Raw genomic sequence first — 1,153,433 nt, 5'->3', positions numbered from 1 at the left:
ATATTCAGGGCTCATATCCTATGAGTATGTTGCAGGCCATCTGAAGCAAACATGGAGGGAAGGACACACCATAAAATGAAATGAAAGTCTGCCAATGTAGCACTATTATCCAATAGCGAATCATCCCAACAATTCACGGAGAAACCAAAAAAATTACATTAGTAACTAAAAATATTTTGTCTGATATAAGCCAATCACTGTAGCAGGACAGCACAAAGACTTCATCAGACAGTAAAAATGAGAACATATATAACAGGCTACTCATTAAAGTAAAACAAAAATTTCATAATAAAATCTAAAAAAATTATAATAATGTTTGTGAAAGAAGTGGGCCAAAACTTGATCACCCAATGTCCCACGGTGACTAGATTTAGTTAACTAGTTATTTAAATTAAGTTAAAAGGTCAAAGAGGGCCAGTGTGAAAGAAAACCTGAAAAAAAATTTTCAAAGGCTGAAATAAGTACCAACCCACATGAGATATTAGAACTGAGACTTGATGAAGATGATGTTGAACTCTAAAGCAGAAAGTAGAGTAACAGTGGAAGAGGAAGCAGAGACTAGAGATGGGAACTAAGATCTGGAGATGTTCCACACCACAGAAAACAATTTTAATGCTGCAGTTACTGAATTTTGAGAAACTAACCATGGGGGTGCACATATTCTTTAATCATTTGTTGTGGGTCTCGCACTGCCCTGCTGACCAAAGCAGACACACACAAAAGCAGAAAACCTAATCTTGCCCTAAACATGCTGAAAATGTAGTCACATGAAAAATGGAGACAGAGATCCTTTATCTTTTTCCAAGACATGCAAGAGACAAAATATCCTGGTGATAGGAGACTGGGCTAGGCAACAACTGGTGGAAAACTCATTGTGTCATACTTGTTGAATCAAGGCTGCAATTCACAGCAGATCATAACTGGCCTTGTAGTAAGCGTGAACCTGTCATCTAAACCAAGACACTCTGGATCATGGGAGGAGGTGCTTAATAATCCTGCTGGAAAAGCAGGCATAAACTGGGCTGTACCCAACAAACTGGAGCCAAAGTTGAGCCTTCCTGTGTTCATTGCCACCACACGAATCCCTGGGAGGCAAGCCCAGCCAGCTTCTGGGGCTGAGCTGAGCAGCCAAGGCGGGGTCTCCAAGCATTTCAGCAATCTTGAGTTGCTGTTCCAGCAAACCTTTGGTACAGGGACCCAGACAATCCATGAATTTAAAAGATGAAAAGGAGGGATGAACACATTAGAACTAGAGTAGTGAGATTACCCTGGAGATCAGGGATCCTGGCACTGGCCTAAAATTCAAGAAGTGGAAATATTACCAAAAGACAGGTTTTCAGTCCCATCAGGGGGACCGAAGGAGGAACTTTGAATTGGAGTCAAAGTCTCAGTGCAGGTGCTTGGGGGAAAGGCACCCAACCCCAGGGTAGCCAGTGGGAAGGCAGAGAGCCTTAGGTGTTGGGGGTCTAGGATTGGATGTGGAGGATCTTGGCTCAGGATGGGAGGCTGGAAACATCAGAGAAGGAGAAGAGAGGTAGTACCTGACATAGTTAACTTAAAGGAGACATCTGACATATTGACAGTTTCCTTTCCTAGAACAATGATCAGAAACAGTGGCTGCATGTCAGAATCATTTGGCAAGTTTAAAAATAATAGTGATGACTGACCCCCACCAAGTCCACTTATATCAGAAACTCTGAGGGTAAAATCTGGGCACTGGCATGTATTAAAACACCCTAGAATTTCCTATATTGAAGTTAGAGGTGAAAGATAACAAAATTGAGGAGAGAAACCACTCTTTTGAGTGATTCATCTCAAGTAAGAAAAGCCAGTTAATTATGTGGAAGGAACTTAAGGCCTGGTGACAAAGTGACCAGTAGCTGTGTAGTTCCTGAAAAAAGGAAAAGAAAACTGAACCTTGTCAAACTCCTATTCTGGCGTTCTGAACGTGTGCTTCCAAAGAGAGGCTGTGATACAAAGCTAAGAGATAAACATGGAAGATGACATAAGAGAGCTGAAAATCTCTGTCAAACCCACCAACCAAAGACCATCCAGAACACATCTACAGTCCAACAAAATTTGGTTTATATACCAACACCATGGGGAGCCAGGGGGCATTTAGAGATGTTCTCTTTAGGATTTGGGCTTGTTTTAGGAGGTTTCAGGGCTCAAGGAAATAGGAGTTTGCTCTGGAATGGGTAGTGTCAAGAAGTGGGGTTAATTCTACGATTGGGTATTTTCACAATTTCTATCCAGGAGGTGGGAAGAATGGAGCAAGACTAAAGCCACAATTGATAAAGAAGCAACAGAGGCCCATGTTAGCCAAAAGAGGGGATTCTTGGTCATTTTGGTGATTTGCACAGTGTTCTAATTCTTGATCTGCGCTTAGGCATGATTGTAGAGGGTCTCGTTTTTGCCTTAGCCTGTTGGGGTCTGATTGTGGTGTTTGCGAAATTAGTGAAGTGGAGAATGCCATGTTGTAGCAGCAGCAGGTCAGGGACCAGCAGACAACTGTCCATCAGAGCTGCTTTTTCTCTCTCTCCTCTTAAAGTGTGGGATTCTGACTAGACAGCCCGAGGAGAGCACTGACACCAGGGTGGATTCACAGTGATTTCTCAGAAGAGCTAGAAGGTAGGAGTGCCACAGTCTCAGAAATATGGAAGTTTATTGCTGAGGGACCTTTGAGATATTCTAGTCCACCTGCGTGTTTGATAATGCGGATGCTGAGTCTTACAAGGCCAGGCTGACTGGGGTCAGGTTGCACTGCCCTGTTCTCAGACCTCATCATTACTGGTGTAGATGGTGCTCATTCCACAGGCCTATGTTAAAGCCCATAATAAATGCAAGAAGACTCAGTCCAAAAGAAGCTGGGCTTTTTATGGGGTAAAAAGCATTTTCCAAAGATGTCTTTTAGAGCTTTTCCTAGCAGCCCAGTCAATGACTGTCTCCACTGCTGAGGTAAACATGATAATGTTAATAAAAGGAAGGCAGATTGATTCAACACATAATTTGCTTCTTTCATGCCAATATTTCTTTATTTGTTCAATATTTGTTGGCTTTCTTTTTCATCAAGAATGCTTTGCATCCAGAAAAGGTAAAATAAGTACATACACCAGGGAGGTAAGCCCTAGATTAAGAGACCAGAAAGCATGAGGTAGGGAGGACCTGACTGTGGCCTCTGCTACCTGTTGGCAACCTATGGTTGATTTTTTGGACTGGATGGCTAAGGGGTGCTCCCTTGGACCTCGCCACTCTAGTTTACCACTTCTACCATGGAATGTTCAGTCAAGGAAGAGGCCTTTTACAGGGAGGGGAAGATCATTCTCCAATCAAGAATATGGGAAGCTCAGGGCTACAGGCCTGATAAACGATACTGCATGCTACGTAAAGAAGTGCCAGCTACAATCATACAACCTCTGAGGGGAAACTTTCAAGGGAGTCCTTCTGTGAGAAACCTTCTGAGAGGAAACTTCCTATAGGAACTTTTCAAGTTGAACCTTCTGAAGGGAACCATGTGGGGGAAACTTCTGAGGGAATCTTCTGAGGGTTACCTTCTGGGGGAAAGTTCTTGGGAATCTTCTGAGGGGAAACTTCCAAGAGGAGCCTCCTTTGGGAAAATTTTTAAGGGAACCTTACTGTGGGAAACATATTAGAATCAGAGAGTGAGATATGCACTGAAGAGTGTTGGTGAAAGAGAATGGTGGACATTTGTAAGGGTTTCCTGGTCAGCATCCAGTCCCCTTTTCTGATAACAGTACCCTGATCTTCCTTGGGAAACCATCCCCTCTCATCTCTAATCCATATGGTTCAGATGAAGTTGCCTTGACATCGAGCCTCTAGGGGTGGACCCTTGGCCCAGGCCTGGCCAAGAAAGGTCTTCCATCCCACTAACCAGAGCAATTGTGTCAGAGGTGGGCAAGTGATCCCAGACATGTCAACAAAACTCACTTCTGGGACATTTATTTAGTTATTGGCATAAAAACATCATTTTGCACTGGCCTTCAAGCTGATAGAATATGATTGACCTAGAACTTCTAGAGGTTCCCATGTAGAGACAGCCAGTCTGGGCTTGAGGCCTTATAGAGGTAAAGTAAAGCTAAAAGACAGAATGAATAAATACCGAGCATTTATACACTATAGATCCAATTATATCTGAAATAGATCCCTAGAATCCAAAAATTACATTTTTGTTTCTGTTGTTTCAGCCAGTTTGAGTTGTGTTTCTAGCTTAAGTAAAGCAACAAAATAAAAGAGAAGTAAATTGAAAATAAGAGGTAAAAATGGAAATTATTAAGGGTGAGCTTTTCATCTATACTTAACAAAAATCTAGCATTTTGCATTTAGGCCACGTCTGTTCAACATTTTTTAAAAATTTGCTCATGAAGAAAGATGGAAATGTGGGAAATTAACATTTACTAAATGTCTGCTGAATAGGGATTAAAAAAAAAAACTACACCATGGTTGTACAAAGATAAAAAGTTTATCTTATTTGTAGCTGTTCTCTATGAGATTCCATCTACTGGTAAGTAGGGGAAAATTTAACTAGGAGTCCAATTCTGTCTGAACCTAGTCTATTATGTTCATATAATCAGACCCTTCTTAAGGAAATGCTCTTCCATTTTGAAACAGTCCCTCATTCTTCTCTCCCTAAGCTCTGAGTGTAGAGGGTGTGGAGGGCTTTTGCCACCCTCATGGCGACAGAGTAGAGTCGATCTCTCAGAGGAGGTGACTTCTGTCTTCTCTGGACTGATACTGGGAGTTTAAATATGAAGCTGAAATGACTTTTTAGTTGGCCACCCTTGGACTGGTCAGCTCAGGGCCACCTGGCCACCCATTCACTCCCAGCCTGAGTGGTCTATTCTGGAGCCCGAGTGACAGCCACTATGTATGCCTCAGCTCTGGCGACCCCCATGGAGAAGCTCCCCAGCCAGACTTTCAGGGTGATTGCTGGGTCATGTCCATGTCCATCCAGAAGCAAGGACAACGTGGGGATGCTAAATACAAGGGCCTTCTTTTGCCTGAGCACACAAATCTGCATTGCTGTAACTCTGTTCGCCATTGGTGTAGGGCAATCTGCATGTTAGCCTCCTCCCAGCATCCCAAATGAGAAGGGCAAGATCCCCTGCCTTCTGGGCTCCCTTATTTTATTTAAACCACCTGCTCCCTTCTGGGACAAAGCCCCAACAGGAAAACAAGGAATTATGTAACTGACAGTTGCACTGTTTTCGCTTCTTCCCATAAACCCTAGGGCTGGAAAGCAGGCGGGCTTTTGTTTGTTTAAACTTTACCTAGGTCATATTTTCCCTTTAATTCCAGGTAAGCCTGATGGTGGACAAGGTCTCTTTCCTAAAGTACAGGAGAATGCTGTGGACTGAGTCTTCTAGCTAGCTAAAGAAGGAGAAAAAGGAATGTGGGAGAACAAATCATTTTCTCTAGGCCAAATGACTGGGAAAATGACTGTCTGGCTGCAGAATCTTATCTTGACTGGCTTTCTTCTCTGCCTTTCAGCTGTAACAAATCCCAGTATCACTTTAGGCAGATGGGTGCTGAGGTGAGGTAGGGCAAAGGTCTCACACTCAGTAAGACACAAAAGGAAAGCACATTCGATGTTTTAAATTATGTCTCCGTTACACTACAGAGTTTCTCTTGTTAAGGTGTTGTCACATATGTTATCTTAATTAATTCTCTCTATGCTTAAAGTTTTTTGAAAATAATGAATAGCCCTACAAGACCGAATGACTGCTTTTCTATTAATGAGAAGACGAATCTTGGAAAAGATAAGAAATTTGTACAAAGTCACGTCGTAAGCCAAATTTGAATGTGACTTTTTTTGAATCAAAATCCACAGTAATAAAGATTGTACGTGACACAAGGCCAGGAAAGGAGACTGCTACATTTAAGCAAAGAATCAAATTCACACAGTTTCCGACAGGAAGGCATGTCTAAGATTTGAGTCAAACAAGATAAAATATAGCAAGTAGAATGGTAGAGTGAGAATTTAGGTTTAAAAGTCATTTGTGTATGAATAGAATGGGGGCGACCTGGCTTGATAGCAATTCATGTGAAATGGGGGTGGTCAGTAGTGGTTAGTGGGCTACAAACTCCATGGGGACCATTGATCTGATATGGGCGGCAAAAAAGGGAGGGAGTGGACCACTGAGGAAAGAAAGAGGTCATGAGAGGTTTCAGGAAGGTGAATTTTGACTCAATGCAAAGAGAAACTTCACACTAAATATGAAATGGGTATTTGTAAATCAGTGAGATTCTCACACAGAAATAGGTCAGGCAGAGGATAAAGAATCATCTGTGTATGTAAAACACCTACAAATCACTAAGGTAAGCTCAACCAATTCGGTAGAGAAATTGACTGGAGACTTTCCATGTTGCCCCTCCAGGCCGGTTCTCCAAGGTCTCCTTCCTGCCCTGGGCCCGTATGACCACAGCAATAGGCTCCCAGCTTCCCGTGCTCACTGCGGGGCTCAAACATGGAAGTCCTGGCAGGAGATGGGAGGAGCGAAGAGACTTACATCAGCCAATTTATCTCCCCTCCCACCACCTCTTTCCACCTGAGACCACCAGAGGCCTTCACCCTCCATAGAAGGTCACATTCCTGTCTCTGACTGATTCTTCCCATCCGTCTTCAGGCCTAAGAGTGTAAATAGTAACAACTCTGTCACCTGCTTTGGGGTCCTGCCCACATATTTGTAAATCATCCTTTTATTAAAATTTTCTTGAATTGCCCAGGATGGGCGTGCCATCTGCTTCCTTCTGGAACCCTGACTGATTCAGTCACTGTCTTCTGGAGACCCCTCACATTAGAGGAAATTCAAACGGCCCATAATCACACGAAAAGACACTCAACAGCATTATTCATCATGAAAATGCCAAATAAAACCAAAGGGTTATCATTTCACACCCGCTAGACTGGCAAAAATTAAACACTTAATGGTAACAAATTTTGGCAAGAGTGCAGAATAATGGGCAACCTCATAAATGAATGGTGTGAGTGTAATTTGATACAATCACTTCAGTAAATGATTTGACATTTTCTAGGAAAGTTGAAAATGTGCATAACATGATCCAGCTCCTCTACTTGCAGGCATGGACAAGAAGGTACATTCTAGCAATGTTTATAATAATAGAAAAGCAAAACCTTGAAACAAATAACCCAAATGTCCATTGACACAAGAGAAAATACTCTCCAGCAACGGAAAAAAAATAATGAACTAAGGTGACACACATCACCATGATATTGTTGTTCAAAACACGATATTGAACAAGGAAAGCAATTTTCAGAGCACTTTCAGCATGATTTATCCATGCAAAGTACAAAGAGATGCAAAACACAATGACACCTTGTTTAAGAGATACACACGTGTGTGGCAAATCTATGAAGGCAAGCAAAGGAGTGATAGACAAAAAATCCCAGATATTATTTACTCTTGGCAGATGGGGGGTTGTCGAGATGCGTGTAGGAGTTCTGTGGGGATTAGTGAAGAGTCTCTCTTAAGCTGGGAAGTGTTTGAATTATTATTCTACTTTCTATACTTTACATACATTTTAAATATTTTTTGTGTGTACCCAAATTTTAACACAAATACTACAGAGGAAGTCAAACAAAAGAGTCCATAATAAAAAAAAAAAACTAATGTAAAATGGTTGTTAATAGATTATAAGAAAGCCGTGACACTGTATTAGTTTTATACTGCTGTGTAACAAATCACCACTAACTTAGTGGCTTACAACAAGGCAGATGTGTTATCTCCCAGTTTCTATGGGTCAGGAGTCCGGGCACATCTCAGCTGGTCCCTTCTCACAAGGCTGCAGTCCCAGAGAAGACCTTATTGACCTGCCAGTTTTTGGAGGGCTCTATCTGTTATTACCTGTTAAGGCTTATTTTCTTCTTTGTACTTATCACTGTTTGCAATTATTTATTTGTTTACTTGTTAATTATCTGTGTCTCCCCCACCCACAGACTAAAACCTACAGGAGGACAGAACTATGGCACAGAATGTGCCCACCAGCCTCCCTTTCAGTTAGGTGGGAGACATAGGACTACTCTGGTCAGTGGACTGTAAGTGGAAGTGACTGGTAACTTTTCTGGATTCAACAGTTAACAGCCAAGATGCTTCCTCTGTTCCCATCTTCCCCTGCCATCATGACTGCTTGAATGCTACCTTTCCCTGATTTCATGGCCACGAGGAGAAGGAGGCCCTGCAGCCTCTTCTGACTTCCATAAACGAGAAATAAACTTTTGTTGTGTGATTGAGAGCTCAGCTTGATTCCACAGTATACCACAGTCTAGCCTGATTTTTTTTTTCTTCACCATTGTACCTTCAATATTTGGAGGAGTGTCTGGGACATTGTAAATCCTCATTAATATTTGTTTAAAGAAAGGAAGGATGGAAAGAATGAAGGAAAGGAGGGAAGGAAAGAGGGAGGGAAGGAGGAAGGAAGTAGGAAATACACAGAACATAACTGAGTGAATTTAATGCTCAAGGAGATGCACATGTTTATACAGTGACTTTCATTTCCCTGTGCACTAAGGTGGACCCCATGCACACTCTTCCCACAGTTTGGAGCCCTTGGACATGACTACTTGCTCTGCCGCTTACCAGCCTTGTGACCTTGGGCAAATTACTCACCTCTCTGATTTTCCTAATCTGTAAAATAGGCCTAATAACATTCATCTTCCCCACTTTGCAAACTTATGGTGACAATAAATGTGTAAACATTCTCCAAATGCTTTATAAACTATAAAATAATACATAAGTAGGAAGCATTATTGCAGTTCAATTTGCTTTGCTTTGGGCTGACTCAAACAGAAATTTACATAATGACATTGTGAGTAAAGAGATCAAGGGATGAGAAAAAAAGCCGGGCACCGACAGTGAGTCACAATGGGTAAACAGATATTTGATCGAATCACAACTAAATTCTTATGTGTTTATTAATAACACAATTAGAGGTTATCATTATCCAAAATTGGCTGTATTGTGAAAGAAAGAATATCCTATCTAATAAGAGTTTATACTTTTCTTCACACCTCTGTGTTCTCATTCTCAAGAAGAGGTGGTGGAGATTGGAATAATGAGGTGTAAGAGCATTCATCTTAAAACTGTCGTTGGCAGAACCTGGGTTGAAAGCCCAGAGGGCTGGCACAGTTCCTAGTTATAGCATCTGATTTCTCCTTGTATTATTAGGGAAATTGGAGGCTGAAGAAATCTAGGGGTACTCCTATAAAGATTAGGGAACACTTCTGTGGCTAAAAAAAAATAGCAAATAGGATCATGCCAATAAATATGTGGGAAAAATATATCAGAGAGACTTTAAGAATGAATATGTTTAGTTATTAAGAGTGGTCTGAGCTACAGCCATAAAAAAGAATGAAACAATACCATTTGCAGCAACATGGAGGGACCTAGAGATTATCATACTAAGTGAAGTAAGCCAGGCAGAGAAAGACAAACATTATACGATATCACTTATATGTGGAATCTAAAAAATAATACAAATGAATCTATATACGAAACAGAAACAGACTCACAGACATAAAAAACAAACTTATAGTTACCAAAGGGGAAAGGGAGGGTGGTAGGGATAAATGAGGAGTATGGGATTAATGGATACAAACTACTATACAGAAAATAGATACGTAACAAGGATTTACTCTATAACACAGGGAACTATATTCAATATCCTGTAATAACCTATAATGGAAAGTAATCTGAAAAAATACATATAACTGAATCACTTTTCTGTACACCTGAAACCAATCCAATATTGTAAATCAACTGTACCTTAAAAAAAAAAAAAAAGAGTAGTCTGAGCTACTCCTGAAATAAGTCAATCAATTCACAAGTACTCTTTTGTATTCCCTCTCCTGTCCAGGATGGTGACATAATAACAGAAGGGTTGAAATCTTTGAATTCTGAATGACACATTCTAAGTTTTGAGGTTATGAATGTTAGGATGAGTAATCAAAATCTTTATAAATTGTGCCCACATATTTTAAATATCTTGTTTCATATGTATTTATTCAGTACTCACTTATGAATAAATTAAACACAAATCACATAAATCAACAGAAACCATGAGTTTACACACACTCTAAGCTTCCTTGTTCAGGCAGTGGAATAACTGATCCCAAATAGTTTCTCTCGGCCATAAGGCACAAACATATTCTTCACAAGACAAACACAGCCTTCTTTTCACATCATTTGCATACACATATTTTGCACTTTTGAGTCAGCTGAATTCTGACCTTCATTTTGTAACTATCTGTATTGGGTTCTTGACCAAGCACGGAAGTACTGAATTTTTTTTTAACAAAATGCCATCTTTTTATTTAGCTTATTATTAAATGGATTCATCATTTGAATGTGAAGTGCTACAGAATATTGTATAACATGTAAATAAGTGTGTTTGGGGGGGTGTCAAGTACTCATAATTCATTTTTAGGATCTGAAATTTTAAGTCACCTGACTCTGGAAATAAGGATGGTAGAATCAGGTGGTTTTGACATCTAAGTATGGGCAATCAAGTCTTTTGATTCTGAGATGGAATCAAAGAGGGCAGTATATCTGAAAAAAAAAAATGGAATGGATTCCATCCCCAAATTACCATATTTAATTTATTCGATGATAAAGCAGAGTCTAAATTCATGATGCAAACTCAATCTGAGAATTAAGTCACATGAGGAGTAAGAATGCTGTTGTTGATGCTCTGATAAAACTTCCTTTGTCACTTACTAGTCTAAACTCATACCTAAGCCCGCTGTCACAGATGCTTAGGTTAACTTGAGTTCAGGGCTGTTGTTTGCCTGGGGGATGTCTGCATTACTTTAGCACCTCCAATAACCAGAAATAGTTTTTCATCTTTTCCTGAATCAAAGGTTACATACTCTTTTATGGCTGCCCACCAAAGTCCAGGTTTCAGCCTGAAATGACTCTTGCTTTCAGCTGATTTGCAGACTATAGGTAGATGAAAGGTCAGGGATGAGCTCATTAAGTCTTTCCAAGTTCATACGAATTCCCCCCACTTTTCTGGGGTTCCCTTTGATAATTCAGCTCCTATGTGCCCCACAGGAAGTGCCTTCCAGAATCCTATTATAGTGTTTTTACAACATCAAAAAATTTATATACACAAGTATAATTTCAATCCAGGGAGAAAAAGCCATCAAGCTTCTTGGAAATTTTATTGAGAGTTCTAGTGATTATAGCAATAATTTTCAGATACGATCATCTTTATTAACAGGTTTTTTGGTTATATTTACAGAGCTATCTTAGTAGCAGTAAAAATATATTTTAAACTTTGGATTTTAGTAAATGAGCCCACTTTTCTGAGCTGAGATAATTTGTCTAACCAAGTAGGGGTTTAGTTGTGCCCTCTAATCCATCATTTACTCATCAGTCTTATTATCCCACAGAGTGAATCCTTACCTCAGGGAGGCTCTTACTGGGCCTGTTGGGCTGGGATGGGGGAGGGGAAATAAGCCCTGGACAGCTCAACAAAAAGTAAGGCCATCCTCCGACACTTTCAGGACCCTCCTTCAGACCCGAACTGGTGAGTACTGAATAAATACTACGAAATAAGATTTTAAATATACGGACCTAATATATCACAACATTTGGAGGAATCATTCTATTTGCTGTGAAAAGAATTGCTGCATGCAGCTTTTGAAACTTCAGACAGAGCTGACTCTATATAGCCCTAAAGGAAGGGTCTCTTTGGTGACTGTCTGGACAACTTAGGCAGGAGAGATGATCAAACCTGATTATCAGGCCTCCAGCCTGGAATGAGATTTGGTTGTCCACACATCTTAAATTAACCAAATCATTTTCTAGGCTCTACTCGATTGAGTGCTTTGTAAACTCAGCATTAAAGAAGAATGATAAAGGGCAGCACAGCGCAGCAGCAAATCTTTAATCTCTGACCCTAATTTCTATCTTTAATCTCTGACCCTAATTTGACCCTAATTTCTATTTTTAAAAGTGGGCTAATGCTTAACTTTCAGGGCTATTAAGAGAATATTTTCATAACATTTTGGCTTGCAGTTAGCACTCATTGAATGTTTGCCAAATAGACGACCTCACAGTGCTAGCTCAAAGGATATTTTTGAAGCTCCTAATGGAAACATAATAGATCAGTTTAGGAAGACACATATGTTAACTCTTTGACACAAACTAGTTTACTCAAATTACATAACCCACTAAATTGGCTGGGTGTGCCCTGGATATTATATCCCTGCTAAGAAAATTTGAGGTTGCTGAGATGAGAAATTCACTAAGAGGAGCCCTTCAACAGGGGTAGATAAAGAGAAGCAATAGGGAGAGAGAGCAAATTTGTACAAAACTGAAAGACTGAGCCCAAACATCTTCCAGATAATCTGGTCTATAGTCTGAGCCACAGAACCAATCATCCTCTTGCTGAGTGCCTTGGTGACAAACATTACAACCCATGGGAAAGAGCAGATCCTGTGCACAGCTGTAAACTCTGTGTTTTTGATTCTATCGCATGGGAAAACTCTGCTATCCAATGTGTCCTTCCCTCCAGAGAGTTAATACCTAGGCTGCCTTGTTTAGACTATATTAAAAATTATTTTAAAACATATTTTACTTTTGTGTATCCTGGAAACTCCTGTTGACTTTAAACACCAAGTTTACCACTCACGATTTAGAATAAGAATAAAAGGTCTTTGCTCATAATTCCAGTCTATACTTTTTCCTTGGACTAACAGGTAGATTGATGATGCCTGGATAGTAAGCCGGTGCTCATCAGTTATTTACTATGAAGCATTTACATCACATGTCAGCTAAAGGTTTATGCTGTCCACAGAAATCTCTCTAATATTTTGTGTCATATACCATAAAATATTAGGCCAATTATTTTACATGTATGAAATCGTTCATTTTCCATATTTTCTCAGTGCTATGGAATGGAATGGGCCAGGGTCTTTAAGTCAAGGTTAAACCTGTTGGTGTAACTTAGATAAAAATTGGCGGTGGCACGGCAAATTATCCCCCATAAGGGGTACAGTCCTGTCATAGTTCTGTCCATCTGCACCGCTCAACTTGGCGTACTTCGTAAGTTTTATATTTGTACTTGTTTTGTGAATGGGGGAAAAAAGAAGCTTTAGGAACCTATGTCACCTGAGAGGTCTCCCTGTCTTATCTTTACTTGTGCGGACCACGCACCCAGTTGAGTGATGAAAACCACAGAGTATTGGAGACAGGGTTACCTGCAGTGGCCATCAAGAAGCATCACATAACCATAAACCACCCTTACCAAACCTTCACTTTTGCACAGCATCTGGAGACAAGAACATGCGGGGGATAACACAGCTAATGAGTCAACGGCCCCTAACTAGTTAACGTCAACAGCAAGAAAACAAACGAAAAACCTTACTCTCGCAACGGTGTGGTCTTAGCACAACTGGGCTATATCTTATTCTCCAGAATTTAAAGTTTTGTTTTAAATTCTGCTCATCACAGCCATACTAAATATCCCCTTAGACAAGATGCAGAGCTGCTGAGTAAGACCCCTGCAAATCAGCGACGCTTTTTCATAAGACCAACATCCATAATTTATATCTGCATACAATTAGCCTGTTTACATTTATACATTTCTGCTTCCTTTTATGTGAAATATTCCACAGGATACTTGGTAATGCATTCAGAATAACCTTTTTAAAATAAAGACTCCGGGACCAAACAGTTTATAAAATCCAATACCTAATAAATACTTTATATGAATAAAAAAATGGTTTTTTAATCAGAATGGTATATTTGGATTAGAGCTAGCCTTTCTTGCCTCCCAGGCCAGTGGCCTGGCCTCCTATGGATCTTTATTTCTTAAATGTATTCAGGGGGAAAAAAAAATACTGCACTTCTTGATGGTTTCATCTGCACACAAATATCAAATCCTTTCTCTTATCCATCATTAGATCACTATAAGGATAGTTTCTTATGACTTTGGCCGAGTCAACCCCTTGTACTAACATGAAGAGAGAAAACATTCAGTCAGTTATTCAGAAATGTAGTATTCATGGTATGAAAATTCTGAATTCCCTCAATGTATTTAGCCCAATAAATGGATTTCACTAATGGAAATGTATGCAATAGAGAGGGAATTTTATAAATTCATGTAAGTTCAGCAGTTTACCTGCAGTAGTCTGGATGACTAGAGATTTGGCCACGTTGGTGCCCAGGGAATAGGCTAATAAAAAAGTCTTTCAGCAGTAACTTCAAGGAAATCATCCTTTCTCCCCTTTTCATTGGGCAAACAGAACGGTGTGGACCTGAGACGTAAGGACCCCTGAAGCAGAGACCAGGATAGGTAGCAGCTCCCATGGCCCTTTGGGGTAGAGTGAGACCCAGCTAAAGAGAAACCCACCCCGAAGTTAAGCTTGACAGTGTGGAATCTCACCTGAACCTTGGGATCAGCAAAGATTAAAGAAATCCCTCCACCATTTCGTGTTCTAGCAAGCTTCCTGCTAGAAAGAAACACCCTTCTCCATGTAATATAGGTAAGGCTGAAACGTGCCTGTTTATCTATGAAGAGGCTAGAAACAGACACTCAAAATTCTTTGTTTACCTAATGATTAGCTGAACTGCTAATTATTCTAAACAAAATACTTATTGACCAAATTTTGGGTAAATGTCTCTCCTTCCCCCAGGTACCTGAACTTTAGCCCAACTTCGACTGGATCCAGCAAACAGTCTCTCCTGAGAACAGGCTGGCCTCGGGGTAAAACATTCTCTGATCTTCTATTCGGCCATGCCACCCTTTCATCCATCCCACCTCCTCACACTCAGTTCTCTCTAGCTTTGTCTACTCACCTCTATAAAACAACAACAACAGCAAAAACTCCTTTTGCTTAACTTATGAGACACCTGCAGACCATTAGGTCACATTAAGTCCCAGCCTTCACGGTATTGCAATAATCCCTTTCCTCCTCTTGCAATAATCCTTTTGAACAAAGTCTCTCCTCACTAAGTCCAGATTTATTTGTTTTTTTTTCTTTGACAAGCTCCTACCTGAACACTAACCTGGGAAGAGAAACATGGTTTTTGTGGGAGGGATAACGTTGGGTTGTAAACTGACATATTGCCACATATTTAGACCTACTTTACGAATGGATGAGAATTCTCCGAACAAAGACCCAGTGCTAACTTCTTGATGGATTGACTTTGTCGGTCCTTACCTTTCTTGAACCACAGCTGTAGTGCCCAGTGCTCTTCCCCTGCAGGTGAGTCCTTCCTGGTCCCTGAGCCCTTCTAGAATTGAGAAGGAGGCAGGCTGAGACTCACAGCTCCCCCATGTGAAGTATTAAATTAGCCGTGCCATCTGGAATTAGGCTCAGCATCACAGAGCTGGTGTAGGGCAGATCTTCAATTTCCACTTGGTGCCTGTATGCCCCCTCCTCGACACAGTGGCCTGCCCCTAGACTGTGTCATATTGAGTCAGGTCGAAATACAGGCTCCGGGATTGATGTCTTCCTATGAAGTCAGCCTTCATCTTGTAGGATCCTCCCTAGGCCCTGGGCCTGAAATCACAGAACCATCACCTGCTTAACTTTGAGCATCTTTGGTTGCCAGCATTCCGCTACAACCACTAGTTTATATCACTGGTTTCCATTCGTGTCCAAATCAAACCTAAGGTCCTTAACCGTCTTTGCACAAATCCACTGACTTCTGATGGTCAGCTCCAGAAGCAGGTAAGTTTCCCCAGACCCTTGTCCCTTGCTGATTCTGGCATCCTCAGCCACCCTTAAATCATGCTGGAGTATAATTAAAGAGCTTCTAGAATAATTGTACAGACTGTACACTGCTTGCCAACACCATCCTACGATGTCAGCCATGGTCAGCAGCTAGAAACTTTAACTTTTCCCAGTCATTCCACATCTAAATAGAAAATGAATTCTTATAGAGATATTGCACAAAAGCCTCAGTTGACTGTGGTTACAGACAAAACCGAGAAAAAGGAGCTCTCTAATCGTTAGAGTATATAAGTGAGTTTTGAGAACTTGATATCATGAAAGTATACATTTACACAATATAGAAATTAAAAGAAGTCATTGAAAGTCTTAACTGGAAATATCTCCTAGTATCTTCATTATTTAACTCATTTATTAATCTATTCATTTATTTATTCATTCAAATAAGTACTCTTAAGGTCTCTGTAGATGCCAGGCACTGTGCTAATACCTGGAACTCAACAGTGAACAGGGTAGACCAGTTGCCTGCCCTCAGTGAGCCTGGGCAAGTGAGCATTTAAAGTAGGTTTTAAATGTGAACTGATATACAAAATTTTGATATGCACATAGAATATAGGGTGAGTTGTGCCTGTCCATGCACAGAATAATAGTTACATAATGGGATAGAGCATATAATTAGTCAGCAGGCTTCCAGCTTGAGATCATAAGGCTTTTCTTCCTCGTCACTATTCCTACACCAATGAATTTTCTTCTCTTAATCTAAAATCTGAAACTCTCTTCTTTTTAATTTGAGGAACAGGGAACTGATGCCAACACTCACTATTAGAAAAACAAATGAGTGGGCATGCATGACATGGCAGTGAGGAAACACAAACTTTTTTTTGCACACAGTGTTGGTTTCAGTGTGTAATATATGTCAGTAGGAAGGTACTTTAAATTCTTTGACATGAATTGGAGAGTTTTCCTTCTGGAGATCTCATTTTGAGAATGTCAATGAGGTATAAAATTCTGCATACATAAGTAGAGTTACCATTGATTACATTTTCCATTGGGAAGAATTAGTTACAAGGAGATGATTTCATTTATTTTTCATAATGAAAAAATATGTACCTAAAGGAATCAAAAAGGGTCTACTGCACTACACTGAAAACAGGACCACTTTCATCATTGTTTGTTTGTTGTTTGTTTGTTTATTTACACAAACTCTGTTCTCATAAGGATCTAAGGCAGCTGCTTCTCATTTTCATAGCTTTCAACACACACATACTTTATTTGGTTTATGATCAGTAATTAAAATTATTATATTCCAGACCACAGCATATGATTGTGTAGCCATTTTTAGTTCTGCTTTTTGAATTAATCAGAACTTAGATTGTGTGTGTATGTGATTTTTGATTCATATGCACAGCAACTGTACAAAAAAAAAGCCACTCTGCAAGAGCAGAAATAAAAATCTGCCAAGATTAGAAGACCACAACACAGAGAAGAGACGCAGATTTCCAAGAGAACTAGGGACAAAATTTACTTGAAACTCTAAAATACTGCTCCAAACCTGAACTGATCCAAATGTACCAGATGTGATGTTAGTATAAATATTGATGCACCCTGATATTGTCAGAATATTCCTGTAGCAATGATGCATAGAATGTTGGATTAAAAAGATGTCTAGACCACCCCCTTAGACTCTGCAAATATAAAAGTTTGCACACTATTTTAGAAGGTACAAGGAACCCTCAAATCCTTCCATGGGTCAGAGATTAAGAGAAAATAACCTTGTGTCACTTCTGAACAGACAAGGAATGAAGCTGAAAACTTGACATCACCCACCTATTGTAAGATATTTCTAAAATTGGATCTACTTCTCCCCATAGAAGGGAATATAGTTCCTTTAATGGAAGAACAAGAATTTCAAAGTAGTTATGAATCAGAAAATACTCCCAGATATAGATAGATAGATGACATAGATAGATAGATAGACTGATAGATAGATATCCTGCTTTTATATACTCCCTGCTTATTATCTTCATAGCAATCTAATTACAAGGTAAAATTATTTTGCTCATAATTTGTTTTCTGTTTCAAGTCTGTTTCTCTCCATCAGAATGTAAGTGCCTTGTGAGAGAGAATTTTTCTCTTATTTACTGCCACGCCTAGCAGGTAGTCCGGCATAAAGTACACATTTTAAAAAATATTTATGGTTTGAACACATAAATATACTGGAGTGACACTGTTTCTGAGGAGATGGGTGATAGATGATATCATGTGTAGTGTTTGCTTTACTGTGCATACATAGGTAGATAATAGATAGATAGATATAGATATGTTTCTTTGTGTTTTTTATTTTTCCGTAATGTGCACGTATTTTTAAAATAAAAAAAAATATTTTAAGAAATTCAGATCACTTAGAATGCCAGATTTTATTCAGCTCTAATTTCATCTCCTTGGCATATTTAAAGGCATAGACAACTGGGGACACCCTCCATCCTGGCCAGAAAATAACAAACTGACAAGCAAACATAACAAAAACCTCTAGCCATGCATAAACTTTAAATGTTATTTGCTATTTTTTTCAGCGTCCCTTTTCTCTCATGGGTCTTTGGTGGATGGATATGGAATAAATGCAGAAGAGGGCAGAGTAATCACAGAGCTGGAGGACCAGTTAAGAAGCAGCAAATTTGACCCTTTTTGTTCTATTTTTGTAACATAAATCTATACATAGCACTATTAGAGAAAAAAATATTTTGAATATTATCAGTTTAGGAGGAAGGCTCATAAGAATATACCCAAATAAGTTAATAGCAGTTAAGAAATACAAATGTTTCTTCCCTCTTTCCCTCCCTCAATGCTTTTCAGTATTTTCAGATTTTCTATAGTTTAAAAAATACTACTTTTCCATAGGAAAAAATATAAGCATTGAAAAATCAATCAAATTTTAGTTCCGAAATGGGATGTTAATTTGAAAATTCTAGAAAAAAATTTAAAATGCACACAGAGAATTAATGAAAAGAAGTAACCAAAATGCCACAATTCAGATTTGATAGGAAATGCTAAGTAGAGAGCTCGATTGATAAACAAAGGAGAAAAACAAAGTAGGAGGCACAGTCTAAAATTTTTAATTGGATTTCTGCACTAGGAACTCTGGTCAGAAGAGCTGGGTGCAAGGCCTCTGCAAGTGGCTCCCTGTGAGCAAGGGAAACCCGACTAAGCACAAAGGAAAAAAAAAAATCCATCTCAGAGCTGTGACTATTTTCAAGGATACTGTTTTTCCCTGTGAAACATTGCCTTTGGGGCAAAACAAGGAAGAAGCAGGTGATTCTAATGTGGAGCACAGAAGGAGAGCCACTGCAGGCCAGCTTCCTCAACTCTGAAGACACTCCAGCCATGTGGCTGACAGGGTCTTGGTGCTCTGGCCCAGTGTCAGGTCTGAGTCTCTGAGGTGGGAGAGCCGAGTTCAGAACATTGGATCACCAGAGACCTCCTGGCCCCACATAATAACAATTGGTAAGAGCTCTCCCAGAGATCTCCGTCTCAACACTAAGATACAGCTCCACTTAACAACCAGCAAGCTCCAGTGCTGGATGCCCCATGCCAAACAACTAGCAAGACAGGAACGCACCCCACCCATTAGCAGAGAGGCTGCCTAAAACCATAATAAGTTCATAGACACCCGAAAATACACCACCAAACACAGTCCTGCTCACCAGAAAGAAGAGATCCAGCCTCATTCATCAGAACACAGGCACCAGTCCCCTCCACCAGGAAGTCTACACAACCCACTGAACCACCCTTAGCCACTGGGGGCAGACACTGAAAAGAAAGGAAACTACGAACCTGTAGCCTGAGAAAAGGAGACCCCAAACACAGTAAGTTAAGCAAAATGGAAGACAGAGAAATACACAGCAGATGAAGGAGCAAGGTAAAAATGCAAAGGAACAAGCAAATGAAGAGGAAATAGGCAGTCTACCTGAAAAAGAATTCAGAGAAATGATAGTAAAAATGATCCAAAATCTTGGAAATAGAATGGAGAAAATAAAAGAAACATTTAACAAGGACCTAGAAGAATTAAAGAACAAACAAACAATGATGAACAACACAATAAATGAAATTAAAAATTATCTAGAAGGAATCAATAGCAGAAAAACTGAGGCAGAAGAATGGATACGTGACCTGGAAGATAAAATAGTGGAAAGAACTACCACAGAGCAGAATAAAGAAAGAAAGAATGAAAAGAATTGAGGACAGTCTCAGAAACCTCTGGGACAACATTAAATGTACCAACATTCAAATTATAGGGGTCCCAGAAGAAGAAGAGAAAAAGAAAGGGACTGAGAAAATATTTGAAGAGATTATAGTTGAAAACTTCCCTAATATGGGAAAGGAAATAATCAAGACCAGGAAGTGTGGAGAGTCCCATACAGGATAAATCCAAAGAGAAACAAGAAAAGACACATATTGATCAAACTATCAAAAATTAAATACAGAGAAAAAATATTAAAAACAGCAAGGGAAAAGCAACAAATAATATACAAGGGAATTCCCATAAGGTTAACAGCTGATCTTTCAGCAGAAACTCTGCAAGCCAGAAGTGAGTGCCAGGATATATTTAAAGTGATGAAAGGGAAAAACCTACAACCAAAATTACTCTAGCCAGCAAGGATCTCATTCAGATTTGACAGAGAAATTGAAAGCTTTACAGACAAGCAAAAGCTAAGAGAATTGAGCACCACCAAACAAGTTTTACAACAAATGCTAAAGGAACTTCTCTAGACAGGAAATACAAGAGGAGGAAAAGATCTACAATAACAAACCGAAAACAATTAAGAAAATGGTAAAAGGAATATACATATCGAGAATTACCTTAAATGTAAATGGATTAAATGCTCCAACCAAAAGACACAGACTGGCTGAATGGATACTAAAACAAGACCCATATATATGCTGTCTACAAGAGACCCACTTCAGACTGGGGAAATATACAGACTGAAAGTGAGGGGATGGAAAAAGGTATTCTATGCAAATGGAAATCAAAAGAAAGCTGGAGTAGCAATTCTCATATCACACAAAATAGACTTTAAAATAAAGATCATTACAAGAGACAAAGAAGGGCACTACATAATGATCAAGGGATCAATCCAAGAAGAAGATATAACAGTTATAAATATTTATGCACCCAACATAGGAGCATCTCAATACATAAGGCAAATGCTAACAGCCATAAAAGGGGAAACTGACAGTAACACAATCATAGTAGGGGACTTTAACACCTCAGTTTCACCAATGGACAGATCATCCAAAATGAAAATAAATAAGGAAACACAAGCTTTAAATGATACATTAAACAAGATGGACTTAATCGATATTTATAGGACTTTCCATCCAAAAACAACAGAATACACTTTCTTCTTAGGTGCTCATGGAACATTCTCCATGATAGATCATATATTGGGTCACAAATCAAGCCTTGGTAAACTTAATAAAATTGAAATCATATCAAGTATCTTTTCCTACCACACGCTATGAGACTTGATATCAATTACATGAAAAAATCTGTAAAAAAGACAAACACATGGAGGCTAATCAATACGCTACTCAATAACCAAGAGATCACTGAAGAAATCAAAGAGGAAATCAAAAATACGTAGAAACAAGTGACGATGAAAACACGACAGCCCAAAACCTATGGGATGCAGCAAAAGCAGTTCTAAGAGGGAATTTTATAGCAATTCAATCCTACCTCAATAAATAAGAGACATCTCAAATAAGCAACCTAACTTTACACCTAAAGCAATTAGAGAAAGAAGAACAAAAAAACCCCAAAGTTAACAGAAGGAGAGAAATCGTAAAGTTCAGATCAGAAATAAATGAAAAAGAAATGAAGGAAACAATAGCAAAAATCAATAAAACTAAAAGCTGGTTCTTTGAGAAGATAAATAAAATTGATAAACCATTAGCCAGTCTTATCAAGAAAAAAAGGGAGAAGACTCAAATCAATAGCATTAGAAATGAAAAAGGAGAAGTAACAACTGACACTGCAGAAATACGAAGGATCATGAGACATTACTACAAGCAAATATGTGAACAACCTGGAAGAAATGGACAAATTCTTAGAAAAGCACAACCTTCCAAGACTGAACCTGGGAGAAATAGAAAATACAAACAGACCAATCACAAGCACTGAAACTGAGACTGTGATTCAAAATCTTCCAAAACACAAAAGCCCTGGACCAGAAGGCTTCACAGGTGAATTCTATCAAACATTTAGAGAAGAGGTAACACATATCCTTCTCAAATTCTTCCAAAACATAGCAGAGGGAGGAACACTTCCCAACTCATTCTACGAGGCCACCATCACCCTGATAGCAAAACCAGACAGAGATGTCACAAAAAAAGAAAACTACAGGCCAATATCACTGATGAACATTGATGCAAAAATCCTCAACAAAATTGTAGCAAACAGAATCCAGAAGCACATTAAAAGGATCATACACCATGATCAAGTGGGGTTTATCCCAGGAATGCAAGGATTTTTCAATATATGCAAATCAGTCAATGTGATTCACCATATTAACAAACTGAAGGATAAAAACCATATGATTGCTCTGCGCTTTGTGTCCACCTAAAGGAGTGGGATAGGGAGGGTGGGAGGGAGACACAAGAGGGAGGAGATATGGGGTTATATGTATAGCTGATTCACTCTGATGTACAGCAGAAACTAACACACCATTTTAAAGCAATTATACTCCAGTAAAGTTCTTAAAAAAATGATAATCTCAATAGATGCAGAAAAAGCTTTCAACAAAATTCAACACCCATTTATGATAAAAACTCTCCAGAAAGTAGGCATAGAGGGAATACCTCAACATAACAAGGGCCATATATGACAAACCCACAGCCAACATCGTTCTCAATGATGAAAAACTGAAACATTTCCACTAAGATCAGGAACAAGACAAGGTTGCCCACTCTCACTGCTATTATCCAACATAGTTTTGGAAGTTTTAGCCACATCAATCAGAAACAAAAAAGAAATAAAAGGCATCCAAATCAGAAAAGAAATAAAACTGTCACAGTTTGCAGATGACATGATACTATACATAGAGAATCCTAAAGATGCTACCAGAAAACTACTAGAGCTAATCAATGAATTTGGTAAAGTTGCAGGATACAAAATTAATGCACAGAAATCTCTGGTATTCCTATACACTAATGATGAAAAATCTGAAAGTAAAATCAAGAAAACACTCCCATTTACCCTTGCAACAAAAAGAATAAAATATCTAGGAATAAACCTACCTAAGGAGGCAAAAGACCTGTATGCAGAAAACTATAAGACACTGATGAAAGAAATTAAAGATGATACAAACACATGGAGAGATATACCATGTTCTTGATTGGAAGAATCAACATTGTGAAAATGATTATACTACCCAAAGAGATTTGCAGATTCAAGGCAATCCCTATCAAACTACTAGTGGCATTTTTCATAGAACTAGAACAAAAAATTTCACAATTTGTATGGAAATACAAAAGACCCCAAATAGCCAAAGCAATCTTGAGAAAGAAAAACAGAGCTGTAGGAATCAGGCTACCTGACTTCAGATTATACTAAAAATTTACAGTAATCAAGACAGTATGGCACTAGCACAAAAACAGAAATATAGATCAATGGAACAGGGTAAAAAGCCCAGAGATAAACCCATGCACATATGGTCACCTTATCTTTGATAAAGGAGGCAAGAATATACAATGGAGAAAAGACAGCCTCTTCAATAAGTGGTGCTGGGAAAACTGGACAGCCACATGTAAAAGAATGAAATTAGAACACTCCCTAACACCATACACAAAAATAAACTCAAAATGGATTAAAGACCTAAATGTAAGGCCAGACACTATAAAACTCTTAGAGGAAAACATAGGCAGAACACTCTATGACATAAATCACAGCAAGGTCCTTTTTGACCCACCTCCTAGAGAAATGGAAGTAAAAATAAACAAATGGGACCTAATGAAACTTAAAAGCTTTTGCACAGCAAGGAAACCATAAATAAGAAGAAAAAACAAGCCTCAGAATGAGAGAAAATATTTGCAAATGAAGCAACTGACAAAGGATTGATCTCCAAAATATACAAGCAGCTCAATATCAAAAAGACAATCCAATCCAAAAATCAGCAGAAAACATAAATAGACATTTCTCCAAAGAAGATATACAGATTGCCAACAAACACATGAAAGGATACTGAACATCACTAATCATTAGAGAAATGCAAATCAAAACTGCAGTGAGGTGTCACCTCACACTGGTCAGAATGGCCATCATCAAAAAATCTACAAACAATAAATGCTGGAGAGGGTGTTGAGAAAAGGGAACCCTCTTGCACTGTTGGTGGGAATGTAAAGTGATACAGCCACTATGGAGAACAGTATGGAGGTTCCTTAAAAAACTGAAAATAGAACTATCATATGACCCAGCAATCCCACTACTGGGCATATACCCGGAGAAAACCATAATTCAGAAAGAGTCATGTACCACATGCAGAAATACGAGTTGCACAGCATCATACTATGTACTGTTCTATGGACTCCTTCTTTCAGTTCAAGATACTATATAAATTCGGTGAATATCTTCTTAGGTCCAATACTCTTGTACAACATGATTTTAACATAATACAGGTGTACTACAGTTTGCTTAACTAATCCAAGATTATTGGATATTTTTGTAAGTTTCCTTACTATAAATAACTGCACAAGAAAAACCTCTGAACGAATATCTTTATACACATCTTGATACTTTCCTTAGGAATTCCTAGAAATGGTGTTTCTGGGTCAGAAGCTAGGTACATTTTAATATATCTTGACAGATGTTGCTAAAGACATGCTGTACCAATTCTAAGTTCCTGCCAGCTGTGTGTAATTATGCCCATTTTCCCACAACCTAGCCAACACAGAGCATTATCATTCTTCATAAACTTTGCCAATCTGATGGGCTAAAACTTGTGTTTCTTTGTTGTTTTAAATCTGCATTTTAAAAATTATTAAAGTTGAATTTTCATATTGGCTAAAATAAACATTTTTAAAAACTTCATCAGAATGTGAATGGAATGGATAAAAGATAAAATTATTTCTTCTCTCTTTTTGCCTCTAGTTTGGAAGATCTGAGGACCTTTGACAACCAAATGAACAGATATTCTCATTTTGAAAAGAACCAGACTACAAGTATGACACTTGCATCCCATATAAATTTGACTTCAAGAAACTTTTAAGAAAAAAAAATCAAGCATACACATATGTATCCATGAAAGTAATTTCTAAATTGTGGAAGTGAAAAGTAGCATCAGCATTTAATAGGGAGTTGAGGAGATTTGGTTAATAATGAAGCTTTAGCGCTTTTTACTGAATTCTGATTTAGTGAGATAAAAATCATCTGTGTACTGAATTATACATGAAGGGAACAGTTTGTAGATTATTCTTGCCTGTATCTACTTGTGGGTGCTGTATAATTTAGGCTTTAATATATTTGGAGCCCCTTTTCTTTTATTGTTCAGAAGCTGGTAAATACCTTCCTCCCAGTAGCATCTGGTCAATTTTATTTGTATGCAAAAACTGATACATAGAGGGTTAGTTTCCAGTTTTATGTATAGAAAGACACATAAGTATTTTTCAGATCTGTCCCTGATGCAGTTTCCAGCAAGATGAAGGAGAGTGATATGAAAATATATCATTTTATTGTAAAACAGTGGAGAAAATCTCTAGACTAGATTCAAAGGGAACATTGCTATGGATTGCAGAAAACAGACTTTATTTCCATTACTTCTCTTGCCTCATATTTTGTTTTCCTTCCCTTTGACCAAGCCAAGGGTCAGGATGAGGGACAAAAACCATGGGAAGTTCCAGCAGTTCCCTGGATAATTGGCAGAAGATAAAGTTATGGAGGTGATGGACACAGGAGAGACCATGTCAGCTCAAGACTCATTCTGCCACCCAGATTTCATTCAACTGATATGTACTTGTGACCTTCTGCAACTCATTTAACTAGTCAGAGCCCCCATTGCCTTCTCTGTAAAATGGACTTCATAACTACCATGTAAAGACCACTACTGACATAATGGACATACAAGTCTTTAGCAATTTAACATACTAATAAAACTATAAATTATTATGAGACATCTAGCACCTCTATATCAGTCAAGAGTGGAGCAATTCCTCATTTAATTTTTGGAAACACAGTAATTTCTCTGTTCAAATAAAGAAAATACAAACAGAAATGTGTTCTCAATTTGAGAAGTGCTCCTTATGTCTTAAGATAAAAATAAAGTCTTCTGATAAAAATAAATTCCTGAGAAAAAGAAAAGAAGTTATGTCAAAAGGCTCTTAGTTGGAGGGGGCTGAAATCTCCCACACTACTATGCTCATTAATTTTATGGTAATAGGGTATGTTAACTAAAGTTTCTACTATCACATGTGCTTTGTGGATTTTTGAGTTGAGGCCTTAGCTCTGGCCTCTGGACCCTAATTGGATATTGTCTAATTATTTATATTCATTTTTCCAGAGAAATTTGCTTCACAGAATTAAAAAAGTTGATGAGTCGACAGTAGCTCCTATTCCCCTCTGATTTATAAGCATAAAAAATATGTAAATCAAACACGACCCTCATAAACAACCCTGGTATCATTATTATAAAGCAAAGCTCAACGCTCTGCTTCTAGTCCTTACTTTTCAGAATATTGGGTAAAATAAGAATCACTGACTCAGTAAATCCCATGAATTCTTTTGGCAAATGTGTGGCTTAAAGAGATTCAACTGTCTGTCAATAGATCTATGGGAAGAGAAGGAGCTATGTTTTTCTTCTCTTAATAGAAGAGGCAATTCTATTGAAGAAAAAAATATCCTTTCCTAATCAAGATATAAATGGGCAGTCCTCAGTGTTTTGAAGAAGAAATACTCCCTCAAAAAAGGCCAGCTCTATAGAAATCCATAGCCTTTTGTCAGAACTGATTTTTTTAAAAGGAGGAAAAAATCTGTAGTCTGGGCAGAAGCCTTCAGAGTGAAAGAAATGAGATGGAGAAAATCAACCTGGAGAAAACCGAAATTGTCACAATGAATGATGGACAATATATTATTGAGAACTCTGTGGAAAGGCAAATGTACATGTCTCTATACATCTATATATCTCACTGTCCATGATCAAATATAGTGAAAGAAAGATGACCCTCATGATAGAAATGCTGTGCCTGGTTTTTATTTTCACATGGTTTGAGTAAAGGTCTGTGAATTTCTGAGATCAGTCACTTAGAGGAAGAAGAGGATGTCTTCATAAATTCTAGCCGATACGATGAAAAGAAGACAGGTCTTTATAACTTTTTTGCAGTTTGTTTTAAAATGATGTTTAAATGACTTTTTTAAAAGCTAGAAATAATCTAATAATGATGGGAAATCAATTTACATGCTCTTCATAGAGAAAATATCGATGAGGCTTCCTACTAATACACACGTTAAAAAATTGCCTTTTTCCGCGAATTGTTTTCATCTCTGTGCATCTTTATTTCTCTATGGGAGGAGTAAGAGATGTCAGGTTCACATATATTTGCATTCACTCCTCAAGTGTGTATCAAGAGCTCCCTGTGATCTGTGAGGGACCAGGATCAAGGGACAACAAACCTGGGATTTAGAGTCTGGGATTATGACCTTCTTACAACAAAGGGGCTGAAATTCCCTCAAAAATCTCACAGAATTTTTATGTCTTTTAAGACCATGCCTATCAACTGTGTAGGAACACATCTCCAGATTTAAGTATTTTAAGAGAACGTAATGTGTGTCTCATGGGACCCCAGACATGCACTTGTATGTGCGTCTGTAATCAGATTTTCCTAACTTCTTAATTTGGAATCATATTTTCCTAATTTCTTGATTTTCCTATTCTTCTGAATAATAAAAGTCTAATAATAAAATAATCACCCTAGTAAGAAATTTCACCACTGAAAATCTAGATTTGATTTTCTGTAGATAGAGCTGCATCTTCCTTTGTGCAGTTAGAAGAAACTCACCCCTCTTCACCCTCAGGGGTGCTTGGGGGTCTAGGGTCACCCACAACCATATATGTGGGTCTGTATCTCGGTTTCTGTGTGCTCCCCAGCCCCAGCCCTGGTCACAGGTTAATAGAGAGAGATGTGAATTTTCTTCCCACTTGATGAGGACAACTATAAATAGATTTACACCAACAGAAGGTTTGAATTCAGAGAAAAGAGTTTTCTATTTCATGGCTCTGTTTGGCCTGACAGGAGGTAAGAACCTGCTCTTACTAAAAGGTTTAGCATAATGGACTATGAATAATGAATTTTAAATCACTAGAAGTGTAACTTCTCATTCTTAGGTGTGTAAAGACCAATCTAGACTAACTGTGGCAAATGAGGTTCTATTTAATCTCTGAATAATATCCCATTTTTCTCAGTTATGCTGAACTTGTGGATGTCATAGAGTAAATTTTTGCTACCATTGTGTTCTCTCTGAATATCAGTTCAAAAACAAAGAACCAAGCTTTAACATGACTGTAGTGTTTTCTTTTTAACGTGAAACTTTTTTTAAAAGCATATGAATCCAATATTAGAAGAAAATATGGTATTATGTATGTTGTCTCTGGGAACTTGCTTTGAAATTGTGTACAGCAATGTGAAATTATAAGCACAAATATTAACTAATAAAGTATTTCTGTTTCACATTCTCAAATTGCAGATTTAATTTTAAAAAACCAAATGGCCATCATGCCTGTAACTAATGCTCTTGATTAATACAATATTACATGTCAGCTAAATTTGTCTGTAAATGTCTTGAGATATACAAAAAGTCCAATATTTTAAAAATCGTTTGATTTTTCAGAGAATTATTTTAAAAGCCTTTCTAGATTCAGAGATATTAGATTATTACAGTCATTGGACCCCTTTGGTTTAATCTGTATATGTTTACTCCTAACACATCTACTCAACAGGCTGGTTTATAGAGTTACATTTTTGATCCATGGCTGTCTTCCATAGCCTCTTCTTTATCATGAATTCCTATTATTCAGATGAGAGTATATACATATTTATAATACTGAAGCAAAAATTTTCAGTATAACCTAATCTATCCTCTAAGAGGTCTCTCAAGTTGCTTATAAACAGTGCTTCTGGACATCCTTTGTCCACGAGGATACAGCTGGCACCCTCTATGTCCTGGTTGGAAAGGTCCTGTACTTCTGTCTACTACTTACTTAGTGAAAAGCTGCACAGCAAAGTGACTCAGAGCAAGAACTCTGGAGGTGCTTTGCAATTTCCTCACTGGTACAATAGAGGTTGTACAGAACCCGTCTGGGGGTCCTGTTTCAAGGATTAAATGAGTTAACAGAATCAGAAGCTTCAGAGTGGTGTCCTGCAAATTTATATGTATTCACTACCATAATTATTTTCTAGTGGTAAAGGGCCTACAATTCCAGATTGTATTTGCTTAGAAGCATCACATGTAATTATGAAGAACAAGAACTCTGGAGCTAGACTGTATTGATTCAAATGTCACTTCTTCCTTTATGAGCTATGTGGCCTTGGGGAAGTTACTTAACCTCTCTGTACCTCAGTTTCCCCTTGTGTTAAATGACACTAACTACAATATCTACCTTACAGAGTTGCTACGAGGATTTAATGAATTATCACATTTAAACCGTGCCCCAAAACATAGAATAAACAGATTACTTATTATCACTAGAAATGTTAGCATTAGTACTATCATTATTGTTAACTTTGAATAATGCTTCAGCTCTCATCCAAACTCTTTATTTCCTGGGGCAGCCTCTACTGAACATGTCCACGTTTCTTACCTACTGTGTCTTCTCCTCCGGGTTGTGATTCTACATTTCTGTCTATACTCCATGAAGGCAGGGTGTAGGGCCAGTCTTTGCTCCCCATTTTTTCCCAAACTGTTAGGTCATGGTACATGGTCAGCCCTCAATAAATCTTTCTTGTATGAATGAATAAATTGTATTAAAGCTCTAATTTCTGTGATTGGTCTTGCTAACTCAGACACAGATCTTGTAAGATAAGTGGGGTGGTACCAACCAGGGCATGGCGGTTATGAAGTCTGAATTTGCCCCAGGCTTGAAAGTTTCACCGGTCAGTATTTTCTAACATCATTGATCTTGGTACACCACAGGTCCAGAACTAGCCACAACTAATGGTTCTGTGCCTGGTTCAAAGAATGTGAATCTTCCTACTAAAGCAGGACTCCCAGCACCCCCATGGCCACATCGTTTCCCCTCATGCTATAGATTCAGGTCACTCCAGGATCCAGGATCCAGGATTCATCCATCCTTTTTCATTACGCGGCTGTTTGAGCTCTCACAGTTCCCGAGGGCTGCTCTGTTCTTAAGATCTCACAGCAGAGGATAACCAAGAGATTAGAAAATCCAGCTTAATTGAAATTGTGAACCTTGTCAGATTCAAATAAGAGGGCTTAAGCAGAAATGCTAGCCTCTTTCCACCCAGCCAAAGAAACCAAGGTTAAATAATTAAGCTAAAAGTTTTTTAAAATAAAACCACAATAGAGAAGAAGGGGAAGAAAATATTTACTGAAATATTGTTCAGCAGAGAAGCAAGGAGAACAGGCATCTCATTTGCACGAGCATCAAAAGTGCAGTTGGCATAAAATCATACAGTTAAATTACAGAATACCAACGCTTTAAATCCTGCATACATACATACAAACAAGATGTTTGAAAAATAAATGTAACCTTGTTCAAATCATCAGCGCTTCCCTCCAGAATAAATTTTACAATTTAGTCCTTAAAACCTTGGCAGAGTTTCTATAAAAGTATAAGCAATTTTAGTCTCAATTGTCAGATGCTAAATATATAAACTATGTTTAAAATGTCTATATTTTAAACAGTATAGTGTTTCTTATTCTCACAAATCAAATAAATGTGAAATTATAGCTCAAAACAGGCTATTTGGAGCCCGTTGGTCATGCTTGTGTTGTTTGGCCACATTTAACATCTCTGATATAACCATTTTCTAAAGCTAAGTTTTAAAAAAAGTATCCAGAAAACTTGAAATTATCTGCAACAATCTGGCCAAATGAGCACACAAACGTGTTTTGTTCAATTTTTCTAGGTTGTTTTATTTTTTATTCCCACAAATGTTTCCTCTTGCTTCACCCCAGCACATGATTTTTGCCACCTTCCATTGCTCTAAACTATGGGTAATGATCTACCTAAGATATCAGGAGAAGTAACCTGAGAACTGTATGATAAATTACAGGTAAAGATAAAGTTCAAACTGATTACATCTCCTCTTCTTAACAATAATTAATTGAAATCATTTAAACAGACACTGACATAAGAAAAGAAATGAATTTTGGAATATGTGTTAAAAACATAGATTATTGACTTGGGAGACCATAATGGGCCTTTCATTATCTTCAGGGACTATTGTATGAAAACACTTTTGAAGAGTTTTTTAAAATGAATATTATTGACCTGATAGACCACAATACTTCCAAAGAGGGCATTAGTATCCACCTTCAAGCTAGTATTTATATTATTTAAAACCATTATTGGCATTAGTGCAAAAATCTCTTTCAACTTGAGTGCAGAGGCTGCATGAGAAAGTAGCCCAGTTATATCCATTTAGAAAAAAAGTTAAACTTACTCTCCTTTACCTCCTCAAGCCAATACAACTATAGACTCTAATAGATTTATTTCTCATTAAATTGGATTGAATGCTTTGGTTCCTTTGACTTAAATTATCTTTTAAGGGAATCAAATGCCAAAAATAATGTAAAGTAGGCTTTTTTTGATAAGAAAATTAAATTTATCCTCACATTAACTTGTTGAGTGGTTAGATTCGGTCTTTGTGGTAGCAGATTACATCTGCCATCAATTACTTAGAACTCAAGGAGATCTAAGTCACTTTAGTGCTAGCCGTGACCATTGCTATGTGGATAAAACCATCCTTGCTTCATGTTTTGTCTGTGATAAGTCAACTCCCCTTAAGCAGCAGAGCAACTCAGAGAAACACTGCTGGGCGCTTACTGTGTAGTGAGTAAATGGGGTCTGTGTGTGCTCATGGTACCTGACAAGTCTGGAATCCTGGTGGCTTGAAAAATAGAGTGCTGAAGGGGACACAGTATCCACTGTCATTCAAAAGTATTCTGATCTAAAGATCTAGCATGTGCTTACTGGCCTATAAACTCCCTAGATTTAGGGTTTGTGTCTTCATTAACATGGATTCTTTGACTGCAAGCATCAGAAATTAATTCTGCCTAAATTAAGGGGAGAAAGGACGTCATTGGAAAAATAAGGTACTTGCAGAAAGGACAAAAGAGAAGGCAGAAAGAGCAGGTTTGATAATAGGAAGGAAACAAGAAGCACTGAAAGGTTTCAGAGACAGGAAATATGCAAAGACTGCCCCTCTTTCCTCCCTGCCACCAACACTAGAATGAAGGGACCTATTCTAATCAAATTTCTGTTAATATGTTATGCTCCTCAAAGTTTATCATTCCAGGAGAGAGTGTGTAAGCCGCTAAGTTTAGGTCACATGTCAGCATATTGGACCCTCCAGGATAGTGAAAGGAAAGACATGGAGAGAGGCTCCTCCATGGAGTCCTTGGGCTTCTGTGGTGGAACAGGTATGCTTTGATTTACCACCCAACCAAGGTTTCAAACAGTGGAGGGAAGTTAATGTCCCCCACAAAATTCGGGGGGCTCTTAAAAGGGGGAATGGTTGTTGGGTGGCCCGAAACGTCCACACATAGTAGACACCCAATAACTATTTCCTGAAGAAAGGAAAGAATAAATGAGCAGGTGAGAGAATGAATGAATGGTTATGAAGAAGACATAGAATTATTTCCTTCTATTTCTTTCCAACGTAAGTCAGATAATGGCAATCATATTATTTCAGTTATGTCTTGCCGTTGGTGCAGAGGCATTCCAATATTTTTCAGTAAAGCAAATTTATGCCAAGCAAACTCTATCTTCTAATTTACTTTCATTATAAAATCAGGGAAAATGGACAGCTGATGATACTGATTCCTGGATATGTTAAAAATGAAACTGATTTATAATTATAATATATTTAGAAGAAAGACTACAGCTTTGTTTAAAATGTTAATAATATCACTCACAATGTTAGGAATTATGTTTTTCCATCACATTCAAATAAAGTGAGCTAATATTCTTCATCTCTTTTTAAAATAATGATGGTAAAATGAGAACTGGCATTTATTGGTAATGCTATTATTAAAATTATACTTATGGAGAATCACATGTTTTAAAATCTTTACATTTCCTTGTTGCTGAAATGTCTTAAGTCGTTTTCTTATCCTGGTTGTCAGCCCTGAGTGTAAGAGTTATAGAAGGAAAAATGGTGCCTCTGTCGTATAAGGAGCTAGCAGTTCTTCTCAAATCACTGTCCAACAAGTGAGGTGTAATTTCAATATTTAGAATGTACAGTATGAGAAAGAAAATTGCATCTTAATATGTGAGGTACTTATGTACCAATTCATTTAATAGAATTTCTACTGTGTGCTAAAAACTTGTTCAGGAAAACAGATGTAAGTTAAGATGCAAAAGAAAGAGAGAGAGAGAGAGAGAGAAAATGATAGGAAAACTGACAATACCCAATGGGAAAGGAATGAACTGAACATAGAGAGAATATCAGAATTTTACTGACTACCCACCACATCTCCATAGGGGACACCGCATAGACGGGTACGGTTCCCTATACTTTAAGAACTTACCCTTCTGAGATTTTTTTTTTTTGCTCTTTCAGTGTGATGAAATTCTACTTTTGCTGTAAAATTTCATTGTGCCCCAAATAAAGAGATTGGATACCACTGTCCACACAGTTGCTCAAATCCTAGATTTCACTCTGTCCCCACTACTAAGCACTCTGTTACCAATTTGGCTTAGTTTTGTATTTCTTAAAACTTTCATTTTCCCACCATTCTTTCCTAGTTCATGCTCCTGGCATCTCTCCCTGCCCTGCTGCATTATTTCCTTGTTTTCAATTTTGTTCTCTCAAGTTTATTCTCAAATACAATTTTTCTTATGTCATTTTTCTGTTTTAAATACCTCAGCGGGGTTCCAGTGCCCCTAGTGTCAGGTCCAAGGTGCCTAGATGCCCTCTTCTCTACTGTCCTCACCTCCAAAGCCTACTTTCTACTCAGGACCCACTGAAGTCCTTTCCAGAGCTCCCAACACTCATTCTTGACACTGGTTCCTGTGAGTGCTTTCCTTGTTGATTTTTATGGGATGGGAATGGGTTCCAATAGATTCTGTGACAAGACAAGAGAAAGCAATTAGTCAAACTCTTTGGATTCAAGGAATTTGAGCACAAGATGAGTTCAGTTGACTACTTTCAGTTCCATCACTCATTTGGCACTATACTGTTGGAATTGATTTGAGGATCGCAAAGTCCCCACTTCTGGGTGCTCGATGAGGTGCTACTGACGCCCTTAAAACCCAGAACCTAAATTAACATGATTTATTATTGGGGTCAACATGCCACCTACCTGTGACTTTTCTTTATATAGCAAGTCGAATTAGCAGTTGAGCAAGAGTCTTAGATGTTGTAGGGGATAAAGGAGTGGACAAGGTAAGATTCGTTATATTAAAGAGTTGAAACCTCATTTATGGTACTACCTTAGAAGCATAGACGTCTAGATCACCTCATTCTGTAAATCTTTTACTTCTATCTGCAAACAAACAGGTATGTAGGAAATAAAAGAAGTAAAATACCTAGATTCCACCAAGCAAAAGCTGTTAATATGTTGGCAGTATAAGAAGTATATTTCTATATTTGTGCTCAGTGGTCATCTGTTTACTCCACACCTATATGTAGAGGTTATTATGATGGTGAACTTTAAGAAAACAATAATTTACAATATGAGCATTTGCTTCTTTGGTGGAGGACCTTGTTTCTGTTTACTTCTAAACCCACAAGCTTTTCAGAAACAGGGAGAACGTAAGTTCTGAGAAATTTTGATGAACTTTCTGAGCTGTATGCAAAAACAAAACAAAACGAAAACCTGACAGATTTATTTGGGTTTAAAAAGGTAATAATAACTCTTTCTAAACTGTTAAAAGTCCTGATTGCTAGAACTCTCGTGCTGAGTAAGTGCATGCATTTTCACAGATTTTCAGGTTTCTCTCCATAAAACTCCTTGAGAATTGAAAAATAGAACTTCTTAGTTGTAGTTCAGAATTAATTGTTCACACTAGCTTTGGAATAATTTGTGTGAATTTCTTCTAATTTGGGGCCAGTGTAGTTATTGTTCATTTCCTAAAAATATCTCACCATCACAGAAAACACAAAACAGGTTCAATCAGAAAATTGAAGTTTTAGAATAATCAGACTCTTCATTGATTCATCTCACCAGAATTGAGAAAAACAGTTCAGTGTTTCCTGTCAGTGCAGCAAAGTGTGGATTTTGATTGGACGTAGGGGAAACAGTTCTGTTTCAAGATCTCATTACGAGCCACCTGCTGACTTAATAATTATGGCATTATTAAAATGCTATTCCCCAAATTTGGTATTGCTTAGACATTGTGGACAGAAAGAAAGCTGATTGAAATTATTTAATTTGAAACTAAGGTGGCAATTTGTAGAAAAGGTGTCCGGAATGTATTTGACAAACGCAATAGGAAAATACCGAAGGTGCATTTTATTTGGAAAAGAAATGAGTCTAGGTTATCCAGTCCATGAGCCCAGGTGTTGGCATCACCCGCCAAATGGTCCTTTACTTTCCCTGCTCTATCCTTCCTTTGGACCGGAGATTTACCTTAATTTTTATTTTTGAGCTAAACCTACTAATGAATTTCTAGAAATGATTTTTCTTAGAAGAACTAAATTGGCAGTGTCCCAAGATAATCATTTCAATAACAAAGATGTGAAGTCGTGGAATGGAAATTAATTAGGAATGAAGTATGAGAATTGTGGGAGAACTTGTCCCAAATGAACAATTGCACTAAAACTTCAATGAAACCAACATTTCTTCTGTATTAAAGTGGCAGACCAGATAAATAACCCAGAAGCAATAATCCATGGATTACCATATCAAATAATACAATATTTATTAAGTGCATGGCACTGTTTTAAATGTCATGACTATACAGAGATTACTTTTTCCATCTATCTTGAAGTCTTACTGCCTTTCCAGGTGATGTCTGCAGGCACGCGGATGACTCAACACCATAGCCTGGAATTTCTCTGACCTCCCTGACTCAACTAAGTTGATCTCCTCTGCCAGCCAGACACACAGCCCTCTCATTTATACTGTTTTCTCACTTTGGTTCCTTTGCCTCTGCCCATCAACATGATGAAGTACTCCCAGAAAGATGAAAACAAACCAAGAAACCCATCGCATCTGGCCCCCTGTCAACCTCCATGAGCTTTTCTCCTCTTCTACTTCCCCATCACTTTATTCTTCAACTACAGTTTGGCTTCCATCCTCAACCCCACCCTGGACCACTGTGACAGATTCCATTGTTGTCCTCTAATTGACAACTCTAATGCACCTTTCTTAATCCTTAAGTTATAGGACCTCAATGAGGCATCTTAGCTCAGCCTTTTGCTTCTGAGACATCCCTCTGACTCACTCTTGGGTCATCCCATCTGACTCATCCCATCCACTCATTCTTGGACTACTTTAAGAATTCCTCTTCCGATTTTCTCATTTCAGAATTTTGTCTTTCATTCCTCGCTCTTCACCTGTCTCACATGCCTTAAATTATGGCTTCAATTTTTACCTTTATAAACAGATGAGTGCTTAATCTCTCCCCAGCCACAATGCCACATCCTCAAATTATTTGGATAATAGCTTTCTCCACTACTGTATTGTAAACTTCACAAGAATAAGCATGGTGTTAGTCTTAACCTCTCCTCTATATCCAGAGAGTGTGGCACAAAGTAGATGCTCAATAAATATTTTTATGTGAATGACAAGTGAATTAAAACTGATGCATGCTCTATATTTCTACTGCAAATGTCTTAATGTATCTTCTCTCATTTGGATCATTGCAAGAGTTTCTCTTTTTCCTTGATCTTCCACCCTTCACAGAGCCAACCAAGTGATCAGTCTGAAGTTTTAATTCACCAGGTAACCCCTTCAAGGTTCCTGGTTATTTGCAGGATTAAATCCTCTGTAACCATATGGTCCTCCAGAGCCTGGCCTCTGTCCCTGTTTTTGGTCTTGTTTCCTGTCCCTGCCATCCTCAGACTTGAGGTTCTGGTGGTTGCAGGTCTGCACTCCTTTGGATGTTAGGAAGTAAAGTGCATCCTATAGGTCCCTTCCTCCCCACATCCTTCCACTTGCCCAGGCCGTTTCCTCTGAGCGCCCCTCCCCTTCCTCGTCCTCTGGATAAAACCGCTGAAGTCTTCAAGACTCAACTGAGATGCTGTCATCTGCTCCAGGGACTCCATCCAGTTTGGGAAAAGTGACTCTACTTTGTACTCCCACAGAAATCTACACACAATCCTCTCATCGTAGCTAATATTTATTGAAGGTTTACTATGTGTTAGACACTGTTCTAAGTGCTTTACATATGTTAACTCATTCAAGGAAATAGTATTCTCATTTTAGAGAAGAGGAAACTGAGGTGTAAAAAATTTAAGTAACTTACCTAAGGCCACATAGGCAGCTTGACCCCAGAGCCCACCCTGTTAATGGCCAGGCTACACAAAACACATGCATACGTGCACCCTGAGTCTCTATGATTATGTGATTCTCTTGCTCACTATCTCCCTCCATATTACGAGAAACTCCTTTAGGGCAGAGACTACGTCTAATATCTTTGTATCTGTAGCACCTATGGAACAGTGCTGGGTCATAGTAGGTGCTTGATAAACATTTCTTGAATTAAATGGAAAACAAAGTCCCTAGACTCAAACCAAGAGTGAGATATACATATGAAAGATGAAATAGTTATTATGTGTTTAATTCTCAGTATGTATTTTCCTTTTCTCCTTTATGACAGTCTCATGCATATGCTAACAAAATATGGTCCAAACTTCATCCCAGGGAGACAGATGCCAAAGTGACTAGCTTTCGGCATTCCTGGAAGCTGCTCTTTGCTTTGATCATCTACAGTCATTTTGCAGGTAACTGATGTTGAGTGGGGATGTGTGGAGGCAGAGGTGGTCTTAGCCATTTCAATCAATGTCAGAAGTGAAATTCAGGGCAACTAACAGATATATATCCCTTGTCTTCTGCTGGTGATCTCTAAATTGATCTCTAAATGCTTTGACTTGGGGTGAAAAGAGCTGTATATCATACAAGCAGCCTTGCAAATATCTTTTCACCCAAAGTAAGTAACAATTTTCAATGGGCAAGTAGGAAAGAAAACATCTTTATTTTATGATCTTTGGCCAGTGGAGTAGAAAGCAAGCTGGGGAAAGAGTTTTATTTATGTTATGATCATTCACTTATCTGGATTCCTTCTTTATCTTGTATATATTTCTATGATTTCATGCATCATCAGTTCACTTATCTACTCCCCTTCCACATTTTATTAAGCATCATGGGAACAGGAATGATGCCCAAGGAAACCCCTGGCATAGAGTAGGTACTTAATGCACACCTGAAAGGAAACTGATGGATCTGGATACAACCTTAAATAAGTGTCAGTTACTCAGGATCAGCCTGAAGAGCAGGCCTAGGGGTTCGGTGTTACTTTAGATTAATAAAGGGTTTTCTCAGCCCCTGAGATTATGTTAGTGGAAACATTGAATTGGGACAGGCTTTTTTTTACCATTTTTTTAAATTGAAGTATAGTTAATTTACAATGTTGTGTTACTTTCAGGTGTACAGCAAAGTAATTCTGTTTATATATATATATATATATACTTCTATTCTTTTTCAGATTCTTTTCCATTATAGGTTATTACATGATAGTGAATATAATTCCCTGTGGTATATGGTAGGTCCTTGTGGTTTATCAATTTTATATATATTAATGTATATCCGTTAAACCTAAACTCCTAATTTATCTCTTCCCCCACACCCACCCCATTCCCTCTGGTAGCCATAAGTTTGTTTTCTATGTCTGTGAGTCTATTTCTGTTTTGTTAAGAAGTTCACGTACATCATTTTTTTTAGATTCCACATATAAGTGATATCTTATGCTATTTGTCTTTCTCTGTCTGACTTACTTCACTTAGTTATGATAATCTCTAGGTTCATCCATGTTGCTGCAAATGGCATTATTTGATTCTTTTTTATGGCTGAGTAATATTCCATTGTGTATATATAGAACTGGGAGTGTTGATAACAAGTCTGAAGCTTAGAGTAAAATTCACATGCCTGGATTCTGGAGTTCATGCTAAACTGAATCTGGAAGGAGATGAAGCAGCATGTAATAAGCAGCTATGCCACATGATGTTTAAGTCCAAGAGAGACTTTCTGACGATTGCATATAGGATGGATAAACAACAAGGTCCTGCTGTATGGCACAGGGAACTATATTCAATATCCTGGGATAAAACATAATGGAAAAGAATATGAAAAGAAATGTATATATGTATAACTGAGTCACTTTGCTGTACAGCAGAAATTAATACAACATTGTAAATCAACTATGTTTCGATAAAAAAATAAATAAAAATGGAAAAAAAAAAAAAGTAGCTACTCCAGGGAAGGCCTTGTGCCAAGCTTTAAGTATCAAAGAAGAGTAAGACCTTGTCTCCACCCCACATCAGCTCTGGATGTGGCAAGCGACGAACTGTATCCTTGGCACACAATTTAAGGGGCTACCAAAAGCTCTCTCCAATCAAGGTAAGTCAGAGTCGAATGCAGTCTTTTTAAAAAATCAAAATTAATGCAAAAATCCATGAGTAACAAAACATCAACCTTTTCTAATAAAGACAGAATCAGTAACAGGGTTGTACCAAGCTATATTGGAGCCTGAGGCAAAAAGACAAATTCAGTGATGCAAATCCTGCGTTTCTTTTAAATTGTCGATATTTTGCTCATCATAATTTTTTGCATTAGTTTTGATTTTTTAAAATACTGCACTAAAGTATTCTTTCTTTTGATTATGGAGGGGTATTTTGTTGTTTGTTTTTTTGCGGTACGCGGGCCTCTCACTGTCGTGGCGTCTCCCATTGCGGAGCACAGGTTCCGGACGCACAGACTCACGGACCCAGCCGCTCCGGGCATGCGGGATTTTCCCGGACCGGGGCACGAACCCGCGTCCCCTGCATCGGCAGGCGAACTCTCAACCACTGCGCCACCAGGGAAGACCTGGAGGGGTTTTTGATGCCCCTTAAATGTTGTACTGAAGGATATTGCCTCACCCCAGGCCTGGCTCATCTCATGAGACTCTCACAGTGAAGCTGGGAGCAGGATGGACACCTGAAAATAAATGGAATTTATTAAAATGAAATCTTCTGATGGGAGACATCCTGGGTATGCTACAGGTGCTCAGGGCTCCTGATCCATCAGGATTCGAGGAGAAAATGATAACTCGGGATTGGTAGCGAGTGAGGAAGGGTTAGCCCAGTGCATACATGGTACGATGGCACGGCGGATGGAAGGGAATGAGCAAACCGTGGCAATATAAGGCGGGATATCCTGGTATGTTTGGGGAAGCGCCAGCAGCGTGGTACTGTCCGAGGGGAGCCTGTGCAACAGGATGGCAGGGGTGGATGGGGCTGGAGGTAAGGTGAGGCCAGCTCCTGGATGCCTAGTTTGCTTCACTGAGGTACTCAGACCATCCTTCTTCCTGTTATCTCATGACGACCCTGCTCCCTCCCTGCCCTTTAGTGCCTTAGCATTCCACCTGCAGGACCACTGGGTGTTAACCCAACATGTTCTGTGGTCTGTATTCAGAGATAACCAATCCACCTGACAAATAGTCCCATGCTAAAAATCCTATGTTTAGGACAGCTCCATGCTCTTCCTTTCCACTAGGGAGGGTATTTTCCCTGTGGCTTTCTAAAAACCATGCTTTAATCCAGAAATCTGATTCTAGAAGCAGGAAATATGCTTAATGTGGCAAACCTGAGGACAGGTGGGGACTCAGTATATCCACCACAGGACATGGTGCAGAGAGCCATGCAAAGGCCCTGTAGCTGCATCCATTGTTCTAGGGACAGTGGGACACTTCAGAGTCAATTCTTGGGCTACCTGCTGAAGGAAGAGGGTACACTCAGCAGAGTCCAGGGTTGAGTGGAGAATAGGAAAGAAATATAAAGCTTAGGCCATTCTCTTCCTTTTGGGAGATGTCAGGCACACTAATTGGATATTACGATTTAAGTGATAGCATTACCGATACGGTTAATGAGGACTACCACATTTGAGGGATAGTGAGAAAAAAATTAGAATGATAATTTATTTTTTTTTAATTCATGGTGAATCACTAAAAGCCTTTCTCCAGGTGTTCCTAACCCCCCTTACTAACCTCATTTCTTAAAATACCCTACGGTTCACACTGCATCAGCTCCCAGGCTCCTGCCCTCTCCCCAGTTCCCACCTGGATCATCCATGACTTTGTTCATTCCCCTCCTTCTGCTCGCAAAGCACTCTCTGTTCTCCACCAGGGAGATTTTTCTCATCCTCCACGCCCACAGTCACTGGCCCTCTTCTGGGAAGGTCTCTGGTCACCTCCCCTCCAATGTGGCTAAACTAACCACTCTGGGCTCCAGAGTAGCATTTTAGTATGATTTTTCATCTCAGGAATGTAACTGTTACAGGCATTACACGCTATTACCCTTTGTTGTCTACGTGACTCCTCCTTTCCTTATGCTTTTCATGTACTAAATGCCTAGGATAGCACCAGGCTTAATTAAAATTGTTTGATGAAATTAATCTACAGACCTTAGCAAAGAAAATAAAAAAATTAATGAATGTGTTACACAATGAAAAAGATGAGAAGGGGTTACATTAGTTGGAACATTTTCATCCAGAGAAGAGAAAGTTAACTAATTTACTAATAACTGTTTTCAGAATGTCAAGTGGAAAAATCATGATTGGTTTGGAATCTCTCACAAAACCAGCAGACTCTTCATAGAGAATGCCACTCTTAGAAACCCAAGATAATTTTATAGAAAATATGCTAATATATATCCTAAAATTCATTTTCAACCATCCACCAAAAGCACGAGAAAGTTCACAGTAGACAAACAGCTTTTTAGGAATCTTATGGTATGAACACCAAAGGCAGGAAACAAAAAAAATAAAACAAACAAGAAAGAGTTAACAGAATGTAAAAACCACATTTTAGGTCCTATCTTTCCTCCGTTCTCCCAAACATTACAAGGCAAGGGCAAAATGTGAGTCTTTACTTGAAATTTTCAGTCATTTGTCACTGTTTTAAATATTAGCATTATTCGAAACACTGATGTATTTTGGGGGGCCATGAAAATGACTGTGTTAAGTGCAGAAAGACCATGCATATGATTAGCATAATAATGGGAAACAGACACAAAGCTTCGGCTTGTCTTAACCTCTCTGACCTTCAGCTCTTTAGCTGGAGTCAGAGATGGCGCTGGGTTTTTAGACTTAGTATGCAAAGGTGGGTAGAGATGGTGTCATTTCTTAAAATCATTGCCCTCAAGAGAGTAACAAGTTGTAAATTTCCAAAACGTTTGCGATTTCTGTCCACCGGTTCTGATGTGTTGCCATGCAGAAAGCCCAGCTCTAGTTAAGGATTTATCTCAGGCACCGAAGCCCCAGGCCGATGAAAGCCACGTGCACTATGAAGGTGAAACACACAGTCTCCAAAGCTAAAGAGCCATCCACATCAATTTGCAGCCCGCTAAGTGGCATCAGCGGCGGGAGAGCTATTTATACTCCCTTCTTGGCCGAGAATTATGGTGCCGTAACCAGGAGGAAAGCAAGGGGAATTGAATGGGCTGCTCAGAAACATAATGGTCATTTATGGCTAAAGTACCCCCATAACAGTAGGCCCCTAGCTCTCCTCTGCAGCAGACTTGAGGAATTTGCAATGAAACGCATGCACACACCAAACACAGCCCCCCTGGAGACCTTCTGTATGACATACCTGTTCATATTGAAGCATAGGATGGCATTTGCTTTGCTTATCCAATGGGACAAAACCAAGGGACCTTCCTGAATTTTGTCCTCACCCCACAGATGCTGATGGAGAGGTCTCGGCCCACCACTGACAACTAGACTCTAATGAGCAAAACAAGTGAATGAGGAGAGAATCAGAAGGAAAATAATCAGGCAACGTTTATCATGCAATGGGTGAAACTACTGTATTTTTTCACAATGTAAATTATAGTTTTGCATTATCAAGATAATAATTTGCTTTTGTGGCAAGAAATCACACCATGATGTGCTGCATCTGTATTATTTTTTAAATTAGGCTCTTTAATTACAGGGATAAATTATGTATGTAAGAATCCCACTTTGAAAATATTACACAACACGTCATCTTCCAGCCCGTTAAATGTTGAAGTCTGTTCCTCTCTTATTTAAATATTCCCTGGTAGTAAGTGTTTACTCTTTCCTAGTTGACCAGGGTGCCCTTCTGTGTACTCCCACAGACCCACAGCCCTTTCATCCAGGGACAACTCTATTCATTTATGGGAACAATAGCACCTCTGAGCACACCCCGGTTCTGATCCCAAATGCCACCATTCTAACAGTCAAGGAGCTTGGTAGCACCCATTTAGCTTTATTTTGTATACCCTGGGAGAAAGCTGCTTTTCTCTCCCAGTTACACCTGCGTGAAGGTTTACAGATGTCCCAGAGGTAAAAAAAAAATGAATTCAATATGAAGTCAAGGTTATCAATATAAATGACCCTTGTCATCTACTGCAACATTTGGGAGCCCCGTCATATCTGCTTCAAATCCTAGCCGGGTAAATAACCTCCCCTGCGCCTCAGTTTCTTCATCTACATAAAAGGACAATCGTAATTCATGTAAAGAATGGGGATTAAATAAAACCAAGTCTGTGAAGGACCAGTGAAGGTCCTGGTACATAACTAGTGCTCATTACATGAGAGTATATATTTGTATCATATTCATATTCTCTTTTCAAAGCAATGATTTGAGACTGTTCAATCAGAACCTTCTCTTTGGATTTCTTTGATTTCTAAATGACCCATATCATCACTTGATGCTGTTTATCAACAAAGAATGAGATTAATATGGCCCCCTCTTTTGAGCCAAGCAAAAGAAGGAGGCAACTTGAAAAAAAACTGTAAGCTTAGTGCCCAGTGAGGCAAGCTGAGCCATTCTGTCCTTCATTTATTATTTTCTGGCAAAGGATATGCCAATTCCATCTACATCCACCTACTCACTGCTTATTTGTCTCTACAGCTGGGGTATCAATGTCCTGCAGTCAGCAAGGAATGGAACAAAGAAAGGATATCCCCTGGAAGATGACTCAAGTGGAGAGTGTAAGCCTGAAAAGAAAGACTGCGGATCTTCCAACACACTCTTGCCTGATTTCTCACAAGAAATTGTGGATTATGGTTGACCCTACCCTTGAAATGTCTTTGTGAACTTTTCAAAATGCATGGTCCAGTTTGAAGAATATTGAAGAACTGGATAAATTGAGATAGTAAAATGTAACTTCTACCCTTGCCAAATATTCTTCCAGTTAACCAAGGAATCTCATTTCTTTCTCAGTCATGTCTTTTCTAGTAAACATAATCTCCCCCAAATTAGTAAAGCTAAGAAGAATTGCATTGCTGGAAGTAGGGAGGAAAAAGAGAAGTTAGTCTTGAAAAAACATAAGCCAAGGAAAGCACACATGTGCAGAAATAGTTTCTTCAGGTCTGAGTATGTGTGTATGAGAGAGGAACTAGGTCCCAAGAACTGGAATTCAAACAACTAAAAATATAACTACACAAAGAAGTGAATAGGAGGTAAAAGGTAGAATGCCCCCAAATTCTCATACTTGGCTTTGAAACAAGAAGAACAAAATCTGAAATAGTGATTTTGACTGAAGAATGAGAAGAGAGTGAGTATCTTTGTTTTGCTGCTCATGGTGGAAGTTCATTACTATGGAGGTAGATAGGACTGTATCATCCTTAACAAGCAGATTGATTCTGATACAAGAACCAGAGATAAAATGCAGCTCAGGTCCCTAGAGAAAAGGCTCAAAGTGTGGGGTCAGGCTTCATCACAGAATGACAAAAAGGTGAGGAAAATATGCTGAGTGAAGTGAGAAAACAGAGCTGATCAACTTATGCCTGAGGAGACTCCCCAATTCCAGAAGAGCCATCATGCTAAGAAGTTTGTAATTAAGCTCATTTACTGTTAAAGACTCAAGGAGAAGGCATCAAACAAAATCCGTGTCGGTGCAAATGACCAGATAAAGACTCGAGTCAATAATCAGGGTGCAGTCCTGCAAACTTCTGTGGTTTGATATATTTCTATCTTTCTCCATCACACCTTTTCCAAAGGTCTACAGCTCATGGGTCAAATCCAACCTGCCACGGTTTTGCACTCCTTGAGAGTGAAGAAGAGTTTTTATATTTTTAAATGGTTGGAAAAAAATCAAAACAAGAATAATATTTTGTGACTCGTGAAAATTATATGAAATTCAAATTTCGGTGTCCATAAATCTAGTTTTATTGGAACACAGCCAGATCCATTTACTATTGTCTATGACTGAGTTTGCATGACAGCAGCAGAATGAAGTAGTTGTGACAGACACCATATGGCCCACAATGTCTAAAATATTTACTATCTGGTCCTTTCCAGAACATTTGGCAAATCCTTACCTAGAAAAAAAACACAGGCTGTAGAATCAGGAGCATCAGATTACATCTCCAACTCCCTCACCTACTATGCTCTTGTCTGATCTTAAACAAATTAGCCTCTCTGAGTCTCGGTTTCCTATTCTGTAAACTGAACGTGATATGTACTGCTTCATAAGTTTGCTGTTTATTGAACCTGAGGCATGCAGCTGTGGCTCTGGTCCACAGTAGGTTCTCGAGAAAGGCATTAAGCATTTCCTCCTATTGCCCTCTCCTCCTCCAGGTGAATTCCTTCTTCCTATTCTCAAAATTAGGCATTCCTTAAACTTCTGTCATAACACTCTGCCTAAGATTGTTCCCTCAGGTTTTTTCTCATTTTTCTCACTTGTAACTCTTCATTGAGGCAGACAACTCCCATATCGATATTCTAGTTCCACTTCTGTAAGTTCTGAGCAGAATTTTCCCACTGCCTTCAGGATATCTCCACTTAGGTGTCTGCTATAGACTGAAGGTTTACACCCCTGCCCCAAAATTCATATGTTAAATCCTAACCCACAATGTGGTGATACTTCAAGGTGGGACCTTTGGGAGGTGATTAGGTCATGAGGATGAAGCTCTAACAAACAGGATTAATGCCCTTATAAAAGAGACCCCAGAGAGCTCCCTTGCCCTTTCCATCATGTGAGGACAGGGCAAGAAGAACAGGAAGTGGGCTCTCACCGGACACCAAGTCAGCTGGCACCCAGATTTTGGACTTCTAGCCTCCAGAACTGTGAGAAATAAATTTGTGTTGTTTTTAAGCCCCTTAGTCTATGGTATCCAATTATGGCAGCTCCAATGGACTAAGACAATGCCCTATGAACACCTCAACTTCATCTTCCACCAAAGCAAATAAATATCTCCTCCCCCTCTGAAACTAAGCAACATAGAAAGCTAAGATCTTGTCCTACTGATGTCATTATCTATCTGTCATCAAATTCTTACAGTCATTCAGGTTCAAGAATCTTGAAGACACATTTCACTCCTCTCTCTGCCTTGTCCTATTGCACATCTACCCTCACCTTTACAGCTTTACTCCTTTGGAATAACCAATATGCTCCTGACCAAGCTGGCTCCTCCAGACCATCACAGCATTCCTAGATTAACCTGGCTAAAGCACAGCTGTGATCACGTCATTCTCTGCTTGCAGGACATTTGGTCCTGTCCAAAACATCCAGAATAGGTTTGGTCCACACCAAAAAGTCCCTGATATTTGGTCATATTTGTTCCTATTCAAAATGTCCATGGAGACATTTGGTCCATTCCAAAAATTCTTTGATATTCAGTCCTTGATACCAAGTGTACCAAGTATGTTCGTGGACATTTTAGACAAGACCAAATATCAAGAACTTTTGGCATGGACCAAATGTCTTATGGACATTTTGGACAGCATCAAATGTCCGCTAACCCAATTTCCTACTTGAAAATTTCCTAGAACTCTCTATTGTGTCTCAAATTAAGTACAAATTACTTAGCCAGAAATGAAATGCTCCAAACAACTATACACAACCTACTTTTTCAAACTCATCTCCTACTACTCTCCTTAATATGGACCATACTCCAGCCACATTTGATTATTCACTTTTCTAGAATGTGTCTTTCCCTTCCCCTCAATGTCTTTTCCTCCCTTAAGCTATCCCATCCACCTCTTATGATCTTTACTCCAACATGGTTTAAATCTACCTGTACTTTAAATTTTTGATTAAGTGCCATCACTTCAGTGAAATTTCCCTGATTATTTGGAGCCACAAGTAAATCTTGCCCTCCTCTGAAGTTCCATCGTAATTGATTGAATCCTCTCATGGCATTTATTATCTTCTTTCTTGGGATATAACCCTGTGTCTGCATGTTTTATGTATAGACGAGGGCAATATATTACAGTAAGTCAGGGTGACTTCAGTCTCATTCCTGCCACTCCACAGTAGTAAGACCCTAGGCAAATTATTTAACATCTCTCGCCTCAGTTTCCCTACCTGTGAAATGGGGATAGTTACACCTAGCACATAAGACATTGAGGGGATTAAATAAGGTAATACATATTAGGCACTTGGCACACAATCTGCTCGGTGGCTATTTTTATAGTCTACCTTTTTAATTCTATTTTTATTCCATCTTTCTTAAAAGATAATGTGTCTTTACTTCACTGACTGGAGATTCAAGCAACTGAGGGCAGGCCTATGTTTTATTCATGGTGAAATCTTCCCTGAAAATGGCCTTAAAGTAGATACTCAAAAAACTCAAAAAATTTGTTCTAAGGAAATGATGTAACAATGAGATTATAATCAAATACAAAATGGTGATTACATGAACTCTGAAGTATAAGTTGAAAATAAAATTGAATAGCTGTGGATATGGGACATGGAAAATCACTCAGGAGTACTGTGTGACTAAAGGTAAGGTATTAATTCTTTCTGATTTCATGAGCTCCCTAATTAATAAAGGAAGATACTAGACAGTAAATTAATGAGATACAATATGACCTTGGCAAAAAATTGATGATTAAATTGATCAAAACAGTTCTTCCTTGGTAGGACGCAAGTAGATGGTTGAGTTTCAAATGATCGTGTGGCACTTTAAAGATCAATGTGTTTCTCGGGTCCAATGGGGATCTTGAGGGATACTGCCAGGTGCAAAGAATTGTATACCTCAGCCTAAAGGGCCTCCTCATACAATGCTGGGGTCACAGCTGGCATGTTTTCTTGGGCTTACTCTCCTCCTTGTCAGAAGACAGTGAGACTGATTGGAGAACTTGACACAGACTTATTAAGAAACATTGTTTTTTAATTAAAAAGACAGAGAATTATTTATTTACTCAGGATTACATAAGAGCCTCACACCCAACATTAGCCTGAGGGGTTGTCTAAATACTGATGCATTGGGTACTCAAAGAGCAAAACATATAATCCAGAGTCCTAAATATACATTCAGTTGTGTGACTGTACCTTTCTCGTGGTTGACCTTGTAAATTAAAATTTCACAGATCCAAGTTAGAATTTTCTGATATTTATATTTACATTGAACATTCCTTTGTCCAAGTTTTTAACTAGTCACCTGCTAATATCCTGCCATTAGCTTACTGTTGATCAGGAAACACAAGGAACCAGACGAGAATACATCAGTACCCTTAGAAAATCTGAAATGGACAGGAACTCCCAAGGGAATCTGGAATTGCTTAAACTTTTAAGGTCTTAGCCTTAAGTGCTCTTTTAATGTCTAACTGGGAAAAGTTAATGTCTCTCAGTTTAGAAAAGAAGCAATGCTGTGTTTTGGACCTAATAAGAGCAGGAGTCAGGACAGCTGGGTGAACAGTCAACTCTGAGACTGCAAGGAAGGTCCTATTATGTCCCTTGGAGACTGCTTAGATTGTGTGGGAGAAAATGTCATTGTTTTCAGGAGGATTTTTTTTTAATTTTTATTGAAATACAGTTGTTTTACAATGTTGTGTTAGTTTCAGGTGTACAGCAAAGTGATTCAATTAAATATATATAACTATCCTTTTTAAGATTCTTTTCCATTATAGGTTATTACAAGATATTGAGTAGCGTTCCCTGTGCTATACAGTATGTCCTTGTTGTTTAACTATTTTATAGATAGTAGTGTGTATATGTTAATCCCTAACTCCTAATTTATGCCTGCCCCTCACTTTCCCCTTTGGTAACCGTAAGTTTGGTTTCTATGTCTGTGAGTCTATTTCTGTTTTGTAAGGAAGTTCATTTCTATCATTTTTTAAGATTCCACATACAAGCAATATCATATGATATATGTTTTTCTCTTTCTGGCTTACCTCACTTAGTATGATAATTTCTAGGTCCAGCCACGTTGCTGCAAATGGCATTTTTTCATTTTCTTTTATGGCTGAGTAATATTCCTTTGTGTATATATGTACCACATTTTCTTTATCCATTCATCTTTCGATGGACACTTAGATTGCTTCCATGTCTTGGCTATTGTAAATAGTGCTGCAGTGAACATTTTCATCTTTTACATTACATCTTTTCGAATTACAGTTTTCTCCGGATATATACCAGGAGTGGGATCACTGGATCGTACGGTAACTCTATTTTTAGTTTTTTGGGTTTTTTTTTTTTTTTTTTTTTCGGTACGAGGGCCTCTCACCGCTGTGGCCTCTCCCGTTGTGGAGCACAGGCTCCGGACGCGCAGGCTCAGCGGCCAAGGCTCACGGGCCCAGCCGCTCCACGGCATGTGGGATCTTCCCGGACCGGGGCACGAACCCGTGTCCCCTGCATCGGCAGGCAGACTCTCAACCACTGTGCCACCTGGGAAGCCCCTTTTTTTAGTTTTTTAGTTTTTAAAGGAACTTCCTTTAAAAAAAGGAAAAAAAAACTAAAAAAATGTTTTAGTTTTAGTTTTTAAAGGAACTTCCATATGGTTCTCCATAGTGGCTGCACCAATTTAAGTTCCCACCAACAGTGTAGGAGGGGGTCAGGAGGATTTAAAAGCCAAAGTGCACCTGATTAAAAAAAAAACAACACAAGAATCACTGATTTTTTATATTTTCTAGGAAGTTTCAGTGGTTCATTGTCCCAAGAAGTATGCCAAAAGGCTAAGAAATGTACTATAACAATGAAAAGTGAGGTTATTAAGCACTCACTAAGCCTGGCTCCAGGCTAAGTATTTTATATATAATGATCATTTAATCCTCATAGCCTAGAATGTAGCTCCATTTTACAGGTGATGCAACAGAGGCTCAGAGGAATTATTTGCCTAAGGTTGCAGAGCTTCTAAATGGCAAAGCATAGATTCACATCTAGGTGTAATGGTCATACAATATCACCTTTCTTGTAAGTGAATACATAACGTTTAGTAAACACAAGTTTATATTTGATTATGAAATAGAAAGGAAGCACTCTTTTCTAATTACCAAAGCTGTCCATGACCTAAGATTTTACAGGATGAAAGGTGACTGTGATAAAGGAGAAAATTGTTCATACCTGAAGCTATATTTTCCTGAGAAATAAAATGCCAAAAGTGGGGAATTGTTACCAATTTTAAGCACAAAACAAATTTTGGAGATTCAGCTTGTTTTTTGTATAACAGGATATACGATAACTTATTCAGTTTATAGAAACATAAAATAACTATACTCTTAAAATCACTCTCAACCCAAAGGAGAAAAGAGAAGGCAAGTGAAAGAGTAGTTTAAGTTGGATTTAACCCCAGTATCGTGGTGCTTAACAAACTCTGAAAGTCATCATGTACCGACTTTCATCTTAATCATGCATCCTTGTGTCTAAAAATACTTGAGGATGATTCTTAGGACTGTTAAAGATTCCTCTTGAAAGAATACTAAGGATGCTTATTAAGAATTCACATGTCTTAATCAATGCTTACTCCATTAATAAATGAGACTCCTGTTTATCAGAAATGGCCTTATGAGAACATAGATTCTATCCTTTTTCTTGTTAGAGTCTCTGAAAATGTGAACACTTTCTTCTCCAGTATGTAAAAAGCAGACAAGCAAACGTTTTAAAAGCAGCTAAAGTGATCTCCCTTTCCACATTCTATGCAGATAACAATACCTTCATAATTAAAGTACTATTATTACTATTTAATTGTCTGTTTCATTGTTTAATGAATAGGAGCTAGTTAATTATGGTGATGGGGAAAGACAAAGGACAGTTTTCTAGTGGGGGGATGCAAAGCTCTAGTTTTTACAATGTGGGCTGCAAATTGCTTTATTTATACTTCTGAACATCAGAACCTACATTCACACATCTTTGTCAAAATTATGAATATCTTTCAACATGATTCGAAAATGTGTTTAACAATTTTTTCTAATTTTGCATATTTAAATGATAATCACATTTATCTCTTGATAGATTAAAGTGGTTATTCTGGATTCATTCATCAAACAATGCTGAGAGTCAAAGGGCCACATCTTTTTAATCACTCCTGGTAAGGACAGTTTTTAGGTACATGAGGTCAAGGACTCAAAAAATATACTGAAAGAACAAAACAGATCTAGCACTGATAAAACTCACCTTGGCCGGCTGTCTACACCTTAAACCTCACTGTTGCTTTGTAACCCCTGAATAAGATCTGGATCTTGATGCAAAATTTGCCTTGTTGACTCCACCCCAAACACTACAGTTGTACTCATGGAATTTCACATTCCAGGTTGAATGACACCTCACATTTGTATAGTGCTTAGCAGTTTTCAAAAGCACTTTTATACCTATCATTTTATTTGATTGTTACAGCCTGTGAAGCATGCAGTTCAGATATTATATACATCTCACAAATTAGGAAACAGAGTCAATGAGATTGAGTGACCTGCCTTGATCTTGTGGCTAATACGTGGTAGAGGTGCCTCTCCAACACCTCTAGAAAGATGGATAATTACATAAAGGAGTTGTCAGCATGACTTTGTTGACATTAACATTTTGCCAAAGCAACAAAGCCAAGAAAGAGAGTTCTCTGATCTGATGGAGTGCCTACTTCGGGAGCCTAATCTTCATGCAAAGAGGTGTTGAAAATTCTCTGTGTAGTGACAGACAAAACCTTCCTGAAATTTGCAAACATATCTCAATGCAAAATTGTTCTCTGATGGAGGCACAACCCCAAATAAATGGACCTAAACTGAACTTGTTATCTAACTGAATTTGTTATCTAACTTAATGTTCAGTTACACAAGGCTACTTCTGGATAGGAGATGGGGAGACTAGGTGACATTTCTGAAAGATACTGAGGAAAAAAGTATTAATTCTATTATTCAGGGGAGAAGTAAATCCTGTAGGATAAATAAAATTATGTTTCTCAACTTTTGTTTCCCTCAGTGACACATTAGAAATGTCACCCATAAATATATGCACCCAAGCCTGTCACCCTGTACTCTGTCTCTTAAGGCTGCCACCACTGCCAGCTCACGCCTTGTACTGTTCCTACACCCAGGCTGGAAGTAACACAAGTCATTCTCACCAGGTGTGTCTGAACATCCTCCATGAGCAAATGCCAAAAATGGGTGGAGAGAGTTTGGAACAAGCCCAGAATTATAACAGGCACATAAAGCTGGATGTTATTTAATGAAAGAACCTTGCACATTGTCAATGTCACAAATATGAATTTCTTCATTTAGCAACAACCTCACAAAGAAAATATGTGAAATTTTTTGTCCCTATATTGATCTCCACAGGGTTTTCATCTGGCATTTTCTTTGGACCCGTATGTACTTGTGCTTAATATTGATTTTAATATGTTTCTTTACTGCTAAAAAAAGTTTGATATTGTGTTTTTCTCTGTAATAGTAGGAAACTGGAGGTTTCATATTGATTGTGCTCCACTCCTGTCAAATACTATCTGTAGAAAGTATATTTCTATCAATTTTTGCTCCCTCTCCACTGACCCTATCCTATTAAACAGTAAGAATTCAGTGATGCTGTTTCCAGAAATCCCTCAAGTCCAAGAAGAGGTAAAAACTAGGTCGTATGGATTTTATTTTAGAGATTTGAGTATTAAAATATGATTTTGATGACTTACTGTACAATCGTGACGACATGAAAATCAACTTTAATGGCATTATGATAACTTTTCTTACATTGTACAGTTTGTTGTATCCTACAAACAACGTAGGCAAATAAAATGAGTTAACATAGTGCAGATATATTAGGCTTAGGGAGATGGTAGGCATTATTTGATTTTTTTGTTTAATGACACTATTATGTGTCTAAAATATATGTTCCCTAAAAATTGATGTTTCTAATTATAACCATACCTTTAACACAGTCATATTACCCATTACCAGATGCATTCATATCTAATGCCCAAAGCACTGGAATAGTGACTCTGTCAACTCAAGATTTAGAAGCAGAGATAAGAGCTATCTGTTTCCAATTATTGTAACTGCTGCATCTTTATTTCCTTTCCTTGACTATTCTAAAAGTTTTAGTAAACAGCTTGGTGATAAGTGGTCTTCGATAAGCAACAGCTCATATGAATACCCTGCAAACCAAAGAAACAAGTAAACTCAGACAACAGATGAATATTGAGATGTGAAATAAGCTTTTGGGAGGTGCAAAGTCTTAGCAAAAGGAAAGGAATGCAGGCAGCATCAGGGGGCAGCAACAACAGGACTCCATATGGACAAGACCCAACCTAAGGTAAATGAGGGGTAGCAGGCCATCTAGGTATTGAGACAGAGCCAGAGGTATGAGAAGAAATGAAAGAAAGAAAATACTTCAGTTGTTCAAATTAGGATGCAAAGCCACACAGTTAAAGAGACTGAGATAGAGGGTGTTATTGATGGTATGCCGGCGGAACACTGTTTCGAACTCCATGTATGCTGACATTGAAGTTCAGGATTGATCCTTGGGTTTGGCAAAGTGGAACACATGCAGTTGGGAGTGAGGTGATCCTAAAGGCTGCAGGAACAGAAAGGCAGACAAGTCGTTAGTATAGCAGATGGGTACCTGGTATTATGAAGGCTCTTCTTCCTCTTTTCCTTTAACAATTTAGTGTTAGAAGAAAAGCACTGGTTCACCTGTCTGATCCAAGGAACAAAGTCAAGACTAATGAAAGCCAGACATTTGGAATAAAAGACATTTAGTCTGCTTTTAGGTTAAATTTCATGGATATTTATGACTGAGATAATTGCTGCCCCAAATCCCTTGTTGTTCTAAAAGGGGTGAAATTGAAAGCAGAGTAGACGAGGGTTAGAAAAACAGGAATTAGGAAAGGGAAGAAGCAGAGGCAGACTCCAGGAAGAAAGATCAAGTTAGCAAGCCAAACATGAGAACCATGCAGTGTAAGGCACACTCACAGCGTGATCCAAAGTTTGGCAGAGACAAACCAGCAATCAGTTAGCAATTTTTCTCTAAATACTTACTTTATCCAGTATATTGTATAGACGATGAAGGATACACAACTAAAAAGACATTGTCCCTGACTATAGAACCTTACAGTTTAGTTGTAAAGAAAGAATATGTGTATTCAATCCAATAGAGCTGGAGGAAGGGCGTCATAGTGGTAAGAGCAATAAGTAATATTGGCATTGGAAGAGGAGAGAGTGTCCCACAGTCTGGGATGATGAAGGAGATTTCCCATGTATGTATAAGGAAGGTGGCCCTAAATATCTTGCAAGATGCTTTTCTACAATATCCTGATGTGACATTATCTTAGGGTACAGGTTAATGTTGGGAGTGGAAAGAAAGAAAAATAGAAGAAGATAATGATGGAAGATTTTGGAATAAAATTATAACTGTTGCGGTGAAAAAAGAATATTTTAAATCCCAATGCTTTCTGTAAACTATTTAGATAAAACATAACTAGGGTTTTGATAAACACCCAGCAGTCCTCTCTCCCAAATCTCTTCATCTCCAAGTTGGTCCGTTGCTCCAGAAGGTATTAACCAACTTGAACTGGTTAATGAGATAAAAACCTGGAGCTTAAAAGTAGCTTAAGATGCCCAGGGCTGATGGCCCAGACACCTTACAAAAACAAACACAAAGCCTGTTGGAAGGAATGCTCCCTCCATCCAAGCCTCAAATAATTCCCACGAATACAGTTCTAATGAAAACAGCATATTATTTTTAAAATTACAACACACATGAAAGACAAAGGCACATAACCAAGAGCCAGGATAAACAACTCAACAGCAGATTAAAACCTGAAGAGACATCAGATATTGGAATTATCAGACACGGAACATAAAACACATATATAATATGTTTTAAGAAATATAAGACAGAATTTAAAATGTGACAAAAAAAGAAACTATAAACTTAACTAATAAGATCTGAAAAATAACGAAATAACATTTTTAGAAATAAAATATAAATTAAAATAATATAATAAAGTAGAAATATAAATGAAAATACAACATTAAAATAACATAATAAAAAGTACAATTTATGTACACTTTTCAATTTTATAGATATAAAAATTGAAATTAAAACATCCACTAATTTTTAAACTGTTCTAGATCCTGCTGAAAAGATAAATAGTGAGCTGGAAGATAGATCTGAAGGCATTATTCAACATATTGCAGCATAGACAATCCAGATGGAAAATAGGAAAGAAAGAATAAGAGTCATACAGAATGAGGGAGTCTAAAATGTATGCTCATATTTATGGATAAAGAAGATGTGGCACATATATACAATGGAATATTACTCAGCCATAAAAAGAAACAAAATTGAGCTATTTGTAATGAGGTGGATGGACCTAGAGTCTGTCATACAGAGTGAAGTAAGTCAGAAAGAGAAAGATGAATATCGTATGCTAACACATATATATGGAATTGAAGAAAAAAAAATGTCATGAAGAACCTAGGGGTAAGACAGGAATAAAGACACAGACTTACTAGAGAATGGACTTGAGGATATGGGGAAGGGGAAGGGGAAGCTGTGACAAAGTGAGAGAGTGGCATGGACATATATACACTACCAAATGTAAAATAGATAGCTAGTGGGAAGCAGCCGCAAAGCACAGGGAGATCAGCTCGGTGCTTTGTGACCACCTAGAGGGGTGGGATAGAGAGGGTGGGAGGGAGGGAGACACAAGAGGGAAGAGATATGGGAACATATGTGTATGTATAACTGATTCACTTTGTTATAAAGCAGAAACTAACACACCATTGTAAAGCAGTTATACTCCAATAAAGATGTAAAATAAATAAATAAATAAAATAAGTTAAAAAATAATAAAATGTATACTCATATTTAGAGACAAAGGACGGAGAGATAAAGAAAGGCAATATTCAAAGAAAAATAGCTGAGAATTTTCTATAATTGATAAAAGACTAAAGTGTATTATTCATTAAGCTCAATAAATATCAAGCAGGATAAATAAAAATAAATCTAGCTATACTAAAATAAAGTGGAAGAAGACAAAAGGCAGAAGTTCTGAAGAGTAGTCAGAAAGAAGATTAGATTGCGTATAAAATAATGACAAATGTCCTGTTTCTAAGTAGAAACAATGGAAACCATAAGGCAAAAGAATAATATCATCAAAGTATAACAGAAAAATGACTGTCAACTTAGATGGCAAAACTTCCCTTAAAGATCAAGGTTAAAATAAAAACAAGTTTAGACAACAAAATAAAAGCATTCTCTATAGAAACTTCTAAAGGAAGTAGGAAAAAGATTCCAGAAGGAAGGTGTGATATACAAAAGAATCTACAAGTTCTCATTAGAACTTGGTGAAGTACATTATTACCCCCATTTTGCAGATGAGGAAACTGGGACACAAAAAATGTTCAAAAAAAGTTCAATTTATTGAAGAAATATAATAATTTTGGACTCGCAGAAACCTAATAGAAGAGTTTAAAATTACAGAAAGCAAAAATTAACAAAATTAGGAGAAATTGAAAAGGTCACCATTATTGTGAGATTTTAATATACCTCTCTCATTGTTATTAAACTGAAACAAATATAAAAGATTTGAATGATATAAAAGCCAAACTTGATATAAAGAATACACGTCAAATATCATATTTAAACAAGTTAAGAATAGACATTCTTTTCAAGGATACTTTAGCCATTTATCTAAATTAATCATAGAGCAAATTTACACAAATTTCAAAGAAGTGATATTTTTCAAATTATATTTTCTGTCCACAATACAATTAGTTTTCAAATGAATGACAAAACAGGTAATTAAAAACAAGTGTTTGAAAACGATGTATATATATTCTAATAGACATTTTAAGACACTGATAGCTAAATTTTAATGAAAATGCTACACAGCATGTATAGCAAAACTTGTGGGATGCATAGGTCCGTCAGATGACATGTCTCAGAAGTTCTTACTAGTTTTATTCATGATTGACAAATTCTAGAAAAAAAACAAATGCCCACTAACATTAGAATGTTAAATTAGAATGTTAAATGAAGTATGATACATTCATACCAGTCAAAAATGATGAATCTCTGATACTACAGCAAGGATAAAAGTCACGAGCATTGTTTGGGGCCAAAGAAGCCAGACACAAAAGAGAACACATTGTATCATTCCATAAGACAGTGAAGAAAAAGCAAAACTAATCCATGGGGTTAGATGTCAACATAAGTGGTTATCTCAGTGTGGGATGTTATTGACTGGGTTGAGATATGAGGGGACTTCTGAGTACTTGAAATGTTTCATACCTTGATCTTGGTGTAGTCACAGCTATATAAACATATAAATTCTTCTAAATGTATGCATAAGAGCAGTGCATTTTATTCATTTCACTATATGTGTTTTTGTTCTCAATAAAAAGAAAAAATAAAACTTGTTAGCTGTAACTAATGGAGGTCTTAGAAGAATGTATAAATCCTCAGAAACATTACATTTAGAAAAGACAAAAGCTAAAATTTAATGAGCTAAGCATACTACATAAGAGGATGGAAAAAAGCGGGGAACAAAAGGCAAAGTAGAAAGAGGAGCTTTTAAAAAAATCAAAGCAAAAATTAATGAACCAGAAAAAGAATACATAGCGAGAAAATCAAGTTAAAAAAAAAAGATGGTTCTTTTAAAAGACCGATGAAATTAACAAAGCTCTGGAAAGTTTGAACAAGTAAAAGAAACATGGGACAAGTAAGTATTAGAAACAAAGAATGGGATATAACTACAAATAGAGCAGATATATAAAAGATAATAATAACAGTAACGACAAGTAGCTAACATTTATTGAATATCTGTTATGTATTAGGCTTGCTCTAAGTGCTGTGCATATTTATTACTTCATTTAATCCTTGTGGCAATTCCTTGAAGTGGGTATTTTATTACAGCCATCTTTTGAAAGTAGATTTATGCCAATGAATTTTAAAACCAAGAAAAAATTAGTAAATCCCCAGAAAAAGATAATTTAGCAACACTGTCTCAAGAGGAAATGAAAAAAAATCTTAAAATATTATATAACAAGTTGAATAATTAGTTAAAATTCATCTATCATATAATCAAAGAAGCAAGTCATTCCAGTTTTCAATAAACTCTTCTATATAATAAACAAAAATAGAAACTCCCCAATATTTTGTATTAAATAGCAAAATAAAACAATATGAGAAAGAGAAACTAAAAGCTAACTTAATTTATAAATAGAACTGTAAAGATTCTAAACAAAATATAAGCAAAACAAATCTACCAATGTATAAAAAGGTAATTCAGCATACCCAAACTGAATTTATACTAGGAATGAAGGTTTCAGTTACTATGAGCAAATCGATCGATTAGTGTAATCCACCACATTAATAGATTAAAGGTGAAAAAACATAGCATTTAAATAAGTGCAGGAAAAAACATATCACTTATACCACTAATCCTACTAAAACCCATGAAAGATAGATATTGTCCTCATATTTTGTCAATAGGTAAATCAATAATAAGTAATAATAAAAACAGGCAACTTTATCAAGTGCTTGTTTTACACTAAGTAATTTGCAACTATTATTTTATCTCTCATAATGATCCTAAAAGTTATGCACTATTATCTGTATTTTATAACCCTGTTATTTTTGCACTCAATTTTCACCAGCTTGAGTTTGAAACAATATTGTTCGTGTACTTTCCCTGCCCAGTTAGAATCACTTAATTAAAATAGTTTGCTTCAGTTATATCTAATACAGAGCAATGAACACCAAGATTTTTTTCATTAGCCATGGGTCTAATTTAAAACTGTTTCTAATTATGAAGAAAGGCTGAACATGTATATTTGTCGTATGTGTGTATACTGTCTTACATTTAAAAGATGGAGGTTTTTTGTTATTCTTTTTATCTTTTAAGTATTTCTGCATAGCAGGTTATTGATTTCCTTTTATAAAAAAAAAGGAGACACTTTGAATTATGCAAAAACATAAGTATGAATTTCATCTCCCTACACTTGTATCCTATTATAATCTTTCAGTCCATAAAGTGAATGCTTTCAAATGCAGAATATAAAAGTATTTTACATAGATTATTCCTTCAACAATGATATCTTAATATGAATTACAAAAGATAAGAAATAAAACTAATATCCATAACATTTAGAGAATACAAGACCTTGAAGAATTTATCAGTGTTTGAAATCAAAGATTTTATTTTAAAGCTACACTATAAGGATGTTCCATATTCATAAAAAGTAATGTGAACCAAGAAACAATGACCACACTGTATTTTTAGAAATAAAACTTAAATAGGTATTTCCATATTTGATCATGTGTCCAGGTTACAGAGAAACCTTGGAATTTAAAAAATTTCTTTCAAGTGTTCTAGAGCTCACATTTTTTTTTAATAAAAGCAAACCTGAAACCTTTCTAAAATTGTTTCCTTTGTGTGTGCGTGTGTGTGTGCACGCACATATATTTTCCAAAGTGGTAACTAATCTTAATGCATCTACTCTGCCTTCTGTGTCTGGTGAATGCTTTTATGCTTTTCTTGCTCCTGGGATGTTACCAAGCTTTCAAAATCTTAGGTGATGTGAAGAATTAAAAAAAAAAAAAGTTATATATATATCTTTTCATGGCTGCCCTCGTAATGTGCAACACAGAACATCACTTAGGATTTAAGGGCCCATAAAATAGAAAGCTTGCTTAACCCCTTGACTGCTCGGTGCACATAAGTTGCTGTACCCTGTGAGACTAGAATTTTATGAGTGTTCAAGGCTGAGGTGTTTCAAGCTTCAGTAGCATATATTCATTCTGTTATGGTAACCCAGGTCAAAAGCAGCAGCAGATTTTCTTCCCTCTATTTTCTTTGTCTTTGAAACTGTTCATGGAAATTCCAATTTTGAAAATCAGAATGCCTGCAAACAGATAATAATCCACTAAATCGGTCACAAGAAATAGAAAGTATACATTTTGTTTCATGGATCAAAATAAGAGTGAATTCATTTCCAAAGAAGTCAGAAGTATCAGAAATAGTGGCATATTTTTTTCTTAAAAATGGCATGAACAGAGTGTAACGTTTGGAACTTAAAAAGGAACAGAAATCAATCCTATTGTGTGCTTAGTACTGTACAGTTCTAGCAAGGCAGCATTGGCTAGAATAGGACCCAGATATGGATATGGCAGGAATGTGAGCACATTCAGACAGTGTGAGCTATTCTAAGAGAGAAGGAGAAGCTGAAATTGGCTGACTGTGGAGATGGGAATTGTGAGGGAGGGTGAAGCTGGGAATGAGAGCCGCTTCCGTAGCTGGGGCTCCTGAACTGCCCCTTGGAATGCACTGGCTTCCTCTCTGAAGATACAATTTGATTATACAAAGGCCTACATGACCTGAATTTGTTTTGTTATTTTTAAATATAGTTATTTCCATTTAAAAAATCATTGCTCTGCACAAACCCATAGTGCTAAGTGGTGTGTGTGTGTGTGTGTGTGTGTGTGTGTGTGTGTGTGTGTGATGAATAAGGAACAGTGATTACCCCCAAGAAATCTGAGCATTCTGACAGTAGGGGTATGAAAAGTATGGAAGCAGTTATAATACAAGACAAAACTCAGACACAAAATGTAACAATAGTTGCATTTGGACAATGCTCATTTATGGTGTATGAAACACTCCAACCTGTATCATTTTATTTGTTCTTCACAACAATCTTGGATAGTAGATTTAACATCAGGGAGAACTGAAGTTCAGAGAGGTTGAGTGACTTTTACGAGATCACACAGTTTGTAAGCTGCAGAGCTGGAACTAAATACCATTCCTCTTATTTCAACTCCAATTTTCATTTAATTACACCTAGTGGCCGACATGTACTTATTACATATTTGACACTTCACTTTCCTCACAACAAAGGCATGCCAGGCTGTGGAATGGGGGGAGAGGGGGAAAGAGAGAGAGAGAAAAGGCAGGGAGGGGATAAAAGAGAAGGGCATGGGGGTGAGAGAGATGAATAAAGAAATCTGCACATAGGACAGGAAATGAGTTTCTCCCCACCCACAAAATTTCCTAGGGCACCTCCAATTCTAAAAGATTTCTTACTCCTTTTAATTTCATGCATATTTCATCCCTGAAAAATTCTCCCCTGCCTAAGATTTCAAAATTTCTAGATGAAGCACTCTTTGTCTAAAGTTGTTGTTTGTCTTGGACTACCTGAGGGCTGGATGAGTCTTCCATCTTGTGTAACTCTGTTCCACACGGAATGCATTTTATCCCCTAGAGTCATGCCTTGCCCTGGAATTCAGTTGCTGATGGAGGCATATAAACTCTTGCAGACTTTCAAGAGTCCATATCCCTGTTTTGAAATTAGAAAGCCTCATATTCTAAGTTCCAGTGTTTTCAAAACAGAAAAAGTTATGGTAGTCATGGCTTGTTTATAAGTTCAGAAGCTTTGATCACATAAAGAAATTGATGGTTATGAGAACTGAGTAATTTACTTTTATAAGCCTTTTATTTAATAAACCCATGACAAAATTAGAAACTGTACAATATTAATGCTTGCAACTTTTAAAGATAATAATAAGTAAAACACTGAAACCTCATTTTAATTCTTAAATCATTTAATGAAGGCAATACACATGCTCCAGTTTTATTAAATAGATAACGTGCTGTGAAAATTGGAATCCATATTATAGAAAGTGAATTAAATTCTGAGTGATGAATTCTCTTTATGGAAAGTCTTTGACTTTAGCAGATCACATGGCTCATGGAAGAGGTTGTTTCAGAAGAAGGACTTTGGATTAGGAATGTTCTGCCCTGACCTCAAGTTTAAGAGTCATCTTTATGAATGATGTGTCACTGCTTGGAAGATTTTTACAGCTTCTTTATCTTGGGAAAATTCTTTGGTTCCTGGATTACCTTTTAATAAGAAGTAGCTAACTTCTGATTGGAATCAATATCTCAACCAGAGAGCTCAACAAGAGTTTAATTAGCCTTCATGGTTCCACTTCATGATTTCACAGAACAGGTCTCTGGAAGTCAAGTCAGTGGCTATCAGTTTACTGCTGGGTCAGCATTTTGTGACTTCCAGATCACATTTATCAACAACATTTCGTGTGTCACTCAGCAGTCACTACTCTTGAGAAGGCAACACTGTTGGAATAGCTGTGCAGGACCGTGGTGGAAAGGCACATTCACACAGGAAAAAAAGATATGAAACCAGAAGCCTCTTACAATGGTGGACACTTGAAGATTGTGTTGCTTTGGCTAAGCCTTTCTGTTGCAAATAGTTAGTCAAGGCACATGCTCTGAACTTGGCAGCTGAGCTAGAACACAGGAAAACAAAGCCTTCATTTGTCCTCATGAGCAGAAGAGCAGGAGAATTCTCCCCCTGATATTTTCATGTTGCTTTTTGTTCATCTAGTATGCACAGCAAGCCACCACTGAAACACAATGGAACATTGTTCCACTGGATTGAAAATTGAACTTAAATTTATTTGAAATGATAATTTGTTGTCCCTCATGTCCAAGATACGGGAAGCTTTACAACTAAATTTGCATTTTTCAATTTTTTCAGGAAATATGTCTGGACCCAATACAAAATCTAGAGCAAGTCTGAACAATGATGTTACTAGACCAAGAATAGATGTGTCCCTAAACAAGCAAATAAATTACTTAGAGCAAATCAATCAATATTAAGAAAAACACAAAAAACGATGATTTAGAAATAAGTTCCCTAACATGATTGTATAAACTGACCTGAAAGTAAAACCCTATAAATTAGAGTTACATTATAAGAGAAAATTGTTATAATTATTATTATTTTTAACTTGCGTGTCAAATAAAAAGGGATCAATCACTATTTCTTAAGATTCTGCCAACATAACTAACACCCTAAACCTTTTGGCAACACACCGAAAACAAACACAAAAGAAAACAGTCAAAGCATCTGAGGGTTTATCAGGCAGATTTATTTTAAAAATCTGAACAAATGACAGCACTTTTGAATCTTATGAAATGTTTGACACCCTGTATTTGAAATCTTTGTTTCAGGCTTATTGCACGTGCTTGCAGTACGTTCCTCTTCAACTTGTACCTGTTATTTTCTGAATGGATGACTTGCAGAAGAGAATATACATGTACTTTTACCTTTTAATGTTTGGCTTGATTACTAATGTTCTTGTGCTGAGACAATGTTATAAGCCAGAGAAGTTTAAGTGCATCGGGTACTAATGTAGGCTTGCCGAGGTTGTGGCAGAGTAATACAGAACAAAGATCACTGCATCAGTCACACCCTGCATTCTAAGTGATTGTATTATGATGTATCAGAATATTAGGCTGTTAATAGTCAGCTACCATTTCAGCGACAAAGAAAAGCATGAAAGAAAAAGAGAGCAGCTAATTAAAATGTCAATACCATTAGGTTATGAATTTGTTACATATAACATAGTAGAATAAAGTAGACATACCAGACTCGACATCCAGATATTTTGTCAATACTTTTTGGAAAGTACATTAAAGAGTAGGGTACTGTTTGGGTGATTCATTTTTCTCTTGATTTATCCAATATGTTCATTGGCTTGACAGTACTCCCAAATCAAAACTGTCCAGAGAGAATAGCAATATATCCATTGCCTCTACAGTCTTAAAATTTGGATTGTCAGATATCAAAAGGGTATAGGCAGTCCCTGCTGTTCTATATGGCTCGTTTTCCCACTTGGCTCATTCAAAGTGTCTAATTAGCAGCCACTCTTATTTCTCATTGCCTTTAGCGCCTCAATCAAGGATTTCTGCTGAAGGAACCCTGCTGCTGGTGCTAGAATTAAAAAAAAAATCATGAAACTCTTATTCATGTAATCAGCCTATAAACACCACCCCTTCATCACCAAGGGAAAGAGTATGATTATCCTTTTTCTCTTCCACATGCACTACTAAGACTAACCTTATATTACTTTCCCCTTTTATGTCTGATCTTGGTAATTCTTGTGTCAGGATGGACATAGGGAAGAAGATAGAAGGAAGAAAAAATGGAAATCTTTAGGGTTAAGTGAAGTTTCTATTAAGTCTGGAAATATATGCAAATATCCATCTGTTCTCAAGGACATTTTCAGTCTGTAATAGTGCAAAATATGTCCAAAACAAATTACCCTAAAGACTTAAAACTTTGAATGAAACAAGCAAAATTATACCTGTTGGATATTTAATTGGTTATTTAAGCTTACACATTAAAAAAAATAGGTCGGATATATTCATTTATTCAACAGTAGTTAGTGGGGGCCATGTACCAGGTACTTTTCTAGGCGGTGGTGATAAAGAAGTGAGCAGGACATGATCTTTGAATTTAGAAGCTTATGAAAGAGACAGATGGGAAACAGGCAATTGAGAAATGTTTGTGAAAAGCACAGGTATTCTGGGAGATCTGGGAGAGACACCAATCTTAAGAGCACATAGATATCCTAATAGAATTGACAACTAACTTGTGTCCTAAATGATGAGTAAAATTTAGTAAGGCAGAAAGAGAAGCACTTCTGGAATTGTAGAGTAACAACATCTGAAAACCCACTCCTCTATTAAAGCAACAGGAACATTTGCAAAAATAGTCAAAACTTACATTTTTAGAACTCTGGAAATTAACTACAGGCTTGCAACCATCTAAGGAGCATTATTCAAGAAAAGTAGCTGAATCTTGGCAAGAACTACAGGTGTCATGGTGTTTCAACTTGGCCTATCCCCATCCCCATCCCTGCAACTCTGGAGCAGCCTTGAAAACCAACAGACTCAAAATCACTATAGCCGTGAATGCCAGCAGCCTAGCAGCCATTAGGTGGGGCTGAGTGGGTCTGCAGCTTACAGCACACTCCGTGCAAGTACTTGTAGAAAACAATCAGCAACAATTGTTTAACACCAGAGCTGCCCAAGGCAGTGATTCCAGTTGGAGCTAATAAGAAGCTGACCAAAACATTTAAAAGAAACAAACAGGGGAGTAAGATGTTCATAGAGGACATTTAAAACTTCCAACATATTCCTGGAAATCTAGAAGGCCAGGCGTACATATAGGACTGTGCATATGCTCAGGAAAGACGTGGGAGCATCCTGATCTCTCACCCCTGACTGACCATGACGCACTGTGCAAGCTGAGGTGGAGTTGTCAACTGCCTGCATGAGCACTGAAGGTGTGCCTCAACACACACAAAGGACCAATCTGCAAAGCCTGAGAGACATACTAGGTCTCTTCATTAGCTGACCACTAGGCTAACCAAGCAGAGACATCAGTGGCCACAAAAGACAAAGAATACAGATTATATGGAATTAGTCCAGTAAGGTCACAGAACAAAGAAACAGTCACCAAACAATAAACAAACAAAAACACCTTATGGAATTGGGAATAGATACTGGATTTCCAGACTTAACATATTATATTATTAAAAATATTCAGTTTTCAACAAAAAATTACAGGATGTGCAAAGAAACAGGAAAATATGACACATAAACAGAAAAAAAAAGCAGTTAATAAAAAAATGTCCCTGAGGAAGTCCAGATGTTGAACATAGTAAAAAAAGATTTTTAAATCAGCTATATAAAATATGGTTAAAGAATTAAAGGAATCCATGTGCAAAAATTAAAAGAAAATGGGAGAATTCTGTCTTGCCAAATAGAGGATATCATTAAACAGATAGAAATTAAAGAAGTAACCAAGTAAAATTCTGTAGTTGAAAATTACAATAGCCGAAAAAAAATCATTAAAGGTGTTAACAGCAGATTTGAAATGTCACAAGAAAGAATTAGCCAATTTGACTATATTTCAGTTAAGATTACATAATCTGAGAAACATAAAGAAAAATATTAAGAAAAATGAACACAGTCTCAGAGACCTATGAGACAATATCAAACATACCAATACATGAGTAACGAGAGCCCCATAAGGAGAGAGAAAAAAAGACAGAAAAAATATTTGAAGTAATAAAGACCAATAACTTTCTAAATTTTTTTTTCTATTTAAAGTATTTTGTTTTTTTATTTTTTAGCATATTTATTGGAGTATAAATGCTTTACAATGGTGTGTTAGTTTTTGCTTTATAACAAAGTGAATCAGCTATACATATACATATATCCCCGCATCTCCTCCCTCTTGCATCTCCCTCCCACCCTCCCTATCCCACCCCTCTAGGTGGTCACATAAGACCTAGCTGATCTCCCTGTGCCAGGCAGCTGCTTCCCACTAGCTATCGATTTTACATTTGGTAGTATATATAAGTCCATGCCACTCTCTCACTTTCTCCCAGCTTACCCTTCCCCCTCCCTGTGTCCTCAAGTCCATTCTCTACGTCTGCGTCTTTATTCCTGTCCTGCCCCTAGTTTCTTCATAACCTTTTTTTTTTTTTTAGATTCCATATATATGTGTTAGCATACGGTGTTTGTTTTTCTCTTTCTGACTTACTTCACTCTGTATGGCAAACTCTAGGTCCATCTACCTAACTACAAATAACTCAACGTCATTTCTTTTTATGGCTGAATAATATGCCATTGTATATATGTGCCACATCTTCTTTATCCATTCATCTGTCGATGGACACTTAGGTTGTTTTCATGTCCTTGTTATTGTAAATAGAGCTGCAATGAACATTGTGGTACATGACTCTTTTTGAATTATGGTTTTCTCAGGGTATATGCCCAGTAGTGGGATTGCTGGATCGTGTGGTAGTTCTATTTTTAGTTTTTTAAGGAACCTCTCCATACTGATCTCCATAATGGCTGTATCAATTTACATTCCCACCAACAGTGCAGGAGGGTTGCCTTTTCTCCACACCCTCTCCAGAATTTATCATTTGTAGATTTTTTGATGATGGCCATTCTAACTGCTGTGAGGTGATACCTCATTGTAGTTTTGACTTACATTTCTCTAATGATTAGTGATGTTGAGCATCCTTTCAAGTGTTTGTTGACCATCTGTATATGGAGAAATGTCTATTTCTTTGGAGAAATGTCAATTTAAATCTATTTAGGTCTTCTGCCCATTTTTTAATTGGGTCAATCAGAAAATTTGCTTGGGTTGTTTATTTTTTTGATATTGAGTTGCATGAGGTGCTTGTATATTTTGGAGATTAATCCTTTGTCAGTTGCTTCATTTGCAAATATTTTCTCCCATTCTGAGGGGTGTCTTTTCATCTTGTTTATGGTTTCCTTTGCTGTGCAAAACCTTTTAAGTTTCATTAGGTACCATTTGTTTATTTTTATTTTTATTTCCATTTCTCTAGGAGGTGGGTCAAAAGGGATCTTGCTGTGATTTATGTCATAGAGTGTTCTTCCTAAGTTTCCCTCTAAGAGTTTTATAGTGTCTGGCCTTACATTTAGGTCTTTAATCCATTTTGAGTTTATTTTTGTGTATGGTGTTAGGGAGTGTTCTAATTACATTATTTTACATGTAGCTGTCCAATTTTCCCAGCACCACTTATTGAAGAGGCTGTCTTTTCTCCATTGTATATTCTAGCCTCCTTTGTCAAAGATAGGTGAACATATGTGCGTGGGTTTATCTCTGGGCTTTCTATCCTGTTCCATTGATCTATCTTTCTGTTTTTGTGCCAGTACCATACTATCTTGATTACTGTAGCTTTGTAGCATAGTCTGAAGTCAAGGATACTGATACCTCCAGCTCCGTTTTTCTTTCTCAAGATTGCTTTGGTTATTCAGAGTCTTTTGTGTTCCCATACAAATTGTGAAATTTTTGTTCTAGTTGTGTGAAAAATGCCATTGGTAGTTTGATAAGGATTACACTGAATCTGTAGATTGCTTTGGTCATTTTCACAATGTTGATTCTTCCAATCCAAGAACATGGTATATCTCTCCATCTGTTTGTATCATCTTTAATTTCTTTCATCAGTGTCTTATAGTTTTCTGCATACAGGTCTTTTGTCTCCTTAGGTAGGTTTATTCCTAGGTATTTTATTCTTTTTGTTGCAATGGTAAATGGGAGTGTTTCCTTAATTTCTCCTTCAAATTTTTCATCATTTGTCTATAGTAATGCAAGAGATTTCTGTGCATTAATTTTGTGTCCTGATACTTTACCAAATTCATTCATTATCTCTAGTAGTTTTCTGGTAGCATCTTTAGTATTCTCTATGTATGGTATCATGTCATCTGCAAACAGTGCCAGCTTTACCTCTCCTTATCTGATTTGGATTCCTTTTATTTCATTTTCTTCTCTGATTGCTGTGGCTAAAACTTCCAAAACTATGTTGAACAATAGTGGTGAGAGTGGACAACCTTGTCCTGTTCCTGATCTTAGAAGAAATGGTTTCAGTTTTTCACGATTGAGAACGATGTTGGCTGTGTGTTTGTCATATATATCCTTTATTATGTTGAGGTAAGTTTCCTCTATGTCTACTTTTCTGGACGGTTTTTATCATACATGGGTGTTGAATTTTGCTGAAAGCTTTTTCTGCATCTATTGAGATTATCATATGGTTTTTCTCCTTCAATTTGTTAATATAGTTTATCACATTGATTGATTTGCATATATTGAAGAATCCTTGCATTCCTGTGATAAACCCCACTTGATCATGGTGTATGATCCTTTTAGCGTGCTTTTGGATTCTGTTTGCTAGTATTTTGTTGAGGATTTTTGCATCTATATTCATCAGTGATATTGGTCTGTAGTTTTCTTTCTTTGTGACATCTTTGTCTGGTTTTGGTATCAGTGTGATGGTGGCCTCATAGAATGAGTTTTGAAGTGTAATTTGAGAAGGATAGGTTTTAGCTCTTCTCTAAATGTTTGATAGAATTCGCCTGTGAAGCCATCTGGTCCAGGGCTTTTGTTTGTTGGAAGATTTTGAACCACAGTCTCAGTTTCAGTGCTTGTGATTGGTCTGTTTGTATTTTCTATTTCTTCCTGACTCAGTCTCAGAATGTTGTGCTTCTCTAAGAATTTGTCCATTTCTTCCAGGTTGTCAATTTTATTGGCACATAGTTGCCCATAGTAATTTCTCATGATCCTTTGTATTTCTGCAGTGTCAGTTGTTACTTCTCCTTTTTCATTTCTAATTCTGTTGGTTTGAGTCTTCTCCCTTTTTTTCTTGATGAGGCTGGCTAATGGTTTATCAATTTTGTTTATGTTCTCAAAGAACGAGCTTTTAGTTTTATTGATCTTTGTAATTGTTTCCTTCATTTCTTTTTCATTTATTTCTGATCTGATCTTTATGATTTCTTTCCTTCTGCTAACTTTGGTGGTTTTTTGTTCTTCTTTCTCTAATTGCTTTAGGTGTAAGGTTAGGTTGTTTATTTGAGATTTTTCTTGTTTCTTGAAGTAAGATTATATTGCTATAAACTTCCCTCTTAGAACTGCTTTTGCTGCATCCCATAGGTTTCGTGTCATCATGTTCAAAAAGTTATTGTTGTATTTGAGTATATCTTTCCACTTTTAATGAAGATATCTTCCCTAGAAACATGGGTAATTAGAAAATGATTACTATTTCCCCAATGTATCAGTTTCCTGTGGCTGCTATAACAAATTACCACAAATCTTTTGGCTTAAATCAACAGAAATTTATTCTTATTGTTCTCATTTTTTGGAGATAAAAGTTCCAAATCAGTTTCATTGGGTTGAAATCAAGTTATTGGCAAGACTGCACTCTCTCTGGAGTCTCTAATGAAGAATTCATTCTTACTCCTTCCAACTTTTTTGTGGCTGCTAGCATTCCTTGGATTGTGGCCACATCACCAGACCAGGTCTGTCATCAGTGGGGCTTCACAGAATCCTCCCTGATATTTCAGTTTAAAAGAACCTTCAATTTCTTATTCTATACATGCTTAGTAGTTACCAAGTTTGAATCAGGAAATTACATAACCACACATACCTGGACAATGGAGCTGTCAATGAAATACACAGGATGATTTTTAACAGTGGATTCCAATAATTAATTAATAATCAAATAAAAGATAAGTAATCATTTTTGCATGTAGTATCTTTTGATGTAATACAAAAATTTTAATGATATGATTCCACCTGAAAAGTTCTTTATCTTGTGAATAAAGAACATCACAAAGCTCTCAACATCACAAAAATATCTAATCAGAAAGATATTTTTACACAAGACTACATATAAACATCAGTAGGAACAGTCCATGCAGTGGTTCTCAAATTTTCATGACCATAAAAATCACCTAGGCAACAGAGCTTGTTAAAATACAGATTCCTAGGTTTCCCAACAGATATTCTGGTCCAGTAGGTTATGGACAAGAACCATGAATCTGTATCTTAAAAGGTACCCTGATGCAGGTGGTCAGACCGTGATTTGAAAATCACCAGTTAAGTGAGTACTGATCCTAAGTGAGATTTCTTATTCACTAGAGATCATCATCAGGGTGTAGGTACTGGGCCACAGTAGTACTGGGATTGCTCACATTAGCATGACTTACAGAGCAAGGCTCTTTCTTACAGTGCTATAAGATCCTGGCTACAACTCTTCTACATTCCACGTATAGTAGAAGCACAGGAAAATCATTGAGAACCCATTCTTGTATTCATCAACCCTTCATTATCATTTTATATCATCAGTAGTTTGGGCTCTTGAAGCTGTGAAGCAAGGTTAGCTACCCAGAGAACTGTGGCAAAGCTACACTCTGATGGTGAAGCTGGTTAGGTCAGAGTTTTATGCAACTCTGCTTAAGGACACAGCAAGAGACACTACAGCTGGTGAGAGAGCTCTCTTGGACTCCTTTGAGAAAATTCCAACTTCACAGGCTATGAACATCACTAAAAGCCACTCAAGCTACTGACAAGGGCCAGCCACAAGTGAAACAGTGAAGTGTCAGAAGAGAGGTCAGTGTTTCCCTCTCTACGACTATACCAGCCTTATCCTGTGTTCTCACAGGACCAGGAATGGGCACAGCTTTAGGGTTGCTTTGAAGTCTCCTTCAAATGACACTAGGGATACAATGCCTTACCACTCCACCTCTGTGCCACATCAGTAACAGGGCTCTCCCCTGCTGAATATCTGTCACTTATTTTTCTACAGCAATGAAGTCTAAATGCCTTTGGCCTGCTGACAAGACCCCATAGAGTCTGGTTCCTACACTTTACTAATCTTTTTTTTTCCTACTACCACTCCAACACTCCATGTACAGCTCACAGACACAATCTTCCTGTCTCCATATTGGCCCCTCTGGGGGCATGGCAAATACCAACTTCTCCCGCAAACCCAGTTTCCCTTATCCCTCAGCAGACTGAGTAGACTGTGCACTGAACATCCTTGGGAAGTGTCATTCACTCACCCTGCCACTTGACTGGTGCCCCCTGGTGGTGGGCAATGTGGCTCTACACTGTTTTTGCACTGACATAAGAGTTTCTCCTCAGGGGTCTCCTGCTCCCTGTTAGCTATTTTCTGTCTCCACCTGTTACACTGAATGGTAGTCCTCATCTTACTGGTCTGTCTTCCTCCTTCAACTATGAGCCTCTTGAGTACAAGTACGATGCATGGTTCTATCGTACAGTAAGCATTCAATAATCATTTTGGTAGATGGATGGATGAAAAAACGGGTCCATGGATGGATGAAGCAATCACCAGGTTTCTAAATAGGCACTTCCATATGCTAAGAATTGAGCCCCCAAGGCATTTGAAATCAATCAAAATATAGTACAAGAAACTAGTAACAATCTCAAAGAAGACATATCATTGCATAACATCATGCCCCAGGGACACTTTATCCTGAGCCAACTATCTTCATTGGCAATGAGAATTGGAAAGCTGTCACTGGACTCTGTTCCTGCTGATAATGAACAGAATTGACTTTCCAGCAACTGGCAAGGTTGAGAATTGGATGAACAAGCCCATCATGTCCTTCAGGAGCCTGGCAGAGAGAGCACGGCTAAAGAGGCCTAGCTCAAGAAAGAGCTGCTATCTGGTGGTGATGTCTTGTCTTCATTGTGGCCTTGACCCACAGGTTGGCGTAGCACGTCACACTTGACTCCGTCATGAGTGTCTTTAAGCTGCTTGACATGAAGCTCTCGGCAGGGTCAGAGCCCTTTGTGCTTGGACTCGCACCATCTAGAAATGTGGGACCAGGTTTCTTTTTTGGGGGGGTGGGGGGCAAGTACTTGATTAGATGGCTGTCGAGATGGCAGACGGCAATCCTAAGAACTGCTCTGAGGTTTGTGCTTTTCACAAGAACTGCGCTTTGCTAAAGGCAGGCTGAAAACTTCACCTACAAGAATTCCCTGGTGGCAGCACCACTAGAAAGTGCCCCCTTTTCCAAACAAAGGCTTGTGGGTTGTTCCACACAACTCCACCCTCTGTGCAGTCTTTGAAAATGTAGTAACTTAGACACACGCTCTTCTTCACCTCCAGGAAACTGTTACTGAAAATTTTGTAAGAGAATTTAATTTTTAAAAAATCGTTTCATCTTTCCAACTCTCTCTTTCCTCCATTTGAGTTTAAAGCATGCCAGAATATGCTCTGAAGTATTATATGTGAAAATAGATGGCTTGAAAACAGCATAGAAATGTGCTGTTCAAGGCAAAAGGAGCTAATTAATAAGTTGCCTTCTTTTCTCCTTTTCTGCCTTGTCTTCCCACTGAGCAGCTCTAAATACTTGATGTGGAGTTGGGATTTTATTTTTATTTTTTAAATTATAGCCTATGCATCCTACAGACCTCTCCCTGAGACATACTGGCCTGGTACATAAACATCTGTGTGCTCCAGGGACCGTATACATTTTATTCTGGTTGGAACCCATGATAAGAAACTGAATTTAGAAAGTATTTTGTAGGCAACTAAAGTCAGCTACTGAATAACATACAAAGAAAGGCCTTTAAAATGTGTTTTTATTCATTAGAATTTAATGCAACAAAAGTTATTTTATGTCTAAAGTGAGAAGGACAAGAGTAAAAGAATAGCCTTCACAAAACTAAAGCCCCTAAAGACATTTATATTTTTCTTCCAGAATAAAGTAAATACTAAGAGAAATAATTTCACATGAAGTCAATGTACTGCGTGTTCAAAGAATAAACACAACATGTTTCATTCTTGCTCTGTCCAACCCACAGCAGTGTACGTTTAGCCTCCTCTTGGAAATAGAGTCTTACAAAGTTTTAGGTTGTGGGGGAAACTTTAACTGATTGGAATTGCTGCTTTATTACACACTTTACCTTGTGTTCCCCTAACAAAGAATACATAGCCACGTAAATGTCTAAGTAAATGTTACCTTTCCCAGACTTTAACTCCAGAGATCACAGCTTTCCATGCTGCCCAGCATCCTGGGTCTAAGTTGAATTAATACGTGAAGGTTAAGAGGAGGTTAATCAATAGAGTATAATCCATTATGAAAATATCTGCATGCTGCTTGTTTGTAAGGGAAAGGTGAGTGAGAAAAGGGGACATTTTCCACCAAGTCTAACACCTTGCTGCTGAAACGAAACCCATGGGACAGCAGTGCCAGCATCACCTAGGAGTTTGTTCAAAATGCAGAATCCCAGATCCCACCAGCTACTAACTCAGAATCTGGATTTAACAAGAGCCCCAGGAGGAGCTTATACATGTTAAATTTAAGAAGCACTGATTGAGGACCCAGTGTCTTCGCTAGAGGAGCTCGGAGACTCATTGGGATTGAGAGGTATACAAGGTTAAACTTAGAGGATGACACAAGATCTCAAAGGAGTGGTGAAGACCTTAAATATTTTTGAGATTCAGAGGAAAGGGAGATCACAGTCAAGGACAAGACATTGCAAATGTCTACAGAGGTGAGGCTTAATGTGGAAGGGAAGGAGATATGACAAACCAGAGGTAAAGGGGAGAGGACATTAAAAGAGAAAATTAAGCTGGCTTTATACATGAAGCAAAGGCACAGGGGGGAACAGGTAAGACCTGACCAGGGAGCTGCACATCTTACAGAAGGGAGCGTTCACTCTCTCATTCACATTTTGGAGTCCCTGTAATGTCTTCAATGTGTTGGGATTGTACAGAGCTTATCTCAATACACTTAGAATCATGTAAATAAAGAGTGGATGTTATGGGCTGAATTGTGTCTCCCCAAAACTCATATGTTGGCACCCTAACTCCCAATATGACTGTATTTAGACACCAGGCCTTTAAAGAGGTAATTAAGGTCAAATGAAGACATAAGGGTGGGGCCCTAATCCAATATGACTGGTGTCCTTATAGGACCAGGGAGAGACACCAGGGATGTGTGAGTACAGAAAAAAGGCCATGTTAGGACAGGGTGAGAAGGTGGCCATCTGGAAACCATCCCTACTGACACCTTGATCTTGACCTTGGACTTGTAGCCTCTACAGCTGTGACAACATACGTATCTGTGGTTTAAGCCACCCAGTCTGTGTATTTTTTTACGGCAGCCCTAGGAAATTAATACAGTTAAAGTATTAATTAATATGCTTAACAAATATGCTTTGTTGGAAAGCAAAGTTGATGCCTAAGTCAAGTTTGAACTTGAGGCTTTAATTTATGAATAAGTTTTGGAGCTAATAATCTAGGTACGATGGACTGAAGTAGGTAAGAAAAAAGTTACCATCAAGTATTTGGGGATTGCTGTACCATCAAGGTGAGAAAAGAAGAAAGGCAGGGATCCAGGAGCTATTGCAGAGAAAGGCAGCTTAGAATTACTGAATTTTAAAGCAAAATGGGATGTCACCTTCAAGATCATGTAAGTCAACCTCTTCAATTTAGCTGATAGGGATTCTTCCACCCAGGCAGATAAATAACAAGGCTGGCATCACGGGCTTGTGATTTGTGAAGCCACACAGGGCCCCATGCTTAGATGGACCCCACATTTGGTTTAATGTTCTGCTGTTGCCACCTTAAAATTCTTAATAATTTTTGAAAAAGGAGCCCTGCGTCTTCATTTCACACTGGATCCCAGCAATCAAATAGCTGTTCCTGATCAATAGTGTGGTGGCCGTCATACCCAAAGCGTTCATTATGAGATCTCTACCCAGCTAGCCTGAACTCTAGTCCATGATTATCTTGCGTTCCCATGTGACCTCAGAGGCTGCTTGACCAGAGCCAGGAAAGGGGAAGTGGAGCCAAAAATCACTACCCCCATTAAGCTAAAGGTCCTGAAGGAATTATTGACAACAATATCAAAAATATGCTGGCCCAAAGTGGAGAGGTTCATTTTGAAGGAAGGGTAATAAGTTCTGTAGAGTTTGGGGGGGTTGTTTTGTTTGTTTTTATTTTGCTCTGCCTTGGGTTTTTGTTTGCTTGTTTGTTCTGTTTCCTGTTTTTGTTTTTGATTAATTTTGGGAATAAAGATTGGTCCCTCAGGTAAAACAGTTCAACAAGAAGAAGCAAATTTGGATTGGGAATCACAAGATATTGTAAATACATAATTGTATTGATACCCAGAATGGTGAGTGAGTCGTAAAACAACGAAGCCCTGGAAAGGGGTGAAACCTCTCAGGAAAGAACTTAAAGAAGAGAAAAAGGCAGAGATATTAGTGTCAAGAAATTAGTGGTATAAGGGGCCACATATAGGGGGCCAGAAAAGGAAAAGGGAAAAGAAAATAAGAGACTAAGAATTGAGAAGGAAATCAATGTAAAGTATTATGAAATTCAAGGGTAGAGAGTTTTAGAAGGAATGGTCGATAGGTGCCAATAGTGAAGAAAAAGAGGAATGAGAAAAATATCATAGTTGGCAATTAGGAGGTTATTGGCAAATTCGACTGTGTATTCAATATTATCAGAAAAGTTAGACTAAATTGTGTGGGATTAAGGTCAGAATGTGATGGTTCAAAAAAAGCTAAAATAGCTTGTTTGGATCAACTAAAGTAAAACAGAAGAGTCAAGTAAAAAAAATTCCTAAATGGAGGCCAGTGTATATTTGAAAGAAGAGAAGAAACAAGCAGTGAAGAAAGAGAGATTAAAATATTAAAAGGAAAATGAAAAAGAAAGAGAGTGAGGGCTCAGAAGAGATAGTGGATGCTGGGACCTGAGTCACAGATAAGAGTGGTTGGCGTCGGAAAGGAGAAATATTTGTTCTTTCTGACTGAAAAAAGTAGAAAAGCAAAAAAAGGTAGATATATAAAAAGAGTCAGTTTAAAGGATAGTGGGGCAGCTCTGAGTAAAAGTCATCATCTGAGTAAAATGGAAATGAAAGTCACTTGCTGAGGTGTTTTGTTATAATCTACAATTTAATAGTTTTCTACAAATATTGGGGGCTGGATGAGCAGTCTATCAGAGACAGGTTATGAAAATGGAATTTTTAATCATCTCACATAAACTCCTTTCCTAGAAACAATGTTATGCAGCATACTTGCCAAGGGAGAATTTAAAAACTGCTTATTCAGCAGTATGAAGTATAGCATCTTTTGAATATTTCATAGCAAGGCTTCAGGTATAAAATTTCAGGAGTTGAAATCTGTAGAGTAATAAGAAACTGAAAAAAAAATTATCAGCAAAAATATTGTAGAGGGAGGCCAAAGCGACTAAACCGACCAAATTATGGAAGGAGAATAGAATCATTTATTATGAGCCTTGGAGTTAGAGACTCCAAGAACAATCACAACCACAACCACACACACACACACACACACACGCTCACAACTTGACATTTCTACTTCTACATAAAGTACCTTAAAAAGTGTGTTTATTTTGAGAAACACAGATAATCTAATGTGACTTAAAATCAGTCAATTGCTATTCTTATTGGATACTAATGAATTCAATATATCCTATTAGAGATGGGCTTTAGGTAAAGAAGTTAGAAGTGTTTTCCTAAAAATTTCTCATTCATTTATTTATTCATCCATAATGCTTACTCTTTGAAGTGAAAAAAAGTCATCTGCCTAGGAACTTTCTCTAACCTGTATGCTGAAATTTCGTGGACTCATAGAGCATCAAGCCCAAAGAAAAACCTATTGCCAGAATCTGGAGGAATTTCCAATGACAGTAAGACCAATGGGGCTGGATCAAGAAAATTGATCAGTGACTTACGTTTCACCACATGAAGAAAGAAAAAATATATTTGCTCCTCTGTGCTGTTGACTCTGATACCCAGGTCCCTGTTTTTGCATTAACCACATGTCCTCTAAGGAGAGCTCTATGCCGCCTCAATTCTCCACCATGCCCCACCCCATCCTTTACAAGTCAGCTCTTCACCTCCAAGAAACGGTAGGTCTGATGTGTGTCACTAGTACTTCAGGAAAACAAAGTGTGAGGACTTAGGACTTTTAATCGAACAAGTGTAGAGTTTGAAACTGGTTTCCTAAGCAGATCTTCTTTGGGCTCTTTCTCCTCCTGTTAAATTGCTTCACTGTGTTTCCTTCCTTTCTCTCATGCCTCTACCATGTCAAGAAACTTCCTAAAAGATCAATGACACCCTGGGTGGAGCTCAAGAGTGAGAAGACATTTAGTAAGCACAGAAATCTACTTTTATCTGTAGCCCTTTACACCTCAGCCATGCACTTTTTATTTCTGAGAAAGCTTGTGGAAGCCTCTCCTCACTTGCCACACAGCCGCTCCAGAATTCCTCTTAACTCCTATTAGGTTTAATTACTTAAATTTAATATATTAGAGATTTGATGATTACTTTCAAAAGCAAATAAACTAGTAGCTTTTAAATGAATAATAATATATGTTCGTAAGATTACAGAAAAACATTTAAGCTAATTTTTAGGAGATATGTATGTTTTGTCATTTAAAAAGAATGTCACACAAAACTCTACACCTTAACTGCCTTGTTCTCTCCTTTCTGATATCAAAGTCCAACAAATATATTTGGCGTTAGTCAGAAAGGATGGGTAGATACTTTCAGAGTGTAGATGCCTCTATAACACCAAACCAGGGAAAATGTGAGCGGTGGTCGTATGGTTGAGCTGCCAGTTAGCAAGATAGTATAACATATCAATAACACTCTATCAAATTCTTTATGTTCCTCTCTCTTATAATCTGTCCAATTAAAGAAAAATTAGTTCAGTAGAGTCTAGAGAAGTGAGAATTTGTAAGATAGCTGTCTATAGAAAATATGATGATTTATTATACAAGCAGATATGACATGTTCATAAATATTTTATTTTATTTGACCATGGAAGTTTATCAGTATATATTTGACTATGTCCTCAACCAATATAACTACAAATGAGGTCCAGCAATGCCATTCCAACTGCATGATTTTAATAAATTTATTCTGACATGGTGCCTAGACATTCTCTCCCACAAATTAGCCCCACTCCTAAGGATCAAGCAAGGCTGGAGATGGTCTTTGGAGAATATGGTCTTGACCATGGGCTCAAATCTCAGGTAGAGTTGGTTTTGAAGCTTACTAGTGCCATTTACTAGTTGTGTCATCTTGGAGAAGTGAACTGTCTGACCTAATCCTTGAATGTGTCAAATGAGGCTAAGATTCATGCCTTTCTCATCATGTGGGTATAAGAATAAGATAGAATAATGAGTGCTTAGCCAGGACCTGTCACAGAGCCAGTTCTTGGTAAGTGTTGACCATGACCTGTTGGCTCCTCTTTAGAAGTATTTATGATGCAGACTCATTCACAAACCTCAGGTCAAAGAGTTGCCACACTTGTCATGACATCCACAAATACTAGAGCCCTGGTGAATAAAAGAGAAACTAGACTTCTCAGAGATGACAGGCAAATTCTGGAGGTTACGGAGAAATGGCATGGATTTGAGCTGGCTGAGAATCCATGCCAAGAGAGAAATTTCGATGTCCTTCAAATTGCAAAAGCAACTTTGAGGCCAGATTTCTATAAGAAAAATACCAGTGTCCTGCACTGCTGACTACTGAGGTGCTGTGGACAAAGCTACAACCAGGATTTAAAATATTAATTATTGGTGCAACTTATCTTCAAGAAACTATTATTATTCCTATCCAAATACTTTAATTGTAATCAACAAGTATCAGTAAAAGAGTAGCTGTATATCAACTGTATAGTGTGATCTTATAGGCTTTTGTACTTTTGAGGCTTCCTTCCCACTCAGCTACAACCGTCTTTCTACACCTTTCAGCTACTCCCAAAAACAACAGAGTAAGAGGGGATGGTGGAGGGGAGTAAATTATGAGTTATTGCAGGTTAGGTTATTTAGGCCCTAAAAGTACATGAATTGGGTAAATGGCAAAAGAATAAAGAGCTATGAGGAACTCTGTGAGAAGAACATGCAGTATGCTGTGGGTTTGCCTAGGTTTCTTCAGTCCGGCTCATAGAGAAATACAGACATGTGAAAGGACATGGCTTTGAGGCACAGGAAGCAGAACACCTAAAGAGAGGGGAGATCATGATGAAAACAAAGAAGGGTGAGCTGAGGAGGGATTCCTTGAAACTAAACGATGAGTAGGAATACAGTAAGACCCCTAAAATTCAATTGCATAAAATGTAGAGTTACATTATGACAAGGAGATCAAACGGCACAATCCAAATCGATGCTGCTCCTGGCCACTGATTGGCGCCACCTGGTAAAGGCTATCTACTCCACTTGGACAACAATAGGGCCAGTCTGGGTCCTGTAGTTGGCTGTTTTCCAATACAGTGGCAGCAATTCCAGGAGTTTCCTAGGTGGATGATACTTTTTTATCTGCCCAATTCAGCAAAATTGAACTGAAATAATCCTGAGAACAGGATACCATCTCTTCTTCCAAGCTTCCCAAGAAGCCCACTGTTTCTTTGTTCGCCTTGCCTTCCTGTTGTCCCAAGAGGATAAGAACTTTAACTGTTTCTGATTGAGAATTTGGCTATACCGAGGAGGTCAATTGTTATATGAAAATTAGCATTATTATGGAGTAAATTATTGTAGGATTTACAGTGTTTATATTCAAATTAGAGGCATTAAATAAAAAGATCAATCTACAAAAAACTGGATTAGTGATGTTGAATAGGTTCCAAACTCTCTCAGATTTGAAACAGAGGAAAGAGACAAAGAAACAAGACCAAGGAGAGAAAAGATGATTGAAAAATTAATGGACAAAATTAGATAGGATCAAAATTAAATTTTAGAATTAGAGCTGTTTCTGAGGAATACAGAATAATCAGAATAGAAGAGAAATTCAAGAAATTCAAAGATACAATTAAAATATTTTTTTCATTAGCCCAGTAAACACATTTGCACATAGATTTTTAAAAATTCACTGTATTAAAGACAGAATCAATGAATCCCAATCCTGAAGGCAAACTGGAAAAAAATTTAAAATTTTTTAAATTAAGTTTTTAAAAATTTTTAATTAAGCAAAATATCCTACTGAATATCCTATTCAGCCATTAGATAAAATTCAGAAAGGTTATACATTATGCACAGATTATCTAAAGTTAAGCATGTTTCAATCACATCTGCAATACTACATTTTAGAAAAAATAGAAGAATAATTACAGAACTTTGAAAGAAAAATATGAAGACTCAAGAATGCTATGGCCAGTCAAGGTTTTGATTTTGTGTGTGTGTGTTTGTATGTGAAAGCAATAGAAATACATTTCAGGTATGTATGGCTCATAAATATATCATTCACTTATCCCTCTAGGAAAAAAAGGTACTTAAAAATGTTTTCCATCTGACCAAGATTCAACATAGAAAAAGGGGAAATTTATTGTATACAAAGATTGTCAGAAAGAGGTTGATAACCAGTTAAATACAGATTTATGTTTAGGAAATTGTAGCAAATTAGTTGTAAAACTGAATTACATGACAAGAATTATATTTGAGGAGAAATAATTTAGTAAAAAAATGTAAAACTAGGTTTATAAATAAAGTAAAAAAGCGCAAAAATTTGGGAAGGACCTTATAGGAGCTTTTACACATATATGCAAAATTCCTATACAGCAAAGCAAGTCCAAAGATTCCAATTTATTCTTGAGTTACATACAAAAAAATAGTATGAGGAAAAGTAAGAAGGAAACTCCTAGTAGAATTAAAAGCTGAAAAAGATAACAGCTTAAAAATAAAAGTTTGTACATCAAAACATAGAAAACAAAACTAACATTAAGGGAGTATAAAAAACAGAAAGTAGGAAGCAAAATGACAGATGACTTAAGTTTTGAGAAAGTAAATTTTTTAAGCTAAGCTCCCTGTTAAACAGCAGAGACTCAAATTAGACTAAAACAGAATACAACAATATTATCCAAATTTTCCAAAATATTCTAAATTCTAAAATTTTTAAAAATTCTAAAGGCAGGAGAGTAAATCATTAATAATATGATTGTATGACTATTTATAAGCAAAATGTAAACATGAGGTAAGAAGAGTTGATGATATTATTTTCAGACTAGATGAAACTCAAGTTTAAAATATAAGTGTGTAAAAGATAATAAATTCATATTGATAAAGTATAAAATATACAATGAGGATATAATAGTGAACATTATGTACCAAATAGCATTTTATTACTCTATTTGAAGCAAAAATTCTTTGAAGTATAAGGAGAAACTAACAGAAGCAAAACAGAAAACAAATTTAATAAGACTCTAAAGAAATTAAATAGTTTTATTAATAAACTTGAATTAAGAGATGGATATTAAAATATACACCTTACAGAGCATATATCTTTTAAAATGTCTAAATATAGATACAGATATATCAATAGATATAGATATAGGTATAGGTATAGTATAGGTTGTATAATGCACATCAGAGAAAAAAAGGAGAAACCACATTAGCCTCTGACACAATACAATGAATCAAAAGATTATAAATAAACATTTGTGGTTTTTTTTTTTTTTACATCTCCAAAAATGACTTTGTAAATGAAGGGGGGAAAAAAACTGTAATTACAGACTATTTAGAAAGTATCTAAAGGATGTATACACATCTCCTTTCCACATATACATATAGACATACATTTCTTTTATAGATAGATAAATAGAGAGATATGTATATAATCTCTATTTATAGATATATACATAGATACTCATGGCTTATTCATTCATGGCTTACTTCATAGTTGGAACATAGTGTAATTAATTATACCCAATGAATGAAATGACTTTAAAAAAGATCATCTTAAAAAAAGATCATCTTAAAATGTGTTTAGATTAAATTAGCATCCATTCCTAATTTAAGTCAAAAAAAAGAAGGAAAACAAACTTCTCAGAAAGTCCTTCTTAACATGGTCAAAAACAATTTTAACCAACAGCCAGCATTGCACCTAATGGTAGGAACACTAGATACATTCTCTTAAAACAAGAGGAAAAACAAAGACATCTACTAGCATTTTGATTATTTTTTATCTGTCTCACCAATGCAATTGGACATAAGATAAAAATAGGAGATACCCCATCAGAAAAAGGTTAAAGGGAGGAATCATTATTTATACATTTTATATATATATATATATATATATGTACATATAGATTTACTTAGAAAACACAAAAGAAGCAAATGAAGACTATTAGAACTAACATAGGGACTTCCCTGGTAGTCCAATGGTTAAGACTCCATGCTTCCACTTTCAGCTGTGCAGTGAGAAGTGTTTGAAAGAAAAACAGAAAATACGGTAGACTGTGCCTTAAGATATATTATTGGGCTGGCCAAAGGTTTGTTTTTTTCCATAAGATGACTCTAGTAGCACTTAGTTGTCTTTAACTTCATTTGAAACAATTTTGTTAGACTGTGACAGCTGTCATATCAGCGTGCATTTAAAAAAAGGACATCAAAATTGGTGAATTTTTGTGTAGTCATTTTAATATTGAAGATGGAAGAAAAAGAAAAATTTTTGGCATATTATGCTTTATTATCTCAAGAAAGGTAAAAATGCAACTTAAATGCAAAAGAATGATTTGTGCAGTGTATGGAGAAGGTGTTGTGACAATCGAACATGTCAAAAGTGGTTTGCAATGTTTCGTGCTGGAGATTTTTCACTGGATTTTTCGCTCCACGGTCGGGTAAACCAGTTGAAGTTGATAGCGACCAAATCGAGACATTAATTGAGAACAATCAGCATTATACTACCCAGGAGATAGTCAACATGCTCAAAATATCCAAATTAAGCATTGAAAGTCATTTGCTCAAGCTTGGTTATGTTCAGTGCTTTGATGTCTGGGTTCCACAGAAGGTAAGTGAAAGAAACCTTCTTGACTATATTTACGCATGCAATTCTCTACTTAAACATAATGAAAATGTTCCATTTTTAAAACAAATTCTGACTGCCAATGAAAAGTGGATACTACACAATAATGTGGAACAAAAGAGTTCTGTTGAAATAAACCACCACCAACCACACCAAAGGCTGGTCTTCATCCAAATAAGGTGATGTTGTGTATATGGTGGGATTGGAAGGGAGTCCTCTATTATGAGCTCCTTCCTGAAATCCAAACGATTAATTCCAATAAGTACTGCTCCCAATTAGACCATCTGAAAGCAGCACTCGACGAAAAGCATCCAGAATGAATCTACAGAAAGTGCATAATCTACCATCAGGATAATGCAAGACTGCATGTTTCTTTGATGACCATGCAAAAACTGTTACACCTTGGCTGTGAAGTTCTGATTCATCTACTGTATTCACCAGAGACTGCACCTTCAGATTTCCATTTTTTTATGTTTTTACAAAATTCTCTTAGGGGAAAAAAATTCAGTTCCCTGGAAGACTGTAAAAGGCACTTGGAACAGTTCTTTGCTCAAAAAGATAAAAAGTTTAGGGAAGATGGAATTATGAATTTACCTAAAAAATGGCAGAAGGTAGTGGAACAAAAAGATGAATATGTTGTTCAGTAAATATCTTGGTGAAAATGAAAAATTTTATTTTTTTTTTATTTTTACTTAAAAACCAAAGGCAATTTTTGGTCAACCCAATAAAAACTACATAATATAAAGCTGTGATAATCAAAATAGGACAGGAATAGACAGAGTAATATATTGATGCTTGAACAAATAATAAAATGGAAATGATAATACAACCTAGAAATATCATATGAATACACTATTCTGGAACAATCAATTAACTGAAAATCACAAGACATGAACTAAAGCAAAATAAACCTAAGAAAGTTTATTTACAATAAAAAACCTGGACTCGTAGACTCTTATCTAAGCCTCTTAGATAGCCTTATCCACCAGTGGGCAGACAGCGGAAGCAAGAAGAACTACAATCCTGCAGCCTGTGGAACAAAAACCACAGGCACAGAAAGATAGATGAAAAGGCAGTGGGCTATGTACCAGATGAAGAAACAAGATAAAACCCAGAAAAACAACTAAATGAAGTGGAGATAGTCAACCTTCCATAAAAAGAATTCAAAATAATGATAATGAAGATGATCCAGGACCTCGGAAAAAGAATGGAGGCAAAGATCAAGAAGATAAAAGAAATGTTTAACAAAGAACTAGAAGAATTAATCAACAAACAAACAGAGATGAACAATAAAATAACTGAAATGAAAACTACACTAGAAGGAATCAATAGTAGAATAACTGAGGTAGAAGAACGGATAAGTGACCTGGAAGACAGAATGGTGGAATTCACTGCTGTGGAACAGAATAAAGAAAAAGAAAAGAAAAGAAATAAAGGCAGCCTACAAGACCTCTGGGACAACATTAAATGCAACAACATTCGCATTATAGGGGTCCCATAAGGAGAAGAGAGAGAGAAAGGACCCGAGAAAATATTTGAAGAGATTATAGTCGAAAACTTCCCTAACATGGGAAAGGAAATAGCCACCCAAGTCCAGGAAGCACAGAGAGTCCTATACAGGATAAACCCAAGGAGAAACACTCCAAGACACATAGTAATCAAACTGGCAAAAGTTAAAGACAAAGAAAAATTATTGAAAGCAGCAAGGGAAAAACAACAAATAACATAAAAGGGAACTCCCATAAGGTTAACAGCTGATTTCTCAGCAGAAACCCTACAACCGGAAGGGAGTGGCATGATATACTTAAAGTGATGTAAGGGAAGAACCTACAACCAAGATTACCCTACCCGGAAAGGATCTCATTCAGATTCGATGGAGAAATTAAAATCTTTACAGGCAAGCAAAAGCTAAGAGAATTCAGCACCACCAAACTAGCTCTACAACAAATGCTAAAGGAACTTCTCTAAGTGGAAAACACAAGACAAGAAAAGGAACTACAAAGACAAACCCAAAACAATTAAGAAAATGGTCATAGGAACATACATATCGATAATTACCTTAAACGTGAATGGATTAAATGCTCCAACCAAAAGACACAGACTGACTGAATGCATACAAAAACAAGACCCATATATATGCTGTCTACAAACGACCCACTTCAGACCTAGGGACACATACAAACTGAAAGTGGATGGAAAAAGATATTCCATGCAAATGTAAATCAAAAGAAAGCTGGAGTAGCAATACTCATAGCAGATAAAACAGACTTTAAAATAAAGAATGTTACAAGAGACAAGGAAGGACACTACATAATGATCAAGGGATCAATCCAAGAAGAAGATATAACAATTATAAATATATATGCACTTAACATAGGAGCATCTCAATATACCCAGAGAAAACCATATACCCAGAGAAAACCATAATTCAAAAAGACACATGCACCCCAATGTTCATTGCAGCACTATTTACAATAGCCAGGTCATGGAAGCAACCTAAATGTCCATCGACAGATGAATGGATAAAGAAGATGTGGTATATATATACAATGGAATATTACTCAGCCATATAAAGGAATGAAAGTGGGTCATTTGTAGAGACGTGGATGGATCTAGAGACTGTCATACAGAGTAAGTCAGAAAGAGAAAAACAAATATCGTATATTAATGCATATATGTGGAACCTAGAAAAATGGTACAGATGAATTGGTTCATCCCAGTGTTTGGCAGAAATTGAGACACAGATGTAGAGAACAAACATATGGACATCAAGGGGGGAAAGCGGCGGGGGGTGGGGGTAGCGGTGTGATCAATTGGGAGATTGGGACTGACATGGATACACTGATGTGTATAAAATGGATAACTAATAAGAACATGCTGTGTAAAAAAATAAATGAAATAAAATGCAGTAATTCAAAAAAAAAAAAAAAACCCCAAAACCTAGAAGACCTTATAGAGAAACTGCTATCTGATCTTGCTCAAAAGAAAATGGGATAAATAACATAGGGAGAGAAATTACTAGACTTTGCTGTTAAAAATTTAAAGCTTTTTGGGCTTCCCTGGTGGCGCAGTGGTTGAGAGTCCGCCTGCCGATGCAGGGGACACGGGTTCGTGCCCCAGTCCGGGAAGATCCCACATGCTGCAGAGCGGCTGGGCCCGTGAGCCATGGCCGCTGAGCCTGCGCGTCCAGAGCCTGTGCTCCGCAAAGAGAGAGGCCACGACAGTGAGAGGGCCGCGTACCACAAAAAAAAAAAAAAAAAAAAAAAAATTTAAAGCTTTTGTGTCTCAAATTGTAACACCAGGAGTCGACTTATAGAAGTAACTCTTTTGGCTCATTCTGGTTTTGAGCTTTGCATAAATGGAATGATGCAGTGCACATCTCCTACCTGGGGCCGCTTTTGCACAGCATTATATCTGTGAGATCATCTGTGTGGTTGTGGACCATTGTAGTCACTTCTGCTGTGTCACATCGCAGGGTGACTTGAAGGAGGTAGAAGGGGAGCCTCTGGAGACCAGGGAATGGTCTGTACTGACAATAATATGTTCGCATTGTAAAACTGCATCATGATGTACACTTATAACGTGTACTTTTTTGTATAAATGTTACAATAGCAAGATAAAAAAGTAAACTTCAAAAAGAACTCTTTGAAAGCAAGGTTAAGCTGTAATAAAGTAAAATAGATAACGAGAAGCTAGAAATGATGAGTAAGAAAAATGATGCCCTAAGAAATCTGCCAATCCCTGGTGGCCTAGAGGCTGGATTTGAAAAGGTCACATTAGCACAGGGGGCAAGAGACAAAGCCCGGGGCCCGAGTTGAGTGTGAGGTCTGGGTCAGAAACTATAAATCTAGCACCTCTGCAAAGTGACACCTTCAATGGATGAACCAGGGAAAAAAATCAACCCTGGAAGTAGGCTTGCCAATTTCACCCTTAGCTCAGGATAAAGGGAAATAAAAGGATGCATGTCCCCAAGAATTCCTGACTATAAGCTGTGTTTGGGGCTAGAATTCATACTACCTTTGTGGCCTGAAAAGTCCAAATCAAAAATTTATTTTCAAGCAGTCTCCAGGCACCAGACAGAGCAAATGTCAATCATTTCTAATGCACCACAAATGACCATGATTTAAAATCAAGAGAAAAAACATCCTACAGAATCAGATCCACACAGAGATGAAACTGGAATTATACGAAACAGAGTATGAGTATATTAACACATTCAAAGAAATAAAAGAGGGGCTTGACAGTACAGTTAAGGAAGAAGAGATCAACAAACTTGACTAGGAAATATAAAGAAAGAAAGAGAATGTCCAGGAGTAAAAAATATGTTTATTGAAATTAGAAACTCAATGAATGAATTAAATGGCACATTAGATTCAGATGATGAGAGAATTGATGAACTACAAGAAGAATAAATATCTAGAATGCAGCACAGAGTCACAGTGTTAGAAAATAGCTTATGCAGTATGGGTAGAATAAAAGAGTCAAAAACACTATATTCTTTCCAATAGGAAAAAAAAAATAAAATAATGGCAACACAAAATTCAAGGAGATAAAGGTGGTCAAGTATATTCCAGAATTGGTAAAAGACTACAACTCTCAAATTCAGAAATCTCAATGAAACACAAACAAAATAAATTTTTAAAAATAGTCACACCTAAAAATATTTTCATGAAACAACAGAACTCCAGAGACAAAGAGAAAAATATTAAACTATTACTCAATGCAAATGAACTACAATTACTGTAAGATACCATTTCTCATGTATCAGATTAGCAAAACCCAAATGTTTGACATTCTCTGTTGAAGAGTCTGGCCTCATATTGCTGGTAAGATGCAAAATAAAATAAACCTTGTAGAAGGGATTTGGCCATATCAAACAAAATTATATATGCACATGTTCCTTGATCTAGCAACCCTACTCTAAGGGACAGCTCTCAAAGATACACTTGTAGAAATGTTAGAAGGTTTTACACAGGCTATTCATTTAAAAATCAATTAATAGAAAAAAAGAGACAATTCAAATACCTACTAATAGAAAACTAATTATATAAACTATGGTACATACACACAGTGGAATGTGGTAGAGCTGTTTAACAGAATGAGGAATATCTCTATGTGTGACCATAAAGTGGTTCCAGGATATTTTATTAAAAAAAAAAAAAGCAAAGTGTCAAAAATGAGTATAATTTGTTATCATTTATCTAAGAATGTAAGAAGCATTCTTAAAACTAAAGATAAATTGAAAGCCTTATATATGAACAGAAGAAGGATATTGATTTCTCTAAATATTTCTTGTTTTGGAGATTTGACCTTGGGCTCAGGTATATGTTTTAAACAATTATAAAACAAAAATTAAATTTAAAAGCAATTCTGAAAAATTGAAAGCATTATTTGTAGATAGTATGATTACCTATGAAAAAGCTCCAAAATAACCCACATAATATAATTAATAAGAAAGTTTGATAAGTTTGCTAGAAGATCAATAGACAGAAGCAACAAACTGTAAAGGACATCTAAAGGTGGTAAAATTTATAGTAGCAACAAAGTAACATAAGCCACCTAGGTATAAATCTAACAAGACCCTTATGCAGAAAATAGGAAATTTCAAGAAAACATAAATAAATGGAGAGAAATACATTGTTCATGTATAGGAAGAGTTATTGTTAAGAGTCAATTTTTCCTAAATTGAGCTAAAGACTCAAGCAATTCTAATTAAAGTTCCTATGGGTTTGGGGCTTTTTTGTTTTTGTTTTTTTTTTGCTTAGTTTTCAAAATTTGACAAGGTGATTTATAAATTTATATGGAATAGTAAAAAAGGCCAAGCCAAGAAAATGCAATTTGTCCTACGACATAGTAGTAAACCATATTGTTTTGGAAGGAAGGACAAATAGACAACAGGAACAGAAGACAGCACCTGGAAGTAGAGACATATATATAGAGAAACACAAAATGGGGCAGAGGTGGAAACATAGATCAGTGGAGAGGCTATTTAATAATTTGTGTTGGAGAAAATGTTCATCACATAGAAAATTTTTAAATAGATCCCTTCTTCAAACCATACACAAAACTAGTTCTAGGTGGATTAAAGACTTAAATGTGAAGATCAAAACTATAATATTTTTATAAGATGATATGGAAGATATATTTATAAATTTGGAGTAAAGAAAGAATCCTTAAGACAATCACAACCAGTACAAACCATAGCAACTATAAGAGCAAAGATGGAAAGTCCCAACTATATTAAAATTAAGATTTTTTCTGGTCAGAGAAGGCACATAAAGACAAAAAAAGACAAATAAAATAAAAAGACTAGCCATAAAGTGGAAGATTTTTGCCAAACTTTATCAAAGAAATAATGATCATTCAGAATATGTAAAGATCTTCTATGAATTAATTAATTCCTACATAGTAGGAAACTATTCAAAGGACATGAACACAGAAGAGGAAACATGAATGACCAAAATACACAAATTGAAATCACAAGAAAATACCAAACACACTACACTGGCAAAAGTTAAACAGTTGGATAATAACTATATAGCAAAGATGTGGAACAGCTGAAATTCTTATACATTGTTGAAGGGAATATAAATCAGTACAATTAGTTTGAAAAGCAATTTGATATAACCAAATAAAACTGTACCTGAGCACATAAGGAAGCCCCAGCAATTCCATTTTTAGTTATATCCCTAGAAAAATCACTGATTTTTTCATCAGATGAAAAACACTGGGATGGCATGTGTGGACAGCATTGTTTATAAGAACATATCAATGTTAAGTATTCCAAATATGTGTCAATGAAATAATATAAAATAATGGAAGTGAATGAATTATGGCTTCATGCATTAGCATGGATGAATCTCAGAAAAAGAAAAAGGGTTGTGCAAAAATAAATAAATAACAAGCCACAATACAATACATACAGTATTATCTCATGTGTATAAAGCACAAATGCAAAATTAAACAATCAATGGTTAGTATGCAGATATTTCTAAGCTATGAAACAGCAAGGGAACAATTTATACAAATTTCAAGTTAATGGTTACCTTTGCGGTAGGGAGGGGGTGAGTCATGACAAAGGGACATAAACAGGGCTCTAACGTACTGGTAACTTTCTATTTCTTTAGGCTGAGTTTGGGAATCATGGGTATTCACTGTATTGCTTTAAACTGCATATATATATGTATATATTATATATATATAATATATACATATATATATGCATTTTTAAGTATAATATACATAATGAAAAACATTTGTAATGTATATAACAAATTTTTAATATCTTCACTATATTGAACCATACAAATTACTAAGAAAATCTCTAAATTGCCCCAGGAAATGGTGAAAATATTTCATCTTTACTACTCTTCTAAAATGAAAATTAAAACAAATAATGAGGTAGCATTTTTCATCTATGAAATTAAAGTTTTATTTTTTTAATGAAACTGACTACGGTTGTTGACGGAGATTGTGCAATAGTTTTTTGCACTATTCATGGGAAAATAAATTGGTACAAACTTTCCCAAAATAATATATTTCTATGGTTCTATTCATTTACTTCAAAGACTATAGTTATATGTACAAGAATGTTTATTACAGCATTATGTATAACACTTATAAGAGTAAAATATTGGAAGCCATGTAAAAGTCCAAAAATATGGGGAGGATTAAAAAAATTATGATATAGCAATGCGATGGAATAATGGGTAACATATAAAAGTCATAAATTTGTAGAATAAAGCAATGGCAAATTCTACTGATTGTATTACATCAGAAAAGTCAGGTACCAAACTATTTTGCAACAACATATAATTAAAAAATAATTCTTCAATACTTAAATGTGCTTGTATATATTAGATATATAGAAAAATGGTGAAAGGAACTATCTATCATAAAATACTAGCAATAACTACCTCTAGGGGATTAGATCTTAGATAATTTTATTATTGTTCTCCCCAAATTTCTATAATTTTCCTTTTTTTACAAAAGCAGGTATTATTTTTGTAATCAGGAAAAAATTAACTTACCGAGTTTTAAAGTTTTATGAGTGATTCCAATGTTCAAAGGTTTTTTAAAATGTGGTGATGGCTATGAATATGTAGCAGACTATCTCAAGAAGCCCACAAGCTAGATTTAAGGATAAAACTAGTTGAGAACATTCACAGTTTCAGGATAAACATACCACATGCCACAAGAGAGGCACATGTGGAAATCTTGGGAAAAGAGAAAACTCTCATCTGGTTGAGGAGGCTGAAGATGGGGTGGGAAGACTGCGTTGTAGACATTTAAGCATATAGCATATATCGTTGGAAAAACATGCTTTAACACAGTCTGTGCTGTGTATGTGCACGTCTGTGTTTGTGCATGAGTGTGTCTTTTTACTCAAATAGGGAATGAGGTTTCTTGGAAAAACTAAATAATGATACCAAAGAGTGTCCTTTCCATTATTTGTGGGCCTCATTCCATACATCTAGATTACTTCATTTTAAATGAATCCTTCCATCAGAACGCTGCATTTTTAAAAACTTATAGCCAAAACAAAACTTTTTACCTTGAAAAAAACTGCCTTCTACTTCGACAGCAATAGAGATTGCTAAATTTAAAAATATAATATGCAATATTTTTGCACGTTAACTATAAAAATCATATAATAATTAAATGTCCTAATCAGTCTTGGTGGCTCTGAGAAATCTAACATATTTTTACTATTTATACTATAAGGGGAAAAAAACCAACACTGAGGTAACAAATACTGTTAGGTTAAGAGTAGACTCACCCTCTTGTAACTGATAAAAGAGGAGTCATGCTTATTTTTATGAATGTGATAGAATGATAGATAAATGGAAGGCAGCCCCATAGTAATGTTTGTTACACAAACGGTAATGTACATCAGTATATTGCTTATCCTCTGTAAGACTGGTCCATGGCCAACAAGGTCTACTGTGTTGAACACGTTATGCTAGACCCTGAGGGTGGGGAAGGAGTTTGGGTCAGATGTTTCAGGTCTGGGGGTGGGGAAGATCAGTTTCTCAGAAGAGGATTCATGTGCAAATGATTTATTAATAAAATACTCCCAGAAAAATAAAACTACAATAGTGAGAGGCTGGGGGAACATGGATCTGAAGGCGCAAGCACACGCACATCTCCAGCAGTCTCAGAGCAGTGGGTGCAGCCTGACTCTTCAAAAGACTCTGGAAGGTAAAAAATCCTTCCAATCTGAGGCAAGAGTGTTGGCAAGTACCCCCAGGAAACTTAAACTCCCCAGCACCTCTTCTCACCTTCTCTCTTTGGAGCAAAGCTGCTGCAGTAGCTTATGGCTATTGGAAAGAAGAAAGATGAGCATTCATAGGGGGTTGTTAGAGGCAAACAGGAACTAGTCCAGGGATCTGGGTGGAGGTCCAGGAGGGTCCGGTCCAGGAGGGTCCGGTCCAGAAGGCTCAGAGGAGAGGGTGGAGACAGAGATTCAGACACACCTTCATCCTCAGATTAATTATAGTCAGAGATGGCAGTGAGCGCAAGAAGGCAGCAGCTTAGACTGGAGATGATCCCAACTTGGGCAGAAGACCAAGGTGCTGCTTCTGGGGCCTCAGTTCCAATTGTGAGCCTCCCTGAAATGTTTTTCCTCTTCTGCCCAACAAGGATCACAAGGATATCTCCCTTACTGGTTAGTTTTGACCATCAATGAAGATAATGTACCTGTAAGTACTTTATAAGCTGTAAAATTCTATAGAAACAAGTAATTTTAATTATGATACAAGATGGAATAGGAGAATTCCCTGGTGGTCCAGTGTTAGGACTCAGCACTTTCACTGCCAGGGACCCTGGGTTCGATCCTTGGTCTGGGAATTAGGATCCCGCAGAAAAAAAAAGAAAAAAAAAAGATGGACTAGGAATGTCGCACAATATATGTCATGAAATCCCAGAGGAGGGACAGTGAAGGCAGAATTTGAATTGATTCTTAAAGGATGAATAAAGTTTTGAGAACAAATTCAGGGCAGAAGAGAGAATTCCAGAAAGACCTGGGATACAGAAGCCCATTGCTCTGACTTTCCTTCAGATGTCCTCATCTGCTTCATCAGCCCTCTGTCTGTGATGTGACTATTTCTCTGGTCCAACAATTTGTGGTTTTGATGGATACAGTAACGACATCTTCCGTTATGTTCCACCCACATTTCCCTTCTGGCTAAAAGCTGAGAATAGAGACCAGTTTCCAGGTCAATTAAGAGATTACATCTATCATGCTAACTTTTCTTTGTCCCTTTGTTTACAGTGAACTCTTATTCCTTGTGATTTTGTATCTAATATCATCTAAACACATTAAATGCAAAACTGTGAAACTTGTGTAAAAATATTTGTACCTTTAAATATGAAATGTGATGATGCCTTTCAAATTAAGGTAACTTGCATTTAGTGTAACCAGGTATATTTTAAAATCACTTTTTAAAATATATTGTATATATAACACATATATTATTCAGGCTCAACAGGAATTTATGATCCCAAATGACAGGTATTACAGAAATGTAACAAATATGGTACATAAAAATTTTCAATTACAAAGTTATTTAATTATGGTAATAACTGATACTTGAACATCTGAATGATGAACATTTGAATAGCATCTTACAAAAGGCCTTTCTTATTACTTCTCAATACAGCCCTAAAGGGAGTTATTAACATGAAGAAATTGAACTTTAGGGCATTCAAGTAAGTACATTAAGTACTTGCCTAAATCAGAACGTAAACCAAATCATCAGACCCCCAACCTGGGCTTCTTAGATCATGTCATATTGTGCCATTTATAGAAATTACTTTAAAATATATATTCATCTTCCAGCAACTTTATTAATAGTTCATAAACTAAAATGTGGAAGGCAAAGATCAGAGAAAAGTATGGGAAGCAGTAATTCTCCTTGTCCCCTACTAAGTTAGAAGAGCGAATACTTTATGACATCCTTCATCTTCGACCATCTGCTTCAACATCCTTCACTGGATCAGTCATCTATTTTAGACCTAGGCCTGCTCAGCTTTTATCATCAACTGCTCAGATATACCTTATCTCAGAGTATGACTTGAGATTGTCATTTATTTGTTCATAGCCTATTTGTCTAGAACTTACAAGAACTGAGGGGGAGGTCTCATAAGTCTTCTTATCAAGCACGATGGCTCCAGCACTGCCAAATATTAGGAACCTGACTCTAGATAAAAGATAAATATCTCCCCTCATTCTGCACCTGCAAATATGTACAAATTCCAGGGCAGGGAAGGGGATAAATGTGCAAATTCAGACAATTTCTGACAATTATTTGTTATTAATCACCTCCTCTATGCCAGTAAGTATTTGTTGTTTTACCTACATTATCTCATTTTAATCTTCAAAATAATTCCATGAAGTTTATTACTTTCATTTTACAGAGGAGGGCACTTGTAACAGGGTTCTGAGACAAGACCTGTCCAACACCCATGTTAATTATCTACCTTCTAGATTCTAGACTTGACTTTAAGTTTAGAGTTGAAATGTTGTTCATCTATCCCTTCCTCTATTCTTTGGTAAATATTAATTATCATTGGTAAATGATGCCAGCACTGAAATCATAAGAGAGAACAATATTCACTCCTGAAGATTAAAAAATACATCAGAAAAAAATAGGTAGAGTCATCTTAAAGAAATAGAATGAATACCAGACCTGTAAAACTTAACATGATTGAATATATTAACATAGATAAAGAAGGTGTCAATCAAAAAAGGAGGTATCTGTAACGTAAGTCTAGAAAAGTGCTCTCAGCATATCTGAGTCCCATCCAAGAAAGGGAGTGCTTGGCCAATATATGCATAATTCCAACCTCTCTGGTGATAATATTCCTATTGTGCAGATAAATATGTCAACCTGTCCTAACCTTGTGCTATTAAACATTCGAATTGTCTAATTCTTTGTCCTGATTCCTTGTTCACTAAGCTAACTTTTGATTACAATTTGGCCTCTTAAGTATATGTGCCTACACAAAGGGAATGTGCTGGTCATTCCAATGCAAGTATTCAATTCCCATGACAGGTGTACGTCAAGTTCACAACTGGCTTTCCCATTTAACTATCAGTCTTATGAGCTTTTTTACTATGGGTCTTATCTTGAAAGGCAGATACCTCTCAAGGTGTTGACAAAATCAGTTTTCTAAGTCTCCTATGTTGAAGATGAGACCATAGCCTGGAGTTGAATTCACCAAGATTGTCTATTGTCTACTGAAATAGTCTTCTGGCAAAACTCTAGAAGCCTACTATGATGGCTAATTTTATCTGTCAATATAGCTAAGCTGTGGTGCCCAGATATTCGGTCAAACTAGTCTAGATGTTGCTAAGAAGGTAATTTTTTTTTTAGATGTGATTAACATTTAAAGCAGTAGACTGAGTAAAGCAGATTACCCTTGATAATGTGAGTGGGCCTCATCCAATCAGCTGAAGGCCTTAAGAGCGAAGATCAGAGTTTTCTGAAGAAGGAGGAATTTGGCTTCTAGACTGCAACATCAATTCTTACCTGAATTTCCAGTCTGCCAGCTGCCCTACATATTTCAGACTTGTCAGCCCTCATAACCACGTGAGCCAATTCCTTAAAATCTCTCTTTCTCCTATTGATCAATTGATATAAAGATATAGATGTAGATATAAAAATTGATTTTGTTTCTCTGGGGAACCCTGACTAATATACTACCACTCTCAGTCTCCCAAGGTGGCCATCTACCTTTGCCATTGAAGATGTCTAAACAAGCTTATTTTTGTTAGCCACTTCATTGAATCATAGAATTTAGGGCAAGAGCACACTTTCCACCCAAGCAGAGTGGCGTTCTTTCAGTCAAACATGAATATAATTCATGTTTCTGGATTCTCAGTCTGGTGCTCTTGTGTTGATTTTCTTATTAATCAGTTATCTTCAGCCATATAATTTTTGTTGTTCTTCAAACTGCTAATTCTTAGCCCTACATTTACAGTGGTTTTAATGTTAACTTGCAGCTTGGGGTCTTGCTGTTGGTGGTCTTTGACTTTTGGTTTGAACATGAAATCTTCTAATCTCAGCCTTAGGCAGAAATGTCCTGCTGGGGTATTTTTATTGAATAGTGCATCTTACCTTTAAAAGAAGTGTAGGTGGCATTTCAAATTTTTTCTTAGATGCCTTCAGGGATGCTTCAGGAACAAAGGTACTGCTAAGCCACTCTAATGTTCTTCAATAATTCTACATTACATGTGGAATCTATATAACAGTCCATTAATTTTTGCATTTTCAGGCAGTGGAGATTGTAGCTAATCTGCTAATTGGATTGAATGAAAAAAAGAAAAATGTTTGAAAGCCTTCTTTGAGTATTAAAGTAGTATTCTGTTAGCTTTTCTTTCTACATTAAACCAAATCAAATAGCTTCATCTTCCTGCACATTTACTGTCTTGGTTATGAAGTTGCCACATCCATGTGGAGTCCAGACTTATAGACCTTTGATTGTAGCTCATGAGTCAAAACTGGACTTTGAAAAATTTAATTGATCAGTGACACCTTTCTTTGAAAAGGAATAGAAAAGAGAAATAATGACTCTTACCTGGAACCATGATCTCACACTTATTTGCCAAGTCCATATCTGAATCTCAAATGTTCATTTCAGAAACTAAAGCATCCTGCAAGACAAATAAGCCCACTGTGTCCTGAGAAGCACACCGTTTATTTTCAATGGCATTTTGGGGAACTTTTTGGCCTTTCCTTCAACTATCATCAAATGTTCATCTACCAGCAAAAGTAGATTTAGTCTGAAACTTGATAATATTTATAAGAAATTTGAGCATTGGTAATTTATTCATTCAGTTACTCATCAGGCCTTTGGCAGTCTATGTGCTTCAGATAAAACTAACTTCATGGAGCTAACAATCTATCTGATGATGTTGCTGACATCCTGTCTGAGAGACATAAAGGATGTCTTGTCAGTCACTAATAGACATTTTCATGTGAATGAAGATAAAATTTCTAAAGCAGCAGAGGAAATTCAGAATAAGTTTGTTGTCAAACATTCATTAATAGTTCGAGATTATAGTCTCCTGGCTATGTTCAGTGATGTCTGGCCTAAACTCAATTCTTAATGAAGAATAGACACTCTCTTGAAAACTACCACTCTGTGCTCAGTGGATTTTTATGAGCTATTAATCATGTATTTGATTATTTTGGTATAAAACTTAAGCATGTATTGATGCATACAAAGTATAACATGACTGTATTGTCCCCTCAAGAAAGCTAGCCACCAGAATCTTAGCATAGAACGCATTCATATAAGAAAGGACACAAGATTGATTAAATGCATTCTCAGAAGCTATCTCTGAGTTATCATCTGATACAAGACAGTACAACCACAGAATTACCTAGTCACGTTCCCAGATTTAGCAGCTGGGGCTGCTCTTATAGTTTACAGGAATATTAACCTGAATTCACAATTTCCTGTATGTCTCCTCCACCATGGCAAACTTGAGAGTTTTAGAGCTCAAGGCTTACCAATACAATCGGGGCTCATTAGAGCTGTATGAAAAATGTTGACTTGCACAAGAATCTTCACTCAGGTCTAATTCTAATCTATATGTTTAACAGCTGGTGAATCCAGACCGCTTGAGCCTCTTTTTCCCAATACAGGGAAAATCATCTTCTTGCCATGCAAATATAAGTTGTTGGTAGTGTTACAAGGAAGGCATAGACAGGGGCCTTCACCAGGAAGATTGGCAGTTTCACTCAAAAGAAGAAAAAGAAAAAGAAAAAATCTTCCTGGAGATGTTGCCGTAAGTGAATCTTCTTATCCCTGTAAGGTGTAGAGATCTGGAAGACAGACCTCATCCCCTTAGGTGATCCCAGCTGAATTTTAAGACATGGTAGCCAGCACGGAAGGGTAGGAAATCCCATTCTATATACTAATAAGCCAAATTAAAACGTTATTTGGAAAATAAAAATAATGCATCTCTTCAAAAAATGTCTAGGGAGCACTTACTAGAATAATACTACATCTCAATGTCAAATAGCAATGCTGTTGAAATTATTTAATATGTATTGACCCAGCCAGAGTGTTTTCAGTACTACACGGGTAAAAGAGCAGCATCTTACCAAACTTCTGGTAAAAAGTCAATTGCTGCATTAATTGTTATAAGAAGTTCCACTCACACTCCACTTTATTGTGTCTTGGTGTTAGAAGGGGATGAAATACTAATATATATACCCTTTCAAGTCATGTAAAGTTCTCATTTTATCTGGAAAAGAGTGGATAAGTACCAATGAGGCATCTTTCTTTTTCATTTGTACCTGATACAGTGTGTAAGAGCCTTATTCTGAGTATAAATGGACAGAATTTTCCCCTATACCTTGCAAAGTCTTTTAATTCTATTTCTAGGAAGATCATATTCTCCTGGATGAAAAGGGAGTTTGTCCATCTTTTATATTATTTATCTGGAAATAATTTAACTGTGGAATTTCTGATGAGACCATCACAATATTTTTGCTTATGACTGTGCAGTGTTATATAAAAAGATAATGACACGATGCAAGTTTTCAATCCAGTATCATTGCAAAAACCCTCTCCAAAGGTTCTTGGAAATAACCCTTTTCCAGGATATTCTTTCGTGATATGAGAGTTAATCAAAAAGATAGAGAATTTTAACTCACTAATATTTATCTCAGTGGTACAAATCTTTGTGACAAGTTGAAAACAATGATTCCAACGAAGCAGGGTGCAGAGTTTCTGCACTGCAGGCATATAAATTGCTGTCACTGGGACAATAGGAGAGGTCTCTGGGGCAGGACAATCTTACTATGCCCTTGGAGATCACTAGAATGTTAACAAGATCACTATTGTCCTCTTTTCAATGAATGTTCTGGTCTTTTGTGTGTAAGGGCCAGAAAATCCCATGACATTCTGTGAAGGTTGCAGGGTGTGTGCGTGTGTTTGTGTTCATTCACTGCTGATTTTATTTAGACAGGTGACTAGAGTGATCTGTAGATGCTATTGACATATATTGAAATTGAGCAGAGTCATACTACAAAGAATGAATTTTACTGTATGTAAATTTAAAAATAAATTAAATTTTAAAATCGGGAGAACCAGTTTGACATTTGAATAACATTTGTCATTCCCTTTCAAAGCATTTTCTGAATCTGATTGCCGTTGCTTGTATACACCCAGCTTCTCTCCATTAGTGTCTGTTTATTGAGTTTTTATTAGGTGATAACACTTTTCCCTCCATTCTTTCTTTGGTTCCTTGCTCTCCATAACTGCTTATGCATTTTTTTCTTTTTTTTTTTTTTTTTTGCTTAAAATATCTTCTTCATTCCATTGCCTGCTCTAGACTTTGATGTCACCTTCTGACTCATTGGGTCTTACTTGCATTATAGAGTTTCCCAGACACTTCTTTGGAGGAAAAAAAAATCTATATCACAAACATGACAGTGACATTTGTTAAAGGTACGGAAATTAAAATTATGTAAACATTTCAATGATGGAGGAAACTGCAGTTCTTTGGAATTTTGCTTTTGATTTAACATCTGTGTTTGAATTTTCACAAGCTCAGCAATGAGTTCATTCCAATCCTGTATTTCAGTCTGTCTGTTGCCTAATGCAGAATAAGTAGGAGGCAAGAATGCAATATAAAACTATTGCTATGGGAAGCTTTTATAAAGAGTAGAATTTTTCTACTGATTATGGACTTTGAGCAGCAAGTGGCATTAAGAATCTATTTCATACATTACACTACATTAGGTATGATGTGGATTTCCATACCATAGGAAAGGTAGATTTTTGGCCCTCTGGGAATTGGTAATCTAAAGAAAATACTAGATAAACTGGAAAATATTCCCCATATATATTCATAAAAATGGCTCTCTAAAGGACTCTGTAATGGAATATTAAAATTTCTATATGAGTATTTTTAAAAAAGAAAGACTGATATGAATGGTTTGGGAGGAGGGGTGTGAGTGTGTGTGTGTGTGTATGTGTGTGTGTGTGTGTGTGTGTGTGTTTGAGTTTGTGTGTGTGTGAATGAGCTTGGATTATTCGGTATCAGAATTTCCTTCATTTCATAGTAATTGTGCTGCAGTTACTTGAACACACTTTTAGTTTTCTAATTTTGTAGGTATGCTACAGTGGAATAATGTTGCGTCAAGAAAAACATTAATAAAGCCTGAGTCAACAGTGTAAACTATAGGGATTTTACTTTAAATTGGAAGAAAGGAGTGTGAAAGCAAATTTGTGAAACTCCTTTGAACTACAGAAGTTCAGGTACTTCCTATGCATCTGAGAAGCAATGAAATATGTAATATCAAGACTGTCAAAATTCTGTCTCCTCTTCCCCAAATCTTCCCACTAAGCCTCCTTACTTTCTGTAGGAGCTTAGTACTTTAGTATGGAGATTGGCTTTGAGATTTGATGCCCAAGGCCATATGTATGGTCCACACAAAAGTCAATCTCTAGCCATCTTAGAAAATGAGAGCCATTGCTACTGTATTATACGTGTCAGTGTTACTCCCCTGTCATAGGTTGGCCACTGTATTCCTCATTTTAGTTATTGCTATTGCTCTAAACACTCAGGCCAGCAAGATTCAGATGAGATGACAAATACTGACTGCTCTTCTGGATACTTGCAAGGCATTCCACCTCTCTAATTAGGTACTGGTTGTCTGGAGTCAAATATATGCTGGCAAGTATGTCTCGCCATCCCTCCCCTGATTTAGACACAGCAATAGCTCTGTAGTCATCTTACTTGAAAAGGTTTCATCTCGTTTCACTCTGCATTTCCTCCTGTACTGGCTTGCTTTGCTCTCCTCTTTCCCACAGTGGATAGTTAAACCCTGTAATTTTCTAACAGATAACATATACAGCAACAATAACATATTTAGGGATAAATGTAACAAAAGACAAACAAGACCTTCATGGTGAAAGTTATGAAACTTTCTAGAAAGTCACAGTAGAAAATATAAATAAAAAGAAAAATGTGGGAAGCATCAAGATTGTAAAATTCTCCCAAGATTAACCTATAAATTAAATTAATTCCAATCAAACCACTAATATTTGTCATAAAAATTGATAAACTGATCTTAAAATTTGTATGAAAAAATAAAAGATGAAGAATATCCAGGACAATTTTCAAGAACAAAAATGGAGGATTTTCTATACTATATGTCAAGACCTACTATAAAGCTACAGTAATTAAAACTGGGAGAAGTTAGTACAAAGATAAACAAATATTCCATTGGTTAAAAAAAAACACAGCGTAGAAACCAATCTACATATAACTGATATTTTTTATATGTGGCAGAGATGGCATTATAAATCAGTGGAGAAAGCCACATTCAATAAATGTCAATGAGGTAATTAATTGTTCATACAGAAAAGGACAAAATTTGATCTCTACCTCATACCATATACTGAATTCTATCTCAGAAGGATTAAGACCGAAGGATGCATTGTGGTTTTAATAAGTACACACTTTAATAATAAATACTTTTATTAAAAAGTAAAACTATGAACCATTCATCATAGTTTGATGGCATTACAATAGGAAATGATTTCTTAAGAAAGACACAAAGGCATATCCAATGAAGAAAAAATCATTAAATAGGACTTCATTGAAATTAAAACCTTGATTTTGGTAAAAGACACCAGTGGAAGGGAAAGTCATTTATGAGAAAAGATATTTGTAACCAATATAACTAGTAAAGCATTTGAATATAGAGGATAAAAGAATACCTACAAATCAATAAGAAAAATGCAAAGAACCTACAGGAAAATTAACAAAGGATATTAACAAGCAACCCCCAGAGCTAAAAACCTGGATGGAAATTAAAAATACATTAGCAAAGTTTAAAGTGACAACACTAAATGCTGGTGAGAGTATAAGACAGTGGGAGTTGCTGGTGGAAGTGTAAACGGATAAAACTTTTTCAAAGAAAATTTAGCAATATTGAGTATAGCTTAATTTAGAACTATCCTATTATCAAGCAATTCTATTTCTAAATAACTATCTTAGAGAATGTTTATCTGCAAAAGAAAACATACAAAAGGATGGTTATTGTCACACTATTTGTAAAAACAAATTTAGAAACAAATTGTCTTGTAGTAAAACATTCAATGGTTTACTCATACAATTAGGTACCATTTGGAAGTTTAAATGAAAAAACTAGATACATGAATATCAACACATATAATAAACCTAAAATAGTAATATTAGGTGAAAAAACTATGCATAATAAGGTTCACTATATGAGAAAATTTTGGAAATTTAAGACACAAAACAACAGTGCATATTGATTTTTGATACAAAAAATTATTAAAAATACATAGAATGATGCACATCTATCCTATTGGCAAGAGAAAGGTGAGAATAACTGGTAAGCTTTGGCTTTACCTACTGTTTCACTTCTTTAAAAAATTAAAAATGAAATAAAAATATGACAGAATTCTGAGCTCTACTAGTACTTAATCTTTATTGTGAGCATCAGAAAATAATACCATTTTCACTATTTTTCCATACACGTAAACATTTCAAAACTTTAAAAATTTACATTATAAAGAGAAGAAAACAAGATTTTTTTATTTAGAAATAAATGACAATGAAAGTTTTACCTATCAGAATCCGTGGGATATGAACTAAGCACTATTCAGAGAAAAATGAAGTCTTAATGCATACTAAATTGACAAAATTAAATTTATTGATAATAAATGAAATAAACATTCAACTCAAGATGATAGAAAATGAACAATACTTTAAATTCAAAGGAATTAAATAACCATAAAAGCAGAAAATTACGTGGAAAGGCAAGAATAAACAGCAGACTTACTAACAAAATGAATTATTTTTAAACTTCAAGATAACAATACAAAAGCCAAACTGTGGCAAATTTAATCAGGAAAAAAAGAATAAATATCCAAACTTAAAAAAAAGAAAAAGAAACAATGGAAGTGAGAAAGGAGATATAACGAAGGATTTGGGGGAGATTTTTTTTAATTTAAGTTTCATTAAACAACTTTATACAAATCAGTTATAAAATAATAAAATTGCATCAAGAGAAAGTTAATTCCCATATTTCCAGAGCGTAAAAATGTACAATATCATCTTATGTTCTATAAGGCCTATAGATCATAGATTATAACCCTATTATCACAACTCACACATACACACACAAGCATAAAGCCAATCTCATTTGGCTTTATAAAATACAGAAATCAAAATCCTAAGTAAAACGTACACAAAATATATTCAGCAATGTATTAAAAGCAGGACAGTTTATCTCCAGATATGAAGGTACAGATCATCTGCCATTTTACTCTCAGATACATTCCTACCCTTTCCTGTTCTGCTGTTTGAAACGGTTCTAAACCATGCAAACTCCATTTCCTTGATTTCATGTTGTACTGGTTTCTGATTAGGTTTGGCCCATGGAAGTTATTGGAAGAAAATTGGGGGGGCAGAAGTTGCAGAAAACCTATGGTTAGTTCTCCAAACCCACCACTTCTGATGGCATCTCGAGCAGTTGCTGTCCTTCTTCTGAGGTCCCAGCTCCTGCTGGCCTGAGCTCCTGAGGCCTTGGAACAGGACCCCCTCTGCTTGGCTCTCCAGTCCCAGGGATGGGATGGTAGTGCAGCCTCTGCACACTTTACCAGCCCTAGTTATCCCTTTCAGCTCTCCCAATACCTCTGTAAATAACTAGTTCCCCAAGTTCAATTTGTACTTTTGAACTACCCAGAGTAATATCCATTTTCCTGACTCTATCCTGACTGATAGAAAAAAGAATGGTTTTATCAGGTCATCTCTATTAATTTATTTGCTAACTGAGTATAGAAGTAAATCATCATGATCTTAACAGAGGCTGAAGAAGGATTTGACAAAATTTAATATTTGATAGTGATGAAATAAGAATAAAACCCATACTCAGAAATAAAGTCTAAAGAAGAAAAAAGGATAAAATTGTAAATATTTTAAGGTGGTATGAATGCCCTCTGCAGTATTATGAATCAGTACTTTCATCAGCAATGAATGTCAGATTCCTTAGTCTCAGTAGTAGGTTATCAAACTTAGATATTTTTTCCAATAGGGGAAAAAAAGAACATTTTAATGTAGTTTGATTTGCATTTCCTTACTAGGGTTGAGACTGACTTTTTGTCATATGTTGATAAGGTTTTTTTGTAAACTGTCTTCTATATATTTTCCTTTTCTCTGTTGACTAATGAGACGTTTTTATATATGCTCTTTGTCTATTATATAAGTTGAAAAAATATTTTTCCTGTTGGTCATTGGTCTTTTGGCTCTCTTTATATTCCTTTTTAACCATGCACAACATCTTTTATTTTTATGCAACTTTATCAATCTTTTCTGTTATAGCTTCTGAATTATGAGTTATGGTTAGAAAGACTTCTTCACTTGATTTTCAAGGACTTATTCCATGTTTTCTTCTATAACTTTTATGGTTTTATTTCTCACATTTTTTAGTTTATTTAAAATTTATCCTAGTGAAAAATATAAAGTATAGATTCAATTTTATTTTTTTCAGGTGACCACTCAGAGGTCACAACACCTTATGTTGAAGAAACTATTTGTGCCCATTGGTTTGTGATGCCATTTTGTCTTATTTCCTACATTCACTATGTATTTGGTGTCATTTCTAGACATTCTATTTTATTCCTCTTTTTACTTTCTACTAATTACTGAGACAATATATTTTTATGATTTTGTACTTTTTCTCATGTCTAGCACCAAATGTTACTGTAGACAAATTTGAAACCAGGGTAATACCTTCCCCTATAATCTGGTTGTACAGAGGTTTCTTTCCTCTCTTTTAAAGATCAAAACTTTGTTAGGCTACAACTCAGTATTGATTAGTCTGGTGTTCTTTCCTTTGGCATGCAGTGTGTCTTTAAATATCTATAGAGGGAGACTTGTATTTTTTTAAATCTGTTTTAATTATATCTTTAAATATTTGTTCCACTCCATTGTTCTTGTTTTTCTTTTTCAGACTCCAGTTGTGTATATGTTGCACCTCCTTTGACTTAAACTACATTTTGAGTATTATCTCTAATCTTTTTTCATAATTTTCCATTTTATTTTGACCACTATTCTTGGGCAAGCCTTTAGGTCTCTGTCTGTACCTACTACCCTGTATGTGCTCTTTTGGGTTTCTCACTATTTCTTGTCTGTATTTCTACCAGTAATTTTTATTCTATTGCATTTTTCCTAAGTTCTGCCAGGTCATGTTTCAACTCTCCCTATTTTCTCACCATCTTTTCTTTGAGTTATTGTGTTTCTGCTTTACAGTGTTTCTTCATTTTTTAGCCCCCTTTTAAAGGTTTTTTGTTAAATGGCAAAATCTTAGTCCTTTAATCTGACCACAGCAACCTTTTGTAGTGGGTGTTCCTTAGAGGAAAGTTGTGCTGTCCTTTCCCACCTACTTCCCTCAGGTATCTGTGAATCAATGCTATGACATCTTTTTATAAATCTAGACCCAGTTTAATGCTAATTTTCTTAGACCTGCCACCTCATTATTCTCTGAGCTTTCTCCCCCATGTACCTTCTGCTCCATTTCCTTGTGATTCTCTGCAGGTTGTGCAGATTTTGTTGTATGCAAGTGATATTGGCTTATCACTTGAGAGTGATGCTTCCTCTCACTTATAGGAAATATATTTTTCCTGATTTTTCTTGAAGTCTGCCATCATTGGATCATCTCAATTTTACTTCTTCCAACATGATTTCAGAAGCACTTCACTCCTGTAATTTCTGTACTAATTTTGATTACTTTTGGTAAACTTGTGCATTTTAATATTGTCTATTACAGCATAATATAGTAAAATATAACATAATATGATATTCCGTCTCCTAGTTATGGTGAAGATGGAGAAGTTTTATTATCTTTATTACTATCTTTTGTTTTTGTGTAATACTCATGACAGAAACTGTTGCGTCAAGGTGCCATATCCATGCAGGCGGTTATTCAGGACTCTGTATCCGGACTACACGGTGTGAATTCTAGCTCTGCCATTTATTAGCCATGTGACCTTAGGCGAGTTACTGATTCTCTCTCTACCACAGCATATTCCTGTATAAAATAATGGTAATAATACTGTGTACCTCACTGAGGTTGCGATATTACTACTTGTAGATAACAAAATCCACTATAGCTGGTTTAAGCAGAAATAGATCAAGTGCCCACAACTGTCACTCCCTTGTACTAGTATGATATATCCACACATTTGCAATGTTCTCATGAAAGGCAGTATATACTTTTCTACCCCATGACTTTGGGCTTAGCCATTTGACTTGTTTTGGTAAATGAAAAGTTAATGACATGACAGAAACAGAGGCCTGGAATGCGATTATACATATGGGTTTCTCTACTGGGCTTCTGCCATTTCTGTGAGAACATACATCAGGTAGCCAACATTCTTTCTGCCTGAGCTTCAAGGTAAAGAATATCCAGATCAGACTTATAGCATGACACTTCCCTAGCCAACTTGTAGACTTGCAAGCCTAAAGCAGAGTCCCCCAGCCAACTGAGGGAAAAAGATAAAATGTGAATTTCTACTATTTTAGATCCTCACCCACAAAAGTCCATACTTGAGATATAGAATATAGCATACCTTCCCCATCGCTAAAATTTATGTATTTTATGATAAAATTTTAAGATCCATAATCCATGAAAAGAACGTTCATGTTTCAAGAGTCAGGTTCATGATGGATTTGGAGTAATTTAGAAACTATTGTCAATTAGTTCTCATTTATATTTAGAGATAAAATTCATCCACTTTCACTAAAGGCTAAAAAATGAATTATAATGATAAATCAAAGGAAACCCTATAAGATAAATTATGACAGTTGATAAATTCACCCCAAAAGTATCTGATTTTTTCATTCACCTATCAGAAAGGGGTGGGGGGAGTAATATTTGTGAAGGAATTGATAATATGAAGCAATGAAAACTTACTTAAACTGCTTGCTGATCCCTGCTTGATTTGCCAACTATTTCCTCATCTCATCCTTTGGGAGATTAGAAAAGTACAGACAGAAAATATTTATATCCTACAGTGACTTAGTAGAACCAGTCAGCTGAATAAAAATGTGATATAAAACTATAGATTAAAAAAAAAACTATAGATTTTATTTAATAAATTTTGTGGGCTGCATTGTTTAGAAAATGGCAGCTTTTTCTTAAAGAAACCATAAAGTAGGTTATGTATCTGAAATTTTAGAATGTAACTACACTGATCTTCAATGTACTGTACTATTGTGTCTAAAAAAGGCAAATTTTTATACATATACAGTACAGGAAAGCTCCTTGACACCCACATGGGCATTGTTAATTATTAGTATCATTCGCTTGGAATAAAAAAGCGCAACAATTTGTTTGACAAAGAATCAAAATAGAAATGCATGCTTAAGTATTAGAAAGATTGCTATAGTATGAATGTAAAATACCTATACTGTATCTTGTTTTAAAAGAACAGTGAGTGACCAGCCATAATTCTTAGTCCCTAAAAAGTAGACCTGTCTTACAGTACTTTTATTTTATGTAGCCAAATGCTTGCAAGTTCGGAGTTAGGATCACATCCCGCCATCACACAGCAGCACAAAACTCATTGGCATCTGATGGAAGTTTCACATGTGGAACAATGGTGGGTTTAAGACAATGCAGAGAGTGTAATGCGCTTCCTATAAAAACAACACAACCTCTTCCTCCCTGTCAGCATTTAGGGCTACACTAAAGGTTATGTTTGCTGCTGCTCTCTGTTGTCCTTAACCACTGACATTTTAAAAAGTCTAAATGCACTGTGTCTTGGGACTCCTTTGTAAAGGGGGCTTTATAAGTGTAAATGGTTGTTGGTACAACCTCTATTTGACTTTTGACTATCACCTCCAGTTCCAAGTAGAACAAGTTTTGCTGCCTTTGCAGAGTCCTCAGCAGTCCTCACATTTCCTTGGGGAGTCCATATTCCATCTGGCAAAACCATCATTGTAATTTATCAAAGTAAGAATTGTGCCCACAAAAGCACGTGTTCTAAAGAAATAGAGAGTATTGTCTGCCTGCCTTCTCTTGCATAAGCACATTCAAAAGCCTTCAGTAAATGAATGATCAGCTGGACACAGACAATGGCTTGGGGTAAATATGAGCTTATGCTGTTATATTGTAGGAGGATCCATTAGAATGGAAAATGGATGGGGCTTTTGCTATGCAAGAGGCATGTTCCACGAATTAACATTAGTGCAGGTGCTAGAGGATTGTCTTAACTCGGGATGGAAATCTATGCTGATAAAGAAAGGGTCAAGGAACATGATCTGCATCATTAATTTGAACCTTTTCTTTGTAATAATAACTTAAAAGGAACAGCCAAATAACTGTAACTCAGTGTGTGGGAGTAAAACACTGCTCTGTGCATTTCCATGCAGCTGATAGAATCCAGCAAGTTGACCTCTTTCCAAAGAGATAGGTTGTTTATCTCTTTTTGAAGTTGAGTATTTTCAATGGATACTTCAGGAGATAATATCTGAGGAAGTTCCAGGTAGCAATCCTCTGCCACTAACAGCACTGCCAACTTCGGTGACAGATGAACCCGGATGTTAGTCCTGGCTCAGCCACTTACAGAAACTCTGACCCTTGGGCAAGCCATGTATCCATTCTAAGTCTACATCCCCCCAACTGTGAACTATTATCTTCCTCATAGAACTGTAACACACGTCCACATTTAACACGTAAACACTTAGTATAATTTTAATAAATGTTAGTGAGTGTTAGATTTATTGACACCCCTTGAAAGAATTGGAGATCATTGGTAATGAAAAACAAATATATAATAAAAGCAAAAGAATACAAAAAAAACTTATAAGACAGAAGAGGAAATAATTATACTAGAAATGTAGTAAAAAGATAGTTCCTGACAGCCAAGGGCAAAGCCAAGTGGGATAAATAATTTGGGACTCCTTACCTTATGACAGGACAGGAGTGTTGTTCAGCCACAGGGCTGCCCAGACATCCCCACCACTCCTCCGTTTTTAGCTGTTGCCCATCCCATTCCAGCAGTATTGCAGCTTCACAGTGTTTTGCCATTAATATTTCTCTAGACATCAAAAGATAAATGAATCAGCAAGACCAAGAAGTTAGCACCAAAATATCATTTTGTTTTTCTTAGAAAGTTTGCAATAAAAACAATTCACCTTGTGTAAATAAAAAGATGTCAATGGTTTCCCTTGTACATACAGCCTTAAAAAAAAAGGAAATCAGGAATTCTACCAGGAAAATTTCAATATAATTTTTATAGTTGGGCTGACATTCTGACTATAGAGAATTCTCAGTCTTTTTTTAATATGACTTCTCGAAACTCAAGCTTTAGAGTCTACAGCCTTCATGTAATAATAGCTGATTCTGGCTTGTTCTTGCCTTTTAGCCATTGAATGAAGACCTACAACTCCTGAGCTTAAGATTATGTAACTCTCTACCGGATGACAAATAAGCCTATTATATCTGTGTGGAAAAGTCTTCCCTCCGTATGTGCTGAATAGGTGGGAGGGTTTATAGATATCTGATAGATTCTAGAAGTAATCTTACTGCCAAAATTCTACTCAATGATTACTTTTATATTGCACATACCTCTACCCACAGTGAACAGACTTTTCTGTCATTGAATATTCATTTATATAATTTCATACAAAGATGATAGATTAATTAAATTGTCACAGAAGATAATACATCGAAAGTTTATTTCATAAGATCAGTCATGTTAGACCATGCTCAGGAAGCATAAGATAAATCACAACAAATGATTAAGTTCCAAGTCTAGAAATAATATATTTCTTATCTCTTCTCCCTGTACTGTTAGTCTGCTTTTATAACAAAATGTCATAGGCTGAATGGCTTAAACAACAGATACTTATTTTCTTACAGTTCTGGAGGCTGGGAAGTCTAAGATCAAGGTACCAGCTGATTTGCTTCCTAGTGAGAGCCCTCTTCCTGGCTTGCAGACAGCCACCTTCTGGCTATGCCCTCATTTGGTGGGGTTGGGGAAGAAGGAGGTGGGGTGGGGGGGAGGAAGAGGGAGGGGGAGGGAGGGAAAGACAGAGAAAGAAAGGAAAGAGAACTAAGAGTGCAAGTGCTCTGGTGTCTCTTCTTGTAAGTATACTAATCCTTTTGGACCAGGGCCCCATCCTTATGACCTCATTTAAACTTAATTACCTCCTTATAGGCCCTATCTCCAAATATACTCACATAGAAGCTTAAAGGTTCAACACAGGAATTTGTGGGGGGACACAATTCCATCCATCCATAGCACTCCCTAACTCAAAACAGACAATGACCACATTGGGTTTGATCCCCTTTCATGGTAGGTAAGTAGGCCAGCTAAACTATGAGTTGACCCAGCCAGTCAATCAGTTATAGCAAGCAAAGTCTGGAGAATCCAGAGCTAGGAGTCTCTCACTTGATGTTAAAGTGCTAGCCAGTCAATATTAGATGGTACCCAAAATGAAATGCCTGGCTTAGGTGTCCATTATGCTTGGAGAAATCCAGGGACACTGGATTTCTGAAAATACACATTTTCAGTCAAGTCAGAATGTAGAACAGAAGTCCAAGGATCCTGAAAGAGGTATTGGGGTGGGGGTGACAGCAGGGAATTGTACAAGCCTAATAGATAAAATAGAAAGTGATCTGAATGGATTCCAAAGACCAGGCAATGCCCTCAGGTAGACCTGCACATGTTTTTCTATGTTAGAGCAGCTTAACGGCACCAGGTGCAAGCAGGCAGATAGACAGCCACGTTTCCGTCATTAAACTCTGGTACCAATCATCCTTGAAACATCTTAGGTAAATAAGAAGTTCCTAGGCATTTAAAGCCGAAGAGACCTCCTGATGTCTCTGTTTGAGTGGACAGTATATTTATGGGGTAACACACGTTACCGTCCACATAGTTGGTGCAAAATATTTCTGCACTGCATTAAATGTAAATAAAATGATAACTGTTGAAAGCAACAACAAAGCATATTTATTTTGGCAAGATAAAATTTCCACAGCATTAATTACATTCTGATAAGATGGCCCATAACTTTCACCAAATTAAAAGAATCCCAAGAGAGGGACTCATTTCTAAGAAAAATAAAAATTAAAAAGAATATCCCATCCTTTCAACTCCCCCTTTGTCATCTTAATGGTTTAATGGATGCATATTTATGGATGCAATAAAATCCATTTCAAAAATTTTGGATAGTACATTTCTTCCCCATTCATTTCTTCCCCCCAGTTTTCTGGATTCATTTTTAATGTTGCTCTCTTTTATACAAATATCAGGGTAAGACTTTTACACTAAGACTGTCTAAAACTTGTCAGTGCCCTCTCTGAAAGGTAAAACTGCCACCTTTGATGATTAATCAAATTTTCTCTAAATGGGATTAATTCGGGTGGATGTAAGAAAAAGATTGTCAGGGTGCATGTCCCACTTCCTGTCTGTCCTCGGGTCTTCTTTTTTTCCTTGTTGAATTGAAAATGAAGCTGAGCTATAATCTTGTGTGGCAGATACTGGATCCTTCCTTTGATAAACATCTAAAATGCTAATGAACGTGGGCTGCAGCTCTGAAGGAGCAAGCAAACGATTTGACAAGAATCTGGAGGGTAAAAAAACGAAGAAGAACTTTCTGACTTAAAAGAACTCTTTTTGTTCACACTCGGTATTGTTTCCTGGAGAAAAAATTTTGCTCCGCGGAAAAACAGAACAAGATTCTGCTACATCAAAATGCGGAAGCATGAAAAACTGACGAGCTTTCAGATTGTCCTCTTTTGCATGCAAATCATATCAAAAGTTCTCATTAGCATAAATGCATGAGCAACTCTAAATGCTTTTAATTTCCAATCTCAGCCAGCAGAGGAGTAATTTGTCACTGTCAGGGTGAAAATCTAAAAAGAAAAAAGGAGAGAGAGAAGGACTCCATGCTAATTTGGAATCATATAAATTTTTGATTTGCTAATTGACTGATGCTACAGTTCAATCAGCTGCCTTGAAGGTGTAAATAATTCAAAGTACAGTCAGAAATAAAAGCATAATGTGCCTCTACCGAAGGTATATTAGTATTCAGTGCAGCGGGACATACCTGACCACACCTTTTTCACAGATACCCCCTTTAGTCAAATTATAAGTCTTCTGAAAGCAGCTGCACTCATACAAAACAATAAAAACACCTCTCCTATACCCCAAGCTTTACAAGAAGAGACATTAGGACCAAGGAAACAGAACTCAGCAATCTTTTACCTGTAAGCACCCCAGCAGGTTACAACCAAGGCTCCATGAGCCACCGTCCATCAGTAGCTCACTAATGCAATCATAAAGAGAAAAGAGAGAAGATACCAAATACAAATCTTATCTCTGCTCCTGAGCACTTTCAATCTTTCTTTTCCTTTAATCAACTGCTTTAAATGTCATATGCAAAATGTATTTATTGCAAAAATCTCTCATTAGTGCTGGCGAGATAGGGATATTTGAAAATCTACTCCCTGTGGTTTATTTTTATCATGTAGTTCTATAATATTGACATCCTTACCTTCAAATGTCATCATTTGCACCATCCAAAAGTTAGCTTATAGGGACTTCCCTGGCGGTCCAATGGTTAAGACTCTGCACTTCCACTGCAGGGGGTGCAGGTTCCATGCCTGGTCAGGGAACTAAGATCCTGCATGCCGCACAGTGTGGCCAAAAAATAATAATTAAAAACAATTTTTTAAATTGTTTTTATATATAATTTTTATATATAATTGTTTTTATATATAATTTTTTAAATAACTTTAAGCAAAAGTTAGCTTACAAATATTTTAAGAAATATTGCTTAATTTAAAATCAAATGGGATAAACATGAGTAAAGTTCCAACTTATTGGGACTATCATTTACCTGGTAATCTGTATTTTATTCAGTAATAATCTTAGAACAATCGAGGAAATATGCTATAACCATGCTCTGGCACTTGCATTACAGAAAGTGAACCTGATGATAAAACGAAAATGCCAGTGACCTGTGAGAATTGCAAGTAGAAATTAACTTTAGACTAATCACCCCGATGAGAAATTACAGAGGGCGCATGTGCCAACATTCAAGGGACTCGCTTGAACTGCCTTTCAAGTTTAGGGTACAGGCAGTAGCCCTCATCAATGTATGCACTCAAAGATCTATAACAAATACCACAGGCTATAAGAAAACTGACGTCTACATACCAACAAGCATGCCTAGAAAGAAGATAGAAAACTAAGTTCAATAAACTAAGTCAGCAATTAATGTATAGCATTTTTTAAAAAGTCAGTCTTCTCTAACCCCTCTTACCACCATATTTCATTCTAGACTCTTATCCAATATCCTGGCTCTAAAAGTTTGTTCTTCAACAATCCTTTCAATCATTCTAGGTTTGTTTGGAAGTTCTATGGAGAACAACTTGCTATTACATAATGCAGATATAGTAAGTCTTATGTCATATGTGTTTATTATGGGCTTTTAGTTTTTTAATATCCTTTCACAGGTTGCCCTTTCCCGATTCCTTGTCATTGTCTCTGGGAAGACAGAATAAGAATTCAAAACGTGCAATTCTTAGCTTTTGAATGTTAAGAGTCAAGTCTCAAGAATCTGAGCATCACACTCTTTAGCCCTTTATATCATAAAATTTATGTTAGAAACAATAAACCTGAATGAATACATGATCAATTAAAGACAATTTTGTTTTGTTTTTGTTTTTCCTGTCCCCAGACCAGCAAAAACAACTCGAACTTAGAAAGGAAAAGATAATGAGAGGAAAGCAAAGTAAGAGGCTGAATCTGAAGATACAAATGGATGAAGTCTGGACCCTATATAAAAACAGAACTCTGACCCACAACCTGCAGCTACCTGCCCAGGAAACCAACCCCTTATCTACAATACATCACCCAAGAAGCCAGCCGGCTATAAGGCAGACTTGCAGGAAACCATGTAACCATCTTTAGTAACAATCCAGGAAGCCAAACAAAAACACCTGTAACTATTGGCTCCAAATAGCCAGGACTTGACTGATAACTGAGAGCTTCCCTAATTTCTGTCTCCATTTCCAACTTAGGACCAACTACTGAAAGCCACGTGCCCACCACTAACCCATCCCATGGACCTCCTGCCCCTAGCCAGCCGCCTCCAGCATCCTGGTGCCCACAGCCTCCATCAGGGCACATGCCAACCTTCCCACCCCTCTGCCTGTCATTGGGTCTCCGCCAAAATTCAAGTAACGGTGGCTGACTCCATTGCATAGCAAGCTCTGAATTGATAGCCTTTGCTTTTCTCGTTTAGGTGGTCTTTGTTTATTTCCAGGGATCCAGGGTGCCCAAGGGGAGCCACTTCCTCCTTGGAGGGTTGCAGTCCAACCTCTAGGTCCGTTGTGAATCCCAAGAGCAGGGAGAACTTCTGCCTCATTTCCCAATGGCTCCCAGAGGTGAGACGCTTTACAGAGAGTCTGCCCAGAATGAGGGGAGATCAGAATAACATCTACAACAGTTTTGAGCACGTTCTACCTGCCAATATAAGAGACCCTAAAGGACTAACTAACTTCCATCCTGCCCTCTGGTGACCTTAGCTCCACAGCTCTCCCTCCCTCTTCCTCTTGATAAAACCCGAATTGCCCAGCCAACAGTGGCTAGTCCAAAAAAGCAACTCCTCTCCACCTGAGGACCCATTTTCAGCACCTAGTCCCCAAACTAGCTGAACTTCTTCTACTGACCTCTCTTTGCTCAGCTCTATAAAAATTCCACCCTTCTCTCCCAAGGTAGAACATTCCTTCAGCGCCTTCTCTGGCCATGGCATTTTGAAAAAAGCCTTTTCCCAGTGCTCTGCTAGATTTTCTTCCACACTAGTCTAAATGCTTTACATGTTTTATTTAACCTAATTTTCATAGCAACTCTCGAGGTGGGTGCTATTACTATCCCCATTTTATAGAAGGAGAAACTCTGGCAGGAAAAATTTACTTGGTGGTAATTTCCAGGACTCATGGTATGCAGAGAAATACGCTGAATATGTTAGTATGATGCAGGGATTTCTTAACCTCATCACTGTTGACATTTTGGGTGGATAATCTTTTGTTGCAAGGGGCCAAGAACTAGAAAGAAGGAGAGAATTAGCATTTCCTTTTTACAGCCTTTTAGAATTTTATTTTGATTTCACTTTTTAAAACAAGCATTTCTTAGTTTTGTAATTTGCAAAGCATCAAGGAAGGAAACTTTCAAGAGAAAAGAAAGATCACCTTTGTTTTCTCAGCAGCCACATTGCATTACTGGTTTATATTGAGCTCATGATTAATTAAATTTTACAAGCCTTCTTTTACATAAATCGTTTCGTCTCCTCAAACCTCTACTCATAAAATTGATTTTTCAAACAAAATTCAGAGCCTTATATTTAATCTGTGATAGTTTCACATTCCATGCTCTGGTCTTTCATTGCAAAACCGGCAGTCGTTTAATTTTGACTCTTTGATTCAACTTACAATCTATCTCTCCTGGTTATTTATCATCCGTAATTTTGGTCACCGCATTTCAATGCTAAAATAGTGCTGCTGAGACAGAACCAAACAGTCCTGCATTCCTTCACTAGAGATTTCCTGCTCGGAAGTGGAAATACATTCATAAACATCAATTTAAATTGCTCTACCAGCAGACTGTCTCTGCACCTAATCATTCCACCTGTGGGGCCCCCTGACCGGTACCCTGTGGGGTTGTGCACACCCTGCATGACCATAGATGGTGGCTCTGATCGCCCAGATCACAATCCTCCAAGCATTTCCCACCAGAATCAGTAAACGCCATAAGGTGATTCTAGCCAGAGAGACAAACTATCTGAACCTAGAAATATCCCACCTAGAGCCAGACGTGGGAGGAGGAAGAGAGGCATCACCGGGACCTCTTCCGTCTTCATGAACAAAACCACGTGTGAAACAGGCCTCTCTTTTACTTTGTAAGTGTCTGGTACAAAGAGTATTAAATGTATGAGTCAAACCGTTAAGATTTGAACAAGAGGACCAGTTCTTCTATGTGACCCTATTTTTGAAAATCAAGTTTTTAATCATCTCCAGTCTTCCAGAACCACTTACTGTCACCATGGTTTCTTTTCTTAATTTTTTAATTTTTATTTTTTTAACATCTTTTTGAAGTATAATTGCTTTACAATGGTGTGTTAGTTTCTGCTTTATAACAAAGTGAATCAGCTATATATATACATATGTTCCCCTATCTCCTCCCTTTTGCATCTCCCTCCCTCCCACCCTCCCTATCCCACCCCTCTAGGTGGTCACAAAGCACCGAGCTGACCTCCCTATGCTGCTGCTTCCCACTAGCTATCTATTTTACGTATGGTAGTGTATATATGTCCATGCCACTCTCTCGCTTTGTCACAGCTTACCCTTCCCCCTCCCCATATCCTCAAGTCCATTCTCTAGTAGGTCTGTGTCTTTATTCCCGTCTTGCCCCTAGGTTCTTCATGACCATTTTTTTTTTATTCCATATATATGTGTTAGCATACAGTATTTGTTTTTCTCTTTCTGACTTACTTCACTCTGTATGGCAAACTCTAGGTCCATCCACCTAACTACAAATAACTCAACTTCATTTCTTTTTATGGCTGAGTAATATTCCATTCACCATGGTTTCTTAAAACTTGCTGGGAGTGGTTGTGTGGTCACATGGGCAGGTTCCCTCAGGAGCCCATAATATAATTTTTGGCCCATGAGCATACATTATCCATATCAGCAGCATCCTTTTCCATCCCTACCTGTCACTTTTCCACCTTGTTAAATCCTTCTCATTTGCTGGGGCAGGGGGTGGGGGGAAGGACTCTGAGAAAACCATGACCTAACATCCTCCCTTCTTCACACCAGGTTTGGCCCCCATTGAATTCTATACGTGCCCTAACATGGTACATGGAACACCAGATGTACAAGGTATCCCAGTGAATTTCATTTGCTTACTTCCACTAAAATTCAGGAACTGAGAATGACCATTTCTCCCTTGCTCAGCCCAGTGTATGAATGTTAGTTAACATTTGATGAATGAATGAACAAAGATGAAACTGAATTTTAATACATTTAAAACAGGTGTTTTATGACTTCTTCAATTTCTCAGGCTTTGATTTCTTTCAAAATATTTGTTCTCAAATATCTTCCCCATCGGAACACGATTTTCCTTGAACAGGCTGAGCAGAAATAAAGCTGAAGGGCTGTGCTTTCCCTCTGTCATCTGTTAGCATCATACCATTTGCTCCAGGCAGAGGGCCTCCCTGTTTCTCTTACTCCAAACATAGCTTTAAAGAGTCTTTTTGTTGTCTTTGGCATTTTTTTTTTTTTTGCAAGCCTCAGTTTATTCCCTGGCGGTCCAGTGTGTCAACTAAAAATTGGCACTTGTCACTGGCGCATGCCATCTACCTCTACAAGGATTAAATCATGTGCTGCTGCAGCTGCTGATTTTCAACACCCTCTGAAAGGAGTTCAGGGTGGAGAGAAGAAATGAGACACTCTGTGCTCTGGGAAAAACTGGCAGAACAGGTCTTCAGATAGTTAGATATTTTCAGGAGCCGATTTTATGAGCCAGATGCTTGTATCTCCTCATATCTAGAAAAGCACTAAAATCCTTCATGGTGACGACTGCTCCTCGTGACTAGCAGAAATCTTCTGCAAGAAAATATGTGCTCGATTGCATGTACTCCCCCTTCGCCAAAATCACCTATATACTGACCTTCCCCCCACCTCTTTCGAACAGTTCCTCAGAGCTATCTGAAACGCTGTCTCCTGGGCTGCAGTCCTCATTTTGCCCCCAAATAAAACTTAACTCGCAACCCTCACATTGTGCATTTTTTTTAAGTCGACAAGTGGTTAGGACTCCATACTTCCACTGCAGGGGGCACAGGTTCTATCCCTGGTCGGGGAATTAAGATCCGCAAGCCATGTGGCGCGGCCGAAAAAAAAATTTTTTTTAATTAAAACAATGTTTAATTTAAATTTAATTTTAACTCTAATACTTAGAAAGTTCTATGACAAAAGGTAACATGTTCTTTTAAAAATGTGTACAAAACACTAATACAAAATTTATTTTAGCATGAGATAAAAGCAAAACAGTATTCTGTGAAATACGCCAATTACTGAGCATCACCTCCAGAAATCCTTTTTCTAACTGCGCGTCATTCATCACGATTCAGGATCAACTCCCGTCGTGCCTTGGACATGTCCTCATCCAACGTGAGCTCATCTGGAAGGCCCTAAGGAGTCACACAGTCACATGGGGTTTCAACAATTCCCCCCTCACTTTTCAATTTCACCTATGCCATTACATTTTTAGAATTTTAGTTCTAGAAAAACTGCGCTTTATTTACTCACATATGGTCTCTGACCATAATATGAATAGTCATATTTTTAATAAATATTTAAAATTCCTTTCCTAAAAGCTATGACCAATGTTGCTATTCTTGGCCATGAACGATTTTTTCTAAGTTTGCATCATTTCTAGCTACCTAGCCAGTTTTTTCCTGGTTGTCCAATTTCAGAATTATTTGTAAAATCAAGAAGACAAGAGTTATAATCCTACTTTGACTACTTAAAAAGGTGTTTTACCCAAGTGACTTCTTACTCTGAGCGCCTCAGTTTGTCCACCTGTAAAACAGAGATGACAACTGTAAATATCTATTCAAGTGCTGGCTTCTCTCAGAACTAGCTTCTCTTGCATTACAGTTGTTTATCATAGGGGTTCTCAACCAGGGAAATTTTGTGCCAAAGGGGACATTTGGCAACATGGAGACATTTTTGATTTTCACAGCTGGGGGGAGTTGCTACTGACATCTAGTGGATAGAGGCCAGGATGCTGCTTAATCCCACAACAGAGAATCATCCAGTCTAAAATGTCAAGAGTGGCAAGGCTGAGAACCTCTGGAGACGTAAACCCTATGAAGACAAGAGCCATGTCGGTCATCACTATGGTATCCCTGGCACCAAGCACTGCACCTGGCACATGGTGGGTGTGCAGTAAATATGGAATGAATAGTAGTGCAAAACAAAGGTCTGCAGACTGCCTGAATTCAAATCTCAGGATGAGTTACAAACCATTAAATAAAATCATAGACCAAAGCACACATTCATCAACTACCATTCAGTACCCTATGCATAGAAAGGTCTGTCCAAAACATGAAAGAAGAACAGCAACTAGGTGACTTCATACTTACCCAGTCATGTGCTAGTAAAAGTTTAACAATCAGCTCTCAGGCTGGTAGGGGCGAAAGGTGGAGGAAGCCCTGGTTTGCAGGGTCTTCCAAATTCTATAGTACAGATACTTTCACCGTGGATGTTTCCAAGTTACCAATGTGGTATCACTAAACTGAGGTTTGGGAAAAGTTGCCCACGATCAGCTCGTATAAGCAAGTTCAAGCCGGTTCCAATATACCACTAGTTTTATCCTGAGCTTTCCCTCTGTCCTCTGTCAGCACTGTATCATCACCTCTACACTGTGATTTACATCTTACCTTCAGCTGCTTTCATTACTCCCCCAGGTCCTCTGTAAATCTAATATTAAAGAATCCAAAATAACTATGCCTCATCTATAGATTTCCTGTGGGCACAAGAATCCCACAGTGTTTTTCCAGCCTGAGTTAGAAGAAAACCATGTATTTGCTCTGGGTCCATTGACATCCTGATGGTAAATTCCAAAAAAAAGGTTTTTAAATCAAGAACATCTTTAGACCATCACTTAAAGTCATGTTAAACCTATAAAAATAATTAAAAGTACAGTTATAGTAAAGAATTAGAAAATAAACAAGTACATACCCTTAAAGGTCCAACATGGTTCATGAAACGCTTCCAGTTACTTTCTGTGGTGACTAGTTCAAGCTCACACGATGAGAGCACCTGATTTTTTGAGGGTGTGTTGAGGGGGGGAATTCAAAGGAAATGTGAAGTTCATGCCTTGATGAACCACACAAATAGACATCCCCTTTCCCTTCACACTACACCTAATCAAATAAAACCTCGATTATCCAACACCATGAGAAATTAAATAACTTTCTTTGTTAAAATAAAGATTAATTCAGAGGATTACTTTAGTCAAGTATCTCTAAACTTCTAAAAGCTTTTAAATTTTAGAGCTAAGAAAAAATCAGGAACTGTCAAATTTCTTCGTCCCCTAGATTTTATGAATGTATGTGTACACTTCCCTTGGCCTTCCCAGAAAATAGAATTTAACTAACAGAACATGGATGTGATGGCTTTGCAGCCTGTGAACTTGGTGGAATGCTAAGAAATCTCTTCTCTTTATTGTTTGGGGTAAGAAGAGAGATTTTTGTGAGATTTGGAAGTCAGAAGACAAGCAGTAGTCACTTTCTTCTGAAGGTTGATACAGGGCACTGGGCATGGTTGCACTGTGTGCATGTGGTTGCTGATCTTCTGGCCACATCGTTGGTGGGATCCAGCAGTTGTGCCCACAGCAACCTGTACTGCTGCTTCCTCTCCTCCTTTAGCTTCTCTAGTCTGGAGCCAGACTTGGGTGCTGCTCTTAGGCAAAGAGCACCAGCTTCTTCTGTGAGTCACCTTTGCTGTAGAGATTGCAAGTGGTGACAGGTTCCCGTTTGTCCTCACTCCAACAGTAACATGTTCCGTATAATGCATAGTGGTTCTGTCTTCCTGATTGAGCCCTAATCTATACAATGGATGTATAGGATTATGACTTCATAGGTATTCTCTCTCCTTGATAGATAGCAATACACACCTGTTGGTGCCCTACCCACATCCCTTCACTCCAAGCCAGCGCTAACCTGCACACAGCTCTTTTATACACCATGGCCCCATGCATCTACTTCCCAGAATGATTTTGCTGGTGACAGGGCACTTGGCTCACACCTGGGGGAGGCCAGAAATAAGATGCTAGCACCACAGAAGTAACCCTCAAACGAAGAGAGGCAGGAATTGGTGGACAAGCCTTCCAGGTTCCTCACCCCACCACAGGGGAGTTCTGAGGTGTGTTCCACAGTTTTTATGAGGGTCCCCATTGCACTTAAGCCCCCATTGCCCATGGCCATGATGTGCTCTTTAAAATATATTTGATTGGCCCCATTCCATCCCTGCCTTACTTCTCTACCACAAAACAGCAGCTTTGCGATCACCTTCCAAAGTATTTACCCCCAAAGCTTTCTTTCAGGATCTGCGTTTGATGAAATTCAAACTAATACAACCTCTGAAAGTCTTTATATTCTACTTTGAAAAAGGACATTCCCTTGTGAAATGCAAAAATGTAATAGCCATCTTACAGTATCTCAAGGTTGTCATTTTATTATAGCTCCATGTAGAAAATTTAAGACAAGTTTCCCAACATTTTCCAAAGAAAAGCAAATTTTATTTCTCCCAAGGCTCACAGTGCATGTATTCCCCTCTTAGGCTGACTCTGGAGTTACAGGCAGTGAAAGTACAGACACCTTACCTTCTTCCAGTTGTGACATCACATTCCAACTATCAGCCGTATGCCGGGACCTGCTGACGAGGTAGGCATGAAAGTCACCTGGAAAATGAAACAATAGATGTCCAGATCTGCTACATCATAACCAAATTTGTGAAAAAGTTAAGTAGATAAGATCAGCCTGAATATTTACTTTCCCCATAATACACCCTATACAATGATTTTACAAATACTTTTATTTGCTTTTCTTACCTTTTTTTTCTATTAAAAAAAAAGTTACCATGCATGGGTCACAGAAATTTATGGTGGGTTTCCAAGTAACTAAGTCCTCATTGTTCCAAATATAGAACAAAAACTGGAATTATTTTAACTAGTTCTTTTGAATATAAACTAGAACCAGGCAAATTATCCACCATGCAGAAGTCTATGGTGAAGGCTAGGTTTGAGAGGAATATTTAGCAAAAAATAAAGATCCATGCTGAAACTAGTCTTTATTCTTTATTTTCTTCCTGGTTTCTCTTTTTGAGTCAATGACAATCCTAACAATTTTATTAAGCCAATAAAGGGTGACTGAAAGGGAAGCAGCCACAATGGAAGCTGGTGATCCAGAAATATGTGTGTGACAGTGCTACTGGCCCAGTACCACATAATCATCTGTTTTAAAGATTGTATAACAATGCTGGCCCAGATGAGTCAACACTCCAACTTATAGATGAAAAACTGAAGTCATCATTTAATTGCCCATCACACACGCCAAATAATTTCTTTGTAAATAGAAGTGAAATATTTTTTTGCATTCACATTCCAACAGAGTCAATAGAAAATTTAGATTGGAAAGCAGAAATTGATAATATGAAATGTCAATATGCTTATTTACTCTTTTTTTTAACTGATTGTAAAAGTTTGGTTCTGTTCCCCAAGAGAGAGTTTCTAACACTCCTTAAGCAAATTCCCCTGTGGATGAATAATTCAGCAGAGAACTTCAGAAAAGGTCAGTTTTCATCATTGGAAGAAGGTGTGCCATATTAGTCATCCATGAAAATTAGAATAAATCACCATGGGTTAAAAGTATCGGCCAAGAGGCATCCAAATGTATTTAGATTAAATGAACTTATACTTTCTTCTTTGGAGAGCTAAAACAGCTGTTTCACACCCCTCTGACTTCTTTTTAACAATGGCTATTACATCCTTCCCTTTCATGAAGTACAACCATGCTTTCTAACCACAATAATAGGAATAATATAAATGTTATAATGAGTCTGGGTTTAAGTGCATCTCTGGGAAATCATTTGAATGTAGAGAAAGAGAGCTTTATATGATAAGAGAAATTCAGCTTTATTGTATTAGATTGTGTCGTATTAGGAATATTCAGATTCTCTATTTTGCAGAAGACTTAGAATCTTAATTCAACAGCCCATTATAATCATGTACATAAAAAATATTTTCTTTAATCTGGAGAGTAAAATTTGTTTTGCAAAACAAAAAAGATCTTTTAATACAATTGGAACACACTGTACAAAGAAGAATTATTTGTGGGATGCCTCCTTGTAATTGCACCAGTTTTAATTTATAGTATCCATTTATTATTTCCACTGTTTTGTTTTCTGATGAAAGTGTTATGTCCTGCAGAAATTCAGTGCAATGAGGCAGGTCTAGTATTTTTTGTGGTGCTGTGTTACATCCAATCTTTTTTATTTATGCTAAGCTATTGTTTTAGATGATTCTTAGTTTTTCTTTAATACTATGACTGACTCTTGCAAAAATGTATGCAAATGTTTTTATTTTGTGAAAAATGAAAGGCAAAGTCATACATTATGCTGGTCTTGCAAAAAGGAATCATTAGCTCTTGCCAAAAGCAAAGCAGTTGATCTCCTGCCATGCTATTGTATATGATTACTAATTTTCTATCAAGCATTGTCCTATGATAAACAAAATGGCCCATCAATGATGCCAAAAGGCAGATGATTCTTTGATAACTCAGCAACACTACCTCTAACTACTTCCCAAAAGGGTCTTTTCAAGAAAACCACATCTATGGCTTTTTCAGGAATGCCAGGGATATAAGTGTTCCTAGCGCAGATTTAACTGTAACACTAATTAAATGATCTTCTCATTCAGTAATTAATTATAGAATTATAGAATGGTGGGTTGAAAGGGACCTTGAGAGATTGAGTCAGCACCTACATCCTCTGTAAGGACCACATATAAACTATTCTAAACCCGAGGAAAACTACCTTATTTTTCAAATCTTAGTAAAAAAAATTTTTGTTATTGTTTACAAGGTCTTTTCATGATCTAATCCAGAGATAAATGTACACAGCATGAAAAAAATCCTTCCAATACACCATTTAGTTGCCATCTTCAGAGTAGCCTGAGAACACACCTGGAGCCCATCCTCTAGGTCAGCCAGTATTGTTTCATTTCCCTCAGGAACTATTCCCTGTCCAGGCCAAATAGCCCACTGCTTCTAACTTATAAGTAGCACCTTCTTTTTCTTCCTTTTTCAGTCGTCACTTGTTATCCTAAATTCTCTTAAAATTTTCCTTTATTTCCAGAACTTGTACATGGAAAATGTAAAGATCTGACCAATGCAGAATGAAATAATACCCTCTGACAAAACCCACCCTAGGCCAAATTATGCAACAAAAGACATTTGCCTCATTTGTCTCTTCCACCCACCACGAACAGCAGGGGAGGGTAGCTCTACGTACCAGTTCCATTTCAGGAGAAAAGAAGAAAGAGAAAACAGGGCAGGAAAAAGTGTTTAAATTTAATATGGCCAAACACTTCCCAGGTTATGTGAATGTTTTAAATTTATATATTCAAGAAGGTCAGAAAATTCCCCAAAAAGGAAAATTCAAAGAAAAACTGCCTATTCATATTAAAGTTCAAACTGCAAAACACCAAAGGTAAGGAGAAAAACTTGAAAGTAGTCAGAAGAAGAAAAGATGCAGTACATACAGTGGAATCATAGTGCATATAATCAGAAATTTCTCAGTAGAAACCAGGGAAACTAGAGACAGTGGAATAATATATTTAAAGTACTGAAATTAAAAAAAAAAGTTGTCAATGCAAAATTCTATGCCAAGTGAAAAGTATCTTTAGAAATGAAGGTGAAACAAAGAAAATTTTTTTTTTTTGGTGGTACGTGGGCCTCTCACTGTTGTGGCCTTTCCCGTTGTGGAGCACAGGCTCCAGACGCGCAGGCTCAGCGGCCATGGCCCATGGGCCTAGTCGCTCTGCGGCATGTGGGATCTTCCCAGACCGGGGCACGAACCCGTGTTCCCTGCATCGGCAGGCGGACTCTCAACCACGGCGCCACCAGGGAAGCCCAAGAAATTTTAAGATAAAGAAAAGCCAACAAAATATATCACCAGCAAACCTTCACTATAAGAAATACTTAATACATTTCTTTAGGCTAAAAGAAATGTTTCCCGAGAAAAATTTGGATCTTCAGGAAAAACTGAAAAGCCCTGTAAATGGTAAATATCTATTTTTTCTCAATTTCCATAAAATACCTATGACTGTTTAAAATAAAAACTAAAACATTGTTTAGTGATGTTTTCAATGTTTGCAGTTGTAATATTTTATATTTATATACATTGTCATTGTAAGTATTAAAGAGATCGATATGATTGCAAGTTTTCTAATGTTACATTAAATGATACAAACTAATTTTAAGTAATCTGAGAAAGATTAAGGATACACATTGTTGTCTGCCAAACAACCATTTAAAAAATTGCAATAAGATATAGATAGAATGGCAATGAGATATAGCAATATATAAATTAAAATAGAATGCTAAAATATATTCTAATAACTTAAAAAATTTAGGAAAGGAAAGGGGGAACATAAAAACAATAAAAGCAAAGGAAACAAGAAGAAAAAAGTTAAATGGATGACAAAATCCAAGCATATAAAAAAATTACATTAAGTGGTAATGATATAAACACTTTAATTACAAGTCAGAGGTTGTCACAGTGGATTAAAAAGCAAAACCACCATAAAACACTTCCAATAAGAGATACATTTTAGATATGAAAACACAGTTCAAAAGGAGAGACTCTAATTACTAATATCAGAAATAAAAAAAGAGATTATCAATTCAGATCTTACAAATACTAAAAAGGGAAATTTTTAATGTCAATAAATTTGACAATTTAGGTAAAAAGGACAAATACCTTGAAAAATACCATTCTAAGAATGACAAAAAACAAAACAGAGAAATTGAATATACCTATATCAATTAAGAAATTGAATTTGTTATAAAAAAAATTTCAACAATGACAAAATACCTAAAATAGTTTTATTGGTGAACTCTATTAAACTTCAGGAAAAAAATAATACCCACCTTATACATTTTAAAAAACAAAAGGAAGAAATACTGACAAACTCACTTTCTGGGGCTATAAACCCAAAATTTTATAGAACATAGGTGTAAAAATCCTTTGCAAAATATTAGCAAATAGAATCTAACAATATATTAAAAAATATATAATACATTATTACTAAATACACCTTATCACAGAGATTCAAGGCTGGTTGAACATTTAAAAAAATGTAATTTACTCTATTAAAATAACAAAAGGGAAACTTCATATAATTCCAGTAGATACAGAAAAAGCAGCTGATAGAATTCAACACATATTCACATTAAAATTTTTAGGAAACTGGAAATAGGAAGGTATTCATCAATCTGACATTAAAAAAAGCATACATTGTTAATATCATAATTAAGGGCCAAAAAAATCTCCCTAAAATCATTAAGGCAAGAATGCTCATATCCACCCCTTCTAGTTAACATTATAATTGAAGTCTTAGCCATTGCGGTAAGGCAAGAAACAGAAATACAAGGCATACCAATCAGAAAGGGAAAACTAAAACTGTTCCTATTTACAAAAATCCCAATGAATCTACAAATCACTTGTAGACCTAAGTGAATAAACAGAACATGTTCATGGATTAGAAAACCCAACATCACTAAGATGTTGGTTATAACAAAACTGATTTATGAGTTGAACACAATTTCAATTAATGCTTTATTTTTGTAGAAACTGTCAAGCTAATTTTAAAAATATATATGAAAATAAAAGAACTTAGAATAGCCCAGGAAATTATTTAAAGGAAGAACAATGTTGGAGGACTCACTATGATAAAAAAGCTTTTTACAAAGCTACAATAACCAAGACAGCTTAGAATTAGTAAACATATAAACAGATAATAAAATGCAATAAAGAATGCAAAAGTATATCCACACATAGAGTCAATTAATTTTTGGTAAAGGTGCCAAGGTAATTCAATGGAGAAAGGAGAGTCTTTTCATTAAATGGTACTTGAACAATTGGATAATCCATATCTTGAAAATTAACATTGAACTTTACTTCCCACAATGCATAAAAATCAATTCAACATAGATCACAGACCTAAATGTAAAACCGAATAGTATGAAACTTCTACAATAAACATGGGAGAAGATCTTTGTGACCTTGGGATAGGTAAAAATTTCTTATGTCACAAAATCCACAGTACATAAAAGATTTTTGAAAAATTTGACCTCATCAAGATTGAAAGCTTCTGATCTTTGAATAAATGACACTATTGAACAAACAGTTAAGCCACAGTCTTGGAGAAAATATTTAGAAAACATGTAGAACAAAGGACTTGTATTTAGAACACTATATATAAAGAACACTTACATTCAATAATAAATTAAACAACCCGGGCTTCCCTGGTGGCGCCGTGGTTGAGAGTCCGCCTGCCGATGCAGGGAACACGGGTTCGTGCCCCAGTCTGGGAAGATCCCACATGCCGCGGAGCGGCTGGGCCCGTGAGCCATGGCCGCTGAGCCTACGCGTCCGGAGCCTGTGCTCCGCAACGGGAGAGGCCACAACAGTGAGCGGCCCGCGTACCACAAAAAGAAAAAAAATATATATATATATAATAATAAATTAAACAACCCAGTTTAAAAAAAAGAGCAAAAGATTTGAAAAAGAAGACACGTCCCCAAAGGCAATATAGAAATAGCCAAGAAACACATGAAAAGATATTCAACATTATTAGTCAGCTGGGAAATATAGATTCAAATCAAAATATGATACCACTAAAACTAAAAGGCTGACAACGCAGAGAGAAGGCAGGCAGAGGGAGCAACTGGAACTCACACATTTAAAACATATGTAGTTCATTGCATGTAAATTATCCTTCACTCCAGTTGGAAAACACCTGTACTCTACCTTGTCCTTAACGAAAAAGAATCAAGTATAACCTAGATAACAAAAATATATATTAAAGAGTCTGATTAAAATAACCAAAACAAATCATCATTAAAGGGAAATATTCTAATTTTGCTCAGTTATGCAAACAAAATAAATCCACATGGCTAAAACGTTCCCATCAGTGGTTTACTGTCTTGGCTCAGCTCTTACTCAGAAGGTCCATTCAGTTTATATCTCCAACAGGATCACTGCAACCATGACTCATTTTGCAATTAGAATCTTCAATGTGAGTGTAGCAAAGCTAAAAACTTGGCATCATTTTCCTGCAGGAAAAAAAGAATCCCTGATAGAAACTGCACTTCTATTTAGTGTCCAGATGTTAACTTTATTAAACTGGAAACATTCTCCTCCCTCTTCACATTTTGTGGGCAGTACTTCGGCTCTAATAAATGACCTATTTTATACTCACACCCACACAATTAAATGTATCAAAACCCTATAATAAAGTAAAATTTTCAATGTTGAATTCCGGCTCGCTTTGGGTTCTTTTAAAGAATTAAAATTTTTTTTTTTCTTTTTGCTTCACAAATATACAGAATTGTTTGTATAAACAAAATACATTTATGCAAATGTTATAACTCGTATTAATAAAGATAATGGGTCTCCTGAGAAAACAGTGGCCAAGAATCATGCAACTTGAAATTTATTTTAATTTGTATTCTTCTGGAAAAGGCAGAAAAAGCATTTTCTCATTTCCATATCAGTTAAGATTTAGTATTCACTGGTCAGACAAACAAATTACCTTATATTGATATGCTAATTAAGTCCTTAGCACATATTACTCACACTTAGGGTGATATATAAATCTTGTTAATGAAGAGAACAGAAAAAAGCGTAAAGATATTGTGACGGCAAGCATGACGTAGAATGTATCATTGTGGATCTAAGGCTGTGAGCTGCTTTCCTACCTCTAATAGCCACCGTGGACCTCCCATGTATGGCTTAGATGTTTTAATCTGACTTTTTAATTTGAGTAAACACTGCATTACAGGAATGGAGGAAATGAAGTCCAAGCACCAGACATCCCAGGCAGTGAGGGGAGGTGCGTTTATGCAAGCCTGAGGTGGTGGCACAGGCACGGAGAAGCCTAATAGGAAAGGTCCTTACATCCTCCAAACCTGAGAATCTTTGCACTGATGTAAGAATATGTGAAAGTAAAGAGAAAGAAAGAAAAACAATTGGTCCTATTAACTGAACCTAAACCCCAGCCCTAAACAGCCTGAGAAGATGAATCCTAAGGTCCAGCTTTAAGTGTAGCAATGATTCAGAACCAAGAATAAGGCAACTTACAGAAAATGCATTCTTCCAAAGTGATGCCTGGATTTCTTTAGCAGAACAATACGTTTTTATTCCACAGTTAGAATTTTAAGGCATGTGGCAGAGACAGTTATTTATCCCCCAATATCTACTTGATTTTCATTAGTCTGCCATAATGGAATCCCTGGTTTTTAGCTGGGAGCCTCTCTTTAGGTGTGGCCATTTGACGAAGTTCTGGACAATGGGACACACGTGAAGTGGGTAACTACAAGAAGCTCCTAACACAGAGTTTTGTACTTCTCCTTCCCTTTCCTCTTTCCTGCTGGCTGGAATGCATATGTAACAGCTGGACATGGACCAGCTGTCTTGCACAGAACACAGGACATGCCCTTGGAAATGGCCACACACAGCAGAAGAAGGAGAGAAAAGGAACCGGGGTGCCTGAGGCTTTCATGGAGTAGAGGCTTCGAAGCAGACCTACGTGCCTACATCTAGTCTTTATAGCAAAAGAGAAATCAAAGAAACTTAAATAAGACAGGAGCTTATTGGGGGGATTACTCTTATTTGCAGCCAAATCTAATTCTAAATAGCAAAAATCCTAGAAGCACAATTACTCAAAGGGGTTAATAGACTGGTAGGTATGAGTTTCACAAAACAGCACAGTCGATATTTTTACTCTTTCAGGTGGTAGAGGGCAGGAGAAGAAAAGCTTTGGATACTTTAATAAAAAATTGGAAATGACAAGGAGAGAAAAGGAGTGTAAAAGAAAAGGTAAAAACTCTAAAGACCAATTTCTTTAACGTATTTTGAGACAAAGAGTGGCTATGAACAAAGGTCCTTTCTTGTGCCCCTTCCTTCTCTCCTGAGGGTCTTTAAGTGTCGCCTTCCCCATGAGGCTGTATTCAGGCTGTTACTGCCAAGGTTGAATTCATTCAATTTAGTTTGAATGATGACCACAGGCAGGAATGACTGTGGGCCCTTTAAATACCCATAAGGGTATTTGTGTATGTTGTGGAGCCACCATGGTGTAGGAGTTAAAAACAGATTCTGCAGTCAGACTGACAGGGTCTGAATCACGGCTCCGCCATGTACACCTGGGTGAGCTCTCTGATCCCTGGTTTTCATTGTAAATGAGGTTAATAACAGTACCAACTATTTAGAACTAAATGAGACGAATACGCTGTTACATGTAAAGCACTTTAGAAGTATCTGGTATAAAGTGCTTTAAAATATGTCAACATTATTTGATGATAATAATATTGAATTACCAATACATTTCTGAGCTCCTAGGGAAACTCATAGGATCCTATTCTTCTGCCCTTGATCAAATATAACTTTCCTCCTTTCTAGACCCCTCCATCTCCACCACAGCTGTGTGGATACAGAGGACCCAGCAAAAGACGCAAGGCTCTAGGACTGGTGAGGCCATAACATAGGAAGAACCGGGGCCTCTGAATGTCTGTGTGGAAGGCTGCCCTTCAGTCAAAGTCATTAGCATCTGCATGAGCAAAAAACAACTTTTCACTGTGTCTGTGCACTGAGATTTGGAGGCTTGTCTATTATACCATCTGGCATTACCCACCCTAATTGTATGAGATAGCTAGGACTGCTGCAACCAAGTCCCACAACTGAGTGGCTTAACAACAAGTCTATTTTCTTACAGTTCTGGAGGCTAGAAGTCTGAGATCAAGGTGCCGGCAGGGCCACGCTCCCTCTGAAAAACCTATGGAAGGGTCTACTCCAGGCATGTCTCCAAACTTCTAGAAGTTCCTTGGCTTTGGCTTCTGGTCTTCACATGAACTCCTAGCTTCATAATGCCACATGAAGATTGTGTGTTTGTATCCAAAGTTTCTCCTTTTATAAGGACACTAATCATATTGGATTAGGGCCCATCCTCATGATCTCATTTTAACTTGATTACCTCTGTAAAGACTATGTCCAAATAAGGTTCCATTCTGAGGTCCTGGGGCTTAGGACTCTAACCTTTCTTTTCTGGGAGACACAATTCCCCCCATAGCACTAACATAAATTGCTAACTTCACATTCTCACTTACACCTAATTCTTCAAATCTGCAGAATGTGAGATGCCAGAAATTAAACCTATCATATTCTACCCTGGTTATGGTTAAACTAGAGAAAGTTTCATTATGTTAAATTAGCTGCTTTCCTAGCAAAGTCACTATGCGGCTACATTTTATTCTGCATGTTAATACATAACCATAGATTTCTCTTCACTATCCACATATACATAATCCTATAAGCCTTTAGGTATGACATAGGCCTGGCATTTACCGGTCGCACCAATATCAAAGAATTATGAATAAGGCTTTGAGAAGTAGTTCAGGAAATATTTTTATAACAATAATTAGGATTGCCTTTTATATCTGTTACAGAAGAAGTCAGACAACTAGCAATTTCTATCTACAAATAATAACAAAGGAATACAGTTTTAATAAAATCACTTCAAGTCATAAGTATTAGAATGGATAAAATATGACCAACATAATCGCTCAAAATCAAGGAGACCACAGTTGTAAATGGCACTGAACACTCTTGTATCCATGCCGTGTGTCATATCCTACCCACATTGTAAGATGAAAAAGAAAGTTTCTGGAGCATAAGGCCCATATGTTTGTTCACTTCATCTCTCTTGCTCCCACCAATAACTTTAGAGCCAACTTTTTTCTCCAGGAGACTGATTTCCTTTCAATCTATTTAGTTTTGAGGTAGTTCATTGTTTAAATGTTCATATTTGAAACATTTAATACTCCCCAAAAAGCTTTATTTTGTCTTTATCTTAACATATAACAAAAATCAGAAGAGCTCAGATAACTGCTGTACCTACCGGCACACCAAAGAAGAGGCTAACACACAACTTATTCTGAAAATTCACTTTAGAAAAGACCAAGTGAAGAAAATTCAGGCCTTAGGCGGGCTATTGCATGGATCCACTGCATTTTAAGTCTAATAACTTTTTCAGAAGCACAGTAAAAGAACAGCAAACCATTTTTATTTGAATAAAATCGACTCCCACAAAACTCAGAATTACCAAGCTACTTCAAAGGCCATTCACTGAATACCCCAAGGATGGTTTCAAGTTTAAATTTTGCAAAGGACTGGAATCAATGGTTCGGGAAGAAAGGCAAAAAGAGTTTTATTTACAATAAGAAACATGGTGAAGAAAGAAAAGGAAAAAAAACAACCACCTTACTTATTTCTAGAAAGGAGGTCAGAGAACCCAGTGGGTCAGAGAACCCACACAGGTTAGAACTTGCTAAATTTAGACCTTGAGGTTATAAAGGCACAAGTTCCAAAATTATCTCTTTGTTCCACAAATTTCTTAAGAGTAAATTAACTATTAATACATCTCTTGATCAAAGATCTAGGTTGGTTAACACCATGGTCACTCTGAATTGGGTTAGAAGAGTGGAAAGAACAACGTGATGGAGGGACACCACCAGCCTTAGAGCTGGACCCCAGTGGAATGAGAGGGAACATGGGAAGTGGCGAGAGCTCTGAGAAATTCTCCCTTTCTGAGCACAGTAACTTATTTTGCCATCCTTTCTATGATACTTCTTAGTTCCTAGAATTTGCGGAACAAGAAATTAGTTTGAGAATGAACCCAGGATAATCCTACTACAAAAAAACAACATGAGGCAAAAGGAAATATCAACTGAAATTTTATCTCAAGGTCATCAATTCCGGGCAAGAGAAACCATTTTACAAGCTGAACCGACATGGGTTGACTCGTTACAACGAAGGCAGCTGAGATAAAAGTGAGACTTGTTCAGGTATTCTCATTTTCCATAAGGCACAAATAGGGACTGAAAAAGCAAAATTCTGAATACATCAAACTGATTTTATTTATAAGAACTAACGGGGCCTCCCTGGTGGAGCAGTGGTTGAGAGTCCGCCTGCCGATGCAGGGGACGCGGGTTCGTGCCCCGGTCTGGGAGGATCCCACATGCCGCAGAGCGGCTGGGCCCATGAGCCATCGCCGCGGAGCCTGCGCGTCCGGAGCCTGTGCTCTGCAACGGGAGAGGCCACAGCAGTGAGAGGCCTGCGTACCGCAAAAAAAAAAAAAAAAAGAACTATCTTTAGTTTCTATGTCCTGCCCCCTCCTGTTCTGTGGACTATGTTCATCTTTTCTATTCTAAAAATTTCTTCCAGAGAATTCCCTGGCGGTCCAGTGGTTAGGACTCCATGCTTTCACTGCCAAGGGCATGCGTTCAATCCCTGGTTGGGAAACTAAGATCCTGCAGGCTGTGTAGCATAGCCAAAAACTACATACATACATATTTCTTCCCTCTTCAAGGAGATTCCCTTGGTTTTCAGTCTCTCACTTCCTGTTTATTACCTTCATTTGCAAATGAAATGGTCACACTTGCAATTTTCACTTGCACGTCACCTAACTCCTCCTTAATCCTTTGCAATCCAACCTTTACTACCACTCTGCTCTCAGGGGCCACAAAGACAGTTGCCATCCCAACAGCCTTTTCTCAAGACACCCTCTCCTTGACTTTTTTCCAGCATTTTACGCTGTAGCTCTACTCCACTTCATTTGTACCTTCTTCCTCTTTCCTTTCCTGGTTTTAAAATTCCTGGTTCTCTCAATAGGTCTCTGATTATACTTTCTCACCCTCTTCCACTGCTATCGCTTCATCTCCTCATTCTCTGAATATAGACATTTCTTCCTAGGTCCTATACAGATCATCTTCTAGTCTCTTCTAGATGACCACAAGCTTCCCCAAATCCATTCTGTGCCTTCATTACTCAAATTCTTCATTACCAACTGCTGGCTACACACCCATCTCCACCTAAACATTCTACCAACCCTCAAATTTGATACGAAAGCAACATACCTCACTTAACTTCTGCCTTGCTAATACTTCTATTTAATCTAGTAGTTCCCATGGATGACTTTTTTCTCCAACCAGTAGATGCTGGCTTTGCTCACCACTGTTTTCCCAAATAGACATGACCTTTTCAAGCTCAGCTACTTCAGAAAACTCCTTGCTTTATTCATTTATTTATTTAGTAGATACCTATGCAGTGTTTACCATGCACCAGATATTCCAAGCATTGAGGTTACAATGTTAAACATACCGGGCGCAATCCTTTTCATCATTTCTTTGTGATTATTTGATTAAAAATAGATAAAAGCCTATAACTGTGAGGTATATAATAAAGGATATGTATGTGATGCTGTTAGAATAATTAGGAGGTTGACTTAATCCAGAAACTCAAGGAAGGCATTCCTGGAAGACAAAAACTGAAGGAAAAGTCTGGTAGGCTGGCTTCCCATACCCCCAGAAACCGCAACCATGACTCAAGGAATAACTGCTCCTCAGACAGTAACATTCAAGGTAAGAAGATTAGAATATTCCTTCACTTTTTCTTTCAGTTCTCTGAATTCTTACAACCAATAGGTTATTGGGATGGCTATTATTATGTGTCAGCTTGACTGGGCCATGGAGTACACAGACATCTGGTCAAACATTATTATGTGAGAGTAACATTTAAATCAGTAGGACTTCGCTGGCAGTCCAGTGATTAAGCCTCTGCGCTTCCAATGCAGGGGGCGTGGGTTTGATCCCTGGTTGGGGAACTAATATCCCACATGCCGTGGCCAAAAAAATAAAATAATATTCCACTTTAAATCAGTAGACAGAGTAAAGCACATTGCCCACCCTAATGTGGGTCAGCCTTATTTAATTAGTTGAAGAGCTGAATTCAACAAAAACGTTGACAACCCCGCCCCCCCCCCCCCCCCCAGAAAAGAATTCTTCCTGACATTCCTGACAGCCTTCAAACTGGGACATCAGATTTTTCTTGCCTTCAGACTGGAACTGAAACACGAGCTCTTCCTGTGTCTCAAGGCTGCTGGCCTTGGGACCAGAGCTACATCATCAGCTCTCCTGGTTCTCAGGCCTTTAGACTCAGACTGGACCTTACATCATCAGCTCCCCTGGGCTCCCAACGGGCCAACTCACCCTGTAGATCTTGGAACTTGCCAGCCTCCATAATCATGTGAGCCAATTCCTTATACATGCAGTATATGGTTCTATGTCTATGGAGAATGCTGAATAATACAATTATAAAGATTTCTAATAAATTTTTCTAATGCAGTTTCTCATTCTGTTTTTATGTTAACCCACTGTGAAAAGAATGAGAATAAAATTTTTTCTATTTCTTTAATTTTGTATCTATATGAGATGATGGATGCTCACTGAACTTGTGTAATCATTTCATGATGTATGTGAGTCAAATCATTATGCTGTACACCTTAAACTTATACAGTTTTGTATGTCAATTACATCTTAATAAAGCTGGAAGGAGAAATAGAATTAAAAAAAAAGAATGAGAAAAGTGAATTACTATACCAGCTCATACTGAGTACACTTTTAGGAAACATTCTGTTTTTGTTTGGGAGAACATCTTGATGAATTTCTAAAAGGAGAAAGTGAGAACCTATTGGAAAATACCAAGGCAACAAGGCATTATGGGTAAACTGCTTTACATGAAAACAGAGATTATTTATGCTTCTGGGAGGAGATGGTGGAGAAGGAGCGGAGAGAGGAGGAGGAAGAGAGAGAAGTCCAAGATATGAGGGAAGGGAGTCTGGGCACCTTAAGAAATAGAGGGACTAGGAACTGGAACCAATTTAAGAACCAGACACCCAAGTTCACTACTAAGTATTTATATGATTCTATGGCAGAATCCCAAGGTATTCCCTTCTCTTTCCAACAGAGCCCCATTCTGTTCATGCATCTGGTAGCCCTGCATTTCATGGGCCACTCCCAAGACTGACACAGGAAATGATGAGTCTAAGCCCATCACTGTAATTATATTTTTTTGTTCCTGACTAGTTTAGACATAGGCATGAGTATGTGCCAGAACCATGGCTCCTGAACAAATGGTTAATAAAGAAACGCTTGACACAGGACTCACCCCCTTCTTGCCTAAACATTGCTTGGACGTTGACAGATCTAAGGAAAAATTCACTGACCCTGGAACCACCCTACCATCAGGATTTCTTATGTGAGAAAAGAATTTCTTTCTGTTTTTCATTTTTACTCAGGTTTCCTGTTATTTGCAGCCAAAGGCAACATAACTGAAAGAGAGTGACTTGTCAGTAACTTGATGAAAGAAATGTATAAGAACGAGTCAAAATAAACTTACTTAATATATTCTAGACTGAAAATTGTATTACTCATAAAACAATTTTTTTCTAGCAATCCCCCCATGTTATCTATCACACAATTTGTTAATCTATTTAAATATCCATTAGATAATAAAACTGCAAGATACTTGTGTATCATTTTTAATGTTCCTGAAAAGTAAATAATGAATGGTATAAAAATCATTTTACATTGGCAACTTTATAATATCCCGTATATTGGTAGCTAATAAAATCTGTATAACGACATGAAAGTTGTCTTAACCCAAAGTATTCTGATTTAATCATTCTATACCTCTAAGTACTATTTCTCATTTTCTTTATTAGGAGCAGAGTGTTGTTCCCATTCTATAAGCAATGTAGATTTCCAAGTTTTATTAGGTCTTAGAAAGTTATAATAATTAGAAAAATAATAACATCACTGGGTTCTAAATTCTGAGCTAAATAATCTGCTTATAGTATTTCATTTCAACCTCATACCTTCCAATTTTTCAGATGAGAACCCAAGGTTTAGATTTAGAGTAACTAATTCCAGGTTCTAAAAATATAACCCAGGTCTATCTATGTGAAAAGTTATGAGTTATTAAAACAGCTGATCAATCAATTTTTTAAAAGCCTCATAAACCCAGTGTAACTAGAGTTTTCTCCCAAATTGTTTTATAAGAGAATTATAAATTTTTTTATCTTAGGAAAAAAAAGGAATTAAAAAAGACACATATAACCTAGTCTCTTTGAAACATTTTACTAACATTGATTTGGTCGTGAAATAAATGTTGGACAAAGATAATTCTAAAGTTTATTTAACATCAGTTAAAACAGAAAAACACTACAGAACTAAAAGGGAAGTTTGTTATAGTTATAAAACACTATTCAGCTCCTCTGCACATCAGGAAATTCCATGATGTTCAAATTTGATATGGTCTGCAGAAGTTCACTTAGGTATTTGGTCCACTACTCATGCAGAATAGTTTTTCAACATTTTCTTTGAAATCTGGGGACTCAACTGTAATTATTGAACAATAAGAGGATACTTATGTGGAAAGAATACAAAAAGAAAACCTCTCAGCCTTTGTGTGAATTCTTACGAAGACATATTACTATGAGCTGTTTTAATGAATGCCAACCCTACTGTCCTACACTGAGATTTTTCTCTAATTATCAAATTGATTATGACAAAACTCAACTTTGTAGGAATATATTTATTGCAAAATCTCTTACATAAATGGGTCCTGAACTATTTGTGTTGATGAGGTATAAATGTCCCATATTCAAGAATGCTCTCTTCTTTCCACAATAGTAAGAACTATTCTGTTCATCTGATTCAAAATAATTTTTGTGCTAAATACATAGAATTCAAAGTTAAAACTGAGTTCCCAATTTTTATTTTCAACATTTTTAATAAAAGGAGCAGTACAGTTTTATCAGAAAACGAAAATTTTGACATAGGTATAAACCTGTCAAAAGAATAAAATTAACTTGGTTAGATAGAATTTGTATTTGGTAAGTGCATGCTGGTTATTAGAGATCATTATCTCCTTGTCCAGATTCTCACAATGAATCCCTTTACTCTGAATGTAAAATCTTGCTCATATATAACCACCAGCCAAAAAGATTACAAGAAACCACAAAATAATATAACGTATAATTCACAAAAATAAATTTGAAAATAGAAAACCTGATGCTATCAAAGCAATTGATCATAGGCTAGAGAAACACATACATATTTTGAAATGTCTGGGACCACATACTTTCATCTCTTCTCCCTCATAGAAACTCAATAAAATGACAGTTAAAGGCATAAAACCCTGTAAAACTATAAGAACCAAGAGAAGAAATGACACAACAGTAAATAAAACTATCATTTGGAAGATAAAAAGTAGATGACTTAGTAAAATCTAGGAATCTATAACCTAAGAGCTTACAGAATAGAATATCAATGAGAAGTATGCCAATATACCCAACAGGAACCTGAAAAGCTCAGGGTATGGAAGAACCAGGAAATGTGCAGGGTAAAGATGATGTCTCTCTGTTAAAACTGGGGTACTAGTTAAAAGTATGTATATGGTTAGTTAGTTAGACCCCTAAGTATCCCTTCATCCTGCACATTCAGGGACAGCCTTTTTCCCCCAATATGCACAAGGGAACAGAGGAAACTAAAATTCAATTAAACAAAATCAGAGGGAAACAGACTCCTGTATACCAGGCAAGAACAGTATTGAGGAATGGAGAGTAAAATAGAAGGACTAAGTGAAATTCTAAATATGGGACAGTAGAACTTAACCCTTGTCTCCCACACTGCTCTAAGAAATGGAATAAGGCATAAAGAAAGAGCACTTGGAGATTGAAAATATACTGAAAATAAATTTTCAATAGTAGGGAAAAGTCTTGGAAATCTGCCATAAAGGAAAAGAAAAAGACATATGTAGACAATAAGATAGGAAAAGTGAAAATTAGATGATCACACCAAGGAGTCTACAATTTGATTGGTAGAAATTCTAGAAATAAATAGAGAAAAATGCAGGGGAAGAAATTGTTAAAGAAAATACAAGAAATTTTCCTGTACAATTGAAATAACTTCCCAATATAAAGAAAAAGGAAGCCCACACTAAAGGTACATAATAAAATTTTATAACACTTTTAGAATATTTGCTTTTTCTTTCAGTTTCTAGAGAGAAACAAAAGATACACAAAGAACCAAGAACTTTAAAAGTCTGCACAATAATCTTCATAGTGTCTTTATTCATAAAAGTAAAAAACTGGAAATAATCCAGATTTCCATGATGTCCACCAACAATAGCACTAAATTCAGCAAATAAAAAATTGAGCTACTGCTACATGTCGCAACATAGATGGATATCAGAAACATAATGTTGTGCACAATAAACCAAACACAGAAGATCGTGTGCTATATGATTCCATTTATGTGACGCTTAAGAACAGGCAAAGTCAGAACAGCATTTAGGTTCAGGAGTCAAGAATGATTTACTGTGAAGGACACAGGGAGCCTTCTGGGGTGGCTGGAAATGTTCTCTGTAACCTTGATCTCAATAGATGGCTCTTTCCATATTAAAACTCCATCAAGTTCTATATTTAAGATGAGTGTACTTCATATAGTACATACCTCCATAAACTTGTTTTTAAAAAAACGAACAAACTTGTTTTTTTAATTGAACAAAAAATAAGAATGGCATTAAATTTTAACATATCACTGAAAACTAGAAGGTAGACTAGTGTATTCAAAATCCTGAGAGAAAGAAATTTTCAATTTAGAATTCTATACCCATCAAAACTATCGATTAATACAAAACATGGAAATCTTCAAATATTATTGACACTTCCCATGTACTTTCACTTAGGAAAATTCTGGAGGACATGCTTCACAAAAATTTAGTAATTAATCAAAAAAGAGAAAGACTCAAGATCCAAGAAACAATATCAACACAGGACAAAGTTAAGGAGTTTCCCCAAATAATAGAAAAATGAAGTACCAGAATGATAGCTGTGTCACAGGTCTGGGATATGCTGTTGTCCTGATTGGAATGGGAGGCTAGGAGAAGTAGCCAGAGAAAGGATATGGAAGGGAGAATTTTCCTGATTTGTTGATCATGGAGTATTGGAGAATAATTGGCACTAGGTAACTAAGCAAAAAAAAAAAAAAAAAAAAGTTTTAATGAGGCAATAATATTCCTCTTTCCTCCTTACAAAAAGAACTTGGAAAGAAAGGAAAAATATAGTATACAACCTGGATCAAGAGTGAAAAACATTAAATAGTCATAATATAAATATTAAACTTTGATTTAAATGAAAAAAGGTAACTATCAATATACTGATAAAGTAAGCAATGAGAAAATGAGGGTAAGTGTAATTAAATCCGCATCTACTCATTGATTATGGACAATCAGTTGGTAGTTATTAAATAAATGAGAAAAAGTGGCAGTTTAAACACACTATTTTGAAATATTAAGATAAAAACAGAAAAATTGAAAGTAGTTGCCTTGGGGAACATGGTTAAAGAAATGTGGAAAAGTATTGTTGTTTTTGCTTATTGGCCTTTAAGCATTATTTGACTCTTAAAATGTTAATATACTACTTAGTTATGTGGACTTCCCCGGTGGTGCAGTGGTTAAGAATCCGCCTGCCAATGCGGTTCAAGCCCCGGTCCGGGAAGATCCCACATGCCACAGAGCAACTAAGCCCGTGCGCCACAACTACTGAGCCTGTGTTCTAGAGCCCACGAGCCACAACTACTGAGCCCATGTGCCACAACTACTGAAGTCTACATGCCTAGAGTCTGTGCTCCGCAGCAAGAGAAGCCACCACAATGAGAAGCCCGCGCACCGCAACCAAGAGTAGTCCCCACTCGCTGCAACCAGAGAAAGCCTGCACGCAACAAAGACCCAACGCAGCCAAAAATAAATAAATAAATTTATTAAAAATAATAATAATAGTTATCAGAAGATAAAAATACAAAAATAAAAATGAAAACGTGAAAACTAATTTTTGAAAGGGGTAAAGAGGGCTTTACCAAATGGTTTTATGGGTGAGTTATATAAATTCAGCTGGAACAAAGCCTTTTGTTATTTGAACTATTTCAGCTACATTATTTGAACTATTTCAAATATGGTTAGAAAATACAGTAAGCTTTCTAATTCATCCTTATAGCAAACCTCCGAAAGAAAATTATAGAAAATTTCACTTATGAATATAGATACAAATTTAAAATAAAGTATTAAAAAACTAAGTCCAGAATTACATAGTAATAATATACTATAACTAAAAAGGATTTATTCCAGATGATTCAACATCAGCATTTAGATGTTGTTTATTGCATTTAAAACTTAAAAAGAAAAACTCATGTGATTATAACCCCATGAAGAATATGTGTTAGATAAAACTCAACAGCCCCTTCTTAATAAAAAAAAAAAAGTAAAATAAAAGTCAAAGAATAGTTTCTAAACATAATAAGGAATATTTTCCAGAAACTAATAGCAAATGTATTAAAAGAAATACATTGCTGTGATATCAGAAATCAGAACAGGGATACCCATTAAGCGGTATTATTATTTAACACTGTTTAAGGGTCCAGCTAATAAGATGAGAGAAAAAAGTCCTATAAATATAGTAAAGCTAGAGGAAAGAAATAATCACTATTTACAGCTAGGACTATATCTAGAAAATCTAACACTCAAAATCTATTACTATTAATGATATGGTTAATAAGGTGACATTGGGAGATAGGCCTTCATGGGTCTCATGTTCTTGCATGTCTTGCAAATAGAGGCTCTGACAGCTCTTGTTCCAGACTATCTTTTCAAGGATGTGTGTATAGCAACCAGCCTTGGAAGATAGAGATGGTATTTCTCTGGCGCAGAGAGCAGGTTTGCTCACTGTCCAATAAAATAAAAATAATATCTCTCTCCAGAGCAAAGGTCAAGTAGGTTTGCTTGCTGTTCATTATAAAAATTTGAGTTCCCTAAGCTCAGCCTTGCTCAGCTGTGATGCGAACCCACTGTGTACAGCATCCACCTGGGCCATTCCAGGTCTCCCCTGTGGGACGTGAGGAGAATGGAGGACTGCTGTGCACAGAAAGCCCATGCTGCTTACTGTGCTGTGAATAATAAGTCCTTTGCCTGTGATCCAGGAGCTAAAGTTGGAGAGACAGTGTCCGCAATGGTAGCGACATCTGGAAGAAACAGACCACTCATATCCAGGAGACTAGCCATCAAGACACCCAGCAAGGCATATTTTCTCCCTCTTCCTGAAGATGTTTCAGCAAGCCTCAGTCAAACAGACTGCCCTGCCTACCCAGCAGTGTGTGAAACAGATAAAGCAAGCGTCTGACAGGGAATCTCCAACTAAAAGATGAGCAAGTGGCAAGAATCACCGAACAGTTTATAAAAACCAGCTCCGTTACAGAAGATATCGATTTCAAGAAAATGAAAAAGTACATCTAAGAAAATATTTTGTAAGGCAAACAGTTCTTTAGAACAAGTATACCAAAGAGCCTAGTATCTGTGAGAATATTTATTTAAAAATCAAGGAAAGTGAGTTAAATTTAAAATTTATCATGAAAAGAAAATTCAATTAGGCTAAATAGTTAAATGATCAGTTAAAGAGAAAAATAATTGAGTTGGAAGACGGGGCCAACGAGTTATTTCAGAATGCCAAATAAAAGGATTAAAAGATTAAAATTATAAAGTATGAGGCAAGGGACATGGAATATAGGGTCCAGAAGTTCTACAACCTATTTCATAGGATTTCTGAAAGGGAGGAATAGACAGATGGAGGATTAAAATTCTAAGAAATAATGGAAAACATTTTCCCAGAACTGAAGAAAAAAATCCTCAGATTAAAGTAGTTCCTCTAGTCTTGAGTAGAATTTAAGAACACACACACATGCACATACCCTAGACATATCATTACTGAATTTCAGGTTATTACAAATGAACACAAAACCTTAAATACTTTAAGAAAGATAAAAAAATTTTTTTTTTTTTTTTGGTACGCGGGCCTCTCACTGCTGTGGCCTCTCCCGTTGCGGAGCACAGGCTCCGGACGCGCAGGCTCAGCGGCCATGGCTCACGGGCCCAGCCGCTCCACGGCATGTGGGATCTTCCCGGACCGGGGCACGAACCCGTGTCCCCTGCATCGGCAGGCAGACTCTCAACCACTGCGCCACCAGGGAAGCCCAAGAAAGATAAAAATTTTTTAAATCAGATTAGCAACGTCTTCTCACCAGCAATGTAAGAAAACAAGGGAATGATATCTTCAAACTCTTAGGAAAAATAACTTAGAACCCAGGAATCTACACCAGACAAGTCATTAACCATGTGTGAATGAATCATTAAAAATAAAACTTTGTGATATAGACAAAAATTGATCAATAAAGCCCAGATCTGGATGGGAGATATGATAGTGGGAGCTGGTTTGGTTTTTTTGGGGTTTTTTTGATCTCCCAAAACCACCATGAAAACAGAGCAAAACCAAAGATGCATAAAGCTGGGTGATAAGTTATCCTATGAATCCCCCAAATTCAAGTGATAGGGACAAAATACTGCCAGCTGAGAGACTACAAATGCATCTGTGCAGGAGGAAGCAGTGGAAACATGACCAGGCTTCCCAAAGACCCCCAAAGCCAGGAAACACTCACTGTAAAGGTACACAGGTGGCAACCTGAGAACAGCAGCAGAAACCAGAAGGTGATCTGCAGGATCCAATTCACAGGTGTGTGCAAAGGACTGGACCATGTCCCAGGTCGCCAAAGGTCTGATGGTGTTGGGACCATTTCGACCTTAAAACTAGTAAATCAAAGCTCCATTCCAAGATGAAGCCTTACACTGAAGAGAAATATCTGGAAGTAAAATCCAAACTGAGCCGGGCAAGGACATTCAAAACAAAAGAAGGTGAAGGTCTATAAAAAGCTGGGAAGGAAAGCAGTGAAAGCAGATCTTGGAAAACACAAGGCAATTTTTCTCACCATTTTTTAAGAAGACAGAAGACTTCCAGAGCTGTGAATCTTAAAATAATTTATATAATAAATGAGGAACAGAAAAGAATCAGTCAAATGCCATAGAAAGTTACCATAAGCAAAAGGAAGAAAAGGACAGGATAATACCTTAATAAGCAATGCCAACATGTCAGAAGGACAAGCTCTACAGATAAAACTGTAACCTCATATTTTAGCACAAGCTATGTCAGACACTATGAAAGAACAATATAAATCCAGATTAGAAAAAAAAAAACTCAGCAATGAAGATATTAAGGAAAATACTGTTGTGAAGAGGTGACATAATTCACAAAAGAATTTTTTAAATTTCTTTAAATCATATCCAAAATGAAGAATAAACTAGAAAGAACATAAGAGCTAGTGAACATAACAGATAATGTCTTAAGAGAAATAGATGGAAAAGAAGAAATTCTTTAAACCTAAAAGATATGATGAGAGAGATCAATAGGAGTTGAAAGAAATGGATGGATTGGGGCTTTGGTTAAAGAAAAGCTAACATACATATGATAAGAGTCCCCAAAGACTAAAAGTAACACTAAAACTAATTCAAGAAAAGTTTTCTGAAATATAAGATGACTTGAAACCATATCTTAAAGAGCTACCATATGTCTTTGAAGATTGGCCTAGAATGGCCAACATCAAGACATATCAGAAAGTCAGCCAGACAGACAGGCAGAAAAGAGAATGAAAAAGCTATCTGGGCATCCAAGCAAAAAGGTCAAGTCACTTATATAAAAAGACATCAGACTTTTGACAATATCTATTTACCTGTAAAATTAAAGTTAAATAATGATTATAAGGAATACAGTTATATACTGGCTTTATTTCCTTTAATATATATATATTTTTAGTTTTGATTTTGAAACCAGGTACGTATTTAAATTTTAACTTCAAAGTGTCATTATAAACTCATGATGAATTTATTATAAAAAAACATTTTCTAGCTCTTGCCATTAACAAGGCCTGGAAATAACCACCAACTCAGAAGCAAAGAACATCCGTACCACCAAGACTGTGATCTCTATGTGTATTTCCCACTAAAAAGAATCAGGGTTCCCTGGACAAGTGGCTGATTCCAGGTAAAGGGCAGAAAATGTACAAGATGAGGATCCTTGTCATACTAGAAAGTAGAAAGTTATCAAAGGCCACAAAGGTCATGTCAAGAGGATCTAGAATCCAACCTGGATAAGCTCCCTTTGGCTAAAGGTGGGTCAGTTAGAACATCAATAATGATAACAGCTACAATCAACTGAAACACAAATATGTGTAAATCTGTAAACTTATAATGATATTTTTAAAAGCTCATTGTTCACAATCATTAATTCATTATTTTGAAAACTGGTAAATAAAAATAAAGCATCAAATATTTATCCTGCTTTTCCTCTAGGATCTAACCTCAGATCCTATGGGAATTAGATTACATGGGATCACCAATCATGATCACAGCTGATAACATCACATTAAGAGAAGAGCCAGTACTGATGGAAGAGCACATCACTCTGAAGTAGGCTTGCCAAAACTTAATAAATAAATAAAACTGAGTCTGATCAAGCTCTTAGATCTTACTAAAATTTACAGGATTTAAAGGGACAGAGAAATGTGAAATGAGAATGTAGTCAGCAAAATTCAAAGTGTGAGAAACTCTATCGGACAAATCGTGTAGGTTGTTTAATGAACAAACTGCAGAGAAAGAAAAGGTGGAGGGAGAGAATCTGTAGATTAAAGATTTAAGATACAGTCAAACAATTGCAATGATAGATTTATTTGGATCCTAATTCAAACAGTATGTGTGTACATGTGCATTCGAGATAATATGAAAACATGAACATTATTAATATTTGATAGTAATAAATTCTTATTATTAATATTTAGGTGTGATAGTATTGTTGCTATGTATTTTTTAATGTAACTATTGTTTAGAGATATAAACTGAAATATTTACATTAAATATTCATATTTGAAATGATATGATGTTTAGAATTTGCTTAAAATAATCTGGGGAATATGGTGAGGGGACATGGGTAGGTAGAGGTATGAATAAAATAAGACAGCCCATGCTGATAATTCTTGAAGCTGGATGATGGATATGTTGGGTTATTAAACATTTACTCTGCATTTGTATATGTTTGACATTTTTGTCCAATAAAAATGTATGAAAGGGCTTCCCTGGTGGCACAGTGGTTGAGGGTCTGCCTGCCGATGCAGGGGATGCGGGTTCGTGCCCCAGTCCGGGAAGATCCCACATGCCACAGAGCGGCTGGGCCCATGAGCCATGGCCGCTGAGCCTGTGCTCCACAGCGGGAGAGGCCACAACGGTGAGAGGCCTGCGTACCACAAAAAAAAAAAAAAAAAGTATGAAAAATGCCTTTAGGGCCTCCCTGGTGGCACAGTGGTTAAGAATCTGCCTGCCAATGCAGGGGACACAGGTTCAAGCCCTGGTCCAGGAAGATCTCACATGCCACGGAGCAACTAAGCCCGTGCGCCACAATTACTGAGCCTGCACTCTAGAGCCTGTGAGCCACAACTACTGAGCCCACGTGCCACAACTGCTAAAGCCCGCACGTCTAGAACCCGTGCTCTGCAACAAAGAGAAGCCACTGCAATGAGAAGCCTGCACACCGCAATAAAAAGTAGCCCCTGCTCGCCGCAACTAGAGAAAGCCCGCACGCAACGAAGACCCAACTCAGCCAAAAATAAATAAATAAAATAAATAAATTTATTTTTTTTAAATGCCTTTAAAAAAACTAGTGAGCACAATAAAGACTTTTTTTTTCAAAAGCACAAAGAAAGTAAATTGAGAATGAAAAGGGAAACTGTATGAGGGAGATTTTTTTATAAGAACAAATGTCTATTAATAAATTTGTAAACAACTTAAAGTAAGAAATTTCTCAAAAATGGCCCAAGAATAAAATCTTGAGTAGACCACCTCTACTGAAGGAATTAAAACCATAAGTAAAGTTACAACCCCTGGAACTACTAGGCATGGATAGCTTTATGATAGAATTGTAATGAATTTTCAAGCAACAGAAATTTCCCATCTTAAACAATCTTTCCTGAATCAAGGAAAAAATATGGACAACTTCCCAAATTAGTAAATTTCCTATAAATATGCTATATCATAAAACATTAGGACTCCAATTAAATCAAAGAAAAGACTGAAGTGCCCAGTCATTATTACTATTCAGCAGTATATTGAAGTTTCTACAAGTAAAAAAAAAAAACAAAAAGCCCTAAAGTCATAAATAGAAGAAACGAAGAACAAATGTCATGATTTGACAATGATATAAAAATCTTATAGGGCTTCCCTGGTGGCGCAGTGGTTGAGAGTCCGCCTGCCGATGCAGGGGACACGAGTTCGTGCCCCGGTCCGGGAAGATCCCACATGCCGTGGAGCGGCTGGGCCTGTGAGCCATGGCCGCTGAGCCTGCGCGTCCGGAGCCTGTGCTCCGCAACGGGAGAGGCCACAACAGTGAGAGACCCGTGTACCGAAAAAAAAAAAAAAAATCTTGTAAAGTCAACTGTCAAACAATTAGAATAAAGATTTCAGAAATATAGACAACTGGAAATCTACATAGCCAAATAACCGTCTTCTCACAGAGGGCAAAACTGGAAAAGTGGGGGAGAAATAACTACTTTCAACAACTCATACTGATTAAATTGTTTCCTGAGTATGTATTTCTTACTAATACCAAAAACTGAATTTTTTATTCGAAAACAAAGCATTCAGTGATTCAAAAATGAAAACTAAGAAGTCCAAAGCAGCAGAAAAGAACACTTCGATGACACTGATGCTAAGATCACTGGCATATATTTATGGCATGTACTTCTACCCCTTTCTGAAAATCGAAACTGTATTTAACCATTTCTTCTTTTCTTCTACTCTTACCCATTCTCCTTCCTTCTTAAACTGGGCAAATAGCCAACTTTGTCTAAGCTGTGCCCACATACATTTGATAATTAACTTTCTCCTTTGTTCTCCATAAAGAGTAATTTTCGAACTCTCCCACCATGGCATCCAGTAACAGCCAACAGACTGACGGTAGTGTTCTAAGATTTTGCCACAATAATAAGATATCTTTGAATCTTATATTTTATCTTCAAATACATTCAAAGTTTGTATTATGAAACTTGCATCTATTGTAATATAAAATACCCCAACTACATAGAAATTGTCTCCCCCAAAACTGTTATAAAGGACCCCTGAGGGAACTTGCCACGTTAATCTTGTAGCTTCCTGCACCCATTTTGCAAACCCCAGAGTCAGAAGCCCTGCTTTTATTTCCAGAGCTGAACCTCTTATCAAACAGCATATCCTGTTTTCTTCCAAAGTCTTTCTCCGTTCCTATCTCCTCTTTCTATATGTTTTTTTAAATGGTCTTAAAAAAATGTTTGTTGGGTTTAATTTAGCAGAATCTCTTTGCTTTTAGTGCTCCCAACAGCCTAATTATCCCAGCCTGTAAGAAACTGAGAAGGTATTTTAGTCTAATTTTTAACGTTTTGGGTAGTTCTGGGTGTTTTTTTCCCTCTCCAGAAACAGACTCATCTGTAGCTAATTAAACAGTACGTCAGAGCTAGAGTCTGGATCTCCTAACTTCCAGTCTAGCGCTCTTTATAAAACACTGAGTGGCTTTCAAAATCATCTTAAAAGGTAGGGGGAAGCATGACATAGAAGAAAAGGGCGGTTTGACCTGCTCTGGGTAAGTTGAGCAAAAGGGAATTATTGAAAGGATATTAAGAGCTCACAGAATTGACGGGAAGTCTGAGGATCCAAGCTTGAAAACCAGAAGGGTGAAGGAAGGCCCTGGGGGCTGGAGGTGAGAACCCCAGGGCAGCTCCATCTCTGGGCACCAAGTGGCGGGTCTTTTCCTGGATGAACACGTGTGTCAGCTGCTTCCGGTGAGCACACTCCGGAGAGGGAGCACGGTCACATGGGGACGTGGAGGCGTGGCACTTCTACTTGGCTAGCAGAGGACCGCGCACCTGATTCAGGGTCCTAACCGATAGCATCCAACAGAGGAGACGGCAATTCCCCATAAGGAAACAAGATGGAGATTAAAAAGTGCTGTGAGGAAAAAAAAAAAAAAAAACACCCGAATGGCTCACCCCATTCGTCTCACAGAATTACAGTGATGAGGGAATTAGGTAATGTATGTAAAAATGCTTTGTAAACTATGACAAGCTCTACAAAGGCATTTTGATTAAGTGTTACCTCTTCTTCAAGGTAACATTTTAACAACTCCATTTAATACCACATCTCCAAAGGTGAAATTTTCAGGCAGGCTAACGAAAGAAATGTTTTTCTCTGGAGAGGAAAATTCCATTTGACTCTTTTCAGATCATACATATTTTAACCCATGGTCGTCTTACTGCTGAGGTAGAATCTGAATGCCACCACCTGAAGGGCAGTTCCACAAAATAGCGCATTACAAATAATGTTCTACGGGTGCAACTTCCATCAAAACAAGGTCTTATCAATTTTAATTTACACAAATCTTTCTAAATGGCATTGAAAATTGACTTGAATTATAAGCCACATTTTGCTCTATAACAAAGCGTATTAAAGCAAAGCTTGAATTAGCTCCCCATAGAGCACTGTAAATTTCAGGATGGTGCCTGGAAAGGCCCAGCCCAAAATGAGTTAAAATTTCCCCTACAAAAAGGAAAGAGTACAATAACCCTCGTTTGTCTTTGATATGTGTATTAGTATTCTATTGTTGCTTTAACAAGTTACCACAAATTTAGCAGCTTAAAATAACACCTATTTTCTCACAGTTCTGTAGTCAGACGTCTAGGTTGGCGTGACCGGTTTCTCTACCCACAGGTTTCACAAGGTCAAAATCAAAGTGTCGCTGGCCAGGATCTTATTGGGAAAAAAACATGCTTCCACAGTGATTCAGAAGGTGGGCAGAATCCAGTTCCTTGGGGTTGTAGGACTGAAGCTCCTGCTTTCTTGCTGGCTGTCAGCTGGGAGTCACTCTGAGCTCCTAGAGGCCCCCCTCCAGCCTTTGCACTTAGCCCCCTTCATCTCAGAAGCAAAAACAGAAGGTAGAATCCTCTGAATGCTTGGAATCTCTCCGCTTTCCTTGTCTGCCTTATCCCTCTAGCTCACTCTCTCTTCTACCTTCCTTTTCTACTTTTAAAGTTTCACGTGATTACATTGGTCCCCCCTTGAGAATACAGGTTCCATTCTCTTAAGGTCAGCCTAATAATAACCTTAATTCCATCAGAAAGTGCCTTCACAATAGCACCTACTTAGTGTTTGATTGAATAGCCAGAGGTTGGAATCTTGAGTGGACATTTTCAGAATTCCACCCACCACAATATGTCTTTAGGGAGTAACCAAAAATTTTTTAAAAACTGGAGTGATAAAAGCCATTAAATTTCTACAAAGCATCACAAGTGAGTACCTCTGGGTGATTGTTTCGTGAATCATTATCAGAACTGGCCCAAAATTGTTTACAGTTTTCAAAGGCCGTCGTGTGACCAATATCATAATTTAAAGTCCCTAGCTGTATCAAAAATTGGTGTGATCAGTGATAAAATTTCCAAATATTTCTTTTATTTCTACTACATAAGATACTCCTCAAATTTTTCAAATGGACATATTCAGTCATAACTCACACACTTATTATTTTAGATACTAGTTTATCTCTAAATTCCCTTTCCATCGGATTTTATGAGATGTAGTTTCCAAGGATTTGAATATAGTCAAAAGTTTTGTAACACAAATTCAGTTATATTTTTATTCCAGTCCTAAACAGCAATTAGCACATGGAGAAGAACCTAGATGCCTCATGTTTCCCACATGGAATCCTTAATACAGTTACAAACACATAGATTAATCACTAAGTCAGCAAATATTTATTGAAGACCCATGGAGCCAACACTACCATCTCTAAGCACTTAGGATTACACAGTATATAGAAATAGAGAAATTGTTCCTGTTGTAAAGGATTTTCTAAGGCAGGAAAACATATGACCAACATGAATAGTGTGTTCAAATAAATATCATTTTAAAACGAGTTAAGAAGGGTATTGGGGTATTGGGGAATACTACTGTAGATTGCAAAAGAAAAATGCTTAATAGCAAGAAGTTTCCTTGAGTAGCTAAGTCCACAAATGATAGAATAACCTAGTAACAATTTACCAGTGTTCAGGAGATTCTGCTTGGTGATGGTGGCAAATGATTTGATGGTTCTAAGTAGAAACAGTGAAAGTAGATAGACTTAGAGAGGTAGAGATGGAATCAGACTGCAAGGCTAAAAAGATAGCCTGATTACCTTGTGGTTTCAGGAATGTTTATTTTGTAAGATGTTTAATAACTTTTACTAACTCTAAGTTCCATTTGTTTATTCAACAGATGTGACATATAAATAGGGCTTTAACACATTTTTTTATGTAGGATCTATACTTTAATGTCCTAAAAAACTGCTTCATAGTTTTCATATCTAGTCCACAGGAAATCAGACAAGTCTTTTCAAAGTAAGTGACTTCTATACAGAGACTGAAGGATGGATAGGAGTTACCAGATCTGGGTTTTAGAATAATCCTCCGGTCTGAATAGTGGACAGGAACGAGGAAGCCTGGATTAGTAGTTTGACGACCTATTAAGCATAATCAAGGTAAAGAGTGATGGCAACATGAACTATGGTAGCAGTAGTGAGAATGGAGAGAGAAGACTGAATTGAGAGGTACTCATGGGAGAGAATAAAATAAATAAAACTTGATGACTGGCTGGAAATGGGGGACAGGTGAGGAACAGGGAACTATTATGAATAAGCCCCAAGATTCTGGATGTTACTACTGAGGTCAGTTTTGTTGGAGAGGAAGTTTGGGGGATAAAATAATGAGCTTGAGAAATGTTGAATTTGAGATGCCTGTGAGACATGCAAAGGGAACTGCCTTAGTTGGATATATGGTGGGCAGTTGGCTGTAGGGAGTGGGAATTCCAGATGGAGGCCCTGAGTCTTGAGCACAGAGGCTGTGATTGACACCGAAGGAGTTGCTGTAACCACACAGGGGAGACCAAGGGGAGAAAGAAGAGATGAGACCCCAGACAGAATCCCAAGGGAATAGTACTTAAAGATGCCATCTCTGTGTTGGACAAGAAAAGCAGCAGGATGTGTAATGGGTATCTCAACGTGGGAGTCACTGGCTTCCTCAGATGACGTTTCCTGGGGTTCTCAGTAAATGAAGACAGAATTAGTGCATTCATTCAATGCCTACTTTTGTTCCAGACACCATGCAAAGCCCTAAGATCAGTCTCAGAATCCCCGAACTGAAGATAAACTTCTAGAGCGTTGCCCTCAAGACCCGTTTTATGAAGCTGTAGGTTAATCACACAGACAACCCAAATCAAAAGTTCTGTTTGGGACACGTATTCTCAAAGTACATTCTGAATAATAGGGGACCTCTATTGGGGGCATAACTTCGCAATGTGCTTCAAGGTGTATTTTGTAGTTAATTGATCAGGAGGCAGAATTATTTCAAATTAACCATTCTGTGGAGGGCTCTTTGTGGCTGAGGGAAATGATTGGTAATATTTTTTTCCTAAAAATATCTAGACCACTTTGGCTTTTTCATATTTTGTGGCACTCAGCTCTGGAGTCTCCACCTAGAATTTTCCTTTTGAGAACATTTGACCCCTGAGAATAGGCACCCCTATGGTCTACCTGGGAGCAACTAAATTACCATTATTGTTGAAGGAAAATATGAGTTAATCTCTTTCTAATTCATGCCAATTTTATTACCCACATATTTAATATGACAAGCATGTGGGTATTGTTTCCCTCATAGTAACATCTCAGGTGTGTAAGTGTCTTTACAAAGCATGTACACATACAAAAGCTCTTTTAATCATCATAGTAACATGTCAATACTACCTGTTTTACAGATGAGAAAATTGAGACTCTAGAAAAGCAATTGCCAAGGCCACTGAGATAGCATATGGCAAAGCGAGAGACTGATTCCGGAGACTTAGATCTCAAATCAATTATTTTTCTAACTAAACAAATATTTTAGGCACCCAACACATGGCACCCTGCAATTTCATTCTCCACGGTAACCGTATTACTCTAATTTTGGTTATAGATTTTTTTCCCTTCTTTTATGTGTTTCTAATCCTTCTTCCTGGCCTTTTAATTAATCTTTTATGTGGTTTAATTATGTTTGCTTTAAATCACTTTTTGAAAAAGGTGAGGTATCATAAATAAATTAGTAGACCCTTAGATTATACATCTGAGGCTTGCTGATTCCCTTGGCAATAACAAAAGTTAAATCACATTTAGGTGACAAGGAAAAAAAGCAAAAACTATCAATATGAACCAGATTTTTCACACATCTTCAATAAAGCACTTGTTCGTTTCTGCTAATGATGACAATTCCCCAATTAAAATTAATCCTAATCAAGAGACTAATCCCTACTGCTTATAACCCCAAGTGCAGAGGATCCATCCATCTCCTCTCTCTATTTAGAAACACTCAATAAAACTACTTAGAGGGTCTAGTGAAGCTGTAATTTCAAAACAGAAGAAGGGAGGAAGCTATGAAAGCAGAAGCTAGGTAGGGAGTTGATCCAATGCCCACCCTCCAGCTATGAATGAAACAAATTATTTACATACGTGTCCAAAATCACTCTTCTTACCGATGCTCTATGTCCTGCTCTACGTCCTTTCTCATTTCACTCATTTTCACCATCTACATGTCTACAACTTACAGATGATCAGTATTCATTAATACCTATTTTTTTATACATATAAATATTTCTAGGATTCATTCATTCAACAAATATTGATTGAAACCTACCAAATGCCAGGTGCTGTGCTAATAACAGGCAACGAAGCAGCAAAAGTAAAACAAAAAAAGAAGACACATTTGGGGATGATGATACATGATCAGTCATTTACAATCAGTAAAAATTATTTATTTGCTTTCCTTAACTGGCATACATGTGAAATTATTTTCACTGAGGAGAAAACTACTGTGTATATGGGTAAGGAGGAAAATAGATGGTTTGAGAATAAGAATGTCCTCCTGTGATTAGAAATGGGCTCCTTATCCATTTACTGCCTCCTAGGTCCAAATTCACCCTTCACTACCTGAGCTGTGATAATGGGCTAGACTCTAAGGGTTTCTCCTCCACAGTGGGCATGATGTGATGCTTATCAGTAGAGGCACTGAAGGGATATTGAAAGAAGAAGGGGCTCACTGCTGCTGTTTACTATCGTTATTATTGGTGTTGCTTCTACAGTGTTGTGGATCTGTGTGACACATCTGCTGCTGTTCTGCCTCAGAGCTCACAGTCCCTTGGTGACCTCACAGCCCTGTCCTGGGTCCAGTGGCCACCTCCCTCCAGTTGTCCCAATGCAAATGCCACACGCTCTTGGCCGGTGCCCACAACAGCACTCTGACCCCCTACGTGTACCCGCCACCGACCGTGGCTCACTGACATCCTACAGTCACAGAGCCCTTGAGTGGCCTATACCCCTGTGAGGTTGCTTGCTCGTTTCCCAGGGACTGGACCAGCTCTGGCTTGGGCAATCCAGTGAACTTCTGCACCACCCAGTGGTGGCTACAGTCACACCTTCCCCAACAAGGTCGGAAATCCAGCCTGGTGTAGGAGACACCCTCTTCCAAGTTTGTCCTTTCTTAGGTATTCTCCTTCTGTCAGTACCAGGGTACTTTATTTTTAGATTCTGTTTACGCCTTTATAATTACTTTCCTATCATAGCTTATTCATACTTTATATTAAACTTCCAGTCTTTAAATTACTGTGTGGTTTCTGTTTCCTAACTCTACCCAGACTGATACAAAGGGCTTTTGAGACAAGATACCAAAAGAGTAGCCAATGGTGAAAGAAAGAAAAACTGAAAAGATGCCAACAAAAACTTTGCCAATTCCAATAGTCTACACAGAGCTAAGCCCAGTCCCAGGACATGAAAAGGGAACTCAACTCTTCTCTTCCTTTTCCCCATCTACATTGTCCTATCCCAACTGGCCCCTTGATTTCAGGACCCTAACCTAGAGATTAGGAAGGGTTAGGTCTTGGAATCTAATCCCATTTTTGTATCCCATTTACTTTGCAAAACCTGCTTCAAATTCCATACAATCGACTTATAAATAAACTTTTTAAGGGGGGGAGGCATTAAAATGTGAATATTCCCCATAACCACATATTAAAAATTGGTTTTACATATTCAATTCTAAAAAGTCAAAGCACAATAAAATTGACAACACAGTATGGGCCAGTAGAAGGAACATGGGCTTCTGCATCATGTCAAATGTTTTAAACCCTGATTCTACTGCTTACCAATAACATCCACCTCATAGGTTTGCTACGGGAATTACATATTACCATGTATGTGAAGTATATCACACACAGTAGGTGCCACTCAATAAACATTGTTTGTCTTTCCCTTGTATCTTTTTTTAATGAAATTTATTGTTTTCAATCTGAAAGAGAATAGTTCTTTTCCTGGGATCTACTGAAACACAGGGGCTGCTTGAGGCAGTGTTTCCACCTTTGTAAGTCTGCCCTGTGGCCTTCATTCTTGAAGAGCAGCAGGTTAAAGGGTGTGAGCTCCTCTCTCACGGCCTGAGCCAGCCGCCGCTGCCATGCTGGTTCTCTGAGCCTCGAAAAAGCTATACAAGGAGGTCCTCTTCACACACAGCGTTTTAGGTCTGACATTATTTTATTTCAGTGCTCTAATCACAGCATTATACATGTTTTCTTTAAGCATTTTGAGTTTAATAAAATCTCTGTTGCATATAGGATTATGTAATTTATGTGCTAAAGAAGTTCCAGTCTTTCCTGATTGAAACCTGTTTAAGGCAGAACCCATTATTCTTTTAGGGTAGAAAGGAAGTCTGGGAGAAGTTACAATGGAGTGGCAATAAAAAAATATGTCAGAAATATTAGTCAAGAAGTGCTAAGAGACCTGGCTCAGAGCCCAATTAGGATTGAACGAAGATATATATATATATATAACCTAGTTAAGCTAAAGAATCCTTGATTAAGCTACTGGAAAGCCAAGGATTTTAAAGTTCAAAGTATATGCAGACTTCTGTCAAATTCCTTTCAGAGAAGGTGACAAGAGAACTTACTAGGAGCCATAGAGAGTGACAGATATAAATAAAATTCTGAAGGAAACTTTAACATAACTGAAGCAAAAAAGAAAAAAAAAGAACAAGGTTCTATATACTGTTCTTTGTCTTTGTACGTTGATTTATCTTTTGTGCTGAAGGAGGTTGCATTGAGTTTTTCTTTTTAAAAGCATACACAGATATCATTTATTAATAATTACCTTTGGGCTTAAGAAGTTATAAATAACTACATTTCTCAATGACAATAGTCCATCATTGATTTGAATTCTTTTAGGAAATCTGCGTCCCTCGGAACAGTCAAGTGCCCAAGCTGCACTGATATGGCTACAGCTGCTCCTGTAGCTGAGTTCCAATTCATATACTCAAATTTGACTTGGCAGGGCTTTGTAGCATTCTTAGGAGTTTTTACCTTTTTACAATCAATATGCAAATAGTCATAACAGTAATAAAAGAACCACCTTCTGCATCTGTTTGGTCACCAAGTTTATAGCTGCTGCCCTCTCTCTATCCTTGAGTCTAATCCCTTTTCATCCACAACCACTGAATTATTTCAGATGCTCATCTTCCAGCTCCTGGATGGGCTCAAAGTCTTCCTATAGTATTTCCTTGCCCCCAGTCCCCTCGTAACAAGAGCCATCTTACTAAAATTTGAATCTATTTACATCATCCCCAGCTTATATTCCATCAATGGCTATCCATTGCTGAGGTTAAGTCCAGACTCTTTAGCATGTGTCTGAGGCCCTTCATCCCATGGTCCCATCTGTTTTCCCATCATCACCTCCTGCCCCACACTGAAGTATTCTACCACACTTGCTTATGCATCCCTGCCATAGGAGAACCATATAATGCTAATTCAAGGCAAGCTAGCAAGAGGCACAGTGTCAAATTAATAGTAATCTGGAGAAAAGACTGAAAGCATTGTGGGGTAAGAGCTCATCCAAATAACCATCTAGCAATTAAGCAGACCCACCTCCCAGGAAGCCACTTAGTGACCATCTGCTGTTACATAAGCATAGTCCTTGGGAGTCTCTCTCCTCTACCCCAACCAGCTTTTCATCGCATTCCTTACAACTACAATCAGTGCTCTCCCTGGGAGGAGCTCTAATAAATACAATTGTGCCATCTTTTAATTGTCAAGTGATGTTTTAGCACCCCATATAGAGTGGTACCCCCAAAAGCTGCCCATCTGATCACCCCCTTATCTACAATGACAAATCCCCACCCGTCCTTCGAGATTCAATTAATACATCACCTCTGTGAAGATTTCTCTACCTAACTTCCAACTCTCTAGCAGAATTAATTAAACAGACACTTTCAGAGCACATACTATTATCAGTGCTTTATGATTTCTATTCTAAGTGTTTTTCAAATATTATCTGACCTTTTTCCTTACAATACCACTACATGTTATGTGCTATTATTTGTGCCTCATTTATAGGTAGGAGATCTGTCATGTAGCTAGTAAATGGTAGAATTAAGATTCAGATCCCAGCAGACTGGTTCCAGAGTCCTCGCCCCTAGCCAGTCTTCTTAGCTGTATGCTTACTTTTCCACTCCACTGCCAGTACCTCTTATGATTAACTCTATTACGGCTGGCATATAATCATATATGTTTACATGTTGGTTTTTCCTCTAGATTTTGAGGTCCCTAAAAGTAGGGCTTTTTCCCATATGCATATCTCCAAGAACTTGCTTAGACTTAGTACATAATAGGCATTCTCTAAATATTTGTTGGATCATTAATTAATCAAACAGTTTTCATGAAAGTGAAGCCTGTGTTTGGATCTCTATGTTAAGAATCCGAGAACTAAACGTATGGTGATCATTTTGAAATGTATAGAAATATCAAATCATTGTGGGTACCAGGAACTAACATAGCATTGTAGGTCAATTATACTTCGAAAGCAAACAGACAAACTCGTAGAAAAAGAGATCAGATTTGTGGTTACCAAGGGTGGGGACTTTGTGGAGGGGGAATTGGATGAAGGTAGTGAAAGGGTACAAACTTTCAGTTATAAGATAAGTACTAGGGATGTAATGTACAACATAATGAATATAATTAACACCACTGTACACTATATATGAAAGTTGTTAAGACAGTAAATCCTAAGAGTCCTCATCACAAGGAAAAAATGTATTTTTTTCTATTTCTTTAATTTTGTATTTACATAAGTTGATGAATGTTCACTAAATTTTTGCGGTAAGCATTTCATAATGTAAGTCAAATCATTATGCTGTACACCTTAAACATATAGAGTCCTGTATGCCAATTATATCTCAGTAAAACTGGAAGGAAAAAAGGGGAAAAAATGATGTGTCTAACATAGGAAGGAGTGGCACACTCATTGTCTGAAACCCATGCTTCTATGTCCAGGTCATGCTATAGAATACCCGTCATCTTCATATTCTCTGTTGCCCTGAAGTTGACATGTGTGACTAAACTAAATGGTATAATAAAGTGCTAATCTTGACATTCAAAAAAAAAAAGAATCCAATAAGAGATACCCTACGTATTCCAAAGGAGCTGCATTTCACATGGGAAATACAGAGGAACGGAGTATCTGGTCATTTATGTCTTCAAAATTGAAGCAAATGGCCAATTTATCCTTGCTAAAGTTAAATTCAACTACCAAGTTGTATGTGCAATAATAGGATATTTTCAAAAGCAACTTTAATAATGTAACCTATAAAAGCATAGTAGTGGGCTTCCCTGGTGGCGCAGTGGTTGAGAGTCCGCCTGCCGATGCAGGGGACGCGGGTTCGTGCCTGGGTCCGGGAAGATCCCACATGCCGTGGAGCGGCTGGGCCCGTGAGCCATGGCCGCTGAGCCTGCGCGTCTGGAGCCTGTGCTCCGCAACGGGAGAGGCCACAACAGTGAGAGGCCCGCGTACCACAAAAAAAAAAAAAAAAAAAAAAGCATAGTAGTAAAAAATATTTTCAGAGTCATCAATATGATGAAAAAATTAAGATGATTTTCTGATAATCACTTCTAAAAGAATTACTACAACACTAGGATAATTAAGGCCAACCAGGGAGATAAAAACCTTCCGATTCAAGATGTGAAGAAGTGTCAGAGGGTATGAAACAATTGTTTTAATTTTTTCTCATTTGTAAATTCATTTTATGCCTCCAAGTGCAATATAAATTATTTACCAAAATTAGCTGTAATCATTTACAGGGACAAGCACAAGCGGTTCACACATAAACCTGTATCGTTGCTTTATTTGCATGTAAACTGTGCATATGTCTAATTAGAGACGCAACTGTAAAAGTAAACAATGCTTAATGTTGTAAAAAATCCCTGCGCCCTTCCTTCTCCTGATTTAAGGAAGAGGTAAGGAGAAAAGAGCCAGTGGCACAAGGGAAAAAAATTCTTATTTGAAACATCTTCAGAAACCATATTTCAAGATAGAATTCTGTATGCCTTTTATCCAGTTTCTAATTCTCTGCCTCAATTATCATTCAGGTTTATGAAATGTATTGGAAATATTATTTTTGACTTGAAATATACACTCTATGAGAAGTCTGACCACAGGCGTGTGCACTTTATCTTATGAGGTTGAGATCTTGCCTTTGCCTCTGCCTAAGCTATGGTCCCATGTCTCTCTTTGGACATTAGTCATGTTCTCAGTCCTTACGTGATTCTCTTGGACAAGGACAACTTGCTTGCTATCCAGACCATGAAAAGTCTCTTAAATTAACCAGCTGAGCACTACAGTTCATTATTTACTAATTTATCTTTCATATTCTGCTTTCAGTGGAACTTTCCCCCTTTTTTCAACCTAGGACCTGAGCCTGCATATCCCCAGCCATTCCTTATTTAATTGTTAGTGCATCTTTTATATAAATGAATATAAATGCAAGGGACTTGGAATGATGGAGAGTTGTCCATACAGTGTTGGGAGGCAGATCTATGATGAGATGATCCTTTCTGAAATCAAACGCATCTAATCACATTGCTCCATGGCCACATCTATAAATGACACTGAACAACCGTGATCAAACCTTGGAAACCAATAACAGCTACTACTTTGCCTGTTTCTCGGGGAGATGCCCTGCCACAAGGGAGTCAGTAAAGATGGCGTTGGAGGGATTGCTAGTGTATCCTGTGCCCTTTTGCAGATGAGAAACTGAAGGTGTTCAGTGTGTTCCTGGCAAACCCTCATTTCCATTCTCAGATGTAAATACAGAAATTTAACCCTTATTCTGCATTACATGTGCCTCCCACACACTGGAACTTGAAGATTCTGTGTTTAATAAGTCAATAAAAAGAATTATTATTTTTTTGCCTTTGGACATCCATTTTCCATAGCCATTACATCTTTTGTGTATGCATCCGAACACACACACACACAAAAACGCATACTCAGAATGTGTATAAATGCATAGTTTAGATCGGTGATTTGGGGGAAGTCTTTCTGGCTGTTAAGCTCTTCCGGGTGAATATCATTCTCAGTATAACCTCAAGTTCAAAAAGACACATACAAGGATGGTAGAAACTCCATGGAGCCAGTGGTAATAGCTAACTCAATTTATAAGCATCGCCATGCCCACGTCTTTAACTTTGCCTGTAGCTGTAGGCTAGACTGCATTTCAATCGGTTCGAGTTCAGCTGTCTGTTTTATTACACCCAGGCCAGTAACACTTTGGGGATTTTTAGTCCCTTCAGTGCCAAATGTATATTCAACCACTGCTGTGAGCAGAAGCCCACATTGCAGGTCACCAAAGGACAACAAACTGAGTAGGGATGTCAGAGAAATGTTCAGAAAAATATCTATATGTGACTGCAATGGACTCTACCTTCAATATTTTCGATCTTTGAGAAGCATATAAAGTTGTTTTTTCAAGTCATATATATATATTTTTTTAAATCTGTGTCTCTTAAAAAGAAATAGCTAGATTGCCTAAGACACTCCTAACAAAATTTTATACAAAGTTAACTCATTTAGATGACAGACAATGACAAGATTTTTACACTACCTCATGTGGAGGTTGGTTGGGTGTAATGTTTTTTAATAGAGATCATGTAGTCTATTCACAGATGCCACTCTGAGATTCTTATTACACAAAGCTGAAATAACTGTCCTTAAATGGTGTGATGCACCAGCTATGCTTACTGAGACCCTGGGAGAAATTCACCTTCATTGTGTTGTCACTTAGCCAACACAAGTGAGAGAAAAAGAAAAATGCCTTCCTACGGGAAAAGTGTCAGCTGTGCTGATTCAGAACAGACACTGAAGTGGCCCTAATATATTTTCACCTTGATGCCTGTGCTCAGGCTACACTGGTGGACTCGAATTATCACTGTAAAGTTGTTTTATTCTATAAAGGAGGTAAGAAGTTTTCATCCAGTCTCATCAGTCAACTGAAAACTTTCTTTCTGCTGACCCTAGATCTGCCTCCATCTGTTATAAACGTCCAATTCATTTGTGCAACATGCAAATTTTATTTAACTGAAAGAAAGTCTGTGAAATTTTAATTGTTGGCTTTTACTTGTGGCCCTCCTACCACCGAATTCCACAAACAAAAATCTTATGAGAGAGTTGAGAACAATAGTGACTTTATTTGCTTTTCTCAGTTCTTAGGCCTACAACACCAGGAGCTAATCACTTGACAATTAATATCAGAACATCAAGAGAAGAAATGTTTTTAATGACTGAAGTCTTTTTTTATTATTATTTTTTGAAGTCTTCTTTTTTTTTTTTACTAGTTTGTGACATGCATACTTTTTCCTCTCCTATACTATCTCCTGAACCTAAGAAATAAAGCAGGGTATTTTCCACATTGAGGTACACCTATCAGACTACTTGGCAAAAGTATATAACCAGATTTGACTTAACCAAACCCAGGTAAGGATCAGTCTCCTCAGAGAACAATCAAATACACTTTGATTCTCTTATGTAAAAATTGCAAGGAACAATAAGATCATATTCAAATCAATACTCATTTAATATCACATTTGTTCCCAGAAATAAACATTAAAAGGAGGCATTAAGTATTAATATGTCAGAGTCCAAAATGAGTATATATATTTGGAACTGTTATAAATATGTATACAGTGTGTGTTATTCAGTGTTTCCCTTTCATGTTCTTTTTGCCAGAATCTGGCAACACTTCAAATAATCAGGGAAAGAAAAAACTATCTTCAGGGAATATCCTTCAAGAATACTTTGTTTGAAGGTTGCTTGTACTCAGTGACATGGTTTCCCGTCTTAAAACCTTTGCTGGACACAGTTCACCAAGCACCTATTCCTGCGAAGGAGTCTAACTCCGTGTTCATGTAGAGCTGTATCATTTTAAATGTCTTTCTTTGTTGTGAATCTAGTTAATTAAAAATTAAACTATGGATCTACTGTCTTAAAAGCATGATTAAACCTCTGAAAACTCCTTAACATTCCATTTTAGGGTGGGATCCCCCCAAAGCCTGTGAATTCTCATGAACCAGGCATGCAGAGGTTGAGTCACATTAAACTTTCAACATCGTTGCCCTATATCCCCCCTTACTCCTATCCTAAGTCTCCCCCAAACCACCACCTTGTTCCTTAGAAAATTTCACTCTCCCCCAGTTGTCCCTTGTCATGAAAAAAAAATAATCTAATAAATTTATTTGTCCATAAATTAGTGGTTAAGATTCACAACTGTCAAGGACATTTGCTTGGTCCATGTAGTTGCTCAACAAATATTATTGCAGTACCCACTCTGCAGGGATTTTTTTCCTAATGGAAAACACAGCCTGGAGCAAGATATACGTGTCTTATCTTCTGAAGCTATGGTTACATGCCCTTCGTCATTCCTAATAGTTTTTGGGTTTTTTTTGTTTTGTTTCTTTATTTTCTCTTGATCTTCCTTACCAGGGGGGTTCTTTTTCTTAATTGAAGTATAGTTGATTTACAATGTTATGTTAGTTTCAGGTATACAGCAAAGTGATTCAGTTATATATATATGCACATTCTTTTCCATATCCTTTTCCATTATAGGTTATTGCAAGATATTGAATATAGTTCCCTGTGCTATACAATAGGTCCTTGTCATTTATCTATTTTATAATATAGTAGTGTGTATCCATCAATCCCAAACACCTAATTTATACCCCTCCCTTTTCCCATTTGGTAACCATAAGTTTGCCTTCTTTGTCTGTGACTCAATTTCTGTTTTATAAATAAGTTCATTTATATCATTTTTTTAGGTTCTACATATAAGTGGTATACGATATTTGTCTTTCTCTGTCTGACTTAACTTCACTTAGCATGATAATCTCTAGGTCCATCCATGTTGTTACAAATGGCATTATTTCATTCTTTTTAATGACTGAATACTATTCCATTATATACATATACCACATCTTCTTTATCCATTTGTCTGTCTATAGGCATTTAGGTTGCTTCCATGTCTTGGCTATTGTAAATAGTGTTGCTATGAACATAGGGGTGCATGTATCTTCTCAAATTAGAGATTTTGCCTTTTATAGGCATTTAGGTTGCTTCCATGTCTTGGCTATTGTAAATAGTGTTGCTATGAACATAGGGGTGCATGTATCTTCTCAAATTAGAGATTTTGCCTTTTCTGGATATATGCCCAGGAGTGGGATTGCTGGATCATATGGTAACTCTATTTTTAGTTTTTAAAGGAATATTCATACTGTTCTCCATAGTGGCTGCACCAATTTACATTCCTACCAACATAGGAGGGCTCCCTTTTCTCCACACCCTCTCCAGCATTTATTATTTGTAGACTTTATGATGATGGCCATTCTGACTGGTGTGAGGTGATACCTCATGGTAGTTTTGATTTGCATTTCTCTAACAATTAGTGATGTTGGGCATCTTTTTATGTGCCTGTTGGCCATTTGTATGTCTTCTTTGGAGAAATGTCTATTTAGGTCTTCTGCCCATTTTTTGTTTGGTTTTTTGGTATTAAGCTGTGTGAGCTGTTTATATATTTTGGAAATTAATCCCTTGTCAGTTGCATCATTTGCAAATATTTTCTCCCATTCTGTAGGTTGTCTTTTTATGTTTATGGTTTGTTATGTTTATGCTGTGCAAAAGCTTTTAAGTTTAATTAGGTCCCATTTGTTTATTTTTGCTTTTGTTTCCATTACTCAAGGAGATGGATCTAAAAATTATTGCTGTAATTTATGTCAAAGAGTGTTGTACCTCTGTTTTCCTCTAGGAGTTTTATATCATCTGGTCTTACATTTAGGTCTTTAATACCAGGGGGTTTTCTATGTTGTTCGTCTTTTAAAAGGAACATTTTTTACCTCCATCAATGCTATTCATTAAACTTTGTTTTCTATTTACTTAATTAATTTTTTCACTTTATTATTTTTTCCTCTGCTTTCTTTGCACATACCCTGCTGTTTCTTTTCCTAACTTCTTGAGTTGCCTGCTTGGTTCTTTAATTTTCAGTCTTTCTAAGAGACATATTTGGAGGTTGTAACTGTCCTTCTGAGAGCTGATTGGCTTGTATTCCACAGTTCTGATATGTAACATTTTCATTAATTTTTTGGTTTTTTGAACTATTTAGAAAGGCATGTTTTATAATCTTGTCATTTTAATTCTGAGTCCCAACTTTATTGGTCAGAGAATGTGGTCCCTATGATACTGACTCTTTGGTTTTGATGACACTGTCTGGTAGCCCAGTGAGTGATGTTTTCATACATGTTCCATGTATGTTTGGAAGTACATTCTGTAACTGTGGGCTACAAGTTTCCATATATGTCCATTAGATGAAACTTGCCCATTGTTTTTGTTTCAACTTCTATGGCTATATTAAGTTTTTGCCTTAAATGTTAAAACATCCCAGATACTTGCATGCCAGTATGATTGTAGATGTGTAAGTTTGCCCTGGAAATTCTAACAATTTTATATTATGAAATTTGAGGTTATGTAGCTAGATATGTACAATTGCTGAATTGTTATATTTTGCACAAGATTTATTCCTCTTACCATTATGTAACAGTCCTCATTATCCCTAATAAAATTTTTGCCTTAAAGTCTGTGTTGTTATATTAACGCAGCCACTCTGCCTTTTTTTCTGGTTAGTGTTTTCCCTGCATGTATTTTCTGATCTCCTTTACTCTCATCCTTTGCAATGAGATGAGTAGCATCCTTTGTAATGAGATGAGTATATCAATGAGTATATCTCATCCTTAGATATATTGCTTGTAAACAGCGTACCTGTGACTTTTTGAGACAATCTCTGTATTCTAACTGTCAATTTTTGTCTGTTTACATTTACTGTGATCATTGACATAGTAAAGGATATTGGTGGCGAAAGAATATAACTTTTATGTAACAGTGTAGAAATAGCACAACAAAGGAGGGAAAAAAGAGAAAAAGGGGAAAGAAGGTGAGAAGGTAAAGTAAGTTTGCTGACTGCCTCATATTGTCCACTCCAATGGCCTAGAAGGATGGTCACCACAGCAGTAATGAATTTTCTTATTGCTTGGATTCTCATCTTTTATATAATGCATGACTAAAAGAAACAAGGGCCCTTGAGGATAGGGCTGAGTACAGGTCTGAGTAAAGAAGGTACAGTGTAAGCCTGGAATATCTTGTCCTGCCAAAAAGCAAGAACATTTTCAAGATTAATGAAGCATGTCAAAAGGACACAGGAGCCAAACTAATGGAGCTCTTCTACGGCCAGAATTATGTCAATTAGAGTATAAAAAAATAATGATTGTAATTGATTGAACCACATTTATGGAAATCCATCTGTTTATAATGATACTAAAAAAAGAGAAAGCCAAAAAAATCTTTTGTGGTCAATTGAGGCCACTCTTAAAGTAACTCCTTACTTTGAAAAATGTTAAATAAAGGGAAGAAACTCAGTATTTACTCTGCCTTTCAAGCAAGAACTTTATTTTAGGATAACCAAATAGTCTCAATTGATAAAACAAATCAAACTGATGAAAAAAAAGTACTACTTTATAGAAAATGTCAGGTTATATATTTAGGAGAAATGATGGAATTAGAAAATCATCACCTTACAACCTTAATTGATTCAGAAAAAGATTATCCATTGTTGTTAACTTAAGTAAATGGTTAGTGGGGAGCTGAACGTCTCTTTGATACCAAAGGAGCACTACACCCTCATAAGGAAAAACAACATTGGATTCTACTTAAGAAAAAATATCAGTTCTTAAGGATTTTTTATACAAGTAAGGAAAATAAATATCAAGGATATTAAGAAATTATTACCATATGTGACAATGTTATTTTGGATATATAAGGAAATGTTTCTAGTTTTAAGAAGCAATCTAAAGTAGAAAAAATAAAATAAAATAATGGCTGTATAAACAAATGAAGTATATCCCTCATGTCTCTATTTTTCTGTTATATCAATCTTCTCTATTACAGAAGCAGATCTCAATTTAGGTTAAAAAATTGTTATTTTATGCAAATATATAAATATATAATACATACATATACATTTCTTTTCTCTATCATTAGCCCTTTATATTTTAATATAGACAATAATATGCGTTAAATAAACATAATAAAGTCTGAGGTTGATCAGTTTCCCCACATTCTTCATAAACAATACAAGACCCTGGAGAAATGTTTAACACTAATCCTACTCCTTTTATCTTACATGCTGTCGCTCTGCATTTTAAACTTTGTGTTTATATCCAATCACTTGTCATCATTGTGTCATCATTGTAATCATCATCATCATCATCTTTAGATTTCCCACATGTTTGCATTTTGCTGGTTAATCATTGCTTCTTGTATCCTATACAAGTTCACAATTCTTCTTCCTGTACTTCATTCTTTGATAGTTCTTTCAGTATTATTCCGTGATTGGTAAACTCTTCCAATATTTTTTGTCTGAAAAAGTCTTTATCTAACTCCCATGTTTAAATCATAGTTGATCTGGGTATAGGAATCTAGCTGGAGATTATTTCTCAAAGCTCTTTCAAATCTTATTTGTTCACTGCTTGCTTTTGTTGTAGTTGGGAAGTATAGAGACAATCTAATTGTTATTAATTTGTGGTTATTATTTTTTGGTGTTCTGCTTTTTTCACTAGATATTTTTAGCTCTGAAATTTTCTTTATCCTGCCATGAATTCATTGTGCTCATTGAATCTAAAAATGCATGTCTTACAAAAATTCTGGAAAATCTATTACCTGGTACCTTTGAATATCACTTCTCCACCATCCTCACTAGTTTCTCTTTCTACATCTGCTATTTACTCTGTTGAAACTTGTCATTCTGTTCTTCATGTCTCTTAACTTCTCTTCATACTTTCCATCTATTTATGTCTCCATGATGAAAGTTGCACAATTCCTTCAAATATATCTTATAGTTCACTAATTCTATGTTCAGTTGCTTAACCTATCTAATAGATTTTTTATTTTGAAGACTGTATTTTTAATTTCATGAAAATACATTAGTTCCCTTTTCTAACAGGATCAGTCTTTGTACCCATTAAACCTATTTACTTTATATGTCATATTGCAATCCTGTCAAATTTTTTAAGTTTAATATTCTTGTTTATTTTATATGCTGACTTTTACCCATAGTAGACTGTTTGATCTTGGAGTTTTTTGAAATATTGTATTGTGAGCTCGTTACTTGGAAGATGGGGTCTTTATTAGTGAAACCTCTTATGATCTGGATTATAAAAGTATTCCCAGTGATTTTTCTTCTGCTAGGAGCCCCAGGGCTATCACTAGCCTAGGATAACTTGATGTTACTCTCAGTTTAAGGATTTCCAGACAATTCAGAAAACATAAATTTAGTCCTCAAATTATGGTGAGGCTATGCCTGTGTTTCTCAATTCTCAGAGCCCAGGCTGAGACATCCAATTATTTTTGACATCTTCGCCAGCTGATATGCAGAAATTTTCTAAGATTCCTTTTCACTTAGTATGTAGCCCTTTGAGGGTCTTGGCTTTATGAAGCTGGAAGCCACATCAGTTCCTCCTTCCTTGCTAAGCCCCAATTTCTCTTATCTCTATATGAGTGTTTCTATGATAATCAGACACTCCAGAGTTGTAGAGTTTCAGCTCACAAACTCACAACAGTGGCTTTCATTTCCCTCTTCCTTTTTGGCTCCTATATCATGCTCCCTTTGTAGTTCACCTCTATATTTCAGAGAATTTTTGCTATATTTTATCCTGCATTTCTAGATGTTAGTTGCAGGTAAATTTTCAGATTACCTAGTCTGCCATATTGCCAGAAATGGGCATAGTAATTTTGGTTTTTTTCTTTTAAACTTATGTGACATAAATTTTTCTCATTGCCTTTAACATTTCTACTTAAATTCCAGAAGAAGAAAAAATGAACGTATGCATCCTAATATCTGAGTCTTCTTTCATGAACATCTCCCAGGATAAGGTATGTTCCTCTGAAGTTCCTGGTGTATAAACCTTAAAAATCTGCTACTGTTATTTCGTTGACCTACATTTGGCCAATAAATTTACTGCTGCAAATGGAAATTAGGTAAGGGAAGTACTGTCTTCTTTCATTTAAAATGCTCCTGGTTTTCATTTGTTCGTCTTTATTATTGTCAGCTTTAATAGCTCTGATAGTGCCGTCTTTTCTATTCCTTGGGAATTATACTTGATTTGTCTCTGATTTCTCAGACAGCTTCTTCTGTACCTGTATGTTCTCCTATTTTTACCTATCCCACTGAAAGACAAGCCTTCTATTCCCTTTTTAAGTCAATGATCCGGGAAGTTCTTTTCCTGTCCTGATTGGACTAGTTCACCTAAATGACCAGGTCTCTTCCTACAGCTTTAGCTATTCTTCCTAATCCAGCTGTGCTGGACATGCTGCCTCAGACTCAGTATTTGTGTCTTTTACAGCACACATTGTACTTTTTGTTCATCATGATATATTCAAAATCCGGCTAGTTCCTTCTACAGAATAGTATGTTGTCTCCCTATCCCACTTTCTGGCATCAAAACATTATTTGTTTGGAGACAAAAGATCTTCTGATGCTTGAGGTCCTGATGTCCCCATGCTCCCTACTCTCTTCTCTTCAGTCTCTGCCCTGTGTATGTACCAAGGTGCATGATTACTATTTCCTCGATTAAATTTCCAGAATTCTGAATTCAAGATTTTTTCCATCCATTTTGACTTTTTTCTTTCCCTCCTTTTTCCCTTGCCTTCAAATTCAGGCTTATAAAATACCTTAATGTAATGGTCAGTTTGATATTGCCAAATAAAAAAATTTTTAAGCTAGTTTTTGGTACTTTATTTTAAAAACTGTCTCCAATACCAATCATCAGCACCATTTCAGAGGCAAATGGGAAGGAATAAAATATGTGCAGTCACCTCGTCTTTCCCACATCCTATCGTGATTATATATGCAGGATTACTCCTGCTCATCCCCTTCATGTGTGCAAAATCATTTTTATCTCTTTACTCTATCAGATAAGCACTGTCTAGAATAAAAGCAATATCCATATCTTTAGTTGTACCAAGGGAGTATATGTGAGAGTCTTAAGAGAAGAGGATCCAGAAGATAAATCAGTTATTAAATGTAAATTATAATTAATATTTGACCAGCACCATGTTACCAAGGGCAGAATTCCTGCCTTAAAGGGTCCTACAATTCTTTTAATGAGAGGAATATGGAATGCGAAAAAGGAAAATGAATTACTACAGGGGTGTGTGTGCACATGTGTGTGTTTGAATAAGCAAATGGACCATGGATGACAATCAAAAACATTCTTAGAACTGTAAAATAGAAACGTACATAGGAAGATACTTTTATTGCGATTCAAAAATCCTGAAAACTTCCAAATACGTGACTGTATCTCCCTTTCTGTAATATTTAACGAAGTAAAGGAGGACACTGGTTAAATTGTAGATATGAAGCAAAATAAGAGCCAATAATTTTGTTTTTCGAAACCTCACTGTTACCGAATTCATATAGTCGCCCGAACTCTATCAGTCATTCAAGACTAAACGATAGTTTTTCTAAAATCGATTTGCGTCATGGGGGTATTCTTTGAGGCCCTGTGACTATAATTCACACTACGACATTCAAAAGATGCAACTGAAAGGCTCCTGTGAGCACCGTCTCAACCTCATAACTCAGCTCCTCCGTGAGCACACATTCTGACTCTGAACGTGTCCCAGCATCCAGAATCCACAAGATGGCGTTAGTGTTCACTTTTTTTTTTTTCCTTTTTAAGCACGTTAATTTTACAAGTCATTTAATTGTCTTTTTTTCTTTTTTTTAAGAAAAAGATAAAAAATTTTCCTCTTCTGGGATATATTTAATATGATTAACAGTGATTAACTTTATAATTTCTGGAAATACTGAAATAAAAGAAAATCACTTGCCTACATCTTCTACTTTGCATTTGTGTTTTGAAAGTTGATCCCCTCATTCCTCGGGCTTCTATGTCTCTCTTCTGTGATAAAATTCTGAGACTGTGCAGTCCAGTCATCAGCAGCCACGTATGCAATTTAAATGTTAATTAATCAAAGTTAAATAAAACTCAAACTCAGTCCTTCAATAACCACCTGAGGCTAATGGCTGCCATACTGCACCAAGCCATACAGAGCATTCTTACCACCACAGGAAGTGCTATTGGACAGCACTGCCTAAACGATAGTGGCTCAAAGACCCGGATGTATTTCGCAGAACTGATATGTAGAAATCGTATCCCCCATCAGTGTCTTTCACTGTGACACATACATTCTGAAGTGGAAATAGAGGTGATAGAAAGTTGCAATGAAAATGTAAACTTTCTCACACTTTTGTGTACAGCGCGTACACAGGAACATTGCTGCATCCTGTAAAATAATCCACACGTGGACCATGTGTTTAGAGTGTATAATTTTGGACATCTTCAGAGCAGCCACTGTCATAATTATTTTTTTAACTTTACTTATATTATTGAAGCCCAGCATGGTCATGGTTTCAGAAACAGAAAAACAAAATAGTAGAGCTGAGAAGAAACCTGGAGATCATCTGATCCAGCCTCCTGTGTGATGCATTAGGAGACAGGACCAAAAAATGAGGCAAGTCATGTAACAGACAGTCCCCTAGTACAGGAGACCAGAAAAAATTCTATCTTGGGTGATCTTGGTTGAACTTTTCTGTACCTAACTTTTGTTACATAGACAAGAAAGGATTAAGAAAGGTTATATGGAAGTTTACTTTTAGCTCTAAATTTATCTCTTGTATCACATTTAGAGTTCGGAATTCAAGCGGTTTCAAAGTCACAGGATAAAAGATAGTACATCCACCCTGAGTAGTAATTTTATTCAAAGATGTGAGGAGGGAAAGTTAAGTACTTTGACTAGTAAGTGATTTTAAAATTATTCTTTTATCTTTAAAAAATGCAGACGTGTTATGGAGGAGATAAAACATGAAGCTACAAAGGAATATTATGCCTGTTGTGGGCTATTTGAGATACACTCCCAAATCCCTCCAGGAGCTCTCATTCATTCTTTCTGCCTTTAAGGACAGTTTTTACACACTTGAGAAATGCCTCAATGGGCAGCTGCACAGGAGTGAAAGCCTTCCAATGACAAGTTTGGAGACTTGACCATGGTTTGAATAAGGTCCGCAAGTCCAGAAATTTCATTTGGTTAAATACATGGTAAGGTTATGGTTAGTTCACAATAAAATACAAAATAAAAATGTAATGGTTAATAGTGATGATGGTGCTAATTACATCAGAAATCTGGGCTAAATAATTACTAAATTGTATAAAAGCAGATACTCTGAGCTTACTGGAAGCTAAGTAAAAAGAAAATAGAATAAGTGATGGCATTCTCATTTTATACTAAATGAAGAATAATATTGTAAAGGAGAGTAGACAAATATATCCAAATTCAGAAAAATCAGAGAGGCCAAATGCAGGTGCATTTTTATAAGGAACATTAGGATTATATAATGAACATTGTATATAACAGTAATTTTATAAATTATGGAGAAGTATCCTTTATAAAGTCATTTCTTAGCTTGACCTTGGAAAAGGTGAAAAACATGTCGCTGGACTGGAAACTTGTCAAATCACTTCTGCAGAAAGTTGAACAGTAATGTGTTCCAGCCTTGTAGCATTTCAGCGACCTAACTTGATACAAGGGTAGATCTTAGAGAATATGGAGAAATGAATGACCACTGCTTTTTAAATGGTAAGTACTTAATTTTTATAATTTTGCACATTAAAATGTCACCAATTCCACAAGAAATCCATGTTTTACTAAAAAGAGTAAGTTCCGTTGTATCCTTAAATATTAGTTGTTTAAAACAGAGACCATACAAGAGACGTTTTGTATCCCTGAAAAGAAACAACCCACAAATATTTATCCAAGAGCCCATGGTAAATTGGGACTGGGAATACATTGTTAATTCTTGTCTTAGATTTTCAAACTGTAATGGTGATTAAATACTGATCAGTAGATGACTTTTTCCTTGATATTTTTTTATTGTGGTTTAAAAAAACCACACAATGTTAAATTTACCTTAACTATTTAAGTGTACAGTTCAGTGGTGTTAAGTATATTCACATTTTTGTGCAACAGATCTCTAGAATTTTTTAAACTTACAAAACTGAAAAACTTCACCGATTAAATGCTAATCCCCTTTCCTTCCTGCTCTTAACCTTTGAAACCACCTTTCAACTTTCTGTTTTGACTAGTTTAGATTCTTCATATGAGTGGAATCTTATAGTATTTGTCCTTTTGTGACTGGCTTGTTTAATTTAGCATAACATCCTCAAGGTTCATCCATGTTGTAGCATATGACAAGACTTCCTTCTTTTTCAAAACTGAATAATATTCCGTTACATGTATATACCACATTTTCTTAATGCATTTATCCATCAAAGGACATTTGAGTTGCTTCCACCTCTTGGCTATTATGAATAATACTGCAATGAACATGAGCATGCAAATCTCTCTCTAAAATCCTCCTCTGAATTCTTCTGAATATATACCCAGAAGTGGGATTGCTGGGTCATTTGGTAATTCTACATTTAATTTTTTAAGAAGCCTCCATACTGTTTTCCATAATGGCTGCAACATTTTACATTCCCGCCAATGGTGCACAAGGGTTTCAATTTCTCCATATCCTTGTCAACACCTGACATTTTCTTTTGTTAGTGGTGATCCTAACTTCTGTGTTGCCCTATCAAATATCAACTGTGCCAGTCAGTCTCTTGATAGGAATATTGTATAGCAAGCAATTCAAGATGGAGGTTGTTTGGATGCCCTGAATTTTAAGGGTTGCAACAATCTTAAATGTACACATTTAATTAATTTGAAATGGTTTAATAATGGTGGGCAGTCAAATAGTGGTGCCCATGCTATACAGTAGTGGTCTTTGTTGATGCAGTAGTCTTCGGTAACGTGGTATAGCGCTGTCAGAGAAGACGGCTTGAGTTTCCCAACCCTGATCCTGCCACTATCAAGTTATAGGATGTGGGAAAATACTTAACCACTCTGAGCTCATTTCCCACATTTGTGAATTGGGAATAATGATATCTAGTGCACAGCACATTGTTGGCATGAGGATTAAATGAAAGGATGTACGTAAAGTGTCTGGCACATAATATGCTATCAACAAATGTTAGCTTCTTTTTGCTTAATCCCCAAATCCATTTCTCATGCAAGTTAATATATTGAGAGATCAAGCCTGAATTTTTAATAAAAGTATGATAGGAAGTTTCAGGAGACATTCAACAGTCACTGTAATTTTAAGGAAGATTTTTTTATAGTAGTCTACACCAGACATTCAACCTGAAGCTACCCTACATGAAGAGGACTCTGCCACCCCAGATAAGATTTAAGCAATGCCTTCTGCAGAAGAGTTGCCTTACCTTTATCTTTAATATAAGATGTTAAATCAAAAGGGTTTTCATGAGTGAGTTGTCCTAGCATCTTCAGCAACTGGGGTCTGAGAATCTATACTCATAGGCCCGGAGGAACATGGAGAAGGCCTTACACTGATGTCTTTGGTAGTTCACCAGTCCATTCTATTTAATAAATGCATTATTAATCTATTTTCAACAGATCAGCCAGAGGGATGTTCTCTAGCTATTATACCTCTTAATCCTGTCACACCTCCAACAGCTTTCTACTAGAAAGTTATTAAGCCACAGATGGCAGGAATCTCTGTCCGTTTTGATCACTGCTTTAAACTTAGTACATAGAATAGTGCCTAAAAGATAAGAGGCCCTTAATAACTACTTATTGAATAAATACATATATGAGTAAAGGAATAAACGAAACAGTCAAACTGAAAGGATTTCCATACAGTATCCCAGGTTCTGATTAAATGTCCTACTTCTTGTCAAGGCCTTCCTTGACTTCTAACCAAGGTCTCTGAAATAGAGTCAGGAAACCAGTCAACCCCTGGTGATGCACGTGTGTGTCACTTCCTCTCTGATGTTTGAATCTACAGTCAGTACAGACATCTCTCCCTAAAGATTTCCAGGCTTGAACACTGTAAATTGTTTTCAACTCCTCCCCGCCCTCCACCGCCGGAGGAGAGACCTCACTCCAGTTCAGGCTCCAAGTCGGCATAAAAACTCAGGGCATTATTGTGGAGGGAGAAGCAAGTCTAGGGCACCATTATACTTTGAATTCCAACTAAGATGTTCTTCTCACGGACAAACAAGGATATGCTAAATAGTCAATTATCAATAAATTTTTGCTCCTTCGATGCAAACGAGGTTACCGCAAGATTTATCTTTGAGTTTCACTTAAATATATTGAGTTGTAGTTGTGAGTTTGATCCAAAATTTCTCTTGCTGGATAGGATATCATTGTAAGAACAATGGCCTATTGGGAAACAATATCCTAACATTATCCTAAGCTAGGTAATCTAGCAATAGAATTTTTTTTTTTTTGCAGTACGCGGGCCTCTCACTGCTGTGGCCTCTCCCGTTGCGGAGCACAGGCTCCGGACGCGCAGGCTCAGCGGCCATGGCTCAGGGGCCCAGCCGCTCCGCAGCATGTGGGATCTTCCCGGACCGGGGCATGAACCCGTGTCCCCTGCATCGGCAGGCAGACTCTCAACCACTGCGCCACCAGGGAAGCCCTAGCAATAGAATTTTATTAGAACCATTTCTATTCTTGACATTCCGACTCCCAAAATTACTGTGTCAAATAAACGGTGCCTCAGACATATAATGTTTAACCAGCTCTCTACTTGGGACCATAAATCTGGACTTTCATATGCCTACTGGTAGTGTGTGTGTGTGTGTGTGTGTGTGTGTGTGGTGGAGAAACAGAGATAGGGACAGAGAGAGAGTGAGAAAAAGAGAGAACATACTCAGAGCTGGCTTGCCAATTAGTCAATCAGGAATTAGACATAGATTCTCATTGGTTTACATTCAGATAGTTTAAACATGACCTGATTGACACTGACTTCACTCAGTGTGATCAAGAAGTCCTGAACTCCACTAGACATGTGTGGTTGGGTGATATTCTCTCAAAAACACAGAAAGGAAAAAAAACATAAGTAGAGAACAAGGTTACTATATTGAAGTATCAATAAGTTAAATTTAGAAAACTGGACTGAAGGCCTTAGAATATTGTTTTCAGAATTGAAAGTGCACACGTATCACCCAAGGATCTTGTTAAAAATGCAAGTTTTTGCTCAGTGGACCTGGATTGGGACTGGGATTCTGCATTTCCAACAAGTCCCAGGTGATACTGATGCCTGCTGGTCCACAGATCACACTTTGACTAACAATGTTTGCAGACATGCTAACAAAGGCCTGGTCCCCCCAAATGAGAAAGAAGCCACCCAAACAAGGCAGGTCAAAGCCCAAAGTGATTTTAGAAAGCCCCTGAATCATTGTCAACTCATTGGAAGACCATGATTACATTATGGGAAGAAATCAGTATTTTATCGTGTGTTATAGTTCAAGATCCCTTCCTGTCACAAGCACGAATCATTGACGCTTAGTCTGCGGTTGTTGCCATGAGTTTTTATTGCTTGAATTCAAGAGCTACACAATAAGTCTCGCCTTTAGCACGTTCCACGTTTATAGGAAAAAGAAATAGAATCCTATGCAGCAGCACTGTATAAAACCAGTGATCAGGGCTTCCCTGGTGGCGCAATGGTTGAGAGTCCACCTGCCGATGCAGGGGACACGGGTTCGTGCCCCGGTCCGGGAGGATCCCACATGCCGCGGAGCGGCTGGGCCCGTGAGCCATGGCCGCTGGGCCTGCACGTCTGGAGCCTGTGCTCCGCAACGGGAGAGGCCACGGCAGTGAGAGGCCCGCGTACAGCAAAAAAAAAAGAGTCACATCTATCCAGACAAAATTTTGTAAAGAACGGAAGAGTCAGGATTGAGTTTGGTGAATGGCTACAGTTAGGAAGAATAAAGGCTGTTAGAAGTTCATCTGTAGACATGATTTGTCCACTTAGCCTTGAACTTTAGGAAAAGTCTTTAAAGTGTGACCAGGCGCACTGGGCAAGAAGGCCTAGAGAAGCTCTGCACCACCTGGATGCCTGCAGCTTGCCGCTGCCTTGCCTCCTGGGGGCGCTCTGGTCCCCTGCCTCCTCCAAGCACCACGCTGGGCCACGGCGAGCATCCCTGCCCCTCCCCAGGACACATTCAGCATCAGAGGCTACACCTGACCAGCACAGAACAAAAGAAAGGAGACAATTATGTGAAAAAGCCTAGGGGGAAATATCAAATAAAAGCACTCAGAAAAGCTCTTCAACTTGCTGAAAATTCATAACTTGAGTAAAAGTCATTTACTTTTGAGCTTTTCCTACAGAATTCTCTGGCGTGTCCTGTTGTGCTGCATTGAGAAACAAAGCAAAGTCAGACAGTTATTTTCCTCACTGACTGAGCAGAAATATACGTTGGAGTAGATGTGAGTATACCGGAAACAGCAAACTCATCCACCTACGGCAAAGAGAAGATGCAGAGACCTTTGAATTTGGAAGTTTCAAGGTTTGACTTCCTTGTTCAAATAACAAAACATAATTTATAGGCCTTATATTACCATAGTTCTAGACAAAATGGTTTTGGCTACGACACATCCAATTGAATACTGAGGAGAAAAAACAACTTATTCTTTAACAGTTGTCAGGGTCAGTGTGACTTGCCTGAATATTGAAGCACATGTTCTGTGGGCGGGTAGGACATTGTTATAGGTTGAACCCTATGAGTATTGGAGTGAAATGGGTAGGAGACATTGAGGGCCTAAGGAATGTGTTATTGAAGAAAATATAACGAAAGACAGAGCCAAGGACTTAACTTCAGGGAAATTTTATACTTAGGGACGGGAAGAGAGAGAAGAGCCATGAAAAGTCACTAAAAGGACTGGTCAGAGTCAAATGTATTAGCACAGAAGCCAAAGACAAGAAATGACTTGGGAAAGGGATAGAGGTGCCCAATTGCATTAAATATTCAAGAAAACTCAAGAGGTATGAGCACTGACAAAAAGTCACTGGATTTCACAAGCAGCATTTTACCTTGAGTATGTAGCGTAATTAGAGTTAATATGAATGACATTAGGAAGGGTTAAATTTAAAAGATAATGTGTTCGCAGGGAAATGGAGAAGTTTAACCTTGTATGAAAGAAGGTTAAGAGGGAATAACAAAATTAAGAGTTTTGAGAACGGGATGGAGAAAACACATTTATGTCAACGTAACATGGAGAGGATCCATGCCAGACGGGTCAGTTTTCTAGTCATGGTAGGTGATGCCACATCATTTCGGAGAGGGACACATGGAGCAGAGCTAAAGGAATATAATGGGCTTTGCTCTGAAACAGTTGGGAAATTAATATGAGAAGGATACAACGACTGCTCTGTATTTATATACAAATATAAAGACACTTAAAGTGGGTATAATTTAGCACTAGAATGACCTTAAAACTCACTTTATAAAAAAACATCGCTCATTTCTTTGATTTCTTGGAGTTATTAGTTTTATCCCTTGGTAATAATACTATCGTTTGATAATAATTTTATAGAAAAATCTTTCTAAACAAATGTATTATATTTATTTTTTCTGTGCACATCTCTGCTCAGCCCAAGTCAGAGCAGCAAACATGGAAATGAACATGGCAGGAAGCGGCCTTGGGAATCTTCTGGTCCAGTCTGAGCCCATTTTTTGCCTCACTGAATATGCAATACTGTAATTATCACTCATGGGTGTTACCCACTGCCTTCCCTACTCTCCATTCTTCAGAGGAAGGAAAAAACATAAAGATCCTGTCATCCTCTTGACATTACATACCCAACTGGTGATAGATAAAAAATGCCAAACCTCTGTTTAAGACCCAGTCCTCTGTCTGTACCTCAGGCATAGCCCCCTATTTAGCCAGAACTCTTAACCTCTTAACAGAGACCTGAGTTCACTCAACATTTGATCTATTTGGTAATCAGTCATCTTAATAGTAAAATCTAAGAGGGTTCACCAAAGGAATGTGTTGTCATTTAAAAATATTTAGTATATTCAATAACAGTCCTATATAAAATAACTCAAGACATTATTCTATTATTTATTTATTTTATAAATTTATTTTATTTATGTTTATTTTGGGCTGCATTGGGTCTTTGTTGCTGCATGCAGAGTGGGGGCTACTCTTCAGTGCAGTGCGCGGGCTTCTCATTGTGGTGGCTTCTCTTGTTGCAGAGCACGGGCTCTAGGTGCGCGGGCTTCAGTAGTTGTGGCGCACGGGCTTAGTTGCCGTGGATGGCACATGGGATCTTCCCAGACCAGGGTTTGAACCTGTGTCCCCTGCATTGGTAGGAGGATTCTTAACCACTGTGCCACCAGGGAAGCCCTACTGATTATTTTATGATACACAGTTATGCCAAACAGACTCTCCCTGATTGCCAATTCTGCACACACAAATCCTTGGTTTTTCTTCAAAAGTAACTTGCATGTGTTTATATTATCTTCATATAAAGATTTGTCCCTGCCCCCTAGTCACCAAAATGTGTATCTGTATGTGAAACTCAACACTGGTATCATTGGCCCTGGGCTACCCATACTCCTTTGCTTAGAATCCTTTGTGATGGAGTGTATATTCATGCAACTTTTGACCTGCTTAAGTGTATCATCCAAATAAAACAGTCATTATTTCTTTTGTATAAACATGTGGTCTATATGGAAACTAAGCCTAAGAATTCGGACTCATTAGCATGATGTTCAAACTGGCTTTGTTAACTCCCAGGAGGCATTATTACCCTGAAATATTTTTATTTATAAATCAGAATACAATCTCATGCTAATATATCAGCATTGTCGGAAAGAGTGGTGCTCTAGGAAGATTTCAAAAATAAAGCAAGGAAACAGGATCAGGTACCACAATACAGGGAGAGACACTGGTACACACCAAACATGTACAGAGGTAAACAACAAGAACCCTGGTCAAAAAAAGAGCGGAGGGTCAGAAGCCAGCAGTTCATGGTGATCTGTGCTGGTTGACCACTCAGAGCGAGGGAATGAGGAAATACACAGGCACGAAGGAAAGATAGTATGAGTTCAGAGAAGCAGACGTGCTCCACAGGAAGCGAGGGGAACACACTGTGAGGTCAAGTTCTACCAGAGCCAGGAATTTCCTCCCACATGGAGTATCATTTTTGTTGCAAACAAACCACCTTAGAAATGAGTGGTTGAAAACAATATCCACGCTTATGTAACACAGGTATAGGGACCCACTGGACGGTTATTTCTGATGATGTGGGCCAGGCTCAGCTGATCTTGGCTGAGCTCCTCATGTGTCTGTGGACAGCTGGGGTGTTGGCTGGGGCTGGCTGGCCTCGGAGGGCCTCGCCTCAGAAGACTCAGCTCTTCTATTTGTAATGAGGTGGATAGACCTAGAGTCTGTCATACAGAGTGAAGTCAGAAAGAGAAAGACAAATACCGTATGCTCACACATATATGTGGAATTTAAGAAGAAAAATGTCATGAAGAACCTAGGGGTAAGACAGGAATAAAGACACAGACCTACTAGAGAACGGACTTGAGGATACGGGGAGGGGGAAGGGTGAGCTGTGACAAAGCGAGAGAGTGGCATGGACATATATACACTACCAAACGTAAGGTTGATAGCTGGTGGGAAGCAGCCGCATGGCACAGGGAGATCAGCTCGGTGCTTTGTGACCACCTAGAGGGGTGGGATAGGGAGGGTGGGAGGGAGGGAGACGCAAGAGGGAAGAGATATGGGAACATATGTATATGTATAACTGATTCACTTTGTTATAAAGCAGAAACTAACACACCATTGTAAAGCAATTATACCCCAATAAAGATGTTAAAAAAAAAAAAAAAAGAAGACTCAGCTCTTTTCCAGGTTAGCCTGGGTATGTTCTCACAGTGAAGTACAAGAAAAGAGATTATACAAGTGCCTTTTTCAAGCCTTTGCTCACATCTGGTCTGCTATCGCCCCACTGCCCAAAGAAAGTCATGCAGTTAATCCTGGAACTAATATGGAAGGGCACAACCAAAGAAGATGGTGTTAAGTTGGAACCATTCATACAGTCCATATACCATACTAAGGAGCCAGTATCAGGGCATTGGTAGTGTGGAGCTAAATGATAAGGACAGGTAAGTGCACATACCTTCTGATGAAGAAGAGCCTGGGAACTGATGCAGGGAAGGCAAATATTTCACTTGTAAATACTTGCTGAAAAGTAATTAAAGGAAGACAGGCCACTCAAAACCTGGCTGCACATTTCTACCCGCTAAGGTTTCAGGATGCAGCATGGGAGACTTAGGCTAGATGTAAAGAAAATCTCGCTGACAATGAAAGTTTTTAAACACTGCAATGGATTACTAAAGGAACCTGTAATTTTCTTTTAAAGCACTTAAAATCAAACTAGCTACCTTGTTATCTGGTATGTGCCCTTGGACAGAAGCAGAAAGACGAACTAGTTGACCTTTCAGAGTCCCTCCAGACCTATTATTGTCACGCTGAACCTATTCGCACCGTGGAAGAAAGACTCTAACAGCCTGCCTTTTATTCCTACACTAAACGCACATTTATTACAGACCCTCTCTGTGCTTGGCACGCTGCTTGGTGCTAGAGATATAATCTCAGCCTTTAAGGAGATCACAGGCTTTGGTCAAAAGGTGAAGCAAAAATGCTCCATCTACATAAGTGTTAACACATGGGTGATAGAAGATGCTATTTAAAACAGTGAATGTCTTCAAAGGACAAAGGCTACTGTGAAGGGGAAGACCCCTTGCCCTGGGTCTCTGCCTATCTTTTGAGCCGCCCAAGAGACCAGAAGGCTCTTTTGTTCAACTGGGCCCATTGATGGGTTTGAGATAGACAAAGGGACTTAGAGCAGAGTTACAGGTATGGGACTGGAGAGAGCAGAGTTCTCTGCATAATTAGGTGAGAATTTGTGATTTGCTGGAAAACTTAGGTAAGAATGGGAGCAGAATAGGGATGGAATAGGGAAGGCAAGAGTCCAGGCATTACATGGGGTAACATGGCCAGGGAGAAAGCCCTTGGTCTGTGGTGGCTAAAGTATATCTATGAACCTAACAATCTCACTTTTAAAAAGCTAACAAGAGAGACTTCTGTCCAAACAAGATAACTAGTATAGACTCGTCTCTCCCTACTTTTTCCTACTTAGGATAACGATAAACACTGGAAATAATGCAGGATAAAATCAAAGGAGAACTCTGAGAGGTGGTTGGTGAAAGGCAAACTGCTTTAAGGAGCCCAGGACCGAAGACACAGCATTATGTCTGGGCATCTTACAACCTCATGCCCAACAGAAGGGCACATGGTTGGCATTTCCCAACCCCCAAAACTAACGACAGAAGGTGTTAACGTAGTCCACAGGGGTTTGACCGAAGCCCCAGTGAAAACAGGTTACCCAGGGAAATATTCTCCTTCCCTGACAGTCCTGGGACTCCCCTCTCCTACTCAGAGACACCCACGAAGCAGATCCCACCACAAGCACCTTCCCAGGAAGCCCTCTCTGTCCCCACAGGTCAGAGACTTCATTTTCTCACCTCGAGATTCAGGACAGGTGACACACCTGATGCCATTCCTTCCACCCCTTCAAGAAGCACCAGCGAAGATCTGTTGGAGTCCCATGGCTGACCTTAAAGAATGGCCAGAAGAAGTTCTTCAAACAAAAACGAAATGAAAAAGAAGGTTTCCAAGCCACGAAGAAGGAAGAAAAAAACAGCGAGAAAAGCAATACAATAGACTGTCATTCTTCTCTTGAGTTTTCTAAAACATGTGTTATGATTGAAATTAAAATTATAACACCATCTAATACTTAAGACAATGATATTTAAAGTAGAGAGGGTAAAAGATAAATTGAAGTGGGGTTTCCACATTTAACTGGAAGTGGCCAAATGCTGATACCAGTAGTCAGTGGTAAAGCATGTATATATATTGTAATGCCCAGAGCAGATACCAAGAAAACTATACTAAGCAAAATTCTCAAAAATACAAAAATTACATCAAGGTGGAATCTTTAAAACATGTTCAAGTAACCCGCAGGAAGGCAAGGGGGAAAAAAAACAAAGAACAAGAAACAGAGGAAATAAACAGAAAACAAAAAACAAAATGTTAGATTTAAGCTCTAACACATCAGTAATTACTTTAAGGGTAAATGGTTTAAATATGCCAACTGGAAGGCAGAAATTGGCAGACTGGATTTTTTTAAAAATGATCCAATTACGTGCCATTAACAAGAAATTTACTTCAAATTCAATGGCATAGGTAGGTTGAAAGAAAAAGGATGAAAAAAGGCATATCATTTTGTTTATGAAAAGGGATTGAGATACATGCATAAGCTTGTATATGTATAAAAATGTTACAGAAGGGCTTCCCTGGTGGCGCAGTGATTGACAGTCCGCCTGCCGATGCAGGGGACACGGGTTCGTGCCCCGGTCTGGGAAGATCCCACATGCTGCGGAGCGGCTGGGCCCGTGAGCCATGGCCGCTGAGCCTGCGCGTCCGGAGCCTGTGCTCCGCAACGGGAGAGGCCACAACAGTGAGAGGCCCGCGTACCGCAAAAGAAAAAAAAGCACTGAAAAAAATGTTACAGAAGGCTACAAAAAACCATTAACAGTATTTAGTTCCAATGAGGGTAATTGGGGATCTGGTATGAGAATACTTTTCACTGTCTACCCTTCCATGCACTTTAAAAAATTAACACATGCACTGGTAAAGTTTATGCAAGTTTATGTAAAAATAAACTGAAGAAAATAACTTTGGTTAATAAAACGTAAGGACTATCTACTAAACAATGTTATGTTACTATAGTAGTGGAATAATAGACCCCACCAATGCCAACCACAAACCATTAGTAAAAGTCCCACATTATGTGAGTTATCTGCATCAATATTGCTCTAGAGTTAAAGGAGAATCATGGAAAAGGATCCATGTTCCCTCTTTGTGTCAACACTGGGACTGAGATATAGGAATAGCCACAAGCTAAAGAATGAAGAATAATAGCTCAGCAGAGGCAAGAGAGAGCCAAAGTTGCTCATAAAAATATAAGTCCCCCTTGCCCTCCCATCCCCACCCACCAGAGAGTCACAGAAATCTTGATGAAGCCATTGAATTTTACAGTCATGTGTGGTTGTTCAAGCTCATCTCCTTTTCAGCTCAAAGAAGAGAGACTTTTAGCTGACCATTAGGTGACAGCAGCATGACCTATACCTTGGTCTAGGCCACTTGTGTCCACTTGTGGAAAGACAGCCTTAAATGGTTTGACCAGGGCTTCCCTGGTGGTGCAGTGGTTGGGGGTCCGCCTGCCGATGCAGGGGACACGGGTTCATGCCCCGGTCCGGGAGGATCCCACATGCCGCAGAGCGGCTGGGCCCGTGAGCCATGGCTGCTGTGCCTGCGTGTCCGGAGCCTGTGCTCCGCAACGGGAGAGGCCACAACAGTGAGAGGCCCATGTACCGGAAAAAAAAATGGTTTGACCAAAAACAATTCATCCAGAGTTCTCAAAATTTTTCAGTGGTAATGCCCATTGACAAGATTTATTATTTTAATTACTTAAGTATTATTTCTAAATTATAACAAAAGAATCATGTTCCTTAGATACAAGCTACTTAAATCATCTATACCATGTTTGCAATATACCTACATCCATTTTTAAATTCAGGAAGAAAATGCCCCATGATCAGAACCCTGATGACAAATTGTTTCCTCTTTCATGACAGTAGCAGTGGGTGAGACAGATGACTCAGTGCTTTCATACATTATGGTTTCCCCATTAGCTATTTATACGGAAATCTTTTAAAAATGTATATGCTTAAAAGTTTAAAGTGTGTTTCTCAGGACATTACACTGACAAATAGATATTCTGTAGGTTCTTTCACTCCAGACAATTTTATTGCCAAAGGAAACAGAAAATGTAGAACGGTTCAAGTTCCTGATCAAAACCCTTAAGTAGGGACTTCCATGGTGGCACAGTGGTTAAGAATCCACCTGCCAATGCAGGGGACATGGTTTCGAGCCCTGGTCCGGGAAGATCCCACATGCTGCAGAGCAACTAAGCTCGTGCACCACAACTACTGAGCCTGCCCTCTATTGCCCACAAGCCACAACTACTAAGCCTGCATGCCACAACTACTGAAGCCCATGCGCCTAGAGCCCGTGCTCTGCAACAAAGAGAAGCCCCGCTCACCGCAACTAGACAAAGCCCAAGCGTAGAAACGAAAACCCAATGCAGCCAAAAATTAATTAATTAATTAATTTGCTAAAACCTCAAGTAAAAAGAGAATTTCTTCCTAGATAAAAAATATTATCCAAAAATCCTTAAATTAAAAGAAAACAAAACAGGATTTTTTTCCCTAGAAAAAATACAACAGTACAAGACAATACACTTGTAAGCGTGATTCAAACCTAGGAAAGAAGTGGTATTTGGAGGTACAGGAAGAATATTTAGATTAAATGGAAGAAATGACAACAAAAACCACCAAAGAGGAGTTGGTCTTAAGGACCCCATTGCCTATCCTTGTCACCCGTCTCTTCTGTCTAGTGGCCTTAGAAGTGGCACATTTCTAAGTGAAGAGATGAAGAAATTACTGTAGTGGTTGCCATATTAGAATTCTATCTACCTCCCTGTCAAGTGAAGTGCATTTGATTCCTGTGGATAACTAAGGTGCATTAGTCAGCACATTGAGATGGAGCGGTTTTTTATATAATCAAATGACCTATTTAATTGAAAATCATGATTTCATCTTGGACAAACTACTTTTGGCCTATGCTTGCCTAACAGTAAAAAAAAAAAAAAAAAAACAGACCAGATCTTGCACTAGCATTCACCAGTAGGCTTAAGCTTCTTGGATACACTCAGTTTCCTTAAAGCCAAGAATACAATCTTCCACTTGGCTCCCAACCAGAGACGCCAAAACTCATTGCCTAATGCTGCAATTTATTTTGTGACAGCCCTCTTCTTAGCCCATATTTAAATTCCAGTACAAAATAGATACAGAAGGCACTTGGGATTTCAACTCTTATGGATTATATTGTTTAAACCTAGAAGAACAAAATGCCCTAAAATAGTGTATGCAAAACATGTCTAAGTATTTTGAAGATCCAAATTTCTTTAAATCAACATAGTATTCCCTTTCTGCTTTCACTATAGTACTAAGTGGCATATGTGAAGGACATAGGCAAACCTGTGGAACCCGAGTCTGAAAGATTTTAAGACAGCAGCCCATAGAATAATAAAATCACTTTTAATTCAACAGAGTCACTAGGATAACCTAAAGTTATATACCAGCTTTTTAAAAAAATATATACAAAGCTTAATTCAGCTGACTCCCCTAAGTTTTTTCCTTGTATTCAAGGAATTTGTAACTGAATAGTATAACCAGCATACCAAATTGTTCAGTGATGCAAAAGATTATAAAGAGAAGAAGAGAGGTAAAGAAGGAAACAAGAGTCACCATTGGAGAAAGGAAGCAATGATTTACATGGAATATTTGGCATGGAATGCTCTACCTTGTCAAGACTTGCTGTGCACTGTAAAATCCTGTTTAGAAACTATGGCAGCATATTAAGGAGATTTAGTGTTATGAAAACAAATGGGGAACTAAAAGTAATAAAATGAAGTTTCCAATGTCAACTGATACTAAATGTGTGACCTCGAGCAAGTCACTTAACTTCGTAAGTCTTAATTTCTATGAAGGCCTTAAACTAGAATTATTTCTAAGCTCTACACAATAGGAAATATGTTTTTTTAAGTATTAGGAGTCAAAATTTTAAAACATATTTTGGAAGAAGTAATACATTGACTATTGTTTCTTTTAGAAAAAAATTTTTACATTTGATATTTTGCAAAAATAATTTCTATTAAAAAAGACATCTATGATGTTTTTCTCAAGAATTTTGCAATATTAAAGGTTGGAAAGTCAGGTGAGCCTTGAAATGTTTCTGAATAACAACTATGTCTAAAATTTTTTTAAACTATTCAGTCTTCAAACAAGTTGATAATTATTTATTTTAAAAATATCTTGCAATATGATAGCAGAACACGTGATACCTGTAAAAATCCTTTGTCAACTGAAAGGCAATAAAAAATATAAACATCACTGTTATTGTTAGTGCTAGAAAATTTTACATACGCTGCTGAGTTCTTAGGTTTATGGATTATTCCTTTACATTTTTAGTGACGATAAAATCTAGATGTTAAGTTCTAAGCAAGATCCTATAATGAACAGCTCATATGAATGTTCTTTCCCCTTAGCTTTTAGAATATTTGGTAAACCCAGATCCTATCCATGATTCTTCAACAGTTTTATTCAAATACAGTACTAGTACTGATTTTAACTTAAGAAGATATCCATTGTCACTCATGTAGCTCTGGATGAATGAATTTTAATTTGACCCTCAAGAGTCAGTCTAGCCAAATAATAACAATGAAAATGCATGAGAACAGTAATTTCAACCTGGCTATTTCACAGACAAGCTTATTTTATGCATCAATAGCAAATAAATCAAGAAATTGGATGGACTTGCTGAATGTCTTTCACTGCTCTAAGTAAATCCATCTAGCTAGCGTAACAAGCAGTTCTGAAGATTGGAATGTAAGCAGAGAAGAAATATTGATTGATTGCTTTATTTAGAGTAGAACTGTAACACCACCTATGCAAGGCATTTAGCATATCAAGCTAGGCAGTACCATCTTGCTGCTATAAACTTAACTGCAAGATAGATTAGACACTGGTGTGTGGAGTCTGGTCCCATAACTAAGAGCCATCTCTAATGGCAAAGCAGCTCCTACGAAAGGCATTAACTTTAGGGAGATGCACGTGACTGCTGGCTGGCACATTGGATTTCCATACTGCAACACTACAGGGCAGCTGAGCATCTGTGGGAATGTCAACATACGCGTGTGCGAGTGAGTTGTTTCCAATCGACCTTGTAGGCACTTTAAAGAGGAAGAACGCCAAATTCGTGCACCATTTTGGATGTTTGGACATTGTTATAGACACGTAACAGCAAAGCACCCTCTAGAACAGTGGTCCCCAACGTTTTTGGCACCAGGGACTGGTCTCGTGGAAGACAATTTTTCAACGGATGGTGGCGGGGAGGGGGATGGTTCAGGCGATGGGGAGCGGCAGATGAAGCTTCGCTCGCTCACCCACCACTCACATCCTGCTGTGCGGCTAGGTTCCTAACAGGCCACAGACTGGTACCCATCCACGGTCCAGGGGTTGGAGAATCCAGCTCTAGAAAAACCTCTCCTTCCCTCTCAGCAATTCTTATTGTTGTTGTAATTATTATTTCACAAATAGAAATAATACAAATAAGCCCTGGCCCATCATCCGAGACCTAGTAGATGCCCTACTGAGCCTGAAAGAACATAAAAGAATTTAAAGAATGGGAAATACCTGCATTAGCAATATAACTGCCTGGTAGAGATACGTTTAAGTGCTTATTCCATGATGAGCAGCATTTTAATAACAATGCCAGCCCTGAGAAAAACTGGGAAAAATAGTTACCAATCTCATAAATTTCTAGACTAATCCACAAGATTATCCAGATCACTCAAGTTTTCCAGTTGATGTTTCCCTGGGATTGACACATCTATTTTGATGCCTTGCTTGAACAGCCTCCAGCCGGGGCTACATTCATGGGCATTTGAAATGCTTGCCTATGCCTGGTGCCTGAGATTTCAGGGCACCCCTCATGCTCCACGCTCCATCTCCCACTTGTACAGTGTTGATGCAGACACTCCTTGGGGACCTTAAAATATGGGGGAAACTAACTTTGAAAGGAGACAACTAGAAATTCAAACAATTGGTTACCTTATGCCAAGAAACCAAATTGTCCGAAGTAATAGAGTGACTCGACATTCAGGGAGACCTAAATCCCAAGAGCTTTGCGTACTACAAATGAACACCCAACAACATAGCTTATAAATCCTTCTATAAAACAAAGCAAGTTATATCTGAAAAACAGACTCAAATGATGTCTGCAATTGCTCCAAAGAGTTACTTTGAATATCATAACCAGTAGAGGAATCCCAGTGCATGGAATTCCAACTGCTTTTTCAGAAAAATGACAAATTGCTATAGACCCCAAGCCTTGAGGAGGGTCACTTGTAAATGTAACTGCTCAACCTTAATTTATTACCGTGTAAAACCTTACAGGCATTCTTATCAGAAGAAGAATGTTTGTTCTCACAAATAACTTGATATAATCAGTTGTAATGTGATTCAGAAGTAAAATCATTGGTTATATTTGATACAAACGTCAAGGGAAAGTGTTTAAATATATTTTTAGTACAATCAAATGAACATTAGTAGTTTGTTAACTTTAAAAGAAGAACACGATTATAATTCTTTTTAAAGGCTTGGTTTACAAAGATCTTCTCCAATAGCCTTCACAGACTCTCCTGTGAAACTGACGTTTGTCTAGCTTTTACTCTGCAGTTATAGTACTCCAGCGAATCCATCACGACAAGCCTCCTCTAAACACCACAGTTCCTACACTGGAGGATTACAGAAATAGGTGATATGTTCTACTGAATGTTATAGCTTTCACTCTGTTGCAGTGATGTCACACAATGTGAGCATCACTTGTGTGAAGGTTCTGGAGCGACCTGACCTGGGTCGCTCTCCTTTTCCCGTGAGACCTCACCTCTCCTTGGTGCTCCTGCAGTTCTCTTTACCTCGATCCTGGCACATAACCCACCGTGTTGATATTAATCCAAACATCATGTGAATGAACAGACAATAAGCTCTGCGAGAGTAGGAGCTTTCTGTTACTCAGCTTTGTGTCTGCAGCCTCAAGCAATAACTGCACGTCACTCAAAAGTTCACAAAACATGTTCTTACCGGTTGAACTGAACAGTGACCAGGTATTTGACTATGTCAGCTTATTTTTTCTTCTTTTGTTTTTGCGGAATCTAAAAAAAAAAAGATACAAATGAAGTTATTTACAAAACAGACACAGGTTCACAAACATAGAGAACGAATTTATGGTTATGGGGGTGGGGGGAATAGATTGGGAGTTTGGGATTGACATGTACACACTGCTATATTTAAAATAAAATGCCCTTCCATATGTCAGCTTTCTATGTCTAAAGACCAATACTTTCATCTGAGGCCCCAAGAGGCATAACCAACCAACTTCCTGGCAGCAGCTCACAGGACTTTTTGGTCCTCAGGTTTTAGAAAGGAAGCTACTGTACCTTTACACAGCAATGCTGAAGGGAGATCTAAGTGCCTCTCTGTGAGATGCAGAAATGGGAATAGTTTATCACCTACTATAAATAGAAAAAAATGAGCATGTTTACTCTCTTTTCTTGTAGTACAGTATGAAAAAAAATTGAATAAATATCCTTGATGCCAAACTCATTAGGTTTCATTCTAGAAATGATTGTGTGAAAAGGGAGAGTTTCAGAAAAGCTTTTTCAAAATGAGGCTGTTTAAGTAGGTTTTTTTCCTCAATCCAAACTACAAATTTTGATTTATAAACCACAAGCAGTTTCAGAAGCATCTCTGAAAAGGCTACTTATACTCTTCCAGGCAGGAATCTGATAGTGCTGGGTGGTTATTTTTCTAGAGAAAATGCTGTCTTCCAACAGGTTGGGCTTGCATTGTTCCATAGGAAACCACATTTCTCCCATCAGTGAGATCTCCCCGCTGAAAAGAGAATTCCATTTTCTTGAACCTTCCTTCTGCCACATCAGAGAAGAAATACCTAGAAGTTTGCACAAAGCTTGCCGAGGACTGAGCTGCAACAGCATGAGAAGACTGGTAAACTCCCCACCCCTCCCTATGGGCACGGTGGCATCACGCCACATGACTCCTGTGGCGGGTATCACATGCCCTGTCATAGAAGAGGACAGAGCGTCTGTGTCTATTCTAGATTTCTCTAGCAGTGATTTTCCTGTTCCTGTTCCTATTTGAATTGCCCCTTCTCTTTCTTCACAAAACATATCCCAGCTTCATTTTCAAGGCCAAGGAGGAGAGTAAGCTGTTTCCATCCAAGGGTGATTTTCATAATTAGTCAGTTCATCCCATTTCACATTCCCAATTTATTTCATGTATCTTCCAGTCCCAATAAAGGACCATATGAGCATTTTTATTTTTTAAAAGATATTTTGCAAATGGAAAAAAAAGAACAGTTTTAAAGTGTCCTCTAAAGTTGTCAGGAACATAAAATTAAAATCCCTTTAAGATACCAAAATCAACCTAATGAAGAACAGATTAATAAGATTTCAGGAAACCTTTTTTATTTCCTTAAGCAGCTCCAGCTAAGAAAAATATAAATTCAACTCAATAGAAAATTCTTTCATGAGAAATGATTAAGGTTTGGAGAATGAAGTTTAGGAAGGGAAGAGGGAGGCCATTCTTCCACAGTGAGGACTAATTTCTAAGGTTAACATCATTCACTCACATACAAAATGGTTCTGAAAATTTATGTGGACAACTTACTATATCTACAGAGTAAGGAAACCATCATGAACGATTTCACCCATGAAGGATTAACTGCTATGAAAATTTCCACCTGCAATAAACAACTAGAAAACGAGACAATATATATGAAACAAATATTTTCAAACAGTGGACACCAGGCAATGTGTAGGTCAGTGGTTCCTAAGAGAAGGAGAAAATGAAGTAAGTCCTACAATTGCCCTTGTTTACTGCCTGGGGTCAGTTTCTAGGTCCAAAACAGTGAAGCAGGAAATAAAGAGAGGCTGAAGTTCTCACTGAGTTGAAGAGATCAGGTTTGGAGTTTGATTGTCTAAGCCAGATTGTCTAAAATTTACAGAACAGAATAGGGGAGAGGAGGGAGCTACACAGAGGTAGCTCCAGAGATCTGCAGAAGTGTCCACTGAAATCGTTGCCTAAATACTAAACTATGCATGTGTATGGTAGAACTCCAGAATGCTGGGGGAAGAACCAGAAAGCAGCAGGATGAAAAATTAATCTAAGAGAAGGCAGGAAAAACAGGAGAAAACAATGACCAAAAAACCCCAGATGGGACAAATAGGTAACAACTAGCAAGACGGTAGATTTAACCCAAAACTTGTCAATAATTACATTTAATATAAATGGTCTAAAAACTAATTAAGAGACAGAAATTGTTAGATTTAATAAAAAACCAAAACCAGCTATACACTAGCTTCAAGAAACCGATTTTAAATATAAATACTCAGATAAATTAAATATAAAGGAATGGAAAAAGATATACCAAGAAAAATAATCTAAAGAAAGCCAGAGTGGCTATATTAACAACAGACAAACTAGACTTCAGAACAATAAATATTACCAGTAATTAAGAGGGATACTTCATCACAATAAAACAGTCAGTCCAACACAATCTTAAAGGTGTTCATACCTAATAACAGAGCTCCAAAATACATGAAGTGAATATTGATGGAACGAAAGAGAGATACAGATGAATCCAAAATTATTGTTAGATATGTCAATGATGTTTTTTTCAGTACCTGAAATGACAAGTAGAGAGAAAAATCATTAAAATATTGAAGACTTGAGGAATAACACTATCAATCAACTTTGACCTAACTGATATTTATAGAAAACTCCACTCAAAAACAGAAGAATAGGGCTTCCCTGGTGGCACAGTGGTTGAGAGTCCGCCTGCTGATGCAGGGGACATGGGTTCGTGCCCCAGTCCAGGAAGATCCCACATACTGCGGAGCGGCTAGGCCTGTGAGCCATGGCTGCTGAGCCTGCACCTCCGGAGCCTGTGCTCTGCAGTGGGAGAGGCCACAACAGCGAGAGGCCCGCGTACCACAAAAAAAAAAACAGAAGAATAAATATTCTTTTCAACTGTAGATGAAACACATTTACCAAGATAGACCATGTTCTGAGTTATAAAACAATAAATTTATTTATCTCAATAAATTTAGACAGACCAAAATCATATAAAGTATATTCTTTGATCACAGCAAGATTAAACTAAAAATTTAAAAAGATATCTGGAAAAATCACCAACTATTTGGAAATTAAATAACACACTTCTAAATAATCCATGGGTCAAAAAAAATTATAAGGAAAATGAGAAAATATTTTCAACAAATGATAATGAAAATACAACATTTGATATCTGTGGAATGTAGCAAAAGCAGTGCTTAGAGGGAAACTCATAGCTTTAAATACTTATATTAAGAAAGAAAAATGGTCTAAAAATTATTATCTAAGAAATTAAACCCAAAGTAAGCAGAAGAAAGGCAATAATAAGAAAAGGGACTATGAAATAGAAACAGGACACACAATAGAGAAAAAATCAGTGTAACCAAAAGCTGGTTATCTTAAAAAAAGAGAAAGAATATAAATTACCAATATCAAGACTAAATGAAGTGACATCACTTCTGATTCTATAAAAATTAAAAGAATAATAAGAAAATAGTATAAACATATTTATACTAATAAATTTGACAGCTTAGATAAAATAGAAAAATTCCTTGAAAGACAAAAAAAAATCACTCAAGAAGAAATAATGTTAAAGACCTATATCCTATTCAAGAAGTTGAATTTATAGTTTAAACACCATCCCACAAAGAAAATTCCAGGCTTAAGTGACCTTATTGGTAAATTGACCCAAACATGAAAGGAAAGAATAACACCAAAGCTTCCAGAAAACAGAAGAGAAAGGAATATTTCCCTAAGACCAACACTATCCCGATTCCAAAACAAGACAATAAAATATTACAAGAAAAGAAAACTACAGTTGAAGATCTTTCATAAACATAGAGGTAAAAATTTTTAATGAAATATTAGGAAATCAAATCCAGCCATATATAAAGACAATGCACCATGACCAAGTGGGATCTATTTCAGGAATGCAACATTCAAAAATCAATGTAATTCACCATGTTAAGATGTTAAAAAAAAAAAAGCAAAACTACATGATCATTTCAATAGATACAGAAAGAGCATTTGAAAAAATTCAACACATACTCATATCAAAAACTGTCAATAAACTACAAAAAGAAAAAAACTTCCTCAACTTGATAAAGAACATCTACAAAAGAAATCTTCAAAACACACTGTAAAGAAGGTAAGTCACTCTTGGAGGAGATATTTTCAAAACATACAGCTGATAAAGCACTTTTACCCAGAATATCAAAATAAGTCATAATTTGTTAAGAGGAGAATCCAATAAAGACTGGGCAAAACATGTGAACACTTCTCAAAAGAAGATATACAAACGGCAAATAAGCACATCAATAGGTGCTCAATATCATCAGTCATTAAAGAAATTCAATCGCTACTAATGCCCACTAAATTGGCTAAAATTAAAGACTAACGCTACCAAATGTTATTGAAGATATGGAGTAACTGAACTTTCTTACATTGCTTCAATGTATAAATAAAATGAAACTTGCTATAGCTACTATGCGAAATAGTTTGGCAGCTCCTTACAAATGCTGCAAGTACATTTACCATACTACACAGAAATCCCACTCCTATATATTTACTTAAGAAAAATGAAAATATATGCCATGCAAAGATATACCTGAAGGTTCATAGCAGTTTTATTCATAATAGCTCCAAACTGGAAACAAACCAGATATGCCTCAAGTAATGAGTGAATAAACAAATGGTATAATTATACAGGTGACTACTACTCAGTCACAAAAAGAAATACTGAAAGACTTGAAGCATAGATGATTCTCAAATGAACAACGCAAGTGAAAGAAGCCAGACACAGAGAACCTACAGGCCAAATGACAAAGACAAAACTAATGTCATGCAAAGATCAAGAGTTTCCAGCGTCCAGAGCAAAGGAGAGACTGAATGCAAAGGGTCATAAGAGGATTTTAGGGATGATAAAAATGCTCTATATTTTTATTGTGGTGATGCTTACTTAGCAGTATACATTTGTCAAAATTATACATTTAAGTTGATTAATTTTATCGTTTAATTGTTCATCAATAAAGCTTATTCTTTAAAAATATCAGAAGGAAACATAATAAAAAGAAGCCATCATCATTTATTTAAAATTCTATGCAAAAAGATATTGCTCTTTTTTCCCTATTATTGTGTGTCCTGAGGTGTGTTTTATCTTTTATCGAATAGGGGAAAAATCAAGCTATTTTAAACTGAGATTATGTGGAAAGAGCTTCAAGTGGTATAAATACATTTATATTAAAATTAGAGTACTTTACAATAACTAATTGATGGGGTTTTTTTAACATATATTTTAGAAGTGCAGAGAATACACATGGATGCTTATCTTTTTAAAATTAATTTTTATTGGAGTGTAGTTGATTTACAATGTGTTAGTTTCTGCTGCACAACAAAGTGAATCATCCATACATATACATATCAGATGCTTATCTTTATTGTGATTTATTAAGTAGTTGGATGGCTCTACTCAAATCTCAATATTTACTACTTTCAGTACTTCATTTGAATTACAGTTTCATTTAGAGAATTCTAATTTTTATAATCAATAAGTCATTACTTTTCACATACAATTATAATGAACATAACGTTGGGATAACATTATGTTTACTGTTTTGCAGTTTCACTTCTAGACTATTTCGTAAAAAGTTGAAAAACAAATTCACTGATGGGAATAGATTTCCTCTGCGTGGCTTTCAAATTCATTGTAATCAATCCTGTAACATTAAGCACATTTCCTCATCAATACAAAAATTAAACTTCAGGGACTGACCTTATAAATAGATCAGAGAAAGCAGAAGGACACTGAGAATAAGTTAACAACATTTCCAGATAATCAAGCCCAATAAAAATGTAGTGTTTGAATGTGAATTTGCAAAATAAATCAAATTGAAAGGTATGTTCCCAGACTTTAAATAGCCTATGCTGGGGCTTCCCTGGTGGCGCAGCGGTTGAGAGTCCGTCTACAGATGCAGGGGACGCGGGTTCGTGCCCCTGTCCGGGAAGATCCCACATGCCGTGGAGCAGCTGGGCCCGTGAGCCATGGCCGCTGAGCCTGCGCGTCCGGAGCCTGTGCTCCGCAACGGGAGAGGCCACAACAGTGAGAGACCCGCGTACCGAAAAAAAAAAAAAATAGCCTATGCTGAAAGAGAAAAGAGTAACCTAGTAAATCTTGATCACTTTAAATTGGCAACACCGGAGGCTTCCGGGAAGATGCCGGAAGAGTAAGACGCGGTGATCACCTTCCTCCCCACAGATACACCAGAAATACATCTACACGTGGAACAACTCCTACAAAACACCTACTGAACGCTGGCAGACCTCAGACCTCCCAAAAGGCAAGAAACCCGCCACGTACCTACACCAGTGGGAGGGAGCTGTGAAGGAGGAAAGGTTTCTACACACGAGAAAGCCCCTTCGCGGGCGGAGACTGCGGGTGGCGGAGGGGAAAAGCTTTGTAGCCGCGGAGGAGACCACAGCAACAGGGGTGCAGAGGGCAAAACGGAGAGATTCCCGCACAGAGGATCAGGGCCGACCGGCACTCACCAGGCCGAGAGGCTTGTTTGCTCACCTGCCGGGGCGGGCGGGGCTGCGAGCTGAGGCTCGGGCTTCGGTCGGAGCACCTGCAGAGGACTGGGGTTGGCGGCGTGAACACAGCCTGCAGGGGGTTGGTGCACCACGGCTAGCCGGGAGGGAGTCCGGGGAAAAGTCTGAACCTGCCTAAGAGGCAAGAGACTTTTTCTTCCCTCTTTGTTTCCTGGTGCGCGAGGTGAGGGGATTAACAGCTCTGCTTAAAGGAGCTCCAGAGACGGGCGCGAGCCGCGGCTAAAAGCACGAACCCCAGAGACGGGCGGGAGACGCTAAGGCTGCTGCTGCCGCCACCCAGAAGCCTGTGTGCAAGCACAGGTCACTCTCCACACCTCCCCTTCCAGGGAGCCTGTGCAGCCCGCCACTGCCAGGGTCCCAGGATTCACGGACAACTTCCCCGGGAGAACGCATGGCGCCTCAGGCTGGTGCAACGTCACGCAGGCCTCTGCCGCCGCAGGCCCGCCCCGCACGCCGTGCCCCTCCCCCCCCCCCCCCCCCCCCCCCGCCTGAGTGAGCCAGAGCCCCGGAATCAGCGGCTCCTTTAACCCCGTCCTGTCTGAGCGAAGAACAGACGCCCTCCGGCGACCTACACGCAGAGGCGGGGCCCAATCCAAAACTGAGCCCTGGGAGCTGTGAGAACAAAGAAGAGAAAGGGAAATCCCCAGCAGCCTCAGAAGCAGCGGATTAAAGCTCCACAATCAACTTGATGTACCTGCATCTGTGGAATACATGAATAGACAACGAATCATCCCAAATTGAGGAGGTGGACTTTGACAGCAAGATTTATGATTTTTTCCCCTTTTCCTCTTTTTGTGAGTATGTGTATGCTTCTGTGTGAGATTTTGTCTGTATAGCTTTGCTTCCACCATTTGTCCTACGGTTCTATCCGTCCGTTTTTTTTGTTTGTTTTGTTTTCTTAATAATTATTTTTTTATTTTAATAATTTTATTATATTTTATCTTTATTTTATTTCACTTTATCTTCGTTCTTTCTCTTTTTTTCCTTCCTTCCTTCCTTCCTTCCTTCCTTCCTGCCTGCCTCCCTCCCTCCCTTCTTTCTTTCTTTCTTTCTTTCTTTCTACTTCTACTAATTCTTTTTTTCTCCCTTTTATTCTGAGCCGTGTGGATGAAAGGCTCTTGGTGCTGCAGCCAGGAGTCAGTGCTGTGCCTCTGAGGTGGGAGAGCCAACTTCAGGACACTAGTCCACAAGAGACCTCCCAGCTCCACATAATATCAAATGGCAAAAATCTCCCAGAGATTTCCATCTCAACACCAGCCCCCAGCTTCACTCAACGACCAGCAAGCTACAGTGCTGGACATCCTATGCCACACAACTAGCAAGACAGGAACACAACCCCACCCATTAGCAGAGAGGCTGCCTAAAATCATAATAAGTCCACAGACACCCCAAAACACACCACCAGACGTGGACCTGCCCACCAGAAAGACAAGATCCAGCCTCATCCACCAGAACACAGGCACCAGTCCCCTCCACCAGGAAGCCTACACAACCCACTGAACCAACCTTAGCCACTGGGGACAGACACCAAACACAACGGGAACTACGAACCTGCAGCCTGCAGAAAGGAGACCCCAAACACAGTAAGATAAGCAAAATGAGAAGACAGAAAAACACACAGCAGATGAAGGAGCAAGATAAAAACCCACCAGACCTAACAAATGAAGAGGAACTAGGCAGTCTACCTGAAAAAGAATTCAGAACAATGAGAGTAAAGATGATCCAAAATCTTGGAAATAGAATAGACAAAATGCAAGAAACATTTAACAAGGACCTAGAAGAACTAAAGATGAAACAAACAACGATAAACAACACAATAAATGAAATTAAAAATACTCTAGATGGGATCAATAGCAGAATAACTGAGGCAGAAGAACGGATAAGTGACCTGAAAGATAAAATAGTGGAAATAACTACTGCAGAGCAGAATAAAGAGAAAAGAATGAAAAGAACTGAGGACAGTCTCAGAGACCTCTGGGACAACATTGAACGCACCAACATTCGAATTATAGGGGTTCCAGAAGAAGAGAAAAAGAAAGGGACTGAGAAAATATTTGAAGAGATTATAGTTGAAAACTTCCCTAATATGGGGAAGGAAATAGTTAATCAAGTCCAGGAAGCACAGAGAGTCCCATACAGGATAGATCCAAGGAGAAATATACCAAGACACATATTAATCAAACTCTCAAAAGTTAAATACAAAGAAAACATATTAAAAGCAGCAAGGGAAAAACAACAAATAACACACAAGGGAATCCCCATAAGGTTAACAGCTGATCTTTCAGCAGAAACTCTGCAAGCCAGAAGGGAGTGGCAGGACATATTTAAAGTGATGAAGGAGAAAAACCTGCAACCAAGATTACTCTACCCAGCAAGGATCTCATTCAAATTTGATGGAGAAATTAAAACTTTACAGACAAGCAAAAGCTGAGAGAGTTCAGCACCACCAAAACAGCTTTACAACAACTTGTAAAGGAACTTCTCTAGGCAAGAAACACAAGAGAAGGAAAAGACCTACAATAACAAACCCAAAACAATTAAGAAAATGCGAATAGGAACATACATATTGATAATTACCTTAAATGTAAATGGATTAATGCTCACACCAAAAGACACAGATTGGCTGAATGGATACAAAAACAAGACCCATATATTTTCTGTCTACAAGAGACCCACTTCAGACCTAGAGACACATACAGACTGAAAGGGGATTGAAAAAGATATTTCATGCAAATGGAAATCAAAAGAAAGCTGGAGTAGCAATTCTCATATCAGACAAAATAGACTTTAAAATAAAGACTATTAGAAAAGACAAAGAAGGACACTACATAATGATCAAGGGATCGATCCAAGAAGAAGATATAACAATTGTAAATATTTATGCGCCCAATATAGGAGCACCTCAATACATAAGGCAAATACTAACAGCCATAAAAGGGGAAATCAACAGTAACACATTCATAGTAGGGGACTTTAACACCCCACTTTCACCAATGGACAGATCATCCAAAATGAAAATACATAAGGAAACACAAGCTTTAAATGATACATTAAACAAGATGGACTTAATTGATATTTATAGGACATTCCATCCCAAAGCTACAGAATACACATTTTTCTCAAGTGCTCATGGAACATTCTCCAGGATAGATCACATCTTGGGTAACAAGTCAAGCCTCGATAAATTTAAGAAAATTGAAATTGTTTCAAGTATCTTTTCCAACCACAACGCTATGAGACTAGATATCAATTACAGGAAAAGATCTGTAAAAAATACAAACACATGGAGGCTAAACAATACACTACTTAATAACGAATTGATCACTGAAAAAAATCAAAGAAGAAATAAAAGAATACCTAGAAACAAATGACAGTGGAGACACGATGACCCAAAATCTATGGGATGCAGCAAAAGCAGTTCTAAGAGGGAAGTTTATAGCAATACAATCCTACCTTAAGAAACAGGAACATCTCGAATAAACAACCTAATCTTGCACCTAAAGCAATTAGAGAAAGAAGAACAAAAAAACCTCAAAGTTAGCAGAAGGAAAGAAATCATAAAAATCAGATCAGAAATAAATGAAAAAGAAATGAAGGAAACAATAGCAAAGATCCATAAAACTAAAACCTGGTTCTTTGAGAAGATAAACAAAATAGATAAACCATTAGCCAGATTCATCAAGAAAAAAAGGGAGAAGACTCAAATCAATAGAATTAGAAATGAAAAAGTAGAAGTAACAACTGACACTGCAGAAATACAAAAGATCATGAGAGATTACTATAAGCAACTCTATGCCAATAAAATGGACAACCTGGAAGAAATGGACAAATTCTTAGAAATGCACAACCTGCCAAGACTGAATCAGGAAGAAATAGAAAATATGAACAGACCAATCACAAGCACTGAAAGTGAAACTGTGATTAAAAATCTTCCAACAAACAAAAGCCCAGGGCCAGATGGCTTCACAGGTGAATTCTATCAAACATTTAGAAAAGAGCTAACACCTACCCTTCTCAAACTCTTCCAAAATATAGCAGAGGGAGGAACACTCCCAAACTCATTCTACGAGGCCATCACCTTGATACCAAAACCAGACAAGGATGTCACAAAGAAAGAAAACTACAGGCCAATATAACTGATGAACATAGATGCAAAAATCCTCAATAAAATACTAGCAAACAGAAACCAACAGCACTTTAAAAGGATCATACATCATGATCAAGTGGGGTTTATTCCAGGAATGCAAGGTTTCTTCAGTATACGCAAAGCAATCAACGTGATAAACCATATTAACAAGTTGAAGGAGAAAAACCATATGATCATCTCAATGGATGCAGAAAAAGCTTTTGACAAAATTCAACACCAATTTCTGATAAAAACTCTGCAGAAAGTAGGCATAGAGGGAACTTTCCTCAACATAATAAAGGCCATATGTGACAAACCCACAGCCAACATCATCCTCAGTGGTGAAAAACTGAAAGCATTTCCACTAAGATCAGGAACAAGACAAGGTTGCCCACACTCACCACTCTTATTCAACATAGTTTTGGAAGTTTTAGCCACAGCAATCAGAGAAGAAAAGGAAATAAAAGGAATCCAAATCAGAAAAGAAGAAGTAAAGCTGTTACTGTTTGCAGATGACATGATACTATACGTAGAGAATCCTAAAGATGCTACCAGAAAACTACTAGAGCTAATCAATGAATCTGGTAAAGTAGCAGGATACAAAATTAAGGCACAGAAATCTCTTGCATTCCTATACACTAATGATGAAAAATCTGAAAGTGAAATCAAGAAAACACTCCCATTTACCATTGCAACAAAAAGAATAAAATATCTAGGAATAAACCTACCTAAGGAGACAAAAGACCTGTATGCAGAAAATTATAAGACACTGATGAAAGAAATTAAAGATGATACAAATAGATGGAGAGATATACCATGTTCTTGGATTGGAAGAATCAACATTGTGAAAATGACTCTACTACCCAAAGCAATCTACAGATTCAATGCAATCCCTATCAAACTACCACTGGTATTTTTCACAGAACTAGAATAAAAAATTTCACAATTTGTATGGAAACACAGAAGACCCCGAATAGCCAAAGCAGTCTTGAGAACGAAAAACGGAGCTGGAGGAATCAGTCTCCCTGACTTCAGACTATACTACAAAGCTACAGTAATCAAGACAGTATGGCACTGGCACAAAAACAGAAATATAAATCAATGGAACAGTATAAAAAGCCCAGAGATCAACCCACGCACATATGGTCACCTTATCTTTGATAAGGGAGGCAGGAATGTACAGTGGAGAAAGGACAGCCTCTTCAATAAGTGGTGCTGGGAAAACTGGACAGGTACATGTAAAAGTATGAGATTAGATCACTCCCTAACACCATACACAAAAATAAGCTCAAAATGGATTAAAGTTCTAAATGTAAGGCCAGAAACTATCAAACTCTTAGAGGAAAACATAGGCAGAACACTCTATGACATAAATCACAGCAAGATCCTTTTTGACCCACCTCCTAGAGAAATGGAAAGAAAAACAAAAATAAACAAATGGGACCTAATGAAACTTCAAAGCTTTTGCACAGCAAAGGAAACCATAAACAAGACCAAAAGACAACCCTCAGAATGGGAGAAAATATTTTCAAATGAAGCAACTGACAAAGGATTAATCTCCCAAATTTATAAGCAGATCATGCATCTCAGTAACAAAAAAACAACCCAATCCAAAAATGGGCAGAAGACCTAAATAGACATTTCTCCAAAGAAGATATACAGACTGCCAACAAACACATGAAAAAATGCTCAACTTCATTAATCATTAGAGAAATGCAAATCAAAACTACAATGAGATATCATCTCACACCAGTCAGAATGGCCATCATCAAAAAATCTAGAAACAATAAATGCTGGAGAGGATGTGGAGAAAAAGGAACACTCATGCACTGCTGGTGGGAATGTGAATTGGTACAGCCACTATGGAGAACAGTATGGAGGTTCCTTAAAATCTACAAATAGAACTACCATATGACCCAGCAATCCCACTACTGGGCATATACCCTGAGAAAACCATAATTCAAAAAGAGTCATGTACCAAAATGTTCATTGCAGCTCTATTTACAATAGCCCGGAGATGGAAACAACCTAAGTGCCCATCATCGGATGAATGGATAAAGAAGATGTGGCACATATATATAATGGAATATTACTCAGCCATAAAAAGAAACGAAATTGAGCTATTTGTAATTAGGTGGATAGACCTAGAGTCTGTCATACAGAGTGAAGTAAGTCAGAAAGAGAAAGACAAATACCGTATGCTAACACATATATATGGAATTTAAGGGGAAAAAATGTCATGAAGAACCTAGGGGTAAGACAGGAATAAAGACACAGACCTACTGGAGAACGGACTTGAGGATATGGGGGGGAGGAAGGGTAAGCTGTGACAGGGCGAGAGAGAGGCATGGACATATATACACTACCAAACGTAAGGTAGATAGCTAGTGGGAAGCAGCCGCATAGCACAGGGAGCTCAGCTCGGTGCTTTGTGACTGCCTGGAGGGGTGGGATAGGGAGGGTGGGAGGGAGGGAGACGCAAGAGAGAAGAGATGTGGGAACATATGTATATGTATAACTGATTCACTGTGTTACAAAACAGAAACTAACACACCAATGTAAAGCAATTATACTCCAATAAAGATGTTAAATAAATAAACAAATAAATAAAATTGGCAACGCCTGGAGTGTGCTCTGCAGAAGGTTTGTGTCAGATACACACACACACACACACACACACACACCATGGGTTCATTATCAAACCAATCACAATAATGTAGATGTAAACAAAATAAAACCAATTTTCTCATATCAGGACGTCTCAGAACCTTTAATATGCTAATCTACATTGGGATTCTTACTGGAGAAAGTTGCATGTACCACAAATTATTTAACTATGAAATCTTTTATCCAGTATCAGCTACTGGAGTTTGTATTTTAAAAACGAACTTTGGGAAAGCTGGCCTAAATTGGTGTTTATTTTCCCAGAGAAACTCTTACATATATGAGCACAGTTCTCTAAACCACATCTTACTTAATCTTTTAATAGGTATGTTGTTTTATTTGTTCTGTTTGGTAAATGCCCGAAATAATTATTTTGTTGCTTGTTTTTTAATAATCTCTTGGAAAGTGTTTATTTGTACACATTTTCAATAAGTAAATAATTATAAAATGTATGTATATAATTTAGCTAATGATGAATGGCTCTATAACATTTTCTAAACCTAGGCAAAGCTAGTCTGCTTTATAGTAGATAGACATACCCTCTTATCTACAAAGGGACACTTTTTAAACAAGAGCAGTTGTTAGAAGACAATTCTCCATGGGTCTCATGCATTTCTGCATGTCTTATGACCAGAGGCATTGAGAGTTTTTTCAGTACTATCTTTTGAAAGACATTTGTCTAGCAAACAGCCTTGGAAGATATAGAGTCTTCCTCTGGGGCACAGTACTCCAGACAAAGGTTGGGCAGGTTTGCTAGCAGTCCCCTTCAAAAGAATAATTCCTTTAAAGTTTGGTCCCTGAACTCCCTTTAAACACTCAGGGCTTCTCAGCCATGAGACAGATGCACTGCATTGGAGTGTCCACCTGGGCTACTCCGTATCACACCCACGGGCCTCACGGTGCAAGAGGAACATTGTGAACATGAAGTTCAAGCTTCCTGCTGTGCCATGAGTAATAAGATCCTTTGTCTCTGACCCAGGAGTCTCGTATCTGCAAGCATCCATGAAACTGTGACAGGCTATCATTAGCTTGCAAATAGGATAAAAGCTCAGACTTTTCATAGTTCTTGGCAGCGGTAACATTTACACTGAGGTGACACTTTCAGGTGAATAACTTCCTGTATAACAGCAAGAAAAGTTTGAAGATGTCGGTGGAGGATTGAACAGCACAAGACAGGGAAGGAGTAAGGAGGCTTAGTCTTTTATTTTATTTTATTTTTATTTTTATTTTTTGGCTGTGTTGGGTCTTCGTTGCTGCGCACAGGATTTCTCTAGTTGCAGTGCACGGGCTTCTTACTGCGGTGGCTTCTCTTTTTGCGGAGCATGGGCTCTAGGTGCACGGGCTTCAGTAGTTGTGGCATGCAGGCTCAGTAGTTGTGGCACATGGGCATAGCTGCTCCGTGGCATGTGGGATCTTCCCGGACCATGGATCGAACCTATGTCCCCTTCATTGGGGGACAGATTCTTAACAGCTGTGCCACTAGGGAAGTCTCAAAGGAGGCTTAGTCTTATTGAAAGAACCAAATACATACCATTGGTTCCCAGGAATGGCCAATGTAAGACACAATGACAAAGTCAGAAAGAAATAACAGAGGCAGAATTTCAGAACACAGTGATTTTGTTTTCATGGTCCAGCTGTACCTTCTACACAGTTTATGGGACTTACAAGCAGAAAAGAGTGACAGGAAGCTAGAATCTGGGAGAGTCAGGACAAGTCTATTCTATAGGTCTGCAAGAAAAAATCTAAAAAGCTAAAATAGTTCTGTGTAAACTGTAGTACGTCTTATTTTGGTTGCTCAGGCATGATCAGAATACGTACTTCATGCTTGCAATTCTAGGATGGAAGAAAGGACTTGAAAGGTAACTTGGAATAAGGACAAACTGCAAAGGAGAACATTCCAGAAAAATAAATGCTCTAGAATTAGAGAAATAAGATCCTACTGTCTACACTCATGGTTAGCACCTAACAAGTTATTCCTATACCATTTTGTTCATTTTATTCTTTTAGGACCCAAAAACCGAAAATCCCAAAGTTTTGGATGATGAAACTCTGGGTCTTATTATTCAATACTGTGGTAAGCAGAATAACAACCCCATAAATATTCATGCCTTAATCCTCTGAACCTGTAAGTAAGTTGCAGTACATGGCAAAAGAGACCTTTCAGATATAATCAAGGTTACAAAGTTGCAAATGCGGAGATTATTCTGCCTTGTTTGGGTGGACCAATCTAGTCAGGCAAATTCCTGAAAGCAGAGAACTTTTTTCCAGCTAGAGCCAGTAAAGATGCAGCAGTGGGAAAGTCGGGGAGATTTGAAGCATGAGAGGGACTCGACTAGTTGTTGCTGGAGGGGCACCACATGGAATGCATGAGAAGGAATGTGGGCAGCCTCTAGGAGCAAAGACCAGCTAGGGGCAAGACCTTTGCTGACCATCAGCAAGAAAAGGGAGACCTCAGTCCTACAACTTCATGGAACTGAATTCAGCCAATGACCAGAATGACCTTAGAAGTGGATTCATCCCAGAGCTTCAGAAAGGAGTGTAACGCTGCCGTCACATTGAATTCTGCCTTACAATCCTTTAAGCAGAAGACCCAGCTAAGCTAAGCTATACCCGGAAATTCTGACCTATAGAACTGTGTGATAATAAATGGGTGTTGTTTTAAGTGCTAAATTTGTGGTAATTTGTTATGGCAGAAATAGAAACTAATACAACACTAAACTCCCTCTGTAACCGCTGATGGACAATTTGTCTGAAGATTTTATATTTGAGGATTCAAGAAGTGATGTCCCGATAAGCAAACCTATGGAGATGGTACCAGTTTTTAATTCCAGTGTCATTTATTTGCCTACAGACATTTGTCTAGTAAATGAAATAACTTGGTGAATAATTGAAACTTTGCTATTTGATACCTTTTCAATTATTCAGTAACAAAAGAGAATAACAGTATCATTCCCAGAGAGTTTAAATAAATATTTCTCTCCTGAATTTATTTAACTCTTACACTGTGACCACAATGTCAAGGCTACCATGCTGACAGTGAAGATTGGAAAACTTCTTTTGAATTATTCTTTTAGGCATTGCATGTGAGGTCGCTGTAGGTTAGTGAAGCACATATGTTAGTATTTGCATCAAGATGCAGTCCTTCTAAAAGGATCTTTCTCGTTCCTTTGGACTAAGGAAGCTAACTTTGAGAATAAAATTCCTTGACAATCTAAACAGTAGAATTGGAGTGTTGTAACTTTGGGGAGATGGTTATATAGCTGATCATTAGTTAACTCACTGCAAGATTATTTTTATTAACAACACAAGAATAGTAGTAAAGAACGGAAAAGAGAGGAGTGGTCTCTCTAGGATACAGTGAGTGGTTTGGAAAGATCACGATTATTTATGTGGTAACTCTGAGTCAATACTCCAGAGGAGGGAATGCTTTTCAGTATCACTAACGAGGTCTTAACTCTTCACATGTTTTCTCCCCATCCTTTCATTTAATATTAAGGTACGTTAGCTAATAATAACAGATTACCAATTACCTCCTTCCAAACATAAATCTCAGAAGCAGAAGATTCTATTTTCTGTCTTCTGACATCAACAACAAAACTAGAATAGAAAAAGATGCTGGTACCTCCCTAGAAAATGTTCTGCACTGCAGAACGTGGTAGAGAGCATTAAACCCCTGCCAGGAGAACTTCCACTTTGATAATAAGAATACACCATATCTCACTTACAATGTATGGTCTCCAGTAAAGGAGTATCAGAAAAAATTGAGGGGAAATTCTCCTTATTGAGTCAACATTTATTTTTTAAATTGTACCCGGACATCTGTAAAGGGCAAACTCAAAGTGGAGCTTACTATGTAATATGTCCTCTTCTTAAGAAGGACAATACCATCTCAAGTGGATAAAATTTCCTGGTTTGAAAAAGTCCTCGAGAAAGGGGAATTTCCCAGTGTCCTATGGCAACTCATATTGATATAGCATTTTTGGAACATTTATTGTCATATGTAACTCAGCTGTTGAAGTCTGCTTCTTCTTGAAAAATCTTTCAGTCAATATTTATTAAGTACCTACCATGGTCTGATTCTTCCTATCTCCTATTTAACAAAGTTATTGAGCTATAATTCACATACCAAAAATTCACCCATTTAAAGAGTTTTTAAAGTGGTTTTAGTGTATTTAGAGTTGTACAGCCATCATCCCAGTCTGTTTAGAACATTTCCATCACTCCAGAAGGAATCCCATTAAAAGTCTTCCCAGCATTCTTTCTTCCCCCAGCCACTGGCAACCACTAATCTGCTTTTTGTATCTGTAGATGTGCTTGTTTTGGACATTCAATAAATATATGGAATCATATCTTTAAGACTGTTTTTTTTCACTTAGCCCAATGTTTCAAGGTTTATCCACACTGTGGTATGTATCAGTTCATCATTCCTTTTTATGGCTAGATAATATTCCACTCTATGAATATATAGCATTTTATTTACCCATTTATCAGTTGATGGACATTTGGGTTATTTCCACTTTTTGATCATTATGAATAATGCTGCTTTAATCATTCATTTGTCACACAAGTTTTTGTGCAGATGTATGTTTTCATTTCTCTTAGATACGTACTAAGAGTGGAATGATGGATCATATGATGTGGTTAACATTTTGAGGGACCACCAAATTTTTTCCCAAAGTGGCTGCACAGTGTTACATTCCTACCAGCAATGTCCTACACATCCTCTCCACACTTGTGATTTGTCTTGTGTCTTTTTTCTTACTGCCATTCTAGTTGATCCACAATCAAATTTTCATGTGCTAATTAACCACTTATATATCTTATTTGGATAACTGTCTATTCAAATAGTTTGCCCATATGTTAATTGGGTTATTTAACTTTTCTATTATTGAGTTGTAACAGTTCTTAATATATTCTGGATACAAATATTTTATCAGATACATGATTTTCAAATATTTTCTCCCATTCTGTGGGTTGTCTTTTCATTTTCTTGATGGTATTTGCTGAAAAAACTATTTGTTTCTCTATTGAATTGTCTTGACACCCTTGTCAAAACCCATAAATGTATGGGTTTATTTCTCAACCTTGAATTCTATTTCATTGATCTACATATTTTTTTTTTTTCTTTGCAAGTACCACACTACCTTGATTACTGTAGCTTTGCAGTAAGTTTCAAAATTGGGAAGCATGAGTCCTTTAGCTTTTTCTTTTTCAAGATAGTTTTTGCTATTCTGGGCCCCTTCAGATTCCATATGGATTTTAGAATCACTTTATCAATTCCTACCACAACCAAAGAAAAAGCAACTAGGATTTTGACAGAGATTGTGTTGAATCAGAAGATCAGTTGGGGAAGTATTGTGTTTTAACAATACTAAGTCTTCTGTTTTGTGGTTTGCACTCCTTTTGTTAATTTGTTTCTTTTGTTAATGTGTTTTACAATCAGTCCCATGAATTAACTGTCACTGTGCCTACTGACCAGGCAGTTTGACTTGTTATGTATAAAAGTTCTTTAAAGCTGCAAATTCTCTTTTCTGTTGACTTTGAATCTCCCACAGCACCCGGTTAGAGTATAAGATACTCCACAGAAAGTTAATTTGTAAGCACTGAATAAATAACTTTTACTGAAAGTTGATTTATTACCTATTGTGGGAGCTGAATGATCCAATGATCACGAACGAGGAAATGAAGATAATATGCCAAAAGATATTGGAGAAAGTCACCCCAGGATTGGTTGCTGAAGACAAAAGATGCAGTCCTTGACTTACAAATGATCTTTGGCTGTATAGCAAATGCTGTGGCTTTTACATTTTTTTTCCACCTCCAGAAACCCAGACATCCATAAAGGTGGGGGGCATAGGCACAAGAAGCCTCTTCAGTCAATAGCAGTGTCAACATTTTTATTCTAAAAAGGATCGATAGTAAATACGTTTCGGGCTATCTGTCCTCTGTTACAGCTACTCAGTTCCACCATTGTAGCACAAAAGCAGACACAGACAAAACATAAACAAATGAGTGTGCCTGTGTTCCAATAAAACTTTATTTACAAAAATAGGTAGCAGATCAGATTTGGGCAGCAATCAGTACGTAGTCAACTCCTGGTCTATCATGATGTACCTAGAACACAGTGCTGTCATTACAGACCTGTTTAACTAAACAGCATGGGCAGAGGGTGCTAGTTCAAAGAGAAATCTTTTTCATTATTACAACCTGAAGTATCAGAATCACATCTGTATCAGGCATTCAGCTTACCAAGAGGAAGATAGACTGCCGATTCTATACCTTCAGTGATGACTGACTCCTGAGGAGGGAGCTGGGTTCATGCAGCCAGAGAATGGGGAGCTACAACTGCCCAAGCCTTCTGGATTAGTTTGCTAGGGCTGTTGCCACAGACTGGGAGGCTTAAACAACAGAAATTTATTTTCTCACAATCCTGGAGGCTGGATGTCCAAGATCAAGCACGTCAACAGGCACCAGTCATATTAGATTAGAGCCCACCTTAATGACCTCAGTCTAATTTAATCATTTAAAGACCCTGTCTACAAATAGTCACATTCTGAGGTACTGGGGGTTAGGACTTCAATGTATGAATTTGAATACAATTCAGCCTGTAATACCTTCTCTCAGAGAAAACCCAGAAACACTTAAGTGTAAAACCAGCCCCTATATTTTCCTTTTCTTTGTTTCACCTGTCTCCGTACCCGTACTTCCCACTTCCCTTTCCATGGCCACCACCAGCTGTGTAGGATCTGGATTTCTTCCCATCCTAGTCTACCAAAGAACAGATAAAATCTCCCAGCTTCTTCCTTATTTCTCCAGCCTATAGAGCATGCTCATAGCCATCTGAAGATTTCCATATGTTTAAAGTAGTGTGTAATAAATATTCTTTCCCTCTTTCAGAACTTAAACCTTGTTAGGACAGACATAGTTATACTAGAAGAGATCGTTGTATATACAATGGACAGAAGAAAGATTTGTCTAGTTTACTGTTAATAACACTAACTCACATTAACATCGAACTTTGCCAGCCACCATAATATACATATACATATATCATCACTTTTCATCCTTATGGTAGCCTGTGAGGAAAATAGGTCACCCCCAATTTACAAATGAAGATCTGAGCTTTAAAGAGTTTCAGTGATTTTGCCTAAGATTATACAACTAGGTTATACAACCAGAAAAATCCCATGGCTCTGACAAAGACTTGGGGCTATTCGTACCTGATATTATTCAGATATTCAAAGCTAGAACCTTCCTATTTTAAATGTAAATGAAAGTGTGTCATTTCTGTCCATCAGCAGATGAATGGATAAAGATGTGGCACATATATGCAATGGAATATTACTCAGCCATAAAAAAATGAAACTGAGTTATTTGTAGTGAGGTGGGTGGACCTAGAGTCTGTCATACAGAGTGAAGTAAGTCAGAAAGAGAAAAACAAATACCGTATGCTAACACATACATGTGGAATCTTAAAAAAAAAAAAGGTACTGATGAACCTAGTTGCAAGGCAGGAATAAAGAGGTAGACAGAGAATGAACTTGATGATATGGGGTGGGAGGGCAAAGCTGGGGCAAAGTGAGAGTGGTATCGACATATATACACTACTGAATGTAACATAGTTGGCTGGTGGGAAGAAGCAGCATAGCACAGGGAGATCAGCTCGGTGCTTTGCAATGACCTAGAGGGGTAAGATAGGGAGGGTGGGAGGGAGGCTCAAGAGGGAGGGGATATGGGGACATGTGTATGCATATGGCTGATTCACCTTGCTGTACAACAGAACTAACACAGTATTGTGAAGCAAGTATACTCCAATAAAGATCTATTTTATAAAAAAAAGTGCGTTATTTCTGATTGAGAAAAAGGAGGTAAGGATGGAGGGTAGATTTGCCCAAGGAGTAATGAGCAGATTCAGTCCTAGGAGAAACGGAAGAAAATATGTAAGGTAAGTAGGCTGCAATATTCAGAAAGTACAATACAAACCCCAACCAGGAGGGGAAATAGTGTGCTTCCCCTCCCCACACCTCTGCTAGGCTGAGGGTCCCCAGACAAAAGTTTGAAGTGCTAGCTTAGGGGAAACACGAGGGAGAAGATAAGCAGAGCTGCCTGGGCTTCCCAAAACCATTTTCTAAAAGGAAAGATGGCAGAAGGCTATCCCAAGAGGTAGCTGCTCCCACGACCACGGGGGAACAAGTTTGCAGACCAGTTTCAGGTGTTCCAGGCCAACGTTCCTTAATATGCAGCCTATGTATGTCAGACACAAGTAAGCCTGGATCTGCCTGCAGCCTGTTGACAGAAGAAATGGTCTGTCTTAGGTTTATCTTAGGGATAAACCTAAGAAGAAATCCTCACGTTGGAATACTCAGTGTTGAAAAGAAATTGTACAATCCTTCCCTCCCTGCCCTCCAGAAAAGGCTTTTTATTTTCTAAAGGGCATGATGCTTAAATTGTTCCAAGGCTGTGCAGAGCTCTTCAAAGGGGCTTCTGTGGCTGCCCTTGGGAGACAGCGCCAAAATACATTAGATTTTGAAGCTCTAATTTGAAAAAATGATTCTAATTCAGATCCTCCAGTTTCCTTTAGTAAATTTCACAGTATTATTTCTTGTTATACTTCCTCTTGGCACTGTATATAATCCTACCCTTCTTCTTACCCTTTAGCTAGCAGTCAAGAGTTATTGCATCTCTCCAATTCATCACTTAGTTAAGACGTATAAGGCATAGTGAGTTATTTTAGCCACCTTTCTCAGGCTTAAATCCTTGACATGGTCTCTTTATCGTCCCTAGCACTTTTGTGGCAGAAGATCTCAAAGCTGGGAGAAATTTTAAAGATCACCTTAGTCCAGCCACCTAATTGATATCTAAATCCCATTCACCCAGAAGACCAATAAAAAGAACCCCAAATGGCTACTCAGCCCTCAGGTAACTCGGTACCTTGTGAAGCAACTCTTTCTTTGGACAGTGGATATGGTTTTTCTGTGTGTTCTTTTGTTCTAGTGGGGAAAAAAAAAATCTGTGGCTTCCAACTATTGTTCCATGCTCTTAGCACTAAACAAGAGTCTATTCTTTACACATGCAGCTGATCAAGTATTGAAAACAAGTTTCGAGCTCATTGACTATCCCCAAGACTCTAGCTAAGGTCAGATAGTAAGGGCGTACATTAAATTTAACTATGAAGTAAGCAAATTGTCTACCTACTTACTCATTAGCTTGACTGGAAAAAACACGAAGAAAGCATCCAAGTGCTATTTACGGAATTTCCACCCTCCCCATGTCTTTTTTTGGTCAGTGTCCTGCTTGTTCTCCCTGGAGAGCCTTTACTTTTACCTTTTCCCCCATCATTTACCTATATTTTCCTTAAGTCCCTACTACGTAATTGGTTAAAAATCTAACATGTGAATTTGAACGACTAAGTGACCAGGACAGAATGACTTAGCCTTCTCTGACAACATCATTTTATGAGAGACCATCAATATTTAACACTAATAAATACAGGATAGTGCAAACACCAGATGACCTAATAGTTTGAAAGGGGTGAGACCCTGAGCTCTGGAAAGTAATTTTGACCCTTTTAAAAGTACATTGTTTATCTAGCCTAGGGCTCAGTGCTGGAGAATAACAGTAATGTGTTTCAGATTCTTGAATAAACCTCCATGTCAACGTTAAAGAATTGCTTATGTTTTTTTGTTTGGGGAGATGACTCAACACTTCCAGCGTAAGCTGCAAATCAGCTCAGCTGAATTGCATTTGCATCTGGGAAGTAAGAAGCTTACCATAAGCATTCTCCCTTGATTAGTCATATATTGAAAGGAAGAAAGGTCTTGACTATATCTTTACCCTCATTTCTAGAAATCCCTTCATTCTATGGACAGAGAGACCCATTAGCTTAGCTGTTTCTCTACCAAGGCAGCACTCCTGCACCTTCTCTGACTGATGAGAAGTTAAAGGTTTCCCAGGAAGCAAATGCCACTGACTCCTGTGGTTACCTTTGTCAGTGTGGCACGTAAATATGCCTGTATGTCGCCCTGCCCCTCCCACCCTGATTCCAAACCCTCTGAGCCTCCCTGCCTTTTTCTACTATCCCCATGAAGGCATTTTTCACCCTTCTGGTCCTGACAGATTCATCTTTGCTGGGCCAGCTCTGACCTCAAAGAACTCCAGACGTTCCATTTGCTTCCAGAGTAAAAGCCGAAGTCTGACCAGGCATTCCAGATTCTTCCTGAGTGAGCCTCTTACCACTGACCTGAACTTCAGTGGGGCTGTGACTGACCTTCCCACTGGGGCTGACCTCCCATATTCCCTTCACAAATCCTCTTAGGCAGAGCTAACCATTGGGCTCACCTCCCATAAACACAGACCCTTTCACACCAGCCCTTGATGTCCTTTCTGCCTGGAACTTCCTTTGCTACTTGTTCCCAAAGGGATACGTTCTGCTGCCCCTCAGAATCTAACACTAATGCTTCCATCAAGGGTTCTTTGATATTGCTCATAACATTTCCTTCTAAACTCTCAGGAGACTGGCTTTATTACTTTTTTGTGGTACTTACAAATAGCCTAACTTGCACTGTTTTATCATCTTCCTACCTGCCTATACTAATGTCTTACACCAGCACCTAGTACTGTGTTTGAATCCATTGGCGCTCAGTAAGTGCTTACCAGATGGCATCAAGCTAAAGCCATTAACCTGAGTTTATTCATAAACTCAAATTCCAATGAAAAAGACATAAGAAAGAAGAGATATATAAATGACACATACACATGTTCATTTTAGGCCCAAGACCAGCTTTTTAGAATATGGACCTTGGGCACTTGATCCAAGGCATTTTTGTGGTTGTATCACTGAGTCCTATGTTATTTATATATTTTGCTATTAGAAGACAATGAAAAAAGCTCATCACCACCAAGTTTTAGTACTGATAAACCACCCTGGAAACTCTTTTGTGTTTCATTCATTGCTGGCTCCGTCACAATGTTGCATTCCATTGGTGCTCTTGCTTTCCTTTTAGCATTTCTGCGTTGCTCTCTTAAAGTCCTTGGAGTTGTTGCAGAATAACATTGTGTCTTGTAATCACTGAGAAAAATGGAACAATTCAATTTCCCACCAACATAACTCTGGGTAATCCTCCTTTGCTGCTAATTCTGGAAAGGACCAGAAAACACAAAGAAAACTTCAAAGTGCTCTTTCCTGAAGTAATTCCATTCTCCTCAGTGCCTTCTCGAAAGTGACAGCAGAAGCAGAAGATACAAGGTGCAGCTTGCAGAAGCTAATGACAGTGCCGCAATCCAGGACTGCAGTAACTGAGTTTTAATGTCCTGAGCTGTTGCTTGTCATAAATCCTCTATATGTAAAACTCTAGCCTCCGCTAGGCGAGATGAATGGTTAGCAGTGTGTATATTATTTATTAAACCTCTTTTTATGTTGCTTGGCAATCTGTGCTACCTTCAAACAAGTTGAAATAATTGACATTTAGCACATCAACCCGCTTTTGACTGAGAAGCATGACATTCATGTAGATAGTAAACATTTAGCAATTGCTGTAAATGTCTCCAAATTTAACGTCATGACCTTTTCTCAGGTAAATGTTTTTGGATAAAATGTAAATAATGATTCACTGTATGTCAAATACCACAGTATGTCAAATACTGTGCAGTGTCAAGTTTACTGTCTTGTTACCCTCCAGAGGTTCATAGATTGGTTGACCTGTTGCATCTTTCAGTGAGTTTTATATTAAAACTCACCATTATTTATTATAATTTATTGGCTTTCCAAACTTTTTTCCCCACAATACTTCTGATTAAGAAGAAGTGTGGTTTGGTTTCATTGTTTAATTAAATGAAACTTGGCATTTTAAAAATCCATACTGCGGCATGAAAAAATTAATTCTATTTCAGGGGCTTCTAAGCACAGGGATACACACATGTCTCAGAGTCTCTGGAAGTAGTAACTGCAGATCATCAAATAGAAAGTAAGACTAACGGATCCAAGGGGCCCATTTTTTACCCTCCAACATCTTTGGGCTCTTCTCCAATCACATAACAAATGCTAATGTTATGAAAGTATAATGTAACTGCATTATATGTGCTGCTTTATAAAAATTCATCCTCATTCATCACCATGAAAAGGATCACTCTAATTAATAATCCATAGGGCCTTTGTTACTGCATTTAAATCCTTTCCCTAAGAAGAGTTCTACTTTTCAGATGGCGTTCTCTTTGTACATGCTAAGTGCACGTGGCATGTTTTTCATGCGTCTTCCATTCCTTTAGTTTAACAAAGTATTCTAGACAGAGTATTTTGCAACTGTTGAAGTGGTTCCATTAGACTATTTTAATGTAGCAATAGAAATAGATATGCATTGACATGCTAAGAATAAAATGAAATCTATTTAAATTTTTTTTCTGATGTTGAAAAATAAGATAAGCTATTTGGTCAAATTTCTAGAGAGGTTCCTACAGAGGCACTCAGATAATCAGTTAAAGAAGAAATAGGTATGAATTCTGTTTTTAAATTGAAGTTTAGTTGATTTACAGTGTTTCAGGTATACAGCAAAGTGATTCAGTTTTATACATATATATAATACATATATATGTAAGTATATATATATATATATATATATATATACATTCTCAAATATATATACATATTCCAAAACAAGAATTTTAAAAAAAGAAAAGGCTATGAAGACCCATTGTGTGCCTGATATTCATTTTGCATTTTGATCACCCTTTAGTAAACAGTTTTTTCAACAGCATTTTATTAAGCGCCTACTCTGGGCAAAAAGTCACTCTAGACCTTGTGACTTTCACGCTGGATGAGGCATTGGGGTGCCTTCCTCACAGAGCTTACACTCTGGGGGAAACTTTACATTACGCAGAATCACCCTCTCTTTGTTTTCACAACACCAAGGCACAGTTAAAACTGTTGAAACCTAAGAGATCACTTCTTCCAACACCTTCATTTTCTACATGGAAAACTTTAGTCCCAGGATTTCTCTCTGACTTGTCCGAGGTCACACGCTCTCAGCAGCAGAAGGAAACGAGAATGGAGTTCTCCCACCTCCTGCAAGGTTTGTGATCCTCCCACTGTCCACCTAATTCATCTTCTAGTCCATTTAAAATTCAATTCAAAATGCACCTCATACAAAAGTTTGGGGAAAATTATCCTATCCTTATGCAATTGCCATTATGGGGAAACACAACAAACTGCATAGATATTTAAATATCTCTTGGGAATACTGTCAAATTGTGGTTAAAAATAATAGTGATGATGATAATAATATTAAACTCCTTTATCATGCCTCTTAGCTTCCAAATATACTTCTAAGCCCTTTACGTATATTAGCGCATTTAATCCTCAAAACACTATGGGGCAGGTCCTATTATCCCCACTTTACACAAAGACACAAAAAAGGCACAAAGAAGCAAAGAAACTAGCTCTTAAAATATTCTTCAATTTAATGAGACAGTGCAGCCATTAAAAATAATAAGTTGACAATGTGTACATACTGTACACATTATTGATACTGTAAGATTTCCATAGTTTATTGTTAAGTGAAAAAAATATGCATTTATGTATGTGTGTAAATACATATATGTATATATATGTACATATGTACCTATATATGTGTGTGTGTTGCTATTGTTTGTTTTCTTTTAATCACCAGGGAACTTTGTCAAAAATATACTTTCCACACTAGTCAGGCATAAAAAAGAATGAAATAGTGCCATTTGCAGCAATATGGATGAACCTAGAGATTATCATACCAAGTGAAGTAAATCAGAAAAAGAAAGCAAATATCATACGATATCACTTATATGTGGAATCTAAAATATGACACAAATGAACTTATCTACAAAACAGAAACAGACTCACAGATAGAGAGGACAGACTTGTAATTGCCAATGAGAGTGAGGGGATGATTTGAGAGTTTGGGATTAGCAGATGCAAATTGTTATACGTCGGATGTAGAAATAACAAGGTCCTACTGTCTAGCACAGGGAACGATATCCAATATCCTGTGATAAATCATAATGGAAAAGAATATGAAAAGAATGTATATACATGTATAACTGAATTACTTTGCTGTACAGCAGAAATTAACACAACACTGTAAATCAGCTATACTTCAATAAAATAAAGTTAAAATAAAAAAATATATACATACACGTGTACATACATATACTTTCCAGTGTCTTAACTCTAACCTATCAAATTAGAGTATCTCTGGATGGGGTCTACACCAACTGATTCATAAATAGGTGATGCATCTAAGCGCTCTTGGTTAAGATTGCCTGCCCTAGTGGAGTCGAACTCAGCAGGGAAACGGCATTCTAATTAACTGATTACTATAAGTTATATTAAGTTATGAAATCCAATAACCTTAAAATTCTCAAGACTTATTTACATATATATAAATATATCCCACATCGTGTACAAGGAAAGGACACATGAACAGGAGCAAGAGCTTTCAGCCCATTGCTCACGACGGGCATCCAAGAAATCTTTCCTGTCACTAATACACCAGAAAAGCAGGCTTCAGAATTTTAATTGTTAAGCCCTGATTTAGACCATTGAACTGCAATGCCCTTTAAGGCTAAACTAAATTTTCAATTCAATTCACTTGAAGGAGTTCATGGGTGACCTTTGAGAAATCAATTGTGTAGTATTCCAGGCAAAAAGATGATCTAACTTCCCTGTAAATTGATGACCTTAAAAGTCATGTACCATCCTTACCAAATATATTGGGAGCCCACTTTCACGGTTCAAGTTCGATGACAGACTCTTATGTTCTAACGGGAAACTTTGAGTCTCCACAAAACGAGGGATGAACACTGAGAGCCAGGTCTGAGTTTGGTTCTCTGGAGAAACATTTAGCAATTTTTATAAACGCTATTTTGGTCTCACCCACTCGTTGTTTTGATTACTTAAATAAAAATTAAAGTCAGTCCTTGATTAAAATCTTTATTTTAAAAGTAATAAATGTTCTGTTTTGGAAAAATAAAAGGTGAAGTGGTTTGTCTCTAGACAAACTTTAGAGGTAGTCATGGAGACACAATTTTCAGTATATAGATGCAGGAAACAGTAGCCGTCACCATGAATTGTCATAACGCTCGAATGAGTCCGCCTCCCACAAGTGGCCATGGCCTCACCACGTGCTTTCTGTCTGTCAGGGGCCCAGGATCCCTGAACATCCAGATTCAGGAGTTCCTTTCCTATGGCTGAACCTTGTTTCTATTAAATTTCATATCAAGATCAGTGGACCTACCCACATGACGTACGACCTGTTGCAGAGAAGCTCCCTCTCCGGAGACCCCTGACATCCAAGCAGCCCTTGTCCCATGGAAGTGCAAACCAAGCACCAGTATGTTAGCCGGGGTGGTGGCCATCCCTTGAGATAACTCCGTGATTGACTGCAACCACCAGTTCCTAATTTTACTGGCACTTATTAGTTTAATAAATCCACTAATGAGGTAAACAACCGAGTACAACGTTTAGACAAAACAAGGAGATGAGCCCTGTTTTGTGAGATCAGCAGAAGCTTAGAGGAAAACAGAACTGGTCCAGAATAACGAAAGAAGTGTTAAGATGCCCCACGTTTCATTTGTTTTCAAGGAGTGTTTGTCAGCTCCCCTCTGACTCTCAGTTAATAGCGGCCCAGGTCCCCGTTCTATCGGCCCAGCCAGCAGAGTTAAACACTGCTTCTCAGGACAGCCTTATATAAATAAGTTATGGACAATATATTGCCAGCTTCCACCACCTAATAACATCATGTATTTTTCATGTATTGTTGGGATTCGTAAGTTGGAGGCATATCCATTGAGATGGATAATGGCTGTGCTCTTTTATTTTATGCACTTAACCTTCTTATTGAGAACTGCATTAATCTTGTGTTTTATAATGGTGAATGCCAAAGATGTGTCTCTCCTTCTCCGATTACAAAAAGAAAATCCTGTTTTGACTTCTAATATACTTGCTACTTCCGTTCATCCCTGCTTAGACAGTTTTTATTAGTATAATTGTTTTTAGAGTCATAAACCAAAAGCTGAAATCTAAGGAGATCAAATTCCTATGGAGTAGATTTATGATCCAATATGAAAAACTTTTGTACTTTGAGATGCAGTCCCCAAAGTCAAGAAGGATTTGATGTCAGAATGTTTTTAAATCATTTCCTAGAGGAGATCTAATACAAGTGCCTGGAAACGCTAGGGCTCCAACAAATGGAGTTAAATTTCAGATTAATTTGCATTGATATCAAGGAGTATTAGGTGATTTAACCATCATTAGTTTCAAATTGTTATACAGATTAAGCAGCTATTTTATCCTAAATGCAAACACAATGGCAAAACACAGAACTACTATTTAATTGTTTTAAATAGGCTGTAATTTTGAATATTTCTAGTGTGACAGATTTTCTCAACCCCTCTGAAATAAGCAATGCTGCAAATACGTGAACAAAAACCAGTTAGTGCAAACACACCATTACACCGTAGAAAAGCAAGCTTCCGCAGATACAGGCTTTCTGCAACTACGTGGACTTTCTAACAAATTTCTTAGCTTACAAGACATCAGAGACCAAAGGGACTGTGAAAGATAATCTAGTCTTGCACCTTTATTTTACACCGGACATATCTGAGTGGATAAGTGGATTATCACACAGCTGTTTGAAGAGATTATGTAAGAATACAGGACTCTGTCTTCTACGACAATATTGTTTCCACCAGACCATCTCATGTCTACATGACCGTAGAAAAGCAAAGTGGTAGAGTGTATGTGAAATTTTTTGCCATCCTTGAATGACAATTTGAAGGACTCCATGATTACTATAATATTTAAAAAAATAAAACTAGGTAAAAACCAAATTGTTCTTGGGTGTTACATACAATATCAGCCACTTTTTTTTTCTATTTTTGTTGTTTTATTTTTACTGATGGTTCATGGAACTTATTTTTACTGTTTCTCTAACCTTGAAATTATCTTTTAGAAAGCGTTGTTTTCTGATCTTTGTTTTTTTCACTTAGGGTTCAGGAATTGTGAATACTTTGTTAAGATTTGAAAAGGAATATCCCAGGCATTGTGACAAAGCTATTAAGAGCTATTACATCTATACCATCAAATTACTCCATTAGACATACACATTTTCATACTAAGCCTAAAAATGTGATTAAGACCACCAGAATGAGAACCAAGAGGACAAATTTAATTGTTGTACTTATATCAGTATTTAAGATTGCACTGTTACACTGTTGACATGTTGCACGTTAGTAGAAATGTAAATTGGTGCAGCTACTATGAAAAAGAGTATGGAGGTTCCTCCAAAAATTAAAAATAGAACTACCATATGATCCAGTAATTCTACTTCTGGTTATTTATCTGAAGGAAATAAAATCATTATCTCAAAGAGATATCTGCACTCCCATGTTAAATGCTGCATTATGTACAATAGCCAAGACATGGTAACAACCTAAGAGGCCACTGACAGATAAATGGACAAAGAAAATGCATATATATATATATATATATATATATATATATATATATATTCAGCCATAAAAAGAAGGAAATTCTGCCATTTGTGACAATATGGATGGAACTTGAAACATTATGCTATGTGAAATAAGTCAGTCAGAGAAAGACAAATCCTTGTATGACTTCACTGATATGTGGAATCTTAAGAAAACTGAATTCAGAGATACAGAGAACAGATTAGTGATTGCCAGAGGCAGGAGTTCAGGGTTGGACAAAATGGGTGAAGGCGGTCAAAGGTGCAAACTCCCAGTTATATGACAAGTCCTGAGGACGTAGGGTACAGCATGGTAAGTATAGTTAACAATATTGTACTGCATATTTGAAAGTTGCTAAGAGAGATCTTAAAAGTTCTTATCACAAGAAAGAAAAAATTTGTAACTATGTCTCATGATGAATGTTAACTAAAAATTATTGTGGTAATCATGTCCCGATATATACATATATAAAATCGTTAGGTTGTACACCTAAAACTAATCCAATATTATATGTCAATTATATCTAAATTTTTAAAAATTAAAATATATATGTGTAGCAATAGTTAAAATTTATTGAGTACCTATTGTGTGCCAAGCCCTTGTGAAGGGCCCTATATATATATATATATATATATATATATATATGTATATATATATTTTTTTTCATTTAATTCTCAGCACAAAACTACAAGGTGGATAGCACTACTGCTCCAGTATGCAGTTGAAGAAAGAGAAGGTCAAAGAGAACTTGATCAAGATCATATTGCTCGGGAGTTCGGGGTTTTTGAGTATGAGCCACCAATTCCTTTTTTTGTTTGTTTGTTTTTTGTGGTACGCGGGCCTCTCACTGTTGTGGCCTCTCCCGTTGCGGAGCACAGGCTCCGGACGCGCAGGCTCAGCGGCCATGGCTCACGGGCCCAGCCGCTCCGCGGCATGTGGGATCTTCCCGGACCGGGGCACGAACCCATGTCCCCTGCATCGGCAGGCGGATCCTCAACCACTGCGCCACCAGGGAAGCCCCCGAGCCACCAATTCTTGCTTGGCCCTGCAATAAATCTTTCTCTGCTAAAAAAAAAAAAAAAAATTAAAGAAAAGAAAGATCATATTGCTAACCAAAGATACGTCAACGTTCAGATCCCGGCAATCTGGTTCCAGAGCCTTTGCACTGAAGGAATCCAATGGAAACTTATTAAGAACTTCACTTGGAGCAGATTTAGGACCAGTCTATCTTCTACTATGCAGATAACAACTTCATGAGATTTGAAAGCTCTTTTTCCAATAGCCTCATCAATTGCTTTCAATTTCTTATGCAAATGAATTTACAGATATGTAAATGCAAGCTCAAAGCAGAAATGCAAACCTAATAAATCTGTAATGAATGCAACCTTTATTAACAGTCTATGGTTCCAATGAGAACTCTTCCTATAATTTACAGCAGTGGCGTAATTATTCTATTTCCCATAAATGGCTACCATAGTGATACCAAGTTTGTAGCTTGTCACATGGATGACAGCACAAGTCATATATAGCTGTTCATTTTTAACAAGTCAGATACATTGTGGGTATTCCCTAGCAATAACATTATGAAATATGTTTATGAATGTATGGGGACATTTACTTAATGGCACAAATTAAAACATTAAATAAGAAGTAAATATGATAAACAATGAACTGCAGCATACAAATAAAATGTTGTTATACATTTTGTCATTTTTGCCTTGCTACCTCTATACTTATCCATTTGTGCCCTGTTTTTAATGTCTGAGTGACAAATGTCACCACAATTAATCCTCCTGTGAAGAGAACTATTTCTATCAATGTAGTTATGAAGGGAAGAATGATATCTGGAAATACTTTGGAGTCCTATTTCTGAAATATTGGTATTAAATACCAAAGAATGGCTTAATTATCTTATGTCATTATTTTACTTCAAAGTCTAAAATATTGATAATGAAGTGATTCACAGGGAGTGATGACAGTAACCTTTTACCTTTGTTATGTCTTGAAAGGTCACTTGGTTTTATGGACTTCTATGGGCACTTGTTTCGAGTAATTGTGCACTATATATCAGTGAAATCAGATGTATAATGCCAGAAGAGAAAAAATGCTCCAGCCTAATTTTACCCTATGTCTTCTAGACTGAAGGTCACAATGATGTGTTTTCACATTCACTTAGTTTGCTCAAACAATTACATCTTGGATACCTTCAAGATGACAGAAAATGGTGTAATGAATCTTAAGTTTGTGATCCTCGTGTTTGCCCCATAACACTGTTTTCTTATGTCTCATTGTTCTGTAATTGTTTATTTACTAATTTAGGGGGCCTATCTCCCCCTAAATTATAAGTTCCTTGAGATGATGACTGTGTCTTCTTCCTCTTTGAATCTGCATGTTCCTCTTCGGATTTTCAATACAGGCACATTACCTTGAACACAGTAGGCATGTGCCATCCATTTGTGAAGTGAAGAAAGGAAAAAAAGAGGGAGAGAGGGAAAGAGTGATGGAAGGGAGGGAGAGAGAGGGGAGGAAGGAAAGAAGGAAGAGAGGAAGGAAGGAGGAATGAATTCTGCTGCATCCTCTTCTTAAACTAACAGACTCCATCCTTGTAGTCCTAGCAATGACATACATATGAAGGAAATGTGAATTCTAGATGAAGATATCACACAGATACAATTGATACCAACAAAAGACATCAGCACAATGTTCTGCTGCTATGAAACTTAGAGAAAATTCCTCTGGTTACAGTGTGCTTGGAGTTCTATTTAATTAGGTTAATCAAGCATGAGATCATACTGATCACTGTTTTTTTTTCCTTTTATACATCTTTATTGGAGTATAATAGCTTCACAATGCTGTGTTAGTTACTGTTGTACAGCAAAGTGAATCGGCCATATGAATACATATATTCCCATATCCCCTCCCTCTTGAGCCTCCCTCCCACCCTCCCTATCCCACCCCTCTACGTGGTCACAAAGCACCAAGCTGATCTCCCTGTGCTATGCTGCTGCTTCCCACTAGCCGTCTATTTTTCATTTGGTAGTGTATATACGTTGATGCTTCTCTCACTTCCCCCTCCCCCGCCCCGCATCCTCAAGTCCATTCTCTATGTCTGCATAATTTTAAAATACTCAAGTAGTGTTTATTAAGTGTCTAGCACAAGTCTGATATTGTGCTATCCACTGAAAGAAAAGCAAAAGAAGTTGTGCAATCATCCATTCAGTCAGCATTTATTATTTAGTAATTTGCCAGATGTGTTGAACACTTTCCCTGCCCTTGAGATAATTACATTGTTCCTGGGGAACCAAGGCCTGCAAGTGTAAAATAGGACACTGAGAACGCTGGCATAAATATAAGCATTTAATGATAAAGGTAGTATTAGCCAACATTTAGTAAGTGCTTACTATGTGTCAGTCAAGGTGTCAAGCATTATACATGCATTACTTTATTTAATGTTCACAGTACTTTATACTATGTCATTGAAATACCCATTTTACAGCTGAGAAGTCTCAGCCCAAAGCATTTAAATAATTTGCCAATTAATTTGAACCAATGGTCTTTCTGGCTCCGAAATTCATGCACTTAACCATTATGCTCTACCGTCTCTGGTCACCTGCCTAAATTTTTGGAAGTAGACAATATACTCTAAGGAATAGAGATTCTGTTTTGGCTAAAATTAATCTTTTTTAAGTTTCATGGAGTAGACAAAACTTGAGATACAGGTCCTGAAGTGTGGGCATGATTTATATGATTTGAATAAATAGAAGGAAGAATTGGTAATATCAAAGTGTGAAATAGTAAATCCAAATATGAAAATGTGGAATAGTAAATCCAAAAACGTCAATGCAAATTTATGTGAAATGATGAGATCTGTCTAAGAGCAGATAATTTAATGGGATGGATGACTTTGGACCGTGAGTCTACCAAGACCAATGGATATGCTCAAGATGGCAACCTAAAACTAATGAACCACCATCCTCCCCTCCTCCATCAGCCCTTTCTTAATGACACCAAGTTCTGTTCACTTAGCTTTTGAATCAGTTTTCTCCTTTCCACGTCCATCAACAAAACCTTAGTTCCCAACTACACAATTTCTTTCTCAGATTTGTGCTCCAACATAACTTACTTTCATGCAAAGTATTAAATCTCTCTCTAATCCTAAGTTTTCCTATTAGAGAAGTGAATAGGAGAATAAAACCTGTTTCAAGGCTAGTATGTGCATTGAATAAAACAATACATGAAAAGTACATAGCTCAGTACTATTTTCCTGGCACATAGTATGAACTCAATAAATATTAGTTTTGCCATCTTCTTATCTCATCTTTTTATAATGTCTCCTCTGTTACCTATCTCCTAAAATACTGCTAGAGTTAATGTTTCCCAAAATGCACATCTCATCATTTCAGTTTGCTGCTTTAAAATTTTCCAGTGAGACGACCTTCAAAATGGTGGAGAAGTAAGACATGGAGATCACCTTCCTCCCCACAAATACATCAAAAATACCTCTACATGTGGAACAACTCCTACAGAACACCTACTGAACACTGGCAGAAGACCTCAGATTTCCCAAAAGACAAGGCACTACCCACGTACTTGCCATGTGGCTGACAGTGTCTCGGTGCTCTGGCCAGGTGTCAAGCCTATGTCTCTGAGGTGGGAGAGCCAAGCTTAGGACATTGGACCACCAGAGACCTAATGGCCCCATGTAATATCACTCGACGAGAGCTCTCCCAGAGATCTCCTTCTCAACACTAAGACCCAGCTCCAATCAATGACCAGCAAGCTCCAGTGCTGGACCCCATATGCCAAACAACTAGCAAGGAACACAACCCCATCCATTAGCAGAGGGGCTGCCTAAAATCAGACTAAGTTCACAGACACCCCAAAACACACCACCAGACGTGGTCCTGCCTACCAGAAAGACAAGATCCAGCCTCATCCACCAGAACACAGGCACCAGTCCCCTCCACCAGGAAGCCTACACAACCCACTGAACCAAACTTAGCCACTGGGGGCAGACACCAAAAACAACGGGAACTATGAACCTGCAGCTTGCAAAAAGGAGACCCCAAACACAGTAAGTTAAGAAAAATGAGAAGACAGAGAAATACACAGCAGATGAAGAAGCAAGGTAAAAACCTACCAGACCAAACAAATGAAGAGGAAATAGGCAGTCTACCTGAAAAAGAATTCAGAGTAATGATAGTAAAGATATCCAAGATCTTGGAAATAGAATGGAGAAAATACAAGAAACGTTTAACAAGGACCTAGAAGAACTAAAGAGCAAACAAACAATGATGAACAACACAATAAATGAAATTAAAAATACTCTAGATGGGATCAATAGCAGAATAACTGAGGCAGAAGAATGGATAAGTGACCTGGAAGATAAAATAGTGGGAATAACTATCACAGAGCAGAATAAAGAAAACAGAATGGAAAGGAATCGAGGACAGCCTCAGAGACATCTGGGACAACATTCGAATTGTACCAACATTGTACATGTTGGTACAACATGGTAAATGTACCAACATTCGAATTATAGGGTTCCCAGAAGAAGAAGAGAAAAAGAAAGGGACTGAGAAAATATTTGAAGAGATTATAGTTGAGAACTTCCCTAATATGGGGAAGGAAATAGTTAATCAGGTCCAGGAAGCACAGAGAGTCCCATACAGGATAGATCCAAGGAGAAATATACCAAGACACATATTAATCAAACTATCAAAAATTAAATACAAAGACAAAATATTAAAAGCAGCAAGGGAAAAACAACAAATAACATACAACAGAATCCCCATAAGGTTAACAGCTGACCTTTCAGCAGAAACTCTGCAAGCCAGAAGGGAGTGGCAGAAAATATTTAAAGTGATGAAAGGGAAAAACCTGCAACCAAGATTACTCTACCCAGCAAGGATCTCATCCAGATTCGATGGAGAAATTAAAACTTTACAGACAAGCAAAAGCTAAGAGAATTCAGCACCACCAAACCAGCTTTACAACAAATGCTAAAGGAACTTAGCAAGAGAAGGAAAAGACTGACAATAACAATAACAAACCCCCCAAAATTAAGAAAATGGTAATAAGAACATACATATCGATACTTACCTTAAATGTAAATGGATTAAATGCTCCAACCAAAAGACATAGACTGGCTGAAGGGATACAAAAACAAGACCCGTATATATACTGTCTACAAGAGACCCGCTTCAGACCTAAGGACATACACAGACTGAAAGTGAGGGAATGGAAAAAGATATTCCATGCAAATGGAAGTCAAAAGAAAGCTGGAGTAGCAATTCTCATATCAGACAAAATAGACTTTAAAATACAGACAGTTAGAAGAGACAAAGAAGGACACTACATAATGATCAAGGGATCGATCCAAGAAGAAGATATAACAATTGTAAATATTTATGCATCCAACATAGGAGCACCTCAATACGTAAGGCAAATGCTAACAGCCATAAAAGGGGAAATTGACAGTAACACAATCATAGCAGGGGACTTTAACACCCCACTTTCACCAATAGACACATCAACCAAAATGAAAATACATAAGGAAACACAAGCTTTAAATAATACATTAAACAAGATGGACTTAACTGAAATCTATAGGACATTCCATCCAAAAACAAAAGAATACATTTTCTTCTCAAGTGGTCATGGAACATTCTCTAGGATAGATCATATCTTGGGTCACAAATCAAGCCTTGGTAAATTTAAGAAAACTGAAATCATATCAAGTATCTTTTCTGACCACAACACTATGAGACTAGATATCAATTACAGGAAAAAAACTGTAAAGAATACAAACACATGGAGGCTAAACAATACACTACTTAATAATGAAGTGATCACTGAAAAAATCAAAGAGGAAATCAAAAAATACCTAGAAACAAATGACAATGAAAACACGACGTCCCAAAACCTATGGGATGCAACAAAAACAGTCCTAAGAGGAAAGTTTATAGCAATACAATCCTACCTCAAGAAAAAAGAAAAATCTCAAATAAACAACCTAACCTTACACCTAAAGCAATTAGAGAAAGAAGAACAAAAGAACCCCAAAGTTAGCAGAAGGAAAGAAATCATAAAGCTCAGATCAGAAATAAATGAAAAAGAAATGAAGGAAACAATAGCAAAGATCCATAAAACTAAAAGCTGGTTCTCTGAGAAGATAAACAAAATAGATAAACTATTAGCCAAATTCATCAGAAAAAAAGGGAGAAGACTCAAGTCAACAGTATTAGAAATGAAAAAGGAGAAGTAACAACTGACACTGCAGAAATACAAAGGATCATGAGAGATTACTTCAAGCAACTATTTGCCAATAAAATTGACAACCTGGAAGAAATGGACAAATTCTTAGAAAAGCACAAACTTCTGAGACTGAACCAGGAAGAAATAGAAAATATAAACAGAGCAATCACAAGCGCTGAAATTGAAACTGTGACTAAAAATCTTCCAACAAACAAAAGCCCAGGACCAGATGGCTTCACAGGCAAATTCTATCAAACATTTAGAGAAGAGCTAACACTTATCCTTCTCAAACCCTTCCAAAAGATAGCAGAGGGAGGAACACTCCCAAACTCATTCTACGAGGCCACCATCACCCTGATACCAAAACCAGACAAAAATGTCACAAAAAAAGGAAACTACAGGCCAATATCACTGATGAACATAGATGCAAAAATCCTCAACAAAACACTAGCAAACAGAATCCAACGGCACATTAAAAGGATCATACACCATGATCAATTGGGGTTTATAACAGGAATGCAAGGATTCTTCAATATATGCAAATCAATCAATGTGATAACCCATATTAACAAATTGAAGGAGAAAAACCATATGATCATCTCAATAGATGCAGAAAAAGCTTTTGACAAAATTCAGCACCGATTTATCATAAAAACTCTCCAGAAAAGTAGGCATAGAGGAAACTTACCTCAACATAATGAAGGACACATATGACAAACCCACAGCCAACATCTTTCTCAATGGTGAAAAACTGAAACCGTTTCCACTAAGATCAGAAACAAGTCAAGGTTGCCCACTCTCACCACTATTAATCAACATAGTTTTGGAAGTTTTAGCCACAGCAATCAGAGATGTAAAAGAAACAAGAGGAATCCAAATTGGAAAAAAAGAAGTAAAACTGTCACTGTTTGCAGATGACATGATACTATACATAGAGAATCCTAAAGATGTTACCAGAAAAGTACTAGAGCTAATCAATGAACTTGGTAAAGTAGCAGGATACAAAATTTGTACACAGAAATCTCTTGCATTCCTACACGCTAATGATGAAAAATCTGAAAGAGAAATTAAGGAAACACTCCCATTTACCACTGCAACAAAAAGAAAAATATACCTAGGAATAAACCTACCTAAGGAGACAAAAGACCTGTATGCAGAAAACTATAAGACACTGATGAAAGAAATTAAAGATGATACAAACCAATGGAGATATACCATGTTCTTGGATTGGAAGAATCAACATTGTGAAAATGACTCTGGTACCCAAAGCAATCTACAGATTCAATGCAATCCCTATCAAACTACCACTGGCATTTTTCACAGAACTAGAACAAAAAATTTCACAATTTGTATGGAAACACAAAAGACCCCAAATAGACAAAGCAATCCTGAGAAACAAAAATGGAGCTGGAGGAATCAGCCTGCCTCATTTCAGACTATACTACAAGCTGTAGCTTGTAGTGCTCAAGACAGTATGGTACTGGCACAAAAACAAAAATATAGATCAATGGAACAGGATAGAAAGCCCAGAGATCAACCCACGCACATATGGTCACCTTATCTTTGATAAAAGAGGCAAGAATATACAATGGAGAAAAGACAGACTCTTCAATAAGTGGTGCTGGGAAAACTGGACAGCCACATGTAAAAGAATGAAATCAGAACACTCCCTAACACCATACACAAAAATAAACTCAAAATGGATTAAAGACCTGACTTTAAGGCCAGAAACTATCAAACTCTTAGAGGAAAACATAGGCAGAACACTCTATGACATAAATCACAGCAAGATCCTTTTTGACCCACCTCCTAGAGAAATGGAAAGAAAAACAAAAATAAACAAATGGGACCTAATGAAACTGAAAAGCTTTTGCCCAGCAAAGGAAACCACAAACAAGACAAAAAGACAACCCTCAGAATGGGAGAAAATATTTGCAAATGAAGCAACTGACAAAGGATTACTCTCCAAAATATACAAGCAGCTCATGCAGCTCAGTATCAAAAAAACAAACAACCCAATCCAAAAATGGGCAGAAGACTTAAATAGACATTTCTCCAAAAAAGGTATACAGATGGCCAACAAACAGATGAAGGGATGATCAACATCACTAATCATTAGAGAAATGCAAATCAAAACTACAATGAGATATCACCTCACACCAGTCAGAATGGCCATCAACAAAAATCTACAAACAATAAATGCTGGAGAGGGTGTGGAGAAAAGGGAACCCTCTTGCACTGTTGGTGGGAGTGTAAATTGACACAGCCACTATGGAGAACAGTATGGAGGTTCCTTAAAAAACTAAAAATAGAACTACCGTATGACCCAGCAATCCCACTCCTGGGCATATATCCAGAGAAAACCATAATTCTAAAAGAGTTATGTACCACAGTGTTCATTGCAGCACTATTTACAATAGCCAGGACATGGAAGCAACCTAAGTGTCCATCGACAGATGAATGGATAAAGAAGACGTGGCACATATATACAATGAAATAGCACTCAGCCATAAAAAGAAATGAAACTGAGTTATTTGTAGTGAAGTGGATGGACCTAGAGTCTGTCATACAGAGTGAAGTAAGTGAGAAAGAGAAAAACAAATACCGTATGCTAACACATATATATGGAATCTAAAAAAAAAAAAAAAAAAGGTTCTGAAGAACCTATGCGCAGGACAGTAATAAAGACCCAGACATAGAGAATAGACTTGAGGACACAGGGAAGGGGAAGGGGAAGCTGGGACAAAGTGAGAGATTGGCATTGACATATATACACTACCAAATTAAAATAGATAGCTAGTGGGAAGCAGCCCCATAACACAGGGAGATCAGTTCGGAGCTTTGTGACCACCTGGAGGGGTGGGATAGGGAGGGTGGGAGGGAGGGAGACGCAAGAGGGAGGTGATATGGGGGACATATGTATACGTATAGCTGATTCACTTTGTTATACAGCAACAACTAATACAACAAAGTAAAGCAATTATGCTCCAATAAAGATGTTAAAAACATAAATCAATAAGAATAAAAAAATGTTTTAATTAAAAAAGAAATAAAAACTTCCAGTGATTTCTCTTTGCATCCAGGATGAAATTCAAACCACTTAGTCTGGTACTAGCCTTGTAGGCCATTCATTCATTGGTAGATTAGTTTCATTTTAAAAATAAGTAAGCACCTCTTATGTGCCAGGAACTTTTCTAGATGTGCAAACAAAAACAGCTACAAACCTGGTAATTCCAAGTCTAGAGCTCAAGATGAAGTTCTGGACTAGAAATAGTTTGGGGTTCATCATCATTAGGGTGAAACTATGGGGCTGGTTGAAATTGCTGATGGAGAACATGAAGCTTGAGAAGAAAAAAGGGTCAAGAATAAAACCTTTGAGATAACCAACATTTGTTGTGATGTTGATCAGGATAGACAAAGAAGAGTTCATGAAGGAAATTAGAAGGAACAATTGGGAGAAATACAATGGGAACATATGAGGCTGACAATAGCCAAGGAGGAGGAAGAAAGGAAGGAGACAGTAGTCAACGACATAGGTAAGTAGACCCTGCAATGAGAAAGCCATCAGTAACGTGTGCCCTGGCAAGGGTAGAAACCTACCTGCAACAGCTAGAAAAGAGAATGGCAGGTGAAACAATGAAAGCAAGGTTATGGGCTATATTCTTAGGTGCTTCTTGGTGAAATGAAAGAGATACATCCCTCTATGCCCACCCCTGCATCTCCACACAGCCAAGAGCAGAATTTTCTTTAAAGAAAGATTTCATTTGCCAGGAGCTTTCAACCCTGCCTGCTAATTAGAATCACTTCAAGATAGTTTAAGAAATAATGACACTGTGCCTAAATTCTTATCCAGTTGATTTGGAAATAGATCTGACATTAATATTGTTTTAAAGCTTCAAAAGTGATTCGAATTTGCAGCCAGGTTTAAGGACCATTGTCATAGACAACAAGGAAGAAACGAATCACAAGCCTTCTGGCTATCTCATGAAAGAAATGGGTAGAATCCTGTTGCGTGGCAGGGACTTTGAGTAATAATAACTAATATGTTTTATGTGTTTATGCTGCACTGTGCCCAGGAGTTGATGTACACCATCTTAATGTATCCTTACCATCACCCTGTGAGTACGAGTATGATAATCATCCCCCTTATATGGCTGTGGAAACTGAGGCTCAGGAAGGTTAGGACTTTAGCCAACGTTAGCCAGCTGGTAAGAGCAGAGCCAGGTTTCACAGGAACCCAGTCTGTTGATTCCAGTTTCCTGTATGCCTAACCTGCTCAATCCCACCACATAAGCACTGTGGTTGACAACACAGAATAACTGTGACTATACAGACAAAAGCAAAAAACCAGAAGTGAAAATTTAAGACTAACAACACAAACCAACTCTATTGTAGGTTCTACTAGAACATTCAGAAGTACTATGCTGTTAATTTCCAAAGTTATCCCTACATCATTGACTTGGCTAACTCTACACTGCAGAAATTTAATTAGCAGGTCCAACACAATCCAGATAAACCACTAGACAGATAATTAATTTTGCTTAAACTAACACTGAACCTGAACGGCACTTCTATTCTACCTTCCTAAGTGACCCCAAACCGAATGGATGTGATGACATAAACTTAAATAATGATTTAGTAGAGCAATTACCAGAAGTTAAAAATGTTCTCCTAAATGATCTGCATGATAGAGAGTCCTAAATTTGCACGTAAGTGAAAGTTTATAAATTATTCAAGACAGGTGAGTGGAAGGGTATCACCAGCCGCCCTAAATTGTAACTCATTGTAACTAAAATTCATTCCGTGGCACACACACATACAAATCACACCTGTCCTCAAGGAGTAGACGTAAATATGTTAGCACGTGTGTGTATGTGTGCAGTATTCACATGTTCCCTAACATGGAAGAGCTTAGGTCAATCACAGCATCTACGGTCGCCCTGACAGCCACAGCATTTTAGGGGCTAAGTAAACAATGGATACTTTTTTAATTTGCAAGTGACAGGATGAAGAATATTGTGGATTTTCCCCACCAGACTATAACAATATTAAGGTAAATCAAATTTTGCACCTCATTTATTTAACAATGTCATTTTTCAGTTGCTATAGGGTTTTTTAGCCTCTCAGAACACAAGGCTGCACAAATTGCCCAGAACTTATTTTTGCAAAGAAAAAAAAAATTGTCACCTCTTGAACACTTAATTATAATTGGTTATGCTTCTTTTCTTTTATTAAAAGATAATTTATGAAAGACTATTTCAAGATTGTCTAAAATGCTGCCTTTGGAAAGACTGAAGCAAGGGAACGTAATCACTATGTAATGTAATCAGAATATGTAATTAACATATAATCATAAAAGAAGAAAATCGTCTCACAGCATCTGTGCCCCAAAGTCAACAACAGGACTGTATTTAAAAGGCTATATATGTTTTTAAAAAATATTTTTAATGAAGATAATACGGTATTTTATAAAATATTTTCTCAATTTTTTTTTTAAATTTCAAACAGAAAATTTAAAAATTTGACCTAGAACTTAGTACCGGAAGGATGCTGCCTCTGGTTTTCAAATCACTTCACACATCCCTCCATATTCCCCAGCTCCCACTGAGCTCCCAATCATTCTCCATCCCAAATGTTTCTCCAGTCAAATCCTCCTCCATCCACCCCATACATTTCTTCTTTCTCTTGAGTCTTTGTTTGCTACTGAGGGCCATCCTCCAAAACCAATACTTCGTTATTTTTAATTTCTGGTCAATTTTTTTTCCTAGTTAAGGATCCATAAGAACATAGAGAAATGCAATCACGGAAAATCACTGAGGATGGGGAGGTCACATAATTTTGTACCCCAAATCCACGACAAAACACAGGACAAGAGACAAATTTGATTGAGTGATAAAGGTAATACTAAGAATCATAATAGCAAACAAAATTCAGAATCGAGTGCCTTGTATATGTTCTCCTAGTTGTAGACATGAGGTGGTTTCAAATTTATTTCTTTAAAAAAAATGCAACAAGGGCTCCCCTAGTGGCGCAGTGGTTGAGAGTCCGCCTGCCGATGCAGGGGACACGGGTTCGTGCCCCGGTCCGGGAAGATCCCACATGCCGCGGAGCAGCTGGGCCCGTGAGCCATGGCCGCTGAGCCTGCGCGTCTGGAGCCTGTGCTTCGCAACGGGAGAGGCCACAGCAGTGAGAGGCCCGCGTACCGCAAAAAACAAACAAAAACAAACAAACAAACAAAAAAGCAACAAACTTCTTGTACATATCTCCCTGGATACATGTGTGAAGCTTCTTTAAGGCAGGTACCTAGCAGAGTTGCTAGGTGGTAGGGTGTACAAATATTCCAGACAGCCACGTACTACTCAAAGCCTTTCCAGAGTGGTTTTAACAGTTAAATGGTTGGGAGAATTCCTTTTCCTTAATCCTTGCCGACTCAATATACTCTGGCATTTTAATTTTTGGCAATCGAATGTGTCAGAAAGGGTTCTTTGTTTCTTCAGTTTGTATTTCTCAAATTATTAATAAAGTTAAATTTCCTTTTATAGGTGTTTTGACCAATTTGATTTCCTCTTCTCATTGCTGTCCAGATTCATGTGTTTAGTTTTCTAGAGCGTTTTCTGTCTCTCTCTTATGGATTTCTAGGATTTCCTTCTATCTTTATATTAAAGGTATTAATTATATAGCATTAATATATGTTAACATTTTCTCTCAGTTTTCACACTCCTTTAACTACATATTATGTTGTTATTGTATAAATTAAAGCTTTAGTTTTGGTGTGGTCAAATTTATAAATCTCGTTTTTTGTACCTTGTTTAAGACATCCTTTTTTATTCCCAGGTGATAAATCTATCTCCTGTATTTTCTTCTAATAGCTTCAAATTTTTGGTTTTCATCTTTATGCATTTAATCCACACAGAATTCATTTGTATAGATAGAGTGAGAAAGGGAACCAATTCTATTTTTTCCATATTGAAAGCCATTTATCTCCTTATCACGTATTAAATAGTCCATCTTCTGCCCACTGAGTTGTATCGGCACCTCTCATATAAGTTCCCACATAAGATAAATCCTCTACTAGACGTTATATTCTGTTCCATTCAGTAATTTGTTCTTATTCCAAAACCACATCATTTTATATTGTATCATATTTTTAATTAAGCTTTATATTATCTTGGTACTTAGAATAATTGTCCTTTCTTTGTGCCTATTACCTTTGCTTAATTTTGCTTTTAGAATTATCTTATTTTTCAAGTTTTTATTTTTCCATTTTAATTTTTGAATCTCTTTCTCAAATTCCAAAAACTTAGTTATGAGATTTTAATGTAATTGCATTGAATTTAAAAATTGATTTGGTGGGGAAATGGCATCTTCATTATTGTGAGTCTTCTCATTCATGATAATGATACATTGTTTATTACTTTAAGCTGATTTCAATATTTACATTTCAAAGTTTTGTAATTTTTTCCATAACAATATAACATATGCTTTGCTAAATATGTTCCTGGCTACCACATAAATTTTATTGCCATTGTGAATAGGATTTTATCGATTGTATTTTAGAAATAGAAAATCTATTAACTGTGTATGTTAATCTTTTATATACCAACTTTCCTAAGATCTTTTAGTTACTATAATTTCTGATTCTCTTGGACCACATATGTAGATAATCATTTGCAGTCTGGCTTTTTCTTTATAATTGCATAAATTGTAGTTCTATTTCTTGTATTATCTTCTTGGTTAGGTCCTCGAGAACAAGGTTGGATGACTATAACGAGCATCTTTGTTTTATAAAGTACACTAATGGAAAATGCTTTTAAGTTTTATCATTAAGTCTGAGGTTCATTATAACTTTTTGTTAGATGCCCTTCTTTAGTTTAAGAACTCTATCTCATATTCATAGTCTAATAAGAGCTTTCATCATAAATGAATATTGACTTTTATAGAATAATTTTTCTCCAACCGTTGAGACAGTTCTATTGATTTTGATCTGAATTTGTTAATACAGTGAATAATATTTAGAGATGTCTAATTTTTTTAAAAAACATTCTTGAATTCCTTAAATAAACAGTAGTTTGTCCTAACAATTTTTTCTCTATACACTTATAGTCAATTTGCTAATATCTTACTTAGGAATTTTACATCAAAATTTGTCTATAATTTTCTTTTCTTGTCCTTTATCTAGTTTGGCTATCAAGATTATACTAGCATAGAATTGTTTTTACAAGAGAGACATCTCTTGTAAAGGTTCCATAAGACTTTCTTCTAAAACTTCCCGGGCACTTTGTCTTATCACTGCTTTGGGAAAGGACAGGGTAGGATTTTGACTATTAATTAATTTCTTTAATAATTACTTTTCTACTCAGGTCTTCTATTTCTCCTTGAGTACATTGCACTAATGTATATTTTTCTTGAAAGTCATATGTTTTATCTATTTTTTCAAAATTTTAGAGAGTTATTCATAGTATAGTCTGATGCTTTAAAAAAAAATCTGTGTTGTTGGGTTCATTGTTTCAGTTTTGTCTTTACTATTTTGTTTTACTTATCTTTCATTATTTCATGCTATTATTTAATGATCATCTTCCTCTCTTAACTCTCTATTTTAAACATTTATTTTAAAGTCTCTTTCACATTTTTCTATTATTTCTTTTTCTAGAACTCTTTATTTTGTTAAATATTAGAGAGGGTAATATTATGAACCCACATGTACTTGTCCTAGATTCAAAAATAATAAACTCTCGGCCAGTCTTTATTCATTTGTTACCCCCCCATCCACTTTCTCCTACCCCTTGATTATTTTTAAACAAATCTCAGACATTATATCTTTGCATCCACACATATTTTAATATATATCTCTAAATGATAAACTCTTTTTTAAATGTAATCACCATAACATTTTCATACCTAAAGATTAAATATATATATATATATATATATATATATATATATATATATATATATTTGATATCACCAGATCCACTCAGTGTTCAATTTTCTTTACAGTCTCATAATTTTTTATAGTTTTATTTTCAGTTTTTTATTAAGGTCCATGCACTGTAACTGGCTAATGTGTCTTAAATCTATTTTGATATATAGATTTCCTCTAACTTTCATGTTGTTGTCTGAAGAAACTGAATAGGTTGTCCTACAGAGCACCTCTTAGTCTGGAATTTGCTAAATGCCTCCAGGTATTATTTTAAATAATAGAGTATTTTATACTCTTCTATACCCACTATTCCCTGAAAATTGGTGGTTAGATCTAGAAACTTGATCATATTCAATATTTTGCTCGGCAAAAATACTTTATAATGTTATGGACCATGAAGAGATTCATAATGCCTGGTTGAATTTCTTTTTTTTATGTTATCGACTAGTGATGAAAGTTGCCTAAGTCCATTCAAGTTGCATTTCCAAATGGTAATTCCAAAATTTTATTATTCCTTTTGCAGTCATAAGCTTGAAATCTAGAAAGAGAATTTTTAGATTCTAGAAAGAGAATTTTTCTTCATCAATTATTTGGTTACCCTAGGGACAGTTCAAGCAGAAAGGATAAAAATGTAAAAATGGTTGACTCTTTCCTTTTAACAGGTTTCAAATGAGCTGGTGTCCCAACAGCTTTGAAAGGTGATGAAGGAGGTGCTTCCTTTTAATATCTTTATGAACTCATGCCTTTAACTATATTTGATATGTGCTGTCTTTCTTGGTCCTCAAATTGTTCCATCTCTGGCCTGTGGGAACTTTCTCAGTTTGGCTCTGAAGTCTCATTGACATGTTACTTGGAGTCTTTGATAGTTCCCTTGTTTTCTGGCATGACAAGGTAGTACAGGCTCTTATAAATTTCCTGCTCCAGAACTCAGACACTTCTCCATGGATTTGTGGTTGCTTTTATTGGCAAATGGTATTTAGAAACCACAACCTGAGCCAAGAGATGTTCATTGCCCCTTTGCCATTTGGTCCCCACCCTGTTCCCACCACTGGCCTTTTTTATTAGCATAACTAGAAAATAATCTTTTAGATAAATATATCATGATGTTATACTGATATTTCTAGTTCAAATCCATAATTATAGAGTTTCCATTTATCCTCATTAAGCTCACATATGTATCATTTTTCCCCACATTGAAAACCTTGGTTCTCAATGACACAAAAATAAATATTCATTTTCTTTATCCTTCAATACACACAACAGTCTTACAGTAATATTACCAATAAAAGTATACTTTAGTTCTTTTAGTCCTTACAGTTTATACCTCAAATGTAGTTCAATTACTTTTAAAAATCAGTTGGAATAATTCTTTTTTATGTAGTTATTGCTCCTTTATTCCTAATAATTTAGATGATAATTATCTAATTTACTGTCTATGGACTGTCTTGCTGTGTACCGAACCTTAAATGTACTAAAAATTTCCCTATGTAAGGTTATCTCTCAATCTTAAAGGAAACCCAGTAGGTGAGTGCTACCTCCCATGGGACATTTTCCAGTGTCTCTGCCAAGACCTTAAAAGTTTTGCTGGTTATGAACCATTTTTACATTAATTCATGGGTCTATGTTTATTGCCTTTTAACACAAATTCAGGGTTCCAACTCTCAAGGCAATTGTCTCCTCCCACAGTAAGGTATGAACTCCTGTCTTCCAGGATTATAAGCAAAGATCTTTCAGTTCTTATTGACAGACAGGACAATGATGTCACAGCTTCTTCCATTGGGTAGGTAGCCTGTATCACCTCTTGGGTATGCGTGGGGCATCTTTCCTGACCTGTAAGTCCTGAGGTGAGTTTCCACACTGGAACCCACCTCTCACCACTGCTTCTCTGCGTACTGTGCCCTCTTCATTTTGCTACCTGGAGTTTTCTCATAAACTTGGTTTCTTAATATTTAAAAATAATTTAGGTGGCAATTTCTGTGTACTTTAAGTAGTAGTGGAGTTCCCTGCATCTATGAACACCACAGCCTTGATCAGAAGTGTCAGAAATTAAACTTGTACAGATATGTGCACACAGTCCAGAAAATCCAGGTGAAATCTGGAAGCTTTCTTCATCCAGATATTTTGATATTTGTAAACATCTGAATAATTGAATTTTTCACCTGGACACTTGAGTTCATGTAGATATATATCCAGTTTAATTTCTGGTACTCATTTTAGACAGTTTTTAACCTTTTAATCTACGTCCTGCAATAATTGGACCTTGAACTTGATACTTACACTCTCAGTGATTCAATGGGGACTCTGCCTTCTAGATCGTGTGACTATAACTGATACACTGATGCACTACAGGCTAATAGATCCTACAAGTTTGAAAGCTTTTTCTCTGTGTGTGCACCCGGCACAGTTTAGGGGTATTATCTTTTCCAGTTCCTTATTTAGTCAGTTGTTGTTCTGAAGGAGACTTCAGGGCTCCCCAAGTGTCTCATTTGCCTTTATTATTAGGTTCCTCAAACTTAGCCCCCATCTCTTCTTAAAAGTTTAATTTTTCAGAAGAGAAAGAACCACATGTTTTCAGCACTTTCTTCTTTTATGTCTTAAACCTATCTTAACACGATTTTTTTAAGATATTTTAAAATTAAATTTATCCCTCGGCAATTTGATTTGTAGGGTAAGGAGAGCAAAGTTTTACAAATGGAATACTTTTAAATAAATCATAATTAATTAACTATGCAAATATATCAAATAAGTGTGGATACATAGTTAGATGACTAATTACCATTCAGAAAGGTTAGAAATTGTAATACTATTTTTTAGCTTGGTTAATATAATATTATAATTGGGGTTGCTTTGATCATAGGGAATGTCACAGACAATAATTTTTCAAGCTTGGCTGATTTTGAAATCATATGGTTATGAGTATTAGCAGCTTAATATAAAATGTGGTGCTGTCCACAAAGTTAAAAGAAAATTATTTTTGTCATAATAAGCTATATTAATTTAATTAGTTGTGCATATGGTTACATTTTTCATTTGAAAATGAAAGCAGAATGTTCGTTGATCCAGTTTTTTAAAAAGAGAAAAAAGAATTCTTTGATATTTTAATTCTACAGGAAAAAATGTTTGTCTCCTTAGGTTTTATTATTTCAAATGTCCTAGTTTTTTAAATGCCTGTTAATTCCTGTATCATTCAGTAAGTGTTCACAGGGGCTCGGTGATGCGTTAGGGCTGCCACTCCTTGAATTAACTGAATGTGCTCTCTCCCAGCCTAATGCAATGACCTTCTACTTTGCCTTCTGGCTTCTAGGCTCACTCCCTCAGATCCATCCTCCACCCTGACACCAAGATCATCTTCTGATGCTGCAATCTGGGGCTGGTACCCTGTGTTTCACATTTTTACAGGGCTGATCACCCCTTGGTTCTCAACCAAGGGTCCATGAGCCATTCCCAATCAACAGATTCATTTCTGGGGCTCATACTGTAATATAAGCCTTGGTTTAATTTTCATTTAAATTTGTTCCCAAATTTTAAAATAAGGAGATTTTATGTAAAATTCTAGAAATCTGACTTTTCTTCAAGACTTGAAAAGATATAATAATGCTGGCCCACGTTCCTTCAGGAGCGGAGTAGTGGCTGCTCCTCTCAGATGAGGTCGGTCACAGCAGACAACTTGGGCCCCAGCTCACTGACATTAACCACCTGGAATCTGAATCTGTGGTCCCTGAAAGCAGGCTCAGATCCAAATCTGTTATTTTTTTCCTACAAGGCTGTAATGGATTAAATTGTTGCCCCCAAAAGATAGGTCCACCTGGAATGTCAGAATATGACTTCATATAGAATAAGGGTCTTTGCAGATATAATAAAGGTAAGTATCTGAGATGAGATTATCTTGGATCAGGACAGGCCTTAAATATGATGATGGGTTGTCATCATAAGAGACAGAAAAGGAGAAGACAGAGACACACAGAGAGCAGAAGGCCAAGTGAAGACGGAGGCAGAGATTGGAATTACACTGTCCCAAGCCAAGGAGAGCCAAGGGTGTTGGCAGCCACCAGCAGTGTAGGACAACAGCTTTCTGTTGTTTTAAGCTTCCAGCTGGTGGTAATTTGTTATTGCAGCCCTAGGAAACTAACAAAGTCCCTCTGTGATCTGGCCCTGGTCTACCTCTCCAGTCTCTGCCCCTGTACATGCTTGCCGTTCCCTCACAGCCATGTGGTTTTGTGATTCTGTTTTTGCACCTGCTGCTCCCCCTGCCTGGAAAACTCTTACATCTCTTTCTTCCTGGTTGAATTTCACTTCACTTTAAGGCTCTTATCAGAGGGCAAACTCCTTGGAGAACCCCTCTTCCTTAGCTGGGAAAATGAGCAGACTGCTGCCCCCTAGTGGTAACAATGTTCCTTGACCTACAACACCTTTTAGTACTCGCCACACTAGGCTGAAAGCATGCCAGAGGTGTTCATATTTGAACTAATCCTTGATGGCGGTGAAGATTATGAGGCATGTGATGGTTAATTTTATGTGTCAACTTGACTAAGCTATGACTAAGCTGTGACAACGTTGTTTGGTCAAACACCAATCTACATGCTACTGTGAAGGTATGTTTTTAGATGTATTTAACATTTAAATCAGTAGACTTTGGGACTTCCCTGGTGTCACAGTGGTTAAGGATCTGCCTGCCAATGCAGGGGACACAGGTTCGAGCCCTGGTCCAGGAAGATCCCACATGCCACAGAGCAACTAAGCCCATGCGCCACAACTACTGAGCCTGCGCTCTAGAGCCTGCGAGCCACAACTACTGAGCCCATGCGCTGCAACTACTGAGGCCTGCATGCTCTAGGGCCTGTGCTCTGCAATAAGAGAAGTCATCACAATGAGGAGCCCATGCACCACAACGAAAAGTAGCCCCGCTCACTGCAACTTGAGAAAGCCTACACGCAGCAACAAAGACCCAATGCAGAAAAAAAAGAAAAGAAAAAAATCCATCTATTAAAAAAATATATAAATAAACCTCAAAAAAAAATCAGTAGACTGTGAGTAAAGCAGATTATCCTCCACAATACAGGTGGGCCTCATCCAATCAGCTGATTTGTTCTGTGCTTTAGAAAGGTAGCTACTTTGATTGCAATATCAAGATGGAAGCAGAATAACTACAGACAGATATCAATTATGGACTGTTGCAAAAATGCAAGTAAAATGTAATAAAGGCATGTAGTGAGGGACCTGGAATGAATGGGATGGCTGGCGTGCTGCACTGTAACTTCTTGAAGTCAGGCTTATGTCTTATTCCTCTTGGCCCCCCAGAGCCCACCCAGCACTCATGGGACACAGCATGCAATAACTTGTTAAATGAGGGATAAATGGAAGAATATACAGGAGAAGAATGAAGAAAGGTTTAAAGACAGCCTTGATGCTTCTATTGATACATCAGCATATCCATTCTTTTCCCTTTCAGTGCCTTTTAAAAGTTCTACTTCTTGCCCATCCTCAAAATCTGTATCATCTAAAAATAATCAGGAACAGCGTGGATTTAACTTTGCACAAAACTTCTTCCCCCTTGAGCCTTACCTCTAATCTCTTCCCTTTTTCCATCCTCCAGTTTTCCTGTGTATCATTTGGAGCCATGAATGTATGAGATGTGATTGATGAGTATGAGGATATGGTGATCAGCGAGGAGATCTAGTTTAGGGAAGTGGAGTCAAGGTTGGTTAGAAAAAATATTGTGTTAGCAAACTTACGGGAAAATGTATAGGTAGTCAAGGCCTACCTGTACAATGTGGACAGGAAGAAAATTAGGACGATGTCAAGATACCATCGGGTATTTTGCAGTCATCTGACAAAATCACCTGAACAGAGTCAGAGTGTGACCAATCAGTTTTGAGAAAACCCAAATTGTACTTTGTACCATATTGGTCACCTTGACAACAAATCCTCTTTCTTAGGACAATAATATCATACCAAGAAAAGTGCTTGCAAATTAAGAAAGTATTAATTATAGGTGGAATATATATGGCTAAGCTAGCTCCACCTGAAGAAATAAGTGGGAAGGTATCTGAAGAGATTGTACCACTAACAGAAGATGGGGTAAGGAGGAAATATTGAAGTTATATTACAAAAAGGATAAAGTACAAAGAACAGATGGGTTTATTCACAACCAGCGTCAATCAGTCAAATGATGTGCAGCCAGGATTTTGGATCCATTGGTCTCACCTCCTGGAAGTGACTTTAAACTGAAAAAGGAACAGTTATAGTAGGAGACTGTAGCATTGTAGCACCTGCAGCTTCAGTTGACACAAATCAGCTGGGATGATTGAGGCCACACAGAGAGGAGGAGAACCAGATATCAAAAGTGACAATAGACCAAAATACTGATTTTCGACATACTTATAGGAGCTCATTGTTCTTAATGAATATCCATCTTCTAAAAAGCACTCTAACATGGATTCTGAGCAATTTTGTTTCCCCTCCCACCCTCGGCCAAAAGAATTGCTAAAAATATGGCATTGGGAAAAGTAAATTTTATTTTTAAATTATCTACAAGTAACAAAGCACTTCTTCAGGACTATTGTCCTATTAAGCTGTACTTTTCCCAGGAAAATTTAGGTTTTAAGTATCAACTTTTAAACTTTGACATAAAATCCGCAAGAGCTATGCTGTCAGTGAGGCCAGAGGAGCGCTAGATGACTGATCCCATCTTTACATGCGCCAAAAACACAGCTTAATGGCTCTAGTCATTCTGAATAATACTTTTTCTTTATTGGTTCAAGTTAGTTAGCCAGACCATTGTAAAATGCATCTAGCTCTGGACACCAGTCAAACAGAAGCCTCCATGCGCATAGGGGAAGTTGTCATTGGTAGTTTGGGAAGTGCATAAGTGCATCTGTGCATCTGTCTTTAGAGTAACAGGCAGACCACAGGACCAGGGGTCAGGCACGTGCAGCTCAGCTATATTTACTAACTAGGAGATCTTAGGATGACTTCTGAGCTTCTTTGCATCACTATATCCTCTTCATCTGTAAAAAATGCCTTATACCACTCTCATAGATCTGCAGGATTAAGTTTCATAATATATGAAATGCCTGGCACCTGGGAGGCTCTCTGGAAATGTCCACACTCCAGGCTTCTGGAGAGTAAATACATTCTCCCTATTAGCACTTCCAGGCCCCATTGTGTAGGACCCAGGCTCCTGGAATGAGCCCTTTGATGCTTTTCGCTAATTATTTCACCTCTGTATACTGTAGACTGCAAAGATATGAAAACAGAGGTGTAGTGAGTGATACAATGGAATAGCCGGTAGACTTGAACAGCTGGACTCTTGTCCTTTTTTACTATTAACCTGCAATATTACTTTAAACTAGTCCCTTAAGCTCCCTGTCTCTGTTTTCTCCTTTGTAAAGTGAAAATGTTGATCTACATGATCCCTAGGTTTCCCTCAGTTCTCGAGTATTATGATTCTAGGCAATTTTTTTATTGTATAAGTTTTGGGTGTACAGCATTATAATACGACACCTGTATGCACTACAAAGTTATCACCACCACAAGTCTAGTAACCACCCATCACCACACAGCTGACTCCCATCACCCATTACCCTGCCCCCAACACACTTCCACTCTGGTAACCACCAGTCAGTTCTCTGTATATATGAGTTGGTTTATGTTTTATCTTGTTTGCTCATTCTTTTGTTTTTTTTTAGATTCCATGTATGAATGAAATCACAGTATTTGTCTTTATCTCTCACTTACTTGACTTAGTCAAATATCTTTAAGATCCATATGTGTTGTCACAAATGGCAGGATTTCATTCTTTTTTATAGCTGAGTAGTATTCCATTATATATATGTGCCACATCTTCCTTATCTATTCACCTATCAGTGAACACTTAGGTTGTTTCCACATTGTAGCTATTGTAAATAATGCTTCTATGAACATAGGGGTGCATATATTTTTTCTAATTAGTATTTTCCTGTTCTTCAGATGAATACCCAGAAGTGGTATTACTGGGTCATATGGTAGTTCTATTCTTAATTTTTCGAGGAATCTGCATACTGTTTTCCAGTTTACAGTTCTACCAACAGTACAGGATTTCCTTTTCTCTACATCCTCTCCAACATCTGTTATTTTTGTCTTTTCAATAAGACTCACTCCTGTCAGCATGAGGTGGTATCTCATTGTGGTTTTGATCTAGTTTCCCTAATAATTAGAAATGTTGAACATCTTTTCATGTACCTGTAAGCCATCTGTATGTCTTCTTTGGAAAAATGTCTATTCAGATCCTCTGACCATTTTTTAATCTGGTTGTTTGTTTTATTGTTGTTCACTTGTATGCCTTCTTTATATATTTGTATATTAACCCTTTATTGGTTATATGATTTGTAAATATTTCTTCAATTCCATAAGTTGCCTCTTCATTTTGATATGTTGCAGAGATTTTAGTTTGATATAGTTCCATTTGTTTACTTTTGCTTTTGTTTCCTTGCCTTTGGATTCAGATCCATAATAATACCTCTAAGACAGACGTCAGTGAGGTTACTGCCTTTGTTTTCTTCTAGGAATTTTATGGTTTCAGGTCTTACATACAAGTTTTAAATCCATGTTAAGTTAATTTTTGTGTAAAATGTAAGATAGGGGTCTAGTTTCATTCTTTTGCATGTGTGGCTATCCAGTTTTCTCAACACCATTTATTGATGAGACTATCCTCTTTCCTTTGTATGTTCTTTGCTACTTAGTTGTAAATTAACTGTTCATATATATGGGGATTTACTTCTGGGCTCTCAATTCTGTTCCATTGATCTGTGTCTGTTTTTATGCCAGTAAAATATGGTTTTGATTACTATAGTTTGTAACATATTTTGAAATCAGGGAGCATGATATCTCCATCTGTTCTTTAGAATCTCTGCAGATTCTTTTGACTATTTGGGATCTTTCATGTCTCCATACAAATTTTAGAATTATTTGTTCTTGTTCTGTGAAATATGCCATTGACATTTTGATAACAACTGCATTGACTCTAGATTAGTTTGGGCATTATGGACATTTTAATATCAATTCTTCCAATCCATGAACATGGAATATCTTTCCCTTTATTTGTGTCTTCTTCAATTTCTTTCATGAGTGTCATAGTTTTCCATATACAGGTCTTTCACATCCTTGGTTAAATTTATTCCTAGGTATTTTATTCCTTTTTGATACAATTGTAAATGGAAATATTTTCTTAATTTCTCTTTCTGATATTTCCTTATTAGTGCATAGAAATGCCACAGATTTCTGTATATTGATTTTGTATTCTGCAACATTACTGAATTTGTTTATTAGTTCTAAGTTTTTCGATGGAGTCTTTAGGTTTTCTATATATAGTATCCTGCCATCTGCAAATAGTGACAGTTTTACTTCTTCCTATCTGATTTGGATGCTTTTCATTTTTTTCTTGCCTAATTGCTGTGGCTAGGACTTCCAATACTATGTTGAATAAAAGTGGTGAGAGTTGGCCTTCTTTTCTTTTTTCTGATCTTAGAGGAAAAGTTTGAGCTTTTCACCCTTGAGTAGCTGTGGGTTTGTCATATATGACTTTTATTATGAGTCTTCTCTCTTTTTATTTAAGTCCTCTTTCTTTTTCATTGAGAAGCTTTATCAAAATGGATGTTGGATTTTGTCAAATGCTTTTTCTGCATCTATTGAGATGTTCGTATAATTTTTATTCTTCATTTTGTAATGTGAGTATCACACTGATTGATTTGCAGATGTTGAACCATGCTTGTAAACCTGGAATACATCCCACCTGATCATGGTATGTGATCCCTTTACTGTATTGTTGGATCTGGTTTGCTAATATTTTGTTGAAGATTTTTGCATCTATGTTTATCAAGGATATTGGACTGTAATTTCTTCTTTTGTGGTATCCTTGTCTGGTTTTGGTATCAGAGTAATGCTGGTTTTGTAAAATGTGTTTGGAAGGTTTCTTTCCTCTGCTATATTTTGGAAGAGTTTGATAAGGATGGGTATTAAATCTTCTTTGATTATTTTGTAGAATTTGCCAATGAAGCTGTCTGGTCCTGGGCTTTTCTTTCTTGGGAGATCTTTGATTACTGTTTCAATCTCCTTACTAATAATTTGTCTATCCAAATTTTCTGTTTCTTCATCATACAGTCTTGGAAGATTGTATGTCTCTAGGAACTTATCCATTTCTTTTCTTATTGTTGTCCAACTTGTTGGTATATAATAGTTCTTATAGTCTCTTATGATCCTTTGTATTTCTGTGTTATCTGTCATAACTTCTCTTCTTTCATCCCTGGTTTTATTTATTTGAGTCCTCTCTCTCTCTTTTTTTGTTAATTAGTCTAACCTAAGGCTTATCAATTTCATTTATCTTTTCAAAGAACCAGCTCTTAGTTTCACTGATCTTTCTATTGTTTTATCTGTCTCTATTTCACTTATTTCTGCTCTGATCTATATTATTTCCTCCCTTCTCCTAATTTTGGGCTTCATTTGTTCTTCCTTTTCTACTTCCTTCTGGTATAAAGTTAAACTGCTTATTTGAGATTTTTCTTGTTTCTTGAGGTAGGCTGATATTGTTATGAGCTGCCTTCTTAGAACGATTTTTGCTGCATCCCATAGTTTTTGGTATGCTATATTTCTCTTTTCATTTGTCTCTAGGTATTTTTTAAATTCTTTGATTTCTTTGATTACCCATTGATTTTACAGTAGCATGTTGTTTAATCTCCATATTTTTTGTGGCATTTCCCTTTTTTGTGATTGATTTCTAGTTTCATGCCATTGTGATCAGAGAAGACGTTTGATATGATTTCAGTCTTCTCAATTTATTGAGACTTGTTTTGTGACCTAACATGTTATTTGTCCTGGAGAATATTCCATGTCAATTTGAGAAGAATGTATATTCTGCTCCTTTTGGATGAATGTTCTATGTATATCTATTAAGTTCATCTGCTTTAATGTGGTGTTTAAGTACAATGTTTTCTTATTGATTTTCTGTCTGGATGATCCACTGATGTAAGTGAGGTGTTAAAGGCCCCTACTATTGTTGTATTGCTTTCAATTTTCCCCTTTAAGTCTATTAATATTTGCTTACATATCTTGGTGCTCATCTGTTGGATACATATACTTTTATAAATGTTATATCTTCTTGCTGGATTGACCCCTTTGTCATTACATAATGCCCTTCTTTGTCTTTTATTACAGTCTTTGTTTCAAAGTCTATTTTGTCTGATATGAATAGCTACTCCATGTCTCTTTTCATTACCATTTGCTTGAAATAGCTCTTTCCATCCCCTCACATTCAGTCTGTGTATGTCCTTTCTACTGAAGTGAGTCTCTTGTAGAAAGAATATAGATAGCTTTTTTTTTTAAATCCATTCAGTCATTCTGTTTTTTGATTGGCAAATTTAGTTCATTTACTTTCAAAGTAATTATTGATATGTATGTATTTATTGCCATTTTTATAAACTTTAAAAAAAAAATTAAATGCCAAAGCTTCATCTTTTCATTCCGCCTCCCTCACATTTTATATTTTCGATGATGCATAGGCAAGGCTGCCCCTAGACCAGCTGCAGAGCCTGGCCATGGCTGCTATGGCATGCTGGTGGGCAAGGCTGGCCTCTGGAATGGCTACAGAACGTGACCACAGCTGCTGTGAGGTGCTGGTAGTAGGGCTAGCCCCCAGATGAGTCTAGGCAATTTTGATTCTAAGTATGAAGTTCTGAAGACCATCTTTTAAAAACTTTTACTTGGGGGCTTCCCTGGTGGCGCAGTGGTTGAGAGTCCACCTGCTGATGCAGGGGACACGGGTTCGTGCCCCGGTCTAGGAGGATCCCACATGCCGCGGAGCAGCTGGGCCCGTGAGCCATGGCTGCTGAGCCTGCGCGTCCGGAGCCTGTGCTCCACAATGGGAGAGGCCACAACAGTGAGAGGCCTGCATACCGCAAAAAAAAAAAAATTTTACTTGGGACTTCTCTGGCAGTCCAATGGTTAAGACTCTTCACTTCCACTGTAGGGGGCATGGGTTCAATCCCTGGTGGGGATCTTGCATGCCGCACAGCATGGCCAAAAAAAAAAGTTATTACTGAGTCTTTTGTGTGTGCATGTCCTGTGTTGTTGGATGGTGGTTGTGGTGATGACTGTGGACAGGTTTGTCCCTTTTTGCCAGTTTCTAGTTTAGTGTTTATTGAATATCCATAGAAATTTTGTTAAGCTACCAAGCAAACATACCTCTTTTCTGTGCTTACAATTCTTTCTTCTATTTTCCATTTTTTAAATTTTTGTATTATTATGGTTCAGCTTCCTGAGTCCTTTGTCAACAAAATGAATCTTTAATGTTGTAATAATACAAATATTGATAGCTGAGCAGAATAATAACAAATTGCACATGAGATGACGAATGAGCAGCAAATCATTTCATCCTAGAAGAGAGATACCGTTGTGCTTGTTGAGTGACATTGGCATCCTTCAGAACAAATGTACAATGCTTTCTCCAGCTAATACTTTCTTATTTGTTGGCTTTATTTAAAAAAAAAATACAAAACCTTTGTTTCATCTTTCTGTTCTTTTCTGAATTCTGATCAAACAGTCCCACAGTTTGGCTTAAAAGTAAACTCTCCAGCTTGTCTAAATGGGTCATGAAAACAGAATATTTCAATAGGTGTTCATTTGCTTTTTTATTTGCTACCAGAAAATTCATGGCTGTTACAAAAAAATATTTGTTTTTAGGAAGCTTGTTTTATGTTGCTTCACCCCTCCCCTGTCTTTTAAATCAAAAGGATGTAATCCACTGCTTGATGCCTCAGAAACTTTCCCTGCAGCACACAGGGGATTAGGAAGCATGCAATGTGAAAGAGCAGCAGGAGAGATGGTTTGGAAGTGCTCTCCTCATCACAAATATGTGTCTTCAATATTTAGTTGTTGTGGCAGGAAAACAGCAACAAATACATGAACTGTAAACCATCTGGCTTGAAATATGTTCAAATATGAATGTTCATCTTGAAAAATGAAATCTATGGAATTCTGGCATCCACTTTGACTTTTGAGAGATGAACAGCTTGGATATGCAAAGAAGGGATTTCTAGACTAGCCTTCTTAAACTTTAAATTTTCCTGAACTAGAAGTTAAATAATTCACTACCTAGACAGGAGAACTTTCCTCTCACTTTTAAACTTTAAGGAAAAACGTTGCTTGAAAATCCTGCAGTTGTATCTGTGTAGGGATTTGTACAGAATTGTCTTATGTTTTAGGAAGAAGAGAAATGAATGTGGTTCTGTGTTTATTATTTAACATTTATTAAGTTGCAGTGTATGCTAGGTATGATATAAAACACATAAAAAGCATGATAATTCTGACGTTCACCGGATTCCTAAACCAAAAAGTTAAAACTGGCAAAACAGGAGGCTTTGAACTGTTCCACTTAGTTTGGGGGTAAGAAATGATGAGTTAGTCACTCTGCTTGCTTTTGAACTATGATCCTGAGGCTACCCAGCATCCGTTCCCTATAAGAACTAGCTCTCCAAATGACTTTCAGAAATATTTTAGGTGACTCAGTAAATGTAAAGACGAAACGTGCTGCAAACATATGTGAGCGATAGGGAAGATGAAGGCAAACAAAGCACAAAGCCCTCTGGGCTTAGCAACCAGATCAGAGGTAACCACAGAAAGGACTAGAAGCAGGAGTAATTTTTGCTTTTGCTGTTTGATGTTTTGGGAGCTTTTCAAATTGACCCTTTGAGAGACATAGAAATTCAAACTTATTTGCCTCCTTCTCTTCTTCACGTTATATAATTTTTTTTTGCGGTGCGCGGGCCTCTCACTGTTGTGGCCTCTCCCGTTGCGGAGCACAGGCTCCGGACGCGCAGGCCCAGCGGCCATGGCTCACGGGCCCAGCTGCTCCGCGGCATGTGGGATCCTCCCGGACCGGGGCACGAACCCGCGTCCCCTGCATCAGCAGGCGGACTCCCAACCACTGCACCACCAGGGAAGCCCCTATAATTTTTGGCAAAACCCAGATTGATCCCCATCTAGAGAGAATTCTCCCTACAGTAAATCCTTCAGCTAGATCTCTTTGTGCTTCAGTGACCCTCAGGTGGACAATCTCTACCACTCCAGGATGTACTCACTTTTAAATGATTCTTTAGTTGCTGCACATGTTCCCTGCTACACTGTAAGCTTCTAAATAGGGGACTATTCACTATTCACCAGACTCTAAGACCCTGTGTGCCTAGCATCATGAGATGTGTGCAGCGGTCTCAGTAAGTATTCATTTGAAATTATGAAACTTGGATAAATGAAAGAATTATGCCTAGGTGGGAAAAAAAAGGCTTGAACTGGATAATGTTAACAAAGTTTGTGAAACAAGCCATTTTTACATGACATTAAGAGAGCACAATGTTTCCTAAAACAAAAATACAAGAAAAGGTAGGGTATTGGTGATATATTTAATTAAATTTTATTTTAAAATCAGATATATTTCAATGCATGGCCTTTCTTTTTTCTTTTATTCTACTTTCTCTTTAAAAAGTTGGATTTATTCAACATATGATTTATCTAACAGAATTTCATAATTTTCACAACAAATGTTCTTCAAAATAACTATGTAAAGACCTGAGATATATGTGTTTGTATTTTTAAATTTTTTTCACCTCTTTTCACTTTAATACTTAGTTGTTTATAAATGCTTTTAGGAAAAGGGGCAAAAACATGTTCAACGCTTAGAAGAGGAAATTTGGCAATGCTATTTCTATGCTCTGTGAACTCTGCTATATCTACAGGAAACTTAGATTTTAGTATGCAGCAGCAAAAGCTACTAGATGATCAATCTTGCCCTTGAGGATCAAAGTTTTTCTTTGGTCAACTGTTCAACTAAGAAACTAAAAAGAACTAAAAATATAATGCAGCAAATCCAGTCCAGGAATGTATTGTGGGCAGCATGGAGTTTGTGTCATACATACAAGCAATTAACCTGCCTTTGTAAACGTATTTGTTTGGTTTCCCTCCTACTTGTTCCATTATAGAAAGTTTGTTGTTGGTGATCTTTACAAGGGAAAAAACCCACATCTTTTGTGTAGTGAGCTGGAAGAACCAACGAGTATATCCATTTAATTAGAAAGACTGTATCTGCCTTAGAAACACACAATGCAGATTTCACTTCATTTGTTCTGAGAAAAGTCTGAAAATGAAATGGACACAACGTATTAGCAACGAAAAACAATTAGATGAGACTAGATCAAATTCTGAGCATTTATATCATTTTAGTAGATTTCGTACAATTTCCTCTGCTTAGGTGCAACTCCATTCACTTGGCCCCAATTCTTGGGAGATGATTCAGATAGTTCTGATTTAAATTCTGATCTGTACAGATTTCTTCACTGAAGTAAAAACTGCGGCAGACATTTTGGGGCATGATAGGCATCCTTGAACTTCACCAGGTAAATTAAAAATAAAGAGCGCAGCCACAATATCTTAGTTATCAAAACTGAGAGCTTCTGAGGAGCCCAGAGGCTGAACTGAGTTGTATGTGGGTGTGTGATATAAGGTATGATATCTTGTGTTTTATAAAATCTGATTCCAACATTGTAAACCAACCAGTGATGTCAACAGATTATTCTTATGTGTGAATATAGAGAAGATGAGAAGAAAAGATATGTCCATCAATTGAACAAGTGTTGAGTTCTGAGTGAATTGAATATAATTTGAAAGTCACATATTTTTTAACATGAGTAAACTAAATATCATGCAAGTTCTACAAAAATAAAATCTATAAAGAAAAGTGCTGAAGTTAAATCATGATTTATACTTTCATAATACAACTATGAGCCATTTTTTTACGCTGTAAGTGAATAATAGCTTCACTTTAACACAAAGTATCTTTACATATCCAAAATGAGGAACAAACACATCACATTTTAGAAATAAGAATGGAGCATGCAAAGATGTGTTTTTAAACCTAAACCTTTATATTTTTATTGTAGCACTAGAAATAGTCTAAGCAATTAACAACAAAAATGTGACCACAATTATTATTCAGCAATATATGCCTCTCATTTGTAACACTGTGTGAAGAATACAGAAGGCTAGAGAAGCCCAACTCTTCCTGACACTCACCGAATCTAAAATAGACAAGATAGTATAAAATTCTGGAGGTAGTCTCTCTGAATTAATTTTTATAACCCAACTGAATAATGCCTCTAAGACATGTAAATCCTAAACACTTCAGAAATAACAAATCATCTCATCATGGAAGATTATTGGCTTAAAGAAATGAATATGAAGACTTTACACCTTTGTTATTTCTCACTGTTAAAAAAGCTACTGAGGATATTTCACTAGCTGCACGCTTACCTCAGGTTAATGCTGCCAAAATACATGTATTTTTATCTGTTTCTAGAGGGGAAGGTTCCTTACAAAAATGATATCTTTTTCTAAAGAGAAGCAAATTTGCTAATTTTTGTGGCTACTCTAAAACTTCTCCCAAAGAAGCATTACCTCACATAAGTGTGAGTGTTTTATAACTGGGTGGGTGTATGTGCCTTGGTTAGGGGGACTGGAAGTGGAGGAGGAATGAGGTTGAGTTCACGAGGTAGATATTACAATTAGCCTCTCTAAGCAAATGTATAAACTGAGGCTCAAAAGAGGTAACACAGCCAGGTCTGGGTGACAAGGAGAAAGCTCACCCATCCATCAAAATGCTTAACTTCTGATACCAAAGTTCAAAATGGTTAGAAATATGGGTGTTTTAAAAGGTACCTGGGATTTGTTCCAGCCAAGTATGGTAAGATGACAGACATGGAGACGTCTGCCTTGAAAGAAGAGTTTCTTACCTAGAGTTCCCAAGAGGAGGGGACACACACACCACACAGGGCCACATAGGGAAGCACCAGGGTCAGTCAGGAGGCAGGAGAAAGGGGATGAGCATGAGCCAGAGCCTTTATTGAGGTTTTTGTGGGAATGAATGGGTGAGACAGGGAGGGCAAACTGAGCAAGTTTAGGATTGGGTAGATTGAATAATTCCAATAGGCTCTGAGATGGAAAAGTGGTGCCTAGTTGTCCAGTATCTGGCCCTCAGGTGACTTAGGGGAAAAAGAACATTAGATTGGCGTGTGAGAGTTTGATCCAGGAGACGTTTGGGGAATGGGCTCTAGATTGATTGGTTTGCATATCAAAGGCTGTTCTCTGCAGGTTGCTTTCTATCGCTAGGAATTAGCCAACCCTGGAAGGTACGGTTCCTCCCCTGAGTCTGCAAGTCTCCAACATGTCAAAGACATCTTCCTATATAGAAAATTAAAAAGAAAATCATTAATAAAATAGGATAACATATTCATTTCTCTATAACCTATCGGCATTATGTAGAAATAGATGGCATACTTAATCACATATAACAGCATACAGTTAGTGCTCTGTACCTGCAGGCTCCACATCCACGGATTCAACAACCACGGACTGAAAAAAAAAATTTTTTTTTCCATTTCAGAAAGTTCCAAAAGGCAAACTTGAAGTTGATGCACTCTGGCAACTATTTACTAGCATTTTCATTGTATTAGGTATTATAAGTACTCTAGAGATGATTTAAAGTATACAGGGTGATGAGTATAGGTTATACGCAAAGACTACACCACTTTATATAAGGGACTTGAGCATCCGCAGATTTTGGTATGCGAGGGCGTCTTCGAACCAATCCCCTGCATTTACTGAGGGAGGACTGTGTTTATTCACAATTAATTATTAACTAAATTAAATTAATTCCTATGACATAAATGTGTCCGATTACAAGAATGCAATTTATACTGTATTTTAAGTGTGTTTGATGCACAAATCCATTTATTAGTACTTCATAAAAGGAGATGTTTAGGGAGCTGTGCTGGGGTTTGCCGCCATCTTGGAGGAGAATCGCTGCGAGCTCCTGGGGTTGGGGGTTGGCCTCGGGGCGGGGTTAGGGGGTTGGCCTCGGGGCGGGGTTGGGGGCGGGCAGGGGCGGGGCTGGGTGGCCTCGGGGCGGGGCTCTGCGCCTCAGCGCGGCGCCGCCCCGGAGCGTGTCCTGCTCAACGGCCGAGGCACCGCCCCTCAGGCGTTGTGACGGGGATCCGAAATCCTTCCTGCACCGTCTGTGCCAGGCCCACCTGGACCCGGACTCGGACAAGCATGAAACCGGTGTCTCTTTCATGGTCAGAGACCGCACCTAGTTCGGCCCGTGGTGCACTCCCCGAGACACTGGTCGTTCACAAAGACCTTGCAGAGGGAGCGGAATTTTACAATATCACCTCACTAGTAAAACTTGCAAAGGACAGAATTAGAGAAGGAGACAGCAAAACATCACAGCTGCGGGTGACGCATGTGCACCGAGGGCTCCAGGTTCCAGGGGCGGAGCTCCCGCAGAGCGGGCCCACCAGGCCGACGGCGGGAGGTCGGAGCAGCAGCATCGGCTCTTCCTGCAACGACAGGGGTGCAGAACAGGTGGGTTCCTCTGCGGGGTTTCCCAGGAGCTGCACGACTCCCCCGACGGCCCAAGCAGGGAGTCCTGCGAGAAGGCCACCATTTTGTAAGCACGGGGTTCAAGGAAGGATGTGAGGAAGACAGTATCCACAGCTTTAGAAATGTTTTACCTTTTCCCAAGATGCAATGATCCGCCATGTCGAGGAAGACTGGCTGTGAGAAGAAACCTGCTTTGTACAATTTCGCGAGAGAGGTCTGGGTGTGACTCCTGGGCCCCCGAGGTGGGCGGCGAGGGACGGGGCCAGCTGTCCGAGGCCGGGCGTCCCCACCCAGGAGGCCCGGGTGGGCGTCCCCATAGGGACTTCCGCTTGGTTTCGCCAAGGGCCACTCAGGCCTGAGGCAGGACGCTCCTGACTGACCCTTTTAATCACCGAAGATAGCTGAAAGGACAGCGTTCTTGGTGCTACATAAACAGACTGTAACGGAGCCTGGGCCTCACTGGTGGGCAGTGGCCGCAGCGCCGTGGCCCCGGGCTCTGGGTGCCCGCTGCTCACCCTGGCAGCACCAGGCCCTGGTCCTCGGGGCAGGGGGTCCGCGCTGCCTCCTCGATGAGCTGGGTTGGTGGTTTCTCCTGGCCTCCGCGTGTTCCGTGCTTCCCAGGCCTCCTTCCTGACCCGGCCCGGAGCAATCGAGGCTTCTCCATTTGTCATTTCCAGGCGAGAGCCCTGCGCATCCTTTCTTTCCCTGTGTGGACGCTTTAATTCTTTTACTTCTTAGATATGCCTGAAAGTGCTGCTGCCTTTGGGGCTGATCTGTTAAGTCAGTTAAAAGGAGGTACAAGTTTTGCCTCGTCGCACCCACCCGGGGCCTCGGGGGACCTGGCGCCCATTCCTGCCTTGGTCTGGCCTGGGATGGAGGTCAGGGCGGGGTGTCTGTGCAGTTTCTGGAGCCGAAACTCCGGGTCACGTTGCAAAGCGGACGTTTACAGCACATCGCAAACGTCTCTTTCCCACGGGCCCCTAGTCCTCTTGTGTAACTATGCACGTCTCCCTGATATATCTGGGGCGTTGGTGACACAGCCTGCACGGGCCCTGCTCCCCGACATGACGTTGGCGCTGCTAGGATTCCTTTGAAACCTTCCTCGGCTGGTCGTGCGGCCTGTCAGTCCGGGGGGGCCTGGGTCAGAGGGCAGCTCTGCTACCTGACCTTGGGCTTCTAGGCAGGTCTGGCTCCAAACGCTTCCAGAGGCTTCTCGCCTGTACCCTCTTCTCATTTGCCAATATTACCTGATGAACGAAGTTCAGCACCTAGGACTTGCCTCCTCCTTTTTGTAAGGTCTGTTGTATGTTGCTAAATGTTTGGCTTCATTGGTTTATAGCAACCTTTCTATAGGGCACACTTAACCCCGCTGACGCGCCCTCCCCGGAGCCCGCAGGCGTGGGCGGCCCCTTCTTGGCCCGTGGGGCGCTGCTGTGATCTTGACATAATACATAGGCTTGTGGCTTTTTTTTTTTAATTTAAAGATATCAAGACTTAATTCACTAAAATTTATTCTAAGTGGATATTTTTACTTTTGTACTTCTTTAAGTATCCATATTTTATCGGCTTACAGTTCATGCCTAAGTTTCCCCTGAAAATAGCAAATAAAATTGTGTATTTGTGGGGAAAAAAGAAATGTTTAGGGTAATGGTTAAAAATGAAGATGCTAAAATCAGAGAGAACTGGATTGAGGTCCCAGCTGCCCCTACTGCAAGTTACTTCATTGGGTCTGTTTCCACTTTTGTGTAAGGAGGCTTATCATAACCTACCTCATAGAGTGAGTCAGTGTATGATTTAATTGGACAATACTGGAAAAGTCCTTAACCTGGTGCCTGGATATTGATTTAGGATTTAGAATTACTCTTATTATTTAGGTCAATGAATACTCATAATTATTATTCTCGACAGGTTTTTTCAAAGTTTTAATTTTTTTAGGATAACTAAATAGATTCACCGTATGAAGATGCAGAAAACTTAAGCAATTATTCAAATGATTCAGATCTCCTCCTGTTTTCATCTTAATTGTCTGAAAATTTTCAATGAAATATTTGAGTCAAAACTAGCCAAAAATTTGCTTCAGGTGGGCCAAGTTTGCCTACCAGAGCAACCATAGTCACTGTTTAATAACTATAACTTAAACAAAATCAGAGAATGGACCAGGCTTACGCATAGCCACTCCTGGGATCACTAAGGTATGAAAGAGTATTCTCACTGACCTCATGGGTGCACCAAGTGGGATTAGGAAGAAAATAGGGTTTATTCCATCAATCCCACAAAAATGTCTCCTTTCTTCTTCATAGCCACATGTTAAATTTATGAAAATTCTTCCATCTGTGTTTTTTTAAGATCCTTTTCTTTTTTCTTCACCATCTTCTGAAAGATTGTTTAACTTATATTTATTTACCCGCTCTTCTATGTCTTCTATAAAAAGCTTTTTTCAAAGAGGGAGAAAGGAAGTAAAGAAGCTAAATAGAGAAAACTCTATAAAAATGTTTTGCTGTATCCAGCCATCAGCAGCTAGGTTATTCTTCAAATTTACATAAGGATTTATTATCATCTTGACTGCAATCATGTAGAAAACGAATGGGGTACAAAGTACATGAGGCTAATTTAATAAAACGAGCTTTCTTTGCTTGTGAAATCTTTGAAGAAAGGAATCATTAGACAGAGACTTGCCTTGTTTTCACCAAGGTCAGGAGGCATGTCAGCTTGGAGATGTGCCCTTGGCGAGAAGTCCTTAATTAGAAATTCCTCGGGAGCTGCTCCCAGTAGGTGCTTCCTAAGACGAAAAGACAAAATAACTTAGCAGGGAAGCCCTTACTAAGGGTAAGGTTATAACGTCCAGGTTCAGGTGAATGAAAGAAGCAATTTGCTGACAGCAAAAGAGCAAAGCTGTCATGATGGGTTGCTGGATTTTGAATGAAAGTCTCTCCATCATATTAGTAGTAAGTATCATTTTTGTTATTTAACTTTAAATATATACATTGAATGTCTTGATTCTTAGGATAACTTGTAGAGCCATATGAAATAACTTCAAGTATTGCTCTGGTTAAAGGACTAAAACTTGTTAGAAAACATTCAATAGATATATTTAATTTACCCTTGCAGAATCATGTAAGTCATGACTTTTAAAGTCAAGTAGTTTGCTTTTGCATCATGTATGAATGTTTCTCTAAATCGAATGAAGGCTTTGAATTAGACTATGAAATTGGAATTTTTCCAGAGTACTTTCTGAGTTGTTTTTAAAGATTTCCTCCTTCTTGACATTATTGACTTAAAATGTTATAGCAGTGTTGATTAGGATGGTTTTGTACTTTTCATTAATTTCCTTAAAATACACCCATATATGTTTAAAGTCTTTTTTTATAAAGTTAACAATTTCTTACCAGTACGATCACTGTTAAAAAACTGATCTATGAGAAATAAGTACTGTATATTGTGGTTGATATTGAGAAGCTCTTCATTTCACTTTAAAAGAAGAACCCCAAGAACCCCAAGTGATTTTGAATAGAAGAAAAGGTTGAAGACAGTATTGATTGGTTCTTTTTTCATTCTACTCTAGCTCTCATGGCTGGGAGTAAATTTATATCTGTTTATTGACACATTCTGTTGGTACGAAGAGGAAGAGTCTTTCCTTTATACACGAGTTATTCTGGGTGTAAGTAGATTTGGGGACTACACATTAATTATCATTTCAGAAAGAAAATGCATTCTCTTTTCCCCGGCTTCCTTGTTTTCACTGTATCTCTTTCTTGTGTGTTTATGTATGGACAGTCAACACTGGCTTGGGCTCGAGCATCTGCAGTGTGCCTGAATTTTAACTGCATGCTAATTCTGTTACCAATCAGTCGAAACCTCCTTTCACTCATGAGAGGGACAAGTAGTGTAAGTACTAAATTATCTGAAATAATTTCAGTTGTTATGATCTAATGTGTGTCATTGAAAACAAAGATGTACTTCACTATGAAATTCCCAATAATCCTGGTTAGATTGAGGTCTGTTTCTCTGTAGTGAGAACACAAGGACTAAAACTGAATGTCTGAAATTGGAACATCTGATTTGTCTTTTGCTTTTGCCATTGACTCCCTACATGACATTGGACTCATTGCTCAACCTTCCCCTGATGCATTTGCTTCATTGGAAAAGAAGAGCTAATAAGATTGACCTGACTCGTGAAGATGGAAGTATTATAACAGCTTGAATTACTACAGTTTCTGATTAAAAGGAGCTAAATAAGTAGATGAGCCAAATGCACTCAAGAAGCATCTCTCTGAGTTTTCAGCCCAGGAAAACACAGTCACTGTACATAGATTTTAGTATGTAAATTTTAGCCCCTACCAGACATATTGGGGTATTTCCTAATTATGTAGATGTCACCGTGTTGGGTGCTTACCTGTGTTTCCTGCCAAACAGAATAATGCACTGTACAGAAAAATAAGACCTTCAATAACCCTTCTAGACTACATAATTTATTATATAATCATTTTCATAATTTTATGAATATCTAGTTGCAGATGCATATAGAGCCTTTCTTGGTGTAGTAAGGAGTAATTTATAGACTACTTAAACCATGTCACTGAGGATGATGGTTATAATCTTCATTTCCTAAATTAGCTGAGGCGTGATTATTAGCAGGTTTATTCTAGAGTTTTGGCTTATAGCCAGGCAACTACTAACTCAGTCACTTTTATTGAGTTGAAATTTCAGCAAAGCCAGTAATAACCATTTGATTTTGCTTGTTTAATTAATGGCCACTAATTTTTGTGTCATGTCGCCTCACCTTCAGTAATTTAGAGACAGGGCCTGAGTCTTGCTTTCTTAACTCTTACGACACTGTTATTGCTATGATTTTCCCTGAATAAGACTTTTAATTTTTGTTATTCTAGTGCTTCAGAGGACCATGGAGGAGGCAATTAGACAAAAATCTCAAATTCCACAAACTGGTTGCCTATGGGATAGCCATGAATGCAAGTAAGTGCTAGTTATTAATTGCCTGATTAATTTTATAATACCTTCCACTCACTTTATAGTTTTATTTCCTCCCTGCCAAAGACTCACCCTTAGGTAAAAGAAATCTTTGCCTTCCATCTGACCATACAAACCTTATATAAATGGATTTTTTAATTTCTGATTTATACTCATGCAGTCTTCCCTACCAAGCCTTCAGTTTGTCAAGGAAAAGTTTATGAAACTTCATTTTCATTTGTGAATAACTAAGCTTGTTGATAATACCATGGTAAAAACCCACTTGAAAAATGAACACTTTGTTAGTCAATATAATTCACATCAGAAATAAAATTGACCTATACTCAAAGTCCCATTCAGTCGTAGGAAAACGACTATCAAATGGTATCATGGGCAATAAAAAGAAAAAAGAAAAGCAAGATCATGTGAACAAGGTTCTGAACAGTATTGAGCTAGTGGATATAAAAGGATCTTGAAAAGATATGAAGCTTTATAGGTATATAAAGTGTTATCACTATTTCTTGAATAGAAAACAAGAGAATTCAAGATACAGGCACTAGAAATTAGCATCAAAGGTTAAGGTTAAACTCTGGTGAGGAAGAAAGGAACAGGGGCAATAACCAACTGGCTTGTGGTTTTGTTGGGCGACAAAGACATTGAAATAAAAGGCTATCTGAACAATAAAGAGTTATGATTCAGGACTGTTTCCCTCAAACTAATTTAACAATAAACCGTTTTTCTCATTTGTTTTTATCCTCTCATGCATAAAAAATAGCAGAGTAAAAAGAACACTCAAAACAAATGCGGGTTTAATTAAGCAACAAGACATGACAGACGGTGCCCCAGTGCCAATTAGCACAACTTCGGGTGTGCGCTGAGATGTGTGGGGAGAGTTCCCTACCGGCTGTCTTCAATGCCAGACTAAACCAACCCCGGAAACGTTTGCAAAAGGTCTTTGGAGTTTGTTAAGACTTAAGCGTAAAAATACATCATGTCTTAGAGAACACTAGCGAAGGGATGGAGGACAAGGAACAGGGCTAATTCATGTTTGTGTTCCAAGGCCTGCAATAGCGCTGAGTATATGTAGGTGCCAATAATCTTTGTGAATGCGGGAAGGGATGAAGACTCAGGGAAGCAGATTTCAGCTCAGAAATGCAAGTCTTTGCCAGACCTTGAAAATTATCTAAAATTAGAACGAGGGTCCCCTGAGAGTGCTGAGTCCCCTGTTGGGGGAGGTGTCCTAGTGGAATCCAAATTGCTCCTTGAAAAGCACTTCAGAGAAGGAATTCAAGGAATCTCTAGGCTTCCTTTAAAATCTTAAGAATCTTTAATTCTGTATTAAAAGAGGAGATAAAACACAGTACAATGGCAGGAAGAATATGATCACTCTGCAATAGCTTTAAGGCAGAATTGGACTCTAAGAGAAAGTTACAAAGATATTACAGAGAGAAGGAACAAAAAAACCCACAGCATCAAAACAATCAAAAAAGAAATCAAAGGATAAAGGAAAATATGTATTATACAATAGGTTTCTCCTTAAACCTTTGCGTATGTATATTTCTTCATCTGGAATCATATATCAATAGTATACCTGCATCAGTGATGTGTACTGAATATCTCCCGCCCATGTGCAAGATACCCTGATAGGAGCTGTAACCGTCTGAAACTGGTACAGTCAGTAATGTTTTCAGGATGGAGTATAATTCATAGGGACAGCAGTTGACTAGAATCAGATAACCAAGTTATTTTATACCCCTGCTAGTGATGGGTTGTGTGATCTCGGATAAGTTCCTTATGTCCTCCTCTGTGGAATTAAAAGAACAATAATCCAATCTATCCATCCTTATAAGATGCGCAGACCAGTTGTCAGGAGTGGACCTCTAGGAAACCGACAGACTTCAAGGTCATTCACTGTGGCTATTGCAAAGAGAATCAGGTCCAGGTTTAACAGGGCCAGCAGGCTCCGCTCGTCAAGCCCCGCCCACTGGTGCTTCCCCTCACCTCTCACCGCACCCCTTTGCTTTTCCCTAGCTCCCGGCGGTCCCTGAGCAGTCTGTGCCTTTGCTCTTGGTATTCCCTTTGTCCAAAATGCTTATCCTCTCCTTCTTCGTTGGGTAAGTGGTTGCTGTACCCAGGACTCGTTGCCTGGCCAGCTTTCCTCTGAGCCTCCAGGTCTGGGCTGTTGGCCCTCCTCACCTGCGGGTCCAGCCGCACCTCCTGCCCTATAGTACTATTTCTCAGACTCTCATCGCCTTAAAATTTGCGACTGTGCCTTATGCCTCTTGGCTTTCCTGGGCCCGGCACACAATAGGTCCTGAACAAATTGGTCAAACCTGAGGATGAGCAGAGAAGTCAGCTAGCAGGCAAAAGAGATCAAGAGAATTCCTGGAAAAAGAGACAAGATATGAGAGTGCGGGAGTTCCCAGGGAACCGGGAGCAGTTTGGGGTGGACGAAAGATAGAGTGGGCAGTGAAGAGGTTCAGAATGACGTCAGTCATCCAAGGTAATCAGTTCGCATTCTGCTATGACGAGACAAAGCAGGCAGCTCTTTCTCCTCCGTCTTTCCCTCACAGATCCCTGGAGAGAATCAGGTATTCTCTCTGGCCCTCTTCTGCTTGAGTCCCCACTGTTTGCCAAGCTCCCAAACATCTCCCGGGGCTGTGCCAGCAGGGTCTGACTGCTTTTGAGAGCAGAGCGCCCCTCTTCTCCCACCTCCATGGCAACCAGCGGCGCTGCGGTTGTTTCCATTCCAGGCAAAGGCGGGAAGGTGGGGAGATCGCTCTCTGCTTCTCCCAGACCCTGACAAAGCAATTACTACATTTCACATTAACTACAAAACGTGGCTGGCAACGGTGCTTTTAGAAGAAAAAAAAAAATGCTAAGCCCTGGTTTCATAGATATACCTTTGCTTTTCACATTTTGTCCTTCCGGTGTATTCACTTGGGAGCAGCTGAAAATGTCCCCGTGCTTATTTTATTAGCATCGCCCATGATGCTGCTTTTCAAATAGCCGACTGGCTTAATAGAGGTGTGTAACCTTGGAGGAAGTGCGTCCACATCGAGGTTTGCGTGCCAGCCTCTAATTTCTCATCCATTCCCCTGTAAGTTGAACTGCAGGCTTTAATTGGTCAAATCATTAAAGGATGTAATTAGAGCCTTGTGAAAGTAGGCTGGGGTGGAGGAGGGAAGAGGCAGACAATGGTATCCATAATCAAGGGCATCACCGAAAATGCAGTGACAGGAACTCTTCTTCCTTTGGCTTCCTGCCTTCCTGCATGCCTGCCTATGATAAGAGCTGCTGGAGCCTTCTTCAGCCACTAATAAATCATTTTCAGAGCCCTGTAACCTCACTGGTATAAAAATCATAGTTTCGCAGCTTCTCCGTTCTTATTAATGCAGGTCTTTCTGGGCTCTCTGGTCCACAGTAGACCTTGAAGACGCTTCCAATGGAATAGTAGTACTTTGAGCCCGAGCTTCCTTCAAGAGGTCTGTGAATAGAGACCAAGGCAGCTCTCTCTGGCAAATTCTGCAGCTTGCATCCGCTAGGTTCCAGGGCGGACAGTGACCCACGTGTAGCTCCTGATGAGTTGCTGATTAAACCTCAAGAAACACAACACAGACAGGTTGAGAGAAACGACCTCAGAATCGGGGTGCTAAGAAAAAGTGATTTGGAGGACTCACCACAGAGAACAGTCCCAGAGGCCCAAACTCTTCAGGACTTGATCCCAAAGGAATGGCTACTAGTTCTGCTTGAGGCACGGGGAGGTCCAAGGAGGCTCTCTACCCTGTCCTGCCTATAACATGATTTAATGGGATTTACAAACGAGTGGCATGCACAGGATGCCAGAGAATATGTGTGTTCTTGCAGAAATCAGACCACACACTTGAAAGTTTGGGGCCAGATTCTGAAATGCAGAATCAAGAAGCGCAGCCAGGATTTGTCCCAGCATCCTTCTTTCTAAAAGCTGCTTAATTAGGAGGTGACTAACTTCAGAATGACTGTTATCGCTGACAGGCAGGCAGAAAGATAGCAAGAACTGACCACACTTCCAAGATTCTCCCTCAATCACACTCCCTTTGATCTCCTGCGAAAGAAAAAGAAGGAAAGAAAGAAGGGAAAGGAACTTTCTCAGGGCAACTGGCTCTAATTGTAGCCTTTATGGTTTTTTTGTTCACTCTTCAATAAAATCTCCTTATGTGAGCTCAGAAGTTCAGACACCAATTAAATGTGCATTTGTAGTGTGTCTAAGATTGTGGCTCTCTTTTAACGTAAAAGTACTTTGGTAAGAAAATAAAATTGTGGGAAGACCCAGTCACAGCATCTTTTCGTCTGGCATTAAGGTGGGATCTGGAAATGCGTACCTAGGGCTCTTCCAAGGGCTTTGGCAGAAAGTCCCCAGAGGCACCAGGAAGAAGGAACCTGTGTAGTTGGTGACACTGGATTTGCCGTAACACTTAAGAAACCCCTTTGAGACAGTGTTGACTTTGAAAACATATTGAAACATAAGTTTCATGTTTGCATTGCTCTCGTATTGGACTCCAGCTCCCTTTTAGATTGACAGATACTCCCAATTAGCTTCAGACGGAGACACAGGAGCCAGACAGCTGGAAGGGAGCCTAGACATCAAGGTTTAGTCCAGTCCACACATTTTACAGATGAGAAAACAGGGACTGAAAGAAGTTAAGTAACTGAGAAGTATCCTCTTCAGTATTGTTTCTCCTACATGCTCATATCAAATCTAGTAACATGATATGATTTTGATGACTAAGAAAGAGGAAAATAAAACCATATCTCTATTTTATCACATACTTGAAGCAACCGTCACTGTAAATATAGCATGGCTATTCATATTAAAATAACTAAAATGTATAAAGGGAAGAATAGGAAATATAATGTCTGAAAAAGAACAAAATCAGTATCTCTCTTGGTATCTATCAAGTCCCAACAGTCCTGGATTTGGTAGCTGGGATACCTTTGGTTCCAAGCCAAGATCACAGTAAAATTAGGGTCTGATCTAAGAGGAAATAAAACATTTAGACAAACAAAATGGGCACAAGCAGTATCCTCTCTGAGAATTCCTGAGATAAGTAAAATAAGATATTCTAATTTTTATTTTCTACCTGTGAAAAGAAAACAAAATAGAGGTAGCTGGAGCAAAGGAACATTTAAGACGTGAATTTCAAAGTACATAAAAAAACTAGAAAGAATAATTTTCAATATATTCCCTCAGGAGCTACCTTTTGCAAAGCATCTTGGGTTTTCTTATACTACTTCATTAGTTTCTTCAGCTCTGTTATGGGAAACCTGGCAAGAAGAATAAATAAAGAGTTCAATATCTTTGCTCATTCAATAAATGTACTTAAATTTAGTTTATCAGTGTCAAATTCTCATGTGGAAATCAACCTAACAGAAAATAGATTGTGATCAACAACTCATTACATGGGAGAAAGATGTTACAGAACGTAGACTCTAAAAGACCTAGAATTTATCCTGTGTTCCGTTTCTGACCATCACATGTGGATTATGTAATAGTAAATACGTCACTTAATTTTTTGCTTGAAGCTCAGAATCTATTTCTGTAAAATGGGAACAGCTCCTCTCTGTCTGGTGTGCTTTAGTCCACAAAGGGAGAATTGAAGAAAGCTAGGAGCAGAGGAGTGAGGGTAAAGGGATATAACGTAAAAGGAGTATTTACACCCACCTACAAAGAGGACTCCAAAGGTCATAAGTCTTAGGAGCTATTTGACTCTAGATTAAAGACACCAGCTGAGCCATTCAAAGAGTCTAGCTAAGCCCTTAGGAGAAATTCATTTTCAGTAAACTGTAAGGGTATAACAATTATTGATTAGTGAAAAGAAGCAGTATAACTTAAAGGTCAAAAAGATGGGCCCCTGGAATCAAGCAAACAGGGTTTTATCCTACCTTTGCCATTAATGGACTACAGGTCTCTTAACTTGTTATATACTGGTCTGTAAAGTGGCAATAAGATTAATACTTGAGGATTACATGAGATCATATGCCTGAAGAATTTATAACAGTGTTTGCGGTATAATAAGTATTCAATATCTGTTAGCTATGAAAAATATTACCTGTTTTTTTCAAAACTTTAAGATACTTACCAGAAAACAGCAATTAAAAATACTGGACAGGAGCTTCCCTGGTGGCACAGTGGTTGAGAGTCCGCCTGCTGATGCAGAGGACACGGGTTTGTGCCCCGGTCTGGGAGGATCCCACAAGCCGCGGAGCGGCTGGGCCCGTGAGCCACGGCCACTGAGCCTGCGCGTCCGGAGCCTGTGCTCCGCAATGGGAGAGGCACAGCAGCGAGAGGCTCGTGTAATGCACAAAAAAAAAAAAAAAAAAAATACTGGACAATGTTTATGTTCAATTTAGCAAATAGTTCCTATTTTACATACAGCATATTGCAAGAGACTGCTGCCGGGTAAGCTTTTCTAGCTCTGTGGACGCTAAGACCAAACAAGGCAGCCCCTTCGTAGACGTGGCCGCATATAGTAACAAATGGAACTTAACGAGGAAAGACACCGCCCCTTTGGTGCTAACCTCACCAAACCCGTAAGGAGACAGTCAACAGCACAGACTCAGAAACACTATATAATATGCTTTGCCTTCTTAAGTGAGCTTCAACCAAAAGTATATTTGAACTGCTTTCTAACTAAAAGGCTGTAGAAAAATGTGTTAAAACACGTATTAGCAGGGAAAACGCTACTCCAACAATGTTGCACACAGATTGGCTCCCTGGACCTTTCTCCCTTTCTGTAATCTTATGGTCACTCTGCAGATCATTACTAAGGACAGGCTGGTGCTAAGCATGTGCCGGGTGTTGAGGTTTCAAGATGAACGAATCTTGAGGCGTCAAAGTCCATCAAGAAACGCAGGTATAAAAAAAAAAAAAGAAACGCAGGTATAAATAAATACTCAGAACCATAGTATCTGGGAAATGTCATCAAGGTATGACATCCGTGCTTGTGGAATCGAAGAATGCTTGAGAAGACAGCTTTTGAATTGGGTCTTAAAGCGTGAGGACTGCTTTGCAGCGCAGAAGAGGGAATGGCTCTGTTAAAAGAAACTCAGGTGGCAGAGAGAAGAGGCTAAACAGAAGATGTCATTTCTAGATGTATCTGATACTGGGACCACAGGAATCAAATGCCACCGATACTCACAGAACTTTCTGCTGTTCCTTTTTCCCTCACTCCCCATACCTCCAGCCAGAACTTAGAGCCGTGGAGGACCCCCAGAATTCACCCACAACTGTAGAGATTTATAATAGTAGTAGCCTCTGCTGCTTTTCACTGTGGGTGCAGGAAAAAAAGAAAACATATCAACTGGGAAATTATCTGTACTCTGGGTAATAAATTCTCATTTCACACTTGAATCTGATCCCAATGGCAAGTATCAACTGGCCACCCAGCAGGGCTTCCATTGGTAGGAAAAGACTCAGGATGTCTTTGTCTGGACGTTGTGACTGCTGGCTTCCCCACAGATTTCAGAAGACCGGGAAGAGTAGCATCGGGCACAGACTTCGTAGGCTGGATGATGCTGTGTTCTGAGCTTATTCTCTTCATTTGGAATTTAGACATCACCAATTCCCAGAATTAGAAAGCTGAATTTTCTTCTTAAGAATATACAAAGAGGCTTAGTTCCATAAATACTGGCTTATTTCAGTCCACTAGGAATAACACATGCAAGTATATGTGTGTATGTGTACATGTAGGTATATATATACATGTACACTAAAATGTATAAAGTAAGAATAAAAAATATAAAGTCTGAAAGAGAACAAAAACACTGTCTCCTCTGGTATCCATAACGTATGTCGTGTGCATATATATTAGTGTGCATGACGTACAGTATTCTAGACAATGCTTTCTTATTTCTCGGGAAAGAAGGTGTGTGTGTGTGTGTGTGTGTGTGTGTGTGTGTGTGTGTATCTTATATATATGTATAGGATGGAATACATATATATATATATATATATATATAATTAGCTTGTATATCATAATATCTATTCCAGGTCCAGAATGATTATATGTTTATAATTAAATTATGGTGAATTGAAATTTAATTTATGTGAATATAATTAAAATGAATGCTGTGAATCATACAATATCTTCAGAAGTATTTGATTCATTCCATTCAAGACACTTGGGAAAGATGCACAAATTACTCTTCCTTAGATATTACAAAAACCAGCACAGAGAAACTTGACCAGATAGGCACTGAGTTTCTGAGTAACTACCAAGGAAGAAATCCACATGGTGCATGTCCCGTATCATCCCTGGCCCGTAGCCATCCACATCTTGGCGCATTTGTGTAACCTGGAGTACTACCACTGGAGCCAGTCGCCGGAAGCAGAGGGACTTGTAGCCGCACTTTCCAAACTTGGCAACGCCCCAGATGAGACCTACCTCAACCCCATCCGGACCTTCCACACAGTGAGTTCTCCTCGCATGCCACCTGGCTGCTCATCCCCCAGATTCTTCCTTTTCTGATCCCTTTATCAGGAATACTGTATTTCAAAAGCTTTTAATGAAACAAAAAGCTAGAGAGGTTTTTATGCCAAACGCTAACGTCAATTTCACCTTTTAAAAAAGTTATTTTCTTCTGCCATCAATGTTGCTGAGAAGTTATGAACAAGAAGAAAAACCGATGCCACTTAATTAGTTTATAGCAAAAAATAGTAAATACACCTAAACAAGAAATGCAATAACCTGTTAAAACCCTAACATTTAACATTTTTTAAGTAGCTCATGATTAGATATTTTTTTGCCTATGTTAGAATCATAAAGAATGTGAAGTACCATCTAAATTCAGGGAGGAGGAATTGGATGTCTTCATTTTCAGTTTGCAGATTGTTTTCTGGATCCCTTCTCCTGTGTCATTTTTGGCAAACAGGTGACTAGCTAGTTTGGCAAATCTGATGCTGGGCAAAGCAGCTAATTCCAGAATAAGACCCGCATGGCCAGTGACATCATTAATGCTAATTAGCTGTGTGCCCATGTGGGAAACAAAAAAGAATACCCAAAGTGTAGCCACAGAAAGCCATCTGTAAAGACTAAGACATTTCTCTCCTTTAATCCACCCTCTACCTCTCTTTTCCTGATGGATTTAAACTTTTGCCATGTACTACCTACTATATTGGAACATGTATCCAGCAAGTTGACGAAGCTCAGAAATCTGTACTGCCCAAGAAGAGCCCTAAGACAATACTCTCCAGAATGGGAATTTCTCCACTACCATCTGGGCCATCCCTTTAAGTGACCCTTTTGCCCACGCAGCCTGATTTGAAGAAGCAAAATTCAAAGTCTCTTTTTAGGGAAATTCTTCCATGTCATGTCCTCTAATTATCCTAAGATGATTTTGAAAAGCAGGCCACTGATCAAGTAGAACTACATTTTCTTAGCTGACAACAATTAGAGGCTACAGATGCCCTAAGCTTGTGGGAATGGAATGCCTTTGGTGTACTCATCTGAGCTGCGGGATGTGTCTGGGCACCTACTGGGGTTAACTCTTTTCCCCACTAGGGCTCTGGAAAATTCATTGCAATACACACCCGAGAATAAATCTCAACATTTTGAAGAGACTATGTAATAAATAGCACTTATTATAAATATTTTTAAAGCAATTTAACAAGATGATTAAGCTACTCCCTATATGGTTATTTTGTAATTTTAGAAGCAATATACTATTTAAGTACTAATTAAGTTCAGGAAACCCTCTAATTTGGGATATTTAGAGAAAGATGGGTATCAGTAACACAGTGTGTACATTACAGAGTATTTCTAAAGAGACACGGTGGAATTGTTTAAGACAAATCATTGCAACTGAAACCAGTCTATAAATATGTCATGACAAGAGGGAAGTGGGGATTTGCTTTAATAAGCAAAGAAGAATGATTTGTAATTAGCACATCATATGATGTAAATGGATTTCTAAAATGCCTGGGTACACTTGAAAAAAGTCTTTTAAATGTTGTACACATACCCCTTTCAATTTTATTTCCACTGTTTGCTCTGTGAAGAAGAAATAAACAACAGAGAAGTCCCTGTCCAAATTACCTTAAGATCTCAAAGCAGCCCAAATTAATGAGATTTTACTGACAAAAGATATAGTGTGAGTTCACTGAGCTCATTGTTGTCTCAAAGATAGTAACACAATGTGTGAATACTAATGACTTGGCCAGAATATGGGAAACTCACAATAAAAACAAAATGCTTTGTGATTCACATTCTAAAAAGCTATTTAATCAACCTCTACATTCACAGGGCAGAATTCTGGCCTTTTGGCAGGGTCTGTCTGTTAAGGAGAGCTCTATCTTTATTGATCACCTGGGATTTACAAAGCCTTATTCCAAGTCTCCTGAGGTAACTTGAAAGAAATGCAAGTCATGGTCCTTCCAATTAAAAAGCGAGAGCAAGGAATAACCGCCAGGGGAACAGAGTGTGCAGCTGCTTTGTTAGGAATGCCCCTGAGGGACCTCTCCAAAACAGTGTTTATTAATGTTAAGATGCAATTAAGCATCGACATTCTTATTTTAAAAATTAAAAACTTGAAACTCGGCTTTATTTTGCCGTATTGTATCTTAAAATGCATTTTCATATATTGTCCTAATTTCAATTCAACATAATAATTTTGACATGACAATTGATTTATACAGATGGAAAAATAAATGTAGTTAACAAAATGGCATTGGGCAAAATTTGAGCAGAGTGAATTTCTACCCTCAGGTGGAGTAGAGGAGAGGGCAAGGAAGTTCCCTCTTGAAGTGTATGGGGATGCTTTTCGAGGCTAATATGCTTCTGATGAGAACATTGTGAATTGCTACCTGCTTGGACTCTCAAATATTGATCCTAAAATGGAAAAACAGGACTGAGACATTAATGTCATGGTGCTTGTTTCTTTTAGAACACAATCACTGAGTTGCTAAGGACAGTCGCGGGTATTACTGGCCTGTTGATCTCTCTGGCTTTGATCTTGATCATGACCTCTTCCACCGAGTTCATCCGGCAGGCGTCCTATGAGTTGTTCTGGTACACACACCACGTTTTTATCATCTTCTTTATCGGTCTGGCTATCCACGGGGCAGGGTGAGTCCTTACGGCGTCTTAGAAAGTCTTTTAGATGGAAAAACATGACATTCAAGACTAATGGACACATAGAATGTATGAAAAAAGCACATTCTCTGTGCCAAACACCTTTTTAATAATACTGAAAATAAGCAACGTAGATGGTGAAGGATTATACTTTTCCTAGCTAACTCTGTTGGAGAGTCTTGACATGTATATAAGAATTTTAATGAATGCTGAGTAACAATAGATCTCTGTTTCATTCAGAACCTATTTTCATGATCCAATTTATATGGGATTCGTTGGGATATATATTTTTGACACCCAGAGTTTACTTCTGCTTGACCAAAATCATCCCAGTGTCGGGGAGGGGACAGTGTGTGAGATAGCCAATCTGACCTAGGCTCTGCCACTGGTCTTGAGTGACCATGTGCAAGGCTTTCAATTCCCTGAACCTCAGTTTCCCCGTCTGACCTCTAGGAATCCTTTTTCCTCAAATATCCAATAAAATGCTGTGCTGGCATTCAACACCCACCTGATAACTCTTAATTCCTTCATCAGGAAGCTAGAGCAGCAGCATCTGAAGTATAGCACCTTCAAAGGTAATGTTTTCAATTCTTTAAATATTACCAAAATGGCTCTAGACCAATTAACCAATTGATGTCTGTAAACTAGGTTGTCCCATATTAATTATTTCATAAATTGATGCCCTTTTTTCCCATGTTAAATTTTCAAAGTACATTTATGTATATGCATGATCAATTTGACCTTGAAAACCGTCCTGTCCAATAGAGACGGTGCTGTTATTCCCCATTTCATAAGGAGGAAACAGATGTTCAGAGGGTTAAGTGATTCGCTCAAGATCCCAGGACAAATAAATGGCAGTCAGACCCAAGACACCGGTCTTCAGGCAACCAAACCTTTACTCGTAACAAGCGCTGAAGATTGGGTCTCTACTTTCGTGAATAAACCATTCCTCGACACTTGCAAGACCGTACCTGGTGATATTGCAAAGCCCTGTATGGCTTGCCAGAAGTTCTTCATCTGCTACCCACACTCACATGATACCATGTCCTGCACCTTGTTTTCCCACCACGGCAGCTGCAGAGTGCAGGGGGGCCGAGTCTCAGAGGTGGGCTCTGTTTCTGCCCAGACCTGGAAGGGCAAGCACACGGCCCAAGAGGCTGGATGGCCAAGCAAGTCACACACCACGCGGTGACTGTGGATCCCATGCGGGGCCCTCTGGGAGCTCTTCTCGATCAGCACCTCCCAGCAAGTCAACTGCGTCCTCCAGTCTCCCTCCCACACTAGAAGCACCCCTCATCTCAGCCCTCCACTTCTTGAAGGGGCTCCGAGCGGCTGCCACTGCCTCTGCCCAGTTAAGAGCTCCCCCATCATCTGTCTGCTTGTCTGACACAGACATTGTAGGAGGAAGAATTGCCCCAGGGGTGTATTTTACCCTAAAAAATTGGCCATCCCTCTGCTAACCTTTAGAAACCTAGTCAGTCAATGTTCATATTGATGCTGCTGCCTGGCTAAGGGCTTTTAACTTTAAAATACCTGCAATTGACTCTTCTGAATGTGCCATCCCTCATCCTGACTTTTTGTATTTGGAGGGTGGGGTGGATGGTACGTAGTCCCCAAGCCTTCCACCCCAAAGACTGTCAGGCCTTCCTTTCTCTGCGGCCTCTTCTGCCGGTGCCAGGGTGTTAACCCCTGTAGTTCGCTTGAGAGGCTCTTCATAATTCACATGTGTCAAGAAGAACTCTTCACAAAAATGACACGTGCGTCGCCCTGATCCTTCCTCCCCGGCATTCACGCCCTGGTCCATTGTAGAAGCGCAAGAGGATTTCAATGGGCAGTGTTTCACTGGAGATATTTTTTAATATCCAAATAACATTTCATAAGATGAAATTTTTTTTAGTCATTTTAACTTAGTTGGAAGGCTTATTTTGGGATAAGGGCCTCATTTAATCTTCTCAGCGTGAAGTATTCTACAGCTACTGTTTACAGCAAAAAGTAATTTGCAAATTCTGTACAAAAATGCCAAGTAGGATTATTGGAATGTGTTAAAGCCCACTAATCTTCTTATTTTGGGATGGCATAGATGAAGACATAAAAAGTTTAAAAATTTTTAAAAAGATACCTACTGCATTTGAGAAGTGTTCTGAGGTTCCTTTAGGTAAAATAAGAAATGTTGTCCAAGGCCTGAGAACGAAGGTGTTAAAATTGACAGATTCTTTTCCTCTGGCTCCTATTTTTTATTCACCCTTCCTCTGTCTGGGCATCATTTGCTCATGGGAGATTCACAGATAGTTTTGCTCATCTAACTCAGTGGGATGTTATCAAGTTGGATGACTTCCATAAAACAGACTGGGACAAAGGCCAGGATGGCAGTTCTCCAGGCTGTTTCCAAGGGCATTGCCGTGCCCTCCTCCCAGGCCCTACGATGCAAAAGGAGACATGTTACTCCACAGGCTACCCAGGACCTGAGCTGTGTCATGCTAAATTTTCTCTGTGAGGATCACGTTCCTCAAAAGTTAATCCATGTATTTTACTCATAAACTGCTAGGAATTGAGCAACACCTGGATTACATGACCTCAGCATCACATGCTTCACAGCCTGTGCACCAGTGGGTAAAGGGAGGAATTTGTACCTAAGCGAATTGTCCAGGGTCAATGGGTACTGCATCTATAGCAAATATAACATAGCAGGATCAGAACTTTCCTGGCAGTCCAGTGGTTAAGACTCCATGCTTCCACTATAGGGGGCATGGGTTCGATCCCTGGTCACGGAACTAAGATCCCACATGCTGCATGGCACGGCCAAAAAATGAAAAAAAAAAAAAAAAAAAAAAAAAAAAAAAAATATATATATATATATATATATATATATAGCAGTACCACAGGACTCCTGATCCAGTGCTCCATTCACGAAGGTCAGCTTGCTTTTTCACTCTCCAATTCAACAATATCGTCTTGAAGGCACATTTCACACTGACCTATTTTTACCCCGTCAAATACTACGCCTGCTCTCGGTCACTGGCGGGAAAAATACCATTATTCAGGGCACTTCTTTTGACTTCTTCACTTGATAACTTCTAGGTGCTTCAGAAACTTCAGAAACAAACCAGGAAGGGTAGAAGTTCAATAAATTTGCAAAATTTCCAAATAGTACAAAGGTAGCCAATTAGCCCAAATCAGCACTCAGGACAAGACGTAACCTAATTAAAGTCAACAGTCTACAAAAGGATGTGTTCCCACAGTTTCCCTTCATTATTAATTCTCTAACACAGACGCTTTCAGTTTAACACAGGATACCACCGAGGGGTACTTCTTTTCTGGTATCTTCAGAGTTACTCGAAGCTTCTTAAATTCCTATTTTTAAAGATGCTCAGGGAAATACACCCCAGCCCAGATTTCAAGACAGTGGAAATGTTATTGCAGAGTCCGTCGTAGACTATGTATCTGTGGCATCCCAACACTGCACAAAATCAGTTTCAAATTTGGCGGTTTTGTTTTGTTTTGTTTTTAATGGCAAGTCGGATTGTTCGAGGGCAAACCGCTGAGAGTCTTCTGCTACACAACGTCACCTTCTGTAGAGAACACCTCGCGGAGTGGCAGACAGCTGCCCAGTGCCCCGTGCCTCAATTTTCTGGCAAGGAACCTTCGGTAAGAATGAGCCCAGGAGCTTTTAAAAATAGCTGTCGCCACAGTCGAAATAGCTAGAGCTTTTATATGCTTGAAAAAAGAACAGCGCATGTCACCATGAGACAAAGCCAACTCTTTATTAAGTGTGCTAATGGGGAACTCGAGTTATGGATCATTTTACGAGAGGTTGCCTGCCAAAAGCACTTTGTTCATTTTGAAATGTGTTCTTGCACTTACATTTAAATATGGATGGCTGAGAGGGTGGGAATTCAGAGCCCACCCCCCCCCCGCCCCCGAAAGCACAGTCCTGTCTCCAGAGGAGTCAGAAAGCTGTTTGGCTCACCTCCCTCTGCACTCAGCTCCCTACCCCCGGAACAACTGCCCTCTCCACTCTGAGAATTAATAGCATCCCTTCCCAAATGAACATTAGGCGACGACCAAATGAGAATCATGCCCTCTTTATAAGCTTGCCTTCTTTCTTTCCACAACTTTCGAGATGGAAAAAATTGAGTTTACGCGCATTTACTTCCTGTTCTAATTAAGCTTTTACTACTGAAATAATGAGAATATTAGCCCCAAATAGACTTAACTAGAGTAGACGATAATGTCCACAAGATCTCAAAAGTAAGATTTCCAGGGTATGCTGTAAGCATGACACTTGGTGGCATAGATAAATAGAAATAGTAATTCTCTTTGGTATCCTCACAGGTCTTAGAACAATGCAAACCTTGGGGCAGCTGGGTAATGCATGAAGTAAAGTAAATAAAGCCAGCAGATTAAAACAAGGAGGAAACAAGTACCAAAAAATATGTATCATTAAACAATGGGAAGATAGTTTTCAGTATATAAATGGTGAGGATTCGGGAAATTATGTCATCAGCATATGAAGAATATAATGATTGACTTTTTCGAAAATCCCTAACTCTATTAAATTAAGCGCTGGATTTTAAGAGTGGAAACAGCTAGGAAGAATGTTTAAAACCAAGAGAAGTGGAATGGATGTGTCCATTAGACTGTGGTTCTTTTAATGGCCGGTATAGATTGTCTCTGTCTTAAACCCAACCATCGGGAGCCACTACCCAGCCTGCATATTAATGAGGAGCATGAATGCCTCACTAAAATGTTCAGCTACAGTGTCTCCATAAAAAAATCAATACTCTCCCACACCTCATGAATACAGACTAGAGCCTGCTCCCAGAAGCGTCTGCTGACGTTAACTATCATGAGAAGGGGGGAACGTACCCACCTCCCTGTTCCCTCTCCCCTGCTATACTTCCTTGCACACCCAAACTCAGGTTGTCACTCTTTCCCATTATTTTTAATGGATCCTGATTCAAAGCGTGTGTGGGCTCTGCAATTACCGCTTGGTTGAGCTGTACGATATTCTCTCTGATGTCTTAGAGACACTGAATCCAAAAGGCATCCCAAGGACAAGTGCCCTCGCTTCACTGCACCGCACCTACCCCGTCTTTGCAGGAATCCATCTCTTCCTCTTTGCCTCTCTTAACTCGGTGCATTTTCATGGTGCTTTTCTCAATAGAATATTTATCAGTTCACCTTTAGGGGTGTACTACTCCCACGGTAGAGCTAAGGATGCTTTGTACATCACTTCATATAAACTGAACTGATCAAAGGAAACAGTTATACTTTGCAATCCCCTTTTCCCCCACTTGTCTCACTCCCCCTCTCTCTACCCAAACTCACAGACACATGCAAGACTCCAGACTCTATAGAATTCCTCATGCAAAATCCATCCCAAAAGATGCCTTGGTCTTCCTTAGCCAAAGAAGCACCTTATTTCATTTAACTGCAACATTAACAAATAATAATAGTAATAAGACTGACACTTTTTAAATTACTAGGGAATGATGTCAATGGTATAGGAAAAAGCTTTAACTGAGGTAGAGTCAATTCAGCAAACTTTTGCCGAGTGGTTATTATATTCTTGGCATCGCAGTAGACGCAGGATTCAGGGATGTGGTTTCTGCTCCTGGAAATCTTATTGTCTAGAAAAAGAGGCCATTCATAAACACATACATAAAATAAAATCAAAGCCAGCATGTTCTTATTTCTGGTAGGAATGAAAAACCAGGAGTGAAAGTGGAGGAAACAAGTTTCATTACTGCAGCTTTTAAATCAACATGGTTTTATTTCTATCATAAAATACTCACTGTACCATGACTTTTTGAGTATTTTTAGAGAAGAAAAAATAAAGCTAAAAATCCACAGGTCTTTTAACATTAAAGAAACTTAGATACTAAATAGACCTGACCTTTTATTTAATAGATGGAGAAATAGAGGTCCAAGGAGCTTTTATTTCTTACCTATGGTCACAAAGGGCATTCCTAGCAAAATCACATCAAGGAGCCAGAGCTCCTAACTCTGTGGCCATGAACTTTCACCTCTCTACTCTTTGACATTCATTCTGAATCTCTGGCCTCCTTCCACTCCTCATTTTGTCAGCTCTCTGCTGCTATCTACAGCTCTATGACCCCGACATTGTGTTTATCTCTGTGAGTAGAACTAAAACATATAAGAGCTTGGAGGGAACCCAAATAATAATTTCCTTCAATTCTCCCATTTTATAAAGCAGAAAATTTGAACATAAAAATACCCAAGATTTTCCTAAAGGCATAGGGTGAGGGATGGTTACCCCAAGACCAAAAGCCAGGTCTTCTGGGACCCAGTCCAAGTTCTACCTTGCCCTTCCCGCTCTGGGCCGTGTCTCCTTCTTGTTTTTACTTGCTCTTGCCTATCCTGGTCATCACTGCTGGGATATTTATCTTTGAATATTCATCTCTGGCCATCCTCTCCCTCCATTCCTACCTTCCAGGGGCCCCAGGAGTATCACAGTGTAACTAAACTGGGCTTTCACCTCCTGGAGCAATTTATATACTAGATAGAGATAGAGCCAAGGATTAATAGCTTACATTCTCCTCCCTGACTAACCGTACAAAGAAAAATAATCCGTTCCATTTTGTCAACATGGAAAAAGCAGAGAGCATGACTGACTTGACACCAACAAAATGAAGTGTATGATGTCGCAAACTTTCTAAAATGGGTGTGGAAGATTACTTGTAAAATTACATAGAAAGTATGGGAGTGTTTTTGCAAATCTCTCTCTAAGCTCATATAGAAAAAATTGCATCCTTGTTATCATTTCTGTAAATATCCAAGCCAACTCTCAAAATATTTTTTGGTTCATTCGAGCATAAGAGACCTAAGGATTCACTGCTTTCGTCCAACCGCATCCTTCATGTCTACCCCTTCCTGCCTCATCCCTTACTCTGATCATCATCCTTACCTCACCCACAGCATAGGTGGACAGAAGGTTTTATTCTCTCTGCTATTCTGCACACATTGCCGAACCCCACTGAGGCAGAAAAGAATAAGTGGGTCAAATTGCTTTGTGTTGCCTACATAAATCGAGCCTTTGTCAGGCAAACAAGAGGCTCCCAGGGAAAAAGCACAGAAGGTTGATGTAGGTGAGAAAAAGTGCAGTGCAAACAGACCTAGAAATAAGCAAAAGAGATTTAGAAGAAACAGGAAAGATAACAGAAGCAAAAATGATGCTGAAGGGCTTGTGTCGTCATGTCAACAGAAAAGACAGAGAAGGATAATAGATAGGGGAGTAATGAACAAGGAAGGTGATGAGTCAGTCGGTGAGGTTTTTAGTGAATATCTGAGTTCAAGAGAAGGGGACACCCTTTGTGTTCCTGAGATAGGATTCTAAGAGTAAGGTTGGTGGATTTAGAATTCCAAGGAGGGAATTCGGGGAAGTTAGAAGGCTTGGGTTCTAGTCCTGGCTCTCTTGGGACCGCCTTCTGTGTCCCTAGGCAACTCATACTCATTCCCAGAACGTTATGTTATTTCTTCTTTAAAAGAAGGACTAGACTAGATATCCAAGAACCCTTATCCTCCTAAAATTCAATGAATTAATGAGTCTCTAATAGTTTGTAAAATACGTACCCTTTCTAATGTCAGCATTGGACAGAAAGAAGCATGATGACATGGGAAGAGCACAGGCTGGGTGGTCAAGACCAGTTCATGTCTTCACTGTGCACCTTGTTTATCACCTTTGTGACCCTGGACAATTTGTTTCATCTTGCTGAGCCTTAGTTTCCTTTTCTGCAAAATAAAGAGAATATCATATGCCTCAGAAGGTTGTTTGATATCAAACCTAGATATCAAATCTTCAAAAATTTTAAGTTGCCATTCCTTGCCTTTTAGGGGAAGCACACACCTAATTCTGTAACTCAACCCACGGTACAAGAGTGGCCTGCTGGTAAACTGACCCTCAGTAAGGCAGATTATACTCATAAAAGGTTAACACAGAATGGGGAAGTTCCCTGTCAAAATTCTCCAGACAAGTGTTGAGGCTTTTGCTCTGATTCTGTAAACCTAGATTTAAAGTGTTGAAAACTGGGGACTTCCCTGGCATTCCAGTGGTTAAGACTTCGCTTTCCAATGCAGGGGGTGTGGGTTCGATCCTTGGTCGGGGAGCTATGATCCCACATGCCTCGTGGCCAAAAAAACCAAAACATAAAACAGAAGCAATATTGTAACAAATTCAATAAAGAAAGACTTTTAAAAAAATAAAGTGCTGAGAAACTAAGTTTGTTTTATTCCATATAACATTGGCTGCACGCATGTGTGGGAGTGGGAGTGGGAGGGTGGGTGTGTGAGTTGCTCTAGGCAGATCCCCCAAGTTGTGATGCATTGTTGGCCCCCAAAATTACTGTTCGAAACATTTTTTATTGAATTTTCGTGTCCTGTTAACTCAGTAATGTAGTTTGTAAGCCTTTGACTTTGGCTGAGTTTGGGAGCATTTATGACCCTATCATATATGACATAAACATCAATCTGCTTTCTATTTCTTTGCAAATGCAATTATTTCTAATTACATAAAAGCATCACTGATCAAGTAAGCCTAAAAACCAATACAGAAGGGTTTAGTCTCTTAAATAAGCTTGTAGACTTCAAGGAATAATTGAATGTTATAGCATTTAATACAAGGAGATATCTTTGTTGTTGATAACTGGCCCAAACTTAAAGGAAAATGTCTAAACTCCGTCATGTTACATATTGATTGGTTCAAATTGGAAATATTTGGATTCTATTTTCATTTCCTTTTCCTCTCTCTCTGCAGGCTTGGAAATGGGTTTTAGGCCCTGTGGTCTTGTATGCGTGTGAAAGAATACTTAGGTTCTGGCGATTTCAACAAGAAGTTGTCATTACCAAGGTATGCATGCAGGTTTATGTCTGGATAAAAACCTGAGTGTAGATGAAAATTTTTTATTAGCCCAAGTTTTTAATTTGCCATTTTTATTGCAGAACCATCTGTAATTTAGAGGCTCATCTTCTGTTCTAATAATTTCTTGTATCCTGTGCATCTTTTAGTGAGACTAATTTTACTGAAGACAGGGAGCAGGGCTCTGACTGGTACACAGAATTCTGATAAGGGTTATGGTGCAGCCCTGGAGTCATCTGTATTTCTCTTTATTTCGGTGTCTCTCTAGGGGGAAAACGCAGGAGGGCTGAGTACGCTTTACATGGGTCATAGTGACTTAGAGTATAATCACTTCCTCCACAGCATAAAAATACGAACGTTGCGAACACGCAAATAATGTTCACATATTTTCAAATACACACACTCTCACTTGGAACCACTCAACAGAAGATGCGGGAACAGTCACCCTCAGGTTCAAAGGGAGAAAGGGCACTGGGGGGGGTTCAAAATGGAGAGGAAGGGCCCTGCCCTAAGGAATGAAGGCACGGTGGTAATATTTTCCAATCTTGCCCTCCCTCCTCACCGCTCTCCAATTTTTACCTCGTGCTGGAGGAAGACCTCAGCAGATAGATCAAGAATACGTGCCTAGGAGGACTTCCCTGAAGGTCCAGTGGTTAAGACTCCATGCTTCCACTGCAGGGGTTCAATCCCTGGTTGGGGACCAGGATCAGGCATGCTGCGCGGTGCAGCCAAAAAATGTTTTAAAAAAGAATAAATGCCAAGGAGACCGAAAGCCTACCCCAGACTCTCCCCCTAGTTGTTTCAATCTCTTAAAAGAAACTCTCTGCTAACCAAACCCATGCAGCTTTGCGAATACAATATTAACAGAATACTCTGTCTCTTTAACTGTCTTCATGAACGCAGATGCACAGAAATTGCTTCATATTTCTGTTTTAAACTGCTTCCCTGTTGCTGTTTTTAAGTTAAGCACCAAAGGATATCAAGCTGTATCAAGAGCCAGACAGTAAAACTTCTGGAAATCTACTCGAGCTGTTACTAGGGAGACCATTTAACAGCAGAATCAGAACGAGTATCAGTAGGGAGAGGAGAAACTAATGATTAAAATGCTGTGAAATTCTCTTCTGAATGGAAAAATACTGTCACAGATTCTGCCCCCTTATACCTCCTGCCACAAAAGAAGACCTGGGGGCCTGGAAACAAGAGGGAAGTCTAAGAAGGGAAATTAGTTCATTGTCTCTGATAAGTAGCAAGTTATAGAGCTCTTTAAAAAGCAATAGCCTTTGCATCACGCTTTCTTACATCTAAGACTCAGAGCCTAGGTAGGAGATTGGACGAGACTTGACTAAAACCAAACCAAATGAATAAAACATTTCAGAGTACGAAGGCTGTTTTTTACTCAGAATGGAGACATACCAGGGTTAGTTCACAAAGAAGCAGGAAAAGATGCACATCATTGAAAATAGTAACAAACTGGACCTATATTTTAAAACACGGAGTTGATTCTGTGGCTATTTTGATAACTTTAAGCATGATTAAGTGCTGTGGATGATATGCTAGTTTATATTCTCTTGGGCCTGAAATTAACTGTGCTATCGAAATAGTGGCCACTTGGGACAAACAGTCACGTGCTGGACACCACTTTGCGCCTGGATGCAGCTACCCAAATTTCCTACGTAGCACGCTGAAGGAGGTCAATGCCGTTCGTGCTGGAGTTGCCATCACTTTCATGTCCGGGTTGGAACGATTCTTGAAAACTCATAAAGAATGGTCTATGTCAATCCTACCTCAGAAAAGTTGATATAAAAATTTTAAAACCTTTGATGGAATGAAGGCCATTGTCTTCGTATTTAACCTGAGTGAAAGAACCAGCCCCTCTCTTGCTGTGATTTAGGTGGTAAGCCATCCATCTGGAGTGCTGGAACTTCACATGAAAAAGCGTGGCTTTAAAATGGCACCGGGGCAGTACGTCTTGATCCAGTGCCCGTCCATATCCTCGCTAGAGTGGCACCCCTTCACCCTCACCTCCGCTCCCCAGGAGGACTTCTTCAGTGTGCACATCCGGGCAGCAGGAGACTGGACAGAAGCTTTATGCAAGGCCTTTGGGGCAGACGGACAGGCCCTGAAGGAGCCCTGGAGCCTGCCAAGGTGGGAGCCCATTTCTTTTTTATGTGTAAGTTAGAATGTTATAAAAAATAAGGTCCTTTAGTGCATCAACATGCTAACAACTTCTGCAATATCTTATTCTGTATGGTAAATTTGAATCCATTTATAAAATTTGAGACTCTCTATTAAAAAAATATAACACAGCAGATTTCCATTTGGAGCAAGTACATTTCTTTAAAAAACAAATGTTCAAGACAGGTGATGATCCAGGGAGAGGAAACATTTTGCTTTCCCAGGTCCAAAACATCACTTTGGCAAATTATAAGCAGCTTGTGATGAGTAAGGCAGCCCGGTGAACTTTTTGCTGTCACGGTCCGAGGTTTTTCAATTGTATTTGTAAAGTTTGGTCTTCGTAAAAAGGATGCTTTACAGTCCAAATTAACCTGGCAGCCTCCATACACTGGAGAAAGAGCTAAACGATTAGACTAAAGCTCAGAAAATGACAAAATAATCTGAGAATCAAGAAAGTTAGTGGTGGTGTGCATTGTCAGTCCCACATGTGTGATTGTCAAAAGTATTAATTAACCTCCACTGTGTGCCAGGAATACAAAGATGGCAAAACATTGCCTCCATTCTCTAGGACTTCTGAAATCAACACTGGTGTGCAAACAAATGATTTAATTTTGCTACAAGGATGATGGGTAGACCTGAGAAAGTGGAATAACACTGATACCATATGTAGTTTCCTGGAGTTGTCGTAACAAAGTACCATGAACCAAGGGCCTTAAAACAACAGAATTGTTATCTCTCACAGTTCTGGAGACTGCAGGTCTGAAATCTCGGTGTCAGCAGGGCCGTGCTCCCTCTGAACGCTGTAGGAAGGATTCTTCCTTAGCTCCTCCCAGCTCCTGGTGGTTTGCCAGCCATCCTCGGCATTCCGAGGCTGCGGCTGTGACAGTCCAGTCTCTGCATCTGTCATTACATGTTGTCCTCCCCTCTTGTGTCTGTGTCTCTGTGTTTCTGTGGTCCCTTCTTGCAAAGACACCAGTCACACTGGATTAAGGGCCCATCTTCCTGGATGACCTCATCTTAACTTGATTACATCTGCAACAATCCTATTTCCAAATAAGGTCACATCGGAAGATAGGATTTCAGCATATCAACTGGACTAAACAATTGAATCCAAAACAACATCCTATTCAGAAAAGCCTGGGCATGCGACAGAAGTCCCAGTGTCCTTGGCTCCTTTTAGTAAACAATGGCTTAGAATTGATTCCCACTCTTGCGGCAGGATTACACAGTAAGGACCCAGAAAAACAGGGACACACACAAAAAAATGTTGAGAAAAACTTTGTGAAGGAATTGGATATTTCAAAAGAAACATCAAGACATCCCCTCTTCTGCCATCCTTGGAGGGTATCAGGAACTGCCAAGCAGGTGACCACAGCTACAAGACTTCAGGTGGTGAACCCAGTAAGGACACACTTAGAATGGAACTTCCTAAGGGCAAGAGGTTGTCCTCCTCTATACGTCCCATGCCTAGAACAGTGTCTGACACGTAGTGGATACAGAGTAAATATTTGATGAGGAATGAATACCTGGACCCAAGATGGACGCTTCAACTCATTTAATTTAACAAATATTTACCGGTGGTAAACTAGGCACCAGAATAAATTTAAGGCACAGGATCTACTCAGCTTATTGTCCCTCCTCTGTCTTCCCATGGGACACTGAACTGTGACTATGTAGCACTGGGCTTGCTTGTGTTGGGTGGGTGGGAAGAGCCACAGTCTTCATTTCAAACACTGGTACTAAAGAGCAGTGTGATGATAAACCAAGTACAAACATCATCTATTCAGACGAGAGCCCCAAGTCACAAGACAACATCTGACTATTCCATTAAGACCTTATCCTTTTTATCATGGAAAGGAAGCCATGTAACAGAATTCTGAGGTTCAGAGTGTAGTGTGAATGCTTAAAATCAGGAATGAAAGTAAACACACATACGCACACGCACATGCATGCACACACACAGGTCCCAGCCCTCCCTTGGCATTGCCGAGGTGGATACCTTCATCCTGTTTGCTAGCCTGGTTTCTGCTCTGAGTGTATACAGTCGTCCGGCCTATCGACCAACCTTCCTCTTCACAAACCAGCTCTCATTTCAGCCAGTCCCCCAACAAGAGCTCGGGAAGTGTTTCTCCGTAGTCGGTATGCTTTCTTTCTTTTTGTTTTATTGAAGTAGAGTTGATTTACAATGTTGTGTTAGTTTCAGGTGTACAGCAAAGTGATTCCATTTTACATGTATACATACATCTATTTCTTTTAGATTCTTTCCCCTTAGAGATTATTACAAAATGCTGTGTATAGTTCCCTGTGCTATACAGTAGGTCCTTGTTGGTTATCTATTTTATATACAGTAGTGTGTACATGTCAATCCCAACCTCCTAATTTATCCCTCCCCCACTTTCCCCTTTGGTAACCATATGTATGTTTTCTATGCCTGTGGGTCTATTTGTGTTTTGTATATAAGTTCATTTGTATCTTTTTCTTAGGGTTCCACATAATATCGTATGATACTTAGCATGCTTTTATCTCCAGAGTGCATCTTCAGCGCAAGGCCTGACATGATCTGGCCCCCAGACCTCCCTGGGCACCCCTGCTGCACCACCTGCTCCCTCGCTCACTCAGCCACTCTTCCAGCCTCTTGCTTCCCTCCCACACCAAGCACACTCGCCTCAGGGCCTTTGCCGCTGCAGCTCCCTCTCCCTGGCACACTCTTCCCCCCGGTCTCTGCTTGGCCGCCCCCTCACTGCCCCCAGGTCTCTGCTCTAATGTCTCCTAGTGAGGCCTTCCCTTCCCGTTTCCTGTGATCCAGCAACCCCGACAGACACTCCACACTCGTCGTGGTCACTGTGCCCCGTGCCTTACTTTCTTCCTCTCCACCTGACACACTAAATACCTAGTTGTTTATTTGTTTACCATTTATCTCCCCACACGAGAATGGGGACTTTATCTCTTTGATTCACTTTGTTGTCCCCAGTGACCAGAACGGGCCCTAACTCTCAGCTGGCACTCAATAAATATTTACCAAGTGAATAAAAATGAGTCGTTGTACACAGTGCAGGTTCCCTTCATTTGTTAACTTCGTTTGACCTCTGCCTCTATATATGTGTAGTCATAAGAAACCCCCCAAAACCTAGAATTTGTTTAAATCGTCAGCACATGACAAATCAGAATCTTATTGAACTTCTTCGATGATTTTACCTCTCATCATTGTTTTAATTTTGGATTAAACGGAACAGTTTAGGGAGAGTACCATAATTTTTCACTGCTTTGCACCCAGAAAGGATTTAATCCAGTCCCAGGAACCTGTGAGACAAGCAGTGACTGAGGACCCCAAGAGGACATGCAAAGCTTAGTGAAGAGCAGGGAAGTTCTTCCTCTGAACTCAGGAAAAAGGACAATGAAGCTCTTTTAAAAGACTTCGCATTAGCAGATACACACTACTGTATATAAAAGAGACAAACAACAAGGACCCACTGTATAGCACAGGGAACAGTATTCAATACCTTACAATAACCTATAATGGAAAAGAATCTGAAAAAGAATAGATATATATGTATGTATCACTGAATCACTTTGCTGTACACCTGAAACAATGTAAATCAACTATACTTCAATAAAAATAAATAAATAAAATAAAAGACCTCACCTTCTGAAGTAAAATGGAGGAATTTCTCAGAGTCTGTGTTAGAGTTTTTAGCAATTTAATCTACTGCCCAGAGCCAAGGATTCCAGCGTCCGACAGCCTGGGTTCAAAGCCCAATTTTGCATGGGATCTTGGAGGATGTATGTAACACCTGCCTCAGTTTCCTCATCTGTAAAATGAAGATGACAATAATAGTACATAGGTTCTGTTTAGGATTAAATATGACAGTCCATATGAAGCCCTTAGCATAATGCATAGTAAAAAAAAAAAAGTTAGCTACTATTGTCATTGGCAAAATAAGAAAGGTCATCTACCACAGAGTCGACAGTGAAAGTGCTGATGACACAGGAGGGACAACGTGGATGAATAAAGTTCATGGGTTCAGAGAGACAAGATGGGAGGTTGATGAGGTGGTGGGTGGTGCTGCTGACAGGAGCAGCAAGGGCCAGGTGATGTGGCTGCTGGAAAGCGGACTCACTTCTAAGCTGCTTTATTAGAAACTGTATCCACATCAGACAGGAAGTAACTGAGTGAACTTGACAAATGAGAATTTGTGCAAAAGAAGCCAATTCAACATTGTGAGAGATGGAGATATTTTGGTCCAAAAAAGAACAATTGGGGTGTCATGATAGCTAGATCAACTAGTTTAAGGGTTGAGAGGCAGGAAAGGGAAAACACCTGGTTTGTTTCTCAGGCAGGCAAAAGGCATGAGTTGTCGGAAGACAGATCCCAGTGAGACATGAGGAAAACCTGTCTAATACTTAGCCCTCCCTGCCCCTCTATGGAACAAGGGGCCCTACAATTTCACGTGGGAAAGTGATTAGTGATCAGGGATGTGAAAGGAGGGAATCTCTGTATGAACTAGGAGGTAGGACTCAATATTTCCTCCTGCTGCTTCCAGCTTAGGTTCTCAATTTTAATTATGTAGAAATTTGTTTATTATGCACTTCTATGAATTATATGACACAATTCTTCTTTGGGTTTAATTGTTACCGTTTAAAATCAGTGTCAAATAAATCCCAAATACAACTAATTATAAAAACAATTAACAATAAGACACTTTAATCGTGGACCGTTTCATATTTATTCTCTTTCTCTCAATTCCCCTTATCTAATTATTTATAAAAGAATCTACCGTGGGCTGAGATACTAACCCTTTCTGATTAATGACCTTTTATTTTTATTCTTCTATTTCCATATATCAATATGTAATAAAGCCTTATTAATTAAGATAACTTGAGGAGAGTTAATTTGAATTGTTAGGAGGTCTGGCATATGGAATATTTTAAAATAAGCCCAATTGAACTTTCATGAACACATAGTAAGCCCAAAAGGGGCAACCTCGGGTGCCTTCAACAGACACTCCTTAGGGAATGGTTATGAATAACTTAGAAGCTTCTTAATTAGCATATCTTTGTTCATATGTAAATGTGTGCTTTTGGAATAGTTGAGGTTATTTAATACATTCCGTTGACTGAAATATTTTAAACATTCCCTTTACAGTTTATTCAATAAATTGTTATTGAACAGCTCCATGTAAGGTGCTGGGATACAGTGGTGGGCAAAGACAGACATGGTCCCTACCTCTGCAGACCTGAGAGTCTAGTGACCAAACAGACACAAATTAAGTCATGCACACACACACACACACCACCCAAAACAACTACAAAGTTACAACTGTGATAAGGACTACAGAGGAGAGATGCATGGTGTTATAAATTATCTAAGAGGGGATTTAACCTAGTCTAAGAAATCCATGAAGACTTCCCCAGAGAAATGATAATTGGGATGAGACCTAATGGAAGGGTAACTATGAACCAAATAAGAAGATAGGAGAGAACTTGGGGCAGAGCATTCCAAGTGACTAGTTGGATTATCATGTGCAAAGGCCCCTTAGCCAAAGAGGGTCCTGTGTACGTTAAGAAACAAAAGAAAAGCCAGTGTGGAGAACTGGCCATGAGAGATGGAGCAGAATCCGGGGTCAGTCCATTTAGGACCAAGTTAAAGACAGTTGCACTTATTCAATGAATATGCATTATCCTTATAAAGAAAAATTTGCTAAGCAAAGACGAAACATCAGTGCCACCCCTGTCCTAATTATCACAGATTTTTGAGTTCGCATAATCTAAAATAATGAGTTTTAGAAATTCCACACAACTGACAAATTATTCCAAAATTATGTTTATTCCAAATGAATGGCTTCCATTAGACTAAAATTATATAAACATATGAAGAGGTGGGAACGGGGAGAATCATATTAGCAAAAGGACACGTAAGCCTTCTAAGCCACCTTGATGATTCTGTTTTTTCCCTCTGAGGGCAGATGGGAAAAGAAAGGAAAAGAAAAGGCATCTTCTACCAATCCTCATGATGCTTGAAGGCAAAACAAACTCTTAAGAACTGTAAAAAAGAGCTGTGCCATAAGGCCGGCCACCACAGCCCTGCACTACGTGTGTCCCAATAGGGCATTCTCAAGCACAGAGCCAACTTCCCTGCACACATTTGCTAACACATCCTATACAAAGCACTCGTTTAGGATGGCTTTGTTTTCAAGAGCGGAATGTTCTGAATGTCAAACGACACACTTTGTGATTGCAGGCTGGCGGTGGACGGGCCGTTCGGAGCCGCACTGACAGATGTGTTTCACTATCCAGTGAGCATGTGCATTGCCACGGGAATAGGGGTCACTCCCTTTGCCGCTCTTCTGAAATCTATCTGGTACCAATGCTGTGAGTCACAAACCCAGTGGAAGCTGAGCAAGGTATGGAAAATATCATCAGCTTACCCTTCCATGAATCCAAAGGTTCAACATCCTTCTATCTATCATCTGCCGATTCCTGGGGAGGGTTTTAATTAACTATGAGGGATAAACTCAAGGATCCTTAACCATACTTATGTTCTTAAAAATCTCCATTCAGTATTACATTTATGAGAAGGGTTATGTCTAATCTTGTTAAAGATGACAAGACATAAATTTTATTGCTTCGTTGCCATTACAGGACATGTAATTGCTCATGTCAGTAAAATATGGACAGGCTGCAAATGGCTATGTGACTGCGCTGCAGTGAGTACTATTAACAGGCAGCCTTAGACTCGAGCTTGATACTGTGGTTGCAAGTGTACTATTCAATATCTTCATCTCATGGACTCGGGGTCTTAACTGAGAAGCAAAAATGCCACAGTTGGGATTCATTTGTCTGCTTGCCTGGTGTTGCCATCCAGCTCCAAATCTCCTTTTTGTCATTTCTTGTATGTTCTCTGACTAGCTGCCTCCATGGTTCCCTTGCTCCCTTTGTGCATCCCGTGTTTTAACCCTCTTAGGATCAGCAACAGACACTAGAGCAGCAGGAGAAAGGGAGCCATGCTAACACTAAATGGTGTCAACTCAGGAGGGCCAAGGACATCGGGCAAACTTGGTTCTGGTCCTGGTTCTGCCGCTTCTCTGACTGACACTTTGGCTGCAGTTTCCTCGTCTATCCCAGGAAGATGCTTGATTAAGTCAGCATGTCTATGGGACGTTAGTCATATGAGAAGGTCCACTAAAGAGAATTGTGTAGTGAAATGATTTCAGAAATGCTGTCACAGATCCCCCTTTAGAAGATTCACATCTTCTATTGGCCTGTTAAATAAATTCTGCAGAAAAGAAACTCATTCAGTTTCATTTCACCCACCCTTCCCAAGCATATTTAGCCATGGAAACTTTCTTCATCTATCATTCTTTAAGAAATGGCACTTTGCGAAGCACTGGGGCAAGGCCAGAAGGGAAGATCTCTACAGGTGGGGCTTTCTCAACCAAGAAATTAGAGTAAAATTAGCTATCATTTCATGAGTTTCCAAGTGACAGGCGCTTGACATATGTTTTTTCATTTTATTTTTATAATCTTCCCAACAACCTTAGAAAGTAGATAGCACAAGCTCTGTTCTCCAAATAAGGCCTCTGAAGCTTTAGAGACACTAAAGTCACTTTCTTGGAAATACACTGTTAATGAAGGACAAAATCAGGGTTCGAACTCAGGTGCATTTGGCTCTCTGGTTTGACATAACCAACACATGGTAGACATGGCTTCCACCTACTGTATTGTAGGAAGATTGTGGGATTCCTGGTCAAAGAATCTACCTCAGCCTGATTCCACCCTCACTAGACGCATCACCCTGAGTGCATCAGATCACCTCTCGGAGCTAGGTTTCCTGATATACACGATGGAGAAATAAGAGTCCATATCCATCAGGGAGTTTTAATACCAAATAAGACAAATAAATAATGTAGAAACATTACTGTATAAATGTGTATAAGATATATTAAGTGTGTATAAGATTATAATTAAATTAATTATATCTGCCAAAGATATAAATTACTAGTACTAATACTAATAGCCTAGATTAATCAATCATTGACTACCTAGAAGGCAGGGAGTTAGGCATTTTACACATACTATCTCACATCATCTTTACTTACCACTTGCCCATTTTACAGATGAGAAAACTGAAGCTGGATCACAAAGCTAATAGGAATGATAGAATCATATCATTGAATTGTTATAATACCTCTTTCAGATAAGTAGTATCCTCAGACTACCAGTGAGGAAACAGAAGCACAGAGAGCTGATAAATATCAGAATGAGAGTTTGAACCCGGGTTCTTCTTAAGCTAAATCCCATCTTCTTTCCTTTATACCACAATAAGATTAACCAAGTGTTTTAGTCTGTTCGGGCTGCTATAGCAAAATACCATAGATGGGGTGGTATACCATACATACAACAGAAATGTATTTCTCCTACAGTTCTGGAGCCTGGGAAGTCCAAGATCAATGCACCAGCATCAGACTTGGTGTCTGATGAGAGCCCACTTCCTGGTTTATGGACGGTCATCTTCTAGCTCTAACTTTCCACTGCAAAAGAGGGCAAGTTTTTTGGACACTGATGGGCACTAATCCAATTCAAGAGGGCTCCACCCTTATGACCTAATCACCTCCCAAACTCCCCACCTCCAAATACCATCACACTGGGGACTAGATTTCAACATATGAATTTGGGGCGGGGGCACAAACATTCAGTCCAGGGCACAAAGCAAGCAAAACAGACACTGTTTCATACATTTGGACTCCACTGCAAAGCTTTGTTATGGTTTATGTTGATTTCCCCATCTCTGTAAACTCTTTCCTCTTGCCGTCTACCAAGTGAGACCCACTTATAGCAGCGGCTCATTGCTTCCTTGTTCTCACTGTACAAAAGGTCACATTATGCTTCACATGGAGATGGTGATGGAATTGTGTGTCTCACTTTCATTCACTTATTCACTCAATGAGTATTTATGCAGCACCTACTATGTGCCAAGCCCCACTCATACTGGCTGAAAAGCCTATCACTCTCCTCTCACCAGACTCACAATACCTGACCCTTCTCTCAACATCCATTACCCCTGTGCTGTTCTCCTTTTATATCATTTATCCTTCTTTTTTATTTTAACGTTCACAAAGTACTTTATTTCCCTTAACAGATTCTGAGCTCCTTAAGCGTGGCTTTTCTCGATATCTCCATTATTAGAGAGATATATATTTATATATGCACACACACTATAAATTTTGAATAAATCAATGAGTGAATAAATGTCCACTTGGCCAAAAGAATTAACAAATGGCTTCTGCACAATTTTCTGTAAAATTCTAGGTTACTAAGATTAATTTTTTTTATTTAAACAAAAGGCTATTAGTTCAGCAACTTTATAATTAAAATAATACATTCCAATTATTTTATCACAAATAGGAAAATTCTTCTAAGAATCCACAAAATCTTAAAGTCCATATTGGAACCCACAGAATATTAATACCACCTTCTCTCTCACCATTTCAGTGTTATTCCCGGGCTGTTTATGGGCTTTCTCAAAGCTGTTTCAGTGGGAGGGCTAAGGATTTACCACAAAAGTATAAAACAGGGGCTTTGATCTCTAGTCCAAAAAACAGAGATCATAGAATTGGAAATAAAACACACTGTTTTAATGACTTATAAAAATTGGGGGTAATATTGAGACAACCCTCAACTGAAAATAAAGGCAGGAGTTATAGTATATGGGAGAAAAGAAGCTAAAAGCATGAAATCACAAAATTGAAGGGGCTTGACCTTCCAGTTTTGCATAGGACAATACTTACAGTGGGAAGTGATTGGTCCAAAGTCCCTAACTGGCTAGCCACTGATTCAGGACAGGAGCCTGTGTTTCTGGTTTCAAAGCTCTTTTATGAAAGAAGTGAGGTTTCACACTACAGAAAGTTCAGGCTGAAAATCACACTTGACATCCACTTCCTCAGAATCTGCATGCTTGAGAAAAAGCTTAGGAAATTTCTGTTTTAAAGCAATTCTGTGTTTATTTGAGTACAGCTAACATTAGGCTTATGTAACTAATATTTGTCAGGGCCGCCCACATGCTTTTGAGATATAAATACTACTCCTTCCACTAAACTGTCAGCATCTCTATAATTTTTTAAGTGCGGGAGAGCAAAGCAGTACATTCTTATCTAACAGCATCTTCACAATTATAGATCTGGGCTATAGTTTTCAGAGTGTTCTTTTCTGCAACAAGGAAAGGGGAAAAAACAGCATAGAGGTTCAGAGCTGGAATTTTAAGTTTAAACAGTTAACTGCAATTGGTTCGGATTTTCTCCCTCTTGTGTAAAAGTTGGCATAAAGGCAGTCGTTTTTACGAACAAGGCTTATACTGCAAGTCTAGAGTAAAAAATTTGCACCAAAGTTTTCTTAGTTGTGACCATTGCAAACTACATCTCTTCCTCCTTCTCCTCTGCCACATTATTCTAGAACACTTCTAAGTAAAATGCAAAAAGATATCCAATAGGACTCCTGCATCTTCTTTGGGGTCATATGTAGCACTTTCTGTTTGAAGCTAGCGTTTTTCAAATTTTTTCTAGCTATGTGTTATTACTAAAGATCGTGGTGAGGAGCGGCAGAGGAAGAGAGAGAAGTGGTTAGGAGGACACTTCCCAAGAAGGCAAAATAACAATAAATATAATGATGCCCTGCTGTGAAGAAAATGGGAAAAAGTTGTAATATATTAAAGGGATATTTCCAACCCAAGAGTAAGAGCCACACTTCACTTAGTTGGAGGCAAATGAGAACACAGTGCTCTTTGGGGATGAAGGAAGGGGGTGTGAGCGGCTGGGACATCCCTGTGATACAGTATGGAGGAAGCCGAGGGTTAAAATGCCCCTTGGGGATGAATGTCCCCCCAGCTCCTGCCTAACGGAGATGATTAATTCTACATCACACTCAATTTGTGAAAAGAGCTCTTGAAAAAAGTTAGGACAGTTTGCTTGTGCAAACTGTCAAAATGATGAATGGAAATAGGTGTGTACAAACCAGGGGTGGGGAGGGGGCAGATTGCTGACATAAATGTATTGGCCTCCATATTTTAGTTCCCTAATATCACAGCCGTGCAGTCAGAACCGAGAGGACGGCCAACTGGATGATTTGGTTCATTTTCTTAACTGCATATGTAATCTTCAGATGATAATAAAATAGATTCTAGAAAAACTGAGCTAACCTAATTTCTTCATAAATGGTCTTCCTTCATCAGCTCAATAATACGTAACCGTGATAATGAGTATTTATAGTGTGTCCCGCGCAAAATGGCCTTTGGGTTCTTAACCTAATATAATAAACAGATAATTCAAATAAAAAGACAGCATGGGCCAGTGGGAACAAGGCAAAGAGGCCAAGAAAGGCAAAAATCCATACTCTCCTTAAATATATTAATAAAACAAAGGAGGACCTGCTCTCTTTTCTAATGAATGAAAAATGCATTTAATTTAATCTGTTTTGAGGAATTATTTACTTTCACTTTCCCTCACCCTGCTGCTCTGGCTACTCCTGGAACTGATCATCTCTGGTAGCCGCTGAGAGTGTCCTGATAAATTGAACCAGGGAACATGAGGCCAGCTTGCATCTCCAGGAGACTCACGTGCTTCTCACCTTTCACTAGGCAGCCTCAAAAGACTCCAGTCCCCCAGGAGGTCTCCCCATTGCCCTGTGGGGAAGTGACCAGTATTAATATTTTTAATATCTTGGTTTATTAACCACACAAGCCGTACATGACTACAGGGTCCTTGTAAAAGAGTCAAATAAAATACTCAGTCAAAAATCTCAATCAGAACAGACTTGTGGTTGCTGGGGGTGGGGTGGGGGGCGGTGGCGAGGGATGGACTGGGAGTTTGGGGTTGGTAGATGCAAACTATTACATTTGGAATGGATAAACAAGGTCCTACTGTAGAGCACAGGGAACTATATTCAATATCCTGAGATAAACCATAATGGAAAAGAATCTGAAAAAGAATGTATATATATGTATGTACAACTGAGTGACTTTGCTGTACAGCAGAAATGAGCACAACTTTGTAAATCAACTATACTTCAATTAAAAAAAAAAAAAAGAATGTGTAAGCATGGCATTACAGAGAGCAAAGTGCACTGTTCTGGGGACCCTTGCAATGAAAGACATCAAGACTTCATTTAGCTGTGTTTTTTTTTAAACCTCATTTCTGTTTAGAAATAAATTGATTTAGCAGTTTGAAAAAAAAAACTCCCTTTATTCACCTCCCTTCCCAAATTAACCACTGCCACCACTTGGCCCTCCAGGGTTCTCACCTGAAACGGTTGAGCACATCTTATTCCATTCCTTTCCTGCACTTTTGTGTACACATACGCACCTACACACATATGCAAGGTGTTATTTTATTTTTACATAAATAGGGATGTGGGGATGAGGAAGGAGGGAGAGAAAGAAAGGTGTGCAATTTGTGTTTTTGTTTTTCATTCTAACATGGCCTGGCGCTCCTTCAAGTGTCACTGCCTATTTATTGACTTTATTTTATTTAGCGCCTTCAGTGAATTCTGTAGTATGACTATCTCACAATTGATTTTATCATTCTATTATTAATGAACATTCCAGTTGTCCAACAACTATAATTTGAGCAAACTGAGGCACAATAAACTTTAGGCCCCAGTCAAAGGGCAAAGCAGCAGCATAGCCATGAAATAGTTAACATTAAGGATAATGGCTTTAAACAATAGTCTTAAGGACTAAAAGTGATTGACAAAGGCTGGTCTTAGTATTACAATGGATAATGGGAAAAATAGTTTTATAATTTTATTTCTTTAAAACCAGATGTGGAAGCCATGTTAGTGAAGCTTCTCAAAACTAGTTGCTTCAAAAACTGTTTGCTATTGTCTTCACCCACGATGACCTTGGTAAGAGCAACCACAAAATAAAAACCAGGACAATAATAGTTACCATTTATTGAGGAGGTATTATGTTTTCTAAATATCAGTCTCTATCTTTTCAAAGAGAAAAGTTCTCTTTTTAGAAAATATTCATGATTCCCTCCATGGAAAGTCACCATCACCCTCCCTGATTGAAGCTTCTATCAGTTCTGTTACATTGTATAGGGAGCGTGGAATCTTAGCTCAGGCTACTATAACAAAATACCAAGGCTGAGTGGCTTAAAACAACAAACACTTCTCATAGATCTGGAGGCTGGAAGTCTGAAATCAGGGTGCCAGGATGATTGTGTTCTGGAGAGGACTCTTCCTGACTTGCAGATGGCTACCTTCTTGCTGTGTCTTCACATGACGAGAGAGGGAGCTCTGGTCTCTTCCTCTTCCTATAAGGGCACTAATCCCATCATGGGGGCCCACCCTCATGACCTCATCTAAATCTAACCATCTCTTAAAGGCCCCATTTCCAAATCATCACATTGGCGGTTAAGATTTCAACACACAAATTTAGGGGGGATGCATTCATACCATAACAGTGGGGAACATAGGATGCTGCCCAGGAGGAGGCAAGGTCACAGTGCAATCCCACCGGCCTCCTAGAGGGAGCTGTTGTTCAAGGTCAAGGTCAACCCTGGCACCCAACATGGATCTTAGAGTACCTTTCACTAGTGAATGGGTTCCTCTCAGAACTACATCTTTATGACCAATGCTGAGGTTTCGAGACTGGTGCTAGAGGTTTTGGTTTCACCTCCTGTCAATAACCACCATCTCTATAGTTCAGGAGTGACGGTGGACACAGACCCCCAAGTAAGGCAAGTGTCCCTCTTTGCTGTCTAATATAAACATGTGGCATTCATTCTGTAAGCTCCTCCAGATGACAGTGAGGTAGTAGCAATATCTCAGCTAACATCTCAGAGCACTTACTGCATCTTTAGACTTTGAGCTAAATGCTTCCATGAAACCTATCCTTTCATCTTCAAAATAATCTCATGGATTATTGTTCTGTGTTTTTGTTTTTGTTCTGGGTTTTTTTTGCCACTTCAATGTGTGATAATCTAGACTCAAATTATAGAACTTGCTCCCAGTTACACAGCTTGAAGGTGGTGAAGCCAGGAGACTAGGACAGGTTGCAGGACTCCATGCTCACAATGGTTAACTACTATGTTATATTACACCTTCAACCTGCACCCTCATGTGCAATTTCCTTCCTTAGAAAGGAAAAAGCCCCTTGGGTGCTCTCAGCGATAGATAGATAGATAGATAGATAGGTAATTTTTGTCCCCATTCCACCCTCAGGAAATTGATTTTGGGTCTAAAGAAATGCAGGTCCCCTGCTGTGTTTGTGGGTACCTATCCAGGCCATGGCACGGGAATGTCTGATGGAAGAGTCTGGTGCTCTGGTAGTAAAATAGATAAGTAGCTTTTCTTATTTCATTTCCTGGAATTGTTTATCCAAAAATAGCATGGGGACATTTCCTACTGGGCCCAGATGACCTGGTCCACACTCTCTTAAAGAGAAGCCCAGGCTGTGGGAAAGGTGGGGATGAGCTGGAGCTGAGACCCAGGCCCCCCCCCCCCAAGATTGGCTCTGGCTGAGTTTATCTCGTGGTTCGTGCTAGGAACGATGTGGCAGCGAAGGCCTGTGATAGGCCACATGCATACAGAACTCCCTAACCCCATAACAACGTCCTGGAGCGGTGCCCTGCAACATCTGGGGATCCATCAGATCTACAAAAATGTGTGGGCTGAGTCCTGTAAAAGAAAACTTCATTACTACAGAAGTTCAGAACTTTCATCATTTTACTGAGGATGACTTTCTGTGTAACAAAACCTTTTAAAGTTACCTGAGGTATTTTAGGCCTCTGTTATCTACTATAGATTTCTGAAAGCCATGCTTTATACAGGTTACCGATTTTAGGGTGGTTTTATTTTTGGAGACTGAGGCGGGGCAAGAGTTGGGAAGCACAGATCACAGACGTGTAGCCTATTGTTTGGGACGTTTGTTCTACCATTGACCAGACCCTTCCTACTGGAGGAAACACAGAGGTGGGGAGCCTCTGTCCCTTCACAGTGAGCGTCCCTCACTATTAGAAAGATGAAAGGGAGTCAAAGTAAATGTGCTTTTTCCTCTCTTCAAAGTCCATTTTCTTCTCTTTCTGCCCGAGGCACTTCACCGGAGCCCATTCAGTGCCCCTCCATTGCCTCTTGCACCAAAGCTGCCCAGTGTCACCTGTGAGTCAGTTACAGAGGGAAAAACACATAAAGCCATTACAAGGAAGCAGAACGTATAAAAGGCTTGGCGAACCCTCAGAACACTGACACACAGCTAAGCCACAGGAAAGTAAGGACAGGAATGATTTCTGTTTGAAAGAATAAGGGTCAGTAAGTGGAGGAAAGCTAAGATGTGACTGTTTTTCAAGTAAGGGTGATTGGGACTGGATTTGAAATTGACATGTTAAAAAAAAACGATTTTTTGGTTTGTTGTTTCAGATGAATGTATTTTTAGCATGTTTCTTAAAGAGTGAAAATAATAGAAAATAAGTCAATGTTGTTTGTTCTATACCAAATGCACCGTTAATATTCTTAGATCAAACAAGCTACTAGGGGCAGGAACGAGGGGAGGAGCATAGGTGAGAAAGGCATTAAATTCAGTTAGTTGGTTTTGATTTCCATAGGGAGCAAAGCGAGTTAAAGGCAGGGCTGAGGTTTTGCAAGAGTAATTTAAATGAGGCACTATACAAGGTGGAAAGAAAGAGGATAGCAGTACTCATCACCTACACAGCATAGAAAATCAGCCTCTGGCCTCCATTCTTCCTTCCTTCCCCTCCCCCTCCCCGATTCACCGCCCAGTCTATAAAAATGCTGCCAGAATGGTCGGGCCCAGGATCCTTCCTCAGATGACGTCATTCCCCTGCTGGGCACCCTGCAGTGTCTCCCCACCTCACTCAGAGTAAAAGTCAGGATGGCCTCACAGCCCCCGTCTGCACCTCTCCGCCTTCCCCTCAGACCTCACCTCTCGCTGCCCACCCCCCACCCCACACTCCCCTCCACCAGCTCCTGGCTCCCCTCTGACAGCTCCCACCCCGGGCCTCTCCCCTAACCATTCAACTCTCTCCACGTCTTGGCTTCAATGTCCTCTTTCCTTGTCCATTTGACTTAATATTGCAGGACTTTCCAGCCTGCCTTTTTTTTTTTTTTTTCAGCGTACCAATCACCCTCTGACATAGTCTATATTTTAGTTGTTAATTTATCATCTTTCTTCTCCCTCTAAAATGCAGACACCATGAAGACAGGGAATTTTTGTCTCCTTTGTTTGCTCTTCGAGCTCCAGAGCTGAAAACAGTCTTGACATGGAGTGAGGATTCAGAATGTTCAGTACATTCAATTCAATTCTTTGAATCAACAAGGATGAACACGATTGTCAGGAGGGCCCCACTGACTCAGTTTTACAGCTGAGAAGAAGCTCCTTTTGGGGTAGGGGAGCTAAAATACCTGGGGATTATTAGTAGTCCTGAGATTAATATTCCAAGAACCCTTCCAAGCAGCAACTGTCCAACAAATATGTAGGCTCTAAGCTTTTGTTCTTCTTGAGTATTAATTTCATAAATTCCTGCACAAACCTGGAGAGAATAGGCAAGATACTTAGCCTGGAAACACGTTCTGTGATTTCTTTTTCCTCATGAATATGATCTGTTAATTAAATCTCGCCTGTAAATTTCATTATATGATGATGGTGAGCTTGCAGCCTGGCGGGGGAGGGGAGGATGAGAACACTGGCTATTGGAGACGATATTTCCTGGTGGAGATCAAGGCCGGCCCCCTCCTCTATCCTGTTAATCAGCATCTCTTTTGGGAGGGGGTGCAGGAAAGAGCAGTGGGCAGTAGGGGGTAGGAGTGTGAGAAAAAGAGGAGAATTAATAGACCTATCTCCCGTGGTTTCTTCTAGATACAATTATCTGAAACTCAAAGCACAAAATCTAAGCCTTTATTTTAGCAAACCCAAACTACTTCTCATCACATGCCATTTGCTAAACACAGAGAGTTTAAAAAAAAAAAAAAAAGAAAAGAAAAAAAGAAATGTTCCTCAGTGTAATTTCATTATAGCAGTTGACACACAACCTCTGCCACCACCCACCAGCTTCCTTGGACACTGATATGTCTGGCTGATGGGAAACTTCTGGCCTGTGTGGCTTGATTCTGCAATCTCCACCCCCCGGAGGGCATGGCTGGTGAAGTGGATTAGTGAACAAGCCTTTGGGTCTCTGGAGAAGGTTCAAATCCAGAGCTTAGGTCATAAGTGAAGATGAGGGGCGTTGGTCTAACAGTTTATCCCCCTTTGGGAAGAGTGAAAGGCACAGCTAGTTATGATTATTAACCTCATTCAGAAGAAGCACAGCCAGGAATGGGGTAAATTGATCCTCATCCAGTGAAACTGGCAACAGCCCACAGGCTCCTGACTCTGAATTCATTCTGGGCCTTTTCAAACACAATGTGAATTTTTTCAAAAGAAATCACAGTGTGACTATTTGTTCGCTGGCAGAGGGAAGCGTGTTATTTTGCAGAAGTGCCCATTTGGGCTCAAATAATTTAGTGGAGATAAAGTAGTCTGCGATTATCAGCACATTATGAAAAGAGGGACAGATCTGTTTTCTTGCCTTCTCTCTTAACAGGTGTACTTCTACTGGATCTGCCGAGATCCAGGAGCCTTTGAGTGGTTTGCCGATCTCTTACTCTCGCTGGAAACAAGGATGAGTGAGCAAGGGAAAACTCACTTCCTGAGTTATCATATATTTCTTACTGGCTGGGATGAAAATCAGGTATAGATAAGACTTTGAGAATGAGCAATACTATCTAACTTGTGTCATGATAGAGCAAAGAGAAGAGGAATAATTTCAATAATGAGCTACACGGTTATCTAGCAGCATGAAAGTATTGTTTTTATGTTCTTTAAAAGAAAAAGAGAATAAAATAAAACCAGATTAGAAAGAGCTATTCAATTGTAGCAATAAAAGCTACAGTTGGGCTTCCCTGGTGGCGCAGTGGTTGAGAGTCCGCCTGCCGATGCAGGGGACACGGGGTCGTGCCCCGGTATGGGAAGATCCCACATGCCGCGGAGCGGCTGGGCCCGTGAGCCATGGCCGCTGAGCCTGCGCGTCTGGAGCCTGTGCTCCGCAACGGGACAGGCCACAGCAGTGAGAGGCCTGCGTACCGCAAAAAAAAAAAAAAAAAAAAAGCTACAGTTAATTTGCTGAGGAATAGAAAAGAAGATTGGAAAAAGAGGTTGGTTAAAGGGAGAAAACCCCAAGTTTGGAAATCCAAGAGAAATTATGTCATTAAAAGTTGCATTTGGGGCTTCCCTGGTGGCGCAGTGGTTGAGAATCCGCCTGCCAATGCAGCGGACACGTGTTTGAGCCCTGGTCCAGGAAGATCCCACATGCCACGGAGCAATTAAGTCCGTGTGTCACAGCTACTGAGCCTGTGCTCTAGAGCCTGTGAGCCACAACTACTGAGCTTGTGTGCCACAGCTACTGAGTCCGCATGCCTAGAGCCCGTGCTCTGCAACAAGAGAAGCCACCACAATGAGAAGCCCGCACACTGCAATGAAGAGTAGCCCCCGCTCACTGCAACTGAGAAAGCCCACACCCTGCAACGAAAACCCAATGCAGCCAAAAATAAAAAATAAATAAAATAAATAAATTTTTTTTAAAAGCTGCATTTGAAATTTAGTAACATCAAGCAAACATTATGGATTGGCTATATTGTCTCGTTGAGCTCCGAATTGGTTCTAATTCTATGTTTTGAGCTGTTCAGAGTTAAACAGGAAAAGCTGACAGGTGTTGACGTTCAGCATTTTGTATTGTAAACCATGTGAGTTCCTACAGAAAATAATTATTATGAATACATGATTTATCTAGAGATTTATTTTTCTTAAGGCATTCTTAGAAATTGTGTGCACGTATGTTTATTCACCTAAGATCAAAATGATCTGTTGGGACAGGTGTTCTGCTGTGTCCATTAATATGTATTAATGACATATTAAGGTTGAGTTTACCAAAAATAATGCATATCAAAATATTGCACTATGGTACTATTTCAGTGTTGATAGTATTGAATGATAACTATTACATTTCCAATCTTTTTTAACTCCTCAAATATGGAAGCTAACAATGAAGTGATTACTCGGTTATGACATTTATGTCCTAATCAGCACTTCTGTGACAGCTACTATAGATATTTAAGGAAAGTGTGTTTGAACCAGAGATTTGCATTAGTTACTAAATTTACAAATGAATGCACTCCTGAGAGCCTCTCTCTCTCTCTCTCTCTCTCTCTCTCTCACACACACACACATACACACACACACACACACACACACACACACACACACAAATTGGCCCTATAGAACATCACTGTAATTTGACTCTGTGCTTCTGCAAATGAATAAGACTTGCTTGAAATTCAGTAGCTAAACAATTTTTTAGGGTCTTATTTGCAGTTGGCCTTACATATTTATTCCTCTGGGATACTCTGAAATAGAGGTTTCCTGGGAATTAGGCTTGAAACATCTTCATGAATTAAATAGTGTTAATTATATTTTCCAAACAAATACTTTTTTCATATTCAATGGGATTTTTGACTAATGATCCACTTGGTGAAGTACAAACAAGCCTTTGTCTTCTGCTTTCTGGTCCTGTGCTGGCTCTTCTGCTTCTAAAGTGAATCGATCCTGAGTGTCCACTTAAGCAACCCCAGTCACTTGGAAGTTGCAAGACCGAGGCTCTGTTTGATTTTGTGACAACACAGCTCTACCCCATCCCATCCCTGCCACTTCCAAAAGTACGCTGTTAAGAGATAGTTTTCTTCTGAATACGAGCAAATTAAAATAGACATGTTCTTAAATTTTTGCCATGACATGTTGGAAATTCTTGAGATGCTTAAATTTCAGGACAAAATAATTGGTACATGCTGTCAGTCAGGAATCAAGAGGCTGTTTTAGAAACAGCCAATTGCTAAACTGAATTCAACAACCTCAAAGTGGCAGAATGACAAGAACAGAAGGGACAGATGGAAAAGGGCAAATTATTATTATTATGAAGGGCAAATCAACAGGGTTTGGAGAATTAATTGAACACTGGGCTGAGAAATATGGAGCAAACATAATTCCAAATGTTTGAACATCAGTGATTGGTAGCTGGAAGGTACCATGGGCGGAAGTGGGAAAAACTCTTTTTTCTACTGAATAATGCCCAAACTTCTTAGCAGATATTTCCAGGCCCCTCCTGACCTGACGGCAAAACCCACTTGTTCTATAGAATTCCCATCATTTTCCCCTGGCACCAGAGCCACCAAACAATACATGTTCTCCAATCACACCAAGGACTTTCTTAATTCCGTCTCCCCTCATCCTGTTTCCTTTCCCTGACATGTCACTCAGTGCCCTCTGTCCCACCTGCTGCACTACTGCATGGAATCATCCTTTCAAGACCAGTCCCCACTAAGGCCTTGCCCAGTTCTCTTAGTCAAAATTACTTGGGGCTTCACCAGAGTAACATGCTTCCTTCTCCAGAGCACTTCGCTTCTGTCTCTGGTAAAGAAGGGTGGTGGTCTGAATCAGGGCATAGAAATTGTGCACATGGTCTGCCTCTCCCTCCAATGACCAGTGCCTCACAGAGCAGAGACCTTCTGTCTGTCTTCTTTGTACCATTCGATTCATAGCACTCTGCCTACCTATGGAAATCACTTAACAGTTGTACGTGGAAGTAACTTGAAGTCACAAATTATTTGGAAAGTGAGATGATTCATTTTTAGCTATGATGGTCAATTTGAAGGAACAGAAAGAATTCTACATAAAAATATGTTTGGGGAGTTTGAGATGCAGAATTCTACTCAAGCAGGAAGAGGAAGGCTTGGGAGAGAAAGTTTGAATTCATCTTTGTGGATTATGCTAATTGGATTGTGAAAATGGAAGCTCTTTGGGGAGTAGTGGTCTGAAAGAGATGCAGAGAGCTGAGCTAGAGACTGAGAAGGCAGCTACATATCAAGACAGGAGAATATGATAAGAAAATAACAACTACTGTTTCTTTCTTGAATCAGAGAGAAATAGAAGAACTAGGATTTTGTAATGCAAATAGAATCAAGAAGAAGCAATGTTCAACCACATGGTGGAGAAGCCAAGGAAAATAAGGCCTGAGTTGGTCATTAGATTTGGCACTTAGTCAAAAGGGAGTCAACTGTCTCTGCCTTCTTATTCTGCCCACTGCTGGAACCAGCTTCCTCTAGAGCACCAATCCATCCTACTGTTAAGCAAAAGCCTGTGGAGATGCAACACTGCCATTCTAATCCGGAGGCCGATACAACTCTGACCCTGAGTTCCAGTTCTGATAATGCGGCTTCCGCCAGTTTTCAAGGCTCTGTCCTCAACTACCACCTCCGTTCTTATCCCTGAACTCTTGTCTCATATTTCGTGCTTTGAAAAACTTGCCTAAGAAGGGGGTCCTGCCCCACTCTTGCCAGTTTTCCCTCTCTTGCCTGGAGTCCTCTTCCCAAATTCAGTTCCTGTAGTAGCCCTGCTACCTAGGCTCAGACTTGCCTGGTGCCAACTTCCTGCAGCCTGGATATCTGAGACTCCACCAAAGTCTGCCACCGTCTACTGCCTGTTAGGGTGCAGCCTCCCTACCCCTGGCTGCTTTCCTAGACTGATGTGAAGGCCAGCCGGGGAAGCCAGTCTTGCAGCAGGATCGTGGGGTAAGAGTTGGGCCCAGCAGGGTTGTTACCCATACTGCTCAGAGGATGTAAGCAACTAAAGCACCAAAGGGTAAAAACCCATGAGCTCAAGAGCTGTGGCGGGATCTGAGCAGAGCAGACACATATCCCAGGAGGTAAGAAGCAAGAATCCTTCTTACCTACCAGAGTTCAGCGTGGGCTGAACCAAATCATAGCAACTTAAAAAATCATCACTAGGCATGGCTATTCCCCAGACTCTTATTTATCGACCACTTGATGCCTGGGTGCTTTCGTGTAATTTGAAGGCACAGAGCTCCAGCCATGCCCCTTCCTAGTTCTGGCCACCTCTCTGCCTGCCAGACTCAACATCCTCCCAGCACTTGAACCTGGACACAGACCGTTTCACTCCAGTAGGCAGATCTCACCGTAAAATCCAGCTTCACCCTGGGCTTTTTCTATCACTTTAATCTGTCAGGGCCCTTCTCACATCCCCAGGATTTACTGTGAAGTGAATGGGGACAGAGCTAGAGATTACTTTTTGAGAAATTTGGCAGAAAAAAAAAAAAAAAGGAAGTAGCTTAGTGCTTGCTTTTCTTTACCCCTTTTTACCGTATTTCTCTCATCCTTTCAAGAAAAATCTTCTTTCCAGGCGCACGTTTCTGCACATCAACCACATAGAAAGCACTTTGTTTCAATAGTGCCCAAGGTAGACTACAAAGAATTTCCTATAAAAAGTTGTGTATTAAATCTACAAATGAGCATAATTACTTCATCCCTCATTTATTAGAGGTTCCTTTTCTTTTCCCTCTAAATGTCATCTGATACCACAATTTTTACTTTAGGCCTTTCACATAGCTTTACACTGGGATGAAAATACTGACGTGATTACGGGATTAAGGCAGAAAACCTTCTATGGAAGACCGAACTGGAATCACGAGTTCCGGCAGGTAGCCTACAGTCACCCCAGGTAAGGCAGCTCTCTCTCCTCCGCCTGTTGCGAGCCTCCGTGGAGAGACAATGCCTCCATTGCTGCTGGAATGGAAAGCTCTCGGGCACAAACTGGTTAATCTGCAGCAGTGGGCATCTTGTTTAGAGATAAAACATCCACCTTAGAAAAGGTGGTCATGGGATGTTTCAGGAACTACAAACCTCTGCTTAAGCAGATTACAACATCTGACAATTATCAATTCCATTGAAATTTTTCACACTTAAACCCAATCGAAGATGGTATTTCTTTTTTCTTAAATTTTATTGAAGTAGAGTTGATTTACAATGTTGTGTTAATTTCTGCTGTACAGCAAAGTGTCTCAGTTATACATATATATATTCTTTTTTATATTCTTTTCCATTATGGTTTATTACAGGATATTGAACATAGTTCCCTGTGCTGTACAGTAGGACCTTGTTGTTTATCCATCCTACGTATAGGAGTTTGCATCTGCTTATCCCAAACTCCCAGTCCTTCCGTTCCCCACCCTCCCTCCCCCTTGACAACCACACATCTGTTCTCTATGTCTGTGAGTCTGTTTCTGTTTCATAGATATGTTCATCTGTGTTGTATTTTAGATTCCACGTATAAGTGATATCATATGGTATTTGTCTTTCTCTTTCTGACTTACTTCGCTTAGTATGATCATCTCCAGGTCCAGAAGATGGTATTTCTTTTTCTTTTTTTTAATTAATTTATTTATTTTTGGCTGTGTTGGGTCTTCATTGCTGCACACGGGCTTTCTCTAGTTGCGGGTACTCGGGGCTACTGTTCGTTGCAGTGCATGGGCTTCTTATTGCAGTGGCTTCTCTTGTTGTGGAGCACAGGCTCTAGGCACGCGGGCTCAGTAGTTGTGGCTTGTGGGCTCTAGAGCACAGGCTCAGTAGTTGTGGCACACAGGCTTAGTTGCTCCATAGCATGTGAGATCTTCCCAGACCAGCAATCAAACCCATGTCCCCTGCAATGGCAGGTGGATTCTTAACCACTGTGCCACCAGGGAAGCCCAAGATGTTATTTCTTAAACTCCCTATGCCTTCAAGAAATCTTGGGTGAACACAGTTGACCTCTAATTACTCAACTGGAGAACTCACTTATGCCAGACTGTAAATTGTATCTAGGATATCCAGCAAAGCAGACAAAACTACTCTACAACCAAGCAGGGATTTGGGGTGGTAGTAGGGACCCAGGAACTGGAGTCCTAGTGCCTGGGTATAAATCCTACCTCTGCCGTTACCACCAATTTACCATGAACAGGTTATTTAACCTGGCACTGACTTAGTCCCCGTCTCTGTAAACTGCAAATAATAAAACTGTTTACCTCCTAGGCTTCTGTGAGGATTAAATGTGAGAATACTTATAAAGAGCCTAAAACAGTGCTTTGAGTTCAGTAAATGTTAGCTGCTATCATTAATATTATTATTTTAATTATTACTATTATTATCATTATATGTAGAGGAAGAAGAGCATTTGCTCTGGGACTATAAGGCAGGAGTGAAGGCTGATTCTAGAAGATTCTAGAAGATACTGGCTATGTGACCTTAGACAAGGCCTCATTATAAAACATGAATGATTCTATGCATCCACAGTGTTATTTTCATATTTTAAAGGTGCATAGTATGTTGAAGAGCTTTGTAAAGGGCCAAGCACTAATATAAATAGTTGTTGTTACTATATATCGCCTAAATCAGTCTTTGTTTTGAACCCAATCATCTAAAAATCTTGCAAGTAGCCTGTCCTAATATGGTCTTTGTTTAAAGAATAGTTTCCACATTTGAGGAAAGTCCTGGAGGGAGCAAGGGAGTGTGCCACATGAACAACTGGGAAAGAGCAAAAGGGCAGCACGTGCCAAGGCCCTGAGGCAGGATACACTGTTCCTGGCATGATCCAAGAGACCAGTGAGGTTGCGGAACACAGCGGTTGAATGAAAGAGTAGCAGGAGAAGGCATTTAGGAGAGACAACTAGGGAGTAGTACAGGTCATTTTATTTGGATTTTACTCTGAGAGGGGAAGCTACTTGAAGGATTGAGCAGAAGAGTGAAGTAATCCATCCATTTTATGTTTAATTGGATCCCTCTGGCTGCTATAAGAGACGAGATTGTAAGGGGCCTTGGACGGAAATGGAGAGGCCAGTGAGGAGGTGGCCTGGATGGGGGGGCCACAGTGGAGGTGCTGAGAAGCCTTTGGATTCTGGATATTTCTTGAAGGTAGAGCCAGCATGACTTGCTAATGGGTTGGATAGGAAACATGGCCCAAGCTAGAATGGAGTTCCCAACAGCCAAGATGAGGACAGCTGTAAGGAGTGGTTGGCAGGCATGGGATGTCAGGAGTCCAGTTTCTCAACATGTTTAGCTTTAAGTTGCCTGTTATACATCCAGGCAGGGATGTTGAGTAGGCAGATGAATATGAGTCAGGAGTTCACGGGAGAAGTTCAGATTGGAGATACATGCTTGGAAGGTGTGAGCATATAAATTGTGTTTGGGGCCATGAAACTAGATGAGATGGAGAAAGAAGCAAATATAGATTGATGAGCGTTCCAAAAACCACAGTATTTGGAGGATAGGGAATTATATTGTCTATTTGCAGGTTATGGAGTTCAATATATATTATTCATCACTATTTTATTTAATCATGTTGTTTAGGTCTTCTGTAGAACCTATTTTCTATCCATTTTATCAGTATTGAACCAGTAACAGTAAAACAAAAATCTAAGGTATTTCTGACTAATTTCTCATTTCCTGTGATTTCCCTGTTGTCTTCACATCTTTCCCCCCAGTTCTGGCATTGATGCTTTGTGGCCTTCCTTCACAGAGGTTATTGCTTCATTAAACTTTTTGTAGTTCCCTAGCATTTTTCTGCTCTCTGGAATACTTTTCTGGTGAATATTATTCCTCTTTTGGTCAAATTGGATGCTGTTTTATACTTTTTCTTATATTCTCTTTGTGCCAGAACTATTCTACTTTTTTTAAAAAAAATTAATTGTCACTGAATCTGTTAGACTTCCCTGGACCAGCTATTTGAAGGAGGTTTGGTGAGGAGGGAGGTGTGCAGGAGGGACCAGATGGCTGCCCAAGGTTCATAACCTATCCAATTCCAGTGGCTTCCTTTGTGTGAATTCACTCTGACCTAAACTGTCATGCGCTGTGAGGCCCCCAGCCAACCCTTCTGCACCCTGTGCCCAGGCAACCTTTGGGAGAAACCCTGGACCCCAAACAGTGTTCACTGCGGACACTCTGAACCCCTGACCACACCATGCCAATGTCAGCCCGGGGAAGAGACGGAAGGAGTGCTTGTGGGGACTTACTCCTGGTCTTGAATTGTCCTGAGAATAAAAGACTTCCAAAGGGAAAAGCCAAGAAAAGCTTAATCTTTGGCTTCAGGATTAAGGGAAGGAACGAGTGGACCAGCTGCACTACCTCTTCCTCACCTCGGGCTCAGCTTCAGATGCCCTGTAAGGCTGGCCAAGCCCCGTGAAGGTGGCCTTGGGACTCTGCAGGCACCACTCCTGAAACCCAGCTGCTTCATTTCACCTCTTGCCTTGACTCTTGCTGACATTTGGTCTAGAATCCAATTCTCGCCCTCCATCCGTCCAAATGTGGTGCTTTGAACCCATCCCGGCTTCTGGAGCCTCAGAATCCAGTTCCTCTGTGCTCCTTACTCAACACCCAGTCCTGGCTCCTAGACTCCCAGCCTCCTCTGAGCCCTGAAAGTCACCCTTCATCTCACACCCATCCAGTACTTCTCGTCCAGAGGCAGAGACTGGATTATTATATCTGCAGTTTCCTTTAAAAATTATAGGTCGAAAACTAACAAAATGTTACAAGCTTCTATGTTACAATCACATTGGTATTTTCTCCTTTTGGAAAAAAAAAATCTATTCATCTGATAAATGTTTTACACTCAGTTTTCAATTATCATGGGGTGAATGTTCCCACGTTGCAGGCTTTTGACACGGACACATAGATCTTGGTTTTTAAGTTTTATAGATGAGACTGCTCTTTGCTATGATCGTCCCTCATTGACTCCTGACATTTGTATTTGTGTTACACATGAAGTTTGCAGCCCAGTGGGAAGGCCTTTCAGATCAAACCATTTAACTACCTCCCTCCCCTCAGAAAGGTGTGAACCAGAAACACAGCATCAAGAGACCAAGAGTGGAACTGAGTTTGCACACACACTGTCTCCAAAATTATATTGCATCATGCTGAAAAGTGAGTCTGCCTGATTTTGCAGGGAGTGATGAGTACAGAAGAGCTTGAAGGTGGGAAAACTATATAGCTCTCACTTTTCTCGTCGCCCTTGTGAGGAGTGTGTTCATTCCTTTTCAAAAGCCATAATCAAAGTGTAGTACATACATGTACCTAAAGCCCAGCTGAATCTTTCAGCACAGCTGAAAACTTGTGGAATCTCTCTCTTCCTAATGGATGACTTCATCTCTTCCAGAGTAGAAGGAGGCCCCAGGATTTGGATGTCCCTGAATTAAGCCTCTATATCATACTCCCTAGCCCCAAATTCTAAAAATAGTGTATTTGTGATAGATTTAGACTCTAGAACACTGCAACTTGTTATATAGCTTCAACTTTCAATGTAACTAATATCAGACATGTGTAGGCAAAGATCAACTATCATTTTATCCATGGAATGCCAGATCCCTGGGAAGAGACAAGTCACCAGTAAAACACGTAGCACTACTCTTCCAAAAGACCTTTTAAATGTCCTCCTTAAAATTTTGTTTTCTGCTGTGTAAAGAAGATTTATGTTTAATGAAGCTTTTAATGAAGAAACCTCAGAAAGAGAATGCCAATAGAATCTAATTTTTTAAAAAGAAAATCTAATATTGAGAAGTATTTCAATATCCTGGCCTTTGTCCAGATATAAATAAAACACACAATTCAATTATTGTTCTGCACAAAGGACAAGGTCACATTAATTTTCCTCAAGATGGTTATTAAAGAGATAAACGGTATGTTTTCCCCTGATTATGTCAAGGAGATGTTTGTTCCCTCCCAAGCCTTCTTGGCTACTCTTATAAGACAGGTCTGTCCTGTCATTAGCTCAGATCTTTTGGCAAAGATGGGCCATAAAGAATTGGTGTATTTGTTCGTGGCCTCAGAAAAGGTTCTTTGTTCTTGAGGGTCTTTGAAATAGGCTCTCAACCATTTCTACTCATCAGCATGAAGCCAAGGATTCTTAGGGCTTACTCTTTTAAAAACATTTACCTGTTCACTTAAAGCTGGACTCTGTTCTTGTTATAAGAAGAAGGAGTTGAATCAAAAGAATAAAGGGAAGAGGGGCAAAAATGTTTTTTTTACAGAACATGAAAAACAGCACCAAAAATAAAGCTTGAAGGGAAGCAGATCAAAGAGAACAGTGCACGCTATAAAGGAAGCAGAAAATTGCAATAATAACAGTAATAGAGAAACAAATTGATGGGCATCAAAATGAAAACAAATAAGGAAAGGGAAAGAAAAAAATTAAAAAGAGATCAAAGACCAAGAGTAGAAAATAGGAAAGTATATTCTGTTGTTTTTATGTGCAATTAATTTTCGTAATTGTATCAGCTGTATTACAAAAACACAAGTATATTTTTAAAAGAAGATCAATAAATAGCAAGTGGATATGTAAAAAGTAAGTCTTTTACTGATACGGCCAAACTCACCACATGTGACAATCGTTGTATATTGCTTAAGTTAGACAAGCACAGAAAATTACTCTAAACACAAAAACAATGGAAATTATTGTCTTAATTAAAATAAATAGGTTAATTCAATACATACAATACATACCCTGATACCTATGTCTTATTAATCTTTAGAAATGTGCATCTTATACAAAAATAGAAGTTATATTTCATTTTTTGTAGATGTTCTCAATATGTTCCCAAGCTTTTGGCAAATGTTCAGAAAATCAGGAAATCGTTTCCAAGAAGGTAGACAGAATGCAAATAAATACATCTTGATCACATCTAGCTACTTTTTTGATAAACACACATTATGCGTGTACCCAGCCTTCTGGATTTGTAGATCAGTTGTTTTTAATTAATTGAATAAAATGATTCCATAAGACTTCAATCTTCGACCTTACGTTTCACATAATATTTATAGTTTGCCGCTTTTGACTTATCTACTAATAACTTCACCATGCCTTTTAGGCATAAAACTTTATGCAACTAATTACCATAAAAACTTTGAAGGTTTGGCCATTTTTCTTCATAACTTCAGTAGAAGCGTTTCTTTTCTCTTGAAGGAAAAAATAAAGAAGAATACTACCATTTGTTAGAACAGCACAACCCAGCCCAACTGTGAAGGAAGGTGCCAATTTACCATAAGATTGGGAGCTTCTAATCCATGCTGCATGAATGTATTTTAGACCACCCATTGTTTTCAGAAATGTAAAAATACCTTTATACTAAATCGAGTAAATGTGTCCATCTGGAACCACATTTGCTTGTGTGCACACCCTCCAATTCTCATTTGTACGTGCATATGTGCAAAATGTTTTCAAATGATATTTTTAAGAAATTAACATTCTGATTATAGCACACAAGTCTGCCTATCTAAAAGGATATCCTAAACATTCCTTACATGACTAAATTGTTCAGAATATTCAAAGAAATAGACTTAAGTGGAAATCCCACACAAAATAAATTATAGCTTCATAAGAAAAAGAAAGCCACCATAAACTTATGACTGGATATTATTAGCATACGTAAATATACCTTTGCACCAGAGGGCATCCAGCCCTCCAGTTATAATCAAGTGAAGATTCAACGAAAATTACTGGCACTCTTCCATTTGTGGCAGGTGGGATTAGGGAGGTGGGTGAGCACAGGGTGGATCTATCACTATGCTGCAAATTTTCTTTGGTGATATTATCTGTCAAATCATTAGATATGGCAAAAATATTTGGATATTTCTGGGTGACGTATATCAGTGTGAAGGTGTATATTTTTTAGTGTTTTATCAGAAGGGGAGGGGACAAGATTGGCAGAAACATGGCTCTACCATTCCCAGGGATCCAATACTACGAGTCAACTGCTTTCATTTCTCTCCCCTCTTTAACTGTGACATCCTCAAGGGCAGCAACTTTATCTGTGCTGCTCAGAGCCAAGCACAGTAACCAGCTTCAGCAAGTGAAGGGACCCCAAGAGGGATGAGGAAGCTAGGACAAGAGTGCTGACTCGCCAAAGAAGATGGAGTTGGTGGGAAGAGCTAGAGAAGTGCCTCAGCCGTGAGCAAAGCACCATTAGGGACGCCTGTAGCCCCTAATCAACAACTGAATAATTAGGATGCAGAGAAAAGTAGTAGAGCAGGCTGCTGCAAATCAGTTGGGAGATGGGTTTAAAAAAAAAAAAAAAGGCCAACACAATTATCATCTGTGGTTATGAAAAAGAAGGTGTTGTACAAAATATAATTATGTGTTGAATCTTCTGGAGGCATTTCTAATGAAAAACATTCTCTAGGAAAGATTAACCAGAAGTTGTGTCCATTGTCTGATACCGAGCTTGTAGCTCTTGTTGTCTCCTTTCTAAGCCTCCATAAATCCATGGGAAGCTTCTGTTTATCGATTTTATTTGCAGAATGCACTCAGGGCATAAAGTAATTTGATTTTTTTTAAATGGGGTTTAGGGTCTGCCCCTACAGGGTTATAACTTACCAAGCATAAAAGCCAACACAGAAAAACAAACATACAATTTAAAGAGAGCAGGGCTCAAGGCAGCAGAACCTGGGAAGCCAGCAAGATGGTGGGATTATTCCCAAGCACACCCACCCTCCCGTATATCTGCTGGGCGGAAATCTCCTGGGAGGTGACATTTTGGCTGCCTTTCAGGCATGGCATAGCTGAACTGTTTTGAAAAATGCATCAAGCCCACAAAAAAAGAGCACAATAGTTATTTAGCAAATAAGAGGGGGACAGGAGGATTTTCCTTATTGTTTATCAGAGCTAAAAATAATGCTGTTAATGTTAACCAGCTTTGCAGCTTGTGTAAAATTTGTCTTTTTCCCATGAAAGTCAGCAGCCCAGACTGATCGATGCCGCTAATGTTGTCCCTAATCCAGTGCCTCCCGGGTGTGCAAACTCTGCAGCTTGCAGGCTGTAAACTGAAGAATAATGCCTTGTGTTTTTATACTTCTTTTAGAGAGAATCTTTTTTTTTTTCATTCTGAGCAATCGTGGATAATTAAAGTTTATAGAAGAATTTTTTCTTTACCAACCCCATTAGGGTTCTGTTGCAGTTGTCCGTTGCCTCATAAAAGAAAAAAATGCTGCCGCATCTGTGCCTTAACCACTTTGTGGGGCTTCTCAGCTCCATGCTTCACAGTAAGCCTTCGTGATGAGAAAGCTCCGTACTTGAAACCACAAACGCCGAGGAGGGGAAGCAAGACAAGCAAAAGAATGCCATGTGTGGGGACAGTGATGCAGGGGAGCTAGTGAACCACTGGCCTTTCTGCCTTAGTGGAAGGTAGATAATGAATGGCCTTTGTGAGACTTTTTGGTCATTGCGTAACCATGACAGTTACATAAATACAGAAACGTGTGTACTCAGCTGTGTAATGTCGTAGCCACAACTTCACAAGAGGCAGGGTGACTGTGAACTGCTGCAGACGCCAGTGGTACACCTGGCAGCCAGCAATCAGAATCCTTTGAAATGGAGTCTTAAAGGCAGAGCATCAAAGAGCATCTTCACGATCTGCAAACAGTCACCATGGCTGCAAACGAAAGGGCAATCTTAGCCTGTTGGGAATGGGCCAGTGGGCAATCTCTTTGGTAACACCTACACTAATGGAAAAATATCACCACCCATAACAATGTCTTTGAATATAGATGCAAGGATGCCTCGGGGCAGCAGACTGCCCACTGGGAAGCGTTTTGCCTGACCCATGTATCATTCAAAAGTCCAGAGCTCAAAAAACCTAGTGCAAGAGTGCTGATTCCAGGAAATCTGTAACCACTGCTGGGTTAACAGCCCACATCGCACCTTGTGATCAGCCTCGCGGAGCAGGCAGACATCGTGTGGGTCATAACGTAAGACAGCGGTTCCCAAGAGCTCACCGTGTGCTAAGTCTGGTCTAACCCTCACGGAGGCACTAGGAGTTTGGCATAGAACTGTCCCCATGGAGAGATAAAGAAAGGGGGGCTTTTAAGAGATGAATTAATATGCCCTAAGTTTCCCAGCAGCGAAGTGGTGGAACCAGTAGCACTCTTAACCGTTGGGTGATATTTCCATAAACACCTTGAAAGTGCTTCACTAAGTCATAAACATAATTTTTCCAGTAGGCAATACTTTCTGAAAAAGTATTTTCTCGAATTTAGCCATGGGAATGATGTCTTTAAAAATAATACTTATACATTTTAAACATACTGTCATTTACAAATGAATCCACTTGATAAGTTCCTTTGAAGCTAGAGTTTGAAATGTAATTGAACCATCAATTTCTACCATGGATATTATGGTCCTGGAACACATAATTAAATGTGGATTCAGTACATGGCACGGAACCATATTAATATACAAGCTAAGAAGAATGAGACTATAGAGGCATTTCCCAACAAAAACGGTCTGAGGACGTAAAGGTGGTGCAGTGAGCTGGTCCCGGAGTCCGAGGAGTTTCTCTAAGACAGTGTTTCTCAAAGTGTAGCTCATAGTGCCATGTGCTTTAATGTCACCTGGGGGCCTTGCTAAAAATGCATTCCTTGGATTCAAGCCCGGGACTCTATGTTTTAATAGTCTGCCTAGATAACTTTTTGCACAGCAAAGTATGAGAACTTTTGATCCAGACTAGAGCAACTAATTAAGCTTGTGCCAGAGATTGCAAAAATACTACAAGGAATAGTTCAATGCAAGATAAGGGGAAAACATGGTCTCTACAAGTCCCTATAGAGACCGGCCCCTCCCGATTCCCAGAGACAACTTGAATGCTGGTGCTGACTCACTGTTTATATATAACGAGAGCTGTCAGTTGTGTTTACAAGGGAGTTGAGCAGCCCTGGGATAGTCAGTATACGCAAAAACACCTCTTCAACACTGTTTTCTGAAATGCCATAATTAGAGATGACAACTTTGGGGTGACTCCATTTTCAGGAATGTGATTTTCCTTTCCACCTCTTCTTTTTGACCTTCCTTGAAAAGTAAAGTAATTCCAAAGGGAGAGCTAAACTAAGTTGCTAGAACTTTTGTGTAAATGTTATCAACTATGAAAAGGCAGGGTTGAACAATAGTAATAACTAACACTTTTAAAACCTTTTGGAATGCATCATCTCATTTTGCTTTGGATAAAACATACCAAGTAGTCGTTATTATCTTGGCTTTAAACATGCGGAGATTGAGGTTTCGAGTCTTACTCAAGACCACGTAGATAATAATGAGCAGAGCCCTTCATTCATTCCTTCAACAAACAGGTATTGAGTGTCTACTGTATGCTGGATACTATTCTGAGTGGTAGGATTACAGTGATGAGTAAAACAGACCAGATGCCTGCTCTCAGGGAGCTTACATTCTAATCACCAATCCAAGAGGTGGACCAAAACTCCAGGCGTTACCACCTCTATATTGAAACACGCTCACCTGCCCTCATGGCCCCTGCCAGCCTCAATCTTCTTGGTCTCACCTACCTGTGTGATGCAGGGCATAACAGGACTCTGGGAACCTGTGGGAGAACGTGGTACTGAAAGTAGGAGAAAAGAGTCTAAGAAAAAAGGAAGTGGGTGGAGAAAAACAAATACATAAAGTCACAACCGCAGCTACTCACTGACTGTATCATTCTGTCTTGGCTCCTGGCTGGCCATGCCCTGTGTAACACGTTCTACCCTTGTCTTACCTCTATTGCAGCAGTAACATTGGAGTGTTCTTCTGTGGACCTAAAGCTCTCTCAAAGATAATTCAAAGAATGTGCCGCTTATATTCATCAGCTGACCCCAGGGGCATTCATTTTCATTATAACAGAGAAAGCTTCTAGACTTTGGAGGAAAACAATCCACCTGTTGTGTAAGTGGCTGCAATCATATAGGTCAAGAGTCGGGAAACTTTCCCCGTAAAGGGCCAAGTAATAATTATTTCATATTCCGTGGACTACATGGTCTCAGTGGCAACTACTCAACTCTGCCATTACAAGCACCAAAGTAGCCCCAGGACCTCAACAAATGGGCATGGCTGTGTTCCAGCAAAATTTTATTTATGGACACCGAAATCAAATTTCACAGTAGTTTCTTCTGTCATGAAATATTCTTCTTTTGATTCGTTTTCAACAATTTAAAAATGTGAAAGTCATTCTTGGTTCATGGGCTGTCCAAAAAACGGTGGGCCAGATTTGGCCTGTAGGAGGTAGTTTGCTGAGCCCTGATATAGGTCATCTTTCCCAAGCTTGTTTTCATGCTTAACAATATGTCCAAGTGGAGACCAGCATGGCTGCTTGGCTCGAAGCCTCCTTTAGAAGTCATTTCAAATTTCATCTCCCTGATGGCAGAGACATCTGTCTTGTATCCAAACCTGATCTTTTCTGCTTTAAACTTAAGCTCCTTTGTGCTTTTTTTCATCCTCTATAGATCTGAGAAATCACCAATGGAGGTTATCTTTCACAAAAATCCTTTCTATACTTGAAAATGATAATAAAATCATCCTTTACCTATCCCTTTTCTAGTCCAAACAATACTGAACTCTTAACTTTTCAGCCTAAGATATATACCCTAGCACTTCAATCATTCTTGTTGCCCTTCTTCAAATCCATTTTCATTTCTTCACATCCTTTTAAAATGTGTTGACTAAAATGAGACAACGTTCTAATCTAAGCATGACTAGTAGTGGCTAGAAGTGTGATTCTTTTTAGAGCTTGTGTGACGTATGCTTTTCAATACGACTAAATTCTGTTTGCCTCTCCTTTTTTCCTTCCTTCTTTCCTTGATTCCACATTCTTTCTCACTCTCTTTTAACAAATATTTTTCATTACTATCACATTTTGATCTATGATCATCTTGACACTTACACCCCAACTCAACTTCTGCCCCACAAACATACTGGGATTTTTTTTTTTTATATACTCACACTGAGCCAGTCTTTCCATGCCATGCAGCTCTTTTACCCCCAAAGTGCTCACAAAATAATCCTCATATCGTATAGTTTTCTCTACTATTATCAATTGTTTTTTTAGAACTTTTCTTTCTAATATTTCGAGATTGTTTTCAAGTCTAGCACCAGTGACTAATACTGGTATTTAGCTCAGTAATATCTATAGATTTAATTAGTGATATCTCAAACCTTTTGTTTAGATGTTCAAGTTTAGATTCTTTTGTTTAGATTCAAGTGATCAAATCCAAAGAACTCCATCATGAATTCTTGTAACTGCCTGTTAATGTGAGCACCCACTTGGGAATACGTTAGTAATAACTAGCCATTGAGAATGGCACGTCACCCTATACTTTCTTAGCTTAACAATAACATGTCATATACAATGAAACAAAAGCATTTATTGAAATGAAAATAGACTGTTTTACAAATGCTTCTTATCTTTGTAGACTGCCATTTTTTCATAGAACAGAATTAAATTGGTATGACATGATTTGTTTTTACAATGTTAGGCAACCACGTAAGCTCTTTCAGGTATTTCTAAATTATAAATTGATCATTTCCTTTACTTTATCCTCAGATATTAATGTTGATTCTATAATTTCTAGGGTATATACTTAACTATATTCTAGGAAAAAAGTTGGGTATATTCCCTGATGTCTCAAATATTATTTCTACTAATTTTGCACTGGAATTTATTAGTATCTTTAAGTATTCCTTGGTGAATATTATTCAAACTCCACTAATTTTAATATACCTAATCTTTCTATTTATTTCTCCATTTAAACTTGATTCAGGCTCTACAACTAGGAATTTCTGCAGTCAAATGTATATATCTAAAATCTTTAGCAGGAAAATTAAATATATTAAAAGATTTTCTCTTGATCATATTCAGTTATTACTTTTCTTTCCCTGTCTATTTGTAAATAAAATGCACTCTCTGGTCAACTAATTTTGTCTAATAAGTATACTTGTCATTAAAAATAGATTTCAATCTCTGTACATGTCTCTTAATTTTGTTATAAACCTAAAACTGTTCAAAAAATAAACTTAAAAAAAAAAAGATTTTGCTTCATTTTCTAAAATCTTTGCTGTTTGCATCGCTTTTTAGTTTTGAGCTTTAGGTTACTTCTCTACATACGATGTAGAATCTGACCTATCTAGATAGAAAAATTACAAAAAAAGTCAGTAGATTTCTTTAATGCAGCAATAATCAAATAGGAAATGTGGATTTTTTTTTTTTTTGCTTTACAATGGTGTGTTAGTTTCTGCTTTATAACAAAGTGAGTCAGTTATACATATACATATGTTCCCATATCTCTTCCCTCTTGCGTCTCCCTCCCTCCCACCCTCCCTATCCCACCCCTCCAGGCGGTCACAAAGCACCGAGCTGATCTCCCTGTGCTATGCGGCTGCTTCCCACTAGCTATCTACCTTACGTTTGGTAGTATATATATGTCCATGCCACTCTCTCGCTTTGTCACAGCTTACCCTTCCCCCTCCCCATATCCTCAAGTCCATTCTCTAGTAGGTCTGTGTCTTTATTCCTATCTTACCCCTAGGTTCTTCATGACATTTTTTTTCTTAGATTCCATATATATGTGTTAGCATACAGTATTTGTCTTTCTCTTTCTGACTTACTTCACTCTGTATGACATTCAAAGTAGAAACAAAAATGTAGCAAACATAAATTTATTTAACAAGAATTATGCAAGATGACTTGATAATGAGCAAATATTTACAGAGAGAGATTTTTAAATGGGTAGAAATAGCATGTTCCTAAATAGGAATATTAAACATACCAAAAATATTGATTTGTTCCAAATTAATTAATAGGTTAAATAAAATTACAATCGAAATTTAAATTCTCTTTAAAACTTTTTGAAATGGTAGATATGCTAAAGTTTACCTAGGAAAATATATAAGCAACAGAGAAGCAAAACCATGTGAGAAAGAAAAGAGCAAGCAAAGGGAAGAAAAGAAAAGAGGAGAGGAGAGAAAAAAAAGAACAGAACAGAAAGGAAGGGAAGAGAAGGAAGAGAAAGGAAAAGAAAATTCAACATCCAGAGCATCACTGTAAAACAGAAGACTGTAAAGTAACCAGAGAGAAAATGCTGTTACTTACAAATAAACAAGAATAAATTGGACAGCTGCCTTTCAGAAGCATCAGTAGAGACCAGATGATACTGAAGTAATATCTTCAAAGTGCTGAAGAAAACAATTGAGAATTTTGTGTTCAGTGAAATTATTGGTCAAAAGTGAAGGCAAGGGCTTCCCTGGTGGCACAGTGGTTAAGAATCCGCCTGCCAATGCAGGGGACACGGGTTTGAGCCCTGGTCTGGGAAGATCCCACATGTTGTGGAGCAACTGAGCCCATACACCACAACTACTGAGCCTGCCCTCTAGAGCCCGCGAGCCACAACTACCGAAGCCTGTATGCCACAACTACTGAAGCCTGCGTGCCACAACTACTGAAACCCGTGCGCCTAGAGCCTGTGCTCCGCGACAAGGGAAGCCACCGCAATGAGAAGCCCGTGCACCGCAACGAAGAGCAGCCCCCACTCGCCGCAACTAGAGAAAGCCCGCATGCAGCAACAAAGACCCAACGCAGCCAAAAATTAATTAATTAATTTAGAAAAAAGTGAAGTCAAAATACAGACATTTTCAAACAAAAGAAAATCCTGTAATTTATCTCCCTCACTGAAACAACTACAAAAGGATAGATTTAAGGAAGGAGGAAATTCAGTTAATGAGATACAAAAAGCAGTGATGAGCAAAGACAGTGAGAAATATTTTGTCAAAATCTCTAAGCATTGGCTGTAAAAGAAATAAATGATTATTTCAGAAGGAATGCTTTTCAAAAGCAAAACTAAAATACTGGATGACGATAATATGGAAAATGGGAAGATGACACTAGAATTGAGGGATTCTAAGGTCCATATAGAATTGTTCAGGAGTATCCAAGAAATATTGACTAGATGTAGCCTTTTATTAAGTTCTATAAATAACTTTAAAAGGGATAACCTGAAATGGATTCCCTGCTCACCACCATTCCTTGTAATATAATTTCTCTATTCTTGAGTTTTTATTCAGCCTAAATGACTAATTTGTTGAATTAATTGTCAAGCAATATGTTTTAAGAAGGACTCATGAGTGTTATATTCCCTTAGTTCATATTTGAGAATGTCAGTCTGTTGCTTTTTCACTCAGCTGACAGTTGGTTGCATCTAGTGCTCTTAGACCATATTCTTTTCCCCTCAGAAGTTTGCAGTATTACTCTGGTGTTTTCTGTCATCTAATATTGCTGTGGTGAAGTATGAGGCCAATTACATTCTTTTCCCTTTGAAAATAAATTCCCTTTTTTGCCTAGATGTCTAAATAATTCTTCTTTATCTTTGAAGTTCATAACTTTTTGGTATTGAATACTTCATACTGATTTTTCCTGTATTACAGTGTGCTTTTCTGAATATTTTTTCTTCATTTGAGGAGAATTTTCTTGCATTAGGTCTTTGGATACACTTCTATTTCCTTTGTCTTCTTATTTCAGAGGCTTCAGTTATCCCTGTACTGGATCTTTTTTCTTGTACGTGAATTTTTCTAATTAATCTCATTGTCTCTTTAATTTACTTGTGGCTTCTCCTATCTTCTTACTGGTCCACAATCTCTTTCTGAAATGCTTAGAGCCATATATGTTTTGGAATTCAAAATTATTTTGTATTGTAGAAAATAAACGTATATTTCATATATTGCATAAACTCCCAGTAGGATCAGGGGCAGCACCCAGCACTCAAAAGCTTTAATGTTTTTCAATGAAAAGTATAAATATGAATATTCAAATTAAGTGGGATAAATAAAGATCATAAGTAGCTTCATATCTGTTCAGGATAGGTTATGCTGCCAAGTAGGTGACCAAGAAAAACCCTCTAAAATTCTTCATTTTTAAAATTTTGAAAGTTCAGCTTAGGGAGAGATTATGGGCTGGGAATATGCTTTCAGCAATAAATCTTACTGTTGACAATTTTTTAATTAGTTCTGTAAAGAAGCTGTTTGGAGCCCTTTGTTACTTTAGACCTGCAGTATCTCTGTTGATTTCATTTTGTTGTTTTATAATTCTGTCTTTTTTCTCTTTCTTATTAAATTAATGTGCTCATTAAGTTCTCCATTACATGAAGGAATATTGAGGAATTACCTGAGTTATCATTTCTACTAGATTTGGTTAATTCCTTCTTATGGTTGTTTTCTCTTTTTTCCTGTAGTATGTCTGCAAAGTTGCCATGCTCCTTGTGTTTTTTTTTTTTACCTTGTTCATGTTAGTTGACTCTGTCCAGTTATTTTATTGATTCTTCCATATTATGAATACTTTCTTGGGTTTTCTTTTTCCATGCCATCTCTAAAACCACCTTTCTCTCCCTCCCTCTCTCTCTCTCTCTCTCTCTCTCTCTCTCTCTCTACTGTAACACCTTTACTGAGGTGTAATTCACAACCATAAAATTAACCCACTTAAAGTGTACTATTCAGTTGTGGGCAAGCATCACCACAATCTATTTTACAGCAGTTTTACCATTACAAAAGAAAACCCATATCAATTAGCAGTCACTGTTCAGAATGTACACTATATTCACGTACAGATTTTTGTGTGAATCATGTTTTCTCCTCCAGAGTTTGGTTTAGCCTGAGTATTTCATGTTTTATCCACTTTTCTGTCATCTGAGAGAACAGCAGCTGGGTTGGAGCACAGTGTAAGAGAGGAGGGAAGCTCAGCTTGAGTGGTGTACAGACTATCTTAGATTTCCTGGGCTCCATTTTATCTTCTAAGAGTATACTGTCTGTCTTGTATCTTGGTTTACTCCAACTAACTGGGCGAGGGAGGGTGTAGTGTATTTCCATGGGGAGATACTCCCAGGCTTCAGACCATTTTGGGGGAGTTAAGTGTGAAGCTTGGATCTGTCTCTTCCAACAGGGAAAGTCAGCTCTATTGATTTCTTTCCCTCTCCATTCATAGCTTCCTAGTGGAAGAGGAAAAAGATAAGAATACCCTTTCTCTTCACTTCTTTCCAGAAATAAGAGTATTAGTGACTCAGGAGTGAAGCTTCAGAGGAGTAGAGTGAGGTAGAAGCCAAGTCATACTGTTGGTCTCCTTTCTGCTCCGGAATCCTCTGTGTCTTGTCTTGTGCACAAGTTTTTAAAATTTATTAGATTAGATTTGCCCTTTATTTTGTCTATGGGTGAATGTGTGTGTGACTGTGGCAATATCAATCTACTCTCTGTGGTTGAACGTCCACAATGGTCTCTCTTAACGCACCCCAATTGGATTGTTTATCTCCACAGCTATAACTATTTTCAAGAGACATACCTGCAGAATGTGAAATTCATCTCTTTTTTGTTGTTAGCAGCAACTGAAACAGTTGACTACTTCTCCCTTCTTCTGACTCTGGTGATATAGTAGCCCCTTAGTTTTCTTCTCAGGGTCCTCTGTCCAACTTTAAAATGTTGGAGTCTCCTAGGACTTGATCATAGTTCTTGCCGCCTTCTGTCTCCCCTCTACCGTTGACTGATCACATGCATTGCCATGGCTTTGAACACTGCTTGCTGATGAGTTCCCAATTTAAAACTCCATTATAGACTTCTCCTTTGGATTCCAGTCTGATATATCCAACTGCCTGTTCCACCATTGGAAGTATAACAAGCCTCTCAAATTTTACATATCCAAAACCAAACTCTTTATTTTTCTCCTCATAATCCTGCTCTTCCATGTTTTTAAGTTTCAGTTAATGCCACCGTCCTCTACCAGAATGCCTATGCTAAAAATGCTAAATACATCTGAGTCATCTTTAATTCTTCTCTTTTTATCATCATGCCCTCAAATCCCTATCCCAAACCACTGTTTCATCATCTTATTTCTCCATCTTTTCCTAAAAACATTTCAGGAAAGCATATGTAGTGCTTTCGTGACCTCAAATATGTACAATAGAAACTTCCAGGTTAATGCTTATGGATAGTCCAACTTCAGGCAATCTGTCCATACTTATAGGCAAAGCTGATCCACATATAGGCACAAAGAAAGGCCTGATCATCAGGTTAACTAGTCTTTCCCTTCACTAAGAGGTGGATGACATCCTAGCTGTGCATTTCATCTACACAGGTCACCTTATTACCAAATAATCTAAAGTGTTTTCTTGTACATCTATCAGCAATTATCATGCTGGATTTTTTTCTCTCCTCTTTTTCTTTTTTCTTTTCTTGAATTCTTAAATTGTTCTCCCTATCAATTTTCATACGAATTCTGAATCTGTCTAAGTTGCTTTTTCTCAGTTCTCTCCCTCAGACTGAACAGAAGAAAAGCTGCTTTAACAATTCTTTATCAATTCCAAACACCTTCAGTTTATTACAAAACTTCCTGATTGATCTTAAAGAAAACAGCTCAATAACGATCCAGTCTTGATTTACTGTTCAATTAAATAATCCACTAACTAAGGAAAGGACAATCACCATTACATTTTTTATGTGACAACCACATCCTCCAAATCTCTAGCCAACTTAACTCAAAATTCAATTTTATTTTTTTAATGTTTGGAGTGTGTAGAAACAGCATCAACAATATATGGTGCCAATAAATAATTCTGGCAAAATACATGAAAGCTTTACAAAGAAAATGATAAAACTCTATCAACCATATCCTCATCACACTAACATGAACAGAGGTGTTACCCCTTGGCTGCCCCACCTCCACCTTGAGACTGTGTGGTGGGGACCTGTCAAGTGTTCTTGCCCTACACTAAACAAATATCTAGAAAATGTTGAGAAGAAGGGCCTGGGGAGAGGGCGGAGAGGCGGGTATCCCAGAACTAAGATTGCTGAAGAAAAGGATTCTTAAATCTACATCTAAAGTCCTGGGCAAATTCCCAAAAGGCCAGTGTGTAAAACCAACCAGAATCAACAGCAAATGACTTGAGACTTGTACTCTGGTGAGGAATATTATCCAGTTTTCAGATTGGCCTCTGGGCTGCACACAAGTGAAGCATACCAGAATAGCATTGCAAAGGCTCTAAAAACTAAATTGATATTGGAACCACAAACCACAAAAGTGGGCCAGGATGTGTGTTCTGAACCCAAACCTGTTAACTGCCAGCTAAAATAGAAGATCTAAATAAGAACCAGAGTGTCATAACATTATACTCAGAATGTGCAGGACACAATCCAAAATTTTTGTCATACGAAGAACTAGGAAAATCTCAACTCAAATGAGAAAAGAAAATCAACAGATGCCAACACCAAGATGACACAAATGTTGGAATTATCTAACAAGAATTTTAAAGCAGCTATCATCAAGAGGTTCCAACAGGCAACTGCAATCACTGTGAAACAAATGCAAAAATAAATAGTCTCGGCAAAGACATAGAAGATACAAAAAGAACTCAATGCAAGTTTTAGAACTTAAAAATATAATAACCAAAAAAAAAAAACTCACTAGATGGCTTGTGGTAGGTAGGATAAGGCCCTGAAGATGCGTACATCCTAATCCCTAGAACTTGTGAGGTTCTTTGGCAAAGGGGAATTAAAATTCTAGATGAAATGATGGTTGCTTTGAGATGATCCCCTTGAGATGGGAAGGTCATCCTAGATTACCTGGGTGGGCCCAGTGTTATCAAAAGGGACTTTAGAAATGGAAGAGGGAGGCAGAAAAGTCAGAGTCAAGAAACAGAAGTTGGAATGATGCGATGGATGACTTTGAAGGTGAAAGGGGCTGCAAGCCAAAGGATGTAGGCAGCCGCTGGAAGCTGAGAGAGGCAAGGATGCAGATTCTCCCCATGACCCTTCAGAAGGAAGCACAGCCCTACCAACATCCTGATTTTAATCCAGTGAGATTCATGTTGGAGTTTGACCTAAAAAAATTTAAGATAGCAAGAATTAAGAGATACAAACTGCTGTGTATTGATATAAAATAGATAAGCAACAAGGATATATTGTATAGAACAGGGAAATATATCCATTATTTTGTAATAACTTTAAATGGAGTATAATCTATAAAAATATTGAATCACTGGGACTTCCCCACTGGTCCAGTGGTTAAGACTCTGTGCTTCCACCACAGGGGGCGTGGGTTCGATACCAAGTTGGGGAATTAAAATCCCACATGCCTTGCAGCACAGCCAAAAACAAACAAACAAATTGAGTCACTATGTTGTATACCTGAAACTAATATAATATTGTAAATCAACTATACTTCAATTTTTTAAGCTAATTAATTTAAATATATATATGTAAGATAATAAATTTGCATTATGTTGTTGCAAGGTGCTAAATTTGGGGTAATTTGTTATAGCAGCAATGGATAACGGATACAGATAGAAAGGTGCAATGTTATCAATGTGCCAATTCTCCTCAAAACAATCCACAGATTCTAAGTAACTTCAATCAGAATTCTGAAAAGGTTTTTTATGAATCTTGATAAGCTTATTGAAAAAAAAATATTTAGAAGAATACAGGAATAAGAATAACCCACATGAAATTAAAGAACAAGAATCGTCAAACATTTTCCCACAAAGGGCAAGAAAATAAATATTTTAGGCTTTGTCCACCTCTGTCATGTCTACTGTTTTGATTTATTATTCAATCCTTTACAGATGTAAAAACCATTCTGAGCTCAAGGGGTGTATAAAAACAAACCACCAGCTAGATTTGGCCCATGGGCCGTAGTTTGCCGATGCCAGAATTTTTCTCGTATTGAGAAAAGAGAAGGTGTAGAAGAATAGAGATTGTGTGGAACTACTCAAATAAGATTATAAAACATGCGAAACAGTATTATTTACTCATACACACACATAATCACATGCACGTAAGTGTACAGAAATTAAATTATGCACCCCAAATTCAGAACGCTGTTTGTTTCTAATAAGAGGAAAAAGATGAAGGACCTCAATAGTTTCTGTAATATTTACTTCTTAAGCTGGATTTTTTAATAGGTATTACTTAAGCTGTAATTTTGTATGCACCTGATATATTTCATAATATTAAGACATTCTTGGTAGATTCTTTGCTCTGCTAGGCAAGGGATGACTCCTCAAGTTATCAAGGGACATGTGGATTGTCCTCAGTGGATGGAGGTTCCCAAGTTCATCCTTCTTGAGGGTTTACGCACTTATCCCATATATTAAAGATAAGGGTTTGAAAACACTTGGTTTTCTGGAACCCAGGAAGGCATGTTCAATTCATCATTGTGTCTGTGTCAAGGAAGCCTGGCTTGTCTCTCAACAACAGATGTCTAGAAATTTTCCAGAAGTCTGTGGTGAAAGAGACCCAGGCTGTCTTAGCCTCTCCCACCACTGCCATCTCCTGACCCACATGATCACTTGCCCAGTCACTGTGGGATTTGGATTTTTAGGACAACACACCAAGATCCTCCAGTCCACAAAGATGTCCTTTTCTAACACTCCCTGTCTTGGCCACCATCACACAGTATTGAGTTCTAGGACCCTCCACTCTGCTTGTATTCATTTACTTTCTTCAAACCCTGGAGTAAGTGTCAGAATATGGTAAAAACACAATATGGAAAGAAAATATGAGAAGGGATCTGGCACAAACCCCCCCCCCCACTACAGCAGCTTGGGGGCCGGGAGACAGACCCAACCTATGTGCAAGAGCAGCTGGGCAGGAAGACAAAGTGTAGTGCCCAAAGAAGGGCTGTGGGTTGGGCAACGGTGGACATTAAGACTTCCAAGAGACGGGCATGTCCCAGGAAGGAAAGTAGACCAGGGTAGTAGAAATCCCAGATGGGTAGCACATTGGATTGAGGATGGCAAGTGTCATCAACAGGAAGCTTCACACCCAGGAATCAGAGTACTGGCTGCAGGACTGGGTATCAGAGGCAGAGGTGCCTGGACTTGACTGAGGATGGCAGGGTAGCGAGAACCGAAACAGAGCTCAGTTCTCAGCAGTGGAGCACACAGGAACCCAGGAACATCACAGGGCTCTGGGGTCTGGGAAGCTGGAATATTCAGTTCCATGGGATGAAGCGATGGAGCTGTTTAAATTCTGCCCATCTGTTGTTTGAATTGGTCCTGGAACCAGGGCAGAGCTCAGCCTTGCGGTGAATGGCAAGACCCAGCCTAGCTCCTGTGACCTGGGGAAAGTCACTGGAAGAGAAAGGGGAGGGCAGCTGCCTGTTCCTCTTCTTCGTACGCTTGTCAATTTCCTCCCACCTCTCCCTCCTGTCCCCACCCAGGTATTAATTATTTGTACTAACATCTGCAGCACATTGTTCAGATTCACTGCTGGTACAAAGAAAGTGTTACAAAATAAAGTCGTGTTATTGTATTGTTCGAAATGGTGCATCTTGGTTTGAAAATTGCTTACGTTTTGGAAATGTCTCTCCATCCAGCATGATTAATGTGATACATACAGGAGAGCAGCAGAGTGAGTGGAGAATTAGAGTTGGTGCCAGTTCACCTCGAAGCATTTATCTTTGCTTCTTTTCCCCCTGGTGCCTGCACTGAGCCTGAGGGTAAGCTGACACTTTTTTTTTCTTTTTTAACAAATTAAGCTTCATTTTCCTTTTCACGCGTGTGTTAAGAACCTTGAAAGGAATGAGCAATGTCTGCAGCCTCCAATACCGGCTGCTGTGGCAGGGAAGAAAGAGGTGACAATGTCCCACAGATTCGGAAAGATTATTTAATGGGGCTGTGGCAGAGGTAACAAGCACAAAGATACTGTGCTGCCAGGACAAAGCAGGTTCTCTCTTCCCCCAGCCTCGTGCTACATGATGTAACATTTAGCTTCTGGCCTAACGTGGCATCTCTTCCCGGCTTTGATTTATTCCCACTTTTGCAAATCACGGAGGTATGTTATAGGAGATGCATTTAGAGCCGTTGTTATAGTTCATTGAGGAGCCAGGTTTTATCCCTACCGGAGGAGAATCTCCTGCATAGCAGGATGAGTGACCCAGAATAAATGGAAAAAAGGGGGGGGGGGAAGAGAGACAGAGAGAGCAGGAATGTAGATGTTATGCTGGGAGGAAATTGTATTTACCTTGATTGAAAACTCTTTTATTATGAACATAATTTAGATCAGAATGGAAAATAGAACAACTGGGCTCCTTGCCTGGACGGGAGTGTTGCTGAGTACACAGCCGCTACAATAATGTAAGTGCATATGTGATGACTGTGTTATTGTGTTTATATACGAAAGCACTATGCTCCATCAGAGGAAATGAAAAATATCTCCATGGGTTTGCTCAGTCAGCTTCTGTAGCAGAAAATGCTTGGAGGTGTGGAATAGTAACAGTGGCCAAAATGCAGAGTCTCAAAGAACTATGCAGGTTTGCATGAAAGTCACATGTCCACTGGAAACAGTGCAATGCTGACCAGACCCTGGCATCCTCAGAATAGTTGATCCTGTATTGTGACTTGGGCGTAAGTGCTCCTTGAGCACGAATTATACCCACAGCTGATGAGTTGGGCAAAATAATGTGCAAGGCAGCAGTGCTGTCTGCAAGGAGCTTACAGTCCAGTTGAGCAGGCAAAACAAATACAGATAGAGAGATAATTAGAATTGGGGGTGGGGGGTGGATTTCAAATGAATTGCTGAAATGATCCAAATTCTAAGGGGAATATTCTAGGAATTTAGCCACTCTCTCCAGAATGTCTGTGAGTATGTGTATATATCTATACATATACACCTATATATTAACATTTTCTTTACATAGATGATATGTTTTTACCTTTTTATCCTAACACACTCAATTAGGAAGTCTCTGTTTCCTTATTTCTAAGACTTTCTCCATGTCAGAGGTACACTCCGGACCACAGAACTGAGAGTGGAAGACTTTGTCTTCACATCCCACTCTCAGCAGCATAAAGGAGTCTCTAGATGTTTTCCTTGTCAATTCAAGTTGTAATTGATGCCCCCGCCACCGGCTGTGCCCACCCCCACCCCCACCCACACCCCACATGGTGTGGACTACTGCTAGTGCTGGAGGCGAAGTAAGGCTAAGAGGAGGGCAAAGAAAACAATCAGCTCCGAGCTTCACTCTGTGCTAGAACCATGGAATGATGCTAAAGGTTTCACCTGTTATCACATCTGATTCATGGAATTTCAGCAAGAGCAGGGACCTTGTCTTATAATCAACACTGTATCCCCTCTACCTAGAGCTGGTCTTGGCAGATAGAACATGCTCAGTAAATACCTGTTGAATGAATGAATCTTTATAGCAAACTCTGTGACGTGTATCATTACCTCATCTTACTGATGATGAAACTTCAACTCAAAGATTGAACCATCTGCACCTGGTCACACAACACATGGATACAATTACCCATATTTAAGACTAATTAGGTCTGACTCCAAAGGCCATCTTCTTTCCACATAAGCATTGTTGCTGAAAAACAGAAGGTCTAATAAGCCTGACCTCAAAGGGCTTACCATCAAATAGGGAAACAACACTTAGCATGTACAAGCTGAGAACAAATGGCCCAAGGTAGGATGTGATTAAGAGAACGGAATGCTTGTGCAAATGATTTCCCTGAGCACGCCTTACGCTCACACAGCCCCAGCACCCTTTCTCTGGCAGCAGCTACTAACCCACTCACTCCCACATCTGTACCATGAGGGGGAAGGAAACTAATTACTAACACACTTGGTTTTGTCTACCCATGTTTTTTCAGGCCAAAATAACTTACGAGTAAGAAAGTAAACAAAAATTTTAACCTTATGATACCAGTTTACACAAATTTTTTTTCTGATTTTGCTCTCATAAATTTCTATCAGATGGGTCTGGAATACTCAGAAGAGTTCCCTGCCATTTTCCTCTCTTCTTGCATCAGCTCACTGTGGTGACATGTATTACTCACAAAAGGTCGGCCATGCCTCGGACCTGAGTTAAAGACACCGTTGACAGGAGACAGGAGAGGGGTTAAGCACATAGAATCTGGGGTCAGATGCCAGTCACGTGTGTAAAATAACCACAGTTGTGAGACTCAGATGATAAATGCCACCATAGGAAGATCAGACGGTTACCACTTTAACCCGGTGATAAATTTTAGTGTCACTAATGGTGCGACAGCCAGAAATTAGGTACCTCCCAATGTAACGTAAAATGAAATACACAGCAACGCCTGTGAAGCATTCTTGCCGGAATGTTCAACCTAAATCTAATTGGGCTTCTCAATACAGGGGACAGAGGAACGGGTTAGATGACACCACAGAAAACAATCAGACAAATGCAGAAGGAGGGACATTTTAAAGATAAAAGACCTGCTCTCTTCAAGCCTAAGTCATGATTTAAAAAAAAAGAGAGAGAGCAATGTTGTACTGTAAAAAAAAATGAAAGGGAGGATTTTCTAGATCAAGAGATATTTAAAGAGACATAATAGATGTGACAATTTAATTCTGGTTCAAACAAAAGAGCTAGAAAGACATATGTGGAGAAGAATTGGGGAAATTTGAATATACACTGAGTTTTAGATATTGGAGAATTGTCAAGGATGATAATAATGTTATGGTTATGTAGAAAATGTCCTTACATTTGGAGGTGCATACTGAAATACTTAAGAGTGTAACGTCGTGATATCTGTAACTTAAAGTACTTCCACCAAAATAAAAAAAGACACCAGTGCAGAAAAGTATGAATAACTATTAAATATAGATGATGAGGACTTCCCTGGTAGCACAGTGGTTAAGACCCCGTGCTCCCAATGCAGGGGGCCGGGGTTCAATCCCTGGTCAGAGAACTGGATCCCACATGCCACAACTAAGGAGCTTGCATGCCACAACTAAGGAGCCGCAGTTAAGACCTACACCTATACGTAAGCCAAATAAACTAAAGACAATGATTTTTAATACAATTTTAAATGTGGTAAAATATACATAAGATGTATCAGCTTAGCTATTTTTTAAGGGTAGATCAGGGTTATTAAGTACATTCACATTATTGTGCAACCATCACCACCATCCGTCTCCAGAACTCTTTCATCCTGCAAAACTGAAACTGTGTACCAAGTAAATGACTTCTCATTCCCTCCCATCCCCCCAACCCCTGGCAACCACCATTCTACTTTCTGTCTTTATGAATTTGACCATTCTCGGCACCTCCTATAGGTGGAATCATACAGTATTTGTCTTTTTGTGACTAAAGACAATTATTTTTTACGTGGCTTCCTTCCTGTGTTCTGCCCATCACTTATGTACACTTGGCCATGGGTATTTGCCCAATAACCCACCCAGCAATTGTACCAACACATAAGCCAGGCAATTTTACATTCAGAAGACCACCTCTTTCCACTTGACTTTTGCATTTAGCCATCACCATGTCAAATAAGGCCTCTGTGCCATAGCCTGTTTTCTTTGTTCAAAGTTAAATTTGTAAGATCAAAACACTCTCCAATTTGTCTGTACCAATCTCTGGAAGCCTCCTCAACGTGGTATCAGCCTGGGTCATGCGCAGCAGACACCAAAAAGAGGGGGGACCAAAGCCAGACTCAGAGAGTAAAAATAAGCAGTCAGGAGTCTGGAGACAAAGCCATCAACAAAAGATGTCAACAGGCAATATCACAGACAAAGAAGTCTCAACTGAAGGAAGATCCACTGTGCATTTTCAGTAGCTCCACTGGAGCACAGCAAGGCATCACGTGTGTCAGAGGGTGCCCTTTACCAGCAAAATGTGTCCAGTGTATAAGACATATTAAGAAAATATTCTATATTCTCTCCTTTTATTGTTTAATATTAAATTAAACTAAATCATATTTCTTAATCATCTCATTTCTACCAACAGAAGATACCAAATCCAAAAGCTGAATGGAATCTCACTTAATTCAAGTGTTATTTCTTCTATTTAAACACCTTGCTTTATATTAAGAAACAAAAACCCAGGTCTTAGGACCGAGAGGAAAGAGGGATCTTTTGTCTTGGATAGTTGTTTCTCTTAGGAAAAGTGATGCTGGGAATAAGAAGTCAAAACCAATTTGACCTTTGGCCCTGAAATAGCACACACTGAATATCATGAAGCCATAATTAGAAACAGTGTTCAGGAACTAATAATAATGTATTTTTCAAACTGATATTACTGTATATAAAACTTTGTAATTAATTCTGGGTCCCAGAAGGATTAATTGTTTCTCATTTTGGTAAGAGTCTGCCTTTCTGTGCCTCAGATTCTTCATATTCTTAGTCAAGGCAGTAATTTTCAAGTTTCAGAGTTCAGAGTTGAAGTCCTGACAGACATAATCATTTTCATAATCACTGAAAAAAATCTTCCATTAAAGAATTAAGCAGTTAAATCTTGACTTTACTTCATATGAAAGTGTCATGGTCCTGAAAATTGCATCTCTAGATGTCAATTCTTATATACCACTTGGGCACATCATTATTCTTAATACACAGTTTGTTACAGAACCTCAGAATGTTGGAGACAGAATTGGAAGCCAACTACAACAAATTCTTCATTTTTCAGTTGAGGAAACTTTGGTCCAGACTAGTTTAACTCAGTTGAGTTCATGTAACTAGAATAAAAATTCCCATCTCTTGAATCTTATTTCAAGCTATTTTCCTCACACCAAATAAAAATACCTAAATAGTGAGGAAAGAAATAGTGAGAATAGTGGTCTTTAGTTAGAATCCAACTCCTAAGACATTTCCAGAGTCCTCTTGCCTGCCCAAACTTCTCCAAGATGAAGGATGCTAGTTTTGGATAGGAGCTAGTTTCATTAGTTGATTGGACAACTGGCTCAAAAATAGACTGTGTTGGCCATGATCCATGTACTGAAATGCCCATCATAACACCTATGGTGCCCCTCGTAAAACAAGCTGCAATCCCTGGGGACAATAAACAATGAACAATTATAGGGACTTAATTTGAATCATGCCTGGGTCAAATTTAAGTTACAAGGCAAACAGCTTCAGTCCAACCTCCTGAAGTAAGGTAGATTCTATGCTAAATTTTTAAGAGAGCAGATTCCCAGTGTCTGAATATATAGAGAAGATAATGGTAAAAGGAAGAGATTTATAGATTTCACCAAGAACCAGGATATCTTTTGGAAAATTAGAGTCCATACAGAAAAGAAAAAAAAAAAGTAGGCTATCATCTGAGATAAAAGCACCAGACTGTTAGGGTTACTTTTCAAACTTCAGAAAGTTTAAGATTAAGAAATGGGGAGAAAAATGGCTGGAAACATAATATCTGAATTATCCAAGATTCAAATAAAGCAATCAAGGAGGAAGTGCAGAACATATCTGAGCAAAATAAGGATAATAAAATAAGGATGCTGCAACCTAAGAACTAATAGATGGGAGAAGTGGTGAAAGACCAATGTAGTGTGCATAACTGCTTCACATAAACATTAAAGACTTATCAGACCAAATGGCCAGATGGAAATACATGGTAACAAATGAGGGCTGTGATATAATTAGCAAGTAAGGAACCAGATAACCTCTTGCTGCCAAACAAAAACTCCGTATAGGAAGAATATGGTGTAAGCACGCGGGAGGGGATATGGCTTTGTATTTTAGGGCCTCTTAAACAAAAACAAGTTGCAGAACTTTATGAGCAAAGGAAATATGATAGAATCACTGGGGATAGAAAGTGCCATACTTAAATATCTAGATCAGAGCTTGGCAGATAACAGCCTGCAGGCCAAATCCAGACTACAGCTTATTTCCGTATAACCTGCAATCTAAGTGAAGTTTAAAAAGGAAATGTAGGGCTTCCCTGGTGGCGCAGTTGTTGAGAGTCCGCCTGCCGATGCAGGGGACACGGGTTCGTGCCCCGGTCCGGGAAGATCCTACATGCCACGGAGCGGCTGGGCCCGTGAGCCATGGCCGCTGAGCCTGCGCGTCCGGAGCCTGTGCTCCGCAACGGGAGAGGCCACAACAGTGAGAGGCCTGCGTACCGCAAAAATAAATAAATAAAAATAAATAAATAAAAAGGAAATGTATTGTTTTAAAGGCATCATATTAAAAATAAATGTGCCTGAGTAGAAAAATATCAGTGATGTCATACATAGCAGAAAAGATGCAAATAAAAAAAATTTTAAGCTAAAAAAAGAATCAGGACACATATCTGAGGAACCAACCCCAGTATTAAAATACTTGTTAGAAACAGGGGAGCCAGAAAGATAGCAAGAGAATCAATGAGACCAACTGAGTGATGATCACAAAATAAGAAGTCCATGCAGGTCTGAAAAGGAGATAGCAGAATGAATCATCTTATAAAGGAAAGCATTAGTGACAGTCTCACTCCTAAATTAACTTTTTGTTTGTTTGTTTTTGCGGTACGCAGGCCTCTCACTATTGTGGCCTCTCCCGTTGCGGAGCACAGGCGCCGGACGCGCAGGCACAGCGGCCATGGCTCACGGGCCCAGCCGCTCCGCAGCATGTGGGATCTTCCCGGACCGGGGCACGAACCCGCGTCCCCTGCATGGGCAGGCGGACTCCCAACCACTGCGCCACCAGGGAAGCCCCTAAATTAACTTTTGAAGCAGATCAGTGACAGATACAAAGTCAAATAGCAATAAATAAACTAGATGTCTAGTTTGTCTAGTTTTGTCACAATTTTCTTTCCCAAACTTGAGTAATCACTGGAAATAAATGGGCTCTACCCAAGAGTTTAGAAGACATTTCAAGGGTGAAATTTGGGATCCACCGAAACTTGTGCAGACAGATCAATTTAATGGAGCTGCTAATGTGACGAGCATTCACGAGTAAGGACCAAAGGGTATGATTCCCTGTGCATTTAAGAATAAGATAGTCTGCAGAGTAAGGCAAGATAGCTTCTGAAAGGGATATTACACCTCCCTAATATTCTGACGGAAGCGTGCAATAAATGTCCTCCATTTAAATACTCAGTAGGCCTGGGTGGGATACGAGTCCATGAAAAATTATGCATATTTGATAGTTCTAATTACAAAAGCAATATTTATTCTTTGTAGAAAATGTGGAAAACACAGAGAAGCAAAATGAGTTCAATTAAAATCATCCATAATCTAGCTAACCAGAGATATCCACTGTTGATATTTTGCCATATATTATTTGGGACCAAACACAGAATTTAATTAACTGTTTTATCTTAGAAGAGAACTGACACTGGCTCCCAAAAAGGAGAGAAGGGAAAGGAAAAATATTTTTTAACTTGTGCCAACTCACAAATGGATGCTAAGATCTTAACAAGAGACTGTTTACAATAAAATCCTCAGGTCTGCACATGACACTAAGTTCTTTTTAATAATGAAATATTATGCCACTTATGCAGAGGAAGCTGTGAAATTTTCACAAGACTGCATATGGGAGCAGAAAACTGGCAGATGAAATTCCTTATAGGCAAGTATAAGAGAATACATTTAGGGAAGTGTAAGACCAATTATCCTAGAAAAGTGATGGATTCCAAGGTTTTAGTCACCGCCTAGAACATGGAGCATGCCATCATTACAGACTGTACCTTAAAGACAATGTACTGATTCAACTAAAAGATTAAAAATTATGCAGAAACCAATATTATACTCTCAAAAAGAACTGTATATCCACAGCTAGAGTGCTCTGTGCATTCTCAGTCCTGCCTTAAGAAGGGCCAAAATAATTCAAAGAAATGATCAAAGCAAGATAGGGGTAGGGAATTAAGAGGTATATTTTATGAAGAATAAAATAAATAAGCTAAAATGATGTACAGCACAGGAATATAGCCACTATTTTATAATAACTATAAATGAGGTATAATCTATAAAATTTTTGAATCACTATGTTGTACACCTGAAACTAGTATAGTACTATAAATCAACTATACCTCAATTTTTCAAAATGCTCAAAAAGGTCAAAGAAATGAAGACACTTGCCTGTGAGAGTCGGTGATTATAATTGGTATTCTCCAGTCTCCAAAGTCTAATTGTGATAGCTGAAATCTAAATGAAATGAAGTCTTTAAAATAGTGATATTTCTAGAGTAGGAGATGCTTCTTAACCTGGGGTGCATGGCCTTTAGAATGGCATGCACATTTTTCTATACATATGTATTTACATGTATCTGTATATAAATATATATAAATAAAAATTGTATATATTTATGATACGTATATATTTCTTCTGTTGATTAGATGCCTAGTTATCATCAGATTCTTAACAGTGGTCAAAACCCCAAAATCTCAAGAACTAGTGGTCTAGATGGTAAGGGTATGGATTCAGTCACTAATTCCTGGGAGCAGACCTTGAGGCTTGCAAGAGAAAGTTTTAGAATAAATCAAGTTGTGTTTATCCCATGAAAAAAATGTGAGGAGCTCATTTCCCTGAGAAAGGCTGTAGAAGAAGAAGACGTAAACTTATGAGACTGTTTGAGGGAGATGTTTTAGGTAGATCTCTGAGTTTCTGATATTGGGGCTCCATGAGGGCAAAGACTGAGGTCTCTTTTCTTTGCTGCTCTATGCCTAGTGCTTAGAACAGGGGCCTGGCACGTAGTAAGCACTCACTAAATACTTGCTGATCACTCAGGAGCTAGTGGGATCTTGTTGGCGCCATCAGAGGTAGCGCTGCCTGAATGCAGGGTCTTTCGCTGGGTGGCATTTCTGACATTCACAAGGGTGAGGCTCTTTCCTCCTTCTCTCTTCCCCATATCCTCATCTCATTTTCTCACTTGATCGTCTACCACCAGGAGGGCATCTAGATTGTGGAAGAGAACAGGCACCACATCAGCAAAGAACCTCATTATTTGGGCCTTCGAAGAAGACAGGAAAAAAGACCTAGAAATGAAATATCAAAGAATTTATGAACATAAAACAGGTAGTTACCACTGTTAAATTGAACACTGTCAAGCAGATTAATTAGTTAACATTTGGAAAGTGCATTGAAGATGAAAATTGCCAAATAAGGGCTTTGCATGTTGAATCAGTTTCTCATTTGTTATAACTGAGTGGCATAAGAAACAATTCAGCTAATAGTTGAGACAACTATTATGCCCAAAATGGGCTATAGAAGGTCTTTGGCCCTCAGAAGACTGAGCCCAGCGTAGCCCCGCTTTAGGATTTAGGGAGAGCATCTTCCCCCAGTATCTGTGAGGTTACAGCTATGGAGCTACCATCCCTGCTGTTCTCTGCTTTTGTTTGCCAATCCCTCTGCTCCAGGCCTCTTGCAGGAGACCTCTTAAGGCCAGGTGAAGGCTTTATAAATAGCTTTGTTAGAAGCTTCCAACCCAACTTTCGATTCTGTTAAAATGGGATTTCAGCCAACCTCCCCTGGATGGATGGATGGAATTCCATTCTTCTACAATATTGTGGTATTGAGCTATCCAGGTATTCTTGAAACCCAATAGGACAAGAGCCAGAGCTCAGTACCAAGAGCTAGCTCGGCCTGTGCAGTCAGAACAGATACTCTCCCTGGAAGCAGGTGTCACTGAAGAGAGAATCCCGGATCAGAAATTATCTGGACTGGGTGGCTGATAGCATGTGAAACCAAATTCTTTCAGTATAATTTGTCTCTGGAAAAAAAAAAGGGTTCTACATGTTTGATGTAGTTTTATCTATTTATACAGGATTTTTATTTTGACCAACATTTGTTTTGATTTACTTAAGTTTTAAGATCCCTCCTACTTCCAAAAAGAACTGAGACAGCTTATAGATTAAAACAAAGTACAAACACACTAAAGCAGCCGGGGAGAAACTAGGACAGATAATGCATTCCTATGCTGGAATTCTTAGGACACAGTGAATATACGTTAGTAAAAAAAAAAAAAAAGTATTGGAACTGAGGTTAAAAAATCCTGGACTCTAGGCATAACTCTGTCCCTAATGAACTGTGTGGTCTTATGCAATCATTATTCCACTGGCAAAATAAAGTCTCTCGAAGTCTTTTAACGTGATCTTTTTAAGTGTTTAAAGAATAACGTTCTGGCATTAGTAAGTCAGGCAAAATGGAGTGGGTGAGGTTGTAGGGGGAACCGTTAAGAGATTGAAGTGTGATCCAGGTCCAGCAGGGATTAACAGTAGAGATGGACACAAAAGGAAGCAAAAAAGCTGTTTAAGGAAAACTTGACAAAACTTGGAAATTGACTGGATATGAGAAGGAACAAGATGATTCAAAGATACTGTGAGTGTTTGTGGCTGGGAGCGTGATATCGCTGTGCGTAGAAAGAGGAAAATGTTTCTAGAAAAGGAAGTGCAGCCAGGACAGAGCAGAGTGAGCTTGTCACGTGGAGTTTGTGATGACCGGAAACCATCCAAGGGAAAGATCTATCATGGAGTCATGTCTGGTGCCAGCTGCACCCAAGGCAGGAGACACTCTCTCTGAAGTCATTAGTACTTCAGTGAAGGAGCAGATGAGCACAAACAGGAAGTGTGCAGGGGAGTGGAGTGCTGAGGGCTGAGTCCTGAGTTAACCTGGTTACTCAGTACCAACCGAGCCTTTGTTTCTGTCATTAAAGGGTTTTAATCTTTGCTCTTCTCAGGTATGTTCAGTCCCATTCAAAGAGAGTGCCTGCTGGAGAAGACAAGCAGAGAGATGAGAAACTGAGTCTCTGGTGGGTGTTCACCTGGCCTGATTGGCTGAGTTGTACTTTTCTCGCTTTCTTGCGCCTTTTATTGGATGGTGCCACTTAGTCGAAGGTCCTCTTCTGGATGCACGTTGACACCGGGCAACCTGGGATTTCCTGAACTATGTAGGTAGACTCAGTGTGTTTCATCCAACTGTGTTTTATTTTCATTTTTCCAAGTCTGCCCCTGTCCATTCCAAGCTCCCGGGCTTCTAAGAGTCATCTTTTGTGCTGTGCTCACTGCCCAGCTTCTCCAGAAACCTTGGGCAAGTTAAGTCAAGAGTTTGTTAAGGTCTCTTTCCTCCCATTTATCAAGAGCAATTGCACAGATCCTGTATTCAACCCCATGATCTCTTCCCCTAGAAAGGTACTCAACTTTGTTAATCCTCAGGGGCAGGTAGATAGTACTGGGATTTTCCATTGCAGGATATATACTGCCACCCACATAATAAATTATAGAACAATGTACTAAACTACCAAAATACTCATCTTCAAAAAAGAAAAGCATTTTTTATTTTCCTTTTAGTCTTTCCCCTTCTAATCTTGGCATCAAACATACCATAGTAAAAAAGAGGTAAATGTGTTTTATGTTAGAATAATAAGCTTCTCTGAATATAAACTGGATATCTTTTTGGTATGACACACATTTATATAACATATATACTAATATATTATTATCAATATATTATAATGGAGTATTTTCCTGCGGGGTAGGCTGTAATGTATATGTCTTAGTAATTGTAAAACTTGATGGCATGCAAATCTAAAACATTTTTTCAATAACAGAGTATAAATGATATTTTTGAAAATTTATTTATTTTTGGCTACAGTGGGTTTTCGTTGCTGTGCGCGGGCTTTCTCTAGCTGCGGCGACAGGGGGCTACCCTTTGTTGGGGTGAGCGGGCTTCTCATTGCTGTGGCTTCTCTTGTTGCGGAGCTCGGGCTCTAGGTGCGTGGGCTCAGTAGTTGTGGCTTGCGGGCTGAGTTGCTCCACGGCATGTGGGATCTTCCCGGACCAGGGCCCGAACACGTGTCCCCTGCAATGGCAGGCGGATTCTTAACCACCGCGCCACCAGGGAAGCCCCTATAAATGATATTATCAATGTAGTTGATGCTAACATTTGCTAAACCAGCTTTTCTAATGATATTCATTTATGACACAAATACAACAATAAGACCAGACGTGGAAGAAATAATGTGTGTAATAGAAAAGAAAGGAACACCTAAGGATATAAATTCGACATGATTTGGGCTTTCTTGGAGAGCTGTCAGTGGTAGAACATTATTCCTGGTAGCTCTGGTGATCCAGGAAGAAGATTCTCCCGTCCGTGGTTCTCAGCTACTCGTGAACTGAAGTCAGTCAGAAACAAGTGAATGCTCGGGGCGGTTGGAGAGCAGAGCAGCCACAGCAAAATGGTTCTTCTCTCTGCACACTCAGAGGGCAAACTCAGATGAAACAGTCTAAGGGCAGAAGACGGTGGAACTCCACCCACGAGGTAAAAGTAAAAGAGAGCACGTGTGTGTTTGAGACAAAAAAAGAACAGAGCTGTAGGAGCCTCCAACAGAGAAGCATTAGCCTTCGGAAGAACGAGATCCCTGTATTTCTCACTTCTAAGAATTATTTGCACCATCTCTGCCCTGACATATCATCAAATATTTATTTTGAATGTAAGTGGAAAGTTCTGAAAGTATAAGAGGAACATTGCTAGAATTAGAACCAGTCGGTTACGTTGTCTCTATGCTACTTCCTAGCCCTGTGGCATGAAGCAAGTTATTTAACCTCTCTGCCTGGTTTTTTATTTGTTTTTTTTTCTTTTTCATTTTTTTTTATCTTTCTGAGCCTGTTTTTTTTTTAATCAGTAAAATGGGAATAGTAATTATAATGTGTCCCTTACAACGTTGTCATCGAGATTCCTGAGATAGTGTAGCTGGAAAGAATTTTGTAAATTTTGAGTGCTAGGCCAATGGCAGTTCTTAGCAATTCTCTAAGACCAGTGGCATGTATTTATCTATTTATGATTGATATTGAGCTCAGTTCACTTGGGGATGAGCAAGGTCACTCAGGCAGTTGTGGGGGTGATTTGTGAAGAGTTCCACCAGCGTTTGGGGAGACAGGGTCTGTGGAAGGTGGCAATGAGACTACAGGAGGCTGCACGAAGGGGATCGGCTCTGTAGAGGCTGTCTCTGTCTGACCCTGGATTCCAATGGCCTTCCAGAAGTTACAGTGGTAGGGGTTTGGTGCCTATAACAAATGTACCTCTGGGTGGCTTCCTTGCTGGAGAAAAGGGGGTGAGAACCTCACTGATCGAGCGCTAATTCCCACCTCAGCCTGACCCCAGCTGCCACTGGGTGTCATTGTGAAGAATGACTGCTGGAGTCGTCCCACCCAGACCCTCTGGTGTCCCTGAAGGTCTGTGCACAGGGGTCCTTGGTCATCGCTAGTTCAAAGGGATGTAGACAAGAAAAATGGGAACAGTGACCAACAGGGTCTTATGTTTAGTTAGCTTATTTCATTCTGCTGACTCAGCCCGCCTCTTTTTTTTTTTAATCTTTCTTTCTTTGCTCCAGGCCTTTCTTCTCCATGTTTCTCCTTTTTGCAAACTCTCTTCCTTCCTTTGGACTTCCCTCCTTTTCTCATGCTTTTAAATCATTCTTCTCCCTTTCCCTTTAAATGGTCATTGTATTAAATCAAAACATTTCAATATCTCTTATGCAAAATAAATAGGGTTTTAGACTCTCTGCTCTTAAAATATATAAACAAAAATAATTTACAAAAAAATGAAATTAGGTTCATTTATTTAATGTAATGATCTTTTTTTTTTATGTCAGAGGCCCTTGATAGGAATTTGAACTTTAAGCAGTTTTAAGTGTTAAAAAGTCCACAACTGTCACCACAAAAAATTCCTGAAAAACTCCTTCATGAAACATATCACTGTAAAGCAGATTGTATCGTCCCATAGAAACCAGTTTGTAATTAGGGGTTGTGTTCTTGATCAAGGACTTAAATTCAATAAATCATAGATATGACCAACAATAAGTCATAAAGGAAAAGACACAACAATAAAATTTTATAGGCATTCGAAATAGTAAAATTAGGCCCCAGGTCTTATAAAATGAGCAAAAATAGAGCATGCACCATGACTACGACCAGACCCTAACCTGCTATTAACTACACTGATCACATAAAAATACAACTCTACCTTGTCATAAATTTGACTAAAAATTAATATATATAATGGATATTAAACATTTAATTAGCAATAACTTTGTGTGCTGTCCTTGACTTTAGAAAAACTTTCTAGGGAGCCTTTGGGTGAGTTGAGCCTCCTTACAACGCCAGCTGGTGAGCAGGGACTAGGTCAGAGCGTGGTGTTGGCCTTGGATGGGGTTCTGTTTTACACTCAATTTAGTCACTGAGACAAGTGAACATTCTAATTAAATTTGTAGGGGAGGGACTTCCCTGGTGGTGCAGTGGTTAAGAATCCACCTGCCAGGGCTTCCCTGGTGGCACAGTGGTTGAGAGTCCGCCTGCCGATGCAGGGGACACGGGTTAGTGCCCCGGTCCGGGAAGATCCCACATGCCGTGGAGCGGCTGGGCCCATGAGCCATGGCCGCTGAGCCTGCGCGTCCGGAGCCTGTGCTCCACAACGGGAGAGGCCGCAACAGTGAGAGGCCCGCGTACCATAAAAAAAAAAAAAAAGAATCCACCTGCCAATGCAGAGGACATGGATTCGACCTCTGGTCTGGGAAGATCCCACATGTCACGGAGCAACTAATCCTGTGCGTCACAACTACTGAGGCTGTGCTCTAGAGCCCGTGAGCCACACCTACGGAGCCCGTGTGCCACAATTACTGAAGCCTGCGTGCCTTGAGCCCGTGCTCCGCAACAAGAGGAGCCACCGCAATGAGAAGCCCGCGCACCACAACGAAGAGTAGCCCCCTCTTGCTGCAACTAGAGAACGCCCACGTGCAGCAACAAAGACCCAACACAGCCAAAAATTAATTAATTTATTTATTTATTAAAAGAAAAATTTGTAGGGGATGTTCCACAACTTTAAGATCTTGTTTAAAGTTAATAAGGATCAGAAGCTGGAAAAGTGGACGGACCTCAAAAGAATGAGATTCAATAGGGATTTATGATGAGATTGTCATCTCAGTAGAAGAACATTTCCTGAGGTCTCATCAAGCTAGGGGAAATACAACTGTTGTGTAAGAGGTTTAAAAGTAGTAAAAGGGCTGATCATAGATAAGGTTAATACCCTAAGTTAAAAGACATAAGTAAACATAAAATAGGCACATTTTGTAAGTATAACACATAGACATTAAATAGTCAATAAAAGCAGTAACTTAAGATTTGGGGGTTCCCCTAACCCCTCTGCCTACTGTAGCAGAGCACACAGCACCTGTGATGTCACCCAGTGTGACAATAGAGAGTGACATGGCTGTCTTCCTGCTCAGCTGTGTGTTCCCTGTGTCTTCCCGTCTTCTACCAAGCTGACCAATAACAAGCCCTCAGTCAATGTTTGTTGAATGAAAGGACAAATTAACACTCTTTTTCAGTGAGAAGCACTTGAGTAGGAGTCAAAAGCCCTGAGTTCTAAACCCCCCTCAACCACTCACTGCAACTGGATCTGGAATAAGTTCCAGTGAGGGGGTCCCTCACCTTTTGAATGCAAAGGACCACATTTATTACTCCTTCCGATGTTGGGCTCATGCCACAAAAATACTGGACTGCCAAATCCCTTTCATTAGGCGATCCTTTATAGCTTTCCCTTGAGACAACCAGCGTTAGCACACTAAGTCTATATGATTATTGCCAAGGGCTGAAAAATTACATTTTTATAGTCTATACAGTTTATCATTGGTAAATATTCCCCCTTTTAAAGGTGAAAACAGATGATTGCTACCCTTACATAACTATATTCAGAGTCTCCAAGGTGAAAGCAGTCTTGATGGTATCTGTGGGGCCTTCTCATCCTAACTTTGAAATCTGAATAATTTGGGGTTAGGGCCTAGAGAGGAAAAGCTAGGATGTGATAACAGTCTACATCCAAACATATGTAATCATGGATAAGTATTCGTGAAATATAGGAAAAGTGAAAACAGGGAAAGAAAATATGAAAGGAATTATCTATTTAAATGGAAGAAATAGGGATGTACATTTTTAAAAAGCTCTCGACAGCAAGCATTTCCACGCACAACACAGAATTACCCAAAGAGACATCAGTGAATCCCGTGGTCCTCTAGAAGGGACTTGAAAAACACATGGTCCTCCCTCAGCAGCCAAAGGGCCAGGAATCCATTCCATGGCGTTTCTGACTGGACAATGCCAGCCTGGGATTTGATGAGTGAGACCCCAGGGCAATGCCTCCCAATCCAAGTGTAGACGGAAAACTACCTTAATCATTAGCTATATTCTCAGAGGATGAAGAGTGAGGGGAAGAGGAGCATAAGAGAAGGGGGAGAAGCCAAGCCACAGACACTGCCCTGCTGGGAGACGCAGGAGGAAGTATTGAAAATGCCCCCCTGGAATCCAGAGGGAAAGGCCTAGGACCACAGCATGCTCTAGGTCGTCCCCAGGTGCGACACAGCTGCTTCAGGACTGGGAGAGCTCAGGAAACACGCTCTTCCTTGCTCTGCCTGAGCTGCCCCATGCATCCAATGGAGACAGCCATTTTGCCTCATTCAACTGGGGTAAAAGGAGGCATAGGTACTTTGAAAAGTTGAAGAAGTTGCTAAACTATGGCTTTTAAGAAAGGCATAAACAGCTCTGTATATCTGGGGTGAAAGAGCACTTTTGCATAAAGGCTGAGGTGTGGGCTGCTGGCTGCCTCTTCAGCCCTACGATGCTCTGATCCTGGGGCCGGGGACAGCGGGTTCGCAAAACCATCACCTCCGGTGTTGTTGCTGTGCTTAGGAAATCAGGCCCAGAAAGGGTAGCCTTTTCTGACAAGAGCTTTAAAAAAAAGAAAAAGAAGAAGAAAAAAAAAGTTTCCAAATTGTTCTTCCCTTTAAAGTACAAAGAAAGAATAAAAGAACTGAAAAAAAGGAAGACAGAAATCACAGAAGAAAATAAAAAGATGAGGGTAGATTGGAAAATTTGAAAAATGAGGGAAGAGAATAAGAAGGGGAGAGCGGAAAAGATCAGAGAGATAAAAGAGATTTGTGGAGAAGAAAAAAAAAGAGGAACTGAGAGCAGATACAGGCCAACTTGAAAAGAAATGGAAGAATGTGTAAAAAAAAACCGACTTCACTGAGCACAGGAATAAAAAGCAATGCCAAATAAAAGGCAAAAGAAAAAAGCACTAAAATGAAAAAGCTATCAGAAACGGAAAATGTCACATAGAGATAAAAGAGATTTTTTTCAAATGGGGGTAAAAAAATCCTCCAAACATTTTTATTTAGTTAGCCAAGGAAGAATATGAATTCAAGAGGATAGGGAGATAAGAAAAGGAATGACAAACAGTCATACAAGAAATTAAATAATATTAAAGAAAAGAACAAGGAAGAAAGGAAACAAATGATTTTGGCAAAAGAGAAACTCTTATATAAGAAATTTCAGCAGCTAAATTAGGTTAAAACCCTTTGTAAACATCATCCTCAATCAAAAGCATGTATTGAACTCACTTTGAACCTGGCAAACACAGGTAGGGAGAACACAGAGGCCCTTTAAGGAGGAGAGAAGACAAATCAGAAAACAAAAGTAGTTAACCTGGAATAAAAGCTCCAGGGCGCACAAATCAGTCTTTTATCCTGTCACCTGACACAGAGAAGGCATCCTAAAAGTATCTGTGGAATGAATAAATGAATGAGTGCATGGATGGGTGGATGGGTGGATGGATGGATGGATGATGGATGAATGAATTGGTAACTCTGTGGAGTTTCAGGAGCCTCCTGTGTGTCTATAACTCCTGATGACACAGAAACATTCTCTGCTCCCCAATGTGGAAACTCCTCTTCCTCCTTTGTTCTGCCAGCAAAAATGACAAAATCTCTGTGATCCATGGGCTACTCACCAGGGAGTCATCCCAGTCCCATTTCCCATTAGCAGGGGAGAAGGGAAATGTAAAAGTTTTTAACTTTTCAAAGCATTTCTAGACTAGCTCATTTTATCCCTGGCAAGTTGAGTGAGGCAACATAATTATCTTTCATTAAAATCAACTTTGAGGGCTTCCTTGGTGGCGCAGTGGGTGAGAGTCCGCCTGCCGATGCAGGGGACACGGGTTCGTGCCCCGGTCCGGGAAGATCCCACATGCCAAGGAGCGGCTGGGCCTGTGAGCCATGGCCGCTGAGCCTGCACGTCCGGAGCCTGTGGCCCGCAACGGGAGAGGCCACAACAGTGAGAGGCCCGCGTACCGAAAAAAAAAAAAAAATCAACTTTGAGAAGTCTAGTGGTCATTTTAATGACCCCAGAGAAAGAAAACAATACCAGTCATGGGATAAGACGGGCTAAATTGTAAGATTCCCTCAACACCTGAATAAGAGAGATTTCAGCACTACTGTGATTGAAGACAATTTAGCTTCACTCAGGATTCTTTGAAAAAGTGAGAGGTTAGCTGGGTTTTAAAATTTGAAAAAAACAGGGCTTGAGGATATTCGACTAGGAAATGGAAAACACACAAGCGTGAGCACCCACCATTATCGTACACGTAAAGCAGTCAAAATCAACACTGAGAATTCTAGCGCCATTTAAGTGGCCTTGAATGAGGACCCAAAAACTCTCTCCACTCACTTCAACTGTTTTCGTAATAGAATCTACTTCCTACCTACCAAAGCCTAACACTAAATTTAGAGCATTTTTTTTTTCCTTTTAGGGATACCCTTTATAAGGCAAATACTGTGATAAACCTAGGGAGACACTAAGCAATAATTAAAAATGATTAAATGTGTATCAATCTCAAACTTGAAGTTATACAACTGCAAAGGTTAGTTACAAAATAGAGTTTGTATTGCAGGGAGTGGTCCTAAGACCTGCAAGGGAATTTTTCATCATTTCCTTGAGAGCCAGAAAAGCAATACCAACAACTATGGCCAAGCTTCAGAAGAGCAACTCAGAGCTAGACAAATATGTTTTTATGTCATCCCAGAGACTTTCAAGTTGCATATTAAGTATGGCATATTTAAATAAATGCATTTAAATTTATGGCATGGTAAGCCATGTTCATTTCAAATTGTCAAGAAATCCATTAGATAAATAGCATAGACTTGTCCTTCTAAAAAATATAATATTAAATTGGGAAATATTTTAAATAGGATTTTAAAGAGTTGCTCATATTAATGGAACTAATTACTGAAGGGTGTCATGTATACTATCAAGTTTCTTCTCTGTTTGAGAATAAATGGATTTCCTTTCATGTCTGCTTTCTTCAGATCAGAAATAATCCAGGTGTTGAGAGAGCCAGTGGTATGTTGTTACTACCCTAACTTAAAAAAAATCAAAATATTAATATCAGTTTCTAAAGTGAGTACAATTATTTAATTTATGTAATATGACTCATTTTCTAAGCTTGTGCTACTGGAAATGGATATTATTATTCTCTTCAACTGAGCAGAGTTTAAACTCAGACTCACATATAAATGAGGGTCACAGAATCAGAAATTAAGATGGGTTATACAAGAAGAGAATAATAGAATGTTCTTGGAATTGGAAGGAACCTTGGCAATCATCATAGGTGCTTAATAAATATGTCAATTGGAAAATGTTACCAATAATGAAAAAAAACTGGATTTTGGAAAACAGTGCCAGTTATATGTGAATCCATCCTAATCACTGGCTATTTTCAGCAATTCCGGTTTAGGTGGTCAAACTTTTTTTTGCAGTGTAAGGCAAAGAGGAACTGCACAATAACATACCCATGGGTCTGAATGAGTTTTTGCTGTTGAATTTGTTGCTGGAAATCACTTTTTAGTGGCCACAGTCTCCTTCAGGAGCCTCTTAATGAGACCTAGGAGGAAAAAAAAGATCAGAAGATGATGATAAAAAATGATACTGCAGGGCTTCCCTGGTGGCGCAGTGGTTTAGAATCTGCCTGCCAATGCAGGGGACACGGGTTCGAGCCCTGGTCTGGGAAGATTCCACACGCCGTGGAGCAAGTGGGCCCGTGAGCCACAACTACTGAGCCTGCGCGTCTGGAGCCCGTGCTCCACAACAGAGAGGCCGCGATAGTGAGAGGCCCGTGCACCGCGATGAAGAGTGGCCCCCGCTCGCCACAACTAGAGAAAGCCCTCGCACAGAAACGAGGACCCAACACAGCCAAAAATAAATAAGTAAATTTATTTAAAAAAAAAAATGATACTGCAAAAGGTATGCAGTTAGGCTGAAATGGACCAGAAACATTGATCCACTGACCTACCTAAAAGGTAAAACATTCCCTGCTACAAAGTGGACCTTTTCTCATCAACTTTTTAAGAGCTCCTTAGGGCACTCTTTAACGCCACATAAAAAGTGTTTGCCAAAGGAACCCTGGGGTACTAGAAGGTTGTAAGTGACGAGCTAATTCTCAGAAGAGCTTTGGCTATATTGGATCACCATAGTATCAAGTGAAGAGTGCCACAGGACCTCAGAGCCCTTTTCCTGCTGAAATTTACTCAGTCATGATCATCCTATCATTTTTTTTAAAATGAAACAGAAATAAGTAAGTTGGAACATTCATCCCATACTGGGAAGCCAAACTATATTCATGTATATTATTTTATTATTTTTTGCCTAGTTGGCCATGTCTGGTTCCTGTTTGGGTAGTGATTGGAACATACTGACAGATGTGGAAGCATGATTCAAAACTCAACCAGGGGGCATCCCTGGTGGTGTGGTGGTTGAGAGTCTGCCTGCCGATGCAGGGGATGTGGGTTCGTTCCCTGATCTGGGAGGATCACGCATGCCGCGGAGCGGCTGGGCCCGTGAGCCATGGCCGCTGAGCCTGCGCGTCCGGAGCCTGTGCTCCGCAACGGGAGAGGCCACAACAGTGAGAGGCCCGCGTACCGAAAAAAAAAAAAAACTCAACCAGGGCAATTTTTCCAAAAAATAATTGAAGACTGCATTCAAGCCTGGCATATACATAGACACCTGCTGTATTTGCATAGCCCAAGCTTACAGGAAGTTTTCATCAATCATTTTCTGTGTGTAGAATTATCCAACCAGAAAACCATTACTTATTTTGCTAGAAAAAATAGTTTTGTGTTTCTTTGCTGCTGGATTAGTTGCATCCCATCTCCCACTCACCTCCCTCCCTCCACCAGCAAAAAAAAAAAAAAAAAAAATGTTCATATCAAGATATAAGGATCAATGTCCCAGTTTATAAACAATCTTGGCTTATTTTTAAATCTCCAAAAAATGTAGATTCTGTCACTTCTTTTCCCAATGTGCATAAAAATTCTATCTTCTGTCACGTACCTCTTCATTTATATTTATTGAGTGTTCCTCACTATGCCAGGTGCTAGGAAACTAGTAAACAAAAGAGAGAGACAAGTGTTGATTAAATAATCATAAAAAGTATGAATTACAAAAGTATGACTGAAGAAGGTGCTATATAAAAGGATAAACCAGGGGAACCTGATATAACTGTAGGTCTGGAGTGGTGATGGGTCAAGAAAGAAGCAATATTTGAGCAGAGATTTTAATAAATAGACTTTAATCCAACAGAATTTGGGAGGGAGAGACAAGAGAGGGAGGAGAAAGTTGCAGGCAAGACAAAAACAACACGTGCAAAGGCCCTGGGGCAAGAGGGAGAATGCACATTGAAGAACAGAAAGGCTTAAGAGAATGTAATACAGAAAAAGAGTGAGAGGGTTGAATTAGCTGAGGCTGGAGTATGTGAGTTTTTGCAGGCTTCCTAAGGAGTTTGATCTTCAAAAGCAACTGGAAGTTATTCAAAGGTTTCCAGATTTACTTTTTTTGTTTTGTTTTTGTTTCGTTTGTTTTGTTTTTGTTTTGCGGTACGCGGGCCTCTCACTGTTGTGGCCTCTCCCGTTGCGGAGCACAGGCTCCGGACACGCAGGCTCAGTGGCCATGGCTCACGGGCCCAGCCGCTCCGTGGCATGTGGAATCTTCCCGGACCGGGGCACGAACCTGTGTCCCCTGCATCAGCAGGCAGACTCTCAACCACTGGGCCACCAGGGAAGCCCCAGATTCACATTTTTAATAGCTCATTCTGGGTACAGTATATTAGAGTGAGGAGGTCTTTCAATTGACTTAAAACAGGTGACAGTAGTACCTGCTGTAAGGATACCAGTGAGTTAGAGGGGAGTGTATGCATTCCGGAGATATTTAGGCAGTAAAACCCACAGGACTTGGCCTTGTTAAATGAATACATGAATGTATTAGTGAATCAGTCCTCAAAACGGTTCACATTCATTCACTCTTCCCACTTCCCACACTGACTGAATTTTAGAAAAATTCTCTATACAAATGGTAATTTTTAAAAAGAGAAAGTATAAAGTACATCCAGTGTTTTATGAAAAAAAAGGCATGAGTCCTTATATCTTATGGACCTTATTTCAGGTTATAGACAAACCATCTTTAATTCAGTTATTTTTCCCCTTTGAATATTTTTGCAAGAAACTTTCCCAGGTTTCTAATTCATTCCCTACATTTATTAACATGTAAATGTTAACAGCCTTCAATTTAGAGCCAAGCTACAGATCACTCTTAAAGTGTGTTCACCAGAGCCAGCCTTTGTGGAAGTAATAGCTATTACTTTAAAAATATATTTTTTAGAAAGGAAACAATGGTTAAGCGATATTCAGCAAGTTTCCTTACTGAAAGGCTTTTCAGAGCCTTTAATGTGCTAATATGCATTATGAATTTCCAAGAGAGAAACAGGTAGCACATCCCAACTCATGTGTCCATGGAATGCCTTCCACTGAGTATCTCAGGGATTCCATAAGAGCCTTTGGGTAAAGAGCTATATACATATTGACTCAGTTCCTTGGACAGAGTTTTGCATGAAACAGGTCTTTATAATTTGTTAAATGAATGAAGATATAGATTACGACTTGCAAACTCTTAAGTCTCAGACGAGAGGGGGTTGGCAAATGTCCCAGGTCTCCACTGAGGGCAGCATTAGAAGGACAGCCTCTTATTACTCAGTTTCCAGCCAACTTGTTGACATGAAATATTCCTTTTTTTTTTTTTTTGAGAAGCCAGAATTCTATATTTCTGTATGAAATTTCATATTTAAAAAAAGTTTTAATGCTATAGGTCAAACAGAACATATAGGTGACCAGTTTTCAACTTCAGAGGGCGATATTTCTCCACTTTAAAACAAAATTACAATGAAGAGTCAGGACAAGCAACTCTAATGGAGCCACCAAGAATCCGTCTGTGAAATCCACAGATGCTTTCCACCCTTTTAAGGAACCCACAGTGTCCATTTGAGGAACATTAACTCCTTCATTGCCTGGAGGTATCATCAGAAGCCCAAAAATAGATAACTCACCGAATGACACTGTCAGACCCTGAAAGAAAGAATTATTTCATTTAAGTAAGCACATTTTCTCCCTATTGAGGAAAGATCAGGTCATTCAGGAATAAAGAGCAATGGAAGAGCAATCCCATTTGAGAAAGAGCATTATTATACCAGAGACCACACTTAGAGCAGCATAATCAGACCAGAGTTTAATTACAGGTGGGACTGTCAGACGGTTTGTCTGTTTTGCCTAAAAGAAGTAATGTCACTGTTTAAAAGACAGTCAGTCAACTCTCAGGTATTTAGGATCTGATTCATCATTTTATTGGTGACCTAACACCAAATTTTGTCCTTTCTTGCTTAGAATACTTGTCCATTTCAGTGTTAATAGGTGCAGACAAATGCAGACTTATCAAGTTTATATGCCTTAAGTTGAACCAAAGATACACACGCATACACTGTACACCCAGCATTAAGTATTCTGTCGGGGTTTTTTTCCTTACTTGTGTTATTGCAGTAATGGTGCTTCATGGCTTATCCTTTGCTTGAAATTCTATTTGTATACCTTTTTTATCAGTTAGAAGTCCAACATGAATAGTGGGGGGAAAAAATTATAGCACTGGCATGTTTCTATTTTGTAAAAATCAATTGTATTTTTAAATGAAGTGTAAACTTGAAAAAGTGAGGGTTTTTTTTTACTGCTAATGGAACCATATATATAACAAAACCTCTCTAACTAGAGATAACTTGTTTCATGACCTCAACAATCTAAAACATATCCAAGAAAATGAAATTGAACTAATAAGTCTATGAGAGCCAAAACAGATGATAACAAAAAATACCACGACCTCACGTTGCCACAGCGGGTTTTCTTTAAATCATTTTGAAACACCTTCATAAATATAGTCTCATTTGGTTATTCTTAACAACATTGTAAGAAGGAAAGGGTTGGCAATATTATCCCCATTTTTCAGATGAGAAATAGAGGGTTACCATACAAGATTTCATCCAAATCAGGACATTGTTTGAGGCCCTATTAATAATGACGCCAGAACAACAAACATAAACTGGGACGATCCCAGGCAAACTGGAACATACAGTCACCCTAGAAATATGGTGGCTCAAAGCCATGTCCTTTTCTCAGAGCTTATTTGCTCCTGTAGTAGCTGACATGCCTCCCCTGTGAGGCAAGATGCTACCTGTAGCTGACAGGTGAGGGGTACAGAGTCAGCCTAGAAGGGCAGGTTTGGACCGGGAGTCTAACACAGACGAATTAGGCCAATGGTCCAAATCATGGTCACCAGGGCACTTAATGAACTTGTGGCTAATGTCCGATTCAAATGTCAGATCAGTCCCCAGATCAAACACAGTGCCCAGACTCTGAGTCAGGCAATGGAAGAGTCTTCATGTCAGGGCTTTGTTCCCCAGTATTTCCAGTGAGTAACTACTCTGTGTTTGGGCTATGGGGATTGGTCAGGAGGGATAAGAAATGATGGAGAAAAAGACAGCAAAAGTCAAGAAGGTAAGTCTGAGACAATAGAGGTAAAATTCAAAAGCAGTCCCCAATCCCAACATAGAGGAACAGAGCTTAACATTTAGGGACATGGACCGGGCGTGTAAGCCGGAGCTTATCGGGAAGCAGCAGCTCCTAGGGCATTCACCAGGGCTAGGGACCTGAGGACCAAATATCAGATTTAGAGCACTAATACTAAACCCAGGAATGAGGCTTCTAATTTCTGCTAGGCTAGCAGCTAGGGGAAATCTTCAGAAAAAAGAAAGGAAGAACAGAGAGTCTCATAGGAGCCCCAGTTCTGACCAGTTCATCATCTGATCATCTTGGTATCGACAGCAAGTGGCGAATGGGATGCTGCTGGACCCAGGCATTCTCATAGTCAGAGACCTGTTGACCAACTGACATCTGGGAAGAGGCAGATGCCCTTGAATGAGTGAACAAAGACCTGCATGGGTTAAGCAGGATTCTGAGTCCCAGTAGTTCCTGAGGGCCCTTGGTTAGATGGTACCTAATGGGCTTCTTGGCTCTAAAATTGGTTTTAAATGGTGAACCTTAACCTTCTTTTTCACAAAGGTTAAATTATATGCTGTTTAAAAAGGCGTGGCCATATGTAATAGATCTTAGAAAGATGATCTGTCCAAAATGATTAACATGGAAAGACTTTTTGCTTTAAGAGTAAGCCCCCTGGGCTACTCAGAAGCTTCAATTATCCAGACTGAAGCATTCAAACATGTCTGAGAGCCTGAATTCCAGTGCAACCGAGTACTGTTTTGCTTAAAAAGATTAGGAACCCTCCCAAATTAGCATATATCTAAACACTTCTTAGTCTCCATTTGAACTTCCCACTACTGAGTTGTGACGCCTGGGGTAGCTTCCTGAAATGCTCTGGGTCTCCTATTTTCATCTGGAAATGAGGGGATTAGACTCCTGAGATCAGGGCTCAACACACTATAACCCACCAGCTAAATCCAGTCTGATATCTGTTTTTGTAAATAAAGTTTTATTGGAACAGAGACACCCTCAGCCATTGACATATTGCCCTTGGCTGCTTTAAATCTACAATGGCGGAGTTGAATAGTTAAAACACACACTGTATGGCTCACAAAGCCTAAAGTATTTATTACATGACAGAATATTTACTACTTTGCAGGAAAATGTTTGCCCTTACCTGACCTAACTATTCTTGATTTTATAAATATAGACAGACAGATATACAAGTATGGAAGTCCATATATATATAATTTTTAAAATGTTCCTATTATTGGTGATTTCACTTCCTCAGAGGTTAGGCTTCTCATTTATTCCCCATCTCTCTCTGCTTCTCTCTAGCATTTGCTTACTTATCACAGCAATCACCTCTCACCTTGCTAGAAAGATTCTTCCTATCGCTTCATTTTGTGTCTGCTGTTCTCTCCCTCTCTCTCTCTCCCCTTCTCATTAAAGAGAGGGATAACCCCATATAACTAACAATTAACCCCATATAACTAACAATGCTTAAAATTATTTTTAAAAGACAAAGTGGGGGCTTCCCTGGTGGCGCAGTGGTTGAGAATCCGCCTGCCGATGCAGGGGACGCGGGTTCGTGCCGCGGTCCGGGAAAATCCCACATGCCGCGGAGCGGCTGGGCCCGTGAGCCATGGCCGCTGAGCCTGCGCATCCGGAGCCTGTGCTCCGCAGCGGGAGAGGCCACAACAATGAGATGCCCGCGTACCGCAAAAAAAAAAAAAAAAAAGAAAGAAAGAAAGACAAAGCCCTTTGAAAATACTGTGACATGGTCTTTAAAACAAAGTAACTTTCTAAAAATAAAGCAAACAATACCAAAGTGGAGGAACTCTCTCCCTTCAACTAGCTCTCTTTCCTTTCAACGTCTTGCAGAAGGTCCTGAATGCACGCCCACCTGCTGCGGTGTGTGGAAATGTCATGCTTGGTTTCGTCCACTTGTTTCTCTGCTTTCACCTCATTCTTACACCGTCAACTTTAAATTTCAGCTTTCCGTTTTCACGTTTATCTGCTGCACTGCTTCCCAAACCAGTGTGCCTGACCTTTCCCACATCACTTCCTGCTGGTTATTTTTCATGTTTTCATAGTCTCCTGATCATAATGGAAGTATTTTGGCTAAATCTTCTCTATCTGAAAATGTCTCCTATACCTTTGACTCCTTTTTTCTCCTAAATCATTTTAAATCACATCACAAAGTTCTATTTTTACCTTTTCTTTAAATATAGTTACCTCTGAGCATTAAAGGACTCCCACTTCTTTCCCTTGACGATCCCTGTATAGCATACCCACTTGGGCTACTGGTTATTTATCCTTTAGCAGTCAGCACTGGGGCTCCTTTCCCAGTCTGCTGCCATTAGGAGAACTAAAGCAGAACATTGAAACAAACCACAATGTGAATGTTTCTCTGTAGTGAATCTGAGAATGAGCAATCAACCTCCACTGATAACAAAGCACCATACATCCCATAATTATAGTCATGCCTGCTGTAATGCGGTGCTGGTGAGGGGAGGAGATGGAGTCAGCTGAGAAAGTCTTTGTGCAGTTTAGTTGAGCATCACTCTTTAAACTGCATTATCCACACCGACGATGTATATTCAGTACTAATCAAAAAGGGAGCTAAGATTTGGGCAAGAGCATTTTAATCCTGCAGCACCTCAAATCCTATGTAGGTTAAATAACTAAAGATAAAAAACTAACCTTGACCACTCAGTGTATGATAGTTCCCATGAATGCTAAGTACTTTCTAGAATTATCTCTTGTAATCCTGCCCCAAACCACTGCCTACGTGCTTTAGGTTGTACACTGCACAAAAGTAGCAAATCTAAGGAGACTGTCACATCATAGCCATCTTATGATTCTGTAATTTTTTTGTATTTTTATCATAACTTTGTTAACTTCAGAGATGAGTGAGCTATATATTTATTAAGGCAGTTTTGTGGCAGATGACTATAAAATGTCTTTTTTCAATAGGATTGGAATATTATCACTGTCTGATTGGACTTACGAAAGAAGAATATGTTTGATTATTAAAATATCTTGATGATCTAACAAAATTCAAAGTAACCTATGTTTCTAAATAAGAAATTGCTTTTCTCACTGAATTACTGCTTAGTATCTTAACATTTTATAAAAATCTCTATCAGTGTCAATACACTGCAGTTCACATACTCTGCCATGCGTTTTTTGTGCCAAGTGGGATTGTAGAGTTCCTATTTTAAACATATAGGCACTTTCATTATGATACAAATAACTAGGTAGTAACTAATATTAATTTAGCATTAATAATATACAGTGAGTATTAAATTGATATAAATTAGAGATTACTATGTAATGATCTGCTAATTACATTAGAGCACTTGTTTATTTGTTGCTATGGAAATTTCATAATTAACTGCTATTAAACTTTTGGGATTGTTACATATCTTGTATTTTTAAATTTAATTTTTTAATTATTGTGATTAAAAATTCAAATCATGTATTATATTGTTGAATAATTTGATTTCTATTATTTATTCAGAATTATTTTATGTTTGTATCATTGTAATTAATGAGAAATATATACTATACTAACTTCAAAAAGATGTTTTACTTGAGAGTGGGAACCTTTCTCTAATTTAGGCCAAGATGTCCTGTGAGCTAGCAGCAGCCCTGATTCCTCCACCAACCCTATGATGGAGAAGATATTATTATTTTTCTCTCTTTACACATGAGGAAAGAGAGGCTTAGAAATGTTAAATAATTTGCTCAGTGTCAGAGATAGCAAGTTATGAGCACAAGAATAAGCTAAAATCGGGAGTGACCATGACTGTTTTGCTCACCACTTGGATCTCTATGCTTAGCACAAAGCATAGGTCATTAAATTCCTTTCAAATGGCTGAAAGAACCATGTGGCTTTGAGCAAATTACTTAAACTTTCTTAGTCTCTCTTTCCTCAACTGTTAACAAAAAAAACGGTTAATAACAATACCTGCCTCAAAGGTCATGGTGAGGCTTACCTAACGGCAGCATTGTAGAGAACTAAGCACTCAATACACAGTAGCTATTCATGCCATTATTTCCTGCAATGGCTACAGGCTACAAGAATTAGTCTCTATTTTCAAATTGGTTGGAGTCCTATTAAGAAAAAGAAGACATTCACACAAATAATTAAAACGCTGCAGAATTTGAGTTTATCAGATTAGCCAATAGAAGGCCAAGCCTAAGGCAAAAAGTGTGAAATAACCAACATTCAGGACACCTTATCTACATTCTCTCTCCCCTGGGGTCCCTCAGGAGCTCTACTGCTTGACTAGCTGGCAAGTGGAGTAGGTTGCCTACTACTACTGAGGAGAATCACCTGAGTGTTGCCCTTCCTCCCTCCACAAGGGGGACTCTACTCCCTCCTCCAGTGTCCTCCAGGATGGGGATGTGTGTGTGTGTCCCTGCAGGACATTTGGTCCATAAGACATTTAGTCCATACCAAAGGTCCTTGAAATTTTTTCCTATCCAAAACATCCTTGAACATGTTCGGTCGACGCCCAAAGGTTTTAGACAGGATCAAATTTCAAGGACCTTTTGTCTCCATGGCCATTTGGGGCAGAACCAAATGTCTCCTAACTGTGTGTGCAGGAAGGTAGGGACCATTTGAAGAGTCAGTTGTTCATTTCCATTCTTCCTGCCCATCTCAACTACATTAAGTACCCAATTAAGGTTCATGAATGAATGAAAGAAAGGGGAATGAAATTACATACAAAACAGCAGAGATGTAGAAGAGACAAGTACGCAAGAGGAACCATGGGGAGGCAGTCCACAAGTCCAGAACATAAATCTGTTCAGAGGGTTTTCAGAAGATAGATCAAAGGAAGTAAAACCTGCACCAGGGGCAGCTCTGGTCTGTTTAGCCTTCAGCCACTTCATAACTTACTTGCAGCCCCTACCCTCGGATCTGTTTTGACAGGAGATCTTTAAATGTTGGGGGGAAATCACTTAACTGCTATCTGATTCTTCGTCTGTAAAATAGAGCTAATGACACTGACCTTCCTCCTAGAGCTATTGTGTGGGATAATTAATTAATAATTGCAGACTCCTTTGAGAGTATAAAGTGCGACATAAATGCTAAGCATTATTTCCATACAGTCTCTGCTGGCTCTTCGAAAGTGCATTCTGGTCCCGTGTCTTTGATCTGCTGTTATCACCTGAAACAGAGCAAACAAAGCCTTTGTGTCATTAAGCAAATGCATAATGAATGCTATTCATTGTTAAAGGTTACTTAGCGCTCTAACTTTCTTTTTCTTTTGAATAGGGACATCCTCCTGTGAGAGGATTATGTAAGCTAATAGCTAATGTATCAAAGGAAAGGGGAGAAAAGAAGCAGCCATGGCAACCAAAGCCACAAGGCCCACGCTTCGGCCTTCAGAGGAAACCTGTGTCCACCTCAGAGGGAGGATAAGAAAGAAAACCAGAGGGGAAGATGAGCAGAGGAGTCAGTGGTGGCAAATGGCAGGCCAGGGCCTGTGTCTCCTCCCACCGTCTCTCAGCTTATCACGTTGAATACGAGATGCCATGTGCAATATGGGAGGGTGAAGGATTCATGCAAGAGTCAAGTTTCTCCATCGTTGCCCTTTTCCACAAGCTCCTCCATCTTCACTGGTGCTTTACTGGGGAGATTGTTTTTCTTTTGAATATAACCTTTTCTAGAGATAGAGGTGGGCAGCGCTGCAATCAGAAAGCCTTTATCCACCCCTGCGTTCCTACTGATGCTCGTTTATCTCCGCAGAAACGGACCTCGACTCGAAGCCCTGCAGATACCAGTGCAGTTCATTTACTCCAGAAGCAATCGTCCCAAGGTTTTAAAGGTAAGCTAGGTGGCCTGATAGAGACACACTCTCCTATAAAATGGGGAAAAGCTCAAAACTTATAGATTTGTTCCTTTTATTTAATATTAAAATATTGGAACAAAATTACAATTCCCTTATGTGTTTCCTTTAGATTCAGACCAAAGAAATATTGCGTTCATTGATTTGGTTTAGATTTTGTGGTTTAGACTTTTATGCTGCAACGCAGTTTTAAGGTATTCGGTTATTTTACAAGTTAAATCTTGAAATGTTAGGGTTAATTTTTAAACCATGTTTTCCAAAAACTATATAAATGTACAGTGTACTCCTCTCCCTCTATTCCTTTAAATAATACCCAAAGCACAACTCTCACGTCCCCCTCTATGTTTTACTGCCTTGACTATAGAGATTTTATGTCTCTTATTTGGCATTGCTGTTTATTGTCATTCCTCCATAATTCTGGGAGGTTTTGCCGACCTGATTTTATTTCAGTATCCTTTGGAAAATCTATCTTCACTATGCTTAGTTAACTCAAACTTCAGCACTATTGGAAAAAGCTAGAAAATCTTTCTTAATGTAGAACAAGATCACCACCAAGTGGCCAGGCTGGTCTTCCCTCTGTGCATCCTTCCAGATTTCCCCACACACACGCACATTTTTATTTCATTGGATTATATAGAACAGAAATGTCCCTAAAGATAGCTAACCCAGCCCCTTCATTCTTCAGATGAGAAAATGGAAGGTCAGAAAGGTGAATTTCTTTGATCAAGCCCACAATGCCTCATGACATGCTACACTCTTCATTTTTTCAACAACAGTGCCTCACACCTGGGATTGAACTTCAGGGTCAACCAATCCAACTCTCTATCCTACAGATGGGGAAACTGAGGCACAGAGTAGGGAAATGGCTTCTCAAGGATCACAGAGCTGCTCAAATTTGGACAAGAACCCAGCTTTATTAACTTAGCCTGGCATTCATTCTCCTACAAGACCAGCCCCATGTAAAAATGTTTTCGTTTGACGCCTTGATTTATCATAACTCTAGTCTTAATAGGTGACAACAGTATCTGAGAATGAAGTGGTCAATTTTTCCCTTCTTCAAAATAAGTCCACATCAGAGGAGCCCTTTGAAAGGCAAACTTCATTCTCATGAACGAACTGTTCCTTGTGGACAGGTATAAAAATATTTCACCACTTTTGTTTATATGATATTTAGGAGGTGATGAATTTCAGTGAAGGGAATTAGAAATTCCAAGTGTATTCTTTTTTTTTCCCAGTACGTGGGCCTCTCACTGTTGTGGCCTCTCCCACTGCGGAGCACAGGCTCCGGACGCGCAGGCTCAGCGGCCATGGCTCACGGGCCCAGCTGCTCCGCGGCACGTGGGATCCTCCCGGACCAGGGCACGAACCCGTGTCCCCTGCATTGGCAGGCGGACTCTCTACCACTGCGCCACCAGGGAAGCCCTCCAAGTGTATTCTTTTGGCTTAAGGAAAATAAATACTTATCTCTAGCTCAGAACGTCTTGATTCTACGGTTTGATTGCAGGCATTAGAGAACTTTCTTTGGCAAGTTGGGATGCGTCCTCATTGTCTTTGGACTCCCTTCCCTCTAACTTCAAAGTCGTTGTAATAAAATAAGAAAGGTCCACAACACTGAAGATTCCTTATCACTCTGAAAAACTCTGAGTTCCTAAGTTCTCAGGGGGAATAGGGTTTGCACAGGGCAGCAGGTGCTGTGAGTTCCTGCCCCACCCCGTGTCCCTGTATCCTCCTAAGTTTACCTGCAGCTGTGATTCCAGGCGGACTGACAGCTTCCCGCCTCCACTGCTGTCCTCCATTTTGAGGGCTTGGGGCAGCTTCCCCAGCTTCTAGTGGGAAAACTATGAGCTAGGCTTCACAAAGTTTTTCAACGTGTCCTCAGCGAGATTGAGGCTTAGTTGTCCTAGAGCCCTAGCATTAAACTACTCTTTAACCACATTTAATTAACTTTTCTCCCTTTCCCATCACAGGTTTCCCATTTCCTCCTCTGTCCTTCCTGGAATTACCTCCCATATAACCTACCTGCATCCACATCTTTGCCTCAGGATCTGATTTTGAGGTGCTACAAGCTACGATATTCATACTGTAAAGAAGCCCTGGTTCTGCCTTGGTGGCAGGACTGGTCCTCTAATAACAGTGTCTCCCAGAGGTCCTTCAGCCTGGCCCTTGTTCCTGCACATGGCAGATAAGCCGTGAAGCTTGGGAAGTTGAAGCGACAGGCCTCGACTTGAAAAAACCTCTTGCAAGGCCCTGGGAGGGTCCCTGGAAATATACTCACATGGTTGTGCGTTTTTGTAAAATTTGCAAACGTAAGGCATTTTAACCACAGTTAAGACCATTGTCTCTGTCCAGGTGATGTTCTGGTGGCCGAGACCACTTTGGGAGTCTGGCGAAAGTGGAAGGTGAGTTAGGAATACATATTTTAATTGAACTTTGGAAAGATGTTTTAGAACATTTCAGTAAAACAAATGCAAAATTATAGACTCCTGATTTGTGTGAATATGGAGTATGCTTTCTGTTATCTTTAAATTTGTGTATTTAAAGAGCTGAAAGAAAATTTAGATTAAAAAATAGTAAGAAACAAAAGCAATAGAGTGATAAATAGAGCAATAAAGTCAATAGAAATTATTCTTATATCAAGAAGTGAATTGCAACCAGAAAATTCATCATATCAAATGCAGTAATTTATTAAGAGGAATAAATAAATTGAGTAGAAGTAAGGAATAGGTTTATGGACTATTTGATAACCCAATTAATAAGGAGAAGTGAATCATATGAATACATTGGAAAAAATTAAATATCTTGATTATCTGACACCAAATACTGACATCAGTGACTCTAATACGAACTCATAATACGTCATTACAATGAGGATGCCTATGACAAATTTGTTAACGAGTGTCATCAATTCAAAGGATTTAAGATTAGACACAGCACAAAAAAACTTGAAATGCCCTATATACAGATCATATACGCAAAAAGCTTAAAAGAGATTTTCCAAATTTGACAACAATCCTATTTACGTGACATTGCCAATAATGAGTTTGAAGCTGCAATAAATGTCTCTAAACTATCAAAAATGAAAACCAAGTTTTAATCAATCAGAGTGGAGGAAACACTCAATTATCTTTCTATTCTCTCTATGGAAGATATTCTCAAAACCTCCTCACATGAAAAAACCACCAAAGAATTTGCTTCCAAAAGTGTCAGGGAAAAATTAGGAAAGCAATTTGAAAGGAGTTAATTCGTAAAAACATTACATTACTTTTCAGATGTTGTGATGTGTGTGCTATTTGTCATGCTTGTAATTTCTTTCATTATTCCAAATAAATAATGACTCTCATATCTAATTTTATATTCATCATTTTTTATTCTTTTTCTTAAAGAAAGCCTCCCAAGTTGTATAAGCTTCCATGTCTTCCCAAGGCTCCTTCTAACAGTGAACATGATATACGAGACCTTAATCCTGCAACAGAAAAGAAGCAAAATGCTCTGTCTTCCACTTAATATACAAGAATGGAAATGTATCATGAGACGTCCCAAAATCAATTCATTTAAGAGAGTGAGAAAACAGTATATGATCTTTCTGTTATGACACGAATCATTATATTTTACAATAAATTAAGTTGGGACTCTATACATTTATTCAAGAAAAGAATTACCCACCTACTGTATGTGATAGTGACCTACACTGCTGGCATTTCCAAAACTTAGAAGGAAAGAAAAATGTCACATGAGTTAGTCATCACAGGGGAATGAAGGAAAACTGACAGAGACCTTGGAAGAGTAGACCCTGATACACTTCTTAGGCTTAGGGGACAATAAGAAAATAAGACAGTGTGTTACAAACTGCAGGTCAGAATCCATCATTGAGCAGTAGAAACTAATATATTGTAACAATCATTTTTTTAGAAAAAAAAGATAAATGATTAAAAAAGAATAGACTAGGAAATAGATTGGATCACACATAGTTAGGTTAAGTGTTCTATGAAACGTCTGCGTGTGACAGTATGTGTGTACAGGGTTACAATGTAAAAGGCATTTTTTTACTGTGGATCACAGTCTAAAAAGTTTGAAAAGTATATAAAAGGGATATGGAGTGGCTGCATATTTCAGCATAAGAGAATAAGAATGACAGAAACGGTTACCAGAGTTCAGGTTGATTATTTGTGGCAGATTATTTGTAAATTCACTGGAATTTGGGAGGCATTTTTAATAGAAATAATAGTTTAAGTCATGATTGGATTCCTGAGTGAAACCACAAAAGCTTATTAACTCAAAATATAATATATAAATTATAGTATGATATGGTACAATGTGATAAAATATGGTTAATATAATGACACTGTGTAATATAATGAACACAATACAATATAAATTAATGATTACAGTTATTACAGCCCTAAGCCAGCACTCTCATTTCCCTCCCCACTGTCTCTCCCATGTGCAAGTCTCATGAGCAAACTGTTTTTTATATAGTCTACAATTACAGGATTTCAGTCACAATACTATGTGTATACACTTCAAAACATGATTTAGCATTTTGTAATGATAATTTAATACTTTGTTTTGCACTGGCACTTGATTTGGTTTAATATAACTGTTACCTAAACCTTTCTGCCTAATTAGAACCACTCATCCTTCCTTGCCCTCACAAAAGAACAACAGAAGTATTGAATAGGCTAAATTAAAGGCCCTTGGGGTTACATGGGGCTCACCCAAATAATCGACGATTGGACAGTTTAGGAGAGGGGAAGTATAGTATGACAGAGGAATATGGTAAATTCAACGGCAGTCTGAAGGCACTGGGCTCCAGGTGGGCCACAAGGGAAAGGACAGGGTTCCAACAGAGCTGCTCTGGCCCTCCTCCTCTGACCAAGCCCCTCCATCCTTCTTCCTTCTGTTTTCACCAATCCCTTCTCAGCTGGAGGAATAGGCAGCCCGCTGCTGTGAATTACAACTCACTAACTTGTACCGACAAGAATGAGGATCCCAGGCCAGGTATGTGCCTGCCGGCACTGCCATGCTCCTATGGCCTCGGCCTACACTCTTTGGTCTTTGGGGCTTGAGCTAGAGATGGGCAAGGAGAGGGAACCTAGAACAGAGAAAGAAGGAACAGATGTGGCCTGACTGAGGGTCTAGTCCACCCCGTAGTCCCTTTGCTGGGGAGGGACAGGGAGTTGTCACCGAGATGCCCAGGGAGACCCATTTACTGGCTGTTCACAGGGTCTCCTCATTCACAGAGCAGTTTGTTCCCACGTAAATTTTTTAATGCATGGAAAAGCCTTAAATGCAAATGTATTCATATTCACAGTTTTATTTATTCTTAACCTTTTTTTCTCCCAATTAAATGTTGAGGCTTAAACTAATAAACAACTGATATAATACAAGCTAATTATTTTTGCAATGCCTTTAGCATATGTTGACTTCTTCTTCATTCACAAAAAGATCTGCTTTATTCCGTAGGAAAAATCCCTACCCCCAGCTCTGAGTCATCCTGAGTGGTAAGGGTTGCCTGCTCTCACCACCTCATTAGGATACTTGACAACAGTTCACAGATCTTTGGGGATAATCAGCGGGCTTTCAAATACTGCCTGTAACAGTGATAAACACTATATTTTTTAAAAATAGTGTAACTCTCACATGGTTCCCTCAGGCAATTAGCCTGTGTTGCTTGCCATCATTGCCCTGCTTCCATCTGCAAAGAGTAAGCATTTGGTCTGTCTGCTCAGAATTACCATGTATTCCCTTCTTCCCTCTAGGTAGGTCACTAGATTCCTTTGTGAACAGTGGGCATCAAACAGTCAATGTTTAATGACTGTTAAATGACAAACAGTCATTAAAAAAAAAAACTAAATAGTGCAACATGTATCTCAACATTTCTCTAGAGCATGGAGTCATGTCACATGGAATATTATAAAATACTATCAGAAAAGGGCGCTCTACATACCATAATAGTCATTTGAAAAACTTCAGTTTGGCAATTCCTGGCCACATTTAATTTTCTCTGAAAATTCCCACATGGCAGAAACATACTGCTTTTTGTGGCTTTCAAGTCTCTTTCAGGGAACTGTAAAATGACCACCTTTTAGAATTAGCACTTTTTCTGTGAATAGACACTAAGTTACTTATACCAAACAAAGTCACCTATGCATTTTCATTAAAATAATACTAAAATGATAAGTAATTTTCCCATATAACCATTCTGGGATTTATGAGGATTAGAACTCTGTACTATAGTTTAGTAGAAATCACTTGCAGTTCTTCATCTGCACTGATAGGTGGGGCTAGGAATTTCTGTATTAATTATAATATTTTAGCATATTAAAATTTGTATCTAGATGAAGCAGATACTTCAAAGCTTCAAAACTCATGAAACTGCATACGTCTCTTTTAAGGGATAAAACTGTTTGCAATAATATGTGAAATACACTACTAAAACACCCCCTGCTGATTTCATAGGCTTTGCAGGGAGTTATGCAAAATTTTCTGAAAACTAAAAGACTGAGGATGAGATATTTATGATGATAAAAATTAGATCTCAAGAACTATTAGAAACTTGGAAGATTCTCTTAAGGTGGAATTTTTAAATTCAGTTCAGCAACTATTTAATACACACCAGAGGTAAAAGAGCCTAGCCGAGTCAGAAGATTGGAGTTTGAGCTGTGCCCTTGCTGGCAGCATAGCAGGGCACACTGAATATCTTTATAAACCTCCACCACGGAATTGAAATGAGAATTAACTGAAGTAACTGTTTTGGGAATAAAAGGTCATCACCTCTCAAATATTGATTATTAAGACAGCATGGCATAAGACAATAATTCTCATATTTAGATGTGGAAACAAATTCTTCGGAATCCACCAATTCTCCATGTAAATTTGTTTTTGCCGTTTAAATTTTTGTTGTTTTTATGCTAATGTTAATCTTTTAAAAAGTTCACGTGAGCACATTCTGGATCATCTGAATACCCTCCTTCTAACTGCCATGCAACATGTGTACTCATGATAGCATTAGTGCCAAGTAATTGGACTTCATTTGTTTCGAAGCTAATGAAAACAGACACAAGCTGACTTAACACGTAGCTTTCATATTCCTCCAAGATAAAGGCAAGCGACAATGGCAAAACTTCTGAACGAAGATTTGGTGGTAGTTTGGATCCAGAAAACTGATGAGAAAATTCCATCATTACGTGGTACACTATAGCATTTGGCAAAGCTGAACTTAAAAAAACAGAATCCTGCCAGTCTGCATCAAGAGCAGTGATTTAACATCATGCCTCATCTGTACTGCTTTTGTAGCTTTAAATATGTATTCACTGTAGTTGTGTTTTAGTTAGTCATATGAAAACTATAAATTCAAGTTTATATTCATATTCAGATTCTATATATTTAAAATAAGATTATTTTAAAATTAACATACATTAATTAAATAATTAACTTTAAAATAATTTAATCCTTGAGGGGTGTGGACAAGATCAGAACTCAGAAAAGAAAGAACTCAGGTTAAGTCTTCTCTCTAAGTCAAATGACCTCATCTCCCTCTATTTCTTCACAGAAATAAGGATAATAATCTCATCCACATAGGACTGTTGTGAGGAATAAATGAAACTGAATATAACTGTGAATGAATACCTTCCCAGCCCTTACTGTGGAAAGTAAGGGCTCTGAATCAAGGGTCTAGACTTTCAGCCTACATTTCTGTGCCACTTTGGGCAAATCACCTCACCTTTATGGGAGTCACTTCCCAATTTTCTAAAGCTAGGAGGTAGATCAGATCAGATTATCTTACAGTTCCTTTTAATATAGCTATAACAGCAGGTGGCTGGGTTTTCCGTTGGGATTTCAATGGACTCCTCATTTCCAAATCATACCCACAGTTACTTGGCTTTGCATTAGATTTATTTTAAATTTACTATTCTGAGAAATATAAAATTTTATCATTCACTTGTGACCAATGAGCAATTCACAAAAAAACAGGGTTAGAAAAGCTAAATTCTCCCATCTATCAGAGAGATTTTTAATATCTTTCTTTGCTTTGTTGTTTTCCATCCTAGGCAAGTCATATGACCTCTCCACTGCACTGCTTAAAAAGCAGGCTCTGGACACAGAATTGTGAATTTAAATCCTGACTCTACCACTTTTTATCTGGGCAGCCTAGGGCAAATTGCTGAGCCTCTCTAAGACTTAATCTTTTGTAACAATTAAGGAGATGATGGTCCTAAAGCACTCGGCTGTGAAGCCTGATACTTTGGAAAAGCTCAGTGAATGTTAGCTATTATCAGTATTATCATGTTTAATTTTCCTTCCCTTTCATCCTTCGTTTTCCAGTTGCTACAAAGGGAGGCTTGCAGGATGAAGGGGCAATAAGAAAAGTCTGGGGAGCTATGCAAGAGGCGACAAACAATACTCAATTCGTAGGCAGATTAGCAGAAAGAGCAGCCACCACACGCATCAGGAAACTTAGATTGGATCTGGGTTCTACAGTTTTCTAGCTTTGTGAGTTTCATTAGGGTATCTCACCTCTCTAAAGTTTTTGTTTCCTCCGCTCTAAACGGAGGCTAGTAATATTTACCCTATTTATTTCACAACACTGTTAGTGAAAGGTTCAAAAACAAGTATTTTATATATACACGAAAACACTTCCTAAAGCCTAAAGTACTAAACAAAGCGGTTTTTCTAATTGATGACATTTTGAAGGGACGGGAGTTGGGTTCTACTCTGGCTCTCTCACGAACAAGCTGTGCTGACGTTGTTTAACTCCTCTGGGCCGCATTCACCTGCCAGATAATTATAGCAATAACTGCCATCTTTGACTGCGGCTTTACCACACAGCATGCACTGCTCTACGTTCTGGATCTACACGCCAGGTGACCTCTCTCAGCGCCACAATTTTAAAGCAGATATTATGTTCACTTAACAGATTAAAAGAAAAATAGTAACAATAAGGCCAAGAGAAGTTAGAAACCTGCTACCCCGCACCTGCAGTGCTGAAGTTCTAAAAACACCTAACCATAAGAGACTTATTAGCAATCAACAGTCTTGCCTCTAATCACCCGCGACCCCTCACAGAGAGGCTGTAGGTACGCCCATCCACCTGGAGAACTTCATCCACCAATCCCTGGATCCGACCCTCCCCGTTCCTGCCCAGGCCCCGCCTCGCCCCGCCCCCGCCCCGGGCCGCTCCGGCCACCGCCCAACCACTAGAGGCCCGGCGCCGTAGACGCCTCCCCCGCCCTCACGTGCGGAAACCAGCGTGTACCCAGACCTCACCGCGCTTAACCGGACGGGGAGCATGCGCCATGTGTGCGCCTGGACTTCCTGTTCGCGTCCCATCGCTTCCGGCGGGGTACGTCTGACCAATAAGGCAGGCCCGGAGGCGGGCCATAGTGCTACCCGGCTCTTCGCCCACCTTCACTTAAGGAACCGCGGGGAAGGACCTGCGTGAGACCTGTGCGGCGGGGTCGGGGCTCATGGCCGCGTCCAGGACGCTCGGCACTTTCCGTCTCCCGCCGTTACCCACGATTCGAGAAATCATTAAGTTGTTTAGACTGCAAGCCGTGAAGCAGCTATCCCAGAATTTTCTCTTGGACTTGAGGCTGACAGGTGGATGGCTTATTAGTGCTCCCCGGATGTCTTCCCCCCGCGTCCCTGGGGCGTGGGTCGGGGGCGGGTCGCGCGGACCCTGCGGGCGGGTGACGGGGGTCAGGCACAGGCGTGTAATGGACTTAAGTCAGGCCCTTTTGCCGCTTTGAACTGAAAGAACTCCGGAGTCCCGCCGCCCAGGGGAGGTGGAATGCGTTGTTTGCTCAGGGGTGTTTGCCGTGGGCTCTTGAAGGCAGGTTGTGCGGACGCCGAGCAAACACTAGGCGTAGAAGGGTTCGCGTTTCCTGAAAGGCGGTTTTGGAATTCGAGTCTCGGTGTGTTAACAATACGAAATACACTGCACGTGTTGACTAGGTTGGCTTTTTATGCAGTTAAATTAGAGCAGGGATTTTATCAGTAACAGTGTCGGAAGAGTGTCAGTTTCATGGGATTCGTTATTTAAACTTTTACTTGTTGAGTCTAATCCTCGAGGATTTTAGATTAAACCAGCCCCTATGTGCTAGAGCTGAAGATGGGATATGGGAGTGAGCAAGGCGAAGCCTGTCCCCAAGGAGCTTACATTTTAGTCAGTTTACATTCCCACTCCTGAAGTAACATTTAAGTACAATAAAATTCACCTGTTTGAAGCGCACAGTGTGATACGTTTTGACAAACGTGTATATTCGTTTAACCTCTACCACCGTTTCTGAGTGTTGGTCGTTCTAAAAGCTGAGACTTCAATAATACGATGTATATCAAATGTGTCCACTAGTTCACGGTTGGAGTACTTAACGTTTCTGAGGTTTTGATATTTCATTCTGTTTGGCCCCTCTTCAGAAACTGAAAGGATCAGTAGATCACACCCCGAAAGTTCATCTGTTAAATGAAGTACAGTCCACAAAGCATGGATAGGATGTTTTATCTTTTGGACATAGAATAGCAGTGTGGACAGGCCAGTAGCAGTATAACTGGGTAAAAATAGCTTAATGTGGTTTCAGTTTTCTCGTCTTAATTCGAGGAGAGCTCTACTATAAGAGCTTTAAAAGGTTACCCACCTCTCAGATTCTTTGCTTCTGGTAGTAAACCAGGACCAACCTTTTCTACTAGTCATTAGCCACATTCTAGGTATAGAGCACCGTTTTCAGGACTGAAAATACAGGTCTTTAAATTTCCAAAAGAATCCTTCATGTACATTTTTTCATGTGAGTCTTTATTCACCTTTAGGAATGAATCCTGGAATCTAGGTACTATTATTCCCTCTTCTGTAGGAACCAAAGTGAAGGGAAATTAAGGTACTTGTGTGAGGTGAGAAGCTCAGGTGTGAGCAGAGCAAGATGGAAACCCAAGCGTAGTGAATTGACAGTGCCTCTTTGATAGTCATTTGTATTTGAATGTTTCTGAAAAGTTGAAGGTGGAACGACTGTCCTACCTACTGTGATAGCTCTCCATTAAAAAAAATGAGAATATTAAATTCACGATACCTGTGCTTAATGCAGACTCTGTTCCCTCCGAGAGGCGTTGGTCTTTAGTGGAGGAAGGATTGGCTTTAGGATTTACACCTGAGCTGGAGTCCCTTCTCTTGCATTTGCTTTCTAGGTGACCTCACCCAAATAAAATAATAAACAAGGAAACCAGGAAGTGTAGAGAAGTTAAACTGGGATAGTAGTTCTTAGTTAATGTGCTGTAAGGATTTGCTGTGAGAAAGCATGTAAAGCACCTGTAATAAATAGGTGGTCAGTGGGTGCAAGTTTTCTCCTGGCACCCATTAAGGAGAAAACTATTTTTGGATGGTTGAGAGCCTGTTTTTGCCTCTAAGCCTACAAGGGTTGGTTATCAATAATAGAAGCAAAAATGAGACTGTGTGGTATCAGTGAACAGTGCAATGAAGTGCTGGTATGTTTTCAGTGGCTGAATTTCCACTATCCCAGGAAGCCCAATTGCTTGGATTTTAATATCTCAGTCAATAAAACCAGTCTGTTGTTTGTTTTCCCAGAAGTGATGGTTGATGGCAGTGACTCCTCAGTAATCTGCTTTTCCATGATTTCTTAAGGTCTGCTTACTTAGATCGATTAATTAAAAAATGAATTTTCTCACATCAACTTGCACGTTTGCAAAGCTTAAAAAACCTCCACTGCTAAATGTCACTTTTTCCTGAAAATAGCCGAGAATCCAAGTTTCTGCAAGTCCTCTCAGCTAGGAACTTGCTGCCATTGCCATACTGACCACCAGCTAGATGCCTGCTAGTAAAAGTAGAGACTGCCAGCACTTTCTGCTTCTGGAGTTGTAACTTGCAGCACTGGAAATTCTGAGTGTGAAACTCATCTTGCTTATTCAGATATTCAGCGTTCAACAACTGTAGAGAAGTGGTGCGTGCTTTTCCAGGCAGTTCTTCTTAGGAATTGATTGGTTTGGCAGAGGAACGGGTAGAAAAGACCATGTCGGCTAAATTTACGTTAAGGAAATTTGTTATGGTAATCTTATTTTTATTAAGGGTTTGGTACAATTCACCAGTTATATGGTAGAATATTGAATGGCCACTATATGTTGGTTTAGGTTGAGCGTTAAATAATGGGATAAATATTCTATATATTATATATAAAAGATTAGTTGATTGAGTAATTGCTGATAAGAATTTGTGTAGATTATTTTTCTTTTTAAATTCCATATGTTGAAATTTGCCAAGCTAATCGACTGAAACTTTCTTTTCTCTAGATAAAATTGTAAGGAAAGCTGGCAGTCTGACAAATGCTTATGTTTATGAAGTGGGCCCTGGGCCTGGGGGAATCACAAGATCCATTCTCAATGCCGGTGTTGCTGAACTTCTGGTGGTTGAAAAGGATGGTCGATTTATTCCTGGATTACAGGTGAGATACTTGGTGTCTTTTTTAGGAGGCAAAAACTCAACATAAATCTTCAAACAACGCTTCTTAAACCCCAGGGTATCCAAGGATTCTGTAGTTTGCTCCTCAAAGTGCAGCTCTCCAGGCTTCGTTCCAGAGATTGAGTCCATAGTCTGCAGTGCTATAGGAATCTGCATTTCTAGCCAGCATGCCCACATGAACTGTTGGCCACAGCTTGAATAAACCTGCTTTATGCATTGATACTAAACAAACTAATTGCCTTGTGTGACCTTTTTTTAATCTACCAATAGCTGTGCATGTCATGGCCCATTCTTTCAAAAATAAGTAAAACTAAGTAATGCCAATACTGACTTCTGAGAACCTCATTTAAATTCAGAAAATCATGTCTACAAGCAAAAGCTGAAGACATATGCCTCATTGAGAGAGACTAATTGTTAAGCTTAGGCATTTGTGTAAGGATTTTTTTTTTTTTTGCGGTACGCGGGCCTCTCACCGTTGTGGCCTCTCCCATTGTGGAGCACAGGCTCCGGACGCGCAGGCTCAGCGGCCATGGCTCGCAGGCCCAGCCGCTCCACGGTATGTGCGATCTTCCCGGACCGGGGCACGAACCCGTGTCCCCTGCATCGGCAGGCGGACTCTCAACCACTGCACCACCAGGGAAGCCCTGTGTAAGGATTTTTTAAGTGAAGAAATTAAGTTGTATCATTGTACATGTAGAGTTACGATGAGGTTTAAATGAAATGATACATGCATCTAAAACAGTAGGTGATGTCATATGGGAAATATTTGAAGGAATTGGGTGTGTTTCAACAGAAGAGAAGCTTTGAATGAGGGGATTGACAGCTGCCTATGAGAGGTTGTGGTGGGGGAGGATCAGCTTGTTTTTGTTTTCTCTAGAAGGGAACTAAAACAGGTAACTGAGGGAGGCAGATGTGAACTTAAAATGAGGAGGGACTTATATTTTTGAAACAGTGGCAAACAGTGAAACAGATTATATCAGGGATCTTGTAAAGGGAATTCTTCATGGGGGGCACTTAATGCATTTAAAAGAGTCTTTGTTTGATTCCTCTGCAATTCTGAAACTTTAAAAGAGCCCTTAGCCTTTAGTTCATATGAGTAGCAATTTATTAGGCGAGTCCAGCAGAATAATAAAATTATCTACATTGTTACTTTCGTACAAGAGGACATACTGGTTTAAAATTAGGACGTTCTGATACTTTTGTATGTATTGATGGATAAATGTTTAATTTCTGCTGGAACAGTTAGAAAAGATTTGTTTGAAAATCTAGGGCTTTGTGTTCATGCCTCTGAATTTTTTTAAAAACCTAGTGATTTTTTTCTCATTATTTTGCTATTTCTAGTTTTTATGCTTTAAACAATTATGTATTTAGTTTCATCTAATTTTGCCAGCCTTTATTGATAGAGTTGGTTTCAGATTTATAACTTTATTTGAGGAAAGAGCGGTGTATCAGTGGGAGGTGGAAGTGATGATATTGTTATTTTTGGTGAGAGCATAAGGTGATAAAAAGCAACTGAATAACACTATGTAATTCCCTGCAGGTTTATTTATCTAACCCTTTTGTGGGCATAGAGAAGAAGACTCATCTGACCTTTTTCCCCTTAAAGGGACATCTTAACCCTAAATCTCACCCTCTCTTATGTGTAATTCTTTCTCCTTAGGCAGGGAGGTGAATCACATTTCTCATCGCCAGCTTAATTTATATATTCTCCTCTCTGATCTCAACTAAAGATCTTTGAAGACAGACTAAAACACAACTGTACTCTTCTCCCCTGCCCACCCCCACCACTTACGCAAGTCCCTGCATTCCTAACCTCTGCCTTGTCTTATTTGTCTCATGAGATTTATTATTGTCTGACAGACACACTATGTGTTCTTCTTTGTTGTCAGTCTCACCCCGTGGAATGTAAGCGCCGTGAGGGTAGAGATTTTTGTTTGGTTTGTTCCCTGACATGTAAGAGTGCCTGGCACATAGCAGGTGTTCAGTAGTGTCTCACGTGGGAGAGAAATAAATGTCTCTCTGTCTTTGTAGGGCTCTATCTAATTAGCTGATTAAATGTGTTATTTAATGGTGAAAGTGAATAATTGTGTAGCATTGATTATCAAAAGCGTTTTGTGCTTTTTTTTCCTAACCATGAAGGTTGATTTCAAGGTAAATTACTGTGCAAGAAATGTGTATTTGACTTCTTTTGTTTCTGTAGAAGAGGCAAAATTAATTTTTAGTGTCTTATGTGCAGGAAAGGAATTTACGTTAAAAAGAAATGTTGGGTACTAAAATATCAAATAGACTTCTTTTTCCTGTAAAGAATGTTTCAATATGTAAAACCACTTTCTTTTAGAGGTACTAAATTAATCATAAAACTCAGTGAAGGCAGAAGGAGAGTGATCTATTTTAAGGATTCCATTTTAGTGATATCTAAGCTAATAGAATTACTTTTTAAAGAAATTGTAATAATTTATAAGATGTCTGCTAGCTGAAAGTGTGTCATTTGTAGCTTAATTCAATTCTTAAAATATTATCACGAGGCAGCCTAAGGGAAAGAACATAGTGATAACATAGGTTTCACCATCAGCATGTTGTAATGTAAGAAAACATGTCTAATACGTGGAAGCATTATAGTCTGAGTTTGTAGCAAAGAACAGACTGTTAGCATCAAATGGCTTGTGTTCACTTCAGGCTCTACCGTTTACTATTTATATGACTTTGGGCAGGTAACTATCTCTCTGTGCCTTGGTTTGCTCATAGCATTGCTATGGATTAAATGAATGCCTTATCTTAGTGGGCACTCAATACAATTTTTTTTTTTAAAGAAGATGTTGGGGGTATGAGTTTATTAATTTATTTATTTTTGCTGTGTTGGGTCTTCGTTTCTGTGTGAGGGCTTTCTCTAGTTGTGGCAAGCGGGGGCCACTCTTCATCGCGGTGCGCGGGCCTCTCACTATCATGGCCTCTCTTGTTGCGGAGCACAGGCTCCAGACGCGCAGGCTCAGTAGTTGTGGCTCACGGGCCTAGTTGCTCTGCGGCATGTGGCATCCTCCCACACCAAGGCTCGAACCCGTGTCCCCTGCATTAGCAGGCAGATTCTCAACCACTGCGCCACCAGGGAAGCCCTCAATACAATTTTTGATATAAGTAATCAATTAAATTATCATCCCCATGCCTTGGGCACTTTTGGTAATTAAGGATTGTTCATGAGACTGCTAATCTGGAAAGAGGTATAAGAGAAAAGTAATGTTATTCCTTTGGAGCACTAGAAAATCCCCAGTGCTGGGGAAACATTGGGACTACTCATCAAACTAGTATTGGACATGTGGAGTTTCTTCCTCTCTTACTGTGGTTGCATTTTCTTGTGATTGTGCATAAAACTTAGTTTTTATCATGTAAAGTTTATCAATGTTTTTTTTAATTTGATGCGTTTTACACCTTAGTTTTAAAATAATTGGCCAAAACTAAGAATTTCTCCTACATTTTCTTTTGGATGTTTTATCTGGATGTGGAATCTTAAAACAACAACAACAACAAAACAAAAGTGAACTCATAGATACAGAGAACAGATTGGTGACTGCCAGAGGCTGAGGGTTGGGCTTGGGTGAACTGGGTGAAGTTAGTCGAAAGGTACAAACTTCCAGTTATAAGTCCTGGGGATGTAATGTGGAGCATGCTGACTACAGTTAATACTGTACTGTATATGTTAAAGTTGCTAAGAGAATGAATCTTAAAAGTGCTCATCAAAAAAAAAAAAAAGTGCTCATCCCAAGAAGAAAAGTTTGTGTGTGGTGATAGTTTCACAGTGTACACATATATCTAATCATTATGTTGTGCCCCGGAAACTAACATAATGTTATATGTTAATTGTATCTCAGTTTTTTAAAAGTTGAATGCTAATTGAGTTGAAAGCTTATTTCCTGAATAATGTACAAATTCTTAGAATCATAAGCAACATAAGATCCAGAGGTTTTCAAAGTTCAGTTGACCCTAGAACAACACGGATTTGAACTGCAGTGGTCCACTTATACACAATTTTTTTTTCAGTAAATACATGCAGTACTACACGATCCGAGGTTAGTTGAATCTGAGGTTGAACAGGTACGGAGGGCTGATTATGGGACTTGAGTATCCGTGAATTTAGGTATTCTCAGCAGATCCTAGAACCAATCCCCTGCAGATACCAAGGGATGATTGTAAATGGGAAGGAGAAAAATAAAATCCCTCTCCAATTTTCCAAGTGTTGATTAAGTAGAGACCTTAATTTGGTAGTTAGAGTGCCTCCTCGTTGGTTTGCTCCAGGTGAGCCAAATTATAACCTCTGCCAGAACTTGCTCTCCTCTTGTTCTAAACATTCCACGACAAAACAAAAATAACAGTGAAAGGCAGAAGTCTCGCTTTGATCTTCTTTTTGCGCAATGAGAGGAACATGAACCTTGAAAATCTACAAATCTACAGTTTGGAGTAAAATATTACAATAAATCCCTATGAATCACTAGGTAATATTAGTTCCTTACAATGAGCAGAAAAATTATGAAGGTATCTCTAAAATATTTTCAGTAAGGAAACTTTAGACACTAATCTTAGCGAGATCATTCTAACTCTAAATTCTCAAAATGGAGTCAATATAATTTGCTTCCCCCTTCCCCCTATAAGTGCATGAAATTTTAGCACTTAAATTTAATGCGTGTTTCAGAGTCACAGTACTTTGAGAAATTAAAAAAAAAAAAAATAGCCAGAACCCAAACTAAGAATTTCTCCTGTCTTCTAGAAGTTTCATAGTTTTAACTTTTACATGTAGGCCTATGACACATTTTGAGTTAACTTTTGTATATATTGTGATGTAAGGGTAAAGATTTTTTTTTTGCACCATTTGTTGAGAATATTATCTCTTCCTCATCGAGTTGCCTTGTTACTGTTGTCAAAAATCAATTAGCTTTATGTGTGTTGGTCCATATCTGGACTTCCAATTCTGTTTTGTTGATCTATAGGTCTGTCTTTTCACCAATACCAATCTGTGTTGATTACCGTAGCTTTATAGTAAGACTTGAGAGCAGGTCATGTAAGTCTTCCAACCTTGTTCTTCTTTTTCAAAATTGTTTTTGCTATTCTAGATCCTTTGCATTTCCAAATAGTTTTAAAATCATATTAGCAATTTCCACTTTGGAAAAAAAAGCCTCATGTGATTGCGATTGGATTAAAACTGTAGATCACTTTAGGGAGAACTGGCATCTTAATAGTATCGTCTTCTGATGCATGAACGTGACATATTGCCCCATTTATTAGGTTTTCTCGAATTTCTCATGGCCATGTTTTATAGTTCTTAGTAGACAAGTCTTGCACACCTTTTGTCAGATTTACCCTTAACTATTTCATATTCTTTGATACTGTTGTACATGGTATTGGTTTTTAATTTTAACTCAAAGTTGTTTGTTGTTACTATGTAGAAATACCATTTTTTTTTAGATACTGACTTTGTATTCCTACAACCTTGCTATACTCACTTATTAGTAGCTGTTTTCTAGATTTCCTTAGTATTGTCTGCATATATTAATATTTCATCTGCAAATAAAGACAGTTTCACCTCCTCCATTCCAATCTATTTGTCACTGTTTTTCTTCATCTTGCACTAAGACCTACAGTACAGTGTTTAACAGAAGTGGTAGGAGTGAACATCCTTGTCTTTCTTGGGTCTTAGGGGAAAAGCATTCAGACTCTTAACCATTGAGTATGATGTTAGTTGTAGGTTTTTCCTGGATCTCCTTTTTCCGGCTGAAGAAGGTCCCTTCTGTTCCTAGTTTGCTGAGAAGTTTTTTGTTTGTTTTAAATAATGAATAGATATTGGATTTGCAAGAATACTTTTTCTGAGTTTTTGAGATAATCGTATGGTTTTCTTTTTTAATTAACATAGCAAATTATATTGATTTTTCTAATGGTAAATAAACCATCTGTAGAATCTGTAATGATGTCACCTCTCTCATTCCTGAGGTTGGTAATTAGCATATCTCTCTTTACTGATCAGTCTGGCTACAGAGTAGTCAACTTCATTGATCTTAAACAAAAACAGCTCTGGAATCACTGATTTTTCTCTATTTTCTTATTTCATAGATTTCTGCTCTGAAATTTTTGTTCCTCTTGCTTTGGGTTTAATTTGTTCTTTCTGTAGTTTAAGGTGGAAACAAGTCATTGATTTGAAGCCTTTCTTATTTTCTTATAGGTGCTAGTACAATAAATTTCCCTCTCAGTACACCTTTAGGAGAATCCCACAAATTTTGATACGTTGTTTTCATTTTCATTGCATTCAGAATACTTTGTAATTTCCTTTTTCTTTTTAATATTTTTTGAGATATTAAAGAAAGACTTTAGCTCAAATTTCCCTTATAGTTTCTTATTTGATTTGTGGATTATTTAGAAGTGTATCATTTAGTTTGCAAATTTGGGGGCTTTTCAGACCTCTTTCTGTTATTCTAGTTTAATTCCATTGTTATCAGAGAACATACTTTGCATGAGTTGAATCATTTTTTATTAATTCAGACTTGTTCATGGCATGTGGAATATGATCTGTCTTGGTAAACGTTTCTTGAAAAGAATATGCATTCTGCTGTTGTTGGATGCAGCATAAATTTCAATTAGGTCAGTTGGCATTACTCAAGTCTTCTATCTCCTTAGTGATTTTCTGTCTACTTGTTCAATCATTTATTGAGAGAAAGGTATTGAAATCTTGTACTGTAATTGCAGATTTGTCTGTCTCCTTGCAGTCCTATCAGTTTTTGTTTCACCTAGTTGTTTTTTTTTTGTTTGTTTGTTTGTTTGTTTGTTTTGCCATACGCGGGCCTCTCACTCTTGTGGCCTCTCCCGTTGCGGAGCACAGGTTCCGGACACACAGGCTCAGCGGCCATGGCTCACGGGCACAGCCGCTCCGCGGCATGTGGGATCCTCCCGGACCGGGGAACGAACCCGTGTCCCCTGCATTGGCAGGCAGACTCTCAACCACTGCGCCACCAGGGAAGCCCTCACCTAGTTTTAAACACCATTTTTAGGTGCATGAACATTTAGGATTGTTATATCTTTGTTATGGGTTGGCTTCTTTATCATTTTGAAATGAACTTCCTGATCCCTGGTGATATTCTTGCCTCTGAAATCTACATTGTCTGATATTAATATAGCCATTCCGTCTTTCTTTTGATTAGTGTTAGAATGGTATATCTTTTCCACCCTTTTTACCTATTTCTGTTTTTATATTTTAAGTGTGTTTCTCAGAGGCAAGTGTGTAGTGGATCTTGCATTTTTCCCACCCACCCAGGCCATCTCTGCCTTATGTATTAGTTTTCTATTGCTGCTGTAACAAATTACCACAAATTCAGTAGCTTAAAATGACAAATTTTTATCTTACAGTTCTGGATGTCAGAAGTCTAAAAGCAAGGTCAGCAGGGCTGTATTCTGCTGGAGGCTTCAGGGGAGAATGTTTCCTTGCCTTTTTCAGCTTCTAGAGGCCACCTGCCATCATTAGCTCATGTACCTCTCGCTTCTACATCTCTACTATTGCCTCTAATCCTGCCTCTCATCACCTTTGTGATTACATTGGGCCCACTTGGATAATTTAGGCTTATTTCCCCATCTCAAGATTTTTTTTTTTTTTTTTTTTTTGTGGTACGCGGGCCTCTCACTGTTGTGGCCTCTCCCGTTGCAGAGCACAGGCTCCGGACGCGCAGGCTCAGCGGCCATGGCTCACGGGCCCAGCCGCTCCACGGCATGTGGGATCTTCCCAGACCGGGGCACGAACCCGTGTCCCCTGCATCGGCAGGCGGACTCTCAACCACTGCGCCACCAGGGAAGCCCTGCTGTCATTCTTATCTTTGCTTCTGTCTTTTTTCTCTGGCTGTTTTTAAGATTTTTTTCTTTATCACTGGTTTTGAGCATTTTCATCATGATGTGCCTTGGTGTCATTTTCTTCATGTTTCTTGCGCGTGGGGCAGTGAGAGCTTCTTGGATCTGCAGGTTTTCCTGCACTTCCTGTTGTCCAGTGTCTGAATATTATTGCCTCAACTATTTTGTCCGTTTCTCATTTAAGGCAAAAGAATGTATCTGGTCTCCTATATTTCATCTCGACCAGAGTAAGAAGCTCTAGGAGTCTTCCTAACCGTTAAGTTATGTGTTTATTTCATGGAATTTTGGAGATAGTAAGGCATTGATTATTGTTAGTATTACCTCTGGGATTTTATAGTAGGTAAATAGAGTGATTATTTCTTGATAGGCAAAGTAGAGAGTTCATGGCGTTGAGAATCAAATAGGCTGATGTTCAAATATCATATATGTCACTCACTAGCTTTGTGACCCTGAGCTTGCCTTTGAACCTTTTGTAGCTTCAGCTTTCTCATCTGCAGCATGGGAATGATAGTTATCTTTTGTGGTTATTACAAGGATAGATAGAAATTTATGTAAAGAGCCAGGCCTATTGCCAGTAGTCAATAAACGGTTGCTATTATAATTATTCTCCTTCCCTGTCGTCTTGTAAAGGGACATATAAAGTAATCTAGTCATCCTGACAAAAGGAGCTGTTTTTAATCAGAGGTAGTAGAATTTTGAAATTCTTTCGTTGCTAGCAAATTTTAAATAAGGAGGACTTTCTGTTGTGATAATTACATACTTTACACATGTAAGTTACTTGATATAGCTATAACCATAGTTAATCATAACATAGACAGCACTCAAGCAATTAGCAAAAGGTGACTTACAGCCAAAGTGATTTCCTAGTCCACTGTAAGTCGTAAGTACAGAGATCAATGCTAGAAGCAGACCCACTGACAAGAGCAAGAAGTAACAATTATTACTGTGGCAGAAAAGCTATAAAAAGCAAATATAAAACTGAAAAAAAGCACAGCACTAAGGGATCATAACCATTGAGGCCTTTGCTCTCCTGGCAACAGTGACCCAAGTCATCAAGAAAAGGGTGAAATTGGGTGCATTGTTCGTGGGTTAGGAAGAGAATTGTGTAATACAGTTTAGAAAGATTTCCACCTGTATGTTTCTGTTTAAGAAATGTTAACACCTAAAGGAGTTACATTGGTTGAATAGAAAATTTATTAAATCAAACATCTAATTCCTTGATGAGTCTGAGTAAGTGAGTTTCTACTGTACATGTTCTGGTCCTGTTTAAAAAGCAAAGCAGGCTGACTTTTTGAAATCATGCTGTAATCTTCACCCTTAGAAAAGTCATTTGTAACATTATCTTAAATTCCTTTTGAATAATAGCATTAGTCTTTTCTCTGTGTTCTATATAATAAAAAAAAACTTTTTTTCACCTATTGTGTATCATCCTGTAGATTCATTATCATATAGTTTGCCTAACAGTTTTGTCCAGCCCTTATTTCAACAGTGTTTGGGTTCCTACTTTGTGGCAAGTTAGAACGAAGGTAATATCACTGGGCTGGGTAATTAATCTTTAGCCCACTGTACAGTGTTGGCTGCCATGAGCCCCTCACCGTGAGAAGGTGGCATAAAACATACAAAATGGCTATTTGATACAGTTTTTCTCAAGGAATTGGTAGTTGGGCATAAGTACCTTATAATTGGGTATAAGTTCTTTCCTCATCAAATTAGATCACCAGCAAACTATCTAGTTAGACCATAGCTGCTTGCCCCCCACAGAAAGCATTCACTAAGACCTTGACTTGTTAGAGGAGAGAGATTTTTCGGTGACCATGTGAAGAATACTTTTGCATTTGTTTTCTCACTTTTATTAAAGGCATTCTCTGTTTGTTCCTTGTACCCTTTACAAAACTTAATACCAGAAAAACACATGATCTCTTGGAAACTGGGTATAATTACTTCCAATACTGAGTGAAAATGATATAATTCAGTATGTCAGCTGTGAGATCTAACATCTCCAGGATTGTCACGATGTAAAGCTCTCACGATTTACATGCATGTTTCTCCTGTCGTGGTTTGGCTTTCTTTCTTCTTTTACAGCCTTATTTAATGAATATTTTTTACTCAAAGCTTACTCATGCCTCATTTTGGAAGAATATAGGATTGGAAACTAAAATAAAAATGATAGAATAATTTGAGTGTCTGTATAAATACCCATTTGGCTGTAATCAAGTGTGTGCATTCATAGTCAGCTGTGCCTTTGAGCACATCACGAGGCAACACCTCCAATGTTTCAAAGTGTTATTCTTGAAGGGTCGTAATAGTGATCTTTCCCACCCCTTCGTCATTCCCCAAACATCATTATGACGATGAAAACATTTTCCTCTATTAGTGGTTAGTTAGAAGGTCTTTCTGTGTCATTGCTGAATATCATCAGGTGTTGAAATGGCTGCTGTCTGTAATCATACTGTCGTTTCAGTTTGTATAGCATTTTCTTTTTTTTGGCCTCCATAATTGCTTCAGGGCCTTGCCATAAAACTGAACACCAGCATTCATTCCTTCTGCAGTGGGGAGTGGGAAAGGGGAAGATTAAGCTACAGAGTGGTCCTGGAAAAGGTAGACCTTTTAAAGAACAGGACGACTTGCTGTTTCACTGACTGACACTTAAGCCTGAAGGGGAATCCAAAAAAAAAAAGCAACTTTAAACTTAGAAAAGGAAGGTGAATGTGTATTATCAGGTTTCTGGCATGCAGCTGTGTGTGTCAAGGTGGAAAAAATTAACATTTCAAACTTGGTTGAGTTATCAGAGCATGTAAATTAATGCCAAAAAGCAAAATTTACATTGTTTTAATCTTAATTACTGATAACTTCATTACTTTCTGTATATTGACATGTGAAACATAAGCTTTTAGTTCTGCCTCTTCGTTTTTGGTATGCTTATTTGTTTTAATTATGTGAAGCATAATTATAGAAAAAAATTTTAAGTTCTTCATTGATGGTAAATGCTATCATTAAATACACAGTTTTTATACAGTAAGAACCTGTCCCATAGAGAGCTATCTCCTTTTTTATTTTTATGGTATATTGAGGTTATTATATTTTCTAAGATTAATTGTCTGGAACTCATCAGATTAAGTTTTAGCAAATCATGGTAACTTAAAATAATCCATAAATACCTTAATATCAGAGGTGCGCAGTTATTTTTGCTGAACTACCATGGCTAAATGTATCAAAGCAGATGATTCCCAGACTTAAAATGTTTAGCCTCTAATTAGTATATGCATTTCAGCTATGCATTTCTCAACTTCTAATTGATTTATCAGTGAAATAAATCTTTGCAAGTTTCTGGACCCTACAAATTTTGGGAGCCCCAAATCTCACAGGCTAGGAGAGGAGTATTCCAGCTTCACAGAAAACTGAATGCCATTTGAGCATTCACTTATTCATTCACTTATCAAATATAATGAAGCACTACTATGTACTGTTGCAGCTGCAGGGGATATTAAGGTAGATAAGAAACAGGTGCCCTTAAGGGACCTATGTTGTTGCAGGGAAAAGAAACTTAAATATACATAATTGTAATACACAGTGCTCTAAAGAAGCATGTGCAAGGCACATTGTTGCCCGAAAGGTGTAAGTGATCTACAACTGGGTGCCCTGGTCCATGTCTCCTCTCTGGCTTCTGTGGTGGTGCTTTCGTCCTTCCTCAGTTGCCTCAGTTAGTGAAGAGGAGAGTTAGGAAAATTAGTTAGCTTTAATTGAGCTAGAGAAGAAGGTCCAAGGGATGCTCAGGGCAAAAGTTCCTTGAATTGGAGCCAAGGTTCTCTGAGCTCCCTGAGCTGAGATTTAATGTGGGTAGAGGGTTACCTCTTCCTTTGTGACCTACTTTAGATGTGTTTGTTTTCATCGATTTTAGTCACTCCTGCATGTTGAGCTTTATAAGCTCAGGGACTGCATCTGTTTTTTTGTTGCTGTTTGTTTTTTAACTAAGGACTTAAAGAATCAAGTTTTGTGTTGGGTCCAGGGCACTTAACACAACGCAAATTTATAGATGGCTTAGCTGGAAGGCTCTTTTTAGGTAGGTGCCAGCACTTCAGTATTGTAAGGGCATTTCTTAAGATGTGATGTGAAGATGGATGAGATGGAGGGGAAAAAAAAGAGATTAAGGAAAGAGTACGTTTTTCCTTTATTTATTTTTCTTTTTTACTCAGAAAAACTGAAGGAAGAGGAAGGAAAGCAAATAGTGGAAGGTAGAAATAGGCTGGGAGGTAGCTTTTGTTAAAACATGCAGGGTGGGCTTCCCTGGTGGCGCAGTGGTTGAGAGTCCGCCTGCCGATGCAGGGGACACGGGTTCGTGCCCTGGTCCGGGAAGATCCCACATGCCATGGAGCAGCTGGGCCCGTGAGCCATGGCTGCTGAGCCTGCGCGTCCAGAGCCTGTGCTCCACAGCGGGAGAGGCCACAACAGTGAGAGGCCCGCGTACCACAAAAAAAAAAAAAAAAAAAAACCCATACAGGGTAATTCATTAGGTTGCAAGTGCCTGGGGATCAGAAGTACTTTAGGGGTACTCTGGTCAAGGAAGTGATTCAGACTCTGCCACGGACAGCTTGGCGACAACACATGACTTTCTGCTTGTTTGACTCTAGTCGTCGATTAAGTTAAAGATCTTGGTAATATGTAGAATCCTTTGTATATATTTAGGCTACAAAGATTTAGTTGAATTAAGTCCATCTCTCCTATGATTTGCTCCTAATTAATTCTCAGTATTTCATTATAATGTCCTTAGTCTCTAATTTATTTTTTATCAGTAATTTTTAATTGAAGTATAGTTGGCTTACAATGTTGTGTTAATTTCTGTTGTACGGCAAACTGATTCGGTTATACATACATATACATTCTTTTTTATATTATTTTCCATTATGGTTTATCATAGGATATTGAATATAGTTCCCTGCTACACAGTAGGACCTTGGTGTTTATCCATCCTACGTATAATAGTTTGAATCTGCTAACCCCAAACTCCCAATCCTTCCATTCCCCACTCCCCCTTCCTCCCTTGGCAACCACCAGTCTGTTCTCTATGTCCGTGATTCTGTTTGTTTCAAGATAGGTTCATTTGTGTCATATTTTAGATTCTACATGTGTTATCATATGCTGTTTGTCTTTTTCTTTCTGACTTCACTTAGTATGATAATCTCTAGTTGCATCAGTGTTGCTGCAAATGGCATTATTTCGTTCTTTTTTGTGGCTGAGTAATATTCCATTGTATATATGTACCACATCTTCTTTATCCATTCATCTGTCAATGGACATTTAGGTTGTTTCCATGTCTTGGCTATTGTGAATAGTGCCACTATGAACATTAGGGTGCATGTATCTTTTTGAATTATAGTTTTGTCTGACTATATGCTCAGGAGTGGGATTGCTGGGTCATATGGTGATTCTATTTTTAGTTTTCTAAGGAACCTCCATACTGTTTTCCACAGTGACTGCACCAACTTACATTCCCACCAACAGTGTGGGAGGGTTCCCTTTTCTCTACACCCTCTCCAGCGTTTGTTATTTGTAGACTTTTTAATGATGGCCATTCTGACGGGTGTGAGGTGGTACCTCATTGCGGTTTTGATTTGCATTTCTCTGATGAGCAGTGTTGAACATCTCTTCATGTGCCTATTGGCCATCTGTATGTGTTCTTTGGAGAAATGTCTGTTTAGGTCTTCTGCCCATTTTTTGATTGGGTTTTTTTGTTGTTGTTGAGTTGTATGAGCTGTTCGTATATTTTGGAAATTAAGCCCTTATGGGTCACATCGTTTGCAAATATTTTCTCCCATTCTGTAGGTTGTATTGTTTATGGTTTCCTTTGCTGTGCAAAAGCTTGTAAGTTTGATTAGGTCCCATTTGTTTATTTTTGGTTTTATTTCTGTTGCCTTGGGAGACTGCTTAGTCTGTAATTTAAAAAGACAGGTAAGAGTTGAGCTTTTGCTAAATCTGTACAGAAAGACAAGTCATTCTGCGGGTCAGAATTAAGATAATGTATTATTTGTGATGTTATAAGCTATTGTTATACTAGTATCTGCCACTATCCCCAGTCATTCTTATGTGTTGAAAGTCAAACACCACAGTTGCCTGTTGCAGTGGACACAGCATGCTATTAGTTCATTAATGATCATTCTTAGTCTGGCTTTTCAGATTTATTTAACGATGCACAGACTTGAAGAAAAAAAATTAGTTCTACTCTTCTCCAAAGTGTAAGAGCTCATTTTATTGACCTTTTTGTAAACTAGATGCTTTCTGATGCAGCACCTGGAAAACTGAGAATTGTCCATGGAGATGTCTTGACATTTAAGATAGAAAATGCTTTTCCAGAAAGTCTCAAAAGACAGTGGGAGGATGGTAAGTGACTTTGGGTTGGTTTTCTTATTTTCTTTTGTAATTATTTAGATCACAAATATTTATGTTATTTATTATACATTATAAATGTTTATTATATATTTATATTAAAAATTAAATGACTAGAATTAAATAGGTAATGCGCATTGCAATTTTTTTCTGCTTTTCCACTTTGTTCCAAAGTAAGATAAAGTAATTTGATTTTATAATTCTAATTTATTTACCCGATATTTTTCAAATATTTTGGGTTCTGTTCAAATAAACTTTCTATTTTTATGATACCATATAAGGATGGAATGAACTATAAAGTGTTACTTTTTCCAAGTGGTGAAAAAAGAAGTGTTTTAGTGAACCAAGCTGTACCCACACCTTTCTAACTTTATTTCCATTGTCTTTCACATTCAATGACTAATCAAGGTGCTCTTCATTCACAGACAGTGTTTACTGGGTACCTGCTATGTGCCAGCTCTTTGGAATACGTAGATAAATGGGGTGTGTTTATTGCCCGTAAAACCCCTCAACACCTGGAGGAGCGATTCTGGCATGCCCCCACGGCTGCCCCCCTTGTCTCTGGCCGCTGCACGCCAGGCTCCCACTGTCTTCTTCTCGGCACCAGCCTTCAGGTTTCTGCCTGCCCAGCCCGTCACAGACACAGTGACAACCGACCTAACTGCCTGCTTCAATCCATCTCAAGTTCCCTGGCATTAATCTGACTGTTACTCTCTTATAGACTATTTCTCTGCTCCTGTCTTCCTGATACCAGGCGCTCCTATTCCTCCTTTTACATTGTTGGGAGCTTTCTCTAAGTATTCTTTGCTGGTGGTTATTTTTCCAGCCACATCTTACATGTTGTTTCTGAGCTGGGGGGGGAGGGGTGGAACCTGCTGTTCTCATGCAGCAGGTTTGCCTGGATTACTCCTCCCCTGTGGTTTCACTTACCATGTATATACTGCACACACTTAATCTTCACGTCCAGCCTGTATCCCCTGCCTAGGTATCTGACAGCTTCATCTGGGTGCCCCATAGGAACTTTGACCTCATCATGTCCAAAGCAAATGATCTTTTCCCTCAAACCAGTTCTTTTTCATATTTTTCCTAAGCCAAAACCTGAAGACTTTGACTGAATAGTAATTAGGTAGGATTTTTTTTCCTTGATAATTCAAAGCGGATTGTGAGAAAACATTGCTTCTGAAGAATAAATGGACTGGAAAATACTCAGCCATGTCTTTTTGTATATTTTTGTTTGATGCTGTTAATATCCAGTTTGATTTTACTCTTAGCTAAAATTGTATTCAGAATATATTGATGAAATAATCATTCCAAGTTTTTTTTCTTATGCCAACCAGATCCTCCAAATGTACATATTATTGGAAATCTGCCTTTTAGTGTATCAACTCCACTGATTATCAAGTGGCTTGAAAACGTTTCTCAGAGAAATGGACCTTTTGCTTATGGCAGAACCCAGATGACTTTGACTTTTCAAAAGGAAGTGGCAGAGGTAAGTTTTAACTTTTTCTGGCTATTTTATCATGTGATCAAATTACCAAATAAAACAAAAAGAATGTGATAATTTGGAGTTGAGAAAGGGAAGGGGGCTGCATGTCTTATTATTCAATAGATAGACTTTGATTCAGCTAATAAGCCTGCTAGGCATTCCCATGGCTGGAGTGTTCCAAGTTTCTCTCTCTAGAAGATAAACCCTCAGGGCAGATGAGAGCAGTTTTTGAAGTGCAGAGGTTTAAGGAGGGAGTCTGTAGACTATAAGCATTTTTTTTTAAATTTCATTATGACATATAAATACAAAAGAGTATATAAGGTATATGCATGGCTTTGTGTATGTATGGCTTAATAAAAAGAACATATGAATCTCTACCACCCAAGTCAATAATTAAATTATAAACATCTTTGACACCCTCTTGTATACCTCATTCTGATTACATCTCCTGTCCCCCACCTGCTACCAAGATAATCTATACCATGAGTTTGTGAATTATTATTCCCTGCATAGTTTATCGCATAGATTCTTATCTGTAGAATTAATATACTTTAGTTTTGTCCATTTTTTAACTTTATACAGGTGGGTTCATACAACGTGTATTCTTTGTATTCTTTTTATCCTGATCTGCTCATGTTCATAGCTGTAGTTTATTTGTACAGCTATTTACTACCCACTCTTTGACTATTTATCTGTCATTTATCTGTCCATATTCCTGTTTTGGGACCTGCATTAGTTTCAGTGTTTCATTATCACAAACAACTGTCATGAACGTTCCTATTTTGATGTCAACTGGTGCACATAGGCAAGATTTATTTAGGGTATAAACCTGAAAGTGGCAATGCTGGATCATTCTGCAGCTTTAAATTTACCACTCTTTTCTGCAGTGTCTAATCCGTTGTTAATTTTACTCAGTTTATTTTTCATTTCAGATATTGTATTTTTATCTCTAAAAGTTTCATTTGAGTCTTATTATATCTTCCCTTTCTCTCATTATGTTCATGCTTTCCTCGGCATCCTTATGCATATGTATAATATCTGTAATAGCTATTTTAAGATCTTTGCCTACTAATTTCATTACCTCTGTCATTTCTGTACTTTTTTACCAGTTGACTTTGCCCACCCTCTTTGCTATGGGTCCCGTTTTTCCGCTTCTTTGCAAGCCTGATAATTTTTGACAAGATATTGGATATTCTGAGGTTTTTGGTTTTTTAATGTTGGGGATGCTTCTGGCATCTAGTGGATAGAGGTTAGGGATGATGATAAACATCCTTCAGTACACAGGACAGTCCCCCACAGCAAAGAATTACTCAACACTAACCAGCCCAAAATGTCAATAACGCCACAGTTGGAAAAACTTTGTTTTAGATTATTTGGCTATAAAATCCATCACAAAAATTAGGACCCTTTTGTGTTTGTTAGAAACTCTAAGATGACATCCTCTTTTTCCTAAGGTCCTAGTCGTCTCCTCCTCGTGACTCTGTTAATTCTCTTCTGTTGGTTTGAATTGAGGCCATGCTAATAGTTCTTCTTATTTTCTCAGCTTTTGGATTTGTCCTTGGTTTTTCTTTCTCAGCTGACATGATTATTATGGTATTTCTGTTCTTCAGTAACACAATAGAAATACAAAATACTATGTACTCTGATTCTTTGGGGGGAAAGAGCAAAGGAACAGAGGCTGAAGAGGTGGGATAACATTTTCAATGACTCAGTGTCAGTTGTGCTTATTAATAATAGTGTTGCTTCCACTTAACTGTATGCAATTATTTTTCTTTAACAAAAAGTTGATTTTAGTATTAATATTGAGAAGAGTTTATATTGAGTCTGTAATTAAGGGAGTGCTTTAGAAGTGTAGATAACACTGCTCCTCTGATTTTTGCAAGTGAAAGTTTCAATGGGAGACTAAGCAGCGTTCTCTTATGTAACCTCTGTTTGTTCTTGACACTGTCATGTTTGTAATTTTGTATTTAGCCACAGAAAGCACTTTTAAACATTTGCTTGGCTTGGCTTTGTGAGTTACAGAACAGAAACGAGCGTGTTCCTCTTAAGACTACAGGGTGTAAATTTAAGAATTCAGCTCACACATTACGAGGCGTGTAGACAGTTTAAAGTTAACAGCTCATAAAATAGAATCAGACTGTGTAGCAATAAATGAGACCTTAACAAATCTCATAGATGATGAAACTGAGGTTCCGAGTAGTTTAACATCTTCCACAGGTTGTGGAGCTAGTTACAGGGAAAGCTGAACTTGAACACAGGTCATATGTTTTCTGCTGAAGTCACGATGTTCACATTCTTTCTGTGGCCAGACCTGTGGTCTCTTCTTTCTGGGTCCAGCATCAGCCTCTTCATCTCCTGCCACCTCCAGGGGACCCTGGCTGGTGAATGGTCACATCCCTGGCGGGGAGGAAATCACCTCTCCATTAATTATCTAGTTCTCATCGTCCCTGGTGTTTGGCTGTGCAGCTTCTCAAGAATAAGCCTAATTTTTCTATTTGTACTTACAATTATTTTAGATGAATAGGAAAATAAATAACACTGTCCTTGTGAATTCTTGGACCCATTGTTTTTCTTATATTCAATCAGAATTTTTTAAAAGCTTAAGGGTTAAGAGTTTTTCTTTTTACTGAAAAATTACCTGGTTTGATTCCCTGGGCTGTTGCTTTTCAAATCTATCCTGTGATGGAGTTTGAATTTTCATAGCTTTACCTGTAATACATCTATCAAAGAAACATCAATTCATGTTTGAATGGTTGATCGACCGTTTAACTCTTATGCTAGCGTTTAATGCAATCTTTTTGCAGAGCTTTCTGGTTTGTGGCTTGAATTTTTCCTTAATAAATTAGGGACAGGTATGTGTGCTGCTTTCTTCTAAGTTATAAGATATGATTCACATATTTTCATCTCCACAGCCTGTGTGTGTATTTGCTACAAAGATTGGATGGGTTACGTTGGATAGGTGTCTATCAGGACACCCCTTCCCCTGGCATAACTGGATACATAGCACTCTAGGTGAAATACATTGTACTTAAATGTGTCTTTATAGCAAATTAGCTTACCGTCCATGCCTCCCTGGTTTGCTTTTTGGTTAAAGTGATTTTTAAATTCTCTTCAGTGGGAACACACCTTTCAGATGTAAAGTAAAATACTGGAAGAAAATCCAGGATGAGATCATTTAAGTCTGGGCATTTCTTTTGGTTTATTTTCTAATTTTGTGATTATGTTCATGCTGCATTTTAGTTTTACACAACTGCTTTGAATGGTGCCAGTTTGCACAATGCATTTTAAAAATTTTGAATCTTACGCCAGTGGTAAAGTTCCTTTTTTCTTTATAAAGAGCTAGAAATATTTTTGACCGTTTGATCCATAAGCTTATTCTTTAACTTAAATCTGTACTTCCATTATTTGTCTTTGTTTTTGATATTTGCATGAGAATATGTACAGTTCTCGGCTTTACATTTTAGAAGGGAAGAATTTATTTTGTTATATGTACTGTAGCAACTCATCACTTGTCTTAACTTGACTTCCCGGTAATTTTAACTGTCCAAATACAGACAAGAGCCAGGTAATCTAAAGTAAAAAGGGTTGAGATGAGGGATGGCTTCTAAGTAACAAAATATGCTACAAAATCTACGGTTAACTTTGCCCATAGGAAATTTTCTCAGCATCTCAGATTAAAGCCTATTTTTAAATCTTACCTAAGGCAAAGCTTTTACAAGCCAAATTATGTGGTGTTCATGCCCACAGCTGGTTAGAAGCAGCAAAGTAAAAGGGACTATTAGAGTTTGACACATGACAGTGAAGCAGGAAAGAGAAACACCCAGCACAGTAAATATATTGGGTTGGCCAAAAGATTCCTTCGGTTTTTAAGTAAAAATAAAAGACACATTTTTCATTTTTACCAAGAACTTTATTGAACAATGTACTCTACTACCTTCTGCCATTTTTCAGGCAACTTCACAATTCCATCTTCCCAAAACTTTTTATCTTTTTGAGCAAAGACCTGTTCCAGGTGCCTTTTACAGTCTTCCAAGGAATTGAAATTTTTTCCATTAAGAGAATTTTGTAAAGACTGAAGTAATCGGAAATCCAAAGGTGCAATGCCTGGTGAATATGGCGGAGGAATCAGAACTTCCCAGCCAAGCTGTAACGGTTTTTGCCTGGTCATCAGAGAAACATGTGGTCTTGCATTGTCCTGATGGAAGATTATGCATTTTCTGTTGACTAATTCCAGACACTTTTCATTGAGCGCTGCTTTCAGTTGGTCTAATTGGGAGCAGTACATGTTGGAATTAATCGTCTAGTTTTCTGGAAGGAGCTCACAATAGAGGACTCCCTTCCATTCCCACCATGTACACGACATCACCTTCTTTGGATGAAGACCAGCCTTTGGAGTGGTGATGGTTCATTTCGTTTGCCCCACAATCTCTTCCATTCCACATTATTGTGCAGTATCTACGTTTCATCACCCACCACAATTTGTTTTAAAAACGGAGCATTTTCATTACATTTAAATAGAGAATTGCATGCGGAAATACAGTCAAGGTTTTTTTCACTTAACTTATGTGGTACCCAAACAACAAAGCGTTGAATATAACCAAGTTGGTGCAAGTGATTGTCAGCACTTCATTTGTATGTGTTGAGTTTGTTGGCTAGCTCCTGGGTGGTATAATGTTGAGTTCTCAATTAATTTCTCGATTTGATCGCTATCAACTTCAGCTGGACTACCTGACCGTGGAGCATCATCCAGCGAGAAATCTCCAGCACGAAACTTCACAGACCACTTTTGACACATTCGATCAGCCACAGCACCTTCTCCATACACTGGCACAAATCTTTTTTTTGCGTTTCATTTCCGTTTTTACCTTTCTTGAAATAATAAAGCATAATATTCAGAAAATGTTGCTTTTTTTCTTGAATCTTCAATATTAAAATGGCTACACAAAAATTTACCAATTTTGATAAGGCTTTTTCAGTGCACACTGATATGACAGCTGTCACAGTCTAACAAATCTGTTTCGAATGTAGTTAGAGACAGCTGAGTGCTACTAGAGCCATCTTGCGGGGGGGGCGGTGCGGGGGCACAAATGAACTTTTTGGCCAACCCAGTGACTCAAAAAGCGCTCCGTCTTTGACTGTTTAGTAGTACGGCACAGCACAGGCATACCTGGCCCCAGGATTATTCCAGTAATTGTTGGTATTTGTAATGTTGACTCTATCATTCAAAAGAGATTTAGAATGTCCAGGGAGTTCTAAGAACGTAGAGAAGCAGGCTACATTTTAGAGAAATAAGTATGCCTAATTGTTTTATCCACCACTCAGCTTTGTCCAATCTTAATATACTGCCATATTTTTCATATCTTTTTAAGAAATAAAATAGGTATGTTTGGAGCCCTCTTCTATCCCCCTTTTCCCTCCTATGAATTGAACTGTCTTAAAATTGATATTATGCCCATGAACATGTTTTGCTTGCTCTACAGATATAGATAGATAGATATACACATGCACATAGAGAGTAAACAATAAGAAATAATCTTTTGAAGTTATTATGTGAGTGGAGTCATACTGTACATATTTTCTGTCCGTTATTGTTTACTCTGTTTGGGACTTAGTTGGTGTCTCTTGTTATTCACTGTAACTATTGTTTAGCATTCCATTGTCAGAATTACCACAGTTTATTCACCTATGATGGGCCTTTATGTTTTTCCACTTTTTTTTGCATACTACATATAATGTTGCAGTGAATATCCCTGTACATATCTCCCTGTGAAGCAGGTCTCTAGGATATATTCATAGAGGTAGACCTAAAGGATCATAAGGGTTTACCCAACTTTAGCTTTGCCATATATATTGCCAGATCATAGGCCACAGTGCTTGTGCCAGTTTCACGTCTCACTAGCGGCACATGGGAATTCCTGCTGCTCCGTATTGTTGCCAGTATTAGATTCTGTCAGGTTCTTTTTCTGTTGTTTAAATTTTGTTCATTTCATGAATATGAAACTGTATCTCATATGGTTTTAATGTGCAGGTCCCTGATCTGTAATTTACTTACGCATAGTTTATGGTTATGGTTCATTGGGGTTGCTCTTACCGTATTTCTCATCATATTTTCTGTTAGTTGTTTATCTTTTGATTATGGAGCTATAGGAGTTTCTTCTGAGCACTAATCCTTTGTCAGATATCAGTTTCAAATACCTTGTCTCAGTCTGTGCCTTACCTTTATAGTGTTTTTATTACACAGAAGTTTTTAATTTAAATAGAACAAAATACATCAGTCTTTTCTTCTGCTTTTTCATTATTAAGAAATTCTTCCTTACCATGGGGGTCATAGATATTTACTTATAAAAATTAAAAATTTTTCACTTCCTGTTAATTCACTTGGAATTTATTTTTGGTTGTGATGTGAGATATGGACCTCCATTGTCCTCCTTGTAGATTCCTGTTTATACCAGTATTGCTGAAGGATCCTTCCTTTTCCCACTGGCAGCTGCTACCTCACATCTGTCACAGTTCAAATGTCCACATGTGCTTGGGTCTCTTTCTAAGGTTTTTGTTCCATTGGTCTGTCTGTACCTCTAGCAATACCATACTGCCTTAATTTTGATATCTGGCAAGGCGAGTCCCCCCCACCTCATCTCCACACAGCAGCCCCTGCCCCCTGTTCCCCCAGTTCCTGATGTTCTTCAGGAGTATCCTGGCTGTCTTGGCCCTTTGCTTTTTTATATGAAATTTTTATGGAATTTAAAGTTCTTTCTAAAAATCCTTTTGGGTTATTGGTTGAAATTGTATTTATGAGTTAATTTGAATATACCTAATGTTAAAATAAAAATGTTTGGGGCTTCCCTGGTGGCGCAGTGGTTGAGAGTCCGCCTGCCGATGCAGGGGACACGGGTTCGTGCCCTGGTCCGGGAAGATCCCACATGCCGCGGAGCGGCTGGGCCCGTGAGCCATGGCCGCTGAGCCTGCGCATCCGGAGCCTGTGCTCCGCAACGGGAGAGGCCACAACAGCGAGAGGCCCGCGTACCGCAAAAAAAAAAGTTTGGGTGCTTAAGAGAATAAATTCCTAGTTTTTTGTAAAAATTAGTTGCAAAAACAGCCAATTCGTCAATAGTTCTGAATATTCAAGGTTTTATTACATTTAAGTAAAGAAAAGCACACCACTGAAAATGTTCATGCAGATATTGGCGTAGTTCATAAAATTAAAGCATCTTTAGTTCTTCATTATTCTTGCTAACTTTTTCATTTATCAGTACTTATTGATTACTTGTTTCATGCAGTGTCTTCTACATAATATAACAGTGGTTTGAAAATCCCAACAGCCAGTGGTAGGGAAGTTTTCTTATATGATTTTTTTGAGTGCGCTGTATATGATATAATTCACGCTTCTTAGATATACCTCAGTTAGTACTGGAGGAAAATATTCTCCATGTTGGCTTTGTATCATGTCAGATAGCCTATGCTTTTAAAATTTATCTCAGAAAATCTACCTAGTGTTCATAGATAATGAATGAATTACTTGCTAAAATTCCTTTGTGTCCTTGTGCAGAGACTTACAGCCAGTACAGGAAGCAAGCAGCGTAGTCGCCTCTCCATCATGGCCCAGTACCTCTGCGACGTTCAGCACATCTTGACGATCCCAGGTCAGGCTTTCATCCCCAAACCGGAGGTGAGTTTCTTTTTGTTTGTTTTAGCATACCAGAATTAGGATTTTAATTGTAATCTTTGCTCCTGTGAGGATATGTCATAGGAAATTATCTCTAGAATCTGACCTTATCTGCACACCGTACCACACCTTTTTCTTTACCTCTCCTAAATGAGAACCATAAACATCACAGTATGAATCGTTCTTATTCTAATTTTTCTTCTCCTTCTATAGTGTGACCAAATGTCTAGGTTTATCCATGTTGCCCTGGTGGTGCTATTATCATTATTATTATTATCCCCTTTTACCCTTAAAAGTATCCCAGTATTTAAGATGAGTTTTATGGTCACCCAATACTCAGAAAAAGAAATCAGTATTTCTTTGTGATTTCTGATGGAGACTTCTAACTAAAGTTACATCAAACATTATCTGTTTATTTTTATTGAAATATATTTGACATTTAACATTGTATAAATTTAAGGTATACAACATGTTAACTTGGTACATTTATATATTGTAATATAGTTGCCATTGTAGCAATAATTGGCACCTCTATCTTACTACAGAATTATCCTTTCTTTTTGATAGTTGAAATAATTAAGTTCTAGTCTCTTAGCAAGTTTTATGATAATACAATATTGTTTATATTTACTGTGCATTATATCTCTAGGGTTTATTTACGACTCATTGTAAGTTTGTACTTTAAACAGCTTCCTGTCCCCCCCTCCCCTGATAACCACCATTTCACAAGTCTGGCTTTTTAAAATTCCACATGTAAGTGATAACATACAGTACTTGTCTTTCTGTCTGACTTATCTCACTTAGCATAATGTGCTCAAGGTCCAGCTGTGTTGTCACAGATTGTTGTGTTGTCAGGGTGTCCTCCTTTCTTATGACTGAATAATATTCCATAATATATGTATATAAAATATACACCACATTTTCTTTATCCATTCTTCTATCGATGGACATTTAGGTTAGCTTCCCTGTCTGGCTATTGTACATAATGCTGCAATGAATACAGAGGGGCATGTATCTTTTTGAGTTAGTGGTTTCATTTTCTTCAGATAAATACCCAGAAGTTGAATTGCTGGATCATATGGTAGATCTGTTTTTAATTTTGCCAGGATACTCCATACCATTTTCCGTAGTGGCTGCACCAACTTACATTCCCACCAGCAGTGCACAAGGGTTCCCTTTTCTCCACATCCTCACCAGCACTTACCTCTTACCTTCTTGATCGCTATTCTGACAGGTGTGAGGTGATACCTCATTGTGGTTTTCATTAGTATTGCCCTGATGATTAGTGATGTCGAGCATTTTTTCATGTACCTGTTGGCCATTAGGTTATCTTCTTTGGAAAAAAGTCTATTTAGTTTTTCTGCCCATCTTTTAATCAGATTATTTGGGGTTTTGTTGTTACTGAGTAGTAGGAGTTCTTTTTATATTTTGGGTGTTAACTCCTTATCCAGTATATGATTTGTAAAAATTTTTTCTCATTCTGTAGTTTGTCTTTTCATTTTGTGAAGTGTTATTTTTGCTATGCAGAAGCTCTTAAGTTTGTGGTCCCTTCTGTTGATTTTTGCTTTTGTTCTATGTGTTTTTGTTGTTATATCCAAAAAAAACCATTGCCAGGACCAAGTGGAGGAGTTTACTTCCTACTGTTTTTTTCTGGGAGTTGTGTAGTGTCAGGTCTTGTGCTTAAGTGTTTGATCCTAGAAAGGAGTCCAGTTTCACTGCGTGTGTTTATCCGGTTTTCCCAACACCGTTCATTGAAGAAACTATGCTTTCCCTTTTGGGTGCTCTTGGCTCCCTTGTCAAATATTAGTTGATCATATAAGCAAGGGTTTAATTCTGGGCTCTCTATCCTGTTCATTGGTCTATGTGTCTGTTTTTGTGCCAGTAACATTACTGTTTTTTGTTTTGTTCTGTTTTGTTTTTACTGTAGCTTTGTAGTATAGTTTGTAATCGGGAAGTATGATATCTCAGAAAGTGTGATACCTCCAGCTTTGTTTTTTTCCTCAGTATTGCTTTGGCTATTCAGGGACATCTGTGGTTCCGTACAAATTTTAGAATTCTTTTTTCTGTTTCTGTAAAGAATGGCATTGGTATTTTCATGGGGATTGCATTGAATCTATAGATGGCTTTGGGTAGGATGGACATTGTAATAATATTCATTTTTCAAATCCATGAATATAAGATGTCTTTCCATTTGTGTTTTCTTTGATATCTTTCAGCAAAGTCTTGTAGTTTTCACTGTACAGATCTTTCACTTCTTGATTAAATTTATTCCTAAGTATTTTATTGTTTTTGATGCTATTGTGAATGGATAGTTTTATTTCTTTTCAGATGTTTCATCCTTAGTATATAGAAATGCAGTTGATTTCTGTATGTTGATTTTTGTGTCTTGCAACTTTACTGAAATTGTTGATTACTTCCAAGAGTTTTTTGGTTGAGTCTTTGGGATTTTCTATGTACAAAATCATATCATCTGCAAATAGTGACAGTTTTACTCCTTCTTTCCCGATTTGGATGCCTTTTCTTTGTCTTGTCTAATCAGTCTAGCTAGGACTTCCAATATTCTTAAATAAATAAGAGTGGTGATAGTGGGCATCCTTGTCTTGTTCCTAATCTTAGAGGAAAAGCTTTCAGATTTTCTCCACTGAGTATAATGTTAGCTGTGCATTTGTTGTTTGTGGTCTTTATTCTGTGGAACTATGTTCCTTCTATATCCAATCTACTGAAAGTTTTCATCAGGAAAGGTTGTTGTAATTGTCAAATGCTTTTTCTGCATCTAGGAAGGTGATCATGTGACTTTTATCTTTCATTTTATTAGTGTGATGTATTACATTTTTTGATTTGTGTATGTTGAACCATCCTTACCTGTCAGGGATAAATCCCACTTGGTCATGGTGCATGATCCTTTTTATGTGTTCTTGAATTTGGCTTACTAATATTTTGTTGAGAATTTTTGCATATGTATTCATTAGGGATACTGGTCTATAGTTTCCTTGTGGTATCCTTATCTGGCTTTGGTTTCAAAGTAATGCTGGCCTCATAGAATGAATTTGGAAGTATTCCCTCCTCCTCTGTTTTTGGAAGAGTTTGAGAGGATTGGTGTTAATTCTTCTTTGAATGGTAGAATTTTCAAGTGAAGACATCTGGTCCTGGGGTTTTCTGTTTTGGGAGGTTTTTGATTACTGATTTAACCTCTTTGCTCACTATTGGTCTGTTCAGATTTTGTTTCTTCATGATTCAGTCTTGATAGGTTGTGTGTTTCTAAGAACTGATCCATTTCCTCTAGGTTGTCTAATTTGTTGGCATACCGTTTTTCATAATAGTCTTGTATGGTTCTATGTATTTCTGTAGTCTCAGTTGTAATGTCTCCTTTTTCGTTTCTAATTTTATTTATTTGAGTCTTCTCTTTTTATCTTAGTCTGGCTAAAGGTTTGTCAATTTTTTAAATCTTTTCAAAGAACCAGCTTTTGGGTTTGTTGATTCTTTCTATTGTTTTTCTGGGCTTCATTTCATTTATTTCCAGTCTGATCTTTATTATTTCCTTTCTTCTGCTAGCTTTGTTCTTTTTCTAATTCCTCGAGGTATAAAGTTAGGTTATTTGAGATCTTTCTGATTTCTTAATATATGCATTTATTGCTGTAAACTTCTCAGAACTGCTTTTGCTGCATTCCATAGGTTTTAATATGTTGTATTTTCATTTGTTATTTGAGATAATTTTTTATTTCTCTTTTGATTTCTTCTCTGACCCATTGGTTGTTCAGAAGTGTGTTTAGTTTCCACGTATTTTTAGATTTTCCAGCTTTCCTCTTGCTGATTTCTAGTTTTATACCATTGTGGTCAGAAAAGATAGTTGGTGTGATTTTCATCTTCTTTAATTTTCTGAGATTTGTCTCATGCCCTGTCATATGATATATACTTGAAAACGTTCCACGTGCCCTCGAGAAGGATGTGTATTTTGCTCCTGTTGAGTGGAATGTTCCTTATATGTTTACGTCCATTTGCTCTAGAGTATGGTTTCCAACATTTCCTTGTTGATTTTCTGTCTGGATGATCTGTCCATTGCCGACAGTGGCATATTATTGCATTGTTGTCTATTTCTCCCTTTGGATATGTTAGTACAGTAAGCCCCCTACATACGAATGAGTTCCATTCCGAGAGTGTGTCCTTAAGTCCAATTTTTCCTAAGTCCAACAAAGCCTAGGTACCCAACTAACACAATCGGCTCTATAGTACTGTACTGTAATAGGTTGATAATACTTTTCACACAAATAATACATTAAAAAACCCACAAAAATTTTAAAAAACACTTTTAATCTTACAGTACAGTACCTTGAAAAGTACAGTAGTACAGCACAACAGCTGGCATACAGGGGCACGTTCACATCTTTGAAAGTTCACAACTTGAAGGTTTGTATGTAGGGCACTTACTGTATTTGCTTAATATATTTCAGTGCTCCAATGTTGAGTGTATATATATTTACCATTATTATATCAATATCTTCAAGATGTATTGACCCTTTTATCATTACATAACAACCTTGTTTGTCACTTGTTATCATTTTTTGGCTTGAAGTCTATTTTGTCTGATACAAGTGTGGCTCTACCCAGTTTCTTTTGGTTTCCACTTCCATGCCTTCACTTTGAGCCTATGTGTGTCTTAGAGCCGAAATGAGCTTCCTGTAGGCAGCAGGCAGTTGGGTTTTGGTTTTTAATCCATGCAGTCATTGTGCACCTTTTGATTGGTGAATGCAGTCCATTTATATTTAGAGTGATTATTGACATACAAGGGTTTACTGCTGCCATCTTACCATTTGCCTTCTGGTTGTTTTGTATCACCATTGTTTCTTTTGCCTCTCTGTTTCTGTCTGCCTTTCTAATGTGGTGGGTTTCCATGGTCACTTGCTCAGTCTTCCCTTTTTTATCTTTCATGACTCTACTATCGAGTTTGGCTTTGTGGTTGCCATGTGGCTTACGTAAAACATCTCAGAAACAAAACACTTCTTTTTATGCTGATAGCACCTTATCTTTGTCTATAAAGTTTCCACCCTTTCACTCTTCCTCTTTTATATCTTCGATATCTCACTTTTTATGCTGTGGATTCACAGAGAAATTGTAATAGCTATAGTTATCCTTAATATTCTTTTCCTTAAGCCCTTATGCTATAATTGTGGTTAACACACCATTCTAATATAAAGTTTTCTAATTCTGACTGTTTTTCACCTTTGCAAGAGTACTGTGCACTTTCTTTTGTTGCTTTAATGTCATTATTAGTGTCTTTTTATTTTAGCTTGAAGAATTCCTTTTCAGCATTTCTTGCAAGGCAGGTCTAGTGGTGAACTCCCTCACTTTGTGTTTGTCTGGGAAAGCCTTTACTTGTTCATTATACTTGAAGGATAACTTTGCTGGATAAAGTATTCTTGGCTGGCAGTTTTTATCTTTCAACACTTTGAATATGTCATTCCATTCTCTCCTGGCCTGTAGTGTTTCTGCTGAGAAATCTGCTGATAGCCTAGTGGGGGTTCCTTTGTAGGTTACTTTCCTCCCCTCCCCCCGCCCCCTGCTGCCTTTAAGATTCTTTATCATTGATTTTTGACAGTTTCATTATAATGTATCTTGGGTAAGGTCTTTTTGCATTGAGGTGATAGGGTATTCTATTAGCTTCTTGGACATGTATGCTTAATTCTTTCCCCAGGTTTGAGACGTTCTCAGCAATTCTCTAAATACATTCTCTGCTCTCTTCTCCTTTAGGAAGACCGATTATTCTTATATTTGTTTTTCTCATCATATCTGATAGCTTTCCTAGGATTTCTTCACTTTTTAAAAACCTTAGTTCTCACCCCTGAGTCATTTCTAAATTCCTGTCTTCCAAGTTGCTAATTCTTTCTTTGGTCTGATCTGCCCTATTTCTTAAGCTCTCTAATGTATTTTTCATATCATTCATTGAATTCTTCAGCTCCAGAATTTGGTTCTTTTTTAAAATTTCAATCTCTCTGGTAAAGAACTCCTTCTTTTTACTCATTTTATTCCTGAGTTCATCGAATTGCCTTTCTGAGTTTATTTGTAGCTCACTGAATTTCATCGTAACAGCTATTCTGAATTCTTTGTAAGTTACATTACAATATTCTGTGCCTTTGAGTTTAGTTACTGGAGAATTATCATTTTCTTTTTGTGAATACCATATTACCAGTTTTTCATCGTGTTTGATGAATTGTACCTCTGCCATCTCATTTGAAGTAGCACACTTAGTTTTACTTTTGTTAAGACTGGCAAATAGAAACCCTTCTTTTGTTTTCCAGAAGGTGGCGCTATAGCTCAAGTTTTTGGTTTCTCTTGACCTGATCTGGCTTTGGGGCTGCACTCTGAAGGGGGTGTTAAAAAAAAAAAAAAAAGTTCGGCAGAAAAAGTCGGTGGCAGAGCGGCGGAAGGTTTGGGCTTAGCACCTGAGGCTCTGAGTGCTCACAGCCCAGTAGGGACGGTCCTCAAGTGGGAGTCCGCCCAGAGGTCCATGGCAGACCCCTTGCTGAAATCCCAAGGCAGACAGCAGAGAACAGCACCTTCCATGCACTCTGTTATTTCTGTCTGCCTCTTTCCCTTTCCTCTCCCTCGTCCCAGTCATGGAGGTCCCTCCTCAGAAATCCAGATGCTGCTGGAGAGAAGCAGGTCCATCTAGTTGCGATCTGTGCAGCCGGGAGGTCGGTTACTCGCCCCTTTCTCTTTCCACCTCCTCTGTGAAGCGAGGTCACCACTGTCCTGGTGAAAGCCCAGCACGTTGCTGTGTCGCTCTAGGGAAGGAGGGGGGCTCACTCCTGAGTTCCTCCTTCTCAGCTCCACGCTTGTCTTTATCACGCTCCGGTGGCGTGCCTGGTTCTCCCTCTGTTTGTCTGGACGTCTGCAAGTTCTCTGTCTCCCTGAGCGTCTGCTGCGGTTTTCAGTCGCCGGTTTCACTTCCCCCACCCCTCCCCCATCAAGGTGCTGGGTGTGGGGCAGGCTCACTGCCCTCCTGGGGTCCACAGCCGCCTTCCCGGTCCTGTCTGTCTACTTCCTGAAGCACAGGTGGGTGGAAATCTCCTGGTTGGTCCGGTGTAACGTGCAGAGGCACTTTTTTCTGTTCGGTTATGAATGATGAATTGTATATAAAAGGGGAGAGAAAGAGAGACAAGTCGTGCTGCCAGGATGCTGATGTCACTGTAAAGATCCGAACATATTATATTTATCATGATTTTTTTCCCCCATTTTTTTGCGAGACCTTGTTTTGACAGTATTACTTGTGATCAGTCATCTGTGGAAAACTAGTTGGATATTAAACTAGACTCTGACTATTATATGCTAATCACAGAAGAGTAAGTGCTAATTACAGAAACCAAGCTTCTCTGACAAAAGTACAAATCAGTAAGCCAGTGTCTAGTTTAGCAAAAGCACTGCTGGATGAGTTACTACAGGACGTGTGCTCTAAAAACTTATTTATTTCTTCATTGAAGATATCCTGAGCCCCAGACGCATGAAAAGCCCTAGCTGGGCAGAGAGGGGGTGGTGACAGGAGCGGTAGCGCAGTCAGACATCTGCCTTCAGGGAGCGCACAGCTAGCGAGGGACAGCTTTCTTCTTGCTGAAACTCTCAAGTCTTGCGAGGTTTCCCTTACGTTGTTTGACATTCACTAATATAAGTAGATATCGTGAAAAAATCATGTGGTTTTTAGATTTAGGTATAGACATAAGTTATAGATTTAGAATGGAGCCCCTGACCAATAGCGTTTGACCTGTTTGTACAAATTGAACCGTGATCTGAGGCATCTCCATGGCCTTTGCTCCACCTTCCACGTCCTCTGCCATGTTGTCGACCACAGTTAGCCACGCTTTCGGGTGACTTTAGGAATTCAGTCCATCTTCCACTTTTATAACAGACTTAATTGTCAGCTTTTTCTAAATCAAGGTCAGTATTACCTCCCTTCAGCATCTCAAGCTTTCAGATATTGTAAATGACTTCTTCCAAAATAATAGATCCTATTAGATCCTAGACAGAACTTAATGATTGGAGATATAGATCATGATCAGATTTAACCCAGTGGTGCTCTCAGGGATATTTTTATCCTAGAATAGGTGGCCATTGTAATAAAGAAAACCAAGTCACCATATAGCCTTCTCTCTTCTCGTAGTGCGTATATATGTGTATGTAACTTTTTCAGTAGCATAAGAGCCAGTTATATCAGAAACCACTGTCTTCACTTTTAGGCTTTTAAAGTTATGGTGATTGCTGTAATCCAGAATCTTTAGACATCTACATTTTACCAGGGGTTTCTCAGGGTAGATATTAGAATATTTTTAGTGGAAAGTTTCTAACTCTTTGTTTTAGTTACCTAGTTGAGAGTAATTGATGGTGTTTAGAGGTTATTGTCCACTTTATCTTTGATTTAGGGACAAGATCCACATATAGTTAAAGTACTTTTCCTCCAGGATTAAGGTCTTATGAAACTATTATTCGTTAAAAAGCTAGCTATGTCTTTGATTCTCTTTTTATTGAGGATGTTTGCTTTTTGGCAAATTAAACATACTCATAGCAGTTTTCTGTATGTGCTTTTCATCATGTTGTAAATACTACATGCAGAGGATTTATTTTTAATCCAGGAAAGCAGTTTTCAAAGAGGAGAGAGAATGTATTATGATAAAGGAAAACAGTAAATCAAATGATTAAATTTTCGTTGTAAAAGAATATGCTGCTGCTCTGAAGTAGTTTTACCATATTAGGGCAAATCAGGAATGCTCTGAGGAAAGCCAGAAAATATTGGACTGATAGTTACATTGAGCACATCTTTAAAAATTCATTTTCTTAAGTAAGAATGGGGAAGAGTTCGTACAGAGATGATAAAAATAACAGTACAAGGGTGTCCCTCTGGCTAATCCCTTTTAAACGCAAGAAGAGAAAGTCATAAGCATAACACAGGTAAAATATGCCCAGAAAAAATTTACTAAACTTCAGTGCTTGTTCTCAACCAAAACTCTAAGAATAGATATGGAGAACTTCCTGTGTGATATAACAAGAAGGGCTTATTTATAGCCATCTTAGGGGTTCTCCTGGGAGAATCGGTTAACCCTTCTAATGATCAGTCTTTAAATTCACTTAATCGAGCTTTAAGGGCAGAACTCTCACAGCTGTGGAGCTGTTACACCTACACCCTGCTCCTAAGTAGCTGAGCTCAATTCTGGCCAGATTCTTCCCTCTCATTAACTTCTCTAGCCCAGTCCCCAAAGTTTGAACCCCAAATTCTTTTCTATTTACAGAAAACACAGCCTCTTAGGTTCTTAAAATTAGACTAACTGGTCTACTCTGATGTTTCGTAAACTACTAGAGTTTGTAGTATATGGATTTTTAAGTTAGAATTTTTTAAATTTTGTATTTTAATTTCACTGTTGAGTTCATAAAATTATTTTACCAATTAGAAAACAAAATGTCTCTTTTGCAGTGCAAATTCACAGTTGAAAAATGCTTCCATGAGAACGTAAGACTTGTTTCTGAAGTTTCTCAAGCTGGCATCTGAAGACCCCTGAGAATTCATATATTTCTGGGGTTTCACAGTAATTTTTATTTCAACTAGTCTGCACATTACAGTCGGCCCTCCGTATCCACGGGTTCCACATTGGTGGATTCAGCCAACACCCAGATTAAAAATAGTCAAGAAAAACAAATTCCAGGATGTTCCAAAAAGCAAAACTTGAATTTGCCAAATATAGGACAACTATTTATTTACATACCATTTACATTGTATTAGGTATTATAAGTAATCTAGAGATGATTGAAAGTATACGGGAGGATGTGTGTGGGTTCTGTGCAAATGCTATGCCACATTATATAAGGGACTTGAGTGTCCTCTGATTTTGGCATGTGTAGGGTTCCTGGAACCAATCCCCTACAGATACTGAGGGACAACCATACTCAAGTGTGAGAAGTCCTGAGCCATTAGCTAGTCCCTCAAAATTCTATGTCATCTTTTTTCTTTTATAAATTGTGGTCATGGGTCTGGTGATTTAACATCCTTCCCACACCACTGTCCTGTACCCCAACCTAGTAGAAAAGTCACTTAGATACAATCTGAGAATTGCAACCGGCTCTTCTGATTGATACAACAGAGGCAGTACACAGCAGTGGAAGAACTAGAAGTACTTTGAAGTCAGCTGGGCCTCCTGGAATTCCAGCGCTCCTAGTTAGGAGAACTTGGTCATGTTAATAAGCTGATAAGTTAATAATACATCAGATTGGGGCAATAATGCCACCCTTGAAGGATTGTTGGTGAGGAATAGAAATAATCAATATACAGTGCTAACAGGAGTACCTCACACAGGGAGGCAGTCAGTGAAAGGTAGAGCTTACTGTTATGATTATAAACAAATATTTATGGACTAAGTTGTTATATCCTGATATAATAATGTGGATTATAACTTTTAAGACATACATATAACATATATATAGTTTTGCCTGTTTAGAAGTATGGCACATGGAGCAAGTAACTCCCAAACATGGTACAGATTTAAAGCATAAGTTGTGTCAATTCAATCTTAGATGAATTAATGATGCTACACCTGTGACATAAAGAAAAGGTCAGCACTTTGGGGCATCCACGCATGACCTTTGAGAACAGCATCTTAGAAGCTTTCAGCTACGAGCCCCCAGCTATTGAGGCCTCGACCTCTGGTCAAATAAGCTTAGTAAGTGGATGGGTCCACATAAGAAACAGCCATTTTTCATGCTTTTGTGGTTTTTGAATCTGATACTGAGGCTGTTACTTCTGCTGTCTGTTACCCCGTATTTGAAAATCCTTTGGACATAAGGTCAGAAGACTAATGTTTTTCTGCTTAACTAATACTCTTTTGTATTTGGTCTGGCTTCCTAGAAGCAGAGATTGGGGTAAGGATTTTCGGGAAAGTGAAGTATTGAGGAGACTCTGAAGAGGAGGAGTGAGGGAAGCAGTCCAAGGCAGGGCAAAAGCTAAGCAAGGGTGTTGTTGCGCTTGGAGACGCAGCTTCAGCCTGGTCCCACGGGGGTCCCAGGGTAAGGTCTGAAGGGGGGCGCTGGGGCACAAACGGCCCCACAGGTTTTGTCCTCCCTCGAGGCAAGGGGCGGCTGTTGTACCATTGTCAGTCGGTCTGGCTCCTGGCCACCTCCTAGGAACAGTTGGTGCCCTCACCTTGTAGTAGAGGTGGCTCCACATCTATGAGCCATTAGCACCCGGCGCTCAGAACAGCTGGGGAATGGGGGGGGGTGGGGCAGTATGGCAGCAGCAACGGCCTCTGTTGGTTTCCTCCAGGAGACAAAACTATCAGATTCCTTATGTGGCCTTCTCCGACTTGGTTGTGTGGGAAGTTCTAAACTACATTTCATATTTAATTGCTTCAGCAACCTTCAACCAGGATTATTTAATAGCATTCTTTCTCTCTTCCTTTTCTTTGTCATTTTAACCTTTCTTCTTTATCTTTTGGTTTTTCTGTTTATCGGACCAGCAGTTTTATTGTAAGTTGACTCAAATGCTTTTTGAAAGTGGATGAGTGTAAAAGAAATAAATATGTAACTAAAAACCAGTTTTATAATTAGAAAAAAATACCTGAGTTGTCCTCCTTAAAAATCAGATAAAATAAGTGTTGAATAGAAATAAGAGTTTTTACTGTTACAATCTAATTTAACATTAGTTATGCTTTCATATGTACTCAAGAATAAAATAAGCAATAAGTATTATAAATCCAAGGAAGGAAGAAACAAAATTGCATTTTTGCAGATGACACGTTTTTTATATGTATGAAGCACAATGAAATGAACAAAATTATTGGAGGTAAGAGATATGCAACAGGGTTCTGCAAAATTATAGGCTATGATGGAAATCCGCAGACGTCAGTAAAGTCAGTATATTCTCAAGTCATATAGCTGAAAATATAGATGGCATTTGTTTAGAAAGTATCTTGACCGCTCAAAAGGAATATATACTTTCTATTTTTTTTTTTAATTTTTTTAAATTTTTGGCTGCGTTGGGTCTTCGTTGCTGCATGCGGGCTTTCCCTAGTTGAGGCAAGCAGGGTCTGCTCTTCATTGCGGTGCGCAGGCTTCTCATTGCTGTGTCTTCTCGTTGCAGAGCACGGGCTCTAGGGCTTCAGTAGTTGTGGTGCATGGGCTCAGTAGTTGTAGCACACGGGCTCAGTAGTTGTGGCTTGCAGGCTCTAGAGCGCAGGCTCAGTAGTTGTGGCACACAGGCTTAGTTGCTCCGCGGCATGTGGGATCTTCCCGGACCAGAGCTCAAGCCCGTGTCCCCTGCATTGGCAGGCGGATTCTTAACCACTGCGCCACCAGGGAAGTCCAGGAGTATATACTTTCAATGCCTTCCTAATTCCCATGTGAAATCGTACCTTTATTTTAGCTATTCTGTTAATATGTAATGATGATACAGAAGAGGATGATCTACCAAATAAAATAGGTATAAAACATTTTAGTCTGTATGTCTGTATGCACAATCCAAAATCATTTACTCACATAAAAGATAACTTCCCACTTCATGAGTTATTGATGTACAATGAAGTAGCCTTTTTCCCCTTTACCACTGTATTATGAACAATACCTAAGCGTAAATGAACAAATAAATTGTTAGAAACAACAGTGTACAATGTTACCTTTGCACATTAGAAAATTCAATTTTTATTTTCTTATAGTGTTTGAATTACATATCATAATTTAACATCTTTTAAAGCATCTTTTATTCTTTAAGAATTCTTTTCACATCCATTAACCAATTGAAGCAGCTCATTTATGAAAACATTTTTGTTAACATGAGTCAAACCTAAAAGAAAAAAAATGACAACTTGAAAGTAACCTTTATCATCCAGATACTAATCAGTGCGATATTAAATGATAGGGGTAAATCAAAAATGATAGAGGAAAATGAACTTAATCTGGAGAATCCTCTTATTAGCAGCCAGAACAGGGCAGTTCTTAAGCCATTTTAAAACAAACTCTTCATGTTCTCACTTAGCTTGTACTTGATGCTTTACAAGTCCTAGAGATTTCAGTTTGGGTTGGTTTGGTTTTGCTTTGCTGTGGTAGCATTTACCAATTTCTTTTCTTTTTTTCTGCCTAATCTTTGAATGCCATATTATATGGAGATATTTTTCCTAAAATGTCAACAGAGCCGGGGAGATGACAGTAGGTGGGGACTTGGGGTGGCCTGTTTGGGCATCCTGTGAAGGAGGCGGGCAGCTCCTCCCTGCGTCGTAAGGCGCAGGCCTATAGAGGGGCTCGAAAACAGAAGCAGGTGACTGTGGGGTTGCCAAGGAGAGGGAGCAGAAGCAGAGGGTATCCTGGGTTAACACCAGGACAAGGTGCTTTTTATACTTGGCAGTGGAGCTCTTTTATAAAATGCAGTGAAGTACCAGTTAGGAAGATGTATCAACAATTTATCTTAAAAAGGAAAAAAAAAAGCCATCAATTCCATTGCCTTATTAATATAATCAGAACCTCTTTCCATTATAAACCTTTAGATAAAACATGACAACAATAATGGAAAAATCATCTAAAACAGATATAATTGTACACGAAGTTTGTTGGCATTTCGAACAACTTCATTTTTTAAGTATTTTACATTCTTTGTAGAGAAAGGCAAGCACAATTCTTGTATTTAATCTAAAATAAAGACAGAAATCACAGCAGGCACTTAAGTCATGTGCATCCCACAGTTATTCACACATAATCCTTCAGGCTGTTTGCTGAACGGTCCTCTGGCTGTGTGGTGGGGACGTGCTCCTGCTTGGATGGGTAGAGCCAAGCCTCCGAATCCTTTTTTATACAGAAAATCATGCCAGAGATAAACAGCAGCATGGCCGAAATGAATCCAATGTAGACAGCTCCTCCGGGTTCATGTTTGTTGCTTTCTGGAACTGCCACATCCACAAAGTTTGCTATGATCTCCTTTGTGTACCACACCGTTGGTATTAAACTAGAGATCCCTGCAGATATGAGGCAGACTCCCCCAGCAAAACAAGCGTAACTCTTGGTTTCCCTGTCCCCTCCTAAGCGAATGCATTTCATCCCAATTGTGGCAGTGCACATCCCCACAGCAGACAGGACACAGGCCAGGACCATGGCGGCCCGAGCGGCCTGCACGTGGGTGGGGAGGGCCAGGACGGAGTACTTCAAGGTGCAGCTGAACATCCCGGTGCTATACCACGTGCAGTCCATCCACAGCCCTTGCATCTGCACGATGGCTGTGATGATGTTGGAGCCCGGGTCCACATTCACCTTCCAGTTGGGCAGCAGGGTGGCCATGAGCACTCCAGAGACCCCAGTTAAGGCCAGGGCAAAAGCAAGGAGCTGGAGACCCGCCGAGATCATAACGTCACCGTTACCTTTGTCCTCCTAGAAAATCCTGATGGCTCTTGCTCAGAATTGTAGCTATTTCTGTACAGTAGAGAACCAGGTAACAAAAGGCTGGGGAAAGAAGACAAAATCAGGGTTGAAAGAAAGAAAAAACAAAAAGACTTCTGTGTACAGTGGGAGCTGAGAACCCATCTGAATAGGTCCCAGCAGTGGATGAGGACACTGCTTCCCAGGAGAAAAGCTCACACCAGGCCCACAGAGGCTGCCATTGTCCTGAGTGATTTTGGTTGGGTGGTGCTTGATACATGGCATAAAGGAGAGGGCTGTCCACTTTGTTCTTTTATTTAAAATTTAAGCTCTGCTGAAGTTGTCTGTATGCCTTGTTAGGAGATTTTAGACATGGAACGCCAGCTGTAGGATATCTGATATAGAATTTTTTTTTTTTTTTTGCGGTACGCGGGCCTCTCACTGTTGTGGCCTCTCCCGTTGCGGAGCACAGGCTCCGGACACGCAGGCTCAGCGGCCATGGCTCAGGGGCCGAGCCGCTCCGCGGCATGTGGGATCTTCGCGGATCGGGGCACGAACCCGCGTCCCCTGCATCGGCAGGTGGACTTCCAACCACTGCGCCACCAGGGAAGCCCTGATATAGAATTTTAATAGTATTACAGGTTTTAAAAACTTATTTCTAGTTAAAATACTCTATAGGTAATAAGGAAGAATAGTTTAAACCCACCTGTTAAAAAGGATTTATAAATATATATTAGAAAAGTTTGAAGCATTCAAAAAATGATTTTATTTTTTAAAATGTATCAGACACTCTCCATGTGTCATTCACGTGGCCCAGGTGAATTGTTTGAGAAGGAGAAGAAAGTAGTAAAAGAAATCAAAGTCACTGGCATGATTATCTCTAATTTCCAGCTTGCAAAATCCTTACCTAAGTGAGCAGTTGTTTCCCTTCAGGTACAGCTTACTCAAAACTGAAACAATTAAGCCACTGTCTTTTGCTTAGGAGAATGTGAGATCCTTTCTAGTTGGGACCAGAATCGCTCCCTGACCCAAATGAAGTAGTCTGCTGCAAAACCGGTTATTCAAAACGATTTAGAAGTAGTGACATTGAATCTTGCAAATACATACCAGAAGTAACCACATCATTATTTGTATGAGAGAGATTCAAAAATAATTTACACTTTTTTCCTCCCTCCCTTCTTCCTTCCGTTTAGTAAGAGGGAATAGATAGTACTTCCTTTGTGACGTGCTGTGTTTTAATCAGGCAGTACTTACTGCCTTCTTTGAGGAAAATATAATGGTTTCTGAAATACAGCAATATTGACCTTTTTGTGTTTCTGAATTTTTGAGTGATGTATTAGAATGGCTCTATCATGATTCATATATTTGTCACAAAAGGCAGTATGAGCTCTGAATCTAAAGCACTTGGGTCAAATCTTGGCTTTCCAGAACCTCTCTGTGCCTCAGTATTCTCTTCTGGAAAGCAGGGAGGATTATAGTATCTATATCATGGAGTTTCATATACATGAAAGAATTTTAAATGGTATAGAACAATATCTAACCCATAGAAGGTACTCAGTAAATTACAATTGACATTGTTATTAGTATTTCTAAAATGTATATTATGTCACGTGACATTTGATATTTAATGACATCTGGATTTTTTTTTTCTCTTCCTTCCTTAGGCCGATTTCATTTGTTTTCATAGGAACTTAGAGATGAAGGAAACCATAGATGTAATCTTGGCCATCAGTGTTGTTTCAGATTAGGACACTTAGGTAGTAGATCGCCGCACGCCACACAGACCTCAGTGGCAAGATCGGCAGTGCCCACTTCCCCACCTCTTCCCACCTCACTGCACCTTGCACCCTTGTCCCCCTTTACCACAGCAATTCCGGGTGAAATCCTCCTGTGTACTTCCTGTTGGAAGCAGGGAGAATGCTACATCTAGAGACAAAGCACCGTTAACCATCCCCTCACTCACTCCCTTTCTCACACAGAAAAAAAGACTCCGGAGGGAATTAATAGAGCAAATGAGCAAGTGGCGTAGCTTCAGAGACTCACCAGGGAGGTTGATGCCTGGCTTTTGTGAAATATCTGCAGTGATGTGAATCCATGCCTGTGTTACTTTTAATACAGTTGTATAGTTTAATATAGTTCTAACATTGATTCCCTAAGAGGTTAAATCCTGGGCTATCTGAACTCCATTGTTCTATTTTTGTTCATAATCTTAAAACATAAATTCTGTAGTTTCAGGAGATTTCCCTGAGGTTTTGAATTCTTAGAGTCAGTTTCACTCTAAGCATCAAAGTGCCTTGGCTTTGCCTGTCATCCTACAGTTCATTCTTTTTCTGTTTTCCAAATTTCTTTTCATATCTGAGACCAAGATAGAACGAAAGTTAAAGTTTCTAGAAAAAAAAATGAAGCACATGTTTATAGTTTCATAATAGCTGTTTTCAGGTTTGGGTTTTAACATTTCAGACTCCAGCCAGCTCACTCAATTACTGCCTTCCCGGACCATTTTCGGCTTAAGGGCTTCTTCAAGAGCGAGACTGCTGTTAGCATTCCCTGCGAGCATCTCCTTTCTTTCTTTTTACTTTGGTTGAGTAACCTTTATGTGTTGATCAGTCTCTGCTCAGCTTCCCAATTATAACTCTTTTCTTCCCATTAACCAATACATTTTATAAATTCCAGTGTAATTCAGACTTGGAGACAGCTTGTTCATCTTAATTAACAAGTGCTGGCAGTGATAAATTACAGATGGCCAAACGGCGTAAACAATAAGACATTGCGTTCAGTTAGCATGGTGCCCACTTACTATTGAATAGTGGACTTTAAGTGCTTTCTTCTGCATGGAGAACTTATGCAGAAAGAACTTGTTCTCCAAAATGAAGGTCACTCTTTTCCCTTTATAAAAATATACTGGCATCTTAGCTATATTGCTGTGAAATCTTTTTTTTTTTTCCCCCTCCAGCCACAAGCATGGTACAGTTTGTGGCCTGTTCTCTCAGATTTCTGTCTCGTAGAGAATAAAGGCATACTTTGTTTCAGCGATGGTGGTGATGGTGGTGACATGCTGTGAAAGTAAGCATGGAAAACAGTTCTAAATGAGAACTCTCTCGTGGTTCTAAAATCTGTTGCATATAGAACAGAACCTATAATGTTAAATTTATGAGCTATTTCCCAAAGAAATTCTGAACTGGATTTCATTAAAATGTAAAGTCAGTTTTCCAGACAAGATTTATTTATATCAAATCTAGTATTTAAAAACAGATTTACAATGTACAGTTCAAACCGAGTTATACTTGAAGATCTATATTTAGGTCCCGAAGCATTGTGGAAGCTTCTCGTTTTCCATACCTTTTGTCAGTAGCCTTCAGTGACTTAACTCTCTTCTGTCAGTTGTCTTCAGTTGAACCCCAGTAAGACATGATGAAGAGGAGCCACATACCTGAGGCTCAGTTCACAGCTTCTGAATATTAGTGATGAAGCTCCAGTAGGTTAACTTGCAAGTAGCAAATGAAGAGCAACGTAGAAATCCGAGCAGGGAAAACTGCTGGTGGTGCCAGGGGATAAATACCGGGTTCCCCATCTCATTTTTTGAGGTGGGGGAAAACTCAGAAAAGAGAGGCGGGGGAGGGAGGGAGCTGTTGTTACAACAGGATTTGTCGAAACCTGAAAGCTGAAAATGCTTCTGTGTCACTATATACAGAGGGGGAGTTATCTGGGTGCTCCCCAAAAGACTTTCTTTTCTTTTAATATTATGTTTTAGTCCATAGTTATAATTTACTTCTGAATTTTTATCTATGTTGGAGGATACCGTTTATTATTTTATGTCCCCGATTAAAGAATATGGTCTGAAATATTTTTCACTAGACTGTGCTTCGCAAGTGACAGTTAATTGAGACTATCTGTTTATTCTGGTGCTTCTGACTTGTCTGAAATCAAGATTCACAAAATTGGTAACTTTCAAACTAAACATTCAAAAGACAGTTTTTTATATATCTTGATAAAAGTAAAAAGAAAACCCAGCAACAGCTGTTGACTAGAATCTGAGCAGTAAACCTACAAGTATTTTTTTTTTTTGGCGGGGGCAGGGGGGCGGTATCCTGAATTTTCTTCTATTAATCTTTCCACTGAGAAAGATTTCTAAAGTATAATAGATAGCTAGTGGGAAGCAGCCACAGAGCACAGGGAGATCAGCTCGGTGCTTTGTGACCACCTAGAGGGGTGGGATAGGGAGGGTGGGAGGGAGACGCAAGAGGGAGGAGATATGGGGATATACGTAAGCATATAGCTGATTCACTCTGTTATACAGCAGCAACTAACACACCATTGTAAAGCAATTATACTCCAATAAAGATGTTAAAAACAAATAAATTATAATTTAGTAGAGATTTTAGAAAGCATTGTAAAGAAATTACACCAAAATAATGTGATGAAAAATATTAGATGAACCAAAATCAAACACTGAGGTTCTAGACCATGAATAATGGTACAGACATATTTCATTTTCATCTACTTTGGGTTCTCATTTTTTTTCTACCTCAGTAATGTTAATTCTACAAGCTGTACATTCATAGCCACTATAGAGAGAAAAAGATAATTTTATGATTGGATGTTTAAAATTTTACAACTGCTAATAGCCATGTTAGATGTTAGCCATTTCTTTAAAAGCAGTGAATAATAAAAATGCATGTTTCATATAGAATCTAAAAAAAAAAAATGGTTCTGATGAACCTAGGGGCAAGACAGGAATAAAGACACAGACGTAGAGAATGGACTTAAGGACAAGGGGAGGGGGGAGGGTAAGCTGGGATGAAGGGAGAGAGTAGCATTGACATATATACACTACCAAATGTGAAATAGCTAGTGGGAAGCAGCCGCATAGCACAGGGAGATCCGCTTGGTGCTTTGCGACCACCTGGAGGGAGGGGATATGGGGATATCCGTATACATATAGCTGATTCACTTTGTTATACACCAGAAACAAACACAACACTGTAAAGCAATTATACTCCAATAAAGATGTTAAAAGATATGCATGTTTCAGTTATCTGGATTTTTTGTTGTTTTTAGTTGGTTTTCATCTTTTCTAAGTCTGGCATTTAGCAAGATACATATTGTTTTCTCCTCTTAGAAATGTAATGCCTGTGGATTTGTGTTTTTAGCCATAGTGTTGTAATTTTGCTTTATAAACTTACTTAATGTCATTGAGATACATGAACAGTTCTTTGTCTAAGTACTGAGTGAAGTAGAGTTGAATTTCAGGCACTAACAGCACTGTTACTACTGCTGTAGCAAGAAATCCACCAGGTCCCTTCAGTGCCTTGGCTTGTTTTGCTCCTTGCTGTGGCTGTCGTGCAGACTCACCTGTGCTGAGGCTGACTGGTGGCCGGTGGAGGGTCCAGTCTGCTCCCAGCTCTGACCTCCAGCGTAATGCAACTTGCCGAGGGTAAATGGGTTAAGCATGCTTTAATGTGCATTGCTGTTTTCGAAACCTTTTTGATTATTTTTCTGCCTTGATGAGAACACTTATATTCTAATACATTAGCTGCCTGTTTTAAAAAGGCAAACTTCTGAAACGCAAAGAACTTTCATTAACTACAGGCCTTTAACCCAAGGCAGAATTTCTTGTATAAGAAAGGAGCTAGAAAGTAGAGGTGTATAGAGAAATATAATTCATTGACATTATTATCTACTTCCAATGTGGATATTAAAGAGAATTAAATCTTTTAAGTTCAGAGGCTTCCCTAGATAACTCTTTGTTTATCTTTACCTTAGTTTAGGTCTCTTCTCCAGCCCTCCCCCCTAAACACCCAAAGTTTGTATTGGGTTGGCCAAAAAGTTCGTTCGGGCTTTTCCGTAGCATCTTACAGTTGTAAAATTTTAAACATCCAACTGAATATGTCCAAGCTGCCAGTGTGACGTCACTGATAGACATCTCAGACCTATCAGGGACAGAACTGAGCTCTCGACTTTCCCCACACCAGTTCTCCCCAGTTTCCCAGTGTCATCCTGCCATTTGGTAGACCCTGGATCTTAAAAACATCCTTGATTCCATACCCAAGAGCCATTCAATCAACAAATCCTTTTGTTTCTACAGTTCAGAATAAGTCAAGTATCCTACTGTCTGAGCCCCTCTACTGCTTGCTCTGGGTGAAGACCTCTAGAATGTGAACGCACAAGGGCAGGGATTTCTGTCTTGTTAATCTCCAGGTTCTCCTGGGCCAGGAGTGGTGCCTGCCTTATTGTCGAGTATGATAAATATTTGTTGAATGAATTCAGAAGCTGATTTTGAGTATATAAAATAACAATAATACATTACCTTTACATGATTAAAAGTATAATTTTGTCCTGTTTTAAGAGACTGTCATTTTAAGTAATTTTGCAACTCTTTAGTTTTATAATCTTGATGTAATAATAATATCTACCATTTATAAACTGCTTCCTATATGCTAAGTACTGTTGAGGTATTTAATTCTTAAAACAAGCCTATGAGATAACAGAAGTCCTAATTTTACAAGTGAGAAAACTAAGCTCCAGAGAAGTTAAATAACTTGACTAAGGTCCATAATATAAGTAGCAGGAATGTGGGATTCAGGCCCAGAATACTGTGATTTTTGAAACCCTCATACACTCATAGCCCTGCCCCCATTTAGAACAGAATGTGTTTTTAAGTCTCATTATAATGAGTCGCTCCTTTCAGTGGTAGTCTGGATTAAGCTGTGGAAACAAATGAACTCTGACATCTCTGTAGCTTTACATATAAACATTTGCTTCTCACTCATGCCAAGTCCATGAGTGATTGCAGAGTAGCTGGCCGGTGACTCAGCAGTCCCATCTGTTTTCTTTAAAATGTTTTTATTTATCTGTTTTTAAGAAAAAATTACATGTGATTCCCTTAGTGTGTTTTTCTTAGTGATGATACTCTGGATAGTCAAGACAAGCTTTTCTTTTTCTTCTCAAAGAATTGGTAGTTTGACTGAATATTTGAGAAGTAATAACAATACCAAACCTTTGTGGGAAGTAGTTCTCCAGACCTGCGTCTCTCACCCCTGCCGGCACGTGAGCATCATCTAGCTTTAGAAAAGCCTTGAGGCCCAGGCCCCTCCCAGTGGCTCTTAATTCCGTTGTCAGGGATGATGCCCAGTCATTGTGTATTTAAAATGCCGCCAACGTAATTCCAATGAAAAGTTAAGGTTCTGATTTTAAAAAAACAGCAGCGTCTTTTCTCATTTGCTTTCTCTTCAACCTTGAAAATAATTAAAGTTCAGAGTAAGATTAAGTAAGATAGTTACCTGTTCCAGTCCCACAAATTTAAAGTGATTGATTTAATCTTAAAATAATGTTTTTCTTCCTACTCAGTCATGGGAAATTAACAGTATCGGCCCTGAGCACAATCAGTGCGTTACTTCCTCCATCTTTATGGTTACTTTAGTTCTAAAATAATGCTTTAGGCTGCCCGAAGGCTTTATCTTTTAGAATTGGTAGTTTGTAGACTAGTTGATTATAATGAGGACCGTGTTAAAAATGATGGCTATTCTCTGGTTGCTGTGTGTCCCCAAATGTCTAAAGAGGCCATCCTGGCTCCGATGGCTCTGTGCAAGTCGTGTATGTTTCTGCTTGTAGGTTGCACTGCCATTTGCTCTATTGTTTGTTTTGACAACATTTTGTTGCTCCTTTCTATGTCTTCATGTGAAAGGATCTTGAGGATTTGTTTTCTATGTCTTTATCACATTCTTTTAGAATATTAAGACTGTCTTGGAGTTTGTGGTGACACTTGGCAGGTCAGCCTAGTTTTTTCAACCTCATAAATAATGTAAGTATGTATCTAGTGTGGCCTCACCACTGCATTCTCTTTGCACATTATTTTGAAGAGCAGGACTTTTTTTAAAAAACGTCCTCACTTATTGGTAGTATCTCAGATAGTGGGCTGAACACCCCTCGTCTGGGCCTGGCTCTCAGCTCACCCCTCTCTCCTCCTCTTCCCATCTTCCTCTTTGTCTTCCTTCCCTGTGACTCTCTCTCTCTGCCCACTGGGTCTCCTACATTTCAGCCCCTGCCCACACTCTAGGGTCCTGGGTGGGTTCATGTGGACTTTGTGATGTTGCCAAATTAGAGAGCTTGCATCAGTTTTAATCATTTCTCTTATTTATTTTTATACCTCCAGTTACATACATAGGAGGTCCCCCAAACCTCCATGAGTTAAACTAGTAAAATCAGCATGTAAAGGAGGAGATCCAGTAGCTATGGCATTCATCTTTAAAAAGACACAATGTCTTTCAAGTCAGAAACAGGAAGAGCTGGACAACATGAACACATTTAAAGAATAGCTCTGCAAATGGAGAGCTGGCCTGGGTACTGAGAGCACATGGCCTAGGAGCATCTGGTACCCTGTACCTTGTGCCAGTGAGTGGCCAGTGACCATTGCAGCATCGTCTGTATGAGTTTGTTCCCATTCCGTGCCTCTGCAGAACCCTCTCAGCATAACAGAGCTTGTTAGGTGGTTTTTATAGGAAGGGGATGTACTGACTAGTCAACTTGAGTGTCTCTTTGGTAGTTATGACTCATTACGAATGAATGTATTTGCATCCATATTTGTTTATCAATCTTTTCATAATAGTAATATTTATAGCGGCAGCAATTGAGAACCTTGTGAGTTTGCTTAGATTGAAACCGTCCCCGAGGAGTTTCCCTGTACTGTGGATGAGAAACCGGAGGTCGGGCCCTCGCTCTCGCCCCCTGGGCCGCTACAGCGCGGCTCCTCCCCTGGCAGGGACCTCCCCCACCTACACAGAGGGGGGCACAGTCCTGGCACAGTTAACACAGGCGCCTCCAGGTGCCGCCCTTTCACAGACACCGAAGTCATGGTTTGTGGGAAAGGTCCTGGTTTCAGAAAGGTGTTTTCCCTGTGCTCATTGGGGAACTACAGGCTAAGATAACAGAAAATCCTAATCCAGCGTTTGTGAGTTCTCGTCCCTCTTGTACTTTGTTTAGAATTAAGTGTTCACATCCCTGAAATTGTTTCCTTTCTTGGGACCAAGAGATGCTCATTCATCTTGTTGTTGTTGCTAGTAGGCATAATTTACATACATACCTATATTTACATATACAATATACACAGTAAAAAGCTTTCTCCATCCCCTCCCCTCACCCTGGGCACCTCTTAGGCTTATTTCTCATCGTGCTGTCAGCTCACCCTGTCATTCTCTTACATGCTTGTGCTCTGAGAGGAAACACTGACAGTTTAAGATCTGTTCTTTCTGTATGATTCCAAGGAGGAAAAGAGAAAAACCATTCAGACATCTGTGGGAGACAAAAGGTGTGGTGGAACATCTGCAGAAATTAATATTGTTTCAATAACAAACACAAATTGTAAACTTTAAAGAAAGAACTATAGGTCCTAACAGTCAGTCTTCATGGAATACCTTGGTTTGGAATACCTGGAATGTTGTTGGAGTGTTTGAGTTGTAAGGTTTTACGGCGGAAATTCTGTCCTTAAATTGGGCTTGGGACGAGAATTATGGGCAGAATAAAACAGTTCTAGGAAATGTGATCTGCATGTTTGTACATGTTTTTCTACAAGATGCATAATTGTAATAGCATAGGCAGCAGTGACTTGCGACTGCTCCCCTTGTTGGGGGGAAGTTGTAACTGCAGGGCCCATGACATTCTAGTGGAGACTGTCCTTAGCTCGGTGTAGGACCCTGAGGAGTAACCTAGACACTGGTGGGTGGAGGAACCAGGCATCCCCCAGCGTGCTCACCTTACTCTCATCTCACCTGACACTGAATGTGGCTCTCCCGAACTCCTGACCCCATGTTCCATCAGGTGGTGCTGGCCACCTCAGAATCGCTGGACCCTTCCCACTCCCGTCTGCACAAGTCTGTCTGAGACAGCACCACCTTGAACTGTGAATCCCTCTTGTGTTGTCCTTGGAGTCCTTCTGATTATTCCCTGTAGTCATTCTTTGTTCTCATCATTCCTTCTGTGGTCTCCCAGTTATGGTTATATCTTGGCTAAATAAACGGTAACTTCCTAATCGTTTTTCCTCTCCACTGGCTTATCCTTTAATGGTCTCGAACACCATGGGAGCTGTTGAAGACCCTTTCTTCGACAATGGCCAGTATTGTTTCTGTACCTTTTCATACGGTAGTTACTGAGCTCTTTGGCATATTATGATCATCTCAAAGTCAGAAACTGGGCTGCGCAGTCTTTGGTGTTCCCTGTACCATGTTGATTCAAGGTCTGAGTTAGCAGTATCTAATATTTAAGATTGAATAGCTTCTTACCCCAGTTCTCCTGTGAGCCCACAGTGCTGCTCTGAGCTCATAACCAGTCATGTCCTAGACATCCTGGCCTGGGACATGGGACACCCGCCCCCAGCCTGCCTGCAGCCAGGGCTGCTCATGCTGAGAAGCATAACCGTAGCTTTGTGCAGCACTGACCTCATAGTGGATTGGAGAGGCAAATACTTACAGTCGCTATAAGCCCTCTAATTTGACATCGTAGTAGGTCATTTTGGTATACTGATAGGCTGAGTTTGGAGAGGGGCTGGCAACATTTAAACTAGAATTTTTAAGTGCATCTAGTGCCTATGTACTGATCTCTTTTTTGTAATCAAACCGTTTAATGGACTTAAAACTCAAGGAAAAATAATGGTTGTAATTTTAAATAAGCATTCATTTATGAGTAAAAAGCATTTTTGTATGTTACCATAGTTACCGAGCAGCTTTCCTGTGGTTCTAGAGAAAATGGGCTCTGTCATACAGAGTAACTCTGAGAAGTGCGTTTGGAGGCAGGAGTAGAAGACAGGGTGGTACAGGTTTCCCAGAGAAGCAGGACTTGTTACAGGAAGAGCCTTTCTGATGCCGAGTTTTATGTGGTCCTCCACTAAATAGTAACTATTTGATTGTGAGTGGAAATTTTCTTTTATCCAAAAGACACTAGTAGCCAACTTAACTGGGTATCAAAATTATAATCAAACTTTAGAAGTCTACTGCTACAGTGTACACGGGGTGCTGCTGTATTTATACGGGGTTTTAAAACTTTATTTAAATAAAAACATTAGACATTGCCTGTATTTGCAAACATCAACTGTATCTCAAAGGAATAAAATCAGGCAAATAAAGATGAGGCCAAAATGTTAAATTCAAAGAATCCGGAAGTGGCAGTTTCTGTACTGGAAGGAGAATGCATCTATCCCTGCTTTTGTGCCTTTGGTCTTAATAGTATTTGAACATTAGCGTTTTGATAATATTTCATGGGTTTAGGGTTGGGTAGGGTTTAATTTTATCTCATAATTTACTAAAAGATTATTTTCTCTGGAGACTGGCAGGCTGCTCACTGTGGAAGAATCCTGTCAGAACTGACTAACTTGGAAGGATTGGATTGAAAGGGTTGGAGGACCTGAGTCATAGAGGGCTGGCGGAACACGAGAGGTGGGACAGGAATGCCAGTGAGCGCAGATGGTGGAAAGGGGTGGGGCGAAGTCAAGAGAATGGTCTAGAACAGTTGAGTTCACTTCTGTCTGTTTTCCCTTCCACAGAAGTGCTCTCACGTGAAGCATCTTTCATCCCTCCCTAGAGTGGTTCCCCAGCCCCATGTGCTCTCCAGGGGCTCTCCTCTCTGTACTGACCACAAACCTCTCTGGGACCCCTGGACCCTGTTCCATGGTGTTTTTGTGATGGTCCAAGGAAAGTCCCGGCCTTTTAACCAAAACACTTACTTTCCCACAGGAATTATTTGTTAGTGAACTTGGAGGAACACATAGAACACAATTTGAAAAACTATTAAAGTTTAATAAGAACATTGAGATGGTCACTCTCTGCAGTGGAATAACAGCTCTTCCACCAAAGGTGTATAATTGTCGCTAAAATAGTCTGAAGGCTGAGGGACATTTCGGGGAGCATTTTCAGGCGGAAAGTCCTCTCCATTGGCGGTTTTCACTCGACTGCTTAGAACATTCCCAGCATTTGCCAGCCTCAGTGACTGACGATGGGGCAGAGGTCTGGTGGGGCAGCTCGTGGTGAGGCAGCTCAGACCCCGCAGGAGAAACGCCACTCACACCTCTGGAAGCCCGTCCCGGTTGGCCATCTTTGGTCCGTCTCGTCCACACGGTCTCACGTCACATGCCAGTATTTTCCCTCCAACCTAAAAACAAAAACAAAACAAAAACTTCCCCATCCTCATATATTACAGGCCCATTTTAAGGAATTTTGTAGCCACAAGGAGCTTTAGGAGTGAGTCCTCCCAAGAGAACATGATAACCCCTATGGAATTTGAAAATACAGAATTCCTTCTGAAAAGCAGTGGTACAACCCACACTTCATAAATTGCTGTACTTGCTTAGCCTTTGTAGAGTCTGTGTGATGTTCTGAGTAGCAGGTTTAGCAGTAATCCCTTAGCGACCAAAGCTTTTGTAAATTATGAATACACTTCCCATTTCCTAGACCGTGGTCTCTGTCAGGCTTTTGTGTGGGCGATAACTGCTTTGACTCCATTTCTCCGTTAGTCTTTACTTTCAGTATTTTTCTGTTGTTATTTTGAATAGATCCTTGTGAATCACCATGAGTCCATTTTTAGAATAGGGCAGGGTATAAATCTCTTATCAGATATGCCTGAAAAGTTTTATCTTCTGATAAAGAATTTCAGCCACCGGCTAGCAGCTTGACACTTAAACAGTAATATTTGTGGTGGTTTCCATTCTATTTGGATCCTGCCTGTGCCTCCTGGGGCATTTAAAGTCGCTACCAGAAAGTTATGTGGCCGTGCAGACGAGTATGAATTCAGTCCAGCTGATTAATCAGTGCCTCTGACACTCTGGGGAGTTTAGCGCTGAGTGGTCCCTGGGGGCCCATCTGCCGTGTCTCTCTGGTTTGAAGTCCAGCCTTATAGTCAGAACTACAGCTGCAGCTTATCTTCTGCTCATTCAAAAGCTAAATAAAATATTCTAATGCTATCTGTTATCTGCCTACTGACTTTAATGATTATTCGGATTGACCTTAAAAGGCCACTGTAAAGCTGCATTCTAAAATTAAGTGACTATCACGCACAGGCCTAGTGGATGTCATTATAGAACAGATGCAGCCAACCGTGAGCTCTCTGCGGCAGTTCAGATGCGAGCGTAGCATCTTACGTGCCTGGAGAACATGAAACTGAAGTCCACATAAAGGGCTGTTCGTGAAAACCATGCTCTTGATGACCTGTTCTCCTGTGTTCTACAAAGTTAGATCGTTTAATATATTATACCAGGCAGTAAAATGTTTGTTTTCTGACCATGAAGGTGGACTCGGGGGTGGTGCATTTCACCCCCCTGACCCAGCCGAGGATAGAGCAGCCATTCAAGCTGGTGGAGAGAGTCGTTCAGAATGCCTTTCAGTTCCGAAGGAAATACTGCCATCGAGGGCTTGGGTAAGAACGCTTTCTCTTCCTTTTCAGTAGCACTCTTTACCAACGCCTCAGTCACCTTCAAAGAGTAAGAACTTTGTTTTTATGATCGTTCAACGTGCCTGTAAACATTACTCTTAGTTCAGATCCTGTGATGAACAAACCTTGATGGCCACTGAGGAGAAAGCAAAATGTTGATTTAACCTGAGATGCCACCGAGAGGTTCTGTTTGGTTTGATCATTACAAACTAAAACTGACATCACACAGTTTATAGTGAGCCTGTACTGGGGAGGTCATGACCCCTCACACTCAGGACTCAGACCATCTGAACTGTTTTCGGTCTCGACACTTCTGGCACTAAATGTGTGGTGTTTTCCCCAACACCGACGAACTCCCTAGCGCTCCAGACAGCACCTGGGCGTCCTACAACTTAATTCTAGTCTGGCCATTCACTACCTGGCGTTAGCGCAGCGCCTCAGCTTATGGGCCGGTGCCGCAAGGCTGTCCCCACTTCAGTCGCCAGTCGCGGGTTCCAGGTTGCAGGTTCCACTTGCATTTATAGCCATAAATTGGCAATTTCCACGATCCCGTTCATCTTCAGGTTGAGTAATTTGCTAGAATGGTTCACAGACCTCACTGTCATGTATCAATTTTAAAGGCTATAACTCAGGAACTACCAAATGGAAGGGAGGCACAGGGCATCACATGGGGAGCAGGGTGCACAGAGCTCCCGTGCCCTCTCAAGGTTTCTCACCCTCCCTGCACCTCAGTGTGTTCACCAACCCCGAAGCCCTCCAAACCCCATCATTTGGGGGTTTTATGGAAGCTCCATTACCTAAGCAGGACTGATTAAATCATTGGCCTTTGGCGATGGAGCTCAGTTTTCCAGGAGTGGAGCTGAGAGAGGTGCATCCTTCAGTCACGTGGTTGGTTCCTCTTGCCACTGCCCCGTCCTGAAGCTTTCCAGGGGCCACCAGGAGTCGCCGCATTAGCACAGAGCCCAGATGTGGTTGAAGGGGGCTTGTTACGAGTAACAAAAGATGCTCCTGTCACCCCGTCACTCAGGAAATTCCAAAGATTTTAGAAGCTCTGTCTCAAGAACCTGGGACAAAGACCAAATATATAGTTCCTAGCATCACACGAGCTAGTGGGTTTTAATTGCTTTCTTTCCATCCAGTTGTTATATCTCTTGAAGCTTTTAAAGACGTACTTAGAAGAAGGAAGCAAATATGACTTCTGAGTCGCCAAGACAGTGGCTCGAAGTATCCACATGAGCGCCATTTCCATTCAGCGGCGGCTCCTGTGTTCAGCCGTGGGCGCCGCTCTGGCCAGGCCCTGAGGTACGTCCGGAAGCCCAGACAGAGAAGGCGGCCTAAGAGTCTGCGGCCTGATGGCCCTGAAGTCACCGCAGCAACGTGTTACGTCCGGTGACAGCCTAGAAAGTGGGTAATTAGGCCCAACTGCAGTCTGTGTACGAAGGCAGGAAAGTGTATGTATATTTTTAACAGACTTTCATCTAATATAGTCAACTTTAGCTGTTTAAGGGGGTTCAGCTTCAGTGGCCCGTAATTATTTTCTAAGAATAGCTCCATTTCAGTTCTCTCATTTGTGAAGGGTCCCTACAGCACATGAAACTACTTCAGGCACAGCTAGACAGCTGCATCCTGAATCCACTGGAATCCACAAAGCACGCTCTTGAGGATGTGAGAGGGCTGATGGAAGAAACCTCACCCTGCCGTTTGCTGGCTCTAGTTAGTCCAGCGTTCATAGGTCAGCAGCGTTCCTGCTTCTCTAGCTGGGGACAGGGGTGCCACCGGCGATCCTCGTGCTAATTAGGATGAAGGCCCCCCCTGCTACGCTGCAGCACCCCACCCGGCCCCCGCCAGGATGCACGACTTGAAGTAAAACAAGCTGGATTCCACACAGGGTGTGACCCGTACAGTTGTACATGACAGCCCTGATTCGTGGAGGGAAAAAATTACAGAAAGTACATCCTACTTGTAGAAATCCTGGAATTGGCCTGAGCCCGGAGTTGGCCCTAGTGTTTCCAGGACAACCCCCCAGCTAAGTGATGGGCCCCGTTTACTTCACATGCACAGACCCCTATGCAGATACGGACCAAATCTTGTAACCCACTTTGACCTTTTGGTGTCCTTCAGTCACACCACACCACAAATCAGTCCCAGATCATAGTTAGAAACTATGATCAGACCCCTGCTTGCCATGAAAGTGAACTCAGCGATCTCAGTCAGCTCACCCTGAGAATGTAGGGACACGCAGCTCCTGGTTGCGGGGACCATCAGCCTGTAAGAAAAAGTCAGTGTCCTCTCGCCACGATGTCTTCCGGGCCCTCTGAGACTTGAGAGAAGAAAATAAAATCCAGGTGTAGCTTTGCAATATTTCAGTCAATCAGTCACTTGTACTATTCATTTTAAAACAATGATCTGATTTAGACGAAATTTAAAAGGTATACTTTGAATCAATTTTAAGATGCTTCAAACATCTTAAAGAGGAAAATAACTTTCTAGTTTCACATGAACTGTTTTCTAACTTTGCAAAGAAAGGTCATTCTTTTGGGATGAAGAGGTCCAAAGGCTGGTAAGTTCAAGTTACAGAGAATCAAAAGTGCACCGGAAATAATATGCAATTTTTATATTAAAATGTGAGGCACAGCAAACTTATGTTCCTTTAAGAATGCAGCTGAGCATATGATAAAATTTACCTTCAAGATACACGTATTGATTGAGCTTTAGAAACTCCTTTCTCATGTGGACACACCGTGCAGGTCCGATTAGCTGTGCCTTCAGTGGTGGTTCGTACCTGTTGCCTGGTGGCGTAAGCAGAGTCCTCCACTGGCTCGGGGTCCTGCAGGGCTCTAGGGGGTGGAAGAAAAGCCTCTGCAAAGTTGTCAGTTGTCAGAACCATGCCGGTTTCAAATGAGGGTAGAAGGAAGCATGATGATGGGCAGAATTTTAAGTAGAATTCTCACATTTTTCTCTTCCTTTCAGAATGTTATTCCCTGAAGCCCAGCGATTAGAAAGCACTGGGAAACTGTTACAGTTGGCCGATGTGGACCCTACTCTTCGACCCACCCAGCTCTCTGTCTTACATTTTAAGAGCCTCTGTGACGCATACCGAAAAATGTGTGATGAAGACCCACACCTCTTTGCTTACAATTTCAGAGAAGAACTCAAGCAAAAGGGGATGGCAAGGAGAGTTACAGACTGTAGCTGCTACGTCAGGGGCTGGCAGCCGACTGGATGTTGATGTTCACAGAGTTGAACTTCTCCTATGTGTGCTCCCCAGGTGTGACTTACTCCCCTTTTACAGCTTGGTAAAGAGAATAAATATCGTCAAGTAAGGTACAGTACAAGCTTTCTTTTAATATATATACTGCATAGATATGACATGTTTAGTATAAACAGCATCTATTACAACCTTACAAAAATGAAATACCTGCACATTGTACCCCTAACCCACATGAGAATAATTTAAATACGCTTTAAATAAAGCAGAACCTAAGAGCTCAAAGGAAATGCCCAGAGGATTGGAAAAAATGATCTTTCAAAAGCTATTCATCACAACTTCCCCACCCTTTTCCACATAAATTAATTAGAACGCAGTTTCATTTTAAGGTTTCTAAGTCATTTTGATACCTGCTCAAAAGGGATACAAACTAAGTAATTTACAGATTCTGACCAGTTTAATCTAGTTTTCTGATCCACAATAAATTAAAATAACTTAAATCTTTACAACTATTTTGTGGGAAAAATGTATACTGCACAAAACCCAATAATGAATAGTTTTTCTGCAATTTCCATTTTACCCCCAGTTTAAAAGTGAAACCAGCAACTTAACCCATATCTGGATTGACCTGTATTATGCCTTTCCATGGCTCTCTGTTTCATAAAAACACTCCTCGTTGACAACCGACGTTAAGCTCTGGACGCTGAATTCTCGCTCGAGAACGGAGCTGAGATCAAGGTTGGCATTTTCCGATTGACTGTCCAGGGACTGGTGACGCATCTGCGCCTTCAGCAGAGTTCCCCTGTCCCTCTTGGTGCTGTTGGCTTTGCGTTTGATGGCGCAGAAGTGCCCCCGGACCAGCTTGGGCTGCCCGTCCTTGCCGGGCGGCTGCTGAGCTGGCCGGGCGTCCGGGTCCTCCGAGATCCTCAGTCTCTGGAACTGGATCTCGATGTCTGTGGTAGGGCTGCCCTGCTTCCCAGCCTGGTGGTCGTCCTCGTCGTCGTCGCTCAGAATGTCGCTCTCTTTGATGAGACTGTCGGAGAAGTCGGCCAGGCCCTCGTGGGGGTGTTTCTGGGCGTCCTGTCTGCTCCCGGCCGGGGGGCAGCCGCTGCTCTGGGTGCCACTGCTCAGGCTGCCCTCATCCGAGTCCAGCGAGCTGCCCTTGCCCGGCTCCCCGGGCCACTCGCTGCTGGAGGAATTCTTAAGGACTTTTAAGGACCTGGATGAAGCTGCAGTGAGAAAAGCACATTTTCCCTTTGGTAGAGGAACCGATTCCACAGTGTGTTCATTTCTGCCTTGTGGGTTATCAGATTTAACATCTTAATTAAAATTTTATCACCTCACTTCACTCCTGGGACTAAAAAAAATGTCGATACTGCAAATATGGACATTTTTTATTTATGTTTATTTGAAATTTTAAGTTGGAATTTGGCATTTTTTAGAGGACCAATTACCAGAGCTTATTACTGAGAACAATAAGCTATAAACTATCATAAGGGCTAGGCTTCTTATTACCAATGAATAAATTTAAAAGTTAGTTTTACAGCTAATTAATGAATAAATTAGCTCTTGCTAATGAATAAATTTAAAAGTTAGTTGCTAATAAAATCTAGGTTCCTTTCTTTCACTAAAGTACTTTGTAGTTTGAGAACTAAGATTACACCACCATATTTCTCTGCCCACCTTCTCACCGGTTCATTTCCCTTGCTGCTCAATTAAAAGTACAAAAATGCTTTTTCTCTCTCATGAGAACTGTCTCTGCCGGAATTTCTAGCCAACTTTGAGATTTAACATGAATATTGAATCGTGTGTGTGCGTATAATTCCTTTCTCTTGGGTAGAAGGGAAAGGGGGAGCTCAGTTGTGTTTCTGCAGACAACAGTGTATTTTTAATGGCTGTAGCTTATTTTGCCAGTAGAGGAAAATTTGAGGAGGTCAAACTGTGACCAAAAAGAAGAGATACACTTTGTAAGACTAAAAACTAGATCAGTGATATTAACAAAATAGTTAACATAGAAAGAAGGTTCTAAAAATTTAAGCTGACATTTTAAAAACGGGCAGAAAGTTGAAGAACAGCATGATTTGGAATGTTTACCTGTGGGCTTATTAAGAATGAGTATTAGCGAGCATTAGGCTTCTTGACCTTAATTCACTGAGTGTTGACCTTCTAGAGGCCTTGCACTGTTCTGAGCACCGGGAATGCGGCAATGAGCACAACAGTCCCTTGACTCCTGTACATCTCAGTGGAAGAAAGACAGAAGATGGTAAGTGCAGACTGTGTCAGCAGGTGAAAGACGAAGGATTTGGATTGGGGGTGCTTATGTTTTATAAAAGGAGGTCTGGAACCGAGCATGTTTAGGCTTCTTAAAAGGAAATAAAATTGCTGCTACATTCTCATGTCACCCTGTGTATCGGGTGTGTGGTGTAGAGCTTACGAAGCTACTGCTGATGAGTTACAAAGCGATGACCTGCTGCTCTCTCTTGAAAGCATACATCCTTGCAGAGGAGCTCGTCATGTTTTCCTGAATAAACCCAAGGCTAGCAGAGTTCTTACCTAATTTGGCTGAGACAGGAACGCGGTTCTTGAGGGGTACCAGGCGATCTTTACATGTTTTCTCCAGAGGTAATTCACACTTTATGTGACGCCTGAAGTTCTCCCTCAGAATAGATCGAATCACCTTGACAATGTTGGTTTTGCTTTCGTTGTCACTGGCGGGGAAAGAGAAGACATGTTGTAGTGTCTGCTGTCTCGTCCTGCTTCCGTTCCACGCCTCCTGGCCCTCCCGTGGCACGTGACTGCTCTCAGCACAGACTGACAGCGAGTCACCCAGCCTCTGTGTGCCTCGGTCTCTCGTCATTTACAAAAGGAGCGAGAATTGATCGCTTTTGAACTTCCTTCAAGCACTAAGATTTGGATGTATATTTAATCAATGTATATTCTCCTAGAGCCGCAGTTGCCAGTTTGGAGAGGGTGGGTGTGATCCTGAAGTCATCAACATTCAGGAGGGCACTAAAAATAAACCCACTTTTAAGAGAACATAATTCTGTCTTATGCCCGTTGGCTTTAATTTCTGGAAGTCAGTAATACCTGCAGCACAACTGAAAGATGGTTTCTGGCCGTCCTTCTATTTCTGACTTGGTGTGGATCAGCTCCCATAAGGAATTATTTTCTGTCCCTGTGTAAAAAGAAACAAGGGGCCGCAAATTTGCCAAAGATGCTGTGGTAAAGGACACTTGTGAAGCTTAAAAACCACAATTTTAGTAACTTTTTAAAGAGTTAAATATTCCCCATCCTGACTCTCATCATTTTCTGGTGTGGCTCCTCCTATGTATGACTTTCACAAATAGTTACAAGAAGTTAAATACGTTGTAGTTACTTTGTACACTTCCTGCTAAGGTTTCCCATCCGTCTTGGTGCTTTCGCCCTACCCTGGATTCCATCTCTGGGAAAGAGGTTAAATGGATCCCATTTTTCAACCCCGTTCCTTAGAAGGAACGGTAGGATGTGCTCAGGCTCTTGAGGTAAAGGAGGCCAGCCCCAAACTCAGTCATGGTCCAGGAAACATGAGCCCTTCCAACGAAAACTGAACAGGGGCCCAGCCGTCACTGCGGGCCTCAGCCTGTTGGTCCTTTGCTTAACCAGAGGTACTGTCACCAGGACAGGGTTATTCTGAAAGGATCTCTGAACATTTTCCACAGTGGAAATTTTTTTTTTATATCACCTGTAATAAAGCTTAATCTTAAGAAATTTTCTGGTGTATCAAAATTTGTAAAAATTTAAATTTGTGGACCTTTGTTTCTATAACAAATTTTAGAGATAGATATTATCCCTAAAGTTATTAAAATAATTAGAAATATTAGGATATTAGAAAAATGTTGAACACCATCGACAGTGAAAATAAGGAAGCAATAAAGAGAGGTATTTGGCAAAGAAAAGCCATCCACTGGCATTTACTTTCTCCAATCTCTCTTGTCCTCATTTTCCTTGCCTATAAGATAAAATACCAAAAATTATTCCCAGGTTCTTTGCTACTTTTTCATTCCACAGTTTAAAAATTCCCTTAAAATGTTTTTTCTGGCATTTGTACGACACACAACAATTACCTGCTGTATTCCCCAGTCTGACTTGAAGCGCGGATATGGGGATCAACCAGCGAAACTTAAACGGATCCAGGTCAGCAGAGTTGTGTGCCGGCCGGGAGTTCGACGGCTGCAGCGTGAGAGCCCACCAAGAACAGTGTTAAAGCAAGCTCGCTCCCGCGGGCATGTGCGCGCACGACAGAAGCTGTGAGCTCACCCTGGTGCAGACCTGCCACCGTGTGGGGCTCAGGATGCAAAAGGGAATCAGGTCAGGTGTGCTCTCAGGGATTGGGGACAGGGCAGAGTCGTGTTTTGGGAAGCAGAAAGTTCTAGATCTTTAAGCAAAAATGACAAGCAAGCTTTCCATGACCCCATGTTACCTCTAAAAAAAAAAAAAACCCAAAATTACACAGACTCAGGTGTATGGAGAAAACGTGGACCATTTTTAGGGATAGAAAAGCTGGTTTTCTCTGTAGGGCCCAGCATGGGTATTTGTCTACATCTTCTTTTAAAACAGACGTCTTTGGTGGGGAGGATAAGAAACACCTTGAGTATCTGATTTAGTTAGTTAACCTCCGGAATAAGTCGCATCACTCAGTGAGGCCTTAATCCTTAGCAGGCTTCCCAGTTCAACAATAGGAAGATAACAGGCATGAAAAGATAGCTTTAATTAAAATTAATTCATGTCTTACCAATTTCTTTTTCAGTTTGCAGTTTTCTTTATAAACCAATATGACGGCTCTCTTAAAAACTAAAGAAAGGAAAAAAGAAAGAAAAGACTTTCATTATTTAATACACACTCTCCCAAGGTTGAACTGTAGCTGAATATTTTAATAGAACAAAAGCTCTACAAGATCCCATGATGCTGACATGAGTGAATAAGTGGTACTTCCTTCTGTTCATATTTGAATTATGCAGAGGTACCTGCTAATTTAAGAGCCATTATCTGAAGGAGATCCTGGCATTTTGTTTTCTGAATTCCTGTTTTGTTTTATTGAACGCTGAGGACATGTGTGTTCGTCTCAGTGAGCATGCACGGTCTATACCCACTCTCCCAGCTGTCCGGGAGAATTAAGACATTCTGAAGTGCAGCAAACTACTAAGATAGCAGGTTTCAAAATAGCCTCGGGGAGATGTGTTCCCGTAACACGTGGTGAGATCCACTAAGCCAAGCAGAAGGGAGGAGATGAGTATGTAGAGCAAGAGTTCTAAAGAGTTGGAAGCTGTCCATGTTAAGCCAAAGCCATTAGAGCAATGATTCTAAGTCCTTCTGGAAATCACGAGTTAGCTGGGTTTAGCAGGTTCTTCGTTCTTGACAGCCTCTTTTAAGTTTACATTCTTTTGAATGGAGTACTGACCGAATACTGTGAGCTCGAGGTCCTTTCTGGCTTTTCCTAGAGACAGAAATGGATTCAACCAGGACACTGTAGAGTGCATCAGAAGTTCCCCCATTGAAAGTTCTGTGACCTAAATGGCAAAAACAGGAGATCAAGAAGACGTGGAAACCCTGGGGGGAGGCTGTCTCATATGAGAGAGGGATCACACATATATGGTCACAGAAGTACGTTCACTTTGATTTTTATGGTTCCTGTAAACATGGGGCCTTAAATAGTGGCGATTTTGAAAATATGAGCTAAGCATCAAACTGTTTGAAAAATAACATAAACGTGAAGGCATTTTGCTCCAATGCACACATTGTTTGTGGGTGAGACACGCCTCCTGCCCTGTGGGATGGCATTCCTTCCACCCCAGTGTCAAGGTTCATCCCAAGTGCCTTTGTTAACATTTCATCCAAGACCTAGTACACTCACCACCTCTAATCCCAAAAGCACACTAGGCCTGCAGAGGTACCAACGTTGAAACTGATTGTAATAAAAAAAAAAAACTACAGCTGTTTTCTGTTCTTGTCTTTTTCTATTTAAATTATATTACTTCTTATATGTAGGCTTTTTAAAACTCAAAATTCTAAATTTAGTAATCCAGCCAGAGAAGAAAAATAGAGAAATTGTGACGTTCCACTTAAACGACTTTTGTAAGTAAGGAGGTAGCACCGATATTTGAGGTTAGAAAAGAAAAAAACAAAGCTCTTTTTTTTTTTTTGCGGTACGCGGGCCTCTCACTGTTGTGGCCTCTCCCGTTGCGGAGCACAGGCTCCGGACGCGCAGGCTCAGCGGCCACGGCTCACGTGCCCAGCCACTCCACGGCATATGGGATCTTCCCGGACTGGGGCACGAACCCGTGTCCCCTGCATCAGCAGGCGGGATCTTCCCGGACCGGGGCACGAACCTGTGTCCCCTGCATAAGCAGGCCGACTCTCAACCACTGCGCCACCAGGGAAGCCCAAGAGAAAAGCTCTTAATTCTCTCCACATGCTGACTGCCACTGCCTTTATCCATCCTACCCCCACCAGCCCCAGCGCTCCATTTATGTTCTAGCCTCTGGGATCTGTCTTAACCTCACACTCCACGGGAAAGGAGGAAGAGGTACAGATACGAGCTCAGTGATGTTTCTTCTTTTTTTTAATACGATATTAACAGGACATAAGGTTATATTTTTAAACCCATGTAATCAATTTTATGTTACATTTATACCTAAGTGGTGAGGCTTGTTATAAGCATTAAGATCAAAAAGAAAATCTTAGGCATTTTCTCCTGCACGAAGTCCCTAACAGGTGGCCTCCAGACCCGGTGGTCACAGGCATTCAGCCTCTCAGGATCCGGAAGTCCTACTGACCTCCTTCTCTGTTCCGCTCTGCTCTGCCACCAGCTGGTCGAACACCGTCCCGTAATCCTCGTGTATCTTCTGCATCTCGTTGATGTGACTCGCTACTGTCTCCATTGCCTTCAGGGCTTCTGCAAAATACGCAAATCATATTTACAATTTTGGTTTGTTTGAAATCCTGCCCAACAGCAGTAATGAAAAGGTTCAAGATTCAAGCCAGAATCCGAGACCCGTTCTCACTAAGAGCAGCAGCATTCGAGTATGATGCAGGCAGCCCACGGTAGCCTAGTTACAATATGAAGAACAGCAGAGTTCTCTTCCACCTCAAATTCTTTTTGAAATGAGGCAGAGTACAAGTAAAAAGTATCACTAATAATAAGCTATTTATTGAGCCCTTTCTATTTGGCATGTTCTATGAGGCGATTTATGTGAAGCATCTCATTTAATCCCCACAATAACTCGATGACTGTAGGACCTGTTACCAATGCCATTTTACAGGTGAGAAAACTCAGGTGCAGAGGGGTTCAGTTTTTTGCCAGACTTCCAAAGACAGATGTAAGGAGTCTGAGGCTGACTGGCCACAGGATACCTGCTTTTGAACTTTGCCTCTCCTCCTGGACCACTTACTGGAATAGTGATCAATGACAATTTTTCTTAACAACAAGTTGCAAGAGCCTCTGTAAATGCCCAGTTGCCAGAGCAATTGTTTGCATTTATGCGTGGGCATGTGAGGGACAAAATGATTTCATCCAAGGCAAAAAGAAAATTTCAAGTCACCTCCAAATTCACTATTTTTCATACTTTGTTCTTCTGATTTGGTATTTTAATTCAGTCTGGAGGGACGCTGGGAGGAAAACTTTTTAACAGACCCCCTTTAAAGATCATCTTAATGCAAAGTGAACCGTTCACACAGTATTTGAATGCTAATCGTAATCTGTATCGTTTATGTATAAGCTGTAACTTTCATACAAAAAAATTATCCTCATTACTTACGATACAAAAGTATGCTTGTCACAGAAAAACAGCTAGTTTCATTTACACTCTTCTTGGTGTTTGCTATTCAGTAATACTAATGTTTATTAATAAGTTTGTTTCCCTCTCCACGTGCTTTATTACAGGTACCGTAACTGGACCTCCTAGCTTTGACACGTGGAGAACACATCACTCTTTCTCTGCGATCCAAACAGCAGCTCTTTAACAGATACTCTGTTTACTATCAAAGTGAGGGGCTTTGTGTATCTGACAAATCTGTATCTTAGGCCAATAATTTCTGAGGTTACAAAAGAAGACACCTCCGCGTCAGCCGTAAAAAGCTTCACGGGTCCTCGGGTGTTGGTTTCAGAGTCAGGCTCCGCTCAGAGCCGTCCACAGGGTGGAGCCTCACACAACATGTTTGATCAGCCGCACGTGGGCAGCAAACCACACACAATTTCAAAGTTGTAGGAAAACAGGCCGGGGTTTTGGTCCTGGCAGCACTCTTTGTTTGTTAACCACGTAACCTGAAGTAGTTTATTTCAACTCACTGAGCTTCAATTATCTTCTCTGAAAAATGAAAATGGAAACACCCTTCCAGAGGCTATTCCAGTGAGATAATTTTTGCCAAAATATTTTGCCCACCTTACAGGGATGGCCATACTGCCTAGCTATTTTCACATACTAAAATGGTACCTAAGGTTAACAATCACAGTACTGACAAATGTTCCAGAATGTGAAAGCAAGCAGGGAAGAGGGGAGCTCGTGGGCCTGGGGGGCGGCAGCCGTCACATCGCGGCCTGGGCCCCTCGCTTCTTACCTGTCAGGTGGTAATGCTCTTCGCTCTCGTGGTCTGTCAGGGACACGAGCTCCTTGAGCAGCAGTGGGTACTTGAGCACCCTCTGAACGGGCTTGATGAGGTAAGACTCCAGAGTGGAGGAGTGCTGCTTGGTGGGGTTCCGGGCGTCCAGAAAAGCCTTGAAGGCTTTATCAGTTTTAGCTACAAGCAGATGCATTAAAAGACCCTTAGAAGAGCACAGGAGGATGAATTAAATTCTGCTTCATTTAGGTTTTAATGGAATTACAGATGATCCACTTCTACAGTCCTCCTAATGACATCCTTCAAGAAAAACCCAGATGCACCCGTGGGTCACTGCCCGGCTGTCAGGGTGGATTCAGCACCGCCGCTCTGTGATGAATCCCATGAGAGCTTAAGGGGGCTTACGAGGCTGCCAGAAGAGTCCCAGCCACACACCAAAGAGGGACATCGAGTCAAAGTGCAGGAGTGTCTGCCTTTAAAGGCACATTCACATGCATACCCATGAGAGAGACTGGTACAGGTGCCGGAAAAGTGAGTTTCAAACGATTCATAAAGCCACAAAGCAGTGTATCCAAACCCTATGCCATACCCCCCAAAAGGTTCATAGAACAAAACAAACCAGTGTTTTTTTTCACGGACCTAGCGCAAATTGTTTCCTATTCTATACACTTGAGGGCTATCTGCAAAGCAAGTTTTTTCCTTTAAAAATAAGTTGATAAGCACTGCAGCCTCCATCTCTACAGTTCCAAGCAATCTAAACCTTCCACCAGATTCAGGCCCCTCTGGGCAGTGGAAACCACCTCTCTGTTCCGTGTCACGAAGGTACACACACGAACCCAAGTGCTTTCAGTTATGAGGGTGCCAGTGGACACCCCAGCTGTTGCTTTGGATTCCACCTGCTGGCACTGGTTGACCAGCTATTGGAATTCAGCCCATTTGGATGAAAACAAATCTTTATTTGGGGTTTTGTACAAAGGTAAAATGGAACTTGTAGGCGATGCAGTACCATTCTGAATGTGGCTACTACACAAAGTGGATGGGGAGATGATCCTTCATCTTCGTGGCAAAGAAGGAACTGAGCAAACCATTGGTATGCTTTTAATTTACTACACTGTCGATAAGAAGGTGTTCATGGGAGGAAGCTAGCTCTTTCTGGTTTAAAGAACTAGAGGAGACAGATTGGGCTCTGTCTTGTTGGCCTGAAGCACTCAAGACTTCCCTTTTTCAACTTGAGCCTGTTCTAGGATTTAAACCAAATGGCAGAACTGCATCAGTGGACCTGGCTAAACACTGTCGGTGTCTGGATGAAGCCTACGCTCCCTCCACGACAGTACAGAGAGGCCATTCCCCACTTCTGAAAAAGAAACACGGAAGAGCAAACTCCGGATTCTTTATGGCAATGCCATCAAGGAGCGTTTGATGACAGACAGAAAGGGCTTGGAACGTAGCTTGGCTCCTACTTCCCTGCTGACACAACTAAAAAAGTTCCAATGCAGAATCCCCTCCAACACTCGCCGTCGTCACGCAAGACAGCCCTGGTTCACTGGGCAAATCGTAACGGGAGTGAACTACACGAGGCCAACCCTAACTGTGAAGAAGGCATTCAAGTCCTGGGGAAGTCACTTTTTATCCTGGGAATTTGTAACAGTTTAAGCTTCAGTAGGTTCAGATCCTACTTCCAGGTACACTTGAGAAAACGCAGGTAGCCTGGCGAGCTTCCCTGGAGACGGTTCAGGTGACCTTGAATAGGATTACATATATTTTCATAAGACGCCTTCCACTGTAGGGCCCATGCAGAACAGGAGCAACCCCTGGGGACCTGTATTTGTTTGATGTTCTCCGTGCAGGTTGAATTACTGCTGCTCATGACCTTGAGCTTAAAGGCCTCCTCTCATCTCTGCCCCAGAAATGAGAATTCCAAAGAATGGGATAGAAAAATATCTTCTGAAAGAGACAAATCCGAGAATTCTAATCTCATACCTAAAGAGGTGTGTGATGACTGAAAGAAGCCTTTGGTAATGACAAAACCTCAGCTGAGCATTGCTAGTTTAGGGTGTGGTAAAGGAAATGTTCACATATTGAGGTCTGGGGAAGTCATTCTGGCCTATACACGAGTTAACGTTAATGTAAAAAACAGCCTGTTCGTGGCCTTTCAAACATACACTGTACATCTGCTTTAATTATTAAAGAAAAGGGTGCATTGACCAGAAGTAAAGAATGTCCATGTTAAAATTAAAGATGAAATGCCTCCCTTCCCGAGACGCCAATGCTGGTCCTCCTTCCATGATAAGACTTCCTTCCCAGGTGCCAAGGCCATGCTGACTGGCTGTGTACGTGCTGATCTGGTTTTCCGGAAATCTGGAAGGAATGTATCCCTGACTTGTTTGATGTTCTTTGTTCTGACAAGACATGAAACTGTGCTGACAGCCCTGCTTCTCCAGAGCAGATCCTCAGAGGAATCAGAGAAGCTGTCTTCTGGGCAGTACTCCTCAGTCTGGCTCAAATAAAACTCTTTTCTATTCCTATTATAGACTGTTTATTGATTATTTTTGTCAACAGGTTATTACAGGAATAGCTTAAACACTGGGTTGATGACAACAGTGATGGTGACTGTGGCACAAAAACTCCCTCCAACACTCCTACACCTGGAGAAGGTCACTGCTAACAAATCTCTGACTGCGCTTCCCAGGACGGGTGACTGGCCGGCCCGTCACTGAAAGCCCAGGCAGATCAACGTGTTGGCCACCTGCCCCCAAGCTGACCCGCTGCAAGTCGGCGGCCAAAGCTCAGGCATCTCGCCAGCTCCACAGAGTAATGTTTGCTGTTGACATGAAGGGGACGAGCAATGCAGGTGGGTCACCCAGGTCCACTTGGACTTCAGAAAAATAAAAATGTTCAATTAAAGTCAATAAAATAAAATAAGACGATAACAATGTGGAGAGACGGAAGGTACTTCAGTGACAGAACGTGGCCTGTGACAAGCGCCCAGTTCACCAAAGGGGCTTTAATTTTAGTTAACACACTTCTTGTGAGTTTGGTGGTTGCTGTTTGGTGGTGGTTTTCTGCAGTGGATCCTCGGGCTTAAGAAGAAGGTTAACAGGAAGGAAAGAAGGGAATTCCCTGGTGGCGCAGTGGTTAAGAATCCGCCTGCCAATACAGAGCACACTGGCTCGAGCTCTTGTCTGGGAAGATCCCACATGCCGCGGAGCAACTAAGCCTGTGCGCCACAACGACTGAGTTTGCGCTTCTGGAGCCCGCGAGCCACACCTACTGAAGCCCATCCTCCGCAACAGGAGAAGCCCCCGCTCGCCACAACTAGACAGCCCGCGCGCAGCAATGAAGACCCAACACAGCCAAAAATAAAAATAAATTAATTAATTTTAAAAAGAAAGAAAGAAAGAAAATGGCATACATTGCTTTCTACCCCCTGCAGCGGCTTATACGGTTGGTTAAAAGTTTTCAGAGCAAGGCATTTGGTGAAAAAAGAGATCCAGATGCAATTTAACAGCAAAGTGACACGTGGCAGAGCAACATCTCTGCTGTTCGGTACACACGTTCACTGTCACCAGTACACTGAAATAAACTGAAAACTTCATGTTTGTCAACTTCAAGGCCAACACTGGAGCATAATCCATTAAAATTACACTTATCCCTACTTGACGAATACAAATTTACTCTTTTTAAAATATATATATTTACTTATTTGGCTGCACTGGGTCTTTAGTTGCAGCACGTGGGAACTTCGTTGCTGCGTGTGGGATTTTATTAACAATTACAATTTCAAAAGTATAGCTGTAAAAGGTATGAGCAACTTACCCCTCTCTAGAACCTTCTGCACTTTAATATGATTAGCACAGAATCCGCTATAGAGTTTAAAGTGGTCCGCGTAATAAAGGAAAGAGCCTCCGAGGGAAAACAGTAGTTTCTAGAAGGAAAGAGGAAAAGCTACATCAGGCGTGGTTTAATCAGTGTCTGTCTGCTGGCTCTGGCATGGTGTCTGACCGCTTTGCTGTCTCCATGGCATTTGTCTTTCGGACACCAGAGCACTAATGCCTCGGGGAAGGCACTGACTAAAAGCAGCCCCGGGCGGCCCCCTTTGCCCAGTAGCTGGAGAACAGCCCGGGCGTCCCTCTAGCACAGCTTCAGTTTGATTGAAAAGTTTCTGGCAGCAGAGCCTATTGACACAGTGCGCAATCAGGGACAAGAAAGAACGTTCTAGAAAAAATACGTCTGACACAGTGGGATATAAATAATCTGAGAGGCTAATTAATAAAGCTGACTCTGCATTACTTGGGACGAATGATGCTTGCTGTGTACTTTCTTGGTCCCTTTCTACTGCCTTCCGCCTGTCCCCACCTGGAGGGACCTCTTGCCAGTCACCAATGGCCACACTGGAGACAGGGCTCCATAGAAGAGGAGGCTCTCTCAGAGCCAGTGAAAACCTAGGTCACATGACCACAGAGATGCAGAATCAGAGGCAGGAGGTGCTCTTGCCTCAGAAGCAATCGCCCTACAGATCCTTCTGCAGAGCTGAGTAAGGAGCGTGCGTGTCAACAGCAGGCAGACTCCATAAAAGCTGTGCTGCCCAGACGTCTGAGTCGCAGAGCATTTACTCTAGGGAGAGACGGAGCCGCCTGTTACCACCCGCCAGAGGAAAGCCATGCAATGAGAGCGCTCAACTTACCTTTTCAATAGTCAAGGGACAACACTTTCTCTTCAAAGGGAGAATTTTGCACCGTTCCCACCTATGTTTGCTTTAAACCTAAGTCTAAAATACTTACTCTGAACTGCGAGGGGGTTTCAAGTATGTTAAAGTCAGCCGATGCTGAAATCCCATCCTCCAGAGTCTCCAGAAATACCTTTTGAAAGTCAAGCATCTCTGGCAAACTTCCAAAAAGTGACTCCATCTGTGTACGTGAGGATCAGAATTCGAAGAGAGGGTGTTAGCGACGGCGACCCAGATACCACTCTACGTCCCAGACGCACAAATGAACCACAAGTCATTCACCAAGAAGGAGACAGAAGTGAAGCCTTTAAAGAAGACGGCATATTCAGTAGGGGACATAGCTCACACACAGAGACTTTGACTGCCCCGGTCCCTGTAATACTAAAATAATTGGAAGTGGGTGTCAAGTTTTCAGAATTCAAACTGGGGGGAAAATGGAAAGAACTAATTACTGTGATTTAACTTTTTAAAAAGCCATGTATTAAAAAGTAATGTGGGGGACACCTTCTACTACAAAAGGGGCACGGTCATTTATAACTCCGGCCACTGTGTTTCACGGGATGGAGGCCACATAAATGGCTTTGAAGGAGGTGACGCTTGGGTCTCTCTGAAGATCCGAAGTCTCAAATGTTCTTTGCGGATCAGTAGATAAAATCTAGGTCCGCTAAAAGGCAAACTGAGACTAACCTATGGGTCAGCGGACGAAGGGAAGGTATTTACCTCATCTTGGGTCAGAAAGGTCTCACTTTGAAGCGGCTCCAAGTATAAGTCAAAGAGGCAGCTCAGATCCTGAAAGACAGAAGAGAGTCTTTAACCCTTAAGTCTCCAAAATACCCAAGCGTTTCCGGCAGCCCGGGCTGCAGCTCAGACTCGCGTTAGGAACGATGAAGTTTATGTCCGGTTGAAACGCTTGGCCCTGCAAGTGGTGGTTCCTGCTCAGCTAATTCAGAGAGGTTAACAACGCAGTACGACCAGCATCTGGACTCCACATTTTTCTTTACAGCTCGATCACCTACTCTGCGTATCTGAATATCTCAGTGGCAGAACCAGAACCTTTCTTTCGGCTGCTGCAGCAGGAACACTCATTTCCCTTCAGAGAAGTGAGTTCTGGCCAGGTACCTCTGTCAGGTGTGGCCACATCCGCTGGCCGACCTGGCTTCCTTGTCTGCCTCAAAGAGCAAGGCGACAGCTCCAGCGTGGACGGCTGAGCTGACACGGACGGGACAAGATCCGGAGAGCTCTTCGGCTTTGGGGCTGACGCATGAGCAGAATTTCAAACTCCCAGGCTCAAATGCAAGAAAACATTTCTGAAGATGAGCAGTCATCATGTTTACAGTCTAGGCCATCTTTGAATCTCCAGTAAACTGGGCTCCAACAGTACAGAATAGTGGGAGTTGACTGTATTTACAAAACTCTTTAGATAAAGGTTTTTTTAAAATAATTTGAAGCCAAGATCAGGATATAGTTTAGTGATAGAAAAGAGTTCTTTTTCTTGTTTCATTTATTCCAAAGAATTCTGAGTCCCAAACTATGAGAAGTAGGTAACTACGTCTGCCTCCTTTTACAGTGGAGAAATCCAGCTCTGGAGAGCCTGGTCAAGCCAGAAGCGTCCACAGCCTTGTGGTGTAGGTCCTGAGAGCAAGTGGACAGGCCTGTGACACTGAGTGCTTCACAATCAAATCCGCCCTGGCCTTCCCGACCTCCCCAGACCCCACGGCGGCCGCTGCAGAGCAGGGAGAGGTGAGAAGTCACCGAGTCTTATCTCAGGGAACACATGAATGCTGAAAACGCCAAGTCACGTGCAGAGGGTCCAGGTTACAAAACAAGTAAAAGTCCATGTTGAATGTCAGCAACAAAAAGAAATTAAAAAATGAAAAAGGGGTGTGTGTGTGTGAGAGAGAGAGAGAGAGAGAGAGAATCACCATAGGCACCAGGCACTGGTTATTTTGTCAGAGGCAGAGGTGGGCTGTGGTCACTCCCTGAGCCGGTCACTGCCATCCAGGAGCAGTGACACACTGAGGGAGGCCTCGCTGAGCCGCGGAGCCAGAGCTGCAACACGGGGGCCCCAAGGAGACAAAGGGCAGGGCTCTCGCAGAGAGAAGGGAGAGCCATCCTTTGTATGCACTTCGCCCAGAGCATCCATCAGTCCTAGACCAGCGTCACGATGCATGACCCTCCCGTTCAAAGTGGTCTAACAGTAAAATATAACGACAGCAGTGACAAAAATAAAAAGGGACTTGGATTCCGCTCTCAACTGTGCCCTCAACCCTGCAGGTGAGAACACCATGGCCATCACCAAGCTGCCACGGTGCGCAGAGCTGCTGGCCAAGGTCACTGTCGGAAGCCCCTGGATGTTCACTTCATCTCCCCACATCCAATACAGGAAAAGACACAGTGGGAAATGAAATGGAACTGCCGTCTCTGCAGTTTTCCTTTCTCCCCTGCGGGACCAAAAGAAGAGGCTATGGGTAATTCTCCTGGGCTGCCTGTGAATGAGGCTTTCGGCAAAGTTCAGATAAAATGACAGTGATGTTAATGAAAGGGGAAGCTCAGGTAAGTCTTGTGGAGAAAGAAGGTGAGAGCCGTGTGTGTGTGTGTGTGTGTGTGTGTGTGTGTGTGTGTGTGTGTGTGTGTGTGTGTGTGTGTGTGTGTGTGTGTGTGTGTGTGTGTGTGTGTGTGTGTGTGTGTGTGTGTGTGTGTGTGTGTGTGTGTGTGTGTGTGTGTGTGTGTGTGTACGCACACACACCAAGGCTTAATTCACGGACACAGTGTGTTAGAGCTAGAACAAAACACCCCTGTCTCACACCCCAGTTGAGGGGCTTGGAGGGAGCCGCCCAAGGCCACTGCAGCAGGTGAAGGCAAGGCCAGGCCTGGATGCTCAGCTCCCACACTGCTGCCAGCAACTGGCTGATGAGATGAGTTTAAAACCATTCCAAACCGTCAGCAAATACTTAAAGCAAAAGAACTCTGTCTTCCCAGGCACCTGCATTTTTTGTAAAATGCTTCTCAAACTACTAACTGAAGCCTCTGAGATGAATAAATGAACTCCCCGGGTAGTGAAAGGTTCGGCCGCTGCCCTGTGTGATGGCTGGGGACGCCTGCGAGACGCCCGGCACCCCCGCCGCGGGGCTCTGTCCCGCGCGGTGACCGCCTGCACTCCGGAGCCCGTCCCAGCAGCTGCTTGCAGACAAGCTGTTCCCTGGTTCCTCAGCACCTAAAGTGATCTCCATTCCCCCTTCCCCTAAACCGGTACAGGCTCCCTTCCCACAGATTGCAAATGGCAAACCAGAACATCTGTTTCCATAGTGAAAGCTACCTCGGTAACAAAACGACCGGGGAATCTAATTTTTGCAAGCCCTCTCAGCCCTTCCATCCTCTCGCCCTGCCCTTCAGCAACTCGCCACTTCAGGGAGCAGGCCTCTCCCTCGTGAGTGGCAGGGTCCCCGGCAGATACCTGGAGACCCCTGCCAACATACATACAACTGGCTGTCACAGGAGGGGAGCAGGAAATTGTGACAGCATCTTCTGTTACCTTCACATAGGACTTCTCTGTGTCCATGAGCTCCTGGATGACTTTTCGGAGGCGATCTGCATCCGAGAGGTGGCGAGCCAGCGGCCTCGGAGGCGGGTCCTGACTCTCCCTTGGTCCTTCCATGCCGTTGGTCTGGGTGTCGTTATAACTCCTACAGAGCGCGGCGATCTGCTCAGCACTCTGGGAGGGAACAAGAGGCACAGGACGTTCTCCATCATTATCAACAGCCCACCAAAGACACAGGGGCTCTCTCTCTGCCCGGCGCCCTCTCAGGAGTCTCACGGGGCATTCATCTAGGGCAGCCGGCTTCATTCACCTCAGACGACGCTGGCTACCATTCAAGGTTCTGGTCGTGAAGGTATGAACTTACACTTGTTCAGTACTTACCCAGGATGCTTTTTCGCTTTCACAGAGGCTGTCTGACAGATGCTTCTTTAGTGCTGAGACTAGAGAATAAGGCAGAGCTAACCCTCTGCAATACGGCTGAGGTTGCTCTAAAGTCAAGGTCATGGCTCTGTGAAAGCACAACAGACTCATCCGGTCCTCTCTGTCCCCTCAATGGCTGGCCTAACAGAGCTCAGTTCCCACACTAAACGGCCCGGAGAGACTCGGGAACGGGGCAGCAAGGCAGCAGTTTTAGGATGGCCTGACCACAAGGGCCTTAGATCTGCCCCTAAACCCAGCCCTGGAGCTCTGCAGCCTCAGGCCAAGTAGCGGCATTAGGAGTGAGAGTGTGAGCCGCTGCATCAGCTAGGAATGGCAGTAGAGGGCAGGATGTGTAGGAAAGATAAGGTCCCCACGCCGAAGCGGTGCAGAGCCCGGGGAGCAGATGACACGGGAAGCCTGGCGAGGCTCCGTGGGAACCTTCACGGAGGAGGGAGACTTGAGCAGCTTCTGAGCGGGAAGCAGACGTGTCAGACCCAGGACGTGGGGGCACGGAGGGTTCTCATTCCAGGTAGCGGGAACAGAATCACACACGTTAAATGGCAAGAAGGAGCGGGAACGCCTGCGGGGGTGAACAGGCTTCTGTGCAAGTTCCTGCTCAGACTTAAGCACGGCATGAAAAGCCTTCTCCAGGGGAAGCCATGTGTACACTCCTGCCTCAGGCTGACGCTTTGAGGTCTCAGATGTGCCTCCTATATGCCTCTACCTGCCTGAAGCATCATCAGATTACACTCAAAGTATCTTTCTTATTCCTCTTTCTTTCCATTCCTCCCACACACAAGCTCCAGCCCATCTTACCACCCAGCAGCCCGTAAGCCAGCCAAGGGCAGGGTCCTGCCTTTCTCTGCCGTCGCCCCCAAGTGCTCAGTGCTGAGTCCACCTCTGGTGCACCGACGTGATTACTGAATAACAGAGCAGCTTAGTCCCGACACGAATGACCAGTATCCATCCATCTCTGGCAACTTTCTGTCCCTCAGCTGAAACTCTCCTTTCTTCAGCTAGATGTCTCCATGCCTGGTGTCCATCACGCTGTCTCGGGTCAAAAGCTGCCCCAGTCAGAAGCACCTCTTCATTCTCACTGAATTCGTTTTCTTTGCCTGGATATTTCAGGATGGCAACAAGCCACACAGCACATTGGTCAACCTCAGCGGCCAACTTGTTACAGAGCTGCCGCCTGGCGCACCGAAGTGCCTCCCTCCTCCTCTCCTCCTCTGTTCCACGCCCCACCCGCCTTTCCTCAACATGGTGTCTTCATATGATGGGAGCAGACGACACTGACACTTGGCATTGATGTTCTGGCTAGACTTTCAGTTCAATCTGGTGGGAACCAATTGCTCTGCCTCCAAAGAAATAGAAACCAGCCCCTGCACAAGGAGATAAGACCTGCCAAGAAACACCAAAGCGCAGCCTGTGGCAGACTGGAAACCAACACGAGCCTGTGTGGAACAAACGAGAAATGTGCCACACGTTAGACGAAGGAGAGCATCATGTTGGAACAGGCTGTCTGGAAGGCTTCAGTGAAGAGTGGATTGTAACTGGTCCTGGAAGGAGCGTGTACCAAGGGAGAACCACGGAATGAGCCAAAGGCGGCGGGTGGAGGGAGGTGGTGGTGGCGGAGGGATAAGCCCAGTAACATAAAGAGCCCAACTCAAGGCGGGGGGTGAGAGCGGGGCCCCCGCAGATGTCTACGATGAGAACTCCCAGACTGCTGGCCTATTTCATATAATTGCTTCTCCTGTATTTTGGCATTAATCTTGGTGCAAAAGTTAAATCAACCATGTAACAGATACTAAACCTCCAACTAGACACACAGACACATCTGAAGTGATTTACTTCTAAAACAGTTGAAGCATGTGTAAGCACTGATGATCCTCCTTAAGTACACATATCATCCCCTTGTTTTTATCCTTAACTATAACACTAGCATATTGCTGGTAATGCCTATCAGAAGATGTTCACTCAGAGTAAACTTTCAAAGAACAAGAAAACAGACATGGGGCTTCCCTGGTGGTGCAGTGGTTAAGAATCTGCCTGCCAATGCAGGGGACATGGGTTCGAGCCCTGGTCCGGGGAGATCCCACACGCCGCGGAGCAACTAAGCCCGTGCGCCACAACTACTGAGCCTGTGAGCTAGAGCCCGTGAGCCACAACTACTGAGCCTGCGCTCTACAGCCCGTGCTCCGCAACGAGGGAAGCCACTGCAGTGAGAAGCCTGCAATGAAGAGTAGCCCCCGCTTGCCGCAACTAGAGAAAGCCCGCGCGCAGCAACGAAGACCCAATGCAGCCAAAAATAAATATTAAATAAATTAATTTTAAAAAGAAAGCAGACGTGGATGTTAAAGCACAATTAGAATGCAACGTGACCTATCAAAATGTCTCATAACATGTTTGAAACAACCAAATCTCATGATTCATTATTGAAGAAACTCCAAACTGTTCGGTCTCACCCTAGAAGCCTGACGACACAGCAAAAGCCAAACAGAGCAGTGCAGCCAGAAGGTGGCTTTCCTTCTCTTCCAGGACATGAGCCTCACGATGGAGCACAAGGGAACATCACCAAACCAGCCCCAATTCTGTCCTCCTCTTCCTGCTTCCCACGAAGCAGGTGACTTCAAGCCAGGTCACACGTTTGCTCTCTGGGAGGGGCTATTAAAAAACACCCACAGCTGGACCACCTGAATCAGAATCTTTGGGGCCCCAGGTATGCTGCTGTGTGACTCACATGAGAACTACTGGTCTACCCATCAGTAGAGAGAGCATTCTGCCTGCGGTTTCTGGGAGGATCGTGTTGTCCCCAGGGTCTGCACCACAGGATGGCCACGTAAAAGGTGTGTGGACTGAGCTCACGAGATAAAGAGGAAATAGGCAGAATCATACCTGTGCGCCTGGTGTTCTGGGTTTGGCTTCACTCACGGTCCAACAGCCCAAGATAATAATACTGAGACTCTCAAACTTACTTATTTGAAATCTCTATACTGGTATTTGCACCACAAGCTCAGACAATACAACTTTGCAATCCTGAAAAACAACGGTTTCCAGGGCTGTAGGATCCACATTAATAGCTCACATATACTGTATAAAATAAGATCTGACAAAATGCACCATAAGTGAAACGGCAGCTGGTGAGATGCAGCTTTGCCTTGCTGGGATGTCAAAAATCACACCTAACAATGCAGTGTTAAAATAACGAGATTTTAAAAATAAAGTATCTTGCCATTTTAGAAAATCAGAATTCATGTTGAGAACGCTTCCGGTAAGATTAAGTTGGAAAAGTAAATGTTAGCTGAGAGTTTCACGGCAAATGCACTTTTGAAGGTAGGGCTCATAATGAAGTGCTCAAGTGCTACGAAGTCACCGTAGCTGCTGTCTAGGGAAGGTTGTGAGGATTACCTGGGCTCCAACAGGGCAGAGCCACTAGAAGGAGAAGAGTAATTGTACCTACGTCTTTAGATCGTATCTGAAAGAGTCACTTGGTTGGTTATATTTCATTTCCTCCGTTCTTAGCAATGGTTTTAAAATTGAACTGCTAAAGGTAGAATTCTGGGTGTATCTGATAAGCAGTTTCTAGGAACAGCGACTATTTCGGTTGGGCTATTTTCACACGTACGCGTGGTGATGGAGGTGAAAAGCACAGACAAGATTGAGAGGAACCGAGTTCCAGCCCTGGCCCTGCCCACAGTCCTCCATGCGTGCTGGGCAAGACTCATTGCTGCACCTTCAATTTCCTTATTGATGAGACAGAGGAAGCATTACCTAGCCCATCAGGTAACCCCTCAAATTGCCATTTGGACCACGGAGAAAGGGGAACTTGGATTTGTTGAGCACTTGCTGTATACGAGACAAACTCAGGGGGCGGTGTTCTCCTAGAACTATCAGGCATTCGGTCCTGACGATGCGACCGGCTGAGACTACAAGTGCCGAGTGCGAAGGCAGCACCTGACGGAACAGGTTCCTCCTACGCTCGAGCTGTCTGACGGTGCCGACCACTTCCTTGGTATCTGGCAAAGCATGGGCAAAACAGGCTTGCTTCTCTGGCTGCCTCTGCTCACAGTGCCGTCAGGGCTCTCCCGGCCCCAGGAGAATCCAGACACACCCCAGGCGTGCCCGGGATGCAGCCACCGGCCCCTGGAGGCCACCTCTGCTCAGGGAAGCAAAGGCAGCTCCCCACATCTGCACACAACTGTGACTTCTGTTAGGCTAATCCCCGCTCCCCTCCATCCCCAGGGATGCTGCTTGTAAAGCAAGAGACGTGTTCACAAATCAGGGCTGGGCACGCATGTGGACTCAGTAGCCAGACAGTGTGTGCTTGTGCAGAACAGAAACCACACTGGAACTTGAAACTCAGACTGGTACTTCCCAGTTCGTAGTGATCAATGCTGAGAACCTTAGGTTCATCGGGGGCCTTGCCTTTTATAAGAAAGCATCAAACAGATCTTTTCCTCATGAATTCATTTTTAAAATTTAATGAAAACAGGGCTTCCCTGGTGACGCAGTGGTTGAGAGTCCGCCTGCCGGTGTAGGAGACGCGGGTTCGTGCCCCGGTCCAGGAGGATCCCACATGCCGCGGAGCGGCTGGGCCCGTGAGCCGTGGCCGCTGAGCCTGCGCGTCCGGAGCCTGTGCTCCGCAGCGGGAGAGGCCACAACAGTGAGAGGCCCGCGTACCGCAAAAAAAAAAAAAAAAAAAAAAAAAAAGGAAAAAAAACATTTAACGAAAACAGATTTCCCTAAAACTATGCTATATGAAATAGTAGTGATACTGACCCACAAAATTTTTTTTCAGGCTTTTCAGTTTTCACTAAGGCTGATCCCTGCTTGAAAGTGATTTGATCTCATTTATAGATGAGGACATCTCACTCAAGACCTCTGAATTCAAAGTCACACTTCCGTGTTCTCACCAAAAACAAACAAAACGTAACTATGTGAGGTGATGGGTGTGTTAATTAACCTGACCGTGATAACCATCACAACGTATACGTATATCAAATCAAGTTGTACACCTTAAATATATATAATTTTTAATTGTCAACTATACCTTGATAAAGTTGGCAGGGAAGGACATCTAAAACAGAGTTATCTTTGTTTCTGTGTCTTAAACGTGTGAATACGGACACCTGCTTCCCTGTATTAGGGCTGCAATGTGTCTCTTTTTCAGGAGCCCCATTTCTTGGGGGTGGCAATGAAACTGCTCAGGATGACCAAGCGCCCTGCCCCGGATTCTCTTTGGAGGAAGGCGGGGGCTGAGCCTTTTTCTGAAACAAGCTTGGAATCCCGTAGGTGACCCTTTTAACCTCCATTCGGATCAATACTTTTCATCCGAAGCATCAGGCAGCTCCTCCTGGCCTGGGTTAGTTAAGATCTGCTCCCCTGAGCAGAACTACTCTGATGTTTGCTTTGCTCTTCTTTGAAGACACTGCTACCTGAGGCTTTTCAATTTCCCTGTGGGTTTTGAAACCTAAGCTGGGGTAAGTACATCACATTATCCCGAACTATTCCCGGACGACGACTGAGGTTTCGGAGCTACTCCGTGAAATATCAGTGCCCACCAGGAGCCCTGCACCTCGTCAGCGGCTCAGCTCTGCCCCGCCTTTCCGGGCTCAGTTTGCAATCCTGTCCTCACTTAGGGGCCTCGGGTACTGCAGACTCTTTTGTCAAAGGCATCTGTTGTCTGACTTGGACTCCAAAAACACTTTCAGCTGAAGAAAAACGCTTTAAAAGTGCTGCATAATTTGCGGGTAATAGTTTGCAGGGAAATGCTGAAAGGTAAATGACAGCATTTGCAGTGCGCTCGACTTTTGAATCCCCGGCTTGGAGGAAAAGGAGGTTAACTTAGAGGGGAGGTCAGTCATGGACTCGGCCAAGACACGGACCTAGAAGGGAGGGTACCCCACACTGCTTGGTCAACTGGTCCTACACAGTATGTGACCCCCAGCTGCCACCCATGTCCTCCTCTCCCTCCGTCACACAGACCAGCCCTTCCCGCTGGGCCACTGACAGGGATGGAAGCCCGGGCTGGGTCACGTCTGCAGGGGCTCATCCTACCAGGATTCCAACCAGAAGAACCAGATTCTACTATTTCTACCATCCCTAGAAAGAATGCTGGAAAAAAAAATAAAAGCTGTAGGCCCTGGGCAAACAGTCAGTTGTCCTCGGGGACAGTCTAGGCCTGGAAAGGCGTGGTTGCATGGTGTGTGCTCAGCTGCGCTCACACAGATCCCCCAGTTCACTGTCCGGGGCCTGAGAAGTCACGTCAGTAAATCACCGCAGAGTGCAGCTACGGAGTCAGGGGTCACACCCTAGCAAATTGAGTCAGAAACGCTCCCTTTGGTGGGGGAAAAAAACAAACTAAAAATGGTACAAAGGACTTTTTCTCCATTGACTCTGTAATCCATTAAAGTCTCTAACTTACAGAAAGATCTGACATTATCCCCAAATGTTCCCAGCAGAGGGAATCCAGAAGGATCACCAAGGGTGAATGGCTTCCCCGGAAAAGCTAACGGGCAGAGAGCCAGACGATGGGCTGGATTCCAGGTAAGCTGGATCGCCCACGTACAGGTCCAGCCAGACACCCCGTGCTGCCCCACCTCTGCCAGGTCAGGATTCCTAGCCTACACTCTGCTCCGCGCTCAGAGGCGGCTGGCCGGGCCCATGGGCTAGGTGAGAGGGTCTGGTCTATCCTAGGGGGTCTCAGCAGAGGGGGAGGGAAGAGGCGGGGAAGAGGGTCGCATTCACCACCTTGGCAGGGTGAAGGGGAGGCTACAAACAGCCAAGATGATGATTTTTCTATCTGGGGATAGTCATTCACTTTATAGTGATACAATCCTTGGATTAAAAACTCTAGAGAAATGGCCTGAGATTTTCTTATACTTAACAAAATGGTACAAGAAGAATGAGAAAATGCTCATAATCTTTGTTTTCTAGACCAGACAGTTCTACTTCCAAAGGCAGAATGGAAATTAAAAGATGTAAAATTAAATGTAAACGTATCAGATGAGAGTTCTTATTTTATGTTGAAAGGCAAAGATTAACCTAAATTATGGTACAAAAATGCAATGAAATCTATGCAGCAATTACCAATGATGGGAGAAATCGGCATCTGTTGACCAAAAAAGGACATGATTATTGGAAAGGGAAGAAGGTAGGTCTGAATTTTGGAAAGTAACTTTTATGTATATCTACTGCATGTAAACATATGTGCATAGATTTTTCTAACGGGATAATATATATATCATAAATGCGGTGGTTAACACTGCATTTCAAGTTATTTTCATTTTAATCTTTGGCTTATCTATATCTTCTCATTTTTTATAGTGGTTTAATTTTTAAAAGAAATTTCTTAACGGAATCCTTTCCTGATGCTTTACAAAAACGATTTGAGGCAGAGGCAGCCTGTTTCTAGGAGGACACAGTGATGGACGAGACTGACAGTCCTTGGGCTCACAGCTCCCAGAGTTCAGCTGGGAAGACAAACTGGCAGCGAGTCAGTCAAGGTCGATCGGTGCCCAAAGCAGCGCAGGGGCCTGGGAACAGAACAGGGTGACTTTCTGTGGTCGGAGCACAGTCAGGGAAAGCAAGGTGGAAGCTAGGATGGACTCAAGGGAAACAAAGTCACCCACCCTAAGCAAAGTTTGGGGCTGGGGAGGGGGCCAAGAACTGAAGGCCAGCCCAGCCGTGGCCCATGGCCAAGTCAGGTCACATGGGGAGACGGGGCAGGAGACAGAGGTGGAGGCCTTGCTCTCGGGGGAGGGGAGCGGCAGACGAAACCCACTTGGAGTGTGTGCCGGGGTTGCGGGCCACCCTTAGGTACACACCTTATAGCAGGTGGCAGGGTGAGTAGCTGGGATAGCATTAGAGAGGGTGGGGTGTGCACCTGTCACGTGAGCTCTGTCCTGTCATTACCCCCCATGAGTGTGAAGCTCACCTTCACTAAGGGCCTCAGCGCGTGCTCTGGGCGAAGCTTTCTGAGACAGTTACTTTTTCCAAGACAGGAGACTTGAACACACAGGTTCTAGAGTGACCACCCTGGCCACGGCGATCACCAGTCCTGACGCACTCCTCCCTGACCCAGTTTGCTCACCTATAAAGCAGGGACCATGTTTCATAGGGTCGTTGAGAGGATTTAATGAGGTGAAACATGTAAAACTACTTAGCACAGTGCAAGGGATCAAGAGAGGCTATAGGGGCTCCATAAAAGTTATAATATGCACAGGGAGTTTAATTTTCCAAGTTCTGTTGTTTTTACAAGTGTAGAAGGAGACATTTCCTCTGAGTTCCCTGAAGGAAGGGCCAGAGAAATCAAATTCCATTTATTTACTAACTTTTCTTTGAGCACCTCCTCCATGCCAGGCTCTGTTCTAGGTGCTGGAGATGAAGCTTGCATACAAAAGAGGAAAACTCTGACCTTCATGTAAGACTATCAGGTGGAGTGAGAGGAAGGGCAGAGAGAGGCAACAAGGACACGGACGGATGACAGAAAGTGGAGCCCACAGTATCTGGACAGAGGCATAGGGCTCTGGGGAAAGCCGCAACCAGAGGAGGCTATGGGGGGCCGGTGGGACGGGCTGCAGCCTCACCAGGTGGGCAGAGAAGGAGACGAACTTCACCTTTGGAGAGCGGCCGTCCAGAGAGGACGCAGCGTTTGAGAAGGCAGAGGGCACCTGTGTGTACCAAGCAGGAAGCGCCCGTCCTCAGGAGACACACCCCCGGGAAGGCAGGTCCGAGCTGTGTGCCCGGAGGTGGGGAAGCACCACGTGTGTGGCCGCGTGGCTCCCAGGCCAGAGTCACGCCCTCGGGGAGGGAGCCATCGATCCAGAGCCCGCGTGAAACAGGCCTGCTGCCTGCCTTCTGCTCAGTTTCCTTATTTAACTGGAGTTTGGTCTCAATTCAGGGATGAATAAGATACGGTCTTTCAGCCAAGGATGTTTCAAGGGCTAGGGCAGCGTTTCTACACGAGCAGCCTCTTCTTTCACATAGTATCGGGTGTTTCAATATCACTCGTATGTAATTCACAAGAATCGGCTCAGCCTATCTACCAGGTCCTATGCCAGGTACCGTGTTCTCTCTTTCCCATTTTTCACCCAGAAAGAAAGATACGGCTTCCTTCTGATGTGCAGTCAAACCTGCGCATCAGGGAAGATGCGTGTGGGCCAGAATTTTTCCTTGACTTCTGAGCGCAAAAATGGTATAAAAGGGACTCTTATGACCCCACCCTGAAACAAGCAGGTGAGCTAAGGGCGGACCATCAGAGCAGGAGTTAGCAAACTACAGCTTTCAGGCCAAACCCAGCCTGCCTGTTGTCCTTGTGGATAAAGTTTTATTAGAACTCAGCCACGCTCACGCATCTGCCTATGGTCTATGGCTGCTTCCGCACTGATACGCAGAGGTAAGTGGTTGCCAGAGCCTATAATATTTACTACCTGGCCCTTCACAGGAGACGTCTGCCAGTCCCTGATAAAGAGCTGAGCCCAACCAAAAAAGATGTCTCTTTTGAAATTCAGTCTGAATTAAAACTTGAAATAATCTATAAAACTTTAAAGTTTTCAGTGAGTAAAATGTATATTTAAAAAATGACTTCTGGGCTTCCCTGGTGGCGCAGTGGTTGGGAGTCCGCCTGCCGATGCAGGGGACACGGGTTCGTGCCCCGGTCCGGGAGGATCCCGCATGCCGCGAGGCCTGCGTACCGCAAAAAAAAAAAAAAAAAAAAAAAAAATGACTTCTACATGTCAATTGTCTACAGACTCCGGATGACATCTTAATTCCCACAAGATATAAACCACTTTATGTCAGATGCTTTCAACTGTGTCAAAAGCCGAACAAAACAACACCTGTGTGCTCAGCTGGCTCAGATCCAGGGCTCAGAGAAATGACTCAAATTCTCTTTAACAGTTTTTGCTTTCTTTTGTGTTGCTTTTTGATGCGTGGGAGAATTCAGTTTGCTTTTCCTGTGACTTGGCGCATTAAGGTCTATTGTGATTATACCATTTAACATTCATTCTAAATATGTTTATCTAGGTCAAGAAGTCTCTAAACCAGTATCTTTCAACTCACGGTTTGGAAAACATATACTTGCCTATCTACGACTTCTCTGTCTTACCCTCATTCACTTTCCTATCCATAGGTATTTATCTCAGGTCTTAGCTCCCTCTTAATTCTTTTCCTTTGATTTTCTCTCACAGCCTACTTTTGTTCTGATAATCACATAAATTAGTTTAAACTTGTGTATTTACAGTAACTCTCCCTTCAGTGGTTTATGTTTTCATTGAACCCTATTATTCTAGTTGGTTTTGTTTACTGCCAATTTTTCCAAACACACCATTTCTATTCAAGAGTTGTGCCTCTAACTTTATTCTTGGCGATTGATAATGTATTATTGAGCAGTTTTTGCAGCAAAAGTCTTTAAGTGCTACATATTCTGAGAATTTACTGAGCTGAGAATTTTTTCTATCTTCGTCCCTGTATTTGAAGAGAAAATGTGTCAATAACAACACCAATTGTAATCAAATTCTGGAGAGACTAGAGCTTTGAAAAATCTTTGTTAGCCTCCAATTTCCTGGGCAGGTAGAGTCTCTACTATAAACAGAAGACTGAGGACGACACAGTTGAATCCTGGATGGGGGGCCCTGCACGCTGAGGTTCAAAGCTCAGGCTGTGTATGACTCTGCCTAGGATAGCTCTGCCCACCTACCTAAGCCCGGACTGTCCCCCAGCTGAGTCTTCTCTCTTTGCCCTGGTACCTTGAGAACTATATTTTCTTTCTCGTTGTAATCTACAAGGGTTCCTGGTTGCCTTACCTAGAAAACCAAAAAGCAGGGCAACACCTGCTTCCCAGCTGCAGACCAAGCCCTCAGCCCTGGGAGCAGTTCTAAGATTCTCAGAAAACTACAATTCAGTTGCCCCTACCCCAGTTCTCTGATGATACTCCTTGGGCACCTTAGATCAGCTTCCAGACTGTCGTAGCGTTACATGTCAGCTGGCTCTAAACAGTTGGCCTGGTCTACCTTCTTGTGGAACATAAGCCGGGGGCCTCCACACCCTCACAGACTCCCCTGACCCGCAGGGAAGTGGGGATGGTGGGGGGCTTCACGGCACCACAGACTAATACCATCATCTTGTTATCTGCCCTTCGTTGCTCTTAACGCACGTAACCCCACCAGTGTCCCAAGTCTTCTTATTAAATATCATTATTGCTGCCATATAATAATTTTATCTTAGGAAATATTTTTGTAGGAATCCACAAGATAGACACTACTAGGACACGTTTACTGTTGTTAAAAGGTGCCCTTTCTTTCCTGCAATGTTTCTCCCAATACCAAAGAAAGAGAGCAGGAATAAAAGGAATCCAAATCGGAAAAGAATAAGTAAAGCTGTCACTGTTTGCAGATGACATGATACTATACATAGAGAATCCCAAAGATGCTACCAGAAAACTACTAGAGCTAACCAATGAATCTGGTAAAGTAGCAGGATACAAAATTAATGCACAGAAATCTCTGGCATTCCTATACACTAATGATGAAAAATCTGAAAATGAAATTAAGAAAATACTCCCATTTACCATTGCAACAAAAAGAATAAAATATCTAGGAATAAACCTACCTAAGGAGACAAAAGACCTGTATGCAGAAAATTATAAGACACTGATGAAAGAAATTAAAGATGATACAAATAGACGGAGAGATATACCATGTTCTTGGATTGGAAGAATCAACATTGTGAAAATGACCATACTACCCAAAGCAATCTACAGATTCAATGCAATCCCTTTCAAACTACCACTGGCATTTTTCACAGAACCAGAACAAAAAATTTCACAATTTGTATGGAAACAAAAAAGACCCCGAATAGCCAAAGCAATCTTGAGAATGAAAAATGGAGCTGGAGGAATCAGGCTCCCTGACTTCAGACTATACTACAAAGCTACAGTAATCAAGACAGTATGGTACTGGCACAAAAACAGAAATATAGATCAATGGAACAGGATAGAAAGCCCAGAGATAAACCCACGCATATATGGTCACCTTATCTTTGATAAAGGATGCAAGAATATTCAGTGGAGAAAAGACAGCCTCTTCAATAAGTGGTGCTGGGAAAACTGGACAGGTACATGTAAAAGTATGAGATTAGAACACTCCCTAACACCAAACACAAAAATAAGCTCAAAATGGATTAAAGATCTAAATGTAAGGCCAGAAACTATCAAACTCTTAGAGGAAAACATAGGCAGAACACTCTATGACATAAATCACAGCAATATCCTTTTTGACCCACCTCCTAGAGAAATGGAAAGAAAAACAAACAACTGGGACCTAATGAAACTGAAAAGCTTTTGCACAGCAAAGGAAAGCATAAACAGGACCAAAAGACAACCCTCAGAATGGGAGAAAATGCTTGCAAATGAAGCAACTGACAAAGGATTAATCTCCAAAATTTATAAGCAGCTCATGCATCTCAATAACAAAAAATCAAAGAACCCAGTCCAAAAGTGGGCAGAAGACCTAAATAGACATTTCTCCAAAGAAGATATACAGACTGCCAACAGACACATGAAAGAATGCTCAACATCATTAATCATTAGAGAAATGCAAATCAAAACTACAATGAGATATCATCTCACACCGGTCAGGATGGCCATCATCAAAAAATCTAGAAACAATAAATGCTGGAGAGGGTGTCGAGAAAAGGGAACACTCTTGCACTGCTGGTGGGAATGTAAATTGATGCAGCCACTATGGAGAACAGTATGGAGGTTCCTTAAAAAACTACAAATAGAACTACCATACGACCCAGCAATCCTACTACTGGGCATATACCCCGAGAAAACCATAATTCAAAAAGAGTCATGTACCAAAATGTTCATTGCAGCTCTATTTACAATAGCCAGGAGATGGAAGCAACCTAAGTGTCCATCATCGGATGAATGGATAAAGAAGATGTGGCACATATATACAATGGAATATTACTCAGCCATAAAACGAAACGAAATTGAGTTATTTGTAGTGAGGTGGATGGACCTAGAGTCTGTCATACAGAGCGAAGTAAGTCAGAAAGAGAAAAACAAATACCGTATGCTAACACATATATATATGGAATCTAAGAAAAAAAAAAAAGGTCATGAAGAACCTGGGGTAAGATGGGAATAAAGACACAGACCCACTGGAGAATGGACTTGAGGATATGGGGAGGGGCAAGGATAAGCTGTGACAAAGTGAGAGAGTGTCATGGACATATATACACTACCAAACGTAAAATAGATAGCTAGTGGGAAGCAGCCACATAGCACAGGGAGATCAGCTCGGTGCTCTGTGACCACCTAGAGGGGTGGGATAGGGATGGTGGGAGGGAGGGAGACCCAAGAGGGAAGAGATATGGGAACATATGTATAACTGACTCACTTTGTTATAAAGCAGAAACTAACACACCATTGTAAAGCAATTATACTCCAATAAAGATGTTAAAACAAATACAAATCAAGTGTTTTCTTTAACCCTTCAGGAATGGGATTTTTTGGGGGGAGGTCTACATAAATTCTACAAGGAGTGAGCTCCCATGGAAAACCCAACATTAAAAGGTATGTTCAGATCAGGAAAGTTATACATTTATGAAGAAATGTTCTCTAGGCATTACCGACAAAAATTATAATTCAATATTACTAGACCCTCTGCTCTATGCAGATATACCCAGGGTGGGACTCTCAGCTACCAATGCACTGAAGATCCAGGAAGAAGACACCCGACCAGCTCCGGGAGAGAAGAGCAATTCTGTTCAGATATAAGTGGTTCTCCAGTATTGCTGTACTTTTGTGTACCCCCAACATACAGTTTTAAATGTTTTTTTTAAAAAGACCAGTATCTACTAGTTATACTGTATTATTTTAATGTTAAGGTTATTATATAATGACAGATTTTAAAACATGAATTTTATCTATTGAAAAACAAGTTGGAGGTGAATATATTCACATATGGCCTGCATCTAGTACAAAACTACACTCCAAATTATCAAACTAATCACTAGTCAGATGCAACTATCAGATATTAGTACTTGGTAGTCTGGGACTTGAGAACTTTTCTGCAACAGATTTCAAATTTGTTGACAATAACAACTGCACAAATTTCATTATAGCTCTATGAAATAGATTCTCTAAAGGCCAAAACAAAACAACAACAAAGTAACACATGTACATTGCTTAACCACGTCTGTAAATTAAGCTAAAGAATCAAAAAGCTGTGTCCGGATTTCTAACATCATACCCGCAACTGAACAAACAGAGTTGCTCTGCCTTTAAGTCAAGTACATGTCTCTGGTATTTAAATGCACCGTTGTGCATGTGGTTTCCCCCTTTCCTCTATAATCAGCACCGCATTCTCCTTACTGGTCAGATGGGTGGAGTGGAAAGAATGGACTTTAGCATCCAGCAGAGCTGGCTGTGAACGCTGCCCCACCACTGACCGGACCATCAGTTAGCTTCTCCCATCTCAGTTCTCTCACACTGAAAGGGGCTCGTGATATCTACTCAATAGGGCTGCTGGGGAGAAAATGGGGTTTTCATGAGATGCTGTATATAAAATTCACAGTGCACGCTAAGGGCTGAGCATCACAGGCTAAGGGCAGCTTGCAAAGTCCTTTCACTTCCATGGAACTGTCATGGCAATATAATCCCATTCCTTTTTAGTGAGTAAGGATATAAGGGCCTCAGAAGGTGAGGTGACTTTCCTAAAGTCCACTAACCAGTGAGAGTGAGCGAGGCTCCCGGCACCCAGGGCCACCTCCTGCCTGGTCCAGCAAGTTAAGCGGTAAACCTCTACTCTTCAAATTAGTACAGCAGGGGATGAAACCCTTCTAGTGAATCCTCTTATTTTTCTTACGTATCTCACCCTCCTAATGTGAACTGCAAATGTGCGGTTTGGAACAGCCTTGGCCGTGGGGACGATCAGTCAACCGAAGGTGACAGCGATGCTCAACCCCTAAGGAAGGAGGCACAAAACAGGCAGCACGCTTGCCTCTACCCCGTAACCACTGTCCAGAAGAAACCAAGCCATGGCTGCCCTCACTGGGACAGGTAGACGGGCACATGCTCTGACCTGGGGTAATGCAGGGAGCCTTTTTCCCCACCTGAATTTACAAATTCTTAAAGAACTTCCCTGAGCATTTCAACTTTACCATTTACCATCTCCAGCTGCCACTGAGAAGCAGAGCTGTCATGGATGCCCAGCAAACCGAGGTGGCCACCTAGACAGATCGGCACATGGGACCCCCGCTGCAGCTTCAGGAAGACGGCAGCCCACCCTCCTCCCCATGCCCTCTCGAGGCTGGTCCCTTTGGGACAGCTTAACAGTTACACTGACTTCCAGTGAGTTCTGCTCCACGAGGTTTCATGCACCAGGACGCCCCACAGTCACTTATGAAGACTGTCACGGGGTTAGGGACAAAGGGTCCAGGTGCTACGATTTGTCTGAAACACACCACACCCACTTCGTGCATAAAAAGGCCTGGATTTTCAGTTCTAATATTCAGCTGAAAGTAACGTTTGGAATTTAGTTTCAAAAAAAATTGTAGGGCTTCCCTGGTGGCGCAGTGGTTGAGAGTCCGCCTGCCGATGCAGGGGACGCGGGTTCGTGCCCTGGTCCGGGAAGATCCCACATGCCGCGGAGCGGCTGGGCCCGTGAGCCATGGCCGCTGAGCCTGCGCGTCCGGAGCCTGTGCTCCGCAACGGGAGAGGCCACAGCAGTGAGAGGCCCGCATACCTCAAAAAAAAAAAAAAAAAAAAAAAATTGCAGCTTTGGGGAGAAAAAAAATCATAACAATATGAAAAAAATCAAATTATTTGTTAAAATCCCGACAGCCTTAATTGGGTGTGGGTATTGCCAAGCACTACCTATCTGCCTTGAGTGAGCACAGGTACAACCTGCGTGGCCCCTGACTTGTGGTTTTAGTTAAATGTTTTTGCTGAATTTCAGCAATGTGATAGTCCAGTCTGTTACATTACTCTGCATTGCTTCTTACTGACGGGGGGGGGGGGGGGGGTCTCAAAATAATCACCTCATACGAAAAGTGCCCACAGCATACACGTTTATCTGAGACTTTACCACCAATCCATCTCTAAAATTTAACATTAACTAAATAACAGAAAGGAAGTAATAACATTTAAACTAGGACAACAACCATGTTCAATAAATGGTTTGGCAATTCTGATCAAGCTTCTAGAAAATAGCAAACCAATAAATACAAAGTAACCAAAGCCATGCTTCCCTGGGGTTAGGAGAACAGGTGATGACCTAGGGAAGGGGTGCACAGACAGACATACCCTCAAGTAAAACTGAAATACATCAGAGACAACGTGACCATGACACAATGTAAATTTACAACTTTTTTGCGTAAGAATCCCTTTGCTATACACCTGAAACTAACACAGCATTGTAAGTCAACTATACTTCAATAAAAAAACAAACAAAAACATCTTTTTTTTTTTTAAAGGCTCAGACATAGAAGACTGTTTTTAAATCTCACCTGAAGTTACTGGTTGGATAATCAGCCTTTCCATCTTGGAAACTCATCTATAAAAGCACGACATACAAGATCTCGCAAGGCTACCAAGGGGAGAGCAGAGCATGCCCGCGCCCATCCTGATGCCCATCCTGATGCCTGGAACTCCCAGGCCATGGGGCCGGGCCAGGCTTCTCATCTGACTATCCTTTATCTTGTGACTGTATGAACCGAGAAGGGAATGGATTCTAGAACATTCCAAAGCCAGCTCAGAGCAGCTTGAGAGGTGGAAGACGGCAGGACTCCTCAAGCTATGTGACACTTGTGGCTTCTAAGCACTTAGAACGAAACCCCCAGCCTGTGCCAGTGCCAGGCGGGGACTTCCTAAGCAGTTGCACATGGAAGGGCTTCCTCATCTGACATCCATTTTCTGAAAACACAAGAGAACTTAGGTGGCAGCCAAGGATTTGAGAGCGTGAGGGAAGGTGAGCCACGGGGGCGAGGGGGGCACTGGGGGCTGAACCAACAAAATAAGAGAGAAGGAGGTGGCGACGAGCAAAAGAGTGAAGCGGAGAAAAGAACTGGGGGGCGTCTGTAAAAACACACCTCCCATTTTCTCCAGTCTCCCATGTTAGTGACAAATACATTTTTCTTGGCCATTTAAAAACATTTTTTATTTTGAAATAATATGAGACTTACAGAAGAGTCATAAAGGACAGAGAGTTCCTGTATTATCTTTCCGTCAGTTTCCCCTGACGCTAACACCTTATGCAGCAAATACAGTTTCTGTTGTCCTGTTCTTCATGCTATTATCAAGAACCGCAGGAGACTGATTTACAAAACTAATAATCCTTTCCTTACTCTCAGCAGTTGGAAGCCGGGATCTGGGTGAAAACACTAACGCCTGCTTGTGTGAAGGGCTCCCAGGCAGAGTCCCCCGTCTCCCCAGCTCCCCTCGGCCAGCCGCCCAGCCCCAAGGAGGGTGGCACAGAAATCCACTCAAAGAGGAGAGCGCGGGGGAAACGCCAAATGACTCGGAACAACTTCTCAGAATTTTTTTTTCTTTTTAAAAGTGAAAGCGGCTACCCCGTGGGGCTGGGACATTGTCAAAAGGTGAGAATCTGCTGTGAGTCATGAAAATCACAAACAAGCACTCAGGCTCAAGTACACCCTCACTGACCCAGCACAATCAGAGGGTTCGTTCGACTGCCGTCTCTACGTACACAGAACACTGAAAGGACTATCTCAGAGCTCTCAACGACGGCTAACAGCTGACAGCACCTTTGTGAAGGAGATTTTAGTAAAGGAATGAACAAGCAGTGTGATGCTACCCCCATTCTTGGCAGATACTACAGAGAAGATGGATAAAGATTCCTGGTGCCCAAGCAGTGGCCGCCAGAATTAGACTGTAACCATGGCTGTAAATCCTTCCAAAGAAAGGGACGGAGTGAGCAGCAGCTAAGACTCAGCTCACCTGCTGATGTGGAAGCGGCCGGGGTGATGCTCTCAGAAGAGAAACACAGGGGCTGCCTGATCAGCCCCAGACTGAGCATGTAGACCACCCCTCCTGGTCCTCAGACGGCGGCTCATTTTACAAAAATGAGTTTTCCACAATTTTGCTTTGGAATCAAAATTTAAACTCGTGCCCCCCCCCCCCAATCACTTCTTTTTCACTAATTACAGAAAATAAAACTTTCTGAAATGCTCTGACAGCAGCACACAGTGTTACAGTTGGTGTTAACCATCTAGGGATGTCTGCCCACCACCATCAATATGGCCTCCTTGTCTCAGCTTAGCAGTGTTTTGCCATCTAGGGAGGGGCTGTTATGTATCTGACTGTCCTCCATCTCCTAGCACGTTAGAAGAATCAAGCACTGGTAGCCAACCCCACCCAACCAAGTAGACTTGAAGATGAAAACAAAGTTGAAATGTCACGCAGCGCTTTTCTTATTGTGGGTACTTGATAACTGATTCTGTCATGTCCATAATATTAAGTCAAGACAGAAGCTAGATGATTCAGATGTTCACTCCAAGTCAGAATTCTGAACCCAGAGTTCATCGATTCCTAAGGGGGAATCCACGGATAAACATCATAAGATCAATGAGCTCCCTGGAATCGTGGGTGACTTTTTTTTTTTTTTTTTTTTTGCGGTATGCGGACCTCTCACTGTTGTGGCCTCTCCCGTTGCGGAGCACAGGCTCCGGACGCGCAGGCTCAGCAGCCACGGCTCACGGGCCCAGCCGCTCCGCGGCATGTGGGATCTTCCCAGACCGGGGCACGAACCCGTGTCCCCTGCATCGGCAGGCAGACTCTCAACCACTGCGCCACCAGGGAAGCCCATGGGTGACTTTTTACGTAGGCATCTGAGCAATTTTCTGAGCGTCCACAGACGCTCGGAGCCAGGATGGGCCGCCAAGACAGATCCAGCCCCCAGCTGCACGGACACAGATGTGTGATGACTTATCCAAGGACAAAAGGACTTCCTTGTGAGACCTGGAGCAAAATCCCATGTGCCCTTCCTCTGAGCCCACCTGCCGTCCAGGAGGCTTCCCCTGAGCATACACAAGAGCCTGCAAACGGCGTTTACTGAGGTTAGGGTTCGGCCTGAGAAAACTCAGACTCCCTGCTTTCTTCTCCAAAAAAGCAAAGCTATACTCAAGTCTCTTAACTCTCTATGTCCAACCCAGGAGGCCCAGAAAGAAAGATGGAGAAATAGAAGGCTGAACGCCGAAGAGGATGAGGATGGGGGATAGATGGAGGCCACGACCTCTCCCCCACGACCGTATCCAAGAGCACGCGGCCCACTCCTCAGCCAGCAGAGCACAGGGAGCTCGCGGCCCAGCCCCCTCCTGGACTAGTCCAGGCGCCGGCACCGAAGGCGAGGTCCCAAGGAGCAGGCCGAGGCCCCTGTTCAGCCCCGAGGTGTGGGTGGCCGGCACCTTGCAAAGGACCAGCACATCCCTCTGCGGTTGCATCCCAGAGAGGACAGGAGCGAAACCACAGCCCCCGCTGTTCCACAGGGGAGGAAGAGGAGGGAGGGGCCGGCATCAGAAGTAAGTGTGGCGGGTTGGTCATCCGGTTAAGACCCGGACGGGCCCTGCAGCATCTCTGCGGTCAGGGTCCACCCTGGGTGGCCTTGGCTCTGGGCCCCGCTTGGCCTCAGCGCCCCGCGGCGTGAGGAGGGGGCTGCGCTCACCACGTCAGCAAGCAGAGCCAGAGCGCGACCGTCCAGCTGCCGGGCCCCGACGGCACAGCCGCCCGCGGTGACTCCCGCCGCTGCCACTCTGCCACTCGGGGCGGGGGGGGGGGGGCGGGGGGGGCTCTTCTCCTCCACTGTGTGACTCTGCAGATGCCTCGCCATGACAACGTTTTCTTTTGCCCAGAAAAACAGGATGGAAAGGGAGAGCCTGGAGGAGAGCGAGAGAGCAGGGGACGGAGGCTGGGGAAGCAGAGGGCTGGGGACAATGGAGGTCAGAGTGAAGGAAGAGGCCAGAGGGACACGGAGCCAGCGAGTTCATAGGAAAGCCCCCACCACCGGGGCACAAAGGGAAGGTGGCTGAGTGAGCTCTCGGGTGCTGGGGTCCCCACCTCACAGGTGCAGCCGGAGAGCAGGGGGCGCGGCGGCCCCAGGCCTCCCCGAGGCGAGACCTGTGCCGTCTCCCCGCCCCGCCCCTGCTGCCTGCCCACGGGCACATCCCACATGAGCACAGGGCCCCGCCCCCTGGGCGAGCCAGCCCCACGCCGGAGCTCTAGGAGCCCCCAAGGCAGAGGCTCAGGCCTTTGGGCCCTCGTCAGGCATCACCCAGCTGGGGGCAGCTTCTGGGTATGCGGCCCCAGGTGGCCCACAGCTCTCAGCCAGCAGTGACAGCCCCCTTCCACTGGCCGGTGTGCGCTGTCCAGGGACACACCGGGCCTAACACAGACCCCTTTAGGACCACAGCCACGTCGATGGGGGTAGGGGCTGTGAGAGGAAGTGGAGAGAGGGGCCAGCACCGGTGAGATTTCTTCCCCCTGCCACCGTGTCCCCTCCTCCACTGGGCACGCCCTCCTGTCCCAGGCTGCGGCCAGGAAGCCACCCACTCGGCGTCTTCCCGCTGCAGGGCGTGAGGCACCCCACACCTCCACTCGCAACGGGCCTGCCCACGCCCGGCGCTGAGATTTGGTTTTCCTCCTTTCTTTCCTTCCCTCATCTGACACTGTGAGTGGCATCGAAGCCTGTGGGACAGAGTGTATAAATAATCTTTGGCCACAAAGAGGGCAGTGATGTCCCTTCCTTTCACTCCAGCAAAGACTTGGCATCTCCCCGGTACATCAGCCCTAACAATCAAGGACGGACCAAGAACAGGGGGCTAACACCCTGAAGCTAGGAAAACAGGGAATTTTTTTTAAAATCCAGCAAACTACAAAGAGACCAAATGGCCTTTCAGACACCAATGAAAATGAATCCCAGACATTTTAAACAAGTTCACCAACTTGCCCCCAAGTCCCTTCCGAAAGGAAGCAGGGTGCTAGAAACGTAGAACAGTGCGTTGGAGAGCTAATGCGGACTCAGCTCTACTGTGATCCCTCCCGGCCTGTGTCCTTCTGTGCCCTTGGTGACTCTCTCTTCCCTGAAGTGATGCCTCTCTTCCAAAAGGCGAAGAGTCTGCAAGACCTCCTAAGCATCTCTCATTCACAGCTCACTCCTGCTAAGGATAAAGGCAAACCTAACATACACTGCTTTTATTCAGTCATTTGAACAGCCCTTTAGAAAAGGTCATCAACTCACAACAGTCTACCTAAGAAAAATAAGCTAAAAGATGGGCAGGCTTTGTCTCCATGCAGATGACAAAGAGCTAAGAGGACTCCACGGCCAAGGCCCTCGGCTTCCAATTCTTTTTTATCTCAGGGGACAGCTCAGCAGGATTTGACCACAGACACTAACTTCAAGAAGACTGGGTAGGCAGCCTTGTGGCTAAGTCGTGCATTAGGTGAGCAGAGTGGGAAAGCATTCAAAATGTGCAAATGTATGAGCCACGTCGGGAAGCGGGGTTGCTGCTCGCCTAATAATCAATCTCTCATGTCTGGGCTTCTAGTCATCCACGATCCTCTCCACTACACAGGCTTGGAGCTATTGTTATTTTTACTTACAGATGAGGACACAGAGGCTTAGAAAGACCGAGTACCTTGCCCCAGGGCACGCAGTGGTAAAGCCTGGTAGCCCAGGATACAGATTCAGGTTTCCAACTACTGAGATCAAGAGTTCTTTCTATTATACCACCACCTACAAGAAAAGGCTACCCGGAATTGAATCACTGTGAAAGATGATTGTCTCGCTACTGGGGAACATCAGGCTCCAGATCATTTTTCAGGGACAAATGGGTTTGCTGTAAGGATGCAACCTCTCTGTTCCCTCCTATAGGACTTATGTCAGACAGCATGCATTCAGAAATAGGCATGTTTAGTTTCCGAAAAAGGATCATGATTAATCTATTCAACGGCAGCCATGTAGAAAGACTACCATTTACAAATAAATTCTATTTTCGCTGGACTTTTTAACAAAAGCATCTTACGACCAAGAGATCCTGAAATAATGCAGGACACTCAAAGACAGACAAGAAAGATATATAGTTAAAAATGCTGAAAAATAAATCACACGAATCTTTTTCTTTTCCTGTAGCTTCTTAGAGACGCAAGCTCTTCAAAGCAATTCATGCAAAAAACTCAAAAGGTTAAGCTAAGGGGGTGAGCAGGCATTAAATATTCAACGCAAGTTATGTTCATGCCGGACACCAAAACCTAACCATCAGTGCATGTCCCTTTTTTCTACCTTGAAAAAATAAAACAGGACAAAATATATTCTCAACATGATTAAATTGCAAACAGCACAACACACAGTTGTCAAGGCTATCTGTCTCCAGATCCTCAGTGCTCTCTGTTCCATCAACACCACGCCTACAAACCTCAAGAATAATCACTGCCAAAGCTACACCCGAGGTGATTACATAACATTTTTCTAAAAAGCTGAAAAAAAATATTTAAACAGGAGTAACAGAAGTAAAACACTGCTTACCTTACAGAAAACGGGTTTCACTCTTGTGGATTTTCTTTTACAGCAATACGCCCAATACAAGTACGGACAACACTCCAAGAAAATTTGACAAAGCACAAAATTGTTTACTGTCTTCAAATTATCCTTCTCTCTTTTCAAACATATTTGACAGAGTAAATCTTTTGAAATTTCCCTAGGACTTTCTGATACCTTTCTATTTCAAAAGGACAAACTATTTCAGAGATCCATTTAGAGACCTATGCATCCTTGGAATGAGGAAGGAAAAGTTGACAGTGCCACCGAACAACTAGTATCCGAAAGAAATTCTCTTAATCCTGAGCTGTAAAGAGTGCTTGAAGATTACTGCCCAGATCCCTTCCGGAAAGAAAGGCTTATCTTGTCTGCATAACAGTCTTTAGGCATTTTAGAGTGAAATCAACTTTCAAGACAGAGAAAAGAAAACCACGCAAGCATGCCTACATTTGGATCAGAAGGCACATCCCTGAGAATCAAAGCCCTTGTTTACTTACATGCTGTACATAGAAAGGAAAAGTTCAAAGAAACCTGCACCCTCTGTGAGAAATGATTCCATCTAAGTCGGCTGCTGGGAAATGAGTAAGACACGCGTTCTCTCTCACTCTCATCCCAGGCAGTGAAAAAAATCCCAAACTGTTCTTTCAAGTCACATTCACAAGGGCTTCCTAGCGCCACCAAGCTCTTCCTTCAAGGCAGCCTGGGGGTTGGGGAAGGCTCACCCCCTTGCTCTGGATTTCCACCCCATGCCCTGAACCCGCCTGCTCTGGGAAGGTGCCGGGTTAGGGCACACAGGGAGACGGCAGGACCACCGTGTGCCACATCTGCAGAGCCAGCTCAGAGGGCGACGAACAAAGCAAGCGGCACTTCTGTGGGGACGGCTTTACACACCTCAAGTTCCCAGAACAAACCAGAAACTCCTTCAATCCCCTCACTTCTAAAAGAACTGTTTATTCCTTTCAGGCTCCAAACTATTGCAGTAGTGCGAGCTGACTGCTAACAATATTGAAAAAAAAAAATTCCCCAAACCGGAGAGGTTGACAGGGGCACACAAAGAGCTGTGACAGTAATAGGCACCCTTGAGGAGAATGGCGGCAATCAATTATGAACCATTTGCAGAAATTGCGGGGCTGTCAAAAGCCCTACTTACAGCTGTGCTTCTTCAAGCCAGGCTGCATTTGATTTTCAAGGGACATTATTCCTGATTCTCAGGTGTAGAATATTGTTAGTAAAAATACCCCAAACAGCCCAGGTTCAACCAGGGTCTTATCTGCAAAGAAGTTAATGACCTCTGAGAAGGTTGACGGGCCAGCATGAGAAGCCCAGGAACCAGAGACAGGTCTCCCCTCTGGGGAGTGACCACCTCCTGTGGGCACCATGGGACAGCGCCAGGGCCATCCCGAAAGACCCAGGACCAGCACCCGCTGGACAGGCACCCTAAAACTCCCAAATCACCGTTTGGAAAATAGGAAAGCATTGCTTTTAGATATAACCTGCTGTTTCTAGGAGGCTAAACATAATGAGAGAAGAGAAATTTTATTTTTTAATTCTTCAATTCAAAACTTCCTTTTCACTACTATCCATCACAGTGCTCACTTCTGATGATCACAGATTCTTTTTTCCCCAAGGAACAAAGAATATGTAAACCGAGTAGCTGCTAGGCATTTGCTAGGATTTTTTTTAAATATACTGAAATCCATTATTATAGATAGATATCTTCAAATTTGAAAAAGGTGAGCTGATAACTACTCTAGACTTGAGAGGAATCTGACAGCAAATGCTTAACATGCTAATATTCTTTAATATTTTTTTCTTCCGTGTTCCTTGATATCTTTTGCTTTTTCCTTTAATCATCTTAGCAATGAAAATTAGGGCTCAGAGAGCTCCAATTTCAAGCTGAACTGCAGTTTTCACTCCTCTTCTAAATTTCTAACTGATGCTCCAATGTTCATCTTAAAAACCTTTGTTTAGTTATGATAGGCATTAAGTAATAGAAACGGCAATAGCCTCAACATGGTAACTTCCTGCAGATTTATTTGATTGAATCTTCACATAAAATAAAACCTGGAAAGGAATTTAATTTCCTCCTTAAGAATTTTAATGGGGAACTCAAACATCGTAACAGAGAGGAAACCATTATCCCTAATGGCGTTAATGATCTCCCCAAAGCTGCCACCTGCGACAGTGCCGCACAGCCACACTGACCTTAAATAGAGAGCCTAGCTTCTTGAGTGTTGCCTTAGCATTCTCCTTTTTCAAAAAAGTCAAGACAAAGCAATCCAAACGCATCTATTTGATGCTCTAGGATCCACTGCTTCCAAAACAATGATGAATTTGAGCTGCAATATTGGGTTCCCACAAGTAAATAACCACCAGAGAGAGAACAGAGCAGAGACTAAAAATGCTGATGACTGCAGTTTAGTAAAAGACATTGCTTCCTGGGGGCATAACCAGGCCAGTGAAAGTAGCTGAGTATTTGGTTTGTATGAGGAACTGAGAAGAAAGGAAAGGGAGATTTTGGAGAAGGTGGCTAGGGAATGGGGGGAGGAATTCAGGGGGTAAGAAAGGGAAACAGAGAAGAGAGGTGAGGCCAGGTGCCAGTGGCCGCTTGAACCTGCTCTGCAGCTGGCAGGCTCTATCCCACCCCATCCACCCATCCCACACTGAGCACCACCACCAGTCACCTGGGGCTGGGCCAATGGCCAGTCATCTAAGGACCGGCTCCTACGAGTATTAGTTTAAACCCAACTGGGGTGTGGTCCTGCTATAAATTTTTTTAAATACCCATCATAGTTTACATTGCCTCCACTCTTGTTTTGTATTTAAGACAAAAGGAAGAAATATAAAACAGAGTTATAATCTCAAAGTCAGTTAAAACTGGACTGTGTACTTACAAAGATCATGTCAGACAGACAATTTCTGAAAAGAGAGCTAACTAAGAACAGTTAAAAATGTAGGAAAGGGGGCTTCCCTGGTGGCGCAGTGGTTGGAAGTCCGCCTGCCGATGCAGGGGACACGGGTTCGTGCCCCGGTCTGGGAGGATCCCACGTGCCGCGGAGCGGCTGGGCCCGTGAGCCATGGCCGCTGAGCCTGCGCGTCCGGAGCCTGTACTCCGCAACGGGAGAGGCCACAACAGCATACCGCAAAAAAAAAAAAAAAAAAACTGGAACCCTCGTGCACTGCTGGTGGGAATGTAAAACGGCGCAGCGCTGGCTGTGCAAGCCAGTTGGGCTGTTCCTCAAAAAAGCTAAACATAGAATTACCAAATGACTCAGCAATTCCACCCTGAGTGGCACACCCAGAAGAAGTGAAAACAAGGTTTTAAACAGATATTTGTATGCCAATGTCACTGCAGCGTTACTCACAACAGCCAAACGGTGGAAACAACCCACGTGTCCATCAATAGATGAATGGATAAACAGAATGTAGTGTGTGTGTGTGTGTGTGTGTGTGTGTACACAATGGAATATCATTCAGCCATAAAAGGAGTAAAGTTTTGATACACGCTACCACATGGATGAACCTTGAAAACATTATGCAGAAACAAAAGGACAAATATTATACGATCACACTCACATGACATAACCAGAACAGGCAAATGAGACAGGAAGTATAACAGAGGCTTCCAGGGGACTAGGGGGTGGGATGCATGGGTGGTTATTGTCTGACGGGTACTGAGTTTCTATTGGGCAGGATGACAACGTTCTGGAAATGGATAGTGGTAATGGTTTGCACAGTACTGTGAATGTTAATGCCATGAAGCGCACACTTAAAAGTGGTGAAAATGGCGAAGTTTATGTTTTATATATTTTATAACAAAATGACAACATTCCAAAAATAGTTTCTCTTCAGCCAAAAATAAATGTAGTAAATGAATACAACAGTAATTTTATGTGACCCTCAGAACACCTGAGCTTAGATTTTCCTTGTCAAACCATCCTAGTGTACAAAGGGCCACGTTTGCAGTCCTCTTTGGTGGCATGCCACAGGTCAGGCAAGAGGTTGGACCAGGGTCAAGGATTCCTACTAGTACTTCACTTCAAATAAAGAAGGAAACTATTTTCTTTAAAGAAAAAAAAAAATGTTTGTATTGACTGTTGTACCTAGGGATAGGAGAACTCCATCTTTTTCTCCCCACCTCAGGTGCAGGTGGGAATCAACACTTGCCTGCCAGGCCCTTGTTTGGGATCTGGGGCAGCATCTTACCCTGAAGGTCTGCTCCTTCTTCTCCCTGTGGGAAACCTGGTCCAGCGTGCCATCAGTCTGACTCCTTTTCAGGCCAGTTGTGATGTCAGGGACATTGCTGAAATCTGCATGAAAAGTGACAAAAACATAGGCGAGTTTGGCCATCTGCAAAGAATAGCAGTGAATGACTTAGAGGCTCAGAGAAAGAGAGGAAAGAAAAAAGTTAACTAACTAAGAGGAAAGAAAAAAGTTAACTAACTAAAGATGTTAACTAACTAGTTAACATCTAGAAGGCAGGACACCATTGTCCGCAGTGATACTGACGCTACCATATGCATAGCTGGTCTTCTAAAACAGATCCGGGCTCTGGCTAAGTGAAGAAGCACTGCATCTGCCTGTTTTGCATCTGTTTTGCCTGTTTAGCATTTGCCTGTTTTGGTCAAAGGAGGCCAATGACCAATCAAAACACTGACTTAAATGCCTGGCCACTCTTGTCACTGCCGTGCAAACTTCACTAAGTACACTATTATACAGTGTTGGTACTTTCCTTCCTTTATTTTTGGCTAAGTGAGGGCAAAATCACCAGGGATATCTGGGTAAACCAATGATGCAACACCATAGATTCTTATTACAGTCCACAAATTGCTCATTTGCAAGCATAATTCTTCTTTTTCTGGCATCGACCACATCCTAAATTGAAAGTCCCAAGAAGAACAGTAAACCTTTGTTAACTTCCAGAGTAAGGGTTAAGAAACAATATAAAAGGTGAGCAGAGCACGTGCCTTTCCAACCTACACTTATACACATATGCCATCCTCAACGGTTCTTTCCAGTGGTTCTCAAATTAACAAATTCAAGAAAGATGGAAAGACCAGCCTCTATCAAAATATTACACAGGGCTCCCCTGGTGGCGCAGTGGTTGAGGGTCCGCCTGCTGATGCAGGGGACGTAGGTTTGTGCCCCGGTCCGGGAGGATCCCACATGCCGCGGAGCGGCTGGGCCTGTGAGCCATGGCCGCCGGGCCTGCGCGTCCGGGGCCTGTGCTCCGCAATGGAAGAGGCCACAGCAGTGAGGGGCCCGTTTACCGCCAAAAAATATATATATATATTACACAGATTTTCATTCTAATTTTTGTATTTGGTAGACTATCCTCTCAACTAGGTGAAACCAGATGGTTTCTGATCTCTGTCAGCCACAAAAAGAAGTCATCAATCTCATACCTGTCTGAGTTGATCTAGGCAGAAAAGGCATGGATAGACATTGGCAAACCATCCAGCATGATGGAGGCAAGGACAGTGGTCTCCAGGAGACCTTTAGAAGCTATGGGAGCCCTAGGAGGTTGTTGGAACTCATGGACAGAAATGCTGGTCCATGATCCAGGCTGATACCACCAATCACTACACAAGAGGAGACCTCAAGAAAATGTCATAATGGTCTACAGAATTCTGGAGCTCCAGTTTCTTCTTCCTTTTACTTCTTCTAACACCCTAACCCTGCCCAGAAAAGGACCACGCCGCCTATTTCACATAAGGAGATACAGACAAGGGAGGTGGGAAGGCTTTTATGTCTTAGGTGACTGGGTAGATGGGGAGAGTACGGGCTGGGAGTGGAAGTCACAAGCTCAGCTTTGGCAAAGCTGATCTTGAGATGCATGTGGGCCACCCAGTGCAACACACCCCCAAGTCCAGTAGTGCAAGAAAGGTCTGCACAGGGATGTGGCTTTGGAGCCCCCATCATACACTTGGCAGTGAAGCCACAGGGATGGATGGTGCCTCCAGGGAGCATGTGCAGAATGGGACAACAAGAGGCCCAGGGAGAGAGCCCTGGAGCTGCTAAGGCACAGTGTGCAGGACAGGAGGTACCTGTCTCTTTAGAGAGAAGCAACAGCCAGAGAAGCACAAAGAAATCAAGAAAGAGCGATGCCACCGACGCCACGCAATGTAAAAATACATTACCTAGGCAACAGAGTCAGATCTGCATTACTGCTGCCTTTACCTTATAAATAAAAAGCTCCAATATTTCCAAAGAGCTGTATTAAGTACAGGAAAATACAACACACAGTCCATGCATTTGGTCGTGATGATGATTTCTACAGCGCCTGCTCTGTGTCAGGTATGTACTACGTTCTAGGGATACAAAGATGAAAGCGACCTCAAGTCCCCTGAAGATCTCAGAGACGGCACGGCCACAAGGAGCCTTGGAGCCCGGAGGCGCCAGATGGATATGCTGGAGAAAATAACATGGCTGATGTCAAAAGCGGAAGCGAATTCTGAGTCATCGCTTCAATATATTCACACAACTTTGGAACTTCCTTAAACGCTGGAAATTCCCAGAACCACCTTTCACCTCTTACAAAGGCAAAGTGTTTTCCTGCTAGCAGAACATGCCATGCCCTTCCTCTCAAAATCCTGCTCACCCCAGGACCAAAGGCTTTACTATGAATCGGTGAGGCTCTGCAGCCCCTTAACTTCAGGGAGGCCCTTGGTGTGGCGTGGGTCCTCTCTGAGGCAGGGCTTGGACAGGAAGGATCACAGGACCCAGCTCCCACCGAGGCTGGCCCCGGGGACCCCTGAGAAGGCAGGTCTGCAGATAGGACGTCTCGAGCTGTTCTGCCACCCAAATTTCAAGAGGTTGACAGGCAGCTGGGCATCGACAGAGCCTCGGGGGTGACTGATTCCCCTTCCAACCCCACCAGCAGGGCGCCCGCGCTGTCCTGGAGACGGCAAAGCACGAGGAAGCCTAGCTTGACAGCATCCACAGCTGCGGACCTGGGTCCAGGAGCCTCACGTTTCAACTGGACCTGCATCCCTGTCTGTAAAAAGCAGTGTGCCCTTCACGTTCTTTCTAGAGGAGAAAAGAGAACAAAGTGGGTTCTGGAAATAGAAGAAAAGTGGAGGCCGGTAAAATTCGAATCCTTATTTACAAAGCTCTTTGCAACAGGCACCGCGCTGACATCCTGTCCTGGATGCCAAATGCCTAGGCATAGCCCCACTTACACTCTGCCCACATCCTGAGCGCCAGCTGCTAGAGTGAGTAAATACATCCTTCCCCTCCCAGCCCAAAACTGCCTTCCCACCTTGGGAGAGCCTCCATGTGGCCCTGTTCACTGGACACATGTTGGGGCACGGGATCCCTAGCAGGGAACACGGGGCATGTGTTACCAGGGCCGTAACACCGCCCACCCTGGGCTCAGCTGCTGCAGGACAGATGGTCAGACGCACTCCGGAAGAGTCTTTAGCCAATGTGATTGTAAATAATGAAAAATAACAAAATTACAAATCCAAGTCATCTATTTATAACTGGTAAATACACTCTTTTGTCTTTCTCCTCGCATTCCTTGTGGAAATTAACAATTTGGGGGGAGGACTAGCAATCTGAAACATGTAGCATCTAACTCTGCTGACATGAGCTGCTACTCAGCCGTGAGTGAGTAGAGCCGCGACTTTCCACGTCACAGGCTCTGTTCCTCCATGTGGACCACTCGGTCCATTTATTTATCCCCTGGTCGGATGGGGGCTGAGCACTGCACACCCACAGGGTACCAGGTCCTGTGTCAGATGCCGTACATGAGACCAGCCTCAGACATCTTTCTCCTTTAAAACACACACTTTTGGAGAGCGACGACACACTGGGCAGGCTATCCCAGAAGGCGACTGCCCCCCACTCTCCTGCACACCCCATAGTTCCCCACAGACAACAAGGGAAACACGGGGCTTCAGGTGAGACACGCCCTAGTCACTCAGTGTCTTCCTGTTCTGGGCATCAGTACAGACCCCACAGGTATCACAGTCGGCCAAGTAACTGGCAACCCCAAACCCTTCATAATTAAAGGTCAAAACATGTGTTCAAGTAACATGCTAGGTATCAACTTAAAAATGGAAACGTTAGGATAAATGCTAAAGTTAAGGTTGCTTCACGCATACAGCTCACAACGTGAATTCAAAGTTTGCATTTACGTCACTTCCAAATCCAGTTTAGCACAGTTAATATGCAGGAGTGTGGGCTTTGCCATTTACCTCCCCCAGGCCTGTAAGCAGCAGCAGGCTATCTGGGTGCTAAGTCTGATGTGTGCAAAGGGGACTTTCAGGAAACAGGTGTCACTGGGGGTCGGGAAGAGGGTTTGGTGGCGTCCCTGCCAATCTCCCACCTTCTGCTTACTCTTCAGGAACCTCTCTGCTCAGCAGGCAGCTAGGATGTTGGGCTCATCTGGCTGAGGCCATCCCATCACCCCGTCTTGCTGGCTGCTTCCTCCTTACTCAACCAGGCAGCAAGGGCAGAGGCAACAAGTCCTTCCCAGGCCCCGACACCCACCCAGGTGGCCGCCAGCAGCGCCCAGAGACACCAGGCAGCCTCTAGCTGCAGGAGGGCGGGCAACGTGCTCTTCCCCGGGCGGCAGCCAGACAGCTGGTTCCCAGAAAGGCGAGAAGTCTGAGCATGCCACTGTGTTCTCAGGAACAACAACTGTAAGAGGAACTGAGTTAAAATCTCGAGAAGATATCAATCCCGAGGCCAAAAACAAGAAACTAACATGAGAGGAGAGCGTTTGTTTCCCCCTATTTAACACAGTAAGACTTTTTCGAGAAATAAATGATGGCAGCCACAGCGTCAGGAAAAGCTCTGCTTCAGTTTGTGGGTTGAGGACTCATTTGAAGGAGACTGAAAGGACAGGCAATGAGAACAGGAATTATTTTGAAACTACACTTTTTGTGCTTCAAAGCATTTTGTACACTGATTCTCAATACTATAAGCTCCAAAGCCCCCCTTTTGATAATATATACTTTTACTATCCTGAAATAAAATTCTTTCTTAACGTAATCTATCTCCACACATAATTTCACAAAAAAATAATATATGCCTTAATAGTAACACAAGGAGAAAAATAAATGGAAAGTAACAATTTTTTAAAAAATATGTATTTCAGTATGTAAATGCTAGGGTACAAACACTCTAGAAACCGTGACTGTAAGGAACGGCACCCAGGAACGGAGGAGAGCTTAAACAAGCTTTATTTGGGGACGCTCCCGGGCGAGGTTCACTGGTGCGAGAGAAAGGGGCCAGAGAAGTCGCGCCCGGGCGAGGGTTTGGGCAGAATTTATAGGGGAAGAAGGGAAAGGGGTGTGGTGAATCCAGGAGGGCGCAAGGTATTCCTTATTTGGCGGTCTTTTCGGATATCGTAGCAATATCTGGTGCCGGCTGCATCAGTCTTGGGACTGTTAGTCCCGCCCCTCGAAAGGCGGGAAGGCTGGGCTGGGTGGAAAGTCCCCAGGTCAGTTCCTAGAACTGGGTGGTCCAGAAAGTTTCGGTCTGATGCAACGTGTGAGTCTGACTGCGTTCCCCTGTCTCGGGCCAGTTGGCCTTAAAGTGATGAAGCTGTGCAAAGCCTGTCCCACAGAGAATCACGGGGAGTATCTCAGCTTCATCACAGACCCAGGCCGGGGTGTCTTGGTGGAGATATAAATGCCTACTGGGTGCTGCCATCACACCTACGGGGCGACATGATTTTCCAAACGGGCAAAGACATTTGACAAAGTTCTGAACAAAACAAAGGTCAAACTGCCATTGATTTATTGGGTTGATGCAGTCCTATAAAATTCAAAGTACCCTACAGCTGAGGGGAAAAAATAATTTGTGTTCACTTGTAAAACGGAGCTGGTTCGTGGCTCAAGTAATTACACCACGGTTTTCACTTACATGAATGTCCAGGAGAACAGGTCTGCAGTGTGAGGGACTGACTTAAACACGCAGGACAGCCAGCACCACGGCCCCAAACACTAAGTGCCGCCTTCCCCCAATTCGTTATGAAAACCAAAATCCAGACCCATAAACCTCCAAAACGTCACTGGTGGGCAGTGCCTCGGCTGCTGAGAACTGTCTCTGCCCCTCTCCACGGCGAGGACTTCAACTTCGCCTCTGGGAGGGTCAGTGACATCAGAGGACACCGAATGCACCAAAAAGCACACAGCCCAGAGCAGGGGCAAAGGGAATATTAGCGCCCTCACTTCCTGAGAAAAGGAAATACACTCACCAGAGCAATTTAAAAGACAGCATTTCAATAAATAATGTAGCATATTTAACTGGGACTCTCATCTTGGGATCAAAAATGTTTTATCTGATGAATCATCAGCCCTCAGACCCCCTCTGAGGTGAAAACTACAGAACGATAATCTTCTATGAAGACGACTGAAAAAAAAATGTAAAAAATAATATCAAAGAAGTTACAAGTAAATAATAAATGATTTAAGTTTTCAACCACATAACGCCCTGTGGCATCAAAGGTGTATATCCTTGACACTTTTTTTACATCTGCAGTCAGTTTTACATCTGCAGTCATCCCTCAGTATCCGAGGAGGACTGGTTCTAGGACCCGCAGGGAAACCACATCTGAGGATGCTCGAGTCCTTTACAGCACAGAATAGTGTTTTCCATCCACTGTTGATTAACTCCGAGGATGCAGGACCTGCACATACAGAGGGCCAGCTGTACTTATATCACGGTTTGATCTACAGCCGTACCACCCAGAATGGGCCCAATCTCATCACATACACAGTGTGTGTGAATTATGTTCTTAATCTACTTGATTTGTTCAATTTCTCTATTCAATTTCTCAGAATCTCTACTATGTAATTCCATAAATGAACAGCTTGTAAAGAATCAATGAATTTTACATCTGAAAAGAATCTTAGAAAGTATCCAATTCAATTCCTTCATCTGATGTATCTGTGTTACTTAAAAAAGTGTGAGTGTAATTTTAAGAAAAGGTAAAGATTTTGGTAAATCAGGGCTGCCAGTAGAAGGATATAGCATTTTGTAAATACAAAATTACAATTGTTTTTCAGTTCTCCAAGCTTCACACACTATATAAGTTCTGTATTAATGCTTTTGACATAGTTTATCTTGGTGTCAAGAGCACATTGAGCATTGAGTTCATTTGCACAGAAAAGCTCAAAAATCTCTCAACTTTTAAATATCAATTTGCAAACTTTGTATAGCATTGGTTATTCTTAATTAACTCAGATGTCCCTAAATTTTACTCATGCTTTTACTTAAAGATGCAATGGTGTGTGACGTCTTTCATTAGTGACATTTGCTGTGCTCTGTCATCCAAGCAAATATCAATCATCATCGGTCAGGGAAAGAGAATGAAAATCAAACCATTTAAACGAAATAACAGAAGGACTACTCAACGAGAGAAAAAGATAACCGTATTTGTTGACCACACTCAAAGGCTAGTCAAGTCTAACCTGTACCATTAACGAACAGATCACCATTACTTTATGTTCTTCTGATGTAGATAGAAATTGATCTACTTTTCAGAAGGTATCTGGGACTCTACAATTCTTTATTGTTATTATTCTTTTGTCAAGGAAATTCAAGGCAGCAGTATGCTTGCAAAGAAATAAATTCTATCATAACATAAATGTCATGCCAGGAAAAAATGTAATTTCATAAATCTTCCAAGTGCACTTGACCTGAGGTCACATTCCAATTGGTACTGTTCTTGACAATGCAAGGTCTCTGGCGATAAAAGAGAGAAGTAAATACTGGTGGTAAATGTTTCTTAATAGCAGGCTGCCATGATTTGATTCAATTATCTTGCAGTAAATATCCTCGGCATCTGAAAGAACACTTAGAGGAACAGGAATATGGCGGGTGTTTCCATGGTGGGAACGTGCTGCAGGCCACCGCCACGCTCATTGTAACATGGGGGAGGGAAAGGCCTTCCTCTTCCTGGAAGAGGAGGGGGGAATGTAGGTGCACCCATGCTCATGGGCTCCAGGAGGCTATGGCTGTGCAGGGGTCCTCCCGTGGTAACTTATCCGGGTCCCTGATGGAAAGTACAAAGTCAAAGGCAACAGGATCTTCAGCCAGAGTTTCGTTTCCACCAGAAACTGGTCCCTGCAGAGCTGGGAGGACCACGCAGCTGTCACAGTTATACTCAGGGGCATGTAACAGACACCACTGTAGTTCTGACACTTAAAGAACTTTGATAAAGAAGAATTTAAGTTCAAAACCCTTACAAACTACCTAGTTGGAATTCTATTTAAAGACCCTGAGGGACTTCCCTGGTGGTCGAGCGGTTAAGACTCCGCGCTTCCATTGCAGGGGGGCATGGCTGGCTTCGATCCCTGGTTGGGGAACTAAGATCCCACATGCTGCGCGGTGCGGCAAAAAAGGAAAAAATAATAATAATAAAATTAAAACATTAAAATCAAAATAGAGACCCTGAGAAGAACCCTAAAAACTCATTACTCGCAAGTTTCTATTGGGGGATGTGCTGTAAGAAAAAAGGAAACCTGAGGACCACCTCCTTTCAGGAAGTGCTACTGTTCTGTGGGATTAAAGTAAAAAAAGAACAGTATTCAGCCATAAAAAGGATGAATGAATGAAGTACCGAGTCACGCAGCAACATGGATAAAGCTAGAAAACACGCTAAACAAAAGAAGGCAGGCACACAGGCTACATATTGTACGATTCCACTTCTATGAAAGAGCAGAACAGGCAAATCCACAGAAACCGAAAGCAGATGCATGGCTGTCGGGGGCTGAGGGGGGGAGTGGAGAAGGAGTGACGGACGGCTGAGGGCACCCGGGCTTCTTTTCTTCTCTTTTTTTTGCAGTGATGAAAATGTTCTGGAATTAGTGGTCATGGTTGTACAACTTTGTGAACATACTAAAAACCACTGATTTGTACAGTCTTAGAGGTGACTCTTATGGTGTGTGAATTAAACTTAACTTTTTAAAAAGAAGGTCAAGATATCAGTGCAGATATTACAGGAGAGAAATTAGAGTTACAACAGAACTCCATCGTAAGTGGGTTCCAAAGAACCAAATCACACGAAATATACAGCTGCGTCACTACAGGGTTAACGAAAATCAGTGTGAATTATCTAAATAAATAAAGGTGCAGGAATAAAGAGAGCAAAACCATTACTAAACAATCGACCTCTCCCTGCACTTAGCAAGCCCCAAATGACCACAAGGCAGTTAGCTCCTAATCGCCACCCCCAGTCCCCAGGTAAGGACCCAGATAAGAAGACAAGGGCCCTTATCAATGCAGTTACATCTAAATTTGCTGTACTGCAGGACACATTATTATTGGGTTTTACTCTATGTATGTTAATAGAGGAATATTTAAAAGGAAAAAAAAGGGGTTAAAATCCAGTTCCCCTACATGGAGGGAAAAACAAGAAAATGCAGTTCTCTCCCTATCTACGATTGACCATGACCTTGTCCAAGTTACTAGCAACTTAATGTGTCTCTGTGCCTTGATTTACCCAGCTGTGAAAGTAAAATGATAATAACACGTCTCTGCTCCATAGGGTGATGTAACAGATGATTAATGCTTTTAAAGGTTCCTGGTGATCTTTATATTTGAGACAGCCTGTTATTACGACGAAGGCTTAACAAACACCTTCTCTCCAGCGGTCAAGACCTGATTCTATTTAAAGAGGTAATGAGATATGTTGCAAAACCAAATGGAATGCTGGATCCATTACTTTGCTTTTTTCACTTCATAAACTTGTGTAAAATAAGTGCACATTCCTATAGTTGTTTAACTTGGTGCTTTAATCATATTGAATAACTGAATTTTCGAAAAAGAAAAAATGTTAAACTCTTTTATCCGATCCTTCATTTTAAGAGGATTTAGAAAAGGAGGAGTTAGAATAACCTGCCCAAGGTCAAGCATGAGGCCTGGAGCTAGAAGCCAGGTCCCAGACCCACTGTCTTTTATAAACATTAGTACCCCCAAATTAAACTTAAAACACATCTATCAGCATTGACTTTTACCGGGGATACAGATGTTACTCTTCTTTTTTAGCCGCGGTTTTGGTTGATCTGTCAAAACAAACCCACGGGCACCAAGCAACGCATTAAAGGCACAGAGCAGTCAGGCTCTTTGGAGCGGGGTGTGTGGCAGGGGCCATCCCAGAGCCCCTCAGGCACGCGGGCAAGTGAGCAGAGCCTTCAGCTCTGAGGAAGTCTCAGCACAATTCCCTTGCGACCAGATTTATAAAAAGAAATCTGGGAAGCTTCAAGGCACACTCCAAGGTTGCTTTTTATCCCCCAGGACCCACACTTGGGACGCCGCCTTTCCCTGCTAGACACGCCTATCACCTGCCTTTCACTTAACAGACAGCTGAGTGAAACACCTGCTAGTCACCAAGAAGCGTGCTCGCTGCTGCATTCAAAACACCTTTGTGTGTTCCTCAAAGGCCCTGTTTTTCAAGGGATTTTCAGTCTCTTGAAAACAGTACGTAAATTACGACAAGCACACAGAGTGACACTGCAAGGCGATAAATCTTAACTTCCACATCAGGTATACAGACAAAATGCTTTCAGAGCTCAGAGGAGGAAGGGCCCATGATCCCTCCAAGGTGACATGCAGGCAGCCCCCCTACTGCTTACAGAATACAATCCTAAAAGTAGGAAAACGGAGTTTATACGTTCTGTGAAGACTTCTATTCCCAGGGATCTAAACAAATTATAATATTCCTATTTATACCTCGGCTTTTAAACACACCTGACACATATCTTAATCTCCTCCTTCCCCAGGGAAAGCACATGACCCGCTGAAGAGCAAAGAACATCCCCAAGGGGGCTACAGGCTCACCAGCCCAAACACACCTGACGACTGGCATTTTGGGGTCATAGGTATTAAGCTATGAAACCAAGGCTTCTTATCAACATTTTTCAGGTCCCTTTTCCCCTCATTTTTATAAAAGAATAATGACAAAATTCAGTAAACATTCAAATAATTTTGCAGATACTACTAAACAAAGATGCCTAAACCTCACAGAAAGGTGAGGTGGTCCTTCATCAACTGAAACATGAAAGTCAGAATTAGAGTCACAAATAGCAATTTAGGAGTAAATAATTAGTGTTGGAAAAGGTAAAGGCAGAAAAGTTGACAATAGCATGTCCTGTTTAGAAGCTTCAAAGTGCTTCACTGGAAATTCCGGATTCCCTCAGAAGCCCGTTGGGAAACTCTGGGGAGGAAGGGACATTCTAGAAACTGTTCCACGTGGCATGGCATCTGCCCCCGTCCTGGGGCAGCTGGTCAGGGCTCCTCACAGAAGACAAAATAATTTTGCTGACAACTGCATATGTCTCTTAGCAAATAAATTTTCCCAGAGTTACTAACAAGTAACAAACTTGGATAATTTGAACTTTGTCACATTGTCCCGTAACATGTTAAGGTGGTTAGTGGCCAAAAAGCAAAAAAAAAAAAAAAGGATAAAAGATAAAGGGATTTGCATGGGATTGAACAATTAATAAAAAGAGAATCAGACCGGAGCCCTGTAGGATCAGAAATAAATTTATAAGCTGCAAAAATCATAACTGAATTGTTTGAAATGAAGGGAATTAATTTGCAGCTCTTGAATTTCAAACTTGATTGTTTTCTCCTATAAACAAACATGTGTTTGCCTTACGCTATGAGTGGAAATCTTTAAGGTCGGCAAGCTGTCATTCAAATCTCCTCCTTTTCCCTTTATGTGGTTACCTTTGATGAGTTGTGGGATTTTATGGATGGCTTTCAGCATAAGCCATTAAAACCATTTGGAAACGGGTGGGATATTCACTATCGATATAGAGGCTTAACACAAGGTGTTCCAAAATGAACTCCTGGTCATCTGCCAAAACCGCTCCACAGACAGCTTCCCCATCTTCACTGCTGACAAGATGTGAGCATCCTTTCCACTGCTCAGGCAAAACCCGGGAGTCCCCCTTGGCCTCCATTCCTTCCCTCACACCACACAGCCATCTCTGAGCAAGTTCTGCTGGCTCCCCCTCCCCCGTGACCACTGAGAACAAAGCCACCATCACCTCTCGCCTGGTCACTGCAAAAGCCTCCGTCCCACCCTGGCCTCCTACAGTCCATTCATTCTCAACAGTCACTGATGCTTTTGAAACACTAGTCAGATCATGTCACTTCTCTGCTCAGATACACGGGATGATCCCGCGTGTTCCCCAGAGTCAACGTCAGACCTTGGGAACACATCTAGGAAGTAGCCAAACAGCTCTTCTGCAATGGTTATTTCAAGAAAAAGCACTTATACGGTGGTGCAAGCTGAACCAACTGCTTTTTTTTCACAAAACACAATTTTTACTCAAGAAAACAACGACAGAAAATATATATTTTTTTAATGAGCAAAACGAACCTCTCATTTCCAGGGGGGAAAAAATGACAATATTTGTAGATATAATTCAAACTTTCCAGCAAAAATTGGAATTCTGGAAAACTTGTGTTCACCACCATGAGTCTGACAGCTTCCCAATACTTGGAGACTTTTCCAGTGAGATTGGAGGTGATATTAATGAATGTGATTTTTAAATGCTATATAATAAAATGTCCATATTTGAAAGGTCTGCATAACCAAGTGATCTAGTATTTTGGAAATAACCATTGCATGTTATAAAATAATACATGAGTAAAAGACCCATTCGAAGTGCAAGACAGGCCAATGGACTTAATGTGACAAAGTAAGGAAAGTCCACCAAGAAGGTTGCAGATTCCACATTGCAACTAACATGGAAGGAACTACCTCTTGTTGAGCTTTGGTGTAATATTAAATGAGAATATCCGCAACTATCTGAAAGGATTATTAAAATACTCCTCCCTTTTCCGACTACAAATCTATGCGAGGTTGAGTTTTCTTCAAATCACTTCCACCAAAACAACGCAGTGCAACAGACTGAACGCAGAAGCTGATGTAAAAATCCAGCTGTCTTCTATTAAGACACACATTAAAGAAATTTGCACAGAAGTAAAACAATACCACTCTTCTCACTGATATACATGATTTGGGTTTGGAGAACTAGTTCATTTTTAGAAATACGCTTATTGTGTGAACATGAAGTGTATTCACTGTTGTTACGTTAAAATAAACTTTAATAGACTTTTTAAAATTTCTCAGTTTACATTTCTAATATACTAAATACGGATAGATAGTAATACAACTAAGCTCTCTAGAGTCCCACACAGCTAAGCTCTTTGGGGTCCCTGATAACTTTTTACAGTAAAGGATCTGGAGACCAGCAAGTTTAGCAACTGCAGAATCAGAGCCATTATCATGGTGGACTGATTACTGTCTATTCACATGTCTACCCCTCAGAGCCTGCCCACCCCGAAAGTGGGGACTGTGGTTCTTTATTTTTGTATCTTTGCCATCAAACACAGCGCTTGACGCATAAACACAAATTTGTTATCTTACTGGTTCTGGAAGTCAGAAGACTAAACTCGGTCAGCAGGGCTGCATTTCATGTGGAGTCTCCAGGAGATAATGTTTCCAGGCCTTTTCCAGCTTCCAGAAGCTGCCTGCATTCCTTGGTTCACAGGCCTGCATCAATCTCTGCTTATGTCATCACATCTTCTCTGATTCTGACTCTCCAGCCTCTCTCTTATAAAGACCCTGTGATTAGGCCCATCCAGGTAATCCAAGATAATCTCCCCATCTCAAGGTTCTTAATTTAATCACATCTTTGAAGTCCCTTTTGCCATGTAAGTTCCTTCTGCCATATTCACAGGCTCCAGGGATTAGGATGTAGACATTCCTGGGGGAGCCATTATTCTGCCTACCACAAGCCATGGATGAAGGTAATGCAGTTAAAGCCAAGAAAAAATCACCCCACCATTTCCCCCAACATTTAAGAGTCTCCAGGCCAGGATGAGAAAGAAACTAAGCACAAAGATTCCCTCTGGGAGAGAAACTGGGTGGCTAAGAACAGGATGGGAGAAATTTCTCTCTTTTATTTGTTTAACTAGCACTTACACGGCCTTTACTATGTGCCAGGCGCAGTCTAGTTCTTTCCAGGTATTAGTTCATTGATCCCATGATCCAAAATCCTAAACTACTTTACAGTTGCAAAAACTCAGCACAGAGAGTGTACATGACTTGCCCAACCAAGGCCGCCCAGCTAGTAAGTGGGCGAGACTGAAGCCAAGACTCGCACCCAGGGTGTCTGGCTGGCGTCCGTGCTCTTAACCACTTGACTACACAGCTTAGGGGGACTTATCTATCACAGTTTAACCTTGTATACTGCTGGAATTTCATATCATGCCCATGTATTACCAATCCAAAAAAATTAAAGATACAGCCACATATAGCTGTCTCTAGAAGTGAGAGCTAAAAGGGAGATGTCTATACCTGGTCCTTCCTGAGTCTCAATTCCTTCATAGGAAGGAATAAAGTCAGGAACATAATTCATTTACAAAAGAAGGGGAACGAAAAATGGAAATGCAGACAGCATCATTTGGCAATCAGTACTTGTAACATCCACAGGAAGAGTCAGACCTTTTTTTTTTCCTTCTATGTAGCAGGCTATGTAACATTTCCTCTTTCCAACAAACGAGCATCATTTGTCAATCAGTACTTGTAACATCCACAGGAAGAGTCAGACCTTTTTTTCCTTTTATGTAACAGGCTATGTAACGTTTCCTCTTTCCAACAACAGGTAACAGTTTTACAGAGCTACTACCTCATAGAGCTCTGGCTCACTTTGCATGAACAGGAGACTATACTTGATCCAAGCACCCCAACTTTCAAATGGCTATTAAAAGTGATATATCCAACAGAAATCGCACGTTCTGTTCTTCAGAGAATTCTGTAGATTTTAACCTGAAAGATGAATTTGCATGTTACGTTAGGACAGAGAATACAGGACTGGTTTTACTCAAAATGCCAGCAAATTTTATTCACCAGCTTCTCCCTCAGTTCCAACACTGCCTCATCCTCAGTGCTACGGGCCTCTGCTCACCACCAGCCGGCCTGGCCTGAGGCCAGCCACGTCCTAAAGGGGACCTGCAAGGACCATGCCGCTAGTGGACACAGCATCACAATGCTGAGGAGCACGTTGTTTTTACAGGGCACGGACAGTAATTCATATATTCATTCTTTCCCCAAAAAACAGTTATTTGAGTCTTTATTTTACAAGGGACTTTTGATCATTAAAAATAACAATACTGTGAGAGCCAAAGGAATGAATCTCTAACAGTGGAATAATAAAGCCAATATGCGGAAGGTGGAGTACCTACCCTGCAAGGATTTCGAGCCACACTTTAGTGCTCCTTAAATGACCAGACAAATTCTCTGTTGTTGTTTTTTTTAAGGCAGGGGAAAGTAAGGCAATACTCGCTAGTTTCTTCAGCTACCTGCCATGATATACTTGTTAAAAACCCCAGGAATTCAGGGTTTTGATACAATCTGGCCCCAACAGACTTTCCAATGTTATTTCCCACTCACACAGAGCCAGGTGACCTCTGCTTTGGGCCTGTGTCACAGGTTACATGCTCTCTCGCTTCCACCACACACCTTCCAATCTACAACCTGCCCATCTAACACGCTCAGATCAAATGCTAACCTTTCTCCAATTCTCACACCTCTCTTTGGGGACCCCTCTGCTCCCAGCAGAAACAAACAGAAAAATCAGTGGGAATTCTACCTCTGAGGTGGACCTCTAATTCTCTTCATTGAAAAGCTTTTTTTTCAAACGTGAATTATTATTTACAAGTGTTTTTCACTTTTCCTACTCAACTATAAGCTCCTTGAAGGCAAAAAATAACATCTAGCTCATTTTTATATACCTGCAACATTTAGCAAAAAGTTGTTTATTTGTTAAATAAACAAGTGAATAAATGAATGAATATGGGAAAGAGGAAAACAAACTCCCCAATAGCAACACTGAGTTTTATAAGGGAATTAGCACCCAAGGAGCATAGTTACTGCTAACAGAAAACCACATTGCTCACTTCTGCTGATGAAACTGAAAACTACCTTAGGAACCATCATAAGAAACTACGAACTCTGAGACCAAAGTTCTCTGTGTCCTGGTAAAATCAGTATTTCCCGCCCAGATTTTTAAAGAAGTTTTTACATGCGCCAACCATCTTTAAGAACTTGAACATGTTTTGGCATCTGGGGATCCGGGGTGTCAGCCAGAGAGACTCAGTGACAGCAGTTTCACATACAAACAGGGCATTTTCTGAGCTCATTGCTCTTAGCTATCCTAACCCAGGCTGTGGAAGCCGAAATGCCCTCACGCTCATGAACAGGAGATAAGTGGGTTCGCCACATCAGAGCTGGCTCTATAACTCTTCCCCTGGTGAAAGCTGTAGAGCGGACACATACATTCCCAGGAGCAATTCATTCCAAAGAGCAAATCTGCATGTAAGTGGCTCTGGGAGACTAAGACTCTACACTCCTCACACAGCAATTTCAGAAGAGTGATTCAAAGTCGGGTGGGGAATTAAAAAAAGAACCTCAGGCTGCAATTACCTTCATCACCCAGTAAGAAGCATTTGCTGGGCTGACATTAGCTAAATGGAAGCAGGAACATAGGTCTTTTCTATTTTTGTCTCCTGTTAAGTATACCCCGATCCTAACAAGGCCATATGAACAGCTGTTTATAGATGGAGGACACGTTAATGCCACATCAAGTTCAAGGTTTACACAAAGGCTTTGTTCGGGAAGTCTATGCCCGATGAGACTCTCTTAACAGCTATTGGAATTTTTCAAAAGATGGTATACACTGGAAAAGGGATTTTCCATGTAAATCAAAAACAGCATTAACAGGAACCCAATATCAACAGGGCTGGCGCGTCTGATGCCTTCAATAGTGGCCTTGTTGGCTTAAAAATAACATTGGCTTCTCTGGGGAATTCCAGCGGTAAAACTAATTCTCTGCATAAAAAGTCTTTACAGACGGTATTTCTGCTCAAGTCAAATACAGCCTCTAGACATTTCTTCTCTCTCTCTCTCCTATAGAGAACTAGAACAGAAAGTCAAACCCTTACAGGCTGGAATCAAACGGTCATTCATTTCTAAGGATACAAAGAACTTAGTACTGAACACCCATCACTTCTCGGGGCACCCCTGCCCATTCCACTCCTCACAGCGTCAGGGGAATATCACAGCAAAGCCGCTGACTGGTGCAAGTTCTTTGCTTCTCAGTGTATCAATCCGCTGAATGGGGCTGTCTCCTGAGGGTGGGCTGAGAACCAATGAGGGGAACTGCTCATTTGAGAATACTGTGTGCTGCCTCCTGATTGCACTGAGGACAGTAGTGGGGCTGGGGCCATGGGATCCCTGATTGAGAGATTAACAACACACGGGCATAATCGCTGTCACTTGCTGAGAACTTTACACACATTATCTTGTTTAATTCTCAAGAGCTGGGCACAGAAGCGTTCAGGGAAGGGTAGGTCCTACTGCTGAGGATCAGACCACCTCCTTCAGACTGCTGGCCTTGACAGTGTGAGCGAGCCCTGGTCCACGACAGAGCTGGCACTACCCCAGACCACCTGAAGGGGGCTTTCTGATTGCAGGACCCAGGAATTTGCATTTTCACAAGCTCATCGGGTGAGTCTTAGGCACTATGAAATCTGACAACCATTTCCTTAAACACTATACACATCCATGAGTCTCAAACACCACTAGGATGCTTCTTTTCCAGAAACGCATGGAACCTGAACAGCAACTCAATCCCTGCCGGAGTTCCATGGGACTTGTCACCATTCCCACCATTTCTTTCATTCACTTATATATAATAAGAGGGGTTTTGGTTTTGTTTTCCCCAGCTCAAACCTGATCAAGACACTAAGGCTAACAAACATGAATTTCTGGATACCTGACTAAAACCAAAAGTAGACCAAACGTCCTAAACTCACGTCGCTTACCCTCCGGTCTTGCATATTTTAAACACCCAATAGGGCTCAGTGACTATTCAGCCCAGACAGTTGATATACCCAAAACAGCTGCTGAGGGCTTCTTCTTCCTCCACCTTCTGATGTTCTTACAGTTTCTATTCAAAACAAACAAACAAACAAAAATACCAGGTCTTCCCTTCCAGAGCACCAGCTGTGTGGTTTTTATTAACAGGCAAAGGATTAGCTTCTCGGGAAAATAAAACAGGGAAAACTTCCTTCTTTTCAAGTACCAGGCTGCCTTTGGTAACGCTGAGAGCACATGAAATTTAGGGAAAGGCAGACTCTGAAATGACCACTCCTAAGGATCATTCAAAGTTGTATGAAAAATTGTCTTCCAAAAATCACTTAAATTCTTTTATCTGTGTAATTTTAAAACCTTTTTTTAGCATGAAAGTGGGACTACTGTTTCCTAATTCATCACCAAAGCAAGTCAAGGTAAACTTTAATGAGACAGTGAGCTCACAGGACGGGGGGAGGGGAGAGGAGACTCCCGTGTTCAGGTTTCCTGCCCCACAGGAGCCGGGCTGGACCCGAGCAGACACCGACTAGCTCAAGCTCACGGCGGCCCGTGGGGCAGGGACGGAAGCCTCATCTTCCAGGTGAGGAATCAAGCCTCTGTGTCCTCATTCGGGCTCCCCCAGATGCAGTCTGAGCCAAGGTCGTGGGTACAGAAGTTTCTAGAAGGTGATCCCAAGAAGCCCAAGCGAGGGAGTGAGGCCAGTGAGACCAGAGGGCAGAAAGCCCATAGAAGGTGTGAAACGAGGTTCCACGTGCCAGAGGAATCAACTCCACAGGCGCCTCTGAAGAACTGTGGGGTGCACCCCAGAACTGCCTTGGCAGGGGACAGCGCAGCTGGGGTGTCATCCAGCGATGCCCACTCCTCCCTGGCTGAGCGCTGCCCCCAGGGTCACACAAACTGTGAAGGGCAGGCCGGGACTCAAGCCCAGGTGGGACTCAAAGCCTGCCTGCCTGTCACCAAACCATCCACCTTCCCCACTTCCACGAACATGGGCTTCTCGTGCCATCCTGATGTTAGGCTCAGCTGAGAGCTTCCCTCTTTGCTCTCTCCTCTCCCTTGTCTTCTTCCCTCCATCCCCCCAACACGCCCCCGACCTTAAAAACAGACAGGCTTCCTTCTGAGATGTTCACTCACAGGTGTTTAACTTCCTTCACAAGCTACACAACTACTTCAAAAAAGAAAATAAACAAAGGGGGCAGGGGGGTTGGGGGGGGACGGACTGGGAGTTCGGGGTTAGCAGAGGCAAACTATTCTATATAGAACGGATAAGCAACAAGGTCTTGCTGTAGAGCACAGGGAACTGAATTCAATACCCTGTAATAAACCATAATGGAAAAGAACATGAAAAAGAATGTATATATATGTATAACTGAATCATTTCGTTGTACGGCAGAACTTAACACGACATCATAAATAAACTATACTTCAGGGTTGTTTTTGTTTGTTTGTTTTTGGTTTGTTTGCGGTACGCGGGCCTCTCACTGTTGTGGCCTCTCCCGTTGCGGAGCACAGGCTCCGGACGGGCACGCTCAGCGGCCATGGCTCACGAGCCCAGCCGCTCCGCGGCATGTGGGATCTTCCCGGACCGGGGCACGAACCCGTGTCCCCTGCATCGGCAGGCAGACTCCAAACCACTGCGCCACCAGGGAAGCCCCTATACTTCAGTTTTTTTAAAAAAAACAACAAATTGATAGAGAAAAAAAGAAAGAAAAGAAATCAATTCCATATTTGCCAAGCATTTGGGAAAGCAGTCCATCGTGGCTGTTTTGTTTCCAACACAAGCACGTTACTCTGGAGCGGTGGAGGGCATAGACGGTAAATCCCTGGGGAGAAGATGCTTCATGCCCACAGAGCACGGTCTCACCAGGAAGACAGGGTGGTGATAAACCATCCAGGGAAGGATGGGCAGAGGTATGCACTGCATCCGTGCGGGCACCTGTTGGCATACACAGTTCAGACCAGGGTGGAAAAGCCCTGCCACAGGCTAAGCTAAGCCACCTGTACACACTGACACGGCTATTCCTGGGTAAGTTACAAAACTGTAACCCATGAGAATGGGTCCCCAGGACAAGAGCTCTAGCAGTCATCTAACATATCCAGGCCCTCCTCTTATGCTGTTTCCCTGACAAAAATAAAAGTGAAAAACAAGATTAACTGACCTGCTTGATCCTTAACTGTTTGGGAAAAAGAAAAAAAGAAAGGTAAATTGGCCTCTTCTGCTACTTTCTATAGAAATTCATTCCTGCAAGTACCAAAAGTGTTATTGATTCTGCAGTGATTGCTTATTATGATAGAATACATAGAGGTATAACAGGCAGTGAATGTATCCCTCAAGAATAATGAATCCAGCAAATGGTCACACGATGTCTTACGTAGAATACTCAGACCTGTAAGAGCAGCCCAGGTGGCTGAATGATGACCCTAATATAACCAAGTAATTAATTAGTTCCATCAGAATTTTGGTTTTATGACACTCGCTTTTATATGTCAGTAGTCAATGTAATGGCATTTTAAATTAGAGGGAAACCTCAAGACAGGAGGAAAAGGCAGTATATACCTTATTGAATCACAAATCTGACTATCTGATTTTTTTATTTTTATTTTTTATTTTTTTTTTTGCGGTACGCGGGCCTCTCACTGCTGTGGCCTCTCCCGCTGCGGCGCACAGGCTCCGGACGCGCAGGCTCAGTGGCCATGGCTCACGGGCCCAGCCGCTCCGCGGCATGTGGGATCTTCCCGGACCGGGGCACGAACCCGTGTCCCCTGCATCGGCAGGCGGACTCTCTACCACTGCGCCACCAGGGAAGCCAACAATCTGATTTTTTAATTCCAAAAATGACCTAATAAACTTGTTTTATAATTAAATTGATCCTAACTGCTTCTCTTTTTGTTTTCCATCCATTTTTGGTAATCATGCAGAGATGTCTATTGGACATCTATTATCATTATAATTAAGTATAAAAATTACTTTGTGTGCTTGTAACATAAGACCTCACGCTTGGTCTACTATGGGGGCTGGCCAGCTCCCTGCAGGCGTACAGAAGGAAACCACAAGTTTTTAGTGTGAGCTGGAGCCCCTAATTCACCTGACTACAAAATATGGAATATGCACGAATAATTAGCTCAGCAGTTCAAACCTTCAAATGACTGCCTTCCATGGAAATCTCACCTTCAGAAACATAAGCTGGCATACAATTTTTAGGCCTTTACAAAATTTTAGAATTCATGACCTACGTGAAAAGTTCGTAGTTTATTGAGGAAGCAGTACTCAACAAAAGAGTTAAAGAGCTGAACTGCATCAACCCTTCTTCGAACCCAGTAAATGACTGCACAATGCCTTTGCCTTACACTCAACTGAACAGAAAAATCAACTTTGGCATTTATGCTGGCTTTCATCTCCTTCAGTAACAAAGTAATTACAATACTAAGTATCATGGGTGATTTCTTTTTTAAGACTGCAATTTTCAAGAAAGTTATTTTGTGCAAAAACCATTATTTTCTATTTTCACTAAAAGAGATAATTACTAAAATGCATGGAATTTTATATCAAATCTACTTGGTTGGCATCTGTGTTCTTCTAAGAAAGGAGAAAACATTCTTTGAATAGCTTGAATAATCTCAGTTTGCAAGCAAAATCACAGCCTACAAATATTAGCTGGGATACCAGCAGTGAAGAAGGAAGAAAGAACACAACCTTACCATTTGCCGTATCCTTTTTAAAGTTATCCAGGAATTCCTCCAGGAGTTGGGACTGGTTAGGAGGGGGCAGTAGACCCTTCTGGTCCCTTGAGAATAGGTCACTGTCTGACCAGGAAGAACACAGAGTTGCTTTTGTGTCCGGCAGCCTGGCGATCAGAGTGAGCTCGACACTCTTCTCAGAAAACAGGGCCTCCATCTGCTTGAGGTCAAGATCAGACACAGCTTCCCCGTTTAAGGTCATGATTTCATTGCCCTTTCTCAACCCTGAGGAGAAAGGGGACACAGAGGAAGAAAAAAGAGATTACTGAGAGAAATAGTTTAAGATGAAACCGTCTAGTGTTCTCAGGGACTGCTCTGTCGCCACTTTAAAAGAAAGCGCAGAAATGTGTCGTATTCGGATTCCACTGGTAACAAATTTCAGCTCTCTCAGACTAGTGTTAGAAGAAATAGTTTGAGAGTCACTCAAATTGATTATTCCTCTATGCGATATTCAGTGCCCTGGGAAATAACATTAGCCTGTGTCTGTCTGCCTGCCTGGCTCCATCTGTCTGTACGTACGCATGTGTACTGTGTGTGTGTATACTCTCTCTCTCTCTTTCAAAACCACACACACAAATGCTCTCTCTAGATATACATATAGGTGTGTATGGAGATGGAGATGCGTTTTCAATTCAACTATTAAGTCTACTTTCTTTAAAATTCTAGGAGAAACTGTTTTCTGACAAAATCCTAAGAAAATTTCACTAGCCAGACTGCACTGCACCGCACAGAATTAAGAGAGAACAGAGACACCGTGAGCCTCACGGACCTTCCCCATATGCCGGGCCACCCGGGAGAACATCGCTTATAAAAATGCGGCTGAGGTGCTGATGCCCGTCCACCTGCGCAGTCACTGCGAAGCCTAGGAACGAAAATAAAAGGAGAAAACGAGTCTAAATTCATCACACTAAATCAATGGGCAGTACTTCCTTGACCATCTATTCTCATAAGTATGGTATGTTTAGAAAGTCTAAATTACAACTATTTTGATATCTAGCAGGGGCAGAAAAAGGGGAATGTGTCAGATCTAAAGGTATAAGAAAAATGAGTGCACAGCCTCGTTCAAAAGTTGAGACAATGTATCCATGTTCAGAGCAGCATTATTCGCAACAGCCAGAAGGTGGAAGCAACCCAACTGTCCATGGACAGAGGAATGGAAAAACAGAACGTGGTAGAGACATACAAGGGAATATCTTCACTCAGAAAAAGGAAGAAAATTCTGACACACGCTACAACACAAACCTTGAGGACATTATGCTACATGAAATAAGCCAGCCACAAAAGAACAAATACTGTATGATTCCACTTATATGAGGGACTAGAGCAGTCAAATTTATAGAGACAAAAAACAGAAGGTTGGTTGCCAGGTGCTGAGGGAAGAAGGAACGGGAAGTTATTGTTTAACAGAGTCCCGGTTTTGCAAGACAAAAACAGTTCTGCAAACAAGTGCTGTTAATGGTGACACAACAATATGAATGTATTTAATGTCGCTGAATTGTCATTTTAACCATTCTTAACAACCGTTATGAAGGTAAACTTTATGTTATGGGTAGTTTACCACAATTTAAATGTTTTTTAATTTTTTTAAAAAGTTGAGACAAAATATAGTCTTATTAAAATAAATTAAGTTCGCTTCAATACAAAGTATTTGTTCAGAAACAACTCTATATGGGGCTAGGCAACCAGGAGAGACGGCCCTTCTCTGAATGCATCGCCCTCTGTACTCCATGCCCTTGACTGTGATTCAATGGTGGGAACACACATTTCCATGTCTTGGTCCCATAACACTGGGAGTTCCTTGACAATAGGAAGAAAGGCATGTCCCCTGTTTCTTCTGTGCTCCGGCAGAGCCCAGAAGATTGTGGTCACCAAAAAGTATCTTTTCAAGTATCTTCCTTCAGTCATTCAAATGCAAAGAAGATTCACCAATGGGGACTGCGGAGAGTAGAGTAAAGGCCAATAGAAACAGAGTCAACATGCTCAGTGGGCTTCAGAGGAAAAACCAACATAACACTTGGGGTCAAACAGATGACGTAAAATTAAGAAACAAAGAACATGTCAATTTTATCAAGTACAAAAAGAACAAATCATAAAACGGAAATCTTAACATATTACAATGACTAGGATTTAATCAGCTTGAGTCATTTTAAGCAAAATAATTATGTCAATATATCTAACACGAAATAATCTTTCTACGGAGATATTTACTGACCATTATATAATTATCAAGTTCCTATGGTAAAAGGCAAAAGATAGGAAGGAACTTTAAGACGTGAACACAGTCTATAAAGAGCTCAAAGCCAAGTTTAAACACAGACAGACAGAAATGCAAGAATTAAATGCTACCAGGTGAATGGCTGCTTCCTTGAAGGCGCTGTCACGTGGAACCTCTTAGCCTCAGCATCCTGAACTGATAGAGTTAAACAAATAGCACTTTCTTTGAAACTTTCAGCCTTCAAGAACCAGTCACCTCAAGATCTCAACATCATGATCTCTGCCTGTTGCAGCACCAAAAGTAGAAGCCCGAGATGCAATCGCTCTCTTGTTAGGTGTGGTTCTCAGCATTACAGGCATTTGTGCTTGTTCGGGGGTGTATACACGAAAGAGAAATGGACAGATGTGACTCTGAAGGGCCTCCTGAATCAAACCTTGCCCTGAAAACTTTTGTGCTATTGAGGTTCAGAACTGAGCTTTGGTGCCTGAAAGTTCCCAAGAAACAGTAAATAGGGTAGTTTCATGGTCTTGGTTATTTCCCTATAAATAGGAACAAATTGATATACTATGTTAAATGGAAAACAAAACGTTTTCTTCACAACAAATAATGCACTGAAAAATGCCGTCTGTAATTTGCATTTGCTAGTTAGAAAGAAGGTCAAAGAAGTGAGATGGCTGAACTTTGCATAAGTAATATTTCATAGTTTCAGAATTCTCAACAGGAAGAAGAAAACTCTTGCCCAGAATCCTAGGAAACTGCCACTGTTCAGTTATAATCACAGCCTCCTGCATCACTGAGGAGTCTTTTCTCCATATTTTTAATGGATTTTTGTTTTGTTATCTCCCAAGTTAATACTGCACCTAGATATTAAATACAGTTGGTCAAAAAATGAAACTTCTCTCTTTGTGGGGGAAAATGTTTAGAAAAACGTATTCGATGTATCTAACGTTGAAATGGAGAAAAGGTTTAATGTAAAAAAAATACTTTATATTGACATTGAAATGGAGAAGAGGGGCTTCCCTGGTGGCGCAGTGGTTAAGAATCCACCTGCCAATGCAGGGGACACGGGTTCGAGCCCTGGTCCGGAAAGATCCCACATGCCACGGAACAACTAAGCCCGTGCACCACAACTACTGAGCCTGCGAGCCACAACTACTGAGCCCACGTGCCACAACTACTGAAGCCTGTGTGCCACAACTACTGAGCTTGCGCTCTGGAGCCCACGAGCCAGAACTACTGAAGCCCGTACACCTAGAGCCCATGCTCCACAACAAGAGAAGCCACTGCGATGAGAAGCCCACGCACACCACAATGCAGAGCAGCCCCCGCTCACTGCAACTAGAGAAAGCCCGGGCGCAGCAACAAAGACCTAACGCAGCCAAAAATAAATAAATAAAGTTATTAAAAAAAAAATTGAAATGGAGAAGAGATTTAATGTTTAACAAAAACAATCTTTATATTAACTGAGTAACATCTCCATGGTGAGAAGTACTATATTAAATATAAACCCATTATGTAAGTTAAATAAATAAATGCTATGAAGTGATCTGGGTAACACTGACCCTTAACTGTTAAACTGAAGGCAAAGCAATCAGATAAGCCTTCTTCAAGAAAGTCAGACTTTCAGTTAGTTCTTGAAGGACAGGTCAGATTTACATACTCAGAGAGGAGGGACTGGGGGAGGGAGAAATGAGGGGAGCCGTCCAGGTGAGTGAAAAGCTAAGAGCAAAGACACTGAGACAAAAAGAACTGTTACATGAATCAGAAGTTAATCAGCTTAGAACCGCCCCCAGCACACTATAAATCCATTGTCTTGTTATTATCACCATCATTTCAAATTTCTCTTCAATTTTTACATTCATCCCTTTTAATTAGTTTGGCATTTTTAACTAATAGTAATACATACCTTTTAGCCTACATATATAAACAAATATAAACAAATATAAACAAATAGAAATGAAGAAAGAGAAAGGAAGCTCAGAAACTATTGTCAAAGTTTCTGAAAATGTAAAAAAAAAATATTAGGGGCAAAGATACTGGGGCAAGCTAGGCAAGGATGGACCAGACAGTTCTCTGATGAGGGTGTTCCTTAACCTTACCGAAGTCAGACACACCCCCGGTCTTTGTGAGCTGCACGTCATAAACATTTAGTGGAAAGACTTCTATTTCATCATAAACCTACAAAAGGTAAAAACCAAAATCAGAGGATTTGATGTCATAATATCTGGAAATTTATTTTGATTGTTTCCAAACCAGATGCCAATTTAAACAGAACTTTCCCCCCAGATTACGTATTTTTAAAATTAAGGGGCCACAGGTGGGGTTCAGATGTCCCTTTCTGAAGCCAAAGCCCACTCACCTGCTCTTGCATGTATTCATACGGTGCAGGAATACTGTACTCAACGTTCTCATCCACTAATTTTCGAAGTTGTAGGCCATAGTGGCTAGGTTCCAACTGCCTCATCTACAAAGAAAAAGACAATTATTCAGATGTTGAATGTTCTTTCTAAATGCATCACTGTTCATTAAAAATCAAAGTGGAAATTTCTAAAAGAAATATATAATTTGCTGAGCTTAAAGCTACATAAGAGCTCAAATTTAAGTAAGCAAAAAAGGGACAAATAATTATTTTTAAGGTTTTCTCTAAATGATACTGCTTATCACTAAAAGCAAGAGAGGTAATTTGAAGAAGTATGGTCATAGATATCTGATAGTAGAATATATCTCAACATCAGCAAGGGCTCTCTTTTTATAGACTGACTGTACCTAACTTTAAGTTGTTTCCTGTTACTGAAGTAGGGAAATTTGTGAAATGTCAACCATCGCATATTCCGCAGACTTCAGAATTAGGAATTTCCTATTCCAACCACTTTTCACAAGAAAAGGTGTATACACGCACACATTCTCTCTCAGACACATTTTCAACAATGACAAATTATCTCAGGCCTCTGTTCTAATTGGGTCTAATTCACCCACTACTTCTGACCTCCTCTATCAGAATGCTTACCAACTTAATAAGTAATATCATTGCTATTGAACAATACTGTTTGCTGTCTGAATAAACACCTGACATAATGGAGTGAAAGGAAATTAAATTCATGATTATAACCTGTGTGTATAAATGTCTGGAATCCTAAGGCGTAAGTCAGTGACAAAGGAGGACTGAAATGAACGATGATCTAGTAAGTCAGTGTTCGTGGTAAAGAGTTACCAAACTCTACATGACTTTTTTACCATTTCACGTATTTGCATTTTCTCTGCAAAGTTAAAAATATTTCAGCTCTACTCCGCCATCTGGTGGTCTGAAAGCATCTGATCTGATACTGCTGAGTCGGCTTCATGGATCTCAGAGGGCTCTCTTGAAAATGTCTCATAAACTTCCTTTTCAAAATAAAACCCAGTTTGAATAATGAATAAAACACCATCTCATAACAATCTCCATGAAGCAACTGTGGATGGTACCAAGTAACTCATTTAATCTGGAGAAACTTGATAAAACTATTTAGGATCAAATCAAAATAATTCAAAGTTTACACCACTTTCTCACAGAGCACCATCTCTAAGTAACCTAAATAACAACAGCCTTCATAATTATCCCAGATATAGAGGTATACATAGAATTCCAGTAAGATAGTTCAGGTTCTTCATGAAGGCAAGGGGTCATGACTTATCCTTCTAAGACATGACGGAAAAAAATGCTAATAATTAATGTGTTAATTAACAAATACGTTCATTGGTTCCTTCGTGTAGAAAGTGAGGTCTTAAACACCACTCAAACTTAGAAGGCACGGGAGGGCGATGTGAACGATTATTTCCATTCAGAAGTATATTTCTACCGCAAAATCCACTACCTTGCACGCCAAGGTCAGAATATCTTCTACTCTGTGTTCCGGCTTGATCATCACGGTCACAGCTTGATGGTCCTGAAACTGAACGTCAGTCTGGCTCTCCCATGAGCCGTCTCGGGGAACACGATCTACTGCTGACCCATATATGTGCAGCAGGTCATCCACCTGTTTTTAGATCCCAAAGGAAAAGGTGGACAGACTTGATAAGCAAATGATGGAAACTATTGGGAAAATGCCCCCTTAATTTATAGTTAGCCATTTCACACTCCTCGCATCCTGGCTTCTCATGACCCTCTGGGGCAGACAAGCCTGAGATTTCCTCATTTGTTTAACCCACGTGCAACTGAAGCCCTGGGAGGCTGAGCAAAGTCAATCAACTCCTCCTCCTCCCGAGTTCTAGCCACTAGGCCTTAGCCCAAGTTAGGACACTGCAGCCACTGACGGGCTGCTCAGTATCTCCTCTTACTGCTCTAGAAATTGCCGGCTGACTGGGGCACAGTGAAGTCTGCGTCTGAGCCGTGATCCCAGTGGATTTCAGACACCCTCTCACCCACGGCCTCTGACACCCGCCTGCATTCCAACCGTGAGCTGTGTTTAACTTAATCCAAGCACGTTTCTCTTCTCTCTTATTTCTACTTGTTTTTTAAAATCAACCCCTCATCCTGGGCTAAATGGTTTTCCATCCTTCAGCTATTTCACATCTAGACACACTTTTAGAAATCATCCCCAAACATACCACCTCTCACAAACTTTTCCCAGGGAAGTTCTGTTTCCTAAACGTCACCATCACAGTAACTCCATGACCTCATGCTAATATGTACTTCTATAATTTATCAACAAAAATAAATAACATTCATTAAGCAACTCAGAAATGTTTCCCTCTGCTTAGGTTCTCAGATTAGTCTGATGGTAAAGACAAGACTTGGGGATTTAAATCAAAAGACTGATGTTCAAGTCACAAACTCTACCACTTCCCCAGCAGCAACAGGACATTTCCCTTGCTGAGCCTTGACTTCTATTTTGTAAGAGGGGATACTGTTAATATAATACAATTGCTTAAGTTGACTAATTAATAATACAAATTTTGTGAGCAAAGGAGATCACAGAAGCCAAAACACCTTACACACCAGAAAACGTTACATTCAGATCCAACACTATCACATTATTATGTCCCACGTTATCATACACTAAAGTTGTCATTGATGCCTGACTTTACTTTGAATTCTATGCATTTTTTAAAAACCACAAAGCAAAAGATCCTCCTGTATAGGATCAAAATACTAGAATACATAAAGAAATTTAAAAAAGAAAAAAAAACAGGTTTAGGCAAAGAAAGGGAAGAATCAATCTTCCTGTGTTGTCTTTTTAAATGTGGTGCTCGCTCATCTTTAAAGTAGCATTTCTGGATCTGTCACTTTCTGTACATTTTCCTGGAAAGATGATCACAGCCTAGAATGAAAATGAACCTCCTGTGCCAAAGCAAAAGGAAGAGAGAGAGAGAGAGAGAGAGAGAGAGAGAGAGAGAGAGAGAGAGAGAGAGAGAGAGAGAGAGAGAGAGAGAGATAACCAGATGCCCGGAGAACGCAGGGAACCAGCATGGACACCAGTTTCCCCTGGTGCACGGCATTTCTCCTGTAGGGTCCCATCTCACATGGGTCACATTTTCTTCTCTGGTTAAATAAACCTCCAGGCACTTCTGCTCATTTGAGCAGGGACTTCACATGCATCGGCAACAAGCAGGCACTGCCTTAAAGGCGCAGAACCCGCCTCTCAAACTACGCTTGCTCAAACGAAAACCCCAGCAGAGGTCACTGTGGAGTAAGAAACCACAAAGAGCCCGTCCAAGAGGAAGTCAAATCGCCCTGACTGCCACTGCAAAGCAATTCAGGTCTGCACTTTCAGAGCAGAATAGGAAAGGCGTGATCTAGGATGGCCCGCTGGGGGAGGGACGGGGAAATACAAATTCACAACTACCCTCCCCTGCCCTCCTGTCCACCCCAGAGAGACCATACTACACACTGCCCGTTCACTCACCATTCACAACCCTCTGCGGTCGGCACTGTCCCAACCCTCCATTTAACAAGTGAGAATCATGAGGTTCGGAAAATTCTAGAAACTTGCCCACGCTCCCACAGGAAGCTGTGACTGTCGTGCTGTGGGGATCTGAACCCTGGAAGCCGGGCTGGAGCCTCTGCTCCCTGCCGCTGCACTACAGAAATACCAGCCCGGCAGTCAGTTACCTCTCGCGAAATGGACACGAGCCAACTTGCTGGACTCTCTGGCGTTGTTCTGGACGCACGGCATGCTCTGGCTCCCCTGACACCTCCACAAAGCAGCAGCGCTCTCCTGCCTCCAGACCCCTGGTCGCCTCCACCTCCTTCCCCTGCTTTACCCTCCTCACAGCTTCTATGCTGAAACTACATAGACCTTTCAACTTTATTTCAAACACTGCCCCCCCCCTTGTGAAGTGTCTCCTGCTCTCTTCGCCCCTTAACCCCAATTCCACTCAGACGCATCTACACCCCAACGTCCCGGTACAGCACTTAGCGAAGCCCAGCCCACTTGACAGTCATTTCTAGGCTGCTCCCACGCCCCCAGGTGTTGAGATGAATGACAACAGAGGCTCCGTCTTGCTCGTGCTCAGTCTCTTTCAGCCCTCCACACAGTGAGTGTGTCCTGCGCCCAGAACACACCCAAGCCATGGATGTTGAATTGGATGCAACGAGAAATTCACAGTCACACAGAGGCTTGGAAAGTAAAGGCTGTCCATTTTCAGTATCCTATTCGAATCTATTTACACAGTGTCAAGTTCTTAATCCTCCCTGAAGTTTCAAGAAAAAGAACTAAGAGCGGATTACTGAAGGGGAAGAAGTTCTAGGCTAGGGAAAAGCGCGCAGGCAAACTAAGAGATGCAAAGGACAAGAGATGTTCACACTCTATTCGATGAAACACGGTTTTGTGCCTACAAGTGCTCTGAGGAATCATTCTGAGTCTACACTGTTGACCTAAGATCAACTGAATGACAAATGAGACGATGCCTATCAAAGCCAAGGCCGTGGAAGGTTCAGATCCTCTCAAGAGATCCTACAGTGAACATTTACGTGTAATTTTTTCCTGTGCATCTCACACACTCTCACAACACACACCCCCTAGAAATGTACGCAATTAAAGAAAGGTAAAATCTGGCCATTCAAAGGAAGCCATGAGGATGTAGCATTGATTCGTCAATTAGAACCAGAAAAAGAAAAGGCTACTTGGTGCTTACAGAACTCCTAGGCTGTTGGAAGATGTACCCACTTGGAGAAAACAACTGGACTGATTCCCTCAAGGGTCAATGTTATCCATGCTGAAATCACATGCTTTATTTTCAATAAGCCAGATAAGATATTCTCCTACATTGTTTTTCATAAAAGGAACAGGGAATCGTGAAAATAAGCCCAGCAAGTTGATGTATCTGGAAAACTCCTTTCTCTGCTTAGCCTTAAAGGTGCTACATTAATCTTCTAACCACCCACCCAGAAGTCCCCGGTTGGCCACCTCTGTTGAGACCCCTGTATACTCCTCCCACCCACTCCATCCCCCCTCCCCACAGAATTAAGTTTCCCATCAGCCTGTTCAAGGTTTCCAGTTCCTGGAGAAGACAAATGAAACAGCAAAAAATATAACAAACAGACAATGTGGGTCAAATCCCAGCCTTGTCAGGGCTGGTTATCTCACGTCTCTGGGCTTCTTTCTACTTCTTCACCTTTACAAGGGGCTAAAGCACGCCAGCCTCATGAAGAAATCAGGAGGTTGGTGTGAGGAATGGCGTTTGAAGGTACTACATAAACTGTAAAGAGCCATGAACAATGTCAAAGACCTTTTTTGAAGTTCAGTGTGGACTGTGGAATTACACTGTAGTAGGCTTGACCACCGTAATTCAACAATGGCCACTATAAAGAACCGCATGAGAATCACCCCTTGTTTCAAAACCCTGGGGAATCATGGTGACTACGGGTGCCCAGACCACCGCGTGGTCCAGCGCTGAGCGGCCACGCACAAAACGCAACATCACTGAACTGCAGCCGAGGCCACTGCGACCACTACAGTTAAGGTTTGCAAATCACTTCCGCCCTCAGGGTAGGGCAACTTCCACAGAAGCATTTCTTATTACTATCATATTAATGGTCCTGAAAGCACATGTCAAATTACTTCTGCCCCGTGTGCCTCAAGGAGAGAACACTGAAACTCCGCGGGTTCTCACAGCAGATGCGTTTGGAGCAAATGGCTCATAATTACTGCCGGGATCGGTGAAGGGGAGTGGGCAGCAAAACCACGACCTGGCTGTGGCCAAGGGGCCCCCACCGCAGTCGCTGATAAAAAGGGAGGCCTGTTAGCAAGTGAGATGAGAAGAGAACACGAAAGGAGTTACGTGCTCTTGGCTGTCTTAACAACAGCAAAATGTCACAGAGGAGGTGGTGTTTATTTCCTTCTTGGGCCGAGGCCCAAACATCAGTTGATATGAAAGGGAAACAAAGACCTATCTATGTACTATCCATCTGTGCACGTACGGATGTTATGTACGGTTCCAGACTAAATGTTCTATTTAAACAGACCCGAGTTATGGTCAAGAGTAAGCGGTTTCATTCATAGCTTCCATTTAAAAAAAAAAACAACATTAGCGGGGTTTTTTTTTCCAGTTTGGAGCTAACGACTGATGTGACAATACTTCATTCACTCACTGCCGCAGAAAGTTGGGACACCCCAAGCCAATTTTCCAGGAGAGAGAGCCAAGGCCCAGGGCTCCAAGGCAACTGCAATGAAACTTCTGGGGTAGCTGCCATCCGGAGCCTCCTCAGGGATTGGTTGCCACATCTCCATAACAAACATCTCCCTTCACACGTTGACGGAGGCTCATTATTACTCACCAAGAAGTACCCTAGGAACAGCTTTCGTTTTTGGCTGGCCAAAGTGTCCTTTAAAAAAATGCTCAAATAAGGGCTTCCCTGGTGGCGCAGTGGTTGAGAGTCCGCCTGCCGATGCAGGGGACACGGGTTTGTGCCCTGGTCCGGGAGGATCCCACATGCCGCGGAGCGGCTGGGCCCGTGAGCCATGGCCGCTGAGCCTGCGCGTCCGGAGCCTGTGCTCCGCAACGGGAGAGGCCACAACAGTGACAGGCCCGCGTATCGCCAAAAAAAAAAAAAAAAAAAAAAAAAACTCAAATAAGACTGGCCTTATTCCAACCTTAACAGATTTCAAATTAGGGTGACCCACTGTTGGACGGTTATATGACGCACCGATTAGAATAGAATATTCTTAAATACCCGTGACCTCCTCCCTCCCCACACTCAGGAACGACGGCCTTTCTGTGTGACGTTAATGGACACAATACACTGTTTACAAACAGACGTTTTGTGCAAGTTATAAATATTCCCCAAGAACAAATAGCAAAGGAAAACTAGTGGAATGAAATATTAATTATTCAACCAGCTACAGGCAGAATTTTAAGTCCCAGAGACATAAAAAATCAAATACCCTTCATTCTAGCTGCAACTCACTTAAACGTAGTTATCTGAGTACTACAGTACAGAAATGATAAACACACCATTAAAATAGCCCTATATGTCAAAGGAATTTCTTCACTGTTGCTACAGCAGAAGCAATGTTTAGTTAAAACAAATAGGGATAAATGTTTAAATACATATGCCTAAAAAAAAGGATGCAATAATTTTCTCCTCTCACTCGTTCCAGCGCCAGGGGGACTTGTCAATTAAATCACAAGAAGATCATTTGTTAATTAAAGCCCAATTTAAATAAACACTAAGCTTAATTCTGACCATTAATGGCTATTTTAGCAAAATTTATTTTCAAAGTCCAACATAAGTTCTGTAAATAGAAAGTGCTTTGATGATACAATTTCTAAACTCTCAAAGTAGGAATTTTAAATTGTTATTTAATGCTGGAAGACATACGAAAATTATGGGTTTTCATTACAGATCAAACAGCTCTTCTCAACCATTAAAGGGCTACATCTAATATAGACAATTAAGAGGCAAATTTATTAAGCTGTATTATATCCTTAGCAGTGAGCCATGGATTGAGAACACACACACAATCAAGGGTCCTAGTTACAAGTTTGCTTGGGAGACATGACATATATACACTTGGTGGGATGACTGCCCATAAAAGATTGTAAAGAACCAAGTAAATAATAGTGAAATAATTGTTTTTAATCAAGCAAAATCCCTGGTGGACAGTGTATTTTGATCTGATTTTGAAATACGCTCTGCATGTATATAGAAATAAAGGGGCAGGGAATGGAAATTATTCATTATGAAAAGTCCACCATTTTGATGGTGTGTTTTATAAAAAGGAAGGTATGGGTCTGGCTTCCTCGGGGCCCCATTTGGTCAAAGCTGGCCAAAGGAGGGCACAGAGACCAGCCAGAAGCAGTGCCCATGACACAGTCTCCGGGCACAGGCACCCCATCTCATGACCTGCCCTCTGGCAGCCCCTGACCTCTGTGAGTGGGAGGTCAGGGTAGGGTTCTGAGCAGAGGTTCTCTACCCCATTTCAGGACACCTCGGGCAGAGTTGCCCCCCGGAGTGGTCTCTATAATAACCATGGAACTGAGCCCACGCTCAGCACCCACGGTTGGGCCAACCTCCCATGGAGGCAGAATAGGTAGTTGTCTATGGTGTATATTTTAGGATCACCAGAAAGTTCCTCACTCACCTCCCCCCAGACCCATCACTGGGTCTAACACTCTACCATTCCTCAGATTTTTCAAACTATGGCCAAGTCACTGAATTATCCCAATTAATTTGTTAAGTAATACTGCCTACTTCTGCAACAGCACATTGTTTGTCCAAGCCGTTAAAATCATGTTTCAACCTCAACAAAGGGTTTAGAGGTTTATTGGACATAAAACCTAAGAGAAAATAATTTGGTGAAGCAGATGATAAGAGAAATAGATCGTAACATGAAACACAGCTTTAAGGGGAGACACAGCTTTGTGTCTTTGAAAAAGACACAAAGAAGAGGCATGAGCTCACCCAGACCACCTTCACCCTACTCCAGAATTCCATTCAGAAATGGTTCTGAGGATTTACTCGGTCAGAAGCTGTCCTGGGGACTAGACGGGGCCCCTGTATTCAGCTCCACTGAGGGCACCAAAGGCTACTGATTTGCAGCATGATGTAATATGTGTGTGAAGCCCCCTGACACCCTAAGAGGAAAATGCAAGTTTGGAGTCACCGAACTCTCAAATGACGGTAAGAACTGCTGAGGAATAGGGACGAATAAATGAAAGTTGCTATTTTGAACTAAAGTTGCTTTAGTCTAGCTATACCACTTTGAAGACGGAGTTATCATGAGTTTAGATACCTTCAAAAACACTTGGAATTCTGCAAACATCTTTTACCTACTCGGGACCATTTGAGTTCTAACTTTACAGTATTTTCAACAGATTCAGGTAAAGATTCAGAACTAGCATCCCCTCATTAACTTAGCATTCGTGTCATCCAAGTAAAAATAAGATGGCTACCATCTACAGCAACGTTTACCTCACTGGAGTTATTGGAGCTTTGAGGTAGCTGAGTTCCAGAAAATCCATGGCTGCCACTTGAATCAAATATCTGATAGGCAGGAGGGAAAAAAAGACTAATGAAACGGCTCTGCAATATTCGTTTGGCGGCTACCCTTTCTCAATATTGAAAAATTTAAGGGCTATGACATTTGATAAGATCTTCATATTGCAATGCGTACTATTTACTACTCTACGACGTGTAAAGTTTTAACTTTTAAGTTGCTTTTTTTCTTCCCATACGGTTACATATTTTACTTTTCTATGATACACATTATTCAAGTCACCCTGGATATTCCTGATGCTGCTTTTACCAAGAAGTACACGTTTCTGAAGATGTAGAAATCAAAGTTAGCAAAGCCACCAAAATCAAGCTTATAACTGTTTTATAAATGTGCGTAGAAGAAATATTGGGAAGAAATAAAGCTAAATATTAAAAGTGGCTGTGTTTGGGTAGAGGGACTAGGAAAAATTTCCTTTACTTTTTCCAATTTTTCTCTTCTAGATTTTGTAGTAGAATACTAAACATTAACAAACAGGCCATTTACACATTTACGGATACCTACTACCTCGACTGCATTCAGTTACATAAATACCAGTGTCATATCTTTTTAAAACAAAAATGTTCAACCAAATGCTTTTGTTTCTCAAGAAATCTTACATTAAGGGCATTTACTACATATGATGGGGTAAAAACCATATTAGGGTCATACCTAATTGCTAAATGTCAACATTTTATAAGCAAATTATCAAGATATTTATCGTTGTCATTTAATTAAACAGAATTGGCTACCTTGATTAAAATCAGAATTTGCCTCAAAGACATTATTTAAACTTCATAGAAGTTGAATTCAAAAACATAAACCCAGCATTAGCCAATGGTTTATAGTTAACTATAGTCTATAACGAGGAAATACATTTCCATTTATAACCCACAAATGATTACTTTCACAACTAAAGTACAAATAGAACCACAATTTTTTTTTTAATAAATGTATTTATTTAATTTATTGTTTTGGCTGCGCTGGGTCTTTGTTACTGCGCACGGGCTTTCTCTAGTTGCGGCGAGCGGGGGCTACTCTTTGTTGCGGTGCGCGGGCTTCTCATTGCGGCGGTTTCTCTTGTTGCGGAGCACGGGCTCTAGGCGCGCGGGTTTCAGTAGTTGTGGCACATGGGCTCAGCAGTCGTGGTTCGTGGGCTTAGTTGCTCCACGGCATGTGGGATCTTCCTGGACCAGGGCTCGAACCCGCATCCCCTGAATTGGCAGGCAGATTCCTAACCACTGCGCCACCAGGGAAGTCCAGAACCACAATTTTTAAACGTGATATTCTTTCCAATTGTGAGTATACAAAAACAGTGGCCAAGTAAAAGGGATTCCATGTGAGTTTGCCCTCTTTCAGTCAATCAATCCGTGTCCCACCACCTCCAGCTTCATTGTTTTAGGATTACAGACGGGTCAAAGAAGTTGGTTCTATCCCTGCTACTCACCTATTTCACAAAACTGTTATGCACAATCAACTGTGTATATCCATATAAAATTAGAAAATAAAGCTCATAAAATGTGACCCTCTCTGCCAGCGTATTCAGAATAACAGCAACCCGTCAGAAGTAAAAACAAGAACTTCCTTGAACTTCATCACAACTCACTTCCCAACTCACTTAAACGATCAGATCATTTTGTGATAGCTCATCTTTTCAACAGTCTTTCAAAAAATAATAATCTTAAAACATATCACTCAGCAACATAAAAATCATTATCATATAACTGTATTAACAGCATTAGGAAATACTTCAGATATGAGTGTTCAAAATGTTCTGAAAACAATTCACTGTCCTTGGGCCACATTCCAACAATAAGCACTCAGGCTTTTTTTTGTTTTTTTTTTTGCGGTACGCGGGCCTCTCACTGTTGTGGCCTCTCCCGCTGCGGAGCACAGGCTCCGGACGCACAGGCTCAGCGGCCATGGCTCACGGGCCCAGCCGCTCTGCGGCATGTGGGATCTTCCCGGACCGGGGCACGAACCCGTGTCCCCTGCATCGGCAGGCGGACTCTCAACCACTGCGCCACCAGGGAAGCCCACTCGGGCTATTTTTAACTTGACAAAATGTTGAAAGAGCCGCCTTTCCTCCAGAAAACTAAGCAGCAGCAATGGCCCAGTGTTGCAGCATCCAGGTAGACCAAGTCCCAGCCCTGCCTCTCGGCTGCTGCGTGAACATCCGGGGAAAGGAAGTGACTCAACCTCTCCGGGTCTCAGGCTCCTCATATGTAAAATGTGATGACAAAACGCCTACTTTGTGTCATAAAGATGAAGTCCGCAGAGCCTCTGGCACCATCCATAGAATTTAGTTGCTGCTACTCTATTATTAATTTTACATGTTGGTTTTGGGTTTTTTTTTTTTTAGTACATTTACAAAGTTCTACAATCATCACCACCGTCTAATTCCAGAATATTTTTTATCACTCCCCAAAGAAACCCCATATCCATTGGCAGTCATTCCCTACGCGCCCCTCCCCCCAGCCCTTGGCCATCACTAGTTACTTTCTGTCTCTATGGATGCGCCTATCCTGGACTTTTAACGTAAATGGAGTTATAAAACCTGTGGCCTTTTGTGTTTAGCTTCTTTCACTTAGCATCATGTTTTCAAGGTTCATCCACGTGGGAGCATGTATCAGCACTTTCTTCCTTTTTTTTCTTTAATATAAAATCTATGACAATTACTTCTAAAGGTTTCTTTTCTGATGATTCTTATTTTTGGGTTACCATGCGCTGCAGATGTGAGCAAGGTGTGAATACCTCTTTTGGAGTGCCAAAAAGAGACTGAGCAACTTGTGTGTCTCCATTTGAGGAAAAAATCCATGCTAAGACTGCATCCCTTTGAAGGAACTTTTATCTCATGCTGAAGGGGGATGAACATTTATGATTTATGGCATATCAAGGATTTCCCGCTAGGTCTGCTGTCCCTCCCATGCTGGCAAACTCACCTGAGTTATAGACGGTCTTTTCTCCTTTCCTTTTCTTGCGAGCGTGTCCAGCCCTTTTAATGAAGAAAATAAGCCCTTCTTGTGTCTTCCTCGCTGGGTCAGTGAGAGTGTCCTTTTCCGGAGAGCAGAGTCATCTCTAGAACATACCTAATTCAAAACAATTTAGAAAAATCTTAAGACGCCATTATTTAGATGACAGAGAGAATTAACCATTGCCCTAGAACAGGAGTAAAGCCCTGCCTGCTATAAAATGTGTTCTGAGCAGCCCCCAGAACTGCTGCAGGTCTGACATACCAGGACCGCATCCACCACAGAGATGTCCCTTATCTGGATAAACACGTCTAGTTACAACATTCACATCTCTTCGGGGTGGACAGCAGGGTCAGCACAACAGCCCTCGGACCACCCGCCACCCCCCCACACCCCACCCACGCTGAGCTAGTACTATCCACAGAAGCCACCTGCACAGGAGCGATTTCAGAAAACCCAGTGGGGCTCTCGGGAGAACAGATCAAACAACCTTCCGTCAGCCCTTTAACTCTTCACACCATTGTTGCTACTCCTCGGGGATTCCACCTTCCTGACTGTACGAGGTGGAACAGACAGAAGGGCAGACGCAGATGTGAATATTTAATAACTGTGTATTAGGAGTTGGATTCCGAGAATGGGCAGCAAAGAAGCTGGGATGCTGGGACTTGGTAGCAGGACGCCAATCATCCCTCCCCCGGCGCCTGGCCCCTGGGTGGCCCTGGTCAGTTATTGGCTTAAGTCACAGCAGTGCGGAATGTCAACAAGCTGGAGAAAGGTGAGCATCCGCAGCGCTCCCCCTTCACGCCGCTGAACAGCCTTCCTGGAAACTCACCAGAGCGTGGAAAGAGGAAACTGACAAGACGCCCAACCGGCCCAGGGCCAGCTTGGAGGGGCGGCTGGCAGCAGCAAGGAGGCTCTTGGGGTTCGGCAACTCCCCGCCTTGCAGGCTGGCCAGATAGCAGCGCATCCTGAACAGATCCATGTGAAATTTCTCCAGGTTCTGCTCCCACTGCTGGATCTGTTTAAGCAAGAATAGGACTAATTTAAATAAAAATGAGAAGTGCTCATGGGTCAAATTGAAAACGTGACCCCTTTCACAAACTTTAAAAGTCATTTCAGCTGGTGCTGCATGGTTGAAATGAGCCTTCCCTGCTCACCCCATCTCAAGCCCTCCTGCCCAAACACATGGGGTCGGACCGCACTGTACTTCATCAGGATGGCCAAAGACAAAACAAAGCCGGCGGTCCCAATACGGTGCCGTGCCATGGCCTCTGGAGAGCTCTAGCGCTGAAAACCGGGCTGACTTAGGGCAGGATGCACCACTGAAAGTCAGTTATCTCACTTTGTCTCATTTACATTCATAGCCTCTAATCTTAATCAGATTAACCGGTCTGCACACAAACAGATGCTGGCTGAATGGAGGCAAGTGGCTGCACATTTCTGTACATTCTGAGAATCACTTAAAATAACAAGCAGATGAACTGCAGGCAGAAGGACAAACAGAGCTTTTACTCCTATTTTAAGTGTATTAGAGAAGAATCACCATCTACACATCCTTATTAAGACACATAAAATTATTTACACGACAGAAATTTCTACGTATTCTTCAAAACTTAAGTCATGAGTTGGTAAAGAAGTACAAACTCTGGGGGCCACTCTCTCCCTTCTTCCAAGAATGTCAAAGTATGTTCTGTGTTAAGTATTACCTTCACTTAAACATAAACAAGCGAATAGGTGAAGAAAGGCCCTAGTAAGTTGCCAACGTAGGGATTCAGAACAGAACAGAAAGCAGGGCTTCAAATGGTATTCAGAGCAATCTCGAAATTCAAGAGAAGGTCTGTAGTGAAGGCTTACAACGATTCAGTACAAGAATTGTGTCATTTCATTTGCAACAACTGCATCTCTAGCTTTGCCAAGTTTAGCACCCAAACAGATCCTAAACTTTCACGGTACACTTTCCAGGTCAACCCGTAATCCTGGACAAATGATATTTTGAAGGCTCTCTGACATTTAACACTATGGTCCCCTCAGCCTCTGCCCAGGGAAAAGCAGGACAAATTCTGGGTGCTCCCTAGACCCCCTCCAAGTTCTCTGTATCCATTTCTTAGGAAGGTCACTGCACAACTTTTCCACATAAAAGAAATATGATGGGGCTTCCCTGGTGGCGCAGTGGTTGAGAGTCCGCCTGCCAATGCAGGGGACACGGGTTCGTGCCCTGGTCTGGGAAGATCCCACATGCCGCAGAGCGGCTGGGCCCCTGAGCCATGGCTGCTGGGCCTGCGCGTCCGGAGCCTGTGCTCCGCAACGGGAGAGGCCACAACAGTGAGAGGTCTGCGTACTGCAAAAAAAAAAAAAAAAAAAATGATGGCTACAAGGTCTAAACAAATAATTTGTTGATCTGTCATAGTTTGTCCGCAAAACAAAAGTCCCAGAGTGCACTGAAAAATCCCAATTTCCAGTTTAACTTCATTTAAGATGCCGTGTGACCTTGCTAGTGATGTAACAGCCCACTCACGTCAGCCTTGAATCAATACCAGAATGAGCTGCTGGCTTTTCCAAGTGAAAAATGCCCAGCTCCACTGCCTGAGGAGTCCACTCATTAGGCATGAGGCCCAGAAAAGCTCACACTTCAAAAGCACCTCCAACAACTCTGGTACCAGCCTTAGAGAGGATGACTGTTCTAGACTAACACGGCAGTTCCAATTGAACTGCAAATCTCTTCGTGGTCTTGCCATGTTACAGTGTTCTAGATTCCAGAAGTAATGGATGGGTATTCTGTAACCATAAACTACACATACCAGGAGCGCTAAGTCCCGGCAACACTATACTCCCAGTTCTGTCTCACAAATATCTTCGGTAGCTGACACCTGAACATCCACAACTTTGACGCATTCTTTTGTCTTCTAATAATATGCAGGTATTTCTAGGTTGGGTAGTGTATTAAAGCTTATCCCTCATCTATAACTCCACGTGAAACAGCTTATGAGATGCTTTCTAGGGGTTCTGGGGAGGGGTAGGTGGGATATGAAAGGAAAGAAAAACAGTGAGTCATTGGATACCAGACAATAAAGGAGCCCATGCCATCCACAGAGGAATAAAAAGACAAAATACCAAGTAAAATAAAACCCAGGTCCATGCCAATCACTACAGATCAGGGAAGATGACAATCTCTCATATTTTCACTGACTTCTGCGGTTTACAAAGATTTTTAAAGGCATCATTGAATGTATTTAAATGACTACACATCAAAGCACCACTGGAAGGAAAAGACAGTTCCATCCTAAACGATACACAGGGAATCTTCAAATTTTGCCAGAAACACTTTATCATCTTCAGCACACCTAGACCTCTCTACCCAAAACCCGGGACAAAATGCAGGTAAGTTCATAGGAAGAAAATGAATTCAGATGCTTAGGTTTGTTGAAAGAAGAAGGCGCCGGGAGACCCCAAAAGCCCAAAGCAGATCTTACAAAGATCAAGAAGTTTGTTAATATATGTGATTATGTTTCAAGAGAACTGGTATCTCAATCAGTACTGCACACTGTAGAGGAATTTTTTAATCTGAACTTAGTAGAAAATGAGAATGGACTTTATGACTTCTCCGTTTCAATGATGCGTCCTGTCCTTATCTTGACTGAGCCACGGGGTGCCCAGATGTGTGGTCCAACACTAATCCGACCGTTTCTATGAGTGTTTGGGATGGGATTAACATTTAAATGGGTAGGTAGAATAAAGCAGACTGCAGTCCCTCATGTGGGTGGGCCTCATCCAGTAAGTTGAAGGCCTGGCTAGAACAAAAAGTCTGACCCTCCCCAAGCAAGGAAGAATTCCTCTTGCCCAATGGTCCTTCACACTGGGATATCGGCCTTTTTCCTGCCTTTTGACTGGAACTGAAATACTGGCCCATCCTGGGTCTCCAGCCTGCCAGTGTTCAGGGGCAAACCACACCACCCGCTGTCCTGGGTCTGTAGCTGGCCGACTCACTGCAGATCTTGGGGCCTGCCCATCTCTGTAATCACAGGAGCCAACTCCTTATAATAAATCTCTTTACAAATATATTTTTCACAGGTCCTGTTGGTTCTGTTTCTCTGGAGAACCCTGACATCCTTCATCCCACAGAGCTCTGTGGCAGAGTAAGCCATCATTAGTCACACAGCTAGTCCATATTTAAAGACAATATTTATCTTACTTTTAAGGTCATGGTCCTTTACGGAGAGAATCGGAGAGCGTGTTCAAATGAGGATCTGTGGTTGGATAAGAAACAATGAAATATTTGATTTTTCTATCCACGGACTCAACAAAGTTGTAGAGAAGGATGTGGGAGAATATGCAGGTAAAAAGTCCAGTGGATGCAGGTGCTTGGGTTACTTAGAGGGAAGAGAGAAGTACAAAGGCCAGACCCACGAGCTCAGTACAGACCTTGTAATACTGGGGAAGTCTGTGGACACAGGCAATGAGCTTGCAAGGGAGTTAGGGTCGCCACACCCTCATTTCTCAGCAGAGAACACTGAGGCCCAGGGAGGAAAGTGACTTCACCAGGGCCACACAATAAGCCGGCCCCTCCAGGTTGGCCAAGGCCCAAAGCTGATCCTGATGGGAGCAACATGCAGAAACAAGCTTCAATCGAGCACTTAGAACGCAGCCCCTGAGGCCCTGGTCCTCTCGCTCACAAGGTGGGTATCGTGCACTATCCAGTAATTACTTAGCAACTTGCAGTTAAATCTTCATCTGATTGTCAACTGCGTCTCTACCCACAAATCCCCAGGTGTTCTACAGAGAAGATGTAAGACTACCCACACTCTCATTTGGGTGAACAATCTTGCCTCTCAATTTCCTACCAGCTTTGATCTTCAAGTTCAGCCCCAAATTAATGTTAACTAAAAGGAAAGACATTTCATTTTTATCCCTTTATCCCTCAAAAGATGAGATACGGATACATTTTCCTTAAATGAAAGGGACAAATAGAAGACAGTTTTGTATCTATGACACATACCACCGCAGTAAATTTCAACCATCGTCACCAAAATAGCAATATTATCCAACCTCACACTTATCAGGGAATTTCTGGAGATTTTTTCCTAATATGATCAAAAATGAAAATGCCCCAGATCAATTCCTTTAACCCAAGACTGTTTTTCCCCCCCTTTTTCCTACATTCCACAAGTACTGATAATTGCCCCAGACATTTATTTCATCAGGACATGAAAATCAAAATTCAACTTCTATGGGACTTGAGCTTTCATTTCTTTAATACCTGTGCACAAAACACAAAAATAACATGAATGAAGACAAGTCACGCAAAGGAAGTTTTCATTATCTTTCATTTGTAAAAGAAAAATTATCAACAAAAAATTGAGGAAAACTCCCATTTTTAAGCACTGACACAAATGCAATGCAAAAGTTTCCTCTTTATTGCTAATATAGCTATATTTATTTAATGAGCTCAGAAAGGCTACGGTCTGCTCTGGAAAGTGGGAGAGGAAGGAGATGAAGGTTCATGCTAAAAATAACAGTTGAATAAGTGATACATAAAAAAGATGACAAGTACATTCCTACCACACCCAAAACGCCTAGAAAAATATTTTCTGCCGTTTAGTCATTCGATCACAGTATTTGGCCATTTGTCCATTTCTAGGTTGGTCCTAAAAGATAATTCATTTTTCCTTTCTGGCAGAGTAAGTTGAAAAACTCCCATGCAATATTTTCCAAGCACTAACACCCACCTCCGCAGAAGAACCCAGCTAGTGACACAGAAGACACTGAAGTTTGCCCGTAGTTAGAATAACCAGCCACAGGTTTAGAAAATCAGTTTTGTTTTGTTCTTCCCTTTGAGATGTAATTCACATGCTAGGAAATCCACTCACCGAGTGCATTCATAATAAATACATTTCCCATCAAATCAAGCTGAAAAACCCAAGTTATGAAAATACGTAAATTAAGGATTAATTTCTACTTTACACAAAACCATTCATCCATGGTTCCTTAGCAAGTGAAGCACAGTCTGACTCACTGAAGTCTCACTGAGAGGCCTGATTTGGTTAGGAGCACAGATCCGTGTTTATGCTCTGCCACCTGACAGCTGTGTGACACTGGACCATTTCCCTCACCTCTCCCAGCGTCTAACCACTCATCCATCAGGTGGGTGATTCAGACAAGTGGTCCGCACGGAGTTACTGTAGAATCATACAGGATCCTGGCCTGAGATAGGAGCCTTGAGAAGTAGACTCAGAAACCATGAGGACGGAGAGAAAATGAGAGGACATTCCTTGGGAAATGAAGGAGTGAAGCCTGGTAGCCAGGAGCTGGTGAGGGGCTGGGGTGGGGACCAGCCCAGGGAAGAGGAAAGGAGACAGAACCTGGAACCAAGTACCAGAGAAACAGATGGGGAGAAAGTCACCCACCCTTTAGGAGCTCTTATTTCATACTAGGAGCGACCTTATACGCAAAGGGATAACTACACAACAATGCGTGAGATAAAGAGAGACCCTGAGAATCATGGGAATATAGAAAGGTGCCTGATGGCGAGGTGGGAAAGGGGGTCAAGGGCAGCTCCTTGGAGGAGCTAAATCCTTCATCACAGGCAAGCAGGGGTGAGCCTGATGACAGGGGCAGGTGGGATAGGGCAGTTTGCATGTGTGGTCTACGTGGGTCCTCTCTGCCGGAGGGAAAACCCAAAGAGAGAAGTGGAACCTACAGGAAGTTTGGTGTTGTAGCTAAAGGTCGAGGTGGGGTGAGGTTGTCAGGGACTTTATCCTGTAAGCAATGGGGTCCACTGGGGGATTTTTAATCCTGGCAATCCCATGGTCAGATTTGCTTTTTAGATGCAAACCTCTCTGACCTTGTGCAGAAGAGGCATCTGAGGAAGGGCAAAACCGGCAGCCTCTGCAGCCTTACAGGGAAAAGAGAAGACAGTCCTGCTTACACTCGTCATCTCTCAGCACCTGCATACCGTGTGCTGAAAATTCAAACTGCCAGGGTGACCACAGCATTTCAGAGTGCTCTGCCTTGGCTCGTGCTGACCCCCGGCCCGGAATTTCCTTCTCCATTCCTCTCCTGATTAACTCCTCATTCTTTAAGAAGCAATGCAGGCATCCCTCCTCCAGGAAGTCCTCCATGACTACACAGGAGGCTAAACTTCACGTGTGTCTTCCACAACACTCTGGAATATCATCTGCTCTGAATTCATTCTATTATGTTGAAATTATATGCTCAGCTGTCTGTCACTCTGCTAGACTGCGAGCACCCTGAGGGCAAAGACAGCATCTTCGAATTCCCAGTCTGCACCCTCACCTGGCCCAGAGTCTGCACTTAGTAAACGTTCGCTGAACTAGACTGAATGTTAATCTCCTGCCCCCAGCCCGTCCACCAGGTCCCTGCGGCCTGCGGAAGGAAGGCTTGTCCTGGCCCAGCTCCTCCGTAATCTGGCCTTGTCTCCCTCAAACCCGCTTCTCGAAAACCTCCGATGCTTTACTGCCCAAATGGCTTCCCCCACGCCTCTCAGATCACACCTTCCTCGAGGCTTTGTTCATTTTCTTTCCCTTCACCGCAGTCTCCGATGGTCTAAGTTCAATCCCTCCTCGTTATGATTTTCAAACTTGAATGTTGAAACTGAAGCCTGCGGTGGTTCACAGAACCCAGCCAGTCCCAAACCCACCCGCTGCCAGTTTGCTCCTCCCAAGGTACCACCTCCCTGCCTCCCTCTCAGCCTCACTAACCCCGGGAAGTGAGAAAGGCCCAGAGAGTCGGGATGGGGAGGGCAGACGGCTGGCCGGAGGCCAAGACCCGCCCAAGGGCGGGGAGGTTTTGTCCTTGTTCACTTGTTTAAAATAACAAACGGGAAGGAAAGGAAAGTACTAACTGGACTTAATTTACAGCTCTTTCTCCCTCAGGACTTCAAAAGGAATCCAACATGTGGACGGTCTGCTCCACGTTGGATATGCCCAAATGCAAGTTGCATCATCCTGTCCCAGAGTCGCCGCCCAGGGACAAGCCCGTACGATGGCCGCTTTTAGGCAAAGCATGTCTCTACACACAGCGGTATGAAACTCAGCCGTTACTACTGTGATAGTGTCTTTTTATCTGGAAAGGGCATTGACAAGGAACTCCTCTGCCTCGGCACTTCCAAGAAAACCTGTTCCAGAGGCTTTCCTCTCACGTGATGTAACATGCACCCTCAGTTCAGCTGTTACAAGGCTGTAAGTGACTATATCTGAGTTTCTTGGGATCTCTGGGGCAAAGCGCTATGTAAATAAATATTTTCTATTATGTAAAATAAAATACAGTGAAGTTGAGATTTTTAAATGGTAACTGGATAAAGCACAGCTCAGTACTTTGGAGAAAACTATATACTTATGGGATATGTAGGAGATCAGGTTCTTACTGATCTTGATTGGTAAATACCTTTGCCTTTGTAGCATCACAGAACATTCTCTAGTCCAAAACCATCTCATAAAAGCAATTCTAAGCATGTGCTTGTTTCCGCCCTTAATGCTTCATACTCTCTGTGTCTGCAAGTAAAGAGCAAACAGCTCTCTTCACAACCATCTGGCAAAAGTTAAAGACAGTGGGTATAGCAAATATAACTCATGTTACCCACCACAAGTCTTCTGGGAAAACATAGATAAATTACAACCTTAACAACTGCCAATATGGTAAGGAGAATATTTTCAGGTGGAATGTCTAAAGATCAACCCAAATTGTTTCTTACCAGACATTCAGAAGTGTAATATGAGAAGGTGAATGTGTGCAGGGGCGGGGAGTAGGGGAAGGGGTGAGAGCAAGGGGGAGGGGGGAGGGGAGAAGTGAAATGATAAAACAGCAGTATTAGGACAGTGTGCTTAAAATAACTGATGTAATGATTCTGTCAAAGAATGCATAATGGGCCACCAGTAATAATTACCCTTTCTTTAAAAAAGCTTCTCTTGGTACTTCCCTGGTGGCACAGTGCTTGAGAATCCTCCTGCCAGTGCAGGGGGCACGGGTTTGAGCCCTGGTCCGGGAAGATCCCACGTGCTGCGAAGCAACTAAGCCCGTGCACCACAACTACTGAGCCTGCGCTCTAGAGCCCGTGAGCCACAACTACTGAGCCCACGTGCCACAACTACTGAAGCCTGCATGCCTAGAGCCCGTGCTCCAAAACAAGAGAAGCCACCGCAATGAGAAGCCCACGCACCGCAACAAAGAGTAGCCTCCGCTCGCTGCAACTAGAGAAAGCCTGCGCGAAGCAGCAAAATCCCAACGCAGTAAAAAAATTAAAATAATTAAATTTAATTTTAAAAAAGCTTCTCTTCAGGCCAACCGACCACCATAGACCCTTGGATTTGTGTAGGGATTTATGTGAAAGTAATTCCCCCCTCCCAAGAGAGAACAGCACCACTTTTGACATCATAAATTAAGCATTTACCAACTATGAAAAAAGAAATAAAGTTACATTTAATGAAAATTTAAATTTTTAAAAAATGTTTGCTTGGACTTCTTGTGGCCATAAAGAGAGAAAGAAAAAGGAGGGGGTGGAAAAAAAGGCCAGGAGCATCTCAGTGTTGCCCAATTTCCCTTTTCTCTCCCTGGACCTAAACATTTGACAACACACAAGGACCTGAAAACTCCAAGCTGGGCATCCCCTCCACTGGACTAAAGTATGCCTTTGAATTTAAATTTTAGAGCGCCAGTAAAAGTTAAAACCATACCTTTTCCCACTACAATCAATATGCAATTTTTAATTGGGGCACCTGAATCCATGCGTTGCATCTCTGATGACAGACTTTCGGATCCTGGAAATTCAGGACCCCAGAGGAGACGTAGTACAGAGAAAATGCAGGAAAAGCTATTTCTCCTTCTCCTCAAGCTTTTTGATTTGTCGTGTAAAGGTGACACAGCATCACATCGCTACATGCCCCAGACAGGAAGCTGCGCGGTCTGGACCTGTCTCAAGACTGGCCCCCTTCCCAGACATGAACAGGGTGAGGCTTCTAGGCAGAAGCAGGCCAAGGGCGGAGACGTGTCTGTCCCCAGAAGCTGTGTCCTTGTCAAAACCCCCCAAACCCTTCCACTCCCTCTATTCTCCCTGGCAGTTTCAACTTCCCTTTCAGTTCCTTGGAAACACTATTCTGTAGCTTGTTAGCCGGCACTCCTGAAATAAATAGCATATTCTGTTTCAATTCAGGGGCATAGGAAACTATCCTTAATATTCTATAAAATTAGAGAAAATGATGTACTCTTGAAAAACATTTTCCATATAAACTGTTAAACTTCTGCTGTGTTACTCTGGGCCAGGCCTTCATAACTGCACATCCAGATCAGGGCCATTCCACCACCCAACACTTTTCCCTACTTCAATTTGCCCCTCACCAGCATCACCACCGCCAAGCCACTGCCAGATTAATCTTCCAAAGATAACGCATTCATCACGATTTTCGTCCCAACTTAAAAACCTATATTCCTCCCTTAGATCTAGAGCCTATAATAAACCTTATAACCCAGGGTTCTTTTTTTTTATTTTTTTGCAGTACGCGGGCCTCTCACTGTTGTGTGGCCTCTCCTGTTGCGGAGCACAGGCTCTGGACACGCAGGCTCAGCGGCCATGGCTCACGGGCCCAGCCGCTCTGCGGCATGTGGGATCTTCCCGGACCAGGGCACGAACCCGTGTCCCCTGCATCGGCAGGCGGACTCTCAACCACTGCGCCACCAGGGAAGCCCTATCCCAGGGTTACTTTTAAGACCCTGAGAAAGAGGCACCAGTACCTGTCCCACCAAACCACCAGCTATTCGTCACTTCTTAGCCCACACCTCTGCTCCCACGTGCTCAGGAGCCTCAAGCAACCACTGTTACTCCAACAGTTGACCCTTGAACAGTAAGAATTTGAACTGCACGGGTCCGCTTATACGCAGATGTTTTTTAAGTAAATACTACATACTACAGTACCACACGACCGTGGTTGGCTGAATACAGAGGGCCAACTGTAAGTTACACACTGGAGGGTTGGAGCCCCTAATCCTTGCGTTATTCAAAGGTCAGCTATACCTCCAAGCTGTCCTACCATGCAGCCCACTCTCCTCCCAGCCTGGATCAGCCTTCATACCAGCACACCTCTTACCAATTTTTTAAGGCCATATGCTTCCAGGAAGTCTCCTCCATCTCCTCTAGATCACAGCACAGCTCAACCCCTGATGCCTCATAGCATTTGAAGACTATGCTAGTTGGTACTAACTTATACCATTCTAGAATATTCTTTAGTTTCATGTTTATGAGGCCTGCTTTCTAACTAACTAATATATTTTTTAGAAACAGGGTCCATATTTTATAATTATGTTTATATTTTGAAGCTATAGGCATCTGTTAGGTATGTCGATATCTGAAGATGGACAAATAAGCGAGAGGGAAGAATTGGGAAGGGAGAAAGACAGGGTATCAGAAAAGGAGAAGGCAACGATGGATCCAGGTGTCAGCAGAAGATCTGTCTCAACTGTGCATCATTTAGAAATACTTGATGAAGGGGCAAGAGGTGGGAATTACTTGGTTATTTTGCTATTGCCAATTGGTAAATCCCAAATTCTTAGTGTAACACAAATATAACACTTGAATGCATGCCTTTCATCAGTTTCTTATTTACAGCCAGACATTTCTTTCTATACGTTCTAAGTTCTTCATATATATGCAGGCAGAAAAAAAAATTCTAAGCAAGGTTAAATATTCAAACACAAATAGAAGATTGATAATGTACCGTTTGATTTGTGATTTAAATCAAATGCTATAGGGAAAATTCTTTTCTGATGGCGTGTCCAAATCGTTGTGTTGCCATGGAACTTTTTTTAAAGAACCTGGTCTCTCTATAAGTTACAAAGTAAAAAGTATGAAAAATTCAGGAACACGCCAACCCATCTTCGCCCTATCCCTCTTTAAGTTCCCAAATCATCTGACACTGATTTTGAAGGGACTGTAGTGGATACTGTTGTGCACCACCAGACCTCCCTTTCAAGACAGAGGCATTCTTTCCCTTAGCTGCTCACGGCGCAAGAATGGGAACCCACCTCCTCTGAAGGCAGCTGCTTTGACCAGTAGACATGGCATGACACGACATGCCTCACTGGAAGCAAGCAATTCTGAATGGCCACCCCAGCTCCCAAGCCCCCTGTAGGCTCAGCTCAACACAATTCAACGAGTCCCTCCTTAATCACGCTCCCTCACGCCCTTACTCCTGAGAACGGTCCTCATAAAACTCCTCACATGCAAATCTCTACCTCAGTGTGTTTCCCAGATAAACTGAATGAAGAGAGGGGTGCTAGAAATTTCACCGACACTTGTGTAAGTGCTCAGGCTGTCTGAGTAAAGGAAAACAGAAACTAAGCTTCTCCCTCTCCTCTAAAATGCAAACAACATAGAAAGTAGCTGTTTAATTATGATGTGAATGTGGAGACAGGCCAAAGAAAGCATCTTCCTTAGCACCTTATCCGTTATAAACAGAAAAAACAAACCAAAAAGTTAGTGGTTTTTTCCTAATCCACAGACACAGGAATAGCTGTATTATACCAAACTACCCTTTCACAGCCATCTTCTGTATTAGAATCGTATGTGTCTAATCTTCCAACAGTTTTATCATATACATTTTGTTCCGGAAGTGCCAATATATGAGAGAATCATCCAGGCAAGGAGCTACTCAACACAAGGGAACAAGATTTGGTCACAAAATGTCCCAGTGCACATACACAGCCACCAAAGGCTGCAAAGCACATCACATCCCTCATACGACAAAAGCGCAGCCATTAAGTACTTGAACCAAAAAGCCACAGAAACTACTCCCCGCAGAGGTGTAGGAACCGGTTCCCCCATCTCAGTGTGCCCTGAGTGACTTAAGCAATGGGAGGAAACACGTGTAAGTAACCTGTACCTGGTTTTCTATGGCTTTCCGGTTCTTTGGGTCGCTCACCACGGACAGCTGTAACTCCGCCATCTTCTTCATCTTGCTGTCCATATCTATCTTCTGAACGAGGTTTCTGGTCTGGTTCTTCAGCAGCCGAACTGTGTCCTCTTTGCCGTGCTTCTTTGCGAAAAGGGATGCGCAGGCCGAGTGGATGGCAGTGACCCAGTTCTCCAGATCTGTCTGGCTGGTGGCCTAAACACGGGGAAAAAAGCGATTTGGAATTGTTTCACCACAAAAGTGTTCTCCAAAGTGGCAGGCTGGGCTTGAATATGTAAATCCCCAAAGTACCTTCGCTTCATAAAAACTGTTTAATTTTAAAAACACACACTCAGGGCTTCCCTGGTGGCGCAGTGGTTGAGAGTCCGCCTGCCGATGCAGGGGACACGGGTTCGTGCCCCGGTCCGGGAAGATCCCACATGCCGCGGAGCGGCTGGGCCCGTGAGCCATGGCCACTGAGCCTGCGCGTCCGGAGCCTGGGCTCCGCAACGGGAGAGGCAACAACGGTGAGAGGCCCGCGTACCGCAAAAAAAAAAAAAACAAAAACACACTCAACACAGGTCCACAGGCTTCCTTTACTCCAGAGGGCCTGTGAGAACATCGAGAGTGACACATGGCCCCAGATAGAACGGGAAGACAAGCTATTGATAGAATCAAGGTGTACACCAGCAATAGGGGAGGAATAAGAAAACCAGGGCATATCCATGCAGCGTGCATCACGCAGCTCTCTAAAAAGCGGTTTATCGCCATAATTTTAATACGATGAGAAAATATTAGGACTAAATGGTTACATTGTGAAGGCTGGATATGAAATTTCATCTATGGTATGGACTCAATTATGGAAAATAACGATAAAAGAACATTTTGGGGAGGACACAATAATATTAAAATAGTCGTCTGTGAATACTGGGAATATGGATAGCGGTTTTCTTTTTCTACCCTTCAGTACCTTCAGACACAATGACCATATAGTATTTTCATATAAGAATATTTTATTTTAAAAACAGTAAAGAAGGTCTGAACAAAGCAGAATGGGCAAAGATGTATGATTCTAAGCAGGCTGAAACGCACGTTCAGTTTCCCCTGATGCCCAGAGGTAACCACACACGTTCACACCACGAGGTTAATCCTCCAGTGACCTGGGGGATCGCACAATGGGAACTACCGGGAAAATTTCTTAAAAACTAAGGATATTTATCCTGAATCACAAAATAAAATATTCATTTCATACCTCCCCCTAAGTCCATGCAGATTTAATCCAATGTATTTACCTTTCCTACAATTCATATGAACACCAGTTTGTTACTTTGCTTTAAAGCACCACAGAAAGTTCAAGCAAACCTTTCTGTTAAAAGAAGGAAAATCAAACTCTTTTCAGTCAGGTCAGGTGGAGGACAGCAGTAAGGCTAGGGGCCCAGGGCCTTTACCAGGTTAGTGCTGGGAAATCCTATTGCCCAAAACACTTCACACAATTCTAGATTCCAAAGAATCTAGAATCAAAGGGGCCCAAAACAACTAATATTGTTCTACAGGGGCCCTGGGGGCAGCCAGGACCAAGTTTATCAGAGACCTGAATCGAGGACCTAGGAGGGTTTCCACGAAGCTTCCAGCCACACAGAATCTGCAGCTCACGTCGTGTCTACACCCAGTACTGGGTTTGGATTCGGAGGCATTTCAGAAGCACACTTCACTTCCTGGCTCTCACCCCCATTTCTCTGGAGTTAATTCATAATAACAACAGTCATAACAGTTAGAATTTCTTTAGCACTTAACACACGCCTAATCATACTGTTTACCCTTAAAACAATCCTAGAAGCTATTATTATCCTACGGGTTGAAGGGTCTGAAGCTCAGAGAAGTTAAGTGTTGCAAGATGACTGCAGACTCAACGAGAGCACCAGGACCCACAGCTCAGCCTGACCCCGGCTTTGCTAGAAAGATTCTAAGAATCACAACAGTAGATAACCTGAATCTTAACGTCCTAAGACCACCTCCACAGGGTAATGAGACCCTATAGTATTTGTCAATGAGGGTTTTCCTAAAAAGCTTCTTCACTTCCACTGGGATTCCTGGGAAGAACTTAAGCCTCTACTGTCTATTTTCTCTGGGTTTTCACTTAAAAACTTCCACTCTGGGAACTTCGGATCTTGTACTCACTAGATCACGGACTAGTCCAGAACAGGATGGTAATTTTTCTCTCTTTGTATCCTGAAGGGCAGCCCAGGGGCTACAGCCTGGCATTTCAGGGGCAGGCATCCAAGAAGCGTTCGCTGGATGAATGGCTGCATTTCCAGCGACCCTGCGGTACCTGGCAGTCAGCAGAGGCCAATTTTCTTGCTTAAACCTTAATCCAAAGTCTGACAGCTTTGAGTCTATTTCAAATTGCTAAGTTGTGCCTCTTAATTCTGGTCCTTCTCATCCTAGCAGGACACAAGCCATCGCCTCCACCCTCCATTTAGAAAGCTCAGCAGAGGGGCATCATCAGAAAATCTACAAACAACAAATGCTGGAGAGGGTGTGGAGAAAAGGGAACCCTCCTGCACTGCTGGTGGGAATGTAAATTGATACAGCCACTATGGAGAACAGTATGGAGGTTCCTTAAGAAAACTAAAAACAGAATTACCATATGACCCAGCAATCCCACTATTGGGCATATACCCAGAGAAAACCATAATTCAAAAAGACACATGCACCCCAATGTTCACTGCAGCTCTATTTATAATAGCCAGGTTATGGAAGCAACCTAAATGCCCATCAACAGATGAATGGATAAAGAAGGTGTGGTACATATAAAGAGTGGAATATTATTCAGCCATAAAAAGCAACGAAATTGGGTCATTTGTAGAGACATGGTTGGATCTACAGACTGTCATACAGAGTGAAGTAAGTCAGAAAGAGAAAAACAGGACTTCCCTGGTGGCGCAGTGGTTAAGAATCCACCCACCAATGCGGGGGACACGGGTTCGAGCCCTGGTCCGAGAAGATCCCACATGCCGCAGAGCAACTAAGCCTGTGCGCCACAACTACTGAGCCTGTGCTCTAGACCCTGTGAGCCACAACTACCAAAGCCCGCACGCCTAGAGCCCGTGCTCTGCAACAAGAGAAGCCACCGCAATGAGAAGCCCATGTACCACAATGAAGAGTAGCCCACGCTCGCCACAACTAGAGAAAGCCCACGTGCAGCAACGAAGACCCAATGCAGCCAAAAATAAATAAATTTATTTTTTTAAAAAAAAGAGAGAAACAAATATCGTATATTAACGTATATATGTGGAATCTAGGAAAATGGTACAGATGAACCGGTTTGCAAGGCAGAAATAGAGACACAGATGTAGAGAACAAACGTATGGACACCAAGGGGGGAAAGTGGTGGGAGGGGTGGTGGTGGGGAATGAACTGGGAGATTGGGATTGACATGGATACACTGATACGTATAAAATAGATAACTAATAAAAAGTAAAAAAAGAAAGCTTGGCAGTACCTGGAAAAGGTAGACATCTCCAAAGGAGTTGCTGAGGCAGAAGACATTTTCCTTCTTAGGATGTTCTGGGACGGCCTGCACTATGCTGTCTTCTGCAAACAGGGCACACCGAGGGGCACTACTCTGATCCATGGAATTCTTCCCGTAGGTCTCATAAAACAGCAGGGTGCATCCTGTGAAAGAGAGAAGCACTGTCCTCATCACATGTCCCGAGGATCTATCCAGGAAAGGAATGAGAAGTAAAGGATACAGACAGACAGAAGGAAGGAAGGGGAAGGGAAGGAGGGAGGAAAACAAAGAGAGAGACAGAAAGAAAAGACGAGAAAATAAAAGAAAAAGGAAAGGAAAGAAAAGAAAAGAAAAAAGAAAATGACTGAATAAGACTTTTTATCACAAAAGGAATTTTGGTATCTAAATTATGCCTAGTTGTGTTAGCATCAGCCCAGATGAAAATGAGATGTTTCTTGTAAAGGTAATAATGGTGATAACAATAGCAAGCATTTATTGTTGCTTACTCTGTGTCAGGAATTCTTCTAAGTATTTCACATGCTCTGGCTTATTTGGTGCCCAAAGCAGCCTTAGAAGGCAGGCGCAGTTATTAGTCCCATTTTACAGATGGAAAGCCTGAGAGTTTACACCACTTTGCAGGTCCCATAGCTGGACTGCAGTGGAGCAGGATCTGAACCCGGGCACGCTGACCACAGAGTGCCTCCTTCATAACCACAGCACCACACTTCTTAGGAGATCTAAACGCAGGAGACAGAAGAAAACCCCGTATTCATTAACTAAGCGAACTTCTACACTTAAAATGTGGGGTCACAAGAAACCGAGTTCTCCTGGGGCACTTTGCCGTTTGTGAGAAAGTACCCAGTTTATTCTCCAAATGCCACATAGAATAACTTAATTTTAATATATTCTCTTATCTCACAGTGATAGGAAATATTACTACCATCTTGCTAATTTAGACTGAGAGGAAAATGAAGCTACATGTCCCCGTAGTTTAAAACATTACCCTAAAGTGCCGCTACATATGCTTGCAGGTACATAGCTTTCCCCTAATAAGCTAATAAGATATTCTAGGCAGAAGTTACTAGGAATCTGTTTTGATAATTCGATAGGAATGCTTTCTAATGAGACGTAATTTCCCGGACCGGGGCACGAACCCGTGTCCCCTGCATCGGCAGGGGGACTCTCAACCACTGAGCCACCAGGGAAGCTCATGAGACGTAATTTTTAAGCAAATTCTAAAATACTCACAAGTATGTTTACTTGTTGAATATCCCTTAAAGCCTTCAACCAATCAACATTTCTGAGCGCTTCCATGTGCTGGTAAGTGATATGGTACCATCATGATATGGGCACCATCCCTTGCTTTGAAAATATTGGGCTGGCCGAAAAGTTCATTCCGGTTTTCCCATAAGATGTTACGGAAAAACCCAAATGAACCTTTTGGCCAACGCAATACGTTTCACGCTGACAGTTAATGAAGCAGTAGCCTGCTTTCCCCTGCACTGTAAACGGATGGGGTCCACTTCATGGCTGCTTTACCCTACTGCATTATGAGCCTTCATTCATAGAAGTTTCCATGTTTTGAAAACTATCTCACTCTTACCAGTTTCACTTCTTCCCTTGAAAACAGATCTTAATTTGGACGCACAAGTTTATATAATGGAGCCCAGCATAGCACAGAAGCCAGGATCCAAAAACGCAGGACCCTGGCTCACGACAGCGCTTTCTCCCTCCATGGTACCTTCTGATCTCAAGAAGCACTGAGCGATCTCTCCTCCCACAATCGAAACTCACCCAAACACAGAAGCTGTGAGAGCCTCTTAGAACAAGGGAAAGGAGCAAGAGGTTTATGGCCAGAGCTACTGCGGCAGGTCTGAGCCTGTCTTTTCTTCCAGCCACGAATGGACTTAGAAACAGTCCCCAAGTCTTTCCATCGGGAAAAGCCTGTGCGACGTCCCATGACCATGGGACCCGAGGACAACAGAGCAGCACCAGCTCCACCCAACTCCCAATTCTTTCCAAAGGGTTAATGTTCACTTCCCAGCGCCCCTAACACTGAGCTCCCAGGGGCGGTGGTTTGAATCGCGGCATCTAGAGGAAATGAACGCAATCTTGGGCAGATGCCAGAACACTGCCAACCCTAACATCCCCCTACGCCCCACCGTGACAGCACGCAGCTCTCCCGCGGAAGCGTGAAACCAAAACAGGCCATTTCGCTTTAGAACCAGACCAGTATGTCAAACAATTTGCAGAATTCTGTTGCTATCGAATTTAAGGAACAGGAAATCAGTCTTAAGTCTGTTACATCGAGTTTAACTTAATCTGCATCTCTGAAGCGGGGGCAATGAGGCTAATGGAAAGGGGCTGCGCACCCACGTCAGCAGAGCCTCCTGTGCCCACCCCACCCCCCAATGCTGTGGCCGTCAGCCCTGCCCTGTCCACCCCCCCCACCCCAGGAGCTGGTGTCAGCCTGGGCAGTTGTCAGTGGAAGCAAAAAGAGGAAACAGATCAGGACAGCACTGGAAGCAGGAGAGGCTGTATTACTAGAAATATCACCAGTGAAAGGAGAGAAATTAGTCTCGGTCTCCCTTCAAATCCACCTTCTCAACCCACACTCATCCGTCCTCCCCTGTCACAGGCAGAATGACCAGCTTCTTAAACTTCCTTTATGAACACCCCTCCTGACCTCGGTTATGTACTGTGTGTTTTGAGGGACAGCTTTAACCCCCTTGCCAACTATTCTGCCCAGGAAGTTCCCTGTGAACCGCACAAAAATCCACTCATTGGAAAAGACAGATGGAAAGCAGAATTACCCTTGTTAAAAATTTATTACATCCTCCGAACCCTAAAAAACATTTGCGCCCTTAGCATACCTATACATTCGATGTAGGTGGGCAACCAGATGGTTGGCTGATAGCCGCTGTCTCTGAAAAACACTCCTTCTACTTTAGTTACATAGAAACTGCAAGGATAATTTAAAAATTCTGCTTAAATGTACGTGTGTGTGTGTGTGTACATATACACATGTATGTTTTTAACTATGATTAAATGAAACCGTTAAGTCCAAATATTACAACTTGGATTCTAAGCCAAGAAAGTTGAATTCAACATATTGAATTCCCAGAGGAAAGAGGTGTAGAAAACCACATGGAAAAGGTTATGCTGGGAAGAAAACATCTCTATCCCATGCCTTTCCTTGGCTGCAAAGGAAACAAAGGGATGTGTGCTTTATAACATTTACCCCTACAAAGCACCCTTTATCCACGGGTCTTCAAGTGTTTAACCAGCAAGGGCCCAGGAAGGACTGTGGGTCTTGCAATCATCAGAGACAAGTCAGGACCATCCCTGCCCCCGAAGTCGGCAACCAGAAGTTCCCCGGGGAAGCTGCCAGGATGGAGGACAGGGTCCTGGAGACACCCTCTTCCAAACTTCAGTGATCCCTGCCTGAACTTCCCCCAGGAAGCCTCCAACACTCTGGCGTTGCACAAATGTCTCCAGTAGCAGGGAACTCAGGAAGAGGCAGTGGGTTTGTTTGTTGTTTTACTGTTGTATTTTTTACATTAATTCACAATCAGCTTGTCTTCCATTTATTAGTCTTATCCCAACCTCAGATGAACCAGAATAAATTCAGTGTCTCTTTTACAAGACTGACACATCCTATGCATGACACATTCTAGAATTCAGTGCACCCATTCTAAATACCGCACGAATGGGATGCAGCTTCAGGCTTTGAGTCACAAACAATTCCAGACGCTCATTCCCCTGAGGGGACATTTTTCACTCCCCTCTTCAGCTGGAACTTTTACAAGACCCACTGGCTCGTTTATGAACAAGTCTCCTGCAATATCCTGCCCCTAAGGAGAGAAACGGCCAACTCTGACCAGGGCAGAGGCAGGGGGGAATGATGGAGCTGCAGACGACATGACACCTCTAATGATGTGGCCAACAACCATGTGTGCTCTTTAAATCACATTTACTTTCATTTTAGCCTCATCACAGTGGAAACCCACTGTGAATGGCCTGCAAATCAAACCCTCAAATCTTTTTCACTTGGAATACTTTGCGGCTATACCTCCCTATCCTGTACTTGGGTAGCTCTTTGGTTATTAAACCTTAAAGCATCACTTATCCCTTCAAAATGTTATCTTGCTGGATGTGACCCGTAATTCCAACCTTCCAAATCTCTTCCGTCATCCAGTAGAAAACCCCACCTCTCCAGTACACCCAAGCTGGGTAAGCTCTTTGCCCTCCTCAGCCACAAGGTATCGCAAGGATCCAAATGCAGAAGTTGGAAAAGAGGACTGCATCCGTGTGGGATGCTGGGTCCTGGGTTTTATAAGCCCTCCAGTTTGCTAGGGAAAGGAGAGGAGATGCCTTCGCGGGTGCACCTTGCCCAGAGAGGGGCTTCTGGGTAATTGTGAATTGACGCCAGCTCCCCAAGGCTCACAATTTCTAAATACGGGGAGCGCCGCAGACAGCTCCGGGCCTTCCACACTCGCTGCGTGCAGACGTGATTTCTGTTTCTGCCTTCTCCCGTGACAAGGAAGGGTGGTGGCCGCTAATGAGGTTTGACTTTGCGCACCACACCAGGTTCCGCTGACGAAGAGTCACAGGACAGCTGTGAAGAAATGCCAGAGGCTGTGGGGCTGCTCTGTGTTCACATCTGTATAAATCAACATGATGCTGACTCAGAGCCTTAGATCACTTCAAATAATCTATCCATCCACCATGAGCGAGGCGATTATAATTTTTTAAGTGGCAAATGCTTGCGAGAAAACTTTATCGTCTTAACAAAGCAAATGCTTTCTCCTATTTCCTCTGCATCAAAAAAAGAAGGAAAAAAAGCATTTGTTGGTGACGACAGTTAGACTCTCAGTTCATAGAGGCGAGGTGACACAAATCAAATAATGCAGATGAAATTTAGTTGTACAAGCTGGGAAGGATACCTCTTTGGAGTTTTGAACACGCACAGAAATTCATGATCTGTATTCCAAATAACTAAACTACGTTTGGTAACTTATTTGGGGCTCCCCTCCCACCCCCAGATGCAGGAAAAGTATTAAAAGAATGGTACAGAAATACCTATAAAATAATGAGCAATAGTTATTAAATTCAATCATTACTTATGAGAATGAATAATGTATACGAATGTTAAGTGAGGCATATTATACAGGTTTGAGAAGGTATTTGTAGGAAAACAGGCTGGTAGATTCTGGATCAGATGCCTTCACGTGAACTCAGGTCAACACCGCACTCACTGACACTTCCTAGGAAAGAGGACAGCAGAGGAAAGGACCCCAGGGGCTCTCTGGGTGGTGACGATCACTTACCTTTAAGTGTCACCCAGTACTGTTTCCATTTCCTCCGAGCCACCAGCTCCAGCTTCCTTTCCTTCTGCAGAGTGACGAGGGGTTTGAAGAAGAGCCACCCGGCTTTGCGCACCACCCCCTGTTCCTTCTCAAAGAGCAGGTCCAGTTGCTCCAAAGAGCTGAGCGAATCGCTGCTGGATTCGGCGGTCTCTGTGGACGTTTCGAGGTTCTCCGTGTTGGTCCTGCTCATTTCCAGCTCTCGCATGAAATTCTCGTAAATGTTCTGTTGGAGGGGATCGCTGCCGATCGCGTGAGCGGATTCGCTTCTGTGGGACAGGATCTGAGCCGAGCCCCCTGACCACAGGGATGCAGATGCCTGGGAGGGCCCCTGCACGTCCACATTCAGCCCATCCGAGCGACTGTCAAAGTAGTCACTGCCCTCCTTGGATCTCGGCTCCTGTGAGCAACACAGATGACCACCCGTCAGAGGTTACATATGACCAAAGCACCCCTTCCCCAATACGGCATACGTGTTAATAGTGTGGTTTGCTAATACTACTGCTGCAAAGCAAGATTCTTTTTTTTTCTCTAATGCATCTTTAACCATCAAGTCTGCAAATCAGAAAGAATTATAGAAACAGTATTGCTCAACCCAACGTATAGCCTGTGGAATCAATGCTTAAAAAATGTAAACCAAATAACCCTGACTGCCCTAAATCTAACCCACAGTTAGCATCAAACAATGAACTAGTATATTCAAAACACACTAGCGAACATTTCTGGACTGATCCTTCTTTGCTAATTGAGAATCAGTATCTTCCGGGAACGAATTCGTGTTCTTGCAGTCTTGTTCTTCTTCTGGATCATTTTTAAGCTAAATTAGACAAGCACTAGGTTCCACACTCAAGGAGGGCGTGGTTTATACAAACTTTTCTTCCCCTCCCCACAGTGAACAGTCTCAGCTTCTCACCCCCTTCCAAGGTCTAGACACTGAGATCTCTAGCATCGTATTTTCCCTCTTTGGACAGTGAAAACCACGCACCTGGGGTTCCTTATCCACAAAGGGTAGTGGTTACCAACTGTAGCTTTTACTTCGTAACAAATATTTTTTACTTTGGAATTCTTTCATGAAAGGAATGTACTATTAATTCATTCACATTGTTTTATTTGAACACCTATTTTAAGCACTGGCAATACCAAAGCATGATTCTTTAATATTTATTCTGCCACAAAATCAGACACAGGCAGTTCTAAATAAAAATAATATTTATTCTAATAACCGCTGCCCCCCTAAGGACAACATGCACTGAACAGTGAATTGGCCATGTACAGAGATGAAAACACAAAGGTTTCCTCTAACGTCTAGATTAGAAGTCTAGACATTCAAGAAGAATAACTTGCATAGAGGCCATTCATTGGTCAACAGCAGTAAGGAAATTTTTCAGCAGAAAGTGAGCTAATTTATGACTTAAAAGACACTGACATTCCAAACTTACGGCTTAAATTAAGGTAACTCTGCAGAGAGACTCTAATACTCAGAGGCTAGTGGGTTTTCCTTCTCCATTAAAATAAAAAGGAGGGAAAACAGGATCAAGGACCATTGACTAAAGACCTTATTTTGAATATTCCCCTGTGTGGAGGGGTTTTCTTTTCAGAAACTTCATCCAGAAATCAAGTCGCAATTAGTTGCTTCTTTTGCAGGAAAATCATCAATAGAAAAGTGCTTCTAAACACCCAAGGGCTACAAGCAACTGAGCCCCAAACATAGCTGTTACTAATGAAAATATTATCTTCCACTCTGTTTATATACTATGTCCCATAATCAGATTTATTTATACACTGATGCTTATGCAAGAACAGAGCAAATAAGCCAGCTGTGGTGAGTCACTTGGACAGGAAACTTTCAACATAGTTTAAGGGTTGTTTTTTTTTTTTCAATTGTCACTTTGTTGCTCTTCAAAAGTTCTTAGGAGATGAAGGAATACTTCTAATTTAGCTAGTATTGACATTATTTCAGCTATAAATAGGAGTCTCTGACTCACAGCCCCAAAACACTGGGATTGCCTCTGGTACCCAGCTAGAGCTATAATGGGGTGTTTCAAACCAAGCAGAGCCCTGCCAGAGAAAGGCATCAGGTGGCAAACTTAAATGTAACCTGTTAGTACTCCTGACACTGTTCCTCATAAGAGGGAGACTTAAAGTCATAGTGCTAACTTCTAAATGTTCAACTAGAGCAACGCAAGACAAATTTTCCTCCTTGACAAATGGAGAAAGATCGCATTTTAGCATCCATAACTGATTCTTATACACAGACATGAACTTTCCTGGTCTCTAATAAATTTGTAAAGCTTCCCATCTAGAATCCTAATAGCTAGTGACTCATTTTCAGGCTAATAGGAAGGAAGGAAGGAGAGGGAGAGAGGGAGGGAGGGAGGGAGGGAGGACAGTTCCTAAATAGTCGGAGCTGGATTTCCTGATCACTGTGCTATGGGTGTGAAACTAAGGGGCTATGTTAGACATGTACATAAAGAAGTCTGATTTCCATTTCCACCCCCACTGGATAATCGTAAACAATGGATAACATAACGATGACAAGAGCACTACAGCAAAGAGTAGAGAGGAATTCAAGAGATGTCACTAAATTCCTTTAGAGCTAAAGGAAAACTCTTATTACCATTCCTCACTCTCTAGGAAAAAGTACCAAATTTACTATGTCATTCTTCGTATGCTATTGTCCTTTTCACAGTAATGGCCACTGGTCCTCTGCAGAAATTCCCTGTGACTATGTAGCCCTCAAAGGGCAGTGAGAGCCTAAAATTAAGATGGTCAGAAAGCCGGAGTCTCTGTGTCCTGAATCTCCTCTATAAGAAGCTCTGCAGCAGTAGTCACTGCTACCCCTCAAATATATCTGGTCCTCCCCTAGGGTACACGGCAGGACCATTCCCTACTCCCCACCCCCCTCCCTTGGAGTTAGGCAAGGCCACGTGACTTGCTTTGGCCAATAAATGCAAACAGAAGTGAAACATGTCACCCCTGAGTGGGAGCTTCAAAAGCCAACACACGGTTCTTTCTCCCTCTGCCACAGAGGCTTGCGGTGTGCCAGATGGTAACTGCTCTGTGGACCTGGGGTCCCAGAGAGGAACAATGCCGACCAGAGTTGCAGCTTGAATGAGACAAAGACTTCGCTTGCGCTAAACCTCAGAGAACTGCGGGCTTTTTGTTACCTCCGCATAACCTAGCCCACCCTGACTGACAGAATGGAAAGTTTACCCAGGACAGGAGCAAGGCCTCACAGGTCTCAGCAAGGCTGCATTAGTGTGAATAGCTTACCAGCATCAAACACATGCCCTTCTACAGCACATGTGTGTTCCCTCCCCCTCCCTCTAGCTTTGAATAGTGTGATATTCTTTCTCAGCTATGTAAGTTTTTCCACTGATTCATCTGCTTTCAGGCTCTAACTCCCCAGAGTGGTTGAAAACCCTATAAAAAAAAGGACTGCTCTTTTTACGTCACTTTTTTCTACAAAGTCAAAACAAATATGTCTACCCATCATAGGAAGATTTTCCAAGCCTCAGCCCTGCTGGCATACAGAAGTCTGCGTGTGTAAGAGGATAAGCATTTGGTCCTTACTATAGTGTACTGTCACAAACTTTGCTCCTATGCACTGACTACATTTTTTAAGGATCCAAACTTTGTCTTCACGTTCAACTGTAAAAGAAAAACAAAGGCCAGGGCTTCCCTGGTGGCACAGTGGGTGAGAGTCCGCCTGCCGATGCAGGGGACACGGGTTCGTGCCCCAGTCTGGGAAGATCCCACATGCCGCGGAGAGGCTGGGCCCGTGAGCCATGGCCGCTGAGCCTGTGCTCTGCAACAGGAGAGGCCACAACAGTGAGAGGGCCGCATACCGCAAAAAAAAAAAAAAAAAAACAAAGGCCAGAGTTCCCTGGTGGCCTGGTGACTCGGGTTCAATCCCTCGTCAGGGAACTGAGATCCCAGAAGCTGCACGGTGCAGCCAAACAAAAAAAAAGAACAAAAAAGCAAAGGCGTGGCCAACGGAAGTGGCACACTTACCAAAAAGGTACATTTTGCTCACCTTTATAAATTATCAAAGTTTGACACAAGCAAAACTCAAAAGCTGCCTTCCTAGGCCACTTTTCAAAAATACGAGATAGTTTATTATCTTAATATTCAGTAACCCCAAAGTAATTACTAGTGGCTATCAACAGTACCTCGGCCATGTGGCTAGGTGGAAAACGCACACCTTTGAGCTTTAGCAGAAGTGGCTTTGGCCCTGGCTTCTCCCCTAATGAGCCATGTGTCTTCAAACTCCTTGAATATTAGTTTCTTCATTTTAAAATGAGAGGGAGTCCTTTCTAGCTTTCACATTCAGATTCTTTGATTGTAACCCGTCTGTTCTTAACTTCACAGGCTTACAGATCATCCAGTTAAATCTTTGGATGATACAGACTTGAAGGAGGTTCACTTCCCAGGGTGGCTGGGCAGCGAGGTCCTGCATGGGGTAGAATGTGGTCAATTCACAGTGGCAAAGGGTCTGCTTTGGACCTGAATGGAAACGGAATGAGACACAGCAGAGCCGAGTGTAAGCCAGGCCACAAGCACAGATGAGAAACATGCAAATAAGAGATGTGGAAGAACAGGCTTAAGGGCCACAGCAGATGAGAGCTGAACGCTAGTCGACAACACAACACTTGCATCAAAAAGACGGGAAAGCTGTCTGTGTGGGACTGCAGCTCCCCAGAAAGTAGTTCTCTCTCCAATTATGCTTGACTGCTGTCAGTTGTTTGGGAAATGGCAGCTGAGAAAAAAGGTCAAAGAAATCTCTACTACAGCACTTAGCAGTTTAGCATGAAGAAGTAACAAGTAAGGAGGGAGCAAATGACTATATTCAGGGGTATGAAGAGTTCTGTAATAGGACAACAGTCATCTATCCTTCGTCTCTGTGTAGAGGAGGAGAAAAGGGCACAAAGTACAATCTGGGGGCAGGGGGCACGCACCTCATACATAAGAAGGAAATAACTAATGGTAAATTTCATAGATCTGAAACAATCTGCTCAGGGAAGTTATTTTCTATCCCTAAAGCTCTATGCAATTTTATAAGTATATATCTATCTAGGATGGTTTAAATGCAATTCTACTAGAGACAAACTGGTCACTCAAATTTCCTTTAACAATCTGACTTATACTGAGTTAAAACAAAACAAAACAAAACACTTTCTCCCTTCTATAAATGATTAAAAGTAAAAACAAACAAAGAGCAAGCAACTGAAAACCTAGAAATCCCGTTACTTAAGAAGGCAAACTATTACTTTCCTTCCTGATGTCGAAGTCATTTTGTTTCCCCCATTCAAACTTTATATGCCCATTAAAAGGGTTACTGTCATCATCATGATTCTTATTTTCTCAACATCATCATACTTTTGCTATTCCACGTACTTAGGTCAAGATGTTTTCAAAACTGTTAGCTGCCCCATGAGGAGGTGGTGAGATTATACATATAGATAGATCACCCACATTTTTCTTCCTGATGTACCAACTGAACAACAGGAATTTTAATTTCTCCAAAGTAATATCGAGCTCAGCAAGGCTACTCATCCAAAAATGACAACGATCTCTCTCTCTTCCTTTCTGTTTAGGCTTTAACAATGAGCTCTAGCAAAATACTCAGATAACCAATTCATTGGGGAAGTCTCTCCAACACTGTCTTTTCTAAGAACCGTTTGGCCAGGTCTTGGGATGCGGCCTGTGGGGTTCATACCAGAGTCCAGGAGACGAGACTGGACAGAACCCGGGAGACTGAAGTCGAGGGGTAAGAATGAAAATGCACATCTGAAGCAAAAGGAAAGAAAGAAAACACACACGCACATACACCTGCAAACAAGATGTGCCGTGACTTAGGCTAAACTCTTCGCTCTCACGAGTTCATTCAAGCCTCAGGACACGCTCTGCAGTAGCTTCTGCTAACTTGCCCATTTTGCAGATAGAAAACAGAAGAGCATCTTTCCTGGCGCTCCAAGCCTGACTCACCTGGAGTCTTCTTTTCTTTCTGGAGAGGCTTCCCGTCCAGTCGCTGATGCGGCGCATCCTGGCTTTCAGGGTGTCCTTCTTGGAGGGCTCCTCGCTCAGGGCCCTGGACTTGCGGCAGGGAAGGGTGAAGGAGGCGAACTGCCCGGGCTCCCCGCGCTCCACGCGGGCCGGCACGTCTATGTCGGAGGCGAAGGAGACGCGGGCGCTGAGGCTGGCGCGCGTTCCCATGTAGTCGTCGGAGAGCCGCAGGGCCGCGGGTGCCAGGCTCCCCAGGGTGGCGTCCGGGTAGGGTTCCCGGAGGGACGAGAGGGAGGCGCTTTGGCTGAAAGGCTTTGGAGCATCCCTGGGCGGGAAGCCGGCGTGGAGGCCGGGCTCGGGCTCCGGTGTGCCGGGCGCCGCGAAGGAGCCCTCGGCCTCGCTGACCTCGCCGGCCGGGCCCCAGGGCGAGTCGTACCAGGAGGACTCGGAGCTGAGCGAGCTGCCCTTGCTGGAGCGCGGGCGCGCAACGGTGGCGGCGGCGGCGGTGGCGGCGGTGGCGGCGGCGGGGGAGGCGCGCGGGCTGGGCGGGGCGCCGGCCGAGTAGCGCAGGAGCTGCACGGGGCCGACCGAGGCCCCCGGGGCCGCGGCGCCGTGCTGGCCGCCGCTGTGGAATTCCACCCGGAGGCACCCGTCCAGCTTGCCCAGTGTCTTGATAAGCACCCTGGGGCTCTTGCGGTCCTCGCTGGGAGGGGTGGACGCGACGCTCTGGTCCCTGCCGTAGCAGTTGAGAAGGTGCCCATTGCAGTCCCTCGAGGCCGCGTGGTTATCCGCCGGTGGGTGCCCGACGTAGTGGAAGCCGTTCTCGGGGGAGAAAGCAGCATCGTTGCCCTGGAAATCCGATGCCGAGGCATTTGTCCTGTGCTTGGAGTAGGCACTGCCTTTGGAGACTTTACACGAAGGGCCACCTGGTCGGGATGCATAAGGCTGATTGCTCTTGAAGTGAGAAAGGCAGCTTCGGGCCAGCGACCTGGACTTGTACCCGGCTCCGCTGCTTCCGTGACCCCATCCGTGCAATGACTTGTCATCCTTTGTATGAAGGCCACGGATTTTCAGGGAGCAAGGCTTTTGCTTAGCACCAGTAATAGTATTGCTATGATTTTTAGATCCTTGAAGGGTGTACTGACTCTCGGAGTTCCCCATTTTAACCTAAATTAAGAACAGTAGCATTGGTAAGACTCACGACCTAAATTACCTTCCACTATGACAGAACTTTCTAAAACTACGTTCTTCACATGACAAAGGAACCAAGCAACTTCTTTCTGAACCTGACACAACTCAGAGACGTAGGGACAAGAGTGACGTACGGAATTGGTTCTCCTCCTAAAATGCAGGTCATCAGCCAGATAAACAGTACTGCCCGCTCCTGTGCTGGTGATTTTAAGCGCACAATCTGTTGTCTGATGTTAATTCAGAAACTGAACAGGCATAGGAATCAGCTTAAGACAAGAGACCTCCTATAGGCGTGGTATTGGGAGGTTTTGAACCAATGATTCTTGAAGAGAAAAATGAGGGGAAAATATCTTTACTCTGTGACTCCAATATAATGATTTTTCAGTGACCACACAGATATATTTTCATTATACATAAGCTACTGGAAGAGTTCATACCATACCCCAATATAAGTGATTACTGCTGAAAAATGACCACATTTGTAATAACATGACTCTGGGTACCATACTATGTTGGAACTTTCATGTACCACACAGAGTAGGATATCAAAAAGGATAAGGCCTAGAAGTTCTCAAAAACTAAACTGAGATGGAAAAAAGGGGAGGAAAATACAAGCTCTCATTTGGGACAGAAAAACATTTTAATGAACCATCTCTAGAGCTTTTCTAAAGACTTTCAGGGTTCTCACTTTAGGACCTGATGACAGAAAAAAGTCTGAAGCTGACTTGTTAGAATGTGGGTATTAAAAATAAAAACGGTTAGATTCTTTCAATTCCCTTTAACACCCCAATTTGCTTAAGGAGTCTATTAGTTAAGCCAAATTCAAGGTGAAACTTGATCCAAACCTCCCCCCCCCCACCCCACCCTCAGTTTTTTATTTTAACCAGTATCACTGTTTGAGGCAAGTTGGAGGCGATGCTTCCACTCATGTCTCCAAATATATGTAGCAGGCTTTTCATTTTAATTCTTTTGTACCTAAGAACGTACAGCCACAAAATTCAAAAGGGCTGACGTTTCTTTGGTGACAATTATCAAACACAGTTTAAAACGCAAATAATGGGAACAAATAATTAAACCTTTACTAATCCCCCAAATCACAGTCACGCAACTAGACATGAACCGCAGCTCCCATGAGCAGGATTTACCTGCAATCTGGTCTGTGCGCTGAGGGAGATTAATGGTCAGTCGACTTGACAGGGTCCTGGGAGCAAGGCAGCATGGTTAGCAAGTGAGAGGAGTGAGTCCATGAAATGATCCTGAAAAGCAGAAATAGGAGTAAACTCTGTCAAGCTTTAACACCCATTAAACGAAGGTTTCATGTCAGTTACCTGAAGAAACAACAGGTGCCCAGAATCCCTGTCAAAATAATAAATGGAATGTCTGTGAGCAGCCTGATCCATCGGGGTTGTTCGGAAGATGTGAAGGAAGCCAGGACCAACCCCTCCCCCCACCCCTCCCCCACCCCCCAACCTTGCAACGGCCTTTCACTCCACACAGTCTGCATTCAAATGTACGCCTTTGTTTCAGGGGAGAGCAGGTGAAAGTGCTGCCCTGAGTCATGGCTCATCTGTCACCACCGCTAGGAAAACAACTCACAGAAGCACCGTCCTGGTATGGCGAGAACGGGTCCCTGTTCCCCATTTGACGAAGCAGCAAAAACAAAACCCAAAATGTAGAGTCGCAGGGAAACAGCCCTTGGCTAAAATAATGCGGGTCAGAGAGGCAGACCCGGTGGATGAGATGAAAAGGTTTTCTCCAGCACCTGCTTGGGTCTCACTGCACAAGGCTAGAGGCAGGAAGCCCACCTTTGAGGGAAAGAGGAGGGGGGCTTGGGGTGCCGCCATCTGGCTGTGCTCATTGCCGGACACAAAGCCTTTATTTCTGCCACAGACAGAGCGAGCAGAGCAGTGAGGGGCCACTAGTGACTTTTTTCCTCTTAAAACTTTTATTTGTAATTGTGGTACAACACATGTAACATTTACCATCTGAACCAATTTCAAGTGTACAGACAGTAATGTGAAGCACGTTCACATCGTTACGCAGTCCGTCTCCAGAATGCTTTTCATCTTGCAAAACTAAACCTCCTACATTAAACAACTCCCCACCTCCCCCTCTCCCCCCTCCCCCCAGCCCCTTGTAACAACCCTTCTATTTTCTGTCTATGAATCTGATAGCTCCAGGCACATTATGGAAGTGGAATCATACAGGATTTGTTGTTTGTGACTGGCGTATTTCACTTAGCATAATGTCTTCGAGGCTCACCCGTGTTGCAGCATGCATCAGAATTTCCTCCCTTTTTAAGGCTGAATAATATTCCATTGTATGTGTACACAATTCGTTTATCCACTCATCTGTAAATGGATACCTGGAGACTGCTTTCTACCTCTTGGCCACTGTGAATAATGCTGCTGTGAACACAGGTATACAGATATCTCTTCAATACTCTGCTTTTACTTCCTTTGGGTATATACCCAGAAATGGAATTGCTGGATCATATGGTAATTCTAGTTTTCATTTTTCAAGGAGCCACCATACTGTTTCCCATAGCAGCGGCACCATTTTACATTCCCACCAACAGTTCACAGACTTCTAATTTCTTTACATCTTCACCAATACTTGTGATTTTCTATTTGTTTTATATAGTGGCCATCCTACAGTAATGAGATGATATCTTACTGTGGTTTTGATTTGCATTTCCCTAATGATTAGTGATGTTGAGCATTTTTTCATGGTTTATTAGCCACTTGTATAGCTTCTTTGTAGGGTTCGACGGTGACTTTTAAAGTTCATGAAGCACTAGCACGGGAACTAAGTATGTCCAGTGAGGCCAAAGACACAAGTCTATCTGGGACGATCCACACACACACATTTTAAATTGAAAAAAACATTTTTTAATGTCAAAGATTTCCCACTTAGGCATCAGCAGGAGATCTAACAGCCTTTATAAAGACTGAGGCCAGCATCTAACTAACAAGGTCTGAAATGGTACCTACTACGTTACTGACCACACCTTCCCGTGGGCAGCTCTCCCATACATCTAAAAGGCAGAAGAGCCACTGGTTGAGCTGCCACTAAAAAGTGGCCCCCGTGATACCTCTGACACGGGAGCTAGAACACAAGAACCCCACCTTTTGAAATTTCAAAACCTGAGTTGTCTGTCTTTTCTCAGCTACACTCTTTTAACACAGGAACTAAAAGTGGCCAGAGAAGCTCCCAGCTGCCGGGTCTGAGACCTCACACAATAAGCTGATGGGCGTGAGCCTTTGTGTTTGTGTACTTTCATCAAGACCAAGGTCTAGGGATGACGCACAGGTGAAAGTCTCCTGGGCGGCTCTTTGTCAGGCCCTTCTGATCCCAGATCACGTGCCCAAAGACGAGCACACACGGCACTGGCTTAAGGCCCCCAACCCAGCGGCATAACGCTGCCACTGAGAGAGGGTCCCGCTGGGCCAGCCGCTCAAGGACACACAAAGACAGGGGTTCAAAGGTGCAGAATGGCTCAGGGTTGTAAGTTTATGCCCCAGCAGCAGATTGTAACCTCAACTTGTCTTACTCCTTGTGAAGTTAAATAGCTTAATTTAAAATTTCATGTCCTATTTTAAAACACATAGCCCTGAACCCTGTCCTTTCTGAGGTTGCTGTCCATTAAGGCCTGCAACTTTGGGGCTCACGGAAGCATTTAATAAACACCTGTTGAATTGAATGAAAGCAATGTCACCTGTTAGAAGGTTGATCTGGGCACAAACTAAGAGCAGGAATCATCCCAACAGGATGTGGCTGAAAGACTGATGTATTAATCCATGAGGCGATGTCTCAGTAATTAACACAGTACTGCCTGGAGAAAAGCCGAAAGGCAGATACAACATGCAATGTGACACGTGGACGATGCTGACCAGCTGTTCAACACCCCTAGTCAATCAATCCCACAAAAGGAAAACAGCCTTAAACTGTAGCAAGAAGAATTTATCTAATATTTATGAGGAATTTATTGACAGAGAAGGGTAATCTCTGAGGGAAACTTTAGATCTGTCCCTGAGGAGTTTGGCAAATTGAACTGCTATTTATCTGTCATACTTCAGCTGTGATTTTTTTGTCTGAAAGCAAGAGAATAAACAGGTCAGGTTTTCTGCAACCCTGACTCTCTGAACTTTTACTAAGGGAATATTATGGTATTTAAGTTAAAAAAAAAATTTTATGGATAGAAAGCAGGCTGACAATATCAAAATAACAGATTTCCTGTGAAATTTTTTAAAAAGAAAAGAAATAGCTAAAAGCCCCCAAGAGAAAAAAGCATGCACACTGGTACACTAACCTGCAGTAATACGTATCAGGTACGCTAACGTACAAGGCCCACAGCTGACCCAGAGAAAATTTACGTGCATTACTCAGGAATAAATGAGAGGGTGCTAAGACTGTGTGGACTTCACAAATATTCTATGCTGTGTATATACTTTTTTTACAATTATTTTTTATTTATTGAATAATTATAATAAAATATTGGCATTTTAAAAAATTGATCACCATCTCCTGAACCTAAAAACAACCCTGTCTTTTGTTTTCTACATTCCCTTCCAATCCCCAATCTGATGAATGTGCTATGTAGCTTTTTAAGCTAAAATCACAAACAAGAATGGAAGTTTTTTTCCTTTTTTTTTTTAAATTCAAGTCTAGTTGATTTACAATGTTGTGTTAGTTTCAGGTGTACAGCAAAGTCGTTCACATACATATGATTCAGTTATATATATGTATTTATATGTATATATATATATATATCTCACATACACATTCTTTTTTAGATTCTTTTCCCTTATTCTTTATTACAAAATATTGAGTATAGTTCCCTGTGCTATACAGTAGGTCCTTGTTATCTATTTTATATATAGTACTGTGTACACGTTAATCCCAAACTCCTAATTTAAACTTTTTAAAATTGCAATCAATTACCACCCCAGAAATGTCCGGCAATGTGGAGGAATTCCACAAATACGTCATCAGAATCCCAGCAGCCACTGTGACCTACTGAACCTCACAGCAGGAAACTTCTAGGAGGAAATTCAAGATTTACCTTTTCTTCACTTGCCTTGAGCTTGGCCTTGAACTCATGTGTCAGACTGGCAAATTCTCTGCTTCCACATAATATAGAGTTCAGAGCAAAGGAAACTAAAATCCTCCAACTCTGCTTGGTCTCCGCCTGTGCCGGCTGCCCAGATGGAGCAACTACAGGGAAATCAGAGACAACCCGAGCAGGCCAGATGGGGCTGTGCGGAGGGCTGGGGGCTGACTGGTGATGGCAAGCAGAACGGAGGCGTGGGGACACGGAACAAAAGCCAGACTTACGCCTTGGCGAGGCAGTTAAGGGGAGCTCAACAAGATACCAACAAGGCTTCTCACGTAATTTTAGAAAGATTTTTATACTGAAAGAGGAGCCTCATCACTGGACAAGACAAACATTTCAGATAGTGATAAGAGCTGGAAAAAAGATAAGAAAAGGACTAACCATTAATCATAACAATATCTACTTGGTTCCCTTTACTGAGGGGTGGGAGGCTGAGGGGAGCTTCACTCATTAAGGAGACAAATCTCAGAATCCTTGTCTGGTTTGTGTCACAGAACTTGGGTTTAAGACCTGCTTCCAGCTCTTAAATAACATGTGAGTTTTAGGTCGAACTACTTATGCTTTCTGAATCTCTTTTTCCCCATTTGCAACTTGAGGATAAAAATATCTGTCCTACCTACTTCATGGATAGAGAATCAAGTGTGGAAATGTATGTGAAACCACCTAAAAAACTGTGGAACACAAATATACAGTACTATTATTAATTTTTAGTGATAAATTTAACTTGGTGTACTACGATATCAGATCTTATAACAGTCTGCTGTTTCATTTTATTAACTATTAATCAGTACATTAATTATTACATGTTTATTATATAAATTTGGAACTTTCCAAGTTCCATTGTTAGCACTGATTTTGATCAATTCCCCAATAGTTACAGCATATAAAACTATCTAACTTGCCACACATGTGTCAAATGTCAACAGAAACAATGACACAAATCATGTACTTGTATTATTACATGCTAGAAAGTGTAGAAATGTAACCTAAGTGTTCACTGAACAGCTGGCGAATCTCAGCCACGGCGATGTTGGTCCCCAGGGGACATTTGGCAATATCTAGAAACATTTTTGGTTGTCACGCTGGGGCGCTGGCATCGAGCAGGTAGAGTTCAGAGATGCTAAAGATCTTACAACGCACAGGACAGTCCCCACAATAAATAATTACTTGACTCCATACATCATTAGTGTTGAGGCTGAGAAACCCTGCCTTAAAATGTTACTGCCTGTCTCAGTAAAAACACTAAAATACAAGAACAAATATGCCGGAAAATCTAAAACCAAAGCATTCAAACTCTGTCAAGGACCCAAACTTACTAACAAACTCTGTAAATACAGCCTGAAGCTGCTTCTCCCATCTTGCCTCCAGGAAGCGCACTCCAAATGCACCGATACCCGGACTCGAAGGAGCTCATTTCTAATCATAAGAAAACTTGAACCCAATTTGTATGAAGAGGCAGGAGAAAGGAACATCTGGTCTCCATAGGAATAGTGCTGAGGGAGCGTAACCCTTATAAATAAAGTGGGCAGAAAGCGGGCTGCTGCTAAGGGCGTCAAAAGCTAAGTAGCCATTGTGGAGCCCCATTGGGTCTATTTCAATTCAGCAGGATTCCTTCCAAATGCATATTAACAGATGAAAAGACAAACCAATCTGCAGAAGGGATGCCTAACAGGACCTCAGTCGACAAACACGGCTGGTATTCAGCAGGGGAAAAGCAATAAATTCCACAGAGACAATAGCCCAGCTTTCTGCAGAGCACATCACCTCAGTAAGCCAATTTCTCACAAGCAGGGTCTCAGCACTCACACCTGTTTTCATAAAAAAAAAAACTTGAACATCTGCAGCACTGCTTACAGAAGTGTTTGTCCAAGGGTTCATGATGCATTGTTGGCTCATGAAATTCATTTAATGATTTAATACCAGTATTTTCAAAGGAACAGAATAGGAATGGAGCAGAGACTATAAGAAAATAGAGAATTGTATCCCAATAATGGTAAAAATTGTTCTATGACATTAGAATTTTTTGTGTGCTTGTATGTTTGCCTGTATACTGGGTGGTGAAGTAAAATTATATCTCCTTGAGTAACGGTCTGAAAAAAGAACTTGAAAACAATGACTTAGAAAACCGCAAGTAGCAGTTTCATCAGAATGGCACATCCATTCTAATAAGACCCAAGGACAACCCAAGTCTAGAGAGTCTTGAAACATCCAAAGAATCATCACCCAAGGCAAACACTTCAGCTAGAAAGAAGAAGAGCGAGAGAGAAAAGGACTCTCCATTATTGATGTGCAGTTCTGGGCACCACATGTGACGTCCCCACCCTTCTGCAGGCTACAGATTAAGAGGAACTTTCCTTGGACATTCAGACCCTTCCTATGAAAGTTAAAAATGACCCCATAAAGAAGTCAGCCAAAGAACTGTGTCTTGAGGATGTGTGAGATTCTGCGAGATGGAGACAGAAAAGGACATTCCAAGGAATAGAAAATGGCAATCCAAAGACACGGGCGCTCCAGGACCACTTGCTGAATCCGTATGTGACTGAATCAACAAGTGAACTAAGCAGAGAAAGCCCCCAGCTTGCTCAGGAGAGGTGACAAGGGCAGCAGGGGCTGAGCACAAGTGTCAGGGATAACGTTGAGAGAGATGAGGAGGAAGAGGTAAGAGGGGAAGGAGGGATGAGGGAGAGGAGGCTGGGGGAGACCTTGCCTGTCCCTGCCCATCACCTTCGCGCCCTCCCCACTGTCCCCAGGAGCACCACACATAAGCCGTCTCCTAGGGACACTCTGGGACACCATCTGGGAAGGAGTCCACAGTAATCAGTAGCTCGAAGCCCAGCGTGGGAGGCAGCGTTGGCAAAAGAAGAAAATGTCCTTAGTGTTCGCAGAAACTTGGGAACTGATGTGAAATAGGAGTTCCACTCACCAACTCAACTTGAATTTCCGCAGACCCGCCTATACATCCACCCGTGTGCTGGGCACTGGAGAGAAACAAGAGTGATATATGATCTGATCCCTTCCCCAGAGGGGCTTATCAGCTTGTGTAGGAAGGGGGAGCAATGATTAACAGGAAACATTTGCAGAATCAATAAGCGAGTTTACAACAACTTTAACAGCATTGAGTTTCTGAGAGACGTGGTGAGACCAACAGTCCCACAAATATTACTGGTATGTTTCTGGAATGTCAGTGAGTTGAGAGGCCCAGCTACCTCTGAGCCATCACAGAAACTGAAAATATTTCAGGGGTTTTTTAAAAATCAACTTTTCAATAAAAATTACAGAACTAACATAGCCTAAAATAAAACCAGCCATGTAAAGATAAAACTTTTTTATTTTTCTTTCAAAAATTATCAAAATGCATCTCATCCATTTTCATCCCTGCTCTTTCTAACACAGTAGCACGGAATTTTTTTTTTTTTTTTAAGTATCAAATGTTGGGGCTTCCCTGGTGGCACAGTGGTTAAGAATCCGCCTGCCAATGCAGGGAACACAGGTTCGAGCTCTGGTCCGGGAAGACCCACAAGCCGCAGAGCAACTAAGCCCATGCACCACAACTACTGAGCCTGCACTCAAGGGCCACAGCTACCGAGCCCACGCGCCACAACTACTGAAGCTCGTGTGCTTAGAGCCCGTGCTCCGCAACAAGAGAAGCCACCGCAATGAGAAGCCTGCGCACCGCAATGAAGAGTAGCCCCGGCTCGCCGCAACTAGAGAAAGCCCGCGCACAGCAACGAAGACCCAACACAGGCAAAAATAAATTAATTAAATAAAAATAAATTTATAAAGAAATATCGCTGACATTAAAAATATATATATATCAAATGTTGAGTCCCACTCTGCATTTTCTCCCAAGTGTACTTCGAGTCTTATCCACAATTTGGCCAACAGCCTGGTCTCTACAGACCTCATACTGCTTTGGTGACGACTGGAACCAAAGATGCACAAGATTCAAAACGGTCAGCATGACTTTTAAATAACCCTCTTTTGTAACTTGGGATTCAAAATGGTCAGCATGACTTTTAAATAACCTCTCTTTTTTAACTTTTAGGAACCTGAGCCATTCCACAACAAGCGAGTTCATGGGTAGGCACCTCCCAAGCTTCACACCAAGATGAAAACAGAAGACCGTGCATCGGCATCCCAGGCTATAACCACATGGCTTCGCACGGGCTCGGAGACCTGTCTGTAAGGCACGTGCTTCAGTAACTCAGAAGCAGGCATCGCACTCCTAAACCTCAGTCGTGTTCTGTGAACAAAATATACCGCGGTCACGGTACCAGGTTATTCTTAGCAAAGTATTTCTTCATTATATACTGTTCCATTTAAGTTAAAAAATGAACAGGCTTAAAGCACACATTTCTCCCCTCATTTAAACAGGGGCTTTCCTCACCCTCATAAATGTGTAACTGTTTTCCTTCCATTCGGCTTGTAGCCTGATTGAAGCCTTCATTTCTATAGGTCTACATCTTAAAGCCACAATATAAGTTGTTCTTGGGCCTGAAGGTAAAATTAAACCAATCACTGCTGAACTTTTCCATAAATCATACATTATTCAAAATAAACCTGATTAGATTTTAGCTAGTAACTTTACAGAAACTTTCAGGGGAAAAAAGAAAAGAATAGCATTAGTACGTATAGTTTAAATTTCATAATTTACAGGAATTGAAAAGTTTTGAGACCTCAAGTAGATGGGCATGCAGAGAGACAGGGAAGGATTTAATATGTCCTGAGATGCTGTATGCCAGGGCTACCCAGGGCACAAGAACCCCAAGAGCTTAGCTGATCATCCCTGTTTTATAGGAAAGGAAATGTTAGCCTCCAGGGATTAAATAATTTGACCAAGATCCCGAAGGGGCAAAGGTAGAAATCCACCCTGGATTTCTTTAATTTTTAAAAAAATATATGTATTTACATCAATACAATTTTAAATGTTTCTGTGCTTTTTAAACCTGAGAACATCCCGTATCTTTTTTTTAAAAAGTACAATCTAACTTTCAGTTTCCTCCTTCAGAAGAATGATTGGGATCCACGCCCCTTTCATAAATACCTTTCCCCAGCGGTATCCGTTCTCCAAGCAGCAAAGGCTTCCACAGCTGGGGATGGGAACATGATAAAATGGAAAACTGCAATTTTAAGTTAACTAAGGAGCCGGAAGTTTAAAATGTAGTTATTCTGTTCTGCTGCTTTGCAACAACATTGCACAAATGAGAGCTTTTTTTTCTTGATAGTTTAAGCTACATGGTCATCATTCTAAGTATCAAGACCATAGAATAACCAAGGGGAATCTTCCTGAAGTTTCCATTTCATCTAATGCTAAGTAATTTAAACATTGTTGCCATAATAAAGAAACACAGATCACAAAGTAAAATATAAAATTTACATTTTGAGCTAAAACACAGGCAGTCAATGATATGTAGCATTTACATTAGGTTGCTTTAGCTACCTCATCGGGTATCCTAAGCAGGATATACTTCCATTGAATAATGTGACCAATGTTTCCTGGGCAACTAGTCTGTGCTAGAACTGTTCTGGGCCCTGGGATACAGCAATAAATACACCTTCCCCCCAAAAAAAAAATTCCTTTCGTGGAGCTTATATTATAGTGGGGAGACTGAACGATAAACCAAGAAGGTAAGTAAATTATATATTAGAAGGCGATTAAGTACTTTAGCAAAAAAATAAAGGGGGAAGGGGGAAACAGGCAATGTCGGGAGAGGGGAGCTATAGGTCTAGAAAGCGGAGCAGAGAAGTCCTCATGACTGGTGACATTTAAGCAAGGACTTGCTGGAGGGGAGAACATGCGGATTCTGGGGAAAGAAAGAGCCTCTGAAGCAGAGGACAGAAGGTACAAATGCCCAGATTGGTGGACAGGCAGGAAGTCAGCTCGGCTAGAGCAGGAGCCGTCGAGGGGACAAGGAACCAGAGGGCGCAGCCCGAAGGGACACTGTATGGGCTCTGGCTTTCACACTGAGATGGCAAGTCGTGATTAGAGGGCTGTGAATAGAGACGGCTCATCATGGGGCATATTTCAAGAGGACCCCTGCAGCTGCCCTGAGGATCTGGACTGCTGGCAGCAAGGGGGAAGCCAGGGCCTGTTGGGCTGGGAGGATAATTCACATGAGAGGTGATGTGGATGGGACTCCGGTGGGAGGGTTAGGAGTCTGGAGACAGGTGAAGGGAGAGCCAACAGGAGTCTCAGGTGGTTGGGAGTGAGCGGTGACAGGTCAAGGACGACACCACGATCCTCAGACCAAGCCCCTGGGAGAATGGGAAGGGCAGAGCAGAGCGGGCTTGGGAGGAAGAGAAGGGGGTGGGGTCTGCTTTTATCAGGTGGGAGATGCCCACTCGACATCAAGGTGGCAACGCTGAGTAGACACTGGGATTTAGGAGCCTAGAGTTCCAGGGAGAGATGGGCCTGAGGTACAAATTTTCTATCACCCACGTGAAGATGGTATTTAAAACATACACTGGATGAGCCCCCCGAGGGAATAAGTAAACAAAGGGAAGAGAAGAGGCCCAAAGAGGCCCAGTAGTGCTCCAACACCAAGAGGCCAAGAAATAAGGAGAAACAGGAAGAGCGGTCGGTCAGTGGATCCAATTAAGAGGAAACCAAGAAAATACGTTGCTGACAAAGCCAACTGAAAAAAGGCTTTTCAGGGAGGAGATCATGAGCAAGGACCAAATGCTTCTGGGAGTTCATGCAACAAGGACTGAGAACAGAGCCCCAGACTCAGCACCGTGCAGGCTACCGGTGAACTTGACCGGAGCAGAGTCCAGGTGGAGGAAGCTGGGCTGGAGTGAGTCTGAGGTCCATGAAATTGAAGATGGTGAATAGAAATAACTCGTCAAGGAGTTTTACTGTAAAGAAGGGAGAATCAGGCGGTAGGAATGTAAAAGAAGTGTGCGTGTGTGCGTGTGTGCGTGTGTGTGTGTGTAAATCCGAGAATTTGATGTGGCAGGAGAGAGAGGGGAAATTCTGGTGTTGTCCTTTATTAGCCAAAGGGGAAGGAGGCTTCTCCCCAAGCCTGTTCATGCACCAGAGGGGGAACTGGCCCTGGAGCCACGACGCTCTATTAGAGAAACTTCAGAAAAACATCTGAGAACTAATAATAAACACATGAGGTAAGGCACCAGGACAAAAGGGTATCAACTCTAGTAAGGAACTTTTTGGCAAATTATTTCTCACTGTGCCTTCTTATAATTTCCAGTTTTTTTCCTCTCTAGGTCACATGTAGGGTAGAAAAAGTAAGTCAAGGTTTTTGCTATGTTCCGGTTACTTCTGGGTTTGGGAGTTGTTTTGTATTTAACTTTTGATTAATTTGTGATCAATTGTCAATGGAATCTATATGTATATACATGTATGTGACTGTGTGTGTGTGTCTGTGTTCCATGAATGGGGGTACGCTTTTCGTGAAGCTCTTTACTCTCTATTACCTTTGATATCTTGGTTTTTCTTGGCTTATGTCTGTCTGTGAACAATGCTGCCTTTCACTTGTCACTCTACCTTCCAGGAGTGGCTACAGATGACTTGAAAACAAATCTATTTTCATTCTCTCCACTCAGAGTTTCTTTTCATTGGCTTTCAATGGTATGGACGTCTAGCTTTTGTCTTTCCCAGCCCATACACTCCGCATCTCTTTAGCCCTTCACATCTCAGCAATCCTACTCAATTCTGCAACTAGAGATGTGTCAAGGTCAAGTACAAAAACAGGATGGGGATTATAATTTCTTTCCAGTGTTGTCCTAAAGATACCCAGGATTTCTAAACCTTTATTTAAGTTTTAGGAACACCCTGGACCAACTTCATCCCAACACTACCTGCAGCACTTATCACATCCCTTTCCTAGAACAAAATGATTACTTAGTCTATCACTTTATATGTAAAGTTTATTTTTCCAAAAGGGCCTTACATTACCTTGGCACCAAAGCTAAAGTCCATCTGCTGTCTTCTGTTCCCTTCCAGAGCCTCTCGTCAGGCACAGAACTAATGAAAACGTCAGTCTTCTATTAGAGTGGGATCATGGGGAAAAAAACCTCTCAATATAAGGCCACAAAGAGGGACAGATTGACAGATGAAGTCTAGCCAAAGCTGCCTTATCATACAGGTTAACACATGGGCACCTAACTCTCTCTCTGGCAATAGTCAATGGGAATGATGACCATCGACTGAGTGTACAGCTTTGAACTTCATTAGGATCCAAGAAAAACAAAAGTCTTTGTCTTGTCTCTGACTAGAGCTTTAGGCCTGTCTGGTTTGGTAAGTAAGTAAGTATGTAAGTCAATGAAAGGAAGGAAGGAAGGAAGGGAGGGAGAGAGAGAGGGAGGGAGGGACAGAGGAAAACGGGTACGTATGTGTCAATTTATATCAGAGGGGCTTCCCTGGTGGCGCAGTGGTTGAGAGTCCGCCTGCCGATGCAGGGGACACGGGTTCGTGCCCCGGTCCGGGAAGATCCCACATGCCGCGGAGCGGCTGGGACCGTGGGCCATGGCCGCTGAGCCTGCGCGTCCAGAGCCTGTGCTCCACAACGGGAGAGGCCACAACAGTGAGAGGTCCGCGTATCACAAAAAAAAAAAAAAAAAAGATAAACCAGAATGAGCCAAAGTATTCCCAATTAAAGAGACAGGTAGTGTAGGGAAAGACCAACAAGATAACTGGTATCACATCCCAGCCCAGCAGCCAACCATCTTGGTAACTTTGGACATGCCATTTCATTTCTGTAGGTTTTCAGTTTTCCCATTTGAAAGATTGCCTAAGGTCCCTTTTCAACTCTACAACACTACAGACTATAAATAGCTGACAATAGAGTGTACCATGTATTCCTGGGATACTGACATTAACACCTCCTAGCATTTGGGAGTCCATCTGAGATAGAACTGAATAATCAAAAGACACTCAACCCACCATTACTAAAATTCAAACTGTTATAAACACAATGTTTAGAACCTTTCTGTGTCAACAGCCAGAAATTCAGGTTTATCAACTACTATTATTTCTTTTCCCTGTCTCTAATATTATTGCTATTTATTTTGAGTCCATACCTTTATCTAATTTTTTTTTTTTTTAGTTTCTCCAGTAAAACCATTTTATCTTGTTCCTTATTTAAGGAACACAATTTCAAATGACAAATGCAAATTATTATTTATTTATTTATACTTATTATTACTCCCCTTTTAAGGGATCTCACTAATGGGGTTTATTATCTTTATGTAAGTGAGTCTTACAAAGTGGGCTAAACCTGAAGGCACAGACAGACACAGAAAGGGGCCCCGTTAGGTATTTAAGGAGTGTTAGCTTTTCCCTCTAGGCTTCTCTCTGTGTTGTTTCCACATTCATTCGATAGCTGTTGAATAGGAAGAGGTCGCAGGGACCCTACGCTAACTTTATACCTTCTGGAAAAGGGAATGTGGCTCTTCTCGAACACAGTCTTGGACCACCAAGACAGAATCATCTGCTCTACTCAGTGGTTAAGTGAAGGACCACTTCAGAAGGATAATCTCTTGGCAAGGAGCCCAGCCCTTATCTCGCACTTCTAGGCCTCCTAGATCAGGCCTGGGGTAAGCAGAAGGCTTTGCAAGTCACTCCCTCTGCACTGAAGTATTGAAAGAAAGGTGTTATCTACTTGCATTCAAAACACCATGTCAGTATGGAGTGGAGTCAGAAGGTTCTTCAACAGACTTCAGTTTCTGTCTACAAGCTCTGGTGAAAATCAAAGTGGCTGACATGTGTTAATGCGACTGCACAAGAAGACAGGTGGGGCTTGCTCTGTCCCTGCTCTACGTGGCTGCCGGCTCTGTCACAGCAGCAATTTCTACTTTCAAAGGAAGAGCAAGAAATAAAACACTACCAGCATTTCTATTAATTCTAACCTACCTGGACAGCACTCACATTCCTCCATCCCTAAAAGACATTTCTGTAAAGGAAGACACACACTGAAGAGGCACACACATCACCCACCTTAAAATAACTCATAACCTCATTCAGCTGAAAGTAAGTACAAAACTTAGAATCCCTAAGTATGACGGAGGGCCACAGTGAAACGCTGAGACGTGTGAGGGAAAACTCTAGCAGCTGTTCTTCAGTACACTTACTTTCCAGAAATTCTATAAATAATCTTCCAAGTTACAATGACTGCAAGAAAGCTTCCTATTTCTGTCTCTCCACCTACCAATTTTCCGAGAATTACATGCTTGGCCAAATTAACATAAAGCTGAGGGAAGTGCTCTGCCAGGACGGGTCCCTCAGTCCTTGCTGATAAACTCAGCGCTCAGACAGACGCCTAATGAATGAGCCGCCCCTGAGGGGTTATAACATGAATCAATCATCCTACTTAAATAAAGTGCTCCCCGCTGCCGCCACCCCCTCCCCCCGCCACACACACACACGACGAAGGATTCCCTTTCTTTCTCAGAAAGTTGGAGACACAAGTTAAGGATAAACGTGAATAAAGAGTGAACATCAAATTACAAGCCGAAACTCTTAAACCAAGGAGCTCACTCAGCTCAAAAGTAAGGCCTGAGCAAGTTACATAATGAGCAGGAAACTATAAAATATAATCTCTGCGCACATTTTCATTTCCCTTCATGCCCTGAAAGAATTAACTGGGAAAGATAAGGTCATGGTCATCAGTGCTTTCACATGGTCAGACTGAGAAATGGCACTTTCCTGAGATAGCAGGAAAAATAAATCCATACAACATATACCATCAGCTTTGGGAGAGAGTTAATTAGTTAAAACGGGATGGGCAGCTGTGATAAAGCACTAATAGGTGTGTGAAAGCATACAGACACTCAACGTGAAAGGGACTGTTCCCTCATGCACACCAACGTGGGCAGCCCAAGTACAAAATAATGGAAAACAAAATTCAGCACATAACGACGTTACCAAAAGGAACATTTCAAGAAACACAGATATCTCACATATAACATGAAGTCTCAACTGCAAAAGGGGGAAAATAAACTTTTATACCCTTACCTTTGCCAGAACTTTGGACGTAGCCAGTTCTTCTCAGGCTCTTTTAATTAGTCCACCAAGTTTCCCAGAGTCAAGGTCTATATACACATCCGTGGACTCCCTCTTCTTCCGGCCCATGGTAAGGCAGGAAACAACGTCTAACACTTCAAATGCTCGGCCGTTAAGAGCTAAAAACAGATCCTGTGCAATGCTGGATATATTTTTGTCTGCTAGCTACACACCCTCATCATGTTCAATTTTTTCCATTGGTGGAGGAGTATGATGCAGACTTAACCAGAAAGTGGTTTTCCATGGGCTGCCGGCAGCGATTAGGCAGGACCGCCTGCCGTCAGGGCCTCGGCTCGCCCATGACTGCGCTGCTGTTGGCCTCACATTCCAGAATTACCACCAAAGTTCCATAGGAACGCGCCTCCAGAGTTTGCTGAATAAAGGTTTACTCACTTGAAGGGAACCTCAGCTGTTTTTTTAAGCCTTTTCAGCAGGAAGAATACACACCTACCATCCTTGTGTTTCCAGCGGTAGTAAACATTCTGTCTCCAAAACCACAGCTGGAATGTGATGGTCATAAAAACCCTGCCTCAAGAGCAGCCCTTCAGAATAATTTTGTGATTTGCAAAATAGCGGGTGTATACTTAACTCTGTGTGCCTTGCTGGAGTTACTTCGCTTTTCAGTGAAGTAGCAGTGCCCTACAGTGCCCTATGCTGGAAGGCCCTGTTATCTCAAAGGGTCACTATTTTCTCAAAAATTAACATGGAATTGTTAAAAAAAAAAAAAAAAAAAAAAAAGGGATAGACCAGAGGTTTAAGGGTTAAGTCTTGCTGTACCTTTTGATGAAAGACCTTCCATTTAAAGTATGCCCAAAAGATAAAGCAACATTTTCAGATCATTTTATATTAGTTACTGGGGATGGAGGGGTTGCCAAATGGGAAAACAAGGTTACATCTGTGGAGCAGATTTTCAATTTTAATTTGTTTCAATTTTTGAAATCATAGTCCATAGAAGAAAACAGTTTAAGCAGAAGTTTCCAAGTTATCCTGGACAAACACATGGCAAGAGTTTTTTAAGAAAATAACTTTTCATTAAAAAATGTGAATGGCTCTATACATGCAACAGACAAGATTCTTACATAATATTAAAGACAAGATTCTAGTTTAGACATATAAGCTTTTAATTCCTTATCTTGCATGAAAAATGAATACATATGTACACATGCATAATCTATACATACAGGTACACACATGTGCAAACAGAATGTTGTTTCCATCTAGTTTCCATGTAGTTAATACATGCTTGAAAATACACTTTCTAATCTTAGTTGACAAATAATAAGGGCCATTACCTAAGATCATCAGCCCAATAGTTATAAAAAGTATTCTAACCTCCACAGAAACTTAAATTAGTGAACATAGAACCAAGGAATTTTTAGTGCTGGTGGAGAAAACCTGAAAAATTCCTTGCTCCAAGCCCCTCAGTTAGCAAATCAGAAACGAGGCTTTAAGTGACATGCCCAAGGTCAGCAGCAGGCAGCAGATTCAGGACCTGCCACCCAAGTAGCCACAACCCCTGGGACTGAAGTCAGAAGGTTGCCAGGGAAGCCAAGTCACATAACAGAAAACACGGGAATTCCCAAAATGTTAATTTGACGTGTGTCTGTATTTAAAAATTCTCTGGGTAAATACAGAAGAAGCAAGGATGCTGTTTAAGTCACTTAGCTCCTATTCTTTTAGATCCAGCACCATCATTTCTGTTACCAAAAAAATTAAGTAAAAGAAAATATCAGCCAGCATAAAACAAGCATATGTCTTCCAAACAACCTCAAGACAGAAGAACAGCCCCTTGATGTGAAGGAGAAGAGGGGAATTATGTCAGAAAGACGAAGGAAGTTTTAAAGAGATATGTTTCTGAGGGTGGAAAAAGTATCAGAAGAACAATTAATTGCGTGGAAACACTTGCACATCCCTATTATTCTTAAGACAATTCTGACCTTTTGATACATTTTACACGTAGATTGCTCTAAGCCAGAACTACCCAGAAGACTGACTTATCTCTGACATTCCTCAGACACTTCCAATGGGTTTGCATTGCCTGGCTCCATTTTTTATCACTGAGGTCACCCAAATAACTTTAGTTCTACAAATTTATAGAGTCACTTGGGGTTTCAAACTATGTCAGATTTTTCAAGTTCTTTAGACTTTGTCCAACTACAGCAAAATACTCTCAATTTAGTACTCCATCCTAAAATTACAAAACCCAGCATATTTTCACATCATAAAACCTAGACTTTATCTCTCTAATGCCTCACTCTGACATAATAATATAACTGGACATATGCATTAACAGGCATCTAAAACTGAATTCCTTGGCAAAGATCTCTGAGCATTATGTAAATTACTACTTAAGAAGTATTCTGTCCTCAAACACACCATGCAAAATGACACATGTAAAAGCAAATACAGCAAAATGTTAACAATTACAGAATTCACGTGGTGGGTTTATTGTTCACTATACAATTCTTTGGACTTTTCTGTATTTTTGCAAATTTTCTTAATAAAAGATTGGGGGGGAGATTGGGATTGACATATATATACTAACATGTACAAAATAGATAACTAATAAGAACCTGCTGTATAAAAAAAGTTTTGCAGGGCGGAAATTGAGACACAGATGTAGAGAACAAACGTATGGACACCAAGGGGGGAAAGCGGCGGCAGGTGGGGATGGTGGTATGATGAATTGGGAGATTGGGATTGACATGGATACACTGGTGTGGATAAAATGGATGACTAATAAGAACCTGCTGTATAAAACAGTAAATAAAAGAAAAAAAAGATACATGCACCCCAATGTTCATTGCAGCACTATTTACAGTAGCTAAGTCATGGAAACAACCTAAATGTCCATCAACAGATGAATGGATGAAGAAGATGTGGTCCATTTATACAAGGGAATATTACTCAGCCGTAAAAAAGAATGAAATAACACCATCTGCAGCAACATGGATGGACCTAGAGATTACCAGACTAGGTGAAGTAAGTCAGACAGACAAAGACAAATATCCTATGATATCCCTCATATGTGGAATCTGATTTTTTAAAATGATACAAATGAACTTATTTACAAAACAGAAACAGACTTGCAGGTATCGAAAACAAACTTATGGTTACCAAAGGGGAAACATGGGGCAGGGGGAGGGATAAATCAGGAGCTTGGAATGAACATACACACACTACTATATATAAGACAGATAGCCGACAAGGACCTACATAGCACAGGGAACTCTACTCAATATTCTGTGCTAACCTATATGACAAAAGAATCTAAAAAAGACTGAATATATGTATAACTGAACAACTATACTCCAATAAAATTTAAAAGAAAAAGAGTGAAGCCATATATAGCTGAGACCACTCCTTTTTTGTTTATTTATGTGTTTGTTTGTTTATTTATTTATTTTTGGCTGCATTGGGTCTTCTTTGCTGCGCGCAGGCTTTCTCTAGTTGTGGAGAGCAGGGGCTACTCTTCGTGGTGGTGTGCAGGCTTCTCACAGCAGTGTCTTCTCTTGTTGTGGAGCATGGGCTCTAGGCACGCGGGCTCAGTAGTTGTGGTGCACGGGGCTTAGTTGCTCCACAGCATGTGGGATCTTCCCGGACCAGGGCTCTAACCCATGTCCCCTGCATTGGCAGGTGGATTCTTAACCACTGCACCACCAGTGAAGTCCCAAGCATCATTCTTTTTTTTTTTTTTTTTTTTTTTTTTTTTCTGTACGCGGGCCTCTCACTGCTGTGGCCTCTCCCGTCATGGAGCACAGGCTCCGGACACGCAGGCTCAGCAGCCATGGCTCACGGGCCCAGCCGCCATGGCTCACGGGCCCAGCCGCTCCGCGGCATGTGGGATCCTCCCAGACCGGGGAACGAACCCGTGTCCCCTGCATCGGCAGGCGGACTCTCAACCACTGCGCCACCAGGGAAGCCCCCAAGCGTCATTCTTTACTGACAATCTACAGTCAATTCTAAGGGCTTCATCTGGATATATATATAGATACACACACACATATATGTAAAATATAATAGTAATAATAAATAAAGGCTAAAAACATAAATTACTTTTACCCAAACAGCATTCCAAAAGATCAAATAATCTCTCACAAATATAAACATCCACCTTTGAGGAAGTTACACAAATGAGTGAAAAACTCCACAACACGCTCATGTGCTGAAAGAGCTTTTAGTTTGCTGCTGATGGAAAAGCAATACTTCAAATAACGTGGGCTGAAAAAAACACGGAACTTGAGTAATGTCATTGCAAAAATGTCCTAGATGAAGGCAATACCAGAAGAAAATGAAACCTGCAAAATATTCATGTGAAAACCCTAAAATCCGAAGAAATATTACTTGGGGAGGTGACTTTTCTCCCCACTTCATCAAAAGGCACAAATCTAGTTGTGTCTAGGCACAAGTCTGTTTCTAAAACCAAATGCTTCTGAATTAGACCAGAGACAAGTGAAAGCATGCATGGTTGGCCTTCATATCCAAACTGCCGTGAAGGTTTCACCTCCCATGTGTGACACTGAAAACCCACACAAATGTACAACTGACACGTGCAATTCATTTGCTACCCAGTCATTGTTCCCTGGGAGCCAGCAAAACAGCTCAGGGCCCAGCCATTAGAGTCCCTCTGCCCTGACCTCAGACCCCACTGTGTGATACTGGACACATCACTTAACTTAGCTTCTCAATCTACAAAATGGGGATAATATTACCTACCTCACAGAGCTGCTGTAAGGATTAAGTAAAATAATACACATTGATTGTTTAACACAGTGCCTGTCTGAGAATGCAAACTCCATAAAGCAGAGATCTTGTTAAAAGTGTCTACTGTTACGTCTAGTCCTTTAAAATGTGACTGGCACATGATGAATACCCAATACGTATCCACTGAGTCAGTGAATGAATGAGTGGGAGATGACAGTGATGATGCTAGTGGGGCTGAACATGCAAAGAAAAGAGCATCTGGGAATTCCCTGGTGGCCCAGTGATTAGGACACTGTGCTTTCACTGCCGAGGGCCCAGGTTCAATCCCTGGTCGGGGAACTAAGATCCTGCAAGCCGCACAAAGCAGCCAAATAAATAAATAATTTAAATAAAATTATTAAAAAGAAAAGAGAATGTGGTGCAGTCTATGTCTTTGTGTCGGAAGCCTCTAAAACCCCTTTATTTAAAATAAGCCACCCACAAGTTCTCAATGCCCACTGAGCACAACTTTCAGAGTTTCCACTTGAAATTTCCCAGTGGTTCTCCTGTAGCGTTTCCCATTCCAGGATGCTTCGGCCTCAAGAAGATGCCTGAGCGGCCCACGGCCGTGCATCTTTAAAATCAGTTGACTTTAAGATCATTCAAAATGTAATGCTAGCATGGTACACACTGCTTTAAAACCACAGCTTCACAAATGTTGATTAAGAGGAAAATAGAGGGCTTCCCTGGTGGCACAGTGGTTGAGAATCTGCCTGCTAATGCAGGGGACACGGGTTCGAGCCCTGGTCCAGGAGGATCCCACATGCGGTGCAGCAACTAGGCCTGTGAGCCACAACTACTGAGCCTGCACGTCTGGAGCCTGTGCTCCGCAACAAGAGGGGCCGCGATAGTGAGAGGCCCGCGCACCGCGATGAAGAGCGGCCCCTGCTCGCCACAACTAGAGAAAGCCCTCGCACAGAAACAAAGACCCAACACAGCAAAAATTAATTAATTAATAAACTCCTACCCCCAACATCTTCTAAATAAATAAATAAATAAAAAGAAGAAAACAGAGCGCCCCCATAGAATCAATGGAAAACTTAGTATTTATTAAGTGAGAACAAAATAAAGACCAAAATGGATTTTTAACTTTTTAAAAGCGAACTGGAGGCGCCTACAAAATTAAGTCAATTTTGAGATGCTTCAAAATGCAATACTGGGGGGTGGGAGGGAGGTCCAAGAGGGAGGGGATATAGGGATAGAAAAATATATATCCAATACTAGCATGGTATGTATTGCTTTAAAACCACAACGAATCTAAATTTCATAATACAATCTTTTTCTAAGCATTTTAAAGGCACCAAATGTGCAAAAGAAAATTTTAACGGAGACAATTATCATGAAAATGAGAGATTTTATGGTGTAAATGTTTATAAAGTCCAAGTGGTACCTTACATTCCATAACAAGCTAGCTCTGATAATTTAACCAAATGACCAGTTAATTACTTTTGTAAGAATGAGCAAATATTAAGTGATGTAAAAATTAAGATTTAAAACAAATTCTTAAAAAAAGTTTTCCTTTAAAAGGCTTTTTTCTGTAAGTCCTTATATCCAAATTAAATACACTTTGACAATTAACAGTTATGACAATGTGTCAAATGCTAAAATTTGAAATTAAATAGAATGCTTTATAATAAGGAACAGGTAAAATTTTTATATAAATGACAAAATCTGTACTAATAATCATGCTACCAAAAATAAAACTACAAAATGAGTTTCAGCTAAGGTAAAATGAAAAAATTTAGCAGAAAAAAATCATTTGGGAATGATGCTTGCAAAATCCTGGCTTATAAATATTAACCACTAGACACATCTGTTTACATTTTTGAAGGGTTATATCAGAATGTTTAAGAAAGTACAAGTCATCTGCCCAGAACTAAATGCAATTAAGGAGCGTTATATTCTGCCTCTCACTCCACTCACAGTATTTTCTTTTTAGGGACTGAAGTGAAACTGTTTTAGCTGAAAGGTTCCTAATCAGTTTAATTCAGAGAATAACTGAATCTGAGTTTTTGAAGAGACTGTGCAGGTCATCTATCGAGCCTGGTCTTGCTTCTAATTTGACGACCGCCTCCAGTATCCTGACAGATGGGCCCATCTCTTCTCCCTAAATACATGGAGTGATGGGAAGTTCACAGCTCTCTCCATTAGGGAGCACATTCCACTGTGAAGTAACCAACTGATAGACGAGACCTCCTTCCCCGGCCTTTAGATCAGCCATCCTAAAAATTCCACTAATTAAGTTCAGTCTTTCTGTCATTATCCACACACACCCTACATCCCTCTTCCACCCAATCACCCTACAAAACAACGGAAGTCAATGTTCACGGTTCTTCCCTGCTCTCTCCATCCCTTTTAGTTTATCTTCACCATGAAGCCAGAACCACCTTGTAAAACAGAACAAACAGACAACACCAGATTATGTTTTTCACTAAAAATTAAATGCACATGGTAGAGAGTCCTAAGGCTTCAGTCTTGTGCCTGCGGGAGCCCAGAGCACAGCTCTCTTGGTCACCCCACTCAGGATAAACGAGGCCACAGGCCCTCTTTGGTGCCACAAAGTCTAGGGAACATTGGTGCTCCAGTGGAGAAGGCAGAAAGGAACCTACTTCCGGAGTCCCCTTGAGTGTGCAAATTACAGACTGTTGCCAGCCCACCGAGCAGGAGACCCAACAATTGATCTTAAGGAAGGCAAGGGAGTTTGCTGCTGAAAGAGAAGAAATGGCCTAAAATAAAAGCAAAAGAATGGTGTCTGAACACAGAAGGAAAATTTTACTGTCCAGAGGAGGGATCAGTCTCATACCTCCTGGGCTGTTTAAAATGTATGAACCAAGCAGGCCTGGGTGCTGCGTGCTTAAGAAACAGAAACCATTTGTTTGCAAATGAAACGCGTACACGTATTCTTCAGCACACACCAAAATGCTCTGTTCTGGTTTTTTTTTTAAATATGAAACTCTACAGAAATACCTTTCGTTTTTCCACTACTGATACAGAAGTAGACTGAACCTTTTCACTTTTCTCCTAATTCTACCAGAAGTAAAACAGCTTAAGTAAATGAAAAAATCATTTCATTTCCAGTGTCAATCATGGCGACTGACACTCAGCGTCGGGGAGACTGCGTGCGTGGTGCGAACGGTGGCAAAGCGGCCCACGACGACCTGGCCCAAAGGGCTGCCCGCCCCCGGGAATGCAGGACCCTGGGGATGCTGCCAGCTGAACCACCTTCTTAAGAAACACTGAAACTGCTACTTTTAGGTAAACTTTTCCATTTTTAAAGGTAGGCAACTAACTTAAATATCCTGAAAACACTTGTCAGGGACATATTTTGCAAACCCATCAAAGCTTATCCACAGCCCAGAACCAGCCAGAAGCCATCCAGTTTGCAGCCTCGGCTGTAAATGATACACCACAAACAGGAAAATTTCAAATCCTGAAAAACATTTTCAAAGAAAACCATCAGCAGTCCCAGCTCCCTGTCTGGGGGAGGCCAAATCCTGGGTCTCCATCCATCTCCGCACGACCAGCTTGGCCAAGACACCCAGACGGGCAGGCCTGATTTTGCAGGGGCCACATATACAGAGGGGGCCTCATAAACGACCATACAGGCCACGGCACCCACCTTCCTGGCGAGTGGAGGAATCCTTTCTACGGAATTCCTGATCTGCAGCCAACGAGCCTCGGGACACCACGTCTGCCCGGAAGTTCATTACCACGCAGGGTCACTACTCTCACTTCCCACAGCTGCTAAGAAAGTCCTTCCTTACATGAAACCCAAAGTGGCTTCCTCCTGCTGCTACTCACCGGTCCTAGTGGTTCCTCAGAAGCTGATCAAGTGCGCCCCATTGGCCCTGCTTACGAGTGACCCTTGACCCTGGACCCATTGGCCCTTACGAGTGAAGGGTGGGTAGCACGTTCCCTACTAAGCGTACTACTTTCGACACTAAGTATTCTATTCTCTTCATCATGAGCAGTAGGACGCTATTTCCAAACACTTCTAACCATGATCACTCTCCTCAAGGTTATCAAGGTTATCTAACCATGGTTATCTAACCATGGTTATCTAACCATGATCACTCTCCTCAAGGTTATCAATAGCCTTGGCAAGGAAGAGCATTACCTATATTTTAATATTTTATATTTGATTCTCAGAGCAATCCTCTTTGATTTGCATTATCATCACTACTTGGCAGGTGAAGAAACTAAGTCAAGTAATTTGCTGAAGGCCACAAAACTACTGGGTTGGCCAAAAAGTTCATTCATGACATCCTTTCCATACGATGTTACAGAAAAACCTGAACGGGCTGTTTGGCCAACCCAATAGTACAACCGAAAAACTCAGAGTCTGTCTGGTGCCAAAGAGACAACAGCATTGCTATCCTTATGGAAAATGACATATCTATAATGCTTTCTCGTTATAACTTATTAAAATGATAAATAATTATAAGCTAGTCTATCCTTTCCGGTGATCTCAGGAATGGACTGCTGTTTTCATCCACATTAATGCAAAAACAAATTCTCCAAGTGGGTCACCACTTGATAAACAGCATCTAAATACATTATCTTAAAAACCTAGTTAATGTTTTCACATATAAAACTCCAAGTATATACTAAATAAAATAGAAATGCACGTAACATGTGTATGAACGTACTTAATCACACTCAATGAGAAAAATGCTTTTCTTACTCCTGTTTTACAAAAGAAGAAACTGAGCCAGGAAATGTCAGAGACAGGAGTCAAAGAACACAGGCAGTCCGACTCTCCAAAACTCTAGACTTCAGATGTTCCAAACAGGTGTCTTCCAGTCATGGTTTTTGAACTTCATGGAAACATAAATGAAACATCTCTCCAAGGCTAACTGGATATTCCTTCTGAATGTTCTAATGTAGATGATATAAAGGGCAGTCAACACATAGGTTACCAATGACCATCACGATGTGTAACTTTAATGTGTGCTATATTTACAAATAAACCCAGAAATGTTAGAAAACATCCTGTTTACGGGGAACGTAATGTTAAACATGATAATTCTATGAGGGAACAATTCACATTTTTAAAACAGTAACTAGGCAAATCGAGTCTTCAAAATCGCCTCCAGAGCGAACAAATTTCTCACCACGTGACACTGACAACTTACAGTGAGCTTCACTTAGCTGCCGAACTCATTACATGTTTGGCCAAACAATATCTGTGGTGCACCAGACACTGTTCTGGCTGCGGAGCCACGTGAGGAACAAGACAGACATGGGCCCTGAGCTCTTGGAACTTCTGCTCCAGTGACAGTGGTCTGGACAACAAGCCAATAAATAAGTACAGGAAGGAGAAAACTGTCAGGTAGGGACAAGCACTTTTCAGAGAACTAAGATAGAGTGATGTCTGTGGGTGGGAATGTAAACTGGTGCAGCCACTGTGGAGCACAGTACGGAGGCTCATTAAAAAACTAAAAACAGAGCTATCATATGACCCAGCAACCCCATCCCGGGCATGTATCCAAAAAAGATGCAAACTCTAATTTGAATAGATACATGCACCCTAATGTTCATAGCAGTACTATTTATTTACAATAGCCATGACATGGAAATAACCTAAGTACCCATCGACAGATGAATGGATAAAGAAGACATGGGTGTGTGTGTGTGTGTACATACACACACACAGACACACACACAAAGTGGAATATTACTCAGCCATAAAAAAGAATAAAATAATGCCATCTGCAGCAACATGAATGGACCTAGAGACGATCATATTAAGTGATGTCAAAGAAAGATAAATCTCATATGACATCACTTATTTGTGGAATCTATAAAACGATATAAATGAACTTATTTACAAAACAGAAACAGACTCACAGACATAGAGAACAATCTTATGGTTTCCAAAGGGCAAAGGGGCTGGTGGGCGGGGGCGGGTGGTAAACTAGGAGTTTGGGAGTGAGAGGTACACACTCTACTACATATAAAGTAGGTAACCGACAAGGGCCTACTGCACAGCACAAGGAACGTGTTCAGCATCTTAGAATAACCCATAATGAAAAACCGTCTTAAAAAGTATATATATGTACATAAAAAACTGAATCACTGCTGTACACCTGAAACTAACACAACATTGTAAATGAACTCTACTTCAATTTAAAAAAAAAATTTTTAATAAAAATAAAAGTAAAATAAAATAGAGTGATAGTGTAGCAGGTGGCTGGGTGCCCACCTCAGATTGGGTGCTCGAGACGCAGCACCCTGAGTTGAGATCCAAAGGGCACAAAGCGGCCCAGGAAAGATGAGACGCATTGCAGCCTGGAGAGCTTCTGCCTGTGTCTGTGTGCTTCACCAAAGCAAGAACGGACTGCAGACACGGCAAACGCTTCCAGGGAATTACCTGCAACCATTCCAAACACTGCTCTGGGGACTGCTCAGCTTTCCTGCTGTAGCACTTACCCTGCAATGACCAACACATCTACTAGTAAGACGCCCCAGTCAGAACGAAACAGCCTTCACATCGGAGTTGGAGCCTTACCTTTCCTCAGTGGTTTCCTAGTGTCTGAGTCTCCTGAGCTGTCCTGATCTTCCCACTGCAACTAGAAATGACATACTCTAGTCTGTTCTTCAGCAGGAGGTCCTAGTTGGCTTGGAGTTCAAGTACATGCTTGTCAGTATTGGACATCTACAGAAAAGGAAATGAACACTTCCCAGGCTGCAATTTCTCCACCTAAGCTCCCAGAGAAGATGGACATATGCTCTCCCAGATAGAGAGGGTTAGCCGGCATATCAAAATTACAGGGCATCTGTAATAAGCCCCTCAGATTGGGCGCCCGCTGCCTGCAAGACCCTCAGACCAGCACCTGAGGAACCTCGCCACCTTTCCCCACTCAGGTCCGCATGCAAAGAGCAGTTAACAGAGCTACGTGGCAAACAGACACATAAATACAAGCTGCCGGACATTATCGGCTTTGAGATGTACAAGTGCCTGGAACTTACCCCCAGAGGAAGTGTGGACCACACCTGGTGTAATCATTCATTCATTCACCCGGAACGAGCAGGCTGAAGAGGTGTCCGTAATTCAAGCGCAAAGCCCTGCAAGAGAAAACAAAAACACAGAGGTGCTGAGAAACAATTTTTCAAACATCAGAATTTTATAACTAAAGCTCAGTTTCTCAGCATTCTACCCTGTCTCGGGCTTGATACAAAAAGGGAGCATCTAAGAGAAATATCCAGTGCTGAGTGATGAACTATAAAGGAAATGTGAGGGTCCTCCCACATCGTAATTGGAGAAGCAGATGTACTATAGCTTCACGCTATAACTTTATACGGCCAAGCCATTTTATCGATAGATATACGGAGGGAGGGAAGGAAAAAGGGAGGGGAGGCAGGGAGGGAAAGACAAACGATGGTGGGGGGAAGAAGAAGGGAAGTGGGGGAGATAGATGGATGGTTAAACAGACAGAACGAGCCTACTGTTATCAAGCCACTATTCCACCCTCTGAGGATACAGCAGTAAATAAGAGCTAAAGTCCCTGCTCTCACTGAGCTTTACTCAAATGGGACGAAGCAGTCAAACCAACAGGTAAATAAACAAATAAGAAAAATATCCTAGAGTGATACTTGCAATGCAGAGACATAAAACAGGATGATGAGCTAGTGAGTGACAAGCATCTAATTTAAACTGGAAGGTCAAGAAATAGCCCCCTGAGATGGCAAGTAGGCTGAGATCTGAATGCTATTTCGAAATTACGGAAATGATCCCCCAGACAGAGGGACCAGCCAAGACCCTTATAAGAAGCAGCGAGTCAAGAGCAATGATCACGGCGTGTGGGGCAGAACCCACATGCAAGGGAGCAGAGGCAAAGGACCAGAGTTTCGTTACTAATGAAGCAGGTGGCTTCTGGGTCCTCTCATGTTATGGAGAATAATACTTTCCTCCTATGTCTGAAATGCTGCCCAGGGACATATTACAACTCATGGCCCTGTTGGTCAACATACCAAAAAGCACCTCTCTTTTCTTTCACTGTTTAAAATGTTACAGGGCTTGGGACTTCCCTGGTGGCGCAGTGGTTAAGAATCTGTCTGCCAACACAGGGGACACGGGTTCGAGCCCCGGTCCAGGAAGATCCCACGTGCCGCGGAGCAACTAAGCCCGCAGCTACTGAAGCCCACGCGCCTAGAGCCCGTGCTCCGCAACAAGGAAAGCCACCGCAGTGAGAAGCCCGTGCACCACAACAAAGAGTAGCTCCCGCTCGCCGCAACTAGAGAAAAGCCCATGCGCAGCAATTAAGACCCAATGCAGCCAAAAATAAATTTTTAAAAAATTGAAGAAAAAAATGTTACAGGGATTCCTTTCAGAGAATGAGACTTGTCTCTCTCTCTTTTTTTAATTGAACTATAGTTGATTTACAACATTGTGTTAGTTTCAGGTGGAGAGCTGTCTTCTTACAAAACATTATCTCGCCTCTGCTATGTACACAAGATGCTACGTTGTGGGAATAATTGCGTATGTGGCTCACAGTTCACAATCCTTGATAAAGAACGCAGGCTTTGGAGCCAAAGGATCAGAGTTCAACCCCCAGCTCCCCCACTACCACCTGAGTGACATTATTTAAATTGTCTGAGCCTCTGGTTTCTTCAACTATAAAATGGAAATGATACCTATTTTGCGGAGTTATTCTACCTACTTAATAGGATAGTGCACATAAAATACTTAATAAAGTCGTTGAAAAATGTGAAATACTCGAAGTGGAATATAGTACTTTCATTGTAAACCGTAGCTATTGGGAAAGGTGTGGTTATCAATGATTCATGCTACAGAAATACACCTATATAACCAGGAACAATGCGATAACGAATTTCATTGAGAGATCATAGGATGGCCTATGGGTGGACCTTTAAAAACCAGCCCAACTCCCTCTCTCTAAAAGGGAGAATTTAAAGCTTAAAGAGGTAGACTGATTTGCCCAAGGTGACATAACTGGTTCAGAGAAAATTTTTAGAAACCTAAATAATAGATATGTTTGGTCTAGAATGCCTGCCTTATAAGATAAATCCTAAAGTGACATAAATTTTGAATTCTCTTTGTAATTAACCCAATATGGACAAGAAACTATTTCTGAACAGAATGGAAAATTAAACAAGCTTTGATGAACTCTATCTAAATACATTATACTGACAATTTTTAAAAGCCAAAAATTACCATATCTTACTGATGGCCTGATAGATGGTTATTTCCGAACCAAGAAACTATAAAATATAACACCTGCCACACTTTAATTTTTTCAATGATAACAGCAGCTATTGAGTCTCAAGCATCTACTATGTGACAGAAGTTTCCATACATTCATTCTGAATACTTTGCCATTACATGCGTGTAACAGTCTTTTATTCTCCACACCCTCTGTACAATATTACTGTGTCCTGCTGGAGAACTCCTAATTACCCCTCCAGATCAAGCTTACCTCCTCTTCCATGAAGCCTTCCCTGATCTCTTACTTTCCTCCCGCCAAGACAATGAAGTGTTATACTCCCCTCCTTCACCTCACAACGCTAATAAAGGCAGCCATGTTGCAATCGTTTCTTTTTCACTTGTCTACTTCTAGAGTAGACGTTGATTACTTTGAATGTAAAGGGCTTATCTTTGTTCTCCTGATGTCAAGCACAGTGCCTTACACATGGATGCTTAATAATTGTATGCCAAAAGGATCGATGGAAGAATCAATGCCTTAAACTGCTAAGACAGCATGATTTAATTTTAGACCAGCCTTCTTTTCCATCCCATCACCATGACTTAAATTCCAAATAAAGAGTTTACAGTTTAACTACTGTGAGAGTTAACGTTATGTGTCAACTCAACTAGGCTATGGTGCCCAGATGTTTGGTCAAACACCAGTCTAGATGTTGCTGTAAAGGCCCTTTTTAGGTGGAATTAACATTGAAATCAGTAGACTTTGGGTGAAGCAGATTATCCTCCATAATGTAGGTGGGCCTCAGCCAGTCGGCTGAAGACATTAAAGCAAAGACGGAAGCTTTCCGAAGAAGGAATTCTGCCTCCAGATGGCAACGTAAAAACTCTGCCTGGGTTCCCAGCTGCCTGTCATGCAGAACTTGGACTCAAGGCTGCAACATCAACTTTTCCCTGAACTTCCAGACTGCTGGCCTGCCCTGTGGATTTCGGACTTGCTAGCGGCCCCACACCCCAATCATGTGAAACAGTTCCTCAAAATCTCTTGATAGATAGATAGAGGGAGGGAGGGAGGGAGGGAGGGAGGGAGGGAGGGAGGGAGGAAAGAAGGGAGGAAGGGAGGAAGGAAGGACGGAAGAAAGGACAGAAGGAAGGAAGGAAGGGAGGAAGGAGGAAGGACAGAAGGAAGGAAGGGAGGAAGGATGGAAGGGAGGGAGGGAGGGAGGGAGGGAGGGAGGAAGGAAGGGAAGGAAGGCAAGGAAGGAAGGCAGGAAGGGAGGGAGGGAGGGAGGAAGGAAAGGAAGGACGGAAGGAAGGCAGGGAGGGAGGGAGGGAGGAAGGAAGGAAGGAAGAGGCAGTTGGTTCTGATTCTCTGGATATCCTGATTAATATAATTACTAATCATTTTGGACTCAAACGATTTTAGGCAGGATCACGGAAGTTTATAGTACATCAGCTTAAGCCCTGTTCATTTTGCAGATGAAGAAAGGGAAGCCTAGAAAGGATAAATCAGACCTGCCACATAGAGAGTGGGAAAGAAGTCGGGCAGGAACTCAGATCACCAAACGACGACCTTGGCTCTGGTCCCAGAACAGGTGACAATGGTTCTGTCAGCGACAAAGGAGCGGCTGCCGAAGTGCTCTTCCTCGGGCCCCAGTGTTCCCTTCTGACCTCCTCCGCTTTCTGTATGTATTCCGGAGCCACGTGAACAATCAGCTTTCACCTAGTTGGAAGGACTCAAACCCACCTTCAATAAGCAGATATTCTCTCAACGCTGTAGACTGGATCTAGCTGCCATCTAGAGCCATGTCTTAAGGTAATTCAACAATGGGACAGGTACTGCAATCTCCTGCGACTCCGGAAAGGTCCAAGAGGGCCTATGTGTACAGTCTACGCGATTCAAGGCGGTGCTGGGTGAACTACACCTACCGTAAAACTCTAGTGATCCTACATTAGTTACGCAAAGCGTATGCTTGTATCTACGACAGCACATGGGTAGCCCGCGTAGACAAAATCACCCATCAGCAGATTTCACTCATGCTCTTTCCAGCAGGGAAACCTGCCATCCTAGAGCCCCTGAGCTGCCTGCTTGCCACCATGATAGCATTTTAATTCATGAACATAGCTTACATTGTTCTCTTGAGTTTTGTGATGAAAAGCTGCCCCCATGCCTTCCCTAAATGCTGAAGGTACTTGAACCTTCAGCTACATAACAGTTAAAAAAAAAAAAAAGGGCCACACCTAAAGAAAGGCTACAACATTCATCAATCCAGAAGCCTGTGGTCAAGCCCTGGCCTAAGTTCCCAGCACCCAGTGTTTATAAAACTTTCACTGCTGGGCCAACCAGGTCAAGGAGAAAGTGCTGGGGAAGAGAAAGATAAATTACTACTTCACCATGCCTTGGAAATAGGCTGCTCGCTACCCAACTAGGTAAGAAGAATGCATTTCCCGCTGAGAAATCTCTCTTTAAAATCCACGCCTTCTTCAGATTAAATCCCCTTCGTAACTACTATATCTCTGACTAAAAACATGTCTTCAAGTTTCTGGGTTTCCTTTAGTCTTGCTCTATCAGCAAGGCAGCTTATCAATTCAGAGACTCAACCCAGTGTTTGTAGTAAAAGAATACAGCAAGTGGGAGGTGTTCCAGGAGCCAGAAAGGGGCTAGGAGTAAACGGAACTCCCGTCTCCATGAACCCCTCGTGCGACCCACGTCTGCGCCACCTGACGGAGCCCACCAGCATCGCCACCCACAGGTGGATTATTTCTTACCTCTGTCTCTCAGGCCCGTAGTGATTTCAGAGACATAATGAACAAACCCGTCTGAGACTCGTACTCCAAGGTGGGAGGAGGGACGTGCTGGATGCCTTCATTAAATGACAATTTTCACCAGCTTCTCACACTGACACTAACACACTGTTCCTGCACAAAGAACTCATGGAATCAGATGCCGCCCTTAACAAAAGACGAAGGTACAGCCGCCCAGGAGACTATAGCATGTTAGAGAATCTGCCCTCCTGACAAAGGGGTGATTGATTACAATGAAAATAGGCAGTTTCGGTCTGTCCTCCCCAAATGGCAGAATTCTGGGACCCATGGAGCACAGCATTTACTGCTTACTACGAACCAAGTCACAGCAAGTCCCTTGTTATTTATAAAACAGCTCATTTGAAACACCAAAACAGAAACAAAAACAAAACGACAGCAGGACGCAGGACAGGGCGTATCCATTTGGGCCACTGTATTCCCTGGGCTGGTGACACTGTCAGCCAATCTGGCCTCTGTTTAGAGTAAGTGTTCCCTGGGATTCCCACAAAGTTCACGTATCCAGAGAGAAAACTCGAGGATGCCAAAGTAGGCGCATTATACCTTGAATGCCTACGTGCAGGTCATGTATTCAGTTAATTCAATTCAATTCAAGAAGTATCTGTTGAGGGACTTCCCTGGTGGTCCAGTGGTAAAGAATCTGCCTTCCAATGCAGGGGATGAGGGTTCGATCCCTGGTGGAGGAAGTAAGATCCCACATGCCGCGGGGCAACTAAGCCCTCGCACCACAACTACTGAGCTCCCGCACCTCAACGAGACGTAAGCCCACGCGCTGCAACGAAAAGATCCTGTGCGCTGCAACTAAGACCTGATGCAGCCAAAAAATTAAATAAAATAAATAAAGTAAATAAATATTTAAAAAAAAAGAAGTATCTGTTGAACGTCTATTGTGTTCAAGGTACTACGCTAAGTGTTGGGAATATGATGGTGATCAGAAGCCTGCGGACAGTCTCGCCAGCCTGTAAATAACTAAGCCATCAGTCACAACGCAGTGTGGAGACGACTACAGTCCAGAGGGGCAGATGCTATGGAAGCCCACAGGGGTGGCAGCATGAGACACACTGCCAAGCATCCTAGCCCACCCCTGGCCAAGACAAAAGAAACAGATTTAGCACTGATGTCTTAAAGCCACCGCTGAATTTTGGCTTCTAGACGAAGAGATGAGCCTCATCCAGTTGACGGATACTCAGGGAGTGACTTTCTTCATGAGATAACTGCAGTGTAACAGTTCCTCATCACTTCCCAAACCACAGCATCCATGCACCACGAATTACACACACTCAGCACCAGGGCGGGCTCGCAGACCAATTATGACGCAGCCTTGGGCCTGCGGAAAACAGAAGTGAGTCAGGCCACCACCTCGGGCATGAGAAACTCAAAATTATGTGGGGCAGAGACCACCTGGATGATCGTGGCGGGAGACACCTGCTTCCTTCTTGCTGTCTCCTGAGAAATAACGGTCCCGCCCACCTCTACTTCTTCCAGCCCTATCAACACTCAGGACCATCCTATCATCACTCCTAGCACCTCTTGAAGAAGGGAGGAGAGAGAAGAAAGGCAGAGGATGACTCATAAACAAACAAAACAGAATGTTTGTATGTGGAGGTTGGGGCGTGGGGCGTGTGTTTAAAAAAAAAAGCAGCAGGGCCTCAGTTAACTGTCTTTTTACATCCCTGTCCATCCATCATGTTCTCCCTCCTACTTGGTTACCAACAGAAGCTCTAAGCATAATAAGGCCCCACCTTTATATGGATAACAGGCAAACTATCCCATTTAATAGCTAAAGGAATGACGGAAGGAAATGATATCCATGCATTTCTTACAAGAATATCATTTCCTTTATCCCATCCTTAGAATGAGTTCCTTTACAGTAACTGAAGAACCACAGGGATGAAAGAAGGAAATAAAGGAGATCAAATGAGGTACTGCTGAATAACTATTAGATTAACAAATCAGCACAACACAATAGCTTATAAAAGGTGGCATGATCACAGATATAGGGAACTAGTGGCTACCACTGTGGGGAGGCAATAGAGGGAAGGAGGAATGGGACGTACAAGCTATTGGGTATAAGACGTGCTACAAGGACGTATTGTACAACGTGGGGAATAGTGCCAATATTTTGTAATAACTAAATGGAGTGCAACCTCTAAAAATTGTATTTAAAAAACAGGTGGGGGCTTCCCTGGTGGCGCAGTGGTTGGGAGTCCACCTGCTGATGCAGGGGACACGGGTTCGTGCCCCGGTCCAGGAGGATCCCACATGCCGCGGAGCAGCTGGGCCCGTGAGCCATGGCCGCTGAGCCTGCGCGTCTGGAGCCTGTGCTCCGCGACGGGAGAGGCCACAGCAGTGAGAGGCCCGCATACCGCAAAAAACAAAACAAAACAGGTGGCATGAGCAACAGAACAAAACACATGGAGAAGTTACCCTACAACATGGATTTAATGCTCCTTTAGTGAAAGGGCCTACTGACCTCAAAACAGGAAATAAACGCGAAAGGGCGTGCACCTGAAAATGGCACAGAGTGGCAAGGTGATTCAAGCATCCCTGAATTTAAGTAGACTACAGAAAGATCTGTCCTTGAATGCTTTACCACAGGCTGCCACCAAACGATGGTGGTGATCAAAGAGTTCGGCCTCCTGAACTTTTCAAATCTGCCACACTTTTCCTTCCTGGAAACAGAGCACAAGCTAATGCTTCAATGGACAAAGGAATATTTTCTGACTGGCCCCGTCCCTGTGGACCTCCAGGAAACAATGATCTCAGAGTCATGAGCTTAGCTGAGAAAGTTCATGCCGTGGAACCTGCCAGAAAAGCACCAAATTCATCCCGAGCAAGACTCGTTTCAAGACTGCTTTAGCTCTTCTCCTGCCCTCAGGTGACATCTCACAGGTTCATCCTCAAGGCTGAGGAGGTTGTTCGGAGCGTAAAACATTATCTCAGATGATACTTGATAGTAACACACTACATAGCATGTTAATGTCACTATAATCTAAAAGATGCCACACTTGACACTTGAAGAAGTCATGTTGTTTTTACCTAAACTTCTGTTTCAACTCAAATTTTTTTAATGGTTTTTTTTCATGTTATTGAGCGTGAGAGGTCTTTTAAAAATATTTATTTATTTTTATTATTATTATTTTTGGCTGCACCGGGTCTTAGTTGAGGCACGTGGGATCTTTCATTGCGGTGTGTGGGTTCTTTGTTGCGGTGCACAGGCTTCTCTCTAGTTGTGGCACACGGGCTCCAGAGCACAGGGTCTCTGTAGTTGCGGCACTCGGACTCTCTAGTTGTGGCACGCGGGCTTAGTGGCCCTGCAGCAAGTGGGATCTTAGTTCCCTGACCAGGGATCGAACCGACATCCCCTGCATTGCTAGACGGATTCTTAACCACTGGACCACCAGGGAAGTCCCTAAAGTCAAATATTTAGGAAAAAGAAAACGCGGGCTATATACACCTCGCCCACAAAGATGTATGCTTTTACTTCCAGAAATAAAGAATGCGTAGGTTTTAAATTCTCTTTTGAACACCTTTCATAAATGTTTTAATATCCTCCCACTGACAAACAGTACACGTGAAATAAAGAGGTACCAGCTCACAGAGAAGGCTCTAGTGATTCTGTGTCACTGGGATGGAAATCGGAGATAAGGTTTCGCACAACGCAAACAAATACAAAGAAATGACAGCCACGGTACAGGTGATGAAGCCTTTCTGAAAGGTGAGAGAAACACTTGGCAGAAGGCTGCTTTAGTTTTTGATTCATCAATTCATTTTGCAAAAAGCAGCACATGTGAGAGTCCCCAGTGGTCAAACAGCTGTGGCTGTTTCATTCCATTATCACAGGAATGAAATGTAATGACCCAAGAAGTAAACCAACAACAGAAACTTTTTGATCAAAGCGAACAGTAGGACCCATAAAATGCAGCCTATGGTTTCACGCTACGTACATCTGAATCTCCGGCTGTGCTGACTATAGCTGACAAATAACTCATCTTAATTTAGTAACATTTAAGTCCCAGTTAACAGCAAAGTGTGATGTTGGGCACCATGAGTGAACCAAAGATGCATCAGACCCCGCGCCACTTATCCAAGGGCCTGGAGTTAGCAAGGGAGAAAAGACAGCAAAGACATTATACGTTATATAAGGAGGCAGGAAAAACTGGGCATGTGGGATGGGAGCAAGAGGACACTATGAAGAATGCCAGAAACTTCCCTCGGTTAAAAAAAAAAAAAGAAAAACCACCAAAGCAAAACAAAATCCATTAAATCTATCCAAAACAGGCATTCTCAGCAGCAACACCACTCAGATCATCAAGCCAAACTAGAGCAAGAGGATCTGAGTCCAGCCTAAAAGGAGAAGAAAACAAAACACACCTAACAAAACAAAACAAAACAAATAACCTCTACAACGAAACAAACTACAGAACTTTTCAAAAAAAGTTTGGAGGTTGCAGGGCACCTATTTCCAAAGATAAAGGCAGACCCTGCATCCACAGATGAGACAGGCTGGGATCAAGAAAGACGGCCCAGCAGTCATGCCCACCAGAGCATCGCTGGGCGCAGCTGGGGAGCAGCTCGGACAGGAAGGATGTGACGCTGGGCTGGGCAGAGCAGGGCAGGCTTGCCTGTGGACCTGGCCTTGAAGAACTGTCCAACTTGGACGTGGAACCAGGGAGGTCCTGTATTATCATAAGGGGGAAAGCATGCATGAAGGACAGAGAGACCAGGAAGCCCAAGACCCACGTAAGACGCAGAGCAGCATCAAGTGCGATGAAGCACAGCACGGAGTGAAGGCAGAGAGAGAAGCAGATGAGGATGGAGCCGCTCCAGCCCAGGCTGCCACCTGCGCTTAGTCATGAGACGGTGACCGCAAAAGCAGACGTACATGCCAGCAATCCATGAGCCCCTCCCACTGGCACCAGCCCGGCACCATTCATCGACATGCAATGAAAATTAACTGTAGTTCATAATGATGGAAATTAACAAGGAAATCCTAAAGTGTTTGCAAAATAGGAGAGCGTTCATTCATAAGAAGGCTGGAGCATGTGGTAAGGAGTTAGGAGAAAACCCCTTGACGATCCCTGACTTTGGATCATTTATCTACCTCCCTAAACCTTATTTCCATCCACGCAAAATGGAAATGATGACACCCACCTCCCGGGGCTGTTGTGAAAGCAAAATGAGAAAATATCTTTAAATTACCTGACATGGGGCTTAGTCCCAGTCAATAAATGTTAAATAATAGATGTTAATTCTCTCTTCTTGTCCTGGCTTCTGGGATGTAGAAAGAAATGCAGGCTTTCTTCCACAGGGAGCAGCACGAATAAAAACTTTGCATTATTCTTAATAAGCACAAGGCTAGCAAGATGACTCAGTAATACCAAGTAATACTTCAAAGTCCGTTACTAACAAATACTGTAAAACATTTTTAAAAAAATACTTCTCTAGGAACAGAGAAAGTGGGTAAATTAAATATTAAAACGAAAATGTCAATTGGGAAACTGGCACAATTTGACTCGGAGATTATTGTGTTTCAATATCTATAGTAATATTCGGAAACTATTTTCATAATATTCCAAAATCAAGAGCTATTAAATTAATTGGGGCACTGAAGCCTCCTCTAACCCCAGACCAGCAAGGGAGCCTTCTGAACGGGCAGGTAATTGTACATCTGTTTCTGAGTTTAGCATCAGGCTGGGCCCTATAGCACTACTGTTCTTTAGAAAAAATTACCCATCACTATGAAAGATGCTCAACACACATTAGGAGGTTGTAGAATAAACAGCTTCCGGTCCTTTGGGCCCAAAGTAAAATAAACTAGGGGAACTGTTGAGGAATGAGCATAAATTATGGCAAATTTATTAAATGTGAACTCTGTGTATGCAAGATAAAAAGGATTTGGGGGAAAGGATATGAATTTCAAATTCTCAGTAGGTTGATGTGACTGAGGGCTTTGCTATGCTATTTTCCTAATTTTGCTCTTCCTATGCCCAACCATTCAGCAATCAATCTCTACCTTCTCTCCTGAGACCAAACCAGAGAGTCCAATTAGCATCAAATTACAGTTACTGTACCTAAACGATTTGTACATCTCTAAACAACTATAATCACAGAATTTCCTTAGACTGAAAGTACTTCAGACATTTAATTTTAATGACTTCAGCATGGAATCAGCAACATATTTCCCACAGGTATTTTATTACCTGTTTTTCATGAGGATGACTGACTAAGATGTCAATTACAAAATAGCTGTAAATGGAGAGGGCGTGGGGGCAGGACAGTGACCTATGCATTTACCGATTCTTACAATGTGAAATACATTTACAGGGACGGTCTAGGAATATAATGTGAGTCAAAATTTCAGGGCCCATAATGAATGTTCCATTCCCTTTCTACCTCTTAGACCACCCACAGGAACTCTACCACCCATGCCTCAGACCTCAACCAAACTGCTATTAATAACTCCTTCCGGCTCAAACCTAAACTGCTGGATGCCTCCCAGAATTGTCTACCACCTCACTCCTAATGCCTAAGGCATCCTGTCTGCCCTGTCCCTGCTAACTCTATCACCCAGCTTCTCTCCTTTGCCATTATTATTTTTTTCCTACAGTTATCATGGTTTATTTTATTTTATTTATTTTGGCTGCATTGGGTCTTCACTGCTGCGCACGGGCTTTCTCTAGTTGCAGCGAGCAGGGGCTACTCTTCCTTGTGGTGCGTGGGCTTCTCTTGTGAAGCACGGGCTCTAGGCATGCGGGCTCCAGTAGTTATGGCACATGGGCTCAGTAGTTGTGGCTCGTGGGCTCCAGAGTGCAGGTTCAGTGGTTGTGGCACACGGGCTTAGGTGCTCCGCGGCATGTGGGATCTTCCCGGACCAGGGCCTGAACCCGTGTCCCCTGCATTAGCAGGTGGATTCTTAACCACTGCACCACCAGGGAAGCCCCATTTTGCCATTATTTTATACTGATTCCTTTGTCAAGTCTTGTTCTCACTTCGTTCGAAAACTTAGGGACTCCCAAGTGATATTAGGCAAGGAAAGAAGAGGTAGAGTCATTATACCCTCAACTCCCAAGGAAACGAAAATAAAAAGACAAAGATGAAGTTTTTCTTCAACAGTTGGTTGCTGGATTTTTTTTTTTTTTTTTTTAGTTCCAATGTAGTGGTGCAAAAAAAGCCAATATTCTATTTAGCTTACTTTTCATCTTTTTGCTGTAACAGAACTTGACTTCATTAAAAAATATTTCTATGGGAGCTTCCCTGGTGGCGCAGTGGTTGGGAGTCCGCCTGCCAATGCAGGGGACACGGGTTCATGCCCCGGTCCGGGAAGATCCCACATGCCGCAGAGCGGCTAGGCCTGTGAGCCATGGCCGCTGAGCCTGCGCGTCTGGAGCCTGTGCTCCGCAAGGAGAGAGGCCACAACAGTGAGAGGCCCGCGTAAGGCAAAAAAAAAAAAAAATATTTCTATGGCATTAAGCATGCTCGTGAAAATCTTCTGTATGAATTATCCAGAGGGTTTTTTAACTTTATACACAAGTTGAATATTTAATCCAACCCAGTCTCCCCTTCCTACCTTACACTCACTCTCATCCCACAGTGGGAGCAGAGAGTAATCTGGAGGAGCTAGAATCACATTCCCAATCCGGTGTGCTCTGGCCCCGTACCCCCTGACACCCCACTATCCTTGCCCAGAACCGCACCTGCTCCAGCATCCTTATCTAGAGCTGCTCTGAGAGCCAGTCCTTCTCTACCATTTTACCAGCCACCCGCTCCGTCCTCGAAGTCCCCCAGGCCCTGGTCGTGAGATCAACATTGGTGGTCCATCTCCAGCTCTACTGACAATTCTCTGAGATTCTAATAACATTTTAAATAGCCCTGGGGTCAGTTCTCAAGACAGAAAGTACCTCAATGACAGTTTAAGAGTTAACAGTCTCTTAGTCCCTTAGGAAGAACTTAATAAGCATACGAGAAAAGGCGTATTGGTACCAACAAGGATCTACTGTAGCACAGGGAACTATATTCAATATCTTGTAGTAACCTATAATGGATAAAAATCTAAGAAAGAATAGATACGTATATGTGTACAACGGAATCACTTTGCTGTACACCTGAAACTAACACAACATTGTAAGTCGCTATACTTCAATAAAGGTTAAAAAAACTGTTAAAGGCGTATTGATAATAATAATTTGAAAAATATGTTAAAGAAACTTATCAATACACTCAACTTATTAGATAAGATTAATATGCTTAAACCTTATCCAGATATTTTAAAGTCACGGTACATTAACTATTTTACAAAAGACTAACTTTGGAAGTAAATGAACTCTGATACAGAGAGGAGCTCATGACTAAGTTTATCATCAGGCAACGTGCTTTGGTTAGAACCCTTGTAGCCACATCGGCAAATCAGTAACATCAGCTGTTGATCAGGCGTGAATTACATGATGTGCAGGACCTGGTATCACGATGGCATTGTCAATAGAGGACTGCACCTGCCGTGGGTCTTCCTTCAGATGATAAAATCAGTATTTTGGTTCTAGGTGGATCTAACTAACAAGTCACTTTGGGAAAAGCACCCTTAAGGTCTCTTACTCTGTCCAAAATCACTTGGCATTTTCCACCTACCAGCCTCAAAGGATTTTGCAGGGATTACGATGTCTGAAAATCTTTCATCTCTGGGCATGAAAGGTGCTAATGAGTATTTGTTGGGAAGCACTCCCACACTGCCCCGTAGGAAGATTCAGAATTCTTCCAGGGTGTTTACTGCAGGTAGGAAAATGTTACCTTTGAGGTGGAAATTACAATGGACTTTTAATCACGGGGAGGTGGGGCTGCTCACTGCTGAGCAGAGACCAGCACCCTTCAATTCTCATTTTTCCTCAGCTGCTACACTGGGTGCAACCTTGAGCCTCACCCTCTTGCTCTGGGAATCCAGGTTAAGTACACAGAGTCCCAGTAGAAGCCAAACTGAAGTGGAAACATTTGTATAATATCACAATTACACAAAGTGGGACTTGGCTATAGTCTCAGGCCCTTCTATAAAAGGTCTTAGTCAATCTGAAACACGAAAAGTACCAGGTACAACTAAAAATGGATAATAATACAGTCTAATACAGGGTCTTTCTAAAGTCTTTTAATTTCTAAACTTTAATACCAGATTTTAAGCATAACAAACATCGACTTATGAGTGGCATCTAAAAGACTTAGATCCTAATAGGAAATATGGATTTGAATTTTGCTAACTATAGACTATTTCCCCTCAGTGAACACTGTTCATTTATCACGGAATCTGTAAGAAATACTCTGTACGCAGCTTCTTGGCCCTCCATCCTCCGCTGGCGTCCTTGACTCCCCTCCCCGCCCCAATTCTCTGCCTCCTTCTTGAGCTCCTTCACCTCCACCCCCCTCCTTGGATGTTCCGCAGTCCCAGTCTTGGTCCTCATCTTGCCACTTCGATATTCTCTTTCTGGTGACTTCATGGCTTCCACTCTGATGGACGGCAAGTGAGTCTCCTTCTCCAGCTTTACATGGAGGAGATGGCTCTTCTCAGCTCCAGATGCACTTAGAGAGCTACCTGTTGTGCTACCTCGAAATCAGGATGACCCAAACTGAACTTACACATTATTCCAACCCTACCCTGCACCCAAGTAACCCGGTTCTGGGTACCCAAGCCAGGACAATGGTCCCTCCAAGTGGGCTACTCTCACAAGATGCAACCCCCTCAGTTACACTAGTCTTGCCTGGCCTTTCCCTCAGTTTGCACATCCAGGTGTCAGCAGACCTCCTGCACCCTCAGTGTCTCTTTCACATGCCTCCCTCTCCTCTGCTGCACTGCGTTCATGCATACCCCAGACGACCCTCTTGTTTCCTACAGGGATACCCCCAGGCCTTCCTCCATCCACAAATCTCTTCTCCAGTAGGCAGAAGAAAATTCACAAATCGGATGCTATGACGCTCCCTCCCTTACAACTAAAAATCCCAAACTTCTTTTCAGGGCACACAAAACTCAACTGACCCTTCCAGCTCCTGTCTGGCCAGCCTCCAATGCAAACTCCTTACGGCCCACGGCATCCTGTGTTCTCCAGTGCCTACATGGCTTTTGTGCGGTGAGAATGCTCCCCTCTGCTTTGACTGCTCAGCAAATTTCTCCTCATTCTCAAAACCAACTTATGTGGTTCTTCTGAGATGTCCTCGCTAACAAATCTCTGTTCGAACACTTATTACACTACACAAATTCTTTGCTCATACGCCCGTCTATTTTACTAGGGCACAAACTCTGCTGTGAGTCTGTTCTTACTTCAGCATTGCCTAACACAGGGCATGATAAAGACTATATGAGCAGAGAGTGTTTGCTGAATGAACAAACTAATAAATACAGACAAGTTCCAGAAGACAGTTGTCCTAATGTAATAAATCCATGCTGAAATGCTGCTTCCACTTTCTTCCTACCATCCATAAATCCAGTTATTTCTGGCTCAAGCGTCTCCTTATCTTGATGAAGATTCCATAGAGACGTGCCCCAAAGTTGTCTGGAAAGCCAGAGCATCCCTATTCATTTCTATAATACGTAAGCACACGTTCAGAAAATATTTCTTATACGTTCAAAGCCCAAGCTGAACCACAAGGCTCCGTAGTGAAGACACATAAATAAAGGCGCTTTCTTGGGAACTAAGTCTCCACCCACACCTCAGGGCATCATCATCCCAACATATACTGCCCTTTAAAAGAGTAGGACGATCAACGTGCCCTAATATTTTTAAGGCCTTTTGCCCTTAGTTATTTATCATTTCCCGGTTTAACTCATCATAAAGAAATTCCTGAGGAACTGCCTTCGAGTCGGGAAGGATATGCTTACCAGATACATATTTCAATGAATACTGACTGCATGAAACAGGATTTTTTTTTTAAAAGAACCAAAGTAAGCCAAATTTCATTTTGCAAAGGAAGTTAACTGTCCAGATAGCAAACTGCAGACAACACATACGATGGCAAAACTCACAATACAGGTAAAAAACAGCAAGACAATTTATTTTTTCAATATCTCTATTGTTTCAATTTTCTGCAGAGAACAGGTACAAGGTGGTCACCACAAAGGGTATCTCAGACACACTGACCACCCCTCAAAGCTGTGTCTGAAAATGAAGGTGGGTCATGAGGCTGTGGCTCAGAGAGCTGGTGTCCCCATGCCCAGCACAGAGCCTGGTTCCCCAGAATCTCATCAACAGTGGTGGTGGTGGTGGTGGTAGTGGGTCTCCAGATCATCATCTTTTTTCAGATAAATATAACTTCTTCCCAACAGCACTGGTAGAGTATAAAAACAAGTTTGGGGGCTTCCCTGGTGGCGCAGTGGTTGAGAGTCCGCCTGCCAATGAGGGGACGCGGGTTCGTGCCCCGGTCCGGGAAGATCCCACATGCCACGGAGCGGCTGGGCCCGTGAGCCATGGCCGCTGAGCATGCGCGTCCGGAGCCTGTGCACCGCAACGGGAGAGGCCACAACAGTGAGAGGCCCGTGTACCGCAAAAAAATAAATTAATTAAATAAATTAAAAAAAAAAAAAAGTTTGGGAAAGAAGGGAAAGTTAACTCTGCTATGATGTCTTAGAAGGTCTCTCCACAAGGGGGTACTCAGGATTGGGGGAGAGGGGTTCCTATCATAACAAAAAGAGTGTGAAGTTTTATACTGTTGCAATGAGAAGGTGATTATGTGTTTCATAGTGTATGTAGCTACATTTCATAACTTGGGCATACTTCCCAAACATTATGCTTGTCTCTAGGACAGTTAAGAAATTATGTTTGACAGCGGACTTCTTTGTTTTGCCATAATTTTAAAAAATCATTTTTTAAAATTTATTTTTAACATCTTTATTGGGGTATAATTGCTTTACAATGGTGTGTTAGTTTCTGCTTTATAACAAAGTGAACCAGCTATACATATACATATATCCCCATATCTCCTCCCTCTTGCGTCTCCCTCCCACCCTCCATATCCCACCGAGCTGATCTCCCTGTGCAATGTGGCTGCTTCCCACTAGCTATCTATTTTACATTTGGTAGTTTATATATGTCCATGCCACTCTCACTTTGTCACAGCTTACCCTTCCCCCTCCCCATGTCTTCAAGTCCATTCTCTACATCTGCATCTTTATTCCTGTCCTGCCCCTAGGTTCTTCAGTACCATTTTTTTTTTAGATTCCATATATGTGTGTTAGCATATGGTATTTGTTTTTCTCTTTCTGACTTACTTCACTCTGTATGACAGACTCTAGATCCATCCACCTCACTACAAATAACTCAATTTCGTTTCTTTTTATGGCTGAGTAATATTCCATTGTATATATGTGCCACATCTTCTTTATCCATTCATCTGTCGATGGACACTTAGGTTGCTTCCATGTCCTGCCTACTGTAAATAGAGCTGCAATGAACATTGTAGTACATGACACTTTTGGAATTATGGTTTTCTCAGGGTATATGCCCAGTAGTGGGATTGCTGGGTCATATGGTAGTTCTATTTGTAGTTTTTTGAGGAACCTTCATACTGTTCTCCATAGTGGCTGTATCAATTTACATTCCCACCAACAGTGCAAGAGAGTTCCCTTTTCTCCACACCCTCTCCAGCATTTATTGTTTCTAGATTTTTTGATGATGGCCATTCTAACTGGTGTGAGGTGATACCTTTATTCAATATCTTATAATAACCTATAATGGAAAATAATCTGAAAATATATATATATGTACATATGTAACTGAATCACTTTGCTGTACACCTGAAACTAACACGGTATTATAAATCAACTATACTTCAATTTTAAAAAAAGGAAGCTATGTTCAGACAGTAGAAAGCAAATATTAAATTTATGTTTAAAATAATGGGAGACTCTGAGGTGAAAATGGCCTTAAGACGTTGACTAGGTGATACAGCTGTATAATGCTCTTCCTCATCCTAAAGCTTCTGTAAATTCCTTAAGATTCCTTAATATCTTCATGGATGACTGTTAGCAACTAGTAAAATGTGCAAAATGGGGCACTTACACATACAGATCATTTCGGTCAAATCCTTTAAACTTAAGGACTTTACCTGCTTAAGATTCACAGATTAAACTAAGATTTAGAGAGTGTTTATTACACACATGGACCTCACTGAGGTTGTGTGGAGACGAAAGAAGAGATTCAGTTCCTGGCATAAAAGGATGATCTAGCGCCACCTAGGCCAGGAAGTGGACCTCGATTCAAAGGATAATGGCAGGGTGAAAAGCAGAATGTTATTTAAAACCAAAACTAACTGCCGCCACTTCTGTCTCCTGAAGAAGAAACACAGTTCATACCTGTGGAGACATCAGTCTTTCAATATCTCCTTTCCATTGAGAAGATTCATGAGGGAAGGAGAAAGAAAAAGCAGAAATTTCAAATCCTTTCTCAGGTCTTCCATGCATATGAAAGGTGAGTAGAGAGCCCTTTGTCTTTTTTTTTTTTAATTGAAGTATAGTTGATTTACAAAGTTGTATTAGTTTCAGATTCTTTTCCATTATAGGTTTTTACGAGATACTGAATACAGTTCCCTGTGCTATATAATAGGTCCTTGATGATTATCTACTTTAGAGAGTCTTTGTCTTTAGCAGTTAATGGGAAGGGGCTCCAGAAATGGAGAAAGCCAGGAGATCCACGCCAACAGTTAAGGAAGAGAGAGACCAAGCAAAATGCCAAGAGCCTGGGAGCTTCAGGCAACTGTGGTTGTGAGATCCCAGTGGTGGGATGGCTAGAGGTCTCCTCGAAGAACTGACAGTGTGACCTTCGACTTCAAGACGTTACACTGCTGCCTGTGAACGAGGAAGAAACTAACGTCCTCTGTGCCAAGTCTAGAGTGAGTTCCCAGAGCCCAAATGGATCTTCCATTGGCCCTGCTAACTGAGGTAGTATGATATGGTGGCTGCGCCGTAAGACACCGTGGGGGTCCTTTTCCGAGAATCCTGCAGCTCCGTCAGGTTGGGAAGAGCGTAACGGAAATGCTGGTAAAGAATTCATCAAACAATTTTTACTTCACCGTCACCATTTGACCTCAGGAAGGTATGCAAAGAAGAGTTTCACCAAATATTGTTTTTAAAGTTTATTGTTAAAATCCAGGCTCGCGGGACTTCCCTGGTGTCGAAGTGGTTAAGAATCTGCCTGCCAATGCAGGGGACACGGGTTTGAGTCCTGGTCCGGGAAGATCCCACATGCCACAGAGCAGCTAAGCCCCCGTGCGACAGAACCACTGAGCCTGCGCTCTAGAGCCCGCGAGCCACAACTACTGAAGCCCACGTGCCACAACTAATGAAGCCCGCATGCCTAGAGCCCATGCTCTGCAACAAGAAAAGCCATCGCAATGAGAAGCCCGCGCAGCGCAACAAAGAATAGTTCCCGCTCGCTCCAACTAGAGAAAGCCTGCGCGCAGCAACAAAAATCCAACACAGCCAAAAAAAAAAAAAAAAATCCAGGCTTGCTTCCCATTTCTGAAATCAAAGTCTATTACAAAGGATAAAAACTAAAGGAAAACCAGGGCCAAACAGGAAAGACACACTAGAAATACGATGCAGAAGTCCCATAAAATATTGAAGGCTATCCACTGAAAGCATCCCTAGTGGGTCCCCCCTGAAAGTCTGCACACGCACACCTACCACCTCCTCACCTGGGAGGAAACTCTTCCGGGCCATGGCAGGGCACCAGCAGAACCGCACAGATTTAATTTCTGTGCATGCTCTGGGCCTTCGCAGTCTCATGCGTGATGTGTTGTTATCAATGAATAACAAATATCAACAAAACATAATGCAAATGAGAATCTGAGACGCTCAAAATTAGAAACAGTGAGACATCTTCATGGTAAGGCTAAAAGTGGTGGCGGGGGTGGAGGTTAGGAAGAGGGGGCGGGGGGAAGGGCACGGTCCCAAGTGGGCCCAGAAGTCCTATGGATGGTGCGAGAGACAGCATTATTCTGGAATCGCTTCGGAGAGCAGCTGGACTTTCCAAAGTTCAATGCTATCCAGTCTAAAGGACGGGAGCAGGTCTTTCAGACACACATCCAATACCTTGTCTCCAAATTACCAATACTGGGTTGGCCTTAGCGGCCAGGTCATGAACACAAATTAGCAGCATGACCGGTCGCCAAATCCACTTAGCACCTGTTCCTGCCCAGATTTCCAGCCAGAGTCACCACGCCAAAAAATAAGCTGTTCCTCCTTTTCACTAGGTCATTGTTAGAATTCAAATAGAAATTTGCACTTACGGAAGTTATCCTTTTGTACGACCAAAAAAAAAAGGTTATTTTCACTTGAAAATAAGAAGGTCATATAAGGGCAAGAGAAAGGAAACGCACAATTATTTGTGCGTAGTAGAATGTGCATTGTTAGAATATAAGAAAAACTAGAAGGAAATGGTCTAATAGTGTGCACATATGAACAAAATTAATTTTGCCGGTATCCTCTGGAGACAGGAGGGGAGGAGGAAGGGGGGAGAAAAGGGGGAAAGGAATGAGGGGGAGAGGAGAAAAATGAAATGAGATGCTTATCTTCACCACAGTAGGAACTAGAACTGGGGACAAATATGTAACCTAAGAGAAACATGCCTTGTTTACTTTCAGTATGTTTGCACGCAAGTTATTAATTACACTGGCCTGAAGCATAATTATGTAACCCAGTTTTAATGTTCAAACCCAGTTTTTTTTAAATAAATCTTTATTGGAATAAAATCGATTCACAATACTGTGTTAGTGTCTGTTGTACAACAAAGTGAATCAGTCATATGCATACATACATCCCCATATCCCCTCCCTCTTAAGCCTCCCTCCCACCCTCCCTATCCCACCCCTCCAGGTCATCGCAAAGCACCGAGCTGATCTCCCTGTGCTATGCTGCTGCTTCCCACAAGCTATTTTACATTCGATAGTGTATACATGTCGATGCTACTCTCCCTTGGCCCCAGCTTCTCCCTCCCCCGCAACCCCGTGGCCTCAAGTACATTCTCTATGTCTACGTCTTTCCTTCCCTGCCACTAGGTTCATCAGTACCACTTTTTTTTTTTAGATTCCATACATATGTGTTAGCATATGGCATTTGTCTTTCTCTTTCTGACTTACTTCACTCTGTATGACAGACTCTATGTCCCTCCACCTCACTATAAATAACTCAATTTCGTTTCGTTTTATAGCTGAGTACTATTCCATTGTATATATGTGCCACATCTTTATCCATTCATCTGTCGATGGACACTTAGGTTGCTTCCATGTCCTGGCGATTGTAAACAGTGCTGCAATGAACACTGTGGTACATGTCTCTTTTTGAATTATGGTTTTCTCAGGGTATATGCCCAGTAGTGGGATTGCTGGGTCATATGGTATTTCTATTTTTAGTTTTTGCAAGGAACCTCCTTACTGTTCTCCACAGTAGTTGGATCAATTTACATTCCCACCAACACTGCAGGAGGATTCCTTTTTCACCACAACATTCCCAGCATTTACTGTTTCTAGATTTTTTGATAATGGCCATTCTGACTGCTGTGAGGTGATACCTCATTGCAGTTTTGATTTGCATTTCTCTAATGATTAGTGATGTTGAGCATCCTTTCATGTGTTTGTTGGCAATCTGTATATCTTCTTTGGAGAAATGTCTATTTAGGTTTTCTTGCCATTTTTGGATTGGGTTGTTTGTTTTTTTTGATATTGAGCTGCATGAGCTGCTTGTATATTTTGGAGATTAATCCTTTGTCAGTTGCTTCGTTTGTAAATATTTTCTCCCATTCTGAGGGGTGTCTTTTCGTCTTGTTTATGGTTTCCTTTGCTGTGCAAAAGCTCTTAAGTTTCATTAGGTCCCATTTGTTTATTTTTGTTTTTACTTCCATTTCTCTAGGAAGTGGGTCAAAAAGGATCTTGCTGTGATTTATGTCAAAGAGTGTTCTGTCTACGTTTTCCTCTAAGAGTTTTATAGTGTCTGGCCTTAAATTCAGGTCTTTAACCCATTTTGAGTTTATTTTTGTATATGGTGTTAGGGAGTGTTCTAATTTCATTCTTTTACATGTGGCTGTCCAGTTTTCCCAGCACCACTTACTGAAGAGGCTGTCTTTTCTCCATTGTATATTCTTGCCTCCTTTGTCAAAGATAAGGTGACCATACGTGCATAGGTTTATCTCTGGGCTTTCTATCCTGTTCCATTGATCTATATTTCTGTTTTTGTGCCAGTACCCTACTGACACTGTGCCAGTGTCCTGATTACTATAGCTTTGCAGTATAGTTTGAAGTTGGGGAGCCTGATTCCTCCAGCTCCATTTTTCTTTCTCAAGATTGCTTTGGCTACTCGGGGTCTTTTGTGTTTCCATACAAACTGTAAAATTTTTTGTTTTAATTCTGTGAAGAATGCCACTAGTAGTTTGATAGGGATTGCACTGAATCTGTAGGTTTCTTTCGGTAGTATAGTCATACTCACAATACTGATTCTTCCAATCTAAGAACATGGTATATTTCTTCATCTTTTTATGTCATCTTTGATTTCTTTCATCAGTGTTTTATAGTTTTCTGAGTACAAGTCTTTTGCCTCCTTAGGTAGCTGTATTCCTAGGTATTTTATTCTTTTTGTTGCGATGGTAAATGGGATTGTTTCCTTAATTTCTGTCCATTAATTTTGTATCCTGCAACTTTACCAAATTCATTGATTAGTTCTAGTAGTTTTCTGGTGGCATCTTTAGGATTTTCTGTGTACAGTATCATGTCACCTGCAAACAGTGACACTTTTACTTCTTCTTTTCCAATTTGTATTCCTTTTATTTCTTTTTCTTCTCTGATTGCCATGGCTAGGATTTCCAAAACTATGTTGCATAAGAGTGGCGAGAGTGGACATCCTTGTCTTGTTCCTGATCTTAGGGGAAATGCTTTCAGTTTTTCACCACTGAGTATGATGCTTGCTGTGGGTTTGTCATACATGGCCTTTATTATGTTGACGTAGGTTCCCTGTATGCCCATTTTCTGGAGAATTTTTATCATAAATGGGTGTTGAATTCTGTCAAAAGCTTTTTCTGCCTCTATTGAGATCATCATATGGTTATTATTCCTTAATTTGTTGATATGTTACATCACATTGATTGATTTGTGCATACTGAAGAATCCTTGCATCCCTGGAGTAAACCCCACTTGATCATGGTGTATGATCCTTTTAATGTGTTGTTGGATTCTGTTTGCCAGTATTTTGTCAAGGATTTTTGCATCTATGTTCATCAGTGATATGGTCTATAATTTTCCTTTTTTGTGATATATTTTTCTGGTTTTGGTATCAGGGTGATGATGGCTTCATAGAATTAATTTGGGAGTGTTCCTCCTCCCTTATTTTGCAAGAGTTTGAGAAGGATAGGTGTTAGCTCGTCTCTAAATGTTTGATAGAATTCACCTGTGAAGCCATCTGGTCCTGGACTTTTGTTTGTTGGAAGTTTTTTTTTTTTTTTTTTTGTGGTACGCAGGCCTCTCACTGTTGTGGCCTCTGCCGTTGAGGAGCACAGGCTCTGGACGCGCAGGCTCAGCGGCCATGGCCCACAGGTCCAGCCGCTCCGCAGCATGTGGGATCCTCCTGGACCAGGGCACGAACCCGTGTCCCCTGCATCGGCAGGCGGACTCTCAACCACTGCGCCACCGGGGAAGCCCTGTTGAAAGATTTTTGATTACAGCTTCAATTTCACTACTTGTGATAGGTCTGTTTATATTTTCTAATTCTTCCTGGTTCAGTCTTGGAAAATTGTACCTTTCCAAGAATTTGTCCATTTCTTCGTGGTTGTCCATTTTACTGGCATATAGGTGTTTGTAGTAGCCTCTTATAATGTTTGTATTTCTGTGGCGTCAGTTATGATTTCTCCTTTTTCATTTCTAATTTTATTGATTTGTGCCCTTTCTCTTTTTTCTTGAAGAGTCTGGCCAAAGGTTTATCAATTTCGTTTATCTTCTCAAAGAACCAGCTTTTAGTTTTACTGATCTTTGCTATTGTTTTGTTCCTTTCTATTTCCTTTATTTCTGCTCTGATCTTTATGATTTCTTTCCTTCTACTGACTTTGAGTTTTCTTTGTTCTTCTTTTAGACTTTAAAATAAAGACTGTTGCAAGAGATAAGGACACTACATAATGATCAAGGGATCAATCCAAGAAGAAGATAATAACAATCATAAATGTTTATGCACCCAACACAGGAGCACCTCAATACATAAGGCACATGCTAATAACCAGGAAAGGAGAAATCGACAGTAACACAATAGTAGGGGACTCGAACCCGGTTTTAATGTTCAAACCCTGTCAAGCCTCCACCTGGAGTTATTCAAAAGAATTTTTCCCCCATTGAGAAAGAAACAAAGTCTCCGGACACAGTAATGAAATTCCAGAACCAGAGCTTCCTTACGGTGTCTGCCAGCTCTTATACTACGTTTGATTCCGGGCCAAATCGAAAGTTCTGAGGAGGTCAACTCTTCCAATCGCAGCCCAAAATAAAGTCACAATTCACAATTAAAGCACAGGCAAGCCAGATACATAAACTTATCAGGGTTTTATGTTTTAGCAATGTTCACGAGACAATATACATTTCTATGAGTTATGCGATTTTCATGTCCTAAGGCTGTAGACTAGACGACAAGTTTCAGGTTTAGTTCTTAAAATAAGGCACTTGTATCTCACATTATTTGATTCTACTCACCAACAACACTGACATTCCACACTGGCAGAGGAAGTCTTTTGGGAAGTACCAAATCAGCACAGCATCAAAGAAGCTTTTAAAAATGTACAGGTAAATGTGTAGATTGTTATTAAAACCCTACAACCAAGACGCTAGGCTACTTACTTATTCACAGCTATCAAGAGAAAATGATCTATTTTCCAAGCTGTAGGATATCTAGCCTTTATGCATGAGGGGTACGCGGGTCTATTATTTCCTTCTAAGCTTCTCCGTATCTTCCACAGGACAATCGTGTGGAATTGCAGATAAATATTTTTTCCATATGTATTCATCCATCATTTCTACATGATTTCGACTTTCTTCTATTTATTACTTTTATCCAAGGCTTCACCACCTTATAGCCACATATACATTGTTTATTTTTTATACAGTTATAACATGCATGCAATAAAAAGCACAAATCTTAACTGCACCTTTCCATAACTTTTACATAGGTATATACTCAAGTAACTATCACCCAGATCAAGATATACTGCAGGAAATGTACAAACAATTGTTCATGTCCATACACACATGCACACACCCACCTACACACACACAAACACACACTCCATCCCTAGGATCACATTAAAGCTGTGGTATAAACAAACAGAAAAGAGGTCAACCACAATATGATCAACTGTTAAAACAATTCTTTTTAGTCGACTGTGGAAAAATAAAGTATTTAAAGTGTCATTTACAATTTGATACAGAGATCTTGTTACTGCATTTCTAAGTCTTGAATCATTACCCCTTTTATTAAATTATGTTGCCTTGCCACTAAATCTGAACCAGTTATTTTCTTTAAAAAAAAGTTACAAGTCTCAGAATGAGAGGAAATATTTGCAAATCACATAGCCAATAAAGGACCTGTCTCCAAAATATGTATAAAAAATTGGCAAAACCCAACAATAAGAAAACAAACAACTCAGTTTTTTAAATAAGCAAAAGATCTGAACAGACACTTCACCAAAGAAGATATATATGGATGGCAAACAAGCACATGAAAAGAAGCTCAACATTATTAGTTATTCAGGAAACGCAAATTAAAACCACAAGGAGGGCTTTCCTGGTGGCGCAGTGGTTGAGTCTGCCTGCCGATGCAGGGGACACAGGTTCGTGCCCCGGTCCGGGAAGATCCCACATGCCGCGGAGCGGCTGGGCCCGTGAGCCATGGCCACTGAGCCGGCGCATCCGGAGCCTGTGCTCCGCAACGGGAGGCCACAACAGTGAGAGGCCCACGTACTGCAAAAAAAAAAAAAAAAAACAACAACAACAAAAACACAAGGAGATGTCACTATACACTACGAGAACGGCTAAAATTTTAAAAAAGTAAAACAAACTGATAACAACAAAAGCTGGTGAGGATATGGAGCCACAGGAGGCAGGGATGCAGAATGACAGCCACTTGGGAAAACAGTTTCACAGCTTCTTATAAAGCTAAACACACATCCACCCTATAACCCAGCAATCCCACTCCAAGGAATTTACCAACTGAATTAAAAACTTATACGCGCACAAAAATCTGTATACAAATGCTTATTCATAATCTCCAAAAATTACAAACAACCAAAATGTCCTTCAACAATCAAATGATTAACAGTGGTACATCCATACAATGGAATACTATGCAACAATAAAAAAGAACAATGTATTCATTCACCCAATAAACTGGATGAATCTCACATGCGTTTTCCTAACTTAAAGAAGCCAGACACCACCCCCCCCTTCAGAAAAAAAAGCTGCATGTTTTATAACCCTATTTATATGACATTCAGGAAAAAACAAAATTCTAGGGAGAGAATCAGTGGTTGCCAGGGAGCAGGGGACCACACAGAGAATTTTAGGATGATGGAAATGTTCATTATGACACTGGATGGTGGATACATGACCCTATGCCTTTGTCAAAACCCATATAACTATACACCACAAAGAGCAAGTTAAACTCTTATGCAATATTTTTGAAAAATCAATCAGGGTGTCAGAGGATCTCAGGATGGGATGCAGGCTATAGGAAAGGAATGTAACAAATGGATGACATAACTTCGGTACAGTGGGTGGGGGAAAGGAGCTGATCTAAATATCTCTGGAGCCCAGTATTTTAGCTGACACTATAAGCTAATGACAAGACAAAAAAAAAAGTCTAAACACTGAACACTGTACTGTGATTGGTAAATCTGTTGCTCTCAAGAGTACCAGCAATTCTGAAACTACTTTACATATAAACCAGGATTAAACAAATTCGCAAATAAACTGTAGATAACAGAAGCCAAGATTTTCACTGTCAGAAAAAGAAGCTATGAAGAAGAAAAAGGGGAAGAATAAAATGAGCCTTGGGCTTCCCTGGTGGCGCAGTGGTTGAGAGTCCGCCTGCCGATGCAGGGGACACGGGTTCGTGCCCGGGTCCGGGAAGATCCCACATGCCGCGGAGTGGCTGGGCCCATGAGCCATGGCCGCTGAGCCTGCGCATCCGGAGCCTGTGCTCCGCAACGGCAGAGGCCACAACAGTGAGAGGCCCGCGTACCGAAAAAAAAAAAATGAGCCTTGTGTTTCTGGATAATAAATATAAACATGGAAATAGATATAAAAATATAGATGTGTGTAGGTTCTGTGATATCAGTATGAAATCATGTTTATTTTCATATATATATATATATATATATATATATAGGGAGACAGATACAGAAATACAGATATAAATGTAAAGTCAGAGATACCAGTGTGAACTCATGTTTAAGACAGAGAAAGAAATACAGGTATGTGTATACTTGGATTAGTATATATACAAATATTTCCTCGCTCTGTGCAGTGAGAGTGCCTAAGAGAAGCAGCAACACTCCAGTAGCAATGAGCACACCCAGTACCCAGGTCCTGATTTCTAAATACCATTTTCAACTAAAGGCTAATTCTAGAGCTGGAGTAGGTAAACACTGAAGATGAACCTGGCACATCCTATATTACCAGAACACCAAGAGGAAAAAGGAGCCAACATGAAAGAGTTTTCAATCACCACGTTTGGGGCTTCCCTGGTGGCGCAGTGGTTGAGAGTCCACCTGCCGATGCAGGGGACACGGGTTCATGCCCTGGTCCGGGAAGATCCCACACGCCGCGGAGCGGCTGGGCCCGTGAGCCATGGCCGCTGAGCCTGCGCATCCGGAGCCTGTGCTCCGCAACGGCAGAGGCCACAACAGTGTGAGGCCCGCGTACTGCAAAAAAAAAAAAAAAACCACCACATTTGGAACAATTTGAGCAACATAATAATGATAGTATTGGGTTATAACCCAAAGGATAAAATAAATTACCACAAACCCATACTGATACACAATAAATAAATAACTGAATAAAGAAATAAATAGAGAAGGAACAAATCTTCATGACAAAAGACTTGCAAGAATGAGAGATATAGAAAATCATCATTAGAACAGCATAGTCATGGGACTTCCGTGGTTGTCCTGTGGTTAAGACTCCACACTTCCACTGCAGGAGGCACAGGTTTGATCCCTGATCGGGGAATTATAATCCTGCATGCCACGCTTGGCCATGGGACAAAAAAAAAAAAGAACAGTACAGTCATATTGCTCAGGCTGGATAAATACTAAAGGCAGTGGGCAGTGGGTGAAGCTATAGAGAGAAAGGATTTTTGCAATGCCTCAAAGTACATCACCCCAAATTTATTAAACACTGTGCTAGTCTTCAGATTTGACCACAAATTATTTGATACTCCTCCCTCTAGAAGGTGGAGCTAAATCCCCTCCCCTTGATAGGGGCTGGACTTGGTGACTTCCTTCTAACAGAATACAGAAAGTAAAAAATAGTTACTACACTATGGAGAAAGCTGGCTGACAACACTTTAACCAAGTGACCAAAGTATAAATCATGTTGACATCACGTGTCCCTAATATCATGCAAAGAAAAGGGCACATTGCCTTTATGATATTCTGCCCAAAATCCATATCCTCAGTCTAATATGAAAAAAATAAGAGGTCAACACAAATAGACGGACATTCCATGAGATTCCTGACTCACCAAAAATGTCAAGGTCATAAAACACAAGGAAAAACTAAGACATAGTCACAGACTGGGGAATACCAAGAGATATGACAACTAAATGGAATGTACAATCATGAACCGGATCTTGGAACAGAAAACATGTGTTAGTGGAAAAACTGGGCAAGATCTGTAATGTAGTTAACAGTACTGTATCAATGTTAATCTCCTACCACGGCTGCCTGAAATATCTTCTTCCTCTCCACATTGCACAGTCAGCTCCTAATACTCTTTCAAAACACAGGTCAGATGCCCTCTCTTCCAAAAAAGTCTTCCATGATCACATACGCTTTCTCTCTGGGTTGTTAGATACCATTTCTCTGTGCTTCTATCATAACCCTTTCTCTCTCCGTATTGTACTGTTTTTTCCTGATTAACGCCCTCTACAGGGACTTATAGTATAAAATGTATCCTGTTCTAATATAATTATCTATTTTTTCCGCCACTCAAACCTGGAATCCCTGAGGAAGACAGGATAGTGGGTGGCTGTGATGAGCTTTGGAGACCAGCCAGATCTCAGTTCAAAGCCCAGCTCCACAGCTTTCCATGTGATCTTAGGTAAGTCATTTAAACCTTTCAGAGCCTCAATTTGGCACATTGGTAAAACAGACCTAAGACAAAGAGCTGTTTGAAGAATTAATGAAATAATGTACATAAGGTGATTAGCTTAGTGCTTGTATATAGTATGTTTTCAATATCAACTGTTTCCAATCATTTTTATCAGTGTCAAGGACCAAGGCTTTTATTCCAGTGATTTGTATAGTGCCTGGCAGGTGTTATGGACTCAGTAATTTTTTTCTAAGTAAATAATTAATTATTAACACTGGGAAACATTTATCCAGTATCTACCTCACATATTAGCAGCCTTTATCTTCAAGGGTTTTACAGGCTAGAATTACTTCTCTAGCTGCACATTAAAATCACCTGGGGAATTTTTTTCAAATTTTATTTTATTTATTTTTTATACAGCAGGTTCTTATTCGTTATCTATTTTATACATATTAGTGTATATATGTCAATCCCAATCTCCCAATTCATCACATCACCACCACCACCACCCCGCCACTTTCCTCACCTGGGGAATTTTAACAATATACTAATACCCAAGCCCCATGCTCAGAAATTCTGTCTTAACTGGTCTGAAATGGGTCAGGTTGAGAAACTAATCTAGTTGGAGGAACAGGAAATATACATTAAAATACATGTAAAGAAGTAACAGCACCCCAGTAGGTACACCTAGCACCCAGATCTTGGGTTCCTAATACCAAGAAACAAGGGCTCCTTGGAGAAATGACTGATTCTAGGACTGGGGCAGGAAAAACCCACCATGATGAGTGTATGTCAAAGGGACACAAAAGCCCACGAAAAGAGTTTCCAATGGCCAGAGCTGGAACAATTTAAGCAACAAAATAAAGTAGTACTGGATTATAATCTAAAGTATAAAATAAATATCCATGAATCCATACTGATATAAATAAATGATTGAATAAATAAGTAAATGTGGGAAAACAGACAACTCTCCTGTGCAGAATTAAAAGAATTTATGTAGATCCTTTGACCTCAAGTGTTGGAGCATAACTCCCACTCTTTAAGGGAGGGCTGTGTAAAACGACTTTCTTCCAAAGAGTATACTGCGGAGAGAGAGAGAAGAAAGAGTAACTTTACAGTCGAGAAACCTGCCAAATACTACTTCAAGCCAGATGGTCAAGGTTAACACAAACTGTGAAAAGTCATACTGATAATATGTACCCTTGATATCATGTGATGATTATGGCTTTTATATCTGTAATCTTCTTCCCCCAAACACATTAGCCTGGCCTAATCAGAAAATTAAGAAACACATCACAGGGACTTCCCTGGTGGTCCAGTAGTAAAGAATCTGCCTTCCAATGCAGGGGATGCAGGTTCGATCCCTGGTAGGGGAACTAAGAACCCAGATGCTGTGGGGTAACTAAGCCTGTGAGCCACAACTACTGAGCCCACACGTCTCAACTATAGAGCCTGTGCACCAAAACTACTGAGCCCACACGCCCCAGAGCTTGCACGCCACAACTAGAGAGAAGCCCATGTGCCACAACTAAGACCTGACACAACCCAAAAAAAGAAAGAAAGAAACATTGTACAAAACATCTGACCAGTATGCCTCAACTCCTCAAACTGTCAAGGCCAGCCAAAACCAGAGAAGTCAGAAAAACTGTCACAGCTCAGAGGAGGTTAATGAAACGCGATGACAAAAATATAACGGGGTATCCTGGATGGGATCCTGAAATAGAAGAAGGACGTTAGGGCAAAACAGAAATTCTGAATAGAGTAAGGAGGGGTTTTAGTTAATAACAGTGTATCAATATTGTTTCATTAGTTATTAAAAAATGCACCACAGTAATGAAAGATGTTAAATATAGGGGAAACTGGGTGCTGGGAACTCGTTATACTATCTTTGTGATAATTCTGTAAAACTAAAACTGTTCTATGACAAAAAGTTTATTAAAAGAAAAAGAAAGTTGACCAAGAGATAAATGGATGGTATCTTTACACTGTGGTTGGTCACAGTGCAAAGAAACTGCTAAAGAGTCATGAAAACTGTCAGAAAAGAGGTAGACTGAGATTTGGGGAAAAGGCAGGTGTTAATAAAATCTCTGAAGTCCCAGGACCCAAGAAAGCAATAGCAAGGAGACATCAGAACCAGTTTGGCAGGAGCACAGAGCATACAGGAAAAAAAGTAAAAGATTGTCTGAACAAACAACTTGTGAAATAAAAAGACACTGGAAGAACGTAGTTAATTTTGACTGATTTTTAAGGCCATAGAGGCTCAATTCTCTACCATTCTCTCTCTAACATGTTCATTCATTAACAACCCCAAATTTTCTCTCTCCTTATACAATAAAAGATTTTTTTCAAATTAAATATGTGTATTAAGAGAGTCGGCAAGGATATCTCATGTATGGAATCCAAAGCTGTTTTCAGATTCCAGAAGATGGACCCCCAAACTTGAATTGAAAAGTATTTTACTGATTTTGTTTTCATCACTGAAGATATAAAATGGTACTAAAACATATTAATTCCATCTTATTTAACCTTGCTTCCTACAGCTGATCCCTTGGGGATTTCGCAGATAATCAGCATGTCCTTATTAGTTTTCTTTGGAAAACTTTTGCACAGAAATATGATAGTACTTCTGACACATGAGAGGAATTTGGACTCTTTATGCTGCTGTTAAACTCCAGGACTTTGTCACAAAAGGAGTCAAAGCTTCGAAAATATACACAAACCAGAAAGATACACTTTCTTATTCTAATGAAATACGTTCTGGAATGGTCAGTGAGCCAGACAAACCTCTTCTAACACAAAACACACCCAAACAATGGCTCCCTGGGTGGAGGGAATGGCTTCACAGGGTAATTCCACAGCAAACAATACGTTCCACTGCTTCCTGCAACCGCAGAATGTTCTCGTCCACCTCACACACAAGCTACAAAAAGTAACATTCTAAATTATTTCCTCCATGTGTACACAGACCACAGCCATTAAACCAATGTCTCTAACTAAATTCTAGGCTTGAAGATGTACATCCCTGCCTTCTCTTCCACAAATGTCATGAATGCTAACATGAAGCGGCACTTTACAACAGATGTACACAATCTTAACACCACAGCAGATCTTTTGTATCACAATTCCAATAGTATATTTTTTAAACGTTTTTCTTATATAGAATAGAAATCACTTTTATACCTATGAATACTTATGGTATCCCACTACCAAATGATTTCTCAAGTTCCTTTTTGCCCCTCACCTAACTTCTATTTCTGAGACTGTCTCTAGGCACTATTTAGCATCAAGTGACAATAATAGCTTTTTTTAAAATGCAAAACATAGGGACTTCCCTGGGTAGCTCAGCAGTTAAGAATCCACCTGCCAATGCAGGGGACATGGCTTCGAGCCCTGGTCCAGGAAGATCCCACATGCCGCGGAGCAACTAAGCCTGTGCCCCACAACCACTGAGCTTGCACTCTAGAGCCTGCGAGCCACAACTACTGAGCCCGCGCACCTAGAGCCCGTGCTCTGCAACAAGAGAAGCCACCGCAATGAGAAGCCCGCGCACCGCAACGAAGAGTAGCCCCCGCTCGCCGCAACTAGAGAAAGCCCGTGCGCAGCAACGAAGACCCAACACAGCCAAAAATAAAGAAAGAAAAATAAATAAATTTATTTTTTAAAAAATGCAAAACATAAAAACGATTTGTAGACTGTTAGAGCTGAAAGGGGCTCTGGAGACCTTCCAGTCCAGGATTGGCAGGTAAGAAGTATCCCATCTTATGCCCAGGTAGACATCAATAATCAGTTATGATTCTTTCCCACCTTATAGTATTCTAAACTACTAATTGCCAATGTACGTATATCTGATGTAAAAATCCACATCCAAACATAAGCTAAATTAGGGTGATTATTCACATTACAGCTGAATGTATATAGTACTTTAAAACAACAAATTTTCATTGGGTGATATATTTTAAATGATACTTGCTTTTAATACTGATTTACAAAAACTACCTTAAGGCCATATACAACAAATTCACTTAGTATAACTGTTATACTTACTATTCAGCAGAAAAAGAACTTAGAAAGGCAGTATTTTCAAAGTTTTCACACATTTATTTAATGTCTGAAAACAATCAGTAGGTTTATCCTCCTCTAAACCATACACAGATTTTAAAACACTTTAGCTCCAATACCTTCATTCCCATCTTCCATGTTGTCGTCTGGTATTTTACATCAAACTGTTTTAATCACCCCAAGATTAGTAAATTTTTTTTTTTTTTTTTTACAATCTGATGCTTATAAAAATGTATTCATGTTTCCCGAAGTCTTTGTTCATCATGGCTTCTGACATTCCATTTCTTCCTTTCTTTCAATTTCAATTTTTTCCTTTAGGTCTGTGGGTGGTAATCTCCTCCTCTGTGAGTCTGTAAATGTTTTGCCCTCAACTCTTAAGTGACAATTTAAATGGGTACAGATAGCCACGTGATCTTCTGCCCTCTCTTATTGCTAATGAGGAATCTGTAGTCAGTAGAACGGCCTTGTCTTTGTAGATAATCCATCTTTTCTACCTGATTCTCTTAAGATGTTTCTCTTCAACTCTGGAGTTCTAAAGTTTCATATAACTTACACATAAATTCGATTTTGTATTTCCTGCCCATGATTCAGTGTGATTCTCCCAATATAACAATGTCTCTTTTGTTGGTTCTGAAAAGTTTATCTGCTATTATCTTTTTGAATACTGGCTCTTTCCAATTTTATTCTCTTCTTCTAGACTCCTGTTAGCTGCATTAGACCTTATTCTATCCTGCATGTCTCTCAATATCTTGCATGTTTTCAATCTCTTTATTGCTCTGTGCTACGTTTGGGGTAATCAGCTCCAATCTCTCTTTACATTTCCTAGTTCTCTCTTTAGCTTTGCCTACTCTGCTACTAACTGTCTACTGAGTTTTTTGGGTTTTTTTGGTTTTTTTTTTTATTTATTATTTCTGGCTGCGTTGGGTCTTTGTTGCTACTCTACGTTGCGCTGCATGGGCTTCTCACTGCAGTGCCTTCTCTTGTTGCGGAGCATGGGCTCTAGGCACACGGGCTTCAGTAGTTGTGGCATGCTGGCTCAGTAGTTGTGGAGCTCAGGCTTATTTGCTCCGCTGCATGTGGGATCTTCGCGGACCACGGCTCGAACCCGTGTCCCCTGTATTGGCAGGCGGATTCTTAACCACTGCGCCACCAGGGAAGCACTCTACTGAGTTTTTAATTGCAATAAGTTCATTGTATTTCTACGAGTTCCATCTGGTTGCTTTTCAAATAAATCCATGCTCATTTCATGGTGTACTATTACTTTTATTCTCAACCTTAATTTTCATGTACTTATTTCATAATTCCTTTCAGACGTTTTTAGTATCCTAAGTTCTTCCCATACAAATACTATTAATGGTTGTTTCTTCTGCCTCTTCAGAGTGGATTCTTTCTTCACATTGTTTGTAATTTATGACTATGAGCTACTCTTCGGAGAAAATTGTTTTTCTGTGAATCTCATGTTGTCTGTCCCTGTGACTTCACCTGTCAAAGGCCAGTTTTTAAGTTAATTTATTAGCTTCCTACTATCCAGACAGCACGGCAGCTGATGAAGAGAGAAACCGGTGTATCTGAATATTATCTCCCTTCATTACTCAGCTTCTCATTCTTTTTTTTTTCCCCTTGAACGTTAGGTCTTGGCTGTGTAAGTCAAACGGAATAGACATGCAATAATATCAGAATATCATCAGGAAAGGTCAACTGGCTTTCACCCAGAGGCCTCCCTGGATCCCATCATCTTAGTGAATTCCCCATAGACCAGAGGATGGCTGTAGCTTAGAAGGAGAGAAGGAGCAGAGGACAAATGGCCGCAATACATGGAGAGTGGGAGTGCAGCCCAGGGGAGGAACCTCATAACCAAGCTCACGGAGAGAGTCAGCCTTCTAACTCAGGGATCCCCAACCGCTGGGCCACGGACCGGTAGCAGTCCGCAGCCTGTTAGGAACCGGGCCGCACAGCAGGAGGTGAGCCGCGGGCTAGCGAGCAAAGCTTCATCTGCCGCTCCCCACTGCTCACTTTATGACCTGAACCATCCATCCCCCTGCCCCATCCATGGAAAAACTGTCTTCCACAAAACCGGTCCCGGGTGCCAAACAGGTTGGGGACCGCTCTTCTGATGATGGAAAACGTAACTCTCCAGCACTCCAGGGCATCTGCACCAGCGGGACTCACCCAGCAGATAAACACAGGATGGCAAATCACCATCAGGAGGGTTTGTTGAACTTGAACACAAGAGAAGTGGGGTTAGCTGGATAAAATGAAAATATAATGCCATCAGGCTAAAAGAGTTGATATATTCAACCTCCCCAATAATTCCTGGTCAAGCAAACAGAAATGTTCAAAGTTCATCAGATGCATGAACAGTGTTAGGTTATATACCCAGGTCTTGCAGGCCTCTCTATCAGGTGACTCTGCACGTCTCTGCTCTGATCGTGCATGAACCGTTTCCTAGTTAACTCTCAAAGAGAAGGGAATTCCCCTTGTTTCTAAATCACTGAGAAAAAGGATAATCATTTTTTATCTGTAAACACTGTCAAACTTGTGTTTCACTAATGACAAAATATATAATAATATGTTTTTGTAGTATTTGTTTTGAAATAGTTTCAAGCCTACATAAAAGTTGTAAAAAGAGTTTAAAGAACTCCCACGTGCCCCTCATCTGGATATCCGCTTTCTCCAAGCATCACCATTTTACCATATTTGTGCTCTCTCTCCCTCTTTGTGTGCAAGCTTCAGCGTAATATCTTGATAAATATATTGTATTCTTATCACCTGAACTAAATATTTCCTTTCTAAACGTAAATAATATTTCCTTAATGTTTCAATGCTTTGGATGCCCAACGTCATGGTAACAACACATTTTTATTCTATTATACCATAAAAGGTACAGAAGATTGAGATGAATTTGCAGTAATATCAGGATATACTCTGCTATATTCTGTTAGATGCTAAATTTACAGCAGTCAACAAAACAAACGTAATCCCGCATTCATGGAATTAACAGAATATTTCCTAAGACTTACTTTTATCAGAGAATTTATGGTTAGTCAGATTGTGGAGAATGAAGATATTCCTGTGTTGTGTATCACACCATCGATTCCATAATCCTTCAAAAATTTAGTGTTTCTTAAGCAGAGTCAGGAGATAGAGTATTTAGGGCTTCCCTGGTGGCGCTGTAGTTAAGAATCTGCCTGCCAACGCAAGGGACATGGGTTCAAGTCCTGGTCCGGGAAGATCCCACATGCCACGGAGCAACTAAGCCTGTGCGCCACAACTACTGAGCCTGAGCTCTAGAGCCCACTAGTCACAACTACTGAGCCCATGTGCCACAACTACTGAAGCCCGCATGCCTAGAGCCCGTGCTCTACAACAAGAGAAGCCACCGCAATGAGAAGCCCGCGCACCAAAAGGAAGAGTAGCCCCCACTCGCCACAACTAGAGAAAGCCTCCGCGCAGCCAACAAAAACCCAACGCAGCCATAAATAAATAAATAAATATTGCTTTAAAAAAAAAAAAGACCCATAGGTGAAAAGAGGGCATTTAAGGACAAGAATACCTTGCCAGTAGACATCCAGGAAACAGTGGTTTGGTAGAAAGAACACGTGCTTTGGAACCAGGTAGACTAAGGTCTCCGTCCTGGCTTGGGTATTTTTTTGGTTTTTGTTTTTTGGGGTGGGTTTTCTGGCTTACTTGTTATTAATAGTGCATTTCTGCCCTTGGGCAAGTTACTAAGATTCTTTCCTTCTCTAAGTAAAATAAATGTGGAGAATAAAACCAAACTTGAATTGGTAAGAGGATTAAAAATAACAAACCAACAACGTAACATGTGCTCCATCACCAGCACCAATGGAGAAGTCCAAATGGGATCTTACTCCCCGGGTTGCCGGGCCTCTGGAAAGCTCTCCCTTTCCACTGTGGACCTGTACCCTCGTTGGGGTCTTTCCTCCAGACTCTGTCTTTGGCATCCGGAAACTCCAGTCTTCTTCTTCTCCACTGGAGACCACTTGCTTCAGTTACAGACAGTGAGGCAGTGCGTTGAGAAAGTGTGAAAACGGCCAAAAACGACTCAGCTTTTACCTAAATAAAACACTCAGCATAGTGCTCTTTCTCTTATCATGATATATATTTACAACATGTATTTTCCTACAACTACCACATAATTTTCTGACAAACCAGATTTTTTTGGTAATTTAAAAAGACAATTTGAAATGAAAGTATCTTGTTTGCCCTGAAGTCAATCATTCAAATTTCCTTTCCGAACAAATGTTTATACCAAATTTTTTTAAATGCTTGCTCTCTTTTTAAGGACTGCTATTACTTCAAGTTAGAACTATTCTGATCAGTGAACCGGTTATAAAACTGGGGGTTGCAATAGGTGGTTAAAACATACACTCAGAACAAGGTTAGCTGCTGCTAACGCAACAGACATGCCAAGACTTAGCTGCAAGTAAAGTCAGATGAACTTTCCAGACACAGCCAAATCTAACAATAATTACGGCACTAATGACGCATCGCTAATGAGCAAGCTGGGCAACTAAGTGGGCATAAATTAGGAAAACACGGAGACTAAACAAAGTGATATTCCATTGTCTAAATTTTTTTTTAAGATTTCAACAAAGTCTAGGTATGAAATGTACTATTTGTAGAAGCAGCCTTCTGTGAAAACACACTGCCTCCCAGGCTCTACCCTGGAAACCATCTCCAGGTCCCCTCGCCCGGGACAGTGATGTCAGGAATGCACTCCTGGACTCCACGGCCGGAATCTGCAACCTCAAGGTGATGGAAGGCCTTGCTCTCCGAGTTTCGCAGGTGAATTCGGCACCATGTCAGCATAATCATGCAGCCTCTGGTTCCGAGCTCAAACAAGGTGCCACGGGCTCTTTCAACGAGCGGATGGAGGATTTCAAGGGCGGTTTCTGCTCAAGCACACACTGAGCTTGTTTGTTTGTTGCGCCATTTACCACGCTATAAAAGTATCCTAGAGCAATTCAGCCAAAACTCTCCCACAGTCCTTACGCTACCTTCCCAGAGACATCAGGGCCTTCCGAGCCTGCCTTGCCAGTGCCAACCCCTGCATCCTCCAGCCTCCAGCCCTGCCATGCTGGGCTGTTTTCTGAGTCCATTTATCCCAAACACACCTGCCCTCGCATCCTCCCTTCTCTTACTTCTTCCTCTTCCTTTCCGGGCCGTGCTTTTCTCCTTGCAGCCTTGTTCATTCCTTTGCTCTCTTCTTCTCTGTGTATGGTCTGCTCTCAATATTCTCTCTCATTACAGAGGACAGCAACAGACCACCAAATCAGAATTTTTGAATCATCCCGGCTTCACCAGCCTAATGCCAGTGTTTGCCATTCCGTTCTACGTGACTCAGTCATTAGCACTGAGATTGTATTGACTTGCAATGTTCACCTGTGTGTCGCTTTTATCTTCCTTGCTGACCGAATGGAGAGAAAGCACCAGGGGAGAATCTGTGTCCTTACACAGCTCTCCTCCTCTGCCTTGGAAGGGAAAGCACTTTCCTTCACTAACCACTCTCTTTATACCATGTGCTCCCCCATCTCATGGGCTTCTCCAGGGGTTGTGAAAAGACAGAAGAAAAGGAGGAGTACGAGGTGATATGGTGTTAGGATTTTTTTTTCCCTCATTAAGCTCAGGTTGGGGGGTGGGGCAGAAAGATCTTTGGGGGCTGGACAACCAGCTCCTGCTGCCTCCGGGGCGAATCTGGGACAAGGAATTGCTGAGAAGGACAAATAGCATGGGAAAGAGGCGGATGGATTAAAAAAGAGAGAAGAGGGGCTTCCCCGGTGGCGCAGTGGTTGTGAGTCCGCCTGCCGATGCAGGGGACGCGGGTTCGTGCCCCGGTCCGGGAAGATCCCACATGCCGCGGAGCGGCTGGGCCCGTGAGCCTGCACGTCCGGAGCCTGTGCTCCGCAACGGGAGAGGCCACAGCAGTGAGAGACCGTGTACCGCAAAAAATAAAAATTAAAAAAAAAAAGGAGAGAAAGTACTGTGTACCCCAACCCCAGACCAAATCGGAACTCAGCATCACCGCCACTCTTTCCATCTCCCTTCCTTACCCCAAACTCACATCTTCACAGATCTGACTGAAAAATCTCTTTCGAGATGCATTTCACAGACCCCTACAAGTCTACTGCCACCGCTAGCTCACCTCGAGTTTCCAACAAGAATAAGCCACAGTAACAAATCCAAACGCTGGTGGCAGTGGCAATGGGGGTGAGGGGGGGGGAGTGACTGCCACACAGAAGAGGGGACTGTCCTGCGGAGAGCCACAGTCCACGCATCCCCGCCCCCACCCCCAGAGGCGCAGGGGTATCCAGGGGAAGCTCCCAGAGAAGCAGAAACACTTGAGAACAATGTGTGAGCAGATCCCGTGCACTCACATCCTGCGGGTCTGTCCACCTGGCAGCTCTAGACTGCAGACAGGGCACAGAGGTTGCCACCCTCCCAGGCTAGCGCTAGAACCACAACGGGGAAAATTCGTTTAAAGACTAGAAACAGCAAAGCTGGAAACAGGAAAAGGAGCCAGCTGTGCTTCTGGAGGTGAGAGCTTTCCTTCGCGGGAGTCAGTGGGGTGGGGAGGGAGGGGGCACAGGGCGGAGGAGTCAAAGATAAGGGACAGAAGTGGGGTGGGCATGGGGCGCCCCAGGGGAGCTGAGTAAAGAACAAAGTGCAGAAGCCCTGAGCCCTCCAGGCCCTTCCCCAACCATCTCCCTCCCCTCTTCTCTCCCACAAAAACAGAACCTTTAAGGCTGGGAGTCACAGCAGAGGGTTGGACCCATTGGCTAAAACCAAGAAACTGGGCCCTAAACCTGGGAAAAATCCCAGTGTGCATGTTGAAGAGGAGTTCAGGGTGGTTTGACATCTCCACACCTGAAAAGGCAGCTCCCCAAAGGGGTCAGACGGGCTTAGAGGCACCACCCTCCCCTCTCTGACAGTTATGTAGAGAAGGAAGGGGTCGCAGGCTACTTACACGGAAGGCTTATTTTGAAAGCTGTCTCTACAACTGCAGAGAAGATCAAAGCCAACCCTCCCAGCTTATCAATGGAGGTCTTCATTCCTTAAAGCAAACCAACAAGTGAGGGCCACAAGGAATTTGAAGAAAACTCCGCATATGAAAGAAAAGGGTCCTAATGAACACACAGAACGACTGGCCCCAAAGAAAACATAATTTGTGGGATAGAAGAAAGCTTAAAAAAAAATTCTAATTAGTATCTTAGGACAGGTTTGAAATAATATTGTGTCCTAAAGCAAGACCAGCTGCTATGAAGAAGCAGCCATCTGAGAAAAAGAACTCTGCAGAAGAGAAAGAGAGAAAAATAAATGTAAAATGATTGGTATAAAGAAACTTCATGGATTTGAGAAATAAAACCAAACACAGCAATACCAAAGCTGTGAGCTGGAAGATAATATCGAAAAACATCACAGAGCAAAACGAAAAGTTAAGAGACAGGGATAATACATCCTGAGGCCCGACACCCATTCGAGATGAGTTTCAGAAGCAGCTAAACAAGACGATAAGGCGGGGGTGGGGGGGGAGGGGGGATGAGAGTGTGAAGAAAGTCTCCCCCAGCTGATCAAAGACATGAGCCACCACGCCGAAAGGGCCCCCAAGCATTCCCAGTGGATGAATGAAAAACAGGCCGTAACTGTGAATGCAACATCACCCACGAGCCTCTTCCCACCCAAGGGGCTCGGCGACATGGCCGTACCACGCACTTTAGAAATCAAAGATGACCGTGTGGTTCAACTGCAAGAGAACCAAACCATGAAGGAGAACACCTCGCTTCCTGTTTTGGCTCTAGGAACGATTTGTGTGATTGTACAGGACTTGTAACTCTTATATGGCTTCTCCAGAAAACGGAGATAGTCACAGACCCACCTTCTCGTAACTCTCCCTGGTTATGTGGCTGATACTATAAATGCAAACAATTTAGCAAGCAGGAAGAGTCATACAAACCTAAACTGTTCCTGGCAACATCATACCTATGCGCATGTATAGGGACTGCTATGGACTGAATGTTTGTGCCCCCCTCCCCCCCAAAACTCATGTTGAACCCCTACTCCCCCTCCAATGTGACGGTATTATAAGGTGGAGCCACCTTATAAGAAGAGACCAGAGACCTTGTTCTCCCTCTCTTCTACCAAGTGAAGACACAGAAAGAAGGCAGCCATCTGTGAACCAGGAAGTGGGCTCTCACCAGACACCAGATCTGCTGGCACCTTGTTCTTGGACTTCCAGCCTTCAGAGCTGTGCGAAATAAATGTCATTACACCACCCAGTCTATGGCATTCTGTTATAGCAGGTGGAACTAAGAGATAAAATTTAAGGCCTGCTTCCCATTTATTGTTACATATTAGCATTTCAGCTGATATTCACAAGATGCTATTACAACCATCTGATTTCCTGTAATCCCTCAAAGCCGAGCCACGCCCCTCAAGTGCACAGTGGCATGCACCCTCTAGGCCAAGAAGCCTCTCATAGGATGTTTCCTGTATGCAGACTCTATTCAGGATTTGGAATGAGAACAGTAAGAGACCAAGGAGGTCAGAAGATCTAGGCTCAAGTCCCGGCTTGGAACTAACTAGCTGACTGGCCTGGAAGAAATTGCTGGGCTTCAGATTCCTCTGACAGCTGAGGGAGTCGGATTAGACCAGCGAGAGCCTGCTGGCTGCACAGGGAATCACCCCGGGAGCTCCTGAGACCCACCCCCGAGACTCCAACTAGCGGGCCAGGGATGAGACCAGTGGTGTCTTCGTTTTAAATTCTCCAGGTGACTCTGATGTGCGGCCAGTGCTGAGATCACTAGACAAGAAGGTCTCTAAGAGCCCCTCTAACTCTACGGGAGGCAGCAGAGGGCGCGGGGAGAGCAGTCAGCAAAACCTGGTTTTAAAGCCACTTTCTGCCCCTTCCCGTCCACGTGACTCTGATTAGGTCTCTCTCCTCCTGGAGTCGGGCCTTCCTCACTTGTATAATGTAGCTAACAATGTTTCCCCCGTAACATTATGAGGCGGAAATAAAATCATCCAGGGGAAGAACCCTGATACAGCCCCTGGCACTTAGCAGGGAATCACAAAATGTAATTATTACTAGGACAACTCTCTAATTAAAGAAACTACGGGATGAGTGAACTAAAAAGGTCACTGACATCCTGAGGTTCCCTGCTGACACAGAATGACCGATGGGATCCTGCCTGCAGGTTAACCCTGCTAAGGAGGCAGCTGCTAAGGGAGGAGCTGGGGGGTCCCACCTGCCAAGTGGACCAAGCCCTGGACAGGCAGGAGGCGGGGGCAGGGCAGCTGCCTGCAACAGGGTGGGTGCAGGGAGCCCACACCCACTGGGAAGCCGCAGGAAAAGACTTTCCTCTCCCTAAAGGAACAAACACTGTAGATAAAACGTCTTATGAAAAAGTAGAATAAGGCTGCAACACTGGCTTCTGGCCAATCTGCCAGGGTGAGGGAACAAATTCCCATACAAAACTGTTTTAACTGAGACTATCTGTTAATTTATTTGAAAGCAAGCTGGTACCAGCACACCACTTATTTTCCTCTCATGCTAAAAATAAACGTCTCTAAGCTGCCCTAATTGGGACTACCATCACACAGGCAATACGGGTATCTCAGATGAAGAAGGGAAAATTGTGAAGAAGTTAATTTTAAAACAAACCTTGTTGTTCATATTTTCACCCAAGTGTTACAAGCATTTAGATGACAGAATGTCTATATACCAAGTATTTGCTGGTAATGAAGTTTATACATTTTAGACACTCATATGAAAACAGTCATGACCAAACCAAAGCTGTGAAATGAATATGCAAACTATTTTTTAGCCAGCATTATTCCTTTTTAAAATCCTTCCTTCTTCCACGGATCACACTAAAACTCAGAACAATACAAAGTCCTCCCTGCTTTACAAATTCTCAACATCATTTTTTCAACCACACCCTTTTCTTTGGAATACAGGATCAAGCCCAAAATCGTCTGGCTACATACAGACCCACGGAAAGGACTGCCACTCTTCACAGATTCTGAACTCCTTTTCATTTCATTTTTCCAGAGACTAAACTAAGCAAAGCAGCCTTCAATTCACCACAAACATGAACAAGTTTTATAAAGTTTCCCCCAAGTATGGGGATGGGCGGAGGGACAATTTTTTGGAACCATTTTCTATTATTCAAATGGCCAGAAACAGTATAAAAGACCCACTTGAATGATAATGGGGTTTAATTGGCTTAGACCAATTTGGTTTTCACCTTTAATTTTGGATTCAAATTCCAGCTTTGTCCAAGAAGTGAAAATGAATTTGGCAAATATATCCCAGCGCCCAATTGGCATCTGAACAATGGGCAATCTGGACACTAAAATCTACATCTTAAAAAGGAGGGATCTGGCAGAGTTGAGAAGCCTGAATGGCGGCTGGCCTCCCCCTGTCCCGCATTACAAGGCCTGTGCTCCCTCAGGATAATGAATTCTGCCACAAAAAAAGAGCGTGGAGCATGCTTTGATATTTTGCCTTCATTTTCATGTTCATGGTATGAAATAAACACATTGTTTTACTTCTGAAAGTTCCATTTCTCTTTTTTTTTCCATTTCTCTTATTTAAAAAAAGAAGAAATTATGCTATTACTGAAGGTAATACAATGCAACAAGAAGAAACCCAGGACCCCACTCTCGCTTCCTCCGCACGTGTTAAGCCTCATTAAATGTCTTCTTGCCTGACATTTGCGCAAGTTGCCTCCAGTGAGTCCATCTGGTCACTAAGACAAGTTTTCAATGACAAAGGCTCCCTAACAGCTCCATTAAAGGCCTGAGTGGCAGTGAGGAATTCCCATAGGTAATGAGATTATTCTAATCTCTGATTGATGAAGTATTTATCTAAGTACAGAACAGATATGAAGACTAATCAGAGGGGGTGGGGGAAAGATGGGAAAGTAATTACCAGACAGAGAAGAGTATGCATCTTCTTTGACACAAGAATACCTCAAGGTCATAATTATCGTGGAAATTTTATACAATTCCTCAGAAAGTGCCTCTAAAATTTTATCAGGCAACAGTCTAGGCAAGAAATTCAAAGTTAATTGGTTTTGGTCAAAGGTTACTTTGTGATACTAAATTACAGTACAAATGGTCGTCAAATTGAAGTTTGGGAAAATGGTTACATTAAACGTGGACCGCAGTGAGTTTAAACGGCGTAAAACGTTTTCCATCCCTAGGGGCTTCCTGGGTACTCGTCCATCTTCTGGATGTAACACATCTTCCCAAATCTTTTTGCTTCCGAGAATAAAGCTCAGAGGAGGTAAACAGTTTTCTCGGGGCACTCCCTACTGTATCCCGGAACAAAGACCAGTTACATTAGACTAATGAAGCTTAAGCTTCAGGGCTCCTTCTGAAACCCTGGGAAGGGCCCCAGATATGCTCACAAGTATTCTTGCAGAAGTTACAGAAGAAAGATCTCTTCTGTATGCTTTTTCTTAATGAGAACCTCAAATTGGATGAGATTTAGGTCCAACAAAACCTGGATTTCCCCAGACCTCAAAGTCTTTACCTCGTTATCCAGCAGCTTCTGCAAATGAGACGCGGGAGGCAGACTATTACAACTCTCTAATTAAAGAAACTTCGGGATGAGTCGATTAAAAAGGTCCCTGACATCCTGAGGTTCCCTGCTAACACAGGACGACCAGCGTGATCCTGCCTGCACTTTAACCCTGCTAAGGAGGCAACTGCTCCCTGGTCTCAAGGGAGACAGAAAAAGTAGCACACGCCCCAGGACACCACCAGGGCCATCAGGATTTGTCTTCCAGACGTGGCCCAGGTAAGACTTCAAGGACTATCTTACTTCTCAGGTTGGGAGGGAGGGCAGAGAAAAGAGAGGAGCTTGATTATAGCCAAAGAGGATGAAAACACAGTTCTGGTGATTGCAACTTTCTCACAGGGCCGACCAGAACATTATTCTTAAATTGAAACCTCAGTATATGTCAATTGAACTCCCCACGGTAAACAGTGCACAGGGGGACATGGCTTCTTTTTTATGATTTTTTTAAACTGTGGGAAATTATACATAAAACTTGCCATTTTAACCATGATTAAGCACACGCACCCTGCCGTGCAATCATCACCAGCAACCGCCTCCAGAACTCATTTCATCTAAACGCTCTGCCCGTTAGACAGTAACTTCCACTCCTCCCAGCACCAATCAACCATCCTCCTACTTTCCGTCCCTACCAACCTGACTGTTCTAGGTACCTCATGTGAGTGAACTCATACAGTATTCGTCTTCTTGTGACTGGTTTATTTCACCGAGCATAATGTCTTCAAGGTTCATCCATGTTGTAGCAAATGTCAGAAGTTCCTTCTTTTTTAAGGCTGCATGAAATTCCATTGTATGTATAGAGCACATTTTGTTTATCCATTTATCTGTCCATGGACAGTTGGTTTGCTTCTACCTTTTGGCTGTTGTGAACAGCACTGCTGTGAATGTGGATACACAGATACCTGTTTGACTCCCTGCTTTCAATTCTTTGGGGTATATACCCAGAAGTGGAGTTGCTGGATTATACAGTGATGCTACTCCACAGTGATGCTACTCCACAGTAGTAATGCTACTCCACAGTGATGCTACTCCACAGCAACTGCACCATTTTACATCCCCAACAACAGTGAACAAGGTTTCCAACTTCTCCACATCTTTGCCAACACTTGCTATTTTCTGGTGTTCTGTTTTGGGTTTGGGGGGAATGTTTTGGTAACAGCCATCCTGATGAGTGTGAACTGGTATCTCACTGTGGTTTTGATCTGCATTTCCCTAACGACTAGTGATGTTGAGCATCTTTTTATGCACTTGTTGGCCATTTGCACATCTTCAAGTCCTTTGTCCAGGGGGACAGTTTTTTGCTCAATATTTTGGACCTCCCTCTCCCACCCTCCCACTGCCACCCCCCAAGACCAAGACAGAAAGCTTCCGTCTTCTGACAGACTACTTAAATCTTCACAAACAGAATGCTGGTAGAAATATGAACAGTAAAAGTCATTCTGATGTGGTCTCAGATGGAAGTGAGCAAAAGACAATCCTTATTATAAAATGACAAAGAAAATGGCTGAATTATGTTTGTGTTCCAGTGTTCTGTGGAAGGTTGAACTTGCGAGCAACAAAATTGGACACTTAGCTGAAGCAATTTCTAAGCAAAGTGTTGAAGACGCATCTTGGCTCCTTCGACAGCTTACAGTAGAAGGCAAGAAGAGAGAAGTGACTTAAAAATGGAATCATTAAGCAGAAAGGAAGCAGAACTTAGAGATATGGGAAATTCTCAGCCTATCCACATTGTAAAAAGTGAGAGTATTGACGGAGTGGCCAAGTTACCCTCTGATAAAGAGGTTCTAGGATCAACCCTTTCAAGATAGCGGGAGAACTTTCTCAAAGGCAATTCAGAGGTCATCAGGGCTGCCACTCCCAGCACAGGCCCTAAGAGCAGAGGCCCAGGGTCAAAGAGGAAAACATGGCCTCCTGCACCTACATACCAAAGGACAGGGCTGGCTGGAGCCGGGGGCCACTATCTCAGCCCAGGAGAGCTGTGGGCATGAGACCCCAGCCTGGAGAGCCTTAGGGCCCCAACAGAGAGCCACTGCAAAGCCATCTTGCCAAGCCATCGTGGTGACGTCACCACCCCAGCGACCTGGAAGGCAGAGCATCAAGGATTATTCTCCAGCCTTAAGGTTGAATGTTGTTTGCCCTGTTGGATGACATGGGACTTGTTACCCTTTCACCTTTCCTATTTCTCCCTTTGGAATGGGAATGTCTACCTTTGCCTGTCCCACCATTATGTTTGGGAAGCAGAAAAGTTATTTGGTTTCACAGCTGAAGAGGAATTTGCCTCAGCGTGAATGGTACCTTGAGTCTCACTCATATCTGATTTACATGCTATTTAGATGAGATTTGGACTTAGATTTTAAAGTTGATGCTGGAATCAGATAAAACTTTGGGAACTATTGAGATGAATGAATGTATTATGCAGGTGAGAAGGACATGAATTTTGGGGAGCCAGTGCAAATTTATGAATGAATGAACATTTGTGGGCCCCCCCAATTCATATGTTGAAATCCCAGCCCCCAATGTGATGGAATTAGGAGGCTGGGCCTTTGGCAGGTGGATAGGTCATGAGGATGGAGCCCTCATGAATGGAATTAGCACTCTTATAACAGAGGTTCCAGAGAACTCACCCTCATGTGAGGACACAGTGAGAATATGGCTGTCTAGGGACCAGGAAGCAGGCTCTCACCAGACTCAGAATCTGTTGGTGCTTTGACCCTGGACTGCCCAGCCTTCAGAACTGTATAAAATACATGTTGTTTAAGCCACCCAGTTATGGTATTTTGGTTACAGCCCAAACTAAGACATCACTTACTATGGTTCCCTATAGCTGTTCGCCTCATTCTTTCCAGATGTTTCTCTAATGAACTGGACTGTCCTGAGTTCCATGCCCAGCCTGGACGATTTCCTCCTGGGCTCAAAGACCACCGGAAGAGCCCAAGAATCACCATCAGACCCATTTAGGAGCAGCATCGTGAAGAGTTTTCCAGAAAATAGAAGGGAAACTTCAAAATAATAAAGCAAGACAGCTCAGTCACCCAAACCAAGGCTTTTTCATAAAGGGACAAAACTACACAAACAACAGAAACACCAGGAACGCTGCTCCATTCCAATCTCATTACAGTCCGTGGAAAGAGGCACCTCTAGGTGAAGTGAAGGGCACCGTACAGAGCCCAGCAGGAGGTCCTCACCTCCAGAACCAGCCCCCAGGAGGGAACTGCAGCTGAAGGTGACAACACGGAAAAGAACGTTCCTGTCACCCTATGTAGCATGCCCGCTTTACGCACTCTAACCCTTCTGTTTGGGGGCGGGGGGGTGCAGGAGGAGCCAATGCGAGCAGCGCCCCCAGAGGCGCCATGTGTGGGGGCCCTGAATCTGCAGATGTGGGAACTCACGGTGCATGGTGACCTGACTGCCCCTGAGCATCTCTAAGCCCAGGAGAGCCTGCATCCAATTTCCCCCAGTTACCTACAGCTGAGAAATACAATGTTCATCCCCCCAGATCAACTACAATCAAATTTCCAAGTGTTTGCTGAGAAATAACCACGAACCTTAACTTACTGTTCAGAGTGGTACAGGGTATGAAAGTGATTTATGACATCTGCTTCTCATGAGCTTATATTTCAGATTGGAAGATTATACATATGTTATATATAATAGAAGATTATAAACGTCATATATAAATAGAAGATTATATACAATAGATTTTATATTCTATATAATAGATTACATATATATAGGAGAAATAGACAATATGATACATTATATATTATATAATGGAAGAGTATATATTATATATAATTGAAGAAAGTAATATACATAATATATAGTAGAGGGTTATGTATAGTCAGTACATAGTTAAGATTGTATAGATTATAGATATTACATATATAAGATTTTATATATATCTTTGTAAATGAAACCTGTAAATGTGTAATATGATAGTATGTGAAACTGGGTCTTATATAGTGAGTGCATGAGAAAAGGGGGAAGAAACAGCCTTATCTGCATGACCGACACCATCTTTCCAGAGAAGAGCAGTTTGAGAATCCACACTCTAAATTCTGTCTTCCAAAATGAGTCAACTTTGGGGGACTTCCCTGGCAGTCCAGTGGTTAAGACTCCGCATGCCTAATGCAGGGGACACGGGTTCGGTCTCTGGTTGGGGAACTAAGATCCCACACGCTGCACTGTGCAGCCAAAAAAATAAAAAAGGTCAATTTTTTCAAATATTTAACATGACAAATATAAAATGCTGAGGGGGGAATTCCCTGGCGGTCCAGTGGTTAGGACTCTGCACTTTCACTGCCAAGGGCCCAGGTTCAAGCCCTGTTTGGGAACTAGGATCCCACAAGCTGGGAGGTTCAGCAAAAAAAAAAGTTAGGAATCAAGATATCTTAATTTATTCAGTTTACAAATGCTATGGTACAATGAAGGCTATAATTACATGAGAGTAAGTAGTCGGGAACATAGTTCTTCCTTCTCATTGGCTTCAATAAGATCAGAATTAAAATCATGTCTTTTTTTTTAAGTATACCTATATACCTCAATAAAGGTTCTTTTAAGTATAGCTATCTTTGAGCAAATCCCAACATCAAACTGCAGACTTATATAAAATTATAAACGAGTGCTCGCTTTACATCAGAATTTCTAAATAGAGACAAATTTCCTACATCACTTAAAATATGACTATAATTGCCAGCAACCATGTGAGTGAACCTGGAAGCGGGTCCTCTCCCAATTGAGCTCTGAGATGACAGCATCTCTAGACAACAGACTTGAACCAGAGGCTCCCAGCAATGCTGGCCACGATTCCAGACCCACAGAAACTGTGAGAGAATAACTGGTAATTGGTTGCACAGCAACAGATAACTAATATAGTTACCCTTTTACAAATTATCTTATCAAGATACAAATGCTTCTATTTCTTTCCGTTTCTAAATTTCCATTTCAGACTCTGAAGTACTCTATCACGCAGAAATGAATAGCTAATTATGTTGTATGACTGTTGTAGACAATGAACTGAATTTAGTAAAATGTGATTCAAAGAAAAGAAAGAAGAGCTCAGGACACACAGAGAGACACCAGGCTGCGCCTGTATAGAGGGGTGACCATGTGAGGAGGGGGCAAGAGGGAGGCCGTCTGCAAGCCAAGGAGAGAGCCTCAGATGAAACCAGCCCCACCAGCACCTTGATCTTGGACTTCCAGCCTCCAGAACAGAGAGAAAATACGTTTATGTTGTTAAGGCCAACAACCAAAACAAAATATGACTCTATTATAGGCCATACTTTAAGATTCAAAATGAGATAAGATCACTGAAAACAAATCTGATAATCTCTCCAAGGCAGAAGCAACTTGTTTTGGCATCAAGACAAAGATTACAGCCTACGCTGCCCAGGGACAAACTGCTGAAGGAGGCCCCACAGCACCAGGGTCAGGCCTCCTGAAGATGGGGCCAAGGTGGGAATGGAGACCCACACCACCGCTCCTGACTCACAGCAGGAAGTGAGCCAGGGTCACAGGAGCTGGAGTTGGCCATCCCATCCCTGAAGTCATTACCCTCACGGCGGAGACAAGGATGCTGCTGGCGGGTCCTAAGACAGGGCCCTGGCCATGCAGACACCGAGAGGCTAGTAGGCTTTCTTACCTTCGGTAAGGGAATCAGGGTGTTGTTTGCCGTAGAACTGGCACGCGCTCAGTCTGACCCACTGCCCTGCCCCAGGGCAGTTTGAGAATCCACGATTTTTTTTTTTAATGCAACATACAAACTTTATTTAACAAAAGCGACAGGTCAAGTCAAACAAGCACTTATATTAAGAGAAAAACTAACCAGAGGAAATTTTATCTTAAACACCTTCCAGCAACCTACTGGCAGCTGCATTTCCCCGCGCTCTGCTGCTGTGAAGAATACAGCTCACACCCAGGTACGGATGAAGCATTTGTACATTTTTCAAGTAGAAACACAACGGAACACAACTTTATAAACACATATCCATTAAATCGGAAAAAGATTTATTGAGGCACTCCACGCCTACACGATCCTGCAGCCTGTTTATGTTTCCCAGACTTGTTTTTCACCTCTAGCCTCCTTTTCTGAATCTACAGTTTCTCAAAAACTTCCTTACCCTCCACTGATGTAAAACCTGCCTACCTCTCAGAGCTCCCCCTTCATCTCAACCAGCATTACCCTCCAGGGCACAGCACTGAAAACTCGAACAAAGAGCAGGACACTACTAAGATCCTTCTACCCCAGTGCCCCAAGCAACACGAGAGACAAGGAGGTCTGGAAGCCAAAGAGAAGGTAGAAAAGATGTCAACACACAAGTGTACATTCTACTGGAAGTCTAACAGCTCACTCTAGTTCCAACACTATGCAATTTATAAAGTCCTTCATCTACATTGTCTCCTAAGTCTTCCCAACAATCCTTTTTCACGGTCGGTCCTGCAACTACTAAGTGGTGAAGCTGGGATGTAAACTCATGCCTGTAGTCTGACAATACTTAGCACATCACTTCTGAAAAATCTCCAGTTCATACCAGAATGCCTGAATACTCCATTTCTCCTCATTAAATGAATGGCAGTAGAAAGTACTGGTATCCTCGATCGTATCCAGGAAACTACGTAGTAATGAAAGAATGAGAACGAGAGGAAGGTCAACTGCAACCCTTGACGGTGGCTGCTGTAAACACAGCCCCCATCTACCCAGGAGACAACGAAACACACACCTCACAGAGCCCCCTCCCACAGGAAGTCCTCCATCATGTAACCGAAATCCCTCTGCCTTGATTTAAGTCCATTTCCTTCTGCTCTATAGACCATATAACCCTCCTCTAACCATTCATCACACTCCCATTTACTCTTCATTTTCCAAAGCCTAAGTCTAGGTTTTTTAATCTATTACGATTATTTATGATTGTTTCACACTAGCGTCTTACTTTAGCACTGCTGTGTCATTCATTAACTGCAATACTACGCTGAACAGAGAAGAAAGCAGAGGGAAAACGCAGTCAGCCTGGGTTTCACTGAGCATTGTCTCTGCCTTTGCATCCCAGCCCCAGCTGGCCACAGGGGACGACTGTTGAAGGGAAAGTGGACGTCTCTCCCTTTTTGCCATCTACTACTCAAAGGCAGGCGGCATGAAGAACAAAGAGCCTGACCCTTTAACCCCAAACTTCCCATCTCAGGGATAAGAGAGGGAGGGCAGGGCAGGCCAAACCTGGTCCACACAGAACCAGCTGGCAGCTGGTGGGTCAGAGGGCACCAGGGGCTGAAATGCTTCTCACAACAGGTGGGTAATCGGTAATCTGAAGGATGACGAGGGGAAGAAGGCTTAACAAAGCTTGGAGCAGTTAGACTTTTCTTAAGTTTACTGTGATCCATATTGCATGGGCATGTTCACTTCGGAAAAATTCACCAGGCTCCCCACTATGATTTGTGCCCACTATATTTTAAGGAACAGGTTTTTTAAGTGCTCTTCACTTCGTAATTCAGCACGAGAGAAAATTCTCCAGATCAAGCTCTTTTCTCCTATGACTGGAGAAAAAGATTGCCTCTTTTTTCCTAAAAGTAAAAATGAAGAAACAAAGAATTCCTTAGGACCAGTTAGGTATTGTAAAAACAGGATAGAGAACAAAGACCCAGCCAACCATAGCTTCAGATAAAGATGCAGAACAGTAATGGATACAGAAGAAGTAAGGACTCAGAAACAAACGCTGAAGAACACAGAAAAAACTATTCATGGTGACCTACAACGTTAGGGGAAAAGAATATTTAGTTGTGGGTAACAGAAGTGGGCTGGAATTTTTTTTTTTTTTCAGGACAATAGAAACCCAGAGAAATGTTAAAGTCTTACTCATTGGAAAAAGATAACTGCTGAGTTTTATGACCACGGGAAAAGGAAAGACAGCCATATTCAGTTTACTTAGGACCCAATACATGCCAGGTATGGTGTCAAGCTCTTCATATCATTTAAGGCTCATGATTAAATTTGAATTATGTATTTTATTGTTCCCATTCTACAGAAAATTGAGACTCTCATATGCTCTGAAGCAGAAGCTCCATGAAAAAAGAACTCTGAGGCAAAGCAGCTTTTTTCATTTTTCTGATGCACTGAGTTGTAGGAGTGTAGCAAACAGCCAAATGAAGACATCCAGCTGGAAGCTAAAACCACTGGACCCCGAAGAGAGGTCCCAACTACAGGTGTATTAACTGGGCAGTAATGGACATGTATAAATGGTAGCTGAAGTTGGGCAAAAATATGGTTATCCACTGAAGGGGATCCGGGATGGCTCCCTAGGGAGCACATCAATTTGACAGTGAGAAGAGGAAGGAGAATCTGAAGGAAGAAAGGAATGATGAGCAAAAAAGAAAGCCAAGAGAAAGGGGCTGGCCCAGAAGTCAACTGCAGAAGATGCTTCAAGAAGGGGCAAGAGACAAGGGTGTTCAAGGAAGCAGACGGAGCTGCTCCGAGAAAGATGCACAAGAACATCTCCTGTACAGAACTTCGGAGTATAACTCATATCCGGCACAGTTCTTTTTTTTAAATAAGAAGCTAAGGCTTTCTACTCTTTTTTTATTTTTATTTATTTATTTTTAAATTTTTAAATTTTATTTGATTTGTTTTTGGCTATGCTGGGTCTTCATGGTGGTGCGTGGGCTTCTCACTGCAGTGGCTTCTCTTGTTGCGGAGCACGGGCTCTAGGCGCGCGGGCTTCAGTAGTTGCAGCACACAGGCCCTAGAGCATGCAGGATCCAGTAGTTGTGGCACACGGGTCCCAGAGCACGTGGGCTTCAGCAGTTGTAGCACACAGACCCTAGAGCGTGCAGGATCCAGTAGTTGTGGCACGTGGGTGCTAGAGCATGTGGGCTTCAGTAGTTGTGGCACACAGGCTCAGTAGTTGTGGCTCGTGGGCTCTAGAGCGCAGACTCAGTAGTTGTGGCGCACAGACTTAGCTGCTCTGAGGCATGTGGGATCTTCCCAGACCAGGTATAGAACCCGTGTCCCCTGTGTTGGCAGGCGGATTCTTAACCACTGCACCACCAGGGAAGTCTAGTCTGTAACTTCTTTGTTATCTTTAAACTTGAAACACTTGCTGGGCTTCTATTCTGGATTTCAGAACCAAGGGGCTACACCAATTACAAGATTAGGGAATATCATAAGATAAAATGGGTATTGTAAGCCACATATAATGTTGCTCAAAAGCATAAGGCTATATTTTATCTTTTTAACTATTGCCTTGGAGGGAGAAGCCAGCTGCCCTGAGGGAATTAGGTAGTATAAAACTTAGCCACAGCTCCTGAAAGACCAAAGAAGTGGTACGGGGTAACAACACGATACTTGGTCTTTTGGGGCTGCATTCAAGTAGGGCTTAGGCAGTGCCGCAGAGATCCTGAGGTCACCGTTGCGGCAGTGAATACACGTGTACTCAAAAATGGGACCCAGCCGTATTATCCTATTCCCAATGTCCAATAAGGGAACTGAAAGCCCTGGGAACAAGGAAAATCAAAACCGGTTTAAACAAACGTGTGTTTAAGATACAATGTAACACTCACACGTTGGCAAGAGTGCCAACACCGCCAACACAAAGAGGAAATGCAAATGAACTATGGTCCTGGAATTTCAAACTACAATAACTTAACATATAGCTTTCTTTAAAGGTAAAGACAGAAAATATTAGGGAAAATGATTCCTTTATGTGCCAAAAATTCCTTTAGTCTATATACAACACAAATATTAAAAATAAAATCTCCTGCGTCCCAAGGAGGTGAAGAAATGCAGAGATGAAGAAAAAAATCCTCATTCTCGAAGGATTCTCCCTAAATTATTTCGGCAGATGCCTCAATTCTCCACTTAATCTCGTTTGTGTGTAAACAGAGATTTAAAGATTAATGCCACACGTGACATGGATTACCGTCAGCATCTGCATTTTTCAAATGGAAACTCACTGAGTGGTCCGTTTCATGGACCACATGGTGAGTGGGTGGTGGAGAAAGGATCACAACATAATCTTTCCAAGCTTTAATTCCTGTCCACAGAAAAGCAGGTTCCCACAGGCTTAAGACACATTGTGTACAAGGAGAAAACACACAGAGGCAGTTAGGAAAACTTGTTGGCAAAATGGCTTAAATTGTTCTACCTAAACATAATTTCCTTTCTCACATTAGTGAAACCTCACTGAATCACAGGTATTTTCCCCACAGATCTTCTATTCTATAGGCTATAAAGTATATTCTATATTTTTAGAGACTCTTCTGTCCTCTGCAGTATTTACAAAAGCAGTGAATTTTCTACCTCGATTAATATAGCCCCTGGTCTCCACCAACACACCTTCAAAATACAAGTTAAAATAACTTTTCATAGATCCTTCAAATTAAATATATATTTGTTCCTAGAAATTTTCTTTCTCTCAAATCCACCCAAAAGTAAGAAAAGTGAATAAGATAATTCAAATTAACAAAACTGTGTTTTCATTTCTAAGTCTATGACACAGAAATCTGATATTTAGTTCTTTTTACTTAAATATATGCTCTGCAGTTTCTCAATTTTAAGAGGCCAGAAAGCTACGATAATATCCAGATGAACGATCGCTTCATTTTTTTGTTGTTGTTGCTGTTGTTGTTGTTTTTTTGCAGTACGCGGGCCTCTCACTGTTGTGGCCTCTCCTGTTGCAGAGCACAGGCTCCGGACGCGCAGGCTCAGCGGCCATGGCTCAGGGGCCCAGCCGCTCCGCGGCATGTGGGATCTTCCCGGACCGGGGGCACGAACCCGTGTCCCCTACATCGCATCGGCTGGCGGACTCTCAACCACTGTGCCACCAGGGAAGCCCTCGCTTCATTTTTGAAAACAAAAACTCTTCTGTAATTTGAGACAGCTAATTAAAAAAAAAAAAAAAAAAAAACAACTGGAGACAAACTATAAGATAGAAAAAAATTATTTAAAATATCAGCAACAGGGCTTCCCTGGTGGCGCAGTGGTTGAGAGTCCGCCTGCCGATGCAGGGGACACGGGTTCGTGCCCCGATCTGGGAAGATCCCACAAGCCGCGGAGCGGCTGCTCGCGTGAGCCATGGCCGCTGAGCCTGCGCGTCCGGAGCCTGTGCTCCGCGACGGGAGAGGCCACAACAGTGAGAGGCCCGCGTACCGCTAAAAAAATATATATATATATCAGCAACAGTGACTGAATTATTTACAAAGATACAGTAGGATCTGACTTGACTAATTCTAATATGTACCTAACACATGCACATATGTATTTAGTCTTTTTAAAATGACGAAATCAAACAGAACAATTAAGTAACAACTTTAATCAGCTAATTTAGTTAACAACGGGAAGAATTTATAAACGTGCAGGTTCACACTGGAATTTCCAGCACACTGTCAAAGGGTTAAATATGTTAGAAGGTGTCCTGTGAATACCAACTGTTTGGCATTTCATGAAAACTCTTAGCCATGTATGACAAAGGGAAATAACAATAGTCGGGGAGGAAAAAGACCCTCAGGGGAACTCACTTTCCCAAAACCATGAATGCATCCTCAAATTTTAAAACTGATGGCAGTCTATTAGACATCATTACCATGCCAGAGACGTCTTTACTTATTATTTCCCAGGTCTTCTAACAAGAGGCAGCACAGATCTTGATCTAAACACAGTAAACTCACTGAAATGAGAGGTCTGATCTCATTACTTGGAACCACGGAATCTCTCTGGTTGAGACATAAGCCCAGGGCTGCACTTATCCAAAACATTCATAGTAAACAGCGGAATCCAAGATCTAATGTCCACCCTTATAGAAAAATAGCTTTCTTCCAAGACTTAGAAATGAGTGTTATTCCACCAAAAGGGAGGGCAAATTAGCTAAAACACTCATCCACAATCACGTGATGAATCTGACGAACTCATGGCTTGACGAGCATTCCCAGTAGTACCCACTGCGTCCACCTGAGCAGTGGATGGACAGTACAGGAGACCTGGGACTCGGACGCAGGATAAAAGCAGAGATCATCAACTAAATCCTTCTTACAGCTGGCCGCCTTAATCTCTTCAGGGAATCAAAATGTGATTAGTAACACCATGTGAGCAGCCATCACAACAGTTGTGAAGATCAAGTTCTTACCAACAGAAGGAGGTTCCATTTTAACACCCTAATCTGCTTCCTTGTTTTCCAGGAGAAAGACCCTAAGATTCATCGTAAGTTGGCTGTGAAGTAGCTGAGGGATAAAGTGGATGTTGTGGACTTTCTCCTCTACATGAAATAATGACATTCAAAGAAGTTCTAGCACCAGATGGGGTGCGGGGGTGGGGGTGGAGGGGGAGATGGGAGGGGAGAGGTAAGAGGGGGTCCTCTTACCCCTGGACCATCTCTCTGCTTGTGTATCACAGCCAATCTCCCAAAGGCTTCTTAGAAACATGATTTTATCAGCTAATCTCTTTCCAAGTTGCTCAGCTTCTCCCTCTGGATCAGGACCTGCCTCATGTCCCGTCCCCGATCTTTCATTATCCCTCTCCAGCTGCACCCCCATCGCTCTCCCTCCTTTCTCAAGCTGTGTAACTTTTAGGAAGTTATTGTAGAGTAATATAAAAATCACTTCACCCCCACTTGCTTGTATGGGTGGTAACTATGAGACCTCCACAGAGCAGCAAATCCATATGTTACATACAGTTCCTGAGTATAGAAAAAGATGGAAAGGCCATCAATCCCTTTCATGAACCCTAATGCAATAACTGAGAAATGAGGAACAATTACTATTCCTACTTTAATGGATGATATGATGTCAGCCTAGAAAATCAAAGACAGTCAGCTGAAAATGTGTTGGAATTATTAAGCAAGTTCAGTAAGGGGACCATACAATGAATAGACAAGTTGAGTAGGCTTCTAATATATATGAGTAATAACCACTTAAAAAGTGAGGGAAGGGCTTCCCTGGTGGCGCAGTGGTTGAGAGTCCGCCTGCCGATGCAGGGGACGCGGGTTCGTGCCCCAGTCCAGGAAGATCCCACATGCCACGGAGCGGCTGGGCCCGTGAGCCATGGCCGCTGAGCCTGCGCGTCTGGAGCCTGTGCTCCGCAACGGTAGAGGCCACAACAGTGAAAGGCCTGTGTACCGCAAAAAAAAAAAAAATCCTTTTTCCGTCACCAGCAAAAATTATTAAATAACTAGAAATTAGTGAGAATGCATAATATCTATAATAAAAACCTATTAAAATTTTACTAAAGGACATAAAGAAGATTTTAAAAATTCTGAGACAATCTATGTTCCTTGGTAGGAAGATTCAAATCATAGGAGGTCAATTCTCTTAAATTACTATATATTCAGTGTAGTCGCAAATAGATTTTTAAAATGATGTGACTGATTCTAAAGTTCATCTGGGTGGCTAACTTTGTAGAAAATACCAAGAAAAGTATTTTGAAGGGAAAAAAAACAAGAGTAACATGAGAGCATCTGCCCTATCAGATAGCAAATTATTCCACAAATTTATAATAATTTTAATAGCTTACTACCAAACAGAAATATTCAAAGTCCAGAAATAGACACAAAGTGATATGGAGATTTAGAAAATGACAGAGGTGGCATTTCAAGTACATAAGAAAAGATGGGGACCTCCCTGGCGGTCCAGCAGTTAAGACTCTGTGCTTCCAATGCAGGGGGCATGGATTCGATCCCTGGATCCCACATGGTGTGACCAAAAAAAAAAAAAGAGAAAAGAAAAGATGGGTGCTAAAACAACCGAAGTTAGAACAACTAAGTTTTTTCTTCCCAATCCTTTGTCTGTCGTACAGTTTCACCCGTGTGTAAAACCAGCAGCATACCCGTCTCTCCCAAATCACATATGGTACCAAAGCCCAAAGGTGCGCAGGAGCTTATTACAGCCTCTCACCAAGTCCCTAACCAGGGGTGAGTCCACGCTTGAACGAAGCCAGAATCAAAGCCGTACATGTTAACCTTTAAGTTCTCGTGGCAGCAACCAAGGTACCACCTCTCCACTTTCAGGGACTGGCACCCGGGCCAAGGGGCCACACAGGCTCCCCTCTGAGTCATGGCTGAGTCTGTCCCACCAAGCCTGCCAGCCCCTGCTTGGATGTCTCCACCTCCAACGTGCAACCTCCTTGGTACAAAAAACACTTCCAGTCCTCCTTCAGCAGGGGTCTGTTCCCTTCAGAATGTGACAGTTAACCACAGTGAATTCTGCAAAGAAAAGTAACATTCTACTCCTGAAGTGAGAAAAAAAAAAAAAAAACAATTCCCATTGCAAAAGGATGATTCTTAATGGGAAACTTGGGAAGAACTTGGGCAAAGCAGGTCAGAAATGATTCCAAGATCATCTGTATTTGCTGAGGAATAAATAAAAGTTTTTATCATCTGAAATTCTGAACATGTCCCTGAGGGGAAGACTGTTTAGCATTTTGAGATGTGACAGCTTACCCAGGTCTTAAATATTCCTCTCAATAGAGGCTCTTTTTTATCCAGTACCTAGCCAAATCCACGCAGCACTGTCAGAGGACAAAGTAAAACGCCTGCTTATGAGCTATTTTATGTTTCCACATGGATATCCAAGCTATCGTTATCAGAGCTCCAGCAGGGCTGCAAGGCGCCTCTGAGCAGGAAAGTACTATAAAAGAAGCCGATTATATTTCCGAGATGGGATCACTGAGAATGTATAGACCAGTTAATGCTCAATGTTCTTCGTCCTCAGAACTGCCAAAGAGGCTTCCTTCCAGACACTCAATAGTAAAAGTTCCAAGTACTTTTCAGAAGGCTCCTAAGGTTTTTCTTCTTCCTTTTTTTCTTTGGGGGTGGGAAAGGGGGAGTGGAGGGGGTCACATGCATTTGTGTACGTGCAATGAAAATAGATTTTTAAATGTGCTTGGCAAAACTGGCAGGTACTAGTCTAGCTTCAGTGGTCAAGATGCATATACTTTCGAGGAAATTAATTTAACTTGGATGAAAAAAATGTACAATGTGTATGAGCACACATTAAATAAAAAATGACCTTAAAAAAAAATGTTCTATGGGATGCTCAGTAACTAAAATAACATTCAACAAAGTACAGTGCTTGAGTCTATGAGCACTTCACCGTTCCAGATCCATCTCTTAATCTATAGGGCAAGTGCCAACAAGGAAGCTCTCCAAACTTCAGTCACCTATAAATGTCTAAGATCCTAATTTTCAAATATTCGTATTCCCCACTCTGCCCCTGCAGGACCCAAAAGGGAAAAGGAAGTCAGGGCCATTGGCTTAGTAAAATGAAATCCTGTCTTGGCTCTCCTATGATTTCACTTACTTTTTATAGCTTGGCTTTCAAACGTAGTAATTGCTTTCTTTTTTTAAAGACATGGATTTATACCACATTTAATTTGAGTGTCGCTATATATAGATTTTGGTCTACTATAATAGCAAATACATAAGATCCCACCCCTGAAGACGTAACTATAACAGCAGTTTAGGGATAGGATTATCTTTTCCTATAAAGCAAAATTATTAAAGTGATCAAACATAATGTGTCCATCTGCTACCTAAAGACAATTCCTAAACCCAGCTTTTATGACACTCTCAAAATAAAAAATGCACAACCTCTTCCAGGAAATTTGTGGTCTGAAAATTCTACGAGATTAAAAAAATTATATCATGTTGTCTCATGTCTGTGAGCTCTTATATTCTCTGGTTCAGATACTGGTACTTAAATCTTACAGTTAGAAAAGCTGCAGACTTTTCTAGACTGCTCTCAATTCTCGGAAAACAGATATAGAATCCACTTTTGTTCTTCAATTACTTATCTCTTACCAGAGAAAAGTGGTAATAATTCTTTTTCCCAGAATCATGAAGCTGTAGGTAACAAGAGCATGGCACAGTCCAAAGAACACGCGCTCTGCAATCAGCCTGGGTCAAAACCCAGCCCCACTGCTGAATCCCTCACCCTCTCCAAGCCCAGGTCCTCCTCCGCGGGCTGGGAGGGAATGCGCTCTGGGGAACTGCGGAGTTAAATGAGACGATGGCATCGTGGACTCCTACAAAGTCAGCGAGATGAGGACGTTGCTGATGATGAAGCAGAGTCTTGGAAATACTTCCTCCAATCCCTTCACTTTTCAGATGAAGATAAGTGAGGACCAGAGAAATTACCGCACAAACCAACAATCTACATCTCAGTAAGTGGCTTGTGAAGCAGGAGAGTCTAAGGCTTCCGTTAGGGCTTCCAGATGTGATGAACGAAAGCACAACACTACTCATGCTCACGAGGGGCTCTGCCTCCAAGGAAGGCTGGCCAAAAACTCACTAGTGCTGAGCGTGTAAGGAAATGAGAACTTTCCCCACAAGAGAAGGCCCCCGAAGCGTGATGGGTAACATCTGCCTTTATTCGACTTCAAATATCTCTGCATCTTTGCTTGGCCACTAAAGACCATTCACTTCCAGTTGGTTTCAGGCCAGTAAGCTGCCCAACACATCACGGCTGCAAAAGCAGCAGAGGACACACAGACGTGGTACGATTCCCACCTGCACTTGATCCCAGGCACAGACCCGGCAGACCTGTATGGAAGCAGTTGAAAAGGACAGAGGTTCATGATGGAGAGGCAAACTCCCGGCTGCTCAACTGAAAATTTTCAGAACTCTTAAACTTCCAATCATAAAGGCCCCTCACACCGACACCTCAACAATCTGTATCTTGGCCAAATGTGGCACCTCCGATCTCACTCCAGGCTGAGACCTGGCTTAAAGAGAGCCAGGTGCCAGGTACAGAGAGCATCTATAGCTGAGATCCCCCAACCCCCAGCTCAGATTGTCCTCCTAAGTCCATTTCCTGAAGTAGCTGCTAGTAAATCCAAGTCAAATTCAGACATCTTGAACAAAGAGGAAAAGAATGCAGATCATAAAATAAAATCATATGCCAGGAAAAAACAGAGCAAAAACTGGGCTCCTCCTTCTCTTTCAATGCCCTTGTTTGAAAAACCACTTCTTCAAAACAGAAGCCAGAAATGAGGAAACCTAAGATGGATATGAAAATGAATTCACTTTATACATATCCACAGAGGCAAAGCCAAAGCCAAACCCAGAACATGACACAAGTAAGCCCAGTAATGCCTTACTAAAAACCATCATCAGTTCCAACGGTCACTAAGGGAGCTTATACTTAAGCAGTACTCTACCGTCAGAGTAAGCGTTAACTTCTCAAAACTCCAGAAATTTGACAACAAAAGACACTTGCTTCTGCAAGACAGCCCCCAGTGGTTTTCCCTGCGAGGTGAGAGCTGCACTAACCCAGCTCAGGCTTCGTGGTCGTTTATATCTCTCCTCAGCATTAAACATATCAGAGATGAGGTCAATGAGCTCTTCAAGAACCGGCCAGGCACACGCGTCCACACAGCACACCCAATGCTGTTTGGTCACCTTTAAACACGGTAAGCTTTCTACAACTCTTAGTAGACAGCTCACCACATCGCACCTTTCCCTTTTATCTCATTTATATTTCCTTCTCAAATGATTTTGTGGCAAATTATCCAGTTTTGAGAGCTACACCGAGACTAGCGAGTTCCTTTTCATAAGCTCCTTTGGACCGATAATACAATAGGGGAGGGAAGCAAAAGCAAGAGTTATCACTCGTGATTCTGCAGATTCTATTAGCTGGTCCTTAAATGACAGCGAGGCCACGCTGAGCAGCTCTGGGGGCTGCAGCAGCGGCAGCAGCCAGGGATGGGAGGTCAGGAACTAGTCTTTATCTGAACCACCCTTGTCAACTCATGCACCTCACACAGTACTGATATGTGTCCTGTGTGCTGTGTGTTGAATAAGGGAATAAGTGAATGACCAGACTGCACTGTACAAGCAACAACGAGAGTGGGGAGACTTGAATTTCAGTCTTATCTTTGACTGTGAAAAGATGTACGACAAGAGATGTGGTCAACTCATTTAACCTCTCAGGAACTGTTTCCTTATCTATTTCAATGAAGCAATTGGACGGATGATATCAAGAGATCCTTATAGTTCTTAGATCCTATAAACTTTTATTATTTAAAGTCTGGTTACATAACCACCTCACATCTATTAGGATAGCTACTATTAAAAAAAAAGAAAGAAAATAATAAGTGCTGTAAAGAAGTTGGAACCCTTGTGCACTGTTGGTGGGAATGTCAAATGGTGCAGCCATTGTGGAAAACAATATGGTGACTCTTTAAAAAATTAAAAATAGAATCACCATATGATCCAGCAATTCCAGTTCTGAAAGCAGTGTCTCGAAGAGATACGTACACCCATGTTCACAGCAACATTATTCACAATAGCCAAAGGATGGATAAATAGACGTTTCTCCAAAGAAGACATACAGATGGCCAACAAACACATGAAAAGATACTCAACGTCACCAATTATTAGAGAAATGCAAATCAAAACTACAATGAGGTATCACCTCACACTGGTCAGAATGGCCATCATCAAAAAATCTACAAACAATAAATGTGGAGAAAAGGGAACCCTCATGCACTGTTGGTGGGAATGTAAATGGATACAGCCACTATGGAGAACAGTATGGAGGTTCCTTAAAAAACTCACAATAGAACTACCATATGACACAGCAATCCCACTACTGGGCATATACCCAGAGAAAACTGTAATTCAAAAAGACACATGCACCCCAATGTTCACAGCAGCTCTATTTACAGAGCCAGGACATGGAAGCAACCTAAATGGCCATCAACAGAGGAACAGATAAAGAAGATGTGGTACATATATACAATGGAATATTACTCAGCCATAAAAAGGAATGAAATTGGGTCCTGTGTAGACGTGTGGATGGACCTAGAGAGTGTCATACAGAGTAAAGTAAGTCAGAAAGAGAAAAACAAATATTGTATATTAACGCATATATGTGGAATCTAGAAAAATGGTATAGATGATCTTATTTGCAAAGCAGAAATAGACACACAGACGTAGAGAACAAATGTATGGATACCAAGGGGGAAAGGAAGGGGGAGGCGGAAGGAATTGGGAGATTGGGATTAACACATATACACTGTTGACACTATGTATAAAATAGATAACTAATGAGAACATACTGTATAGCACAAGGAACTCTACTTAATGCACTGTGTTGACCTAAATGGGAAGGAAATCCAAAAAAGGGGATATATGTATATGTACAGCTGATTCATTTTGCTGTACAGTAGAAACACAACATTGTAAAGCAACTACATTCCAATAAAAATTAATTTTAAAAAATATACATTGGGGGCTTCCCTGGTGGCGCAGTGGTTGAGAGTCCACCTGCCGATGCAGGGGACACGGGTTCGTGCGCTGGTCTGGGAAGATCCCACATGCCATGGAGCGGCTGGGCCTGTGAGCCATGGCCGCTGAGCTTGTGCATCTGGAGCCTGTGCTCCGCAACGGGAGAGGCCACAGCAGTGAGAGGCCTGCGTACCACAAAAAAAAAAAAAAAAAAAAAAAAAAAAAATATATATATATATATATATATATATATATATATATATATACACACACACACACACACACACATTGGGACTTCCCTGGTGGTGCAGTGATTAAGAGTCCATCTGTCAATGCAGGGGACATGGATTCGATCCCTGGTCCAGGAAGATCCCACATACCGCGGAGCAACTAAGCCCACGTGCCACAGCTGCTGAGCCTGTGCTCTAGAGCCCGCGAGCCACAACTACTGAGCCCGCATGCCACAACTGCTGAGGCCTGTGTGTATAAAGCCTGTGCTCTGCAACAGGAGAAGCCACCGCAATAAGAAGCCCACGCACCACAATGAAGAGTGGCCCCCACTCACCGCAACTAGAGAAAGCCTGTGTGCAGCAACAAAGACCCAATGCAGCCAAACATAATTAATTTTAAATATATATATATATAGCTATAGATACAGATACAGATAGACAGATAGATACCATATATTTGTAGGGCCCAAGTGGCCCAGGTATTTGAAGTGGGCATGAAGAGATTCCAACTTCTACTGTAAACAAATTGTGAGGGTGGAATATGTTATCTGAATATGTATTCCAGTCTTTTATGAATGAAAAGTTTCAAAGTTTTATCTAGCAGATAATCACCTAATTATTCTGAAACAAAACAGGAAATACAGTAGAATGTATACATCTTCATCTGATGATATTAAAATTATTCTTTAACATAAAAAAACAAAGGATGGAAAAATCCAAGTGTCCACGAATGAAGGATGAACAAGATGTGGTATATACATACAATGGAATACTATCCAGCCTTAAAAAGGAAGGAAATTCTGACACATGGTACAACAGGGATGAACCCTGAGGACATTACGCTGAGTGAAATGAGCCAGTCACAAAAGGCCAAATACTGTGTGACTCCACTTCTAAGAGGGACCTAGAGGAGTCAAATTCATTGAGACAGAAAACAGATCGACGGTTGCCGAAGTTGGAGGGGAGGAGGAACAGGAGTTACTGTCTGATGGGTACATAGTTTCAATTTTGTAAAATGAAATGAGTTCTGGAGATGGTTGGTGCGGACGGTCACACAACAATGTGCTTAAGGCCACTGAGCTGCACACCTAATAATGGTTAACATGGGAAATTTTATGTGATAGAGACTTTATCAAAATTAAATTTTTTAAGTTAAAAAAAGGATAACATGGGGCTTCCCTGCTGGCGCGGTGGTTGAGAATCCGCCTGCCAATGCAGGGGACGTGGGTTTGATCCCTGGTCCGGGAAGATCCCAAATGCCGCGGAGCAACTAAGCCCGTGCGCCACAACTACTGAGCCCGCGCTCTAGAGCCTGTGAGACACAACTACTAAGCCTAAGAGCCACAACGACTGAATCTCACACACCACAACTACTGAAGCCCACACACCACAACTACTAAGCCCGCGAGCCACAACTACTGAAACCCACACACCACAACTACTGAGCCTAGAGCCCATGCTCTGCAACAAGAGAAGCCACCACAATGAGAAGCCCGCACACCACAACGAAGAGTAGCCCCTGCTCGCCTCAACTAGAGAAAGCCCACGTGCAGCAACAAAGACCCAACGCAGCCAAAAATAAATAAATAAAATAAATAAATTTATTTAAAAGGATGACGTTTATGGCACATAAATTATACCTAAATAAGCCTGATTTTAAAATAAAAATACGTTTTAAAGTTCCCCTGACAGTTACCCTTTCATTCTTCAAGTCAACAAATGTTTACCGATCACCCACTGATCTGCAGCCGATATGCATGGGCTTCTTCAGAGGCTCTTCTGGCAGGAACAGGGAACACCCTTTCACTCCCACTCCGTGAAAAGTGTGGAAGGAGTTAAGGAACTGGGGCAAGGCTGCTCAGCTGGGAACTAGTACAGCCAGCACGGAAGACCCAGGCTGACTCCCAGCCACATCCTACCCTCACCTTGCTACCTCTTCTAATCTGCCTGCCCTGCTCTGCAAACGAGGAAGCAGAGGCTCAGAAAGGTTAAGTCACTTCCCCAAGTTCCACACGGAGCCAGGAGGCTCAAGGAAGGAAGTCAGGTCAACCAGTTGCCAGTCTACTGTTCTTTCCAACATACCAGAGAAAACCACATTTGGGGAGAAAAAGTACCTCTGGGGTCCCATGGCCATTTCCAAGGCAGTCCACCTCCACCATTTTCAACCTTCTCCCCATGAAGGACTTTCATTTAATCATTTGTCATTTAATTTTGTTTACTTAATTTTTAATTTCATTTATTTCCTTTCTTGTTCTCTCATTCATTCAACAAATCATTTATAAGAACTTAGTTTTTCTTTAAAAAAATATCATCTGGGGCTGCCCTGGTGGCGCAGTGGGAGAGTCCGCCTGCCGATGCAGGGGACACGAGTTCGTGCCCCGGTCCGGGAAGATCCCACATGCCGCGGAGCGGCTGGGCCCGTGAGCCATGGCCGCTGAGCCTGCGCGTCCAGAGCCTGTGCTCCGCAACGGGAGAGGCCACAGCAGTGAGAGGCCCGCGTACAGCAAAAAAAAAAAATCATCTGGACACACATTCTCCCTTATAGCTACCCATTCATTACTCAATCAGTAGATATTTATTTAGTCACCTACTAATTTGGATGCTATCAACGTGTGTTTCTTCAAGGACTTTTCCGGCAGAGACAGAGGGATCCTCAACATTGCCACTATTCAGAACTGTCACAAAGCAGTCAAACAAAAATACTATCAGAACACAGCCAAGAGCCAAAATGCATGGCACCAACGATAAAGTTCCCAGCTCAGGAGGAGAAGGTCCATGTCAACTCAGCAGCAGCTTTCACTCACAATCTCAACATTCCAGACAAACTTTCCCAGTAACTGGGACCCCGGGACCACTGAACGTTTACACAGCATGCGGGCTTCTCTCAAAGCAAGCCTGTGAGCTAAGTGTGTCAGTATCTCAATTAGAAAGGATGCGAAGGTGCGAAGAATTCAGTAACTTGCCGAGGTCACAGAGCAAACGATCATTCTAGACTCAATCTCAGGTCTACAGGTCACATACAGGTGACTCATCTGGATTTAAAAAGTGCATTTTGTTAAGACTGGAAACGCAAATATATCATCTATTTACTCATCCAAACAAACTACGGGGACAAAGCCCACAACAGAGACATAGCAGAAGCCAAGAAAAAACTACGACGCATATGTTATCATGCAAGGATATTACCATCTAGGAAAGGCAATGCCAGTCTTATCTTCTAGGAAGCGAGACGAGAAATGCTTGCAAGCAGATTTCAAATAAAGGTACAACAAGAAACCTGGGACATTCCCAACCTGAGCTAGGAGTAAGTGATAAGAGGCCGGACAGAAAGAGTCACAGACTGGAGAAGAAAGACTGAAGTTGCGCTTGAGACACGGAACTACGGAGAAGTGGGCAGTAACTGGGAAGGCACCCAGCAGAGGGAAAACGCACCCGCCCAGGCCTAGAGCTGGGCGACCCAACGGAGGTAAAATGTTAGCTGAGCATGTAACTACATTTTCTAGTAACTATTTTGAAAAAAGCAAGAAGACGCAGGTGAGATTGATTTAAATAATCTCTTTGAATCCAATGTATCCAAATTATTATCATGTTAACATGAAAACAACATAAAAATTATTAATGAGGGCTTCCCTGGTGGCGCAGTGGTTAAGAATCCGCCTGCCAATGCAGGGGACACGGGTTCGAGCCCTGGTCTGGGAAGATCCCACATGCCGTGGAGCAACAAAGCCCGTGCACCACAACTACTAAGCCTGCGCTCTAGAGCCCGTGGGCCACAACTACTGAAGCCCACATGCCTAGAGCCCGTGCTCCACAACAAGAGAAGCCACCGCAATGAGAAGCCCACGCACCGCAACGAAGAGTAGCCCCTGCTCGCCGCAACCAGAGAAAAGACCGTGTGCAGCAACGAAGACCCAACGCAGCCAAAAATAAAATAAATTTTAAAAAAATTATTAATGGGGTAGTCCATTTTTTTCCCCCACGAAGTTCTCAAAACCCAGCGGGTGTGGACTTTGCACTTAAGAGCACACCTGAGTTGCGCTGGCCACACGTGACTAGTGGCTACTGATGAAGACACGGCAAGTCTAGAGGCAAATCAGCCAGGAGCGGGTTTGGGGTTTTTCTGTTCCGGGAGGGTAGTGACTAAACCAATTAGGTCAAAGCAAAGACTTCGAGAAATCCTAAAGAGAGGGCTTAAAAAGTCAGGCTGGGTTTGGACTTTATCTGTTCAGAAATGAAAGGAAGTCGGTGATGTTCTAGAACAGATGACATAAAGTAAGGTCTTTGTACCAAACACTGAAGCTACTGCCCCAGCCCCGAGATCTCAGGCTCTCAGGGGCTGCCGCTCCCTGGATTCCCCTCCAAATGCCCCTTCACCTCCCTCACTGGGTCCCTCCTCCTTCAGCCCCTTTCCGAGGGGCCCGGCTGACCCACCTCGTCTCCCTCTATCACTTGGGCACTATTCATTCCCAGCCATTTCCACGATGACATCATCACCAACTGGAAGCCCGTTGGCCCCTTAATTTCCCTGGATAAGCTTTATTTCTCCCCTCCACGGAAATAAATTCCAAAGCCCATCTCCCACCCCTGCTCCTGGCCTGGCCGGTGGCCCTGCAGACTGCCTTGAAGTGTTACTGCCTTTGGGGTGGAGCTGTCTAGGAAGTTTAGTTCTCTAACTTTCCTACAGCCCCTCTGCCGCTCCCCACTGTGATTACTGACGTGATATGAATTTTCTAGCATCTCCTACAGAGGCTGTCCCAAACTTTTGCATCTACCAAAGTATCCAAAGCGACCCTAAAAGCCCCTGATGCTCAACCATAACTCTGCCTCCTGTATTATTTTAAAAACACCTTTCCTCAACTTCCTTTCTCCAAAGCTCTGTCTGTTCACCTGGCCTGCCTGCTGCCAGCCCCAAAAGCCGTGCCCGCACTGCCCAGGCCACGCTCCTGTGCTCCTGACCCAGACGCACCTCTGTCCACTCCCCGTGGCCACCTGCACTTCAGCCCCTCCATTTCCAATGCGGCTGCTTCCAAACTCGCCCGCATTTCCCCTGCACTGGACAAGCCTCTCTCAGCCCTGTCACCCTCTCAAGCCACCATTTTTCTTTTTTGTCGCCAAAGATCTTTCCCTCAAAATTTCTTTGTAAAAAAAAGCACCCCTTCACTATCTCCACTTTGTCACTACTCCTCACAGCAAGAAATGGGGCTTCCATTCCCAACTGCTCTTAGAAAAGTTTCCAGTGATTTCTAAACTCTAAATTCAATGCCCTTTTCTCATTGATTTGCAACCAACGCAGAGAACTCATAAGGAAGAAAGTAAAGAACAACATCTCCACACTCTGAGATACTCACCTGTAACATTCTGGTGACCATCCTTCTCCCATCTGTCTATACGTACACACACAAGTGATTTTTCACAATGTTTTTTCTTAGACATTTTGTAAGCAGTCTTGTTTTTTATTTACCTCCCACCCACCTCCACCCATAGTACCAACTTCTCTCTTTCCAAGCGGCATTAACATACATACAAGATTATTTTAAATCATTTTATATCCTCCACAATCAGGATCCTATTAGACGTGGTTCCTTGCCTCTCCTTTTCTCATGGGAATCCTTCCAAGTCAAGTGGTACAGAAACCCAAGGCATGGACGTGCCACATTTTATCCAACCATTCCCGTTGAAAGCATCCACTTACTTTCCAGCTCTTTGCCACTACAAACAATGCTATAATAAATATTCTTGTACAAACAAATTACATACAGCTGCTTTTATTTCTATGGGATAGAGTCCCGGGGTGGGGGGGACATTGGTGGGTCAAAGGCTATGTGCGTTTTAAATTTTAATAGACTCCGCCAGAACTCTTTCCACAGTGGCTATTCCCACCAGCGACGCTGGAAGGCTGCCTCTCCCCAGCATTCCTGCCAGCAGGAGATAGTGCCACTGTAAAACCGTTTGCCAGTCTGATGATCTGCTCTACACAAAGCTGAAAAGCTCTCCCTCACCGCCCACCCTGCTCCATGTCACTCAGCAAATTAACTCCCTTCTCTGGCAGCCCCTTCGGAGCCACCTCCTCTGACTCCTGTCTTATTTTACCTCCAAAAATTAAACACAAAACAAGGCTGCCTCTCTGTCCTGTCCTCTCCTCTTCACATGCTGTTCTCCGACAATCTCATGCTTGCACAGGGTTTAGCCATCATTTCTAGGAGCTGAATCCAGATCTACAAAGCCAGCCAAGACGTCTCTCTCGAGCTCCAGGTTTCTACCTCTTCAGGGGACATTGCTAACTGTTCATGACACAGTGCCTACTGATACCTCAAAAATCAGGAGGACCATCTCCAAACTCTCCTTGACTCGCTCCAAACCTACCCCTCCCCCTGTGCTCTCAGCAGCACCATCTTCACCACAGGTACCCAGATCTGAACATCATGCTTTACTCTTCCCAACACTTTGCCCCCATATCCAGCCAGTTGCCCAGTCTTGGCAGTTCTCTGTTCTCTATCCAGTGGGTGCAGACTCTCCTCACAGATCACCAGGATGCCTGCAACAGCCTGGCTCACACCCCCCAGCTCCAGCACACACCCCCGACCCTGTCAATCCAACCCTCCGACGCCTCCCAGGCTGCTCGCCAAGTTCAGCCCAACCTAACCACACTGTCACGACCTTCTAAGCTCTCCTCCGATCTACTGCCCAGCCTTTCCACTGACAACCTCTTATGCTCCAAACTCAACAGGAGCAGGTCCGGTAGCCTTGAGGGAGATCCTTTTCAGACAGGAGAAGAATTCGTGGAGAAGGAACAGAAAAAGTAAACAGATGCAGACTGGAATTCCCTCTGCCTCCCTGGCACTGCCAAGGAAATGTCTTTCTCTCTTTTAACATTAAATAGGAAAAATATCAGGTAAAAGAAACTGGATAAGTAAATGAAACATATTATATAAACTGACAGAAACTACAATAAGACGTATGTGTACACTGCAAAATGCCCAAAAACTAAAGACAGTAAAACAGGAAAATCATCCGCCACAGTCAAGAGCATCCTACATTTACACAGATACCAGAGAGTCAGTTTACAATCACATCTGTCTCACGATAGAGTTTCACGAAGCAGATATTCATAAATGACTGTCAATAAAACTCAGCAAGAGAGCGGGAGTTCTATTATATCACACTATAGTAGGAAAAAAAAAGTCCACTAGTGTGAACTAAACAAAACTCACTAAATGAAACCTGAAGGGACAAAACTCAAAAACTATTTGTAATAATAATTTATGTTTCAGTTAGTCATTTGAAAAGGAAACAATGAAAATGACTACTTACTAAACCTTCAGTTGATGCCTATGAGTTAAGCTTTGTCCTGAGTAATTGAGGAAATATAATAAAAAATAAAGAGACAAGCTCAGTGACCTCAGGGAGTACAAATACTAACCAGGGAGATGAAACTTACACCTAGGAAATGAAATCAAGGATGAAGACATGTATTGTCAAGGGCAGAAAATGGATAGAAATGCAAGACGAAGAGCATGAGATTAGTTACAACAGATTTTCTGAACTCTGGTACGTGGAAAAGGTCCCCACATTATTTGTGTCAAAGCGAACAGAATAATGATCTGCTCCACCTAAGTTGTTTATAAAAAAAAAAAAAAAAAAAAGCCTGCCTAACAGTGTCTTCCATGTTTTCCAGCCTAGCAAGAACGATTAGATTCCAAGTTTCAGTCATACTTAGCACTTTGGAAAAACTGTGAGCGCTGCTCCAGCGACCAGGACTCCAGCCTCTTCTGATGGGAACTGTCAACAATCAATCATACATGCTAATGTTGGATGCAGTGTCGCAGATAATTGAAACAGCTGTCAGAGCCAAGCGGCGCTTCAGAATTCCATATGGCCTGTAAAATGCACGTGTGCTTTCCACCCTGCCCCCTCTCAAGAAAGAACCAGGAGAAAAGGTATGAAGTCAGCCGGACTGCGACCCAATCTCAGCTCTGTGCCTCTGTATCCTCATCTACAATATGGATTTCCAATATCCTTTTCACATACTTGTGGGCAGCATGAATTTTAAAAGCCCTAGCATAGTGCCTGACACAAGAGACGTAGCACATGTTAGTAACCAGGCCTTTCTTCTCTTCCCTTAGTGCCTCGGCCTCTCACAGCATGCCATTTGCAAAATGCAGAGCTCTTAGGAGTTCCCTGGCAGTCCAGTGGTTAGGACTCCATGCTTCCACTGCAGGGGGCACAGGTTCTAACCCTGGCCAGGGAACTAAGAACCAGCAAGCCCTTCAGCATGGCAAAAACAAACCAAAAAAACCTAAAAAATAAAACCAACAACAACAGAGCTCTCTCAGGCAAACATTTTAAAGCAAAAGAGATAAAACTCTTTGCCAAACTCTGAACAGGGGGAATCTGTAGGCATCTGATGACCTGCTTTGTGGATTACCTACAGCACACACCCCCTTAGTGGCACAGACCAACTCAACTGGCTGCGGACCCCAAACCCCAGCTGCACTCGGGATGTGAGGGGTGTCTTATGCACAGCGAAAGCCTGGGGCCTCGAGCCCGAGGCGGGGCCAGCACCAAGGCGTGAAGAGCGAGAGAAGAGATGAGCAGAAACTCAGATGCCCTCGCAGCTGTCCACGCTCCCCAGGTGGGAGAAGCTGGGCAAGCAGCTGAACCTCTCTCCCCTCTGTCCTGTTACGTGAGTCAGGGCTCACTCGAAGGTCTCTCCTGCGATTTTCAGATTCAAACAGATCAGGGACTCCAAAGCAGTGTGAGATTTTGGTGTGGGGATGTGTGTACTATTCTGTGGCAGCATCACACGCTGTCCTGCGGTGACTTCTGTGAAAGATCATTATGGATATTACAGAATCGTGACTTAGGGGCTTCGGCTGTGACTCTGCTTTTGATTTTAACATCCCACCCACCCAACACAGAGGTAGAAAAAATTACTTTTTTTTTAAGTCTATATTCAATCTGAAGCTCAAAGGGAGGAAAAAAATCAAAATATGTAAGGATTATCTTCCTCTTCCTCAGTGAAATCTCACACCAAAGAACAAGATGAGAACTGTGGCCCTCAGGTGAAGATCTGTACAGTAGAAAGTGAACAGGATGATATAGGGGGTGGGTTGGTGGGGAGTAGGGGAAAGGACGAACATAAAACATTTGTTAAACTGGCCAGAAGAAAAGATGATCTCCTTGAATTTGCAGGCTCTACTCAAACACTATATGTTATTTATTAACCACTCCTTTTTTTTCTTTCTATAAAGAAATTCAGTACAGTATCAGCTTTGATATATTTACAATACTCCACTTGGAGCAAGTCCAGAGTCTACATTTGGTTTTAAAAGAAGTTTCTTCCTGCATAGAAGCTATCTCAAAAAGCCAAAACACACATTCAGAAAAGCTGAGCCTCTTGTTAACATTTTCCAAGCACACAGTAGCTATGCACCATTTGCTACCCACCAGAACCCCTCCAAAAGTATCACAAGGCTGCCAATTTCCCCATGCATATGTAAGAATAATCCTGAGAAAGTGTCTGTTTGCAGAAGAATTCCATTTTTACTGGTATGCCAATCAAAAATTTACTGTCTCCCCAGGGAGAGTTCACTGGTTTTAGTGACTTGGCCGAATATCAAAACAGTTGTAATTAAATGGATTTCAGAGAGACAGATAAGGTATAAAAACTGAGGGTGATCCCAAAGGAACTAAAATTATGCTTAGCACATGTTTAAATTATGTACTACTCATAAGGCAGACCACTGTCAGACACACCTCTGAGGAGAAAGATGGATCAACTGACCCAAGGAAGTATGCTCTGAAGATAGGCCATTTCAGTCCAGCTCTGGGAGTGACTGATGACTACCTACATTTTTCAAAATAAATATTTCACACCCAATCATTTTAATATAAGAAAATCTGAAAAGCCACACCGTCTCAATTCAGTTCATTTGAATCTTAAGTTGAGACACTCAGAATGCAGCAGGTCTATGGTCAGGGCCGAGAGAGAGCTTTTAATTCAACAGATGAGGCATAGACTAAATGATCACCTGTCCGAAGGTTTTCTAACTAATGTCAGTTCCACAGTGACACTCCCACCCCTTTATGACAACTATGTCTTACAAATTGAGCGGCTACCTGCAATACCTAAGGAGGTCATGAAGTGCTCACCCAGCATAAATATGGCCTGAAAATAACTGCTTCCAAATTTAATTAATTTTTTTAACCTCCTTCCCAGGCTTAGAAAAATGAAAAACGTGTTGATTTATGTATATACCAGTATAACAGTATCTCCCAGATCCCCCAGGCCCCATCTCTAGGGAAACTCCACCCAGAACAAAGCTGGTCACCTGTGATTCAAAGGGTATGTTTATAACATTTCAAAAGATTTTATTTATTTATCTATCTATTTATTTATTTATTTAGGGCTGTGTTGGGTCTTCGTTGCTGTGCGTGGGCTTTCTCTAGTTGCAGCGAGCAGGGGCTACTCTTCGTTGCAGTGCGCAGGCTTCTCTTGTGGCGGAGCACGGGCTCTAGGCGCACGATCTTCAGTAGTTGCGGCTCGCAGGCTTAGCTGCTCTGCGGCATGTGGGATCTTCCCGGACCAGAGATCGAACCTGTGTCCCCTGCACTGGCGGGCAGATTCTTTACCACTGCACCACCAGGGAAGTCCACAAAAGATTATAACAACACAACTGTAAAATTTTAAAGATGGTCATGGGTATCCCAGGAGTAGAGGGCACAGGCTGAGAGAAACCATAGGTATGATCGTCACATACACATTTGACCCTTGAACAACCCAAGGGGTAGGGGCGCCAACCCCACGCAGTCAAAACTCCCTGTATAACTTTACAATCAGCCCTCCATCTGTCGTCCCACATCCACGGATTCAACCAACCGCGGAGAGTGCAGTACTGCAGTGCACATTGATTGAAAAAAAATCTGCATAGAAATGGACCTGCGCAGTTCAAACCCAGGTTATTCAAGGGTCAACTGTATTTTCAGTCACTTGGCAGGAACACTCACATCTAGGTAACGTGTGGAGGGCTGGTAAAGTGGCACTTGTTTCTATATGGTTAAGAGCGAAGCAAATATCAGAGTGTCTGTCAACTTCCGGAAGCACCAGGTACCATGCGTGGCTATCCAAGCTCCTGAGACCTCAGGGACCTCAGCCCAGAGCCCCCGAGAGCACATCACCTCCCACCTGCGGGCTGACACCTAAAAGTCCGCTCTCAGAGCGCCAGTCTTGTCTTCACTTCAGTCCATCAAACTTTTTCAAAAAACAGTTTGCTACTTCCTATCTCCCCTCCCCCTCCCCCCTTTTTAAGATTCATGCTTCAAGGAGAAACAAGAAAGGGCTGCAGCACATACATGCACATTTCAGAAACGCTCCCCAGGTGATTAAGAAGACCCCTCTCCCCAGACTGAACACCTCTGCTTTAGCTAAATGTTTCTGCTTCAGAGATATTCTAGAGGTATCTAGCTAATTAGCCAGCCAGCCATCCACCTCTATCCATCTAATCTACCTACCAACCTTTCTAGAGATATCGAGAGAGACAGAAAGAGAGAGACACAGAGAGAGAGATCCCTAGAATGGATACACATGCCTGTGCGAGTGTGTGGAGAGATCCCTATACACTGAGGGATATTTATCCCTGTATATATAGATGGACGTGTGTATTTAACTTTGACAGGTAAGACATGTTTTGCCTTGTGGCTTAGTATACCTATATGTGATGATGCATTTTATTCGTTAACTTGGACAGTGTTTGCGAATGAGGTTAACATTTATATCGGTGAACTGTCCATAAAACAAACTGTTCTCCATAATGTGGGTGGGCTGCATCCCATCAGCTGAAGGCCTGACTAAGAACAAAAAGACCAGCCCGAGCAAGAGGGAGTTCTCCAGCAGACTGCCTGCAGACTTCATCTGAACCAGGCTGAGTCTCCAGGCTGTCTGCCCACACTGAGATTCTGGACTTGCTGGCCTCCATGATCACATGCAGCCGATTCCTTATTACAAAATTCTTCCTGTATATAGACACATCCTATTGATTCTGTTTTTCTGAAGAACTTCAACTAATACTATATATATATCTCCCCTATCTACCTATCTATATCATATATATACATCCCCATATACATCCATATGTTTGTGTGTGTATATATATATATATACACACACAAATATATATTAAACTAAAACAAAAGTTTCAAGAAACAATATCCTTGCTACATGTAATATATTTAGATACTTTCTTTGTTTTAAAACTTTTCTTTCTTTTATTTACAAGATATACTATAAAATCCATGTTTGGTACATTGTCAAGGATTACCCCAGGCCTTCTGATCACGTTAACTGTAACACTTAACATTTAACAAAGAAATTTTAATAGTGCATCCTCCGAAAATTCACAGTAAGCACGTATTATGTTGAAGGCACAGAAATAATCCAGAAAGCACGTGATGTATTTCTGAAGCTAAATCCCACAGTTAGCAGGGTGGTAATTACATTCCTAAAATATATTTAGATACTTTCTATTCAATATTATGCTATGTCATTCCATCTCATGTGTGTCTTAATATGGGTCTTAGTCAAAAAAAAAAGTCAGAAAGTTATTGGAATGTTTTAAAAAGTCTAGCACTAGAATTAAAAACAGAACTAACTACTAAACTGATGTCACTACCTGTGACTTGTCTGGAAAACACTGTCTTATTCAAAAGGCTGGGCACTTCTGCAGTGTCTGCTCCTGGGTTTCCCACTTAATCGACGGCAGAGACTGTTCCATTCTTACGGATATTTAGTTTCTTTCTAGTTAGATCTTTTCTTCTAAGGAGAATGAGCCAAGGAAGAAGAGTAAAAGTAAAGGTTTCAGGAAACCCAGAACAGAGACTCACTGAGTACCAAAGTCAAGTTAAAATTAATCCACAGTTTCCCTTAAAGCTGGTTTTAGGGTTTCCATAAAGTGGTTGACAAAAGGAATGAAGAGCGATAGGCAGACATCTCTGGACAGTTGTGACATCTGGGATCTTTCATTCTTTTCATTAAGACGTTCATTAAGACGTCTCCTTCTTATCTATTTTCCAGTAAAGATTCTGAAATCCAATTTTAGGCATGACCATCAGACTTACACGAACACCTTCACTTCAATTACACACACCTGCTGAACCCAAAGGCAGTAAGGCACATCCCTGTTACCCAAGTCGTCCCCCTACCCTCCACCCATTTCCTTTCTTACTAGAATTTCCCCATTTCTCACCTGAAATGAGCTGTAAATCTTTTATATTACCATGGAAGTCTCAGACTCACTTCCTGCCTATCTATATAGCCTAAACACAGTTTCCTATATTAAAAAAAAGCGCAACCTTACAGTTAAGTCTCTTGGTTAGACTTGTCCAACTCTTTAAGTAATAGTGTACGGTTTCAAGAGTATGCAGAAGCAAAGGGAAAATGACAAACGCCAGGAGCCTTAGAAATCATCTCTTCCATTGGACTTGTCACTGTTTTAGGTTCTTCAGAGAGACCCCAGGGATGTCTTCCATCTCCACTCCAGGGGAACAAGACAAAAAGATACACAAGAGGGACCTCCCTGGTGACGCAGTGGTAAAGAACTGCCTGCCAATGCAGGGGACAAGGCTTCGAGCCCTGGTCCAGGAAGATCCCACATGCTGTGGAGCAACTAAGCCCGTGCACCACAACCACTGGAGCCCATGCGCTCTAGGGCCTGCATGCCACAACTACTGAGACTGCATGCTGCGTGCCTAGAGCCCGTGCTCCACAACAAGAGAAGACACCACAAAGAGAAGGCTGCACACTGCAAGGAAGAGTAGCCCCAGCTCGCCGCAACTAACGAAAGCCCGCACGCAGCAACAAAGACCCAACGAAGCCAAAAGTAAATAAATAAATAAATAAATTTTTTAAAAGAAGATACACAAGAGACACAAATCCTTTTATCCTCTACCTCTGCTGCCGTGAACATAATTCCAGTTTCTCTCTTTTGTATTTTGGAGTTTCACACAATATGTAGTTTGGAACAAAAGATTCCTGTGATTTCAAACATTTGAAAACCACTAGTATCGTACCATTTCACAGACAGAAAAACAGAGCCCCTGGGAAGCGGACTGGTATACACGGAGCTACATCCCAATTCACTGAACCTCCAGGGCAGCAGTTCTACAAGTGTGGTCCAGGATCAACAAAAGCACCATCCCCTGGAAACTTCTCAGAAATGAAAATTCTCAAGCCGATCCCAGACCTACTGAACCAGAACCTGTGAGAGGGGTACCCAGCAATTTGTGTTTTAACAAGCCCTCCAGGTGAATTTGATGCCCTAAAGTTTGAGAACCTCTGCTCTGGAGCAATCCCAATGTTTTCCATTATTCTCTTCCTCTTCTTATTCTAGTTAGTCCCACGTCTCTACTGCAGTACACATTCAGCAACTGCCCCAGAAATACTGAACCTAACTGGAAAGTCACCCATTGAAAAAGCCAAGATATCATGAGAAGGTATTTAGTCACTGCTAGTGCAGTCGATATATTTCTTTCTTTTCTCACCATAAGAAGACTCACATCCAAAGAGTCAAAGTATCAATCAATGTTTTCTAGAAAATCCTAAAGATGCCACCAGAAATCCACTAAAACTGATCAATGAATTTGGTCAGGTTGCAGGATACAAAATTAATGCACAGGAATCTCTGGCATTATCATACACTAACAATCAAAGATCAGAAAGAGAAACTGAGGAAACAATCTCATTTACCAACACAACAAAAAGAATGAAATACCTAGGAATAAACCTACCTAAGGAGGCAAAAGACCTGTACTCAGAAAACTATAAAACACTGGTGAAAGAGATCAAAGACAAGAGCTTCCCTGGTGGCACAGTGGATAAGAATCTGCCTGCCAATGCAGGGGATAAGGGTTCGAGCCCTGGTCCGGGAAGATCCCACATGCCACAAGCAACTAAGCCCGTGCACCACAACTAGTGAGCCTGCACTCTAGAGCCCGTGCACCACACCTACTGAAGCCCACGTGCCTCGACCCCATGCTGTGCAACAAGAGAAGCCACCGCAAGGAGAAGCCTGTGCACCGCAATGAAGAGTAGCCCCCGGTCACCACAACTAGAGAAAGCCTGCACTCAGCAACAAAGACCCAATGCAGCCCAAAATAAATAAATTAATTAAATAAATAAATTAAATAAATAAATTTTTTTAAAGAAAGAAATCAAAGATAATATAAACAGATGGAGAGATATACCATGCTCCTGGGTCAGAAGAATCAATACTGTGAAAATGACTATACCACCCAAAGCAATCTACAGGTTCAATGCAATCCCTATCAAATTACCAATGGCATTTTTCACAGAATTAGAACAAGAAATTTTACAATTTGTATGGAAACACAAAAGACCCCTAATAGCCAAAGTAATCTTAAGAAAGAAAACACAGCTGGAGGAATCAGGCTCCCTGACTTCAGACTATACAAAGCTACAGAAATCAAGATAGTATTGTACTGGCAAAAAGACAGAAATATAGATCAATTGAACAGAATAGAAAGCCCAGAGATAAACCCACGCACATATGGTCACCTATCTTTGACAAAGCAGGCAAGAATATACAATGGAGAAAAGACAGCCTCTTCAATAAGTGGTGCTGGGAAAACTGGACGGCTACATGTAAAAGAATGAAATTAGAACACACCCTAACACCATACATAAAAATAAACTCAAAATGGATTAAAGACCTAAATTGAAGGCCAGACACTATAAAACTCTTAAGAGGAAAACATAGGCAGAACACTCTATGACATAAATCACAGCAAGATCCTTTTTGACCCACCTCCTAGAGTAACGGAAATAAAAACAAAACTAAACAAATGGTACCTAATGAAACTTAAAAGCTTTTGCACAGCAAGGGAAACCATAAACAAGACGAAAAGACAACCCTCAGTATGGGAGAAAATATTTGCAAACGAAGCAACTGACAAAGGATTAATCTCCAAAATATACAAGTAGCTCATGCAGCTCAATATCACACACACACACAAAAAAAACCCAATCCAAAAATGGGAGGAAGACCTAAATAGACATTTCTCCAAAGAAGACATACAGATGGCCAACAAATACATGAAAAGATACTCAACATCATTAATTATTAGAGAAATGCAAATCAAAACCACAATGAGGTATCACCTCACACCAGTCAGAACGGCCATCATCAAAAAATCTAGAAACAATAAACACTGGAGAGGGTGTGGAGAAAAGGGAACCCTCCAGAATTGTTGGTGGGAATGTAGACTGACACAGCCACTATGGAGAGAACAGTATGGAGGTTCCTTGAAAAAACTAAAAATAGAACTACCACACGACCCAGCAATCCCACTACTGGGCATATACCCTGAGAAGACCATAATTCAAAGAGAGACATGTACCACAATGTTCATTGCAGCTCTATTTACAATAGCCAGGACATGGAAGCAACCTAAGTGTCTATCAACAGATGAGTGGATAAAGAAGATGTGGCACATATACACAAGGCACTATTACTCAGCTATAAAAAGGAACAAAACTGAGTTATTTGTAGTGAGGTAGATGGACCCAGAGTCTCATGCAGAGTGAAGTAAGTCAGAAAGAGAAAAACAAAGACTGTATGTAATGCATATATATGGCATTTTAAAAAGTGGTACTGATGAACCTAGTGGCAGGGCAGGAATAAAGACGCAGACATAGAGAATGGACTTGAGGGCACGGGGCGGGGGTAAGGGCAAGCTGGGATGAAGTGATAGAGTAGCACTGACTCTACTATCAAATGTAAAATAGCTAGTGGGAAGCTGCTGCATAGAAGAGGAAGATCAGCTCGGTGCTTTGTGACCACCTAGAGGGGTGGGATAGGGAGGGTGGCAGGGAGGCTCAAGAGGGAGGGGATATGGGGATATAGGTATACATATAGCTGATTCACTTTGTTGTACAGTAGAAACTAACACAACATTGTAAAGCATTTATACTCCAATAAAGATGTGAAAAAAAAGTTTCCATGTTTTCAAAGAATAATTCAAGAGAGCAGAATTTACTAGTATTTTAGAGGTTAAACCTCAAAAGGGCTAAGCAATGCTAAGAAACTTGTTTTCAGAAAACCAGGATCGTGGTACCCTGGACTGTCAGTGACCAATACCCACTGAAAAGAGGACCAAAGAGACAAAGTGATGCAACACGGGAGGATTATTAAACTATGAGACAGCTCTTTCCAGGAAAACCTGGTTCGGATACCTCAGAATAAGTAGGAACATGACTACTGCTCGCCCCAGCCTTTGATAATTGATTTCGCTGTACCCCGAACTCTGTGCAGTTCGCGGCATAGGTCAGCCATCTACACAGGTGAACTTGCTGACCTTCTGCAAAATAACCATGGAAGAGGCACCACGCAGGCTAGCTATCAGTCATAAGCCACATCTCAATTTCATGCGATTTTAACAATTTTTGAGAACGCCGAATGAGAAATTACATGAAGCTTCAACATCACAAACTATGAGGCATTACTGTTAGAATCAACCTATTTGAACCTGTTACTCACTTTTCCTACATGAAGTAAAATCTTTTCAACTAGTCTTTATTAAGCACTCGCGAGATGAACCTTCATCCTGAAAAGTAAGGATGCACTAAAGTGGAGAGGCTGGCAGAATGGGGGAAGGGGAAGGTGTACATGAGGAAGAAGCAGCGTTTTCACTAACTTCCTGAATTGAGTAATGTGAATAGTGTGATTGGCTAACAAAGAACATAAACATTGCCACGGGCTTTGCTCATTTACTTGGGATAACGGAATACCTTGCAATAATAATGCTTTGATAGGTAGAGCTGTCTTCATCTCTTAGCAGCATCTCCCTACGCCCACACCACCCAAGCTCCTACCTGTTTGCATGTACTTGCAGAAACCCGCACACTAATTCAGCGAAGACACAGACTTGAGAACCAGACTTCAGACCACAATTTAAGCATGATTTCTATTTGACTAAACAGTAAGTTTTCTTCTCTTGGTTGCTGTCATTGCAAGGCTGCAGGTACCTGCCCTTATAATCGAGGTGCATTTGGAAGCATGGCCCACTGTCTTCCAATAGAAAGTCAATCGTAGGCCCCAAACTACCATCTTTGTAGACACATTACTAACTTCTTCCATTGTTTGGATATAATCAAGTCCAAAATTTTGAATTTCATGGACATCTGTTTTATCATTATTTTGTTTATAATACAAGTCGATACACTTTAAAGATGTCAGTTTTTTTGTTTTAAAACAATTATTATCAAAAATATCATGGTTATTTATAACAGCAAGGCAGGACAAAGCTATGTTTCCTCTTACACAAAATAAAGGTGTGAACTAGATTGCTTCTAAGATTCCTTTCAGCTCAAATAATGTATACAGTACCCTCAAATCTCCCACTCACACCTAATTAGGAAAAGGTCTATTTATCTTTGTACAGATGACACCATCTGTTGTAAACCACATAATAAGCTCCAGTTGTAGGCCATTCTCTCCATGTAAAGTTGTACATTCCTTTGGGCAGGCTCTAAAGTACACAAGCTAATAAGTTGTTATTGCCTTTGCTAACTCCAAAATTGCATAGGTTTAGCTTCCTTTCCCACAGAAAATCTAAAACATTTCATGGTTTTTTGATGCAGTCCTCCTAACATGTCCTCCTAATTTTTAAGCACAGAGAAAAATTCTAGAGTAAAGAATTCTGGGATGTAGGCCTCGCTCTGCTTACCATTAACTTCTTCCAATGGGGAATTAAAACAGGTCATTTAACTTTCCCAAAACATCAAGCTTCTCTTCTGAAAAATGGGTTGAATTAGATGATTTCTAAAGTTTATTCTCTTCTAGAATGCTTATTGATATATAACTATTAAAGGAATATAGCACAGTTTGTGATTTGGGACCACAACATTTTGAATATGCATATGACTATAAACCCTCATGTCTGTATCACCACTATTTACAATTTTTTTTAAAGTTTGTCGTCTCTTCTACTGCACACAAATATAAATGTACTTTTACATTTTTAAATTATTCAAGAATTTTTAATGCACTCTACAAATGTTTAAAGGTTCTCCTTTAGACAGCAGAACAATTATGTGAGGTGTTATTTAATGTTAACAAAATGTGGATGTGCCCATCCATTTTGAGAACTACCCATTGACTGATTTGCTGAAAATTCCAAATGCTGGCTGCCAACTCTGTATATACCATTCAAGTTTTAGTGAATTTTCTAACTAATGAGATTTATCAAGCCATCAAAATTTAGCTTCTGTGACAGATAGGTTTTCAGAAAATGCCATACTACAATGACATTCTCCTCTCAACACACACCAAGACTTCAGCAATGTCAACCACCCTTCTGGACTCAATTTCCTCACACATTTACACGAATGACTGAGGTGGAACTTATTACAGTTGAATTTAGTGACATCTCTAAATTTCTAAAGACAAGTCATTTTAAAATTCCTATTACATGGCAAGCTGAAACACAACTAAGCAAAACACTGCCTGTGAGTATTTCTTAGGAAATGACTTACCAAAGAGATGGAAATGCTTCCTCATTCATAGTCATTACAAAGTAGATGTTTCTATGTAGATGGAAATTTTCCCTGCTGCTTTTCACTATTAATACGCTTATAATTAATATACTTAACAATTTTTTTCTTTAGGGACCTGATGTTTCTTTTTAAAAACAGTGCCTGTCAAACCACAAATCATGGATCAGTCTGAAATAAGGGAAACTGCATTGCATTTCTCTGTGGCTAACCTCCAAATCTCTTGCCCATCCCCGGCAAAAATTAACATGGTTAGGTTCTCACAGTCCTATAGGAGCCATTTCAGACGGGGATCCTGCGGCAGAAAGACGTGGGAAAGAAGATCTGGGTTCAGCTCTGCACGCTTCCTCTCCAAGCTGAGTGTCCTAAGAGGGCCAGTCTCACCTGAAGGGCAGAGTTTTTCCATGTACAATCAAAGAGCCACCAGCCACACCTGGTGTGCCTGATTGACTGCACCCTAGACCTCCAGAATCATCATCTCAGGGTGACTTTCAGAAACCTGCATTTTAGCAGGCTCCCAAAGTGATATTTATACAAATTCAAGGTTGAGAACTCCCATCACTGGCTTCATTTTCTCCATCTACAAGTGAAGGTAACAAGACTTGACCATTAACTCTAAATTCTCTTCTGGATCCTCTTCACAGTCTGTCATATTAAGACTCAGCAGTGCCATCATTTTACCAACATTCTCATACAGCTTTACCTTGGACCCAGTGTGGCCACCTTCTTCTATACAGTCTACATGGCTACTCGGTTCCACATATATCTATGCGGCTACTGTTTGTATCTATTCTATGGAGCTACTCTGCTCTACATATAGTCTATTACGTGGCTACTCTGTTGATATATATTCTACGTGGCTACTTTGTTCAACATATATTCTACAGAGCTACTTTGTTCTATATTCCACATGGCTACTCTGTTTACCTATACTCTACATGGCTATTTTGTTCTCCATCTAGTCTACACGGCTACTCTGTTTATATATATACTACATGGCTACTTCGTGCTTCACATATTCTCTGCCTGCCCTGCTCTCCCTTCACCACCTCCAATACAGCACTGATCTCTCAGTTTCTTCCCCAGGCATTCTTCTATTTCAACACTGAATTCCCCTCCACCCAGTTCCAGAGGCCTTGAAATCCATATTACCCACAGCCCCCAAGATCACAGATAATTACCTCCCAGCAATGTCTCATCACACATTCTGGATTTACCAAGACCCTACGTGTTCACCAGCACTGCCCTCCTTACTAGTGTTGGGCGACGGTTATCTGTCATCCAGTAAGGCTCAAATGCCAGTGAGCTAATAGCATATTGTAAATACACCACTTTTAAATTTTTATAAATTTTTCTTCTGCTTTCTTATATCCTACTGCTGCACAGAATCATTGACTTTTGTAACTGAAAGGATCCCTAAAAGTCATTGAGTCCAATATGACTCCCTTGACCACCAAAGTTCAAATTAAGCAATGGAAACCCAGAGAGAATGTCATGTTTTGTTCAAGATCACACAGCTATTTTTGGCAAAACTACCCAAAATGCAGAGCTCTTAAATCTACCCAAAACCCAGAATTCTAGTTTTGTTTTGTTTTCTTCCAAAACAGTATCTTGACTACTTGGATTATTACCTCTGACTAGACAAATACCAAGAACAATTCAATCAAACACATACAAACACCTTTCAAATAGTTAACTCCTTGTTGCCTATCAGAATGGAAAAAAAGTGGAGGCACTGATAAAAGTCATACGTGTCCCAAAACACCACAAACAGCAAACCTTATGGAATGATCACTTTTATATAGTTAATAAGGAATCCAACTGGGGGCAGGGAGAGGATGCAAACACATATACAGCCATTGTGTGGGCAATGCAGCCATTCAGAAGATGAACCCCAAGAATGGTGAGGACAGAGCGTTACATTTCAAGAAAAAATGAGGGGTTAGGAGAAGATCAGGGAGAGTTTCAGAAGGATGACATTTAACATGAGCCTAGCAGGCTGAGGAAACCAGTGCTCTCCAGTTATAATAATAAAATTCTGATTTTTTAAAAAGTAACCTGCTAGCAGGGGTTGGTGTATACATAATGAATGGATCCAGTCCATGGTATTTCTCATTTTCTTTTACATCTTATGTAAAATGAAGTTATTTGCCCACATGATATGCAGTGCACTTCCCAATGAGAAGTTCAACAGACAGTTGTGAAGGGAGAGTTACTACAGATGACTATGGTTTCATAGAACGATTAGGATCTTCCACAGGGCAAGTTCAGAATGGACCCGTTCAATGGGTAAATATTCTGGTTTCTGATTTGGCTAACATTCATCAAGGCTTCACGTTTTCATACGGTAGGTACTGATTCCACAAGTTTCAAATGCCACTGGCACACAGGATAACTTAATTCATTTCAGTGTATTCCGGATGTGTTCTTCCTTGGTTTCTGTTCATATGTATAAATGCTCTCTTATGAAAGTATAAAATCCATTTTAAACAAGCCTCATGGGGCTTCCCAGTGGCGCAGTGGTTGAGAGTCCGCCTGCCGATGCAGGGGACACGGGTTCGAGCCCCGGTCCGGGAAGATCCCACATGCCGCGGAGCGGCTGCGGCCGTGAGCCATATGAGCCATGGCCGCTGGACCTGCGCGTCCGGAGCCTGTGCTCCGCGGTGGGAGGGGCCCCAACAGTGAGAGGCCCGCGTACCGCAAAAACAAAAAAAACAAGCCTCATGGTTATCCAGAGTGGTAAGGGTAAATGTGACTGTTACTCTATCAACCAAGCCCTGGCATGAGGCCTGAAGAGGAAGGTTAATGAGAAGAATTTGATGCCTCAGCTGCCAGAAGACACTGGGACTCATTAGAGAATAATTTTATTTTCTCCCTGAAGAATCTAAGGCCCTCAAAGGTTTAGCCAAGTTGCCAAATGAGTAAAAGGTGTATTCTATACCAGAGTCTAGATTAATACTCAGTATAATGATATTGCTACTACTCCACACTTCAGATGGAGAAACCTTTATTTTTTAGCACTTTATTATTGATAAAGAGTCAAATATTTGGCAAAGGGTCACTCAACTTCATAATCACCAAACAATTTCAAACACGTAGAAATTTAAAAACAATTTCAATGAGCACTTCCTGCATTCTATCGACCACCATTTAAGAACAGCCACAAAGGCACCATGCTGGCCCTGGAAGAGGTACAAAAAGAAAATAAGCAAAGCACTCCCTGTGTGATGGAGAAACTGCCCACAACTAAATATCCCACGATGAATGCCACAACTGATACAGACCACACAGGACCAAGTGCCTGGAAGCACAAGAAAGAGTGCTTCACACTCAGAGGAAAGGCTTCGCTGAGTCTCAATAAAAAATGATAAACAGCTGACCAAACGGGGAAGAACCATCAAAGGGAAGGACAGAGAGAACAGTGCAAAGCAACGGAAAAGGAACGGAGTATGGCCTCTACTTTGCCAGCCCAACTCCCAGCTCCATCCTGCTCACCATCCTTATTTTACATAATTTGATACAGCCAGATCCGATCTACAGGGAGGGAAGAACAACTAACACTTCCTGAACTCTCATCCTGGCAGGTAGGGTTCTAAGCACGTTATGTTAATTAGTTCATTAATTTCTCAATTCTCCAAATAATCTTCTATGAGGAAAGCACTGCTGTCACCCTCCTTTCAGATGTAAATCCTGAGGCACAGAACACTCTTTACAAGACAAAGCTATTTTGAATTTTAAAAATGATAACAGGGGCTTCCCTGGTGGCACACTGGTTAAGAATCCGCCTGCCAATGCAGGGGACACGGGTGGAGCCCTGGTCCAGGAAGATCCCACATACCGCGGAGCAACTAAGCCCGCGAGCCACAACTACTGAAGCCGCGTGCCTTGTGCTCCGCAACAAGAGAAGCCACTGCAAGGAGAAGCCTGCGCACCGCAACGAAGAGTAGCCCCCGCTCGCCGCAACCAGAGAAAGCCCGCGTGCAGCAACAAACACCCAATGTAGCAAAAACTAAATAATAAAATTTTTAAAAAATGATAACAAAATACTGCACAAAAATTCATCACTATATTTTAAAGGCTAAAAGATTTGGGGAATCCTTAACTTTTACCAGTTTGAGAAGATTTCCAAGCTTATTTTCTATATGCCATTTCCCAAACTACTGATGACAAAATTCTAGTTTTCCATCCTATTCCCAATGCAAAGGAATCACTTAGTAATGGGAACTCTTAAAGAACCATGTCCAAGAGACACATTCAGAAATCTAACCGTGAATTTAAAAGAAACCTTGTAATCCAACACCACAAAAACACAATGAAAGCTGCAGTCCAGATTCTGTTACTCAATCTGCAAACCTCCTAAATGGAAACGAAGCAGACCCATTTCCAGCTGGATGGAATGCCTGGAGAGGAGTGGGCCGGATCCCAGGCCAGACGGAATCCAAGATAGGAAATACATTACACGCTCCTGGCAGGGAAACTTCTGGAGCACCAGCCTTTGTCTCCTGACCTCAGTCTGTGGGAGGGCTTCGGAAGGGGCACTTTTTGTTCTTTCTTAAAATTCTGAACTAACTCATAAAAGCTTTCAAATTCTACAGTTTTTTTTATTAAAATCCTCGATGCATTTACGATTGGAGACATGCTAACAGTTGAGACAGAATGGGAGAGAGGAAGGAACACGCAGTCAGACAGACCTGGGTGAATCTCAGCTGTGCGACTTCCTAACTGTGTGAACTTGGGTGAGGGGCCCCCGCAGGTCCCCAGCCTTCTCCTTCTGCATTGCTGAGGTCTGTGAACATCCTTAACTGGATCCACTGCCCCTTGCCCACCACACTCTTCCTCGCCAAGTCCATCCCACCTCCTTCAGATCCCAGGACTCCGTCCCCTTGTGTTTTCCCACTGCCCAGTCCAGCTGCCTTTGACCATCTGCACGATTACAACTGACCATCTTTCTGGCGGTCTTGTTTTCTTGAATCCACTCACCACACTCTAAAGAGGGACTGGTCGAAAGTGCAAATCGTTCCTCTGCCTAAAGCCAAAGTGACTTGCTTTTATGTCACTTGTCTTTCTTCTCCACCTGAAGAAAGTCCTTTATTCAAGTCCAGAGACTCAAGATACTTAATACACTTTAGGGGTCACCAAATGCCTGTTCCATGTGGAGGGACAGTTGTTTAGGCTTCGGTTTCCTCCTCATTCCACGAGAGCCTTGCTGCTCTACTCAGAGGAATAAATGGGTGATGCGTACAGAAAGCCAGTACAGTGCCTGGAGAGCACTTCCCGCCACACAGTCTAACCCTTCAGTGTTCTAAAGTTTGCAAAGTGCTTTCACACGTGTGAGCTTGTTCGATCCTTCTAACGACTCTGCGACTCAGGAGGTTACAGGAAGAAACTGAGGCTGGTGATATCCAAGGCTTGCAGAATCAAGGCTGGGCTGTGGACAAACCTACTGATTCCATATCCTGAGTTTTTCTACTGATGCCTCTCTGTGAGGAGTTCTGGCTTCTTTTACAGAAAACATTTCTTACCCATCTCTTTTTTTTTTTTTTTTTTTTTTTGCGGTACGCGGGCCTCTCACTGCTGTGGCCTCTCCCGTTGCAGAGCACAGGCTCAGGACGCACAGGCTCAGCAGCCATGGCTCACCGGCCCAGCCGCTCCGTGGCATGTGGGATCCTCCCGGACCGGGGCACGAACCCACGTCCCCTGCATCAGCAGGAGGACTCTCAACCACTGCGCCACCAAGGAAGCCCTCTTACCCATCTCTTCCATCAAGTTTATCTAACATTTTTATTGCATTTAAGGAATACAAACACATAGGCCAAATTCCACTATAATGACTCCAAAGGACTTTGGTTTGTGCTATATCAAATAATTACTTTAAATAAGTAAGCTTTCAACTGGCTCATTCATTCATTCCTTCACTCAGCAAATATTTATCACCTGGCTACTTCACACAAGGCATTGTGTTTGGTGCTGGGAATCTTCCCTTTCCCTGAGATATAATTAGTCTATACCTTCAAGATTTCCCAACTGAAGCCAACAATGGAACATACAGAAGCTTGAATACATAAAAGCACTTGAATAAATAAAGCAATGAACTAAGAGCCAGGGAATCTGAGTGCTCACCTTGGCTGAGCTCCTACCTAAGCTCTGTGACCTTGGACAGGTCCCTGGTACTACTTTTCCTTACCTATAAAATGGGAAAATTGGTCTATATTATCTTTAAAGTTATTCTATGCTATGAATTCTAGAGAGTCCAGGATTCCATACAACTGTCAAATTCTTTTGATGTTTAATGGTATACGATTTTTTTTTTTTTTTGCGGCACGTGGGCCTCTCACTGCTGTGGCCTCTCCTGTTGCAGAGCACAGGCTCTGGACGCGCAGGCTCAGCGGCCGTGGCTCACGGGCCCAGCCGCTCCGCGGCATGTGGGATCTTCCCGGACCAGGGCACGAACCCGTGTACCCTGCATCGGCAGGCGGACTCTCAACCACTGCGCCACCAGGGAAGCCCATGGTATACGATTTTATACCACCATGTTATAAATTTTGGTGAGATGATCCACATATAGACTTTAGCTTGACAAATATCTCTAGATTGCCCACAAATTGTTAGAAGTTTGAAACTACATACAAATTTGGAGCATTTTTAAGAACCTTACAGCCAACTGAGCTTGCAAACTGCCTCACATAAAAACTGCATTTTCTGTATTGTGTAAACTGCAATCTTAAATGCCGCTCTCATTTGAAGAATCTAAATAAATTAGATTCAATGCCTTCTTTTCTGATTCTTAATTCTGTGATGTCACTTTAGGATGACTGGGGCTTGTGTACAAAATGGCACCTCCACCAATGTAGTAACACATGTTCATGGAAGCAAAGCTCTTTATGGCCTTACTTTTAAGAGTCTTATACCCTTATCTCTCACATTATCTCTCGCATCAAATCATGATTAGATGCATAAACCTTAGAGCCTTGAAAGGCAGTCAACTGAGGAGGCCCACCACGTGCTGGCACACATCTCGGATGCCCACCTGTGAATTTACAGCCCCAGATTCTTCCCTGTAATCAAAGATAAGACACCTCTTATGTCTGGCTGGTTCAAGAATCACTTGAACCAGCCAGACATAAGAGCAAACCAAAGCACATTCCTATATCCTGACTTACGTGAGGAATTTGCCCCTAAACTTCGGCTTCTTTCTAGACGTCTGTAGAGACGGTGCTTTCTTTTCTCTCATTCAAGGAATCTTAACTGAGCTTCTGTTCCGTCAGTCTCTGTGATGGGTGCCGAGTTGGGTAAATTAGAAAAGGCGGCCCCTTCCAACAGAGAGGAGGGCACCAGGGGCTTGGTGAGTGGAGTGTAAATTGGATTTCAGCCTCCACTTGCCGACTGGACAGGATAACCCTGTGCAGTGAACAACTCACAATTTTACAAGGTGGCATGGCCAGAGGTGTTTAAAAAAAATCACGTTGTAGTAGAGACGATGACTACTAGAGAAGAAAGAGCTTAACTGCCGAGTGATAATGAGGAAGGAGAGCTTACTAGAGAATGCATCTGACTGACACATGAAGGACGTGTGAGTAACCAACAGATGGACAAGTGGAGCGAGAAGAGTATAAACAGAATGCTCATTCATTCCAGACAGTGGTCTGGAAATGACAACTTGGAAGGAGTCTGATGAGGCTGGGTGTGTGTGTGTAAGGGGGAGGGGGGAGGCGAGACCTGGAAGGAGTCTGATGAGGCTGGCTGTGTGTGTGTGCGTGTTTGTGTGTGTGTAAGGAGGAGGGGGGAGGCGAGACCTGGGGAAGAGTCAGGAGAGGAGGCTGTAAAGGCAGGCAGGGGCCAGATGATGAAGCATTTTATACGGCAAATTAAGGTGTCAAAACCGGATTCGGAGATCATTAGGGGCTCGTTTTGCCGCTGTAAATAATAACTCTTCTTGGATTATACCTTGCCCTGTTTTTTCACATTTACCAATCACAAGGTAATTAGGGGCTCTGATTCCCTAAAGCAACAAGTCTTACCCTGTAAGCTGAGCAGGTGAACTCCAATGGAAAAGAATTCTGCTTTCAACACAGCACCAACCTTGATACTACATTTTTAGAATATAAAAACCTTAAAGACAAAAAAAAAAAAAAAAACTTAAAGAATACCAGAAGATGTTTTGAAGTGTGTACATACACAGGTTCTATTGGTTATGCTCAAATGATAAGACCAGAAATTGACGCTTTTCATTGAGCTTAGGTCTGAAACATTTATAGCATATGGTCTGCACCTGTAAGAAACTTGGAAGACTAAAAACTTTTATTAGAGACCCTCCAGCTTAAATCTACTGGAGAGGGACTGGAGATTACCAGGTGCCGTCCGTTACAATAATTATGTCAGCGGCATTTGAGGGACGGGTGGTAGAACGGGTGAATAAGCATGAGAAGAGAACCCCAAGACCTTGGCCACACAGTGAATAAAGGTCTTACCGCGACGCAAGGCTGCCTAGATTACAACTGTCACCAGGCAGCCTCTCACAGGGCCCCCGCAGAGGCAACGCGAAGGGAAATATCTTCAGGACCAAGCAGCCTCCCCTCCCCCCAATTAAGTAAAGTTACCCTATTTTGCTATTTTTAAAAGTATGAAGACGCATGGAAGCTCATCATGGTAAGTTTCACCGTTTCTTAAAGAGAAACGACGCCGTGCAATCGTACCCCACCCCCCGCGCCCGGACCTTTACGCGGCTGCCGGCCGTCAATTGTTGGAAGAATGGCCTCTTTTCTTTCTAAACTGTTTTTGGTAAATATGATCCGTTTGCGACACGACGTGTCGGCTTTCCCAGAAACTTGGCACCTGGGCCCCTCGGAGCAGAGCCGGGCGGGGGCAGCGGCGGGACTCCTGCCCCTCCCGCCCGGTGGCCCCGGGCTTGGGGGACCCCTGGGCTCGGCGACCTGAGCCGCGGGCGCAGGGTCCGCTCCCCCAGGACCTTCCAGGGCGCTGGGCCACCGCACCCACGAGACCGGGCTCGGGGCGCGGAAGCCCGAACGCGGGGGTCGGGCGGGCCCAGGGGCACCGCGAGGGCCGGTGATCTGGAAAGCGTTTCCTCCGCCCGGCCAGGCTGCGCGGGGTTCCGGGACGCGCCAGGGAGCTGCCACCACGCGCCGGGTTGTGCCGGCTCGGCGACCGCAGCCGCAACCCTCGGCTCACCGCCCGGGGCAGGCGCCGGAGGGCGCGGCGAACAAAGCAGAGGAGGTGGGCCGCCCGCCCCGAGCCGGGGTCCGGCCTCGGCCCCCGCCTCCCCCCTTACCTGGGTGGAGCGCCCGGCACCCGCCCGGGCCCGAACCGGCGACACGGCCGTTCCCGCGGGGTCCCGGGGTCACGCGGGGCGGCGCCGGCCGACTTGGAGAAGTTGCCAGGGTCACTCCGTCCCGCGCGGGCGCTGAGCCTCCAGCCGCCGCCGCTACCCCTCGCCTCGCACGCAGCGCCTGTGGCGGCGAGAGCGGCCGCACCTTCCTCCCCGGCCGCTGGGCCCGCCTCCTCCCCGCCCCCGCCTCCCAGCCCAGCCATCCCCCGTCCTCCCATCCCCCCACCAGAAGTCCCCCCGCCCCCCCCGGCCCCGCGCCGGCCCGCGCCCATCCCCCGCGGCGCCCACCGCGCCAGGCCCCGGACCCCGCAGCCGGCTCCAGGGGCGGCCCGCGCTCCCGCCCGCGTCCCCCGCCGTAGCCTCCTGCGCTTTCTTTCTAGGACTTCCCAACTAACCAACACCGAGAACTCCACGAGCTTCGAGTAAGCGCCTACCATGAGCTCGGCGCTCTGCCTGCCATCGTGGATGCGGTGCGTAAGGTCCAGTGCCTTCCCCAAAGAGCTGAGAGTGGGAAGACGCTTACTCGGGTACCACTAAGGACAGAAGCAGGCGGAATCTGAAGCCTCGTGCAGGCAGGAGAGACTGTTCGCCCCCTAACCTTCCTGAGAAGGGAGAGAGGGAGGAGCCGGAGGGTCCGGGAGAATTCGGACTTCCCAGGTGGAAGCTGCAGGGTTTATTAGAGAAACCTGGGGAATCCAGAGGGCCCGGATGATGGGGAGGGGAGGACGCTCGGGAGAAGCGGGAGTGAGGGCTGTGTTCCCACCCTCGCTGTCCCTGCCTTTACAAAGGCTCTCGCGTAGAGAGGAGCGGGAAGGGGGAAGAGTTCGTGTGCTGGTGTTGGTCCCGCAAGGAGGAGGCGCCAAGACAGGACTAGATACGGAAGAATTTGCTTAGGGGAAATGGCTGTGGGATTAAACGCCAGGGGCTTCCAGAGCGCCAGGCTTCGCGCGAGTCAGATCCCAGTGAAGGAGAGAGGGAAGCAACATCCCAACTTCCCTGCAGCCTCAGGAAGATCATGGGTGAGTCCTACACCCAGTGTTACCCATCACAGGGGGCCCAGTTCTCCTCGGTACCCACCTGCCTGAGCATCCGTGTCTCTACCAGCCCTTAGCTGGGAGCAGCCAGATGAGAAGTGTGGCCTTGGGCACAAACCCAGAGGTGAATTTCAGAGCACAACAGCCAGGGCCCTTCCTCAGTTAAACTCCCAGAAAGCTGGAGATGGTTGGAGATCTTCCAGGAAGATTCCCACAGCTGGCGATTCCCCAGTCTACAAGACACGTGGAATCAACTTTCCCACACACACCTAACAATTTTTAAATGAAGCCCCAAGGGTTTGCTGTGTTCAGACAGACCTGGCTCTCCACTTTCTACTGCCACAGGCTCTGGCCACACTGACCCCTCTCCACTACATAGGCTCTCCCTGGTCCTGTCTCCACTCGGGCACACGTGGCAGTGCCTCGGGGAATGCCTCCCACTCCACTCACCCTCCAGTTCCCAATTCAAGCATCACCTCCTCTAAGGAGCTTTTTCCCCTTAGCACAGAGCTACCACACTAGGATCTTCTTTATATGTTTTTCACCCTTGCTTCTTGTATCATGTTTTTTCATGCTGTTTCACAATGTTATGTTTTTGTTTTTGTTTTTTCTGATTATACAAGTAACACGTTCATTGCACAACTTAGGACATATAATCCAAATGTCTCCAATTCCTCCAGTCTTCAAGGGACACCTTCCCTTGATAGATAAGTAATCAGACTCTGAGCCCCATCCCATGTGTATCAGTCTGGATCCAATCAGAAGAGAGAAACCACACAGCAATTAAGTGGTAAAAGTTTAATAGAAAGAATTATTAACTACGACAGGATTTGGAGCAATGAGGGATTGACTGGTTAGAAGTAAAGAGAATGCAAAAGAAAATAGGAACAGCAGATACAAAGACTTTTAAAGCAGCCACTACCCCTGGGGCCGAGATAGAACACCCAAGGATAAGGGTGCTCCCTTATCCCTCCCCTACCCTAGGCTCAGACCCAGACCTTGTTGGGGAGAGCATGGCTATGGTTCACTAAGTGCCAGGGAAGTCACTGTGGTATCACACCAGTGGAACTTGCTGGAAATCTACCCTCTAGGGTGTGGGGAAAGTGGTATAGAGGGAGATGTCTCATGGAAGCAGTTCGCTGCAAAACCACCCAGAAAGAGAGGCGCCAGAAGAAGCCGGTGGCCACTGGGTGCTGCCCTGCACTGCGGGATCCTGGTGCTGCAGAAACCCCTCAACAGGCAGGAGCCACAGGCAAGCGAGGCAACTAGCAGGCAGAGTTCTGCCCTCCTGCAAGTTCTCCCCACACCCTGTACTGACAAAGCTAACGACGAGGCAGCTGGCAAGGGAAATTACATAAAAGGCCGAGATCCCTTTTTACAGAGATGGCAAAAAGGATGAATTTGGAGCTGACAGGCAGTGAGTCAGTGACAGGCATGCTGTGCAACCTCAGAAGAGTCCAGGCGTTGTCCAGTTTCCCCTCCCCAAATATGCCTGCCCGGTACTTACGGTCTTCTCTCCAAATCTCGCCCTGCTGGCCCTTCTTCCCTCTGCTGGCCTTTCTGTTCCTGACTCCCACTCCCCCGGCTGCAAGCTGCCTCTTAGCATTTTCTCCTCCAGTTTTGCCCCAAGGGGGAGGCGTGGCCTCTTCCTTGCCTCGCTTCTCACAGCACGCTAAGACCAAGTTGTGAGGTCACAGTTCACATCGGATTGAACAGACGTCTTGGGGAAACGGAAGGGAATTACAGGAGGGGAAAAGAAAAAAGCAAAAACCAAGTAATGGTCCCAAAGAGACGAAACCATCCAGAGCCTCTCTCTCCTTAGTCCAAGCCCCATCCAGGGCGCCAGTGTGTACCCCCGACCAGAGTCCAGGCCGCAGTGCCATCCGGGCCTAGCGAGGGAGAGAAAAAGTGTCTCCACACTTTTAGTGCCGCTAAATAATAAAATAAAAAATAAATATGGAGTGTCTCCATAATCTTAGTGCCGCTCCATTAAATAAAAATAACCTGCGGAGATGAAGCTCTGTCTACAGTCAAGGTGAACATTCGCATGATTAGGAAGTGAAATTAGCCCCCAATACTGAAACTCGTTCAGTTATTAATCCATTTACGGAGCCTTTACTCGGCACCTGGCACTGTACCAGGCAGTAGGGATATAAGCTGTGTCACCGTTACAATCTGTGGGAGACAGATAAACAAATCATTTTACAAGTAGTTCTGTTTGTGTCTCTGCTAAAGATGCAGAGCATATAATGAGAGTTAAGCTCTCAGGGATTAGAGGGGGCCCAGCTGAGCTCTGAAGGATGATTGAGTTGGATCGATCATTCCAAGGAAAGGGAATGGTGAATTTGAAGCCCTGAGGTGCGACAGAGCTGGGCCCATTGGAAAGGAAGGGAGTAAGGATAGAGCAGCCAGAGATGAGGCCAAAGAAGCAGAGAAGAGTCAGTCACGCATGCTTTTGTTGGCATGTTAAGAATTTTCGATATTATCCTTTGAACAATAAGAACCTTCTGAAAGGTTTTAAGCACCAGTGTAGCTGGGGGGCTGGGGGCTGGAGAAGAGACTGGAGGGTATATTTGGGAGAGGTATGCAGAGAATATACAAGACTAGTGTTCAGAACAGAGTTTGAACCTGGAGATGAAGACAGAGAAATAACCAGCCCGGAGCAATCCAGTCTAACCCAGGGCCTGCCTGAGATGCCTGCGGGAAAGACTGGGAAAGAGACAGAACTCTCGCGAGATGGGGTCGAATCAGCAAAGAAAGCTGAGGGGGAAGAGCCAGGGAGCTGGGGGACCATCAGGAAGTTATGCTGGGTCATCTTCATTATGAAGCAGGATCACTTCCCTGTAGAATAACCAAAGGCCCAATTAAAGCAAACCTACTCTCAAAGGTAAACTCAAATCTCCACCCCTGGCAAAGACCAGAACAGCCTGTTTTTAAAAGAGGCGGCCCCAGGGTCCTCCCCATCCACTCACTTCATAGCCACCAAAACTCTTTAGCTACAGTATCCTACTATTCACCAAAAAGTTAAATATTAGCTGTAACCCCCCTCCCTAGAAATAACCATTCTGTCATATTCTCTTGCAGACTCTTCATACTTAAATTACTCAGATCTAAATTCCTTGCAGTAAGGGATCAGCCCAATTCATCTGTTTATCCCCAGTAACTTCGTACCTTTTCTGGCACCTAGAGGGTATCTAGCAATGTTAGCAGAATTGAAATTCATTTCCAAAATCCTTCCAGTACTGGGCAGGATTTCGTTGGACTTTCTGGTAGTGGGACACTTCAAAAAACAAGCCATCCTTCCTCTGTACTATGTCAGAAAGAGTTTTCTTAAAACACCTTTCTAGTTTTTGGAAGTTTTTTGTTTGTTTTGGAAGTTGTGGGGGGTTTTGTTCCCTTTTCTCTTTCCCAAAACCTAAGGAAAGAGAATCTTCTTGCCAAGTAAACTCTCTGCCTCAGCCCGGGCCCCGCCAGAAATGACATTAGAACACACACACACACACACACACACACACACACACAGTGGAATACCAGTCAAGAATGACTATTTAAAAGGAAACGAAATTGAGTTATTTGTAGTAAGGTGGATGGACCTAGAGTCTGTCATACAGAGTGAAGTAAGTCAGAAAAAGAAAGACGAATACCGTATGCTAACACATATATATGGAATCTAAGAAAAAAAATGTCATGAAGAACCTAGGGGTAAGACGGGAATAAAGACACAGACCCACTAGAGAATGGACTTGAGGATACGGGGAGGGGGAAGGGTGAGCTGTGACAAGTGAGAGAGTGGCATGGACATATATACACTATCAAACATAAAATAGATAGCTAGTGGGAAGCAGCCGCATAGCACAGGGAGATCAGCTCGGTGCTTTGTGACCGCCTGGAGGGGTGGGATAGGGAGGGTGGGAGGGAGACGCAAGAGGGAAGAGATATGGGAACATAGGTATATGTATAACTGATTCACTTTGTTATAAAGCAGAAACTAACACACCATTGTAAAGCAATTATACTCCAATAAAGATGTTAAAAAAAAAATGACTGCATTTAATACCTGTCTCCACGGAGCTCAAATTCACTTTTACAGCTTGTTTGGGGGCAAGAAGGAGGATCCCAGCGCTGGTTACTTCCACTAAGTGCTTTCCTATTACTTCAGGCCCCGAACTAACAGGCTCCATGCAGCCTCCCTCCCAGTGCCCCAGGATCCAGTAAACAGACAAAGACCACACTGACTCCAGCCCAGCGTCTCCCCAGTGTAGGCAGGCATCTCTGCCAGTGGGTCAGGCTAACTTTGGAGAAGTCAGAGGATAGCCTTTTCAAGGGAGGCTGCATCTCTCCTTTCTGAAGATCATTGGCGGAAAACAAACGGTTCTTTTAGCGGCTGTTTCAGGAGCTTGCTCGATCTACTTCACGGCACTTTTCAAACTCCTGAAAGAAAGAAGGCAGTGGGCCTGATTACAATTCCAAAAAGCTGCGTTTAACCCGACAGTCCGGATGCACCCTGCACTGCCTGCCAACCATTTGCACGTGTGTATGATGTATAGCGGGAGGCAGGCGGTACACCTGCTCGCAGGGGTGATGGGTCTTTCTTTCTCTTGGATTCCTTTGACCCATTTTTCCTTTCTGCTGACAAGTGACTAGAAGCTAACTGATATATTCTTGAAAGAAAAATGAAAAACAAAAGGTCACCTGGGCTTCCCTGGTGGCGCAGTGTTGAAAGTCCACCTGCCGATGCAGGGGACACGGGTTCGTGCCCCGGTCTGGGAAGATCCCACATGCCGCAGAGCGGCTGGGCCCGTGAGCCATGGCCGCTGAGCCTGCGTGTCCAGAGCCTGTGCTCCACAACGGGAGAGGCCAAAACAGTGAGAGGCCCGCGCGAACCGGAAAAAAAAAAAAAAAAGGTCGCCTGATAGGATTACTACCCCATGATAAAAGGTCTATGTTTGTTTGGAAGATTGCTCAAGATTCCAGGTCTAAAAAATCTCATTTAATCCCACAGAGACTCTCTGTTGGCCAGGGCTGATCCTGTCTCTACTCCATCCCTGAGCTGGAAAGCATCTCCCCACATCTCCCAAGAGGAAACAGAGGTCCTCAGTGCTCCCTGGGAAGTATGCTACGCATATTTGTGAGTGAACTTTGAGTGCATCAGCCCAAGTTACCAATGCACTGGTCTGGCTCCTGCGTAACCCATATGCAGACACCCTCCAACACCCAGTGAAAGACTTTTAACCTTGGGCTTCACTCTCAAAAGGCATATCCTTGAAAAAAAATGCCCGTGACATTGATTGTTCGAAGTTGCTAAAACTCATGTGATTTTAAGTTTGTTTCATTTTTCATAATTTATAAATAAACTAAGTCTGATAAACATATCTGAACATGTAAAAGTTAATATTTTCTGAATCAAAATAAAGTACCAATTATAATGCTTATAATACTTTAAAGATGTCCAGTCAGTTCTTGCTAGCCAGCTGGTTACACAGCCAGCCTTACGTTTCACTGAAGCCCTCAGCCTAGGAAATGTGTTTACTGAACCCATAAACTTTCCATGAAATGCAAAACGTACACAATAGGAACAAGTCTTTTCTCTCAAGTTTCCCTTTATGGCCCTGAGTTCCACTGTTTCAATTCCCTTGTGCCATTAAACTTGTTCTTGGACTTTGTTGCAGGTTCTCTGGTTGGACTCTTCCTGAATTCCTTGTACTTCCTCCCAGCCCTGTTCACTCTGTTGGGCCATTTCCCCTCCCCCCTCAACGTCACAGTCTTCCTCACTCTCTGTTCTATCACTGCTGCTGCTTATTATTATTGAAAGTATTGGGGTTTGGGATTTGCATGTGACAGTTCTAAGTGGGTCGGAAAGGAGGAAAAACAGATCAACTTCTGCTCGTGGGCAAAGATAATTTAAACCACATCTGAAGCTCAGGGTGGTTGGCGTGGAGCCATCTGATGTATGGACAAGATCCTTCCAAGGGAAGTGAGTTTTGAACTTAAATGACTCAGAGAATGGACTTCCGCCAGGATATTAGAACTAGCAGCTTTCTCCTCGTAAGTAGAGCTATGAAATCCATTTAGGCATACCAGTGTGTAGTGGGAATAAATCACATTAACTGTTATGTACATCCTCTAAAGGTTATAATTTGGTGATGATATGTAATTTGTGGGTTTCAGTTTCAAAGCTGGGGGATTAAATGAGCTGAAACCTGACCTTGAGCTCAGATATCTCCTTGGTCCGATACATCTCAAAAGAAAGGAAAAGAAAGTCTTAGGATGACCTATAACAATTATAGTAAATATTCATCAAATACATACTATACATCACAAACTTACATATATATGAAATAAACATATTTGCATGTCAGTACCTATAGACTTACTTGATTCTTTTAACAGCTTCATTCTATTGCATTTTTAAAAAGAAATTTACAAACTTGGGTGATAGAATGGGGAAATCGTGTCATGCAGAAAAAAAACCCTGCTTTTTAAACTCTGTATCTTGCACATTATATAAATACTTAGTGAATTAACAGATATGTAAATTAATAAATCTTTATTGTCTTAAGTTAGAGTAATAATACCTTGACCTCGTGGCTACTGTTTGCTTTTTCACCCTCACTTTCTCATTAAGCTTTAAATAAGCCACAGGCTTTCAAATCCACACTCCAGGCTTTTAAATTGATACAGTTTTCAATAGGACTATATATAACCTTTCTATAAGAGGTTAGGTTTGTATCTTTACACTGTAAAGAGCAAGTTTCCATAAAAAAAATTTTTAAATCACTTTGAAATGTTCTCTTCTAGATTTTAAAACTACCATCAACATCTGTAGTGGTTCCCCAAAGTTACAGGATTAATGAGATCTTTCTGCCCACAACTTTTCCCTGCTATTGTGTCAAGAGTTTTGAAAATATTTCTATTTTACCATTTTTTAAAGGAAAAGAAAGAAAAGAAACATAATTGTTGTCTACTCTTTATGCCTCTGGAATAATCTGCATTCTTCCTCACCTCCACCTTCCATCCCCTTCTCCCAACGAGGGATGGGGAACTCTGTTTGCATATTTTCTTCTTATTCCATGTCATTGTAATGAGAGTCTCAGCAAGCATACTTTCCCTTGTGGAATTCACTAATAAAAACAGACAGCCAGTTTTAAACAAGCAGCCCCGAGAATAGGAGACAAGCAGAAGCTGGGTGCAGGGAGCTGCTTTGCTTTTTACCTCTAGCCTCACAGATTGCCTTTTTCATCATATGCTCTTAGCCCACAGGGCCGTAAGAGAATTTATAAAGCAATTTTGGATCCTTTGAAATAAAGGGACCCAATTTGTCACAAGCTTTTGACAATTTCTCTGTTCAAGTATTGATACAATTTCCTACAGCAAGAGGATATTATCAATTTGTGCAGAGTCCTACCTGGACCTGAAATTCAACTGAGAAAGGGACCCTCCCCTGATGACTCTCATTAACCAGCAGTGCTCCCGTTGCTACCTGCTTGCGCAGAAACCCGAAGGCACTCCAGGTTTACCTACTGCAGGAGGACGTGGTTGAGAAATCCATCTTCTTTTCACTGTGATGAGGTCATGAGAAACAAGCCATCCCGAGGAAGTGCTAGAGGTACTTCTGTGTCTCCCCAGTATCATCCCAGGGGCAAGCTGAACGGGGGGTGATTGACAGGCAGTGGTGGAGACCTGCTGTTAGCGCATCCGTCTACCAGCTCCTGTGAAAACGAGCCCAGGAACAAGCAATAAGTCTAAGAGTCACCCAAGTGCTTCACAGCCTCACGGCCCACCACCCTCGGCCCCTTCCCTGCCTGCTAGCCCCGAAGAAAGTTACATTTTGTCCCTATTTCATTTCCAATCCAACACGATTCCATTAAAAAAAAACTTACTAGTGGGGCAACACCCCTCCCGCCCCCCCCCCCCAAAAAAAATATCCAGAGGATGATGCCACGCTACCCTGACTCCCGGCCCTGGAGGTGTGGCCTTTATCCACCCACCTCGCCACTGTGATGCCTCCCCAGATGAACGCCTCCTCTATCCCGCCTCCTGCCTCAGTCAGTAGCATCCCTAATTTCCCAAGCTGCTGGGAGCCGCCTTTGACCTCTCCTGACCTTCACTCCCACAACCATCTGGTCTCCAGTCTTCACCTTGTTACCTCGTAGACAGTTTCCAATCCTCTCTTCCTGTCCACCACCACACCCAGCAGTGCTGCCCGAAGAGTTGCAGCCAACTCCCAGTAATGCTCTCACGCTTCAGGACCCGGCAGAAATGGCATCTGTCTGAGCATCATCTAGCAGCCGTCTGGGTGGAACCAGCTCTATGCTTCCCAAGCATGAGACCTCTTGTTCCCTCACCCTTGCCCCCTCCCCAATGGGACAGTGGACCTTGGTTGGGGAGGGCCGGTCGGAGGTGTCCTGGTAAGTGGCCAGGGACTTGGAACATCCCAGGCACTACGGACCCTCGCTCCACAGGGGGATATCTGTTTCCTCAGCGGAGCTGTGTTCAACTCTCGCTGCGTACACACCTTTTGCAAAGCCCAGTTCAGTGATGTGGCAACTAAATGCTTTGCCCTCGGGGGCAAGAATCTCCTCTTTTTTTTCCTTCTGTCACGTTAGATTCCTCTGTTAATATGTCTAACATAACTGGGTTCTGAAAATCTCCTCTCTCCTCTCCTCCGTCATCCGGGAGCTGGGGACTGATAACCGCCTCACTGTCTCAGGCTGCTCGGCTTCTTCCCCTGCGGCTGGAGATAAAGAAGGCTGTCAGAACTCTTCAGGGATGCCAACTCTTGCCCTCACCCTCTGCCTGCCAGAAGATGGTACATGGTCCACAGAGGCTCCCCTTCCCTAAAAATTCAATCCACTTCCTTTTTTGGCCAGATCGCCCTCCATCATCCCAGATGTGGTCACACTGAAAATGTCCACCAAGCTCTGACTGGCAGACATTTTCAAGGAAAGTGGATAGAGACATAATGGGAGGAGAAGCGTCCCCTTCTTACACTAGCCTGGCGACCCCAGGAAATGACTTACCCCTCCACGTCGCTGTCACCTCCTGTGTAAAATGAGGATAATAATAGGTTTTACCTGACGGAATCGTAGGGGGATCAAACGAGTCTGTATTTGTAAAGCACACAGTAAGCTCTATCTAAGTGCTTTACAAGCTAAAAACAGCTGCGGGATTTCTCTTACCCTGACGCTTTCTTTTACTTCAGTATATTTTCAAACAGGAAAAGTACACAATAAGTGGCATAGTGTGGGCGCTGCCCAGCGCTGGGGGTCTTGACTGCTCTTTGACGCACCGATGTCTGAATTCGTATTAATACAGCCCTGGCCACGCTGTGGAACAACACAGATGATTTTAGCACGAAACCAGCACTGCATGAAGAAACCCAACCACGCACTAACCTGACGGGAGAAAAGTCACAGATTGATGATATACTAACATTTCTTGAGCACTTGCTCTGCGCCAAGCAATAGCATCAGGGCTTTAGATAATTGACTTCACTTGCATCTTGTAACCACCTAATGAGGTAGGTAACACTATTAGCCCATTTCACAGATGAGCCATAACTTGGGGTTTAAAAAGGAGAAGCAGCCTGCCATGGTCACAGAGCTAGTGGTCAGCTGACCCAGAGTAGATGGGCCTCACCACCAATCATATGGGGGAAAACAGGACTCTTTGTTTTACTAATGAACTCCTTTCTATTTTGAAGATATAGTTCATGCTTTCTAAGTTAATTGTCATCATAGCAACATGGACGCTCATCAAATATTGCCTGTTGATGATTATGATGACCTTGCGCTCAGCCACACTGGGAAGCTGGCCACGGCCTTCCCTGTTCCTTCCTCACCTCTCCCCTAGGCCCAGGACAGAAATCACACAACAAAAATCTGCCAGCTGTTGCTAAGAGCTTAAGCTGTGAGCTGAACTTTCTTGGGAGATATTTGTGCTTTAATTGTGAAACGGATGACGCCTTCAAGAAGCAAAGGAGTGATGCCACACGATGGATCTCAGACACCTGTACAAGCAATCTGACCGAGGAGGCCTCCCCGGAGCCCTTCAGTCACCCCAACAGATTGACCCTGATGGTACACGTTTGTATGAGAAAACACTGTACCTGTCACTAATTCCCTTCCTGGTGAGACCTTGACCTGTTTGTTGTGGTTGTTGCTTTTGTTGGTTTGTTTTACTGCAAAGTATACTTGGTTGTAAACTGTATCTGTTTCCTCAGTTGGTGCGAATTCTGACTTGAGCCAGTTCAGGCTAGCTTCATGACACAAGAACCAGGAGAGCAGATAAACCCGGGGAACTGCTACATGGAGAGAAGCACATCAGGGTCGCCCAGATGCAAAGGTGACATGAAAGGTTACCCTTGTAAGGAATATAATACGAGCTCAATGCCTGAGTTAACATAAAATGTGGGGACAGGTACAGAAATCTAATTGTCTTTCCTTTTCCATCACTGGTCTCAACTTAAGTTCATCAGCCCCCATTTCCAGTTTGTAGTTGTACTCGTTTGCTAAGGCTGCCCTAAAAAATGTCCACAAACTGGGTGGCTTTAAACAACAGAAACTTATTGTCTCGTAGTCCTGGAGGCCAGAAGTCTGAAATCAGAGCATCTGCAGGACCATGGTCTCTGCGAAGGCTCGAGGGGAGAATCTGTTCCATGCCTCTCTCGTAGCTTCTGGTGCCTGTAATCCTCGGACTTCCTGGGCTTGTAGGAACATCACTCCCATCTCTGCCTCTGTCGTCAACGTGGAATCTCCCATTGGGTCTCTCTCTTCTTTTTCTTCTTGTTTTTAATGATTTGGTTTTTTTGTTTGTTTTTCGGTTTTCTTTTCTTTTTTTTTTTTTTGGCCGCACAACACAGCTTGTGGGACCTTAGTTCCCGGATCAGGGATTGAACCTGGACCCTTGGCTATGAGAGCACAGAGTGCTAACAACTGCACCACCAGGGAATTCCCTCTTCTCCTCTTCTTTTTTTTTTTTTTTTTTTTTAAATTTATTTCTTTATGCGTTGGGTCTTTGTTGCTGCGCACGGGCTTTCTCTAGTTGCAACGAGCGGGGACTACTCTTTGTTGCACGGGCTTCTCGTTGTGGTGGCTTCTCTTATTGCAGAGCACAGGCTCTAGGTGTGTGGACTTCAGTAGTTGTGGCACGCGGGTTCAGAAGTTGTGGCTCACGGGCTCTAGAGCACAGGCTCAGTAGTTGTGGCGCACGGGCTTAGTTGCTTCGCGGCATGTGGGCTCTTCCTGGACCGGGGCTCAAACCCGTGTCCTCTGCATTGGCAGGCGGATTCTTAACCACTGTGCCACCAGGGAAGCCCTCTTCTCCTCTTCTTAAAGGGACACCAGGGCTTCCCTGGTGGTGCAGTGGTTAAGAGTCCGCCTGCCAAGGCAGGGGACGCGGGTTCATGCCCCGGTCCGGGAAGATCCCACGTACCGCAGAGTGGCTGGGCCCGTGAGCCATGGCCGCTGAGCCTGCGCATCTGGAGCCTGTGCTCCGCAACGGGAGAGGCCACAGCAGTGAAAGGCCCGCATACTGCAAAAAAAAAAAAAAAAAAAGGGACACCAGTCATATTGGATTAGGGCCTACCCTGATGACTTCATCTCAGCCTGATTACCTCTGCAAAGACCATCTTTCCAATAAGGTCACATTTACAGGTACCAGGCCTTCAACATATCTTTTGAGGAGACATGATTCAATCCAGAACAGTTGTGGAAAAAGAAATCTCACCCCCAAAGAATTTCAGTCCCTTCCGGCTTAAAAATCTAATCTCTTTCTGATATTTAGTTTTCCTCAGTTCCTGATCTCTTTTCTTCTTCTCTCTAGACGTAAGTAAGTTCCAGGAGGAGGCTGGGTGTGGGTCAGGCCAGTGCTCTCGAGAAGCAGGGCCAAGCCGGCCTGCGTGAGGGATGCGCTTGGCAGACTTGCCCCAGTCCTCCCCGAGTCTGTCTTGCCTGGACCTGGGCATCGGCCTTGGTCTTCGTAGCAAACACTGCCATCACCCGTCCCACCATGGACTTCCATCAATAGGACTCCACAGACTGTGTCCTCCTTCTCTCAACTGGGAGGCCTCCCCCCATCTGTCGGGCTATTTTCAGCCCAGCTCTGTGCTCTGCTTTGAGGAATAGACAGGTTTTGGAAGTCCCCTTCCACCGCACTTGGGGCCCTTGGGCACACAGGACTTGAGAGCTGTCCTCTGGCTATCAGTCTAGCTTTTTATTTTTCTTTTTCAGTTCACTGCTCCACTAGATGGGGGCTTCCCAAAGTTTCTGTGGGCTAAACCGGAGGGACACGCTTGGGGATCCCCAAGCTTTTCTCTGGTTTATTTTTTGCCCATCCCCGGGGACAAGGCCCAAGGGTCAGAGGGCAGAACCCCACACAGCATTTCTCATCCTGCCTTTATCCCAGCTCCACACCAGCTCAGCCCCAGCCCAGGAAAGGTGTTTCTCTGCTCTGTGTGTGCAGATGGCCCTTAAGATATCAGACATGCTTCTCTAGTCTACAGTTTTCCTTGGAAATGCCCCAAACCAACAGTCTCTTTTTTTTTTTTTTAATTTCTTGGCCACACCCTGCAGCGTGTGGGATCTTACTTCCCTGACCAGGGATTGAACCCATGCCCCCTGCAGTGGAAGCGTGGAGTCTTAACCACTGGACCGCCAGGGAGGTCCCCCCCCTCCCCGCACCTTTTTTTTTTTTTTTTTTTTTTTTAAACCAACAGTCTCATTCTTGACGTTTTGCTTCTGGAGATAAAGGAACAGCTTATATTAGACTAACCCTTCTGATGCAAACAGCTAGCAGGAAATCCAGATGAGCACACACTCACGTGCTTGGGAGTCATCAAAGAGCTGCCCAAACACTGAAGTCTTAGACCAAAATCCCTGAGAAAAGGGAATTTTGGAGGGAGGAGCACAATGTCTGGATTCCTTTTCCCCTTGAGGCATTTTCCACTCACTTAGTTGCCAGGACAGCCAGAGAGAAGGTATCTGTTGTGATAAGGATCCCATAAAGGTCTGCTATCCAGAATATATATAAACGTTGATGATTCAATTAATTAAAAAAAAAAAGTAAAAGTCGGACTTCCCTGTTGGCGCAGTAGTTAAAAATCTGCCTGCCAATGTAAGGAACAGGGGTTCGATTCCTGGTCTGGGAAGATCCCACGTGCCGCGGAGCAACTAAGCCCGTGCGCCACAACTACTGAGCCTGCGCTCTAGAGCCCGTGCTACGCAACAAGAGAAGCCACCGAAATGAGAAGCCCGCGCCCCACAACGAAAAGTAGCCCCTGCTCGCTGCAACTAGAGAAAGCCCACGGGCAGCAACGAAGACCCAACACAGCCAAAAATAAATAAATGAAAAGATAAATTTATATTAAAAATTCATTGCAATTAAAAAATACGCAAAAGATTGGACGTTTACTACACAATAGAAGATATTTAAATAGCTAATAAGCACTCGAAAAGATGCTCCACCTCACGCATAAGGCCACAAAGAGACCCCATTACGTACCCTCCAAATGGCTAAAATTAAAAAGACGATAATATCGGGCTTCCCTGGTGGCGCAGTGGTTGAGAGTCTGCCTGCCGATGCAGGGGACACGGGTTTGTGCCCCGGTCCGGGAAGATCCCACCTGCTGCGGAGCGGCTGGGCCTGTGAGCCATGGCCTCTGAGCCTGCGCGTCCGGAGCCTGTGCTCCGCAACGGGAGTGGTCACAGCAGTGAGAGCCCCGCGTACCGCAAAAAAAAAACAACAAAAAAACCCCGATAATATCAAGTGTCAGCAAGGACATGCGTGAGTCTCATAAATTGCCGGTGGGAGCATAAATTCATACAAACACTTTGGAAAAACTTTTTGACAATAACCACAAAAACAATAGCTGCAATGACCCAGCAATTTTCCCCCAGTCTATACACCTAACAGAAATGCACTTAGAGTGTGCACAGTGTGGGTGTAAGAATGTAGCATCATTACTTGTATGAAATAGACCAAATGAGAAACAATTCAAATGTCCCTCAACAGTAGAATGGATAAATCAAGTGTGGTATATTTATATTATGGAATACTGTACAGCATAGTAAATTAATCAACTCATGTATGAATCTTACAAACGTGATGTTGAGAGAAAGAAGGCAGACATAAATTAATAGGTACTAGGTGGTTCCAATTATATAAAGTTCAAAAATAGGTGAAACTAATTTACCGTGTAGGAGTCAGGAGAGTGGTTACCTTGGTGACTGTGAAGGGCAGAGAGAAGGGAGGAGTTCTGGGAATGTTCTATTTCTTGAACTGGACTGTGGTTCCACAGGTGTGTTTATTTGAGTAAACCCACAAAACTGTAACTTACGTCCAGTGCATTTTCTGTATTTATGAAACTGTAATAAAAATATTGTTTAAACAAACATTTCTCACATAGACTCTTAAGATTGAAATTTAGAGCTATCGCTCCTAGTACATCTCGTCTTTGTGTAAAACAGGATATAAGCATCATTAAGACTGAAATTGTGGGGCTTCCCTCGTAGCGCAGTGGTTAAGAATCCACCTGCCAATGCAGGAGACACGGGTTTGAGCCCTAGTCCAGGAAGATCCCACATGCCGCGGAGCAACTAAGCCCGTGCATCACAACAACTGAGCCTGCGCTCTAGAGCCCGTGAGCCACAACCACTGAGCCCGTGTGCCACAACCACTGAAGTTTGTGTGCCTAGAGCCCACGCACCGCAACTAAGAGCAGCCCCTGCTCACCGCAACTAGAGGAAGCCGTGCACAGCAACAAAGACCCAACGCAGCCAAAAATAAATAAATAAATAATAATTTTAAAAAAGATGAACATTGCTTTTTAGGTCTAATAATTAGACCGGGTAATACTTGCCTTCAGGCAAGTCCTGCTCAGGTTGATCACCTTCAAGTTGAAAGTCTTGAAGTGGGATTCATAAATCAACCCACCTTCTTGAGCTCACCTCCAGACTTTACTTGTTTTAATTAGGTATGAATGTTCTTTAATTCCTCCTAGAGTCAATCAACAAAGGAATTATTCTTCCGTGAAAAACAGACTTGCCCTCGCAGTGTTTTTTTGTTTTTGTTTTTCAGTTTGGAGTATACAAAGACAGCACTTTTTCTTTTTTTTTTTTTTTTTTTTTGCGGTACGCGGGCCTCTCACTGCTGTGGCCTCTCCCGTTGCGGAGCACAGGCTCCGGACGCGCAGGCTCAGCGGCCACGGCTCACGGGCCCAGCCGCTCCGCGGCACGTGGGATCTTCCCGGACCGGGGCACAAACCCGTGTCCCCTGCATCGGCAGGCAGACTCTCACCCACTGGGCCACCAGGGAAGCCCCCGACAGCACATTTTTATTCAGGGTCTTGCTCGAGGTCGAGGATCATCACTTCTCCTCCAGACACCCAGATCTTTCTTGTCTCATAAACTTACTTTCCTTTGTACCACTCACTCCTTTGCCACTTAGAACCCTCCTGGCATTGTCAGTTGCCTTTTAATACTGTATCCCATCTTGGCCACAGGGACTGTAGCAGCCTGAAAGGCAGAGCGCACCTCACACCACTTTTTTTTTTATATATAAATTTATCTTGTTATTTTTGGCTGCAGTGGGCCTTCATTGCCGTGAACAGGCTTTCTCTAGTTGCGGCAATCAGGGGCTACTCTTCGTTGCGGTGCGCGGGCTTCTCATTGTAGTGGCTTCTCTTGTTGTGGAGCATGGGCTCTAGGCGCGTGGGCTCAGTAGTTGTGGCGCACGGGCTTAGTTGCTCTGCAGCAGGTGGGATCTTCCCAGACCAGGGCTTGAACCCATGTCCCCTGCATTGGCAGGCGGATTCTTAACCACTGCGCCACCAGGGAAGTCCACGTCACACTACTTTTTAAATGCCACCGGCCTTGGTGGTATCTTGTGCAGTCACTGCCTAGAATTATTAGCTGTCAGACGGATAACAAGCCATTTTTCCTCCCTGATCTCTGGAGGGGTGAGGAAGGAAGCACAGGAACAGCCTTAGGTTAGCTGAATATTTTTAATATAAGAACTTGTCACACTGCATGGAAGTGACCTAAGTGCCCATCAACAGATGAATGGATAAAGAAGATGTGGTTCATATATATACACACACACACAATAAAATATTACTCAGCTATAAAAAAGAATGAAATAATGCCATTTGCAACAACACGGATGGACCTAGAGATGATCACACTAAGTGAAGTAAATCAGACAAAGACAAATACCATATGATATCACTTATATGTGGAATCTAACTAAAAAATGATATAAATGAACTTATTTACAAAACAGAAACAGACTCACAGATTTTGAAAACAAACTTATGGATATCAAAGGGGAAATGAGGGGGAGGGATAAATTCAGAGCTTGGGATTAACATACACATACTATATATAAAATAGAGAACCAGGGCTTCCCTGGTGGCACAGCGGTTGACAGTCCGCCTGCCGATGCAGGGGACACGGGTTCGCGCCCCGGTCCGGGAAGATCCCATATGCTGCGGAGCGGCTGGGCCCGTGAGCCATGGCTGCTGAGCCTGCGTGTCCGGAGCCTGTGCTCCGCAACGGGAGAGGCCACAACAGTGAGAGGCCCGTGTACCGCAAAAAAAAAAAAAAAAGAATAGAACCAACAAGGACCTACTGTATAGCACAAGGAGCTCTACTTAATATTCTGCAATAACCTATATGAGAAAAGAATCTAAGAAAGAATGAATAGATGTATATGTATAACTGAATCACTTTGCTGGACACCTGAAACTAACAGAATATAGTAAATCAACTATACTTCAATTAAATAAACAAATAAATAAATAGGGACTTCCCTGGCAGTCCAGTGGTTAAGACTCCATGCTTCCACTGCAGGGGGCACAGGTTCAATCCCTGGTCGGGGAACTAAGATCCTACACGCCATGCCGAGCGGAGCACGGCCAAGATAAATAAATAAAAGTTAAAACAAACAAAGAAAAGAACTTGTCATACTCAAGTGACTCCAGGTTTCATGACACAAACCTGATGCCCCGACTCCCTGACAAGGAAAAGTGGCAGAGCGGGGTGACACTGCTGTGGGGCGACACTGCTGCAGGGCAGCAGTCCCAAAGCAGGTGCGGCGCTGGGAGGAGGATACCAGGCACCAGCGGCACCGGCAGAGATGGGCTGAGCACAGACACTCAGAGTTCCTCCCTGATGAGCAAAGCTCCCAGACCAAGTCCTGGTTCTACTCCAGAATATCATTACGAATGACAGATGACAGTTACTGGTTGTTCCAATGTGCCAGGCATCTACAGAAGCATTTCACATATGCTATCTAATCTTCAGAGCAACTCACAGAGGTACAAACGTCATTCTTCCTATTTTGCAGAAGAGACAACTAAAGCTAAGGGAGGGAAAGTAGCTTGTCCACGTTTTCATGGCAGTAGAAATAATAAAGCCAGCATTCAAATCCAAGTCTCCTGACCTCCGAAGCAGGGTCTAAGGAAAACAGGCACATAAAGAACCGATAGGTAGTTAAGGGAGTCGAAGAGGTAATAAGACGTGCACACAAATATCTATCTTACCAGACAGACTGTGGTAAGTGCCAGGGGAAGAGAACGAGCAAAGGGTAATGATCGTTTCTGGCTGCAGGAGATTCCACCAGTAGTTAAGGTGAGTGGGGAAATTTCACCTCCACGTTGCAATATTATGAAAGTCAGATTGAAGCTTCTTCCGTAATGACATGGTAGAGCTAGGCTGAGAGCAGACACTTTCAGAATTCCTCCTTGGAGAGGAAAGATCTTGGATCTAGATATCAATGGGATAAAATCTAAAAGTCGGAGCTGGCTCTAGGAAGCCCCCGCATGGACACGCCTCGGCCTGACCCCTCCAGGCACCGTGGGCAAGATCTGGAAAAGACCACCAGGGCCCCTGGTAGGCACAGCGCTGTTGGTGCTCTGAAAATACCCCACGGACCACGGTGTTTTCATGAGTGTTTATCACAATGTAGACAGTGTCCAATATGGAAGTATCCATCACACCACTTACCTGTTTGAAAGAAAAGCAACATGGGAAAAACGACTTTGATAAATGATTATGGGGTGTGTTATCATCTATAGAAAACAGTCATTTTATTTCTAAACAAAAAACGGTTTCAATGTTATTACCATATGTTTACTGTCATACACCCTTTGTTGAAGCTGCTACAGGTCGTCCTAATAAACTTTGATATGTACATTCAGGCATTTACATTTATATTTAGGCACAGTAATTTGGCATATACCCCAGCATGGCTTTTGTTTGGGGCTCTAAATTCTAGAGCAAGGGCTATAGACTTAGGGCCAGCTTAAAGTACCAAGAATTTGGTAATGGGGGAAACACGAGGAAGACTCTTATTCAAGCAACATTGTCAATTTATTTGTGCAGAGAAATCTTTCTTGGGAATCTTCTTAACTTCCAATCCTTTTATTGAATTCTTTCATTGTTTGAAAGTCTGGCCCATGAGTTTCCAACACACAAACTGAAACCTTCTTCTATGGAAACATCTTCACAAAAATAGGGTGATGTTGAGAGCCAGAAGCCACCGAATCTTCCATCTGCTCAAACAGCCCCACTCATTTAGCTACGCCTTCATCCATCAGCTGCCCCAGGCACAGTGTAAGTCCTTGGGAATGTAATGACGTGGCTCCTGCCTTAGAGGAAGTTCCAGTCCAGAGTATGATGGTGTGAGGCTAATCCTGTTCCAGACCATTCTGGGGGCCGGGGGAGAGGGGCAGCTAAACCCAATACTTAGCATCCTATTATCCTCCAGGAGGAAAGCAAACAAGTCCAGCCTGGGGGTTCGGAGTCATTCCTTCTCCATCAGGCTGGTGGCTTTCAGACAGCTAAGCCTCTGCTTGATGCCCAAGTGGCATGTCTCTATCTGAAGGTGTGTCTGAGTTGCCACTAAAAAGGACTTTGTAAAACATCCCCTTAGGGCTTCCCTGGTGGTGCAGTGGTTGGGAATCCGCCTGCCAATGCAGAGGACACAAGTTCGAGCCCTGGTCCGGGAAGATCCCACATGCCGCAGAGCAACTAAGCCCGTGCGCCACAACTACTGAGCCTGCGTGCCACAACTACTGGAGCCCGTGCGCCTAGAGCCCGTGCTCCGCAACAAGAGAAGCCACCGCAGTGAGAAGCCTGAGCACCACAACGAAAGAGTGGCCCCCACTCACTGCAACTAGAGAAAGCCCGTGCACAGCAACGAAGACCCAACGCGGCCAAAAATAAACAAATTAAGTAAAAAAAAAAAAAAAAAAAAAAATCCCCTTACATCAGAGCCTCAATCAATGGGGAAACTGGAAATTATGTCACATTTCCAAGCTTGATTCTGCAATACAATCTCCACCAGAAAACATTCTTCGTGTTTTCTTTATGTAGCTTTGTTTTCTGATTACTCCAAAACACACACACTATTTAAAGGACAGGGACAAACGTGGCTGTTGATTCAGTGGTCATGAAAAGACAGGGACAAGAAAATTAGATATTTGGAGTAGAGGATATTCCAGATAAGAAGAGGACAAGCAAACCGTCTGCACTTAGCTTCTCTGCTCCCATCCTTGCTAAGGAAATGCAGACGCATTTGGATACGGTACCATAAACGCTCGTCAGAATAAGTACACGCAAGCTGTCCTCACTTGCCTAAGTCAATCATTAACTAGAGCAGCTGTTCGTATCACTTACACCGAGGCAATACAGCAGAAACTCACTGAGATCATGAGCTCTGGAGTCAAATGGAGCTGATCTCAATCCTGCTTCCGTTGCTTCTTAGCTGTTTGGCTTTGGGTTAATTACTTCCTCTTCCTCTGGCCTCAGTTTCCTCACGGGTAAAGTGGGGCTATTCCTACTTCGTGAGGTTGTTGTGAAGAGTCGTGTGGGTGGTGTTTGGCATGTTCCCTGCCTGTGACATGTACACATTTTTAAAAAAATATTAACATCATTAGTGTTTAAATATCAAATTTTCCAAAAGGAGAACTGGTATTGTATGTAATTCATGATGTAGATATGGAAGTTTGAGAATTCCCAAGGGTTCTGAAGGAGGTGATTCTTCAACGCACAAAGAAACTGGCCTGCTGCAGCTTTTGAAAGCTGCCCTGCACAGGGCTGAGTGCCGGGGCTCCGGAGTTCCTCTGTGGAGTGTGAAGCGTTCACAGTCATCCAGTGCAACTGGGCCTGAACGCTAACCTGTCTCCTGCATGTGTGTTTTTATACTTTCTCCAGTAGCCCAGTTTTAGTCCCTTTGGGAAAAGCTTCCTCAATGATGTGAAATTAGCTCTCTACCATGTAGTAAGAATGCACCAGAAAAGACCAGTCAGGATTTCCATTTCACAGGAAATTTTCTGAAAGGCCTGAAATCAGAAACAGGAAGTCTGTGTAATAGTGGGCGCCATGAGCACCGTGGGCCCGTGTGCTGCCCGCCCAGTGTCTCGAGGCCCAGGGAGGCTGAATGCTGTACTCTTCCTTCCCCACAGACACAGCAGTTTGTCTTCTGAAGTAATTCCTGGTTCACATTTCTGCCGACCTTCCGGGGAAAATGCTACAGGAGACTTCCCGTCCCTCTCACGGTCACGTGTGTGGTTTGCCCACCCTTAAACTCGCCCTGCAAGTTCTTGGGGGTGTTAGTTTATGCAGACAATAAAGTAAAAACAATTCTTCGAGTTGCTTTAATTTAGTCATCATGATAGATGAGTGTCTTGGTGATGGGGAAGTCCAGAAGGATCTTTTTAAACTGAGAAGGAGAAACGGCAGGCAATGCCCCTCTCAGATTTGGGGTTACGGGAGGGGACCTTCCAACACTCACTCACGGCCCCTTCACACAAAACAAGGGCAGGGTCCTTCGATGGCTTCACGGGGTGGGGGTGGGGGGAGAAGAGTTGGCATCATTTTTATGGTGACTCACCTGTAAACCTTAATTAAAAACCTGTTCATAATGCAACATGGTCAATCAACTCTACTTGAATAAAATAGTTTAAAAAAATCTGTTTCTGGGAATTCCCTAGCGGTCCAGTGGTTAGGGCACCGCGCTTCAACTGCAGGGGGCACAGTTTAGACCCCTGGTTGGGGCACAAAGGTCCTGCATGCCACGCGGCTCGGCCAAAAACTTTTTTTTAATTTAAATTTTAAACAAATTTAAAAATAAATTAAAAATCTGTTCAAATTGTGTGAAATGAACAATAGTTGACGAAAGCAACCTCATGACAGAGTTCTTTCCTGAATATAAAATCGGTCATGAAGATAAATCCAAACACCTATTTTTCCCCTTAAATCCAAGACGTAGGTGGAAGCTCATAAATCCAGATACCCTCTTAGTTTAAAACATTTAAGTCACATCGACAGAGCAAGGAGAATTTTTGAAATCCAATGACCCTTTCATGAACTTTGTCATTAAAAACCTTCCAATATAATTAGGGGAAAATTAGTTTGAAATATTCTTTTTAAAGGGAGGTCCTTCATCTATCATCCTCTGAAGATATATTGCCATTCTCTGAAAGTTATTTACCAAAATAGAAAATGAATCAGTATACACTTATTATCTGGTATACAGTAGGCGTTATAAAATGAGCATAAGCTTCTCTGTCACTAGAGATTCAAAAAACTTTAAAAATTCCACCTGTCTTACTTCTTCCCAGGGAACATTATTACGGACGACAGGAAAGGCACATATGACGACGCAACTATGAGTTTTATTTGTTTATGCGTGTGGACAAGAGTAATGGATGATTGTGTAGGGTCTGTCTTTCAAACATTTAGGTTTGAAATTTAAGCACTTAGATATAGCTCAAAGAAAAAAAAAAGACTAGTCTTTTTTTTGGTCATTATGTTTGCAAAATATTTTCCACACTAGCCTTTCGGGAGGGGGAGCCTAGAATTGAAAAGGGTGTCAACGGACTATTTTGGGTAAAATGTACTGATTTTAGTAGAGGGAAAACCATATGAGGTCAAACTGTTCATGTCCACGTCCTCAACACGCAGCCCTGTCCTGGAATATTCTGGACACCCTGAAGTGTTCCACAAATGAATGCATGACTTAAAGATGATGAACTCAATCACTACATAACAGAAGAAAGAAGAACATGATTTAGTAGAAGAAGGAAGACAAGAGGAAATAATTAGAATTCGAGTCTGAAGGCATAATTTACTTGACATGTTTCTTCTGTGCTTATCCTATTTCTTCCTTCTCTCTGCCTTTAATCTCCTGATGGCCAATGTTTGTGTCATATGTGCGAGGGCAGCATGGACAGGAAAGTTTAAAAGCACTGGCCACTGCTGCAGGTACCTGCTTAGTGTGTTGATAGTAATAAAAAAGGTGCTTAAAGATCATTAAGCCCAAACCCTCGCTTCACAGATAAGGAAAGTAAGAAATCAAATGACTCGATTAAGGTCACTGACACAGCCAGCTGAGCGCAAGGAGTATTGTATCATTATTTATTGCTCTGGGGAGGAGGGGCTATGATGACGAATAAAGCTTCTCATAGACCTGCCTGATATTAGCCCCTAACCCCCAACACGGTATCGAGTTTGTTTGGTTTGACCAATCGATTGATTGTTTGTACATTGATTTTGACAAGAATGCCCGGAAAATAATGTTCTTAAAATCTTACTTTGCGGGCTTCCCTGGTGGCGCAGTGGTTAAGAATCCGCCTGCCAATTCAGGGGACATGGGTTCGAGCCCTGGTCCGGGAAGATCCCACATGCGGCGGAGCAACTAAGCCCATATGCCACAACTACTGACCCTGTGCTCTAGAGCCCGCGAGACACAACTGCTGAGCCCACATGCCACAACTGCTGAAGCCTGCATGCCTAGAGCCCGTGCTCCACAAGAGAAGCCACCGCAATGAGAAGCCCGTGCACCACAACGAAGAGTAGCCCCCGCTCGCTGCAACTAGAGAAAGCAGTTTTGCTCACAATTGTACCCCTTGCACCCTTCATTTGCTTTACCCATGGGAGGTGTATGATAAATATATGTTTATAAATTAACCTAATAGAAGGGAATATGAAATAGCATGAACATTTGGATAATGCCTCTGTATAAGTAAATACCAAATACTTGCGATTATAAAATTGATTAATCCTTTATTAGAAAAATAATTCACATGTTTAAGAAGGTGTCAACTACAAGTCTGGGAGGAAATGGAGGGCAAGAAATCCAGAGGCTTGAGGAGAAAATCAGACCTTTCTTCCTCAGATCCATCTCTGTTTCTGATTCCCTAAATTTTCCATTACTCTAAACCACAAGCTTCTGCAAGGCTCAGTGTGTTTTAATTAAACCCCAACGATGAACGCAGACTTTCCGAACTCCGTCCTGGTTTGCGCCCTTCTGCTTCCAAGCAGGCTTTAAAGACGACAGTGAGGAGGCCTGATACTCAACAAGGCCTTAGGAGTTTGCGTTACCCTCACGCAGAAGGGAACGGTGCAGGGAATTACCCCGAGGGCCTGCAGGGGCACTTAACGATCATTCCCTCGCCTCCTGGGATGGGCATTTTGTTCTTTATTTGCCTGGTTTGTGTTCACAGAGTTAAAGCTCTGTCTGTGTGACTCAGGCCGTGAAAATGCTTGACTTGGCAACCCACGTGGCTATTCCCCACACGGGCCTCAGCCGAGGGCCCGGAGAAGCAAGGAGGCTGGCCCCGCAGCCCTCGCTGGTGGCGTCTGTAATGTCCCTGCGGCCCCTGCCAACAGCCACGGTGGAGGGAGGCTGCGAGGGGAAGCTGTGTCCTGAGTTAAACTCTCCTCCAAGAGGTGGCCTCACAAAACCGCATGGGATCCATGGGGAGACTTTCTTACTTTCTTACTTTCTTTCTCTTCTTCCTCCCTTCCTTTCTTTTCATTCTTTTTCTTTCGTTTCTCCTTTTCTTGATCCTTCCCTCCCTCTCTCCTCTCCCCCGCCCTTCTTCTTTCCTTCTTTCTCTGTAGGTCTCTCTCTCTCTCTTTTTTTTTTTTTTAATTTTTTTTTTGGCCTCACTGTGTGGCTTGCGGGATCTTAGTTCCCCAACCAGGGATCAAACCTGGGCCCTCAGCCGTGGAAGGGTGGAGTCCTAACCACTGGACCACCAGGGAATTCCCTCTCTGTGGGTCTCTTGTGAAAATGAAAAGAACAAAAATCTCAAAGAACTATTCAACTAGCAGACATTTCTATGTATCCCCTGGCCTTTCCCAGGTCCGTCCCTCTCTCCAGCTCAGCCCTTTGCTTTCCATGTAAGAGATACAGGTAGCTCTTATGCAAAAGTATGAAGAAACCAAGACAAAATCAACAACTAACCGTTACAGGATTGTTGCAATGATACTTTAATCTGACAAACATGGCCTGAGGGTTACCCGCACGGTCTCTGCAGATTACGTGGGTGTCACCCACAGGGCCAGTTAGTACCCTTGGCCACTGTGTAACGCTCAAAGAGGTTGGTGAGATAATCTTGGTTCAGGACACTGAACCACATTATACTTGAAACATATACTATGAAATGACTTTTGGACTCAGCACAATTATAACCTTCGCTGAGTCTGCCAAGTGTACCACGTAGATAAGGAAAGAATACATAGTTTAAATATTAAACAATTCAATTGGAGGGGCAATCCCCTCCTAAAGGTGCACCAGGAAACTAATTTGCAGCCTGCACACATTCATTTCACAGAGAGGAGTGGGTTTCAGCTAACAGGTCTCCAAGGCCTTCACCCAGGAAGGGCACGGTCCCCATGCACGCCTCTGGGAACTGCATGGCTGGACTGCAGCCACAGGGCCATAAAGATACAATAATTCAGGAAGTGAGTTGGTACCTTCATTTTGAAATTCTCAGGCCAGCATTAGCTGGTGAGTTTTAAAGGAGAATTCATGGTTTGGAAACAGCTCCAGGCTTGCTGCCTTTTCAGTGTGCAAAGTCATTCTTTTCCTGAGTGTTCATCATCTCAAATCACCCTCAGCATCCCAGCTCTGCTATCTGGGAATAGGTGCACCTTGTGGTCGGTGAATGCCAAGTGCTCAATCCAGGAAATGGCTATCGGAATGATTTACACGCATGTCCTGAGCCCCACTGGGCACTAAAGAGATGGCTGCTTTGCTAATAAATCTTGCATTCGTCAACATTAATTAAGGTGATCTGAGTCTGCGGTCAAGCGTACACTTTTCAATGAGCAGCCAACTTTCCTTCTATTAAATTTTTAGGAGAATATATTAGCAAATTCTGGGAAATAGCATCGGCAAGAAGCTGAGCTGGAGTAGGTTTAGGAACTCAGCCGTGTTAAGCTGCCTTCTCTGAACACACCCAGGCCGTGCGTGCACAGCAAGTCAGATGGTGTCACTGCTTCCAGCGCCCCCATGGTGGTCTCGATCCAGCCACAACCACCAGAAGGAGGACAGAGGACAGGCTCGGAGTCTGTGCTCAGGGGAGGATGTAAAAGGAAGAAGAAACCTGGACCATGAGCTTTTGGAGACCGTAACCCAGTTGAGGGGGAAAGACGGCACCCATGAAAGTGGAAGTAACACTGCTGAACGGCAGGTGAGCCTGAACCAAAGGACGGGACAGAGCTTCAAGGAGGGAGAGACAAACGTGTGGGAGTGAAGAGGGAAGGTGGTGAGGATGTGAATTACAAGCTAGGGACCTGCAGAGGAGGAAGGGGGCACTGAGGGAGGCGGCGGGAGGGACAACGGCTTGAAGCAGCGGTCGTGTTGGGACATGGAGGGCCCTGAAGGTCAAGCTGGCAGGTGCCCTGGCCTCTCCTGGGCAACCCAGAGCACCAATGTCTTCTGAGGAAGAGGGAAGAAGAAACCACCGTTTCACAAAGGCTAATACACAGGTTGAGCTGGATGGGAAGACGACATGAAAGCCCAGTGGTGGACAGATCTGTTACAACACTGCGGTCATTGCTCAGGTCCGTGGTTTTGAATGCTGGGTGTGTATCCCGGGTACGCCGAGGTGACGCCCTGGGATGTGGGGAGAAAATATCAGAATTCTTACGTGTACTTACTTTTAAAATTTTCATCTTTTTTGAGTCTATTTTATGTATTTTAAATGAACATACCCGCTGAATAGAAAATACGTATATTATAGACTGACTTGTGCCCAAATTCACATGTTGAAGCCCTAACCCCCAATGAGACAGTACTTGGAGATGGGGCCTCAAGGAGGTATTAAAGGTTAAATAGGGTCATAAGTGTGCAGCCTTATTTTTTTTATTGTTATTTTGTTTTTTGCGGTACATGGGCCTCTCACCACTGTGGCCTCTCCCGTTGCGGAGCACAGGCTCCAGACATGCAGGCTCAGGGGCCATGGCTCACGGGCCCAGCCGCTCCGCGGCATGTGGGATCCTCCCGGACCGGGGCACGAACCCGCGTCCCCTACATCAGCAGGCAGACTCTCAACCGCTGCGCCACCAGGGAAGCCCCTGCAGCCTTATTTTGACAGGACCCTTATGAAAAGAGGAAGAGACACCAGGACTCTCTCTCTCTCTCTCTTTCTGCACACACACAGAGAAGAGGCCATGTGAGGATACAAGGAGGTGGCCATCTACAAGCAAGAAGAGTCTCATCAGAAACCGACCCTGATGGCAACTTGATCTTGGACTTCTGGCCTCCAGAACTGTGAGAAAATAAAATTCTGTTCTTTAAGCCGCCCAGTCCGTGGCAGCCCTAGCAGACTAATACAGCACATAATACGTAAACAGTCAAGAACTGGAAGCGTGAATTGTACAGATTTTGTTAATGCGCATGATCGAAACAGTTTGGGGGACGGTGCTCTGGGCGCTAGGGTTCTGAGCTGAGAAGGCAGTGAGAAGGCAGTGAGCTTCCTCAGGGGAAAAATAGGAACTCCGTGAGCCACTGGATATAGGAAATGAGAGGAAGAGAAGTATGAATGTGATCTCTGGGATTTTCAGTCTGGGAGCGGGGGAGAGCTATTTCTAGCCCGTGGGAGATAAGGATGGCAAGAGTTGATCCCACGGGAGGATCAGAGAAGCTCAAGGACCACAGCACTGGATGTCCTCCGAATGAGAAAGAGATACGGCCAGAGAGGGGAAAGGCAAACAGGGATTTCAGGGCCACAGAGGTCAAGGGAAAAGAGAGTTTGGAGGAGGGCAGGGTGGGCAACAGTATCAAGGAGGTCAAGTGGAACGACCCCAAGAAATGTCTTGTGGAATTCCACAAGGAGGTCATTGAAGACGTTTAAAAAGTGACTCCGGTAGAGGGGAGAGGATGCAAGCTGGACTGTAGGGGGTTAAGAAGGGACAGATGGGGAGGAAATGAAGGCATCAGGTTATGTTTAGATTTTAACTATTAAAATGTGTCAAAGTCAGAACTGCAGGGGGTGGGAGGTGAGCGTTCCCTTCATCTCCGACCCCTGAGGAATTCCCTGTTACTAGTTAAACAGTGTTAAGTGGTAACGGGGGCTGGAAAGGTGGGACATGGGGCTGAGGGGGGGATGGTAAGGCAACAATAAAGTGCTCAGTCCTGTCCCAGAGCCTTCCAGACAGCTCTGGCTTTGTGTGTGAGTTTGTGTGTGGGACAGAATACACGACAAAGCTAGACGGGATACATAATTCTCAAACCCATATGCTGATTAGAAGTCTGGAAATTTCTCCCAAATTTCATACCTTATTTGATAGTTGAATGTCAGAAGATCTGATATAAAGGGCGGGAATAAATGGCAGGAAGAGGCTGGAGTTCATCTGGGCATCTCGGCCACCAGCAATCGGACACCCAGAAGACACCACCTCAGTATTCTGCCTTTGCCTGGGTGTAAAATTGTTTACTATCCATTTCACAAGTGTGCAGACAAATTGAAAGTCACATGTGAGAACTAATGAATCCTTATAAAATTCTTTGAGATCCACAGATGAAAGGGACTGTTTAAGTACAGAGTATTATCAGCTAACGGTGGAGCACACTGAATGAATAGGATTCTCCCAGAGAATAAACTATGTCCTGGGAATAAATTCAGTAATTGTGGAAAATGTGTTAAACATTTTAGGTGAAAAGCCATAACTACTGATAACTCTTCAGCAGGCAATCTTTCCAATTCTAGAATTATCTTACTAGTTCACATCCTGGGATGTCTGTGGACCTCATACGGAATTTCAACATCTGTTTCATAGAATCATTGACTCTCAGGTCTGGAGGGGTCAGCTGATCCTGACACCCCTTTGCTCATTAAACGCCCTCTGTGATATCTATAAAAAAAAATGGCCGCCCACCCCATGCTCAATTTCTCCAGTTGGGCACTGATTAGCCCCCATTCTCACTTTCTTCTGTCTAAAGATAGTTTTTTTTTTTGTGTGTGTGTGTGTGTGGTACGCGGGCCTCTCACTGTTGTGGCCTCTCCTGTTGCGGAGCACAGGCTCCGACGCGCAGGCTCAGCAGCCATGGCTCACGGGCCCAGCCGCTCCGCGGCATGTGGGATCTTCCCGAACCAGGGCACGAACCCGTGTCCCCTGCATCGGCAGGCGGACTCTCAACCACTGCGCCACCAGGGAAGCCCTAAAGATAGTTTTAAAAGTCCTTTTTGCCATCTTCGCAAGCCAAGGTTCATTTAAGGCTTCTGCTGTCCCAAATTCCTTCTCATGTTCATCCTTGGTTATTCACTCTTCTCTATGTTTTTGCACATCTTTCAAAATTCTGATCCCACTGGCGAGGCCCCAAATTTTCTGCAATAATGACTTAAAATTTTTTGTGCAAATGTGCACACACTCACCCAATGGTTTTTTTTGTGCACAGTGACTTGCCTAAACTCAAAAAATAAAACCTGACATGACTGCAGGGTCAATATGATTCATATCAATTCTCAGAGAGTGGTTTAGCAGGTCACTTCGCATTAGGCTGAAGAGGTCTTCTTGAGATCAGTGGAACTGATGTTACAGTCTCAGTCCCTGGCTCAAGCCAACAATGAACTCTTTGTACCAGAGAGCATAACTGGTTTGCATAAAGGAATGATGGGACTCGGGACTGGCTTCCCATCCAGACCCAAGGCCTCCTGCCAGCGCCCTCCGTCATGACAGCGTGAGGCAGAGCGTGAGTGGCTCAGAACAATCACTGCATGGGCCTCTAGAAAAACAGATCACAGTAGCATCCACACAGGGAGACCGCAGGCTGGCGCTCTGCCAGGAAGAAAAGACAATGACAGAAAGAAAGAGAGGAGCCAGGAGAAATATGGCCGCATGGAAATACGTCTTAGCTAAGGGAGGGGAAGTGGGGTGATATACAAAGAAAAATGGGAGGAATATTCAGAAATTACTCCAGGTGTGCCTTTGCACAGTCTCATCCCATATTTGGACCCCCAGGTGGACATCCAGGGTGTGCTTTTTTTTTTTTTAAATATTTATTCATTTATTTGGTTGCTCTGGGTCTTAGTTGTAGCACGTGGGACCGTCGTTGCCATGTGCGGGATCTTCGTTGTGGCACGTGGGATTTTTAGTTGTGGCATGCGGACTCTTAGTTGCACCATGTGAGATCTAGTTCCCTGACCAGGGATCGAATCTGGGCCCCCTGCATTGGAGCGTGAAGTCTTAACCACTGGACCACCAGGGAAGTCCCCATCCAGTGCATGCTTAAGGACAGCCTTAAACCTTTAGGTATGTGTATTATGCCTGCGGGGCGGGGAGATTGCAGGCAAGAATGTGGACGTGTGCACATGCGTATCTGTCTGGAAGGGAGGGCTGTCTGTAGGCCATGGTGGGGCTGGCTTGTGCTGGTTTATTGCCCCTTGGCTCAGAGGTTCAGGTAGGGGGAAAAGTACAGGTAGGGTGGAGTAGGGTATGTACCCATTGCAAAGGTAGGGATCTACCCCTGAGGTGCACACTCCTGAAATCTCATTCAGAGTTCAAAGAGGTAACAAAAGGGGTGTGTGTGCCCACAGTGTGAGTCTGCCACACATGAAAATAGATGCCCAAGTGTTTACACTCTAGAATTTTACGGTGCAAACCAGGAGGCAGCTCCTAATAATGTGGCAACAAAACAGTAACTGTTGAAGCTGCGGTCTCTCAGCAGGCACGAAGAAATGGTTGACCTTGGATCCGCGGGCAGCCATGAATACAATGAGGAAGTTATAGAGGAGGAATTATCCAAAACGGAAGTTTCAAGGTCACAGAGAATTTTTCTTCTTATCCAAACGCAACAGTCTCAGGAATGCCATTCGGTGAGCACAGGCTGTGAAATTCCACAAAACTGGAATTCTCTCCACATGGGATCCTCAGTTCACTGAGGTTTTCACCCCACGTTTATTTGTGGAGGGAGCGGCTGAGGGGAGCTCTTGAAATTCAAGCTCTTCCCAGAAAGAGTGCAGAACTGACCAGGCCTTTTTCATGTATTTGACAAAAAGAGCTAACTCTCTAAGAAGACCATTTTCACATTAGCCACGTATTTAACGTTAATGTTCATATAACAGTTCAATGGGATATTTACCAATAACAAATTTTAAGAGCGCTTTCAAAGATAGGAATTCAGGCAAAATACTACTCCCCACGTGGGTGAAAAGGAGGCACACTCTTCTCAGTCAGCCTCAAAGATCATCCTGTTTGGGGGGAAGGAGTTATATTTTTTCTACTCAAAAAAATTATTTGAAATAATCTGATGTGGTTTCACAAAATTGGTTGGATCCATTGCTAACAAATGGCTAATGTCATGTTTCAAGAGAAAAGTAAAACTGTCATATGGACATGATGCTGTGGGTGTAGGAACGAAGGTGTGTGTGCAGGGACAATGGAGAAGGCTGCTGCCCAGTGCCGGGGGCCCCAGAAAGGCTGCCCAGAGGGGCTGACACGTGAGTGAGTCTTGCAATGCAGGCAGGGGAGGAGGGGGCTAGAGATCGTGCCAGACAGAGAACAGCGAGAGCAAAGGCACGGAGGGACCCAACAGACGATGGGTCCAGAAGCGAGGAAGGGGCATCACGAGATGTGGCTGAGGATGCGGGCAGGGATGGGCCACAAAGCCCTTGGAAGCCAGGCTGGGAGGCTGGATTTAATCCTGGGGGAGACAGGGGCCTTCCCGGGGAGTGACGTGGTTGGACGTGCATCTAATTTTAGGCGGAAGGTGGTAAAACTACAGCAGGGCAGGGAGATTGACCAGAAGGTTAACATAGTCAGCAAAACACAAGCAACAGACAGCAAATGAGTCAGCAGAAGACCTTTTTTTTTTTTTTTTTTTTTTTTTTTGCGGCACGCGGGCCCCTCACTGCTGCGGCCTCTCCCACCGCGGAGCACCGGCTCCGGACGCGCAGGCTCAGCGGCCATGGCTCACGGGCCCAGCCGCTCCGCGGCACGTGGGATCTTCCCGGACCGGGGCACAAACCCATGTCCCCTGCATCGGCAGGCGGACCCTCAACCACTGTGCCACCAGGGAAGCCCAGAAGACCATTTTTGACACCAACTTCTTTGTCTCTCTATACAAGAAGCCATGTGACACCACCCTCTGTGCCCCGTGGAAGCTGACTCTATGTTCATTTTGAAAACAACAAAGGGAAGGGAGTCCTGCTTGACATTTTTGGCGGGGAGCTTAACCTTTCAAGCTGAACCACTTATTATCCGATTTTCTTTTCCAATCAGAATCTTTGTGGGGGGGAGGGGCAGTGCCGAGAAGGAGCGACTGAGAAGCTTCTGTATGAGGGAGCTGGGGCCACAGAACTGCGCTGCTAACCTCCCCACACCAAGCATTTTACTTCTCCTAGACATCTGAAAAAATCTTGACTTTCATACCAATGCAGGCGAGGCATTTCTAACCGCTCTGCTAATTTCAGGATAGCCTGCTCGTTAGGAGCCTGGGAAGAGGGCAGGTACCAGCTGGTAGCAAATGGAATTCACTACTGACCTTAAATTTAAACGAGATCCATGCAGAGGAAGGACTTCATATTCTGCTAGGCTTCGAAGCTCCATTATCTTCCGAGTCATTCTGTCCTGGAAGAAAACAGCAAGTGGGCTCGTTAAATTACTCATATGTGAATGATCGATTCACACTGCATTAAACGAAGAGCTGACATTTCATGGACAAGATGAAGTACAGTTCAGAACGAATTACTACTGTGACGATGCATGCAAAAGCCTGATTTTTTTTTTTTAAAGCCTGATTTTTGAAGTCATTTATGCAGATGACAGATAACCTGACTCTTCATTTTGGTGATCAGGTCAGCTAAAGCGTCATTTAGTATTGCTGCGCGACAGTAGCAAGAAATGGTTATAAAGAGAAAAGGTTGCAGGTCCTGTATTTGATTCAGACTCTGCAGCTGAGATAACGTTTTCAGTGAAATGTTATCTCCTTGCCGGTTAATACGATCCAGCAAATGTAAAATGAAGGGGTTTAAAGTTCATATTTGTGATCACAAAGTCTTGGGAATGGGTAGGATTCTCCTTCAAAGATGAAGAAATAAGATCCAGAGAAGCTGTCCTACCCACAGTCTAGTGACCGGTTACTGATCGAACCACTGCTCTTTCTGCTACATCAGACTTCATTTAGGTGTTGGCGTTCTGAAACAATACCTCTTATCATGAAGACTTCTGAGTCACAAAACACTTTAAATTTCACGCTGATTTTAAACTTATTCTGTAGTCTTTTAAAATGCGCAAGTCATTTTCATTTTTGCAAAGAAATTCTAATAATGAGCTCGTCTCCACTTTTCATGGAGAAACGAGTCCTACTAGGGTATGACAAAACCAACTCGCCCCATGACCTTCCCCTATGTACAGCCAGAGGCTGGCCTGGGCTAAACCCTAGAAGAAATTGCTCTCCCTGAAGGGCTATCTGTCCCTGGCTCCATGGCACTTGGAAAACCTCAGAGTGCTGAGTGTCTGGAGACCTCAGGCTGATGGACTTCAAACCTCTCATTAGTTAAAGAAAGTGCAGCGCAGTTCAGCTCATCAATTAAAGGGTGAGCCAGTTGGAGAAAACCAGAAAGAAACATGTGTTAATTGAACATCTGTTGGCGCTAGGCCCTGTGTTCTCTGCTTTAAATACATGATCTCATTCTGTTCTCACAACTGTCCCACAGGTATGCCTGGGCACCTCTCCATTTCACACATTTTACAAAAGAGGCTGGGTTCCTTGGTTCAACTAGTATTTACCTGAGCATCTGCTACCTGCCAGGCACCAAGGCGGGTGGTCAGTCTACAAAGGAGAAATGGATAAGCCCCGCCTCCTGCCCACAGTGAGGTCACAGTCTAGCAGGGATGGGGCAGCGGGGAGTCAAGCAAGTTAATCAGAGCTATGTTGTTCCAACAGCGGCTTGTAGCCCAATTAGATAGAAGATCACGAAGCCAGTTTAGTGGGTCTTGAACAGCACTCGAAATAAATAAATGAACAAAGTAGAACAGAATAGCACAGAATGGAAAATATCAGAGAGCATGGCGTACAGGTGAGGCAACTCACATGGATATATGTCTGTATCTCTGCATCAATCATATATATACGTCTGTGTGCATTGATTTGCAATGGAAAATATATTTCCTTTTGTAGGTGATGGTGGAAAAAATTGTGAAAGCCGTCAAGTTATAGAGCAAAGTGACAAGCGCTGTGTTAGGAGGTCATGCGTAATGGTAAGCGCGCACAGGAGGGAGCGTCCGCCTGCAGATGAATTTGCACTTAGCTCCAGAGGAAGCTGGGGACAATTTTGGTTCCTCACCGAAGACAAACCTCTTAAGGATGGGATGCCCACATCTAATGCTCAAAGCTAGGAAGAGCTTGAGAAGGGCTGGGGTGAAATTTCCAGGACTAGAGAGGAAAACAGAGTAGGGGCCCTTCTCCCCCAGTCTGGGAAAGGTGGCAGCCATGAAGCCACAAAAGGCACAATGACACCAATGGAGTCAGACTCAAGAAGAGGGGATTAAACCTCAAGGAGATGGAACCCCAATCTAGCCCAAATTGCTAGAACTGTGGAAGCTGCTGGAAGGTCTCTCAATTCCCAGCATCCCACTGTGAAGAGAGTGTAGGAGAGCCTCCGGAGTGCAGAAGGTGGAAGCCAGGGAGCCAGATGTGGGCTCCTTTAAATGATCTTAATCTCAAGAACAGCGCCTCTTTGGGGATGACAGGTTACTGCGACCTTCCTTAGCAGGATAAAACAGCTAACTCAGTTTTCTTTTCTTTTAACACAACTTCCTTCGGACATATTCTAGATACCATGCTTACAGGTTGAGGATTTGTGGCAGTCCACTGGATGGCCACGCGGAGATACTTTCTCAGGTGTCTGAGTATGGACTCAAGGTGAGAGAAAAAAGATCTTCCCGTAGAGTAGCCTGAGTGACTCATGCTGTAAGCCTCTCTGATGTGGGTTTAAGAGACTATGCAGTAAGACCTAGCTCAGGGCGGCAGCTAAATCCACTGTGTCATTTTGGTGACTTGGTTATTGCATAGTTATTTTTTAACAAGCAATGACATGAGATAATGTCAAAGTAATTATCTTATCCGTTATTTAACCCATATTTTTTTGTGGTACAGACTTATGTGATGATGCCAAGCACTGGGTACTATACAAAATAAACAGCCCCAGAAATGTATAGAAGAGTAACGAATAGATGTTTACGTTTTATGTTTCTTCACCCAGCACCTGCGTCTTTAATAAGTTCCTCTTCACTACCAGCTGAGGAGAGAATACTAGCACATGTTGAAAGCAGGAGAAATAATTAGGGTAGGATTTTTTTATTCTATTAAAACAGAGATAGTTCATATGAAAGCATTTCATGAACTAAATGTTATTCTGCAAGTATTCGCCATTTTAGTTATTATTATCATTATTATTATCAATGCTAATAAGCTATTATCAGGTAAAAAATATAAAGTATTAGTACCCACAAGTAAATGAAATCATATCTGATGGATCCTGAGTATGCTGTTTTTCACACCTTTTTATTTTTACACCAAGGACTCAGGTTTAACATTTTCAAGAATCAAGATTAATAATAAGGCAGAGGGCTTCCCTGGTGGTGCAGTGGTTGAGAGTCCGCCTGCCGATGCAGGGGACACGGGTTCGTGCCCCGGTCCAGGGAGATCCCACATGCCGTGGAGCGGCTGGGCCCGTGAGCCATGGCCACTGAGCCTGCGCGTCCGGAGCCTGTGCTCTGCAATGGGAGAGGCCACAGCAGTGAGAGGCCCACATACCGCAAAAAAAAAAAAATAATAATAATAAGGAAGAGAGTTTAATAAGTCATCATTCTTCATAACAGAAGTATGGATGGACTTTTTAAGTTTTATTTATTTATTTTTCTTTATTTTTTTGGCTGCGTCTGGTCTTAGTTGCGGCGTGTGGGCTTCTCTCTAGTTGTGGCATGCATTTTTGGTTTTTTTTTTTCTCTCTCTAGCTGTGGCGTGTGGGCTCCAGGGCGCCTGGACTCTGTAATTTGTGGCATGCGGTCTCTCTAGTTGAGGCGTGCAAGCTCAGTAGTTGTGGCACGCAGGCTTAGTTGCCCCACGGCATGTGGGATCTTAGTTCCCCGACCAGGGATCGAACCTGCGTCCCCTGCACTGCAAGGCGGATTCTTTACTACTGGACCACCAGGGAAGGCCCTGGATGGACTTTGATTAATAAAGATGATCTTCACCGTACAGACAGAGAAGCTGATGCCTTGCCAGCATCACGTGATGGCAGAACCAGGACAGAAAGGCAGACCCCTGGCACACCAGAGCCCTTGCACTTCAACTTCTCAGCTTGCTCGTGATTTTGGTTTTGGGTTTGCTTTTTCTTACAGAGCCATAGCTGATTTCCCTTCTTTGTCCAGAAGAGAGATGATCATGTGTAATGTAATGATTATATATAAGCACACACATCACAAAATGGTATCAGAGAATGAAAAGCTCTCCTTGAACATCAGCCAGACAGCTTCAACCTTTCCATTGCTCGTCTAGATTCAAAAGAAGTTTTTTGGCTTCTTAGCCTTTTAAATTATTTCTAGCTTTAGGTTTTACCATGTTTCAATTAAAATTAGGTGTTATCACTATGTTTGCAAAAAAAAAGTCTCAAAATTATAGCTAACACAAGGTAACTTGTGAGCGAGCGTGTGGCTGGTAGAATTTAACTTAGATACTTCAAGTCCTACTTAAAGGTCATTCAGTAGGTAAATTATAAGGAGTTAGAGGAAGTATCTACAGTTTTTAAGAGTATTGAAAGGTATATTAAATATTTTTAGACAGGCAAATGAAACTTTTGAATCTAGAGATGAAGCACAACTGAGTGATAAAACTATTAAAAGTTAAACACAGGAAAGTGGTCACCACAGGAGGGGCTGGGGGGATGCAGCAGTTCAGTTCTATTTCTGGGCTTTGGTGATCCATTAAGACATACACTCAATTTGTGTGGTTTTCTGTACCTGTGGAGGGTTTTTCGGGGGGTGGGGGCGGGAAGAGGACTCTGATGGTACCAGCCCCATCCAGGGGGAGAAAGTCCTTTTTCGGGGGGGGGGCACAGCTTATGGGATCTTAGTTCCCCGCCCAGGGATTGAACCCAGGCCCCTGGAATGAAAGCATGAAGTCCTAATCACTGGAGCACCAGGGAATTCCCTTTTTTCTCTTTTAAACTAAAGGGGGATTTACGTAACGAAATCATTTGCTTGAAATAGGGAACTAACAATATAATAATCAACTGTTATTTCCAGGCCTGGTGAGACGAAAAGAATGACAATTTAAGCCTACTTCCCTTCATTTGTTAACAAATGCCGCGTTTTGAGGGGCTCTGGTGCAGAGTACCTGTGTCAGTCACTGAGGGGTCTTAGGTAGTATCGGGCTCCTTCTAAGAGTGTGTTCAAAATGATCTCGATGGCAAGTAAGTCTAATCGATTGTACCAACAGCTGGAGGTTTTATTAGCTTTGGAACGGAATTTTTAAATAGATGGTATCCAAAAGTATCTTCAGCTTTATTTCTTGCTTTCAGGTTTTAATCAAGTTCAGAGCAGCGCCCGATCTCCTCCCCCACCAGGAATAGTCAAGATAATCCCCAGGTAAATTCTAGCAAACACCAATCCGGGGCCGGCAGTCCCGTTCACTGCCGAACACCTGGGTCCGGGCTCCCAGCCAGCGCTGGGAAGGCCTGTTCTGTGCCTCTTGTCCTGGCTCTGCGGGCGGGGGGAAAAGCACAAGCAGAGGACACAAGCCATGCTGAACCCTCCCGGCTCTCCAGGCTCTCACTTCGCTCCTTTTTCTGTAGCTGAATAAAACAGTTCTCCCTTTTCTGTTTATTTGCACAGAGGGCTGTTTAACCTAGGAGCACAAAGAGTGGGGTGAGAGCTACAACCACGTGGCCGAGAATGATTTCCAATCACAATAAACACGCCCAAAGAGGGAGGAAGATGGTAAGCGATCTATTTCCTTTCTAACATTCTTTAAAATAAATGCAGGGCCCTGGAGGAGCCAGCCTGACATGTTTCCACGACATGAATAAGTGTGAGGAAGCACAGATCCTTGTACACTACCTGCGCTGTGCCCAGGCCCCAGGCCAGGCCACAGTTCGGCAACTGGGTCCCCAGTGCCTGAGTATCTGGAGATTGTCTACAATGCAGTCGTCTGGGCTGCTTTCCCTTCCGTGAGCCCTTGGCAGTCTGACATGTAAGAAGATGCTCTTCTCTGACACGTTCTGCAGAGCCTCCTGCATCCCCCGGACTGAGTCTCTGTCTGCTGAGAAGCTCTGTGACGGTTTACCCCAGCCATGGCAGGCCATGCCACAGCGGAGAGCAAGCCTAAGCTACACTGTGGTCTGTTGCCTTTGGAAGCTATTTCCCCTGAAGCATGTGAGCAAAATCCACACCAATTTTAAAGCAACATGTGATTGTTGTGAAAGAATATATGGAACTATATTCTCTTCATCTGCTTCCGTGAGTCCGTTCCTTCTAAAGGCTGAATCTACGTGGCTTTCTGCATTACTCACTCTGAACAAGATGCAGAAACGCCCAGCACCACGGCAAGGGACACATTACACACTAGGAGGCCTTAAAACATCACCACTAACGAAACGCTGGATTCTCCCATTGCTGTCAGAAGGCAGGATAAGAGCATAATCTAAGTCCTTTAAAGGGAGAAAAACTTCTCTCATTTTTAACGTGAAAAGACACCCCCTACCCAACATACATCTAACACTAATGACCTGGCTATAGGAGGGCTCCCGTCAGATGATTTAACCTTGCAAGTCTATTAAGTTCCCATCCTAAACACCTTCCTTTGTGGCTAAAAGCAACAGTCTGTGAATGCATCGAGCTGAAGGCCAAGAGGGACATACAGTAGCTTTACAGGGTGGCCTGTTGCTATTACAAGTGCTGCTTCTTAGATTTGTGCAGTGCACAACCTGTGAGGCCACGCGTGGCAGCCCTGATTATACTTGTGATGTCAGAACACACTCTTTCCTTGTGTATTTGCATATTATTTATATTACAAAATGAATATGTACATTACATATTCTATATAAATCAGTTGCTTCTATCCTATGTCCACATAAATCTTATTGCTTAGTCAACTCTTAGTTTCATTGTTCTAAACCAACATCAATAAGTTAATTATGCTTAGTGTCCAAGTGTTAGGAACTCCTTTCCTTTTCATCTCTGAATATAAATCCACTTGAAAGTCAGACTTAGTTTCACTTGAGTCAAAAGTGATCTTTGATTTCCCCCTCCCATTCCACTGGTCACCAAAAATTGGGCTAGATGTTAACGCGGCTTTATAAATATTTCTCAAGTCTCCACACTCTCAGGCCTTCTAACATTTCCTCCAGATCATTACAGTAGTCTTCTAACTGGCCTTCCAACTTCCAGTCTCTCTCAATGAATCTGTCACATTATAGCCAGATTTACCTCCTCAAACACAGATAGCTTTAGATCATTCTTGTTTAATGGCTCTATATTCCCCAAGAGGTAAAGTTCAAACAAATTGCTGTGATGTAGGACCAGTTTACAGTCCAATCAGCTCATCAGCCTGGGCTAAAATAACTTCCAATACCACCCAACATCCATTCAGGCATCCATTCAATGAAAATTCATTGGGCCTTCTTAAAAACACAGTGGGATTCAGGAAGACTGAAGAAAGTCAGTAAAACCCATTCCCTGACCTCGGGGTGCGGACACCTGGGCAGGAGATACAGACGTATAAAGAAATAATTATAATCAACCATCATAACTGTAATGTGGCCCCACTCCGGTGCACCAGTCTCATATTCAGTGAATTCCCACTCACCCATTTTTCCTGTTTTCCAACTATGTTGAATTTTTTGCTATTTAGAAATGTGCCAGGTTCTTTCATACCTGCATATCTTTACTTCATCTCCAGTGTTTGGAATGCCCTCCCTGAGCCTCTGCCCAGTGAATCGCTATTCATCCTTCAAGACTTTGCCCAATATCCCCACCTCTGTAAGGCCTTCCCTGATACTCCCAGGCATAACTATTAGCTTCTTTTTTAGGGCTGCCTCTTCTCGGTTTATACCTCTACTCTAGCAAATTCTTACATTGTGCTGCAATCGTTGTTTAAATGTCTGTGCTTTCTACTACTTGGAGGGCAGCCCCTATGTTTTAAGGACTTGTGGCTTTTCTAGCTCCTCACCTACCACTTGGCACACAAGTGGATTAGGAACTAAATGCAGAGCAGCCAAGGTCAGCCAGGGAAAACTGGCCCTCACCTCAGAGCGAAGGGCCTGAGGCAAACCCCACTTAAATCAGTCACCCCTTGTATGCTGTCCAAGCCCCTGCCTCACTCCTGTCTGCTTCCTAGCGTGGGGGAGGATGGTTGCTTTGTGTCTGAGCTCATCCTAGGCCACAAAGGGCTGCAGTCTCAACAGGGGACGGAGTGAGGTAGCAATGGGGAAAGGACTGCATCACTCTGAACAAGGTTGATTCTTTGGGCTGCAGTGGGTCTCTGCTGTGTACAGCAGCCAACTCCAGTATCTTTTGCCTCTTTTGATTTTGGTAACCAAGAATCTGGGCTCCATGGAAGTGGCTTCTAGAAGTGGTAAAGTTTGCCTGGAACCAATATATTAAGGCTACTGAAGTAAATATGCAAGAAGAAATGAGGAATCCATATCTGAAATTAAGTACAAATGACCTTCCTTCTTCCCTCCCTCCGTCCCTCCCTCTCTCCCTCCTTTTGTTCCTTCCTAAACGTGGAAAAACTAACTCATAGTACTGGTAGATGTCATTTTTATATATCTGAACACATTATTAAAGAGTCCATTAAAAAATCCATTTCCACCAAGTGAAATTAATTAATTGCAGAGTCTTTCGTTTGGTCTTCATTTATCCCACAAAAAAGGGTAAGATGTGAAAGTTGCCCTCAAGAAATTCACAGTCTGGAGGCCACATTTAGTTCACTGATAGCCCTGCCTTTTCCCCCAGAGTGAGACATTTCACGCCATAGATAGTTCTTATGGAGGAACTTTAATTAACTGATTAATTAATTAGCCCACAACTAAGCTAACTGGTGACTTTTCCAAGAAAATTTACTGAACTGAAGCTCAAACAATAGAAAACTAGACTAGAGTGTGTATGTCTGCAGATGAGCGTCCGTATACAAATATTCATAAATACAAAGCCAGGGGGCTGAACATGACACAGACATTCCCCACTGCCATGGCCGCCATCCAGATCAGCAGGGGGCCGGGGGGCAGGTGGGAGTCGCGGCTGCTCACCTGGCCAAAGGCAGTGGTTTCCTCCCCAGCAACTGGGGTCCTGCAGCTCATCCTCCCCGTGACCCTTCACTCTGCCTCCTTCTCCATGGATACCGGGGGAGAAGAACCTGCCATGCCTGATCCAGACCTCAACCTGCTCCTTTAATAGGTTCGTTAGGGAACCGCTGACTGAAACCACCCTCCTTGGCCAGGCACCATGATAACCGCTTGCATGAGCTGTCTCACAACAGGAGATACCGATAAGGAACATGGTGCTGCAGCCGAATACCAACCAGGAGAAATCGGGAGGGGTCCAGAAGAGGGAGGAGACGCCAGCCCATAATACTCTCCTGCCAACAGCCCAGGACCCTTCCCGCTGGACTCCATCTTGGCTGAGAATTGCATGAGCCACCAGGAAGTACCCTGATTCAGACCAAATATGGGCCGAGCAAGATGATTGGCCAGAGACAACCCGGAAACTAACACCATTACCATACAACCTGCGACTGCGAGCCACGTGGCAGAGCGGTTCCCCTGGGTTCGCTACCCTGCTGCCCTCCACACGGGCGCCCCTTCCCAATAAAGTCTTTTGCTTGGTCAGTACTTGTGTCTTCTTGGACAATTCATTTCTGAGTGTTAGACAGGAGCCCACTCTCGGGCCCTTCCTGCAACAGGTTCAATTCCTGGTCCTCCCATCTCACCAGCAAAGGCACAGAATACAGGCTTGCCGCCTCCTTGAAATGGTTTGACGTGATCCTAAGAGGCTCCAAAAATCCGGGTGTTATTTCTACTCCTTATTATACTAACTCCATCTTTTCTCCTCTGGGGGTCACAGCAGCCCTGTGTGCAGGGTCTGTGATGGGCCAGCTTTCGGGTCCTGAAGCCTCCGTAAATTGGCTTTGTGGGGTGTATCTTCATTTCACAGAAGAGAAGCTGGAATTCAGAGTGGCTGACCCAAAAGATATTCAGTAAGTCAAAGCCATTCTGGTAAGTTATGAGGAAAACCAAAGCTATGTTGTTAAAGTTTGAGAAACGCACATTCCAGAGCCGTGGTTTTCTCCTCGGGCACGGCCAAGGGCCAGATAAAGCACAATTTGCTTCCATTTCTTTTCTTGAATGAAGTAAACAACACCACCTTTGAATTCATTATGTCAAATTAACTTCAGAGAAACGAGGAACACAGCCCAAGAAAGCACCATTAGGGGAAAAAAGTTTCAAAACTACCGATCTGCCGTATGCAACCCCACGGTCTTCCAAACTGAAGGCGGCGTTTGCCCAGAGAGCAATTTCATCTTGCAGAGACAACCCTGTCCTGGGGCAGGAAGAATCTGAGTAAAAAAGCGCAAGCATCAGCATAAGGCCCAACTTCAAAAGAAGTATAATCACCATTTCCGGAAACTCTCTCCTTCCAGATCAACAGGGTCCCCAGGTTGAGGATGAGTCACCTCCCACCCCCAGAGTTTCCCCCAAACCACACATTCCTCTCCCTGTCCTCGGCAGTCATTTGCATACGTTCTAACCTAAACTGGGGCCATTTATAAAAGGGCTTGTGTTTAACTTTATTCAATTCCAGCGCTTTCTTCCAGCTACCCAATCTGTACGTAATTAAAATCATATTGAGGCAAACGTTGAATGGTATGAAAAGTTTTACCATATGTATACAACTGACTAGCTGTAGAATTTGGCATGTCTGCAGTTATCCCATTAAGAGGGGCGAGCCTGGCTTATTTTGGAGTATACGTTATATGTTTTGGACCGGTCCTGTTTTTTTACTTCTATTAAGGCTGTCTGTGATGCTTAACCCTTTGTCAACGGTTGCCACAATGTGCTCCTGCATTGCAACAATGAGGACCACTGAACGCTGACTCAAAAATTATTTGGCTCCTTTGAATATTTCCCACTTTCTGAACCCAAATTAGCTTTCTCAGTCTTGACAACAAAGGCTGAGCAGATACCATCAAAGCCTCTGGGATAGGGTGGAACTGAAGGGAGAAAACGCAGATGGAATCATCGCTCCCAAATCCTAAAGGCAGAGGGCACTCCTTAAAGCTTGAAAGAGGTAATTTTAGGACAAAAAGAGGAAGTACTGTGCTACTGTAGATAATAAAAATATGAAACTTATGTCCCGTGAGGGAGCAGATAAAATATAAAGGGATTCAAGAAGGAGTTAGCAAAGGTCATGCTGACAGATCCACCTTTGAAGAACATTCCAGACATTCTGAGACGGAGACCAGAGAAGGAAAACCTATCTTTCCACCTTATCACATGCCCCATTCTACCCACCCTCCTGCACAACCATAAAAAAACTGGAGGCCTTTGTGGAGGAAGAATTCTAGCTGGATGGGCCTCTGGTCTGATTCTCCAGGTCACTGTACTCCTACTCGATCTAATTTGTAGTTAGTATAGCTGCAAAGTTGCAATTTTGCTTTAAGATATTCTTCAGTATAGATTTCAGAATGAATTAAAGTCTCTCTTAACATGTGACGTGAAGAAACACATGTTCTTAATCTGTGGGTTTAAAATTGTTTTCGAATTACATCAATGAGACATAGCCTCAAAAGAAGAATCAGGCCACCAACCCTCAAACACTAGAGTATAAGAGCAGTGTAGGATAATACTACTTTCCACAATGTCTTACAACAGATCAAGCGTTAACATTCTTTGCAAAGGGACCTTCATCTGACGCTAAGAACAAAACAAAACAAAAAGCAACAGAAGAAGTTGCATTTGGGGCTTCCCTGGTGGCGCAGTGGTTGAGAATCCGCCTGCCAATGAAGGGGACACGGGCTTGAGTCCTGGTCCGGGAAGATCCCACATGCTGTGGAGCAACTAAGCCTGTGCGCCACAACTACTGAGCCTGTGCTCTGGAGCCCGCGAGCCACAACTACTGAAGCCCACGTGCCACAACTACTGACGCCCGCACGCCTAGATCTCGTGCTCCGCAACAAGGGAAGCCACCACAATGAGAAGCCTGCACACCACAACAAAGAGTAGCCCCTGCTCACTGCAACTAGAGAAAGCCCGTGCACAGCAATGAAGACCCAATGCAGCCAAAAATAAATAAATAAAATAATTTATTTTTTAAAAAAGGAGCTTTGGAACCCAGTGGGTGCTAGTTGCTTGCTGAAGACAGAAGTCTTGCTAAGCAGCTCTGAGGATGGAGTGAGGCCAGAGGTAGCCAACGCCCCCAGGAAAGGGAGCAGGGAAAGAAACGTTCTCAAGTCATGAGTCAGTCAAGTCCCCAACCAGAGAGCAAATCCTGGGTACTCAGTACCAGATGCAAACCTACAGAATGTTAAGATTACAAAACTGTAGAATAAACATGGAGAATTCATCCTTTTCTTTTTTCCTTTGGCCACACCGTGAGGCTTGCAGGATCTTAGTTCCCCCACCAGGGATTGAACACAGGTCCCCTGCAGTGGCAGCATGGAGTCCTAACCACTGGACCATCAGGGAATTCCCAAAAACTCATCTCTTAAAACAGGAAGCCGATAGGAAGGTTATTGTGAAACGCTTAAAGATTATTTTGGAGACAAAAATTTTGTATTTAAAGCTTAGTTACACTAAAACACTGATTTAAAACATATATGCATCCCAATGTTCATAGCAACATTTTTTACAATGGCCAAGATATGGAAGCAACCTAAGTGTCCATCAATAGATGGATGAATAAAGAAGATGCGAGACACACACACACACACACACACACACACACACACAATGGAATACTACTCAGCCTTAAAAACAGAATGACATTTTGCCATTTGCAACAACGTGGATGGATTTGGGGGCATTATGCTAAGTGAAATAAGTCAGACAGAGAAAGACAAATATGGTATGATATCACTTACATGTGGGATGTAAAAAAGCAAAACAAACTAGTGAATATAACAAAAAAGAAACGGACTAACATGTAAAGATGTAAAGAACAATCTAGTGGTTACCAGTGGGGGGTAGGGAAAGGGGAGGGGTAGGATAGGGGTAAGGGATGATGAGGTACAAACTACAAAGGAGAGGACGCAAATCAATAAAATTAGAAATGAAAAAGGAGAAATCACAACTGACACTGCAGAAATACAAAGGATAAGAGACTACTACAAACAACTATATGCCAATAAAATGGACAGCCATGAAGAAATGGACAAATTCTTGGAAAGGTACAATTTTCCAAGACTGAACCAGGAAGAATTAGAAAATATAAACACACCTATCACAAGTAATGAAATTGAAACCATAATTAAAAATCTTCCAACAAACAAAAGTCCAGGATGACATAGCTTCACAGGCAAATCCTACCAAACATTTAGACAAGAGCTAACATCAATCTTTCGCAAACTCTTCCAAAAAATTGCAGAGGGAGAAACACTCCCAAATTCATTCTACGAAGCCACCATCACCCTGATACCAAAACCAGAAAAAGATATCACAAAAAAAGAAAATTATAGACCAATATCACTGATGAACATAGATGCAAAAATCCTGAACAAAATTCTAGCAAACAGAATCCAAGAGCACATTAAAAGGATCATACACCATGATCAAGTGGGATTTATCCCACGGATGCAACGATTCTTCAATATACGCAAACCAATAAGTGTGATACACCACATTAACAAATTAAGGAATAAAAACCACATGATTGTCTCAATAGATGTAGAAAAAGCTTTTGACATAATTCAATACCCATTTATCATAAAAACTCTCCAGAAAATGGGCAGAGAGGGAACCTCTGACAACGTAATACAGACCATATATGACAAACCCACAGCAAGCATAATATTCAATGGTGAAAAACTGAAAGCATTTCTGCTAAGATCAGGAACAAGACAAGGATGTCCACTCTTGCCACTCTTATTCAACATAGTTTTGGAAGTTCTAGCCACAGCAATCAGAGAAGAAAAAGAAATAAAAAGAATACAAATTGGAAAAGAAGGAGAAAAACAGTCACTCTTTGCAGATGACATGATACTATACATGGAAAATCCTAAAGATGCCACCAGAAAACTACTAGAACTAATCAATGAATTTGGTAATGTTGCAGGATACAAAATTAATGGACAGAAATCTCTGGCATTCCTATACACCACCAACAAAAAATCAGAAAGAGAAATTAAGGAAACACTCCTATTTACCATTGCAACAAAAAGGATAAAATACGTAGGAATAAACCTGCCTAAGGAGGTGAAAGACTTGTACTCAGAAAACTATAAAACACTGATGAAAGAAATCAAAGATGACATAAACAGATGGAGAAATATACCATGTTCTTGGACTGGAAGAATCAATATTGTGATAATGACTATACTACCCAAAGCAATCTATAGATTCAATAAAATCCCTATCAAATTACCAATGGCATTTTTCACAAAATTAGAGCAAAAATTTTTACAATTCATATGGAAACACAAAAGACCCTGAATAGCCAAAGCAATCTTGAGAAAGAAAAACAGAGTTGGAGGAATCAGGCTCCCTGACTTCAAACTATACCACAAAGCTACAGTAATCAAGACAGTATGGTACTGGTACAAAAACAGAAATATAGATCAATGGTACAAGATAGAATGTCCAGAGATAAACCCACACATGTATGGTCACCTTATCTTTGATAAAGGAGGCAAGAATATACAATGGAGAAAAGACAGCCTCTTCAATAAGTGGTGCTGGGAAAACTGGACGGCTACATGTAAAAGAATGAAATTAGAACAGTCCCCAACACCACACACAAAAAAATAAACTCAAAATGGATTAAAGACTTAAGACCAGACACTATAAAACTCTTAGAGGAAAACATAGGAAAAATACTCTTTGACATAAACCACAGCAAGATCCTTTATGACCTACCTCCTACAGTAAAGGAAATAAAACCAAAAATAAACAAATGGGACCTAATGAAACTTAAAAGCTTTTGCACAGCAAAGGAGACCATCAAAAAGACAACCCTCAGAATGGGAGAAAATATTTGCAAATGAAACAACAGACAAAGGATTAATCTCCAAAATTGTATATTTTGGAGCTCAATATCAAAAAAACAAACAATCCAATTAAAAAATGGGCGGCAGACCTAAATAGACATTTCACCAAGGAAGACATACCTATGGCCACGAGGCACATGAAAAGATGCTCAACATCACTAATTATTAGAGAAATACAAATCAAAACTACTATGAGGTATCAACTTACACCGGTCAGAATGGCCATTATCAAAAAATCTAGAAACAATAAATGCTGGAAAGGGTGTGGTGAAAAGGGAACCCTCCTGCACTGTTGGTGGGAATGTAAATTGATACTACCACTATGGAAAATAGTATGGCGTTTCCTTAAAAAACTAAAAATAGAACTACCATACGACCCAGCAATCCCACTACTGGTCATATACCCTGAGAACACCATAATTCAAAAAGAGACATGTACCAAAATGTTCACTGCAGCACTGTTTACAATCGCCAGGACATGGAAGCAACCTGAATGTCCATTGACAGATGAATGGATAAAGATGTGGCACATATATACAGTGGAATATTACTCAGCCATAGAAAGAAACAAAACTGAGTTATTTGTAGTGAGGTGGATGGACCTAGAGTCTGTCATACAGTGTGAAGTAAGTCAGAAAGAGAAAAACAAATACCGTATGCTAACGCATATATATGGACTCTAAAAAAAAAGGGTACTGATGAACCTAGTTGCAGGGCGGGAATAAAGAGGTAGACAAAGAAAATGGACTTGAGGACATGGGGTGGGAGGGCAAAGCTAGGGCAAAGTGAGAGTAGCATCGACATATATACACTACCAAATGTAACATAGTTGGCTGGTGGGAAGCAGCAGCATAGCATAGGGAGATCAGCTCGGTGCTTTGCGATGACCTAGAGGGGTGGGATAGGGAGGGTGGGAGGGAGGCTCAAGAGGGAGGGGATATGGGGACACGTACCCATGCGTATGGCTGATTCACTTTGTTGTGCAACAGAAACTAACACAGTATTGTGAAGCAATTATACTCCAATAAATATCTATTAAAAAATAAAACAAATAAGCTACAAGGATATATTGTACAGCACAGGGAATATGGCCAATATTTTATAATAACTATAACTGGAGTATAACCTTTAAAAATTGTGAATCACCATGTTTTACACCTGAAACTTATATAATATTGTAAATCCACTATACTTCCATTTAAAATAATAATAATAAAAAATGAAGCTGGGTTACATGGTAAATGAGGAAAACGCGATAACTGATGTGCCAAGTGAATGAGCAAATAGAAAAAAGCAAAGTAGGAAGATATCACGGTAAGAATAACAGCCTGAGATTAGGGCACAGATAAACTAGCAATGAGAAGGGATAATTAAGTGAAAAGAAAAGTTCCAAATTATAATGAAAACTTGTAAATAAGGATCGTCCATGAGGCCTCTCACTGTTTTAGCCTCTCCCCTGCAGTGTGTTCTCCTCACACTGCTTCATGAGGCAAACAGGAAAGAACAGAGCCCCCCAGTCTATAGACAAGGGGACAGGCTCAGAAGAGACTTGCATGCCCAAGCACACAAAATTAATAACTGGTGACCTACGTGACTTGAGTCCTATGCTCTTTTTTGATTAAAGTGCTCAAAGGAAAAAGTAGAAAGAGTGTGTCACCTTTTCCCCCTTTCCTACATCAATTACATGAAAATAAATGGGCTCCGAATGTCTTTCTCCCCTTTGGAAGATGTCATTAAACCATTAGAAGAAAAGTAACTAATTTAGATGATTTATCAGAATATTTCTGAAACAATACCATGAACACCCCCTTCCCCCTTATTATCTAAATAGTAATAAAAGTTAGGGTAAAATGGTAGGGCCTTTTAGGAGGCTGGAGCAAAAAGTCTTTCATGTTCTGTTACTTTCACTAAAGACAAAATGGAAAAATGCCATGTTCCATTTGGGGACCCACCAATGGGACCAGCAAGGATTGAAGGGGCACACAAAGGCTTTCTTTGGCATCAGGCAGAGTTACTCACCTATCTGAGGAAACCAGATAGAAAGAACAATAGATGCAAAATGTACTGTACAAAAGAAACAAATATCGCATTTATCACAATCTTGATACTAAAAATAAAAGAAGTGACTTGGGAACCTGAGTGTCTCAGGGCAGAGGGGATTGAATGATTCATAGACTAGCCTGAATACTCAGTCCCATCTCTTTTCCATGGATTAGTCCCTAATGTTTTTCTGACTTTCCCTGCTCTGGGTAGGATTTTATGTAATGTATGTTATTGGTCTATAGATGAAAACCCATTGGAAACCAGCTCCCTATTTAGTAAATACACTTTAGGACTATTTCCCTTTGCCTGACAAAATTTTGATCTAGGATATTCTCTCCCTACCACCAAACATGTGCAATTTCTTTAATTTGGCTTCTTGGTTCAACTTGAGGTTGAATGCACTTATTGCCACCACAGAGTTGGATAAGAGCAGATCTTCTATTTTCTAACTGCCCTTAATTTAGAAAATAAAGCTTAAACTGAACTAAAAAAAAATTCAATTCAAAATAAGAATTACTTTCAGACCAGGCCAGGGAGTCGAGGCTCTACAACCACGCGTATCTGAAGTGATCCAGGAGCATAAGGTGTTTTAACCTAAATAATGGCTCTGTATTATCCTAACTGCATGTCCACAATTTTCAATCCATTCTTTCTGCAGGCTGGGAAAACTGTTAGTTCCGATCGCTGCAGGAAATTGAAAAATTCTCTTCTTAGGAGACGGTTAGGCTGAGAATTGGTAAGTGGCAGGATGAGAGGGGGATCTGACTGGAGCCCAGAGAGTGAGATTGCTCCTCGTCCTGCAATAATCCTGTGAAGTAGTTCCCGGCACAACACAGTCTGGGCTTGAAGTGGCTGTAAGATAATGAACGAGTCTTTAAGTGTCACTTAGCTGTAGAGGTAAAACTCCAGTCCCAAACTCCAGGGCTCATCAGCGAACATTGAACATGAGGACCCTTGAAGGAGCCCCACTTCCCTGAGAGTCTTGTGTTGTAGCAGTTACAAAATGCTCCTTGGAGAAAGGGGCCTCACCTTATTTGGGCAGAAGCAGTTTACTCATCCTGTCTAGACTACAGGGTTGATCTCAAGGGTACCTACAAGTGATGAGGAAACCTCTCCAGCTCACTTGCCAAGGTGAAGACCTCAGGTTCACTCTCACAGCGATTATAATCAATCTCGAGACATCCTTTGGGCAACAGAGGATACAGAGACAGCTGCTCCTTCATTAGCCAAGGAAATTAAATAAAAGCCCATCGTGAGCAGAGCACGCACTGGCTGATGCCAGCTCAGTCCCTGGTGGATGGCCAATCTAGATGAAAGGAAATGCTTTTTTCTCTAGTTGTTCTATCAATTACTGACAGAGGGATGTTAAAACCTCTACCTGTGATTGTAGATTTGTCTGTTACTCCCTTAAATTCTGTCGATATTTGCTTCGCATATTTTAAGCTCTGTTACCAGATATTTACAGATTTATGGTTGTTATGTGTTCCTGGAGAATTGACCCTTTTATCTCAGATAATATGCATCATCCTGAAATCTATTCTATCTTGCATTCATTTGGCTATTCCAGCTTTCTAAAGCATACTGTTTGTAAGACATATTTACTCCATCTTTTTACTTTTGATCTACCTGTATTTATATTTAAAGGCAGCATGTCATTGGGTCTTTCTTTTTCTCCAGTTTAATAATAATCTCTGCTTTTAAATTAGAGCGTTTACTCCGTTTATGTCCATTTACTGTTAGTTACTGATGTGGTTGGATTTAAGTCTGCTACTCTGATTTGTTTTCTGTCGGTCCCACCTGGATTTTTAAAAATTCCGATGCGCCTCCTTTCTTATTTCTTTCTGGGTTAAATAGATTTCCATTCTCATTTCCTTTCTGTCTTTTAACTGTGCCTCACTGTATTTTCTTCAGAAGAGCTAATACAACTTTATAGAGAACAAAAACAAATGCCCTGGTGCCCTTTGCTTCACGATACTGTATCAGTACAGAAAACTACGCAACCAGTTACTGAGCAGAGTTGAGAATCCTGCACCTCCACCCCCCACTCCCACCCCAAAGTCCTTATCAATAGGGAAAGACAATTCTTCTTCTTCTTCTTCTTTTTTTTGGCCACACAGCACGTGGGATCTTAGCTTCCTGACCAGGGATCGAACCCACACCTCCTGCAGTGGAAGCACAGAGTCTTAACCACTGGACCGCCAGGGAAGTCCCGACAATTCTCCCTGTCTTCTTAAGAGCCCCTCTAGTGCTACGATTCCACACACTAAAAGACTGTAGAAGTTCTTCTTTAAGTTCTCTTGATAGTAATTTTTATAAAATTTAAATCCCTGGATCTTCATGGCCACCCACCTAAGGATTCAAATTCCTAAACTTCTGTTTTGTTCCCTTGAGCCTCTTCTGCAAACTTCCTCTCCACTCATACAGGATTGCAATCCATTCTCTGAAAATACGCTTTATAATCAAGCTTCAGGACTGAGAGAACTGAATAAATCTAAGGCTTGCAAGGAGCTCCCTCTTGAGGTAGCCTTTATAAAGATGCTGAAAACTTTGTGTTTGTATGAATTGGTTGTTGCAGTTCCAGCTTCAGGAGCTAATAAAATTAATCCAAAAGCTATGTTGGCTAAATTATGGAAGTAAATATCTTCTTATTATAAGTAATTCTAATTCCCAGAAGACCATATAACCTCCGGCAGAAAAATAAACACAGTGCCTCACTAAATGCATGCCCTAAATATAAAAGACACTAACACCCAGAAAGATAAATGTGGTCCTAGAGTTCTGGTTTTAGATATTGTTCGTTATCTTGCAGAAAGGCAAGTTTTCTCCAGAGAGAGAGATGGCGGGTGTGGGTTTAGGTGCGTCTCCTGAGTCAGAGGGACCAGGGTATGGAGACTGGCTCTGCCACTCTGCAGCTGTGTGAGTCCGGGGGAGTCTTTAAATCCCCTTAAGCCATCTGCGAATGGGGGTGAGAAGAGAGTCCACCTCAGGGGGTGTGCAGGGAATGAAGTGTCAGGCTGCAGGGGGACCGTTAGCAAGGCACGGGAAGTGCTTGGGTGCTAAGTGGCCCATTACTTCCATTATTATAAGACTCTTAGATGAAGGGCAGGACACCATTTAAAAAAGAAATCACCAGGATGCTTCTTGCATTCCTGATTACTGCACACTTCCTACTCTAGCTAAGAAAACTAATTTTCTCCCTAGGTTTTTCATCTTCCTTTGGGGCATCATCTGCTAAATTCACACAGCAATGAATGAACTTCTTTAAGGTAGTGTACAGAGGATACTTGGACAAGCACAGTCAGTTCAGCGGAAGAGTCAGTTAAGTCACCTGCCTGATTTTCACGGTTCAACTAAACTTACTGACAAGGGTATTACGCTGGGTCTCCTCCCGAAGCTCTTACGAGCTTTCTGACGTGATCCTTGAGAAGTAGAAGGAACAGACTCTGTCCGGAATTTCTGCTGTAGTTCCTTTAACTCCCTCCACCTCCCAGCCTGGTATTAGAACAGAGGTGACACACACTCTTCTGCAGATGCAACTTGCCAATGGGACATTGTTGGGAACTTCTTCATCAGTCTCCTATTTATTTTTGTTTGTCTGTCTGTTTTTGGTCTCCACCTCTGCGCATATACTCAAACAGCAAACAAAGCTGGGAAACTAGCAGGGAAGTCTGCAAGATTTGAACCGTCTGGGGAAAACAAGAAGGAACAAGAGGCAGGAAGATAATGATCGGTTTCCAACAGATTAAAGTGAAAGACCAAGGGGAGGTGTAGTCGGAGAGTTAGGTAGTTTGACACAGTACAACCCATGACTTGTGTACTGAATCAAACCTACTTGCTGGAATAAAGTGCAAAGTTTGCACATGTTTTCACGATCACAGGAGTTTTGGGATAAAACAAGCTATTTCAACGTGTGTGATGACCACAGCTGTGCCCTTGGCCTCCAGCGGATGGGGATTTACTTTTTCCCCTTTGCCATTAAGTAGATGGGAAAAAAGTGTGACGTGCCGCCCTAAGGACATCAGGAAAATGCCCCCATCCCGGGTACGGTTTTGTAAAACCTCTTTTTAGTTTCACCTGCTGGCCTTTCAAAGCGCCTTCAACACGGAAGTCTTCACTTGGGGAGCGGGCGTGCAAGAAGGATGCTCAGAACCTTCCAGGGGCACGAGATGTTGCCCATATGGGGCACCCTGACTCCCCCGATGTCCCTCCCTTCAGAGCAGGTACCAAAAACCCCTGGGCCCACCTGGTTCCCCAGGCTTTAAAGGTGAGAGACTTCCAGTTGTGTCAGGGAAGCAGGGACCCAGGGGCAGGCTGGGATTCCTGTCCTGTGAAGGATGGGCTGTGACAGGGGCAGGCTGTGTCCTTTCCCACCCGCCTCTTGGGACCCAGGAAGGCCTGGGAATGTCCTCACAGTGAAAACAGAAGCCACGCATCGCATTTCCCAACTGCCCCACCGTGACATCTTTTCAAATCTTGACTTGTCCTCGATGGAAAACTTAGAAAGGAAGGTCATAAGCAGGCAGCTTTTAAAATCAGGAACACGCTACTTAAAGCTTGCGGCTCTGGCCTTTTTTTCTGCAAGGTCACGGCCACCGTGAGCTGTTTTCGTTAGGATGGTCAGTGAACCTTGCGGAGATGTGCGTGGTCTGAAATGAAGGAATGAGAGTGTGTGTGTGTGGACATGTGGGTCTGCGTTAAAACAGCCTGAGTTTAAAAGCATCCCCTGGGAAATCCCAAGTTCCAGTTTTTAAAAACATTAGCTCTCAATAATTACAGCTCAGATCCTATGAAATAGATCAACAGAATTCCCCCCATTTTCTGATAAGAAGACGGGCGCTATGGACTCCTAATATCAGTGTTCTTCCCTACGAGGTCTGAGTCCACAGAGCTATTCAGGTCAGACACCTGCTTCAAGGCAGTGGAGACTTAGTTTGAGAGTGCAGACTTGAGGTCGAGGTCCCCTTTCCATTTATAAGTTTGAAACAGGGAACAATTAAAAATTGAGTGTATTTATTTTGGCACAGAAAGAATCGGGGTGGCGGGAAATCATTTGGTCCCGGGTTCTCATCTGCTCATCACGTCACCGAGTTGTGTTCTCAGCACGTCGTGACTGAGTGGATGGGCCAGACCGGACCCCGTGGGGAGGTGAAGGGGGGACCAGATGGAAAGGGGAACAGCAGAAACAATGGGGGCTGGAGGGGACCTTCTCCACGGGAAGGAGGATAAGCACGAGGGAGGGGATTTGCTGCTGCCAGGGCCACGTACCCAAGGGCATCAGGAGCCGGCCAGGCGCTGCGGTCAGAAGTCGGACAGCAGAGGCTTCGCCCACCCCTTGACCTTGAGGACCCACGACCCTCCCAGGGCTGACTGATGGCTGTGCCCGTCCCGCCCGCAGGTTATCAGGGCGGAAACCCACTCCCTTCTGACACTGCTCTCTGGGTTTCCCTTGGTGCCCCCAAGAGGACATACGGCGTTTATAGGGTGTCTCCGGCCTTGCCCTGCAGGTCTCACTCCTGTCCTTTCCCATCCTGCCCATCCTGTCCTGGCTCCTACAAGGGATCTGGACCGTTCCTAGTGAAACGACAGCTCCCGTTTACTGACTCATCACGACGCTCCCAGCGCTGTGCGGATGGCTTTACCGCACGTTCCGCATTTGATTAATCCTCACACCCATTTCCATCTCTGCTGCTCACCGACGTCACCCCTGACCAGCGGACCCACAATGCTCCCTGCCCTCTCATCCCCCCGGCTCTCCAAGACCCCATACGGCCACCCCAGGGCCCCTCTGCTTAGCTACTTTCTCCACCTAGAAAAACGGCTCCGTGTCTATGCAGCCGGAAATCTTTTGACCACGCCCCCCCACACACCCTTATTCCCAGCCCACCGGGAAGTCCTACTGAGGCTGTCTCCAAAAACATGCACCCTCTTCTCTCACTTCTCCTTCTCTCATCTTTGTGTAGCCCCCTTGACCTCAGGAGAGCCCTGGGGCTGCTCTCCCACTGGGCCCTCTTCCATCTTTTCCTCGCAGGGCAGCAGAAGTGATGTGATTAGAATGATAACATTCTTCCACTTAATCTCCTCGGGGCCTGCCCGGCACACCTGGAAACGAATCTGAACTATAGTCACAGCCCAAATGTCACCTCTTAAGAGTTTTCCTTGGCAGTGCTTTTTATCTCCTCTCCTCCCCTGCCCCCAATTCTCTCCCCCAGACTCTTTCATCATTGCACTTACTACAACTGAAATTATTTTAGCCACATCTTTGTGGCTTTCTGTCTTAGAACATACAGACATGCACGTAGCTCATACGTCAGAACCTACGTCCTATGTAGGAAGGGTGCTTGTTTATTCACGACTGTATCCCAGGGCCCTGATAAATATTTGTTAAAGGTTGAATAAACGACCCATCGGGTACTTGGATTTTGTCCTTCCCCTTCCCTCCACCCCACCTACCTCATTCAACTCTCCACTTTTCAGCTCTCTTGGTTTTAGTGAAATGCTCTCCCCAATAGCCTGCCTTCCCGCCAGAGGAAGGAGATCAGACGTCGCACTGGAGACCTCTGGTTCTTAGTTCCCACCTCCCTGAACATCTCCCTCAAGAACTGCTGCGCCTAAAGTCACATGTGGAATTCCTGGGCTACATCCCTGTCTGGCCAAGGCAGCTTCGAGATGCAAGACACGTTACAAGCAATCCTGAAATAGGAGGCCCAGAGTGATAAGGGGCTTCCTACGATTCACTGGGTTTGAACATTGTTTTCTTTTACCAGCAACACATTCTTCATTTTCTTTACCAGTCTGCTGAAATATAAGGCCAAAATATCTCAGGAGAGGAAGCAGGTTAATCCTGGCTGGGAACCCGCCCGAGTGCATGAAAGCCCTGCTCGGGCTCTGCGCAGGGAACCAAACACCTCCACAGGTTTACTGTCCTTCTCTCAGTCTCTGTCTGGGTGATCCTGGTGCTTGGCTGGGTAGGTCGATAGCTAGGGAGACAGAAACGGGGTTCAGCTGCAGTCCCACCAGCTGTGACATTAAGCGAGTTACCCTACCTTTCTAAATGCCATCATACACAGAATACATGCTAGATGTGCTATGAGAATTAAGGAAGAAAACGTGTCTAAAGGGCCTGGTGTGGAGCCTGGTACATAGGAAGTATTCCACAAACGAGCTGTTCCTTGTGTGTGTGTCACTAGCCGGGTGTGTGTGAGGGGCAGAGGGGTGTGGGCTCATCCTTTCACAGGACGGCCCCCAACACTGGTGCGCTCCATCCCCGAGCCCATGTCGGTAGGAGGCTAGTCTCTATGGGGGGGTCAGTCACCCCAGGGGGTCCCACAACCCCCTCTGGCCGGCCACTTGCCTGTCCTCTTCCTTTGGGGGTAGGGGAAGGGGAATGGTTTCAGCGGGACCAACCACCTGGCATTAATCCCAAGGAATTTCATGCCGGTGTTATGGGGACACTTTATAAACTAGTTGAGTCATTTGGATTTTCACTGAGATCTTCTGAAGGATCTCACTGAGTCAGGGTCCCCGTGAATTTGATCAGTGTGCCTTACGCACTGTCCCCAGACCATTGGGAAAGATATGGAAGAGGACGGGGTGGGGGGGCTTGGAACAGGTTTTGCTTGCCTGACCTCTTGAGCAGTCTGGCTCCATAACAATACTACCATTGAACTGCCAAGGGTCTTTATTTACATTCTGTTACTGGAAACTGCACCCATCTTCCCCACACCAGCATGCTGATTCTGTAAAGATGGCGGGACTTCTTAAAGTTGCCGGGAGGTAAATGCATGGCAGCCCAGTGAATGTGAAAAGAAGATGCCACGCAGCCTGGCTGCTGCTCACACGGCCAACTCTGATTATCCCAAGACTGTGAGTAAGGGCCGCTTACGTCCACATGAACGTGGCACGTATAGTCTGTGCGGTGCTAGAAAGAAACCCTGAAGGGCAGGTCACACAGATGGTCCTGAAGTGAAAGTCAGAGGATGTGCTCTGCAGGAAAGTGACTCAGTGCTAGGAGATGACGCGACAGGAGGCGCTGACCCAGAAGGAGGGTCAGGAAGGCTCCCCAGGGGGAGTTTACATGGAGGCAAGATCTGAGGATGAAGCAGAAGTTGGCCAGACAAGGTGGGGAGAGGTGGGGGGCGTTAGAGAAAGGTGTGAGGGCTGAAAAAAGACATTGTCCCCCGAATATGAAAGGAAAACTACAAAGTTGACATTACTGCTTAATAAAATGCAAATAAAACAAAACACGCTCTCAGCTGTCTCAGGGCCTAGGAGTCATAAACCTTTCACTGTGTTTGGGGAAAAGGTGCGGCCTTAGACACTCTCACTTGATCAGATCCTCAAGCGTGTGCAAGATGACTGAGAAATCACAGGCATTCGAATGAAAGGAGTCACGCATAGTTCAATCATCTCAAAATTATTTGAAATACGGAAACCTTTAAAATATTATTTGCACCAAAAACTATCTAATGTGGCATGTGGGTGCATTTGAGTGTTTGATATATGAGCTGGGAGCCTTCAAAAGAAAGCCTTGACACAGCCCTCAGGGCACGGCATCCTGGCAGGATGGAGGACACCAGCGCAGCTCGAGCTCAGGGCGCGGGGAGGCTGGGAGGTAGGCAGGGTAGGGGCAGGTCACTGCAGGCCAGTGCAGGGCACATTAGGGATCCAGGTTTTATTCTTAAGAGCAATGGGAACAGGTGTGTGTCGGGGGTGTCTCCATGTGTGATGTGTGTGTGTTTGTACAACAGCTATGGCCATTCGCAGCCAAGGTCACAATCCTAGGGGCCAGGCAAGGGAGTGAGGGGCCTTAGAATGAGGAGGGGAACAGAGCCTGGCTGCGGGAAGAATGTGAGAGGGCAGCCGGTAGGGAGGGGACAGAGGCTGCGAATGTCCACAAAGCCATGGAGAAGCTTGATGGAGATGCTCTCCAGATTCTGAAAAGGAAGATCCTTAACCTCTCCATCTCCCCAGGACGGTCTCCACCATCCACATCCCTCCAAAACCTGGGTCTAAGTGAGCAGCGTCCTGCTCTTCAGTACTCCCTTTGTTCTTCCTGGCTGGTGGGGGATGACTGAACTCCTGCATCTGTCACCGAGCTGCTGAGCACAGTTGCACACGTTGCGTACTGCACAAGAGCATCTGTGAAGGGGTGCACGAGGGCTGAAATCCAGCTCTGTTTCTCTCTCTGTGCTGTGTACCCTCGGGGCAAAGAGGGCCCCTTCTGCAATCTGCACAAGGCACAGGCCATGCTGGCAGCAGCCCTGCCCACCCTGGGGTCAGCCTGGTCTTAGTCCCCAGCACCATAGCATCAGTGGGCACCTACTGGTCTCCAGCAACACAGTACCAAATTCTCTGCCTCCATGAGGACTCTCTGTCCCCCAGAAGAGTCTGCATCTCTCCTCTCCTTCCTTCCACATCCCCACACAGGACGTGGGTCTTCCTTTCCCACCAAACTCCACCTCCTGTGCTCAACACCACTAGAGCAGCTATGAAACTTTCTAAAGCAGGAAATAATCCTGTCAAAATACTACTTCCTGGAGTGCAAAACTCCTCAAACGTTTGTCACAAGAAAACCAGGATGAGGCTAGGTCAGTAGGCGTGTGTAAAAATGATGCACATCAAAGACATTTTCTAGGCTTTTCCACATGGAGGGCTCAACCAGACCAATCTACCTAGAAAGTTTATTAGCAGCTGTTTTAGAAAAATACGGACTAGTCATCTTTGACTCTATAAATTTCTACGCTTGTGAGAATCATTTATAACAAGAATGTAACCTTTTCTGACTTGGAAATATAAAAAACAAATCAGGAAAAGTTTGAGGTCGGTCATATGACACAGCAGCCGAAATAAAAGGTAAACAGGAGGTGGTCATTCAAGAGTCCCTTATTTTCATCATCAACTTAAAACTTGAACGATCAGGACTGAGTCCTTCCCAATGTTAAAACATTCATTTTTAAAATAATATGAAAGTGACAATATAATTTCACAATGCAGAATACATTCAACAGAGTAAACAGATGGGATCTGTCAGACCCAGAATCCACTTTCAATCATTTTCCCATTTGTCCTCGAAACAGTCCCGTTAAGTAGGCACAGTTGTCTCCATGTGACAGACGGGAAGTGAAGGCTTAGAGGGAGATGAGGTTAAACACTTAGCGCGTGTTGGAGCTGGGGTTTTCCAATCCGGGCCAAATCGACTCCAGAGCCTGAATTGCTAACCACCAGATTGCACTCTCTCCTGGGGGGCGAGCCCTCGTGAAAACGAAACTATGCTAAAGAAAGAAAAAGGAAATACAAAGCATCCTTTTTCTTAGAGGCCTTTGCCTACTGCTATTTACCATGTGTTTGTGTTACCCCAAAGTTCAGAAAATTAAAAACCTAATCCCAGTGTGATGGAGGCCTTTGGGAGGTGATTAGGTTGTGAGAGCGGAGTCCTTACGAATGAGATTATACGAGAGACCCCAGGGAGCTGCCCCCGCCTTCCTCCACATGAGGGCTCAGAGAGATGGCCCTCACCAGACACCAAATCTGCCAGCGCCTTGATCTTGGGCTTCCCAGCCCCCCGGACGGCGAGAAATAAGTGCCCTTCTCAGAAGCTTAGAACAGCTTCTCCTGTTCTATTTACAGCAGACTGACGGACTAAGACACCTACTTTCCCCAATTTACGGCCCGATTCCTGCTAAAACTCTGAGCCAGACTGAATCTTCACTGCAGGTTAAAATAAGGAGGATTTTCGGCAGCTACAACAGCCCTGCCTTCTTCCCAGTGCCTTTGGGATGAAACGTCCCTGGTTAGAGGAAAAGTGGAAACCTCATTCTGTATCACATTAGCGCTGACTCAGGCTGTGATAAATGGGGAATTAGCAGAACCTGCGGCTTAAGCGCCCCCCACCCACCGATGATGCTTCAAACGTGCTGTGAAACCTGGGGAGTGGAGCTGGGAGAAAAACGTGGCCACCTGAGTTCTGCCCCACTGTGACTGCCTATGTGCTTATGAACAGGTTCCTTTGTTTCAGTTCCCTTATTAGTAAAATCGGTTCGTACTGGAGGGTTACCAAGCTCTTTGCAAATCTGCTGAAAAGGCCATGGCCTCCACCAAAGAAACATTTCCATCTGCCTAAGATGTTGCATACACTCTCAGAGTGTTCCCAGTTAGGAACCCCTGGGGTTCAAGTGATTGTTCAGGTTCCTTTGGGCTCTGACACTCGATCTTCCTCTGATTCTATCAGGAGGGAATGTACACCGCTCACCTCCCCTCTTCACTCCACAAAAGACCACCTCCCCAGAGCTACATGGGGCAAAATGAGATAGAAAGTCTATCCCCACCCCACCCTGGTCCCTGAGTCTGCATGCAGGAACCACACTCATCCCGATAGACATTGTGTTTATAGTTCTTCCTTTCTTTCTTAATGAAGTTAATTTTTGTTTATTTGAGATGAACACAAAACAAGAAATAAAGATTGGGGAGTGGAAGAGAGATTTCTTAAATTAAAAAATACAATCAGGTGTCAGATTCTAATGTGACCAGGACCTAAGAGGTGACAGGCATGGTGTGGGGAGACAATGACAGCCCCACCCCGTTACTTCCTGTCACATCTGTCCCCAGGGATGTCCCTGGCCGGGGTCAGCTGTGACCAGCCAACGTGCCCACCAAACCCATGGAGTCAAACTGGCCTTTTCGAAAGCATCCACTTCCCAGTTTTTCAGATTGACCTGCCAACCAGATCCTGTTCACAAAGAACTGGGTAGACTCACCCCACCCTGGGAAAACAGATAAACACAATAGCCTTATCTCTGAGTGTAACATTGTATCATTCTCTCCAACAAGCTAGCAACAGATGAACAATTCAATTGTCAGGGGGTAAAAAAGGCATCCCACGGGGCAGCAAGTCTGGTTGTCACTCTACCTATTTTCACTTTCATTAAGCCCATCACGTAATCATCACAGTGCATTTCCTTGTCTTTGGAACGGATTAAACGTTATTTTACCCTCGGGATGAATCACGGCAGCCACCACTTCCTGTGCCAAACACATCACCCGCGCTGTCACCGATCATGTAACGTACATGATATTTTCACTACACAGTTGAGAAAATTGCCTGCATGATTATCTCCGCTCTACAGACAGGAAATCAGGGCTCCTCGAGGTGAAGTAACTTACCCCAAATCACACAACAAACAGGAGGCAGGGCTAGGATTCAGGCTCAGGCTCACCAAACCTTTCCCTTCTTCCCTCTAGCCCAGCAGTTCCCAACCTTCTGCATAGTAGGATCCCCTGGAGAGCTTTTAAAACTCCCAACACCCAGGGCACACCCTAGAAATCACAATCTCTTGGGAAAGATGCAGGCATAGGTATTTTTTGAAGCTGCCCAGGTGATTGTCATGTGCAGACAAGGTTGGCAACGACCGTGTTAGCGCCTGGAAGCATCTTCAGCTGCAAGTATTTGCCAAACAAGCCAAGTACAACTCAAGCAAAGAATAAAATGGAGCAAACTGAAGGCTGAGCTGAGCGTCGCTGAGGAGACACACCAGAATAAGGGAATCTGTCTTCTCTAAAGGCAATGGAAGAAATTTGATAAGAGAAGAAACTTACTTAATGCAAGCACCAAGGATTGCAATAGGATGCTGGTTTTTAGTGACTCCATGGTTAAGGGCTGAACAAAAATGCACTACGTAAATCTCTTCTTTTAATTGGGGTTCCTTTTTGCTTCGTTCTCGGGAGGCAAGTGACTCTTTAGTTCATGTTTATTCATGACAGAAGCTAGCCTTTAGTACAGCGGGCTCTGTGGCTGGCACTGCCATGGCCTCCAGAGTGGTAAGGAGCCTTCTGACGGCCTTTTGCAACAGCAAAGACAGTAGGATTACAGCCAGTAGGGCATTTGTGTTAGTGCCTATAAGAAATATATTCAAATTCCTTAAAAATAGGAGTTCATTGGAAAAGCCTCAACCCCCTACTATGCTAGGAAATAAGAGTTTATTTTGATGCCATCTTGCAGAACCTGTTTGAAAAATTTGATGGTCCAGTTAAGCATCCTGAGGAATTACTGCTTTTAGTTTGACTGTAAAAAGAATTTTAGTTGAATGAAACGTTACTGCTTATGTCTTGGCTGAAGTCCAAGAAAGGATAATTAGCAAATGATTTGATGGTGGTCATGCTTATACTTATTAGAGTTAATACTTTGTTTTAAGTAACACATATTGCCTGCATGGGTCTATAGTGTTCGTCACTGAATGGATATCCTTGGATTTCCAAAGCAAACCTACACATCACACATCTTATAATCCAGTTAGGTAAATTCTTGTACTTAGATCTGATGCACCCTTCTACCTCAGATAAAGACAGGAGCTACTGATAATGAAATCCACAATTCACTGGTTTTCTATTGTTTTCATTTTCCTCTTTTGTATTTAATAGTAGTATCTTCCTAAGCATGCTATAACTAGACTGAAAACATTGAGTCAACCTACTTCTATGCATCTGTTTACTGTGACAAGGATCTGGGAAAACCAGCCTTGTTGTTCGTGTACTGCTGAGATGGCTCCAGGAAAATCAGACTCACTCCAGGAAAAATGAGGGCGAAGAATAACTTTCCACGTATTCCATCCACCCTCTCATTTTAGTCTGTCCTTCTTCCATAAAATACACATATATTTTGGAAATGAGAGATCTCTTAAGAAACTCTGAATTCAAATGGTTTAATAGTAGAAATAGCTTCTCCTGTTTTATTTATGGTTTTCCAAAGTCATTTTGTAAAGCCAAAGTCACCGTGCCTGAGAGTCGTTTGAGTTTTTCCCTCCATCCACTTACAGCTGAAACCTGTCACTTCTTGTGTCAAATTTAACGACCATATTCATGGACGGTGGTACTTGTTTCTTTGCTAAAGTTTAGGGATTTCAAAAAAGAGGGGTCCTGTTTAGGATCTGTTGCGAGGAAGGTCCAATCAGAGGACCTATTTGCAAAAATCTCTCTCCAGGGAACTTTGCTGCCAGGCCACGGAAATTAGATAAGTCCTTAGAAATATTATACTTTTGACTATAGGGATGGTTCGCTGTTGTAAGTAAATATAATGCCAAGATTCTTAAAACCAAATAAACAATAAACTGATCACTGGCTAGAAAACAGCAAAAAGATAAACTGTAAGAACTGTTTTCTTTTTCCTACAGCGGAAACTTGAGCTAATAAAAAGCTAGTCATTTTTAGGGAAGCTTGGTTGATACCTGCCCACGTGAGCCTCTTTTGCATCCAGCTACTGTTTAATACACAAGGCACACCGTCTTCCTTTCTAACGTGCAGCTCTGAGTGATGTGCACAAGCATCGTTTTCATTCACTGCTTTACCTCTGATCTCAAACCAGTCCTGCGCACTTAGTAAGCACTAAATACATACGCGTTGGACGCACAAAGGAGTGTTGGTATTTGGAGACAAAGGTATAACATTCTAGTAAAAAGCCAAACTTTGGGGTTGGAGTCAGAGAGTGTGAAGGGATCAGGGCCTCACTGGGGTCCGGCCTAGGCACACAGGTGAGGGCCTCCATCTCTAGTGCTGGTGGTCACGTTCTGGGGAGGCATCTCCCCACCAGCTCTAGCGGCAGGACCCCAGCATGTCCTCTCCTTGCCCGGGGTCTCCTGGGAGTCCCCGGCCAGGCCTCGTCTTGGGAAGTTTTGCTTCTCTGTGACCTCGGTGGATCCGGGTCGCTCTGCCATGGCCTCCAGGCCCGCGAAGTGTGTACATGTGCTTACGTCTACACAGGCAAAGTAAAACTCTTGATGACATGGACATTTCTGGCAAAACTGACTTTCTTTCCTCCTTAGCTTTTTTCTTTTTCCTGTCAGTGGTGAAAGGACAGGAATGATGCAGTGAGAAGGAGGGAGGTGCCCACTGAGTGTGTTTGTTGTGGCCCTTTTAAATACTAAGGCAACGCTTTCAGGGGGATCCTTTAAGGTGATATAAAATGAGAACTTGGCTTGGTCTTCATCTAGTTTTTTTTTAAATCTTTGGAATAGCCATTGCTTCTACTCGAGAATAGTCTTCTCACCCATGATCATCCAGGCAAAATTAGAAAAGGTGTATTAGGTTCTTTCCCAGCCATGCAAGCTGTTAGTCTCAGCCAGCTGAAAGCCACATTTATTTCTAGGCTGCAGATCCCTTGGTGGATATTAAAATTTGTATTAATATTATGAATGTTATGGCTGTGAAAATCCTTGCCTTCTTAGTGAGAACTACTCTAGTGTTTCCTTACTTTTAATCAAATACGTTTAATAGGTTTTTTATTTTATCATTAAAATAAAATTTTAATGGTCATGTTATAATTTAGTCATGTTATAATTTAGTCTTTATTGTAAAATAATTTTTTATTCAATTTCTTTTGAGTTCACTTGTCTTATTACATATATTTTACTATAAAAATTTATTCTTACAAAAAATATTATGAGTGTTACATCTTTTTAGAAAAATATAACTGAGTATTGTACTTGGGCCTGTATATAGAGTTTAGATAATAACATATATATATATTTTTTTCTAGTTTACAATTTTCTTTGCTAAACTGTCTGTATTTGATTTGTTTGTATATTTTTGGATTAAAAAATAATTTATTTTTGCAATAACACAAGAATGTGAAAATGAGCTTCATTTTATTTCCTTTTTTTTTTTTTTTTTTTGGCTGCACTGCACGGCTTGTGGGATCTTAGTTCCCCCACCAGGGATCGAACCTGAGCCCTCAGCAGTGAGAGCCCAGAGTCCTAACCATTGGACTGCCAGGGAATTCCATCTCATTTCCTGATAGCCCATGGGTAGAGTCTTTTTCTATGATATTTAAAAACATGTTTTGAAAGAGATGTATAACTCAGAAGAAATAAGAGAAGTAAACATAACATTTCTCACAGATGCTAAAGGGTGAAGTAAGTATCTATAAAACAGTAAATATGCCCCAGTCTAAATACTGTGCCAGGTTCCTTTCCTGGTAATCTTGAAGCAGTCCCCTGAATGAAAGCCCAGCCGTAAAAAGGATGGGATTTGATGCCATCCACGGAAGTGTGGAATATTCCCCAATTTTAACAAATGGACGCAGAAATAGCAAATTTAGGAAAATTACTAAAATGAATGGAGAGAGACTTTCTTCTAAACAATTAAACTCAACCATTTTAACTACTTATGTTCTTCAATCATTTCAAACACAAATTGCTTTGAATATAAGTAATCATCTATGTGTAATTCCTACGCGGGGACCATTCTGAAACAGATGTTTAGGTTGTTTTCTTTTTCCTCTCTGAAGAATTTATCAACCACAAAGACATTGCTTAAGACCACCCATCTCATTTAAATGACATCTCAGTATTAGAATTCAAGTATAAAACCAAACAACCCACATCAAGGATTCTTTCTAATTGTGTAAACACCAAATAGCTTCAGTTTGTCAAAGTCACCTAATACTGTCTTTAAAACCAGCTCAAAATGTTTTAAGTCCCTAGAGAATGGTGACTTTTGAAAGCTTTCCTTTGCCACAGACTGAAGGCAGGGATGGAGTGTGCACTGTTAAATATTCATGCTGATTCACAAAGAGAGCTTGTCCAGATGCTCAGGCAGAGAGAAGGGAGCAGAGGCTTCGGAAAAGGGAATTCGTCCAGGAGACAGAAGCATCAACCTCTGCCCTTATTATGGTGCCTTGGGACTTTAAAAAGACTACTCTTCTAACAGATGGGCCCTGGATGTACACCTGATCACAGAAATGCACCTCCGGCTAAGTGCTAACACTGTACACAGCTCAGTCTAAAGGGGTGATCCTATTGTTAAGTTTGTTCACTATTCTATTCTTTCTCCTGCCACCCGCCCACTGAAAAGAACCCAGAACCTCCTATTAGGTATTCTTTCCCCTAATTGAAGAGTTCCAAAGCCATTTGCTCATAGATGTACTAGGATGTCTATGTTGATCCCCAAATCCATGCTGTTCCTTTTTTGGGGGGATGCCAGTGGGGTGGGAGCTGGGAGCTGGATGAGTGGTATATCTGCCAATTGCAGGTTTAGTTACAAAAGAATAGAGGGAAAGGGCTCTTTTCTTATTTCCATATCAAATGCAGTAAAAGTGTCAAGCAAGGTCTACGTTTTCTACACAGGCTCACGTGTTGGGTTTCTTTGGAGTTTTTTAATTTCTTAGGACAATACTGTGGAATACATAAAAATATACTCCAACACACAACACACGGGGCGGAATCAAACAAGAAAGATGTGATTGAAAGGCCCAGAGCTGGAACCAGATTGCCCATAGCCTTCTTCAATTTTCTACTTATTTAATAGAAAATATCAAAATATATTATAATGATATTATAATGCATCTAATAGAAAATATGGTATGATCAGAAACTGAAGAAAGCCAAGGCAGAATCCTCAAGAACTATTTTTAATCCGTGTTGTATAATCGAAATGCATTCAACAAATAAAGCGTAGCTGTTAAAATCTAGAAAACGACAGTGATTCGATGAGAGACTGTGAAAGGCCTTAACTATGTATATATCTCTATGTCTAGACATATGGCCATACAAATCGCTTGGCTGATAGGCAAAGGTGAACCACAAAAGATGCGCTAAGCTACAAAGCAAAATAAATGACTATCAACCAAAATTCGTTTCAATTTTTATTACGAATGTCCCAAGTGGCAGCATACTGTGACAGTGTTAGGTTCTCATTGATTAAATGTCAAGAGACCACAGACTACAGCATTCCAAGCACTTTAATTAGTGACAGAGCCAAAACAAATAAAAGAATGATAAAAATATTCTTTTAAGTGTAAAGAGTGCTCATATTTGAGTTTGGTTTCTTTTCCCTGCAGGTATTGTGAACACTGATAATTTCTGAAACACAAATCCTGGTCTGGATACTTGCAACAAACTCTTCTAATCTCTGCCTGAATAAGAAGGAATACGAAACGTACTTATAAAGTATGTTGACGATACAATGTGATATACCCACTTATTGTCCCTTCCTTCCTCTCCCACTAGGCTTCTCATCTGCCACCAGGTACCCGCTGTTTGTACGACCAGGACACGAAGGCTGAAGTGAGATACTTGGAAGACTACATTGAACCTGGATTTTCTCAAAGCTGCATTTCTTTTTTTTTTAATGAAAGGTGAAGGCTTTCAACATTTGAGATTGTCCAGGGAGATGACTAATAATGATGGATTGAAGCCACCAGTCAAGAACTACAGTTTATGCATGTCACGTTCAAGGAAAAAAGCCTCGATTTGCTAAAGCTATGGTTCTAGTAATCTGTAGTTCCAACACAACATGACATTTCCCCCCGAACGGTTTCCTTGCAATCTGTCCTTTTCGTCACTGGTACAGGATGATGCTACAGCTGGAGTCTGTTGCCATTTATATTCCAAAAAAAATTCTGGTCCTGTGGAAGTGTGTATCTCTTACAGATGCAATACTGTTCGTCTGAGTGGATCCTCAAAAAGAACAATTATGGACTAGAAACTCATAGAGTTCGTGTTTAAAATTTATAAAATTAAACCTGCTCCAACAGGTAATACAGGGAGGCATGCTTGCAACCTCTGGATTCAATCAGAAACAATGTCTGAGAGCACAGAGCCTTCAATAGGTAACGGCGGGTTCCTTTTAACGCTTCCTTAAACAAGATCCGATGTGATGCACATTGGAACTTTGAAGCACGTCTCATCTATGTCTACAAGGCCTGGGACACAGGAAGCTGCCAGAACTTCATTCATCATCTTGCCTGTTGACAAAAGGAACAATAACTGGTCATCACTGGTCAATGGAATAACTTTTCCTAGTTTTTTTTTCCAAGATAATTCCTAAAGAAGAGACGGTGTGAATACAACAGCAAATGTTTCAATGTTTGATGAATTTCTGTGCTCTAAAATGCCATGTCTGGGCTTCCCTGGTGGCGCAGTGGTTGAGAGTCCGCCTGCCGATGCAGGGGACGCGGGTTCGTGCCCCGGTCTGGGAAGATCCCACATGCCGCGGAGCGGCTGGGCCCGTGAGCCATGGCCGCTGGGCCTGCGCGTCCGGAGCCTGTGCTCCGCAACGGGAGGGGCCACAACAGTGAGAGGCCCGCGTACCGCAAAAAAAAAAAAAAAAAAAAAAAAGCCATGTCTTCCTCCAGTGGAACAGGAAGAACCGGAGTGTTCATCGCTCTCCTCGTGGGGGAATGGGTCAGGAGAGACCCCTGTCTTGGAGGTCAGCATGCCTAGGCTCCAGGCGAGATTCCGCCAGTAACTCACACGTCACCTAACCTTGCTGGGCCTTGGTTCCTCCACGTATACACTGAGGACTTCAGTGGATGAGGTCTAAAAAGAAAGCCACCGACTAACTTTTAATGGGTCCATGTAGCCTTCGTAGCTCCTTAGAGAACGCAACCAGGTAGAACCATTTCTGACTGTGGCAATGGTGAGGCTTACAAAATCCCTGCGCCTGGGGTGCCTTCCATCCTAGTTTAGATTGGTGATGAGAACCAGCTGAACTACCAGAGAAGTCGCAACATATCTATTAGCATCTGAAGTCAATAAAAATCTTCTTAAATGATGATGTGATTAAGCTCTATGGGTGTAAAATTCTGAAAATACACCTTTCCACATCTTTCGGTGTCTTAAGATCTAAGAATTGTCTCTTTATTTGGGGTAGCTACTGGTTTCCTTAAATTAAGAAATAATTATGTAAAAGTTGAAAGATCCATTAGTAAGTATAACAGCATGGATGCAATCTGTAACAGCACAGTACCCAGCCCCAAGATCCAACTAGTTGGACCAGTTTAAGTAATTACTTCAAATAACTTTACAGAGACACACAAACTGGTAAGCAGAGACGGGACCTAGACACAGGAAGTGTGACCCTGAAACTGAGGCGTTTAACCACTATGCAAACTACCTCACCATGCCTTGTTAAAATGATCAAGAATTGGGACTGTAAAGTTCACGGCTGTCACAGGTACAACCAGGAATTTGGTTCAATATTTGGAAATTTCGGGCCATTAGTTCCCATTAGTCACAAAATGATAAGCTTCAACAATTGAAAAACTTTAGCGATTCTGATTTGATCTTTATGCTTCGGAGGCTGGTAAAACTTCGATGATGCTGAAACAACCGTTTATTCTTTATATCATATCACACTACTATATTGTGCCATTATTATATTATATATGTATACAAATATATTAAGGCATCATGGCTGTCATGTGTGGCAAAAAAGCTTATTTTTTTTCATCTTTCTACTGTGGCTTTGGCATAAGGGGAGACACAACTTTGTGAAATGTGTGAAAGATTCACACAAAACGAAACTGGCACCAAGATACCATCTATTACTTGGATGATTCTAAGTGCTTTGCTGATGAGTTTATCCTTCAAATGATGACACAAAAGCTACTCAAGAAAGAAAACGACAATGAAAATAAGCTACAATGTTAAAGGGACAGAGCCATTTTCTTAAATCTGGGTAAGATCTGCTGTAACACAGGAGGGTTGCTGTCCAGAGTAAACCAGCATTCATGGGATAAAAGGCACAGAGACCACAACGGGGGACAACAGGGAAAAGACACAAGTTTACTCAAATCGTGTGGTGGGGGTCCATGAGAATGATCTAGTAACACATGCACGTTTATCAACACAGACTAAATTTCTGGGTTTCTTCGTTGCCAAGTAAGAGAAATAAAGATTGCTGTCTTGACAAATGAACTCGAAATAAACAAACAGTAAGTAAAATTTATTATGGAATTCTGGCAAGTATTTTTACGGCCGTGGCTTTCTGGGCTGTGATAGCGTATATCCTAAGTGCCTGACGGAATCACTACAGGAGCACGTACGGTAAACCGCTCCGTCACTGGAGAAGGGGGACGTTAAGACGAAAACATCAAGTTCTCGTGCAAGTAACAGTACAGAGGGCTGGAGATGACAGTCACACAGCTCACGTTTGGACAGCGCTTTAGTTTTCAAAGCCCCTTCACACGTATGAACTCTCTAGCATGAACTTACAATGGGGACCCTGCTGCCATGAGAGGCGGCTAAGGTTTGAGGGTTAGGGGACCTACCTGGCGTTACATGGGTATGCGGGTCACCGAGTCACTGGGCAGGAGAAAGACCAGCCCCTTCTCCTCTATGTGCCACCCCTGGCTGGTAACACTGAATATCGATGAATTCACTACTTACTATAATACATCTCTTCTGCATTGTTTTGTTCTTACTCTTACCCCTCATAGATTGAGTGTCTTATAAAGAACACCCTGCAAACTAGACCTAACCTCCTCCACAAAGAAGCTGGGTTGGGGGAAACGCCTTGCCCCGTGTTACAAGGCACCCAGCAAAGAGCAGAGCCAGGACTCAAAGCCGCAGCAGCTGCGGTTCCCCAGCTCCAGCTCACCGCGGTACGCGCTGGGCCACGGGGCAGAAGCGTCTACGCGTGCTGTGGAGTCCCATCTTTACATGGCGATTCCAAAACGAGCTTCTGCGTCTACAGCCTGGTCACAAAGACAGACACCGCCGCTCCCCCCCGCCATCCCGAGACTTGCCACCGAGTGGCGCTGTGGGCAGGACGGCTTGTTCCAAACTCCTTAAATAGAGAGGTTTTGTGAAGAGCATTCCCGCTTCTTCAGGGATCACTGTGTTAGCAGTGATCAGCGCGCTGCGCGGCTGCCCACAATATGGGCTATAATTTCATAGTAAATGAGGAGTAGGAGGCCAAACACGGCATTTGTCAACGAGAACATGGTACGAAAAGAATTTTTTTAAGTAAACTGAGAGGTAGCAGTGCCCGGAGGTAGAAGTAACACCTGAATGAAGTATTTGCTGCAACTCTTCGTAATTTTGAAATGCAGTTATTCTTTTATAAAATGGGCACAATGAAGGCAAATTGACTTGGGGGGGCGCCGCATCCAACTGTAACTCACTGGGGGGGTCCCACTGGTTCCAGGTCACTGACGTACACGTCTCACTTAACCTACGCAAACAGCCCTGCCAAGTAGACAGATTCATTAACTTCACGTTGCACATGAGAAAATGAGGTTCAAACAGGTTAAATAACCTGGGAAAGACGACACAGCTAGAAGGTGGCTGAGACTGGCTTTCCGGTTAAGTGTGCCTCACACCCAAATTATCTGCCTTTCCTCGCACATCCCTGGGCTACACACACAAGAATGGTCACCCCGTACCGGGCCCGGTGGGCCGCACGGCTGCCGAGGGGCCGGCAGGGGACAGCACCGCAGGGGAGGTCCAGCTGCTTCCAAAGCAGCCACACCCTTCTTACCCGTGGAAACCTGGCTCCAGAACCAGCGGCCAGGCTTCCATGAACGCAGGGCCGCAGAAGGAGGAGGGAATAAGGACAGGCAGGAATGACCACAGGTGAACCAACAGCAGGGAGAAACAGGTATTAGGTTAACGTCAGTCACAGCGTAGAGACTTCTGTGGTCTCTTTCCCGTTCTTCCTCCTTAAGTAAATGTGATCTGATTTCCAAATAACCTACTAGCAGACTGAAAATTACCTACAGCCTAAAGTCACTCCTAAATTACAGTTGAGAAAGAGACAAAGTCTACAGAGAGGCTCTGACCCCTTGATAATTGATCTTCATTTCTTGCCCCAGTAAAAGTCTCATCAGAGTAGCCAGTGATCGACCAAGCTGACCGACTGGAATTCACCATCCTGTCTCCTGTCCTCCACAAAAGGAGGAGGCGTGTGATTGCGAAGCCAGGGGAAAGGAAACCTACCCTGGGTATGGTCTGTCCCGGCACTGATGCTATTGGATTAACCACCAGGTCCTTTCAAAAGACTTTCAGATCCAAGCCTCAGCCAGCCTGCCTTGCCACGCTGAAGGGAAGGTGCCAGAGTTATTCCTGGATGCCAGACCCCCATCTGCCTCGTCCAGCTGACCCACTCGGTCAGCCCATATGGGAGTAGTATGGCTGGCACAGATCTAAAAGTAGCAGCGTGTGCAGACGCGTTCTAACATAATTTGCTAAATGTTTTATTGTTCTACAAAAACCTACTTAAAATGTGTGCAGCCATGTCCCATTAGATTAGAACAGTATGAAGTCAGGTCTTCCCAAGAATCAGGTGTAAGAGTAATTAAAATAAAAGAAAGGGAACGATTTCCTATTACGGAAGTTCCTTTCTACGATGGGGGATACCCAGGGCTCCTCTATTAAACGGAGATCACGTTTTGTTTCCTGCGTCACGCCTACACGCGTACGGTGCATACCCGTTTTTGGATTCCCCAAAGAAGCTACGTAATTCCAACATAATAGAAAGCAGGGTCATATACATTAGTGCCAAAACAGACCTTGGGGATTGCAGGGCACAAAATTCTCCTCTTAAACATTAGATATCTGAAGCTCAGAGGTTCCAGGCTTGCCCACGGCTGCACAAAGACTGGGAACCTAGCTAATGCTCAGATTTCTTGTCCTACCATGCACCGTATGCCCTACAGTGTCCTTTATTCATTTAATTCAAATCTCTCAGATACTAAATCCTGGAAAATTATGCCACTTGGCATGAATGATCCAAATATAATATAGACTTTTGAACGATCCAAATGTAACAGAGATTTCTGGTCCAAGGTGGACTGAGCTGTCGCCAGAGGTGCTGAGATCCAACCTCACGGGCGCTGGTGGGCGGGAGGCACAGGGTCTCAGGGTCCGGCAGAGCCCTCCAGCAAGCTCATTTAGGGCAAGGCAGGTCAGCATTCTGGGTAAAAGTGTGCCCTTTGGAACCGGACCCATCGGTGGCCTTGCGGCTCTGAAGTTGCTCTTTACTGTATATGCAATCCCTGGCCAAGTTCCTTAGCTACTGTGAGTTTCCTCAACTGTAAAATGGAGATTACTACCCACCACCAAGGCTACCCGTGGGGAGTGTGGGAGGGGCTGCATGGGAAGTGGCCATCACAGAGGAGGCAGGAGGTCTGGAGACTCCCCTCTGCCAGCCGTGTTCTCAGGGGCCCTGGCGACGCAAGGGGAGAGCAGAGATGCTGGCTGATACTTAGGCTTTAGGAGCGAGGCGGACGTTTGCCATTCCCTCTGCGTGGAACGCTCCCTTCTCTACCTGACGGTGCTCAGTCAGCCACTGAAAACGCCCTACTTGATGGCGGCCTCCTTGCAAGGCCTCCTGCATTAGTTGAGGCCCCGTCCCCAGGCCCCCCTTGGTCCACACCCCCGGGAGGGCCTTCTTTTCATCCTCATCTTCTCCCTCCTTTCCTGGAATATAAGCGCCTCCATGACGGATTGAAAAAGTGAATGAAATATGTCCACACCCCTCACCTCGCTCATGGAGGCGTCAGTGACTCTATGGACTACACGCTCCACGCCACTCTGGCCGTTACAGAGTCAGGACCCTTCCTTTCTCCACTCTGCTCCCAAAAGCCCAACGAGCCTCCCCCTTCTTGTTCCACCTGCCAACACTTCTCTCTCTCTCTCTCTCTCTCTGGGCCACTCCTATTCGGACGAGAGAATCGCCACGAGCAACAAGGCATCGGTGCTTTATATTTTTTAAAGTCAAAGCTTATGCCCCTGTTGAGGTACAAGAAAAACAAAACCAGTGTCTGTTAACAACTCACATGTGGCCTGACAAGTCTGGACGCTGACACCCTGACACCCTGAACTTTGGGGCAGGCGGGTAGGAGAGGTGACAAGTAGCAGAAAGAGAAAGAGGAAAAGAACGGGTTATCAAAGGGGCCGTTCTGGGACCTTAAAGCGGGCTGCGGCTGTGAGGGCCGGAAGACCAGCCTGCGCTCCAGGAGAGCAAGGCCAAGGCCTGTCTTTGCCGCTTGGCACGGGGCTTCTCAACGGACATTCAACGCTGAATGAAGGTCTGCATGAACGGAAGAGGAGTAACCCCACGCAGCCATCCTGGAAGTATAAAGTCTACCCAGCTAAACCCTCAATCCTCCCAGACAACTTGTATAAAAGCCTATGACATTCATTCTGCGGGCAGTGGAATCACCTCGACTCTTGGAGGTCCTTAGGCTGGGGGCTGAGGCTAAGAGCTCATGAATTTTACATGAGAGCTTGCTCGAGACAGCTCTCCTTCTGGCTTAAAGGTTAAAAGGTTTGACTTTGGGTTTCCAAGAACAGATACTGGAAGATTAATGAGTGGCAGGTCACATGATGCACTGCCCTCAGTTTTAAAATGGTTATGTTCAAGCTGTCCAGAGTAGGATGCGTTCTTCCCCTCCCCCCACCTGGAGCACAAACTATTAACATGTAGGTATCCAGTAAAATGGAGCCCATCAGATAAAAAGTTTTAGTAATTTAAAAAGTTAATTTGAAAAGACTTTCAGTATTTTTTACTGCCACACCACCTTTATGCATCAAGTATGCTCTAGAAACAAAGGACCTTAATTACATCTTATTTTTAGAGTACTGGAAGAACTTGCTGTTTAAAGAAATCCTCCTGTTCCTCTTTTGTACGGTAAAGGAACTTTTGAAAAGTGAACAATCATCCCCTTTTTCAATTTTCAATTTTCATATACCCAGTTTGCTTAAAGCAAATTCAATCTGGTGTCCTCAGCTGTCTTCCCAATTGGACAGACTGGATGGCCACCCAGTTGAGCAGATGCTTTTCTTTTCTTTTTTTTTTCAATTTGCAAACTGGATTAGTGGCAGAGAATTGACGGGACTTAGTCAAGGAGATGACGAGGCACTCACTTTTCTTAGATGCCAGAACATACGACCCCCAGGAAAGATGACCATGGGAATTCTCAGGACAGGGACACCCACGCCCAGCTCCGAGGGACAGCAAGCCCTGGGCGGAGCAAGGCCCTGGGGCTGCAGGGGCCAGGCAGCCAGGAAGAACACACCCGGGCCCACGCCTGGCCTTCGGCACACGCTGCCCCTCTGAGCGGGCTCAGCAGTGCCTCCACGCTTACTTGGTATGCATACACTGTATCTCCTTACCCAGAATAAGCATTTCAAATCGGGAATTGGCTGTTTCAAAGAATCACCAGGAAGGTAGGTGAACGAAATGAAAGAAAGAAAAAAAAAAAAAAAGACAGACTATTACTCCTCAAGGGCATTTGACGGGGCATAGCTGGAAAATGCTTTCATGCCTGTTTGGAGAAGTTGTCTGAGTTATGTCCCTCTGTCTTCATATTAGTCTCTCTCTCATGAGCTCTTAAAATGACTAAGACAGGAAGTGCGACTCCACATCCATCAGGGAGGCAGGCTCAGCAAACGCAACAACTGGGGTCATATTTACACTAAAAACCACAGAGCAGAGAGGACACGCTAAGACTCCTGCCAGCTATTCCATACCTCATCGACATCAGCTTGTGCTTGAGGTCCCCTCAGCGCCTCAAGCAGTAACTCTGGTATGAGGGAGAAACACTACACTTGAATTGCATTTTTTTTTTTTAAACAGAATAGCAGCTTTCAGGAAGGCACAATGTCTTCTTTTAACAAGCTCACAGAGATTTCCAAACATGATCCTAGTTAATGAACCACTAATAGACATTCTTCTACAAACACAACACAGTCTCAGGAACATCTGTCTTGGCTTGGGCAGATCTGAAGGCACTGAATAGAAAGGGAGGTGAGTTTTTGTAATGGGTGGCTTTCCACAGTCATGCTCCTCGGAAGTCCAGGATGTGGGATAAGAAAGGCCCTTCCTGTGCAGTGTTTGAGAGCTGACGTGCACCGCATCTGCACCCCACACGCGCTCAGGAGGGGGTGTGACATGGACCCTCCCAGGACCCGTCTCGTAATCCCCGGCCCATGGCACCCCCCATTCATCCAGCTGTCCAGCGTCCTAGGCCTTTACACAGAGACCTTAGACATTTGTGAGGGCACCTCTCAGCTATCTGCAAGCCCCCAAAGTACAAACCCCATTATAGTCTGTAATTTCCCCCTAAAGCAGGTATGCAGCGATGAGTAGAAAAAGGCCGAGCGGAGACACAGATGACCGCAGTGCCCAGGGTCCACTCACCACGTGAGACACACTGCCCCGCATGCGTCCTGCAGGCAAGGCTGTTCACATCTGTGCCTTAGTAAAACTACAGATTATTACACGCTCTGAGTCGGCTTGGAACAGCTAAAAGCAGACACGTTAGAGCCACAGATGCCAAGGAACCCCGGTATTAGCTCGTAACCCGCCTCCTGTTTCTCAAGCTGTGCGAGTCCATCGTGTGAGACACGGGAATGCCGAGTAGAAGCCGGCTTTTCCCCATCCCTGAGGGGACCCTGCAGGCCCCTGCCCCACAGACAGAGTCTGAAAAGCCACAGACCTAACGTTTACAACTTTGGTTTGGAAAGCTTTGTTCTGAAACGATTTTAGGCACTACCCATGAATCAGGTCAAATTAGGGGCGCTCCAAATACCACCTGCCCAGATCCACACGAGAACGCCTGAGGACTCCCTAGGAGGGATCTCTCTTCCTGTCAACTCAGGGGCCAGCGTCTTGACTGACATCTTCTAAGGCCCTGCGAGATTTCTTTAGGCCTTTTAGGAGCCAGATCCTTGTCGAAGTCAAGCATCACATTTCGGAAAATTGAAATGTTTCCCTGGGAATGAATCCCTCCCTACAATTACAATGGGTATTGAAGGAAAGCTCGATCCACTTTACAAATAATAATTCAAGACGAAATAACCTTTTCCATTTAGTTAGTCGTTATACAAACATCAGAAATACAAGCTGATCCTAAATAATCTTTTTCTTTAAGTCTCTCCCTCCTTTCCCCCAATCGCATATACACTGAAAAACAGGCCACAGAAAACTTCCAAGTTGTAGGTACTTTTATCATTTGTATACAATTGGTAAGGAAACTATTAAAGTAAATGAACTCCCTGAGGCCCCCAAAGAACGGCCCTTACCCAGCACCGTTTACAATGACGGGTACAAAGCAGGGTAATTCTGATCGAAAGTTAGGACAGAGCTAGGTGTTCTTGGCATAAGTGGCTTGGCTGGGAGACAGGAGAACTAAAAACAAACTTCTAACAGGCCCCAGGACAGCCTGAGCAGAGCCCCGACTATCAACTATTTACAGGAAAGTATTACACAACAAGAAAATGATGTCCATTTTGAGACAGCCAATTTTACGAGTTTGCAACTCAGTTGTCTCTTTACATCTTCCAAAGAAACTGCTACTTACTTTTCAAGCCACCTGCCACTAAACAAATCCAAAAGCCTGTGTCCTCCCTGGCAATTTCTGGGAAAATACTCCGGCCTCTTTGGACAACCTCGCGCTGAACTAGTTATCCTTTTCCTTCAATGACTGCTTGAACTCAGCGAACCTTTGTAAACCCTGGCAAGGGAGCCCAAACGGGCTTGTCAACCCGTCTCATTGCAGCGGGGAGAAGGGGAAATGAGGGTCTGTGTCACCTGTGCTAGGTGCCAGGTGGGGGGCGGGCCTGGACCTTGGTCCTTCTCCCCTCCTACAAGCAGCTGTCGCGACCCTAACGGGCAGCTGAGGCTGTCACCTCCTCAGCTTGTGCTGCTACTGTAAGGCAGAGCCCCCACCTGAAACCAAAGTCCATCCTCTTCCCCGGGATGTTGCCTCCACAGAGGACTGCATTTCAACCCAACAGGGGGCTCCAGCTGTGTGGTGATTGATGCTTCAGGTGCAGGTCAAATGCCAGGAAACTTCTGCCTGTAAGCTGAACCCAGCCCGACAAAGTGCTTCTCTGCATCGATGACCCACAGCTGAGTTTGCGATGCCAGCGAAGGGCATGTGAGCAAATCATCTTGAGAAGATCTATTCGCCAAAAATTTTGTTAAAATTTCTGGCTTGCTTTCTCTCTGGAATTATGACAAACTATAATTTTTTTTTTTTTAACTTTCTATAGCTCACTCTTTGGAACATCTCCCAGGATGCTTAATAGAGTGTCACTCTAGAGAAGCGGTCCAAGGTTTACATAGTAGTAGCTGGACTTACACTAACACATCGGAACAGGGCACAGAGTCATGACACTGGGGAGAAGGCAGCCCATGACTAGTGGTTTTAATAACAGAAAACTAGAAGGTCCCAGGCAACAGGAAGATGGGCATTCACATGCCAATCTTTTGTTTGCATTATACTCAAAATAACCATGCTTCAGGGATCTCAAAAGTGCTAACCATAGACAGATACTTGACTGCAACCAAAAGACCCAAATAAATATGTCTATTCACTTATTTCTTATTTAAGAAAAAGAAATGAAACTCAAGTTATAATTTGGTAGTGTATTAGGGTTTGTCTTTAAAAAAATTTCTACCAATACTCAATTACATTTCAAAGTCATAATTTAAAAATTATCTCGGTGGGGACTATGGTATATTATTTATTTTTGGTTTATTCCAACTGTGCCTCAGGCCTCTGATATGATGTGTCTTAAACTGCCTAAGCAATTTTTACAGTTAAGTAACAAGTAAACATTTGGTGGTGACTAGAAACTGAAAAAGATATTCTCATTTCTCATTTATGTGATCCTCTGTGTTGTCAAAAAGCGTTTCATTCATCTATTTCAATGGTCCTGCCAGTGGAGTTAGATGGATTCCCATTTTGTCTTGTTACATGTAAAAATGAAACTGTCAACTCACTATCAACGACACCCGTCCTGGCAGTTAGGTGAGCTTTTACTGAGCCGTCCCTAGCTCCTCAGAAAGGTCCTCTTTGAGTCCAACGTATTTTTTTCTCTTTCAAAGAAGTAAAATAAAGTCCACAATCCTCCTTTTTTAACACTAAATCTAGCCCACCCATCCTCAACCTCAAAGTAAGTCTGCACTCAGCTAAGAGAGACGTCTCAAGTCATTTCTTAGGTTTAGTTACAATAATGAAGTCCAGATCTGCAAATGACCTGTTTTAAATAATCAGTCAGAAAGGATTCAAGGTTATCCCTCTAACAGTCCTTATCACTCATATTCAATATGTTTTGTTGAGTGGGAGAAAAAGAGCAGAGGTTGGTGGGGGTAGGTTGCATACGTAAGTATCGCTCTTCATACGTATTTCACTCAAAGGAAGGTTCTGAATGAACCATGGCTCCATCAGTGGTGCTATACACTGGGGGCAAGGCTGACTTAGAGCTGATTTCTTTTAGGAAAACTGTAAAGAGCACGTAAACATCCTAACTTATGGCAAATCAATATATATCAGGGACCTAGGGGGTAGGGTTGTCAAACTTAGCAGATGAAAATACCCAAGAAGTAATTTTTAGTATGAGTACGTCCCAAATACCACGTGGGACATAGTCATACTAAAATTTCTTGTGTACCTGAAGTTCAGTTTAACTGGGCATCCTGTACCTTACCTAGCACCCTACCAGGGAGTGGAGTGGGTGGGTGCCTCAGAGACACTGAGCTGGCATAAGAGCTCTGAGCCTGTTCATGTCCACAGCAAGGTGGGCAGTCTAGAACTGAAGATGTCTGTCGGGCTGTGAGAATACTCCCGTTACAAGTTCTCTCCTTTGTCTCCCTCGGATAATTACTACGAGCTTCCCAACATGCTGTTCTAGGAGTGGGAGACAAGGCGTTGAATAAAGCACCATCTCTGTCTTCAGGCTGCCTGCATGCCCGGAGACAGAGAATTAAACAGACAAGTGAACGGAAGTGTGCTGTTAAAGAAAACCGGGTGGGAAAAAAGAGAGTCACAGGGACTGGGGCGGGGGTTGGGCACTGTTTCCTACTGCGAGCTCTTTAGGCTTTCTCTAAAGTAGGACAGAGACAATGTGAGAGACAGAGGGTGAGCAGTGTGGAAAAATGAGAGGGTGTGTGGCGGGCAGAGAAGGGGAGGAAGACAGAGGAGTGGTCACCTGACATTCCCAGAGCAAAGCACTCTGCAGCGGCTTAGTGTAGAAAAGCAAGAGCCTTCAGGCCAATCCTACAGCACCTGGAACCAGCATCCTAAGTGATGGAGAAAGCACCTGCATTTAAGAACACCCGACCATTTACTAGGGGGGAAGTCGACAGCTAACACTGTTTACAAACTGCAATAAGAAGGTACATCCGTGACCAGGAAAACAACTCCCTCATTTCCTAAGGGCATGTTGTCCATTTTGGGTCAGGAGGAATGTGTGACCAGGAAGAAAGTGTGGATGCTAAGGGGACCATCACTCCCCAGCACAGCAACTGGTGGCTCGTTGTCTCCACCTGGGAACATGTTGGCAACAACGTTCCCATGGCTTCTGAATCCCTTCCCCTGTTCAAAAGGACAAGGACAAACATCTGATCTTAGGTCACTGCAGCACCGACCAGAACCAGGAACCTAGCCATCATTTATCAGTTACAGTTAATGACACTGGGCTTTTGGCTTGCACCCAAAGTTCTAAGGAAGGACTTTCCTTTTACATTGATAATAAATAAACTAATTTTTTAAAAAATTCAAAATATATTAAAATGTCTCTCCTTAACAACTTGCCTATATGATTTTTTTTTTTTCAAGAGTTAAGGAGACACCGCAGCTCACTTTAACCTGTAAGAATGGCTCCGCTCTTTGGCACAGAGAAGCGTAGATGTGCAGATTAGGACCTGCAGTTTCATTGCGTCTCCCTCTACCTTTCAGTCAAATTCCTCCCTGAAGGATAATGATGGGTCTCATGAAATGAACCAGGTTGAAATTGATGCCCCTTTCAAACAAGATTACCCCAACTTTTCAGTTTTGAGTCATACAACTCACAAGAAGGAGACCATCCCAAAGAGCACATATTTCACAGAAACAATGCGGAACTGGCACGTGAGGCACTGGGTAACCACAGCTACAGGAAAGTAGAAAAGAACTAGAAGCACAGAATCTCAAGCCCATAGGGGCTTACATGTCATCAGACGGATGCCTACTTGGATCTCTGAGTTGCCTGACTTCCCTGAAAGTGGCCTGTGTCCAGCAGCCTCTCTAGTGGCTGGGCCTGTCTCCTGAGGTTTCCACTTCTACTTGGACATCTCCAAGGGTAGGAAGCCCAGATCTGTGCCCTCTGGTGTTACAAGGGATACTCAATCTTTCAACTGTGCTTCACTTAAGCCAGTGGCCAGAAAACCGCTCAAATGTTCTCCAAGATGATCACATTAGCCCTCACTCAAAATGTGTCCCTCAATGTATGGAAACTGGAACTGAACTGAAAACTTCAGATGTGATGAGATTTGTCTGGGACAGGATGACACTGCCCAGGGCGATTACGCGTCTCAGCCTGAACAGCATTCTTCTGCTGCAGAGGCCGGAGCCTCCCTCCACCACTGCTGGTCCAGCAGGTCTATGCGGATGCTCCCACTTTGAGCTGACTGGCAGATGTGCCCAGAAGTGGAGTCTAACTCCCAAAGACCCTCTGTTTACTTTCCCCACCCTCTTCAACTTCTACATGGGAGCAAACATGACTAACGTAAATGGGCACAGAGTGGACCTGAGCCCCAGTGCGCTAGTAACCTCATTAACTAACTAATGCGAATACTTGGGGAGTTTTCCTAAGTATAGTCTAACAACATATATCGATTGTATGTGCATTATACTAACCTTAAGTGCACAAACTGGAAACATGGACTTAAAGGAATCTGGAAATTTCTTAGGCACGCTAAGAAACCTATCCAAGGTTACACAGTTACTGACAGAGTCAAGCACTACAACCTAAATTCTGATTTGTAAAAACTGAATTTAATCTAGGTTATTTTTAGATAAACTCTTGAGTTAATTTAAATAGCTTAATTCTAGTGAGGCAAGGCTGTTTGGAAATCAGATGTTTACAGTATATGGTATAAAAAGGAACACTTTTTCTCAGTTGAACAGTTACGGAGATTTATATGCATATTTCAGAGTTTAAGAAAGTTATATAGATCAATGGTTTGGCAGCTGGCTGAAATAATTCCATATTTTAAAAATCTGTAGGGTGCATCTGTTAGCAGTTTTGCGTTTCTACCGCAGACTAACAATTTGGTGATAGCAAGCTGTCTTCCAATTAATGTTCCAGAAAACATTTTATTTCAAGATTTTTGGAACCAGAGCCAAGATTTTCTGGGACGTGGTTATATGAAGCATCATTGTAGTTTTTGCCTTTTATAAATCTTTCACATCTAAGCTTAATAGGCAGAATGTCTTGAAAAATGTTTGTTTGCCTTTCTAAAAAAGCTTAACCGACATTCTTTAATGGGTGACCTGCCTTTAATCTTTCCCAACCTATTGGATTAAGTCATAAAAACACTTAAAACCACATCCCATTATATTTACATCACTCCCTTTCTCAGCATTATGCAATTTCCCTTGTGTTCTGCCCTTAGCAAACTTGGAATCAGACTTTACAAACATTCACCCTCCAAAGAGGTTCGTTTGGTTCTCTTAGGCTGGCTTCCCTGCCCCCCAGCCATCCATCTGTCTGTAAGATCACAGCCGCTACCACCTTCAGAACTCACGAGACGAACTGTCCTTTCAGGTAAGTCCCTCTTAGCCACCAGACCTGGGTCCCATGGAGTCACATGCTACACACTGCGTACATATTTGGTTTCTATCCTTTCCTGCCTTCTGCTACTACTATACTCAGAGCTTCTAAAGAGACGACAGTGCCTAAAGTGAACAAAGCCTAAAGCCAAACTAATGACCAACATGTACTCATTCTTTATAGTTAACAACGTTTCCTTTTTCTACACTATCTCGAACAATGACATAGAACATCTGAAAATCTATACTGATACATTTTTTTCATTTGAAAACTGAAAATAAGGGAGAAGAAGCCTCGCACTCTGGCACTGACATGCTACCTTGTCCCATAGCTTTCGGTTTAGAAGCCGTTAGCTCTACGAGACGGTGAGTTTTGCAGATATGGCGCTAAAGTCTCATTCAACCTCGTATCAACTATAAAGCCAGTACAGTGTCACGCACCAGGTCCCAATAATTATTTGGGGGAATGCCTAGAAGCCTGGGCAGGACGTTCTTTGCTTTCCTTGGATGGGAGAGAGAGAACAAAGAAGCAGATAAAGAGAGTATGTGTTTACACGAGAAACTATTACTTAGAATCAGCACAAGTACAAGCAGTGAAATGCAGAGGAAATGGGGAGCGTGGTGTGTGTATTAACCTCTTGGAAAGGAAAAGCAGGAAGTGAGGTGTCTTTTCTACATGCTGATCCAGGCCCACATAGGCCACCATGGACAGCACAGTAGCTTTAGAGAGCAGTGGGCAGCGGGGACGTTTTAAGTAACTGGTCATCTGGTCTTTGGGACAATCGACAGTCAGATACCTACAGCTCTCAGAGTATCTAACTGCCAAATATACACAAGCAGTAAAAAACTATAATCATTTTTGTCAATTTTGCTGCTGAACTTGTTTTCTAACACCATCCACAGCAGCACAGAACAGGCATGAGGTCACATTCACTTTTTTTGAACTCCAAGTTGGGATGTGCATTTTTACCATTAGAGGAGACCAGAACCTGTGTCCACTGAAATGCCTGCAACACGCGACGGGGACCGAGTATCTATGTGCTCAGTGAATGGTTTCGTAATAAGTCCTTAACGCTGAGGATGCTCTAGGGCTACTGCAGGTGGCCGTGGTGGAAGTTTTCTTACACTCTGCGGCCACAGATGCTCTGTCCCTGTAACACTGATTATACAAAGCACGGGTTTAATGCTGATACGCTGGCTACATGCAAAAACCTGGGTGATGATGGTCTCATCACAGGTGACGTCACTGACAGAACGTCTGCAGAGCATGTGCTAGGCCTGTCTCCAGAGCAAGGCCTCCTGTTAGCCTCACATTTTTACAAGACAGGTGTTAAGGCTGCCTCGTGGATGAGCACCGTCTCAGGTGTGGTGATTGCGTAAGGAAGGTGTCAGAGCCAGGATTCGAGCCCCAGCTTCCAACGCTCTTTTCACTCTATCCCAGCTACCTGTGAAAGCACACCTCCCCACCTTCGATTGGTAGGAAACTATTGATTAAAATTACACACGATCTCCTTGCTCCAAACCCACGAGGGATCGTGGCTAAAGCACTATCATCGGAAAAGCAGGCAGAGGAATAAGACCCCGCCGCTGAGTGGCTCCTTCCCTCTACAAGAACAGGAAGGTAATACCGCTACACATAAATCTGTCGGCTGACATTAAACAAATCTACAGCTTGTGCCCCCTCATTCTTCAAGCCCTTTCTCTCAAGGCTTACTGTACTGTGTGCTCCCAATGACCTCCTGATGGACACAGCTGCCCACTGGCGGTCGGCCCTCACACCGCCTTTCCCGAGGGGGGCTGGGAGCCACTGGGCTGTGTCTTCCAGCAGCAGCTCTCCCTGGACACTCTCCCGGCGCCGCCTACATCACCTGCCCGGGTTCCCTCGCTCTCATCACCTCCAGCTGCACCTTGCTTCCCCGCTCCTCCGGCCCCTACGTTCGCATTCCACAAGGGAGGCGCAACACCACGTAGGAGAGAGAGCATTCCCACCCCAAACACAAACGTGCACAGTCTGACCAGTGTTGCTTTTCCACAGTCGAGTGGAAGGGAGGAGTATGTTTACTTAGTGCCCCTTACACTTCATAACTACGGTCAAGGCTAAGTTTTAATGTGCATAAATAGTCAACCCGGTTGAGCACTTATGACGATACACGAGGAACAGTTTCAGCTGAGTATAATGAAGAGTGGTCATTTTAAATAGAACTTCCTTGGAGAACGTAAGGAATGTTGTTCAGGGCTTTCCAAAACAGTGTCTTCTATACACTGCTTTCTGCCAAGAGTTTCCCCACTAAAGGGTAAGCGGCTCAGCTGCACGGCAGGGCAATGCTGATCACCAAGAGCCTGCTGGGGGGACCAGAGATACTTGGACTTTGGAAACAAGTCAGCGCGCAACCCACACCCATTTCCCGTGTAGATTCTTGAAGAACCATCAAATCCAATAAATACAAGATACCTTCTGTTCACTCCTCAGATAGAAATACACACAACGGACGCATACACACTGTAAGGCTGACAGAAAATGAAATACCCGCCCGAGTCATTGTTCGTCAATAGCTATGTAAGACCTAAGGCGGCGGGGCGGGGGTGGGGTGGGGTGGGTGGGGCGACGACTGCTTCCAGACAGGGTTACCGAAGGTCCAAAGGGATTCTTTACGGAAAATGAAAGTCTGCTGTGGTGTTTATTATCCTTCAGAGTAAACACCAAGCTCTTTTCCTTTAGTAGAAAATGTCAAACGTACATTTTCCCCATCACCCACTGATCTCTCCCTAATATTCCTTTCCCTGTGGGCCAGATCCCCCATGTCCCAGGGCATCACAGTGATTCTCTGCCTCCTGTCCTCCCTCAAGTCAGGGCCAGCTCGTGGCTCAGCAACACACACTGCCTGCTATTTAAAGGGATTTTTAAGTCTACGTAAGTGTACAGGAGCCTTCGAAAGAAACATGTAAACGGAATAATAACAGTCATGAGTACTCAAGTACGTACCAGGCACTTGACCTATGTTATCTCCTGCAGTCCCCAAAGAGCTCTCTGAAGAACGCACCGTTACTGGCACGCCTGTTCACTAGCACACGAGAGAACTGAGGCTTGGACGATTAAAGTGTCTTCCCCACCATCTCGCGCTGTTCCCTATGGGAGATACTGGATTTGAATCAGGTCCACCTCAAAGGCCCATGCTTTCAACATGACACAACACTGCAAGTTTTACATGGAACAATCTTTGCACTTAGTTTACTGAGCAAGTAAAACAGACTTGCTACTGTTTTTATTCAACAAAATTAAACTTTCTTCATTACACTGGAAGAACTTCAAAGTGTTTTCAAATGAAAAAGACAACTAAGCAGCATACATTCAAGAAAGCCATTTGGTGTTGAGAGGAAAAAGAATGGTCCTCAATACTCTACATATGCAAGAAAAAGTCAAAGCCTAAAATTAAAAAGCAAAAGTTGGTCCCTTGAAAATCAACCAGAAAAAATAAAACAATCGACAACAACAAAACAAACCCCAACCCCCCCGAGACTTCAGAGTTAAATGTGAATTTCTGGTCGTGTTTAGACATAAGAACTAACTGGGAGAGAAAACAGATGACTTGTCTACAATAAACGCTTAATCTCAGCTATCTATAATGTTGAAAAATGAGATATTCCACACGAGATATTTTTCCAGAATTATAACTGCACGTGGAACGTAAATTCAACTCCGTCTGCAGTGGCGTATTTGGACACAGTGCATGGCCTTTGGCTGGTGTCTGCTCTTTATTAAGCGTTTTCCGTCTTATCTCACAGTGTAAAGCTGCTAGCTGTCACTGCCTGCTGCTGTCAGCTCCACGCTAGAGGCTAATCTCGTTGCTAGACTATGATGGAATTTCTTGATCTATCAGGACACCCGTCAGCCCCATCTCTGTAATTATTGTGGCGCAGAAAACCAGATGATCAAAAGATTCTTAGAGCCATTTATGAGATATGAACCTGAATTCATTCTCTGATGCCACACGTGGGCCTCACAGGAAACCTGTCTGCACTCAAGCAGGCCAGGGGTGGTCTGGACACACAGGCCCCGCCCTTCAACCTGCCTACAAACACATACACACCCCACCAGCTTGCGGGTGGCCTGATGCCCCCTGACAGTAAGACTTGCTTGACCACACCCACCTTGACCACCTGCCCTGGCCACGCCTCCTGGCCTTCCCAAGCCACACGTAGTCGCCTAGCCCTTCCAGTTCTACATAATCCTCCAAAACAGACCTCATCACAATGGCCTGGGCTGCTGCTCAGGAGCCCCTGGTCCTCACTTCCTGGTTTTTAAGCAGCTGTGTTTAGGAACAGTGGAAGGTCCTGCATAAGTAACTTTAAGTAAGTCAGAAGTTTTTTAGAAGTACTTGATTTGAATGGTTTTTGGAAGAAAATCATCAGTTTGTTTTGTTCTCAAGCGTTTATCACAATGGACATTCTGACAGTCTCTCTGAAGGAATTGCTATGATGCTAGTACAATGGGTATCAGGCACTGCAGGCGCATAACTGATGCAGAGAATCCCACGTTCTTACAGGGGTTTCTTCACACAGAAACACCACATTGAATCTGTGATCCAATAAGGCCATGAGGTTGGAATATCACTTAGTCTGCAGACTATAAACATACAGCCTACGTCTTTGGTTTACAAAATGAAAGACCTGTTTATGTCACTGGGCTGGACAGGGCCTAATGGGGCAATTCGGGGCAGCATCTTGAGGATAAGGCCAGGTCAGTCGTTCCCCGTGCCTCCCTGTGGCACCGGGCACACAGTAGGGATGCAACGAATGTTTGTTGAGATAAATGTCTAACTCAAGATTAGAAGTCATTCTGAGGCATCGGCTGTCTAGCCTCTGTCCTCCTCAAATATATCAGAAAGTTGCTATTTCTTCCACTTCAGAGTCAGTAGATTAACCCGCCAAATTCTGACAAGTCCCACTCGCCTTTCTAAATCACTCAGATTTCACGTGTGGCTGTGTGACCTGTGACGACCGTTTTGTATTCATCTGAAATCACAGTTAAAAGTATGATGAACTTATAATTTATTGTCCATGGAAAAGTGAAAAGAAGCACTATTAATAATTACACGGGGACAACAGGCATAAACTGAGGTCCTCTGGAGCAAACCTGGACATACGGTCACGCTAATTTTAAGTAAGGTGACAAAGAATCTCAACCTGGCCAAAATGAATCCCAACTACATATCTTGGACCTAAAACAAATAAGACTGGAGCAATTTTGAGGAAAAGTTAAATGTGACAAGGGCACAGTGGTGTTCTATCTCAGGTTACACCATCAGAGGCAAAAATGCTACAAGGTAGGAAGACTGGCAAATTCTAAGGCAACTAACTACAAGATTGCTTAAATTAAAACAATTTGCATTGACTGGAAGTATAAAATACTTTTTAGAGAATTAAATTACAAAACGTTTTTCCCCCCTATAACTTTATACTTTTCTCAGTAACCAGGCAATATTCCTGGGCCAGAACCTTTTAGCCCCAAATTTCCCTATACTGTCCGTCGTTGAAGTTAAATTATTAGGAAGATAAAAAAATCAGGCGAACTGGACTCAACACTGTTAGTTACTATATAAACGTTTTGAGTAGAAACACATTTTCTGAAATGCTTTTCTATTTATACTCAGTGGGCCTCTTCTTTTAGTCAGTTACTTTGCTTTATAGGCATAACTCTTACTTAGGAGAATAAATTCTAGCAAAAACCATTAGACCTCAAATTTTTACTTATTTTTTTACTCACTTATTTCAATTATAAAAGTGGGATTTCTCCTATTGGAAAAATATAGTGAAACAACTGGAATATAGTGGACAACTCTGCAAGATGACTTTTATCTAATATTTGGATGAACAAAGTTATACTGTTACTGTCACGAAGTTTTACTGTTATGTCACTGGGCACAGGGTGCAACTTATGTGCCCCAGAATAGAGATGTTAACTCTCACGGTATCCAAAAATAACACCTGAAGGAAAGTTTGAATACAAAGCCAATGCTATTCTATGATTCTTGCTTTTAAGAGCAAATTTTTTAAAACTGAGATACAGTTGATACACAAGAGCAAACTTTTTTTTTTTTTTTTTTTTTTTTGCAGTACGCGGGCCTCTCACTGTTGTGGCCTCTCCCGTTGCGGGGCACAGTCTCCGGACGCGCAGGGTCAGCGGCCATGGCTCACGGGCCCAGCCGCTCCGCGGCATGTGGGATCTTCCCGGACTGGGGCACGAACCCCGGTCAGCAGGCGGACTCTCAACCACTGCGCCACCAGGGAAGCCCAAGAGCAAACTTTTAATGACAGCAAGTTTTGGCTTCTGGGCAGAATGTTTATCATTATACCATATAAAACTACCTGGAGAATTCTACCACACTTGTTTTGGGAAACCAGAAAAAAATGGGTAAACAATGCAAAAGATGCTGATAAAAATAAACGTGTATAAATACATATGACATCTTCATAAACGTCTATTTTATCAATGTCCCTTGTATCATTTTCTCACTTTTATAGGTGTATATGTATGAAGAGGTGAGTATATTTCTATGCTTTTTGAGAAAAAACCTCTTTACTTACAAATAATTTTATTAATATGTCTAAAAATGTTACCTGTCTTGGTTGTTCACTGAAATATTTCAGAACCTCAAATTTTCTGTTCCCGTATTCCTGAACAATAAGGGGAACACGTAAAGTGAAATGAACAAAGGATCTTTTTATTTCCCTGTTAAAAATAATAAATATCGGGACTTCCCTGGCAGTCTGGTGGTTGAGACTTCGCCTTCCAATGTGCGTGTCGGGGGGTGTGGGTTCGATCCCTGGTCGGGGAGCTAAGATCCCACATGGCTCATGGCCCAAAAACCAAAACACAGAATAGAAGCAATACTGTAACAAATTCAATAAAGACTGAAAAAAAAAAAAGAATAGTCCACATCAAAAAAAAAAAAAAAACTTAAAAATAAATAAATATGAATACCCCAACCAGGCCATTTGATTTTAATTCAACAAATATTTACTGAGAGCTAGGCATGGTCTGGCATTTTGCTAAGCAGTAGAGATAAAAAGCTGCATACCAGTAATATCTTATGTTTAAATAAAATTAGCTCATGGATATCAATAACCAAACTGGAAAAAAAGTTGGCTCCATAGTTTCCCAGACTGGTAATGCAGTAAGCAGTGGAAATTACCGATCAAATAATCAGTGGATAGAATTACCTAGCAAAGTAATTACGAGCAAATACCTCTGACTATGACAAACACTATGACTAAAAATTATCAACATATTCATGTGGTGGAATTTCTACACTTGCCCTACTGGCAGTTTTTGCAAAATCTCTCTCTTGATCGTTTCTGTCGTGAATGATTACTACTTAACATAATTCTGCTTAAGAACCCACACATAAATGGGTTCTGCAAAACTGACATCAGATATATATTTTGACTTTAATTTCTTAACTAGATTTCAATATTGAGCAAATTCAAATCTACAGCTACTAATGGTTATAATTTGAAGTTTTTTTCTTTTTTTTTTGGTCGTGCCACTTGTCTTGCGGGATCTTAGTTCCCTGACCAGGAATCGAACCCGGGCCCCCCAGCAGTAGAAGCATGGAGTCCTAACTACTGGACAGACAGGGAATTCCCTATAGTTTGAGTTTATGCTGGAGTGCTGTACTGAATTGCATTTGAGTATTTTCCATGCCCCTTAGCCCAAAATGCTATCGAAAGACACTTAACAAAATTGGACCCTTTTTTATCGTTGTTCGTTCACTTAATTCCTTATTTAAAAGATACTGAATGTAAATGCCTTCAACTCAAAAAATTTTAAAGATGTGGTTTTCTTATACATTTCAATAAGCTAATAACACCCAAATGCAATTAGGAAAGCAATTTCCCAAATGTCACATGCAGCTGTTAAAAACAGCTTAAAAAAAATAAGATGACAAAGACAAGGCCTTACAGGACACAGCACACACATAAGCCCTCAGGAGCTTTTAACTGGGCCAAAGAGAAAAAATATCCAGCAGAAAGTGGGCCCACATGGTGAAAGCTGGTCAGGGCGCATGTGAGTTTTATTTTTAACTAAAATCTCCTTACAGATTCACTTAAGCCAAAACTTAATCTTTAATCACTAGAAAAATGGGAACATATTCTAGACCAGAAGAACTCACTGGGCAGGTACTAATCGTATAAATGAATAGAACATGACGTTCCTTTAGTCTGTCAAACTTAAATCAGTGATCTTGAATAAGAACAGATTCTACATTTCATAGCCAACTGTCATCTTTCTAAAATCTCTGTAGCTAAGAACATGGCAGAAGTGAAATCAGATGGAGAAGAGAGCTGTGTGTAAGAGCTGAAAGAAAATAAAAATAACTTTAAACATAATTTGATTGATAAAATATTTTTCGACAGTGGATTTCCATTCTTTAACTGGATGTAACTCATTTAAAAGCTGTGTACAGTGAATAGATAAATGCTGACCACAGACCCACATGATTCTACAGACCCCTGCATGCCTTTCTCCAGGCTGTCACATGCAATGCCTGCCATGAATTCATTTATCTCATGCCGATCTCTACAAATGTAAGGAGAGAACCTAAATATTTCTGCAGGGATCAAAGTGTGCTATTTTAATTAACAAGATAAAATATTATTTTAAGCAAAGTGAACAAAGTCAAAATCTGAAAAGAAAAATGACAGAGCATGAAATTTGAACACACAGGACACGCTTCTGAAGAGAAATTCACCTAACAGACAGTGAAGGAAAAGAGGAAAAGCTCTCAGTAATTTTCTGTCATAGATTTGGCTACAAATCGTCCTGTCCCAAAACACGCAGAGTGGATATTAAGAACACAGGGTTTATCATCAGACGCCCCTGGGTTAGAACCCACCTTTTGCCCAAATTAGCTGTATAATTTGGGCTAAACTGCTTGTTTGATCTGTGACGTGAAATAATATTCTCACAGAAAAAATAACTTGTTAAAGGTCTAGAATAGCAGGTTTTCACTATAGAATAATCACTACTATTATTCTACAATAACACCGACAACCACACATGGCTCAATAATGAGGTCAAAGTGTTGATTCCAACACTCTCCAGTTCTGGGGATGAGGAGGAATGAGGAAGAAGAAAGGGAGTGAGACATTGTTTCTAGGTATCTAGAAAAGTCCAAGGAGACCAAGGCCACCGGTGAAATCCCTACACATTCCAGGACATCAATCCTTCAGCCAATGTCTTGGCTCTACTGTGATTCTAGGTTTCTAATTAATTAGGGGTGCAAGATAAAATACAGGATGCCCAGTTAAGTTTGAGTTTCAGACATCCTGTACCTATACTTAAAAAATCATTCATTGGGGGTTTCCCTGGTGGCGCTGTGGTTGAGAGTCTACCTGCCGATGCAGGGGACACGGGTTCGTGCCCCGGTCTGGGAAGACACCACATGCCGCGGGGCGGCTGGGCCCGTGAGCCATGGCCACTGAGCCTGCGCATCCGGAGCCTGTGCTCCGCAACGGGAGAGGCAGCAGCAGTGAAAGGCCTGCGTACCGAAAAAAAAAAAAAAAATCATTCATTGTTTATCTGAAATTCAAATTCAACTGGGTTTCCTGTATTTTTATTTGTGAAACCTGGCAACTCTATTTCTACTGCCTCTTTTCTCTTAATTCACTTAAAGGGAGCCTCAGGGAATTCCACTTTATCTTCAATTCTGAGACTGATAACGTGGTATCTACCAGTGCAACAAACAGCATCATTCATTTATACAAGGTTTTCTAACTTTCCCGAAACTTCCAAGGAATTTTTACTGTGACGTCATTTGATGCTCATTCTAAACAGCCGGTACCTGCACTCCTGCTTTACAGATGAGGAAACCACGGCAGAGCGATGGCTGCACAGCTGCTGCTAACTCAAGCCCACTGCCATCCTTTGCACGTGACCAGATTCCACACAGCTTCCTTCAACCCAGGGGACTTGAAAACGTTTTATTTTGCATTATGAAACAAAGCGTGTTAAACATGCTTTTCAAACTCCCTCCTATCCTCCCCAATTTGACATATCCAAATTCTTATTCACGGACTAGATAATCTCTCAAGTGCTTTCGGGCTCTAATTTTCTCTGAATATGACCCATGATGTTGCTAAGTCCCAAGGCCCATTTGTTCAACAATCTCAAACAGAACTTGTACCTCCAGACGCTGCAGCCTTGCAGCCTGCTATTTCTAGCACTTCACCCTGCAAGACCAACTCTGCTCTACACTAAAGGAACGTGGGTCCTATGGAGTTTGTCAAAGCCTGTTACTACAACTACACAGCTTGTCACCTGTGATACCTCACTGCAGTCAGCGTCAGACTCCAGGTTACCTGTGTGGGCAGGTGGAGCGCTGACCCATCACTTCCTTCCCCGTCGCCTGCCTCACTAGAGCCAGTTCTTTGAAGGCCATTTGGCTTTTCCTCTGTACAAAGCACCCTTCCTTTCCTCTGCAGACACTTGTCTCTACCTCTGCCTTTTCAGGTGGAGTAAAAAGAGTGTACAAACTGTGAGGGTAATAGGCTCTGTCCCTCTAGTTCTGGTTGCTATTTCTTGAATGGCTGCCTTTCATCTTTCTACTCTCCTACATGTTTATGAACAATAATGCTATCTATTTTTGAATAAATAAGACAAGATGGCAGAGGCTGTAGCTTTTATTGGCTTTATCCCACATCCAGCACATTATCACACACATGTCTTGTAAAATGTATGCTTTCTGAAAGCCAAGCATTGCTAAAAAGAGAGGGAGACTTTGAAGATATCCCCATTCCATTTCCATACATTTTACAGGAAACTTTCTCTTAAGAATGAATATTAACAGAGGGCCTGGTACTCCTAATGTCTGCAGTCTTAAAATCTTTTTCTCTAGAATCTAGATTACCATGAAAATAATAATAACTACCATGAATTAAGTGCTCACCATGTGCCAGTCCTATTCTAAATGCCATATGCACTATTAAGTGCCATGATAAACCCTGACACAGATGAAGAAACAGAGCAACAAACTAACTTGCCCAATGTCATATGACTCTGCAGAGACAGAGAAGTTTGCTCCCAAGTTATGTTCTTTACCCATACATTGTCCTGATGCCCTAATTTAAAATCCTTTACCTAAAATTTTACTTGGAGAATAGATCTGGGTAGAAGGAAGAGGGTATGGTGAGAAAAAAAATACTGAAAAGTGACCTAAATAGTATTCTTGGCTATTTCCTGAGTTTCCACAAAAGAATTACAGTGTATTCACAAAACATATCTTGACACATTGTCATTCTGGAAAACTAAGTTAGGAAACCGAAATTTTAACTATAATAATTAAACTTATAATAAATAAGTTTCACTTATTTATTAAACTTCATAAAATGCATGGAAAACATTGAAAAGTAACGATTACTTTTACTTAAAAAAAAAAAAGGCTTGTAACTTAGACTTATGAAATAGATCAAAGAATCTTCCAGTAAAAGTTCCCTCTGTCTCCTAGCCATTACGCTTTCTGGATAAATTAAATTAATTCAACATGCTGAATTCAACACATAACAGATGCTAATATCACTGGGAGAAATGTAGAGAAAGAAGGCTGCCTCCTTCTCTGATGGCTGACTTACAGAACAGTTAAAATACAGTTGCATGTAAGAAATAGCTGGTACCATACTGTCTTACGTAATGTTCTATACCAGGATGTTTCACATGTGGGGGGGTGTCTGCACAGGGAAGGGGTATCCACATACGTGACTAATTTAAAATTCTGAGTGCAGATATCTGAGTGTTAATGAGGTGCGTTCTTTCAGGGAATATCTCAGTCAACATGATTTTTAACACCCTTTACCTAAGAAATGCATGGCTCTTAGGTTAATGGAGAGGACAGTCTAGTTATGGCCTTCCATTTATTCTGGGGAATTCCTTCCATTCCTCCCCTACAGAAATAACAGATGTTTATTTAAAAATTGAAAGTATTTACTGGTCTCACCTTTAAAGACCAAAAATCCACACCTATAAAAATGTGTCTAGGGGCTTCCCTGGTGGCACAGTGGTTGAGAGTCCGCCTGCCGATGCAGGGGACACGGGGTCGTGCCCCAGTCCAGGAAGATCCCACATGCCGTGGACTGGCTGGGCCCGTGAGCCATGTCTGCTGGGCCTGCGCGTCCAGAGCCTGTGCTCCGCAACGGGAAGAGGCCACAGCAGTGAGAGGCCCGCGTACCGCAAAAATAAATAAATAAATAAAAAAATGTGTCTATATATTTATGTGCCAGGTATTGGTTTCCTCACTTGGAACTGATTATGTGGGTGTTACATTTTTATTGTATAGAATTTGAAAGTTAATAGAGACCTTTCAGATAAATGGTCAGGTCACTGTTCTAAATTTTTTAATGAGCTGACTGAATAAAATACTTTATAAATGACATAATGGATTTCGATTAAAAAAACATTCTGTAAAAATTAGAATGTTACAGAGAAATCCTGTTAAAAAACTTGTGTCTTGTGATTTTCAGGAACCTAGGACATTTAAACATTAAAAAAGTGTCGATATGAATCATCAAAACAGCAACTGAAATGTGATTATATACTCCACAAGAAAAATTCCAGAGCAAAATATTGGATCAAAAGAAGGAAACTCATTGGATTAATGTGAGAACAACTTTAAAGAAAAGAAAGGAGAAATCTTAAATCATTAAAAATTATATACACATCTGGTTCCTTGATACACATGTCATTAATTGAGGGTTAATTAAACACAGAATAAACTCTACTTTGATCCTTAGGGAGCAGTCAAGAACAGAATAAGGTCTAAGAATTCAGCTATCATATCACAGCATGGGTTCTACTAGGAAAAAATGAGGGTCTGTAATAATACCACTGGAATATTTACTATGTTCTGGGTACATACTATTCTAAGTACTTTACATCTATTAACTTAATACTACCGCAGGTGTTATTATCAACCCCACTTTACAGATGAGGAAACTGAGGTGCAGGGAGGGTAACCACAAGATAACCTGAGAACTAGCAAGTGGCAGGGCCAGGATTCAAATCCAGGTAAGGTAATCGCCTTCCAGGATCCGTGCTGTTAGCCCCTGCAGTATACAGTGACCACGGACAACCAGAATGTTAGCACCAAAGGGACCTGTAAAAGCATCTAGAACAATGTTCTCACATCCTATAAACTGAGGCCCCATCACACTGGCCTACAGAAGTCGTCCTTGATTCCCAACTGCCTCTTCTCACAGCATTCCTTATCACCTTTCACAACCACCTTAAAAGGGGCTTGGACCACTATACAGGCTGCAGATTTTGACTATCTGGTAACCAGCATTTGTTTAATTCTTGAATACTCCTCTGTGATTAAGAGGAGACACATCTGTGGAGATTACTTTAAAAACAATATTCTCCTATGAAATAATCTGCTTATATACTCAGAGAATGAAACACTATGTAATACGAACACACCATAATGGTATAAAGACACAAGCAGTTTTAATAAGTAAAATTCTATCCTACTAACTAGCAGATGACTGTACTGAAAATTACTTTGAGATTATTTTCAGCTAGCAAATTAAATGTTAAAATAGATGCTGAGTCTGATGAATATTAAAGTTCCTTCAAATTCAGAGATTCTATGATTTTGTGAAATCATAATTTCTGGTGCTTTAGTGGATGTACCTAAGCATCGGATGGGAAGGTGTGTCATGACTCCGCTAAACATCATCAGGATATGCTCCCTTTATGTGGAAAAACGAGTGACTATCTCTTAAATAACAGGCAAGTGACTTTAAGGGGAGAGGAGGAATGTGCTTATTAGGTTCCCAGAAACACCAATGATGAATCTTAGTTCTAGGATAACCAGCTCATCACCAGAAGATGCCACTGGGTTTCCTTTCCTAGGTGCAGTGCACAGTGACCTCTACTGGTGTAAATATGGAATCCTGAAATGCAACTTTCTCCATAAGTGAATTTTCAGAGGCACAATTAAGAATATTTATTCAGGGGCTTCCCCGGTGGCGCAGTGGTTAAGAATCCGCCTGCCAATTCAGGGGACACGGCTTCGAGCCCTGGTCCAGGAACATCCCACATGCTGCGGAGCAACTAAGCCCATGCGCGACAACTACTGAGCCTGCATTCTAGAACCAGCGAGCCACAACTACTGAGCCAGCGAGCCACAACTACTGAGCCCGCGTGCCACAACTACTGAAGCTCACACGCCTAGAGCCCGTGCTCTGTAACAAGAGAAGCCACCGCAATGAGAAGCCTGCGCACCACAACGAAGGGTAGCCCCTGCTCGCCGCAACTAGAGAAAGCCCGCGCGCAGCAATGAAGACCTGACGCAGCCAAAAAAAAAAAAAAAAAAGAATATTTATTCTTTGGGAACCTTTTAAAGTTTTTGATTAAAAAATAAATTTCCTCCTCTACTAGTATTAAACATTCCAATTAAAACAGACCACATAAATAATATCACAGAATGGAAAGAACTAAACAGCATTTTCATTAAAAAATTAATCCTGCCAGTGATAGCAATAATACAGTTAAGTGTCATGGTATCAAAGCTGTTATTAAAAAAATAACCTTTTGGAAATACCTCTAATACACCCCAAAAGTTATCAAAGGCACCAACTACAGAACAAGAATTCAAAACTTTCAGCTGTCAAATATTATGTGGCCCACGTTCTCATGAATATTTTGCTTTCTTGTTTCCAAAATAATACTTAGAGCTTTGGTTTTTTTCTTTCAAATCTCAAAGGCTATCAGAAATAAAATAATTATAGATAGGTTTATTAAGTTTCTAAAACTTGCAATGAACAAATTTTACTATTCAATACATGTGAAAAAAATGTCAAATAATACAGTTGACCCTTGAACAACACAGGTTTGAACTGAGCAGGTCCACTTATTCACAGAATTTTCACAGATTATTTACAGGAGTGAATACTACAGTAGTACTACACGATCTAAGGTAGGTTGAGTCCCTGGATTTGGAACCGCAGCTACCAAGGAACCTAGTATATGGAGGCCAACTAGAAACAGCTGCACGTTACATGTGGGGAGGGTAGGCACTCCTGACCCCAACGCTGTTCAAGGGTCAATTGTACTTGACCTTAAAGACAGCCTTAATGTGCTTTGTTACATGATAGCCACACACATGCAACTATGATGGAAATACTGTACACAATTTCACAGGAAAGTATGAGTTTTAAAAAACTGACAGGACTATTTTTAATTCTTGCAGGCTGAAATAATTTCCTTGAAACTTCATTTCCATAAATTTCCATTGCAGAAAACGAGTACGAAAAAATTCAAAATGATACTTTTCAGTGATGAATACTCAAACCAGATTTTGTTCCAACGGTGGGGAAATATAGCTTCTCTAATCTTGCTCTATTTTTTTTAACCAAGCATAATAAAAATAGTTGAGGATTGGTGAGTTAGTTGGGTTTTGCACAGAATATATACTCAGATTAAATGCAGTTATTTTTCCAGAAATGTTATTTATTGCTTAAATAAGAGTAATGGGTTAGGAAAAATGATATTTAACTTTAATTTAACTTTGATAACTAGGATTTAACTTTGATATTTAACTTTGATAACTAGGATTTAACTATTTCTATACTATATTTCCTTTTCATTATTTCCACTTATTAATTTATCAGTCAGTATTTGTTGTACTACATGTAAGGCACAATCAGGAAAAAAAGGGTGAATAAGGCATTATTCTTGCTCCTGAGGAAGTAGCAGCCAGTAGGGAAAATAGGATTGCCATACAAATAACTACAAGGACATATTTTAAATAACTTAGCCTTAAAATACGAAGTTTTCCCTAAAAAGCTATCTAAGAGTTTGTGCAACTCCTTACCCCACCACATACATATCTGTAGCCGCGTGAAAGGCCTGCTTCTGCAGACCAGACAGTATCTTCTCTCTCCTCTCTTTTATCGGGGATGGGGTGGGGAAATCATGCTTCCGGCACAAGATCTATCCATATACACAGCTGTTAAAGCAATTACCACCACATAAACCTCCTCCTTTTCAACCAATCATATCCATAAAACATGCTCTGGAATCAACTACTGAATGGACGCCTGGAATCACAGACCGAATGGACACGTAGTTTTTAGGAGAGAAAGCCTAAATGAGAAGTGAAAACCCATCGTGAGCCCATCAGAGTCTCTACCGTCAGCCTAGGATAACATAAGACATGACAACGGCAATTTCCTAAAAGTTATCTCTAATTCACTGAAAGAATTAATGGTTTTCAAAATTATAAACAGTAAGTCACAAAATTCTATGTAAACACTGAAGTCTTGACAGTACTCTAAAATAGCATGTCCAAAAAAGCAATAACATCATTTAAAACTCTACCAAGACTGGGTGTAACAGAGAAAAACAGGAAACAACTGAAATATTCCTCAGTAGAGGACTGAAACATCATTTAAAACTCTGCGGAGACTAAGTATAAATAGAAAAACAGGAGACGGCTGCAACGTCCCTCAGAAGACTGGTTAACTAAATTACGGGTAACTAAACTGGAATATTATGGATGTACTATAAAAAATGATATGCTTTTATGCACTGAAGTGTCTGGAAGGATAAATGCATGGAGAACTGATGACAGTGGTTGCCTCTGCAGGACCACTGGCGGGCTGGTTAACTTTGAATTTTTTATTTCACATTCTTTAGTACTTGTTGAATTTTTCATGATAAACGTAGTGTTTAAAAAATAAAACAGAAAAATAATCATAAAATAAATACTATTTTGAATGACAAAAACCCAACCACTGCTCTGTGGAGAGTGGAATGAAAGCAGGAGTGTGAGAGATTTTCACAAGAAAAAAATAAACGACATACATCAATTTTTTTTGTCAAATGAATACTCTGATAAATTCATTTGTCAACATAAACTACTGTCAATTTGAAAAAAAATAAACAATGACCGAATTGGGTAAAAGGCCAGTATTCTTAAAAGGAAATAAACCTTTACATGAGAGTTACTCAATGTGGGAGTATTATCATCTTTTATAAAATATTTTCTATTTCCACTGTTATCCTCACAAGTTTTCTTATTTGTTTGCTTCATTCAATGCTTTGCTCCAAATGTTAATACTCCAAGAATTAGCTGTGAGCAACCCTTCATTCTCCTTCCAGTAGAAGCTTTTGCTCCACACACCTCAAAAGCATATGCAATGCAGTACACAGCGTGCAGGATGTGTACAAATCCTCGCGATAGTCGGATGACAAGTTCTGTGCCTAGGACAGGATTCTCTGTGGGGGCTACAGGCAGTAAAAATTGTTTTGAAAATAACCACAATTCAGAAACACGTAACACTGCTTTTAAATGTAGATCAGATTTTAAGGCACTGAAATGCTGTAATTGAGAGATCCTTTTCTCCTTCATTTTTTGAAAATAATGTAGGGAAAAAACCCCAAACAACAACAAAAGCAACTATGTTATCTAGTATGAAATTCCACATTATAAATTTTCAATTTACTAACTAGTACAGGTAGAGATTAACTGGAAAAAGCAATCAGGAGGAAGAAAACAAAACCAGGGTGGAATTGGGGCCTGAGTGGGGAGGGAGAAACGAAGCAGGTCTGTCACGGAACATCAGGAATGCAGTTTGGACTTGTGAACTGCCAATCATTTATTGGCTTTTCATTTCCGTTAAGGGGAGACTTGCTCTATAGAAAAATGTGTGTTGTGACAGGGACAGTTCACTGGGGGTTGGGGTGGGGTGTGAAGAATAACTTTTTTTTTAATTCCTGGAAGGTTCAGGGCTAGATTAAAGCTCAACAGAGGAAAGCAAAAAAAGAAAGCTAGGAAAAGGCAAGCTTCACTTATTTTACAATATCACCTGAGGCTAACTATGTATTTTACAGGTTAAATTCCCAAAGTGTCTGTGTGTGTACGTGTGTGTATGCACCTTACAAGTTGTATGAAAATAATGCGTGTAAAGAAAGCAAAAGCAAACCTCTCACTGAGTCCCGACTGACCTTAAAAAAATAATCAATTTTATCAGCCATGAGAATAATTTTATAAGGCAGATGTTTTTGTGGCTATAATTTTTAGAGTCAATTCACTTGTCCACTTTCAGATTTATTATTTTGGGAGACTAAAACAGTAACGTTCTTCATCTTCTGGCAAAGCTGATTGTCAAATGATTTTAAAAATCTGCCCCTCATGAGTATTTATTAGAGTCAAAATCCTATACCAGTTAAGCCATCTGGCAATGGCAAAATTCTGTTGGAGCTTACAAAATGAGAGGAATGTTAATAACTCTCCAAACTAAGTCCTTTAAAATTAAAAAAAAAAAAAAACACAGACTTTAAAAACTATAGTATACTCCCAAGGGAGTACAACACCCAGTACCACATGAATGGTAAAATGAAGTGACAATCTTGAAGAAATGAAGATTTATCCTTTAAAATAATATAAAATATTTTATATTCAGCTAAAAGCTTTCATGCTTCTAAGACCAAATTGAACTAGAAACACCTTCATTTCTGAGTTTCATAGCAGAGACTCCAGGTCCTCTATTTTAATAACTAACAGCACAATGTAACCTTACAGCAGATATAAAAATCAAAAGATCTTTGGAAAAACTGAAAATTAATTTGTTATGGCTAAATGACTTTTTTTTACTGTATAGTAATGCTGTGTCATGAGCACTTTATTTTGTTGACAACTAATTGGAATTTCAAAATCCTACTTTTCTGGTTGGAAACCGACTGATCAGGCCTTTAATGGAGAGGCTCTCACACTCACCTTGATGAATCTAGTTAGCTACTTATTCCTCATTTAAATACGCAACGAAGCTGCAAAGCAAAATGCTGTACAGTCTACATCAAACTAACTATACTATACAGTTTGATTTACAGTGAATCTACACTATGATGGACTCCTGAAATACTGTTACCTACAAAAATCCTTTTTCTTGCCTTTAAAGAAACATTTTTAGCCTAGTAGAAAACACTCTAAATTAAAAATTAACACAGGAGATATATAGGAAAAAAAGGGGTGGGGGGAGGTCAGGGACAAATGTGCCTTGTTAAAATCTTTTCCTTAGGAAAAAAAGATAGAATGCACACTTGCATCTGAGATGATAACTTATTCACCCAAAATGCGAAGTGCATTATTGCTGTTTATATGTATCTTCTTAAATACTGCTCTTCCGCTTTACAGGCTAATTAGAATACAGATCAGTACATTGCTTCCTTCTTGCTGTTGCTCTTCTCACACTACAAATAAGAGGTCCTAGTAGTATAAGGATGACTATCAGCCTGGACACATTAGAAAGAAATATTTTAGTTTCAATGTTACCAGGAAACAAGTAGATTAAAAAGTAGCATGCTGGGCTTCCCCGGTGGCGCAGTGGTTGAGAGTCCGCCTGCCGATGCAGGGGACATGGGTTCGTGCCCCAGTCCGGGAAGATCCCACATGCCGTGGAGCGGCTGGGCCCGTGAGCCATGGCCGCTGAGCCTGCGCGTCCGGAGCCTGTGCTCCGCAACGGGAGAGGCCACAACAGTGAGGGGCCCGCGTACCGCAAAAATAAAGAAAGAAAGAAAAATAAAAAGTATTATGCTATACGGTACAGTCATGGGGAACCAACATTTCCGGTTCCATACCTAAACTCACCTAAAAATGAATAATATAAAGAAATCCATTTATCTTAGTATTTCTTAAGTATTTAATTTGCTTCTCAGTCAAGTAACAAAATGGCAACAGTTTAAATTTACTCATGTTTATCCAGAACAAAGGTCGATAAAGGTAAAGGGGAGCCAGGTGCAACAAAAAGGCAGCTATAAGGTCAACTGTTTGAATTTTTACCCAGCAAACTCCCTCTGTCCACCTCCCCCAACAGGCGAACTTCAGTTTACTTCTCTAACTTCTGAGACAGTGTTTTGGAACTCCTGTTTTAACGTTGTTGTTTTTTTTTTTTTTTTAAACTCTGGCAAGTTAAATTACTAAAATTTAAAAATACATGTTCAATGATTAATATGACACTCTAAGTCGGAGCCTAATAATTATAGAGGATTTGAAGTAAACAGTCCAACAGGTAGAACAGGAATCATTCAACTCCAGACACTGGTAACGTCGACATTATTATAGAAAAGGAATTTAATGAGATTTGACAAACCAAACCAAACCAAACACTGGATGGGCTGCTAGCAGTCAACCCGTCCAAGGGGGAACTGTTTGCTTTACTATATGCAACAAGAAATTGCCTGCACTCCAGGAAAAACTGCAAAACTAGGCCCCAAACACCAGTAGATTATTTAATGTTCTTTTAGGTTCCACCTGAGAATAAGATGCTACATATAACTTGGTCTACTGAGAAATGTTCCACTAAGAAAGAAACTAATATGAAGGAAATGAAATCTAAGACTACCTGCTAGAATAATTTCATAGAAAATTACAGTTCCTTAATCAGTGGTTCTCAAAATTTAGTTATACCTTTAGTATACTTGGATTGCTGGTTGAAGAGGCAGGTTTCCCCCACTTACTCCCAAAGCTTTTGGCTCCACTAGGTCCACTCAGTCTGCATTTTAAACAAACCCTTTGAGTATTCTAATTCAGGTTACCCTTGGTCCACACTTTGAGAAACACTGATCTTAAAAAGTGAGATATCCTTATAGGTGGACCCTTCTATACTGTGATGCTACTGGGCAGTGTGCCCTGTCCAAAAGTATGAATTCTCTACCATTTTTATCATCAACCTCCAATGAAAATTTGACAAGGAAAGTTCTGTTTACAAAATTCACTTATTAAAGTGAGTTTTTAAAAAAAATCACTGACTTAATGAATAACATCTAACTGCCATGAAAGGAAAAAGTGAAAAAAAGAAAGGTTAACAACCTACTTAAAATTCTGCCTAGGACCGGACTTATATGTCACATAAAAGTGTACACTACCCCAATGGTCTCTCCACAACCATTCACCTATGATACATAAAACTACCAAATTAACCTCTCCTAAAACACCAATTCACCAAACCATTTTTCAGTTTGAGAACCTGTTCTAAGTGGTTCCTCACAACTTAAATGATGAAATATGAACCTCTCAGCTCCTGATGCTTAAGATTCTGTGTAACCCAGTCTCACTTAACCAACCAAACCATATGTCACCTTATTCCTAGAGTGATCTTGCCAGCTCTGGTCAGATGGGTTTTACATCTTATCAACCCCTCTAAAGAGTCGACCTCCGTTAACTGCAGTCTCCACTGCATTCCTTTTCTGATTAGCTGCAGCATCTCACACCTTCACCAGATATGGAAGCACTTGAGTATATTCAGCCTCGTGTTTTATCACAACCGTTCTGTAGTATTCCACACCCTTCCCTCCCCTGTTAACCTTCCAAGACCCTTGAAGGCAGTAACACTGGAAGAATTTCTCGCTATCTCCATACCAACCCCATCCACTCCCACTCAAAACACGTCATATAGAATCAGCTTGATAACAGCCGCCACAATTTCTGTATTTATCAAATTATATCGAATACCTGCAAATTAATTTATTAGACAAACGTCTGGGTAATCATTATACATCGAGCACTATTCCTAGGCACCAGGGCTTCACTTAGTAAACTGTCTTTGTCTTCAATTCTCTCTCATGTGAGTCCTTAAAACAAAAACAACGGATTTTTTCCCCCCTTGCTACCAGCATTATAGCATTACATGAAGCCCTAAAACCTCTTTATTATAGACTCTGAAAGTTAGAGTTCTCTACTTTTATAAGTTACCGACATTGGTATTACAACTAAGATGAGAAGCTGAGGCATCATTTTCCCTCCTCCCCCACCCAAGACCAAAATCACTGAATTTTTTATTTGATCATAGTAACATCTTGAGATAAATTTAAGGTATGGAATCTATTTCCTGTATGCCCTATTCAGTACCTAGTATATATGACCATGAGATGTTAGCTGCTAATAATTTTGATTTTAAAAGTTCCAAACTGAGGATACATATCATCTGTCATCATTAAAGATTTCTATCTCTATGATTATCTTTTTCTGAATCAATAAAAAAAGAATAGGTCTAGGGCTTCCCTGGTGGCGCAGTGGTTGGGAGTCCACATGCCAATGCAGGGGACGCGGGTTCGTGCCCCGGTCCGGGAGGATCCCATATGCCGCGGAGCGGCTGGGCCCGTGACCCATGGCCGCTGAGCCTGCGCGTCCAAAGCCTGTGCTCCGCAACGGGAGAGGCCACAGCAGTGAAAGGCCCGCGTACAGCAAAAAAAAAAAAAGAATAGGTCTATAAACACGGCAAGTAGAGACTACCTATGGATGAACAACTCTCATTAGACTTGGTATTTATTTATCATCTTTCAAATGGGGTAAAATATACACAACATAAAATTTTACCACTTTAATGGTATTTATTTTTATACTAAGAAAATTGTTTAAATGATACTGTAATATTGACTAAAACATGGGATTCTTTCCTGCAAAAGAAAACTGCTATAGTCAACATCTGAATTTGGAAACTAATGTTACCAAATACCTTTTGCACATTATACGTACTGCTACTGCTGACAAAAAAATTAAAATAGGGCTTCCCTGGTGGTGCAGTGGTTGAGAGTCCGCCTGCCGATGCAGGGGACGCGGGTTCGTGCCCCGGTCCGGGAAGATCCCACATGCCGCGGAGTGGCTGGGCCCGTGCCATGGCCGCTGAGCCTGCGCATCCGGAGCCTGTGCTCCGCAACGGGAGAGGCCACAACAGTGAGAGGGCCGCGTACCGCAAAAAAAAAAAAAAAAAAAAAAAAAATTAAAATATGCTATTAATGGTTAAGTCACCTATATTTCAGGTAGTAAAATAAGATACTAAATATTATACTTCATAGATTTCCTGCATTTTCTTCAAGTTCACAAATGGTTTCTGATAACGGTAGCAGATAACCTTTATTGAGAGTTTATTATGTTTCAGGTACCTGCTAATAAGTGCTTTATATGCATCACAGGTTTTTGTTTTCTTACTGAGGTATAATTCACATACCATAAAATTCACCCTCTTCAAGTGTACAGTTCAGTAATCAAGCATATTCACAAAGTTGTGCAACCATCACTGCTATCTAATTTGAGAACATTTTCATCATCCCAAAAAGAAACTGTGTACCTGTTAGCACCCTCCATTCCCCCTTCCCTCTCAGCCACTGGCAACCATTAATCCACTTTGTTTCCATTGATTTGCCTATTCTGGTCACTTCATATAAATAAATCACATAATATGTGGTCTTTTGTGTCTGGCTTCTTTTACTTAAGCATATTTTCCAGGTTCAACAGCGTTGTAGCCTGTATTGGTACCATGCATTACTTTTTAAGACGTCAAAGTAAACACGTGAGCTAGACACGATAATTGGCTCTACATAAAAATCCTAAGATTGAGAGATGAAGTAACTTGCCCTCTTTGAGTCTCTCTGAACTCAAATTAGTTCACTGTACTTCCACGGAGATGTATAAAGTATAAACACTATATAAATTACATACAAACTTATTATATAGAATAAACAAGAGTTGACCCTTGCACTGCACGGGTCTACTTATACTCGAATTTTTTTTACAATAGTAGACACTACAGTACTAAGTGATCCGAGGTTCGCTGAATCCACGGATGTGGGACTTTGGATACGGAGGGCCGACTATAAGTTACACGCAAATTTTTGACTCTATGGAACCCCCCTGTTGTTCAAGGGTCAACCGCACATATTTTTTTAAAAACTGCCACCTACGTCGGTTACCATCAGTAAAAGTCATAATCTCTCTAAATTGTCTGTTTAATACAATGATCTCTGTGATGCTTTCAAACTCTAAATTCAAGTTGTTCTCAAAAACATTAAGGGTTTAGTTACTTTCTCTTCAACTCTTTATCTGATTCATACTCTTTCGAAATAATTCCTACAATTACACTTACTATAACAGACATCTCTCTATATTGTAGAGAATACTGCTTCATGTAATAAAGTATACAGTAAAAGGAACAGGGCAACAATATTAATATTTCATATTATAAAAATAAACTCAGCATTTACTTACATATCTGTTAATCCAATCTGTTTTTATTGCAACAAGTCAGAAAATAAGGAACATCAGTTTTGGGGACTATAGAATTTTTTTTAAAAAGGTCACTCTGGAAAAATCCTGATAGGCACACATGTTGACTTTTATGGGATGAATTATAGGTGGGTTCTTGGCAAACCAGTATGGAATGTTTGTACAACTGAACACTTCCACTCACTGTAAATTTGTCAGGAGCAGTCAGTAGAGAAACTTTTTAGCCTTTTTTGTTTTTTTGATTTATTCAAAATTATCTGTCAGCATATTTGCTGGTGTGTCTGCCACAGTAATAATGTAGATGTAAATGGCAGTTGCAGTATGAAAACCCTAAATGAACACTGTCTGTATATGGAAGATACATGCTGAGTTGCTCAGAAAAAACAAATGGCAAATACAAGTTATAAAAGATTGAAGAAAGGGATTAAAGCAGTGTTGAATATATTTAATCTAATCAAATAACCAATAACCAAAGGTGATAGGTTTTTTTGCTTTAACATAGTGGTGGAGAAAGGATTGTGAATCATAAAATTGCTCATGTAAACAGCCCACTTTCTGGGTCCTATAAGACCAGCAATCGCTATTCTAGAATAGCGCTACAAAACAGAGCTTTTAGGAAGTGTTCTGCATCTGCACTGTCCAACTGGGGAGCCACAAGCACACGTGGCTACTGAGCATTTTTAAGTGTGGGTGGTGTGACTGACGAACAGACTTTTGAATTTTTAACAATTTAAATAGCCACATGTGACTAAGCAGTTCCTTACTGAACAGTGCAGATGTTGAATGAGAGGCAACATGCCGTACAAGAGCCACACCACTCATGTTCTGGAAACTTTAAAAAGTGAGAGAGACGGGGGTTATTCATACTGAAGGAGGAGAATGACAATGAGGGAAAATAAACTTCCAAAGAAATCTAAATTTGACTTCCAAGATTTTAGAGAGCCTCCTTCAAATCCATGCACGAGGGCTCTGAATATAAAAAGAAAGGAAGAAGGAGGGAAGCAGAACCCACAAAGCCAGAAGGAAAGATTCTCTATGGTTACACAGGAACTGCCACTTCGTCATAATAGCTAACATTTATTAAGCAATCAGTCCATTTTAGATATTGTACTGAGCACCATACATGTATGTTCACTTAATCCTCAAAGCAAGTCTTCCAGATAGATAGATTTATTTTCTTCATTTTATGGATAAGGATACTGGGACTTAGGGAGTTAAGTTGCTGAAATAAAAATGCATCTTCTAACTGAAATCTAGCAACAAGTGCCCTTCCTCTATGATTCAGCTGCATCCTGTATATACTTCTGTTACTGCAATTCACACATCATACTGAAATGTAGTTTACCGGCTGTTTCCCACTTAAAAGGTAAACTCCTTGAAGGCAGGGACTGTGTTCTGTCAACTCCTTACCATCATTCTCAGCCACCTGCTACCACCAGCTTTTATGTATCAAAGCACTTGAAATATATATACTCTTCAATAAGTATTTGCTGAATTTACTATGAATTTCTCTATTCCAATGATAAACCCATGTGGTAACATGCTTTTTCCAACTCTTACACCTCAAGCATTTTTATTTGAGTTTTAGAATCAAATTTAAATCTTAGCATTAAAAATAAAGGTTTGTAAGTAGTTTCAAAGAATCTGGCAAGGAACTTGGAAGTTTAAATGTCTGATCAAAACATGTAACTTTGAGCTGTCTTGTTTTTTCAGACTCAATCAAAAAATCAGATTTCCCATGCTTCTGGAAATTATGTTATAAAAATTTTAGTACTACAACTGAAATCCTACCTTACACAAAAGTTGTGTCATATAATACCATTCACCCTTACATGTTCATCTTAAAGCAGAGCTGAGTCATACTGCTTAAAGTAACTTTAAATAATAAAGCCTTGAGAGTTCCCAATCTTTTCATCTCATTTATCAATGACTTGTTTTTAGCCTTTCATACTTTATTAAATTATATTCACTCTTTATGGGCACACTGCTAGTATCTACGGGGTAAAGTGAGGCCGAGATAACCTTTGGGACCTCCCCCTCCCCAATCAGAAACGGCCAAAAGAAATCTAGGAATTCCTGCCCTCGATCCAAATCCATAGCCCCACCCCCATCCCAAGAATTAATGAAATTCAACTTATAGACAAAACAGGAATAGTTCAATGAGAAATGTACTCAAGGCTCTTATTTAGAAACATTATCAGAGATGGCATCAAATAAAACTCTTAAATACACCAAGCCCTTCTAGTTAAAAAATGATCTCTTTCTTTTCAGAAACGAGTATCACACAGGGCCTCTGCTGTTGTCTTATGAGAAATATAATTTTAAAGAATATGTAACACATCATCAAATTCACCCTTGCCTTAAATTTCCATTTTACTTTTTTTTCTTACCATTAAGCCTATTTATAAAAGTAGCTATCCTAGTCCTTAAAAACATCAAAAATGTGTGTGTGTGTGTATATGTGTGTGTGTATATATATGTGTGTGTATATATATGTGTGTATATATATACGTGTGTATGTGTGTATATATGTGTATGTGTGCGTATATATATGTGTGTATATATGTGTGTGTATATATATGTGTGTGGATATATGTGTGTATAAACATATACATATATATTCCATTTGAACATATGAAAACCCACATTTGTTGGGGAACAAATGAAGTAGAATCCTATTTCTCAAGTTTTATCATTCCTACAAATCACCCGAGGATCTTTTTAAAATGCAGATACTGACTCAGCAGGTCTGGGATGGAGCCTAGGATTCTGAGTTTCTATCAAGCTGCCAGGTGTGATGCTGAAATTGCTGGTCTAAGGCTTTGTGTAGCTAAGAACTAATTTCTCCAAACCTGTGACTTGTTTTTGACTCTTCTAATTTCTTTTTAATGTTCACTTATTCTTTCCACAAGTTTTTACTGAAGGTATATTATGAGGCAGGCATTTCCCTAGGAGCCTAAATAAGGTCTGATCTCAGCCCTCAAGGAAGAGAATGGCCACTTTCCTAGGGGGAGCAGAAAAGGCTGAAGGTGTGGCTCTCGCACTGAGTCCTGGAGATAAAGGAGTCCACAGAGTGAAGCAGAGGAGGATCCCATCTCAGGCAGAAGAAACAGCAAGACAGGCAGTAAAGCACTGGAGGAACTGCAGATTACATCAAAACGCCGGACACATGGTGTTTGTGGTAGAGAACAGATAGGTAACTGGGGAAAGGTAAACAGAGTTATTAGATCATGGAGTCCAACATGCCACTGGTGACTTTAGGAAAAGCAACTTTAGTGGACTGGTGAGGTCAAAAGCAGACGACAATGCTCTGAGAATAAAAGGAAGAAGAAATTGAGACAAATGAAAACTCTTTCCAAAGATCTTGCTCTAAAGCAAATAAAGAGACCAGTACCTGGAAAAGGACAAAAAGCCAAGGGCAAGTTTTCATTTTTTTAATAAATGTGAGACACCTGAGCACATTAAACAGGAAAACTTGGGGTCAATGAAGAGAGAAAGTTTAAAAACACAGGAAAGAGATGATACTTGACGAAGTGGTGTCCTAAGTAAAACAGGATGAAGAGAATACCAAGAAATTCGCTTTGGACCTAAGGAGTGACACTTCTTCCTAAGACTAGAGAGTAAGGTTTCTAGTCCCAGCACTTCTGAATTTGGAGGGAGAATTCTTTGTCGCCAGAGGGGTCGGGGTGCTGCCCTATGCACTGTGGGACTTTCAGCAGCACCCGTGCCCCTCATACTCACTGAATACCAGTAGTAATACCAACTGCAGCCCTGCTGTGACAACCAAAAACGTCTCCAGACTTCGCCAAATGTCCCCTGGGGGAAGGAGGGAGCAAAACCTTCCTGATTCAGAACTACTGGCCTAGAGGCACGGACTAGATCATTTTGATAAAGCTTAGAGGGAGACTGAAACAAAGTGGTTCCCATCTACCAGTTGTACCCTGAGAAAGGAGGAGGGTCCTTTGCTCAAAGTGGGGGAAAAGTATGTATTGCTGTGGGTGAGAAAAAATTTGCAATGATTTTGTGGGGAATGGGAGAGGCACATAAGCAGGGAAACAAAATCACCTGGGTATCAGAAATATTTTCTATTCTCCTAGGCCTAAAAAGCAAGTACATTCGCTTTATGGGCTCTCCAGAAAACAGTACACAAAAGGACATGAGCTTGAATAATGCACTGAAAGATTTTTCTCAAAATAGTCTTAAAAATTTAAGGAAGTGAATCATTCTGAAAAGTGTTTTGACTCTTAGAAGAACCATCTTCTTGTTTACCAGAATAGAGATTTAGGGGTAAAAAGTGAATTGATCTTTTTTTCAGAATATACAATCTTATCAAAATTTTGTAAAGTCTTCATTAGGAAGTCTTCTGTTTTATTTTCGCACTCCTATCCATTACAACCAATACTTTGATTTTTATTTTAAGACACAAAAGTAAAACAATCTAATATTTTAAATGATGCATCACCTTTGAAAAACTGTCATGTTAACTCCCATATGCTGGGTATACTCCACATTAATATTTGTGCTCAGTGTAGAGAAAATTTTAATATTTATATCTAGGTCCCCAAATCTTAATTACTGCATACTTACAAAGTGACTGGTCAGAAGATGTTGTAACTAGCTACCTCACTTAAACTTATCTTCTAAAAACAGTCTTTATGACTTGAAAATCTGGTTTATGTTTTAACAACCTAATTTTCTGAAAATGTTGAAAGTATACTTTTCACAGTACACATTAGGCAGTTGCCCTTACACAAGTGAAAACAGGCCAGATGTATGATAATACCTCCAGTGTTTGTCAACATCATTTCCAAGGAAAGTAATCTGCAAAGAAATTTATCTCACTTAAAAATCTCCCCAAAATATGTATTTAAAAGATATGGAACTTTGTCCCAGAAATTTTTCTCTTTTCCTTTTCCTGGATCCATAAACTTATTGTAGCACTTCCATGCGCAGCTAAGAGAACCGCAAATCTCCCTCAAGAGAGTTCAGCTCAACACAAATATCTAGCACATTAAAATATGCTCAAACAATAATTCCAGATATAATAGGCAAAGATTCTCATCTGCTAAAATAAACCTCAGCATAAGCATATGTTCAGAAGTATGACTTTTTTCAGCTAGAGAGAAGCCACGGTGGTGGTTATAATCTCACTATAGTTATTAGTCTCACTGCCTAAACAGAACTCCTCTGGGCTCCACAACCATCTGAAGTTGGTCTCAATACTGAATGATAAGCACTTTGGATATGTTACCACTTCTCTTTCAAAGAAAGAAAATTCAAGTTGGGTTCGTTTTCTGATCTGCTACATGTGCTGATCAAAGGACAAAAAATTAAGCTGAAATTCCATGTTCTAAAGACCAATGTGAACATCATCTTTCAACTGCATTTCTAATTTGCAACATGATCTGCACACTTGAGGCCTCTATAAGATGAGCTCTGATAACGGGCATTATATCATCAGGAAAAGCCCATGCACTTCACCCAAACCTGACTACAAAATGGTGCGTAGGCCATTTTTCTCTCTTACCAAGTGAGAAAGAATTTACTGAAGGCAAACATATTCGTACAGCAATCAGGGTTATTTCTAAAGCTGTTAGGTTATGTCTTTATTCCTCCCAAAGGAAATGAAAAGTGCACATGATTTGGAAACATGTTAAAAGGTATAAGAAAGAAAGAAAAAAAAAAGGTATAAGAATTGAGAAAGGGAATGTTAAGTGTAGTTAAAGAACAACCTAGATATAAATAATTCAATTATGCCTAAAAAAATTTAAGGATTTCAATACCTGGCCCACATTTTAAGCTACTGATTAAAAAAAAAAAACTCTTGTTGTCTATTTACTGTTGCAAGTTACTACTAAAATCAAGTTCCTTCAAAACCAACATTAAGCAAATAAAATTTCACTAGACACTTCAATCAACAAAGTACTGAGTTCAGTCAAGTTCCAAAGTGGACAAACTTCTGAGACTTATTTTTCTTAATATAAATTGGATCCAATCTCTGAGGGTGCTCAATACTAAAAAGCCAAAAAGGCCATAAGCACTGATTTCCATGATGACTCATAATCTTAAAATATTTTATTCTAACATATTTGGATTACATAAACGTGAAACCTTGACATAAAGGTTAACTTTCTCATTTCAAAAAGAAATCTGGGTCTATTTAGGTGCTGAGCAATGGTCGTCCTTTTCTTAAACGATCTGTGTTGGCCTCTCACTGGCTTTATTTTCTGTGGGAAATAATGCAAGTATGCTAGTCCTAATTTTATTCTCTTTTTCTAAGTTCTTTTCAATTTTCCTCCTCCAATGTAATTAAAAAAAAAACTGTCCCCTTAATATTTAAAAAAAAGGTTTTAATATCAGAAACAAAAATTAACTGGGTTCAAAGGTCATGCCTTAGCATGTTTCTAATAATTACTTATAACAATTTTATTGACAAGGTTAAAGTAAACCTGAAACAAATGGCAAAGGATGTAATTATTCCATTTAACATCTTCATTAAGGATTCTTTTCCCTAAAAAGTTGAAAATAAGGCCAAAACACAATTGGGGCACTGTGACATCTATAAAATTAAGAGTCAATAAATAATCTTAACTATATTACTATTTTTGTTTTACAATACTTAAAAGAATTCAGGAACAGAACACTTAATTAACTAAATTATGCAAGATGTGACTGCATCTCAAGTGAGGTACAGACAAAACAATATTAACTGTGAATGGTGTTAATCAATGGAAGTAACATCATGCAATGTCACCTGAAGAACTAAAAAACTATACACTGCAAACTGGGAAGATGCTGGGATAACTGCTTAAGAAAGGCATACAATTTTAAATGGTAAAATGCTTCAGGGCCAGAATGAAGAGGTTTCAGTTCTAATGCTAATAACTGTGACTAGCACTGGCCACCTAGAGAAATGTGGAAAATTCGTGGCTTAGCAAGAGCCCCTGGATAGATTAATGGTACCTGACACAGCTGGACCTGTAAAGTATATACATCTTTTGAGGGAAGAAGGAAAATGCTGGTACACCTTCCATATTTTTGAACCTTGCTCTAGGTAAATATTACAGTGCTAAGCACAAGGCAACAAATTCCGTTACTGATGGGTATCACAAAGCTAACTTCCCCCAGACTCAGGGTTCTTTCTACTGTGCACGTTATAGGAGAAACGGCACCCTAAAATATGTGAGTCACTCTCCTGGGGCTTCAAAGATTTTTAATTAAAGATGAAAGCTATAAGCTCAGAAGAATATCAGAAAGCCAGAAGCAAGAACGGTGCTAGGGCCTCAGCACTCCTGTGAACAGAAGTGAAATTCCAGATCATAAAATGCTTAGAGAGCAGAAGGGTGTAGGAACAATCATGTTGGCGCAAAGGCATTGAGAACGTTATTAATTCTCATTTACTACGATAGGTTGTAATACTAAAGAGGGCCCAAGGGTGTACATCAGACTCTCTGTGCAGGACCACCCATGAAGTGTTCTTTCCTGGGTTAAATTCCAAAACCATATAAATGTCTGGGTTTTTTGCTTGTTTATCATCATCCCAAGAGGTCTACTGCTTGGGTTTCAAATATGTACTCTAAATACATGATGAGCCAAACGTACTGTTTTTATTTTTATCAATCCATTCTAGGCAGAATGGCTCAATGAAATCATGTACTTCACTTTGTTTTTGTTTTTCTTGCGGTACGCAGGCCTCTCACTGTTGTGGCCTCTCCCATTGCGGAGCACAGGCTCCGGACGCGCAGGCTCAGCGGCCATGGCTCACGGGCCCAGCCGCTCCGCGGCATGTGGGATCCGCCCGGACCGGGGCACGAACCCATGTCTCCTGCATCGGCAGGCGGACTCTCAACCACTGCGCCACCAGGGAAGCCCTGTACTTCACTTTGAATTAATCAGTTTGATAAAAAGGAGTTTAGAATGGTGGTTCATAAATTAGAACATCCAAGAGGACGCCCATAAAACAGCCTTCAAAAAATTTACGAAAAAGTAAAAGAAGAAAGTTTTCTTTTTGGTAGAATACTGAATATGAAACAAGTCAAAAGGCCAAAAAGGGGCACATGCCTGCCCGCTGCTGTATCCCTCTCACTCATCTCACATCTCTGTCTTCTCTCTGAAGTCTTTCTTATTCAGTCTCAATTAACTTTTGGTGTCTTTGAAACCAGCTGGTGCAAAGAAAGAAGCTGAAGAAAATCCACCAAGTGAACCATACGACTGATGCTATTGGGAGCACTGGACAGTAATTTTAGAGAGTACTATTAGGCTACAATAAATCAGAAGATGAATCATAACTCAAAAATCATTTAAAGCTACTTTTTTTGTTAGCCAGCTATCAGAAATATTACTGCTTTAAAAATTAAAGGCAGCTCTCTTGCTCGCTCTCATTCTCTGAGAATACATTTAGTACCGAGTACAAATTAATTTCCAGTTGTTGGGGCATTTAAACGAGTCATTTTTCTAATAAAGACTGAGTTGGCCCTGATGAGACTATATCAGCCTTTAAAGATCTAATTCCTAGGAACTACAAGTTTGCTAAGCATGTGTGAGACTCAAAGCAGAGAAAGATATTGATTTTAAGTTGTCTGATTCCTGAGAGAATATTCAAGTACAATCATAAAAAGATCAAAAGAAAATCTACAAAGCTTGCTAAAGGTTGAGAAGGTGATATATACACATATGCATGTACATATATACATGTATGTGTATAAATTGTATTATAAATTGTATTAGATTATCAGAAACCGTTTTGAAATGTTAAATTAAAAATGTAAAGTCAAGAAACAAAAGCAAAGACTACTCACTAACAGAAAAAATATATACCATTAAAAATCAACCTGGCTCAACCACTTCCAGGCAGAAGAGATGCTTTAAGATGCCAAAGTAGATATCTGACAACAAAACACAACAAATGGCATTAAGTAGTCAAGAGCGACTTTCTTTTTCCACCAGGCCATCAACCACTGGAGTTAACGACAATGGACAGAGAGCTGTCTAAACTGCTAAGAACAAAGGGAAAAAGTAGCAAAGTATTCCTCTGGAGAAACTGAGAAAATCACACCTTGAAAGGGCTCAATGACAAATCACAAAATGTCAGCCTTACTCAACTCTCTGGACTTAGACGTCATCCTGATTTCAAGACCTGGTTATACTATTCCTATGTGCTCTGAAAATCATTTCCATCTGATGTTTAGTGCTTTAGAAAAGAATCAAGGCCATACCCTCATCTACAACCCTTGGATAGTTAGAATAATCACATAGCTGGAGGCTCATAAGATCCAAAGGCTAGTCAGTGCCTTTATTCTCATAGTTTCTCAGGTGAATCCTCCATTCGAATTTTTCCTTCATCCATAAACATTCCCACATTCCCTACTTTTACTAACAGTTAAATGAAAATGCTGCTGGTGTAAGGGAAATCCTTTTTTGGCCCTTTGAAAATGGATACTAATTTAAGAAGTCACTCTTTGTCTGCCATTAATTAAAATGTACACTACTGAGTTTATCTGCTCAGAGTATAGAAGTCATGTTAGGAAGAAAACTTTCAACACAGAGTTCAAATTAAAACAAAGGCTTTGAACTGTGGATCTGGAGACAGGTACAGTTTGTACTTACACCTCCCTATTTAAAGTACTCCATCTACAGCATGTGGCAAAGAAAAAGTACAGCTGTAACACAGTTGAAGGGACTGCCAAATCCCAAACTTAGCTCTCTACATCAAGGTAGCAATTAAATTTTACATTATCCCCTGAAGAGTCTAGCTATTATTTTTTTTAAAGCTCTGATGAGAAATTAAATTACTGCTTTACATTTGGAAGCACAGGTGACTACAGTTATTGTGGCATTTCATGGTTTCCAATGGAACCAAGATCCCTACTGTGTCTTCCTAAACTGGTTGCTATGAATGACTAGATAGTCCAGAATGGACAGTAACTTCACTTCTCTCTCCCAAGTAGATAATGTCTTTTGAGACCTCAAATTTTATTTGACAGACTTAATTTGGGATAAAATAACTCTAAATATGCTTTTCAAATTCTCAGTGTCATATAGGGAGGTCTAATAAAAATTTTTTAAAGCATTTTTCTAAATGATTTGAGTAAGACAATTTTTCCCATACAATGGATTGAGTCGGACACAATTTTTAAAAAGTGATTTGTTTATTTCAGTGATTAACAACTTTTCTTTTCTCCCCCACATGGCTGCATGGCGCAGCTTGTGGGATCCTAGCTCCCCGACCAGGGATCGAGCCCTCACCCTCAACAGTGAAAGCGTGGAGTCCTAACTACTGGACCGCCAGGGAAGTCCCAACAACTTTCTTTTTAGTATGAGTGTACTTATGAGAAAAGTATAAATCTTTTTTTTTCATTTTAATCGAATCATCCTTTTTCAAGTCCCATGGAAAAATCTCTACTCTTAAAACTTGAGTTCCTACTTTGCTGAATAAGAAAATGAGGAATACTGTGTTTTCACCATTAAACTGTTACTATCTGGACATATTTGGACAATTAACAAAAGGAAGGAAGCCGTCTAATTGTTCTTCCTGAAATTAGATCACAGCCATCTCTTTATTACCAGCAAGCCAGGTACGCCAGCAGGCTTGCCACTAGCCTAACAAATCAAACTCCCGTTTAAAGACTGGTACTGAGGACCAGAAACACAAATACAGCTCGAATAACGAAGTAAGCTGTAGAGGTAGAAAAAAACACTTCAGAGCTTTAAAGTTCCAAGAACATATAACTCCATCCCATCCCCTCTCCCTACTCCCTGATGTGAGGTTGTTACTACTCAAATCTGCATAAATTATCCCTTAATTATTTACAATTAATATACAACAGTGATTTGCATGCCCCCAAAGTCTCTATTAGCCACTTTGGACAATTATAACAATAGTGAACACCCAGGTATACTACATGTCAGGCAGTGTTCTAAGTGCTTTGGTGCTCTTCAAATGAAAATCAGGAGAATTCTCCAAATTTCTACAAAAGTTATAGGGGACCTTGTTAAAACACCTATTTAGTAAAGACCTATATTTTTATACAACTTGGATTCAGTCAGCTACAAAGCCAATTTTCACTCAAAGATTTTGCTGGATAATTGTATGAAAAAATAGATATATTAAGGTTATGCTACTAGATAAATAAAAATAGTGAACAAATTGTTAATTTATTTGGTAAATGAAAAACCTATTTCTAACAAACCACTAAAACAGCAAAATGATAGTTATATCACTTGCTTAACAGGAAATTTTAATGAGCAGACGAAACAAATGCTAGTATACTATAAAAAAAAACAATAGAAATGAAATGGAAAGACACATTGCATATTTTCAGTGTAGCTGTATTTAATGAAGTCCAAAAAACCTTCACTTTTAAAAGTCAGCATGAATTTTTTTAAGTGCAAGAATAATTTTCAGTAAATAGATGCTTTGCTACATAATGCCAATACTTTTGGATTTTCTTTGCCGATTTGTTAGTTGAACTATTACTAAAAAACATAAAAGTATGGGCATTACAAATTCATGTTAAAAGCTAGGCAGTGGCTATCGTATTTAACAATTTGCAATACTTGTATGAAGGTTGTAAATTTGTTTATAACACCCAAAGTAATTTACAAATGGAATTCTATAAAGATGTGTTTCATCACTCTAAAATGTGACTATCTTTCCCCCCTGTATGTGTGTTTTAAACTGTTCCAAGTGTATTTACGTAGATCTTAAATAGTTACAGAATCCAGTCATAGGTTGTTATGAAATGTGTCCTCCAAAAACATATGTTTAAGTCCCAACTTCCAGTACCACAGAATGTGACCTTATTTGGAAACAGGATCATTATAAATATAATTAGTCAAGATGAGGTCATGCTGGAGTAGGGTGTGCCCCTAATCCAATAAAACTGGTGTGCTTTTAAGAAGAAAATTTAGATACAGACAAGCATAGAAGGAAGATGATGTGAAGACACATGATGGAAAACAGCCATGTGATGACACAGGCAGAGACTGAAGTGACATATCTACAAGCCAAGAACAAGGATTGCTGAGAACTTCCAGAAGTTGGGAAGAGGCAAGGAAGGATTCTCCTCTAGAGCCTTCAGAGAGAGAATGGCCCTGCCAACACCTTGATTTCAGACTTCTAGCCTCTAGAACTATGAGAAATTAAGTTTCTGTTGTTCTAAGCCACCCACTTTTTGGTATGTTGTTACAGCAGCTCTATGAAATTAATTATACAGACCATATATTATAATTAGAATCTACCTGTCCAAAAGAGCATTTTTTTAAACTAAGGCATAGCTTTTAAGTCAGCAAACCCAGGGTTCAAAGACCTATGCAAATCAAAGGCTGTGTGACCATGGATTTGAGTTTGCTTATTTGTAAAGAAGGGAAAATGAATCCTACCAAACAGTGTATTTCTGAAGATAAATTATATAGAATGTCAATGACACAGAGGTTAAAAATTTTCTCTGTCCACTCTCAAACCCCTCTCCCTGTAATGAGAATGTATTTTAACATATGGTCAGACACTATTTGGCTAACAATTCAGAAAGTAATATGATAAAAAGAGGACTAATTCAAATATTATTAAATAAATTTTATAAAAAACACTGTCCTAAATGAAGCCCTGATAGCGTTACTACTTAGAAATCTCTAAATCTTTACCCTGGGTATGACCACAGTGCTATGTGGTGTGCTGTTTTTCAGAACCTTCTAAGAAGGTAAATGCTACCCTATGTAAAAAGGCTCAACGTAGTTTCAATAACCAGAGAAGGTCAATTCTTAAACAAGTTATCTTTTATACTTTCAAAGGTTATTTATTTAATACAAGTCTTCTGATTTTACTAATATTCTTACTAATGTGTAAACTGACCCAAGTTCAGTAATAAACACAAGACTCATGTCATTAAAAAGCGACTGTTCAAATGCAAGAACTTTTTATTTCATGTAATAATAACATAAGCAAATAATAATTAACTTTGGCAAGATTAGTAGAAATAGAAGTATAACTCACAAATACGATAAGCATGTTCCCCTGATGTGTGGATTAGGCAGTAATATGGCCACAATGTTTAGAATCATCTGTCCAAAGACTTTGGAAAAGGTGATCAAAGGTCAGCACCATGACATGCTGTGGATTAAACCTCATATGAACCTAAGTTTAGTGACTTGAAGAAAGCCTAGAATCAGGTTATATATTCTAATAAAGTAAAATAACTGTAAATTATTCACTACTACCAAAGACAACAGCTAGCCTCCAGACTGCTTGAATTCAAGTGGTGAATAACGACTAACATTGAATGCTTACTATGTGTAAAGATAACTTTACATATTTCATTTATTTCAAGCCACGGAATATTCCTAATATATGAGTTTTATACACAAGAAAACTGAGTACTAAATTATGGCTAAATATACAGTGTATAACCGCCACATTTTAGAAAGGAGCTGCCAAAGCCACAAAAGTATAAATGTGGAAGCTACCACTGGCTCTGCTTTACAAGTATTAAAACATTTTAAAGAATAAAAAAGTTTTGAAATTTTATTTAATTCGTGGGAAAAGGTGTTTTCAAAAAGAAATCTTATTTAATATCAATGCAACACAAACCTGCCTCCAAAGTAGCAAGTTATTTAGAAAGTTAACAATATTATGCTATGGTATCACTTTAAGAAAAAAACATATCCTGAAAGTAGGATCTAAGAAAATGAAGCTGAAGTGAATGTTCAGACACTGGAAAAGAAGACAGCCCCAAGTACACCTGTACCAGTGAAAACATAAGTTCAATGTTGCACTGCACCCTTACCCTATAAGGATAAGTCTGGTATACATGTTACGTTTTTCCGCACAAATTTATTTGCCTTTTCTAAAGAGAAGAGGAACTAATGGTTGGTGAACCTCTGCCACATGTGCCTGGCACTTTATTAAGTGGTACATGTTAATTTTTTAATCTGACAGGCCTGGGTTTCAATCTTTGCTCAAATATTTACAAGTGGTGAGATCTTAGGATATTAAATCCGTGACTCAGGTTTCTCTTAGTAAGAGATATTAAAGCAACAACTACCTCACAGGACTGTCAATGAGAATTATATTATGCAGGTAATAAAATCATCCCAGTTCTTGTCACACAGTATATGCCTATTAAATATTAGCTAATATTATCATCAATTAAAAAAAAAAAAAAGCAGCCCTTCAGGCCAGCTTTTAAGAAATGATGCTTCAAGGTGCAGTCTGAAGACATATATTTAGAAATGTTAGTTTTGAAAACCCAAAGGCAATAAAACCTATGCTCTCTTAAAAAGTGTTCCAATATTGTTAGCCTTTCCCTCTGTTCCTCCTGCTTCCTCAGCTGGTCTTTTACAGAAGAGAAAAAACTTATTTCATTGACTCAAGGTACTTAAATGCTGGAAACGACCTCAGAAATCACTACGCAAAGGAGTAGCAAATTGCTTTCACCAGACAAATCCAACTGATAGCCTCTTCCTGGAATGATAGGTCAAAAAGGAGGCTGGGAGGTGCTGTGCTGAGAATTCTGAGAAAGGCAGAAAAATAAGATAAAACAGTGACAGCCACCCACAGGCTGAGTGATAGTGGTGGGAGGTGGGAGGACAAACAACACAGGTCAACCAAGTGCTACATTCTGAAGCTGCTGTGTGAGCTTAATACGCTCATTAAACTAACTCATTTAATTCTCACTAAACTCAGGGCTCAAGGTTACAAGTTCCAGGCGCACTCTCTACCACCTACTGGGCTCTGCATAAGCATGCCCTCAGCTTCCTTCACTGCAGGTCAGCCTACTATGCAAAGCACCTCACATTGCTCATACAATATAAAGTTAGCCCATTAGCACCATTCTACCCCTTGATATACTACACATATTTTACAGATTACTTAGAATATTTGTTCTATATCTTGACTAGAACAAGACAGAGTAATTCTAAGTACATATGAGGTGAACAGCCCCCTGGGGGGGGGAAAAAAAGATCTAAGTAGAGGGGAAGAAAAATGTCTGAGCAAAGCTCAGGCCAAAATAAACCACTGACTTGCATTAGTCTTTGATGTGCAACCCACATCTAAGTAGTCCTACTAGTAACATTACTCCTAATCCCTGATAAGCTTAATGCTTGCAGTTTTGGTCCCAAAGGGACCCTTTTTATAATCAAAGCATTTAATTACATGATACATCTAGTAAATTTTTCTTTGAGGTATCCAATAACAAAGTTTCACCTGGGTCAAAAATACTTCCAACAAAACCATCTCATATGCGTCATCCTTCCATCCCTTTCTTGCTATAATAATTCATTTTTAGATTAACACTTGAATTTAAAACATCCGTGATGGACTTCTCTACTTTTTATTCACCCTCCAATACCAATTACCACAATTAACTGTATACTTTATTGAAACACTAAAAATAATTTTGTATCACTATTTTAAAAAAAAACGTAAAAAAATCTCAAGTGTATGGTACATTAAATATTTGCATATTTTAACATATCTAAAGTGGTGATATGTGGAAGGTGTGTGTGCGTGTGTTGGTGTATGAACATGAATACCTCCCCAGGAGATTCTGTATTAGTAAGTCTGTGGTGACCATCCCCACCCCATATTTTCAAAAAGCTCCACAGGTGATTCTTCTGTCACACATTTCCTGGCTGAGAACCACAGAGAAAGTGTATTTCATATAGCTTTCAATACACATGCCCTCATTTAAAGTATGCCCCCAAAGAAAACAATTTCTGCCATTAATTTTAAATTCTAGTTCTAGAAAGTTTTGCTGGATCAAGGTATCTTGTTTTTAATCTCCCATTAAAAAGTGTAGCAACCTGACTTTTTTTTTCAGAAGTAGAAAATAAAATTTTTAAAGCCTACAACTTAAGTTAGTTTAAAAGATGGTTCCTATAAAATCACAGCATCATCAATTAAGCAAACATTTATAATTCTCTGCCACACTAATATTTATGATTTCTTACATAATTTTATTTTGCCTATCTTAAAAATGAATATACACTTGCTCTCCTCTTCTTATGTAAAATATTTAAAGAGTAAAATGTTAATGCTTTTTTTCTTTGAAAGAGTTAAAAGCCCTTAAAACATCTTATTAATATAGCACCCAATAATAACGATGAAGGCACATAAGGTACAACAAAATTATTTTTAATCAAATGTTAAATTTTTTTCATTAAATGTTGTGCCCATCTAAAATATATACAATGACAAAAAAAATCAGAATTTTTCTAAATCACTTACTAAGGGAATATATATATATGGAGTGTATATATATATATATATATATACACCAAAGAAATACCATATTTCTTTGATCCTAAGACACATTTTACATTTTGACATTTCTGAATTACAAATGTGTCTTATAAATCGCTGGCATGTCATATTGGAAGCATTTAAAAATTTCTGAACGGTGCTTCTTACAATCAATGATACCTTAGATCTGATGAACTAGTGTTTATAAAAAAATACTTTTTCAAATTAAAAGAGGTAACTTTCTTTTTAAATGTAACGAACTGTCCCATTCCCAAAACAACCCCAAATTTGTGAAGAATGGCCAATAAATTTGGTGAAGCAACTAAATTACCAGAACAGAAGCAACTGCTCTGGTAAGAATGTAATCGTTTAAATAATAAACAAATTGTATTAATTAAATATTATATGAAGTCATTTCCAGAGTTTTAAACAAATAATTTTATACTATTCCATCTTCCAATGCTTTCTAAGTATTCTGCACAGCCTACACATTGAAATAAAATTAAAATAAAGGAACATTCCACCTATGATATGCTGTAGATAAAGACTACCTTGCTTTAAAATAAGTTTCCATCTACAATATAAAATGATCAAAGTACAGTATATGCATTCATGCTAAGAACAGAAGCCAATGTTTAATGAAATGTTTAAACACAAAAAAAATTTAGAAATTAATGTCTATTAACGCTGCAATCTACTAATACCACACTAAGTCCTATCATTCTCTCTCTCTAAAATATCACAAATCAAAACACTATGTGACCTCCTGTCTAATGTAATTACTGCCTGCAGCACTTCAACTGTTTTATTAAAGTATTTAGGTACTCCTTTCATATTTCTAACTGCTAGCATTCTAGCGACAGCAGTACTGTGATCAAAAGCGTCAAAAATGTGATAGGTCTTATGTCAAACTTAGCAAAGTAAGACAATTAACTTTTCTCTCCACCGTTTAAAAAAAATAGTGAACGTAAATATCAATTTTGGAAATTCAGTATGAGGATGAATAACATCCTTTCACTCAAACATTACACAATACAAGGATAAAGTGAGCCTAACTACACATAATTATTTTTTAGCTGTTTTAATTAAGCATGTCACACATTTCCAAGATGGGTTTCTAGGAGACAGTACTGACAACTGATTAGGTAACTTCTACCATCAGAATCATCAAACAAGTGCAATACTTGTACACATTTTATTTTCAAGTTTGCACCTGAAGGTCCAAGGGTGATTAAAAAAACTTGGGATCAAAAGTCACTGAAAAGTCTCACTTTCTTTTTTATTGCTACTTAATCCAAGTGAATGTCACTTAATTTTGATAATGATAAATGTAACTAAAGTAGTTTGAGAGAAATCTCAGTTAATGTAATTTCCTTAAGGACAACGCTAAATCTTTCCAGAATATTAAAACTTTGTACCAATGTCACAGTTTTTCCCATTACTCCAAGGAAATGATCTGAAACCAACTCGAAATTATTGGACTGAATTCAATTACCCTAGAAATAAACACCAAACTCCCCCTCTCATCCACTTTTCCAAAAAAACAAAATAAGTAACGTACTATTTCTATTTCAGAACCTACAAGAAGAAAAGACTTTATTTTTGGCGAGAATCCTTAAAGATCTATAGATCATCAGAGGGAAGCAAAAACCACCCAACGTTCAATGGCTGGCGTACTCCATCATTTCTTCTGGTGTGGGGCGGGGTGGGGGGGCTTGACAAATGTAACTTAAGAATTTTAGGTAAATAGAACCAATGAGGAATTACTGGAATAGGAGACAAAGCAACTGTTCATGGGACCAAATGAAAGCCATCATTAGAAACGGAAAAACACCAATGGTTTTATATATATGTGTATATATGTAAAACCCAAAGGAGAAACAAACAGCAAATAAATGAAAAGCAAAAGCAAAAACGTAATAATAATAAATAAAACAGGAAACTTATCCCCAACTTTTCTGCTACTCCGTTTACCTTGGAGGCTAATCTGAACAGCATTATGCAGAGCCTACAAAACACATGACGGACACATTGTTTCTGGTATACAAGTTAATGTTTTAAAATCCACCAACACTACTCTACATTTTGTGCAACTGAGAAATTCACTTCAGGCAAGTGACCAGTATAAGCACTTCAGTATAAGCACTATCTATGCAGAATAGCAAATAGTGTGAAACAAAGCAATGCAAGCATTTACGTGGAATTCAGCTTGATGCTAAATCTGGCTTCATGCTTAACTGTATTAAAAGAGAACGGCCAAACTGCCAATGTATTTCTTTACAGTATTTCTTATTTTACCATCATAAAGGCTAAGAGCTGTAACTATGAGCAATGTCAATTAGCCAAATTGCTCTTATTTTCTATCCAGTTTTAAAGAATATTTTATTATCTAAACTACCAACTTCCTATTTTTCTCTGTATGTGCATGAAAATAGACGTACAGAGAAAGAAAACTCTACGTATGACTTATGCAATAAATATACACAGATATTACACACATACTAATGAGACTGCATGATTTTTATATCAAAGTACACGCTTTTTTCAACCACATGGTTCTTTGTTGTTGTTATTACGAGTTAATAGAAAAATTCTGCAACAACTAAGCACATGCTGCTAATGATCCATGGTTTTAAGAATCTGTAGGTTAAAAAAATACAATTCCTAGAACACTGTTATCAAACAAATAAGTTTTATTGGCATCTAAAAACAAAATTCACCCAACATTGAAACGTACTTTAATATTTATGTTGTTTTCTTTTTTTCTTTTTTCTTTTTTACTCACTGCAGTATGAGGAACAAATCACAAACACTTACTTTGGAGAAACAGAGACCATAGTGTAGATTTTACAAAATCACTTTTTAAAATCTCTGTATTGTGCTCCTCAAATATCTAGAGCCAGTCTTTGCATAAAATATCACAGCTTTGTCTATTACCTTAAAATTCTGCAGCAGCCTAAAGATATGGATAAGATATACCACTGTTTGCTATTTTGAAATATATCTATTACCATATCCAACCTAATGGTAGTATCTAAAAAATTCTTTCTTCCATAGGAAGTCTCTGACAAGCTGTTATTCATTTCCTTGAAGTTAAAAGAATCTGGGGCAACATTTATATTTTATCAGAAAAATAAAAAAATGTTTACCTACCATGTTCATATTAAGAACAATGTCTATACAAGTCAGTTGTACAATTATTTTAAGAGAAAGGTGAACATGAACATCAGATTAACTTAATTCTGGCAGACAAAAGTGAACAACTATGGTCCAGTCAGCCATTAATCTATTACAGAGAGATGACAACTTTACAAAATGTATCTTTTACCTACTGAGTGATGATTATGTCCCCTCAGTTTCTGTGCTTTCTACCACTGGTTCACTCTCTATATCAGCAACTGTGTCACTCTTCTCCTTGTTTATTTCACTTGAAGATGTCAGTTTTTCATAAAGTTCAGGATCACTCTGTGCTGGTAAAGGTGGTGGCTGAGCATGTCTCTCGGTATTTTCACCATTAACCTGAGGCACATTATCACCTTTTCGCTGAGAAGTGGCCCCTTCAAAAAAATCAAAAACCCGAGCATGAGGAGGGGGGACCCAGGTGTTTTGAATTCTATCTCGTCCAAAACGACTTCCATTAATTTCTCTGCAGAAATCAAAATCTCTGTCATCCCTATCCCTTTGCCTCTCCCAGGGTCTTCTGCGATCATCAAAATCTCTGTGAACTTCTTGTCCAAATCCTCTGTTCCAAGGACCACTTCTAGGATCAAACCGATAGTTTCCAGACCGAAATCTACCTCTTTCTTCATGTAAGCCTTTTGGACCACCATAGACAGGCAGAACCCGATGCTCTCTCTCGTCAAAATCTCTATGCCCCCAGGGCTTCTCTTGAGTAAAGCCAAAGTGGTCTCTTCGACCAAGATGATCTATGCCTGGCCTCACAAGGTTCTCTCTAATATCTACAGGAGGTCGTCCAAAGTGATCTCTACCATCTAATGGAGGCCTTCCAGGACCTTCTCTTGGATCTACAGGCCGTCCAACCACATCCCTAACATCCACCGGGGGAGGTCTACTAATGGTTTCCCTGGTTTCTATGGGAGGAAACCGGTAATCTCTATCTCCTTCCTGTTGAATGTTATCATTCCCAAGTGGTATCCTTTTTTCTGGATTAGCAACGTTGTCTACACTTTGTCTTCCAGGAACTAGAAAAGGTCTTTCAGGTGGACTAAAAATATCTCCTGGAGCAAAAGGACCACGGGGTGGTGGATGAAGAGCTGAATCAAGCACCGCTGGGGGAGGGAGTCCCCGCTGAGGTGGAATTCCAGGCTGCATTAAAGGGAATCTTGGTCCAGGTGTCTGTGGTATTAGTCCTGGACGAATGTCTAACATTGGCATTGCAGGCATCCTTTGATTAGAAAGATTTAAAGGGGGTAAATTTTGAGGCCCAGCTGGTGGCTGTGTTCCCAAAAGTCCAGAAGTATTTGGAACACTGGGTGGCTGTACTCCCATAAGTCCAGAATTGTTAGGTATATTTGGGGGTAGCATGCCCAGAAGTCCAGAACTACTTGACACACTTGGTGGCTGTATTCCCAAAATTCCAGAGTTATTTAGAATATTTGGTGGCTGGGCTCCAATAATCCCAGAACTATTGGAAACATTAGATGGCCGGACTCCAAGAATTTCATTATTACTTGATACATTTGGTCTTTGGACTCCCAGAATTCCAGAATTGTTCGTCACATTTGGCGGCTGTCCTCCTAAAATTGCAGAGCCACCTGAAACATCATTTGGAATCACTAAAATGGAAAGAAGAAAAATAACACAAACAATCATTCTGGTGTGAAAAGGAAACTATGTTTATAATTATTAATGCTATAACTTCCAGCAGTTAGTTTAATCAGCTACTTGTATCCCCCCAAGAATCCACAGGTACACTAGATATTAAAAAATTAAAGCTAAAATTAATACCATACGTAGTGAAATTTAATATTAAAACATAAGTGGGGCTGCTACCTAAAATCTTTACATGAATCTTTTTAAGTTAAATAAAAATATCAGGTTTTATACTGATTCTCCACCTTTAACAAAAGTCTTTCTAAAGTACAAACAATTCTTAATATACTAACAGTGGTGCCATAAAAGAAGGACTTTGGTCCTGAAGATCCAGGGGCAGTACAGGAATAAAGACACAGACGTAGAGAAAGGACTTGAGGACACCGGGAGGGGGAAGGGTTAGCTGGGACGAAGGGAGAGAGTGGCATGGATATATATACACTACCGAATGTAAAACAGATAGCTAGTGGGAGGCAGCCACATAGCCCAGGGAGATCAGCTCGGTGCTTTGTGACCACCTAGAGGGGTGGGATAGGGAGTGTGGGAGGGAGACGCAAGAGGGAGGAGATATGGGGATATATGTATACGTATAGCTGATTCACTTTGTTATAAAGCAGAAACTAACACAACATTGTAAAGCAATTATACTCCAAGATGTCAAAGAAAAAAAAAAAAAAGATGTATAGTGTAGCCAAAAGAACACTGAGCTTGCAGGTTTAAAAAATCTAAAAAAGAGAGTTTAATTCCTGGCTCTGCTACTTAAAGCCTGTGTGTGGCATCATGCAAGTAAATAAACTGCTTTACGGTTGCAGGAAGAAAAAAAAAAAAAAAAGGACTCGCTGCTTTCAAAACTATATTTATCTTCTAGACCTAGCTGGATATCTGGTAGTAGTTACTTATAACTAATACTTGTTTGTTTTAATCTTTCTGTAAGTATACATATTTTGTGCAATCTTATTTTGATAACACATTAAAACAGTTCCAATAGGCCAAAAACAGGAGGAGAAGGAGTCTTAATGGAAAGGTGTCAAAATCTATACTATCCTGAAGAGAATGCCAAATTTGTTTTTAACAGGAATTTTAGGAGATAAATGTTTTACACATTCATGGCACCTAAGAATTAAACACCAATATAGAGAAGTAGTGATTATGATTTAGCTATGTATCTCTGGGGATTTCTTTTTTCTTTTTACCTGATCTGGTGTTTTCACCAGAAGAAATCTGGTGGTCTATAAGATGAGGTACTTTTTCTTCAGGCTCTGCTTGTTTAGTTGGAGGATTAAAAACACTTCCAGCTGGCAGAGTGGAAGTAGCAAGACTGCTGGCAACAGAACCACCTGGCAAAACAAGGCTACCAAATCCAACATCTTTCACAGTTTCTGGAGTCATAGATAATGGCGGCTGCACTAAAGCTGTTTAAAGAAGGAGAATATATATTTCAGATTTAATTAGCTAATCAATTCATGTGCTAGGTAAAAATATTAAGTATGACCAACACTGGTCTTGCCAAAGTTTTAAATGACTTCCTATCCTCTTTCCCCAATTATTTGGTAAGACTGCTCAGTTAACATGACATATGTGAATTCTCTTCTGGTCCCTTTATTTCGTTTATAATGAAAACTAACTTCTGGCAGCTTGAGTGTTTCACTTAATGGCATCTCTGTATCACCTAGCACATTATATAATAACTGATGCTCAAAGTGACAAATGAGTCATCCTGAAGAAGCTAAATTATATTTAGAAAGCTTCATTTTTTAAAAATAGGGAAAAACAACAATTTTTAGAAATATTTTCAAGAGAAATGTTTAGTAAAATAAGGATCCATACTTAAGAACAAAATCCCAGCAATTAAAAAAAAATCATAATTTTTCAAGGATGCCAGTATGGGAATATCTAAATATAGAGAAATGATTGACGAAAACCAACAAATATGAGAGTGAAAATCTGCCCAATCCCGTTGAATCTGTAAGTACGAGGGTCTTTACATTCACTACCATTTGTCAAATGAGGCAGGAAACTCATCAGGTGAGAACTACACATAAAAAGGTAAAACCATTTCCTTTTTATAAAGATATAAAAAAGGCATAAAGAACGGGTAGAAAAACTCTTCTGTATATGTCACCTGTATGTTAAAAAACTAAGCTAGAGGAGTATAAAAATCACACACAGAATTTCTAGTCAAATTTATTTCACAACACTACTAAATCATGTACTTTGGGATTTTAGAAACTATTATCCTCACATTTAACTCTGGACTACCTAGACAAACTGTTAGCACAGAACAGAGCTGTAAAATTGGGATAAAAATCAACCGGGATCATGTATGGGAATTATGAGAATTAGATAAGACAGTGTGAACAATTAGGGGAGCAGCTGGCACACAGTGGTGTTTCTCCTTCTCCTTTAATTGACCCTCGGTTTTCCAAAATGAACAGTGTAAGGAGAAACAACTGGGAGGGAGGCTCTAAGTGAGGTGAGTCTCTGTGAATGGTGAATTCAGAAACGGCTTCTGAACACTTTTCTAATTTTCAGAAAGAATAAACAATTCTTCCTAATTAACCAACAGTAATACAAAAAGGATTCTAATGTTGTCTAAACACTGAAGGAGAGAAAAGAGTTTAAAAATGTAAGAAAAGTGGGTTATAACACCAAAACGTAAAACTGTATCATATACACTCTCTTTACAATAAAGTCCTTTGGTCTAGTATTAGGTCAAAAAGCTCTCAAAAACTGATGCAGTCATCTCAAAAGAATAGAGAAGTAACATGAAAGGCTCTTACTGTCCAAAAATGAACAAACTGAACTTCAAAAAGAAAGGTGAATGCAACCACTTGGAAGTAAAAATGCATTAATCCATAAACACTACTAAAAGTGAAGGAGAAAAAAGTAGAGGGAAGGGAGTGGAGAAGGAGAAATAAGAGAAATCCTCCCCCACCTTCAGTCACTGGATATCACAGGTAATATCCATAGAACTCATTACTCCGAAAAATTGCACTTACAGGCAAGAATTTAGCTTCTCCTGTACAACTGTACTTCAAGGTAACTAAATACTACTAGTTGATAAGAGAAAGTTTTTCTTTACAGAAAAAATCCCTGCTAAGAAATGTGGAAGGAATTACAAAATTCGGAAGGTCACCACTTTGCAACTAATGAAAAGTAGATTCAGCAATAATAATCAAAAGATGAAACCATCTGATGAAAATTTGAAGGGCAACTTTTTTAAATGACCAGGTCCCACTATCTGAATGCTCTGATCCATTATGACATCATTAAAAGTGGGACGGGCTTCCCTGGTGGCGCAGTGGTTGAGAGTCCGCCTGCCGATGCAGGGGACACAGGTTCGTGCCCTGGTCCGGGAAGATCCCACATGCCGCGGAGCGGCTGGGCCCGTGAGCCATGGCCGCTGGGCCTGCGCATCTGCAACCTGTGCTATGCAATGGGAGAGGCCACAACAGTGAGAGGCCTGCGTACCGCAAAAAAAAAAAAAGTGGGACATGAAGGCACTGCACAGGCTCCTGATGTGATATAATATCAAGTCCACAGCACCCCACTTGTTAAGTATTCTTATCAAAAAAGTTGAAGCATATTCTAAACAAGCCTATGGTGCTAAAAACTTTCTATTTGCAGGAGATTCAAGGAAGATACCACAAAGAAGCAAAAAAACCAAACCCATTATTTGGGATCTTGCATACAGAAGTGAACTGCTTTTCAACAAGTCAAAGACATGAAGCATTTTTAAAAAGGGGGGTGTGGGTGGGGCTGCTCTAGATTAAGACATTTTATACATAAAACAAAAAACACAAATTTAATACAACGGAGCAAATCTGAACTGTCATATGATACTGTTAATTTGTTAGAAATCATTTAACCCAAAAAATGCATTTGTCTGAAAACTTCTATGATAAAAAAATTAACAATAATTCACAAAAATGAGAACCAACACATTATCACTATCATAAAGAAAGAAAATTCTTAAAGTAGAAAACTCACATGTTGGTACTACTGGTGGAATAGTAGGTGGTGGTACAACAGGTGGTGGAACTGGAGGTGGCATGAAACCTACATGGAAAAAAAAAAGACCAAAAATAAAATAACAAAAGGTGTTACTTTCTTTTAAATCAAACATTCCAACAGCTATAAATGAAATCCTACATTCTTAAAACAGTCATTACTACCTCATATTTATGAATATATTTTCCATTTAAAAAATTACTTTTATATACACTACCTTATTTGATCCTCCGTAAGCTAAGTAAAGCAGAGAGCCCCATCATGAGCATGTACTACTTATTTACTTGGCATGCTCTATGCTGCTGTAAAATCAACGATTAAGTCAAGCTAGGCAACCTGTTTATATGTTAGCATGGTGACTGTACCGGAAGTTAAACATTGTATTTTAAGCAGCTGATAACATTATATGCAATAATGTCATCTGTAAAATGTGCTATTGTACTTCTCTGATGTATATGCTGTTTACCCACTATATCAGAATACTTTTATTAACCTTGGATGTTACTATATTTTATTTTGAGCACTGAAACAAATCTTAATAAAAAATAAGTAAGGAATAAATAAAATAAATTTAATATTGGCTGTTTTATGATTTTAAATATCATATGATCAAACTATAAACCTGCTTCCCTAGCATTTTTAAAATATAGAGCTACCATTAAATTCCAATAGAAAATAGTGGCTAAGAATAACGGGAAAAAAAGATATGTGGTTTTCAACAAATGAATGCTAGATAAAGACTCTATAAAATCCATGTGGTATGTTTTTTGAAAAAATCATTTAAAAATACCTTCTGAGAAAAAATTTTAATCACAAATACAGATTTGTGATTGAAGATATCTGATGAGTAGTTTTCCAATATTTAAAATATTAAAAGATAAAGTTCTTATTAAAATCTGCATCAATTTCAAATTATGTATTAAACTGTAATTTAAAAAATTTACATTACATGACAAATTACAATCGTTTTCAGACAATGAATTTACTTTTTGGCCTTGTTGACAGTTTTTAGGAACTCTATTCAATGACTAAGAACTTAAATTACAGAAGTCAATTCAGTACTTCTTTTCTATAGTACACAAATAATTCATGAAGTTCAAAAAAAATAGTTCTGAAAAACAACATATATCGTTTGATCCCTTGTATTATCTCTCTCCTTTATTTGTCTAAGCCTTCCACGATCTAATACGAAAAGCTCTATCTCTAACCTATGTAAGCAGTTATTTATATTTAATTGATAAATGTTAAGTAACCTATAGTTTTTACCTAGAAACAATGATTCAAGGAACTTGTTTATCTATAATTTATTAGGTCAAAAAAAGTATTATGAATTCAATTAGCATTTTAAGATATACTATAATTTCTAATGTCAAAATGGAAATCTAATGATTTTTAGGAGGACTAATCTATATAATTTAATGCATACTTTCTGATGAATGGGTGATAACTATAGAGAACTTTTATATAAAAACTTCAACATAAATTTTAAATCATCTTAAGGCATTTCAATGATTTTAAAGGATTCCATTTCTTTTCTGTCAGTGCTTCTTAAAGTGTGGTCCAGCAACAATACGCATCAGCTGGGAACTTGTTCGCAATGCAACTGTCCTGCCCCACCTCAGTTCCACTGACTCAAAAGGAGGCTGGGCCAGCAACCTGTGCTTGAACACGCCCTCCAAGTGATTCGCATGTAAGCTATGGTTTGAGAATCACTGCTCTACAGCGTTTAAACCTGGAAAAAGAACATTTTAAATGATATTCTAAATAGAGTTGAAACGATAAGATGAAAATTTCTTACCAGGAGGTGGTTGTGAAGGGTTAAAACTTGCGCGGAGAAAAGGCGGTGGAGGAATTGGACTGAATCCAGGAGGAGGAACTGGCATTGACACAGGAAATGCTGGTGGGACTAAACTAACTGTAGGCACTGCTGGAGCTACTGGAATCTTTTGTGGATAGAAAATAAAAAGTCCATGTATCATTTTATCCATCTGCAACGATTACATCTTAGGACAACCAAAGATAAATTATTTCTGTTTCTTTTATAGGAAAGTAACAAATATCATTATATTAAGTTGTTTTGGTTTTTTTTTTCTTCCTTTTTGTATTCTTATAAGTGAACTTACTTGAGGTAAAAGCAAGACAGTATTTTTCAACAAACAGTATGTGTAGAGATTGTGAGATCTACCTTACATTCGAGTGATGTAAAGATGTGGGCACCTACTTCAACAGTGAATAGCATGCTCAATTTTACACTGCCATCTCCTACTACGTTTATAATACCTAGCTATATTATGCGACCTAATCACCATTAGGAAGCATGTCACTAACAGCTTTAAAATGGCTGAATTTCTCATTAATTTGTTTTCTACTCTTAATCATAAATCCTTTTACTCATCCTAGGTACAACAATTCCCAAATATTTATCTGTATTATGGCATGGCTGTACCCCTCTCCTAAAGTTCACACTGTATCAATGGTCTATTCAACATCTCAACTTTGCTGTGTAGTAAGACACTTCAAACTTCACACGCATAAAACTGAACTCCCAACTGTCCTTCCCAAACCACACTTCCACAGTCTTTTTCATTCTCAGATAATGGTAACTCCATCTTTCCAATTTCTCAGACCAAAAACCTTGCCTCTGCTCTTCCTCACAACTCAAATCTAACCACGCGCACTGGCCACACCATGACAATACACCTAGGATCTGACGACTTCTCGTTGCCTTCACTGCCATCAGTCCAGTCTGAGCCACCATCATCTCTCACCTGGATTGCTGCAACTTTTAACTGGTCTCTTTGCTTTTATCAATGCCCACTATTCTATTCTCAAAATAGTTGCCAGTGTAATCCTTTAAAACTCTAAGCCAGACTGAGCCACTCCTTTCTTCAAAGTCCTCTAATGGCTCCCCATCTCAGAGTGAAAACCAAAGTCCCCCTAGAGGTCTCACTTACACTAAGTTGCCTCTCACTCACTTTATTCTTGTCCGCTTGTTATTCCAGGAACACACGAAGCATGCTCCTGGCTGCAGGCCTTTGCACTGGTTGTTCCCTCTGCCTCTAACGCTTGCTTCAGATAGCCACGTGACTAATTGCCTCAGCAACTTTAAGTTGTGGCTCAAATGTCTTGTTCTCAATTAAGTCTACCTCACCATTTTATTTAAAATTTTAAACACCTACCTAGGCACTCTTGATGACCCTTGTACTACCTTCTCCCCTCCACAGTATCTTATAAACTTATTAATTTTATATTTTCTGTCTCCCCTATTGAGAACAAACTCTCCGTAAGGGAAGGGATTTGTGTTTGTTTTTTTTTCCCACTGATGTATCCCTATTCCAGGTGCCTAGAACAGTGAATGTCACAGAGCAGGCAATCAATAAATATTTGTTCAATAAATAAACATTTAAATATGAATTACACTTTTTCTAAAAGGAAAATTTCAAAAATGCTTATATTTAGTATTAATATATTTTGGACAATTTCTTCCAAGTTTTATGAAGATGTGAGTAAAAACAAAACTGTAGAACACCACATTAAACAATAAAAAAACACCCAGCACTAACCTGTAACATAGCAACAGGTGGAGGGAAAACCTCTGCCTGGGTTGTGACCACTGTCTCCTTTTCAACTGGAGGTGGGCTCTGAGTTGTCTGGACCGTCTCTTTAACGGGTTCTGAGCTTTTCACACTTTCCCACTCTAAACAAAATATTTGAAATTGATTTCCTCTGGATAGGTGCAATTTTTCATTTTATATGTACACATTTATTTCACATCTGAATAGTCCTTCATCTACCTTGGCACATCTTTTAAGATGTGTCCACAGCTGTCGGTGCCAACCTATTTGGTTCTGCTGAGATAAATCTGATTAGGGTACTAAGGAGTTCAAAGCAGCATGACATGAGGCACAAATCAAAGACACTAAAATATTCAGTCTAGAGAAAACACTTAAAAGGGATATAACAGATACGTATCTCAAAGGCTGTCTGATTTAAGACAAACCAACCTTATTCTATATTTAGTCATAAGGCATAAGGGGAAACAACAAGTACTAACCCAGTACAGAAAGATCTTTCTGAAAATACAAAAAAATGCAAAAATAGAACAAAGAGGTTCCTCCACAGGTTCGCCTCCCTTAAAGCTCAAAGTCATGAGAATGACTAGTAAGACCACATGACTTCGCCCCTCTGCACCTCTCTGACTTCATCTCCTACTACTCACTCCTCACTATGCTCAAGCCATACTGGTCTCACGACTTTCTAACAGACTTGGCGCTTGCTGTTCTCTCTGTATGAAACACTCTTACCCAGATAGCTGCATGTCTCACACCTCTGAATACCACCTTCTCCATTAGACTCTCTTCAACCACTTAAAACTCCAATAGCTCCACACCCATACTGCCTATCCCCTTTCCCTGTTTTTTCTTCTTAGAACTTAACCAACACTGAAATACTACCTAGTTTATCTATCTTATTTATTATCCATTTTTTTCCCACTAGAACATGGGTTGGCAAACTCTTCCTATTTGTAAGTATTTTAGATTGTGCGGGCCATGTGTTCTCTGTTACAATGACTCAACTGTTGTTGAATTTTAAAAAGTCATATACAATAGGTAAACACAACTGAGCATGGCTGTGTTTCAATAAAACTTTATTTACTGAACAGGCTGCCAGTAAGATCTGGCCCATGGGCTGTTGTCAACCCCTGTACTACAATGTGCACTCCAAGAGAGGAAGGATTTTTGTCTGTCTCACTGCTATAATCCCAGCTCCTAAAGTTATGCCTGGCACACAGTAGGATCTGAAATATTTTTTGAATGAATAAATGTTCTGGAGGAACATCCATCCAAAAAGGAGAGAGAAAGACAGCGAGAGAGAATGACAAGAAGAAAACAACTGAAAAGGTGTTTGAAAATATGTACATTGGCCTGAGAACAAAAATACTATTCTGAAAATTAGCTAATTTTAGTAGAAGAGCTAAGATATCAAGAAATAAGTATAACATATTTCAATTCTTTCCCAAGCATCCATTATTCTGTGAATTTATAACTGAAAAATTTTAAAACAAAAAGACAAATTTTTCAAAAGAACGGGCCAGATTATCACTTGGTTGTAAGCTTTCTAAAGCAGCATGAATCTGAACTACAGCTCTCTGAGATTCTATTCCTGGCATCCTCAACATAGATACTAATCAAAATAGTCTAGGAAGCTTTTTAAGGGAATTTCCTAAATCCCCGGTTCTCATTGAAACTCAAGTGACTGAAAAACTTAGTCTTTACAAGCCTCCATACATACAATGCTCTCCAAGACTGAAACTTTTTAAAAGACATATATAAAAATGCTACATTTAGAGTTTTAGAACACTATCTATATACTCTGACATTTATGGAATAGATCCCATTAAGTATACACATTGAACAGGGTGATGTTTCACTTTTTCCCCTCTTCTGCAGGATGGGGAAGATCCAGGAAATAAACACAATTCACCCCAACATGTAAAACTCTTATCAATTACAACCCCTCAAGCATATTTTTAAACAATAAAACTACCCACAGGGCTCTTACCAGTATTTACAGTTTCCTGATCAATCATGCCTCCTTCTGCAAAACCTTCCAAGTCATCCACTTTAACTTTTTCCCATGGTATATATGTTACTCCAAGATCCACATCCCAGAATTGTTTGTATTCTGTTTTTACACCTTTGTTTAAAGCCCAAGCAATCTATCAGGAATGAGGAGAGGAAAAAAGAAAGCTCATGTTTACTGTAAAAACAAGGTAAAACATACAAAATCATATGCTAACAATGCACATATGAATAAAATTAGTTTTAAAAATCAGCTGGACAGGCAAAGCATCACTGCTGGAATAACAGTAGCCAATGAAATTTTTTCCATGTATTTTCTGATTTTGTTTGTAAAATAAAACCTGCATTAGATAGCGGTGGTGTTTATAATATGGGATTTATTTCCACTTCTTACTATGGCCTTAAAACAACACATTTCCAGAAATAAACCAAATCCACTTTTCACCATAAAAATGTCAACCTACATTAGCGATAATTAGAATAGTTAAACAAAATCTTGGTACTCCAAGAGACCAGTGACACTTTAGCTTACATAAACTCTCTGCCATAAAATGAGAAAGCACGGGCATATTAACTCCCTTGAAAGTAATTTAAAAATTTTTAATTCAGTTGCTAAAACTATGGAATAAATTAACTCCAAATAGCAGAAATAAAATGTAAATTAGTTATAAGAAGTAAAAATGGAAAAATACACAATAAATACTCAAAGACTAAGAGGAAACAAATATACATAAATAAACCCTTCACAAGGGCCTGAGTTGTATAAGACAAGATGCTAAAAAGGAGACATTAATAATATAATTAAGGGGTAGGATTAGGAAGCATTGGGAAGGAGTGAATGAAAGACAAACTTGTAAAAATGAAAAAGTTCTGCTCATAAAATGGTGCCCGGGTTGACTAAGAATACCGTGCATGTGTGATTTTGAAGAACTGCTTGAATAAAATTTTGGTTATTGTTTTACCTATAGCCAAATTCTATAATTTAACAATACTAAAATAATAAATTTGTCAAGGTTTGCCTATAACATTAAAGAAGAAGATGAATTAAATACAGGAAACATTCTAACAATCCAATAAAATAAGAGCACGTGCCCCCCAATCTCACCTTAATGACCTTGGACCCAATTTTATAGGACCCGGAACTAAGTTTCTGAAGAGCCCGAAATGCATCTTGTCGATGAACCATGCAGACATAAGCACAGCCCCTGGGAGGAATCATCTATTAAAAAAATTATTTTCTTTAGAAAGGGTGTTATGAGGAGGGCAAGTCTTTTCTGGCATTTTATAGTTTTAATGGAACAGAATATTGATTATTAATACTGAATTGTTTCCCCTTTTCTTCCTCCAGCTATCTGTTTATTGGTAAAATTCAAGCACAATCAGTTGAAAAAAAAATTCAGAAGCTAGTTGGGTCTCATTCTAAGCCATTATATATGTGAAATCTTGAATATCACGTGTCAACTAAAGTTTTAACACACGATGAAGAGCTATTAAAACAAAGCAATGTATAGACGTGTATATAAGACCACCAGATAAAAGGAAAACAATACTGTACGGCCAACATATTTGAAGGCATACAATTTATTTACAGTAGCATTTAAATTTTGCCAAATGTTATGTTGAGTAATGTGAGAAGGATTTTGTTTGGGGGAAGTATCTTATCCTTAATATAAAGTCCAAAATCTACAACAAATAATAAAACTAAAGCTTTTCAATTTTATAAAACTTAACTTTGTCCAAGTACTTCTGGACAAAGATTTTAATATGAATAAGAAGATAGCCTCAGTGTAAGGATCTCAAGAGGTTTATTTACAAAGCATTTAACTACTCTATTAACTACCAGATCATAAAATTATCTTTAATGTATTAACTCAGAAAAATACACAGAGCATTTCAGTTTCTTTATGAAGAACTCAAAAGGTATTCATCACTTTGTTAGTACTTAATACCTAATAAGCTCTCGCTGTCAAAGTAACGCTTCCCTCAGCCTTGCTAACAGCTGTCACTTTAATACCAAATTTCTCGAAAGAGAAGTCTATCCAACCCCTTATACAATTCATCTCTTGCAATGTAGATCCAACCCGTTACCAACCCACCGAAAATATTTTCTTCGAGCTAATGACCTACAAAATGCTAAATCTAATGGACTTTTCTCAGTCTTCAAACTCCCCCAAAACGAAGTGAAAGGTTTATAAATCTTCCATTAATTTTTCAAATCCTGGATTTTATCACTAGCCATTCAGTACACTTCAGTTCACAAAATAACTTAGTGCCTATTACTTTTAAGTACTACACTCTTAAAAGGTAATACAGAAGAAGAGGGAGACAAGGCAAACTAATGTCCAAATGACTGTGGTATAAGAAAGACTACAAACGTCATAAGCAACGTGAAAATACAAAATGCCACTTGGATTCGGGATCTGTTCAGAGCAGTGATTCCTGGCTTTGCATCAAAATCACCTGCGTAATTATGGCACTTTGATAAGAATCTAAAGGTACTGATAATGGGCATCCCTATATGGGCATCCCTATTTTTTCAAATGTCAACCCGTTTCTGATATGCAGCTAGAGCTGAGAACCACTAGTTTAAAGGCAGCGGAAAATCAGAAAAAATTTCAGAGGTTATATGATCACAGACTCAGAGATTACTTATGTTCTGACAGGTGAAATCTAAAAAGACGAAAAGAGAAGCCTACAACACTTTCATGGTGTAAAAAGAGGAATCTGAAATACCTAAGTTGAAACACTCAGCCAATTACCTATTAATTAACCAATCAATCAGCTATTTATTATCTGTGTAACTTAGACAAATCATTTAGATTCCTCACTGGTAAAATAACAATATTTGAATTACTTAACCAGCTTCTTGTGAGGCTCCAAAGAGATCATACATAGTTGAAAGTAAAATACAAAATGGTCAAATTCAATTTAAATAAAGAGTGCTGTTATTAACACCAAAAAGTCAAGTTTGGCCATATAAGGAATGTTGAGAATATAAGGAATCTAAGACTAGAAAGGAAAACCAGCCAATTTCCTGGTAAATAATGATAAAAAGGTCCAATAGACATAAAAATATAATAACAGTGAATAAAATCAGAGAGTTAAGGAACAAGACTCCTCAAATGACTATTCCATTATCTTTAGCCTCAAGGAAAAACAATAGCCCTGCAGGAGGAAGAAAATACTCAAAGGTGGAGACTGGGTACACTGAAAGAATCAAGCTGAGGAGTGATAGAGCTATGCTGTGGCCACACAGTTTTTCTTGCCTCAGGTTTGCTCTGAGAGGAAGAGAAGGGGAAGGGGTGGGAAGTGCCTGGCAAAAGACTGGGACCTCAAGTCCAGTTGTGTCTCCACCATTACCTATGTGCTCATGTGCAGGTGATTACAATTCTAACTCAGTTTCTTCACTTTCATTAAAAAAGAAATTAAACAATATCACACATAACGGTTCCTGCTAACTCAAACATTCGATGTTTTTAGGAATCAAGTGCTATTACATTGCTATAAAACTCCTAAGAATATTTTGTTAAGACTTCCATTTAAAAAAGGAAAATTAATTAAGCAGAGAGATAAGCAACAGCAGAGTAAACATAAAAACGATTAGAGTCGAACAATCCTTTTAAAATTTGATTAAAGGCAGATATTGCTGGGCTAATTAGGAACCAAAGTGACTCTGAAAACTCCCTATTTTTTTTAACTTTAAATTATTTAAGAACTGATACTTACATTAATGGATTCAATCTGTCCAAACTCTTCAAACAGGTTGGTTAAATCTTGCTGTGTTGCCTTCTTGTCTACCTGGCCAACCCACAGAGTAGTACTACATACTGTCAAGATATAAGAGACAAATAACCCAAATCACATAGACAGTTACTTCTTTCAAGTAGCTGAGGAAAAAACACTAGTAACAATAATAAATTAAAATTTCAGATAGTATATTTTAAATACTTGTTAACAGACATTTTTATGTTATGTTTAAAATCAACTAAAATACCAGGTACCCATTCACATCTATGCCAAGTCAACTTCTTGCATTATCACCTGTCCTCAAGCGTGGCAGCACACATCAGTCACCTGTGGATATCTGGAACCCACTCTAAAAGATGATGGAAGGTATGGGGTATGACAGATCAGGAACTGGGAGTTTTAAAATTCTGTAGGTGATTCTAATGTGCAACAAAGTTTCAAAACCACTTCTCATTGCAATCCTATCTGTGTACCTTTTAAGTATCTTTCTGTACTGGAATGATTAAATGGATGTTTCTCCTAAATCAACAGTTAAATCTTATCCTTAAGGAAAGAATAATTATACACAAAAAATATATATACAAAAAGGAAAAGGCTAATTTAGAACTCATTATCATGAAAGACTTAGGGATACTTAAGGGCTGGAAGCCACTTCCCTTTAAGAAATAAATGCTACACGTGAGACATCTTGCCTACTTTGAGCTGCACTGTTCATGTCTCCATGAACATCTCCTTTTCCTGAAAACACTGACTTTAAAAATATTTACAGCTGATATATTTGCAGAGTTTTAATATATTTGGATTTATGTCAATGTCATTAAAAAAAAAAGAAGTTTCCAGCTTTTGGGTTATCTTTCATCTACAACACAGCCTAGAGCAGGTTTTACTCTAGAGCTAAGATGTCACCATTGCAATGTGGGTTTCACATTACATTCTACTGAATGTGGGTTTCAATCAGGTCTCCATCTCTCTACTCTGGCTGGTCAGAACTTGAACGTCTTCCAGGCCTGTGTGAGCTTTAGGAACCTGTTCAGCTAACAGATGCCTGGAAATTGCTCTTTCCCTGCTCTTTGTTCTTTGCCTCATGCACTCTTACCCTGTGCATAAATAACTTAATATTCAACCAAAGTCTCAAAGGGCAACATATTAGTTTTCTTTTGCTGCTGTAACAAAACACCACAAACTTAGTACCTTAAAACACAAAAAGGTATTCTCTTACAGCTCTGGGGGTCTAAAATGAGTCAACAAGGCTGCATTCCTTCTGGAGGCCCTAGGAGAGAATTTGTTTCTTTGCCTTTGCTAGCTTCTACAAGCTATCTGCACTCCTCGGCTCATGGTCCCAACCCTTCATCTTCAAAGCCAACAGTGTAGCATTTACCAATCTCTTTCTCCTTTCCACATTCACATCACCTTTTCTCTCTGACCCTCTCCTCTTGTTTCCCTCTTATTAGGACCCTTGGATTACACTGGGCCCTTCTGGATAATCCAAGTTAATCTCCCCATCTCAAGATCCTTATTAATCAGATATACAAATGTAAGGTAACATATTTACAAGCTCCAGTGATTTGGACATGGACATCTCTGGGTGGCCACTATTCAACCTACCACCAACCCTTAGCAAATTTCTGGACCTCTTTCACTGAACAGTTCCCACCTCTTCATTACTCTGTTCTACATATTATAGCTGCCTTTATCTCCCCAAAATCTGTTCCATGTTTCCCCTACTCTTTTGATATTGTCTCTCTACAAATTTTTCCCATGGACAACTCCATTTCCCCCCCCAGAAAGTAATGAGCCTCCTCCATCCCATGAGAAGGGGACACTTGATTCTTAGAATGTTACTCTTTGTTGACGTTTCACAGCCCCTGGACTATTCATGAAAACTCATGTTCTAAGAACCAATGGGCAGAGAAACACTACCACATGTGTTTAAAATGTGTTGGGACCACATCAAATTGTTATTGCTTCTCAGTAGAGTTTTGAGGTAAAAGACAAGATATACTTCTCACTGTATTTTCTTATGTCCTTTCTAAACTTTTTAATTGTGTGTTTTACCCATGAAAATAAAACAGCAACAAAAAATAAATTCCACGGTCAATAACTATGTAAATGGTGGCAACGACACATGACAAGTTAGGTAAGGAACTAAATGAGAGACTCCACGTAAAAGCCCATCATAAAAATCGTTATTCTGAACGTCCTAATAGCAATCATGGGAGGAGGCACAGTTGAGATTTTACTATCAGACTTCTGACATTATTTATCAGACAGCACGAAAATGTTTGAATTTTGTCCCTCACCCTAAGGGATAAATAGAAACTTTCAGAGTTAGGAATGTCAACATTACTAAATTAACAATGGCTCTCATAATCAGGTAAGATTCTGGAAAGATAGCCAAGGCTTGTTCAAATGGCTGGAATTCAGTAAGATGGCGTCGCCTTTAATCCTGAGCCTCGATTTCTAGGATGCTTCAGCATTATAAATTATACCAGCTATTCATCTATCTCCATGGCAGAAGGAGTTTATTTGGATACATTCAGAAATTAGATAACCTGATCAGTGTTTCGCTCTTGGCGAAGAATGACAATTTACTTCCTTTTATGTACTTTATCCATCTGCAGTCTGTTGATTCACCTTAAAAGTCATAACCCGCTAAGAATCGTTTAGGCAGAATTTGGCACTAATTACAAATTATTTTCCTAGACCTCACATGCCTACCAAGTCAACTCTCCTGCAGCACTCTCCCAAAACAAACTCCCACTACTACCAAATGTGTTCTAATCATACATTATAGATTAACATATAAAGGAGGGAAAGTTTTTACGAGAGAAATCTCTCCTTCAGTACTGATCCAGTAAGTTTATAATTAGCTTTAAAATTTGCATTCTTCCTATAATAATCACTCCTACAGACCTAGTGTTCATAATTGGTTAGGACACTGTGCATAGAAGTCACAGTGTCCATGAAACAGACACGAGGCCTAGGACACTTTATAAATCATTAATCAAGTCATATTTTCTAACTAGCATTAAAAAAAAAAACTCTCAATGACTTTAGTACTTGAGTAGAAACTGCTATTCCTTTTCCTTTTCTCCTCTATCACATTATAAAACCCAAAAATATAATTACTCATATACCAAAACAGGTATTTAACCTCTTAGTCTGAAAATAAGGTTGGGAGACATTGTAACAGATACTATTTTCTCAATGTTATTGAAACCAAAGCTTGTACGTCACTTACCACTTAATGTTTTAGATCTAATTGGAGGCAATCCCTTCTTCTGTCGTTCTTTCTCCCTTTCTCTAGCTCTTCTTTCACTTGAGTATGAACGTGATGATTTCCTTTTTCTTTCTCTAGAGCGAGAGCGTGATCGCTTTCTGTGTTTACGCTTTCGAGAACCAGACCGTGACCTAGACCTTCGTTTTCTTGGTGACCTACAAAAAAAATCTTATTTTACTTCTAATGACAAAGTTATTCTTCTATCGAATTTCTCACTTGTAGGTGGGGCGGGGGCGAGACTGTCTGGTATTTAGCTACCTTTTAAAAAACATTCAAGCATAATCAAGTATCAAACATGTATTTTCTCAAATTTCTATACTGCTTAGGTCCACACTAGTCACAGATGTTTGTTTGCAATGATTCTTACTGAACCACAACCACAAGGAAGAGTAAGAGAAAGAGATTCTAGTAAGGCCTCACTTTCTCTTAGGGTCTTCCAACTCTTTTTTCAAACAAGAGTCAAGAACAGGGATGAAAGATGGAAGAAAACAAAAAGATTCTTTAGGTGACAAAGATGTTACATTCTTAAAATTAAGAAACAAAGAATGTTTTCAACAGAACATTAGGCCACTATACAATTCTGTTTACAAGTTTTCAATTTCTAAAATCTCCTGTGCTTGACTTTACAATATAATGTGATACTGAAATACTGTTTCTTTTTTCCTGCCAGTCATATGCCATTGAACTCTCTTCAAAATACTTAGTAGGGAGGTGTTGCTAAGACAAATAAAGAAGTTGCTAAGACAAAGAAGTTTCAGCACTAACACTGTAATTCACTGCAGAGAGGTCAGCTTAGAGAAAGATGAACTGACAGGCTCTCATTTGCAAGAGGCAAATACAAGTAAGTTCTTGAAACACGTAAGAAATGACTGAAAAAGTCATCACGGATACTGCCTCTCTTCCAGCATTCGCTGTTCAGATTTTCTGGGTATTTGTGTGTAGAAAATAGGGCATTAAAATGTTAAAGATTAATGACTTTAAGTTTTAAGACAGTTTATAGCAAAAACAATATACACATGCTACGAGAAAATTTACCAGGTTAAGAATAAGGCGCCTCCAACTCAATCTGAATGAGCATGCACATTAGTGAGCCTCAGCCGTGCTGAACAGCCCACAAAGAAACCATTTCTAGGGTATGTTTTGTAATAGTCTGATATGCTTAATGTTTATAAAAATAATTTTTGTAGTTTTATTTTTATAATCATTTTTGGTATTATGAGATGAAATGGAATGTGAGAAATACAATGGAGTTTCTAATACTGGTCCTCTACAGCTTGATTTAAGTGTTGTTCAGGGGCAATAATACCCTAAGCTGACTATCATGATGTTATTAACTAAAACCAGATATAACCCCAAATCCAAGTCTCGTGATACTGCCGTGACTCATGCAAATCATTCAAATAAATGGCCACAGCCACACCCAATTAAAAACAGAACACATGTTTTCTGTTTTTTGAAGTTCTGAATTACTTCTTCCTGAGAGAATATCACTCTCAGAAAACATTTTCTTTAATCTTGATGCAAAGAAATAAAGGATGCAAAAAAGTAAAGCCAACAATTTAAATGTTCGCACACAGCTATTCTTAAATAGTATTGTAGAACCTTGAACGAGATCGTGAATGCGTTCTTGATCTTGAGCGAACAGCCACTTTCTTTGCTTCCTGTTCAAAGATCTCCTCTTCTACTCCATCTTGCCCTTCATCTATATCCATATCCTTGAAAGTCAAAAGAACAGCAGACAAAATGCCTAGTTGAGATTCAGTGTGTATTGGTAATTCTGCCTTACAAAATATTCACCATAGTAGCATTAATGACTAATAGTAAAATGGTAAGAATGTGGAGCTTAATGAGTAGGAAAAAACCATTCAGGTTTACATTATTTACACACAATAAAAATTATTACTATATTTTAAGATTTTTTTTCTGTAATTAATTTTATAAATTTATGCCCCAGAAAAACATTTACTTTTTACCTGTTGCTGAATATCTATGGAATCATCCAAATTTGCTTCAGGTTCAAGGAAATGCTGTTGACTGCTCCCTTGTGATGGTGACACAGAATGCTCTGACCCAAATGTTCCTTCTTGACTATCCTGAGGAGTTGCCTATTGAGAATGTACACAAACACACAAACATTGGGAAATAATGAATATTATGAATATTGTTACAAATGAAACATCACAATTACAATTTTAAAAAGGAGCCCAATACCTAAAGAGATCCCATTACATCTTTTATGATCAATCTAAAATGGCACTTTTGTATAAATCCAAGTTTACTTAAAAGCACAGAATACCTCCATAAAAGGGAGATATTATAACACTAGAAAGAATGGTAAGATAAAGTAGGTCTCCAAACAAATTTTATATTGTGGAAAATATAAACTACCAAGAATAAAGGGACTGTATCATGAATGATATATAAAGAACTAAGTCACCCAACTGCACGTGTAGAAGCAAAACGAAGCTCAAACCCCAATATCAAAATCACTGATCTTGCAAAATCAGTTCTCAACTTGGGTCTTTTTCAACCTCCACCTCTAGGAATTGACAAAAGAGTATAAGGAAGTACTCAAATATGTAAAATATTTCAGAAAGACTAATAAAAGTTAGGCAATGCAGCCTAATTATAGGAAAAACTAAAATTTAAACCGTTTTGCCCCCCTAGGACTAGAATTACAGCAACTTGCTATAGGGATACTGCTTACATGGTACTAATCAGTATGAACTTGACTAGCAATTACATACACTATGGTGTTAACTAAAATTGAGAAACTGATTATTATGAAGAAATGACTCCCTAGTTAAACATTCCTAAAACATGATCCCACAGGTGTTGAGGATTAGTAAGAAGAGTTGGTACACAAGTTGGGGACTATTATAATAATTAACAGAAAAGAGCAACTCAAAACTACTGTTCCCTTGCTACAAACTCTGTGATTGTGAACCAAGTTACTCCAACTCTGAATTTGTCTCCCTACATGTAAAAGGAATACAACCACAGTGATTATAAAAAACAATATTGTATTATAAATTTCAAAGTTGCTAAGAAACTAAATCTTAATTGTTCCCACCACAAAAAAGAAATGATAATTATTTGACATGATAGAGGTGTTAGCTAACACTACAGAGGTAATCATATCCCAATATATAATCATATCAAATCAATATGTTGTACACCTTAAACAATGCTATATGTCAATTATATCTCAATAAAATTATTTTTTAAAACTTACTCTAATGACATTTAAACTGAAAGAAAAGAAAGCAGAATAAAAATTAAGAGCCAAAAAGAGCATTAAAGAACTGTTCCAAAAAAAAAAAAAAAAAAAAAAAAGGAACTGTTCCAAGTGTCTTAATTTATGAAGGAACAGGCTCCCCAAAGACAAGTAACATTTTCAAGTTTAGAAATAAATTAAAACTAAAATCAGAATTAAAGTTCTATTAGTCTTTATTCCACAAAATTGACCAAAGAGTTGGTAAATAAGTATATGTTTGAGAACAAATCAAAATGTTTTTAAAGCACAGTCCTGGCTTATGCCTTTAAAATGGTACAATAAAACTAAAATTCTTAACAACACAGCAAGATAATTTTCAACTTTATCCTGAGCTGTATTGTTTGCTCCTAATTCAGTACTCATACATCCTTCACATTATTTACTTCTTACCTCACCATTCACCTTGAGCATCCTACCTACCATCCACCCACTTGTTTTTCATCTTTGATTTTCTATTAATGGTCAACCCTTGGTATAACCAGCAGAATCCACTGCAACCAATGCTAGTTCTTGAGCTTCTTTTTTGAGCAGTTTTACCTATTTGAAAAGGTTGTGATTCATGACTTTTATTCTTTCTTAACAATCTTATGAAGAACAAAGAGAAAATCTACTTTTAATATTCTACCAAATTTTATCTTATGATCTTGCAGTTAGCATTAATTAGGTCCACTGGACCCTTAGCTATATCTAAGATATGGTACGGGATCTTAGAGGTTTTATTTTCCTATATACTGAAACATTTTGCCATTTCATCATCCTAAGAATTATTCCATTATTACTCATCAATTACTCCCAACTGTAGCCAAAAAGACTAAAATAATAACAAAAAAAAATGGAATTGTTGAGAAGCGTGATTCAACAGTGAAACCATCATCATTCAGTTTTACTGCATCACCAAAACCACTGCATTATATTTCAAGAAGGTATAAATAAGACTGGAGACATATCTGTAGTCTGCTTTTAGCTTTCCTTGGACAATGGATATTTAGATGTTTCATTTTCTGTCCATAATGGCAAAGAGAAGAAAACTGACAAAGAAACGTATTTCACAAAATTTTTTTTTTTTTTTTTGGGCACAAAGCCTGCGGGATCTTAGCTCCCCGACCAGGGATTGAACCCGCGCCCTTGCCAGTGTAAGCGCAGAGTCCAAACCACTGGACCACCAGGAATTCCCAATATTTCACAACACTTAGACAAAGCAGATGATGAATGCAAAAAAAAGACCGCAGCATTCTAGACTCTAATGGTAACGGTGAAATTTAATGTTTAAGTGAAATATCAGACGGTGAGTTTTCAAATGACTGCATCCCAAACGTATTTCTCAAACTCAAGAACTGATGAGCGAAAAATGTATCTCTAAGGACAAAAATCTCTAAGGGTATTTTCATTCAATTAGTCATTCAACAGGAAGGACTTCATCTTATAGTATTTTGGAACAAGAAGCTGGACTGTCTGTTTTGTTAAAAGAACATGTGACATTTGAACTTAGTTGACATAAAAAGGTTTGCTATATTTCAACTATATTAAAATTCCTAATTATGTTTATTTTCCCCTATCCCTTTAGCTTCGCTTTTAAATTATTTGTAAGATGACTAAAAAATATTTTTAAAAAACCAAAAAGACTCCATAGAACCCAGGTGGCAAATGACTTTTTACCCTGATATACTGATATACGTCCTTAGAATACATCCTGGTATATTCATCTTTAGTTTCTTCAGCAATGTCTTCAGGCAAAGCATCAGTGATAATACTGAGGGACTTCCCTGGTGGTCCAGTGGTTAAGAATCCACCTTCCAATGCAGGGGGCCCGGGTTCAATCCCTGGTCAGGGAACTAAGATCCCACATGCTGCGGGGCAACTAAGCCCACACCGCAACTACTGAGCCCATGGGCCACAACGAAAGATCCTGCATGTCGCAACGAAGATCTCACGTGCCACAACTGAGACCCGACGCAGCCAAATAAATAAATAAAGATAATATCGAAAAAAATAGAAGACAAGGATAACAACAGTTAGCAGAGACTTTTTTCAAAATTGGATTAACATTCACTCAGTATCACATTTTGATCCCTTATAAATCTACTTTCCTCTATTTTTTTCTGTATAAGTGGCAGGAAAGCCTGTCAAAAAACCTTACTGAAATCCACACATGCTATGCTACACCTACAGCATTTTCCTAATTTATGAGTCTAATAACCTTACAACATCAACCTCAGTACCCTGAAATGCAACTCAAGTCTCTTAATTATCACCCATCTTAGTTATCATGTTCAATTCTCCTCTTTCCATTATATTCTCCTCTATAAAAAACTACTGAAGCAAAGTAAGTTACATATTTCTGATATCCCACTGACAGCTCTTTATTAAGTAGCTGAATCTTCTATAATCTTTTTATTCCTAACATTCTTTTTAAAGCCCTTTTATTAGTCTTATCATTTTCATCATCAGCATTTCATTCTATGACTCTGACACCTTTTGGATATCCTGATAAAACAATTATCAAAATCACAACTCCAACTTACTCAAGACAATAGAAATCATTCCTCTTATGATATGATTGTTAGTCCCTTCACAATTCAACCATTCTCAGAAAGTGCTCCCATTTTCCACTGGTTTTCCATCATTAGATAAAAGACCTCAACCCACACCCAAGTGTGGTCAAAGCTGCAAGGAACAGAGTGGCACTAGCAAACCTATTCTTTTCTCTGAGGCGCTCTAATAAATTTTAGGCAGCAATACGGAGCTTACTGGTAAACAAAAATGCTTAATTTTTCTGCATGTTTCACCCCATCTTAAATACACTAAAGGCAACTGGTTTGATAGAGCCAATTACACAACTTATTCAATTTGTTACTCTGTTGATACTTACTTTTCAATTTTAAATTTGTGATAGGCTTTAAACACTATTCACCTTATGCATTAGAAAAGTTGCTTTTTTTTCTTCACTACTCCCTTTTCTTCACTGCTTATTTTTGAATAAGGAAGCTTTTAAGAACATCTACTCCTTTCAAAGAGATCTTATTACTATATCTTCTAAAATTTTGGAGATGGTATAGAGTAATCAACTAAGACCAGAGTTCTTTTTTCTGTTTTTGGTTGGTAAGATTCTTAAAACAAAATCACTCTCAAGTTTTTAGTAACTTTCACTTCAGTAACCTGGTGTTAATTACAAGCTCAAGCTCAAGATCCAGGTCAAGAGTGCTACACCTTTACTGTCTCTGCTAAACCTTCATCCTACTGCTTCTGCTAAAACTTCTGAAATGAAATTGGAACTAAGGCAATTCAAAAGTGTCACATCTATAGCTGAACAAATCTGTTTAGATAAACTGTTCCATTACTACTACCTCTTGCCTCTGTAACAGCTCTGACAACCTGTTTCTCTTCCTTGAGTCACAACTTATGTTTTTCTTTAAATAACATCCAGGTTATTTTTTTTTTTGGCCACACTGTGTGGCATGGGGGATCTTAGTTCCCTGACCAGGGATCGAACCCGGTCCCCTGCATTGGGAGTGTGGAGTCTTAACCACTGGACTGCCAGGGGAGTCCCCAAATGTTCTTTATTGTGCTTTGTCTTCAAGTTTCTGAATTCTTAGGCAGATATATTTTATTTTCTTGACATAAAATAATGCACCTACCCAACTACTTCTATCAGAATTATTTCTACAAAACAAGGTATGGAATTCCATTCTCATAATTCCAGGTACAAGTTCCAACATACAAATATCATCAAAATCCATTTTACAAGGACTTCCCTGGTGGCGCAGTGGCTGAGAGTCCGCCTGCCACTGCAGAGATCGAACACGGTTTCGATCCCCGGTCCCGGAGGATCCCACATGCTGCGGAGCGGCTGGGCCTGCGTGTCACAACTGTTGAGGCCCACACCCCTGGAGCCCAGGCCCCGCAACAAGCGTGGCCCCTGCTCACTGCAGCTAGAGGGAGCCCACGTGCAGCAGTGAAGACCCAACACCGCCAAAAATAAATAAATAAATTTATATTTTTTAAAAAAATCCATTTTACATTTACTCTTTGCATTAAAAGGGCAAGTTCGGGGACTATCTCTTCTTAAGTAATCCTCCCTCTTCCATATTTCCATAGTCCTTCATATATACCTCTATTTCAGAAACCAGGATTCTGCCTTGTGTTCATATAGATATATGCACTCCATTAGAGAAGAGCTTACTTGAGGCCAGACACTTCTCTGTTCATCTCTGTATGTATTACCTAACAATGCTCATACTTTAAAAATATTTGTGGTATTGTATTAAATTCATTAGAGTCAAAAAGGTTTGATTAGGAAGGAGTGTGAGTGGGGGGAATTCCCAGAAACTCATATCCAAACAGTTTAACATCCGTTAAGTATTTCTCATATAGAGCAAAAAGAGGCTTTGTAATGGATTTAACCCTAGCTTCACAACAATTTGACATATTTTATCAATTCTAAGGTATGATTTTTCTTTACATTTTATCACCCTGAAATTTAGAAGATTCTTAAAACTCCAGGGGATGTTATATATACAAGTATCTAAAAATTCTTAGCTATACGTAAAATAATGGTGGGTCTTAAGACTGATGATATATGATACTGTGTACTTTAACAGTAGATGTTTCGATTTCACTAAGCTTCAATTTCCTACAATGTAAATGAGATTCAAAATACCTATCGCATAAGCATTAACTGTAATCATGCCTAATAAAGCTCCTGCCACATACTAATAACAGTCTAATTAAAGACAGCAATCTATTTTGTCATCATCACCACCAACAACAGTAAAATCATCACTATCTTGGCTTGACAGGGAATTGAGAGGAAAGGAAAGTTTTCAGCTGTAATACTGAAACACCATCTCTGTCTTCTGTTCTCCAATTCCAGTATACTGAAATTAATGTTCTCAATGGATACATAAGTTGCCAGTAAACATTTTGATTACCAAAAAACAAAATGAAACAAAAAACAAACAAAAACTGTAAAGGTCGTGAAAAGACTGATCTCCCTAGTAATAAACAGCTGAAGAAAAAAAATCACCAAATGACAGACTGTACAAAGCAGTAACTCTAAAGACCACAAGATGGGGATATAAACCTTTTGAGGCTGTTGCTGTTCCAGGAGTTGCTGTCTGAGATGTTCAAGATTTTGCTGCTGTAGCTGTTCTGCTATCTGATGAAAGATGGAATTGTTCACAGATTCTGAAACATGAGAACTAAAAGGAAAAACAAGTGGAAATGTATATTAAAATCCAATAAAGATAATGATAATAACTGAATATTCGAAAAGAACACCCCAAAATGCAATTAAATGGAACATACTCTACTATTATACTCTATGTTTACTTTTGAAATATTCACACAGAAAATAGAATACCTCAGAACATTAATACGTTAAAATAGAAATATACTCTTCAATAGTGTTTCAATAGATGGATCACATGTTAGAGATACTCTGATGAAGATCTGATATTACTGCCTCACAATATTAAAATACATATAAATTAGTACTTTTTACATTACAGCATTTTAAGAAAATCTCAATAAAACACTTATAAAAAGAGTTAAAAGTACTTAAGCATTGTCACTCTAACTCCTTCTTTAAACTATGAGACAGTGGGAAAAATGTTCCATCAATCACTATATGTGAAATCTACCATCATAATTGATTATACACTTCATAAAACTAATCTGCTTTCTTTAGAAAAGCATTCACATTATTAGGTATGTTAACGGAAACAGTGTTTAGATAAGAGGAATTAATAATTTAACTATACTCTGGGAAATTCACACCTGGAATACACCTGGAATTCTGGGTGCCACAAGGCAAGACATGAACAAAAAAGAGGGCATCCCAAAAGGGGCAATCAGGATGGTGAGAAGTCTTGAAACAGTTGGAAAAAAGTGTACTTCATCTGGAGCAAATAAACCTAAGGGGAAGAATGATACCTATCTTCAAATACTGGAATGGCTATTTCTTTCTCAAAAGGAAATGGAGCAAATTTGTTTCCTTGCTTCAGAAAGCAAAATGGATCAGTGTATAGAAAGCAAATCAAATAAGATTCAGTAACAAAAGATCATACAGTATTAAAAATTACCTTCTTGTCATAGAAGGCATTAAAACAATGGATAAATAACCTATACAGATGGTTAAAGGAGATTACTACATTGCTCAGGACACTAAGCTACATGATCTCAAATGCTTCTTACAACTTTAGAATTCATAATCTAAAACATTAGTTTTTAATTTTTTCAAGTAGAATCTCTATCATAAGCATATAACTGCAATTTTACATATAAGTATATTTTTAATATATTATCACAATATAGAAAACTAAATAACTATTGAAATAAGATTTCTAGAGGCTTTCCCCACTCATCATCCCTTTCTAATCGTCCCACCTTCCACCCCTGCTCTCCAACATCCTCCTTCCCTCTGGTCCTCTCATGAACCCTCACCGAACCTAAGGCTCTGCAGAACTGTATCACTGATTTAAAGAAAAACATACAATCCATTTCTTTAACAAACAAAATCCCTACAACCCTATTCCTTACTTCTGATTAGTCTGATCTACTCCCAGAATTTAGTATACTTCCTAGTAGTGCCCACTGGCACTAGAAGCAAACGTCTTTCCTATAAATATTCTTACAACAGAGTTAAATAACTTAAAGCCTAATATAGACAACAGAAAATAACACAACTAGATTTATCAACACATCAATTTTCCAGTAAAGAATATTGACATATCCCAATTATTTACAAAGTTCTTAGGAAGAGTCAAAATAACACAGGGAAGCAACAAGCAGCAATTCTACCATCTTTCTGTAATGTCAGAGCTCAAGAGCCTGAAATAATAACTCAACTCACTCAAAGTACACTCAGTAGCTCAATGGCAACGTCCCATACAATGTTTATAAAGATAACAGAAAAAATTTATGGTTTATAAAGAAAAACATAATGACTCTTACAGTTGAGAAGCTGGAATTTCCTTTTTGGGCTCTTCACTATGCTCAGAATCTTCCCCAAAATCAAACCTATCCATCAACTTCTAAGTGGGGGAAAAAAAAAAGAGAAAGAGACAAATTTAAAAGTGCTTTGCACAAATAAAAGTTGCAAATGCTATTTTGAAGGTCACTGACATCCCATTAATTTATCTCTATCATTTAAAATGTAAATGTTTCATATCATTTTATTGTTATACTCCAATAAAACATTTTATTTGAGCGGATCTTTACTTTTCTTCAGGGCATTTTGACAGACATTGCCTTATGAAGCAAAACAATCATGACACGCAGGATAAATACCAATACTCTTAACTTTATAAAAGAGAGGATTAGGATTAAAATAATTAAGTGGCTTGTCAATAGTAACAGAGCTTGATTAAAAAAAAAATCTAGAACTATAATCAACAGATCTGTTACTAGCGCAGTTCTCTCAGAATGCTCCATTGTCTTCTAAATGGTCAATTTAAAGACTTTTTGGAAGCTGCAGGCTAAAAAAGTCTAAGTAATAATCTCATAAATCAATATTTATACTTCTATGAAAATTACAGTAGCAGAAATAAAAATAATACAGATAACACTTCCAAAGTATTATAATAGTCCCATAAATAGCAAGAATATTAAGCATATCACACAAGTTAAACATAAAAGATTTTCAACTTTAAAAACACTATTCTTGGGGCTTCCCTGGTAGCACAGTGGTTGAGAGTCCGCCTGCCAATGCAGGGGACACAGGTTCGTGCCCCCGTCTGGGAAGATCCCACATGCCGCGGAGCAGCTGGGCCTGTGAGCCATGGCCGCTGAGCCTGCATGCCCGGAGCCTGTGCTCCACAACGGGAGAGGCCACAACAGCGAGAGGCCCGCGTACAGCAAAAAAAAAAACCAAAAAAACCCACTATTCTTTAGTTAGACCTCGATTTATCACAGCATAGTAACAACTTGTAAAGAAGCTTTCCTTTGAACTTTCACATATTTTACAATTTTAATTCTAGCAGATTAAAATTATAGGACGGACACCATAATTAATATATTTGTAACATCCATAAAATAAATTAGGAAGTATAAAAAATAATTATCTGCCTCAACAGTGAATACAGGGGGCTTCCCTGGTGACGCAGTGGTTGAGAATCCACCTGCCAATGCAGGGGACACGGGTTCGAGCCCTGGTCCAGGAAGTTCCCACATGCCACGGAGCAACTAAGCCTGTGCGCCACAACTACTGAGCCTGCCGCTCTAGAGCCCGCGAGCCACAACTACTGAAGCCCGTGGGCCTAGAGCCTGTGCTCCACAACAAGAGAAGCCACCGCAGTGAGAAGCCTGTGCACCGCAACTAGAGAAAGCCCACACGCAGCAACGAAGACCCAACGCACCCAAAAATAAAATAAATTTATTTTAAAAAAAAGTGAATACACAATTTTACTGACCAGTTATTATTAGTCAAAAGAAAATATTCTAAATGTTGCCAGTGGAATTATAAAATTACTTAATTTCTTTCAGAAATTTGAACTTTTTCTAAAATTTGTATCTTATAGAGTATGATGGATGTTAAAATATAAAATAGCGCTACGGTAAAATGTAATTTACAGAATTGGAATATACATGATAGTACAGAAAATTCAGTTCTTCATACAGAACAGATCTCTTATCTTAGTTTTTACCTTGTTAAAAGACACTCCCTGTTCTAGGGGATTAAGGGTGCTGGCTGCTGCAGCCGCTGCTGTGAGCTGTGCTGTAAGAGCCTGCAGCTGGACCACAAGGCCGGCATCCAGGGCTTGCAAGATGGAAGGCTGAGGCTTCTGCTGCTGTATCTGTAAAGTCTGTATTAACTGCTGAAGCTAAAGGGTGGGGAAAAAAAAAAAAAAGAAAATTACTACAAACAGGTGTTGGGTTTGTAATAAGAATACTCATCTAAAACTTTTGGTCAATAAAATTTACCATTCTACAGTCTAGAGACCAAGAAAAAATATATACTAATTTAAAACAGTTTTTTTTTTAAAAAAAAAAGACTTTTTGTGTGTGCCATATATAACACAGTCCTTAATAAGTTTGTCTTGCTTCTGGAAAGTCAGGGAAGTTTAAACAAAATAAAATGATCACACCATGACCAACGGATAAAAAAACTCATCACAAGCAGACTTTTTTCCACTAAGCTTTTTCATCCCTTCTTCAATTAACTCAATCTCTGTAAAAGGATGAGCACTTACAACTGCTTTTACTATCATTCAGATTTACCATCTGATAACACATTCCTGAAAGCAGCTAAGAAAATAAGAAATCTGTCCCTTGGAGCAGTCTGAAACTAAGGAAATTAAAGGTGAATAGTGTCAACAAGAGTTGAAAGCAATCCCTGTCCCCCCATTCACCCTCCCTCTTAAAAAATAGAAACAGTAGTAAGATGCTGAAGATAGTTCAGTTCAGTAAACCCTATATATAACCTAGTAGTAATTAATACTTTCCTACTCAAGATGTAAACCCAAGTTAAATCTGAAAATCATCAGTTTAGAATAGAAAAAGAAAAATAGAAAAGCTATTGCTAAATAAGACATTTGCACTCTTCAAGTTCAGTTTACAGTGGGAGAAGGTAAAAACATGCACGATGAAAGTAAAATAATTTCATCTGAAATAGCAACATTAAGAAACAAACTAGTGTCTTTACCCATCATACCAACATTTACTACAAACTACTAATGTGACAGGAAAGAAACTACAAAAACATATGATAGTTGAGCTACTGCACTGAGGAAGCTCCAAAACAGGATGGATGAATAAGAGGGAGGGAGAGAGGGAGGAAAGAAGAAAGTAAGGCAATTATCACATTTCTCCTTTACACATTTTAAATGTTCCTTTTGACATCTCCATTTCCCCCCACAGCACTGTTATTCTTTCAGGTACCCAGGCTCAAACACTGCAGCACCCTACTTTCTTTCCTCTGCTCTGACTTCATATCTTATAGATCACTGTGTCTTCCTGACTCCTTGTTCTATTCTTCCAGAAAATCCACACTCTGGCCAAAAGTATTTTTTTAATAGATGTCTTTTAAAATGACATTTGCTTTACGAATTACTTTCAAAATATCATTATCACAAAAGGTTATTAATTCTATAATTTAATCTAATATCCAATTCAGTTTCCCAACTGTCCCAAAAATGTAGAAACTGGATCCAATCTAAGACGATAATTGAACTGTTTTTTTACATTTGTAAATCACTAAAATGGTTCCATATTTTTTTTGAGATTGTCTTTTAAAGAGTCCACAACTGCACCGTTTTTTACTTATTCATATCACAATTAACCTGCTTTTTAGAGGATAAGTTAAAAAAAAAAAACCAAACAGATGCTAGACTATCCTCATATCTTTCCATGACTAGTTCCATTTAAAGTCTCAATTCAAATGTCACTTTGTCAAAGATGCCTTCTCCTGGCTACCCTAATTCTGACCCCTTCCCCCAAACTTAGTCACTGTAAAGACTTACCCTGTTTTAAGTCATATATCACTATCTAAATAATGTTTTATACTTCTTTACTGTTTGTCTCCCCTAAGATAGATAGGTATCTTCTTCAAGGTAGAAGACTTCCCTGCCTTGTTACTGGAATAACAATAGCACCTAATAACGTCTGGCACAAACTGTGCACTTAATTATTTTGGTGTGGAACGAATTATTTGTAAAATAATCTTTAATGGCATAAAAGTGTTCATGATGCATTACTAAATGAAAAGAAAACCAAGTTACACAGTACTATATGTAGTGTAGTCATTTTTAAAAAATAAAACACATACTCCTTAGGTGGTACATAATGAAACAATGTGTTAGGAAAATAATAAGTCCTAAATCATTGACATAATAAAAAAGCTGCTCACCTGTTGGCCTTGAGGACTTTGTAAGATCTGAGCTACAGCTGCAAGTGTATCTGTATTTGTTATCTGAGACACCCACGGATCAGGTAAACCTTGGACCACATTGGCTGGAGTAACAGGTGTCACAGGAGTTCCTTTTAGAAAAGACATCAACCCAACCCCAATAAATATGTAGGTACATAAATAAGACTTGGAAAAGTAGAGAGATTTGTTCTGTCACTTTTATAAAATATGTACAGATTTATATAAATGTAATTTTACTGTCTCCATTTTGAAAAACCATTACAGAATCAGGTATGTTAAAACAACAACAATTAAAAAAAAAAACGACCTAAAAGAGCTATCCATACTTGTTCTCAATTAACTAAGTTACTACTTTAAAGGAACCTACAGGGATTTCCCTGGTGGTGCAGTGGCTAAGACTCCACGCTCCTAATGCAGGGGGCACAGGTTCAACCCCTGGTCAGGGAACTAAGATCCCACATGCCCCATGGCATGGCCAAAAATAAAAAATAACTTAAAAAAAGAAACAAAATAAAGGAGGCTTTAATACTTGCAAGTCATTAAAAATCTTATTAAAGAAGAAAATTCAATGACATAAGGAAATATTCAAAATGCAATCTTTCATGAAAAAAATTATTATAAAATAGTGTGCGTAACATAAAACTATTTTTGTTCCAAAATATGTGTCTCTGTGTATGTATACACACACACATCAAAAACGAAATATATACCAAAATGCTAACAAATGTAATTCTTGGACTATGATAAAAAATTTCAAATGTCATTTAAATACCTTAAAAAAAAACAAAACATGATTTTGAGATTATTACTAAACATTCTCCTCTCCATTAAATAAATTTTTCAGGGTTCTCTTTATATTAGTAGTCTTAGTTCACTGTGAATATCAAGATGATATATATGCAAGTTTAAAAGATTACAGTCTAAATCAGGAAAAACTTAACTGACACACCAATTTCCAAAGCTCATTATGTTTCTAGGGATTTTAAAAACTAAGCTTTTTAATTTTTAGAAAAGAATTACACACAAATATAACTTCTGATTTTATTTTTCACTTAAACTGCATTTCCTTTCATTTACCTAATGCTAGACAAATTCTCCTGCACTGTCAAATTATTATTTCATCTATGAATAATCACCTGAAAAGCATGAATAGAATACTCAGAAAATCTATCAAAGCAACATACCTGGGGTATTGCTCATAGCAGCAGTAGTACTGGCCAAAACAGGTGTGACAACTGGAGGAGGAATCCCTGCTGCCATATCCAAAAGAGGTTGAATAATCTCACTTTTAAATACATTATTCTTCTGCCATAAGTTTAATACTCTCACTATTTTACTCTACAGGAAAAAAGAAAAATGATATTTTGGTTTTTTTGCTTTCAAAACCTTAGCACAGTCATATCTTAGAGGCTACTTGGACAATAGATAGGAAGGATGGATTAAAATACTGCTATGATACTTTCCAGCCCTGATATTATGTTTCTATAATTTTGCATTTATTAACTTTAACTCACTTGCAAAAATATTCATTCTGATGAATATACAAGTTAATGAAAGCAATATTTAGCAGAAAGAAGGAAGGAATGGTAACTAGGTTTCACCTTCTACATGAACACTAATGAAATGGTTACAGTTAGCTGGAGAACTGTGTTAAGGATTCTGAGGCTTAGCACTAAAGTTATATTTACTGTTGATTTTAATTTTATCTTTTAAAAAAGTAACTTCAAGAGAAAATCCCTATCTTATGTGACTTTAAAAAAAATTTTTCATTTTAAAACTATCTAAGAACAAGAAAGGGTATTTCCTCACATAAGAATTTAACCAAATTTACTTTCTGCCACCACTGTTCAGCATATAAAAGTTCTGTAAACAGCAGTATTAGTTACTGACTACTGTAATGCTACTTAACTCCAGTAGAATAAGTTAAATGACAGAGGCTGAAATTAGTACTAAAAAGAGCCTTTTGTTAAATAATCTATTTTGTAATGGGTTGTTTTTGTTTTTTTTTTTTTTTGGCGGTACGCGGGCCTCTCACTGTTGTGGCCTCTCCTGTTGCAGCGCACAGGCTCCGGACGCTCAGGCTCAGCGGCCATGGCTCACGGGCCCAGCTGCTCCGCGGTATGTGGGATCTTCCCAGACCGGGGCACGAACCCGTGTCCCCTGCATCGGCAGGCAGACTCTCAACCACTGCGCCACCAGGGAAGCCCCAGGAATTTTTAATATCTGGTTCACCTTTAAATCACTCATAATATTATATCGACATATTTTCAAACTATGTCCAAGCTAAATTAACATGCAAATTTTTGTATTTCAAATGAAGCATAAGAAAGTTACACAAAGAATGCTTCTGATTTAACTATCTTCTGATTTAACTATTTTTATATATTTATTTAACTATTATTCTATATTTAACTATATCTTCTGATTTAACTATTTTTCCTAAGATGTAGGCACTAAGAAAGTGTCTTATATTTTTTTTGCTTTACATAAAAAAACAAATCTTCCAGTTCCCAAGATACTCACCAAGCACTAAAAGTAGTCCCCATCTGGTAAGTATCATTCTGTGTATCTACCTACACACAAATAATGCCTCTCCTTTATGGAGTTTATGCACTGAGATTACAGCAGCAATGTAATCTTTCCTACTATGGTTATTAAAAAAAAAAATCCCTATATACTAAACTTTATTATAAATGAGAAACATTATTATTATGAAATCTACGAATTCAAGACTGACTTGTTCATTGTAACTGATAGAAATCCAAGTCCAAACCAGTGAAATTCCTAAATCAAAGTGTTTAAGTTACTTCAAAAATGTTTATATAAAATTTCAAATGAGTTATTTTAGGTGGGATTCTAAGGCATCTACTTTAAGTCTCAACTGTGATGGGTTACTTAAAAACTAGAAGCATTCTTTCTGCCTGCATAGAATTATCAACGTACCAAAGTTAATTAAAAGAAAAAAATCTGCTTCAAGAAGCATATCCAAGAACAGTTTACAAAGAATGATACAATGATAAATTTATCTCCATGTCTATTATAACAAGACTTCTTTTGTTTCAAAACTGTACAATAGTTAAAATTAAATTAAATTAAAAATAAAAACTACCTAGGGCTTCCCTGGTGGCTAGGTGGTTGAGAGTCCACCTGCTGATGCAGGGGACACAGGTTCGTGCCCCAGTCCGGGAAGATCCCACATGCCGCAGAGCGGCTAGGCCCGTGAGCCATGGCCGCTGAGCCTGCGCGTCCGGAGCCTGTGCTCCGCAATGGGAGAGGCCACAACAGTGAGAGGCCCACGTACCGCAAATAAATAAATAAATAATAAAATAAAATAAAAAAATAAAGACTACCTAATCTTGTACTTGAGGGAAGGTAAAAGATTTGTGGTGAGCTTTTAAGTTTTGTGGCTCTTCCTCAGAGTAACAGTTAGTCTTCACTTGTTCGTTCCTTTTCCTACAAAATCAATACTGCAATCAACTCTGTCAGAAAAAGGACACTAAATTTCCAAATCAGCATCCAAGATACGTAACCTTCTACTATCTTTGAGCACCTATGAGGATAAACAGCGCCTTTTTATTCTCCCTCAGGTCCCAAAGCTTTTGTTTAATGTGGGAAAGAATATTTATTCATTCAGATCCAGCAGACCCAGTAGTGTGGTTTCTAGCACTAAGAAAACTCTACCATGACAAAGGAATTTTGATATGCAGTTATTTTCTATTAATTATTTGGTAAATCCACTTTTCACAGACACTAAATAGGTAAATATCAGCTCAAGTCAAATAATCAAAATTCTGAATTGGTTGTGTGTGTAAATAAGTAAGATTTTAGGATAATTCCAAATGCTTATTAGAGCCAGTTTCTTTAACACCAACTGCTTCAATAAATTAAAAAGTAGCAAAATCAGGGCTTCCCTGGTGGCGCAGTGGTTGAGAGTCCGCCTGCCAATGCAGCGGACACGGGTTCGTGTCCCGGTTTGGGAAGATCCCACATGCCGCGGAGCGGCTGGGCCCGTGAGCCATGGCCGCTGAGCCTGCGCGTCCGGAGCCTGTGCTCCGCAGCGGGAGAGGCCACAACAGTGAGAGGCCTGCGTACCGCAAAAAAAAAAAAAAAAAAAAAAAAGTAGCAAAATCAACTATATCTTTCCACTCTGTTTAAGAAAAGTCTAATAACAAAGAGGAACATGGAGAGTGCGATAACTAAATATTCAAATTCGGAATAACAAAGAGTAAACAATAACATAAAATGATAAAATTAAGATAATGTAAAGAGTCTCATTAAGACAAAAAAGGTAATTACTGTAGTGACTTAAAAAAAAAGAAAAAAGGCAGCATACCTTGTCGTCTCCAGGGCAACGATATAAATTCTGGAAAGTGCTAATGATGTTATTACTAAATCTGGGTGCGAACACATCCTTTTCTTGACCAAACTGATGTCGAGATTGTCGTACAATAGAGTCAATAACATAAAGTCCAGGTACCTTGTATTCTGGTTTACACTGAAGAAAAAAAGAAGAGTGGGAAGGGAAGCAAATGAGAAGGTTAAAATTCTTGATATACAAATGTCACCACAAATCCTGTACAAACACAAAAACACTGCTCATACTGAGGTGATGAACATTCGAGGTTGACTATTCCACACCGTCTGTCTCTGGAATGGTATTTGAAAGAATCTACTTTGGCTACTCTACATATTCAGTTCAACTGCCAATCACCTAAGTTCTGAAATAGCGCTGAGTAACTGGCTTGAACAATAAAAAACAAAAGATAAGGTACTGTTATAATAAAAAAAAATGTTTAATGATTTTGAAAAGCCAAATAAAAGGAAGCAGCAAATTCAGGAAAGAAAAGCACTGGTAAAAGCATTGCCAACATGCCTTAGACTTCGTCTGAAACATATAGGGAAAGGATTTCTGTACTAATGAAGGTACAAATCAAATGACAAATTGTAACACTCCAAACACAATGAACCCAAAGTTTCAAAACTTTTCTCAAATACCACACCTACACAAAAGACAAGACACTACCATTATGATTCTAGGAATCTATCCTATGAAAACATTTTTTAGCTACTCCACTGATCAATGTTTCTCAACCTTACCCATTACCCAATCTGAAGAATATGAAAGTCTCCTACTTTCCAGAGCACAAGGAAGAATCCTTTCACTATCAAGCTCACTGCTTCGATTTCTTCCATATCCAGAAGCATAAGAACACCTGCCTCCCAAACATATACTGATAAAAATGAAATTATGGCTGCAAAAAGCAGGGTCAAATTCTGGGTGTAATTCGGTATTTCACCCAAAGTAATTTCATAGAAATCATATATGGACTAAATCAAAATTGCATTCTTGAAAAACTTCCTGGAAACCCAAGGACCAGTGGGTAAAGGATCCTCAATCTACCTCCAACACAGACATACATGCTTCTAAACAGGATTTTCAGTCAAGACAATGAGTGATTTCATTCTGCAAAAAGACTAGATGATTCTTCATTTGTTCCTTCAAATCCCTTTTAAGAACCTTCTCTTTAAGGTCATTATTAAGAAAATGAAGAGACCTTTAGCACCAATTCACAAGTGTCTACTGCAAGGTTCTGGCTGTTTAGTACTTGAAACATTTAATAAAAGGGCAGCAATGCTGGTGACTGGACATTAAAGTTTTAGGTTTAACCTACCAAAAAGTTTCAAAACTGTCTGCTCGGGCTTCCCTGGTGGCGCAGTGGTTGACAGTCCGCCTGCCGATGCAGGGGACACGGGACACGATGCCCCGGTCCGGTCCGGGAGGATCCCACATGCCGCGGAGCGGCTGGGCCCGTGAGCCATGGCCGCTGAGCCTGCGCGTCCGGAGCCAGTGCTCCGCAACGGGAGAGGCCACAGCAGTGAGAGGCCCACGTACCGCAAAAAAAAACAAAACAAAAAAACCTGTCTGCTCTATTGAAAGTTACTGTTTTAAAAGTCTGAAATAGTTTTTTCCCTCACGTTCCTCCCCAAATCTAGCATATCTGTCCCTCAGTTCATATAACTGGCCAAGGCTATTTTCCTTTGACTACCATACATTCAAAGAAATATTCACCTAGCCAGGCAAATAATACATCCAGTAAAGAAAAGAAATTTTTTTAAATTTAATGAAAAGCAAGACAACTCTGTTAAAAATCATCTATTTCCCAATGCCGAAAACACAGATAAAATAATCTGATATATAATCTATTACTTTACAGAAATGATTATCTTGAGACTAAGGCTAAATAAAATTTATAAGTTGCTGGTAAGAGTTATTAAAATTAATACTGAATGGTAAGTAATAAAAGTGATTAATGCAGTGAGTTTTGTTTAAACAAATACACCTTTTTCTCTGATTTATAATAAAAACTCGATTATAAACTCACAATACATAAGAATCATGAGTACATAACACAATAAATGGGCCTCCCTCGCCTACTGTGAAGATTCCAAAGCTTCAAAAATGTTAGCAGTTTTATTATTAAGCTATAAAGATAATTCTTCCACAATATCTTTAGAAACACTATATTAACGTGTTATGGTACAGAATTTCCTTCACTGACAGACTAGGCATTTTTATGTGTCTGCCACATAAAATGGCAAAAAAAAATTATGTACGATTTAAATGTTGTAGAAGTTTTAAGATTACAATATTTGGTAAACTTGGCTAAGTCACCAACTAGAAACTTGAGAGGCGAATTAAGACCAAAAAATCTGAAATGTTTTCAATGTCTTTTTCAAGTTCTGGCAGTACTGAAAACACAAGAATTCCTAAGACTCCAATGTCACGAGGTATTTTTTACACTTTGAATAACAATTGTGGCTGTACTTACAAAGCACTAAATGATGCTGACAGGAGCATGTAAGAAAAGAGGGCTGGTCTCAGGAAACAGTTATACCTAATACCAAATGAATTCTCACAGTGAATAGAGCATGCTTCCAAAGGAAAGAGAGGAAAAGGAACCATTCTGAGACAGCCACAGCATTCAGTTCTTCACAAGGTCTTCTCTCAGGAGAAACTTTTTAACCAGAGCCTAACTTGCCGAGGTTGTATCAGAGCCTAACTAACCCACACTTAGGGAAACAGAACCTGCATTTCAACAAGATCTCTAGGTAATTCCTGTGCACAAAAGTAGTTTAAGAAGCACTGTTTATAGACACTGAACCTTTTGAAAAAGATTTTTAAAAGCTTTAGAACAATGAAATTTTCCAATCACCAACGTTTGTATTTTCTAGTTGGATTTACCTAAAACACAGCATACGTGTTATTTTACCCCATGCCTTAAGCTTCAACTCACGAGTTGTTCACCTCAAAATATGTTTTACCAATACTTTAAGTTTTGAGAGAACAAGACTTTAAGAGAAAAAAAGCTGAATCACATAAAGGTTAACTGATTTATTCAAGATTATCTAGCTAGTTTAGTGACACAGTAATATCACTTTGATTCATGCTCCAGTCAACTATTTTCGTTCAAGAAACACACTGCAACCTTGCCAAGTCCTTAATGCCATTTACCTCTGATCCTCAAACTGGTTCTGCTTACATCTAGGCATGAACAATTGGCAGAATACAAAACCTAAATTCAATTACAGATATCCTACAGTACAATATTACAAGTTATAAAAGTTATGTACTCCTCCCAAAAAAATGTGGCACCAATAGGGCACTGATCACAAAGGGGCAAAGAAATATAATCTAGTCACCTCGGGCCCTGGTTACAAAAAAAATTACTAAGTGTATGCCAAACAGCTGTTTTCAACTTCATCTCCCTCTGCTTACCCCGGAAAATGGAACTTCAGGTCTATATAATAAGATGTAGGATGTGTAATGCCCTAATGGATGAGACAAAATGAATCAGCAGAAGGAAAGTGGCTGGTATTTTTACTACATTTTACCACATCTTATCTAAAAGGAAGACTGCTCTCTAAGCATTCAGCTTCAAATAACAAGGGAGAATTTCTTTAAAGGCTATAAAAAATAATGAATCTATAATTTCATTAAAAATCAATCATATTGGGGGGCTTCCCTGGTGGCACAGTGATTAAGAGTCCGCCTGCCAATGCAGGGGACACGGGTTCAAGCCCTGGCCCAGGAAGATCCCATATGCCGCGAAGCAACGAAGCCCGTGCGCCACAACTACTGAGCCTGCGCTCTACAGCCCAGGAACCACAATTACTGAGCCCGCGTGCCTAGAGCCCTGCTCTGCAACAAGAGAAGCCACCGCAACAAAAAGCCTGCTCACCGCAACGAAGAGTAGCCCCCGCTCGCCGCAACTAGAGAAAGCCCGTGCACAGCAACAAAGACCCAACGCAGCCAAAAAATAAATTAATTAATTAATAAATTTTAAAAAAATCAATCATATTGAAACATTTTCTTCAAGGGACGGATGCTCACTACGGCAACGCAAATTAACAAAAACATCTATCTAAAAGTTTTTGTTTTTAGAATTATCCAAAAAGCACTTTCATTTTAACTCTTAATCAGATATTAAAACAAATGGAATCACTTCTGAACAGTCCATCAAAACAATTTAAACTTGGGTATTTGATTTAAAAGAGAAGAGTGCAGGCCATTAATCTATAGTTACAGAACATTTAGCGTATATACAGAAAATTATATACTTACTTTCTGAATGAATTTCTCAACACTCTGTACCACATGTTTATAAAACTAAAAGAAAAAAAAGAAATGTGGTTTTAAATGTTTGATTAGAACTTTCCTGCTAAACATACGGTTTAACATAGCTTCAAAGGTCTATCAAAGCAATGAATTTTAATCATGAATTTTGATTAAATTCATGATTAAACTAGCTATGATTAGTAAAGGGATTCTTCAAGTAGGTGTATGATCAGTATATCCAAAGTGTGTTACGTTAACACAGATACAAAAGAATTCTATTACAGTCTTTAAGAAAGCAAACTTTCACAAATAGGTTGACAGCAAAATACTGGTGGTAAGACACTGGTAGATGTACATTCTTCCTTCCTGGAAAAAAAGCAAAGCTCTCCTTTAGTATCGTTTTATTGGCTAAATTAGGTTAGTACTAGAAAAATCAAGTAACTGAAAATAAAGAGCATTAATAAATGTGTGCAAGGGAGATGTTTTCAACTTCATTATCTTCCTCTGCTTCTCCTGGAAAATGGAACTGCACGTATATATAACAAAACACAGAGATGTATAATGTTCTAAAGGATCAGCCAAAACGAATCAGCAGGCAGAGAAGTGAGCACACACATTAAAAATTAGAAATGGGTTTCTATCGATTATGTGAAAACTTAGATTTAAGTTTTATGAAACAACACTATGAATAAACGTGAAAAAAATTAGATGAAAATTACAGGTTAAACAAAAATTATCTGGAATTTGTACCTAATTTAATTTTAATAGCTCAATGGCAACTGCACAATCAGCACATTTCTGTTTAAAAAAAACTGTCCTGAACTGTACTTCTATTTATATTTCTGATCCCATGAATTATGCTCTTTAGGGACATCCCCTTAGACTGAAGAGACACAAGAACTTTCAACTGAACTGCAGCAAGAAATCCAACATTTATAAAGTCAAAAACAAAGGAAAACTGGGACTTCCTTGGTGGTGCAGTGGTTAACACTCCACGCTCCCAATGCAGGGGGTCCAGGTTTGATGCCTGGTCAGGGAACTAGATCCCACGTGCATGCTGCAACTAAGAGTTCGCATGCCGCAACTAAGACCTGGCCCAACCAACCAACCAACCAACTAACTAACTAAATGTATATAAAAAGGCGTATTTTAAAAAAATAAAGGAAAATCTCATTATTCATATTCACCAAATCAAAATCTACAATAAAAGTTTCCTTACTACAAAGTAACAGTTTATGCTACAGTTTAAGTTACTCAAGCAAAAAAAAGCCAAACTACTTAAAAGTTATTAGGCACTTTATAAGTAACTAAACATTTAAAATCAATATATAAAATAGTAATTACACACTGAGTGGTTTTTATTAAATATTAATTTTTCTGGAAGACATCTCGGCAGTGCTTCTTGCTTCTAGTTACTTCATGTACTATATGTAATTGAGTAAAACAACTTACGGTTAATTCAAAGATACTCAACTCACATAGGCCTTCTTCCACAATAGGTTATCAGAAGTTTTGTTGACAGTGTGCAATGTTAACAAGCACCCAGAAAAATAATCATGTCTCTAAACATTGATAGAAAGCCAATGACTTACCTTAATATGAAACACAATATCATCTAAATCTGATTTAAAAGGCAGTTCAAATATCAACTTACATATGTATCAAATGCAGTTTAAATTAATACAGTACTGCAAAAAAGTTGGTCTGAACTCTTCAAAAATGTCAATGTAACGAAAAAGAAAACAAAAACAAAACAAAGCAAAAAGGCTGGGTGACAGGATAAATAAATGACAGGATCTCGACTGGATCCTGAAAATGCACAGGTGCAGGTGCTAAAGTTAATACTGAAACAACCGGTAAATGAAAGTGTAGATTACATATTAGATAATAATATTATATCAAAGTGAAATTTCTTGCATGTGATGTGTATTTGGTTACCTAGGAAATCTCTTTGCTTTAGGACATTCAAATTCAAGTATTTAGGGACTATGTGCTAGTCTGCATGAACACTGAAACGAACTCTCAAATGATTCAGCCAAAAAAACGTGAAAGTGTGTATGTACGTGCTTCAGTGTGTGTGTGTGTGTGTGTGTGTGTGTGTGTGTGTGTGTGTGTGTGTGTGTGTGTGTGTGTGTGTGTGTGTGTGTGTGTGTGTGTGTGTGTGTGTACACGCCCGCGCGTGTGTAGAAATAAACCAAATGTAGCAAGATATTAACACCTGGTGAATCTAAGAGGCTATGTGTTGCTCATTATATTATGCAACATGTTTGTGTTTTTTCAAAATTAAAAACATTAAGACAGTACCAATAAATCAAAATAGTACAGTATAACATGTTTAGACTAATTGAGAGAAGATCAAAATCTAGCTGATTTTATTCTGACTGTTGCAAATTACTTCTCTTAGACCCTTCCAACAAGTGAAAAATGGAAATAATGTTAATACCTATTCCTTAGAGTCTTCTAATTAAAAAGTATTCTGTTCAACAAAAGGTTATATTAAATGCATCAATTATTAATTTTCAGAATAAAAATGATAATAATATACACGTTCGCATACTCTCAGGATCATGACCATAAAAATCAGATCACAATGAAGAAGGGTATAAAGCAAGCAGAAGAGACTAACGTTCTATATTGAGTCTATCAGATAAACTGAAAAATCACTTCTTTGAAGAATTCTCTATCTTAAGGTGTTTACTGGTCACTGTCCTTATCCCCTCTTTGATATTGTGCATATAAATACAGGGATTTGAACTATAATACTATCAGATATTAATTATAAGTTTGAAAACTAAGTTTGGGGCATTAGAACACTGCAAAATCAACTACCTAAATTTTCTCCTAGTAGTGATTCTCTGTAAAGAATTTGTTAAATCTAACAGATAAATGTTATTAGTCAAAGACAATTTATTCAGGGAATTCCCTGGTGGTCCAGTGGTTAGGACTCAGGCGCTTTCACTGCCGGGGCCTGGGTTTGATCCCTGATCGAGGAACTAAAATCCCGTAAGCAGCGAAGTGTGGCCAAAAACAAACAAAAAAACAAAAAAGACAATTTATTTAAATAGTGGTGCTTCTGGTTATGAGCTAATGCTCAGAGCAGGAAAACGTATCACCAAATATCTATAGGTTAATACCTACTTAATTAAAAATAAGCACTCACTCATTCTCAGTTTTAACAACCCTACTAGAGCAGGGAGTCTTAGCTTTGGGGACAAGAACATTTTGGAGAGATGTCTATGGTCGAGCTTCATAAGGTCCCTAAAACCAAGAAATTTTATGCAAAATTCTGTACATATGTGTATTTCTCTAGAGATGACCCAACCTTTTCCTGAGATTTTCAGAAGTATCCATAAATCAAAACCACTGTTATCAGAACAATGGCTAAATACCTGTGGCCTCTTCCCACAGTTTAAATGTCCTATGTACAATGAAGCCCAATTATTTTCCATAATGGCCCATTTTTAAATCTATAATACAATCAATAAGAAAAAGAATACATTAATTTTTTTAAAGAAACCTTTTCTTAACTTGTATTTCAAGATTCTGTAAAGTCAGTGTGACAAATAACAATGTTAAACACGTTCTCCACAATGTGGCTACATCTAAAATCTTACCTAAGAAAAATAAGGGAAAATGATTGCTTCCAAGTTTATGGAACAATATTTATCAAGATATTAAGTGTTTATCTCTAGGTGAGAGAGTTTGCAGGTGACAGATTTTCATTTTTGCGTTTTTTCTCTTGAACATGTACTGACTCTGAAAAGAGGAAGACAACATATAATCTATAAAAATCATCCCTCCTGCAAAATATTAGTGTAGTATTTCCTTTGAAAAACACAAGAATAAAAGGTGTTACTCACCTTAATAGCTTTGATGGCTGCTTTAGTAATTTGGGTCATTTTCGCTTTAGAAATGGGTGGCTTGTAGTCATTCAGGGAATACAACTGATGAAAAAGAAGAACAAATTTTAAACACAGCAAAACTGGTCTCTAAGAAATTACATGAAATTACCAACCATTTCTATTTTTATATCCTCAGTGAAATTAAAGTGCTGCTTTTCTTTTAAAAATCAAGTTCAACATTATTAGCCATCAAGCAAATACACATCAAAACCACAATGAGATTATCACTTTACACTTACTTGCTTATAATCAAAAAGACAAGTGTTAGCAAGGATGTAGAGAAACGAACCCTTATCCACATTACTAATGGGAATGTAAAATGGTGCAGCAGCTTTGGAAGACATTTCGGCAGTTTTTCAAAAAAAAAATAATATGTAATATGACCCAGCAATTCCACTCCCAGGTATATACCCAACAGAGGTGAAAATATACGTTCCCATAAAAACTTGTACACAAACGGTCACTGCAGCATTATTCATAAAAAATTCATTTAAGAAGTGGAAACCACCTAAATGTCCATCAACTGAGGAATGGATAAACAAAATTTCTTCTACCCATTCAGTGAAATATTAGCCATGAAAATGGAATGAAGTACTGATACATGCTACAACATGGATGAACCTTGAAAACATGCTCAGTTTAAAAAGCCATATTTAAAACATGTTACAGAATTGCATTTATATGAAATGTCCAGAAAAGGCAAATCTATTGGTGATTGTCTAGAGCTGGGGGAGCTGGGGAGAAATGAGGAGTGATAACTAATGAGTAAAGCATGTTTTTTAAGTGACAAAAATATTCTAAAATTGACTGTGGTGATGACTGCACAACCATACTAAACACCACTGAATTATACACTTTCAATTGGTTAATTGCGTGGTATGTGAATTACATCTCAATATAATTGTTTTTAGAAGTCAAGCGATCTAATATTTAGCAATAATCCCACCCCCCCGCCCCAAATTTTTGTTTTAAGATTTCTCATATACGCAAAGGATAATAATACTGCTTAGAGAGAAAACGGATGAAGACAAGGTGGGGGAATTAGGCAAAAGACAAATAACTAAGCTTAAATAAATACTGATGAAAACTGGTATTAAATGATGCTGGGAATTTAACTACAATGCTATAAGATATTAACTAGAAGCCTGGAAACTAAGCTTTGGCCCTCAGAACATCGCAAAAACAACCTGAACAGACTTGCAAAGCAACTCAAAACAACACTGGTTGGTTAACAACTAGGGAGTCCTCTAGAGCGGGGCTCCCCAACCCCCGGGGCGGGACAGCAGTGGTCCATGGCCTGTTATGAACCGGGCCGCACAGCAGGAGGCAAGCGGGGGGGCGAGTGAGCGAAGCTCCATCTGCTGCTCCGCATCACTCCTGTTCCCGCCTGAACCATCCATCCCGGCCCCCCAATCCCGTCCATGGAAAAACTGTCTTCCACGAAAACGGTCCCTGGTGCCAAAAAGGTTGGGGACCGCTGCTCTATAGCCTTTGCTCCAGCAGCCCTTATAACCTATTCATCACTGAATTCTATTGATTTTTACCCAGTTTCCTCCATGTGTGCCTCTTCTTCCTCCAACCACTACCATGACCACAGTCCAAATTACCTTCATCTCGCACATTGTGATAGCATGTCTATCTTTTCAAAAACTAATCTGATCAGGTGACTGATACTCACCCACTTCCTCTACCACCCTAAAAGGTTCAATGACTTCCCACTCTTTGGAGATACACAAAAATCTACACATACAAGGCCCGTGCCTGATCTAATTCCTGTCTACCTTTCCAGTCTCATCTCACACCATGCTCCTCTCCCCAGCTCTCTGCCCTAGGCACAACGGTCTTTTTTCAGTTCCCTGCCACAGAGCCTTTAAAAATGGGCTTGTTTCCTCTATTTGGAATAGAACTAGGACCTCCCTACTAGTTTATGCATACTCATTCATCTTAGTTAAAGCATCACCTAATGCGGAAAGCCTTCCCTACAACTCCCCAACCAGAGCTATACCACCTTTTTTTTTTGCGGTACGCGGGCCTCTCACTGTTGTGGCCTCTCCCGTTGTGGAGCACAGGCTCCGGGCGCGCAGGCTCAGTGGCCATGGCCCACGGGCCCAGCCGCTCCATGGCATGTGGGATCTTCCCGGACCGGGGCACGAACCCGTGTCCCCTGCGTTGGCAGGCGGACTCTCAACCACTGTGCCACAAGGGAAGCCCCTATACCACCTTTTATACCCTCATTGTACTGTCACTCACCTTTGAAGCATTCATCACAGAATTTGACACTTACTTGCATGATTATTTAACTAATATTTGACTTTTAAAAGGACTGTCCCAAAGGGTGACAAAGACTGACATCCTTGAGACAAAGGATATAAGTTCCTTTAATGCAGTTTAAGCAATAAGACACTAACTGAACACCAAGAGCTGTCCAAACTGAAATCAACCTTGGGAGAAGTATAAACGTCTTTCCCTTTAAGTTCCCACAGAGGTGTCCACTTGTTGATGATACTGCCCAACCGGGGTTAGGATCCCATCAGATCATTTAAGAAGCTACCTCTGTCAAACTCACAGGGAATTTTAATATACTCATGGCCTCAATTCCTACCTGTCTGTTTTAGAAAATCTAACTGTATGCCAACCACCTCACTAGGTGCAAAACAACATCAACACAGTGTTTTCAGCAAGCTGTGTAGAGCAAAGGTCAATTTCCCATTAGTTCTTAGCAGGCCCAGACTGCAGCCCATCTGAGATCCAGACCTGCCCTCTCCTACTAAAGAATAAGCTCTAAGAAGAGAAACTCTGCCTTTTATGCTTAGATTTTTTTCCCCCTTTGTCCAAACTGTATCCTCGGTGTCTGGCAGAGAATAAGAATTCGTTGAGAATAAGAATTTGTTAAGAATAAATTAAAATGAACAAGTACATATAAGACACAGCATTGTACAAGCTTTGCACAGAAAGACCTGGATTTTAATTCCAACTATGTTACCTTAATACAAAGTTGCTAAACCTCTGAACCTTAGTTTTCTCGTTTAGAAAACAGAAGCAATACTCATTTTACAGAAACATTGCATATAAAGCTTTTAGAACATACTTAAGTCACTCAACAGGGTTAGCCATTATTAAATTAAAATCCTTCTCTTTGGAGGCATTCTCCATTTAAATGAATAATATTAAAGTATGCATCAAACATTTATTCACTCAGGTACCTGAAGGTACATTCCATAGTAATTTATATGACTGGGGCAATGAAGAGGCACCAGGGTCTTCCTATAGTTGACAATACATTACTTCTTTCATTTTGTGTGGTAAAGCCCTAAAGTTTCAATCAAGCACTGGTCCATATTCTAGCAGATCAAAAACTTTGCTCTCTTTCTTCCTTCCTTTTTTTATTGGGCGGGGGGGGAGGTTGGGAGAATGATGTAGGGAAAATATAGCTTAGACTTGTAAAACATTTCAACAGCATGAAAAGTCAGCTCTTATCAGAGACCCTCTTTATTTTTTTAAATTTATTTATTTACTTTTATTTATTTGGCTGTGTCAGGTCTTAGTTGCGGCACTCGGGGTCTTCGCTGCAGCATGCAGGATCTTTCGTTATGGCGTGCAGGCTCCAGATCGCGGGGGCTCAGCCGCTGCAGTGCACAGATTTAGCTGCCCCTCGGCATGTGGAATCTTAGTTCCCTGATCAGGGCTTGAACCCGTGTCCCCTGCATCGGAAGGTGGATTCTTATCCACTGCACCACCAGGGATGTCTGAGAGACCCTCTTTTTAATACTGCAGAAACTTAAGGTATTACTTAGAAAAATACTAAGCAATTAAGTACTTTTCAAAGGCCCACTGAATACATGTGCTTCCAACTAACCATTTATTTAGATTCTCTAAAATCTCATTTCTTTATTAAATCTGACAGCCAGAAAAGAGGCATAGATCACTTCATCTAATTCTTCACAGAATGCCTTTACTAAAATTTAATGAAGTCCCAGTCCTGACGTGTCCTTCCTTTGGCTACTCAAGACTTACGGATTCAAAGGAAAGATACTAAACAACAGCCTGGGCTTTCAGTCTAACTCATTCATTCTTTTGTTTTTCAACTCCTTTCAGTTACATTGCAGAGTGCTCTTTCAATCAGTAACACTTAAATTTTCTATTCTATCACTTGTATGTACCACATGAAATGCACATTTTTAGATCTGAAAACAACTTCTTCAAATCAAATCAGTTTCTAATGACTTCAATCAAGGTTTGAGAAATCTTTAACCTAAACGGAGATTTCTCAGTGGCTGCTGGCTACTCCCCCAAAAAACTCATTTCTAATGAAGAGTTTTTAAGTTGTCCATTATTGATTAAGCCAGGGGTCAGCACAGTAAATATTTTAGGCTTTGGAGGCTACACACTTGCTATCGCACAACAGGCATATTTCATTTCACCGTGCTTTGCAACCCTGTGTCAGTGAAGGAGGCAGGGTGATAGACCTCTTGCACCAAACAGTCAAGTTGTGAATACAAAGGAAAAGGTCTTGAAGGAAATTAAAAGTGCTATTCCAGTGAATACGTGAATGATGAGCCAGCAAAGCAGCCTTACTGCTGATACGGAGAAAGTTTCAGTGGTCTGGATAGAAGATTAAACCAGACACCACATTCCCTTAAGCCAAAGCCAAATCCAGAGCCAGTCCCTAACTCTCTTCAATTCTCTGAAGGCCGAGAGAGGAGAGGAAGCTGCAGAAGAAAAATGTGAAGCTAGCAGAGGTGATTCATGAGATTTAAGGAGAGATGCCATCTTCTCCATAACATCAAAGCGCAAGGAGAAGCAGCAAGTGCTGATGGAGAAGCTGCAGCAAGTTATCCAGAAGATCTAGCTCAGACCATTAATGAAAGTGGCTAAACTAAACAACAGATTTTCAATGTAGACAAAATAACCTTATGCTGGAAGAAGATGCCATGTAGGACTTTCTAGCTAGAGAGGAGAAGTCAATGCCTGGTTTCAAAGTTTCAAAGGACAGGCTGACTCTCCTGTTAGGGGCTAATGCAGCTGGTGACTAGCTGAAGCCAATGCTCATTTACCATTGTGGAAATCCTACACGCCTTGAAGAATTATGCTCAATCTACTATGCCTGTGCTCTCTAAATGGAATAACAAAACCTGGAGGACAGCACATCTATTTACAAGATGGCATACTGAATATTTTAAGCTCACTGTTGAGACCTACTGCTCAGAAAAAAAAAAATTCCTTTCAAAATATTACTGCTCACTGACAATGCACCTGGTCACCCCAGAGCTCTGATGATGTACAATGAGATTAATGTTCTCATCTGCTAACACAACATCCATTCTGCAGCCCATGGATTGAGGTGTCATTTCAACTTTCAAGTCTTATTAAGAAATATATTTCGTAAGGTTATAGCTGCAATAGAGAGTGATTCTTCTCATGAATCTAGGCAAAGTAAATTGAAAACCTTCTGGAAAGGTTTCACCGTTCTTGATGCCATTGAGAATATTCATGATTCATGGGAAAGGGTCAAAACATCAACGTTAACAGGAGTTTGGAAGAAGCTGATTCCAACCCTCACGGTTGACTTCGAGGGGTTCAAGACTTCACTGAGGAAGTAACTGCAGATGTGGTAGAAATAGCAAGAGAAGTAGAATTAGAAGTGGAGCCTGAAGATGTGACTGAATTGCTGCAATCTCATGATAAAATTTTAAAGAATGAGGAGTTGCTTCTTATGGATGAGCAAAGAAAGTGGTTTCTTGAGACAGAATTCTATCCTGGTGAATATGCTGTGAAGACTGCTGAAATGACCACAAAGGATACAGAATATTACATAAACGTGGTTGATTAGGCAGGATTTCGGAGGACTGACTCCAATTTGAAAGTTCTACTATGGAAAACTGCTTTAAAAAAGCACTGCATTCTACAGAAAAATTGTTTGTAAAAGGAAGAGTCAATCCATGCAGCAGAAACTTCACTGTTGTTTTAAGGAATTACCATGGCCATCCCAAGCCTCAGCACCACCACCCTGATCAGTCAGCAGCCATCAACAGTGAGGCAAGACCCTCCACCAGCAAAAAGATTACAAGTCACCAAAGGCTGAGATGATGGTATTTTTTAGCAGTAAGTTTTAAAAACAAAGTATGTACATTTTTTAGACTGAATGCTACTGCACACTAGTATAGTGTAAACATAACTTTAATATGTACTGGGAAAGCAAAAATTCATGTGACTTGCTTTATTGCAAAATTTGCTTTATTGTGGTGGTCCAGAACCAAACCCGAAACATCTGAGGTATGCCTGTACTCAGCACTACCCCTGGGTAAAGAAAGCAGCCACAAACAACTCACATGAATGGGCAGGGTGTGTTCCAACATAACCTTTTTACAAAACCAGGTCAACCCGATATTGGGCAATTTTATTTCTCAATCCTACAAACACTCCACTTTGTTTGTTTTTGGATAAACACGACACTCTCACGTCCTGCCAAGTGTATTGAGGCCTTTCCTCATCTATGCACTGAGTAAGGCTCATTACCCAAAATTTAACAAAATGTTGTACTTCATGCTTTTTATTTCGAGCAAACTCTCCACTTCAAAAATCTTAGTGCCTTTCCCAATTTGAGCAATATTAAATGAATTCTACCATGACCCTGGAAGAGTGCAACAAAAAAACATGTGACCTGACAAACCCAAGAGAACCATTAAATTGGGGTAAAATCTTGCTCATTTACAGATTAATCTTATGCCTTCAAGGTTGATTCTATGTCCAATATGAATTAACCTTAAGTGTGAACCTAAAATATTAATCAATCCAATTCATTTTTCTCTACAATGGTCCTTCAGGGCCTTGAGAGTACTAGAGTTAGGATCCTTCAAATCTCCTAAGAAATCAGACAATCACAAAAGTTCCTGGATCCAACACAATCTTGGTACTTTCAATTCAAGATAGCATGCTGACCACCTTTTCCTTTTCTTCTTCTTACTGGCAGGATAAAAAAGGAATAATTTTTTAAAGGTATTTAAAACTCACAATAAAAAGTAGAATGGGAATGGGAACAGAATAAGCAGACAAGAAAATTTCCAGAAAATGGAAATGTCATAAAAGGACTGGTTAACTGATGAAACAAAGAGAAAACCGCAAGCCCCAAAACACACAGATACAGCCAAAGAGGGAAATAATTTGCCCTGCAAAAATCCAGTCTCACCATTCAAAATCAAGGTATTCAGGGCTTCCCTGGTGGCGCAGTGGTTGAGAGTCCGCCTGCTGATGCAGGGGACACGGGTTCATGCCCCGGTCTGGGAAGATCCCACATGCCGCGGAGCGGCTGGGCCCGTGAGCCATGGCCGCTGAGCCTGCGCGTCCGGAGCCTGTGCTCCGCAGTGGGAGAGGCCACAGCAGTGAGAGGCCCGCGTACCGCAAAAAAAAAAAAAAAAAACAACAAGGTATTCAGAGGGCAAGACCAGCACAAGTGAACTAATGCCTCACCTACCGTTGCAAAATGTCACTGTCTAAAATTGACCATTAAAGAAACACATATAAAATTATTGCTTAGTGATATGAAGGTTATCATCAGAAGTGTTATGAATTAAAACACTGTTCTTTTTGGAGATCCAGCACAGGGTGAGAAGAAAGAGCTTCCAATAAAATCTCTTTTGTACTTAAAAAGAAACTACATGCATACGTTATTCTGAAAAATGTAACAATTACATTTTAATACAATCTTGTTTTAACTCCACTTGCCAACCCTGGCCTTCTACAGTATCTCTCCCCCAAATTTCATATGTTGAAGTCCCAATGCCTAACGTGACTATGCAGTGACCACTGAACAATGCAAGAATTAGGGGTGATGACCCTCCACATAGTCAAAAACCCACATATAACTTATAGCCAGCCCTCCATATCTATGGTTCTGTATCCGTGGATTCAACCAACCACGGGTTGTTTAGTACTGTAGCATTTACCACTGAAAAAATTCCACATATAAGTGAACCCTCACAGTTCAAACCCGTGCTGTTCAAGGGTCAACTGTATTTGAAAATAGGGCCTTTATGGAGGTATTGTATTTAAGGTTAAATGAGGTCATAAGAGTGAAGGCCTTATCCAATAAAATTACTGTCCTTCTAAGAAGAGACACCAGAGAACTAGCTCCCTCTCACAGCCATGTGAAGACACACATAAGAAGGCTACAAGGCAACTAGGACCTGACGGTGGCTGCTAGGAACTCCGAAAGACACCCAGCCCATAGCCAGCAAATAAAATGGAGACCTCAGTCCTACAATGGCAAGGAACTGTATTAAGCCAACAATCTGGATGAGCTGGGCAGAGGACCACACATTTCAAATGAGAGCACAGCCTGCCTGGCTGACGCCCTGACTTTGGCCTAGTGAGCCCATCAGCAGAGGACCCAGCTAACCAGTGCCTGATCCTGACCCACAGAAACTGTGAAATAAGTACATGGTGCTTAAGCCGCAAGCTAAGTTTGTGGCAATGTGTTACACAGCAAAAGAAAATAAATAAAGTAGAAGAAAGCTGTGAACGATTTATCTTAATTTTCTAACTTGACTGTATAGATATTTTTACTTTTCATAAATATTTTTGCAAAAACCATTTTTATAATTCAAAGTATTCAACAGAAATGAAAATTTCAAAATAAAACAGTTCTCTATCTTTTCCTAACTTTAAAAATAGAAATTCAGTATTTTGCATATAGGAATAAAAAGTAAGTAAGAGGGCTTCCCTGGTGGTGCAGTGGTTAACAATCCACCTGCCAATGCAGGGGACACAGGTTTGAGCCCTGGTCCAGGAAGATCCCACATGCTGCAGAGCAACTAAGCCCGTGAGCCACAACTGCTGAGCCTGTGCTCTAGAGCCTGTGAGCCACAGCAGCTGAGCCCGCGTGCCACAACAAGAGAAGCCACTGCAATGAGAAGCCTGCGCACCGCAACAAAGAGTAGCCCTCGCTGGCCACAACTAGAGAAAGCCCTCGCGCAACAACGAAAACCCAACACAGCCAAAAATAAAAATAAATAAATTTATATATATATAAAAAAAGTAAATAAGAGACTTGTTTCACTGGTAGTCATTTTAAAGAGCATAATATTCACCAATTTTAATACCTGAGAACCAATACACCTCATTACAAATTTTACCTCAACAAGTCAAAAACTAGGTATTCTCCATATCCAAAACTTCTCACTCCCTAACATATGAGTTCTCCTTTCTTTACATAGCACAATCTTCCATATTATTTTTGGTTTGGAATACAATATAAACTATCTGATAATACAAGCATGTAACAAAGTGACGTATAAAATCAGACTCACAGGACATGACAAAATGTGACCAGAGAACATTAGCATTAGACTAACAGTAGTAGATCCAACATTAAGAAAAGCACATTCTAAAACAATAATGTGACCAATATCGACATGTTCCTAAGGTTTTTTAAAGTAAATTTCTTTGTAAAAAGTATTTGAAACAAAGCTCTTTATAAACTTGGGCTAACTTCTACTGAAGTAGCAATATTCTTGAGCAATCACAATGTTTAAAGAACAAAGGCTAAATAAAAGATACATCACAGATATTCTGTGAGGACCACCAGATCAGGCTTTTAACAAAGGCAGAACTCCCAATTTTACACTAAATATTGTGCCAGCATGAAAACTGCAGAACAAAGTTTCAAATGCATCTTTGGGGGAGGGGGGGCATAAATAATTGCAAACACCAAAGCACAAAACCTGAAATGTTACATAATACCTAAAAACCAGTGAGAGAACATAAAAAAATAATCACCTTAAAAAAAAATCTTATAACTTTTTTCTGATTATAAAAATATTTTACTACGGAAAAACTGGAAATGCAAAAAAAGCATGAAGACAGCAGAAAATGCAAATCATCTATAATCCAAGAATTCATCACTCATTCCAAATATACTCAATTAGTACCAGGCACTATGGATCCAATAGAACAGGTAGACAGTCTCTGTTCTCATGAAACTAATGGGCTGCTTTTGGCGATGGACAACATTCTAATAAACAAATAGAAACACTTTGCAGAGTACAGTTAAGCACATAATGAAGGTAACAATGTGATACGGTGAAGAGTATGCAAAATTGTACATTTTTTTCAGAATCTCAAATCTAGAATCCCTTTTTTTGTTTTTTTAAAAGGATGGCAGCTTCTCTAATTTTTCTGTTTTTAATTTATTCATTTTATTTTTGGCTGTGTTGGGTCTTCGCTGCTGCCCATGGGATTTCTCTAGTTGAGGGCAAGCGGGGTCTACTGTCCTTGTGGTGCATGGGCTTCTCATTGCGGTGGCTTCTCCTGTTGCAGAGCACGGGCTCTAGGCGTGCGGGCTTCAGTAGTTGTGGCACGTGGGCTCAGTAGTTGTGGCTCCTGGGCTTAGTTACTGCACAGCATGTGGGATCTTCCCAGGCCAAGGCTCAAACCCGTGTCCCCTGCATTGGCAGGCAGATTCTTAACCACTGTGCCACCAGAGAAGCCCCAGAATCCCTTCTTTAAAAATGTAAGATATTATAAAAGGAAATGATGCCTATTTTTTTATTATAAATCTGAATTATGCAAACATCTGTCCAGTAAGATCAAATCTATATACCAAACTTTGGCGGGGGGTGGGTTAGAGATCCTCTAATTAAAAAAAAAAAGAAAATGAAAAACAAAAAGCGAGAATTTGATATATAAAGGTGCTAACCAGATTATTATGACAAATACAAATGTTTATATCCTTCATAAATTATCTTTTGCTATTGGCTATAAGCAGTTTCACATAAATAATTAACCTTTTATATTATTAAGCAGAATATCCCATTTCTCAAGCATGGCAGACATCTAAGGTTAATATTACAGTTTTAAATACTATCAAAAAGGAAGCTATTTTAGAATCTAAGTTATAGCTTAAAACTGTGTTAGTAGCAAAGAAAAACTATCATCTCTCCCCCCCCAAAATATTACCATTTAAAGAATTAAATTTAGGCCACAAGAACTTATTTTCATGGTCCTTTAATCCAACATCCAAATTTTTACAACCCTCCCAAGTCCCTGGAAAAGGGGGGGTTAAAAAATACTCTTAAAAAAGGTACATAGGGCTTCCCTGGTGGCGCAGTGGTTGAGAGTCTGCCTGCCAATGCAGGGGACACAGGTTCGAGCCCTGGTCTGGGAGGATCCCACATGCCGCGGAGCAACTGGGCCTGTGAGCCACAACTACTGAGACTGCGCGTCTGGAGCCTGTGCTCCGCAACAAGAGGCCGCGATAGTGAGAGGCCCGCGCACCACGATGAAGAGTGGCCCCCGCTTGCCGCAACTAGAGAAAGCCCTCGCACAGAAACAAAGACCTAACAGCCAAAAATAAATAAATTAATAAACTCCTACCCCTAACATCTTCTTAAAAAAAAAAAAAAAAGGTACATAGAAGTTACAGTCAGCCAAGATGGAGTAAGCAACTGTAGCCTCTCTCTCTCTCTCACTGATTACAAGTAAACCCTACTGACTACATATAAAAAACAACTACCTGAGGATGCTGTAAAAGGGAACACCAAGCCACTGGAGTCAAACTTGAATAATGACCAGTTACAGCGGGGCGGGGAGCTGTGTGTGGATGTTAAGGTAAAAAATTTCGCAGTGTTTTGTGTTCCTCCGTTATTTCCGGACTTTTATCCCAGAGCCGGCATTATTAAATGGTGCAGCCAATACCAGAATTAAAAACACAATACTAGGGGAAACCCCCTTCATCTAGCCAGAAGACTAGGTAAAAGGAATCGTCCACACTACTGGGGAAGCAGGGGTGAGGGAAAAAACAACTCCTCCCCCTTTTCTTCCCAGGCCCTGCTAAAGGTTAAAGGACAGCCACTGTTGCCACCCCAGCACCAAAAACGCCAAGAGAAAAGCCATCTCCAGACAGGAAAAGGGCCCCTACTATCCAAAAATACCATTTTCTTCTCTCTCTTGCCACTTCACTCTGAAGGCTAAACCTGGAGAGAAACCTGACTTTTTGGCCAGAGAACAAGGAAAAGGATGCCCTGGGATCTGGAGAGAGTATGGGAACCCCAGAGAGAGATAGAGAGGAGCCCAACGTAAGTCCTGGGCTTGTCCTAAAATTGTGCCTGTGTGAAACAGACCCAAAGAAGCCCAGCAGAGGCTTTGAGAACTAATATCTATGTAAACCATTACCCAATACCTAGACAAGTGAGTGGAACATATGCTGAGCACACCTAAACAGCAAAAGAAATGCTTTGAAAACTGAACTGACACTGGAACCACCCAAAAAGGCAAGACAGAACTTGCATCCTGAACCAAACCGAGTTGAATACCTGCGAAACAAAAATCAACATTATTCAGAGGATTTTAATAAAATACTACAATACAATATTGAAAATGTCTAGCATACAAGCCAAACTTACTTGACATACCAAAACACACACACACACACACACACACACACACACACACACACACTTTCTCTCTCTCTCTCTCACTGTCCTGGAAAATCTGTCCACACTGATCAAGGGAAAAAATAATCAACAGATGCCAACCCCAAAATGACACTGATGTTGGAATTACCAGTCAAGGACTTTAAAGAAGTTATAATCATTCTAAATAAGGTAAAGGAGAAAACTCCCGAAATAAATGCAAAGATAGAAGTTTTCAGCACAGAATGAGAAACTACAAAAAAGAACCAAATGGAAATTTTAGAACTGAAAACTACAGTATCTGGAAGAAAAAGACAGTATGGCACTATATATAAGAGCTATAAAATTTCACCAGTGACTTTACACATTTTAAGAAGCAAAAGGCCATAATCATGATTATTTTTACATCAACATTTTATATGGCAGTTAAAAAAAAATGTCCAGGAAGAGAGATTTAGTAAGGTATACTAAGAGATAGAAACCTGATATACACATTATTAATGCAGAAATATGGAAATGTCTAATGCTACATGACAAATAGAAAATATTTGCAATAACTGCAACTTCATAACTATAAGAATTAAATGCAAAAACTTCCTTGCACATATTAGTTATTCAAATATAAGCTGATTTAACTTTGATAAATTAGCTTACTAGGTTCCAAAGATAATCAGGTAACCAAATACAGCTAAAAATAATCTATCCAGCTTCTTCATATCTAAATTCACCTGAATGCAACAGATCTATTGTGCTCAAAGGAGCAGAATGCCAAAGCCAGATTTATGACATACATCTCTTTACTCCCATCCCCCCCAAACTTTACTTTTAACAATCTCTGCAACCCTGTATCTATAATCCTATGCCAATATTCATGGAAATAAAGAACCATTTCAAAGGAGTGGAATGTCTCACTCTGAAATAATCTCAATATAACTTGTAACTGACGTACAACAATCACCCTTGTGTACTTACTTTCAAATTTACTTTGAGAGTTAATCATAAGCACTCACGCAATAATCTTACTGAGATCAATCAAGTTTTATTTTCAAGGTAAAACCAACTAAAAACAAAACAAAATCAACTAAAAACAAATAGAACAAAAAGAACTGGGAAATACAAAGCCAAACTGAACTGATTAACAGGTCAAAGCTAGTGGGTGACTTAAATCAAACCAACATTCACTGATAAGCTACTGTAGATATGCACAATATATTAAGCCCTTCAGGGGATAAAAGATAACAAAGCCTTTCACCTCAACTATCTAACAATCTACTGAAGTGGAAAGGGAGGGTCATAGACACATCATTACTCTAACATAGCAGATTCTTCATATTCTGAGATTTACCACTGTCAGCTTTGACAATTCACTAACGATCCCAAAGTTCTCCAAAATGTAATCACAGGTAATTTTTTGGAGATACTAATCCAAAGTGTGTATATTAAAAAGCTGGTGTATGGGGAAACAATTTACTTAACCATTAGTGACTGAGCATCTTTTTCTTCCCACACGTTCCCATACGCATTTAACAAAGGAATAACATACCAAACTAGTATTTAAAAATGGGGGATCCATGAGGACCTTAAGACTTTGCCTCATGAAAACAAGAACACAGGGCATAATTTAGTGCCAAAATAAAAAATGCTACTGGGGAAGGTATTCAGACAAATGAAATGTAATTAGAAACAACAAATAAAAGGTTTAATAAAGAAAGTGGAAGTGAAATGGACTGATTGGAAAAAGAGAGCATTCCTGTCACAGCTGTGATTCTGCTTCTACACTATTTACACATATAGCATACTCATCAATAAATCTCTTGACAAGCAGTAATTTTCACAAAGGATTGGAGAAGTGGCTATTTCCTAATGGGAATGCATTAATATCTCAACAGACTGCTGTGCTTTCCTACTGGAGTATCACTAAGTACCAAAAACAAGACACAAAGATGGGAATACATAGTGTATAGCTTTGCATATAGTAAATCGTCCTATTTCATAGCATTTTCAAATATGCAATGCTTATGACAAACATATTGATAATATTTATTTATAAATATTTATAAATAACTTATTTATAAAATAGTTTTATAAAAAGTATTAAATCCACAGTTAAGAAATCTGCACAGGGCTTCCCTGGTGGTTGAGAGTCCGCCTGCCAATGCAGGGGACGCGGGTTCATGCCCTGGTCTGGGAAGATCCCACATACTGCGGAGCAGCTGGGCCTGTGAGCCATGGCCGCTGAGCCTGCGGGTCCGAAGCCTGTGCTCCGCAGCAGGAGAGGCCACAACAGTGAGAGGTCCGCGTACAGCAAAAAAAAAAAAAAAAAAAAAAAAAAGAGATCTGCACAGTTGAAGGTAAAGGAATCTTAATGGTTTTTCAAAATACAAAGTGATTCAAACAGAACAGTTGTTCAGAGATTAACCTAGTAAAAATTAATCTAGCAATCTTAAAAAATGTCATTCTACTGTACGAACAAGAGAGAACAGAGAATAATAAAAGTCAATTAAAAACTGACCATAACGGGCTTCCCTGGTGGCGTAGTGGTTGGGAGTCTGCCTCCCGATGCAGGGGACGTGGGTTCGTGCCCCGGTCCGGGAGGATCCCACATGCCACGGAGCGGCTGGCCCTGTGGGCCGTGGCCGCTGAGCCTGCGCGTTCGGAGCCTGTGCTCCGCGTACCGCAAAAAAAAAAAAAAACTGACTATAACAAACCAAGTGGGGAGTTATGAAAATATGGACCAAAGTATTCGTAGTAAGAATAAAAGGGGAGGGAGACGCAAGAGGGAAGAGATATGGGAACATATGTATATGTATAACTGATTCACTTTGTTATAAAGCAGAAACGAACACACCATTGTAAAGCAATTATACTCCAATAAAGATGTTTTAAAAAATATATATATATTTTAGAAGTGAAATGCAAAAAAAAAAAAAGAATAAAAGGGAAGGGAAGGATGAAAAGCGTATTTTTAAAAATAATTCATTGGATTTCATGACTGAAAAGATACAAATAAAAGAGAGACACTTATGAAAATTCCAAGTTTTCAGGTCTGAGTGTTTGGGAACACACTTTTACTACCGACATAAAGAGGAAGTCTAAAAGTAAGTTTGTAGAAGAAAGACAAATTTAGACTGGGATGATAACAATGCCATTTTATGTACACATAATACCTAGAAGATATGGGACTGCATCCCGGAAGAGAAAAGCAAAATTACAGTCTTTCCTGAAGAGCTAAGAGTTGAAGAGATGAAGAATAAAATACTGAAGACTAAATATCAGAGAGAGAATAAGTAGACCAAAAGACTAGCAGGCCTTACAGTAAAATCATTTCAGAAATATAAGCAACAAATGCAAAAACGAAAAAAAGAGATATGCAGTAGCATAATAAAGAAGAAAGATAAAAATAAATATTACGGGCTTCCCTGGTGGAGCAGTGGTTAAGAATCCACCTGCCAATGCAGGGGACATGGATTTGAGCCCTCGTCCACGAAGATCCCACACACCACAGAGCAACTAAGCCTGTGCACCACAACTACTGAGCCTGCACTCTAGAGCCTGCTCACCACAACTACTGAGCCCGTGTGCCACACCTACTGAAGCCTGTGTGCCTAGAGCCCGTGCTCTGCAGCAAGAGAAGCCACTGCAATGAGAAGCCCGTGCACTGCAACGAAGAGTAGCCCCCGCTCGCCTCAACTAGAGAAAGCCCGCGCGCAGCAATGAAGACCCAATGAAGCCAAAAATAAATAAATAAATTTATATATATATAAAAAGAATCTTTAAAAATAAATATTACTTTTCATCTCTATGGCACTGTCAACTATTAAGCACTATCATATTATACATGCTATATCACTTTTACCTTCAGAATGGCCCAGTAAGATTAGTATTTATTATTCTCATTTTACAGATATATAAACTTAGGGTAAATGACCTAACTAAATTCAAACTGGTGTTAAGCTACAGAGCCATGTCTCAAACCCAGTTCTTCTGGCTACCCCAACACTCAGTTTGCAAAAACAAAGCAAAGTCCTCCAAGTAGCATCCAACTAAACATATACAACTGAGTCACTGAGTAAGATGGTAGATGACCGTGGAGACAACCATGTAATAGCATCAACCTAACCAATAATAATAACCAAGAAGATTTAAAGACAACAGATTATGAAGCTTATATGCCTACTGATCAAGTTTTTTTTTTTTTTTGATCAAGTTTTAAGAGTCTTCCAACCCTTAACAAGGAAGTTCACTTTTTCTAAAGGATTTAATTCAAATAACATTAAAACAGACCAACTCCATCTTTCTCCCCAAAGCTAAGACACATAATATTTTGGGTTTGAGGAAAATATTACAAAACTGGTATGGTAATAGATGCTGAATGAAAAATTCCAAACACTGAAAACTCTCATTCGCTACACCCTATCGACCTACTTCTCTCTTAAGAAACAACCACGGCTAAAAGGCTGGTAGGCTACTTTGCAGAATTTTCTATATGCATCTATATGTGTGTCTGTGTGTGTATATGTAAACATAAATGTGTACACATATTTATATATGATGACATATATACTTTAAATACAATCTGGTGCAAAATTATACTCGTAGTAACTATTTAAAATTGATTATCTTAAAAGTCTTGCTGGATTTAGTAGAACATTGAAATTCTTATAAATGATGACCAAAAATAATACTGGTCCAAAATACATCATGGTCTGTATTTTGTTACTGTCTGATATTCAAAAGTTTTGTTCAACTTATAAATATTTCTCCAACTTGGAAAATATGTTGAATATAATACAGCACTTTCTTTATAGCTCATACTCTCCAAAACTTTTATCCATTATTAAAATGTTACAATATGAAAATACTTTCCAGGGCAAAAGAGACATCCACAATGACAGTAAATGTTCCCAGTAGCAGCTTTAAAAAAAAACTACTTTTCTTAGTACTTTTTAGTTTTCTCTAGAAACTAAGAATATTAGAACTAGTATTCTTTAGCTTTCCAAGTACTTTATAAAATTATTTTACAATTTTATATATTAAACCACCTTCTCTGAATATTTAAAATTTTATATACACCAACTTTTTTGAATATTTCAAACCAGCCAATATTTTAAATATTTCAACCAATTCTGAGAGGTAGTCAGGGAAGGTATCACTATCCTTATTTTTAAAATGAGTAAACTGAAGCTAAGAAAAATTAATTAGAAAACTTATTCATTAGGGCTAATATTTAAGAGATCCTAAAATTTATCTTGTCTAATCACATTTTATAAATGGTAAAACAACTACCTCCTTCCTTGCCAACTGTAATCTATCACATCTTACTTTGAAGCAACCACATTAATTTTGTAGCATTGTTGTGCCTTAAAATACCTGTACCAGGAGCTTTCTAAACAGTTGTCTATGAAAATTTAAAGAAAGCAGTTACAGAGCAGCCACCATTATTAAAATGAAAATTAGAAACATGCTAATGATACAGGCTTACAGAGTAACTGTATCCCTCTTCTACGAAGAAGGTACAAGATAAGTAAAAAAGGCTTTTTTTACTCTTCTGCAGAGGGCTGGGTTGCTAGGGAACTGCTGGCTAAGTGGGTGTTACTGTACAACGCCTCTCTGCCAAGGAGTGCGTGTTCTCCTATGGCACCTATTTTATGAGCAGGGAAGCAGCAGCCTAGTAGTTTGTTCCTCATTCTGGTCCAGGGTTACCATAAAGTGATATTAATTTACTAAGAATCACCAATTCCCACTCCTCTTCCACCTACAACACACATGAACACTACCAAAATCTCACTCAAAAAATTATACTGAAAAAGTGAAAACAATGAACTGAGACGCAGAGAACAGAAATTTCTTCTAATTTGGCTGCTAACTATATGCCTCTCATAAACTGTGATTCTTAACAAGTTTCATCACCTTTGGGTCTTGATTCTTCATCTGTCTATTAAATGATATACTATCACAAGTGTTTCAGGTCTAAAATTTGCAATTTCTGGAAATCAAGTTTAAGCATTAACAAGGAAGTGAACAAGAAACCCAATCATAGAACCTATAACTACAAATGCTTACCATGAGTGTAATGGTCTTTAGCTACCCCATTCTAAAATCAAAGAGAACAGAAATGATTCTCTATGAGAGAAAACAAAATGTATAAACAAACACGTACATATATAAAAATAAGTCTTCAGTTTAAATTTTCCCAGGAATCCAAACAACCACCTTTCTTTGATTTCAGTTCTTTCCTATGTTTTTTGTAACATTAAAATAAAAAGATGTGAATTTTACCTCCTCTTAATTTTAGAGTTACTAAATAACTGATAAGCAATCTGTTAACAGTGAAATGGCCAAAATGAGAACAAGAGAAAGAATAATTAATTTGTCAATCCTCTTCATTTCAAACCATATTAGCTGGAATTTCTCAAATAAATATGGATTCTATTTCTAAAAATACAGTATTTAAATTCACCACAATTCCATGTTCACAATAAATTGGTTATTGCAGACAGAGTTATGATAAAAAACTACGTGACCAAGAGGAGCTAAGAAAACACTCAATGATACAAGTCGGCTCAATGTTACGGAATTCTAATAAAGTTTCATTAAACAAAATTTAAATCTTTAATTTTATTCATACACCATGCAATTTACTACTTAACTTTTAATTGCATATAAGAACATCTGGTTGTATAAACAGAATTTAAAATCAGGCAAATTCCAAGCAGAGTTGCTTTAAAATGTCCTTACATTCACAAATACAATATGACAGAAAGGGTCAATCCTTATCTAAAACAACAAAGAAAAAAAAAAACTGAGTAAGATAAAAGATTCTAAAAGATTTTGCCCCAAGCCTTTTTCTCTTCTTTTTCTACATCATCTCCCCCTAATCTCCATCTCTAGCCTATTCTCTAAGTGCTTGACCTATATCCAGCTGGTCATCTCCACCTTGATGTCCCATAGACACCAAATCTTCAAGATGCTCAAAACTACAACTGTATTCAACAAACTAGTTACACTGTCTTTGGGTGGTTGAGATATGGGTGATTTCAATCCTCCTTCCATACTCTTTTATTCTAGGTGGGAAAAATGATCCCTCATCCAACCCACCAAATTATCTTCCTCCTCTAGTGCTTTGCTCCTCCTGATCTGCCCTATTAATGGTTGGTACCATATCATTTTATCTACACCGTCACTCAGCCAAAGCCCTGTGGCACCACCCTCTTCCTTATATCCAGCTCCCTATTATTACTAAATTTATTTTGCATTCATCTAGTCATCTCTTCCCCATTATTACTGTAGTTGAGCTCATTTTCTCTATAGTAATTTAACCTTCCTTCCCTCAATCTCACCCCTCATTGACCTGCCCTGTTCTGCAAAGATATTAATCATCATTCTAAAATACAAATTTAAAACTTGTGCTTTTATTAAAAACCCTTCAGAATCTCCATTCCCTTCTGATTAAAAATGCGGTCTTGTGCATAGTACACAAAGACCCTTCATCAGAAGACCCTTGCCTAACCCTCCAGCAGTCCTCCCAACCACCTCCCCTACCCAAAGCTGCCATTTCCTTGAAAATGATCTCTAGCCTTTGCCTTACACAATGTCTCCTCCATCATACTGTGTACAACATGATATACACAGAAGAGTATACACATACTGTTTATAAACTGTCTACACCACTACTCCGTATCATAGTATTCATGTCACGTTACGTTCTTACCCTTTGTGGTAGTCCATTCCCAACCCCACCCCTATTAAAATATGAGCTGTCTGAGAAAAAGGACACAGGTATCCGATTAACCTGGTAACCACTCTGCAGAATACAATGCCTGCTAGATGACAAATACACATAAATAACAAGGCTCAAAGGACCAGCCACTACTTTCCAGCAATCCTTCCAACCACTAGTTGCTATTACATTAGAACCTTTGCGGGTTATTATTGCATTCTAGCAATTTGAAAACTGTAATATAGTTAAAATAGAATGAAAAAATTGTCTGACAATCTTGAGGGACTAGCAAAATAAAGGAAGCACTCAGAATTATTTGGAACGACTCTCTGTTAACAGCTCTAAGATGCCTGAGATATCTAATCCTTTGATTTTGCAAATGAATCAAAGTAGTGACTGGGAAATTTTGTACTAGGAATGATGTGGCAGCCTCTGGCCTATTCCTTTGGGATATCAATCCTCTTCAGCTAAGTTGGTCACAACCCTTGTTCTTGTAATTGCCACCAAAGCAGAGAGAGGCCTCTAAAAGAGGTTCTGAGTTCTCTGACAAAATGGGAACAAGAATTTGGAAAATTCTGCCCAATAAGAGGAACTGCTATAAAAATAAAAACCACTTTTCTTGGTGTAGAAAAAACAAAGCCAAACATGTTAATAATCCTTACAAAAGCAGTCACTCGTATTTCAATAAAGCATTGGGGGGGGCACTAACTGGTTTATTAAATGCTTACAGAAAAACTACCCAAAGCTATAAGTCATTTCAGCAACTAACATACAACATGGTAAAAACTCATTTTGATGATTTTTATTCAAAGCCAGGCAAAAGATAGATACCTGCACATAGTTTTTAAGCTTTTATTAGGTAAATGCATATTAGCATTATCAGGAGACTTTCTCCCTATTTCAAGAAAACTACACAAGCAACTACTTTCACAGTGGTCCTTAACTTTGGGCAATACTTTAAAAAACATTCTTGGACTTCCCTGGTGGCGCAGTGGTTAAGAATCCGCCTGCCGACGCAGGGAACACAGGTTCGATTCCTGGTCCAGGAAGATCCCACGTGCCACAGAGCAACTAAGCCCGTGCGACAGAACTACTGAAGCCCACACGCCTAGAGCACATGCTCCGCAACGAGAAGCCACCGCAAATGAGAAGCCTGCGCATCGCAATCAACAAAGAGTAGCCCCTGCTCGCCACAACTAGAGAAAGCCCAAGCACAGCAACAAAGAACCAACGCAGCCAAAAATAATTAATAAACAAATAAATTAATTAAAAAATGTTTTCATTCATTCATTAAAGCAGTAAAGGAAGATTAGCTGATTTACTGTTATGTACACTGTTGAACAGCTTTTTAAGGATCTGTAATACATGTGTACTCATCACTAAATTAGGTCTGGGTTCTGTGCCCAATAAATGAGGTTTCTCTTCTCTTCCTTTAGTGAGTTAGTGTAGCTACACAATGAAAGCATCATGACTGGGAGACAGGAAGAAATGAACAAAGCTTTTAAAAGTTTGCTCCCTTTGCTGCATTTTTTATCAAGTTTTCAAGAAAGAATGCTCGCTCTGCAATTAATACGAAAAAAACTTTTAGTCCATCAGAAGTCACTAAATGTGGAAAAACAAGAAACGTTCATTTCCAGTACACACCCACACAAAAAAACTGAATGTAAACTCCAAGAGGACAGAGGTTTTTTGTGTGGGTGTGTTTTGTACACTTAAATCTCTAGAGCCTAGAACAGTGTCTGCACATCTGCACATGGTGGTAGGTGCTCAAAAAACATGTTGAATAAATATTTTCACTAAGGCAGCTTTTAAAGTTATTTTGTTTCTGTTTTTGATGTTAAAAAGGCTTATAAAGCCAATAAAAGAATATATCTTCCTGCTCAATTATAATTCTGATTTGCAAGTAGCATGCTATTAACCAAGTTCTTAGGTTTCAGAGTGCAGTAAGGCCATAAGTGTATGGCCCATGGCCTATTTTTGTAGGCCCTCAAGCCAAGAATGGTCTTGCATTTTAAAAGAACTGTGAGAAACCAACAAGATTATGCAAAAGAGACATAAGCGGCCCACAAAACCTAATATTTACCATCTGGCCCTCTACAGAAACCGTGAATGGAGTTTCCATTCAAAAGAGAATGAAAGTTTTTTGAATATGTACTTTCACCTATGAACTGAATCTCTGCTACTAGAAACATATTTTTCACCTAAGACCTTCTCCATATCTAAACCTCTAAATTTTGCTTTATTTGATTTGAAGAATACTAAGGAAATGGTTTTTTGTTTCATTTCTCTTTTTTTCACCAGAGCATAAGTGGTTATAATGCTGAGACTAATAAGAAGTAAAGGAGGATTAAAGTTAATTTATGTTTAATATTTTACATACTAAAACATTACAAAAACGGATGGAGGAAAAAACAAAGGAATACAAACAGAGAAAAAAAAGCCAAATTATATTTCAAAAGAATAGCAAGTACATTAAGGGAGAAAAAACTAACAAAGCAATCTTTGAACACTGCATTTTGACTATATATCCTCAGGCTAAAAAAGATGAACTATAAACAAATACTAAATTCTAGTTAATAGGTTTGTTTTCAGACCTATGGTTTAGAATTCTGCAACTACTTTCTGCATATTTTAGGACTGATAAAACAATAAGTAATTTTAGGATTGATAAAACAGTAAGTAAATATATTGTGGATAATGGGAACTAGTTTTCTCACTGTCAGAGAAAGGAACTACAGATTTGCAAAAGGGAAAGGCCAGAATGAACCCTACAGTGCTGGACTGTTACTGGAGATAGGATGAACTCATGGCTTTTTAGATAGGCAGATGGATAAACAACAAAAATGTGTGTGTGTGTGTGTGTGTGTGTGTATATATATACACACACACACACACACACACACACACACACATATAAGCATGTTCAGACATATACCCAATTTCTAGCTCAATCTGTTAACAGATAACCACCAGAAGAAACTAAGGTTCCTCAGAGAAATGGCTGATTCCAGAGTTGGGGTGGGAATATCTTATTATACAAGAAAGTAAGTACTCAAAAACTGATAAGCACATGTCACAATGACACAGGTGCCAGCCTGAAGGAGCCCTGACATCAAAACACCCCAATGAATAAGAAAAGAATCCTTGAGTTCATACCGATATGCATAAATACATAAATGGGGAGAAGGAAAAGCTCTTATGCACTGCCAATAATAAACAAACAACAGACTTAGAAAATCTGACAACCATCTTAGTCCTGATTCAGGCAAGAACTAACTGGATGCTAAAAAAAGAAGAGTGAAGTTTGATGTTAGGACTCCGTGCTTCCACTGCAGGGGGCACAGGTTCGATCCCTGGTTGGGGAATTAAGACTCTGCAAGCCGCATGGAGTGGCCAAAAATAAATTAATTAATTTTTAGAAAAGATATCTGTCACAAGGGAAAAACAGTAATTTTACAATGGAGAAACCTTGCAGAAAAAAGTTAACCTCCCTACTAATGGGATAAATAGACATCATGTGCTTCCTGAGGACAAAATATTACTTCTGGATTATTCCTGCTAAAGAAGCATAACCTTAAACTAATCATAAAGCAACAGCAGACAAATCCATATTGAGGGAATTCTAAAAATAACTGGCCTATTCTCATCAATCATCAAAGGTCACAAAAGACAAAGTAATAACCAACTGCTCCAGATTAAAGGACACTAGACAGACATGACAAGTGAATGCAAGGTGTGATGTAGGATTTAGATTTACTCCTTTTATTCAGGACGTTACTGGTACAGACAGTGAAATCTGAAGGTCTGCAGACAACTGCATTATATCAATATTAATTTCCTGATTTTGGTAGCTGTACTATGGTTACATAAGAGAATGTCCTTGTTTTCAGAAAAGACAGTTATATTTAGAAGTAAAAGGCATTAATTGCAGTTTACTCTCCAAACGTTCAGAAAAAAAGTTTACATGTGTCGTTCATGTGTATGTCAAGAGAGAAAGAGAATAGGAAAGCAAATATGATTAAATTAACTAGATAGAGGAATCAGGATGAAATGTACATAAAAATTATCACTCTTGCAACTTTTCTGTAAACCTGAAGTCGTAAAAATAAAGTATAAAAAGGGGAAAAATAGTTAATTTATATTTGGACATTATACCAGCAAAAAGAATTGTGAAAAATCGAGTGATGGTTCTCCTTTACATCTCAACCAGGAGTTGAGAGCCGGCCCTTCCAGTCTCAGCTCTAACACAAAGCTGCTTTTCCTCGGTAAAATCACAATGGCAGGCCTCAGTTCCCTTGTTTGTAAAATGAAGACAGCACCTATCCTACTTTTCTCACAAATTAACCCTAAAGATCCACAGAAACATAATAATGGTTGCGGAAAAGAGGTGCATAAAACACCATATATTATAAAGTGGCTCACTTTTAATAATGTTTGGTAAACAAAAAATACTTCAAAATTACACAAGCCAGACATTTTTTTCACCATAGCAAGCAGCTGTTTTAGAAACTAGACATTTGCTATGTGTTTTGGTTTGCAAAAAATTTAACTTATTCAACATTCTTCTTACCATTTCAATAAATTCAAATACCTGTATCATTTTTTTTAACCATAAAACTTTACAGTATCAAAAACATTACTAAAGAAAATCATTAACCAGGACTCTGTCAACCTTTTTAAAAAAATTAAGATATAGCTGACATACAGCTTGTATTAGTTTCAGGGCTACTGGTCAATCTTTCAGATACTGTGACCCAGATTAAAAAGATTATATCATTTCCCAAGTTCCCAAGATCATAAAATACATGATCCAAACTTTTCATCCTTCACTCACAAGCCCCAAGGAATTAAATCAAATTCAGAAAATTAGTGTTTATAGAAGAGAGAAAAAGAGAGACACCAAATTTTTTTCATGCACTCAAATCAAGGGAAAGTTTGTTTCAAAAATAAAAATATTCCTTAATTTATCCTTCCAAACTCATAAGGGTTTGGTCACCACTTAAAAGTATTTTTTAATTGTTTACACATGGAGACTAATTAATATCTCACTCACAAAAGAAAACATCCTTAAAACTGTGTTCTCTAAAAACAGTTATGATTCCAAAATGCCAAATGGAGATTTAATACGACAATTTAGTTTAAAATAAAATAGGGTAGCTTATTTCCCCGTTGTTGAAAATATAAGATCACATTCTTGTTTAAGAAGTCTACTTGCTCAATCCCACGCAGTTCCTGGCAAAGAAGCAAGCCCAGAGTCAGTAACGCCTGCCCAGCCTCACTAGCTCTGCAGCAAGGTCATTGCACACAAAGCTGATGAGGTGAAAGAAAAAGGATTACAAGAACATAAGCTCAAAGAGGGTATGCTTTTCGCTTGTCTTGTTTACAACTGTATCCCAGCAGACAGAAAAACGGCTGGTGTATGGTAAGCATTCATTAAGTACTGGTTAAATGAATAAACGAATGAAATCCTAAGTCTTTATAAAGTATACTAGTCAGTCTTTATAAAGTATACTAAGTTGCAGAATTATTTTAAAAACAAATTTGGCATACATTAAATTAATAGCCACAAATGTCTTTTAAAAACATGAATAAATAATCTATACTCCCCATTCTGACTAAATAGAGTAGTGTCAAAGTTCCTAACGTATTTCCTGACCTACAGTAGATACCATAACATATTTACATACCCTTCCTTGACTCTAAAATATGGTGTATCAGAAACTGGCAAAGCAGAATTACAAAGACGAAATAAATGCATAAAATCAGAATCAGAAAGATCAAATGCATCATGTTTACCATCAAACTTAAGATAGAACTAACTCAGACAAGGAATCAGAAGCTACAGAAACATTTCTCACCAGCATTTATTTCTCATAATAGTACCACTAACAAAATCTGCTCCTCTATAATTAGAAAACCAAAAATTTGATTTAGTCTTGTTTTTCCATTACTACACAACATCTGTCAATGATCTGTTGTCATCTTATAGTTTGAAGAACTTCCTCAAAATATAAGATGTATTTTACTTCCTACCACCAAATTCAGAGATTTGCAATTTACTCACATTATATACATAAGTAATATTTCTTATACAAAAAACTATACGGAGCAGAATGCAAGTAAATGCACAAGAGTTTAGATATGATTTATACTCACTACTAAGCACAGTAACTTTTTTTTCACTTAACCTATTTTTTGTGAAAAATTCAACTTATTCCCTACATGTTCTCTTTCAGATTACCAACATACTCTAAGTGACAAACTTTATTCTGCTTCCCAAGTACTTCCCACATAATCAAGACATCATTTCACTACCAATTTAACCCTAAGTATTTTCCAAAGGGCCTGCCTTATGTGGGTCATAATCATCTTACTATGCTTCTTGTGTCCATGCTGCTGGAAAAGCAGTCTGTACAAGCAGGAGTAGAGAGGCACAATCCTGAGAGAGAGGAGTAGAGAAAGATGTTGAGAAAACAAAACCAGATAAAATGAGCTCACTTAAGAGCTCAAGAGCTCAGCCACTGTTCAAGGTCAAGATTGATTACATTCTCTCAAACCATTATGAGTTAGTTGTTGTCCAATAACAGGAAAACTGGCCCAGAAGAAATACCTAAAATTCCATGTACAAGCAGCAATACCAGCACTAATTCTAAGCCAACTATACTTCTAAAAAAATGGAGCAAGTGATCATAAAATATGACTATTTAGAAGACTGGGGAATACAGATGTCCCCTAAATGCCAATCAAAATTACTGTAACAAACTCAATGCTAGCCTAAAGTAGAACGGCTGAACTATATATATCTTATGAATTTCAATGTTGCCAAAAAATTTTTATATTTAATCCTGAATGACTGAAACACTCTCAGAGTCCCCAAAATCATTATTATCAGTCTCAATTATCCTTGTATTCTAAATTTTTTAAATTAGTTAAAAACACAACTTTTACCATATGTTGTTTTAAAATGAAAAACAAAGCAAAAAGGATTTGAAAATAGCATAATTACACAATATAAAATTTAGGATGGATTAAATCTAACTGGAACTTTCAATGGAATAGTCCCCTTCCCACTATCCCCTCTTAGTAAGAAGTGAAAATCATAAACAAATCAGAGTTTTGATTTTAAATTTCCCATCTAAACTCCTATACGCCTACAATGCCATAAAATGACCTTCAAAATAATGCTTATACATACTAAGTCCTCCAAAACATTAATTTCATATTTAGTCAAAGAATCTCCCAACTAATAGGGAACCTAAAAATCTCAAATCAATGATTTATTTCACAGAGGAGAAAACCAAATGTCCAGAAATGTTAACTGCCTTGGTCCAGGCCATTCAGCTACCTACTATACCATCAAGCTATCCATTCAAGAAATCTTTATTTAGCATATACTATGTACTAAGGCACTATGCTATGTACCAAGGATATGAAGCAATAAAGATACGTGGTCACTGTCCTCATGTAATTTATAATATGGTGGGAAAGATTACTGCTAACTACTTAAAATTGTAGTTATCACTAGAAGGAAAAGCACAGTGTTTTAAGACAGTTTAACAGGGGACCTAAATCAGTGATTCTCAACCATGGTCGATTTTGCCCCCCAAGGGGCATTTGGTAGTATCTGGAGACATTCCTGGTTGTCACAATGGGGGAGCTAGTGGGTAGAGGCCAGGGTTGCTGCTAAACATCCTGTAATGCACAGGACAGCTCCTCACAACATATAATTATCCAGCCCAAAATATCAATAGGGCCCAGGCTGAGAAACCTTGACCTAAACCACTGGGGGCACGGAGGGGTTAGTGAAGGCTTCCTTCCTTTATAACACCAAGACTGCTACGTCTTTAAGGGATTTTCACAAGGTAGAAACAAAAAAGATAGACTAATTGTTACAATTAAAACTCCCACTGGGGCTTCCCTGGTGGCCCAGTGGTTGAGAGTCCGCCTGCCAATGCAGGGGACACGGGTTCGTGCCCCGGTCCGGGAAGATCCCACATGCCACAGAGCGGCTAGGCCTGTGAGCCATGGCCGTTGAGCCTGCGCTCCGCAAGGGGAGAGGCCACAACAGTGAAAGGCCCGCGTACCGCAAAAAAAAAAAAAAAAAAAAAAAAGACTAATTAAAACTCCCACTGGAAAATCAAAACAGGAGAGAAAAAGGAGAGAGAGACTTCCCCCATACATGAAAAAGAAAAGAAAAAGGCAACGTTTTATAGCTACTTCACATAAATTCCCTTTCCTGAACCACAAGGGGAAAATATAAAAACAAATTTCACATGCTTTTATTATTCCCGTTACCTTTCCCACTGTTCTCTACCAAACCATGCCTACTACTAGATATCGGTGGAAAGACTGTATTAAAAGTCCTGTAGTTAACCAAATGAACACTCTGGATACAAACTTGGAAATGGAATAAAATGAAGATGGGATTTCACTATTGATGTGAAAGACAAGGCACAGAAGAGGAAAATGTACTGGGTGTTAAAGTGACTCTGGAAAGGGCTACATCCTGAAACAAAGAGTAAGCTATCGGACTAACCAAAGGATCCTAAGAACAAAAGACACTAAGAATTTAGATATCCTAAAGATGAGTAAAGAATTTAAGAACCAAGGTAAATTCAAAAATTAAACTGCAATAGTTTTCCTGATACATGCATAACAGATTCTTATAATGCATAAGAGATTCTTATATTTTCCACATATTATTTTAAGAGTTCCTATATTACTAAAATGCCCTCTCCAATTAAGTTATAATTTTCTAAGGAAAAGGTCCTGTATTGCTATTCTCTTTTCCTTCTTTTCAAAAACAAAAACCCTACCACAATAACCTCCATACAGGAGGAGTCTTACGGACAGAGTACAAATATGTAGCTCACATAAAATTGCTGCATTCCAGTAATCAACTGTGGTCCTAACGTAATCCACAGATTTAAACAGATAAAGATGAGACCCTTTCCACTGAGGTGAGAACTCTAAACCATCATAACAAATAAATGCCACCATCTTTGAGCAGCAGTAACTACAATACCTTGTAATGATGATAATTCTTCTGGAATTAACCGCTCAGGTCAAGCACTGACCGTTAGGGAATCTTATATTCCATCCTGGACAAATTTTCTTTCATCATTTCAGAACTGACATTAGTTCTGAAAACTTTTATCACAAGGATGATGCTTAACTGGAAATTAAAGTTTTCCCACAAAACTAGCACAATGAGCACTTAAATATCAGTTCTTGAGCCTCAATCTCATTTAACTCATGATACGTACGAGGGATTTACCACCTAAAGGATCTTCTGACAGTGCATTTGAAAACGGGGTAGGGAGGCACAAAGCCCCTTTGAGAAAAGGGTTGGGGGGGTGGAGGGAGGCAGGGAGGCAGACACGCCATCATGACTCGGACATATCCTGCAGAAGACCCCACACGTTCAGACTGAGACTTAGCCACTATCTGCAGATTAAAAGCCTACATTCTGAACTTTAAAATCTCTGGCACATTCCTGTTTTCAAGCCAAGATCTGCTTGCTTGTCTTTTTTTTTAATCTTGAAAAACCTGATAATTAGCAAGTTATAAAAGCTAAGCATTTCTTATTTTAAACATTATACATATAGAGCTAAATTGTGGTGCCTTATCAAGCAAATGGCACTTCTTGACAATTCAGTGCTTCAAAGATACCTTTAAACTTGCCAGAGAAAGTTCTGTTGGGCTCAGCCCAAGGATAGATGCCTTTAAAAGCCAAATTCACTGCAAGTAAACATTCTAAAACATCCTTTTCTCCTAATCCTGTAACTCAGATTCCTTTTTCATTTTTGCACTTTGCAACGTGATTTAATGGAAAAACGTCATTACTGAACTATTTCCCACTATATACTTCCTTGCAACAACAAACTTTTACTACATCAGCAAGTGTTATAGATATCCACAGAAACTATATTCAGAAATCAGAAAAAAACAGGATGATGTACTTTCAGTTTAAAGCAAAAAAAAAGTATATTCTTCTGAATCTCCTTCAAAATCTATTGCCCTTCCTCAATTCTATGACTGTTAACTGCTACAATTTTTAAGCCAACCCCATTTTCAAATATGGTGAAGTGCGAACGTATTAGTAAATAGGAAGTTAAAAGATGTTTTAAGGTCTCTGAAATACGTAAGGGGAAAAGAGAGAGTGCTACATAAACTAAAATGAGAATACTACCACAAATCTCAAGTTCTTATGAAGATTAGCTGAGAGAAGAGTTGAAGCATCAAGCCAGCCATTTAAATGTTAGACTCCTTACCCTTAACATCAATGCTAAAATGAAAAACCAATTGTTAACACCTGTAATCCACCACGCTTTACAGTGACCAACCACAGTGTACTAACCACTTGTTTGTATCTACCACATGGCAGGGAGGGCTGGGAATGGAGGACGGTACATATTAGGAACCCCCAAGATAAATAGGAGAGGCACCCAACAAAAAGGCGTAGGGTAAACAAATAATGGCAAGGAAATAAGAGAAAGGATATTTTTTATAATTAAAAAAAAACACTTTAACATTCTCTTAGTGCTATAGCACCACATGTAGCAAATAAGGCTACAGACCTGTTGTTTTTCCCCCCTGCAGAGCCATGAAACTATTAGCAATAAACTGGAACATATAGTATTCTTACTTTTTATTCCAGATTTTAAGGACAAGAGTATTGTGGGGTGGAACCAAATTTTATAATCTGACCCAAATTATCAGCTATAAATCCATAAAAAAATGGAAAAGATTCCCAAGTCTACTGCTCTAATTTGTATCAAGAAGCGGTTAAAAAAAAAAGAAAATCCAGTATTGAAAAAGAAAATCCTTTCCAAAAAAAATGCTTGCTTTCATGTAACTGTGTCACTGCTATCTAGTCTAATATGGAGAGTTTAATTCACATATTATCTAACTTTTAGCCTCTTTGCTAAGTTTCCAAAACGTCAATTCTAGGGAGGGAGGGAGAAAAGAGGGACGGTGGGAGGGAGGAGGAAACGAGTTTTCTCCTTTTGGAAAACAAAATTGTAAAACAGCTTTTTAAAGTATTGCCCTGTTCAGAATATCACTATTATACTACTGAATGGAGTATTAGCATTTCCACATGAAAAGTTCATAAAATTTATATAAATTTAGTTAACATCACATTAAAATATTGTTAAATAAGTCATACAGGTAAGGATAACTCTGGTTGTGTAGATATGTACTTGTTAAATCCTTGTTTAATGTTAGCATTAAGGTCTATTCCTACCGGAGTTTTAAAAGATTTTAAAATATTTTATCAAAACTTGTCTCCCTTCAGACTAGTGAACTCAACTAAACAGTGAAAACTGGACACCTGCTTGTTAAAAATCTAGCCCTATATACGACACGTGAAGGAGCCCGTGGGAAATGCTTCTCCAGCATCTTCCCTCTGCATGCACAACTCACCCTGCCTGTCTTTATGTCGGATGATGAGAACGGGGGGGGGAGGAAGAATAGGAGAAATTGCAGCATAATCTCGCCTCCCGATCAACCATGCCCTTAGCTTAAGTCCCTAGTTGGCAGGTTACCTAGCCAACAATATCTCAATTATAAACAAACACTACTTGCAAGGTGACCACAGGTTATCACCCCTGTAGGTGCTCTGCCTGCACTACCCCCGATAACGGCCTGCCTCATTAAGGACCCGGGAAAGGTCTGGGCGGTGATGCCCGGCCTCCAGTTAAAATCCCGCAGGCCCAGGAAAGAGATGGGCGGGCCAGGCATCGGCGGAACTGACCCGGAGAGACCTGCCGTAAGCCTCCGGGGGAGGGCCCAAGCGGGCCTTCCCTCCAGCCCCGCAGCCACTCAGTACTCTGCTGGAGACACCGGAACCTCCCTCCGCCCCGGGGCGGCCCTCTTCCAGCCCTCCGCCCACGGAATCGGGGGAGGGGCGCCGGGGCAGAGAAACACCCCTCCCCCACGGCCACAGCTAGGCCGCCACTCGCCCCACCCTGAAAAGCACTGCGGGCCAGTGCCCACCCTCCCGCAGTGGCCTCGTTCCGGGTTGGGGGGAGCGTGGGTAGCAGGGGAGGCTAAAGTACAATACCAACCTCGCTATTGAAGGTTTTCACAGCCTCCATGTTGTCGGTGCGGAGGCTCGGAGCCCGGCGGCGGAAGAGGCGGCGGCCACTGCACTGGGTGGGGAGAGCGAGACGGGGGCGGCAACGCGGCTGCGAGGAGGGGGCGCCGGCGGGAGGCCGGGCCGCTGCGACCCCGGGCAGGAGGGGAAGGGCAAGCACCGGCAGGGAAAGGTTCCCTTAGGGGCAGCGAGGCCCCGGCATGGCCGCTAGGGCGGGCGGAGCGCCGGTCCGGGAAACAGAGGCGCTGCCGGGGCTGGTTGGCAGCGGGCGGGGGAGGGGCTGGGCGCCTTCTCTTCTCCGCCCCGCTCGGTCTCGGGCTTCCACCCCCTAGCCCGGTCCCCTACACTCTCCACCCCCTTCTTCCTCTTCCTCCGACAGGCTCCTGTTTCACCTCCCCGCCGCTCGGGCCGTAGGAACCAGCAGCGCACAGCGAAGACGGAGGAGGAAGCGCTGGCAGCAGCGGCTGCGGCATCCAATATGGCGGACACGAGTCGGGCCGCGCAGCTCGGAGATCCGCGGCGCCTGCCAGCGCGCCCCCTGGCGACGGGACCGCGCAGGCCCGGGCCGCCGCGCGGAACCATCGAGCACGCGCGGGCCAGAGCGTCGCCGCCAGGAGGCCCCGCTCATCTCGGCTCCCGGGGTCCCTGCCCCTCACCCGCACCCCACCTCCTCGCCGCTGCGGGAGCGAGTGCTGCTGCCTCTTGGAGCGCCCTTGGGGCCACTGCAAAGCATTGCTCTGAGAAAATCCCAAATGTCCCTCCGGCAAGTTTAGGCAATATACACGTTTCCGTTGTTTCCATGTGGCTTGGCCCCTTTACATGAGGTTTAGTTGCTTTTCAGAACTTTACTGGACGTTGGCCTAAAGGTTAACAGCCGGAAAAGCTCCTAGTCAGCCACTTATTTGGTAACGATGTGCCCAAGCATTTTAATAGCGTCGGGAGAAAACGTTGGAAACAAAAGCTTTGGATCCGGGCGGGGGCAGGGGGACGAGGGAAGCACGCCTGCAGCGAGCAAGCAGCTCAGTGCAGGAAATGCACGCTGCATAAAATCCGGGGGGGACCGGCGTGGTCTAGACAATGAGTGCATTTGTCTGTACAGCGGGAAGCCGTGCCCAGAACGCACAAGATTTCCATAGGCGAAAGAACCCATCTTTTATGAAAGATGAATTATTCTAACGGAATTTTGCCCTAGGTTTAGAGGCAGAGGATGAATACCGTTTTCCTAGATGAAATAGATGCTGCTAGCAAAACGCCTTCTCTCTCACGTCGTGCAATGTAAGATAACCGATACCAAATTCAAAGCGAGCATTTAAATTAAAAGTTAGGGGTGTATCACTGAACCCCAAACACCACTGTCGTCTTACTGGGAGTCATTTTTCAGCAATCACTTCTCCGAAGTTCACTCAAAGGAAAGGGGGGAAAGATGACGGCAGAATTTTTCTCTAGAGGATTGTTGGAATCAAGGTACTAATGTAAGAGCTGAGCCCAGAACCGTGTGAAACTGGGGAAGGCAGGCGCCTCTTGACATTTTAGGGTCTGCTTTTTAGAGCCTACTTCATTGACAGCTTTAATACGGTGGCTGGCTACTTAGAAGGTAAAACGGATAACTTTTTCGTAAGAGCTTATATGTCCACTTTCAAAATCTCGAATGTGTCACAAAGTTCATAGGCCAAGCCATTGTGATCTCTTGCCAACAATTGCAGTAGCCTCCTAACTAACTGGCCCCTGTCATTCATCCTCCAGACTCTAGCCAGAGGGGAATTTTTTAATACACAAATCAGATCAGGTCACTCACTTGTTTAAATCTTTTTAAGACTTTCCCACTGCACTTCAGATATTATCTTAACCTCTTATTATGGCCCGAAGGTCCTACCTATCTCAGCTCACACTACTTCCCCTGTCCTCTTTACTCTGGTCACAGTGGTCTCCTTTGTTCCTTGACAACACTGAGTGCTTTCCTACCTAGGACACTTGTGTGCCTCTGCCTTCTGGGGTGCTGTTGGTCTCGTTCTTTCCTCCTGCCAGAGGTTTCTCCTAATCAGTTCATCTACAGTAGCATGCTGTGACTTGCGGAAGTACCCACTCAGTTCTGCTCATGCCAGATTTTTACCACTCAACATTTGCCGCTCTGGCCTATGAGGGATTATTTATTCAGTCATTCATGAATGAATGTTGACCGAATTACTTAGGCCTGAGAGATTAAGATGCAATACAAGCTAAAGAATTATATTTAAAAAAAAAGAATTAAATCCATTGTTAACATATTACAGGACTTGATTTCATATAGCTTCCATAGCCAGAAGGATTGCAGAAGGCGTATTTTGACCAAGGGACGGAAAAGAAAAATAAAATAGGCAGAGGACAACCTAAGCACACTCTTTTAGTGAGAAGGAAGTAAAGCAAGAGGAAAAGTAGAGAAACGTTAGAGGAGGGTAAAGGGGAGTCTGGAGGCCCAGTGCAAAGAGTAAATGCAAAGTTTGTGCACAACTACACACACCTCTACGATGTGAACATGTCAATGCCCATGTGTGTAGTTTATGTATGTATGTATATTAGGATTCTGATTCCCAGGTAACAAACCAATTCGAGCTAGCTTAAGCATTAAAGAATTCACCATTAGGATGCAGATTTTTCTCCAAAGTCAGGAATGCAGATGGGCCTAAGGAAGGCACCCAAACCAGAATTTAGAAAGCCTAAAGCAGCCTTATCTGCTTACCAGCTTGAGTTTTCCTTCTGTTGCTTTATCCACTCTCTGTTTTACTTAGTGGGATATGACTGTCGCTCCTGGTTTTATAGTTCTAAACATCTAGAGGACCTGACTGATAGCCTCTCCTTCCCAGTTCCAAAGTCCTTAAGAGGAAAGTAAGGAACTGGATTGACCCAGCTTGGATTAGGTGATCATCACCGAGAAACTTAAGACCAATAATTCATTTTCTGAAGAAGATTAATGTGGGAAATAGCGGGCAGGAGTAGCCCAGCCACTGGAAGCAATATTCCCAATTGTGAATTATGAAACTCACATTCCAGAGTTTACGGCATTCTCTTCCAAGTGCAGTTATCATTGGCCTTTCCCCTAGGACTTAATCATTTGGGGAAGTAACTCATAGGCTCTAATTCAGCCGTAACCAAGTGGTCAGAGTCAAAAACAGTCTGAAGCAGCCCTCGCCATAGAGCTTTCTGAGATGGTGGACATGTTCTATATCCGTGACGCCCAATTCAGTGGCGCTAGCTCCGTGCGACTATCATGCATGTGAACTATGGCATGCGCAACTGAGAAAATAAGTTTTTAATTTTATTTCACTCTAATTGGCTCAAGTTTAAATATATGCTAGTGGCCACCACATTGGAAAGCAGAAGTCTAGCTAGAGAAGACTTAGTCCCATCGATAGGGCACGTCCTGGATAAGGGGAGTCATTGTGAGGTGGCAGTAAGCAAAAAACAATTATCAGCCATCAGAAGTAGCTATATATGTATATGAGTTATTTTTAAACAAGGGCAAAAAACCTGGAGCACTATCTAAACCAGAACTAATTTCCATCCAGTGAAAAAAATGAAAACTTGAGATTCCTCAGGAAACACTTCGGGAATGGTTTAGTAAATTAGGACACAGAAACAAAATGGAATATTATATAGCCAATTACAATGATTAGACTGTGGGAAACAATACAATGGTTCTTCAAAAATCAAATAGAATTAGCATATGATTCAGCTATTCCACCTCTGGATTCACCCGAAAGAAAGGAAAACAGGGACTTGAGCAGATATCTGTGTACCCATGTTCATAGTGGCGCTTTCACAATAACTAAAAAGTGGCAGCAGGGCTTCCCTGGTGGCGCAGTGGTTGAGAGTCCGCCTGCCAATGCAGGGGACACGGGTTCATGCCCCGGTTCGGGAGGATCCCACATGCCACGGAGCGGCTGGGCCCGTGAGCCATGGCCGCTGAGCCTGCGTGTCCGGAGCCTGTGCTCCGCAACGGGAGAGGCCACGACAGTGAGAGGCCCGAGTATCGCAAAAAAAAAAAAAGAAAAGTGGCAGCAACCCAAGTGTCCATTGACAGGTAAATGGACAAACAAAACAGAATGGGGTATACGCATACAATGGAATATTATTCAGCCTTAATATGGAAGGAAATTCTGACATCTGCTACAACATGGATGAAACTTGAAGATATTATACTACGTGAGATAAGCCAGTCACAAAAAGACAAATATTGTATGATTCCACTTATATGGGGGACGTAGAATAGTCAAGTTCATAAAGACAGAAAGTAGAATGGGGGTTGCCAGGGGAGAGTGGAAATGGAGAGTTAGTGTTTAATGGGCATAGAGTTCATTTTGGGAAGATGAAAAAGTTCTGGAAATGAATGGGGATGATGGTTGCACAAGAGTATGAAAGTACTTAGTGTCACAGAACTGTACACTTAAAAATAGTTAAATGGTAAATATTATGTTATGTTTGCTTAATCACAATTTTTAAAATATTTTTAATGGTTAGAATAAGACTAGAAATACAGGAAAGGGAAAATGCATATGTTAGCCTATTAAATACAAAAGAATACAAAACAAACTTAATGTATTGATATTTTAGTTTTAAGAGTATATATGCAAAGATTGAAAAATGATATAAAAAATAAAGATAATTCTATTAGGGTGCTGGGATTGCAAGGGTTTTTTAAAAAATATTTTTGCCCCATTTCAATAATTTGGTAATTTTGTATCTTATTGTTTTATTTTATTTTTTTCTTTTTGACCCCACCATGTGGCTTGTGGGATCTTAGTTCCCCAACCAGGGATTGAACCCAGGCCCATGGCAGTGAAAGCACCAAGTCATAACCACTGGAGCGCCAGGGAATTCCCAATCTTATTATTTTAAATGAGCACAGTATAACTCACCAAACTTGATAGTGAAACCAGGTATATTTCCCGAGAGAATCATAAGATGTTAAAGGTACAAAGTAAATATTTTACTTCCACCAGCTTCACTTAAATTAAGTAGGAATTTTGAGTTTGGCAGATTTGTTTTGTTTTCTGTTAAAGAAGTGGTTCTTCAAATAGCTAAAGGTAAAACAGCACATGTTATCAGTAGTAGTGGTCAAAGATTTAAAAAAAAAATCTCTAAATTTCCAGGCTTTGTAGTTTGAATATTGATTTAAGCTTAACCTTTGCCCCTCAATGAGTAAACCAACAGATTCATGTCTTTTTCCTTCACAATGAATCTTTCCTTACTACTTACACACACACACACACACACACACACACACACACACACACACACACACACACACACACACACACACACACACTCCTGACCCAAAGTATATGCCCAACCCACAGACACAACCTTCAGTTGTTCCCCAGACTTTCCAAATGGACATAACTTCAAGTTGCTGGTGAGAAGGAGCTGTTTCGCCTGCCTTAAAGTTTTATGCAGCTATTGTGAAATGACAGAAGAACTTTCTGACTATAGGAATTTTCATTCATTTCAGATCATTGAAAAGGAGACCAAATTATTTTGTTGCAGTACAATGAGAGAAGACTCAGGGTATGATGAAAGAGGTCATATCACCCAAAAGGTATTTTCTTATATCCCTAAACTCTGTCTACCTTTCTGCTACAAACAGCTGTTATAAATTGAGGGCACTGTGCTAAGTGGCATCAACGAGGCTGTCCAAATAAGGCCTCACATTTTGACAATACATTGTGACCACTGTATTCCTCATATGTTGATGGATTAGTAACTCAATTTAATTCATCCAGAGTAGATCAGAGCCTCATGGACAAACCAATAATAACCAAACACAAGATACTGACATATGCCGCCCAGAATCCAAGTTTATTGATTTACTATATAATATATCTCATTCAAGTGACTGGAATTCTCATGTCTACTATTCAAGGCAAAGTCTTCTACACCAAGGTAGCTGGGAAACGAATAATCTGACAGTTGCTTTGAATTATTAAATTGTAAAAAGAAACTTATAGTGACTAGAACTTTTATATCCTTCCCCCTGATGTATACCCAAGCTTCAGTGCTCCTTTTTCCTACACCATATTGAATAAACACTGCAAATATCTCTCTGATACCTATTTTGTTTTTATGCTAATATCTTTTGGCTCAATCTGAAGCCTATAATAAGACTAGCAAAATCATGGCTTTCTGAAGATTTGAGTTTATTCCTTATATGTTAATTTGTATAGATTTTAATCTAAGTCAGAAGGTTTCAAGGCACTTTTTAAAAATCAGTTTTGGGTGTTTTTATAGTCTGAATTGTGTCTCCCAAAATTCATATGTGGAAGTCCTAACCCTCAGTACTTCAGAATGTGACTGTATTTGGAGACAGGGTCTTCCCTGCATCCCAGCTTGAGATATGATTGAAAAATAAAAATTATATACATTTAAGGTGTACAAGGTGATGTTTAGATGTATATTGTGAAATGCATACCACAATCAAGCTAATTAATATATCCATCGCTTTCCACAGTTACCACCTTTTTTGGGGAAATGAAAACACTTGAGATCTACTCTCTTAGCAAATTTCAAGTATATATTACATTATTATTAACCATAGTCATCATGCTGTCTCTAGAACTTATTCATCTTATAACTAAAAGTTCATACCCTTTGATCAATATCTCCCCTCTCCCCTGACCCCCAGCTTCTGGTAACAAAGATTCTACTCTCTGTTACTATGAGTTTAACCTTTTTCAGAAAAAAATTCCACAGATAAGTAAGATTATGCAATATTTGTCTTTCTGTGACTGGCTTATTTAACTTATAATAGTGTCCCCCAAGTTCATCCATGTTGTTGCAAATGGCAGGATTTCCCTCTTTTTATTTTATTTTTTGAGCATTCTTTTTTTATATATTTTTAAAATTGAGGTATAGTTGATGTACAATATTATATAAGTTTTAGGCATACAACATAGTGACCCATTGGTTGTTCAGTAGCATGTTGTTTAATCTCCACATACCTGTGAATTTTCTGGTTTTCTTTGTATAATTAATTTCTGGTTTCACACCACTGTGGTTGGAAAAGATGCCTGAGATGATTTCAATCCTCTTAAATTTATTAAGACTTGTCTTGTGGCCTAACATAAGATCTATCCTGGAAAATGTCCCACATGCACTCCAGAAGAACGTGTATTCTTTTGCTTTTGGAGGGGATATTCTGTATATATCTGTTAAGTCCATCTGGTACAACATGTCATTTAAGGCTGACGTTTCCTTATTGATTTTCTGTCTGGATGATCTATCCACTGATGTAAGTGACATATTAAAATGCCCTACTATTATTGTACTACTGCCTATTTCTCCCTTAAGTCTGTTAATTTTTGCCTTATATATTTAGCTGCTCCTATGTTGGGTGCATAAATATTTACAAATGTTGTATTCTCTTGTTGGATTGACCCTTTTATTACTATGTAATGCCCATCTTTGTCTGAGAAGCCCTGGGTTAAGATTTTGTTTTATTGTTTTGTTCTGCTTCTAATAAGAAGAGATAAGAGAGCTATGTAAAGTTCAAAAAGTTCTTAACGATCATATGCCTGTCATGTTATTTTGACTTACTTCACATAAACTGTTTGTAGAGAGGAATGGGTTAGTAATCAAGAAGAGTTATAAAAGAGAATTGAGTATGAAGGCAGAAAGAATTCGCATTCAAGGCATAAAATGGTGGTGAAATGGAATCTAATCTTATCCTCTGGGTCAGGGAGGACTTCTGGAGGTCAGGACACCATGGTGCCTACTTTAGGAACTATAGCCTTAGTCCCTTAAATTCCAGCAGACTGTTGACGCTTTAAAATGATGAATTTTTGACAGAATGACAGAGCAGATTCCTGAACACCTCCATTGCACAGCAACTACCAATACTCATTAAAATAGTTAAATTTTCTTTTTAAATGTATTGCTAGGCTGATAAAGAGTAAAAGCAGTCTTAGAAGCCAAAAAAAGTAGAGGCAGAAATCTAGAGAAATAAGGAAGCACTGTAATGGCAGAACACTGCCAATCCCTGGTGTCACTGAGCTTTGATTTTGATATGTACATAGGACATGAGATGGCCAAGTTATGCAGTCTTTTTAATTTAAATAATTAAACAAATAACACTATATTAGTTTTAGGTGTACAAGATGATGATTCGATATTTGTATATATTGCAAAATGAGCACCACCATAAGTCTAGTTAACACCTATCACGATACATAGTTACAAAATTTTGTTTTTTCTTGTGATGGGAACTTTTAAGATCTACTCTCTTAGTCTTATAAAAAGAGCCTTGTACAAAGCTAAGTGTCAAAAGGGAACCATCAGCAAAGTGGTTAAAGTGTAAAGGGAAGAATAAAACAAAAACAAAACGTGTTGGCGGATGAGGGAGGAGGGAGCGGCACAGAAATTCCTGTATCAACATCAGAACTGAGTAAAGAGAGGGAAGAAGTTCCCACAAGAATGTATAACCACAAGTCAGACCTCATGCATGTTTGTGGTCCACTTCATAATACCTGGGTGATGCAGAAAACCTCAAGCAAAGGAATTATTTTTAATTGGTACTGGGTTGGCATGCCTCCAGGCAACTGAAAATACAACTGCAATTTTTTTCTGGGGGTAAGTGACTTCAACCTAACCTTCAAAGAAGTTTGACATATAAAGGTCTATTGAAAATGAGATTATAATTAAACAAACAAATAAATGAACAGGAAAACAAAGCATCGTGAGTGGGAGCCAGCAGAAACACAAGACAGCAAAATCAGATCATCCAAAAGTTTAGACGGTAGAACTGACAGATTCAGGGGACAAAATTTTTAATAGGTGCCTGGGAATATGTTGGGCTAGGTTATTCAGATCAGTCCCATTACTGAAAACCACAACAAATGCTGGCTAAAAGAAAGAAAAATATGAAAAGCGTCGAAAGCGCTGAAAACAGGGCAAAACTTAAAGAAAGTGAGAACCAGAGAGACCCCGAAGTTGCTTCTGCCTTGGGTGCATTTTCCATCCCAGACAAACTTGAACTTTGGGTTTTGACAGCCTTCTGGGGTAAAGGGGGCAGAAATCAAAGCCTGGGAGCCCCCAAGTTGGAAAGTCTAACAGGAGGGTCTCTTTACACTGGGCTAGACCTGCAAAGGGTTACAACCCAGGATTAGGGTGAAACAGAAATAAACTCACATCTCTCTCCACCCAGGAGACTCTGAGAAAATTTTCCTTGTCTAACAGAACAAGAAGAGAGGGGAATAGCGAAAAGTATAACACAGCCTAGCCTTTACACGGATTTGCAGCTCAAAATCATGTTACCTCTAGCCCTTAATGTAGTTCAAAGAGTTCCCGGGCTAGTAGTGCCCCTAGGTCAGCGGTCCCCAACATTTTTGGCATCAGGGACTGGTTTTGTGAGAGACAATTTTCCACAGATGGAGCAGGGGTGGGGTGCTGAGAGGGTGCAGGGCTCGCTCAGGCAGTGATGCGAGCGAGGGGGAGCGCCAGATGAAGCTTCGCTGGCCTGCCCACCGCTACTCCCCTCCTGCTGTGAGGCCCTGTTCCTAACAGGCCTCGGGACAGCTACTGGTCCATGGCCCCGGGGTTAGGGACCTCTGCCCTAGACAACTAGGAGAAGGAAATACACGTCCTCTCTGAAATATTGGTCCTTCCTTTAAGGCCTTAAGGAAATCCTGCAAATGAATCCTTAAGGGAAATGAGTGTATTTGTTTCCCATTGCTGCTGTGACAAGTTACCACAAAGTTGGTGGCTTAAAACAACACAAATTTATTGTCTTACAGTTCTGGAGGTCAGGAGTTCACAGTGGGTCTCACTGCGCTAAAATCAAGGTGTCAGCAGGGCTGCATTTCTTCTAGCTGGAGGCTCTAGAGACGACATTTGAAGATTATATACCATAAATGAGAATCAGCAGAAAAGACAGATGAAACATACATTCATACATATATACATCATAAACCAGTTAGATTTATCACAGGAATATAGGGTTGGTTTAACATTAGAAAAATTCATTAATGTAATTCACATTTTAAGAGATTAAAAGAGGGACTTCCCTGGAGGCACAGTGGTTAAGAATCCGCCTGCCAATGCAGGGGACACGGGTTCCATCCCTGGTCCAGGAAGATCCCACATGCCACAAAGCAACTAAGCCCATGCAGCACAACTACTGAGCCCACACGCTGCAACTACTGAAGCCCGCGCTCCTAGAGCCTGTGCTCCGCAACAAGAGAAGCCACCGCAATGAGAAGCCCGTGCACTGCAACGAAGAGTAAAAAAAGAGAGATTAAAAGAGAAGAACTATATGACTGTTTCAGTGGATGCAAAACAAATGCATTTGATGTGATTCAATATCACAACTAAATAAAAACAATATTAGATTCCAATGGCTGCCATAACAAATTACCATGAATGTGGTGGCTTAAAGCAATAATTCTCTCACAGTTCTGAAGGCTAGAAATAAGAAATCTAAATGTGAGCAGGGTCCGGCTCCCCTCAGAGGCTCTAGGGGAGAGTCAGTTCTTGCCTCTCACAGCTTCTCCTAATGTTTTTTTGTGTTTTTTTTAACATCTTTATTGGAGTATAATTGCTTTACAATGGTGTGTTAGTTTCTGCTTTATAACAAGTGAATCAGTTATACATATACATATGTCCCCATATGTCTTCCCTCTTGCGCCTCCCTCCCTCCCACCCTCCCTATCCCACCCCTCTAGGTGGTCACAAAGCACCGAGCTGATCTCCCTGTGCTCTGCGGCTGCTTCCCACTAGCTATCAGTTTTACATTTGGTAGTGTATATATGTCAATGCTACTCTCTCACTTTGTCCCAGCTTACCCTTCTCCCTCCCCGTGTCCTCAAGTCCATTCTCCAGTAGGTCTACATCTTTATTCCCATCCTGCCCCTAAGTACTTCATGACCATTTCTTCTTTTTTAAGATTCCCTATATATGCATTAGCATACGGTATTTGTTTTTCTCTTTCTGACTTACTTCACTCTGTATGATGTTTTCTGACCGATGGTGACATCACTCTGATCTCTGCCTCTATCCACACCTGGACCTCTCCTCTGTGTCTGTCTGTATAAAATCTCTCTCTGCCTCTCTCTTCTAAGGGTACATATGATTGCATTTAGGGCCAACCCTGATAATTCAAGATAAAGTCCTCTCAAGATCCTTAACTTAATCACATCATTTGCCATATAAATTAATTTTCACTCTTGCTGTGTAATGTGATATTCACAGGGTCCAGAGATTAGGAAGTAAATATAACTTGGGGGGAGGGGACATTCTTCCAGCATACCGCAAAACAAACCACAAACGAATTGTAAAAGACAGCTTCCTTAACTTGTATTTTAATCAGGATCTTAAAAAAATAGCTACAGCTAATATCAAACATTCCTTTTAAAAACAGGAATAAGAATGGATGTCCATTATTACCAGTTGTATTCTACATTATCCCAGAAACCCAAAGCAATGCAGCAAGACAAAGAAATAAAAATTCTAAGAACTGAAAAGAAAAACACACAAAATATTATTTTAACACAACTATCTGAATATAAAGCTTTAAAAACATCTACAGACAAGTTATAGAATTATTAATAGTTTAAGAAAATTGCATTTCTTTTTTTTATTTTGGCCTCCCCGCACAGCTGGTGGGAATTTTGTTCCCCGATCAGGGACTGAATCCAGGCCTTCAGCAGTGAGAGTGCAGAGTCCTAACCACTGGGCCGCCAGGGAATCCCTGACAATTGCATTTCTATATGCCCATACATGGAAGTTATATTAGTAACTGTAATTGATTACAGAAATATTTACCAAGTAAAATAGCAACCAAAATATTGGGCTGGCCAAAAATTTCGTTTGGGTTTTCTGTACGATCTTATGGACAAACCTGAGCGAACATTTTGGCCAACCCTAGTAGAAGGCGTTGTGCTTCCTCCTATGATGGAATACTGGTACTGCACTGGCCTTTTATAGTAACAACTAGAGAATGTACAAAACATAAGCAACAATTGTTTTCAGACATTGGGCACTAGACAGAGAAGGATAATAAAAACGGTATCCCAGCAACACGTCTACTTTCTTCCTGGTGGCTCTTTCTGGACCACAGGTGGGGAGGAGGAACCCAAACAGAGCATGAGAGTCTTACTGAGTTGAGGAGACAGAGATCAGATTTTGGACAGGTGGCTGGAATTTGGAGGACAGGATGCTAGAGCGGAGAGAGCTATGTGGAGAAAGGGCTCCAGGGACTTCCCTGGTGGTCCAGTGACTAAGACTCCAAGCTCCCAGTGCAGGGGGTCTGGGTTCGATTCTTGGTCAGGTAACTAGATCCTGCATGCTGCAATGAAGATCCTGCACGTGGCAACTAAGACCCGGCACAGCTAAATAAATAATTTTTAAATATATCTATCCTAAAGAAAGGGCTCCAGAAATCATCATAGAGGTCACCTTGAGTTTTGGCTGACTACAAAGCAGCACATGCCTAGAGAAAATTCTATGAGGTCAGGCAAAGAAAAGCACTTGGGAGCCCAAAGCTGAACAATTCCCAGAACTAGGAGATACTGAGTTCTCATCAGCCGGAGTGGAGAAATCCTCACTGAACACCTGGGAAGAACTACAGGCACACACACACAATGATGGTGTGTATCAAAGCAACACAGGAACCAACTGAAAGAGCTCCCAGTGCCAAAGCAGAAACAATTTGAACAAAATAAAATATTACTGAATTATAATCCAAGCAAGAATGATAACCTCATTCATGGCGTGAAGGCAATATTGTTAAGATGTCAGTTTTTCTCAAAATGTTTTAAATGTTCAGTGCAATTTTTTAAAAAGCAGGTTCCCCCCCCCCCTTAGAAATAGACAAGCTGATTCCAAATATATGAGGATGAAAAGGATTTAGAATACCTAAGACAATTTTAAGGAAAATTGGAAGGACTTCTACTATGTGATCTAAAATACTATTATAAAGCTATAGCTTCAAGATAATGTCGTGTGGTGGTGGAGTGTGAATCAACCTACGTATCAACAGAGAAGACTAGAAAATCCAGAAATATACACATATGTGTATACATTCCCACACATATATAGTTTATTCATTTTCAAAAACGTACCAAGGTAATTCATAGTCTTTCTAATAAACGGCAATGGAAAAAAGGGGATGCTAATGGGAAAAAAAGGTGTCTCAACGTTTGCATCACACCATAGATGAAAATTAGGAGGAGAAGGGGCAGTACATGGAGGGAAGATGGGGTCGGCAGGAACTGGGAAGACTTTTTCATGGAGATCACAACCACGGCTACTTCTGATTACTTCTCCAGTTTTACCATTTCCTCTGATTCCTCTGTTCATAATTTCAGTTCCTTGAATGAGATATTCTGTGGTTTGATTCTAGACATTGCCATGCTATTTCATTTTACTGGAACGCTTTCTACACAATCACATCTCATCTTTACTTGGGTAACTCCTATTCATTTCACCTTTTATTTTCCTTTTGATTAATCGGTAAATACATGCAATATTTATAATATATGAAAGATATAAAAATTTTTGAAAGAACACCTGTATAGCCCTCACTGAAAGGGATTTCTAAAACCAACACTAGCTTTGATATTAGCTAGGAGGACTCATAGTCTCGGAATCAGGTCATATTCACAGTATGATTTATTACAGTGAATGGATACAAAACAAAATCAGCACAGGGAAAAGGCACAAGGAAATCAGGTGCAAGCTTCTAAGAGTCCTCTCCCAGGGGAGTCAAGTAGGATGGGTTTAACTCTTCCAGCAATGAGTCGTGACAACATGTGTGAAGTGTTGCCTATTAGAGAAGCTCATTAGGGACTCAGTGCCAAGGGTTTTCGCTGGGAACTGCACATGCAGCTCCCTCTGCCTGGCATGTACCAAAATTCAAGACTTCCGGATGGAAAGCAGGTGTTTGGCATAAACCATATTGTGAGCCACTCCTATCAGGCAATGGTGGGAACCCTCCCAAGATGAAATCTAAGCTCCCAGACGCTAGCCAAGGTCTAAACTTACAAGCAGGTCTTTCTAAGGATAGCATCTCAGGCCTGCTACTTATTCTGGTACCCACTTCCTGTTTATACCCATCCCAAATCCCAAACACTTCCCCTCCACCCACCAAGTAACCACCATATTAATGAATATTTACTGTGACCTTGCTTTTCTTCCTACAGATTTATTTTATATGTATGTATACCTATCCAATTTATTTTTGGTTTTGCAATGTTTTGAACTTCATCTAAGTAGAATAATGTACCTTTCAATTTTTCATTTATATAATGCTCGTGATGTTCATCCATGTTAATATCTGCATTTCCTAGTGTGTGTGTGTGTGTGTGTGTATGTATACACACATACTTTATTGTTTAAACTTAATTATATGTATGTATGTGTTGTGTGTGTACATATACACATACACATTTGTTGGAGACAAAATATAATCTTCAACTCAATAAAGCATTATCTTTAAATTTGCTCATTGATACATTATTTATTTTAATAACTTTACTGGTTTCTTTTTTTTAATTTTAATTAATTAATTAGTTTATTTTTGGCTACGTTGGGTCTTTGTTGCTGCACGCGGCATTTCTCTGGTTCTGGTGAGCGGGGCTACTCTTCGATGCAGTGTGTGGGCTTCTCATTGCAGTGGCTCATCTTTGCTTTGGAGCACGGGCTCTAGCACGTGGGCTTCAGTAGTTGTGGCTCGTAGGCTCTAGAGGGCAGGCTCAGTAGTTGTGGCGCACGGGTTTAGTTGCTCCATGGCATGTGGGATCTTCCCGGACCAGGACTCGAATCTGTGTCCCCTGTATTGGCAGGCGGATTCTTAACCACTGCGCCATCAGGGAAGTCCTGATACATTATTTATATTAGTGAAAACAACTCAAATTTCAATAGAATAATGAATAATTAAGTTATACGGCAGGAGATAATTTAAAGATAATACCGTACTGAGTTGAGGATTATATTCTATCTTCAACAAACTTGTGTAGAGAATCCATTATGTTCTAGGAAGGCATGAGCACAGATGTAGATGTAGATGTCTGTTCATGTGTCAAGTCCATAGTTTTTTATTACCATAGGTTTATATTATTTTAATATCTGATAATATCAGTTTTCTTAATTGTCTTATTTTTCCAAATTTCTTGACAATTCCAATTCATCTAATTTCTTATTTGGAATTTAGAAGCATAGTACATAGTACAAAAACCAACAAAATTATCTTCTGGGATTCTCATTAAATTTACATTTTGCTCTGGATTTGACTCTTATTTTTTCCCAAATGGTTACTGAATTTTCTCCAACTCATTTATTGAAAAGTTTATGTTTTTCTCAAAGGTTTGCGATACAACCTTTCTTTTATGTTAAATTCCCACATGTTGTTCTACTCTATCGGTTTTGTCTATTAATATTTCTCTATAACACTATTCTGATATTCTAGGCTTTTATGATATATTTTATTATATGGTATGGTTGGTTCCATCTTATTGCTCGTCTGTTTAAAAGATTTCTTATCTTATTTCTTGATTCTTTTTATATATGAAACTAAAATCCATTCGCCTATTCTCATACATAGCCTTAGATACTTTTACTGGAATCCTACTAAATTTACGAATAAATTAGAAAGAACTGACATCTTTTTGAAATTGAGTCTTCTGTGGAGAGATAGACAATAATCAAAATAAGCAAGCTAAATATATGAAATATTTTTTGATGATAAGTGCTAAATAAAGCAGGGAAGGAGACTGGAAGTGGGGCTGGAGGTTGCTATTTTAAATAGGAGAGACTCACCAATATTTTAGTATAGACTCTAATGAAGTGAGGGAGACTGTTCATGTTCTAGACCTAGGGAATGGCAAGTTCAAAGGCCCTCAAGAATTGGCTTTGGCTAAGGGCACAAACAGCTCATCCATAGTAACGGGAGGCCAGGCAGAGGGTCCCACCGAGATGCAGTTCAGTGGGTAGATGCGGTGGTAGGCTGGGGTAGACAGTCTCCTGTTTTCTTAGTGAAATAGGAAGTTGCACAGAGTGAGGATCTGGAAGGCAGTGTTAGGAGGAGAAGGGGACGGTGGTGTTAATAGCAGGCAGCATGAAGGGCCCATTCAAGAATAGTGACTGTGGATTCACAGTGAGGACTGTCAACATGGCTGTGCATGGTTCTCTAGCCACAGTCAGCCACGTGGGTAAAGGCTCGGAGGACGCAAGAGCTGGACGTACTCAGGGTTGTGATTTAACCAAGCAGGAATCACAAGGCAAGAGAAGGGCAAGGAAGCTGAGGATGAAGTGTTTGAGGATAAAAACAGTGGCTGTGGAATTGCCGCTGGATAAGGGGAGAAGTGAGGGCAGGAGGGGGCAAGGGACTGTGACCTTTCTTGGGTCTTTTAAACTAGCACCTCAAAATTACTTTGTAAAATTTATTGTAAAACTAGCTTTTTAGAGATTATTCTTCAAACTATAAATCTGTGAAGAGATCACCTCATTATTTTAATTAATTAAAGAACGTAATTATTAGTATTCTTACAAAGCTGAACATTTTTCTATCCCCAAAAGTTATCATATAACCAAGAATGTAACAATAGTTAAAGACTCTGTTATTAAACTTCAACATCAATCATAAAAGAAATTTCACCCTTGTAGCATTCAAATAATTATCCATAATCTATGGTACCAAATACAGGCATGGAATGAATAATTAAAATTCATAGAAAATGGGATAAAGATTTCGATAACAGTTAAGTGTTCCATTGGATGCTTAAGCCTTTCCAATTTTTGATACAACAGAATAGCAAATCTGATTAACCACCATTTTATATTTTCTTTCTTCCCTGGCAAGGGATCTGAGAAGTAAAATGGTAGGCTATAGGACAAATCCTAGGCCTTGCTGAAAACAAGGCCATGATTTGTAAATTACTGATTAACTGTCCAGAAACAGCTAAGTTGACTTTTTTCATTTCTAACTCAATAAAGCATCAAACCTATATTTCCTTCCCCCTCACTCGTTTTTCATAAAATCTCAGCGTGGAAAAGAATGCAAGCATACACCAGTGCTTAGCTCCTATGTGGATTTTTGACAAGGGGTCATACAGTTTCTGCTGTTGTGGTGCCAGTGATGGGCAAGTCCAATTTACTATCCAGTTGACTTCAGTTCTGTTTGCTATAAAGTTCTATCTCAAACTGAGCCTAAATATGTTGCCATAGTACTTTCACCCACTTATCTCGGGCCTGTCCCAAAGTCACACTATGTAGATTTGATTCCTGTCCCACAATATAATCTTTCAAAGAACATTTTAAAAAACTGTAATTTTTTTTTTTTTGCGGTACGCGGGCCTCTCACTGTTGTGGCCTCTCCCGTTGCGGAGCACAGGCTCCGGACGTGCGGGCTCAGTGGCCATGGCTCACGGGCCCAGCTGCTCCGCGGCATGTGGGATCCTCCCGGACCGGGGCACAAACCCGTGTCCCCTGCATCGGCAGGCGGATTCTTAACCACTGCGCCACCAGGGAAGCCCAAAAAAACTGTCATGTTTTTTACTCAACATAAACAGCTATACTTTTTTCCCACTTCTTTTAGTCATTCTTCATATGATCTTCTACCAGCCAAACCCATGTCTTCAGATCAGCTCCAGAGTACTGTTTTACAATTCAAATACTATAAATAAGGACAGCCCAACTCAGAGAGGATCTGATCTATGAAGGCCTCTATTATACTTCTCTTTGGATAACTTAAAATTCCATTTGCTATTTTTAGAATCTATATCACATCGCATTTCTTGCTCTTAAGCTGTACTCCTGTGTGGTTGGTTTCCTGGGCCAAGTTCCAGCCATTACATTTGTCTACATTAAACTTTATTCTCCTAGATTAAGCCCATCAACCTACTACCTTTTCAACCTACTACCTTTTTGACTGTGATTCTGTCAAATCCAGTAGCCTTCTAGTTTTAACTCATCTAAAGATTTAATCAGTATACTCTCAATGTCATAATATCTATAGCCATAAAAAAAAGTCTGATTACTAAGGAGTCTGTTCTTCAGTTTTTTGTTTGTTTGTTTGCGTTTTTACATCTTTATTGGAATATAATTGCTTTACAATGGTGTGTTAGTTTCTGCTTTATAACAAAGTGAATCAGTTATACATATACATATGTTCCCATATCTCTTCCCTCTTGCGTCTCCCTCCCACCCTCCCTATCCCACCCCTCCAGGCGGTCACAAAGCACCGAGCTGATCTCCCTGTGCTATGCGGCTGCTTCCCACTAGCTAACTACCTTACGTTTGGTAGTGTGTATATGTCCATGCCTCTCTCGCTTTGTCACAGCTTACCTTTCCCCCTCCCCATATCCTCAAGTCCATTCTCTAGTAGGTCTGTGTCTTTATTCCTGTCTTACCCCTAGGTTCTTCATGACATTTTTCCCCCTTAAATTCCATATATATATGTGTTAGCATACGGTATTTGTCTTTCTCTTTCTGACTTACTTCACTCTGTATGACAGACTCTAGGTCTATCCACCTCATTACAAATAGCTCAATTTTGTTTCTTTTTATGGCTGAGTAATATTCCATTGTATATATGTGCCACATCTTCTTTATCCATTCATCTGATGATGGACACTTAGGTTGTTTCCATCTCCGGGCTATTGTAAATAGAGCTGCAATGAACATTTTGGTACATGACTCTTTTTGAATTACGGTTTTCTCAGGGTATATGCCCAGTAGTGGGATTGCTGGGTCATATGGTAGTTCTATTTGTAGTTTTTTAAGGAACCTCCATACTGTTCTCCACAGTGACTGTATCAATTTACATTCCCACAAACACTGCAAGAGGGTACCCTTTTCTCCACACCCTCTCCAGCATTTATTGTTTCTAGATTTTTTGATGATGGCCATTCTGACTGCTGTGAGATGATATCTCATTGTAGTTTTGATTTGCATTTCTCTAATGATTAATGAAGTTGAGCATTCTTTCATGTGTTTGTTGGCAGTCTGTATATCTTCTTTGGAGAAATGTCTATTTAGGTCTTCTGCCCATTTTTGGATTGGGTTGTTTGGTTTTTTGTTATTGAGCTGCATGAGCTGCTTATAAATTTTGGAGATTAATCTTTTGTCAGTTGCTTCATTTGCAAATATTTTCTCCCATTCTGAGTGTTGTCTTTTGGTCTTGTTTACGGTTTCCTTTGCTGTGCAAAAGCTTTGAAGTTTCATTAGGTCCCATTTGTTTATTTTTGTTTTTATTTCCATTTCTCTGGGAGGTGGGTCAAAAAGGATCTTGCTGTGATTTATGTCATAGAGTGTTCTGCCTATGTTTTCGTCTAAGAGTTTGATAGTTTCTGGCCTTACATCTAGGTCTTTAATCCACTTTGAGCTTATTTTTGTGTATGGTGTTAGGGAGTGATCTAATCTCATACTTTTACATGTACCTCTCCAGTTTTCCCAGCACCACTTATTGAAGAGGCTGTCCTTTCTCCACTGTACATTCCTGTCTCCTTTATCAAAGATAAGGTGACCATATGTACGTGGGTTTATCTCTGGGCTTTCTATCCTGTTCCATTGATCTATCTTTCTGTTTTGGTGCCAGTACCATACTGTCTTGATTACTGTAGCTTTGTAGTGTAGCCTGAAGTCAGGGAGCCTGATTCCTCCAGCTCCGTTTTTCGTTCTCAAGATTGCTTTGGCTCTTTGGGGTCTTTTGTGTTTCCATACAAATCATGAAATTTTTTGTTCTAGTTCTCTGAAAAATACCAGTGGTAGTTTGATAGGGATTGCATTGAATCTGTAGATTGCTTTGGGTAGTAGAGTCATTTTCACAATGTTGATTCTTCCAATCCAAGAACATGGTATATCTCTCCATCTATTTGTATCATCTTTAATTTCTTTCATCAGCGTCTTATAATTTTCTGCATACAGGTCTTTTGTCTCGTTAGGTAGGTTTATTCCTAGATATTTTATTCTTTTTGTTGCAGTGGTAAATGGGAGTGTTTTCTTGATTTCACTTTCAGATTTTTCATCATTAGTGTATAGGAATGCCAGAGATTTCTGTGCATTAATTTTGTATCCTGCTACTTCACCAGATTCATTGATTAGCTCTAGTAGTTTTCTGGTAGCATCTTTAGGATTCTCTATGTATAGTATCATGTCATCTGCAAACAGTAACAGCTTTACTTCTTCTTTTCTGATTTGGATTCCTTTTATTTCCTTTTCTTCTCTGATTGCTGTGGCTAAAACTTCCAAAACTATGTTGAATAAGAGTGGTGAAAGTGGGCAACCTTGTCTTGCTCCTGATCTTAGTGGAAATGCTTTCAGTTTTTCACCACTGAGGACGATGTTGGCTGTGGGTTTGTCATATACGGCCTTTATTATGTTGAGGAAAGTTCCCTCTATGCCTACTTTCTGCAGGGTATTTATCATAAATGGGTGTTGAATTTTGTCGAAAGCTTTCTCTGCATCTATTGAGATGATCATATGGTTTTTCTCCTTCAATTTGTTAATATGGTTTATCACATTGATTGTTTTGCATATATTGTAGAATCCTTGCATTCCTGGAATAAACCCCACTTGATCATGATGTATGATCCTTTTAATGTGCTGTTGGATTCTGTTTGCTAGTATTTTGTTGAGGATTTTTGCATCTATGTTCATCAGTGATATTGGCCTGTAGTTTTCTTTCTTTGTGACATCCTTGTCTGGTTTTGGTATTGAGGTGATGGTGGCCTCGTAGAATGAGTTTGGGAGTGTTCCTCCCTCTCCTATATTTTGGAAGAGTTTGGGAAGGATAGGTGTTAGCTCTTCTCTAAATGTTTGATAGAATTCGCCTATGAAGACATCTGGTCCTGGGCTTTTGTTTGTTGGAAGATTTTAAATCACAGTTTCAATTTCAGTGCTTGTGATTGGTCTGTTCATATTTTCTATTTCTTCCTGATTCAGTCTTGGCAGGCTGTGCATTTCTAAGAATTTGTCCATTTCTTCCAGGTTGTCCATTTTATTGGCATAGAGTTGCTTGCAGTAATCTCTCATGATCTTTTGTATTTCTGCAGTGTCAGTTGTTACTTCTACTTTTTCATTTCTAATTCTATTGATTGGAGTCTTCTCCCTCTTTTTCTTGATGAGTCTCGTTTATCAATTTTGTATATGTTCTCAAAGAACCAGCTTTTAGTTTTATTGATCTTTGCTATCGTTTCCTTCATTTCTTTTTCATTTATTTCTGATCTGATTTTTATGATTTCTTTCCTTCTGCTAACTTTGGGGGTTTTTGTTCTTCTTTCTCTAATTGCTTTAGGTGCAACGTTAGGTTGTTTATTCGAGATGCTTCCTGTTTCTTAAGGTAGGATTGTATTGCTATAAACTTCCCTCTTAGAACTGCTTTTGCTGCATCCCATAGATTTTGGGTCGTGTCTCCATTGTCATTTGTTTCTAGGTATTAATTTGCCTCTTTGATTTCTTCAGTATCACTTCATTATTAAGTAGTGTATTGTTTAGCCTCCATGTGTTTCTATTTTTTACAGATTTTTCCTGTAATGGATATCTAGTCTCATAGCATTGTGGTCGGAAAATATACTTAATACGATTTCAATTTCCTTAAATTTACCAACGCTTGACTTGTGACCTAAGATATGATCTATCCTGGAGAATGTTCCATGAGCACTTGAGAAAAATGTGTATTCTGTTGTTTTTGGATGGAGTGTCCTATAAATATCAATTAAGTCCATCTTGTTTAATGTATCATTTAAAGCTTGTGTTTCCTTATTTATTTTCATTTTGGATGCTCTGTCCATTGGTGAAAGTGGGGTGTTAAAGTTCCCTACTATGAATGTGTTACTGTCCATTTCCCCTTTTATGGCTGTTAGTATTTGCCTTATTTATTGACGTACTCCTATGTTGGGTGCATAAATATTTACAATTGTTAGATCTTCTTCTTGGATCGATCCCTTGATCATTATGTAGTGTCCTTCTTTGTCTCTTCTTATAGTCTTTATTTTAAAGTCTATTTTGTCCAACATGAGAATTGCTACTCCAGTTTTCTTTTGGTTTCCATTTGCATGAAATATCTTTTTCCATCCCCTTACTTTCAGTCTCTATGTGTCCCTAGGTCTGAAGTGGGTCTCTTGTAGACAGCAAATATATGGGTCTTGTTTTTGTATCCATTCAGCCAATGTGTCTTTTGGTGGGAGCATTTAGTCCATTTACATTTAAGGTAATTATTGATATGTATGTTCCTATTCCCATTTTCTTAATTGTTTTGGGTTTGTTGTTGTAGGTCTTTTCCTTCTCTTGTGTTTCTTGCCTAGAGAAGTTCCTTTAGCAGTTGTTGTAAAGCTGGTTTGGTGGTGCTGAACTCTCTCAGCTTTTGCTTGTCTGTAAAGGTTTTAATTTCTCCATCAAATCTGAATGAGATCCTTGCTGGGTAGAGTAATCTTGGTTGCAGGTTTTTCTCCTTCATCACTTTAAATATCTCCTGCCAGTCTCTTCTGGCTTGCAGAGTTTCTGCTGAAAGATCAGCTGTTAACCTTATGGGGATTCCCTTGTGTGTTATTTATTGTTTTTCTCTTGCTGCTTTTAATATGTTTTCTTTGTATTTAATTTTTGACAGTTTGATTAATATGTGTCTTGGCGTATTTCTCCTTGGATTTATCCTGTATGGGACTCTCTGTGCTTCCTGGACTTGGTAAACTATTTCCTTTCCCATATTAGGGAAGTTTTCAACTATAATCTCTTCAAATATTTTCTCAGTCCCTTTCTTTTTCTCTTCTTCTTCTGGAACCCCTATAATTCGAATGTTGGTGCGTTTAATGTTGTCCTAGAGGTCTCTGAGACTGTCTTCAGTTCTTTTCATTCTTTTTTCTTTATTCTGCTCTGCAGTAGTTATTTCCACTATTTTATCTTCCAGGTCACTTATCCGTTCTCCTGCCTCAGTTATTCTGCTATTGATCCCATCTAGAGTATTTTTAATTTCATTTATTGTGTTGTTCATCATTGTTTGTTTCATCTTTAGTTCTTCTAGGTCCTTGTTAAATGTTTCTTGCATTTTGTCCATTCTATTTCCAAGATTTTGGATCATCTTTACTATCATTATTCTGAGTTCTTTTCCAGGTAGACTGCCTATTTCCTCTTCATTTGTTAGGTCTGGTGGGTTTTTATCTTGCTCCTTCATCTGCTGTGGGGTTTTTTGTCTTCTCATTTTGCTTATCTTACTGTGTTTGGGGTCTCCTTTTTGCAGGCTGCAGGTACGTAGTTCCTGTTGTTCTTGGTGGCTGTCCCCAGTGGCTAAGGTTGGTTCAGTGGGTTGTGTAGGCTTCCTGGTGGAGGGGACTAGTGCCTGTGTTCTGGTGGATGAGGCTGGATCTTGTCTTTCTGGTGGGCAGGTCCACGTCTGGTGGTGTGTTTTGGGTTATCTGTGGAATTACTATGATTTTAGGCAGCCTCTCTGCTAATGTGTGGGGTGTGTTCCTGTCTTGCTAGTTGTTTGGCATAGAATGTCCAGCACTGTAGCTTGCTGGTTGTTGAGTGAAGCTGGGTTCTGGTTTTGAGATGGAGGTCTCTGAGAGATTTTTGCCATTTGATATTATGTGGAGCTGGGAGGTCTCTTGTGGACCAGTGTCCTGAACTTGGCTCTCCCACCTCAGAGGCACAGCACTGACTCCTGACTGTCGCACCAAGAGCCTTTCATCCACACGGCTCAGAATAAAAGGCAGAAAAAGTAGAAAGAATTAGTAGAAGTAGAAAGAAAGAAAGGAGGGAGGGAGGGCGGGAGGGAGGGAGGAAGGAAGGAAGGAGGGAAGGAAGAAAAAAAGAAAGAAAGAAGATAAAGTAAAATAAAGATAAAATATAATAAAGTTATTAAAATAAAAAACAATTATTAAAACAAAACAAACAAACAAACAAAAAAAACGGACGGATAGAACCCTAGGACAAATGGTGGAAGCAAAGCTATACAGACAAAATCTCACACAGAAGCATACACATACACACTCACAAAAAGAGGAAAAGGGGAAAAAATCATAAATCTTGCTGTCAAAGTCCACCTCCTCAATTTGGGATGATTCGTTGTCTATTCATGTATTCCACAGATGCAGGGTACATCAAGTTGATTGTGGAGCTTTAATCCGCTGCTCCTGAGGCTGCTGGGAGAGATTTCCCTTTCTCTTCTTTGTTCTCACAGCTTCCAGGGGCTCAGCTTTGGATTTGGCCCCGCCTCTGCGTGTAGGTCGCCGGAGGGCGTCTGTTCTTCACTCAGACAGGACAGGGTTAAAGGAGCCGCTGATTCGGGGACTTTGGCTCACGCAGGCAGGGGGGGAGGGAGGGGCACGGCGTGCGGGGCGGGCCTGCGGCGCAGCGCCGGCATGACTTTGCAGCAGCCTGAGGCGCGCCGTGCGTTCTCCCGGGGAAGTTGTCCCTGGATCCCGGGACCCTGGCAGTGGCGGGCTGCACAGGCTCCCCGGAAGTGGGGTGTGGAGAGTGACCTGTGCTCGCACACAGGCTTCTTGGTGGCGGCAGCAGCAGCCTTAGTGTCTCCCGCCCGTCTCTGGGATCCGCGCTTTAAGCCGCGGCTCGCACCCGTCTCTGGAGCTCTTTCAGGCAGCGCCCTTAATCCCCTCTCCTCGCGCACCAGGAAACAAAGAGGGAAGAAAAAGTCTCTTGCCTCTTCGGCAGCTCCAGACTTTCCCACACTCCCTCCCGGCCAGCCGTGGTGCACCGACCCTCTGCAGGCTGTGTTCACGCCGCCAACCCCAGTCCTTTCCCTGCGCTCCGACCGAAGCCCGAGCCTCAGCTCCCAGCCCCGCCCGCCCCGGCGGGTCAGCAGACAAGCGTATCGAGGTGAGTGCCGGTCGGCCCTGATCCTCTGTGCGGGAATCTCTCCGCTTTGCCCTCCGCACCCCTGTTGCTATGCTCTCCTCCGTGGCTCCGAAGCTTCCCCCCTCCGCCACCCGCAGTCTCCGCCCGCGAAGGGGCTTCCTAGTGTGTGGAGACCTTTCCTCCTTCACAGCTCCCTCCCACTGGTGCAGGTCCCGTCCCTATGATTTTGTCTCTGTTTATCCTTTTTTCTTTTGCCCTACCCAGGTACGTGGGGGGTTTCTTGCCTTTTGGGAGGTCTGAGGTCTTCTGCCAGCGTTCAGTAGGTGTTCTGTAGGCATTGTTCCACGTGTAGATGTATTTCTGGTGTATCTGTTGGGGAGGAAGGTGATCTCCGCGTCTTTCTGTTCCGCCATCTTCCCGGAAGCTCTGTTTTTCAGTTTTAAAGCACTTTCCCAGCTTGACATCAAAGGGCACTGTTTCAGTCTTCTCTGATTACTTCATTGAGTACAAATCCACCCATGTTATGTCATCTTGTCTACAAAAGCATCGTGCAATTCTTGACATTCCCTCTAAATTCTGTAGTATTTATTTCATAAATCATCTATAAGTACAACTCCATCGTGGGTATCATAGCTTTAAGCCTACAGTTAAAGACCACACTTTTATGATTTAAATACAGCATCACAAAAATGTTTTAGAGGTCTCTGGCTCTAATGGACTGAACACAAATATTTGTCTTGTGTTCCTTCTGAAACTCCACTAATATTATGCTCTGGAATTATAGAAAGTTATGTGAACACCGGAAGAGGGAAGTTAATGAGGGGATTTATCCACAGATAAGAAATTTCAAACAAATCTGGAAGACAAAGTGGGACAGAAGTGTGTTAATAGGTGAGATGGAGCTCCAACTGCAGTTCAGTGAGATAGCAGCGTAGTTAAGAGACCAGCCAGAATCTGGAGATCAGAGAGTCGGAATGCAGACTCGGGCTGAGTATATGGAGGAGCTGTGCTAATTTAATCCCAACTTTCCTGCCTCACCCACCAGAGGCTGCATCAGAGAAGAGAAAAAGTTCTGATTTCTAAGGAAATTAAACAGTTTGAAGGCCTATGTTTTCTAAGGCGAGTACTGGGTTTGACTCCCTAATGATGAAACACTGCATCTGCACTAAATGTCCCTCCAACATATAACAACTTCCCATCTGGGGAAAGAGGTTTATCAGGAGGCAGTAAAAGTAGAAACTCATACCAACTACATGAAATAATCCATCACATCTTTTATTCTTAAATATAAAGGAACTAACAAGGTTCAACAGATATATCAGGGAAGAAGAACAATGTGAAAGAGCTAGACCAAGATACACAAGAAAAAAATAATCCCAGAAGAAATAGATAATTCAAGAAACAAAAGAGGGCTTGAAATAAAATAATTAGCCTCAAGAAAATATTATATACATAAAACAAAATAAAATCCTTTGAAAAAGTAACAGTATAAAAAACAGCTACAATAATAATGCAAATGTGACAATAAAAATATTTCAATAGAACTAGAAGATAAAGTTGAAAAATATCCCATGTTACCTTTCAAGGTTTAATGTGCATAAGAATCACCTGGGGATCTTATTAGTAGAGTCTTGTTCAGTAGTTTTGAGGTGAGGCCTGAAGTTCTATATTTCTAACAAGCTCCCAGGTGAGGCCAGCGCTGCTGGGCCGTGGACACACTATGAGTAGAAAGCCCATAGATATAGAAGTTAAAAACAAGAGAGTTCAAAATTACAAAACAAGAAAGAGGAGTGAAAGACAATCTAGGAGAGCCAACATATGCAACTAATTAGAGTCGCAAGAAGAGAAAATTGATAAAATATGTCAAAGAAACCACAGAAGAAAACTTCTGGAATTGGAAAGTGATTCAAGTCTTCAGATTAAAGGGGCTCATTGAGTAGGGTTGAGTAGGATGAATTTTAAAAAGACCCACTTCTAGACACATTCATATGCAATTTCAGAACACATGAAAATAAATAAATATAAATATCCTAAGAACTTCCAGAGAGTAAAAAGTTAGGACAACTACAGAGGAGTTTGGAAGAGACAGATATAGAACTTCTCTTAGATGGATTGGATGCTGGCAGGCAGCGCCTTCGAAATTCTGAGTGTAGAACTGGGGACGTGAATTTTTAGATCCTGTTGCTCTTGATCACTCAAGTTAGGGCAAAACATTAACGTAACCAAGATGTGATAGACACCAAAGGTTGACTGACCCGTTTCCATTCCCAACATCCTTCTCCCCTGCCTGCCTCTCCAACAGAGGCTGGTAAATCCCAGTGCTTGTTTATAAACTTTGTGCAGCTACAAGTGGCCATTAGACACCAGTCTGGTCAGTGAGATGTAGGCAAAAGTATGCTGAAGGTATTTCTGGGGAATTTTGGTCCAAGTTTCACATATGCTCCAAAAGAACTTTGGTTGGTTGGTTGCTTGTACAGCTATTTATGTGAATTTATTAATAATGTTACTTAAAGAATCTATATTTTCAATTACTGTTAGTATGCTTTATCATTAAATTTCTGAGAGGGTCTGTTAAAATCTCCAGCTACATTTATCAATTTATCAATCTCCCCCTGTAATTCTAACAGTTATTGCTATAAATCTTTTAAGGCATTAGAAATTGTTTCTTGAGCCCTTTTGGCTCTCTGAGTAGCACCATAGCAGTCGGCAAGAACAAGCACCTTATGAAAGGTGACAAAAGGAAGCCAAGAAGAAAGTGGTTGACTCATATTCTAAGAAAGATTGGTATGATGTGAAAGCACCAGCTATGTTCAATGTAAGAAATACTGGGAAAACACTAGTCATGAGAACTCAAGGAACCAAAATCGCATCTGATGGCCTCAAGGTCGTGTTTTTGAAGTGAGCCTTGCTGATCTGCAGAATGATAAAGGTGCATTTAGAAAATTCAAGCTAATTACTGAGGATGTTCAGGGAAAAAACTGCCTAACTAATTTCCATGGCAAGTTTGAATGGGAAAACTCACGGATCTACATGGTGAAGGTAGTAGTTCTGGAAAAGTTACTGGGGATGAGACAGATGCTAAAGTTGAACAGGCTGATGGATATGAGCCACCAGTCCAAGGATCTGTTTAAAATTCAGGCTTTTAATGGTGACAGATAAAAGATATTACTTGTGATTAAAAAAAAAAAAGAAATTGTTTCTTGGAATTTCCCTTAGGAGTTCCCAGAGGTTAGGACTCAGCGCTTTCACTGCTTGGGGGCCAGGTTTGATCCTTGGTGGGGGAACTAAGGTCCCGCAAGCCGTGGGGTGCTGCCCAAAAGAAAAGAAATATATCTTGATTATATGGTTAGTCTTAATGCTCCATTTTCCTTTAGAGCTGAGCTTGCAGCCTGAGTTGCTTGCTGTCACTTCCGGAACTGGGAGGTTGGCCTATACCATGAGAGTCTCTTTATGGCCTAAGAGAGAACATTTTATAAATATTCCAAAGATACTTAAAATTTGCTGATGTAGGGTACTTGCTCTTTTAAATTCATCTATAATACTTTTTTCAGGTCTCTGACCGTTGATCACTAATTTTTTTCAAAAGCAGTCGTTAATCAATACTTCTGTAATGGTCAAGGTCAATAGTGAGACAGAATCTTTTGAAATCTTTTTATTTTTGGCAAGCAGTTTTAGAGTAAGTTGTTCAATCTTCACTCCCCTCTTCCTCCTTTTCTTCTTGTCTAATATAATCTTAAATTAATTCATATACATTTAATAATAAAATAATTAATAACAATAATAAAATAAAAAGTACTTTTAATATCCACTAATCTCATTTTGAGAGTAATCTTTAATATTTGTTTTGTTTTATAATAAACTTAAGGTCTATATTTTTGCATATTTTAACTTGTTTCAGTTCTCACCACTCATTATTGCACCCTGAGGTCTGCCTTGTCTGGGCACGAAGCAAAAAAGAACTTTAAATCTTATTAAAATATGAGGAAAGGTAGTGACTGCAGGCTAAGATCAAAGGGATTTGGCATAGCTTTGTGTATTTCATATGTATTCTGCTTTGACCCCAATTAACGAAGAACAAAATTAGGAGCTTCCGGGCTTCCCTCGTGGCGCAGTGGTTGAGAGGCCACCTGCCGATGCAGGGGACACGGGTTCGTGCCCCGGTCCGGGAAGATCCCACATGCCGCGGAGCGGCTGGGCCCGTGAGCCATGGCCACTGAGCCTGTGGGTCCGGAGCCTGTGCTCCGCAACGGGAGAGGCCACAGCAATGAGAGGCCCGCGTACAGCAAAAAAAAAAAAAAAAAATTAGGAGCTTCCCCTCACCAACCCTTGGGTATTTTTATACCCTTACCACTGAAGATGAGATGAGAGTTCACTGGCTACAGTGCTAATTTTATTTGTGATCTCTGGCAAAGTATTCCAAGTGATTTGGACTGTAGAGGCTATAATTTCTGATCCAACATAGCTGAAAATCTTGGGGGGAGGAAAGTTCTTGAATCCCAAATTAGGGTCCATGTCATGATTTTTATTGTCTTGGTGCTGAAGAACCATTGACGTGTTCCCTTTCCATTTAATTAAAAATTTAAAAATCCTAAACTGTAAAATAGATATTGGAAAACCCAGTACAATCCTGGCATTTCTCATGTTGACTTCAGTGTTTTAACAACATAAAGATTTCAAAAACAATTCTCATGTAATGGGATCCTGTTTTCAGAGCACCTTAACCACAAACATAGTGGGCTTATTGGGTTAATGAACTCAGGTTACATTTCCCCCAAAAAACTCACTGGGCCAGAGTGGCAAAAATCAAATGCCTGTAGGGGCCAAGTGGTAAAACAAAATGACTGAAGCGTTGTGCGTAAACTCATAAAGAAGATTGTGTTTATGGCAAGTACGAGAAAATACCCCTTCTAAGAGGGATGGGGCTTTCCAACTCCAGGCAGTTGTGGCCAAGAATTGTTGCCAAATATTGCCAGATCTTCCCAAATACAAATTTTACAGCAATACTTCCTGTATTAATTCTGGTGACTACTTAGAAACTTTTTAGTAGTTACACATTTTATTTATTTATAATATATATACTTTGTAGGCCAATAGAACACACCAACGAGCTAAATCCAGGGCAGTTTGTGGGCACCAGTTTGTGACCTCAGTTACATGACTTTAATACCTTCTGACACTGACCAGGGAAGATAATTCAGATTAAATTTCCCATCATTTGGTGGGATGAGGTTTTCAGGAAGAGATTTAAGTTGATTGAAAGAAAATGGAGAAATTTGCTATTTCTGACAGTTTGGAATGTGTGATACTCACAGTAACTCATAACACAAACAATACTTTGGTATCTGATGGTGTCTCTTCTTACTAAGCGTTCAAAAGTTCTGCAGTAAGATTTATGACATTTACCAAGCTGCATCCCAGAGACAAGGCCTCCAGTCAGAATGTGATTAACCAAACTTCTAAACTGAAATCTTTTTCAGTAATCATTACTATGTCTACTGATTTATTCCTCTCTGTTCTGATAGATGCAATAACATTAAGCCAGTTTCCTTAACTGTGCTCTGTATTTCAAGATCTGGCTACCCATCAATAGGGCTTTAATTTTTTTTTTCCTCAGAGTCTTTTAAGTATATTTTGGATGGAACAAAATTGTTTTTCATCTCACTTACAGAGTAGTTTTCTAACAACCACATAGAACATTTTAATTGCAAATGCAGCCACTCCAAATAGCTAGGCAAATTAGCATAAATACAGAACTGAAAGCTGTTAGGATGGTCCTAAATTAAGTTGGGCTACAAGAAGAAATTTTAGTGAACAAAAAAGATTTAACATAGAGAACTCACTGAATTGGTGTTGTAGTTCTGGCCGTTGGTGCTTACAACTGTGCATTCTTCCCGCTTAGCACAGGGCATTTCACATAATTTGGTTGTTCAATATATACTTGCTACATGAATGAATGAGCAGGCTAGGTCTCCTGGCTTTCACCATGCATTTATCCTCAGTGCCTCTGTTGCATTAATATTGCTAAAAAGCTGATTGCATCATGTCATTCCTCAGCTCAAATACCCTTGCATTATCTACAAAGTAAAAATGTTCTTGGCCTGAATAAAATCCTTTTCTACTTTTAATGTTTGCTACTTCTAAAATGAGCCCTCTTGCACCAGCCAACCACATCATTTAGCACACTTCTTCTTAAAATACACACACACACACACACACACACACACACACACACCCTTGTTCCACCTCTCGAAACTAATTAAATCCTCTCCATCCTGTTAGCTTTGGTTGGGTGCTTATTTTCTTAATGAAATACTCCTTGGGCACACCAGCTTACTTTGCTTTTGTTTTTATCTTAATAATAATCAACATTTGGCTCTTGTAAATTCAGATTCCCTGGCTCTTCCCCAGACCTAATCAATAAGTTCTCTAGAGGAGGAGTCTGGAAATTTCCTCCAGGAGATAATACTTTTGATAGGAAAGTATAGGAAACTAACATATCATGCTTTCTTTTGTCATAGAATGACTGATAGCCTTTTATTGTTACCTGTTTCCTCTGTCTTTCTCCTCAGTAAGATAATGTGCTCTTGATGTATAGAGATTATATTTATTCTGTTTGCTTCTCCATGCCTAACAGTATGCTGATAATAGATACTTTACCAATTCCTGCTACATGAATGGATCATCTAGTAAAAATTTTGCCTAGGCAAACCTTTTCAAAAAATGTGATTTGCAACATTGGTCCCTAATAGAAGTATTTGTGAAGAACAAACACTTTCTAGCTTAAGATGTTCCTTTTTATTTGGTTAGGAAAGGAATAGAAAAATATATTACCCAGCTTCAATGTTAAAAATGAATAAGGGCATATGGGATTGTTTAGGAGTAAACTGTGGTGAAATGCTTACTCATCAGAGATTCTATATTTAAGCACTGATATTGGAACAAATTCAAGAATAAAAAAATATCCTCCATGAATATTTAAGTAAGACAGAAATGTGAAATGAAAAGGTGAGGCCTTTGAAACTGGAGCCAAACATCTTAAATTCCACTGTGGCAGGGAGTGTCCCCCACTCGCCGCAACTAGGGGGAGCCTGCCTACAGCAGCAAAGGCCCAGTGTAGCCAAAAATAAATAAACAAAATAAATAAATTTATTTAAAAAAAAAAAGTTTAGTGGATGGGACATTGGTTTAATACTAAAGTGTCTTCTTCAATTTGAGTTGTACCAGTATGTCACTTTATTTTGAAAATCTTTACTATTGGGTGTCTTTTCGTGAATTTGTTAATCTTCAGAATCCATATGTGTAAGATGAGAAAATAGAAGGTACCTCTGGTTTCTTAAGGTGTGAAAGGTGCGAATAACTCCTGTTTTCCAACTTGAAATAGAATAAATGAAGTGTTCTGTTCAACTGTTCTATATGCCATCGATCTGATTGAAATGATACAGTAAATGGCTGTTTATAGAGTTTTATAGGAACACATCCATGACTGTCTGATAAAGGATGGGTGTATGAGAAGTTAGTTTTAGCTTTAACATATTTCTTAAGGGAAGGAGAAAACTCCGTTTCTAGAGGAAAAAAAAAATCTGACCAAAATGATTTGTTAGAAGAAGCTAAGAGATACTCTAACGAGATTTTAAGGAAGCTGCAACATGACTTTGGCTCAGAAGGAAATGCCAGAGTTTCTGTGGTATTTTCAAAGTATTTTTACACATTTGATAACAATCTTCTTTATAAATATTTTTGTGACAGTAGTGGTCTGTATCACACTACTTTGCATTTGCTACATGTGATGCCAAATAGAATTCTTCTCTTGTTACACTTCATGCTCCAGAAATACCAAACCACTTGTAGGTCTCCAAGTGTATCATGCTGGCTGAACATTTCGTGTTTCTCCTCTGCTGTTTGGAATGTCCTTCCCAGCTTACACGTAAGACTTACAGACTCCTGCTCTTCTAAGTCTAGGTTGAAACATCATTGCTTCTACAATTATTTCCTTGTATCGAGCTATACTTAAGAGCTCCTCCTCCATGGTCCCATGGTGCCTCTTGAGGTAAATGTATCTATTTATTTCTCCATTTCATCAAGAGACTATAAACAATTTCACGTCCAGAATGTGAGGGGTTTTTCTTGTTTTTTGTTGGTCTTGCTCTTTTCAGGACCTAGAGCAGTTGTACTTGCCATACAGTAAGAAGTCATCAATATATAGATTATGAATGACGGGAAATTAGACAACCAACAGTGATCAGTAAATCCTCTAGTAATGGAGAGCCTCTATAATATTTTCCATATTAAAAAAAGAAACTCCCCAAATCATGTAAAACTATTTTTCCTAGGTGTGGCATCATTTTAGGATTGAAAATCAGTGAGGCCAAATCTAAACGAGGTTATTTGACAGTTTATCTGTCTTCTTTCCAACCTGATTTTCTGAGCAGTTCCCCTCAAGGCACTACTCTCCTTTCATTTTCTAATATTCTTCTCCACATAAAATCAGAAAAAGTTTAGATGCTATTTGTTTGTGCTCATTTCATGATGGATCATAAATTAGGAAGTTCCAATATATTACCTTAGTTATATGTAAATAATGTAGTCTAGTTCGCTAGTTTGGGGTACAAAGTTCCTTTTAATATTCAAATTAACTTTGAGATTTCTGGTTCAAATGGCTCAACTGAGCTCATGCTTTTTTTACTTTTCCTTCTTGCACCCCTATGAAAACTTATAATAATGAAAAATATAAAATCATCACAACAAAGGGAAGGAAAGATGGACAAGGGTCTTAACTTGTTGGGTAAGATGGAAAATAGATGAAACAGAACTAATATTGCAGCATAGGTGACCTATAACCTAGAAACAATGTACAGAGGGGTGCTGCCGAAACAGAGCCAATCTGCCGTGTATCACCTTGCAGACACTCAAAATTTGCAGGTACGACGCACAGTGCGTGATGCTAAAGGCAGAAAAAGCAATGTGAGGAATAATGTATGGCTTTTTTTCCCTGAAGACATTAAGTAAAGTGGACACAATCTGGAGAGTTAAGATGAAGCGTCTGGGCAAAATCTGGGCTGCTTCGGCATTCTGGAATATGGGGGTTCCACCCTGTCCATGCTTTCTAAAGCAACACCTGCCTGTTGACAAACTCACCCATAGATTCAGAACTTCCCATAAGCGTTTCCAATTCTCCAGTCTTCAATAGGATGACCAAAGATCATGGAAATGAATGAGGAAGAACAAGACAGCAAGCAGGAAAATTGACCTGAGAGGAAACAGATGACTTAGGAAACATACGAGAACATTTTGTTTTTCTCTAATGAAAATCTCCTTTAAGATTCTAGATTTGTAACACAAGGGAAGTTTACCCTGAAAAAGGCACAATCAGATAAGAAGATTTTCTTAACAAAAATGTTACGGAATACCTGGGGGTGGTGGGAGGAAGCTGAAGAGAAATCTCAGGAATTTGAGTAAAAACACATGGAAAAAATAACGTAAGGACCAGAGAGGATCATTGCAGTGGCTCCAACAAGAGGTGAGTTGTCATTGTGCAGGTTGTGCAGTCCACAAAATGAATGCAAAAGCCAGCACTTAAACTGAGCATTGTAAACGTTCAGAATATTGAGGCTAAAGAGAGTATTTTTATTTATATTATTCAGCAAATGTATTTTGTATCCCAAATATCAAAGTCTAAAGATACAAGTGAGGGTGTGAGGAAATGAGAACTGTGATACACTGTTGATGGAAGTGTTAACTGGAACAGTTACTTTGAGGAACATTTGGTCAATATCTAGTGAAGCTGAAGACACACGCATGTAATGCAGCAGGACCCTATGGGACCCTCCTGGAACAGACCCCCCCCCCCAGGCCCCCGCCATGTCTTCTGCCCATCTCTTGTTTGTAGAAAAACTTTGGCCAAAGAATACATTTAATCAGAGAAGTGAGAATGCAGAAGCAAAGAAAAGCAGTCAAACAGAACAAAATAATAGTAGTTTAGTCATTTAAGTCAAGGACCTTAATTCCTCCTCGAGGGCTATAGATAATATTCCGAACCATACCCTTTGAGCTGTTTTACAGATACTGAAACCCCTCCAAGTGGAAGAAGTTAACTACATGATGACCAGACTGTAGCCATGACACAAGCTCTTCCATCTCACACAATTCCAAGAACTGGCCTCAAGGAAATGGGAATAAACCAACCGTGGGACTGAAGATTAACTGTACTTAAAACAATCAAAATGATGCTGATCAGACCATCACGTGACCACTTTCTTTTTTTTAAAAAATAAATTTGTTTATTTACTTATTTTTGGCTGCATTGAGTCTTTGTTGCTGTGCAGGGCCTCCCTCTAGTTGTGGCGAGCGGGGGCTACTCTTCGTTGCGGTGCGCGGGCTTCTCATTGCAGTGGCTTCTCTTGTTGCAGAGCGTGGGCTCTAGGTGCGCAGGCTCAGTAGTTGTGGCACGCAGGCTCAGTAGTTATGACTCACAGGTTCTAGAGCACAGGCTCAGTAGTTGCGACGCACGGGCTTAGTTGCGTCCCACATCCCGCGGCATGTGGGATCTTCCTGGACCAGGGCTCGAACCCGTGTCCCCTGCTTTGGCAGGCGGATTCTAACTACTGCGCCACCAGGGAAGCCCCCACGTGACCAATTTCAAGATGACTGTCAGAGCTAACTGTATTGTTCTGCATGTAGTCCAACCCCCCACCCAGCTCCCACCTGTGTACCCCTTTAAAAACTCTTGCTCCCGATTGGCAATGAGAAGTCAGTTCTTTGGGACATGAGTCAACCTTCTCCCCAGGATTGCTGGCTCCCTCAATAAAGCTATCTTTCCTTTTACCCAACTTTGTGTCTCAGTATTGGATTCTTGAGTGACAAGCAGCAGAACCTGAGTTAGGTAACACACAGACTGTGACTCAATACTTCCACTTAAAGATATATTCCCTGGAGAAAATGCTACCTTTCCTTAAGGAAACAAACAAAAATGTTCTTTGCAACATTGTTTATAATAGAAAAACAGCTTGTGTAATAGTTAAAATTACTATGTATCGGGCTTCCCTGGTGGCGCAGTGGTTGAGAGTCCGCCTGCTGATGCAGGGGATGCAGGTTCATGCCCTGGTCTGGGAGGATCCCACATGCCGCAGAGCGGCTGGGCCTGTGAGCCGTGGCCACTGAGCCTGCGCATCCGGAGCCTGTGCTCCGCAACGGGAGCGGCCACAACAGTGAGAGGCCCGCGTTCCACAAAAAAAAAAAAAAAATTGCTATGTATCAACATAGATAACTCTCAAAAACATAATGTTGAGGAAAAAAGCAAGTATGCAAAGTGGTATTCTGATGTATATTTACAATCATATATTGTATTTAAAAATAAAAATATAGTTCTATACATTTCAAAAAATGTTTTTAAATTATGTGTTGGCTGTGTTGGGTCTTCATTGCTGTGTGCGGCCTTTCTCTAGTTGTGGCGAGTGGGGACTACTCTTCGGTACATGGGCTTCTCCTGTTGTGGAGCATGGGCTCTAGGCACGCAGGCTTCAGTAGTTGTGGCACATGGGCTCAGTAGTTATGGCTCGTGGACTCTAGAGTGCAGGCTCAGTAGTTGTGGCACATGGGCCTAGTTGCTCTGCAGCACATGGGATCTTCCCAGGCCAGGGCTGAAACCCATGGCCCCTGCATTGGCAGGCAGATTCTTAACCGCTGTGCCACCAGGGAAGTCCCCTATACATTTTTTAATAGTGAAAGTAGATTAAAACATTTCCAGAGAGTAAAAAAGCATAAAAACAATCCGGGTCATCTAGAAAGAACATGAATCAGACTGGCACAGGCTTCTCATAGCAATACTGAATATTATAAAATATGACCTGATACATTAAAAATCCTGAAGCTAGGACTTAAGCCCTCATTTTGCCACAGTGGTAACTATCGAACTTTCTCCACAAGCTCACATCACTACCTTTAGGACCAATCCTGTCTTTAAGTAGGATACGTTAAAGCATATTCGGCAATCTGTGTAGAATTCAGTAGAACCTTCCTCACTAATGCTAATGATCCAGCTTTGACCCTATCTTCACTTCTAATATTTAGAAATTATCTTTTCTCTGAAAACTTTTTTTTTCCTATAACACACACAGTATGACATGCATAAAGGAAAGTGCACAAATCATAAGTGCTCAATAGATTATCTCGACATGCACACACTTATTACCAACACCTGGTTAAGAAATAGAACATTATCAGGACCCCGGAAGTCTGTGTTCCCTGCCAATCACTATCTGCTCCTTTCTGCCCAAAGTTTACACTAGTCTGTCTCCTAGGGCCTGCTGCTGCACTTTATGTACAGAAAGTTGTACAGTGTATATTCTCTCATGACTGGCCTCTTACACTCCACATTGTGTTTGTGATATCCAACCAGGTTGTTACATATAGACACTTCATTCTTCTTCACTGTTGTGTAGAATTCCATTGTACAAATAAACTGTAATTTATTTACCTAATCTACCCCCAGATTTTGGCTCTTGTGAGTAACGCTGTTCTGGACATTCTTGTGCATTTCTTTTGGGGTACGTGAGCATTCATTTCTGTTGGGTATATCTGAATATATATATGTATTCAACTTTAGTAGATGATGCCAGTGTTTTCCAGCATAGTTGTACCAGTTGATGCTTAACTTACAGTGTAAGAGATTTCTCATTTGTTCTTAGCCTCACCAAAAATATGTCTTTTAAATTTTATTTCTTGGGGCAGCTTATGTTATCTCATTGCCATTATAATTTGCACTGCCCTGGTGACTAATGAATTTAGGCCCCTTTTCAAATGTTCATTGGTCATTAAATTATCCTCGTATATGGTATCTGTTCAAGACTCTTGTCCACTTTTCTATTAGGTTGTCTGTTTTCACTAATTTGTAAGAGCTTATATATTATGGACACAAGTCTTTAGTCAATTATATCAATTGCAAATATCCTCTTCTACTCTGATTTGCATTTTCATGATTTTAATGGTGTTTTGTTGAAAAGCAGAAACTTAATAAAGCATAATTTTTCTATCACTTTTTTTTTCAGTTGAAAGTGCTTTCTGTATCCTGTTTAAGAAAGATTTTCCTATCCCAAGGTAATGAATCTTTTCCTCTGCTATCTTCTAGTAACTTTACTGTTTTATATTTCATAGTTAGAGCTATAATCCACCTGGAATTAATTTTTGTGAATGACGTGCAGTATGGAAAAAGTATTATTGTTCTGCATAGTTGCCTAACTGACCTGGCACCACCATTTATTAAAAAGACTGAGGTTTCCCCACTGCTGCCTCTATGTGTGTGTGTGTGTGTGCGTGTGCGTGTGTGTGTGTGTGTAGGTGTGTGTGGTTAAAGACTACTATTGTAAGTAAACATGTTTTCTTTTGAGACATTCTGTGACTTGATTATTTTAAGTAGTCACAAGTAGATGCAACTGTATTTAAAGTTTTGCTTGGAAATTACAACTGAGTCATATAAGAAAATCAGAGGAAAAAGGAGAGGCAAATAGGGTTAAGGAAGTTAGAAATGCGAGAAGGCAGAAACACATCTATAAGAGATTCCAACAATGAGGAGGTGGGTCAGAGACCGCTAGATATGCTCTCAGATAATTAAAATGAGACTATATGGTCTACATTAAAGCCTAGGTCATGGCCATAGGAAGGATCGGCTGCATTGGAATGCACTCAGATCTCAAGATTGATGAGGTGGGTGGCAGTGATTCGTTACAATTTAAGCCTGAGACTGAGCGAAGAACCCATAGGTCACTAAAAGAGACTAGGTGGAGGCTTCCCACAAGCTGTAAGTTACTGAAGGAAGTGAGGACAGCAATGCCTAATGAAGATGCTTTAGGTTTGAACAAAATGACTCATTGCCGAGTAACTGTATCGTGCACTCTCTATTCCTTACTCTGAAATTCTTCTCCATAATAACGTGCCTGTCAGAGATTCCCAGATTCCAGTAGCTAACACTTAGGAGAAAAACAGAAAACCGCTAAAGTGTGAGAGTATCAGGAATTTCACTTGATACTTCTCACTTTCAAAAGGGGAAGTCTCGGTTTCCACCTCTGGCTGGTGATCGTGTAGAGAGAATGAAGAAGTTTGGAAGAAGGCACACCTCGGAGGGGACAGTGGGAGGGTACAGGGCTCAGGGTTAAGAGTGAAAGAGCTTGGACCTTTATTTCATTGCAGACAATAATGTGACAGCTCTACGTCAGTTTATTAGGAATAATCTTTCACTCAGTCCATCAATAGTCATCTGATTTACTCACAAAGATCACTTGGTCGGCATATACGTGTCTAGCTATTAATAGAGCCTTCAGGTGAGGGGAAAAAACCTTTTGGCCTTTGGTGTTCCTACTGAAATGTGTTTCTAGGCTTGTAATAAATGGTATTTGTTTTGAGACACTCTTAAATTCCCTCAGTGGTAAGCCAAAAAATTGCAATGTAAGCACAAAGTACTAAATATATTATCTCAGTCTGTTTAAGTTCTGAGTTACTAGTTGAACCATTTTGTTGTTGAGTTATTGGAATTAGGAACCACTTGAGAGCTTGTATCATGTACGTAACCCAATCTCTGAAGTATCTAGTACAGTGCTCTGAGTATATGGGTACTTAATAAATGCTTTTTGATTGATTACAAGAAAATCTTTAGCAAAATTCTATAACACTCACTAAAACTGAGCTCAGTTGAATTGGGGATAGGTGAAAGAACACTCAAAAATAACAAAGGGCTTCAAAATACTGTCTTCATTGCAGTTACAATAATCATTGCAAAGCAGATACACAAAAAGAAGAGGACGTAATGAAAGCTTCTAATTTCAGCAATCAAAGCCCTTATATTTTCAGTTTGCACAATTCCCAACACCTAGCCTTTCTGAAGTAGTATAAAAATACCCCTATGATTCCCTCATAATTCTAACAGCCTCTAAATTGTTGAGGGAAATCTCTGGGCTGTTTTGTTTTCAACTTCTAAAATCCATGTCCTTTATCTTTCCTTAATCTTTGGGGGTTCAGCATTTTCCCGTCGAACTAGTTAGTTTTATTAGCCATTGTCCTTCTTGGTGTAGTACATTCTGCTTGTTCAGAGCACGGCCAATTCTGTTGGAAGAACCAGGAAATGACTAGAAAATAGTTTTGGAGACTGGACAGTACTCTAATATGCTGAAGCCCTCCAAATGAGGGTTTAACTTAACCTTACAATTGTTGACATTCTATCAGTATGAATTCTGGGTTCAGTATGAATTTTTGGTATGGAAAACATTGCACCTGATCAATGTTTTTCCTCCACTCCTTATTCCCCAAATGTTAATATACTCTGGTAAGCCTCCCACTCCTGGGTAAGTGGGTGGAATCTTGGGAAATAATTACACCTAAAATCATCTCTAGGTCTTAGGAGGTGCTTTGAGGATGTACTTTAATTTGATGTCCTTCCGGATCTTTCACATAAGTTCAATTCAACAAACATTATTAAATTCTCCCATGTGTGCAACATTAACGCAAGTGATGGGGATACAAAGATGAGTAGTTCCTGTTGTCAGTGGTAACAATCTAATGCAGTGATACCCAGCCCTGGAGCATGCAGCTCACTTGGGGAGCCTGAAACATACCAATACCTGAGCAGCCACAACCAGAATCTTTTTTTTTGTTTTTGCGGTACGCGGGGCTCTCACTGCTGTGGCCTCTCCCGTTGCGGAGCACAGGCTCCAGACGCGCAGGCTCAGCGGCCATGGCTCACGGGCCCAGCCGCTCCACGGAATGTGGGATCTTCCCGGACCGGGGCACGAACCCGTGTCCCCTGCATCGGCAGGCGGACTCTCAACCACTGCGCCACCAGGGAAGCCCCCAGAATCTTTTAAAATAGGTCTTGGGTGGAGTCTGGGCATCAGTATTTTTTTAAAAGCTCCCCAGGAGATTCTAATATACAATGAAGACCAACCAACGTAATAGGTGAGCTAATACAAGTTAACATGTATTGAGGACTGCTTTATGCCAGGAACTAGTCTTTTCTTATGTTTTATATCATTTTATCCCTCCAATAACCCAATAGGATAAATATATTGCAACTTCCATTTATGGATGAGCAAATGAGTCAGGGCAAAGTTTAACGACATATCCAAGGCCACAGAGTTAGTATGTGAGAGAACCAAACATCAATGCCGGAGTCTACTCTGGAGCCCATGCTTCTCACCACTACACACACTGCCTCATGTTACCTGCCCGGCAGTGATTTAATTTGATAAGCTCTTTCATGATAGCAGTTTGTAAAATATACTGAGGGAAGAGAGGTCAGAGCTGTTGATTTTGACCATAGATAGAGGAGGTTGGAGAATATTTTACAATGGAAGAACTGTTTGAACTTAAACTTAAATGATGAATAGGATTTATAGGTAGAGAGGAGAGTTCAAACAGAAGAGACATCCTCTGAAAAGGCACTCAGAAGATGGGCATGGAATATTCCAGAAACGTGTTCTGTATTTTGGGTAAATTCTCCAGTCTCTTTAAACCCTTTACCTGTGAACGATCTATTCTCAGTATCCCAGCCTGCCTATAAAGTACACTTTGCCTCAGTGCTTCTCCTCTCTCACTTTATATTTCAAGATATATAGATATATATTTTAATATACTTAACATTTTAAAAATTATAAAATGAGTAAAAGTACAAGTGGAAGCCCTTGTTGGTGTCTTGGTCAGGTCTTTCTCAGCACTGGGTTCTTCTAAGCAACAGTGTTGATAAAGTGGGGTAGGTTTTACCTCAGGTAAAATAGTCTTCATAAATGGAACCATTAGTTTTAACTACTTCAGCTGTCATAATAACAACAAAAAGATGTTAATGATTATCTCCATACCCATCCTCACTAGATAGCCTTTTGCTCTTGGGATGTCATCTTTATGAAATAGGCAGTAAGTAGAATTGGATGAGATACACCAGACTCTGAGGGTTGTTGACAAGAGACCTCCATGAATGTCTCATATAGGCTGCATCTGCATATGAAATGATAAATTGAGATAGCTTTCTAGATAAATCAAGTAAAGTCCAAGAGGTAAGGTGTGGGTAGGGCTGCTTTAGGTAGGCTGATGGCATAAGAATGAGAACTCTGAAGTAAGCAATTGGTGCAGCAATACATTCCTTATAAGGTCATAGGGTTCATCCTTCCAGGCTGACACGGCCTCCTTTATACATGGTATAAAAGATCAGGAACCTGTGTTCTGGGTTCCTCTGGCACAGCCAAGTCCTCACTTAATCTGCACTTCATTGACCACCTCTGTTGACCACTAAACTTGGTGCTATGGACTGAATTGTGTCCCCTCCAAACTGATATATTGGAGCCCTAACCTCCAACGTGATGTTATTTGTGGACGGGGCCTTTGGGAGATAATTAGGTTTAGTTGAGGTCATAAGGTTGGGGCCCTCAGGATGGGATTAGTGCCCTAGTAAGAGGAGATACCAGAAAGTTTGCTTCCTCTCTGTCTTCTGTGTGAGAACACATCAAGAAGGCGGCTGTCTGCAAGCCAGGAAGATTCCTCACCAGGGAGCTAAATTGGCCAGCACCTTGATCTTGGACTTCCTAGATTCCAGAACTGTGAGAAATAAACTCCTGTTGTTTAAGGCCCCCAGTCTATGGTATTTGGTTACAGCAGCCCAAGCTGACACTTGGGAGCACACTGATGAGGGGACAATAGAAACACTGGAAACACTCATTTGTATCCGTGATCTTAGGTGTAGTATGATTTTTGGTGAAAGCCGTTGAGAAAACAACCTTGAACCCAGTCTGAGCTGTCATTCCTGTCAATTGACCCTCTTATCTTTCCCTCTGTTACCTTGTCATTTCAAGCAAGATATTTTATTTTGCGTTCTCAGAAGATAAGTGAGTTGTGTTTGAGTTTTGGGTAGACTATCTTGACAACCAAGTAGTGTTATAAATACTTTAAGTTTTATGAAAAGAATAAACTTAGCATAACCTGCCTTGACAGAAGTGAGATGCTTATGTCTGCGAAGTGTAGTTGTTGGTGAAAAAAAATCAACCTCAGGATCTGTGGGATTCTAGTGACACCTGCTGGACTCATCAAATGGTAGCCATCGTTGGCTGGTTAACCCTGTCTCTTCCACTGTGACAAAAGACAACCAGACCTCACAGTTAGGAGAGTGACCTCTAGCGAAAGATCCTTGGAAATTTTCTTTTTAATTGAATTTATAAAGGCTTAGAATACCATTTAGACAATATATAATTAGGGATAAGAAAGGTAAGAGTGTAAGTACTGAGCATATTCAAACTCGTCAGTGATGTTCAGTTCTTTGCCCTGTGAAGAGAAATCTCCTAGATGTACCAGAATAAAATTTGATGATTATAGCCTGTTTTATTGATTTATCATTTTGCATTGACATGTTGTTTTATATCAAAAGGCTATGTAATTTAGTCATTTAGAGCAAAGGCTCTGGAGTCAGAGCCAGAGTTAAAACACAGGATTTGTCACTTACTAAATTTTTGCCCTGAGCAGGTTATTTAACTTTCCTGTGCCTCAGTTTCCTTGGCTTAAAATGGGGACAATTGTACCTACATCATAGAGATGAGAACATTGCCTGACACAAAGTAAGACACTCAACAACTGTTAGCTATTTTTATTACAAGAAAATTAACGAAATCCCTGCAGTTTCTCTCATTCTGTGATAAAATTACTCTCTTAGCTATCTCTTTGTTGGGAGTAAGCTGAGGACAAAAGACTCATCCCGAGGATGGGGGAGAGATTTGATAAAAGGGAGGGTTCACATTTGTGCTTGTCGCCTCATATAATCTAGATGGAGAATCCACGGAGACCACATCACAGACGTCAGAAAGAGAAAAACAAATACTGTATGTTAACACATACATATGGAATCTAAAAAAAAAAAAAAGGGTTCTGAAGAAACTAGGGACAGGACAGGAATAAAGATGCAGACGTAGAGAATGGATTTGAGGACACGGGGAAGGGGGAAGGGTAAGCTGGGACGAAGTGAGAGAGTGGCATGGACATATATATGCTACCAAATGTAAAATAGATAGCTAGTGGGAAGCAGCCGCAGAGCACAGGGAGATCAGCTCGGTGCTTTGTGACCACCTAGAGGGGTGGGATTGGGAGGGTGGGAGGGAGAGGCAAGAGGGAGGAGATAAGGGGATATATGCATACGTATAGCTGATTCACTCTGTTATACAGCAGAAACTAACACATCATTGTAAAGCAACTATACTCCAATAAAGATGTTAAAAAAGGAAAAAGATCACTCAGAGTTTCTGCAGTTTTTCATATACGATGTCCAGCATTCAATAAAAAGTTACTACTTATTTCAGCACAATATTTAGAGAAAGAAAAGATCTGCAAGTGACTCAAATGTTAGAGTTATCAGACACAGACTTTAAACTGATTATTCAGATTTTCTGATATTCATAAACTAATTTTGGTAAGGTTTATTTTGCTGGAATTTTGTCCATTTTACCTAAATTTTCAACTTCATTGGCACAAAGTTGTCTTATGTTTTTAATGTTGGTAGAACATATAGTTATAGCTTCCTTTCATTCTTTGCATTGGTCATTTATGCCTTCTTTCTTTTTCCCTTAATCAGTTTCACCAACTGTTTTATTAATTTTCTTAATCTTTTCACAAAACAACGTTTTGATACTCTTGATTCTTTTCATTATATATTATTTATTTGGCTTTTGTTTTTATTGTTAACTTTTCTTTATGTTTATTTCCTGTTCTTTTCCACCTTCGTGAGATGGTTACTCAGCTCGTTGCTTTTTAACTTAATTCCTTTCTCATACAAAAGGATCATAAGTGTGCTTTAAATGCTACAAGATTTTGATATACATTTTGATATGTTTTTATCATTACACAGTTACAAATATTTTCTAATTTCCTTATAATTTTTTCTCTGAGTCATTGGTTTTTTGAAGCATATTTCCTAATTTTTAAATAGACAGTAATCTACATCTGGCTTGTTATTAATTTTCATCTGAATTGCATTTTGGTCAGAGAATATAGTCTGCATGATTTCAGTCCTTTGAAATATGTTGAGACTTGCTTTAGGGCCAGAAATATAACCTTTCTTTTGTTGATAAATATTTTATATATGCTGGATGCTTTGTTGATTAGATCCACGTATGAATACAGCACTACCACTTGTAAGTTTCACTGATGTAGTGAGTTTCATTGCTAGGCTTTGCTATAAAGAACCCGGAAGTTCTTCAAGTCTTGGAAGTATTGCGTAATCCCTCTGTGACTGCTTCCTTGTTGGCACAGTGTGGCAGCCTGACTCCATTATCTGCAAGCACATTTTCAGACTCTGTAATCTGTGGACTATGTGGTTCTAATTTTTCATAACCCTATATGTACCCAGCAGGCAAAAGTGAATAAATCCACCAAGGTTCATAGCAGCACTATTCGCAGCAGCCAAAAGGTGGAAACGATACAACTGTGCATTGATGAATGAATGGGTAAATGAAGTGTGGCTCATGCATGCAATGAAATAATTATTCACCCTCAGAGAGGAAGGGAATTCTGACACATGGTACAGCATGGATGAACCTAGAGGACATTATTAAGTGAAATAAGCCAGTCTCAAGAGGACAAATACAGTGTAATTCCACTTATATGAGGTACTGAGAGTAGCCAAATTCATAGTGACAGAAAGTAGAAGGGTGGTTGCCGGGGGCTATAGGAGGGGGAATGGGGAGTTAGTGGTTAATGGGTGTGGAGTTTCAGTTGGGGAAGGTGAAATAGGTCTGGAGACGGATGGTGGTAGTGGTTGGACAACAGTGTGAATGTCCTTAATACTACTGAACTGCACTAAAAGTAATTAAAATGGTAAATTTTATGTTATGTGTATTTTACCACAATAAAATAGAGAAGGAGTATTTGAGTGAAGGACTGCATAATAATCAGGAGTGGAAAAAAATAAAAAACGAGTAGTAAGGCTTCTAATAGAGAGTCAATGAATATGATAAGATCTTACCATATTATAATATTCATATTTTCAACATACTTCCATGATCTAGGCATTGGTCACAGAGAAAGTTTTGGGGGCAGGAAAGTTTCCTCAAATCACCCCGCTACGTTGGGGAGGAAGGGTAACATTGAAGGGAACCCTATCCCCTTCCCCAGGAACTCCACCTTTGAGAGGAGGTTATTAACAATCCCCATTCATGGATGGGGGCAGCAGGGGTTTGGTATTGCCCCAGGGCACATGGCATGTAATTAAGCTCTCAAAGGGAAAGACACGCTCTACTTTATTTTTTACTTTTAGTGTTTGGAATGTGGCAGATGCTTGTTGAATAATTATTAAGTGAATAAATAAGATAGGATATGGACCCAGATTAATCTAACTTCGAAGTCCGCTCTCCTCCAAGAACCTATACAGTTACTATTAGGTCCCGTATAACTGAATTTGGGGCTGGACCGCCTTGACACTGGGTAGGAATTCTTGATGCCGACTCCTGGTTAAAGCTTCACAGAGGTGGACTCTGGGAGGACCAGAATACCATCAAGGCACCGGGACTTCTAATTTGCTGTGTCTCCCACTCCATTCTCTCTTATTTTACCCCTTCCTTCTTTGAGGAGAATTTTGTTATAATCCCAGACTCTTGGGAGCAAAAATCATTTAATCTGGGAAATGTCACCTCTTTTGGGAATAGCTGGTAGATTTATGCTGCCTTGCCTCTCCATCTCCTACCCCCATGCAGGAAATGACTGAAGGTGTAGGAGTTTGGGAGCAAGTTTAGGCCACAAATACGTGGTTTTAGAAATTTAGGGTTGGTGCGTCTGTTATTTTGGATTATTTACACAAGTCATATGAAGGGCACACTGTTTCTTCAAGTCTTCAATCCTATTGAAGTATAATAAAATGATCACTCTCATATTCTTGTCAACAATGCCCTTATTTTAAAAAAAACCTTGGATGTTATACCACACGCAGCATTTTTCCAAAATTTCATTTTCTTTTTTTGGCAAGTTTATTGCATGTTCTCGCTCTCACTTTTTCTATTAACCTTTGCCAAATCTCTACTTTCACTCCCACCTCTTACAAAAGTTCATTTAAATGTAATCTGAATGAACTACAAATATATCTGTGAAGGAGAAAAACTAATTATCAGAGAAGTTTAAATCATAATACAACAATTACATTGTATTCAAGTATTCAATTCATATATATTTTATGTATGTACATAGGTATGTCCCATAAATAATTATTAACATTAGTTACAGGTCAGAAGCCTGAGTGACGTGAACAAAACCATTCATATATTATACTGTGTCTGTTCAGGGTCATCCTTTTCTTTTATTTTTTTAAAAATTTATTTATGTTATTTATTTATTTATGGCTGTGTTGGGTCTTCGTTGCTGCACATGTGCTCCCTCTAGTTGCGGTGAGCGGGAGCTACTCCTCGTTGCGGTGCACAGGCTTCTCATTGCAGTGGCTTTTCTTGTCGCGGAGCACGGGCTCTAGGTGTGTGGGCTTCAGTAGTTGTGGCATGCAGGCACAGAAGTTGTGGTGCACGGGCTTAGTTGCTCCGCGGCATGTGGGATCTTCCTGGACCAGGGCTTGAACCCGTGTCCCCTGCATTGGCAGGCAGATTCTTAACCACTGTGCCACCAGGGAAGCCCATCCTTCTCTTTTAAACAAGAACCCCAGCTCCTTTTCTTCAAATTACTACCAATGCGACACTTCCCTGGTGGTCCAGTGGTTAAGACTCCACGCTCCCAATGCAGGGGGCCCAGGTTCGATCCCTGGTCAGGGAACTAGATCCCACATGCCGCAACTAAGAGCCTGCGTGTTGCAACTAAAGATCCTGCATGCCGCAGCAAAGGTCCTCCGTGCTGCAACTAAGATCTGGCGCAGCCAAATCAATGAATAAATAAATATTAAAAAAATTACTACCAATGCTGGAGCATGTACAGTATCATTCCCAGGACCACCTCACTCGGCTGCCCAGGTTGTGCACTGAACAACCCTGGAAGACATCTTTTACAAAAAATATAAGTGAATGGTTCCCTCTTGCAATTGAGCAGGTACAATGTGTATAAGTGTGTGTCGCAGTCCTATTTTTCTGTTCACTTCTCCTTCTTTCCTAAAATGTACCTTTTCCATGCTCCATCCTTTTGATTTTCCTGCAGACTCTGGAATCCTTTCTCCATTCAATTTCTTCATTAAATTCCATTTAGTTTCTTCAGAATTCTCAGTCAGTAGATTTCATATAACTTCTCTCCACCATTGTATCTCGTGGGACACTTAAGAGACTGTAGTTACAGCCAAGTGGAGCAGTCAGGAGGCAGCACATAACTTAGGGGGAGAGAATGGGCTTGGGAATCAGACAGACCAGCTCTGTCTCTTATCAGCAGGATGGAATCGAGCAAGTTAGTTAACCTTTCTATCTGATGTATGGAGATAATACTAGTAATTACCTCACATTCCACTGAAGAGGTTAAAGGAAATAATGCTTAGGATAGTGACTGACAGAAATTTCTCAATAAATGGTAGTTTATAAAAAGATGGAAGTGTTGGGGATGTACAGAAAGAGCTGTATGGATAATTATGGATAATTAAGCCATCTGGTATACCAACAAAAAAGAACCACAAGGAAACTAAGGCCATATGCATCCCCCTATTTCTCCTCACCTATCCTCCTCCAAGCCACCCATTAAGCTAAAGCTAAGGAGGTGAGATTGAATTGTTCTCTATTGGCTTCAAGTCTGCTCCTAATTTTTATTTTGACCTGGCTTCATCTCTGTGAATTCAGATGGGGATGGGGATATGAGGGTGTGAGGGAAAAGCATCCTTTATAGTGAGATTTTTTTTTTCTGGACCCCAACACTCTTAGGAACATCTGGACTCCAGAGCTTCATTCTTGTAGCATCCAGGGCAGAAGAGTTGCTTGGGAAATTTGAGGCAACAATTCATACCCAGGCCATTCCTTCAATGACACATGGAAAGAAGCCCAGAGATGAGAGTCTGAAGACCCTTATCAAGATGTTTGAAGCCGGAGTTGTGTAGTTGTGTAGTGGCTACAAATTGGGCCCCAGGGCAGTGTCTGGACATCTGGGTGGTGAGTCAAGTTGCTACTGAGCATCACCACTGGACGTGTCTTCACTTGGTGGACGTGTCTTCACTTGGTCTCTCTCAAATGTTCAACACAGTAAAAAGGAACTCAAAAGAGGGTTGCCCCAACATTTGACAACCCCCCACCCAACAAAGAAGGTGTAGGCTTACTGGGGAGCTGAGAGACATTGTTACACCAATGTCACCAGAATTTTAAGTTTTCTCAGGTGCAGTTAGAGACTTTAGGACACAGGACTCATGGTGATTGTAGAAAACTGTTAAATACTGTGCAAAGAGCCTTTCTTACACGATATTTTAGACAAAGTTTTTTTTTTTTTTTTACTAGTTACAGCAAAATTAATACATACTTCCTGCTAAATATTTGAGAAGTATAGGAATCTATAAAAACACGTGAACTTTTGTGTTCTTATTTTTACTTATGTTGGGGGCTGGCTGTGGGGTGGTGGGAGTCATCTAGATTATTTGGAATCATAGCCCCAAGGCCATGGAGGCAAAACATGCCTGGAAAGGAAGCTGTGCTGGGAACTGGCCTGCAAGGTGTTCCTTTCAGAGGTACGTGAGTTCGGGAGGGTCTGGGGCAGAAAGACGCCTCATTCTGCTCTGTTTGCTGTTACATCTGCTGCAACATCTCTTTCTGCACTTACAGTGACTATATTTGTTTCTTAGGGTTGCTGTAACAAAGTACCGTACATACTTGACTTGAAACAACAGAAGTTTGATGTCTCACAGTTCTGGAGGCTAAAAGTCTGAAATCAAGGGGTCAGCAGGGCTGTGTGAACTGTGAAATCAGTAGGCGAGGATCCTTCCTTGCCTCTTCCTAGTTTCTGGTGACTCCCAGCAATCCTTGGTGTCCTTGGCTTGTAGCGGCATCACTCCAACCTCTGCCTTCCTCTTCACACAGTCTTCTCCCTGTGTGTGTCTCTGTCTCTGAATTTCCCTCTTCTTCTAAGACACCAGTCATACTGGGCTAAGGCTCACCCGAATCCAGCATGACCTCATCTTAACTTGGTTAGATCTTCCAAGACCCTATTTCTAAGTAAGGTCAAGTTCATGGGTTCTGGGGGTTGAGACTTCAACATATCTTTTTTGGGGACACAATTCAATCCATAACAGAGACGTTGTATTCTGAGTCCACACAGGGGAGTCCAAACAAATAGGCAAAATTCTCTCCAAAATGCAGAGCAAGCAGCAGTTGCCACCACAGCCACTCAAACACGTGACCTTGTGGTTTTTTAAAAATTAATTAATTAATTTTTGGCTGTGTTGGGTCTTCATTGCTGCACGTGGGCTTCCTCTAGTTGCAGTGAGCGGGGGCTACTCTTCATTGCAGTGTGTGGGCTTCTCATTGCAGTGGCTTCTCTTGTGGAGAACAAGCTCTAGGCATGTGGGCTGCAGTAGTTGTGGCACGTGGACTCAGTAGTTGTGGCTCGCAGGCTCTAGAGCACAAGCTCAGTAGTTGTGGCGCACGGGCTTAGTTGCTCCGTGGCACGTGGGATCTTCCCAGACTAGGGCTCGAACCCGTGTCCCCTGCATTGGCAGGTGGATTCTTAACCACTGCGCCACCAGGAAAGTCCCTGACCTTGTGTTTTGTCCATCTTTTTTTTTTTTTTTGGTACGTTTTTTTCAGTACGTGGGCCTCTCACTGTTGTGGCCTCTCCCGTTGCGGAGCACAGGCTCCGGACGCGCAGGCTCAGTGGCCATGGCTCACGGGCCTAGCCGCTCTGCGGCATGTGGGATCATCCCGGACCGGGGCACGAACCCATGTCCCCTGCATCGGCAGGTGGACTCTCAACCACTGTGCCACCAGGGAAGTCCGACCTTGTGTTTTAAAGTCCATCCTTGAACTCTCTTCCGGGCCTAACAATGATCGAGTTATGTTTATTTAACCTTTTCTTCTTAATACATATTTTGGACCTCTTCTGTCTCCCTTCCTTCCTCCAGATTGCCTTTCAGTTTTCACGTAGCCATCTCTTTCATTCTCTCTTCAGCATCTTTGTTAATTTGGCTTTTCACATGGCTCACAGAAGGCCATCAGTAAAAAAATAAATTAAAGTTGTTACTTAAGCCCTAACATTTTTCTTTCAAATGTTATAAGCAAAAATAATCCTCGGTGGGTGGTATCATTTTTGCAGTACTGAGAAGACACCTTTCTGTCCATGATTATTTCCTCTATTTTCTCCCATTTCCTTGATATCTAAAATTGATTTGAGGTAGTAAATCTTATTTTGCAATTAAGGGAAAAGCAAATACCCCTGGCAGGGGTTGTACACTGGTTTAAATTTATTCTGAGTATAAATGACGAGGGTGAAGTGCTCTCCCAAGAACAGGGTTGATGATGTGAGGAGTGAACACCACAGCACCGGAATTCTGAAGTAAGACAAAAGGTCATGGAAAGGACAGAACTGTAATATGGAATATAAACTCTCCCTATTGGAAAACTTGCTCTGCAGCGTTCTTATTTATTCACTTACTTAACATTATCCACAGAGTGAAAGGAATTGAAGTCTGCATATAAAGATGCACACAATTTAGCAAGATCAACTAAAAATAAGTAAGAGAAAATAGGCATATAGAAAACGTGAGGAGGAAAGAAGGTGGGCCCAGGAGTGATGCTGGCGGACGATGCACATGTGATGCTGGCACGTGACGCGGATGAACCCCAGACCGGGCCCAAGTGTTCTGATAGCCCCTGTGGCAAAAAAAGTGTGCCCACTCATAATATTTGTAGTGAACTAGAAGCTCAGAGGGTGAGCCCCAGACATACATTTTAAATAGCTCTTCCTGTTATTCTGACCTGCCAAGTCCCCAAAGGCTTACACTTTCCCTTACTCTCATCTGGCCCCTCTTGTCGATGTCTTGCCTGCCTGTCATTCCCATATTGGTGCTGAGGCAACATCACGATATATTTTCCAGATAAAGTACAGGAAAATCATTTTGCAGTAAAATAAAACGTTACAGGAAATTGCTTTCTTTGATAGCAATCAGTTGACCAAAGTAACATAAAGGAAGAAAAAAAGCTTTGAGGGTGCAGGATAGACTAATATTATCTCCCCTTATTTCTAATAGTTAAAAAATTTAAACTTAAAAAGTTTCAAATACATATAAAGGAGAAGTCCATGAATTTTAAAAGTCAATTAATGAAATGATTCTTTAATGTTGCAAAGTTCTTGGCTCTTAAGGAAAAAGTGTTTGACTTGTTAATTATTTAGGACACATCTCGGTGAAGTCATTCCCATACGATTGTTGACTTGCATTTCCTAATTGCTTAGTGAAGTCTGCTGTTTTCTTCCCTAGGCTATGTGTACTTGCTGGGGCTCCCTGAGTGTAACATTTTTAAAGAAAATGAGATCAGGGCATAGACGTTCTTTTTCCCTGTGTATGTGCCTGTGCATAGCATTTCTGAGCATGTCTGAGTATGAAATATGCGTTGATTTTCATACATTGATTCACATTAATAGGAAAGCATTTTTTTTTTTTGGCTGCGTTGGGTTTTCATTGCTGCACGCAGACTTTAGTTGCAGCGAGCGGGTGCTACTCTTCGTTGTGGTGCGCAGGCTTCTCATTGCGGTGGCTTCTCTTGTTGCGGAGCTCGAGCTCTAGGTGCGCAGGCTTCAGTAGTTGTGGCACATGGGCTTGACTGTTCCATGGCATGTGGGATCTTCCAGGACTAGGGCTCGAACTCGTGTCTTCTGCATTGGAAGGCGGATTCTTAACCACTGCGCCACCAGGGAAGTCCCAAAGCATTTGAATTTATAGTAAATACTTTGGCCACTGTCTCTGATGTTACTGTAACTGAAGTAGCTCAGAAGCACAAAAGGTCATGTCAGGCATTTGTGTAAAATTTATTAGAGCTCTTTGTAAAGGCACCTTGTGTATTATTGCTTTGTTCGTGCACTTTACAGGAAATCCTGTCATTCTATCATTTCCTTCCATATTTCAACTGTTTCTCATTATAAATAAAAGCCTTTATTGCTAATGGTCACTGAACCACACGAGTTGGGGCATGGACCTCTGTGAAGTCTCACTCACTATCAGAATCACAGACTCACTCAAACTTGAGTATGGAAAGTGGGGTCTGAATTTCACATTCACTGTATTGCGGGGTCCAAACTGCAGGGTGTCATCAATAGACAACCTTCCAAAGGACAGACTTTACACACTAAATCACAAACGTATTACCTCACCCATTGTTAGTTTGCCTTCTCCCTGGTTACCAAATCTAATTCTACCCCTGAGACGACGGCCATTTTTACAGGAATTTTCTACATAGACTATTAATAAAGGTCACTTATAAATATTACCCTGATATATCTGGTTTCCATACTCTTCTTCCTCCCTGTTGCCCCCTTCCCCTCCTGGAAAATGCAGAATTGTTTGTAGAAGCATCAACAGGAGACACGTTGAAATAACCCATTTGTATAGAATACATATGTTCTTGACTCCCTTGGAAGAGAGCCATGTGACTGGCATCAGAGTATGTCGTGAGTGAGAAATAAACTTCTGTTGTTCTAAAGTGCCCAGACTTCAGGGTTTATCTGACTCCACTGCATAGTCTACTCAATCCTGCCTCCCAGCTCTTGAGTTTGAAAGTGAAGTGGTGAGGGGAGAGAGGGGGGTCAGAGAGGGGAGTCAGAGTTCCAGTACCTGCATGTAGAGCACATCCATGAGATGGCCATGTTTAAAATATGACATCTACCTGTTACTGATATGAAGCAGAGATAAAGATCATTCTGATGACAGGTGGGAAGCTTTTGTTTCGTTTTGTTTTGGGATGTGATGTCTGACTGTGCGAGTTACCCTTACAAACAAAATGAGGCTTTGGCACTCAGCGTAGGGCACAACTCAGCCTGCATTGATGCACTGGTACCTGCGGGTACCCCAGGGGTAGCGGGAAAGCTCCTGAAGCCTGAGAAATAAATACCCTGCATGCCCCCTTCGGGCACTCATCCCATCCCCAGTGAGGCCAGATTTGTATTAAAATAAGTCATACCTGTTCTGTACTTAGTGTGGTCAAGGTATTGAAAACAGCTGTGGCTTAGAAAGCAGATGTGGCTTGAAATCCTTCAGAAAATCAGCAGCAGGGACTTCCTTGGTGGTGCAGTGGTTAGGAATCCGCCTGCCAAAACAGCGGACATGGGTTCAGATCCCTAGTCCGGGAAGATCCCACATGCCGCGGAGCAACTAAACCTGCCAGCCACAACTACTGAGAGGCCACATGCCACCACTACTGAAGCCCGAGTGCCTAGAGCCCGTGCTCCACAACCAGAGAAGCCACTGTGATGAGAAGCCCGCGCACCGCAACGAAGAGTAGCCCCAGCTCGCTGCAACTAGAGAAAGCCCGCGCGCAGCAATGAAGACCCAAGGTAGCCAAAAATAAATTAATACATTAATTAATCAAAAAAAAAATTTTTAGGGCTTCCCTGGTGGCGCAGTGGTTGAGAGTCCGTCTGCTGATGCAGGGGACACGGGTTCGTGCCCCGGTCCGGGAAGATCCCACATGCCGCGGAGCGGCTAGGCCAGTGAGCCGTGGCCGCTGAGCCTGCGCGTCCGGAGCCTGTGCTCCGCAGCCGGAGAGGCCACGGCAGTGAGAGGTCCGCGTACCGCAAAAAAAAAAAAAAAAAAAAATTTAAAAATCAGCAAAATAGTTGCAAAAATTGCCAAGGTCATTTTAAGAAAAGGTGGTTTCCTAATCCTGTTGCACAGTATCATCATCATCACCATTCGCAGCAGCGGAAGCAGCACCTGTAACCCTGCAGGTGGCTGTAGCAGGGAGGGGAGTTGGAGGGGTGCTGTACTCTCTAAAGCAGCGGCCGCAGTTCTGATTCTGGGTAAAATGATAAATTAGGCAAAAAATTGTTTTGCCTTCTCATCTTCCTCTTCTTAGTCCTGGGGTACTTTCTCCTTTAACTAATGTTGTCTCTCTTTTACTCTTTTCCCTAGAAATTATTTTCATACATTTATTTATTCATCCAGCAGACATTTATTGAGTACCTTCTATGCCATGTGCCAGGAATACAAAAACGAATAAGATATAGTCCTTCGTCTCCAGGATGGTCTAGTGAAGTGAAAGATTATGAGAATAAGGGGGAAAAAAATCACAAGAGAGAAATCTTTGCCAAAGGTATTACATCCTTGAGTGGTTAGAGTACCAATATTCCGGCTAACAGCTGAAGGTGGTAATTAACTTCCCTACAGAGACATCCAGTTTGCCAGAACATAAGAGCTTAGGATGTTCCTCAGCTCTGGAGTATTTATGCCACTAGACTCGGAAAAGAAAGGAAGGAAAATAGTCCTTGCCAAGTTCCTATGTCTCACCATTTTCACATACATTATCCCCAGGTAACAGATGTGGAAATAAGTGTTCACAGAAGAAGCGACCTGCTAAAAGTCCATAGTGTGCAGGAGAGCTGAGATTTGAGCTCAGGTCTGCCTGAAATTGAAGTCCAAGCTCCCTCTACTTTATCACACTGCCTATACAGGAAGAACTCTCTAATTATACAACCTCAGGTGCTGTAATAGATTAGGGACCAATATTTTAGAGGCACGGAGCCCTCCTAGCTTCCATTTTGTCCTCCAGGCAGGCAAATGCACGTGAGACTGGCCCTGCATGGTGACAGCTGAACTCTCCTGCCCTTCTCTACTGAGAAAGCAAACCAGAGGACCAGCAGGCAGAGTGGATGCGCTCAGAGGGTCTGGCTCTGGATAGGCTGATCATTCAATGGGAGCTACAGAAAGCAAGTCGGGTCCAGTGCCTTTCACTGTGGTTCTCTGCCCCATCCTCACATTGCAGTTCTCAGATCCCACACCTCCCAGAAGGGCCTCCAAAAGCTCTTTCAGGGCAGGGGACGTGCCTTGAATTAATTCTGTACCCCCTTCTGTGCCCAGCAATAAGATTCAAAACTTCTTCAGAAATCTTTTTGGCAAACTCTGGACACGATATTCTTACAGAATATTGCTTGGCTCTATTAAAGAGTTGAAAATTGGCATTTCATGACTAAGGTTTTCTCATGAACTCCACCTTGAAAGCACTGTTGACTCAGACAGGAAGCGTTGTTGTGATCACAAAGAAATACACGGTTCACGGGAAAGCCTGCCTTGATTCCTCAGCTGCCGCTGCCTCTGCGGTCATGTGGTTTGAGATGCTTGAGCGTTCCGGGAGTTCCCAGTCTTGTTTTGATTCCTTTTCCATGAACCTCCCTCCTATCCAGGCCCTCCTCCCTGAAAGTGGCACGTTTTCCACGTCGTTAAAAACAAAACAGGACAACACATCACAAACCCAGAAATTCTTAAGCAGCACACAGTGATCATTTAAAAATCAAACACACGCACACACCCCTCACAACATTCCCTTCATTTCCTTCGACACTTTGCAGCTCAAGGCCAGCAATACAAACTCCAGAGGTTTTCTTTGGCAGGCAGACACCAAACATATTTTCCATCCCTTATAGAAAACAGACAAGAAACACTCTTTTCCTTTGCTTTCTCAGCGTCGCTGGGATGATTCTTTTTGTTTCCACTGGTGACCGGTGCAGAGCTTGACCCCTGCCCGGTTCCTGGTTCTGGCCCAGGCTTCCAGCTCATGTCTCACACTGACTTGGCCAGTGTCCCCTGTTTATGGGCTGTGAACATGGTGGTTTGCAGAAGGTGATTCAAGTTCCCCTTTCTCAAAATACCGTTCTCCCTTTCTATCTTTTCCCAAGGCTGAACCACATAATTTCTTTTCTGCTTAGCGAGGCAGGTGGGGCGAGGGCAGAAGGCCACCCCAGAGGCAGCAGAGGCTTCACTAGCGCACATGATTCTGTCCGGTCAGCTGGCTGGCGAGTGGGTACATACGGGAAGCCACGTCCTGAAGTGTAAAGACAATGGACAGGTAGAAGAAACGACAAACTTCAGGGGACTGTACACACCTGACATTGAATCAGAGCAAAGGCAGGCACCCAGAGGAAGAAGGATACGGCACGGGTTGAGAGCTTAAGCTTCCCATTTTGCCTTGAACTGGCCTCTACCCAGTTCAGGGGATAAACTAGCGTGTCTGGTTCTGTAAATGGAGGTGAGAAAAATAAGAAAGGAGAAATAAAAAATTAAAAATCGTAGAAAAGTGTCAGGCAATTTGATTAAGAATGTTATAAGAGAGTAAGTCTGTGTTGATACATCGTAAATACCCACAAACAGATGGTCCTTCCAGTAATGTAATTCAACTGTTTGTTTTCAGACATAAAGTCTCTTTAGAAACGGACAAGCCTCAAAGTGAGGCAAGGACACTCTTAGGAGTTGCCTTTTCGGGTGACGAAATGGGCTGACAGAAGTTAAGAGGCCTGCGAGATCACACAGCTGCTTAGTGACAGAGCTGTGACCCGAGTCACACATGTCCTGAGTTGAGTCCTCACCCACTGAGCCATGCTGCCTCCTGTGTTTAAGTGAGGCTCTGGGGAAAAGCCTAGCACAGATCTCTTCCTTCCTATTCTACTGGGGTGAAAAAAATATAGTGACTTAGGATGAAAGTAAAACCGTATGAGAATATATTTGGACACTAATCCCCTGTGAAATATAGATGGACTTTGGGGGCAGGAATTGATTACATCAGATTCTCTTTTCACTTAAAGTGACATTAAGGAAAAATGGGAAGAATAAGCGGTTCTGCAAATCTTACCAGCTCTTACCTCGAGATACAGGTCTTGAGGATGAAAATTCCAAGTCGGGATCAAACAGGACAGTTTCCTGCATTTTGGCTCTCAGAGCAGACCAGCCTGGCACCTGATACCAAGACTTCTCTTTGAAATTTCAAAGGGAGAAATTCCCGTTTCAAAACTATAGGAATATGTAGGACCGACTTGTCTCTTTGGGGATTTATTAATAGAGAACTTCCTGTGGTTTTAAATTAAGGCTGGATCTCTTGCAATATACAATAGCTTATTAACCAAAACTTTGCGTTATGACTTGTTGGGTTTTGAGTGGAATTTCAGGTATCTCTCAAGCTGTCATGGGGGCAGACCAGATCATGCTCTGGTAACAGTCAACCCCCAGATCTCAGTGGCTGAAAACAACAAAGGTTCCTTTCTCACTCGTGCTACACTTTCTAGTGGGTTGACAGAGGGGCTTTGCTTACAGTGGTCCTTCAGATCTTCAGGCTGATGGAGAAGGTCGCCATGATAGAGGGAGCAAAGAGAGAACCCAGGAAATCTCACGCTGAAAATCAAATCCTCCAGAATAGGGGCTTCCCTGGTGGCGCAGCGGTTGAGAGTCCGCCTGCCGATGCAGGGGACACGGGTTCGTGCCCCAGTCCGGGAAGATCCCACATGCCGCGGAGCGGCTGGGCCCGTGAGCCATGGCCGCTGAGCCTGCGCGTCCGGAGCCTGTGCTCCGCAGCGGGAGAGGCCACAGCCGTGGGAGGCCCGCATACCGCAAAAAAAAAAAAAAAAAAAATCCTCCAGAATAGAAGCGACATTGTTCATAGTCCACTGGCCAGATCAGTCATATGGCTCCGCCTCTAATGGGACCAGGAAATCCAGTCCTACTGTGTGCCCAGAAGGCAGAAAACTGGAAATACTGGAAACTAGCACCAGTGGCTCTCACGCTCCATACATAAATAGATGAGACCGTGGTAAATAAAATCCTGTAAATCAAATATTTTTTCCTAATGATGTTGATGATACAATTATCTAAAAAATGGACTATTCTAAGATGCTCGTTCATAGCTATGGTCACTAAATGAGAAGTGTGGTTCAAGGTTAGGAGGAAAATGGGATTTTAATGTAGTCATTATTACGCATTGTTCATGAGCTTAGGGGGAAGGAAGCTCTTCTTTGATCAGGAAGTAAAGTAGTAAGTCAAGTTTTTTGTTTGTTTTCTGGGCAGAAGATGCTGCAGTATGTTAGAGAGGTTCTAGAGCAGTTCGATTTTATCTTCTATAAAAATTCCAACTGATTGGTTATGGCACCTTAAAATAACAGACTCCAAACTTCTTTGATATTTCTCATTCCTGTTGGTAAAGCACGCAACTTATTTACTTTCACCTCCCCTCATATATATATTTATTTAATTATAAATTACTACTACTTATTGCACATACTGAAAAACATTGGCAAAAATAGAGGTTAAAACTAGAAATAGGCAGTTTCTTCCTACCTCACAAAGAACTGTCTTATCTGTCCACTTTGGAAACAACAGTTCTTTAGCACTTGTTGAACTGGATTTTCAGGCTAGATTAAGGCTCAGTTCTTCTCCTTTTTTTTTTTAATTGATTTTTATTGGAGCATAGATGATTTACAATGTTGTGTTAGTTTCTGCTGTACAGCGAAGTGAATCAGTTATACATATACATATATCCACTCTCTTTTAGATTATTTTCCCATAGAGATCATTACAGAGTATTGAGTAGCGTTCCCTGTGCTATACAGTAGGTTCTTGTTAGTTATCTATTTTATATATAGTAGACTTTATATGTCCACTATGTCATATGTCAATCCCAATCTCCCGATTTATCCCTCCCCCGCTTTCCCCCTTGGTAATCATAAGTTTGTGCTCTACATTTGTGACTCTATTTTGTAAATAAATTCATTTGTACCATTTTTTTAGATTCCACTTATAAGAGATATCATAAGATATTTGTCATACTCCATCTGACTTACTTCACTCCATATGACAATCTCTAGGTCCATCCATGTCACTACAAATGGCATTATTTCATTCTCTTTTATGGCTGAGTAATATTCCTTTGTATATATGTACCACATCTTCTTTATCCATTCCTCTGTTTATGGACATTTAGGTTGCCTCCATGCCCTGGCTATTGTAAATAGTGCTGCAATGAACACTGGGGTGCATGTATCTTTTCAAATTATCTTTGTCTCTGGATATATGCTCAGGAGTGGGATTGCTGGATCATATGGTAGCTCTATTTTAAGGAACGTCCATACTCTTCTCCATAGTGGCTGTACCAACTTACATTCCCATCAACAGTGTAGGAGGTTTCCATTTTCCCCACACCCTCTTCAGCATTTATAGATTTTTTGATGATGGCCATTCTGACTGGTGTGACGTGATACCTCATTGTAGTTTTGATTTGCGTTTCTCTAATAATTAGTGATGTTGAGCTTTTTTTTTTTTTTTTTTTTTTTTCGGTACGCAGGCCTCTCACTGTTGTGGCCTCTCCCGTTGCGGAGCACAGGCTCCGGACGCGCAGGCTCAGCGGCCATGGCTCACGGGCCCAGCCGCTCTGTGGCATGTGGGATCTTCCCGGACCAGGGCACGAACCCGTGTCCCCTGCATCGGCAGGCGGACTCTCAACCACTGCGCCACCAGGGAAGCCCAAGCATATTTTTGTATGCTTTTTGGCCATCTGTATGTCTTCTTTGGAGAAATGTCTATTTAGATCTTCTGCCCATTTTTGGATTGGGTTGTTTGGTTTTTTGATATAGAGCTGCATGAGCTGTTTGTATATTTTGGAGATTAATCCCTTGTCGGTTGCTCAGGAAACCATAAACAACCCACAGAATGGGAGAAGGCTCAGTTCTTACTGAGTAGCAATGCCTGTCAAGCAAAGGGAGAAGGATGCTGTATGTTCCAGGTGGCTGACATCTCTGATCGGAGTTAGGATTCTCTCACATGGGTTGGCTACTCTACATTCATTTTTGCGTCTTTCCTATTGTCACAAGACATCCCACCCCAGGTCTCCATTTTTAGATCATGGTAAGTTACAGTCCTTGACAACTCTTCCCTGACTCTTTCAAGTGGGTTCTTCCTAAGCTGGATCAGGTGGAAATTGTACAGAGGAATCAACAAGCATCTGAAAGTTTACAACTGCAAGCAATTAAACAACGGTTAGCAAGTTGGATCCAGAAACTGTAAATTGCATGTATAAGATTTCATGTGATATGTTTCTATAATATGAAAGATGCCTGAACTTTTTTGTAGTAAATATACTTTGACTCATCTATAACATTTTATATCAAAACTAATAACAAATTTAGGAATCATAAATTTGAAGCACAGGAACTACTATGTGCTAGACATATTTTTTGCATAATGGCTGATATCTTCCAGAAAAGGATTAAAGAACTTTCTGTGCTCATGGCTGGAACTACCCATGTTTTATTTGTTTTTATCACAGAAAGTGATTTTATTTTATTTATTTATTTATTTAAAATAAATTTATTTATTTTTGGCTGCGTCAGGTCTTCGTTGCTGCAGGCGGGCTTTCTCTAGTTGCGGCGAGCAGGGGCTACTCTTCGTTGAGGTGCGTGGGCTTCTCTTTGTGGTGGCTTCTCTTGTTGCGGAGTACGGGCTCTAGGTACGCGGGCTTCAGTAGTTTTGGCACGTGGGCTCAGTAGTTATGGCTCACGGGATGTAGAGCACAGGCTTAGTAGTTGTGGTGCACGGGCTTAGTTGCTCTGCGGCATGTGGGATCTTCCCAGACCAGGGCTCGAACCCATGTCCCCTGCATTGGCAGGTGCGTCACCAGGGAAGCCCACAGAAAGTGATTTTAGAAGCATTGAGTTTTTAGGAAGCTTGAAAGGTTGAGAAAAGAATTTGGATCTAAAAGATTGACTTCTAGGTCATTGTGATTAGTGATAATACATTTTCTGCCCTTCTTGTACTTACTGAACTCAAGTAGGAAGACCAGGTACTCTGGTGTTTAGATGTTTATGCATTGTACTAGGCCAGAAATTTTGTTCAAAATACGAAATAAACATATCATCTTTCCCAAAGATTGGTATTGCAATGAGAATGTCTATTTATTTAAGTTTTCATTTATTTGTTTTGGAAAGAGGGTTTTAATGTACTGTGCAAAATTTATTGACAATCACTTCAAATCTGGCAGTGGTTTATAGGAGTATAATATGTAACTATCAAAATCAGAAACTTCCACAAATTCAGAGGAACAGGTTCTGTGTGACAAGTGTAGTTGTTTCAGAGTTTAAAGAAGTGGAAGAAGTAAAGGTGGTGACATTTCAAAGATATCTACAGGCTTCAAAAATTAATAAAGATTTTTATATTTATATATAAATAATATATAAATTATATATTATATATAAAATAATTTAGACTTTGTGTGTGTTTAACAGCCCAACCTACACAAACGGACTACTACACAAATGGGAGATGTGATATATAAACACAATTTGGTACTTGTTCCACTGAACTGTGGCTTCTAATCCTAATATGGTTCTTTATCAAGCACTTTAGAAAGACAAACATTTTTTTCATATATCAGAAATGTTTAACTGGTGATTGACATTGCTTCTTTCCAACAGATGGTGCTATCTTACTGTCAACTATTCCAGGGCAAACACTCCAGACAAATAAAATAAATCCCTCTCTCCACTTACCAACCACTGGTTCAGGTACATCTGCCCCATGAGCCAATCGAGTATCATAATAGCTTAAGAACAAGGTCTCTTAAAAACTTTCTAGGGCTTCCCTGGTGGCGCAGTGGTTGAGAGTCCGCCTGCCGATGCAGGGGACGCGGGTTCGTGCCCCGGTCCGGGAGGATCCCACATGCCGCGGAGCGGCTGGGCCCATGAGCCATGGCTGCTGAGCCTGCGCATCCGGAGCCTGTGCTCCGCAACGGGAGAGGCCACAGCAGTGAGAGGCCTGTATACCGCAAAAAAAAATAAATAAATAAAGTGGACAAAAGACTTAACCAGACAGTCACTTAACAAAAAAGGGTATCCATACAGCCAATACACATATGAAAAGGTTACTATATGAGTTTCTAACTGCTGCTATAACAAGTTACCACAAGCTTAGTGATCTATGAATGACTCCTTGGATTAAACCCAACAGAAATGTGTACCAAAACTTATCAAGATATATATGCTATGAATCCACACAGTAGTACTAGTCATAATAGCTTCCAACTGGAAACTATCCAAATTTCCAGCAACAGTAAAATGAATAAATAAATTGAGGCGTATTTGAGGCATATTCATGTAATGGAATACTAGACAGCAATGAGAATGAAGGAACTACTACTATTACTACGTGTAAGTACATGGATGACTCTCCCAAATGTAGCAGAGAGCAAAAGCATGCAGACACACAGAGTACATACTGTCTGATTCCACTTACATAAAGCTCAAAATTAGGCAAAATTATTGTACGGCATTAGAAGCCAGGATAGCGGTCCCTTTGGGGATGGAAATGTAGAGGAAGAGGCAGTGGGAAGTTTTGGCAGTGCTGGTGATGCTCTAGATCTTGATTTGGGGCTGGTTACACAGATGTGTTCATTCTCAAACATTCAACAAGCTCTCATGGCTGGTGCGCTTTCCTACGTGTATGTTATATTTCAATAAAATGAACTTAACTTACAAAATAAGTAAATAAACATGCATGGAGTCTTTCTGAGAATTCTTTGAAGGGGAAGTAAATCATCATCTTGTAAACTTTCCCTTTCCCATCCCACCTTGAAGTTTTTTACTTGAAGAAAAATTTTGTTTCCTTTTCAGCATCCTCACAGTCTCCAGCTGAAGGCTGGGCCCAATTTTAAGTCAGCAGAGTAGCTGGAAAGTTGAGAATATCCTTTCAGGAAATGGGTCTTGAGTAGTTTGGATGTGTTTCACAGGTTACAAAAACCAGCTTGGTGGGAATTTCAGTTTCAGTATTTAATCTACTGCCAGCTGCCCTTGACACAGATACTCCAGTGACTCATCATCTCAGGTTGTGACAATGAGATTAAGATGAGTTTGGAAATTCAGGCACAGAGAGGATCAGTTACTAGCAAGCCAGTTTTACTTTGTTTTGTCTTTTCAATAATGTAGATATTCTCAGCGACTTTCAACCCTTTGTATGACAGAAGATGTCCTTTAAGTATAAGACTCCATACAGTTCTTTAAAGTTTCTTTTTATTTCACTGAAATTGTTTGCTTGTTTACTTATTGACAAACTTGCTTTAAGAAACCCTGTAGTGAAGGATAGAAAAGGAAGACTGCATTTCTTTCCTTTGGAATCACAGAATCTCGATTTATGGAGCCCTTAAGGATCATTCAGTCAACCACATATCCAGAGACTTGAGGGGACCATATTTCTGAATCTTCATGTTTTCATAAAAGAGAATGTCCGCTCTAGTTCCTTAGAGGGAACCTTAGGAGGATAACGTCTGCTTTTCTGTCATCTACCTCCACTTGGTGACTCACCTGCTTGATGAGATTGGAGAGAACCCTGAGCCCTCAGTGGCTTGGTTCCCTGTCTCTCAGAGTGGTGTGTCCTGAAGCTGTTGGCTTTATCTCTCATCCATTGGAGCATTTCCTGGAGAGGGTGATGTCTCTGCAGTGGATGGGCTTGTGGGTATTTAAGCAGAACTCATGAAAGAAAAAAAAAAAAAAAGAATGCCAAAAATGAAGGAAATGTTTAGTTAGAGTAAGGCTAAGCAGAGATCTAAAAACACGGAGAGGCATTTGGAGGTTGGTAAAAAAGTGAAGCAGGTCAGTAGAAGATAAGCAGGCCAGGTTTCAAAGCCAGAAATTTGAGACAGGGGCAACAAAAAGAAGTGAATCCACAGTAGAAGGGAATGGGGAAATTAACGTCCTAAAAGAGAGTGAAGAAGGGTAAAATGAAGCACAGGTAACTGCTGGCGCTGGAGGTTTGATATTAAGGTTAAGTACATTGAGCTAGGTGGCCAGGGGAACAAAAGAAAACAGATGAAAAAATATATGTGCAGGAAATGTGATATAACTCTGGAACTCACAAGAACCTGTGGTTAGGTCTGCTTTGTCTTAACTGCAAACCTAGATAAATTGCACTTGATTCCGTTTTAAGTATCATCTTTATTAAAAAGAAGATAAAAGTTTTAATTGCCTGGTAAAGGATGCATAAACATTGTTGGTCATACTCTCCCCCCTCAAGAACATATTACATCTTCTGGTATTTTCTTAGATTCCTACTCCTGTCCACTTAGGTTACATGTTGAATAGAAACAACAACAGGAAACTTGAGTCTTTTCATTAACGGAGTATAAATTCTGCTGAAGATGGATTAAAAACACAACATAAAATACAACAAGATATTACCAGTTGGCAGTTGGTGGGTGGTCTGGCTTGTTAATTGTTCTAGAATAAGCGTCTTACTGTCAAACTGGAAAAATGTAAGAACCAAACAAAAATTATGACCCAAGATAGGATACTTAATTCTGATCATTAAAAATGAGAAAGGGCATTTGAAGAAGTAAAACACAGGTTAATTGAATGTGAATAAATGTCCAAGTTTAATATAATGGCTAATGGACTCACCTCTACTAACCCCTAACCTGACATCTAAGCCAAATACTTAGCATGAAAGAAATGCTAATCAGCTCTGTGGAGTTTGATCCCAGTGGAAATTTCATATCCATTGTTTCTCAGAATAAGTAGATTTATCTTGGCTTCCATTGTTTAAGGAAATGCTTTGATTCCTGCGTTCTTTCCACCCAAGGGCACAGGGAAGACTTCCAGAGTAGGAAGCAAGCTGTGTGTGTGTGTCTCTGTTGCAGACTTGGACAGTTATTAGGAATTTTCAATTCAGAATTGATGTGGGAAGATGGAAAGAATCTTATGATGAAAAAAGCAACTACAACCCAGAGGTTTGGTCCCTCTAACCTGCTGAATCAGGGTCAGTGATACTGAAGTTTTAACTTTGTTGCTTTCACTCTTTCATATACAAAATACATGCATTTTAATTAAATTTCTCATTCACAATAGCTTATCAGAGGGAGAGAGAGATACAGAGAGCTAGAGCGGGAGAGAGAGAAGCTTCTATTGTACTTCTATTGCTGTGGATGTAAATTTGGTATTACTAAATATGGACACTTCCTAGTATTTGCTTTCTAATCAATTTGTATTTTTTGCTTTTTCTTTTTTGGTACGCAGGCCTCTCACTGTTGTGGCCTCTCCTGTTGCGGAGCACACGCTCCGGACGTGCAGGTTCAGTGGCCATGGCGCACGGGCCCAGCCGCTCCACGGCATGTGGGATCTTCCTGGACCAGGGCACGAACCCGTGTCCCCTGCATCGGCAGGCGGACTCTCAACCACTGCGCCACCAGGGAAGCCCCTCAATTTGTTTTTTATATATCTATATCAATTGGCCATATCCAATGCTTTAGGTACCTAAGAATGATCTCATGACCATTGGATTAGTATGTACTTACCCAAAACACAGGAAACATAGAGACCTCATTCTATACCCAGGAAAGTACTGGCAAGATCACTGGAGGTTGGCGTGTACTTGCTTATCATTAAAGTGCTTGAAAGACCCGTAGTCATGAAATATGAATGCTAAGGACCCCACTTGCAGGAAGAAAGAAGAAAAAGGAGGTGGAGGAAGACGAAGAAGAAGAAGAGGAGGAGGAGAAAGCAGCAGGAGCAGACCAGGAAAGGAAGGAAGGAAAGCAAGGAAGGAAGGAAGGAAGGAAGGAAAGGAAGGAAGGAAGGAAGGAAGGAAATGAAGGAAGGAAGGAAAGGAAGAAAGGAAGGAAGGAAGGAAGGAAAAAGATACCATTAGCTCCCACTAGTTTAAGTATTCGTAGTTATTACCAAATTCTAGACACAGGCAGGCTGGCCACACATTTTTGTGCTAGTGCCGTGGCCTGGAATATTGACTCTTCCATGACAGCACAGATGTTTTCCACGAGTCTTTCTGTCTCTAGCTCCTCTACATGTCAGTTGCATTTACAAGTAAGGCCAAGAGGGAATTCCGTGGCCGTCCAGTGGTTAGGACTCCACACTCTCACTGCTGAGGGCCTGGGTTCAATCCCTGGTCCGGTAACTAAGATCCCACAAGCCGCGCGGCGTGGCAAAAAAAAAAAAAAAAAAAGACAAGTAAGGCCAAGTAGTTTAATAAATAATGGTTTTCTAATATATCTTATTTGCTAGCTTTCTCTTTCTAATACGCTGTATCTTCATAAGAAATCCTCCGTGTGTGTCACAGTGCGTGGTGGTACTGAAACAGGAGAGAAGCGGGCAGGGTACAACCTTTAAAAGAATGACATAGCCCTTGAGGACATAACCTGGTTAGAGCCATCTAGGTCCAAGATGATGGAAGATTCAACTTCCAGTGAAGTTGAGCCTCATTGTATACTCATTGCAATGCATTAGCTAAATGACCCACGAGCACCATGACAGTCCCAAAGTCAACCATAAAAGGCCAAAAAGTGGGCGGTGGCTGAATTCTTGGAAATCTCCGCCCTTTCCTCAAATAGTTGGAATAATCCTCCCACTCATTAGCCTATGAAATTACCCAGCCCATAAAAACTAACCACCCCATCTCTCAGGCCTCTCGCCTTCTGAGATGGCCCACATGCTACAGTGGGTGTGTCTCCCTTGGCCGCTCTTACTTCCTGAGATGACCCCATGCCCCGGGGCTGCTCTCGCCTTTTGAGACAAATTGTATTCTTTCTATGAATGTGCATCTCTCTAAATAAATCCACTTCTTACCTATCACTTTTTCTCTCACTGAATTCTTTCTGTGATGAGACATCAAGAACCTGAACTTCATTAAGTCCTGAGACCAGGTGTGTGATCTCAATTAGAAGACAGTGGGCTCAAGTCCCTGCCCATGAGTTCAAGCCCCATCTGAGTTGTGCGGTTTCAGTACTACATAAGTAATAAGTACTCACTGATCCATGACTTTTGAAAAGTTACACTTTGCGTTGTTCCCCATCCACCCAGTTACCCTCTTCAGAGGGGAACATTCCCAGTTTCTTGGATGGCCTTCCAGTGACAATCTCTGCATATTCCTATAGTTACATGTATGGTTCCCCAAGCCCCATTTTTACCCAAATGATATTCTGCATTTTTTCATCCGAAGATATATCTTGATTTTTGTTGCACATCAGAATATAAGGAGCGGACTTCCCTGGTGGCGCAGTGGTTAAGAATCCGCCTGCCAATACAGGGAACACGGGTTCGCTCCCTGGTCCGGGAAGAGCCCACATGCCGCAGAGCAACTGAGCCTGTGCTCCACAACTACTGAGCCCACGCTCTAGAGCCCGCGCTCCACAACAAGAGAAGCCACTGCAATGAGAAGCCCACGCACCACAATGAAGAGTAGCCCCCACTCGCCGCAACTAGAGAAAGCCCGCGCGCAGCAACGAAGACCCAGTGCAGCCAAAAATAAATAAATAAATAAACAAATTTATATAAAAAAAAGAATGTAAGGAGCTTCCTCATCCTGTCTTTAAATAGCTCTTTAGCATTCTGTGCCAACGTAGGAAGTGTCATGATTTTTCAAATCAGCCAACTCTTGATTGACTTTTATGGTACTTCTGCTATTTTGCTACTTAATATTCTACTATAATTAATGAATAGCCTTAAAATATATCATCTTATAGAGGTGTGAGTATATATGTAGTGTGTGTGTGTGTGTGTGTGTGTGTGTGTGTGTAATTGGCTAGGTTAAAACGTATGCATATTTTATTTAATTTATTTTTTTTAAATTAGTTTTTATTGGAGTATAGTTGATTTACAACATTGTGTTAGTTTCAGCTGTATGGCAAAGTGAATCAGTTATACATATACATATATCCGCTCTTTTTTAGATTCTATTCCCATATAGGTCATTATAAAGTATTGAGTAGAGTTTCCTGTGCTATACAGTAGGTATGCATATTTTAAATATTAGTAGTTATTACCAAATTCCCTCCATGGAGGCATCAAGTACAACCCAGTCAGTAATGTCCAAGCACTAACACACTGCATCACTAAATTTTTCATCTTTATAAATCTGATCATTGGAAAAAAATACCTCAGTAAAATTTGAATTAGCATTTCCTTGATTTCAAGTGAGGTAGACTATCTTTTCATACGTTAAAAAGCTATTTGTATTTCCCTTTCTGTGATCTGTCTGGTAATATCTTTTACCTATTTTTCTACTGGTTTGTTGTTGTTTTTTAATATTTATTTATTTTGGCTGCGCCGGCTTAGTTGTGGCATCCAGACTCTTAGTTGCGGCATGCAGACTTCTTAGTTGTGGCATGCATATGGGATCTAGTTAAACGACCAGGGATTGAACCTGGGCCCCCTGCATTGGGAGCACGGAGTCTTTAACTGCTGGACCACCAGGGAAGTCCCTGATTTTTTCCTTAATTCTGGGATATCTGTACATATTAGGGAAATGAGCTCTTTGTCAGTGATAGGAATTGCAAGTATTTTCCAGTTTAATATTACTTTTATGTAGCCAAGATTAGCAACTCTTTATTTAATGGTTTCTATATTTTGAGTCATATTTAAAAAGGCCTTCACCATGAGTTCTGTAAGGCTTTCTCTCTTTTCTTCTCTCCATTTACATTTAATTCTTTGATCCACCTGAAATTTATGTTGGTATAATTTGTGAGATCCTTTAATTTAAATTTGTTACAGTATCAGATGATTGCTTTGTCATTGATATGCCCACTTTCATAAAGTTAGTTACCATGTCAGTGTGGTTTATGGAACCAACAATGGCTCTTAGAAGGAATGAAACTTGAATCTAATAAGAAATAAATCAGTGTGCCCATGAAGGTTATGAAACATTTAAAGCACTACCGAGTAGATTGTTAACTGTATAAACGTTGTTTTCTGTAGTACAAGATCTCCATTGTATCATTAAAAAATATCTTAATATTACAGATTGAAAAATGTATTTTGCGTAATTTGAGGCTGAACTTAATTGCACCTCTCAAAAATAAACACTTCCTGCAAAAGAATCAGTGTTTAACATATTGGGTAAAGTAAGTCTTATTGATGTATTTTAGGATGTTTTTCCATGTGAAAGAGGTCATTTTGTAAGCCCAGACCATACAGAAGCTTTTTGTAACTTTTGACTTCTCCAGCATGGGGGCATTGAAAGGATACCACAGCGGAAAGATAGGAAATGTCAATAAACAGATTTCAGGGCCAAAGGCAGAAGAAAAATTGTTAACTTTCTCTATCATTTTGCTAACTTTTACTGAACCTAATTAAGGAATTTAAAGTAAAAACAGATAATTCAACTAAGTAAAACATTTTGGATTTATGTCTACTTAAGAGTGACCTTGGTTGTTATTTACTCTGCTTTTGTTAAAGTGTAGTGCCTGCTAAAGAAGGCCACTTGCTGCCACCCAGTTCTACAAGAATAATTAAGTCATTAGCCTTAGCAGTCGCTGACCTTCAACACACCCTGAAAGGAATTCAGGGCAGAGATCAGGAATGAGGCACTCTATGCTCTGGGAAAACTGGCAGAACAGGCCTTCAGATAATTAGATATTTTCAGGAGAAATTTTTTATGAACCTGGATTCTTGCATCTTCCCATACTTAGAAAAGCACTAAAACCATTAACTAAGATGTCTGTTCCTTGGCACTAGCAGAACCTTCTACCAAGATGTGTGCTTGGTTGCAAGTACCCTTTGCCCAAATCATGTATATCCTGACCTCCCCCATTACCTCTTCATAACAGTTTCTCAGAGCTCTCTGAGAGGCAGTCTCCTGGGCAGTAGTCCTCCTTAAAACACTGAATAAACTCAACTCACAGCGCTTACCTTGTGCGTTTTTTCTTCCAAGTCAACAGTAGTGTAGGGCTGAAATAGAATGCATATTGTGAGTAAGTTTGAGCTTTCGTTGAAAGTTCAGTGGAACCATAGAAAGTTACTTTGGAGATAATCTTTAATCTTCTCATTTGGCTGATTAAGAAATAAAGGATCAATAAGATCAGATAACATGTCTACAGACTTCATATTACTAGCAAATAGGTTTAAAACAAAGTATTTATGGATTTATAGAAATGCATAAAAATACAGAAAGTAGGGAGAGAAAATAAAAAAGCTTTGAATTCATCAGTCTTCCTAAGAGAAAGTAAAATGTGTTGCTTTATAAAGAAAATATTTGAAATAAGTTTTCAAATATCAGAAAGAGATTTAGGGGCAGCTTGGAAAGTTCAACTAAATCATTTTAGGACAAACAAGAATGATTTTTCTACGTGAAGAGTAAGTTCATGGAACTTATTTCCTCAGAAAATGCTCCCTGTTAAACTACAAAGAGGTTAAGTTTATGGGTGATTATATTATTAAGAAAAACTAGAGTTTTTCTGAGTACATTTTTTACCTTTTGAGTTTAACTTCATGGAAGGCAACCATGGCTTTTCAGAATCCATCCCTGTCAGGAATAGGATAGTAGGCTGGTTTAGCTCAGTAGGAAGTTTTCTTAATGAATGTCAGTTTAAATAGAAATAACATTATGTCTCTTCCAGTCACCAAAAACTTCCTTTCAGAATATTTATCCTTACAAATGAAAAACAAATATTAGGAACAGTATTTGTTCCTAATATTTGTTCCTAACAAATGAATGAGATTCCTTTTCCCTAACTGCCCATGTTATTAGAAAAACAATAAAGTCAATTGCCCATTCTGGCTGTTGGAAAGCTGTCAAGAGGCACATTCAGGGAAATTCATATTTGTGGAATTATAAAAGAAATGAAGTTTTAAAAGCCAGAGTCCTGTGGCGAGAATTAAAATCTGTACAAATATTTAAATGCAAAAGGCTTTATGTTTAGAATTTGCCACAAATTCTTATCTTTCATGCTGGCTGTTTTTCTTCTAAAAAGAAAACAGGAAACGTCTCAAAAAGTCATTGGCTCTAGGCTTAAAATCAAAATGACCTTTAGAACTAACTGTAGGGTTTAAAAAAAATTAAATGAAGACTATTGTGTCACTGATTTCAAGACTTGATCTTTCTTTATCAGTTGTTTATTAAGCGGAGAGTGATGACATTTCAGGAAATTGAGGATAGATTGTCTGCAAAATATGAAAAAGGAAATATGAGAGCAGAATTCTTTTCTGAGATGTGTTCCTAGTTTTTTTCTCTTTGTTCCTAACTTAGCTAAGCCAGGTCCTGTGGCATGTGTCCTTTGAAGTTCACATTTTGGATTTTACCAAGCCAGAATTTCTTCTGTAAGAAAAATACTGAGTACTTATATACTTTAGATATTTATGTATATACTTTTATCAAAGAAGACATTGAGCATTTTCTTCAAAAATTTGTACTTATAATTTATTCTTTTTTTAAAAAAATTTATTTATTTATGGCTGTGTTGGGTCTTCATTGCTGCATGCGGGCTTTCTCTAGTTGCAGCGAGCAGGGGCTACTCTTCGTTGCGGTGCGTGGGCTTCTCATGGCAGTGGCTTCTCTTGTTGCGGAGCACGGGCTCTGGGCCCGCAAGCTTCAGTAGTTGTGGCACGTGGGCTCAGTAGTTGTGGCTCGTGGGCTTAGTTGCTCCACGGCATGTGGGATCTTCCTGGACCAGGACTCGAACCCGTGTCCCTTGCACTGGCAGATGGATTCTTAACCACTGTGCCACCAGGGAAGTCCCTTATAATTTATTCTTATGATTTGGAATAAGGCTTCGTTTCTAAACAGTTTAAAATTTCCCTTGATCTCTCTTATATTCCCTATCTCTGCTATGAAAATACATCAATATTATATATGTTGTAATGTATATTGGATACATAAATCCAATAAGTAATTTGGGAATAACACTGTTTCTTTTCCTCTATATTTGGGAACAAATAGGGTTGATCTATGTGAACATGGGCAATTTGTGTTTTTTCTGTGCTACTATTAGAATATAAATTGAAATAGTCTGTAGATTCAGGGCAAAATGCTAAGGGGAGAGACAAAGGCAAGTTCTGATCACAATTATTTAACTATATCCCTTAGAAAGAAAAGATGGCCTCAAGCTGGCTGGCTTAACTTGGCATCCATAAAATGGTCATTCTTTCCTTCTACTCCATAGCCAGAGATATAGGGGAGAATAGAAATATAAGGTTCTTTTGTCTTGGTTGGTTTTCCTTCTTTTGCGTTCAATAAAACCATCTCCGATTTCATGCTTGAGTATGTGATTTCTTGAAAATCATTTAGATATTTGAGAAGTAGGATGGCATAAGGACATTTTTATCTTCATTGATTTGAACACTCAAACTAGATAGCTATCTTTTGCCAGAGTTGTCTTTGCACGATTTAAAGGGAGAGAAAAGGGAAAATGTATTACACGACTTTAATTTGTCTTCCCATAGACAACAACAAAATACTGAGGTATTCCTAAGCTGAAACAAACATTCAGAATATAGCTGAATGTAGAAAATTACACTCTGAGGATAATTAGGATATTTCTTCCCAAGTTTGGCTCTCTCACATATTTTACTTCTTACACATCTCTCTCTGTAGTCTTTGGAGTCATATTTGTAAATTTTTCCTTGCCAGCATTTGACCTCCTTTCCTGTGTTGGAGAATCAGCCATGTGTAAGTTTTGGAAGCCAAAGAGTCACTTATGTGCTTCTCCTGACTCCTGGAAGTTAGGATACCAGCCATTGGCTCAGGAATTCAGAGGCTGCTCCTTAGACGCTGAGAGGCAGATAAAGCGGTGGAGCTGGCCTGCCTGGGTTTGAGGGCCTTAGGCAAGCTGCTCAGTTTTTGTGAGCCTCAGTAGCCTCACCTGTAAAATGGGACAATCACTTCCCTCTGGGTGTCAGTGAGAATTAAATGAGACGGTGTTAACTTGCTTAGAACAGACTCCACAGAGTATAAACTCACAGTAGATGTGAATTCTTACTGTGAAGGGGCCAACAAGGCAACCAAACAAAGACAATTTAGAATCCACCTGGCAGTGGCCGTGTCTTATACCTGGAGTCTGGTGGTGGCTTAGCAACTAAGCCGTTCCTTTTACATGACTCCGGTTGTGGATTCCTTTGGTTTTGTCCTGTTTTCCAAATGTAGTCCTCCAGCCTACCAATCAATTTTGTGAGCCACTCAGTAACTTTCCAGAAAATTCTTTTTTGGCTTTAAGTTTGCCAGAACCCATATCCAGATGGATATTGTCTGTGACAATCAAAATGAATGTCTGACTACTGTGTCAGACTGTTTTACTTTGGTTTCGTTTATATGCGCCTTTTCCTGATAAAGAGGGAGTTCACTTCTGAACTACAAAACCCTACCTTGCTTTTTGTTTGTATCAGCCTCAGAGTCCTGCATGGTACTGGGTCCAGGACCAGCAGGTGCCACCTTCTCCTAGCACATGAGCTGGCACAGAGGAGGCCAAGGGAATATGTAAAGGGGCACGTTGGATGAAAGAATGAATGAACTCAATAGATGTTGTCGACTCAGGGCTCTGACATGGTCGAGCTGTGCTATCAATCCTTTAAGAAGCTTCTGGTTAAATGAAACAGAAATTCTTATATTGTTTGTTATTTTTGAAATTCTTATATTGTTTGTTATTTTGGGTGTTCTGTAATTGTAGTCAAATAGATCCTGACATTAAGATTAAAAGTGTTTTGGGACTTCCCTGGTGGTCCAGTCGTTAAGAATCTGTCTTGCAATGCAGAGGACGCCGGTTCAATCCCTAGTCAGGGAACTAAGACCCCACGTGCCACGGGGCAACTGAGCCCATGTGCCACAACTAGACAGCCGGTGTGCCACAACTACTGAGCCCACTCACCTGGAACCCACGCGCCCGCTGCAATTAACAAGGCCTCGCTACCACTAGAGAGAAGCCCACACACTGCAACAAAGACCCCACGTGCTGCAACTAAGACCTGATGCAGCCAAAAAAAAAAAAATTAAAAAAGAGATTAAAAGTCTTTTTTCCCTTAGACTCTAACCACCCCCCCTTTTTGTTATCTGTCTACTGCCAAAGAAGTACTTCTTGCCATTTTTCTGAGAAGTAATTTACAAGTGTGCTCTACAAAATTCTGTTGGAAACAGATACTACTTTGGACCGATTTTGTATGGTTCATTGAAACCAGCACCGTTTCACTGTTTAACTGAGGAGAATCTCTTTCTGTGTGGTTGGTAGAACATCAGAACGGATGGAATAAGAGTAGATGCAATAAAAGATTGAGGCAAATGCTTTTACTTCAGAATGAGCTTTCTGTAAAGTTTTTGCATGGTTTGGCAAATTTTGCATTAATTTGTCATTAAGGGATAATCAAGTTATTTGGATTATACATGTTCCAAACATTTTTTAAAAGATGAAAAAAATTTTCTATTTCATTCTGAACTGCCTCCATGACCTGTTTTTACAAAGGTATTTTAGAAAACAGCTAGAGTCAACATAGAACAAGGAATCTGAGTGGGCACAACAAATCCTTGGAAAGAATTCTAACAGAACTTTCATCTGACCACCAACCTGAAATGCTGATCACAAACCAGAAAGCCTCTCCACGTCATCTCTCCTCAAGGGGTGTTAAATTGCAGTGCAGTCAGGAAGAAAAAACAAGTCGGATTTTAATAATATCCAGTCGTAGATGCCATCAGTAAGATGACATCTCCTGGAAAGAACTATGTGATTACAGTATTATTATTTGTCATGATTTGCTTGACATGATCAACAAAGGAAAAGTAAATGATCCAAATGGGACTTCTGGCAGGGAGCTGCATTCTCATTAAAAGAGGTGTTAGTGGGCCCAACACATTTGAGTAAACACAGAATATGAACTTAATGTTAGAAAAGAGAGGTGTTCATGGAGACCACAGGAATTTCTAAGGCCAAGGAATTCTGGTTTCACCCACGTCGAGTAAAACCAGGCTGACCTTTGTCAGACCTCTTGGCAGCCTGAGCCAGGATTTATATTTAAGGAAAACTTAAAAGTCAAAATTACATCGTTTACATGATGTCATGTGCTTTATCATTTCCATCTTTCAGATACACAGACATAATGGCATAAACCCTAGCGCTCAGGCATGTCAGAAAAATACCAGGAAGAATGGGGGTAGTGGAAAAGACTTCAAGTTCTTTGCCATGAGGTCAGTAAGCTTGAAAGATAATCAAAAAATTAGAGCTGCCAGGCTGTGAATATGTTACTGACTCAGTTAGCCAATGAGAAAAACGTGATACAAAAACTTTAACAATGACATCTATGGGTTAGTTATACAAAGACTAGAGACAATTTAACCAAACCTATTTATTTCTATGTTTTGCACAGTTGTCTTTTAAAAATACATAAGATGAAAAAAAAAAAAAACAAGGAAAATTTGAGTTAGGTAAATGATGATCTGAGACAGTCTCCTGATAGATGCCTGCCAGTTCCTGCTGTAACAAATGCCAATCTTATTTTCTAAAAATCCCTGTATAAATATAAGATCTCCAAGTCCCAGATGTTCAGTGGTCTAATTCAAGTAGCGTTAGATCCAAATCATAAGTGGAAGACATTAAACAATTTAGAATTACTTGTAATAGAGTAAGAGCAATACTACTATTAAATAACTATGAAAGTACAGAAACATAGCTGTTAATTGTTCTATAAAGAAGATATTTTTCAGTGGATAAAAATAAGATACACTTTTTCTACCCTGATTTTAAAAAGGATGATAAATTATGCTGCTGATCATCTTCCAGGTTTTATACTAAGAAATGAATCAGTCTTTTTTTTTTTTTGGCTGCGTGGCATGTGGGATCCCATCTCCCCAACCAGGGATCGACCCTGCCTCTCGTCCCCTGCATTGGAAACACAGAGTCTTAACCACTGGACCGCCAGGGAAGTTCCAATATGAATCAGTCTTGAATGATACTTCATGCGTCTGCAAAACAGCAGTAGGTTCATTCAGAGGTTTGCTCAAAAGATTAAACTTTATGCAAAGATGCCTCCAAACCAGCCGGGGAGATGGATCCAAAAGTCACATTCTTATATAGGGAATGTGCTACGTATTTGCGAATGAGACAGTCATAGGCTGGTGAGGGTAGGGGGAGAGTGAGATGCAAAGAAACTTGGGACCACGTTGTCAGGCTCTTACAAATTGGCGATTGATGGATTACAAAGGATTACCAGAGGCAGGCTTTCCTACACTTCCGTGTAAAGTTCTTTTTAGGGCCATCTAAGACACTAGGAAAATTGGACTGTTTACAGATGTAAACCTCCCTCTCCTTGCCCCTCCTCTTCCCCCTCTCCCTAGCCCCCCTCCCCATCAATATTCCCTTCGTTCCCAGCACGGAATGAAGTTCCAGGTGGATGCCAAATTTGAGTCAGTTTCTCATCCCTTAGGACCAAATATTCTGCACCTGGTCCCATTTTTAAAACAATACTCTGCATGTAGTCCAGATTCTTTGATTAACATTTGTTGAATCGGAATATAGAAAGAATTGGTTTCGAAGGGGATCTGGCTTTGGGGGCCTCCTGATCCGTTTGCGTTCATTAATGCTATTTGCAAAGTCTCTGGGCTCTGGTACCATTAGATGAAGACCAGCCGGCCCAGGTGATGGTAATTATAGTTGAGGGCCAAACCTGGAGCTACGGGAAACCCAAAGGGCAACTTGGAAAGAGAAGCTTGAGAGTTCTTCCCTCTTCGGTGGCTATTTTGCTTTTAACTGGAACAATGTACTCTTTCCATAGATAGAAAAATAGTTCTGAATTTCAGAATTTACTTGAGGAGTTTTGAACACCCGCAGTAGGAACCGTTTATGCTCACTCAAAATTTTCCACGTTCCTCTGCATTTTCTTCACCTCACGTAAAACATAGTCTTCCCTTGGGGGCTTTCCCCTCCTCACTGCTGAAGTCAAAGCTCAGCTGTTACCTTTGCAACTGCACCTTGGGAAGGTTTCCCGTTCTGGGGTTGGGGCTCTACTTAGAATGTATCAATAAGAGAATCTAGATGCCCTTTTCTAAACCTTTGTTAATACTTCATTGATTCTGAGGCACACAGTTCTTCACATGAGTATTTCTGGAACAGAGATGCTTGTTTCAATCTGTGGCATCTCAAAAACATTTTTTGTTTGTTTGTTTGTTTGTTTTTGCGGTATGCGGGCCTCTCACTGTTGCGGCCTCTCCCGTTGCGGAGCACAGGCTCCGGACGCGCAGGCTCAGCGGCCATGGCTCACGGGCCCAGCCGCCCCACGGCACGTGGAATCTTCCCGGACCGGGGCACGAACCCGTGCCCCCTGCATCGGCAGGCGGACTGTCAGCCACTGCGCCACCAGGGAAGCCCTCAAAAACATTTTTATAAACACTCATTTGTCAGTTACTTTCATTCTTGAATTGGGCATAATTTCCAATTAAGTAAATTTGGGCAAAAAATTTCTCCAGTTGTTAAATGTATATGAAACAGCCACCATGTAAGCCAGACATCAGAATTGCATTTTGTCTTGATTTCTCTGCTTTGGAGCATTGGCTCTTGCTGTTAATCTAAAAAACATTTTGGATTTTGTCATACCTGCATATTTGGGTTAGTGAATTGACTATTTCTTTGTAATAGTTTGTAAATTAAAAAAACACTTAGGTTTCAATCAACTATAAATTATATAAAATTTATATGAAATTGTATAACTATATGAATTATATAAATTTATATATCAACTATAAATGCATGCAAAATTATATAAATGCCTCTCATTAGGCACTCCAAAGGCACAGTCTTGGGCCTGAAGGGAGAGTGATTTTCTTATCTAGTGCAAGTGATTTATTTATTTATTTAATTTTTATTTATTTATTTTTTAGGCCATACGGCATGTGGGATCTCAGTTCCCCGTCCAGGAATCGAACCCGTGTCACCAGTATTGGGAGCGTGGAGTCTTAACCACTGAACAGCCAGGGAAGTTCCAAGTGCAATTAAGTGATTTAGTATTGAGGGAAACACCTATAGGTACGTGAGAAAATAACAAGAAAATAAGCAAAGACTTGGCTTTAGATGAATCCCAAGGGTAGCTCTGGAGCGTGGAGAGAAGGGACTGTGCTTTTTAGCTCAGCCAGTGGCGTGCCCTGCCCGGCGGGGAGGGGTAGGAGGCCCATAAACTTGTGGGTGGTTCTTGGTGAGGACAGTTCTCCTGGGAAGGGGTAACTGTGAGCCACCAGCAGCGGGCACTTATCGAAGCTGGCCAGGGGTTTGGGGGTGGGCCGCTCTCCTGGTAAAGGGACAGGGCAAGGCACCAACAGTGTCCACCACACACCCCAGGGAAGCGGGATAGGGAGAAATTAACAGTAATCTCACAGAAATGGGAAACTTGGATTTGGCTGCCCTTTGACATTTGGAATTATTTTCCATCTTAATCAGTTATTAAGTGACTTCTGATCAGGGAAAGTGAACCTGCACATAGTTATGTCTATAACTCAAAAGAAAAGGGAGAACTGAATCGTCTTACCTTCAGACGTTTGAGAACTTAAAGTTTATTGCTGATTTAATAAACCTGAGATCAAATTGTTCACTTTCTCTTAAACTCCTTTTGTAGCTCTTTAGGAAAGTGAAGCCCAGTTGGGGATAAAAAACAAAAACACCAACACCTATTGGATTAAAAACTGAAAGGAGTGCCTTTAAAAAAAAGTAATTATTTTATTAAATGCCAAAACTACTAATCGCTCATTGGTACAATTTGGAGTATGCGAGGTATTTAAAGAAAGAGACAGTCATTTTGTCTCTTCCCGTTTCTGAACACATAAAACGTGAAGCACTTAAAGCTTCCTTTTCTATCTTTTAACAAAAGGGATTACCTTTTTAAAAAATTAGCCCTATGATGACATACTGTGGCCCTGGGTTCAGTGAGTACCATTTGCGCTTAGCTCTGCTTTATTAAAATGATAACAAGTGGAAATTCCACGCATAGGGACCCAGAGGTGAGGGTTACAGGATGTCATATCTGCTCAAGAAGGAAACGTGGCCCTTGGTCAGGGTAAGAGAACCAGAATAGCTGCACTGGGAGGTTGATGCCCTTGACCGTAAAGTCAGGCTTTAGAGTTTTGAACTCTTTAAGAACATTTTGGAGTCACTTTGGCAGAGAGCTAAAGTTTTCAATGTTTATGTTCTAGACTATCTCCTTGGAAGGTTACCTGTTGCTTTTTCCTTATGACTGTATGCAGAGACAGCATAAACATTTCCCTTCTTGATAACAAGCTGCTAGGCATCGCCCCGGGTCCCAGAGTTAAGGAACTGTTTAGCACTGAAAGGGAGCCACACAGTTATGGCCTATACCTTCTAGGACATTCAGCATAAGGGACTTACCCTTATCTACACTGTAGGCTCTGGTAGGTGTCTGTCTTCTAATGGCTGGTCCAGTCTCCTGGCACACACTGGGCCCCACTCATGTTTAGTCCTATTTTACTGATGGGGAAACTGAGACTCAGAGAGTTACATCAGTTGCTCAGGGTCACACGGCCCAAGGTCACATACTTAGAGTCTGATAGAGCCTCCCTTTGAGTCTAGGTTTGTTTGACGCCAAATGCCATGTATTCTCCATTGCATCGTGCTGACATTCACAATCCTGTGCCAGAATTGTACCAGTTGGTGGGCATTGCAAGTGTTTCTGCCACGTGAAAAAAACTCTACCAGATATAGCAGCTGAGAGCAGAACAAGGTGCAAAAAGATTGAGATGGGAATGGGGAAGAGGATTACAAATCCAGAGACTTGGACTCCAGGGCAGCTGGTTAGTTTTAGGTGAGTCACTTAACCTAACTGGGCTCAGTCTCCCATTTGTCAATCAAGAGTGTGAGCAACAGAATTAGAAGTTCCAGTGCTAACATTTTCTGGTTCTGGTCAAGGAAGTTTGGAAGGAACAACTATACGAACTTTGTCTTGAAGGGAGAAGTGAAGGAATGATGGAAGGACAGTTCAGATTAGGAGAGTAATTTAAGCTCTGAGATGAGTTCAGACAAGCTGTATTCTTGGGGTCAGTAACAGACCTCATAAGTTCATTCACAAAGCAAAGTACAGTACAGTTTAGACAGAGGGTGAGAGCAATGCCAATGTAGAAAGGATTTGGAGGTCCATGCTTAACCCACTCGTTGTGAATCTCATCTCATCTATTTTCCCTCTAGTTAAAAATTTCTTACTCTTCACTCTGAGATGGTGAATTGGAAATTTAATAATTCTTAAAATATAATGACATGGGAATTCGCTGGTGGTCCAGTGGTTAAGACTCCACGCTTCAACTGCGGGGCACAAGGATTTGATCCCTGGTCGGGGAACTAAGATCCTGCATGCCACACAGCCAAAAAGCAAAACAAAACAAAACAAACAAAACAAACAAAAATATATATGGGACTACCTGCTAAATGCTACAGAGAAGCTTTTTCTTACTGACAAGGAAAGAGATCAAATGGGGACTAGGGATTTGAGGAAACTCCCATATATGTATCGAGTAATGAGGTTGCATTTATCTCCTTATCCTTGCTGGGTGTTCAATGCCATCCAAGCAACAACTATGAAGAGCTGATTATACACATGGCGTTATGGATAAAAGCAGCTCACAGTCAAATGAGTCATGGGGTAAAGGATAGTGAAACTGCTAGAGAAGAGCTATGGGGCTATGGGAATTGAGCGATTAAACCAGGCCAGAGGGACTGGAAAAGGCTTCCTAGAGAAAGGGAAAACTGAACTGTAGAAGAAGGAAAGGAAGAAGAGGGAGGAAAAACCAAACCAGATGAAGGGAACAGCATGAGGAAAGGCACAGAAGCATGCCATGCCCAAGCTGATCAGAGAATGACAAGACCCCCAGGACATGGCAGGGGTGGTCCATGGAGAGTTGGAGAAGGACATAGATGAACGTGAGCTAAGGTCTCATAATGGCTCTGCACGTGCTGAGCAAAAATTTTCTGAATTTTAAAAACATGTTAATTACCATACCACATCACAAGGCATAGTATGGGATTCTGGGAGTGTATCTGGGTTTGTTGGAACATTACTGTTGCAGGACAGAAAAAATGGAATAAAGTGGCTGATTGAAATCAAATGTCAAACCAAATACACTTACTGAGGTTAATAGGCTAAAAAACAGAGGGGTGGGGTGGGGAACTGAATATGGGGAAGGTTAACTGAAGATGGGCTGAATAAAGACTCTAGTATAAAATTATATTTTAAATTTACTGTAGAGCACGGGGAACTGTATTCATTATCTTCTTATAAACGATAATGGAAAAGAATAGAAAAAAAGAATATAGATATATACATATATACATATAACCAAATCACTTTGCTGTACCCTTGAAACTAACACAATATTGTAAATCAACTCTACTTCAATTTAAAAAATTATATTTAAAAAAATGAGTTTAGGTTCAGTTAGAATCATCACAGATTGATTCAGTAGTTCAGGAAATAAAAAGTTGACTTTTACCTTGTGCTATGTTGAAACTTTGTTAAGTGGACTTTACCTTAAAACTAATTAAATGAACATGCCCTACTTAAAGAAAAGCACAGTTAAGTGATGGGTGTTTCTTAGAGTAAGGTTGGTTTATTACTGTTGTTCTTGGACCAGCACTGTTGAAGGCTCTCCCCTTATGAAAATAATTTCAATAAATATTTAAAAGGGATTCATTGCTCAAGATTGGACATTTGCACTTTTATTTTTTTCATCTGAGGGCTTAGAAAATTATTTAATAGACTCAATTAGTTTAGTCAATGCCCATGCATTCATCAAATACTTATACTTTTTAGTTTTTACTGTACTTGATACTAAGTCAGTAGGAGGAAGAGATTCATAGACTCTCTGTAGGTAGAATATCATGAGTTTGCTTAAGAATCTCAATAGGAAAATGAAAAACAAATTAAGGGACAAGTTTGAAGTATTTTATAAGCATATACACATTTTTAAAGTTAATTTTATTTATTGCATTTTATCTATCAATTATTAAATGTGAAGGGGATGGGGAGACTCACCCTCGAAGCAATATGCAAAGGTAAAAATCTGAGTTATCCTTAGCTATTTTTCCTCTCCTTAATTTGCTCCCAGCCACCCCACTCAACCCCACCACTAATTCAGTCTATCATCAAGTCCCACTGAGTCTACCTCTGAAGTGTAATCTTTCTGTGCTTTTTTCTTCCCTGCTCTCTGTACCTTGGGCCTATTACCTATTCAGTGGCTCTCAAAGTATGTTCTCAAGATCCCTGGGATCCCTGAAACTCTTGCAGGAGAGCTGTGAGATCAAAATATTTTCATAACAATAGTGAAACATTAATTTCTTCTTTCACTTTCATGCTTTAGGGAGTAGAAAGTGGAGCTTTTCAGAAGCTGCAGAAACTATGATGCTATCACATCTCTGATGGCTAACAGAATGTGTGCTTGCATTCTTGTATTTCAGAATTCTCTTAAGTTAAATTTATAACACAGTAGTATATAGATAGCTATAACTCACGTAAATGAAAGTTTTTTGGGGTCCCCAATAATTTTTAAGAGGGTAAAGAGGACTTGAGACCACTAGTGTGAGAATTGGTGACCTCGATGAATGTCTTTACTTCTCATGCTTCTGCAGACTTGTCCCTACCCCGATCACCATACACACACACAACGAAGTCTTCTTTCTGGGACATAGCTCTGGTAGTTGCCTTGAGCTTAGATGTTTACAATGCTTTCACATTTTTGTACAGAATGACACCCTAGACGAGCATTGAAAGGTTGTCACAGTCTGGCCTAAATCTTCCTTTCTAGTTCCATCTCCTACCATATACCACATCACCTAAACCCTAGGCATCCAGAGCTAAAGATGGCTGGAGACAACAATTCACTGAGTACGTTTTCTTCATAACCTCCCAATCAAAACGACCTACTCTCATGTTCACTGCAGCACTATTCACAATAGCCAAGATGTGGAAACAACCTAAATGTCCATTGATAGATGAATGGATAAAGAAAATGTGGTATAAATACAGTGGAATCTTACTCAGCCTTAAAAAAATAAGGAAATTCTGTAATATGTGACAATGTGAATAAATCTTGAGAATGTTTGTTAAATGAAATAAGCCAATCACAGAAAGACAAACATTGTATGATTCCAATTATATGAGTTATCTAAAATTGTTAGATTTATAGAATCAAACAATAGGATGGTGGTTGCCAGGGGCTGGTGAGAGAGGAGGAAATGGGGAGTTACTAATCAACAGGCAGAACTTTTCAGTTAAGCAAGATGAGCAACTTCTAGAGAACATTGTACCTCTAGTCAACAGTACTGTATTGTACACATAAAAGTTTGTTAAGAGGGTAGATTGTATGTTAAATGTTCTCCTCAATAAAAAAATCACATCAAATCAAATCTTAAATTATTGCCAAATTAAAAAAAAAGACCTATTCCAGAATCTGTGTTCCCAAAGTATAGTGTTTACACCGTTATTTGTTATTGCTCACAGTCTGACTTGTGTGATAACCAGGTAGATGTCTTGATTCACCTACCCTTGAATGTGAGTTCCTTAGGCACAGAGACCAGGTATCACCCATTCTTCCTGTACCTCAGACCTAGGCAGTGCTATGCTTATTGAATTTTTAAAAAAGTACTTTGTTGAATGAATGAATGAATAAATCCTTGCAATAACTAGATTCTATTATCTACATATGTAAGCATTTTGTAGTAGGTACAGATTTAGTTATAAAATATTAAGACTGATTTTTGCACCAAGTTACCTTATGACACATATAAAGACATTAATCTCATTATTTGTAGACATTTCTGGGTTTGTATAAGATAGCATTGCTCAGCCCAATTACCCACTTTGTTCATCAAAGTAGGTACTAATCTGCTTTGATCTTTTTCTCATCATATATCTATCCTCAGAGCATTAGATTTGCCACCACTGGGGTTGTTAAAAAGAATATGTCATCTGATGCTGGACTTAATTACAGCTCAGTTCCATTCCAGTCCATTCCATTCAGCAGGCACTTAGTGGGTTAGCAGCTTTGCAGGAGGCTGCAGAGATAGAGATGGAGATGGAGGTGGAAGTGGAGATGGAGATGGAACACTCCCAAACTCATTCTATGAGGCCACCATCACTCTGAAACCAAAACCAGACAAAGATGTTACAAAAAAGAAAATTACAGGCCAATAACCCTCATGAACATAGATACAAATATCCTCAACAAAATACTAGCAAACAGAATCCAACAGCACATTAAAAGGATCATACACCATGATCAAGTGGGGTTTATCCCAGGAATGCAAGGATTCTTCAATATACACAAATCAATCAATGTGATACACCATATTAACAAACTGAAGGAGAAAAACCATACGATCATCTCAATAGATACAGAAAAAGCTTTCAACAAAATTCAATGCCCACTTATGATAAAAAATGAGAAAAACTTTTTTCTCTGGAAAGTAAGCATAGAGGGAACTTATCTCAACATAATCAAGGTCATATACAACAACCCCACACCCAACATCATTCTCAATGGCGAAAAACTGAAAGCATTGCCTCTAAGATCAGGAACAAGAAAAGGGTGCCCACTCTCACCACTATTATGCAACATAGTTTTGGAAGATTTAGCCACAGCAGTCAGAGAAGGAAAAGAAACAAAAAGAATCCAAATCGGAAAAGAAGAAGTAAAACTGTCACTGTTTGCAGATGACGTGATACTATACATAGAGAATCCTAAAGATGCCACCAGAAAACTACTAGAGCTAATCAATGAATCTGGTAAACTAGAAGGATACAAAAATAATGCACAGAAATCTCTTGCATTCCTATACACTAATGATGAAAAATCTGAAAGAGAAATTAAGGAAACACTCCCACTTACCATTGCAACAAAAAGAATAAAATACCTAGGAATAAACTTACCTAGGGAGACAAAAGACCTGTATGCAGAAAACTATAAGACACTGATGAAAGAAATTAAAGATGATACAAGCAGATAGAGAGATATACCATGTTCTTGTATTGGAAGAATCAGCATTGTGAAAATGACTATACCACCCAAAGCAATCTACAGATTCATTGCAATTCCTATCAAACTACCAATGGCATTTTTCACAGAACTAGAACAAAAAATTTCACAATTTGTATGGAAACACAAAAGACCCTGAATAGCCAAAGCAATCTTGAGAAAGAAAAACGGAGCTGGAGGAATCGGACTTCCTGACTTCAGACTATACTACAAAGCTACAGTAATCAAGACAGTATGGTACTGGCACCAAAACAGAAAGATAGATCAATGGAACAGGATAGAAAGCCCAGAGATAAACCCATGCCCATACGGTCACCTTATCTTTGACAAAGGAAGCAAGAATATAAAATGGAGAAAAGACAACCTCTTCAATAAGTGGTGCTGGGAAAACTGGACAGCTACATATAAAAGAATGAAATTAGAACACTTCCAGGAACTTCCCTGTTGGTGCGGTGGTTAAGAATCTGCCTGCCAATACAGGGGACACGGGTACGAACCTTGTTCCGGGAAGATCCCACATGTCGCGAAGCAACTAAGTCTGTGCGCCACAACTACTGAGGCTGCGTGCCACAGCTACTGAAGTCTGCGTGCCTAGAGACTGCCTAGAGACGGTGCTCTGCAGCAAGAGAAGCCACCGCAATGAGAAGCCCGCACACCACAACAAAGAGTAGCCCCTGGTCGCTGCAACTAGAGAAAGACTGCACGCAGCAACAAAGACACAAAGCAGCCCCCGCCCCCCCCAAAATAACTAAATAAAAGAAAATTAAAAAAAAGAACACTTCCTAACACCATACACAAAAATAAGCTCAAAATGGGTTAAAGACCTAAATGTAAGGCCAGACAATATAAACTCTTTTTAATTTTTAAATTTTATTTTATTCATTTTTTATACAGCAGTTTCTTATTGGTTATCCATTTTATACATATTAGTGTAAAAATGTCAATCCCAATATCCCAATTCATCACCCCCACTCCCCCCGCCGCTGCTTTCCCCCCTTAGTGTCCATAAGTTTGTTCTCTACATCTGTGTCTCTACTTCTGCCCTGCAAACCGGTTCATCTGTACCATTTTTCTAGGTTCCACATATATACGTTAATATATGATATTTGTTGTTCTCTTTCTGACTTACTTCACTCTGTATGACAGTCTCTAGATTCATCCATGTCTCTACAAATGACTCAATTTCGTTCCTTTTTATGGCTGAGTAATATTCCATTGTATATATGTACCGTACCTTCTTTATCCATTTGCCTGTCGATGGGCATTTAGGTTGCTTCCATGACCTGGCTATTGTAAATAGTGCTGCAGTGAACATTGGGGTGCATGTGTCTTTTTGAATTATGGTTTTCTCCGGGTATATGCCCAGTAGTGGGATTGCTGGGTCATATGGCAATTCTATTTTTAGTTTTTTAAGGAGCCTCCATACTGTTCTCCATAGTGGCTGTATCAGTTTACATTCCCACCAACAGTGCAAGAGGGTTCCCTTTTCTCCACACCCTCTCCAGCATTTATTGTTTCTAGATTTTTTGATGATGGCCATTCTGACTGGTGTGAGGTGATACCTCATTGTAGTCTTGATTTGCGTTTCTCTAATATTTATTAGTGATGTTGAGCAGCTTTTCATGTGCTTGTTGGCCATCTGTATGTCTTCTTTGGAGAAATGTCTGTTTACATCTTCTGCCCATTTTTGAATTGGGTTGTTTGTTTTTTCAATATTGAGCTGCATGAGCTGTTTATATATTTTGGAGGTTAATCCTTTGTCTGTTGATTCATTTGCAAATATTTTCTCCCATTCTGAGGGTTTTCTTTTTGTCTTGTCTGTAGTTTCTTTTGCTTTGCAAATGTTTTTAAGTTTCATTAGGTCCCATTTGTTTATTTTTCTTTTTATTTCTGTTACTCTAGGAGGTGGATCAAAAAAGATATTGCTGTGATTTATGTCAAAGAGTGTTCTTCCTATGTTTTCCTCTAAGAGTTTTATAGTGTCTGGTCTTACATTTAGGTCTTTAATCCATTTTGAATTTATTTTTGTGAATGGTGTTAGGGAATGTTCTAATTTCATTCTTTTACATGTAGCTGTCCAGTTTTCCCAGCACCACTTATTGAAGAGACTATCTTTTCTCCATTGTATATCCTTGCCTCCTTTGTCATAGATTAGTTGACCATTGGTGCATGGGTTTACCTCTGGGCTTTCTATCCTGTTCCATTGATCTATATTTCTGTTTTTGTACCAGCACCATATTGTCTTGATTACTATAGGTTTGTAGTATAGTCTGAAGTCAGGGAGTCTGATTCCTCCAGCTCCGTTTTTTTCCCTCAAGACTGCTTTGGCTATTCGGGGTCTTAATGTCTCCATGCAAATTTTAAGATCTTTTGTTCTAGTTCTGTAAAAAATGCCATTGGTAATTTGATAGGGATTGCATTGAATCTGTAGATTGCTTTGGGTGGTATAGTCATTTTCACAATGCTGATTCTTCCAATACAAGAACATGGTATATCTCTCTATCTGCTTGTATCATCTTTAATTTCTTTCATCAGTGTCTTATAGTTTTCTGCATACAGGTCTTTTGTCTCCCTAGGTAAGTTTATTCCTAGGTATTTTATTCTTTTTGTTGCAATGGTAAGTGGGAGTGTTTCCTTAATTTCTCTTTCAGATTTTTCATCATTAGTGTATAGGAATGCAAGAGATTTCTGTGCATTATTTTTGTATCCTTCTAGTTTACCAGATTCATTGATTAGCTCTAGTAGTTTTCTGGTGGCATCTTTAGGATTCTCTACGTATAGTATCACGTCATCTGCAAACAGTGACAGTTTTACTTCTTCTTTTCCAATTTGTATTCCTTTTATTCCTTTTCCTTCTCTGACTACCGTGGTTAGGACTTCCAAAACTATGTTGAATAATAATGGTGAGAGTGGGCATCCTTGTCTTGTTCCTGATCTTAGAGGCAATGCTTTCATTTTTTCACCATTGAGAATGATGTTTGCTGTGGGTTTTCATATATGGCCTTTATTATGTTGAGGTAGGTTCCCACTATGCCCACTTTCTGGAGAGTTTTTATCATAAATGGGTGTTGAACTTTCTCAAAAGCTTTTTCTGTATCTATTGAGATGATCATATGGTTTTTATTCTTCAATTTGTTAATATGGTGTATCACATTGATTGATTTGCATATATTGAAGAATCCTTGCATCCCTGGGATAAATCCCACTTGTTCATGATGTATGATTCTTTTAATGTGTTGTTGGATTCTGTTTGCTAGTATTTTGTTGAGGATTTTTGCATCTATATTCATCAGTGATATTGGTCTGTAATTTTCTTTTTTTGTAGTATCTTTGTGTAGTTTTGGTATGAGGGTGATGGTGGCCTTATAGAATGAGTTTGGGAGTATTCCTTCCTCTGAAATTTTTTGGAAGAGTTTGAGAAGGATGGGTGTTAGCTCTTCTCTAAATGTTTGATAGAATTGACTTGTGAGGCCATCTGGTCCTGGACTTTTGTTTGTTGGAAGATTTTTTTTTTTTTTTTTTTTTTTTTTTTGCGGTATGCGGACCTCTCACTGTTGTGGCCTCTCCCGTTGCGGAGCACAGGCTCTGGACGCGCAGGCTCAACGGCCATGGCTCACTGGCCTAGCCGCTCCGCGGCATGTGGGATGTTCCTGGACCGGGGCAAGAACCCATGTCCCCTGCATGGGCGGGAGGACTCTCAATCACTGCACCTCCAGGGAAGCCCTGTTGGAAGATTTTTAATCACAGTCTCAATTTCATTACTTGTGATTGGTCTGTTCATATTTTCTATTTCTTCTTGGTTCAGTCTTGGAAGGTTATACCTTTCTAAGAATTTCTCCATTTTTTTCCAGGTTGTCCATTTTATTGGCATAGAGTTGTTTGTAGTGGTCTCTTAGGATGCTTTGTATTGCTGTGGCAGACACTATAAAACTCTTAGAGGAAAACATAGGAAGAACTCTCTTTGACATAAGTCATAGCAAGAATCTTTTTTTTTTTTTTTTTTTGGCGGTACGCAGGCCTCTCACTGTTGTTGTGGTCTCTCCCGTTGTGGAGCACAGGCTCCGGATGCGCAGGCTCAGCGGCCATGGCTCACGGGCCCAGCCGCTCTGCGGCATGTGGGATCTTCCTGGACCGGGGCACGAACCCGTGTCCCCTGCATCGGCAGGCGGACTCTCAACCACTGCGCCACCAGGGAAGCCTGCAAGAATCTTTTTGACCCACCTCCTAGAGAAATGGAAATAAAAAGAAAAAGAAACAAATGGGACCTAATAAAACTTAAAAGCTTTTGCACAGCAAAGGAAACCATAAACAAGACGAAAAGACAACCCTCAGAATGGGAGAAAATATTTGCAAATGAAGCAACTGACAACGGATTTATCTCCAAAATACGCAAGCAGCTCATGCAGCTCAATACTAAAAAAACAAACAAACAACCCAATCCAAAAATGGGCAGAAGACCTAAATAGACATTTCTCCAAAGAAGATATACAGATGGCCAACAAACACATGAAAGTATGCTCAGCATCACTAATCATTAGAGAAATGCAAATCAAAACTACAGTGAGCTATCACCTCACACCAGTCAGAATGGCCATCAACAAAAATCTACAAACAATAAATGCTGGAGAGGGTGTGGAGAAAAGGGAACCCTCTTGCACTGGTTTTGGCAATGTAAATTGATACAGCTACTATGGAGAACAGTATGGAGGCTCCTTAAAAAACTAAAAATAGAACTACCATTTGACCTAGCAATCCTGCTATTGGGTATATAATCTGAGAAAACCATAATTCAAAAAGAGTCATGTACCCCAGTGTTCACTGCAGCAGTATTTATAATAGCCAGGACATAGAAGCACCCTAAGTGTCCATTGACAGATGAATGGATAAAGAATATGTGGCACATATATAAAATGGAATATTACTCAGCCATAAAAAGAAACGAAATTGAGTTATTTGTAGTGAGGTGGATGAACCTAGAGTCTATCATACAGAGTGAAGTAAGTCAGAAAGAGAAAAACAAATACCGTATGCTAACACATATATATGGAATCTAAGGGAAAAAAAAAGGTTCTTAAGAACATAGGGGCAGGACAGGAATAACGATGCACACGTAGAGAATGGACTTGAGGACACGAGGAGGGGGAAGTGTTAGCTGGGACGAAGTGAGAAAGTGGCATGGACATATATACGCTACCAAATGTAAAATAGATAGCTAGTAGCAAGCAGCCACATAGCACAGGGAGATCAGCTCAGTGCTTTGTGACCACCTAGAGGGGTGGGATAGCAAGGGTGGGAGCGAGACGCAAGAGGGGGTGGTATGGGGATATATGTACACATGTGGCTGATTCGCTTCGTTGTACAGTGGAAACTAGCACAACATTGTAGGCAATTATACTCCAATAAAGATGTTAAAAGAATAGAAAAGTAAAATATAGATCGTTATAATAAAATTTGTTAGAGTCATTATTATTTATCTTCTTACTCAGGAAGTCCAGGAAGTCAAAGGAAATGTTTACTGTTTGAAAAAACAGGGTGGTATCTGTAACCTCAGCCCAAATGAGAAGCAATTTTAGAAATTCTGTGCTCATGAAATAAAAACATTCCACAACGACATTGTTTCCTCCTCCACGCTGAGAAATTAAGTTTGAAAACCGACGTAAATATTGGTAATGCTGCTTTGATGAGCCTGAATTCCTCACAGTGAGGTTAATGAGTTAGAGGCAGTGATGAAAAATAAACATATCTAAGCTGACAGCGAAGGGAGGGTGACAGAATTCCTTTGGCTGGCTATGCACATGGGTTCAAAAACTCAGATTCGTCATGGCGGGTGCGATGGTGTATCTGGTCCAGAATAACTTCCACAAGGAACCAGGAAGTGTAGGGAAGTGATCCAGATGAAATGCCATCTTTTACCGTATCCTTTGTTCAGCTACACTGGTCTATCAGTACTTGCTGTCCCTTAACTAATACTCCTTGGAGCCCCCAAATATGCAGCTCCTACCCCCCTCCCCCAAGAGTGTCCTCTTACCCAATCACAAGTCCTTCCTGGTATAAGACTTTCATCTTTCAATATTTAATTAAAGTTTCATCTCCTCAGGGAAGCCATGCCCTAATATTCCAGGCATCAGATTTACGAGTCAAATACAACTAGATTAAAATCCTGGTTCTACTACTTGCTGGCTGTATGACTTTGAACAAATACTCCTCAGTTTCCTTTTTGAAACTTGGAAAACGAGTATAATAATACCTATCAATATTTCATTAGGCTGTTATAAGAACGAATGAAATACCCTTGGAAAACACCTTGCACAGGGCAGGCCCTCAGTGAAAGTGGGTTCCTGTCTTCTGTGTAATCACAGTAGTTTCTTGGAATCTCTGTTTTAGCATAGATCCCACTCTACAGTGATTTTTTTTTTTTTTTTTGCGGTACGTGGGCCTCTCGCTGTTGCGGCCTCTCCCGTTGCGGAGCACAGGCTCTAGGAGTGCGGGCTTCGGTAGTTGTGGCACGCAGGCTCACTAGTTGTGGCTCACGGGCTCTAGAGCGCAGGCTCAGTAGTTGTGGCGCACGGGCTTAGCTGCTCTGCGGCATGTGGGATCTTCCCGGACCAGGGCTTGAACCCGTGTCCCCTGCATTGGCAGGCGGATTCTTAACCACTGCGCCACCAGGGAAGCCCTGTTGAACAGCTCTAATTTTGAAACAGTTGCCCTATTCCATACATGACGTTTTTTCCTCCTTTTGGTTTTCCATTTTCTAGATTAACCTTGAATCTTGAACTTGGTGCTCATACTCTGGGTTCTCCTGGACCACAGTCAGAGCTTTCCCTCCATCTACACTTGCTCAGACTGCCTTGGCCTAACTCCTGTCCCAGTTCAGCCAGACCCAGGATTGCGGATGTTCCAGCTGACCGACACTTTATGAGGCCATCCCAAATCCAAGAGTAGAATTTGAACAAACCCAATTTATTTCAAATCTCATTTCTCAAAATCTTTCTCAGATGTCTGTATCCATTTCCGCCTTAAGTCTCTACAATACATGGACTTGAATCTTTCTTTAATACTTGAGGCTCTTGTATTGCTTTGCAGTTGATCAGCTTAAACCCTTATCCTTAAACATTACAGCAACCCTTATAAAAAGATTGTTATATTTAGAAACCAGCCTGTACTTCATTAATATTCTTAGCCAATAAATCAAAATGAATTTTAAAAAAATTGAAGTATAGTTGTTTGCAATGTTGTATTAATTTCTGCTGTACAGCAAAGTGATTCAGTTATACATATATATATTCTTTTTCATATTCTTTTCCATTATGGTTTATTACAGGATATTGAATATAGTTCCTTATGCTATACAGTAGGACCTTGTTCTTTATCCATCCTATACATAACAGTTTGCATCTGCTAATCCCAAACTCCCAATCCATCCCTTCCACATCCGCCCTCCCCCTTGGCAACCACAAGTCTGTTCTCTACGTCTGTGAGTCTGTTTCTGTTTCATAGATAAGTTCATTTGTGTCATATTTTAAATTCCACTTATAAGTGATATCATATGGTAAAATGAATTTATTAAGTACTAATTATGTTTACGTCACTGAACTAAGAGGGCTAAATGCTAAGAAACATCAGAGTTCTAAAGGAATGAGATAGAGTGAGAAAGCTGACTTCATTGAAAGTCAGCAACATAATACAATCCATGATAGATACCAAATTGGCGGCATGGGTAGCGAGCGCTATCAGAATTCAGAGCTGTGAGAAAATCACTTCCGAATGGGGTGGAATCTGAGCTTGGCCTTGAAGAAGAGCTGGGATTTCAATAGGAGGAGAGGAGGGGTGAAACCACAGGCAGGGTTGGTGGCGTGAACAAAGACAGAGGGGTGAGGAGGTACCAGCCTCTGCATAACATCAAAGAACTTCAGTTTTATTGACTGGCCAGAGCCTCCACGGCTTTCAGGTGGTCATTGTGTTACGGGAAAATTTGAGTTCCCAGATAAGAATGACTGGCAGCTTTCTGAAGACTTCAGTTGAAAAGCAGAAAGAGAAATGATGGTCCTGCGAGGCAGTTTGTTTAATTCTGTAAACCTTGAATCTCTTTTGATACTGCTCAGGAGAGCCATTCCCTTCATCAGTGATTGGACTTTTAAGGTTTAGCTTCTCTACTAGGGAAAAAAAAATCTCTTTGGTTGCTTAACTCAGGTCATTAGAGGCCTTCTCTGGAGAATTACTCTTTGTGGATAATTTCACTCACCGCCCGGTCAGATTAAGACCTTCAGGTGCAGATAAGGACATTTTCCCTGGACTGTTGTTTCTGTGAACTCCGTTGTGACAGCTTATATTTAAAAGGTGAATTTGTGTAAACAATGTGTCTGATGGGATTTTTAAGTTTGGTATGAAAAGTGTTCAGTACAGCTGTGACTCAGAGAGTTTTGATTCCCTACAATTTTGCAGGAATGAGTTTTCTGTATTAGCCAAATGATTTCTGGTTTTGTGCCTAGGGAAGAGTGAAGTCTGGTGGTTGGTACCTGCCAGCCAGTCTGGGTCACACTGGAGGAATACACTTCCTTTGGAGAGGGATGGGAAAGGATTGCTATTGATCAGGGGGTCTGTAGAGGGTGTTCAGAGGAGAGCAGTTGGTGTGAACCCCGATTGTAGATATTGAGATGCCAAAGATGCATCCAGAAAGATAGCGCTTGGCGTTAAATCTAAGGGTGGAAATAAGATACGTTTGCAAAGTAAGAAGTTTGAGGATTGTGGGAATTCCTTAGCGGTCCAGTGGTTAAGACTCTGGGCTCTCACTGCCGAGGGTCCAGGTTCAATCCCCGGTTGGGGAGCTAAGATCCCACAAGCCGCTCAGTGCGGCCAGAAAGAAAAAAAAACAACGAAGAAGTTTGAGGACTGAAAGCAGGACACAGTGCAATGTGAGGAACGGTTGTTATAGGCAGTTCTTCGAGAAGGGGCTGATGCCACGATGCCTGGTGTGTGAGGCAACCGGGCCCAGAGGAACCCTACGGAGACTGGACTCCATTCTTTCCTGGGTGGGGGGCAGGGGGGTGTTGGTGTCCTGTATGGGTGAGAGAGGGAGCTCTGTGCCAGGACCTCAGTGTAGAGGAACAGATGGTGTTTCAGGGAAAGTCAGAGTTGGAAGGTGGGTGACCCAGTCATCCTAAGATCAAAGGTCATGGGGCCGGGCTTCCCTGGTGGCGCAGTGGTTGAGAGTCCGCCTGCCGATGCCGGGGCCACGGGTTTGTGCCCCGGTCCGGGAAGATCCCACATGCCGCCAAGTGGCTGTGCCCGTGAGCCATGGCCGCTGAGCCTGCACGTCAGGAGCCCGTGCTCCGCAATGGGAGAGGCCACAACAGTGAGAGGCCTGTGTACCGCAAAAAAAAAAAAAAAAAAAAAAAAAAAAGGTCATGGGGCCAAGTGTCCTTAGAGCAACGTGGTTCATGCATTCCACATAGAATGGACGTGGAACCCAAGTGGCAGACACTGGGCACGTTGCTTTGTATGAATGGGATCTTGAAGAGCAACTTTGAACCGCAGAGACTTCCAGTTAAGTTTCTTTGGGCTTCAAGCTGGACATATTCAAGTGTGCTCAGGTGAAATCACGTTTTTGTTTATTTCACCCTGTGTGTGAGTGTGTGAGTGTGTGTGTGTGTGAGCGTGTGCACGCACATGCGCGTGTACACGTGTAATGTTATAGAAATCCCACTGACTCCAAGCACAGGAAGGAAATTTTGATTTCAATGAAACTGCAGTTATTTCACTGAGACTGAAAGCTGAAAAGCCTGCTGGAACCTGAAACCTCTCCCCCAGTTTCTCATGGGAAATGTGGTTTCTTGCCTCTGTTTCTCTCTGTGCATTGACTGCGGTGTCCCCAACAGCAGACTTTCTCTGCTTTTTCATCTCACACATGGGCCAGCTTGGTTGCCAGCCCTGATGCTACATCAGACCATCACTGGCTGGGGCTATCTATTAGTTCACGTTTTTTCCAAGGGGGAAATCGCTTGGATGCTGGGAAGTCCATGGATTGGCTGGCCTGGGATCACGTGTGCAGCTCCAATCCAGTCACCTATGGCTGTAGTGAAAGACGTAGCACTGTCCCTTCAAAGGCTGGAGTGAACTGTGGCTGGAAGAAGAGTGTAGTCCTGAATCCCTCCATCTGCCGTGCTGCAGTGGGTTAGGCTGTAGTCTGACCATCCTTCTCGGAAGCAGAGTGACAGGGGCTGGTGCCAGCATGGCTGGTCCGACGAAGACTGTGGTGGCCGTGGGATAAGGAAGGGGCTCGTGCCAAAGTCTGTGGTTGTAGGATCCCAGGCAGGAGCAGCCCCGCTGCCCTGACAGTGTCCCAGTGTGTCTTTGGTCCTGGCTGTGGCCTTCCCATTTTTTGCACATCTAGGTACAGTACAACATTGGGGACAGCCCTTCCACAGCAGTGCTCTCGGGTCTGCCGGGAGATTCAGCTGGTGTCAGTGACATGGGAACGCTTGAACCCTGTCCCCGTTAACTGAGGCATGGAGGTGGCTCAGTCTCTGTACGGGTTTTCCGTTCTGAATGGGGCTAACGAACTCCAGGCTCTGGGGGAAGGAAGTGCTGAAAGGCCATGCTTTGAGGGCTTGGCAATGGCCTGGCAGACTTGACTTTTGAGTAGGAGTGGTAGATGCAATGTCTGGGACAAGAACACAGAGGCCCTCCACCTGCCGTGCAGTGCCCTTCACTCTCAGCGCTCCCCCGCCCCCAGCTTTGTCTTTCACTTCAAGGACCTCACTCAAGAGTACAGACCCTCCAGCCCATGTGTCCCAGTGACGCGTACTCTCCCCGCGCACAGTCACCCATGGGCCATCCTTCAGTCCTGAGGGCGTGCATCCCAGCTGTGCAATGTTGGCTCCCTTAGGAAAAGGCCTGTGTTGGCCCTACGTGAAGTGAGCTCAGGATCACGTGGGCAGGAAATTCTGGGTCTTGGATGACCAGAGCAGATTCTAGATGTGGTGAGTGATGTGCACTCAGAGTGGGGACATCAGCTGAAGCTCAGAGTTGTCCCCTGGTCACTTCATCTGAACAGGAGGGGTGTGGCCAGAGAAGGGCCAGAACAGGACCCTCTAAAACAGGGGCTCCAGAACCTGGGGGCCATTCCGTTTATAGTTTTCAGCTTGGAATTATAACTTTGAAAGAATGGGCTCACAGAATCCACTGTGGCTATTTTGATTAGCTCCAGAGAGTCAGACAGATCTCATGATCATGGGGTATTAGGCCTCTTGAAATCAAGTCGCTAAGCCCAAGTAGGATGCCTCCTGTCATACGGTACCATTGGTCTTGGCAAGGTCTGTTGAAATAGATATGTGTACACGACAGGTCTTTGGCAACACTTTTCAGCCCCTCTTTTCCCCTCCACTGCCTGCATTTGTTTGAGGAATTCTTCAGTTTGTGGGAAGCTGCCCCTTGTTATAGAAATAAAAGATGAAAATTGATACTTGCTTTCCCATCCTCCTTTGCAGCTACGGAATATGACCTGGGCTCAACCAAGTAGACACACCTACCTAGGGCAGAGCTTCTCAACCAGTGTGCTGTGGCAAAGCGGTAGACCATGCATAGATCATAGGAAGGCTGAGATAGGGAATTCTTCAGTCCTTGGAAATGTCTGGTAGGGCCTGGGGTGGTCGAAGCTCCTGGACATGTCACCTCTGACTGCAGCACCCTCATGTACCCCAGTGTATTGTAAAAATACAATTTTCTGTAGTGCTGTGGCATGAAAAAGCTGGGAGGCACTGGACTAGGAAACTGAACTGGGAGCTTGGAAGGTTCTCTCCATTGTTGCTGCAAGATGTCGCATAGTGGGCTGCCCTGGGCTAAGTGTTCTCTCCTGGGACCACTTCTGTGACATCGTTCTCCATTCCTTCAGTTAATATTTAAAAAGTTTAATAGATCCATTTTCTGTCTCAATCAGTCAGCGTTCTATAATAGCTATACAATAACAGCTACTGCAACAGTTACAACACAGAAACCCTAAGGGAGGGGAAACTGGTTAGGAGAGCAAATACTTTTCTTCTCATTCCAGGGTGAATCTGAGCAACCTGAGCCTTTTGTTGGACAAAGATATTCCTGAAAAGTCACACATTATAAAAGTTAGAGCTTGAAGGGGCTTTGAAGGTTCTTCTAGTTCAATCCTCTCATTATAGCAATACTACTACGAAGCCAAAGTGAAAGGGCTTGCAGGCTCACATAGTTAATGGAAGAATCTCTAGAAATTCAGAACCATGCGTTCCCCAAAGTTTTCCATCATTAAAAAGGGTTTTGTTGCTGTTGCTTAGTTTCCCCCCTGCTCCCCAGAGCAAATGCAATCCAAACCAAGAATAAACTTTGAGCACTTTGTTTTTCAAAGTTAAAGTTTCCAGTTAGTTTGTTCCCTAAAGTATTGATGAAGAAGTTGCTCAGTAATCGACACTTGCATGGAAACAGGAGGTATTCCACTCAGGTGATATCTGGTTTATTTCTATTATCTGAGTGGGTATTTCCTTTAGCAATGCCTTCTCTTGATTTTTAATAAAAACTTGGACCATTTCAGTGTCTAGCTGTTCCTGGCATTCCCTTTTCCATAGGAAAGAATGCTTTTAATGGCCTTAAGCTAAAGCAAATACTTCTTTTCCTGATGCTTGCTAAACAAGCCAAATACGTTCTTTGCTGCCTTGGAATTTTCTTGTATTTTACTTATTTATTTTTTAACGTGAAAAGTGTGCCAGACGACCAGGCAGATTGCCATGTAAATTTCACATGGATTAGCAAGAAGCCTTAGAGCTTCAGAAGGTTTAAATTAAGCAATTAAAAGAGTATTTGCAAAGAATCACTTTTTTAAAGTGATTTGTTTGTTTCTTTTGTTTTGTTTTTAAGCCAAATGAAAGATGCCTGGGGATGGGAGTTGGGCAGTGGGAGGGGCTGATGGGAGGAATTACCCAGGAGTGGGAGGAAACTTATGAGGAGATGAGGATGTTCTTCATCTTGATAACAGCAAACATACCTCAAAACTAATTAAATTGTACACTTTAAGCATGTGCAGTCTGTTCTATGTCAATTATAGCTCAACAAGGTTGTTTATAAAAAATGAAACAGTTCAAAAAAAGACTGTGTAAAAAGTTAGGGAAGGAGAGAGAGCCAAAGGATCAGGAAGTCTGCTGACCTGCTCTTGCAAATGGCCAAAGAGGATGTGGAAAGCATTATTTTGAAAAAGCTGCCAACTCAGCTCACAGGTGATGGCCAGATCGGAAGACCCACACCACGACCAAAAGCCATTTCTTTATGAACGGCACTTCCAATGGCCTCCTTCCAGGTCTGCTTTCTCTAGATGCTTTACCTAGGTTTTGTGAGTCCCTTGATCATCTCTGCTTAACGTGGGAGATGGGTTTGTGTTTTAAAAAATTACCCATTTATTTTTCAGGAGAGTGCAGCAAGGATTTATGTTTATTAAATGTAATTCTATAATTGATTTGAAGGTTCCTGGAATGTGTAAATTACAGATCAAACTCTTAGCCGTAAGCCATAAGGCACTGCTCAAATTATTATGTTTCATAGGAATTCACTGGAATTTCATCCTATCAGCTGCTGTGTGGAATAAATGGGAGAGAGGCTCAGAAGCAGAGGCTGAGCTCCTACTAAAATTGGTTAGAAACAGCGTGACCATATAGTTTATTATCCAAACAGAGACACTTTTGAGAGTGAAAAAAATCTACCGTTGATTTGTGTTTATGTTGGCAACACAGACGTAAACTAGGACTGTACCTGATAAAGGAGGACATCTGGTCACCCTCCTTAGAAGACTCTTTCATTTTATAAAAGTAGAAATTGATGGGCCCAGGTCACCCTTCCTGTGTGCTGGGAGCAAAGCAATGATCACACAGACAAAGGGAGCTAGATCTGAGTATCCAGTGGACCTGCTTTACTTGGAGCTGGAGAGAGAACGAGGTGGGGAGGGAAAGAAGGCAGGGATTACTCACAGGGGTTTCAAGGACCCAAGTCAGCCACTGGTGACAAGGACTGATTGTTCCTTACGAGGGCTTTGGGTGAATCTGTCTTTATTTCTTTGACCTGAGGAACATCAGAGCTATATATAAGGAAACCTTTGCATGATGGCAACATTTTCAGCCTCTCGTATTCGAAGAAAATGTTGGTTAAGACAAATATGACTTTTCTTCAATTCAGTTTCCTGAATCTGTCAGGATTTTTGAAGCTCAGAAAGCAGAATTTAAGCAGACCCTTTTGGTTATTTGTTTTGTTTTTTAAAAAAAAATTATAATTTTTTTTTATAGTTTGTACTTCCTTTTCCTACAGTCTTAAAGAATTACCATTAGGCCTAAGTAGCTAGAATTTGAAAATGGAAGAGTAGATGGCAACATCACAGAGATGAGAATTACAAAGGTTTTCAAAGATATGAAACTATCTTTAATATCCTGCCTGGGGATTAAAGGGACAGGATGTATCTTGGATAAGCTTTCATGAGTCCACAGTAATTAGTTTTTATTACATTGTGTTGAACAGCTTTTCCTAACATGTACCTTTTGCCAAACACAGTGGTGTGCAAGGCTCTATATGATTTTATTCTTGCTTATCTTGCTAGCCTCATCTCTCAATCCTTGCTTGACTCACACTTTAAATTCTAGCAATATTAAACTTCTTGTAATACCCCTGTGCCCCACACAGAAGACTTTAGAGACTTTGAATAGCTCTTTATCTCTCAGTCCTGTTCACTGCTATGTTCTTTGTAGAGAATGTATTTCCTTCTACTTCACTCCTCCTCTTCTTTAAATATTCAGTGGTCACTGCTTCCAGGAAGCCCTCCCTAACTCCTTTCCTCACTTCTCCCCTAGCTGCTTTAGGATTCCTTTTTTCACCTCCTTAATATGTTGCAACTCTCTATTACTATGTGTTATATTTATGTAATAGGGAAGAATAAATCTGACTCCATATGGGATCTGTTTCTTTTACTCTAACCTTTGTATTCTACTGCTTTTCCAACAAGTTAAGAACGTTGCCTATAGCCTGAAATATACAGGATAGCCCATTCTCAAGGTTCTGACCTTTAAAGGTATAACATTTTCCCATTCATACAAGATTAAAAAGTTGTAGAACAGAGAATAACCTCTGTCTTGTTGGAGGTTTATAGGAACATTGTGACCAGACCAACATGGGCAGCTGCAAGAACAAAGGATTCTAGCACCAGGAGGTTTGCAGCAACCAAATACACCCCCTCCCCTTTTAGTAAAAAAGAAGCCTTCTAACTCAGGGAAGATGGTTCTTTGGGACACTAGTCCACCATCTTCTCTGTCTTTTGAATAAAGTCGCTATTCTTTGCCCCAACAACTCATCTCTTGATTTATTGGCCTTTTGATCGTGTGGGGAGCAGTATGAGCTTGGACTCAGTAACAATTATAAGTTGTTTTTTTTTTTTTTTTTGCGGTACGCGGGCCTCTCACTGTTGTGGCCTCTCCCATTGTGGAGCACAGGCTCCGGATGCGCAGGCTCAGCGGCCATGGCTCGCGGGCCCAGCCACTCCACGGCACATGGGGTCTTCCCAGACCGGGGCACGAACCTGTGTCCCCTGCATCGGCAGGCGGACTCTCAACCACTGCGCCACCAGGGAAGCCCCCAGTTATAAGTGTTTATATTTGTGTCTGACGTACATTGAACAAGCATCTAGAAAACTAAATCTAGTATAGAATGTTCTCTCTCTCTCTGTGTCTCTCTAATGGCCAGCACCGTTGACCCAGAGTAGGTGTTTCCAAAGCCTATGAAAATGTACATGAACCTGAGAAAACAACCAGTTGAAACATTTCCAAGAAAGACAGGTGTGCAAACGATTCCAGCTGAGAGTAGGTGCAGTGCTGTTTACTTTACTGCTCTTGAGCCAGCTTTGCTTTCTCATTTCCTCAGAGTACATATGTGTACATATTAGATAGAAGCAGATGTATAGAGTTTAAGTGTAGTGGTGCTATCGTCAGATCAGAATAACACAGGCTTTGTTGATCCCACAATACTGGATTCATTTTTTGTTATTAGTTTATTTCATGTCAGTTTCCATTTTTTCTTGGAACTGAGATGTACCACATATTTAACTGCACATTTTTAAGGAAAATGATGATAATATAACAACTAGGAAGTGTTACTTCCAAACTACTATTAATGTGCTTGCAAGGTTTCTTTTTCCAATGTCCTTTTTGACTGAGCAAACACTGAATATTCTTGGGCAGCATCTTTGTTTTTTTTTTTTTTTTTTTTTTTTTTTTTTTTGCGGTACACGGGCCTCTCACTGTTGTGGCGTCTCCCGTTGCGGAGCACACGTTCTGGACGCACAGGCTCAGTGGCCATGGCTCACGGGCCCAGCCGCTCTGCGGCATGTGGGCTCTTCCCGGACCGGGGCACGAACCCGTGTCCCCTGCATCGGCAGGCGGACTCTCAACCACTGCGCCACCAGGGAAGCCCAGTATCTTTATTTCTGAAGAAGTATGTTACCCCAATTAGCAGGGGTATGAAAAGACTGGGGGAGAAAATGATTAGAAAAGTTCAAATATATTTAGTTTTTAACTTTCTGAAATCTTAGTGATTATTATATGTTTAAATGGTAAACTTAAAAAAATTATTAGTCCAAAAGCTGGGAATCAGGACTTGAAGTTTGTATAATATGTTTCCCAAATCAATGTCACTAGAAAGCTAGCAAAAAGCAGGGTGATCTAAGCTTTGATTTCTGAATGAAGAAGAAAAGGTTAAGCAGTCTGATTGTTACCAAACCCAAGTTCATGTGCCTGACACACAGTGAGGCCACACAAACTGAAACATAGGAATTTGGAACAGAGAAAAGTTTATTGCAGGGCCAAGCAAGGAGAATGGGTGGCTCATGCTCAAAAAACCCTGAACTCCCTGATGGTTTCTGGGGAGAAGTTTTTAATAGGCAAAATTTGAGGTGAGGGCTGCAGGGTGTGTAACTTTCTTCTGTTTGGTTGATAGTGTGGTAACAGGGTGGTGCTCCAGGAATCTTGTACTCAGCCTGAAGTTACCATCCTCCACTTGGGTGGGGGCCTTAGTTCTTGCAGAAGAACTCAGAGACATTGTTAGGTATATTCCTTGAGGAGGAACCAGGACCTTGGCCCAAGGCTGCACTATAGTTTCTTGACTGTTCCACCTTTGTTTCTGCCTTTCCTCCCTTCCCTGATTAGCAACTGTTTGAATCTGCCCTTGGAACTCAGTGAAGGTCAAGGAAGCTGAATGAAGCCTATTTTCTACAAACAAGAAACAGGGGACGCAGAAAGGCTTTTGTGCCCAGGAGGGCCTCACAGGGTCCTGCTTGGTTTCATGATCTATTTATTAAGTGCACATGAGTATAATTATTTTTAACTATACAGATAAACCAATAGAATTGGGGATGGCTATTCAGACCAAAATTCCCGGTCAATTATTCAAAACACAAATGGGTAACTGGACAAAGGAAGGTGGCTCTGGATACATCACTCACAGTGCAACAGGGCTGAGTTTTGTTAAAGCTTTCCTCTGCAGAAGCCCAAAGCTTAGGAATTACCAGTTCAATGTGCAACAGGAGGAGGCACCGGGCTTCTGCAAGGTCCTTTCTTTTTTTTTTGGCGTATGGGGGCCTCTCACTGCTGTGGCCTCTCCCGTTGCGGAGCACAGGCTCCGGACGCGCAGGCTCAGTGGCCATGGCTCACGGGCCCAGCCGCTCCGTGGCATGTGGGATCTTCCCAGACCGGGGCACGAACCCGTGTTCCCTGTATCGGCAGGCAGACTCTCAACCACTGCGCCACCAGGGAATCCCAAGGTCCTTTCTTAATTAACCAAGTCTGAGGCACCTGTGCCTTCTGATTTTACATGTACTGGGCAGGTTAATTACAATGCCTACTGCCATGAGTTTTTTGTTTTTGTTTGGTTGTTGTTGTTTTTAAATAGCAGAACCCTCCTGGCCACAACCTCTTGCTTAGCAATGCGATATCTGATGACAGTTGTGCCGGGGTCGCCTCTGATATGGGATCAGCATTGAGCACCCAAACCAAGGATAGATGTGAAAGGCTTTGTTCTATGGGAGAGTAGTAATTAGCTAAGCCACCCAGACTGGTTCCCTCCAAAACTGTTTTTGGGGAATGCAGAGTAGATTCACAGAAATGTGGAGTAGATACATAGATCAGAGCAATGGTACTTTGAAGGAAAGAATACATGGGCAGTTGTTAGGGGAACCACTGACCGAAACTGCCTACCCTGGCCGGGCACTGTAGTAACCACTTGCATGAGTTATCTTGCAACAGGAGGTCCTGATAAGGAACACAGAACTAACAAGCCACCACCAGCTAGAAGAATTCAGGAAAGGTCAAAAGGAGAGAGGAGACGTCAGTCCATGTGTCCTATCAACCTCCCAGAATCCTTCTCGCTGGAATCCATCTTGGCTGAGTGATGTGTGCACCACCAGGAAGGACCCTGAGTCAGAGTGATTGGCTAGAGACAACCTGGAAACTAACCCCATCACCATAAACCCTGAGACTGCGAGCCACGTGGCAGGCAGAGCAGTTCTCCTGGGTTCCCTTACTCCACTGCTCTCCACCTGAATGCCCCTTCCCAATAAAGTCTCTTGCTTTGACAGCACTTGTGTCTCCTTGGACAATTCAGTTCCGAGCATTAGATAAGAGCCCACTCTTGGGCCCTGGAAGGGGTCCCCCTTCCTGCAACACTATGGGAGAGGTGAAGCAGAGAGTTGTCTCAAGACCTGCCTAATATTCTCATAGCTAAGTTCTGACACTCACATACCTTTATATGTCCTCACTTTTCTTAAGGTGGCCTGAGAGTATCTCTGTTCCTGATAATCAAGGGTCTCATGACCACACCCAAGGGACAAAAGATGACTGCATAAAACCCTACAGCCAACAAAGAGAGAGTTACTAATCAGAGACTCTTAACAGAAGGATTGAAGAAAAAAAGACACAAGGTGCAAAGTGCCAACTCCTTTAAAGCTCCAGACATGCCAGAGAGTCCTCCCTATGCCAATCCTAGATGGCCCCAGGCAAAAAGGACCACACTAAGATCAACTGAAATCATTGAAGAGGGTGTGGCTCAGATAAAAAAAATAGAAGTTCTAGTAATTATTTAATCCTCTTACATTGTTAGGAAGTCAACTTTTGGCCAGAAGACAGGAAGTCCCTTCCCCATGATATACAGATGGTCAAAAAGTTTTTGGTTTCCTGGAACTGCTATTTAAAATTCCAAGTATCTGAGTATAAATTAGAGGCATTAAAGGTTTGGCTAGGGGACTTCCCTGGTGGCGCAGTGGTTAAGAATCCACCTGCCAATGCAGGGGACAAGGGTTTGGGCCCTGGTACAGGAAGATCCCACATGCTGGGGAGCAACTAAGCCCGTGTGCCACAACTACTGAGCCTGCGCGCTAGAGCCCACAAGCCACAACTACCGAGCCTGCGCGCCACAACTGCTGAAGCCTGTGCATCTAGAGCCCATGCTCCGCAACAAGAGAAGCCATCACAATGAGAAGCGCGCACACTGCAACGAAGAGTGGCCCCCACTCGGTGCAACTAGAGAAAGCCCGCATGCATCAACGAAGATCCAACACAGCCAAAAATAAATAAAAATTTTAAAAAAAGTATGCAATACGAGCTTAGTTTTTCAAAACTCACTTCCTACAAACCTCTTTGCTTAACATATTTTTTATTAGCTCTTCTAATTTATGAATATGGCAAAAACATACAAATGAGTGTAAGTATCCAGACATGGCATATAATATACAAAATCTCTTATAGTTTTAATTTAAAAAATTTTTGTTTTCTTATATATAACTTGGGTTCCTTTTGGCCAGGTTTGAAGTTAGAATCTCTTTAGATCTGGGACCTGCTACATCTGTGATCCCATGAACCTCCATCATCACAGACTCTATTCTAGGTGGGTTCACTACTCACCAGCTTTTTGGCCTTGGACAGCTGTATCTCTTGGCCTCTGTTTCTCTTTAGTTCTTATTTCCTTACCTGTAAATTGAGGGTTTGAGTAGATCAATGGTTTTCTAACTGTGTTCTATAAAGCCTTGATGTGACTGTGGATATGCTTAGGGACCTCTGGGTGGGATGGGAGCAGTGGGCACAAGCTGCTGGGGCTCTGGGATCCCATAGTACCTGCTCAAATGGAGCAGTTTTACTTACGTCTACTGGATTTATTGGAGTTCTATGTGAGCTTTCACTTGATGAAAGAGTTGTAAGGCCAAAAAAAAGAAAAGAAAAGAATTGCAAACCACTAGACTAGATAAAACTTGTTACTGTTTTGTTCTAGAATTAAATTATTCTACTCTAAGCACCTTAATTGGTTCTGGCATGAAATGGCTCTCAAGAAATATCTGTTAATGGGACTTCCCTGGCAGTCCAGTGGTTAAGACTTTGCCTGTCCTTCCCCTGTAAGGGGCACGGGTTCAATCCCTAGTTGGGGAACTAAGGTCTCACATGCCGTGTGGCATGGCCAAAAAAAAAAAAAAAATCTGTTGGATGAATGGCGTCCCTGCCCTTAGGGAATTTATAACCAGATGAAAAATCTTCCTCATCTTAGAAAATACTATAGTTAAAATAATGCTTCTTTTACCCTATTGCCATCATACTTTCAATTGTTTAATTTTTGAATTTTGTAAGAAGCAAAAGAGAATGTCTATTCTTCATCTTCAAATGGCCCACACTAAAATCATCCCTTTCAGATGAATATCAGGTGACAAATTGCAGGCTATGATTGTTAGAAGTTTCATCATTAATTTGTGTAGTATCTATAAGAGAGATAGGCTAGAAACATTGATCTTACTGTACAAACATGGGACTTTTTGGTAGGATTAATGGAAATCTTTCTTTATAGAGAGAAAGCTCTTCCAATGGTATGTGCATGAGTACAAATGAATATATCTAAGTATGTTTTCTGAAGAATTTATCCAGAAATCTTTCAGTGAGTCCACATCAGAACAAGTGTAGAAAACCATGGAGTTGAAACAGTGTTGCAGTCCATGAAAATCCAGAGATCTTTAATATGTGATTGTCTTTTTTTTTAAATTTATTTATTTTATTTATTTATTTTTGGCTGCATTGGGTCTTTGTTGCGGTGAGTGGGCTTCTCATTGTGGTGGCTTCTCTTGTTGCAGAGCACGGGCTCTAGGCATGTGGGCTTCAGTAGTTATGTCATGCAGGCTCAGTAGTTGTGGCTCACAGGCTCAGTAGTTGTCGCTCGCTGGCTGTAGAGCACAGGCTCAGTAATTATGGTGCACGGGTTTAGTTGCTCTGTGGCATGTGGGATCTTCCCGGACCAGGGATCGAACCTGTGTCCCCTGCATTGGCAGGCGGATTCTCAACCACTGCACCACCAGCAAAGCCCTGTGATTGCCTTTTTGTTAACTCTTTGTACATCTGTGAACTGTAGCCTTTCAGAATGTAACATTCTCAAAGTTATCCTCGTATTTCACATCTACATCTATTGCAACTACTTAGAATGTCCTTCTCACTTTTTCCACCTATGTCTGTCTTATTTAACCTTCAAACTGTCATACAAGCATCGCCTACTCCAGGTTCACTTCTGGAGTGAATTATTTTTGCTGAGATATTCCTCCTCCATACCCCAAATCCTACCCATATGTCTAATTTAACCTATATCCAATGACTGTAACCATGTGTTTACCTTTCTTTCTCCCTGGCCATAATGAAATCTCTTTTAGGATAGGGATCATATCTTATTTATTTAACTTGGTGTTTCCAGTGCCTAAAAAAGTGCCTGGCATTTTGTAATTGCCCAATGAATTATTATGATTTTTTAATGAAAAACTGGTGGCTTTGAGAATGTTGTTCTATAGTCACTATATTAATCAGAGTCCAAACAGAAAAGTAGAGATCACTCTGAGTATTTCCGATAGAGACGACTTACTATGGGGAGTTGGTTTCAAATGCATCAGAAGAGCTGGAGGAGCGAAAGAATGAAGAGAGGGGAGCTTGAAGAGCAACAAAGAATAAGGGTGATTCCCAAAGACCGGAAGCCACAGATGCCCCTGAGCTGAAAGAAGCCCAGGATCCTGAGCCTGCACCTGCTGTTGCACTGTTGCTTCTCGATCTACTGAAGAAGTAGGTACCGTTAAGGAAGTGGACACTTCCTGGACTGATGAGGTAGCTTCCCATCCTACCTCCATCTTACCAACTGCTGAAAACTGCCAGCAGCTACCACTAAACCAAAGGCTTCTCTCTGCCTCGGATTACTGCTTCTTCCTGACAGAACCTAACAGTTAGAGAGCTGACAAGGATGTAGAGAATGTGGCATGCAGACCCGCAGCCTTGGTGGCTCAGAGAGCTGGGAGACAACAGTCACTAAGAGACTTCTGCTCCCAGGAAGCCCCCAGTTTAGAATCCATGGTGCTAAGTATCAATATATCGGAGTTCTGCAGCAGAGCAATTACTGATTGATTAAAAAGCATGAATGTGAATATGTCAGACATTTCATCTCCTGCCTAAAGACATGCTAATCAAACTTATCTGTGACACAAAAACGGGGGATAGGAGGCACCTCTATGAAATCCATCAGGATTAATATTCAAGTTTATCACAGTAGACTAGAACTATGATTCTTAAGTCGGTGAAAGAAAACCTAACAGAAAAGAAGGAAGTTCTGACATATGCTACAGCATGGATGAACCTGGAGAACATTATGCTAAGTGAAATAAGCCAGTCACAAATACTGAATAATTCCACCTCTATGAGGTACCTAGAATAGTCCAATTCATAAAGAAATACCAATTTCTCCATCCTTTTGCTTTTAATTCATCTTTTTCTTTACATTTAAAGTTCTTTTCTCATAGACAGCACTGTAGTTAGGTCTTGCTATTTTTTAGCTGACAACCTCTGTCTTTTAATTGGAGTGTTTAATGTAAATATTGATATGGTTGGGATTAAATCTACCATCTCGCTATTTGTTTTCTAGTTATCCAATTTAGATATTTTTCCTCTTTTTTCTTGCTTCCTGCTTCCTTTTGGATTAATCATGTGTTTTTTTTGTTTGTTTTTGTTTTCCAGATGATTTCATTCTTTCCTCACTATTGGCTGATACATTTTGTTTTATTTTTTAGTGGCTGCTCCAAGGTTTACAATATACATCTTTAAATGACCACAGTCCATCTCCAAATAATATTATATGACTACACATAGAATGTAAGGCCCTTACAACAGGGTACCGTTGTTTTTTCCTTCTAGCCCTTTGCACTGTTGCTTCTTACACATGTTATCATACATTGGCACAGTTTTTGTCATACATGCCCCACAGTACTTGCTATTATTGTGGCTGTAAATAATCACTTTTCTTTTCAAGAGATTTAAAATGAGAGTCTTTTTATATGTTTCCACATGTCTATCATTTCCATGCTCTTCATTCCTTTGCGCAGATACAGAATTTCATTTGGCGTTATTTTCCTTCTGCCTGAAAGAATTCTGTTCATGTTGCTGTGTTGCATCTCTCTGGTGAAGAGTTCTTTCAGCTTTTGTATGTAGAATTCTAGATAGAAAACTTTTTCTTCAATACTTTAGAGATGTCACTCCATTGCCTTCCAGCCTGCAAAGTTTCTGATGAGAAATCTGCTGTCATTTTTAATCTTTGTTCTTCCGTATGTAACGTGTACCTACAACTCTCCCTCCAGAGCTTTTAAGATTTTCTCTTTATCATTGATTTTATGATGTTTCTTAGCTTTATTCTTTATGTTTGTTCTTCTTTGAGTTCCTTGAGAATCCTAAATCTGAGAGTTTATAACTTTCATCAAATTTGACAGTTCCAGCTATCATTCTTTAATTTTTCTGTTCCTCCCACCTATTCTAGCTGGTACTCCATTTATACATGTTTTAGACCACTTGATGTTTTTCGATGTGTCACTGATCCTCTATTTTTTTTTTCTTCTATCTTCTCTTTGTGCTTCATTTTGGAGAGATACTCTTGTTTCAAGTTTACTGATCATTTTTACTGCAGTGTTTAATCTGCTATTAATCCCATCTAGTGTTTTTTCCTATCAGGTATCACATATATATTATATATATATAAATATATATATATATAATATATATATTTTTCATTTACATAAATATATATATTTTTGGCTGCACTGTATGGCTTGCAGGATCTCAGTTCTGGGACCAGGGATTGAACCCAGGCCATGGCAGTAAAAGCCTGAATCCTAACCACTAGGCCACCAGGGAACTCCTTCAGGTATCATATTTATCATCAGTATTTAGTAAAAAATTTGAGGGCTTCCCTGGTGGTGCAGTGGTTGAGAGTCCGCCTGCCGATGCAGGGGACGCGGATTCGTGCCCTGGTCCGGGAAGGTCCCACATGCTGCGGAGTGGCTGGGCCTGTGAGCCATGGCCGCTGAGCCTGCGTGTCCGGAGCCTGTGCTCCGCAACGGGAGAGGCCACAGCGGTGAGAGGCCCGCGTACTGCAAAAAAAAAAAAAAAATTGAGAGAAACTTTTTGCAGATCTCAGGCGTTCTCTCTCTGTGTGCAGCTCCCTTCTTGCCAATACTCTGTCACACAAATTCTAGCCACTCTGGCCTTTTAAACTCTAATCTCTGTCTCCTCATCTCAGTGAGATTCCTGGGCTGTGTGCCGTGGTTTGGAAACTGCTGCTAGGCAGAAAGCTGGAGCAACGATAGCACTCGCTTCATTAGATCTCCTTCCAGGGATCACAGTGTGGCTGGTGCTGCCCGCTGTCCAACATCTGAAAACAGATGTTTCATGTAGTTGGTTCAGTTTTCAATTTGTGCACGGCAGGAAGATAATTACTATAGCCATGCATACTTTATGAGCAGTCGGTGCAAGTCTAAATAAGTACCTTTGAATGTTACTTTAGTATCACTGTGACTGCAACAGTTACAAAACAAACTGACATAGGTGCTCTCTTTTTGGTGCCTCCCATATCAGGAGCAATTTTTGATGGTGATTTTCTTCAATGGTGAATTACTTTTGGTAAATTTCCAAACAAAATAGGTCTCAATTTTCCCTCGTTACATGATAGTTGCATTCTTAGAGAATTTCGTAAATATTAAAATGAAAATACTTTGTGTTTAGATGTAAAATGGAGTTAGGTTCTGGGCTCAGATAATATACCTGTAAATGGGTTTTCCTTTTACAGAAAAGTCACGTGGGATATGGGACCACAATCCCTTGTGTAGGACTGTGGTGTGGCATCCTTGGCCCTTGTTGGAAACCACTGTCTGCATAATGAGTGTCTTTCATACTTCATGTATTTTATCTGCTGAATGCATAACCATGTGGTAATTTTGAAGCCTACATGTGGTGGGAAAGGCAATAAATAAGTTACATCTTAGCTGTGGTTCCTGTTAAGGGAAAAGAAGAGATACTTAACATTATTTTACCAAGATAATCATGGTAAATGATCATTCCTTTATAATGAAGGAATCTATTTTTAGTTCACCTTCCAAACAAGGGACTCTTTCTGCAGAAAGTCATTGTAAAATGTTCCCGCATGATCATAATTCACTCATTCAACAAATTTTTATTGAGCTTCCATATGTGCCAGGTATTGAGGATATATGAGTGATTCAAACAGACAAGAATCTCTGTCCTCACGGAGCTTCCATGTTTATTAAGGTTCAGGGCAGAGAAACTGGCCACCAAAGGAAACATTCACACATCCCTCAAATTTAAAGACAGAGTTTCCACATCACACATTTCCGTTAAGTAATAAAACAGGTTATGAGAATTTTATTTATTTATTAAGATTTTTTTGATGTGGACCATTTTTAAAGTCTTTATTGAATTTGTTACAATATCGCTTCTGGGGACTTCCCTGGTAGCCCAGCAGGTAAGACTCCATGCTCCCAATGCAGGGGGCTGGGGTTCAATCCCTGGGTGGGGAACTAGATCCCACATGCATGCCACAACTAAGAGTTCACATGCTGCAGTTAAGACCTGGTGCAGTCGAAATAAACAAACAAACAAATAAATAAATAATAAATATTAAAAACAAAACAAAAAGAACATTGCTCTGAAGAAGTGCATAACCAAAGTTGAAGACCAGGGCATCCAATCAAATTTGGATGATCTGCTTCAATTATATCGATAGGTTCAAAGGGATCATCAAATAATCCTGCTCAACCCACACTTCATGTTTTCCTGAAAGAGCAGAAGAAGCCTCCTTTCTCACGGAACTCAGTTGCCCTAGATCACCTTGGCTGTTGAAGAATTATTAGTTTGGCTGGGATCCCACTTTCAGAACATACTTCCTTAGATCCGGCAACTTGAATTCTGGATTGATGACCACTTGGCTTGTTTGAACGGATTCTCTGGTTCACTCTCTGATGTGGCCTCAAGTAAAATGCACATTGTCCCCCTCCCCCCAGACAGCTGCAATACCACCATGGGGCTGCAAGGGGAAATTTGGGATCTGCAACTCTATGGAATGTGTAGTCACAAAAATAAAACTTGGTGCTGGGAGTCCTAGGTTCAATTCCCTGACACAAGATCTACTTCGTATGGATCCTGGGGGGAACCAATGAATTCTTTTCGGAGGCTCAGTGACTCCAACTCTAAAACAAGGACAATGGTAACTTTGTTCAAGAGTTGTTATAAGGATTACAATGAAGCCATGTATGTCAGAATGAGTTGCAAGTCACACAGTACCATATACATACAGGCATACGTACACCATACATGTACGCATTGCTGTAGTGGTCAGTGATGATGAGTAGGGTAGGGGGCCTGTTGAAAGATTCCGAGGTCTGAAAACTCTGTAGCCCTCTGGCCTGTACTTCTGAATGTACTGTATTATTTTGCTGCTTTTCCTGATGAGACAACAGTAAGCTTTTGCTCTCAGTACTCTTTCCGGTTTTCACTTCCCTGTTGGATTTGTAGTCATTGCTTGTGGTCCAGTCTAAATGTGATTAAGTTTGATGCCCAGGAGACAGTGAAGTAGGTGCACGTGGTACACAGCTTCCCTTCCCTTAGTGTGGGAGATTCTGCCCGGGGCTGACCGCCTTCTCTGGGTTGGGGGAGGTCCCAGTGTAGCTGCCTCAAACTGGCTGACCTGAAGTGGATCCAGACATACCTGTGAATTCCTTACCTTGCTGGGTGGTGCCAGTCCTGGGGCAGGCTTACTCCTGTGATCTCTGTGGCCCAGTAAAAGGTGCTTATGCTCCACTTGCTGAGTGGGAGCCAGTGAGGTGATGACAGCCTCCCTTTACAGATGGCAGGCATGTATTCTTGTACTAACAAGAATTTCTTGCTGGATCATCAAGACATTTACCTTGTGGGGACTGGACCTTGTAGAATCTTACTCCTCGGTGTGACGCTTCAGCATCTGTGTTTTATCGTCAGTCTGACCTGTCCTCAAACAAAAGATCTGGAAAGAAACACTTTTCCAGAAATCATCCACGTGCTGTTGACTTTTACTTTCTACTGTATCCCTTTCTCCCTACGCCCAGCAATTTCCCATGAATACTAAATAAGTGTCTTGGGCTAATTGAACCGAACTGTTTTGTCAGATCTATTTACAAGCTCCTTTTAGTTTGTTTACTTAGCTTCCATTCTGGGTGCGCTATTTCACTGTTTTTTTGGTTTAGATAAAAAAACATACAAATCGCAGTGTTTCCATTGTGTGATCGATATAATAATAATAATCCATTTCCATACTCTATTATGAATCAGATGTTTTATACACCTGATCTGATTTAGTCCCCATAATGTTCCAGAGTAGACATTATCTCCCTTTTACCCACGAAGCTTAGAGGGTACAAAAATTTGTTTAAAACTACAAAGTTAGTAATTATTAGACCAGGAATTGAAATCTAGGTAGGTTTAAATCCAATCAATCTTGTCTGCAGCAGATACCACTGGTGCCCTCTGCCTGCAGCTGTGCCGGGGCAGTGGGGCGGAGGTGGCCAGGAGGTGGACTTTCTGTGCACGTCGAATGCTGGTTCACCTCACCTGCAGGCTGAGTCCCCTGCTTCTCTGCATCAGGCTTTCTCAGAAGTTGTCTGGGAAGTTGCCTCATAGCCTGGAAGTGCTGGGGAGTTATATCCCCAGGGGCAGCCCTCTACCAGTAGAGGAAGGGAGTCAGGGGCAAATGCCAAGACGCCCTCCTTCAGAGGGACAGTTGGGTACCTTCTACAGCAGTGGTCCCTAATCTTTTTGGCACCAGGGACCAGTTTCATGGAAGACAATTTTTCCATGGACTGGAGGGTTGGGGGGATGGTTTTGGGATGATTCAAGTGCATTACATTTATTGTGCACTTTATTTCTATTATTATTACATTGTGATATATAATGAAATAATTATACAACTCACCATAATGCAGAATCAGTGGGAAAAATGGAGCTGGAGTACCTGGCTCCCTGACTTCAGACTATACTACAAAGCTACAGTAAGCAAGACAGTATGGTACTGGCACAAAAACAGAAATATAGATCAAAGGAACAGGATAGAACACCCAGAGATAAACCTACACACATATGGTCACCTTATTTTTGATAAGGGAGGTGAGAAAATACAATGGAGAAAAGATAGCCTCTTCAATAAGTGGTGCTGCAAAAACTGGAAAGCTACATGTAGAAGAATGAAATTAGAACACTCCCTAACACCATACACAAAAATAAACTCAAAATGGATTAAAGACCTAAACGTAAGGCCTGACGCTATAAAACTCTTAGAGGAAAACACAGGCAGAACCCTCTATGACATAAATCACAGCAAGGTCCTTTTTGACCCACCTCCTAGAGAAATGGAAATAAAAACAAAAATAAACAAAGTGGACCTAATGAAATTTAAAAGCTTTTGCACAGCAAAGGAAACTATAAACAAGACGAAAAGACAACCCTCAGAATGGGAGAAAATATTTACAAATGAAGCAAATGACAAGGATTAATCTCCAAAATTTACAAGCAGCTCATGCAGCTCAATATCAAAAAAACAAACAGCCCAATCCAAAAATGGGCAAAAGACCTAAACAGACATTTCTCCAAAGAAGATATACAGATTGCCAACAAACACATGAAAGGATGCTCAACATCACTAACCATTAGAGAAATGCAAATCAAAACTACAATGAGGTATCACTTCACACCAGTCAGAATGGCCATCATCAAAAAATCTAGAAACAATAAATGCTGGAGAGGGTGTGGAGAAAAGGGAACCCTCTTGCACTGTTGGTGTGGATGTAAATTGATACAACCACTATGGAGAACAGTATGGAGGTTCCTTAAAAAATTAAAAATACAACTACCATGCGACCCAGTAATCCCACTACTGGGATATACCCTGAGAAAACCATAATTTAAAAAGAGTCATTCATGTACCACAATGTTCATTGCAGCTCTATTTACAATAGCCAGGACATGGAAGCAACCTAAGTGTCCATCGACAGATGAATGGATAAAGATGTGGCACATATATACAATGGAATATTACTCAGCCATATAAAGAAACGTAATCGAGTTCTTTGTAGTGAGGTGGATGGACCTAGAGTCTATCATACAGAGTGAAGTAAGTCAGAAAGAGAAAAACAAATACTGTATCCTAACACATATATATGGAATCTAATACAAAACAAAACAAAAGGTTCTGAAGAACGTAGGGGCAGGACAGGAAAAAAGACGCAGACATAGAGAATGGACTTGAGGACACAGGGAGGGGGAAGGATAAGCTGGGACGAAGTGAGAGAGTGGCATGGTCATATATACACTACCAAATGTAAAATAGATAGCTAGTGGGCAGCAGCCGCATAGCACAGGGAGATCAGCTTGGTGCTTTGTGACCACCTAGAGGCGTGGGAGGGAGAAGCAAGAGGGAGGAGATATGGGGATATATGTATATGTATAGCTGATTCACTTTGTTATAAAGCAGAAACTAACACACCATTGTAAAGCAATTATACTCCAATAAAGATGTAAAAAAATAAAATAGCGAATTTCACTTGTTAGTCCAAAATATAAAGGCCAGGTCTAGGCAAACAAAGCCCAGAACAAGAAAAGACCATCGTCATACTTGTCACCTAGGGGTTCCACAGAAATGAGGCATCTCAATGGAAAGTTATACTCTGATTAGTTAAAATTTTCTGAAATGCACATCCCTCAAAGGACCTGAGCTTGTTTTAAGAAGAGCGTCCAGCGTTACAGCATCGCTACAGCACTGAGGACTCTCTTCTAACAACGGGCCAGCCTCTTATCACTAACAGACACTTTTTTGGGAAACTCTGGGGACATTTTCCCTTGGACCACACCACGGTGTGTTCTCTGCTCATTCGCATGAGTGTTCCCCTGAGGATACGGTTGTGGCTGTCTGTGGACACGTGTGTGCCGGCCAATCCCTGCTGGGGAGTTATCTGCTTGCACCCAGGCCTGCCATGCCCTGTAGTAAACTGTCTCTTAGTGATGAAAACCCCAAAGACAGATGTTTCCTACCAAACACAGCATGCTGCAGCAAGTCCCACGAGAAATGTGAATAAGCAGATTTTGAAACAATGTTCAGTTTCTGAAAGGTTTCTCCAGATGAATACCCTCTCATTATGAAAACCAGAGCAGGAAAGAAGAACAAGTGTTGTAGCAAATGTTCTGATTGAGAAATTTCCCCCACTTATTCCAGATTGAGAACGAGAGATGACATAAAACAACAAAAGCAGCCAATTGAAAGACGACCCAAATATTGAGGCAGTGATTGCAAGGCGCTTTAGGAAGAAGCCTGTGAATATCCTTAATTATTATCGGGTCTCTAAGACCTTGTGTACTTTTATTGAACTTGACAGTGAACAAGAAGCTGATTGCTTGAGCTATAGAACACTCTTGATGAAGTTAACTTTTTTTTCCCTCTTAGATAGGATACTTTTCTCCAAATTTGAAAGCCATAACTCTCCCTCTCTCAACCCCCTGTTTGATTTTTTTTTTCCTGAAAGAATAATCCCCTAATACAAAGCCCATTAGTAAAAGCAAGAACAATAATAACTCTTTTAACATGTACTGAGTACCTGCCTTATGGGTTGTTATGTCATTTAAGGTACACACACCACTCTAAGACGAATATTATTATGTGCGGACTCTGGTTTGTACACGAGGAGAAAAGTGAAGCTTGGAGGAGTTCAGTGAGTTGCTCATGATCATGTGAATAATAAGTGGAAATGAGGAAAGTGGGATTCGAATCCTTGCAGACTTTTTCTAAACGACTCTACAATGTCTTCTGAAGGAGGAACCCCCAAATAACACTGCATAAGAAATCGCTTGTCCCTGTTTCTGAGTTTTTTTATCCTGTTGAAGTCTTGTTCAGATCAAAGGTAGCAATAGCGGGGAAGGTGGCAGGGAGAAGGCAATGGGAGACTGAGTTGGGACTGTGGAGCAGCTAGAGTTAGTATTCAGACAGCTCTATTTGTTATTAATATTTTATGATAGTTATTTTGTCACCTTCTTCACATCTCCTTCCCCTGCCCCGCCCCTCCGCCACCCAAGTTGAACTTGGGCTGCTGGATTCTCCCAGGAAGGCATGGGTCCTTTAAATCAAGGGGCCTCTGGGGGTCTGCCTGACTGCCTGTATCCCACTAACCATCTATAGTTTGCTTGACTATGATTGTAATCGATAGATCAGATCTTTTCTGTGTGTCTGCAAAATTCAGGATCAGTTATCTAGTTGCTAATCCCAAACTGGGTAGCTATGTGTCTTAGGTCTGGGCAGCCCCTCCCTTGATATCCTGCCCACCGCGCCCGCTGTTGACCTAGCCACTCTTTCCTCACGTGGCTGAGGTACCTAAGCTCTCAGCAAACGGGAATCCCCTCAGTTCCTCAGCAGGTACACGGTGTAGGTAATGCCAGGCCATTCAGAACTGGGTAAATAAAATTACATTCTACAGCGTTTCCTGTAAGTTGACTTGCTTGTTGCAGCCATGGTTGAAATGTCTCTAAAGATTAGTGCTTTTTGGTGTGGACTGTGAGGTAACCTACACTCGGGGTTTAGTGTGTGTGTGAAACAGTATGAGAGAATCAGTGCCAGCAGACATTTAATAGAAAGCAGGCATCAATACTGTCCAAGTATCCCTTTTACCTTAAAATTGTTAGAATTAGAGGTGAGAAATTTCTTATTGAGCAGGTCCCACTTATTTCTTCCCCCCCTTTTTTCCTCTTACATATCATATCCCTGTCCACTCAGAATGATAACGCACACTTCTAACGCCGTGTCCTTGATAGATCACATTCACAGACGTTATCTTATGGCTCCTTGACCTCACCCTGTGAGCCAGGCTGGCTGGATTATACCCATTTAACAAGGGAGGAAACTCGAGGTCAGAGATCTTCTGATCACATTAAGCTCACATCTGTGGCGAATTGCCTCTGGCAGGAAGCCAGGTCATGTGAGTCTCTCTCAGTTCATTTCCACTAGACTCGGGGGCCAGCTGGCCTGTTTAGTGCTGGGTTTGGGGGAGTCTGTTTTGTTTCTTGGGGCATGAGGTTTTGGCCCGCAAAGTAAGAACGTAGTATCAGCCGGTCATAAAAACACAAACCAAAAAATAAATACCGCTTTCCAGGATGTTAGGAGAGCAAATGTCCCATATGCCACACAGAATAATACTGTGTCCAACCCCATCTGGCACTTTGACGGAAACGTATTTTACAATGATACCATCATCCGTCTCGTGACATTCAAACTGACCAGTAATGCATTCAGAGCACTCCAGATGTTATTCTTCTAGTGGGCCGTTTCCCCTCATTGTATGCACGAAGTGGTTACTAAAACACAAAGCTATCCCTGTAGATTTCTGGTACCTGATGGAAATCTTCCTGGATGCTCTTCTACTTCCTGGTAACAATTTAATCGATGCAGAAATAGGAACTGAACTTGCCTTCTGGTTTTGACGTGTCCTCAAATTACAAGACGTTTCCCCCCAAAACCTAACAGCTGGCATACACAGAAAGATCTGAAAAAAATCATTCAATAAAGTTTATTGGAAAAACTGTCCACCCCAAAATGCTATTTTGACGGCTGTTTAAAACACAGGCAGCTGAAGTGAACCCACTCGAGCACCCTCGATTTTATATCTTTAAATTGATATATTGAATTGCCTCACCTGATTTCACTTATTGTTTGAGTTCATACTTTGGAACCTAAGTATTTGTCTTGTATTACAAACACAAAAGTCTATAGAAATGCTAGCTTGTGCTTTTCTTAGGAGTTAACAATAGATTTTAGAAAAGATTTTGAATTATAATTTCTTTTCTCGAACATTCATTAATCCACCCACTCATCCATGATCCATGTTTGCACTTGGTGTATACAGCTTTGCTTCTTGGTATTGCTCAGGACTTCAGGTGCATGGGAAGTCTTTTATTTTTTGTTTTGGCTGCACCATGCAGCACGTGGGATCTTAGTTCCCTGACCAGGGATTGAACCTATGCCCCCTGCAGTGGAAACGTGGAGTCTTAACCACTGGACCACCATGGAAATCCCTATTTTTGTTTCTTTAAATATAACAGCTTTATAGATATATAATTTAAATGCCATACAATTCACTTGTTTACAGTATAAAATTCAATGGTTTTTAGTATGTTTACAGAGTTGTGCAACCACAGCTGTAATAAATTTTAGAATATTTCATCACCCCCAAGAGAAACCTCATGCTCTTTAGTAGTGCATGGACAATCTTTTGTATATGATTACAGCCCTGCAAATTCTGCTTAAACCCAGAAGATTAATACATGTGTTTATCTCTGCTTTTTCTCAAAGCCCCACTAAAATAATAATCAAGAAAAAATTTCTTTTAAAAGCTTAAAACCACAGACAGAAAGAAGAGAGGAGGTAACAGCAAGTGATTCTAAGTGATTTTGGAAACTGAACTGTGAATGGACAAGTTGTAACTGACTCAGACTGAAAGAGAGGACACTGAAAGCTAAGTACCTGCCAGGGGTGGCAGGTGGCGGCCAATCAGCAACAAGCTAGTTCTCACTGCAGGACCCCAGAAAGGCTCAGAAATGTGAGGCATCTGCAACCTGAAAGCAGAGGTGCTGAATGGGGCTGCAGTTAGACTTTGATTATTGGGAAGCTGGTTGAAACACTTTTAAAGGAAGAGGTAATGTTTCAGTTTGAGGTTGAAGACACCATGGAGGAAAAAAAAAAACAGTGTCCCCCCTTGAAAGCAGTCAGGCAGGAGAAATGCCCTCTTATTCGAGGGAAGGTCAGCTTTTTTGTTCTATGCAGGCCTTCAACTGATTGGGTGATACCCACCCACATTAGGGAGGGCAATCTGCTTTACTCAGTCTACCCATTTAAATGTTAATCACATCCCAAAACACCCTCAAGAAATACCCAGAATAATGTTTGACCAAATATCTGGGCACCCCATGGCCCAGCCAAGTTGACATATAAAATTAACCATCACAGTCACCCTATCTGGAAGTCCAGCAACACTCAGAACTTTCGAGCAGCATTTGACTGTTTTATGCCTAAATATGAACAGAGAGCCCGGGATGGCCAGGCATCTGAGGACAGCCTCTAAGATGCAGGAGCGATCCCAAATAAAGGCAACTTGGAAGAAAACAGAAGGAAACATCAAAAACAAACAAACAAATAAACAAACCACTCACTATTAGTTAATATACTCAGAGAGGATGAGAGACAAAGTTCTTATAAAAAAAAATGAGAAAGCTTAAAAAAGTAACAGAGAACAAAAAGAGCCTAATGGATATTAAAATGAAGATGGCAAAGCTAAAAAATTAAATAGAAGGTAAGAAAAATGAAGTTGAGCAAACTATTCCCAAAAATAGAGGGAAAAAAAGACACTGGAGAAAAAAATAAAAAGAAAGAAAGAAAAGTAAATTAGAGGATCAATCAGTAGTTGTACTGACTATTGAGAGAACAGCAAACACAAGGGATGGGTTGGGAATGGAAGGAGGAGTGGGAATTATTTAGAAAACCAAGAGGCCTGTCAAGGGCTCAGAAGTAAATGCAGGGAAACATGTGACCCAAGCCAGAGGAGAGTATCTCCAGGATACAAATTAGGACCAAGAGAAGAAGACGGCTTTCCCTGCGAAGTTAGCAGGATGTAAGTTCAGTGTTTCTGGTGGTTGTTTCTGTTTCTCTTAACATTTGGAGAAAGCCACCTGCTTCATCCAGGGCAGAGATAAGAGATGGGGGGCTTCCCTGGTGGCGCAGTGGTTGAGAATCTGCCTGCTAATGCAGGGGACACGGGTTCGAGCCCTGGTCTGGGAAGATCCCACATGCCGTGGAGCAACTAGGCCCGTGAGCCACAACTACTGAGCCTGCGCGTCTGGAGCCTGTGCTCCGCAACAAGAGAGGCTGCGACGGTGAGAGGCCCGCGCACCGCGATGAAGAGTGGCCCCCTCTTGCCACAACTAGAGAAAGCCCTCGCACAGAGACGAAGGCCCAACACAGCAAAAATAAATAAATTAATAAACTCCTACCCCCAACATCTTAAAAAAAAAAAAAAAAGAGATGGGGGGGAGGGAGGGAGGGAGGGGGGAGAGAGGGAGAGAGGGGGGAGAGAGGGAGAGAGGGGGGAGAGAGAGAGGGAGGGGGGAGAGAGAGAGAGAGAATCCAGTGTTAGAACCTCTTGTTTTAGCCATTTGTGAGACCAGACTCAGCCTCCAGTCTTTCTCCTCGAGGATGATGGGAAACAATCAATTCTTTTCCCAATAAGGTTTTGAGAATTTTGTTTCCACCACTTTCAACACGACAGGCACAGGGGGTCTTGACCCGCAGGCTCGCGATGCTCATCACCGTTCTAGTCACCCTCACACCCACTCACGCATGCACGTGCGTGTGCCGTACACACGTCATCTGCAAACTGCAGTTCACAAGAAAGAGCTTCATCTGATCACTCATGAAAGCAAATATTCTTATACGCTTATCACATTGCAGGCTCTGTGCTGAGCACCACAGATACAGCGAATGAGAGTCAGTCCCTGTTACTTAAGGAGCTTTCTGCCAAAAGGCAGAAAGACGTGCAATTTCATGTGGTTGATCCCTGAGGCACAGAGCACTAAAGGAAGACGTAGGAGGAACGTCCATCCCGGCTTGGTGGCAGAGACCGTTTTCAGGAGGATGCTGTATCAGAGTTGAGTCTTACTGAATAAATAAAGATGCCTGGGGGGCAGGGTCTTTGGGAATTTGCAAGCAGTTCAGCGTGCCCAGAGTAAGAGATGAACTTGGGGCAGTCAGCAGGACCTAGGTCATGACGGAATAGACAACTACAAACATCAATGCAGTGAAGCTAGTGAATAAGGGAATCGGAAAAGGACAAAACCACTCTCCTTACGTGTTTCCCTAGTACTTGGCTGCAGTTTGTTGTGGTGAATATGTGAACTGGATATGACTTTTGGCTTTAAACTTGTCCCAATATTTCAAAATGCCTCTTCTCCACATCTGACAATTTGAGTTCTTGGGTCAGTTCCACGCTTGCTGCTTGCGGGGTTGCAGCTAGACCCTGAGCGCAGGAGAATGCAGGGAGTTTGGGTGAATTGAGGGAGACTCCTGCCCTCCCCCGATTCCCTCTGAAGGATCCGGATGGTGGTACCACTTTTCAGGATACCCTATTCGGCTATGCCAGGTGTGGTCAAGGTGCTGTCTTCAAAGGAGCAATAGAGTGATGGGGGCAAGCTCGGGAAACCCGGTCGGCCCCTGGAACACGCTCACTGCCGGCCACCCGTGGGCCTGTCCATTGGTAACCTACCAGACTCTAGACACTTTCTTCCACAGGCTCCTGGAAGTCCTCATGGGGACGAAGATGTAAATGTCCAGACAGTTATCTAGATGGCTGAACATCTGCTTTACATATTGGTAATTGTTTTCTCCCTCACATTAAAACCTGCTTTTAAGAGTGGGGAGTGTGTTTCATTTTACCCGTCCTCTGTAGAATCATTACATGGTAGTAAAACAGAAAACACTTCCATCAGAGCAGTACACCCAAGTTTTTACTCTGATTTGCTAACCCTATACGTGGTCAGAATATTTGTAGAGCTTTTTTTTGCCCACACGAGAGAAAGACAAATAGAAAAAAACCTTTCTCTTCACCGGAAAATAAGTAGTGAGAGTTATAAGAACAGTTGCCAGTTTACACCCTAGAAGAAATTTCATAAGGATACTTGTCCCCTCTCTTCTGTCAGGAAAAGCCTTTTGGGGTTGTGCCTGGCCTAGGATGGAATGGGTTTCCCAAGGCATTCCGACTGTAGCGGAAGAATTCAGGAGTGTTAGATGTCGTGTTACCAAAACACTAACTCCTCATTTCAGCCTGTTCAGATGGGCGACCTCTGACCCCTCTGACTTCTCAGCCTCACGGCAACAAAACGGAGTTCATGCTTGCTTGCCGTGGGTGTTACTGTGCTCCAGGATTACACATTAATCCAGACTGTGTAATTACCTTGAAACTTAGTTCTCTTAATTGTGCTGAGCTATCTAAGGAATTCGACAGTGCTGGTGCTAAGGTTGGCATTTGTTTATACCAGCAACATACATCATTAAGCAGCTTAAGGTGGCATACATTTAAGGCATTAGAAATGTCATAGTTTAAAAGTGAAACCATATCACCGAGCCTATCTTAACACAGGTGCAAAACTGCGACTTTTCATAATGAGTAAAAGGAGTCATTTCCTTGGGCTAGGTCATGGTTAAGTTGAACACAGAAACGACATCATCCTGACTTGGGGCGTTTGGCCTCATGTGTACTGTATGTTGCATCCTTAATAAAGGGGGGAGTTATCTTGTGTCTTTCACTACGGGAAGAAAAGACATCAGGTTTAAAGCAAATGAAGTGCAAATCATGTTCAAAGTCTTAAAACTGGGCTTCCTACAATTGGACTCAAGCAGTATGTGAACTGGTTCAGGGAAAATCTGAAGTTGCCCACCTTTCCCCATTCTTTACCTGCCAATGATACTCTAAACATCACTAAATGGGAGATGCTATGACCAAGAGGCATGCTGAACCTAGGACCCTAACATCTCTGCAGAGAGAGTCGGCATAGTAATCCGATACCAGTGGGGAGGCTCTGGAGACACGTGTATGGCTGTACGTTAAACACTGAGCCTCCATGGATCACAAACAAAACACTCTCCTTTTTTCCAATGTGCGTTCTGCTCAGGAAGGAAAAGGCATGGGGCCGGGACAGAAACTTGAAGGGCAGGTGGAACCCTGGACCTTATCCTGGTTCACTTTTAACTGTCTCTATGACTTTACACATAAAATGGAAGCATTTTGGAAGTGGTAAAATATACACAGAATTGCAACTTTTAAAAATAAATTGTGTGGGATAGGGGAACAATGACTTGTTTGGGCAGCAGAGAGGTCAGGTCTGAATCTGGGCTCTGGGACTGCATTTCTGAATTGTCCAGGCAAGTTACCCTTGGAATCTCTGAGGGATTCCACTCCCTCCCTCTTAAGTAAAAATAGCTACCTCATAGAGTTTCCTGTGAATGAATGCCATCATATCTGTTGTGCAACCAGGTCATTGCCTAAAAAAGAGGAGGTACTCAGTGAAGAGTAAGAATTCTTATTCTCTGTAAAATGGGCAGGTTGGGTAACATGATCTCTAGGGTCTTTGTAATCAGCAACTCCTTTGCCCCATAGTAATACCTTCCTTACTTCAGACTTTGCAAGAACAACATCTTCCCCACTGCTTTGGAAACTCCTTCCAATCTCCATGAATTGGTACCACTTTTTATTCAGCTGTTCAGTCAAACACAAGGTCCTTCGTCCATCTAATTAGTATCCCTCAGATCCATTCATTTTCCCCCATATCCACTGCCACAGAGAACTACTGTTTAGATAATGATCTCTCTCTCTCCCCCCCCTTTTTTTTTTTGTTTTTTTTGCTTTCCTCACCATCTCCATTAATCCTGTCACTTGCTACCTAATATCCTAGCACCACATACTGTTAGAAACCATCTTGGTGTATGAGCTGTGAAATTTCATTTAGAAATCTAAGTTTCTCTCTGACTTTTCATCCACTTATGAGAGTATTAAATTTCCTGTTTGTTTTACTTTGAGAACTGTCCTAAAACTTAGACAATTATCTCTTGCATGAATTGTTGCAATTGCCTTTTTTTAAAAAATTGAAGTATGTATATATAATATGTACGTATATTCTTTTTCAGATTCTTTTGCATTAGAGTTTATTACAAGATATTGAATGTAACTCTCTGTAATTTACAGTAGCACCTTGTTGTTTATCTAATATTTTATATATAGTAGTTTGTATCTGCTAATCCCAAACTCCTAATTTATCGCTCCCCGCCTTTCCCTTTCGGTAACCATAAGTTTGTTTTCCATGTCTGTGAGTCTGTTTCTGTTTTATTAATGAGTTCATTTGTATCACTTTTGTAGATTCCACATATTTGATGTCACATGGTATTTGTCTTTCTGTCTGACTTCCTTCACTTACTATGATCATCTCTAGGTCCATCCATGTTGCTGCAAATGGCATTATTTCATTCTTTTTTATGGCTGAGTAATATTCCCTTGTATATGTGTACCACATCTTCTTTAGCCATTCATCTGTCTGTCGATGGACACTTAGGTTGCTTCCACGTCTTGGCTATTGTAAACAGTGCTGCTATGAACATAGAGTTGCACGTATCTTTGCGAACTAGAGTTTTCTCAGGACATGTGCCCAGGATTGGGATTGCTGGATCATGTGGCAATCGCCTTTTAACTGGCTTCCTGACTTCCAGACTTGTACTACCTACTTTATCAATGCGTAACCATGAATGCACTCCAGGTGTGTTCATCCCCTCAGCCCTCGTGGAAGGGCCTGGGGCCACCTCTTTCTGTTCCCTCATGGTGTCTTACAATATTACCATTTTCCATGAGTGTCATGGGTGCAAAATCAGGGAAGACCTAGCATCTAATCCACTCTACACTGCAGCCAAAGGGACCTTTGAAAGAAAATACCATCATGTTTATAAGTCAGTGGCTCTTCACGTTACCTTTAGGATCAATCAAAATTCCTTTAGCCTGCTTGATTAAGTTCACTTCTTCAGCTTTAATTTATATCAGGCTTGCCAGGCTAGCTTGAGAAAATATTTTCCAAATTCTTTTAATTCCTTTCTTAGCATACCAACAGCTAAGCTTGGAGAGGAGAGCTTACAGAATTTTCCCGCAGTGTAGAGGAGAGACTCCTGCCCTCAACCGTAGATGAAGTCAGAAAGAGAAGGACAGGATGGTGGCAAAGTGCAAGAAAAGTCCACCTGTTCGTTTTCTGGCCCTGGGGAGGGTGGGGAGGTGCAGGGAGACCCAGAGCGTCTGTATGAAGGCTCAGGTGTGGGAGGGGAGCCAGACATCAGTCCTGAGTCTCTGAGAGGGTGGGGACCCTTTAAATCAGCGGGTTACATCGAGGGCAAGTTGGGGAGGTATCGCCACAGCCACCCAAGGGTGCGGCTTGGAAAAATACAGCAGCATGGATACTTTCTGAGGTTCAGCCTGTTGAACCCGTGTGTGACCACGAAGCTAAGTCAGCCTGGGGCCTGTTGAGGCATGGCAAGGCGACCTGCGGCAGGGCTCGGAGCTCAGGGCACTTGGGTCAGGGAAGAGAGCCGGCTGGAGCCCAGGTGAGGTGGGGGGCAGCCACAGGGCCCTTCTGGTCCTGACCAAGCCCAGAGGACCCGGTTATACGTCCCACAAACACCTAGGATGCCGAGGAACGCTGGACGATGCTGTGTGGATCTGAGAACCGTAGCATCTCCCCCAAACCTCAGAGACACATCCCTCCCATACTTTTGTTCCTGTACCCCCATAAACACTTCAAGAGAGACACAGAAGATGAGCAGGCTTCTTAAGCATTTTTTCCAGAGAGACTTGGCATTCCCTACCTGTGCTATTTCAACTACTAGACTGAGCTACGCTTTTAACAGATGTGAACTTACCTTAATTTGTTTTTCTATTAAGTAGACTTACGAAAAAGACCAACCTAAAGAAATCACATGGTTCTGCACGTCTCCGTTGGAATGTGTGAAACATTCTGCTCGCTGTTGTTATTTGTAAACTCGAAGAAGAGTATGGTATAAAGTAGAATATAAAATGCTCACTTCCCCTTTCCCATTTCCCCCCTTTCCCCTGCTTCAAGTGTTTTGCAAAGTCGGTAGAGAACAGAGGGCAATGTTTTGAGGCTCCAGTTTTGGGCGACTGATTGCATGAGGCTACTGCAAACACACGTGAGACTGGAGTGGATTGGGAACTGGGAATGTGATTATGACTGCGTTTCGGACAAGTTTAACTCGATGTAATTATGCACGATCAACATCAAGATATATTTTGGAAGTTGGGGGTATCTACTTGGAGCTTAAGCAAGAGATTGGGGCAGGAGGTACAGACTGGAGAGTCTTCAATAGATGAGTGATATGTGAAGCTATGGGGCTGGATAAGGTCTCCTTTGGTGAATATTAAGAAGGACATGTATGGATGACAGAGGAAAAGGCCAGTAAAAAAGACTGAGAAAGAAGAATATTGTTCGTAAAGTGGCGAACTGGGAAAAAGCACGACAATGTCGTGGAAGGCAAAGGAGAGAGAGTTTCAGGAAAGCGTCTGTGATAATCTGGGTCAAATTAGTGAATTAATTATTAATCCATTTGACAGCAATTAAGCACTCATCCTGGGCCCGGAATTAGGCTCTGGAGATACAAAGATGAAAAGACAAGAGCTGCAAAGTCATTGGTAGCAAGTGAATTTGGAAGAGGCCACTGGATTTTGCCACCAGGAAGGCACAGTGTATGTAGTTTCAATAAAGTGATGGGATTAGAGGTAAAGCTGCGGCAGCTGAGGCGGGGCTGAAGAGGAGGAGACTCTTTCAAGGCAGTTTGGGGTGAAATGCAGGAAACCAGTGGGGCTCCCTGGGATGCATATTGGGAAGAAGGGTGTTTTAGGGAGGGTAACAAGACAATGTGTGTAAACTGAGAGGAGTAAGCCAAATGGATTCAATATGTTCTTTCAGCAAATATTTATGGAACAGCTCGACTGTGTCAGACACTGTTATTGCAGGGGGGCGTGTGAAACAGTGACTAAAACGCTGTCCTCAGGGGCCCCAATCTAGTCGGGGAGACAGACATAAATCTGAACGTATATAAACATTTTCAGGCGGTGGCAAATGTTATAAACAACATACAAGACGGCTGAAGTGAGGGAGGGGCCCTTGTGCAGAGGCTGGAACCCCTCGGGGGGGACGCTGAGACCTGAGTGAGGGGAGGGGCAGCGCCCAGTCACCCAGATGAGCCGTCGGGGGGCAGGCAGGGGTGGGGATGGGGGGGAGGGAACGCCAGGCAGGAGCAGGGCTGCAGGAGGGAAGGCTGGAAACCCAGGCCGCGTCAGCTGGCGCAGGGCTTCGCTGGGCAGGGCAAAGCGATCGGCTTTTGTGTTTTAATGGCGCTGGGAAACGACTGGAGGTTTTAAACGGGGGCTTGATGTTTTCTCTTGAGGCACCTTGGCTATTAATGGAGAGAGTCTGTTGGGACAAGAGCCATGGCAGGGAGGCCTGGGTGGTGGGTGAGGCCGGAGTGCTGGGCCTGGACCAGGCCTAGGCGTTTGGCACCGAGGATGTTGCTAAGTGGTGGCACTTAGGGCATTTTTGGAATGTAATGCCATCAGGAGACCCAGGGAAGTCGGTGGTGTGGTTCAGTCCCAACCCACAGGCCTGAGAACCAGGGGCCTGCTGGTTTAAGGCCGGGAGTCCGAAGGCTGGAGAACCAGCAGTGCCGATGTGCCAGGGCAGCAGAGGATGGACTTCCCGCTCCAGAAGAAAAGAGTGAGGATTGCCCCTTCCTTTCGCTTTCCCGTTCCAGGCGGGCCTCCAAGAGACTGACGGTGCCGCCCTCGCGGGGCATGTGGAGCTCTTGACTCTTCACTCAGGTTCAAACGCTGATGGAGAAACAGCCTCACAGACAGGCCCAGAAATACCAGCTATCTGGGCATCCCTCAGTCCAGTCAAGCTGGCACATAAAGTTTATCATCACAGGGGTTAACGGAAAGACTGGATTAGAAAAAAGGGACGTCACATGAGGATGGAGCAATTGATAAAATCCCCCGAAGAGGTGAGAGGCACGGGTGTGTGTTCACAGGTGTGTGTGTGTAAGATTTGATAGGGATGCTTCATTTTATCTTTTTTTAAAAATATTTAGTTATTTGGCTGCATCGGGTCTTAATTGCGGCACATGGGATCTTTGTTGCGGCATGCGGGGTCCTTTGTTGTGGCGCACGGCTCTTTGTTGAGGCACTCAGGCTCCAGAGCACGCAGGCTCAGTACTTGCGGTGCAAGGGCTCTCTAGTTGTGGCTCACGGGCTCTAGAGTGCTCGGGCTCCGTAGTTGCGGTGCACGGGCTTAGTTTCCCCACGGCATGTGGGATCTTAGTTCCCTGACCAGGGATTGAGCCTGCGTCTGGAGGATTCTAACCACTGGACGACCAGGGAAGTCCCCGTTGTATTTTGTCTTATTTTTTTATTTTTTCCCAGTTTTTTGAGGCATAATTGACAAATACAATTGTAAGGTATGTAAAGTGTACAACGTGCTGATTTGATATATGTATATATCGTGAAAGATTCTCCCCCATCCCCTCCAGGGACTTACATCCGTCACCTCACATGTTTACTTTTTTTTTTTTTTTCTGGTGAGAACATTTAGCTCTACTCTCAGCAAATTTCAATTATGCAACACAGTGTTATCAACTCTGGGATGCTTCTTTTTAGACGCAGAGGAGGAACACATAAGTGAAGAAACTCTGCTGAATTCCTGAACCTCTCTGAGCCTTTTTTATAAAGCAGAGAATTATCCTTGGGATTAAATTGGCTCACACGTGCTAAGGGCCTGGCGTAATGCCTGGCACCATCGCAGGTAGGTAGCCAGTAGGCTGTACACATGGGGAGAGAGAAAGACTTTGAAACAGAAGCAGAGGGAGCTGAAGGGATTCTTACGTTATGAACTGTATTGTCTTGGAGAACTACTTGAGGAGCTTGTCTGAGAGCAAGGGCCTGGAGGGAGGATCTGGATGGGGCCAGAGGAGAGTGATAACATTTAGAAAGCTGCCTGCGGGGAGGTGGAGGGGGGCTGGGAACTCCTAAGACTTCTAAGGTTTCTGTTACTCTGTAGTTCAGTGATATTTTTTCCCCCCTGAAGTATTTTTTTAAGCAAACGGTTTTATCCAAAACTGAAGTCTCTTTGTACTGTGCCCAAGAACAACAGAAGTCCTATTACAATGATAAGGCTTGACAGGAAAACAGTACCCAAGAGAGCTGTCCTGGTATATGCTTGGGAGGGGGCCTTCCTACCCATCGCCCACCTTGAGCTGAGTCTGGTCCAGCCTGAAGACTCTTACCTTGCAAAGGGACCTTACCTTGGAAAGGATGGCATTGGTGATGGTGATGGTGGCTATGTCAGTTTACTTCTAGGTCCAATCCGTATGTGGGGTTTCTTTACTCAGAGCTATGGGATTAGGTTACATCCAGTAAGAGGCTGAGGAATAGGCGTTGATGTACAATGTTTTGATACACAATTTATATGGCACATATATTTTGATGGATTTAAATACCCAGCTCATTCTCTTTTTTCCATTTAAAAACATGTACACGTATATATTAGTTCTGGCTGCACCGCGCGGCTTGCGGGATCCTAGTTCCCTGACCAGGGATCGAACCTGGGCCCTTGGCAGTGAAAGCGCCAAGTCCTAACCAGCGGACCGCCAGAAAATTCCCTAAAAACATATTCTGAAAGCATATAATATGCATATAATACTCCTATCCTAAAAAATTACTTAAAATTTGTGCTATTTTTCTTTGTAAGTAGTTTTCCTTGCTCAACAAATACAGGTAATATTGCCATTAAAATATTGTGCTCTTAGTTTTTTAACATCCACTATCTTTGAAGTCATTAGATGAATTAAACTTCTTTTGTATGTCTTGTTTTCTTTATATAATTAATGTACAAGTATTTTCATGTAGCTATTAATCAAAGAAGTTAATTTAATCCTTTGTGATACTGATTTAACAATGTTTTTTTTTCTATAAATTGCCATTGCTTGTTTTAATGAAACAACCTGTGAAATTTCCTGAAGTACTGTTATTTTTCCTTCTCTTCCTTTTTCTCACATACTTTCAAATTTAATTTGGAAGTTTGCAACCTCTTTATTTCGGTATCTAACTGTTAAGGTTCTTATCCTTAGAAAAGCTTTCTTACACGGAAATTAAAACTCCAGAATAAATTTATGGCTTTAGACTTGTGTTTAAGTTAGGACGCAGTATCTGTTGCTGATGGGTAAGAAAAAGATCTTCACCCATGCAGCTCTCTTTGACTTTTCTTGGAAAGTGACCTTTTCCTGTTAAATGGCAATTATCAGGAGAGTCATGAGAAGAGATGGAAAGACACTGCATGGGGTTTATTAATGATGTTATCGCCTTGATATTAAGTCTATGAAATACATCAACACTTCAGTTGTGGATATCCTGTACAGATGCTTGGCTTGAAAATATGACCAGAGGTCAATGTAAGTGCAGTGCTCGGACCATCTAGCCCCCTCCACTGGTCAGAGGTCAATGTAAGTGCAGTCCTCGGACCATCTAGCCCCCTCCACTGGTGCTGTGACTCTTTTTGGCAGTCCAGGTGGTTCCACTTTCTGGACTATTCCCCTTTAGTTTAACTGAAGTTGTAAGTTGTTTTGCGTAGCTGTATAGTGGCATCTGTGTACTGAGTATGATGTCTGTAAACAGACGTCACCACGTGAGCAAACTGAAAAGCTGTTGACTTTGCTAATTCCCAATGATTTAACCTATATTATAACACTATTTGCTTTAAGTATTTTTAAAATTTTCTTGCTGTTTTGGACTGCGATCAAATCCACGAAGGAAATGATGCAAATGTTAATTCAGACTGAACTTCTATGCGTGTTAAATTTCCACTCTTGGAAAAGTTAAAACGTCCAGTGCTTTTGGTCAGTCTTTTTTTCTTGATTGTTTTATGATTCATGCTTTAAATCCGGCTCTAACGACCACAGCATGATATAGTTTGACATTTGAACAATGACAGCACGTTAGCTTTTGGCTGCACAGCACAGCTTGTGGGAGTTCCCCCACCAGGGATTGAACCCGGGCCCCTGGCAGTGAAAGCGCGGAGTCCTAACTGCTGGACCGCCAGGGAATTCCCTAGCTCACTAGCTATTTTTTAAAGAACGTAGGCTTAGGATGGAGGGAAAGTGTGAAATAAAAGCAGTGGGAATATAGATTTTCTGGTCACCAGGGAATGGATTTTTTCCCACCTGGCAAGATGAAAATGAGAAAATTTGTTTGGAAGTCAGGGTCAGAGAATCATGAAATTTCTGAGGTATGGAGAATCTTTAATTCTATTATAATCGAATACAACTCTCTTATTTTTATACAGATAAAGGCAGAAGAGAAAGGAGGTGATTTGTCTGAAGGTATTTAGGTGTTAGTGGTAGAGACGGAGCTGGGGCTGAACTCTAGTGTCCAAATTCAATGCTCTGCTTACTTTCCAACAAATCATGTAAGTGGAGGTAGGGGGAATAAGGGGGTTTGGGACAGGATTTTGAAAATAATTATCACCGAGTTCTCTTTGCTGAGTCCAGCCTTTTTGGAACCCACAACTCTGAACCAAATGGAACTAACCAAGCAGGGTCAAGGGGCAAAAGCAGGTGAAATTTGCCTTGATGTGTTTCACACCTTGAAGCCTGCAAGAGATTTTGAATCGAACCCCAATTTTGACATTTACGATTTTAGGCTTAGATGCCTCAGTGGTTAAAAAAAAAAAAAAATGGGTTGGCCGAAACGAGTGATTCTCCAACTTTACCATGCATCACCTGGAGGGCTTGTTCAAAACTAGTCATCTAGGCCCAGCCCCCAAGTTTCAGGTTCAGTGCCTCCAGGTGGGGCCTGAGAATTTGCATTTCTAACAAGTTTGTAGGTTGTCTGAGGACCATATTTCGAGAACTAGTGGCTTAGAGATCATTTTAAAGGTCTTTTCCTGCACAAAAGAATTCTTTAAAACAAAAGCAACTTTATTGAGGTGTAATTTACATGCAATGACATGCATGAATCTTAAGGCGATAGTGAGGTGGGACAAATGTATTCATGCATGTAACCACCACCACAGGCAAGACGGGAAGACTTTTTCCATCAAGGCAAAGAGCTCCCCAGTGCCCTGCTGAAGTCAGCGTCACTTTCTTTTTTCTCTTTTTTTAACCATTTTTTAAATTGAAGTGTAGTTAATTTACAATGTTGTGTTAGTTTCAAGTGTACAGCAAAGTGATTGTTACACATATACATATATATATATGTTGTTTTTCAGATTCTTTTCCATTATAGGTCCTGCACGAAAAATTCTTAACCTTCTCAACACAGAAGTTTATACATTCATGGCACCTGGAAAGCATGGGCAGGGAGATGTTTTATTTTATGAGAAACCAAGTTTTGTGAGATCTTCAAATGAAAGATACAAGTTACTTTAAGTATGATTTTAATATAGTATTCTGTCAAAAGTCACAAATGTTGTTGGAAAAGGAATGAGGTAATTGTCAAGGTAATTGGCAAAGTAAAATTGTGGAAGTAGTGTGCTATATATACTAAGTACAGCAAAGGCTTCTCATTAGTGCCTTCCCATGGAAGTGGATCTCAAAACAAACCTTATTTATTTAAATTGGAGTCCGTGGGAGTTCCCGACAAGAAAAATAGTTATAAGATCAAAGCACTAAGTGAAAAACCAGGAAACAAGAATTTTATGTAACTACCATCTAAAGAATTCTTAAGGTAAGAATTTTCAGTTACATTTTATTGATGTTCTTTCATAGTTGAAAGAGCGTGAAGCCGTGGTTTGAAACCCACTTCACTCCTTTCTTAACCTTTAGTACAAATATGCTTGGTTATTTTATTGAGTTTGGCAGTTCTTTAATCATAACAAAGAGAAATGGGAAAGTCCAAATGTATAGTCACTTCTTGTTCTTATTACAAATCCAGTTTTATGTAACGTTTTCTTGCAGGAATATACGTTGGCTGAGGTTGCTATGCTGGGGTTTTAGATATTACGGTTACATTTTGTACAATGTGTAATGTAATTGCTAAATGGATGTACTGTTTACACACTGTTTTAGGCCAGGTTTTAAAATATTCCCAAGAGTTGGAACATATCTTTTAAAAGGTAAAAATTACACTGTAGATGTAAAAATATACCCCCAGTATATAAGAATTTATTTTGTATTTCTTTAATTTAAAAATAACCCCAATTCTGATATAAGCCACTTATAAAGAGGTGACTTTCTTTTTTCTGGTAAAGATCTAATGCACTGGTGATCTGCTTTTGTCTTCATGAGATATGACCCTTGTAAAATGCAAATGTATAGGAAAGAAAGATGAACCCATACTTCTCAGTTGGCTTTCTGTTGCCTGTATAACAGTTAGCGTTTCACCTGTTTTTTCACCGACACAGCAGGGAGGAAGATGTGTGAGAAAGGGTCTTGTGATGAAAAGTAGCCTGATTGATCATTTAAAGACCATCTGGGATACTTGCCTCCAAATAGCCGGTGGGTGTCCCAGACACTGAGTGCTGGGCACCATCGTCCCACACAGCGTGGAGAAGCTCTGCGGCCTGTGTTTGGGCTTAATTAGGGCTCGGAAATTTAAGACTTTATTTTTTCCTTAATCTGAGTGATTTGTGACATTATCTGTGGTTTTATTTTAGAAGTAATTACATCAGATTAAAAATGAAGTTCATTATGGCTGTTTTTTTTAAAAGTCGGGTAATAACAAATGTTGGCAAAGATGTAGAGAAAGTGGAACCCACGTATTTCATTGATGGGATGCAAAATGGTGCAGCTGATTTGGAAAACAGTCTGGCACTTCCTTAAATGGTTAAACATACAGTTCCTGTTTGATTGGGCAATTCCACTCCTCTTTCTCTCTCTCCCTACCCCTTCTCCCTACATTCTTTCCAACTGTCCACCCTAGAGTGTAAGCTCCGGGAGAGTGCAGGCCTGGTCTGTCTGGTTGCTGCTCTGTCTCTGACATTTGGAACAGAGTTTGTCACATGGCAGGTACCCAATGGATTTTTAATTGAGCAAACCAGTAGGAAATAGGCATACAGTAAAGTTATTAAGGGCAAAGCCTCTGGAGTTACCCTGCCTCACTGTGAATGCTGGCCTAACTCTTCCTTTGGGACCTTGATTTTACTACTCAGTCTCTTTGAGCCTCAGTTTCCTCATCTGTGAAATGGGATAGTAGCAGCACATAAAATTTTTGAGTGACAAGCCCTCAAAAAAGTTTATTAAGAACAAATAAAATTCATTTAAAAAACTTATTAGATATAAAGAAAATTCATTTAATAAAAAGTTATTAAGAATTGATTGCATAACACTTTGTACCATGTAATATGGGCATCATCTCTGTAGATGAATAAGATGTGGTCCCTGGCCTCAAGATAATATGGAAGTGTCACCCTGGTAGGAAAGAGATCCCTAAAAGCCAAGAAAGAGGCCTAGGTCTGTGGAGAATACACTAAAGTTAAGGCACCACCTTAGCCAAATGCATTAGGAATCATGCAACAGCCAAACTTTGTTCCCAGTTTTTAGCATTAAGGAGACAGTCATTTTGAAGTGAATTTATTTCTCCAGTATATTATATATGAAAATATTAATTCCTAGGTATTTCAAGTGGATACAATTTAGCCATCATGAGAAAATTTAATTTTATGCTCGGCCAATTTACTTCATTTAAAAACAACGAAGGGAATTCCCTAGCAGTCCAGTGGTTGGGACTTCATGTGTTCACTGCCAAGGTCCTGGGTTCTATCCCTGGTCAGGGAACTAAGATCCCACAAACTTCGTGGTGTGGCCAAAAATAAAAACAACAAAAATAAGTACATTGAGCACAGGATATATTCCAAAATATAGCTTTGTTTTGTCTTCTTTAAAGTGTATTCAGTGGGAGTATTTTTCCCCTGCCCCTGATCATAACTTGGGCAGGTGCCTCAACTCTGGGGCTCACTTGTAGATCAATTTATTTCTGTTAGTTGTGATCATAGTAGCAGGTTGTGCCTTTCTTGACTTAAAGTTCCCCCTAGACCTGAGTTCCAGAAAATATGAAAGAATTCACAGTTCAGAAACATAATGCCTTATGGGAAAACAAAACAGAGATGGGAGACTGGGCCACGATGCAATAGATTCTATCCTCAGATTTACCAACTCTAGCTAATGACAATCAAATTTGGAACATTAATCAGCACAAAAGCAGCCCAAACTTCTGCAGGTGTTGTAAGATCACTTACAGTTGGAGAACGATAGTTAGGACATTTTACAAAGTTTCTCAGAACATGCTATACAGATGTTTCCGAACATGGTGGCAAATGGGATCATTGCAAGGTGTGCCAGTTTGGGTGCTCCCAAGCTGGCTGTTTAAACCCCAGAAGACGTGTCTTGCTGACATCCTTTAAAGAGAGGAGACTCCCTGGGAGGAAAGGGTGGCAGCTGGGAGGTGGCACATTCTAATTCTTAGCAGACTGACATTAGGAACTTTTGTAAGGAAATCTTGGCTGGGTTTTTACCAACATATATTTTTTTTAAATGCATTGTAGGAAATAGCTGAAGTAAAAGTTGTTTATTGTTAAGAAAATTACTATAACCATAGGATGTCAAATTAATGGTTTACTGTTGTCACTATCATACCTAAAAAAATATTATATATGTATGGGATGTGAGTATCTTTTTTATAGTCCTAATACTTGGTGACGAGCCAAGTATCAACATTCTGCTTTCAACTTAAATAGTGGAGGCATTTTCTCCACTATTCTCTTAATACTGGAATGTCCGTGCTTGCCACCTCTATAGGAGAGGCCCAGAGTGGCTTTTCTGTATAAAGCAAAACTAATTCTGTACAGAGCAGATGAAGGTCCAATTAAGACACAGTCTTTGTGTGATGACAATTTACGTAGTCTTTACCAAGTCCCTTGTTCGTAGTTTTGTTTTGTTTTGTTTTGTTTTGCGGTACGCGGACCTCTCACTGTTGTGGCCTCTCACGTTGCGGAGCACAGGCTCCGGACGCGCAGGCTCAGAGGCCATGGCTCACGGGCCCAGCCGCTCCGCGGCATGTGGGATCTTCCCGGACCGGGGCACGAACCCGTGTCCCCTGCATCGGCAGGCAGACTCTCAACCACTGCGCCACCAGGGAAACCCCCCTTTGTTCGTAGTTTTACATTTAATAAAAGAAAAGAGTACACTAAATTAAAATGCTTTTGGTGGCATCTTATACACGTTACACTAATAGTAAGGGACCATTTCTTGTCATATACTCTAGCTAGAAGCTTTCTTTCTCTCCTCCTTTTCTAGCATCTTAAATAAATTAATTTTACTCTGTAACAAAATAGATCCTAAGAGTAGTTTTTCCCCTTTCTGGTCCTCCATCCACACATTCAGAGTCTCTTCTGGCTTCACCCTCCAGAGCTGTTAATGCTGGTCTCTGGGGTCCCAGTATGATCCCAGGAGGTGCAGACCTGAATAGTTGGGATGAGAAAAGTTTGGAGAAAACTTTACTTAAGCTATCTGATATAGTTAAACATTTCTCAATTTCCCAAGCCCCCATCCTCACTTTTCCCGGAACACAGGTTATAGTCTTAGCTCTGCCCGTGATCACTTCTTGCCCATGTGCCTGAATCTCTCTAGCCCGTCTAACTCTTCTGAGTGTCAGGTTTGCGTTTCCATAAACTCCCACGTTACGTTCCTGGTCTGTACTGGACTTGATCACAAAAACCTTAGCTTCTGCTTTACCTAATTTTTTCTGTCCTTAACTCAGAGTATCTGCTTTTCTAATTATTTCCAAAAAAGTTTTATAATTCATGTGTACTGCATCAATCTTTGCTGTGATCTAAATACCACATAAAAGTGAATCCACTGTACCTGAAAATGGCATCAGGGATTGTGTGGCTGGGGAAGGAATTTAGTATTTAAAAACTAAAAGCCGGACTTCCCTGGTGGCGCAGTGGTTAAGAATCCGCCTGCCAATGCAGGGGACGTGGGTTCAAGCCCTGGTCCAGGAAGATTCCACATGCCACAGAGCAACTAAGCCCATAAGCCACAACTACTGAGCCTGTGCTCCAAAGCCTCTGAGCCACAACTACTGAGCCCGCGCACTGCAATGAAGAGTAGCCCCCACTCACCGCAACTAGAGAAAGCCCGTGCAGCAACGAAGACCTAACACAGCCAAAAATAAATAAATTAATTAATTAATTTAAAAAAACTAAAAACAAATTGACAAATAGACACAACAAAACAAAAAAATTTCATTTCACTAACATCTTAATACAGGTTGTGCTACTTAAAAAATTATCATTGATTATTGCTAAATCTGTTCAGAAGATTTTGATAATGTACTGTAATACAGGCATTTTTTGCCCTCCTTTTCTTTTCTTTAACCTTAAACTTTAATGAAAATATAAAACCTTTTGTTCTGCAGTTTCCTAGTGCATTGCTAAATGGGAAACCATAACATCTCCTTATATCACAGTTATAGTATCCACGACTGTCTGACCCTTGTACTATGTTGTAATGCCTCTGAAATCAGGGCTGGATTTTATTTATTTTTGCATTTCCCCCTGGCTCTTAACTTGTCAAATAAATTATTAGGGGAAAAATCTTTCTCATCGCTGCTTTTTCTCTTCCTGGAAGATGATTTGCAAAAAGTAATAAGGTCACTTGTCCGCGTATACCCTCCAAAAAGAAATAAAATTTAATTTGTGCCAATTAGTCATTTATTTCAATGGGAAAGAATAGAGGATGAAAAATCAGGACAGTGTCTCCAGATCCTTTTCTAGCTAAAAAAATCACACAGGGATCTTTTTTGTTTGAATGTTTTAGTTTGCTGCTGCTATTAAAAGAACTCTTAAATCACTACTCCAGACGCAGTTATTGTGGGCAAGTCTTCAAGATGGAAGACGCAGAGAAGGAGTCACACACACACACACACACACACACACACACACACACACACACACACACACACACACACGTGCACACTAACAAATGGCTGCCTCTGTGACGGCCCTGCGGGCTCATGTGGTGTTTTATGGCCTTTAACTGATGACCATACCACATGGTGACCTGTGAACACCCAGATGCAGCTGTGTGCTATTGTTGTCAAAGAAAACAATGCAGGTACGCTCACACATGCCTAGTAATAAACATAATTGTCACAGAGATGCATGGTAATTAAGCAGAAATGTTCAGCATCTTATATAAATTGCTATAATAATTATTATATTTTTACAAAAAACACAGGTTTTTAGTTTTTTGCTTGGGTGTATTTGTAACCAGTCCAGAATATTCCCTGTAAAACCTACCATTCCTTTCTGTCATCCTCATCACCAAATCCAACTGCATTTGCTCACAGAGTACCTGGGACCCCTTGCCTTCTGTGGCATCCCTCCTGTATCCCCAAGCCAATGTCCTGTCTGTGCACTCGGACCCTGGCCCAGCCTCCTCCGTCTTCCCACACTACTCACACCAACGGGGTCCTTACACCATGCTCCCTGCGCCCAGAGCCAAGGGGGTGAGCGCGAGGTCAGAGGGCTGTGGACTCCACAGTGGCTGAGCGAGAAGGTAATAATCCAGTGTAAAAGGGTGAGTAAGAAGGTAACAGTCCGATGTAAAAGGGACGGGAGGCTGAAGTTCAGGGACAGTCATATAAGAATAAAAGGATCCATTGAGATTAAGGGCTGACTCCCCAGAATCCTTGAATTGTGATCACATGTGCTGAAGGAGACGTGGCAGGAAGGAAGAGGAAGGAAGACGAGGGCCTGTCGCAAGCACCGTGTCAACCCTCCTCTCAGCATCACCTCCCACCCTGACCCGAAGCCACAGACTTGTAACCTGGCTCCCCTTCAGTACTCACATGGGGCACGCCTAGTGTGAATATTCTACCTGGATGTGGATTTTAGTAGGTTAATAATTATACCATGCCTATTGTGTTTGGAGCTATATAATTTTAAAAGAGTGTTCTCATTTTACTCCAGTAACCCTGTGTGGTAGGCATGTTTATCATTCGCATTTAAAAAATAATTTTTAAATTTCAGCTTCATTGAGTTATAATTGACGTATAAAATTGTAAGATACTTAAACTGTATATCACGGTAATCTGATACGTGCATATATTGTGAAAGGATTCCCCCTATTTGGTTAATGAACATGTCCATCACCTCACATGTTTATCTTTTTTCTCCCCCCTTGGTGAGAACACTTAAGTTCTACTCTCTTAGCAAATTTCAATTATACCCTTTTTTTTTTTTTTTTTTGGTACACGGGCCTGTCACTGTTGTGGCCTCTCCTGTTGCGGAGCACAGGCTCAGCGGCCATGGACCACGGGCCCAGCCGCTCCGCGGCACGTGGGATCTTCCCGGACCGGGGCACGAACCCGTGTCTCCTGCATCGGCAGGCAGACTCTCAACCACTGCGCCACCAGGGAAGCCCCAGTTACACCCATTTTGAAACAAGTCAGTTGAGGCTCGGAGATGAGCCATCCCATAGTTAGCCAGTGGTCAAGCCAGAACCCTGACTCATGAAGCAGGGAACTCAGAGGAGATGCTGTGAAGGTGAAGGGAAAGAAAACGGAAGATGGGGGCCCAAGAAGAGTGATTCGTCTCTCCCACTCCCCATTTTGTTGGGCTGGCCTCAATTTACCTTCATCTTTGTGCAGTCAGTTAAGAACTGTCACAAAGGACTTCCCTGGTGGTGCAGTGGCTAAGACTCTGTGCTCCCAATGCAGGGGGCCCGGGTTTGACCCCTAGTCGGGGAGCTAGATCCCACACGCATGCCACAACTAAGAGTTCTCATGCCACAACTAAGGATCCAGTGAGCCACAACTAAGGAGCCAGAGGACTGCAACTAAGACCTGGTGCAGCCAAATAAATAAACAAATTAATAAATTTTTAAAAAAGAGAGAGAACTGTCACAAAAGGGAATTGGGCCCTTGGAGGGTCTACTTTTTCATCTCAGCAAGAAGTATTAGCTGCAATTTTGAAAAACTGAAAATAAAACTATCCTATTTTTGGAAATTGCGTCCTACAGTCTTCATTCTAGTCATATTATCACATTCTGTTTATAATGAATTTGAAGGGACCATAAAAATCCTTCAACTTGCTGACATCTGTCATCAAATATTGCTTCTATGAGACATCTTAGGAAGCTTTCTTTCTCTTGGAATAGCTGAGTTCTGTTATTTTAATGTCACCTATAAAATATTCTACCACAGAGTATTAAATATTGAACTGCTTCCCTGCTAATCCTACTCTTTTCTAATTTTAAAATAAGAAAAGAGGTTCATTTAATTTTTAAATGAGATTAAAAAATCTGTTGTTTTTATATGGCAAGATATTCTCAGCCCACTCTTAGCAGCTGGGGAACAGTTGCTCTTATGGACTTTTGCTTTTTACTCTTGCCTTTTGAATTCCATGTTCAGATCATTTTTCTATGAGTAGAGACAGGTTTATGTTACTTATAATGTACCAGCAGATCTGTAAATGACCAAATCAGTGGTTCTCAAACTTTTTAGTCTCAGGATCTTTCATACTCTTAAAAATTATCAAACAACCCCAGAGAATTCTTATGTGGGTTTTTCTGGGGTATATCTACCAATGTTTACCCATAATAGAAATTAAAACTAAGAAAGTTGCAAAATATTTATCTATAATTCATTTAAAATAGCAATAATAATCTTAACAGAAGTAACATTTTTTTAATAAAAAAATACCAAACCAAAAGAATATTATGAGAATGGCATTGTTTTACATTTTTGCAAATGTCTTCAATATCTGCTTTAATAGAAGACAGCTGAATTCTCATATCTGTTTCTGCTTCAATCTGTTGCAATATCACACATCATGTAGTTTCTGGAAAACTCTACTGCAAAAAAGGCAAATAACTTCGTTTTATCGTGAAAATAATTTTTGGTAGAATAACATCTTTTTTAAAAATTAAGTTATTTTTGGCTGCGTTGGGTCTTCGTTGCTGCAGGTGGGCTTTCTCTAGTTGAGGTGAGTGGGGGCTACTCTTCATTGTGGTGCGTGGGCTTCTCATTACAGTGGCTTCTCTTGCTGTGGAGCACGGGCTCTAGGTATGTAGGCCTTAGTAGTTGTGGCACACAGGCTTAGCTGCTCCGTGGTATGTGGGCTCTTCCCGGACCAGGGCTCTAACCCGTGTCCCCTGCATTGGCAGGCGGATTCTTAACCACTGCACCACCAGCGAAGTCCCTTGACCTCTTTCTTACCCATTTTTTTTAACCTGTAAATTGAAGTTATTGCTAGTATTATCTACCTCATAAGATTACTGTGAGTATTAAATGAGAAAGTAAAATAATATCTTGTTCTTGGCCCATAGAAGCGTGTGTTTTACTTATTATTGCTAATCATAATTATCATCACTTTAGGAATCAAAGGCTTATTTTGAAAGTCACTAATCATTCTTTAATTTTCCTGTTATTGGGTGATTCGAAGTTTCATTAGACAACTATGGCAATGAACTTGCAAGCATGATCTGCTCTTTGAGGGGCTGTTAAAAAGTCCAGATTAGTCTATCAGTTTTTGACTGCATCTTCTCATCTTTCTGCCGAGTATTGTTTGTGCATAATCATACATCTTACGCTTCACACATGTCCTTGGTCAAACTTAACCTGGGCCTGGCTCATAGGTCCATGTTTCCTTTACTCTACGGCAGAATCCCTAGCTCTAGGCCAGCCAGTCTGAACTGGCTTTTTGCCCTTTTTATGCTTGAACGTGCTTCATTCTGCCCTGTCATTCATATGTTGGATTTGGAATCATCTATTTTTCTTTTTTTTTTCCCGGGACGCGGGCCTCTCACTGCCGCGGCCCCTCCCGCCGCGGAGTACAGGCTCCGGACGCGCAGGCCCAGCGGCCATGGCTCACGGGCCCAGCCGCTCCGCGGCATGCGGTATCCTCCCGGACCGGGGCACGAACCCGCGTCCCCTGAATCGGCAGGCGGACTCTCAACCACTGCGCCACCAGGGAAGCCCGGAATCATCTATTTTTAGTAAGCTTTTTATTTTTGGATTATTCTCTTAGCTAGGATAAATTTTTAAGTTCCGGCTCCTCTGGTTTTGATTCTGTGTATGTTCCTGCCCTGAATGCATTACTCACTTCCTGCTTAACTTAATATCCATATGATTACTTACTGCATGCATCCCATCCCATCATTCGGGTTTGATCCTTGATGGTCACTTCACAAGAATCTGAGCTTCATCTGCTAATTCTTTTTTTTTTTTTTTTTTTTGCGGTACACGGGCCTCTCACTGCTGTGGCCTCTCCCGTTGCAGAGCACAGACTCTGGACACGCAGCCTCAGCGGCCATGGCTCACGGGCCCAGCCGCTCCAGGGCATGTGGGATCTTCCCCGACCGGGGCACGAACCTGCGTCCCCTGCATCGGCAGGCGGACTCTCAACCACTGCGCCACCAGGGGAGCCCTGTATTTTTTTAATTGATTGTCTTCTCGTACTTATTTGTTTGTTAACACTACGTGGAGAGATTATAAAATTTATCTCCAGTTGAGCCTGTTCCTTTTGCCAACAAATTTCACAGATTATATCTATCTAATGAAAATTATTTTAACATTAGAAAGGTTATTCCACCTTTACTATAAATATTATTACCACTTAGCCCCCTTGCTGAACTTTATTTCGTTTACTACTGATGAAACAGTAGTTGAAAACTTTTTTTTAACCTGAACCCTTCCTCTGATAGAGATTACGACAAATTCATCAAGTGAGTCACACACTTAAGAAATATTTATTGAGCACCCACTCTGTGCCATGCACTGTTTTTCACTGTAAATGCACGGCACAAAACAGGAATTTCCTGCTTTCAGGCAGCTTACATTCTATTGAAATGGGTTTGACAATGGCAAAATTAATAATGTTTGAGATAGTGACATATTGTATATTTATGTGAAAGAAATCTTAATGTAAAAGTGGCTCAAATATTCTCTTTAGCTACCTAGTGCTGCAGAGCTAAACCCCCAATTTAGCTACTAAATAAATGCCTATTATCTCACCTACTTTCCATGAGTCAGGGATCCAGGATCGGCCTAGCTAATGGTTCAGCTCAGGGTCTCTCATGAGGTTGGAATCAAGGTGCTGGCCAGGGCTGGAGTTTTCTGAGGGTGGACTGGGTTTGAAGGATTCCTTTCAAGGAAGCTGACTCCCAGGGTTGGCAAGTTGGTGCTGGTCTTTGGCAGGAGGCCTCAGTTACTCCCCACCTGGACCTCTCTGCAGGGCTGCTTGGGGTGCCCACAACATGGAGGCTGGCTTCCCCCCCACAGGAGAGTGATCCAAGAGCAAGAGGCAGAAGCAACATGTCCTGTAAGCCTTGGTCTCAAAATCACTTATCTTCACCTCTGCCATATTCTGTTAGAAGAGAGTCACTCACTCTAGGAGAGGAGAATTTAGAGTCTGCCTTTTGAAGGTGTGGTATCAAAGAATTTGCACATTGTAAAAAGAACCACCATAATTACTTAGATACATTTAAGAGCAAATTAAGCAAATTAAATGGTATGTTTCAGAGATATTTCACAATGAATTATACCTTGTTTTATACTCACTGTTTGTTAGTATATAATGCCTTGTTATGCCTTATTTTGCAGCTGTTTTTTTAAAATTGCTTTTTAGTGTTACTTTTGGACACAGAATCATTGAATATTTAGGTTTCTTCTTACTCTTTTCTTCCTGCTTTGGTTGCTTTGCTACAATGCTGTCAACATTGTTTAGGGTTCCATAGATGAAAATATTTGAGATATTTTTTTTTCATTTGTGGGATTAGTTGATGAATTCAAGATTATTTATATTACTTCATGTTTGTATTGAACATGAATTGTCTAAGTGACTGGGAGAATGGAATTTCATGGCCCAGGGGTAAAATAAAATCCCCTTTGGTTCTCAAATAAGTTACTTTTGGTGGGGCATCTGAAGTCTACAGAAACATAGCTCCTGTGTGGAATCCACTTAAGCCTGTCTGCACATAAATGCTGTACAATGGGATGACCATTTAAAATTGCGGTCAGCTCCACCTTAGCTTAGAAAGCTGGTGAGAGATCGTGTACGGCTGTTCAGAAGATAGAAATAACATATAGAGAAATGTGGGTGAAGGATAATTCTTTGGCTACTTGGCTATAATATTTGTACATTTGACTAGAATAGATGAGAGGCTCCCCTTTGTGGCTCATGTATGATGACAGTTCCAGGGCTTATCTCTTAATGACTGAAATGATAAATTTGGAATTCCTCAAACTTAACTTTTCTCCACGACTGGACTTCCCCTTTGGGCAGCCTTCCATGGGAAGCCTTTAGTGAATCTTTAAAAGTACGGCAGCTCTACTGGAGATTGACAATGATTTAACCTTTGGACCTTTAAAGATAAAGGACTCTTGTCAACTGTATAAGGCCTCCTTTCTCAGAAGGGAAGAATGCTTTTAAGTTTCTTAGTGGATTAATTAGTAACTGAAAATAGCACCATTCTTTGAATTGTTCCCACTTTTACAACAAATAACAATGGAAACAAGCGCTGTCAGAAGGAGAAATAAGAAAAAAACATATAAAAGATGATCAAATTTCAGACCTTGTCATTTATGTGGAGATTTTATTCCTACTCCTAGATCCTGCCCTAAATAGAAGAAGCTGTGGATGGAGTCAGGTGTTAAAGAGGAAGGGGGAGCAGGAGAGGTATTTTTCTCCCCCTGCATTCGTGGGAGTTTAGCGTCTTGAATATCTGAGACATTTCTAGTTGTACAGACAAGGATGGAAGCTTGTTGTCTCGGAAAGGCATACTCTTTTATACAGTGAGAGTGAAATGAAGACTAAAAAAGAAATCAAGTTCTGATTAAAGCCATGCTTGGATCTGGGAATTCTTTTGGGTAGGAGGAGGCACTCCTCAAATGTATTTATGCTGATGTTTAACCAATGTTAGGCAGCGTTGCAATGGTTAAATTTATGATGACACAGAGCTGGGAGAGACTTTGTAGATGGTTTGGTTCTGACCCCAGAGAGATGAAATGATTTGGTGAATCATTACTTGGTGAAGGGATGTGGTCAGAGCTAGTTCTAGAAACTTCCAGTACATTTTTTTCTGGAAAAACCGAACCACTGATTTTGGATTTTTACATTTGGTAAAACAGTAATTTAATTAGAGGTTGTTTTGTGGATATGTTTTCATCTGAGGGGTAGGAAAAAAAAAAAAAAGACCAAGAGCCACAGAATTAAATAGAATAGGAATTGTAAAAAAAAAAAAAAAAAAACAACATTGAAATTATAATTCAAACAGTGTTTCCCTATGAGACCTCTTGGGCTGAGAAGAAGGCAGGGTGAAGGGGACAGGAAGTGAGACAGTGGTTTGGGTCCTAAATGAAATTGGGGCAGCTCCCTTCACACCAGGTGACATTTCTTTCTTGGGGAGCCAGACCCTCCAGAGGAGTCAGAGGTGGCATCTGATGACTAGCAATAGTAATAAGTACTTCTCTGTGCATTTAATATTTTTGTTTATTTTGTTTTGATACTGACAGAAGTGAGACCCTTGGTTTGACAACCAAAGTGTGATTTGCTATCATTACATTATTGATAGCTTCTCACAAATGGCAAAACTTCATTCTGACAAATTGCATATCTCCACTCTGTGTTAAAATCTATAAACAATACACAGAATACTGAATCTCTGTTTTCTCCTCTTATCATTATTCCATGTCCTGCTTTCAAAGCCAATGTCAGCAAGTCAGTTTACACAACCATGGTGAGTCCTGCAGATTTACAGTAGTCAGAAAGGAAGGGCTCAGATCCCTCATGCGAAACAGCCTTCCCCCGGGTCTGCCCTCAACAACTGATACTGCAGCATTAGAAAAGAGAATTTTTTAAAAAAATAAATTTATTTATTTATTTTTGGCTGCGTTGGGTCTTCATTGCTGCACGTGGGCTTCCTCTAGTTGGACAAGCGGGGGCTACTCTTCGTTGCGGTGCACAGGCTTCTCATTGCAGTGGCTTCTCTTGTTGCGGAGCACAGGCTCTAGGCACGTGGGCTCAGTAGTTGTGGCTTGCAGGCTCTAGAGCGCAGGCTCAGTAGTTGTGGCTCGCAGGCTCTAGAGCGCAGGCTCAGTAGTTGTGGCTCACAGGCTCTAGAGCGCAGGCTCAGTAATTGTGGCACACGGGCTTAGTTGCTCTGTGGCATGTGGAATCTTCCCGGACCAGGGATTGAACCCGTGTCCCCTGCATTGGCAGGCGGATTCTTAACCGTTGTGCCACTAGGGAAGTCCCAGAAAAGGGAATTTTGAAGCTAGATGGATCCTCAGAGTTCCTTTAGACCTAAATCCTCAATATATAGCCCCAAAGAAGCTGGTTTTCTCAAGGTTACAGGGCTGGTTGTAGACTGCTTCAGGATTGGGATCATAAAGTCAGCTGGGATCTCAGAGAGTTTTCCTTCAAGATGAATTCTCTGAGAAAGGAACCATCTTAGGCCAGAATCTTAGTAGAGATGAAGTTGTCTAACCACAAGACATGGACACAAAGGGGGAGGAGGCGGCCCTGGGAGCAGAGGTGATACAGGAGGCAGACTTGGCCTCCTTGACCATGTTGCCTGGGTCCTCACAGGTGAGGCCAGCATCGTATTTCTCCTATTCTTATCTCCTGCTCCACCTGGCTGGTGACTGTGTGGCATCCACAGGGGACATTATTTGGAGCAGGACAGAGGTGAGGCCTGCTGGTTTGCCTCCCCCTTTGTTTCATTCCTCCCAGCACCAAGGATTTCCTAGGACCCAGGTAGCACGAGCTCAACCACCGAAGAGCTTTCTGTTGGCCCCTGAACTGAGGTTCCTCCAGCTCCTGGAATCCCCCACACCCTCACCCCACAGTTGTTTTACTGGGACTAAGCCCAGGAGAAGGAAAACAATGCGGAAAAGGAACGAATACAACCCCATTCCTCTGTAACTCAAAGCAAAACTTATATGGAACGCAAATGGAAAAAGAGATTTGATCTGGGAGTTTTTTTTTCCAGAGTGGAATGCATACTGTAAAATGATTACTGTAAAACAATTACTGTGGCTAGCATTTGTGAGTTAGTTGGTTGTGGGTTTTAACAACCATTTTGCTGACTTTTAGGCAGCAAGTGTGAGTTTTCCTGTTCAATTAGACCTTTGGGAGTGCTCTTAAAATCCTGTGGAATCATCTGACTTCCTCTGGGAAAACACTGATTGGTGTTAACTTTCATCCTTTCCCTTTTGATGCCGAAGTAGACTGAAATACTTCCTGCTTTTCTAATATGTTCTTTTTCTTTCCACCGTTCCCCCATCCCCAATGATTACAGTATTTCCAAGTACAAGGGACTGTTGTGGAAAATTAAGGAATAGGCTCCTGTTACAGGCTCACATTTCTAAGGATCCCAAATGGGAGGCGTAAACGTGCTTTTAGTGAAAATGTGGATGTGTTGAATAGCAGGGGCTGCAGAATTTAAATACCCTTGATAGGTTACAACTAGAAGAAAGTTTCCTCTTCTGTGTGCAAGTGTAACTATGTAATGAAAGAGCCAAGCATCCTTTAGACTGAACTCAAGGTTCATTAAAGCTGCTTAATTACAGTCTGGAGCACTTGAATTTATATTTCTTTTTCTTTTTAAAATATTTGTTTATTTATTTGGCTGTGCCAGGTCTTTAGTTGTGGCATGTGGGATCTTTGTTGCGACGTGCAGAATCTTTAGTTGTGGCATGTGAACTCTTAGTGGCAGCATGTGGGATCTAGTTCTCCGATCAGGAATTGAACCTGGGCTCCCCTGAATTGGGAGCATGGAGTCTTAGCCACTGGACCACAAATATTTCTATTTGATCTGAAGTGGCATTATAAAATATCTCTGTTATGCCAATGTCAAATTAGGAAAATACAAAATAGTAAACAAATTATTTTTACATTCTTCTTGTTAACACTTTAGAGAATTTTGTAAAATTGTGGCTTAGTGTGTTTATGACCCTCAAATCTGTTTTTTATTTCTAATGTTAAAAGTGTACTTGGTTTACTATGGAGAACAATATGGAGGTTCCTTAAAAAAGTAAAAATAGTGTCACCATATGATCCAGCCATCCCACTCCTGGGCATATATCCAGAAAAGACCAAAGCTCTAATTAGAAAAGATACATACACCACAAAGTTCTAAGCAGCACTATTTACAATAGCCAAGACATGGAAACAACATAAATGTCCATCGACAGATGAATGGATAAGGAAGATGTGGTACATATGTACAATGGAATATTGCACAGCCATAAAAAAGAATGAAATAATGCCATTTGTAGCAACATGGATGGACCTAGAGATTATCATACTAAGTGAAGTAAATCAGACACAGAAAGAAAAATACCATGTGATATCACTTATATGTGGAATCTAAAAAATGATACAAATGAACTTATTTACAAAACAGAAAGAGACTCAGAGACATAGAAAACAAACTTACGGTTACCAAAGGGGAAGGCAGGGTTGGGGGGAGGCATAAATTAGGAATTTGGGATTAATAGATACACACTACTATATATAAAATGGATAAAAAATAAGGACCTACTGTATAGCACAGGGAACTATATTCAAAATCTTGTAATAACCTAGAATGGAAAAGAATCTGAAAAAGAAAAAAAATGTATATATACATATATATAGACACACACACATATATACATATATATGTGTGTGTGTGTGTGTGTATAACTAAATCACTTGGCTGTACACCTGAAACATTATAAATCAACTATACTTCAATTAAAAAATTAAAAAATATTTTTACTTGGCCTAATTTATAGTTTTACTTTTAGGTTTAGCGTGACAAACATTAATCTTTTTTCACCCTGAGCTTTTGTGTGTCATTATCAACATGGAACTTATGTTTGAAACAGAAGTCGTTGGGTCTGAAACTCTTGGCATTAGATTTACTTGTTCAGAGATGCTGAGCTCCACAATGTTAAACTGAAACTGTAAGAGCCACTGGTGCAAATGGAATTTGGTTCTTTCTGGACACTCCGCAACTTGATAGCTGGAAGGAAAGGTAGCATAAATCTGTGGGGGAACGTGTAGGATTGCTTGTTTCTTTTTGGTCTATAGCACACTCCCCTGTTAGCTACTTTAACAGTTGCACATAAAGAAGCTCAACTTCTTTTCCGGGTATGGCCTCATATAACAACTCTTCAAAAATACAGCTATAAATCCTGGAAAAGAGGATTTAACGGTGTCAAATGCTTCTCTTTTGTGCAAGAAAAGCGTCATCAACTTCTCCAAGTCTGATCTAAAATAGGTGAGGTTTTTGAACATTTATCCAATCAACATCGATCTCTGAGTTACAAATAGGGCTCAGTAAAAGAAAGCCAAATATCAGCTTTCCTACTGTTAGGAGGACAATTAATATAACTGATCAGAAGAATTTCAATACGTACAGCAGCCCCTGTGAGACTTAAAAAAAACAAAAAAAAGTTGGAGGACTTTCCCACCTGAATTATCTGATAGAGGACCCGGCATATTTAGGAAGATAATGACATGACTATGGTGTGAAGAATTCAGACCAAATGGAATTGAATGAAAGACAAGATCATCAACAGCCTGGATAATTTACTTACCTGATGACTTTGCAGTGAGGTAATGTCACAGATAAGAATGCTTAACGCAAACCAAGTAGGATATTTCCCAGGCAGCATTTTGAAGAATTGTTTGGGATCTTTCAAGATAAAAGATGGCATAAGAGACATACACGAGACAATATGTGCACAGAATGTTAAGTAATTTTGAATGTTCTGAAAAGAGTTAAAAAGCAATGTGATGGGAAAAAAGTGATAATCAAGAGAAAGATTGGGATTCCCTGGTGGCGCAGTGGTTGAGAGTCTGCCTGCTAATGCAGGGGACGCGGGTTCGTGCCCCGGTCCGGGAAGATCCCACATGCCGCGGAGCGTCTGGGCCCGTGAGCCATGGCCGCTGAGCCTGCGCGTCCGGAGCCTGTGCTCCGCAACGGGAGAGGCCACAACGGTGAGAGGCCCGTGTACCGCAAAAAAAAAAAAAAGAGAAAGATCGTAGGTTGTGAGATAAAGTAGATTACTTGGAGCAGCTCCGTTTTTTCATTTTTTCTCTCATTCTGGAAAACATTGTTTTGAACTGGGGAAGGAGCCTGGGTCTTTAGAGATTAATTTGTTTAAAAGTTTGCTTATTTTGCTCCTTTTGTGTTTATCAAACAAAGTATGGTAATAACTACTAATTCAAAATGCTCCATTCCTAGTTCTCAAAAAATTAATAAAATATGGACTGGCTCAAAATGTTGATATCACATTGATCCTTAGACCTCTCCACCCGGGTCTAGCAGGGTACTTTCCTCTGATTAAAGACCAAAGAAGAAAATCCACCCTCTGAAAATCACGTGATATCTTTGATCTACAAAGGCTACTTGGCATTTGTTTCTGAACCCTCCCCGTGCCTAGTTTAGTGCCTTACAAGTACAGAATAAATAAATGACCTAAATGTGTGACCCCAAGTCAGAAAAATAAAGGTGCTGAAAAGAGAAATCTAGGGAACCTGGGCTCTAGTATCAGTTCTACAAATTCAATTCAATTAAAAAAAAAAAAGGATTTCTTCAGCTCTTTGTTCTGTGTCAGGGATTGTGGTAAAACATCAAGCTGCCCAGGAGGAATTCTGCTTCTCAGGAAGATGGCCTGGCTGTCATTTGGTAATGTGCGTGCATATACAATGTAATAGGATGGCAAAGATTATAGCTAGCAGAGAAGAAAAATAAGCACATTCATCAATGATCATTTTGTATCCACTTTAATTTCCAAAGCTATTTACCTAAGATTCTGCCTTTATTATCTGCCATTAGTGACATTGGATGTCTTCAAGTTTGCATTTCAGACCAGAAGGCCTCCCTCAAACTTTCACGTGCTAACAGCTGTAATTAAGGTAGAAGGCCTTATTTAGGTAGTAATTAGCCTTCAAGACTTAACGTGTAAACAGAATGCTAATTCATTTAGATAGTTAATTGGTCTTCTGGGTTGGAGATCTTAGCATGGCCTTCCCCTTCAGCAATGATGTATTTGTCATCAACATACAGATAGTGTGTTGACTTAGTGCAGTTAACTTTTGCAAACTCTTGTTTGACTCTCAGAATTTTAGCTTTTAACTCTCTGGTAATGATGAATGCAAATGAATTTGAAAACATCATGAAAATATCAAGTAAAATTCTGTGGCAAAATCATTAACAGTTGACTTTTTCTTCATAGTTACAGGGACCATATGGCTCAATCTATTCATGTTATTCCAGTGTATGTATTGATAAATCCCCTTTCAGATTCAGGAATATCTTGGTTTGGAGATAAATTATGTGGTCACACTAATCATCATTAAAGATGATACAAAATACAGTGATTGCTGTAACTAACGGTGTGGGTAAGATGGGTTACATTTTCCAGTGAATCCAATGACAGATGTTAAGATGCTCCCTACTTGCTGCCATAAAGAAAAGATGGTTAACAATTGATGTTATTAAGTTTTAAAAGTCATTTCTTTTTTGAAGGACAACTACGCCATCTGGAATTTTGTCACTGCCTTTACCAAGTTTCCTGGTCAACCAGCAACTCTTGCTCAAAAAACGACAGCAAAAAAATTATTGGATTTGATAACTGCATGTCTTTGTGTTGTTGTGTCTCCTCTGCTGTAGATGAGTTGCATGGAAGGTGAGTCCGATGTTTCACTTTTTAAAGTAGGTTTCTTCTTCTTGGGTACTCCAGATCATCACACTATGCAACAGATGCTTAGGCCTTCTGCTAGCCATCCTTCCAACAGGTGCATCCAAGTTGACCTGTATAAATAGTCCATATCATACTAATTCAACAGATATTTCATGAATGAAGTGGCTGGCACACAGGAGGCATCCAGATATATGTTAAATGAAAGAATAAATACCAACCGCACCTTTGACTCCCTGCTAGGTGGCACCAGCTAGGTGGTAGGAAGAGGGAGAGGAGAAAAAGCTCTATATAATATCAGGTAAGTTCTGCCTCCCAGGGGTTAACAGTCTCCAAGGGGAAGATGTAAATAAATAACGCAATGGAAGGTGAGAATCACTAAGTCCCAGAGCATCTGTGAGTGGGAGGTAGAGCTCACTGGGGCTGAAGAGGAGGGGGTGAAGTGAGGCTTGAAGGAGGAGAGGTAGGTTTTCAAATTTAGGATTTTCCCTCAGTTCGGGGTTAACTCTGGCCCCAGATTGAGCCCCTGAAAGTAAAAGGGCCCTTCTGTCAGTCGCTGAAACTGCACACAGTATCTTTTATTTTTGGAGCTGGCTAACAACTTTCCCTTCACGATTGATGACTAATTCAAATGAGCATTAGCTCACTTTGCAAATATGAATATTACAGTATGGCAATATAGAACGCTAAAAGCTACCAGTTTATTATGATTCATCTTAGTTGCGAAGTTGAAATATCGCAGTAGCATTAAAAGAGAAATGAGTTACAGACATAGAGAACGGGTCGCCAAGGGGGAGGGGAGGTGGGAGAGGGATGGATTGGGAGTTTGGGATTAGCAGATGCAAACTGTTGTATAGAGAATGGATAAACAAGGTCCTACTGTATAGCACAGGGAATTGTATTCAGTGTCCTGTGATAAACCGTAATAGGAAAGGATATGAAAACGAATGTATATGTATAACTGAATCACTTTGCTATACAGCAGAAGTTAACACATGGTAAATCAACTATACTTCAGTAAAATAAATTTAAAAAGAAGTGAATTAGATTGTCACAATGTCATCCAAAATATAAATAAAATAAAATAATTTTCCCTTAAGCAATTTAAAAGCAGGAGGGCTTAATCGCATAGCAGTATTGACCCACAGCACTTAAAACGAACAGAACGTGCAGGTCTCACTTTAGTTTTGATTTTATTATTACTCTCTTTAGTGCACTGTTGCACACAGCCAGCCTGTACAGCTACCAATAGGACCCGGGCCTCACCAAAGCCGACGGGCTCTGCAGGATGCACGCGTATCTACAACCCGCCCCCTGAGAAAGAAAGTCCGGCCCGGGCCACTCCGAGTGTGCGGAGACCCGCTGAGAGAGGGAAAGTAACCGGAGTCGGCTGGCTGGGCGGCCCCGCCCCCTCCCACGAGTTTCGCTGGGTGTCCGGCCCCGCCCCTTCTTTTATTCCGAGCGCGCAGCCTGGAGCTGGAACTTTGTAACCCGAGCGCGCTCGCCCTGCGTTCCTCCCCGCCCCGGTGCAGCCCGCGAGGGAGGCGCAGGAGGTGGGACCTGCGGGCGGGAAGACTCCGGACGCCGGCGCGCGAGGAGCGGGGACCCGGGAGAGCTCGCAGCCCAGAGGAGGAGCTGGAGGGGGAGCGGAGCGCGCGGCCCGAGAACCGGAGGCAGCGGTCCCGGCCGGAGGCGCAGAGGGGCGGCGGGGAGCAGCAGGGCCGGGAGAGTCCCGCTCGGAGCCGAGGCCGGGGGATCTGGGTTCACGGCCCCGAGGCTCGGCAGCTGCCGTCGCCCAGGAGCAGCAGCTGTGCCCGGGGTCCCGGCCGCGGCGGCCGCGGGAGGAGGAGCTGCAGCTGGACGGTGGCAGCTGGAGGAGGGGCCGCGCCGCCCGGGCTGAGCCGCGCTGGGATGTCCCGCTGACCGCGGCAGTCATGCAGCTTTGACGGGGCGCTCGGGCGCGGAGACCAGCCGCGGGGCGCGCCCTCCCGGGAAGGGGCAACGGGCGCGGGCAGCAGGACTTTACCGCCGACTCCAGCCCCGCTGGGTGCCCAGTCATCCACCATGGAGCCCGTGACCAAGTGGAGCCCCAAACAAGTGGTGGACTGGACTAGAGGTGAGCGAGCCTGGGGGGGCCCGGCGTCTCCGACCCCGGGCATCGGCTGGCGGGGAGCTGGGGTAGGGGGTGCTCAGCCCTTCCTGCAGGCGAGAAGCGTTGAGAGCGCAGCGCGGTGACAATGCAAACTTCATCCCAGTGGCTTGTGCGCCCCTAGCTCTTGTGCCTGCTTTCGGGGGTGCGAGTGGTGGTGGCAAGACGAGGAGAGGCCCGTCTTTAAACCTGAGGCGGAGTAGGGGTGGCATCTGATGGAGGATGGGGGTCGGGGGTGCGGATCTCGGACGCGGGGCGCCCTCCCTGCCCTTCCCGGCGCCCCGGCTGCCTGTCCCGGAGCGCAGAGGCACAAGGCGCCTTTGTGTGGGTGACTCCCCTCGGACGTCGTCAACGCCGCCTGCCCAGAGCAGTTCGCAGGCGTGACGAGGCGGTTGGACAGGTAAAGGGAGACCCCGGCGGCTCGGCGAGCCTGTTTTTGTCGGAGAGGGAGAGAGGGCAGCGCAAGAACCAACACTGAGGCATTCGCGCCGGCGACGAGCCTTGAGCCAGACTCCCCGGGACTCGGCGACTTTCGCTCCGGGAAGGCGCCAGTACCCCCGGTGGCGCCGCATTTTTAGGCCATATTTAAACCCGGGAAAGAAGAAGTCTAACTGTTTGGAACCTTTCCCCTGAGTTATGCCGTCATTTGGAATGAGGAAAAGCAGGGGGTTGGTTGGACAGGCAGCGGGTGCTGGAGCAGGGGTGGGTGGAAGCTTGGACCCTGAGCTGTCACGGTTACTTTTAAGTACCTGCCAAGATTTCGAGGGAGAAGTGACGGAGGTTCCTCAAGCCTCTTTGAACCCTTCCAAGAGCACAAGCCCTCCAAGAACAGCTAGTGTTTTAATGGGTTCCTCACCCCCCTCCCAGCTCAGCACCTCTCTGTTTCAAGTTACTTTTTTTTTTTTTTTTTTTTACTTTCTTCTATCTGCTCTTCCAGGTGAGAGGAATGGTGTCCTTTCTCAATAATAATAACTAGAATTGTATAGCGCTTTACGGTTTGCTAAGAGCTCTCTCTCTGTTATTGCCCTTGGTCTTCAGTAAGCCTGAGAGGTAGGTAACACTGGTAAGATCAGGTTGTCTTTCTAACTGTCTCACCCATGGCTGTGGCATCACAAACACTGGTCATCTCTGCATCTCATTTCTCATGCCTGCGTAGTACACACAGACCACGTGGAATGGGATGTCCCAGATGTATGGGAGGCATGGCACCTGTCAGCGGGGCATGTCTGACCATTTCCTGCTCCTTTGGGAGAAGGGACAGGGTACATCGCTCCTGAGAAGAGGTTTGCCCAGGGACCAAAATTTCCTGGGCTCTTATTTAAAACAAACATGAAAACACCAAGTACTTGTACATTGAGTAACGTGTAAACAGCAATGTCACAGCTTGATACGAAACATAAACTTAAAAAAGCTATGAAGACCCAGATCCTATTTTGAAATGGGGTGTGTTCCCCCATTCAAGATACTACTAGGTCCCCTGTCTAGCGACTTGCCCAGTCTGAGTTGGTTGATCTGTTTTACCAGTGTATCCATCATAGAAGCAAACTAAGAAACTGATGACTTCAGCGGTTTTTGACCTCAAGAGCTGCTTTGTCCAAAATGGTAACCAGACCACAAGTGGCTCTTGGGCCCTTGAAATATGGCTGGTCCAAATTGCCATGTGCTGTAAGTGTAAAATACACACTCATGTGAAAAACAGCATATAAACTATCTCATTGCTAGATTTTTATACTTATTACATGTTGAAATGATAATATTTTAATATATTGGGTTAAATAAAGTTTATTACTAAAATTAACTTCACCTATTTATTTTTACCTTCTGAAAGGTGGCTCCGAAAAATTTTAAAATTACACAGGCGGCTGACTTTTGCAGCTCACATTATATTTGTACTGGACAGTACTGCTCCTGAGTAAAAGAAAGGGTTACAATTTATCACTCTTTGGCTTTTCTGAGCTGCTGCCAGCCTAGTTGATAAGGTACAACCAGAAAGCCGGTAACAGGCAAACAGGGAGATTATAGAGTGAGATCTTCACACCCTCAAGATTTGTGTCTTTTTTTTTTGGTCCCTCTTGGGATTGGGAGAAGAGAAGCATAAATTCACATCCTGTTATGTTTGTTTAGCATTTAAGTCAGAGCAGATTAAACTGTTTTTGGTATCCCGTGCCTTGACATTGTGACTTAGTTGAGATTACTTTCACCCAGGGAAAGTTTTCTACTGACCTGAAAGAGGAATTATGGGTGCTTCAGTGTCTTGGTGTCTGGAGCATTGGATACTGATTAGGTTAAATACCTGTGGGTAGTACGTGGCAACTTTATACAAAATTCATGTGCCCTTTTGGACCCTTAAGTACAGCCTCATAGAATGACCTGGATACTTTTTGTGTTAGAATCTAGAGAAGATAAAAGGAGGAAGTGTGTGGTGAACTCTTAGACGAGAGGCTACATTCTCCCAAATTGGGTAACACATTACTTGAATATTTCTCATAGTCATGATGTGAAAATATTGACTTTTTCATGAACTATTGGCTTATGCAAACTTGTTTGCTGATAGAACTATTTTTAGCTGTCTTTGCTAACCTCCCTGCCCAACCCCCATTTTATAAATACATCCTACTGATAAGTAGCTCTTCTTGTAGATTGCCACTCTTGGCATCGCGTGAGTGTGGCAGTGGTGATCGTGACCACTGTAGAAAGCCTTAGACTTAAAACTGTCTAAATCCGGCCACAATTTCCAACTTGCTCTCATGTTGATGTTGTTAGGCAGATGCATATATTAGGAAAAAGGTTGCTGTCTACAGAATGAAGTAATTCATCTGGCTTTTATTAGTAGTAGTATTTTATTATTATTATAATTTTTATTTGTATTAATCACTAGCTCTGTCAACACCAGTGTTATAATATTAGTAGATCCTCAGTGCGTGTTAGCGCAGGTCTAAGCATTGTACATTACAATGAGTTAAGCATTAGCTCATTTCAATGCGTAAACACGCTTTGAGGTAGGAACTATCATTCCCACTTTGTACTTGAGCACACCGCGGCACAGGAAGGTTAAGTACTCTGACCAGCGTCACACAGCCACGAAGTGACAGAGCACCGTTTGACCCCAGACAGTTTGGCTTCATTTCCTTCCATCTTCTTGGGAGGTTCTTCCCAGGGTCACCCCCAGAGGACGCTCAGCGCCTTCACCACATTGATGAATAGACCATCAGGATCCCTGTGATGACTTATAGATCACGCGTTAGTGGAGGAGAGTCCTTCGCTATATGTGTGTCTTATTCTCCCTATTCCATATATGTCAGGAAAGTTATTTGTTAATCAAATTAATTCATAGTTTGATGACACCTTGCCTTCCAAATGATTTGGTGAAGGCTTTTGCAAAGCAGATGAACTTGTATCAGGCAAGAATAGGGTCAGCTGCATAAAACAGAAAACCCAGTTTTTGGTGGACTCTCCAAATGAGAGTTTTGATTTTTCCTTGGAAAAGAAGTCTGGAAATAGGGAATTCAGGATCGTGTGGGGTTTCCGTGGCGCCATCAGGACTCCAGGCTCCTTCTGTCATCGTGTTCAGCCATTCTGAGCAGGGGGCTGAACCCTTTATACCAAACGCCTCAGTGCAGGGTGGGTGCTCCACCAGCAGGATCATATTCTTGTTCCAGGCTGGAGAAAGGAGACCCAGAGGAGACAAAACACTGGTGGTAGCCAAGTCTTCCCCTTCAAAGAGCTCTCCTAGAGGTTCCATCAAATGACTTGGCTCACATCGTAGTTGCTACAACTGTCACGTGATTACCTCATGCTACAAGGGAAGCTGGTCACTGTAGTTTTTTTTCAAAGTTTCGTACACTGTGGCCTTGAAAAAAATTTGGAGTTTATTCAGTAAGGAAGAGGGGGAGAATAGATATTGGTAGGCAGCCAGTAGTGTCTGACATACGGTAATTTACGTGTCCTGATACTCATAGATCAGCTCTCAAAGTAGGACATGTGTCACAATTTCCCACTTCCCTCGAGCCCATGGGTCCGCCTTATTTTAGAAATAGTGTTGTATTTTCATCCCTGTTACTTTTTCTTAGGTCAGAACCTTAAGCTGACTATGAGGTCTTCGTCTCTAAGCCTGATTTTTTTTTTCTTGTTATATTTAATATGCTCATTTCATTTACAAAGATGTTTCATTGACAACAGTTAATTGCAACTTTATGGTAAAGAATTAAATTAAAAAATTCACATCTGGAGTTCCTTGTAATAATGGGAAAAGTTGGAAAGAGTCTGGCTTAAAGCCAAATCATTCTAAGCTTGATTTAAATATTAGAAGTTGCATCGTAAGATGCCGCGTCCCAAGTTGTGTTTCTGCTTTCAGGCCATTGGGGGAGTGTCTTCAGCAAGGAGGAACGGTTACTGATTTGTCCCTGCAGCCCCTTCCGTCCAGCCCTTGGTCATTGATTGGTCTGCGACGGACAGTCTCGAAATAAGTGTGTTTGTTGTTGGGGGAGCACATCTATAAACCCAGCTTTAGTCCCAGAACAGAAGTATCTCTGGCCACCTTCTGGTGCTGCCAGTGTGGTTAATGTTTCCCCATCACCAACCAAGAGGAGAGGGAGCTTTCTTGTTTGAGGTCTGAGCGTGTGCTCGGGACATCTGCTCATTCTCTATATCTGGCCTTGGGCACTGCTTTTCTTTTGATGTGTCTGTAACATGTGGCAGGTCAGCAGTTTTAAAGTGTCTCACTATCTGGTCACAGAGGAGCTGGAGTTCTCACGTTAACTGTAGAGATCTTGTTCGTGGCTGGTCAAAGGCCAGTTCTTTTTGTCATTCTGATTCCAGTTAGGTTGTCCTTCCTTTAGCCACTAGGGTCGCTGAAAAAGGGAGGTCGTTTCTTTTGGCAGTTGTAGGTCCACCATTTGGCTATAGGTCAAGAACTCTTTTCTTCATTCCAATTTCTTGCCAGTTCTATCTCCTGGACTCCAGCCACAGAGTTTTCTTAATCATAATAATAGAAAAACATTCATTGAGGTATTTATTATGTATCAGACACTGGGCTAAGCGCTTTATTTAGACTCCCTCATTTACTCCTCAGAAAACCCGGGTGAGGTGTGCAAACAATTATTAGCCCGTATTAAAGGCGAAGAAACTAAAGCAGAGACAGGGAGTCTCTGGTCTCGCGCTGATAGGCAGTGGTGCTCTTAAATGCTCTCCTCTCCTCCATCACTTCATCGCTCCCGTGGCTTGTACCAGGCATTGGAACTTAAAGGTGAGAGTGTGGGCTCTGGAATCAGTCTCTGGCTTTGTATCCCGGTACCACCTCTGCCTGTGTGATCTTATGTAAGCTCTCAATAAATTACTACTTGTTTTTATTGCTTCCTCTCCTCTTTTATCCTATAGCTCCAGGACACAAATTATTCTCTCTGAGCCGCATGGTCTGTCATAAGGTTGATTCTTACTATTCAGGGACACCAGTCAGTGCCGTGGAGATTTCCCTACCGTTTGCCAACCACTCAGAGGACCCGGGGTGGGACTTGCAGCTAGTCAGGAAGGTTCTTGTTTTTGTTTTTGGTTTTTTGCTTTTTCTATGTTGATATTTTATTAAATTCTTTACATATTATACTCACAACAATACTATGGCATCCTCTGTGCAAAGTAAATTCTAGGTGTATCTAAAGCTTAATTATGAAGAGCAAACTTAAAAATATTAGAACAAGTATACAAAGGATTCTATTAATTCCTCTTAAGCAAATTTCTTTTAAAAATACTAAGAAGCAGAAATAATAAAAAGTGACGAGACATACCGATGCCCAACAAGTATATGAAAGGATGCTCAACATCACTAATCAGGGGAAGGTTCTTGGTGAGCTGAGTGGTAGATGCCTCTTGCCAATATCATGAGCCCTCTTGGGGCAAATAAGTTCAAACCGTATTTTCTCAACTTTTTTCTTATAGTCACTGGACTTCCAGTGAGCATGGCGTTAGGACTGGCTCTTGCTTTGGACTGTTGACCGCTCTGTGGCACCTGGTCCATGGCTAGTGGTACCCGCATCTCCCGGGAGCTTGTTGGAGATGCAGAAGCACAAGCCTGCTAACTCTGCATTCGAACAAGATCCCCTGGTGATCCAGGTGCACGTTGCAGCTTGAGAAGCTCTGCCCTAGCAGCCACTGCAAATGTGTTTTCGCACTTCACTGGTAGGTCCTGCTGTCTGATCTGACATGGGCTCCACCTGTTTTATTTAAGTTCCCTGGTGACGACACTTGACTTGGCCACTAATTAAAACAGAAAAGCAATCTTAGGGTGTGTGCTTATATTTATATATTTATAAGCACCACCTAGCGACAACATCAGGGGATTCTCTGTAAACTAAATGAGACATTTCCCTTGAGCTGTCTTCCATATTTCTTGGGATTTGAAGAGTTCTCATAACAATCCTTTTTTTTTTTTTTAAGCCAAGTAGGAAGAAGGGAGTCATGGGGTGGTCAGTGGGCTTGTGTGGTTGAAGTGTGTTCTCAGGATCCTTAGGTGGACTTTGGAGGATGAGCTGGGCTTTTGGCCAGCCACATGGTCCTGTAGTCTGTGATTGCACCGGGTTTATCAAACTTAGATGATTTTGGGGGGAGATTTCATTGTTGCTGGAAAGTGACACTGAACGTCATTCAGGGCAGTTCTCAAAATTTGGAAGTACATGCTGTGCCGAGGCCGGGTGTCTGAGCTCTGTGTCGGTGGAGATTGGGAGGTGACCTGTCCTTGTTCAGGCCTCACCTGCACGCTTCCCTTTTGCGTCCACATCATTGTGGAGAGCTCAGTTCTCTGTCTTGCTGTTTCTGTATCACTGCCTCGATGTTTGTTCATTCCTAGCCTGGGACATCCATGTTCTCACCTCCTTTTCCCTCTTTGCTCTCATTTTGTGAGGTTTCTGGTGTTTTCACCACTGGTGTAGCCATTAGCTAGGCTTTAAAGCAAGTTTTATTTACACAGGCTCTTCCATATTTGTTCTCATTTGATATTTTCACAAGCCCGAGAGGAGCACAGTGAAGGCCCAGTGAGGATAGCGGCTTTCAGACATGAAATGAGTTGTCCAAGGTCAGAAGGCCAGGAGTTGGGACCTGACTCCACAGGCTTCTGTCCTCTTGTTCTGTGCAGCCCCTGGTTCCTCCTCTGGTCAAGGTGTGCTTTTCGTTCTCTCTTCATCAAGTGTTGGGAGGGGCAACTTCAAAGAACTTTTGACTTTTGTGTTTCCTGATTATACCTTCAGGGTTTACACTCATGGGCTGCATTCCTTTTCTTTCTCTTTCTCTTTCTTTTTCTTTTCTTTCTTTATTTTTTTAAATTACATAGCTTAAGCAGGGCCCTACGTATTCTGAAGCTGACCTTTTAGCATTTGAGACACTTCTTGCCAGTTATTTATTTTTATTGTAGTTTGTTGACTGTGTTGTATTGTTTCAGAATGCTACTCAGTAATGAATCATTTCTCTTTTTGACTCTCTTAATCTAATTTTTATTTTATCTTGAGTGTCATATGGCAGATTTTTTGTCTGGTACAATTAACATTTCTATTTGGTGGAATCACACCCATCCATCCATCCATTTAACTTTCTTAAATGATTTTTATGGCTTCATTTCCTGCTTGCCTTTGATTCTTCACAGCATTTTCATTTTAACTGCTGAGGGAGAGATTGGGCATGGCGAATAACACACAGGCTTTGGAATAAAATAGAGCTGGATTCATATTCTGTATTTTTTAAAAAAATTTTTATTGAGGTGTAGTTGCTTTACAACAGATTTTGTATTTGATACTAACCGATTTGAAAACTTAGTAAAGTATCTTAACTTCCCCAAGCCCACCTTAGGTTTCTCATTTGTGAAATGTGACTGATAACTGTTACTAACTGTTACTAACTGATAACTGTTTACTAACTGATAACTGTTACTAACTGTTACTAACTGATAACTGTTACTAACTGATAACTGTTCTAACTGTTTTTGTTAGAATTAAAAGAGGTAACGTAGGGAAAGCATTTTGCATAATGTACGGCATATAAATGTTGACAAACTCATTATTGATTAATTCATAATAACTCCAAGTTAATATGTAGTATAATTGGATTATTGTTGCTTAAATATTTAATGCTGCTGTGTCTGCTAGTCACCTTTCACGTGTTTACTAATAATTTACGACAATTCCATCCTTCTCTGTATTGGTGGATAGGTGGTGAGTTAAATTAACTCTACTTTTTGTCTTCTCCTCGTTGTTTCCTTGGACACTTTTCCCTCACTTCCTTTGAGGACCTCGGGTGTCCTGGAGGAAGGTGACGCCATGGAAAGGTTTAGTAGTAGTTCTCTTGCAGACAGCTTCAGAGGAGCACTTTCCTTGATGACAAATTCCACCCTGTAGTAATGAGAGAGTTTCATTCATTCAACAAGTGATTACTGAGGACCTAATAAGTTCCAGGTGTTGTTCCAGGTGCTGGAAATCCAGCTGTGTTCTAGGTGCAGGGTTTCAGCTGGGTCCCTCCTTTAATATGGTAGATGTGGGGATGACAAACAACAATACCAAAACCACCACCACAACGAAGCAGATGAACAAGAAAATATTCGCTAGTGATAAGTGCTAAGAAGAAAGTAAAGCAGAGAGGTGAAGGAGAGTGGCCGGGTGGGAGACTTCTTTGGATGGTGTCATTGGGGAAGCCTCTCTGAGAAGATGACACTGGGTATGAATGACAAGAAGGAACCAGCCATTGGAAAATTAGGGGGAAGAGCACTGTAGGCAGAAGGCACAGCTAGTGCAAAGGCCCTGAGGTGCAGATGAGCTTGGAGTGTTTGAGGAAAGGAAGCGCAGTGGAGTCATGAGCAAGGACAGTGGGGCTGTGGTGGGTGGGGTGAGAGACACAGCTGTCAGATCATGGAGGGTCTTATAAGTCTTGGACAGGCATTTGCAACATTTTCTAATCATGAAAAGCAGGGGAGTGACATGATCTGATTTGGGTTATTGGGGCACAAATGAGTTTAGGGAGCCCAGATGGAAGGCATTGCAGTATTCTGGAGATGATGGTGTCTTGAACGAAGGTATTGGTGGTTCTAGCATTTGTGAAGCCAAGTTCTAGGTACAGTAGGTTCACTGATAGCTTCACAGCCAGATAATTTAAAAACTGTATTTGTGGGCTTCCCTGGTGGTGCAGTGGTTGAGAGTCCGCCTGCCAATGCAGGGTACACGGGTTCGTGCCCCGGTCCGGGAAGATCCCACATGCTGCGGAGCGGCTGGGTCCATGAGCCATGGCCGCTGAGCCTGTGCGTCCGGAGCCTGTGTTCCGCAACAGAAGAGGCCACAACAGTGCGAGGCCCACGTACCGCAAAAAAACAAAAAACTATATTTGAACTTGGGGTGTAGATTCATTTTTTTCTTTCTCTGCCAGGGTTAAGAGCTCTCCCTGCCCTTCCCTCATCCCGATTACTCTCTTGTCATTTGAAAGGCAGAGCACAGTCTGTCTTTCTGCATTCACATGCTTTGTTTACATCATTGTTCTCTTCTGGCACATTTTGCGGGGAGCTACAGTTTCTGAAGCTGTTTATTCATCTATGAATAGGGTTTTTGTGAAAGTGGACTTAGCCTAGTTTGTTTTCTTTGACATCAGATGGCTGATGGAACAGTTTTTAACCTGGGATCAGAAGGGCAGATGCAGTGTGTTTACTAGAGCAAAACAGTTCCTTAGAATGCAGATCAGTAGTTGTCAAAATTAGAAAATTTTTTTATGAAAGTGAAAAATAGTTGAGTCAAAGGAACTGGTCAATAGATCTAATTTAAAATATTTTGCTCCGCTGATAGACTGTCCTAATTTTACTTTGGAAAATAGAGTCACCATTTTTTGATTGAATAGATGGTATTTTGAGAAATTTCAACAGGTAGGAGTTGAACACATTCTTTTTTGTTTTTAAACACTCAGTGCATCACTTATCAACAGGGTAGGAGTGAGTGGGAGAGAATCGAAGGTTGGTAGGTTTATGTTAGAATAACCTAGAAACTTTACAACACACACCTCATGTCGCCCCCTATAGGGAGAGTATCTTTCAGACTTTTAGAGGAGAAACCCCTATGTGTCATCAATCAGAAAAGGCAGTGACTATGGTCATCTGAATCATGCTTTCCTGAGGAAAACCTTTTAGTGAAAAGAAACACTCTATTTCCTATTTTCAGAGATTTGCAGCAGAAGGGAAATTCAGTGCTTTTGGGTTTAGGAGTGGATGTGTGTGTACATGAGTGTGTGTGTGTGTGTGTGTGTGTGTGTGTGTGTTTATGTGTTTCTAACTTTAACCTGTGTTAACTGAACAGATTTTCATGTTCTCAGGGTAATTTTATATTACCATGTCTTAGGGAGAATCAAGTCAAAAGTCTACCTGGAATATGACCTTTGAAACAGGAAAACTAGCTTAATGTGTAGAGTGGAACAGATTTCACGAGGCACCATCTTAACATGGATTCCAACTGGAGTCTTAAACTAGCCATGAGCAGATGACAGAGCTGTGAGTAGCGTTTATGAAGATGGCTGTCTACACTAAAGCCTAAAATTGTTGGTAATAAGTGTTAAATAAAAAACACAAATACTGCTTGTGAGTAAGACATCTAAAGACAGATGGTATGAAGTGGTTTGGTTACAAGCACCCCTAGGCCAAGTTGAAGAATCTCAGCTAAAACTGATGTGTAAAGAAAGACTCTTTTTGGAGGTGGAGAAACTCTTTGTTCTTCTTATTTGGCGCCATGTAATCGGGATACTTAATGAGCACCTGTAAACCTATGACAATTGTCCCTGAGTCCTGATGTTTTTAAATGGAGATTTTCAAGAAACCCTTTCCCAGCCACATATATATGGCTCAACATCTTGTCACCGTTGTTCTTGAATTTCCTCTTTTTTTTTAGTGTTTGCAAAGCGTGATCTACTTTGTTTTAAACAAATATACACATTTAAAACCTAGATCCTGTTTTAATTTGTCAGTTTTGTAAAAACTTTTATTGAAGTATAGTTGATTTACGATGTCGTGTTTAATTTCTGCTGTACAGCAGAGGGACTCAGTTATACATTTATGTTGATATATTCTTTTTCATGTTCTTTTCCATTATGGTTTATTGCAGGATATTGAATATAGTTCCTTGTGCTAGACGGTAGGACCTTGTTGTTTATCCATGGACCTTCCTTTTTCAACATTAGAGCTTAGACATGTAAATTCTCAGGCCCCATCCCAGACTCACAGAATCAGAAACTCTGGGGGTGGGATGCAAGAAGCTGTGGTCCCTCAGTGATTCTAGTGCTGACTGAAATTTGAGGACCACCAGTCTATACCACTCGTGTGGAGCCTAGAAAAATAAATAATGTATGTCAGACCATCCCCCATAATTCTTGTCTGCAGTTGGTTTTCAGCTAATACATAGTGATAGGGTAGGAAGGAGAACTTTTCTAGTAGGGACAGTTGTTGCACATTTGAAGTAGGTGCATTAATGCACTGAGGTCTGTAAGTGTCCTTCCCACAGAGTGGGCAGGGAAGAGTTAAAAACCTTTGTCCCCATGGGCTCCTAGACAGCTGTGCCACTCCAGACCCAGGGGACCCTTTTGTTGTGTATCTCTGTGAGCGTTCAGCCCCAGGAAAACAGAATGAGGGGAATGTTTCACCGCCTGAAGGGACCCGTTTAGGTTTTGTGTGGAATTTCCAGGCCTCGCTCTCATAGAAGAGTAGAATGTGACACCCCGTCCCCCGTTCCATTTTGAGGGAGAGTGGGTAGTTGTTCTCTTTCACGTAGCACTCAGGTTTTGGCTTTGAACAATGCATGCAGATGCAAAGGGAAATGAGAGGAAGAAAAAGCAGAAAAGAGAAATACTCAGAGTGGCAAATATGCTGCAGTTCAAGGTGAAAAGCTCTTTGGTTTTAGTTCATGGACATCGAATCAGTGCAGATGGAGTTCGAGAGTTCCCCATTCCCCCTCCACCCCACCCCACCCTCTGCACAGTCAACAAAGGCCAAGAGAGTCCAAAATAAAAAAAGCTGCTACAGAAGTGAACATTGAGGACTGGGAATGGCCCTGAGACTTGCAACAAGAGTTGCAAACTTAGACGCCTACAGGGGCCAGGAGGCAATGTCAGAAATTGAAATGTAGGGGCAACTGAGACAGTAGGGAGTGGTGGAGACTGTGGCGAACCCAAAGATACATGGACTGCTCAGTTTCTGCTGACTATGGACCTACAGTTTCTAGAATCTTATGCTTCTTTGTTGTTGTTCTTGTTGTTTTCAGGTGAAGTTGGGTGTCTGTATTTCTCTGTGACATTTTCCAGTTTTTAGAAATCTGTCAGTTTTTTTTGGTATAGGCCAAGCATAACGTATCTGTGGACTAGCATGTTGATTCCCACTGTGGACAGCTGTGGTCAGGTTTGTCTTAGTGAGAAACAGACATATGATATGTGAATACAAGTAGCCATAGAGCAACTCATTAATTATTTAGTAAATCTGTTTCTTAACCTATAATTTCATTTTGCTACTTAACTAATTACCTTATTTCTAAAATTGTAACATGTAACTCCCTGCAGGTATTGTTAAGCCAGAAATACCAATACCTTGTTGAACCCAGCAGGCCACTGAGTAGTTACTCTTCAGTGTAAAAGCAAGAATTTGGCTTTTTCTGAGTGAGTTTACTTTGCCACTCACTGGCTGTGTGGTATTGGTCCCTGACAGGAACTGTTTCTGTTTGTACAGAAAGATTCTATGTATAAAATAAAGCATATACCTTGGAAATAAGGTATGTGCTGCTAACTTCCGTGCTGGCTTGTGCGGTCCTGTTTGAAAGAGTAAGTTATCAGTTTACTCAAGGTCTTTCTATCTTCCTGGTGCTCTGAATTGGGAGACAAAACAAACAGGAAAAGCACTAGTTTTAATACTTAAACTGGAGTGGTACTGACCCCAGGATACAATCTGCAAAACTTCTCAATAAAAATCTCAGAACGTTGGGCTTCCCTGGTGGCGCAGTGGTTAAGAATCTGCCTGCCAATGCAGGAGACGCGGGTTCGAACCCCGGCCCTGGAAGATCCCACATGCCGCAGAGCGACTAAGCCCGCGAGCCACAACTACTGAGCCCACATGCCACAACTACTGAGCCCACATGCCACACCTACTGAAGCCCACGAGCCACACCTACTGAAGCCTGTGTGCCTAGAGCCCATGCTCCGCAACAAGAGAAGCCATCGCAGCGAAGAGTAGCCCCTGCTCATTGCAACTAGAGAGCCCACGCTCAGCAATGAAGACCCAACGCAGCCAAAAATAAATAAATAAATAGATAAAGAAAGAAATAAATTAAAAAAAAATTTCAGAATGTTTTAACTTTTCAGCTTGTTTTGTAAGTGAACAGTCCATATACGTGTCTGTATTCGCATGCACACATATAAGTATACAGACTATATTTACATGTATATATATACACGCGTATATTCATTATGGATGATATTTTGTTAAACCTTCATGAGGTGTTTCTTTCAACCATTTATTCCCTTTAGAAACTTAAAATGAAAAAATATATAGATTTCCTTTTTAGTACCAGTTCCTCTGCTTCATGCTAGGAGCAAAAAGATGAATTAGATGTAAACAAGCCTGTCATGAAGAAGCACGCTCCTTGGTCGGGGAGGCAGCAGTTAGCAGGTGACATTTACTGAGATTTCTGACGTGCTCGGCCCTTGCTATGGCTTTTCGTGAATTATCTCGTTTGGTCCTCACAATACTTGTTTGACGGCAGCACTTTTATCGTCTTCATTTCAGAGTGAAGGAGGCCAGGCCCCGATCCTTCTGAGGTTGTGTACACAGTAGATGGGGTTTGAGTCAAGAAACGTTTGATTCTAGAACCTGACCTTACCTGGCTGCTCTTGGGTAGGCACCGACGTAAGTTCGTCCTGATAATAAGTTTTGAGGGCAAGAGGAGAACACTGACGTTACTAACAGTATGGTCTGAATTGCTCTATTTAAATTTAACCTGTAATTTTACCACTCGATAAAAATAATTGTAGGGAATACGGTATCTATATTTTTTCTCTTTTTAATATTTTATAGGGTGACTGGAAAGGGAAGAAGAGGGATTTAAAAATATACTTAATAGGGATTATGCACTTTTGGATGGTCACTTAATGTTTTCAAGTTCTAGTTTCGCCTAAGTTAAATTTCCGAGGTTGGATGAATATGTACGTACAAAGACTAGAAGGAAATATATTACAATGGCAGCACTGGTTCTCTGTGGATGATGGGATTAGAGATGGCTTTTGTTCTCTTGTTTGTACATTCTAGGGTAATCAGATGATTTTTCTACTGTGTTCAGAGCCAGGGCTCCTTTCTGCTTGGCCTCATCCTTAGACTGCTGGGGACTCAGAAAGGCCATAAAGGGCCACATGGGAGAGAACGTGGGACTTACTTTCCTGTCTTTCTCTCCAGGATCTTGAACCCTTAAGTTTGGCAGCCTTAGCGGCTCTCTCTTACCTTGAAACTGCTAGCCCATCTTTAAAAAAATTTCCTTTTTACTCTTACGGGTTGGTTTGATATGTGTTAAGCCAGCACAGCCAGATGTGTCCAGCCTTGTTGCTTGAATGCAAGACGTAGGGTGTTGGCGCTTAGATTTTAGTGGACCTGAGAGTCACTCACTAATAAGGATCAAATGATTCCCGGCCCTAACTCCCCAGAGCCTGCTGCCGTAGGTGTGGGTGTAGGTGAGGCCCTGGGTGCTGGGTGCTTAGCAGGCAAACCGTGAATCTGTTTCAGGTGTTCTGTGGACCACAGTTTGAGAGCCACTGACTTTTAGGAAGTTGGTACTTAATTCAGTGGATAATGGAGAAATGATAGAGGGGTTTGAAAGGAGGTGTGTTGCTGGCAGAACTGTGGGGTGTAGGGAGGGCTTTGCAGGCAGGAGTGATTGGAATCTGAGAGATCAGCTCTGGGAGGCATTCGGGGTGGTCTCTTGGAGAGAGTTGAAGAGGCCTGAGTAAGAGCAGGGGCCTTGAGAGAGAGACAGAGACAGGAGAAGGGCTGCTGATAGAGTCACCACCCGTGAGTGTTCCGGAAGCCTTGGCGGGGTCTGCATGTGAGCGTGGAGAGAAGGGGACGTTCATGTCCACGGTTTGTGCCTCAGGGCCTTAGCATGGCAGTACCATTGCAGTGTGCTGAATTCCAGGAGGAGCTGCTTTGCAGCTTCGAGAGTGAGCACACCTTGCGGGTAGCAACCTCAAAAGCCGTTCTAGTTTGTAGAGGAGACATCTTGCATGGTACCAGCATCTTGCATGATTCAAATGCTTCAGAAAACACAGTGCCCTCTCTCACTGCAGCACTCTGATTGTCTCATGTTTTAATGAGGTGTAAATATCATGCAGCTTGGCACATGGAATGTGTTAAAATAGGAGAGTGTTAGCTGAAATTCAGGTCCTCCAACTTGAGTGTGAAATGATGCAATATACATGAATATGGCACGCTGAATGATTTCTGTACATCGCAGTCTAAGACATAGAACACGTAGTGAAGTAGAGATTAGGGTCCTACAGGAAGCTTGTCAATGGAGATACAAAATCAGTGATGATAAAGGCATCGTAGAGTAGTCCCTGCAGTCCTGCCCAGTGCTTAGTGAGATCAGCAGTTCTGGCTGCAGTTGCTTTGTGGGATGGGGAGCCGTTTCCCTGAGATTAGTGCCTCCTTTGGGTCGTACCGGCTGGGAGAGAGCCAAGGGTGTGGAGGGCTCTTCCAGGGCGCGGCGCTCAAGGGGGTGGCAGGTCCGTCCTTCACAGGCATGATGGGGCCCGTTTTCTTGTTTGTCATTGGCCCATCCAACCCTTAGAAGTAGCTGTGATTTCTTCTGTGAGTTTCAGGTAAAGTGAACAGAGTCTTAATAGGATCAGCTATAAAACAATAGGTGATTTTTCTTATAACATCTCCCCGGTATTCTGCACAGCTGACGTTTCCATTAGAATTTGCTCATTTCTGGGACTTCCCTGGCGATCCAGTGGTTAAAACTCCTCGCTTCCACTGCAGGTTGGCATGGGTTCAGTCCCTGGTTGGGGAACTAAAATCTTGCATGCCGCACGGCGCGGCCAAAAGAAAACGGTTTTTTTGCTCATTTCTAGTCTATGATTTTTAAAGTAATCCTAACTGCACAGCCTGGTATTCTGAAATGATGCGCTTGTCTTTCACGTTAATTCGGGAAACGAAGTTTTGGATGAAGTAGTGCACCAGGTCACATTAGGAGAAATAGAACTAACCCTTTGCATTTAACTTGTCGCCTGTTAACTAGAGTGCCCTTTTAACTGACACTTCCACTAAGTCTGATGAAAGTAGCTAGTCACCATGCATTCATTCAGCAGTGCTTATTGAGTGCTGACCCTGTACCAGGAGCTGTTCCGAGAGAGCTGAGGATACAGCAGTGAATAGAAGAGACGGTAAGTAGTTCCTGTCTTCCCGGATCTGACATTCTAGTGGGGGTTGACACACAGTAAGTAAAACTCGTAGCACGTGGATTGTAGTACATGTTGCAGGCAAGGGCCGTAGGTGGATGCAGGAGGGAAGCGGGGATGCAGTGTTAACCGGGATGGCTGGGGGAAAGCTCTCAGCGAGCACTCAGCTAACAGACGGAGGGATGTTCTTGGCAGAGGGAACAGTAAGTGCAAATGCCCTGAGACAGGCCAGAGCCTGACACATGGAGGGAGCAGGGAGGCCAGCGTGGCTGGGACAGCGGGAGCCAAGGGCAGAGCGGCAGGAGATGAGATCACGGGACGGGTTGAGGCCATATGGTGCAGAGCCTTAGAGACCGTTATGTGTGTTTTGGCTTTAATTTGATGTTTGGGGAGCCATTGGAGGCTTCGGAGCCAAGGAGTGATATCAGATTTACATTTTAAGATGACAGCGGTTGCTGTGTTGAGTAGACAGAAGTTAGCAAGGGTGGAATCAGGAAGCCAGTTAAGATACTGGGGCAATAACCATCTGAAAGATGACGCTTGGACCAGGTGGCAGCTGTGGTCACCATCACGAGAGGTGGCCATGTTCTGGGTGGTCCGAAAGGCCAGTGGGATTTACCAAGAGATCGGGTGGTGGTGTGAGAGGATACCCATGGCGTCTTTGGTCTGGGGAATTGGAAGGTTAGAGTTGCCGTCCGCAAAGAGCTGGAAGAGCGTGGGAGGAGACGGTGAAGGGGATATTTGGGTTCGAAACATCCGTGCTTGTTAGTTCGCCAAGTGAAGTAGAGATGTGTGTCTGCATTAATGGGGGAGTTTGGGACTAGATAGAAATTTGGTGGCCATTGGGGTATATACATGGTATTAAATGTCTGAGACTGGATGATATCACCCAATGAGTGGGCAGAGGGAGACAAGGAGAGAGAAGAAATCTAGGGCGTTCCCACCCTTACAAGTCTGGGGGTTGAGCAACCAGCAAGTTGCTGCCTGTAAGTACAGGAAATCTCGGGAAGGGTGGTGTCCTGGGGCCAGTGAGGAAAGTGCTCCCAGAAGGAAAGAGTGGTCAGCTGGGCCCAGTACTGCTGGTGGGCTAATAAGGGGAGACTGAGAATTGACCAGTGTATTTAGTGTGTGGAGGACATTGAACTTGAAAGTTAGTTTTGGTGGATTGATGGGCACAAACGTCTGAGTAGATCCAAGAGCAAATGGGAGAAGAGGCATCGATGTCCCGAGAGATCACGCTGTGTTAAAGCATCTTCCCGAATGAGCACAGCACAGTCTCAGCATGACTTAAGCACGGAATGCATTTTATGTGAATTCTTTAAAATCTGTAACCATCTTTTGGAATAGATGACTGTTTGGTAAAGTAGATGTTTGATGAATTGGGACATGTTCAGTCCTCCCTGAACTGGGTAACAGAACACCATAGATTATGCATTCTCTTACTTTAATACTAACAGAGCTATTCATTCATTGAATGACTATGTACTAGTGGCTTCTATAGAGAAGAGTTATTCCACAGAAACTCTCTCTCTACTCCAAGTTTTCCCACTTATTTTGAAATGAGAGTAAATGCCTCTCTGCCTGGGTTCTGTATTATTCCATAGTTTAACCATTTAGGCAGAAAAGATTTGTTATGGATGCCCCAAAACCTTGGGAGAATACCTTATTGCTTTTGATTTACCTTCATATATTGTAGGATTTATCTGAAATATTCTGAATGCCGTGAAATTTTGTACAAATAACGTCTATTACAGCCCAGAGGTGGAAGCCATTTGTTAGCAGGAAAATTGGTGCAAATAGAGATTAAATAACTTTAAATATAAGTCATCAAACATATATAGAGCACCTATCATGTGTAATGTCTCTACTAGGTGCGGTGAAGTGGACAGGGTCCCTGTCTTTGGCACCTTCCATTGAGTGGAGAACACAGACAAGCCCACAGGTATGTCAGCAGAAGAGTAATTCACTCAGAGTTTGAACAAGCACAGCACGGAGGGCTTCCTGGAGGAAGCCACATCCAAATCCAGACCTGCAGGATGAGCAGGGGGTGGCCAGGCCTAGAGGAGGGGAAAGAAAAGATTTGGGAGAAAACTGGGAGGCAAGAGAGATAAGGCATTTGCTCGCAACTGAAAGAACTTGATTGTGCTGGGCCTGTCCTGAGGTCGGGTGGAGAGAGGTGAACCTGGAGGGGTGCTGTGTGGGAAGGTGGGCTACATCACCAAGGCCCTGTTTATGCCTCTTAGTAGGTAGAGGCCAATGGAGGACTTTATGTTTTTTGTTTGTTTGTTTGTTTTTTGCGGTACGCGGGCCTCTCACTGCTGTGGCCTCTTCTGTTGCGGAGCACAGGCTCCGGACGCGCAGGCTCAGCGGCCATGGCTCACGGGCCCAGCCGCTCCGCCGCATGTGGGAGCTTCCCAGACCGCGGCACGAACCCGTGTCCCCTGCATCGGCAGGCGGACTCTCAACCACTGCGCCACCAGGGAAGCCCGGACTTTATGTTTTTGAGTGGCCTTTCTTTGTGGAGGAAGTGCGTGTGTGTGTGTGTGTGTGTGTGTGTGTGTATACATATGTAATACATATATAAATATCTATATCTATTTACCTAGCTATTCTCACACACACATATAGAACTATACACATATGTATATGAATTTTTTCAGGCTCCTGAATGTTACTTGATTCAGGATTCTATTAGGGTGGCACCTGCCTTGCTGTTAAGGAACATGGCAGTCTACTGGGTTTTAGACCTGGGCCTTCTACTGTAGGGGAAGCCCCTGAATCTCAAGGAGAAAAACCAGTCAAAGGCTCTGTGCAAAACTTAACTTGACTTCCTGAGTATTTATTTCCTTTGATCTGTGAAATGTGAAATTGACTGGACTTTTATAGCATAAGGAAACATAAAACCTCTTCATTGAAAAAAGGAGGAACTACTAAAACATTGACTAGAGTGAAAAAAAGAGAGAGGAGTTTGGGCTGCCAGGCAGTGCAGGTGGGAGAGAGAGAAGGCGGTGAGGACCAGAGAGGAAAGGTGTCTGCAGAGGAGGCGGCTGCGGGAAGTGAGGGCTGAGGGGGTGTGGCCTGGAGGTCACGCCTGGAGCTGTGGGTGTCCTGTGTGTTAGCACCTGCCGTCTGCTGCCCGTGACTGATCAATGATTAACCATCGCTCCTAGCTCCGCATATAATGTAGTCTTTATATGTTCAGAGTCTTCACTCTAGTGGTTGAGCCAAAGCAACAGCAGAGCATTTGTAGGAATGTACGCCCTAGAAGTGGTCAGAAATAACATGCAAGCGTTTGTTTGTTTGTTTGTTTGTTTCTGACCACACCTGCGTGTGGGATCTTAGCTCCCCCATCAGGGATCGAGCCCTGCAGTGGATGCCCAGAGTTTTAATCACTGGACCACCAGGGAAGTCCCAATCCAAGTGTTTGGAAGTCTCCCCACTCTTGCCACCCCAGAAGGATGCTGGTGCATGTAAGAAACACTGCCCCCTACTCCCATTTCCACTTCTAGCTTGGTGCATGGTGTACCGAAATCTTAAAAATATGTACTCTGAGCATTTCAGACCCAGGCCCAGATGAATCTTACTGGCTCTACCGATCCAGAAACAGCTGCATGGGTCTTCATTGCTGAGGTCCTGGACTCTGGAAGAACGCACAGATTATACTTAAAACTAATGGGGCTAGATTATGATAGGATGAAAAAAACCTGAGGACCCAGCTCTGCAGGGCGTGGCTGCCCTTTCTCTTGCTCTGCGTTGTTTCCCAGATTGTTGTGGGTGGTTGCCATTGCCACACCATTCCCAGGGTTAAACATATACTCAGTTCTGGGAAAGCTTCCACCTTCAACCGTCCACAGTGACAGTTCAGGGGAATGTGGTTTTAAAAATAATTTAACAAGGTAAATTTTTACTTTTTAGTAGTTAGCGCTTAAAAAAACCAGGCAGTTTTTCTGCTTCTGTGTCCGCCTCGCTCCTTCCCCATGATTTCTGAGCGTGTGATCCCTTGGAGGATATTATAGCTATTACTTTAATCAATTTAACACCTTTCTCTGTATATTTTAGCAATTTGAAATTCTGTTTGATAACTTCTTCTTGCATCACTGAGGGTGTTTCTGTTTCTCCCTCATCTTTTTTAAAAAAAGCCCTAGAATGGATATCGCAAACGTATTTTATTGACTACTGTATAGTATAGGAACTCTGCTCAATATTCTGTAATAACCTAAATGGGAAAAGAATTTGAAAAAGAATAGATACTTGTATATGTATAATTGAATCCACTTTGCTGTACACCTAAAACTAACACAACATTGTCAATCAACTCTACTCCAATATAAAATAATTAAAAAAATATCTTATTAAGGTAGCATGCATATTGGTACCTTTTTCCTATTTTCTGATTTTAAAACTAACTTAATGTTAGATAATATGTAATGTTCCAGCTCAGCTGTAGAAATTCCATCTCCTAAAATCATGTTCTAATGAATCAGGGAGAAAAGAAACATTTAAGACTAACTAATAACAACAAAAAAAGAAAAGCATAAATGCCTAGCAGCAACCTTGGGAATTCAGGGAGAATGCTGAGGACCTAAGAGAAAGCTATCTTATTAAATGTAGTTGTGGTAGACTTTCTGCAAGTGATGAGCGTCGTGAAATCAATCTCTTATAATGACTTAATTGTCACCAGAAGATCTAAAAACAGTTTTGTGGGTTAAGGTACGTAATTATCATCCTTGGTGGTAACTATAATGACTATAATGTTCTAAAAACATTACAAGATTTTTTCTTATAAAAGCAGACTTCATATTATAGATCTTTTTATTATAATTGTTGGTTTTGTTTGCTTTTTATAGATCCAAAGATACAATATAATGAAAGTAACATATTGTTGCAGTGAGATGTAAGGAATAGAGTTGTTTTGTTTTGGTTTTTTGTTCCATGCAGTTAACATTCTTTTTCTCTTTAAAAAAAACCCAAACAAACATTTTCATTCCAAAGCCCAGTGACAGGATTAACATTTGCACTTGAGGTGGTCAGGGATGGTGTCTGTTTATCTGCACAAATCAGGGCTCGTGCAATAAAGGCCTTTGGTCAGCACTTGATGGGGGAGAAAGTAAAACCTGGGAGTCTCCCTAACAAAGTTGGAATTAGTGTTTAAAAATCGTGGGTCTCAATGGAATGTGTCTACATTGGATGCCTGTAGTTAATTGCCTGCAACAGAGGAGTAACTGTTTTAAGGATTTTGCCTGGAGAGAAAAGGTATTCACGTATCTATTCATAGTCTCTCTCTTTTCTGTCTGTTACGGTTGTCTAAATTTGTGTGTTTGTGTTTGGGCCATTCCTCATTCTAAAAACATTTGTGGCCGCTACGGTAGTACATGGTGGTTAAGACCAGGGCTGGCTGCTTACGTTTGGATCCTTTACCAGTCGCTTACTAGATGTGTGATGTTGGCCAATTTGTATGCATTGCTTAGTCAACTAGCTTATTTTTAAATTTGGGGTCATGCCGTTACTAAACTTTGAGGGTTTATGTTGAGGATTCAGTGAGATAATGCAGGTGAAAAGGTTACCACAATAAATGGTAAAATAAACTGTATAGCATATAGTAAGTGCTGAAAAAAACTCTAGCCGTTGTTTTGTTGCATCCATTACAGGGATATCCTGGGGAAAAATTTTCACATTTCTGACAGAATAGTTTCAAAGTGAACACATACGCTGCCTTTTACAGATGGTAAATTACAGCTCAGTGAGAAGAATGGTGAAGAGAAAGATTGGCTCACATACCCTTTGGGGAGTGTGTCGACATCACATGGCATTAAAAAGGGGAGGTGCCAATTATACCTCTTAAATTGTAAGATATGGATGACTTCTTAAATCTCTCTCCCTGGTTATTCCACTAACATAGTGTTCTGAGGCTTGACCGCTGCTAATAGTAATCTGTAGAATACAGTCACTAAAAGTCAGAGGGAAGGCTGTCGCCAAAGTCAGGCCCTTCAAGTTTGTATTTCCTGTTTTATCACAATTAATGTCCGCGGAGGCTTATTCCATTTCCTGCTTTGCTGTGGCATTCGATAACCGGTGGGTGTGACAGTAATCCCTGGGTGTGTCCCTGGTGTAGTGTGTGTTCCTCTGAGTAATCATCTTCTGTGATCAACTGGCCCATTAGCCCCCGATGGAAGGCAGTCTGTCTCACCAAGTCCAATTAAGGAAACCAGCCCGATTTCTTCTTGGGAGCCAAGAAGTTATTTCGTAAGATGTGCTCCTGTAAGCACTGTGGGAATAGCTGTCGGAATGGCGATTACTTCTGTTCTTTAGTCACCAGAGTTGATTCCCTCAGTTTCAAAACCTCAGAAAGTTGCAGACTTCTCAAAGGACTTTTATTTAGGGTTACACCTGCAAAGGGAGAAAGAATGGTCCCCACAGGTCTCAAAGAGGCACCTCTGCAGGTAGGCACCTGGAGTGATGTGGAGTCTGCCGTTAGTGCTAGAGCAGACCCGGGTTTATGGGCAAGACTCATCCCTGATGTTTCTTTGGGAGGCATAGGGAGTGAAAGAAAGAGCTTCAGAGTTTACCTGACTTGCTTATCTATAGATGGAGTACTTTTTGTAAGACGTCCTTGAGCTGAGGGAATAAGTGTTTTTATATTTTAGTCCATGTGTACCTGCTTCCGGAACAGGATTTCAGCCGTGTTGAATGTAGACAAATTGTCTTAAAACTAGATTAATCTCTATTAGCCCGAGAAGGCCCTTTCCCCCTTGAGAAACTGTCACATGATTTCTTCTCGATCAGTTTCCAACTTAATATACTTGCTTAATTAGTTTCTATTTATTATTGCTTTAAAAATATGTGTTTGTAAGCTACCTATACTACTCCCCCCCTCCCTCCCGCATTACAGCTTCAGAACTCTGTGTAGAGAGATGCAATCCATTGTTAATGAATGAATGCACAGCATATTATAGATGCTATCCATTTTTAGCTTATACATTGAATTTTTAAAAAAGATTGTTTTTAAAATTGAAGTATAGTTGATTTACAATGTTGTGTTAGTTTCAGGTGTACAGCAAAGAGATTCAGTTTTATATACATATATATACATATATATATATATTCTTTTTCAGATTCTTTTCCCTTATAGGTTATTACAAAATAATGAGTATAGTTTCCTGTGCTATACAGTGTACACTGAATTTAAAAGTTGAAAAAAAAATCCACCGAAAATCCCATAAAGAGAGAGTTAGAAATCTGTGTTAATCGGCTGCACTGTCTTCCGGGGAACTGCAGTTTTGCTCTCGAAGAAAGCAGGGGTGATGACTCAAGCTAAAAATCCCCCATCCAGGGGCCTGAAGCAGTCAGGCTGGGAGCAGCCAGCAGGCCTGGGTGCCTACATTACCATCTGTTTACAAGCCTTAAAGACCCAGGGATCACTGTCAGTGTCCTTTGCTGCTTAAAATTGCAACAGAGGACTTTGCCGCAATGAAGATATTAGCGATTTATTTTCATATTTTTTCTTCATTTTGTTTGGAGGAAGGTGTAGGGGAAAATCATATTAGGTTTGAGATAAGGGAGACCAGGAGGATCTTTCTAGTGAAGAACTATTACGTGTTTGGAAATGCTAAGATGTTCATCTTGTTTCGGTTTGTGAACTGGAAGATGGCCTGTGTATTGGGAAAACTGGGGTGTTTCTTGACTTCTATTGGGAAAGGCAAGGGCATTTTTCCTCGGGCTGTGGTTCCAACACTCTGATTTCCATGTTTTTTTCCCATCGCTGACTATCTAATCTTGAGTGTTGGTGATAACCGTAGGTCACGCAGCCCAAATACGTGTTCTTTTGAGTGAATAAATTGTTTCAGTTTAACGCTAAAGAAACTGTGGCCCAGAGAGTTCCACGGCTAAGATGGAATGGCAGGACCCAGACTGGAATGGAATTCTCCAGACTCGCGGTTCTGGATGTTTCTGATTATACTGTTTTCCCAGCCTTACCCGAATTGCCCTCTACCCCCAAATCCTATAAAACTTATTGGCCTTGTAGGTCCCACCCACCAGCATAGTGTGGAGCGTCACTTGCCTGTCTGTACTGCCATCCAGGGCACGCAGTGAGCCTGGTTAACCATCTGTGATGCAGACTCAGTGTTGGCTTATGGGGGGTCCAGTGGGGAGGTGCTTTCCATCTAGCAGGGAGGTAGGTGGCAACACTGATTATGATACCGTACTGTGTGGTGCATTCGATGATGGACATGTTTACAGGTCTAGGAGCCGTTCAGAGGAGCATAGAATGCATTGCGTGTGTGTGTGTGTGTGTGTGTGTGTGTTCGTGCGCATGTAGTTTAGGGGGCAGTTTGCAGAGGGTTTTAAAGGATAAAGGGGACTTTGCCAGCCAGATTGGGGTTGAAGATGGATTCCTCTAGGTGAAGAGATTTGGGAGACTAAAAACCAGTCCATTGGCAGTGCTGGAGGGTGAACTTGGTGGTACGATCATGGCCCCCTGCTGACGTCTATAGGTTGTACTCACATCGTTCACCTGCTCCAACCTGTTTCAGAATGGAGAGAGGTGTTGAAAGTTCATCAGTGATCCTCTGTTTTCTTTCGGGCTAAAGAACATGAAATGTCTTTGAGTAGGTATGATGTGGAGAGGCGGTGACGAGTGTGGACTGCCAGGTGCCTGGAGGCTCTGTGACTCAGGTGTGATCAGGGAAGAAAGTTCAGGAATAGTGCTTTGCTTTGGACTCAGAAATGTAAAGGCAACAGGTTCTGTCCGGAGCCTTCCTGCCCTTCCTCCATGGTGCCATTGGGGTGAAGGGGTGGAGGCAGGTTTACATGGTCAGCTTCTGGAACCAGACACAACTGCCTTTCAGTTTTCACGGCCTTGGAGGAAACAGATAATGAATGATAGGAAACAGCTGCTCCTAACGTGGCAGCCAGAAATGCAGCCTCATGGAGCAACGTGGTAATCACGAGAATATTAATGGAAAGTCCTCTCTGATTAAACACTGGGAGCTGTGGAATGTGGTTTGTTTTCATATATGTACCCCTCCCCCCATTGTCTTTCTGTTGTCTGCAGATTTTATTTTTATTTGTCCAATCATACAGAAATACTTTCTTGTAAAGTATTACAAGAAAGTTATCTAGAGTAATTAAAAAAAATAGATAATTTTTAAAAATCTAATTTCCTGCTAGACCCTTCACTTTTTAATTTAATTTAATTTTTTTAATTTTTTAACATCTTTATTGGGGTATAATTGCTTAAAATGGTGTGTTAGTTTCTGCTTTATAACGAAGTGAATCAGTTATACATATACATATGTTCCCATATCTCTTTCCTCTTGCATCTCCCTCCCTCCCCCCCTCCCTATCCCACCCCTCTAGGTGGTCACAAAGCACCGAGCTGATCTCCCTGTGCTATGCGGCTGCTTCCCACTAGCTATCTATTTTACGTTTGGTAGTGTGTATATGTCCATGCCACTCTCTCATTTTGTCACAGCTTACCCTTCCCCCTCCCCATATCCTCAAGTCCATTCTCCAGTGGGTCTGTGTCTTTATTCCCGTCTTACCCCTAGGTTCTTCATGACCTTTTTTTTTTCTTAGATTCCATATGTATGTGTTAGCATATGGTATTTGTTTTTCTCTTTCTGACTTACTTCACTCTGTATGACAGACTCTAGGTCCATCCACCTCACTACAAATATCTCAATTTCATTTCTTTTTATGGCTGAGTAATATTCCATTGTATATATGTGCCACATCTTCTTTATCCATTCATCCGATGATGGACACTTAGGTTGCTTCCATGTCCTGGCTATTGTAAATAGGGCTGCAGTGAACATTTTGGTACATGACTCTTTATGAATTATCGTTTTCTCAGGGTATATGCCCAGTAGTGGGATTGCTGGGTCCTATGGTAGTTCTATTTTTAGTTTCTTAAGGAACCTCCCTACTGTTCTCCACAGTGGCTGTATCAATTTACATTCCCACCAACAGTGCAAGAGGGTTCCCTTTTCTCCACACCCTCTCCAGCATTTATTGTTTGTAGATTTTTTGATGATGGCCATTCTGACTGGTGTGAGATGATATCTCATTTAAACTCTTCACTTTTTTCGGAGTTGGGTGTGAGCACCTTCCAGAATCCTTCCTAGACATTTGCATACATGTTTATACAGATTAATGTATAATTATTTTCATTTACATAAATGGATTCACATGTAGCTTGAATCTGATCCAAAGTTTCTTTTTAAGTTTCATACTGTCTTAAAGGTCTTTCCACATCACTCTATTTAGATAATCCTCAACCATTGCAGAAGTAATTTTTTATACAATCAAACTTAATTACCTTTGTCAGTAATTCAGGAATGGCTGTATGGAAATATGGGTGCCTCTGTGGAACAGGAGGGTGTGATGGTTTACGCACATGGGTACCGAACAAGGATTCAGGATGTTTTACGGCAGACTGGCTGGCACCTGGCAAAACATCTTGGATCAGCCTGACAAGAGAGAACTGATCTCTTGCTCTGAGAGTTTATTACTGTGACACCAGCTCTGCTTCAAGCACACCTTTAGTCTTTTCTTGCCAGAATCATATTAAAGTGAGAGGTGGCCTGATATATAATCTTTGAGATCTCCGACTGAGGCATCAGGAGAATGTGGGACTTGAATCTTTCTCCAAAGCTTGCTTTATAAACTTGTAAAGCTTGTTTAAGAGAAGTTGACCCAAAAGACAAGCGGACTTTGAATTTTAACCCAGAGAAGTGGGACCCAGAATTGATGAGGGGGAACCCTTTGGAAGGAGAAATGGGACAGGTCATAGTTTTGATATATTCATGGGCTGCTGACATGGGAAGCAGTCGGTGACATCTTGCTAAAATTGTACATTTGAGCTTGCCAAACCCAAACAGACCACGGGCATTTGTGTCTGCTCCCCAAAGTGCAACAGCAGTTGTCCCAGGAGCTGTTGGAATGCCGTCGTTGTAACCTCGGTACACGTTGTTTAGACAAAAGGGGAAGACGCTTTCTTGGCTTGACAATTTGCCAACCACCTGCTATCATTCTTTTTCTTCAGTGCTTTGAAAGTGGCCAGAATCTGGTCATCAGGCCTCTTTTAAAAATAACAACGCAGGCACGTATAAAATCACAAAATCCAAAAAGCTGATGTAATTATAGAGGACACATGGCAATGGGTGCCTATTTTCCTCATCTCTTCTCTTGAAGGCATCGGGTCTCTTATATTTCACGTGGCCAGTTGCTGCCTTAAGGAGGGAAATTCTAGAGGAGAGATAGACTTTCAGGGAAAGTTCCTCAGATCTTTTACCGGAACGAACTGTTATCAAATAAGCATCAAAATGACCTTCAAATTTCTCGAAGATGTGTGGCCATGTCGTGGCTTTATAAAGAAATCGTAATCTCTAGATAAAATGGCACGCGCGCAGTGAACTGTTTTAATCCGGCTTTCAGGGAAGTTGGGGTTTGTGGGAGATTAAGAGGCTGGGAACGTGGTATTTCTTCTGTTGGCTGTGAAATTGCTCTTTCCAGCTCCGTGGTGTCATGTCACTGTGGCTAATAGGGACAGGCTCACACATTTGTTTTTTTTTTTTTTTTTTTCACCCACTGCCTTTCTTCACTTAAGCATCACTTAAACATCAGCCAGTTTGATCACATAGAGGACCAGTCAGGTCCTCAGCTCTGTTTCCCTGGATCCATCCTGCTCTTGCGACCCTCCCACACTCGAGGGCATTACTTGCCTGGGGAGGTCACACTGCAGGAAGGGAGCTTCCCATGCTGTCACCTGCTACAGGGAGAAGGTGGAGCCAGCCTGGGGCGGAGCAGAGAAGCCTGTGCAGAGTTCTCACTCCAGTGCTTTCTCTGGTGGGATAACCTTGCACACTTAGCCCTTCAGAGCTTCCTTCCTCATCTGCAAAACGGGGATCATAATCCGTCATGTGGTCCTTCTGAGAATTAATCAGACACTGGGAGTGAGTGCCCAGCCCATGCTGGGGACTACAGAAAGGCCTAGGCAATGGTACTTGGGTGATTTCTTTCTTCCTTTCTTTTTCTTTCGTATTCCCTGTCCCGAAATGAGATGGTCCCAGCCCCGGACATTCTGGTGCTTGGTTCTCATTCACCAGGGATAACTTTCTTTTGTTGACAGTCAACAGAAAGAAAGTTGACTTCTCCAAAAATTACCCTTCTGGAGTTGCAGCCATTCTGCCATCTGTTTGCCTCCGTCCCTCCCACACCCTGACCTCCGCAGTGCAGTAAACCCCAGATCTGTGCAAGGGCAGAACTAGTTTTAACCACAGAGTGAAGGAGTCTGGGGGCTGGGAGAACCAACAATATAGAGTTACAGTGAGTTGCATGTACAGGATCTCAGATTACTTTGGCACAGGTTTTACATTTGAAAGTCTCTTCCAGGTGCTTCCTCTAGACTGAGGAAGTTAGAATTCCACAAAAAGGACACTTCAGTTTTTAAAAGGCCATTTTGAAATGCGTGAACACAAACTTTTCGCAATAGGGATGGTCGTTGCTGTAGTTGTGGGTTGTACATCTCCGTATTAATCTTCAGCAGGGGGCTCAATTTGTGTGGTGATCTCTGTCAGCCCCGGTTTGACTCATGCATTCCTCACCGCCACAGTAAGATCTGTGTTTATGTGAAATATGGAAACGATTTCTTCCCCCTCTTTCTTTTGTGCTTGAGTTGGGATGGAGCCGCTGAGTTGTTTTCCTTTGTTACTTTTAAAGGGTCTTCAGTTTCAGAGCTCCACTCGGGGCTTGAGCAGAATAGCACAATAGCTGGCAGTGTGGCTTAGGCCGGTCCTCGTGAGATCTGGCTCTGAACCCAGCATCCTTACGTTGAAGCAGGAGGCTCTCCTTTCTAAAACTTTGGTTTGCCCAACCCTAAAAACCAAATGGAAACTAAAATAGGGTAGAGGAATTTTCACTGAACGAAGAGTTTTTTACCCTGAATTTGTCTTCTTTATCAAGACCCATATGTCTTGTGTCCTGCTCTCTGCCTTTTTTTTGTTTTTCCTTCTCCTCAACTGCTTGGGTACCATGAGGATGGAGAAGGTGTAGGCCGAGTCGTTAAAGGTCCAGAGTTTAATTGTACGAAAAGAAGAACCAAAAAAAAAAAAAAAAAAAAAAAGTTTGTGTTCCTCCCCATTTCTGAACAATTTATCCTCCTAAAAAAGAAAGTCTGGTGAAAAGGATCCCAGGCTATAAAAGAGAGGATTAGCTGCTTTCCTTGGGTCCAACACCGCATTCTCACTGCATCGTTGGCAATCCTTGTAAAGTGTCTTGGCAGATAGCGGCTCTTCCTTCGCAGTGTAATGTTTTTCCAACTGCAGAGTTAGAGCTGCTTCATTGCCATGACGCATGGCTAGGTGTCAAGAGCATTTTATGGGACGAAAAACCCAAAAAGACTTTTAAAACGTGCAGCTTTCGGGGAAAAAAAAAGTCCTCTTTACCAAGAGAGTTTTCAATAAAAGGGCATTCATGGGTTTATGCTTTCCTCACGGGCAGATCTTTTCAAAGATGGAAATTGTAGAAAGAGGACATACATTTCTTTCATGCATTACCTGAGTCCTTAAGGTACAGCTGTCTGGAAGGACCAGGTGCTGGGGATACAGGGATGAGTGTCACCCTCTGGCCTGTAAGTAGCTCCCTTTTACTCAGGAGCCAGAGACATGAGTCAAAATACCTGGTCCAGATGGCAGGAAGGAGTGGGTGATGAACTTGGCTGGGGTGGGAGGTGCTGGATGACCGGTGTCCAGAGACGGCCTCCTAAAGGAAGAGAAGCTTCAAGTGAATCTCGAAAGATCAGGAGGAATTTGCCGGATCAGAGAGGAGTGTGGTCGGCATTGCGGGCAGAAGAAGAGCAAATGCAGAGGCTCAGATCTGTGAAGCAGCACGGTGTTGGGAGAAGGAATCCCAGCCCAGGGAGGCCGGAGTAGTCGCACGCAGGAGGGAGAAAGCAGGGGAGGGGCGCGCCCAGGAAGCCCAGGGCCAACTTCCGGAGGCCTCTGCAGGTCGTAGGGTCGTGCTGTCGCCTTCAGGACTTTGCTCCCCTCATGTGAGAGGCCTTCTCTGACTAGGATCATTCTTATTTCCTTTCCCTGCTTTAGCCTTCTTCCTAGCACTTACCCCTGACCTGTTTTAGGCTTGTGAGTTTATTGTCTGGGCCCCGTTGTTAGAATGAAGACCCCAGGAGAGCAGGGACTTTCTTCTGGGTGGATGGCTGTGTCCCCAGTGCCTGGCATCAGTGATGTTATAGAGTTTGGCTTCATCCTCTGAGGGCTGGAGAACCACTGCAGATGCTAAATAGGGGTGGGAGTGGAGGTGGGGTCCCATGAGTCCATTGGGGTGTTAGGAAGCTCAATGTGAATGTTGCTATAGCCGATGACAAGTCTTTAGGAAGCGAGCTCCTTGGTGCATACGGGGGGCAGGAGAAGGAAGGAGGTACTGATCTTACTCCTTGGCTACCTTGGATGGTGCCCAGCTTTGCCGACCTGGTTAATTATCAGTAGCCAGTGTCAATCTCATTTTATGGCACATGTTTGGAAACTTTGCTAAACATTACAGAGACGCTCCGAGAATCTTTTTTCCCTATTCTACAAACCCAGTAGCTGCCCAGGCATTCCAGCAGATGTCACGATGTCATATGTGATAATCATTTTCTTCATTTATTGCTACTTCCATGATAGATTTGAGAAATCTTAATGAATGATCTTTCTTTGCAATGCATTGAATGCTTTGATATAAAATGGATTCTTTATGTAAAAATAGGTTTAATAGTTTCAAGATGGCTGACCTCATAGCTGTTTGGGTCACACTAGTTAGGTTGTCTGGAAGGTTAAAAATGAGATAAGAAAGTGGACATTCTGCAGTTCTTCTGAGAGAATTGATATGATGTATCATCCTGTTGGCTGGGCTTGAGGAGGGAATGAACGGTTCCCCATATATAACTTTTCCTGGTAACGGAACTTCATCACTTTAAGACCTGGATATTTAAAATTTTTCTCTTTAATTTTGGATGGAAATCTTTCTAAAATTATTTACTTTCTTGTGCTCATAAGCAGAGTGAACTCAACATTCCTTTCTTGGGAAAGAAAGAATTTTGCACAATGATTGAAGTATGTGATAATGTATTGGCACTTTGGAGTGTCTTGCCAAGTGACCCCAGAATGCCATGTTTTCAACATTACTGCCCTTAGTTTTTAGGTAGTGGGTGCTTCTAGCAGCATACCCACGTGTGCCTTTCTTGAATTCACTCAACTTGTCTCTTGAAGCCTGGGAAACAAGATAGCTTACTCGGTTTGTAAAATGAGAGTAAGGGGGGAGGCTGAGAAGGCCTGTGTAAGTCAAGTGAACAGATTTTATTGCACAGGCTTTATTATATCTTTAACATTTCAAAGAAAGAGGACTCATTTTGTATTTTTCAGGTCTTCCTAACATTAACTATCCGTATCTGGAAAAAAAAAAAAAATTAGAATATCTCCCCTTCTACTGTCAATGATGCCGGCTTTGCGAAGTGAAAGAAAAATCCCCAAGCCTCTTACAGTGTCTGTCCAGAGGCCTCCTCTCTTCCCTTTGGGTCCAGGGTGTATGAGGTGAGGTCACTGGAGGTGTTCCTATACTAAAGTTTGTTTGTCATCATCTTTGATTACTTACTGGGCATCTGTCGTATGTAAGGCACTGGGAACAACACAGGGAGTGCCTTCTTCCCAGAAATTTAAATCCTAGTTTGGAAGAGGAAGTAGTGGAAGAGAAACAACTACAGTACTTGGATTTTGTCAGGGGATGCAGCAGCGTAGTACACCCCTAGAAAGTCCAGGGCTGAACAAGAGTCCTTTCTCCAGAGGGTTGACCTTTGACTGAGAATACAGACAACCCAGATGGAACCGAGGGGAATGAAGCAGCCCCAGGGAAGGCCCAGTAGCAGAATCAGCCGTGTCCATCTGTGGGGTGGCACATCGTGGCCAGATCAGCTTATTGTCTGCACGTGCCAGGAGAGCGGGGTGGACAGCAAGGGCCATGGGAGTTGGAGTAGGTGATCACGTCCACGTGGGGAGGAGGGTGATTCGTGAAAACCACATGGAATGGGAGGGTGACTGTTGGATCTCGATGAATGAGTACAATTGCTGAATTGCAGAAGGGGAGAGAAGGCTGGCCAAGAGGAGAAGACTGCCTGGGATGGGGGGTGGGGGGTGCCGAAAGGCCAGGTGTGTGTTATAACTCTGTTCTGCTCTCTTCCCGAGAAGAAGACTTCTCTCTCTGAGCCTCCCAGTGGGAAGACGATGGGTTCTGGAGTTGGAGGAACTGGTCTCCAGACCAGTTCTACCACTTTCTAGTTGTGTCATCCTCAGCAGCTTTCTTACTCCCTGTAACATCAGCTTCCTCCTAAAAGGAAGGGAGATAATAAGACCGATCTGTGGACTCCTCGGAAGAATACATGAGAGTTGTATTTGACCATGCGCTATATAAACATAGCGTGTGCTCAGTCATTGGTAATTTCCTCGGGCCAGCCCTTCCTCAGGGCCTTGAGCTCCTGATGCCCACAGGCTGTGTCCGCTTACTAACTCAATTAGAGGTACAGTTCAACTCAGATACAGATCTGAGTTGAGGTACAGATCTCAATTGTTTGCCCTTCCCTGTTGCTGTTTCTGTCTGGTTAGCGTTTGAATTCTTACAGTTAACCCAGCTCAAACCCTTGGTGTCGTCTTTGGTTAACTTTTGCCTTTCATGTGACATTTCTAGTCCGTCATCTGATCCTGTCCGTTTCTTTCTCTTGCGATGTTATCGTCTCCGTCTCCGGGGGGCTCACACCATGTCATGAACGGATTGCTCAGAAGCTTTCTGACTTTGGTCAGCCCTATCCAGCTTGCACATTCTTTAGATACCACTGAACACCTCTGTCCTTCCATAATCCTTTGATTTGGCCGTACTTTTTCCATCTAACCTTGTTTTTCATTAGTTCTTAGAGTAATAACAGACACATTTACTTATGCTGCGTGTGTGCCAGGTATGTGTTAAGGACTTTATTTATATTAGACCATTTTCTTTATTTCAGCCCCCAACGTTGCACAATCAGTGTTTGAACCCAGGCAATCTGGGCTCATTCTTTTTTTGTTGTTTTTTGCTGCAGCAGGTGGCATGCGGGATCTTAGTTCCCCGATTGGGGATCAAACCTGCGCCCCCTGCAGTGGAAGCTTGGAGTCCTAACCCCTGGTCCACCAGGGAAGTCCTCAGAGGCGGCACTCTTCAGACCTGTGTATCTTCATTGGTTTCCATCCGTATAAACTCCTAGAGAGCAGGGGCCACATGATTTATCACTGCTCCCCACACTCCGTGCCTTGTCTGGACATACAGTAGACACCACTGAATGCGTTCTCTGCATAATTTCCTCATTCCTTCTCTGGGCCCTAGTTCACACCGTTCTCTCCCAGCATCATGGCGGGAGGTTCAGGAAGGGGTCGGTGGTCTGATATGAACTCATACAACCTGGGTTCACATCTCAGACATTTACCCACTATTTCACCTTGGTTGGGTCACCTCTCTGAAGCCACAGTTTTCCTCTACAAAATGGGGATAATAGTAACGCCGCCTCATAAAGTTTACACGAAGAATCAATGAAGTAACGTGTGTCAAATGCTTTAGTCCTGTACCTGCACGTGGAAAAGGGTCCATAAACATCAGCTCTTGTAAGCAGTAGAATTATGCCCTCCCCTGCCTCTTTCAAGTCACTTTTGTCTTTCTTTTAGGCCTATCTCAACTCGCATCATCTATCTGACACTTGTGTAACTTCTTCAGCTCACAAAGAACCAGACACTTGCTTCTTTTTGACCATTTATTAGCTGCGTGACTTTGAGCATGTTACTACATTGTACAAGTCTCAGTTGTATTATGGTGATAAAAAAGGGTTTTCTTTGTGTGGAGTAAAGAAGGAGTATGTGACACATTGTAAGCACTCAGTTAATTTTAGTTTTCTTGCCTTTTTTTCCCTCCCTCGTCACCAACTCCTCCTCTACCGACAGACCAGCACGCCCCCATAAAGGCTCATTGACAGACTCAAGTCCTAACTTCGTTGTTTGGAAGTTACATGGAAGAAAGGGAGGCTTCTACTGTATGGAAAGGACTGGATTGAGGTCCAGTAGCAGGAAACTCTAAGTTGAAGAACCCTTGCCCTGTGCCCTTTGGTCTTGTTGAAATGTACTCTTGGTGGTCCCTTATAAACATAACCAAGTTTTACACTGTGTAACAAAATTTTGACATCCTTTGGACTCATTAATTCAACAAATGATTCTTTTTTTGTGTGTGTGGTACGCGGGCCTCTCACTGTTGTGGCCTCTCCCGTTGCGGAGCACAGGCTCCGGACGTGCAGGCTCAGTGGCCATGGCTCACGGGCCCAGCCGCTCCGCGGCATGTGGGATCTTCCCAGACCGGGGCACAAACCCGTGTCCCCTGCATCGGCAGGCGGACTCTCAACCACTGCGCCACCAGGGAAACCCAACAAATGATTCTTGAATACCTACTTTGTGCCAAGAACCGTCCCAGCTGTCGAGGGTATGATGATGGACAAAACCAACCTGGTTTTCGTCTTCACAGAGCTTGTCCTGCCGGGGAGACAGACACCAGCCATGCAAATATTACATTATAAAGCTGGATGTGTTATGAGGGGAAAGCAAAGGTGCTAGGAGATACATGCTAAGGGCATTTAGTGTTGAAGGCCTGGGAAATGTTCCCAGTGAAAGGGATGTTTGAGCTGAGATCTGAGGGCTGAGTACGAGAGCCCAAGGAAGGAGGCAAGGGAAACCTTCAGATTTAATACTCACTCTTACTCTCTTAATGTAAGATGCTATTTAGTGTTCTGTGAAGCTTGGATGATGACAGATGATAATTAGTTTGCAAACCTGGGGGTGCCTAAATATGCTGTCACTGACTGTTTTTATCTCACTTGTGCGTAAATAGTGTGTGTGTCGGGCTGGGGGAGGGAGGCTGAATGTACTTGAGCACAGTCAGGCGTCGTGTTTTCATTACACTCGGGGCCAATGCTGTCAGTCAGGCTCACCCAGGCACTTTGTCACGTTGCGGGTCGCGCTGTCTGGGCTTGTCTGCTCAAGGGCAGGCGCTCTTTATTTTAATTGGTATTACGTATATTTGCTCTGTAAGTTGTTGTTTGTTGGAACTTGGAGAGCCAGGTGCTGGCAGCTAGAGTATGGGCCAGCTTTTTGGAAATTTGAATGAAGTTTGTTAACACAAAGAAGGGACACCCTTCAGCCAGGTGTAACGGGCTACTAAAATACGATAGCTGTGAAGGAACAGTCCTTTAAACCCCTCCCCGCTGCTTCCCCTAGTATAATCATCTCAATGGAACCCATTTTCTGACCTCTTTCAGGAAAGGTATTTCCTGAAACATTACAGCAGAGTTTTCCAAAGTGATGAGCCCATGATAGTATTAGAGATGATTTTAGGCTGCCTGACTAGGTCAAGGGAAGACTGTGTTTGTAGCTAGCCTTTCTTCAACACCTGTCACTTGTGGTTTCCCTTTTGACATCAAGAAGCAGGCCCTAGGACATTAATAACTTTGCTTTGTTTTCATTATACTTATGTTTATGATACTTTCTGTGTATGGCAAGTGATACTAATTTATAGCAGTGATTTACAGACTTTTTCAAAAATGATGTTAAAAATGAATTGATTTTTAAAAAAATAAAGCACATAATAGTAGAAATGGCACTCAGAGTTGACAAAATCATTGAGGTGGTTCTTGAATGACTGAAGTTTGGGAACACTGCCTTGGTGTAATCTGGACTTTTTTCCTGCTATCTGGCATTTGTATTCTGGTTCTGAGGGCCTATAAAAATTGGGTGTTAAAATCTGATGACACAATAAAATATTATGTTACTCTCACTGTGGCTCTAATCAAAAGGATGGATAATAGTAAGTGTTGGTGAGGATATGGAGAGGTTGGAACCCTCATAAATTGAGAGTAGGAATGAAAAACGGTGCAATTTTTTTGGGAAACAGTTTGACAGTTCCTCACAAAGTTAAAACATAGAGTTACCTTATGATCCAACAATTTCACTCCTAGGTATATACGCAAGAGAATTGAAAACCTATGTTCAGGTAAACACCTGTACCTGAATGCCTATTGCAGCGTTCTTCATAATGGCCAAAAAGTAGAAACAACCCATACGTCCATCAGCTGATGAATGGATTAAAATGTAGAGTGTATCCATCCATACAGATATTATTCAGCCATAAAAAGGAATGAAGTATTGAGTCATGCTGCAACATGGATAAACCTTGGAAACGTTATGCTAAGTGAAATAAGCCAGACACAAAAGGTTACATCTTGTAGCGTTCCATTTATGGGAAATGTCCAGAACAGGCCTATCAATAGAGGTAGAATGTAGATTAGTGACTGCAAGGGTTGGGTGGAGAGGGAATGGAGAGTGGCTGCCAGTGGGTATGGGGTTTCTTTTTTGGGTGATGGAAATGTTCTCAAATTAGATGGTGGTCACACAACCTTTTTTTTTTTTTTTTTTTTTTTTTAATAAACAGCTCAAATTTATTTCTCACGGTTCTGGAGGCCATACGTCCAAGTTCAAGGTGCCGGCATGGTTGGGTGAGGGTCCTCTTCTGAGTTGCAGACTTTTCTTTGTATCCTCACAAGGTTGAGGGACAAGCTATTAAATATACTAAAAATCACTGAATCGTACACTTTTAAAATTAGGATATAATTCCTAATACCATAGAATTTATGGTACGTGAATTGTATCTTAATAATAAAATTGGGCAGCATAAAAAAGAGTAGCTGTCCATATGAAGGCTTTACGTGGCGGCGTTGACTACTACTGCTGCCGGTAGAATGACATTGCCCCTCTGTTATTAGGATTATGCTTTTCCCAGTGGTGCCCACGTGGCCTTTGGAGCCAGAATCCTAACACAGACCAACGTGGGTAAGTTCTAACATGCTGTGCAAAGTGTAACATTACATCTCCATCTTCACAGTAGTACTCTGAGATCTGTGGGCTATTCACATGTATGTGTATATAGATATATATACCTAACTGAATATATATATGGATGTATGAATACATATATTACTCATATGTAATGGGGGAGATGAGACTACAGAAGTTGGGTGGTAGAGTAGGTAGGGCCTTGAACCAGTTCTTTGTGCTATACTTTCTGCTGTAATCTGTAAACAACTTGTCACACACTTGAGAGGTAGCAGGCCAAGGTCACAGTTGCAAAATGGGGTTGAAGATGAGAAAGCTCACTCTTGCCAGATTAACTCACTTATGTAAGGATGTATTCTCATGAACCTTTTCATTGATGCCACTGTAAATATTGACTCAAGATGTCTTAAACAGCAATAATAGAATACCTCATAATTTACAAAGCACTCTCAAACACAGTACTTCATGTTATCTTAGTTTAAATCTAGGGAAACCAAAGTCTGAAAGTTGAGTAACTGGCCCTAGACACACAGGCAAGTCAGAAATCAAGCTGGATTTTAAGCCGGGTTGTCTGACTCCATGCCTGCTGTGTTTTCGTTCTTTCCTCACGCCCTCCCGTTGTTTTGTTTGGAACGTGTGGATCCATTCATTCTCCATTCATTTGACGGTTACTTACTGAGTGCCTCGTAGGGGTAAGAATCTGTTCTTGGAGCTGGAGCCAGGCTAGACGAGGACCCTAAATCTTACGGTGCAGATGGTTTAGAGGGAGGGGCCCAGCTGGAGACCATTGGCCTAATAAAGCAAGGTACTTTCAAAGAGTGATGCCTTAAGAAGAAAATAAGAAGGTGGTATGACAGAAGGGACTGAGACGTGTCCAAGGACTTTTTTAGATTGGATTGTCAGGGAGCACCTCTCTGAAAGGTGACATCTGAGTTGAGACCAGAAGGACCTGAGAAAAGTCAGCCAGGCAAAGATCCGGCAGAAGATTTTTCTAGAAAGATGAACATCTAGTGTTCTGCATAGCCCCAGCGTTTCTAGTGCTCCTTCTAGGAATCGACTTCTGAGTCCTGAATTTAAATCGTTGTTCTGGTCTTCTTCTGTACACACATCTGTCATTTTCTACTTTTTGTCAGTGTGTATGTATGTGTGTGTGTGTATGTGTATATACCTATATATATATATATGTATGTATAATATAGCATGTGTATGTACCTATAGATATAACACACGTTGTATTATACATAGTATAAATAAACAATTATAAAAATAAATTTCAAATTAAGTACTTCTTTTTCAGTAGAAAAATATCATTCTAAAGGTGTGATTTTCCTATCAGGCATAAGCCTTTTGCGACATCACTTTGAGTGATTCCCTCTTAGGAATCTGACCTGGGGTTTTTGCTTGGGTGACTAAACAGTTGTTGTGATGACCATGAGAAGAAGGTGGCATCTCCAGTTGTTGGCCCTCCTCAGGACCACCTGTTGACCATATATTTCATGAGACTCCCTGAAGGCATTTGCAAACCCTACACACACAAGTGCTGTCGGGCAGTGTCTATTTGATGCTAAATAAATAGATCTGAGTTGGCTCAGATGGAATGAATACTTTGTTCCAGGGAAGATGTCATTCTTTCAGAACTTCCAAGCAGAAAGCTTTTGTTTTTTAGGTAGTGCCATGCATTCTAAAATAAGAAACAGGCCGATGAAAGGATAGAGGTGATTTGGGTCAAATACTGTGAGTTTCGGGGTGGGAGGTGGCTGGTGGCGACTGCAGTGGCATTTGGGGAGGATGAGGTAGGAGGTTCCGTGAAAAGGATTTCAGTAGCTGCCGTCTCCCTTAAGAACCGGTCTCGGTGCTGATGGTCAAGGCTCTCTGGGGCTCTCAGTGGAAACAGAGCCACTGTCGAACCTCAATTCCTCTTCCTCAAAGCTTCACCTGCCTCCTTGCTTTTCCGTGCCTCCCTATACTGTATGTTCTCTTTGCAGTTAACTTTTTAAAAAAAATTATTTATTTATTTATGGCTGTGTTGGGTCTTTTTGTTGCTGCGCATGGGCTTTCTCTAGTTGCAGTGAGTGGGGGCCACTCCTCGTTGCGGTGCGCGGGCCTCTCACTGTCGTGCCCTCCCTTCTTGCAGAGCACGGGCTCTAGGCGTGCAGGCTTCAGTAGTTGTGGCTCGCGGGCTCCAGAGCGCAGGCTCAGGAGCTGTGGCTTGCGGGCCCAGTTGCTCAGTGGCATGTGGGATCCTCCCGGGCCAGGGCCCGAACCCGTGTCCCCTGCACTGGCAGGCAGACTCTCAACCACTGCGCCACCAGGGAAGCCCTGCAGTTAACTCTTTTCATAGAGCAACCCTTCCACATTTTCTTCCCCTTGTAAAAAAATACAAGTGGAGGACAACAGCTCAGGACATCTCTGCCCCCCTCCCCCAGTCCCATCGCTCCCCAACAAAGGCTTCTCCCAGGGAGTTCTCCATTCTTGCCCTGAGAGCAGAGCCTGGGTCCCAGACTGTGGTAGAACCTTCCGGTTTTACGGTATTTCCCAGTTTTTGCAGCATCCTTGCTCATGCTTGCGTGTACTTCTGGAGGGCGGGTGCTTCTTTCTGTGTGTATCGTAGATGCAAATCAGTATAGGAGCCCAGTGAACTGAGCTGTTCTCTGCCTAGAAAGCGTACCACACGTGGGTTTTTTTCTTTTCTTTCTTTTTTTTTTTCCTCCTGTGGTTTACTTGGCTGATTTTTTTTTAATTGAAGTATAGTTGATTTACAACGTTGTGTTAGTTTCAGGTGTGCAGCAAAGTGATTCAGTTATACATATATATATCTCCCTCTGTTCTTTTTCAGATTCTTTTCCACTGTAGGTTATTACAAGGTATTGAATAAAGTTCCCTGTGCTATACAGTAGGTCCTTATTATCTATTTTATATATGGTAGTGTTTATCTGCCACACTCCTAATTCATCCTGCCCGCCCGCCTCTCCCCTCTGGTAACCACAGGTTTGTTTTCTGTGTCTGTGAGTCTATTTTTGTTTGGTAAATAAGTTCATTGTATCACTTTTTTAGATTCCACATGTAGGTGATATCATATGATACTTGTCTTCCTCTGTCTGACTGACTTCACTTAGTGTGATAATCTCTTGGTCCATCCGTGTTGCTGCAGATGGCATTTTTCATTCTTTTTTATGGCTGAGTAATATTCCATTGTATCTATGCACCACATCTTCTTTATCCATTCATCTGTTGATGGATGCCTAGGTTGCTTCCATGTCCTGGCGATTATAAATGGTGCTGCTATGAATGCTGGGATGCATGTCTTTTTTTTTTTTTTTCTGTAGCCCTCAGGATATACAGGTTGGTGTTGACCTGCACTGACAGCTACTTCTTGTTTTCTCTCTCTCTCTCTCTTTTTTTTTTTTTGTATTCTCTCTCTCTGCCTTTGTCTTTTCCTGGGATGCTAATGGCATGCGGAAATCTTGAAGTATACCCCCTAATCTTCCCTATTTTTATTTGATCCTGGAAAGAGATAGCTTGCCTTTTTCTAAATTCAAGTTTTTGAAAACTTACTCTGGGAAATATAGGTATGTAGAGAATTTTATGAATTCTGCAGATATTTAATCCTTTAAAGGCAGTCATTTTTATTGGTGTATCACCACCCTCTTATAGTCACTGCTGGCCTAAAAGGCCAGTTTCTAGAGCCACCTTCAGAAGTGAAAGAACTAGAAAAGAATTCAATTCAGATTTCCTAGAAAAAAAATAGAATCCGTCTCACCTGTATTTTAGAGTGCTGTTAAGAAACTTGGGACAGCAACTCAAGGTGTTATCAACAACAAGCCTGTAGGCATTGGTGTCCCAAGTTCCTTAATTTTCTCATCGACCCATCTAGGTGGGAGAGCCATTTATATTTACATTACCATTAAAATTTCTGATGGTAGTCATAGACAGTAAACTAAGTCAGCTTAAATGACGTGAATAATTTCCTGGTATATAACACTGTACTTTCTTTAGATCATTTAAAGGGATGTCTGTGAATCTGCATTGGAGGATGGAGAGGCACTATATGGTGGTGAAGAGCAGAGACCCTGGTGCCAGCTCCCTGGCTCTCAGCCTGGCTCTGTGTGGCCTTGGGCAAGTCACCTCCCCTCTCTGTGCCTCAGCTCTTCAGCTCCGAAGTGGGACACTTATAGTACCCAATCTTGGGGACACTGGGAGGATTAAATGGTTTATATATATTAAATTTTGGCAAGGTGCCTGCCATGTGGTAAGTGACATTTAACTGTTTGTAATTTTATATATTTATTTTTTCCAATTTTAAGAAGTTTCTTCTTAATTTTATATCACAGAAAACTTGATATCTTCTCAGCCATAGTATTTGGTGAGAGAAATCAACCCTATTTTATTTTGCATTAAAGGCTTTAGAATTTGTTGGAAGCCATCAATTTTGCAGGTCTTAAGACTGAAACTCCTCTGTTTGTTCACCAAATACAGACCTCTTGGAGGGTGTTCACCTGCGTTTCCTCCCGTATCCTGATGCCACACCTGAGAGGATCCTGGGAGCTTAGGCTTTGTGGCTCAGTCTGGCCCTTGACTTTCTTTCTTTCTTTTCTTTTTTTTAATAAATTTATTTATTTTGGCTGCGTTGGGTCTTTGTTGCTGCGCACGGGCTTTCTCTGTTTGAGGCGAGCGGGGGCTACTCTTCGTGGCGGTGCGCAGGCTTCTCATTGCGGTGGCTTTGCCTGTTGCGGAGCACGGGCTTAGTTGCTCCGCGGCATGTGGGATCTTCCCGGACCAGGGCTCGAACCCGTGTCCCCTGCATTGGCAGGCGGACTCTCAACCACTGCACCACCAGGGGAGCCCTGGCCCTTGACTTTCTTTAATGTTCTCTTAAAATCTATAATTTGTACTGTATGTCAGTGTGAATGTTTCCATGTGTAGATTTTTTTCTTTTGTGTATCTCAGAAAGCTCTGTAGCCATCGTCTGGTCCCTCGTTGAGGGAGACAGAGCGGGCGCTGCCTGCCCTGCTTCATGAGAAGGGAGCGGATCCAGGGAAGCTAGTCGCACCACATCCTGAGTCAGTGCTTGCTGAGCCAGCAGAGGGCCAGTCTTTAAATTATGTGTAATTCGAAAACAAGAAGTATACTTTTGAATTCTGCCCTCATTCTGGGCCTATATGATCTTATAAGGTATTAACCTCAAAAGTACTATTTTTTCCTCGTGTCCGTTACTGTGTACAAATAGTGTCAACTACCTGCCCTGTGGATGGGAGCCGGCTTTGGTATTTGGGCCCTTGCCCTTTCTGTTAATAGGAGGTTGGATGATGGTGGTATCCTATTAATTTGAAGATGGGAAGAAGGCAGTGACCGAAGATTATAGATCCGTATGGGAATTCCCTGGTGGTCCAATGGTTAGGGCTTGGCACTTTTACTGCCGTGGGCCTGGGTTTGATCCCTGGTTGGGGAACTAAGATCCTGCAAGCTGCGCGGCATGGCCAAAGAGAAAAGCAAAAAAGATTACAGAGTGGTAGAAATTCAGTGCTGGTTGGCCATGGGGTCAACTTTCCAGCCCCTGCCTTTACACACTGGAGAACAGGGGACAAGGTCTGCTCGAGGTCACATAGCTCCTAAGGTTAGAGCCACAGGCCTACCTGGTGTTGCCCCTGCACAACATAAAGGCGACTTTGCAAGATGAGGACCTGTGAGATCAATGTCACTCAGTAGCATAGGACATGAGGCATTTCATGTTTCCCCAGAGTGCAGTAACAATGGGATTTTCTGGAGGAGAAAGCTTCACTTTAATCACTCAGGAAACCAGAGTGGACGTTCTCTCAAGCCACAATTATGGTAAACTTGTGGGGAATTTGTGTTGAACAATCTAGAAGATTCTTCCCCCGCCACACCATAAGCTGCAAGGGCTAGGACCTTCTCTGTCGATTTTCCCATCAGGACTATCTGTAGCTCTGGTCTCAGGGGGTTCATGAAAGAAAGATAAGAAGGTGAGAACCGGACAGGGTCACTAAGAGGAATGTGACAGGTGAGGGGGTCCTACAACCTCAACAATTCACCCCTGTCAGAGTTGGGATCTTCAACCTCAACCAGGATTTCTTTTCTTTTCTCTCTTTTATCCAGCCAATATTTGAGCGTCGCATTGTGCCAGGCAATGCATGAGGTGTAAGGCTGAGTCATCAACACGGGCGTGGCCCCAGCGCCATATTTTAGAGAGGGAGAGAGGCAAATGCAGGATAATGAACAAATAAATACTCCCAGGCTTGCTAAGTCCTGTGAAGGAAGCAAACAGGACACACAGGGAAGAACAGCGATTTGGGGGCTCTTGTGCGTACCGGGCTCCACTGGAGGCATCCCTGCGATGTGATATTTGAGTTGAGACTGAGAGGTGAGAAGGCACGAACGTTCCAGGTTAAAGGAGCGTCACAGTGACAGGCCTTGAGGTAGAAAGGGCCAGATATCCTCAGTGTCCAACGCGATGGTCTGGGGAGAATGTGGCAGGAGACGAAGTTGGAGAGGCGGGCAGGACCCGGACAGACTAGCCTGGACTTTGCTGGCTGTGGATTTTGATCTCACAGGGCTTGGAGCAAGGGAGTAACATTTAAACTGTGTGTTGAGAAGGTTTTAATGAGTCTTCAGAACGTTAATCTACGTGAAAGACGCCCATCACCCAAGACCGTATATTGTATGACCCGATTTATGTGTAATGTGCGGAATCCATCATGTGAAATCGCCAGGCGAACCCAAAGAGACAGAAAATAGGTTAGTGATGGCCCAGTGGTAGGTGGTGGGCTGTGTGACATGGGCAGTGACTGATGATGGGCCCAGGGAGTTTTTGTGGCGGGGGGGGTGTTGAAAATAAAATTGGTTATGGTTATGGTGGCATGAATATACTAGAACTCATTGAATTGTCCACTCTATATAGGTGACTTGTAGGGTATATACATTATATAATAAAGCTGTTATTAAAAAATAAAAAAAGTCTACTGCTGCCTGACAAACCTGCTTCATTGTTCTAGGCAGCTGTCCCCAATATAGCAGCTGTGAGGGCCTTTCTCCACCCTCCTGGTATGTGAGCATCTCCTTCGGCCCCTTCCCCTGCGACCTCACCAAGTAAAAGGCATCAGCTGCTGATAATGTCAACTTCTTGCATCAAACCTCCATGTCTTCCGATCCCGTACAGGCTTCTGCGCTGTCCTTTCACAATGCTCAGAAATGGTTTTCAATCCTGACTCTGCGTCTTGTTGGTTCTGTGACTTAGGCCAGTTATTCGACAGGTCCGTGAGCCCCAATTTCATTTCTTTTTTTTAAAATTTAACACTTTGTGGGCTTCCCTGGTGGCGCGGTGGTTGGGAGTCCGCCTGCCGATGCAGGGGACGCGGGTTCGTGCCCCGGTCTGGGAAGATCCCACATGCCGCGGAGCAGCTGGGCCCGTGAGCCGTGGCCGCTGAGCCTGCGCGTCCGGAGCCTGTGCTCCGCAATGGGAGAGGCCACAACAGTGAGAGGCCACAACAGTGAGAGGCCCACGTACCGCAAAAAAAACAAACCAAAAACTTTGTATTTTCACAGTTAACTAGCACTTACTATGTACCTATCACTAATATCTGTAAGTGCTTTAAGAATATTAACTTATTTACAAATTTTAACACATTTACTCATCCAGATAACCCCACGAGGTGTAGGTACTCTTAGCTTCTCCATTTTGTGGGTGAAAAAACTGAGGCACAGAGAGGTTAAGTTACTTGTATGAGGTCACACAGCTGGGAAGTAGCGGAACTGAATCCAGGCAGTCGGGCTCCAGAGGCCTTGCTCCCAAACGCTCTACCTCCATGGCCACAGGTACTCTCCTGGCCTGTAAAATGGGCTTAATCTAAGCTCCTTCCCTTGTTTCATTTATGATCCTTTGATCTTCAATTACTATATCTTATACCATTTCTGCTGTGCTCAGCATGGTGCCTGAAGCATAGTCTGTACTTAATTAATGTACTTAATTAAGTCACTTTCATCCATTTCTTTATTGATGACCTCATACCCCACAAGGATTTGGGTGCCCCATTGATGTTTAGGCTCTGCCTTAGCTCTGCCTTTTAGGGCCATGATGTCACGGGGAAGGCACGCTCTGCATTTACGTTTCCTCAGTCAGTAAAGTAGAGATAGTAATGACCTGGCCAGCATCCTCCCCCGGCTCCTCGCAGGGATCAATGAGACATCATCGCATGGGCAGGCGCCCTGTAAACCCTGCAGCCCCCTAGCAATGCAGGAGTTCAGTTTCCTATGCAGCCCAGCTGTTTGGACTGTGCAGTGTTGGTAGATGGTTGAATAGACTGCAGTTTTCCCATGGAAATGTTGATGGACCCAGGTGAATTGGAGGTGATTGATGCATTATATGTTCATCTCAAGATGGGGCTTGCCCCTGGGCAGTAATGACACCCAAGCAGTGGGCGAAGCTTCCAGGTTTGTTGCCGTGGCCACCGCATGGTCCACACTCTGAGCTGATCGTCTGCAGTTCTATGAACTTAAACTTGCTGCGTGTCCAGGGAACTAGTTAATTCTTCCTTCGGTTCAGGGTAGGCATGCCAGTGACAATATTTGTAGCCAATGTTTGGTTCTTAGACCAAATCTAATTTATAGTTTTGGAAAAATAAACTGTGCTGGGGGTGGTGGAGAGTACAATTTACTGGGTGAAGGACATTCTTTCCTCCTCTTTCACATGTTGCCCCCCTCCCCCCTTGGTCCAGGTGTTCCAGAATTGGATACAATGGTTTGGTTACTGAATTACAACAACCAACCTTGGAAAGTACACATTTCTTTTACCAGAGTATTGTGGCATGCTTTGTGTTCATCTTCACAATTTTGTTTTTGTTTTGAGAATCTGAAAACTTGGTTTGCAGTTTTTGTTGAATAACAACGATGATATGTACGTACATGGACGTCTACGCAAACACACGCATACACACACACACAACCTCAGACGTCTACGTCACTGTTCAATTTCTTCCCTGCCCTTGGTGTTATCTTTCAAGTTCATGATACCTTTTGGGGATGGGGGTAAGGGAAGAGGAACTCAACGCTGAGCATTCAGGGCTGTCATTATAGTCTGAATTCCGGTCTTTAGACCCTCAGTTCTTTGGTTGATTGTGATTTGCATGTCAGTTTTTTCCCCCCAGTGATTTAGAGCAGTGTCTAAAGATCATCCAGAAGATGATTTCAGATAACACTAACTTCTGTCCTGCCCCCTCTCTGGGCACTTCTCCCCTTCGTGGCTGGACTCGGGATGCTGGGGACATGGCAGGCTGGGTCCCTTTCACAGTATCAGAAGTTGTGCAGAGTCTGGGTGGGTGGAGGGCTGGGGGGCGGCAGGTGGGTTTGCCAGACCTTCAACTTGGAACCCAGGCTTTCCTGGTTAAAATCTTCAGCTGGGATGCATTCCTTCCCAGTTCAGAAACCTCAAACGAGAGCAGTCCATCTGACTTGTTTTCTGGGTAGCTTGAATCCTTGAACTCCTATTTTCACTTCCTTAAATTATCCTGGCATGGACATATTTGCTACTTCCAAGTTTTGCTTTAGTAATAAATCCTCTACTTACGTAGTAAAACCCAAAGAGTAGCTGTTTTTCAGTTCCATCTTCTGATGTCTTCTGAGTGAGGTAAGTCTTAGAAGACACTGGTAGCTAGTAAGAAAGTTGAGTTTGCTTTAGAAACAAAGTACTGTTTTTTTGTTGCTTCTTGTAAGAACTTGAAGCCATGGATTCGTTGCTGCATTCTCTTGCAGCTCTTCCATGATGTGCAGACCAGCTTTGCCCAGATGGTTAAGAGCACAGACTTTTATTTTGTCTTCAGCATTTCTGTTCTTTCAGCTTGATGCCTTCCTCCTCACCCCAAACGGACAGCCGCATGTTCCTCCTCCTTCAAATCGGTTGCTCCTTCCAGAAACATAGTGAAGAGGCTTTGTTGGTTCTTAATTGAGCTTCCAGGGTCCTCGCGGCTGGATCTGTGGTTGTGTTTGGATTTCACGCAGCGTCTGCTTTGAAGGCAGCTGGGAGGCCTCAGCAACGGCTTCACATGCTCACAGCTCTCATCAGGGCAGAAGACCCGACAGAGTTTTTCTCAGGACCAAGTTCATTCATTTGCTAATTGTTTTTGGCTCTGAGGAGGTTTGGGATTTAAGTTTCTGGTCAGTTTATTTCCTTCTTCATACTCTGCAATTGGAAGTACAGGTAACATACTAAGTGGAGAAGTGTAGACCTTTAGATCTGAAAGGTACTGAGAGTTCTTTGAACCTGCTTTTCAGACAGTGAATTTAGTTGTTGTCCCCTTTCTTCAAATTATATTTAACCAGAAGCCTGGCAGGATGACTGAGAAAATCAGAGCAGCGAGCAGTAGTGTATGTGGGTGTCAGTTTTAAAGGAAGCCTCTTAGTTCACTCGAGGAGCCCAAGAACCAGAAGTAAGTGGTTTAGCCAGTGTTGTGCATGGCAGGACGTGGACTAAAGCCAGACTAAGAAATCAGGTTCCCTTCATTAGAAAGCAGGTTATTGGCTGCAGGGGCCGTAGGGAAAGAACTGACACAGCAAGAGGGCACAAGGGAACTGTCTGGGGTGACAGAAATGTTCACATCATGATTGTGGTGTGGTTACATGGCTGTATGTATTAGTCAAAACTCATTGACTGGTACACTGAAAATTGGTGAGTTTTATTATATAAAGTGGATAAAAAGTTGTAAGAGGTCTCCTAAAACATGTTGAGGATTTTTTTGGGGAGGGAGGGAAGGAGATAACATTTTCTCTGCTTTTTAATTCAGTGTAATCATATTAAATGATTCTTTCAAAAATATCAAAAGAAAAGAAACAATCAGATTCACTTCATTCCCAGTCTAGTCTGTTTTTCCAGTTGGCAGATTTACCATCACTCTGTACTCCTTGCTGCTGTTACTTATACCAAGGCTTTGCACACCTTTTCTCTAGAAGGCCAGATAGTAAGTATTTTAGGCCTTGTGGGCATTTGGTCTCTGTCTCAGTTACTCAGTTCTGTTATTGTATCTCGAAGACAGCCAGAGACAATATGTAAACAAAAGAGCATGGCTGTGTTCCCATAAAACTTTACCTCCAAAACCGGGCGGTGGGCCAGATTTGGCCCATGCGCTGTATTTACCGATCTGTGAGTTACACCTTTGTTCCTTTTGGAGAAACTCAGCGAAATGGGTGTTTTTCTACATCCTCACCAGAAAGATGAATGTTATAGAAAAGTGGGATTGTAGAGGCGTTTGGCAGACAACAGGTCCTCAAGCGCTTGGAATGCCCAGCTAAGCTCACAGATTTCGCTCTGTCAGGGAGGGGATGGTTTTGCTCAGGTGAGATTGTGGAGGACGAACCAAGAGGAAGGAGGGACTGAGCATGGGAACCAGTTTCTGGATGATTGTAGAAACCTGGGCAGCTGTGACAGTAAGACAAGACAGAGGAGATCTAGTGGAGGGGTACTCAGCATTAAGATGGCGAGAACTCAAAAACCTGAAGACTTGAAGTCCTGGGGATGAAGAATCTGGAGGAGGAGGCGGATGGCTTCCACTTTCTGGCTGGACAGCTCTGTACGCCTTGGGGTCATTGACCAAAATAAGGAAAATGGGGGAGAGGCAGGCTTGATGAGAAGGATGAGTTTAGGTTTGAACTGTGTTGAGTTTTAGATTAGAGAGCAGAATTTGGAACGCATCACTGTATAGCTCTGTAGCCTTCAGATTTTTTTTTTTTAATTTTTTTTTTTTGGCGGTACACGGGCCTCTCACTGTTGTGGCCTCTCCCGTTGCGGAGCACAGGCTCCGGACGCGCAGGCTCAGCGGCCATGGCTCACGGGCCCCGCCCCTCCGCGGCACGTGGGATCTTCCCGGACCGGGGCACGAACCCATGTCCCCTGCATCGGCAGGCGGACTCTCAACCACTGTGCCACCAGGGAAGCCCCGCCTTCAGATTTTTGATCGTGCTTTTCCATAAGTCAATAATTTGCGGGCACACACTGACAGTACGTAGACATTTATCTCTAAGTAATACACACATTCTACTGGACTATAATGCATATTATAAAACCTAACATAAGAATTAGGCATATCCAAAGGGTAAGAAATATTTTTTAAAAATCACAAGGCAAATGTATGTTTAATGTGCGATTCTTCATTAACAGTAGGATGTTACATCATGAGATGTGACACCGTATTTCTAGTAGTTCTCTTAGATCTGGTCATCCTTTGATTAGCAACATCAATTCACCGTTTTTGATAGTTGGCTTGGGCTTGTGTTACCTTCAGTGTGCAGTTCATTTTGCTTTTCTTGCTACTCCTTGTCCTTTTGAGATCGGTGGCGGATCCTGAGCTGAAGAAGGGAGGTCATGGCTGCAGTTTTCTCCCCTCAGAGTGCACACAGGATATTCTGACACGGGAGAAAGAGGATGGCTTGTGAGGAAATTGGGTTCTTCCATATCCAGAGGGAGGAACTGTGCTTCCATCAGGGGTCTCAGCAGCTGCAAAGGCAGCGGCACAGCTGGCTGTGTCCTTTTGTCTCAGGCTGCCGCTGGGGCTGAGACAGGCTGGGACCTGGGACCCTTTGCTTCAGCGCCTGCACCTGGACACACGTCTCCTCGGGCAACAGAATACAAAGAAGCTACAAGGGACTAAAAAGAACTGCGTGCATGCACAGCTGGGGCAGATTCTGGACAAGATACAAAAAGAGCAAAAACCCAACAGCTGCTTCTGAAGAGCCGGGAGCAAAAGCAGGGCACTGCGCATGCCCCCTGCACTCAACCCCTCCAAAGGGGCGGGCAAAACACCTAAGCCCCCACTCCAGCCCATCCCTCTGGACCCGCCCCCACCCTCACCCTATATAAGGAACCAGCTCGCCCCACCTCCGGGAGTGAGCAAGGGAACCTGTTACTTGTTTTCGCTCCCCCTGCTGCAGCAGGGGCCCCAATAAAGCCTTGCCTGAAGTTTTTGTCTGGCCTCTGATCAATTTCTGTTGATTAAGGAGGCCAAGAACCCTGGTCGGTAACAGACGCCCCCCTTCACCGTTCTTCCTGGAGACACTGATTGTAGTTTTGACTCATTAGGAAAGGCCAGTGGGTCAGGGGCCTGTCTGACCAGGCAAAAAGAATTCCTCAATCCTTCAACGTTATGGAGCTAAAACTCAGTACACCCTGTGTTTCAAACATGGTGTTATTGCCTGAATTCATACTGCTATACTTAAACCAGTTTTATCAGATAGTTTTTTGTTTCTGTTTTGTTTTTTAATATGTATTTATTTATTTGGCTGCGCCGGGTCTTAGTTGCAGTACACGGGATCTTCGTTTCTGCATGCAGGATCTTTTCATTGCGGCATATGAACCCTTAGATGTGGCATGTGGGATCTAGTTCCCTGATCAGGGATTGAACCTGGGTCCCCTACATTGGGAAGGCAGAGTCTTAGCCACTGGATCACCAGGGAAGTCCCCTATCAGCTAGTTTTAAAATTAAGGCCTACAGACTTCAACAAAACGGGGTGACAAAGAAAGTCATTCTAGGATAGAGTTGCGTGTCTCACTTCACGAAAAGATACTTGGAGGTCCGAACAGTAGACCACCCTTCTGAATTCTGGGGAGACGTTATAATACATTGAATCAGGAGTGTCAGTAAGTTGAGAAGGCGGAGGAGTTTTGATGTCAGATCCTTAACCATTTAATGTTTTTAGAAGTGTTGGGAATTCCGAGAATATTGCAATGAGATGTAAATGTTCCACCCAAGCCTTGCTTCCTTCCCTTTGGTTCAGATCATCAGGAACGGACCTCCTGCTAAATGTTCATCTCCTTTGCATTGGAGGTTCCTCCCCAGTACAGTGCCTTGTATGTGGTCATTGCTCCATACTGTTGTGGAATTAAATTGAATTGTGTGATCTGTGATTGATTCTCCTAGTCAAAGAATACAGTATACCCAAACCCTGTTTGCATCGTCTGGCACTTGGTGGCCCTTTTAGGGGACCTACATGAGATGCAAATCTACAAGCGTTAGTTAGATCGATTTCCAAATCAACACATTTACTTTATTTATTTATTTTTGAGTTTTATTTTACTTATTTTTTTTTATACAGCAGGTACTTATTAGTCATCCATTTTATACACATCAGTGTATACATGTCAATCCCAATCGTCCAATTCATCACACCCCCACCCCCACCCCTTGCCGCTTTCCCCCCTTGGTGTCCATATGTTTGTTCTCTACATCTGTGTCTCTATTTCTACCCTGCAAACTGGGTGATCTGTACCATTTTTCTAGGTTCCACATATGTGCGTTAATATACGGTATTTGTTTTTCTCTTTCTGACTTATTTCACTCTGTATGACAGTCTCTAGATTCATACACGTCTCTACAAATGACTCAGTTTCGTTCCTTTTTATGGCTGAGTAATATTCCATTGTATATATATACCACATCTTCTTTATCCATTCATCTGTCGATGGGCATTTAGGTGGCTTCCATGACCTGGCTATTGTAAATAGTGCTGCAATGAACATTGGGGTGCATGTGTCTTTTTGAATTATGGTTTTCTCTGGGTATATGCCCAAGTAGTGGGATTGCTGGGCCACATGGTAGTTCTATTTTCAGTTTTTTAAGGAACCTCCCTACTGTTCTCCATAGTGGCTGTATCAATTTACATTCCCACCAACAGTTCAAGAGGTTTCCCTTTTCTCCACACCCTCTCCAGCATTTGTTGCTTGTAGATTTTCTGATGATGCCCATTCTAACTGGTGTGAGATGATACCTCACTGTAGTTTTGATTTGCATTTCTCTAATAATTAGTGATGTTGAGCAGCTTTTCATGTGCTTCTTGGTCATCTGTTTGTCTTCTTTGGAGAAATGTCTACTTAGGTCTTCTGCCCATTTTTGGACTGGATTGTTGTTTTTTTAATATTGAGCTGCATGAGCTGTTTATATATTTTGGAGATTAATCCTTTGTCCGTTGATTTGTTTGCAAATATTTTCTCCCATTTTGAGGGTTGTCTTTTTGTCTTGTCTGTAGTTTCTTTTGCTTTGCAAAAGCGTTTAAGTTTCGTTAGGTCCGATTTGTTTATTTTTGTTTTTATTTCCATTACTCTAGGAGGTGTATCAAAAAAGATACTGCTGTGATTTATGTCAAAGAGTGTTCTTCCTATGCTTTCTTCTAAGAGTTTCATAGTGTCTGGCCTTACATTTAGGTCTTTAATCCATTTTGAGTTTATTTTTGTGAATGGTGTTAGGGAGTGTTCTAATTTCATTCTTTTACATGTAGCTGTCCAGTTTTCCCAGCACCACTTATTGAAGAGACTACCTTTTCTCCATTGTATATCCTTGCCTCCTTTGTCATAGATTAGTTACCCATAGGTGCGTGGGTTTATCTCTGGGCTTTCTATCCTGTTCCATTGATCTATATTTCTGTTTTTGTGCCAATACCATACTGTCTTGATTACTGTAGCTTTGTAGTATAGTCTGAAGTCAGGAAGTCTGATTTCTCCAGCTCCGTTTTTCTCCCTCAAGACTGCTTTGGCTATTCGGGGTCTTTTTTGTCTCCATACAAATTTTAAGATTTTTTGTTCTAGTTCTGTAAAAAATGCCATTGGTAATTTGATAGGGATTGCATTGAATCTGTAGATTGCTTTGGGTAGTATAGTCATTTTCACAATATTGATTCTTCCAATCCAAGAACATATATCTTGGATAGTATATCTTCCATCTGTTGGTATCATCTTTAATTTCTTTCATCAGTGTCTTATAGTTTTCTGCATACAGGTCTTTTGTCTCCCTAGGTAGGTTTATTCCTAGGTATTTTATTCTTTTTGTTGCAATGGTAAATGGGAGTGTTTCCTTAATTTCTCTTTCAGATTTTTCATCATTAGTATATAGGAATGCAAGAGATTTCTGTGCATTAATTTTATATCCTGAAACTTTACCAAATTCATTGATTAGCTCTAGTAGTTTTCTGGTGGCATCTTTAGGATTCTCTATGTATATTATCATGTCATCTGCAAACAGTGACAGTTTTACTTCTTCTTTTCCAATTTGTGTTCCTTTTATTCCTTTTTCTTCTCTGATTGCTGTGACCAGGACTTCCAAAACTATGTTGACAATAGTGGTGAGAGTGGACATCATTGTCTTGTTCCTGTCTTAGAGGAAATGGTTTCAGTTTTTCACCATTGAGAATGATGTTTGCTGTGCGTTTGTTGTATATGGCCTTTATTATGTTGAGGTAGGTTCCCTCTATGCCCATTTTCTGGAGAGTTTTGATCATAAATGGGTGTTAAATTTTGTCAAAAGCTTTTTCTGCATCTATTGAGATGATCATATGGTTTTTATTCTTCAATTTGTTAATATGGTGTATCACATTGATTGATTTGCATATATTGAAGAATCCTTGCATCCCTGGGATAAATCCCACTTGATCATGGTGTATGATCCTTTTAATGTGTTGTTGGATTCTGTTTGCTAGTATTTTGTTGAGGATTTTTGCATCTATGGTCATCAGGGTTATTGGCCTGTAATTTTCTTTTTTGTAACATCTTTGTCTGGTTTTGGTATCATGATGATGGTGGCCTCATAGAATGAGTTTGGGAGTGTTCCTTCCTCTGCAATTTTTTGGAAGAGTTTGAGAAGGATAGGTGTTAGCTCTTCTCTAAATGTTTGATAAAATTCACCTGTGAAGCCCTCTGGTCCTGGACTTTTGTTGGTTGGAAGATTTTTATTATTATTATTATTATTTTTTTTTGCGGTACGCGGGCCTCTCACTGCTGTGGCCTCTCCCGTTGCGGAGCACAGGCTCCGGACGCGCAGGCTCAGCGGCCATGGCTCACGGGCCCAGCCGCTCCACGGCATGTGAGATCCTCCCAGACCGGGGCACGAACCCGTGTCCCCTGCACTGGCAGGCCGACTCTCAACCACTGCGCCACCAGGGAAGCCCCGGTTGGAAGATTTTTAATCACAGTTTCAATTTCTTTACTTGTGCTTGGTCTGTTCATATTTTCTATTTCTTCCTGGTTCAGTCTTGGAAGGTTATACCTTTCTAAGAATTTGTCCATTTCTTCCAGGTTATCCATTTTATTGGCATAGAGTTGCTTGTAGTAGTCTCTAAGGATGCTTTGTATTTCTGCAGTGTCTGTTGTAACTTCTTTTTCAATTCTAACTTTATTGATTTGAGTCCTCTCCCTCTTTTTCTTGAGTCTGACTAATGGTTTATCCATTTTGTTTCTTTTTCTTGATGAGTCTGACTAATGGTTTATCAATTTTGTTTATCTTCTCAAAGAACCAGCTTTTACTTTTATTTATCTTAGCTATTGTTTTCTTTGTTTCTATTTCATTTATTTTTGCTGTGATCTTTATGATTTCTTTCCTCCTGCTAACTTTGGGTTTTGTTTGTTCTTCTTTCTCTGGTTCCTTTAGGTGTAAGGTTAGATTGTTTATTTGAGATTTTTCTTGTTTCTTGAGGTAGGCTTGTATAGCTATAAACTTCCCTTTTAGAACTGCTTTTGCTGCACCCATAGGTTTTGGATCGTTGTGTTTTCATCCTCATTTGTCTCTAGGTATTTTTTGATTTCGTCTTTGATTTCTTCAGTGATCTCTGGTTATTTAGTAACGTATTGTTTAACCTCCATGTGTATGTGTTCTTTACGTTTTTTTCCCTGTAATTCATTTCTAATCTCATAATGTTGTGGTTAGAAAAGATGCTTGATATGATTTCAATTTTCTTAAATTTACTGAGGCTTGATTCGTGACCCAAGATGTGATCTATGCTGGAGAATGTTCCATGTGACAAGAAAGTGTAATCTGTGTTTGGATGGAATGTCCTATAAATATCAATTAAATCTATCTGGTCTATTGTGTCGTTTAAAGCTTGTGTTTCCTTATTAATTTTCTGTTTGGATGATCTGTCCATTGGTGTAAATGAGGTGTTAAAGTACCCCACTATGATTGTGTTACTGTCGATTTCCTCTTTTTATAGCTGTTAGCACTTGCCTTATGTGTTGAGGTGCTCCTATGTTGGGTGCATAAATATTTATCATTGTTATATCTTCTTCTTGGATTGATCCCTTGATCATTATGTAGTGTCCTTGTCTGTCTCTTGTAATAGTTTTATTTTAAAGTCTATTTTGTCTGTTATGAGAATTGCTACTTCAGCTTTCTTTTGATTTCCATTTGCATGGAATATCTTTTTCCATCCCCTCACTTTCAGTCTGTATGTGTCCCTAGGTCTGAAGTGGGTCTCTTGTACACAGCATATATATGTGTCTTGTTTTTGTATCCATTCAGCAAGCCTGTGTCTTTTGGTTGGAGCATTTAATCCATTCACGTTTAAGTTAATTATCTATATATATGTTCCTATGACCATTTCCTTAATTGTTTTGGGTTTGTTTTTGTGGGTCCTTTTCTTCTCTTGTGTTTCCCACTTAGAGAAGTTCCTTTAGCATTTGTTGTAGAGCTCGTTTGTTGGTGCTGAATTCTCTTGGCTTTTGCTTGTCTGTAAAGCTCTTGACTTCTCCATCGAGTCTGAATGAAATCCTTGCCAGTAGAGTAATCTTGGTTGTAGGTTCTTCCCCTTCATCACTTTAAATATATCGTGCCACTCCCTCTGGCTTTTTAATTTCTGCTGAGCAATCAGCTGTTAATCTTATGGGAGTTCCCTTGTATGTTATTTGTCATTTTTCCCTTGTTGCTTTTAATAATTTTTCTTTGTCTTTGATTTTGTCAATTTGATTACTATGTGTCTCAGCGTGTTTCTCGTTGGGTTTATCCTGCCTGGGACTCTGCACTTCCTGGACTTGGGTGGCTATTTCCCTTCCCATGTTAGGGAAGTTTTCGACTATAATCTCTTCAAATATTTTCTTGGGTCCTTTCTCTCTCTCTTCTCCTTCTGGGACTGCTGTAATGTGAATGTTGGTGCATTTAATGTTGTCCCAGAGTTCTCTTAGGCTGTCTTCATTTCTTTTCATTCTTTTTTCTTTCTTCTGTTCCACGGCAATGAATTCCACCATTCTGTCTTCCAGGTCACTTATCTGTTCTTCTGCCTCGGTTATTCTGCTATTGATTCCTTCTAGTGTATTTTTCATTTCAGTTACTGTGTTGTTCATCTCTGTTTGTTTGTTCTTTAATTCTTCTAGGTGTTTGTTCTTTAATTCTTCTAGGCCTTTGTTAAACATTTCTTGCATCTTCTTGATCTCTGCCTCCATTCTTTATCTGAGGTCCTGGATCATCTTCACTATCATTATTCTGAATTATTTTTCTGGAAGGTTGCCTATCTCCACTTCCTTTAATTGTTTTTCTGGGGTTTTATCTTGTTCCTTCTTCTGGTCCATACCCTCTGCCTTTTCATTTTGTCTATCTTTCTGTGAATGTGGTTTTCGTTCCACAGGCTGCAGGATTGTAGTTCTTCTTGCTTCTGCTGTCTGCCCTCTAGTGGATGAGGCTATCTAAGAGTCTTATGCAAGCTTCCTGATGGGAGGGATTGGTGGCGGGTAGAGCTGGGTTTTGCTCTGGTGGACAGAGCTCAGTATAGCTTGAATCCACTTGTCTGCTGATGGGTGGGGCTGGGTTCCCTCCCTGTTGGTTGTTTGGCCTGAGGCGACCCAGCACTGGAGTCTACCCAGCTCTTTGGTGGGGCTAATGGCGGACTCTGGGAGGGCTCATGCCAAGGAGTACTTCCCAGAAATTCTGCTGCCAGTGTCCTTGTCCCCATGGTGAGCCATAGCCACTCCCAGCCTCTGCAGGAGACCCTCCAACACTAGCAGGTAGGTCTGGTTCAGTCTCCTCTGGGGTCACTGCTCTTTCCCCCCGGTCCTGATGAGCACACTACTTTGTGTGTGCCCTCCAAGAGTGGAGTCTGTTTTTCCCCAAGTCCTGTCGAAGTCCTGCAATCAAATTCTGCTAGCCTCCAAAGTCTGATTCTCTGGGAATTTCTCCTCCTGTTGCCAGACCCCCAGGTTGGGAAGCCTGCTGTGGGGCTCAGAACCTGCACTCTAGTGGCTGGATTTCTGTGGTATAAGTGATCTCCAGTTTGTGATTCACACGCCCAGTGGTAATGGGATTTGATTTTATTGTGATTGCGCCCTTCCTGCCGTTTCATTGCAGCTTCTCCTTTGTCTTTGGATGTGGGGTGTCTTTTTTGGTGAGTTCCAGTGTCTTCCTGTCAATGATTGTTCAGCAGTTAGTTGTGATTCTGGTGCTCTTGCAAGAGGGAGTGAGCGCATGTCCTTCTACTCTGCCATCTTGAACCGGGACACCAACACATTTCCTTTAAAACATAGCAAAATAAAGCAAAATCCTGTGGTTAAAAATACTTTAATGATCAAAGTACTTGATGTGAAGGGCTGTCAGAACAACTCTGGGCTCACTGTCTTTGTGGAATTAGAGGTTTTGCTGCCTTGAGCCTATAGGCTGAAAGCATAGCTTTGGGATGTCTTTTTCATGGGCCACACCTGCCAGGACAGAGGCTGATCTAGTCAACAATCTGATTTCAGTCTCGTACAGAAAATTAGAAGAGAATAGCTCTAGAGTTTTTGCACTGGGGCATTTACTCTCATGTCTTAATCTTCATGTACACAATCCTTTCCACATTTTGGAGAGATTAATTAGTTAATAAAAACTAATCCTTAGTACAGAGCAAGTATCTTGTCAAAGATTGGAGTTTTGTTTTGGGGTTTCATTTTGTTTATAATATTTCCCAGTATAGAAATGACCTCCTTTAATCTTGAAACATTGAAACTTGCAACAAATACCCTGATATCACAATCAGTAGTTCTGTTAATTTTAGTGACTCACTTGTGTTGGAAAATAAAATCAGGTGACTTGTGCATTGGTAAGAACATGAAGTTCTTTGTCTATCTTATGCATTCAGTTATTTATTTCACAAACATTATGCACCAGCAATGTTCTAGATGCTGGGGAATAGCAATGAATAAAAATGAAGACTCTACTTTCATGGTGTTTGTATTCCAATATATAAATCCTAAAACATTTTTAGGTAGGATCAATGATAACGGTAAACGACCAAATTTGGGAATATATTCTGGGGAAGCTAATAAGAAAGGCTGTTGAGATTTTATTTTATCTCCAATTTATGCTGTTCCAGAGGGGGCTACCTAAGCTTTTGCGAGTTTGTGTGTCTCTCTAGCAACTTTTGTTTTGAACACCGAGGGGACTGACGACCTGAATAAATCACTTTTTAATCGAACGAAATATGTAATTATTTGCTTCATAGTGTTCTAAGCTCTTTATAACTATTAACACTTAATTTTCATCACAGATTTGTGTAGTAGGTAGTGTTATTATCTCTGTTTTACAAATGAGCCAACTGGGTAACTTGCCCCAGGTACCCAGTTAGCAAGAAGTAGGATTGAGATTGGAACTCAGGCTGTTAACCACTGCCCTGTTGCTTTCTGATATAAATTATAAAATAGTATTTTTAAAAATCGTAAGATATTTCTTTTTTTTTTTCCTTGTTGCCTTTGGGATTTCTCTGAAATTTTAGGGTCATTTACAGGTTTGGGAAGAGGGGAGAAAGTCTGGCTGTCTCTCCCTGCTGCTTCCATTCTGTGGGAACTCCCTGTCCTTTGCCTTCCTGGTTCTTTTCACATTGAATTATGTGTTTAATTTGTGTAAATGGAATGTGTTTAATCTAATTTTATTTAATTCTGTGTTTCTCTCAGCGCTGCTAGACTTTCAGTAAGTTCTTTGAAGCAAAGAACTGGTAAATAGATACATTTGACAAATAGGTTAAAGTGTACTGTGTATTCCAAATTCTAAAACCAGTTTATTTGAAATTGGGGATTTTCCCCTCCTTCGTGGGACTGCGTAATAGTTTGATTTGGCTGTTTATAAATGTGTAATTGTATTCTAAACAATAGGATAACTGAACAATAGGCCGTCTTGTATTGGAATAATAAAACGGGAGACAATACTATTTAAAACTTAGCATATTCAATAGACATGTCCCTTGAGGGGAAATTCTTTTTACTTTTTAAATTTTTTATTGAAGTATAGTTGATTTACAGTGTTGTGTTAGTTTCAGGTGTTTAGCAAAGTAATTCAGTTATATATACATACATATATATATATATATGTATTTCTATTCCTCTCAAGAGTCTTTTCCATTATAGGTTATTACAAGATATTGAATATAGTTCCCTGTACTATACAGTAGGCCCTTGTTGCTTATCTATTTTATATATAGTAGTGTTTATCTGCTAATCCCAAGCTCCTAATTTATCTCTCCCCACCCCTTCCCCTTTGGTAACCATAAATTTGTTTTCTTTTTCTGTGAGTTTGTTTCAAAATTCATTTGTATCATTTTTTTAGATTCCATATATAAGTGATATCATATGATATTTGTCTTTGTCTGACTTACTTTGCGTAGTATGATAATCTCAAGGTCCATCCATGTTGCCGCAAATGGCATTAGTTCATTCTTTTTTATGGCTGAGTAATATGCATATCACATCTTCTTTATCCATTCATCTGTTGACGGGCATTTAGGCTGCTTCCATAGGGGAAAGTCTTTAAGCCACTCTAGATTCTGTATTTGGGTAGGTAGCAACATGGTGTTTCTACTTGGTAATTCTCCTACATCTCAGGGATCTTCTGATTAGTTGAGATCAGACCATTTATATTCCTCAGAATCTTCAAGGAGATTCTTGCCTTTTCTCAGGCAGATGTTCTGCTGTTTTGTTCAGTTCCCTCTTGTGCTATCCAGAAACTTCATCACACCTTTCATCTCAACCTTCTTCTCTGTGTCCGAAATATTTCCTTAATGCACTGAAGCTATTTCTGAAATCCTGTTTCTTCAGTGAAACTTTTCATAGTTAAAAGAGAAATCTGGGGCTTCCCTGGTGGTGCAGTGGTTGAGAGTCCGCCTGCCGATGCAGGGGACAAGGGTTCATGCCCCGGTCCAGGAAGATCCCACGTGCCGCGGAGCGGCTGGCCCCGTGAGCTATGGCCGCTGAGCCTGCACGTCCGGAGCCTGTGCTCCGCAACAGGAGAGGCCACAGCAGTGGGAGGCCTGCGTACTGCAAAAAAAAAAAAAAAAGAGAGAAATCTGGCCTCATCTTTATTTCTACTTATTATTCAAGGGTGAAATTTTACGAACATCCATAGTGCATGGTTCCTTCACTTTACACTTAATGGACTGGTTTATCCTGCACATGACAACTAATATGAGTTGGTTTTGTTCTCGTATTTTGAGCAAAGAACTTGCTTGGCACAGTAAACAGGAATTGCAATTCTTTTGGTCATTGGGCCTTGTTTATTTTAGGAAAGAGTTTATCGCATGTGGATGAACATGAAATAAAGTGTAGGTTTGTGTTGGTTTGTTAGGGCTGTCATAACAAAGTATCACAGACTGCATGGCTGAAACAACAGGAATTTATTCTCTTGAAATTCTGGCGGCTAGAAGTCTGAGATCACAGTGTTAGCAGAGATGGTTTCTTCTGAGGCCTCTCTCCTTGGCTTGTAGATACCTTCTTCTCCCTGTGTCTTTACACGTTCTTGTCTGTGTATGTGTGTCTCCTCTTCTTATAAGGACTCAGTCATATTGGGTTTGGGCTCATCCATATGACCTCATTTAACTTAATCACCTCTTTAAAGACACTACCTCCAAATACAGTGGTGTTCTGAGGTATTGTATTGCTGATTAGAACTTCAACATATGAATCTTAGGAAGATCAATTCAGCCGTGACAGGGTTGAAATGGACAATATAGCTGTCTTAAATTTTTATGACAAGTTAAAACAAAAATTCCTTTTAAAGCTTAAAAGTAGGCAAAGGAAGAGAACCTTCTGAAGGAGGGGAGATTGTAAGATATTGGTTTGATCTGACTTAAAATTGGCTAAGTCATTTAGGGCAAAAAATTCATAGTAATTAGTCTTTTGTCCATACTTTCCCAATTTTTTGCATTCAATAAAATGTGAAGTATCTTTTAAGTACCTCTAGGTTTCCATGATTCTATTTTAATAATAACTGTTTTGTAATTAGACCTTACTGCTGATTTAAGAAGGTGTTTGGAGAGGAATTTTTATAATCTCATGTTTGCAGGGTAGAATGCAAAAGGATCAGGGCTTGGGGCAACAAACCTTGATTTGAATTTGAGCTCTTCTGTATTGAGCTGAAGAAAATGGCTGACAAAATCCTTCTCTTGGCATCTTACCAGCTATATGACTGTGGACAAGTTATGCAACTTACACGAGCCCTAATTTAGTCATCTATGAAATGGGAATAAAGTTGTAAGGAGGCTCTCCTCGGCTTTTGGCCCTTGTCACTGTTGACTGCTGCAGCTGGATTCTGCGCAGCTGCCCCCGGCTGCCCCAGTGGCATGATACTCCATGCCTGCTGACTTGTGTGGCCTCCACTGTCTGCCCCACTCACATGCCATGGAGGCCACGTGTGGCTCGAGGCGATCAAAGTAGAGCTGAGTTTATATCAGTGTCCCCAACCTTGCTGCTGTGTGACAGATCCCCTCTGATAGACAGATGTCACTCCAGGGAGGATGGGTTGGTTCTGACTAGTTATCATAAAATTAATTTTTTCTTAATCTCTTCCTGTATTTATTTGATCGTCCCAAACAGTTATCAGGACATTGCTCCTCTTTCTACATCTTATCAGGAGGTGAAAGCTTTTGCCGCTTTCAAAACTTTCAAAAAAGTGGGGCAGAGATATCGTTTAGGCTAGGATATCAGATTTTGAGATGCATGGACCTTAGTATTGCCAGAAGTAACTGCCGGACCCACGTCTACTTTTCCTGGTTCAGAGTACCCGCATAGAGCTTTCGTGAGAGTTAAATGAAGTGTGTGTGTGCTTGTGTGTTTGGGTTGGAAGGGGACAGCAGCATGCCTTCCACATACTTTATTCTAGTTAAATTGAGTTTTCATCCTTTGTGTTGGGATTGAATTTATATAAATCTACCTTTTAAAACACTAAGGTGGCTTTTATTTTTGGGCTTAAATAGATCAACTAATTTAGTATAAGATTTTCCAGTAAAACCGTTAACGTGTTGACCAGAGAGTTCTCTATACAGGAGTAAAGAATCCCAAGTTCTTTTAGGGTTACCTATTTTAATCATTATATAAGAACATTAAAATACAACACTGTTGGCAGTAGTATTTGACCTGGAAAAATTCCCATAAACTAACCCATTTAACATTGTCTTTCTCTGGTACCACTGCTGGTACCTACTCCTCTAGATCTTGTATTCATCAGAACTTTTTCAGTTGCAAGGGACAGAAACTCAACACAGATAAGCTTAAGCTAACAAGGGAATTTATTTTGATTTAAGTAAAAAATGCTGGGGTTAGAAATATCTTTAAGTAGGGTTAGATCCAGGGACATGTTGGATATTACTGGGACATCTTCTTTGTCTCGAATAGATTTATTTTGTAAAACTGATCAGAAAAATGACTGCCAGCATCCCCAAGTTTGTATCTTTATGACTTCTAATTGGAAAGGAAGAAGGGGACTTTGTCTTCCTATGTTCATATATCAAATATCAGGGAAGATTTTGATTGGTTCTGCTTGAGTCACATGGTCATCCCTGAACCTATAACTGGCTGATGGATAGAATAGTGTGGCCAATCACTGTGGCAAAGCATCTTGATTGGCAAGTCCATTGGGATCACATGGGCTGGGAGAGGGATGGTGTTCCAGAGGAAGACTGCTTAGCAAACAGACAAACATATGTCTAGCACAGATAACTAGCATTTCAAGTCAGCAGGGGTTAGTGTTTATTCTTTTAGCTGAAAGGGAATGGGATGGTAACTGTCAAAATTGTGTAGGATAGGGCTTCCCTGGTGGCGCAGTGGTTGAGAGTCCACCTGCCGATGCAGGGGACACGGGTTCGTGCCCCAGTCCGGGAAGATCCCACATGCCGCGGAGCGGCTGGGCCCGTGAGCTATGGCCGCTGAGCCTGCACGTCCGGAGCCTGTGCTCCGCAACGGGAGAGGCCACGACAGTGAGAGGCCCGCATACTGCAAAAAAAAAAAAAAAAAATTGTGTAGGATCCATTTGAAATTTCTCTTTTTGCATTTTTAAAAATAAAACATTTTTAATTATTTATTTTTTAAAGGTGGTAAAAGATACAGCACATAAAATTGACCATTTTAACCTTTTTTTTATCGCAGTATAATTGCTTTACAATGTTGTGTTACTTTCTGCTGTACAAATAAGCTGTGCATTAGATTTAAAATCTACTTAAAAAGATGAGGACACACTTGAAAGATGTCCTTCAGGTGCAGTATACATTGTATAGACAATCAAATAGTGGAGCATAATTGGCAATTCCTGAGGTTGATTTAAATGTGGGCATCTTTTTGAGTAAAGGAACAAAAATGACAATAATGGACCCTTTTGCTTTTTTTTTGGTAGGGTTAGATGATTGCCTGCAGCAGTATGTCTACAAGTTTGAACGGGAGAAGATAAATGGAGAGCAGCTGCTGCAGATTTCCCATCAGGATCTTGAGGAGCTGGGTGTCACACGAATTGGACACCAGGAACTTGTGTTGGAGGCTGTCGACCTTCTCTGTGCACTGGTTAGTTCAGGAAAAGGTGATCTGTACCACCATATGTTTTTAAGAATCTCATCTTCTAAATCTCCACAGTTTTGCACTTTAGCTTATCATCATTTTCTTAATGATCCATGGAAGTGGAGCATGAGCTGAAGATAATATCAGAAGGGAAGAAAAGAAATCATTTGCTAGGTAGAGTTGGCAAGCGATGGCCTACAAGTTCAATCTGGCCCACTATTTTTGTAAATAAAGTTTTATTGGAACGCAACCATGCCCATTCATTTAAGTGTTATCTGTGGCTGCTTTTGTGCTACCGTGGCAGAGATGGGTAGTGGTAACAGGGACCGTGTGGCCCCTCAAATCCTAAAATATTTACTCTCTTGGCCTTTACAGAAAAAGTTGGCCTTTTATGGAAAAAATTTCTGTATTCATCTTATTTTCTTTTCAAAAAGAATAAAAAGATGAAGATGGTCCTGAATGAACATGTCATCTTCTATATTGAAAGGACAAATGGGTTCTGATTTTCGTGTCTGTTTTTGTTACTATAAAAAGAATTTTTATGTTTCACAGGTATCTGTGATATTTCAATAACTGATACTGGTGCTTGGAATAATCAACCTGTGAAATGGCAGCTAGATGGGAAAAAATGTGAACTTAGTTACATTTCGCAGCTGACTGAGTTTTGGCTTGAACCGTGAGTGAGTTAAATCCTGCCAGGTTCCGACTCGTCATTACATCTGTGGCCGTGTGGGTAGTAGCTCTTTTAGGTATGGTTTAAAACCACCTCCAAGGGTACTGTGTTTATAAATTGGTTGGCATAGGGTGGGATCCTTGTCAGTCTGCTGTGATGCCATGCGAAGGTTGCTGTTTCCTTAACTGTCAGGATTTGGGCAAAGTCGGCAGCATTCAGGCTGGTTTAGTTACGCTGTGAACCTGAGCAAGGGGTGTATACAATTATATCACCGAGAATGGTGGGAGAAAATGTGCTCCCGATTATTTTGCCATTGCTGGTCCGCGTTCCATTGATTCTTTAACACCTGCTGCATTGCGCGTGTTCTTCTTCTTAAAGTGGATAGAGCCTTGTCTTCTGCTCTGAGATGTGCTACTCTTGTTTAGGAAAGTAATGGGGAAATTATTTGTGGTTGATAAATGAGCTGCCACCAGGAAGATGCTGTGGCCAAGTGATGTGAGAGCTGGTCTGGGAAGCAGGCTTTTGCATTTTAATCCAGGCTTTGCTGCACACTCCTGGCTCTGTGACCTCCAGGGAGATGGTGGTGTGTGTTTTCCGCATTTGTACAGTGATGCTCCCCTAGATGTGGCTGTGTACTAACCTGTAAGTGTTTTGCACTGCCCAGAAGATATCTGAGTCCTGTTTATTATTAAAACTGTTTGTTTTTCATACAGTAAGACATGTTTGAGTTTAGTCTTGTCCTTTCTGGGAACATTACTTTTTGGACTTTTCTGCTATTTCAGATCGTCTCTTTCACTTTGTGGTAAGACTTGGAGGGCAGGTCAATGACTTTGAAATCCACAGTGTGGGAGGAGAGCAGGCAGGATGGACTGGAGGCACGTTGTGGACCTCAAGTGGGATAATTAACATAACAGCTGCCTCCCCGCTTTCCTCCCTTCCCTACCTCTTAAAATATTAGACTAAAGTGAACAGAGCTGGACAAATGCCAGAACCTAAAGCTGTGTTTTATCTCTTACAATTTCCTCCTAATTTCCTTTGTAGACAAAGTGTTGACCTCAGACTCATTCTGGACATGTTTCGGGTAGCAGAGTGCCAGTGAATGCATTTGACACGAGGGTCACAGAGAGTTCTTAAATGAATGTGGCTTTTCTGGGTTGGGGAGGATTTTAGATCATTTCACTAAAATATCTTTATCCTTGCTATAATCTCCTTTTAAAATATTCTTATGGTAATGCATCTATTGAATATACTGTGTTTAACCCATTCACACCATATAGATCTTTGTGTATTTAAATAGGTGGTAAGTTTTTGCCTTGAACTGTCCATCCCCTGGATGGTTAATATGTGTTTGCTGTTGTCCCTGGTATTATGGAAGACATTTTTATGTAAACAGTTTAGTGGCTGTTGATTTTATGATGGACAGGAAATGAGTAGAATTAGAAGTAAGAGATGGGGAGGAAAAAACAAAAACCACTGGAAAGTTTTGGAAAGAAAAGTGCCGATAGGATCTTTAGGAATCTAAAATAGGGAATAGCTATTGATTAAGGTTCCCAAACCGATGAGCAGATGGGCCACAAAGAGCTGCTTCTGGATAGGGAGCAAGGAGAAAAACTCGCTTTTGTGAACACTGACCTTGGCTGGCTGGAGTGGCTTAGGAGAGTGACTTGTTTTCTGAGGCAAACCAGGACCACTTCCCAGGATTGAGTTCAGAGTCGGAGCCCAATTTTTCTCCCTCTATCTGGGGCAGAGGGTGACTGGGACCGGCTGTAGAGCTGCTTTTTCCAGTAGCTATTAGCCACATGTGACTATTTACATTAAAATTAATTAAAGTGAAATAATAAAATTCAGTTCCTTAGTCACAGAGCTACATTTCAAGTGCTCAGTAGCTACTTGTGGCCAGTGTCTACCATATTTGGATAGTACAGATAGAGAACATCTTCATCATTGCAGAAAGTTCTGCTGGGGACAGCATTTGTCTCTAGGGTGGGATTGAGCGTAAAAACGTGTAATTGTGAGACCCATTTTCGTTGCCAGATCAACCAAACCCTAGTTTCCTAAAGACTGAGGCAGGGGCAGATTCGTTTTTAAGGTTGAAGTAGGCTGAGAAAGTGAACAAAGTTGGAATCCATACACGTATGAAGTGATGCCACCTACCTGTGTGCTTAAGTGAAATACCTGTAACGTATCTACCTGCCCTGGGTGCTTCTGTGCACTCGTGTACCCCTGAGTGTACCCCTGAGATGACTCACTGTTTATCGTTTACCCAGCCATGGCAACAGTTAAAAACTGGTATCCTTTTTGTTATGGGGAGAACTAGTGAAGGAAGAGGAATCTATTCTAGCAATTTGTATTTAACTTGATCTTGCTTATAAACTTATTAAACTGTGAAGTATACTTCTTAGGCTGAAACTTAAGTGACCCAAGTCAGTAAAATGGATTTGATTGTGTGACTGTGAAACTCCTTAATCACCATGTATGTTAGACCACAGACAGAGCTCGTAGGAATGGGGAAAGAAAGTGGCGGAGAAGTTGTGTAAGGTTTGTCCTTAGCTAAAATGTGTACAATTTATGACACCAGAAGAGTGAGCATCTGCCTCTTTCCTTTTCTCCTGTCTCGTGTGTTGTTTCTTTAGCCAGACCAGGAAATGACCCCTGATGGCTAACTTCTAATGACGTGAGATCTCAGTGGAAGGTTCGTAGTACGTGTCTAGATTTTTGGAGATTCATTTCATTTCTTAGTTTGTACTGTCTTGATACCTTATCTTAAGTTAAGCAATTTCTGAAGGAGACAGATATTAGGGAAAAGATTAGTGAAAATAATCAGATCTGGTCTGAGAAATTATTCATTTACTGTCTTTCATTGTGGGACACATAAGTCAATAATCCTTTCCTGATTATGTTTCTATAGTAGAGGTTCTTTGGAGCTAATATAATCAGTTTCTTGTTCTCTTCTTATTGTGGAATGGGGTGGAAGGGGATGGAATTTTCCTTCCTTTCTTTGTTCCTTCTTTACTGCTTTTTAAAATTATAATCTATATAGAAAAAGCAAAACTGCAGTGACAGAAAGATCAGAGGTTGCCAGGGCCTGGGGCTTGGGGAAAGTGACTATGCAGGGGTATGAGGGATGTTTTGGGGGTGATGCAAATGTTCTGTATTGTGATTGTGATGGTGCTTATGTGACTATATACATTTGTTCAAATTGATTATGTCATGCACTTAAAATTAGTGAGTTTTATGCATCATAAAGTATACCTTAATAAAGCTGATTAAAATCTCTGAAGTACCTTAAAACATGAAATAAAATTATAATCTATTATAGCTACATCTGTCTATCCTTCTAGTCCCGTGATTTGTTTTTTTGGGAAAAAAAAAAAAAGAATCAGAGAAACTGAATGGAAATGAAAAGAACCAGTTAACAAGCTACATTCTCCTTTATTTTAATATTAAAAGTCGTAGGTTTGTAGAAGATTGAGGTTTAAAATTTCCTGTAACACTAAGATGAATTTAATCCTCTTTGAGTTCAAGAAATAAATGTTGTCTACAGTAATAAAAGTTCCGAGTAATCCATGGTGTCATTGGCTATAGAAAGCTGAGTTTCCTGCTTTTAGTTCAGAGCTCTTGCTATAAGTCGGCAGGCTGACTGAATAAGGGGACACTTCCCTTTAATCATAGTCACAAGTGCTTCAAAACAGGCTGTGTCATGTGGCTCTTTATCCACTCAGTTTTGAGTCTTTGATTCTCTGATTTAAAAAGCCATGGTGGGGCTTCCCTGGTGGCGCAGTGGTTGAGAGTCCTCCTGCTGATGCAGGGGACACGGGTTCGTGCCCCGGTCCAGGAAGATCCCACATGCTGCGGAGCGGCTGGGCCTGTGAGCCATGGCCAAAGAGCCTGCGTGTCCGGATCCTGTGCTCCGCAACGGGAGAGGCCACGGTGGTGAGAGGCCCGTGTACCGCAAATAAAAAAAAAAAAAAAAAAAAAAAGCCATGGTGACAATGCATCTTTTTATTTTTGTCTTCTCTACTGAAGGACAATGCCATGTTTTGGTCTCCAGAAAATGACAGTGAAAAAAAAAAGAATGAATATCAAGTTTAGATGGAACATCACTGTTAATACAGAAGACTCATTTTTGTTCTGAAATTTACAATTTTTTTTAAAGCTCACAAAGACAATTTCAGTCAATGCATCTGAAGAGTTTTTTCTTTATAATTGTTCTTAACTCTTTTCTATATAAATTTTTAAAAAATATTTTTTATTTTCTAAGAAGCAACATGCCACATAAATTTAAACTTCATATAAAATCTAATGAAAGTTTGCAATGTTTTCATTCAGGGTATTGTCTTTTGTTGTTACTGTTGCTACTTACCATTGTTCATCTTGCCAAAAGAAAAAAGTTCTCACAGACTCCCTGGTTTATTTACGCTTTATGTCTCTTGATTTGGGGACATGGCTCACCCCTCCCTGAGGCATTAGAGATGGGGCTATAACAGAGGAGGGACCAAGGGACAGGCTAGATGCAGTGGGGACAAAAGCAGTGATCAGATCCAAAGAGGGCCCACCGGCCTCTCAGAAGAGTGAGGTCCAGGTTGGCCGAAGCTGGCTGAAAGAAGCTTCTAACACATCATAGGGGATGGAGCAGGTCAGGATAGAACTTAGGGGGGTTAAACAGTTTGCTGGTTTGTGCTAGGTCCAGGATGACTGGCCACTTCTCTTTTTGCTTGTCCAGTGCCCATCCTGGTTTCTGTCTCATTGCTTTGCCCGTTCTTGGACAGGGCGTGTGGAAGGGGGCATGTACAGCATCGTGATCCAAAGCTTGTACCCTCGGTGCAGATTGCCTTGGTTAGAATCCCTCCCGACTCCCACCGATTAGCTGTGTGACTCCGGAGAATTGATGGAATGTCTCTGTGCCTCAGTTTTCTTACCTGCAAAATAGAGATAATATCACTTCCACCCTCATACGCTGTTTTACCTGAAATAATATTTGCCGAGCACTAAGCCCGGTTTCTGGCATAAAGTGTTCAATAGTGTTGGCCATATATTATAACCAGTTTTTAAATGATACCACATTCTTGCTTTGGGATGCTATTGACACAGTTTAATATACCCCAGAAATATTTTCACCTTTTTCTTAAAAAAAGGATGAAACGCCAATTTAGGATGTGTACATGCAATTGAATAGTGAAATTCATCCTCCCCCCAGAGTCATGTCAGATTTACATGTCGTTTCTTGTTGTTACTTGGGATTTGTTCTTTATCTGGAAGAGAGTAGTCTAGGGCAATATTATCACGTGAAACGGAATTTTTAAAAGCATCCAGGTAAGTCAAACACTGTTCAGAAAGAACGGAGGTTAGAAGCTCACAAGATGGAAATGACCTTCCAGGTGAATTGATGTTTAGTCAGTGCTGTTCTGTTTCTGCGTGACTTTTATCTGATGGAAATTCCTCCATTCAATGACTGCTTTACGTCTGCTGTCCTGGAAATGCAGTCATGAGTAATACACACAGAGCCCAGCTCTCACAGACCTTGCATCCGACTTAGAAAGACAGCAGTGAACAAGGTGGTTCAGAGATGACAGAGGTGATGGCTAGAGAGTGACCTCAGGAGGTACTTGGCAGTGTCTGGAGACATTTTTGTTTGTCACACCTGGGGACCGGATGCTACTGACACCTAACGAGTAGAGGCCAGCTAAACATTCTACCATCTACAGGAATCCCACCCCCCAACCCAAACAAACAATTATTAGGCTTTCAGTGTCACTAGGGCCCAGGATGAGGAACTGCTCCAGATGGTCCTGGAAGCCTTGAAGAGGAGGGGACATTTGGGCTAATTAGGATGTGATAGGAAAGAGCTGTCCATGCCAACCTTTGTGGGAGGAGAATTTCGGGAAGAGAAACTAGCAAGACAAAGTCCCTGAGGCAAGAGGAACAGAGGCAAGGCTGGTGTGGCCCATGTGGGTGAGATCAACACTGTGAGCAAATCATGTAGGGTTTTGTGGCTGACATAGGAGTTATTCAGGTAACTCAGTGGGTTTTTGGTTATAATGAGAGTTTGGACATTGTTGATTGTTTTGAATTTTTCCCTTTGATTTTGTTTTCCAGAATTATGGCCTCGAAACTGACAATATGAAAAACTTGGTTCTGAAACTGCGAGCATCTTCCCACAATTTACAGAATTACATAAGCAGCCGGAGAAAAAGTCCAGCCTATGATGGGAACACCTCCCACAAGCCCCCCAATGAGTTCCTGACTTCTGTGGTGGAGCTCATAGGCGCTGCCAAGGCCTTGTTAGCTTGGCTGGACCGGTAAGTGATGGGTGTGCCTTACTGTCCTGTAAAAGGAAGGTCTGAGATGCATAGAAGTCAGTGTTTTGCCTGAGGAAGAGGAACCTTTATCCCTTTCTTGCCCTTGCCATTGGACCTGTCCAGGAGTTTGGAGCCAGTGGTCCATTTTAGGGTCCCTTTGGAAGTTCCTGAGGTGAATAGCAGGAACAAATTAACCTCAGCGTAGAGAAGAGTTTAAGTTGAGTTTTACTGAGGTTAAACGTTACTGGTTATTGGTTTGTATGAAGGCTGTTAGTTGACTTTTGAAGGGATGTTCATTCTCTTGGCTCATTTTTGGATGTGTTTTTATCTAGAACTTCTCTGTCTCTGTTCTATTGAGATTCCTATTTTGTGTGTTACTTGAGAGGAAACAGTTACATAACAATTTAAACCAGCCTGTTGTGTAGCTGTGCTTGTTAACACACAGTGTGGGATCCCAGTGGGTTCATCCTCTCCACCTTTTTTCTTTAAAGAGAATTTTCGTTGCTTCCTAGGGCTCCATTTACAGGGATCACTGATTTCTCAATAACGAAGAACAAAATCATTCAGCTTTGCTTGGACCTGACCACTACAGTCCAGAAGGTCAGTACATCACTGGTGTTTTCTAAAAGTTTTTTTTCCCTTTTCCTTTTCTTCAAAGGGTTTACATGCAGGTATGAAGTACCATTCTTTCTCCCCCCATCAGAGCTGGGGAGAGATGAAGGGCTTTAAGTTAGATGAATTTACCGATAGTTTCTGTGAAAAATGACCAGTGGCCTTTACATCAAAGATTACCTTCTTTTGCTTTAAAATAGTTGAGCTAATAGCCCTTTACTTCCTCTAAAATGTTAGAGCACTTAATTTTTTTTAAATAGAAATTCTGGAGTAACTACATTTCACCATAATCTTTGTTCTGAGTATGTTACTGTATCTGCTTGTTAATTTTCTTTTCATTTTGACCTCTGGTGGTTAGGTTTACCAGTCAGGAGGAGCTTGGTGGTGATTCAGTAACAAACAGCCCCCAAACCTCAGCAATTTATTCCTGGATTATCTACATCCAAATGGGTCAGCTGAGGGATCTGCTTCAGCTCGCCTCACTTCAGGTTGTAGGCTAACAGAACAACCAGTATCTTATGTTGTTTGTCTCTGGGGCAGAGGTGCAGAGAACCTGGGTGATTCTCACACTGACAAATGTTCTGGTTTGGAAGTGACACGTCAGTTTCACACACAGCTCATTTGCCAGACCTTCACATCTTAGTGAAGGCCAGGAAGATATTAACTGGCATGTAGCAGACTGTTGTAAAATTATTTTTGAATTGAGTTGAGGCCATAAAATGTAAGGAAGAACTTGTTCTTTTTTCACATCTCACTAGGTTTGAAAATTCTGTGATTGCACATTTGTTTCCACTGGTGATTTGGCAAAAAGTAAAGAACATCCTTTCCTCAGTTCTAACCATGCCATCAAATAGATGCAGTTCTGAAAAGCTATGTGCTTTCTGTCTGTTCCCGGAACATGAAGAGTGAAGTTTGGCTGTTGTTTAAGGTCCCGTCCTGAGCAGCCCTTGAACTTGAGGCACGTGGGACTTCATCGTTATGCTTTTGAGGCCGTGTTCTTAGGAAAACGCTCAGAGCAGTAAAGTGGCTCTGAGATTCAGCTCTTTTTTATGGTGCATAAAATAACCTTGACAGAAAGAGTCTGATACCAATCACGGTGCATTCATCATGTAGCCACCAAGTCCTGGCATTTGCGGTAGAGGCTGCCCAGGGGTACAGATCCCACTCAGAAGGGTGCCCACTGGGCATTCTCATCACTTACCCCTGTTTACTGGGGCCGCATGATGCCTGGCCCATGATTCATGGTACTTTTTAAATGTGTGTTTAAACGAATGAGATAATGCTTTTGACAAATATGCTGTTGAGAATTTGTCGCTTATCAGGAAAAATTTAACCCAAACTTAAGGGACACAACAGGTATTGTTTCTATTTGTGTTTATTTTTTGTTTTTGTTTTCCTTTTGGTGCTCATTGAGCGTATGTTTCAGAGACAGACAGTTATGGGTTCAAATCCTACCGCTACCATTACTTAGCCCTGGGACATTGGACAAGTCACTTCAAACTTATGAGTCTTAATTTTCTTACCTGTAAAATGGGAATACTAACAGTTACCTTACCAGATGATTTGCTGGAATTTCTACAAGTTATCGTGGAGTGAGAAAAAAGGGAAAAAAAGTGTAAGAGGAAGACAAATGGTGACCAAAAATTTTTTAAATATATGTTATATATGTATTTGTAATATGCAGTACATCTGAAAACCTATATACAAAGGAATATATAAACACAGTGGGCAATTTGGAAGAAAAGTTGGGTTTACTTTGGCTGGAAGAAAAGTTGGGTTTACTTTGGCTGGGAGAAAAGTGGGGAGAGAATGTAGGAGGCAAGCCAAAGAACAGAAAACACTTATTCTTTTACAAAAAGCATGTATGTGACCACATTTACTCATGCAAAATTATATCTAGAGAATTAGTATAGAATATTTTAAAAATAGTAAGACCTACCTCAAAAGATTATGAAGATTAAATAAGATATATGTATAGCACAGTGCCTACTTAAGAAATAGTAGCCTATAGTAGGAAATATAAAAATCTTTCTGGTACTGCTTTTCTGGAGCCGAACTTGATGGCTTAAGAAGACGACAAAGTTAACAAACATGTTGGGATTTCTGGTACTTTTTAGTTTATTTAAATTCGAGCAATTTTTAAGGATTAAGACTGGCCATGTGTAAATATATATGGGAATGTCATTTTATGAACTTAGTTTGAAAAACATGTTTAGCTCTTGACGGACGTGTGTTTTCTGTAGTAATTGGAGAACGTAGTCGCTTTGGCAAGTAGTAAAATTTGTGTGCACAGTTGAAGGATGAGTGGAATGTCTTTTTCCACGTGCGGTGTCGTGGCAGCAGCAAGGCGGAATTTGCCAGGGGTTTCACACCCTCTCACAACTGCGAGAAGTGCAGTTTTTCTCCAAACTTCTTGGCAAAAGATCTTTTGACTGTTTAGGAAGAAACCTGCCTTTTCCATTTATTGCTTTTTTTTTTTTCCTGGAGAATTGAAGGAATAAAAGCTGTGTCTCTTTATTTCTGGTGACAAGGAACATGTTCTCCTAGAGTCTTTATTCTCTGTGTCCGTGTGTGTGAAGACAGGCGTTTGTTTGTCCCTTTCTTCTTTCTCTGTTCCACATACTGCCACTCTCCCCCCCTCTTTCTTGTTACTTTCTCTGCATCCTTCCCTCTGATGAGTGTGTACCTCTCCAGACTGGAAGGATAAACAGTTGTTTTCTTCCTCCGTAAGAAAAGGGCACTCTTCTTCTTCCTCGTGCTAATTAACTTTTTTTCTTTCCTTTTTTTAGTTGAAGTATAGTCAATCCACCATGTTGTATTAGTTTCAGGTGTATAGCAAAGCGATTCATTTACGTCCCACGCCGAGTCCGTGGATAGACCTTCCGTCCAGTTTTCAGGCTATAATTTCAGGTGAAGTCTCCTGGTGGGAAGGGATTCTGATCTCTTTCTTTAATCGGTCCTCCTGAAGTTGCGAGGGCGTGAAAACTGGCAGGAGACGACATGGCAGTGACAGATACCGGGTTCCAGTGTAGGAAGAAATGCTGAGCAGCAGAGAGCCCAGAAAAACTGCGTGGAAAGAAAGCATACCATCCAGCAGAGGAGGGAAAGTCAGGAGACCATTTCTGGGAGCTGGTTGGGTCTCAGGTGTGGACTGTCTGCCTGACGTGTGTTGTCACGTTTAATTCTCAACAGTTCTCTGAGACGGGTTTTATTATCCTCACTTTACAGAGAAGGAAACTGAGCTCTGGAGAGGTTAAACCCATCTCCCAAGGCTCCTCAGTTAGTAAGAGAGTAGAATAAGGAAGAGTGGCAGAGAAGGGGCAGCTGCTAGCTGCCCTGGCTGGGTCTCTGCCAGGTTGATTGGCCTGAGTCTGCTGATTCAGGTGACCAAGGAATGTGACAAAGCTCAGGCCTGCTGTCGGGGTCATAAGGGCTGACTTGCTTCCAGTTCTTCTTTTTTCCATTCTGTTGCCTTCATGCCAAATAGCATGAAGTCAGGCCTGCAGCTGCTTCCTCCCGGTAGGAATGGGTGTGGGAACCCACGTTCACGGGGGCGGAAGGTAAAAAGCGGCGCTTTCACACGCTGCCTTGGACAGTTCGTGGAGACGGGCGCGCCCCTCTCCCACTGGCTCCATCACCACAGGAGCCCATTTTCTTGGTGGCTTCTCGGATCCGTCAAGGAATCGACCATGAGGTCACACATGCACCTTGGTGCGTGGGCCCCGGTGTATGGACAGGAGCTCTCTGCCGGTGGGTGATTACCTCCTGAGGACGACAGCCCTCGTGTCATTTGGGATGTGTAGTGAAAAATCATAAACACAAATCATTAGTTTTATTTCTAGCACGAGACTGTGTAAGTATTCTGTTTTGCTACAGTTGACATTTATTTGAGAATTCTGTCCTTCAGATGGTGTGGGTAGGGGAGGGGCCGTCACAGCAGTTGACGGTTCCATGCACAAATTGGAGGACGAAAAGCACAATTTTGAACTGTAATCATTCATATTTTACAGCAGTTGTTCCTGGAGTTTGAATTTATATCTGATTCACACATGCAAAAATACATTCCTAAGTTTCCTTTTTTTAAGTGTTTTCTCACGAGGCTGCTCTTTTCCTGAGAGTCTGTGTAAATTTTGGGAGCAGTAGAGTGACTATCATTTCCCACATTTTTACCTAGTAGAGAAAATTTAAAAACCTTTTAAGAAGAAGGCACCTAACGTCTGATTATAAAATGACATAGGGTAGAATATCATACATTTTCACCCCTACCGCCAGTGGCAGTAAAATGTGACCTCAAATGACATTTTGATTGAAGTGAACATCTTTGTCTGATGAATCCAACAGACTTGATCAGTATCCTTCCTGTACATAACATAATTCGCATTTTCCTTCGGGTGCCCCAGTTTGGGATTTACTGAATGGTGCCAAATACACTGTCAAGAATCTCGTTGATCTCCCTCTTCTTCTGCATGCACTCTGCCGCGTTGATTGAAATCTGCTGTAGGTACGCTTTAGAAGGTTAACTGAGAGTTTCACGTTCCACCGGACAATGGTTATTCCTATCATCAGCTAACTGGGTTCGTACGGTTCCGAGTCTTTTGTTCTTAAGCTGAGTAAACAATGCTTTGCATTCCAGCCCATTCTTTAATGTCATCAATAGCATACCTCAAGACCACTTTTCTGGCAGTGTGTTAATGAACGTTTTGTTGAACGCTTTTCATCTATTAAGGACTGAAATATCTGATTTAATCTCAGTGGTGCTTAAAATAAACTCTGTGGCTAAGTTTACTCAAGCCCTTATTTGAAAGCTATTCTTATGGGCAGGCCCAGAGCGAAAGACTCCAGGCTTGTTGGCCCAGTGCTGGCTCAGCCTGGGGTCACATTGGAGAGTCATTGTCAACTTTCTTGGACTCTTTCTGGCTTCCTGCTCTCTGTACGGTCTGGATAATAGGTGGACTTTCAGTTCTGGTGATTTTTGTAGGCTTTCTGATTAAATAATTGGTCAGATGGGTTCCTTGGGTGATTAGCCTCCGGGGTCAGGAGAGATGGAAATCTCAGGAGGAGTCAAATGTCAGCTCCTTTCCTGTCTGCCCTCTTCTCCCATCCAGGTCTCTCCTCCAGATGGTCCAGGACCGCTCAGGCTGCAGGGTGGGAGGTGTGTCAGGGACCTCCTTGGACCCCAGGAAATATCTAGTGAGCTAAGCCGACGGTTTCTGAAAGTTTTTAGCTCTTATAGTTTTCATTTTCTTCTTTCTTCCTTTAGGATTGCCTTGTAGCAGAAATGGAGGATAAAGTTTTGGCTGTAGTAAGTATACCTTCTAAAAGTGACAGTAAAATTCCTTTTCCCAAAACAGTGGGAATCACATGAATTAACGTAAATGTACGGTGGCTAATTATTTCAGGATATGCTTCGAAATATTGGCTTTTGGGATATGAGTCTATTAATTTAGGTGGAAAAGGAAGAATAAAAACTATTTAACAATAAGACCAACTCCTGTGGAAATTCCTGTGCTTAACTTGGGTATATTGGGGTCTCTGCTTTACTCTTTTTTTCCCTGCTCTGAACCCTTCATCAGGGTACAATTATACTTAAATTACTAACTAGCCTGTTAATCAGGGTGAAACTGATGTGCAAATTTCACTTTAGGACCATTTTGTTTAAAAAAAAAATCTTGGCCAAAACCTTATGATAGAGGGGAGATGTACTGTGACTGTTTAAAGAGCATTCTGTAACTATTCATCATCGCTTCCTCCTTTTGACATAAGCCAGCCTGTGCTCTTTTGATAAGGCCTTCCTCCTACTGGTGTTGAGGAATTTAGCAATGAAACTTCTATAAATATATTTTCCATAAATAGGGAGGCTAAACACATTGGAGGAATGTAAAAAGTGTCACTTCTTGGATTCTCCCCCTTGGGGGAAAAAAAAATCACTCTTCGGAATCTCCTGATTTCCTTAGTTGTTTAATTTTCAAAGGTTAGATGAATCTGATCGGGAGAAATAACCACACGTAGCCACTGTGATTTCTACACGGGGACCACTTAATAGGGATCCTCACGTCTCTACAGTTGTACCTGCTCAGTGTTTGGCGTTCAGAGAATGTGAGCCATCACTAAAAAATCATAGACCTAAATGTAAAACGCAAAAGTATAAAATGCCGAGAAATAACAGGAGAAAATCTTGGTGACCTCGGGTTTGGCGACGAGTTTTTAGATACAACACAAAAAGCGTGATCCGTGAGAGAAACACGGATGAGGTAGACGGCATGAAAATGAAAAACACTGCTCCATCAATGCACTGAGAATGAAAAGACAAGCCACAGACCGGGAGAAACTGTTTTCTGAAACACATATCAGATAAAGGACTTGTAGCCAAAATACAGAGAGAATTCTTAAAACTCAATAAGAAAACAAACAACCTAATTACAAAGTGGACAAAAGGTCCGAACAGACACCTCATGGAAAATGATATGCAGCTGGCAGATAAGTATATGAAAAGATGTTCCACATCATGTTTCATTAAGGAATTGCAAATTAAAGTAACAAGGTACCACTCTACACCTATTAGGATAACTATAATCCAACACGTGACGGCGCCAAATGTGGGGCAGCAGGAACTCTTGTTCGTTGCTGATAGGAGTGCAAAGTGGTACAGCCACACTGGGAGACCCTGTGGCAGCTTTTTACAAAACTAAACATACTCTTACCCTGCGATCCAGCAGTTGTACACCTAGGTATTTACCCAAAGGAAAGAAGCTTATATCACAAGAACCTTCACAGAATGTCATAGCAGCTTTCATCCTAACTGCCAAAACTTAGAAGTAGCCAAGATGGCCTGTAGGTGACTGGTAAACAAACTGGTACATCCAGACAATGGAATGTTATTCAGCAATAAAAAGAAATGAGCTATCAAGCCTTGAAAAGATACGGAGGAATCTTAAAGGCATATGACGAAGCGAAAGAAGCCAATCTGAAAAGGCTACATACTGTATGATTCCAACTATATAGGATTCTGGAAAAGACAAAACTATAGAGACAGTGAGAAGATGGGTGATTGCCAGGGCTTCATAGTAGGGGAGTGGGGACAGACAAGTAGGTGGGGCAGAGGGAACTTTTACGGTAGTGAAGCTCTTCTCTATGATACTGTGATGGTGAGTATATGACATTATGCATTTGTGAAAACGCGTAGAACTGTACACCACAGAGGGTAAACCCTGATGTAAACTACAGACCTTGGTTAACAATAATGTAACACTATTGGTTGATCAATTGTAACGCATGTACCACACTAATGCAAGATGTTAATAAACTCTTGTTATTATTAACTGTTATAATAATATAACTGTGTTGGGAACTGTGTTGGGGTAGGGAAGGAAGTATATAGAACTCTAATTTCTGCTCAGTTTTTCTCTAAAAACTGTTTAAAATATAAAATCTATTTTTAAAAAAATGGTGCAGGGCTTCCCTGGTGGCGCAGTGCTTGTGAGTCCGCCTGCCGATGCAGGGGACGTGGGTTCGTGCCCCGGTCCGGGAAGATCCCACATGCCGCGGAGCGGCTGGGCCCGTGAGCCATGGCCACTGAGCCTGCGCGTCCGGAGCCTGTGCTCCGCAACGGGAGAGGCCACAACAGTGAGAGGCCCGCGTACCGCAAAAAAAAAAAAAAAAAAAAAAAAAAAGGTGCAGGCAAAAGTATATATTTTTTTACCTTGTCTGTATTTGGTCTGCAGAGAATGTGAGCAATCCTAAAAAACCACACAGATGGCTGGGGAATACAGGATTCTTTAACTGCTGAAAGGGGGTTTCTGCCCAGCCTGTGCGCTTCAGTGGTCGTAAACGAGTTAATATAAAAGGTGCACTTTTTAAGCAAAGCTGAAATAGTGGCACTATTCCCACACACTGCAAACGTGGAACCCAAGTGCCATGTGTTCACTGAGCAGTATTATCACAACCAGAGCTAAAGATGATAGGTGAAGTGCATTAAAAAAAAATTCAGCCGGAGATAAACTTGGTTAATGATTGAATCTTCCCTGTTTGCCTCTCCAACTCTAGGTCAAGGTTTTAAATGGCATCTGTGATAAAACAATCCGATCTACCACGGATCCTGTTATGAGCCAGTGTGCATGTCTGGAAGAAGTTCACTTACCAAACATTAAACCTGGGGAAGGCTTGGTAAGAGTTCTGACAACACTTGTTTATTTTCAAATAACATCATCATTTATTAAAGTTGGTGTGTATGTGTGTGTGTTTTTTAAAATTCCTTATTGCTTTCACTAGAATTCTGAAGAGTAGAATTCAGTTAGACTGTCTTCCATTATGTAGTTAGGAATTTGCCATCTTGAACTGTTGGTAAGTTTTATGTCTTCAAAGTATAAAAATAAATACTGTTTTAAAACTATATACTCATATCTTGAAGGAATTGTCTTAACAGTTTTATTTTTAGGTCTTAGCAATTTAAGGAGATAGAAAACATTTCCACAAAGGAAAGGTGGTCTCTGGGTAGGAAACAACATCTGCTTTGAAGTCTCTGTTACCACTTAGGCTGAGAAGAGACTGGCTGAAAGAAATGATTCTTAAGAAGAAGTTCAGAAATGCTTTAGAAGTAATGTATGAGCTCTGTAATAACAGGCCCTGAGAATACATACAGGTAGATTCCTAGATCGGCACCTAGATACCTACATCTCCAAATACCTAGCATGCAGCCGATATGGTTAATCTGCTGAAATTTAAGTGAGGAAACTGCGAGGCCCATTGATGAGCTTAGAGGCTTTGAGTCAGAGAGTGTGGTTCAAATCCCAGCAGTCAAGTGACTTTACCTCTTTATGTGTCAATTTCCTCATCTGTCAAAAGTGAATAATAATAATGATAATAACCCTCACAGGGTTGTTGAATGTATTAAATTAGATGATGCGTGCTGAGTGCAGATGCTGGACGAATAGTACGTGTGCAGTCATTGGTGGCGGCAGCTACTGTGACTGGTATTGATGAGCGGGGGAGGGGAAGGGGGATGGGGAGTGCCTAGTGTGTAGGTAGCTGTGGGAAGATATCAGGGCAGTCTCTGCTCTCAGCTAGGAAAACAAAAATCAACCAAATGTTGACAAGCCCACATTCTTGGTAAGGAGAAATGTACATACCGAGACTGCTTGGCTTCAAAGCAAATGATGGCTTATAATGGAGTACGCACGGAAGACTTCCTGGAGATATATTGAAGCGGAGAACTGCCTGGCGTGGGCAGAAATGGAGTTGCCGTTTCAGAAGGTAAAGTTATACATGCAAAGCTCTGGGAAGAGGAGTACTGTGTGGAGGGGGAAGCCAGTTACTCTGCCGATGAAAGTGATGGGAAAGGAGAGGACAGGCAGAACCGTGCAGGTGTTAGTATTGGATGAGGTGCTCGTTGCAGAGTGCGGTATGTTGCTGAGCAGGGCAAGTTCACGGTCAAAATGACTTCTGAGGAGAATCTATGTTATTGTCAATACAGTATTGGTACCAGGGTGAGCAACTACTCTTTGCTCTGTTTACTTTTGCTCTTTCCCCATCTTATCAAAGTTTAATAAACCTTGTCTTTTATACATGCTGTGTCAAACTACAGAGATGTTTCCTCCACGCTAGGCATTCACCTCTGAGTTTGACTGTCGGGCCTTTGAGGAAGGAGAGTATTAATCTATACGCCCCCCTTAAAATGCAGGAGTGCCTGCTTCTAATTTATTTCCTATGTTGTGTTACTTAACAGTCTTTGCTCATACATCCTGGTCTGGTTGTTAGTGGCTTGAATAAGTTACCGTGCAGGGACTGCTGAGACCAAATTAACTGAATCTATTGTCTCACTACACAGAGAAGTGGTCGGGAGAGGACCGGCCTTGTTTGAACTGCCTCATTCATTCAACAGGTCTGAGAACATTCTTTCTGAGTCCCCAGAGTTAGACCAAAATTCTGTGCGCCTGGTACACAAATTATAATATCAAAGAGATCTTGTTTCTGATTTCTTTCCCCAGTGTTTCGCCTTGGTTAGTTCCCCTTCCTGCTCTGTAGATCTTGCTTTGCAGTGTTTCAGGAGACTGAAAAATGAGTGGTGTTCTGAAGGGACTGCCTTTAATGTTTTATAAGTTTACCTCTCACTTGCGGCTCTATTTCTCATGAGTTAATATGTCTGACTCACTCTAGGGCATGTACATCAAATCAACCTATGATGGATTGCACGTGATTACTGGAACCACAGAAAATGTAAGTGCTTATCCATTAAATGTAAAACCATTGTATGTTCCAGCAGATTTGACAGAGTCCCTATACTTTTCATTTAAATGTGTGTGTGCTGTTCGGTTGTCTTATCTGTAGTGGGAGCAACCGTGCCTATTTTGTGTATGTCTGTGGCTAGCATGCAGCTTATCCAGCTGTCGTCAATGTATTATTTAAGTTGTCCTTTATTGCTCTCGTTCACACACCTTGCCCAGTTTTTACCGCCACCCTTGCGTTTATTATTATTATTTTTGCACCCTGAAAATGTTAACCCATAAATACAAAAGACAATGATCTCTTTGTTGTTGAGAATCCCTCTTATAAGAGCTGGAATTGGTGACCATATGTGTAAAATATAGTTTTTTAAAAATGGAATTTATATATGTCACCAGAGTGACTATTTTGGGATTTTTGCATGACAAAGATTCTTTTTATAGAGCTGTAGTTCATAATATTTGCATGATATTGAAATTTAGTTTTTCTCCCCCCTAATCCTTTGAATAGAAAAAGCAGGGCTGCTTCTACTGAAAGGGACTTTGTATCCTGTTATCTTCCTTTTGAAAATTCTGCTACATGAAAGGTTTTTCTTCAGCCCCTCAAACATTTTGAATTTGTGAAAAGTAGAGCTAATTGAATACTTTCTTTATGCAACCTACAGTATGGCTAGCTTTTGAACGACACTGATATGAAGCTAGAAATGTCTGAAAAGCTTCCCTGCATCTGTGGAAAAGAAGCATGTGTCTATGGAATCAGTTACTATTTAATCAATTAAGACAAGAGGAAGTAGTTCAAGAAACAAGAGACTTAGCAACTACTTTTCTAATCTGGTGGAAATATGTATCGGAGTTTGAGCTTCAGCTGCTAGGTCTGTTGATAAAATAAAATAGCATGATCTTTGATGAGGGTTTGTGACACACACTTGATTTTTGTAATAAGAAAAAAGTGGCATCGCTTAAGGCAGTCAATGAGTTATAAATTAATTGTGCAGTTCTGGGAGATGAATGAATAGAAGATGGTAGTGTCTTTAAGCATTCTTTGTTGAGCTCTACTGAGAATACACTGAGACCACTGGGAATTTTTATACCGCATCACCTAATAGGCAATAATGGCACAGAACGTTCTCCTTATGGGCTGGGGATGGTGCAAAAGAAAAAAAAATCACAACAAATGATCCTGCCTTATCCTTATCAGAGACTTTATATATTTTAGCTGAACCACTCAGTACATTTTGTACCACTCAGTACATTTTGCGGGGGCGGGGGCTGGATAGATTCAAAAGAATGGTGAATGTCGTTTCAGTTTTTAAGAGAGTTAAAGTTTTGTGTCTAGCAATTTGGTGATTGCATTAACAACCAGACCTGTGCAGTCCCAGACTCAATCGGGTCTTTGAATCAATTTCAATCTCGGAAGAACATGTAGAACACTATAATAGTATTAGCAGAAGGCGCACAGATTTCTTCCTTTCACTGTCTACCGCTCTCCCTCACCTCCCCCCTCTGCCCCCCGCCGCCACTTTTAAGGATGCGATAACTAAACAAAACTGCCTTTGAATCAAATGAAATGTCAAGTGATACATTCTGTAGAATCCCTACCAGATCATATAGGACTGGGTGAGAGATTCAGGGTTCACCTGGATGTGGTCGATCTTACCGCTTCCGTACAGGATGGTAAACAAGTCATCCTAGAGAGAGGTGGTTTCCATCTTGTTAAAGATCAAAAAAGGGAAAACTTGTCTTTTTCCATCCGGTAATCCACTTTAAAATGTCCCTCATTCTTTCAGTCAATCACCTTGTGTTCATCGTGTGTCTGGAATATGCCAGATACTTTCTAATTCTTGTCGATGAAAGTGGGAAGTTAGGTAAGGGTCCACTTCTCGAGGGCTTGGGCTGGATAGGTTACACTTAATGCTGGACATTTTACGCTTAAATGACAGTAGAAAAATGCCAGCTCCAGGACAGCTTTCTGGCTATCACTTAAGGTCGCTCTGACTTAAGCGACCCTAAGTCAGAATGTTTTAATGCAAGTCTAGTGTTGGGGGGTGGTCGTGGACAGAATTCCCAAACTGCATTCCCTCTATCTTGGACTCCAGGCTGAAGCAATGCCAGCAGGTCATCTCAGGCCTCCTGTCCACTTTTTCTGGGTTTTTTTGGAGGTTACCTGAGCAGCCAGGATCATTCCAAGGTGAGACTAACAAGATCTAGTGATTCTCTATCTTCTTTTTTGATGTTGTTCAAGACCTTGGCAGACGTCTTGATAGGACCTCATCCGTACTCCTATCCCCCACCCCCAAAATGAGTTGGGAAGTAGGTGAGCCTCTGAAGAATGGATGCACTCTTCTCCAGGTCATCACTCTTCTGCAGCAAACCAGAACAAGCATCATTTTTCAGTAGTCCGGCACATGGTGAAGATAGGCAAGAGCTACTGCCCTAGGGAGAATTTTGGTTATCAGGCTCTCTCTTTACCAGTGTTCTGCCAAGCACAACTCTTAATCACTTGGTAGGATATTTGAGAAATGAATGGGAGAGGATCCTTAGGAAGGGAAGTCAGTTCAGGACACCGGGGCTTGTTTTTTAGATTGCATATCTATAAACAGGGACTTCCTGGCCTCAGGGCCATCTTTTAGAAAGTGAAGCTACCTTAGAAGAATCTCCAGCCCAGGAAGATTAACTGGACTGGACTGATTACGATCCGACTTACTAAAGTTGATCTGTAACCATGGGTTAGGCATCTGACACCAGGGGCAAAAAGGAGCTTTGATACATTCGTTTGTTTAAGAAGTGCTTCAGCAGAAAGAGATTTGAGACAAGCCATCTCCCTGTGGTACCCACGATGCTAGTCTCTCAGGTGAGGCACTGCTGGTTGTTATGGTAGCAGGTTAAATGCTTTCAAAAATAACTGTTACAGTTACCTATGCCTTACGTTGGCCCTAGGTAAATCAAAGAGACTGTTTCTACAGTTTAACACTACTTGCTCATTTCCTTTCTTTTTTTTCCCCCTTTTTTTTTTTTTTTTAACTTGCTCATTTCTTCGTTGAGCCTATCACAACAGCTGAGTGAGAAAATTCAGCAAGGGTGTCTTGAGTTTAGTTGCTGTCCCCATCACTGTGTTCAAAGATGCTATTTTTAAAGGATGGTTGTAAATTGAAGATTCAGTCAGCTATGTAAGTCACAAAATAAAACAGTCTGACTTAGATAACATTTGATTATAATTTGAAATTAAAGTTTGATCCTTTCTTTCTCTTTTGATCATAGGAAATATCTTTTTTTTACATAGTTCTGTTTTATTTTATTCCATGCATTTGTTGTTTTTGCAATTAAATAATAATAAACTTATACTTCTAGGAAGGATTAGACATTACTCTTATTCTAAAATATTTTTCAAATTTCACGTACAACTAAATGCCAGAATGTTTAAGTCTGAAAAATATATTAGTGAGAGAAAAAAATTTGAGATGAAATTATGGCACAGATTCCTTTTACGACGAAATAATCACTTCAACATATAATTTGTCAGGGGAAAAGTTTTAAGGTACTATTTTAATTTTAAAAACCACATAACAAGCATAAAATTACATTCTGCATCTTTCACTTACTATGTGTCCATAACACTGGACACATAGTAAGTTATTTAACACTGAATCTCAGTGTTCTCAAAACTCCATAAAATAAACCTAATGATATCTTAGGCTTAGGTAAAGGTTGTTGGCAGAATTTTTTCTAACCATTTTTTTAAAATCATCTGAAATACCTTAAACATAAAGAGTTTAGTTTGATTCAGTGAACCAGAAACTATGGGAAAATATTTGACAGACAGGTTACATCTATTTATCTGTCTGTACACACATATGTGGATGTATATATATTTGTATCAATATTTGCAAATTTGTAGCAAACTATTATTTGAGAGAAACAAAGCCTGGACTTTGTTTTGATACTGTGACAACACATGCACTTAGAATTCCACCTGAAAATGCAAACATTTAAATTTTCTCTAAAGAAATATTTTCTATTGTCACTGTCTTTCTATGTTAATAGCATTATGATAACATGCAAAACAAGTTTAAGTAAAAGTAAGATTTCGTTTTAATAATTGCTTAAAAGGAAATGGTAGGACAGAGGTACATGATGATCTTTACACATTAAGCAGTTGGTCCACGTTAAGCAGTTGGTTGGCTTTTACAAGATTAATTTTGATAGGGATGTAGGTAAGTCTCATTTTAGATGAACCAATGGCTTTGATCAGCCCATTATGTGGACAGTGCGTCCCACTCTTCACGATAGGTTAGATGAACCTTGGCTGTTCCAACTGACAGATTATCTGTTATAACAAACTGCTAATAGAAGAGAGAACACCAATACCCAATGCCAAGTTCTACAGGCTGTGTACTTTGAGGGAACTCAAGTACACTGTGTAACGTTTCCTGAGAAGATTATATTTCCATTGCTCGTTTTCTGTAGAAAAAAGAAGGGAGAAGAAATAGAAGCAGAAAGAAGTAGGTTTAAAAAATATGACAGGTCTCTCTCTGTTTTTTTCTAACAGTCTCCTGCAGACAGATCTCAGAAGATTCACGCCGGTGATGAAGTGATTCAGGTCAATCAGCAAACTGTGGTGAGTTTGTTCATTGAGACTTCCGACTTCATATTCCCCTCTAGAACTTTTAAACCGTTTTGCATGCATTTAAAAATGTTTCAATTTATATCCAATTTTCCATAATTTTAAGCAGTGCCAGGATGAACAGATTTGTGTCTACCTATTTGCTCATAGCTGATTTCCTTGAGATAAATTCATAGGGGTTTGAGTTTTCGTTATTCATGAGCAAGTGCGCTCTCCTCATTTTCTTTCCTTGAAGGTGGGATGGCAGCTAAAAAATCTGGTGAGAAAGTTGAGAGAGAATCCTACAGGAGTTGTGTTACTGCTTAAGAAGCGGCCCACGAGTTCCTTCAACTTCACTCCAGCCCCCCTGAAAAACCTACGATGGAAGCCGCCTCTGGTCCAGGTACTATCACTGGTTGAAATCTTTCCTCTGACATCGGCGCAAGAACAATGTCCAATATCCGATTTGTCTCCAAAAAGAAAGACTACACTTTGATTGGTTTCAGGAACTTGTACAAGGATAATTATCCTATAATCTTACTTATATGAAAATAGCCATGCTGGATTTGCATTGAACAGTATGGCAGCCACTAGCCACCAGTGTCTATTTCAACAATTAAAATGAAAGCTTCAGTTCCTCGGTCTCAGCGGCCACATTTCAGTGCTTGGTAGCCACTTGGTGGCGAGTGGCTGCCAGCACTACAGAAAGTTCCTTCTGGTCCTTTTCCTCTCCCGTTGCAAACACGTGCTCACATAAAGGAATCCAGTTTGACTGCTGATCTTAGAGAGACCGCGTGGGGTTGAGCCCTCAGCATGGTTTAAAAAGGCAGGGGTGTAGGCTGTGAGAACAAGCCACCCAGCGGGGAGCTGCATCGCTCCGTTGTTTAGATTCGGCAGTCTTGGGTGATAATAAAAAGCACACTGGTCTTCAGTGAGTTTTATTATTTAAATTCTCTACACACAGTGCACTCCTTACTGCCTACACCTGGCTGGACCATGCACCCTGAGCAACCTCTTCCTTATGTCATCGGTTCTTAGTGTTTAATTCCTAAATCATGAATGAAAAGCAATCACATTTCAGTGCCCTTTCATAAGATTGAGATTTGCCATTTATATGTAACTTTCTGTGATTTTATTGTACATCTTCAAATGGAAGGAACAGCAGTGGTCTCAGGCCATCGATTTGGACACTTCGTGATGCATACAGCACTGGAAGTATGCCTATGTGTGTACCTTAGGGGTGTGGAGGCGCATAAAAGTAAAGACCAGGACGTGGAGGGTGGAGCCAGGAAGGGGCACGTAATTAAATTCACTTTTTAGATAATAATGGAACATATCAGTCACACCCCAGCTGCTTCTGTGTGCATCGCTCAGTATAAGGGGCACCATCCTTCAATAGTTTTGGGATTCTCAGAGTGTGTTAAGTAACATCGAAGAGGTCTTCACTGATGGTTGATGGAGTGCTTGCCACACAGCAACTCTGTCAGCTCCTTGGTGCAGGGGCGTAAATGTTAGGTTCTGAAGAAGGGGCGGTGGGTATGGACAGGTAGGTGAAGGAGCCTCCCCCTGAGGAGGTGGGAGCCCTTTGGAGCCTGGAAAACTAGGTGGGATTTGGGAGGCAGATGGGAGGCTGTTTGGTGGAGGAGAGGAACGCTGTTCTTCAGACACACGCCCACCAACTGAGGATGTGCTGCCGTCAGGGAAGGGCGGTGCCCAGACAAGGTTTCCTAGAAGCAGAGTGTGTGACAGACATTCTTGTGAAAGCGATTTAGTGCCTGTGCTTTAGGTAAAGCTTGTCCGGGAGGGAGGGAGGCAGAATAAGGAGGCTAAGCCAGCAGATGCTGTCTCAGGTAAAGTCTAGTCTTGGCCTGTTACCCAGGTGTAACCACACAGCACGGTCACTGGTAGCTGTACTCAGGGGTGGCAGCTGTCCGCTGAGGGCAGTTTTCCAGAGAAGGGGGCAGCCGTGAGCTTTTAGCAACAGACACTCACAGCAGCCGGGTTCACTGACTGACCAAGGGCTCTGGGTAGACACCACAGCGCTCCTGTAAGAATAAGTAGACCAGACTCTTTGGGGCAGAGGGTGGGAGAGAAAGCTGAACCAGTGACTGAGCTGGATGGGTGGGTATAGAGTCCCAGGCTAAGGAGTGTGGACTTCATCTCACAGGTAATTTTTGTCAACAGGTTGACAGTTGATTTTTACACTAATATTTGCATCAGTTTGCTAGGGCCACTGTAACAAAGTACCAATGACCGGGTGACTGAAACAAAAGTTTATTCCTTCAAAAGTCTGGAGGCTAGAAGTCTCAGATCAAGGTTAGCTTCTTCTAAGGTCTCTCTCCTTGGCTTGCAGATGACCGTCTTCTCCCTGTCTTCACGTTGTCTTTCCTCTGTGTGTCTGTGTCCTCTCCTCTTCTTATAGGGACACCAGTCATACTGGATTAAGGCCCACCCATATGACCTCGTATTATTTTTTTAATTTTTATTTATTTAATTTTTTTTGGGGGGGGGGATGCGTGCTATGTGGCATGTGGGATCTTAGTTGCCTGACCCAGGGATCAAACCTGCGCCCCCTGCAGTGAAAGTGCAGAGTCTTAACCACTGGACCACCAGGGAATTCCCACATGATCTCATTTTATTTATTTATTTGTATTTATTTATTTATTTATTTATTTATTTATTTATTTATTTTGTGGTACATGGGCCTCTCACTGTTGTGGCCCCTCCCCTCGCGGAGCACAGACTCCGGACGCCCAGGCTCAGCGGCCATGGCTCACGGGCCTAGCCGCTCCGCGGCATGTGGGATCTTCCCGGACCGGGGCACGAACCCATGTCCCCCGCATCGGCAGGCGGACTCTCAACCACTGCGCCACCAGGGAAGCCCCCTCATTTTAAATTAAACATGTCTTTAAAAATCCTATCTCCAAAGTACGGTCACATTCTGAGCTACTGGGGGTTTGGGGGACACAGTTTAGCCCATGATACTACCTACACACAAGAAACACCAGTTGGGAGCTGTTACACGTGTAGGTGATGGGTAATGTTGTTCCGGGCGAGGCTAGGACGGGGCAACTCTAGGGAAAGACTAATGCAAGAGGCCATTTGGAAGAAGCATCAAGAGGACCCACAAAGCAGCACAGCATAGTGGACAGGGAGGGGCCCCGGAGCTGAACTCCTTGAGTTCAAATCCCACCTCTGCCACATCTTAGCTGTGGGACCTCAGCTAAGTATTTGGTATTTCTGAATCTCACTCCTAATTACTCATGTGGACAGCAGAGGTTTTGGGGTAGGGGTGAGGAAGGTAGGCAAGGCAAGGAAGAAGCAGATGTGAAACGTGGCAGTGAACCTGGGTGGCAATACCAGTGACAAAAATTAGAATGTCAGGAAAGAGCCATCTGGGAGGCAGAGATGACAGGTCTTCTGGGCATCACTGAGCTTGAAGTGACAGGAAAATTCAGGTGGATGTGTTCAGAAGGGAAGTGAAAATGATATCTAAGTATAGGCTAGAGTTAGTTCCTTGACCTGTGGAAACTCACTTAAGAAGGGGCATGCTTCCTTTTTCTTTGGTTTTGTCTACCTTCCTGCCCGGTTCCACTAACTGTGCAATTTGGGGGAAGAGGTGAAGGTGAGGCGTGAGACACCTAGCTTTGCTTCTGACCCAGGGAGGGAAAACCGTCAAAATGCAGAGCCCGTTTTCCAGCTTAGCTATTAGGCATCTGGTGATGTGTCCAGGATATTTTCAGAACATGAACTCTGGTAGACCAGTACTGTGTACAGGTTCTTAGCCCCCGCCCTGGCTGTTGCCCTGTGTGTCATTCTTCAGGGGTCTGTATGCCTGGGTGCCCACCTCTGCTGGGAGGGAGCATCTTTAGTTCTCGTCAACATCATTCATGTTGTCACTGAAAAGCTGTTCATCGCTCTGTTTTTAGGCCACAGTCATAGTAAACAAGGGTTATTTATTTAGAAGTAGCCATCAGTGTTGGAGTTTTCGGAAAATGCCTGTTCTATGGAAATGCTCCAATTTTCTTCTGTTTCTATTTGTTGAGGGCCTGGGTCCTGGCCCCATGTTTTCAGACATTGTCCAGGATTGTCAGAATGAGATGTGGATCAATTATATAGTTCGGAGAGTTGACAGACTGTGGTGTATGCTCTGGGAGACTGTTTCTCTGTGCCTTGGCATCTCTCCCCCAAATGGGGCTGTCTTTCTGTGAGCACTGGCTACTCCCGTCCTCTCAACCCTTAGACTCCCATTCCCACTCTCACTTCCAGGAGATGGGGGATCTTCCATCCATCACCATCTGGGCTAGATAGGGCGTAGGTGTCCTTTTATTACTCCCCGGGGTCTAGCACTGTCCTCACTTGCTGCCTCCCACTGGCCTTCACCCAACATCTTCGTGCCCTGACTCATTTTCTTGCTGTTCCTTTACCAACTAGAAAAGGCCAGTCATTGCTGTTAGATTGTAGAAGAGATAGGATTGAAGGTCTCACACAGGATTTTAAAATATTTTTTAAAAGCTGTGTGGATTGGGCTTCCCTGGTGGCGCAGTGGTTGAGAGTCCACCTGCCGATGCAGAGGACGCGGGTTCGTGCCCCGGTCCGGGAAGATCCCACATGCCGCAAAGCGGCTGGGCCCATGAGCCATGGCCACTGAGCCTGCGCGTCCGGAGCCTGTGCTCCGCAACAGGAGAGGCCACAACAGTGAGAGGCCCGCACCGCAAAAAAAAATAAATAAATAAAATGCAGCATTGTTTCTCATCATCAAAAAAATTAAAAAAAAAAAGCTGTGTGGATTTTAAATTTGAAAAATTAACTTGTGTGTGTGTGTATAATACTAAATTAGACAGCATAAGGTTGGGTACTTACTATGCGACGAGCCCTGTGCTAAGCCCGTTACATGTATTACGTTACCTAATTCTCACAGCTACCCTGTGTTGCTACTATCTTTGTCCCTGTTTATTCCCATTCTATAGAAGAGGCACAGAGAGGTTGAGTGATTTGCCTGGAAGATACACACCTAATCAGAGGTATAACCAAGATTGCACCCAGGCAGTCCGAATTCCGAGCCCATACTCCTAGTGAGTGGTAGCATTGTTAGTAATTAGTGTGAACTAACTCATTCTGTCCTCACTGCAGCCCTACATGAGAGGCACTGTCAGTATGGCTGTTTTTCAGAGGAGAAAACTAAGACTTGGGAGTTTAAGTGATTTGCTCAGAGCTGGAATTCTAACCTGCCTGACACCTGGCTCCTGGGCCTCTGCCTTTCTTGCACTATGCACCTAGGCTCTCAGAGCTCTTGGTAAATGGTTTATATAATATATACAACGGAATACCACTCAGCCAGAAAAAAGAATGAAATAATGCCATTTGTAACAACATGGAAGTACCTAGAGATTATCATACTAAGTGAAGTAAGTCAGAGACAAATACCGTATGGTACCACTCATTCGTGGAATCTAAAAAATGATACAAATGAACTTATTTACAAAACAGAAACAATCTCACAGACAGAAAACAAACTTATGGTTACCAAAGTGGGGAGGGAGGGAGGGATAAATTAGGAGTTTGGGATTAACAGATACACACTACTATATATAAAATAAAAAGGTCCTATTGTATAGCACAGGGAACTATATTCAATACCTTATAATAACCTTTAATAGAAAAGCATCTGAAAAAGAATATGTGTATACACACACACACACACACACACACACACACAACTGTATCACTTTGCTGTACACCTGAAACTAACACAACATTGTAAATCAACCATACTTTAAAAAAAACAAAACAAAAAAACTCTCGGTACATTTTGAGTGTCTCAAAGCAGAATACACGTTGGATGTTTCCAGTAGCTGCAGACACACAAATGACCTGGGCCCCTGTTTACCCAGGGGCTGGTGTTGGTTTTGGGGAGAACGATCTCCGAGGTAACGTTCATGCTTTTACACTTACTCCCTTTCAGACCTCGCCTCCGCCCACAACCACTCAGTCCCCGGACAGCACGATGGATGCCTCACTGAAGAAGGAGAAGCCAGCCATCCTGGATCTTTATATCCCTCCTCCACCGACCGTTCCCTACTCCCCCCGGTATGTCGGTGCCCATTTCTGTGGTGTGCACGTCTCCTTGCGTGGAGGTGCTAGTGGTGGTGTGAAGACCACAAGTATCTCGAGAGGAGACGCTGCTGACACTCCAGTGTGTTGGGGATGAGTCTTGAATCCACCGTCCAAAAGTATCGCCCTGGGCGTGGGCGTTGGGGAATGGGTGAAGGGGGTCGAAAAGGACAGACTTCCAGTTACAGGCGAAGTCCTGGGGGTGTAATGTACAGCGTGGTGACTGTCGTTAACCATGTTGTGTATCTTTCAAAGTTGCGGAGGGAGTAGATCTCAAAAGTGCTCATCCCAGGAAAGCAAGAATTGGTAACCACATGCGATGATTGTTTTGCCGTACATACGTAAATCATTACGTTGTACCTCTGAAATGAATACAGTGTTATATGTCGATTATTATCTCAATGAAACCGGGGGTAGGGGAAGTGTGATCCTTTAGGGGGAAGTGTAGGAACAGATCTAGTTTTATGGGCCTTGAAGCCAGCCAGTATGATGGGGAGGGGGCTGATTAAAGCATGTGCTCTCGGGGACTGCATTGTTTTAATTCTTCGCTGGGCATCGAAGTTTCATTAACTACATGGTACATTTATCTCTGGGGCAGAAGATAATAAATATTTCTGTGAGATTGATTAAAGTTACAGTTTTATTTTGCTGAGAGGGATGTGTTCTCCGTAGGACTTAAAAAATGTGAAAATAGGTGTGGATGGGCTGTATTTGCATGGCCATGTGTGTTTATGTGTGTGTGTCTATGATAAATTCTTCAAGATCATTACTTTCTTAATGGCTATCTTAAATGTTTATGGTAAAATGAGGACGGTTATGCTAGATGTTATATAGGGGATGATTAAGGTATGAAAATCTAGGCTTATTTATATCATCTTACATATTTACATATGCTGGTAAAAGGAGAGAATCTGGCTCATTTACGAAACATACATTTACTGAGAGTTGGGCCTGATTTACCATCTTATGCAAAACAGATGTAGTCCTTGCCCCCAGAGAACTGCCAATATCTTAGTCAACTGTTCAAGAATAAATTGAGAAATACTTAATCATGCTGTAATAGTTCATAAGACACAGTTTGGACTGAACTTACAGTGCTTTTTCACTTCAGGGTGGACTTTTTCATTTGTTTGTTTTTGTTTTAAGCTGTGCTCTTCGCTTCTGCTGTGTTTCTTTCCTGGGCACAAAGAAAACTTAATGTCATTTTCCTCTTCCTTGAGTCTTGGTTTGCCCAGAAGTTATTATAGCAGGTAGAGCAGTGGCTGCAGTGATCAGGGGCTTTCCGGTTGGTAGACCAGGCTCTTCCCTGTATTCACAGACCAGAGTCCTGTGGTCACGAGATCTAAATTGTGTTTAAAATTACAAGGAGTTGTTGCTTTTGCACATAGAGAGCAGAGGGTTTCACTGATAGAACAAACCAGTGTGTGGACTGTTCTATCAGAAACTGTAGGCTGTAGGGAGGATGGCCCCGACCCCCCTAATCCTGAATATTCTTGTCTGGGTCTCAGTGAGGGGTCACAGGAGCTGTGGTAAGAAGAAGGGTACGTACGTAGTAAAAGTGAAGGGGATCTGGTGCTTTGATTCTACTGGGGGAAACACGTGGGCACACGCACACCATTAATGAAGGATATTTTATTTTATTTTTTTAAAATTTGTTATTTACTTATTTAGTTTTGGCTGTGTCGGGTCTTAGTGGATCTGTGGCACGCGGGATCTTCGTTGAAGCATGCGGGATCTTTCGTTGCAACGCGGGCTTCTCTCTAGTTGTGGCGTGCGGATTTTCTCTCACTAGTTGTGGCGCACAGGCTCCAGAGCATGTGGACTCTGTAGTTCGCAGCACGCAGCCTCTCTAGTCGAGGCGCGCGAGCTCAGTAGTTGCGGCGCGGGGGCTTAGTTGCCCCGCGGCATGTGAGATCTTAGTTCCCTGACCAGGGGTCGAACCCGCATCCCCTGCATCGGAAGGTGGGTTCTTTACCACTGGACCACCAGGGAAGTCACTGAAGCATATTTTATTAGGAATGAAATGTGCAAATGGTCACAGAGAACAAGTGGTGAGTCATGAAAGCTTTGTGAATGGGGAAGTTATATGCCGGGTTTAAAAGTATAGAAGGAGATAGATTCGTGGTGGGGAAAGGGTATGCAGGCAGCAGGCTCACTGGGAACACCAATAGGCAAGGCTGTTCCTTAGACTGTTTTTGAACTCAGTGGATTCTGGGTTTATCGAGTAGTTTTGCAATGAGCCCCTAATGGAATTTACTCAGTGCCAAAAATTTAACCAGCTGGTAATCTGGACTCAACTAAAATTAATTTTAAGTTTTATTATAAGCTGACATTTAGAAAGAACGAAGTTGCAAGCAGCGTCCAATTTTTGCTGGTTTCTGTACTTTGTTTAGAAAATAGACACTTTCCATTGGCCGCTCTAAAGGCCCCTTTGTAATCTTTGACATCATTTCCAAACCTGACAACTGCCATCGCACATCAAGTGTCTTCTTTGCTGGATCTTGGCAAAGAGACTACTCCTGGCATGAGAAAAAAGGTTCAATAGATCATACCTTCACTTGTGGTGTCTGTAGTAAGGAGGAGATTCAACTCTAGGACAGATGTACAGGAAAACCAGAGCTAGCTCTTCAAGATATATGTGTATCCCTTAAACAACTATGAAAAAAAATCTCATTTTCTCTTATTTAGTAGGATCATCGTATTTACTCTTATTTAATAGGATCTCTGTGTATTTGAGAAGCAACTGTGATTGAAAAAGTGTTGCTTTTTCCTCCACAGGGAGAGGAGGATTTGTTTTCTTCCGTGCGCTAGAAGCAGAATGTATCCTATAATTCTTCAGTGTGAGAGGATCTTCGTAAGCAACGTAATTATTGCCCTCTATCTTGCAGGGAAGAGAATGGGAGTTCCGTTTACGGATTCAGTAAATGTAAACAGCCACAGCCTGGCCCTAAGGGTTCTGAGTCCCCCAATTCCTTCCTGGACCAGGAAAGCCGGAGACGGAGATTTACCATCGCTGATTCCGATCAGTTGCCAGGATATTCCGTGGAAACCAATATTCTGCCCACAAAAATGAGAGAGAAAACACCATCCTGTGGTACGTTGCTGAGTGTTTGTTTTGTTTCTCTTCCCCTCCCCCTTCCTTATTTGGAACTGTTGGATGAATTCGGCAGACTTGAAGGGTAATCCAAGGAAAACATAAACCTCAATGAAATTCTAAGTGTGAGACCTTTGTTCATCTTTCTAAAGCTAAGGCTTGTTGAGTCATTACACTGCCTGGCATGCAAGCCCAGCGGGGTGAGATCATGTTACAGTTCCAACTTCCAGTGCCTGCATTTTAACTTGGAGCCGCTTTGCTCCGTGGACCCACAGACGCAAGTTCAGCATGCCTCTGTCCTAATGGTTTGCTGTGGAAATACAGTGCTTTAAAATACTTTTCTTATTTTTAAACTGTGTTATTTTGCTTATGCTGAAGTGAGTGTGATGTCAGGGTGGGGGAGGGTCTAGTTCTAAATAAAGGGAAGGATTCTCTAAAGTCCAAAAACTCTGTCGGCTTTTCCTTTTCCTTCCCCTCCCTCTGAAGGCAAGCCCCGGCCTTTGTCCATGCCTGCGGATGCGAGCTGGATGGGGATTGTGGACCCTTTTGCTAGACCTCGAAGTCATGGGAGGAAAAGTAAGTTTAATTTAAGCAAACTGAAAAACACCAAACCTGGAGTCCAAAACCCAGACCCTCGTTTCAGCCCTTTTGTGCTCTAATGACCATAAAATCATCTTCTCATCTGCAAAATCAGGGGTTGCTGAAGGCCTCTAAGGTCCTATCTGTGTGTAGAATGGCAGAAATACATATTCCTAGGTAGTGATTGTAAATCTCCTAAACAGTATTGTGTGCTTTAAAAAGGCTGTAGACACTGATGGTCCAATTTCTAAACACATAGAAATACACTATTCGTTAAACAATCTCATCGTCAATTTTATGACTATTATTATTGGAACCTGTTTGATTTTTGACCAACAGACATGGGTGTTTTTCTCCCCAATCCTTCTTGTGTTAGTCCAATTTTATGACTATTATTATTGGAATTTGTTTGATTTTTGACCAACAGACATGGGTGTTTTTCTCCCCCAATCCTTCTTGAGCTAGAGAGTAACTACTATTGGAAAAGAAACTTGTGTTTAATTTACCCTGTAATCAAAGTTACAGGTGATAGCACTGGTCTTTTGAGGAAAATGTTTACAGTCTTATTTTTGGCCAGATTACATTCGATTGTCAGGACATCGTAACATTGCTTTTGTGGCACTGAAACAAAGAGCTGGTGAAAAGTTAGAGAACAGTAGGCCTTAGATTGTAAAAGGAAGAAGAGAAAAGTTCTGGAGGCCTAACTTCCAAAGTGATCAACCCCTGACTTCTCCCTGCGACTTGGTAAAGTTTGTCACCTAAGTACCCAAATCACCTGGATTACACTAAATTGGAAAAGGGAGAAGTTGCCTTCTAAGGTCCAAGATACCCTTAGTTGACAAGAAAATCTGTGGAGCAGACAGCAGGGGGCAGGGCAGTTCTTTGTTTAGATTGAGAAATGTCCACATCTTCTTTGCCATTCTTTTTAGCATTTGAAGTCCCTGATTTAGACTTTTATTTCGTTTAAGGTTGAGATATGGGGTGTAGGGGTGGGGAGTGTGAGTTCAGGAAAATGGAAAGATACTTGACCTCCATCCCACCTTCTACATTTTTTCTGGTGTTATCATTTTAGAAAGAAAGGTACCTGCATAAAGGGCAATTAAAAAAAATAACAGCTTTTTTGAGAGACAACTCGCATACCATAAAGCTCACCCTGTTAAAATGTACGATTCAGTGGTTTTTAGTATATTCATAGAGTTGTGCTAATTCCAGAATATTCTATCACTTCAACAAAAAATGCCTGTAAGCAGTCATTCCTCATTCCCTCCTCCTTCAGCTCCTGGCAACCAAAAATCTACTTTCTTTTTTTTTTTTTTTTTTAACTTTCATAGTCATCTTTTTTTTCTTTTTTAAATAAATGTATTTATTTTTGGCTGCGTTGGGTCTTCGTTGCAGTGCGCAGGCTTCTCATTTTGGTGGCTTCTCTTGTCGCGGAGCGCGGGCTCTAGGCACGTGGGCTTCAGGAGTTGTGGCACGTGGGTTCAGTCGTTGTGGCACACAGGCTTAGTTGCTTTGCGGCATGTGGGATGTGGGATCTTCCTGGACCAGGGCTCAAACCCACGTCCCCTGCATTGGCAGGCGGATTCTTAACTACTGAGCCACCAGGGAAGCCCTGAAAATCTACTTTCTGTCTCTGGATTTACTTTTTCAAGGCATTTCATATAAATAGACTCCTACAAAATGTGGCTTTTTGACAGTGGGCACTTTTTAACGTAACTTTTCCCCTTTGATTACAGAAACAAAACAAATTGTTGGAAAACCTCTAGAAGGTACGAGAAAACTAATCTGTAATCTGCTTCCCCAACCTAGAAATAATCACTCTGAATGTTTTGTGTATCTTCTAGTTGTTCCTATATTTACGTATTATACGCTTAGAAAAATGTGCAAAATGGAATAGATAGCTATTCAGTAATACTATGAAAGGGGAGCGTTAACAGGTGTATTTTTGGTAGCAGCTGCATTAGTAATCCATCTTCTGGCAATAGCACCTCTCCATTCAGTCTGCTGTGGTTGAGCCTTTAGGTTATCTGTGTTTTCCCCCCCAATTGTTAATATTGCTTCAATAAGCATCTTGTACGTAGTTCTTCATCCGTTTTTAAAAGTGGAATTTCTGAGTCAAAAGAATGCTACATGTTGCCAGGGTGCCCTGCATTTTATGTTTCTATTCAGTTTCTTACCCCCCTGCCCCCATCCCAGGGGGTCTACTGGCTTTTAGGGTGGGGTCATTCTTCCTTCTCCAGAAATGTCCCAAGCCTTGCAGAGCATTAAAATCTTTGAACCCCATCCATTAAAGGTGGAGAGTGCCTGCCCTGCATTCAGAGTGATACCCAAAGGCATCCCACCTCCTGAATGCTCCTTAGGGATGCTCGGAATAAGAACCACCGTTCCAGGGGCACGTGCTCTGGGCTGCAGGCATTGAGCAGGGACAGATGCGGAAGGACTGATAGAATTATAAGATTTTCTCTTTGGTTTTTTGATTTCAAGTGAAATCATGAAAATTCTACACTGATTAAGAAGTGCGGGGGAAAAAAAAAAAGGGCTTCCCTGGTGGCACAGTGGTTGAGAGTCCGCCTGCCGATGCAGGGGACACGGGTTCGTGCCCTGGTCCGGGAAGATCCCACGTGCCGCAGAGCGGCTGGGCCCGTGAGCCATGGCCGCTGAGCCTGCGCGTCCGGAGCCTGTGCTCCGCAACGGGAGAGGCCACAGCAGTGAGAGGCCCGCGTACCGCAAAAAAAAAAAAAAAAAAAGAAGTGCGGGCCCTCTGATTCTGCTCTGCCCCTGTGTTACCTCTCAGGTGGAAAAGCAGCCTAAAGTGTGCACCTACCTCTTCCGTTTCTGCTTTCTCAGCACCCAGTGGTGTGAGCCTGGCCGCCTGGGGGGCCTGGTAGCCCATCCCTGGGAGGAGGGCAGGGTGTGCTGCCACCTTCAGAGGCAGCGCCATGCAGAGGACGGGTATTTTAACGGACTACTTGTGGGCTTTGTCTGAAAACAGGTGAGGACGGCCTCTGCCGGTATTTCAGTAATGAGCGGATCTCTCCGATCATCGAAGAAAGGTCATCCCCCCCATACCGTTTCTCAAGGCCCACGGCCGAGAGGCAGCTGGTCCGAGGTGCAGACTACATCCGAGGCAGCAGGTGCTACATCAGCTCAGATCTCCACAGCAGCGCCACGATTCCATTCTCGGAGGAAGGGACCAAAAAGAAAGCCAGCTCCTCGGCAGCCAAGTCCTCTTCTCCAGAACCGTCCCTGCTGGTCAGCTGGTTTACTCGCCTGAAACTGTTGACTCACTGAGCCCTGCGTTCCCGGGACCCTCCCCGTCTCCTGCTACCAAGTGCCTTGCGTCCTCAATCAGCAACTTGTTTTGATTTTCATCCACAGTATTATGCAGCGACCTTATGCGATTTCGTGGGTTTTCTTTTTTCTTCTTCTTTTTTTTTTTTTAAGTTGTATACTGCACTTGGAATTTTGAAATCATTGGATGGGAACAAATCCAGAGAATCTTAGATGCTGGCTTATGGAGGCCAAAGGAGGGAAATGGGGAGAGTCCGCTTTTTCTTTTTGCTTCCTTGAGAGTCAGAACACGGAGACACACTCCCTAAACCACAGCCTTGGCCAGGAATGTTATCGTCGTTATGAGTATCTGGGCCATTGTTCTTTTTAGGGGGGTGGGACTACAGTTGGTGGCCAGTGTCACACAGATGTGTTGGTTTTTGGTCCAACCTCTTCACCTGAAAAAGCCAGTGGAGAAAACAGTTTTGTTTTGATCTTTCAAGCTCCATGCCACATGTGTAAGTGTAGCAGCTTTGACTTTGAAATAACACGTGGGAAGCATCTGATGCTCTTTCAGAGCAGAGGTTTGAGTGTAGGCCAGTTACACTTAGTTAATGCCCTTTTCATAACAGTCTCAGTGTAAGTCAGTTAATACAGAAGCACGTGAAAAGGTTTAGATAGGGCTTACTACACACAAAGACGTGTATGGTTATTTGTGAAGGGTGTTGTATATTATTGTCTTTAAGGGAAAAGAAGCTATAAGATTTGCTGACAGCCAAAGTGTCATTGAGAAAAATGAAACAACCATACTTAGGTTTACGAGAGAGGCATCAGTTTGCATTTTGACCTGTTCAATGACTATCTTCTAGAAAAGAATGGACAGTTCTTCAAAACTGTACACATTTTGCTAATTAGAAATCTCTTGGAAAATCTCACGGTCACTCATTTTCAACTAGCATCAGGTATTTTGGAAAAGTGTGTCTGGATATTAACTCTTGTTTAAACTGAATGTATGATATTTTGCTAGAATGGAAAAGGACTATCTTGTTAATTTAAGTGTTTTAAATATAGTTGTATATTTTTCTTACTCTTAGTCACATGTAATTGATATATTTCTGTTTTGTGTCCTACATGAAGCTAACGAAAAAAGTGTTCAAAATGTTTTCAGGTTTACCAGTGACCACCTTGGCTGTTGCCGCTGTGGGCACTATTGTTAAAAAAACAAAATAAACCCTCCCAACCATTTTAGGATTTTATGGATTAGAAATGGGGGGGGGGGGCGTTGAGGGACCGTGTGTAAAGTAAAATTACATTTGGAGAATTTTCTGAGCTATATCTCTGGGCAAAGCTGGTATCTCCTATTCAAAAATATCTTCCCCTCACCCCTTGAAATGTCTACTTTGCTGAACTGCCTGAAATTGGAGATTGCTTGGAGTTAACATCTTCCTTTTAAAATGCCTCTGGTGGGACTTCCCAGGCGGTCCGGTGGTTAAGACTCCATGCTTCCAACGTAGGGGGTGCAGGTTCAATCTTTGGTCGGGGAACAAAGATCCCACGTGCTGCGCGTTGCGGGCAAAATATTAAAAAAAAAAAAAGCCTCTGGTGGGGTTAAGGGAGCTGGCAACCGCTCGCATATTAGTGTGAATGAATTCAGTCAGGCTGTTTTCCTGTCAACCAACCCCCAAGGGAACTGCAGTGAAGATATAGTTGTTTCATGGGGAATGAAAAGGGGTTTGGCCAGTGGAGGAGAGAAGAGGCTTGGAATGCGTGATTCATTGGGTGCTTGACAATACAGTATAAGGGCAGAGCAGGGGCGGGGAAGTCTGGTAACAGGGCACTGATGACTAGAAGGGACTATGGAAAGCGGGGGAGAGCCAGCCCTCGCCCTTTGACTGTTAGCGTGGCCCAGAAAATGGGGTGGCAACTCTTCCTCTCACTCGTCCTCTCACATCACTCTCAGATCCCCTGAGTAATGAGTTTAGTGGTTTTGGAGGTCTTAGCTGGAGGTGAGCCCCTCTTCTGTGGAGTAAATGTCCTTTGTGATCAAATGACCATCCTCAGATGAATTTTCAGTGCCCAACTCAAGTACAGTAACTGTGCCCAATCAGTGTTTCTCAGACTGTTCCCTGAAGTCCTAAGGGGAGGCCACAGAAGTTTCTGGGTTCTCTACCTTCAGTCAGCCTCCACCACTTCATTTTTATTTTTATTTGGGATTTTCTCCTGAAATGTGTTTGAGAAATAGATTGCTGCTTAAAGAAGTTTCTATGTATCTTTACTGTCGACATATATAATTAATAGTTTAATACTAATTTCTTAGAAATTAATGGAAACTGCTGGCCTCAGTATTAATCCAGGTTTAATGGTAGACATGTATGAACATATGAAGATGTAGAATGACACTTTTTGACATGATCCTTTAAAACAGTGATTTTTGATTACTACCAGACCCAACTCAACACTAACCCTTTTGTATAGTAAATATTTTATAATATCACTACAGTCATCAAATGAAATTCATGGATGATAAAACCTTCTTACATACATAAGAGCATCATCCCTATTTGCTGTTCCAAAATGAAATAGGTACTATAACTGACCTCTATACATCCCCATCAATATAATGTCCTAACTGAATATAAACAAATATACACATATAAATATTTTGTAATGAAATCATTATTTTAATATGTAAATGCTCTAGCATGATTACATTACAAGATGTATGAAATCATGTAACAAAGCACACACTTGTATCTGTACATGAAATCACCAGGCCTGTGGCAGCTACACAGGCCTGCTGTGCGGGCAACTCAACATCAGAAATGGGATTGATGTCAGCAATGCAATTTTCTAAAATGGGGCCAATTCTTTTTTTTTAATTGAACGAACAATTCTTTAAATTCTATAGCGCTTTACAATTTTTAAAAGTTTCACACACGTGATTTCATATAATCCCATAATAATCCTTTTTTTCCTCTACCCCTATCCTGCCCCTTCTCCTTTCCCTCTCCCCACTGATAACTACTAGTTTCTTCTCTATATCTGTGAGTCTGCTTCTTTTTTGCTTTATTCACTGGTTGTATTTTTTTAGATTCAACATATACATGATATCATACAGTATTTGTCTTTCTCTGTCTGACTTATTTCACTTAGCTTAAAGCCCTCCAGGTCCATCCATGTGGGCACAAATAACAAAATGTCATTCTTTTTTATGGCTGAATAGTATTCCATATATATATGTGTGTGTGTGTGTGTGTGTGTGTGTGTGTGTGTGTGTGTGTGTGTGTATGTATTGCACATCTTCTATGTCCATTCATCTGTTGATGGACGCCTAGGTTGCTTCTATACCTTGACAATTGTAAATAATGTTATGAACATTGGGGTGCTTGTATCTTTTTCAATTAGTGTTTATGGTTTTTTTGGATGTATACACAGGAGTGGAATTGCTGGGCCATATGGTAGCTCTAATTCTTAGTTTTTTTGAGAAACCTCCATACTGTTTTCCACAGTGGCTGCACCAATCTATATTCCCACCAACATTGTACGAGAGTTCCCTTTTCTTAACATGTGGCCAATTCTTGATCAGGTTCTAGACAAAACAGAATTCTGTAACAGTTACATCCATATAGTGTTTACTGGGTGCCTGGATTGTTCTAAATACTTACCTGACAACTTTATGAGGCGGGTGCCACTGTGATTCCCATTTTACATCTGAGGGCACAGGGCTGGTAGGGCAGAGCTGGGATTAAAATCAAAGCAGTCTAGCTCTGGCAACCTTGTTCATCATCACTTTGCTGTACACTTTCCCTCAGTTTATAGAATAATTGCATTCCTGAAAAATCCAATGCATATTAAAACTGGGCTAGAGGTTCCCTGTATGTTTATATATAAAACAAAATTAGATTCTAATTTTCAACTAAACTCAGATAATTCTAGACTGGCTTTCCATCTACATGAATATTTTGTCGGGCAATTGATAGTTGTGCTGATGGGGGACGGTTTCTTGCTGGGAGGGGTCTAACCTGTAGAACTTGTGTAGCATCCGTGTTCCATCTGTTGAATGTAGATAGTGGCCGTCCTATCATTAGCACCTCAAAAGCCCTTACAGTTCCAAAACCACATCTAAGGGGCAGTACCATCCCTTTGAGAACAAGTGATTTAAAAGAAATGCTGTTTCATCTTTGAGTAGAGTTCCAGTCTTCACGTTATATATTTGTCAATTTTCTATCTTTACTTCTGTCTCCTCAGTTCTCTCCCCACCACACCGGAAGTTTTAGAATCTGTTTTGTGAGGGTTGTTTTTGTTTTTCCACCTGAAAGCCAAGCAGTTGTTTGTTGCCTCCTCTGGCCCAAAGACCATCAGTATTCCCAAGTTTCAGTTTATTAGCCCTCAGAAAACTCTAAGAGGTATTTACTCTTAACTTTTCATCCGCCAAAGAGCTGGTATAAGTAAATGTCTTTGACACAAGTATGTTGCTTTTTTGCCACCAGAGGCATAAATGGGATGGCCATGCAGGCCTAATTTGGATGTTTCCACCTATTGAATCTGTGGTTAGTCCTTACAGAGAAGTGGGTCACATTTTGCTCCCACTCTTTTTTTTTTTTTTTAACTTTTTGTCCTTTATGTACCAATTTTTTTTTTTAACATCTTTCTTGGAGTATAATTGCTTTACAATGGTGTGTTAGTTTCTGCTGTATAACAAAGTGAATCAGCTATACATATACATATATCTCCATATCTCCTCCCTTTTGTGTCTCCCTCCCACCCTCCCTATCCCACCCCTCTAGGTGGTCACAAAGCACAGAGCTGATCTCCCTGCGCTATGTGGCTGCTTTATGGACCAGTTTATCTCTTTCAAGGTAGAATGGATTCATCAAATCTGTCTTAAAAGATTAAACTATTTGATTCCTTTACATTACAAGGGGTGACACCTGGCTTCTCATGACAGCGGCACCCAGTCAAGTAGCACATTCCAAGTGTGCCTGCTCCCCCAATACCCCGCCGCCACCCCCGGTACCATCCATGTGATTGAACCTTGTAGCGCTCTTGACAAACGCAGAGTCGAGTTAATTTAGAAAACACATGCACAACCTGCCCATTCTTTTCCTAACCCCAAACATCCAAGGCTCACATAAGCCATGAACATTTTATTTCAGCTGTCAGAGTAATGAAACCATTAGCCAGGAGGTGCAGGTAATTCAAGATTATTGAAGACACAGCATCTTAGCAGGGCATTTGAGTAGGTCTGTGTGTGTTTTTTCAAGCTCATATTTTAAAACTTAACATCATTCAAATGAATTGTTTAGAATGACTTCTTGTAATATATTATGAATATACTGGAAAGTCAAAATAGAATGCCCGGTGAGAGCATAATTGTCAATGCAATAGACAAGGTTATAGAAAGTGTACCTGTCATGTCCTTCTTAGGGTCTGTACTCATGTTATTTTCCCAGTGACTGGCTTTAATCAGATTCTCCCATCTCCTGACCTCAGTGCAACTGTCTTCATAACTGTCTTTGCTCCCACTCTTATGGAGAGAATCACTGCATCATTTCCTTTGGGATGCGACTTCTGCCTGCTACTTCCTTGGAGATTATATGGAAGGTGGGCACCTTGAAAATGAAAAACTCCATTTGGTAGGGCCACTTTTGGGGTTGGCCAGTGACATTTGATTTTATTCACCTTTGGAGTTACCCTGCTTGTGTATTTTTTTGATATATTCTTGCTAATCACCTGGAAGGTGAGTATTTAAAAATCTATTGATTAAAAACTGGATTAAAGAGAACACAAAGCTGACCTTTCCAATGTTTCTCCTGGATCTGACGGCCCTGGAGTCGCTGCGCAGAGGAAGACAGTTCCCAGCCCGGGCCTACATGTCATGCTTGCAGCTGAAGATTACACATGCTCTCCTTTCCCAAGCTTCCTGTTTCTCTGAAAAGTTTTGAAACTGAAGCTGTAGGAGAAAATTAAGAAATAAACCTCAAAGGTATTCTAAAAAGAAGAAGGGCTACATCTCGCCTCAAGTCCAGGGATGTTGATATTCTCATCATTTTCTCTCTCCTCGCCTGGAGCACTGTAAACACTCAAATGTTTGTGAAGGAATGATTTAAAAGGAGAGACATTAGGGAAAAAACCCGTTGTTTTCCTTGTGCTTCCATTGACTAGACCCATTAAAAAAGATTTCCCATTTAACTTTGTTTTTTGGGTGACAAAGACTGGATTTTAAGATAATCCTTCAGCATTTTGACATATCTCAGTCTGAACATTTTGATTTCTCTTAAAGAGAAAAGACTTTAAAAATGCAGTTCAATATGAAGTAATATTGTGCCTGAAGTAAGAAATTGTCCTTTGAATTTCGTGGGTGTGGGGTTCTCTTTTCTTACTCATATATACCTTCTCTGTCATTCCAGCTGAGGCCCTGTCAGGATAAGAACGGAGGGATTTCAGGGATTCGTACTCCTTTAGAAGTCTTTGCCTTTGGGAAATGCGTCCAGTAGTTAGAAGCAGTTGAGGGCTCAGCTTTTGAAGTTCGATAATCCAGCTGTCTCACAAGCTCTGTGACTTGAAACAAGTTACTTATCTCTTTGCTCCCCGGTTATCTATGAAATGGGGATAATAATAGAATCTCATTCATAGGCTTATGGGGATTAAATGAGACAATTTTGTAAGGCCTGTAGGGTAGTCCAGCGGCCAGCACTTAGGAGATGTTGACTCTTGCTGGAACACTCTAGTAGCAGTGTTTGCTCCGTCTTAACCTTTAGTAAATAAAGCATTCAGAGGTGGCCAGTAGGCTTTCGTCCATCACCAGCAAGATAATGCCACGGCCGCACTGTCAGCAGGCGGCTGTGTAGTCCATAGCCTCGAAATGTGGCTTTTACTGGTACAAATCTCAGTTACTCAGAAGTTTTGTCTGAATCAGAACCCAAAAATGATAAAAGTCTATGATTGGACACTCAGAATAATAGAGCATTATTTTAATATTGGCTTGATTCATCAGTAGCATATTTTCCCTCTTTAATCTCCCAACTTTCAACAGAATAATGTATGAAAACAAAAGAAATCTGAGCACTTCCCCATCGCCTACTTGGCTGAATGACTTTTGCCTCCCATCCCTGGTTCGAAGTGGTACCCCCAAATTTATTTCTGTGTTTCGTATTGAAACCGTGCGCCTCAGATTGGAACTTGAACCCACGTGCCGGGACTCGAACCCGGCCAAAACCCATGATCTTCCGACTGAGATCACACACTTGGTCTCAGGACTTAATGAAGCTCAGGTTCTTGATGTCTCATCACAGAAAGAATTCAGTGAGAGACAAGGCGATAGGTAAGAAGTGGATTTGTTTAGAGAGAGACACACTCCACTGAGTGTGGGCCATCCCAGAAGGTGAGAAAGGCACCAGGGTGTGGGGTTGTCAGTTTTTATAGGGGCGGGTAATTTCATAGGCTAATGAGTGGGAGGAGTATTCCAGCTATTTCCAGAAGGGGCGGGGATTTCCAGGAAGTGAGCCACCGCCCACTTTTTGATCCTTCTGGTGGGTCTTCAACTGTCATGGCGCCTGTGGATGTGTCTTTAGCTTGCTAAAGTGTTACAGTGAGCCGATACTGAGGCTCAAGATCTAGTGGAAGTTGACTTGTCCGCCATCTTGGACCCATTTGGTTCTAATCCGTTTATGTCATGTCCTCGGGCTATGTCATTCTTTCAGAGGTTGTGCCCTGCCCCCTTCACTCCTGTTTCAATAGGACTAGAAAAAAAAGGAATCGTGTAAAATGGTTTCTGTGTTGGAAATTCTCCTGAAAAGGAACTCTTTCATACATATAAAACTAATAGATTGTGTTGCCTTTGCAGAAGCTGGAAAGGATTGTCCTCTGATGCTGCTCCCAACTAATGCTTTGGTAGGTCCAGGGAGAAAAAGGGAAAGAGGTTCTATGAGAGGGACAAAGGGAACTAGAAAATGGTTGTTAGGCTCAGCTTTCATTTGGTTTACTGAGTTTTGCCTGACTTTCAACCATCTGGACACATGCCGTGTAGACTGCGAGCACACAGACCAAGGATGCTTAGCTAATACACACACAGCAGCGCCCTTCCCTGCTTGAACTTTTGTGTTTGTCTTTCTCATCTGTTAAGCAGAATCGTATGAATTTGTGAATATTTGGACGTATTGAAATAAAAAACCTACATAGTCAGCAGTCAGTGTGATTCAACCTAGTAGATTACAAATGCCCCAAGGACAGAGATCATATTTGTTTCTTCTTTTTACTTTCTAGCAAAACTCAATTCTGTTCTGTGCCGCGTGTCGCAGTTATATTTTGTAATAACTGTTTGCCTCTGTGGACCTCTCCCCCACTCCACTGAACACCCAAAGAAGACCCTCAAATTGGATCCTACTTATGTTTATTTCCTAGGAAATAATCTGTTTAATTCCTAGGAAAAAGGGAAGACAATCATGGGTGAATGACTAGAGTGGCAGTTTTACATTATAATGCTCACGGCAATGCCAAGGGTATTTAGCTCAGATGAGCAATTAAAAAAACAAAAGAAAAAAGCCCACAAAACAAACAAACAAAAAAACAGAACAAAAACCCTAGAACCTGATTTTTAGAGAAGAAAAGAAATTAACCTAGACCTTTCAATACTTGCTCTTTTTAGCTTTTTAGCTCTTATGACAGTTTAATAAATGGACAAGTTTCAATACTTGCTCTTTTTCTCTTTTTAGCTCTTATGACAGTTTAATAAATGGAAAAATATTTAAGCCAATCTTGTTTAGAATACTGTATTTTACTTGGAAGTGCTACTGCTTTTTTTCAGATTTCTCCTCAAGGAAGGAATGTCATTGAACCCCCCTCTTAGAGGGTATTCAAGGAAGTTAATTGAATTATACTCTTTAGACAACATAAAATACAAATTATCAAGGTGTAAGGTTTGGTTTGTGTGTTAGTTTTAATTAACTAAATTAACTAACAACTAGTTAATTTTAGCTAATGCTCTTCCTTAGGCCCCTGACTTAGCCCTGAGTTCTGGCTTCTTAACCAGAGGATGGACTCATCCTTCTAGATCCAGTCACCAACGGGACTTCCAAGGTCGTCCCTATGAGACCCTCCTTGACCTTCCTCTGGACAGAATTCATTAGTCTCTGCAGTTTTTCTACAGCACTGACTCATCTTGTTAGATGTTTGGCTCTCCAGCTTGGATTATGAACCTTTCTAAAGCAGGGTCTGTATAACTCACATGGTAGGGAGAGTCAATATTATTGAAGTGACTAGATGGTAAAATTAATGACCTTGCAGTCAGGAAAAAATTGAAAAAAATTATTAAAGTTTTTATGTGAGAAAAAAAGATTTTATATTAAGGTTTTTTTTGCAGACAACTACATATAGAATTTCATTACATTGGCTCACATGCTAAAGAAAAACATTATACCAGGTGTCAGAACTCAATCATATTTATAGGAAGAATAAACCTTGGCTGTCAACCATAGCTTCTTTGGTTACAGGGTTACAGTAACTGCTGAGAATGTAAGCACTTTCCAAAGTCTACAAAGGACTCATTTAAGAATCATACAGGCAGTTTTAAATTAGCCATAGGAAAATTAATAGTGGGGAGTACTGGCAAAAGGACATTCCTATAAAGTTAAGCAAGATGGAGGACAATTCCAGTTGTATGACGTTTGGCTGAAGGAGAAGTAGTTTGGACCTGAGAAAACCAAGTGTATAAATACTAAAGCTGTTGACCAGACAGTGAAATATTATTAAGAACCTTCATCCAAGTGAAGGAACTACCGAGAATATTGTTGCTGTGTTTTAGAGACAACAAACAATGCTGCTGATACTGTGTGAGATATAAGTCCAGTTTTAAAATAATGTCCTTTGCTTGAGGCTACATTGGGCTCACATGAGTCTGTGGAATTCTGCTTTGTTGATGTATGAAAACAAGCAGAAACTCTGCTCCCCCAGGAATCCAACTCTCCAAAAAGATGACAAGTAGCAGGAGACATTCAACTAGGATGTAGTTCAACAAGAAATAAATAGATTAAAAGGAAGAAATATCAGATGATTAAGTAAACTGCAAATTGAAGTTAATGATGATGATTACTGGGTCTCTGTGGGGCTGCATTTTGCAATAAATACCGCCATGTATTGTACTTTTATCAAAAGAGCTCTTGTAGAATTAGCTGAAAATGTGGGAAATAGGATTGGATCCTCTTCTTGGCGGTGGAAAATACTTGGTGCACTCAAATGACAATACCTATTGTGTTTGTTTCTTTTCTCATTGCAGGGGAGCCTTTGCCCTGAGTGCTCCAGGAAACCCTGCTTCCGGCTCTGCTTGTTTTTCTTCCTCTTGCCCTTTTTCACGTTCAGTCTCTGACTTTTGGCCTCTTGCTCTGCTCTTTTGCCTTTGTGTTTTCCTGATGCCACTCAAACCCCAGTCACCCCTGTTCCCCAGATTTGCCATCTATGCTCAGTCCATCTCCAACCTTTTTGCTTCCTGCCTTGAGAAAATACAGCACATTTATTTGGCAATCAGAAGAATAAGAAACAAATAATCCAGCCTATTCAGATTTATATATGTGGGCTCTCAATGTGTTCTTTGGAACAGTGTGGAGAGATGAAAACACATTTGACAAGGAGACCAAGACCAGAGTTGGGCAGTTACCTGATGGCTTTTCTAAGGCTCAGGAAAGGACAGCTCTCCCTCTGTTGAGTCTGCTTCTTTGTTTTCCATTTCATTGATCTCTCCTCTTTCGTTTTCTCCTTTATTTCCTTTGGGGTTATTCTTTTTTTTTTTTTTTTTTTAAACTTCTTGTTTTAGGCTCATGCTGTAACCCCAGTATCTCAGTGACTTAACGCACTAAGAGTTTACATTTTCCACATGCAAAGTCCACTGTGGGTGTTCCAGGATGGACAACACTCTACGATGGCCCTGCTCCAACCAGTGACTCAGGGACACAGGCCACACTCCTATTTCTGGTTTCTCCAACTTGGGGCTTCAAGCTTACCCTGGCATTATCCATCTGGTAGATTGGGGTGTGAGAGATGAGAAAGTGAAACTGAGTAGTTAACCAACTTGGCCTAGAAATGACGATCATGGCCACCTTAACTGCAAGGGAGGTTGGGAAAGGGATATTGGTGAGGGCTAATGATCTCTGCCATGTTCTCTAAGTTGGATACTTAGTTCATTAATATATAATTTTTCTTGTCTAATATTAACAATTAAGGCTATAAATTTCCCCCAAAACATTACTTTTGCTATATTTCACAAGGTTTGGTATGTAGTGTTTTCATTATTGTTCAATTCCAACTAATTTTTAATTTCCATTATGACTTATTCTTGGTTCATGCTTCATTTTGAGGTTTATATATTTTTATGATATTGGAATAGGGAAGAATTTCTTATACAAGACAATAAAAAGGCCAACTAAAAAGATGATTGATAAATTCAATTACATTAAACTAAGAACTGTTCATCAAAACACACTGTAAAGAAAATAAAAGGAAGGCTACAAATTGAGGAAGAATAACAAATCTTAAAGATAATCATCAAGAATATATAAATAATTCTTACAGGTTGGTTAGAGAAAGATAAACCAGTACAAAAATGAGCAAAAAGCATTTCACACAAAAACCCCACAAATGGTCCATATACACATGAAAAGCTACTCATTAGTCATCAGAGAAATCGAAATCAAAACCACAGGGAGGTATTCTTCCATACCTAATTGATCACCAGAAATGAAGTAACTGAAAAATACTAGGAGGATGTACTCAGATGATCAGTGGGACCTCACATGCATTGGCTGGTGTGAGATTAAATTAGCCCTGAATATTCATACCATGTGACCCAGCAGTTTCACTCCTGGGAATATATTCTGGAGAATAAAATGGTAACTACCTGAGATGTAAATGCTAACATGTCAAAGACTGATACCCTATCAGCTGTTATCCCAGTAAAGGAGTTGGGCTCCTGCAGAGCTCCATGGAAACTGGCTATGACCCATCATTTAGGGCAATAAAATCTGATCAAATGCAAGGCTTATAACCTACTTTCCTGGTGCTACCAGGGGAGGAAAGGGCTGGTTGTTCCTGACCATGGATGCTAAAGAAGCAACTCCTGCTGCTGGTTGGCAGTGTCACTCAGCTGCAATCGCGACCCCTGATCATGCCAGAGGAGGGCCTGCTGCTTCCTTAAAGATGCAGCTTGAAATCCCCACAGGTCTAGTGACTCTGTCCCAGAGTCTGAGATTGGCCTCTGTCGACCTTCCATCTACTGCCCTCGATGAAACTGACAACAGGAGCCGCACTCCTGCTGCTGCTTTTTCTGAGGGTCCCCAGCCCATAGTCTCTAAAAGGCCTGCTTGTGCTCCTTGGCCATCTGCCTTTGTTTGCACAACACAACCTAATGTCCATCAGCAAAATAATGTTTATACTATGGTTTATTCTTAAAATGGAATAATCTGCAGCCAGTGAAAAATGAATGAATTATAGCTGTTCACATCAAAGAGATGGGTTTTATTAATGTAATGTTGAGCAGGAAAAGTAAGTACCACAAGGCAGCATATAGTGTAACACTCTTTAAACATCTAAAACGGTGAAACTGAAGGAAATATCATTTAGACACAACACGTAAGTGAAAAGAGAAAAGAAAGGGGATGAAAACACCCAGTTCAGGATGTTGATTACCAGTGGGGTGACAAGAGCATAAGAAAGGGAGGAATCCACAGGTGGATGTGTGTAATGGATTCTTGTATTAGTCCAATTCTCACCAGAGTCAAGGATAAAAGTATTGGTGCTTTATCTGCAAGTTAAAACTCAGGGCAACTAGAATGAGAAAAAGAGATGTAAAGCAAAAGAAGATGTGAAGTGGTACATGGTGTTATGGGCTGAATTGTGTCCCCCACAAATTCATGTGTTGAAGTCCTAACCCCAGTATCTCAGAATGTAACCATATTTGGAGATAAGATCTTCAAAGAAGTAATGAGGTCTTTAGGATGGGCCTTAATTCAATATGGTGTCCTTATAAGAGGGAATTTGGACACAGACGTGTGTGTGCACAGAGGAAGGACCATGTGAAGACACAGGGAGAAGACGGCCATCTACAAGCCAAGGAGACAGACCTCAGTAAAAACCAACCGTGCTGACACCCTGATCTCAGACTTCTAGTTTCCAGAACTGTGAGACAATAAATTTCTGCTTTTTAAGCAACACAGTCTGTGGGACTTGGTTACAGCATCCTGAGAAGACTAAGACACAGAGAGATGCATGGCCTCATCCACCGTCACTTCTGAGAGGAGCCAGGAAGACACAGAGTGGGTCTCTGGGCAATGGTGTTCCACTCAGTGGGTCTCCTCTGGACGCTCTAAGGAGGGAGCTGAAGGGGAGATTTATCTTCCAGGTCAGGGCAGCCCATGAGAAGTTAAAGTCCCTGTACTTTTTCATGTCACCTAGCCTCTTTGATGGCTGCTCAGAATGCCAGCGCCCGTGCTGTGCAGTGTAGCTTTTCACCTGAGTCCGCAAAAGGCAGGAGGAGCTGGATATGCAGGAGGTTGGTCCGGCTGCATGCTCGGTGGTCAAGGAGATGCCCTGCGCTGATCTGCCCTGGACCGTGGACCCGGGAAGCCAGGTGAGTTGGATTTTTGACTAATCGGGAATATTCCAGTCCTTGGTTAGGATAGTGGGTCTGTAGGTATTCATTTATTATTTTTTAAATGAAATGTAAAAAGTAAAAGAAGGACAAGCATGGACCAATGATGGTAATGATGATGTATAAAGAATCAAAGACTAAATTATGATTAATTCAATTCTGTGTTCCTGAGTGTTTGTTTTTCTGTACAAAAGAGAATAGAGGCTGCTTTTCAATTCTGAGAACCCCTTACTCTTCCTTACATCCAGGAAATTAGCTGGCTATTTTGAAAAGCTAATTTAAACCTATTTTGAAGACAGAAGGAATCAAATCTCCAGTAAAAATTCAACTATTAAGTCTTTGACCAGTTTTATTCATCAGCTATTATTTCAAATGTTAAAAAATAATGTACAATACATTTGATTATAGAAAACCTTTCTCATTAAATAAAGCCTAACAAAATAATTAAATACATACGTTTCTAACTTCTAAGGCTTGCCAGTTTCTTATGTTTCATTAAAAGTGGAAAAATTGTTGCATGTGCATGTTCACGTCCATTGTGAATTACTCATGTGGCTGCAACAGGCAGCAATCTATGGTATCAGGGACGCTGAACTTGACAAACATTCCAGCTTTTCTTAACATTCCTTTCCTATTGCCTTGATTAAATAATGCACACAGTGAAACAGCTTTCTTTAATTTTCTTTGCAGCAGTGCCTAAATTATTTTCTTAGTTATGTAAAGTAGTGCACCCTGTGGTTGGCTTATTCTTTTCTAATTTACTTTCATTTGGAAAAGAGTGGAATACTTGATATATTGATACGAAGGCTAAAAAAGCCAGTCGCGCACAGTACTGGTCATGGTCATTGAAGGAAACACATGGCATCCTCACAGGGGACCCTAATGAGAGTCTCATGAACGGGCTGTTTACAAAAGTGTCAGGAGATGTAGAGATTCCACAAGGGGTGGTGAAGCATCCCAGGATCAGCAAGAAGGATGGCTGGTTAGGGGAGGGAAAGGTCCAGGGATCCCAGGGAGAATGTGGCAGTTGGAGAGGGGAGGGGATGCCCTTCAGTAACCATGATCTTTGGTAGAAGATCACTGGTAATGCAGAGGAGGTGGTGGGAAGGGAGAGGGAGGAAGGGAGGGAGGAAGAGAGAGAAAGAGAGAGAGAGAGAGAGGAGGGAATATGTGTTCTGACCTTTCTCTCCTTCTGTGAGTACCCGTCACTTGGCAGGACCCAACCAGAAGCCAGGGGCTGAAGAGCCCCGTTGATGGGGTGTCCATGGAGGGCAGTATCCTTGGCCCAAAACAAGGGTGAGGGGAGGGGGGATGTTCGAGGGCGTGAAGGGTAACTCTGACGGGACAAACAGAAAGCATTTGGTACACTCACAGGGCAATTCTACAGGGGTAATTACATTTTTAATAATTCAATCGGACTTAGTCCGATTTCAAAAGTGAAGCACTCTACAGGGGAAACTTGCCTTTGGATTTCGGGGGATGACTGTTACCGTTTTTGATCCTGGGGATGGACAGGTGGAAGGATGGTGTCAGAAACACATGCTCTTTGTTAGGGAGGAGGGACTCAGGAGGGCAGAATGCTAATAATTTCGTATGAATCTTTGCATTTATGTAATCCATACGTGCCTTAAAATTACTTTTAAATGGAAGGTTTGGGGATTGCTAATCTGTAATGTAGAAAGATGTCTTTGGCCAATACTGCATGATCTCACTTATATGTGGAATCTGCAACAAACAAAAACAAAAACAAAACCCAAGCTCATAAATGCAAAGAACTGATTGGTGGTTGCTAGAGGTGGAAGGTGGGGGATGAGCAAAAGGGGTGAAGGGGGTCAAAAGGCACACATTTCCAATTACAAGATAAATAAATCCTGGGATGTGATATACATCATGGTGGCTACAGTTAATAATACCATGTTGCATATTTAAAAGTTGCTAAGAAAGTAGATCTTAAAAGTCCTCGAGACAAAAAAACGTTCTTGAGGAAAAAAAATGTTGTATCTATGTGTGGTGATGAGTGTTAACTAGACTTACTGTGGTGATGATGTCAAAATGCATACAAATACCGACTCATTACGTTGTACGCCTGAAACGAATATAAGGGTATATGTCGATTATATCTCAAAAAAGGAAGATGTTGTCTTTAAGAAATTTAGATATTTCAAGATGGAATAGACTCAGGGCTCTACTCCATAAACCTAGCTGCCTTTGCATTGTGCCGTTTTCTTTTCAAAGGATTCTGATAGGTATGAAAAAGGAAGTTCATGCGTATAAATAGGATTATGCGTTGAGTGAGTCTTTAGTTTGGATGGGGTAGGATTACTTTTTCTTCCTCTAGAAAAGAAGAAAGTTCCTAGGATGTATGTAACCTCTGAAGAGTCTAGTTGAAAAAGCCGTTGCTCTTGGCACTCCTACTCTCCTTTCCTTGGAAGCTTGTCATTCTCTGTCACTTGGGCAGTTTTCCTTGCAGTCAAGGCTTTGGGGGAGCCCTGGACCCACCCGTCCTGTGTAAATCACCAGGGGCTGAGCTTTGCTTCCGGATGCTATTATATCATAAAACCACGACGCTGACACGATGAAAAGTCTAAAATCTGAAAGTAATGCCTGGGCAGGCTCACAGTCCATGTTGAGCAGATTTGGGGAAGATCTAAACAGAAGGAGATTCCAAACATCTAAAATTTGGAGGGAAGATCATTCCTAGAGCTAGGTGGCTGCCCTCTCCAGGTGTGCTGTTCCCAGGAAAACTGAGGGGAGTGGGGGGATGAAGAAGGAAAAGAGTAAGGCAGAGGCTTCCTCCTTGAATTCCTGTATCACCAGCTTCTGTGTCTTCCTGCAAGTTGATAATGGGGAGAGGACATGATGAAAACCCACCGCGAGGTCAGAGAAGTTTCCGGCACTGAGCAGGGATGCACTAGTTGCCAAAGGGCAGGATCTTAGCTTTCTTATTGTCTCCTGGAAGTCTAGAAAAATGTCAGGCACATTCTGGTGGTTGATTCTCTTATAAACATCTCTTGAATTTGATTATTCAGGAGGAAGAGGGCGCTTAGAAGAGATGACTTTGTGATGTTGACGCGCCTTGTGGAAAGACCCACAAGTTCTTCAGAGGTTTGGCAATTAAAGTTATATACAAATATTTTATAACCACTGCTTTGTTGAACTTTGTCAGCTTTCTGGCTTGCTAACCTAGTAGTGACAAGGCTACCATGGTTTTACAATTAGACTTATGACTTCCCGCCTCCTTAGAAGATTGTAAGGAGATTCCGGAAACTCTGCAGGTGCTATCATATCAGGGATTCCCGAAAGCAAAGCAAAGCAAAGAAATGGAGTCTGCCATTATTCATTAAGATGACACTTACTGTCCGGAGTAGAAGGGCAAGACGTTTTTCCATTAAATGGAGCTTATTATTCTGTGGAAAAATAACTAACCCAAAAGACTCTCGGGAGGCATACTTAGGAACCTTCCAGCAACAACTTTCTGCCGTACCCCATTGTCTCTATCAGCCTGGCTGCTTCTTGATCTTTAGTCGTGAAATGTCATTTCATTTTTGGAATCTCAAGAAAGATGTAGGTGATAAGCCCCAAAGATAGGAGATTTCTTGCAAAAATGTGAAATCATCATCGTCTGCACAGGAAATGCAGAAGTTCACTTTCTGCTCTTTATTCAGCATGTTGGAGCAGCTTACAAACTATCAATCTTCAGGCTTTGGGGATCTTTGGCTTTATATCCCTTTCAAAGGAAAACGATTTGCCAGGCTTAGTAGGCAGCCTAAGGAAGACCTCCAATGATCTCCATTTCCAAGTGTTCAACCCCCTGTGTCATTCCCTCCCACACTGAATAGAGAGGACTTGTGATACCAATGGTGATACTGTGGAAAGGACAGCATGTGACTTTTGAGGTAGGTCATGGGGGATGTGGAGGCTTCCACCTCGTTCTCTCTTGGATCACTCATCCGGAGGGAAGCCAGCTGCCATGTTGTGAGGACACTCAAGCAGTCCTTTTACGGAGAGGACCACGTGCTGAGAAAGTGAGTTTCCCTGCAGCACTTAGCACTGAGTCACCCGCCATGTGAGTGAGCCAACCTGGAGGTGGATCCTGTGATCAGTCAAGTCTTCAGATGACGGCAGCCCCAGCCGACACCCTGGCAGTAAAACCCCATATGAAATCTGCAGTCCCTCAGCTGATCATCCTGCAATTTTTGACTAACACAAACGGGGTCAGAAAATAAATGTTTATTGCTTTTCCAAACTGTTCAATTTTACAGGATTTGTTACACAGCAATAGATAACAGATACCAAGTGATGATCATTAACTAGGAATTAGAATTAGTCATTAAGAATGATCAGAATAGGACCCGAGATGAGGCACAAGCTCAGGTAAAAGTGTTTTTTGGTTGCGTACTTTTTACCAGGATTTTAAAAATCAAGGCAATGCGAGGCCTTTTAGTTTGAGGAGTCCACTTTGTAAGCAGCACATGAGTTACAGCACTCACTTGAATGAGTGAAGGATGAGATAAGAAATGGGGTACGGAGAGAAGATGTTTGTTTTTCAAATTCCTACAATCTTATTAACGAGCAGGGCTCTGAGGGTAGATCCAGGTAATCAAGGACTAATCCCTGAAGAGTGAAATACCAAGAAACACATTCATCTGAAAAATGCAGAGGTTGGAACTTGGGCTGTCCAGGCTAAGTTCTTGTTAGGCTGTCCCTCATCGCATGCCTACTCACAGTAGAAGTTGAGCATGCATTCCTGAAGAGTTTAGAAAAAAAATCTCAAGGCCTTCAAGACAGAATGTCAGGTAACCACTATCAACTATTTGAAACTGTTGTAGATAATAAAACTCTTAAGGGGTAGTAGCATTTGAAATAGGATTTGTTGTAATCCTTCCTTATAGTATAGCAAGGAAGAGTGAGACTATCGCAAGACCAGAGGCTAGAATTATGAAACCACAGACTTCTACTCAGAGTAGTTTGGCCTGCTAGCTACTATGAGGAACCCTCCTGCTACACTACAAATAAATCTTGCATTCATCACCGTGAAGATATTTTATAAGGCATTGCTGGATTTGTAAATGCACGGGACCTCTACCAGTGAGCTCAGAATGACGGCGAGGGACACGAAAGTGTTCCTGAGGGCAAACTCTTACGTCAGTCCTGAGAGGTGGAGCCTAAGCCTTGTCCAAATAATACAGAGTCTGACTAGTAGGACTCATAGGAGGCAAAGGTGGCCCAGTAGTCACCCAACTCTCAGCAAATGCAAACACACATCCTCTTTGGCAGAGGCAAGAAGGAAAGAAAGGAGACAGATAGGATCAAGCAAGAACACACAGGTAGCTTCAAGGATATCGTGATAGTCTAGTTCTTAAATTGCAGCATGCATTGTGTTTGTATTTGCATCATTAGTTACATAGAATTTGCATATATATATGTAGCATTTTTTATTTAAACCAAATATAGGAAAATGAATAAATAAGACAACACAATCTCCCTTCCTTACCTGTCCCCACAAACCAAGAACCCAGAAGATAGATTTAGGAGTTCAGCAGAGTGAGATCAGGGATAGGAGGCCAGCCATGCAGTTCAAATTGCCAAGCTTTAAAGTGCTGCTGCCCTGACTAGGTCCCTCCCAAGGAAAATGAGGACTCCAGGGTCTGGGAGGAGAAGGGACGAGGATGACAGCGCTCCCTCATCGAGGGTGAAGACCTTGAAAACTTCTAGGACAGAAAACGTTTGTAGTTGTTAGATTCACTTGATAGAAAAATGGAGTTGGGGAACAGAGGAAGGTTGGATTAATAATAATGGGTAATGTCTATTAATTCCTTCCACTAGCTCTCGCTTGATAGATAGGTTATCACTTCCCCATGGTTTTCAGGGCAGTGTGGGTATTTGTTTTGTTCTTTTGCAGGACAAAGGGTAGTCAGAAGCCTTGTTTATTCTTCTGCATCTTGTTTCCATTTAAATAAACCTTCTGATTTTATGATTCAGCCTCCACAGCTCTGACTTCCCAGTGTTTTTCAGTTTTTAACTCTGCCCTTTCCCATGGAGGCTGCTAGAGTACAGTTCTGAGACCAGAATTTTTACATCACCTTTAAAAATATCTTTCTATGAATCGCCTTTTGGTCTCATACATTGCTAAAGAGAATGCAACATGACACAACCCCCATGCGTTTATTTGGCAATATTGAGCATAATTACACCTGCATTCACCCTTTGGTCCAGCAATCGCACTTCTTTTTTTTTTTTTGAAATTTATTTATTTATTTATGGCTGCGTTGGGTCTTCGTTGCTGCGCGCGGGCTTCCTCTAGTTGCGGCGAGCGGGGGCTACTCTTTGAGGTGGTGCGCGGGCTTCTCCTTGCGGTGGCTTCTCTTGTTGCGGAGCACGGGCTCCAGGCGCGCGGGCTTCAGTAGTTGTGGCTCCTGGGCTCTAGAGTGCAGGCTCAGTAGTTGTGGCGCACGGGCTTAGTTGCTCTGCGGCATGTGGGATCTTCCGGGACCAGGGCTCGAACCCGTGTCTCCTGCATTGGCAGGAGGATTCGTAACCACTGCGCCACCAGGGAAGCCCAGCAATCGCACTTCTAAGAATTGATTCCAAAGTTACAATGGGTAAAAACACAAAAAGCAGCAAATAGATACCGCGCCATTCATTGCAACATTATTTATGATAGCAGATAACAGAAGTAGAAATGTCATTAATGCCCATCATCAGAGGGCTGGTTGAACAAGCTACAGTGCGTCCACATAATGGAGTGCTCCCAAGCTGTAAGAAGTGGTGAGGTTCTCTCTCCGCTGCTCGGGTGTCATCTCCTGGTGTATTAAGTATCCTGATATATTAAGTTTATGAAAACAGAGTATGCCTCGCCCCCTTCCCTCTTCACCTTTCTTTGGTGGGTGGATTCTTATGCATCCTTAAGAGAGTACAAGCAATTGCCTTCTCAGGAAAAAACCTTTCTTTCCCATTCATTCTCAAGATGGATTAGGTGCCCCTCCCCTCTGCTTTTAAAATACCCTGTGCACATCTCTGCCACCGCACTCCCTGCATTGTGCCATAATGATCTGTTTGTGTATCTGTCAGTGCAAACAGCTGACTCTGAGAAGAGCGCCCTTAACCTGTTCGTAACACACCCAACGATTAATATATCCTCGTTGAGTGAAAGAATGGAATAAACGAACGTCAGCGAAGGAGTTTGAACTTTATCTGAGATACTGAGGACACAGGAGAGGTTTGTTTTCTTTAAAGAAGGGCAATGATTGCAACTTACTTTTGAAAGATAACAAAGCGTTGTTGAGAACAAAGAGAAGTATGAGCTGCAGAGGTGAGGGGCCTGGTCCGAGGTCCACATGGTAGAGGAGGGGAAGGCTTCTTAAAGGAGGTGTTGTCTGAGATGAGACTTGAGGATTCAGTCATTCATTCATTTATTCAAAACTGATTTTACTGAGCACCTACTATTTGATAGGCTGTGGCAGAGACTAAGGCTATAAACATAAACAGGTCACTGAGTTAGGCAGTCAGACACTGGGGGGGCGGGGCAGGCATTCTAGAGGGGAAATGACTGTGAATATCAGGGCTGCCAGAGAAGGAGGCTTTCTAGTGAGTAGCTGGTAATTCAGGATAGAAGTAGAATATGTGCAAAATGTAATATGTGAGACTTCGGTAACTGCCGTTTGCACCACGTTGTTGCATGTCTGGTGTTGTTTAAACCATAGTAACTGAAATGCATGCATACTGGAACTCTGCAAAGTGTGGACTATCTGTATATAAGGTTGCAATATTTGGATGTGTTTTATTTCTTAATTTTTGATAAGGACAATCATACAATAAAGCCACCTATATTATCCTAATATAAAATTTTAAGTTTATTTGCAAAATGCTATCACTGCTAATAAGTTAATTAATCTCTGACACCATTTCTCCCCAGTCTTCTTCTTTCTCTTTCTCTGGGTCAAAAATGATCCCAATAGCATTTCCCGCCCCCCATGCTCTTAATTTCAAAAACTGAGGTGAAGTTTACTGATGTGATCTCGAATTCCACATTCAACTTCGTGTTAACTTATCCCTAAATGCATTTTGCTTCCAGTCACGGCCTTTTAGTTATAATCTTAGTTTGGACTCAGTCTTTCAAACAGAGCCAGGGTTTTCAGACTTTGTTTTCCTTCTCCCAGTGCCTGCAAGGGCTCTCTGTAAACTCCCGTCAGAAGCAAGACATGAGGATTCCAGTGAGAGATGCTTGGACCACCCTGCAGGCGGGCCGTTTGCCGTTGGCCTCACAGATCGGGGGAGCTCGCACAGCCTTTGGTGGGAACAGTTCAGTCTCTTGCTCAGTGGTGATGCTTGGGGTGTGTCTTATGAGCTTAACCATGCATCTGGTTCCTCCTCCCTCCCTTTTTGCTCTCTGGAAGGACGTCAGAGCAGCACAGCCCAGGGGTCGTGTAAGGCTAAGAGCAGTGAGCCTTCAGGAAGGTGCTCTGGAATTCTTTTCTCCTTGAAATGCAGAGCTTAGAGCCACAGGCAACTCTGTAGGAAAACAGGGTTAGATCCGTCCCATAGCAAGGCTGTTGATGATAAACGGAGGAACTTTTCTACGGGGGATTTCATTATAGAAATTGCTGACAATGAACTTGAGAGTTGAATGACGTTAGGTCCTGGGTGTTCTTTCGCCCCACTTGTAGGGGAAAATAGTCTTTCCAGAGTCCAGCCTCTTTGGGATTTCTCCTGCTTCTCTGCTCTCTGGCTGGTGCAGCCTTGGCCCTAAATCTTCCTGGTTTGGCTCTGATGTTCATTTTTTTCCCCCGATTATTATCAACATGTGAAAATCTTCACTTTACTTGGGTCTGCAAAAATTTTAATCCGAAATGCCACATCAAAAAAAAAAAAAACAAAAACAAAAAACAAACTCAGCTATATTTTAGTTCGTTTCAAGTTTTGCGGCTACCTAGATTTCCCTGCTGCTTGCGCACCCACTTAGGACATATTTGAGGCCGTAACAGCATAATCATTGAGAGGTCATTGGTGAATAATTTGGGCTTCAGATATGTCCTGAGTTACCAGCTCTGTCTCAAACAAAACTGAGGGCTGGCATTTTACCAAGAATTATAATCTAAATACACCACAATATTATTATAAATATTTTAAAAATCTCTAAATAGACCCAAATAAGAGAAAGGCAAGAGGCAAAAGATAATGGACAGTGCCTGCATAAAAGGGAAAATGAACATGTTGTGATTCCCATACTAGGGCCCTTTAGTACACCATTAGCAGCCCTTTGCATCAGATCCTTCCAAGTAGCTTCGAGAGGCTATTCCAGAACTATTTCTTTCAAGAATCACATTTTCCATCCTGTAATTTTAAATGTCAGAAGTATTTGATGTAAACTAGGAGTTAGAATACGGAATCAGAATTATTTAAAGTTTTCTCAACAGGATCCCTAACCACATCCTAAGAAACATTTGGCATACCAATTTTAGGGGTGAAAACATAATAAGACCAATTAGTTTATATCCATCATAATTAGAGATAATTTAGCTCCAAAGACTGTTGTTTAGATTTGGTGCCAGTGACTACAACCAATGAAAAGCAGAAAAGAGATGGTCAGAAATCCACACATCAAATACAGATCTTATTTTTTAGTTCCTCATTACTGCCTCGTTAATTCATGACTGCAAATCTCAGCTCATATATTCAGAGCACAGGAATAGATTCTAGGAGACCTGGCTACTAGTTTGACTCTGCCACCAATTCTGTGAATTTAGTTGAGATGCTGCTTCTTCTTTCTTTGGCCACACAGCTTGTGGAATCTCTGTTCCCAGACCAGGGATTGAAACACAGACATGGCAGTGGAAGCCCAGAATCCTAACCACTAGGCCACCAGGGAACTCCCCGAGATGCTTCTTCTTTATTTGCATTTTCCCATCTGTTAATAACGCACCGTCTCTATCAACTCCTTGGTTGCATGAGTCACATTTCAATAGTCATGGTGTATCTAGTGGCTGCCATATTGGACAGTGCAAATCATGAAACATTTCTATCTTTGCAGGAAATTCTGTTGGACAGTGCTGGGCCTAGAGGTATACTTTTCAAGTATAGCTGAATTTAGGTGTTTGGACAAAGCCTTCGGGACTCTTGCTTCTTTCTATCTTTCAACTATTTTTTCTGTTGTGTTGGCTCCATTCTCAGTCCAGCAAGATGGCCATAGCAGCTGTAATCTCACCTCTTAACAAGTTTAAGTTCAACATGAAAGAGATTCTCTGCCCAAGAGATCCTGTACAAATGCTGGAATCGGGCTGATTGGACCAGCTCAGATCACAAGGAAGTCTCTGACTGGCTCAGGCTTAGCCATGTGCTCTAGTCCTGGACCCTGCAGCATCGATGAAACACAAATGAGCGGAAAGCATGAAACAAGCTGACAGAGGAGCAGATATAGCAGTTTTGAGAAACACAAGCAAATACAAAGTCTTAAAATATGTTTCTACAAAGTACCAGACAATATACTACAAACAACAAAAAACACCAAAAGTGAAATTACTTAAAGGTGTAAGAAAAAAAAGATGGGCAAAGATTAGTATGCGGACAAAAGAAAACAGGGAGTGGCAATATTAATTTCAGATAAGATAAGTTTCAACGCAAAAGCATTAGATAAGACAGAGTGTCATTTTAGATAAAAGATACAATCTACAAGGAAGATGTAGCAGTCAAAAACCTGGGTAAGCCCAAGTACATGAATGTAAAACATATAAAACAACTCCCACTGGAAACATAAGGAGAAATTGACAAATACCCAAATGTCATAGAGGTTAACAAACCTCCCTCAGTCTTTGACAGATCAAGTAGACAAAGTAAATAAGGATTTAAAGAGCAGGGATATAATTTGAAAGTTGAATTAATAGATATAAATTATTTACGATACAGAGAATTGACTTTTTTTTTTAAAAGGTGTTCATAGAACAAATACAGTAATCAATCATATACTTGGATAATAAGAATATGCAAATCTATTTTACAAAGCATAAATTATACACCTTACATTCTCTTATATTTTGTAACAGAAATAGAAACGAATAGCAAAACTTTAAACAATGATAAAAAAAATCAAATGCTCCAAACTCAAAAACAAACAAAAAAGCAAATCAAAACATCATCCTTAATGACTTTCAGGTTTAATAGTATTTTTAGCTCATTCTTTTGTTCTCAAGGAACAGAGTCATGTAGTTTATCTCAGGAAAAGGGGAGCATGTTGCTAAGCTACAGGAACTAGAATAGGAGCAGAAATGCCATCAGAACCCAGCTCCCTGCTTCTCTCTCTTAGGGGGCATCTATGTCTCCCCCACCTCTTTCCTCCTGCCCTTGACTCCAACTCCTGTTATAGGTGCTGAAGAGAGTAAAAAGAGGTTAATGTCAAAATATAATGTGCTGCATTTCTTATCTCAAATGCATACACAAATCTGCTTTCAGGTTTTTGTGTGTGACCACGTTAGGGTAAATCAGCATCCTTGTGTCCAGGAAACCCCAAGGCAGGGACAAAGTGGAGTTTCTGTGCCCTCAGGAATGAGCCCGACCCTGGACAGCAGGAGCCAACCCTCTAGGCAACTACTGGCCTTTCATGGCTGCACCAAGAGAAACAGGCACACCATGCAGTTCTAACTTCTATCACAGGGAAGTTTAATTATAGATGGTTAAGTTGTAAAAATAAGTTTTAATCCTTAAAGACAAAAGCTTGAGTTACCTTGAAAATAACCTTCCAGGTTGTATTCCCTTTAATGTCCTTTAATGAAAATAACCTTCCAGGTTGTATTCCCTTTAATGTCAAGTAAACGATGTACTATTGTGTTTTGCAAGGTTGAATGTGGAAAGTAGAAGGAGAAAATAACTGATTTCTATGGTGACGCTCACAAGAATTTTTACCTCTTCTTTCCTGTTGTGATATAAAAATCCTGCAAATTGCTATTCTAAGTCTCAGCTCATCCCTGGGCCAATGAAGGTCTGAGATATATTTCATGGCCTTCCTTACACGTCTAAGGCTTAATGGGAAGAGTGAGAGGGTGCTGTCTGGGTTCCCTCATTCCAATGACAGCATTTGCCACTGGGTGGCAGTGATCAGTGTAGACCTGCCGAAGGAATCAATCACAAACTCCTGTGATTTACCTTCTGAATCGTGGAAATCTAATGTTATAAATATGCGGTATCCACTCGTGTGAGTTACAGATGGACGAATGGACCAGTAATGGGCCTCCTTACAAAACTGAAATATGTGAAATCTAATGAAAATAATCAGGAAGCAGCAGATCCTAGATTATAGGATCTGCTTTTCAAATAATTTGTTTTTTTCAAATCAATATCCATTATCACCAGTTATGTTTCAGCAAATATTTCTTGAGGGGTTATGTGCAGCTCCTGAGGAGTGACAGATCTGTGTGTTTGAGGGATTACTCGGAATCACGGAGGATGACTTGGTGAGATCTATTGGAGGTGAGGGGATTGGCCGGAAAAGTATTGCAGTTCTGCTGAGGAGGAGACCTGCAGGTGGAGTAAGGTTGCAGGTAGGGTTGGAAGAAAGTTAAAGTGATAAAATTTGGTGTTTTACTCATAAGGGTAGATAGGGGTCTGGAAAAAACCTAATGTCTCTCTTGCTTTGGCTTAGTTAGTTTCATTAACCGAGCTAGGGCTTGGAAGGAAATTATAATAGCTCACATTCTAAGTGAGATCTAGCCACTCACGGAATACACAAGCAGTGTGTATTATAAACTATTAGAATTAAGTGAAGGAAAAAGTCTACCCCAGTAGACTGTTGGTAGGCTGAATAATGGCCCCCCAATTATGTCCCTGTGCTAATCCCCAGAATCTGTCATTTCACATGGCAAAGGGACATTGCAGATGTGATTAAAGATCTTGAGACTGAGAGAGTATTTTGGATTATCCTAGTGGGTCCGGTGCAATCACAGGGTCCTTATAAGAGGGAGGAGGTAGGAAGGTCAGAGTAAGAGAAGGTGATGTGACAACAGAAGCCGAGATTGGAGTGATGTGGGGCAATGGGCCAAGCAATTCAGGTAACCTTTAAAGGTTGGAAAAGCAAAGAAGTCGTTCTCCCTTAGATTCTCTGAAGGAATACAGCCCTGACAGCCCATTTTGAAATTTTGACCTTCAAAACCATAAGATAATAGGTCTGTGATGCTTTAAGTCACCAGATTTGTGGTGATTTGTTACAAGAGCAGTGGGAAACCGGCGCATCCACTTACGTTGTTCCTCTACTTCTTCCATCTTTCCTTCACTTTCTCAACAAATATTCATGGAGTGCTGACCTGTGTGAGGTTCATCGATGAACAAGATACTGGCCCTGGCTTATCGGAATTTACAGTGTAGAGGGAATTATGATCATAGAAGTACTCCAATTTATAGTACCATGAATTTCTGGACCTGTAGCTGTTGAAGAAACTATCAGTCCTTACTTATAGATGAATCCTTGTTCTACAATACTTCTGTCTTCATTCTTTACTGACTCTAGTTGCTAGTAGCATCTTGAAAATTCAACAAATACAGTAAGTCCCCTACCTACAAATGAGTTCTGTTCTAAGATCGCATTTGGAAGTCCAATTAAGTTAGCCTAGGTACCCAAGTAACACAAGCGGCTATATAGTACTATATGTAATAGGTTGATAATATTTTTCACACAAATAATACATAAAAAACAAACACAAAAAATAAAAGAAAACATTTTAAATCTTACAGTACAGTGCCTTGAAAAGTACAGTACAACAGCTGGCACACGGGGGCTGGCATCGAGGGAACAGGCAAGAAGAGTTACTGACTGGAGGAGGGAGGGGAGGTGGGAGATGGTAGAGCTGAAGGATCGCCAGCAACAGGAGGCGGAGGGCAAGATGCAGTTTCACTCACGCCTGATGTTGATGGAACGCATGTTCGCGTCTTTGAAAGTTTGCAACTTGAAGGTTTGTATGTAGGGGACTTACTGTAATGTATACTAGAAATCTTGTGGCAGATATATATTTAAAAATATCTCCAGCAACTACCCCATTACTTGTGTGTCCAATTCTTTGATCATCTATTTTGTGAGAGTCTCTTATTTTGCCTCCACCATGATCCATCGTTTCAGGCTCCATAGTGTCTGCTGATGGACGATGCTCATAGATGGCAGGCATGGAAGATCCAGGGGAGCTGAGCCTCTGCCTGGGCCAGGGCCATGGATACAGTCATGGCTGGAAATGTAGGAGATGGGGAAAGAGTGCTCAAGAGTGCTAGAAGGAGTACTTTGTGGCTGAGAGAGGAGACCTTCACTTGCCAAAGGCCTGCTTCGTGAAACCAGCTACAGTCTGGCTGGGGGCTCACCTGCCTTGGGTGGGCCCTGGCCTTACCTACAGAATGTTGGTTTAGTCCTGTCCTCAAGACCGAGTGAGGTAAGTAAGGCTGAGATGCTGTGTCCCACCTGGGTGTGGTCTTCCTATTATTATTGATTAAGGCTTGATTCAGAGATGGTAAAACAAGGTTCTCAACCAACAGCATTGCAGACTCCATGGGATTTGTCAGCAGGTTGCAATTCTTAGGCATAGGGGTTTCTTAAAGTGATAAAATAACCCATTGGTGAGACTAATACGGGGATCTTTGCTTGTTAAGAGGAAGACCCAAAGGTATCAGGTTGGAGCTATTGATTTTCCTAATTAAGCAAGTGACTGAAGGGTGGAGAGGAAAGAGAGAGAGAGAGAGAGAGACAGAGAGAAGCCAAGCACCAAGCTTTTACATTCTAGTCTTTAATACTGGAAAATTTAATTAATTCAACAAACATTACTTGACCATCATGTGCCAGACACTGTACCTTGGGGTTTACAGTTTTTAAAAAAATCCCTGTCTTTGGAAATCTTGCTTATTTAACAAGGAGAAGATTTCTGCAAAGAAAAATGATAGAATGTTAGGAAACTACATTATATCCAGGATGCTTTTTGTTTTTGTTTTTGTTTCTTTTTCTGCGGTACGCGGGCCTCTCACTGCCGTGGCCTGTCCCGTTGCGGAGCACTGGCTCCGGACGTGCAGGCTCGGTGGCCATGGCTTACGGGCCCAGCCACTCTGCGGCATGTGGGATCTTCCCGGACCGGGGCACGAACCCGTGTCCCCTGCATCGGCAGGCGGACTCTCAACCACTGCGCCACCAGGGAAGCCCCAAGATGCTTTTTCTTCAAGGGGGCTGGGGTCCTTCTATACAACTCATTCCACACTCCTTGGCTTGGCAGGTGAGATGTGCCTTAGTCCCAGCCTCAGACATCCTTTCATTTTTATTTCTTGCTACTCCTCCCTCCCATAGCTTCATTTCTCAGCTACGCCAATGATTCTCATCCTTATCCAACTCCATGCTTCCCTTTTCTTGATAAAATATATATTGAAATGCCCTCTTTACTATCTCGAAATGAGATTCACAAATAATATAACCTACTTATAAACTTAAAAAACCCTAGTTACATTTAATCTTAAAGAAAAAACCCCAATATAATGCAGTACAGTAATTTGGCTGAGGGCGTGAGGCCTGGAGCCAGCTTGCCCAGGTTTGAAGCCGGGCTCTGCCATGGTACCTTGGGCAAGTTACTTGACCTCTCTGTGCCTTAGTTTCTCATCTCTGAGATGGGGGTAAGAATACCTGTCTCAAGGAGTTATTGTGAGGATCGAGAGGGTCGCCTGCAAGCTCATAGAATATGTCTGGCACACAATAAGCTCTCTATTAATTCTTCATGTCCTAAATGAGATATGAGGAAGAAATAAAAGTGGTTTACAATAAAATAATATGTATTTTAATCTATAAATGCTCAGACATGATCATACTAGGAAAACAAAAGAAATAGTCAGATCCTTGCTCCAATTTATAAGGAATAAGTTTTTTTTTTTTTACATCTTTATTGGAATACAATTGCTTTACAATGGTGTGTTAGTTTCTGCTTTATAACAAAGTGAATCAGTTATACATATACATATGTTCCCATATCTCTTCCCTCTTGCGTCTCCCAAGGAATAAGTTTTGATTTAGTTTAGTAAGATGGTACTCAACTAAATACTGTTGATACTTTAAAAGGATATTTAGCTTTTGAAGAATACCTAGCTAACCATATTCACATACATATGTCAAAACACTGTGAATGTCACAGCTACTAATACAGGTGGATATAAGACTGATTCCATAAGCAGGGCTTCCAGTGCTATTTTGGTTTTTTGAAATGGTGAATGGTTCTTCATAAAGTTCCAAACAAAACAAATTTACAAGATAAATTTGGAAGTAATGATATTTTAATGTTAAATATTAATATACTAATATTAAATATTAATATAATGTTAAATATTTAATATTTTAATATTAAAGCCATGCAAAAAATTCTTTGCTTCTAGACTCAGGAAGGTAAAACTTGTATACTACTCATATTTACGAATATCTGGCAGGACATGAAGTTGGGTGGGACATAGGATAATTCGTTGTTATGAGGCTTCGCTTTGGTTTTGAGCAGCATCAAACTCTTGCCATGAAACCCACCCCCAGCCCAACTCAATGCCAGAAGCAACTCTCAATCCCTGTAACAAACAAAAGCCCTTATAAATCTCCAAAATGTCCCTTAGGCAGCTGTACGAGCTCAGTGAGAACCACCAAGCTGGTCGTCAACGTGCCAACCTCTGGAACCTTCTCTCTCGGCATAGATGGTCATCCCCTGCCCCATCTCCCCTGTTGATACTTCATCTGTGCCTCAAGGATCAGAGACTATGCTGTGTCCTGTGCGAATCTGGCTCAGGGAGATCCAACCAGATTGTTTTCCTCCGTCTCTGACCTTTCATAGTCCTTCTATTTGGCCCCAGTCCTATGCTGTCTCCTGTCCTCCTTTTCCTCCTAAGTCTCTGAGTTCTCCTCCTGACCAGGCTACAGAACCCTCAGATTCTAGCACTCAAGAAACATATTCCAGGGCTTCCCTGGTGGCGCAGTGGTTGAGAGTCCGCCTGCCGATGCAGGGGACACAGGTTCGTGCCCCGGTCTGGGAAGATCCCACATGCCGCGGAGCGGCTGGGCCCGTGAGCCATGGCCGCTGAGCCTGCGCGTCCGGAGCCTGTGCTCCGCAGCGGGAGAGGCCACAACAGTGAGAGGCCCACGTACTGCAAAAAAAAAAAAAAAAAAAAAAAGAAACATATTCCATAAATACATTGAATAGTATTTAATATTAATAATAGTAATAAATAGTAAATAAGGTGAAGGTTATTATATTGATTAGTGGAAAATATTGAAAAGATGCTTCAGGTCAGGCAAAAATTAGAGAGGATGTCGTATGTTTTGGACATATGTATATTCTTTTTTAAAAAAAATCTTGAGTATTGATGTACTTTCATGTATAACTAACGTTTTCACTTCACTGATTTGCACTGGCTGAGGCTCAGGAAGCCGAGTTATTTGTATGTATGTTTTACCAATACCGTCCCAAGTCAGGAACACAGCTGTGTGCTGTGATCAAAGTGTGAGCTGGAAACGATGCGCCTGCTTTTGGGATAGGGTTGATTCTGTCTGAACTGAAGGGATCTGACAAGCTCATACTGGTGATGGTTCACTAGTGAAACTTAAAGGCTGCCTCTCCCAGAGGGATTGACAGCACAAGAGAAGGAGACGGCTTAAAAAGAAAGGAATAAAACTGTAATTATGTCATTTCGAATCAGAGAAAGAGTCAGAGATGCTTTATGGATGGTGTTAGGGTGACTCCTGGCATAGCACAAATCGTAGTTTTCCTGAAAGATGGATTATGTGTTTGGATCTTAGAGTGTAAAATTATAGCCCTCACAAGTAAAATATATGTAAGTATCGGTTAGGCAAATGGTAATTTACCGAGGGGCCTATGGGGATACAAATTTAAAAAACAATCCGTCCCTGCTTTCAAAGAGCTGACCGAGAGCTGACCGTCCAGTTAGCAGCGAAACTTCCAAGCAGGACAGCTACATAATTTGCAGGTCCCAGTTAAAAATGAAAATAGGGGAACCCTTGTCCATGGATTATTAGGAATTTTGAAAGGGTGATATTAGAGCATTAAACAAAGTTCAGGGCCTTTTTTTTTTTTTTTTTTTTTGCGGTATGCGGCCCTCTCACTGTTGTGGCCTCTCCCGTTGCGGAGCACAGGCTCCAGACGCGCAGGCTCAGCGGCCACGGCTCACGGGCCCAGCTGCTCCGCGGCATGTGGGATCTTCCCGGACCGGGGCACGAACCCGTGTCCCCTGCATCGGCAGGCGGACTCTCAACCACTGTGCCACTAGGGAAGCCCAGTTCAGGGCCTTTCTAAGGACAGGGACTTGAGAAGACATATGTCACATAACATAATCATAATAAAACAGAATTTGAGATTTTGTAGATAATACTTTGAGAGCAAAGAGGAGGAAATAGCATAGTCTGAAGGATGGGGAATGCTTTCCCGAGGAAGTGACTCATGGGCTGCACCTTGAAGGACAGACAGCTGGGGTAGCTGGGGTGATCCCGGCAGGGGGAGCTAAGGGAAAAGCATCTTCCCGCTGCTGCAACCTTCTTCCCTCCAACCTGATCACAGCCTTTCCACTTTGAATCCTTCTTGTGATTTCTTTACACTGTATTCATGGTCTTCTTGTTTTGTCAATTTCAGACATTATCTACTGACCTCAGAGAACAAGCAATGAGAGTTTGGCTCACTTGAGAACAAACACCCTCATCATCTCTTTCCTCCTCCCATTATAATTAAATTTCTATTTTTAGTGCTTCTGTTAGTTACTTGGGTGACTTTCTGAACAATATGCTTACACTTTGTTTCTTGCCTATACAGCATCTCCTGACTTTTCACATTGTCAGTTAGCACCTCAAACTGTGTCCCCCCGCCCCAGCACCATCCACTTCCCCACTTCTCCAGTGCTTTCCAATAGAAATTTCTGCATTAGTAGAGATGTTCCATGTCCAATATGGTAGCCACTGACACAAGTGGTCTTGAGCACTTGAAATGCAGCTAGTGTGACCTAGGAACTGGAGTTTTAAATTTCATTTCACCTTAATTAACTAACATTTAAATTTCAATGGTTAGTGGCTATCGTGTTTTACAGCCCAGCATATATTTTTTAAAATTAATTAATTAATTATACAGCAGGTTCTTATTAGTTGTCTATTTTACACATATTAGTGTATATAGGTCAATCCCAATCTCCCAATTCATCACACCACCACCACCCCACCCCCGCTTTCCTCCCTTGGTGTCCATACGTTTGTTCTCTACACCTGTGTCTCTACTACTGCCTTGCAAACTGGTTCATCTGTACCATTTTTCTAGATTCCACATATATGCATTAATATATGATATTTGTTTTTCTCTTTCTGACTTACTTCACTCTGTATGACAGTCTCTAGGTCCATCCACGTCTCAATTTCATTCCTTTTTATGGCTGAGTAATATTCCATTGTATATATGTACCACATCTTCTTCATCCATTCATCTGTCAATGGATAGCGCAGCATATTTTAACTTTTATATTGTCAAGGCTTATTTACAGTCTTTTCTAATTTTATATTTTCTCTATACCTTGATTCTTAAAGTTGGAAATCAGTTGTGAGTATTGCGTTGTCGTGCCTATATAAGTATTACTTACTTTACCACCAAGTAATATAGAATAATTGAGTTTTAGTTCTTTTACTGTTTTTATTTTTATTTTGGGGTATTCTAACTACTTTTCCAATTTGTTTTTTTTTTTAAGTTTTTTTTTGATGTGAACCATTTTCAAAGTCTTTACTGAATTTGTTACAATATTGCTTCTGTTTTATGTTTCGGTTCTTTTGGCCACAAGGCATGTGGGATCTTAGCTCCTTCACCAGGGATTGAACCCACACCCCCTGCAGTGGAAGGCGAAGTCTTAACCACTGGACTGCCAGGAAGTCCCTCAATTTACTTTTTTAATTCTCTACCGACCCTTAGCTTACTCCATATTTTCAAGGATAGTACCACACTCTGTGATCCCATGTTTCTCCCCCAAACTTTGCTTTTGGAGCCATTTCCCCTCGTGCTTCAGTCTGCAGCATTGCTGTCTATGCCAGCAGCTTTATTGCACCTTTTCACTCCATCCCTAAGCTGGGTCTTCTATTTCCTGGATTCTACCTCCTCCGTTATCTGGTTTACTCCCTTTTTTGCAAGTAAATTTCTAAGACAGGGTGTGTGGGAGGTCATCTTTCTGCATCAGCTCTTTTGTGTCTGAAAATAGGCATGTTCTGCCTTCATACTTCATTGATAGCTTAGTTCAGGATCAACGAGCTACTGCCCATGGGCCAAATCTAGCTGCTGACTGTTTTCTGTACAGTTCATAAGTTAAGATAGTGTTGACATTTTTAAATGGATGAAAAAAAGTCAGAAGAAGAAGAATATTTTGTGACGCACAAAAATCATACACAATTCAAATTCTGGTGACCATAAATAAAGTTTTAACGGAACACAGTCTTGTTCATTCACTGACATATTGTCTATGGCTGTTTTCAGATTGCAACAGCAGAGGTGAATAGCTGATCTGTGACTACTTATTATTTAAATATTTACTATCTAACCCTTTACAGAAAAAGCTTGGCAACTCCTGGTTTAGGTGATCAGAGTCAAAACCCAGGTTTCATGACCCCATGTAACCCAACCGTAACTCTGTATGGCTTCCCTTTACCTTCCTGAATACTTCTCCTCTCCTCTGGCCAGACCGGCCTCCTTGCTGTTCTTCTGCCCTACCAGTCAGGCTCTGGAGCCTCCGGGCTTTTGCATTTGCTCATCCCTCTTCTGATCACGCTCTTTCCTCTGATGTCTGCTGGCTCACTCCACTTCTTTCAGATATTTTCTCTGGGATCACCTTCTTTATGAGTCCTTCCCTGGATACCCCATCTAATTTTTAGCCTAATTTTCTCCCTATCCTCTGTGCATTTCTTACACTGCTTTATTTTTTTTCCTCCTTAGCACTTATTACTACCTAACACATTAGCTGTGGCTTATTTTGTGTAGAGAGCACACCATCCTGATTGGGGCAAGAACAGAAGGGTCCTGAGGGCAGGGCTTGCCTTATTGTTCATCCTCTGCTGTATCCCCAGGGCCTGAAATGGTGCTCCAAGATGTTTGCTGAATGAATGAATGTTGTACTCTAGTGTGAAATCAAGGTCCTGCAGAACTTGGGAGGTTTTGCTCACTTGCCTTCTAACCCTCAATTCTACTTCCAGAGAAATCTGGAAACTTTCAGTTTCTTGTTTCTGTGGAAGTGACTTGTTTTCTCTATTTGGGAGATTTTAGGATTTTCTCTTTGTCTTTGGTGTTTGGGAATTTGACCATAACTTGAAATTCTTTTTCCTGGGTACTCAGTGAGACTTTTTTTTTTTTTTGCAGTACGTGGGCCTCTCACTGTTGCGGCCCCTCCTGTTGCGGAGCACAGGCTCCGGACGCGCAGGCTCACCAGCCATGGCTCATGGGCCCAGCCGCTCCGCGGCATGTGGGATCTTCCTGGACCGGGGCACGAACCCGTGTCCCCTGCATCGGCAGGTGGACTCTCAACCACTGCGCCACCAGGGAAGCCCCACAGTGAGACTTTTTAATCCAAATACTCTTGAACCTCGCTTAACGGAAACCTGTCATGTTATTTCTTTGATGAGATCATTGAGTAACATTTCCTGAAAGATTTACTTGAATTTATCATCCAAGCTTCCATTAGAATCTTTAACTGGCAATCATATTTATAATATCCAATGGTTCTTTCTTGTTCTTAGATTATTTATCTTTCTTAGCACCCTGTTCTTTTTTTATGGATACAATATCTTCATAAATATCTGTAAGGACACTGATTAGAAGGTTGTTTTCCCGCGTTTCTACATTTCGTGGTTACCCCAAAAGGAGATGATGTCATGCCCCAGCATGTGCTGAGTGACACTCTCATACCAGAATTCGGAGTTCTCACTCTGAAGTACCCATATGCACATACATTGCCTGTATTCTCTGTATAATTTCAAATTTTTAGAGGAGAATCCCCCGTAATATTGCCCAGGGTGCGGTGAAATGGCTGCCTGCAGGATTGTGGGTGTTTGCTGTGTAAAGGCTGGGCTGATAGAGATGTTTGACAGAGGGGTATGGGAGGAGGGCTAGGTTCTTACAGACTTTCAGTGAATCTTCCAATTTTCAGCCCCCTCACTTATTTAGGTTTTCAAGCTTCTCTTGGCTTTCTGAGTCCTGATTTGCTCAGGGATTCCTCATCACAGGCAGTCCATTTCTCCCATAGTGTCCTTCTTATGGGTGGGATGCTGTGATTCCCCTGCCCTCCTTCATCTCTTACCCCTCCTCTGTCATCCCATCTGCCAGAAATCTGTTGAGATCTCTCAAGCTCTAATGCGCTTCCTCCATTTTTACTTTTGCTATTGTCGGTTTATATATTTTTTATACTTTTCCTATCATTTTAATGAAGTCTTGGGAGGGAGGGAAAGGGGAAAAAAAAATCTGTGATCAGCCCATCTTGAACTGGAGGGACTTGAAGAGGATTCCACTTCTATAAATCAGGTGATTATGCTCAGAGAATTTAAGTGGCTCCAATTCTAGCCCTACAGTTGTAAATTATGTGCCCTTTGAGGATGTCTTTGAAGATGACATCTAAAAGCCTGATGAGAAACGAGGCCCTGCTACTGATGTCACTAAATACTTTTCATATCATCTATTACTAGAGGACACTAGAGGACATCTATTACTAGAGGACCACTAGAGGACAACTCAACACAGGGATAAGAGGAGGCAGAACTGCCCAGAAAGAGACGTTTCTACAAACAAGAAGCCACTGGGAGAACTTTCATTTTATCCCTGGTCAAAATGTATAGCATTTTGGGCTTCCCTGGTGGCGCAGTGGTTGAGAGTCCGCCTGCCGATGCAGGGGATGCAGGTTCATGCCCCGGTCCAGGAGGATCCCACATGCCGCGGAGCGGCTGGGCCCATGAGCCATAGCCGCTGAGCCTGCGCGTCTGGAGCCTGTGCTCCGCAACAGGAGAGGCCACAACAACAGTGAGAGGCCCACGTACCGAAAAAAAAAAAAAAAAAGTATAGTATTTTATAATCCTGTCACTCCTCCACAGATTTGATTTAATTTTTATCTTCTCATGAAACTAACATAAAGAAATCAAAGATGTCTGAGACCAGAGACTGAACTAGTTTTCAAACTATTATTTAATCCCCAAAGGCAAAGCTTTGACAAGATAGCAACTTTGTTATACATTCTCTTTCTTTGCTCCCTCAACAGTTATTTATTTTTAACACAGTTTTTATTGACATTTGGATTGTGAGGTATGGGGGATGTCATGTTTAATCTATAAATTCAAAAACTTCTGAAAAAGCAGAAACGTAAACCATGCCTTACAGAGGGTTTCCACTTTGCTTTTGAAAATGTTGCCCTTAATCTATTGCCAGTTAAACTGCAAGTCAAGTGACACTGGTTTCTGTCACCTGTTATCAGTACCTCTTCAAATTAGGAAGATCTAAAGTCAATTTAGATCTTAGAATTATTTACTCCTCCACCCAGAATGACCCTTTTCTCCTTATCTCCAGTGGTTGTGGGCCAGGAAACAGACCCTCTATTTGCCCTGATCTAAGCAGCTCCTGCTTAGAGAGGAAGACGGAAGGAGTGATCTGCTTTTGTACTTGGTAGGGTTGGGGGAGCCCCATGCAGTGAAGCTCTGCCTTTTCATTCTTAGGAAGGAGCAGATTCATTGACCATTAAGAGGAGAAAGGCCAGGTCTCAGGGATTTCTGATCCTCATGGGGTAAGTGATTAAGGTGACTGTATAAACCTATATAAGCTTATAGAAGAGTCCAACTCTGGGCTTGCTTTGAGGTTTTTCTCATTCCTGTGGTTAGGTGAAAAGGTATTCTCTTTACTGAAATTGCTTCAGCCACCTTCCAGATTCTAGGCTAGTTTTATAGTGTCATTTAGGATTTTGCTTGTGTGTCACTTTGTTTCTTAGAGATAGAATGATGAGGGTCGTTAGGTTTTCAGGTCTGAGCGGTGTGATCTTGGTAATGACTAGAGTGGGCTGCAGGCTAGTTTACCGCTTGGATGAAAGGCTCAGATTTCCCCTTAGTGCTATGACTATATTGATGATTTTATCCTTAGATGAGTCTTCCCTCTTGGTAATATTTGAATGGACAGGGACAACTTCCGTTTGGATAAAATTTTATAGACTTTATTTAAATAAACCTGTAGGGTAACCCCCTGTGATCCCCACCTCCTAGAATGCACACTTTCTAGAGTCCTCTCCTCCGGAGCGTGGAGTGGACCAAGTAACTCGCTTCTAACAAACAGAATGACCCAAAAGTGTTAGGATATCACTTCTGAGAGTAGGTTACAAAAGCCTGTGACTTCTCTCTTTTTTTTATGCGGGCGCCTCGCTGCTATGGCCCCTCCCGTCGCGGAGCACAGGCTCCGGACGCGCAGGCTCGGCCGCTGTGGCCCCTCCCCTCGTGGAGCACAGGCTCCGGACGCGCAGGCTCGGCCGCTGTGGCCCCGCCCCTCGCGGAGCACAGGCTCCGGACGCGCAGGCTCATGGCTCATGGCTCACGGCCTCAGCCGCTCCGCGGCATGTAGGATCTTCCCGAACCGGGGCACGAACCCGTGTGCCCTGTATCGGCAGGCGGACTCTCAACCACTGCGCCACCAGGGAAGCCCTGTGAGTTCTCTCTTGCTCACACTCGCTTTCTGTCAGGAGGTCAGCTGAGCTGGGCAGGAGAGCTGAGCTGTCGGTGGCGGAGCAGCCGATTAAAGCCATAAGGCGACAGTGAGAGATCACTGCCCGTGAGCGCACAGGCAAGTCTATAGCTGGAGGAAGGGCCCGCTCCCCCTGTCCCATTTTCCCCAGGGCAAGGTGCATTGTCGGGGGTCAGGACCAAGGTGGGGATCTTCTCACTGGGGAGGGAACCCCAAATAAAAGGCTCCAGCGGTGTGATGGCCCCCGAGGTGTGTGTACGTGTGTGAGAGGGGGCCGGGAATGGACTAGTCCTGGCTGAGTAACGGGGGTTCTCACACCTCCCTTTATAAGGGGGTCTCAGCAGAGACACCAGAAGAGGACCTTGGTCCAAGGTCTCAGATAAAACGACTCTGGGATATAAATATGCAAAAGAGCAAGAGTGACCCGGGAGGGCCAAGAGCTTGACCACAGCTCCGCTCAGACGCTGCCGTGCCCTGCTGTCACCAAGTCTGCTGCGGGGAGGGCAGTGTCCCTGTGCGACCTGCCAGGGAAAGCCCTCGCAATTACCTATGGTCAGGCCTGAAAGATGACACGTGGGAGTGTAACCAGGAGCTGGACTCCTTGCTCCCATTCTCGTTCACTCTCGCTTATTTGCTCTGATGAGGCCAGACGCCATGTTGTGAGCTGCCCGAGGGGAGACCCATGGGTGAGGAACAGAGAGTGGCTTCCAGGCAACAGCCAGCATTGAACTGAGGCCCTCGGTCCCGTGGCCCTTGAGAAACTGAATCCTGCCAAGGACTACGTGGGTGAGCTTGGAGGAATTTCCTTTCCCAGCCGAGCCTTGAGATGATTAAAGTCTCCGCTGGCACCTTGGCAGTAACCTTGGGGGAGACCTTAGCTGGAGAACCCAGCTAAGCTGGGCCCGGATTCCTGACACTCAGAGACTAAGAGGTAATAGGTGTGTGTTGTTTTC

The 1,153,433-nt window shown here is 41.0% G+C and overlaps 6 protein-coding genes, 4 long non-coding RNA genes and 2 other non-coding genes across 56 annotated transcripts; 8 read left to right on the top strand and 4 right to left on the bottom strand.

The window, feature by feature from the left end:
* Positions 1-30,294: 30,294 nt before the first annotated feature.
* On the bottom strand, positions 30,295-196,298 carry LOC109552827 (uncharacterized). Of its 13 annotated transcripts, none has more exons than XR_012324933.1 (11): positions 195,852-196,298; positions 191,745-191,853; positions 189,233-189,303; positions 120,065-121,787; positions 118,862-118,900; positions 118,404-118,509; positions 113,155-113,247; positions 112,810-112,938; positions 109,215-109,346; positions 42,736-42,869; positions 30,295-34,010 (listed from the first exon to the last, which is right to left on the bottom strand). It is a non-coding gene; the product is annotated as an uncharacterized lncRNA (long non-coding RNA). The 13 variants fall into 13 exon arrangements; XR_002179723.3 differs by lacking the exons at positions 30,295-34,010; positions 42,736-42,869 and adding exons at positions 89,167-96,548; positions 96,828-96,903; XR_012324939.1 differs by lacking the exons at positions 30,295-34,010; positions 42,736-42,869 and adding an exon at positions 181,928-182,043 and having other exon boundaries at positions 101,409-109,346.
* Positions 196,299-255,548: 59,250 nt separating this feature from the next.
* Positions 255,549-317,132, top strand: NOX3 (NADPH oxidase 3). Its single transcript, XM_073789315.1, has 13 exons — positions 255,549-255,686; positions 258,371-258,466; positions 258,583-258,693; positions 259,695-259,779; positions 268,078-268,223; positions 270,694-270,875; positions 274,397-274,526; positions 279,655-279,747; positions 281,648-281,901; positions 288,170-288,332; positions 299,520-299,666; positions 304,416-304,540; positions 315,389-317,132. Exons 1-13 carry the CDS (start codon positions 255,549-255,551, stop codon positions 315,513-315,515), a joined length of 1,797 nt encoding a protein of 598 aa, XP_073645416.1. The 3' UTR covers positions 315,516-317,132.
* Positions 317,133-326,996: 9,864 nt separating this feature from the next.
* LOC141276107 (uncharacterized) lies at positions 326,997-338,090 on the top strand. Its single transcript, XR_012325053.1, has 3 exons — positions 326,997-327,119; positions 327,681-327,756; positions 338,027-338,090. It is a non-coding gene; the product is annotated as an uncharacterized lncRNA (long non-coding RNA).
* A 17,846-nt stretch (positions 338,091-355,936) lies between these two features.
* Positions 355,937-361,438, top strand: LOC141276048 (uncharacterized). The gene is made up of 3 exons (XR_012324931.1): positions 355,937-357,861; positions 360,232-360,281; positions 361,266-361,438. It is a non-coding gene; the product is annotated as an uncharacterized lncRNA (long non-coding RNA).
* Positions 361,439-367,276: 5,838 nt separating this feature from the next.
* TFB1M (transcription factor B1, mitochondrial) lies at positions 367,277-429,213 on the top strand. 3 transcript variants are annotated; one of them, XR_004529300.2, is made up of 8 exons: positions 367,278-367,482; positions 370,174-370,325; positions 384,481-384,589; positions 385,933-386,084; positions 393,628-393,747; positions 421,379-421,506; positions 424,492-424,845; positions 425,316-429,213. XR_004529300.2 is itself a non-coding variant. In XM_033867882.2 (7 exons), the coding sequence occupies exons 1-7, from the start codon at positions 367,350-367,352 to the stop codon at positions 422,674-422,676; spliced, it is 810 nt and encodes a 269-aa protein (XP_033723773.1). In that variant the 5' UTR covers positions 367,277-367,349; the 3' UTR covers positions 422,677-423,745. The 3 variants fall into 3 exon arrangements, 2 of the variants coding, with proteins under 2 accessions (XP_033723773.1, XP_033723772.1); XM_033867882.2 differs by lacking the exons at positions 424,492-424,845; positions 425,316-429,213 and adding an exon at positions 422,661-423,745 and having other exon boundaries at positions 367,277-367,482; XM_033867881.2 differs by having other exon boundaries at positions 424,492-429,213.
* Positions 406,316-408,385, bottom strand: CLDN20 (claudin 20). The gene has a single exon (XM_019951617.3). It carries the CDS (start codon positions 408,097-408,099, stop codon positions 407,449-407,451), a length of 651 nt encoding a protein of 216 aa, XP_019807176.2. The 5' UTR covers positions 408,100-408,385; the 3' UTR covers positions 406,316-407,448.
* On the bottom strand, positions 419,869-657,113 carry TIAM2 (TIAM Rac1 associated GEF 2). 13 transcript variants are annotated; one of them, XR_012324921.1, is made up of 31 exons: positions 656,922-657,107; positions 563,665-563,760; positions 536,962-537,072; positions 534,608-535,792; positions 528,584-529,019; positions 523,245-523,417; positions 519,734-519,958; positions 507,682-507,867; positions 506,820-506,966; positions 503,817-503,888; positions 496,276-496,437; positions 494,784-494,888; positions 494,524-494,602; positions 490,979-491,071; positions 490,171-490,434; positions 468,771-468,874; positions 441,580-441,759; positions 438,768-438,836; positions 438,103-438,228; positions 437,138-437,246; positions 433,322-433,501; positions 431,542-431,660; positions 430,167-430,275; positions 429,501-429,559; positions 428,833-428,938; positions 427,817-427,904; positions 427,283-427,437; positions 425,358-425,958; positions 424,206-424,813; positions 423,741-423,841; positions 419,869-420,246 (listed from the first exon to the last, which is right to left on the bottom strand). XR_012324921.1 is itself a non-coding variant. In XM_073789760.1 (29 exons), exons 5-29 carry the CDS (start codon positions 535,784-535,786, stop codon positions 425,363-425,365), a joined length of 5,121 nt encoding a protein of 1,706 aa, XP_073645861.1. In that variant the 5' UTR covers positions 535,787-535,792; positions 536,962-537,072; positions 563,665-563,760; positions 655,654-655,744; positions 656,922-657,107; the 3' UTR covers positions 424,847-425,362. The 13 variants fall into 13 exon arrangements, 11 of the variants coding, with proteins under 11 accessions (XP_073645861.1, XP_073645860.1, XP_073645863.1 ...); XM_073789760.1 differs by lacking the exons at positions 419,869-420,246; positions 423,741-423,841; positions 424,206-424,813 and adding an exon at positions 655,654-655,744 and having other exon boundaries at positions 424,847-425,958; XM_073789759.1 differs by lacking the exons at positions 419,869-420,246; positions 423,741-423,841; positions 424,206-424,813 and having other exon boundaries at positions 424,847-425,958.
* Positions 657,114-662,034: 4,921 nt separating this feature from the next.
* Positions 662,035-861,304, bottom strand: SCAF8 (SR-related CTD associated factor 8). 13 transcript variants are annotated; one of them, XR_012324925.1, is made up of 26 exons: positions 859,832-859,912; positions 828,236-828,319; positions 824,382-824,426; positions 820,092-820,253; positions 816,943-817,096; positions 815,738-815,868; positions 813,537-813,713; positions 811,846-811,925; positions 809,975-810,092; positions 803,591-803,722; positions 803,220-803,332; positions 801,579-801,772; positions 798,317-798,417; positions 795,696-795,809; positions 794,571-794,727; positions 792,572-792,705; positions 790,807-790,951; positions 788,988-789,056; positions 786,191-786,409; positions 783,493-784,960; positions 689,789-689,874; positions 667,192-667,338; positions 667,033-667,054; positions 666,528-666,746; positions 665,530-665,721; positions 662,036-662,443 (listed from the first exon to the last, which is right to left on the bottom strand). XR_012324925.1 is itself a non-coding variant. In XM_033867880.2 (22 exons), the coding sequence occupies exons 1-22, from the start codon at positions 860,975-860,977 to the stop codon at positions 783,507-783,509; spliced, it is 4,017 nt and encodes a 1,338-aa protein (XP_033723771.1). In that variant the 5' UTR covers positions 860,978-861,304; the 3' UTR covers positions 782,840-783,506. The 13 variants fall into 13 exon arrangements, 4 of the variants coding, with proteins under 4 accessions (XP_073645868.1, XP_033723771.1, XP_033723770.1 ...); XR_004529298.2 differs by lacking the exon at positions 859,832-859,912 and adding exons at positions 854,779-854,843; positions 860,476-860,849 and having other exon boundaries at positions 662,035-662,443; positions 666,528-667,338; XR_012324924.1 differs by having other exon boundaries at positions 666,528-667,054.
* Positions 860,201-861,856, top strand: LOC141276047 (uncharacterized). Its single transcript, XR_012324930.1, has 2 exons — positions 860,201-860,563; positions 860,884-861,856. It is a non-coding gene; the product is annotated as an uncharacterized lncRNA (long non-coding RNA).
* A 46,107-nt stretch (positions 861,857-907,963) lies between these two features.
* On the top strand, positions 907,964-908,036 carry TRNAW-CCA (transfer RNA tryptophan (anticodon CCA)). Its single transcript has one exon. It is a non-coding gene; the product is annotated as a tRNA-Trp (tRNA).
* A 106,571-nt stretch (positions 908,037-1,014,607) lies between these two features.
* Positions 1,014,608-1,115,385, top strand: CNKSR3 (CNKSR family member 3). 7 transcript variants are annotated; one of them, XM_073789751.1, is made up of 15 exons: positions 1,014,611-1,014,746; positions 1,033,082-1,033,152; positions 1,078,525-1,078,704; positions 1,085,452-1,085,654; positions 1,086,167-1,086,254; positions 1,091,527-1,091,568; positions 1,094,310-1,094,429; positions 1,096,419-1,096,478; positions 1,101,030-1,101,098; positions 1,101,340-1,101,486; positions 1,107,049-1,107,173; positions 1,110,086-1,110,291; positions 1,110,778-1,110,867; positions 1,112,607-1,112,639; positions 1,113,863-1,115,385. In XM_073789751.1, the coding sequence occupies exons 3-15, from the start codon at positions 1,078,579-1,078,581 to the stop codon at positions 1,114,159-1,114,161; spliced, it is 1,608 nt and encodes a 535-aa protein (XP_073645852.1). In that variant the 5' UTR covers positions 1,014,611-1,014,746; positions 1,033,082-1,033,152; positions 1,078,525-1,078,578; the 3' UTR covers positions 1,114,162-1,115,385. The 7 variants fall into 7 exon arrangements, with proteins under 7 accessions (XP_033723752.1, XP_073645852.1, XP_033723750.1 ...); XM_019951577.3 differs by lacking the exon at positions 1,014,611-1,014,746 and adding an exon at positions 1,031,118-1,031,195; XM_033867861.2 differs by lacking the exon at positions 1,033,082-1,033,152 and having other exon boundaries at positions 1,014,608-1,014,746.
* On the top strand, positions 1,057,529-1,057,601 carry TRNAK-UUU (transfer RNA lysine (anticodon UUU)). The gene has a single exon. It is a non-coding gene; the product is annotated as a tRNA-Lys (tRNA).
* Positions 1,115,386-1,153,433: the final 38,048 nt, after the last annotated feature.

The sequence above is a fragment of the Tursiops truncatus genome, chromosome 12, assembly GCF_011762595.2.
Source record: "Tursiops truncatus isolate mTurTru1 chromosome 12, mTurTru1.mat.Y, whole genome shotgun sequence".
NCBI lineage: Eukaryota > Metazoa > Chordata > Mammalia > Artiodactyla > Delphinidae > Tursiops > Tursiops truncatus.
The sequence above is the reverse complement of the archived record's forward strand: the minus strand, read 5'-3'. Positions and strand labels throughout refer to the sequence as shown.

Coding starts and splice junctions, on each gene's coding strand:
- NOX3 (XM_073789315.1), top strand. CDS start 255,549: ATGCCTGAAAGTGCTGCTGCCTTTGGGGCTGATCTGTTAAGTCAGTTA. Junction 270,876..274,396: donor CTGGCTATCCACGGGGCAGG/GTGAGTCCTTAC, acceptor TTTAATGGCAAG/TCGGATTGTTCGAGGGCAAA. Junction 304,541..315,388: donor GTAGCCTACAGTCACCCCAG/GTAAGGCAGCTC, acceptor CCTCTATTGCAG/CAGTAACATTGGAGTGTTCT.
- TFB1M (XM_033867881.2), top strand. CDS start 367,350: ATGGCCGCGTCCAGGACGCTCGGCACTTTCCGTCTCCCGCCGTTACCC. Junction 367,483..370,173: donor CTTGGACTTGAGGCTGACAG/GTGGATGGCTTA, acceptor TCTTTTCTCTAG/ATAAAATTGTAAGGAAAGCT. Junction 384,590..385,932: donor CAAAAGACAGTGGGAGGATG/GTAAGTGACTTT, acceptor TATGCCAACCAG/ATCCTCCAAATGTACATATT.
- CLDN20 (XM_019951617.3), bottom strand. CDS start 408,099: ATGATCTCGGCGGGTCTCCAGCTCCTTGCTTTTGCCCTGGCCTTAACT.
- TIAM2 (XM_073789760.1), bottom strand. CDS start 535,786: ATGGGGAACTCCGAGAGTCAGTACACCCTTCAAGGATCTAAAAATCAT. Junction 506,967..507,681: donor TTTCCTCTTTCCACGCTCTG/GTGAGTTTCCAG, acceptor GTTTTGAATTAG/GTATGTTCTAGAGATGACTC. Junction 490,435..490,978: donor TGGCCCGGCATATGGGGAAG/GTCCGTGAGGCT, acceptor CTTTCTCCTCAG/GGTTGAGAAAGGGCAATGAA.
- SCAF8 (XM_033867879.2), bottom strand. CDS start 860,977: ATGCCGCAGCCGCTGCTGCCAGCGCTTCCTCCTCCGTCTTCGCTGTGC. Junction 803,723..809,974: donor AACAGCAACAGCCTCAAAAG/GTTTATATCCCC, acceptor CATTCTCAATAG/GCAACTCCTCAGGATAGTCA. Junction 784,961..786,190: donor TGGTGAAAACACCAGATCAG/GTAAAAAGAAAA, acceptor TTTCCATTTTAG/TGATTCCAAATGATGTTTCA.
- CNKSR3 (XM_033867859.2), top strand. CDS start 1,014,695: ATGGAGCCCGTGACCAAGTGGAGCCCCAAACAAGTGGTGGACTGGACT. Junction 1,091,569..1,094,309: donor AGGATAAAGTTTTGGCTGTA/GTAAGTATACCT, acceptor CTCCAACTCTAG/GTCAAGGTTTTAAATGGCAT. Junction 1,101,099..1,101,339: donor AGGTCAATCAGCAAACTGTG/GTGAGTTTGTTC, acceptor CTTTCCTTGAAG/GTGGGATGGCAGCTAAAAAA.